Source organism: Schistocerca serialis, chromosome 4 (genome assembly GCF_023864345.2).
Source record: "Schistocerca serialis cubense isolate TAMUIC-IGC-003099 chromosome 4, iqSchSeri2.2, whole genome shotgun sequence".
In the NCBI taxonomy this organism is placed as follows: Eukaryota; Metazoa; Arthropoda; class Insecta; order Orthoptera; family Acrididae; genus Schistocerca; species Schistocerca serialis.
The window spans coordinates 850,212,457-851,365,889 of NC_064641.1; the positions used below are offsets into that span (position 1 = coordinate 850,212,457).

General features: G+C 43.8%; 1 protein-coding gene and 1 pseudogene across 2 annotated transcripts; both read left to right on the top strand.

Annotated features, from left to right (window-relative positions):
* Positions 1-89,590: 89,590 nt before the first annotated feature.
* Positions 89,591-603,879, top strand: LOC126473484 (solute carrier family 22 member 7-like). 2 transcript variants are annotated; one of them, XM_050100560.1, is made up of 9 exons: positions 89,591-89,658; positions 486,711-486,970; positions 521,922-522,152; positions 530,990-531,147; positions 544,784-544,952; positions 574,745-574,966; positions 583,970-584,184; positions 589,433-589,620; positions 603,516-603,879. In XM_050100560.1, exons 1-9 carry the CDS (start codon positions 89,617-89,619, stop codon positions 603,714-603,716), a joined length of 1,686 nt encoding a protein of 561 aa, XP_049956517.1. In that variant the 5' UTR covers positions 89,591-89,616; the 3' UTR covers positions 603,717-603,879. The 2 variants fall into 2 exon arrangements, with proteins under 2 accessions (XP_049956517.1, XP_049956516.1); XM_050100559.1 differs by lacking the exon at positions 89,591-89,658 and adding an exon at positions 416,713-416,802.
* Positions 603,880-1,141,399: 537,520 nt separating this feature from the next.
* On the top strand, positions 1,141,400-1,141,517 carry LOC126475967 (5S ribosomal RNA; annotated as a pseudogene).
* The last annotated feature ends 11,916 nt before the right edge of the window (positions 1,141,518-1,153,433 follow it).

The window sequence follows — 1,153,433 nt, forward strand, 5'->3', positions numbered from 1 at the left end:
GCATGATTAACAAAAACTTTGGAGTCTAGGTCTAGGTGCCAGAATCGCTTTTTCGTCAGAAGTACATTCGGAAAGCACCATTCTTACGTGGCATTAATTAGATTTAAAGCCTTAGAAGGTGTTGCAGTTTGTGAACAACACAAAAATCGATTAAATAAAAGCAAAGAAACCTCTGCAGGCCATACAGTATACTCGAGCGAAGCAGCGGGCGCTAAGCTAGTCAGCAATAAAAGAAAGCATTCGGTCAGAAAGCCCTGTTGCTCCAACACCATGTCGCCGTCGTTTGAGATGCTACACCACCGTAGCGAAGTGGCAGCAAGAACTCACTTGATAACAGATGGTCGAGTTGTGTAGGCGGAAGCTTTGTGAACCAAGGGCACTGGTTCTGCATAAACCATGTTAGTGAGCGACATCTGTTCGGTACCGGTGGTTTCTTTATGTTGCTGCTCGGAGGAAAACTCTCGGTACAAAAAATACCGTGACAATAGCGACGGTATACTGTCGCGGGGCGAGGGAAAATCTTCGTCTGGTAGGTACATGATGGGAACACGAGACGTAGGAAAATTCACGTTGTAATGGTACTTTGACTACCGCGCCTCCGCCAGTACAAAGATATAATTTACGATCGCGGATGCGGAAGAGCGCTGCGCCAGCGACCGATTTTTAAAAATAATTTTGATGTTTTTATTTTTATTTTTTTACTTTTGAGTAGGTGTTTTGTTTTTAACAACTAATTGATTACTCTCCCTCTCTTGTCTTTATACGAAAGACGTGTATTTTTCGGCGCTGTGTTAAATATGCTTTTAAGTGGAAATTGAAATTATATTACGAAACGAAGTTGTTTCAATAGTGATTCGAAATGGTTATCGCCGAATTTGTAAATTGATCATGACAGTAACAACTTAAAGAAATTTTCAACAGACGGAGAACAGTGAAAGACGGGTCGTCCTACAAGAGAATTAGGAGGACAGCCACGAAGACTATATTGTAATTAGTACTGCGTTTCTAACAGGATTATAAGGTAAATTTCAGCTAGTTTCTGATGCTATTTCCGTACAGTCGCTTTTTGTAGTGTTGCCGACCCGGTCTGCCATGCACGGTCAAATTACAGCACGATCTCAATCAGTAATACGAAGTCCACCTTATCCGTAACTTATTCCATCAACATTCAAAACCCAATCAGATTTTCTATTTTATATTTTTCACGGCAGAACCCCCAGGAAAGGAAACACAACAACGTACCTTCCGGTTAATTCTTAAACCTTCTTCATTTCTTTGATTTTGTTTCATTTTGCTAGTTTTTACTCCTATGGTCAGATCCTGTCTAGCACACGCTCGTTACGGCGCTGACTGCGAGAAGCAGAACTCTGTTGAAATAAAGATCGTTGATTAACTATACGACAGTAGCGTCGGGCATACTTACCAACCCGAGTTACAGCCACGTTACGGTTCTATGAAAATGAGTTCACAAACACCGGTATTTTAAAAGAATAAAACCATATGAAAACAACGCGCTGTAACGTGTAGTTCTGTTTGATGCATGCCAATGTATTTATTATGCTGAAGACTCCCAAGAATTGTGTGTCTTTTAGTTCCCGCGGATTTCGACGGTTGTTTCATCCTATCATATGTGGATTGTCATGTGCGGTCTGGGCTTATCTTTTGACTTGTGTTTTGGAGATGTATGAGTGGTCATGGCTGGTTGAGATCGGATGCCCATCTACAGTTTCATCCAAGGCTTTACCGAGCACTGACATGCTTTTACGCACACTTGTACCTTGAAATTAGTGGCACATCAAGTATTAAGTTTTATATGACCTGAAGGTGTACGTCCAGGGTATGAAATCGGTCGTCTACAATGAAAACATATTAAAAAGCTACTACGCATTTCAAATTTCACTCAGTTTTAATATAGACTATTTTACCAACTCTGATTTTAAATTGTTTGTCCTTCACATTTGTTGTTGTTGTGGCCTTCAGTCCTGAGACTGGTTTGATGCAGCTCTCCATGCATGGTTGCCTATCCTGTGCAAGTTTCTTCATCTCTCTACTGCAACCTACATCCTTCTGAATCTGCTTAGTGTATTCATCTCTTGGTCTCCCTCTACGATTTTTACCCTCCACGCTCCCCTCCAATGCTAAATTTGTGATCCCTTGATGCCTCAGAACATGTCCTACTAACCGGTCTCTTCTTCTCGTCAAGTTGTGCCACAAACTCCTCTTCTCCCCAATTCTATTCAATACCTCCTCATTAGTTATGTGATCTACCCATCTAATCTTCAGCATTCTTCTGTAGCACCACATTTCGAAAGCTTCTATTCTCTTCCTGTCCAAACGATTTATCGTCTATGTTTCACTTCCATACATGGCTACACTCCATACGTATACTTTCAGAAACGACTTCCTGACACTTAAAACTATACTCAATGTTAACAAATTTCTCTTCTTCAGAAACGCTTTCCTTGCCATTGCCAGTCTACATTTTATATCTTCTCTACATCGACCATCATCAGTTATTTTGCTCCCCAAATAGCAAAACTCATTTACTACTTTAAGTGTCTCATTTCCTAATCTAATTCCCTCAGCAACACCCGACTTAATTCGACCACATTCCATTATCCTCTACAAATGCTAGAAACGTAGGTTTGCCTTTCCTTAATCTTTCTTCTAAGATAAGTCGTAAGGTCAGTATTGCCTCACGTGTTCCAGTTCACATTATGCACATATAAGAACAGTCTCTGTTCCGGCAGCTTGGTTCTCCTATTGCAACTGAAGAAACTGTCGCTACATACAGACTGAGTCATGAAACACGTAACACTATTTCCTCGATTTCGTGAATGGTTCCATTTATCAAAAGGAGGTTTTCGACAAATGATAATACGCTAAGTGGCATGTACTTCGTCAGGAGACTTAACTCTTGTATCGATCGAGATTCTGATGCAAGTCTAATTGTTTTAAAATAGAGTGATATACTTCTTTTTTTACGGCACCCGAAAACACTTGAAAAGACGAATACAGTGATATAATGCTTCTTAATATTGCGGCTGAAACAACTAGCAGAAGAATCCGAGAAATATTCTAAAATTGAAAGGCAAGTCGGCTAGAATCCACTGTTCCGTTGTAAGTACACTCATGCCTGGCTGTGTCTTTGTATTGAGCCTTTTGCCTGTTTATTGCCTGAACTGTAGAACTAGCAGGAACTGTGTCATATATCGGCAGGTCATTTGTGCTTCAACATTCCTTACATGCAGACACGCAACACCAATGAGAAGTTACACATAATACTTTTGTACGACGAGGCGTATTGCCAAGGACTGTGGGATTAGCCAGAGGAATGTCATTCGCATTTTGCATCGACATAAATTGCACCGTTATCAGCCGTCACTATGTATGGCAGTCGGAGGACGTGATTTTGAAAGTCGTGTAGAATGTTTTTGGTTTGCTCTGCATCACTTGGGAGAAGATACTACATTTTTCCAACGTGCGCTCTTTACCGAAGAAACAACGTTTACGAACCACAGCAATGTAAACTGACGTATCACGCGCTACTGGGCAACTGCAAAAACCACGCTGGCTTCGTCAGGTACAACAGCAGCGGCTATGAAGCGTTAAACCTACGGTGCGGCATTACAGGACATTCATTGTGGGACATACTTCAGCCTAGCAATGTTATACGTAAATACGTGCACCGTACGTCTCTCTGAATAGCAGCTACTCTTCGCCAGGTGACGATGCTATCGCTTGGACGGCTTTATGTCGATAGCAGGTCAATGGTCATAATATTCTGGCTGATCATTGTAAGCACCGACATCCAAGCATGGGACTGGATTAGTGTGGAATTCGAGTATTTGCGAACTGCGTGCGGTAAATGCGGAAACGTGAACTATGGCGACGTTACTGTCAAATGCGTCCAGAGAGGAACAAAGTGGTGTTATTGTTTACATGGCTGCCGAAGAATAAACACAGGCGGGCGTCTATTCGAGAATGAAGGACGTGTATGAGGCAGCGTGTCAGTCGAGAACCACCGCTGTGGAATGTTGCGAAAAGGGGTGCTGTTGCTTCGTGACAACACACGTCCCCATATCGCAAATGTCGTAACGCAAAAGCCATGTCAACTCAAATGGGATACACTCCAGTACCCGCCCTATAGTCCTGATCTCTCCCCATGCGATTATCGTACCTTTGGTCCTTTAAAAAAAGGCCCTGACGGCTCGACGACTCCTGTGGGACGAGGCTCTACAGCAGGTTGTTGCGGAATCCTTCGCGCAGCAAGACACGGTGTTTTTCCAAACGGATATCTTCAATCTGATGTGTCAATGGGATGATTTCCTCAATGCTCATGGCGATTTTTCCTGACTGGCATACCGGATCTCTACTGTACTGCCTTCCAACAGGAACTTTTTGATCGCCCCTCATATTTGGCCCGTTACCACCAGTCAAATTTCGGTAACAGCCTGAACTATGGTACACCCGTGAAATGGTCGTACGGGAAAATCCGCACTTCATCCATACCTCGGAGATGATCTGTCCCATCGCTCGTTCGCCAACTATAATACCAAGTTCAGACTCACTCAACTCTTGATAACGCGGCATTGTAGCAGCAATAACCGATCTAACAACTTCACCAGACACTTGTTGGTTTGTATAAACCCTTTACATATGCCTGTATTTGAGGACGCATGCCTATATCATTTTGTTTGGCGCTTCAGTGTTTTTGTGTATGTAATCGACATGCAGTCTATTTCTGTAATACGTGTTAGCAAAGTTGGACGATTTGTATTTCAAAAGTTATTAAATTTGTAAATTTTCGGAGTTAGATTTTTTTAGCGAGCATTAAATTCAAACTCATTGGTTCGCTGCAAATTTATCTACAGTTGACAGTCAGTCAAAACTATCACATTTGCAAGATGTTTTACTATAACCATTACAGGGGTTGTAGAGAGGCCTTAGTAGATAAAGTGTTGATAAGGAACGCATCTTCGGAAATGTGCCGTTCAGATATAGAATAAGTTTTAAGATCGGATCACTTTCAGATCTCACACTTCACGGTACCCACACAACTGTGTAGAGGGCAAGAGACAGTGGTTGATTTATTGGAATATTTGTCGCTATCACACCATTCGCAAATGTGGTTCCAATATGATGGCGCTCCCGCACATTTCACACGTGGCTTCTGCAAACGTCTCAACCAGACTAAAGGTGAAAGTCGTGTGGCTTCAGGTGAACTAACTACTTGGCAACCAAAGTCGCCAGAATTACGTCCACTCGACTTTTTCTTGTTTGACCATATGAAGTGTATTGTTTGTGAGATTTCTATACAGTCCACAGAAGATTTCCTTTCATGGGCCCAGGCAGCAGAAGATATTATTCCGCTCACACCAGGATTTGTGGTCAATGCCTATCGCAGCATGCATCGCAGATACATGTTGAGCAACGAACAACAGGGTCGGTACGAGGAGCATATCCTGTAAAGCACACAGGTCAGAGTCTATTGTTTCGGCTGTGTGCGTACAGCGAACCCGGAGATTTGAAAGTGATCCGAACTTAAAACTTATTTTGCATGCCAACGGCACATTTCTACGCATGAGTTCCTTATGAAACCTTTATGTGCTAACTACTTTCTAGCAAGCCTGTAACAGGAATTCTAAACATCTTGTTTATATCAGTTTCTTAGATCACAAAGATATATCACTCTGTGTACAGGGTGGCAGCCAGTCAAGGAATATTTTAGAAAACTGGTTTCAAAAAAAAAAAAAATTCCAAAGGCCCAGTTAGAGCTTTACAAGTTTTCTGCCAGAGCAACTTCGGCTGTGCCCACGTGACACTAAATGCTTGCGTCTCAGAACCGAGGAAGTTGCGTCCAGTTAAAGCTGCTGACAAGAGACGCCTTGAGCCCTCAGCTGAAACTGCTGGCGAATTCACGCCATCGGTTTTAGTGGTTCACGCAACACGGAGCTTGACCCCATACACGCAATACAATATCTGATGTCTTGGAGGAACACTTTGTGGACCACATTCTGGCTCTGGGTTATCCAGAGGCCACTGGCATAGGCCTCTAGGCCGCCATATTCTCTGGATCCCAACACTTGCGACTCCTTTTTATGGGGCTGTATTAAATATAAAGTGTACAGCAATAACCAGAAAACCATTGCTGAGCTGGAAAGAGCCATTGAGGATGTCATCGACACCATCAATATTCCGTCACTTCAGCGAGTCATGCAGTATTTTACTATTCGTCTGCGCCACATTGTCGCCAATGATGGCAGGCACATCGAACATGTCATAACCTAAATCCGAATATCTATACTGAGGTTTACATGATGAATAAAAAGTGTGTGCACGCCGTAGTTTGTAACTAATTTACTTTTTTTCATATCTTCAATAATATTATCACCCTGTATATCGACTACTGCACTTCCTCGACGCCGCCTCTGGATATTTACCACTTTTTTGTGACCTGTTTACGAATTTTGGCTGTGAACTGGTTTCCACACAGGGTGCAAGCTATGCAAGTCATAATTGTTCTCCCGTTCCTCGCCTTGTGCTTTGAGTTTCCTCGTGAATTGCCTTATTTGTGACCACAATGAACTCTGGGCTAGTGCCCATACTGAACTCCCTTCCTCTGGCATCTGCGAGAACTTCGTTAATTTCGATGTTTCGAGAAAACGGTTCAGACAAAGGTTGTTTGGTTCCAAAAGCACCAGTTTCTTACGCTGCCAAAATTAGAAAAACAGTCAGCTACCAGCTAAAGCTATGGTCTCTAATTTTGTTTGGGTTCATACTGTGCAGTACTCTTAACATACCTGAAAAGCGGTAGAACCATTACTGCTATCTGAAATTCATTTTCCGACCGTCTGAAACGTCAGTCGTATGAAAGATGGACTGTTTCATCAGGACAATGTAGCCTTCCTCACTCCAGTATCACATTGGGAAAATTGGGTTCTCATGAATTATATTCTCCACATTAGCACCATTTTCCATCTTCCTCTTTCCAAACTTAGAAATTTAACTTAACTAGGAAGGTTCTTGCATGAAATGACAAATTTATCATTGCTGTTAATGAATATTTGTAATTAGATGAACTTACTTTTCTTATAACACGAAAAAGTTGTAAATTAGCTGGACTTATCTCTAGCAATGGGTAGAAACATTGAGGTTTGTTTTTTAGATGATGTTTACTTACGTTAGACACACTTGTTAAGCGATCATCGCTTGTATTGGCGCAGCCTATGGAGTATTCAAATGATTCTGGTAAATCAGAGTCCCGTTTGTAAAGTACTAAAGTGCTGCATGGCATTTAGCGCGGAAGAACGAAGTACTGAATTCATTTTCTCAGTACTTCATGTCCACAGAAGGAAGGACGATGTTAGTTGTATTTTTATATACGGATGAAGGGTACGCATATATCGCCCCTCCAGCGGTGAGTTAGTCATTGAACCGGTAACTTTGTGCCCTGCCGTAAGGAGAGGAACTGGTTTAATTGAATAGCTTTTACGGCTCTCAAAGGGGCCTTTCATCTCCTCGCGCGAGACCTAAATTGGGAGCCTGCCGCACCACACCGAAGCGCTGGCGCAAAAGTACTCCAGAAGAGTGACGTCACTACAGCTTCCTCCAATTAGCGCTGCGCTGCCCGCACGCACTGCCACTTCCTTCCCTCTTTCACCCCCTTTCTCTCTGTCTCTTTCCCTCCCTCCCTCCCTCCCTTCTCTCACTCTCTCTCTCTTTCTTTCTTTCTCTTTATTTTTCGTTGTCTGTCATCAACATTTCGACAGACCTTTCCTCCTGAGAAATCGTCCCTTGGTCTCCCCAAAGCCACCCCCCCCCCCCCCCTTCCACTGTTCAGTGTTCACTGATTCGGCCTCTTCGTACCCCACAACCTGGAATATCTTGCCTGTAATGAATGTACACAAGCAAGTGGTTCTCCACAAAGACTAACGTATTCCTAACCCGGTCTTCATGAACAGCCAAACGGAGAAAAATTCGCTTGGTACTTATCTCTAAATGGTGGAGAACTTTACAGCTCCTTGCTTGCAAACGTATTCATTAATGTCAAGTACCAACACAGCCGAAAACTTCCAGTCTGGTGTATGTTGAGGTCCAGTTCCGTAAGCACTGTAAGAAGTTGTAAAATAGATTTTTGACCATACAGCTGCGTTCTCTAATTTGGCGACTGGTACCGGTGCAATATTACTTTCGGCGTCAACACTTTACAGATCACCATAATAGGAATTTAAAGTCGATTTGACTATACGAAGTCCGCTCAAAATATTCTGGAACTTTGTTTTCAAAATTTTCTTTCGCTTATCTTTTACTTATTGTGCATGGCCTCCTTCGAAATACTCTCCCCCACAATTGATACACGGCTCCTAATGCCGTTTCCATTCCAGAAGCAGTCTTGGTACGCCTCTTTCTGGATCGCGCGAAGGACCGTCGGCGAATTTTCTTTTATCTCGTCAATATTGCAGATCTTTGTCCTTTCAACTGGGTTTTTCAACTTTGGAACTAAAAAAGAAGTCGGCAGAGGCCAGGTCTGGAGACTAAGGGGGATGAGGCAACACAGTGATTTCATTTTTGTGCAATAGACACACACCAACAGGGATGAATGCGCTCGTACGTTATCGTGATGCAAAAGCCATGAATTGTCTCGCCACATTTCAGGCCACTTTTTTCTCACACTTTCTCGCAGGCAAACAACACGTCCCGGTAGAGCCATCGATTAACAGTTTTCCCCTGTGGCACGAACACATGATGAACTAATCTTTCAAAGTCAAAGAAAACTATCAGCATGGCTTTGACGTTTGACCTGACCTGACCTGACTTGCAGAACCTTTCCAGACCCATTGTAAAGACCTAATGTTGGTCTCAACATCATAATAGTAGACCCATGTCTCATCACCAGTTATGATTCTCTTAAGGAACACCTCGTTCTCATTTGCACGATCCGAAAGCTCTTCACAGACTGCGAGGTGAAGGTCTCTCTGGTCATGACTCATGAGCCTTGGGACGAACTTGGCGGCAACACGATGCATTCCAGGATGCTGCTCCAGTATTTCATGACATGATCCAACTGAAATGTTTCATTCTTCTGCAATCTATCTGACAGTCAGTCTTCGATTGGCACGCACGATTTCATTGACGTTCCTGGTGTGAGCGTCCTGAACGAGAGTCATCCTTAACTTCCGTCTGGTCATTTTTAAACTGTGTGAACTATTCGTAATATGGCTTAAGCGCTCATCACCGTAGGCTTCCTGCATCGTTTGGTGCGTCTCTGTAAAAGTTTCCTTGAGTTTCATGCAAAATTTAATGCAGACGTGTTGCTCCTCTAACTATGCCATCTCGAAACCCACAAACTGTGCGAGACAACGTTCTACCCAATACTGCACTGAACAATAACTAAGGGACATACCACAATGAGACTTCCGGTAGTCACACATTAAACACAGGCGTGTGCAGGGATGCCAACGGCATTTCTGGTGCAACACACCAATGGCGTGAAATTAACAGATGTTGCGGAATTTTTTGAACAGACTTCGTATTCTTCCTTTTCTTCTCGTTGTGAGAATTTACTTCTCAGTTGCTAACTTCGCTTTTTTAACTGTATTCAGGACGACGTCGTTAAACTAGCACACAAGTAGTTGACATGTATAAAATGTCGTCATTTTTGTTGTTGTTGTTGTTGTTGTGTTCTTCAGCTTTTCGGCTGGTAGACGATATCGGCGCTGGGGATGACATTGAGCATGAATGGACGCAGGTGATCCTCAATTACATTCTCTTAGTCCTTACGTGCCCTGATGCCTTCAGTTACTACCACAGGGCCCGCGGAAGCCGAAGTTAATGACCTCCATAGCAAAATACTGCCCTGCACCTGTGGAATGGTTCATGTATAGCCCAGTCGTTTGCCTAGATAACGAGAAGCGCGGAGTGGCCGCACGGTTCGAGGTGCCATGTAACAGATTGCGCGACCCCTGCCGCCAGAGGTTTGAGTTGTCCCTCGGGCATAGGTGTGTGTGTGGTGTTCTTAGCATAAGTTAGTTTAAGCAGTGTGTAAGTCTAGGAATCCATGACCTCAGCAGTTTTTTTTTTTTTTTTTTTTTTTTTTTTTTGACGGCGTATCTGAATACGATCCTCGCCCTGATGTAGCTAGAAACGTCATCCATCCGGCCAGACGACTTTTATGCAATGACCCACGATACAATGTCTTTATTTCTCTGCCCATTACAATAGTAATTAAGGGGACCACACCGTGGTTCAGGTCGAAAAAATCGATTTTCGGTTTTCATCGTATTTCGATAGATTAAGGTTTTATTTAAGTACTCTCAAAAGGATTTTGTTGAAAAACATTTTTTTCGAGCATTTAAAGAGCATTTTCCTACCACGTGTGTTTATGTGCCACACCCACTCTTTCTGTCACCCACTTTTCTGCATATATTTTAGATCTTTGTATCCCCTACATTGCACGTTATGGATTTTTTTTTTTTACTCCGAGCGTGTTGGCTATCCTTTGAATGCTATGGTCGGTATTCTTTTGTTTCTGCTGTTAGTAAACAACACGCTTTCAAACACGCGGTTAGTTTTGTTCAAATGTGATTGCGAGTAGTTGTTATACTTACCTTCACAGTGCTTGTTTACGTGTGTTTTGTTGTGTTTACTGAAGATGATGAAACATAAAGGCATTTTCAATAAACGACTATTTAGAGGAAACAAGATTAGAAAGAGGTTATGTCACCTGGCAACGATGTTTCTAATTGTAATTCTTCAACAAGTGCATCATCATCAAAGAAGCTCTCACCATTTCAAGAGAGTTACAACGAATTTACTGTAAGTGACAAGGGGTGCAGTAACATTATTATAAGTTTGAGAATATTATGAGATGTAATTTCTAAATTTGTACAGTGTAGACAGTGTGGTGAGTCACAGAATGTGAAAATTTGTGAGAGTGCCAGTGGGAGAAAAGGCCTAGGAATTGCTTTGGATTTAATTTGTACTAAATGCTGAGCTGTGATTTCATTTATGAGTTCTTCAAAACCAGATGCATGTGGCCCTTATGAAATCAATACTAGATTAGTTTATGCCTTACAACCCATTGGCAAGAGCATGGCTGCAGGGAGAACATTTTGTTCAGTGATGAACTTACATCAATGACCAAATAAATTTGAGAAACTGACTGCAATATGAGAGAAATCTGTGTGTGAGGTCAGTGAGGAAAGCATGAAACTGGCTGCTAGGGAAGCAGTGGAAGAAAATGATGGATGTTCGGATATTGCAGTTGCACCTGATGGAAGTTGGCAGAAAAGAGGACATACTTCTCTGAATGGAGTAGTGACTGCCACGAGTGTAGACACCGGTAAAGTGTTGGATGCGGAGATAATGTCTAACTATTGCATATGTTGTAAAGTCAATGAACATAAGGAGCACAACAAGTGGTGGTATGGAAGTTCATGGAGTACAACAAATATTTCATCGCTCCGTAGAAGCAATAGGTGTAAGGTACACCAAATATTTGGGCGATGATGACAGTAAGGCATGAAACAATGTGATGAACTCTAAGCCATATGGAGATGCCATTATTAGCAAAATAGAATGAGTAGGCCATGTTCAAAAACGTTTCATTCAAGACTAACTGTTGTTATGAGAGGAAAAAAATTAGAAGATGGAAAATTGTTGACTGAACAGCATCAGTTAACCAAAACTGAAACAGAAAACTTGCAGTTATACTATGGGCAGGCCATTATGAGAAATAAAGAAAATCTGGAGGAAATGAAGAGAGATGTTTGGGCCTTATTCTTACATAAGTCCTCTACTGATGATAAGCCATGTCATGGATTGTGTCCATCAGGAGAAAATTCGTGGTGCAAATACAACAGGGCTCAGGTAACTGGAGAATCTTATTCTCACACCAGCATTCTCCTCCTTCTGCTGTTATTACAGCAATTGAACCTATTTTCATAGACTTGGCTCATCTTGATCTTCTAAGGAAATGTCTGCATGGGCAGACACAGAACCCAAATGAATGTTTCAACAGCATAATTTGGAACCGCCTTCATAAAACTGTATTTGTAGGCATGCATACAATGAAACTAAGAGTTCGTGATGCTGTTGTTACATTCAGTTGTGGTGAAACTGGAAAGTGTTGGGTACTGGAAAAGCTGGGAATTAATCCTGGTGAAAGTATGATCACATTGCGATAAAATGAGGATAGCCGATGCAGACAGGTCTGCATCTATTATGGCCGAGAAAGCAAGACAAACATCGAGTAAGGTGAAAAAGAAGCTGGAAGACCTGTTAGAGGCCAAAGAAGGGCCATCATATGCAGCAGGACAGTTTTAATTAACTGTAAGTAACAAATTTCAGAAGTTTTTTCTTTAAAGTCAATTTCCCGCAAACTAAAATTTTCAGTACATATGCCCATTATATGAGAAACTATCATAGATAAATGAATGAAATTTTCAGATACTCTGCATAACATATAAAGCCACCTGTGGTACTACATTAATTAATATTCTCCTATTAGGAAGTTAGCAAAAAATAGTTTCTGCAGAAAAAAAGTTAATATTTTTTGTTAGTAAATTTAAAAAAGTATTTCTTAAAAACTACAAAATGGATAAAGTAGATTTTAGTGCAGTAGACTCTATTAGCATCATGTAACATACAGTAAAAATATTAAGGTCCTGCATCAAATAATTTTTTTCATAAATGGGTCGAATACTTGCCTAAATTAACATGGGTTTGATAGGCAGGGTGTGGTCCCCTTAACGATGTCGTTAGGTCGAGATGGAAAGACGTAGAGGTAGTCCGTTGAAGAACCTCTTGTTGAACAATATGCGCTAGATGGAGTGCTGCGAAACACTTGTGTCTATACTACCATCCTACTCTGTGATGACGCGTGGATGTGTACCAACTTACGAAACAGACTCGCATTCTGTGGCTGTGTATTGACTTCAGCTGTTTGCGACGTGTGTAAATTTGTGCCGGAGCGGGACTCGAACGCGGATTTCCCGCTTACTGCGGGTAGTCGCCTTCACCACTCCGGCTGTCTGACCACGCCCCCAGAATGGATCCAGACCACCATGTGTCACGTATTCACATCGCTATATATCCCTTTTATAACTTATTGCAGTACTGTCTTTATTTTCAGTTTTCGTACTAATTGTTGGCTTTGAAAGGGTGCAGTACTGCCCGACTTAGAAAGGTTGTACAACATACTTTGTTGTTCTTGTCAGAACAGCGTTTTTGTACAATAACACCATTTTATTTAACACACCGAAGCCAGATGCCAATGTAGGCAAGAAGGGCAATTTGTATGTTTAATTATTCAGATGTGCACTTCCTTAAAATAGATTCCTGAATCCAGTTTGGTAATTTTTGTGATTTGAATGAATGGCTAGTCGTCTGCTGACCACAGATAGTAAAGGTAGATTATATAATCATCTTTCAACAGTTTTCTGGTCACCTTTGGCTGAACCAAAGCGAGGAAGTATACCAGAGCACCAGAGGGCCTGGAAGTGACACAGAAACCACTTGTTGTAATCATAAGACGAAATACTAGCGTGTGGTGGTATTAAGATGAAATACTTGCGTGTGTAAATCTAAGTTGAAAATAATTAAGATTTCCATGTACAGAACTTGAATTAGAGACAAGCACTTCCACATGGTGAGTACAGTGTGAGTCTCAACCAGACTATGAGACAATAAAAAGAATTTGAAGTGCTTGTCCTAGCATTCAGTTGAGGATCCGTGTGTGAAATAAATAAGATACGAAAACTTCCATTATGAGGGACATTCGTGTGCGCCAGCATGATATTGAGATACTCTGAGAGTCAATTAAGGTGAGTCAGCTATCTACCCGGCAACTCCATGAGGGTTGCATTGCACAGGGAGATGTGCATAAATCCTCCAGAGTTTGTGGTAGAAAAATTATTACGTGGGTCTGTGACGTGTGAATCTGGCGTGAGTATTGTTTGATGTGGGAAAGCAGAACGAGTAGAAAACTAAACATTTTGTTTTTAGAGATGTGTTTTATACTGTCAGTGTGATTTATTATGAGTATTTAATCTGTGTGATTTGCATGAGACAGTAGCGAATTTAGTGGGTCAAGCATGATTTTTCCCAGTACAGCACGAAAGTCAGTAAATTCGTTATGCTGCTAATGCATGAGATTACGAGAGTGTGGGAGAGAATGAAGTAGCAAACGATTCATTACCAATCCAGCAAGTGCACAGTAGCAATAGACAGAAGCATTACGCGACCATAAAATAGTAAAATCCTTATGTTATATCATGCCCATTGGGTGGAGAATCACTTGTTTTACTATTGTGTTGAAGGGTAATGCAAGAAATTTTGCAACATTAGCATGAAAGAATTTATTGTAATAAAAGAGGATAAATGAGACAAATAGTGGTCTTGATTATTGAGTTGTGGGTAGTGATTTTGTTGTTGTATTTTAACACGACCTCCATTTTCTTGCTGGGTTGTCGAAGTTTTGAATAAAATATATACGACAGGAAGGAAATGTGGCCTTGCCAGGGTGGAGTGAGTCCATCAGAAATGTGCACTAGCTCTTAGTCAGATGCGTTATCCATTCCGTTGCATTAATAAGTAAGGACGAGAGTAAATTATAGCTTAAGTGAAAGGCACTAGGGCTCATATTTCAAGCACAGTTGCAGTGGGTATGATAATCATGAAAATATTTATGATATACGAATAATAATTGCCCTCGTTTGGGAAGACGCTCATATAGTAGGCCTGACTATTACATGCCACAGAATGGGGTAGGAACCTCCCAGCTTAACCATATTTTGTATGCATGCAATTTCATTAAATCCGTGATTTCCATTTATACAAGTCATTAGAGCTAAACTCAATTCCCCTGTACTATACTTTCCATAACGCCTTCCTATTACCATACTGTAAAACAAAATAAATTTTTAATTAAGCGTATTAGAAAATTCACTGCATCATTTCCAAGCCAAATGTTGGACTAATACTCCCAAACGCTTTTTTTAAAGCTCACTTTACAAGCAATCTCGGTAAAATATTTAGAACTTATATCGCTACATTATAGGCAGTATATAAAGATTGGCAACGAATACGCATTCATTAGTGTCTGAAAAGTAACATTATTTCATTTACATTCACTCTTCAATATAACATCACGCTAGATATTACTTAATAACACTAATTTGCTTCAGCATCTGTGAAACAAGTTACGTAAAACTACAATAAAGTCGATGCTGCCTTCGTACGATCTGTTCCTCAAACCACAGAACTCGCAGCTGACTATATGGCTACAAGAACCATGGACTTCATGCTGACCTTAATAAATGTCAGATAATACAAGAGGAACGAATTTTATACTAGTCGCACAAATTAGGAGCCGTGCAGTACAGGGAATTCTACCCTAATATACCTAAGTGTCACAATATATGAAACTGGTAGTAGATTCAGCCCTAGTGATCTGCTCATCTAGGACATTTCAATCTACAGCTTTTCTTTATTAATTTTTCTTCAGTACATCACTTTATAACAGTTGACGCAGTAAAACTAAGGATGGGATATAAACAGAGCAGGGACGAATGGGGGATCGTTTTAGCGACACACGCCGCAAACGGGGATATCCACTGACACAAGTCACATTGACAAAAGGCAGATTGTTATGTCACGGTGATTGGGAACGAGCATCTCGGAAACAGTGAAGCTGCTAGGCTTTATGTGTGCTACTGTCGCGATCATCTATGGAAGTGGTTGAAGGACGATGGAAGTGCGAAGAGACGAGAAAGGTGTTGTACATCAATGACGGTTACAATGACTGTGTTTATACAATATCTGTATGTTGACAATACAGTGTTGGTCTGACATGCATGCATATATAAAATGTCTGGAGGAACAGCCAGTCTCAGTGACGATTACGCCTGTGGTAAACATAGTGAAACAGATGCGCATTTTGCGATTATACATTGACGTCAGCTGTTCGCCAGAAATGAAAATTTGGGCCCGACCGGGTCTCGAACCTAGATTTTCAACGTATTGCCAGCGGTTGTCTTAACCACTTCGGCTATGTGAGCACGCCTCGACGACTGATCCAATTTTCCTTATGTCACCCAATCACAAACCTCACTACGCTCGCACATTTCGTGATAAGTGCGCAGGGAGACAAATAGTAAACCGTCATTTTAGCCCATCGAGGCATGTGTACATCATTGAAGTTATAACGTCTGTGCTGTACACTGTCTGTCTCTGCTCAGTTCAGTTTACTGAGCTGTGATCGTTAATGGCAGTGTATGTCCCTTCAAACATGCGCCAAAAACGCAACATCATGCCAGCGACTGGGAAGGCGAAACAGCCTCTGTACTTAACTTGAGAAACATGTACTGTGGAAAACTTTCCAGTATTGATATTGCAAACCAGTTCACTAACTGGTTCAGGATTTCAATTACCTCGCAAGGCCTAACAAAATAAGGAGCTAATTTATCGGAAATAGGAGCCTTGCTCAGACGGCACAGTGCAAAATTACGAACAAAGACTCTGTCCCCCAGCTTAGCTTCAAACTCCGGACCTCCCTGGTTGTAACGGCGCACCTGCCTCTGATGAGCAGCACTCCCGTTTCGGCATGCTGTCCTCCAATTCTTCTCAGACAAGCCAGGAAGCAAGTCTTCAGGAAGCAAGTCATTAAAGACCACAAGTTGGCTAAAGGTAAATTAAGACGTTGACCAAGTATTAAGGCAGCAAAGGTAGTCTCAAGAGTCTTCTGGTGAACGGAATTGAACGCTAAGTTCAAGCACGGGACGGAGCAGCCACAACGTTGTCGTGATCGAGAGTGAAATATAACAAGTGCAGCATTCCACTTTCGGTTAACTCATTTGGCGAAGTACGGCTGGGGTTGTATGGTATTGTGGTGGTGTGGGTTATCTCATTATCAAAACATAATTTCTTAAACTACTGATAGAGGAAGGCAGATGTATTGTCACTAACAAAGACCTGTGAAGGCCCAAAAACAGCAAAAATGCCCGACAGGTGGCGAACAGTGGCCTCAGCAGTGACGCCGCTACTTGGTATCAACCAAACGAACTGAGGGGATGCTTCGAGAGCAACCAAGATGCATAGGCACCCATCACCAGTGCGTGCCAAGTGGCCGACATAGTCAATAAAAAGCTTATTCATTGGGAATTCATCCCTAGATGATTTCAGTGTTTTCAGAGATCCACTCCAGGTAACGAAATTGGATAGCCGCTTTACGTTCAAGACACTTCCCCACCAAACGTGTAATATCCTTGTACAGGGTAAGCCAAGTGAGAAAGTCTCTAACCTTTCTTAGGGTATGCCTAGTCCGAGCAACATTGTTTTGAAAGTAATTAAAACTAGCCGGCACCAAGTCTCTGGGAACTTCACGCTTCACCTGATAGCACAATACATCCAGGAGGAGCCCTCAAAATGTCCTGCTTAATCTCGCTCTGAATACAGTCCTGCTCTTGCCTCTGCTTCAAGTCTCCAAATGATTCAGGGACTTCTGTTAAAATTCGGATAAACAGACCTGGTTCTTCAGCTCCATGTATGTTTTTGTAACTGGTACCTTCTTGTTCAAACATTCGACTTAATACATGTGCGGCCTAGTTTACCATCCCCCTGATATACATCATCGTAAAGCCGAATGTTGAAATAAGCATGGCCCATCGGGTAATCTGGGCAGTTTTCCTCGGCCTAGCCCGCACCAACTCAAGGCCTGATTGTCTGTTTCGAGACAAAATTCACGGTACTCGAGATGAAATCAGTTTTCAAGTGCAAACATTACCGTTAGGGCATCACACTGGCAAGTGGGATTAGCCGAGCTAACTAAGGCACTGTGCCACTGGTCCCGGCGGAAGTTCGAGTCCTCCCTCAGGCATGGGTGTGTGTCTTTGTCCCTAGGATAATTTAGGTTAATTAGTGTGTAAGCTTAGGGACTGATGACCTTAGCAGATTTCACACATATTTGAACTTTTTTTAGGGCCTCATACACAGAATACTTCTGCTCTGTGGCCAAAAGAGATCTTCTGAAGAAGAACAGTAGCAATCCTGGAATTTGAGGCTTCGGTCTGGACAATAAAAGGCCAATCAGAGTCAGGTGTCCCAAGGTCCAGAGTATAAGCCAAAGCCTCAAATGTTGACAGCTATAATTCTCCCCATTCAAATGGGTGATCCTTCATATGTGGCTGATTCAAGGGAGCCGACAACTGGGTAAATTTGGGAACGAAATTCCTAAAAAAGTTCCCCATCGCTATGAATTAGGCTACTCCGTTCGGTGAGGAAACTTTTTAGAGCCTTAGTACGGTAATGATCTATACGAAATGCACCAATTGTGTCGAGATCTACAAGGAATTTAATCTGCTCTTAAACTATATTAACGTTTGACGGCTTAGTGCTAAGCCCGCCATCGCGCAGCGGTGGAGAAGATCCTGAAGATGATGTAAGTAGTGTTCGTAGGTGGCCCCATAGACGACCACATCATCTAAACAATGAGAAACACGGATCATTCAAGACATTATCCAAAAGTCTAGGAAGGGCCTCTCTACCTATTGATAGGCAGAATAGAACGCGGCTAAATAAATTCCAATGCGTACAAAATCCCACAATATTTTCGAACCGATAGTCAACAGTATTTGATCGTAGGCTTGGTTGAGGTCCAACACAGAAAAGAACCGAGCATCAGAAAACCACTTAAAACAGCCCTGCAAGTTAGGTAAGGGAACTGACTCAGAAACAACCTTTTTATTTAATACCCAATATTTGACGCCTGGTTCTAGGAAATCAAAAAGGTTGGCGAAGCATAGGGAGAGGTAAAAGAGACAATAACATCATCCTGGACTATCTGCTCAATGAGCTGCCACAAGATCTTCATTTTAGGGGGCGACAGTCGATAAGGAGTATGGCGCACTGGAATGTCATCGGTAAGACGAATCCTACATTTGATGCTATTAGTGACGGTCAGTCTATATGTTAATACATCAGGGAAGGGTTTACCAGAACTTCATGGTTGCACTTTTATTTCATTCCCAATCACGCCACAGATGGGACTACTCCATCCCATGCTTGAATTTTGCTTTACTTCCACCCATCATGAGACCCTTGAGACCACCCCTGCCGCCTTAATACTTGGTCACCGTCTTAACTCACTTTTAGCCAACTAGTGGTCTGTTAAGGACTTGCTTCCTGAAATGGTGGCACGTGTCTTCATTGAGAAGAATTGGAGGACAGCACGCCGAAACATGAGTGCTGGTGATCAGAGGTAGGCACGCCGTTAAAACCAGGGACGTCGGGTGTTTAAAGCTGATCTGGGGGATAAAGTTTTCGTCCGTTATTTTGCGCTGCGCGGTGTGGGCAAGGCTCCTATTTCCGATAAATTATCTCCTCATTTTGTTGGACCTAGAGAGGTAATTGAGATCCTGAACCAGTTAGTCTATTGGCGAGCAAATTCGATACCGAGAAGGTGTCCACAGTACATGTTTCCCATGTGAAGCCCGGAGAATAAGTCTCCCTTTCCCAGTCACAGGCGTTTTGTTGCGCTTTTGCCGCGTGTTTGGAGGCACATACACTGTATTTGACGATCACAGCTGCGTATACTGAATTGTGAAGAGACAGATAGTGTATAAGCACAGACATTATAACTTCAATGATGTACACGTGACTCTATGAGCTAAATTGACGATTCACTATTTGTCTCCCTGCTCAGTAATCATGAATTGTGTGAGCGTAAGGGTTCTGGCTGGGTGACTTAAGGAAAACGGGATCGATCCTGGAGGCTTGCTCTCATAGCCGAAGTGGTTATGGTAACCACGGCAATAAGTTGGAAACCCAGGTTCGAGTCCCGGTCCGTTACAAATTTTCGTGTCTGACAAACAACTGACGCCAATGTACAATCGCAGAATGCGAATCTTTTCGCAATGTTTACCACAGGTGTAATCGTCAGTAAAAGTCGCTGTTCCTCCAGGAATTTCAAATATGCATGCATGTCTCACCAACACTATATTGTGAGGAGACAGACGCTGCATAAACACAATCATTGTAGCTGTCAATGATGTACAACACCTTTTCACCTCTTCGCCCTTTTCCGTCCTTCAGCCACTTCCACAGATGTTCACGAGAGTAACACACAAACAGCCTAGCAGCTTCACTGTTTCCGAGATGCTCGTTCCCAAACAGCGTGACATAATCGTCTGCCCTTTGTCAAAGTCACTTGTTTCAGAGGATATCCCCGTTTGCGGCGCATGTCGCTAAGATATTCTCCATTCGTTTCTGTTCCATATATATCCGTTTCTTAATATTAGTGCATCAGTGGATGTAAAGTGACGTACTGTGGAAAAAAAGACAAAAGAAAAGTGAAGACTGATGTGTCCTAGACGACCAAATCACTAGGGCTGAAATTATTACCGAGTCCATATATTGTGCGCCTAGTATAAAGTTAGTTCCTCTGGTAGTATCTGACATTTATTAAGGTCAGCGTGAAATCCATGGTTGTTGTTGCCTTGTAATCAGGTCTGAGTTCTGTGGTTTGTGGAACAGATCGTACGAAGAAAGCGTTGATTTTATTGTAGTTTTATGCAACTTGTTACACACATGCGGAAACAAATTAGTGTTATAAAGTAAGTACTAATATAATGTTATATTGAAGAGTGAATGTAAATGAAATAATTTTACTTTTCAGATAGTCACGAATCTGTATTCATTGCAAATTGTTTAGAGGACGTTAACAAAGAGAGAATATCGGTACTACGTGCCATGAAAGTCAAGTGAGAGACTTACTGGTAATATTTGGGTATGATTTCCCAAAAAAATTCGCCATCCCTGTGGAATGGTCTTAGGGGAAGGGAACTTTTGTAGAGCCTTAGTACAGTCCTGATCTATATGGATACCACCAGTTGAGACCAGATGTAGGAGGAATGTAATTTTCTCTTGAGCTAAATTAATCTTGGACTACTTAACAGTAAGCCTGGCACCGCGAAGGTGGCGGAGAAGATCCTCAAGACGATGTAAGTGCTATTCGAAGGTGTCCCTATAGACGACCACATCATTCAAGTAATGATGAACACGGATCGTCCAAGACATTATCCAAAAGTCTAGGTAGAACTGCTGCATCTGTTCAGAGGCAGAATGGAACATAGTTACATTCAAATAAATTCCAATCAGTGCGAAAAGCCGTAAACTGTTTCGAAACTTCTTTTAGTGGTGTTTGATGGTAGGCTTGATTAATGTCCAGCAGAAAAAAGAAGTGTACACCAGAAGACCACGTAAAACAGTCGTGCAAGTCAGGTAAGGGGACTGAACCTGAGCATCCACAAGATGGTGCACTTCAACAGTGGACCATCTTGTGGATGCTCAGGCACAGACCTTTCTACGCGTTTTTGATTAATTTCCTGATGTATTAACCAAGTTGGAGTCACTAATATGATCGAATATAGGAATAGTCTCAGCGGTGACATTCTGGTGCGTCTGTCTTCTTATCGACTGTCGCCCCCTAAAATGAAGACCTTGCGCCAGCTCATTGAGCTGATACTCCTGGATGGTGTTACTATCCCTTCTACCTCTCCCTACGCCTCACCCATCTTTTTGGTATCCAAGAACCAGGGATTGGGGTATGGACCAATTTTCGATGATGATGATGATGATGATGATTGGTTTGTGGTAAGCTCAACTGCGCGGTTATCAACGCCCTTACAAATTCCCAACCTTTGCTCAGCCCAATCTAGCCACTGATGATGAAATTATGAGCACAATACCAACACCCAGTCATCTCGACGCCCAATCTTCGAATGTCGGGTGTTAAATAAGAAGGATGTTCTTGAGTCAGTCCCTTTACCTGACTTACCACTGTTTCACGTGGTTTTCAGGTTCTCCCTTCTTATCTGTGTTGGACCTTGATCAAGCCTACCATCGAACAGCATTAACCGAGGATTAGAAATAGATTGTACACTTTGGAATTTATTTGATTTTAACAGTATAGCTTTCAGCCTCTCATCAGGGTCAGCGGTCCTTTCTAGACTTATGGATAATGTCTTGGATGATTCAAAGTTTACATCTATCAATCATTATTCAGATGACGTGATCGTCTATAGTGTTGCCTACGAACAGCACTTAAATCATCTTGAGGACGTTCTCCAACACTTTCGCAATGACGGGCTTACCGTCAAGCAGTCAAACATTAGATAAACAGCAAATTTCCTTTGCTCTGAGCACTATGAGACTTAACATCTATGGTCATCGGTCCCCTAGAACTTAGAACTACTTAAGCCTACCTAACCTAATGACATCACACAACACCCAGTCATCACGAGGCAGAGAAAATCCCTGACCCCGCCGGGAATCGAACCCGGGAACCCGGGCGTGGGAAGCGAGAACGCTACCGCACGACCATTAGCTGCGGACAGCAAATTTCCTTCCTTGGATACTCATCTAAGCTAGGGATATACGCATAGATGAGTACTGTACTAAGACTCTACAAAAGTTCCCTCCCACTAAAACGAAAAAGGGAGAAGCCTCTTCCACAGGGATGGTGATTTTTTTTTTTTTTTTTTTTTTTTTTTAGGAAATTCGTTCCCAAATATGCTCAGTCAACAGCTCCCTCCAATTACATTATAGACACTATTGACATTTATCTTTGTTAATTTCCTATAAACGATATGCAAGGAGTACAGATTAGTGACTGTATGAAAAGTAAGATTATTTCATTTACATTCACTCTTCAATATAACATTATGTTAGCACTTACTTTATAACACTAACTTTCTTCACCACATATGTAACCTGCTACATAAAAATTACAACAACATCAGTGCTGTCTGTTCCTCGGACAAAAGAACTCACAGCTGGCTGCATGGCTACAAGAACCACAGAGTTCACGTGGGCCTTAATAAATGTCAGATGAGGCAAGAGGAACGAATTTTATACTAGTAGCACAAATTAGGAGCCTGTAAAATACAGGAAACTCTCCCCTAGTTGCACCTAAGTGTCACAATATATGAAATCAGTAGTAGGTTCAGCACTAATGATCTGATAATCTAGACACTTCAATCTGCAGCTTTCTTTTATCATTTTTTCTGCAGTACATCACTTTGTAACGGTTGACCCAGTGAAACTGAGGATGGGATGTGAGCAGAGCAGGGACGAATGGTGAATCGTTTTAGCGATACACACCGCAAACGGGGACAACCACTGACACAAGTGACTTTAACAAAAGGCAGACGGTTGTGTCACGGTGACCGGGAACGAGCATCTCGGAAACAGTGAAGCTGCTAGGCTGTTTATGTGCTACTCTCGTGAGCATCTGTGGAAGTGGTTGAGGGACGATGGAAGCGCGAAGAGGCGAAGAAGGTGTTATATATCACTGACGGTTACAATGACTGTGTTTATACAATGTCTGTACGTTCACAATACAGCGTCGGTCAGACATGCGTGCACATATGAAATGTCTGGAAGAACACCCTGTTTCACTGACGATTACGCCTGTGCTAAACATTGTGAAACAGATGCGCATTTTGCGATTATACATTGACGTCAGCTGTTTGCCAGACATGGAGATTTGTGCCCGGCTGCGACTCGAACCTAGATTTTCAACGTATTGCAGTATCGCACTGGTTCGATGACAAATGTGCTTTATTCTTAATGTCACTGGCGCGCGCACGCGCATACACACACACACACAGACACACACACACACATACACATACACACACACTCACACAAAATGCTGCGATAAATTCTCTTTGCGTCTATTGAACCTATAAATATCCGCACTGATAAACAACTTTAGTATTACAGCACTGTCTCACTTCTTTGATTGCGAGGACATTTAGTATATGTAATCACACACTCACATTCATACGATACAGAAGCTCACAAATAGAGCATAATGAGGTACAATAATGCTAATTCCTTAAGTAAAGTATTGAGTAATGGACAGTGTCTGTGTTTAAATTCAAACTGAACTATGAATTCCCTAATATGAGGCTACAAGAACTTAATCTGTTATGACTCTCCTAAAACTTTACAAAACAACTTGAGGGTAGTTTATTGTATCGCACAAAAGCTGTATCGAACACAACTACAAGAAATATCACTACTTCTGTGTACTTAATTATAAATGTATTGAGCGCTCATAGCGTGAACGTATTCCCATAGTTTTTAGAAAAAGTTTAGATTTATTATTTAATTTCTGGGTGTTTAGTACAGTTCTAATACTTTTAAATTATAAACTGCACTGAAATTGTAAAGGATGCATGTTATCATGTTCTCGTACACACGCCTTGCTGTAGACTTTTTCAGTGTGGAGCCATAGATGTGATTCGGCGCTTTTTGTACAATTCGTCGCGTCTGTTAATCTTCTAGAACTACAATAATGCAACTTCTTCGCATGATTTAACCTCTTCCTCCTTCAGTTCAGTTTATAGAATATTGCAGTTGCGATTTGAATGTGATCTATCCGTAGAACAGGCATTGTATATATATATAAAATAAGAGCAAGCAAAGCTCACACAGAAAAGTGTAAGCGTTGGTTTTTCCCGCTCGCTGTTATAGAGTGGAACAGTAGAGAAGTAGCTTGAAAGTTGTTCGATGACCCCTGTGTGAGGCACTTAATTGTGAATTGCAGAGTATTCATGTAGGTGTACATGTAGAGAAGAATGCATTCGCACAACAGATTTATGTAATCGAGCAATGCGTGCTTTTTATTTAAACTTGCACTCAAAGTCTGTCCACTACAAAGTTAAACTGATAAAAATTGTTGTTAATGAAGTAAGTCCGTATGATATTCACAGATTCAGATAAATACAATAAGTTTATAACTCTTTCACCTCACTGAAGGCAACTAGTCTGCTTAGCTCTACTTTAAGGAAAACACAGTCTTCGCACCTTCTGCTAGACAGATTCAAGTCAAAGGCTTACTGAGCTCTACATAACGGAGTCACAACTGGCGTCCACCATTAGACAATTCGTAATTTATTAGCCTATCTTCTTCTGCTTTAAATCTGTATGACAAAATTAATTTCCCTTCTTCTGCCGTGAATATATCAGGCCCCTCTCTTCTTGTGCCGTCTTCACTGCTTCCGAATATTTCGTATGATGTTCAACATTGATTTCGACACTAGATTCCGCCAAGGCGCAATAGCTCAGTCTCTGTTCGCCACGTCTGATAATCTTCTAGAACTACAATAATGCAATTTCTTCTCATGATTTTACCTCTCCCTCCCTCAGTTCAACACATCACATTCCGGAAATTGACTCAAAAATTCTTCTTCTTCCCACAATGCATGTACAGATCCCCCCTTACGTACTTCCGCTATCTTCGTTTCAGCTACACAGATATACATTCGTTTCCTGATGGACATAATACTTAGTTTACAGTAACCACAAAATTTACGTTGACGTTACATAAAGCTACAATACCAAAATACATGTTTACAGATAAGATCATATATTTAAATATAAGTTACATTTTACGATTTTTCTAAGAAAAATCAGTAAAAATATATATTAAGTCAACTTTACAACGACGAGCAGTACATGAGGCAAAGAATATTAATAGAATTACTCTGTGTTAAGTCCAGAGTAGAAAATCTTTGGCAACCTTTCCCAGAATAAATTTTTGTAATGGTCTTTGCTTACCCTTTAAGTCATGCTAAACGATTGTTATCTGGGTTGATGAAGAGAGGAGATATCATCATCTTGGTGAATCTTCGGGATAAGATCTGGTCCATGTCTCAAGTGTCGCTGCTGAGTGTAGGTGGCTACGAGGAGAATGTGTAGGATGTACTGTTTGTGATGATGACCTAAATTAGAGCAGGGAGAGCGTGAATACAAGTGCCGGAACATAGTCTAATCCTGTCTAATGGCACCTCGCAGACCGCCGAGTTTAACGTCATCTGATGCAATGCCATCTGCCATATGGCGTAGGGCACACTAGGATTGCGTGTTAAATTCTTGGCATTACAGTTTAATCATAGATTGAGCTGGGAGGAGCATACCACAGAACTGCTGAAGTGTGTGAACAAATCTCTATATGCCGTGTGAATGTTGTCAGACGCAGGTGATATAAAAATTTAAAAAAGTAGCGAGCTATGCTTACTTTCATTCCATAATGTCATAAGGAACTATTTTCTGGGACAACAAATGATGCTGAGCTAAAGATTTCCGTGCCCAAAAACGTGGAATATGAATTATTTGTGGTGTGAACTAAAAATGTCCTGCTGAGGGCTATTTAAGGAACTGGGTATTGTAGCTATCGCTTCTCAATGTACTTATTCCTTAATGAAATTTGTCATTAAAAATATATCTTTTTTTCACAAAGCAACAGCTCAAAACATGGCGTCAATACCAGAAACAATAATAACTTTCAAAAATATTTAAAGTCACTTACTTTGTTTCAGAAAGGTGCTCACCGTTCCTCGATGAACATTTTCAATAAAATGTCAGCAACCATAAATAACTAATAATAAGAGTTTTAGAATGGTCTAAAGGATTTAATGGTAGCCCAGCTCCCACTTCATTGATGAATTTCTTGCCAGAACCTATTGAGGTTGTATGGTATAAACATATTGCATAATGTTGCAGCAGCAGTAGCAGCAGCAGCAGCAGTAGTAGTAGCTTCATTCATCTGTAGATCTCTTTTTACAAGGATATACAACATGTCAAAGTATTTACAAATTTGAATCAATTTAAAATAAGCTAATTCGTATACACATATATTTACAGACTTCTAGTTAGAGACAGTCATTAGATTTATTCCTTGTATACAATACTTTTTTTACAAATAGCTCATTAAATAATGTAATGCCACACTGTTCACTCATATGTCACTACCAGTTACTGCCCACACTATACACACATTGTTTCATAACTCTTCGCTCACGACACACACACACACACACACACACACACACACACACACACTGGTGATCTCTGGGCCATTTTCTGTACTGCAACTTCCCATTTGCTATCCTGAAAAACTGAATTAGCATCCCTCCATAATGAGTGAGATGTTGAGCTCAGAGAGAGGAAGAGGTGTTAATACTGTTATACGCATAGCTTGGGGGGTAAGTATTTCTAGAAAGGAAAAAAGAAAGAAAAAACGTAAAGTGAAGGTGTAATGTGGAATGTTGGATATTTTATAATCATTATTATTATTATTATTTATTTGTATAACATTTTTTATCAAACCCCTTACCCTGTTTTAGCTAAGTAATCCTTCAATGTATAAAATTTATTGCATAAAAGGTACTTTTTAGCTGCCTTTTTAAATAAGTGGTTTTTTTTTGCAATTTCTTTAATGTCTTTTGGTAAATTATTTCACGGTTTTATTCCTTGGTTGCAAATGCAGTATTGAGTTTTATGTTTATTTTTTCTTGGTAAATGTAAGTTGAGTCTATCTCTTGTCGCATGGTCATGGACAGTGCTGTTTGTGCAGTAATTACCAATGTTATTTTTATTGTGTACAACTGACTGGTAAATGTATTCACATGGAGCAGTTACAATGTTGGTTGTTATTCTTGTGGCTCTTTTCTGAAGTTTGAAAAATGTGTTCATATCTTTTGTGCATTTGTTCCCAAAAAAGGAATGCCACAGCTAAGAATTCAGTGTACATATGAATAATATGTAACTAAAAGACACTGCATGTCACACACTGATGACAGGATTCTAAGGGCATAACATGGTGATGACATTCTGTTTGTACCTTTGTGTGTTCACACCACTTCTACTGAGGATCTATACTCATTCGTAGAAATTTTGCATTTGTTACACAGTATATAGAAGTGTCATCTAGATCTAATTTAACATTGTCATTTTTTCTCTTCAAACCGAAATTCATGGCATTAGTTTCCTTTATGTTCAAGGTCACTTTATTGGTTACTGACCAATCATAAACTTCCTTGAGAGTTTCATTTGCTTTCTCAGCAGGGAGTGCTCTTATTTCCCCAGTCACTATAATATTGCTGTCACCAGCAAAGAGAATTTTTTCACCATGAATAACACTACTGGGAAAGTCATTTATGTATATCAGAAACAGTATTGGTCCTGTTATGCTACTTTGCAGAACCCCTATATTAATGAATTTTGATTCTGATCAGTGTTTTATGAAATGTTTACGTCTATTTGAAGTATGTGTTATCTCTACTTTTTGTATCCTATCTATTAGGTATGATGGAAACCAGTCATTAGCTACTCCTCTTATTCCTAATGCTTCAAATTTATTTAATAGAATCTTGTGGTCGACTGTATCAAACGCCTAAGAAAGATCCAAAAAGATGCCTGTGACACACTCACCTTTATCACGAGCATTAAGTACAACTTCTGTGAATTCTACTATGGCTGACTCTGTATTTCTGCGATTTCGGAAACCAAACTGTGATTCGCATAAAAGACTATTTCTTCAGGTAATTCATTAATATGTCTTTCATAATTGCTTCTATTATTTTTGAGAATTCTGACAGCAGGGAAATGGGCCGGTAATTTTCTATGTCTTCTGCATTACCTTCCTTAAGCAGAGGTACAACTCTTGCCTGTTATGCAACAGGAGGGCAGCGTACCGTCTCTGCCCTGTAAGCGGATTGCAATTTCTAGTTGCCGTTAAACGGATTCAACGTTGAAAACTTCTGACGGAAAAGCAAATGTATGCAGTCCAGCAACTAATGTGACCACCCCCTATGTTCAACGTCAGCGCCACAGCGCAGTAAGCACTCACAGACGGCAGGTTGCAGCACTAGCAGTGCAGGGTATATAATGAGCGTATGGTGGGGGGGGGGGGGGGGAGGGAGGCGGGAGACGCGGAAAACAGTGCAGTCGTTGTAATGCGGAAACGGAGCAATTCAACTGACGTCCGAAAGGGCATGGTCATTGGCTTTCGGGCAAATGGTTGAAGCATTGCTGAAACGGGTAAGATTAAACTGCTCGCGTCCCGCTGTGGTTAAAGCGAATCACACGTGGTAAAATGGCGCTATCCGAAACCGGCTCCGAAGAAAATATGCTGTGCCATGGACCATAGATGAGAGGTGAACTGCAGCTTCAAGATGTGTATGGGCGAATAGACGTGCAACTGTTGAGCGACTGACCGACCAGATGAACCGAGGTTGTACCAGCAGTGTCTCCTCAACGACCGTTCAGCGAACATTGCTGCGTGTGGACCTCTGCAGCAGGCGCCTAGCATACCCATCTACGCTAACTGCTGTTCATTGGTGACGAACGCTGGAATTTGCACACCAGTACCCCACATGGACGTCTACTGAACGGCTTTTTTTTTTTTGGGTCAGCTGACTGGTTTTATACGATCCGCCACGAATTCCACTCCTGTGCCAACCTCTTCACCTCAGAGCAGCTTTTGCAGCCGACGTCCTCAAATATTTTGCTAGATGTATTCCAATCTTTGTCTTCCTCTACACTTTTTGCCCTCTACAGCTCCTTCTAATACCATGGAAGTCATTCCCTGATGCCTTAATAAATGTCCTGTCATCCTCCCTTCTCCTTGTCTGTTTTCCACACATTCCTTTCCTCTCCAATTCTGCGCAGAAGCTTCTCATCCCCTACCCTGTCAGTCCACCTGATTTTCAACATTCGTCTGTAGCACCACATCCCAAATGCTTCGATTCTCTTCTGTTCCGGTTTACCCAAAGTCCATGTTTCACTAGGGCACAATGCTGAACTGCAGAGTTACAGTCTCAGAAATTTCTTTCTCAAATTAAGACCTATGTTTGATATCAATAGATTTCTCTTGGCCAGGAATGCCCTTTTTGCCAGTGCGAGTCTGCTTTTGATGTCCTCCCTGCTCCGTCTGTTATTAGCTATTTTGTGGCTTAGTTATCAGAATTTCTTAATTTCGTGACCATCAATCCTGATGTTAAGTTTCTCGCTATTCTCATTTCTGCTATTTCTCGTTACTTTCGTCTCTACTCTCAGTCCATATTCTATATCAATTACAATGTTCATTCCATTCAACAGGTCATATAATTCTTCACTTTTACTCAGGATAGCAATGTCACCAGCGAATCTTATCATTGATATCCTTGTACCCTGAATTTTAATTCCACTCCTGAACCTTTCTTTTATTTCCGCCATTTCTCCTTCGCTGTACAGACTGAGCAGTAGGGGCGAAAGACTACACCCTTGTCTTGCACCTTTTTTAATTTGAGCACTTCGTTCTTGCTCTTCCAGTCTTATTGTTCCCTCTTGGTTCTTGTACATATTGTATATTAGCTGCCTTTCTCTATGGCTTACCCCTATTTTTTCAGAATTTGCCGTATTTTAAATTGCCGAGCTCTTTTGCCAGGTCAACAAATCCTATGAACATGGCTTGGTTTTTCTTTAGTCTTGCTTCCATTATCAATCGCAACGTCAGAATAGCCTCCAGGTGCCTTTACCTTTCCTAAACGTAACACATCCTCATTGTCTTTTCCATTCTTACGTGTTTTATTCTTGTCAGCAACTTAGATGCATGAGCTGTTAAGCTGATTGTGCAGTAATTCTCGCACCTATCAGCTGAATGGCTACAGATGATTTTCTTCACATGAATATCGTTTTGTGTTCCATCGGACACATGGCCGTTGGGGTGTATGGCGTGAAATAACCTGCAACAATTGTCGGAAGTGTCCAGGCCGGAGCAGCGATCATTATGTTCGTCAGAATGTTTTCGTGGCGTTTCTGAATGACCTCGTCATTGTTGAAGGCACGGTTGATCAACACAATCTGCCTGTGTACTGGGGGGTCCTTATCCACGCCCACATGCAGTTTGTATTTCCCCGACACGTTGGCATCTACTAGCGTACTAGCGAGACAATACAACGTGTCACACAGCTCGCAGTGTACATGCGTGATTCGAAGACTACCAGGATAGTTTCACTGTACTCACCTGGTCACCAAACTCCCCGTATTTAAATTCAATCGAGAATCAGTGAGACCAGCGATACGTCTAAATACGACTCAGACAGGTCAAATGTACGTAAGCATCCTGCCTATTCATATGCGTCCATTCATGTCCATTATGCATCCCGACGGACTTGGATAATCCCAGCAAGACAATGCGACACCCCACATCTCTGGAACTGCTACAGAGTGGCTCCAGGAACACTCTTCTGAGTCTAAACACTTCCGCTGGCCACGAAACTCACCCCGGACGTGAACATTATTGAGCATTTCTGGAATGCCTTGCAATGTGCTGTTCAATAGAGATCTCCACTCCCTCGTACTCTTACGGATTTATGAACAACCCTGCAGGATTCAGGATGTCAGTTCCCTCCAGCATACTTCAGACATTAGTTGAGTCCGTGCCACGTCGTTTTGCGGCACTTCTGCGTGCTCGCGTGGTGCCTACACGATATTAGGCAGGTGTACCAGTTTCTTTGGCTCCTTTGTGTACATGTCAAATCAGTGATCAACTCACAAGGATTTTTGTTACACAAGAGATATGAAATACATTAAATGTAATAATAATAAATCTACGTAAAAAGTGGCATATTTGGTAATTTTTTTTTATTCCGATTTTGGCCGTCTAGGGACCGCGTTAAACAACTATTTTTCAATGTACATTTCTCCTATTGCGCTCCTCCTCTTTTCTCTTCTGCCAATATGTCTTCATCCTCTCTCTGTGCTGCTCCCTTCGGTCTTCTGTCCACACTGTTCCTCCAGTTCTTCTCTTCTTCACTTCAAATCCTTCAAAATGTTGAATTTTGTCTCTCATTAAGTCTCTGTTGGTTATATCGTCTTCTCCTATACCCATCTCCTCTAAGTCTGCTTTGACTTCTTTGAACCAGGTAATTTGGGTTCTGGGGCTCTTATTAAAAAACATGAATATTTTCTTTGTCAGCCTTTCATCATTCATTCTTTTCAAATGGGCGTAAAAGCTTACTCTTCTCTTCCTCATAGTATCTCCCACTTTCTCAATTTTGTCATACACTTCTCTATTACTTCTAAGCTTCCAAGTCCCATTCTCAAACCTCGGCCCAAGTACTCTTCTAATGATTTTTCGCTCCTTTTTTGCTATAGCTTCCATTTCCTTGTTAGTGTTCATTGCTAAACATTCAGATGCATACAGACACTCTCGCTTAATCACAGTGTTGTAGTGCCTTATTTTTGCGTTAATTGATACTGACTTCTTGTTGTACACATTCTTTGTTAGCTGGAATGCCATTTCCATTTTTCTTGTTCTTGTTTTATTTCCTTCTTTATCTGAAGCATTGGGCTTGATGATTTCCCCTAAATATTTGAAATTAGAAACCTTCTTTATCTGGCCATACTTTGTAATCATATTGTTCGGTGCCTCTTTTACATTGGTTAGGTACTCTGTCTTTTCAAAGGAGATTTTCAGTCCTGCTTTTTCTGCTGTTTCATTCAGAATATTGATCTGTTTGACTGCTTCTTCCAAACTTCCTGCCAGAATCGCTAAGTCATCAGCAAAAGCGAGGCAATCTACTTTTAATCCATCCTTTATTCTTCCTAATCTGATTTTTTATATTCCTTCTTCAGTCGTTTTCTTCCTCCACTGTCTAATAACTTTTTCTAACACACAGTTGAATAGGGTAGGTGACAACCCATCTCCTTGTCTTAATCCTGTTCTGATTTTGAATGGTCTGGATACCTCACCACGGAACTTTACTTTTGCATAGGTATCCGTAAGTGTTTCTTTGACGATTGCGACTGTTTTCTTCTCTGCTCCAAACTCACTAAGGATGTTAACCAAGGTTGTTCTGTCAACGGAGTCGTACGCCTTCTTGAAGTCAACAAACGTGATAAAGATGTCTTTTCCTCTTAATCGTCTATATTTAATAATTAACTTCAAGTTCAAAATTTGCTCCACACAAGATCTTCCCTTCCTAAAGCCTGCTTGGTATTCACCAATTTCTTGATCAAGTTGTTTCTCCAATCTGTTTTGTAGGGCCTTAGATAGAATTTTATACGTTACCGGAAGTAAAGATATCCCTCTGTAGTTATTTGCATCGGTTTTATCCCCTTTCTTGAAGATGGGGTGGATTAATGCAGTTTTCCATTCTTCCGGTATACGTTCCGTTCTCCAAATCTCATTGATTATTCCCAGTAGTTTTTCTTGAGTTGTATTATCCACACTTTTCCACATTTCTGCAATTATCATGTCTTCCCCTGGTGCTTTATTGTTCTTAAGGTTTTTAATGATTTCTCTGATTTCTATGAGGCATGGGGGTTCAGAATTATTGTTTACTGTGTTTGGGGTGTTGGCTGGTAACTTTTCAATAGGTTCCTGACAGTTGAGGAGTTGTTCAAAATATTTTGCTAATATTTCACAATTTTCTTCATTATTCATTGCCAGTTTTCCACTGGTATCTTTAAAACACAGATTTGGTGCTACATATTTTTGTAGTTTCTGTCTGAATGTGCTGTAAAAGGATCTGTTATTGTTTCTCTTAAAATCTTTATCCATTTGTGTAAGTTGGTTCTTTTCAAATAGTCTTTTTACTGATCTAATGAGTTTTGCTGTAGAAGAACTTTGCTGTTTGAACTCCAGGTAGTCCTTATCACTTTTGTTTGAGTGCCATTTCTTCCATGCCTTCATCCATTGTTCTATTGCTTCCTCACATATCTCATCCCATCATTCGTGTTTCTTTCTCTTTTTCATTTTTGCGACTTCTTGAGCAGATCTTATCATTCCTTCTTTTATATCTTCCCATTTATCCGAACATATAACTATGTTTTGACAGAATTCTTCTCTTTTCTCTTTCAAGATGTTTGCGTCTATCTTTTGAGTTTTCCTGCTTTGTATTTGTTTCTTTCTTTGTGGTATGAAATTTAATTTGATTGTCGATAAGTAGTGGTCAGTTACAACGTTTGCCCCTTTCCGAACTCTCACATTCATTATTTCTTTTTGATTATAGTGTGTGATGGCTATGTGATCTATCTGGAACTCTCCAATACTTGTGTTTGGTGATTTCCATGTTTTCTGTTTCTTAGGAGGTTTTCTGAAATTTGTAGGCATTAATTTTAAGTTATGACCCTTGCATAGTTCTATTAATCTTTCTCCATTTCTGTTTGTTCTTTTGTGAGCCGGGTAGTTTCCTACTGTTCTTTTGTATTTTTTTTCTTGGCCTATTTGTGCATTGAAGTCCCCAAACAGTATTTTCACATTTGATGTTGGGATTTTAGAAAGTTCGTGGTCTAGAGATTCCCAATATGTATCTACTTTCTGAGGGTTTTTCTTATTGTCATTGTTGATGGGTGCGTGGCAATTAATAAGTGTATAGGTTTTATTTAGGGCGCGGAATGTGAGAAAAGACAAGCGTTCATTAGGTGACTGGAAGTCGGTTATTGAGTTTACCCAGTTAGATTTCACGATGAAGCCTATTCCAAGGTGGGGAAGGCCTCTTCCACATGGGTTCCAGCCTTTCTTTCCTTTAAATATCCTGTATCCTTCATAATCCATTAAATCTTCATGTGTAAATCTGGTTTCCTGCAGCGCACATATTTGAATTTTATATACCTTCAAGACTTTGGTGAGCTGCTTCAGTTTTCCCGGCTTCAAGAGCGAGTTAATATTTAGGGTTCCAAAGAAATGTACGTTGTTTTTCTTCAGTTTAGAGTATTTTGAATTCCTTGAACGACATGGTGCTTCAGGCTCTCCAGAATCCTTAGGCCTGATTGCGCTGCTGTTAGCGGCGGAGGATTGGTTACCTCCTGGAGTAGTTCTATCTAGAGAAATTGTCATCATGCGTAGTTGTTTGAAATTCAGGGGGGAGATGGCTTTTTGGGCTATTCCGAGGTTAAAACTGGGATTGTAAGTTCCAGAGTGTGTGTTCGGCCGCTCCTAACATGGAGAACAGACGCTGTTTGTAGCCGCTCCTCTAGGAGTTCAGACGCTACATTTCGTTAGTTTTTGGTCCGCCCTGGGTATTTGATTTCCCCAGTACCACCTATATCTAGGAGGCATTCCCCTATCCGCCACCTGGGGAGGCGCCCGATGGGGGTACTAACATATACTGAGGTGCAAATTACTGAACAAAAAATTTCTGTCGTACTCTTAATGTACTGATTGTGACAAGTAAATATGTGACCTAAAGGACAACGAATATGCTTTAAACATGATAGTAGGGCCCATCTATCATTATCATGTAGCAGTGTACATAAATGCATCTAAAATACTTTATACACAATCACCACCACTTCAAAATAAGAAAAAGACTAACACCACCGTTTAAACGTGGCTCAATATACGAGGGTAAGACAATTATTATCCGCTAAGTAGTTACAAAATTTTATTGTAATCAAATCGGAAACTTACAAGAACATCATACATCGACATAGTCTCCTTGCGTTTCAGCGCACTTGGTCCATCGTTGTACAAGCTTCCTGATCCCCTCATAAAGAAGGTTCTCGGTTGAGCCGTGAGCCAGGAATGCACCGCTTCTTTCACTGCTTCGTCCGAGGCAAATCGACGACACCTTAATGCCTGTTTGAGTGGACCAAACAAGTGGCAGTCAGAAGATCGGGACTATATGCACGATGATCCGGTACTTCAAATTTGAGTTTCTGGAACGTTTCAGCAGTGTGGGAAGCAGTATGCGAACGGACACTGTCGTACTACAACACAACATCTTTTGATAGCAATCCTCGGCGTTTGCTTCGAATTACAGGTCTTAGCCTGGCAGTAAGCATCTCACTGTAACGTACACTGTTTATTGTTGTCCCTTTTACCAATAATGTTACAGTACTGGACCTTGTGCATCCTAAAAAACCGTAGGCATCGTTTTCCTGCTGACGGTGGCATCTTGAACTCTTCCTTGCACAGCGAATTTGGATGTTTCCATTCCATAATCTGCCGTTTACTCTCCGGGTCGTAATGATGGACCCATCTTTCGTCGCCAGTAATGATGCTGTCTAAGAAGTTGTCCCCTTTGTTACCATAGCGATCCAAATGCTTTTTGCAGATGTCCAAGCGCTTTTGTTTATGCAACTGTGTGAGTTGCTTTGGGACCCATCTTGCACAAACTTTATGAAACCCAAGTCTGTTGTGGATGATTGGTTCAAATGCCTCTGAGCACTATGGGACTTAACTTCTGTGGTCATCAGTCCCCTAGAACTTGGAACTACTTAAACCTAACTAACCTAACACATCCATGCCCGAGGCAGGATTCGAACCTGCGACCGTACCGATCGCGTGGTTCCAGACTGTAGCGCCCAGAACCGCTCGGCCACTCCGGGCGGCGTTGTGGATGATTTTGCAGACAGAACCGTGACTAATTTACAGACGATGTGCCGTTCGTCAATAGTTAATCGTCTGTCGAAGAGAATTATTTCACGTGAACGCTCCATGGTTTACTCATTTGTGGCGGTAAACGGTCGTCCGGCTCCTTCATCGTGTGTAACACTTGTGCGACCATTTCGGAAGTTTTCAATCCATTCGTAGACACTCCGTTGTGGCAAAACACTGTTCCCGTACTGTACCGAATGTCTTCGATGAATTTCGACCCCTGATACGCCTTCCGTCCACAAGAAACGGATCACTGACCCTTGCTCTTGTTTGGTGCAAATAGACAGCGGAGCAGCCATGATTAGCACGGCAGCGAAAACGAAACTAACCTAGCAGCTTGAAAATTGCAAAGATATAACAACAAACAAAGCATACGTCATCAATGTAAATCAACAGTACTACCAAAATAACCAAAAATGTAACTAAATTGCGGATAATAAGTGACTTACACTCGTATTATCGTAAAGGAACATTCGGAGAATTTGTAAGAAACCAGTACCCCCAACATGTTGCACCAAACAAGATATCACATGCAATTACCATCTCTTTCCACTGTTCTCACATCGTAAATGACGATGGGCCCATCATAATGCGGTAACTGGGTGAACTGAAAATTTATCTTTTACCGCACAAACAAGGACAATAACAAAGAGATTACTGTGCCATCGTGAGTATAGTGAGGGTTATTTTGCCCCACCGCCTAGCGACGTGGACTCAAATGCTACGTATCTTTGTGGACTTGTAATCATAACTAGCAACTTGAGGTTTCCCTTCACCTCTTTATGCTCGATGCTGTTGTAGGATTTCCTGGTATAATATCGTGTCTTCGAATACCTTCAAGTCATGCGTATGTATGAATTATAGTGTACAAATAATCCATTGAATGAAGTGAGACAGGCCATTCTCATTTCAGTCCTGAATATTTGTGAACTGGCAAGAAAATCGTCGTCCTGACGGTGTGGTCTGCGTACATCCTGTGCTCACCTCTACATTCTCTATGGCACTACAGGCAGTGTCGCTACTATCAATGCCTCACGCTCTCCCTGCGACATACCACAAACCTCTGTCAGAGAGGAGTAATGCTCAGCGCTATGGACGCACTCTTCGGCGTGAGGCACTAGCAAATAGCTCTCGACATTTACAAATACAATCCCACCCCTACTCTCTCTACTTGGGACCTAACTCAAGAGCTCAAGGTGCGTCAAACACGCATCTGGGGCGTGCATACACTCCAAACTCCCTCGAGAAACCAACACGCATACAACGCATCTCAAGCGTAGCCAAACAAAACAGCAGAGGAAAACTCCAAAGACGCTCCTAACGAGAGCAAAGACGACCAAGCTTCGGCACGAAAAACAACCCGGTTGTTCACAACCTGGAGTTTCCAGTCGGCTTCTCCCATGTGACAGTCAACCCGATTCACAGAAACATGGAGCACAGTTCCAAGCGATCTACCACATGTGCATTATTACTAATATAATTCCGTAGAGTTTGAAACACATTCATTACTCCCTTTTATCAACGTACTATGATAAATACGCAAGCATGGGGTATGGTTCTTGTGAACTTTGTACCATCACGACTCAGATTGCACTCACTATCACTAGAAGGCAACCACATAATCCTAGTCTGATTGGGCCCACATCACTACACTACTTGGCATATAGTTTAATGTGACATATATGACTTACTCCTGCCGATTTTCTGTTTCTGAGCTGCCTGACTTGTAAACAACAAAGTACCAAGCTACCTACACTCAATTCGGACGTGGAATGATAGCGGACACAAACCAAGAGACAGTACAATAAATAACACACGTTTATTTAAACCATAATTACAATAATGCAAAAGCTGCAACATGATACCGAATTCGATGGTTTACACAATTTAGAAAATATTTATATTACACTGGTGTAAACAATAGAACGGACCGCGTGTCTTTCAGAACAGAACGGCCCCTTACGGCCTCCTTTTCAGCTGCCTTCACAAATACACTGACAACCGTACGTACCTCCTCCATTTTCGGTGGAGATACCCGTTCAAAATGGTTCAAATGGCTCTGAGCACTATGGGACTTAACTTCTGAGGTCATCAGTCCCCTAGAACTTAGAACTACTTAAACCTAACTAACCTAAAGATATCACACACATCCATGCCCGAGGCAGGATTCGAACCTGTGACCGTAGCAGTCACGCGGTTCCAGACTGTAGCGCCTAGAACCGCTCGGCTACCGCGGCTGGCGGAGATACCCGTACTGTGTTTGTTTAACAGGAGTGAAATCAGTGAGACGGATGCGGTATTAGATCTTTTTAGTAACTTTTGAGAACCTTAGGGAATTGTTCAAGAAGTCAGAGTACTTCGTCAGCTTTCTGTTTACTGAAATGACTCAAGTGGAATCGTCTGGCAACACGACTCACAACGTGAAACGTCCGTAGACGCGTTTGCTGACGAAAGGGAACCTTTACCCCATCTCTGGATTTAAAAGAATAATGTTTGTCAGCGTAGTACAAAATACATACTATCTTAATTAGGTCACACCGTAATAGTACCTTAGCTGTTAACCCTTTAACCACGAAAAACTGGAGGGGACACGAAAACTGACCAACTTTAACCTTCAAGCGACACTGGCCACTACTGATAGCGAAGCAATTTTGGCATTAAAACATCTCTTCTCCAAGTGCGTTAATGACCTAAAACCTTCCATGGTATGATACAGAAAGTAGCGCCAACTCTCTGATACAGATATCGAGTTGCCAGAGTAAACCAACGTGCAGACTGGTTCGTAATCTCAAAAGCGACACACAAAGATTAAGGTATCTACCCGTAACTTATGCATATTCTGAACACTTAGTGGTTCGCTATCCCCCTGCCGCCATCCAACTCAAGAGCTCTAGTCCAAAGAGGCTGTCGCGATAGTTGACAGCTGTGAACTATACGAGTGGACTGACTGCATTGAAAACAAACTTCTGGAAACCAGTTTCGTACAGTAATTAGTGGTTGCTCACTTTCATCTGTTTCCCAAAGATCCTGTTTCAATGATTCTTTACGCTTTTGGTCCGCGAACCTAATATTCTCAACTACTGAAACCGTTTTGTGTACATGAACGAACGAAGTCGGTCCATCACACAACACCATATAGGGCCCATCCTGCGAGCGCACTCCTTAAAGGACAAATATCACTCTCTTCTCATTTTACAGATAAATCTATACCGGCATCCCGAGTACTTTCGACGTAAGTACACAACCCTTTTTGCGTACCTTGTATTCGAAAAACATATTCATTACTCAAGTCTTCTCTCAAGCAGACATCCATCTGATCCTGAAAAATTCTATTATGAAAATCAGCTACTGAAATCCCAGTACATTCAGCCAATACCTATTAAGATAAAATCAGGGGACAGATGTAAAGCGGCTCATGCTCTTCTAACAGTTACGAAACCAAGTAAGTTCCGATGGGGCGCGGAATGGAAACAACAGTGAATATCAGACGACTCTTTGCACAGATTTGCTAGCAGTGTCCCATGTATCGCGTCACGTCGCTCTTTTCGGTTCTGAGCGCACAGTGAGCACTTGAAGATGCCTACAAAACAGTGTCTCCCGCCAGGTATGAGGGCCTGGTGAGAGATTTCGCCTGATGTCATGCAGTCCACATAAGATAGCTGTCATATATTTCTTTCTGAATGACAGTTCTCGGCCGCACTCTGCATGGGCAATGAAGACGCTCCTGCGGCGTTTTCGATTGGGAAGTGTTTGATCACTCATAATACAGCCTGTAATTTTCTCCCCCCTGAGTTTCATCTCTGCTCACATAAACCGCTGGCTATGGAGGAAACCTTTTGTCACGGACAATGAGCTACAGCACAATGTAGAGGATTGGTGGCAAGCACAGGCGGCTGCTTTCTATGACTAGGGTATTGCAAAGTTGGTACAACGCTACGACAAACGTCTAAGCCGGATCGGTGATTTTGGAGGTACATAGATGGAATGTGTAGCTAACTATTGTAAATAAAACATTTCTGATTTTCACAGTGATTTCCATTTCGTGACCGATCTGAACTTCATGATATCGCTACCATCTTCCAAGGAAAAATTTTATAATCATCGGTAAACGACAGTAGCAGATTTGGCAGTTTAGCATAACGCGGCCAAAACTTAATTTTCTGACCACTAATTTGCAAATCCACACGTTGGCTTCACTGCAGAATGTCTAATTCTGTGCTGTAGTCAACACAAGTCACTTCCCAAACGCTGAATCCGCAGACGACAGTTGACTTCTGTATTATCCAAAATAAAGTCCAAGATTCTGTTGTATAAGTGGACATAATGTGCCTGAACACACAACACCTGTGGACACGACGGAGCGACTTGCTCTAGAATCTGAATACCCTCTCAGTCGTTCACAACAGCCTAGAACACGGCAATCAAGCACTCCTCACCTACACGGTGTGTACAGAGATGTTAACTAGCTGACCAAGATGCTGCGCAACTACTGGACAAGTTTGGGAACAGTACCTTCAACCGTGGCTTCCTGAATCTGTATTTCTTAGTCTAGACCAGCTTTCTTAAAATAGGTTGCAACAGTGGAGCACGAGGTCCAGACACTATTCTGAAACACAAATCACAAAACCAACACCTACTCTTACACAGGTCTGAGTCTATGGCTACTACCACTACAACCAGATTTGCGCCTGCTACCGAGCTGTCTGACTTGTAAACAACAAATAACGAAGCTAGAATGAGAAGTTTGGAAGGTAGGAGACGAGGTATTGGCGGAAGTAAAGCTGTGAGGCTGGGGCGTGAGTCGTGCTTGGGTAGCTCAGTTGGTAGAGCACTTGCCCGCGAAAGGCAAAGATCCCGAGTTCGAGTCTCGGTCCGGCACACAGTTTTAATCTGCCAGGAAGTTTTAAATAACGAAGCTATCTACGCTCATTCTGGACCTGAAAGGATCGTGGATACGAACCCAGAGGCAGTATGGTACACAACACACATTTATTTAAACCATAATTGCAATAATCCAAAAGCAGTAACAACATACAGGATGCGCTGGTTTATACAGTCAAGAAAAAATTTATGTTACACTAATGTAAACAGTACAATGGACGGCGTTGTTTTCAAAAAAGAATGGCGCCTTTTGGCCTCCCTGTCACCTGTCTTGAAAAATACATTGATAAATAATGCCAAGGGAAAATCTAAAACGCACATATTAAAATAATTAGACACATGTCGCTAACAAACAAAGACATGAATCAGGCTCCAATATTAAAAGGCTGTAACACTTAGTAAAGATCAGACCTGCCCAGCGAGTTCTGCCGTAATTAAGAACTTCCAGCTGCTAATGACCCACAGGAAAAACCGTGTGAAATTTTATGGGACTTAACATCTAAGGTCATCAGTCCCTAAACTTACATACTACTTAACCTAAATTATCCTAAGGACAGACACACACACCGATGCCCGAGGGAGAACCCGAACCTCCGCCTGGACCAGCCTCACAGTCAATGACTGCAGCGCCACAGACCAATCGGCTACTTCCGCTCGGATGACCCACAGGACAGTAGTTAGAAGAGGCCAACACTTTACTGAAATTTAACCAGCAAAATTTTAAGAAAGTAATTTGTTTGTCCACTACTGATATAGTTAAAAAACTTTAGTTAATTGAAATCAGCAATGACTAACAGAACAGTATAAATTTCACTGTGGCTAGAAGAGCCCAACCTCTAAAGAAAATTATATATGGTTAGCCAGAATATTTCTACAGAAGCTTTCTCGCATAAATATAAAAAGACTATAATTTTGTGTCATTAAAACGTAATGGCCCTCGTCCTGACTTACTGCACTATCTGAATGGAAGCCAATCAAAACAGTTCAGCTCTGACCGCTCAAAGGTGCGCTTAAAGAAAAATTTGCGGTTACTAAGGAAGTGAGCCACACCTGAGCAACCTGAAATACTACACCGAACAAGCTGGTTAATCTCTAGACAAGTTTACCAAGTAAGTGGGTGTCTGCAGCCCCCGAAATCAAGGGAAGCTAAAGGTACAGTTATTAGCCGCACTTTCAGTCAAACGAGTGAGATGCTTGTTGAAATGCAGTTTAAATCTCTTTACAAGCGGACACCGTACTCACCATTTCATGTGCTGATGTACTGGTCAGTTTTTAGCATTAAACTCCATCAGCCGTTTATCAGAACCGCAGGCAGCTATTGGATGAAGGCCCTGTGAGCGTCGTTTTCACCAATCAGCCACCCAAACAACATCAACAAGACAGGGCCGTATTCACCAAGGTTAGCTCTTTCCACGGTGCACCGTCGAGTACTAATGCCGACTGCTAGTCCATTAAACAGAGCCTTGTAACTAACGTAGTCAACAAGAGCTCACTATCTATGGTACGTACTGCTGGTTTAGCCGCTCATTCACAAGGCACTCACTGACTGAGGCAGAAAGCGGGCTCGCCTCCTGAGGTGGACCACGGGCTTCCTGTATCATCGCTGCTAGCGAGCCGCTGCCAGGTAGCACCTCTTTGGGCAAGGCTGCAATCTTTGCTTATCGATAGCAGAACCGCTGACTTTTGCTGCATTCCAGTTCCACAGTATTTGGCGTAGAACACCATATTGCTTCGTCCAGATCCAGTTACTGCTTCAGGTGAATTAAGAGCCTTTCATGCATCTACATTGCGGCAATCACGAGAGAGAATACTTCTAGATAAGCTCAAGTACTGTGGTATAAATGGGACAGTGTTCAAATGCTTTATATCGTACCTAACTGGAAGAGTGCAGAAAGTTGAAATAAACAGTTCACATAATATGCAAAAAACTGGTGATTCCTCAAACTAGGGAACAATCAAGAAAGGGGTGCCGCAGGGTTCGGTCTTGGGCCCTCTGCTGTTCTTAATATATATTAATGATTTGCCATTCGATATTGCAAAGCTGGTACTTTTTGCCGATGATACAAGTATAGCTATCACACCCGACAGATAAGAATTAACTGGTGAAATTGTAAACGATGTTTTTCAGAAAATCATTAAGTGGTTCACCGGCCGCGGTGGTCTAGCGGTTCTAGGCGCGCAGTCCGGAACTGCTAGACTGCTACGGTCGCAGGTTCGAATCCTGCCTCGAGCATGGATGTGTGTGATGTCCTTAGGTTAGTTATGTTTAAGTAGTTCTAAGTTCTAGGGGACTGATGACCACAGATGTTAAGTCCCATAGTGCTCAGTGCCATTTGAACCATTAAGTGGTTCTTTGCAAATGGGCTCTCATTAAACTTTGACAAAACACAGTATATACAGTTCCACGCAGTAAATGGAATGACCCCATTAATAAATATAGACTTCGATCAGAAATCGGTAGATAAGGTAGAATATTCAAAATTTCTAGGTGAATGCGTTGATGAGGAGTTGAACTGGGAAAAACACACTGAAGATATGCTGAAACGTTTGAGTTCAGCTACTTATACTATTAGGGTCATTGCAAATTTTGCCGATATACATCTGAGTAAATTAGCTTACCACGCGTATTTTCTGTAGTGTTGACAGATTGCCAACACTACGCACATTATTTAAGGGAGGCGGCCATTAAGCAAGCAGGCGGACTGAAACAGGATACTTATGAATGCTATAAAGAAAAGTATGTAGCTGCTGGAATACTTAACGTTAATCCACCATTTGTATACAGCGTTCTTGATGAGACATTTCATACGATAATTATCAATTGCTATGTCAGGCTAATGGCGCCTTGCTAGGTCGTAGCCATTGACTTAGCTAAAGGCTATTCTAACTATCTGCTCGGCAATGGAGCGAGGCTTCGTCAGTGTAGTCGCTAGCTACGTCGTCCGTACAACTGGGGCGAGTGCTATTCCGTATCTCGAGACCTGCCTTGTGGTGGCGCTCGGTCTGCGATCACACAGTGGCGACACGCGGGTCCGACATGTACTAATGGACCGCGGCCGATTTAAGGCTACCACCTAGCAAGTGTGGTGTCTGGCGGTGACACCACATTCCTCCCCCGCAAATCGGCGAACGGTCGTGTGATAAGGCTTCCGCCCGCCGTCGGGAGGACCCCATGTTGACGTATGCGATGAGGTGGGGAGCCTAACAACAGGCGAGGCTGTGCCACCCGCACCCGGCCATTCGGTCCGAGGGGAGCTAGGAAACGCCTGAAAACCTAGTCCAGGGTGCACATCAACATGCGGTGTATGCGCCCTTAAAGAGACAGGAGGGGCCGAAGGGTCGACCTCCATTGCGTCGGGGTACCCGACGCGCGAAGACGCCATGTGGTCCGGAGCGGGCAAGAGTTCCATGGCGGAGGACAGCTGGTCACGGGAAGCGATCGGCGGCGCGTGACCCAGGGAGGCGCTTGGCGGCTGCAGCGAAGCGTCCACTGCGGGCGGCGCCGGCTGGAGGACAGGCGGCGGCGGCGGAGGCGGCGGCGGTGGCGGTGCGTCGCCATGGGGCAAAATGGAAGGCATCGTCGGTAACACCTGGGGATGAGGCGAGCCAGTAGATGGGTCCCCAGGGCGCTGACCGGACGGCACCGTCGCTGAAAGCAGACGGGGAGCGGCAGAACCCGTGCGACGACAGAGGCGCAGCTGATTGAGATGCCGACGCACCTCACCAGAGGCCCCCAGAACCAAATACATCGCGCGGCCGAGGCAGCGAAGAATGCGCCCTGCGAGCCAACGCCGTGAACCTCGATAGTTGCGATAGAATACAACGTAGCCTGGAGCAAAAGCAGAAGACTGCCGCTTCACAGGGACCTGATGCGGCAGGTGCAGCAAAGACATCAAGGTTCGATGAGGACGACCGTGGAGCAACTCAGCCGGCGAGCGACCATCTCGGGGCTGAGAGCGATACGATGACATAAAGAGCAACAACGCGTCCTCCTGAGAATGCGACTCTTTCAACTTCAACATCTGTGACTTGAAAGTCCGGACCAATCGTTCAGTGGCACCGTTTGACTGAGGCGAAAACGGCGCGGATGTCAGATGTTGAATACCATTGGCCTGGCAGAATGACTGAAATTTTGCGGACATGAATTTTGGGCCATTGTCGAAAACAATAGTCTGCGGGAGACCTTCAATGCAAAAGATAGCAGACAACGCTTGGATGGTGGCAGAGGACGTCGTGGAAGACATCCGGACAACAAAAGGAAAATTACTGAAGGCATCTACCAGAACCAACCATCGAGCATTCCAGAATGGACCAGCAAAATCGATGTGCAAGCGTTGCCAAGGGGAAGTGGCTTTTGGCCATGCAAAGACTTTCCGCGGCGGTGCGGATTGTTGTTCGGCACACGCCATGCAAGAAGAACACATATTCGTAATCGCAGCATCGATTCCGAACCAAGTACAATGCTGACGAGCAAGTTGTATCGTTCGCACTATACCCCAATGTCCTTGGTGAAGAAGCCGTAAAACAGAGGACTGTAACGAACGTGGGACCACGACTCTGGATTGATCATTATCAGAACGCAACAACAAAACACCACATCGAACAAAAAGTCTCTCCTTCTGAGCAAAAAATCGGCTAACCAACGGATCCTCGATCCGAGACTTTGACAAAGGCCATTGCGTAGCAACAAAACGCAAAACGGTAGCAAGGACCGGGTCAGCAGCTGTGGCTGTAGCTACACGACGAAAATCAATCGGAAACGATTTGACCACGTCATCAGTTTCCGCATCAATGAACATGCAAACAAGTTCGAAAGAATCGAATGCTCTATCCTCAGCAACAGGCAAACGGGACAATGCATCGGCGTTTCCGTGCTTAGCAGTGGACCGATACAAGATATCGTAGCGGGATTGCGAGAGGATAATTGACCAGCGAATGAATTTCTGCGCTGTACGTGGAGGTACAGCCTTGTTCGGATGAAAAAGCGACGTCAAAGGTTTGTGGTCTGTGATGATGGTAAAGTGACGACCATACAAGAAGTCATGGAACTTAGTAACACCAAACACGAGAGCCAAAGCTTCTTTCTCTATCTGTGAATAATTTCTTTGCGCAGACGAGAGCAATTTGGACGCAAAGGCAATAGGGCGATCATGCGACCCATCGTTGTGCGCAAGCACAGCACCGATCCCGAAATCCGATGCATCTACCATCAACAAAAGGGGTTTCTGGGGATCGAATGGCATAAGCCAAGTATTACAAAGCAACGCCGATTTCAACTGGCGAAAGGCGCGTTCGCATTCCGTCGTCCAGACGAACTGAACACCTGTACGGCGTAAGCGATGAAGCGGAGCTGAAATGGAAGAGGCATTGCGCACATTCACTCACACCGTGTGAGTCTAAATTGTGTAATGTTCTTGCGACCTCATGACGCAATGCGTGAGAAACATTGCGCGCTCTGAAAAATTTCGGTTGCACGTTGACTTTCAGTTCCAAACGTGCTTCATATTTCTGAGCGCAACCTAAGCCCGGTGCAAAAATGTCTGCAAATTCTTCACACAGACGAGAAACACTGTCTGAAGGCACAGTCTGATTCACTGATAGGACCTGATTTACTATAGACATGTTAAACAATTGAATTAAATCTAAACCAAACAAGTTCACTGCAGAAGAAGAACGAAGGACGTAAAATGACACAAGTTTTGTTTGTCCCTTGTATGTTGCAAGAAGAGTGCACTGTCCTAACACAGGGATATTCTGACCTGAATAACTATTTAACTGAACATTTGCGGTACGCAACGGAGGTTTGCCCAGTTGTTTGTACGTGTCATGATTGAGCAATGAAACTGCAGCTCCGGTTTCGAGCTGGAATGGTATGACCTTGCCATTAAAGTCCAAATCTACAAAAAGTTAATTGTCCTGCTGACGACAAGAGCGACTGTCTCGTGCAATTTGAACTGATACAGGTACAGCATCACTTGCTAATTGACGTGATTTCCGGCGACGTCGACGCACACTTTTTGTGGGACGAACGCAGTCACTGGTAGAGACAGTGGCACTGGACGAAGTGGAATTAACTACATGAATGTCCATGGGCGAAGGTTCACGAGCCTGAGCGTCCTTGGTTCGATTCCGGCGCGAAGCAAAGGGCCTGGAATGGTTGTGATTGTCTGATCTGAGCTTTTTCTGGCAAACACTTTGAACATGTCCTTTCTTATTACAGAAAAAGCAAATAGCTTGGCGTGACGGGCAATTTTCACGCGAATGTCTAGTAGCACACCGCGGGCATGATTTCACTGCAGTTGTATGCTGTCACGGCATACCTGGTTTAGAGCGCGGCGGCATCTGCGTCGAAGTGCGCGAGGGCAGGGTACCGGGCCGCGCAGCGCGTCCAGTGGGCCGGTTACTGTTACACACGGCTGGCGAAGTTGCAAATGATTCCTGAGCAAAGTCAAGCATGTCTTTTCTATCTAATATGTCTATCACTTGCTGAAGGGAGGGATTAACTAGTTTCAAAATCTGTTCCCGTATGTGAACATCAGAAATGTTCTGTGCTATTGCATCAAGTACCATTGTATCTGAATAAGGGAGTCCACATTCACACTCAAAAGCACAATCCCTTGTAAGGCCTTGCAAAGTTGCAACCCACTCCCTATTAGTCTGACTGGCCGTATGTTTTGTACGAAAGAAAGTATACCTTTTTGCAACGACATTGGCTGTTTCTTTGAAATAGGCGTCCAATGCCGACAAAATTTCTTCATAGGACAGTGTTGCTACGTCGCATCGGGGAAACAATTTCACTATCACACGGTAGGTGGACACTCCTACACTACAAGTGAGGCTGCCGCTCATTACCTTGAATTCTGTAGGCGGCGAGATGGAATCCAAATTGGCGTGACCTCTCAGTCCATGTCTCCTGAGCTGGGTCAAACGGCCTAAAAGGCGGTGCAACAGCGAGTTGTGGCTGCGGTATCGGTGGAGCGGCGGCTGCCTCTTTGGTTTGCAGTGCACGTTGACCCTGGACGAGCTGTCCAAGGGCATCCAATAACGCCTGCGTCTGCTGATTCTGCAAGCGATAAAATTCGGACAGTACATCGGGAGATTGTGGCGAAGCCATGACACAAGTAAATCAATCAAAGAGAAAGAAGGCGATTTGTAACGTCGCCGCCATAAATTAGAGCAATACGAACGCGAAATCCTCTTTTAATCCCATCCTCGTCGCCATTTGTAGTGTTGACAGATTGCCAACACTACGCACATTATTTAAGGGAGGCGCCCATTAAGCAAGCAGGCGGACTTGATGGTCTGAAGCAGGATACTTATGAATGCTATAAAGAAAAGTATGTAGCTGCTGGAATACTTAACTTTAATCCACCATTTGTATACAGCGTTCTTGATGAGACATTTCATACGATAATTATCAATTGCTATGTCAGGCTAATGGCGCCTTGCTAGGTCGTAGCCATTGACTTAGCTAAAGGCTATTCTAACTATCTGCTCGGCAAAGGAGCGAGGCTTCGTCAGTGTAGTCGCTAGCTACGTCGTCCGTACAACTGGGGCGAGTGCTATTCCGTATCTCGAGACCTGCCTTGTGGTGGCGCTCAGTCTGCGATCACACAGTGGCGACACGCGGGTCCAACATGTACTAATGGACCGCGACCGATTTAAAGCTACCACCTAGCAAGTGTGGTGTCTGGCGGTGACACCACATTTTCATTCTCTGCTTTCGTATGGCATCATATTCTGGAGTAACTCATCATTGAGTAAAAGAGTGTTCATTGCACAAAAGCGTGTAATCAGAATAATTGCTGGAGCTCATCCAAGATCATCCTGCAGACACTTGTTTAAAGAGCAAGAAATCTTCACTGTAGCCTCACAATATATATATTCACTTATAAAATTTGTTATTAACAATCCGAACGAATTCAAAAGTAATAGGAGTGTACATGGCTACAACACTAGGATAAAGGATGATCTTCACTACTCAAGGTTAAATCTAACTTTGGCTCAGAAGGGGGTAAATTATGCTGCCACAAAAGTCTTTGGTCACTTACCTAATAGCATCAAAAGTCTGAGAGATAGTCATATAGCACTTAAAAGGAAATTAAAAGAATTTCTTAATGGAAACTCCTTCTGCTCATTAGATGAATTTTTGGATATAGTAAGTGGGTAATTTCCCATCCCCCACAAAAAAATTAAAAATATTGAGTGTCATGTAATATCTTGTATAGACAAGTTTTATTAACCTGACACGTTCCACATCATTACGAAGTGTCGTATTCATGATCTATGGAACAAGTACTAATCTAATCTGTTACAGTGTGCGTTTGTTGCAATTGGTGGTCGAATCTCCACTATTTCTGCCTGGTGGTCATTCCTCTCAGGTTTACGCTCGTTCTGCTCTAATTGGCAACTGTTGTTTCCCTCATTAAAATTGTTCCAATCGCCCCTAACTCTGATTTCAGTCAGTGGCGGTCATGTCGTCCAGTGACCAGTTCCTACCATTCCTCCAGTCATTATTTTTGCGTAACGGTTTACGATGGTTTCCTTCGTAGTTTATTCTATTTTCTCTTACATTGTGCGTGTCGTACACGAACTCTAACTCATGGAGAACGCTGTTGTAAGCTCCCACATTACCCCCTGCGTGTTCCTGTTGATAGTTAATTTTTTTTATAGCAGAACCTGATTATTTCATTTGTGCTACACGACGCACCCAGGACCTGACTTTTCTTAACTAATGACTCAAACAGGTTCACGGTTTTCCTGAATCCTGATGATCTTTACAAAACATTATGTTGTGTCTGATTTGGTCTTGAGTCCCAGGTGACCAATAGCTGGCAAGGAAAGCTTTACCAAACTCCTTGCAGGTTTATTGCAACTAAACTGTGATATATATTCCAATGGCTAAGACGACTCTATTAACCTTTCAAACTGGGTAATCGAAGCCTTTGGGTGCAGCGTATTCCCACTACGCCGATAATTTTGGAAGTTCTGCACTGACAGAAAATATTTGTAGTCGAAAGCCACCATCTTTCTTTATTTACTTGTTTACACGTCTAGTTCCGCAGGAGCAAATTGAGGAGGAATTCCTCAAAGGTCGTGGAACGTGTCAGTACATGAAATTACATCATAAAAGTAATAAAAGATAAAATAGAACGTATATGAACCCAAAAAAAGTCAAGCCATAAGTTTAAGTAAACGCAATCGACAATATAAGATAAGAATCAGCTTAAAATTTCAAGGTACTCCTCAGCAGAATAGCAGAAGTGAACCACGAAGAAACTCTTCGTTTTCGATTTGAAAGCGCGTGGATTATTGCTAAGATTTTTGAATTCTTGTGGTAGCTTATTGAAAATGGATGCAGCAGTATATCGCACACTTTTCTGCACAAGAGTTAAGGTTAAGGAAGAGCGATCCAATTGTAGGTTGGATTTCTACCGAGTATTGACTGAGTGAACGCTGCTAATTCTTGGAACTAAGCTGATATTGCCAACAAGAAACGACAGTTAGGAATATGTACACTACTGGCCATTAAAATTGGTACACCAAGAAGAAATGCAGCTGAAAAACGGGTATTCATTGGACGAATGTATTATACTAGAACTGATATGTGATTACATTTTCACGCAATTTACTGAGAAATAAGTACCCAGAACAACCACCTCTTGCCGTAATAACGGCCTTGATACGCCTAAGCATTGAGTGAAACAGAGCTTGGATGGCGTGTACAGGTACAACTGCCCATGCAGCATCAACACGATACCACAGCTCATCAAGAGTAGTGACTGGCGTATTGTGACGAGTCAGTTGGTCGGCCGCCATTGACCAGACGTTTTCAATTGGTGAGAGAGCTGGAGAATGTGCCGGCCAGGGCAGCAGTCGAACATTTTCTGTATCCAGAAAGGCCCGTACAGGACCTGCTACATGCGGCCGTGCATTATCCTGCTGAAGTGTAGGGTTTCGCAGGGATCGCATGAAGGGTAGAGCCACGGGTCGCAACACATCCGAAATGTAACGTCCACTGTTCAAAGTCCCGTCATTGAGGACAAGAGGTGACCGAGACGCGTAACCAATGGCACCCCATACCATCACGCCGGGTGATACGCCAGTATGGCGATGACGAATACACGCTTCCAAAGTGCGTCCACCGCGATGTCGCTAAACACGGATGCGACCATCATGCTCCTGTAAACAGATCCTGGATTCATCCGAAAAAATGACGTTTTGCCAATCGTGCACCCAGGTTCGTCGTTGAGTACACCATCGCAGGCGCTCCTGTCTGTGATGCAGCGTCAAGGGTAACCGCAGCCATGGCCTCCGAGCTGATAGTCCATGCTGCTGCAAACGTCATCAAACTGTTCGTGCAGATGGTTGTTGTCTTCCAAACGTCCCCATCTGTTGACTCAAGGATCGAGACGTGGCTGCACGATCCGTTACAGCCATGTGGATAAGATGCCTGTCGTCTCGACTGCTAGCGATACGAGGCCGTTGGAATCCAGCACGGCGTTCCGTATTACCCTCCTGAACCCACCGATTCCATATTCGGCTAACAGTCATTGGATCTCAACCAACGCGAGCAGCAATTTCGCGATACGATAAACCGCAATCGCGATAGGCTACAATCCGAACTTTATCAAAATCGGAAACGTGATGGTACGCGTTTCTCCTTACACGAGGCATCACAACAATGTTTCACCAGGCAACGCCGGTCAACTGCTGTTTGTGTATGAGAAATCGGTTGGAAACTTTCCTCAGTACGTTGTAGGTGTCGCCACCGGCGCCACTCTTGTGTGAATGCTCTGAAACGCAAATCGTTTGCATCACAGCATGTTCTTCCCGTCGGTTAAATTTCGCGTCTGTAGCACGTCATCGTCGTGGTGTAGCAATTTTAGTGGCCAGTAGTGTATATATTTAGAGGGAAACGTCAAAACACCCAGACTAGTGAATAGGGATCGCCAAGAGGTTAGTGGATCCTCTGCTCTTCTTATCTCAGCTTCTCCTACTCTCATTTCCGCCACAAGGTGCATAACCTCATGACGCAAGTGGTTGCTATTTGTCCTGCCTTATTTTCGTAGTTAATGTGGGTATCAAACCTCCCAAGTGGGACACAGTGGTGTGACAGGCCGCTCTCTATGTTGTGGTTTGCAGCTTGTGGCGTGCTGATTTGTGTGTGACACACATATGCAGAGGGACCTATACCGATTCTTTTTTTCGGGTCCCCATCCTTCCATTCTTATTTCCTGCTCCACCTGTTTCAGACGATCGTTGTTCTCTTTGGACATTTTGCCAGCTTGATCTTCCACACGTTCTACTCGACCCGTCGTTTCTTTAATTTTGTTACGTATTTCTATTTTCTGTATTTATTTCACCTACTCTCTTTGTATAGTAGGATATTTCTTCCCAAGTTTTCTCTACTATATAAATACATAAAACTACAACCACTCACTTTTTTGAATAGTTATTCGTTCGCGTATCGACCTGTTTTCGAAACTTTTCAGGTTCATCTTGAGATTGTTTTGCGCAAGTTACATATATATTTCTAGCATAATGCTGGTTGCTGGCTTGCGACAGTATGGGCGGCTTTTTCTGTTATTGTACATCTGTCTTTTTCCATTTTGATGGCCAGTTGGAATATCACTTCGTACACTTCTGCACATTTTGTATACATTTACACTGTGATAGCGAAAATTTGCTAGCATCCAGCGTGTGCTATACAACTTTTGTATAGCAACAAGCAATGGTTGTATGGCACATGCTGGATGCTGACAAAGTTTCGCTATCACAGTGTAAATGCAGGCAGACTGTGCAAAAGTGTGTGATGTGATTCATCAACTGCCCATCAAAATGGAAAAAGACAGATGTACAATAACAGAAAAAGCCGCCCATACTGTCGCAAGCCAGCACCCAGCATTATGCTAGAAACATATACGTAACCATCCGAAGATCAACCTGAGAAGTTTCGTAAACCGGGCCAGTGAATAACAAATAGCTATTCGAAAATGTGGCTGGTTGCAGTTTTATGTATTTACGTTCAATTAACAGTCACACGTTCTAAAATATCCGTAATGGATCAGCATAATTAATTTCTCTACTATGTTTTCACTTTGAGCTTGCAGTGTGGCCAGATCTCTCTTATTTCAACTCGCTACATTCCTAGCCAGAGTTGCATGATTCTTGGCTACGAGTTCCATTTTCTTGCCTACGAGCGCCATTTCCTTGGCTCTGACTGCCTGCATTCTGACTACTCTCGCATCTTTCTTAGCTGCAGTAACTACTTATATCGACTCACATGACATCTTCCTTATGTCTGTGATCTACTCTTTCATTTCACTCAGGTATCATGTCAACCTCTTTTCTATGTCCTTATTTTCTATCTGCCTCCTCTTTGCTGACTCCTGCGTCCCCTCTTCCATCTGCTTTAGGAATTCTAGGATAGTGCCCCTTTGACTATTTTTGTTCGTCGTTGATTCTGATTTTGAGGTATCTGACTGCTCTGTGGAAGGGCAGTTCAGCGTTGTGATCGACCTATTGTAATCCATTACTGGATTGTTTCGTGTTTTTAACACCGCATCAACGTTTTCAAAATAGTCTAAATCCTCATCTCCAATGTATCATTCGTTTAGTCTAATTCCCTGTAGTCGAGTGCTCCATATCGCGTACAGTTGTCCTGAATCTTTTGCAGGATGCATCTTTGTCTCTATTCAATGCCCCACGTCGTTAAAACGTTCACTCTTATCATCCCCCAGTACAAAACTTGCTTTGCTTCTACAATTCCTTCACATGGCTATCTAACATATCAATACTTAAAGGAAACAAATTACCAGACTGTGCCTAACACAAGATATACACACATAATCAGCACTTTCGAAAACTGTACAGTGCTGACAGCAGCAATGTTATATCAAACAGTCGGCGAACAGAATCCACGAAACCAGAGGAAGAATGCTGAAATAAATTCACGTGTTATTTATGAGTTGCCAGCAATCGTACTATAGCTACTACAAATCTAAAAGAGCCGTGCAAACATGGAAAATTTTACAAACGTTTTATTTCATTGGGAATCTGAATATTCTGATTCGTTTTCTGGTACTGGTCCCCCCAATTCATAAAAGACTGTGCATCAAAATCTTCCTACAAAGTCCAAATCCCTGACAGTTTCGTCAGTTTTTACAAGATGTCAGTGGTTTTGCTAATGTGTGGGTTATCTGTGATTTATTTCTTCTCTGGAATGACTCTCGACACAGAACGACCCTTCATAAATACCACGGAAATCTGTGTACAGTGGTCTGTCTGATCGCTTATTAATGTTATCTGGCTCTCGCAGGGAAATGTAACTAGGGAATTGTCCAATCCGACGTGTCGAAACCTGCCCTACATTTTCTTATTCATGAACAATTCACTGAAAGAAACCCAATGTAAAAATTTTATCTGGTATGACACATTGTAAGTATTTTTTTTAAATGTTGAAATACTCCAAATCCCCAGCTTGACAGACAGCTGGAGTAATGTACACCCCTCTCTGACACAAGTGTTTCCAGTCACTATTCACTCGAATCTGCAAAACATTTAAAATCCATAATAAGTGCAACTGCGTTTGCAGAATGGATAAGTATGAACATTGGACATGAAACTGAATTCGTTTTCTTTGTGATCTGTTGCCATAATGTTACTAATAGCATCTGTCTTCGTGCAGGTTCCATAGTAATACGGAATCTAACATCACAAGCATAAAATATGAACGTGGTATGCAGTCGAAATCACCTGCTTCTCCCGGAGGCCGACATAATTTATGCATTATTTATTAGTTAATTTCTTGAACATTAATTCCAATAATGTCGACATTCGGTTAGAAATTGTGGTAGCATTAGAAGAAACAGGAAACAATTCCGTGAATTCTGGTTCCAACGACAATTGATTTACTAATTAAGGTCCAGAACATAAATAGAGTACCTTCCAAGCCCAAAGAAAACATTTGCAATAATAGCTTTCAATGACAAAGGAAAAGCAGTAATTTTTTTGTTAAACAAAGGAGTAATGAAACGCATAAAATAAAGCAGTGTGGAAAGCGCTTTTCGTTACATAAAATCTAAACATAATTTGTATAAATGGATGAAAGATTAAAACAAAGTACGAAATATGCGCCAAAACGATATTCGCAAAAGTGTGAAAGCCACTATACGAAACATTTAGAACTGTTCGTAAGAGTTGTAACATTATGGAAATGGTATTGGTAGATTCAGTAAAACTTTCTAGTTCATCTTTACAATCAAACTTTTCGCACAATATTTCGACAGATAACACTTGTAAACACCCTGTAACTTCTATAGACAATAAATATACGACGGATTTTACACTTATCGAAAATTACCTTCAGTATTGACTTACAAACAAATTTGCAACCACACAGTATCATGAAAACATAAATTTTTTGAACAGACAAAATGTATATACTACAGGTGAACAAACCTTTAAAGAGTGACATCATAGAAATAGCCATGTTAATTTCAATGACGAACCAAAAGAGGAAAATTACAAATTGTGCAATATTGTTAAATTATTAATTAAATCATCTTTTAAAGCTTTATGCCCTACCCGAAAACTTAGGAGACAGATACACGGAAATGCTTACCAGTTTTTGTCAGTTCTATCACAAATAGAAAATAGCTAAATTGTAAATATGGAAATCGCTTCATAATTTTGAATTGAAAAGCATAATTGATTCACAAAACTGTTTCCATAATTACTTTTATTACTTGTAAATCCTGATATGAAATTTAAAACCTATGTGTAGAAAAACACAAAACCGCAAAACTCCTGTTGGAATATCAGAGCGGAAAACATGCTGAAGTCAAATTAAGTATGCCATTCTCAACACAACGTAAACATCGTATGCTGGTAAGTAATTAGCAATAACTGCTGTAACCATTATTCTCAACCTGTAAGTTTAAAAATTTTTTTTTAGTTTTTGTAATAGTATTAACCTGTGTCAAAAGCTTCGAAACAAAATACAGAATAATAACTCCAGCCTGAACCTGGAGCCTTTACGAGGTCTTTGACGTCTCGAGAGAGACGACGCACTCTCATGGATGGTAGGAAGTGGACGTGCTTTGAAGGTCATTCTAAAACCTGCTGTCATCACTAAGAAATGTGAATACTGTAACCAGTATGAAAGTGTTATCAGAGTTTGGAAGTAAACTATATGGTGGAAAATGACATCATGGCCAAGACTTTTTATTTAAAGACAAACGTCAAACCTCTTATCAGAAACTGTTTTTGTAAACTTGAGGAAGGAGCAGTAGCACATCATCCTGAGAGACATTGCCCAAAACTTCAAAAAGTTAATTATAAATTCAGGTACAGGTAGCGACTGGAGCAGACAGAGAAAGCCACTAGACAGGAGGAGATGTCGTAGGTGCAGCGTGCAGGAGGACCCTCCTTTGTCCGATGCCTATTGCTAGGCCTCAGGATGGAGGAGATTCTGTGTCACCCTTCCCAGGTCTCCTCCCAGATCGTCTCGATTGCCATATGAACACTAGTGTGTGAAATGGTGTTGTGAAGACTGATTCGAGGTGTTATAGTGTGACAGTAACACTGAAACGGTGCAAATATCGAATAAGAAAAGGGTCTTCTACAGGAAGATGTATTGGTATTAAATTTTGCTTAGAGGCATTTTATATGGTAGTGTTATCAATTTATGTTTTTTGAAATCAGTACTGTTAAGTATTGGGATAACTTCTAAGAATGATCCTTGTGGAGAATCACGAGATATTTAAATTTTAATTCGGCTTATTGGTCTGAATTCATGTGAGACAGAAGCAGGATCGGGCTGCCACGGTCGCGTAGCATTGCAGTGATGGCCACAAAAACTCAAGTCACCGGTGGTATGGACACTGGGAGGGCTCGAATGCTGGTGGAGTTACAAAACTGTGTCCCAAGCAAAAATACTGCACACTGCATACTACGATCTGCTGGGAAAGTCAAGCACAACGACAGAGGAAAAATAGTGCAGGAGAATGCTATGTATCGTTACCGTTAGCAAGTAGTAGAAATTCCATCAGATATACCTCAGAGAGTGTCTCCCGTCGAGGAATCGATGTTAAGTCGTTAGAGTATGAAAAGCATTACCAGTTTTTAAAGTGAATGGGATGACGTTACTATCTCCCAGACTAGTCAAAAGAAGAGGTGACGCACCACTGTTAGAGAAGAACTCCGCTCGCATTTGGAGCGGTCGGACGTCCGGGAAATTCGCTCCGCCGTTATGGCATATAAGCTTCGATTTCGCGCATATTACGTATCAGCACATAGAGTTGCATAGGAAGTGAATTTTTTTTTGGTATTGCTAAAGTATACTTTGGTTTGTGACTTAGACGATGTCAGACAATGCGCAATTCTTGCGCCAGGGATGATGGCATCACCAGTTTCACGCCAGTGGATTGCACGCTTCGACTGTTATAGTCTGTACTGCCTGAGTGTTGTGATTTTATCGTCGCTGATGACCACTTAGTTGCAACAGTGACGTTATGTCATACTTTTGCGTGAGGAGAATACTAGGTTATTCGGTGCCAGAAAGTCCTACACTTTGCTGGCATTGTAATTAGACGTCCTGCATGGCACGTAGCAACAGTCATATGCTGCAAAGCATAACGGATTTATTTATTTGCAACGTGCCTCATTGAGACTTACATGTATGCTCTATGTGTGTGTGTGTGTGTGTGTGTGTGTGTGAGAGAGAGAGAGAGAGAGAGAGAGAGAGAGAGAGAGAGAGAGAGAGCGAGTGTGTGGGGAGTGTGGTGTAATATTTTCGTTGTATGATGACGATGGCGGTGAGAGCATGGAGAGGGAAAAAATCGGTGTCAGCACATGGCCGACTACTTGTGAAAAGTACCAAGGTGGTCGCCAAGCTCAATGTCGCCACATGACCGACGGGTCAGCATCAACAGTGTCACATGATCTCACTTGCCCTCACTTCATGCGGCATTGCAGAGAGGTTTTTTGTTTAAAGCAGGACATTGGCAGAAAGTCTGTTGACCAGGAACTTTATGCCACCACCTCTCTTGCCGTTGAAGGCCGAATACTGGCAGTGAATTTTCTTTCCCATCACCAGGATTCGAACCGGCTTACCACTGGGTCGAGTGCCACCGCACGGGCATGCGTTAGCGACCTCGGCTGTGGAGATGGGCGATGAGTAAAAGAGTTCTCACAGCTTAACAAGGTAAATTCGTGTGATACTTACTTCTTCTCGAGTATCAGCGTTGTCGAGTCGACAGTAAGAAGTTAGCGATCGTGTGAGCTCGGACACTGGGCCTCCACAGCATATTAAGCTTTTACCAGATTTACCTGTTATTCATTTTTGGGTGTACCGACTTCACTCTGAGTACTGTTGTCGTAGCAGAGGTCATGTGGTGTAGCGGATCGTCCTGGCGGCTGCACTACAGGTAAGATCAGGTGAGTTTTACTTGTTGAGGATGTACTGTTGAACATCGAAGAAGCAGAACTAGGTCTACTATTCATTAGAGCCATGCAGCCCTGTTAGTCTTCCACCGCTGGATACGCGTAATTTTTTTGTCAACCAGGGACCGTTGGATTCCATCTCAGCTGAAGCAAAAATGGAAAACTAAAACGTACAATGTAAACTTATGTGTATGATCTAGGAACACCTAGAGTGAAGTCTGAGGCGGATTTGGTATAGGCAAGCGGAATGGAGCTCCCTGAAATAATTTGACTTGGTAGTGGAGGAGAATTTTAGAAGTCTCCACTTGGTAACACGAGAGAAAAGCAGGTCGGTACGCAACAGCTGGGTGGAAAGCCTACAAGGAAAGACTGCTGATGTTACATGCGATATGGCCAGAGGACAGAGTACATTGCTGCACATCATAACAGTTAGGAGCCCAAAGCTCCAGCATAGCAGAATGACGTCACAGAGAGAAGACGATTGTGTCGGCCTCGCAGAGTGAAGTAACAAGATGCAAAACTGGCGTAAAAATTATGCAGAATACGACCAGTGCTGCTTCTGAAAGGGAAGAGAAGACACCTTTCAGCTGCAGCTGAAGCCGTTGGAATGCTGACCAGTCAAGAAGTGCAGGCCTATTGAAGTAATCGTCAGCTAGCAATAGCCCTACAAGCGAAACAGTTCTTGTATAAATATTTGTCCTATACAGTGGCTTGGTCTTCTTGTATTCAGTTCGCAGCCCATCAACCTGAAGACGGGACCTGTGTCGGTCCATCATCTGTCTGTTCAGGAAATCTTCGAACTCTGATGGAACAACGAGTCCTATCAGGAGATCTTTGTCACTGCAAGCCGCAATGGTGCCATTCGAGTCAGGCTTGATGGGAATCTGTGGGCGGCATCCACGATCAGGCATTCTGGACGCCTAACCAGCGGGACCATGGAGCTGCCAACAAACGTCATTGCAGAGGAGCGTGCCATGGTCCACCACCTACCTTTCTTCCATGTAGAAGGCTGTAGTGCGACTCATTCCAATGTCGCACACTCCGTGCAGAGCCAGTGGGAGGTTACTGGAGCACCGTGTACGATGATGTCGTGAGAGTCCCCTGGTAACCCAGTGCCACAAGCTGCCAACACCTGAGTCAGCGTGGACAATACCAACTCAGCTGCGCCCAGACTGTCATGACGTCACAGGATGCTGAATACGCGCCACCATAGCTGCAGCAAGTAAATGTGTGGGTTTCAGGACAGTCCACTGTGCCTAGCACCCTCCTACCTGCTCCTGTTGCTGGTGACTGTTAATGAAGATGACTTTACATAGCAACAATAAATGCTTGATGATTCGTTAGCAGTCTTGGGCTCCGAACTGTCCACTACCCACCGAGCTACTGCTCACCTATGCCCGAGGAGCTGCTTTCTTACCTGATCTTGACCTAACACCGTCACCTAATGAACCACCCAGTCCCCGGGCAATTGCAGAACTGCTACGTGGCGGTTTGATCAAGTTTTAGGATGCGGTTCGTGCAAGTTCATAAAATAACTGAAAGTAGTCGTGAGAAGAGAATTGACATGCTAATCAGGTTAAGAATGTGTTATTGGGTAGCAACGGATAACGACTTTATTAATATGTTCAAGTAAGTAGAGATAGTCCAATTTTAATGTCTTTATTAACCCTACCGAGAACCAACCGTTACTTTACAGTGACATGGTCTAATGCAGATCGCTTTTAACGATTCAGACTGACAAACGAGGATAGTGATTGGGTGGGACGTGCTTAAGATACTAGCGTGAGATTACCAGAATCTTTATTAACTGACAAAAGGCAAATGTCAATGAACATTCCATACACCCCCCCCCCCAAAAAAAAAAAAAAAATATACACTAACAATTTGTAAAATGTGTATAGTCCATAAGCATAACACAAATGCTGTGACTTATAACTATTGTCATCAGTTCATAACAATTTAATAATTTGTAATCAGTTACAGTAGAAACGTATTGTACTGTTTTAACCTAAATCTTAACGGGAAGAGAAATAAAGAATATCTTATATTAGAAACTCACTCTATTTTATAACGCTGCTGTTGCAATAGTGAGAAATGTCATCTTGAGATTTCCCGAGGCGAAACATCATCGATTGTCCGTGAAGACGGGTTATTGGAATGAAAAAGACCTCTCTACGTCACAGGATGCCAGCAGTACATGAGAGAGGCTGTTCTCGGTGATGTCCTCTTGCACTTTACCCTTTGCTCCTGCCAGATGTTTTGAACTTTTACCAAGAACTGCAGTGAACTAATCAAAAGCATATAACGCATCTCCATGATTGACTAGGAACAATGATTGTTCCAACGGATTGAAGACTTGAGCGGAAAAACGATCTAATCGTCAAATGTAAAACCTTAGAGGTAAGTGTTGTCACCTGTTGCTGGGTACGGGAGATATCAAAACTGACGTTGGCCTCATCCCTAAATAACCTAAAGTGATTTTTAATGGTGAGATCAATGTCATTTTTCATTGTCGCAGTACCCAGCAACAGGTGACAACACTTATCTCTAAGGTTTTGCATTTGACGGTTAGATCGTTTCTCTGCGCATGTCTTCGGTTGTTCGTAGACTGCAGTTCCTTTACGATTTCTGGTAGCATTCAAAAGCGACCATGTATATAAAGCAACTTACTTTCTGTATCACTTGAGTTGAAACATTCTTGAGCAATCCATATAGAAGCAGCGTCTTCCGGATCGAAACTATGTACTATTTTTTTCACATCGCTCAAATGCTCAGCACAGTAAAATAGGTCTCCAACCATGAACCCAATAATGTTAAAATAGGCTGAGAAACCGATGATAGCTTTGGAGTCACCTGTCTGAAAACTAAAACGCAGGCAAGCGCTTTAATGAAAATTTTGTTGACATTGGAAACAAGATGGTTCACTTCCCGAGACTGTGATCTAGCCGTTTCTGCTGCGCGGTGTAGCCCATCAGATCAAATGTATTCGAAATCTTGTTTCGCAGGACAGAGCGGATCAGGTTATGGTTGTGGAAAGGGGTCAAAATCAGTTACTATCAGTTGCACAAAAGACACAAACTTTATTTTCCTAAAAACACTTAACCACACGTATCCTTAAAAGGATTCAGAACAATACGGCTGAAAGCCCGAACACAAGTTTTACAATTGCTTTAAGGAATACAGGTGGCTGAAGGCCTTACTTAAAAAAGAAAATCTTACATAAATATTTGGCTGAAGGACACACACTGGACACAGAAGAACTGAGACTTAAGGCCTATATAACAAGAATTTCCAATAGAGAAGAAAATTTAAAAAGGTTTTAAACAAGTGAATTTTCAAATTTTAATTTAAGACAGCAGAAGGCCTTATCTTAAAAATATTTGGCACAAAAGCTCGGCTAAAGGCCACGTACTGAACATGGAACAAAATGGTTCAAATGGCTCTGAGCACTATGGGACTTAACTTCTGAGGTCATCAGTCCCCTAGAACTTGTTACTACTTCAACCTAACTAACCTGAGGATATCACACACATCCATGCCCAAGGCAGGATTCGAACCTGTGACCGTAGTAGTCGCGCGGTTCCAAACTGAAACACCTAGAACCGCTCGGCCACCACGCCAGCGAACATAGAACAACTCACTGTTTAGGCCTGGATAACAAGGATTTCCAGTAGAGCAAATGTCCCCTTTTTTCTTTTCTTTTTTAAAAAAATTGGTTTAAGCAAGAATCTTCAGTTTTATCTTAAGATGGCTGAAGGCCTTATTTTAAAATTAAAACAAACTAAATTAATAGGCAGCTGAAGGCCTCGCATCGTACTTGAGACAAAAATCACAATCTAAATACAACAGAACAATGGTGCTCAGAAGTGTTCCAAGGGTCGGCCTGAGGAGTTAACTCTAACGTAAGGCTAGGTGAGATATGCAGCCAAGAATAAGATTAAGTAATCAGATGGCAACCCGACCCAGGGACGACTGAAGGACCGACCAAAAACCTAATCAATTCCGCTCCATCGACCAATGGCACGGCAATGGAAAATATCAACCGAGGATGAAGATACCAGCAGCACTACGTCTTCAAAATTGGCTGTTTTTACAGCCAAGGCACAATAACCACTCAAAAATATGAACAACACCAAAGGCTTTCAAACTACATGCGGTATGGAGAGCATCAACACGGCGACAAAAAACGCACTGCGGAACACTACGCTAATGCCCACGCTGCTGAGGCTTCCTCGCTGCTCTGTCCCAGCAAACCGACTGCCAACTCCAGTACGCAGACAGCATTAACATAACTGCTCAGTCGAAATTCCACGAGCTAGGCACAGTTCCACCAAAACACTTCCACAAGAACTCAAACAATCGTAAAAGTAATCACTGTGGAACCACCAGGACGAATGACAAATCGACACACATAGAGAACCAGAAGTGGCTGGCAACCAAATATACGTCGTCCGCTGAGACGTCCAACCGAACGACCAACCAAGGTCGTCCCCGCTCAAGTCATGTGTGTCAGCAACAGTCGGGCGAGTCATGGGTGTCTGGACCTCACTGCTGCTCCGTTCCGACTGCCTTAGGACGCACGACGACTCGGAGACACTGTAAGGTGGCGTGGTCTCCTGACCTTCATTTCTTACATTTTCCATCCTCACAATCGTACTCTGCACATCAAGACTCTTTTTCGAACCCAAACTCGATAAGGTAGAGTCAATTTTGTATGAATTCACGTAAATGATATTCAAATCTAATAAGTAAATCGCAAGTGCACACACCAAGGTTGTAAAAAGTCGAAACTGGTGTACACATCATGACAGCCACAGGAATTTTCGTTCCCAGCCTGCTGGGAAGAACGTCCCTTCAGAGGGCTGGGTCAACAACACACCTACTTTGGCCGAAGCGACTGCCCATAGAGAAGACAGCTTTTGCCAGAGTAAAGGGATAACGACCCTCGTGTTCGACATAAAAGCAAATTCCATTGTGTGGGAGCACCCAGAAGACGCATTTTTTCATGGACCGACTGCGTAGTTATGGAGTTCTCACAGGAGGACATTATACGCCTAATGAGATGCTACAGATTTCCGCATTGGTCGACTTAAACGAAACATCATTCTCCCGTTTAAAAGAGCAGTGCTGATTGGCGGAATATTCCTGACGCAAAGAGCCAGAGGAGTGAGGGAAGACAGCGAATGATATATTCTGGCAACTTTTCCAGAAAAAGGGGCCGTTCCGTTGTCGCTCTTGGAGTGGGAACACACAAAGAGAGCGAGTGCGCTCGTACATGTACGCAAAGAGAGACGTACAAAGTCTCTCTCCAGTACTTCACTGGGAGAGCACCTCTGTCGTTAGCGAATCAGAGTGACACTCTATACTGAGTCGGTTGCGATTAAGCGTTTGTTCATTGTGTTGGCCGCCATACTTATTGTGCGGTGTGAACACGGACAGAGTACTAGTTAAACACCTGCGAGCGAGTATTGAGTGGCATCGTGGTGGTTATCTGACCAGTGTACCATGCCAATAGTTAGCCTAGGGGCGGATAGAAGTCTTTGAGTTCATCAAGGTATAGGGAGAGTATGATTGGCGAAGGTCAATCCAGATAGAAACAGATAGTTGTGTTATTTGCCAGCAGTGAGCAACGCAGGCAGCAGTCGTCGCAGCTCACGGTATTGTGCACAACAGCGTATGCGAGTCCCATCTGTCCTCCCTAACAGTACACTCCATTACATTTCTCACACGACAGCCTTAACCGTATCTAGACAAGTTATTCAAACAGTGCAGGCATGGCTCTCAGCCATTCTGCCAAGTAAATAGCATTCTTAAAGAAAAGGGAGAAAAGAACCTTTCAATACTTTGTAAAATAATAGCTTTTCTATCCATAAGAGGCAATCTACTGTTCCGAAAAGAATCCGGAAATTTATTATTATTTTATAAGAAAAAGTTTCACTTGATTTCTCAGAATTTTTGTAGTAAATAATATTTTTCGTTCGTTTAATGTTTTTCTGACATTAACTAGCAATACTCCCGTACCCAAGTATCCCACTAGTTACATAAGAATAGAGATAATATTTTTGTGTCTTTTCCTTACAGCGGACGACTTCAGAAGATATTTGTTGCTGAATGTTTTTCAAGCAGTTCTTGTTGGTACATTAGGAGCGTCTGACTGACTTCTGTAGTAGTACGAGGTGGAAATTGTTTCTTGCAGAAGCCAAAGGGTACTTGTTGGATCAGTCCATTGCGCAACTTGACAGAATAAAACCCACACACTCACAACACTTGCTCGGATCCAACCAAGCAGAGGGAAGACCCGCCACCCGACATCTCTGCACAAGGAAGGAACCGACCAACGTCCGGTAAGATGACCAACTAATGAGCTCCAGAAACGGTCAAAAGACGAAATACACGTCGCCCGATGAAACGACCGACCGAACGACCAACCAGTGGTCGTTTCCGCTGCCATCTCCTTCCGCTGGACAGTGCATGCGTGTCGAAAGCGGTCGGCGCTGCGTCCCGACTGAACCCCCGACACACGACGAGCTGGAAACACCAGCGATCGCTTCAAACATAATACGACAGTGCTCTTATCGATACAGTTCAAATGGCTCTGAGCACTATGCGACTTACCTTCTGAGGTCATCAGTCGCCTAGAACTTAGAACTAATTAAACCTAACTAACCTAATGACATCACACACATCCATGCCGAGGCAGGATTCGAACCTGCGACCGTAGCGGTCACGCGGTTCCAGACTGAAGCGCCTAGAACCGCACGGCCACAAGGTCCGGCTCTTATCGATGCAGGTTGCTGCTGCCATTCACGGGCAGGCAAGGCAGCAACTTACTGACGCCAGTAAATCGTATAAGAAGCGAGGCGACAGTTCCGTAAAGAGAAGCTGTCAAGCAAAAAACGGAATGAACACGAGCCGCGCACGGCTCAGAATTAGTTTGGGGTAAAGAGCTTTGAATGCATTTGCTACTTTTAAAACGTATGAAGTATCATCTATAAGAAATAACGTCACACTGTCATATTTTATATTGGTCATTTGCAAAGAATCATGGGAACCGTTATAATATTTGCAATTGCAGCTTGATTTACCATTTTCAGTATCTGAATATTTAACAGCTAAGTTTTACTTCTGGATTTTATTCCACTGACTGCTGCCCTGCATACACACTACATTCAGCGTCTGTCGTCCCGCCTATTGAAACAGAAATGTTTCCATCTCTTAACGATTCCCGGATATCACGAATAACTTCTTTGAAATTGCCGTTGGTGGGGAGCCTTGCGTGCCTCAGCGATACAGATGGCCGTACCGTAGGTGCAACCACAACGGAGGGGTATCTGTTGAGAGGCCAGACAAACATGTGGTTCCTGAAGAGGGGCAGCAGCCTTTTCAGTAGTTGCTGGGGCAACAGTCTGGATGATGGACTGATCTGGCCTTGTAACATTAACCAAAACGGCCTTGCTGTGCTTGTACTGCGAACGGCTGAAAGCAAGGGGAAACTACAGCCGTAATTTTTCCCGAGGAAATGCAGCTTTACTGTATGATTAAATGATGATGGCGTCCTAATGGGTAAAATATTCCGGAGGTAAAATAGTCCCCCATTCGGATCTCCGGGCGGGGACTACTCAAGAGGACGTCATTATCAGGAGAAAGAAAACTGGCGTTCTACGGATCGGATCGTGGAATGTCAGATCCCTTAATCGGGCAGGTAGGTTAGAAAATTTAAAAAGGGAAATGGATAGGTTAAAGTTAGATATAGTGGGTATTAGTGAAGTTCGGTGGCAGGAGGAACAAGACTTTTGGTCAGGTGAATACAGGGTTATAAATACAAAATCAAATAGGGGTAATGCAGGAGTAGGTTTAATAATGAATAAAAAATAGGAGTGCGGGTTAGCTACTACAAACAGCATAGTGAACGCATTATTGTGGCCAAGATAGACACAAAGCCCATGCCTACTACAGTAGTACAAGTTTATATGCCAACTAGCTCTGCAGATGATGAAGAAACAGATGAAATGTATGACGAGATAAAAGAAATTATTCAGGTAGTGAACGGAGACGAAAATTTAATAGTCATGGGTGACCGGAATTCGTCAGTGGGAAAAGGGAGAGAAGGAAACATAGTAGGAGAATATGGATTGGGGGGAAGAAATGAAAGAGGAAGCCGCCTTGTAGAATTTTACACAGAGTATGACTTAATCACAGCTAACACTTGGTTCAAGAATCATAAAAGAAGGTTTAATACCTGGAAGAATCCTGGAGATACTAAAAGGTATCAAATAGATTATATAATGGTAAGACAGAGATTTAGGAATCAGGTTTTAAATTGTAAGATTTCCAGGGGCAGATGTGGATTCTGACCACAATCTATTGGTTATGAACTGCAGATTGAAACTGAAGAAACTGCAAAAAGGTGGGAATTGAAGGGGTTGGTACCTGGATAAACTGAAAGAACCAGAGGTTGTAGAGAGTTTCAGGGAGAGCATAAGGGAACAATTGACAGGAATGGGGGAAGGAAATACAGTAGAAGAAGAATGGGTAGCTCAGAGGGATGAAGCAATGAAGGCAGCAGACGATCAAGCAGGTAAAAAGACGAGGGCTAGTAGAAATCCTTGGGTAACAGAAGAAATATTGAATTTAATTGATGAAAGGAGAAAATATAAAAATGCAGTAAATGAAGCAGGCAAAAAGGAATACAAACGTCTCAAAAATGAGATCGACAGGAAGTGCAAAATGGCTAAGCAGGAATGGCTAGAGGACAAATGTAAGGAAGTAGAGGCTTGTCTCACTAGGGGTAAGATAGATACTGCCTACAGGAAAATTAAAGAGACCTTTGGAGAGAAGAGAACCACTTGTATGAATATCAAGAACTCAGATGGAAACCCAGTTCTAAGCAAAGAAGGGAAGGCAGAAAGGTGGAAGGACTATATAGAGGGTTTATACAAGGGCGATGTGCTTGAGGATAATATTATGGAAATGGAAGAGGATGTAGATGACGACGAAATGGGAGGTAAGATACTGCGTGAAGAGTTTGACAGAGCACTGAAAGACCTGAGTCGTAACAGGACCCCGGGAGTGGACAACATTCCATTAGAACTACTGATGGCCTTGGGAGAGCCAGTCATGACAAAACTCTACCATCTTGTGAGCAAGATGTATGAGACAGGCGAAATACCCTCAGACTTCAAGAAGAAAATAATAATTCCAATCCCAAAGAAAGCAGGTGTTGGCAGATGTGAAAATTACAGAACTATCAGTTTAATAAGTCACAGCTGCAAAATACTAACGCGAATTCTTTACAGACGAATGGAAAAACTGGTAGAAGCGGACCTCGGGGAAGATCAGTTTGGATTCCGCAGAAATGTTGGAACACATGAGGCAATACTAACCTTACGACTTATCTTAGAAGAAAGGTTAAGGAAAGGCAAACCTACGTTTCTAGCATTTGTAGACTTAGAGAAAGCTTTTGACAATGTTAACTGGAATACTCTCTTTCAAATTCTGAAGGTGGTAGGGGTAAAATACAGGAGCGAAAGGCTATTTACAATTTGTACAGAAACCAGATGGCAGTTATAAGAGTCGAGGGGCATGACAGGGAAGCAGTGGTTGGGAAAGGAGTGAGACAGGGTTGTAGCCTCTCCCCGATGTTATTCAATCTGTATATTGAGCAAGCAGTAAAGGAAGCAAAAGAAAAATTCGGAGTAGTTATTAAAATTTATGGAGAAACAGTAAAAACTTTGAGGTTCCCCGATGAGATTGTAATTCTGTCAGAGACAGCAAAGGACTTGGAAGAGCAGTTGAACGGAATGGACAGTGTCTTGAAAGGAGGATATAAGATGAACATCAACAAAATCAAAACGAGGATAATGGAATGTAGTCAAATTAAATCGGGTGATGCTGAGGGAATTAGATTAGGAAATGAGACACTTAAAGTAGTAAAGGAGTTTTGCTATTTAGGGAGTAAAATAACTGATGATGGTCGAAGTAGAGAGGATATAAAATGTAGACTGGCAATGGCAAGGAAATCGTTTCTGAAGAAGAGAAATTTGTTAACGTCGAGTATAGACTTTAGTGTCAGGAAGTCATTTCTGAAAGTATTTGTATGGAGTGTAGCCATGTATGGAAGTGAAACATGGACGATAACTAGTTTGGACAAGAAGAGAATAGAAGCTTTCGAAATGTGGTGCTACAGAAGAATGCTGAAGATTAGATGGGTGGATCACATAACTAATGAGGAGGTGTTGAATAGGACTGGGGAGAAGAGAAGTTTGTGGCACAACTTGACTAGAAGAAGCGATCGGTTGGTAGGACTTGTTTTGAGGCATCAAGGGATCACAAATTTAGCACTGGAGGGCAGCGTGGAGGGTAAAAATCGTAGAGGGAGACCAAGAGATGAATACACTAAGCAGATTCAGAAGGATGTAGGTTGCAGTAGGTACTGGGAGATGAAGAAGCTTGCACAGGATAGAGTAGCATGGAGAGCTGCATCAAACCAGTCTCAGGACTGAAGACCACAACAACAACAACAGCATTCTTCAGGCGTTCTTATGTTTGCAAGAATTACAAATGCTGAACAAAATTCCTTAACGCGTAAGTCACTTGTACCTCCAAGGACGGCGACCTATTTCCTAAATGACATACTTAAAATTTTTTGACTTAAGCTGAAATTCTGGCTGTATTTAGTTTGTGTTTCACAGTGTTTCGATGTTGTACTACTTGGAACGCTTTGCCAGAAGCAATTCTTCATTCACATGATAAAAGAAAAAATACTTGTTCATCTTCACAGATATCACTCCCGAACTTAGTAACGTCTTTACACAACACAGATGTCATGGCAGTTTCATTGGTGGAATAACAAAGCAAAGTATTATTCACTCTGTGTTATTGCTTCTGAAGTGTGATCGTAACTGCAAGTAAATGCATGTAATTTGCCCGGTAGGTGTGATCTTATATCGTACTTCAGATGGTTTAACATTGCAATATGAAGTAGGGTAACTCCGGCTTCTGTTGAAACACGGCTAAAAGATTAGCTTATACAATGAAATCGAACAACTGCAGTCACTAGTCGTCATTTCAAGAAAAAAAAAAAGAAAGCTATTGCATTTGTCAACCAACTAGAATTTTAAATACTGCAGTTTATGATTTTGTGATAAAACGTTATTTGATTATGAATGCGAAGTTCTATTTTGGCTAGATGAAGAACAATATTCCACTACTTGTAAATTTTAATAAATATGCATACAGAATCAATTTTCCCCAAAATGTACAATAATACACAATTTAAAAGTACTTCAGTGACGCCGGTCGATGTGGACGAGCGGTTCTAGGCGCTTCAGTCTGGAACCGCGCGACCACTACGGTCGCAGGTTCGAATCTTGCCTCGGGCATGGATGTGTGTGATGTTCTTAGGTTAGTTAGGTTTAAGTAGCGCTAAGTTCTAGGACACTGAGCCGGCCGTGGTGGCCGAGCGGTTCTAGGTGCTTCAGTCCGGAGCCGCGCGACTACTACGGTCACAGGTTCAAATCCTGCCTCGGGCATTGATGTGTGTGATGTCCTTAGGTTAGTTAGGTTTAAGTACTTCTAAGTTCTAGGGGACTGATGACCTCAGATGTTAAGTACCATAGTGCTCCGATCCATTTGAGCCATTTTGAGCTTCAGTGACCACATAAAGGTGAGGCTGGTAATGAATATTGCTAATGCCTATATTCAGTCTATTCAAAAACTCGAAGCACTTTGCATACAAATCCGGGCCTGATGATAAGAATAATTTAGTCATCATTCAAAGACACTGCACTTTATTTTAGGTACATGTTAGTTGCGAGTATCATATGTATTACTGCACTCAGTGATAGCGCTTTGGGGCAACACAAAATAAAATACAACACTTTCTATGAAGGTCATCTCCAGTCTAAATATTCCACGTTGCATAAGGAGGACTGTATTAAATTGCCTACAGCTACATTTCCTCCCAAGGCTGTCTACACTGCAGGCTTCAGGATGGCCGTAGCCTCCACGAAATTTAAAATACCTTGAACAGAATATGCTGTCTGCAGCTTTTGTAAGCCGCTTTTATGGATTGATAACGAACACTTTGCAAAAATAGTCGTTTCTTTCAACGAAAATTTTAAACAGTCGCAGTGGTCCTTCTTATTCAACATAACATAAATTATCAGTCCCTCGTATCTACAATCAACAGACTACCCCAAAAATATATCTCTATCAGAGTTCCAGAGGCATGCCATACTATGCCTCTGGAACTCTGATAGAGATATATTTTGGCGGTAGTCTGTTGACTGTAGATACGGAGGACTGATAATTTATCTTATGCCGAATAAGAAGGACAGATATGCAGATGTGTTTGAAAGAAAGACATACAGACATCCATGAAAATAATTTCTCATCCGTGTTATTTAACAAAGTTTTCCATACGCGCAAATAGCAGACAGACTTTGGAAAAGCCACCCTATTCATTTAGGAACATACCAAGCATCTGAAAGTCAGTTGGATGGTCACAAACGAACAATGGACAATGAAGGATCAAGGATTTCAGCACAAAATGGCATAAGGATTTGAAAACAACACTTGGCTTAAACAACTGAAGTACTCATTGCTTTAAATTCACTCAGTATGATCCCTACACACGATTACATTATATCAACACCAGCAGCAACTTCTCAAATCTTCTAGTCTAACAAAAAATAGAAATTTCAATCTTGCAATGAGCGTAATTAATTCCGCTGATCTACATCTCAAAGATGATAGTGAAAGAGCAGTTCCTTTGTGTAATAGGAAGGACATGGTCTAATTGCCCTGAACACAAAGCATTCCCGCCAAAAATTGGAAAAAATCGTTTATCTACAAAATCATATGCATTTTCACAACTGAGTGTTCAATTAACACTCTGAATCTGCAATGAATAACGGTTGCTCAGAATATCAGCACTCCTAAAGAACATTCCACACATACAAATACCTTCCTTGTACCTATTGCAGAGTGAATAGAAAACATGTCTCTCTCATCTAGAGTCGTCTGCCAGAGTGCCATTTCAAATCTTCTATCATTACCTACGGGTACAGAGCAGTGGTGGGGGAAAACGATCGCTCCAAATAGGCTCATCACACCCTTGCCAACATAGTGGGGCTGACCCTCATCACTACACCTTTTGTGCTGATACACGTAACCTCTCTGTCCACACACTAGAATCTCAAAGAATCGCAAGACTGAGTTACCAGAAAACAGATCCTCCACCGACTAGAAGATATGTTCCACCCATTACATCACTCATTAAGAATGATGCTGGGAAAGACAGAAGTAACGCTGATACTCTTTTGACGGAGCAGAAAAATAAAGAATCACGGCGATTCTTGTCCTTTCTCGGGGTCAGCCACTGTCATCAACAAGTAGCAAGAGACAATAATAAAACAAAGCAAGTTTAATTGTTATGAAAACGATCTAACGGATCTCTTTGAATAGTAAACACATCTGTATTTCTGAATTACGAGACCTGTTCTTGGATAATTAATTAGTGTAACTTTTCCTAGTGCGATAATTTCACTTTCTTCTTTTTCTCTATTTTTAACAAGTAGTGATCACCTCAGCTGTGTTGGGCTTCCACGAATTTGTGTCACACTGCATAAAAATTAACACATTATTTGCCGGAAGTTGAGTGGGAGGGGGTAAAGTTCATCTTTCCATCTCGTTCTAGCTACATTTTACGATATATTCATTGTGTTTTAGCCGATCGTATGTGAGAATTTAAACACTGAGACGAAAACATTTGAATTATGAAACTTTATTTCCAGTTTACTTGAACGACTGTTATGTATGACATGGTGAATGGCATAATTTCCTGACATTGGGTAAGGGAGAAGACTGCATAGTTACCAATGCAGGAAACAGGAGATGGTAGACTGTGTGTGCAGTATCTTTGGAATGAAGCATTATGCAGTGTAAGGAAGCGCAAGTCGTTATTCAGCGAGCGATGCAAGTGGACACACAGTGCTGCTCACACAGTTAGCAAACCAAACGCATTTTCGGCGCATAGAGCTTTATTAGGATGGAGAGAGGCTAACATCGTGAGCCTCTGACTGGCTATGGGCCAACCATGAGTCACCACTCATTAAATTTAGACGTTGTACCACTGGCGAGGTCAGACGACCACAAAATATATACTTCAACAACAAGTGTACCATTTAACATCGTTTACAATCAAGACGTACAAGAATTGCCAAATGGTTCAAGTGGCTCTGAGTACTATGGGACTTAACATCTATGGTCATCAGTCCCCTAGAACTTAGAACAACTTAAGCCTAACTAACCTAAGGACATCACACAACACCCAGTCATCACGAGGCAGACAAAATCCCTGACCCCGCCGGGAATCGAACCCAGGAACCCGGGCGCGGGAAGCGACAACCCTACCACACGACCACGAGCTGCGGACAGACTTGCCAAATGTTTCAGTGCTAAACTTATTCATAACAATAATTGATTCTCTTTAAAATGTAGTCATATCCTATTTTTATTATCGTTCTATGTGATAGCTACGATAAACTATGATCCTAAGCCCGTTTTCTAATTGAAATAATAATGTCATACATGAATCAGTTCCTTGATTAGTACACTGCAAAACAGGTCATATTAATACAAAAGTGTTGCTCACTAATTTTATAAAAATGAGTTGTAATTAAATATCAAAATAAAGTAATAAAGTTGCTTTTCTTTTTAAATAATAACTAACCTGTGTTCCCAATATGGGAAGGTCTTAGTCTGCGTGGGACCTGCCTTACGCCCATATTGACGTATACATTGTAGTCTTGGACAATGACAAGAAGAGGAGGGAGTGGAATTTCAGTTAGTGAAATGAAATTCATAAGAAGTATTTTAAGCAAAAAGTGAGTAGTAGGAACTTGGCGGTATAAGCGCATTATTGATATCAAACTGATAAGCAAATTAATGAAATTGAACAATTAATGGCGCTCAACCCACCCCACCCCCATCCGCCACCCCCAACCACTATCCACCCTCACTTTTCTTCAGTCTGTATGTGTGGGAAATTAAAACTGGAAACTGTCCAGTAACAGGAGAGGAAGGTTGGCTTAGTGTACTTCATTAATTTTGGTTGGGAAACTGATCAGTCCTGATTAAGTAATCATTAAGATCAGTACTAATTACGCAAATATATACATAGAGCTACGCAAGTGCTGTCCAAAATCGCAATACAGCTCAAAAATTGATGATGCCATACAACTGGTGTTAGCCTACTGGGAAAAAATTTCACAATACCACTCGAAACTAGTGGCAGATGCACTCAAACTCTGCCCTTCAAGTACAAGCTAGTGAGAATAAAAGGTTGCAATGGGAGGTACTATTATAATTTTTTTGTGGGAAATATATTCAACTCATGAGATACTGGTGTTGGACATAAAGGAGTTCAATAATTGTATTACCTGTAAACATACAGCTGAGGCCTGTATCTGTCACTGTTTTATGTCAGAGTCCACTACTCACACCTCACGCTGCAGACCAGGTAACTGAAGCCAAAACACATTATGGCAACTGACGGAAAATGCTTCACTACTTTAATTATACACCAAAACTGTTGTGAAGAAACCAGCACTCATAATTAATGGGTCATAATGTAACATGTGTATTGGGAATAATCGTCATCCCAAAATACTGCAGATGGGTGGCAGCTGAATGTGTGCTCTCTTTGAGGTGCAATCACAAATTGCCAAAATTAGAAGCCATATTACCTTCCTTCATTCCTCACCCTGAAATTAGAGGCCTCTTACCTTCCCTCATCCCTCCCCATCCAACCCTCTCTCCTTCCACATACGGTGGAGACACAGACTTTTTGAAATGGTCAACTGCTAACGCCATGCACCTCGCAATGTTTCTGCAACCTACTGCCTTTCGACGAGTGGACGAGCTCGCCATGGTCATTGACTGCCTTGAGGTAATGATCCTTCATCAACACAAAAGGATTTGCAGTCAGCTAAACAATAGGAGATAAATGAAGGACTGCCCCAACTGGAACTTATTTGTTTGTCTAATAGGACCAGCAGAGCCCCACCCCACCTCCCCCTCCCCCTCCTATCCTACTGAAACACAGCTATTTGGAGCAACCATGCACAGAGAAACACTGCAATGTGACAATTGCATTTAACACCAACATCTGAAGAAGAGAAATTTGTTAACATCCAGTATTGATTTAAGTGTCAGGAAGTCATTTCTGAAAGTATTCGTATGGAGTGTAGCCATGTATGGAAGTGAAACATGGACGATAAATAGTTTAGACAAGAAGAGAATAGAAGCTTTCGAAATGTGGTGCTACAGAAGAATGCTGAAGATTAGATGGGTAGATCACATAACCAATGAGGAAGTATTGAATAGAATTGGGGAGAAGAGAAGTTTGTGGCACAACTTGACCAGAAGAAGGGATCGGTTGGTAGGACATGTTCTGAGACATCGAGGGATCACCAATTTAGTATTGGACGGCAGCGTGGAGGGTAAAAATCGTAGGGGGAGACCAAGAGATGAATACACTAAGCAGATTCAGAAGGATGTAGGTTGCAGTAGGTATTGGGAGATGAAAAAGCTTGCACAGGATAGAGTAGCATGGAGAGCTGCATCAAACCATTCTCAGGACTGAAGACCACAACAACATTAATCTCTTATAATCGAGTATCTATTAAAAGGGAAAGTATGTCCTCTTCCCTGGAACATAGATGCAGTCCACTCTCTTTTAGTTTATGAGCAAAATCTGTATAGATTTCACATTCTACTGCAGGATAAAATTCGCATCTCATTATTTCGCAACATCTAACAAAGTGCACCATCACCGATTACAGATGACCAAAATTCATAGGTCGGGTTGCATACCTCTGATACATGTCGTTCCTACACTGTGCGGAGTGGCCCCGCTGTTTGAGGCGCCATGCCATAGACTGTGTGGCCCCTTCCTGCGTGAGGTTCGATTCCTCCCTCGGGCATGGGTGGGTGTGCTGTTCTTACAAGGGAACCTCCCCATCGCACCCCCCTCAGATTTGGTTATAAGTTGGCACAGTGGATAGGCCTTGAAAAACTGAACACAGATCAATCGAGAAATCAGGAAGACGTTGTGAGGAAGTATGAAAAAATAAGCAAAATATACAGAGTAGTCCATGTGCAAGATAGATCTCTACACGTTAGAGTGGAATGACTGATGAACGTGTAGAGCTGTGCTAGGCTTTGAGTTTGCATCAAGTGCATCGCTACAAGAGCCCACACACAAGCTCTCTGAGGTATCATAACAGTACATAGATTTGTTCCTAGTCTACAAGTTTTTAATCTGCACCACCGACTGAGCCTCATCTATGTACGATGCGAGTGTCACTGTACTTTTCATGATATTCCTATCCAAAATGCATGTTTGCAGATCATCGGGAGGAGGGGAATTCTTAGGATTTTTAAGTAGGCTGGTGTATAGGACATGCAAATGTCCTTATATAAAATCAAACAATGTGTGGGTATGCAGAAAAAATGAACAGATACATTGGGAAAATATCAAAAAACATGGAAAAACTGACATGAAATCGGCAAAAATCGAGGAAAACCTGGTATATTTACGACAAATTGATGGGAAATTACCTCAAATTGAGTAAAATACGACAAAAGATGCAAAATTGTGAAAAGACTTGTACAATTACCAAAATTGACTAAGAATAAACAAAATTTGGAAAAAAGTACCACGAAATGCGGGGAATGAAGTGGGTTTGGGGTACCCGGACACTCAAGACTGAGAAAAGCTTAAGAACTACACTCTGACTGTATTCTCTTTTAACCATGCCCCTCCCCCTGTAAACAATGTGGGTTCTGATAATGCATAATTCAACGAAGTGTTACACAGAGGTGTGATAATAAAGCATGCAAAACGTGTGTATCCTAACCCATAACTGTGTTCTCACACATGAAGTCGAATATAGATACAGGTATTACCGAATTACAGCTGCTTCTCACACACAATGTTATTCACTATGTATAAAGGAGATGAATCAATGCGTTTATCAGACTTAAGCCATCCCCATAGGGTCCTGTAGGACAGTGGAGCAATGTCACATATATCACCTTTATTAATGTGACGGGGGTATAATCGAGAGACACATTGCCATATTGTCCTACACATGAGGAAAACTACTTAATATCAGACCAAGACACCTTTGTGCAGGAGGAATGTTACCAGAGCTGTGGTCATGTTACAGTAAACAACAATAAAGCTGGTACATATCCTTTGACTACTGATTTTTTTTTTTTTTTTTTTTTTGTTTTGGGGCGCAAAACTGCTATGGTCATTAGCGCCCGGTCCGTGACTTAGGAAACAGTAAAAAACCGAAAATGGAAACCAGGAGCAATGGGAACTAAAGCCATAACATTGGAGAAACTAAAAGCAGAAGGAAGGCTTAAAAATCCACTACAGAAAGGGGTTGGTTGTCACCCAAAAAAAGATTCAAATGACTGACGTCATTTCACTGACACTAATGAACTCTAGAACGCGATCGGCCGATCGCGGGTCATCTGCTAAAATTGACGATGTATCAGGCGACAGCTGTAGACGGGCGCGTAACGGATTAAAATAGGGGCACTCAATTAAAAGGTGTCTTACCGTCCACAGCTGAGAGCAGTGGGGACGGAGTGGGGGAGGATCGCCACTTAAAAGATGTTGATGGCTAAAAAGACAGTGCCCTATCCGGAGTCTAGTTAAAATTACCTCCTCCCAACGACGCGTTCGGGAGGAAGAGATCCAAGCACAAGAAAGAGCTTTCACGTCCCGCAATTTATTATGGGGAAGTGTCGACCAATGTGCGTGCCATAAATGAACAACACGACGACATAAAACCCTCCGTAGATCGGCGAAGGGAATCGATTGAATAGCTGGCCGAAGAAGAGAGACTGCAGCCTTGGCTGCAATATCGGCCGCCTCATTGTCACAGATACCAACGTGTCCCGGGAGCCAGAGGAACGCCACCGAGACGCCCCCCAGGTGGAGCAAACGCAGACAGTCCTGAATTCGGTGCACCAGAGGGTGCACAGGGTAAAGAGCTTGGAGACTGAGGTGAGAGCTGAGAGAATCTGAGCAGATAACGTACTGTATCCGCTGATGGCGGCGGATGTAGTGGACAGCCTGGAGAACAGCGTAAAGCTCCGCAGTATAAACCGAACACTGGTCGGGAAGCCGAAAGTGATTTGGGGTGTCGCCAACAATATAGGCACTCCCTATACCTAACGATATTTTCGAGCCGTCGGTGTAAATAAATGTGGCTTCCGCCATTTGTGCACATAGAGCAGCAAATGCCCGACGATAACCAAGTGAAGGAGTACCATCCCTGGGAAATCGACAAAGGTCACGGAGCAGGCAGATCCGGGGACGGAGCCAAGGCGGTGCTGTACCCCAAGTTGTCACGAAGGTTTTAGGAAAGTGGAAGGAAAGAGAATGGAGCAGTTGACGGAAGCGGACTCCCGGTGGTAGTAGGGAGGAGGGGCGGCCTGCATACCCTACATCAAAGGAGGCGTCGAAAAAATGTCATGGGCTGGATTAGCAGCCATGGAAGACAGATGGCTAGCATAACGACTCAGAAGAACTGCTCGCCGATTGGACAGCGGAGGTTCAGCAGTCTCAGCATAAAGACTTTCCACAGGGCTTGTGTAAAAAGCTCCAGATACTAAACGTAATCGACGGTGGTGGATAGAGTCGAGACGCGGAAGAATACACGGCCGAGCAGAGGACTAGACTATGCTTCCATAGTCCAATTTCGAGCGCACTAAGGCGCGATAGAGGCGGAGAAGGACCACTCGGTCCGCTCCCCAGGAGGTACCATTCAGGACACGGAGGGTGCTGAGGGATCGAAGACTGCGAGCCGAAAGATAGTAAACATGGGAGGACCAGCACAGTTTTCTGTCAAACATAAGACCCAAGAATTTAGCGACGTCTGAAAACGGAAGGTTGACAGGACCTAGATGTAAGGAGGGCGGAAGAAACTCCTTACGTCGCCAAAAATTAACACATACGGTCTTACTGGGAGAAAAGCGGAAGCCGGTTTCGATGCTCCAAGAGTGGAGGCGATCGAGACATCCTTGAAGACGTCGTTCAAGAAGGCTGGTCCGTTGAGAGCTGTAGTAGATCGCAAAATCGTCCACAAAGAGGGAGCCCGAGACATCAGGAAGGAGACAATCCAAAATTGGATTTATGGCAATGGCAAATAGTACAACATTCAGCACGGAGCCCTGGGGTACCCCGTTTTCTTGGGAGAAAGTACGGGAGAGAGTAGTGTTCACCCGCACCCTAAATGTGCGCTCTGCCATAAATTCGCGAAGAAAAAGGGGCAGCCGACCTCGAAAGCCCCAAGAGAACAGTGTGCGGAGGATGCCTGTCCTCCAACAGGTATCGTATGCTCTCTCCAGATAAAAAAATATTGCAACTGTTTGGCGTTTCCGGAGAAAATTGTTCATGATATACGTGGAGAGAGCAACAAGATGGTCAACTGCAGAACGATGCTTCCGGAATCCGCATTGGGCAGGTGTTAAAAGACTGCGGGATTCCAGCCACCAAGCTAAACGGTAACTCACCATACGCTCCAAAACCTTACAGACACTACTCGTGAGAGAAATGGGGCGATAGCTAGAGGGGAGATGTTTCTCCTTTCCAGGTTTCGGAACAGGAACGACGATAGCTTCCCGCCATCGCCTGGGAAAAGTACTGTCGGTCCAAATTCGATTATAAAGGCGAAGGAGGTAACGCAGACTATGGGTTGATAAATGCAGCAACATTTGGACGTGGATACCATCCGGTCCTGGGGCGGAGGAGCGAGAAGAAGAGAGTGCATGTTGTAGTTCCCGCATGGAGAAAACAGTATTGTAGCTTTCGTGATTTTGAGAGGAGAAAGCAAGAGGTCGCACTTCCGCTGCACGTTTCTTCGGGAGAAACGCTGGCGGGTAATTTGAAGAGCTCGAAATCTCAGCAAAGTGCTGACCCAATGAGTTAGAAATTGCGACGGGGTCCACTAGTATAACATGCGCGACAGTGAGCCTAGAGACCGGGGAGAAACTAGGCGCGCCTGAGAACCGTCGAAGCCGACTCCAAACTTCCGAGGAGGGAGTGAAGGTGTTAAATGAGCTAATAAAGAATATCCAGCTTGCCTTCTTGCTATCGCGGATGACACGACGGCATCGCGCACGGTACTGCTTATGGCGGATACAGTTGGCCAAAGTAGGATGGTGGCGGAAAACGCGGAGAGCACGTCGCCGCTCACGTATTGCGTCACGGCATGCGTCGTTCCACCAAGGAACTGGGGGGCGCCGAAGCAATTTGGAGGTGCGTGGTATTGAACGTTCCGCAGCTGTAAGAATAACGTCGGTAATGTGTGTGACCTCATCGTCGACGCTTAGGAAAGTGACGGTCAGCGAATGCCGCTAGAGACGAAAAAAGTGTCCTATCAGCTTTGGCAAACTTCCAGCGTCGCGGGCGCATATATGGCAGTTGAGGCTACAGTCTAAGGACACATGGAAAGTGGTCACTCGAGTGTGTATCATCAAGGGCGAACCATTCGAAGCGCCGAGCTAGCGGAACAGTATCAACCGCCAGGTCCAAATGAGATAAATTTGTCGTGGAGGCAGACAAAAATGTAGGGACCCCAGTGTTGAGGCAAACTAGATCCGCTTGGTGGAAGACGTCTAGCAATAGTGAGCCACGTGGACAAGGATGTGGAGATCCCCAAAGCGGGTGGTGGGCATTGAAGTTCGCAACCAGCAAATAGGGGGGTGGAAGCTGACCAAGAAGATGAAGGAGATCAGCTCGTGCCATTGGCGTGGATGATGGAATGTATACAGTACAAAGAGAGAACGTGTATCCAGAAAGGGAAAGACTGACGGCGACAGCTTGGAAGGAAGTGTTTAAGGGGATTGGGTGATAATGGAGAGTATCATGGAGAAGAATCATGAGTCCTCCGTGGGCTGGAGTGCCTTCAACAGAAGGGAGATCATATCGGACGGACTGAAAATGAGGGAGAACAAAGCGGTCATGGGGACGCAGCTTTGTTTCCTGAAGACAGAAGATGATCGGTGAGTAGGATCGTAAGAGGATAGACAATTCATCCCGATTGGCTCGAATGCCGCGGATATTCCAGTGGATAATGGACATAGGGTGAACAGACAATGGAGGAATGTGACAAAGGTTGCTGTCAACTCAACGACTGCTCAGAGCTTGTGACTGACAGCATGGAATGGCATTCAGCCGAAGGCAGAAGATCCTGATCCATAGGTTGTTCAGGAGCAGCTCCTGCCACCAGCGATCGGCCGGTTGATCGGCCGCCAGCAGTGCGCCTCGGCGACACAGAAGACGGCCGAGGGCGATTTCCGCCAGGTGGTGCTGTAGATGGGACACGCCTTGGCGGAGAAGGAGATGAACTGGGTTTCTTTGTAGCCTTCTTGGAAGTATGATGTTTAGATGAAGGAGGAACCGATGAGTGTGAAGTTGGGGTACGTAAAAAATCTTCACGAGTATGCTCTTTTTTCGAAGTCTTGGTGTCTGACTTTTGGGCTCGAGATTTAGCAGAACCCGATGAAGGGTGAACCATAGAGTGGGCAGGCGAAAGTGGTGAGGTTGAACGGGCGATCTTTGCGCTGGCCGATCTGACGACCGTGGCACTAAAGGTGAGGTCGCAAGTCTGCGTGGCCATCTCCTTTGTTGGCCGAGGAGAAGCAAGGACAGTGCTGTATTTTCCTGTCTGAGGCACGGTGGGCTGTCGACTGGCGAATAATTTTCGAGCAGCAAAGGTCGACACTTTTTCCTTCACTCTGATTTCCTGGATGAGCTTTTCGTCCTTAAAGACGAGGCAATCTCGAGAGGAAGCAGCGTTGTCACCTATACAGTTGATGCAGCGAGGGGATGGAGGTGGACAAGCACCCTCATGGGCATCCTTGCCATACGTAACACATCTGGCCGGATTGGAACAGGACTGGCTGGTGTGATTGAACCGCTGACACCGATAGCAACGCGTAGGGTTTGGGACGTAAGGGCGAACGGAAATTATCTCATAGCCTGCTTTGATTTTCGCTGGGAGTTGAACTTTGTCAAATGTCAAGAAGACAGTGCAGGTTGGAATGATGTTCATGTCAACCCTTTTTGTAACCCTATGAACAGCCGTTACGCCCTGGTCAGACAGGTAGTGCTGAATTTCTTCGTCAGACAATCCATCGAGGGAGCGTGTATAAACGACTCCACGCGAGGAATTTAAAGTGCAGTGCACTTCAACCCGGACAGGGAAGGTGTGGAGCATTGAAGTACGCAGCAATTTCTGTGCCTGGAGGGCACTGACAGTTTCTTACAACAGGGTGCCATTCCGTAATCTGGAACAAGACTTTACAGGACCTACAATTGCGTCGACACTTTTCTGAATAATGAAAGGGTTGACCGTGGGGAAGTCGTGACCTTCGTCAGACCGAGAAACAACAAGGAACTGTGGCAACGATGGAAGAACTGTCTGTGGCTGAGACTCATTGAACTTACGCTTGTGAGCAGACATAGTGGAAGGTGAGGAAACCATTGCGGAAGAATCCCCCATGATTACCGGCGTCTCCGATGGCGCGCTCCTCCCTTGTGGGGGCCCTCTCTGAGGGCACTCCCGCCTTAGGTGATTCACACCTCAGGTCACACCTCCCGAGAAACGGACGGAGGGACCAATCGGCACTTTCGGAAGGTATCAGCTCGGGTAATCACCCCTCCCTGGGCCTGGCCGTTACCAGGGGGTACGTACGTGTCCTACCTGTCTACCCAGGGCGGGGATTTACGCGTTACCCCGTCACCGGCTACGCATGGAAATGCGTGGGTGGGCCTTCAGACACGCACAGGGAGGAAAAAAGAGAAAGGGAACGGAAAGAAGAGGGGTCTCAAACGCCGCAGCGGAGAAAAGGGCAAAGAGAAGAGGTAAGGAAAGGAGAAGGACAGAGGAAGGATGAAGACTTGCAAGTGTAGAAAGCAAGGAATTTGTAACAGTTTCCAGCGTCCGTCTCCGGACGTAGGCACAAACCATGCTCCCAGAGGGGGAGAAAGGGAAGGAAAGAGCCAGAGGTGAGGGGGGGGGGGTGGCAAAGATGGGGGAAGGGGAAGGATGTGGAAAGGGAAGGTATGCAGCCCGGAAAGGAAGGAGGGCCACATTAGCACGGGGTCCCGTGCTCGCTGCGCACGTATCCACAAAAGTGTTGTGGACCCCCTGGGGGGCACTACTGATTGTGATGCTTACTCCATCATAAGAAGCTGCTACTTGCTTGCGTGCGCTTTCGTGCAGCAAGGCGTGGGTGGTACCTCAATGTATCAGCTATTACAACTATTCATGTCCGTTTTTCCCCACTCTGTTTCCTGGTGAGACATAGTTGCATCCATCAAAACCAAGACTGCTGCTACTAATGATAAACATGACTGACATGGGAAGTCTGATTGAGGGTATGTACATTTCCAATTAAAAAATACATATAAAATCCATTAATTTCCTAAGAGACAGAACACCAGTCTCCTGACTTCGTTCTAGCTGGTTTATAAGCAGCTCGAGCAGCGGATATGCACTGGCAATGCCTTCCTAGGACAACAGAATAGTGTAGAAGAAAATAGTTTTGTTGTTTTGAAATTTGTCACCATAGTGATTGGGTTAGGGTATTTGCCATGTGGTTTTATGTCTGATGACGGACTCATATATCCTGCATAAGAATATTAAGAGTGGTGCTTTCTGCCGGCCGCGGTGGTCTAGCGGTTCTAGGCGCTCAGTCCGGAACCGCGCGACTGCTACGGTCGCCGGTTCGAATCCTGCCTCGGGCATGGATGTGTGTAATGTCCTTAGGTTAGTTAGGTTTAAGTAGTTCTAAGTTCTGGGGGACTGATGACCACAGCAGTTAAGTCCCATAGTGCTCAGAGCCATTTGAACCATTTTTTTTGTTGCTTTCTGCACGATTAATATTTCACAAATCATATGGTTTTAACATTGTAGCATTTTAAATGCAGAACTGTGTAACTGCAGGAGTGTCTGTTAATGCTCTGTCATAATTTCTCTTACGCTAGTGCCTTCCTGGTACTGACTCCAGACAGTGGAATAATTCTTCAGAATTGATAACGCGATTGATTCACGTGAAATGTTTCAAATTCCGTCCATCTGGATCTCCATTATGTGTAAACCATGTGTTTATTCTTAACTGTCTATCACTGCAACACTCCTACGTCTATTATACAGCGATAAGAGGTGCTACCCTAATTGAAACGCACACATCTGGAGATATGTCGTGCATGTAGATGGTTGCCCTGAGTAAGATTGGTGCTACAGGGAGGATTGGTCAAGTCTAATGTGGGATGGATCTGTCAATCTCCAATTTTATCCATTGAATGCGAGAATACTCTGTGACACCCATCCATAGAGGGAAAGATAGCCAGTTTTAATCATAAATTGTGCACTATGATTGATGTACTGTAAATAAGTAGATAATTGAGTCAGTATAAGACACTGTCTGGTATACTTTGGCGTATATGGCCGAATGGAGATACTGCACAGACGCAATCTAGTATATGCTACTTGAATAGTAGTGGAGGTGATTTAGCAATGATGCAGAATTTGGGAAGCATTCTGCCACATCATTGGTTGCAGTTGGAATTAAGGAGTAACTGGTAAAATTCTTAAATTCATCACACTATCAACTGCACTGTTTAATACAGTACATCATCCCATACCAACGGTGTCTTTCTCATACCATCTGTCTGATGGTATGCTGTTGATTAGCACATAATGATAGACACGCATCAACTTGGTTTAGACATAGAGAGCCTTGGCAGAAAAGTAGATATCTGCTGCTTGTCGCTGTGGAGCATGAGATTAAATGTACAGGTCATCATCTTCAAACAGTTGTTTGCAGGCATTGCTAAATGATGCAGATTCACATGTTTTTTCTTTCCATCAATAAGAAAATGGTACCTCTTTTTTTCTACTACCTAACTCATGGTGTGAAGGCACGTTCTGGAAATGGTCAACACTGAAACATTAAGCACTGTAAAATTAGAAAACAATACTCTTAAAAAATAAGGTTCAAATGGCTCTAAGCACTGTGGGACTTAACATCTGGAGTCATCAGTCCCCTAGAAATGGTTCAAATGGCTCTGAGCACTATGGGACTTAACATCTATGGTCATCAGTCCCCTAGAACTTAGAACTACTTAAACCTAACTAACCTAAGGACAGCACACAACACCCAGCCATCACGAGGCAGAGAAAATCCCTGACCCCGCCGGGAATCGAACCCGGGAACCCGGGCGTGGGAAGCGAGAACGCTACCGCACGACCACGAGATGTGGGCTAGTCCCCTAGAACTTAGAACTACTTGAACCTAACTAACCTAAGGACATCACGCACAACCATGTCTGAGGCAGGATTCGAACTCGCGATAGTAGCGGTCGCGCGTTTCCAGACTGAAGCGCCTATGACCGCTCGGCCACAGCGGCCGGCAATGATCTTCAAAACAAAACACGGAGACATCCACTACCCCATCACTGTGGAAGATGAGATTAACTGTACAGGTCATCACCTTCAGATAGCTGTTAGAAACACTCTACAATGCCGCAGACTCTTCCAGTTTCCATATGTTGCAAAGTCTTCCACATTCTTGTCAGTGAGAAATGTCATGTCTGTGTTTCATTTCTACAAATCTGTGTATTGTGGAAGCTGCATAGTTTACACGATGCGATGCTCAACTTTTTGTGAGAGCCAATGGATCAAAATATGTTAATGCCAGTTTAGCTCCTGACATTGTCCTCGAAGTCATGGTAGAAAAACAATGTGTAAAGTGATGTACAGATACACTGCATGGATGAATTAGAGCTGAAAAAACAATGTTTTAAACTGATTACGACCGAACAATACAGGAACCCTCTCTTGTGATTGATGGTCTGTTGGATAAGATGATTTTCCAGTACCATTGACAAAAATTTACGCACATCTGTGCTAGCATCTTTGACCATTGGTGACCTGCTCCACTGGAGCGGCACATATGTATGTAATATGCTCCATATCAACACACAGACAGAATCTGGTTTTCAGTATATTGGAAGAGATAGATGCAGTAATAAGAGGTTCTGTTACAAGGGGCAGTGAAGCTGGTTAAAGTTTGAATGTAGATAGGTTTCTCCAAAATACACAGATTTTGCTCATAAAACTGACAGAAATGGGCTGTATCTGTCTTCATGGGATCATTACTGTTTTTATTATCATAGTCACCACTGCATGTTTAAAAGTAGGTATTTCCGCAAGTACTATGTCATTTCACACTTCATAACCTCTAATTATAAAGTAGACACCACTTGAGTTATTCCTCATTGTGGAACCTAGAAATGACAGTGTTTCTTCCCGACATGTGAGAAACCTGTGTGAAGCAGGCTGTGATGATCAAATTACTTGCAAAACTAGAAAGCAAGAATCTGCTGTATGATAGAAACTTTACACACATATCGGAAGAGGTAAGTTCTGGATCAAAACTGTCAAATGTAAGCATGCAGGCAGTATTTGATTTCGATGTATTGGAAGAAAGAGATACAGTAAAGTCTTATAGTAGGTTCTATTTGTTTTGTAAACGCCACTGTGATACTGCATTGCATTGGTAAAACGGAACCTGTCAATACGTACAAAACATGAATGTCCTCTTGAATTATTGTTTGTTGTTGTCAAATGTAAAATAATTGTGTTTTTTTCAAGATGTGATTAAATGGTGTGACAAATTGTATTTTGTAATGTTATTTCACGTGTCTGAAATGTCTGTGATACACATGTGCATGAGTGTTTATTTATGGACACTGATTTGAACGCTAAAGACACTCTCAGGCCGTGTAATTTGTCCATCAAACTGAAAGAAATTCCTTAACATAGATGTGTTTTCTTCGGAGTTAAAATCCTCTCTTTTTCTTTACTTTGATGACGCTTTAGAAATAACTAGGATATTCTATGGTGATCGGTATTTTTCGCATCAAAGTAGTGGAAGCTTTTCTTCCCAGTTTTATGCAGGGTGGACATATACAGGAGATGTATAGCTCGACCTAAGAATTTTGGTCATCTGTAATCGGTAGCAGTGCACTTCGTTGGATGAGATGCGAATTGCATCCTGCAGTTGAAGTAATAGCTATACCGATTTTGCTCACAAAACTAAAAGCAAAGGGGCCGCGCCTATATTTGTGGAAAGAGGACATGTTTACCTTTTTAATAGATGCTTGATTATAGGAGCTATGATGACGTCAAACACAGTTGTTACAGTATAGTGTTTCCCCCTCAGAATATTGGGCACTTGCCAGGGTGATGCATGGTTGCTTCATGCTTTTGTGTTATTGGACCATTACCTCAAAGCGGTCAGTGACCATGGCGAGCTCATTCACTGGCGGAAGGCTCAAAATGGTTCAAATGGCTCTGACCACTATGGCACTTAACATCTGAGGTCATCAGTCCCCTAGAACTTAGAACTACTTAAACCTAACTAACCTAAGGACATCACACACATCCATGCCCGAGGCAGGATTCGAACCTGCGACCGTAGCGGTCGCGCGGTTCCAGACTGAAGCGCCTAGAACCGCTCGGCCACATCGGCCGGCCACTGGCGGAAGGGAGGTAGAAAAATCGCGAGGTGTTTGGGCTAGCAGTTGACTGTCTGAAAAGTCTGTGTCTCCACCGTATATGCAAGGAGGGAGGGAGGGAGGGAGTGGGAGCGATGAGGGAAGGTAAGAGGACCTCTAATTTCGGCAGTTTGTGACTGTACCTCAAGGAGAACACACATTCAGCTGCCACCCATCTGCAGTCTTTTGGGTTGACGATTATCCCCAGTACATGTGTTACATTATGACCCATTCATTACGAGTGCTGGTTTTTTCACGACAGTTTCCATGTGTAATTAGAACACTGAAGCATTTTCCGTCAGTTGCAGTAGCGTGTTTTGGCTTCAGTTACCTGGACTGCAGCGTGAGGCGTCTGTAGCGAACTCTGACATAAAACAGTGACATATACAGTCCTCAGCTGTATTTTTACAGGTTACACTCCTTTATGTCCAACACCAGTATCTCACAAGTTGAAAATATTTCCCCAAAAAGAAAACAAAGAAAGGTAGAGCTTGAGTGCATCTGCCACTCGTTTCGAGTGGTACTGTGAAGTTTTTCCCAGCAGGCTAACACCAGTTGTATGTTATCATCAGTTTCTGAACTGTATTGCGACTTCAATCAGTTCTTGTGTAGCTCTATGCATATATTTGTGTAATCAGGACTGATATTTACGATTAATTACATAATTAGGACTGATCTTTACTTCAGTTTCCCAACCAAAACAAACAATCACACTAATCTAACCTTCCTCTCCTGCATCTGGACAGTTTCCAAGTGATGGAGGGAGTGCACTTGGGCTTTCCATCCAGAAGGAAACGACACATTTCCCTCCAGTTACCGGGTGGATGGTGTGGCGGGATCTGAGTGCATTCCTGGGACAAAGAAATTCCCACCAAAATTCGAAATTCTTGCAAAAATTCGAAATTCCCGCCAAAATTCTAAATTTCTGCCAGTAGTGTAGGTGATGGAAGGGGTGAGGGCAGGGAAGCCACATGCAGGCTAAGGTAAACACATGATGTCGTGTGGGTGTGGGTGTGGGTGGGCGTATTTGGGGTGGGTGAGAATGAACCTAGTTAATTGATCAATTTCATTAATTTGCTTAGAAATTTGACAGCAATCTGATTTCGAAACTTCGCTGACACTGTTATCTCCCTACTACTAACGTGGAGTGAAAGAGTGAGAAATGAAGATGTTCGGAAGGAACTTGGAACAGAGAAGTTGAATGACAGAACTTAGAAGAGTAGGGGAAATAGAGATGTTAGCAAAATGAATTATGGAGGCCAAGTTTGAGGGCAAGAGTGACACAATGAGCGAGATGAACTGACTCGATAAAGACCAGTATAAGGAGGTGGAATCTAGACTGGACAAAAGTTATAGAAGAAAAATTACTATAGATATCACAGTCTGGCCCGAAACTAGATAAAGAGATACGAAGACGGAGACAAACTGATGTGGATGTAATTAACGATTCTTCAACAGTGCATTAATGATAGCTAAAGTAAATTAAATTATTTAACTCATTTTTCTGAATATTAAGATTTTAGGTCTGTTACAATGTTGGGAAGTTCCACGTATCAAAAACGTAACTGCGACCCAAAGGTTAACATCTGTGATTTCGTTTAAAGTGCATAATAACAAAAATCTATGAGTTGATGTTACTGTGAGACACTATGTTTCCGTTGATAATTTGGAGACCTTGCGTCTTATAGAACTGAAATATTTCGGTATGAATCAAGTTGCTATTTTAGTATTTTAAAATAAATAGCAAACATTTTTAGATTTTCAAGTAAATATCGCTCACTGTGCACTGCACGTAACATCATCATGCGTATAAAGATTCTTTAATCTGTTCTGTTCTTCTACTGGACTGGCATCCTTTCTCGGACAATAAAAATTATCTAATTTTTCTTTCGCACTATGTTACTTGTGACTGCGCTTTTTCACTAAATTGCTCTATAATTCGTTTTGGAAGGAGAAAGTTCTCTACTAGGCAACAATTTTGGAAGAGAATCTTTTATTTACTAGACCTTCTATGTATACACTTACAAGTTCAAGAGCGTGATGCCATTCGGTTGTGGGGGGATGATACACCGTGCACGGAGACGTGTGTGTCGATTTCTCGACTGTTGACAGTTCCCGACAATGGATCATTTCCTGCGATAGCGCGCGTTGTGTGACATGAGTATTTACATATTTCTGGAGATGTAACTGTAAGAAAACAAGTGGACGTGCAGATAAGTATAGGGAAGTACAGTGGCATAACAGTAAACGGTATGGTGTACTCGCATTTTCTTGAAATACGAGTGATAAAAAGCGATATACTATCTGTCCTTCTGCGCCTAACATCCACGTGGATGGTGTATTAGAGCGAAAAAAGTATGAACGGTGTGTCGCGCACCGAACCAGTGACTGCACGGCCATACGCAGAACTGCAGCGATGGGAAACCTTGCTCACGAAGACGATTCCATTGCTTTTCAGGTACGGCCAAAATAGTTTACTTTCTTCATTTTGCATTATTATATGGGAAATTTTAGGAAGGATCTGCCTTATACTAACTTCACGTCGATGCTTTAGCTTTATCACCAGTAAACCCATACTTCCAAATTCTTCGAAGAATCTAACTCCCTTGCATTGTTAATGTGTTAAAAATGTGACGCCATTCATGTAAAACGTTTGTGGTTGAAGATTCAAAACCCTAATTATGTTGAATTGTATTAATTACAGTATATTAACCGAAAGAGAATGAAAATATATAGAAAAGGTTTGAAACAATATCGAAAGTCTGTTAGCAGGGGCAAATTACTCTCATTATCAAACAATGAATGAGTATATGGTGAGTAATTTATGCTCCGTTTTTCTCGCGTCTTCTTGTTTATGAAGTGATACCTTCTGAACTACGTGTAGTACAGTGATGTAGTTTTTCAGATACAGTCAGTGGTGACTCATGTTGAAGTTTTACTACATGATCAGTAGTAGGCGATTACAATTTTTCCTTTCATTATTTTGTGGTAGGGTGCGAGGGAGGGACAGGGGTCGACAAAACAGTTTCGAAAAGGTTTGAAATCGTAGTTATTGCTTGTTGGAAGTCGCTAAGTCCTCTCAATCTCAAATGCTGGATGAATATAGTCTAGGGAGTATGCGTGTCCTGTCTGAAGATTTGTAGACAGTTTCTAACTTTAATACTTGAGTTATTGTGTAAAAACCTTCAGCGTAATATTGTACCTCTTACTGAGTAGATTATGACAGTGTTTTAAATTTTTCTATTTGGTGAATAATTACATGAAATACTGTAACTTTAGTTACCCTTGAAAACTAATTGACAGGAATCCTGCAAGGACGCCCGTGCGCTATGCACCGTTTTTGTAGTTTGGTAGTATAAATGGTCGTCTTTCGCCTTCTGAATAAATTTTATCTGATCCCCTCAAATGTATGCATCTTGTGAAGTACGATGTAAATTTATGACCTTCCTGAAAGTTCGTGAGTGTTGCTGGTAATATAAATTTTATGAAGTCAACTGATACGATGGCTGCTAGTGTATTTCACAGAAGGTTTCATATCTGATTCTCAATCCTCTGTAGCTGATGACTATATCTTATGACACATAACACTTCCACTATTAACAAGTGACCTCACTTTTCCGACCACATCACAGTAACCTAGAACTGATAGTTTGAAATAAACGCTCCGTACAATATTGAGCGAGCGTGCAATTCACAGAGAGTCAGTATGTGTTTTTCTATTTGTGGTAAGTTCCTATGGGACAAAACTCCTGAGGTCATCGGCCGCTAGGCTTACACACTACTTAATCTAACTTAAACAAACTTACGCTAAAGATAACACAAACACCTATGGCAGAGGGAGGACTCAAACCTCCGATGGGTGTGTACTTTTACAGTAATAGGTTACGCTGTATACCCAGATGGCTATTGAGAGTGAATGTGACTAGTTGCGAATGTCGTAATGTTATCTCAAAATTAATTAGGATTTGGCAGTTGAAATGGTGTCCTAGATGTGACAGTATATTGAAATTTTTATTAGATTACTTTCTCTCATTTACTAGTTAGTACAAAATGGAACTAGAAAACAATTTTTTGCGTCCAGTAAATACGTTAGTGCGGCCAGTCTCAACTACAGCTTCTCTAGATTACCAGCATCGATAGTTCTCTTCAGGGAAAACGTGTGTTGCATGAGAAGACCAGTGGAACGTGAATAGGACATTCTTGTGTAAAGAACCAAACTGCACCGCCACAGGTGGTTACTTCAGAACGTACTGGGAATGACCATCTTCCCAAGGTCCCCAGTACTGTGCACTAGTGGAGTTACTCTAGCCATTCTAATAGCCCATTATTCTACTAGAAAGACGGTTACGTCAGAGCATAGTAGAACTGAACATCGTTTCAAGACACCTGCTAGAGTTCACCAGTGCAGGACTCTAAGTCATTCCAATAGTGCATTATACTTCTTGGCTGATGGCTGCATAAAAAAAAGTAATGGAAGTGAGCATATTCTGAAGACAGCTACTAAAGTGGTTCAAATGGCTCTGAGCACTATGGGACTTAACATCGATGGTCATCAGTCCCCTAGAACTTAGAACTACGTAAACCTAACTAACCTAAGGACATCACACAACACCCAGTCATCACGAGGCAGAAGCTACTAAAGTCCACTAGATGATGGTCTGTAGTCGTTTTATAGCCCACTGCTTCATGCCGGATGGCTGCTTCACAACGAAATTAGAGTGAGCGTTGGCTCAAGTAACTTACTGCAGTCCACTAGTAGGAGCACTCGTGTTATTTTAATAGATTATGTTTTATGGTCAAAGGCTATGTCAGAACCAGCGGTAGTGGACATCACCTCAAGGATCCTTCTAGGCCATTGTAGTACCTGGACTGTACATATTTTAGAAGTCCATTATCCTTCTTGGTCAATGGCTGTGTCAAAACGTAGCAGGTGTGTGCATCTTCACCAGACACCCATTGGAGTCCCCTGGTAGGATGAGTCTATTACTCGGAACAACCTGCAGAAGGTATTTGCTATAGTGATCACATCAGTCACCATCTGCAGGTACGTGATGGTTGAAGTGATCACTATAGCAAATATCTACTAATACCAGTGTTGCTTGCCACTGTTTTGATCACAACCGAAGTAGATTCTTCCTACACGTCAGTGCAGGACCTGAAGATAGTGCAGTAAAGCGCTGAAACTGGTTGCCAAATAAATAAGGTTGAAATTTGGCGGCAGAAAGGTGTTTAATTTGACTTCCTAAAACTATGTAATATGAAAGAAGTCACCGTAATCCGTTACACGGTCTACATGAGGATAATGTTTGAAAACTAGCAGAGTTTCTCTCTAGCAGAGGAACGAATGACTTGCTAGCGAAATTGAGTGTCATAACAGTACGGAATAGCCCATGACCTGATTGTGTTAAATATGTTACATATTTACCCTACGACTACGAAAAAATATCGTATAAATCTCAATATGTTAGTCTGTAGGAACACTAAGTGATGAAAAGTATCCGGACACCTCCGAAAACATACGTTTTTCATATTAGGTGCATTGTGCTGCCACCCACTGCCAGCTACTCCGATCAGCGACCTCAGTAGTCAAAAAATGGTTCAAATGGCTCTAAGCACTATGGGAGTTAACATCTGAGGTCATCAGTCCCATAGACTTAGAACTACTTAAACCTAACTAACCCTAAGGACATCACATACATCCATGTCAGAGACAGGATTCGAACCTGCGACCGCAGCAGCAACGCGGTTCCGGACTGAAGCGCCTAGAACCTCTCGACCACAGCGGCCGGCCATTAGTAGTCATTAGACATCGTGAGAGAGCAGATTGTGGCGCTCCGCGGAACTCACGGAATTCTAACGTGGTCAGGTGATTGGGTGTCACTTGTTTCATACGTCTGTACGCGAGATTTCCTAAAAATCCCTAGGTCCACTGTATCCAACGTGATAGTGAAGTGGGAACGTGAAGGGACACGTACAGCACAAAAGTCTACAGGCCGACCTCGTCTGTTGACTGTCAGAGACCGCTGACATTTGAAGTGGCTCGTAATCTGTAATAGGCAGTCATCTATCCAGGAAATCCAAATACAGGAATTCAAAACTGCATCAGGATCCACTGTAAGTACTATGACAGTTAGCCGTTAGGTGAGAATACTTGGATTTCATGGTCGAGCAGCTTCTCATAAGCCACACATCAAGTCGGTAAATGTCAAACGCCGCCTCGCTTGGTGTAAGGAGCGTAAACATTGGACTACTGAACGCTGGAAAAACGTTGTGTGGAGTGGCGAATCACGGTACAAAATGTGGCGATCCCATGGCGTTGTGCGGGTATGGCGAATGCCCGGTGAACGTCATCTGCGAGCGTGTGCAGTGCCAACAGTAAAATTCGGCGGCGGTGGTGTTATGGCGTGGTCGTGTTTTTCATGGCGGGGGCTTGCACCCCTTCTTGTTTTGCATAGCGCTATCACAGCACAGGCCTACACTGATGTTTTAAGCACCTTCTTGCTACCCACTATTGAAGAGGAATTCCAGGATGGCGGTTGCATCTTCCAACACGATCGAGCACGTATTCATAATGCACGGCCTGTGGCGGGGTGGTTACACGATAGTAACATCCCTGAAATTGACTGGCCTGCACAGAGTCCTGACCTGAATCCTATAGAACACCTTGGTGATGTTTCGGAACGCCTACTTCGTGCCAGGCCTCACCGACCGCCGTAGATACCTCTCCTCAGTGCAACACTCCATGAAGAATAGGTTGCCATTCTCCAAGAAACCATTCAGCGTATGCCTGCGAGAGTAGAAGCTGTCGTCAAGGCTAATAATCGACCAACGCTATTGAATTCCAGCATTGCAGATGGAGGACACCACGAACTTGTAAGTCATTTTCAGCCATGTGTCCGGATACTCTTGATCACATAGTGTATATAAATAACCACTAACTGTCGCCGTAAAGTGATCCTAATATTTTGCTTACAAGCTGTACCTATTGTATTTATATTGTGAATGTGAATACAGACTACTATACACAACTACACAGTCCTAAAATTTCTATATATACAAAAATGGAGAAGAATGACTTAATTTGTGAAATCGAGAACAAGTATAAATCGTTATAATATTTGTAACATGTAGAAGCTATACGCAATCAGTGAAAAACGAAAATCGTAAATATGTGAGCAAAATACATTAAGTAGGGAAATCCATACTTTCAAAAAAGTGGTGGGAGGAACCATTGTAAGACAGAATGGATGGGGGAAGATTGAGATTGTAAAACATGGGTGGATGCTTTCCTGGTACAATGAGTGGTGAATACATACATAGTTATGAATATATGCGCTCTTCAATTAAGGTCCAGCCCAAATATAACAATTAGTCTGACCAGACCAGTCGTTAATTATAGTGTCAGACCCGGTAATCTGAATGGTTCTTAAATGGAATAAGATAACTGTACGTTCCTACATTATCAAACGAAATATTTCTTACAAAACGCAGAAGATCTTATCAAACTAAGTGAAAATATTAAGTCTTCTCTTTAGAATAAGTTAGTCTCTATAGCAATGTTCCCAATGAAGGAGCTGTTGAAATCATAAGAAAAACTTACTGAAGTATAAGGAAGTAACTGAATTTCTTCACATAATTTTTTCTTTCAGATACTTTGTGTCCCACACTATGGTATACAAACAAACATAAAGGTTGGATGAGGCGTGATATTTAGCTGGGGCACTGGGTAACACATTTTTAAAGAATAGTTTTTTATTTATAGCCCTCACTTAAAAAGTATGATTTTGTATATTACAGACACTATCATCAGGGGCGATCTGCAGATTGTAATATTTGAAGAAGCACTTCAGAGCCAAGGTCGCATTTAAATATTTTTCTCCCTGAAGTAATTCTTGGAATATTATGGTATGATTTTATTTTATTGCCACTACGCCGATTATACAATTATGCTCATTGATGGGAGAGAGCCGCGCGGGATTAGCCAAGTGGTCTTAGGTGCTGCAGTCATGGACTGTGCGGCTGGTCCCGGCGGAGGTTCGAGTCCTCCCTCGGGCATGGATGTGTGTGTTTGTCCTTAGGATAATTTAGGATAAGTAGTGTGTAAACTTAAGGAGTGATAACCTTAGCAGTTAAGTCCTATAGGATTTCACACACATTTGAACATTTGCTGGGAGAGATGAAATCGTATTTTTAGTAGTTTGCATTGTTATTTACTTCCGCGACTGAAAATGAGGTAGACAAGCGGTTAACTTCATATATCTGAGGTTTAAGAATAATCATTGGCAGCATACGTTCATCATTTACCATCATCCAGTACTACTACGAACTTCATAGCGGGTCATGTTAGTTTTTCGTTCATAAAAACCTTTTACATGCAATTATTGACGAAATGCTGCATATTCTACTTTTAGAAACTAGCAAGTACTTCAAACCTTTAGATATATTGACACTAGTAGCCGGCCGGAGTGACCGAGCGGTTAAAGGCGCTACAGTCTGGAACCGCACGACCGCTACGGTCGCAGGTTCAAATCCTGCCTCGGGCATGGATGTGTGTGATGTCCTTAGGTTAGTTAGGTTTAAGTAGTTCTAAGTTCTAGGGGACCTATGACCACAGCAGTTGAGTCCCATAGTGCTCAGAGCCATTTGAACCATTTTTTGACACTAGTACGATACAAACAAACAGATAGGTCCGAAACACAGTGATTAGATCGGCATAATTAGGTGTGCACAAGAGACTAAGCCCATAAAATTTTCCAGCATTACATATTTTGAGGAAATCTCTGATAGAATTGCATACATACTTCGAAAATCAATTGTGGAAATAGGTCTTCATACGAATAACACAGTTAATTTAAAAGTAGTATAACTGGAAAGAAATATTCTCAGTGTCGTAAAGTAGGAATCTCGATATTAAATATGTCGATTGCTGCAATATACGTAGGATAAAGAGGTGTGGAATTGAACTGCAGATCGAGAAGCATACTGGAAAAACCAACAACCACTCTTCGGCATTAAACGCTGCTCTATGGGAAAATCTGAGTTCTGTCAGTTGTATTGAAGAGAATCAGAATGGTGTAAGAAAGTGAAAAAGTCACGAATGTGGGAACGAGAGGACCATAAAAAAGCTTCAGAGGCAAGTATCCCACCCACACACCCAGAACATGATCCCCTCTGAGGAGAGGCGTAGCCGATATGTCGGAATGTGTGATGGGCGCCAATCCTACAGAAATATAACCATAGGCCTTCCTGCTCACAGCCCTAAAAACTGCTTGCAACTCATAAGTACAGTATGCCTACGGAGAGTACTGCAACTTTTGCTGAACACCAAAATCAGGCCACTAAATACCGCATCAGCCCAAATGTTTCGAGAGTGGATTGAAGTTGAGAGGTTGGTTATAGTGCTTCAGCTGTTCTACACAGTCTCTTTCTACTTCAGTAAAACGCTTAGAAGGCCCTTTTTTCGCATTGTGTCCCGCTTGCCTGTTGCATTGGCCTGAATGTCGGCTTTGTCGTCAGAGCATTGGCCCCTCATGTGAATTTCAGCACTTTGTCGTTTTGTGATTAGTTGTTATAGATAACACCAAGTCTCGTCACTGATGATGGCTTTCTCCAGAAACGAATCGTCCTCGTTTTACATTTGAAATAAGTTGCAGCAGGCGTCAATGCGTCGTCGTTTTCATTTCAGAGTCCAGATGTCCGCGACAAACTTAACACATAGTGTAACCTCCGAACAGAAAAAATAATTTTTATATTCACATTTAGTGTAACCTTCCAACAGAAGAAATCTCGTTTAAGTTCCCAATAGAAAAATTTCGCTCCAATAACAAAATTTCAAGTTTTAATGTGACCTTCCATTAAAGACTGGCTGGATATCGGGATTTATAAGTTTTGACGTTAGCAGCGCTGCATCACGGCACTGTGAAATCATCCTGAATAAACTGAAAAGTTATTCCGTCACAATAACGTCGCCGGATAACACTATCTGAGCCGTGGCGCTCGTTAGTGGCGCGCCAGTCTCTTGGATGTCCATTATCGATCCTTCGATGTTTCTTATCCTTGCTTGCCTTGTGGCAGTTGACGGTTTGCTCGGGCGACCTGCTGAGATGCCGCGAGGTACGAGGTGGGAAGCAGCCACGTATATGTGGAGTTGGTTGTACGCGGTCTGCCGGCTGAGGATGGAGGATATGTGCTGGCTGGCTGCCTGTCTGCTCTCCTGATTTTGCTCGCCGTGCCTTGCGACCGCCTAGCTTGGGTTGCTGCCTGGTGTATCCTACACGAGCCATACCAGACGTCCATCAGAAGTTAAGCAGCCTTGTTTTTCTTTTAAAGAAAAGAAGCAAATGTATAAGACCTTTTGTAACCAATTTTGGTGGCCTCGTAAGTGTGGCCTTAGCGTTTACACTGCATTTGGGGAGAGCTAATTCTTCTACATTTAAATAGTTGGGGTTCCCTTTCCTTTATAATCTTCTGGGGGTTTTATTTGAATTTTCTCTTTAGGGTTCCTTCCTTGTGCTTGGTTAAATGTTTACTTGTATAGCGGGAAGTGACTCCTGGTTAAAACTCGGAGAAGGTGTTTGATGTTACTGCCGCCTCCGGCATTCGTCTTTTCAATTGTCATCCCTTCGAGCGACCTGGTGTCATTCCTCGTTAATTAATGCTGGTATATGGGTACTTAATTTTGTCCCTTGTCAATAGGAGATAACGTCCGCTCCTGGTGACTGAGTGGATACCGGCACGGTAGCTCAGCGTGTTCTGTCAGACGGCTGCTCGCCATCTAATAAAAAAACTGAGTAAAGGAATCAACGATAAACTTGAACGGATGTCTTGTGACGTCCGCCCAGACCAAACGCAACGGAAAAAAAAGTGGTCAGCGCGACAGAATGTCATTTTTCAGGGCCCGGGTTCGATTCCCGGTTGCGTCGGAGATTTTCTCCACTCAGGGACTGGGTGTTGTGTGGTCCTAATCATCATCATTTCATCCCCATCGACACGGAAGTCGCCGAGGTGGCGTCAAATCGAAAGACTTGCACCCGGCGAACGCTCTTCCCCACGGGAGGCCCTATTTACACGACATTTATTTTAATAGGAGATAATTGCTATAAATGTGCAACAGGAGCATCATTACTTTCTGATTCCCCTCCATGTCTTAGTTCTAGAGTACTAGTTTGACGCCGGCCGGAGTGGCCATGCGGTTCTAGGCGCTGCAGTCTGGAGCCGGGCGATCGCTACGGTCGCAGGTTCGAATCCTGCCTCGGGCATGGATGTGTGTGATGTCCTTAGGTTAGTTAGGTTTAATTGGTTCTAAGTTCTAGGCGACTGATGACCTCAGAAGTTAAGTCGCATAGTGCTCAGAGCCACTAGTTGACTTCTACATACACTGCTATGTAGTACATCATGTTCCTTCACAACCACTGAACTATCACTGCCTTCCATAGTAACAATTCTTTAAACGCCACCAAGTATCAAATGAAATAACGTTGATTTATCTTTTGTTTATGATGTTTTCCCAACGGATCGAATATTTCATCTTCTTCGGCACGTATCCGAGATACTCTTACTTCTTGTTCCGATATTTCAGCGATAATATTTCAGCCATTCTTAATTAGAGTCACCTGCAAGGTTTTTAAATCACTTTACACTCTGGAGTAAACGCTTACGCGTCAGAGATAGAATGTTGAGAAATACTAGGGCATCAATCACAGGCAAACCTTTATTTGACTAAGGGTAAAACAATGCTGGTTCAGAATCAAGGAATCCGCAGTGCTTCCTTGACCACTGTACCTCAGTAGGATGAGGTCAGTGTCTTAACTTGTCCGTAATCGTTTGAATAGCCAATGAAAATACAATCTTCAGCAGCTGAATATTTATTGGGCTGTTGCAGGTGGGTTAATCATTGATGTACAATGCAACGTTCTTGTTTTTCCTATGTATCATGTACAGTACACACAAGGAATTTCGTGTACACCCCAACCTTTTCTAAAGGCAGATCACCATTCAAAGATCTCAGAAGAGCTGCAGTCTTGGCCCATGGAACAAAGATCATATACACTCTTGTAGTTTTAGAAGAAATATTTCCTACATACGATAGAAAAACTATAGGCTTTACATCTCTTTCTTCTTGCTTTTCTTTCGGTTGGTCTGGTTTTTTCGCTTGCAGAGCTCTCTCGATCTGATATTTGGTATATCCATTCTTATGAAATATTTTTTCAAAGTGTATCAATTCACTCAGTTGTGGGCTTGGCGAGTGAAGCCCCCAGAGTTGCTGCATGACGTGTCTATTTTTACCAATCACGTAAACCGATTTTGTGTGCACTGTGGTGAAGAAAGTCATGGGACAGCGATTTTCACATGTACAGATGGCGACAGTGTTGCATTCACAAGATATAGGAGGGCAGTGCAAGGTTGGAGCTGTCATTTGTGCTCGGGTGATCCGTGCAAATATGTTTCCGATGCGATTATCACCGCACGACGGGAATTAACAGACATCCACGTTCTACAGTTAAGTCTACATGGGTACTCTGCAAATCACACTTAAGTGCCTGGAAGATGATTCATCGGACCAACTTCACAATAATTCTCTACTATTCCACCCTTGAACTGAGTGCGGAAAAAACGAACAGATATATCTTTCCGTGCAAGCGTTGATTTCCCTTATTTCATTATTATGGTGGTTTCTTCTTTGAGCGCGGAATGGTTGTTGGAAATAGACGCATGCGACATTCCATTTCGGAAATCGTTATGGAATTCAATATCCACAAATGCACAGAGTCTCTTGTGCGGCGACAACGCTGAATTTCAGGCATCTCCTCTCACCACGGACAACGCAGTGGCCGACAGCCTTCACTTAACGACTCAGGGCAGTGGAATTCGCGTAGAGTTCTCAGTGCTAATAGACAAGCAACTCTGCATGAAACAACCCAGAAATCAATATGAGACCAATCGTTAGGACAGTGCAGCGAAATCTGATGTTAATGGGCTGTGGCAACAGACGACGAATGCAAGTGCCTTTGCTAACAGCACGACAACGCCTACAGCACCTCTCCTGGGCTCGTGACCATGTGGGATCGATCCTAGACGATCAGAAACCAGTGGCCTGGTCAGATGAGTTCCGATTTCAGTTGGTAAGAGCTGATGGTAGTGTTCGAATGTGTCGCAGACACCAAGACGCTATGGATCCCAGTTGTTGACAAGGGAAGTTGCAAGCTAGTGGTGGCTCCATAATGGTGCGATCTGTGTTTACTTGGAATGGACTGAATACTGCTTATGTTACGCTACCTGGAGATTGAGACGCCCTGCTAAACCCGTAGGACAGGACAGGCAGTTTAGATCGAGGAAAGGTGCAAAAATAAGGGGCTGACAGTTACACTCGACATACAACTTAATTATTTGATCAAACATTACAAGAGCCCAAGAGAAATTTTTTTTTAAACACACAGCTTTAATCTTTGGGACTTTATTACCAGCTGAAAGCCACTTTAATTTAAAAACGGCTGAAAGCCAATAACTTAAACCGCAAGCATAATCAGAAATTTAAAAGGCAAGCCTTACCTTACAACAGTTCTTTATTTAAGCTGAAGGCCCAAAGAATCTGAGATTTTCAGGGCAAACAATCTGAATTCAAAATCGGCTAAAAGCCTAACACTTAAGGCTAAACAACATTACATTTAAAAAAAACAAAGGCGTTACTTAAAACAGTTCTTAATTAGGCAAAACTCAACCAAAATTTTAAAGGTAAAGCCTAATCTTTAAACAGTTCTTTAGTTAGGCTGAAGGCCCGAAGAATCAGACACTTCAAGAGTAAACAAGTTAAATTCAGATCAGCTGAAGGCCTAACACTTAAAACTACATGTTGTGGCGTAACAAGACAGCTACGCCACACTGAAGTAGCCGAAAGGCACGCGTAATCTCACGTAGGCTAGATAGAGGTCTGATACGTAATGAATGGTAGCAAGAAAAGTACTGCACCATCCACCATACTCTCCGGACTTAAGTCCTTGTCACTATGATTTGATTCCGAAGATGAAGGAACCACTTCGTCGCATTCGCTTCAGAACTGTTCCAGAGATTCGACAGGCAGTAGACCGCTCCATTCAACAGAACAGGCTCTGGTAATCGTATACTACGCCTTCCACTTCGCTGGCAACAGGTTCTACACGACGCTGGTGACTACTTTGGAGGACAGTAGCAGGTGCAAACATGTAACTCATTTGTAACGGTTGTGAATAAATAGTTGCCACTATTTAAGTTCCAACCCTCTATCATATGTGTGATCGTTAGTAGTTTTTATGGGATTTACAGATGACAACGGCAGTTATTCTGACATAGTGCAAAGGAACTGTGGTTCAACCGAACCTCTGTAATAAATACTATTCAATACATAAGACCATTAACGTCCTGATGTGGAGCAGAAGCAAAGGTTATAGTTATTCGTCAAGACCAATACACCAATAATTCTATTACTTAGGGTCTGGGGCGGAACTGACCTATGTGGCCTCTCCTTGGTAGCAGCAACCTTGATCACATCAAAGTTTAAACGAGTGCAGGGTGGTGTTTGCTAAAATATATGCCCAACACCATAATAATAAGTCATACATTTTATTCCATGGAAAGTTCACTTATTAAATAGGGTGACCAGTTCGTTACACTACCAAAAATTATTTGTGCAACTACCCTGGACCCAGCCCACATTGATTAAGAGTGACTGTCCAGTGCTGAAGTTGAGTGTTCGATTGTGCTACAAACAATTTTCGGTTTATATGAAAATATCCCACTTCTCACTTAACACAGTCTCTGTTACGACAACTGCATACCAGTGAATCGTTTAAGTGATCCCATTGTACAGATCAATGTGTCCAACAGTAGTTCAGTCCAATGACACTGGTAGTTCACGGTACCTGTTGATCACATCACAGTTCACCTAAAAAAGTGAATTACTTGAAATTACAGATATCACTTGAAAATAATTACATTGAATTTTGCCATTACTGGTGTGCATATTTTTGTGCAGAGAATTTACGTAATTGTGGAGTGCACTTGAAGATAGAAATTACTCAAGTACCTTCCAAATGACTGTTTTGGATGACGTCTATTTATAGACGAGCGGAAGATTAAACTGTTATTTTGAAAAGCACATAATAGTTTAGAATTTGGCTACGTTGGAATTTATTCTTTTTGATGAATTACAACTACCAACAGAACTCTGCGTTAAAAAAAAATGTTACTGGTTACAAATTCATAAGAATAAATTGTGAATCCCCTCATTTACATATGCGAGTGCCACACTGCCAGTTACAGTGAATTTCATGAAATCATTAGTTATGATATTAATTAATCAATGCTGTAGGTCATAGTGTGCTGAAAAATTATGGTAACAAAAATGGAGAAGAATAACTTAAATAGTGAAACAGAAAACAGATATATTTCGCTATAACAGTTGTAGAATGTTGAAGGATATGTAATCAGTGAAAAACTAAAATCGTAAATTTATAATTAAAATAAGTTTAGTAGTGAAGACCATACTTTCAAAGAAGTACTTATAAAATTGTGTATCTGGACTGTAAGAGGAACTATTGTTTGGGGTGAATGAATAGGGGGAGGGGGAGATTGTAGAAAAGGATTTAGAAAACTGGGCTGATGTTTTCCTGGTACACTAAGCGAGTGGTGAGTACTTACATAGTTATGAATCCATGTGCTCTCAAGGTGAGGTCCAGCCCAAAAATCACCACTAGTCTGGCCAGATCAATTGTTAATTACAGAAACAGGCCTGAATAATATTATTATACAGTACAATACTTTAAAATGCGGTTTTTCTTAAGAAACGCAGTAGATCTAATCAAATTAAATTAATAGAAACTATTAAGCGTTCTCGTTAAAAGCAGTTAATCTCCACACCAGTGTTCTGATACAAGGAACTATTGGAATCTTAAGAAATACTTACTGAAATATGTGGGAGGCTGATTTACACACCACAAATCAGCTAATGAAACTCCTTCAGATAATTTTACCTTTCAAATAATTTGTGCCCCACCCTAAAGAATACAAGCTAACAAAAGCGTTGCAGGAGGGGTGTTGCACGGTAATTTACCTTCATGATTGAGAAAGAAGTAGGCAAGAGGATAAACTTTTTATATCTGGGGACTGGGAGTGATCACTGGGGACATTTAATCATCATTTGTCATTAAGCTACTGATACTGAGTATTTCATTGTGGGTCATGATAACTTTTCTTTCATAAAAGCCTTTTTTTCATCCAGTGACTGACGCAATGTTGCGTATTCCACTTTCAGGAGACAGTAAGTGTTTCAGACTCTCAGATTTATTGGCACTGGTACAATACAGAGAAACAGGTAGGAAGAAAACAAATGATTAGATCGTCATTATTACGTCTACATGTGGGGGTAAATATATAAAATTTCCCATAATTCCATACTTTGGGGAGACCTCTCATAGAATTACATAGATATTTCGAAAATCAGTTGTGAAAATAGGTTTTCATACAAATACACAGTTGATTTAAAACTGAGAGAAAATTTTCTCACTGTCATAAACTAGAAGTCTACAATATTAAAGGTGGCTACAGCTCTAACATAACATAGGACATAGAGGTAGGCAACCATTTGGCATTTAACGCTTCTCTAAGGGAAAAATCTGCATTCATCCAGTAGTATCGAAGAGAATCAGATTTGTGTGAGAAATTGTAGAAAAGGTTAGTAATGTGGGAAAGGAAGAGGACAATAAAACAGCGTCAGGCAACCACTCAACCCAGCCACATTATGGTCCCCTCTGAGGAGAGATGTGGCCGATGAGTGGGTCGACGAGATGGCCGCCACTCCAACACAATGGAAACCATCGGCCTTCCTGTCCGCAGACCTCAAAACTCGCTCCAACCAGCACATACAGTGTCGGTAGCTAAGTCTAGAGTGGGTAAATAAGGCGTGTCGTTGGTGTGGTCTGGACTAGGCTACTGTACTGAATGCCAGCATAACTCCTCAGAGAAGATATCGTCGTTCAAGACATATAGTGTATAGTTCTATAGACAATACTGAACTACTAGATCTGGTCATATGAAGAAAAAATACCTGTACAATCTGTAGCTTCGCATGAGATACTTGGTGGTCGATTGAGAGTGAATTGAATTTTGGCTCTAAATAAATGATACTTTGTTTTCATACCTTACTGAATTTTTGGTTTTGGTAGTTTGGCTAGATGTAAAAAGTGTTTTTTGTGGCAGTATTTGCGCTGTTCATTCTACTGAGTGGAAGCGTCTGTTAAGTTGAAAATGGAAGAGCAGAAAGAAAGAGGGATTTCTCATGTGCTAAGTGGGTTGAGTTAACAAACAACTGCTACAATATGAACGTTGACAGCAGGACGAATAGGACACTAAAGGGCAACTTAGATTAGGTGGCAAAGAGTATCTATAATCCACAAAGTCTGTAGATATTTAAAACATGTTGTAGGCAATGGTTGTGAAGTTTTAGCATTTATATTCACGCTCATTATGAAAGATTTATGTAAGATAGACACAAGCCATAGCGGTGGTATCAAGAAATGCAGTGATTTGTTATGAAAAAGGCAACAATTGTAAAGGAAAAAACCTTGTTAATGTACAGACTATTAGTGGCATTGGTTTAAGAACTACCCAGCACGTGCATCATGAGAGAAAATGTCCAACTTTCGATTCTCCCAGGAAAACTATTAAATAACACAGCAGTTTAACCAAACTAAACGACTTTGATGAAGACGTTTGGCAGACACATATAGATATCAGTTTGGTTTACCTGGGGAACTGTTGTGATCAGTGATTGTACAACGATTTGAAAACCAAGGTAGGTAATTACAGCAGTCTGTCATGTAGTAACTTGGTTTTAATGCAAAACTATAGTTTCGTGACAAGGCTTTTAAAATATTTTTAAATTCAAATAATATACATGTACATTGTTCACACAATGGTGTGACTCAAATAACCTAAATCAATTTCTCAGCGCAAAAACGTAATTACATTTGTTCTGATGAAAATAGAAACCATTGCAACGAGTAACAAAGGTGCAGGTGACTATAAAGTGTGAGGTCTTGCCCACTCGTCGCTAATAAGGTGCCTACGTAATGCAGCTTTCTCCGAATGCTATTTAACAATTTCAAACAAATAACATTAGCAGTTTTATTTCTAGAAAGCAACTGACAATACTTAATTTTGGAGATTTACAAATAGTAGTCGCAAATGAGGGGCAACTTGAAATAGAATTTAGAGTCCTTGATAAGTAAACTGTCCAGACATTTTGACACACGTCACTACATCTACATCTACATCTAGATCTACATGGATACTCTGCAAATCACATTTAAGTGCCTGGCAGAGGGTTCATCGAACCACCTTCAAAATTCTCTATTATTCCAATCTCGTATAGCATGCGGAAAGCACTGATTTCCCTTATTTTATCGTGGTGATCATTCCGCCCTATGTAGGCCGGTGTCAACAAAATAATTTTACATTCGGAGGAGATAGCTGGTGATTGGAATTTCGTGAGAAGATTCAGTCGCAACGAAAGACGCGTTTCTTTTAATGATTTCCAGCCAAAATCCTCTATCGTTTCTGTGACACTCTCTCCCATATTTCGCGATAAAACAAAACGTGCTGCCTTTCTTTGAACTTTATCGATGTTCTCCGTCAATCCTACCTGGTAAGGGTCCCAGACTCCGCAGCAGTCTCCTTAGTAGGTCGGTTACATTTTCTAAGTGTCTTGGAAATAAAATGCAGTGTTTGGTTAATCTTCCCCACAACATTTTCTATGTGTTCTTTCCAATTTAAGTTGCTCGTAATAGTAATACTGTTGTGTACATAGACCCGTGCAGACAGCACGTACACAGCTTTCCCACTAGAGCACGCCCCGCTAAGCACAACATCGCAGGCGCAGTGCCGTTCGTCTCTGCACTACGAGATGGCGCTGTCTTAGAGATGGACCAAATTCTGCTTCCGATGATCCGCCTATTAATATGTAATGCAGCCAATGAGATTGCTGCTAACTTAGAAACTTTTCTCCTCGCGGATCACACTCGCGCATTGATACCTGAATGCGCGAGGTGTTATAACGAGTGTACAGACCTCCGATTAATCAGGCTACACCAGTCTGCAATAGTCTGCATTAGTCTATAGTCAAGTTTCAGTCTGCACCTAATAAGATTACCATATTCCTGTACATAGCCATGTGAGAATAAGATTAACATACCAAGACCAAAGGAACTTGAGATTGTCAATTGTACATAGCATCCAGAATCAAGTTATGTAACGTTTATGATTGTTATTATTTTAATAAATGTGTGTGAAAATTAATCAAGTTCTGTATAAAGTTGGTCACTGTCAATCTGCTACTCTAAGCATGCAAGTGGCATTTCTATCGTCTGACCTAACGGCAGAAGATAAACACGCCATGATAAGACCACGAGACATATTGCTGGCACTCGCCTACCTCGTTAGAGTGACAAGTCAAATAATCTGATGGTGTGTGTACCGAAGGTCTTACAGTACGCACACCACAAATACCTAGGTATTTAATTGAATTTACGGCTTTTAGATAAGACTGATTTATCGAGTAACTGAAGTTCAACGAGTTCCTTTTAGCACTCATGTGGATGAGCTCACATTTTTCGTTATTTAGGATCAACTGCCACTTATCGCACCATTCAGATGTTTTTGTAAATTGTTTTGCAGTTTGTTTTGATCTTCTGATGACTTTATTAGTCGATAAACGACAGCGTCATCTGCAAACAACGAAAGACGGCTGCTCAGATTGTCTCCCAAATCGTTTATATAGATAAGGAACAGGAAAGGTCCTATAACACTACCTTAAGGAACGCCTGAAATCACTTCTGTTTTACTCGATAACTTTTCGTCAATTACTACGAACTGTGACCTCTCTGACAGAAAATAGGAGATCCAGTCGCATAACTGACATGATATTCCATAAGCACGCAATTTTACTATGAGCCACTTGTGTGGTGCAGTGTCAAAGGCCTTCCAGAAATACAAAAATACGGAATCGATCTGAAATCCCTTGTCAACGGCACGCAGCACTTCACGTGTATAAAGAGCTAGTTGCGTTTCACACAAACGATGTTTTCTAAAGCCATGTTAACTGTGTGTCAATAGACCGTTTTCTCCGAGGTAATTCATAATGTTCGAACACAATATATGTTCTAAAATCCTGCTGCATATCGACGTTAACTATATGGGCCTGTAATTTAGTGGATTACTCCTACTACTTTTCTAGAATATTGGTGTGACCTGAGCAACTTTCCACTCTTTGGGTACGGATCTTTTGTCGAGCGAACGCTTGTATATGATTATGAAGTATGGAGCTAATGCATCAGCATACTCCGAATGGAACCTAATCGGTATAGAGTCTGGACCAGAAGACTTGCTTTTATTAAGTGATTTGGGTTGCTTCACTACTCTACTTTTACGTTACTCCTGTTGGCAGCTGTTCTCGATTCGAATTCTGGAATATTTACTTCGTCTTCTCTCACTATTCAACGTCCACGATCCGGCGCCGGTCTGCGCGCCGAGACTAGCACGATCGGCGTTTATATTCGCTTCTTCCAGGTGTCACCCTTGGCGCGGCACAGTCCAGTTCCGTACACCATTGGCCGCCGTTTCCTCACCGCCTTCTCTGCTCTTGTGTTCCGCATCCTCGTTCCGGCGCTCATTGTTATGCCAGGACATAAAGTGCCTATGATTGACGGTCTGGCAACAGTGCACTAACAGCCATCCATCAGTACGTCTGAGCAGAGCTACAGTTCAAGATGCTACCATACTTACTGCACTGATGTTCCTTATATGATAAGAATAAAATCACTCTCAGGACTTTTTGGATAGCCAGTGTAAATTGCCTAACTACGCATTTAACCCAGTATTGTGTTAAGACGATGAGGCAAAATCAGCATAAACGTAACCTGTAGTTAAGCTAATCGCTCACAAACAATACAAAAACTCAACAAATCACTACTTAAAACGGCACTAATTTCCATCGTACAAAATTCTGTATTAGATTTGCGCTACATCTCTGTAGAAAACAGCGCCATCTATCATTGCTTAATAAATCAAATCTATAGAACCCCGCTGCACGCTACAAAAAGTACACCAGTATTCTTAACGTAAAACACTCTCAAAGAGACTAATTAATTTTTAGTTAATAGCAAGTCTGTTATCAAAGAAGTCTTTGAGAGGATGTTATTTCTCTTCCAGCAACCCCAATACTAGTATTATCGCATCTGGTAGACTTCAACAAACGAGTAAATTGTCCTGTTGACAAGGGAAACGCAACGGTTGTTTTGAATGTGACCGACTATGATAGTAATATTACCGGTTTATTGGATCAGGATGTAATGTGTCGTTGTATTTGTTAATTTTGAATGTGGCCCAGGATAACGTTCTGACTGTCTTCTCAAGCCCAGGGTGATAAACAGACATTTCACATAGCTATCTCAAAGTAATGAAATATGCTACTGTGACGTTCCAAGAATAAATAAATTGATATTAATGATAAGTTTGGGATTTAACCTAAAATGATAACAGAATATCTCCCTCTTCTATATTACATTCAATTTACCAAAGCTCTCAAGAATCAAGTTATAATCAATAAGCAAGTTTAATTACTTCCATTCTCAGTAAATCGATTAATATTTAAACATTGAATATGTAATTGATCAATCTATATATCTATATGTGAAAATGTCATCAATTGAAACAAGTAAATCTTTGGCAGGGAAATTACACCTAAGTCATAGCTGCACAATGAACTAAGTTGGGGGAGGATGACTTTATTCAATCTATTCTCATGTATGTACTGGAGAGTAGGTTAGTAATTAGCTCTAGAATTTCTCTATTCATAGCGTACATATGTTGGAGTATGCAACTCTCGCAAAACTGGACTCAACATTTAATTTCGCCAAAAGCGCCTCGTACATTACCAAACGCCAACTGCGGTGGCGTTGTCTCCGTGCTGGATCTGAAATCGCTAATTCCCTACTCTGGCCTTAACCGAAAGTAATCAGTCTCAAACGCTATGTGTTCCGTGGAACATTAAAATTTCACTAGTCGAAATTAATGGTAATTGCACACTCGCTCTGGGTTGAATCGATTTGCGCAAAATTCAGTCAGAAAAGATTTCCGCAGGAATGTTTAACTATCGCTTTACGTTTGTTGCCATGATACGTGAAGTGTGTCGTCCTCGCTGACTCTTCAGAGTCGCGCCTTTACCACACGCAGGTGTGTGGCCCGCCTCTAGACGTGAACGCCCGCTCTCTCTGTGTCTTAATTCAGTTCTCAGAGTGCTTTTATATAGCGTTATCATCCCCACCTTGACTACTTCGTCATGCGTCTGGCTTCAGCCGACCGCTCCCACGTTAAAAGTGAATCCTTATTTTTCTTGCCTGGGTCTCCACTCATTAATGCAATCTGGCCACTTACTTGCGTTCTGGCCGTGTTTATTCTGATAGGTATTATATTTATTTTCCCTTATTTCTTTCTTCTGTGCACCTGGGCTTTCTTTTGTTAAAGCTAATTGAGTCATTCCAGTGTCATTAGCCACCTGCCCTGTCGGTCTCCAAGCTGCATTCACTTTGTTATATTACTCATGCCCCTGTCATTAAAAGGGTAAATCGTTTGTTATGCTGCACATGAAATGGCTCTAATTAATTCCTGTTGTCAATAATATTGTTATTTGCTGGGGATTTTTTCGGTATCGTCGTTATGCAGCTTATGAAAGGCACAAAAATGTGGACACCTTAGACATGCCGTTCCTTCCAACTTCATTTTGTACTGCTGCGAGTCATTGGTAATTGCAGTGCAAAATTATAATATCAATTAATTTTCCATTCAGCTAGTGGTCTAACCTATTCTCGATAATCTTATTTTTAGTCTTGAATTTCTAATTTGAATCCTGATGTTACATGTTATATTCTCTTGATGATCTTGTCTTTACAGTCTTTATAAGAGTCCTAATTTATCCTGCAACTTATCTCGTTTGTTGTTAATGTATTTTAAAATGTTTCATGCACTCTGATATTGTCCTTTGTCAGTAATAATTACAGTCATTACACATTTATTAATCACTCATGAGATTGATTATGAGGATGACTTGAAGTTATGGAAACATTTTGTTGTTCCTAAGATCTGTAGCCCCAACCCATATATATCTATTACTCTGATTCAGTTCTCATTACATTAATGCAATCATTATTTGTCTATACAAATATTGTTTCTATATCTGCAATATACCAGTAATTAAATGACTGGACTTTAGATATCAAATATAAACATATAAAATATGATAATGCAGATTAAATGAAACAACTTTACATGTGAACTACATAACATAAAAACAGGGTACATTCTTCAATTACATTACAATGAATTTAGAACATTACAAGGAAATTACAAATTTGCGGGGTACAAGTCAACTGTCATGTAAAATTTTATATGTGTTTGTTTGAATGAGTGTCTTTTATTTTTCCTTTTTCTAGTGTTTTACCGTGACTTTGCTACATGCATCACTTTTTCTCAGTACACTTTCACTTTCTGCTGGTTTTCTTCTCGACATTGCTGATTAGTGGTTGCTGATGTTGGTCAATGGTTGTAGGCTCTGCCGTAACTGAAGTTCAGCGATGTCTACAGTTCTGAGTGATTGAATATGACTGCTAATACATGGTCGATTTTGCCAAGGTACTGTCATAAGGCGATGACAAAACTGTCCTTGCTCCTTTTCTCGTACGGTTGCCATCGAGGATGTCGAATGTAACTCCTCGATGATTGAGTACTGTATATTGCCCCAAATGTGTGCTCTGCTCACAGATTTGACCGCTGTTCTGTTGAATAACTTACTTGTTACTGTTTGTTGACTATTGCTTGTAGTGAATCAGACAAATCTGGTACCGGTGTTGAGGTAAGGGATTGAAAAAGAAAAGGAATCTTCTGTCTTCTGTCCTCATCTTAGGACCTCTCTTCTCTTTGCTTGGTGCTTCTTTATGTCTCCTGTCTTGGAACTTGTGCTTCTCAGGTGTAGGAATAGGATTTGCTGTTTAGAGAAATTATTTGAAAAAAATTATTTGAAAGGATTACCAGTTGTTATGAGATACTAAGGTTGACTATATCACGGAAGTGATAAATCTGCTGTCAGATATACACGTGTCTCTTAGGTCATTAAGAGAAATATTCTGTATATACTTTTCCACATGGTCATAATGATATTGTGAGCTTGTTTTCTGTCGCTATTATTGCCGCTAATGAGGTTTGCATGCCTTCGTCGCAGGTGTTCCAGATTTCTTAATGGCTATATTTTCCCAATCTTTGCGGTAAAGGGGTGGTGAAGCGTGAGACACATTCCTTAACATCTGGCTTGTTGTCCACTGGCGCATTATCCGCCCTAATGTGAGGCGTGAGTCAGCTAATTCTTTCCCTTGGTTCCTGGTTTATTGATATGCCATGTTGTGCAATCGTTCTCACTCAGACCTGTAGCTTCCCGTAGACTCTGAATTTTTTTTAACATCAGCTTGGTGGTGCCATGCTTTCCCCAGACGTTGGTGATGACATGGCGTGCTTCTTCCTGACCTCTTGACCCTTTACAATTCTTTTACATAAACTTACAACAGTTTTAACAATAAATAATTACATAGATAATATATATGAACTTTACATTAAACAGTTATGCAGAATTTGTTATTGAATTTTTGAATGTATGAACATGTACATGAATAACACTAATGAATATATATTCGATATTTAAATACTTTTTTTAATTTAATACGTTTATCATTTATATGTCTGTATTATGTGTTGTACGTTTTCTTCACTTCATATATGAATATGATGGGTGACATATATGGATTAATGTGTTAGTTTGTCATGCTATTAGTTACCAGTTTATTATTCCTTTTCATCTACTCTACTATTTTAATTAATTAGTGTAATGAGATTTAGAGATGAATAGTTACATTTTTTGGTTCATCAGTCTGCTTCAAGATATCTCGCTGCAACCTGTAACATAACAGTCATTCTCCTATATTATGTGTGGTCTATTGATTATTCTTTTGGCTATTTTTCATGTAATTATTGTAAAACATTTTATTCATTATAAACTTTAAGATGGCTGAGATGATGTAAGCCTATAGTCATTCCAGTTCATGGATTTACCAATTCCACTGCCTTGGCACGAACTATTTTATTGATTACCATAGTTCCTTTATATACGTGATAAAATTTGAGGAAGACCTGTTTCCCTTTATCTGATAACAGATGTGTTCTAACAAGAACCAACTGTCCCACCGAGAATTTTCGTGTAATGTTTTCCAATGCTATTTTTGTGATCTGTTGGTGTGATGGTTTTCTGGATGGGGAGAAGAGTTCCACTTCTCTTACGCTATCCACATGTCTTTTGTTCTTGAGTACTGTGATTAGCGGTAAACGCGTAGTTCTGTGTGAGATTTCATAAACGATATTTCGTAACTGGTGCAAATTTGCATCCCATGTGATGTGTCGTGAGCTACAGTACAACCGATACCATGTTCCAACATCTTTCATTGTCCATCCGGCACTATTAGCGCTTTGTTTGTAGTGGGATATGAATATGGGTTTAATTTTGTGTCTTTTCAAAGTTTCTAACCATGGTTTTGACCTATGTTGTGGCCCATTGTCTGAAATTAACCTTAGTTTATGTCCCACTTTTTTAAGGAAATCACACTGTAGTGCCTTGCTGATAGTAATACCTGTTGCACGTTTCAGAGGGGTCAACGTGATGTATTTTGATGCTAATTCTATAGTCACGAAAATAAGTGTGTTCCCATTCCTTATTCTTGGTAATGGTCCCATTAAATCTGTTGCTGCCAATTTTTTTAATTTTTTCGATACTATAGGTCATAATGTCGCGTATTTGGCTCGGTGGCAATCTTTACATCTTTTAAGTACTTGACGAATTCATCTTTCCATATTGAGGAAATGTGCTGTCTCTTTGAGTTTCATGAAACATTTCTTTGCCCCAACATGTCCACTACTTAAATGATTTATTAATTCATCAGGTATTCATACCATCCACAAACTACTGCCTGGGTCTCTTCTGTGAAACAACACATCATTGTTCAGCAGGTAATGCTGACGAATGTCGACCGACTTCTTGTCCCTCCATTTATGCTTGACCCCCAATACTTCGGGATCTTTGTTTTGTTCGTGCGCAATATTTAAAAAGGCTGTTGGAATGTAATTCTCAAAAGGTACTCCTCTTATATAATATGGTCCAATGTGGTCTTGATCTGCACCAAACTCGCCTGGTGTTGCGCCATTTGGACATCGTGAAAGAAAATCTGCTATGCTGTTTGCCGGTCCTGATATGTGTTTTACACAGAAATCATATTCTTGTAAGACTAAAATCCACCTGGATAGCCTACCATGTATCAACTTTGCTGTTAGTAAATACTCGAGAGCTTTATGATCCGTGTATACAATAGTTTTCTCTCCAAATAGCAAATATCGAAATTTTCGGAAATCCCAGACGACCACTAAAGCTTCCAACTCTGTAGTGGAATAGTTCCTCTCGCTTTTTGATAAGACACGACTTGCAAATGCAATGGTTTTATGTACAGTCTGGCCATCTTGTTCGCAATGTTGAAATAATACCACTGCTAAACCAGTCTTGGCGCTGTCTGTTGCCATACAGATATCTTGGGTAAGATCTGGGTGTGACAGAATTGGTGCTTCCGCTAGCGCCTTTTTTAATTTCTGAAACTCTTGTTCTGCAGTTTTATCCCCTATCCATGGAGTGTTTTTACCAGTTAAACTGCATAACCGTGGTGTAGCTAATCTATGCAAATAAACCTTTTAACAAATGTTACTAGTCCCAAAAAGCCTCTGTCTTCCTATTACATGGTGTTACAAAATTTCTTATTGCTTCTAATTTATCTGGATTCGGTTTTATTCCCTGTGAAGATATGACATGTCCCAGAAAGTTTACCTGTTGTGTTCCAAATGTGGACTTTTCCAAATTTACTGCTACCCCATGTTCTTGGAGCGTTTGCAGTATTGTATACAGAACTTCACTGTGTTTCTCGCATGATGACTCAGCTATGAGAATGTCATCTACCTAACATGTCAATGGTTCCTTTAACTCCTTAGGTAAAATACTTCCTAAACCTTGACTAAAAGCTGCGGATGAAATGTTTAATCCGAAAGGGAGTCTTTTAAATCTATAACGCCTACCAAAGGCAGTGAATGCAGTATAATTCCTACATTCTCGCGCTAGTTCAATTTGCCAAAAACTATTCGTAAAACGAGCGATGAAATTTTCGTAGTAAATCTTCTAGTCTCTTGGGATGATCTGTTTATGGAGTTATGATTGTGTTAATTTGTCTGGAATCTAGCACTAAACGTATTGTTGCATCCGTCTTTTCTACAACACATAACGGGCTGTTATACATTGACGGTACCTGTTCAATAACACCCTCCTGTTCCATCTTGTTTAATTCTAAGAATACAGCTCGCCGTTAACTCAATGGAATGTTATATGGGGCTACTCTAAAAGGTTCGTTGTCTTTAATCTCGAATCTGTATCCAAAATTCTTGATTGCTTCCGGTTTTGTTTCAAATACAATAGCATACTTGCGTACTATTCCATCTAAATTCCACCTTTGTTGATCAGTTAGCCCCTCTAGACTTTGTATTTTTTTTTTTCGATCTCTGTGTGAATTTCTTCAAGTATTTCTACATCCACAGGCTCTGATTCACTTATCCTTAGATATTGAGGATTATCCTGACACGCCATCTGTCCTTACTTGCATCTGTAACTGCTTAGTTTCCGCAGATTTCTTCATGTCTCATGTTGTCTTCAAACTTTAATTTGTCCTAAAGTGAGACATCCTCTGCCCATATCTAATACCGCTTGCTGTTGACTAAGAAAATCAGCTCCGATAATCATATCGACTGGCATTTTCGGTACAATGCCGATGTTGGTTTCATTTATATGACCCTGGCAGTCAAATGTAAGTCTTCTCTGCCTTGTGACGTTCGATGAACGTCCTATAATTAGACCATGTACTTTAACCTTGCGTTTTTTTAAAATCTAACAACTCATTGTCGCTATTACATCGATTAAATAACATCGACGATATTGCAGTTAACTCACTTCAGCTACCTATAATCGCGTTAACACCAATACCTTTTACTGTTACGTGCAGTATCGGACGTACATCCAAAATGCTATCATCTTTAACTTCCTCCATTAAAGTATCCTCAATCACATCGTAATTTAATCTATTTATTTGTGCCTGTTCAACTATTTGGGGAGAAATATTTCTCGTTTGCAATTCGTTTAACTGTATTTTTGCTACTTTCAGATCAGCTGCTACCTTAGCCAATCTCGATTTTAAAATCTCATTCTGACACCTTGCTCTCTCTTTTAAATGTGTTTGTTCGTAACACATTCGCGTGATCGTGTTTAATTTGGATTTTAAGACATGACAACCGTTCTTTACCTGTGATAGTACCTCTCGCTTAGATTCTATGGTTTCATTAAATTCTATATTAGATGTGTCTGTACTCGCACCCTTAGTCAATAATTCGTCCTCATGTTTGCTGTCTGCCACTGAAGGTTGCAGATTCATCTTTGTAGATAAATCGTCTTTAATGGTGACGCTGTTTTCTGTATTTGGCTTGATGATGACACAGTCTTGGTGATATTGCCGTACTATGTCTTTATATGTACCACAATTATATACGATTGATTTATCGGCCTGTTCAGATACTTCGCGGTCTGATGCATTTTCCGCCCTAGTCGAAATGTGTGCCCTATTATTGGGCTCTCTATGATCTCCTTGTTCGTCTCTATTCTGTTCGATTTGCTGTATTCATAGCGCTTCCGACTCTTTCTGTTTGTCTTCTAAAGTGCCATGGAAGGATCTTAGAAAATCTTGCAATGTGTCAAGCTTTAGGTTAGGTCGACATGCCTGTACTTTTCTTTTTTCTCTCGGACCTACGTATTTGGTGGGTTTTCCTGTCGTCTTGACCAAGTGTATTCTGACTTACATTAGGATGTATATCACCCTGCGCAGAATCGTCTTTTGTCTGTTCAGAATCAAATATTTGAGCCATATACCTCAACGCTTCCTCATTGTCATTTATTTCTTGACTAGGTAAAACTAGGAGTTCGTTCTCGTCGTCCATATCTGTCCATTCTATCTCGTCCGAACACTTCAATTGTGACTTCCTTCCTATCTGAAATATGGGTGCTGATACTTCCGACGAACCTTCTCGTCCCTATTTCCAGTTTCGATTCCTGACCATCGTATCTTATCCTATTTATCGCTACATTTACTGTGTTGTCCGTCTCTACAGAAGGTATATCATCTGCTCGAACCCCTGCTATACCGGATGTTCATCATTCTGTACATTTCCCTGGATTTTATGGTCGTAATTTCACCTCCCTCTGCGGTTCATTTCTCCTGTAATTTCCTGACGTGTTTGGTTGTGGCTGCGTTCCATCACCAACCCCTCATCTGCTTTCTCTCCATAGAGCTGGCGATCGCTGATTGAAATCAGGATGTCGGTTTTCCCCGCGTTCTCCAGTTGCCATTCTGATTATCATCCCTGTTTGTCCTGTTCCAACTATTATTATTATTAAGGCCATATACGTTACGTTGTGGTCACGTGTTTACACTGTTCCCACCTACGTAATTATTGCCATTTCTTCCAGAATTCAAGCCCATTGCCTGTCCACCATTACTGCCAGTACTGTCATTCTTATTACTTGTCCTTTCAAACTTATTCTGTCCTGAGTCGAGACGTCTTTGAGCGTCGTTTTCATACATGAATTCGACCTCTCGAAAAATACCTTTGAATGTTTCAACATTGTTACCCCCACGTCCTATCAATGCCTGTTGATATCTTATAGGTAATTTCGTCTTGCATATTTGGATTGGCTGGTTCAAATGGCTCTGAGCACTTTGGGACTCAACTGCTGTGGTCATCAGTCCCCTAGAACTTAGAACTACTTAAACCTAACTAACCTAAGGACATCACACACATCCATGCCCGAGGCAGGATTCGAACCTGCGACCGTAGCAGTCGCACGGTTCCGGACTGTGCGCCTAGAACCGCGAGACCACCGCGGATATTTGGATTGGACTGTTTAAATATTGATTTCGTTTAGCCATATTCTCGAATTATTTGACTGAGGTTTTCTCTCGCGAGTTTTCAAGTGAGACATTTTGCAATAGGCCATACCTTATTCTCATTTGTGCTTCCGGTGAACAATATCTGCCAATAAAGGCTGCACGAAACGATTCATGCGAATCACAAGTCTCCGCTATCATTTGCATAGTTTCCGCAGTATTTCCGTCCATGTGTGCAAAAAAATGGTTCAAATGGCTCTGAGCACTATGGGACTCAACTGCTGAGGTCATTAGTCCCCTAGAACTTAGAACTAGTTAAACCTAACTAACCTAAGGACATCACAAACATCCATGCCCGAGGCAGGATTCGAACCTGCGACCGTAGCGGTCCTGCGGTTCCAGACTGCAGCGCCTTTAACCGCACGGCCACTTCGGCCGGTCATGTGTGCACAAATGAAATCTAATTTATGTTTCACAGGACAGTGTGTTGGTATCCCTACTTTGAATTGATCTATGAACGTGCGAGGGTGCAGACTGTTTGTGTCTTCCTTATAGTGCTGATATTTGCGCAATGTAAGAAAGTGATTACCATCAACGTTTCGTACTTCGTTCTGCTATGTACCTTCTGTGTCTTGGAAACTCAAATTCTGCCCTAGGTTTGCGTCAAATCTCCGCAGACGTGTGTAATTTGGCTGCTCATTGTGTGACATTTGTGCTTCAGAATCACTTGCAGGTTTCTTTGCGAAATATGCATGCATAACACCCGCTGCTACCGGCTCTGTATCTTGTCTAGAAAGCAATTCTGGCTCGTGAGGTACCGTACAGTAACCTGTCGGTACTCGTGGTACTGGTTGTGGTGTTGCGTAATGTGGTGCTATCGCTTGGTCTGCGTACGTCACGCTCTATGTTTGACGTATGTAACCTTGCTGTAAACCACATTGTTCCCTACTGTTACTCTACTGTTCTGGAATATGCTTTTTTGAATTAATGTCACTATCTCTGTTTGTGTTTTCAGAATGACATTCACATGTGCCTTTCCGTCGTGTGTCACACGTACTTTCGCGTTCGTTTTCTGTTGCGTTAGTGGCGACTGTTGACTTTGCCTTCTTCACAGTAGTATCTACTGATATTAACTTGGATTCTGTCGTCGTCTGCGACTCCCCACTAACGCTTTCTGCGTCTCCTCGACTTTCAATTGAAGGCAAAATTTCCGGTCTGAGCCTTTGAAGTTGATGTTCGTTTTTTTCTTGTATCTTTACTGTATGAGCATCGAATTTCCGTAATACAGCTTTAGTTGTTCAATTTATGAGACATCGTCTCAGCAATGATATGCTTCCCTTTCGTCGACGCTCTGATGGCAATAGCTTCGACCTGTTGTTTTACCTTCTTGACACTTTGTTGGTATCTTCACGTAACGTATTCACATCTGCTTGTACAGTGTCGATATCTGTTCTCATTTGCGCGTGCCCTGTCATAAGCGTTTGAAGCGTGACTTGTGCTTCTTGCGCTTCAGTTCGGATTTGATCTAATTGTCCTTGTATATTATCAAGCGTTTTCTGTATTTCTCTATTTGTTTCTTTCAGCCCCAGTGTTATACGTCCTTCTTAGCACTCTGCTAACTCTTTTTGCCCTTTATTAGTTTCTTGAGATGTTTGTAGTAAACGCTGGAACATAACAAATATGTTAGCATTTTCTACACTTACATCATTCTCACCTGTTGCCGTGTGATGCAACCGTTCCCCTTCTCGCTCTTCGTAACACTGATTCCCTCTCTTCCGAACACAGTGTATGTGCACTAACACTCGTTCTTTCATATGATTGTAAAACTGTCTGATTCATTATAATCATGTTCAGTTCTACATAGTGTAAATTGCTGTCTACCGATTCTCCATCCGAATCATGTGCAACACTGTTCTCATGCCCATTACTTTGATCTGATTGAACGCCATGGGTTGCATTTTCAGTCTCATTTGGTATTGCCACGTACTCTGTTTCGAGTTGTTCACATCGATGTTGCGTGTCCAACTCGATTCTATCAAGGTCGGCCATTATTTCGCTCTGTCTTTACCTATTGTCTGTTATTTTCGCTCGTTCTTCTACGTGTTGTTGTTCTTGAATTTCATGAATTTGACTACACGTTAACATCAGATTGTAAGATTTGACTCTACCCCATAATATCTTTCACATAGTTCTAAACTCAATCTTCTCTGCTCTTGGAGTTCAGACAGAACTCAACACAACCCAATACAACAATATTTTTGCGCCAGCAATTAACATACCAAAATACACTCTTATCTACACTTATGTACTACTTATTTACTTAACTACTGAGGTGAGTCACATTTGATGTCAAAATTAATTTTCTCCAGTTTGCGTTAGCTTTTGTCTACCTCTTCATCTATTTGTTTTCTATCCCGTCTAGCAGAATGCTGTTAATTGAAAATCCTGGGACGCTATCACAATGCTGTTAATTCATTATCCTGGCAAGATAATGACATATCGTAATGTGTCGCTGTATTTGTTAATTTTGAATGCTACAAAGTATAACGTTCTGACTGTCTTCTCAAGCCCAGGGTGGTAAACAGACATTCCACGTAGCTATTAATTCTGGTTCTACAGGGTGAGTCACCTAACATTACCGCTGGACATATTTCGTAAACCATATCAAATACTGACGAATCGATTCCACAGACCGAACGTGAGGAGAGGGGCTAGTGTACTTGGTTAATATAAACCATAAAAAATGCACGGAAGTATGTTTTTTAACACAAACCTACGTTTTTTTAAAATGGAACCCCGTTAGTTTTGTTAGCACATCTGAACATATAAACAAATACGTAATCAGTACCGTTTGTTGCATTGAAAAATGTTAATTACATCCGAAGATATTGTAACTTAAAGTTGACGCTTGAGTACCACTCCTCCGCTGTTCGATCGTGTGTATCGGAGAGCACCGAATTACGTAGGGATCCAAATGGAACGGTGATGGACCTTAGGTATAGAAGAGACTGGAACAGCACATTACGTCCACATGCTAACACCTTTTTATTGGTCTGTTTCACTGACGCACAACCCCGTATTTCAAATGGAGCGATGATTTCTTTGAATAGAAGGATAGTGTCGCTATGGGGAGCCCCTTACGAACAGTTACAGCAAACTTCTTCATGGAAAAATTCGAGGAGCAGGTACTGTTAAAGGCGAACAAGAAATCGAATATCTGGCTCCGGTATGTGGGTAATTCATTTGTTTTGTGGTGGCATGGCAGGGAGGAACTGGATCGTTTTCACAACAGTCTCAACGGGATCAATCCGAATATTCTGTCTAACATGGAGAAGGAAGATGGCAGAAGGGAGATTGAATTTTCTGGATGTGCTAGTTGTCAAGAAAGAAGATGGTAGGTTGGGCAACACGGTTTACCGAAATCAGGTGCACACAGCTCATTACCTACACCGGGATTTGAACCACCATCAAAAACAATAGCGAGACATATAAGCGTAGGCAGGTAATGCAAGCAAAATCTGCAAACCAGAGCTGCTTGACACAAAATTAAAACATTTCATCAGTTCATTGCTCAAGAATTGTTATTCGTTCGCTGAGGTGAAAAGAACTTTAGGACCACTGCGTCAAAATCGTAGCGATGCACAAGCGCCGGTGAAATAGGAAGTTTTCCTGCCTTTAATAGAGGACGTTAGGACGTTACTGATAGCATAGGGAGAACTTGAAAAAGCGGAAGATCGCGGTGACATACAAGCACATTCGGAAAATACAAGGTCCCCTAAAATGGTCCCAGGATGCTCGCCAACTGCTGGAAGAAGCATGAATTTAGAGGATTCAGTGTAGTTGTGGGAAGATGTACGCGGATACTACGAAAAGAACGGTCGCAAAGCGGCTAGTGAGCACAAGGGCGGCTGCAGAAAAGGGGAGATTGACAGATCAGCTACTGTGAAACATGCTTTGCAGCCGGGAGACCATCACATTCGCTTTGGCAGGACCCAAGTACTGGCAGCCACAAGCAGATGCAATGGAAGATTATACAGGGAGGCCATAGAGATTGTGAAACACCCCAGCAGTTTCGACTGGAAGGAGGAGGGCTTGAAACTGATGACATGTGGATTCTGGTGCTGAAGAAGAGGTCTACCAGTCATACACCCTGAGGTGTTAGTAGCAGCGCACGATGCCAGTTGACAACGGCCAGTTGCGGTCGCTCATTCCAAACTCGTCACGTCAAGCCACTGCGCGGAAGTGGAATTTTGCTGTAGTCAGTTGCGAGCCACGATGTGAAGACGGGAGATTGACAAATCAGCTACTGCAAAACATGGTTAGCTGCTGGGAGACCACCACATTCGCTTTGGTGGGACTAAAGTACTGGCAGCCGCAAGCAGATGCAATGGAAGATTACACAGGGAGGCCATAGAGATTGTGAAACACCCCAGCAGTTTCAACAGGAAGGAGGAGGGCATGAAACTGAATGACATGCGGATTCTGGTGCTGAAGGAGAGGTGTAAAAGTCATACACACTGAGGTGTTAGCAGCAGCACACGGTGCCAGTTGACCACGGCCAGTTACAGTCGCTCATTCAAAACGCGTGACGTCACGCCACTGCACGGAAGTGGAATTTTGCTGTAGTCAGTAGCGAGCCACGATGTGAGGAGGGGAGATTGAAGATCAGCTAGTGCGAAACATGCTTGGCAGCCGGGAGACCACCACATTCGCTTTGGTAGGACCCAAGTACTGGCAGCCACAAGCAGATGCAATCGAAGATTACACAGGGAGGCCATAGAGATTGTGAAACACCCCAGCAGTTTCAATAGGAAGAAGGAGGGCATGAAACTGAATGACAAGTTGATTGTGGTGCTGAAAAAGAGGTGTACCAGTCATACACCCTGAGGTGTTAGCAGCAGCGCACGATGCCGGTTGACAACGGCCAGTTACGGTCGCTCATTCATAACACGTGACGTCACCCAACTGCACGGAAGTAGAATTTTGCTGTTGTCAGTAGCGAGCCATGATGTGAAGACGGGAGATTGACAGATCAGCTACTGCAAAACATGGTTAGCTGCTGGGAGACCACCACATTTGCTTTGGGGGGACTAAAGTACTGGCAGCCACAAGCAGATGCAATGAAGGATTATTCAGGGAGGCCATAGAGATTGTGACACACGCCAGCAGTTGCAACAGGAAGGAGGAAGGCATGAAATTGAATGACATGCGGATTCTGGTGCTGAAGAAGAGGTGTACCAGTCATACACACTGAGGTGTTAGCAGCAGCACACGATACCTGTTGTCCACAGCCAGTTACAGTCGCTCATTCAAAACGCGTGACGTCACGCCACTGCACGGAAGTGGAATTTTGCTGTAGTCAGTAGCGAGCCACGATGTGAGGAGGGGAGATTGAAGATCAGCTACTGCGAAACATGCTTGGCAGCCGGGAGACCACCACATTCGCTTTGGTAGGACCCAAGTACTGGCAGCCACAAGCAGATGCAATCGAAGATTACACAGGGAGGCCATAGAGATTGTGAAACACCCCAGCAGTTTCAATAGGACGAAGGAGGGCATGAAACTGAGTGACAAGTTGATTGTGGTGCTGAAGAAGAGGTGTACCAGTCATACACCCTGAGGTGTTAGCAGCAGCGCACGATGCCAGTTGACAACGCCCAGTTGTGGTCGCTCATTCAAAACAGGTGACGTCAGGCCACTGCACGGAAGTAGAATTTTGCTGTTGTCAGTAGCGAGCCCCGATGTGAAGACAGGAGATTCACAGATCAGCTACTGCAAAACATGGTTAGCTGCTGGGAGACCACCACATTTGCTTTGGGGGGACTAAAGTACTGGCAGCCACAAGCGGATGCAATAGAAGATTGTACTGGGAGGCCATAGAGATGGTGAAACACCCCAGCAATTTCAACAGGGAGGACGAGGGCATGAAACTGAATGACAAGTTGATTCTGGTGCTGAAGAAGAGGTGTACCAGTCATACACCCTGAGGTGTTAGCAGCAGCGCACGATGCTAGATGACAACGGCAGGTTACGGTCGCTCATTCATAACACGTGACGTCACGCCACTGTGCAGAAGTGGAATTTTGCTGTGGTCAGTAGCGAGCCAAGGTGTGAAGAGGGGAGATTGACAGATCAGCTACTGCGAAACATGGTTAGCTGCCGGGAGACCACCACATTCGCTTTGGTAGGACTAAAGTACTGGCAGCCACAAGCAGATGCAATGGAAGACTATACAGGGAGGCCATAGAGATTGTGAAACACCCCAGCAGTTTCAACAGGAAGAAGGAGGGCATGAAATTGAATGACAAGTTGATTCTGGTGCTGAAGAAGAGGTGTACCAGTCATACACCCTGAAATGTTAGGAGGAGTGCACGAAGCCAGTTGACAACGGCCAGTTGCGGTCGCTCATTCCAAACACGTGACGTCAAGCCACTGCGCGGAAGTGGAATTTTGCTGTTGTCAGTTGCGAGCCATGGTGTGAAGACGGGAGATTGACAGATCAGCTACTACGAAACATGCTTGGCAGCCGGGAGATCACCACATTCGGTTTGGTAGGACTCTAGTACTGGCAGCCACAAGCAGATGCAATGGAAGATTACACAGGGAAGCCAAAGAGATTGTGAAACACCCCAGCACTGTCAACAGGAAGGAGGAGGGCTTGAAACTGAATGACATGTGGATTCTGGTGTTGAAGGTTAGGTGTACCAGTCATACACCCTGAGGTGTTAGCAGCAGCGCATGACGCCAGTTGACAACGGCCAGTTGCAGTCGCTCATTCAAAACACGTGACGTCACGCCACTGCACGGAATCGGAATTTTGCTGTAGTCAGTAGCGAGCCAGAGAGTGAAAAGGGAAGATTGACAGATCATTTACTGCGAAACATGCTTTGCAGCCGGGAGACCACCACATGCGCTTTGGTAGGACTCAAGTACTGGCAGCTACAAGCAGATGAAATGGAAGATTATACAGTGAGGCTATAGAGATCGTGAAACACCGCAGCATTTTCAACAGGAAGGAGGATTGCATGAAACTGCATGACATGTCGATTCTGGTGCTGAAGAAGAGGCGTACGAGTCATTCACCCTGAGGTGTCAGCAGCTGTTCACGATACCATTGGTCAACGGCCAGTTGCGGTCGCTCATTCAAAACACGTGACGTCACGCCACTGCACGGAAGTGGAATTTTGCTGTAGTCAGCAGTGAGCCACAGTGCGAAGAGTGGAGATCGACAGTTCAGCTACTGCGAAACATTCTTTGCAGCCGGGTGACCCCCACATTTGCTTTGGTAGGACTTAAGTACTGGCAGCCACAAGCGGATGCAGTGGAAGACTATACAGGGAGGCCATAGTGATTGTGAAACACCGCAGCAGTTTCAACAGGAAGGAGGAGGGCATGAAACTGAATGACATATAGATTCTGGTGCTGAAGGAGAGTTGTACCTGTCATACACCCTGAGGTGTTACCAGAAGCGCACGTTGCCAGTTGACAATGGGCAGTCGCGGTCGCTCATTCAAAACACGTGACGTCACACCACTGCGCGGCAGCGGAATTTTGCTGTAGTCAGTAGCGAGCCAGGGTGTGAAGAGGGGAGATTCACATATCAGCTACTGCGAAACATGCTTTTCAGCCGGGAGACAACCACATTTGATTTGGTAGGACTCAAGTACTGGCGGCCACAAGCAGATGCAATGGAAGATTATAGAGGGACGCCATAGAGATTGTGAAACACCCCAGCAGTTTCAACAGGAAGGGGGAGCGCATGAAACTGAATGACATGTGGATTCTGGTGCTGAAAAAGAGGTGTGCCAGTCATACACCCTGAGGTGTTAGCAGCAGCGCACGATGCCAGTTGACAACAGCCAGTTGCGGTCGCTCATTCAAAACACGTGACGTCACGCCACTGCTCGGAAGTGGAATTTTGCTGTAGTCAGTAGCGAGCCACGGTGTGAATCGGTCTTTCAAGAAAAGTAGGTACGATGCCCCTTGAAAATCTCCTCCGCAAATGGGGGCGAAACGTTGGGTTTGAAGGAAAATCCTTTGGATATGGTATAGTAGCCCGGAATATTTTATTACTTGTGCATATTATGGCACTGTCTGATTATTGACATGGAACATACTTTTCCTGTACTGCAGCAGCTGCATGTTTCCTGACGGCAGTGGCACCTTTCATCTAGATAATGCGCCATGGCAAAAGACCAGGAGTGTGAGAGCGTGGTTCGAGGAGCATAGTGACGAGTTCCAATTGATGTGCTTGCCACCCTGCACGCCAGATCTGAGCCCGATCGAACCCATCTGGGATGTGAGTCAATGTGAATCAGAGTTCAACGCCCCCTCGCCATAATTAATGGGGATTAGGTGACTTGTGTGTGCAGATGTGGTGGCAACTCTCTCCAGCTTCCTTCCAAGGCCTCATTGCTACCACGCATGATGCGTCGCTGCTGTTATCCATGCCAGTGGCGCATGTACCAGCTTTTAGGTAGGTAGTTATAATGTTCTGGCTGATCAGTGTATACAGATGTCCGCCCCCAGTAGCTGAATGGTCAGCGTGACGGATTGTCAATCTTCTGGATCCGGGTTCGGATCCCGGGTGTGTCGTGGAATTCTATCTGCCCAGGTACCGTGTGTTGTGCTGCCTCATCACCATCCTATCATCCTCATCGACTGCAGGTCGCCGAAGTGGCGTCACATTTAAAGACCGGCACCTGGCTAACCGTCTGCCCGACGGGGGGCCCTAGCCATACGATTAAATAAAAGTGTATACAGATGACGGTAGTGTTGCATACACAAGGTATAAAAGGACAGTGCATCTGTGGAACTGTTAACTGTACTCACGTGATGACTGTGATAATATTACCGGACGGTAACTGACAGACTTTGAACGCGAAATGATAGCTTAAGCTAGACGCATGGGACATTCCATTTGGGAAATAGTTAGGGAATTTAATATTTCCCAATCGACAGTGTCAAGAGTTTGCCAAGAAGGCCAAATCTGAGGGATTACTTCTCACCATGGACAATGTAGTGGCCGACGGCCTCCATTTAACGATTGAGGGCAGCGACGTTTGCGTAGAGTTGTCAACACTGAGGGAAATAACCACAGAAAGAAGACTGTATCTGTTAGGACAATGCGGTAAAATTTGATGTTAATGGACTATGGCAGGAGACGACCGACTCGAATGCTCTTTCTAACTGCATTACATCACCTGCAGCACCTCGGTTGTGGCCTAGACTGCTGGAGAACCGTGGCCTGGTCATATGAGTCCGGATTTGAGTTGGTAAGAGCTTGTAAGTGGGCTGCTTAGGTGTTTGTGTTGATAACGCCACATAGCGCTCTGTATGAAAATCACTGACTGTGCTATGTGCAGTCTGTGGCTGGTTGGACTCATTGTTGGAATATTCGCTTGTGTAGTGTTGGGCAGTTGGATGTGAACAGCACGTAGCGTTGGGCAGTTGGAGGTGAGCCGCCACAGTGGTGGATGTGGGGAGAGAGATGGCTGAGTTTTGGGAGCAGACGATGTGGACGGGTGCCCATCAGAAAAAGGAAATTTGTAAGATTGCATGTCATATATATATATATATGTGTGTGTGTGTGTGTGTGTGTGTGTGTGTGTGTGTGTGTGTATGTATATATATGATGGCTTTTGAACACTATTAAGATAAATACACTGTTTGCTCTCTATCAAAATCCTTCATTTGCTAACTATGCCTATCAGTAGCTAGTGCCTTCAGTAGTTGGAATCTTTTATTTAGCTGGCAGTATTGGCGCTCGGTGTATTGCAGTAAGAGTAACTAAGATTTTTGTGAGGTAAGAGATTCATGAAAGGTATAGGTTATTGTTAGTCAGAACCATTCTTTTGTAGGGATTATTGAAAGTCAGACTGCGTTGCGCTAAAAAAATTGTGTGTCGGTTTAGTGACGATCGGAATAAGTAAAGAGAGAAATGTCTGAGTACGTTCAGTGTTATTCAGCTGTTTGTAAATCAAATAACGTAAGACGTTTCAATCTGACGGTACATTTCAATTGTGGTGCAGACCCCACGAAGCCATGGAGCCAAGTTGACATCAACAAGGCACTGTGCAAGTTGGTGGTGGCTACATAATGGTGTGGGCTTAGTTTGCACGGAATGGGCTGGATCCTCGGTATGTTAGGCTACTTGGAGGCCGTTTGCAGCCACTCATTGACGTCATGTACCAAAAGAACTATAGAATTTTTATGGATCACTATTCCTTGCGATTGGTGTGGAGAAAGTTCTGGATAGTTTGAGGAAAGATTTAGTCGGTCCGATATTCCAACCTAATTCCAGTCGAACATCTGTGCAATGTAATCGAAACGTCAGTTTGTGCGCAAAATTCTTCACCTTCAACACCTTCGCAGTTATGGATGGCTATAGACGCAGCATGGCTCACTGTTTCTGCAGGTGACTTCCAACAACTTGTTGAGTCCATGCCACGTCCAGCTGCTGCACTACACCGGACTAAAGGAGGCCTGACAAGATACTAGGAGATTAGAAGGTGTCTCAAGACTTCTGTCAGCTCAGTGTCTGTCTCTATGCCAATGCCTAAGTGTTGTTGCAGTTCTCGAGACGAATACATATATCATTCTCTTGCAGCTGTTCGTAGTTCAATTCAAAGCTGACAACAGCGCTGCTGCGAGCCAGCGATCTTCCTTTGACGACTCTGCTATTCGGCTACAACTTTACTGTATGGGCTATGGCTTGGTGGCGTCTCCCACCAGTCCAGCTAGGTACAGAGACGTAACCTGTTGAAGATGTTGCCACCAAACATAACGGGCAGTCTTTTAGATGTAAGGGTAAGGGGATATCACTTTTGACACTAGATGCACAGGTGCAGGGGCTTTATCCCTTTTCTCTGGCAAAGAACTGTTTTGGTCCCTGGGTGGTCGACCGGCCTGCACAGCTGCGTGCTAACGCACCCTTCTACATTCTTTCCAGTGGGCTAGTTGCCTCCGCCGAAAAAACTCCTGTGGCCATCGTGTCTTGAATGTTTGTGTACGCCAGCGTCGACTTTTTAATCTCAGAGAGCAATTGCGATTTATTTATTAGATTTGCATATTGATTGAATGGAAATATGTAAAACTGTCTCTACCCTATCGAGTTTGGGGTCGAATGAAACGTCTTGATACGCAGAATAAGATGGTGAGGTCGGAATATTAAGAAGTGAAGGTCAGGAGAGCACGGCACCTTACAATGATACGTTAGAAAAGTTAGTCCTTTGGAAACTACAGTACAAGTGGAACACGACCTAACTGGCTAGGTACCACTGCCAGAGAGTGTATGTTAGTTGGAGGTGAAGCCCTTCAGCTGTCTTCAACAGCCAACACATCGTTCTTCTACTATGATCTGCATTGGCTATAGAGAGCGAGGGCACACTGTCAGCAGGTCACACCCTTATCTGGTATGGATGGTCTCTTAGATCGCTACAGTTTTTTGTCTTGTGACGGTTGGTTGGCTGTCTTAGGTTTAAGGGACCAAACAGCAAGGTCATCAGTCCCTTGTTTCAAATATACTCCATTCTCCTAATGGGACATCTCAGAAAAGTCAGAACAATAAAACGGAAAAATGGAAAAACGTAAAAGGGCAGTCACGTTGTCATTGGTAAAAAAACAAAATGAGGGAAGTTGGCAAGAGAACGAACCCAACACTATGCTGAAGCAGCATAGGCAAGACCACCTGTGACTTAAAAGGTACAACTGCTATAATGCAGAAAGTACGTATGGGAACAGAAAGACTAACCAAGCCTTAAAAAAGAAAGGGTAAAAACGGAGTAAAAGGGGAAGAAAAGAGGATTCCGGTCAGGGAGGTGAATCGGGAATCTCTGAACACTGCCTACAGTGGGAGACACCCAAACACTCACCGCCCTGCCCCAACACCACAGAGAGATTAAAAACCTTAAAACTGAGAATAGAAACCACTCTCCCGGAGGAAACCGAGAACCAGAGAGACCATACGGGAATCGTCAGCCAACATCAAAGGTAAAGTGTGGGGGAGTCTGTACTTAGCACGCAGAGCCAAAAGAAGGGGGCATTCAACCAAAATGTGGGCCACTGGCTGGAAGGCTGCACAACCACATAGCGGGGGTGGCTCATCACGCAAAAGAAAACCATGGGTCAGCCTGGTATGGCCAATGTGGAGACGACACAGTGTGGCCGAGTCCTTTCAGGAGAGGCGAAAGGAAGAACGCCACGGGCCTGGTGTCACCTTAATTGCACGAGGTTTATTAGACAGGGGAGTAGCCTCCCATGAATTGGCCCATGACTGTGCGAAGTGGGATTTGATGTGAAGCCGTAAATCCGCTGCAGGAGGGGTTACAGAAAATGGGGGGTAAGTAACTGCTCCCCCAGCCAAACGATCAGCGGGCTCATTACCCGGGATACCCACATGGCCAGGGACCCAAAGGAAGTCAATGGAACAAGCAGCATGGTGAATATCAGCGAGATTGTCTTGGATGGCAGAGACCAAGGGATGGCGCGAAAAACACCGGTCAATAGCAAGAAGGCCACTCATCGAGTCCGTACATAACAAAACGCGGTTGTGTTGGGATTGTTTAATAAAGGTAAGGGCCTGGGAAATTGCCATCAATTCCGCAGTAAACACCCCACATGTAGGTGGCAGTAGATGACTTTCCGTTCCAACAGAGGACGTGAAGGCATACCCAACATGATCAGCAGATTTAGAGCCATCAGTGTAAAAAACAACAGCATCCCGAAACTCCCATAAAATTTGGCGGAAAAAGGAACGGAACACCACCGGGGGGATGGAATCTTTCGGACCTCGGCAGAGATCCATCCGAATTCGAGGCCGAGGAACTAACCAAGGAGGGCTGGAGGGGAGGGAGCGAGGAAGACAGGACAAAGAAGGAAGCTGAAAATCACGGCAAAGAGACGCAAGGCACAGCCCAACCGGTAAACCCGCCCGAGAGCGGGAGTCGGGTGGGCGAGGTCCATGGTCTGGGAACAGGATAGAATAGAAAGGATGAGTGGGAGAAGAACGGATAGTGAGGGCATAAGACACCAGAAGCTGGGACCGCCGAACAGAAAGGGGGGGGGATCCCAGCTTCAACCAGGAGACTATCAACAGGGCTAGTAGGGAAGGCACCGGTGGCCAAACGGATACCACGATGGTGGACTGGATCCAGCACGTGCAGTGTGGAAGGATCAGCTGAACCATAAACTTGATAACCATAGTCCAAGCGAGACAGAACTAGAGCATGATAAAGACAGAGGAGGAGGGAACGGTCCGCACCCCAAGAGGAGAGGGCAAGGAAGTGAAGGACATTGAGTTTACGGAAACATCCTACCTTCAGGAGTCTGATATGGGGCAGCCAAGTGAGCTTGTTGTCGAAAAGAACACCCAGGAAACGAAACTGTGGAACCACAGGCAATCGTTGTGCAGCGAGATAGAGCTCAGGATCAGGGTGGATCGTAGTACGGCGACAGAAGTGGACCACCCGCGATTTTATAGGAAAGAATTGAAACCCGTGTGAGAGGGTCCATGCAGAGGCACGCCGTATAGCCACCTGGAGCTGCCGTTCTGCAGATGCCATCAAGGGGGAACTAATCCAAATGCAGAAATCATCCACATACAGGGCAGGGGCGACCAAGGGACCGACAGAGGCCACAAGTCCATCGATAGCAATGAGGAAAAGAAGGACACTCAAGAGAGAACCCTGTGGGATGCCCGTCTCCTGGGTCCATGGAGAATTAAAAGCAGTACCAACTCGAACTCGGAATGACCGATGGATCAGGAACTGGCGGATAATAATCGGGAGCGGTCCCCGAAGACCCCACTGATGAAGGGTTAGTAAGATGTGATGGCGCCAGGCCGTGTCATAGGCCTTGCGAAGGTCGAAAAACACTGCAACCAAATGGCGGCGCTGGGAAAAAGCCTGCCGAACTGCGGATTCCAAGCAAAGTAAATGATCGATTGGAGATCGTCCCTCTCGAAAGCCACATTGGTAAGGGGACAATAGATCCCGAGATTCGAAGACCCAATAGAGCCGACGGGCTACCATCCGTTCAAGTAACTTAAAAACAACATTGGTCAAACTAATTGGCCGATAGCTGTCAACAGATAGGGGGTTCTAACCAGGCTTAAGGACAGGAACCACTATGCTATCCCTCCACTGAGAAGGGAAGTCACCCTGGAGCCAGATACGGTTAAACACCCGAAGAAGATGTTTCCGTTGTGGAGCACTGAGATGTTGAAGCAGTTGGTTATGAATGGAATCTGGACCAGGGGCCGTATCATGAGAAGAAGATAGAGCAGAAAGAAATTCCCATTCAGTAAAAGGTTCGTTGTAAGATTCTGACTCACAAGTGGTGAAACATAAGGTGGGAGCTTCAGCTTGCTGTTTTTGATGAAGGAAAGCAGCTGGATAGGAGGCTGACGCTGATGCCACTGCAAAATGAGTCGCAAGATGTTCTGCAAGAACTAATGGGCCCGTACAAATGCCATCTGGGAGGTGAAGGCCTGGGAGAGTGGACTGCCGATGGCAACCATGGAGAGAGCGAAGTGTAGCCTATACCCGTGACAGAGGGACAGTGGAACCAAGGGAAGAAACGAATCGTTCCCAACATATCCGCTTGCTCTGTTTGATTAAATAACGGGCTTTAGCGCGAAGGCGTTTAAAGGTAGTAAGGCTAGCTATGGATGGGTGCCTCTTAAAGTGTTGCAAAGCTCGACGGCGATCACGGATGGCAATGGCAATGGCCGTACTCCACCACGGGACTTGCCGACGACGAAATGGTCCAGACGAGCGCGGGACAGCAAGGCTAGCAGCGCGAACAATCGCGTCAGACACGTCACGTAGGACGTCATCAATACAACCCGACAAAGAGGGAGGAAACACGACCTGTGCAGTGTAGAGAGGCCAATCGGCGCGTTGGAAAGATCAACGAGGCAACCTGTCCATCGGGGAGCGGGAAGGGAGCGCGATAATCAACGGGAAATGGTCACTATCACAAAGGTCGTCGTGTGGCGACCAGTGTAATGAAGGGAGGAGAGAGGGAGAAGAAAGAGGAAGATCAATCCCAGAAAAGGTTCCATGACCGGCACTGAAATGAGTAGGGGAGCCATCATTAAGAAGGCACAGGTCGTGGTCAGCAATAAATTGGTCTATAAGAAGACCTCGTCTAGATGGAAAGGCACTGCCCCACAAGGGATGATGAGCGTTAAAATCCCCAAGGAGGAGGAAGGGAGGAGGAAGTTGCTGAAAAAGGGCGGTTAAGGCAGCTGGTGTAAGTCCTGTCAGGAGGGAGATAAAGATTGCAAACTGTGACTACAGAGACTAGGTGGACCCTAACAGCAACCGCTTCCAATGTAGTTTGGAGAGGAATCCACGTGCTAGCAATGTCTGTACGGACCAACGTACAAACGCCACCAAAAGCCCGAAGGGGTCCGACCCGATTTCGACAGAAAACACGGAACCCACGGAGGGTCGGTGAGTGAGTATCAGTAAAATGAGATTCCTGGAGAACCACACAAGCTGCAGAGTAGGACAAAAGAAGGGATTTCAATTCCAGGAGGTGACGATAGTATCCATTACAATTCCATTGGAGAACCACAGAACGATAGTTTAAATGGGGGCTGAACACGCTAAATCCAGTCATACCGCCGGGTCCCCACCCGTCACCGACAAGGTGGGGGCGACATCCATGAACGACAGGTCAGAAGCCGGTTGTGAAGTCGGGGAAGGGACCTCCGGTGACACCAGAGGCTCTTTGTCCCGGGACTTACGTTTCTTCTTCTTTTCAGGCTGAGATCGAAGAGGGCTGTGTGGCATAAAGGAGCCAGCTGCAGCAAGATCAGGAACAGAAAGAGACCAGGCGACCTGGGGGCCGACAGACCGCGGCTCTCGCGGTCGTCGCGCGGCAGCAGACCTTTGGCCTGGAAGGTGCCGGGAAGGGGCATCCCGGGAGAGGCGCCCTTGACCGGCAGACGCTGAAGGAGTGGGACACTTCTCCGGATGGGGAGGGGGAGCAGCGCCCATAGGAGAAGGTGTGAGAGCCGCAGGGGAGGAGGGGAGGAGAGGGGTCCGGATGGTGGTAAGGAAGGGGGAGGAAGGGGTGAAGATGTAACCAAGGCGTAACTAGATGTCATGGACACAGGGTGAAGTCTTGCATATTTCTTATGGGCCTCTGTGTAGGTTAAACGATCGAGGGACTTATACTCCTATATCTTTTTTTCCTTCTTATATACTGGGCAATCTGGTGAACGTGGAGAATGACTACCATGACAATTTACACATACAGGAGGGGGAACACAGGGACTCCCCTCATGGAGTGGACGTCCACAGTCACCACAGAGAGGGGCCTGGGAACAGTGGGAAGACATGTGTCCAAAACGCAAGCCCTTAAAACACCTCATAGGAGGTGAGATGTACGGCTTCACATCACAGTGATAGACCATAATCTTAACTTTCTCAGGAAGGGTATCCCCTTCAAAGGGCAGGATAAAGGCACCAGTATCAATACAATTGTCTTTAGGACCCTTCTGAACACGCCAAACAAAGTGAACACCCCACCGTCCGAGATTGTGCCGAAGTTCTTCATCAGTTTGCAGGATGAGGTCCCTGTGAAAAATCACACCTTGTACCATATTTAGAGACTGGTGGGGGGTAATGGACACAGGAATTGTGCCAAGATGGGTACAGGCACGAAGGGCTGCAGATTGGGCAGCCGAAGTAGTTTTTATCAGCAACGAACCCGACCGGATCTTGCTCAGGGAGTCCACTTCGCCAAACTTGTCTTCAATGTGTTCCACAAAGAATAAAGGTTTGACAATGGTGAAAGTATCTCCATCAGTCCTGGTGCAAACTAGATAACGGGGGAAAGGTTTTGCCCCAAGATGACGGGCCTGACCCTCTTCCCAGGGGGTAGCCATGGAAGGGAAGGCCAAAGGGGCAAGAGAAGCAGCACTTGAGGAATCAGTTCCACGCAGAGAGACGGCCGCAGAAGAACGGCCAGAGTTCTGGACCCGTATGCGTTTCATTTGCATAGCGTCCGGCCTGATACCACCTACTCCGATCAGGGGCTCTCCTCACGGGCGCCACCCAGCCACAGCAAGGGCCGTCTGGCACAGCGGCCATTGCCGGGAGTTCTGATGCTCCAGGATGACGAGCAACCACTCCAAGGCATGCATGAGGAGGTCACAGTTCAGGTATCAAAAGTGTGATCCCTGTGTGTTCAGGGGGCTCAACCAAAAGGGTACTTAGCGACCCCACCACACGGGCTGGGTCCCTGTGAAAGAAAAGGTGGAATGTACTAGGAGGGCGCACGTCAGAGACACTAGGTAAGGTGCTCTTCCCCAAATGGCTCACACTGCGGAGGAGAAATTTTGTAATGGAGGTCAAACCCCAGAGGGGACCAAGGAATGCCAAAAGGAGGAGATGATTATGCAACAAAGCCGAATTGGAAAACCAACAGAACCAGGAGGATAGCGGGGCCAACATAAGCAGGGACATCAAGAGAGAGAGGAGAGGGCGAGGGGAAAGGAGCAAGGAGGGGAAAGGATGGGAAGGGAAAGGAAATGCAGCCCTGGAGAGAAAGAAGGCTGCAATGGCTCGGGGCCCCATGCTCGCCACGCACGTATCCACAACAGAGTTGTGGACCCCCTGGGGGGTTGCCTTGTGATACTTCACACATCCAAGTGAGGTGAAGTACACTCTTATGTGTACTTTCCTATTGGATGGCAACTGACACATGCTAAAAATCTGGCATTGTTGCTGCGATTTGTTTCTTATTTTTAGGCCTTGAGAGGGCTCATAGATGTGCCATAGTGTTAGCATGCCGTGTTTTTGTCGAACGTTACAGTTTCTCCATGGTGAGAAAAGCTAATCTTCTACATAGCGTTTTCGATGAAAGAGGGATGTGTGTATTCAAGAACGCCTCAGTGAATTCTCAGATGAGGAGTTTGATGAAAGTGATAATGACCCTGATTTCTAGTATTTAGTGATCGTGTACTAATTTGGAGAAGGAAACTGAAGGTCATGAAGAAGTGATACATGGTGATGACTGAGAAGTGTACTTCTTCGGTAAGAACACAAATATGTTTTCGACGGAGAAAACAGAACTCGCTAACTAATATAAGAACAAGGCATCACAATATTGTCTTGCAGCTACCTCGTCTTCAAAAAATTTCGGAAGTCTCGGAGAAAACTTGCTGTTATGGAGATATGAGCCTGAAATACAGAATTTTTTTTTTTTTTGACGTAAAAACGAGATATCCGCGTCAACATTGTGGTGTTCCGGTTTGCTTGAAGAATTATGGAAGTTCTGTATGAAGCTCATGCAGGCTGAAAGCAATTACAATCCAGTTCAGTTCCTCAGAAGAATACGGAAGTTAATTACTTTATTCTTGATTTTTAAAATAAAAATTTGGCATAATTTCAGTCATGGTAGTATTATGTGGTGGAATAATCGCCCTAAGGTTTAAATGATATTAGTAAACTCAAAATGATTCCAAATACAATTTGTCATAATTGAAATGCGTTTTTCCATAATTGAAATGCGTTTTTCCGTACAGTTATGTTGCGAATGTGTAATACTATCTCCCCGATGATAATTGGTGGGTAAACAGAGAGGTAACGATGTGTTGTTATTTTAGTAATATATAAAATTAAAATAAGCTGCCAATTTTGATGTGTTCTAGTATTCAAAGTGTTTTAAATTCTGCTTTGTTTAAAAAACGCAAATTTTCATAAAATTTGTTTCCAAGAAGTGTAACAAACAACAGAAAAGTCAGGAAAATATATATTCACCAAAACAGAGGTTTTATACATAAAAAATAAAAAGGCAGTGTGAGAGATCCCTCCATACTAATGGTGGTCTTGTCAGCATTCACAGTAGCTGTGGGTTAAAATGAACACACGACAGCTGAACCAATGATTTTACGAGGCATGTAGGACACAATAAATTATGCGTGAATGATTCAAGAAAGTATTTTAAGCAAAGTTCGAGATAGTTATTAAGCTGGCTCGTCGAATTACACATTTGGCCATAAATAATACATGTTTGATCGCCCGTAGCTTGTATGGGATTTGCGGATGGCAAATAGAGTATCGCTCAGTTGAACCTCTGTAATAAATACAACACAGCACACAAGACGCTAAATATCCTACTGAGGAGCAGAAGTAATAGTTATGGTTATCTGTCAAGGCCAACACATTAGTAATTCTATTACTTAGAGCTTGCGTCTCTCCTAGGCAGCAAAAATTTTCATCACCTTGAAGCTGGATGTTTAAAGTATTGAGAGATGGTGTTTATTCGAGGATATAGCATTCAAACTTTAGATAACATATACGATGTATTCCATGTGAAGTTCAGTTACTAAGTAGGGTGACTACAATGTATTTCACGTGAAGTTCAGTTACTAAGTAGGGTGAGCAGTTTGTTACGCTACCAAAAATTGTTTGTACAGTTATCCAGGACACAACCGACATTGATAACAGTCACTGTCCAGTAATGAAGTTGAATGTTAGATTGTTTAGACGAGAATATCACACTTCTCTCTTATTACAGTTCCTGTTAAAGACAAGTTTAGTTCACGGTACTTATTGATCACATCACGGCTCTATTAAAAAGTGCATTAATGTAGATTACAGATTTCACCTGAAAATAATGACGTATTACAATTTCTGAGTTCTGCAGTTAGATGTGCGCGTATTGTCGCGTACAGAATGCACATGACTGTGGGGTGAACCAACACTGAGGTTGCACTCGAACGTAGACATTACTCGAGTTCTTTCAAACTATCGACTGGCAATTCTGAGTGACGTCCCAGTGCTTACAGACTGGCGTAAGAGAAAACCGTTACTTTGAAAACTATGTTGTTGTTTTGGTCTTCAGTCCAAATACTGGTTTGATGCAGCTCTCCGTCCTACTCTATCCTGTGCAAGCCTCTTCAAAATCCTTCTGAATCTTCTTGCTGTATTCATCTCCTGGTCTCCCTCTAAAATCTTTACCCCCACGCTTTCCTCCGGTACTAAACTGGTGATCCCTTGATGTCTCAGGATGTCCCCTACAAAACGACACTATTTTTCTTCTATCTCTGAATCTCCTCAGTTACATATGCGGGTGACATATTGCCAATTATGGTAAATTTCATGTAATCATTAACTAGTGTATTAACTAATCAATGCTGTAGGGCATATTGTAGTGCGAAATTAAGGCAACAAAACTATGCAGTGTGGTCAGAAACAGTGTGAAGAACCTGTAAGCGTGTTGCAGGGTAGGCTGTGCTGAGAAAGAAATAAAAAATTCTCTATGGTGTGCCAAGTCAATTAGCAGTGAAGTTAGCCAATCAGGCTGCTGCGAACGCAAACTAAAGTGGCCGACCAGACACAATTAGCGTCAACTGCTCTCAAGGCGTAGACGACAGAACAGGAGAATTCTCAACCTTTGGCTCGGATTCGATCCTCATTACCATCAAAAGTGCAATTCTTGTATCGCTCCCTTATTCTGCTACAAGAAACCAAACGAAGGACATGCTTTGCAACACCGTTTAATGCAGGTCACATGAATTTGTTGGCGCTACGGCCTGGTTGGCTAACTTCAATGCTAATCAACTCGGAATTGGGGAACGAATTCTTTTCTTGCCAATTGTTACTCAGCACCACCTACCCTGCAAGACTCTTACAGGCTTTGCGCATTGTTCCTGATCAATCCGTATAGCTGACGCCCGGAATCTAACAGTAGTTATTACAACATCTGCTCTGTAAAATAGTACTTGCTATGAGCTTTCAAGTTAATTTATATGGAGATAATAAATTGTACATAATATAAAGTATTTACTGGAACTTGAGAATTCTAATCTTTCAGGTGGTTTAGATCACCTTTCTCAAATATAATTACTCGCTCGTAGGATTTGGCATGTAAAGAACTGTAATACTAACTGGAATTAACTGTAACTTTTAATTAACAATGTCCTAATGAAACCCAATTACAAAACTGTAATCAAAACACTGTAAATGAGGATCTGAATAATTAATTTAAGAGAAATTGAGTCTAAATAGAAGCGTGAGGTTTTGATAAAGTTATTGCATGTCAACGGATAAACAAATTGAAAATTACATGAAAATAAAAAAGTTAGTTATTTAGGGGGCTAGAAAAACGTAACAGATGGAGAGGATCCATCTGGTACATCACGACGATATTGCATTTCCAAAGGCACGGGCACTGTGGCAAATACAGCTGTTACGAAATACATGATATGTATTCACAGTTGTGAATATGGACAACCATCCGGTGTATAATGGAGTGGCTCGAAAGCAGATTTTTCGGTTACTGCGGACGGTCCCTTTATTATTAGGCTATCCAAACACGCTTCACGGTCAGACTAAAACTTCCATATGTCGTCAGCCAAGTGTCTACAACTGCCACTTTTACATCCATTACGTATATTCCCATACAGAACAGGCATTTTAACTGAAAGTCGTTTGCTCGGTGACAGTGTACAAATACGGTACTGCAGTACCCGTGACCATCGGAAGTAAGACGCAATATTCCTTCTGACTTGAATGCATATGAGCAAACGTTCTCACTTGCCACGCAACAATGGGCAGATTGTACAATTCATGCTCCGTAGCAATTGCTTCGGTTTGACATTCTCTAGATGCGTGTAGCTAAATGTATAATACTTTTCATATCATTACAGAGTATTCAACAAGATCACTACGTAACTCACATATTTCAGTCTCTTGTAATTCATTCTCATCTTTATCACAAATGCATGTTAATACATGAAATTTTGTCACATTTTTACCTGATTACAGACGATTTTAGGCAGAATAAATTAAGTTGTGTCTATGTTATACCCACCCTCGAACAAATAGGTAAATTGGCCAGTGATTTGTGTAATGAATAACACCTTCTTCGGTTACAGACTGTCAACCAGACCAATGAATGCCATCAGGATCGAGAGGTTTTACCAGCTTTCGAGGACATCATGGATGTCATTGGTTCTAGAGGAAAGTTCCAGAAGAGATTAAACACTGTTTTCATTTGCTACGGCACAATCGTCAATGTGATGAGCGTGCAAATGTACAATTTCGCTATGCAGACTCCTGATCACTGGTGTCACGTCCCTGGGAGAGAGTTCACCAACTTAACTCTTGATGAGTGGAAGAGCGCCACTATCCCCAAGTAAGATATATATTTAGATATAGTCCATGTGATTTTTATTTAACAGAAGCTGAAAAAAAATCAATAACAGATATATATCAGTAGGAATGCAATAGTGACTTCCAATCAGATTTGACCTTTGCCTGTCAGGTCGCCTACATGGAGAGACAAATGCATGACGTCATCATATCCTGCCCCCCTCCCAAGCAACGCCCCTCATATGCCATGCCCTATTCTCCTACCTACACCCTCTCCTCCTCCCTTATTATGCTATGCTCCCTTTGCAAACCAAACCCCCCTTTTTGGAAACAGGTCAAAGAGAGAGTTTCTAAGCCTCACACATATTTAGCTCTCCCAATAACAGCTCAGCATATACCTGTCCAACCACATTTCTTAACTCATCCTTAAGCTACACCTCCCATTTTCTTGGGAATGGGTCACTCAGAGAGCTTCTAAACCAATGCACATGCGTCTCTCCACCACAGCTCAGTATTTTTCTGCTCAGTTACATTCCTCGACTCCTTCTTAAGTCACACACCCCTTCTTTCGAAAAGCCCATTGCAATGGGAGGTACTTAACATTATTCTCGTCCAGTAGTGTTAGCAATTCATGATGTATGCATTGCGTCGAACATATCTGCACCATTCCCAATGTTAGTCCATTTGCTGTACTCTGAGGCCCTAAAATGGTGAAACATAATTACATAAAGAATTTGAAAAGGTATTATTGGCTTAATTTGATATATTTTCTGATTTCGATAAGGCTGTTGCGAGTAGTTTGTGCATTAAAATTTGTCTATTGAACAGTCGCAATTTTCTAGTGACCTTTATCTCGTAATTTGAAGTTTTACAGAAAAAAGACATGAAGTTAGAGCTAGTTCCACAGCAAAATCAATAACTTATTTTTGTTTAGCTTTATTTGAAAGTATTTGTAAGCGGAACTTAAAAACATTTTTGCTCACTTGCTATGAACTACAATTTTGAGTTCTTAAACCACTCTATTCTAAGTAAAAGGAGTTGAATTTTGATGATGCGATGTGGGGGCTGCATATGTCATTCCAAATAATGTTCAAGGTATGGTGGGTACAGAAAACGAAGTCTTATCACCTGAAATTTGTAAAAGTTTTTCGGGAACGGTTCACCTTGGCCTACCTTATTCGAACATTGTTTTCCCCCATAACTTACCAAGGTTAGAGCAAAGTCTACAAAAAAAGCCATGGATTACTCGAGGAATAGGGGTATCTTGTAAAACAGAAAGAAAACTGTATCTGTCAATCCGAAACAGTTCCGATGTTGATGCTATAGCACATTACAAGAAATACTGCAAAATATTAAAGACTGTAATACGGATGTCAAAGCAAATATATTACAAGGAAAAGATAGTCATATCAGATAACAAAATAAAGACAATAAGGGATATAGTGAAGGAGGAGACCAGTAGAACGAGACATGAAGGGGAACAAATAGCATTAAGAGTAAATCATACATTCGTGACAGATATGTATGGTGTTGCAGAACTTTTTAATAAATATTTTATAACTATTACCGAAAAGATGGGGTTGTCAGGTTTGGTAGATGCTGCTATGGAATACCTCAGACCAGAAATTTCAACCAACTTCCATAATATGAATTTGACCCTCACTACCCCAACAGAAATAATGTCCATCATAAAATCTTTAAAATCAAAAACATCTAGTGGGCATGATGAAATATCAACAAACTTAATTAAAGAATGTGATTGAGCTAAGTAACATATTAAGCTATCTGTGCAACCAGTCATTTATCAGTGGAATATTTCCTGAATGGCTGAAATATGCTGAAGTTAAGCCACTGTTTAAGAAGGGAGATAAAGAAATAGCATCAAATTTCCGTCCAATTTCACTGTTGCCAGCATTCTCAAAAATTTTCGAAAAAGTAATGTACAGTCAGCTTTATAACCATCTTATCTCAAATAACATACTGTCAAAGTCACATTTTGGATTTCTAAAAGTTCTGATATTGACAAGGCTATCTACACTTAAGGTGAATATGTACTTAATTCATTAGACAAAAAATTGCAGGCAACTGGTATATTTTGTGATCTGTCAAAGGCATTTGACTGTGTAAATCACAATATCCTTTTAAGTAAATTAGAGTATTATAGTATAACAGGAAATCCTGCAAAATGGTTCAAATCTTATATCTCTGGCAGGAAACAAAGGGTGTTATTAGGAAAGAGACATGTATCAAGCTATCAGGCATAATCCAACTGGGAACCAGTTACATGTGGGGTCCCACAAGGCTCCATTTTAGGGCCCTTACTTTTTCTTATGTATATCAATGACCTTTCATCAGTAACATTACCAGATGCCAAGTTCGTTTTGTTTGACGATGATACAAACATTGCAATAAATAGCAAATCAAGTGTAGTCTTAGAAAGATCAGCTAATAAAATATTTGTGGACATTAATCACTGGTTCCTAGCCAATTCTTTGTCACTAAACTTTGAAAAAACACACTACATGCAGTTCAGAACTTGTGAGGGGTGTCCCACGAGTATATGTCTAACATACGATGTCAAGAAGATAGAAGAAGTGGACAGTGTTAAATTCTTGGGATTACTGCTTGATAATAAATTCAACTGGGAGGAGCACACCACAGAACTGCTGAAGCGTCTTAACAAATCTCTGTCTGCAATGCGAATTTTGTCAGACATAGGGGATATAAAAATGAAAAAGCAGGCATACTACGCTTACTTTCATTCCATAATGTCATATGGGATTATTTTTGGGGGCAATTCATCAAGCCAAGCTGAAGTTTTCCAGGCACAAAAACATGCAGTAAGAGTTATATGTGGTGTGAACTCAAGAACATACTGCAGAAGCCTGTTTAGGGAACTAGGGATACTAACTACTGCTTCTCAATATATTTATTCCTTAATGACATTTGTCATTAAAAATATATCACTTTTTCAAAGCCACAGCTCAATTCATGGAATGTGTTCATTGTAAATGTGTGTGTGTGTGTGTGTGTGTGTGTGTGTGTGTGTGTGTGTGTGTATGTGTGTGTGTAAGTACAATCTAACTTCTGCACCATTTCAGTGCAGTAATGTGTCCATTGTAAATAAGATTTATAGTAGTTGTATTGCATTTTTATTACCTTATAAATAAATAAAAAACTTTTTATTTTAATTTCAGTGCATTAGTATATGTATAATGACTTTCATATATTGTTCATTAAAAATGTGGAATGGTACATTAGCTTATTTGTTTCAGTTGTAAATATTTGTCATGTATTGTTGTTTTTCAAAAGGCTCTGAGCACTATATTGTTGTTTTTCTGACATGTTCCACATCCTGGAGGACCTCCTCTCTACAGATCAATTGGAATGAAAGTAAATCCAATATAATCTTACCAGGCACCATTTTGGGAGGGGTGGATGGGCGGTAATGATAATACAGTACGTTATGCACAAGAAAATTACACCTGACGTTATGGACTGGCTAATATAGCATTTAATTCCTTTAGATTTTAGGTGTACTGGATATTATGTTCCACTGCGAACACAAAACCAAAATTTCATCGCCTAACGTTGTGTTAGAAGTTTTTTGTTGTGTAGACGATAGTGGGTAATGTTCTACATTGGAAAAACTGTAACTGTCGTTGTTTTCTGGCGAATATGAGTTCTTATTCTCATTTTGTTGGTTTTTCCTGTAGAGCCTAGAAAGGTGAAACATTATTATTTACTATTAGGACTTTCGAGAGAAAGCAGCATCTGTTATTGCAAATAATGCTCAAGAAACAGTGGATACAATAAACGAACTATCATCAACTGACGTTTTTAGAAATTTTTCCGTAATGGTTCCCTTTACCAAACATCATTTTCGGGTAAGAGATTGCAGGCTTTCAAACAACTACGCACCCTCCGACTCAACGTTGAAATTTTTAAAGTTTTGGCTGGTTTCGTTGTCTAGGGGCTGGGATATGTAGTTGCCGCATTACAGGCGAAATACTGCTGAGTCTACAGTATACGATAAGAATGCACACATGAATCGAATGGTCAAAGGTTTCTATCACTCAGCAGTTGCGAAATATGAAAGTAACATATAAATTTAAAAATGAAAGATTGCAATTAAATAGAATCTGCAGGTACTATCTTAACGACTTTAATTCATGAGTACGATAGTAGAAGTACTTTTGAGAATGTGGTATATTTCTGCGAAACACTTATTGGTGTCGATGGCCCAGCAATTAAATAAAATATAAGTCGAATAACAGGGAAACAAGAGATTCCTACAGGGCGTAATTAGTTATGAACAACAGCACAGCTCGTGAGACATTCACTTCTAAACGCACACTATGTCTTCACTGTAGAAGCCACGTAATTCTCACAAGTGCACAAGTCGGCACTGCGAAGTTTCTCTGTCTGCCGCGACCACGCGCAAACTGCTCCGCTGTCCTAGTCTTTCCGCCGACTGTGCGTCCGTCGCGCTGTACTGTCCGCATCCAGCACTCACTCCCGTGTGTTCTGTCCCGTACTGTCCACAACCGCCCCTTGTCCTCTCCGGAAACTCGCTTCCATCCAGTCTCCCGATTCACGACCGCTCCAATTGGCTAGCGTCCTCGCGCCATATCTTCGTACCAACGCACAGTCACAATCATAATGAAACATATACCAAATACTGGATTTACATTTAAATAACTTGAAATTAAATAAATATTCCTATGGCTGGACCACAAACACGCTCTAACACACATTATTAAATACATAAACAATTAAATAAACATATATCAAAAGAAAAGAAGCAAAAGGTAAGCCAAGAGCCTAATGTCTTTGTGCTTTCTAAAACACAGTAAATATTTAACCAATTTCTTCATGAATAGTATAGATCGGTTATAAACAAAGACATAGATGAATAAATGTATTTATAAGCATGCTGCTACTGTTTTTTCGTGTAACTGCGGAGTACTTATAGCCTGACGCGATCGATAATAATCGGCTGCTTTGACCTCCAATAACTCATGTACTATTCAAGTTACATGCCTGTAATTAATACCAAATTGGGTTTACACTAATAGCTTTCTAAAGATATGGCGAACGACAAAATCGGATGAAGCGTTTACATTTTTGAAATTCGTTGCTGGGTGTTACTTGTATAATTCATTGGCAGATACAAATCTTTAAACTAATTAAGATACTGGAAATCTGATTACAGCATCATAATCGTCGTTCAAATAATAGTAATGTACATGTTTCTTCTTGAGGTATCATGATTCATCTGTCTACTATTAATTTCTATACGAACTGTGAAATGTCTGCCATTATTTAAAATATCGGGGCACCAATGTTTCGAGTCTGCAGTAGGTGTAGTGTGGTGGGTAAATAAGGGAAACACAACTCTTCGAATCCTCACGTCTTTTGGGGCAGCATCCTACATTCATGAGGGGCACCAATTGGCAGTAATGATTCTGACAGGAAAGCTTAAAGTGATAGTGCGTCTCATGACACAGAAGTTTAACAGAAGAGAAAGCACAGTCAACTCGGACTCTCTGCCGCCATTAAGCTACATCTTGCCAGCTACAAGGTAATGTAGATTACCTGAAAACTCCACTCAATATACATCTTGGAAGGCAAAATTAAACAGACGTACGTACACAGATAATTCTGTCCACAGGCGTCACCTTTCTTATTTTTCGTCATATTCCACACCTCAGCCATCTAAAAATATTACTAACATGAGTAGTAGATACCAAAATTAATTAAAAAAAGCAACGCTTAAGAATCTATAACCAATGCAGTTCACGGATGTCTTTCCCACTGTATTACGCACCAAATACGCGCAACAATGTGACCAAAGCAACGAATTAAAATTTCACAGCTACCAAATAAACTGTTCTACCTATGAAATAACGATCGCTAACGAGTCAGAAACAACCGCTTCCTAATGAAAGTGTCACGACTTACTCATCGCCGTCATTGATTCCATAAAATAAAGTTACGTACCAGTCTGTTTTCTGTTATCTCGTACCTGATGCACCCGGTTTTTTTTTTTGGTTTTTTTTTGTCACACTTTAATTTTCTCTAAAAAGAAACCCTTTAGGGCGAGGTCGCAGGTTAAATCTTTGGTAAGACTATTTTGAAAGTCTTGTGTCAATAATTATGACGTGAAAAATAGTGGCAGCTAATGACTCACCGTGTACATCAGGAGGATCACATAAAATTACTGTCCAGAAGTTGCAGAGATCAACCTTCTATGGGATGTATGTATTACACTTCACAAAAAACACATCGTCGACATTCAAGAAATAGTCAGAACAAATCAATAACTTGCACCATGAACACAGAATGGAAAATGGCGTTCCACGGAGATCACAAATGTTCACATAATCAAGATCGAACCGGACTGCTTGGGAGTTACAAACCATGGACGACGTTCAGAAAGGTATGCATATAGAGGAATGCATATAGAATCATACTGGTGTTACGGGGTGATGAGAACTGATGGAATGTAATGGTATGTAATCGAATGCGAAACTGTCTGCCTTACAGCTTATGTGAAACTGGCTAAACTTTAATGCATAGTTAGACATAGTGCGATAATATGTGGTTCAGGCACGGAAAAAAAAAAAAACATCCAGAGGCTGAATTTGTCATGTTGTTCCAGGTAGTGTGATCTGCAATGTCACGCACTTTTCAGGAGTGATAGTATGCCTTAACGAAGTATGATTCTTCTACGAAGACCAAGAATCAAGCGGAAGCAAGTTATTTTGATCAGCTGTGGCCCAAAAGTAGTACTCATACAGTAGATGTATTTTCCTTAAGCCCATTTTCCCACTCTTGCTTGCTGTGACGTAAATATTCACTACTGCCCTTCCAAGATCACCCACACGAGGAGGAATCGTATGTGCCAGAGCACCTCAAATTCTCGAAGCACAGTAAATAACCTTCCAGCCAATTAATCATCCACATTAACAGACAAAAATTGTATACAAAATGCTAGGCCTTGATGTTCGTTGATATTGATACAACTCCCTTGGTGCCTCTAATTTCCAGGGTTCCTTTCAAATGCATTTCTTCTTCAAATCCCGATTTGTCGAAACTGAGAAAAAATTCCTTACTGAATGATGGGATAAGTTTGTTTATCTGATCTATAAATTTCTGGGCCGATTCCACATCGTGAAGTTGATTCTTTGTTTGAAATTCCGTCAAATTACGTCTTCCAGTTCGCGGCACAATTTGAAGTTACGCAGCAAACCACTGCTTCCCTTAAAATCACTGTAATATAAGTCCACGGAAATTTGGTGTGGATAACCTAGTATGTTACCGTCAGGCATATTTTGTAAATTTCGTCGAGCACCCTTGAAACGCTCAACCATCTGTTTTTGTTTTTGTAACAAGTGCGCCTTGTCCTCTTTTGAATATCCGTTGTTTTTCTTACACGCTACCCGGTTCTACTTCTGCAAGCTTACTCGAAATCTATTCATAATTGTTTTTTTTTAATATGCTGTGGATGATTTTTCAAATACGTAAATATGTTTTAGTACCCGGCACTCGTTGGACAACGATTGTCCTTTATTGCGTTTCACTATAGACGGGATTTGTGGCTCTCTGTCCAAGGGATGATTAACTACATCGCTCGATACCTGTTTCAGTATCACTTTCACTTGTTAAGCATGTATATGAAGATTGTATCTGTTCTTTCGGACACGTCCGAAACAACAGATACTATCTTCATATAGTTAAGGCTAACCGGCCATTGACCTTCTTCTTCTGTGCTGGATGCACACGCATTGCCCGAACTCTTACGGGACTCGGTGAGATTGTCTGCCGCGAGTAATGAGTGTAGTGGGCAGGTGCGCTACGAATGTAGTGTGTGGACATTAAGTTGGGAATGTGGGTCTCACGGGGAGCATGGAGGAGTTAATCTCTGCAGTCGCACTATTCTCCGTGCCCTCGGTGGCTCAGATGGATAGGACGTCTGCCATGTAAGCAGAAGATCCAGGGTTCGAGTCCCGGTCGGGGCACACATTTTCAACTGTCCCCGTTCATGTATATCAACGCCTGTCGGCAGGTTAAGGTCTTGATTTAATTATCATTTCATGTTAAGCATGTACCTTCATCACTGTACTCCTCATGTACATTGTCCACACAGGCGGGCGTATACGACACCACACAAACCGCTGACTCATCTCGCAGAAGCGCTAATTTTCATATGCCTCTTCCTGCTCAGGCTGTGAAATTCGTTGTGTTCCTCTCTGACGAAATGTCGATAACTTCTGTTGTAGACACAATGGAATATTCACGTTGTGTGTCGTCCCCATTGCTGTGTTCTGTATTAACACCACTAGCACAGTAGCACGATTGTGAATTACTCGTCAACCAAGCAGTTCAAATACGCCCCGTAACCTCATGCTGTGCTCACCAGTGGATGCTTCCAGTCCCGCCACCTGTTCCATTAGATGGCTAAATTTTGGTTGCATGGAAGACGCTGTATGAGGTACAAAATGCTGTAAAAACATTATTGGCTTTTTGTGACCTAGCATTCAGAGGGTTTCTTGTAAGAATTGTAATTGAAAGTGGAGATGAAAAATTCTAGTTTAACACTCGAATAACTTACGTGTTTACTGCCAGGTGACGTCGTCGACCACCGCCCATATTTCGATAGGAGCACACCCTGCCATTCACAAGGCACAACTGCAAGGAGGAAGCAATGTGCAAGGGAATTTAACACCTCGGTTCACAGAGGAGAAACAAGGAAGATACTACACACAGAACAAGTAACTGCAGAGTCAACACACAGCCAAAGACAACCAACATCAGAAATATCGATAGTGACTATAAATCTACAGGTCAGGTTGCACTAATTGTATCCCTATGTTGTTTTGATGAGAGAGAGCCGGATTCCAAGTAGAATTTAAACAAAATCCACCATCTCAGTTTATAAGGATGCTTGATAGTTTGATTTCAACAGCTTCCTTAATAACACTATCCCAATAGCTGGACGTGCAAGCCAGAATCTCCGTGTTGTTGTATTTCATAGTATGACTGGTGTCAAAGCAATGTTCTGCAACTTCGGATTTGCTCGGTTGTTGTGAGCGTGTGAGACGCTTATGTTCAATACACCGGTCTTGCACGGTCCTGATTGTCTGATCAATATATGACATGCCACAACTGCAAGGAATACGATAGACACCAGCCTTACGCAAACCAAGATCATCTTTTACGGATGCCAACAGGGCCTTAATCTTAGAAGGTGGTCGAAAAACACATTTCACATCATATTTCCGCAAAATACGGCCAATCCTGTTGGAAATGCTTCCTGCTTAATGCAGAAAGGCCGTAGACGTAGGTGCCACTTCGTTGCTATCGTCACTCACCCGTTGCATAGAAGCCTGATAGCGCAACGCACGTTTAATGTGCCTCTCACTATAACCATTCTGACGAAACGTGACTTCGAGATATGATAGCTCAGCTGCCAAACTATCAGAGTCTGAGATACCTTGGGCCCTGTGAACCAAGGTACGAAGTACTCCGTCACACTGAGCTGGATGGTGACAACTATCAGCTCGCAGATACAAGTCAGTGTGAGTAGGCTTCCTATAAACAGAACGTCCCAACGTACCATCAGTCTTCCTTCTGACCAACACATCAAGGAAGGGAAGGCATCCATTCTTTTCCACCTCCATAGTGAACTGAATATTCGTGTGGATTGAATTCAGGTGTTGCAAAAACCGGTTTAAATTCTCACTACCATGAGGCCAAACAACAAAAGTATCGTCTACATATCTGAAAAACACGCAGGGTTCAAGGTCGCTGACTCCAATGCTTGTTCCTCAAAGTCCTCCATAAACAAACTGACCACAATAGGTTTAACACTGTCCAATTAAAACTATAGTTCCAAGGTTTGAGAGTCCCCAATTGCATTCGTTAATCAATGTTCAAGGGTGCTCACCTAGTCATGGCATTAGCCAGTGTGACGCACTTACTGTGATGGTTGATGGCAGCAATGTGTATGTAGGTTGTGTGGACCTGACGTAGCTAACAGGAAAAGCATTGAAGCGGAAAATGACACAGAGGTCGTTGCCAGGACCCTCAGGCAGAACAGCGCTTGGCAGGCTGCTTTGTCATATAGTTTGCAGGTGGTCCTCATGGAGGTGAGCGTTGTGCACCATACAAGTGGGCGCCAGGATTCCTGGTAACAAGTGGCTGATAGGGCGACAAGCACACAGCGTCTGCAGGATGATGGCAAGTTGAAAGTGCTGCTACAAGGGCGGCACAAAGGGGTACAGTATATGAGTCGCATGGCTACAGGTTACAGTGGGCTGGTGTGGCCATCGCGAGGCCAGCACCATTTTGTCGACAGGTTGGTAACGGAATGAGGCCAGTGGAGTATGTGACTAAGTGGCAGTAAGCAACATGATCTGCAGCAGGGGCAGATACAGCAGATGAGCCACTTTGCTACAGGTTGCTGCAGCCTGGTGTAGCCATGACAAAGGTGGCCTGATGATGGTGATGGGTCAGCTACAGAATAAGGTTGGTGGCGTGAAATGGGGCACATGAGTAAGTGGGATCAAGCAGCATGGTCCACAGCAAAGACAACTATAGCAGATGGGCTGCATGGATTCAGATTTCAGAGGGCTGGTGCAACTATGGCGAGCAAAGTGCGATGGTGGCGATGGAGGGGGCATGGCATGAGGTTGGTGGCGTCAAATCGGCACATGTGTGGGTGGCGTGAGACAGCATGGTCTATGGCACAGACAGCTAGAGCAGATGGGCCACATGGCTGGAGGTCGCCATGGCGAGGAGGCCACGATGCCGGCAGCACTGTGGCTGGCAGCTAAGCCATGCACTGATGAGCAGGTTGCCACGGTGGGACTGGCATGGCAAGCAGGCAGGCAGGTGTTGAGGGGTGCTGGTGGTTGACCTGCAGCCAATGGGGCATTCCTCTGGCCAGCAGAATGCCGTAACAATCAGTCACAGTGCACTGATGCGCTCTGCCCTCTAGGGGAGGCACTGGCAAGCAGCTCACTTCCACGATGACAGTAGGTGACGGGCTTGTGCTCAGCTCACACACAGCAGTGTGGCTGCAAGTTAGACTCTGCCCCAGGCATACTGGAATGCGCTAACGAAGTGCATCTCAGGCCACACAGGAAGACATGACCACTAAACGCCTGGCTTGCACAGAGTAACAGCAACAACTATTTTAACTGGCCACAAAGTTCTGAATTTGAACCAAAATTTCATTGTCATCCGCCACACTGAAAAATGGGTTAGATTCTGATTCTGAAACCAGATTTGCAGGATACAGAACAGGAGCATCAGAAGGCAGGTGGGGAAATAAGAGATTTAAATGAAGAATACTTGATCTGTAGTCTTGGTTCTCAAAATATGGGAAAGGCTTCCCTTGGGGCACAAATAAAGGTTGATTACCAGTCTAGGTGTCTGGACAAAGAGATGAACTAAGTAGGTTGCGGGACAGGTGTTGGTTTAGTTTTGCGAGAGTGGTGGCTGGTACTGGTGAGCAGGACCATGTGTGGACGGCAGGAGTTGTCCGTTCTTGCCGAAGTCAGTTTCACAAGAGAGAGTTGCAGCTGTGCTTTTCCCATCAAGACTCTCCAGCAACCACAGACATGACCTCCACATTCATGTCCCCCATTGGCTAAACGGTGGCATGGGTACGCTGGTTTATTGTGCAGAGACGCCATTGTGGGTCGTGTGATGTTGACTTTAGTAGCTTCCTCTTAAATGAATTGCTTCTGTCCTGAGGAACAAGTTTGAGTGGCAGATATGCATAGTTGAAATTATAATGCAAGAGAACTTGAGCCGGCCGGTGTGTCCGAGCGGTTCTAGGCGCTTGAGTCTGGAGCCGCGCGACTGCTACGGTCGCAGGTTCTAATCCTGCCTCGGGCATAGATGTATGTGATGTCCTTAGGTTAGTTAGGTTTAAATAGTTCTAAATTCTAGGGGACTGATGACCTCAGCTGTTAAGTCCCATACTGCTCACAGCCATCTGAGAACTTGAAAGACTCAAAGAAAAATAAAATATGAAATTTTGCATGAAATTTCCTTAATATCTGAAATAGGCTGGCCATTCTGTACTGAAATTAGGCGACAGTGTGGCAAAGAACTTGAATTAAACGAAAAACTATACAATTTGCACATGTACTACTTGCATTTCTCTCTTCACCTCCCTCTGTCCCTCTTCCTCTGTCTCTCTCTCTCTTTCTATTTCTGTCTGTGTGTCTGTCTGTCTGTCTCTCTATCCCCTTCCTGTATCCCCCTTCACTCTCACTCTCTCTCTCTTACACACACACACACACACACACACACACACACACACACACAGTTAAAACTTTCCACACAAATTTTACTCAAGAATAATAAATATCACTGAAATTCAACTGAATGAAGTGGAAATATAACTGTCACAGACAAATTTCTTAAATATAAAGTTAACAAGAACAAAATAACAAATGCAAACATTAGTTATATTTTAGCATCAGAAGGAAAAATGCTGTATCAGTAACAGACTAATAATCGAACTGATAATAAAATGAGTAAACGATTTAATCAAAAACAAGAAAACTGAGAGAAACATACAGAAAAATAACAGGTAAGCACATTAGAGAGACAAAACTATAGGAAGGGATTAGGGAGGGTAAGTCATAATTACAAAACAGGCGGGATTTACAGTGTAATGATCACGGATTTACAGTAATATATGATTGAAGCAAATACGAATCATATAAGAAAAAATATTGTTGAAGAACTAAAGTTGGTCGAACTATTGGCCGTCAGAAATGTACTCACGAAAAAGAAAAAAAAGTCGTCTTCACAATAGCAGAGAAGCCAGGCCCAAAGTACATAAAGAAAATACCCCATGAGATCAGTTAACAGTTTCAAGAATGCTGCCACCTGCTACATGGAAAAGTTCACACATTAACACTTTTATCAGTATTAAATAGCGTAGAAAAAGGAAGTATATAAAGTTCCTTCGCATCAACATAAAATAAATAATAGACAGATCGGAATAGAACAGCTCGCAATCCCAGAAATCCCACAAATCCAAAATACCGCTACAGATCAACTAATATGAATCATGAATTTAATCACAGAGCAAAACAACAGTCAATATGACAAATCATATGCTTACAGTGGAATGGAAACTATTGTGTAGAACATAGCTGGAATGGGGTCGGGCTGGTGGTTGTGCAGCCATGGAAATGAATTTAAGTATTAAATTATTAAACATAAAATACATGTGAGCAACAGCAACTTTCAGTAAATTAATATATCCTCATGTAGCTCCTAGAAGTCCCTGAGCAGGGCTGAAACCATTCAGTGCAGCCGATATCTTTCACACCATCAACAGAATTAAAATCGAGCCTTTGCCATTAGATACGTAATCGTGTACTAACATTCACAATTTACAGAGCATGGACCTCAGCCATAACAACTAATGACAATGGAGACAACTTCTGCAACTAAACAGAAGAATGCCAGTCAAGTCTTAGATTTATCTGGGATGAGGTAAATAACATATAAATACACATTGGTCTACTGCTACTACTTCCACTAGACACCGACCACACAAGCTACCCACACACTACACCAAACCACCGACACAAATATCTTAAAAAATCTAATATATTAGCGCACACAATTGATTCTGTAGTCTGAAGAAGGGAACTAATCGAAAATCTCGTTTTGTGAGTAAATACAAAAAAAAAAAAAAAAAAAAACTTTCGTCTGTTCTTAATTCTAATTTTGTCTTAACCGAACAGTTACATGAGATTCTTTACATTAGACTCCTATATCAGAACCTTAGGACGATGAATTGTTCTGAAGGAGGCGTCACAATACTAAAAACCGAGAATTTGTTCCCTTCCTGAAAATGATTATGAATTAAGCACTAAAACTTCAAATCAGTTACATTTTCACAAATCATTTAAAAAATACGACATATGCAAGAAACATCTATACTTCTCACAGGCTTTGAAAGCCTTATCTATGAAATTTATTCTGAAGACCATCAATGGGCTTCATCTTCTCTGCCCTCGCAGTAGCTGTTGTTGGTCACATCAACACCGCCTTGCAAAGTGGCCAGTTCTCATATGGAATGTATGTAACTATCTTGGGTGCATGTTGTACCTTCATATCTTGTATCGCGATTTTTTCACTGCACACGGTTTCTGATGGAATGTGGGGCATCCTGCATTGTTCTCTTGCTGCAAAGAAAATATTTTTCACCAAAATATCAGACAACGCAGATACAGTTAATTAACCACTGCGGAAGGAATATTGTCACTGCCTGAACATGTAAATCGAAAATGGGGACTTCTACAGGACCGTTGTTGATTATTTGTGGAATTAAGGCCACCGATTGTTGAAATCCAGTGTATTTTCATCAGAGATTTGAGTAATATTGCATCTTATTTTTCTTGTGAATTGAAATATATCAGTGTATTGTTGTGGTATTTAAATTCTGTGTAGTCGTTTGATTTTCCTTTCCGCAATCCCAAAATTGTGATTACCTCGAAGAAAGGAGTGCCCTCGCTTTTGGAGGTACTAACGTATCACATATTTTTGTGAATCGATCAGTAGCTACGAATGCAAGGACTAAGCGCACTGAAGTGGTGTTACAGTTTTGACCTTATCAGATGCCACTGACAACATGAAGTTCTTTAATCTCAGGGTTCATATTGTTTATTTGCAACAGCAGCATGCTACATACTTAGTCAGGAAATGTGGTCTACAACAAAAACCATGGCATCACATTAGAAACTCCAAACGAACATTTGAAACATCTAGCTTAGCTACTACATCAATTACTGTCATTTATTTGCGTATATGACGGATGTGTAAACTCAGACGTTCCAGATTAAACACAAAACAATACCGTGATGCACTGAAAACGCGATGTATTAAAAAACTGAACAGCAGGTAGGACCACCAGCGCAGAGGGTGAACGAATTCGAAGCTGCAATACATTCCGTTCCTCAAGCTGACGAGTATTTTCCAAGTCTGATTAAGCCTGTAGATGAGTGGCTTTTGTTCCTCCGTTTTTATATCTCACTAATAGCTCACAATGTGCTCCTATATGCTAACAAAACAAAAATCGATTTTCCTGCTCTTGGTTTCTTCTTCAAACTATCTGTTCAATTGAACATTCGCATAGAACAAATACGAAGATGAATTCTTTGTACAATTGTGCCAACAACTGATTTAAGCTCGCTGTGTAGTCTAAACAAAAGCATTCTCGACCAAATAAAATTGGTTGAGTTGACAGCGTGTAGTTTAAGAAAGTTAACTTCTCTCACTGACTGTTTACACCTGGACGCTGCACGTTACATCAGGTACCACGTAGAATGCTGTTGCTGGCAGGTACACCCAAGGCACCACTCGCACAAAACACAGTGCACCGTATCAGTCTTAAAACCACCACGGTGCAACTATCAGCAGGAAATTCACTCAGGTAGTACATCAGCTTCTCGAGGATCTTGCATTTGGCTCTGTCAAGAACTCATTCGTTTGTCTCAGTGCAACTTCTGACTGGCTCCAGCAGTGCCTCCTTTTGACGCATTACTTCAGGAGCAGTGGCTGGCTGCGCGGGACAGATCGAGGTGTGCCGCAAATCGCAAAATTCCCAGTGCAAAGCACACTCTCACAGATACTAAAAAATATCTATAGAAATTACTTTGGAAACAGAATTTTTGCAGAGATGACAGAATCAGAAACATTAAGTCTTACACTGGCATGTACACTATATGATCAAAAGTATTCAGACACCCCCAAAAACGTACGTTTTTCATATTAGGTCCATTGTGCTGCCACCTACTGCCAGGTACTCCATATCAGCGACCTCAGTAGTCATTAGACATGCTGAGAGAACAGAATTGGGCGCTCCTCAGAACTCACGGAATTCGAGCGTGGTCAGGTGGTTGGGTGTCACTTGTGTAGTACGTCTGTAAGCGAGATTTCTACACTCCTAAAAATACCTACGTCCACTGTTTCAGACGTGATAGGGAAGTGGAAACGTCAAGGGACACGTACAGCACAAAAGCGTACAGGCCGACCTCGTCTGTTGACTGACAGAGACCGCCGACAATTGAAGAGGATCATAATGCGTAATAGGCAGACATCAATCCAGACCGCCACACAGAAATTCCAAACTGCATCAGGATCCACTGCACGTACTATGACAGTGAGGTGGGAGGTGAGAAAACCTGCATTTCATGGTCGAGCGGCTGGTCATAAGCCACACATCACGCCGGTAAGGGCCAAACGACGCATCGCTTGGTGTAAGGAGCGTAAACATTGGAGTACCGGTGGAAAAACGTTGTATGGAGTTACGAATCATGTCACACAACGTGGCGATCCGATAGCAGGGTGCGGGTATGGCGAATGCCCGGTGAACGTCATCCGCCAGCGTGTGTAGTACCAACAGTAAAATTCGGAGGCGGTGGTGTTATCGTGTGGTCGTGTTCCTCATGGAAGGGGCTAGCACCCCTTGTTGTTTTGCGTGGCACTATCACAGCACATGGAAGAACCCTGGAGATACTAAAAGGTATCAGATAGATTATATAATGGTAAGACAGAGATTTAGGAACCAGGTTTTAAATTGTAAGACATTTCCAGGGGCAAATGTGGACTCTGACCACAATCTATTGATTATGACCTGTAGATTAAAACTGAAGAAACTGCAAAAAGGTGGGAATTTAAGGAGATGGGACCTGGATAAACTGAAAGAACCAGAGGTTGTACAGAGTTTCAGGGAGAGCATAAGGGAACAATTGACAGGAATGGGGGAAAGAAATACAGTAGAAGAAGAATGGGTAGCTTTGAGTGACGAAGTAGCGAAGGCAGCAGAGGATCAAGTAGGTAAAAAGACGAGGGCTAGTAGAAATCCTTGGGTAACAGAAGAAATACTGAATTTAATTGATGAAAGGAGAAAATACAAAAACGCAGTAAATGAAGCAGGCAAAAAGGAATACAAACGTCTCAAAAATGAGATCGACAGTAAGTGCAAAATGGCTAAGCAGGGATGGCTAGAGGACAAATGCAAGGATGTAGAGGCTTATCTCACTAGGGGTAAGATAGATACTGCCTCCAGGAAAATTAAAGAGACCTTTGGAGATAAAAGAACCACATGTATGAACATCATGAGCTCAGATGGAAACCCAGTTCTAAGCAAAGAAGGGAAAGCAGAAAGGTGGAAGGAGTATATAGAAGGTCTATACAAGGGCGATGTACTTGAGGACAATATTATGGAAATGAAAGAGGATGTAGATGAAGATGAAATGGGAGATATAATACTGCGTGAAGAGTTTGACAGAGCACTGAAAGACCGGAGTCGAAACAAGGCCCCCGGAGTAGACAACATTCCATTGGAACTACTGACGGCCTTGGGAGAGCCAGTCCTGACAAAACTCTACCATCTGGTGAGCAAGATGTATGAAACAGGCGAAATTCCCTCAGACTACAAGAAGAATACAATAATTCCAATCCCAAAGAAAGCAAGTGTTGACAGATGTGAAAATTACCGAACTATCAGTTTAATAAGTCACAGCTGCAAAATACTAACACGAATTCCTTTCAGACGAATGGAAAATCTAGTAGAAGCCAACCTCGGGGAAGATCAGTTTGGATTCCGTAGAAACACTGGAGATTAAGGAAAGGCAAACCTACGTTTCTAGCATTTGTAGACTTAGAGAAAGCTTTTGACAATGTTGACTGGAATACTCTCTTTGAAATTCTAAAGGTGGCAGGGGTAAAATACAGGGAGGAAAAGGCTATTTACAATTTGTACAGAAACCAGATGGCAGTTATAAGAGTCGAGGGGCATGAAAGGGAAGCAGTGGTTGGGAAGGGAGTGAGACAGGGTTGTAGCCTCTCCCCGATGTTATTCAATCTGTATATTGAGCAAGCAGTAAAGGAAACAAAAGAAAAATTCGGGGTAGGTATTAAAATTCATGGAGAAGAAATAAAAACTTTGAGGTTCGCCGATGACATTGTAATTCTGTCAGAGACAGCAAAGGACTTGGATGAGCAGTTGAACGGAATGGACAGTGTCTTGAAAGGAGGATATAAGATGAACATCAACAAAAGCAAAACAAGGATAATGGAATGTAGTCTAATTAAGTCGGGTGATGCTGAGGGAATTAGATTAGAAAATGAGGCACTTAAAGTCGTAAAGGAGTTTTGCTATTTGGGGAGCAAAATAACTGATGATGGACGAAGTAGAGAGGATATAAAATGTAGGCTGGCAATGGCAAGGAAAGCGTTTCTGAAGAAGAGAAATTTGTTAACATCCAGTATTGATTTAAGTGTCAGGAAGTCATTTCTGAAAGTATTCGTATGGAGTGTAGCCATGTATGGAAGTGAAACATGGACGATAAATAGTTTGGACAAGAAGAGAATAGAAGCTTTCGAAATGTGGTGCTACAGAAGAATGCTGAAGATTAGATGGGTAGATCACATAACTAATGAGGAAGTATTGAATAGGATTGGGGAGAAGAGAAGTTTGTGGCGCAACTTGACCAGAAGAAGGGATCGGTTGGTGGGACATGTTCTGAGGCATCAAGGGATCACCAATTTAGTATTGGAGGGCAGCGTGGAGGGTAAAAATCGTAGAGGGAGACCAAGAGATGAATACACTAAACAGATTCAGAAGGATGTAGGTTGAAGTAGGTACTAGGAGATGAAAATCTTGCACAGGATAGAGTAGCATGGAGAGCTGCATCAAACCAGTCTCAGGACTGAAGACCACAATAACAACAACATCACAGCACAGGCCTACATTGATGTTTTAAGCACCTTCTCGCTCCCCACAGTGTTAGAGCAATTCGAGGATAGCGATTGCATCTTTCCTCACGATCGAGCACCTGTCCATAATGCACGGCCTGTAACGCAGTGGTTACACGACAGTAACTTCCCTGTAATGGACTGGCCTGCACAGAATCCTGACCTGAATCCTATAGAACACCCTTGGGATATTTTGGTACGCCGACTTCGTTCCAGTGCACTGACGTCGATGCCTCTCCTCACTGCAGCACTCCGTGAAGAATGGGCTGCCATTCCTCAAGAAACCTTCCAGCACCTGATGGAACGTATGCCTGCGAGAGGGGAAGCTGTCATCTAGGCCAACTCTATACTGAACTCCAGAATTACCGATGGAGGGCGCCGCGAACTTGTAAGTCATATTCAGCCAGGTGTACGGATGCTTTTGATCACCTAGTGTATACAATGTGTCCTTCCTAACAGCTGTCAGGCACATTTTCTCTGGTGTTTCGTCAGACATTTGCACTGTCGTTTCTGCAGTGCGTAGCTGGAGTCAGTACTCCTCATCACGTCTTTCATGCGATGCCCAGTCTCGACGGAAAGTATCGGTTTGTTTCCCCTTCAGAAACAAAATGATTTATTAGCGTAATTTTACGTGCTCATACGATAAGGCGGTCTCAGATTCGCCTGGTTCAATATTTGTTTTATGTATATGTATTTAAAAGGGTCAGTAAAACTCGAACAATAACCATTACTCGGGCAGCGATACGATTGGCCTGGCGGGTGCAGACCGCTCCTGCCAATCATGCAGTGGTGCTCAGCTGGTGCTGTAGTAATGGTTATTGTTTGTGTTTTACTAACCTGGTTAATACATATCGATAAAAAATATATCACTAGACCAGTGGTTCCCAACCTTTTCTAGACCACTACCCCTAAGTGCACTCAGACAATAGCTAGCACCCCCGTCCTCACCCCCTCCCACCCCGTGCCCTGCCCTGCCGTTTGTTACCGCCGCCCTCTTCCACATTACCATCTTTAGCACTAAACTATAGAATGAAAGACTTTTCTTGAAACACATTAATTTTTAAAATGACGAAAGATGAAGGATACTTGGTTTGGGCGTGTGTGTGTGAGTGGGGGAGGGGGGGTGGTGGGGGGGGGGGGGCTAGGGAGGGATGGGAAGGTGTTAGAATGAATGACGAAGGAGTTCGTGGTGCATGGCAAGTGTTACCCACAACTCCTTCTCAGATAAGAAAGCTAACTATCTGCAGTAAGGGCAGACACTTGTTACAAAGCCAAATTCCCTGGCATCATTACTGTCCATTGTACAGTTGCTTGACGTGCACACTGCAGATCCATTTAAAATCAACCAAGTTAAAATGTGTGCACTGTTGTCACTGTTCGATTGATTGCTGCACTCCTACTTCTGAATGGTCGGAAATTGGAAGACTTCAGACTGATAAAGATTTGCGTCGGACTTCAGACAGTGACAGTAGTGCGCTGGCTATTAAAATTCCTACACTACGAAGATGACGTGCTACAGACGCGAAATTTAACCGACAGGAAGAAGATGCTGTGATATGCAAATGATTAGCTTTTCAGAGCATTCACAAAAGGTTGGCGCCAGTGGTGACACCTACAACGTTCTGACATGAGGAAAGTTTCCCACCGATTTCTCATACACAAACAGCAGTTGACCGGCGTTGCCTGGTGAAACGTTGTTGTGATGGTTCCTGTAAGGAGGACAAATGCGTACCATCACGTTTCCGACTTTGATAAAGGTCGGATTGTAGCGTATCGCGATTGCGGTTTATCGTATCGCGACATTGTTGCTCGTGTTGGTCGGGATCCAATGACTGTCAGCAGAATATGGAATCGGTGGGTTCAGGACGGTAATACGGAACGCCGTGCTAAATCCCAACGGCCTCGTATCACTAGCAGTCGAAATGGCAGGCATCTTATCCGCATGGCTGTAACGGATCGTGCAGCCACGTCTCGATCCCTGAGTCAACAGATGGGGACGTTTGCAAGACAATAACCATCTGCACGAACAGTTCGACGACCTTCGTGGCAGAATATACTATCAGCTCGGAGACCATGGCTGCGGTTACACTTGACGCTGCATCACAGACAGAAGCGCCTGCGATGGTGTACTCAACGACCAACCTGGGTGCACGAATGGCAGAACGCCATTTTTTCAGATGAATCCAGGTTCTTTTTACAGCATCATGATGGTCGCATCCGTGTTTGACGACATCGTGGTGAACGCACTTTTCAAGCGTGTATTCGTCATCACCATACTGGCGTATCACCCGGCGTGATGGTAGGGGGTGCCATTGGGTACTCGTCTCGGTCACCTCTTGTTCGCATTGACGGCACTTTGAACGGTTACGTTACATTTCAGATGTGTTATGACCCGTAGCTCTACCCTGTGTTCGATCCCTGCGAAACCCTACACTTCAGCAGGATAATGCACGACCGCATGTAGCAGGTCCTGTACGGGCCTTGCTGGATACAGAAAATTTTCGACTTCTGCCCTGGCCAGCACATTCTCCAGATCTCTCACCAATTGAAAACGTCTGGTCAATGGTGGCCGAGCAACTGGCTCGTCACAATACGCTAGTCAGTACTCTTGATGAACTGTGTTATCGTGTTGAAGCTGCATGGGCAGCTGTACTTGTACACACCATCCAAGCTCTGTTTGACTCAATGCCCAGGCGTATCAAGGCCTTTATTACGGCCTGAGGTGGTTGTTCAGGGTACTGATTACTCAGGATCTATTCACACAAATTGCATGAAAATGTCATCACATGTCAGTTCTAGTTTAATACATTTGTCCAATGAATATCCGTTTATCATATGCATTTCTTCTTGTTGTAGCAATTTTAATGGCCAGTAGTGTAGTTGTAATACCAATAATAATAATAACAATAATAACAGCACTATAGCAGCGATTGTGGAATTACTACTGTTACATCCTGTCAATTATTTCTTTTATCTCTTTGGAAGAGAGTAATGGTGCAGTTTCTGAACTACTGCAGGTGCTTTGAGAAGACGTTTTCTTCAGATAATTAGCATTTCTTACGTGTATGTCTCGCTTTTATCATCAGCGATGTACGGGACAGAGCGCAACGTATGTGTGTATTGGGCTATGTGAGGAACGTGTACCCTCCACCGTATTAATGCTGCTAATTGAGAAACAATAATTATTGATAATTTATATAATCAGTATTACATTCTTACAAAATTGTGATAATAGTAATAATATTTTGCAAATGTTCACGCGAGTTAGCCGCGCGTTCTGAGGCGGCATGTGACGGTCTGCGCGGCTGCCCCCGTCGGTGTTTTGAGTCCTCCCTAGGGCATGGATGTGTGCGTGTAAGTTAGTTTAAGTTAGATTAAGTAGTGCGTAAGCCTAGGGACCGATGACCTCAGCAGTTTCGTTCCATAAGACCTTACCACGAACTTCAAAAACTTTTGAAAATGATTTAGTTTCATGACTGAAACAGAATCGAATCGTTTTAGAAAATTTCATTTACCCCTCAGGGGTAATTAACCTCATACTAACCTGGATCAGCTCTATGGAATGGGTACTTGAAATTACGCTTTAAGTATCATTTTGTTTGTAATGGGAAACAAAAACCGACACTTTTTGTCGACACTGGCATGAAAGGCGCGATGAGCGCTATTTGTTTTGAGTTGACCCCTGCTAAACAATGAAAAAATGATATTGGTGATATTTGCTTTCCCGGCCGTTTTGTTAGTTTATGAGACCAGAGCCGCTACTTCTCAACCAAGTAGCACCTCAGTTTGCCTCACAAGGGCTGCGTGCACCCCGCTTGCCAACAGCACTAGGCAGTGCTTGTCTTCAGTGATCTGACGGGAAATGGTATTACCATTGCGGCAAGGCCGTTGGCCCTGCACTGGTTTTCAGTCACTTGAAATGTGTCTCCTATTGGTCAAAGAACAGTATGAATTATCAATGATATGCCCTGTGTGTGTGTGTGTGTGTGTGTGTGTGTGTGTGTGTGTGTGTGTGTGTGTGTGTGTGCAGAAATTAGAGGAATGCCTTCAGTTCGAAACAAATCAGTAAATGTAACAGACCTATTTATGTTCCAATTTGATTCTCGCCTCCACGTCCTTTGTGCACTCCTCTTGTTGTTTGATTCCAACCTTTTGCCCCAGATCGCAGGCTCCGCTCCACCACATGAACCAAAATGGTAATGGTATTCACTGGATCTCACTGACGTATCGTTAAAAACCCCACATATTTCTGTATGTGTAATTTCCTATTTTTGAAAATACATTAGAAATTAAACATTTTGAAATGTGTTTCCACGTTTCATTTCTGGTTCAGGAGACAATTGGTGGTGACTTGAAAGTCAATGAATTTGTATACCGGTAATTGTTTTGAAGGTAAATTCCCGAACAACATTACTCCCCGCCTTTGAGTAAGGACTACCACATTTGCACATTTGACACATTGTCATTCCCTTACGATCTTCACTGTACTGGTAGATAGGACAGCTTGGCTGTGGAAGTGGAAGGGTAGCCCACAACATAGACAACAGTATTCACAATTACAACCACCCAAGCTTTAATGATCTTCCAGCAATAAAGGCTCTTAACAAATCTCAATTAAGCAGCGACATAAACATGGTTACAAACATATATTAACCTTCAACCAGTGAATAACCCCAATAAAGAATTACCATTCAACAAAACGTAGATAAAGGACTGCTTTACAAGAACGCTTAAATTAAGTAAAATCATGAAAGCTGAGTTACAAATTTTATGTTAAGCTTCAACAGGTGAATAACCCCAATAAAGAATTCTCATTTAAATAAAACATAGATAGGAAAACGCCTTACCAAAATGCTTGAATTGTGTAAAATAATGAAAAGCTGAGTTACAACTTTTCTCACAAACTACTTAGGCATTTACAGCAAATAAACAAGTTTGATCTGTTTAACCAGAAGGTAACTGCCAAGTCCAAGCCACCGAAGCCACTCAGAGCGGAGCCGGCCGAAGTGGCCGTGCGGTTAAAGGCGCTGCAGTCTGCAACCGCAAGACCGCTACGGTCGCAGGTTCGAATCCTGCCTCGGGCATGGATGTTTGTGATGTCCTTAGGTTAGTTAGGTTTAACTAGTTCTAAGTTCTAGGGGACTAATGACCTCAGCAGTTGAGTCCCATAGTGCTCAGAGCCATTTGAACTCAGAGCGGACGACCGCCCCAACGCTGGTCATCAACCGACATCGTCACGGCCCAGTGGCCACCGTGCTAAAACAGACTAACGTTTCGGTATGCGACCGACAGCAACACAGGAGTAACAGTGACTGAAAGTCGGCGTACGCCTTACGAAACACGGCACACCCTGAAGCGGGAGCAGGCACAGCTGACTAGCGGCCACACAACCACGAGCAAACAAATATCACGCCGCCCGTACTAACGCGGGAAATGATAGCGAGCGACAAGACGCCACGCGCAAAGCAGCAACCGTGCCTACCCCTCGACCACAGAATGTGCCCTGTCTCCTTGTCTATGGTAATAAAATTTATAGCACACAAGAAACGATTTAATAATAGCATTAGTTCAACGCAAGATCAGTTAACAGTTAGGTTCAGTAAAGATTTACCAACGGATTTACCTTCAAACCAACTTCCGGACCACAGGCGGAAATTAGTAAACTGGGCATTAGTTTTCACCAGACCGATAAAAAGAAATCAAATTAAACAGTTGCCAAATTACTATCAGGATACGCAAGCCCTTCAAGACATTGCTATCTTACTCACAGTTATCATTAACGGCGAAACATACACATATGAATGAGAAGAAATTCACCATTGAAAGCAAAAAAACAACACACCACACAAGTTAAATTAATTAACTTGCAGAGGAACCAGTCACTGAAAGCTCAGTTCCACAAGATTTGGACTAACCTCACTCGGCAGCAATACATTTGTGTGCGTGATAACTAGGTTGCCCAAACAGGACTCCAAAACCCAAAACAACAGGTCACACGTTAGCCGTCTTGTTCTCGGATACTAGGCACCACCGGGCTAAGGCAATCGCGACGAAAAAGAAATCTCTGAAATTACAGCTGCTTGCAGCCAAACAAATGAGTCAGGGTTAATGAACGTAAAGCACAAGCCACTGTTCCAGCCGGAGCGTAACCTTTTCAATGCACATACGGACAGAACAACACACGTGGGCATAAAGGGAGCAGCAGATGCGTACCAAGCAAACTATACTGCGCCAAAATACGACCCACGTCACGTCCACAAACCGGAGCACTGCTCCCGGAACTGGTGTCTGCTCGCTGGACTGCCGCAACTCTGTGTCCCCCGGAAAGCGACGCTGACTGCCGCCTTGCTCAACGCTCCCTTCTCGGCCGTGCACAACAACTCTTCTCTTGTGGCCTCAGAGTGCGGCCGCAATGTCCGTTCTCCCCTGCTGTCCGCCCCAGACTCCCGTACTCGCACTCACTCCCTCGTTAGGACCCGCTCCGACAGGAGGCGCTCGCGATCGCACATAGTGCCAACCTCAACCAGAGGAGTAATCGATAGCGTCTTGCGCCCGAGAGCCGCGCCACAGCTCATTCACATTATCATTCGCTTACAGTTCTAGGAACTTGTACATTAAGACCATATTTGTGCAAAGTAAATAACAACATATTAAAGCAGCAATAGATTCATGTATGAAACAAGGTGGATTTACACCATTTCAATTATGTTTTAATCCTGTAGAAAAATATTTATTTTCCATCACCGACCACTTCTTCATTTCTCACTCAGTGCCTCACAAAAGAAGTGAGCACCGAAAAGGAAGGAGGAAACGAATTGAAAATTCATGAGTTGAGGGCTTTGTGACTTACTGCAGTGACTAAAAAACCGAGTCAAATTTTCAAAAATCCTGGAAGTGTTAGCCCATTTATCAGAATGGCGTTACGAGCACTCAGTCCTGGATGCATGCATTGGTTCGATTGCCGTTGTATCCGAGGCAAGCTGACCTACATGTGTTGTAACTCGTCCTCTATCTCCTGGCGTGTCTCCGGCGTGGATGTATGTGATGTCCTTAGGTTAGTTAGGTTTAAGTAGTTCTAAGTTATAGGGGACTGAGACCTCAAAAGTTAAGTCCCATAGTGCTCAGAGCAATTTGAACCATTTATCTCCTGGATTCTGGTACGAGGATGGAGTTGACATCCGAGTTTGCCCAACGTGTGTTCTGTCAGGCAGAGATATGTGCATCTCGTTGGCCATGGGAGTACCTCATCAACATGCTTGGTGCTTCACTTTGTCAGAAAATTAGGCAAATTTAACGTACTAGTAGTTTAATTCGTAACTGTCCTTTTCCACACAAAGTCTTTCACTGTTTAGTCCACTTAGTAGGACTGAGTGGTGTTTTCCGAAAGAGGTTCCTTACACTCTAGTCCTATCAGTAGAAGACAGCTGTGGAATGAATCCAGTGCACCACACGAAACACGGGGGAGCGAACGAGCATCAGTAAACGATAATTCTCTTTGGTGTCCTGTGGCTGATTCTAGTTTTTTGTCAGGCAATACAACAGTGTGTAAACCAAATTTCTCAAACGGTTTCTGGATTTTGTCCTAGATTACTAGTTGTATCCAGTGCTATAGTTTTCAGATTATGTTGTAAAATGCACTAATAATGAGGTTCTACGTATGTTACACAGGGAAGGAGGGACATTCAGCAAGTGCCTGATGTACAACGGAAGCGCCCTGGACGGTGCTTCCGAGGTGCCCTGCCAGCACGGCTGGGAGTACGACGACACGTGGTACCCTCTGACGGTGCCGTCAGAGATGAACTGGGTCTGCGACGACATGCACATTGTCAGTGACGCCATGTTCTATCCACAGAACATTGGAGCAGTCCTGGGACTGCTGTTAGGCTACATGGGTGACATGTAATTAAAAAAATCCTTCTATTCTTATTACCATTGTATTTTCTGTTACCATTTGGTGTTAAAGGATATGAACAATCCCTGTCTGTCAGTACAAGAATGGGTAGTGGCACTGCAATCGCCAGTACACCAGAGCGCTACATCTGACTGAGGGGAGCAGTGTGCCACTTGGAGAGCTGGCATTCGCTGAGTTGAAAGCTCACAAACAACCAGCAGAAGTGAAACTTCCTGGCAGATTAAAACTGTGTGCCGGACCGAGACTCGAACTCTGGACCTTTGCCTTCCGGGGGCAAGTGCTCTACCAACTGAACTACCCAAGCACGACTCACGCCCCGTCCTCACAGCTTTACTTCTGCCAGTACCTCCTCTCCTACCTTCCAAACTTTACAGAAGCTCTCCTGCGAACCTTGCAGAACTAGCGTTGCTGAAAGAAAGGATATTGTGGAGACATGGCTTTGCCACAGCCTGGGTGGATGTGCTTGAGTGAAAATTTCATTCTGGAAACGTCCCCCATGCTGTGGCTAAGCCATGTCTCCGCAATCTCCTTTCTTTTAGGAGTGATAGTTCTGCAAGGATCGCAGGAGAGCTTCTGTACTCGTAAAGTTTGGAAGGTAGGAGACGAGGTACTGGCAGAAGTAAAGCTGTGAGAACGGGGCGTGAGTCATGCTTGGGTAGCTCAGTTGCTAGAGCACTTGCCGCGAAAGGCAAAGGTCCCGAGTTCGAGTCTCGCTCCGGCACACAGTTTTAATTTGCCAGGAAGTTTCATATCAGCGCACACTCTGCTGCAGAGTGAAAATCTCATTCTAGAACCAGCAGAAGTGGCCACCAGCTCTTCATGCAACCATGTGGCGGTAGGAATAATGCACATTACGTCCATGAAATGCAGTTCACATTTAGGGAGGAACCTTTACTTGAAGGAAAACGACTTCCTGCAAAGGAGAAGATGATTCCGTGAGGTCAGGCTGAAGCAGGTCTTATCTGAAAAACCGCCCCAGATGTCTGGCAAATGTTTTATGAGTGCCTGCATGGCGAGAACAGGGCCCCAGGGTGTCGCGTTATTTCTTCCTAGCCAGTGCTGAAATTTAACTCTCTGACTATACTCTTTCTTCGAATTATTGTGGAGCAGCCACAATTGTATTTTGTAAATTTCAGTAGCCGCACAACAGCTGCTGAATCAAAAATATTTTTATTGCCTACACGACTGATTTCTGAACACTAAAATTCTGTCATCTGGAGTAAAAAAAAAAAAAAATGTTTTACCGATTGAGGTAATCTCCCCCCTCCTACCACCTCCCCCCCTTCTCCCCCAGCGTTGTCATGGAACGAAAATTTCGGTCACACAGCATGCGTTCAAATGGCTCTGAGCACTATGGGACTTAACATCTGTAGTCATCAGTCCCCTAGAACTTAGAACTAGTTAAACCTAACTAACCTAAGGACATCAGACACATCCATGCCCGAGGCTGGATTCGAATCTGCGACCGTAGCGGTCACGCGTTTCCAGACTGAAGCGCCTAGAACCGCACGGCCACAACGGCCGGCTTCACGCAGCATGGGAACTGTTCACGGCATCCTTGGTCACCCATTTGCAATTCAGGTGCAGAACTTTACATCAATGACAACACTGGAATGCGAGACGACCTCAGTCTGTTAAGTGTTTTTTTGTTGTACACCAGACGATGGAATTTTAGTGTTAAGTAGTAAACAGCAAAAATGTTGTTGATCCAATAACTATTGTGTGCATCGTTCAACGTACAAAATTTTGTATAAAATACATAATTGAACCATCAGGAACTTTTATATTAAACCCAAATATCTTCCGGGTTCAGTCTTGGACCATATTAATGGATACTACAAAAAGACACAAATAATTGTATGTAGTATTCAGAAAATGTTAACTGTTCTTTACAAAGAAGTGCAAAATAACATGAATACCTACAGGGTTAAAATGGTTTAAGCCACCATATTGCATTAGTCATTTCTAAAAATCTGTAGTGCATGCCATCAACGTAAATTTGTGACACAGGACTTTTTAAGCAAACGCACAAATACTAAATGTACACAGAGCAGTACTGAAGAGAATATCCGAACCGTAAATTTTACTTTATAAAAAATGTTGATAAGTTTGTCAAAGATCTTTAAAAGAAAATTTTTCTTGTATGGTATAAAAATATCTCGATGACATGTTACTTGGTAATGTAGAGGACTATACTATCTTTGGTGAACGTACTAGATATAGTTTCACATGTAAACAGAAAACGAAGTTTCTATCTCCAGGCATAAGATAACATAGATGTTACAATGCGAGGTGGGAAACATTTTATAACCCTAATGTCAAACAGTATCATATTCATTGCATATACGTAATGAAATGCATGAGTATATAAACAAACGTCAATTATATCATAAACGTAATGGAAATCGCACCTGTAACATTAAAACAAGCTAAAATACGGTGCTCTTAAATGGGTTGAAATGTCACTCAGTGTTCATATGCATCCAGGTATAGTAGTACTGCCACATATCGACTATATTTAAAGGAAACCTTCATCTGTTAATGAAGTTACATTACAGTGTGTAACTAGAAGCTCAGTATATCAGTAGTGCTAGTATCATAATGAAGAGGAGGGACTAAATAACAACAGTGTAACCAACCATGTACTCAAATTGGGCTTAAAGGAATATTGACAACATATGTGTATAGTAGTGGTAGCGATGAGTAACATTATTTAAACAATGTAAACTTTAAGATAAAGGCATTAGGGGCTCAACCATTGAGTGTACATTTTGCAAAGCATATAGAAAAAATTCTGCTCATAATCAGTTAAAGTGATTGCTAAACAAAATACGTATTTGCATATGTACACACTTAAACACATTACCTGGAATGTAGATATCGAGTTACAGATGACTTATCTAATATATCTATACATATTGGTTATGTACATAACAGTATTTAACAACACAGTTTTAAGTGAAAAGAAATATGTGACCTGTTGTTAATTAAAATAAGAACTACATCTTGGGAGTACAAACGTACTTTAGGTGAGGACAACTTATTGACCAGAAGTCCATGTCAAATATAATAAAAGTTGAAAATAGAATTACTGAATGTTTAGCATATTCAGTGTAAAACAGCAGGACAGAAGTTACAAACATTTTATAAATGTTTATAATGAACAATTGTAATACACAGGATGTGGATAACAAACTATAACATAACTTATTTGTACTGCAATCGCGTAGTGAAGAATCCTGACAGGGGTATAAGAAAACTGTGTGCAATAAAAGTGTCATTAACATCACGTGTTGGACTCCAGAAAAACTTTTGGTCGGACGCACATTTGGAAAAGACCACGCTTATATGGCCCTAATTGGCGTGAAAATCCTAGAAGGTGTTGCAATTTGTGAACATCGTAAAAATTCGTTGAGTCTACGAGATACATAGATCTGAAAATATCCAACTTTAGTGTGGTTTACATACTTTACAGCTACTTCTAGCAGTCGACTGGACCACTTTCATTTGGCTGCTTCACTACGTATTCAGCATTTGTTAGCTGAAATAATTCCTGCCAACTTCACTGTGTTGTTTCAATGACTCTTAACCACGTCACGCAGCGGTTACATCTTTCTCGCCATATTTGGCAGCAAAATATGTTATCTCTGGCGATCACCTCTCTGGATGACGCCATCGCTGCCGTGTGCAGGGGGAGGAAGCCGTTTGCGAGTGCGGTATCCCTCGCTTATGGAATGGTGGGCTGCCACTGCCACACCTCGGCTTTGCACTGCACTCATGCGATTTAGCAACGTTAAAGCGGATGAAATGAGGAGCTCTCGGGAATTTTATTATGCTGTCCTTCGCGATCTTTATGAGTGTGCTCGAGACGTCCCATCTACATCTACATTTATACTCCGCAAGCCACCCAATGGTGTGTGGCGGAGGGCACTTTACGTGCCACTGTCATTACCTCCCTTTTCTGTTCCAGTCGCGTATGGTTCGCGGGAAGAACGACTGTCTGAAAGCCTCCGTGCGCGCTCGAATCCCTCTAATTTTACATTCGTGATCTTCTCGGGAGGTATAAGTAGGGGGAAGCAATATATTCGATACCTCATCCAGAAACGCACCCCCTCGAAACCTGGCGAGCAAGCTACACCGCGATGCAGAGCGCCTCTCTTGCGCAGTCTGCCACTCGAGGTTGCTAAACACCTCCGTAACGCTGTCACAGATACCAAATAACCCTGTGACGAAACGCGACGCTCTTCTTTGGATCTTCTCTACCTTTTCCGTCAACCCTATCTGGTACGGATCGCACACTGATGAGCAATACTCAAGTATAGGTCGAACGAGTGTTTTGTAAGCCACCTCCTTTTTAAGGACTCTCCCAATGAATCTCAACCTGGTACCCGCCTTACCAACAATTACTTTTATGTGATCATTCCACTTCAAATCGTTCCGCACGCATACTCCCCGATATTTTACAGAAGTAACTGCTACCAGTGTTTGTTCCGCTACCATATAATCATACAATAAAGGATCCTTCTTTCTATGTATTCGCAATACATTACATTTGTCTATGTTAAGGGTCCGCTGCCACTCCCTGCACCAAGTGCCTGTCCGCTGCAGATCTTCCTGCAATTCGCTACAATTTTGTAATGCTGCAACGTCTCTGTATACTACAGCATCATCTGCGAAAAGCCGCATGGAACTTCCGACACTATCTACTAGGTCATTTATATATATTGTGAAAAGCAATGGTCCCATAACACTCCCCTGTGGCACGCCAGAGGTTCCTTTAACGTCTGTAGACGTCTCTCCATTGATAACAACATGCTGTGTTCTGTTTGCTAAAAACTCTTCAATCCAGCCACACAGCTGGTCTGATATTCCGTCGGCTCTTACTTTGTTTATCAGGTGACAGTGCGGAACTGTATCGAACGCCTTCCGGAAATCAAGGAAAATAGCATCTACCTGGGAGCCTGTACCTAATATTTTCTGGGTCTCATGAACAAATAAAGCGAGTTGGGTCTGACACGATCGCTGTTTCCGGAACCCATGTTGATTCCTACAGAGTAGACTCTGGGTTTCCAAAAACGACATGTTACGCGAGCATAAAACATATTCTAAAATTCTACAACAGCTCGACGTCAGAGATATAGGTCTATAGTTATGCGCATCTGCTCGACGACCCATTTTGAAGACTGGGACTACCTGTGCTCTTTTCCAATCATTTGGAACCTTCCGTTCCGCTAGAGAATTGCGGTACACGGCTGTTAGAAGGGGGGCACTGAGAGTTATGAATGTCGTTACCTGTCGGCGAAACTCCCGTAACTCAAAATACTGCAATTAGATGGTCTTCGTTTGCCTTCCCAGCCACGTTCGGTTCTCCATTATGAATTGGCGTCTGTGTATGATCTAATTCGGCATCCAACGTTACCTCCAAGGAAGTGTCTCAGTACCATTCGTTCTGTAGGTGGTAACGAGTGGTCATCCCAACCAGATATAATGCGTGAACTCTCTCGGTATTTTTCCGATCTCTACACTGGAGTGGAATATGACGGAATACGGCCTGCTGATTTTACTTTCTCCTTGACAGTGTTGTTACGCCAACTCTCCATGAGGAGTTTTTGGCAGTTTTCACCGTGATTACGTTCATGACATTCCAATTCACTCTCCTTCCCGCACATTGCCGGGTTTGAATGTTCTTCCCGAAGAAATTTATGTTCGGATTTGGCCTCTGATAGGAGATACGGTAACGTATATGGTGCATGAAATGGTGCAAGGGGCCTACATCCCACCCTACGTTAAGATCGGAAGAATTGTTTTAGTTACCAAAAGACGCTACTCAATTTTAGTCATAAACAGCCGTCTGTCGGTATTGCTCGCTGGCGTGGTCGCGCGTTATCGAAGCCGTCTTCTGGGTCGTACTCGCTTGCTGAATGTCGTGATCTCGACTGCCTCCACTGTCCTTTTAACGGGAGGTTTACTATCCATTGATTTTAATCGTGCGAGTGACGGGGTTAGTCAAGTTATTCTGTAGCGAGTGTTGACAGCTGTTGGTTTTAATGATGCTGCACGAAGGACGTTCACGTCTCTACTGGCATTGAGGCGTCTACTGATGTGAACGGTGGTCTTCCCCCCCCCCCCCCCCCCCCCATAGAAGTGTGTCGAGTCGAGGTGTAGTCCGCTATCTATGTCGCTATTCGCGCTTCTTCTGGAACCCATTTTGAGGCCCATAGTTGCTCGGTTGGATGGCAGGTCGTTATTGGGCGGAAGGTTTATCGTTCGCGCGTGCGCCGTTGGCTTTATGGTGCTTCTTCCTTCTCATAACGACATACCGATGCTCAAGGACTGTAGGACGCATTTTGTCGTCTTACGAGAGCACAGGTTAACGACCGGAGACACTGATAACTCAGTGTGCGTGGATCTGACGCGGTTGAGATTCCATGGGCTTTTTCGGTCGCCTGCAATCGATCGTTGGGTATTGTTATCGATTGTTGTCCGATGAAGATTGGTGGGTTAAACTGGACATCCGTCACGGACTGGATTCAACGAGCGATCCTTGGGAAGCGACAATCTCCACTGACATTCTCCTGCGTCCCGATTCAACCTTGTTCCTCAGAACAGAGAACTATACAGTTGTGTGGCATATCGGGCTCTATGTTCATTACGTGGTGGGGAGCGGTTATGATCCGGAACCTTGTGCCTTTTTCCAATATATGGTTTCTGCCCAATGGATAGGTTGCGACACTGCCGTCCACTTTTTGCGAATATGCTGTATCTCGTCTTTAGTCGTCAAGGAGTTGGATAATGTGTAGAAATCCTTTACTGTTGGAATGTTTCATTCCTGTTACCTTGTGTTTGGTAAAATTGACAAAGAAAAGTGGTGAGTTAACCGGTCGTCGTGGAATTCTCATTACCGTCCCCTTTCTGATGTATCTTTACACAGTTTATTTAATTTTTGCTTAAGTAATGGAAAAATAAGTTGTTGCTGGGTACGACTAAAAATGATACATTTTTTTTTTTCCTTTTAAGTGGTGAAAGCCATGTAGGATTTTGTTTCACCATGTTCCTTCCTTTTTAGAGTAGCAAGTAATTTCAGATAAATAAAAATAAAAGATAAATAAAGAAAAGGCCAGTACTATGTGATAGTCAAGCGCAGTGACAGTCGGGGGGAGAGGGGGGGGGGGAGCGAGGGGGTGGGGAGGCATCGTGTTTAGGCCACGGCATGCGACCCTGGCCCACCTCGTCTCCACCCAGCCTTAAGTTGCCCCTGTCTCTGTTCTTTCTTGCCGTTACAAGCAAAAAAAGAAAAAACATTAATATTGTCCAAGAACTATAAGGTAGCAGCGTCTGGTGTGTTCCTCGTTCGCACCCCACCGGATCCAAAACTTTCAGTATTAACCTTCGCGTTTAATAATAAAAAAAATTAAGAAGGAGACAGAGGTTCGAATCCTGGTCAGGCACAAGTTTTCATCTTTTCCCATTCATTTAAATGAATTCTTCCTGACAGCTAATGTCTTTAATTCCTTTGTGTCTTGTTTCATAATGGCTGCTGGATCAAAATAACCGAAAGACGAGACATTAGATATACACTACTAGCCATTAAAATTACTACATCACGAAGACGATGTGCTACGGACGCGAAATTTAACCGACAGGAAGAAGATGCTGTGATATGCAAATGATTAGCTTTTCAGAGCATTCACAAAAGGTTGGCGCCAGTCGCGACACCTACAACGTTCTGACATGAGGAAAGTTTCCCACCGATTTCTCATACACATACAGCAGTTGACCGGCGTTGCCTGGTGAAACGTTGTTGTGATGGTTCCTGTAAGGAGGACAAATGCGTACCATCACGTTTCCGACTTTGATAAAGGTCGGATTGTAGCGTATCGCGATTGCGGTTTATCGTATCGCGACATTGCTACTCTCGTTGGTCGAGATCCAATGACTGTTAGCAGAATATGGAATCGGTGGGTTCAGGACGGTAATACGAAACGCAGTGCTGGATCCGAACAGCCTCGTATCTCTAGCAGTCGAGATGACAGGCAACTTATCCGCATGGCTGTAACGGATCGTGCAGCCACGTCTCGATCTCTGAGTCAACAGATGGGGACGTTTGCAAGACAATAACCATCTGCACGAACAGTTCGACGACGTTTGCAGCAGCATGGACTATGAGCTCGGAGACCATGGCTGCGGCTACCCTTGACGCTGCATCACAGACAGGAGCGCCTGCGACGGTGTACTCAACGACGAACCTGGGTGCAAGAATGGCAGAACGTCATTTTTTCGGATGAATCCAGGATCTGTTTACAGGAGCATGATGGTCGCATCCGTGTTTAGCGACATCGCGGTGGACGCACTTTGGAAGCGTGTATTCGTCATCGCCATACTGGCGTATCACCCGGCGTGATGGTATGGGGTGCCATTGGTTACGCGTCTCGGTCACCTCTTGTCCTCAATGACGGGACTTAGAACAGTGGACGTTACATTTCGGATGTGTTGCGACCCGTGGCTCTACCCTTCATGCGATCCCTGCGAAACCCTACACTTCAGCAGGATAATGCACGGCCGCATGTAGCAGGTCCTGTACGGGCCTTTCTGGATACAGAAAATGTTCGACTGCTGCCCTGGCCGGCACATTCTCCAGATCTCTCACCAATTGAAAACGTCTGGTCAATGGTGGCCGAGAAACTGGCTCGTCACAATACGCCAGTCACTACTCCTGATGAACTGTGGTGTCGTGGTGAAGCTGCATGGGCAGCTGTACCTGTACACGCCATCCAAGCTGTGTTCGACTCAATGCCCAGGCGTATCAAGGCCGTTGATACGGCCAGAGGTGTTGTTCTGGGTACTGATTTCTCAGGATCTATGCACCCAAACTGCGTGAAAATGTAATCACATATCAGTTCTAGTATGAATACTCGTTTGTCATCTGCATTTGTTCTTGGTGTAGCAATTTTAATGGCCGGTAGTGCATAATTACGGCGAGGATGGCAGGCAATGTCTTCAATTCCTTTGTTTTGACGCATTTTACAGAAAAAATCTGGGAAATGGAATAATTGTGAAGCAAGGGGATATACGCTGGTTGCAGGTACGGACGTCGCCCGCTGCAGTTGGCCTGCGTGGTGATGAACGTCGTCAGCAGGGTGGCGATGCTGTTCACGCCGTCTCTGCTTCCGCTGTTCGTCGTGGCGGAGTCGCTGGTGGGGGGCGCTGGAGGCGTCATGCTGGAGTCGGCGGTATCTGTAGGTGAGTAGGGGGAAACAATGTGTTGCAGCATCGCGAGAGCGACGTTTAGAAAACCCTTAAAAAGTATTTTTCATGGAAAGAACGGGTAACTACTCTGACAGAGAGCTTCTCGTGTTTCTTTACTCATTTCTTCCTTGATAACTTTTCTCGAGCTTGTATCCGGGTCACGTGGACATATGTCCAGGAGCTTTGAGCCGATAAGTACACTCATGCTCATAAATTAAGGTTAATGCTGATACATGGTGAAACAACGCTCTGGAGGGCGGTTTGCGGGTTTAAATGACCTCGGGGTATGACCATGCGGGTTCATTTGACGTGCGGTCGGCGCTCGGTGGCGCTGGCAGCAGTCCACATACACAGAGGTATGTTGGTGCATTTCAGAGTCCGGTGCAGCGAGTAAGTGTGCAGACGTGTTCAGACGTGCTAATGGTGTGTTGAAAATGGCTCGAAGAGCACATATTGATGACGTTATGAGGGGTAGAGTACTAGGGCGACCGGAGGCTGGTCAAACACAGCAGGTCGTATCACGGGCCCTCTATGTGCCACAAAGTGTGATCTCAAGATTATGGCAACTATTCCAGCAGACCGGAAACGTGTCCAGGCGCTACAGTACGGACGTCCACAGTGTACAACACCACAAGAAGACCGATATCTCACCTTCAGTGCCCACAGACGGCCACGGAGTACTGCAGGTAGCCTTGCTCGGGACCTTACCGCAGCCACCGGTACAGCTGTCTCCAGACACACAGCTTACAGACGACTGAACAGACGTGGTTTATTCGCCCGGATACCTGCAAGGTGCATTCCCCTGACCCCTGGTCACAGGAGGGACCGTAAAGCCTGGTGTCAAGAACACAGTACATGGTCACTGGAACAGTGGTCCCAGGTTATGTTCACGGACGTCCAGGTATAGTCTGAACAGTGATTCCCGCCGGGTTTTCATCTGGCGTGAACCAGGAAACAGATACCAAACCCTTAATGTCCTTGAAACGGACCTATATGGAGGTCGTGGTTTGATGGTGTGTGATGGGTTTATGATTGATGCACATACACTCCTGCATGTCTTTGACAGAGGAACTGTAAGAGGTCAGGTGTATTGGGACGTCATTTTGCACCAGTATGTCCGCCTTTTCAGTGGTGCGTGCAGTGGGTCCCACCTACCTCCTGATGGATGATAACGCACGGCGCCACCGAGCTGCCATCGGAGTACATCGGAACGGAAGATATCAGGCGAATGGAGCGGCCTGCCTGTTCTCCAGACCTAAACCCCCTCTTGGTCGACCTATTGCTACACGTCTTCCAACCCCTAGGACTCTGCAGGAGCTCTGACAGACACTGGTGCAAGAATGGGAGGCTATACCCCAGCAGCTGCTCGACTACCTGATCCAGAGTATATCATCCTGTTGTGCGGCCTGTGTACGTGTGCATTTTGATCAAATCCCATATTGATGTGGGGGTACATGCGCAGGAAACAGTGGCGTTTTGTAGCACATGTGTTTCCAAGCGGTTTTCTCAACTTATCACCAATACCGTGGACTTACAGATCTGTGTCGTGTGTGTTCCCTATGTGCCTATGCTATTAGCGCCAGTTTTGTCTAGTGCCACGTTGTGTGGCACCGCATTCTGCATTTATCCTTAATTTATGAGCATGAGTGCAGTTGGCGAGGCACTGAATGTCGTGTGAACGCTGCTGCTGCCCTTATGTGGTCAAGCTACCTTCTGCGAAAACACCGCTACTCACTGCGGTGCCATATATGGTAATTTTATCGTTGCGAGCCCGCTTGAGCCTCCCAGTGGCTGTGTTCCAAGCTGTGTTCAGCTGCAGAGCTGAATGTTTATTAAGGGTGTTGTCAGTCTTTTATGACGCTACTCCAGAAACTACTGATCCATTTAATGACAGATGTCTTGTCGAATGCAATACAGTGTACATTTTCTGTTTCCTGCTGTCGGTGATTTCTCGGGATACCGCAGGCGGTAGCACCTCTCGTGTTCCACAAGGCGCTGTTTAGTGGTACGCACAGTGTATCCGACGTAAATGTGCCCACAACTAGACGGCATTGTATACACGCCTTGCGTTGGAAGGCTTACATTGTCTTTCAGAGGGCTCATGAGCTGTCGAATTTTTGCTGGAGCCCTGAAGACCGAAACGATTTTATGCGACTTTAGGGAACCGGTTACTATTTTCTGTTACTGAGCCACAGAACTGCAAAAACCAAAGAATTTTCACTGCTCTTCAGGTGTCTTCTTGCTAATCTTCCCCCAGAAAGATGGCTTTCCAAATCTATTACTGCAGCCGTTCTCCTTCAATACGTTGCGTACCTGGTTGAGCTCCTTTCACTGGTTACCAGCTCTTGATACAAGCTCCGCACAATGTACCATTGTACTCAGTATAGAGCGTTTCCGCTTTGGGTGAAGGTAGCTGGTACCTTTCAGATACCGGTCGGTGTGAGTGGTTTTCTTCACTCTCGCTTCTTACATTCGTTTTTATGTCTATTGTACAGATCACTGATATTTCTGCTCCATGTTTGATCTATCTCTAAACGAGTGGATTATTGTTCGTTATTAATTTCATTCTTCTATCTTTACTTTTTCCCGCGATATCCAGTGTTACCATCCACTCCTTGTCAGAACTTCTACCGTTTGGATTCTTCTTTCGTTTCTGATGTTATGGTCCCAGTTGTGTTTGCACGCAAGGTGATTCCCAGCACTACATAAAAATCTTCAGACGCAGATCATCGCTTCTGGCGAGTGTGTGGACGTAAATTAAGCTGTAATACAATCAGCCCTTTTTGCAAATGCCCTTGCACCTGCATTGCAAGGAAAGTACCTTCACACCAGCCCAGAGAATTGTAGCGCGAAATGTTCAATCACTGGTACGTTCCGTTGATGAAACCGTTCACTGCGGACCAGACTCTTCGATATCAGGCTACAACAGCGCATTGTTCACGCTTCTCTTTGGTTTTGTTTCTGGCAGAATTATCAACGTAAGCCATCAAATAGGCTGTTTCCATCTTAATGATAACAGTTTTAAGGTAACATATTGTTTCACTCGTGGTAAAGGTACAAGTACTAAACTGCACTGCATGTGTTGTTCTAATGTGCTGTGCAGTGTCCGTCAATATGCATGCGTGTCTGGTGGAACACGCACTACAGCTGTGGTCAACAGTACGAAATGTGGAACCATATTAGCATTTGCGAATGTGACTAAACTATGTCTCCATTGTGCATTGGGGACAACGCTCATGTGGCCCAGACGGTCGAGGCGACGGCCAGCGTACAGTGAGAGATCCGCGTTCGAGTCCCGGCACGACACAAGTTTTCATTGTCGCCAATGCACACGGCACCCAAAGATTAATCCTATTCGCAAATGCAGATATGATAGGAGTCACTGAAAGCCAAAGTGGTAGAATTCAATTTTTCGCACGTTACGATGGAGCTGAATACCTGAAAAGGAATACGCTGTGTTTTAATCTCCGTAACTGCGATTTATTTATGAAACATAAATATGATGTCATACAATTAATGTGAGTTAGTAGTTTTTGCTCCCATTATGCACTTCTCTCTCAGAAATTCGGTTAAAATAATTGCATTATTGTTCTTAACCACCAGAATGTTACCTACTGAGTCTCTCTAATAGCTCAGCAATGTATCCTGTTTATTCTGTTTCACCGTATACACCATCTTCCTCTGCCAAAACGTCAACATGTCCAGGTTCAGATTCCTGAGCCGAACTTGCAGATGTCAGTTGGTTGCACCGGACGGATGTACGGGAGGAATGTGATCGTGTCTTTCCTTTTTTGCCTCGGTGTCATCGTTGAGACAGATGTGTATTATGGTTTATGCATTTAATGTGAGACATCACTGCTTGACTAGTGTAGGTTTTAACCTAGACTTCAACATGGAGTGCAAACTTCCATTATAAACACAATTTCTACTTTAATAGCAACTGGACATTACAGATCTAAACAAAGAAAACAATGCTGATAGTTAGTGGCACTGTTACAATGCCGTTTTGATTTTAGAGCGGAAACAAACACGCAAAAAAATACAGAACAACAAGACCATGAGGCCTCGCCGCTTCGGCTGTACCACTGTTCCCACGAACACACTTCACTATGGCGTGAGAGGAAGAATATGTTGGGAGATCTCAAGCGGCTCAATTGGGAGTTATCGTTACACCGCAACAAATTTCCATGCATTATGCGTAAACTGAGTGGTGTAACTCAGAATTAATTTTATTTGTCTTAGACCACTCTGGTTCTCAGCGGCTCATATAAAGGTAGGAGTAGACACACATTTTGTGACAATTTTATTTATCTGCAAACACCGCTCGAAGAGCTCGATTTGTAACAGTTGTTGAAACAATCATCGACTAGGAACGCTACGGACACGACACAGAACGTAGTTGTGTCACACTGCTAGAACCCTCTATGTGTTATGCTCTGGATACAACACATTTCAGTTCTAAAACATCCACAAGTGCAAGTTACAAGGACAAATATTAACCGTTGTAGAAATATATACCACAAACCGTTATTTTCGAAAACTTTATTTAAGCCACTAGTTTAAAAGTCTCAATAGCGTCGACTCAGGGCCCCAAGACATCGAATGTCCTTAATGTTCCTGTCGTATACGTGCATAATACAGCAACCACCGCAGCAACTTAATACCGTAGAAGTCTTTCGAACTGTTGGGCAGCAGCTGTTGCATGTTCGGTGAGCATACACCGTTGGAAAGACTTCTATTGAACCCTTTTTGAATTATATACTACTACCTTCAGCTGCTGACGGGCGTTGATATATATCAACGGGGACAGGTAAAAATGTGTGCTCCGACCGGGATTCGAATCCTGGATCTCCGGCTTACATGGCAGACGCTCCATCCAATTTTTTTGAGTTTTGGTCGTTGCGGGCGTCACAACGACCTCCGTTCAAGTTCGTTTGTTGATCCTTTCACTCAGTTTTTTTATTACAGAGGCCAACCGGCGTTCATCTGAGCCACCGAGGGCACAGAGGATAGTGCGACTGCAGGGCCTATCTCGCTCATGCCTCCCGAGAGACCCACATTCTCACTTTGTATGTCCACACACTACATTCGTAGTGTCCCTATCCAACACACCATTTCCATTTAAGTATATAGTTCTGGCAATACCGGCCATGACCTTCCTCTTCTGTGCGGATGCAAACATATTACCCGAACGCTTACGGGATTTGGAATGTCTTCCACAAGTAATTGTGTTGGGTAGGGACACTACGAATGTAGTGTGTGGACATATAAGGTGAGAATGTGCGTCTTGCGGGAGGCGTGCACGAGATAGTCCCTGAAGTCGCGCTATCCTCTGTGCCCTCGGTGGCTCAGGTGGACAGAGCATCTGCCATGTAAACAGGAGATCCAGGGTTCGAGTCCCGGTCGGGGCACACATCTTCACCTGTCCCCATTGATGTGTATCGACGCCCGTAAGCAGCTGAAGGTATTAATATATAATTCAAATTTCGTTCTAGACGGCTGCAGTTCATCAATGGTGTCTGTTCTTTCAGACATGTCCGAAAGAACGGACACCATATTCATATAAGTCTATGGAATCCAGTTGCTACACTGGTTGCTGTATTACGTGGATACACGACTGGAATTCTGCGGACTTTCGATGTCTTGGGGCCTGAAGAAAACCCTACTGAGGCGTTTAAACATGTAGCCTACATAAATTTTTCTAAAATAACGGATGATGGTAGACATTTCTACGACAATTTGACCGGCCACTGTTGCTCACTCCATATTTTTATGACGGTTTTACGAAATCTTAACCATGTCCAGTCCAAAAGACAAGTATCCTTAGTAATACGAAAACTAGTTGAGCTGGATATGTAGCACGCTCGCGAGTACACGCACAAACATACACACTGAAAGTGGCTAATTAGTTTTTGTTGTAAGGTAAGGCACAGATATATTTAGTGGTATTTTGTCCTGTGTGGTGATGTGAAGTTGAACTCGTGATCGCCGGCCAGTTTGGCCGAGCGGTTCTAGGCGCTTCAGTCTGGAACCACGCGACCGCTACGGTCGCAGGTTCGAATCCTGCCTCGGGCATGGATGTGTGTGATGTCCTTAGGTTAGTTAGGTTTAAGTAGTTCTAAGTTCTAGGGGACTGATGATCTGAGATGTTAAGTACCATAGTGCTCAGAGCCATTTGAACCATTTTTTTGAACTCGTGATTAGAGAAACAGTTAACCTCGTATGTGAGTTCGTAAGTAATCTCATAATTTTTGTAAAGTGATCAGCAATGTGAAAATTAATGAGATATGCAACATTAAACTGCATATTGCTACGCTCCAGGTGTCCTGTTAGTAATAATGCAAGCAATCTGATTGCGAGCAAAGCATGAAATATAAGTAACTACCCAAAACGCCTATCAGAAAAATATGTCACTGTTGAAATGTCAATTGTATCACACGCAAATTATAAATGCGCTTCCTGTTTGCACAATGAATTAACTCGGTACTGCTGCTTTGTCCAAACTATTGCGACTGCTGCTGCTGTGCTAGTTAAAAACTAAATATTCAAAATACTAGGAACGCAATACGCAATGTGTGCTTTAAACTGTAAAGACATCGACAAAATTTCTGTGTTAATAAATCTCATTACTGCAATGATCATTCTCAATAAAAGTTCTGTTACTGAGAAACTCGAGAAAGCAAAATTATGTATGTGAAACCCGAAATAAAGAGACGAATGCTGATTGATGGAAAAAGAATTAAGTAAGTGTATTAATAAAATTTTTCGTGACTAAGACAAAATATTTTAACACTGGAAATACAAAAAATTCACTTTGCATTAATAGTGGAAAAGTCTGAACAAATTCTCTTTACTTTCTTACAAACACGCATGCTGTCCAGCTGTGAAGAAAAAGCAGTAACTCACACATTGTTACGTTATCATAAAAATCTCCAATTCCAAATCCCTGACCAAATTAATTATTACGCTTAAATGTCTCGGCAAACGAGCTATTACAGTGCTTTTTGAAGTCTTCTGTATGAATTTGCAAAATACCTCTCCATAAATGAAAAATAATATAAGAAAATTGCTGCCGGCACACAGCACGGTCTAAAAACTTTTTACTCCATCACAAGACGCTACTCGTCACCCCCTGTCTCTGTCCCAGACTGCACGCCACTCACAAGCACAGATTCCATTAACAGAACCTCGGGGCGCAACCTGTTTGGCAAAGATGTTGCCCGCTGTTGAAATGGTTCAAATGGCTCTAAGCACTATGGGACTTAACATCTAAGGTTATCAGTCCCCTAGAACTAAGGACTACTTAAACCTAACTAACCGAAGGACATCGCCAGCCGCTGGTGGCCGAGCGGTTCTAGGCGTTTCAGTCTGGAACCACGCGACCGCTACGGTCGCGGTTCGAATCCTGCCTCGGGCATGGATGTGTGTGATGTCCTTAGGTTAGTTAGGTTTAAGTAGTTCTAAGTTCTAGGGGACTGATGACCTCAGATGTTAAGTCCTATAGTGCTCAGAGCCATTTGAACCTAAGGACATCACAAACATCCATGCCGGAGAGAGGATTCGAAGCTGTGACCGTAGCAGCAGCACGGTTCCGGACTGAAACGCCTAGAATCGACTCGGCCACAGCGGACGGCTGCCCACTGTTACTCAGATGCTATTGAAGCTTTACTTTTCCGTGTGACATCCAACCAGAGATGTTTTCAGCTGTTATTCAGATGCTATAGAAGCTTTATTTTTCTGCTTGATATCCAAAATATTACCTAAACTACAATTTTAGGTACAAAACTAAACCCTTAGGACATACATACAGACGGAATCCTGTCACCATGATGCCTCGTGATATACATTACATGATGAAAAGTAACCAGACACCCTTACGTAATGCGGAATTGACTACTAGATGTCAACAGAGGCGGGCCCCGCCAGTATAAAAGGAGTTTATAAGTAGTAGAGATGCATGAACAGCAACTGGGTGGGTCACGAGAGCTCAGTGACTATGAACGTGGACTAGCTGTCGGATGTCACCTGAATAACAAATACATCGGGGACATGCCAACCCTCCTACAGCTGCGAGGTCGACTGTTCGCTATCTGACTGTGAAACGCAGTCGCGAAGCCACAGCTAGAGCTAAAGCGTATGGTAGGCAGACGATACGTATCAGACCACATGTACTGATGGGCAGGTACCTTCGAACATTGCGGAGGGTAGTTGTCAGAAAACCGAATGAAATCAGTGCAAAGATTCATTCTTCAGTCCCAAAGTGCTGCCAGCAGTCCCACTAGCACAATTACTCTCCGTAGGGAGTAAAATAGAATGCAATGTAGTGGTCGAGCTGCTTTTCCGAAGCCACACACATCTGTACTAAAACGGGGAGGCCATAACGTTAGGAACGTGGATTTACTCTAAACTTCGTACACTCCTAGTACTCCACGAGGATAACAAAATGAGGAAGCAGTAGCGCGTACTCCTCAGGCGTTATTGAGAAAATCGCAAGATAATTTCGGTCGTCCAATATATACCTGTGAGTGGCCATTTTTACCATGAAGCGGCGGTAGCCGACAATGTAGGCGTAATCATCAGAGACCAAACAGATGTGACACAACTGGAGATGGTACTTGCAAAATACTGTTCCGCATCGGTTGCGAGGGTAAATAGAAACAAAAGTAAATATCTATATATAAAGCGGCTTGCTAACTTGCCCATTGAGTGGCCGAACCATGTTAATGAACACAAAGCTCTTGGAATGGCATTGACAACTCACCTTTTAAAAATGATAGCAATAAATTGGCAGGAGGTGGCAAGGAAAATCAAGGGAGCTTTGATTGAAAAGTGTCAACGTAGCATAGACCAGTTCCAGAGAATACTGTTTATCAACACATATTTTATCCAAGGCCTACTACATAGCACAGGTTCTCCCCATTCCATCAATGGTGGCGAAGACGATCATGTCCACCTTAGCAAAGTTATTGTGGAAAGGGGAATTGTTTCGAGTGCCAGTGAAGACAGCAGTTTTGAATCCAAGCAATGGAGGAACGGGTCTAACCGATATCAAGTCTAAAGCGATGGCATTGTATGTCAAACGAACATGGAGCATAATGTGTAATGATCCAGGGTGCATTACAGCAAAACTATACGATATTGTCAGGCCAGAAAGTGTAGAGCCGCCGATAAATATACAAACAATAAGTTTTAAACTGAAACACATTAGGGAGTATTACCTTGAACGAATTTATCCCAGCAAAAAGCTTTTAAACTCCGAAAACGTTACAGCAAAGGCTATTTTAGCTGAAAGATGGAAACATGAAAGGAAAAATAACATAGAAACTAAATATGCTGGAATAGCATGGAATGTGATCTGGAAAAACATCAGTAGTGATGTTCTTTCGTCTGATGTGAGAACAGCGTGGTACAAGGTAGTCAATAACATCATCAGCATTAATGAGCGTCATCGGTTAAATGACACTAACCTCTGCAGAAAACGCCACCTCGTTGATAGTATGCCTCATCGTTACACATGTGGAAATCGGATTACCAACTGGAGGTGGACCAGGGAGAAAATTGCTCAAATAACAAGAACTTCAGCAAACAATGTACCGACTAACATTTTCTGTAGACCACCCTTAGGCAAAAAATACCGCAGTGATTTGGTTAATGAGCAAATATACAAGTTATGTTTTTAACAATATTAGCAGCGATGAACATATCGAATACAAGATGTATATGGAAAATGAATTCGAGAAAATAGTTAAATTTAAGAATCACAATAAGAAATATGGTAACATGCTCCGAATTGTCTTCAACAGAATGGGTATAGGTTAGGAACTGGATTCCTAGTAGAGAAGGAATGGGTTGGGTCACGTTCCCGACCCTGACCTCACCTGTAAGTCACACATGAAAAATAAATCAATAGTACAGCAGATACTAGAATATGACAACAAACATCTGGTGTCTGATATAGAGGAAGATCTTGAACTCCCTATGGATGCGTTTAGAAGGCTGGAACTGACAAAAATAACAAGCCAGTGAAGGACTTTGCGATGTCGCTGTTCGCGACTGCTCTTCTGTCCACGTAATTTACCCTGGAAGGAACACACGTCAAGGATTTACTGAATAATTAATTTGGGTCTGGGAAATGATGATGAGGAACCGGCTGCAGAAGAAGACAATGTGCATGCTGAACCGCCACCAGTTGAAGATGACAGTGAATGAGCTAAATTGTGCTACTGCTAAAGACTCATTCTTCGAATGCTGTAATTAATGACTGCAATTATCTGTCACCTTATTTATGTCATTTCATTGTACCCATTTTTGTTACTGTTTCTGTGAAATAAAAAAAAAAGTGGTTAGAAAAAAAAGTGGTTAGCGTTCAAGCCCCGTAATCATTGCATCGATGGATCGAGTCCCGTTCGTCAGCTTTCTTTTTTATTTTCAACACAGTCATTTTTTTAACTATTTATATTACAGTTGATATAATGGGAAAAATACGTTAAACTGATGAACTTTTGTTAAATTTACAATCTTATCTGGCAGTCTACAAATTTTTATTATCACAAATAATATAATATTCATAACTATTGACTAGTAAACGACGAAACGCATAAAGTGATACTGAAATTGTATGCTTGTCCGTGTCTTCAAAATTGTTCGTATTTCATCGAAAGAGCATGAGGAAGTGCTTCTCTTGAAGACGCTATTAAAATACACTCGATACTCCATGACGAATTATCAGCGCCGATATTTGAGGAAATATTGCGTTATGCATGGTTTGCTTCAAAATTATCGGCTGAAAGAGGTTTTTCAAAATGTTAACGAGGTTTATTTTCCTACGGAAAACCTCAAAAGACCTTGCGTATGCGGAAACATAGCATTTATTCAATGCAGCTGGTGCCGTTTAACTTTACATCTTTGTACGAAAAATACCATCCTGCAACTTGTACTGGTAATGTCGAAAGAGACGATTAAGCCGTCTGTGCCGGTCAAAACTTTGAGGTAACAAGTCGTTTCGGGCTCCTTCCAGGTATAAGGGATTTCTCAAATCACGGACAAGCATACATTTTCGGTATCACTTTATGCGTTTGGTAGTTTACTAGACGATAGTTATGACTATTATATTATTTGTGATATTAAAAATTTGTAGACTGCCAAATAACATTGTAAATTTAATAAAAGTTCATCCGATTTCACGTATTCTTTCCATTATATCAATTGTAATATAAATAGTAAAGAAAATGACTGTGTTGAAAATAAAAAAACTGACGAACGGGACTCGATCCAGCGATGCAGTGATTACAGAGCTTGAACGCTAACCACTCGGCTGCCGCCCCTTCATGATAAAAATGGCCACTCATAGATGTATGTTTGACGACCGAAATTATCTTGCGATGTTCTCAATAACGCTTGAGAAGTACGCGCTACTACTTACACATTTTGTTGTCCTTGTGGAGCACTACGAGTGTACGAAGTTTGCGGTAAATCCGCATCCCAAACGTCGTGGCCTCCCCTTGTAAGTGCTAAGCAATGCTCTAGTCCGCGTATAGAGCGACGCCGCTGGACAGTCGGTGATTGGAGACGAATTGTTTAGAGTGATGAATCACGTGATACCTTGTGGCAATATAGTGGAGGGGATTGCGTTCGGCAAAAACCTACTGAACGTCACCTAAGATCATGTGTAGTGCTAAACAGTAAAGAACCCTGCAGTTGGTGTTATGATATGGCAATGTTTTTAGTAATTACTGTCTACTGCTTTTCCTGCGCTTAAGGGGAGCCGGAGGTGGTCAAATCCAAAAAATTACGACTTTTTTTGCCACCGAAAATTAATTGGAACATTCCTCTTTAATGTAAACTTTGAATTATTGTTCTACTCGCCCAGGAAGTGGAGTTATTACCATTTTCCCCCACGCCTGCAGAGGAAATGGGCGGACGCTGAATGCATCTAACACCCTCTCGTCACTTCCTGGCGAACTGCTTGGGATTTTCTCGGCCTGTTACGCATACAGCGCCTTATGTTACGCATACAGCGAGTGTGCAAGGGTTGACTACACTGGTTTCTGTGACAAATGAAGCGCTAAGAGCACGGAACATCGTCTCTTTGCTGTTTACAGTTTCGAATTAGTTCAGTGTTGCGCCTGGTGTTGGTAGTTTTATACTTCTTGTGCAAAGCGTTGTTCTGGTTATGATGCCACGTTTTAGTAACCGTGTATATAAGAAGAGGAAGAACGTAGGTAAAAGAAAATTAACACTAATACCAAGTCGCGATACTACAATTACTGAAACAGTGCGTTCTTCTGCTAAGCAACACATGCCCGGCCATAGCCCTGTGACATCTTCTAGCAAGAAGCTGACTGGTGGAAGTGACAGATTTCGTGAATATGTTAGTGACAGTGATGATATTTTTCATGACTTAGCACAGTCAGAATTGTTACACAAATGTCTACACGGAAAGACGCAGAATCCTAATCAGAGCGTAAACAATTTGATTTGGAAAGTGATTCCTAAAAGGGTGTCTGTAAGCATAAAAGCGCTGCACTTTGGCATTTATGATGCAATAGCAACCTACAATCAAGGGAACAGTGTGAAGTGTGAAGTTCTGAAGGCATTAGGATTTACAGCTGGGGTGAACACCGTACGAGCACTAAGAAATATTGACAGAGAAAGGATAAGAGGAGCAGAAAGAAGAGAAAGGCATATGAAGTATGATGGAACAACAGGCCACAAAAGAAGACAGAAGAGGAAGCTTTTGGAGGATGAAGAAGAAGACCCTGATAATCTATCCTGTAGTGTAGGAATGTATTGAGAAACTTTGATAGCCATTTTCCGTAAATTAGAATTTTTCGAATATAATGAACATTTTCTCAAAATCCACTCAAGCAAGAGAGATGAAATTTTTATACAGCACTCCTAGTGGTCCAACTTACATTGTAACACAGCCATTTGGCAATATGTTCAGTAGTTTCATTTCAGTTTAATTATAAAGCAAGTATTTGTAAAAAAATTTGGGTCATTAATAAAAGAAATAATTGGAACGAAACTAGAAAAGATACTCCAAAATCTCTCTGTCATAACTGCAATACTAAACCACTCTATGTGTAAAAAAAATTCAAATTTTTCTATTTGGTAGTTTATTCATAAATGTTCCTCAAACTTAGTGATTTTAACATGGGCAGCATAGGCACCTCCGGCTCCCCTTAAGAAAACAACGCTAAATTCGGTAGCATATCAACTCATTAAACAGCACCGTGTACTGCGCATGGTACAGGGCCTCTTAGGAGACGTTATTTGTTTGGATTAGCACGACAACGCACCCTGTCACAAAGCAGCATCTATGAGGCAATCGTCTGTGGACAATAACATTCCTGGAATGGACTGGCCTGTCCATAGTCCATACCTGAACCTAATGGAACACTTTCCGGGCGAGTCAGAACATGTGCTTCGCTTAAGACTCCAGTGGCCAGCACCTGTTTCTTAATGTGGAGAGGCCTTGCACTGCACTCGACATCAAATGGGCAAACAGATGTAGTCAGCACGACTACACGTAAAGAAAAGGTGGCAGTTGACGAGGATAAAACAAATAATGACGCCGAAAGGAAAAACGCTACAGTTAGAAAACCAGTCAATATGAAGCAGCTGTATGAAGACATGATGGTATTTATTGAAAATGAATTTTCTGGGCAAAAGATGACACAGCCCAAGAACAAGCGAACTAAAAGTGGAATTACTGGCAAAAATATCGCAGTGTGCTATAAAGCAGGCTTTATTAACTGGCAGTGCAGTTCGGAACAACTACAATAATAAAACGAGAGAATATTCACGAAACTAGAGAAAACATGCAGATGTGTGGTACTAACCGAGCGACCCAGTAGAGATGCAAGCAAAACAGCTCCTGCAGCTGAAACCACAGCAGAGCAAGCAATCGAACAAAATATTTTGCTCATAAAGTCAAGAACAAATGAAGAGGCAAAGACAGTGTAACAAAAGCTGACGAACTTAATGAACGAGACCAAAGAGAAAATTTGTATGAAGAAGGTCAAGCAAACAGATAATGTAATCGTCTTCGAAATTGCTACATGAAGGGTCACGAAAAAGATAATCAACAACAAAAGGGTGCAAGAGAAACTGATTTGTGAATAGCCTAAGGTTAAGAGACCTTTAATGATTGTGTACCACATACCAGTGGACACAAATGCAAAGACACCGAAAGACACAATACACTTGAGGAACCCTGAAGATGAACTGCCCAAGGAAACCTTCGGAAACGGCTTTACAGTCCGATTCAGGACAGAACCAGTGGGAAGAAAAGTGGTCCATCAAGTTACAGAAATGAGAGCCCTCAGTTTAAAGCACTCGTGATGCGACAAAAAGTGTGTCTTGGATTTCATCTGGCTTCAGTGAAAGACTTTCTAGTAGCGAGGAGGTGTTCTGAACACCAAGACCTTGGTCATCTGGCAGAACATAAAACAATTAGTAATTTGTGGACATTGTGAGTAAAAAGGCCAGATCAGAAAATACAGCATTAAAAGCAAACAAGTGGCAGTGTGTGTGCCATGTAAATACAGGTGTAAAAACACACGGGGAAGCGAGATGAATGTTACACATATCAAATCCTCCTAACAAAGAAGAATTTTAAGAACGAATTGTGGAGAGGCGTCTCCTGCCATTAGAAAGCAATCAGCACTCTAACGTTACCACAAAGTGTGTTCTATGTAAGGAACATAAATCACCAAATAGGAGGGGGAGGGACGACGAAAGAGCGACAAATTTCTGACAATAAGTGGACAGTAAATACCATAGAAGAGAACATGTGACACAGACATGCGAAAAATCAGGAAAAAATTTTTCAGAGAAAATTCAAAACTATGTGGTATAAGACAGAAGCAAGATCACAGACGGTTATAGGAGTGACATTATACTGCAAGTTATCAGGATTTATTGATAGAAACTGGGTAGTTCTTGGAAGAATGCGACAGCACAAAACTTGAGGAAAATACTGCACAGCCTAAAGAAGTAAAAGATGATTCTACAATGCAGGGTATGAATCAGCAACAAAAACAGTACTAAACCCAGAGACAGTTCATACAGGAAACAAGCATCTACTGCAGAGAAGTAAACAATAAAACACAGAGGGAAACAGATATGCGACACATTTATAAAAGTGTAGTGTAATGGCGACTTCTGCTACAGAATGTATCAGGATGAGAAAATGTAGCAGGGAGACACCAAATGCAGTGGGTGGGTGCCAGTAGGTGCCGTATTAAAATTCGGTGAGAACTTTCCCTAATGATTTATTGTTTCAAACTACAGTGTCCTCGTTCACCTCTGTCTGCGTCACTGGGCCCCGCAATGCTGAGGAAGCACCCCAGCAGCCCGTGCAATACAATGCTGTGTCGTGCCGGCCTTGACCGGCCCGCTGAGTTCTGATAATGTCAGGCTGGGTGCACCAGCAGCTGACTCAGCGCCCACCATCTTCGATGTCTCCGTGCTGCTCTGCCGGGAGCCGTAGGCCATTCCCGCTGTTGTTTCTTTGTCACTGGCATAGCTGAGATCACGACGGCAAGCGCCAATGATCCGGCGTCCGAATCGGTGACCCTCATCTCGGGATGTCTCCGGCGTTTGTTGCGGGCCGAGACGACTGCCTGCGGTACCGAGCCAAACAGTGGCGCACCATTGGCTGGCTGTGGACGCCACGTCGGCCTCAGAGGGTCGAACTAATGATCTGCCATGTACTGGGACACTGGCACTCCATCTGTTGCTGCGTCTAACTGGTGGTGCGACATGCCTCGTCATCCAGTAGAGCTGCCACACTTGAATGAATCTCGTTGGAAAACGACACCCATTTGTATGTGGCTGTGCACCTCTGTTTTGCTAATGTGTCGCTCCAAGTCACATATGCACCACAATTGGGTTGCGCCAGTTGGTCCCTTCTGGCTGTAGTTATGCCATGCAAACTGCTGCATTTACTCTTTTCAGCGGTTCGACGACTCCTTACTTTGCAACCGCTGTTCAGTGTAACTTACTGCAATGTGGCCCGCACCTGGCTGTAACTCGTGCTCAGAAATGTTGCGCTGAATCTAACTTTCCTATCTGAAACTGTGGTGCCGCTACATTATTTCCCTTTTTGGAAAGACCCAGTCCTTGGGTCGACCCTTAACTAGCTCTTAACTTGTCTGGGTGAGCACCTATTTCATATTTCCTTACTACTAGAAAACTTAAATGTGACCTAGTGCCCTTAAAACACATGACATGAAACAAAACGTGAAAATTCCGTACTGGACGACCACTGCCCGATCAGCCCCTTACCTACTCACCTCACGCCCTCGGTATCCAATGCACTGGGACTTGGACTACCCTTGGTTCCCTTTTGGAATTAGCTCTCCGTCTGATCAGAAAGTAAGCAACACACAACAAAGTTAAGGCTGTGATGACACTTGGCACAGAGGTGCTCAAAATGATTGTTATTTGCCGTTGTCTTTCCCTATAATGAGCGACATGTTGAACAAGCTGTTTGGCTGATATGCGCCCCTCTTACCCTAAAATGAACTGGTTTACGGATCTCAATCCATCATTTTATAATGTGATGTTGATATAATACATAGTGATTTTTACGAGTTCAAGACCTCTTGTGATGTAATACATAACACACCAATCAGTTTGTACATACATCTTATAAGAATGCGGAGAGACGATCTGGTAATGATGGCCCATTGTTCTCACCATCATAAGCTTTTAGTTCCCTTTTGTTTAGTCACAAGCACTGGCAGTTATTGCGTTGGTTGAACACCATTGGTTCGCATTGTCAGTGTCTTACCTGTGCGACATGAAACGAACAAAGAAAACAACATTTTAGTACAAACGTTATACGCATAGCACGTAATTAAATAATACACTTTAGTGCCTGCCTGGTGTGTTGGTCAAGTAGGAACTAAGGATGGTGCATTTAGCTAATATCTGAAACGCCATATATTCCTCACTCCAAGCTGAGCGACCTTAAGGTTGATTTTAGAAGTTCACCAGTCGGAACAAAGATTTGATACATTTTTTAACGAAACTGACTCTCTTCTCAGTAAGGACTGACGGCGTCGATAACTAGTCGTTTCACAAATTCATCGCCTTTATATTAATAATGGTAATGAATGACTAACATCCGTTTGTCACTATCTTTGTGACGTTTATGCAGTCACTTAGCAAACGTTTTTAATAATGTTTTCTAGATAAATCTACTTTAAAAGCCTCATAAAACTAAGTTTCATGTAACTCTCCACTGAGTGTCTTTAACATTAGTTAGCCTTCGAACTCTCTTTCTCTTATACGAATACACGAGGCAATATTAAGTGTACTACTTAGAAGACAGCTTAACGAAAGGTGAACTACATTTGCAGCATTTGTAGATTTGAATAAACCTTTTGACAATGCTCTAAATTTCTGAAGGTAGCAGGGGTAAAATACAGGAAGTGAAAGGCTGTTTACAACTTGTATAGAAACTAGACGGCAGTTGAAATGGCTCTGAGCAGTGTGGGACTTAACATCTGAGGTCATCAGTCCTCTAGAACTGAGAACTACTTGAACCTAACTAACCTAAGGACATCACACACATCCATGCCCGAAGCAGGATTCGAACCTGGGACCATAGCAGTCGCGCAGTTCCTGACTGTAGCCCCTAGAATAGCCCCTAGAACCGCTTGGCCACCCCGGCCGGCAGACGGCAGTTATAATAGACGAGGTGCATGAAAAGGAAGTAATGGTTGAGAAGGAAGTGAGACAGGGCTGTAGCCCATCGCCGATGTTATTCAGTCTGTACAATGAGCAATCAGTAAAGTAAACCAACGGAAAATTTGCTGTAGGAATTAAATTTCAGGGAGTAGAAATAACAACTTTGAAGTGTGCCGATGATATTGTAATTCTATTAGAGACAGCAAAGGATTTGCAAGAGGAATTGAACGGAATTGACGATGAGGATATAGGATTAATATCAACAAAAGCATGGCAAGGATAATGGAATACAGTCGAATTAAATCAGGTGATACTCAGGGAATTAGATTAGGAAACGAGACACTTATATATGGGTTTCGTTATATGGCAGAGAAATGACGGATGATGGCAGACGTAGGGGTTAAAAAATCTAGACTGTCAACGGCAAGCTATCTGAAGAAGAGACATTTTTAACATCGAATATGCGTTCAAGTGTTAGGAAGTATTTTCTGGAAGTATTTGTGTGGAATGCAGCTATGAATGGAAGTGAAACGTGGACAATAAACAGTTTAGATCAGATCAGAAGGTTTTGAAAGGTGGTGTTACAGAAGAATGATGAGGGACAGATGATCAGATCACGTAGCCAATGAGGAAGTGCTGAATCGAAATAGAGAGAAAAAAATTTATGACGGAACGTGATTAGAAGAAAAGATTAGCTGACACGACACATTATGAGACATCAAGGGATCACCAATTTAGTATTGGAGGGACGTGTGGGAGGTAAAAATTGTAGAGGAAGACCAAGAGAAGAATACAGTAAGAGGATTTAAGAAGATTCACAAGGATGTAAGTTGCAGCAGTTATTCGGAGACGAATACTTGCGACTTCACATAACAAAATTACAAGAAAGTTCGAGGCAGATTAAAACTGTGTGTCCGGCCGAGACTCGAACTCGGACCTTTGCCTTTCGCGGGCAAGTGCTGTGCCATCTGAACTACCGTAGCACGACTCACACCCGGTAGTCACAGCTTTACTTCTGCCAGTACCTCGTCTCCTACCTTCCAAACCTTACAGAAGCTCTCCTGCGAACCTTGCAGAACTAGCACTCCTGAAAGAATGTTGCATAAGTAACGTCTGTCATACACTGAAAAATCATCATTCTTTCATGCCTTAGAACTGCTGTGTTTAGTCCCTATTAGTGCTGAGTTATTTTTATATTCCATAATTTAATAATTCTTTACACGAAAAACAACACAAAATATGTAAATAAATAATACACTTTTATGACTAGCTAATTTGGCTGAAGGGGAAACTAAGGACTGTACAGTACACTAAAATCTGCAGCAGCACAAAATGGCACTCTAACAAAATCACATACGGCTAAGGGTATGCTCAATCTGAAGCAGGTTCTGTCTTATTCTGTATCCTTGGTTTCCTTTGAACTAACTTAACTCTGTTAGCTGTAGGGAGCCGTATACGTCCAAACTACAGCGCATCGTGGAACTGACGCATAAAGATCGTAGCCACAGGTAAAAAAACAAAAAAATAAATAAATAAAAAAACACCCTGGATACTGCTAGTTTAGATTTGTAGACACACTCTAAACAATTTTGCCACAAGTATGAAAATATGTCGCAAAACATATGTCCCTAGCCCCCTGAACCAATTTCAGTATGTCAACGGACTACTTCGAATAATAAGAGCACAACTTTCATCACTTTGAAAACATGCAGTTTCATGTTGTGACATGTGAGATGAGTGAGTAGAAATTTGCCTGTAATCGCATTATAATAACAACACGCACAAGGTTCCTGTCAGCTGCTTTATGTTCTCTAAAGCCGTTTTTATTTTTGTGCTTTGTTGGTAATATGAAATTTCTCCGAGGCAATTTATCTGCTCTCTTCATTATATGTTAATCTGATCGAACTCTGGTTTTGGTCGTATAATATTTTTCTCTATACATTTAATGTATATGTTATGTAACCTTAAGCTGTATGTGGACTCAGTATTATTCATTTGTTTGTTGTTATGCTAAGTGTTGCATTTTATTTGTAAATGTTAGTGTACACGATAATATAGAAGTGTATCAAAATGGTTCAAATGGCTCTGAGCACTATGGGACTCAACTGCTGAGGTCATTAGTCCCCTAGAACTTAGAACTAGTTAAACCTAACTAACCTAAGGACATCACAAACATCCATGCCCGAGGAAGGATTCGAACCTGCGACCGTAGCGGTCTCGCGGTTCCAGACTGCAGCGCCAGAACCGCGCGGCCACTTCGGCCGGCATAGAAGTGTATCACGTGAAATAACTTAAAATAAAATAGCGTGACATTTTAAATTTAGTAATTAAATAAGATGCTGATTTTGATATTTCAGGGACGGAATTGACGGATATCAGAAACCGCTCTTGTATCAATTGCATGGCATGGCTTGGTCTACCTATAGGATTGGTGTCCGCCTGCTTCTGTGTTCAGATGTTTCCCAGCTGGAAGCACGCCTTGCTTTTTGCAGTACTGTGCTGCCTTATATTACTACTCTTCTGCAGGTAAGATGATGGGTATATACGAAGGCCTGCTGATAGGCGATTTGAAATTTAATAATACGAGTAAGTTGAAAACGTAAGTAATGTCAGACGTACTTGTTGTTGCAGAGATATCAATCGATATTCAATATCGATGCCTCTTTCTATGTGCGTGTAATAAATGGTACTTCCTCTTCTGTAACCCTTTTTTTGTGGACAATGTATAGAGGTGCATCTCTCAAGGAACGTCGAGCACCTTTTTTATGCTGATGTCGGTGGCCACGTGTTGTGGCGTGACATCGAAATCGTTGACGAGCCGTTATCATTAATGACCGCTGCAATGTCGCCGACGTGCACATCTCTCCCAATGGGGTTTCACACACTATCTGATTTAAAGTATCCGGAGACATACTGAAACCGGTTCCGTCTTGTCTTGACTTGTCCTACTTCGCAGTAAGTCTTGTAATTTATTTCTTGGGGTTTTCGTGGTCCTTTTTGTAGTATGCCGCCGGGTGCAGCGATCTGGATGCGTCACTGCGACCAAGAAAATCCTGCTATTGTTTTACTCTGTAACGACAATGCTACTTTGTAAATATTTCTGATCATATTTAGGCATTAGCAAGATACACAATGTGGCCCCAAGCAACATAGTTCATTGTTATTGAAACCAGGTTGGTAGGTACTCACAGAGCGCACAGGATAAGGTTATGATTGTGGATGGGGCTGTAAACAGTTACTGTGATTTGCACAATCAAACACACAACTTTATTTTTCTAAGAACCACTTGTTTACACATTGTTTTAAAAGATCACAATTAGACAATACGGCTGAAGGCCTACTTAAAGAAAACTTGAGATGCTTTCTGGGCTGAAGGCCCAACACCACACCAAAAACAAGAATGGCTCAAGGCCTGGATTATAAACGAAAAGCAATTAAAAATAGAAGGAAAAATAAAAAAAGACATGCAATTGAAAACAATTAGCGGCTGAAGGCCTACACTACACATCTGAAGGACAACTATAATTAAAACACATTAATAAACATTTTTTTCTAACCAAGAAGTTTCTTTTTAAAGTTACAACAAAATGGCCAAAAGCCTAATTAAAGAAATATTAACTTATTGCACGCCTGAAGGCCACAAAGAAATTTGAAACAACTGCTGAAGGCCTGAAAAACAAGTCAGACAAACAATTTAAAATAAAACCCATCCTTCTTATAAAAAAATTTTCCTTTGAAGAATACACACAGCTGAAGGCCTTATGAAAGGGGTTCCCGTAAATCCTCGGCTGAAGGCCAAACATAACACGTTGAACGACTAACGGCTTAGGGCCTGGATTACAAACAATTTCAGATAGAACAAATTTTTTAGAAATTATTTTTTTTAAAATAAAATCAATATTCAAAATTTTAATTTAACACGGCTGAAGGCCTTTACGTAAAATTTTTTAAAAAAACTGAATTAATACATGGAAAAAGGCCTCGCACAATACTTCAAACTAAAATGAAAATCACAGTCTAAAACAAACAGAACAAGAGGTACTCAGAAGTGTTACAAGTGTCGGCCTGAGAAGGTAGCTCAAACGTAAGATGAGATGAGAGAGACAGCCAAGAGTTGAAGTTAAATAATCGGATGGCTATCCAAACTAGAGATGGCCCAAGGGCCAACCAACAAGTTAAGCAATTCTCTTCCGTCCGACCAACAGCAGAACGATGGAAAATATCGGCTGAGGACTAGGATATGAACAGCACTACAACTTCAGAAATTGGCGTGTAAAAACAGCCAAGGGAACGATATCACTCTAAGCAAAATATGAACCAAACAACTTAAAAGGCTGTCGAACTACATACCTGCTGGACAGCATCAACACGAAGAGGAAAGGCACACTACCGGAAAACTATGCAAACTACCATGGCAGGTAACTGGGGCGTTAATGGCCACAAGGCAGAAAATACCGCTGGTGCACTTCACTGGCAAGTAACAGTCAATTTAATAAATGATCACAATATAGGAAGACGGCTGCAAGATTTCTCTGACTCCAACACATCGTACATTGCTGCTAGCCCAAATGGCCCAGGGAGCAAAAATGAACGAAGAGATGTCACAATAGCTGAGGTTTCGTTACAGGGTAACTGATCACTCAACTTCAGCGTCCAGGTACAGTGGACAACGAATATTGTCGCTCTCGCAGCTAGCACCTCACGATCCGACAGTGCATGCACGCCGCCAGCTGTCCCAGCCTGCCCTTGCGCCGCGGGACTTCCTCGCTGCTCCGTCCCAACCGTCTGACTGCCTGCAGCATGCAGACAGCATTAAAATAGCTGCTCAGTCAAAACAACACAAGCCACACACGGTTCCACAAAACACTTCCACAAACAACTCGAACAATACTAAAACCAGTGACTGAGAGAACCCAGAAGCGGTCAGCGATCAAATACACGTCGTCCAATGAGACAACCGACCAAACGACCAACCAAGGTCGTCCGCACTCAATTCATGTGTGTCAGCAATGGTCGAGCGAGTCATGGTTGTCTCGACCTCACTGCTGCTCCGTCCCAACTCAACTCCCGATACACGATGACCCAGAAATACTAGCAGTCGCTCCAAAGATAGAACGACAGTGCTCTTATCGATAAGTGCTGCTGCTGTCACTCACGGGCAGGCAAGCCAGCAACTTAGTGACGCCAGTAAATCGAACAAGAAACGGGAAGGCAGTACCGCAAAGACAAGATGTCAAGTAATAAACAGCACGAACACCAGCCGCACACGGCTCAATTGTGTATTGTTTTAACATTCTTAATATGGAGTGCGTGTGATGCGCAACCAATGCACCGTTTATTCACACGCCATACAACAGACTGCATCGGTTATTTAAGATGGCCTACATTACGTTTCAGTTACATAATTTTATGATGTTAAACTTCCTAGTCTTTTCTAACATACAAGGACCAGAAATATGATTTAATTAGTTGTCAAAAAAAGTTCTGGCTAGCTAACGGAAACTATTACCAGAGATTTTATTATCTGCTTCGTACTGAACTTTAAAGTAAACATACAGCTGTCGCTATTAATATCTTTGTGGTTCGTATCGAAATGTTCACACTAAAAATTCTGATTACAATCATTTTTTAAACTTTTCGGCCTATTTAGTAGAAAGTTACTTCTGAATGAATTCTCATTAATGATCGGTAATTTCCAAGAATGAATGAATATCGAAGTCGCGGGGTCCAAACGATACATATCGAACTTGCGATCTTAAATCAATCATGCGTCTCTAATGGCGGGCGTTATGAGTATGTTTATGGTGGTCGCTACAGCAACGACAAAAGAAGAGCGTTACAAAAATACTTGTAATTGCAAAGGAGATGACTTACCTTACTCATCGTCGGTGTTGTAATCATGTGAAAGTCCATTATGGTGGTCTGGACGGATAATTTGTAAGAGTCGAACCAAGTATTCTTCCTGATACTCGTTCGTTTTCCGCATTGTCCGCAGTGAAACTGTAAACGGTATTTCAGCATCGAAACTGTGCTTACGAAGTTTTACACACTTCGAACCACCACAGTGTATTTAGTCCCTTCTTTTCTCGTCCGGTGGTACTCCATATTTGCTACAAAAAGGCGAACAATTTTCTTCGCTTGATAAACATGGAATTAGATTTTTCCATGTGAGAGTCTCCGCCGAAGAAACGTCAAGAACACGAGACATTCCACTCACAAACGACATAGATCATCTGGGATTCCCTAGCAACTCAAAAATAATTCATGGAGGTATGTAATTTAGAGCAACTACGGGAACGACGGACAACAGATAAAAATGACGATCACAAAAAATTGATCTTAACGCCCGTCACCAGAGTCGCACGATGGATTTACGATCGCATGTTCGATATGTATCGTTTGGACCCCGCGACATCGATAGGAATCATTCAGTTAATTAATATTTCTCTCTCCCCATAGTTTCAACTTTCTGAAGTAATTATTTCGCAAGATGAAATTATTGCCGACTTGGCAAAGGGATATCTTTGGTTAAAGAACTTACACTGTTTAAAATAAATTTTGTTGTATTTTCAATATTATCTTTACACAGCACGGATGTATAAAACTTTCACTGAAATCTCAATTAAAATGCCTGAAATCAAATAAATAACCATATATTAGCAACAAGAGCGAGCAAAAAGTTAAGTATAAGAGAAAAAGAAGTGAGCTAATAATGTCGTGTAGTGGCCTATATAGACCGCAACAAATTACGACACTTCATTCTTTTATTCCTTTACTTACTACTCTTACAGACTACATTGTATTTAAATACTATTGAACTTAAATATTTCATTTTATTACTAAAAAATAATAAAGGCAGATTAAAATACGTTACCTACAGCTGGCTAAAAGACGAGAGTGGTTTCAATATTACTGGACATTAATATCGGGGTGTTCCACAGAACGCCTTTGTCGCAGCCTGTACTGTGCTGTGAACACTTTAAATATGGTGTTTAAATGTCTGTGAAGGTATGGCAGCCCATTCCTCCTCAAGGACCGAAAACAGTGAAAGTAGTAATGTAGCACACGGGTGTCTGCAGCGAAGTTGACCTTCTAAGTGATCCCAAAGGTGTTCTATTGGGTTCAGCTACGGCTCAAGGAGAGCCCAGTCAATATCGGGAATGTTATTGTCTATAAACCATGTTTACGTATCGGGTGGTCCAATCCTCAGAATGCATTGTTGTTGTTGTGGTCTTCAGTCCAGAGACTGGTTCGATGCAGCTCTCCATGCTACTCTATCCTGTGCAAGCTTCTTCATATCCTAGTACCTACTGCAACCTACATCCTTCTGAATCTGCTTAGTGTATTCATCTCTTGGTCTCTCTCTACGATTTTTACCCTCCACGCTGCCCTCCAATATTAAATTGGTGATCCCTTGATGCCACAGAGTATGCCCTACCAACCGATCTCTTCTTCTAGTCAAGTTGCGCCACAAATTTCTCTTCTCTCGAATTCTATTCAATACCTCCTCATTAGTTACGTGATCTACCCATATAATCTTCAGCATTCTTCTGTAGAACCACATTTCGAAAGCTACTATTCTCTTCATGTCTAAACTATTTATCGTCCACGTTTCACTTCCATACATGGCTATACCCCATACAAATACTTTCAGAAACGACTTCCTGACAATTAAATCTATAGTCGATGTTAACAAATTTCTATTCTTCAGAAACGCTTCTCTTGCCATTGCCAGTCTACATTTTATATCCTCTCTACTTCGAGCATCATCAGTTATATTGCTCCCCAAATAGCAAAACTCCTTTACTACTTTAAGTGCCTCTTTTACTATTCTAATTCCCTCAGCATCAATTCGACTACATTCCATTATTCTCGTTTTGCTTCTTTTTATGTTCATCTTATATCCTCCATTGAAGACACTGTCAATTCCGTTCAACGACTCTTCCAAACCCTTTGCTGTCTCTGACAGAATTACAATGTCATCGGCGAACCTCAGAGTTTTTATTTCTTCTCCATAGATTTTGATTCCTACTCTGAATTTTTCTTTTGTTTCCTTTAGTGCTTGCTCAATATACAGTTTGAATAACATCGGGGATAGGCTCCAACCCTGTGTTACTCCCTTCCCAACCACCGCTTCCATTTCATGCCCCTCGACTCTTATAACTGCCATCTCTCTACAAATTGTAAATAGCCTTTCGCTCCCTTTATTTTACCCTTGCCACCTTCAGAATTTGAAACAGATTATTCCAGTCAACATTGTCAATAGCTTTCTCTAAGTCTACAAATGCTAGAAACGTAGGTTTGCCTTACCTTAATCTATTTTCTAAGATAAGTCGTAGGGTCAGTATTGCCTCATGTGTTCCAACATTTCTACAGAATCCAAACTGATCTTCCCCAAGGTCGGCTTCTACCAGTTTTTCCATTCGTCTGTAAAGAATTCGTGTTAGTATTTTGCTGTCGTGGCTTATGAAACTGGTGGTTCGGTAATTTTCACATGTGTCAACACCTGCTTTCTTTGTGATTGGAATTATTATATTCTTCTTGAAGTCTGAGGGTATTTCGCCTGTCTCATACATCTTGCTGACCAGATGGTAGAGTTTTGTCAGGGCTAGCTCTCCCAAGGCTATCAGTAGTTGAAATGGGATGCTGTCTACTCCCGGGGCCTTGTTTCGACTTAGATCTTTCAGTGGTCTGTCAAACTGTTCACGCAGTATCATATCTCCAATTTCATCTTCATCTACATTGTCTTCCATTTCCATAATACTGTCCTCAAGAACATGGCTCTTGTATAGACCCTCCTTCCACCTTTCTGCTTTCCCTTGTTTGCTTAGAACTGGGTTTCCATCTGAGCTCTTGATATTCATGCAAGTGGTTCTATTTTCTCGAAAGGTCTCTTTAATTTTCGTGTAGTCAGTATCTATCTTAACCCTAGTGAAATACGCCTCTACATCCTGACATTTGTCCTCTAGGCGTCCCTGCTTAGCCATTTTGCCCTTACTGCCGATCTCATTTTTGAGACGTTTGTATTCCTTTTTGCCTGCTTCATTTACTGCATTTTTGTATTTTCTCATTTCATCAGTTAAATTCAGTATCGCTTCTGTTACCCAAGGATTTCTTCTAGCCCTCGTCTTTTTACCTACTTGATCCTCTGCTGTCTTCACTATTTCATCTCTCAAATCTACCAAGTCTTCTTATACGGTATTTTTCCCCCCATTCTTGTCAGTCGTTCCCTTATGCTCTCCCTCAAACTCTCTAAAACCTCCGGTTCTGTCAGTTTATCCAGGTCCCATCTCCTTAAATTCCCACGTTTTCGCAGTTTCTTTAGTTTTAATCTACAGTTCATAACCAATAGATTGTGGCCTGCCCCTGAAAATGTCTTACAATTTAAATCCTGGTTCCTAAATCTCTGTCTGACCATTATATAATCTATCTGAAACCTGTCAGTGTCTCCAGGATTCTTCCATGTATACAGCCTTCTTTTACGATTCTTGAACCAAGTGTTAGCTATGATTAAGGTTATGCTCTGTGCAAAATTCTGCCAGGCGATATCCTCTTTCATTCCTTAGCCCCATTCCGAATCCACCTACTACATTTCTTTCCTTTGGAAGTACAAAAGCTAACAAAATAGGAATATCGATCTGTTTTGTACACCTCTGTTTTGTAACACCTTGCATAATCATAGCGTTACCCAGCCTGCTGGTAGCTGTTTGGAAGTCACGAGTGATTCCTTCTGCTCACTTCATGCATTGTTCTACAAAATGGTTCAAATGGCTCTGAGCACTATGGGACTTAACATCTTAGGTCATCAGTCCCCTAGAACTTAGAACTACTTAAACCTAACTAACCTAAGGACATCACACAACACCCAGCCATCACGAGGCAGAGAAAATCCCTGACCCCGCCGGGAATCGAACCCGGGAACCCGGGCGTGGGAAGCGAGAACGCTACCGCACGACCACGAGATGCGGGCGTTGTTTTACAGCCACCGTCAGCAATGCTTGGCAGTCCCTGTCCGTCAGTATATGGGGTCTGACTCGACTTGGTTGAGCTGTAGTTGTTTCTTCAGGTCTCCAATTCAGAATCGCATTACCGACAGACGTCTGGAGAAACTTTATGTAAGATGAAATTTCCCTGATGGGTTCCTCACTCAGGTGGCATCCAGTGGCTAGTTTATGTTCGAAGTCACTGAGCTCTCCTGATTGATACGTTCTGCTGTTAGGTCTGCTGACTCTCTGTCAACTGCACTGTACTCTCCACCTCAGTTCAGCCGGCCAGTGTGGCCGAACGGTTCTAGGCGCTTCAGTCTGGAACCGCGCGACCACTACGGTCGCAGGTTCGAATCCTTCCTCGGGAATGGATGTGTGTGATGTCCTGAGGTTAGTTGGTTTAAGTAGTTCTAAGTTCTAGGGGACTGATGATCTCAGATGTTCCCATAGGGCTCAGAGCCATTTGAACCATCCACCTCAGTTCTTCATGGCGAGTCGAGATCTTGTGGTATCTAGTGGTCAATTTGCGTTACATGGGTGCGTCCAGATATCTTTGAACAGACAGTGTATATTGAAACCTCCCTTCAGATCAAAACGACGTGCCAGACTAGGGCTCGAACCCAGAATTTTGTGGCTAGAGTTTCTCAGCAGTATAGAAGAAACATTGAAGATAATCTAGCTTTCCAGTCATTACAAGTTTAGGTTCACTCTAAGTCATGACGTTATGGACTGTAATCATACAAATATTCCAGGCACGAGATTCACATTACTGGCATGGTTCACTCGTTGTTTCGTCATATCTTCTGATTCCGATTATCAGACTCCTAAAGATTCTGAAAAATTAAATTCTCAGCTTCCTGGAAACTTCCACTGCAGAATGTGGTACAGTTGTCCGTACTAGCAAGACTTCAGAATGATCTGACTTGGATTCAAATTTTGGTAAATTATTTTGGAATGATGGAGACTTTCTTAATCAATGTATAACACATAACAGCGCTGGAAGCAAAATACGTTGCAGTTTTTACAATAGAACTGGCTTTTGCGTAATAATAAGGCTTTACTTTTCGAAAGTTTAAATGCATTATTGCATAAGGACTTGTTTTATCCCCCTGGCTTTCGTGTGTTGCAGATAAAGTACGTTGTAAAGTACACTCATGCTCATAAATTAAGGATAATTGCAGAATGTGGTGCCACATAATGTGACACTACACAAAACTGGCATTGATAGCATAGGCACTTAGGGAACGCACACGACACAGATCTGTAAGTCCACGGTATTGGTGATAATTTGAGAAAACCCGTCCTGAAACACATGTTCTACAAAACGCCACTGTTTCCTGCGCATGTACCCCGACATGAGTATGGGATATGATCAGCATGCACACGTACACAGGCCGCACAACGGATTAGCATACTCTGGATCAGGTGGTCGAGCAGCTCCTGGGGTATAGCCCCCCATTCTTACACCAGTGCCTATCGGAACTCCTGAAGTGTTGTAGGGGTTTGAAGACGTGCAGCGATACGTCGACCGAAAGCATCTCAGACGTACTCGATGGGGTTCAGGTCTGGAGAACAGGCAGGCCACTCCATTCGCCTGATATCTTGTGTTTCAGAGTACTCCTCCACGATGGCAGCTCGGTGGGGCTGTGCATTATCATCCATCATGGGGAAGGTGGGATCCATTGCACGCCTGAAAGGTGGACATACTGGCGCAATATGATGCCCAATACACCTGACCTGTTACAGTTCCTCTGTCAAAGAAATGCAAGGGTGTATGTGCATCAGTCCATAATTCCACCACACACCATCAAACCACGACCTCCATACAGGTCCGTTTCAAGGACATTAAGGGGTTGGTATCTGGTTCCTGGTTCATGTAAGATGAAATCCCGGCGAGAATCACTGTTCAGACTATACCTGGACTCGTCCGTGAACATAACCTGGAACCATTGTCCCAATGACCATGTACTGTGTTCTTGACGCTAGGCTTTATGGTCTCTCCTGTGACCAGGGGTCAGTGGAATGCACCTTGCAGGTCTCCAGGAGAATAAACCATGTCTGTTCAGTCGTCTGTAGACTGTGTGTCTGGAGACAACTGTTCCAGTGGCTGCGGTAAGGTCCCGAGCAAGTCCACTGCAGTACTCCGTGGCCGTCTGCGGGCACTGATGGTGAGTGATCGGTCTTCTTGTGGTGTACACTGTGAACGTCCCATACTGAAGCCCCCGGACACGTTTCCTGTCTGTTGGAATAGTTGCCATTATCTTGAGATCACACTTTGTGGCAAACAGAGGGCCCGTGTCACGACCTGCTGTGTTTGACCAGCCTCCAGTCGCCCTAGTATTCTGCCCCTCATAACGCCATCAATATGTATTCTTTGAGCCGTTTTCTGCACACAGTCACCATTAGCACGTCTGAAAACGTCTGCACACTTACTCGCTGCACCGTACTCTGGCATGCACCAACACACCTCTGCGTATGTGGAGTGCTGCCAGCGTCACCGTGCGACTACCGCAGGTCAGATGCACCGCATGGTCATACCCCGAGGTGATTTAAACCCGCAAACCGCCCACCAGAGCTTTGTTTCACCATGTATGAGCATTATCCTTAATTTATGAGCGTGAGTGTACTTATACCGTGTATGTTATTTTTCTTGACGAACTCTTTTATTTGGTTCTAAGCTGAGGAACAATATACACTTCCGGAAATTGAAATAAGAACACCGTGAATTCATTGTCCCAGGAAGGGGAAACTTTATTGACACATTCCTGGGGTCAGATACATCACATGATCACACTGACAGAACCACAGGCACATAGACACAGGCAACAGAGCATGCACAATGTCGGCACTAGTACAGTGTATATCCACCTTTCGCAGCAATGCAGACTGCTATTCTCCCATGGAGACGATCGTAGAGATGCTGGATGTAGTCCTGTGGAACTGCTTGCTATGCCATTTCCACCTGGCGCCTCAGTTGGACCAGCGTTCGTGCTGGACGTGCAGACCGCGTGATACGACGCTTCATCCAGTCCCAAACATGCTCAATGGGGGACAGATCCGGAGATCTTGCTGGCCAGGGTAGTTGACTTACACCTTCTAGAGCACGTTGGGTGGCACAGGATACATGCGGACGTGCATTGTCCTGTTGGAACAGCAAGTTCCCTTGCCGGTATAGGAATGGTACAACGATGGGTTCGATGACGGTTTGGATGTACCGTGCACTATTCAGTGTCCCCTCGACGATCACCAGTGGTGTACGGCCAGTGTAGGAGATCGCTCCCCACACCATGATGCCGGGTGTTGGCCCTGTGTGCCTCGGTCGTATGCAGTCCTGATTGTGGCGCTCACCTGCACGGCGCCAAACACGCATACGACCATCATTGGCACCAAGGCAGAAGCGACTCTCATCGCTGAAGACGACACGTCTCCATTCGTCCCTCCATTCACTCCTGTCGCGACACCACTGGAGGCGGGCTGCACGATGTTGGGGCGTGAGCGGAAGACGGCCTAACGGTGTGCGGGACCGTAGCCCAGCTTCATGGAGACGGTTGCGAATGGTCCTCGCCGATACCCCAGGAGCAACAGTGTCCCTAATTTGCTGGGAAGTGGCGGTGCGGTCCCCTACGGCACTGCGTAGGATCCTACGGTCTTGCCGTGCATCCGTGCGTCGCTGCGGTCCGGTCCCAGGTCGTCGGGCACGTGCACCTTCCGCCGACCACTGGCGACAACATCGACGTACTGTGGAGACCTCACGCACCACGTGTTGAGCAATTCGGCGGTACGTCCACCAGGCCTCCCGCATGCCCACTATACGCCCTCGCTCAAAGTCCGTCAACTGCACATACGATTCACGTCCACGCTGTCGCGGCATGCTACCAGTGTTAAAGACTGCGATGGAGCTCCGTATGCCACGGCAAACTGGCTGACACTGACGGCGGCGGTGCACAAATGCTGCGCAGCTAGCGCCATTCGACGGCCAACACCGCGGTTCCTGGTGTGTCCGCTGTGCCGTGCGTGTGATCATTGCTTGTACGGCCCTCTCGCAGTGTCCGGAGCAAGTATGGTGGGTCTGACACACCGGTATCAATGTGTTCTTTTTTCCATTTCCAGGAGTGTATCACGCGAAACCTATTAAAAGGAAACTGGAACCGAGTTTTGAAAACAGTATCCGACGCCATACAGCTGAAATGGCACGCAACCTCTACGATCTTCAGCCTTCCCTCCTACCACTGGTATTAGTTCCGTTGGCGGCCACTCTCCCAGGAGTCGCATTGCCTGCTGGCCGGTCCTGCTGGGCTTCCACGGTATGCGCCGGACTGGGCACTCATGGTGGTAACCTACTTTTGAGGTCCACAAATTGGTATTCTATGGCTTCTATTGCCTTCACGTTCACTTCTTAAGCCCATACCACATGTTTTGTCGTTCACTGTTGGTTCATAGTTTACAATACTCTGGCACTGTGTTATTATTTCCTGTTCATTCATATCATGTTTCAGTTAGGGTCCGTTTACCCAGTGTGGTACTGGCTGACTGAGAGAACTTTCTCACGCCTCACCTGCGCGGGTTCTCGCATGCTACTTGATCTTTCCTGATTTTGTTACATGACTACTGCGACTTTCTCGTATGCAGTCAAGGTGTAACTTGATGTGCATATTTGTATGGGTTCCTTTAATGTTAATTAACTTGATGAAGGCTGCCTCTTAGTTTTCCTTGTTCCTTTTTTGTAGCGCCTTGCAAGCTCCCAACGACTGGTATTTAGATCGTAAATGTCGTTAATTCTCCCTGTCTGTGGCAGGCTGAGAAGGGAGTTTGCTTGATTTTATCAGCAGGGATTACTTTTATTCATTTTTATATAAGCCGGCTGTGGGGAAGGATCTTATGTACACTTTTTCTCCTCGGCAGCGTAACCTTCCCTGACCATTCTGCCCGCTTTAGAATTGATGTTTAGGCCCATCGTAGTTCAGAATACAATCTTATCGATTGAATTGGAAGTCGCAACGGATGACGCAACTGTAATTTTGGGGATGGTCAGAGAAAACTACATCCTGCACGAATCTAGTCTTGTGCCAATAATTTTAGTAAAGGGTTGGCGTCACTGGCATGATTCTCTTTTCTTAGGTATGGTTTAAATGAGCAAGCCTAGAACGGAAATTACTTCGAAAAACAAAGTTAATTTTATTTTAACCAACATTAGACAAATTTACGAAGTTACTTCTTAACAATCTTTTGAATACACATTTCACTAGTTCTGCTTTGAATTTTCATTTAACTATGGACAAAGATTATTTAACTATGCACATAGATTATTTCTCCTTTGAATTACAGGCCGTGTGGCCTTTGATTTGCATCGTCCTGTGGGGGGAAGGGAAATCTTGGAGAGCAAGTGGTCACTACTACTATGCTGATACATGCACGTGCACTAAGTTATCACTGAAATGCAAATATCGTAACTATTTCTCTATGCAGATTTTCTATGTACAGTGGCTGGCACCGAGCAGGACTCGTGGCCGGTATCTCCAGAGCGAAGTGCTTGAATTCATCTTAGAAAAGCTACACTCGTCACTAAATTTTCAATAAGTTGTTAAACAACGATACACGCTAGCATAAATGTTCAGCAATCGAAAAAACTGGCTACAACTCCCTCTATTAGCTTTCCCGGCGGTTGCAGTTTGAAACTATGCACCACGTGGCGGGTCGTAACGGAAATCTCGAACAGAGAAGATTATTCTTATATCGGATAAATTGAACAAAAATTAATAAATTGTTCTTAATTAATCAATCGCGAAAAAGCCTCTGATAAATAAATTGTTAACATTAAACATATTTAAACATTCAAATACCTTTGTCCTGATTTCGACGCAGCGTTCAGAAGGAACGTCTGGTCGCTTACCTGTCTCCCAAAATACTCCTCGTAACCGTTGCGCGGCTCTTTCTCCCGAGCAGCGCGAGGTGGTGGGGGAGGCCCGTGACCAACCTCTGGTAGGTAAACGCTTTTTTTAGACTTTGCACCTCTGGTCTAACCATCCTGTTCCTGCTCTTTGCCTTCCACTGCCTATGTTAAGATTCTGAGACCCACTACATCTCTGGTCTCTCTGCTACCACACTCAAAATATTCACACCTGACCCCGTACTTTAAGGAGAGGTGGGAAAACGTAAATAGGGACACAGGACGTGCATATTGTAATGAGAATAAAAGACTTTGATCCATAATTGTTTCTACATACATGTTATTTGGGGCTGAGATTATTTCGCTGTTCATTAATTATGCAAAGTAATTGAATTCACGCTGATAATGTCTATCAGCTGATAGTAACATAACACTGATTTTAACAATGTAACGAAACCTATTGTGACGTTGCAGCCTGAAGATGGAATTTGTATCCTGAAAGCTGGGTGGTGTCAATTATTTCATCCAAATAAATGATTCGTCAAGTGCAAATGGAGCGGATTTATTAGTCATGGAATTAGCCACAGTTGTGAATATCACGCAAAGAGTATATTATGTTTGTATGTTATGCCTGTACTCATCAGAACGAAATTCCAATACCTTGCAGTGCCAGATTCAAGTTGCCACCAAATAGTGGTGTTAACCACCTCCGAAACTGGACTATAGAGAGATCGATAAACCCATACACAACTCAGAACAATAACAAAACCCACAAAAGTTTTTGGTAGTCGTGTCATCGGCTCACGTAGGTGTGATAAGCTCACTGGACAAAAAAGTTGTCACCCCTGTGCGCACGCGCAGTAGGATCCTTAAGTCTTTACAGATGGCGCAGCGATCGAGTCATGCGCTGAACTGTGCGCTCACTACCTCAGCGTGAGCTCAGCGAAATAACATCCAGTGGGACATTTATGTTTCTAGCGGACATTGGACATAAATGCGAATGAAAGTATGGACGTGACCGAGTGGCAAAAAAGGGCACTCGTGTTCCGCTGCGAACTGTTGACGTGACTAGAGGGAAAAGTTTAGCATATGTGGCGATGAAACAAGACATAAGAACTGTGACCGGAAAAATATCTGGACTGGAGGGACCGGAGACGCGAATCACGGCTTGTGAATCAAAACCGCTTCCCAATCCGACAGGAATCGCTGCAGTCAGTGAATAAATGTCCACCCGCACCTGTTAGCGAGAGAACATAGCAACGGGAATTGCATACAATGGACATTTGGAGTCGGTCACACAACCACACAGAGACGACAGTACAAATGTTATGTATTTACAACAACAAAAAGTTCAAAGGATATGAGGAATATGTGACTGGTTTTATGAACACCATTCCCACTTCTCACTATATTACTTCTCGACTGACGTGCAACATCATTCGACTTGAATGCCACAGTATATGTGTGGGATAGGTTTGAACAGCGGTAAAGCGCATCTCTGTAGTTTATTGGAACTGCGTCCTCAGATCCACGGCGAGTGGCTTAAGTCGGCTGCGACGTACCTGCACAAACTTGTGGACACGTATCCCAACCGAATAAAGGCGGTTATCAGGTCCAGGGGCGGAATTATACGGTATTTGATTATGCCTGTAATGATTTCTGCAGGGTGACCAGTATCTTGTCCGGTGAGCTTATCATCACAAATAATGTAATCTGCTATGAATTTCCTACTTCACTGCAACAACTTTAAAAATGGGCGTTATGAGAAACAACGAACGCAGTAAAAAACAAATCAAGGATACCACTGTAAATCGAGTAATGTAACCAGACACGGCCAACCAATTCGTTTACTGTAAGACAAGTCATTTGTGTACAGACGAAGACTGTAATATATTTTCGTTCAGCATCGTCAGATTTTGCGAAAAATAACACTTCATGATGCGAAGTGGATTCAAAAACGACGGGGTCAGTAGATAATTTGCAGGTGAGCATTTTTCATCAGCGTGTATGGGTCTTCAAACGCGTATTTACCTAGATATCGAGGAAAGAAACTGTTACAACTGTCGTTTCTGTACCCGTAAGGTAAATGAGCCATGCTCTCTCCCAGCTATGTGTTTTCGTGACGTTCGCTGTCTATCTGTGTTTGGTTTCCCGCCCTTGTCGCGGTTACATCGTGATTCTTCTTCCCTCTACCTGTGGCAGCAGTGATGTGTATCGATATTTTCGCCATGTACCATCTTTGGTTTGGTGCATACAGTTTCTGGCAAGGGGGTCTGGAGGGAGTCGGTCGGTTGCTGCGGACCAGGTAAGTTATCTCCTCGTGGTGCAGTCGGCTGGGGCCGCTGGCAGCCCCTGTGCAGTGTTGGAGCGTGTGTGGAGCTGTCCGATCGCTACGAGCTTCGTGGTTCACCGACCCAGGACGTCAAAGTTGAGTAGTGCTTTCAACTACCCAAGGCACGTCTGTTCATGTTGTGGTGGTTCGTTTTGGTGGTTCGCTGAGGTTTTCCGGTGAGTAGCACTGAGTGGTTCTGCTGCTGAGATTTAGCTGCCATCTGGAGCAATGAACTATTTTGGTCGACTACGAACTGAGTGCACCATGGAATTTTCTGTCTTGTGGCTGTTAGTGTTCTGGTAACCCGCCCTGGGCACTGACGTAAATTCAGGCAGTGTTCTTTTGAGCGAGTTAGCTATTACTGTGTTTCAAATTCAAGTGTTCCAACGGAATTTTCTGCTTAGTGGCCATAAGTGTTCCGGTTACCTGCCCTGGCCACTAACGTAATTTCCGGCAGCGTCCTTTCCTCCCTATTGTCGCTGTCCAACATGGTGTGCAATTTTGACAGCTAATACGTACTTCACGTTTGTAACATTGCCGGTTGGGGTTCTCATGTACTGATAGACGGGAAGCAAGTTGTTGTGTCGGTCGGTCCGTGGCTGCACCCTAGCGGAGTTCCGACGGATCAAGTGTAGCTCGGCTCACCACCTGTCTCACCTGAGTGAACGACGGCAGACCGACCTCCCTGGAGGCCTTCTGAGTGCCACCTGCTTTTAATTATCTCTTGTCAGCTATTTTAAATTTTGGGCTTATGGATATTGTTTGTTTCTTAAAATTTGGCAAAATTAATTTTAAATTTACCTTTCAAGCTTAAACACTGCGGCCTTCTGCCTTTAAAGATTATGGTAATATATTTTGAAATTTTGAAGTCTGATTGTGGCTCTCAGCCATTGGTATTGCACCTTGCATATGTTGTTTCTTTAAATTATTTTATTGCTATCTTAATCGGATTTTTTATCTTGTTGATTTTTAAGATCTCTTGTTGTTAAAAATGCTGGCCTTCTGCCTTTAAAGGTCTATGGTAATATATTCTGAAGTTTTGAAATTTAATTGTGGCCCTCAGGCATTTGTGTTGCACCTTGCATATGTTGCCTTTTGGGTTTTAAATTATTTTATCGGTATCTTAACTGAATTTTTGATTTTGTAAGGTTTTTCGTTGGCCTTCTGCCTTTAAAGGTCTATGGTAATATATTCTAAAATTTTGGAAATTAATTGTGGCCCTCAGCCAATTTGTATAGCAATTTGCGTATGCTGTTTTTTGAATTATTTTATTGCTATCTTAATTGGATTATTATCTTGTTAAGATTTCTTGTTGGTGGCCTTCTTCCATGAAAGAGTTGCTAAATTACAATAAACGACAATTAGAAGCAGAAACTGACTTCAACCCTTGGCCCTTTCCTCAACCCTACTACCTGTTCTGGCCAGCGGACGTCTCAGTATATGCTGTTCGATATACACTGAAGTGGCAAAAGTCGCTGAAAACCTCCTAATATCGCGTCGGATATCCTCTTGCCCGGCATAGTGCAGCATCTCGACGTGGCACAGACTCAACTACTCGCTATTGGAAGACCTTTGCAAAAGTATTTACCCGTGCTGTTTCCATTGCCGTCGATGATTGCGAAAATCTCGTCCGCTGCAGGATTTAGTGCACAAACTGACCTCTCGACTATGTCCTATAAATGATCGATGGGATTCACGTGGGGCGATATGGGTGGCCAAATCGTTAGCTCGCATCGTCCAGAATGTTCTTGAAGCCAATCGCGAACGATTTTGGCCTCGGAAGATAACATTCCTGGTAAACGTCGCATCGACAACGGCGTCATTACAGACACATTAGGGAAGGATGGCGAAGGAAATCGGCCGTGCCGTTCCACAGAAACCATCGCGGCATTTAACTGAAGCGATTTAGGTTCAAAATGGCTCTGAGCACTATGGGACTTAACATCTGTGGTCATCAGTCCCCTAGAACCTAGAACTACTTAAACCTAACTAACGTAAGGATATCACACACATCCATGCCCGAGGCAGGATTCGAACCTGCGACCGTAGCGGTCACGCGGTTCCAGACTGAAGCGCCTAGAAGCGCACGGCCACATCGACAGGCGCGATTTAGGGAAATCACGGAAAACCTGAATCAGGATGGCCAGACCCGGGTTTGAACCGTCATCCTCCCGAAAGCGAGACCACTGTGTTAATCTTTGCGATTGTGAGCCTGTGATATGGTGTACCATTATTTGGCAACATGTAGTTCATGAATGGCTGCAGATAGTCTCCAGGTAGCCGCAGGTAACCATTTTCAGTCATTGATCGGTTCAGTTGGACCAGAGGACCCAGTCCACTGGATGTAAACACAGCCCGTAACACTGTGGAGCTTGCACAGTGCCTTGCTGACAACCTGGGTCCATGGTTTCGTGGGGTCTGCGCCACGCTTGAACCCTACCATTAGCTCCTACTACCTGAAATCGGGATTCATCTGATCAGACTACGATTTTCCAGTTGTCTTGGGGTTCCACCGATATGGTCACGAGAGGCTCTCCAGGCCATGTCGCGCTCCTAGCACAGGTACTCGCGTCGGTCGTTTGCTGCCAAAGACCTTTAACGGCAAATTTCGCCGCACTGTGCTAACGGATACATTCGTCGTACGTCCACATTGATTTCTGTAGTTATTTCGTGCGGAGCTGTTGGTCTGTTAACACTGAAAACCGTACTCAGACGCCGCTACTCTAGTTCGTTAAGAGAATCCCATCGGAACTGCGTTTTAGGTGGTGAGAAATAATGCCTGAAATTAGGTATTCTGACACATCTTTAACACTGTGGATCTCGGATTATTGAATTTCCAAACGATTTCCGAAACTGCATCTACCATGCTTCCAGCTCCAACTTCCACCCCACGTTCACGTCGTGCGTCCGTAAACTCATTGGATACCGTTTCACAAGAATCACGTCAGTGCAGATGACAGCTCCACCAGCGCATCGCCCTTTTGTACTGTACCTGGAGTACGCGATGCTACTACCATCTGCGTATCTGCATATCGCTATCCGACAACTTTTCTCACCTCAGTGTATTACAAAAATGGGTATATGTGGACATGTGTGTGGGTGTGTCTCCGTATGTATGTTCAATGTCTCTTCCTGAATCACAGGACCAATTTCAACCAAACTTGATACACATATCCGTTATTGTCAGGCAACAGTTGCTCTCGCCATAGCAGCCACCTACCTACTGCAGTTCAAGAGATATGACTTCATAAACAATGAGATGTGTGAAAATGTCGCATCATTCACGGAGTATTAATACAATACCGACCATTAAAATTGCTACACCACTAAGATGACGTGCTACAGACGCGAAATTTGACCGAGAGGAAAAAGATGGTGTGAAATGCAAATTATTAGCTTTTCAGAGCATTGACACAAGGTTGGCACCGGTGACGACACATACAACGTGCTGACATGAGGGAAGTTTCGAACCGATTTCTCATACATAAACAGCAGTTGACCGGCGTTGCCTGGTGAAACGTTGTTGTGATGCCTCGTGTATGGTGGAGAAATGCGTACCGTCACGTTTCCGACTTTGATAAAGGTCTGATTGTAGCCTATCGCGATTGCGGTTTATCGTATCCCGACATTGCTGCTGGAGTTGGTCGAGATCCAATGACTGCAAGCAGAATATAGAATCGGTGGGTTCAGGACGGTAATACGGAACGCCGTGCTGGATCCCAACGGCCTCGTATCACTAGCAGTCGAGATGACAGGCATCTTATCCGCATGACTGTAACGGATCGTGCTGCCACGTCCCGGTCCTTGAGTCAACAGATGGGGACGTTTTCAAGACAACAACCATCAGCACGAACGGCTAGACGACGTTTGCAGCCGCATGGACTATTAGCTCGGAGGCCATAGCTGCGGTTACCCTTGACGCTGCACCACATACAGGAGCCCCTGCGGTGGTGTACTCAACGACGAACCTGGGTGCGCGAATAGCAAAACGTCATTTTTTCGGATGAATCCAGGTTCCGTTTACAGCATCATGATGGTCGCATCCGTGTTTGGCGACATCGCGGTGAACGCACATTGGAAGCGTGTATTCGTCATCGGCAGACTGTCGTACCACCCGGCGTGATGGTATGGGGTGCCATTGGTTACACGTCTCGGTCGTCTCTTGTTCTCACTGACGGCACTTTGAACAGTGGACGTTACATTTCAGATGTGTTACGGCCCGTGGCTGTACCCATCATTCGAACCCTGCGAAACCCTATATTTCAGCAGGATAATGCACGACCGCATGTTGCAGGTCCTGTACGGGCCTTTCTGGATACAGAAAATGTTAGACTGCTGCCCTGGCCAGCACATTCTCTGGATCTCTCACCAATTGAAAACGGCTGGTCAATGGTGGCCGAGCAACTGTCTCGTCACAATACGCCGGTCACTACTCTTGATGAACTGTGGTATCGTGTTGTAGCTGCATGGGCAGCTGTACCTGTACACGCCATCCAAGCTCTGTTTGTCTCAGTGCCCAGGCGTATCAAGGCCGTTGTTACGGCCAGAGGTGGTTGTTTTGGGTACTGATTTATCAGGATCTATGCACCCAAACTGTGTGAAAATGTAATCACATGTCAGTTCTAGCATAATATATTTGTCTAGTGAAAATCCGTTTATCATCTGCATTTCTTCTTGGTGTAGCAATTGTAATGGCCAGTAGTGCACATTTATTCTTTACAACTAAGATACTCCTACAGTCGAGTCACGCTTTTGACAGCTTTTAAATGCGAAGCGCAAACGGCTGTAGGGGAAACAATATCTTCGTATAGAGCTATGAAGTGACGTTGCCATAGAGACGCTTACAAAATCGTATTGTACACATGCGAAGCAGCTGTACGTACACATTTGTACATTATGCGTATTCCTTTGTTCGACTGTATCATACTTTCAAGTTTTTTCACAAATACATAGAAATGAAAGTTTTTCGACATTACACTGCAAACACAGTTCACCATTTGTTTCCGTTTCTAACAGAAAACTGGTAAAACGGAAACACAGGCGATGCCGGGTTTATCAACTTATACAAATACATTTGAAATACATATTTAAAATCCGTCTGTGGAATTACAAGAAGGTATATGTTGCGCAGGACGCCACCAGTATGGAGGGAATACGATCTATTAAGCAAAATGTCTATTCTTTAGTGATTCCTGTGCTTGAATTCTACTGCTTGTGTTGAGACCGCTCTCGCAACCGGTTTACCGTTCTTGCGCCAGGTGCTGGGCTAAGCTCTGTTCTCGCAGTAAGGGCTGTTGGCTAGCATTACTCGCAACCCTCGGCCAATGGAAGCGAAGGAAAGGCTCACTTGGGAAGCATTGCTCGCAACCCCCGACCAATGGAAGCGAAGGAAAGGCTCACTTGGGAAGCATTGCTCGCAACCCCCGACCAATGGAAGCGAAGGAAAGGCTCACTTGGGATCTCGGACGAGGACAGACAAGGACCATGCCAGAGGTACTTCGCCTTCTCGACTGCAGGATTCAGATCCGTTGAAACGTCCTCCTCCTGCTCTGCTATGCTCCAAGCATTACTCGCAACCCTCGGCCAATGGAAGCGAAGGAAAGGCTCACTTGGGAAGCATTGCTCGCAACCCCCGACCAATGGAAGCGAAGGAAAGGCTCACTTGGGAAGCATTGCTCGCAACCCCCGACCAATGGAAGCGAAGGAAAGGCTCACTTGGGATCTCGGACGAGGACAGACAAGGACCATGCCAGAGGTGCTTCGCCTTCTCGACTGCAGGATTAAGATCCGTTAAAACGTCCTCCTCCTGCTCTGCTATGCTCCATTCGAGTATTTGGCCGTAACGGCCCACTCTAAATGCATGGCTTTTTCCCTGGGGGCCACAACGTGCACCCATATAATAAAATAAATGCCGCGAGGTTTTTTACCTTACCTATTTTGGCAAACACACCTACCCTGGATGAGCACATATACACCATACTAGTCCTGCATTATACATTATTTATATCACCGTAAAGGTTTCGTTTTATTGGTACAAAACTTAGTCAGTGGTCTGGAATGTAACATATTTATAATTTTGTTTCCTTTCTAAATCTAAAAACCACTTCGTTATAAAATATATCATGGTGTGATTTTACTTGCGGGATTTTATGTCCGATTCTCGTTTACGTTAGAAACTGTCATACTCGTGTAAATTTTTTGAAGTACTATCTCGTTTAGCACTTATATTTTAGCGTAATCTCACATTGGTGTGCAGCACTTCATATTTTTTGATGTGAAAAACGAGACAGTATAGCAGTACTACTGTCTGTATATTCATGGCTACACGTAACTCTCTGTGTACAGTGTTGCCTATTTAGCTGCAAACTTTGGTTTTCGCTCCATCTAAAACTTTTCTTCGACTGTGGTTTCTCATATGTTTACAATTTCGTTTTATTAAGGCACTGTGTATTTATTTTATGAGTAAATGAAATGAAGGAGCAGCACAGGAGTTCAGGAACGAAACTGATCAGAGTTTGGCGTGCTGGAGGAGGGGTAATTGGCCAAGATAACTAAATACAGTGAATGCTATATAAGGGAATGAAGACTAAATTGGTAATTTAGCGGAGGAAAGTGGGTGTATGCAGAGGCGAAATATAGGAGAGGTTGGGAGGGACAGAGAGAGAGAGAGAGAGAGAGAGAGAGAGAGAGAGAGAGAGAGACAGAGAATGAAAGTGTAACCTTTTCTTTATGTCATATGTTCAATTATTCTGTTTATTGTCTGCTTTCCCATATTTGTCTGGTCACTAAGTAGCTGCTAATTGTGAATCAATGTTTTGTGTGTATGTCAGCTTATTTTTGAGGTGCTCATACCTTATTTCTGTTAAAAGTCGCTTGTACTGCATTTCTGTGCCCCTGAGATGTTCTTTACACCTTGTGTACAGAGTCGTGCGAGACATTCCAATGTAGAATTCGTCTCAGTAGCTCGTAGATACCAGATTGCTGCGATCTTTCATGATTTCGTTTTAATTTTCAGATCTGATTCTGTACTGAATTATTCGTTTTGTAGCCAATGTTTATGTCCTGTTTCTTGAATATGTTACGTATTTTGTATTGAGTGTTGTGTTTGTTCATTGACTGTCGTTTCCTCGTAACTTTGCTGCTTGTATTATTTTTACCATCGTTTACGTCTGGAAGTCGTTTCTGAAAGTATTTATATGGAGTGTAGCCATGTATGGAAGTGAAACATGGACAATAAATATTTTGGACAAGAAGAGAATAGAAGCTTTCGAAATGTGGTGCTACAGACGAATGCTGAAGATTAGATGGGTATATCACATAACTAATGAGGAGGTATTGGATAGAATTGGGGAGAAGAGGAGTTTGTGGCACAACTTGACAAGAAGAAGGGATCGGTTGGTAGGACATGTTCTGAGGCATCAAGGGATCACCAATTTAGTATTGGAGGGCAGCGTGGGGGGTAAAAATCGTAGAGGGAGACCAAGAGATGAATACACTAAGCAGATTCAGAAGGATGTAGGATGCAGTAGGTACTGGGAGATGAAGCAGCTTGCACAGGATAGAGTAGCATGGAGAGCTGCATCAGACCAATCTCAGGACTGAAGACCACAACAACAAAAACATGCTCTCTTCACTCAGTTTGGTAATATCACCATCCAAAACCTGAATAAATACCTTTTGCAGCACTGACTGCTGCGAGACGTGGAGGGAGAGGGCTCTGGAAGGTACCGACAGGGATTTGGAGCCACGCTGACACAAGTGCTGTGGCCAGAAGCGCTGTGTATCTCGGCTGAGGATCCATGGCACGAACAGCCCTATCGAGCTGGGTCCACAGATTCTTGATTAGGTGTAAATCCGGAGAGTTTGATGCCCAGAGAAGTATGTCAGACTCATCCTGCGGCTCTTCCAGCCACGCATGTGTTGTCCTCCTGGTAGAGGCCTATGTGTTGAGAAAAAACGAACTGGATGTAGGCGTGGACATTGTCTCCAAAGATAGATGCATAGTCTGGTTGATCCGTTGTGCCTCGCAGAATGACGAGATCACCCAAGGAATGCCACAACAACACTGACCAGACCACAACACTCCCTTCTCCAACCTGGGCACTTTAGACGATCGTTGCAGGATGTTACCTTCCAGACGTTTCACGCCGACGGAACATTAAATATGATTCGTCTGCAGAGGCCACCTGTCACCACTCAGGGACATACAGTTGTGGTAGCGGCGTGCAAATTCCAGTCCTCATCGCCAGTGGGCAGTCAGCATCGGTGCATGAACAAGATGCCTGCTGCAAAACCCGTATGCAGTAATCTTTGCTCAACTGTCGTTGAGGACGCACTGTTGATAATTCCTTGGTTCATCTGGTCGTTGCTCAGCTGCTTCGTGTCCATTCGCATGTACACATCTCTGCAGCTGCCATTTATCCCTGTCATCTATGGCATGTGGTGCACCACAGATTCTACTGTGCCAAGTTAGCGAGTTTAGCCAGGAGTGTACAAACAAACAGTAGTATTACTAGACTGCGTCATATTTCACCTTAAGAAATGTGAAGTGCTGCAAACCAATGTGAGCTTAGGGAAATATATGCGTGCCAAACGACGGAATAGTTAAACAAATTGCACACAGTTAACACTATAATATGCTGATGGCAGCAGGAAAACAGTTTACAAACTTAGCTATTTCTGAAGGACTTCCATCCTTGTCCCAAAAACCAGTGATCACGCACTTTCGGAGGTTAGATAAATCTCTCTGTTTCCCCATTATGAGAACTACTGCACTGTTTTCTACGTCCTACAGACTTGCTTTATGTACGCTTCACTACTCGTGCTGGCACCTGCTATCTGTGAGTAGTTGACATTGACATCGAATGTAGGTAGTGGTCACACTAACGTGACTTGACCATGCATCTATGTTAGCTGTGTGTCTCAAATGGTTCAAATGGCTCTAGGCACTGTGGGACTTAACATCTGAGGTCATCAGTCCCCTAGACGTAGAACTACTTAAACCTAACTAACCTAATGACATCACACACATCCACGCCTGAGGCAGGACTCCGACCTGCAACCGTAGCAGCCGTGTAGTTCTGAACTGAAGCGCCTAGATCCGCTCGGGTACGGCGACTGGCCTGTGTGTCTTCATTTGTAACTTTGTTCTTTTGTTAAGTTTACCTTAAGTTTAACTTACTTTGCATGTGGTTTACAGTTTCCACCTCCTTTCGGTAATCGTATGTGTTTAGCGGAATTTCATTGGGTCTCTTTAAAATGTAACTGACATCAAATTGTGATTCTGTGGGTGGCTTGAGGTTACTTTATTTATTGTGTCTGCTGTCCTGTCATGGTTGTGATTGTCATTTCTCGTGGTTATATCCAGAATCTTGAGTTTGTTTTCTTTTTCTTCCTCTACTACAAACTTTATGTTGTTGTGCATACTACTTACATATATGCTGCAATGTGTCATGAGCCTAATCTAGCATAGGCATTGAAACGTCAACGAAACTGGTATAGACATGCATATTCAAATACAGAGATATGTAAACAGACAGAAAACGGCGCTGCGCTCAGCAACGCCTATATAAGACAACAAGTGTCTGGCACAGTTGTATCGCTGTATCACTTCCTCTCTCCACCTCCACACCCTCCATTTCCTTCATCAGGGCAATTTTCAGCACCTCCCCTCCCGCATGTTGAACTTTGCCACGACATATACCCTTCATTTCAACTAACCACACCTTGTTCCCCCCCTCCCCAGAGCCCCCTTTTCCTCTCCCCTCCTTCTCCTAGAACGGATTTTCCTCCTTCCCCCCCTCAGTCACTGCATACCACCCTTATCTCTTTCCCCTCCCCCACATCCTTCCCTCCTCTGCCCTCTTCGGCGACCTCCCCCGCCCGTCTCCCCCACTCTCTTCCCCTCCCTCACTTCTTCCCTTCACCCTCATCTTATTGCGCCCAGCAGATCCTCCATTTTCTCCTCATCATCAGTGTGAAATTGAAGAAGTGTATGATGAGATAAAAGCAGTTATTCAGGTAGTGCAGGGAGACGAAAATTTAATAGTCATGGGTGACTGGAATTCGAGAGTAGGAAAAGGGAGAAAAGGAAACATAGTAGGTGAAATTGGATTGAGGCTAAGAAATGAAAGAGGAAGCCGCCTGGTAGAGTTTTGCACAGAGCGTAACTTAACCATAGCTAACACTTGGTTCAAGAATCATGAAAGAATGTTGTATACATGGAAGAAACCTGGAGATACTAGAAGGTATCAGATAGATTATATAATGGTAAGACAGATATTTAGAAGCCAGGTTTTAAATTGTAAGACATTTGCAGGGGCAGATATGGACTCTGACCACAATCTATTGGTTATGAACTGTAGATTAAAACTGAAGAAACTGCAAAAAAGTGGGAATTTAAGGAGATTGGACCTGGATAAACTGACTAAACCAGAGGTTGTACAGAGTTTCAGGGAGAGCATAAGGGAACAATTGACAGGATTGGGGGAACGAAATACAGTAGAAAAAGAATGGGTAGCTCTGAGGGATGAAGTAGTGAAGGCAGCAGTGGATCAAGTAGGTAAAACGACGAGGGCTAGTAGAAATCCTTGGGTAACACAAGAAATATAGAATTTATGAAAGGAGAAAATATAAAGATGCAGTAAATGAAGCAGGCAAAAAGGAATACAAATGTCTCAAAAATGAGATCGACAGGAAGTGCAAAATGGCTAAGCAGGGATGGCTAGAGGACAAATGTAAGGATGTAGAGGCTTATCTCACTAGGGATAAGATAGACACTGCCTACAGGAAAATTAAAGAGACCTTTGGAGAAAATAGAGCCACTTGTATGAATATAAAGAGCTGAGATGGAAGCCCAGTTCTAAGCAAAGAAAGGAAAACAGAAAGGTGGAAGGAGTGTATAGAGGGTCTATACAAGGGTGATGTACTTGAGGACAATATTATGAAAATGGAAGAGGATGTAGATGAAGATGAAATGGGATATACGATACTGCGTGAAGAGTTTGACAGAGCACTGAAAGACCTGAGTCGAAACAAGGCCCCGGGAGTAGACAACATTCCATTAGAACTACTGACGTCCTTGGGAGAGCCAGTCCTGACAAAACTCTACCATCTGGTCAGCAAGATGAATGACACAGGCGAAATACCCTCAGACTTCAAGAAGAGTATAATAATTCCAATCCCAAAGAAAGCAGGTGTTGACACATGTGAAAATTACCGAACTATCAATTTAATAAGTCACAGCTGCAAAATACTAACGCGAATTCTTTACAGACGAATGGAAAAACTGGTAGAAGCCGACCTCGCGGAAGATCAGTTTGGATTCCATAGAAATGTTGGCACTCATGAGGCAATACTGACCTTACGACTTATCTTAGAATAAAGATTAAGGAAAGGCAAACCTACGTTTCTAGCATTTGTAGACATAGAGAAAGCTTTTGACAATGTTCACTGGAATCCTCTCTTTCAAATTCTGAAGGTGGCAGGGGTAAAATACAGGGAGCGAAATGCTACTTACAATTTGTACAGAAACCAGATGGCAGTTATAAGAGTCGAGGGGCCTGAAAGGGAAGCAGTGGTTGGGAAGGGAGTAAGACAGGGTTGTAGCCTCTCCCCGATGTTATTTAATCTGTATATTGAGCAAGCAGTAAAGGAAACAAAAGAAAAATTCGGAGTAGGTATTAAAATCCATGGAGCAGAAATAAAAACTTTGAGGTTCGCCGATGACATTGTAATTATGTCAGACAGCAAAGGACTTGGAAGAGCAGATGAACGGAATGGACAATGTCTTGAAAAGAGGATATAAGATGAACATCAACAAAAGCAAAAGGGAAATAATGGAATGTAGTCAAATTAAGTCGGATGATGCTGACGGAATTAGATTAGGTAATGAGACACTTAAAGTAGTAAAGGAGTTTTTTTATTTGGGGATCAAAATAACTGATGATGGTCGAAGTAGAGAGGATATAAAATGTAGACTGGCAATGGCAGGGAAAGCGTTTCTGAAGAAGAGGAATTTGTTAACATCGAGTATAGATTTAAGTGTCAGGAAGTCGTTTCTGAAAGTATTTGTATGGTGTGTAGCCATGTATGGAAGTGAAACATGGACGATAAATACGACGGCTATCCACAAAGTACATTACGTTTTCGTTTGTGTCCGTTAGGGGCGAGGCTAGCGCGGCCATCTTGGTTTCATGGCATTCCGCCGCTCAGTCGACATCCTGCCGTGCTAGTGAGAGGTTCGTGCTGTACTCTGTTGAGTTACTGTGACAGTTTGAAATGTCAGCGTTAATTGAAAATGCCGCGAAGTGTGAATTCCGTGCTGTAATAAGGTTTCTGACTGCAAGAAACTGTACACCGATAGAAATCTATCGGCAGTTTTGTAAAGTGTATGGGGGCAACATAATCACTGAATATGGAGTACGTCAATGGGTCATAAAATTTAAAAATGGCCGAACTAACGTTCACGACGAAGAGCGAAGTGGAAGACCCAGCATAGTGACTGCCGAACTTGTGGAAAAAGCCGATGCCGCGGTCCGTTAAATCCGTAATTTCATAATAACGGAACTCTCTATGAGTTTTCCACAAATTTCACGAAGTTTGTTGCACGAAATCATTACCGGAAAGCTTGGTTACAAGTTTTGTGCAAGATGGATACCAAAAATCTTGACAGAGATTCACAAAAATCAGCGAATGGCTGCAGCCTTAACGTTTTTGGGCGCTTACGAGAAAGATGGCGACTCATTACTCGATTGCATCGTTGCTGGTGACGAAACATGGGTAAAGCATGTGAACTGCGAGACAAAATTGCAGTCAATGGAGTGGGGGCACATAACCCCCCCCCCCCCCCCCAAAAACCCAAGAAATGCATGCAGACAATGTCGGCAAGGAAGGTGATGGCGACTGTCTTTTGGGACAGAAAAGGTGTGATTTTTGTGGATTTCCTGGAAAGAGGCACTACAATAAACTCTCAAAGGTATTGCCAAACTCTGCACAACCTCAGAAGAGCAATACAAATCAAGCGCAGGGGAAAGATGGGCTCAAAGATCTTGCTGATTCACGACAACGCCCGGGCCCACACAGCAAATACCACTCGTGAAGTTCTCGAATCTTTTAAGTGGGAGTTGTTTCCTCATCCGCCGTACAGTCCCGACCTGGCGCCGAGCGACTTCCACTTATTCACAGCAATGAAGAAGTGGTTGGCTATGCAGCGTTTTGATGACGAGGCTCATCTTCAAGAAGACGAAAGAATTTCCAAGCTCGTCCTTCGCTACGATAAGTGCCTTACTTTAAATGGCAACTATGTAGAAAAGTAGTATTTAAGTGTGGCTTTCATCTGTATATAACAAAAAAAATTTCAATACTTTATTTATTTTTAATTCCAAAACGTGATGTACTTTGTGGATAGTTCTCGTAGTTTGGACAAGAAGAGAATCGAAGCTTTCGAAATGTGGTGCTACCGAAGAATGCTGACGATTAGATGGGTATATCACATAACTAATGAGGAGGTATTGAATAGAATTGGAGAGAAGAGGAGTTTCTGGCACAACTTGGTAAGAAGAAGGGACCGGTTGGTAGGACATGTTCTGAGGCATCAAGGGATCACATATGTAGCATTGGAGGGCAGCGTGGAGGGTAAAAATCGTAGAGGGAGACCAAGAGATGAATACACTAACCAGATTCAGAAGGATGTAGGTTGCAGTAAGTACTGGGAGATGAAGAAGCTTGCACAGGATAGAGTAGCATGGAGATTTGCATCAAACCAGTCTGAGGACTGAAGACCACAACAACAACAATAACAACAACAACAACAACATCAGTGTGCTATGTCAGTGTAGTGTTTGGCGCTGTTCCACTGTACATTGACCGTCGATACTTTTATGCGCCGGTCGTACTTCGCCTTGTGTTGTTTTAATTGTCCCAGTGTATGGTTTTTTTGTGTGTGCTACTTTTTTACGGTTTTTATCTCCATTTTACAGTCGCCCTTTTTTGTCCATTGTCTTCCATAATGTTCCTACTTTTTTATATCTATGTCCACCATATTTCCTCCTTTATGTTATTTTTAAATTCTTCTATTGTATTTTCTACGTCTTTCGACTGAAGAGCAGCTCATGTGCTGCTGCCAGCCCGCCCCAATGAGGTATTTAAATACAATGAAAAAGAAGAAGAAGTGGCGCAATTGTTAGATTGGTTACTGCTGTTGTAATGGCAGGTTATCAAGATTTATGTGAATTTGAACGTGGTGTTATAGTCGGTGCACGAGCGATGGGACACAGCATCTCCGAGATACCGATGTAGTGGGGATTTTCCCGTACGGTCATTCCACGAGTGTATTGTGAATATCGGAATCCAGTAAAACATCAAATCTCCGACGTCACTGCGTCTGGAAAAAGATGCTGCAAGAGAGGGGGCAACGCCGACTGAAGAGAATCGTTCCACGTGAAAGAAGTGCAACCCTTCCGCAAATTGCTACAGATTTCAATGCTAGGTCATCAGTACGTGTCAGCGTCCGAATCATTCAAAGAAACATAATCGATATGGGCTTTCTGAGTCAAAGTCCCACTCCTGTACTCTTGATGACTGCACAACACAAAGCTCTACGTCTCGCCTGGGCCAGTGAACACCGACATTGGACTGTTGATGACTGCAAACTTGTTGCCTGGTCGGACGAGTCTCGTTTCTAATTGTATCAAGCGGATGGACGTGTATGGGTATGGAGACAACATCATAAATCCATGGTACCTGCATGCCAGCAGGGGACTGTTCAAGCTGACAGAGTCCATTTAATGGTGTGGGACGTGTGCAGTTGGAGTGATACGACTCTGACAGGTGACACGTATGTTAGCATCCTGTCTGATCACCTGCATCCACTCATGTCCATAGTGCATTCCGCATTCCGACGGACTAGGCAATTCCAACAGGACAAGGCGACACCCCACACGTCCAGAATTGCCTCAGAGTAGCTCCAGAAACACTCTTTTGAGTTTAAACACTTTCGCTGGCCACCTAATTCCCTAGACATGAACATTATTGATCATATTTGGGATGCATTGCCACGTGCTGTTCAGAAGAGATCTCCACCCTATCGTACTCTTACGGATTTATGGATAGCCCTGCTCCCATGGTGTCATTTCTCTTCAGCAGTACTCCAGACATTAGTTGAGTCCATGCCACGCTGTGTTGGGGCACTTCTGCGTGTTCGCGGCGGCCCTACACTGTATCAGGCAAGTGTACCAGTTTCTTAGGCTCTTCTGTGTATATTATGTCATCCATCTAGTTGTATCAGTAGATGACATAGTAACCTCTCTTTGGTAACAGAATTTCAAATACTAGTTTTTCGGTATGATTCATGAAGATACTGGCTAGTGTCCCGAAAATAGATAAACCCATAGGTAAACACCTTTGACTGTAGTACTCCTAATTGAATTCAAAACAGTTTTGTTGTATTATTAACTGTAACAATGTTATTGTTTCATCCACATGTTCCTGAGCAAGCTGCTTGTGTTTCATCAGGTTTTCTTCAGTTAGTTTAATGACCCTATTAACAGGGATGTTAATGTAATGATAATGTACAGTTTTCCTAAATAGAAGCAAAGCAACATTGTTGTACATAATTTCTTTATTATCTGTTGTGTTTTTAGCTAAATAGCAATTTTTCTTGTCCTACAATTTTCAGATGAATAATACTGATTGAACAGACATTGCATCTGCGCTGTTAGTAGGTTTGTAGGAGGTACACAGTCATTTACAATTCACCTCATGGGAATGGCGGTCTTATGGATTCTTGGCTGGCATCTCATATTGGGTGCCTTCGGGTTTTCTAGTACAAGTGTTGTTTCTCCCTGTGTGAAAAGTATACACTATGTTATCGAAAGTGTTTTTAACGTGTGTTCAAAATGTATATGTTGGGATGGATTTTGAATATTATATGTCATTTTCGGAGGTAGAGTCCATGGTAAATCAAAGTTACATGGTAAATATTATGTTTGTTTGGAGGTACATGTTTACAGTGCTCATAGAAATTTAAAGCCCCTCGCCGCAATATCGTAACATTCTAAACCAAAACGTCTGTATGACGTCAGAATCTAAGAAAGCAATGTAAGCTGACGAACTGAGGATACAAGAGCAATCTCTATGGCTTGAGAATATAAGATTGTGATCCAAGATGACGGTCTGCGGATACGAGGACAGTAGGTATGATATTACAATCCAAGACGGCGACCCCAGATAGTGACCTGGAGATATGAGGACAGTCTACATAGACGCCATGTCACTTACATTTAAGATGGTGGACATATGGAAATGAGGACGACCTGATGGTTGTAGGATCCCTTAATCTAATCTGAAAATGGTCGGACATTCGATAAATCATCGGTTTTCCCCACTCTGATGATGGTACTGTTCACTCTTGCACATGATACGCTTATACTATGCTTAAACAATTCCTCCCCCACTCCTCCAAAATTGCAGTTCCGATAATTGTCAACCTTCGTTTGAATCTCAAGAGCTGTCTTGTTCTACCTTTAAAACGGAATGTCTCACATATTGTTGTCAAATACTTGTCATTATGCAAGGGGCGTTTGAAAAGTTCGTGCAAAGTCCGAGAGATGGAACCACCGGCGCGTATCGAGGTCATGTTAGTAGCAAATGGTTCAAATGTCTCTGAGCACTATGGGACTTAACTTCTGAGGTCATCAGTCCCCTAGAAATTAGAACTACTTAAACCTAACTAACCTAAGGACATCACACACATCCATGCCCGAGGCGGGATTCGAACCTGCGATCGGAGCGGTCGCGCGGTTCCAGACTGTAGTGCCTAGAACCACCAGGCCACTCAGGCTAGCAGTTATTAGCATATTTGGAAAGAACGCACACTAAGTTTCAGCCGTATTGGTCTGTTTGTTTTTGTTTGGCATTAGTGTGAATCAAGGAAGTCAAGTGATTGTCAAAAGATGGACAAAAAACAATTTCATGTGCTGATAAAACATTACCTTATGAAATGCGAAACGCCTCAGGGGACCAGAGAGAAGGTTGATAAACATTACGATGACTCTGTACCTTCGATTAGAACAGTTTATAAGTGGTTTCAAAATTTTCAGACTGCCCATATGAGCACAAGTGATGCTGAACGTTCTGGACGCCCTGTGGAAGTTACAACTCCAGAAATCATTGATAAAATCCAGGATATGGTGATGGATGACAGAAGAGTTAAGGTGCGTGATAGTGCTAGTGCTGTGGGCATCTCGAATGAACGGGTACACAACATTTTGCATAAACATTTGGAGATGGGAAAGCCATCCGCAAGATGGGTTGCGCCATTACTCACGCTTGATCATAAACGGAATCGTATGAAGTGTTGCAAGGATGGTTTGCAGCTGTTTAGGAAGAATCCACAGGACTTTAAGCGTCGTTTCGTCACCGTCAATGAAACATCGATACATTACTATACTCCTGAGACCAAGCAACAATCTAAAAAATGGGTTACCAAGGGAGAATCTGCACCAAAAAAGGCGAAGATCATTCCTTCGGCCGGAAAGGTTAAGGTGACTATCTTTTGGGATTCGCAAGGGTTAATCCTCATCGACTATCTGGAAATGGGTAAAAGAATTACAGGTGCATATTATTCATCGTTATTGGACCGTTTGGAAACCGAGCTGCAAGAAAAGCGCTGGCGATTGGACCGCAAAACAGTCCTTTTCCATCACCACAATGCACCAGCACACACCTCAGCAGTTGTGGTCACAAAATTAATGGAAATAGGATTCCAACTCGTTTCACATCCCCCTATTCTCCCTCGGACTACTATCTGTTCCCCAATTTGAAGAACTGGCTGGCGGGACCAAGATTTTATTCAAACGAGGAGGTGATTGCAGCAACTAATAGCTATTTTGCAGACTTGGACGATTCCTATTATTCGGAAGGGATCAACAAAGTAGAACAGCGTTGGACGAAGTGTATAAGTCTAAAAGGAGACTGTGTCGTAAAACGAAAAAGGTTTACCCCAAACACGAAGTAGTTTTTATTTTTGCGCGCACTTTTCAAACGCCCCTCGTAATGTCCAGTGGGATATGTATTCACTTGCTCCTTTGGTATTTGAGCGAATACAACACCGGGGAGGGCCCTCTGCCATACTTGCAAAGTTCACCTACAGGCCGTAAGCTGCATATAGCCATGTACCATGAATCTTGAGTGCCTTGTCAGCCTGGGTTGGACCAACGCCAGAGTTATCCTGACACTGCCCCTAGCAAAAGCCACCTGGTCGCACTGGAAATACTGTACAATGCGTACTGCCAATTGCCGGCCGGTGTGGCCGAGCGGTTCAAGGCGCTTCAGTCTGGAATCGCGCGACCGCTACGGTCGCAGGTTCAAATCCTGCCTCGGACATGGATATGTGTGACGTCCTTAGGTTAGTTAGGTTTAAGTAGTTCTAAGTTCTAGGGGACTGATGACCTCAGATGTTAAGTCCCATAATGCTCAGAGCCATTTGAATTGCGTACTGCCAATTGAAATGCCTAACAAAAATGGTTCAAATGGCTCTGAGCACTATGGGACTCAACTGCTGAGGTCATCAGTCCCCTGGAACTTAGAACTACTTAACCCTAACTAACCTAAGGACATCACACACATCCATGCCCGAGGCAGGATTCGAACCTGCGACCGTAGCAGTCGCACGGTTCCTGACTGCGCGCCTAGAACCGCGAGACCACCGCGGCCGGCTAAAATGCCTAACATGTTGTGATACGGTTTGTAATGGCTCTGCAGTCGCAGCCCATGTGACATAAGTGAAAATGGTAAGAGGAGCAGAGAATTTTAAATGCGAGAAGCACACTTGTGCGTTACCGCACATTGAAACTGTCAGGGAAACTGAAAATTGTTCCCAGTTTAAAAATGAACGATAACCCACACGTAAATTCTGCAGGGGCAATCTATGTGTGTGTGTGTGAATTCCTAAGGGACTAAGCTGCTAAGGTCGTCGGTCCCTAGGGTTTCACACTACTTAAACTAACTTAAACTAACTTATGCTAAGAACAACACAGACACCCATGCCACAGGGAGGACTTGAACCTCTGGCGGGAGGGACTGCGCAGTCCGTGACATGGCGCCTCAAACCACGATGCCATTCGGCGCGCCGGGCAATCTATGAAAAAGGGAGATGCGCATCTGGCATCCTGGGGGAAGTCTTGTGCAGTGGGTGAGAAACCGTGGAAAGAGCAGGTTCTTTAAATCAATAAAAAATTATATATGGGGTTGATGAAAGCTATGATGAAAATTATGGTAATTGCTTGTTATTCTATAAACTCGTCTTTCCTATGTGCTGCAGCCACTTACAAATGAAAATGGAGAATGAAACACACTTTTTCTTATTTACAAGTCGAGTTATAGCCCTCAACAGCGTGGCAAATACACACTGATCGGTCAGAACATTATGACTACCGATATACTATTGATATAAACACGTCGAGGCGATAGGAGCATCGCCTGAGGAGGAATGACTATTAGTCAGACACAAACACGGTGCACATAGTATCAATCTGCGTTCTGTCCACGTGTAGAATGGGGAAGGAGCGCAATATATATGAGTTTGACCGAAGGCAGAATGTGATGACCCAGAGACTCGGCACGAGCATTTCGGAAACTGCACGACTTGTCAGATGTTCAAGGAGTACTGCGATGAGTGTCTTCGACAAGTGGTGTAGCCAACCGGACATCGTGAGGTTGGGCGGCCATCCCTCATTATCGACGTTGGATGTCACAGGCTGGGCAGACTTGAAAAACAGGAAAGGCGGCGATCTGTAGCGGAACTAACATCAGATTTTAGCTCCTGGGCAGGGTACAAGAGTGTCTGAACACATATAACGATAGGCCTTCGCGGCCAATGGCCCGTGCATATGCCAATGTAAACACCACAACATTGGGAACTACTATTGAAATTGGCACACAACCATTGGCACTGAACGTTGGAGCAGTGGCAGGGCGTTGCATGGTCTGATGAAATCACATCTTCATCATGCCGATGGGAGGGCGCGAATCTGTAGTCTTCCAGGGGAACAGCTCCTTGACACCTGTACTGCTCGACAGAGACAAGCTGCCAGTGACTCCATTATGCTCTGGGGCATCCATGGCTCCAGTGGAGCTCGTGCAAGGCACTATGGCGGACAAGGGAGTATCACATACTGATTGCAGACCACCTACATCCTTTCATGACGAACATGTTCCCGGATGGCAGTGACATTTTTCAACAAGGGAATGGGCCGTGTCACGAGCTCAGGAGTGTGATGGGGTGGTTCGAGGTACACAGTGGCGAGTTGCAATTGGTGTGCTGGCCCCCCAACTCGTCAGATCCAAACCCGATCAAACACGTCTGGGATGCGATTGAATGTGTCATCAGAGGTCATCGCCCACCTCCACGGAGTTAAGAGAATTAGGTGGCCTGTGTGTGTAGATGCGGGGTCAACTCACACCAGTGACCGACCAAGTCCTCTTTGCTTCCAAATCACTCTGAGTCGCTACTGTTATCCGTGCCAAAGGTGGACATACCGGCTGCTAGCTAGGTGGGCATTATGTTGTGTCTGAGCGGTGTACGTGATTAAAAAAGAATGACATTTTTACAAGAGTGGAAATCAATAAACTAGGTGCATAAGCCATTTACAGGCGGAATAACTCCGCTCACGTACCTGAAACGGGATTCTCTGGTGAGAATCGCCTCTTGATGAGATGCAGGTGGACAGCCCACAACTGGCTGCCCCTATGTCTACTCAGAACAGAGCCATGAGTGAAACTTCACTGCTCAGAAGATGCTGGCCACCACACGTTATCAATGATGTATTGCCTCTTTTTGAGAAATGGTAATCATTGCTTAATAGTACATTTCTGTACGTTCCATCATCGATACTGTGTGACACAAAATGAAAAGGTTGCTGATGGCATTGATATGAGTCGAATTTGGCACATGAAATATAATGCATAGTATTTTTCAGTAAGAAATGTAGTTTATGAAGTCAAAGAACGATTCCACTGTGGCTGCAGAAAGTTTTCTTGATCGTGATCTCTCACTCTCACAGACATTTTGTATATTTCATACTTCTAATAATGAACTACTAAGTCCAAGAACAGCTACAAAACGCTTGAACTGTTAACCCTCTCTCTCTTTATGACACTGCATCAGTTGAGTTGTTGTATAAGTTTTATCTCATTTAAGATGTATTAAGTCCTTTCGACATAGTGACGATTTGGACTGTAAAGTCACTCTCTGGGTTCTGTGTAGTCTTTTACTTCTACACCTGTCTGAGGTACTTAGTTTTGAGAGTTCACTATGTAAAGCTGTACAACATTTATAAATAATGAAAGCCAATTTGTTACAGCTTTTTCTGTAAAATGGGACAGTTTGTAATAATTTAAGTGTAATATGAGGTATTTTGTTACAGTTGCCAATGCTCCATTACTCTAGGCATTGCAACAGCTGAACTATCAAGACTTATGTCATGTAAAAATGTTCTATGTCTCTTTGATACAGCAATACCTGGACTGTAAATTCACAGCTCCTTACATCAAGAACTTGTCTACCAGGTATAGATGTACGCTGTACATGGACAACTATTCGTTTGTACTTACGAAGCACTTCTACTACATGCTCCTGCCTATACGTTAATGTTACATGGTCGGCTCTTACTGGATATGTAAATCACTCTGGATGTCAAATATACTTTTGTTATATCAACTGGAGAATTTATTCAATAATTTGAAGTTTTTAAGATATGAAATACAGTTCAGAAAGATGATGTTTTCTCTTTTTAAATTTGAGCTAACAATTAAAAGGATACAAATACCATATATATAAAAATGCACACACTTCTCTAGCAATGCCAGGTAATGATGTTGCTAATGCAGCTGCATACTCAGGCACAACATACATCGAAATTAGTTGCAAAGCCCTCCACTGAAATTTTCTGAGTTGTCATATTTGTAAACGCATGCCATACATTTCCAAAAAATATTCCCAGCTCCCAAGACGATCATACACTGCACACTGGATGGCTGAGCTAGCACACATCATGCTCGTGACTGTAGATTCATGTTAGTGAATGGACTATGTGGTATTATCGTTGTTGTATATTTTCACTGTTCTTGGGTAGTTCCAACACATTTTGTATGACAATCCAGTAACAATGTAGCCATTTGAACATCGATCGTTCATCATTGAGCATTGCAGTTATTTGCGCTGAATTGTAACATGATTGGTGCCATTCATGGTCTGAAAGCACTAACTTCATATTATTAAATTGTTGATTTTCAAAAATTACCGCAACACTGAACTCATGGTCTGCGGACATACCTACAACAATGTGTTTACTGTCACTTGCACTCACACCCAAATCTACAGATGTCAGACACTCAGATGTGTGACGATACATTGTCAACCAAAACACCCATTTAGTTCGTAGTGTGTGCTGTCGTCCAGTAGAAGATGCGTAAACGGTTATTAAAAGTAACGCCAATACTACAGAGTATAGGCAAACCATATCTGTGACGTACTCTCTGGTAGGTGACTTGGTAGCGCGTCAGATTGTTGTGCTAAAGATCCCAAGTTACAGACGCACTAATCGTAATTTTATTTAACACATTACGCGTGAAATTGTTATATGGGAGACCATTTTTCTGCAACGTAAAAGGACGTTTCGGAGTTTGTAGTTATATTCTTTTGGCAGTCTGCTTTCGCTTCATTAATTGAAAGTAGTAAACCTGTAGTGTACATTTGTATAGATAACACCACACCTATCTACACAATGTACTCTATAGGACTGCTACTTTCAATTAATGTAGCGAAGGCAGACTGCCAAAACAACATTTCTACGAACTATGAAACGTCCTTTCACAAGGCAGAAAAATGTTCTCGCGTACTACAATTTCACGCGTAGTCTTTAAAAAAAGAATTCGCCATCAGTGGGTTTCGACCTCGTGACCTTTAGTACAACGATCTGACACTCTACCAGCTCACCTGCCTTCTTTTTTGATCACGTTTTCTTCGTTATTGGTCGTTGTTTCTGGTCGGGGCGCACGTCCCATGACGCCTGTTCGTGTTCATCTTTGATCCAGTCACTCATTTTTATTTTAGTACACAACGTGCTGAGCTACCATACTGGTAACCAGAGATCTTCACATTAGGACCTTACATATGCTGTTTGCCTATATTCTGGAGTTCTGGTGTTACTTTTAATTACCATTTACACATCTTCTACTGGACTACAGCACACAGCACGAAATAATCGGTGTTTTCGTTGATACTCTATCGACACACGACGTTTGGTGCCGACCTGAATGTCTGACATCTGGAGGTTTAGTAGTCAGCTGCAAAGTTATTGAGAATAACACCACTTTGATAGCTGCACTATACCAAGGCTTGAGTTGTGCAGACATTAGTGATAGTGGTAACTCTGTGGCTGAAATGAATTTAACGTGCTGACTTCGTACCTGCTCCTTGTATCAGGTGCACTAGACAATGCTGGTGGCACGACGACAGGTGCCAATGTTGGATTTAGTGGAAACTCAAAGTGTGGAGAGAGGGTAGTGCAGCTCCACCCAGCTTGGTGTGGCACTAACAGCATTTGGCTTTACGCCGTTTATGCCCTGGTGGTGAAAATTCTGAGTGTCGAAGGAACTCTCCACTTTGTGTTCTTTCTTTCAATAATAAAGGTGCAAATGAACAACTGTATCACTACATATGATGGTGACAAGTGTTTCACAACGAAATATGCGCTATTCAGTTTTAAGGATAGAACAGGTCAGCTGTTGGGTTTCAAACTTACAAGTTGCAACGTTGGGAATGGAGGGGGTTGGTAGAATTGTTTAATAATAGCACAAGTGAATTGTAAGGAATGGGGAAAACCGATGATTTTGTGAATTCCTGCACCATTTTAAACTTGGAAGAAGTGATCTTCCAACCATAAAGGCTGTCCTCCTTTCCCTAGACATTCCATCTTGGATTTGTTCTCAGATCCTCTGTTCACCATCTTGGATTTCCTTCTTAGATTATGACGTCATAGTGAACGTCCTAGTGTCCCCTGGTCACCATCTTTGATTGGGGCATCGTAGAGAGTGTCCTAATATATCCAGGTCACTACCTCGGATCGTCACGTTGGGTTCTCATGTCCTACAGACTGCCCTTGAATTTCACGCTAACAGACCAATGTCTCACCGCATTTTTTAAAATTTCAGGCCAATTTATACTTAGTATAATACCCCAACTTCCACAGTTGTATCATTGGCCTGGGTAAAACCCTATAGCACACTAGCACTGCTTGAATCCTACCATTCTTCAGTTTACCATAACTTTGCAATAGGGCAATCAGTCAATATCAGAGGCGTGGCTGCAATCTGGTAACTATCCATGACATTATCAATGATGTCATGGGATTAGAGGGAGAGAAGGGGTGGGGGAGGGGGCATGGTAGTGGAGCAGTGGGGGAAGGGTGAGGTGAGGGGAGTGGGGAGGTGGGAGTGAGGGGGAGGGTAAGGTGGAGGGGCAGTGTGTATATGAGTGGATGGTGAAGGATGAGAGGGTGTGGGGAGGGGGAGGAGAAAATCTGGCAACAATGAACACTGTTCTCATTCTCTTTCAGTTTCCTACTGAGAAGGACTAACACTGTGTTTAGTTATTTAGGTAGTTAGTAACATTTTTAACGTTTCTTTTATTGAAATGAATGGAACGAGTCAGTTAACAGTGTTTGTATAAGGTATACATATACATATACAGTGTGGCGCACCGCCAACCTGTTGGATGCTCCCATCTCCTCCAGACTTTCTCCTTCACTTTTTGTGCCCTTAGCATCCTCCCATTCCATTGCCTTCCTCTCTCCGTCTTATGGTGACAACACTCTGCTATTATCGAACAGTGCTAACATAAGCATTTGACCTCCTCCCACATTTTTCATCATTCTGCCTTTCTTTCTACCTGATGCCTACCCTCCCCCCCCTCCCCTATCCTTGATTCCTCCACACCTTCCTGGGCCCCTTGTTTTCTGTGTGTGGGTCATTCCCAACTCACACATTTACCTTCTCCTCTGACAGATGGCTCCAAGGCCCACATTGCGTTTAATGTGCGGCCCTGCCTGGTGCCGCCTCTGTCTAGTCATCGCCTCCTCCCCCGCCCCCGCCCCCCCCCCCCGCCACCTCTCGTCCCCCACTGTGCACCCATTGCGGTCGTGTCCTATGACCTTGCGGACTTCGTTACACCTCCTGTTCTCGATTCTTGGAAGTTTCACTGTTTCGCTGTTTTTCTCCTTCTTGCCTCTGGCTAGCTGGCTTCACCATCTCAATAAAGGTGGAGAAGCTGTGTAAGCACTCGCCTGGCAACCTGCCATTACATAACACATACGCAGCCAGCAGGTTACGTACCCCACGTGTCCTCCGAGCAGCCAGACACATTCGAAAACCACAACTCTCCTCGTACACGCTCCTCAGTATGAGGACAGCAGCACGTCCCACTGCAAAAACGCCAGAGGACCACAGCGACATACCCATCCCTCTGTGCATGTGCCAGTCTCCAGCATGCTCCACAAGAGACTCCAGCATCGTCCGCCAGCAGTGCACACTGACGACCGCGGTACTGCATACTAAATTTCGTCAACATCTCCTTACAGCTCGACCATCGGTAGCGATTTTCGGCAGCAGCCTTTAGCTCCATCCCAATCTGTGGCTGGACTTGACCCAGTGTGTTTGAGGACTCCGACCAACACACCAACCTGCCTGCACCCGACTGATCGGGACACACACACAGACACCAGCTATATAACTGCCTAAGAAATCAACAAGATACTGAGCAGACGCCAATGAAGGACACCAATTTGGATTACATCTACTACACATACATATTGTAGACTCCACAAACCATCATACGGTGCGTGGCAGGTGGTACCCTATTGCACTAATAGTCATTGCCTTTCCTGTTCCACTGGCAAACAGAGCGAGGGAAAAATGACCCTATATGTCTCCATATGAGCACCAATTTCTCATATCTTACCTCCGTGCTTCTAACATGAGATGTATGTTAGCGATAGCACAATCGTTCTGCAGTCAGCTTCAATTGCCAGGTCTCTAAATTTTCTCAGTAGTGTTCCTTGAAAAGATCGTCACCTTCCCTCCAGAGATTTCCACTTGCGATCCTGAAGCATGTCCATAATACCTGTGTGGTGTTTGAAGCTACCGATAAGAAATCTAGCAACCCACCTCTGAACTGGTTCAATGTCTTTCTTTAACTCAACCTCGTGTGGAATCCAAACATTCCAGCTGTACTGAATAAGAGATTGACTATTATTCGACATGCGAACTCATTTACAAATGAGCTACACTTTCTCAGAATTCTCTGAGTAAACTAAAGTTCACCATTCGGCTTCACTATCACAATCCCCACATAGACGTTGTCTATATATATAAAAGAAAGTCGTGTTAGTTACACTATTTATAAGTCAAGAACGGCTGGGCCGATTTGGCTGAAAATTGGTGGAGAGGTATCTTAGAACCAGGAGACGGACATAGGATACTTTTTATCCCCATCGACCGCTATAAAACGTGCGTGGTATAACAAAAACGCATCTTTCATGGAATAACAAAACGCAAATGCCAGCTAAACGTCACCATAAAACGTGGTATAACAAAAACACACCTGACATGGAATAACAAAACGGAATTGACAGCTAAACGTCTATGGTTAAGAATCAGTATAGATCATTAATTAAAAATTTAAAGAAATAATTTGTAATTTATTTCAATCACCATTAGCAATGCCACGACCAAGACGATCGAATATTTCTCGACAAAGCCGTAATGCAAGAAGGATACAAAGTATTGCTAATGAAAGGACTGAAGAAGAACAACAAATTGCCCGTGAAGAGCGCCGCGTTAGTATGGCTCGACTTCGTGCTTCTCAATCACAAGAGCAAAGTGAGGCAGCCCGTGAAACGGCTCGGTTGGCAATGCGAAATCGTCGAGCGAACAACAGAGATCAACATGTAGATAATTTTCAACGCACAAGAAGAGATTCATCATGTGATGATTTGAATCGATTTGCATTATGCGTTTTGATACGATTGCAGCACTGATTACTGCTTGCATCCTTGCGTTTGCATTGGGCCGATGGACGTTGTTTGCGAGTATTGTGGCGCATTGAAGTTTTCTGGGGAAACGCACGGATTGTGCTGCCTTAGTGGGAAAGTGAAACTGCCACTATTGACTCCGCCACCTGAGCCATTGTGCTCATTTCTTTGTGGCGAAACACCCAAATCACGTCTTTTTTTTGCAAACACCCAAAAATACAATGATTGTTTCCAAATGACCTCATTTGGGGCAGACAGTATCGAAGAACGAGGATTTAATCCGACATTCACGGTATTTATTTATTTATTTTTGTACTTGCACACAATATTGTAGAAGAATAACTCACTATACTTATTCTTATGTATTATGTTTGCTAACTCTAAAAGAAGTGTTTATAAATAAGTAATATTTTATTTTGTAGATACAAGGACAGATTCACCATCGAATTGGATCATTGCTACCTCTCGAAGATGCACAGCATAAATTTTTACACATATACTTCATGGGCAACTTGGAAGAACAACTTGATCGACGTCAAGAGATCAATGCAGCAATGAAAAGAGCAACTCTTCAAGATTTGCAGCAACTACTTCATGAACATCATGCGTTGGTCAGGCTGTTCAGGGGTGCTTTAGAGCGCATGCCAAATAATGACTACAAAGTCCTGATCAGAGCAGAGATTAAGGCGGAACAGAGTTCGCCGGGACAGCTAGTATTTCATATTTCTTTGCAACGTTACGCCCCTGAATTTAAACGACGTGATTTTGTTAAGTTGCACGCTGCTAATGCTATATTCTAACATTACGGTATTGTTTTTCCTACTCATCTTAACTACACCTCTATTTAGAGCTAGCTGTCCTTCATTATACCAACCAGAAATCTTGTGAAAGCCATCTCCTGTCCTCCTAGAGCAACTCAGCTTGGACACATTCCCATACACCGCAGCATCACTAGCAAAGCACCGCAGTTTGCTGCCTACACTGGCCACTAAACCATTTATCTATTTAGAGAAAAACAGCGATTCTATGCCGGCCGGTGTGGACGTGCGGTTCTAGGCGCTTCAGTCTTGAACCGCGTGACCGCTACGGTCGCAGGTTCGAATCCTGCCTCGGGCATGGATGTGTGTGATGCCCTTAAGTTGGTTAGGTTTAAGTAGTTCTAAGTTCTAGGGGACTGGTGACCACAGATGCTTATGTCAGTAATGGAGGATACGTGACACTGGCATCTCGCAGCGAAAGCAGTGAAGAATCCTGGAATGAAGCCGAGTATCGCAATACAGTCTAACAGCTATTGATCCAAGTTTAAGCAAGACACATTCCATGTTTACGGAAGAAGCACCGCGCTTCAGTCTGGAACCGCGCGACCGCTCTAGAAGAGCGTAGCGTTCCAAAGGATTGGAAAAGAGCACAGGTCATCCCCGTTTTCCAGAGGGGACGTCGAACAGATGTGCAGAACTATAGACCTATATCTCTAACGTCGATCAGTTGTAGAATTTTGGAACACTTATTATGTTCGAGTATAATGACTTTTCTGGAGACTAGAAATCTACTCTGTAGGAATCAGCACGGGTTTCGAAAAAGACGATCGTGTGAAACCCAGGTCGCGCTATTCGTCCACGAGACTCAGAGGGCCATAGACACAGGTTCCCAGGTAGATGCCATGTTTCTTGACTTCCGCAAGGCGTTCGATACAGTTCCCCACAGTCGTTTAATGAACAAAGTAAGAGCATATGGACTATCAGACCAATTGTGTGATTGAAGAGTTCCTAGATAACAGAACGCAGCATGTCATTCTCAAAGGAGAGAAGTCTTCCGAAGTAAGAGTGATTTCGGGTGTGTCGCAGGGGAGTGTCGTGGGACCGTTGCTATTCACAATATACGTAAATGACCTTGTGGATGACATCGGGAGTTCACTGAGGCTTTTTGCGGATGATGCTGTGGTATATCGAGAGGTTGTAACAAAAAAAAAATTGTACAGAAATGCAGGAGGATCTGCAGCGAATTGACGCATGGTGCAGGGAAAGGCAATTAAATCTCAATGTAGACAAGTGTAATGTGCTGCGAATACATAGAAAGAAACATCCCTTATTCCATAAATTATCTGGGAGTACGTATTAGGAGTGATTTAAAATGGAATGATCATATAAAGTTGATCGTCGGTATGGCAGATGCCCAACAGACATTCGTTGGAAGAATCCTAAGGAAATGCAATCCGAAAACAAAGGAAGTAAGTTACAGTACGCTTGTTCCCACACTGTTTGAATACTGCCCAGCAGTGTTGGAACCGTACCAGATAGATGATAGATGATTGATAAATTCCAGTAGAAGCCTCTGCAGGAGAGACGCTCAGTAGCTCGGTAGGGACTTTTGTTGAAGTTTCGAGAACATACCTTCACCGAGGAGTCAATCATTATATTGCTCCCTCCTACGTATATCTGTGAAGGGACCATGAGGATAAAATCAGAGAGATTAGAGCCCACACAGAGGCATACCGACAATCCTTCTTTCCACGAACAATACGAAACTGGAATAGAAGGGAGAACCGATAGAGGTTTTCAAGGTACCCTCCGCCACACACAGTCAGGTGGCTTGCGGAGTTTGGATGTAGGTGTAGTCCGCTCTGGTCGCAGGTTCGAATTCTGCCTCGGGCACGGATATGTGTGGTGTCCATAGGTTAGTTCAGTTTAAGTAGTTCTAAGTTCTAGGGAACTGATGACCTCAGATGTTACGTCCCATAGTGGTCAGAGTCATTTGAACCACCTTCAGAGGTCTGCAGCAGAGTGGGAGGGGGGCTAGGGCTGGAGGGCGTCTCTCCATGGTTTTATGAACACAGAAATAGCACAGCACTGTGTGTGTATTCTGCGAGAACGTAGTACCTATAGCCAACATTACTGAGGGTGGGGAAGATTACAGCTCCTGCAGAGTTGGCCGACAGGGTGGCTATATTTCCAGGCGTTACAGTTCGGTAACGTGTCATGGCACCAGGACCACGACCACCGGAATAGAGCTTTCACACACACGACGGGATTTTTGCAGCTGAAATTTCAACCCATTGGTTCCAGACCTTTTTAAGTTACACCGTCATATGATTCGCCCATCAAACCGATGGTTCCTTATCTGGAAACACATCGATCGGTCCAGATGGCTGAGGAAAACTGATATGTATAAGTTTGCCAGTTAAATTTATCATCTTGTCAGTTAACTGTGAAACATGCTCTTGATTACTATCATTGTAATCGAAATTAAGTATATCAGAACTTTTTTTTTTCTTTATTGAGTTTTGACTCCTCGCGAAGGCGGCGGGCAGGCACCAGCTTAGTACGCCGCTCTTCAGCCTACAGAATTTGTTTTAAAAAGAGGAAGATAATAAATAATGAAAGCAGGCAATAACATCGATGCCTTAAATGGTACAATGGCGGAAAATCGTGGAACTTAAAACATAGAACAAAGGGTTGATGATGCTGATAAAATATATATGAAGCAGACAGGTAAAAGAATAGACAGACAATTAAAAAACACGGCGACAGTCTGGTTTCTGTTCGCAAGAGATATAAAATTCACACCTCATGACAGCATGGTTTAATTTTGCAAAACTTTGGAAAGACGAACAACATTGACCATTCACTTGAACATTGCACTAAAAAATTGGCACGTATACGGTACACCAGAGCAGGGGGCAGTTGGGGGGAACCTGGACAGATGATGGTAAAGGAAAAGGGGGGAAAGAGAGGAAAGAACGAAGTTGAGGGGACGGGAAAAGGAGCCGATGGATGACAAGGACCCGTAAGAGGGGGGTGGGTCCTGGGCAGACGTGACAGGGAGTGGGGAAAGGCAGAGGAGGGGTATACAAAAGGACTTGGGGGGGAAGAGGGGAGGTGGGGAGAAAACAGGATGGAAGGGGGGAGCCTGGGGACAGGACAGAGGAAAGGGGGGGGGGGTGGGAATCAGAGTTGATAGGAGGGTTATATGGAGGGACAGAGAGCATTATCTGGGAGGGTGATTTGACAGAAGCCACCATGGGAAAGGAAATGAATGGTGTAGAGATGGAGGGTAGGGGGGGACACAACAGTAAAGACGTGACAGAGGGGGGGGGGGGGGATTGGAGAGAAGACGAGCAACCAGGAGGTGAGGGGGATCGAGGTGGCGGGAGGTGTAGAGTATGCGGATATGTTCGAGGAATAGGAGCAGATGGGGGAAAGGAATGAGGTTATAGAGGATCCGCATGGCTCTGAGCACTATGGGACTTAACATCTGAGGTCATCAGTCCCCTACAACTTAGAACTACTTAAACCTAACTAACCTAAGGACAGCGCACACGTCCATGCCTGCGACCGTAGCGGTCACACAGTTCCAGACTGAAGCGCCTAGAACCGCACGGCCACACCGGCCAGCATCCACGTGGGGGATGGGAGGAGTATACAGCTGAGTGCGTGGCGCTCAAGGATCTGGAGGGACGTATAGAATTTGAGGGGGGGGTGTGGATATCCAGGCGGATCTGGTATAACAGAGGATGGGACGGATTAAGGATTTGTAGGTGTGGAGGATGGTAGAGGGGTGCAACCCCAATCTCTCGCCAGACAGGAGTTTATACTGGAACATAATTATACATACTAAAAGATTCTTTCTTTGTATGGGATTGGACAACACAGTACACTGCAGATAAGTCTCAGGATAACACCAACTCTAACTTTTTCAACTAACAAAGTACTCCTTCTCGAATGAAAAAGATTCCGGCAAAACGTGAACTTCAATCCTACGAGTCTTCCTGCTCTGTTTATAACGTAAAATATTGCGAGACAGGTGGTTTCCTGCAGGTGGTTTCCCGAGTCGCCGCGCTGGCTGACGTGCAGGGGGCGCGAGGAGGAGGCGCTGACCGTTCTGCGACGGATCGCGGCCACCAACGGCTCGAGCCTGCCGCCGTTCACCCTGGAGGTGCTGCACCGCGTGGCCAAGGCCAAGCGGGACCGCGTCGGCTACCTGGGCATCTTCTCCAGCTGGAACCTCTTCAAGAACACCCTCCTACTCGCCATGGCCAGGTGAGCACGAGTTGCTGTAAAACTAACATGTTTTCATAAACACAAGAAAATGAAATCTACAGCTTTCGTGTCAACTGGTACAGGTTGTCAAAGCTACATCGCAAAGCTGCGATTCTTCCTCAACTGAAGTGTATCATAAGAACTATCCAACCAATCATGGGCCACAGTACCTGGAGGTGCCACGTTTTAAAGGCGTCCTTCATTGTAACTTTCTCTCCTATACACAATGGTGGATTATGTTTCCAGAGTACGAAGCTACATCACAAGTCCATCTTCCTGTGACACGTGGTATTCACTTATAGTGGAGATAACTGGAACCATTTCTAGACAGTTACCTACAACGTTGGAACCAAGCAGCGTACCACCACCTGCGAATCTATCACAACAAGTAAAAGTGTGGCATTATATGTGGAAATATTATTTCAAGAGGATCTGGTAGATAGTGTCGGAAGTTCCATGCGGCTTTTCGCGGATGACGCTGTAGTATACAGAGAAGTTACACCATTAGAAAATTGCAGCGAAGTGCAGGAAGATCTGCAGCGGATAGGCACTCGGTGCGGGGAGTGGCAACTGACCCTTAACATAGACAAATGTAATGTATTGCGAATACATAGAAACAAGGATCCTCTATTGTATGGTTAAATGATAGCGGAACAAACACTGCTAACAGTTACTTCTGTAAAGTATCTGGTAGTATGCTTACGGAACGATTTGAAGTGGAATGATCGTATAAAATTAATTGTTGGTAAGGCGAGTGCCAGGTTGAGATTCATTGGGAGAGTCCTTAGAAAATGTAGTCCATCAACAAAATAGGTGGCTTACAAAACACTAGTTCGACCTATAGTTGAGTATTGCTCATCAGTGTGGGATCCATACCATGTCGGGTTGACAGAAGAGATAGAGAAGATCCAAAGAAGAGCGGCGCGTTTCGTCACAGGATTATTTGGTAAGCGTAATAGCGTTACGGAGGTGTTTAGCAACCTCAAGTGGCAGACTCTGGAAGAGAGGCGCTCTGCGTCGTGGTGTAGCTTGTTGTCCAGGTTTCGAGGGGGTGCGTTTCTGGATGAGGTATCGAATATATTGTTCCCTCTACTTATACCTCCCGAGGAGATCACGAATGTAAAATTAGAGAGGCTTTCCGGCAGTTGTTCTTCCCGCGAACCATACGCGACTGGAACAGGAAAGGGAGGTAGAAACAGTGGCACGTAAAGAGCCCTCCGTCACACACCGTTGGGTGGCTTGCGGAGTATAAATGTAGATGTAGTAGATGTAGATTTAGGGCATGAAACCCTGGAGGGCGGGGAGAGCCGACGTAAACTTAACCCTGACAACGATGTAATTGTTTAGTTTATGCAGTGAAAATTCACAAAAGTGTTAGGTAAAATTTACACAAACGCCAGTTTTACAATGTGCTCGACTACGGCGGTGACGTGATAAGGCCAATCAGTGAAGACCAAAGAAGGTAAAATTCGGGAAATAATTCCTGCAGTCGCATATTTTTGTACAGTAGTTAGAGGGAGTGCCATGCACAACATACTAGAAATCCTGAACGTTGGGGACGGAATGTGGGAATGGAGGTGCGTTTCAAGGTCTCTTTCGTGCGTTTCACTTGAATAACTCGAAAACTACGGCCTCCAACAAAAACGTATCCCGGTACAAAATTTATCTACATTAAATTTCCTACAAATAGGACTTGTTCAATTCTTTCTGTAGGCCTCACACGTAGCACGTAGCAAGCGAGAGAACAGGAAAATCTCGCGCATGGTTTCTGAAAGAAAAGGTAGAATTTCGAGTTGTATGAAACAACATCTGAAGGGGGCTTCTGTTGGGGTAAGAAAGAATGAAGGAAATTGAATTTGAAAGTAGGTTTGAAACCATAATAAAACTAAAACAATTCTGAAGTACATACTAAGAAGAAAACAGTAAAAGCAGCAATAAAGTAATCGACCCAGTGAATGACTTTCTATGTTTAGAGCGGTTGGAAGAAAAAGAACCAACAGGCAGAGTATAAAAGCCTGAGTAATTTTTGTTACCTAGCAACGATGAAGGCTATCATTGACGCGTGTTGTCGCAATTTCAGTCGTGAGTTCGGATCGGAAAGGAATTACATTATTCGTGTTAAACATTCCGTCTTTCGGCTTAATTGCATTGCTAGAAGTTTGGCGAAGATTACCAGCTCTACCGTAAACATTTTATGTTTGCTGATTTATTTCCACTGTTTTCATTGACTCTGTGCTCTCGAGTAAATAAAGTTCAGCAGTCACATACATGGTAGTGGTTATTTCTTTAAGCTCAGTTTCTGTTTTCCAAACAGTTTATCTTTTTATGAACTTTTCAGTTTAGTTGCCGATTGTTTCCCATACGTCTGCCCTAACTATCGTGCGCCATTTTGTATCAGCACAGCCCTGGCTGACGTACAGTAACATTTTACATTTAAAACCTATAAGATCATGAATTTCAGTTAATGTAAGGAAGTACGTCTTCTTGATTAAGTTCGAGCACAAGAGCAACAACATTAATATCTGGCTTATCCTTGACGGTCATCAGTTATTCTAGATAGGTGTTTAATTAAAATAGAGGAATTCTGATGTGTTCTAAGCGCTTGTTTTGTTGGGCACAGTTGTTTGGTATGTCAGTGTAGGACACCAGTTTAGACATTTTGGTTCTCCACTCAGACACAGTTAACTTACGTGGCTGAAGCCAGACATTCTTCCACACTGTTTCGTTTCTCATGATGCAAATAAGCCGTAGGGTGCTATTGGAGGTATCTTTTGTAAACCCTCGTCGCCCGTTTTGTAAAGCCTCGTCGCTACTGCTGTGGAGGGTGATTTTGTGGGTTCGTGAAACGGCTTGGGGCACAGTACACCGCTAAGAGAATTTCTCCCTGACACTGTAATACAGCTATGCCTCAGGGTCACGTAACAGAGTAGGAGAAAGAAGGTTCTACAACACTCCAACAAATTAGTAACGAAGTCATACAAATGAGTTAAAAAGTTTACTTATCTTTGTGACTTGTTGAATGATTAAGTCTCGAACACTGCATATAAGATAAGACAAAAGAGGCCCTCAATGACTAAGTCAAAGTAATCGTGGGTAAACTTCACAGCACACAGCTAATGCAATTTACAGCAACTGTCTCTTCACTTCTTAAGAGTTCATTCACTATACGACGTTCCGTGTCTAAGCCAGCCCTAGAAGATGATCTGTAACAAAGTCGGCGAGAGCTGCCCTTCTGTCTTCCGAATAGGCTTCTGTCCGTTGTCGTCTGGTCATTGGCGGATTGTACTCGGCCGGCAATTGGCCGAGGCGAAGTCGATGTCTTCATCCTAAGCGCCGCCCGTGGCGCTGGTGGAATTTGTGCAAGTGGCGAATCTCTATGGCGCTGGCACCTGCTCGCTCTTTGCGCCTGCGGTGCTTCTGCCCTGGCTGTGTCTTGTCCGGTCGACACAGCGGTACCAAATTGGGAACTTTTCTACAGCAGTCACTTACAAATCCATAATCCGCATACGAGGTCAGTCACAGCTATAGACATAAGATCGCAGCACTTGCCGACGTAAAATTGTAAATCTCGACAAGCGCACTTGCTCAATTCGATTGCTTTACTGCAGACTCCCTATTATTTCCCAGTGTTGAATGTGACAGCGATTGAACATCATTGCCACGAGTCGTTCGCGTATATCTCTCATTCAGTCTTTTTCTTTGGATCATGTGAAGTGTGTTTAACATATAGTTCTTCGTAATGTTATCGTTACTTTCATAAAGCCACATTAGCTGTGTTCTTTGCCACAAATGTGAATTACCTCTTTGAGCTGCCAGTGTTAGAATAAAAGATGTAATACATTCTGATACCGCAATGTATCGCAATATTAACGATTAACGAAAACTTCCACAAATGAACTGGAACACATTTCTTCTGTCACGAACTTTTTCGTATGTTACGATATCATGAGGTCGCCTGCAGTAAAACACAACAATAAATTAGGCTAAAAGCTATTGGATCTTAACGAATAAGTTAATCAGTTCACACTTCCAACAGCCTCATAATGAATCGTTACCTAGTTGTGTCCATACCGCGATTCAAGAGATCAAGTTGCCTTACCCAACGTAGAGGCAAAATCTGGAAATGACAGTCATATAAACGTTCGGCCGACCACTTGGCGGAAGTAAAGCGAGCTGTATGACTATGCAACACGTCCTTCTGTGTGCACTAGACTGTACAGATAAGGCCACTCCACGAAAGAGGTGAACGTGTGAACATAATTATTGGGCTTTGTTCAAAAATGTTCAAATGTGTGTGAAATCCTGTGGGACTTAACTGCTAAGGTTATCAGTCCCTAAGCTTACAGACTACTTAACCAAAATTATCCTAAGGACAAACACACCCACCCATGCTCGATCGAGGCTCGAACCTTCGTCGGGACGAGCCGCACAGTCCATGACTCCTGCGCCTAGACCGCTCTGCTAATCCCGCGCGGCGGGCTTTGTCGAGTGCGATATATCGATTTCGTCATCGCATTCATTGCAGGTAAAGAGAAAACCTTAAACACAGAAATCACAATGAAATGTGATAAACACTACGCAAACATTTAACGCAATTCCAAATATCCACTGACGGAAAAAATTATCACAACACCAAGAAAGTGTTGTGCGACATAAACGAAAGCCAGTAGGCTTATTTCTACATCTGAAAGATGATGTCTATTCAAATTTCGCGCCAGTCGCTTCAGAGTGGCCCTAGTAGTGTCAATTATGAGAATGCAAATCAGGTTTGTTTTAATTACACGATGTAACGGTCGTGAGCGCTAGCTAGTTATCTTTGAGATTGGACGTAGTGAGTTGTTGTTAGTCAAGAATGCCTTTAAAACGACAAAGACCGCATTGTCAACACCTCACTGAATTAGAAGCAAATCTTGTAATATGGCTATGAGAAGCTGGATGTTCCTGGTAGGAATTCAGCCACTGTACATTATTGCTGGCACTTGTACGGTCACACGATGATCTGATTCCGGACGGCCACTTAACACTACCGAGAGAGAAACCATCACGTTCAGCGTATGGCGCTGGCGAATTGTACTGCATCTGCAGCGGCAGTATGAGCAATAGTTGGCACCAGTGACACAACGAACCTTACAAATCGGTTAATTCAATGACAGTACCGTGCCAGATGCCCTGTAGCTTGCATTTCACTGGCCCTAAACCACCGCCATCTGCTACTTCGGCCTTGCCGCGGTGGATACACCGGTTCACGTGAGATCACCAAAGTTAAGCGCTGTCGGGCGTGGCCGGCACTTGGATGGGTGACCATCCATTCGCCATGCGCTGTTGCCGTTTTTCGGGGAGCACTCACCCTCGTGATGCAAATTGAGGAGCTACTTGACCGAATAGTAGCGGCTCCGGTCAAAGAAAGCCATCATAACGACTGGGAGAGCGGTGTGCTGGCCACATGCCCTTCCTAGCCGCATCCTCAACTGAGGATGACACGGCGGTCGGATGGTCCCTATGGGCCACTTGTGGCCTGAAGACGGAGTGCTATTTACTACTTCAGTGGTATCAAGCGAGAGCTCCTTGGAGGACAGGGTGAAGGTCTGTTATGTTTTCTGATGAAAGCTTGTTCTGCCTCGGTAACAGTGATGGCCGTGTGTTGGTCAGAAGGAGGCCAGTTCAGGAACTGCAGCCAACCTGTCTGCGTTCTAGACACACGGGACCTACACCTGAATATATGACCTGGGGTGCGATTTCGTATGACCGCAGGAGCAGTACCGAGGTTGCCCCACGCACCCTAACCAACAATTTTGTGCGTTAGTCTGGTGATTCGACCTGTTGTGCAGTCATTCATCAACCGGTTTGACATTGATAGTTAGCTGGATGTGCTCCTGAGTTCACTGTGCCTTATTCTGTCCAACTGGTGCATTAGATTGTCAAAATCCCGAACTGGTTAGAGGGCCATGCCCAAATTGCTTGAAACGTTCTCAGCTGTGGGGAAGATCAGGTCACCTTGCTGGCACTGGCAACCACCAAGAGAAGCAGTAAAAACTCTCGCCTTGTGTGGGTGAGCATTGTCTGGCTGAAGTGGAAGCTCAGGATGGCTTGCCATGAAGGACAAAAAAATGGGAGGTACAATATGGTCGACATAACTCTGTGCTATAAGGGTGCCATGGACGACAACCAAAGGGCTCCCCCTATGAAAAGAAATGGTAGTCCAGACCATCACTCCTGTTGTCGGGCCATATGATGGGCGACAATCAGTTTGGTGGTATCCATCTGCTCTCTGGGGTGCCTCCATACACATCTTCGCTGGCCATCTGGGCTCAGTTCGAAGTGAAGGTGATCACTGAAGACAGTTCTAGTTCAGTCAATAAGATTCTAGGCCGAAGCCGTGACTGGAGACATCTTGGACACTGCTGGGATACCAACCTGATTGTCACCCCATACAGTCCGACAACCAGGAGTGATGGTCTGGGGTGCCGTTTGATTTCGCAGCAAGACCCCTTTCCTTTCAACCCTGGCATCATTACAGCACAGTGGAACGTTGACGAAAGTCTATTCCCTGTTTTGTGGCCCTTGAGAGCAATCCATTCTGGGCTTAGATTCTAGAAAGGTAATGCCCACCTCCACAAGGCGAAAATTTCTGCTGCTTATTTTCGTGCTTGCCAAACAGCTTAGCCAGCAAGGTAGCCCAATGCTGAGGTACTACTGCAATACAGATGCTGAGCCTCTGTAATGCTGTTCATGTGTAGAGGGAATACCAAGTTTGCTGTAGCATCGGTGGGAATTTGGACTGAGGAGGGAGGCGTCTAGAGTAGCACGAGCAGTTGTGCAAAGCCATTGTGCCACGGTGGCATAGCGGCTAGCGCATATTCTTAGTGAGGAGGAGAACTGGGTTCGAATCTGCGCCTTAGTTCAGATTTTCATTCATCACTTCAGTCTGCAAATATATACATTTTTTATTGTTGTTTGTTTCCAGTCGTGCATCCTGGAAACTGCAAGTGATTGATGACGGGCAAAGCAGATACTCCATTGGGGCATACCCTGTTTAGTCAGGCTCTGGTTATTGACCATACACTCCACTGACACTACTGCTCGTATTCACCGGTCAAAGCTTGGGTGGTCTGATAGTGGTACCTGTATGTACTTCTAGTGGTGTCACGTTCCAGCGTTCAGAGGGAAGAAGTCCTCTGTTGACCCCTCAGTGGACGTGGTGACGGCTGAATCCTCACAGCAGCAAAGTGCTGAGTTACATGAGCATCCAGGTGATTACGCGATTGGCGGGGATTTGGAGCCCATTGGCTCGGCGCCGAGTCTGGCGGGCGCGGACCACTGACGGAACACTCGACTCGGTGCGGACCGATTAGGGAACGCCCAGCTCCTTCCTGGAATAAATACTGGACTCGATCGATCCAAGGACCAGTCTCAGGTAGCACCTGAAGAAGACAGCGAGGCACGCTGTTGAAATATCGTGCGAGAACGACGCGAACATCTGGCTGGATTCCCGAATATCCAAGATGTCACAAAGACATTGTCTTCTAATTTACGAGAAAGTGAAATGACCAATGAAGCGCTGTCAGCGTCAAAACTAGGTGCCCCAGAAAGGATGGTTTCCTCCTTCTCTCCGTTAACTGTCCCAATTCCATCTGCACCGGAGCTACTTCATCTCTCAGCTGCTGAATCGCACTCTGAGCTTAAACGTCTTGAGCAATATTGAATGTTTAGTAATAAATACTAGTATACCAATTACCCAAAAATAAAATAAAAAGGAAAGAGAATCGTTAGGGAAACGACCACACAGGCCCAAAATAGCTATAAATTCTGAATTTACCTGCATTTCTGTGTCAGATTGCACCAACATGGGTCCAGGTGCAGCCTTCCTGTTGTCATCCATCCTCATCCTTAGCACTGCTTCTGACACCAGTCGTTACGGTCCGAAGGGTGGCTGGCTTATGCACCATCGGTTACAGTTTAATTTAGAAGATGGCTGGTTGTGGACAGGGACTCTCTGCAGTAGAATGATGCTATGTACAGCAGAAGAAGGTCCAGCTGCGGTTACAACTTATTTATTGCTGTTCGTTTACAATCAAGGGTCTAGGGAACTGCGAGCGATAATGGCAGGCGACGTGATTACCACATCACAGTGTCTCCGGTGCGTCAGCCTCTGGCTGCTGAACATGCACCCTGCTGCCACTGGTGCTGTGTTGACAGGAGGTTCTTACTCCATGACTGAAGTATGGACAGCCCAGCGGTGGTAGCTGTGTGTAACATCTGAATGCAATGTGTTGCAGTGATCCGAACTGAAGAGGTCCTCCATTAACACCTCAGGGGGATGGGAGGGAGATGGGTGGCTGGTCCATCGTGCTGTGCTCCGAAGATGGTGGCAAAGTGTAGAGTTGTCCAAGCTTCCGGGAGGCCAGGTGTGGGTAGGGATTCGTGAGCCTACGGCGGTAAATACAGCTGCGTCACAGATGGGCCCAGATGTTTGATAATGACGATCTGATTCAGTCTGGTTTAAATGCTGCTGCTGCTAATTGCTGACTTTGGTGTAGAAGCTGAGTTTGTGTCTGTTCTAAAGTACGTCCTCTCTGAGAGGATACAGAAGTGTCCCATATGTTGACAGGTCCCTGTGCTGGATGACGATGTTAGCACTGGTACTGAGCGTGGGCATCATCAGCGTGAACCCGCTGGTGGCGGTGTCTGCTCAGGCCGTGGCGCAGGCGGCGTCTGTGCTGCTGCAGCACTACTGTGGAACCCACTTCGGGCGCCGGTGGTCCAGCGTCGCGTGTCTGGCGCTGGTCGGCCTCCTGGGTGCACTCTGTGCCGTACTGCTCACAGGTAAACAACACAGCCCGTGAGAGCGCTCACACACCTCTCACACTTGCCTGCTGGCGCCCTCCTCCACCTGCCAAGGACTGGAGATTTCAAACATCTGCACTGCGACCAAAATTACTGTGTCAATCGAGTCAGACCATTTGGCAACAGACGATCTCCACTGCCCGACAAACGAAGTGAAGCACTCAGAAGTGGAGGAGGAAACACAATGAAAATTCATGGGTTGAGAGGCTATGTGATGTTGTTTCAGCAATTACAGAACCCAGTCAAATTTACAAAGAAGTTGGCCATATGAACCACTTATCGGTATGCTGTTGCACCTCTTCCCTCCAGGGTGCATGCAGTGATTTTTTTGGGAAGGGTTTTATAAATCCGTTGTATCATCTCCTGTGGCTAGCTGGCCCACCAGTGTTGTTACCTTGTCCTTGATATCCCGGATATTGCCACCGGAATCGAATTTATGATCGAGCAGCTCACACACATGTTACATCTGGGACAGATCTGACGATCTAGCTGGCCACAGGAGCACCTCAGCATCATTCGGAGAGTTCATATAGACATGTGCCACATGTGTAAGAGCATTGTACTGTTGAAAAAAAGCATCATTATACTGTCAGATGAGAGGTAACATTTGGGTTTACAGGGCATATCCCAGTGCTCCCTCAATCTCTGCCAGTCGTGACCTGAGGTTATACGAGGAGCATTCAAGTTCTAAGGCCTCCGATTTTTTTTTCTAATTAACTACTCACCCGAAATCGATGGAACTGGCCTTACTTCTCGATGTAATCACCTTGCAGACGTACACATTTTTCACAACGCTGACGCCATGATTCCATGGCAGTGGCGAAGGCTTCTTTAGGAGTCTGTTTTGACCACTGGGAAATCGCTGAGGCAATAGCAGCACGGCTGGTGAATGTGCGGCCACGGAGAGTGTCTTTCATTGTTAGAAAAAGCCAAAAGTCACTACGAGCCAGGTCAGGTGAGTAGGGAGCATGAGAAATCACTTCAAAGTTGTTATCATGAAGAAACTGTTGCGTAACGTTAGCTCGATGTGCGGGTGCGTTGTCTTGGTGAAACAGCACGCGCGCAGCCCTTCCCAGACGTTTTTGTTGCAGTGCAGGAAGGAATTCGTTCTTCAAAACATTTTCGTAGGGTGCACCTGTTACCGTAGTGCCCTTTGGAACGCAATGGGTAAGGATTACGCCCTCGCTGTCCCAGAACATGGACACCATCATTTTTTCAGCACTGGCGGTTACCCGAAATTTTTTTGGTGGCGGTGAATCTGTGTGTTTCCATTGAGCTGACTGGCGGTTTGTTTCTGGATTGAAAAATGGCATCCACATCTCATCCATTGTCACAACCGATGAAAAGAAAGTCCCATTCATGCTGTCGTTGCGCGTCAACATTTCTTGGCAACATGCCACACGGGCAGCCGTGTGGTCGTCTGTCAGCATTCGTGGCACCCACTTGGATGACACTTTTCGCATTTTCAGGTCGTCATGCAGGATTGTGTGCACAGAACCCACAGAAATGCCAACTCTGGAGGCGATCTGTTCAACAGTCATTCGGCGATCCCCCAAAACAGTTCTCTCTTCTTTCTCGATCATGTCATCAGACCGGCTTGTGCGAGCCTGAGGTTGTTTCAGTTTGTTGTCACACGATGTTCTGCCTTCATTAAACTGTCGCACCCACGAATGCACTTGTGACACATCCATAACTCCATCACCACATGTCTCCTTCCACTGTCAATGAATTTCAATTGGTTTCACACCACACAAATTCAGAAAACGAATGATTGTACGCTGTTCAAGTAAGGAAAATGTCGCCATTTTAAGTATTTAAAACAGTTCTCATTCTCGCCGCTGGCGGTAAAATTCCATATGCCGTACGGTGCTGCCATCTCTGGGACGTATTGACAATGACCGCGGCCTCATTTTAAAACAATGTGCATGATTCTATTTCTTTCCAGTCCGGAGAAAAAAAATCGGAGGCCTTAGAACTTAAATGCACCTCGTACCGAAAGGTTCCCCAGACTATGACGCCAGGAGCAACACCGTTGTGCCTTTCCGAAACATGGAAAGAATGGAACCTCCTCCCAAGTCCCTTCAAACCCGTCGTCGACGGTTATTGAATGCAGTGCAGTACCACGATTCACTACTGTAAAAAATGCGAGAATATTCGTCAGCAATACATGTTTCCCAATCATGACGCTACTACTAATGCAGCTGGGTGTGTTGTGATGGCATCATAATTCCCTAGACCACCTACTGCTATCCTCTGACGAATGGTGTAGAATGACCAGAATGTTGCATGAAGTCTATCACTTGCTGGATGGCAATCGCAGATGCGAAGGGGTTACAATGTACTTGGTGCGGAATATGGTCCCCCTTCCTTTTCACAGGGCAGATTCGGTCGGTCGGCCTGAACTTGAAAGGCGGATGTCCCACAAATCTTGATACAGCACAATTCGTCGAGCTGGTCAAATGGAGGCCCACAGTGAGGTCTCTCACGTGATAACGCAGTCTCATACAACTACGCAGCGCCTCGATGTTATTCACAGTGGTCACTCAACATCTGACGTACTTGAGTCCCCTCATATAGCACAGCACACCTGATAACAACACTAAACATAAACAATACTAATGCACAACAATGGCCATTCTACCAGTCACAGATAATTGCAACACTAACTTTTTGCATACAGACCAATGGTGAGCATGTGTGCAAAGTTGTATTCACATCTAAACATGTCCAATTGTTTCTTCATTTTTTGTCAGGAAGTGTATGCTGAGAGGTACTAACTGTCATAAAAATTCCTGATTCAGGATAAAATCGTTTGTTTCCACTATAACCATGTCGTTTCGACCACTTCTGAACAATTTTTGTATTGGCTGTTTCTTGTGATACTTGTGATACATAAAACAGTAACTGTCGATGACATCCCCTAGTGTCATCTCACAAAGACTTGTTTAGCCATTGTTGCACTGTTGGTTTGCATGTTTTTCACGCTACCTGCCATCTCTTGTGAATGATGAGTTCTACAGTGATTTACAACCAACTGAAGCAAAAAACGCTACAGTTTTGTTTCAATGGAAGAGGTAACACAATTGTTTAAATTGTAAAGCTTGGGCAAGAATCCTACATCCTGCGAAGGGATAGCTTACATTAGCATTAGCATTGCCCTACTGGCCAAAGTGGAATCACAGGAAGATCTCCAGATCTAGTTCGTTATGCCAGCTAGTCATAGACTGAGTTCCCCTTAGTCATGCATAAATCTGTTTGCGTGCACTTACAGGTAAACGGCATAATGTGACATGCTGAGAGTAACGAATGGCGTCAACAAAATTCTTCCGCCGTCTACCGGATACCCTGATAAGGAATTCTAGTTTTCTAGTAGACGCAATGTGAGACGCTCCAACAGCACGTTGGAGACGAAAGCGAAAAGGAAGGTTGTGAAATGAGAGGAGAAAAGAAAGGGACGGATGCTCTTGGCAGACTGGCAGGGAGTGGCACGCAGAAATCATGAACTGAGCCAATCGTGACGATATTAAGGACTGGTCCTGCAAGAAGAGTGGGACCTGAAATTTTTATACGGGCACAGAAAATGAATTTCGAGACCCAGAATGAGATTTTCTCTCTGCAGCGGAGTGTGCGCTGATATGAAACTTCCTGGCAGATTAAAACTGTGTGCCAGACCGAGACTTGAACTGGGGACCTTTGCCTAGGTGACGAGATACTTGCGGATAAATTTCGTAATGTTCCACGATAAGTCGAGGACTGGAGGAGACTTTTATTTGAGGTCACGGGAGACGCCTCGGAACCGTCTTCATAGCATAATTGGCAGACTCTAGACGCTGCATTGAAGGTAGTCACGTCTATCATTCAATTACGTAGCATGGATTGTGCGGCTGGTCCCGGCGGAGGTTCGAGTCCTCCCTCGGGCATGGGTGTGTGTGTTTGTCCTTAGGATAATTTAGCTTAAGTAGTGTATAAGCTTAGGGAATGATGACCTTAGCAGTTACGTCCCATGAGATTTCACACACATTCAACTACGTAGGTGGGCTTCAGAATATGCAGAAAACATAATTCTGTAACTTTCACCGATTCCGTCTCCTTCAGCATTCAACAGGCTTATTCACAACGGCGACAGGGCTGATGGTACAGCACCACCCTAATGACTGTGGTAATGCTTAGTTCCTGACAACGTGAAATCCAAAAGACTTTTATCATTTGTAGATTAACAGGACAGTTCATTAGAAGGCACTGCAAAAATCATTTCGATTTCCTTTACTCTTGTCTGGTTACAAATATGTTTCTAACAAATCTGTTTCAGCCATACAGCCCAAGTGTTTCGACTTTGCAGTTGATGTTCCGAGTGTCGCCATGGCAGTGCTAATGATGGCCATGCAGTTCTGGTCGTCGGCTGGTTCAGCTGTCATCAACCTTCAGAGCATCGAGGTGCACCCCACGTGTCTGCGCCAGATCTCCGCCAGCGTAGAGTGCACGGCTGCTGCTGTTTGCATGTCTCTTGCTCCGTACATCGTCTTTCAGGTACTCCGTAACAATATGCTCAGCTTCTACTGAAAGTTATATTGAACCCGTGAAAGCAACTGTGGCCTGTAACTAAATACTAGTTCAAGCGCCAAAAATCTGGTTTAGAGATAATTAGCAAAATGTTTATAGCAGCAATTTAATCTTGCAGCTCTTCCATCGGTCCGTCTTTCCATACAAAAACAACAATATGGGAAATTTGGCTCTGCCTTGATGCAAAAAATTTTATTATTTATTTATTTATTCCTAAACTAGTTTTGACAACAAATATCGCCATCTATAGTGGCATCCTTAATTATGAAATATGCAGCAATAGCATAGGTACAAAACGTAAAAGATTACTATATGTTCACAGTTTGTTTTTTAAATATACTTTTGTATATGCTATCTCCGCACGTTTTAGAATTAAAGAACCCACTGAAGATAGAAATACTTGTGGCTGAAATTAATTTTGGAAGGCGGTCCGACAATTAGCATATTGTTGTGGTTATGTATAGCAGTTGTACAAAAGCAATATAAAAGTTGGAGATTACGGAACAACATAAAAACAGTACAGGTTTCTTTTCATATACGTGTTATTATTCTACGGTAAGAACAAAATGATATAAAATTTGAAGATAATAAAATATTCTGTATGCAACGGCTTTAACTTAAATAATGATACAAGTGCCCTCATAGCAATTAGCACTCAGTTCAGAATGTTCTCCTCTCTAACAAATGCAATCATTTTAGCTAAATCCCTTCTCTTTCCTTCAGAAAACCTAGGTTCATAGGGTAGTGTTTCCAGCTGCACCTTCTGATGATCGGAAGGCTTCACATTCATCTTTAAGGTGTAATTGTCCTTGAACTCTTCAGTTACATTGAGAGTTGATGAATACAGAGTCTCTAGGCGTTGAGTAGCCAGTCTGATCCACTGTGCTATTGAAATATGCACACTGGGGAACTTTTATATTTTTCGGCAGCTGACTTAAAGTCGTAAACATAGGTTTGTGGTGTCGTGCGCGTAGGTTCAGTGAGAGGGGAGCTAAATCTTTCGTAGCTTCACGCACCGTTAGCCTCTTTCATTTCTCAAAATCACGATCGCAGAACATAAAAGTGTACTATTTCCGTAAGCTAACCCTTTGCTCTTAGGTAAAGCCACAGAAACATCGTCTTATTTTTGTTCTCCCCACAGCAGCAGTCAGTTCATGTTATTAGTTTCTTTTTAGAAGTAAATTTCGATGTAAAAGTTTGGTGCACACAGGAAGCAGTTGCATTCCCATCCCTGCCACGTTCGGCCACATGCCAGAGAAACATGTTACCGGTTTGATTATCACCAACACGAATGCAATAGTTGTAATTTGAGAGCTCCAATAAGTAGTACATTTAACAGTGCCTGAATGAAGGAAGAGTGCATTCGTTCCCTTCGCTGCGTAGTTTCTTTCTTTCACTTTGAGCTCTACCTTCATCTCTCTTCCTCCATTTTGGTGGAATTTTCCTTTACATTTTGTAATATTCTGTGCTATTTCTGTAATAATTACTTCAGCGTTGCCCTATTGTTGCAACGCTCAGCAATTCACAATAGTGTACGCTAAGGCATTACCAGAGGCTTGGCACAAGACTCATTATTTGAACGTCGACAGTGTTATACACGAATGTCGTTTTGTGGCAGCTGTAAGCATTGTTTCCCGCTGTTCTCGTGCTTGTGTCAGAATGTGTATCATTGGCCTTGGCGATCACAGCGGAATTTCACCTACAACTCAAATTTTCATTTTTTGGCGCTTCACCCGTTATTTACTTACATGCCCCAATTTCGAGTACGAGCTGAACCATCCAGTCACTGATGGTGATATTTTGAGTGTTTGCTTCATTACAGTGAACCTCATGATTTTAAAACAATTCTAATCATGTGTTTATCACCTCCTAATTCGGCTTCTTTCAACTTTAGCACAACTTGATCTTCAGTGACTCAAACGACTTTATTTATACTTGATGCCGTTTTATCAAAAAAACAGAAATTAAACAACTGTGTGCTCTGCAGTAACTCGCTGCAATGTCTCACTGGCCCGATGACAAATGTGCTTTATTCTTAATCTGATACTCTCTCTCTCTCTCTCTCTCTCTCTCTCTCACACACACACACACACACACACGCACACACACACACACAAACACACATATATATACTCACGCAAAATACTCCGATAAATTCTCTTTGCGTTATTGAACTGCTAAATATCTGCACTGATAGATAACTTTACTATCAGAGCACTCTCTCAGTTCTTTACGTACTGACGCATCTAGCATTTGTACTCAAACACTCACACAGTCATACTATACAGAGGCGCACAAATACTGCGTAGTGAAGTACAATAGTACTAATTTCTTGAGTAAATGTTGGAGTTAGTATTGAATACTGGACAATGTCTGTTTAAAATCAAGTAAAACTATGAATTTCCTAACGTGACGTTACAAGAGCTCCATCTGTAATGACCCTGCTAAAACTTTACAAAACAACTTTAGGGTTAATAATTGTAATCGCACTAAAACTGTATGGAAAATAACTACAAGAAAAGCCACTATTGCCGTGTACTCAATTACAAATGTGCTGAGCACTGACAGCGTGAACATATTCCTATAGTTTTTGAAATACAAAAGAGTTTAGATTTAATATGTAATTTCTGATTGGTCAGTACTCTTCGAATACGTTGTAAATCATAAACTGCACTCAAATACTAAATGGTGCATATTATTACGTTCTCGTACACACGCCATGCTGTAGATGTTTTCAGCGTGGAGTCAAAAATGTGATTCGACGCTTTTTCTACCAGAGATAGTCGTAAATGCTGACAGTGGAAGATGATTGCTGTGATTTTCGACTGTCAAGGTGTCGCTAGACTAGGCTGCTGACAATACGGCGCCAGTTCTCGATTCAGCCCTTGTGAATTACGTAAAAAATATTTTTCTGTAACCCACTGCACTAAAAATCAATTTGATTACATGAAATGCCACAAACACTTTATAGAAAATTGCAGCTGCGATTTAAATGTGATCTATGAGTAAAACAAACATCGTATATGTGTAAGAGAAGTCAGAGCTCGCAGAGAAAGATTTAAGTGTTCATTTTTCCTGCAGGCTGCTCGAGAGTGGAACGGTAAACAAGTAGCTTGAAGGTGATTCGACAAATCCTCTGTCACGCATTTAATTGTGAATTGCAGAGTATTCATGTAGATGTAGATCTAGATGTAGAGAAGAACGCGCTGGCATAACAGATTTATATGATCGAGCAATGTGTGCTTCATACTTAACCTTTCACTCAAATGTGCTACACTTCTACACTACAAAGTTAAACAGATGAAAACTGTTTGTTAATAAAGTAAGTCCGTATAATATTTGCTGATTCAGATAAAGACAACACATGTATATAACAATTTTATCTCACTAAAGCATGAAAGTCCACTTCACTTACTCCAACGACAATCCAGTGTGCCAATCCTCTGCTACACAGATTCAAGTCGAAGGCCAGTTTCTTACTGGGTTCTACGAAACCACGTCACATCTGCTTTCCACCATTACACGACTGTTGATTCCTGTTGCTTCTCCTCTTTTTCTTTAAAACTTGCTCAGAAAATTACTTTCGCTTCTTCTTCCGTAAATATAACAACATCCTCTCTTCTTGAGCCGTATGCACTGCTCGCAGATATTTTGTACACTTGATTTTCAACATAGATTTTGACACTACATTTCTTCAAGACGGAATAGCTACCAAAACTCTTCGTAGCTTCTGATGATCCTCGAAAACTGTAACAATGTAACTTCTTCACATGATTGTATCTCTCTTTCCTTCAGCTCGCCGGCCGGAGTGGCCGTGCGGTTCTAGGCGCTCCAGTCTGGAACCACGCGACCGCTACGGTCCCAGGTTCGAATCCTGCCTCGGGCATAGATGTGTGTGATGCCCTTAGGTTAGTTACGTTTAAGTAGTTCTAAGTTTTAGGGGACTGATGACCTGAGCAGTCAAGTTCCATAGTGCTCAGAGCCATTTGAACCATTTGCCTTCAGCTCAACTTACCGGATTCCGGAACTTGACTCATAAAGCATCTTCTTCCCACAATGTATATACCGATCCCCCCTTAACGTATTTCCGTGACGTAGACCATAGCTTCACTTTCAGGTATCTTCGTTTCAATTACACAGATACACAGTTGTTTCCTAGTGGGCATAATACTTAGTTTACAGTAACCACAAATGGTTCAAATGGCTCTGAGCACTATGCGACTTAACTTCTGAGGTCATCAGTCGTCTAGAACTTAGAACTAATTAAACCTAACTAACGTAAGGACATCACACCCATCCATGCCCGAGGCAGCATTCGAACCTGCGACCGTAGCGGTCACGCGGTTCCAGGCTCAAGCGCCTTTAACCGCACGGCCACACCGGCCGGCACAGTAACCACAAAATTTACGTTGAGTTTATGTAAAGGTGCAACACCAAAGCACATGCTTACAGATACGATTATATATTTAAATGTAAGTTACTTTTACATTTACGATTTTTCTAAGAAAAATCAGTAAAAATATATATTAAATCAAAATTACAACCATGACCAATAAATGTGGCGAGGAATGTTAGTAAAATTACTCTATGTTAATTCAGAGTAGAAAATCTCCGGCACCCTTTCCCAGAATAGTTCTTTGTAATGGTCTTTGCTTATCCTGCAGATCACGCAAAAACTATTTTTACCTGGGCTGATGAAGAGAGGAGATAATGTCACTTTGGCGAACCTTCGGGACAAGTTTAGTGACCATTGGTGTCATCCCCTGTCAAAAGAATGTCGTCCAAGTTTTAAGTGTCGCTGTTTAGTGTAGTTTACTATGAAGAGAATGTGTAGCCTGCGCCAATTGTACTGGTGATCTAAATGAGAGCAAGGGCAGCGTGAATACCAGAGCCGGCACATGGTGTAATCCTGTCTAGTGGCACCTCTCAGACTGCCGAGCTTAACGTTATCTGAAATACTGTCACCTGCCATATGGCGTAGGGCGTACAAGGATTGTGTGTTAAATTCTTAGCATTACAACTTAATAACAGATTTAACTGCGAGGAGCATACCACAGAACTGCTGAAGCGCCTAAACAAATATCTATGTTCTGTGTGAATTTTGTGAGACACAGGTGACGTAAAAATTAAAAAAAAAACGCTAGCGTACTATGCTTACTTTCATTCCATAATGTCATGCGGAACTATTTTCTGGAGTAACTCATGAAGGAAAGGTAAAGATTTCCGATGAAAATAGGCTTAAGATATGTTTTCTAACCGACTCCACATCAAGAACTTTGTAAATATTTACTGTGTATGCTTGCTTTCTGAGATGGTCGACGACCATGAGGATGTCCTCACTATGCCGCGCAGGGTAGCCGCGTGGTATTGGGCGCCTTGTCATGGTTCGTGCTGCTCCCCCCGTCGAAGGTTCGAGTCCTCCCTCTGGCATGGGTGTGTGTGTTGTCTATAGCGTAAGGTAGTTTAAGTTAGATTAAGCAGTGTGTAGGCTTAGGGGCCGACGACCTCAGCAGTTTTGTCCCATATGACCTTACCACAAATTTCCAAATTTCTCCTCACCATGGGTCAATTCGAACGAAAAGTACATCTAATCTAATCTGATCTAATCTAATCTGCGCATACAGGTTACTAAGAACATATATAAGTACATCATAACACCCATCCATTTCTCCTAGTAAACATGGAAAGAATTCACAATGGACTGGCACAAGTAGCTGTCAGAAAACTAGCTTTAATAACAGAAATTCAAAATGTAGACAGGATTGCATAGATTCATCCCCTCTGAGACCAAAATATAATAATTGACAAACAGTTGTAAAGCTTTAAATGCATGATGTTCATTTTAAAAATAATTTTATGAAAAAATGTGATGATTATGACAGTGAGGTACTCTTGGCACTATTGACAAGAACGTATATTACACAACACAATAAAAAGTCCTATCTATAAGTAACTGGGATGAGGTGTGAGGTGAAGCAGAAGGGACTAGTTCCTGCTACTACCATTTCCTTGAAACTTCGTAACTACTCCAAGTATATTTTCTTCAAACTACATCACTATAGCAGATATGTGCATCCCCCTTCTCACTACGGTCAGCATTCACACAGACCACAGGAAAACTTCTGTGCCAGGACAACTTGCAGCTGGTTAGTCTTATCTCAGGCTACTTGATCACAAACACTGGTTGTTGTGGACAGTCTGCTATTTTCAGATTTCCCCTTCTCAGTTACTATTGCTGTTTCGTAGGGACTAGTGACTGTACACACATCTTCAATACATTTTTTTAATCTTCATTGGCTAATGAGCAAGAATCCCACTTTTCTTTACAGAAAACCTATATCTGGAAAAACACCTACAAAGTAAACACTAACACACGGGCACAGCACAACCATACAAGGACATGGCCTCTCATGTAGATGTTATTTAATCCACTTTTAACAGTCGTCCCTGCCTCTTCTCATTGTCTGCCTAATTTCATAGATGGCACTGATTACCTCACACGAGGGCTGTAGTCGATCTATATCATGAACTTTTTCTTTAGTTGGTCTCTCATTAGTACGAGTGTTATTCTCATTTGGACACCATTTTTACGAAATTCTTTCTCTCAGTCAGAATTGCCATCGTTATTCACATTACACTCCTCAATAATATATCTCGGTTGTCATCGAGTATTGAGGATCCCATCACAGAAAAGCGTAAAAAAACAACAGTACACAGTACACTATTAATCTTATTTTGACATTTCACTGTATACAAATTAGTTGCACTTTAATCCTTCTTTCAGGCTGCGTCTCCCTCAGTGTATGCATAGCGTAAAAGTAGTGATGCTTTCCTTAGTGGCTGACAAATAAAACTTCCATACAGTCTCGCTTCCTACATTAACATGAACAAGGCACTTCCTTGTATCCAACATTCATCTCATTACAGCCACACATTTCTATAAGTTGACATATAATATTTCTTATTTCCTCTGATTCATTGATGTCAAAACGTTGAGTGACTACGAAATCTGAGATTTTGTGAGAGACACGATGCTCCATAAAAAGGCGTTCATATCATCTAGCAGTCTTCCAAAACACAATACTTAAATTCGACCATACTTGTTGTCTTTGTAAGAGATTACTTCCGGATTGTACTCCATATTATTATAAAATCGTGAGATCCAGGCCCACTACAATTTAACCAGGAAATATTTAGCCAATGGTGACACACATGCTCAGGTATAATGCTAGGGAGAACCCGATAGGCTATTATCTTGACATAAGGATAGTTAAGCACACAAGCAAACATACACACGATACAGATTTATGATGAATAAACTTTATATCCTATAATCAACTTTCGTTTATGCCATGGAAACTTCTACATTTGACACATGGTGCACTCCCTTGGAACGTTTGAACTGTAGACTTTCTAACTACACAGGAGTCTGATGCACTATCCTGCATATACACTCCTGGAAATTGAAATAAGAACACCGTGAATTCATTGTCCCAGGAAGGGGAAACTTTATTGACACATTCCTGGGGTCAGATACATCACATGATCACACTGACAGAACCACAGGCACATAGACACAGGCAACAGAGCATGCACAATGTCGGCACTAGTACAGTGTATATCCACCTTTCGCAGCAATGCAGGCTGCTATTCTCCCATGGAGACGATCGTAGAGATGCTGGATGTAGTCCTGTGGAACGGCTTGCCATGCCATTTCCACCTGGCGCCTCAGTTGGACCAGCGTTCGTGCTGGACGTGCAGACCGCGTGAGACGACGCTTCATCCAGTCACAAACATGCTCAATGGGGGACAGATCCGGAGATCTTGCTGGCCAGGGTAGTTGACTTACACCTTCTAGAGCACGTTGGGTGGCACGGGATACATGCGGACGTGCATTGTCCTGTTGGAACGGCAAGTTCCCTTGCCGGTATAGGAATGGTAGAACGATGGGTTCGATGACGGTTTGGATGTACCGTGCACTATTCAGTGTCCCCTCGACGATCACCAGTGGTGTACGGCCAGTGTAGGAGATCGCTCCCCACACCATGATGCCGGGTGTTGGCTCTGTGTGCCTCGGTCGTATGCAGTCCTGATTGTGGCGCTCACCTGCACGGCGCCAAACACGCATACGACCATCATTGGCACCAAGGCAGAAGCGACTCTCATCGCTGAAGACGACACGTCTCCATTCGTCCCTCCATTCACTCCTGTCGCGACACCACTGGAGGCGGGCTGCACGATGTTGGGGCGTGAGCGGAAGACGGCCTAACGGTGTGCGGGACCGTAGCCCAGCTTCATGGAGACGGTTGCGAATGGTCCTCGCCGATACCCCAGGAGCAACAGTGTCCCTAATTTGCTGGTCCCCTACGGCACTGCGTAGGATCCTACGGTCTTGGCGTGCATCCGTGCGTCGCTGCGGTCCGGTCCCAGGTCGACGGGCACGTGCACCTTCCGCCGACCACTGGCGACAACATCGATGTACTGTGGAGACCTCACGCCCCACGTGTTGAGCAATTCGGCGGTACGTCCACCCGGCCTCCCGCATGCCCACTATACGCCCTCGCTCAAAGTCCGTCAACTGCACATACGGTTCACGTCCACGCTGTCGCGGCATGCTACCAGTGTTAAAGACTGCGATGGAGCTCCGTATGCCACGGCAAACTGGCTGACACTGACGGCGGCGGTGCACAAATGCTGCGCAGCTAGCGCCATTCGACGGCCAACACCGCGGTTCCTGGTGTGTCCGCTGTGCCGTGCGTGTGATCATTGCTTGTACAGCCCTCTCGCAGTGTCCGGAGCAAGTATGGTGGGTCTGACACACTGGTGTCAATGTGTTCTTTTTTCCATTTCCAGGAGTGTAGATTCTGAAAAACTTCTGCTGTAGACTTCAGTCCGAAGACTAGTTTGATGCAGCTCTCCATGCTACTCTATACTGTGCAAACCTCTTCATCTCCGAATAACTACTGGAACCTACATCTTTCTGAATCTGCTTAGTGTATTCATTTCTTGGTCTCCCTCTACGATTTTTATGTTCCACGCTTCCCTGCAGTTCTAAATTGGTGAACGCTTCATGCCTCAGAACATGTCCTACCAGTTAAGCTGTGCCAAAAATTTCTCTTATCCCCAATTCTGTTCAGTACCTCCTCATTAGTTACGTGATCTACCTATCTAATGTTGAGCATTCTGCTGCAGCACCACATTTCGAAAGCTCCTATTCTCTTCTTGTCTACACTGTTTATCGTCCATGTTTCACTTCTATACGGAGCTACTCTCCATACAAATACTTTCACAAAAGACTTCCTGTCACTTAAATCTATACTCGATGATAACAAATTTCTATTCTTCAGAGACGCTTTCATTGCCACAGACATTCTACATTTTATATCCTCTCTACTTCAACCATCATAAGTAATTTTGCTCCCCAAATAGCAAAACTCATTTACTGCTTTAAGTGTCTCTTTTAATAATCTAATTCCCTCAGCAGTCTCGGATTTAATTCAACTACATTTCATTATCTTCGTTTTGCTTTTGTTGATTCTTATGTTACATCCTCCTTTCAAGACGCTGTCCACTCTGTTCAGCTGCTCCTTTGCTCTCTCTGTCGTCAGAAAACCTCAAAGTTCTCATTTCTCCTGCATGGATTTTAATTCATACTCTAATTTTTTCTTTTATTTCCTTCACTGGTTGCTCAATATACAGATTGAATAACATCAGGGATAGGATACAACCCCATCTCACTTCCTCCTCAATCACTTCTTCTCTTTCATGCCCCTCAATTGTCATCTGGTTTCTGTACAAATTGTAAATAGCCTTTCGCTCCCTGTATTTTATCCCCGTCACCTTTAGAATTTGAAAGAGAGTATTCCATTCAACATTGTAAAAAACTTTTTCTAACTCTACAAATGTCAGAAACGTGGGTTTGCCTTTCCTTAACCTATCTTGTAATATAAGTGATAGGGTTATTATTGCCTCGCGTGTTTCAACATTTCTACGGAATCGAAACTGATCTTCCCTGAGGTCGGCTTCTACCAGTTTTTCCATTCGTTTGTAAAGAATTCGTGTTAGTATTTTTCATCCGTGACTTATTAAAGTGATAGTTCGGTAATTTTCCCACCTGTTGACACCTGCTTTCTTTGGGTTTGCATTTATTGTATTTTTGTTGAAGTCTGAGGATATTTCACCTTTGCATACACATTGCTCACCAGATGGTAGAGATCTGTCAGGCCTGGCTCTCCCAAGGCTGTCAGTAGTTCTAATGGAATGTTGTCTACTCCTGGGACCTTGTTTCGACTCAGCTCTTCCGCAACTCTGTCAAATTCTTCTCGCAGTATCATATCTGCCATTTCATCTTCATATACGTCCTCTTCCATTTCCATAATATTGCCCTCAAGTACATCGACCCTGAATAGACCCTCTATATACTCCTTCCACCTTTCTGCTTTCCCTTCTTTGCTTAGGACTGGTTTACCATCTGAGCTCTTGATATTCACATATGCGGTTCTCTTTTCTCCAAAGATCTCTTTAATTTTCCTGTAGGCAGTATCTATCTCACCCCTAGTGATATATGCCTCTAAATCCTTACATTTGTCCTCTACCCATCCATACTTAGCCATTTTGCAGTTCCTGTCGATCTCATTTTTGAGACGTTTGTATTCCTTTTCGCCTGCTTCATTACCGCATTTTTATATTTTCTTCTTCATCAATTAAGTTCATTATCTCTTCTGTTGCCCAAGAAGTTTTACTAGCCCTCGTATTTTTACCTACTTGATTCTCTGCTGCCTTCACTACATCTCTCAAAGCTACCCATTCGTCTTCTACTGCGTTTCTTTCCCCCATTCTTGTCAACCGTTCCCTAATGGTCTCCCTACAACTTCTGGTTCTTTCACCTTATCCAGGTCCCATCTCCTTCAATTCCTACCTTTTCGCAGTTTCTTCAGTTTTAATCTACAGTTTATTCAATAAATTGTGGTCCGAGTCTACATCTGCCCCAGGAAATGTCTTACAATTTAAAACCAAGTTCCTAAAACTCGGCATTACTAGTACATAATCTATCTGAAACCTTCTAGTGTCTCCAGGCCTCTTCCACGTGTACAACCTTCTTTCATGGAAAACTTATGAGATACAAATTTCTGTGTCTATGACAGTCAGTGTATTCTCAATGAAACCTTTTGTCTCTTAGTTCCTTTTTCGAAACCGAACCTTTATTTCGTAATCTTCCCTTCTCCGACTCTTTGAGAACAGTTTCAGTCGCAAGTTGAACAACGACCTTTTGCCTTCTCTCTTCACCAGGTAGAAAACTGACCAATCCACAACTTCTGTTGGCAAATAACTTATATTTCAAAACTAATACGGGAGCTAATCCTATGGATCTGTGATATATCTCATTTATGAAATTTCGGAAGTCTTTAAGTAGACATCCGAGGTCTATGATGCTATTAGTGATAAACCTGGCATAACTTACCTGATTCCTTAATTCCTTCATGATCTTACTGAAGGGTTACAAGCAAGGTGGTAACTTGAGATGTAACCACCACTCGTTCACTGCAGGTGTAGCAGAGCTTCATGACTGCGCTGATTTATTTGTACTTGGTTTTGTTTGAACCTCAGGAGTGAGTGCACTTATTAGCTGTCACTTGTAGCAAAGGGCTGCCAATGATCTGAGTTACTATCGGTACACAGACACAGTTATTCGACAGTCATCACAAGATGTCACAGTCGTTCTTACCATCTTTGCGAAAGCTGTACTGCGTGATTAACTGCACAGATTTCACTTCGAGAGAAAACACTTCTCTTTTTTACTACATTCAGAAAATGCAAAAACCTTCTATCTATTTAACACGCACGTTGATTGTCACATATTATGTCCGCCCCGATAGCTGAGTGGCAGTCCGGCTTTCGCCGCCTTGCAGTGCGGACGTGTTGTTGTTTCCGCCTGCGGACGGCGCGCGCTCGCTGTTGTTTACATTTCAGCGGCCTTCACTTACGTGTCGCTTACGTGCACTAGAACCATGGCCAACCGTTTTCGAAAATCAACATTACGATTCAACTTCTGCAACGAATACACATGACGGAAGGCCTTGGAAATGGAACACTTCCTACGCGACGTTGCTAAGATCCAAGCTTCCGACATCTTGGGCATCCATTTGTCCATATTAAGCAGTACGGTGTACGTCAAAGTCATCATTGACGCGGTATGTTAAAGAATACTTCGTGACACCAACCATGGATTACGCTTTTGCCACGCCGACGGCAATGGCGGAGCGGTCACTGTCGACCATGCCGGCTTAGGAATGCGCACCATACGAGTTTTCGAACTCCCGTTCGAGCTTCCGGCGGAAGACGTTATCGCGGCTTTCCGCCCCTATGGCACTGTACATGGCCACACTGCCGAACGCTGGGCGCAATTCCAAACGTACCCCTTTCTTAACGATGTACGGCAGATCACCATCGACCTCCATCGCCACGTGCCATCTTACCTGCAAATTAGCAGGTGCCGCGCGGTTGTCATGTACGACGGCCAACCCAAGACCTGTTCCAGGTGCGGCATAGAAGGCCACCTCAGATCTGAGTGTCCTCAGCGACGAATCACCCAATTGCTAGCCGCTACCGTGGCACCTCCGGCTCCGACGACGGTTTTACCGATCAACTACGCTTCGGCGCTCTCTTCTCCTCCCACCGGCCGCCGCCCATCGGACCACGTACCGGTGACCCTTTTAGCTGCTACGGATACCGCCGGGGCCGACACTTCGCGCTCAAAGCCTGACGCTACTCCGGCGCCACTACCAACAGCGACGACTTCCAACACCCACCCGCCTGAACATATGGACGCCCCTTCATTTGACGTTCCCGCGACGGCCTTCCTCTCAGAGCGACACGACTCCCGTCTTCTGACACGGAGGGACGAACCCACAAACAACGTTCACCTAAGAGGCGCAAGAGGAGGCGCCGTACGGTCTCTGAACGAGAGGGATCACCTCCCCCTGATGCTCCAGAGGCCGTCCGACCCGACGAGGCCTCGGAGAACCTACACGACGATACGAATGACGACCACATGACGCCGACTGTGGCTGTGTCGGTGCCTACTCTACTGGATCGCTCAGATGTTCCTGAACCAATGGACATCGTTGCGACTGCCGCCGAGACGTCCTCCGCCCCTACGACCGAAGGGGAACGTACGACCATCACAACGACAGCGCCTTCAATGGTGTGGAGTGAGGACGTCGATGAGGACCCGGACCACACGCTGGGGACAGAGTTACCCCAGACGGAAGCATCGTTACGCCGCTGATAACGCCGTCAGGTGGCGTACGGCACGACTCGCCTCACCCCTCTACATCCTCCGCCGGTGGAGTACCCCTCCATGGCGGGGTACGGCTCCAAACCTACCGAATAGCGACGATCAACACTAACACCATTAGCTCACCCGTGAAACTTCATCAACTGCGAGAGATGATATGGGCGTCGGACGTCGATATCGCACTACTACAGGAAGTGCACTTGGCCACACTTCCAGATGTCGCGGGATATAGCACTTATCCTTCTCCTGGTGACCACCTGGGACGCGGCGTAGCCATCTACGCCAGAGAAGGCATTCCAGTGGCCGATATCACATACCTTCCATCTGCCAGAGGCATGGCCGTCACCGTCATGGGGACGCGTATCATCAGCATGTACGCTCCGTCAGGCTCCACCCGCAGACGCGACAGGGCACTCTTCTATTCAGAAGAAATCGCTCCTTTGTTTCTTGGACGCTGCGACCATTACTTGCTTGGGGGTGATTTTAATTGTGTATTGCACCTTAAAGATCAAGTGCCCCACTACAACACCTGTCAAGAACTGCGTCTTGTCGTCCGAGATCTGTTGCTCCGCGACACTTGGGAAGTTCGGCACGGCGACGCGCCTGGACATACTTACCAGACGAGTCACTCCGCGAGCCGCCTTGATAGAATTTACGTCTCTCGGGAACTCACACCTGCAGTCCAAGGTGCAGAACTTTGTCTCCTGGCCCTCTCGGACCACTGTGCCTACATCTGCAACATTCTCTTCCCCAACCAAGTGGTCTGGCGTAGTCGTGCACCGTGGAAGCTAAACACCACCCATCTTCATGATCCCGAATGTCTTCAACGTGTTACCGAGACATGGGCCACCTGTGAACGTCGCTTACCTAAATACTGCACGACCTTGACCTGGTGTCTGGAATGTGCAAAACCTGCCATTCGGCGTACTTTGATTCAGTATGGAAAGGAAGTTGCTACGTGGCGCCGGCACACTACCGACTATTTCTACGCCGTTCTCCGCGACCTGGTCGCCCAACCGCCCACCCCCGACACCCAGAGGGAACGCAGCAGGATTAAGGCGCAAATTGTAACTTTGACACGCCGTAGACTGCAGGGGGCTATGGTGCGAACCCGACGTCAAGATTCGGCGGAACAAGAACATCCGACCATGCATCATATCGCCTCCGATAGGAAACATCGACGACAACAACTCAGCACCGAGATCACCACATGTCGCGGCCAACACGTCACTTGCCAGGCCGAAATCGTCAGTGCCTTTGTCGACCACTACCTCACAATGTACCAGGACGAGACTACCAACAACCACGCTGAGGAGTCCGTGTTACCACACGTAACTCGCACCCTCACCAGCGATGAAGCGGACGAGCTGATGCAGCCCATTACGCGTGAAGAAATCCACGATGCAATCAAAAAAGGTGCTCTGAATAAGTCACCTGGTGTCGACGGATTGCTGATAGGATCTTATCGCGCTTTCTTCACACTAATGGCGTCACGGTGGACAACGATGTTTCATGAACTGCTGACGATGTGGAACGCCGTAACGCCGTCCTTTTTCACGGGAATTATAATACCGATCCACAAACCAACACCAGGAGTGACGACAGCACATTACCGTCCCCTGACTCTGCTTAACGCAGACTGTAAAATTTTTACACGCCTACTGGCAATGCGATGCCGCAAGGTGCTGCCTAGCATTCTATCCCCGGAACAGACAACTCCGGGCGGCTCAGTTAATATACAAACGGCCACAGGAGAATGTCGCGATTTAATTGCACTGGCAGCGGCGTGCAGACTCTGCGCCGCAGTGGTTGCCATCGATTTTGACAGCGCATTCGACAAAGTGCGGCACCTTTTTCTGTTCTCAGTGATGAACCGCATGGGTTTTCCACCAGCCTTTATCGACATGATCCGGCGCCTGTACGGCACCGCCGAATCGCTGATTCAGGTTAACGGCCGTGCGGCGGGACCAGTGGCGATCCGGCGTTCCGTACGGCAAGGCTTCCCACTTTCGACCCTACTCTATGCCATAAGCCGGGAACCACTCATCGCGAGTCTGACGAGCCACCCTTCTGGTCTCACTTTACGACAGCACAGTTTTCGATGTCGTGCGTATGCGGACGACTTCCTCCTCTTGATCCGCTCACGGAGTGAAACACACGTACGGCACTGCAGCGGGCAGTAACATGAATGTGGCTAAATCCGCGGCGATGCCCATTGGACGCGGCCTCTCACACGACGACTTTGCACCTCTCCCGTGTGTACAAAAACCACGATACCTTGATATCATTTTCACCTCCACCGTGCGCCGCTCCGCTGCCATCAATTTTCGGCGTGCACTCCAAACTATCCGCACGACGGTGCGACAAAATCTTGTCCGACGACTCGATTCTTTACAACGTGTCCAATACCTCAATCATGTGGCGTACAGAATGGTCCACATTGCACAGGCCCTCCCGCTGCCATCAACTATTGGACGCAGCCTCGAGGCTGCCTTCGGATACTTCCTTACGGCTGGTACGCTCTTTAAGGTCCGCTACGATACGCTCACCCTTCCCCCGCGAGCGGGGGGCCACGGCCTTGCCAATGTGCGACTCCGCGCGGCGTCCTTGTACATGTCCACCATGCACAAGCAGTGGCACGGGGGCATCTCCCTTACGAGCAGATTGCTGGAAATTCTTGTGCCCGCGACCATAACACCACCAGTACTAGTCGGACACATCAAGCACCATCTGACGCACATTTCTGATTTCATCGTCGACTTCAGTTATGCTCACACACACTTACCGACCACGCGTTCTCCTCGACCTAAAGATATTTACACCCCACTCCTTCGTTCCATATCCAGCAACAATATCGAACTGAGACGTCCGTCCACGCGGTGGCCCACGGTTTGGCTTCACATCCACCAGCCTTTTCTTCCCTTCAACGTCTGGGCAACATTGTACCAAGTCGCAAATGAAAAATTCGCCACAAATCATCGTCTTCATGCCATCGGACTAAAGGACTCTCCACTTTGTTCCATTTGCCGCCTCGTGGATGACGATGTCCATCAACTGACTTGCGCTGCCACCAGTGACGTCTGGAAACTTGCCCGACAGTTCGTTGCCTGCTACCTCCGCGTTCCGCCAGACTCCATTGACCCGTGGACTTCTATCCATCCTGAGAATACTTATTTCCCCGCTACCAAAAATCATGCGATTGTATGGGTCAAGGGATCGACGATCACCTACATGTATAATGATGGCGACAAATCACGCCTTGATTTCTGGCAGTACTTACGAACCGCCCATAGTGAAGTCGAACACCGACCGCGCTACCGCCCCTTCTTCGCCAATTACCTACATGCGATCTTTACTTCACCCCCGCTCAGTTGGATGGTGCTACACGCCGACAGCACTCCCGCCCCCCCCCCCCCCCCCCCTGCTGACATCTGAGACCCCCCGCGCTACTTTCTATATTGTAACCAACAGTGGAGTAGGCGCATGGACACGTGCCTCCTTTCTTTTATGCACTATACCAGAAAACACTGGTTTTTCCCTCACTCCACTGTATATTGCTTCACACCTCTTATCTTACATCAGTGTTGTTATTCTTTTTTTTTCCTACATCTTGTACATAAAAAAAATTGCTCTTCTTCTACGAGTATAATGTCTTGTGTTATTTTCGCCGGAAGGATGGCATTTCTGTTGTATTTAAGATTGTACAAATAAAGATCTTTTGTTCATTTACCCTGTTCCTGGTAAAAAAAAAATATAATAAAAATAATAAAATAAAACAAAAGTAAATCAAAAAGCTACTTTGAGGGAGTGGTTCAGAGACGGGAGGAGGCAGACATCGCGGCCAGGCCTCGGGTTCCGACCCCTGCCCGCCTTGCCTCCACCTACTCATAACTGAACACTCTTAAAAAAAAAAAATAAATAAATAAAAGTGGTCAGGGTGACGGATTGCCGTCCTACGGGCCCGGGTTCGATTCCCGGCGAGGTCGGGGATTTTCTCCGCTCAGAGACTCGGTGTTATTTTTTCTTCATCATCATTTCATCCCAATCCGGAGCGCAGGTCGCCCAATGTGGCGTCGAATGTAACAAGACCTGCACCAAGGCGGCCAATGACCCCAAATGCTCATTTCCACTACATATTATATGTGTACCCTCTAGGCACCGAAACGAAAGCGAACAAAAAACCCCAAAAGTACAAAAACAACATCTACCAGTACATTTCTCAAACATCGAAGTAAATCTGTTAGGCTATACCGAACAAACAGTAATGTACGATTTCTGAAACTGAAGGGTAAATTGCTGCTACAAATCCTACCACTCAACCGTTAACCGGAAGCTTTCAAAGTAAGAACTATCCTGGCGCCGTCGCCACATGAAAGGTGATTGAGTGAAAACTTGTAATTGTCGTTGTCTTATGTCGTGAGTTAGCACCACATGGGGTCGATCGAATTTCGTTCGTGAATATCATATTCCCAGCTTTGATTGCCCATAGTGTAAGCTACCTTCACACAGAAGAATTGGTCCAACAAGTATGAAGGTATTTTCTTCGTTTTATATGCTTCGGATAACTAGCATTAATGGGTTCTGTATGTGTGTTGGGTATGTCGGAGTATACAAGCTGACGTCATGAGCAACGCAATGCAATATTTGATTGTTAAATTTCTCGTTACAAAACCACTCTTTCCTTAACTAATGATATGTCTAAATTTCAGTTTTTTATTTTTACTTTAGGTGGCAAATAATATCGATTTGGGAGACGGATTATAGATTACTATAATGCGATAAATAACCGGCAGATCTATTAAGCACTAGATGAGCTTCTTTGACCACAAAAGGGGACAGGAATTCCCCCGTATATTCACACAACGAAAGAACAGTGTTCTACTAATACCCGTTAATGAACTGTAGTTTACGAAATGGACTGACAGAAAAAAAATCGCAACACCAAGGAGTTGTGAGACACAGATGAACTTTGGGTCCTGTTTCTGCATCTGTAGATGATGTCAATTCGTATTTCGCACTAGTTGCAGAATAGTGGCGCTAATAGTGCCGCTACGAGGATGCAAATCAGGTTTGCTTTAAATTTACGCTGTAACGATGATGAGCGTTAGTTATCTGTGACATTGGACTAGGCGGGTTAATACACTACGGGCCATTAAAATTGCTACACCACGAAGATGACGTGTTACAGACGCAAAATTTAACCGACAGGAACAAGATGCTGTGATATGCAAATGATTAGCTTTTCAGAGCATTCACACAAGGTTGGCGCCGGTAGCGACACCTGCAACGCGCTGACATGAGTAAAGTTTCCAATCGCTTTCTCATACACAAACAGCAGTTGACCAGTGTTGCCTGGTGAAACGTTGTTGTGATGCCTCATGTAAGGAGGAGAAATGCGTACCATCACGTTTCCGCCTTTGATAAAGGTCGGATTGTAGCCTATCGCGATTGCGGTTTATCGTATCGCGACATTGATGCTCGCGTTGGTCGAGATGCAATGACCGATGGGTTCAGGAGGGTAATACGGAACGCCGTGCTGGATCCCAACGGCCTCGTATCACTAGCAGTCGAGATGACAGGCATCTTATCCGCATGGCTGTAACGGATCGTGCAGCCACGTCTCGATCCCTGAGTCAACAGATGGGGACGTTTGCAAGACAACAACCATCTGCACGAACAGTTCGATGACGTTTGCAGCACCATGGACTATCAGCTCGGAGACCATGGCTGCGGTTACCCTTGACGCTGCATCACAGACAGGAGCGCCTGCGATGGTGTACTCAACGACGAACCTGGGTGCACGTATGGCAAAACGTCATTTTTTCGGATGAATCCAGGTTCTGTTTACAGCATCATGATGGTCGCATCCGTGTTTGGCGACATCGCGGTGAACGCACTTTGGAAGCGCGTATTTGTCATTGCCATACTGGCGTATCACCCGGCGTATGGCATGGGGTGGCATTGGTTACACGTCTCCGTCACCTCTTGTTCGCATTGACGGCACTTTCAACAGTGCACGTTACATTTCAGATGTGTTACGAGTCGTGGCTCTACCCTTCATTCGATCCCTGCGAAACCCTACATTTCAGCAGGATAATGCACGACCGCATGTTGCAGGTCCTGTTCTGGATACAGAAAATGTTCGACTGCTTCCCTGGCCAGCACATACTCCAGATCTCTCACCAACTCAAAACGTCTGGTCAATGGTGGCCGAGCAACTGTCTCATCACATTAGGCCAGTCACTACTCTTGATGAACTATGGTGAAGCTGCATTGACAGCTGTACCTGAACACGCCATCCAAGCTCTGTTTGACTCAATGCCCAAGCGTATCAAGGCCGTTATTACGGCCAGAGGTGGTTGTTCTGGGTACTGATTTCTCAGGATCTATGCACCCAAAGTGCGTGAAAATGTAATCACATGTCAGTTCTAGTATAATATATTTGTCCAATGAATACCCGTTTATCATTTGCATTTCTGCTTGGTGTAACAAATTTAATGGCCAGTAGTGTAATATAGATTTGTGAGACAGATCATAGATTACTATAATGCGATAAGTAACCGGCAGATCTGTTAAGCACTAAATGAGCTGCTTCAACCACAAAACATGACAGGAATTCCACCCTATATTCACACAACGAAAGAACAGTGTTCTACTAATACCCATTAATGATCCGTAGTTTATGAAATACACTGAAAGAAAAAAATGGAAACACGAAGAAGGAGTTACGCGACACAGAACAAGTGCCACAGGCATAGACTGCCCACAGACTGAAATCTGTCACCTGTAAAACATAATGCATGTCTTTTGCATACAACATTCTGGCGGTTACACCGGTCATTAATGCATCAGCATTTCACGTTTGAATGAGCTGCCTCGCGCATGCGTTAACCTGTGATCCTGCAGTGTTAATAACTCAAAAATGCCCCGTAGACTAATGTATTCCAGATATTTCATTATTGTCAAACACAATACGATGTTTTAGGATGGCAAAGGCATAAAGGAAATGGCAATTGAGAATCGTCACTTACTCTTGTACAGAAACATGCGTGATCCCAACAACATCACTTCTGCCACGCACTAGCTTACTGGGACTCGGAGTGTGAGTGGAAGAGTTGGGGGCGGGGAGCATGTTTCTGGTGACATGAAACGTGTCTGCGACCGTTTAGAAAAATGTAGAAGTCAGTATCTAAAAGAAATTTCCAAAATATATATGTAGCTGTTGTATTCGCAATATTCTTTGGTTCAAATGGCTCTGAGCACTATGGGACTTAACTTCTGAGGTCATCAATCCCCTAGAACTTAGAACTACTTAAGCCTAACTAACCCTAGGACATCACACACATGCATGCGCGAGGCAGGATTCGAACCTGCAACCGTAGCGGTCGCGCGGTTCCAGACTATAGCGCCTAGAACCGCTCGGCCATCTCGGCCGGCTAAGCCAGTTTTAGGCCGAAATTCGTGCTACCTCCAGCAGATTAAGGGCTCTGAATTAACCAGAATTTCGAACTGCAAAATTATTGTTTACTTTCGCGGATTTTAGTTCTATGTATTGAGCTATGCCACAGACGAAGAATATTCAGGCAAAGGCCACGTGATTCGCTGAATGCCAGGTTTTAGGTGAAGTCTGGTAAATTCGATATACCTGAAACAAACAGAAATTTCACATACATGTGAGTTTTCGTTATAATTAGAAGTTTTACTTCCGTCATTTGAGCTATCACATTGATCAAAAATGTTTAAGTGAAGGTCACATGACTGACTGGAGGCAACAATTTACGCTAAATCCAGTTGATTCAAAATGCATGAAACAAATAAATATTCCATAGCCATGCTAGTATTCATTACACTCAGCACTTCAAGTTCTGTAATTGTGCTGGGTCACAGATCAATAACCGTTAAATGGTGGCCACATGATCGACTGAAGACCAGTCTTTAGTCATTCTGTCACAAAGGCAGCTCCATCAAACTCTGTGAAACCACACTAGGTAGAACACACTACTCATGAATAATAGTAGACAGCAACACACCACAAATATACCTGCTCATGACGAAACGTGGCAAGCCACTCTCTCACTTAAATGACTCTGTCGGTGAGATTAACAGTAATATTTTAGGTCATCATCTCCATCTTTTCCAGTACTACGTTTGGTATGTGTGGGTTATGAACTATTTACATGGGGACATTTTGAGCAGAATGTTCTTATAACTGCATGTGTAGCCTGTAGAGAACTTGCACAAGAGGGGCGGTAGTGGAGACGATGCAGAACAGGGAGAAAGATGGATTATGGGGCACGAATGTTGTGTCCCGCGACATTGTTCCCACTTAGGGTAGGAGGAGGAGAGCGCCAGTTTGCAAAACGTTTTACCTGGGCCAGGTAACATTCCGTCGTGAAGGCAGCCAATGGTGGAAAGCGGGTGAGGAAGCCATTTAAGGGAGACTGCTGTAATCTGAGGTTAAGCACAAACGGTGGGACGGTTATAAAACTACAAGCATTCTCAGGTTAGAAGCTGGGACGATACGATCAGAGCGTCTGGTGCACATGTTTAGTGCAGGCAAGACTGTAACTCTCCCGACACCAGGAAGTCGCCAGGTTCTTTTAGAGAGCGACAAAATAATATATACAGGGTGGTACCTTGATCGTGACCGGGCCAAATATCTCACGAAATAAGCATCAAACGAAAAAACTACAAAGAACGAAACTCGTCTAGCTTGAAGGGGGAAACCAGATGGCGCTATGCTTGGCCCGCTAGATGGCACTTCCATAGGTCAAACGGATGTCAACTGCGTTTTTCTTAAATAGGAACCACCATTTTTAGTACATATTCGTGTAGTATGTAAAGAAATATGAATGTTTTAGTTGGATCACTTTTTTCGCTTTGTGATAGATGGCGCTGTAATAGTCACAAATGTATAAGTACCTGGTATCACATAACATTCCGCCAGTGCGGTCGGTATTTGATCCGTGATACATTACCCGAGTTAAAATGGACCGTTTACCAATTGCGGAAAAGGTCGATATCGTGTTGATGTATGGCTATTGTGATCAAAATGCCCAACGGGCGTGTGCTATGTGTGCTGCTCGGTATCCTGGACGACATCATCCAAGTGTCCGGACCGATCGCCGGATAGTTACGTTATTTAAGGAAACAGGAAGTGTTCAGCTACATATGAAACGTCAACCACGACCTGTAACAAATGATGATGCCAAAGTACGTGTTTTAGCTGCTGTCGGGGCTAATCCTCACATCAGTAGCAGGCAAATTGCGCGAGAATCGGGAATCTCAGAAACGTCGGTGTTGAGAATGCTACATCAACATCGATTGCACCCGTACCATACTTCTATGCACCAGGAATTGCATGGCGACGACTTTGAACGTCGTGTACAGGTCTGCCACTAGGCGCAATAGAAATGACGGGACGATGACAGATTTTTTGCACGCGTTCTATTTAGCGATGAAGGATCATTCACCAACAGCGGTAACGTAAACCGGCATAATATGCACTATTGGGCAACGGAAAATCCACGATGGCTGCGACAAGTGGAACATCAGCGACCTCGGCGCGTTAATGTATGGTGCGGCATTACGGGAGGAAGAATGATGGACCCCCATTTTATCGATGGCAATCTAAATGGTGCAATGTATGCTGATTTCCTGCGTAATGTTTACCGATGTTACTACAAGATGTTTCACAACATGACAGAATGGCGATGTACTTCCAACATGATGGATGTCCGGCACATAGCTCGCGTGCGGTTGAAGCGGTATTGAGTAGCATATTTTATGACAGGTGGATTGGTCGTCGAAGCACCATACCAATGCCCGCACGTTCACCGGATGTGAAGTCTCCGGATTTCTTTCTGTGGGGAAGCTTGAAGGATATTTACTATCGTGATCCACCGACAACGCCTGACAACTTGCGTCAGAGCATTGTCAGTGTATGTGCGAACATTAGGGAAGGCGCACTCCTCGCTGTTGAGAGGAATGTCGTTACTCGTATTGCCAAATGCATTGAGGTTGACGGACATCATTTTGGGCATTTATTGCATTAATGTGGTATTTACAGATAACCACGCTGTAACAGCATGCGTTCTCAGAAATAATAAGTTCACAAAGGTACATGTATCACATTGGAACAACCGAAATAAAAAAAACCGAAATAAAATGTTCAAACGTACCTACGTTCTGTATTTTAATTTAAGAAACCTACCTGTTACCAACTGTTCGTCTAAAATTGTGAGCCATTTGTTTGTGAATATTACAGTGCCATCTATCACAAAGCGAAAAAAGTGGTCCAATTAAAACATTCATATTTCTTTACGTACTACACGAATATGTAATAAAAAATGGGGTTTCCTATTTTAAAAAACGCAGTTGATATCCGTTTGACCTATGGAAGCGCCGTCTAGCGGGCCAACCATAGCGCCATCTGGTTTCTCCCTTCAAGTTAGACAAGTTTCGTTCTTTGTAGTTTTTTCGTTTGACGCTTATTTCGTGAGATATTTGGCCCGGTCACCATCAATGGACCACCCTGTACATATGTTACACAGGCACGACTGTCTGGAAATCTTAACAGTCTTTTTTCAGAAGGTGGAAATGGTCCGCCTGGAAAGATTAGATCTCTTCGTAAGTGAGGGACTGCGGTCCCATTCAGGTAGACCTTTTCTACCGAATCATGGCCATGCTTTCTATGAGAACGACGCCTCCCTATTCTGAAATCTTCTCTTTTTGAGACAGGATATGCAAAGCTGAGGCTCCCTCTCCCAGTGTGGGAACCCTGGTACTGTGCCTGTATTGGCCACAGGGACAGCAGAACAATCAATAGGGGAGACTCAATGAGTGGATGACAGTTCGATGTGTTTGTACAACATAGAGGCGAGTTTTTCCAGCTAATTCATCTCCTGTACGAGGCTTGGTGGAAGATATTTATGATTCTTGGGTGTCTTCGTCTTCTGGTCCGCCCCTGGTAGAGAACTTCAGGTCTTTTCCTAGTGGGAGAGACTTGTGTTCTGCAACTTGTGGTGGACTAAGAGCCAGTGACAGTTCCCAACTGAACCGACAGTGAAACTGCGTATCATCTCAGACATATCGTGTATCACGAGCGTGACTTTATTCGTCCTTAGTCGGTCATCTGACGTTTGACAATTCCAGCATGCGCCATCGAGCCTGAGAGTCAAATTGGTTGGCCAGAGCAGCGAACAGGTGCATCTCACACTGCAGTCTGCCGGGATTTCAGAGCTCTGATAGGGAAGTTTTCCGCCTTCAAATAATGAGAACGCCAGTCAGCCTAGTTTGCACATTTTGGTGGACGCGTCAGAACATTACAGCTGCCGCCGCGCACCGTTCTTCGCCCAGAGCGCGCCGTTTTCTGTTGGCGTCTGAATCAAGGTGAAATAGTAAAGTATTGCTACACTGGCGTAGAGTTGTTAAAGGATATTCACAGGTCCCTACGCTCCGTGAACCATAGTTTCTGGTGTACCTGGTCGTAGTTGATTCCATTTGAATAGAATTTGGCCTCAGAGAGGATTCGTGTAAACGAAGCCTCATTGCGTTCATTGGAGTACTTGTATAGTTTCCACTCCAATGAATGATTTGCCAATCGAGCACCATTCTTTTCCTGATTTATGTCTGTCATTTTATTTTTTGTAAATTGCATAAGGATGTAGAAAAACTTGTCATTATTTTTGTAAACTTAAATACGCCACTGTTCTCATTCACACTCCCGCAGCGATTCACTGTTTTTATTTTGTTTTGGTGATACATGGCTACACCAGCAATTCAGAATGCAATCGTACAAAATTAGTAATCTTCTGGAACATGTGCGTGTTTTCCTTTTCTTCAAAGTTAGACTATGGCGCACTGAGAACATTTATACTCGCTTTTGGCGCTTTGCGTTGTATTCAGCTATTTGTAGTATGCTGCAGTCATTTTATTTCAGTGTATGTACTGTCTGTGTCATCTATTTTGCTTTTAATTGTGTCTTGCCTGTAACTTCTGCGTCACTTCTTGTCCGATGTTGTGCCGCTGGTAATAGCATTGTGCAAGTTTATGGGGTGCATATTTGTTTATAGGGATGTGTAAGACATTTTAGAGTAGGTTTTATTTCATTGGTTTGGGCATAAATCTGCATCATTAGCAAAAGAACTGACTATAGTTGTGGCGCGCCTGGTGCATTTGAGTCGGAAGATTACGGAAGCAGCAACTGATCTGAATGTTTACGAGAAGCGAAACTCGTGTGTGTGTGAGAAAGGTTGCACACCGTTGTCGTCCAAAATGGAACACAAGCCAGTCATTGATGCAGAACGAGGTAGGAGGGTGGATGAAGTTCATTTAACTCACTCTCCAAACAGAGCTCAAATGTAAAATGCAGAACACTCCCCTGATGAGGGTTCAGTTCATTCAGGAAATGAAAGTGAAACCGATGCCGAGGTGGCAGGTAATGCATGTTGTTTAAAACCGAAAAGTTAGGGAAAGTAACAGTCCGATATCGCAGGCAATGCGCCATACAGCAGTTGAGTCGCAAGTGTCTAGTTCTGGGGCGTTACTGGAAGTCCACAATTAGAATCCATCATTCAGTTTATGCAAGAGGCAGACAAAAGATGACAGAAAAGGGAAGAAAAGAGAGGTCTTGCAATGATACTTTAACATTGTACTCCTGAGAGCACAAGTTTAATGGATTCCTTAATAACATGAAGCGGAGCCGGCCGCTCTGGCCGAGCGGTTCTAGGCGCTTCAGTCCGGAACCGTGCGTCTGCTACGGTCGCAGATTTGAATCCTTCCTCGGGCATAGGTGTGTGTGATGTCCTTAGGTTAGTTAGGTTTAAGTAGTTCTAAGTCTAGGGGACTGATGACCTCAGATGTTAAGTCTCATAGTGGTCAGAGCCATTTGAACCATATAGCAGACAACTCAAAGCTACAATCAACACGTGATTTTACGCAAGAAAGTTAGGAATAATAAAGGATCTTTAAACATTTCCCTAACATCCTCAAGATAAACAAATAAGCAAATAAGTGAATAATCTATCTGAAACGTCAACTTAAAACTAAAAGATTAAAATATCTTTATTCATGATACCAGAGGAAAGCTTAATCGAAAGCGTCCTTAACTTACGGAGCCCTGTGGAGCAGTAACCTGCAGGTCCTCTGCCTGGGAGCATCCAGTCTGTGTGCGGCGGAGAGAGTTGGCCCCTCTGACCATTTGTTCATCTGACCCACGTAAAAATAGACGCTCACTCCAGGTGACTGATCATCCTCTCTTGTTTCAGCATTGTCCATCTACAACTTAAGTTGGCACTACCATTTCATCACTCTGTAAGAGTTCTGGCAATAGGGGGACAAGTTCACAACAGTCGAATTTAATCACTCAACTGGTAAAGTTAGAAACTAAACGGACTGTGCAAGGGAAAATAAATAAAAGCAGAAGGTATTTTCAGCTCTGGGTGTTCCTGTGGTAGCGTGAAACAGCAGAAAGACTATTGGCTCTGAGCACTAAGGGACTTAACATCTAAGGTCATCAGTCCCCTAGAACTTAGAACTACTTCAACATAACTAACCTAAGGACATAACACACATCCATGCCCGAGGCAGGATCTGAACATGCGACCGTAGCGGTCACGCGGTTCCAGACTGAAGCGCCTAGAACCGCTCGGCCACACAGGCCGGCGCAGAAAGACTAGACGCTGTCCACATGTTAAGGTGCCAGGTGCATTTAATACTAACGTAACGGGCTCTGTTACTCCAGTTGAGATGTTTCATATAGTTACTGACCGAATTTAAAAGAAAATGCTGTCATAATCTGCTAGTTATGGGGTACAATATTATGTGTTAAATCCTGCTTACTCGTCAAATATGGGGGTGCCTATGAAAACTGCATTCTCGGTTCGCTGGACAACAATTCAAGCAAATCGTATTAATTAATAACATTACAAAATGAAGTGATTACAACACTTAACTTAGTGTTGACCAGATGTGTCGCAAAAAAAGGGCGACAGACAAAATAAACAATGTCGTTCAGTATATACGGGGTGTTCAAAAAGTCTGTCCGCAGTGCTTTATGATTGTTAGCCGCGCGTTCCGTATGCCGCAGTGAATATACCGAAATAAAACTCAGTGAAATACAAGTTATTAATTTATTAAATATTCATTTTTACCTACAAATTTTGACATTAAATGTTGAAAGTGCCCCCCCCCCCCTCCCTGTCGCTGCATACACAATTCAGTGCGTCTAATGATGTTTCCAAACACAAGCTGTAACATTTCTTCTGTAACAGAAGCAAAGAAAGTGGATATTGCAGTTTTCAGTTCATCGATGGATTTCGGACGGCTTTTAGAGACAGTTGCTTTCGCTGCACCCCAGAAGAAAAAGTCAGATCGTGTTAGGTCAGGCGGTCGTGGAGGCCAAAGTCCCTGTGAAATTATGCGATCACCAAAAACGTCAGCAAGCAGTGACACTGAAACGCGAGCTAAACTTAAACCTTAAACGTTCACGTCAACACGTAACGACACACACCAACGATACTGCTGACGCTGGCTGAGATAAGCGAAACAGTGGGATGTTGGGAGAGTCGATTAGAAGGGAAGTAACTCAGGCAGGCGAACAATCATACGGTACGCGCGGCTAACAATCATACGGTACGACAGAGAGACATTTTGAACAGCCCGTACAATTCCTAAGTCGCTGGTGTTGAAGTGCCTAATCTTGATGCTGCTGTAGAAGTGGGCCACGGCTTGTCAGCGTGGCGCTTACGTTCTCTTTGCATAGAGGCTACTGCTGTCGCGTTGTCGTCCTGGAGAGGGGTCGGTCAGCGTGCAGTTGGCTGACGTCTTCTTCACAACCCTCTCTGCTCTCTAGTTTCCCAATGGCGTGCCAGCGCTTGGCTTTACGCCATAGCATTATGTTGAAGTTCGACGCAGTAAGAGGAGTATTACTGTTAGAAGCTGTGTACCTGAGGTAGCGTAACACATGGCGTGCAAATTACCTAGGTTATATCCATCCATTATATGAGAATCAGGGCACCTAGGCACTTCCAGCCAAGTTTACACATATTTCCAAAGCTACTGGAAACTTGTAATCGCTCACAAGCCCCAGAAAATAATGAACTGAAACAAGAGGTAGCGCTTTGGGTGTTGTGGCATGCCAGGCTCTCGCCAACCCACCACCAGATAATTTCCAGTTCATTCTGGAGAATGTGCTGGACAGGGATGCTGTCGACCACCTCCTGTTTGAGGCTAGTTCAGGACAGGACAGGACAGTCAGTAAGCTATCTTGTGTTATCTTGTCCTCTATGACAGGGCACTCCCACCAACCTAACATACGACATAATTATGCCCCTGCTGTCCGTAGTACCTGCTAAGTTAACCAGGGGTAATCAAGTTGTGCACCTCATGACAGTCCACAAAATAACACCTCTCACGACATTGGTGAAATCAGTCTAGCAATGTTCGTTTTCCTTGGAACCTCAACACATGGATGTGTCCATCAAGCTATTCACAGAACTGGGACTTGTCTGGGAAAACGACATTAAACCGCTTCTCCGTCCAATGTCATCACTGAGTGCATCTCTGCTGGCACGTCTGTGCTGATGCTTCAAGGGAAGCTGCTACAATGGTCACAGTGCTGAGAATATGTGGCACTTCAGATGTCACTGCACTGTCCATGTGGATACCTGACTAGTTCCAAACAAAGTTCCTGACTTAAGATATATGATGTGGCTGTACGATGCTGCACCTCTGAGTGAACAATACTTCTGTCCTCTCAGGCGCTAGTCGCGTGGGCTATTGAGATCCTGCACAGCGTTGTGCATGGTCCTGCTGAACACATAAATGAGATATTCGCGTGACAATTGTAAGACCCCGACCAATGCGAGCAGAAACATTGTTGTTCCGTTGATGTCACACATAGACAGGTGCAGATGGACAACCTCTTTACACGAACACAAAAAACGATCTTCTTAGAAAACAATAACCATTCACATGCTGTGTCTTAATAAGAAATCCGTTGGGTATCTTTCTCTATATACAGAATATAGATAGCGCTACTCATATACACTATTTTGCACTGAAATGCTAATGATTTGCATATCCAAGAATGTAGCACACTTCTTGACCGATTGATGTTTGTTGCAAGGGTCCTCCAAGGTGTTGCAGTTTTACTGAATAGCAGTGTATTTTAGAATGCTCCTGTAAAAAAATTAACGAAAAAGTATTTTTCTGTTTAAAGCTTTCTAATACTTGTCTTTGCTTTTCAGTGACTGAACAGAGCGCTTTGATCGCCTTTCTGATGTAATCATTTCCAAGGCTGAATATCATCGTACAGCACAGGACTTGTAGAAGTTTTTTCCCTTCATACAAAAAAACGGAGTTCGAATTTTACTGTTATCACTGAGAAGAGAATGTAGCTACCTTCCTCGAACAGGTGGTAGGTACACTTATCTAAGGGAGGGGAATCATCAGTGTTATCAATTTTTTGATCCGTTTTTCACTGGAACTTGTCTCTCTCAATCAAGGTTATATCGTATGGTGTCCGGTCTGAATCACGAAAATAATATCTCCGCCTACTGTCTCCTCTCTTTTTTCGTATGTTAAGCTTACACGTGCACACAAGCTTTCATTGTTCAGAACTGATGTATTTGGCGGAAATGCAGCTAATGCTACTTCCTCAGGATTGAAATACCGTATTGTAACAAGCTGGTTTGTTGTGTGGAGAGTGCAGAGAAATTTGATGGTGCTAGTCTACTGTGAAACTGGAAATCGTTGGTGTTTCTCACACTTCTCACTTTCTAACACCTATACCTTTTTTCAATCACGTGAACATTGATATCCATCCGGTTATGACTGTGCTGAAACTAGCTCGAACTACATAGAAATAGCCAGTAAGAAGACTTTAATCAGTAACTTATGTGTGTCAATATAGAAACTTCCTGGTAGATTAACAGTTTGTGCCACGTTGGGATTCCAGTCTGGGACCTCTATGTTTTGCAGGCAAGTGCTCTACCAACTCATCTACCAGAACACGCCTCACGATCCGACCCCTCAGGTTAGCCTCTGCCAGTGCCTCGTCTCGGGTGGCTCAGTTGTTAGAGCACTCGCTCGCAAAATGCGAGGCTGCCAGATTCGAGTCTTGATCAGGCACAGAGTTCAAGTCAGCCATGAAGTTCTACAACAGCTCCCATACCGCTGCAGGGTGAAAATTTCTTTCTGGTTGTGTCAGTAGCGTTGACAGATACGTGGTACAGTGAAGTGGTTTCAAAATGCCAGGTGTGAATAGCAACCAAAACGATAATTTTTGTCCTAACACATCACGTGTCGTATAATCTCATTTTCATCTCCAAATCTTGTTCTTCGTTATTTATTTCTGTATTTTCCATGCTCCACCGTCCTATGTCTCATGTCGTGTACCAACTGTTACAGGGAGGCTCGGTGGACCGTAGGCTGCCGTTCGCCATCTTGTCAGCGATGCACCTGCTGGGAGCGCTGTTGGTGTCGTTCCTGCCGGAAACTGCGCTGCAGAGGCTGCCGGAGTCTCTGCAGGACGCCGCCGAGTTTGGCAGAGGGCGCCCCTACTGGAGCTGGAAACTCATCGCCCCGCCGTCATACATTCAGGGACAATAGGCGCCCTCAGTTACGGTCCAGTCTCCCATTTTGTCTTACATACTTCAAACTGAAGAACAACTTGTCTACTGAAGTGGGGAAAAAGCTTTAACTCTAGTATTGTACATATTCTAAATTGTCGCACGAAGTACGCACCAGGGTCTCAGTAACCCTTAATGATTTGCAGGTGAAATGCTTGAAAATATAATATTTTGTAATGAAATTGTGCTCTGACTTACTAAACTCATTTTATTTTACCTCTCTCATGTACTTCTTCAGTCGGTATTATTATTAACAAATCTGAAATTCGAGACTAAGTAAAAACAGTCAGGGAAACTTTTCAGGGAAGAAGCCTGAAACTGATCCCGATCTAAAGACTTTATTTGCAGTTCAGTTAGATGTTGATGATATTCATTTAATGAACTGCACATATTACACGAAACGTTGAGGTATTCTCAGTTATTCATAAATGCGTTCATTCATTAGTTCCACATTTTTGGAATATGGACTAGAATGTTATCGGCAAATGGTAGGCCTGAACTGTTAGGGACAGCTGTGTTCCAGCAATAGCCACTCTCACTGTGACGACTGGATTTTCTTCGTCAGTCGGCAGTCTGATGCACTTCGCCATTGTTCATAAACGCTGCAGTATCATCAGCTTCAGAATCACTTCCATCACGTGAGTGACTTACATCACTTCCACAATTGGGTTGTTCTGACAGTTCTTCCTGTATAGGATCTTCTGTTAGTAAAATATCTCTTTTTTACGTGCCATTTTCTCATAAATGAACTTCACAAATGTTCAAATGTGTGTGAAATCTTATGGGACTTAACTGCTAAAGTCATCAGTCCCTAAGCTTACACACTACTTAACCTAAATTATCCTAAGGACACACACACCCACCCACGCCATAGGGAGGACTCGAATCTCCGCCGGGACCAGCCGCACAGTCCATGACTGCAGCGCCTAAGACCGCTAGGCTAATCCCGTGCGGCGAACTTCACATTCAGCGACTAAATCGTTACACAATCTGTACTCTAGGATCACAGTAACCCTTAAAAGATATTTCTGTCAAATTAATTAGACAACAGTGCCTCACAATTGTGAACGTCCGTCGTCTACTATGTCTCACTCAATGCTGAATTTCCATTGATGTCAGCGAGCTGTGTATGTGCAGTGGAGTATGCACAGGAACGAGAAGAAAGAAGAAAAAGATCCGTCAGAGTGACTCTGGTATACAGTTCTAGGATCAGCAATCATGCTCTGACTCGTTGGTCCACCAGATCAACTATGTTAAACAGAGAGGTCTCTTCCATATAGGAGAAATAACCTGCTGCAACAGAGCACCGATGTTTGGGACGGAGAAAGGGGCGGGGGAAGGGGGGGGCGGGTTGGTAGGGAGGCAGAGTCGGTGGATAAGGGTGTAATTTCGGGCAAAATTCTATAAGATATCAACAAATTATGTTACCTTTTCGTTTACTTTCCCCCCCAATCAGGAGGAAACAATTGTATGACTACTGCCGCCACTCAGCTACCACAGACACATGGCCCCACTAGACTACGACGCACCCGGTACTATGTCTGTAACACCCAATAATAACACCGAGCGAGGTGGCGCAGTGGTTAGACATTGGACTCGCATTCGGGAGGACGACGGTTCAATCCCGCGTCCGGCCACCCTGACTTAGGTTTTCCGTGATTTCCCTAAATCACTCCAGGCAAATGCCGGGATGGTTCCTCTGAAAGGGCACGGCCGTCTTCCTTCCCCATCCTTCCCTAAACCGATGAGACGGGTGACCTCGCTGTCTGGTCTCCTTCCCCAAAACAACCCAACCCAACCCAATAATAACACCAGGGGACCGTCAGAGGAGGGAACCCATGCTAGATCAGATGTGTATATACGCCCTCAACAGTAGGAAACTTCTCATATCTGTTGCTAGGTCACGCGAGGACTGCCTTACTACACTTGCCCATATTCGCAACCCGCCGCTCAGGTAATCGCGAACCCATCATCACTGCCACATGGGTGTTGGGGACCTGTTCATGTCGAGCATGTATTAACTTTCAGATGTATCACCTTTCGTAGGCGACTCCAATGGAACCAAAAATGCCACAGCCGTCTCTTCAGGTACCCAAACGTGGCTGCATCTCAGGGAAAGCCCCTCAACTCCGTCGATCACTACATCTATCTGTTTATGAAAAAGGGCCATTCCCTCTGCAGCTGCAGAAAACGAAGACAGTCACTATCCATCTCCCACATTGTAAATTCGAAGAAGTGTATTAACTCGAGGTATAACAGACTAAATGAAGATCAAAGGAAAACAGCTACAGGTGATCAAACTGCAGTGACGTGATGCTGCAGATGGGACAAGTTCATGCTAATAAAATTACGAACTACAGAAAATAAAAGAAGAAAGTAAGTACGAGCCCACACAGCCGCCGATCGCTTCCATGTAGGTCACATGCAGACAGTGTGGGAAAAGTCTTAAGCAACGCTATCGATCGTAATATGCTGTCCAATCACATTAATGTGACTTCCTGTAAAAGCCAAAATAACAACCCCTTCATCGCCAGACGTGCAAGAGGACAGTCAGTTTGGTTATTTGAAGGTACCGCCAGCGGTGTGGTGTCATGCTGATTCCAGGGCCTAGCCAGCTGCCCGGAGTTTCTTGGTTGAGGATACCGAAGAGCCCGATCGAGATGTCCCACACATTCTCGATTGGGTTCAAATCCGAGGAATTTGGTGGCCAGTGGAGAACGTTAAACCAATCCTGGTGCTCCCTGAACCACGCACGTACACATTGAGCTATGTGATACGTTCGATTGTCCTGGTGGTAGATGTCATCATGCCGAGAAGGAACAAACTGCATGTAGGGGTGGACATGGTCCCCACAATTATAGTATCTGCTTATCAATTTTTTTCTTCCATAGGGACGATACCCCCCAGGGAAGACAATGACAACATTTCACAAATCAGAATGCTCTAGCCTCTGACCTGGACCCCTCTGCTTTCACATGTTTCACGGTCTACAAGGCAAGATCGATGAGACCGACAGAGACGAAAACGTTTTTCTCCTAAAACGGTCGCCTGTCGCAGCTCAGTGGACATTCAGATGCTGTACTTGCGCGCAGATGCTAGCCTTCGTCGCCGAAAAACACCAGTTAGCAGGGGTGCATGAAGCAGGCGCCCACTGCTAAGGCCCCTACGCGGCAACATTCTCTGAACGGTGGCTGAGTAGGCACTGCTGGTGGCCCTTTGGTTCATCTGGGAGGTCAGATGCTCAGCATTTGCACGTCTGTTCGCCTGTCCGCATCCACATAGCAGTCCTTCGTCCCTGTTATGTGTGGAGTGTGGTGCACCACTGTTGCCTCGGTCCCGGTTTCGGATGACACCATTTTTCCAGGCGCAGTTCACTTTAACCACACAGGCATGAGCAACGTTTAAAAACTCGGCCATGTAGAAAATGCTTTCACTCTTGGCCCAGAAGCCCATTATCATACTCTTTCGGAGGTCAGATAAATTGCTCCACTACCGCAGTGCGACATCAATTTCCCCCTGAGGCGCTTTATATACCCTCATCTGCTAGTGCTGCCACCAGCCGTCTGTAAATGGTTATTACACACTGACGTCAAATTTAGTAGGTGGTCAGTGTGACTGGTCTGTGCCTTGCAGTGAAGTACATTTAAGCTGTTGCTGATTGTACGCTCAATGTTAGTCAAATAGAGAAAATGACCGCAATCACAAGCCTTTTTTGGTATTGTTGACGTAAGTACTAGAGCGTCCGTGATTTCTGTCGTAATTCATCAAATGCAGTAGCTGCCTTTTGAAGATATATGGAGGTAAAGATACGGTTGACGGAGCAACTTGATAGGGTAGGTTACGTTATAGGAAGGACAGTCAACTGATGCGATGTAACTGTTAATGTTTATGCTGTTAAAATTCACAATGCCACGAGGTAAAATTTAAACAAACGTCAATTTTACATTTCGTAAGTGCAAGGTGTATCTTAACACATATGCTCGGGAAGTCGACAAGCGAGAAATTTTAAAATCTATCATGAGATTGGGGTTCGGCTGCAAGGGCTTTCCGGATGGGTCACTTGAGTCGACAAAGGACCAGCCAGCTGAGGGCAGTAGTAGGCTGTTCCCCCAGTAGTAGGCAGAAAGTGGTGAACATTCATCCTGGGATACCATGCTTCTCCAGTGTAATGGCGGCTTTTGCTTCAGGATGAAACGTGACCAAATTGAAATACTTCATAATTGCATCATAATTCGATGTTTAACAGTACGACAAATCCCAAAATATCGGGTTGCTTGTGGCATTGAGTCACATTTATTAAGCCTTTCATATTACAAATATAAAAATTGTAGGAGCTAGCTGAAGGCACTTAACAAATGTAGTTACAAGTGACTACAAATTAATAACTGCCGAACGCTTTTTGCTATCTATATAACCAAGGTATTGGATGATAGCTCAGGATTTCAGCTACCATCTCTGAGAGTCAAGCATTGATAGATATTTTATTTGTTGAATTATTGCGTTTATACCCATTTACTACATAAATGTGTCAGATCATATATCCCACACAGGTACACAACAAATGGAAACAGTACAAAAATTCTGAGATCTATCCATATCTAATAACGTAGCACAGTTATTAACTGCTTGTTAATGAACTTAAGAAGATTAAATTACCTGTGTGATTTAATACCGTAAATAAGTATTGAGTTAACTGGAGCACCGGCTTAACACGCCACACTTATATTTCATATTTTTCAACATGTATTATTTATCATTTATTATAAGTGTATACGCACTGTAAAATATTTAATTGATTATGTCTATGCTTTTGTATGTACATTAACATGTTTGGTCTCTGCCGAAATGAGATAAAATGTTCTTTAATTTCACTCATACATTTAAACTGTAACTTTATTACTATGCAAATGGTGGGCTATTTGATAGATTATAATAAATGATGCTATTTGAGGGGGAAGAGAGTGTTTCTTATCGGCGCGAGCGGTGAGGATTCATGGAGTGGCTCTTGGGAGGAAGATGGGATTTCTGGGAGAGGTAGAGAGTTGAAACTCTTAGTTTGGAGAGGTGGTACAACGGCAGTTCGCATCGAGGGGGAACAGAGAGAGGATTTGGTGTGGAGGAGTGATACAGTGAAGTATATGTCGAGACGTATTAGAGGATAGAATTATGTTGCAAAGAAGTTGGTGACGTATGAACGGCTAGTAGTTGTGAATACTTTAAAATTTGTTCGTAATCGGTAAAATACCGATGCTAATGGGACTTTGACACAGTAGCTAGTATTAACGTTAACTGTGAGCAAGCATCGTATGACATGCTTCGAGCAACTCTGAAGTGATTTACTTGCTTTTCCGCGATTATTTGTGTCTAGTTAAAAGCACGGTACTGTTATTTGGCGAAATTATTGATTTGTAGGGAGCCCACTACCACTCTGATTAACACATTCTTAAGTGCAACTGAATACTTATCAATTTGTATCCTTTAAACTGAATTACTATACGACCACCATATCTACATATTCTTTCTTGTATATCTAGATATTCTTTATTCGAAATCGAGTTATGGTGTCCTCGATATCCGCAGGTAATAATCCATTATTGTTATTTATAATTATTCATACAATTTGTGTTTATTTAAAACGACGCCTAACTTCTCAGTACTTTAGCCATTTGACCAGAGGATCATTATCTGTGATTTTAGCTATCTTCGCTAATTTGCGTTTAAGCAGTCTTACAAGGCTAGAGCCGATGACAACGTGGAGCCATATTTTGTGAACAGAGCCATGCATAGCCTAAATACTATTCGACCGCCAGTACCTTAATCTGCTATATCACAATTAAGGTTTTCCGTGTGGGACTCTAATTATAAAATCTATCCCTATTCTTTGACAGTTGGTACGTCTGAAAGGATAAGAGGTTTTAAACATTCACGCACGATTTTTGCAAGGAAAAGAAATGCGCTCACGCGACACGCTTGCACTGTAGCTAATGCGGCTTCTATAGGCCAGTTTGAGACTGTTTCCAGGTTTAAAGGTAGCAAGTGTCTTTCGTTAGTTTGTTCTTCTCGAGTTCACCTATACCACTGTGGTACATTATAAACAGTTATCGTTTACACCCAGTTAAAACCAACGTGACCAGTTGTGTAGGAGGAGAAAAGAAGGAAAAGCGGCAACGATATCATTACAGATGGAGAACAAACTCGCACTATTAAAGGGAGGGGAAATACATGCGTCGATGCCTTGCAAAGCATCCATCGTTGCATTCGACTTCAACGAATTAAGGTAATCTCAGATTACCATGATAAAGAAGACTGGTTAGCAATGGGTCATCTAGCACGTTGTATAAGGGATCGAAGTCTCCATTCAAAAAGTAATAAATAAGATGAAAAAGACTGGAAAACATTTTAAGAAATCGGCGGAGTGATTAGCAGTTACGGAAATGTTTTGGAGATGCTGGATAACTGATAAAAGAAATTGACATTTCACCCAGAACTTAGAGGTCGGTAAAGGAATTCGTGTATCAGGAATCAACATAATTACCTATTGCTGACACCAAACCAAAATTCACAGCGAATTTCTAATGCTTTGTGTTGGACATCATGTACACTCTCGCTGGGGGAAGTTTTAAGTACTTTCACGAAATGGTAAGAGTGACACGTTTCTTGCATTAAATTAAAATCCAAAAAACGAAAGACTAAAAAATTATGGGCTCTTGTATGCTACTAGGAAAAGATTTAAAACAGCCTATCGTGGAAGGAACATTCGTTCTCTGTCTTTCAATGGGATTGTTCTTGCCAGACTTTGTTCGGAGTTGTTAGGTGTAGGTAACCTCATTCTAAAAAAACGTGGCTGCTCAATGTGTGGTGACACATATGGCAGAACAAATCGGGAAAGGGGTTTCCTAATTATTTTTTGTTCCCTACATTCTTAATGATCCCACTACCAGTTACACGTGTGTAGAGAAAGGTTTTCGAAATTATAGTCAATTAAAGAAATACCTTCAATGAGGTATGAGACACTGGTGGACTGTCAGCAGTTTTAATAGAGTATGACGCAGTTTAGTAAGTTCAACAAGATCACAGATTTAGATTAAGCAATGAATGATATTCGTATGTACAAAAATATTCATGAAAAATGAGATGGTTTACATCACAGAATATTAATCGATTGTGACTATTCATAATGGTAACAGTTCATTCACTCCATTAGGTATTGAGGGGAGTGTCATATTTTCTGTAATGATTCATCAAAATTTTTCAACACATGGAGGGCCAGAGGGTGAGCAGCAAAGTACACATTGTTTCTGATTGTAAGGAAATAGCTTTTCACGACAATAGAATGGAGGATGGAATGGTATCACTCAGTATAGGGCGACTCATCTTGGTAGAGCTGGCTACTGACGACCATATGTTTTGGTATGGTACTCACATGGAGCCCATTTGTTTTCAAAACATTAATGAGCCTCCTCCACAATGGTCTAGCATTTGGCTTGGGTCTAGTACCAGAATTATTTCTCTTGCTTCTCTCAAGTTCTGCAGGTCAACGTATAATCGTATTGGTACTACCATTTCTAGAGTGCTCTAGTAGACTAATGTTACAACACAACTATGCATAGAATCTTGCTTAAATCCTAGTTGCTTCATCATTATTCACATCTCTCAATAAATTTTGTTATGCTTTCTTTTAAAATGATTATGTGCATACATTACTGTGTACTTACTAAGTGCACTCCTTCTGCAGAGCTCAGTAAAGCTGCAATTCCCTCTTTGTATATCTTGCCGTATCTATTGCTAATCACTGACTCTACACCCCAGTACATTTTCTACAATTAATGACAACAAACTGCAAATTCTGTACTACAGAAAATACATGACAGTTATGCATCACTGCTATCATTCATATAGAAAACTCTGTTACATTTTCAAGAAATGTCAACACTTACATATAAATACTAGATCGATAAGCATGCAAGTCAATGTGAAATTATCAGATGGCACTTCGTGTGCAGAGACATTAATAACAAACAGATAGAAACATGCACTGGGCAGGATTCAATAATCATGTCAATGTAGCTGTCAAACATAATCAATTTCTCTTCGTTTCATTATCACCTATTTACAAATACCTATGCTGCATTCAATTTTGCACTCATTGGCCTTCTCCTATTCTCCTCTGCCTACGTCAGATTTTTCTCAGATATATCCATTAAATTGTCTTGTTGCCCACTCTTCTCTAGCATTTCCTTCCTTTCGTTTTCATCTGCATCATCACTCCCAACTGGACGACACAGAGCGTAACTGCCATTCGCAAAGTACCTATAAAATTTCAAGCACATAAAAAATAAACTACATTACATAACCATAAACACGTTATCACGGTTCAGATACACTCTACTCAAGTTGAAATATTGCTCTACACATTTTACCATTCAACAACTTTTACAGTGGAAATGCGATGGACCACTTAGCATTTTCTGTTCCTGAGGATCTCCACCTCTACGGTGTTTGAATGCAAAACATCTCTCTCTCTCTCTCTCTCTGTATAGGGTCCTCGATATACAGTGAGAAACTCATATATTAATGGATGACACTTGGTGGGAAATTTACATGATATTATTTACATTTGTTGTTCGACAACAATTGACTTTGATAACCTTCAGCGATTATCATTTCTCTGTCATCAATCAGCAGCCTACCTGATATTCGTTAAAGCTAGTCTCAGTACAAAATTATGTCACAACTTGGTACTTATTGGAAATGGCACTATCTCTGGAATTTTTCCCTGTGGAAGCCAATTCGACACTACCTGAATTAGTGGTGGAAATGTTGAATCATTTGTCACCTCACTGATGATTTCCTTAAATCGCTGAATGTAAGAGTCCCACAAGCATGTGACATCTTTCACAGTAAAATCTACATGGTTGCCCTAGTTCTTTCATTACACATTCAGAAGGACTGGACAATGTATGAAATAGCGAGATGGAAATGGTTTTTAATCTCTGGACAATTTGAAGCACATTTCCAAAGTTTCGATCTAAATTGTGGGCCTTTTCCCGAAAGCACCTTCTTCACATGTCTGACTCTATACTGGAAATGGGTAAAGATTGTGTGTATGACACACTGACTAGCAGCTGTCTTCAGGACTGTGGGTAGCACAAATTTGGAACTTCACAACAAAAACAAAAACATGCGCATATCCCTGATTAGTTCTCAGGAAAGACAAGCTCTTTTATTCTTGACGGAATAACTGGAAATAAAGTTGTATGATGAGACACCTTTGGCAGCTTTACTTTGCGACAATGCTTGCAGGAAGCTAATCGCAAATGCTTTCCCGAATATTAAAAAATAACACATTTCATGAAGCTTTTGAAATCACTTCCATCCCTAAATGTGTATCAATCAATCAGTTTGCCAAATTAACTTATTGAATAGCTCACCAGGAATACAAACAGCACACTGTGAATCATCGGCATCTCTCTTCTTGAACACGATATCATTTCTAATCAAATAAAGTTGTCAGTCGTCAACGGTCGTTGTGATCACTTCACCTCACCTTACTTCCTCCCATGACGGTTCCTTGTCTTGTCCCTAAGCGATCTTTTCCAAAAATGCAACACACTGTAATTATACGCTGCTGAAATATTTTTCGTTGACATCATTATTTTCCTGACAATAAATGTATACGATTGTGAAACCGATCTCTTTAAGATACAGCGCCTGCCTAGCTAAGTGACCACTCAGTTTTGCGCTCATTCAAAGTACAGTACTCTTTGGTCAGTATGAAACTTGGCCATCTGGCCAAATAAGGAACACCTAAATTTCTGAAAGACCCATACAATGGCAAGAGCCTTAAGGTCAGTCATAGAATAGTTGGGTTTGCACTTTGTGATCACGCAGCTTGCAAAAGCAACAGCATGGTGCTTCACCACTCCATCTACTTCAAATTTCTGGAATAGCTCAGCATGGAAACCCATCTTGCAGGTGTCTGAGCTTAGTGACAAAACCTCACGTAAGTATGGATGAGAAGGAATTGGAGCCTATAAAGGGAAGTGTTTTATACTCTCAAATTCTGTCTGCGACTGGGCAGCCGGCCGAAGTGGCCGTGCGGCTAAAGGCGCTGCAGTCTGGAACCGCAAGACCGCTACGGGCGCAGGTTCGAATCCTGCCTCGGGCATGGGTGTTTGTGACGTCCTTAGGTTAGTTAGGTTTAACTAGTTCTAAGTGCTAGGGGACTAATGACCTCAGCAGTTGAGTCCCATAGTGCTCAGAGCCATTTGAACCATTTTTTTGCGACTGGGCATCCCATTCCAAGGAGTCAATGAACCGAAGTATGGCGTAGCCAGAATTGTCAAATTAAATAATGTTTCGTAAAAACAGATCAACACCAAAAATGAACAAATATGCTCACCTTAGGACGAGAAACGGCCCTGATTTAATCTGTTTCATCTGAATCAGGTAAACTGCCTAACACAGTCACAGTGTGTCCAAGAAATTGCATTATTTTATCTGGATCAGGTGAAATCCCTGACACATTCACAATCTATCCAAATTCTGATTTTTCCAAATTAACAGTTACAGTCCACACGGGACACCGTGGCTGATGTGCGCTGACCAGTTTTCGTCCAAAGCCCTGGGTGAGTTCATTCGTTTGTTCGGTAGGGGAGGCCAACAAGTATTTTCCACGTTTTGGCCAGTCGACGATGAGAGAATCGAGGCGCACAGCCTGCAATCTTTCTCAAACGATTTTACAGAAAGTACTCGGTAAAAATATTTCAGTTGTGATTTACTTATAGCCTTATATGTCAGGTTAATTATGCCGATCATTCCGTTAATGGTTATAGTTATTGTGATATTTATGTGGAAGTAAGACACTGCAAAATTCTGAAAAATTTGCAATGAAAAATAGAGGTCGCTATGATTTTGCTTTTGGTGCATATTGCATTTTATGCTGTCACATATGAAATTTAGCTAACATATTGAATTTTTCTTTAGAATTCGGGCCGGCCGGGGTGGCCGGCGGTTCTAGATGCTACAGTCTGGAACCGCGTGACCGCTATGGTGGTAAGTTCGAATCCTGCCTCGGGCATGGATGTGTGTGATGTCCTTAGGTTAGTTAGGTTTAAGTAGTTCTAAGTTCTAGGGGACTGATGACCTCAGACGTTAAGTCCCATAGTGCTCAGAGCCATTTGATTTTTTTAGACTTTGGTAGAGGTATCTATCCATCACCAATCTTGAGAAAATTAACACTCATTTGCGACCGTACAGCGCCACCAATAAACATAGAGTGAAATATCGACCACATTCCTCATATTTCATTGACAGTTTCACATATCTAAATGATATTTTGGCAAGTGATGGCACACAAGGAGTAGAGTATTTTATCATATCATTATTATGTAAAACTTCATTATCTAGCGTGTCATTCTACTAAATACAGACTTTTTCGATGAAAGAAAGTGGTTTTTAACGCCCATCAATAGCTGGTGAAACGAGAAATGCTACGGGTTTCGTTTTTTTGTACTGAAAATATGCTTTTTCTTATGCTGTTGACCTTAATTTTCTTCAGTTCCTCACTTAATAAAAGTAATAAACCACAATTGTGTCTGCTCAGCATGATAATGAGGTTAAACAGCATAAACTTCACTGTGTTTTGGCAGAAGAAGAAAATTTTAGAATGTCAGCCAGAGAAATGTGTACGTTTTATTCAAAATTCGCCACTCATGACGCTTCTCTGTAACCTTGAAATGGTTATCAAGCCAGGCGAAAATAAATCGCTGCATTTTCGGCCGAATTCTTTTTAGATACTAACGGAACTGAGGTGACAATAGATCATTTTGAATGGTCACCATGCAAGTGTGGGGGTGGAGGGGCCCCACCTAATATTTACAAAAAACGTGAGATTATGCTTTAGTCTAGAATGGCACTACCCCTCCAGCTCTCGGCATTTCCCCTACAACACCTGCCCATAACCCCCACCACTACCACTCTCCCTACGCTTGCTCTGCCGTTCTGACATCTAATGCCCATGGCATTCTACTTGGACTGTACACTAAACTCATTGAAAATAATTAAAACTATTCAAAATCTCATTATCTTCCTCCCAACTTTCCTCTGAAATTAACATGTCATCATCATATTTGGTCAACATCTCTCGAAAATATAGTGAAACTATGCTATTAGGGCCTCTGATAAATGCAGGTAAACTGACATTCAACACAAAAGTAACCCACTAAACTGATAATAACAGACATAACTTAAGAGTGTAATGAAATTCCTAACTGGAGGATACAGTTCAATATGCCAGTAGCTTTCTCTTAGATCAACTGGACACAGAACCATAATACCTTTAAAGTCTTGCAACAACTCATCTAATGTCAAAAGTTACCAGCTTCTGTCAAAATAACTATATTAGTCTCCCTTGAACCCAGCACCAACCTAATACGACCTCACTCATATGTGATTACTAACAAAAAATCATCATATGAACTGACACCGCTCTCTGCGGCAACATTTCAGTTTCTGCTTCAGCTTTCTCTTTGTAAATCTCTAGTGTTGGATATAGCCTGACAAAAAATCTCTTACGTTCCTTACCCTTGAAGTGATTCGCAAATAACTTAATAGCATCTAAGTACTCATAAAACACTGAAGAATGAGGACACATTACCTCAAAAACTTTCTTTTCGTTATCTCCTTTCCCACTGCAACATATTCAATCTCGTTCTTCTACCTTGTTCAGCGCAGAGGTCCTTGATTCTTCTAATCATCTACTTGCAAATAAAGTAATTCTCAATGTATACTCACTCATTATGCAAAAATGCTGACAGTATCATAGATTCAAAACCTCTTGCCAAAGGTCTACCCTCTCCTGTTCCGTTTCTCAGACTTCTATAAGGGGCGTTTAAAAAGAAACGAGCCAGAGGCATAACTACAGAAACCAGTACCTGTATGTTAGACGTATTGACCCTGGCTGCTGAGACACTTGTCCCACTGTGACACAAGGAGGTGAATGGCTGTCTCATAAAATTCCCTGGGCTGTAATGTTAACCAGTTCCGCACGTACAGCTGGACGTCGTCATCTGACGTGAATCGTTTGCCCCTCAGAGACTTTTTAAGGAGACGAAAAATGGCGGAATTACAGGGAGAGGTCCAGGCTGTATGGAGGGTGGCCGATAATCTCCCATTTGAATTTCTTCAGGAGTGCGGCGACTATGCTGGCCGTATGATGCTTTGCATTGTTGTGGAGCAGAATGACCCCACGGGTGAGACTGCCTGGTCGTTTTGATTTGATCGCTTGGCGAAGGGTGGTCAAGGTTTGTGAGGAACGCTGAGCATTCACTGTTGTCATGTGCTGCAGGAAGTGAATCAGAAGGGGGCCATCTTGGTCAAAGAAGAACGTCAGCATAACATTTCCTGCACTCGTGTGGATGGTCTTGGCTTTTTTGGGTGGTGGTGACCCTGGATGCTTCCATTGGAGACTTTGTCGTTTTGATTGTGGTTCGAAGTGATGACACCATGACTCATCTCCACCCTCCACTCGCGCCAGGAACTGATTCCCCTCCCGAGCATAGCGCTGAAGATGAGCAAGACAGTGGGCCATTCGACATGCTTGCTGGTGTGGTTGAAGACTGTGGGGCACCCATTGGGCACACACTTTGCACATGTACAGTCGTTCCTTCATGATGGTGTGATCACTTCCGACGCTCAGTCTGACCACGGCGGCTATGGCTTTCAATGTCACCCGACGGTCCTGAGTAATGAGTGCATCCACCAGCTGGACGACGTCATTAGTAATGCAGTCTGGTGCTCCAGATCGTGCATCATCGGCTAACGACAGCCGTCCTTCCCTGAAGCGCTTGTGCCACGTCTTGACGCTTGCTGTGTGACATTCGTCGATGAATGTCCGTTCCTTCTACTCCTTCCGCTATCAGAAAACGAACAACACCTCTTTGCTCTTCTGTTGGTGCCTCCATGTCACTGTTTGCAATGCGACTGGCAGCGTTGGACCATTGATGCATGCTGCTGCTAGCTCTGTATAGTCACGTGACGTGCACTTGTGCCCTCTGGAGATAGGCTGTGAAGTTCCACGCTCTCGTCGGAACCACACCTCGTTACACACGCCACGATATTACCATATTTCCCTTCTGTCACCGGTTTGTGCATTCCAGACTCAGGATCATTTCTTTTTGAACTCTCCTTATAGTAAATAATTACACTACTGGCCATTAAAATTGCTAAACCACGACGTGCTACAGACGCGAAATTTAACCGACAGGAAGAAGATGCTGTGACATGCTAATTATTATCTTTTCAGAGCATTCACACAAGGTTGGCGCCGGCGGCGACACTTACAACGTGCAGACATGAGGAAAGTTTCCAACCGATTTCTCATACACAAACAGCAGTTGACCGGCGTTGCCTGGTGAAATGTTGTTGTGATGCCTCGTGTAAGGAAGAGCAATGCGTACCATCACGTTTCCGACTTTGATAAAGATCGGATTGTAGTCTATCGCGATTGCGACCCGTGCTACGACCCGTGGCTCTACCCTTCATTCTATCCCCGCGAAACCCTACATTTCAACAGGATAATGCACGACCGCATGGCCTGTACAGGCCTTTCTGGATACAGAAAATGTTCAACAGCTGTCCTGGCCAGCACATTCTCTAGATCTCTTCCCAATTGAAAACGTCTGGTCAATGGTGGCCGAGCAACTGGCTCGTCACAATACGCCAGTCTCTTGATAAACTGTGGTATCGTGTTGAAGCTGCATGGGCAGCTGTACCTGTAGACGCCATCCAAGCTCTGTTTGACTAAATGCCCAGGCGTATGAAGATCTCTTCCCAATTGAAAACGTCTGGTCAATGGTGGCCGAGCAACTGGCTCGTCACAATACGCCAGTCTCTTGATAAACTGTGGTATCGTGTTGAAGCTGCATGGGCAGCTGTACCTGTAGACGCCATCCAAGCTCTGTTTGACTAAATGCCCAGGCGTATGAAGGCCGTCATTACGACCAGAGGTGGTTGTTCTGGGTACTGATTTCTCAGGATCTATGCACCCAAATTGCGTGAAAATGTAATCACATGTCAGTTCTAGTATAATATATTTGTCCAATGAATAGCCGTTTATCATCTGCATTTCTTCTTGATGTAGCAATTTTAATGGCTAGTAGTGAATTTATAAACTGGGCTACTGAAGAGACGTGAGTAACACATGAAACTGATCCACAGTGTTAAACCAGACTATCAGAGCAAGTAACATATAGCAGCAACACAACATTTTTACTCTGCAATATTCACTTATCTTCACGGTTATTGAAAAATTAGACGTGTGCCTATTAAAAATCAATGCAAGAAATTTAAATCGAACCCATATCCGTATGTGGCGCGACTGCAATATCTTATCAGCGCATGTGTGCCACATCTGATAACAGTTCTGACACCTCATTTCTCTGGAGTGTATCGCAGCCTGTTCAATAGATTAATTCTTTTTCTTTTTCGATTCAGTCGCCATTAAGCAGCTGCCTTGACTACCCGGTGCGTACACTGGATTTTATTTCGTAATCACTGAAATAAAATCATGTATTTGCCATCTACACAAACTATGAACACTGTACAATGTGAAGTTTCCGCAGGGAGTGTTGCTTTCCGTTGAACTCCTGTGCTGGTAAACGTCGTACACTCCAAACGCCAAGCTGAGTTAATGCACTCTATTTTTCTGTAATTTAATAAACCACACCTCCTCTGCCTGTGAACGGTGTCAATGTGTAGGAAGCTCGGAAGTAATTTACTTCACTTTATTACCCGCCAATAATAGTGAACCATTAGAGAAATATTTCTGTGAAAGAGCTCGTGGCTGCATGTCCTGGTCAGAACAATTTCTGCCTCAACGGCCTGACACTAACCAGCGTCATCGAAGGTGATAGCGACGTATTGCGCCTTGAGCTTACGATCCACAGGGAACGTTTCTGCACTCACATAGCCAATAATGACGTGCTTTGATATTGTAGCATGGTTTTAAGGGTAAAATATTTTTACGAGAAAACTTTACCTGGATATAGGAGGTTGGTGGTTACATTCGCGACGATTTTCTCTGGTGTGGTGGTACGTACGTAGCTGTAAGTGTACTTATCAAGGTCATTTTTCATTTGAGTTTCTGGCGCTGTTCTTGCATAACACTTCAACGTTGCGTATATGGAATGTGGTCGAATTAAGTCAGGTGACGCTACGGGAATTAGATTAGGGAATGAGACGCTTAAAGTAGTAAAGGAATTTTGCTATTTGGGGAGCAAAATAACTGATGATGGTCGAAGTAGAGAGGATATAAAATGTAGACTGGCAATGGCAAGGAAAGCGTTTCCGAAGAAGAGAAATTTGTTAACATCGAGTAGAGATTGAAGTGCCAGGAAGTCGTTTCTGAAATTATTCGTATGGAGTGTAGCCATGTATGGAAGTAAAACATGGACGATAAATAGTTTAGACAAGAAGAGATTAGATGCTTTCGAAATGCGGTGCTACAGAAGAATGCTGAAGATTAGATGGGTAGATCACATAACTAATGAGGAGGTATTGAATAGAATTGGGGAGAAGAGGAGTTTGTGCCACAACTTGACTAGAAGAAGGGATCGGTTGATAGGGCACGTTCTGAGGCATCAAGGGATCACCAATTTAGTCCTGGAGGGCAGCGTCGAGGGTAAAAATCGCAGAGGGAGACCAAGAGATGAATACACTAAGCAGATTCAGAAGCATGTAGGTTGTAGTAGGTATTAGGAGATGAAGAAGCTTGCACAGGATAGAGTAGTATGGAGAGCTGCATCTCTGGACTGAAGACCACAACAACAACAACAATTGGCCCTTGGTTTTTCGGAGAGAATTCTCTCGTTAGATAGTCAATATCCCGAGATGGTTGGATGGCCTCGCCGATATTGCTCCAGACGTTCTCAGTCGGGGAGAGACCCACGCCCTTCCCGGCCAACGTAGGGCTTGGCAATCACTAAGACAAGCAGTAGGAACTCTGACGCTTGTGGGCGGCCATTGTGTTTCCAAAATGTAAGCTCGAAACAGCTTACGATAAGGAGCAACAAAACAGGGTGTAGAATATCGTCGATCTACCGCTGCCCCGTAAGGGTGCTATGGGTGACAACCAAATGTGTGCCTGCTATGGAATGAAATGGCAGCTCAGACCATCAATCCTGGCTGTCGGGCGACATGAGGATGGCAGTCAGATTGACATCCCACAGTTATCCGTGGAGTCTCCACGCCCGAGACACGTTTGTGCAGGTCGTCCTTGTTCAGTTTCAAGCGCGACTCATCACTGAAGACAATTCTACTCCAGTCAATGAGATTTCGTGCTGGAGACCTGTGTGGTGGCGCTCCGGACAGTGGTGGGGTACCACAGCCTGACTGTCACCCACCGTACAGCCCGACAACCAGGAGTGATGCTCTTGGGCGACATTTATTTTCATAGCAGGACACATTTTGTTGTCATCCGGGCATTCTTACAGCACAGCGGTACGATGACGATATTTTATGATTCATTTTGTTGCCCTTCATGGTAAGCCATCCCAGGCCTACATTTCAGCAAGATAATGCCCGCCTGCAAACGGAGAGACTTGTTACTGCTTGTCTCGGTGCTTGCCATATCCTCCTTATCCAGCGAGATCGCCGGATTTCTGTACAATTGAGAACGTTAGGGCGAGTACGGGCAGGGCCCTCCGACCATATCGGGTTTTCGACGGTTTAAAGCGACATTTGGGCATAATTTTGCGTGATATCCCTCAGCAGGACTTCTGGCAACTCTGTCCTTCAATGCCTCTGATTTCCCTTATTTTATCGTTGTGATCGTTCCTCCCTTTGTAGGTCGGTGTCAAAAAAATATTTTCGCATTCAGAGGAGAAAGTTCGTGGTTGGAATTTCGTGAGAAGATTCCGTCGAAACGAAAAACGCCTTTCTTTTAATGATTTCCAGCCCAAATCATGTATCATTTCTGTGTCACTCTCTCCCATATTTCGCCATAATACAAAAAGTGCTGCCCTTCTTTGAACTTTTTCGATGTACTCTATCAGTTCTATCTGGAAAGGATCACACACCGCGCAGCAGTATTCTAAAGTAGGACGGACAAGCGTAGTGTAGGGAGTCTCCTTAGTAGGTCTGTTACATTTTCTAAGTATCCTGCCAATAAAACGCAGACTTTTGTTAGCCATCCCCACAACAATTTCTATATGTTCCTTCCAATTTAAGTTTTTCGTAATTGTAATACCTAGGTATTTAGTTGAATTTACGGCTTTTAGATTAGACCGATTTATCGTGTAACGGAAGTTTAACGAGTTCCTTTCAGCACTCGTGTGGATGACCTCACACTTTTCGTTATTCAGAGTCAACTGCCAGATTTTTTTCTAAATTGTTTTGCAGTTTGTTTTGTTCTTCTGATGACTTTGTTAGTCGATAAACGACAGCGTCATCTGCAAGCAACCGAAGACGGCTGCTGAGATTGTCTCCCAAATCGTTTATATAGATAAGAAAAAGCAAAGGGCCTATAACACCACCTTGGGGAAAGCCTGAAATCACTTCTGTTTTACTCGATGACTGTCCGTCAGTTACTACGACCTGTGACCTCTCTGACAGGAAATCATAAATCCGGTCACATAACTGAGACGATATTCTATAAGCACGCAATTTCCCTACGAGCCGCTTGTGTGGTACAGTGCCAAAAGCCTTCCGGAAACCCAGAAATACGGAATCGATCTGAAATCCCTTGTCAATACCACTCAACACTTTATGTGAATAAAGAGCTAGTTGTGTTTCACAGGAACGATATTTTCTACACCCATATTGACTATGTGTCAATAGACCGATTTCTTCGAGATAATTCATAATTTTCGAACACAATATATATTCTAAAATCCCGCTGCATATCGACGTTAACGATATGGCATGTAATCTACTGGATTACCCCTATTACCTTTCTTGAACATTGGTATGACCTGTGCAACTTTCCAGTCTTTTGGTACGGATCTTTCGTCGACCGAACGGTTGAATATGATTCTTAAGTATGGAGCTAATGCATCTGCATACTCCGAAAGGAACCTAATTGGTATACAGTTTGGACCAGAAGACTCTGTTTTGACAGCACTGTTTTCGATAGTATCTCCATCGCTATCGCGCAGAGAAAGCATTGATTGTTTCTTGCCGCTAACATACTTCACATACGACGAGAATCTGTTTGGATTTTCTGCCAGGTTTCGAGACAAAGTTTCGTTGTGGAAACTGTTATAAACATCTCGCATTGGAGTCCGTGCTAAATTTCGATCTTGTGTAAAAGATCGACAATCCTAGGGATTTAGCGTCTGTTAAATTTGGCATGTTTGTTTCGTTGTTTCTGCAACAGTGTTCTAACCCGTTTGTGTACCAAAGAGGATCAGCTCCGTCGTTTCTTAATTTATTTGGTATAAATATCTCAATTGCTGCCGATACTATTTCTTTGAATTTAAGCCACATATGGTCTACACTTATATTATTAATTTGGAATGAGTGGAGATTGTCTCTCAGGAAGGCGTCGAGTAAATTTTTAACTGCTTTTTTGAATAGGTATATTTTTCGCTTATTTTTCGAGGATTTGGGGATTACAATATTCAATCTCGCTACTAATGCAGTACTCAAAATGGGTCACGGTAACCAAACTTACAAGCCTCCCTAACGGAACAAGTAAATATACGCATCACTGAAATCTTTTACATGTTATTCCAACCAAAAAACATAAATATTTGAAGAGTTGACATGATAGAAGGTACAAAAATGATATTAATAGCAACAAGAATAATGTTATTTAAAACACAAAGAATGTTGTATGATTTTGTGTAAGCTCTGTACTATTACTGAAATATATAAGCCATAACTTAGAGCAGTCTTGTTCTTATTCATTACCGTTCGTCTTCTCTACACGACTTGTCTTTTAGTGTGGATCCTTTTAAAATGAAAAGTTTATGTGTGAAAAGGGACTTCGTACTATTCTCTCATAATAAGCACTCACCTGCAGATGACTCTGCAATATTCATTTTTTCCTGGCTTAACACTGCTCTGGCTTTATGGTGGCATATGAAACAGAAGACTGAAAGTATTAGGATATTTTTAACTGAGAAACTTAATGTATCTTTTCATAAAGTAAAACGTAGTAGAATTTTAAACTCTAAATATCAGTGACAGTGCGGGAACCCTTTAAGTAAAATGCGGAAAGCAGTTACGTAACATTATTCGATCAGAGACTTCTATTCTTGCAACCAAGACAACGATAATTAACTCACAGCGCGTTTAATGTTATTGTCGAACTATAATTTGCTTACCTGTGGGTCTGTGCTATCTACATACTGGTGATCATCCATATGCGGCGTGTGGTAACTTAACAAAAAGGACAATTAAACATAGACTTTAGCTATCAGCGGATACACATCTATAGAGCGACAAGTTAAATATTTATCTTTCTCTGTTCTACCACTTAGTGTATTTATTAAATTTCGTGTGTGTTTCTCCCGTTTGTTTAAGAGTAAATTCATTCTTTGCGTAGTGTGTAGTGCGTAGTGCAATAGTTGGTCATTAGTACATCAACGTCCATTGATGACACATCAGGCGGCAGCAAGTTACATATCTTGGATTCTGCATGCTTTTATAGCTTACTTCTTCATTTAGTCTTGCTAGGATGCCTAGGATGTGTGCATGCTGTGTGCAGACGCAGCTTTTCCTACGTTCAGTCACCTTCAGGCTCTACCTCGGGGTGTAGCGGTGGTGAAGAGTCTGGAGTGTCGCATAGGACACCTCGGTCGTCACTTGTTTTGCCTAAGGGCTCTGCCTCCTAGTGCACCGGACGCGGTGAATCCGCCCTCACAGTAGGGTGAGTGGCGGATGGTAAGGCGTTAGCGTCGCTCGAGGTGGAGGGACAACGTGGAGACCAGTCGTCTGGCCTCTCCCACTCACCATGTGTGTGGACAGCTCTCCTTCAGCAGGGTCCTAGGAGACACACGGGGGAGGTGTTTGCTAGTTATTGGGAGCTCCAGTGTTAGGCATATGGCGTTCAGGGCTGGAAGGAAAGCCAATGTGCACTTCGTATGTCTGCCGGGGGGCCTCATCCGAGATGTGGAGGCGGCCTTGCCTGTGGCTATCGAGCGTGCAGGGTGCAGTCGTCTGCATGTAGTGGCTCACGTCGGTACCAACGACGCCTGCCGCATGGGCTCTGAGGCGATCCTCTCCTCGTACAAGTAGTTGGCATAGGAGGCGGCGGTGGTGTTGGTGTTGGTGGTGGTGAAGACTGCTGGCCTCGCGCGCGGGGTGCGAGCGAAGTTCGCAATGTGCAGCATGGTTCACAGAGTTGATCGGGGTCTTTTGGTTTGGAGCCGAGAGAAGGGTCTTAACCAAAGGCTTTGTTGATTCTGTGACAGTCTTGACTGCATGTTTCTAGACCAGCGTTAGCGTGTAGGGATTTGTATGATTCCCCTTGATAGGTCAGGGGTGCACTACACAAAGGAAGCAGCTACTCGAGTAGCAGAGTACTTGTGGAGTGCACATAAGGGTTTTTTAGGCTAGGCAGGACTTTGGCATGCCCTGATGAACACTCGTCAGTCGATATGTAGCGAGGCAAGTCAAATGGCGTTCGGAATAAAGACACTTCGACTGTGACAATTTTATCAGTAAACTTTCGAAGCATTCGTAATAAAGTTCCCGAATTTACTCACCTCCTGGAAAAGTTCTCGCTCCCAAACTATTCTTGGGAAACCGCAAGTGGAAAGCTCCGATTTATTTAGCGAGTCGTAGAACGTATATCGGAAAGACAGATTAGAGACAATAGGGGGGGAGCGTTCTTTGCCATTGGGAAAAATATTGCATCTATTGAGGTGGAAGTTGACTGTGACAGCGAAGTCATCTGGCTGCGAATAAAACGTGTCGGTGAAACCAAGTAAATTGTTGGATGTTTTTACCGGCCACTCGATTCTACTGTGACAGTTCTAGAGTCGTTCAAAGAAAGTCTACGGTCAATAGCGCGTAAATACCCAGATCATGTAATACTAGGTGGACGCGACTTTAACATGCCGAGTATAGAATGGGATGTGTATGGATTCATTGCGGAGGTACAGAAAGATAGTCATGTGATGTACTTTCCAACACGTTTTCTGGAAATTGTCTTGAGCAGCTAGCTTGGCAGCCCACATCCAGTGGAAGTATCTTAGACGTTGTAGCAACAAACAGGCCGGGCCTTATCGACAGTGTCAGTTGAGGAACGGGGATTTTCGATCATGATGTCATTATTGTAACTACGATGACGCAATTTTATAAATCAGTGAAGAAGGCTAGGAGAGCGGTTCTGCTAGCTGGAGCAGACAAGCAGTTATTAACATCTCACATACACTATGCGATCAAAGGTATCCGGACACCCCCAAAAACATGCGTTTTTCATATTAGGTGCATTGCGCTGCCAACTACTGCCAGGTACTCCATGACAACTGTAGTCATTAAACATCGTGATAGAGCAGAAGGGGCGCACCGCAAAACTCACAGACTTCGAACGTGGTGACTTTGTCATACATCTGTACGCGAGATTTCCACACTCCTACACATCTTTATGCCCATTGTTTCTGATGTAATAGTAAAGTGGAAACATGAAGGGACACGTACAGCACAAAAGCGTACAAGCCGACTTCGTCTGTTGACTGACAGAGACCTCCTACAGATGACGAGGCTCATAATGTGTAATAGGCAGACATCTATCCAGATCACCTCACAGGAATTCCAAACTGCATCAGGATCCACTGCAAGTACTATGACAGTTAGGCAGGAGATGAGGAAACTTGGATTTCATGGTCGAGTAGCTGCTCATAAGCCAAACATCACGCCGGTAAATGCCAAACGACGCCTCGCTTGGTATAAGGAGCGTAAACATTGGACGACTGAACAGTGGAAAAACGTTGTTTGGGGTGACGAATCACGGTACACGATGTGGCGATCCGATGGCAGGGTGTGGTTACGGCGAATACCCGGTGACCGTCATCTGCCAGCGTGTATAGTGCCAACAGTGAAATTCGGAGGTTGTGGTGTTATGGTGTAGTCGTGTTTTTCATGGAGGGGGCTTGCCCTCCTTGTTGTTTTGCGTGGCAGTATCACAGCACAGGCCTACATTGATCCTTTAAGCACCTTCTTGCCTCTCACTGTTGAAGGGCAATTCCGGGATGGCGGTTGCATCTTGCAACACGATCGAGCTCCTGTTCATAATGCACTGTCTGTGGCGGAGTGGTTACACTACAATAACATCCCTGTAATGGACTGGCCTGCGCGGAGTCTTGACCTGAATCCTACAGAACACCTTTCGGATGTTTTGGAACGCCGACTTCGTGCCAGGCCTCACCGACCGACATCGATACCTCTCCTCAGTGCAGCACTCCGTGGGGAATGGGCTGCCATTCCCCAAAAAACCTTCCAGCACCTGAGTGAAAGTATGGCTGCGACAGTGGAAGCTGTCACAAGGGTGGGCCAACACCATATTGAATTCCAGCATTACTGATGGAGCGCGCCACGAACTTTTAAGTCATTTTCAGCCATGTGTCCGGATATTTTTGATCACATAGTGAAATGGCATCAATTTCTCCAGTAATATGGATGTACAGGAATTATGGGCAAAGTTTAAGGAGATCGTAATTCGTAGTCTGAGAAATTACGCACCTAGTAAGTGGATAAAGGATGGAAAAGGCCCACCATTGTTTAATTACTCGGTTCAAAAGGGAACGTATAAATGACGACAAGCGAAGGTTAAGAGATTCGTGCATCTGTGAAAAGACCTATGCACGAGACATACAAACAACCTTCATTGACACACCTTAGCAAAAGATCTATCAGAGAACCAAAGAAAATTCTCGTCGTATTTTAAATCGCCAAGCGGGTCTGCGACTTCCATTCAATCCCTTGTTAACGAGTCTGGTGTGGCAGTTGAAGACAGCGAAACGAGAACTGAAGTTTTAAATTTCACCTTCAAGAAAACATTCATACAGGAGAATCGTAAAAACATAACGTCATTTGACCACCGGACAGACTCCCATACGGACGACGTAGCTGGCGCAGAGGAACAACTGAAGAATTCGAATGCCTAGCTTGCATTTATCGTGAATCTCTCGCCCTGCGCAAAGTCCCAAGCGACTAAAGAAAAGCAGTGGTGACGCCAGTATATATGAAAGGCAAAAGAACAGAACCGCAAAATAACAGATCGGTATCCCTAACCTCTGTTTGCTGCAGAATGCTTCAACATATTATCAGTTCATAATTAACTTTCTTGAGACTGAGGATCATATGTGCACGAATTAGCATGGTTTTACAGAGCATCGCTCGTGCGAAATTCAGCTTATCCTTTTCTCACTTGATATACTGAGAAATATGGATGAAAGGCAAGAGGCAGATCCAATATTTTTAAATTTCCGGAAAGCATTTGACACGGTGCCCATTGCAGGCTGTTAACAAAGGTACGAGCATAAGGTATAATTTTGTTGTTATTTGAATGTCTCGAAGGCTTCTTACGTAATAGAACCCAGTATGTGGTACTCGTCGGCGAGTGTTCATCAGAGACAAGGGTATCGTCAGGAGTGACCCAGGGAAGTGTGATAGGACCAATGTTGTCCGCTATATACATGATGATTTGGCGGACACGGTGGGCAGCAATCTGCGGTTGTTTGTTGATAATGCCGTAGTGTACGCTGAGTGTCGGATTTGAGTGACTATAGGAAGATACAAGACGACTTAGACAAAATTTTCAGTTGGTGTGATGAAAGCAGCTAGCCCTAAATGTGGAAACACGTAAGTTAATGTGGATGAGCAGGAAGATGAAACGTATTATGTTCCGTTACGATATTACTAGTGTCCTGCTTGACACTGTTAAGAAGAAAAAATATCTGGGCGTGACGTTACAAAGCGGTATAAGTGGGAAAAGTTTAGGAAAATGTGGTCCATCTCTAAAGGAGACCGCATATAGGACGCTGGTGCGATTTGTTTTTGAGTGCTGCTCGAGTGTTTGGGATCCGTACCTGGTCAGATTGAAGGAAGATATCGAAGCAATTCAGAGCCGGGCTGCTAGATTTGTTACTGTTAGGCTCGAGCAAGTGTTACCGAGATGCTTCGCGCATTCAGATGGGACCACCTGGAGGGAAGGCGATGTTCTTTTAGAGCAACACTATTGAGAAAATTCAGAGAATCGGCTTTTGGATCTGATTTCCGGACGATTCTACTGCCGCGACATACATTGCGCATACGTACCACGAAGGTAAGATACGAGAAATTAGGGCTCACACAAGAAGACGAAGTAAATATTCCAGAATTCGAATCAAAAACAGCTGCCAATATAAGTAACGTAGAAGTAAATATCCTCGAAGTAGAGAAGCAACTCAAATCACTTATTAAAAGCAAGTCTTCTGGTCCAGACTGTATACCAATTAGGTTCCTTTCCGAGTATGCTGATGGATTAGCTCCATACTTAACAATCATACACAACAGTTCGCTCGACGAAAGATCCGTACCCAAAGACTGGAAAATTGCACAGGTCACACCAATATTCAAGAAAGGTAGTAGAAGTAATCCACTAAATTACAGGCCCATATCGTTAACGTCGATATGCACCAGGATTTTGGAACATATATTGTGTTCGAACATTATGAATAACCTCGAAGAAAACAATCTTTTGACACACAGTCAACATGGATTTAGGAAATATCCTTCCTCTGAAAGACAACTAGCTCTTTATTCACATGAAGTACTGAGTGCTACTGACAAGGGATTTCAGATCGATTCCGTATTCCTGGATTTCCGGAAGGTTTTTGACACTGTATCAGACAAGCGGCTCGTAGTGAAATTGCGTGCTTATGGAATACCGTCTCAGTTATGTGACTCTGCCTCGTGATGGCTGGGTGTTGTGTGATGTCCTTAGGTTAGTTTGGTTTAAGTAGTTCTAAGTTCTAGGGGACTGATGACCATAGAAGTTAAGTCCCATAGTGCTCAGAGCCATTTGCCATTTGCAGTTATGTGGCTGGGTTTGCGATTTCCTGTCAGAGAGGTCTCAGTTGGTAATATTTGACGGAAAGTTATCGAGTAAAACAGAAGTCATTTCAGGCGTTCCCAAAGGTAGTGTTATAGGCCCTTTGCTGTTCCTTATCTATATAAACGATTTGGGAGACAATCTTATCAGCCGTCTTCGGTTGTCTGCAGATGACGGTGTCGTTTATCGACTAATCAAGTCATCAGAAGATCAAAACAAACTGCAAAACGATTCAGAAAAATTATCTGAATGGTGCGAAAAGTGGCAGTTGACCCTAAATAACGAAAAGTGTGAGGTCATGGACATGAGTGCTAAAAGGAACTCGTTAAACTTCGGTTACACGATAAATCAGTCTAACCTAAAAGCCGTAAATTCAACTAAATATTTAGGTATTATAATAACGAACAACTTAAATTGGAAGGAACACACGGAAAATGTTGTGGGGAAGGCTAACCAAAGGCTGCGTTTTACTGGCAGGACACTTAGAAAATGTAACAGTCCTACTAAGGAGACTGCCTACACTACGCTTGTTAGGCCTCCTTTAGAATACTGCTGAGCGGTGTGGGATCCTTACCAGATAGGACTGACGGAGTACATCGAAAAAGTTCAAAAAAGGGAGCACGTTTTGTATTGTAGCGAAATATGGGAGAGAGTGTCACAGAAATGATAGAAGATTTGGGCTGGAAATCATTAAAAGAAAGGCGTTTTTCGTTGCGACGGAATCTTCTCACGAAATTCCAATCACCAACTTTCTCCTCTGAATGCGAAAATATTTTGTTGACACCGACCTACGCAGGGAGAAACGATCACCAAGATAAAATAAGGGAAATCAGAGCTCGTACGGAAAGATATAGGTGTTCATTCTTTCCGTGCGCTATACGAGATCGGAATAATAGAGAAATGTGAAGGTAGTTCGATGGACCCTCTGCCAGGCGTTTAATTGTGATTTGCAGAGTATCGATGTAGTTGTAGATACGGAGGCATACGGACAGTTGTTTTTCCCTCGCTCTGTTTGCGAGCGAAACAAGTTAGGAAGTGACAAGTGGTGGCACAATGTACTCTCCGCTACCCACCGTACGCTCTGCGTAGATGTAAGTGCAGACGCAGGCGCTCTTCTTTCTTTACGAGGTTCCTCCGTAAGAAGTACTATACTTCAATAAGAAAATGTTTACACAACTAACCAGGCCACGTCACAACAGTATTGCATAAATCCCAACAACACAAGGTAACCTCAAATAGCACAAGTGTCCTATAAGCTCGCTCTTTTATAGATGTGCTATTCCAGAATAATAAACCGAAGGCGACAATCTGCGTCCCTTAATATCAATCTTAGGTCCTCGCTCCATTTCATAGAGCTTGGCAACGTTATGCCTAGATATTTAGTCGAAGTGGCTGGGACATGCGGCTCTCCACAATTACTATATTGGAACATCACGGATTGATTTTCCCACTTATTTACACTAACTTGCATTTTTCTGAAAGGGACATTCAATAAGTAGTGCAATACATTTATTTCTCTGCCAGTTTCGGTTGAGAAAACGCAGATTGGGTTTTTTGGGGGAGGAGACCAGACAGCGAGGTCATCAGTCTCATCGGATTAGGACGGGGAAGGAAGTCGGCCGTGACCTTTCAAAGGAACCATCCCGGCATTTGCCTGGAGTTATTTAGGAAAATCACGGAGAACCTAAATCAGGATGGCCGGACGCGGGATTGAACCGTCGTCCTCCCGAATGCGGAAAAAAAAAAACAATGCAGAATTTCTTGTGGACATCGTGGAATATTCCCACTTCAGCCTTCACAGTGTCATCTGTAACAAAGTGCATTCCAGGCACAGACTTTCTTTTGGCAGAAAAATAGAGCATCGCAGATACTCTTAGGCACTTGCTGAATGTCTATAGCGACCTGGTTGTGAAAGCACAGGGAATCGTTAGGTAATGTCTGTCATCATCGCAACAAAGTCGTGCAAACCTGTCGGATCTCCCGTTCCCCAGTTGGCCGCACACACCTGTGACTCCTGCGGTGTTGGAACGTGCGGACACTCTCATTCCAGGTGATCGACGGATCACAATCAAACACCTCACTGCCCAACTGAAAGTCTCTGTTAGTAGTGTTGACACACTCGTCCACCAGTTGTGCTACTGAAGGTGAGAGACTGCGGGGATCTCCTAGCTTCTAACTCCCATCTATTTGGCCCACTGAAGGATGCACCCTATGGGGGGCTGTATGTGGTTGATTGAGACGTTATTGATACAGAGAGACCTCGACCTGTAGATTGGTACCACGCAGACAAACAGGCCCTGCCGTTAATGTGACGTAAGCCCGAAGAAATGTTTAGATGTGTGTGAATTCCTCAGGGACCAAACTGCTTAGGTCATCGGTCCCTAGACTTACACACTATTTAAACTAACTTAAACTAACCTATACTAAGAACAAAACACACACCCATGCCCGAGGGAGGACTTGAATCTCTAGCGGGAGGGGCCGCGCAGTAAGTCCGTCCCATTGAACGGGTTTTCTGTTGAGAAATAGGCTTTCGTAGCCAAAAGAGTGGAAAATAATATGGTGTATTGCAATCGTACATAAAACCACCCTGATTTCATAAAAAACGCCCCTCGTAGATTTACAGATATGCCATACATTGTACCAATTAGTAATTTTGTCTTAGGCATCCTACACCTTACTCCACACACTCAACGACGACATTTTCCCCGTGCAGTATAGACTCATCAGCAAACAGTTGTTTACTGCTGATAACTGCTGATTTATATAAAAGGAGCATTCCATATTAATCTGTACTTTATAATCATCTTGAGGTTGAAGCTCTTTTGTCCGTGTTTGCTTTAACAATACATATGTTTTTGGATGGTGTCCGCCTTTAGCAAAACACAGTTTTGTTTTTTATCCAGAACAGTTTAACTGCAGTTGCAGTATCATCAGTGAGCTTTTATTTTATGGCTGTTAAACATAAAGAATGCTCTTTACTGTTTGCATACTTTAAATATTGGTTTTTGAATCGTAATTACAGATGTTTTAATAACACATAAAATTATGTATTCATACCTTTTTACCACATAGTGAGGTTTTCCTGCTGTATTATATTTTTTTAGTGTCTGTTTTCTTTCACAGTTTGTCATCTGCAACCATATACAACTTAATGTAGACAAAATATTTAAGCAAAAATTACGATTTGGAAACTGTTATGGCTATGCCTGAAATTAATTAATTTTATGTGGAACGTTTTGCGCGCGGTTGCGCGCGCGCGCGTGTGTGTGTGTGTGTGTGTGTTCACATTATGTTTCTCTTACGTTTTCTTTTTTCCTCATCTTCTTCACTGTGAAGTTCTGTGTATAGAGCTGCCACTGCCAATGCTTCACTGTTTACCACCTGTAGAAACAAGATGGCGGACAGTAGAACAGCTGAATACACAGCTCTCTGCAATGGATCTCTGTTCTCTGCCCTCAAAGAAATATTAGATAACACCAAGCTATTGCATAGGAACGCTCAATGAGCGACCTGACGACGTTAAAGCAAAACTGCAATAACAGTCACTCGGTAGATTTTTGTTGTTATAGAATTAGAGCATGCAGTACCCCTACACTAGACTTCTGAGCCTTGCCTGTTGAAAGCAAATGTCGCAGTGATGGTTAAATGGTAATCAATCACTTATATCAGTAGTTGAAACTTCCTTAATGTGGAAAATCATTCACGCCAGAACAGTCTTTTTGTGCCTTTTTTTCCCTAAAAGCACTCGCTCCACACACCGTTTAAATCTTTCGAGCTGCCTCCTTGGCATTCACCCCTCTATTATACCAAAAGTAAATACTGTGTTGCAGATGTTACCCTGTTCCCACTTGCGACCCAATTTTATAACGCTTAACCGTAGTTCATGATTTTCAAGTATGCAAAATCCGATGATTAACTGCAAGATGATAATTAGAATTTCAAATTCGGAAGTGACAGCTGATACATACACTGACAGCGTCGCGCCGCGTTCACCTGGGCGGCGCCAGATTTCAGGCGGCGGGTGGCGTCTGGCCGGTGGCCGGTAGCCGCTGCAGCGCGAGGAAACGCTCGAGCGTAAGCTGTTCTTATCGCGACGCAGCCACGAGCTGTCCTGCAAAATTGTTTCTGGAAGTATTTGTTATTATTGGTGGGTAAAATGTGAAGCGAATTATCTTCGATGTTCAATCAGACTCATAACTTTAGACGAGGGCCGAAATATGGTAAAAAAAAGGGAGTAATGGTCGGACGCGAACACGCGACTATAAGGTTAGAATGCGCAGCGATTACCACTGTTTTTTACTTTTTTTGTCTCCTTGCTCCCCTTCAATCTGTCCTTTACACTAGCAAACTTTTGCCTTCTCGGCCCGGGTTCTCCGCCTTTAAAGAGAGAATTTAACTTAATATTGTAGAAACACGCTTCCTCTGAACGGCAAACTAAGTATGCCCCTTTTGTTGCCTTTTGTTTGCTACATGGCTTGAATAAAATAAATATAAATTCCATTGAGAAGGCATTTACATATCTGTTATGGAAACGTAACAGCATCTATTAATTTCTTTCTCAGTGTGTAGAAAAACGGAAAGAAGCAAAATCATTATTGCTTACAAGTAAAATTATCTTCTTCAGAAAGGTAACAAAGTAAAGTAGGCCTCTGTTGCTTGATTTGACTAAATATTAACATAAAGTTGTCTTCATGTCTAAAAAAATGGTTCAAATGGCTCTGAGCACTATGGGACTTAACATCTATGGTCATCAGTCCCCTAGAACTTAGAACTACTTAAACCTAACTAACCTAAGGACAGCACACAACACCCAGCCATCACGAGGCAGAGAAAATCCCTGAACCAGCCGGGAATCGAACCCGGGAACCCGGGCGTGGGAGGCGAGAACGCTACCGCTTCATGTCTAAAGCAAAGGAAAGAAAGAACTAAATAAAAGGTATTTGCCACTTTCATCACTGTTGTATACTTTCCTAAAAACAAAGTAATATACAGGGTGTATTATAACACTGGTCAACACTCATTTTCTTGCCAAGGATATTTGAGTGGCTTTAGGATGGGTTAGTGGTGCTGAGGACGAATATAGCAACCATTTATGCAGTTTGGCTCTAGTTTTTGAGATAATGCATGATTCATTCAAAAAATTAGAAAAAATTGCTAATACTGAACTCGAGCGCTACAAACTACACTGAAAAAAGAAAATAATCTTTATAAATAGCTTCTATGAAAACCTGATAGGCATTTGTCCACGTATAAAACATAATTGAAAAGTTTCTCTATAAGTATATCATTTTCCGTCCATGACGAACCGCTTCCTGCACGCTTTCCTTTTATAGGTCTCTTCAGAACAGTCACGTTGCAGATTCCAGCAATAATCTGCCATCATATGCCTGTCCCATCTTCCTTTATATCTTTCCTCTATTCCTTTCATATCTTAATGGAACCGCTCTCCTTGTTCCTCACTGAAATCACCTAGATTACGAGGAAATCGATCCAAGTGGCTGTGAAGGAAGTGCAATTTTATGCCCATGTTAGCTCCTAAGTTTTGAAAGTTAGTGAGCATGTTTTTGACCAGTTCCTCGTAATTGGGAGCTTTATGATTGCCCAAAAAACATTTTACAACAGCGACAAAACTGTTCCAGGCCGATGCTTCAGTGACAGTCATGACACTTGTAAAATTGGTATCGTTGATGAACCTGCGAATTTGAGGACCATCAAATATTCCTGCCTTAAGTTTTTCACTACTGAGTCCAGGGAACGTATTGCAGATGTATGTGAAGCAATTACCATTTCTGTCTAAAGCTTTGGTGAATTGCTTCATTAGTCCTAACTTAATATGTAATGGTGGAAGAACAATATTGTCCCTACTAACCAGAGGTTCATTAATGATGTTTGCTTCACCAACAGCCATATGTTCCCTTGGAGGCCATGTTTTTTGCTTCCAATGTTCGTGCTTTGCCCTACTATCCCACATGCAGATAAAACATGGGTGCTTTGTGTATCCACTTTGTTGTCCAAGAAAGAAGTTCACCATTTTCAAATCAACACAAATCAACCACTGGTGCTGCATATACTGAATTTTCTGCAGAACCATCTTGATGTTAGCATATGCTTCACAAAGTTTTGTTGAGTGGGCAATTATTCCGTATCCACTTTGTTGTCCAAGAAAGAAGTTCACCATTTTCAAATCAACACAAATCAACCACTGGTGCTGCATATACTGAATTTTCTGCAGAACCATCTTGATGTTAGCATATGCTTCACAAAGTTTTGTTGAGTGGGCAATTGGAATAGATGCGTAACGATTGCCATTGTGTAGGAGAACACATTTTAAACTTCTAGTGGAACTGTCTATGAATAGACGCCAGTCCTCTGGTCTATATTCCGGCAGCCCCAATTCAAGTAAAAGTCCAGGTATATTGCTGCAATACACTATAACCTCTTCTTGGTTGAAGTATGGAAGAAGGTTTTCTTCTCTCGTCCGGTAAGCTGTTATTTTAACACTTGGATGAAGACAGTTCTTTTCCTTAAGCCTGGATGCTAAGAGTTCTCATGCTTGCTTTGAAAGATTGAGTTCTCGTATCAAGTCACTGAGCTCCTTCTGGTCGAACTGCTGGGGTTGTGTCTCACATCCTTCGTATTCCAAACCACTACTTGTACATTCCTCGCCGTGCACATCGTCATCTGATGATGTTAGCGTGGGTAATGTTGTGAAGGTTGGTACAGGAACATCGTTGCTGTGCACCACCGGTCTTCTTGCTGACTCCAAATCGGGATATTCCCACTTTCGTTTTTTGAACCTATTAAAAACTTCCACATTAACAATGCAAAAATAGCAATCATCTGTATGGTTCTTCTGCTCTCGCCATACCATAGGCACTCCGAAGTTTAAGCTTTTCCTTTTTCGTTTTGTCCACTGCCGTAAGCACTCCACACAGCATTTACAAACTTTATGGGGTGCCCACGCCTTGTCTTGATCTCCAAGTTTAATTCCGAAATATGCCAGATACGCTTCCTTCACAAAAGGAGTGATATTCTTCCTGTTCTTTTGAAGAACGTATTCACCACAAATTTAGCAGAACTCGTCTGGATGGTTCACGCAAAGACGGCGTGAAGAACTCATGTTTTCCTAAAACAAAATTGCACAAATACTACATATTATGCAGAACTTTCTTGTATTTGCATGTCAATCACATCCAACAAACATCATTAATTGTTTTGTGTCTAATGAATACTCACCTCTTATTTGCTACGTCACGATGAAAAGGTTCTATCTCCTTGAAGCTGCACTGCACATGTGTGTGACTTTCGACCATCGCCATTTTTCATGTTTACACTGAACGCTACCTATCGGCTGTTGCGAGGATTATCTCGGCCAACAAATGAATGTCGAGTACCGCCGAATTCAAATCTGCACAACCCTCAATATCTTCAACACACGCACCGCACAACAGGACTGAACACATGCTGACAGTGTGATGTTTGCATGATGTAATCCTCAACCACACAGATGCACTCCCTGAGCACAATTGTTTAATAAAGATAGTACAATATCACTAATTAAAAAACAGGTAGCAAATACATTACACCATATATGGACTCTGCAGTCGATATTATCCACATGAAACTCTCATTTCCACAAATAACCTATATCTCAAAAACCAGAGCCAATTTGGAAAAAGTACAAATATACTCGGAATGAGTATCATAACAATATCCCATTTTCGTTCAAACTTCCCTGGCAACGAAAAAAAAAATTTATTTTGTAGAGCTGTGTAATTAATGGTGTAAACGAATACAGTAGAAAGTACACGATACCAGAAGCAAAAAAATCTCAGTAAACATAGGGTCGAAAATGCATACTTCATGAGCTACGAGCCATTTTTCATCTTCGATATTGTGAAACAAATCTCTTCTACTGCTAGTTCTTTGCTTTCCATGTTTTCGAAAGTGGTGGTATGGATCAAAGTAAGAAAAAAAGTGTCCAGCAAACATTTGCTCTAGAACGCATACCTTAAAAGTTACGAGCACTTGATCATTACTAGAGTTGTGTTTCAAAGTAGCAAAGATGAAGAAGTGCTCATAGCTCTTAAGGAATGTATTTTAGAGTACATCTTCACAGGGATTTTTTTCTTGTTTTGGTCCATACTACCAGTTCCCAAAATATGGAAAGCAAAGAACTAGCATTAGAAGAGATTTCTTTCATAATATCGAAGACGAAAAATTGCTTGTGACTCCTAAGGTAGGCATTTTCGACCCTATGTTCACTAAGACGTTTTTGCTTCAAGTATCGTGTATTTTGAACTGTATGCGTTTACGCCATTAATTATGATACACCCTGTATACAGATAGACTTAACAGGTCTATACTGATGAGCTTCTATGTTTACCTGCTGTTTCAAAACCTCCTACTGCTACGTGAAGTTGGAACTTTAACCAAAAGTAATTCGTGTAATATACGAAATGTTTGGTTGTTTAGTGTAAATTACTCCCTTCTATTCTTTGTATTTTTTAACACACATCAACTTACGATGGTGAGTTATAAGATATACTCCGAACTCCTCCCTATTGCTTGATTCTTTTCTTAGGATGTAACGCACCGTTTGGCCTTTCAATCAGTTGATTGCGTTTCATTTTGTTTTAGAGTAAGGTATACTGTCAAGGTTTAAAAATTCAGCAGGCGTAACGGCGTTGAGCATGGTTCTGCTGATGCTATCTTTCGTCTTATGTAGAGCCGTATGTCTTGTACCTTGTCACACAACAATCTATGCTCTTTGGTATCTGGTACATTACATAATGTACACGACGGTGACTCTGACAATCCAATATAGTGAAGTTTAGAGTTCGTCGTAATTTTGGCAGCAAAGTACCAGGTCGACTTGACATACGTTGGCAGGTTTCGGCAATGAATATTTTCCCATATTGTTTCCCAGTTACGACTCATGTACCGTCAAGAGCGACATTCATCATTAATGGATTAAAGTTCAGTATGAAACTAATTACGTCCGCTTTCTGAATTCTCATTCCTTGTCATGTTCCAGACCTCATGTCAGTATAGTTCTTCCCTCTTCACGCCAGCCTGCATGAGCTAAAATGTGTGCATTTCGGCCTCCAGTTGTAACACGGTGTTGGCTCTTCTGCCAACCCAACATTGGCGACGAGTAAAAACGGTGTTCTTATCTATACTGCCCTAAAATCATTGTGCCATGGCTTCGCCACAATCTCCAGATGTACTGTCCGAATTTTATCGCTTACAGAATCAGCAGACGCAAGCCTTACTGGACGCCCTTGGACAGCTCGTCCAGGGTCAACGTGCAATGCAAAACGATGTGGCAGCCGCCGCTCCACCGCTAACGCAGCCACAACACGCAGTTGCACCGACCTTCCAAACTTTTGATGTTGCACTGGAAAGCTGGACGGAGTGGTCGCGCCAATTTGGATTCCATCTCGCAGCCTACAGAATTCAAGGTAACAAGCGGCAGCCTTTTCTTTTGTCGTCCATCGGAGTGCAAACCTACTGTGTGATAGTCAAATTATTTCCCCCACGCGACGTAGCAACTCTGTCCTACGACGAAATTTTGTCTGCATTAGATGCATATTTCAAACAATCAGTCAATGTAGTTGCGAAATGGTATACCTTCTTTCGTAAAAAACGTACAGCAGGTCAGACTAATTGGGAGTGGGTTGCAACCTTGCAAGGCCTTACTAGGGATTGTGCTTTTGAGTGTCAATGTGGACTCCCATATTCAGATACTATGGTACGTGATGCAATTGCACAGAACTTTTCTGATGTTCGTATATGGGAACAGATTTTGAAACTAGTCAATCCCTCCCTTTCTACAAGTGATGGACATATTGGATCGGCAGGACACACTTGACTTTGCTCAGGAATCATTTGAAACTGCGCCAGCCGTGTTCCAGGTTAACTGGCCCGCCGGGCGAGCTGCATGGAGCAGTAAACAGCCCTCGCGCCCAGCCGCGCCGCTGCCGCCAGGCTCTCAGCCACGTGTGCCATGCCGGCAAGCAAATGCACTGCTCAAATCATGCCTGCGGTGCGCTACTAAACATTCCCGTGAGAATTGCCCGTCACGCCAAGCTATTTGCTTTTATTGTACTAAAAAAGGACATGTTCAGAGTGTCAGCCAGAAAAAGCTCAGATCGAAAACCCAAAACCATTCCAGGCCCTTTACTTCGTGTGTGTGTGTGTGTGTGTGTGTGTGTGTGTGTGTGTGTGTGTGTGTGTGGTTTGAGGTTTTCTGGCGCTAACCCTTTACTTCGCGCCGGAATCGGAATCGAACCAAGGATACTCAGGCTCGCGAAACTTCGCCCATGGATATTCATGTCATTCGTTCAACTCCACCCAGTGACACTCTCTCTAACAGTGACTGTGTTCGTCCCACAAATAGTGTGCGGCGACATTGCTGGAACTCCCGTCAAGTTCCAAGTGATTTTGTACCAGTGTCAGTTCACGTTGCACGAGACAGTCGCTCTTGTCGTCAGCAGGACAATAAACTTTTTGTAGACTTGGATACCCTTCCAGCTCGACACCAGAGCTACAGTTTCACTGACCAATCAAGACACTTACAAACTGCTGGGTACACCTCCATTGCAAGCCACAAATGTTAAGTTAACAAGATATTCAGGTCAAGAGATTCCTGTGTTAGGACAATGCAGCCTTCTTGCAACATACAAAGGACAAACTAAACTTGTGTCATTTTATGTCCTTCGTTCTTCTTCTGCAGTGAACTTGTTTGGTTTAGATTCATTTCAGTTGTTTAACTTGTCTATAGTAAATCAGGTCCTATCAGCGAACCAGACTGTGCCTTGAGACAGTGTTTCTCGTCTATGTGAAGAATTTGCAGACATTTTTGCACCGCACCTCAGTTCCGCTAAGAACTATAAAGCACATTTGGAACTGAAAGTAAACGCGCAACCGAATTTTTTCAGCACGCGTAATGTTCCCCATGCATTGCGTGATGAGGTCGCCAAAACATTACATGATTTGGAATCACAAGGTGTAATTGAACGTGTGCAGGCTTCTCTCTGGGCATCACCCTTAGTAATTTTGCCAAAACCTTCAGGAAAATTGATACTTTGTGTGGGCTTCAAGGCAACAGTGAATCCACAACTAGTAATTGCAACTTTTCCTTTACTCCTCCCGGAAGATCTTTTTGACACACTGTGCCCGGGCAAATATTTTTCGAAGTTGGACCTCACAGATGCGTACTTGCAAATACCAGTGGACGAAGAATCCCAGCGCATTTTGGTGGTTAACACGCATCTTGGTTTGTATCAATTTACACGACTGCCATTCGGGTATGCATCTGCCCCTGCATTGTTTCAGCAATTCCTACAAACTGTTCGTGAATCGATCCCTACTGCAGCAAACTATCTGGACGATATTGTGATCTCTGGGAAGACGGAAGAAGAGCATTTAGCCAATCTCATCACATTATTTCAGGTCTTGCGACAAAATGGTCTTCGCTTACGGTAGGACAAATGTGTATTTTTTGCTAGTGACTTGCCATACCTGGGACATGTACTCAATGCCCAAGACATACATCCCAGTCCCACGCACCTCCGTGCCATACAAGACTTGCCTTCGCCGCAGAATTTGAAGCATCTACAGAGTGTGCTGGGAAAAATAAACTATTATCACAGATATGTGCCGCATGCCTCTTCCATTTCAGCTCCGCTTCATCGCTTACGCCATAAATGTGTTCCGTTCATCTGGACGATGGAATGCAAACGCACCTTTCGCCGGTTGAAATCGGCGTTGCTTTCCCATACTTATCTTACGCCATTCGATCCCCAGAGGCACCTTTTGTTAATGATGGATGCATCGGATTTCGGGATCGGTGCTGTGCTTGCGCACAAAGATGGCTCGCACGATTGCCCTATTGCCTTTGCATCCAAATTGCTCTCGTCTGCGCAAAACAATTATTCACAGATCGAGACTGGCTCTCGTATTTGGTGTTACAAAGTTTCATGCTTTCTTGTATGGTCGTCACTTTACCATAATCACAGACCACAAACCTTTGACATCACTTTTTTATCCGAACAAGCCTGTACCTCCACGTACAGCGCAGAAATTCATTCGCTGGTTTATTATCCCTTCGCAGTACTGCTACGATGTCTTGTATCGGTCCACTGCTAAGCACGGAACTGCCTATGCGTTGTCCTGTTTGCCTGTTGATGAGGATAGGGCATTCGATTCCTCCGAACTTGCTTGCATGATCATTGATTCGGAAACCGATGAAGTGGTCGAATCGTTTCCGATTGATTTTCGTCGTGTAGCTACAGCCACATCTGCCGACCATGTCCTTGCTACCGTTCTGCGTTTTGTTGCTACGCAAGGGCCCTTGTCAAAGCCACGGATCAGCGACCCATTGGTTCGCCGAATTTTTGCTCTCAAGGAGAGACTTTTTGTTCGACATGGTGTTTTGCTGTTGCGTTTAGGCAATGATCAGTCCAGGGTCGTGGTCCCACGTTCGTTACAGTCCTCTGTCTTAAAGCTTCTCCACCAAGGACATTGGGGTATAGTGGGAACGAAACAACTTGCTCGTCACCACTGTACTTGGTTCGGAATCGATGACGAGATTACGAATATGTGCTCTTCTTGCATGGTGTGTGCCGAACAACAATCTGCACCACCGCAGAAATGCTATGCAGGGCCAAAAGCCACTTTCCCTTGGCAATGCTTCCACATCGATTTTGCTAATCCATTCTGGAATGCTCGATGGTTGGCTGTGATAGATTCTTCAGTAATTTTCCTTTTGTTGTCCGGCTGTCTTACACGTCATCATATGCCACCATCCAAGCGTTATCTGCTATCTTTTAAATTGAAGGTCTATTCAAATGGTTCAAATGGCTCTGAGCACTATGGGACTCAACATCTTAGGTCATAAGTCCCCTAGAACTTAGAACTACTTAAACCTAACTAACCTAAGGACATCACGCACACCCATGCCCGAGGCAGGATTCGAACCTGCGACCGTAGCAGTCCCGCGGTTCCAGACTGCAGCGCCAGAACCGCATGGCCACCGCGGCCGGCGCCATTGAAGGTCTTCCACAGACTATTGTTTCTGACAATACCCCACAATTCATGTCCGCAGAATTTCAGTCATTCTTCAAGGCCAATGGTATTCAACATCTGATGTCCATGCCGTTTTCGCCACAGTCAAACGGTGCCGCTGAACGATTGGTCAGGACTTTCAAGTCACAGATGTTGAAGTTGAAAGATTCGCATTCTCGAGAGGACGCATTATTGCTCTTTTTGTCCTCGTATGGCTCTCAGCCCCGAGATGGTCGCTCGCCGGCTGAGTTCCTCCACGGTCACCACAATTGAACCTTAATGTCTTTGCTACATCCGCCAAATCCAGTTCCTGTCCAGCGGCAGACATCTGCTTTTGCCCCAGGCGATGTTGTCTACTACCGCCACTATCGAGGTTCACGGCGTTGGATCGAAGGGCGCATTATTCGATGCCTCGGACGCGCTATGAATCTGGTTTTGGGGGCCTGTGGTGAGGTGCGCCGGCATCTCAATCGGCTGCACGTCTGTCGTCGCACAGGATCTGCCGCTCCTCATCTGCTTTCAGCGATGGTGCCGTCCGGTCAGCGCCCTGGGGACCCATCTACTGGCTCGCCTCAGCCCCAGGTGATAGCAACGCTGCAGCCGCTGGGCGCCCCCCTGGGTCACGCGCCGCTGAACGCTCCCTGGGACCAGTTTTCCTCTGACATGGAACTCTTGCCCACTCTGGACCATATGTCGTCTTCGCCCGTTGGGTTGCCCCAGCCCGATGGAGGTCGACCCTTCGGCCCCTCCTGTCTCTCTATGGGCCCATACACCGCATGTTGGCGTGCACCCTGGAGTAGGTTTTCCAGTGTTCCCTACCGCCCCTTGGTCTGAATGGCAGGTTGCGGGTGGCTTAGCCTCGCCTGTTGTTAGGCTCCCCACCTCATCGCATACGTCAACATGAGGTCCTCCCCACGGCGGGAGGAGGCCTTATACGACAACACGTCCGCCGATTTGCGGGAGAGGAATGTGGTGTCACCGCCAGACATCAAACTTGCTAGGTGGTAGCCTTTAAATCGGCAGCGGTCCGTTAGTATACGTCGGACCCGAGTGTCGCCACTATCAGTGATTGCAGGCCAAGCGCCGCCACACGTCAGGTCTAGTCTAGAGAGACTCCCTAGCACTCGCCCCAGTTGTACAGCCGACTTTGCTAGCAATGGTTCACTGTCTACATACGCTCTCATTTGCAGAGACGATAGCCTTCACGCTGCAGTCCAGAACCGCGAGGCTGCTACGGTCGCAGGTTCGAATCCTGCCTCTGGCATGGGTGTGTGTGATGTCCTTAGGTTAGTTAGGTTTAAGTAGTTCTAAGTTCTAGGGGACTTATGACCTAAGATGTTGAGTTCCATAGTGCTCAGAGCCATTTGAACCATTTTTGAACAATATCCTTCTGCTATGTCATTTGCTACGACCTAGCAAGGCGCCATATTCGGTTACTATAACTATTATCTTCAAGAATGTATTCTGAACAGATAATATTGTGAATCATGAACTGTCAAGAGCGACTTTCATCATTAATGTATTAAAGTTAAGTATCAAACTAATTATGTCCGCTTTCTGAATTCTTATTCCTCGTCATGTTCCAGACCTCACATCAGTATAGTTCTTCCCTCCTCACGCCAGCCTGCGTGAGCTAAAATGTGTGCATTTCGGCCTCCATTCGAAAAACGGTGTTGGCTCTTCTGCTAACACAAAAACATTGTCTTTAACAATGCAAATATTAGTAAACTTATTACTGTTAGTGGAAAAGCAGGTTATTAAAGGGGAAGCACTTAATCCTATGGTACAAACAGCTAAAAATAGAATTAACTTCAGAGAAGGAGACAAGTTGAATATAGCAACAGGAAATCCCAAAATATTTTATCCAATTTCTACTGGATATAATGCTTCAAATAATACTAAACAATCTGTTCAAGCTTTGTGCAATAAAATCAGAGATATATTAACATTTGATGAGTCAATTGATATATCAAATATTACATTTAATATTCAAATGTTGGCAGTTCCAAGAAGCAGCAAACATAATAAAGTAATAGGTTTAGTTGATGATAAAGAGACTAAACTATGCATTACTAGCATTAATAGTAATTATAACCTATGGTGTCCTAGAGCAATAACAGTTGCATTAACATATCACACTGATTTTATCTTAGGTGGAGAACTAACTACTGGTACAATTAAGAAAATTAAAGCAGGACACAAATACAAATGATAATGGGCATAACCATGATATAATGTAACCAGTTAGGATTTACTATAGAGTGTATTAAAAATGTTGACTAACTCTTGGATATTCAAATAAATGTCGTATGCACTGAAAATTTCAATTCAGTTATCTGTCATAGTCCTGAGGAAACAATAAAATTATGTCTGTATAGAAGTCACAACCATTTTGATATAATTAACAGTACATCAGCAGAATAGTATCATCATATTTTTGTGACAAATGTAACAGTACATGTAACAACATGAACGAATATAAATGCAAAACAGAGAGAAAAATATGTGTATTATACAATGGCACAGAACACAATACCATTTAAAATAGGATATACTGTGAACACAGTATTTATTATGTTATAATGAAGAATGTTTAAACTATCACCAAGAAATTTTTTATTTAGCTTATAAATGTGAAGAATGTAAAAGGATTTGCTTGAGATCTAAAGAACATATATGTGATTTGAAATATGTAGAAACTGCAAACTGGAAGTACATATTACAAAATCAGTAGTATTACATGCAATACAAATTACAAAAAGGTGGTTATGTGAAAGAAAATTTATTGAATAATATATAGTAAAAGTTGTCAAAAATGTGTTAAAATGGTTTTTATGTTAATGGAGAATATAGAAGTGGATATACTTTTGAATGTTCCAAATGCAGTAATATAGTTACTGGAAAACAGTTTACGTGCTGTAGAAAAGAATTCCCAAGAAGTGTTCTTTGTATCTATATGGAAGTCGAAATTAGAAAATCACTAGTTTTACATGCAATACAAAATAGAAAAAGGTGGTTATGTGAAAGAAAACTTATTGAATAATATATAGTAAAAGGTGTAAAACATGAAGTAAAATGGTTGTTGTGTTGATGGAGAATATAGAAGTTATTATATTTTTGAATGTTCCAAATGCAGTAATATAGTTACAGAAAAACGGTTTAAGTGCTATAGAGAAGAATTCATAAGAAGAATCCCTTGTACCTGTACTAAAAATGTATGTTTTTTATTCTGAAGCTCAACAAGAAACAAGAATACATATTCGAAATGTCATAATAGTTCATAATTTTAATGGTCACACTGTTTATAAATTTAAATAAGTAATGAGTCCCATAGGTGGCTGATATCTAGTGAACATAATGAATATATATCTAAAGTTCATTAAGCTGATGATTATGATTCACAATTGATTCTAAAGTACTGTGTTGAAAATACAATAAGGCCATATAGTATCTACACAGGACCTAACTTAACATTATTGGAAATGAAACAATTAGGACTAAGAATTATAGATAGCAACAATATTTTACACAGAGAACTTAGCAAATTTCCAGATACTTTGATTTGAAAAAATTCAAGAAAGTTTACTTGCAACATTTATTCAATACACAAGAAAATTATAATTACATAGGACCCTTTCCTAATAACGAATATTATTTGTTCATACTATGAAGCAGGAAGATAGGAAAATATTTCTCAAATGGTGTATCCTAAAAATTAAATAAATTACTTGTTCAATATGAAGAAAGAAATTAATGAATTCTGTAATTCTGATGTACATATATTAAGAAGAGGTTGTTTAGAACCAAGAAAACAATTCCTAGAAATAGCTAAAATATACCCATTCTGTTATTTCTGGAGTTTAAAAGACCATATACAGATTTAAAAATTTACCTAAAAGAAGAAGTGCTGTATTGGATGCAGAACAAAAGCTGTATTGGATACAGTACAAAAAGAAAATTATGGTTAAACAGTTTAAAATTATGGTTAAATAGTTTAAATATAAAAATATTCATCATACTCTTAATGTCAAGGATGTAATTATAGCTTGAGCTAAAGTAAATGGCTGTGATAAAGAAACCAATACTGTTTGCCAACACCACAGCTGTTTTTGGTATGATTGTAAAAAACGTTTTAAAACTGAAATGGTTAATAAGAAAAATCGAGAATCAATGAATGATTTATATCGAAAGATGTTAACAAGAATTACATGAATATGAAATTCAGGACATAATTTAATATAGATGTGGGAATGTAATTGGATTAACTCAGCAGTGTATAAAAAACTTAAGAAATGAAAACAGTTACCTGAAGTTGTCAAAGAGGACTGTATGTTTCTCTTTTAATTGTGTGCATGAACACTGATAAAAGTGAAAAACTGTTGTTTCTCTTGTGTGTAAAATATGTAGAAGAAAGAATAAATGAAAGTAATCACAATGATGCTTAAAAAAGTTTCACTGGAACTTGACAACTAGTGAAGTAAATAAAGTTATAGAAAACTTTTTGGTACGATTGTAAAAAACGTTTTAAAACTGAAATGGTTAATAACTAAAATCGAGAATCAATGAATGATTTATATCGTAAGATGTTAACAAGAATTACATGAATATGAAATTCAGGACATAATTTAATATAGATGTGGGAATGTAATTGGATTAACTCAGCAGTGTATAAAAAACTTAAGAAATGAAAACAGTTACCTGAAGTTGTCAAAGAGCTACTTGTAATGATGGCCATACAATTACAATAAAATTTAGAGGTACAGCAGATGGTGTTAAAACACAGAAAAATACATCAATATGTGTAGTCTGTATCTAGCACTACAATATTATGATTATTATCATGTAGGTCATGCAACAAAAATATATATGCCAAGATGTTATTGTAAAAGAAGGTATGGGCTTATAAGCTCTAGTTGTATCTAGAGGACTGTATCTTTCTCTTTTAATTGTGTGCATGAAGACTGATAAAAGTGAAAAACTGTTGTTTCTCTTGTGTGTAAAATATGTAGAAGAAAGAATAAATGAAAGTAATCACAATGATGCTTAAAAAAGTTTCACTGGAACTTGACAAATAGTGAAGTAAATAAAGTTATAGAAAAAGGACATAACATTTTAGTTATTTACAAAGGTGGAATTTCATAAATAAAAGCAACATTAAAATTTGTTTAAAAATTACATGAAAAAACTTATGAAAATAAAATTAGAAGCCAGCCCCCATAAGTTTGAAAGTAATGAGGTGTATATAAAATATGTGAAAGCAAAAATAATTGTTTATTTAGATTTAAAAAGAATAAAACTAAACCTACGAAAACGATCTGTTGCTAAGATATTACTGACAGTATGGCTCAGATGATGTACAATTTCAAGGATTATAATGTAGAAAATCATACATTCATTGGACCTTTCACCACATCAAATGCAAGACTCAGGTTACATGATATGTTAGGCAAGCTAGACAAATCTGTTGCATATTTTGATACAGAAAGTATAGTACATACCGATAATTGTGAAAATACTGTGGGACAGGTGCATGGGTCGATGAATTAAGAAACAATTGTATTACAGACTGGGCTTTCACTGGACCTATAAGTTATTATTTTGTGAAAAAATAACATAAATACAGAGATGAAAATAAAGGTATTCCCTTTCAACTATAAGAATATTCAAAAGCTGAGTGGTGAATCTAAGATTAATTGAGGATGAAGGGAAAGAAAAGTACAACCAAATAACTAGAAATGTAAATACTAAATATTTAATAAACAAAACAGTTAAGAAGGAATTCACATTTCAGTATGATAAAGGAATAGTTCTTGAAAATTATGTTCAGTATCACATGGATTTTAAATTTTATTAATAAATATTTATTCTACATAAATGAAAGCCTTACTGAAGTGACTCATCAGTGCTAAGAATACTAAATCTTTACAAAATTTGTGAGGTACAGATAAATGTTTTATATAACGTTACTACTTGTGAATATTTGATTACTGAAATGGAGAGGACATGTGCTTGGAAGTGAATAAAGAATTTAAAATTATTTTGCCAGATGATATTTGCAATAAATTAACAGTTGGGATTTTCAATTCTTTCAAAGAGGGAATATTAAACTGAGATACAAAGCAATGAAGAAACTTTACTATAATGAAGATCATGATCTAGAATTTTAGGTTTAAATTTATATATATATATATATATATATATATATATATATATATATATATACACAAACATACACACAAAATTCAAGCTTTCGCAACAAACAGTTGCTTCATCAGGAAAGAGGGAAGGAGAGGGAAAGACGAAAGGATGTGGGTTTTAAGGGAGAGGGTAAGGAGTCGTTCCAATCCTGGGAGTGGAAAGACTTACCTCAGGGGGAAAAAAGGACAGGTATACACTCGCACACACACACATATCCATCCGCACATACACAGACACAAGCAGACATTTATAAAGGCTGCTTGTATCCTTCGGAGTTTAAAGAATGATTCAATATGTAATTCACATTTCATATGCAGCATATAACAACATATAACATAGCATGCACAAGACGCAGAACTTTAAGAATTTCCTGCAGTAGTTTGCCTACTATCGAAATATCAATAACTATGACCATTAACGGTATGATAGGCAGTTCTAGATGAAGCTGACGAAATAAGCTATAACATGCGTGAGAATCCGAGTCTATAACCGAATAGTTTCTTTAAAATCTTTGTAGAAACATCGGTCGGTGAGCCTGACAGGCAAAGCTCCGAGTAACCTGGCATTATTCTATGGTTACCTGCTGACGCACCGAGCCCACACTGGCAACTACGCTTCCCTCCACTTGCTCCGCACTGAACTGTTAAGAGTCGCAACTTGTTTTAAACGCATTTTAAGTCGATCACATGCCCTCACTTCCCATAGATAGAATCTTCCAAACGAGTGTGAGGTCACAAAAAAGTCTACTTTTGGAAATTCGTGTGTTATTATGCTTAGTAACAATAGACTGCGTGGAAAAATTTCGTTCATTCAAATTTCACGCCACCTTTCCACATAGTATTACACACATTCTAGCGTCAGCCTGATATAAAATTTTATAAGACGAGAAAGGAAGAGTAATTTCTTTTTGACGTCACGTCGAAGCTGAAACCATTAGAGACGGGCCCAAACTCCGACTGGGGACAAATGTGGAACTAAATCCGCGGATCCCTTTATAGATCTACATCTATATCTACACAGCTACTCCACAAGCCACGTACAGCGTGTGGCGGAGGGTACTGATAGTCATTTCCTTTCCTGTTCCACTTACAAACAGAGCAGGGAAAGACAACTATCTATATGCCACAGTATGAGCCCTAATTTCTCATATCTTACCTTGGTGACCTTAAGCGCAGTATTTGTTAGAGCAACAGAATCTTTATGCAGTCAACTTCAATTGCTGATCCTCTAAATTTTCTCAGTAGTGTTTCTCCTAAGAAACATTGCCTTCCCAAATGACTGTCATTTCAGCTTCCAACGCATATTCGTAACGCTTACGTGTAGTCCGAACCTATCGGTAACAAATCTAGCAGCCTGCCTCCGAACTGCTTCTACACTACTGGCCATTAAAATTGCTACACTACGAAGATGACGTGCTACAGAAGCAAAATTTAACCAACATGAAGAAGATGCTGTGATATGCAAATGATTAGCGTTTCAGAGCATTCACACAAGGCTGGCACCGGTGGCGACACCTACAGCGTGCTGACATGAGGAAAGTTTCCAACCGATTTCTCATACACAAACAGCAGTTGACCGGCGTTGCCTGGTGAAACGTTGTTGTGATGCCTCGTGTAAGGAGGAGAAATGCGTACCATCACGTTTCCGATTGTGATAAAGGTCGCATTGTAGCCTATCGCGATTACAGTTTATCGTATCGCGACATTGCTGATCACGTTGGTCGAGATCCAACGACTGTTAGCAGAATGTGGAATCGGTGGGTTCAGGACGGTAATACGGAACGCCGTGCTGGATCCCAACGGCCTCATATCACTAGCAGTCGAGATGACAGGCATCTTATCCACATGGGTGGAACGGATCGTGCAGCCACGTCTCGATCCCTGAGTCAACAGATAGGGCGTTTGCAAGACAACAATCATCTGCACGAACAGTTCGACGACGTTTGCAGCAGCATGGACTATCAGCTCGGATACCATGGCTGCGGTTACCCTTGACGCTGCATCACAGACAGAAGCGCCTGCGATGGTGTACTCAACGACGAACCTGGGTGCACGAATGGCAAAACGTCATTTTTTCGGATGAATCCAGGTTCTGTTTACAGCATCATGATGGTCGCATCCGTGTTTGGCGATATAGCGGTGAACGCACATTGGAAGCGTGTATTCATCATCGCCATACTGGCGTATCACCCGGCGTGTTGGTATCTACATCTACTACATCTACATTTATACTCCGCAAGCCACCCAACGGTGTGTGGCGGAGGGGTCTTTACGTGCCACTGTCATTACCTCCCTTTCCTGTTCCAGTCGCGTATGGTTCGCGGGAAGAACGACTGTCTGAAAGCCTCCGTGCGCGCTCTAATCTCTCTAATTTTACATTCGTGATCTCCTCGGGAGGTATAAGTAGGGGGAAGCAATATATTCGATACCTCATCCAGAAACGCACCCTCTCGAAACCTGGCGAGCAAGCTACACCGCGATGCAGAGCGACTCTCTTGCAGAGTCTGCCACTTGAGTTTATTAAACATCTCCGTAACGCTATCACGGTTACCAAATAACCCTGTGACGAAACGCGCCGCTCTTCTTTGGATCTTCTCTATCTCCTCCGTCAACCGATCGGGTACGGATCCCACACTGATGAGCAATACTCAAGTATAGGTCGAACGAGTGTTTTGCAAGCCACCTCCTTTGTTGATGGACTACATTTTCTAAGCACTCTCCCAATGAATCTCAACCTGGTACCCGCCTTACCAACAATTAATTTTATATGATCATTCCACTTCATATCGTTCCGCACGCATACTCCCAGATATTTTACAGAAGTAACTGCTACCAGTGTTTGTTCCGCTATCATATAATCATACAATAAAGGATTCTTCTTTCTATGTATTCGCAAGACATTACATTTGTCTATGTTAAGGGACAGTTGCCACTGCCTGCACCAAGTGCCTATCCGCTGCAGATCTTCCTGCATTTCGCTACAATTTTCTAATGCTGCAACTTTTCTGTATACTACAGCATCATCCGCGAAAAGCCGCATGGAACTTCCGACACTATCTACTAGGTCATTTATATATATTGTGAAAAGCAATGGTCCCATAACACTCCCCTGTGGCAGGCCAGAGGTTACTTTAACGTCTGTAAACGTCTCTCCATTGATAACAACATGCTGTGTTCTGTTTGCTAAAAACTCTTCAATCCAGCCACACAGCTGGTCTGATATTCCGTAGGCTCTTACTTTGTTTATCAGGCGACAGTGCGGAACTGTATGGAACGCCTTCCGGAAGTCAAGAAAAATAGCATCTACCTGGGAGCCTGTATCTAATATTTTCTGGGTCTCATGAACAAATAAAGCGAGTTGGGTCTCACACGATCGCTGTTTCCGGAATCCATGTTGATTCCTACATAGTAGATTCTGGGTTTCCAAAAAAGACATGATACTTGAGCAAAAAACATGTTCTAAAATTCTACAACAGATCGACGTCAGAGATATAGGTCTATAGTTTTGCGCATCTGCTCGACGACCCTTCTTGAAGACTGGGACTACTTGTGCTCTTTTCCAATCATTTGGAACCCTCCGTTCCTCTAGAGACTTGCGGTACACGGCTGTTAGAAGGGGGGCAAGTTCTTTCGCGTACTCTGTGTAGAATCGAATTGGTATCCCGTCAGGTCCAGTGGACTTTCCTCTATTGTGTGATTCCAGTTGCTTTTCTATTCCTTGGACACTTATTTCGATGTCAGCCATTTTTTCGTTTGTGCGAAGATTTAGAGAAGGAACTGCAGTGCGGTCTTCCTCTGTGACACAGCTTTGGAAAAAGGTGTTTAGTATTTCAGCTTTACGCGTGTCATCCTCTGTTTCAATGCCATCATCATCCCGGAGTGTCTGGATATGCTGTTTCGAGCCACTTACTGATTTAACGTAAGACAAGAACTTCCTAGGATTTTCTGTCAAGTCGGTACATAGAATTTTACTTTAGAATTCACTGAACGCTTCACGCATAGCCCTCCTTACGCTAACTTTGACATCGTTTAGCTTCTGTTTGTCTGAGAGGTTTTGGCTGCGTTTAAACTTGGAGTGAAGCTCTCTTTGCTTTCGCAGTAGTTTCCTAACTTTGTTGTTGTACCACGGTGGGTTTTTCCCGTCCCTCACAGTTTTACTCGGCACGTACCTGTCTAAAACGCATTCTACGATTGCCTTGAACTTTTTCCATAAACACTCAACATTGTCAGAGTCGGAACAGAAATTTTCGTTTTGATCTGTTAGGTAGTCTGAAATCTGCCTTCTATTACTCTTGCCAAACAGATAAACCTTCCTCCCTTTTTTTATATTCCTACTAACTTCCATATTCAGGGATGCTGCAACGGCCTTATGATCACTGATTCCCTGTTCTGTACATACAGAGTCGAAACGTTCGGGTCTGTTTGTTATCAGTAGGTCCAAGATGTTATCTCCACGAGTTGGTTCTCTGTTTAATTGCTCGAGGTAATTTTCGGATAGTGCACTCAGTATAATGTCATTCGATGCTCTGTACCTACCACCCGTCCTAAACATCAGAGTGTCCCAGTCTATATCTGGTAAATTGAAATCTCCACCTAAGACTGTAACATGCTGAGAAAATTTATGTGAAATGTATTCCAAATTTTCTCTCAGTTGTTCTGCCACTAATGCTGCTGAGTCGGGAGGTCGGTAAAAGGAGCCAATTATTAACCTAGCTCGGTTGTTGAGTGTAACCTCCACCCATAATAATTCACAGGAACTATCCACTTCTACTTCATTACAGGATAAACTACTACTAACAGCGACGAATACTCCACCACCGGTTGCATGTAATCTATCCTTTCTAAACACCGTCTGTACCTTTGTAAAACTTTTGGCAGAATTTATCTCTGGCTTAAGCCAGCTTTCTGTACCTATAACGATTTCAGCTTCGGTGCTTTCTATCAGCGCTTGAAGTTCTTGTACTTTACCAACGCAGCTTCGACAGTTGACAATTACAATACCGATTGCTGCTTGGTCCCCGCATGTCCTGACTTTGCCCCGCACCCGTTGAGGCTGTTGCCCTTTCTGTACTTGCCCAAGGCCATCTAACCTAAAAAACCGCCCAGCCCACGCCACACAACTCCTGCTACCCGTGTAGCCGCTTGTTGCGTGTAGTCGACTCCTGACCTATCCAGCGGAACCCGAAACCCCACCACCCTATGGCGCAAGTCGAGGAATCTGCAGCCCACACGGTCGCAGAACCGTCTCAGCCTCTGATTCAGACCCTCCACTCGTCTCTGTACCAAAGGTCCACAGTCAGTCCTGTCGACGATGCTGCAGATGGTGAGCTCTGCTTTCATCCCGCTAGCAAGACAGGCAGTCTTCACCAAATCAGATAGCCGCCGGAAGCCAGAGAGGATTTCCTCCGATCCATAGCGACACACATCATTGGTGCCGACATGAGCGACCACCTGCAGATGGGTGCACCCTATACCCTTCATGGCATCCGGAAGGATCCTTTCCAAATCTGGAATGACTCCCTCCGGTATGCACACGGAGTGCACATTGGTTTTCTTCCCCTCTCTTGCTGCCATTTTCCTAAGGGGCCCCATTACGCGCCTGACGTTGGAGCTCCCAACTACCAGTAAGCCCACCCTCTGCGACTGCCCGGATCTAGCAGACTGAAGGGCAACCTCTGGAACAGGACAAGCACCCATGTCAGGCCGAAGATCAGTATCAGCCTGAGACAGAGCCTGAAACCAGTTCGTCAGACAAACTGGAGAGGCCTTCCGTTCAGCCCTCCGGAATGTCTTTCGCCCCCTGCCACACCTCACACCTTGAGACGACCTCCCAATCTACCACATGTGAGGGATCAGCCTCAATGCGGGCAGTATCCCAGGCAACCACAGTCGTAGTCCGATCGGGGGATGGGTGGGACGAGCTGGCCGTCCCCGACAAACCCCCATCCAGACCCCCACAGTGATGCCCATTGGCAACAGCCTCAAGCTGTGTGACCGAAGCCAACACTGCCTGAAGCTGGGAGCGAAGGGATGCCAACTCAGCCTGCATCCGAACACAGTAGTTGCAGTCCCTATCCATGCTAAAAACTGTTTTGCAAAGAACGTCTGAACTAATCTACAGAGAGCGCAAACAAATCGACAAAATTTAAACGGTTATTAAAATACAAGGTTGCCTAGTAAATGCAGTAATGCTGCTACTTGCGCACTGCTGACACTGCTCGGCGGCGGAAGGATACTACGCGATTTTACACTATTCAGATACTAAAACGAGATGCTACAACTCTCAAATACTATAATACGCCCGAAATTTATGAATTAAACAATGCAAGTACCAAAAACACGCAAAGAAATTAAGAATTAAACTATGTAACAAATGAGTGAGCTAGGAGTATACGACTTGCTGCTGCAGCTGCTTATCCAGCGGCGGCAGGGAGCACACTGACTGTGACCAACCGACACTGGCCGTTCAAAACAAAAACAGAAGACAAACGACTACGCGAATTTACACTATTCAGGTACTAAAACGCGATGCTACAACTCTCAAATACTATAATACGCCCGAAATTTATGAATTAAACAATGCAAGTACCAAAAACACGCAAAGAAATTAAGAATTAAACTATGTAACAAATGAGTGAGCTAGGAGTATACAACTTGCTGCTGCAGCTGCTTATCCAACGGCGGCAGAGTGCCATTGGTTGCACGTCTCGGTCACCTCTTGTTCGCATTGACGGCACTTTGAACAGTGGTCGTTACATTTCAGATGTGTTACGACCCGTGACTCTACCCTTCATTGTATTCCTGCGAAACCCTACATTTCAGCAGGATAATGCGCGACCGCATCTTGCAGGTCCTGTACGAGCCTTTCTGGATACAGAAAATGTTCGACTGCTGCCCTGGTCAGCACATTCTCCAGATCTCTCAGCAACTGAAAACGTCTGGTTACTGATGGCTGAGCAACTGGCTCGTCACAATACGCCAGTCACTACTCTTGATGAACTGCGGTATCGTGTTGAAGCTGCATAGGCAGCTGTACCTGTACACGCCATCCAAGCTCTGTTTGAATCAATACCCAGGCTTATCAAGGTCGTTATACGGCCAGAGATGGTTGTTCTGGGTACTGATTTCTCAGGATCTACGCACCCAAATTGCGTGAAAATGTAATCACACGTCAGTTCTAGTGTAATATATGTGTTCGATGAATACCCGTTTATCATCTGCATTTCTTCTTGGTGTAGCTATTTTAATGGCCAGTAGTGTAAGTCTTCCTTTAATCTGGTCTGGTACGGATCCCAACCACTCGAGCAGTACTCAAGAATTGGTTGCACCTGCGCGCTGTATGCGGTTTCCTTTACAGATGGACCACGCTAAGCCAGAAGTCTCCCAACACCGAAATTGACGATTCGTCTTTCCTACCACAGCAATGTTACTGCCAGATATTTAAACGACTTGATTGTATCAACTAGGACTCTAGTAGCACTGTAACCGAACATTTTAAGTTTATTCTTAGTTGTTCCACATTTAGAGATAGCTGCCATTTGTCACACCAACTAGATATTTTCTCTAAATCGCCTTGTATCTTACTACAGTCACTCAACTTCGACACCTTACTGTAAACCGCAGAACCGTCAGCAAACAACCGCAGATGGCTGCCCACCCTGTCAGCCAAATTATCTACTTATGTAGAGAACAACAGCGGTCCTATCACACTTGAATGGGTCACTCCTGACGATACCCTTGTCTCTGATGAACACTCGCCGTCGAGGACGATATATTGAGTTCTATTACTTAAGAATTATTCGAGCCAATCACATATCAGCGGACCTAATCCATATGCTCGTATCTTCGTGAACAGTCTGCAATGTGGCCCCTATCAGACGGTTTCCGGAAAGCTAGAAATATGGGATCTGCCTATTGCCGTTCGTCCATAGTTCTCTGTATATCATGTGTCAGAAGGGCAAGCTGAGTTTCGCAAGAGCGATTCTTCCTAAAACCGTGCTTATTCGTGGATGTAAGCTCCCCGCTCTCAAGAAAATGGACTATAATCGAATTGAGAATATGTTCAAGTATTCTGCAGAAAACCAAAGTTAGGTATTCTGTTCTGTAATTTTGCGGGTCCGTCCTTTTACCTCTCTCAGGTGTAGAAGTCACCTGCGCTTTTTCCCGCTGCATATTCACTCACAGGGACTTTGCCTGCATCGATACATAATCCATTTTACTTACCAAAAGATATAAACACTATTAAAATCTGATACATTGATCAGCCAGAACGTTATGACTACCTGCCAGATACTCCATACATCTGCCACTGGAACAGATAACAGCGGTGACACGTCATGGTATGGAGGGAATGAGGCCTTGGTAGCTCGCTAAAGGGACCTGGCGTTACATTTGTACACAGTTCATATGGTTAAAGTGACGATTATAGTAATTGATTTAGGCTGAAATATTTCATTTGATGCGTTTCTTATGATATAGATAAATAGAACTAATATACCACCATGAAATGTTAAGAGTAGAATATACGACAATCAATAACTTTCCGTTATTGTTCCTGTTACTAACCCAACAAGGAAGGTTTGAAAGATAATAAAGAGTATTATTGATATTGGGTGTCTTAATTTAATTCCCATATATTCAAACGCTTGTGGTAGGGGTGGGGGTGGGCGAGGGGCTGGGCGGTTAGCTCTGAAGTCACGTTCAATACCATCCCATATGAGTTCCATCCGGTTCAGATGTGGCGAGTTAGGGGTCCAGCACATCAATTGGAACTCGCCACTGTGTTCCTTGATCCACTCCATCACATTCCTGACTTTGTGACATGGCGCATTATCTTGTAGAATAATGCCACTGCTGTTGGGAAACATGTTCGTCATACACGGGTGTACGTGGTCTGAAACCAGTGTACAGTGTTCCTTAGTCGTCATGGTACCTTGCATGGGCTGCACTGGATCCATGGATACCCACCTGAATGTTCCTGCCTCCATAATGGAGGCGCCGCCAGCTTGTCTCCGACCCATAGTATAGGTGTCAAGGGGTTGTTACCCGCGAAAACGACGGATTCACCCCCTCCCATTGGCATAATGACGAAGGTATCGGGATTCGTCAGACCACGCAACGCTCTGCCACTGTGGTAGTGTCCAGTGCTGATGGTCGCGTGCCCATTTCAGTCGTAGTTACCGATGTTGTGATGTTAACATTGGCACATGCATGGATCGCCAGGTGCGGAGGCCCATCCTTGGGAGTGTTCGGTGCGCTGTGTATTCAGACACACTTGTGCTTTGCCCAGCATTAAAGTCCGATGTTAGTTCCGCCACAGTGCGCCACCTGTCCCGTTTTACCAGTCTGCCCAGCCTACGAATCAAGTGGTTCAAATGGCTTTTAACTGGGACTTAACATCTACAAATAATTCAATACATTTTTTTGCTGACAGTACAGGTAACGTAACTGATGATGATAAACAGAAGGCCGAAATTCTAAACCTAGCTTTCAAAAACTTGTTACGGTGGACGACTGCAGCACCATTCCCCCTTTCAGTTATCGAACAAACGAAAGGATGGCTGACATAGTGTTTAGTGTATCTGAGATTGTAAAACAGTTAAGATCGTTAGACGCCAGGAAGGCATCTGGCCCAGACGGTATCCCGTAAGATTTTACGTTGAATATGTTACAATAAAGTGCCATTCTTATCCATCATCTATCAGAGATCACTGGAACAGCGGAAAGTTCCACGAGACTGGAAGAAGGCCCAGGTCATAGCAATCTGTAAAAAGGGTAGAAAACCGGATGCGTAGAATTACCGGCCAATTTCACCGACTTCGATTTGGTGTAGAATCATGGAACATATTTTGTGTTCAGTCATAATAACCTTTCTAGACTCTCAGAAAATCCTCTGCAGAGACCAGCACGGTTTTAGGAAACAGCGGTCATGCGAGACACAGCTGGCCCTCTTTGTGCATGATATACAAGAGGCTGTAGATACCGGCTTCCAGGTTGATGCCACATTTCTCCACTTTCGAAAGGCGTTCGACTCAGTTCCGCACTGTCGATTGCTACAAAAAATGCTCGCTTACGGTCTATCCGATGACGTATGCGGTTGGATAGAAAGTTTCCTATCAGACAGGGAGCAGTATGTCGTCCTGAACGGGGTGACTTCGGCAGAAACAAGCGTGACTTCAGGTGTGCCCCAGGACAGCGTAATAGATCCTCTGTGTTTTACAATTTTCATAACGATCTGGTTGATGGTACTGACAGCGGTCTGAGACTGTTTGCCGATGATGCTGTAGTGTACAGGAAAGTAGTATCACACGAAAGTTGTGAACAAATAAATGAGGATTTGCAGAAAATAAATGCGTGATGTAATGAGAGGCAGCTATCTCTCAATATTAGTAAGTGTAACCTACTGCGTATAACAAGGCGAAGATCCCCATTAATGTACGAGTACAAAATAAATGCCCAGTCTTTGGGAGAGGTAACATCGGTCAAGTATCTCGGTGTGACTATTCGAAATTATCTCAAATGGAATGATCAGATTACACAAGTAACGGGTAAGGCAAACTATAGATTGCGGTTTATTGGTAGAATCCTGAAGCGATGCAGTCCTTCAACAAAGGAAATAGCTTACAATACGTTAGTTCGTCCAGTCTTTGAGTAATGTTCGTCTGTATGGGACCCTTAGTAGTTGATTCTGATTCAAGAGATTGAGAAGGTCCAAAGAAGAGCGGCAAGATTCGTGACTGGTACACTTAGCCATCGCGAGAGCGTTATAGATCTCGTAGAAAGTTGGAAGTTGGACACACTTGCAGATAGACGGCGCGCTAAAAAGAAGGGGCTGCTCACTAAATTCCGAAATCCGATCTTCACCGAGGAGAGCATATATCATTACCACCAACTTTCAAATCGCGCAATGATCACCATTCAAAGACAAGGGAAATTAGATCTCGTACTGAGGCTTTCAGACAGTCGTTTTTTTCTCGCGCGATCCGCGAGTGGAACAGAGAGGGGGGGGGGCGGGGGGGGGGGGGAAGGGAGGGGAATATTACTTTGGCACGAATTTGCCCTCCGCCAAACACCGCTCGCTGGCTAGCGGAGTATATATGTAGATATGTAGATGTAGAAGTAGATGACGTCATCAGTCCCCTAGATTTAGAACTTGGTTTAAACTACAGCTAATATGCAGAAAAGTTACTGTAGGGCTAGTTTGTTTTCTGAAGTCACGGTTAGGCCGGCTAAATTCTTCGGGCTTTCTACATGTTCCAATGAAAACAGAAAATTTTTCTTTGTAATGAGTTTCGGATCGTGTCTTGCCGTGGATACCAATATCGACGAATCCCTCATACATCCATGATCACACGTAGTGTTCAACCCCTCTGTCTCTCAGTAACATATTTTTGAACATTCTAAAATTCGTTGTATGTCATGGTACCGTATTTAACGTTTGACATTGTGGGTTTCTATACGCTAACGTCTGTTCTATACAGGGCATTACAAAAAGGTACGACCAACCTTTCAGGAAACATTCCTCACACACAAAGAAAGAAAATATGTTATGTGGACATGTGTCCGGAAACGCTTACTTTCCATGTTGGAGCTCATTTTATTACTTCTCTTCAAATCACATTAATCATGGAATGGAAACACACAGCAAAAGAACGTACCAGCGTGACTTCAAACACTTTGTAACAGGAAATGTTCAAAATGCCCTCCGTTAGCGAGGATACATGCAACCACCCTCCGTCGCATGGAATCCCTGATGCGCTGATGCAGCCCTGGAGAATGGCGTATTGTATCACAGCCGTCCACAATACGAGCACGAAGAATCTCCACATTTGGTATCGGGGTTGCGTAGACAAGAGCTTTCAAATGCCCCCATAAATGAAAGTCAAGAGCGTTGAGGTTAGGAGAGCGTGGAGGCCATGGAATTGGTCCGCCTCGACCAATCCATCGGTCACCGAATCTGTTGTTGAGAAGCGTACGAACACTTCGACTGAAATGTGCAGGAGCTCCATCGTGCATGAACCACATGTTGTGTCGTACTTGTAAAGGCACATGTTCTAGCAGCACAGGTAGAGTATCCCGTATGAAATCATGATAACGTGCTCCATTGAGCGTAGGTGGAAGAACATGGGGCCCAATCAAGACATCACCAACAGTGCCTGCCCAAACTTTCAGAGAAAATCTGTGTTGATGACGTGATTGCGCAAATGCGTGCGGATTCTCGTCAGCCCACAAATGTTGATTGTGAAAATTTACAATTTGATCACGTTGGAATGAAGCCTCATCCGTAAAGAGAACATTTGCACTGAAATGAGTATTGACACATTGTTGGATGAACCATTCGCAGAAGAGTACCCGTGGAGGCCAATCACCTGCTGATAGTGCCTGCACACGCTGTACATGGTACGGAAACAACTGGTTCTCCCGTAGCACTCTCTATACAGTGACGTGGTCAACGTTACCTTGTACAGCAGCAACTTCTCTGACGCTGACATTAGGGTTGTCGTCAACTGCACTGTCCTTGTCGTTCTAGGTCTTCCCCAGTCGCGAGTCATAGGCTGGAATGTTCCGTGCTCCCTAAGACGCCGATCAATTGCTTCGAACGTCTTCCTGTCGGGACACCTTCGTTCTGGAAATCTGTCTCGATACAAACGTACCGTGCCACGGCTATTGCCCCGTGCTAATGCATACATCAAATGGGCATCTGCTAACTCCGCATTTGTAAACATTGCACTGACTGCAAAACCACGTTCATGATGAACACTAACCTGTTGAGTCCGCAGCTCGTGGTCGTGCTGTAGCGTTCTCGCTTCCCACGCCCGGGTTCCCGGGTTCGATTCCCGGCGGGGTCAGGGATTTTCTCTGCCTCGTGATGACTGGGTGTTGTGTACTGTCTTTAGGTTAGTTAGGTTTAAGTAGTTCTAAGTTCTAGGGGACTGATGACCATAGAAGTTAAGTCCCATAGTGCTCAGAGCCATTTGAACCAACTAACCTGTTGATGCTACGTACTGACGTGCTTGATGCTAGTACTGTAGAGCAATGAGTCGCATGTCAACACAAGCACCAAAGTCAACATTACCTTCCTTCAATTGGGCCAACTGGCGGTGAATCGAGGAAGTACAGTACATACTGACGAAACTAAAATGAGCTCCAACATGGAAATTAAGCGTTTCCGGACACATGTCGACATAACATCTTTTCTTTATCTTTGTGTGAGGAATGTTTCCTGAATGTTTGGCCGTACCTTTTTGTAACACCCTGTATTTGAAACCGTGACCGTTGTAGTACAACAGTGATGAGAATCCACATTCTTCTAAAAATGGTTCAAATGGCTCTGAGCACTATGGGACTCAACTGCTGTGGTCATAAGTCCCCTAGAACTTAGAACTACTTAAACCTAACTAACCTAAGGACAGCACACAACACCCAGCCAACACGAGGCAGAGAAAATCCCTGGCCCCGCCGGGAATCGAACCCGGGAACCCGGGCGTGGGAAGCGAGAACGCTACCGCACGACCACGAGATGCGGGCCCACATTCTTCTGCTTATTGTGTATAAACCTCTTTTGTCTGCACTTGTAACTTCGTAGCTATGCACGTTCACGACTTACACCAGTATATCTTCACATAGTAGCGGCACATGTTCCTCTCATATCTTACGTACTATTTCATTATTTGTGCCGAATTTGCTTGCTGAATGCAGTTCCACCGGCTGTTCTACTTGTAGAACACTTCTCTCAATAAGCCTGTCGAAGACTAAAATTCAGAGGTTAACATTTTGGGAATGTAATTCAAATTTCACATGCATCCATGCTTGCACGGGCTGCTTGGATGTACACACTGCACGAATATTTGATTCTAAGACTAATCTCTTTACACTAAGAGCCTATTAGCTTTTCCAAATCTGCTTTCATACTATTAATTAATACGTTACTTCTGAAACATCTGAAGAAATTTGTCGTTGCGCCTGCGGAAGTTAATCATTACGGGATATTTTTCAAGCAGATAGCATTATCACATAGACTTTGTGAAAAATGACAATAAAATCAGTTAAATAGATGTTTCACAAATTTAGTCGAACATTTATGCTAAAAGCTGAAGAAAGCGGTTAGCTTTCAAAATATTTACCAGACACCCACAGTCTTAAAAACTGAAAGTAATCGCTACCATTAATGAAATCTGAATTAATGTTCTCTGCTGAAAATTGTTCTAGCACAAGTTTTTCATCGCCATTTAACGATTTTTTGAAATCTATTTATGGGTGAATCATCATTCTGAGTGTCCTTTGTTATTCAAATAATAATTTTAAATATCTTATATTGGGAATTGCAAAAACCGTACACGTAAACTTTAATGAGACGTGGCACGTTTCCATTGTCGGTATGTGTTATCTTTTTTGAATAAGACATAGAAATTTTCATTTTCGCCTTGTACTCGTGGCAATTTACAAAATAGTATAATATACCTAATATCTAGGCCACAGCTACTGGGTGGTGGCAGGGTCAGTTGATTCCAAATATCAATCCCCAGCATTTATTACATAGCAGAGTAAGTTAGCATAACGTAGTCTGTCTGGAGGGGGGGGGGGGAGGGGGATAACACACGTTTAAGTACTTAAAATTTGGTCTCACGTGGAGCACATATGAAGTGAAATGCCCCGAAATAACAGGCTTGGAGATGGAGTATATTTTAGAACTCTTCTCTTGGTAATTGAAGCGGCGAGAAAAGCATGTTAGTATGCAACAGCTGGGCAGTCTACCGTATCTACCCTGTAAGTGGATTACAAAATCTAGTTGACGTTCAACAGATTAAACGTTGAAAACTTCTGACGGAAAAGCAAATAACGACACGGAAAACAGTGCAGTCGGTGTCGTTATGCGGAAACGGAGCGATACATCTGACGTCCGAAAGGGCATGGTCATTATTGGCTCTCCGGAAAATTGTTGAAGCATTTCTGAAACGGCTAAGATTAAACTGCTCACGTCCCGCCGTGGTTAAAGCATATCACACGTGGACAAATGACGCTATCCGAAAACGGCTCGGGAGCAAATGTGGTGCACCATGGGCCATAGACGAGACCGCAGCTACGAAGATGTGCATGGGCGAATAGACGTGCAACCGTTGAGCAACTGACCGCGCAGATGAACGAAGGTTGTACCAACGGTGTCTCCTTAACGACGGTTCAGCGAACATTGCTGCGTATGGACCTCCGCAGCAGGCACCTAGCTCATGCATCCATGCTGACTGCTGTTCTCTGGCGACGAAGGCTGGAATATGGACGCCACTACCGCACGTGGACGTCCACTGAGTGGCTCTTTCTTTTTTTGAGTCGTCAGACTTCTGACTGGTTTCATACGGCCCGCCTTTTGTGCCAAACTCTTCATCTCAGAGTAGAACTTGCAATCTGCGTCATCAGATATTTGCTCGAAGTATTCCAATCTCTGTCTTCCTCCACAGTTTTTGCCCGCTACAGCTACCTCTAATAACATGGAAGTCATCCCCTGATGTCTCGACAGGTGCCCTATCATCTGGTCCCTTCTCCTTTCTGTGTTTTCCACATATACCTTCTAGCGTTAAATGGTATTTGCTTTTCAGATTTAACCAAATATAACATTGATGATGATAATTTATGGCAATGTTTGCCGACAAGATAAAAAATGCAACCTATATCACTAGATTGCGTACTCACGGCAGTTCTCCTTGGCCGTTTTTTGGTACGACTTGGAAAGAGAGAAAAATTAATGAATGATCGCCGATGCGTCGGTTCTCGATTGTGTTCAGGAGACGTACAGATTGATTGCGCGAAAATAGTTTCTCAAATGACCTCTTAACCCAGATTGCTTTCACGCAATCAGACTCATCAATGAAATTACCTAAGGGACCTATTTGAATAATAATAAAAAAATGGAAATGAATGCAAAACAGTGAAATTTTGTAAAAAAAAGTTGTCAGATCGGAAATTGAACACATTAATGGCCTCGCAAATAGAATCGAGACACCGCGATGAAGAGCGAACCTGTAACAAAGTTCATTTAAACATAAACATTGTGGTTAATTTAAAGAAAAGAATAAGCATAGATTTCCTGTACAGTGAAGCATCAATATATTCTCAAAGAACAAAGGCGTTAAACTATAAACATTAACAAATTTGCAATGAATACAAAACTTGCATTTTTATGTTTTTCTCATACATGGAGCAGTCCAACAATCGCTCCTTTTGTATGTGTGATATTTTGTAAAAATGAAATGTCCTGGCGTGCGCGTAAGTATTTTTTATCGTCACAAGGTTTATAAAAGCGTTTTTTTTGGCGATAACGTGGTTTTTCACACTAAATGAAATATAACTTTTAGCGGAGCTACACAATACGTCTTAACAAGTCGGCGACCAAACATCAAAGGTAATGAAGTACATGTTAACATATCGGCGACCAGAAGTACAACTAACTATAAAGACTCTAGAATTTTCCTAACAAATGATAAATTATTCTTTCTTCTGTTTCGCAGCTTCTTGCTATCAAGCGCTGCGGCAATGATTTTAAATATCTGCACCCAGCGAGTCATAGTGTTTAAAAGTACCTTTTAAACGCTGGCCGCGCGTCTTGGTATAGGCGCACGATGTCTGAAATCCAATAAAATCACATTGCTTCCCGCGTGAGGAGCGATGACTCCGTCAGTATCATCGCGACTCACGCGTAGTCGTGAAATTATTGCTTTCGTGAAACAAGTTAGTATTACCTGCAAAAATTCTTTACAATAGATCTTACACACTACATCAGGCAAAGTGGTTAACATACAGAGTATCGGGTAAGTATATTCGTACGACTGAAATTGATAGTAATTTGTCCATAGGGTAACTACATGACAATTGAACTGTGCTCTTTCTAATGTATTGTACAAAGATAACAAATGTTCATTTCTCGGTAAAAGATAATGAAATTAAGATAAAGATACACATACATAGATACGTTATACATGGCATAATAAATATTAAAAAATAACAAAGAAATAAATTACTTGACTTCGCAGGAAGTCTGGGTGCTGTGTGTACTCGTGGAAAAAATATATTAGAAAAAATTGACATTCTTGTTTTGCAATGAAATATTACAGGAATATTTTTGTCGTTGTTTCGTGGAAGATTTCTTGCAGTAAATACGTAGCACTTATTTGTGGCTTTCATGACCTGCAAAAAAAAAATGTTTCACTACACTTGGGTAGGTATGAGTTGCACTGGGAGTGGTAGAACTTCGGGTATAAATGATAGCACTGCACTTGAGAGGGGAAATTGATTACACTCTCACAGTGGAGGAAAAGTAGGGCATCACTATCACTGTGGAAGTTGGAGTAGTTGTCGGGTGTGATGTTGCGTTGGAAATACGTCGTGGGTCAGGAACTGTAAGATTGGTTCTGCAACATGTTGAGCCGTATGGTGGCGGTCTCTATTTCACCTGACACATGTCCGTGCTTCCATTTATGTTTTCGTACATGAAAAATACAAGAAAAAATCTGTATTAGAATGTGCTTACTTACTAATAACTTAGTCTAAAAGAAAAATGGATTAGGTAAGGATAACAATTGTTTATGTACATAAGGTCTCACTCTCTTAGGAATTCTTAGTTCTAATATTTATCTATTTTTCTGGTTTTATTTGGTTCCACACGTTTTCGTCATTACTCGGCCTGGTCAGTAAATTCGGTAGCAATTGTCTAAATCGAGCTTAAGACTCTTCCGATTAGTGTCTTCATAATTTCACAAGGTACATGAATGCTTAATTCATTACTTAATCATATTTTTATTTCGAATGCATTTCAAACACATTTGGCATCCGCGCTCGTTGTGCAAAGCAAAATTGATTGTTGAGCGCTCAGCGTACACAGTGTTACGTCCGTTGGTCACAATCACATGATAATAACTTGACACAGTGTTGCCAATTTAGCGACTTTGTCGCTAGAAATGTCGACTTTTGCCTTCGTCTTAGCGACAAAAAAACTTTTTAGCGACAAAAATTATTTAGCGACTTATTTGGCGACTTTTGGAGTACAAATCAAAATTATTTTGGGCCAGCATTTTCATTAACAAAACTAAGATTTTAACTATAGAATGGGTACTACACTGACTTTGTTCTAGATTTACTAAGTTAAATTAAGTTCTTAGCAGATCATGTAGCATTGTTCAGCATTTTCTGGATGTGGGAATTGCCTACAGAGTAAGAAAACCTTGACTATAGAACAATTCATGATTCATTACCCACTAGCCTGTTATCGTCGATAGCGTATCGCTCTATAATTCTTCAACTTTTGAACTTCCTTTATTTTTCGAATTGACAAAAAACATATGTAATATTAAGTATAATAAAATACATTTCTGTTCAGCAACCTCTAATTTTTCGAAATGTTAACTCGCAGTCAAATGATTACCACATGCACACTGGTAACACAAGAACAATTCGGTGGGAGTATCTCAGACATTACGTTTTAAACAATGAACAAAAGGACTGATATCGAGTTACCGAGTGAGTAGATTCTTTCATGACCTCTAGTTCGCTAGAGTTTTAATGTATTTTCAGTGATTATAAATTGGTGAAACTTATGTTGTGGTGGCTTACATAATGGATTTACCGCAAAAGAAGAAGCAGTACGCTCAAAAATATCGGGATGTGTGGGAAGCAGAACCTGAATTCAATGGGTGGCTGAAACCAGTCGTTGCAGTCTTATCCAAGGCAAGATGTCAAGTATGTGCAACAGAGTTTTATGCTAAATTGTGTGATATTAGAAAGCATTCGAAAACTATTAAGCATAAACAAAAAATTTATTTAAAAAAAACACAAACTACCTTACATGTGAAAATTGTTCCGAAAACTACAGTTAGAATAGCAAGCAGAGCGGAAGGCGCCCTTTCTTTATTTTTAGCTGTAGATCATTTAGGAATACTGTGCAAGAAGGTGTTTTCCGGTGATGAGGGCGCTAAAGCATGCAATTACATCGTACAAAGTGCACTAACATTATAACTGAAGTTTTGGCTCCATATTTTACACAATCATTGGCTGAAAATATAGGTAACCAACAATACAGTGTACTAATAAATGAATCCACAGATGTATCAATATCTAAAATGCTAGGTATCATTATACGGTACTATAGTGTAAACAACCAAACCATTTGATCAGCATTTCTCAAACTCGCTGTAGTAGAAACTGCAGATGCAAGAAATCTGGCTGCTGTTCTTGTGAATTCTTTGAAAGATCTCAAACCTCCAATCGCTAATATGGTAGGAATTGGTACAGACAATGCTTCTGCAATGGTGGGAATAAACAATGGGCTTTTCGAACAACTCAAGACAGAATGTGGTTTGATGCATTTGGTATTGTTCAAATGCATTTGTCACTCTCTTCAGCTTACAGTTTCGCACGCGTCAGTGAATACCATACCTAGAAACATAAAGTTTCTTGTACGGGAAACCTACAATTGGTTCTCCACTTCACCCAAAAGACAAGAGGTTTATGAGACAACAAATTATGGAAAACAGCCACTAAAAATTTTGAAGGTCTGTGCAACACGTTGGCTTTCAATTGAACAAGCAATACGAAGAATTCTGGAGCAGTGGGAAGAACTAAAGCTACATTTTTCACTTGCCATGGTTCAAGACTGCCGATCTTTTGTACAAGATGTATTGTGACGACTCAAATCATCTTTACGTGTTTTACCTTAAACGTGCTTTACAAGAAGTACAAATAGCAATAAAATCTTTTGAAGGAGAAGATAATGACCCCACTAAATTACTAGATACACTTGTATTTCTCATGCAGTCACTCCGACAAAACATAGTTCTTCCAACTGTTGATTTGTTGACAACACCAGTTGCAAGCGAATGTATGTACGCAAATCCGAACCGTGGCTTTATGTATGAACATAAATTGTCTGAGTCAAGTTTGTCTGAAGAAAATAAAGTTTATTTGAAGAAGAGATGCATTCAGTTTAGTTTGAAACTCATAAAAGAAATTCAACAAAGAATGCCAAGTAACGTTACGATCCTTAAAAAAATGTCAGTGCTGAATGTTGAAGAAACACTAAAAGTGAATAAAAATAACGCTGTAGCAGATGCAGCCAAAGAATTGGGTTTTAGTGGCGATTTCATAGACGGTATGCTGCAAGAATGGCATAATATCAACTTCATTAGGTGGAATAACACTACTAACACTGTTCGATTTTGGAGTGAGGTTTAGCAGCATAAAAATGCCGCAGGGGAGAATCCTTTTTCTTTGATTTCACAGCTAGCAATGACTGTTCTATGCCTACCGCATGCAAACGTAGAAATGGAAAGAATATTCAGTTCTATGAACATTATAAAAACTAAACAACGTAACAGATTATCGTTAAAGACAATTAATGCTTTCATCATATTGAGAGACCAGTTGAAGAAACAAAATAAAGATTGTGCATTTTTTGACATACCGTCAGACGTATTGGAGCTTATTGGAACGAACAAAAATTACTCTTTTGCGACAAAACCAGTCGAACTGCAACATCATCTTCTGAGCGACGTTCAACCCTCTACATCAACTACAGTTCTGTCAGAGCATGAAACAGAAGAGTTATTCGATCTTCTGAGTGACGACGATGAATAGCTCACATACCGGTATGTATATTTTGTAACCTAATTTGAGTTCTTGCTTTCTTTTGTTACAAATATAGTTGTATATTTCTAGTATATTTGACTACTGTAATTGAAGCAACAATTTATGTGTTGCATCAATTATGAAAACATGTTTAATTAAACGTTAGCGTATTTTATATGTATGTTGTTGCAAGCGATGCGTCATTTAATGAAGACAATATAGCAATCACATATATGAGACAATTTTTATTAGTATTTTATTACCCCCCTCCCCCAATGGCTTATTGCACCATTCGCAGGACAAAATTTTCAGTACACCCCTAGTAAAATCAGTTTTAGCGACTTTCTAGCGACTTTTGATATTGAATCTAGCGACTCGGGTTTTTTAGAGATGGCAACACTGACTTGACAGTTCCACAACGCTAGCAGCAGTATTCTGCGAGAAGCAGAGCGTTTGGTGTCTACTAGCCGTGGTGTGAGTTTTTACACAGTTTTTCATCGACCCTGGATTACGGAAGCAGCCAGATGCGGCGACTCCCGCAGCTGTTTCGAAGAATGTGTCCGTGGAAAGGCGTACAGTGCCGTTTGTGGTAAGTACAACACTTATTCACTTTCACTCTTCGGCTTTCTACATCGTGGTTTCGTGGTACAAGTACTTATAACATTACTTCACACGCGGTATTTCACACGTGTCCTTGGATTTATCACCTTTTCAGTTCACACTTTATTGTTGATTCGTGTTCACATTTATTTGGTGGTCATTTTAAGGTTCACACGCACCACTTTTATACGTGTCCATTTATTACTTGTCTATAGTCGGTTCACACGCAGCAGCATATACGTGTCCATTTATTACTGACTGCATTATTACTACAAAGTACAGTTAACATTTAGTATACAATTCATGTATAAAAATTATTTACAAAGAAATATTTAGTCTCTGTGACTACAAGGCCTGACGAAAAGCGTGTCTCTTGTTCGTAGTTTGTGCTTCCAAGGCACTTTAGGTTTACACTTTGTTCGAAATCTTGTTATTCTTTTCTTTTTACAATAGTTACTCTTTTCTCAAGTTCAGCTCTTTTATTTTCTCTCTATTACGTCGTTAGTTTGAAGACATAGTCAATGTGGCTTCGTTTACGTGATGAACAGTTCGTGTTCAAACTACCATTAGGGAAATTGGGAAGCTTGGTGTTCTCTGTCGTGCAATTGCACGTAACAAATCTTAATTGAAATCGCAATTTGCGAAGAATAAGCATAGCCCGTCGACAACCAATGTGTCACGACTATCCATTCGTATAGCCTGTATGTATCAATCATGCAACCTGCTCGTAAAATTCACTTCTCTACTGGATAAGGTAGGATGGTTGGATAAGGTAGGATGATAAGGATACTGGTTAGAGGAAAACACAAAAGACTTTTATGGAGTGAAGAGATATGAAGACACAGTGTTAATGACGTATGATATGATGAGCTTAACATGAATTGTTATCACCTTAGTTTTTCATGACAAATAGTATAATTAAATCGATGCAGTAGTTTCAGTGTCGTCTGATCCAGCTCTCTAAACAATTTTCTATGCATATCTAAAATTACTTAAACCATGCATTAGCAGTGAACAGTGTCTGTTAACTATCTTCTGTTCCACGTATCGTAAAATTGGTTTTCTAAAAAAAAATCGTCGTATCTCGAGGACTTGAAATAGATATTTCTAGTACTAAATTAGTTTATTTATAAATGGTCTTTGTAAGTATTTCAGCTGCACTGTGCCGTAAAATTGTTATGAGCGTAAACGGTTTTCTCTGTATTATAATAAAATAATTGAGTTGCGCACTTCTTTCCTGCTACCTGTATCGTTATTGACTTACTTGATTCTTATATGCTAAGCTGCTGCTTTTTGCCTGCTGCGTTTCATAGGTGGTCTCATAAAATTTGTTGTCACACACTCCTTATGCATAACATAACATTTACCTCATTAGAGTAAGCGACCTTAATATGTTTTTTATTTTTTTACCTACGAGCAATCATTCTGGTCTGAATGATCATTTTAATTTATTTCATTCAAGAGGAGAGAGCTTTGCTACACTTAAAACTAGTGGTAGCAGGTGGCACTTAGCACGTCCCTACTATAATATTTATTTGTCAGCTCTTTCGGCTGTGGCCGTTCATGGCTCAATTAACTTAAAACTAACTTACATCTAAGGCAAATCTTGCTCTCCTACAATAAATCAGTTTTACTTCAGGTGCTCATATAAATTACTTATATTGTTGTGGCAGGTCGACAGCGTGTTAGTCCTGTGCATTACTCTTACATACGTCGGTACTTCACTCGTAGTATGACAGCTTATAGTGTGTGAATATTTTACTTTGGCAGCTTAACTTAACAGATATTTTCAATGGTTGACTCAGTATTTCTTCAAGTCTGTGTGATGACACAATCCTTTTATTCGTCCAGATACAGGGTCAGCTAATAGAGAGCAACCAGTGTGCGGCTTTCTTAATATAATATATGGTCCATACAAGTGCTGCCTCTTGCGATTCTTATGATGAATCAAAGATGGTTTGAAGTGTGTCTTTAATAGCACTCGTTCATTTATACGATACGATAAGACTTTGCTAATGTGTTTGTCATGCGCCTTTTTTCTTAGGTTGGCATGAGTGGTTAAAGATATGAGAGCTTGTCTTAACTTGTCGTCTAATGTTACTTCAGGGTGTTGTAATTTTGGGATGGGGTCTACCCATTCATTTCTTTCTAGTCGTTTAGAGACTAGTTCTGATGGTGTGAAACCAGTTGATACGGGAGGTAAATTATTAACAATCTCTTCAAAGAGTGTGACGAAATCATTCCACCGTGTCTGCTGGTTTGGAATATACATTCGTATGAAACGATTGAACTCTTTGAATACTACATCTGTGGGATTACTTTGCGGTCGGTACCGGGATATCAAAATTTGTCTGATGTTGTTGGTTACAAGGAAATTTCTCCATCGTTTCCCCACGAAAGTTGATGCGTTATCAGATAATATGGCTTCAGGCTTGCCAAAGCGAGGAAAATAGTCTTTCTCAATACGTCTAATTAGTGGCAGTATATTAGATGACTTCATTGCATAGAGTCTCACGTGTTTGGTAAAATGATCTAACAATACGACCTGATCCTTGACACCTCCTCTTCCCTCAGGAAGTGGACCTGCATAATCCAAACTGACGATTTGGTTTGGTCATTCTGTACGTATCGAGTTTAAAGGTAAGGCATTTGACAAGTTGAAAGGTTTCGCCTTTTGGCAAATGGAACAATTTCTTAATAATTGGTGCACCTTCTTGTGAAGATTGGGTACATAGCAGTATGTTTAAATCTTGCGTTTGCATTTTTCTGGGCCATAGTGACCCCAGGAGAGGTGAGTGTACCAAATGAGATGTTCAACATAATCTTTAGGAATACAGACACACCACCTTCCTGTCAACAGAGAAGTTCGGTGAAACAAAACTCCATTGTGTACTTTATAAAGTTTTGACAACGAGTGATCAGGGTTGTTTTGAAGAATCTGTTTAATTTCTAGCCGATTGCGATCTGTGTCTTGAAGAGTATTCATTTGACGGCAAAGACGCAAAAAGTAACTCCTATGTAGAGGATCTTTCAAAAGAAGAATTTTGTGATTAGAAATCTGTTCTATTAATTCAGTAGGCTATGGCAATCCTTCCGGCATACGTGACAATGCATCAGCAATAATGCTATTCTTGCCCTTTACGTAAATAATTTCAAAATCATACTCTTGTAGAAATAAACACCATCGAGTAAGCCGAGGATGATACAGTTTGCAAGAGAGTAAGAAGCTCAGTGCTTGATGATCTGAATATACTCTGATTTTGTGACCATAAATATAGTAATTAAAGCGGCGAAAAGCCACACAACGGCTAATCCCTCTAATTCGGTTATGGAATATGATATCTCACATTCGGTTAAGACCCGACTGGCAAAACTGCTTATTTTGACTTCCTCGTGCCCATCAGTTTTGTCTATTTGAAATAAACATGCACCTAATCCTTGAAACGATGCATTGCAGGAAATGTAGAAATCTAAACTCATGTTTGGATGACTTAAAATGTTACTCTTTAGAAGAGCATCTTTGATCTTGTCAAAGGTTTTTGGCATTCAGAAGTCCACATCCAGTGGACGTTTTTCTTGAGCAAATTTAACAATGCGGGATTGTTCATTGATTGATTCGGAATGAAGCGACGGAAGAATGAAGCTAATCCAATGAAACCTTTCAGTTGCCTTTTAGTGCAAGGCACAGGGAAATTTTCTATTGCTGTTAACTTGCTGGGATCAGGTGAGATTCCTTCCGAAGAAATTACATGTCCTAAAAACTTGACTTCTTTCTTGGCAAATCTGGATTTTTGTAAATTTGCGGTAACACCAAAATCAGAGAATCTTTGAAAGATCTTTTGTAGGAGAGTTAAATGTTCTTCCCAGGAAGTCGTTGCTATCAGTAAATCATCAACATAGACGGTGACTTGGTCAAGTAAGTCTGGTCCTAGCACATGATCAAGTGCTGCAATAAAAACATCAGAACTAATGTTGAGACCGAAAGGTACTACACGAAAATGATAGGATCTGCCGGCAAAGATAAAGGCTGTGTACTTCCTCGATGATGATGACAGTTTCACCTGCCAATAGCTACTTCGGAGGTCTATTGAGGATAAGAACCTCACACTATGGAATTTTTGAAGTTTTTCCTCCAGGGGTTCTGGTCTAGTGCATACAGGAATGATGATTTGATTAATATTCCTTGCGTCCAAGACAAGTCTGACGCTTCCATCGTGTTTGAAAACAGGTAATAACTGGCTACAGTAGGGAGAGTCGGACGGTTCTATGATTTTCCACTTAAGCATTTTACGTATTTCTTGTTTGACGGCTTCTTTACGGGACTGCGGAACTGAATAGGTTGTTTTGCAAAAAGTATCATGGGGTTTCACTCTCATGTTAAATTCATAGTCTGCTATGATATCTGGTTTTCTGGAAAAAATGTTCGCAAATGTTGATAATAGGTCATGTAGTTCATACTTCTGTCTGTCGTCGAGTCCGTCTGTTTCCACAATTTTTATGCGTAACTCGTCGGCAGTTGGTAATAAGTCAGGGTCATTGTTGACGTCACTGAACTCGTCAACCGCACGGTGGTAATGTTGCCTGTCAGAGGGTCTACGTATTTTCACTTTACGTTCCAGGTTAGTTATCCTGACTTTGGTTCTCATTAGATGTATGACCAGTGTCCTATCATCTAGTCTTAATGTGCACTTACCTTCAGCTAAATCAATGATGGCACGATTTCTTCGTAGAAAGTCCATTCCTAACAAGCATGGCACTGATAGGTTCTTTACTACTAAAAATGTACACTGTGTACAGTCGGATTTAAATTGTATTGTTGCTTGTACTTGCAAGCTAACCTTCTGTACTAGGGAGTCTACTGCTCCGGATACAGTACATCCTTGTATAGGAAGTGAAGAAATTTTTGTTACAGAGCACACCTTTTTATATGCACACATAGACATAGCATTAATATTTGCATCTGTGTCGATGATGGCAATGATTGGTATATCATAAATGTGAATCAGAGTTGACACTTGTACTTGATTTTCCCAAAGGTCGTTGTTTTCGTAGGTGTTCTTTTCGTCTAAGAGTTCGTTCTGTAAGTCTCTGTCGTCTTCGTATCTAATTACTTTGATATGTCTTTTAATGAAGTTGCCCCCCATTGGTTCCGCAGCTTCCCCGTGGAGGCCTAAAGAAGCTGCTAATGGTTTTCCGACTGGGGTGGAGCTGAAATGTCAGTTATTTTTACTTGACTAGTATTTTGCGACATACCAGGTCGAAAATTTGCGTTCGTATCCCATACGACTTGTGCATCTCTTGATTGCGTGTTATTTGACATCGCGTTTGGTGCTTGGTTCGCCTGAGTGTAGAAAATGGTAGGATTTCCTTGGCTATTATGACCGGCGGTGTCAGGAAAAGCATGCGACGAATTGTCCTGACTATTGTTCCTGAACTGTTGGTTGGGTTGGTGAGAAAATGTCGCATTTTTCGGCTGTGAAAAATTCATTTGCTGAGAGGGAGTGAAGTGACTCGGCTGACTGTACTGTTGTGGTCTGTTATAATTGTTCCATTTCTTTCCCTTGTGACGATTTCCATTATTCGTCTTGTTGTTCTGGTACTGATAATTACCATTGTGATTTATCGGTGAATTATCGTATTGTTGCTGTGTGTTTTGATAAATCGGATTGTATCTATTCTGGTGTGGGTATTTGTTATATTGATTTCCATTATGGTGGTTGAAACTGTTATGATTGCCGTAAGGCTGAGCGTTTGGTTGTCCCGTGTTATATTGGTACGACATTCCATTGACGCAATTTGTTATGTGCTGCTGCGGAGCGGGCGGTCCATTATTATAATTATTCCGCGTGCTAGCACGCACATCCTCATAGATCATATCCAAATTGTCAAGAACAGAAAGAAAGGCTTCTAGGTCTTCTTCATTCACATTGACTAGTTTTTCTCTTATTGACACAGGAAGTTTTGACTTTAAGATCATGATTACATCTTTGGTTGAAATGGGTGTGTACCAATACTGAATTTTACGTAGATATTTTTCAAAATAACGTCTCAAACCTCCTCCTTTGTTGTTGAAAGGTTCGGCGTTGTATACCTCCTTTCGGAATCTTTGTATACCTGAACTCCAAAATTTATTCAAGAAATGCTTTTCAAAATCTGCATAGGTGTGACATTTGTCTATTATTTCTGTACCCCAAATTGATCCTTCACCGTGCACATAGCCTAAGATGAACAGTATCCGCTGCCTGTCGCTCCATGATTCTGGAAAAGCACCTGTGAATGATTTTAAAAAATATCATGGGGTGTATATTTCGTTTTTCAGGTATAAAAGGCCGAAAAACTGTGTTTTAGCACACTCTCGTCTCGCATTAGTTCAACGAGTGTTAGTTGATCGGCATGACTACGTGACGTGGAAGTTTCGTCACGCGTATTATTTACTGTTGGTGAGAATTGTACCTGACACTCGGGATATTAACGATTATCGTGTTCTGGCGGTAGCGAATACTCACTTTGATTGTCACCTTGCAATTCCGTAACTTGTCGTTTCAGTTGATCTATATCATTGCTTAGCTGACGTTTCCATTCCGGAAGATCGTGGCTAAATGCTCGTCTGATTTCACCTAATTCACTGGTTAAAGTGTCACCAGAAGTACCGGGAACGGTTAAGATTTCGGCTGTAGCAGATTTAACCGTACCCTTTAGTTCAGCGTGTACCTTGCTGACAATGTACTGTTCTTTGGATTGCATCCACTCTTCAAATTCCCTATTAAGTGTATTGATTATACCGGTGTTGACATCTGCGATCTTTTTGACAATATTGACATCGGATATTTGCTGAGCAAGGTCTTCAACTCGCTCGCCAACGTGGTTGACACCTTCTGTCAATTCGCTTACTCTCTTTGAAACATCACTCTAATGTTTCAAAGAGTCACTCGCAGTTGATCTACACACATCTATTTGGGCCTGCATATCTGTGAACTTGCTACCAATACTGGTCTCGGCGGATTCCACCATCGAAAGAACACTATCAATTTTTGCGTGTACGCTTGCGTTTAGCTCGCTTGCGTAAGCAGTGGTAATGGCTTTAATTTTTTCTTCCATGGTGTCATTCGAATTTTTGATTTGTCCTTGGATGTCGGTAATAACAGAATTGTTCATTCGCACTTGAGTGTCCTCTATCCTTGATTCTAAACTGTTGAACCTGCTGTCACTTTGATTTACTAACTGACTGATTTGCGTTTCAATATTGTCACTTTGGTTTGTTAACTGTCCCATTCGAGTGTCAAGATTACCCATGTGAGCTTCACTCTTGTTTGTAAACTGTGCCATGTTTGCTTCAAAACAGGTTTTCATATCAGCAAACAATTTTAGTATATCTGACGGCGAGCACTCACGTGACTGCGACGCGGTCTGTGGCGCCGACAGATCACGTGTCGCTTCGTCGTCTGTTGTTCCCTCACTACGAGATTCAGGTTTGTTTACACCCGCGCGCGGTCTAAGTTGCCTTGGTTGCTCATCAGCCATCGTAAACTTAAAGTAGTTACACTGCACGAGCTAGAAAAGATACTTTTTTTTAATTATGATTTACACTTGTCACGTTCGCCAAGGATTTCGCGTCCTGATTTCTCAGATATTGCTTGCGCGTTATAAACAATTTGAACTCTGTCACACGAAAATGCCAATATGGCAACGGGAGTGATAGAATAAATGAAAAACACTTATAGAGCTCTGAAACTGGCACAGATAGCGGCCATTGTGATTCACTAAAATGCACAGCTATGGAAATTCCTGCTAACTATTTCTAGCTATTGTAAGCGAAATGATGTGATAGAGGCGGATCTAATAGCAAATGGAAACAGAAATTAGGAAATTAAATTGCTTGAGGAAAAGGAAAAAAGCGTAGAGAGTGAATGTCACGAGCCGACTGAATGCTCGGTACGCAAAGCTACAAACGTAATGAAAAATCGTACTCACATTAGTTGTCTTGCGTGCTGCTATTTATTGCTGTTGTGGATTATTACTGCGATTTTCTGCATATGCGTACTTTTTTTTATCACTGGTTTTGGCTTCCAATTTTTTCCAGAACGTAGCATGAAAATAAAAAGAACAAATTAGTATTTTAGTCAAGTCCTTGTTCGGGCGCCACATCTACCGTTAACAGGTTTTTGCTTTTCACATTTAACCAAATATAACATTGATGATGATAATTTATGGCAATGTTTGCCGACAAGATAAAAAATGCAACCTTTAACACTAGATTGCGTACTCACGGCAGTTCTCCTTGGCCGTTTTTTGGTACGACTTGGAAAGAGAGAAAAATTAATGAATGATCGCCGATGCGTCGGTTCTCGATTGTGTTCAGGAGACGTACAGATTGATTGCGCGAAAATAGTTTCTCAAATGACCTCTTGACCCAGATTGCTTTCACGCAATCAGACTCTTCAATGAAATTACCTAAGGGACCTATTTGAATAATAAAAAAATTGAAATGAAATCAAAACAGTGAAATTTTGTAAAAAAAAGTTGTCAGATCGGAAATTGAACACTTTAATGGTCTCCCAAATAGAATCGAGACATCGCGATAAAGAGCGAACCTGTAACAAAGTTCATTTAAACATAAACATTATTTGTGGTTAATTTAAAGAAAAGAATAAGCATAGATTTCCTGTACAGTGAAGCATCAATATATTCTCAAAGAACAAAGGCTTTAAACTATAAACATTAATAAATTTACAATGAATACAAAACTTACATTTTTATGTTTTTCTCATACATGGAGCAGTCCAACAATCGCTGCTTTTGTATGTGAGATATTTTGTAAAAATTAAATGTCCTGGCGTGCGCGTAAGTATTTTTTATCGTCACAAGGTTTACAAAAGCGTTTTTTTTTGGCGATAACGTGCTTTTTGACACTAAATGAAATATAACTTGTAGCGGTGCTACATAACACGTCTTAAAAAGTCGGCGACCAAACATCAAAGGTAATGAAGTACATGTTAACATATCGGCGACCAGAAGTACAACTAACTATAAAGACTCTAGAATTTTCCTAACAAATGATAAATTGTTCTTTTCTCTGTTTCGCAGCTTCTTGCTATCAAGCGCTGCGGCAATGATTTTAAATATCTGCACCCAGCGAGTCATAGTGTTTAAAAGTACCTTTTAAACGCTGGCCGCGCGTCTTGGTATAGGCGCACGTTATAAACAGATTTCGTTACTTTACTCTCGCGTTGTCATGCTTAGTATCATTGTAAACTACAGCTCGATGGTTGTCCTTTTCTCATATGCAAAATGTCTGAAATCCAATAATATCACAACCTTTCCTCTCCAGTTTTGCTCACAACTCTACTCTACTCCGTCATTCCACCTAATTTTCAACATTCGTCTGTAGCACCTCGTCTCAAATGCTTCGATTCTCTTCTGTTCCGGTTTTTCCACAGTTCATGTTTCACTACCATAGAATGCTGTGCTGCAAAGGTACATTTTCAGAGATTTCTTCCTCAAGTTAAGGCCTATGTTAGATACTAGTAAACTTCTCTTGGCCAGAAATGCCCTTTTTTCCAGTGTTAGTCTGCTTTTGATGTTCTCCTTGCTCCGTCCGTTATTGGCTATTTTGCAGCCTAAGTAGCCAGTAGTTAAATTTCTCGCTGTTCTCATTTCTGATGTTTCTCGTTACTCTCATCTTTACTCTCTGTCCATATTCTGTACTAAGTACAATCAGCATATCGTATAATTGTCTCTCACTTTCACTCACGATAGCAATGTCATCAGTCAATCTTATCCTTGGTATCCTTGTACCTTGAATTTTAATTCCACTCCTGAACCTTCCTTTTAAATCCACAATTGCTTCTTCGATGTACAAATTGAACAGTAGGGGTGAAAGACTACATCCTAGTCTTGCACCTTTTTTAATCTGAGCACTTCATTCTTCCTCTTCTAGTGTTATTGTTCCCTCTTGGTTCTTGTACATATTGTATATTAGCTGTCTTTCTTTATGGCTTACCCCTATTTTTTTCAGAATTTCGATCAACTTGCCTTATTTTAAATTGTCGAGCGCTTTTTCCAGGTCAACAAATCCTATGAATGTGTCTTGATCTTTCTTTAGTCTTGCTTCCATTATCAACCGCAACGTGAGAGTTGCCTCCTGGTGCCTTTACCTTTCCTAAAGCCGAACTTATTGTCGTCTAACACATCCTCAATGGTCTTTTCGATTCTTATGTGTTTTATTCTTGTCAGCAACTTGGATGCATGAGCTGTCAAGCTGATTGTGCAGTAATTGTCGCACATGTCAGCTGAATGGCTACAGATGATTTTTTCTCATGAATCACGTTTTATGCTCCATCGGACACATGGCCGTTAGCGTGTATGGCGTGAAATACCCTGCAACAACTGTCGGAAGTATCCAGGCCGGAGCATTATGTTCGTCAGAATGTTTTCGTGGCGTTTCTGAATGATCTCGTCATTGTTGAAGGCACGGTTGATCACCACACTCTGCCTGTGTCCTGGGGGGTCCATATCCGAGCCCACATGCAGATTGTTTTTCGGCGACACGTTGGCATCTACTAGCGTACTAGCGAGACAATACAACGTGTCACACAGCTCGCAGTGTACATGCGTGATTCGAAGACTATCAGAATAGTTTCACTGTACTCACCTGGTCACCAAACTCCCCGTATTTAAATTCAATCGAGAATCAGTGAGGTCGGCGATACGTCTAGATACGACTCCGACAGGTCACACGTACGTAAGCATCCTGTCTATTCACCTGCGTCAATTCATGTCCATTATGCATTCCGACGGACTTGGACAATTATAGCAAGACAATGAGACACCCTACATGTCTAGAATTGCTACAGAGTGACTCTAGAAACATTCTTCTGAGTCTAAACACTTCCGCTGGCCACCAAACTCCCCAGACGTGAACATTACTGAGCATTTCTGGAATGCCTTGCAACGTACTGTTCAGGAGAGATCTTCACTCCCCCGTACTCATACGGATTTATGGACAGCCCTGCAGGATCCAGGATGTCAATTCCCTCCAGCATACTTCAGACACTAGACGAGTTCGTGCCACGCCGTTTTGCGGCACTTCTGTGTGCTCGCGGGTGCGTACACGATATTAGGCAGGTGTACCAGTTTCTTTGGCTCCTTGGTGCGCATGCCAAATGAGTGATCAACTCACAAGGAATTTTTTTTACACAACAGATATGAAATACATTAAATGTAATAATAATAATAAATCTATGTAAAAAGTGACATTTTTGGTAATATATTGAGGTGCAAATTACTGTACAAAGAATTTCTGTCGTACTCTTAATGTACTGATTGTGACAAGTAAATATGTGACCACAAGTACAACGAATACGCGTTAAACATGATGGTAAGAGTGTGATGTGCATGAATGTAAATTCATAGGCTTGCAAACGCAGCTGATCCTGTAGGGCCCATCTATCATTATTCGGTAGCAGTGCACATCAATGCATCTACAATACTTTGTACTTAATCATAATCACCACCACTGCAAAAAAAGACTAACATTACCCATTACCAGGGAACTGAACATGGCTTAATATACGAGGGTAAGTCAATTGTTATCCGCAAAGTAGTTATAAAATTTCATTTTAATCAAATAGGAAACTTACGAGAACATCATTTTTCGATATAGTCTCCTTGCGTTTCATCGCACTTTGTCCATCGTTGTACAAGCTTCCTGATGCCCTCGCAAAAGAAGGTTCTCGGTTGAGCTGCGAACCAGGAATGCATCGCATCTTTCACTGCTTTGTCCGAGGCCAATCGTCGGCCCCTTCATGCATATATGAGTGGACCAAACAAGTGACAGTCAGAAGGGTCAAAATCGGGACTATATGGAGGATGGTCCAGTACTTCGAATTTGAGTTTCTGGAGTGTTGCAGCAGTGTGGGCACCATTATGCGGACGGGCATTGTCGGGCAACAACACAACGCCTTTTGACAGCAATCCTCGGTTTAAGTAGTAAGTCTAGGGGACTGCTGACATCAGATGTTAAGTCCCATAGAGTGCTTAGAGCCATTTGAAACATTTGAACCTCTCTAAGAGAGGGATAATGCTCAACGCTATGCACACACTCTATGGCGTGAGGTACTAGCAAATAGCTCTCGACATTTACGAATACGATCCCACCACTACTCACTCTAGTTGTGACCTAACTCAACAGCTCAAGGTGCGTCAAACACGCATCTGGGGTGTGCACACACTCCAAACTCCCTCGAGAAACCAACTAACATACAACGCATCTCAGGCGTAGCTAAACGAAACAGCAGAGCAAAACTCCAAAGACGCTCCTAATAAGCGCAAAGACGACCAAGCTTCGGCACGAAAAACAGCCCGGTTGTTCACAACCTGGAGTTGCAAGCCGGCTTCTCCCATGTGACAGTCAACCCAACTCACAGAAACATGGAGCACAGTTCCAAGCGATCTACCACATCTGCATTATTACTAATATGATTCCATAGAGTTTGAAACACATTCATTACTCCCTTTTATCAACGTACTGTGATAAATAGGCAAGCATAGGGCATAGTTCTTATGACCTGTGTACTACCACGACTCAGATTGCACTCACTATCACCAGAAGGCAACCACATATTCCTAGCCTGATTGGGCCCACATCAGTACACTACTTGACATATAGTTTAATGTGACATATATGACTTACTCCTGTCGATTTTTCGTTTTTCAGCTGCCTGGCTTGTAAACAACAAAGTACCAAGTTACCTACGCTCAATTGGACGTGGGATGATGGCGGACACAAACCCATAAATAATTCAACTTACTTTCATAAATACAAATTCTTTACAGAATCGAGTGCCTAGTAAGATTGCAACTCGCAGTGTTCTTATATAACATCAAAAATGGCGGTGTGCTAGTTAATAAAATATACGTGCTTCCAGCCTCAGCTGTTCTACAAGACCTCCTCCTTCTTAATGAAACATAAGAGTGTCATAATTGTATTTTGTTTTATCAGCGGCATAGCGCTGCAGTTCTGTGCCATAGGCTTTATTTATTTGTCAGAGATTAATTATTAAGATTTCGCGTTTCCGAGGAAACTCACGCACGGCTTGCAAATGTGCCTTTATATTGCCCCCTGAATTGCGAGGCGAAAGGACACACCTGCAGGCGAGCAATTCACCTAAAGGCGCAAGAAAATCTAAGTTATCTACAACTATTTACATGACATACATTATACAGTACATTACGTACAAAATTTGAATGACCCGCGTGCGCCGTAAAAGTTCTTATGTTGGCAAAATAGAGAGCGCGCATGCGCAGAAGCGTCTATGTGACTCCGGCACTGCCGTTATATCGTAAATTTAGATCACGCGGCACAGTATTGCAGTTCATATTGTTCGTGTGCGCGCACGTTTCTTAGTCGTTGCATAAAGAAAATATTCCACCAAGATTACATATGAAGAGTACATTCGATGACAGGTAACTTAATTTTAAAATTACAATATTTGTTATAATACAATAAACTTTAGATTGTCGAATGTTCTTAGTTACATAGTATTGCATTGAAATGCTTCAAAGAAAAATGTCTTTTTGTTTCAGGTGCGTTGACCTATACATATCGTGTCGTTATTACAGTTTATATTCATCTGCTGCACAATAATGTTTCACAGGTTAGTGTCGTCGTGGTAAAGTTTTTTGATCACAGTAACATCGCTGTATAACAACGTAATTGATACATAAGCATGCCAATTTCCTATTTCCATTATAGTCGTTGTGATGCAGTTCGTTGTGACAAATAGCACTTTTTATTACAGATCGGACGTTACCCGTCGAGTAATTGGTCCATATGCAGTTCGTTTTCGATATTCCGTGGAAGCTTGGTTGCAGAACCTCGGACGGCACATAGCTGGCGTCGATCCTTGGACATACCAGGTAAGTGCGTCCGTCACATTTATAGAACATTCCATTCCCTGAAGATCCAACCAAAATTCTTCCACTCGTCGTGTTGTTGTCTGGACAGGCACGTTGTGACCATTTAATCCAGTTAACATCTTGAAGTTAGGTACTGTAGTAATGTCACTAGACGATGCACCAATTATACACTTCACATTTTCAGTTTCTCTTTTAAAATATAGCTCACCTAAATGTTCGTAGTTACTTATCAAAGAAGTCGTTCATCGCGTTTACAAAGGTACGATGCATGATGAATGTCATTAACAGTTTCTTTCACATAGGTTTCTGCGTAGTTGCAGACTTAGTAATGTACGTTAATGTCCGTGAACAGTGGTTCACTAAGCAATTTTTTTTAAAGTTTTTCACATTTTGGCACTCGTATCGTTCATATTTTCACATAGTAACAGTTACATTATACATCATTTAAAAAAAAATCGTAAGTAATCATACATATACACGTCACATATTTTCTTAGCGTAAACATAATACAGTTACACATAAACATATTTACATCATCATTACATAACTATAAATTATTACATTATGTCACATTTGATTACATGAATTGCAGATATTTACTTTCTCTTTAACGGTTTTGCTGGGATTTTATCGACGTTTTTTTTGTGATGTCATCTGAAATTAAGATTGGTTAGACACAACATTCATTACATCAGTAGGCAAGACCAGGCGTTTTCACTACTCAATAAATATTCAAAATAATAATAGACGGAAAACTGTTAGATTCCTCGCGTTTTGTGCGTGTGTGTATAGTGTCTGTGTGGCCTTGGCTACTGGTAGATGCTTTTCTTGCTGAGAGATGTGCGTCTAATCTATTTCTCGAAGTAAAAGGTCCCTTCACAGATGACGTCTGTCAGTTCGTCAAGTGTCATACCAAGTCAGTGGTACCTACAGTCACAAATGTTCCGTGAAAAATTAATATATCATTCACTGCTACGTAATCATAAATTTTACCTTAATATTCAGTCTTCTTGGTAGTGTCGCGGCGTTGAAAGAAAAGTTCTTCTGTCTTCAACTGCGTCACTGGTACAGCTGATATGAAAATTTCTATACTGCTTATTATCTATGTTGTAGCAAATAGAGTTTTGCGAGTTGCTTAGCAATGTTTTCATGGATATGACTTTGACATTATTTAGCATGAAATGCTCTAAAATCTCAGTGTGCGTATAGCCCAATAATTTTGTTAGTTCTAGGATGTTGTAACAGATACTCACCAGGATGCGGTATGTTGACAATAATATAAGGTCCTTCATAAAGCAGACGCTACTTAGCGTTGCGTCGTTTGAGTGCTACAGATTTATGATGAGTACGAAGTAGTACAAGCATTCCTGCCTTGAATTTTTGTTTTCTTTTTATTATGTTTGCGTGATGTTTGTTTCGTATCTGTGAGTGATGTGTCAGTGTAGTCAATACTTCTTTTATTTTCTGTTCAGGTGTGATTTCCTAGTCTGAAAACTTAGGTAATGGTTCTATCCATTGATCGTTCTGTTTGCAATTGAACATGATCTCGTTAGGTGTGTAATTTGTATTGTAAATATTTAAGTTATTGTGTACGTCTTCGAAAAGACTTAGGTAGGACACCCAATTAGTATGTTTTGATGAAATGTAAGTCCTCATGAATCGGTATAGTTCTCGGAAAAGTCTCTCAGTCGCGTTACATTGTGGACTAAACCTTGAAATAAATATACTTTTAATTTTATTGTCCCTCAAGAAATTTCTCCATTTGTACCCAGAGTAGTATGCTGCATTATCTGACAGAATTGCTTTAGGTTTTACTACGTGCGTCAGGTAATCACTTGAGAATCTTCGTATTATACCATTTGCAGTGGCGGATTTTAAAGCATAAAGTTTTATATGTTTAGAAAATATATCGTAAAAAGCTAAGATATATTTGACGCCTAGAGCTATCTGTTTTTGTGGATAAATTCTGAGGTTTTGATTTTTGACATATGACACATGTTTTCAGTTCCCTGTAAATTTTTCTTCTCATATTGCTAAAATAACAGTATGTGCTGAGCTTTGCCAAACACTTTTTCGTCCCATAATGACCCCAAACTAACTGTGTGTGCCAAATCAAATTACGTTCAGACTCTTTGGGAATGCATACACACCAGTTAGTAGCATTTGTATGTCGGCGATAAAATAACACATCATTGTGTAACTTGTAATACGTAGTCAAAGGATGATTGTGTTTTTCTACCAGTAATGTTATTACCTTATACTAATGAGGATCAGATTTTTGTAATTTAGCCATGTTTCTGCACATATCAATGTAATATTGATGATACTGCTCGTCTTGCATTAAGAGAATCCTGTAGTCATCTATATTTTCTAAGTCACTGTTGGTTTCATTCATACCTTGTGGAAGTCTAGACAAAGAGTCGGAAATGGTGTTGTCCTTACCTTTTATGTACTTAATTTCAAAAGAGTAGTTCTGAAGAGTAACTGCCCATCGTGATAATCTAGGATGTACAGGTTTACAAGTTAACAAAAATGTCAGGGCCTGGTGATCGGTATAAATTACTGTATGTTTGCGAAATAAATAATAATTGAACTTCTTGAATGCCCAGACTATGGAAAGTGTTTCTAACTCAGTAGTGGAGTATGTGCGCTCACATTCACTTAGAGTACGACTTGCAAATCCAATAATTCTTATCTGTTCCTTTTCTTTATTCTTTACAACTTGAAATAAGCAACAGCACAAACCAGAACGTGAAGCGGCACAAGTCATACAAAAGTCTAAATTGAAATCTGGATTGCTCAATATGTTTGCATTCACTAAAGCATGTTTAATTGTATTAAAGTCATTCTGGCACTGTTCCGACCAGATCCAAACTTGATTCTTTCTGAGTATATTTAACAGAAGTTTACTGTTCAAAAGTGGTTGTGGTAAAAAAACGTCTGAAAAATGAACATAGCCCAAGGAATGATTTTAACTGCTTTTTTGTTCGAAGGCTAGGAAAGTTTCTGATAGCATCTAATTTACTGGGATCAGGACGTATGCCCTGTGAATTAATGATATGTCCTAAATATTTTATCTCACTGCAACCAAATTTTGATTTTCTAAGATTGGATGTGACTCCAGCTTGTGCAAATTTTTCTAAAATTCTTTGAAGTGTGTCAACGTGTTCATTCCAAGACTGAGTAGCTATCAGTATATCATCTACATAGTGTGTGACTGTCTCAACTAAATCATCGCCAAGCACGGTATCCCGGGCTGTAATGAATACTCCAGAACTGACATTCAATCCGACGGGTAGAACACAAAACTGATAGGTTCGCCCCCTGAACATAAATGCAGTATATTTCCGAGAATCAGGAGTGATACCTACTTGCCAAAATGAATTAGCGAGATCTATTGTGGAAAAATATTTTGCATCTACAAATTTCTGTAACCGCTCTTCTAAATTTTCGGGTTTTGTGTGAACTGGTAAAATTATTTCATTAATTGCTCGTGCGTCTAACACTAGCCTAATGCTACAATTTGGTTTTTTGACAACAAGTAGAGGACCACAGTAAGGTGAGGTGGATTGTTCAATGACCTTCCAGTCTAACATTTGTTTTAATTCTTGCCACACAGCTGGTCGTTGAGATAACGGTACGTTATATATCTTGTGGTAGAAGATCTTGTGAGGATTAACTTCAATCTTGTACACATACATGTTGATAACACCTAATCGTTTGGTAAAAACTTGTAAATATTTGGATAACACTTCCGGTAGTTTTATACGTTCATATACACTGAGAGCTGTAGCTTCATTTATCTTATGGTCAAGCAATGTTTTCAAGTCCATTAGCTCTGTGTCAGATGAGTGTGTTTGCATGTCTTGAATGTCATTGTCAAGTACTAACTGAACCTTGTACCCTGTACAGTGTTTGTCATGCTTTAGAGTTCTCCTGTCCAAATCAATAATAATTACACTGCCTTTATCATTTAAAATACATTTACCTTTGGAGAAGTCTATAATGCAGTCCTTCTCGCTCATAATATCTAATCCTAATATGCAATTTGTCACAAGCTTTTGTGCAACCAGGAATGGCCATTGTACGGTTCCATTACCTATTTTAATGTTTACAAAAACTTGCTTCTTAACCCTACATGACTTATTACCTAGAGCAGTAGTTATTTTACAGTTTTGGGCGGGAAACTCAGGCACAGGCTCCAATTCACACATCTTTTTATAGAAATTAAAAGACAAAACGCTCACAGCTGCACCTGTATCTAAGATAATAGTAGTTGGAATCCCACCTACTACGCCAGTAGTAGATGCTAAAACAATTTCATTTGTGTTTGAACGACATTGTGTACTGTCTTGCAATAGTTCATCTGACATATTCTCATTGTGGTTGTATCTTATAAATAAAACAGGTAGTTTTTGTTTACAATTATTAGGCATATCAATATTTTGTTGTTCAATGGTGGTGTCAAATAACTGATTGAAGTCGCCCCCCAAGAATTTTTCAGCCACGACCCGGGGCATAGAAGTGACTGTTTCTAGTTTGTTGGATTAGCATTTGTATTAGGTACTGACACAGATTGAGGTTGTGTATCCGGTGTCACTTCTATTATATTCACATTCGGATATTGCGTGTTGTGATCTCCAAACTTTTGCGGTTGTTGTTGCAGTTACGCATTATGACTTACCTGTCGGTCGTAAGGTATGCTCCAATTTTGTCCTGGTGGCTGCTGTGGCATAGCAGTGTTTGAATGAAAGTAGTGATCGCTACGAGTCCAGCCTTGATGCTGTCTTGGCTCGTAGTTATTATTGTTTCTGTTTCTGTTTGTGTTTTTGTTGTTATATTTATATCCGTTGTTACCGTTGTTGTTGTTATTACCACGGTGCCTTTTGTATGGATTGCCGCATGAAGTGTTATGACTGTTGTTTGTATTCGAATACGCGTGTTGATTTTGATTTCCGTATTGAGACGGCATGTGGGTTTGCTGTTTTTGCTGTACCGCGTATCCAACTGTCGGCGCGCCAGAATTGAGTTGGCAAGCCTGCATGTTTTGCATACCACTAGTATAAACATTGTGGCTGCTGTTTTGCCGGGCGAAGCTCTGATCTTCTAGTAACATGTCAACGGAATCTAAAGCTGTTAAAAAATAATCTGAGTCGTCATCCGGAATATGTAACAGTTTTTCTTTAATGTTGAAAGGCAATTTGGCCTTAAACGCACGGAGTATATCACGTGTTGCGACTGGTTCGTCCAAAAAATGTCCCATGTTCAAGTATTTTTCAAAATATCTGCGTAAGTTACCATTTTTACTATTAAAAGGTTCAGGTTCTAAAATTTGTCTTCTGAGTCGCTCCTGGACGGATTGCGGCCAGAATTTGTTCAGAAAGGCACGCTCAAACTCACTCTACGTGGTACATACGTCAGCTGGACTGTATGCCCAGACAGCTGCATCGCCTTGGATGTAACCGACAATATATGAAATATTTTTCCGGTCACTCCAAGTGCGTGGAAATGCGTCACTAAAAGATTTAAGAAAAATTACCGGATGAATGGTTCGCTTTTCTGGTATAAAAGTCTGAAATTTCCTGTGTTTTATTAAGCTTTCTTCTTCCTTTGCATTATGATATGGATTTGTTCCACTGTAATTACTGTAATGTTCAGATGACGAGTAATTACGATAATGTTGCTGTGGTTTACCATGATAATAGCTTGTGTTTGTGTTTGCACGTCGTGGTATGTGTTGTTGTCGTGGTGTGTTTTGTTCTTGTGTGTTTGTCGTGTGCGGTATGTGTGCGTCATACTCGTATGTATATTGGCTTCTGAACTGTACATTTTGACTGATATTTTCGTTACATTCAGACTGTGGTTGATTGGTGAATTGTCTCATGGGTGCAGTGACAGATTGTACTGCGTCACTAATCAGCTGTTTGTTATTAGTGATGTATTCCGCTACGGAGTCGTGCACAATTGTTGGTAAATTTTCACGTATGCATCTATCAAAATGTTTGTCTTTGTTCTCTACCCAATCATGAAATTCTTTATTAATATTTTGAAAATGAGCTGTGGCATCAGATTGTAAGATGTCAGTCAGGTGTTGTTCAACATCGTCAAAAAAAATTTATTCTGCTCGTCAGTAATTCGTTTTTCAAGGTTGTCGTGTACTGAAGGATATGCTGAATTTGTTCAGTAAGAGCTTCACACGTGACATTAAGGTTTTTTACTTGTGTCTGTAAAAGTGCTAAGTCATTTGTAGTCTTTTCTTGTATCGTATTAAGCTTGGAAAATTTCGTACTGAGTTCAGTCATCTGTTTGGTCAGTGTGGCGTCTATAAGTTCCACACGTTTACATAAAGTGTCATTACCTGTCTTGATTGCTATGAGATCAGATTTAATTTCGTCATTTTGTGTCCTTAACTGTTCATTTTGTGTCTTTAAAGTTGCCATATTTTCTGCGTTTTGTTTCATTAGCATTTGTAACATGTTGGCAATGTTTGCTGTTTGCAAGGTATCTGCCCCCGCCGCGTCATTAGACGTGGCGTCATGTATTAACATGGGCTCTGACTGAGCCTTTGAAATTTTTGTGGTGAACGGCCTATTGTCAAAATTTCCGTTAACACTTGCGTCAATATTTGATGAATCGTCACTACCGGTTGCTGTCGTAAAGACATTTTCAAACATTTCTTTCTCGTCCGAGTCGGATTGCGTCTGAATAGTATGTCTTTGCTGTTCCATCTTTGCGTATTGTTTTCTAGTTATGACCATGACACACGTAAGATATGCTTCAAGAAAATAAAGTTTGACACTGGTTTTAAAATAAAATGCAGTTGAACATGAATCGCTCGTAGCAACAATGGCTGTTTGTTAATTTAAAAATGTAAACTGAATATGGGATTATTGTTAATGGCTGCTGGCCATGTTACAACGTATCGAACAGAAGTCGGCAATATTATACACTCGTGTATTGGTATTGCTGCAGAAGTTATTGTTTAAGGAAAAGCACTGATAATGAAATATATCACTGAAAACTGCTACGCGCGAAAGAAATACTACAGAATCTACTGAAGAGCTAATACACTGAATTATGCGTCTGGTCAAGCCTGCCAATGCATAGATGCTGCGTCTTACCTTATTTTACAGGAAGCTTCATTGCGTCTTCCCGCAAAATTTTAGAATTGGAAAATATCTTCAGATTTTTGTTATTTCTCATGTCCAGGTCCAGAAGGTTGATTTTTCACATGAAACAAAGAGAACAATGTAACAAATGACAAAATAACAAGTCCGACACGCAGTCGCCAATATAAAATAAATAAAATAAAATAAAATATTAATTATTAATTATGTATGATAGTGATTGGTTGTGATTAATATTTGCTTATCTGGAACGTGGACGTTTAATTATTTGGTATCAGACGCTTGACAATGGCTTTTTCGTAAGTGCAATGTTATTCGTAGTTGACCGTGAAATAATACTCAAATAATAGGACTTCGTATTTAAATCATTTCCAAAGACTGCAGCGGTAGGTGCGGACTCAAAATCTAAATCTCAATATTAGAATAATTTGCCAGCCATGTCAATACGTCGTACAGAGGTGACTGTCTACTGAACATAAAAAAGTTTACACAGTTAGTTAAATCAGATATATTCAACGAATAAGCCTACAGTTAAATAATTCAACTTACTTTCATAAATATAAATTCTTTACAGAATCGAGTGCCTAGTAAGACTGCAACTCGCAGTGTTCTTATATAACATCAAAAATGGCGGTGTGCCAGTTAATAACATATACGTGCTTCCAGCCTCAGCCATTCTACAAGAGCTCCTCCTTCTTAATGAAACATAAGAGTGTCATAATTGTATTTTGTTTTATCAGCGGCATAGCGCTGCAGTTCTGTGCCATAGGCTTTATTTATTTGTCAGAGATTAATTATTAAGATTTCGCGTTTCCGAGGAAACTCACGCACGGCATGCAAATGTGCCTTTATAACTGGTTCATAATCTCAAAAGCGACACATAAAGATTAAGGTAACTACGCGCAACTTACGCTCATTCTGAACGCTTAGTGGTTTGTTATCCCTCTGCAGCCAGCCAACTCAAGGACTCTTGTCCTGAAGGGCTGTCTCGATAGTTGACAGCTGCGAACTATACGAGTGGGCTGACTGCATTGAAAACAGACAACTTCTGGAAACCAGTTTCGTACAGTAATTAGTGGTTGCTCACTTTCAGCTGTTTCCCAAAGATTATAATTTTACAGATAATGCTATACCGGCAACCCGAATACTTTCGACTTAAGTACACAGCCCTTTTAGCATTCCTTGTATTCGAAAAACATACTCATTACTCAGGTCTTCCCTCACTCAGACATCCATCTGATCCAGAAAAATTCTATTATGAAAATCAGCTACTGAAATCCCATTCTCAGTACATTCAGCCACCATCTTATTAAGAAATTCTACAGCCACCGGATACAATACTTACAAGATAAAAAAATGGGAGAGATATAAAGCAGCTCATGCTCTTCTAACAACTACGAGAACTATTCGGCAAGTAAATTCCAATGGGGCGCGAAATGGAAACAACAGTGAACATCAGATGAGGCTTTCCACAGATGTGTTGGCAGTGTGCATAGTATTCTCGTCTATCGCGTCACGTCGCTCTTTTCAGTTCTGAGCGCACAGTGAGCAAGTAAAGATGCTTAGACCAACAGTGTCTTCGGCCAAGTATGAGGCCCTGGTAAGAGATTTCGCCTGATGTCATGCAGTCCACATAACACAACTGTCATGCGTTTCCTTCTTGATGCCAGTTCTCGGCCACACTCTGCAGGGGCAATGAAGATGCTCCAGTGGCGTTTTCGATTGAGAAGTGTTTGATCCCACATAATACAGCCCGTAATTTTCTCCCCCCTGAGTTTCATCTCTGCTCACATAAATCACTGACCATGAAGGAAACCTTTTCGGACAGACAACCACTAGCAGAACAACGTCGAGGATTGGCGGCAAGCACAGGCGCCTGCCTTGTATGACGAGGGTATTGGAAAGTTGGTACAACGCTACGACAAATGTCTACGTCAGAGTGGTGACTGTGTACAGAAGTAGCTGGAAGGTGTTGAGACGTGCTTATGTCCGTCTCGTTTAAACACGCGCCCTAGTTACGTCTTGGCTTCCCACCGGCGGCGCCGTCGGTTCTCCTCGTCTCATGCCCCGCCCTCTAGGTCGGTGGAGGGGAGTGACTGCGTCGTGAAGCGTGGCAGTATGCCATCGACTCCGGAAGTGCTTGTTTGTCTTACTTGCGGTGGTTTGTGTGGTGTCGGCCGGCTCATAACACCGTGAGGTTCTATGGCGTAGCATGTCTCTCGGAGAACCTGTTAGCTCCGATTATGCTTGTTCTTGTCGGAAGAGAATTGAATTAAGGAGCTGTGATGTTGCTGTTCCAGAGAATAGTGGGAGTCGCCGAGGACGGTTGCTCCGGGAATGTTTTGAGCACTGAGGGCGGCAGGTTTTCCTCCGGGACTGAAGTTGAGTATATTTCGCTATTGCCGTTGTGCTTTTGACTTGCTGGTGCCTTGTATCAGGGTGGTGCTTGCGACTTCCTTTATGTTGCTGCCGCCTACATTGTGTGTTTTCCGTCCACCGGTTTAGCTCGCCAGTTCTGAACCTATGAAGGAAAAGGTTGAATGTTAGTTCTGCACTGCGTTTGCGGAGTTTGAGTTCGAGTGTGTAGGTTGTTCTTGTACTGCTGGGCTGGTTCCTTGGTTGGGCGTCAACGTGAGCGTGAATTGCTTGGTTAAAATTTGCAGTAGGAACTCCGGGCATGGTCGATGGATAGTAGAACATGTTGAATCAAAGGCTGTGAATGTGAACTGTTGTTCTGTCATGTCACACTAGGAGACTGTCTAATTAGGTACTGATGTATTGGGGGCTATCTATTGATTCTTGTGACCAATTTGGTAGTCAGTTCCTAGCCTATGTGTTCTGTGTATGTGAGAGAAAAAGAAATTTGTGAATTACGTGGCTGTGCACACCTTAAAAGTTTTTGGTGCATGTGCTTATCTTAAGGATAGTTTTAATACCGTATGTTATTATCAGCCCCCTTTTGGACTGAAAATTTTACAGGATTAGAGAATTTTATTTGTATGTTTGCCTATATGAACAGTGTCGATTGAGCTGGTGGCTTTTATGCCAGTTTGTGAAATGTGGCAGCTTTACGCTGCGGTTTAATAATTTGTAATTGAAGGGCATCATTTAACTCGTCTTTGGGTGTTGCCTTGTATTTTTCCTGTTTTGTACTACCTGAAGATTGTAAATCATGATATAAGGGGCATGATGATTGATTGGTAGCCTTGCAGCTGCTTGTATTTCATACTCAGCAACTGTGGTTAAACGATTGTAAATTTTCTGGCCATGTTGGTGTGCGATTGTTTGCATTTTAAATTTAGATTTTATGAAAGTTTACCTTTTAGAAGTATATTCATGTATTGTTATCCCTAGGTTTTAAGCTGGATAGTATCAAGTGATTTATTTAAGGTTGCTAAGTTGTAGGGAATTGCTTCGCTGTACGATTTTTGAGAACTTGCCTAACCTTAACCATTGGCCAGCCCTTCAGGCTGAGCTGTTTATTAAGTACCTTGATGAATTGGCCCTTCAGGGCCCCCTTTTGGAAGCTCTACAGCCCTTTAGGCTTTGAAATCCAGTTTTAATACTTAACCTCCCTTGTTAGTGTACTGGGGCCCTTAAGGCCGGCTTACTGATAAATACCTGGCCATTACTTACTTATTGCAGAATTTGTTGGACTAATTTCATTTATTACCTGGCCGTTAAGGCCGAGTTGTTAATAAGCACTTGTTATTTTCCAGTTGATATTTTTAAGATTCTCTTATCTTGTTCATTTGGCCCTTCAGGCCACTTACTTGGGAGTTGCACAGCCCTTCAGGCCTCTTTATTGTTTCAGACCGCCTTGCCTAAACTGTTGGAAAATCTGCTCTTTAACTAAAGTCTAGTTAACTATTTAGGTGGCCCTTCAGGCTCAAATCTTCTGTTCATACGTTTATATTTGAATATTTTCTTGGTCTGTGGTATTGGCCTTTTATGTCTTAAATTTTGAAGTGAAGTGAATTTTGGTTTGCAAATTTACTAGCCATTCAGGCTGAACACGTTATATGTATTCTTGCTAAACTGGCCCTTTAGGCTATCTTTGCGATTGCAGCCCTTCAGGCATACGCAGTACTATGTTGCGTGGTACAATGTTAAATTGTTGATGAACTAGTTTCTTAAGGTTTGCTACTCCCTATATTCATTATCTTGGCAGATTGTATATTGTATTTTAGCTAGTTTTAATAAATGCATTAGAAGTAAGGTGTTGTCTTACTTCTACCAGCACTTGGCCCTCCTTCCTCGCCTGATCCTAGTGGCTCCTTACTTCCTTGATTGTCAGAATTTTTGCCCGTTAGCTACTATTATCGGTTTTAGGTGTAGCTAACTGTTGTAAATAAAACATTTCTGATTTTCACAGTGATTTCCATTTCGTGACCGATCTGACATTCATGATCTCGCTACTATCTTCCAAGGAAAAATTTTATAATCATTCGTAAACGACAGTAGCAGATTTGGCAGTTTAGCATAACCCAATCAAAACTTAATTTTCTGACTACTAATTTGCAAATCCACACTTTGGCTTCACTGCAGAATGTCTAATTCCCTTTGGTCCTGCCAGTTCAGCAAGCCCTATTCTGTGCTGTAGTCAACACAAATTACTTCCCAAACGTTGAATCTGCAGACGACAGTTGACTTCTGTATTAACGAAAATCAAATCCAAGATTCTGTTATGTAAGTGAACACAATGTGCCTGAACACACAACGAAGCGACTTGCTCTAAAATCTGAGTACCCTCTCAGTCGTTTCACAACAGCCTAGAACTCGCAGTCAAGCGGTCCTCACCTCCTACACGGTGTGTACAGAGACGTTAACCAGCTGACCAAGATGCTGCGCTACTACTGGACCAGTTCGGGAACGGTACCTTCAAATGTGGCTTCCTGAATCTGTACTTCGTAGTCTAGACAAGCTTTCTTCAAATAGGTTACAGCAGTAGAGCGCGAGGTCCAGACACTGTTCTGAAACATAAAACACAAAACCAGCACCTACTCTTACACAGGTCTGAGTCTATGGCTTCTACCACTACACGCCGGCCGGTGTGGCCGAGCGGTTCTAGGCGCTACAGTCTGGAACCATACCACCGCTACAGTCGCAGGTTCGAATCCTGCCCGGGAATGGATGTGTGTGATGTCCTTAGGTTAGTTAGGTTTAGGTAGTTCTAAGTTCTAGGGGACTGATGACCTCAGAAGTTAAGTCCCATAGTGCTCAGAGCCATTTGAACCATTTTTACTACCACAACAACGAAGATTTGCGCCTGCTACCAAGCTGCCTGACTTGTAAACAACAAACCACGAAGCTAACTACTGTCATTCTGGACTTGAAAGGATCGTGGATACGAACCCAGAGGCAGTACAATAAACAACACACATTTATTTAAACCATAATTGCAATAACCCAAAAGCTGTAACAACATGCTGGATGCGCTGGTTTACACAATTAAGAACAAATTTATCTTACACCAATGTAAACAATACAATGGTTTTCACAATAGAATGGCGCATTTTGGCCTCCCTGTCACCTACCTTGAAAAATACATTGATAAATAACGCCAAGGGAAAATATAAAACACACATATTAAAATAGACACATGCAGCTAACAAACAAAGCCATCAATCAGGCTCCAATATTAAAAAGATCAGACCTGCTCAGCGAGTTCTGCCGTAATTAAGAACTTCCAACTGCTAATGACCCACAGGACGGTAGTCAGAAGAGACCAATACTTTACTGAAATTTAACCAGGAAAATTTTAAGAAAGTAAACTGTTTGTTCACTACTGACATAGTTAAAATACTTTAATTAATTGAAATCAGCAATGACTAATAGAACCGCATAAATTTCACTGTGGCTGGAAGAGCCCAACCTATAAGGAAAATTAAATATTTTTGTCCAGAATATTTCTACGGAAGTTTCTCTCACATGAAAATAAAACGACTATAATTTTGCGTCATGAAAACGTAATGACCCTCGTACTTGACTTACTCCACTATCTGAATGGAAGCCAATCAAAACAGTTCAGCTCTGACCGCTCAAAGGTGCGCTTAAAGAAAAATTTGCCGTTAACTAAGGAAGCGAGCCACACCTGAGCAACCTGAAATACTTACACCGAACAAGCTGGTTAATCTCTAGACAAGTTTACCAAGTAAGTGGGTGTCTGCAGCCCCCGAAATCAAGGGAAGCTAAAGGTACAGTTATTAGCCGCACTTTCAGTCAAACGAGTGAGATGCTTGTTGAAATGCAGTTTAAATCTCTTTACAAGCGGACACCGTACTCACCATTTCATGTGCTGATGTACTGGTCACTTTTTAGCATTAAACTCCATCAGCCGTTTATCAGAACCACAGGCAGCTATTGGATGAAGGCCCTGTGAGCGTCGTTTTCACCAATCAGCCACCCAAACAACATCAACAAGACAGGGCCGTATTCACCAAGGTTGGCTCTTTCCAAGATGCACCGTCGGCTACTAATGCCGACTGCTAGTCCATTAAACAAAGCCTTGTAACTAACGTAGTCAACAAGAGCTCACTACCTAGGGTAGGTACTGCTGGTTTAGCCGCTCATTCACAAGGCACTCACTGACTGAGGCAGAAAGCGGGCTCTCCTCCTGAGGTGGGCCACGTGCTTCCTGTATCATCGCTGCTAGCGAGCCGCTGCCAGGTAGCACCACTTTGGGCAAGGCTGCAATCTTTGCCTATCGATAGCGGAACCGCTGAGTTTTGCTGCATTCCAGTTCTACTGTATTTGGCGTAGACCACCACATTGCTTCGTCCAGATCCAGTTACTGCTTCAGGTGAATTAAGAGCCTTTCATGCATCTACATTGCGGCAATCACGAGAGAGAATACTTCTAGATAAGCTCAAGTACTGTGGTATAAATGGGACAGTGTTCAAATGGTTTAAATCATACCTAACTGGAAGAGTGCAGAAAGTTGAAATAAACAGTTCACATAATATGCAAAAAACTAATGATTTCTCAAACTGGGGAACAATCAAGAATGGGGTGCCACAAGGTTCGGTCTTGGATCCTCTGCTGTTCTTAATATATATTAATGACTTGCCATTCTATATTCACGAAGATGCAAAGCTGGTACTTTCTGCTGATGACACAAGTATAGCTATCACACCCGACAGACAAGAATTAACTGGTGAAATTGTAAACGAAGTTTTTCAGAAAATCATTAAGTGGTTCTCTGCAAATGGGCTCTCATTAAACTTTGACAAAACACAGTATATACAGTTCCACACAGTAAATGGAATGACCCCATTAATAAATATAGACTTCGATCAGAAATCGGTAGCTAAGGTAGACTATTCAAAATTTCTAGGTGTATGCATTGATGAGGGGTTGAACTGGGAAAAACACACCGAAGATCTGCTGAAACGTTTGAGTTCAGCTACTTATGCTATTAGGGTCATTGCAAATTTTGCCGGTATACATCTGAGAAAATTAGCTTACCACGCGTATTTTCATTCTCTGCTTTCGTATGGCATCATATTCTGGGGTAACTCAACATTGACTAAAAGAGTGTTCATTGCACAAAAGCGTGTAATCAGAATAATTGCTGGAGCTCATCCAAGATCATCCTGCAGACTCTTATTTAAAGAGCAAGAAATCTTCACTGTAGTCTCACAATATATATATTCACTTATGAAATTTGTGATTAACAATCCGAACGACTTCAAAAGTAATAGGAGTGTACATGGCTACAACACTAGGAGAAAGGATGATCTTCACTACTCAAGGTTAAATCTAGCTTTGGCTCAGAAGGGGGTAAATTATGCTGCCACAAAAGTCTTTGGTCACTTACCTAATAGCATCAAAAGTCTGACAGATAGCCATATAGCACTTAAAAGGAAATTAAAAGAATTTCTTAATGGCAACTCCTTCTACTCATTAGATGAATTTTTGGATATAGTAAGTGGGTAATTTCCCAACCCCCACAAAAAAAAATTAAAAATATTGAGTGTCATGTAATATCTTGTATACACACCTTTTATTAATCTGACACGTTCCACATCATTACGAAGTGTCGTATGCATGATCTATGGAACAAGTACTAATCTAATCTAATCTGTTACAGTGTGCGTTTATTGCAATTGGTGGTCGAATCTCCACGATTTCCGCCTGGTAGTCATTCCTCTCAGGTTCACGCCAGTTCTTCTCTAATTGGCAACTGTTGTTTCCCTCATTAAAATTGTTCCAATCACCCCCTCACTCTGATTTCAGTCAGTGGCGATCATGTCCTCCAGTGACCAGTTCCTACCATTCCTCCAGTCATTATTTTTGCGTAACGGTTTACGATGGTTTCCTTCGTAATTTATTCTCTTTTCTCTTACATTGTGCGTGTCATACACGAACTCTAACTCATGGAGAACGCTCTTGTAAGCTCCCACATTAACCCCTGCAGGTTCCTGTTGATAGTTAATTTTTTTATAGCAGAACCTGATTATTTCATTTGTGCTACACGACGCACCCAGGAACTGACTTTTCTTAACTAATGACTCGAACAGGTTCACTGTTGTCCTGAATCCTGATGATCTTTACAAATCATTATGTTGTGTCTGATTTGGTCTTGAGTCCCAGGTGACCAATAGCTGGCAAGTAAAGCTTTACCAAACTCCTTGCATGTTTATTGCAAATAAACTGTGATTTATATTCCAATGGCTAAGATGACTCTATTAACCTTTCAAACTGGGTAGTCGAAGCCTTTGGGTGCAGCGCATTCCCACTACGCCGATAGTTTTAGAAGTTCTGCACTGACATAAAATATTTGTAGTCGAAAGCCACCATCTTTCTTTATTTACTTGTTTACGCGTCTAGTTCCGCAGGAGCAAATTGAGGAGGAATTCCTCCAAGGTCGTGGAACGTGTCAGTACATGAAATTACAACATAAAAGTAATAAAAGATAAAATAGAATGTATATGAACCCAAAAAAAGTCAAGTCATAAGTTTAAGTAAACGCAATCGACAATATAAGATAAGAATCAGCTTAAAATTTCAAGGAACTCCTCAGCAGAATAGCAGAAGTGAACCATGAGGAATCTCTCGTTTTCGATGTCAAAGCGCGTGGATTATTGCTAAGATTTTTGAATTCTTGTGGTAGCTTATTGAAAATGGATGCAGCAGTATACCACACACTTTTCTGTACAAGAGTTAAGGTTAAGTAAGAGCGATCCAATTGTAGGTTGGATTTCTACCGAGTATTGACTGAGTGAACGCTGCTAATTCTTGGGACTAAGCTGATATTGCTTAGAAGAAACGACAGTAAAGAATATGTACACTGCTGGCCATTAAAGTTGCTGCACCAAGAAGAAATGCAGATGATAAACGGGTATTCATTGGACGAATATATTATACTAGAACTGATATGTGATTACATTTTCACGCAATTTCCTGAGAAATCAGTACCCAGAACAACCACCTCTGGTCGTAATAACGTCATTGATACGCCTAGGCATTGAGTCAAACAGAGTTTGGATGGCGCGTACAGGTACAACTGCCCATGCAGCTTCAACACGATACCACAGTTCATCAAGAGTAGTGACTGGCGTATTGTGACGAGTCAGTTGCTCGGCCACCATTGACCAGAGGTTTCAATTGGTGAGAGATCTGGAGAATGTGCTGGCCAGGCTAGCAGTCGAACATTTTCTGTATCCAGAAAGGCCCGTACAGGATCTGCAACATGCAGTCGTGCATTATCCTCCTGAAATGTAGGGTTTCGCAGGGATCGAACGAAGGGTAGAGGCACGAGTCGTAAGAAATCTGAAATGTAACGTCCACCGTTCAAAGTGCCGTCAATGCCAACAAGAGGTGACCGAGACGTGTAACCAATGGCACCCCATACCATCACGCCAGGTGATATGCCAGTATGGCGATGACGAATACATGCTTCCAATGTGCGTTCACCGTGATGTCGCCAGACACGGATGCGACCATCATGATGCTGTAAACAGAACCTGGATTCATCCGAAAAAATGACGTTTTGCCAATCGTGCACCCAGGTTCGTCGTTGAGTACACCATCGCAGGTGCTCCTGTCTGTGATGCAGCGTCAAGGGTAACCGCAGCCATGGTCTCCGAGCTGATAGTCCATGCCGCTGCAAACGTCATCAAACTGTTCGTGCAGATGGTTGTTGTCTTCCAAACGTCCCCATCTGTTGACTCAAGGATCGAGACATGGCTGCACGATCCGTTACAGCCATGCGGATAAGATGCCTGTCGTCTCGACTGCTAGTGATACGAGGCCGTTGGTATCCAGCACGGCGTTCCGTATTACCCTCCTGAACCCAACGATTCCATATTCTGCTAACAGTCATTGGATCTCAACCAACGCGAGCAGCAATTTCGCGATACGATAAACCGCAATCGCGATAGGCTACAACCCGACCTTTACCACAATCGGAAACGTGATGGTACGTATTTCTCCTCCTTACACGAGGCATCACAACAACGTTTCAGCAGGCAACGCCGGTCAACTGCTGTTTGTGTATGAGAAATCGTTTGGTAACTTTCCTCATGTCAGCACGTTGTAGGTGTCGCCACCGGTGCCAGCCTTGTGTGATTGCTCTCAAAAGCTTATCATTTGCATACTACAGAATCTTCTTCCTGTCCGTTAAATTTCGCGTCTGTAGCACGTCATCTTCGTGGTGTAGCAATTTTAGTGGCCAGTAGTGTATATATTTAGAGGGAAACGTCAAAACACCCAGACTAGTGAATAGGGATCGACAAGGGGTTAGCGAATCCTCTGCTCTTCTTATCTCGGCTTCTCCTACTCTCATTTCCGCCACAAGGTGCATAACCTCACGACGCAAGTGGTTGCTATTTGTACTGCCTTATTTTCGTAGTTAATGTGGGTATCAAACCTCCCAAGTGGGACACAGTGGTGTGACAGGCCGCTGTCTATGTTGTGGTTTGTAGCTTGTGGCGTTCTGATTTGTGTGTGACACACATATGCAGAGCGACCTATACCGATTCTTTTTTTCGGATCCCCATCCTTCCATTCTCATTTCCTGCTCCACCTGTTTCAGACGATCGTTGTTCTCTTTGAACATTTTGCCAGCTTGATCTTCCACACGTTCTACTTGACCTGTCGTTTCTTTAATATTGTTACGTATTTCTATTTCCTGTATTTATCTCCCCTACTCTCTTTGTATAGTAGGATATTTCTTCCCAGGTTTTCTCTACTATATAAATATATAAAACTACAACCACTCACTTTTTTGAATAGTTATTTGTTCACGTATGGACCTGTTTTCGAGACTTTTCAGGTTCATCTTGAGATTGTTTTGCGCAAGTTACATATATATTTCTAGCATAATGCTGGTTGCTGGCTTGCGACAGTATGGGCGGCTTTTTCTGTTATTGTACATCTGTCTTTTTCCATTTTGATGGCCAGTTGGTATATCACTTCGTACACTTCTGCACATTCTGTATACATTTACACTGTGATAGCGAAACTTTGCTAGCATCCAGCGTGTACTATACAACTCTTGTATAGCAACAAGCAATAGTTGTGTGGCACATGCTGGATGCTCACAAAGTTTCGCTATCACGGTATAAATGCAGGCAGACTGTGCAAAAGGTTGTGATGTGATTCATCAACTGCCCATCAAAATGGAAAAAGACAGATGTACAATAACAGAAAAAGCCGGCCATGCTGTCGCAAGCCAGCACCCAGCATTATGCTAGAAACGTATACGTAACCATCTGAAGATCAACCTGAGAAGTTTCGTAAACCGGGCCAGTGAATAACAAATAGCTATTCAAAAATGTGGCTGGTTGCAGTTTTATGTATTTACGTTCAATTAACAGTCACGTGTTCTAAAATATCCGTAATGGATCAGCATAATTAATTTCTCTACTATGTTTGCACTTTGAGCTTGCAGTGTGGCCAGATCTCTCGTATTTCAACTCGCTACATTCCTAGCCAGAGTTGCATGATTCTTGGCCACGATTTCCATTTTCTTGCCTACGAGCGCCATTTCCTTGGCTCTGACTGCCTGCATCCTGACTTCTCTCGCATCTTTCTTAGCTGCAGTAACTACTTATATCGACTCACATGACATCTTCCTTATGTCCGTCATCTACTCTTTCATTTCACTCAGGTATCATGTCAACCTCTTTTCTAAGTCCTTAATTTCTATCTGCCTCCTCTTTGCTGACTGCTGCGTCCTCTCTTCCATCTGCTTTAGGAATTCTAGGATAGTGCCCCTCTGACTATTTTTGTTCGTCGTTGATTCTGATTTTGGGGTATCCGACCGCTCTGTGGAAGGGCAGTACAGCGTTGTGATCGACCTATTGTAATCCATTACTGGATTGTTTCGTGTTTGTAACACCGCATCAACGTTTTCAAAATAGTCTAAATCCTCATCTCCAATGTATCATTTGTTTCGTCTAATTCCATGTATTCGAGTGCTCCAGATCGCCTACACTTGTCCGTGAATCTTCTGCAGGATGCATCTTTGTCTCTGTTCTATGCCCCATGTCGTTAAAACGTTCACCCTTATCTTTCTCTAATACAAACCTTGCTTTGCTTCTACAATTCCTTCACATGGCTATCTAACATATCAATACTTAAAGGAAACGAATTCCCAAACTATGCCTATGCCTACAAAGTCCAAATCCCTGACAGTTTCATCAGTTTTTACAAGATGTCAGTGGTTTTGGTAATGTGTGGGTTATCTGAGATTTATTTCTTCTCTGGAATGACACGACGCAGAACGACCCTTCATAAATACCACGGAAACTTGTGTACAGTGGACTGTCTGATCGCTTATTAATGTCATCTGGCCCTAGCAGTGAAATGTAACTAGGGAATTGTCCAATCCGACGTGTCGAAACCTGCCCTACATTTTCTTATTCAGGAACAATGCACCGAAAAAAACACAATGTAAAAATTTTATCTGGTATGACACTTTGTAAGTATTTTTGTTAAATGTTGAAATACTCCAAATCCGCGGCTTGACAGACAGCTGGAGTAATGTACACCCTTGCGACAGCCCTCTCTGACACAAGTGTTCACAGTCACTATTCACTCGAATCTGCAAAACATTTAAAATCCATAATAAGTTGCAACTGCGTTTGCAGAATGGATAAGTATGAACACTGGACATGAAATTGAATTCATTTTCTTTGTGATCTGTTGCCATAATGTTACTAATAGCATCTGTCTTTGTGCAGGTTCCATAGTAATACGGAATCTAACCTCACAAGCATAAAATATGAACGTGGTATGCAGTCGAAATCACCTACTTCTCCCGAAGGCCTACATATGCACTAATTATTAGTTAATTTCTTGAACATTAATTCCAATAATGTCGACATTCGGTTAGAAATTGTGGTAGCATTAGAAGAAACAGGAAACAATTCCGTGAATTCTGGTTCCAACGACAATTGTTTTACTAATTAAGGTCCAGAACAGAAATAGAGTACCTTCCAAGCCTAAAGAAAATATTTGCAATAATAGCTTTCAATGACAAAGGAAAAGCCGTAATTTTTTTTGTTAAACAAAGGAGTAAGGAAACGCTTAAAATAAAGCAGTGTGGAAAGCGCTTTTCGTTACATAAAATCTAAACATTATTTGTATAAATGGAAGAAAGATTAATATAAAGTACGAAATATGCGCCAAAACGATATTCGCAAAACTGTGAAAGCCACTACACGAAACATTTAGAACTGATCGTGAGAGTTGTAACATTATGGAAATGGTATCGGTAGATTCAGCAAAACTTTCTAGTTCATCTTTACAATCTGTTCAAACTGTTCGCACAATATTTCAACAGATAACACTTGTAGACACCCTATAACTTCTATAGACAATAAATATACGACGGATTTTACACTTATCGAAAATTACCTTCAGTATAGACTTACAAACAAATTTGCGACCACACAGTTATCAAGAAAACATAAATTTTTTGAACAGACAAAATGTATGTATTACAGGTGAACAAACCTTTAAGGAGTAACATCATAGAAATAGCCATGTTAATTTCAACGACGAACCGAAAGAGGAAAATTACAAATTGTGCAATATTGTTAAATTATTAATTAAATCTTCTTTTAGAGCTTTATGCCCTACCCGAAAACTTAGGATACAGATAAACGGAAATGCTTACCAGTTTTTGTCAGTTCTATCCCAAATAGAAAATAGCTAAATTTTAAATATGGAAATCGCTTCGTAATTTTGAATTAAAAAGCATAATTGATTCACAAAACTGTTTCCATAATTACTTTTATTACTTGTAAATCCTGATATGAAATTTAAAACCAATGTGTAGAAAAATACAAAACCGCAAAACACCTGTTGGAATATCAGAGCGAAAAACATGCTGAAGTCAAATTAAGTATGCCATTCTCAACACAACGTAAACATCATATGCTGGTAAGTAATCAGCAATACTTGCTGTAACCATTATTCTCAATCTGTAAGTTTCAATTTTTTTTAGTTTTTGTAATAATATTAACCTGTGTCAAAAGCTTCGAAACAAAATTCAGAGTAATAACTCCAGCCTGAACCTGGAGCCTTCACGAGGTCTTTGACGTCTCGAGAGAGACGACGCACGTGGTTCTCATGGATGGTAGGAAGTGGACGTGCTTTGAAGGTCATTCTAAAACCTGTTGTCATAACTAAGAAATGTGAATATTGTAACCAGTATGAAAGTGTTCTCTGTGGTGTCACCGCCAGACACCACACTTGCTAGGTGGTAGCATTTAAATCGGCCGCGGTCCGGTAGTATACGTCGGACCCGCGTGTCGCCACTGTCAGTGATTGCAGACCGAGCGCCGCCACACGGCAGGTCTAGAGAGACTTCCTAGCACTCGGCCCAGTTGTACAGCCGACTTTGCTAGCGATGGTTCACTGACAAATTATGCTCTCATTTGCCGAGACGATAGTTAGCATAGCCTTCAGCTACGTCATTTGCTACGACCTAGCAAGGCGCCATTATCATTTGATATTTATCTTGTGATGCCTGTACCGTCAGACCGATGTTCACCAATTATGGATTAAAGTTAAGTATTCCAGAAGCTCCGTACTTTATTTACTAGACTCAACTCCTTTAACTGTTCCAGACCTCACGCCAGCCTGCGTGAGCTTAAAGCGTGCCTTTCGGTCTCCCGTCCATTGTGGATTGGCTGTCTTGCCAGTCCACAACATTATCAGAGTTTAGAAGTAAACTATCTGGTGGAAAATGACATCATGGCCAAGACTTTTTATTTAAAGACAAACGTCAAACCTCTTATCAGAAACTATTTTTGTAAACTTGAAAAAGAAGCAGTAGCACGTCATCCTGAGAGACATTGCCCAAAACTTCAAAAAGTTAATTATAAATTCAGGTACAGGTAGCGACTGGAGCAGACAGAGAAAGTCACTAGACAGGAGGAGATGTCGTCGTAGGTGCAGCGTGCAGGAGGACCCTCCTTTGTCCGATGCCTATTGCTAGACCTCAGGATGGAGGAGATTCTGTGTCACCCTTCCCTGGTCTCCTCCCAGATCGTCTCGATTGCCATATGAACACTAGTGTATGAAATGGTGATGTGAAGACCGATTCGAGGTGTTATAGTGTGACAGTAACAGTGAAACGGTGCAAATATCGAATACGAAAAGGGTCTTCTACAGGAAGATGTATTAGTATTAAATTTTGCTTAGAGGGATTTTATATGGTAGTGTTATAAATTTATGTTTTTTGAAATCAGTACTGTTAAGTTTTGGGATAACTTCTAAGAATGATCCGAGTGGAGAACCACGAGATATTTGAATTTTAATTCGGCTTATCGATGTGAATTCGTATGAGACAGAGGCAGGATCGGACTGCAACGGTCGCGTAGCAGTGCAGTGATGGCCACAAAAACTCAAGTCACCGGTGGTGTGGACACTGGGAGGGCTCGAATGCTGGTGGAGTTACAAAACTGTGTCCCAAGCAAAAATACTGCACACTGCATACTACGATCTGTTGGGAAAGTTAATGTGAGTGCACAAGGACAGAGGAAAAATAGTGCAGGAGAATGCTATGTGTTGCTATCGTTAGGAAGTAGTAGAAATTCCATCAGATATACCTCAGAGAGTGTCTCCCGTGGAGGAATCGATGTTAAGTCGTTAGAGTATGAAAAGCATTACCAGTTTTTAAATTGGATGAGATGATGTTACTATCTCCCAGACTAGTCAAAAGAAGAGGTGACGCACCACTGTTAGAGAAGAACTCCGCTCGCCGTTATGGCATATAAGCTTCGATTTCGCGCATTTTACGTATCAGCACATAGAGTTGCATGGGAAATGAATTTTTTTTTTTTTGGTATTGCTAAAGTATACTTTGGTTTGTGACTTAGACGATGTCAGACAATGCGCAATAGTACTGCATTGTACTGCAATAGTAAACAATAGTACTGCAGCTCATCTGGTGCCCAATAAGAGCATATACTTATGGGAAAAAGATATCAGAGCAGCAATGGAAATCGACACTGTACACATCTTAATGTGGCTGGCAAGCCTGTTGACATGGGGCTGGGGAGGGTGCTAGTGGCAGAGGGCATGGATCACATCTCAGTGGTGCCCCCTCAGTCTACCAGTAGATTGGGGTTCACTAGGCATGGCCTGCACTTGAATAGGTATGGGAAGGGGAGGCTGGCAATGATTATAGATGACAGTGTAGTGGGTTGTGGTGGGATCACTCATGGAAAGATTCCTGTAGTAGTTGATGTTAGAGCTGCTACTTTTTTAGATTGAAATCAGCTGCCTGAAGGAAGTCTCTTTAACTAAGGAATCACCTTCAGAGGACGTCATGTTTCCATGTTTAGGGAAGCAAAGAGGTAGTGGTATGCAAAGAGAATAGCTAATTCACGGGATAAAATTAAAAGCATGTAGTCAGATGTGAAGGAAGTGTCTGGCCAGCAGCAAAAGGTTAATGATATAAAGTCAGTTTCTAGTAAAAATAATTCTCTTACTGATAAATCAGATATATGTAAAGTATTTAACAGTCATTTTCTGAACATTGCTGGTGAATTAAATAAAAATTCTGTTTCTACAGGGAATCATATAGCTCTGAGATTCAGACAAGGGGGAGATTAGGTAAATAACTAAGCCACTGAAGACTAAGGACTCTCATGGATATGATGGAGCGCCTAGAACAATATTTAAGTATTGTGCTGGACATGTCAGGCCGGTATTTAGTCATATTTGTAATTTTTCCTTTTGGAGTGGTGAGTAGTAAACGATTAAAGTACTCAGTAGTAAAGCCGCTTTGTAAAAATGGAGAAATGGATAATGTAGACACTTTTAGACCTATTTATATGCCATCAGTGTTTGCTAAAGTTATTGAAAAGGCTGTGTATGTATGGATAATTGATCATTTTATATCACATAATTTGCTATCACATGTACAGTTCTGCTTTAGAAGTCGTTTAATGACTGAAAATTCTATATTCTCTTTTGTGTGTGAGGTACTGGATGGGTTACATAAAAGGTTTAGAACGCTAGGCATATTTTTTTGATTTAACTAAGGCGTTGTGTTGATCATAAAATATTGCTCATGAAGTTGGACCATTATGGAATATGAGGAGTAGCTCACAACTGGTTCACCTCTTACTTTAACAACAGACAGGAAAAGGTCATTATTCACAGTGTTGAGAATGGCGGTAATGTGGGGTCTCAGTGGGGTAAGCTCAAATGGGGGGTGCCCCAGGGATCACTGCTGGGGCCAGTTGTGTTCCTTATTTGTTTAAATGGCCATGCCCTGTAGTATTACAGATACCTCTAAAATATTTCTGTTGGCTGATGACACTAGCTTGGTAGTAAAGGGTGTTGTGTGCAACATTATCTCGGTTTCAAATAGTGCAGTTCATGACAGAAGTTCATGGCTTGTAGAAAATAAACTAACGCTAAATCTCCATAAGACTCAGTTTTTACAGTTTCTAACACACAGTTCAACACTACCCGACGTTTTATTTTCTTAGTATGGCCAGATGGTTAGTGAAACTGAATAGTTCAAATTTATAGGTGTTCATATAGACAGAAAACTGTAGTGGGAAGCCCACAATCAGGATCTTGTTCAAAGACTTAATGCTACCATTTTTACCACTCGAACGGTATGTGAAGTAAGTGATCGTTCGACACGAAAATTAGTTTACTTTGCTTATTTTCATTCGTTTATCTCATATGGTATTCTATTTTGTGGTAATATATCCTTTTACAATGGTAAGTCTTCCGATTGTAAAAGGATATTTTTGGCTCAGAAACGGGTGGTTCGGGCAATAAATGATATTATTTTGTGAACCTCTTGTCAATCCCTGTTCATTAGTCTTGGTATTTTGACATTGGCCTCTTAATATACATATTCTTTTCCGTAGTTTCTTGTTAACAATATCAGCTTATTACCAAGAGTAAGCAGCTTCTGCTCAGTTAATACTCACCAGAAATGAAACCTGCATCTGGATCGGACTTCCTTAACTCTTATGCAGAAATCTTAACAGTTATCCAAGCGCTTTCAAATCGAAACTGAAGAGTTTCTCACGGGTAACTCCTGTTGAGGAATTCCTTGAAAAATTAAGCTGATTCTTATGTTATATGTTGAGTGCGTTTACTTAAACATATGGCTTGTGTTTTTTTTGGGTTCATAAACATTTTACTTTTATCTGTTTTTACTTTTATGTTGTAATTTCAAGTACTGACACGTTCCATGACCTTGGAGATTTGCTCCTCAGTTTGCTCCTATGGGACTTGATGTGTAAATAAATAAATGACATCTCCCTGTTGTAGATCTCAACACGATAGAGTGGAATGACTGATGAACGTGTAGAGCTGTGCCAGGCTTTGAGTTTGCATCAAGTGCATCGCTACATGAGCCTGCACCACCGACTGAGCCTCATCTATGTACGATGCGAGTGTCACTGTACTTTTCATCATCTTCCTATCCAAAATGCATGCTTGCAGATCATCTGGAGGAGGGGAATTCTTAGGATTTTTAAGTAGGCTGGTGTATAGGACATGCAAATGTCCTTATATAAAATCAAACAACGCGTGGGTATGCAGAAAAAATGAACAGATACATTGGGAAAATATCAAAAAACATGGAAAAATGACATGAAATCGGTAAAAATCGAGGAAAATCTGGTATATTTACGACAAATTGGTGCGAAATTACCTCAAATGGAGGAAAATACGACAAAATATGCAAAATCGTGAAAAGACTTGTAAAATTACCTAAATTGACTAAGAATAAACAAAATTAGAAAAAAAAGTACCACGTAATGCGGGGAATGATGTGGGTTGGGGGTACTAAAAAACTCAGGACTGAGAAAAGCTTAAGAACTATGCTCTGACTGTACTCTCTTTTAACCCTGCCCCTCCCCCTGTAATCAATGTTGGTTTTGGTAATGCATAATTCAGCAAAGTATTACACAGTGGTGTCATAATAAAGCATGCAAGACATGTCTATCCTAATCCATAACTGTGTTATCACACATGAAGTCGAATATAGATACAGGTATTACCGACTTACAGCTGCTTCTCACACAGAATGATATTCCGTACGTATAAAGGAGATGAATCAATGCGTTTATCAGACTTAAGCCATCCCCATAGGGTCCTGTAGGACAGTGGAGCAATGTCACATATATCACCTTTAATAATATGACGGGGGTGTAATCGAGGGACATATTGCCATATTGTCCTACACATGAGGAAAACTACTTAATATCAGACCAAGACATCTTTGTGCAAGAGGAATGTTACCAGAGCTGTGGTAATGTTACTGTAAACAACAATGAAGCTGGTACATATCCTTTGACTACTGATTGTGATGCTTACTCCATCATAAGAAGCTGCTACTTGCTTGTGTGCGCTTTCGTGCAGCAAGGCGTGGATGGTACCTCAATGTATCAGCTATTACAACTATTCATGTCGGTTTTTCCGCGCTCTGTTTCCTGGCGAGAAATAGTTGCATCCATCAAAACCAATACTGCTACTACTAATGATAAACATGACTGATATGGGAAGTCTGATTGAGGGTACATTCATTTCCAATATAAAAATACGAATAAAATCCATTAATTTCCTAAGAGATAGAACACCAGTCTCCTGACTTCGTTCTAGCTGGTTTATAAGCAGCTCGAGCAGCGGGTATGCACTGACAATGCCTTCCTAGGACAACAGAATAGTGTAGAAGAAATTAGTGTTATTATTTTGGAATTTGTCACTATAGCGATTAGGTTAGGGCATTTGCCGTGTGGTTTTATGTCTGATGACGGACTCATATATCCTGCATTAGAGTATTAAGAGCATTGCTTTCTGCACGATTAGTATTTCACAAACCATATGGTTTTAACATTGTAGCATTTTTAAGTGCAGAACCGTGTAACTGTAGGAGTGTCTGTTAATGCTCTATCATAATTTCTCTTACGCTGGTGCCTTGCTGGTACTGACTCCAGACAGTAGAATAATTCTTCAGAATTGATAACGCCATTGATTCACGTGAAATGTTTCAAATTCCGTCCATCTGGATCTCCATCATGTGTAAACCATATGTTTATTCTTAACTTTCTATCACTGCAGCACTCCTACGTCTATTATACAGCGATAAGAGGTGATACTCTAATTGAAACGCACACATCTGGAGATATGTCGTGCATGTAGATGGTTGCCTGGAGTAAGATTGATGTTACAGGGAGGATTGGTCAAGTTGTAACGCCGGAAATGCATATCCTCCTATTTCCATCTATTGTACTATAATTTCTTTTCCTTATTTTTGTTACCAGAATATATGACATTTCTGTGTCTTTACATATTGTAATTGTTTTACTATTTGTATATATATATTTATGCATTTATGTCGATGTATAATTGGTTTGTTTCGTAAATATTATTTGTATTTTTACGCTGGGTCTTGCCTAGGGAAAACTGCTATCGAACGATTACATCGATAGGTCGTGTGAAGACTCAAAGTGTGTAGGATCTTTGGTAGTGTTAACTCTGCCGCGTGGAGCGCGGGCAGAGCTGAGAGAGTCTGGCTGGAGTAGCGAGTGGAGCAGGTGTGTTGTGTGACGCTGCCGCGAGTTGCCGCGCTTTCGGGGTTTGGCAGCATGTAATTGCGCTCGGCTCGCGATGATAGTTTCTGACATGGTGTCGCGGACGGGAAGCATTAGCTGGCGCACATCAAGAGCCCGTTTCGCCTGGTGACCGTGTCGAGAAGAAGGCGCGCCAACATCCAGCTTCTGCAACAGCGACGGCCGACAATGAGTGACTGTCGCCACCTCCTCGATCGACGGCTTCAAACCTTCAATCAACCAACAAGGAAGACTAAAAGCACGTAAAGTTTCAGAACTGTATGGCAGACCTCAGCTTCTCAAATTGTTCCATTTGCCTCGCAAAATTACAGCAACTTAGCATGAACCTTTGTTGCTCATTGTCCCAATTGCATTGCCAAGCAGGGTCCCTTCCTTTTCCGAAATGAGCCCGAGGGTCGTTGAAATTCAAACGCCAGCATCATTCGATTTCACTGCTTTAATTTCAAAGTTCAGCTGGCTACAATATTTAGATTGCACAAGCACAAATTAAGAGTGCGAGTTTGTTACCGTATTTTAGTTACCTGTGACTGCAGCTCAGCTTGGTACGTACTAAATTTTACTATTGTTAATTGTTCAGAATCATTTAATTCAAGTTCAAAGTTAATTCTCTTATTTCTAAATTGCGTAGATTCAAGTAGCTTTTGAAATGATTGTTGAGGTAGTCCAAGACTAACCTTATTTTACTGAATGTCGATGTGCTTCAGAAAGAAAGCCCACTATTAACTTCAGTCACTAAATTAACTTTCGATTTTCCAGTTTTATTAATTCTTTTGCTAAATTAAGTCAGAGTGTAGCGAAATTTATTACTTCTGACAAACTTTCAGTTTTCACACTACACGTGTCAACCTTCAGTTGCCACACTTCTAGTGCTAATTATATGTGTAATTACCTTTCTTTTTCAGTTACTATAGTAATTGTCCTTAGGACTGGCGACCGTAATTTCCCCCAAATCTCAAATATCTATTACCGCTAGTTAATTGTTAACGTAACGGCCGCACATTTACTTTCTTCATTAACTTTACCCCTTTTCAAAATTAATTTCCACCAGTTTCATTTGCATTTTTCCTTTCATTTAGATGTAACACTTTCCTCCCTCTTTACCGACAGGTTAACTTCGGTGACGATTGCTTTTCCAAAATTCCCATTAGGTACATGCGGTTTCATTTTTCACTGTCATTAAGGTCGATAAGTGAGGGGGAGGTTACACGTGGCGACCTGGTGACAGGACAATCTTCGGATTTGAGGTTGTTCTGGACACGAATTTTGTATGTTGCAAATCTCGTAACGAAGTACTGGTTACGTACAGGCCGTTACGTCAGAGAGAATAAGTAGTGGGAGTAATCCTAATTATATTTGAGATTTGGCATTTATATTGAAAATTATTAAAATTAGTGAAGGCAACAATTGCCAAAATTTGGTAGACTTGGATACGGAACAATCGGTCGAACAGTGGGAAATGCGCACCGCGGTACCCATTGTTCAGGGGCAGGCGGCTAGCATGAAAGACGCGACCGCCGAAACGCAACAAAGAGCAGAAATGGAATTCCAAACTTTAGAAAATGTTTCGGAATCGGAAGTGAAAATCAAATCTGAATCCCTTGATGACGAATACGGGGGGAAAATTAAAGAGGAAGCCGCTGGGGAAGTAAAACCGGTAGTTTCCGGGAATTTAACTGATTTATTGAATGTTTTGATTAACGAAATCAAGAGTCAATCGGTCAAGCAAGAAGATCAGGCTGCCAAGCAAGAAGCTCAGTCTGAAAAATTTGAACGGATGCTAGACAATCAGAACAAAGCTATTAACGTTGTTATCAACAATGTTGGAGTTGTTAACACAAAAGTTGATAAAATCGAAGAAGTTATTGTTGTAATTAATACCGAAATCGGTAATCTTAAACAGGAAGTGATAGGCGTTCAGGCGGAAATTGCGAGCATAAATACTCGTTTTAATTCTGAAATTAGCAGAATCGAGAAAAGTGTAGGAGAATCAGTTGCTCCGATCATCGAGAATAAGGTGACGGAACAAATTCAGTTAGTGAAAAAAGAGGATCAAAAGAAGGTGGAAACTTTAAAGGCTTTAGTATCCGAAGTAGATACCAAAGTGACGAAGCAGGCTAATACCTGCGAAGAGAAAAAAAGGGAAGTAGAAACGCTTGCGACAACCACTTGCCAAGTAATTACGAGAGTGTCGGAATTAGAAAAGAAACTTGACGAAAAACAGAGCTATGTGCCAATCTATGCACATAGTTCGGAATTGTTGACAAAAGAGGAGCGGTTCGACCCCTTGAAAAAAGGCGGTATACACGCGACGGATTTCATTAAGAATTGTGAAAGAGTTTTACCCAGATCATGGACTGATGAGAGAAAAATTAATGCTATTATTGATGTGTTGGCTGGTGATGCCAAGCGTTGGGGCTTAAACCTCAACATTACGAACCTGACTTTTGACGAATTTAAAAATTTGTTTCTGGCTGAATACTGGTCAGCGCAAAAACAGCAAAGTGTCTGGCGCGAATTTGTCGTATCGAGGCCTTTCGATGCGAATTCGCGCGGTTCGATGAAGGAGTTTTGTGAGGGCTGGATCCGCAAGTTGGAATATTTGCGTGACCGCCGCTCGGAATCCGAAATAGTCTGGGAACTCTACAAGAAGCTTCCAGATGATACAAAACGATACGTAGGAAGCAATTACAGGACAATCAATGATTTCCTGGAAAGAGTGGAGGACGAGGAAAATTGGCGCAATAATCGCGACAGTGGCAGAGGCCGTGGTAACAACAACGGGTACCACAGCAACCACAACAACGATAACCACGGGAATAATGCATACCGCAACCATGGCAGCAATAACAATAATGGTTCGGACCGTAATAACAATCGGTACAATGCAAATAATAACAGGAATGACGGAAACCAGTATCATACTAACGTGATACGGGCTTCACAGAATAGTAATAACGCCAGAGGGTGTGATCAGCCGCCTCAGCAGCATCCGGGGAGCGTATCTGCTCGGACGAGACAGGGAAACCATTAGCCGCGCCGGTGAGGGGCCGACCAGGCGTGGAGAAATTTTGGCGGCCCAATAACAGGAGAAAACCCAGGTGTCGTCGTTATGAAAATTCCGTGTGGAATAATCAACGGCGGGAGAGTGTGCCAGTGTTAGGAGAAAGGAGTGCGCCCACAAGTAGTAGATCAGCTGTATACACGGCAGTAGAAAATACATTCACTGTCAGTGAGAACAATTTAAGTAGTGTTCCGGAAATCGATTATAAAGTGGCAGCTGTAATACCCAGAGCGGAACTGGAGATTGAGTTTAAGAATGATTCGCAATTGTCGAGAGAAGGTCAGATGTCGGATAAAACGTCCGTCATCGAGCGAGGGGATGCAGAGAGGGATGAGGTCTGGTTAAGGCAGTTCGGTCGCTTATACGACGAACTGAGAGATTATAGGGGTCTGTATGGGAGAAGTGTTTTGGGGAGCGCGTGCAGGATTTGCCGCGTCTCGTCCCGCAGGAAGATAGTGTTTGTGAAATGATAGAAAGTTCTGGCCCTAACCGGCAGACTTTACTAGAAATAGTTGATGTTAATGGGGAGCACGAGCAAGATTCGTCGTGTCTCGTCCCACAAGAGTTGGATGTTGAAGTGGTAACGGAAAGTTCTGGCCCTAACCGGCAGACCTTACCGAAAGTCGTAGTGGTAGAAGTAGCCGACCCATCCGATGCAAACCTCCGGTTTAAACATTGCGAGAGTATTAAGGAGAAAGATTACGAAAATTTTAGTAATAGCCGGACACGATTGGCAGAAAAGCACATAGATTACAGCGTGTATGAGGTTAGAGCTGACATTATACAGTCAGACGATAACAGTGTGGGTTGCGCAGATCTAGAGGAAGTAATTGCAGATACTACTGGGCACATTTCTCCACGTAGATTGGCAGATGAGATCAATCTGACTAAAGAGGAATCAACGAAGGTGGCAATTAGTGAATTGATAGCAATGCAACACTCACTAGTTGATGAGTTACAGGAAAAGGTTTCGGTATTGGAGGCGAAGCTACAGACTAAGCCTCAGGACAGACGTGTTGAAATTAAAACTATGTGAACAGAGGCTGAAAAAGCCGCCAGACAAGCCGAATTTAGGATCAAAGCCGGATGGTTTTTTTCTGGAATGACCTGGATATAGACGAGGATTTACTGTGGGAAAATAATGAAACAGTCGAGGACAAGTGTAGACAGATAGTAGTGTCTGTTAATATGCACGACCTACAACTAAACGTGTTGATGGACACCGGTGCAGAACTGAGTGCTGTATCTGGGAAAATATTTGAGTTACTGAAAGACAGACCTGGCATCGTAGTTATGCCAGTAACAGGAGTGAAAATTATCGGTGCTACTGGGAAGGCCAGTAAACCGGTCACAAAACAGATTTTTGTCAACTTCGAGATATGTGGGGCACGATTTGAGCAAGAGTTTGTCGTCGTGCCAGACTTAACTACGGAAGTAATTATCGGGTTAGATTGGCTATTAAAGAATCGTGCAGTCATTAATTGCAAAAGCAAAACTTCGACATGTACGTCGCAAGATAAAACAATAGTAGTTAGATTTGACGAGGCAGGAGACTGTGTGCATAGGCAATACCAGCCTATACACATTGTTAACTGGCCGGATGCTATTGACGTAGGTATGAATCTGAACTACTGTAATGTGAAGAATCTCGGCATTGACAATAATGTAGAAAGTGAATTGGAAAGTATTGTAGACGGTGTGTCAAACGTAACACACGAACAAAGACGAGGCCGACTTTCCCGTACCTATTGCCATCTCAACCATAGGGCATGGGGCAAATATGAAGCAGAATTTAAGAGAATTATGAACACCTTGAGACATGATTCGACGGAATTTTCTCCAGAGGAAATCCTGTTGGATGACAGAAGTAAAAGTTTAGTGGAAGAGATAATCAAATTCCCTCCACGGATTAACATTAGTATTGGTGTGAAAAAAGATCGTTTGCGAGAAGTAATGAAGCTAAAAGCCGATGCTCGCATACGTTGTCATGACGCTAAAGTGCGTTTTGCTAAGTTTGCAATCGGAGACTTAGTACTTGTAAAAGCTCATGAGAAATCGAGCGAGATAGACAATGAAATCTCTAAATTTAAGTTTGTTTATAATGGACCATATAAAGTCATTGGTATACCTCACACAAATGATTATTGCTTAGAGTATCCAAGCTCTGGAAAACTATTAGGTATACAGAATATTGTAGACTTGAAATTGTACCAACCAAGGATTGATTAATACCACAGAATGGGTAATTTGTACAGTATGTGAATATAGAGTGTAAGATTTAACGATTTGCTAGAGTGCCATGCTTTTGACTGACCAAGGTCATTAAAGAAGTTGTAATTAATAAGTAATTAATTCTGATTAATCAATTTAATTTTAATCAATTTAATCATGATGTAATCAACTGAAAAATCCAAGCTGCTAGTTTAAGTTTTCAGCTGAGTCACAGTAGATTAAGTAATGTAAATATGATTTTGTAAATAGCTGTAAGATTCCATAAATATGTGATTTACTAGTCATTGCCGATGTACTTAGACGCTGTTTTAAGTTTCAGGCTAGTACATGCGTGTGATGATGGACAGTGTTGAGTTATCCACTGTGATAGTGTTTATGGACTCCTTGAGATTACTCGGGAGTGAGTTTTTCCTAAAGAATTCAGTGAAACGGACATTCTGGAAATGCCGTTACAAGGGCGAGAGAGATCAAGCGTGCCGCACAGGCGGGCGCAACAATACTGGCGGGGCGGAACCGCTGTCGGCTCTTGTGCCGCTGTCGGCTCTTGTGCCGCTGTCGGCTCTTGTGCCGCTGTCGGCTCTTGTGCCGCTGTCGGCATTCTTTGTACTTGCAAGTACGGAAGGCGGAGTTGTTTTTCTTCCCGGACAGCTGATATGAAAGAATTCTGTTGTCAATATTCATGTTTTTGCCGATCTGCTGTATATTATTTTCTTGTTTAGCGTTAAGTGCACACTCATGACGAGAATATTAATTATGAAAAGTTTATATAAAATACGTATTATATGTAATTAATTATTAATTTGCGTATTTTGGTATACCTATTTTCTACGACCATGTAATCTGATTAATTTTGTAAATAGTATTCCATTTCTTAATACTGCTAGGAATTTAGATTTTAAGAATAGCTAAACCATTTTCTATGTTTTCTATGAATTTTAATATGTTGTCAACCTGTTTTATTTTGATCAAGATGACAGAGTGGAATAAGATCAGGAGTGTCTCCACTCAATTATTATCGTCTAAAAATTGGTTTATGGTTAATTAGGCGAATGCTAAATTTTGTTGATGTTTTGAGCATATGCATTTCCGCTGTTTCTTTTTTTTTGGACATTTTCTGAGTCTGTTTACGTTACACGAACATCCTCAGACAATGTGGGGCATGTGTAACGCCGGAAATGCATATCCTCCTATTTCCATCTATTGTACTATAATTTCTTTTCCTTATTTTTGTTACCAGAATATATGACATTTCTGTGTCTTTACGTATTGTAATTGTTTTACTATTTGTATATATATATTTATGCATTTATGTCGATGTATAATTGGTTTGTTTCGTAAATATTATTTGTATTTTTACGCTGGGTCTTGCCTAGGGAAAACTGCTATCGAACGATTACATCGATAGGTCGTGTGAAGACTCAAAGTGTGTAGGATCTTTGGTAGTGTTAACTCTGCCGCGTGGAGCGCGGGCAGAGCTGAGAGAGTCTGGCTGGAGTAGCGAGTGGAGCAGGTGTGTTGTGTGACGCTGCCGCGAGTTGCCGCGCTTTCGGGGTTTGGCAGCATGTAATTGCGCTCGACTCGCGATGATAGTTTCTGACATGGTGTCGCGGACGGGAAGCATTAGCTGGCGCACATCAAGAGCCCGTTTCGCCTGGTGACCGTGTCGAGAAGAAGGCGCGCCAACATCCAGCTTCTGCAACAGCGACGGCCGACAATGAGTGACTGTCGCCACCTCCTCGATCGACGGCTTCAAACCTTCAATCAACCAACAAGGAAGACTAAAAGCACGTAAGGTTTCAGAACTGTATGGCAGACCTCAGCTTCTCAAATTGTTCCATTTGCCTCGCAAAATTACAGCAACTTAGCATGAACCTTTGTTGCTCATTGTCCCAATTGCATTGCCAAGCAGGGTCCCTTCCTTTTCCGAAATGAGCCCGAGGGTCGTTGAAATTCAAACGCCAGCATCATTCGATTTCACTGCTTTAATTTCAAAGTTCAGCTGGCTACAATATTTAGATTGCACAAGCACAAATTAAGAGTGCGAGTTTGTTACCGTATTTTAGTTACCTGTGACTGCAGCTCAGCTTGGTACGTACTAAATTTTACTATTGTTAATTGTTCAGAATCATTTAATTCAAGTTCAAAGTTAATTCTCTTATTTCTAAATTGCGTAGATTCAAGTAGCTTTTGAAATGATTGTTGAGGTAGTCCAAGACTAACCTTATTTTACTGAATGTCGATGTGCTTCAGAAAGAAAGCCCACTATTAACTTCAGTCACTAAATTAACTTTCGATTTTCCAGTTTTATTAATTCTTTTGCTAAATTAAGTCAGAGTGTAGCGAAATTTATTACTTCTGACAAACTTTCAGTTTTCACACTACACGTGTCAACCTTCAGTTGCCACACTTCTAGTGCTAATTATATGTGTAATTACCTTTCTTTTTCAGTTACTATAGTAATTGTCCTTAGGACTGGCGACCGTAATTTCCCCCAAATCTCAAATATCTATTACCGCTAGTTAATTGTTAACGTAACGGCCGCACATTTACTTTCTTCATTAACTTTACCCCTTTTCAAAATTAATTTCCACCAGTTTCATTTGCATTTTTCCTTTCATTTAGATGTAACACTTTCCTCCCTCTTTACCGACAGGTTAACTTCGGTGACGATTGCTTTTCCAAAATTCCCATTAGGTACATGCGGTTTCATTTTTCACTGTCATTAAGGTCGATAAGTGAGGGGGAGGTTACACGTGGCGACCTGGTGACAGGACAATCTTCGGATTTGAGGTTGTTCTGGACACGAATTTTGTATGTTGCAAATCTCGTAACGAAGTACTGGTTACGTACAGGCCGTTACGTCAGAGAGAATAAGTAGTGGGAGTAATCCTAATTATATTTGAGATTTGGCATTTATATTGAAAATTATTAAAATGAGTGAAGGCAACAATTGCCAAAATTTGGTAGACTTATATACGGAACAATCGGTCGAACAGTGGGAAACGCGCACCGCGGTACCCATTGTTCAGGGGCAGGCGGCTAGCATGAAAGACGCGACCGCCGAAACGCAACAAAGAGCAGAAATGGAATTCCAAACTTTAGAAAATGTTTCGGAATCGGAAGTGAAAATCAAATCTGAATCCCTTGATGACGAATACGGGGGGAAAATTAAAGAGGAAGCCGCTGGGGAAGTAAAACCGGTAGTTTCCGGGAATTTAACTGATTTATTGAATGTTTTGATTAACGAAATCAAGAGTCAATCGGTCAAGCAAGAAGATCAGGCTGCCAAGCAAGAAGCTCAGTCTGAAAAATTTGAACGGATGCTAGACAATCAGAACAAAGCTATTAACGTTGTTATCAACAATGTTGGAGTTGTTAACACAAAAGTTGATAAAATCAAAGAAGATATTGTTGTAATTAATACCGAAATCGGTAATCTTAAACAGGAAATGATAGGCGTTCAGGCGGAAATTGCGAGCATAAATACTCGTTTTAATTCTGAAATTAGCAGAATCGAGAAAAGTGTAGGAGAATCAGTTGCTCCGATCATCGAGAATAAGGTGACGGAACAAATTCAGTTAGTGAAAAAAGAGGATCAAAAGAAGGTGGAAACTTTAAAGGCTTTAGTATCCGAAGTAGATACCAAAGTGACGAAGCAGGCTAATACCTGCGAAGAGAAAAAAAGGGAAGTAGAAACGCTTGCGACAACCACTTGCCAAGTAATTACGAGAGTGTCGGAATTAGAAAAGAAACTTGACGAAAAACAGAGCTATGTGCCAATCTATGCACATAGTTCGGAATTGTTGACAAAAGAGGAGCGGTTCGACCCCTTGAAAAAAGGCGGTATACACGCGACGGATTTCATTAAGAATTGTGAAAGAGTTTTACCCAGATCATGGACTGATGAGAGAAAAATTAATGCTATTATTGATGTGTTGGCTGGTGATGCCAAGCGTTGGGGCTTAAACCTCAACATTACGAACCTGACTTTTGACGAATTTAAAAATTTGTTTCTGGCTGAATACTGGTCAGCGCAAAAACAGCAAAGTGTCTGGCGCGAATTTGTCGTATCGAGGCCTTTCGATGCGAATTCGCGCGGTTCGATGAAGGAGTTTTGTGAGGGCTGGATCCGCAAGTTGGAATATTTGCGTGACCGCCGCTCGGAATCCGAAATAGTCTGGGAACTCTACAAGAAGCTTCCAGATGATACAAAACGATACGTAGGAAGCAATTACAGGACAATCAATGATTTCCTGGAAAGAGTGGAGGACGAGGAAAATTGGCGCAATAATCGCGACAGTGGCAGAGGCCGTGGTAACAACAACGGGTACCACAGCAACCACAACAACGATAACCACGGGAATAATGCATACCGCAACCATGGCAGCAATAACAATAATGGTTCGGACCGTAATAACAATCGGTACAATGCAAATAATAACAGGAATGACGGAAACCAGTATCATACTAACGTGATACGGGCTTCACAGAATAGTAATAACGCCAGAGGGTGTGATCAGCCGCCTCAGCAGCATCCGGGGAGCGTATCTGCTCGGACGAGACAGGGAAACCATTAGCCGCGCCGGTGAGGGGCCGACCAGGCGTGGAGAAATTTTGGCGGCCCAATAACAGGAGAAAACCCAGGTGTCGTCGTTATGAAAATTCCGTGTGGAATAATCAACGGCGGGAGAGTGTGCCAGTGTTAGGAGAAAGGAGTGCGCCCACAAGTAGTAGATCAGCTGTATACACGGCAGTAGAAAATACATTCACTGTCAGTGAGAACAATTTAAGTAGTGTTCCGGAAATCGATTATAAAGTGGCAGCTGTAATACCCACAGCGGAACTGGAGATTGAGTTTAAGAATGATTCGCAATTGTTGAGAGAAGGTCAGATGTCGGATAAAACGTCCGTCATCGAGCGAGGGGATGCAGAGAGGGATGAGGTCTGGTTAAGGCAGTTCGGTCGCTTATACGACGAACTGAGAGATTATAGGGGTCTGTATGGAAGAAGTGTTTTGGGGAGCGCGTGCAGGATTTGCCGCGTCTCGTCCCGCAGGAAGATAGTGTTTGTGAAATGATAGAAAGTTCTGGCCCTAACCGGCAGACTTTACTAGAAATAGTTGATGTTAATGGGGAGCACGAGCAAGATTCGTCGTGTCTCGTCCCACAAGAGTTGGATGTTGAAGTAGTAACGGAAAGTTCTGGCCCTAACCGGCAGACCTTACCGAAAGTCGTAGTGGTAGAAGTAGCCGACCCATCCGATGCAAACCTCCGGTTTAAACATTGCGAGAGTATTAAGGAGAAAGATTACGAAAATTTTAGTAATAGCCGGACACGATTGGCAGAAAAGCACATAGATTACAGCGTGTATGAGGTTAGAGCTGACATTATACAGTCAGACGATAACGGTGTGGGTTGCGCAGATCTAGAGGAAGTAATTGCAGATACTACTGGGCACATTTCTCCACGTAGATTGGCAGATGAGATCAATCTGACTAAAGAGGAATCAACGAAGGTGGCAATTAGTGAATTGATAGCAATGCAACACTCACTAGTTGACGAGTTACAGGAAAAGGTTTCGGTATTGGAGGCGAAGCTACAGACTAAGCCTCAGGACAGACGTGTTGAAATTAAAACTATGTGAACAGAGGCTGAAAAAGCCGCCAGACAAGCCGAATTTAGGATCAAAGCCGGATGGTTTTTTTCTGGAATGACCTGGATATTGACGAGGATTTACTGTGGGAAAATAATGAAACAGTCGAGGACAAGTGTAGACAGATAGTAGTGTCTGTTAATATGCACGACCTACAACTAAACGTGTTGATGGACACCGGTGCAGAACTGAGTGCTGTATCTGGGAAAATATTTGAGTTACTGAAAGACAGACCTGGCATCGTAGTTATGCCAGTAACAGGAGTGAAAATTATCGGTGCTACTGGGAAGGCCAGTAAACCGGTCACAAAACAGATTTTTGTCAACTTCGAGATATGTGGGGCACGATTTGAGCAAGAGTTTGTCGTCGTGCCAGACTTAACTACGGAAGTAATTATCGGGTTAGATTGGCTATTAAAGAATCGTGCAGTGATTAATTGCGAAAGCAAAACTTCGACATGTACGTCGCAAGATAAAACAATAGTAGTTAGATTTGACGAGGCAGGAGACTGTGTGCATAGGCAATACCAGCCTATACACATTGTTAACTGGCCGGATGCTATTGACGTAGGTATGAATCTGAACTACTGTAATGTGAAGAATCTCGGCATTGACAATAATGTAGAAAGTGAATTGGAAAGTATTGTAGATGGTGTGTCAAACGTAACACACGAACAAAGACGAGGCCGACTTTCCCGTACCTATTGCCATCTCAACCATAGGGCATGGGGCAAATATGAAGCAGAATTTAAGAGAATTATGAACACCTTGAGACATGAATCGACGGGATTTTCTCCAGAGGAAATCCTGTTGGATGACAGAAGTAAAAGTTTAGTGGAAGAGATAATCAAATTCCCTCCACGGATTAACATTAGTATTGGTGTGAAAAAAGATCGTTTGCGAGAAGTAATGAAGCTAAAAGCCGATGCTCGCATACGTTGTCATGACGCTAAAGTGCGTTTTGCTAAGTTTGCAATCGGAGACTTAGTACTTGTAAAAGCTCATGAGAAATCGAGCGAGATAGACAATGAAATCTCTAAATTTAAGTTTGTTTATAATGGACCATACAAAGTCATTGGTATACCTCACACAAATGATTATTGCTTAGAGTATCCAAGCTCTGGAAAACTATTAGGTATACAGAATATTGTAGACTTGAAATTGTACCAACCTAGGATTGATTAATACCACAGAATGGGTAATTTGTACAGTATGTGAATATAGAGTGTAAGATTTAACGATTTGCTAGAGTGCCATGCTTTTGACTGACCAAGGTCATTAAAGAAGTTGTAATTAATAAGTAATTAATTCTGATTAATCAATTTAATTTTAATCAATTTAATCATGATGTAATCAACTGAAAAATCCAAGCTGCTAGTTTAAGTTTTCAGCTGAGTCACAGTAGATTAAGTAATGTAAATATGATTTTGTAAATAGCTGTAAGATTCCATAAATATGTGATTTACTAGTCATTGCCGATGTACTTAGACGCTGTTTTAAGTTTCAGGCTAGTACATGCGTGTGATGATGGACAGTGTTGAGTTATCCACTGTGATAGTGTTTATGGACTCCTTGAGATTACTCGGGAGTGAGTTTTTCCTAAAGAATTCAGTGAAACGGACGTTCTGGAAATGCCGTTACAAGGGCGAGAGAGATCAAGCGTGCCGCACAGGCGGGCGCAACAATACTGGCGGGGCGGAACCGCTGTCGGCTCTTGTGCCGCTGTCGGCTCTTGTGCCGCTGTCGGCTCTTGTGCCGCTGTCGGCATTCTTTGTACTTGCAAGTAGGGAAGGCGGAGTTGTTTTTCTTCCCGGACAGCTGATATGAAAGAATTCTGTTGTCAATATTCATGTTTTTGCCGATCTGCTGTATATTATTTTCTTGTTTAGCGTTAAGTGCACACTCATGACGAGAATATTAATTATGAAAAGTTTATATAAAATACGTATTATATGTAATTAATTATTAATTTGCGTATTTTGGTATACCTATTTTCTATGACCATGTAATCTGATTAATTTTGTAAATAGTATTCCATTTCTTAATACTGCTAGGAATTTAGATTTTAAGAATAGCTAAACCATTTTCTATGTTTTCTATGAATTTTAATATGTTGTCAACCTGTTTTATTTTGATCAAGATGACAGAGTGGAATAAGATCAGGAGTGTCTCCACTCAATTATTATCGTCTAAAAATTGGTTTATGGTTAATTAGGCGAATGCTAAATTTTGTTGATGTTTTGAGCATATGCATTTCCGCTGTTTCTTTTTTTTTGGACATTTTCTGAGTCTGTTTACGTTACACGAACATCCTCAGACAATGTGGGGCATGTGTAACGCCGGAAATGCATATCCTCCTATTTCCATCTATTGTACTATAATTTCTTTTCCTTATTTTTGTTACCAGAATATATGACATTTCTGTGTCTTTACATATTGTAATTGTTTTACTATTTGTATATATATATTTATGCATTTATGTCGATGTATAATTGGTTTGTTTCGTAAATATTATTTGTATTTTTACGCTGGGTCTTGCCTAGGGAAAACTGCTATCGAACGATTACATCGATAGGTCGTGTGAAGACTCAAAGTGTGTAGGATCTTTGGTAGTGTTAACTCTGCCGCGTGGAGCGCGGGCAGAGCTGAGAGAGTCTGGCTGGAGTAGCGAGTGGAGCAGGTGTGTTGTGTGACGCTGCCGCGAGTTGCCGCGCTTTCGGGGTTTGGCAGCATGTAATTGCGCTCGACTCGCGATGATAGTTTCTGACATGGTGTCGCGGACGGGAAGCATTAGCTGGCGCACATCAAGAGCCCGTTTCGCCTGGTGACCGTGTCGAGAAGAAGGCGCGCCAACATCCAGCTTCTGCAACAGCGACGGCCGACAATGAGTGACTGTCGCCACCTCCTCGATCGACGGCTTCAAACCTTCAATCAACCAACAAGGAAGACTAAAAGCACGTAAAGTTTCAGAACTGTATGGCAGACCTCAGCTTCTCAAATTGTTCCATTTGCCTCGCAAAATTACAGCAACTTAGCATGAACCTTTGTTGCTCATTGTCCCAATTGCATTGCCAAGCAGGGTCCCTTCCTTTTCCGAAATGAGCCCGAGGGTCGTTGAAATTCAAACGCCAGCATCATTCGATTTCACTGCTTTAATTTCAAAGTTCAGCTGGCTACAATATTTAGATTGCACAAGCACAAATTAAGAGTGCGAGTTTGTTACCGTATTTTAGTTACCTGTGACTGCAGCTCAGCTTGGTACGTACTAAATTTTACTATTGTTAATTGTTCAGAATCATTTAATTCAAGTTCAAAGTTAATTCTCTTATTTCTAAATTGCGTAGATTCAAGTAGCTTTTGAAATGATTGTTGAGGTAGTCCAAGACTAACCTTATTTTACTGAATGTCGATGTGCTTCAGAAAGAAAGCCCACTATTAACTTCAGTCACTAAATTAACTTTCGATTTTCCAGTTTTATTAATTCTTTTGCTAAATTTAGTCAGAGTGTAGCGAAATTTATTACTTCTGACAAACTTTCAGTTTTCACACTACACGTGTCAACCTTCAGTTGCCACACTTCTAGTGCTAATTATATGTGTAATTACCTTTCTTTTTCAGTTACTATAGTAATTGTCCTTAGGACTGGCGACCGTAATTTCCCCCAAATCTCAAATATCTATTACCGCTAGTTAATTGTTAACGTAACGGCTGCACATTTACTTTCTTCATTAACTTTACCCCTTTTCAAAATTAATTTCCACCAGTTTCATTTGCATTTTTCCTTTCATTTAGATGTAACCCTTTCCTCCCTCTTTACCGACAGATTAACTTCGGTGACGATTGCTTTTCCCAAATTTCCTTTAGGTACACGTGGTTCAATTTTTCACTGTCATTAAGGTCGATAAGTGAGGGGGAGGTCAATAAGTCTAATGTGGGATGAATCTGTCAATCTCCTATTTAATCCTTCGAATGCAAGAATACTCTGTAACACCCATCCATAGAGGGAAAGATAGCCAGTTTTAATCATAAATTGTGCACTATGATTGATGTACTGCAAATAAGTAGATAATTGTGTCAGTAAAAGACACTGTCTGGTATACTTTGGTGTATATGGCCAAATGGAGATACTGCACAGTCGCAATCTAGTATATGCTACTTGAATAGTAGTGGAGGTGATTTAGCAATGATGCAGAATTTGGGAAGCATTCTGCCACATCATTGGTTGAAGTTGAAATTAAGGAGCAACTGGTAAAATTCTTAAATTGATCACACTATCAACTGCAGTGTTTAATACAGTACATCATCCCATACCAACGGTGTCTTTCTCATACCATCTGTCTGATGGTATGCTGCTGATTACCACATAATGATGGACTGGCATCAACTTGGTTGAGACATAGAGAGCCTTGGCAGAAAACATATCTGTTACTTGTCGCTGTGGAGCATGAGATTAAATGTACAGGTCATCATCTTCAAACAGTTGTTTTCAGGCATTCCTAAATGATGCAGATTCACATGTTTTTTCTTTCCACCAATAAGAAAATGGTACCTCTTTTCTCTAGTACCTCACTCATGGTGTGAACGGCACCTTCCCGAAATGGTCAACACTGAAACATTAATCACTGTAAAATTAGAAAACAATACTCTTAAAAAAAAGGTTCAATTGGTTCTGAGCACTTTGGGACTTAACATCTAGGGTCATCAGTCCCTTAGAACTTAGAACTACTTAAACCTAACTAACCTAAGGACATCACACACAACCATGCCTGAGGCAGGATTCGAACTCGCGATAGTAGCGGTTGCGTGGTTCCAGACTGAAGCGCCTATAACCGCTCGGCCACAGCGGCCGGCAATGATCTTCAAAACAGAACACGAAGACATCCACTACCCCATCACTGTGGAAGACGAGATTAACTATACAGGTCATCACCTTCAGATAGCTGTTAGAAACACTCTACAATGCCGCAGACTCCTCCAGTTTCCATATGTTGCAAAGTCTTCCACATTCTTGCCAGTGAGAAATGTCATGTCTGTGTTTCATTTCTACAAATCTGTGTATTGTGGAAGTTGCATAGTTTACACGATGCAATGCTCAACTTTCTGTAAGAGCCAGTGGATCAAAATATGTTAATGCCAGTTTAGCTCCTGACACTGTCCTCGAAGTCATGGTAGAAAAACAATGTGTAAAGTGATGTACAGAGCTGTAGTCATACACTGCATGGATGCATTAGAGCTGAAAAAACAATGTTTTAAACTGATTATGACCAAACAATACGGGAACCCTGTCTTGTGATTGATGGTCTGTTGGATAAGATCATTTTCCAGTACCATTGATAAAAATTTACGCACATCTGTGCAAGCATCTTTGACCATTGGTGACCTACTCCAGTGGAGCGGCACATGTATATGTAATATGCTCCATATCAACACACAGACAGTATTTGTTTTTCAGTATATTGGAAGAGATAGATGCAGTAATATCTTATAAGAGGTTCTATTACAAGGGGCAGTGTAGCTGGTTAAAGTTTGAATGTAGATAGTTCTTTCCAAAATACACCGATTTTGCTCATAAAACTAATAGAAATGGGCTGTATCTGTCTTCATGGGATCATTACTGTTTTTATTATCATTGTCACCACTGCATGTTTAAAAGTAGGTATTACCGCAAGTACTATGTCATTTCATACTTCATAACCTCTAATTATAAAGTAGACACCACTTGAGTTATACCTCATTGTGGAACTAGAAATGATAGTGTTTCTTCCCGACATGTGAGAAACTTCTGTGAAGCAGGCTGTGATGATCGAATTACCTGCAAAACTAGAACACAAGAATCAGCTGTATGATTGAAACTTTACACACATATCGGTAGAGGTAAGTTCTGGATCAAAACTGTCAAATGTAAGCATGCAGGCAGTATTTGATTTCGATGTATTGCAAGAAAGAGATACAGTAAAGTCTTATAGGAGGTTCTATTTGTTTTGTAAACGCCACTGTGATACGGCATTGCATTGGTAAAGCAGAACCTGCCAATATGTACAAAACATGAATGTCCTCTTGAATTATTGTTAATTGTGGTCAAACGTAGAATAATTGTGTTTTTTTCAAGATGTGACTAAATGGTGTGACAAATTGTATTCTGTAATGTTATTTCACGTGTCTGAAAAGTCTATGATACACATGTGCATGACTGTTTATTTATGGACACTGATTTGAACGCGAAAGACACTCTCAGGCCGTGTAATTTGTCCATCAAACTGAAAGAAATTCCATAACATGGATGTGTTTTCTTCGGAGTTAAAATCCTCGCTTTTTATTTACTCTGATGACGCTTTAGAAATAACGAGGATATTCTACAGTGATCGGTATTTTTCGCTTCAAAGTAGTGGAAGCTTTTCTTCCCAGTTTTATGCAGGGTGAACATATACAGGAGATGTATAGCTCGACCTAAGAATTTTGGTCATCTGTAATGTAGCAGAGCACTTCGTTGGATGAGATGCGAATTGCATCCTGCAGTTGAAGTAATAGCTATACCGATTTTGCTCACAAAACTAAAACTAAAGGGGCTGCGTCTATTTTTGTGGAAAGAGTACATGTTTACCTCTTAAATAGATGCTCGATTATAGGAGCTATGTTGACCTCAAATACAGTTGTTACAATGCAGTGATTCCCCAGAATATTGGGCACTTTACAGGGTGGTGCATGGTTGCTTCATGCTTTGTGATGGTGAAGGACCATTACCTCAAAGCGGTCAGTGACCATGGCGAGCTCATTCACTATCGGAAGGCTCAAAATAGTTCAAATGGCTCTGAGCACTATGGCACTTAACATCTGAGGTGATCAGTCCCCTAGAACTTAGAACTACTTAAACGTAACTAACCTAAGGACATCACACACATCCATGCCCGAGGCAGGATTCGAACCGCTCAACCACATCGGCCGGCCACTGGCGGAAGGGCGATAGAAAAATCGCGAGGTGTTTGGGCTAGCAGTTGACTGTTTGAAAAGTCTGTGTCTCCACCGTATATGCAAGGAGGGTGGGAGGGAGGGGGAGCGATGAGGAAAGGTAAAAGGACCTCTGATCTCGGCAGTTTGTGATTGTATCTCAAGGAGAACACACATTCAGCTGCCGCCCATGTGCAGTCTTTTGGGTTGACGATTATCCCCAGTACATGTGTTACATTATGACCCATTCATTACGAGTGCTGGTTTTTTCACGACAGTTTCGATATGTAATTAGAACACTGAAACATTTTCCGTCAGTTGCAGTAGCGTGTTTTGGCTTCAGTGAGCTGGACTGCAGCGTGAGGCGTCTGTAGCGAACACTGACATAAAACAGTGACAGATACAGGCCTCCCCTGTATTTTTACAGGCTACACTTATTATGTCCAACACCAGTATCTCACGAGTTGAAAATATTTCCCCCCAAAAATAAAAATAATAGTACCTCACACTCCAACCTTTTTTTCCCACAAGCCTGTAACTGAAGGGTAGAGTTTGAGTGCATCTGCCACTAGTTTCGAGTGGTACTGTGAAGTTTTTCCCAGCAGGCTAACACCAGTTGTATGGTATCATCAATTTCTGAACTGTATTGCGATTTTAGGCAGTTCTTGTGTAGCGCTGTGCATATATTTGTGTAATGAGGACTGATGTTTATGATTACTTACATAATTAGGACTGATCTTTACTTCAGTTTCCCAACCAAAACAAATAAAGCACACTAACCTAACCGTCCTCTCCTGCATCTGGACAGTTTCCAAGTGATGGAGGGGGTGCACTTGGGTTTTCCATCCAGAAGGACATGGTTCGAGTACAGGAAACGGCACATTTCCCGCCAATTCCCGGGTGGGTGGTGTGGTGGGATCTGAGCGCATTCCTGGGACAAAGAAATTCCCACCAAAATTCGAAATTCCTCCAAAAATTCGAATTTGCCGCCGAAATTTCCGCCAATAGTGTAGGTGATGGAAGGATTGAGAGGTGAGGGACAGGGAAGCCACATGCAGGCTGAGGTAAACACATGATGTCATTTGGGGGTGGGGGTGGGTGTGGATGGGTGGGTGGGAATGAAGCTAGTTGATTGATCAGTTTAATTAATTTGCTTAGAAGTTCGACAGCAATTTGATTTGAAAACTTCGCTGACACAGTCATCTACCTACTACTTACGTGGAGTGAAAGAGTGAGAAATGAAGATGTTAGGAAGGAACTTGGAACAGAGAAGTTGAATGACAGAACTTAGAAGAGTAGGGGATATAGAGTGATTAGCAAAATGAATTATGGAGGCAAAGCTTGAGGGCAAGAGTAACACCATGAGCGAGATGGACTGACTCGATGTAGACCAGTATAAAGAGGTAGAATCTAGACTGGAACAAAAGTTATAGAAGAAAAAGTACCATAGATAACACAGTCTGGCCCGAAACTAGATAAAGAGAAACGAAGACGGAGACAAACTGATGTGGATGTAATTAAGAATTCTTCAACAGAGCGTAAATTATAGCTAAAGTAAATTAAATTAACTCATTTTTCTGAATATTAAGATTTTTGTTTGTTACAACATTGGGAAGTTCCACGTATCAAAAACGTACCTGCGATCCAAAGGTTAACATCTACGATTTCGTTTAAAGTGCACAATAACAAAAAACAATGGGTTGATTTTACTGTGAGACACTATGTTTCCGTTGATAATTGGGAGACCTTGTCTCTTATGGATTTGAAATATTTCAGTATGAATCAATTCTTTATTTTAATATTTTGACATAAATAGCAAACTTCTTTAGATTTTGAAGTAAATATCGCTCACTGTGCACTGCACATATTTCTTTCGTTCATGTTACGTAACATCATCATGCGTATAAAGATTGTTTAATCGGGTCTGTTCTTCAGCTGGACTAGCATCCTTTCTGGGACTACAAAAATTATTTAGTTTTTCTTTCGCACTGTGTTACTTGCGACTGCGCTTTTTCACTAAATTGCGCTATAATTCGTTTGGAAGGAGAAAGTTATCTGGCAGGCAACGATTTGTATACTTTCGTCCGAAATTTTGGAAGAGACTGTTTTATTTACTAGACCTTCTATGTATACACTTACAAGTTAACAATTCTCGACAATGAATCATTTCCCGCGATAGCGCGCGTTGTGTGATATGAATACTTACATATTTTAAGAGACGTAACTGTAAGAAAACAAGTGGACGTGTAGATAAGTATAGGGAAGTACAGTGGTATAATTGTAAACGATAAGGTGTACATGCATTTTCTTGGAATACAAGTGATAAAATGCGATATACTAACTGTCCGTCTACGACTAACAAACGCGTGGATGGTGTATTACAGCTAAAAAAGCATGAACGGTGTGTCGCGCACCGAATCAGTGTCTGCACGGCCATACGCACAACTGCAGCGATGCGAAACCTTGCTCACGAAGGCGATTCCATTACTTTTCAGGTACGGCCAAAATAGTTTACTCGCTTCATTTTGCGTTACTATATGGGAAATTTTAGGAAGGCTCTGCCTTATGCTAACCTCACGCCGATGTTTTAGCTTTATCAATAATAAGCTTCCAGCCCCAAATTATTTAAAGAATCGAACTCCCTTGCCTTGTTAATGTGTTAAAAATGTGACACCATTCATGAAAAACATTTGTGGTTGATAATTATGTTGGATTGTATTAATTACAGTATATTCACCGACAGAGAATGAAAATATATAGAAAAGGTTTGAAACTATATCGAAAGTCTGTTTGAAGGGGCTAATTACTCTCAATATCAAACAGTGAATGAGTATAGTGTGAGTAATTTCTGCTCCGTTTTTCTCGTGTCCTCTTGCTTATGAGGTGACACCTTCTGAACTACGTGGAGTACAGTGATATAGTTTTGCAGATACATACAGTGGTGACTCATGCTGAAGTTTTACTACATGAACAGCGAAAATGTAGTAGGCGATTACCATTTTTCCTTTCATTATTTTGTGGTAGGGTGCGAGGGAAGGGCAGGGGTCGACAAAACAGTTTCTAAAAGGTTTGAAATTGTATTTATTGTTTGTTGGAAGTTGCTAAGTCCTCTCAATCTCAAATGCTGGATGAATATAGTGCAGGGAGTATGCGTGTCCTGCCTCAAGATTTGTAGATAGTTTCCAGCTTTAATACTTGACTTATTGTGTAAAAACCTTCAGCGTAAGATTGTACCTCTTACTGAGTAGATTATGACAGTGTTTTAAATTTTTCTATTTGGTGAATAATTACATGAAATACTGGAACTTCAGTTCCTTTGAAAACTGATAGATAGGCATTCTGCAAGGACGCCCGTGCGCTATCCACCATTTTCGTTTTCGTAGTTTTGTAGTATAAATGGTCGTCTTTCGCCTTCTGAATAAATTTAAACTGATCCACTTTAATGTGTGCATCTTGCGGTATATTATGTAAACTGGTGACCCTTCTGAAAGTTCGTCAGTGTTGCTGGTAACATAAATTTTATGAAATCATCTCATACGATTGCTGCTAGCGTATTTCACACAATATTTTGTATCTGCTTTCTTGTAAACGATCCTCTGTAGCTGATGACTACATCTTCTGACACATAGCACTTCCACAATTAACATGGGACCTCACTTTTCCGACCACATCACAGTAACCTAGAACTGAACGCTCTGTAGGATATTGAGCGAGCGTATCATTCACAGATAATCAGTATGTGTTTTTCTATTTGTGGTAAGTTCCTATGAGACAAAACTCCTGAGGTCATCGGCCGCTAGGCTTACACACTACTTAATCTAACTTAAACTAACTTACGCTAAAGATAACACAAACACCTATGGCAGAGGGAGGACTCGAGTAATATGTTACGCTGTATACCCAGATGGCTATTGAGAGTGAATGTTTCTAGTTGCGAATGTCGTAATGTTAACTCCAAATTAATTTGGATTTGGCAGTTGAAATGGTGTCCTAGATGTGACAGTATATTGAAATTTTTATTAGATTACTTTCTCTCATTTACTAGTTAGTACAAAATGGAACCAGAAAACAATTTTTTGCGTCCAGTAAATACGTTTATTGCGGCTAGTGTTAACTACAGCTTCTCTAGATGACTAGCATCGATAGTTTTCTTCAGGGAAACATGTGTTACATGAGAAGACCAGTGGAAGGTGAGTAGAACATTCTTGTGTAAAGAACCAGACTGGACTGTTACAGGTGGTTGCTTCAGAACGTACTACGAATGACCATCTCCCCAAGGTCCCCCGTCCACTAGTTGAGTTACTCTGGTCATTCTAATATCCCATTATTCTATTAGGACGATGGTTACGTCAGAACATAGTAGAAGGGAACATCGTTTCAAGGCACCTGCTAGAGTTCACTAGTGCACGACTCTAAGTCATTACAACAGACCATTATACTTCTTGGGGGATGGCTGCATAAAAAAAAAAAGTAATGGAAGGGAGCATATTCTCAAGGCAGCTACTAAAGTCTTCTAGATGGTGGTGTGTAGTCGTTTTAATAGCCCATTGCTTCTTGCCGGATGGCTGCTTCAGAACGAAATTAGAGCGAGCAGTCCTGTAGTAGGGGCACTCTTGTTATTTTAATAGATTATGCTTTATGGTCAAAGGCTATGTCAGAACCAGCGGTACTGGACAGCACCTCAAGGATCCTGCTAGGGCATTGTAGTACGCGGACTGTACTTATTTTAGTAGTCCATTATCTTTCTTGGTCGATGGCTGTGTCAAAACGTAGTATGTGTGTGCATCTTCTTTAGGCACCCATTTCAGTCCGCTGGTAGGAGAACTATTACTTTGAATAACCCACAGTAGATATTTGCTATAGTGATCACTTCGATCATTACCTGCAGGTAGGTGATCACTATAGCAAATATCTATTAATACCAGTATTGTTTGCCCCTGTTTTAATTACAACCAAGGTAGATTCTTCCTACATGTCGGTGATGGGCCTGAAGATAGCGTAGTAAAACACTGAAACTGGTTGCCAAATAAATGAGGCTGAAATTTGACGGCTGAAAGGTGTTTAATTTGACTTCCTAAAACTATGTAATATGAAAGTCACTGTAATCCGTTACATGGTCTACATGAGGATCATGTTTGAAAACTCGCAGAGTTCCTCTTCAGCAAAGGAATGAATGACTTGCTTGCGAAATTGTGTGTCGTAACAGTACGGAATAGCCCATGAGCTGAGTATGTTAAATATGTTCGTCTATCTGTTACATTTGTATTATGCATATGTCAAAGGAGTCAGTGTCACAGACATCTACTATATTAGTGTCAACAACATTACCCTACGACTACGAATAAATATCGTATTAATCTGAAGATTTTAGTCTGTATGTACACTAAGTAATGAAAAGTATCCGGACACCTCCAAAGAAATACGTTTTTCATATTAGATGCATTGTGCTACCACCTACTGCCAGCTACTCCGTATCAGCGACCTCAGAAGTCATTAGACATCGTGGGAGAGCAGAATGGGGCGATCCGCGGCACTCTCGGACTTCGAACGTGGTCAGGTGATTGGGTGCCACTTGTCACGTACGTCTGTACGCGAGATTTCCACCCAACTAAAAATCCCTATGTCCACTGTTTCCGACGTGATAGTGAAGTGGGAACGTGAAGGGACACGTACAGCCAAAAGCGCGCAGACCGACCTCGTCTGTTGAATGACAGAGACCTCCGGCATTTGAAGAGGTTCGTAATCTGTAATAGGCAGTCATCTACCCAGTAAATCCAAACACAGAAATTCAAAACTGCATCAGGATCCACTGCAAGTACTATGACAGTTAGGTGGGAGGTGAGAAAACTTGGATTTTATGTTCGAGAGGCTGCCCATAAGTCACACATCACGTCGGCAAGTTCCAAACAACGCCTCGCTTGGTGTAAGGAGCGTAATCATTGGACGATTGAACAGTGGAGAAAGGTTGTGTGGAGTGACGAATCACGGTGCACAATGTGGCGATCAGATGGCAGGTTGTGCGTATGGCAAATGCCCGGTGAACGTCATCTGCCAGAGTGTGTAGTGCCAACAGTAAATTTCGGAGGCTGTGGTGTTATGATGTGCTCGTGTTTTTCATGGAAGGGACTTGCACCACTCGTTGTTTTGCGTGGCGTATTACAGAACAGGCCTACATTGATGTTTTAAGCACCTTCTTGCTACCCACTGTTAGAGAGCAATTCGGCGATGGCAACTGCATCTTTCAACACGATCGAGCACCTGTCCATAATGCGCGGCCTGTGGCGGAGTGGTTACACGACAGTAACATCCCTGTAATGGACTGGTCTGCACAGAGTGCTGACCTGAATCCCATAGAATACCTTTGGGATGTTCTGGAACGCCGACTTCGTGCCAGACCTCACCGACCGCCATCGATACCTCTCCTCAGTGCAGCACTCCGTGAAGAATGGGCTGCCATTCCCCAAGAAACCTTCCAGCACCTGATTGAACATATGCCTGCGAGAGTGGAAGCTGTCATAAAGGCTAATGCAGTGCCAACACCATACTGAATTCTATCAATACCGATAGGGGGCGCCACGAACTTGTTTTCAGCCAGGTGTCCGGATGCTCTTGATCACATAGTGTATTTAAATAACCATTAGCTGGCGGGATAAAGTTATCGTAGTTTTTTACTTACGAGCTATACCTACTGTATTTATATTTGAATGTGAGTACAGACTACTATACACAATTGCACAGTGCTAAAATTTCTGTATATACGAAAATGTAGAAGAATAGCTTAATTAGTGAAACAGAGAACAGATATAAATCATTATAATATTTTCAGCATGTAGAAGCTTTACACAATCAGTGAAAAACGAAAGTCGTAAATATGTGACTAAAATACATTCAGTAGGGAAATCCATACTTTAAAAAAAGTGCTTATGGAATTGTGTACCTACCTGGTGAGAGGAACCGTTGTAAGAATGGGTGGGGGAAGACTGAGATTATAAAACATGGGTGGCTGATCTCATGGTACACTGTGGGAGTGGTGAATACATATATCGTTATGAATAAATGCGCTCTTAAATTGAGGCCCAGCCCAAATATAACAACTAGTCCGACCAGACCAGTCGTTAATTGTAGAGTCATGCCTGGTAATCTGAACGATTCTTAAATGGAGTGAAATAACTGCACGTTACTATATTTTCAAACGAAATATTTCTTACAAAACGCAGATCTTATCAAACTAACTGAAAATATTAAGTCTTCTCGTTAGAAGTAGGTAGTCTGTACAGCAATTTTCCCAAAGGAGCAGCTATCCGAAATCATAAGAAAAACTTTTTGAAGTATAAAGAAGTAACTGAACTTCTATAGATAATATTTTCTTTCAGATACTTTGTGTCCCACACTAAGGTATACAAGCAAACATGAATACTGGATGACGGGTGATATCTAGCTGGTGAGACGAGCGCAGATACTTTGTGTCCCACACTAAGGTATACAAGCAAACATGAAAACTGGATGACGGGTGATATCTAGCTGAGACACTGGTGAGACGAGCGCGACTCGTGTTCGTGAAGTTTAATACTTGACATCTTGTCTTTGCGGTCCTGCCGTCCCGTTCCTTATATGATTTTCTGGCGTCACTGAGTTGCCGCCCTACATGCCAGTGAGTGGCAACAGCAGCGGTATCGATAAGAGCTCTGTCGTACCGTCTTTGGAGCGACCGCAAGTATTTCAGGGTCGTTGTCTGCGGAAGTTCAGTCAGGAGACAGCGGCAGTGAGGTCCGGACAGTCAGTACTCGCCGACTGCTTGCGAGACACAATGCACTGTCCGACGGAAGGAGACTGGAGTGGTAACGACCGTTGTTTGGTCGTTCGGTCGGTCGTCTCGTTGGGCGACGTGTATTTCGTCTTCTGACCGTTTCTGGGCCCTCGTCAGTTGGTCATCTTGCGGGACGTGGATCGGTTCCTTCCTTGTGCAGAGATGTCAGGTGGCCATTAGGAAAGTGTTCCCTCTACATGGTTGGCTACGAGCGAGTGTGCCCGGGTCGCCGGGTCTCCGAGTTCTGAACACATGACTTGGGTGGGAACGACTGAGCGGTTATTTTAATGCTGTTTGCGTCCTGGAATAGGCAGTCGGTCGGTTGGGGCAGAGCAGTGAGGAAGTCTCTGCGGCGAGGGCATTAGCGTAGTGTTCTGCAGTGTGTTTTACCTCGCCGTGTTGATGCTGTCCGATAGGGCGTGTGGTTCGACAGATCTTGGTGTTTCTTCATATTTTTCAGTTGTTGTTGTGCCTTGGCTGCTTTTAGACGCCAATATTTGAAGACGTAGTGCTTCTGTCCTAGCTGACATTTTCCCATCCAATTATTTAGCCTTACTTTTGGCTGCCGGTCCCACCTAGAATTATGTTAGTGTTACCTCCTCAGGCCGACCCTTGGAACACTTCTGAGCCCCACTGTTCTACATCTACATCCATACTCTCAAGCCACCTGTCGGTGTTTGGCGGAGGGTACTTTGAGTACCTCTATCGATTCTCCCTTCTATTCCAGTCTCGTATTGTTCGTGAAAGAAAGATTGTCGGTATGCCTCTGTGTGGGCTCTAATCTCTGATTTTATCCTCACGGTCTCTTCGCGAGATATACGTAGGAGGGAACAATATACTGTTTGACTCCTCAGTGAAGGTACGTTCTACGAACTTCAACAAAAGCCCGTACCGAGCTACTGAGCGTCTCTCCTGCAGAGTCCTCCACTGGAGTTTATCTATCATCTCCGTAACGCTTTCGCGATTACTAAATGATCCCGTAACGAAGCGCGTTGCTCTCCGTTGGATCTTCTCTATTTCTTCCATCATCTGGTATGGATCCCACACCGCTGAGAAATACTCAAGCAGTGGGCGAACAAGTGTACTGTAACCTACTTCCTTTGATTTCGGATTGCATTTCCATAGGATTCTTCCAATGAATTTCAGTCTGGCATCTGCTTTACGGACGATCAACTTCATATGATCATTCCATTTTAAATCAAATGGTTCAAATGGCTCTGAGCACTATGAGACTTAACTTCTAAGGTCATCAGTCCCCTAGAACTTAGAACTACTTAAACCTAACTAACTTAATGATATCACATACACCCATGCCCGAGGCAGGATTCGAACCTGCGACCGTAGCGGTCGCGTGGTTCCAGACTGTAGCACCTCGAACCGCTCGGCCACAACGGCCGGCTCCATTTTAAATCATTCCTAATGCCTACTGCCAGATAATTTATGGAATTAACTGCTTCCAGTTGCTGACCTGCTATATTGTAACTAAATGATAAAGGATCTTTCATTCTTTGTATTCGCAGCACATTACACTTGTCTACATTGAGATTCAATTGCCATTCCCTGCACCATGCGTCAATTCGTTGCAGATCCTTCTGCATTTCAGTACAATTTTCCGTTCTTACAACCTCTCGATATAGCACAGCATCATCCGCAAAAAGCCTCAGTGAACTTCCGATGTTATCCACAAGGTCATTTATGTATATTGCGAACAGCAACTGTCCTACGACACTCCCCTGCGGCATACCTGAAATCACTCTTACTTCGGAAGACTTCTCTCCATTGAGAATGACATGCTGCATTCTGATATCTAGAAACTCTTCAACGCAATCACACAATTTTTCTTATAGTCCATATGCTCTTACTTTATTCATTAAACGACTGTGGGGAATTGTATCGAACGCCCCGCGGAAGTGAAGAAACACGGCGTCTACCTAGGAACCCGTGTCTATGGCCCTCTGTGTCTCGTGGTTTTAGATTGTGATTTTCTTTTGGTCTGAAGTACTGTGCAAGGCCTTCAGCCGTTTATTAGTTTAGCTTGTTTTGAATTTAAAATAAGGCCTTCAGCCTACTTAAAATGAGCTTTCTAGATTGATTTGTTTAAAACGAATTTTAAGAAGGAGATTTGGCACCATTTGAAATCTTTGTTATCCAGGCCTTAAGCCTTGAGTTGTTCTATGTTCAGTATGTGGCCTTCAGCCGAGTATTTATGTAATTTTTTGTAAGTAAGACGTTCAGCTGCGTGTATTCCTTAAAGCTATTTTTAATACCTTGTGTTCAAGCTTTCAGCTGTACTGCTTTTTTTAATCCTTTAAGGGCATGTGGGATTAAGTGTTTTTAGGAAACAAAGTGTGTGTGTTTTGTGCATCTGACAGTAACTGATTTAGGCCGCTTTCCACAACCATAACCTGATCGGCTCTGACCTGCGAACCCAGATTTCAACTGGGTAACATCTTTTCATAGAATAGTTTTTTTTACTTATAACCTTGACTTAAAAAGAATAATTTGATATATTACAAACGTTCTGATCCGGGGCGATCTGCAGATTGTAATGTTTGAAAAAGCACTTCAGAGCCAAAATAGCATTTAAATATTTTGACACTCAAGTATTTCTTCGAATATTATGGAATGATTTTATTTTATTGGCGATACGTCGATTACACAATTATGCTGATTGACTGGAGTGATGAAAGCGTATTTTTAGTAGTTTGCATTATTATTTACTTCCATGACTGGAAATAAGGTAGACAAGCGGTTAAACTTTATATATCTGAGGTGTGAGAATAATCATTGACAACATACGTTCATCATTTACCATTATCTAGTACTACTGCGAACATCATAGCGCGTCATGTTAGTTTTTCTTTCATAAAAGCCCGTTACATGCAATTATTAACTAAATGCTGCAAATTGCACTTTCAGAAACCAGCAATTGCTTCAAACCTTTCGATGTATTGACACTAGTACGATACAGAGAAACAGATAGGAAGGAAACATAGTGATTAGATCATCGTAATTAGGTGTACACAAGAGAGTAAGTCCACAAAATTTCCGAACGTGATATATTTTGAGGAAATCTCTGATAGAGTTGCATACACATTTCAAAAATCAATTGTGGAAATAGGTTTTCGTACGAATAACACAGTTAATTTAAAAGTAGCATAACTGGAAGGAAATATTTTGAGTGCCATAAAGTAGGAATCTCGATATTAAATATGTCGTTGGTATGATATACGTAGGATAAAGAGTTGTGGAATTGAATTGCAGATCGAAAAGCATACTGGGAAAACCAACAACCACTCTTCTACATTAAACGCTGCTCTATGGGAAAATCTGAGCTGCCAGTCGTATTTAAGAGAATCGGAATGGTGTGAGAAAGTGAAAAAGTTCGGAATGTGGGAACGAGAAGACCATAACAAAGCTTCAGAGACAAGTATCCCACCCACACACCCAGAACATGATCCCCTCTGAGGAGAGGCGTAGCCGTTGTGTCGGAATATGTGATGGGCGCCAATCCTACATAAATATAAGCATAGGCCATCCTGCCCACAGCCCTAAAAACTAGTTGCTACACCTAAGTACAGTACGCCTACGGAGAGTACTGCAACTTTCGCTGAACACTTAAGTCAGGCCACTAAATACCGCATCAGCCCAAAATGTTTCGAGACTGGATTAAAGTTGAGAGGTTGGTTGCAGTGTTTCAGCTGTTCTACACAGTTTCTTTCTACTTCAGTTAAACGCTTAGAAGGACTTTTTTCGCATTGTGTCCCGCTTGCGTGTTGCGTTGTCCTGAATATCGGCTTTGTCGTCAGAGCGTTGGCCCCTCATGTGAATTTCTGCACTTTGTCGTTTTGTGATTAGTTGTTATAGATAACACTAAGTCTAGTCACTGATGATGGTTTTCTCCAGAAAAGAACCGTCCTCGTTTTACATCTGAAATAAGATGCATCAGGCGTCTGTGCGTCGTCGTTTTTATTTCAGAGTAACCTCCGAACAGAAAAAATAATTATAGTATTCACATTTAGTGTAACCTTCCAACAGAAAAAATCTCGTTTAAGTTCCCAATAGAAAAATTTCTTTCCAATAACAAAATTCCAAGTTTTAATGTGACCTTCCATTATAGACTGGCTGCATATCGAGATTAATAAGTTTTGACGTTAGCAGCGCTGCGTCATGGCACTGTGAAATCATCCTGAATAAATTGAAAAGTTATTACGTCACAATGAAGTCGCTGGATAACACTATCTGAGCTGTGGCGCTCGTTACTGGCGCGCCAGTCTCTTGGATGTCCATAATCGATCCTTCGATGTTTCTTATCCTTGCTTGCCTTGTGGCAGTTGACGGTTTGCTCGGGCGCCCTGCTGAGATGCCGCGAGGTACGAGGTGGGAAGCAACCACGTATATGTGGAGCTGGTTGTACACGGTCTGCCGGCTGAGGATGGAGGATATGTGTTGGCCGGCTGCCTGTCTTCTCTCCTGATTTTGCTCGGCGTGCCTTGCGACCGCCTAGCTTGGGTTGCTGCCTGGTGTATCCTACAAGAGCCATACCGGGCGTCCAGCAGAAGTTAAGCAGCCTGGTTTTTCTTTTTTAAAAAAGGAGCAAATGTATAAGACCATTTGTAACCAATTTTGGTGGCCCCGCAAGTGTGGCCTTAGCGTTTACACTGCCTTTGGGGGTGAGCTAATTCTGCTAAATTTAAGTAGTTGGGGTTCCCTGTCTTTTATAATCTTCAGGGCGTTTTATTTGAATTTTCTCTTTGGGGTTCCTTCCTTGTGCTTGGTTAAATGTTTACTTGAATAGCGGTAAGTGACTCCTGGTTAAAACTCGGAGAATGTGTTTGATGTTACTGCCGCCTCCGGCATTCGTCTTTTCAATTGTCATCCCTTCGAGCGGCCTGGTGTCATTCCTCGTTAATTAATGCTGGTTTATGTGTACTTAATTTTGAATTGCCCATTTGAATTAATATTTTGGAGCGCAGTATAGCACTAAGGCAACTTCATTGTATACCACCTTGTGCCCCGGTCTAGTACCTTAATTTTCAGTGCCACCAGTTAGATCCACTACCGGTTTTACTGATGTGCTCCCTTCGAAATCTTGCCTTGTGTAAGTTTGCCCCATGTGTGTCTGGGAACACAGGGATGAGCTTTAGTGTGACTTCAGTGCTAGTCAGTTAATGGAGTCATCATTTTGGCTTGGCTTCCACTGAAGAGTTTGAGTGGAGCGTAGTGTGTTTGATTTGTTATTCATTTAATTACTGTAAGTTTGTTTATTTAATGGGGAGCAAGACATTTAAAGACTGTTGGTATTAACTCACCCATTTGCTGGGTGTTGCTAATTCGTTCCAAATGGCCTACTACTTATTCAATGGCAACGCTGTTGATTATTTGGTTACTGTGAGTACAAATTCACGCTATTTATTTGTTGCCGAAATTGTTAAAGTGTCTGTGTCGTGATTCAATCACTAGCTACGTGTTTGAGCTAAATTGACAGAAACCTTACGTTGCCCACTTAAAATTTGTTGCCAGCAGAAACCCTTAAGAGACAAAGTTTTGTTACTGCTTATGTTAACCTTTACTGGGAGCAATATTTCATGTAGTTAAATTTTGTCTTCAAATGTGTATTTCTCTGATGTAATAAACGAGTAATAAAAGAAAAGAGCAAAAAATATATATATATAAATCGTGTTACAAACCGGGCACACAAACCGGAAGGACCAAGCCCCTTTGCTTTTTTTCTTTTATCTCTCGTTTATTACATCAGAGAAATTTCAGGCTTTTCCTCTCACCACGGACAACGCAGTGGCTGACGGCTTTCGCTTAACGACTCAGGGCAGTGGCATTCGCGTAGAGTTCTCAGTGCTAATAGACAACCAGCTCTGCATGAAACAACCCAGAAATCAATATGAGACGTATCTTTAGTGCAGCGAAATCTGACGTCACTGGGCTATGGCAACAGACGACCGACGCGAGTGCCTTTGCTAACAGCACGACAACGCCTGCAGCACCTCTCCTGGTCTCGTCACCATATCGGATCGACCCTAGACGACTGGAAAACAGTGGCCTGGTCAGATGAGTTCCGATTTCAGTTGGTAAGAGCTGATGGTAGGGTTCAAATGTGCCGCAGACACCAAGACGCTATGGATCCCAGTTGTTGAAAAGGTAATGTGGAAGCTAGTAGTGGTTCCATAATGGTGCGATCTGTGTTTACTTGGAATGGACTGAGTACTGGTTATGTTACGCTACCTGGAGACTGAGACGCCCTGCTAAACCCGAAGGACAGGACAGGTAGTTTAAATCGAGGAAAGGTGCCAAAATAAGGGGCTGACAGTTACTTTCGACACACAACTTAATGATTTGATCAAACATTACAAGAGCCGAAAAGAATTTTTTTTAAACACACAGCTTTAATCTTTGGGACTTAATTACCAGCTGAAAGCCACTTTAATTTAAAAATGGCTGAAAGCCAATAACTTAAAACGCAAGCATAATTAGAAATTTAAAGGCAAGCCTTACCTTACAACAGTTCTTTATTTAAGCTAAAGGCCCAAAGAATCTGAGATTTTAAGAGCAAACAATTTGAATTCAAAATCGGCTGACAGCCTAACACTTAAGGCTAAACATCATTAAATTAAAAAAAAAAATACTTTACCCTTAAACAGTTCTTTAATTAGGCTGAAGGCCCAAAGAATCAGACACTTCAAGAACAAACAAGTTAAATTCAAATCAGCTGAAGCCCTAACACTTAAAACTCTGTAACATTAATTTCTTTTAAATACCAAAGGCCTTATGTGAAACAGTTCTGTAATTTAGGCTGAAGGCCTTAAGAGCAAAACAACTCAAACTCAAAATCGGCTGAAGGCCCAACACTTAAAATTCAACAACATTAACATTTTTAAAATGCCAAGGGCCTTACGTGAAACAATTCTTTGCACTAGGCTGAAGGCCTTAATGGCAGAACAACTCAAACTCAAAATCGGCTGAAGGCCCAACACTTAAAATTCAACAACATTAACATTTTTAAAATGCCAAAGGTCATAGGTGAAACAGTTCTTTAAATTACGCTGAAGACCTAAGGAATCTTACGTCTTAAGGGCAAAACAACCTTAATATTTAAAAAAAAGTTGGCTAGAAGCCATACAAGTACAAACAACAAAAACAAATATAAAAAGGCAGTACACGCAAGGGCAATCAGAAGTTCCGAGGGTCGGCGTGGAATTCAAACACTAACGCTCGCTTAGGTGAGACAAGCAGTCGGCCCAACCACTGTCGATCCGACGACAACCCAACCGACAGACAGTCAACGGACTAAGCGACAGGATGTCCCAACAGCCCACAACGAAATTCCAATAACAGAATGTGAACGGTTGGGGCTGGCTGGTAGATTAAGTAAAGGCTTAACTTTCGCGCCCGGGATCGGTAAGCCACGGGCCTCGAAACAATGAGAACAGCCCCTCACACTCCGACCGCACGTGGCACAGCCACACGCGCGACGGAGACTTCGCCGCTGCTCCACACCAACCAACCAACCCTCAGGCCCGGAAACGGTGAAAAGAGAAAGTATATGTTGGCCGATGAGACGACCAACCGAACGACCAACCCACGGTCGTCCCGCTCCAATCTCCCTCCGTCGGACCATGTGTATCGCCAGCTGTCGGCGAGCACTGGCTGTTGGCGCCCCACCAGTGCTAGGTCGCCCGATTTCACTGCTGCTGCGTTCCGATTGCAATGCTGGTCCGTCCCGAACTTACTGACAGACACACGACGACCTGTAAATACTATCGGTAGCTCCAGAGATGGTACGGCAGTGCACTTATCGATACGCGCTGCTGCTGCCGCTCACGGGCAAGATAGGCAGGAAGTTAGTGACCCCAGCAAATAGAATAAGAAAACGAGGCGGCAGTACCGTAGTAGAAGATGACAAATAATATATGGGACAAACGCGAGCCGTGCACTGCTCAGAGACCATTTGCCGCCATTCACGAACTTCATGTTCGGCAACAACGATGGAATATTTTTGAGTAACTATGCGCTGTATCACTGGGCCACAACTGTTCCCAATTTGTTCGAAGAACATTCAGGACATTTCGAGTGAATGATTTGGCCACATAGATAGCCCGACGTGAATCGCATCGAATGTTTATTGGACATAAACTGCAGGCTCATGTACAAAATCCTGCACCGGCAACACTTTCAGAATTATGGACGTATATATTGCACAGGCAGCGTGACTCAATATTTGTGCATGGGACTTTCAACGACATGTTGAGTCCATGCAATGGCAAGCTATGCCGCGCTAAAGGAGTTTCGACATGATATCAGGAGGTATTCCATGACTTCTGTTACCTCAGTGTATGTTTCTATGGCAACGCCTAAGTGTTGCTGCGGTTCCAAGCACAAGAATAAACATTTTTCGCCAGCAGCCATTCGTAGTTCAGCTAAAACCTAGCAATAGCGTTGGCAGATACCATCGATCTTTATTTATCGATTGTACTACAAGCTGACTACGGCATGATGGCTCCCGAGTGGTATGTCTCTTGCCGGCCCAACTAAGTAGAGAGATGCAACTCGTGGCACATGTTGCCGCAAAACATAACGGCCAGTCTCTTACGTGTAAAGGTAGGGTACACCACTTTTGACACTAGATGTCCAGGTGCGGAGGGGCCTGATCTGGGTAGCAGAGGTGTGGGTATCTTTAGGGAGTAGTAAATGATAAGATATAGGTTTATATGAACAAAAAGATCGTTATTCCCTATAGAGGTACAGATAGGCGCGCCCAAGTCGGATTACAAGGTCATCAGCCAGTCTTGGTGTGGCCGAGAGGGGACACCTTAGAAATGTAAGTCGGTTCGGAGCTACAATCCTTAAGGGAGTCAGGAATGAAAAACTTCTTAACCAGCTGGATGCCAGTGCCTGGTAGGGTGTGTGACTTTGCGGCTGACGTCCTTCGTAGTCAACATGTGATCCTTGTCACATTATTATCTGCGTCTGCCCTCGGTAGCAGTGTGGACGCCGGCACGGAAGCTCAGCGTGTTCGGTCAGAGAGCTGGTTGGCCTCTGTAATAAAAAACTCAGTGCAAGGATCAACCACCGACCTTGAACAGGAAGTCTTGCGACGTCCGCAACGACCAAACACAACGAACAATAACGAACAAAATGGAAAAAAAAGAAGAAAAACTTAAGAGTCGCATGTTCGCGTCCAACTGTAATTAAAAAAAAAAAAAATGGTCAGCGTGGCAGAATGTGAAACCTAAGGACCCGGTTTCGATTCCCGGCTGGGTTGGAGATTTTCTCCGCTCAGGGACCGGGTGTTCTGTTGCCTCATCATCATCATTTCATCCCCATCGACGCGCAAGTCACCGAAGTGGCGTCAAATCGAAAGACTTGCACCCCGACGAGAGGCCCTAGTCACATGACTTTTTTTTTTTTTTATAATCTGCAGATCAGTTTCACAGAAACGTACCTCTGCTGAAGCGACACTCTTACGTGGCATGTACGTCAAAATGAATTACATTTGAAAAACACGGAATAATTATTAAAGTGACTGCGCGAACTGTACATTGGGCCAAAAATACGTAGTTTGGAACTCAAACAGTGGCAACACAGCTGTGGAAACACTGTGCAACGGAATGTACTATTGTCGCAGCAAGTACACGTTGTTGACATACCTACCTTACATCCGAGCATACGGACTCGCCTGTCCCACGTCACCGGAGTGCGCAAAATCGACCGAAACACAGCCACTTGTGACCGAGCGGTCTAACGTAACGGTGTCACTATGTTTTCGAAACAGGGACAACGGAGGTGGATCAAGACTGTATGTGCCAGAGGTCGTACAGAACGACAGTGTCATCAAAGTCTTCAAGAGACGTGCAGAGAATCGGCATTGCCGTACAGAACAGTGGCACGTTGGGTAAAAGCCTTCAACGAAGGTCGGCAAACTGTGGCAGACATGCATCGGTCAGGTCGTCATAGCGTCTCTGAAGAAGAAGTGCATGCTGTTGCCGCGTTAGTGGACAGTGATCGACACCATACGATTCGTGAGCTCCCCTACGAAACCGGATTAGCGCGTACGACTGTGCTTCGCAGTCTGAAGGAACGCCTGAGCATGGGAAAAATTGTATCACGATGGGTTCCGTATGACTTGATGGAAATGCAGAATGGTTGCATTACAACGCTGCTCAGACGCACTTGCAGCGCTATGAGCTCGAAGGAGAGGCGTTCTTACGCCGTGTCGTAACATTGGATGAGACATGGGCCACATCGTACGAGCGAAAACTGAAACGCCAATCCAACGAATGGCGTCATTATGGGTCGTCGCGAAAGTCGAAAGTGCGTCAGAGCCCCCAGCATGGTGAAAGTTACGGTGATTCTCATGTACGACTGTGATGTTATTATCCTAACGCATTACGTTCCTCCAGGGCAGACCGTCAATGCACAGTATTACTGTTCGTTTTCGGAGCATCACCTGCTATCAGCTTTGCGAAAGATGCGGCGACACTTTCTGCGCAACCCACCCATCATTTTGCACGACAACGCGCGGGCCCATACAGCGCAATCTGTGGCTGCTCTGTTCGGTCGATGGGACTGGAAAGTACTGCACCATCCACCATACTCCCCGGACTTAAGTCCTTGTGACATTGATTTGATTCCGAAGACGAAGGAACCACTTCGTAACATTCGCTTCAGAACTGTTCCAGAGATTCGACAGGCAGTAGACCGCTCCATTCGCACCATCAACAGAACAGGCTCTGCTAACAGTATACTACGCCTCCCACATCGCTGGCAACGGGTTCTACACATCGCTGATGGCTACTTTGAAGGACAGTAACAGGTGCAAACATGTAACCCTTTTATATCGGCTGTGAATATATAGTTGCCACTATTGATGTTCCAACCCTCGTATTACATGTGTGATCGTTAGTAGTTTCTATGGGATTTACAGATGAAAACAGCAGCTATTTCGATATAGTGCAAAGAGAATATGATTCAACTGAAACTCTATAATAAATACTACTCAATGCACAAGACGATTAACATCCTGATGTGGAGCAGAAGCAGTGGTCATAGTTATTCAACAAGACCAATACACCGGTAGTTCTATTAGTTAGGGTCTGGGACGGAACTGACCTAAATTATGTGGCCTCTCCTTGGTAGCAGCAACCTTGATCACCTCAAAGCTGAAAGTTTAAACGAGTGCAGGTTTGTGTTTGCTAAAAGATGACCCAACACCATATTTTAGATAATAATACGTCACATGTTTTCATCCATGGGAAGTTCACTTATTAAATAGGATGACCAGTTCGTTACACTACCAAAAATTATTAGTGCAACTACCATGGACATAGCCCATATTGATGAAGAGTGACTGTCCACTGCTGTAGCTGAGTGTTCGATTGTGCCACATAACAATTTTCTGTTTATACGAAAATATCCCACTTCTCACTTAACACAGTCCCTGTTAAGACAACTGCACACCAGTGAATCGTTTAAGTGACTCCATCACACAGATCAATGTGTCCAACAATAGTTCAGACTGATGACACTGACAGTTCATGGTACTTGTTGATCACATCACAACTCAGGTAAAAAGAGAAGTACTTGAGATTGCAGATATCAATTGAAAATAATTACATCGAATTTTGCCATTACTGGTGTGCATTTTTTGTGCAGAGAATGTACATAATTGTGCAGTACACTTGAAGACAGACATTACTCAAGTACCTTCAAACTGACTATTCTGGATGACATCTGTCTATTTATGGATGGGCAGAAGATTAAATTGTTATTTTGACAAACACACAATAGTTTAAAATTTGGCTAGGTTGGAATTTATTACTTTTGATGAACTACAACTACCAAAATACTTTGGATTACAGAAAGTGTTACTGGTTACAAATTCATAAGAATAAATTGTGAATCCCCTCATTTGCATGTGCGAGTGCCACACTGCCAGTTGCGGCGAATTTCATGAAATTATTAGTTATGATATTAATAAATCAATGCTGTAGGTCATACTGTGCTGACAAATTATAGTAACAAAAGCAAGTAGTTCAAGTCTTCGAATCAAACAATTATTATTACATCTGCACTGGAAAATGGTACTGGCTGTGACATTTGATGTCAATTATTGTGGAAGAGAATTAGTTTTAGGTAATTTAAAGTACTCTACTAGAATGCAGGAACGCTTAACTTCCAAATTCGGTCACCTACCTCAAATATCCTATCCCCATGAACCATGGACCTTGCCGTTAGTGGCGAGGCTTGTGTGCCTCAGCGATACAGATGGCCGTACCGTAGGTGCAACCACAATGGAGGGGTATCTGTTGAGAGGCCAGACAAACGTGTGGTTCCTGAAGAGGGGCAGCAGCCTTTTCAGTAGTTGTAGGGGCAACAGTCTGGATGATTCACTGATCTGGCCTTGCTACACTAACCAAAACGGCCTTGCTGTGCTGGTACTGCAAATGGCTGAAAGCAAGGAGAAACTACGGCCGTAATTTTTCCCGAGGGCATGCAGCATTACTGTGTGGTTAAATGATGATGGCGTCCTCTTGGGTAAAATATTCCGCAGGTAAAATAGTCCCCCATTCGGATCTCCGGGCGGGGACTACTCAAGAGGACGTCGTTATCAGGAGAAAGAAAACTGGTGTTCTACGGATCGGAGTGTGGAATGAAAGATCCCTTAATTGGGAAGATAGGTTAGAAAAATTAAAAAGGGAAATGGATAGGTTGAAGTTAGATATAGTGGGAATTAGTGAAGAGGGGTAATGCAGGAGTTGGTTTAATAATGAATAAAAAAATAGGAGTGTGGGTAAGCTACTACCAACAGCATGCTGAACACATTATTGTGGCCAAGGTAGACACAAACCCCATGCCTACTACAGTAGTACAAGTTTATATGCCAACTAGCTCTGCAGATGGGGAAGAAATTGATGAAATGTATGATGACATAAAATAAATTATTCAGGTAGTGTAGGGAGACGAAAATTTAATAGTCATGGGTGACAGGAATTCGATAGTAGGAAAAGGGAGAGAAGGAAACATAGTGGGTGAATATGGGTTGGGGGAGAGAAATGAAAGAGGAAGCCGTCTGGTAGAATTTTGCACAGAGCATAACTTAATCATAGCTAACACTTGGTTCAAGAATCATAAAAGAGGGTTGTATACATGGAAGAATCCTGGAGACACTAGAAGGTATCAGATACATTATATAATGGTAAGACAGACATTTAGAAACCAGGTTTTAAATTGTACGACATTTCCAGGGGCACTTGAGGACTCTGACCACAATCTATTGGTTATGAACTGTAGATTAAAACTGAAGAAACTGCAAAAAGGTTGGAATTTAAGGAGATGGGACCTGGATAAAATGACTAAACCAGAGGTTGTACAGAGTTTCAGGGAGAGCATAAGGGAACAATTGACATGAATGGGGGAAATAAATACAGTAGAAGGAGAATGGGTAGCTCTAGGGATGAAGTAGTGGAGGCAGCAGAGGATCAAGTAGGTAAAATGACGAGGGTTAGTAGAAATCCTTGGGTAACAGAAGAAATATTGAATTTAATTGATGAAAGGAGAAAATGTAAAAACGCAGTAAATGAAGCAAGCAAAAGGAAATACAAACGTCTCAAAAATGATATCGACAGGAAGTGCAAAATGGCTAAGCAGGGATGGCTAGTGGACAAATGTAAGGATGTAGAGGCTTATCTCACTAGGGTAAGATAGATACTGCCTACAGGAAAATTAAAGAGACCTTTGGAGAAAAGAGAGCCACTTGTATGAATCTCAAGATCCCAGATGGAAACCCAGTTCTAAGCAAAGAAGGGAAAGCAGAAAGGTGGAAGGAGTATATAGAGGGTCTATAAAAGGGCGATGCACTTGAGGACAGTATTATGGAAATGGAAGAGGATGTAGATGAAGATGAAATGGGAGATACGATACTGCGTGAAGAGTTTGACAGAGCACCGAAAGACCTGAGTCGAAACAAGGCCCTGGGAGTAGACAACATTACACTGGAACTACTGAAGGCCTTGGGAGAGCCAGTCCTGACAAAACTCTACCATCTGGTGAGCAAGATGTATGAGACAGGCGAAATAACCTAAGACTTCAAGAAGAATGCAATAATTCCAATCCCAACGAAAGCAGGTGTTGACAGATGTGAAAATTATTGAACTATCAGTTTAATAAGTCACAGCTGCAAAATACTAACACGAATTCTTTCCAATCCCAATGAAAGCAGGTGTTGACAGATGTGAAAATTACTGAACTATCAGTTTAATAAGTCACAACTGCAAAATACTAAAACGAATTCTGGTAGAAGCCGAACTTGGCTTGGATTCCGCAGAAATGTTGGAACACGTGAGGCAATACTGACACTACGACTTATCTTAGAAAATAGATTAAGGAAAGGCAAACCTACGTTTCTAGCATTTGTGGACTTAGAGGTAGCTTTTGACAATGTTGACTGGAATACTCTCTTTCAAATTATAAGGGTCGCAGGGGTAAAATGCAGGGAGCGAAATGCTATTTACAATTTGTACAGTCACCAGATGGCAGTTATAAGAGTCGGGGGGCATGAAAGGGAAGCAGTGGTTGGGAAGGGAGTGAGATAGGATTGTAGCCCGTCCCTGATGTTATTCAATCTGTATATTGAGCAAGCAGTAAAGGAAACGAAAGAAAAATTCGGAGTAGGTATTAAAGTCCATGGAGAAGAAATAAAAACTTTGAGGTTCGTCGATGACATTGTAATTCTGTCAGAGACAGCAAAGGACTTGGAAGAGCGGTTGAACGGAGTGGACAGTGTCTTGAAAGGAGGATATAAGATGAACATCAACAAAAGCAAAATGAGGTTAATGGAATGTAGTCGAATTAAGTCGGGTGATGCTGAGGAAATTATATTAGGAAATGAGACACTTAAAGTAGTAAAGGAGTTTTTCTATTTGGGGAGCGAAATAACTGATGATGTTCGAAGTAGAGAGGATATAAAATGTAGACTGGCAATGGCAAGGAAAGCGTTTCTGAAGAAGAGAAATTTTAACATCGAGTATAGGTTTAAGTGTCAGGAAGTCGTGTCTGAATGTATTCGTATGGAGTATAGCCATGTATGGAAGTGAAACATGGATGATAAATAGTTTGGACAAAAAGAGAATAGAAGCTTTCGAAAAGTGGTGCTACAGAAGAATGCTGAAGATTAGATGGATACATCACATAACTAATGAGGAGGTATGGAATAGAATTGGGGGGAAGAAAAGTTTGTGGCACAACTTGACTAGAAGAAGGGACCGGTTGGTAGGACATGTTCTGAGGCATCAAGGGATCACAAATGTTGCGTTGGAGGGCAGCGTGGAGGGTAAAAATCGTAGAGGGAGACCAAGAGATGAATACACTAAGCAGATTCAGAAGGATGTAGTTTGCAGTAAGTACTGGGAGATGAAGAAGCTTGCACAGTACAGAGTAGCATGGAGAGCTGCATCAAACCAGTCTGAGAACTGAAGACAACAACAACAACCTCAAATATAAGCATTAAATCACAGGTTTTGGCAAGTAATGAACTGTTACCCTTCAAATACAAAAACATATCATATGGAAATAAAAATATTAGTCTACATATACGTACATAAACGTCAGCTGTCGCCATAGCCTGTCGTAATATTTTGATTACAAGCCAAATCCATTTATATTGTGAATGTGAATCAGACTACTATACAAAAATGTACATTGCCAACATTTGTGGTTATGATATTAATTAATCAATGCTGTAGGTCATACTGCACCAAAAAATCATGGTAACAAAAATGGAGAAGAATAACTTAATCAGTGAAACACTAAACGAATATATTTCGATATAACAGCTATAGAATGTTGAAGGTATGTAATCAGTGAAAAACCAAAATCGTAAATTTATAACTAAGTGAAGAACATACTTTCAAAGAAGTACTTATAGAATTGTGTATCTGGGCTGTAAGAGGAACTATTGCTAGAGTGAAACAGGAGGGGAGTGTGGGGTTGTAGAAAAGGAGTTAGAAAACTGAGCTGATGTTTTTCTGGTACACTAAGCGAGTGATGAGTACATATATATTTATGAATCCATGTGCTCTTAAGGTCTCGCAAGACCAATTGTTAATTATGGAAACAATCCTGAATAATATTATTTTACTGTGCTACATTTTCAAAAGCAGTATTTCTTAAGAAACGCAGTAGACCTAATCACATAAATTGAAAATATTATGTGTTCTCGTTAAAAGCAGACAATCTCCACAACAGTGTTCCCATAGAAGGAACTATTGGAATCTTAAGAAATACTTACTGAAATATAAGGAAGTTGACTAACAAACCACAAATCAGATGATGAAACTTCTTCAGATAATTTTATCTTTCAAATAATTTGTGCCCCACCCTACAGAATACAAGCAAACATAAGGATTGAAGGAAGAGTGTTGTTTAGCTGGGACATAAGATAATATGCTTTAGAGAATAATTTGTTATTTATAATCCTGTCTTAAGTAGTATGATTTAATTTTATTGGCGCTACAACTATGACACTAATATCGTCATTTATGGGAGAGACAAAGACATATTTTTAGTTGTCTGCATGGTAATTTAATTTCATGATTGAGAAAGACGTAGGCAAGAGGATAAACTTTTTATATCTGAGGATTGGGAGTAACCATTGGGAACATTTATTAATCATTTGTCATTAACCTACTGCCTCTGAGTATTTCATTGTGGGTCATGATAACTTTTCTTTCATAAAAGCCTTTTTCATCCAGTGATTGACACATTGCTGCATATTCCACTTTCAGGAGACAGTAAGTGTTTCAAACTCTCAGATTTATTGGCACTAGTGCAATACAGAGAAATAGGCAGGAAGATAACAAATCGTCATTATTAGGTCTACACATGGTAGTAAATATATAAAATTTCCCATCATTCCATACTTTGGGAAAATCTCTGACAGAATTGCATACACTTTCGAAAATCAGTTGTGAAAATAAGTTTTCTTACAAATACACAGTTGATTTAAAATTGAGAGAAAACATTCTCACTGTCATAAAGTATGGATCTACGGTATTAAAGGTGGCTACAGCTCTAACATAACATAAGTGAAAGAGGTAATACAAGAACCATACTGATTAAATGCTTCTCTAAAGGGAAATCTATATTCAGTCAGTAGTACTGAGGGGAATCAGGCTGGTGTGAGAATGTGAAAAAAAGGTCAGTAATGCAGGAATGGAAGAGGACAATAAAACACCGTCAGAGACAGGTAACCACTCAACCCAACCACACTATGATCCCCTCTGAGGAGAGATGTGGGCAAACGGCCGGTCGGCGAGATGGTCGCCAATCGAGCAGAATGGTAACCATCAGCCTTCCAGTCCACAGCCCTCAAAAATAGGTCCAAGCAGTATGTGGAATGTCAGTTGCTAAGACTGGAGTGCGTATATAAGGTGTGTCGTTGGTGTGGTCTGGCCTGGGCTGCTGCACTGAACACCAACGTATCTCCCCAGAGAAGATCTCATTGTTTTCAAGACATACAGTGTATAAAGTCTATAGAAAATACTGAACTGAGTACTACATTGGGTCATATGAAGAAAAAGTACCTTTTAAATCTGTAGCTTTCCATGAGATACTTGATGGTCCATTGATTGTGAATTGAATTTTGGTCTAGATCTTAATGATACTTGGTTTTCCATTCCCTACCGAATTTTTGGATTTGGCAGTTTGGCTCAACACAAAAACTGTATTTTGTGGCAGTATGGTTCAAATGGATCTAAGCACTATGGGACTTAACATCTGAGGTCATCAGTCCCCTAGACTTAGAACTACTTAAACCTAACTAACCTAAGGACATCACACACATCTATGCCTGAAGCAGGATTCGAACCTGCGACCATAGTAGCAACGCAGTTCCGGACTGAAGCGCCTAGTACCGCTCGGCCACAACGGCCGGCTGTGGCAGTATTTGTGCAGTTTATTCTACTGAGTGGAAGTGTCTGTTAAGTTGAAAATGGAAGAGCAGAAAAAAGAGAGATTTCTCATGTACTAAGTGGGTCGAGTTTACAAACAGCTCCAACAATATGAACTTTGACAGCAGGAAGAATATGATACTAAAGGGCAACTGAGATTGAGTGGCAAAGCGTATCTATGATTCACAAAGTCTGTAGATATTTAAAACATGTTGTAGACAATGGTGGTGAAGTTTTAGCATTTACATGCACACTCATTATGAAACATTTGTGGAAGATAGACACAAGCAATAGCAGTGGTATCAAGAAATGTAGTGATTTGTTATCAAAAACACAACAACTGTAAAGAAAAAAACCTTGTTAATGTACAGACTGTTTGTGGCATTGGTTTACAAAGTATCCAGCACGTGCGTCACGAGGGAAAATGCCCAACATTCGATTTCCCCTGGAAAACTATTAAATAACACAATGGTTTAACCAAACTAAACGACTTTGATAAAGAAGTTTTGGCAGACACATATAGATATCAGATTGGTTTCCCTGGGGAATTGTTGTGCTCAGTGATTGTACAATGATTTCAAAAACAAGGCAGGTATTTACAGCAATCTGTCATGTAGTAATCAGGTTTTATTTAAAATGTGTATTTTCGTGACAAGGCTTTTAAAATATTTTTAAATTCAAATAATATACATTTACATTGTTCACATAATCTAAATCAATTTTTCAGCCCAAAATCGCATTTACATTCGTTCTGATGAAAATAGAAATCATTACAACGAGTAACAGGGGTGCAAGTAACTATAAAGTATGGGGTCTTACCCACTCGTCACTAATAGGGTGCCTACGGGGTGCAGCATTCTCCGAATGCTATAAAACAGTTTCAGACAAATAACATTAATAGTTTTATTTCTAGGAAGCAATTGATAGTACTTAACTTTGGTGTTTTGCAAATAGTAGTCGCAAACGAGTGGCTATAGGCAATATAATTTAGAGTCCTTGACACGTGAACTGTTCAGGCAGTTTGACACACATCACTCTTAACTAACGTCACCGATCCGGAGCCGGTCTCTGCGCTGGGGCTAGCAGGCTTGGCGTTTATATTCGCTTCTTCCAGGTGTCGCTCTTGGGGTGGCACGGTCCATTTCTGCTCACCGTTGGCCGCCGTTTCCTCACTGCCTTCTCTGCTCTAGCGTTCCGCATCCTCGTTCCGGGGCTTGCGGTTATGCCAGAACATAAAGTGCCTGTGTTTCAGGACTGGCAACAGTGCACTAACAGCCACCCGTCAGTACATCTGAGCAGAACTACAGGTCAAGATGCTACCAAACTTACTGCACTGATGTTTCTTATGCACCAAGATTAAAATCACACTTAGAACGTTTTGGATAGCCGGTGTAAATTGCCTAACTACACATTTAACCCAGCATTACGTTAAGAAGATGAGGCAAAATGAGCATAAACGTAACCTATAGTTTAGCTAATCACTCAAAAACAATACAAAAACTCAACAAATGACTACTTAAAACGGTACTAATTCCATCGTACAAAATTCTGTATTAGATTAGCGCTACATCCCTGCAGAAAATAGCGCCATCTATCATTGCTTAATAAATCAAATCTGTAGAACCCCGTTACATGCTACAAAAAATACACCAGTATTCTTAATGTAAGACCCTGTCAAAGAGACAAATTTAGTTGTTAGTTAACAGCACATCTGTCATTGTGGAAGTCTTTTGGAGGAAGTTATTTCTCTTCCAGCAACACCAATGCTGGTATTATCGCATCTGGTAGACTACACCAAAAGAGTAAGTTGTCCTGCTGACAAGGGAAACTCAGCAGTTGTTTTTAATGTGCCCGAATATGACAGTAATCTTCCTGGCTTATTAGATCAGGATGTAAAGTATCATTGTATTTGTAAATTTTGAATGTGACACAGGATAACGTTCTGGCTCTCTTCTCAAGCAAAGGGTGGTAAACAGACATTCCACGTAGCTAATAATGCTGGCCATATCTCAAAGTAATCAAAAATGCTACCGTGACATTCCAAGAATTCATAAATTGATATTAATAAGTTTAGGATTTAACCTAAAATGATAACACAATCTCTCCCTCTTCCATATTACATTTAATTTACTAAAGCTCTCAAGAATCAAGTTACAATGAATAACCAAGTTTAACTTCTTCGTCTCTCAATAAATCAATTACTATTTAAACATTGAATATGTAATTAATCAAACTATATCTCTATATGTGGAAATGTTATCAATTTAAACAAGTAAATCTTTTGCAATGAAAATTACACCTACGCTGTAGCTGTACAATGAACTAAGTTAGTGGAGAATGACTTTATCTAATATATTCTCATGTACTCATCGGAGGGTAGCTTAGTAATACGCTCTTGAATTTCTGTATTCAAAGCATACACATGTTGGAGTATGGAACTCTCGCAAAATTGGACTCAACATTTAATTTCGCCAAAAGCGCTTTGTACATTACGAAACAGCAACCAAAATTGTCTCCTTGCTGGATCTTGCTAATTCCTGACTCTAGCTGTGACTGAAAGTAATCAGTCTCAAACGCTACGCGTTCTGTGGAACATTCAAATTTCACTTGTCGAAATTAATGGCAATTGCACACTCACTCTGGGTTGAAGCAATGTGCGCAAAACTCAACCAGAAAAGATTCCCGCAGGAATATTTAACTATCGCTTTACGTTTGTTGCCATGATATGTGAAGTGTATTGTCCTCACTTTGCAAACATAAAGTAGAGTCAGAGTCGCACCTTTACCACATGCAGGTTTGTCGCCTGCCGCTAGACATGAGCGCCCGCTCTCTCTGTATCTGTGTCTTATTGAGTTCTCAGACTGCTTTTACATGACGTTGTCATCCCCACCTTGATTCTACTACGTCACACATCTGGCTTCAGCCAACCGCTCCCATGCTAAAGGTAAATTCTTACTTTTCTTGCCCGGATCTCCACTCGTTAATGTGGTCAGCCCTGGGCTTTCTTTTGCTAAAGCTAATTGACTCATTCCAATGTCATTAGCCACCTGCCCTGTCCGTCGCCAAGATTCGTTCACTTTGTTATATTACTCATGCCCCTGTCGTTAAAAGGGTAAATCGTTTGTTATTCCGTACATGAGATGTCTCTAATTATTTCCAGTTGTCAATAATATCGTTATTTGCTGGGGATTTTTTCGGTATCGTCATTATACAGCTCATGAAAGGCCCGAAAATATGGACATCTTTACGTGACCATAGAAAATTTTAATTTTTATTCTTGCTTTTGTGACCAGAAGAAGAGTCCAGGCTCCATTGGCAAACAGCCAGCCGACATTAAGAAATCGACCACCAGGATGTAGGGATAAGATAAGTGGAAGAGGCTGCCAAGTATGGCTTGCTGATCAAATAACTTATTGTTTGACTTCCTGCCAGAGGGGCAGCAGGAATCAAACTTGCGCAATGGAAGATGCAAACACCAGGGAGATAATACAGTAAGAGAGAGTGTTAGCCACGTGGGGAAAAGATTCGTGTGGAACCAAATTAAGTTGTGTGCACCCAGAAACGAAAGTGTCGTGTGGAATTGACAGCATTCTTGCATAAGCCGACCAATTACAAACGAGATTGTAGTGTGGAACCATAGGCATTCTTGTGCAATCCGATCACTTAGAAAGGAAAGGGTTGTGTGAGAGAAATTAACTCGTGTACATCCAAGTACATGAGAAACGAAATAAAATGCCAGGCAGCGGAATAGTTGGAAGCAGAGATTCAGATGCAGATTCAGAGCTAGTGCCAGCAATTTGGAGGTTCCGCAACCGGATGCCAGCGAGGCCGAGTAGGCCTATAGCAGCCGATATTGCTGATAAAGACTTCAACTGCGAGAAGACGGTGATAGACCCTGGTGGACACTCAGGAACTGCAGGTCAAGTAGGATTTTTAGTGTTTCATTGGAATAGTGTTGAACAGAGGCTGTCAGTCTTTGTCTCAATTACTTAGAGAGATTTCAGTGCTAACCAAGAACAAGTGATTGCTTTGTACTTGTTTCTTATACATACCGGCAATTAGTTTTGAAGTAGCGAGTGTGAATAAATAGACTGAATCTTACTAAGGGGCTTATGGTCCAATACCTCTCATAAGTATATGTGAGAATAAACTTGATAGAAACTAACCAATCTTTTATGCCTATTGCAGTTCTGTAACCTATTTTGAGGAAACTTATTTGCTTCCAACCCAGGAGATTCTCTTCCTCTCATCTCTCATTTAAAGTTGACAGCAATTTATTATTAACCCATTGTGGTTAACGTCTCGGTTGCGCTACGCAGTTTCCACTTACATCATTCTGATATAGTGAGGCTGTGCTGGGACGTGACAGTCTTATACATGCTGTTCCTTCCGACTTCATTTTGTACTGCTGTGAACAGTGGTTGAGGCATTGGTCATTGCAGTGCAAAATTATTATACCAATCAATTATCCATTGCCCAGCTACTGGTCTAACCTATTCTAGATAACCTTTTTTTTAGTCTTGAATTTCTAATTTGAATCCTGGCTTTACATGTTATATTCTCTTGATGATCTCGTCTTTAGTCCTTATAAGAGTCCTGATTTATCTTACAACTTCTTTGTTTTGTTGTTAACATATTTTAAAATGTTTCATGCACTCTGATATTGTCCGTTGTCAATAATAATTACAGTCATTACACATTTATCAAACACTCATGAGATTGATTATGAGGATGATTTGAAGTTATAGTGTCAACGTGTAAATATCTGCTACTGTAATTCAGTTCTCATTATATTAATGCAATCATTATTTGTCTTTACAAGTATGTTTTCTATATCTACAATATACCAATAATTAAATGACTGGACTTTACATACGAAATATAAACATATAAAGTATGATAATTCAGATTAAATGAAACATCTTTTCATGTGAATTATATAACATAAAAACAGGGCACATTCTTCATGTACATTTTAATGAATTTACAACATTAGAAGGAAATTACAAATGCACAGGGGTACAGGTCAACTGTCATGTAAAATTTTGTATGTGTTTGTTTGAAGGAGTGTCACTTCTTTTTCCTTTTTTTAATTTTTTACCGTGACTATGCTATACACATCACTTTTTCTCAGTACACTTTTACTTTCTGCTGGTTTTCTTTTCCACATTGCTGATTAGTGGTTGCTGATGTTGATCAATGGCTGTAGACTCAGCTGTAATTGAAGTTTAGTGACATCTACAGTTCTGAGTGATTGAGTATAACTGCTAATACACGCTCGATTTTGCCAAGGTACTGTCATAAGGCGATGACGTAAGTGTCCTTATTCCTTTTATGGTATGGTTGCCATCAAGGATGTCGAATGTAACTGCACGATGATAGAGTACTGTATATTGCCCCAATGTGTGCTCTGCTCACAGATTTAACCGCTGTTCTGTGGAATAAGTTATTTGTCGCAGCTTGTTGACTATTACTTGTAGTGAATTTGAGAAATCTGATACTGGTGTTGAGGTAAGGGGTTGGAAAAGAAAAGGAATCTTCTGTCTTCTGCCCAGATCTTAGGACCTCTCTTCTCTTTGCTTGGTGACTCTTCATGTCTCCTGTCTTGGAACTTGTGCTTCTCGGGCATAGGAATAGGATTTCCTGTTTAGAGGAATTATTTGAAAGGGTTACCAGTTGTTATTATTAGATACTAAGTTTGACTATATCACAGAAGTGATAAATCTGCTTTCAGATGTACATGTGTTTATTGGGTCATTAAGAGAAATATTCCGTATATACTTTTCCAGTTGGTCATAATGATATTATGACATTGTTTCCTGTCACTATTGTTGTCGCTAATTATGTTTGCTTGCCTTCGTCACAGGTGTTCCAAATGTCTTAATGGCTGTATTTCCCCAATCCTTGTGGCAAAGGGGTGGTGAAGTGTGTGACACATTCCTTAACATCTGGCTAGTTGTCCACCTGGAGCATCATCTGCCCCAATGTATGGTGTGAGTCAGTTAATTCTTTCCCTTGATTCCTGGTTTATTGCTACGCCATGTTGTGCAAACGTTTTCACTCAGACCCGTAGCTTCCCGTCGACTCTGGATTTTTTTTAACATCAGCTTTGTGGTGCCCTGCTTCCCCCAGATGTTGGTGATGACATGTGGCTCGTCTTCTTGACCTCTTGACCCTTTACAATACTTTTACATATATTTACAACAATTTTAACAATAAATGATTACATAGATAATACAATAAATATGAACTTTACACTAAATAGTTATGCAGACTTTGATATTTAATTTTTGTATGTATGAACATGTTCATGAATAACATAGTGAATATATATTCGATATTTAAATACTTTTTTTGAGTTTCATACGTTTATCATTTATATGTTTGTATTATGTACATTTTCTTGACTTCATATATGAATATGATGGATGATATATGGACTAATGTGTTAGTTTGTCATGCTATTAGTTACCTGTTTATTATTTCTTTTTGATCTACTCTACTATTGTAATTAATTAGTGTAATGAGATTTAGAGATGAATAGTTACTTTTTTATGGTTCTTCTGTCAGCATCAAGATATCTGCTGCAACCTGTAAAATAAGTGTCATTTTCCTATATTATGTGTGGTCTATTGATTATTCTTTGGGCTATTTATCGTGAAATTACTGTAAAACATTTTATTCATTATAAACTTCAAGATGGCTGACATGATGTAAGCCTATAATCTTTCCAGTTTGCGGGTTTACCATTTCCACTGCATTGGCATGAACTATTTTATTAATTACCATAGCTCCTTTATATACGGGATAAAATTTGTGGCAGACCTGTTTCCCTTTATCTGATAACAGATGTGTTCTAACAAGAACAACTGTCCCACCGACAATTTTTGTGTGGATGCACTTCCGTCAGCTCTAAGCTTCCATTTTCTCAGCTGCTCGTGTAATGTTTTCCAGTGCTATTTTTATGATCTGTTGGTATGATGGTTTTCTGGATGGGGGGGGGGGGACAGTACCATTTCTCTTACCACATCCACTGGTATTTTGTTTTTGAGGTCTGTGATTAGCAGTAAACGCATAGTGCTGGGTGAGATTTCATTAATGATATTTTGTAACTGATTTAATTTTGCACCCAATGTCATGTTTCATGAGCTACAGTACAACCAACACCATGTTCCAATATCTTTCATTGTCCATTCGGCGCTGTTACACTTGATTTGTAGCAGGATACGAATATGGGTTTAATTTTGTGTCTTTTCAAAGTCGCTAAATATGATTTTGACCTGTATTGTGGCCTATTGTCTGAAATTAACCATGTACATGTCCCACTTATTTAAGGAAATCACACTGTAGTGCTTTACTAATTGTAATACCTGTTGCACGTTTCACAGGGGTCAATGTGATATATTTTGATGCTAATTCTATAACAACGAAAATAAATGCGTTCCCATTCCTTTTTCTTGGGTTTGGACCCAATAAATCTGTTGCTGCCAAACGTTGTAATTTTTTCGGTTCTATAGGTGATAATGGTGGTCTGGTCAGAAATGTCACATGTTTGGCTCGCTGGCAATTTTACATCTTTTAAGTACTTCACGAATTCGTCTCTCTATATTGAGGAAATGTGCCATCTCTTTGAGTTTCATGAAATATTTCTTTGCCGCAATGTGTCCATTACTTAAATGAGTGTACCATATATACTTATTTATTAATTCATCAGGAATGTGTATCATCCACAAATAGTCCTGGTTCTCGTCTGTGGAACAACACATCATTCTTCAGTAGGTAATGCTGACGAATATCGATCGGGTTATTGTCCCTCCATTTATGCTTGACTCCCAATACTTCTTGACCCTTGTTTTCGTCATGTGCAATATTTAAAAAGGTTGTTGTAATGTAATTCTCAAAAGGTACATCTCTTATGTAATATATTCCAACTTGGTCTTGATCTGTACCGAACTTACCTGCACCTTGCACCTTTTGGATACTGTGAAAGAAAATGTGCAAAGCTGTCTGCAGGTCCTGGTATGTGTTTTACACAGAAATCAAATTCTTGTAAGATTAAAATGCACCTGGCTAGCCTACCATGTGTCAACTTTATGATCCATGTATTCAATTGTTTTCCTTCCAAATAGGAAATGTCGAAACTTTTGGAAACCCCAGACGACCACTAAAGCTTCCAACTTTGCAATGGAATAGTTCCTCTCGCTTTTTGATAAGACACAACTGGCAGATGCAATGGTTTTATGTACAGTCTGGCCACCTTGTTCGTAATGTTGAAATAATACTACTCCTAAATCAGTGTTGGCGCTGTCTGTTGCCATACAGAAATCTTGGGTAAGATCTGGGTGTGACAGAATTGGTGCTTCCGCTAGCGCCTTTTTTAATTTCTGAAACTCTTGTTCAGCAGTTTTATCCCATATCCATGGAGTGTTTTCACCAGTTAAACTGCATAACCATGGTGTAGCTAGAGTATCTATGCAAATAAATCTTTTCAAAAATGTTACTAGTCCCAAAAAGCCTCCAAGTGTCTTCCCATTATATGGTGTTAGAAAATTTCTTATTGTTTCTAATTTACCTGGATTCGGTTTTATTCCCTGTGCAAATATGACATGTCCCAGAAAGTTTATATGTTTTGTTCCAAATGTGGATTTTTCCAAATTTATTATTACTCCATGTTCTTTAAGTGTTTGCAGTAATGTATCCAGAATGTCACTGTGTTTCTCCCATGATGACTCAGCTATGACCATGTCATCTACATAACATTTCAATCGTTCCTGTAACTCCTTAGGTAAAATACTTGCTAAACCTCAACTAAAAGCCGCGGTTGAAATGCTCAGTCCGAAAGGGAGTCTTTTAAATCTATAGCACCTACCAAAGGCAGTGAATTCAGTATACTTCCTACATTCTGGCGCTAGTTCAATTTGCCAAAAACTACTTCGTAAATTGAGTGATGAGAATACCTTTACATTATAAAAATTTTGTAGTAAAACTTCTAGTCTCATGGGATGATCTGTTTCTGGAGTTATGATTGTGTTAATTTGCCTGGAATCTAGCACTAAACGTATTGTTCCATCCTTCTTCTCTACAACACATAACAGCCTGTTATACATTGACGGTACCTGTTCAATAACATCCTCCTGTTCCATCTTGTTTAATTCTAAGAATACAGCTCGTCGGTAACTCAATGGAATGTTATATGGGGCTGCTCTAAAAGGTCTTTAACATCGAATCTATTGAAAATTCTTGATTGCTCCCGGTTTTGGTTCAAATACAATAGCATGCCGGCCTACTATTCCATCTAAATCCCGCCTTTGTTGATTTGTTAACCCGTCTAGACTTTGTATTTTTTTCGATCTCTGTGTGAATATCTCCAAGTATGTCTACATCCATAGGCTCTGACTCACTAATCCTTAGATATCGCGGATTATCCTGACACGCCATATCTCCTTTTACTTGCATCAGTAACTGTGTGTAGTCTCCGCAAATTTTTTCGTGTCTCAGGTTGTCTTCATAATATAAAGTAATTTCTCCTAAAGTGAGACTTCCTCTGCCCATATCTAATGCCGCTTTCTGTTGACTAAGAAAATCATCTCCGATAATCATATCAACTGACATTTTCGGCACTATGACGAAGTTGGTTTCTATTATATGACCATGACGGTCAAATATAAGTCTTGTCTGCCTTCTGACGTTCGACGAACGTTCTGTAATTGGACCATCTACTTTAACCTTGCGTATTTTAAACTCTAACAACTCATTGTCACTATTACATAGATTAAATAACGTCTACGATACTGCCGTTAACTCACTTCCGCTATCTATAATCGCGTTAATGCCTATATCTTTTACTGTTACACGCAGTATCGAACTTATTTCCAAAATGTTATCATCTTTAACTTCCTCCATTAATCTATCATCAATTAAATCGCAATTTAATCTATTTATTTTTGTCTGTTCTACTACATGGGGAGAAGTATTTCAGGTTTTCAATTCGTGTAACTGTATTTTTGCTACTTTTAGATCAGCTGCTACCTTAGCCAATATCAGTTTTAAAATCTCATTCTGACACCTAGCTCTCTCTTTTAAATGTGTTTGTTCGTCACACATTTGCGTGTTTGGGTTAGGTTGGATATTAAGACATGACAACTGTTCTTTAACTCTGACAATATCTCTCGCTTAAATTCTATGGATTCATTAAATTCTATATTAGGTGTGTCTGTACTCGCACCCTGAGTCAATAAATTGTTCTCATGTTTGTTGTCTGCCACTGAAGGTTGCACATTTACCTTTGTACATCAATCGCTTCTTATGGCGACGCAGTTTTCTGTAGTTGGCTTGATGATGTCGCAGTTTTGGTAATATGGCCGTACTATGTCCTCATATGTGGTTGTTGTTGTGGTCTTCAGTCCAGAGACTGTGCAAGCTTCTTCATCTCCAGTACCTACTGGAACTTACATCCTTCTGAATCTGTTTAGTGTATTCATCTCTTGGTGTCCCTCTACGATTTTTACCCTCCATGCTTCCCTCCAATATTAAATTGGGGATCCCATGATGTCTCAGAATATGCTGTACGAACCGATCCCTTCTTCTAGTCAAGCTGAGCGACAGACTCCTCATCTCTCCAATTCTATTCAATACCTCCTCATCTAATCTTCAGCATTCTTCTGTAACACCACATTTCGAACGCTGCTACTCTCTTCTTGTCTAAACTATTTGTCGTCCACCTTTCACTTCTATACAAGGCAACAGTCCATACAAATACTTCCAGAAACGACTTCTTGACACTTAAATCTATACTCGATGTTAACAAATTTCTCTTCTTCAGAAACGCTTTCCTTGCCATAGCCAGTCTACATTTTATGTCCTCTCTACTTCGAACTTCATCAGTTATTTTGCTCCCCAAATAGCAAAACTCGTTTACTACTTTAACCGTCTCATTTCCTAATCTAATTACCGCAGCTTCACCCGATTTAATTCGACTACATTCCATTTTCCTCGTTTGGCTTTTGTTGATGTTCATCTTATATCCTCCTTTCAAGACACTGTCGATTCCGTTCAGCTGCTCTTCCGTGTCCGTTGCTGTCTGTAACAGAATTACAATGTCATCGCCGAACCTCAAGGTTTTTATTTCCTCTCCATGGATTTTAATTCCTACTCAGAATTTTTCTTTTCTTTCCTTTGCTGCTTGCTCAGTATGCAGATTGTATATCATCGGGGATAGGCTACAACCCTGTCTCACTCCGTTCCCAACAACTGCTTCCCTTTCATGCACCTTGACTCTTATAACTACCATCTGGTTTCTGTACAAATTGTAAATAGACTTTCGTTCCCTGTATTTTACCCCGCCACCTTCTGAATTCGAAAGAGAGTATTCCAGTTAACGTTATCAAAAGCTTTCTCTAAGTCTACAAATGCTAGAAACGTAGGTTAGCCTTTCCTTAATCTATTTTCTAAGATAAGTCGTAGGGGAAGTATTGCCTCACGTGTTCCAACATTTCTATGGAATCAAATTGATCTTCCCCAAGGTCGGCTTCTACCAGATTTTCCATCGTCTGTAAAGAATTCGTGTTAGTATTTTGCAGCCGTGACTTATTAAACTAACAGTTCGGTAATTTTCACATCTGTCAACACCTGATTTCTTTGGGATTGGAATTATTGTATTCTTCTAGGAGTCTGAGGGTATTTCGCCTGTCTCATACATCTTGCTCACCAGATGGTAGAGTTTTGTCAGGACTGGCTCTCCCAAGGCCGTCAGTAGTTCTAATGGAACGTTGTCTACTCCCGGGGCCTTGTTTCGACTCAGGTCTTTCAGTTCTCTTTCAAACCCTTCATGCAGTACCGTATCTCCGATCTCATCTTCATCTACATTCCCTTCCATCTCTATAATATTGTCCTCAAGTACCTCGCTCTTCTATAGACCCTCTATATACTCTTTCCACCTTTCTGCTTTCCCTTCTTTCTGTAGAACTGGGTTTCCATCTGAGCTCTTGATATTCATGAAAGTGCTGCTCTTTTCTCCAAAGGCCTCTTTAATTTTCCTGTAGGCATTATCTATCTTACCCCTAGTGATATGCGCCTCTACATCCTTACGTTTGTCCTCTAGCCATCCCTGCTTAGCCATTTTGCACTTACTGTCGATCTCATTTTTGAGACATTTGTATTCCATTTTGCCTGATTCATTTACTGCATTTTTATATTTTCTCCTTTCATCAATTAAATTCAATATCTCGTCTGTTACCCAAGGATTTCTATTAGCCCTCGTCTTTTTACCTACTTGATCCTCTGCTACCTTCACTATTTCATCTCTCAAAGCTACCTATTCTTCTTCTACCATAATTCTGTCCCCCATTGTTGTCAACCGTTCCCTAATTCTTTCTCTGAAGCTCTCTACAACCTCAGGTCCCATCTCCTCAATTTCCCACCTTTTGCAGTTTATTCAGTTTTAATCTACATTTAACAACCAATAGATTGTGATCAGAGACCACATCTGCCCCTGGAAATGTCTTAGTATTTAACACCTGGTTCCTGAATCTCTGTTTTACCGTTATATAATCTATCTGAGACCTTCTAGTGTCTCCATGCTTCTTCCATGTATGCAACCTTCTTTTATGATTCTTGAACCAAGTGTTAGAGCTGATTTAGTTATGCTCTGTGCAAAATTCTACCAGGCGGCTTCCTCTTTCATTCCTTAATCCCATTCCATCTTCAGCTACTACGTTTCCGTCTCTTCTTTTTCCTACTATCGAGTTCCAGTCACTCATGACTATTAAATTTTCGTCTCTCTTCACTATCTGAATAACTTCTTTTATCTCCTCATACATTTCATCAATCTCTCCATCATCTGTGGAGCTAGTTGGCATATAAACATATACTACTGTGGTAGGCGTGGGCTCCGTATCTATCTTCGCCACAATAATGCATTCACTATGCTGTTTGTAGTAGCTTACCCGCACTCCTATTTGTTATATTCATTATTAAACCTACTCCTGTATTACCCCTCTTTGATTTTGTATTTATAATCCTGTATTCACGTGACCAAAAGTCCTGTTCCTCCTGCCACCAAACTTCACTAATTCCCACTATATCTAACTTTAACCAATCCATTTCCCTTTTTAAATTTTATAACCTACCTGCCCGATTAAGGGATCTGATATTCCACAATCCGATCCGTGGAATGCATTTTCTTTCTCCTGATAACGACGCCCTCCTGAGTAGTCTCCGCCTGGAGATCCGAATGGGGGACTATTTTACCTGTGGAATATGTTACCCAAGAGGACGCCATCATCATTTAACCATACAGTAAAGCTGCATGCCCTCGGGAAAAATTACGACAGTAGTTTCCCCTTGCTTTCAGCCGTTTGGGGTAAAAGCACAGCAAGGCCGTTTTGGTTAGTGTTACAAGGCCAGATTAGTCAATCATCGAGACTGTTGCCCCTGCAACTACTGAAAAGGCTGCTGATCTTAGAAAATCTTGTAATGTGTCAAACTTTTGGGTAGTTGTACGTGTTTGTACTTCTTTTTCTTTTATCTCGGACCAATAGTAGCCGTATTGGGTGCTGTTCAGAATCAAATATTTGCTTCATCTACGTCAACGCTTCCTCATTGTCATTTAGTTCATGAATAGGTAAAGCTTGGGGTTCGTTCTCGTGTCCAAATCTGTCCGTTCTGTCTCGTCCTAACACTTCAATAGTGACTTCCTTCCTATCTGAAATATCGGTCCTCATACTTCTGACGAACCTTTTCTTCCCTATATCCAGTTTAGATTCCTGACCATCATATCTTAACCTTTTTATCGCTACATTTACTGTGTTGTCCGTCTCTGCAGAAGGTGTATCATCTGCTCGAACCCCTGCAATGCCAACTGTTAGTCATTCTGGACGCTTCCCTGGATTTGGTGGTCGTAATTCCACCTCCCTCTGGGATTCATTTCTCCTGAAATTTCCTGACGTGTTTGGTTGTGGCTGCTTTCCAGCACCAACTCCCCATCTGCTTTCTCTCCATGGACCTGGAGATCGCTGATTGAAATCAGGCTGTCGGTTTTCCCGAGTTCTCCAGTTCAAATGGTTCAAATGGCTCTGAGCACGATGCGACTTAATTTCTGAGGTCATCAGTCGCCTAGAACTTAGAACTACTTAAATCTACCTAACCTAAGGACATCACACACATCCAGGCCCGAGGCAGGATTCGAACGTGCGACCGTAGCGGTCACGCGGATCCAGACTGAGGCGCCTAGAACCGCACGGCCACACCGGCCGGCTAGTTCTCCAGTTGCCATACCGATTATCGTTCCTGTTTGTCCTATTCCAACTATCATTATTATTAAAGCCATATCCGTTACGTTGTGGTAACGTGTTTACACTCTTCCCACCTACATAATTATTGCCATTTCTCCCAGAATTCAAGCCCATTACCTGTCTACCATTACTGCCAGTAGTGTCATTCTTATTACTTGTCCTTTCAAAGTTATTCTGTCCTGACTCGAGACGTCTTAGAGCGTCGTTTTCACACATGAATTCGACCTCTCGAAAAATACCTTTGAATGTTTCAACATTGTCACCCCCTCGTCCTATCAATGTCTGTTGATATCTCATCAGTAATTTCGTTTTGGATATTTGGATTGGACTGTCTAAATATTGATTTCGCTTAGCCAAATTCTCGAATAATTTGACTGCGGTTTCCTCTCGCGAGTTTTCAAATAAGACGTTTTGCAATAGGCCATACTTTATTCTCAATTCCAATCCCAAAGAAAGCAGGTGTTGACAGATGTGAAAATTACCGAACTATCAGTTTAATAAGTCACAGCTGCAAAATACTAACACGAATTCTTTACAGACGAATGGAAAAACTGGTAGAAGCGGACCTCGGGGAAGATCAGTTTGGATTCCGTAGAAATGTTGGAACACGTGAGGCAATACTAACTTTACGACTTATCTTAGAAGAAAGATTAAGAAAAGGCAAACCTACGTTTCTAGCATTTGTAGACTTAGAGAAAGCTTTTGACAATGTTAATTGGAATACTCTCTTTCAAATTCTGAAGGTGGCAGGGGTAAAATACAGGGAGCGAAAGGCTATTTACAATTTGTACAGAAACCAGATGGCAGTTATAAGAGTCGAGGGGCATGAAAGGGAAACAGTGGTTGGGAAAGGAGTGAGACAGGGTTGTAGCCTGTCCCCGATGTTATTCAATCTATATATTGAGCAAGCAGTAAAGGAAACAAAAGAAAAATTCGGAGTAGGTATTAAAATTCATGAAGAAGAAGTAAAAACTTTGAGGTTCGCCGATGACATTGTAATTCTGTCAGAGACAGCAAAGGACTTGGAAGAACAATTGAATGGAATGGACAGTGTCTTGAAAGGAGGATATAAGATGAACATCAACAAAAGCAAAACAAGGATAATGGAATGTAGTCAAATTAAATCGGGTGATGCTGAGGGAATTAGATTAGGAAATGAGACACTTAAAGTAGTAAAGGAATTTTGCTATTTAGGGAGTAAAATAACTGATGATGGTCGAAGTAGAGAGGATATAAAATGTAGACTGGCAATGGCAAGGAAATCGTTTCTGAAGAAGAGAAATTTGTTAACATCGAGTATAGATTTAAGTGTCAGGAAGTCGTTTCTGAAAATATTTGTATGGAGTGTAGCCATGTATGGAAGTGAAACATGGACGATAACTAGTTTGGACAAGAAGAGAATAGAAGCTTTCGAAATTTGGTGCTACAGAAGAATTCTGAAGATAAGGTGGGTATATCACGTAACTAATGAGGAGGTATTGAATAGGATTGGGGAGAAGAGAAGTTTGTGGCACAACTTGACTAGAAGAAGGGATCGGTTGGTAGGACATGTTTTGAGGCATCATGGGATCACAAATTTAGCATTGGAGGGCAGCGTGGAGGGTAAAAATCGTAGAGGAAGTCCAAGAGATGAATACACTAAGCAGATTCAGAAGGATGTAGGTTGCAGTAGGTACTGGGAGATGAAGAAGCTTGCACAGGATAGAGTAGCATGGAGAGCTGCATCAAACCAGTCTCAGGACTGAAGACCACAACAACAACAACAGTGCCTCCGGTGACCAATATCTAGCAATAAAGGCTGCACGAAACGATTCATACGAATCACAAGTCTCCGCTATCTTTTGCATAGTTTCCACTGTACTTCCGTCCATGTGTGCACAAACGAAATTATGTTTCACAGGACAGTGTGTTGGTATCCCTACTTTGAATTGATCTATGAACGTGCGAGGGTGCAGACTGTTTGTGTCTTCCTTATAGTGCTGATATTTCCACACTGTAAGAAAGTGATTACCATCAAAGTTTCGTAATTAGTTCTGCCATGTACCTTCCGTGTTTTGGAAACTCAAATTCTGACCTAGTTTTGCATCAAATATCCGCATACGTGTGTAATTTGGCTGCTCATTGTGTGACATTTGTGCTGCAGAATCACTTGCAGGTTTCTTTTCGCAATATGCGTGCATAACACCCGCTACGACCGGCTCTGTATCTTGTCTAGAAAGTATTTCTGGCCCGTGAGATACCGTACAGTAACCTGTCGGTGCTCGTGATACTGGTTGTGGTATTGCGTAATGTTGCGCTTTCGCTTGGTCTGCGTATGTCACGCTTCGTGTTTGACGTATGTAACCTTGTTGTAAACCACATTGTTCCCTACTGTTACTGTACTGTTCTCGAATATGCTGTCTTGAATTAATTTCCCGATCTCTGTTTGTGTTTTCAGAATGACATTCACATGTGCCTTTCCGTCGTGCGTTACACGTACTTTCGCGTTCGTTTTTTTTTTGCGTTAGTGGTGACTGTTGACTTTGCCGTCTGCACAGTAGTATCTACTGATATTAATGTGGATTCTGTCGTCGTCTGCGACTCCCCACTAACGCTTTCTGCGTCTAATCGACTTTCAGTTGAACGCATAAATTCCGACTTGAGCCTTTGAAGTTGATGTACGTTTTCTCTTGTATCTTTACTGTACGAGCATCGAATTTCCGTAATGCAGCTTTAGTTGTTCGTTTATGAGACATGGTTTCAGCAATGACATGTTTCCTTTTTGTCGACGCTCTGATGGCAAAAGCTTCGACCTGTTGTTTTACTTTCTTGACACTTTGTTGGTATCTTCACGTAGCGTATTCACGTTTGCTTTTACAGTGTCGATATCGGTTTTCATTTGCGCGTGCCCTGTCATAAGTGTTTGATGCGTGACTTGTGCTTCTTGAACTTCAGTTCGGATTTGATCTAATACTCCTTGTATATTATCACGAGTTTTCTGTATTTCTCTATTACTTTTTTTCAGCCCCTGTGTTATTCGTCCTTCTTAACACTCTGCTAATTCTTTTTGCCTTTTATTAGTTTCTTAAGATGTTTGTAGTAAACGCTGGAACATAACCAATATGTTAGCATCTTCTACACTTACATCATTCTCACCTGTTGCCATGTGATGCAACCATTCCCCATCTCGCCTTTCGTAACACTGTTTTCCTCTCTTCTGAACACAGTATATTTGCACTAACATTCGTACTTTCATATGACTGTAAAGCTGTCTGATTCATTATTAACACGTTCAGTTCTACATACAGTAAATTGCGGTCTACTGATTCTACATGTGAATCATGTGCAACACTATTCTCATGCCAATTACTTTGACCTGATTGAATGCCATGGGTTGCATTTTCAGTCTCATTTGGTATTGCCACGTTCTCTGTTTTGGGTGGTTCATGTGGCTGTTGTGTGTCCAACTCGATCCTATCAAGGTTTGCCATTATTTCGCTCTGTCTTGACCTATTATTATCTGTCAATTTCGATCGTTCTTCTACGCGTTGTTGTTCTTGAATTTTATGAACTTGACTATGCGTTAACATCAGATTGTAAGATTTGACTTTACCCCAAAATATCATTCACACAGTTCTAAACTAAATCTTTTTGTTCATGGTGTTGAGACAGAACTCAACACAACCCAATACAACAATATTTTTGCGCCAGAAATAAACATACAAAAATACACTTCTATCAACACTTATGTACTACTTATTTACTTAACTACTCAGTTGAGTCACATTTAATGTTAAAATTAATTTTCTCCAATTTGCGTTAGCTTTTGTCTACCTCTCGATCTATCAGTTTTCTATCCTGTCTGGCAGAATGCTATTGATTAAAAATCTTGGCACGCTATCAGAATGCTGTTAATTCAGTATCCTGCCAAGGTATAGCCATTTTGTAATGTGTCGTTGTATTTGATAATTTTGAATGCGGCAAAGGATAACGTCCTGTCTTCTCAAGCCCAGGGTGGTAAACAGACATTCAACATAGCTATTAATTCTAGCTCTATCTCGAAGTAATCAGAAATGCTACTGTGAAATTCCAAGGATACATAAATTATTATTAATGACAAGTTTGGGATTTAACCTAAAATGATAACACAATCTCTCCCTCTTCCATATTACATTTAATTTACTAAAGCTCTCAAGAATCAAGTTACAATCAATAAGCAAGTTTAACTTCTTTGTCTCTCAATAAATCAATTACTATTTAAACATTGAATATGTAATTAATCAAACTATATCTCTATATGTGAAAATGTTATCAATTTAAACAAGTAAATCTTTTGCAATGAAAATTACACCTACGCCATAGCTGTACAATGAACTAAGTTGGCGGAGAATGACTTTATCTAATCTATTCTCATGTAGTCATTGGAGGGTAGCTTAGTAATACGCTCTTGAATTTCTGTATTCAAAGCATACACATGTTGGAGTATGGAACTCTCGCAAAGTTGGACTCAACATTTAATTTCGCCAAAAGCGCTTTGTACATTACGAAACAGCAACCGCTGCGGCGTTGTCTCCTTGCTGGATCTTGCTAATTCCTGACTCTGGCCGTGACTGAAAGTAATCAGTCTCAAACCCTATGCGTTCTGTGGAACATTCAAATTTCACTTGTCCAAATTAATGGCAATTGCACATTCGCTCTGGGTTGAAGCGATGTGCGCAAAATTTAGCCAGAAAAGATTCCCGCAGGAATATTTAACTATTGCTTTACGTTTGTTGCCATGATACATGAAGTGTATTGTCCTCACTTCGCAAATATAAAGTAGAGTCAGAGTCGCGCCTCTACCACACGCAGGTATGTGGCCTGCCGCTAGACGTGAGCGCCCGCTCTCTCTGTCTCTGTGTCTTAATTCAGTTCTCAGACTGCTTTTATACGACGTTGTCATCCCCACCTTGATTCTACTACGTCACACGTCTGGCTTCAGCCGACCGCTCCCAAGTTAATGGTAAAATCTTATTTTTCTTGTCCGGATCTCCACTCGTTAATGTTACTGGCCACTTACTTCCGTCTCAGCTGTGTATTCTGATAGGTATTATATTGACTTTCCCTTATTTCTTTCTGCAGTGCACCTGGACTTTCTTTTGTTAAAGCTAACTGAGTCATTCCAATGTCATTAGCCACCTGCTTTGAGCCGGCCGAAGTGGCCGTGCGGTTAAAGGCGCTGCAGTCTGGAACCGCAAGACCGCTACGGTCGCAGGTTCGAATCCTGCCTCGGGCATGGATGTTTGTGATGTCCTTAGGTTAGTTAGGTTTAACTGGTTCTAAGTTCTAGGGGACTAATGACCTCAGCAGTTGAGTCCCATAGTGCTCAGAGCCATTTGAACCACCTGCTTTGTCCGTCTCCTAGCTGCGTACACTTAGTTATATTACTCACGCCCATGTCGTTTAAAGGGTAAATCGTTTGTTATGCCATACATGAGATGACGCTAATTATTTCTTGTTGCCAATAATATCATTACTTGATGGGGATTTTTTCGGTATCATCGTTATGCAGCTTATGCAAGGCCCGACAATGTGGACATCTTACAAGAAAACATACGGGGTGGTACATTGATCATGACCTGGCCAAATATCCCACGAAATAGCGTCAAACGTAAAAACTACAAAGAACGAAACTCGTCTAGCTTGAAGGGGGAAACCAGATGGCGCTATGGTTGGCCCGCTACTTGGCACTGCCATAGGTCAAACGGATATCAACTGCGTTTTTTTAAAAATAGGAACCCCCACTTTTTTATTACATATTCGTGTAGTACGTAAAGAAATATGAATGTATTAGTTGGACCATTTTTTCGCTTTGTGATAGATGGCGCTGTACTAGTCACAAACATATGGCTCACAATTTTAGATGAACAGTTGGTAACAGGTAGGTTTCTTAATACGGAATGTAGGTACTTTTTAACATTTTATTTTGGTTGTTCCAATCTGATAAATGTACCTTTGTGAACCTATCATTTCTGAGAACGCAAGCTATTACGGGGTGATTACCTATAAATACCACATTAATGCAATAAATGCTCAAAATTATGTCCGTCAACCTCAATGCATTTGGCAATACGTGTAAAGATATTCCTCTCAGCAGCGAGTAGTTCGCCTTCCGTAATGTTGTCAGGCGTTGTCGGTGGATCACGATATCAGATATCCATCAACTTTCCCCACAGAAAGAAATCCGGGGACGTCAGATCCGGTGAACGTGTGGGCCATTGTATGGTGCTTCAACGACTACTCCACCTGTCATGAAACATGCTATTCAATACCGCTTCAACCGCACGTGAGCTATGTGCCGGACATCCATCATGTTGGAAGTACATCGCCATACTGTCATGCAGTGAAACATCTTGTAGTAACATCGGCAGAACATTACGTAGGAATTCAGAATACATTGCACCATTTAGATTGCAATCGATAAAATGGGGGCCAATTATCCTTCCTCTCATAATGCCGCACCATACATTAACCCACCAAGGTCACTGATGTTCCGCTTGTCGCAACCATCGTGGATTTTCTGTTGCCCAATTGTGCATATTTTGCCGGTTTACGTTACTGCTGTTGGTGAATGACGCTTCGTCACTAAATAGAACGCGTGCAAACAATCTGTCATCGTCACGTAATTTCTCTTGTGCCCAGTGGCAGAACTGTACACGACATTCAAAGTCGTCGCCATGCAGTTCCTGGTGCATAGAAATATGGTACGGGTGCAATCGATGTTGACGTAGCACTCTCAACACCGACGTTTTTGAGATTCCCGATTCTCGCGCAATTTGTCTGCTACTGATGTGCGGATTAGTCGCGACAGCAGCTAAAACAGCTTCTTGAGCATCATCATTTGTTGCAGGTCGTGGTTGACGTTTCACATGTGGCTGAACACTTCCCGTTTCCTTAAGTAATGTAACTATCAGGCGAACGGTCTGGACACTTGGATGATGTCGTCCAGCATACCGAGCAGCCCGTTGGGCATTTTGATCACGATGGCCATTCTTCAACACGATATCCACCTTTTCCGCAATTGGTAAACGGTCCATTTTAACACGGGTAATGTATCACAAAGCAAATGCCGTCCGCACTGGCGGAATGTTACGTGATCCCACGTACTTATACGTTTGTGACTATTACAGCGCCATCTATCACAAAGCGAAAAAAGTGGTCCAACTAAATCATTCATATTTCTTTACGTACTACACGAATATGTAATAAAGAATGGGGGTTTCTATTTTAAAAAAAACGCAGTTGATATTCGTTTGACCTATGGCAGTGCCATGTAGCGTGCCAACCATAGCGCCACCTGGTTTCCCTCTTCAAGCTAGACGAGTTTCGTTCTTTGTAGTTTTTCGTTTGATGCTTATTTCGGGAGATATTTGGCCCAGTCACTATCAATGGACCACCCTGTATAGGAAACTGAGTAAAGAACCCACTGATAAATCTCTTAGAATTTTTACGAGGCTGATAAAGAAGTCCTCTATAGAATAGAGCTTTCAGAAAAGTCTGTTCAGGTCAGTTGCGCTACTACCAAGAGTTTAACGATCGCAGAAGGTGCACAAAGAACATTTTTCTCTAAGGCTTATAGTGAGCGCGATTGGTTCGTCTACCTATCCGATTGCCAAGTTCTCGACAACGTTTTTACGACTGTGTTTGGGCCGTTTGGTTTCGTGTATCAAGAATTCGGCACATTGTACCAAATTAAACGGCATAGTGGTACAGCTGTAGGATATATTAGTTTTGATGTGGTTTCGGTATTTGCTACGGTTTCGCTCAATGAAGTGTTGCAACACCTGAATCAGATTTTTCCTCTCGATGCTACGGAACTATTTAAATATTGCTGCAGAATCATGTATTTCAAATGTAGCGATGAGTTCTAGGAATAGAAGGCTAATGTCGCTACGGGGAGCCCATTAAGAACGGTTACAGCAAACTTCCTTATGGAAAAATTCGAGGAGCAGGTACTGTTAAACGAGAACAAGAAATCGAATATATGGTTCCGGTATGTGGGTAATTCATTTGTTTTGTGTTGGCATGGCAGCGAGGAACTGGATCGTTTTCACAATAGTCTCAACAGGATCAATCCGAATATTTTGTCTACCATGGATGAGGAGGAGGAGGCAGAAGAAGATTGAATTTTCTTGATGTGCTAGTTTTCAGGAAAGAAGATGGTAGGTTGGGCCGCAGGGTTTACCGAAAACAGGTGCACACAGTCCGTTACCTACGCCGGGATTCGAACCACCATCGAAAACAATAGCGAGACATCATAAAAACGTTGGCGGGTAGGTCAAGCAAAATCTGCAAACCAGAGCTGCTTGATACAAAATTAAAAAACCTCATCAGTGCATTGCTCAAGAGTGACGTGGCGTGAGTCGTGCTTGGGTAGCTCAGTCGGTAGAGCACTTGCCAGCGAAAGGCAAAGGTCCCGAGTTCGAGTCTCGGTCCGGCACACAGTTTTAATCTGCCAGGAAGTTTCATATCAGCGCACACTCCCCTGCAGAGTGAAAATCTCATTCTGGCTCTGCCGGCCGCGGTGGTCTAGCGGTTCTAGGCGCTCAGTCCGGAACCGCGCGACTGCTACGGTCGCAGGTTCGAATCCTGCCTCGGGCATGGATGTGTGTGATGTCCTTAGGTTAGTTAGGTCTAAGTAGTTCTAAGTTCTAGGGGACTGATGACCACAGATGTTAAGTCCCATAGTGCTCAGAGCCATTTGAACCATTTGAATCATTCTGGCTCTAAGTTCCATGGGACTTCACATCTGAGGTCATCAGTCCCCTAGACTTAGAACTACTTAAAGCTAACTAACCTAAGGACTTCACACACATCCATGCCTGAGGCAGGATTCGAAACTGCGACCGTAGCAGCAGCGCGGTTCCGGACTGAAGCGCTCGGTCACAGCGGCCGGCGAGCTTTTAGAACACTGCGTAAAAACGGAACAGTGCGCAAGCGCCGATGAAATCGAAAGTTATCCTGTCTTTAATTAAGAACATTACTGTCAGCATAGGGAAGACTAGAAAAAGCGTACAGGATACCACGTGTGGGAGGGAGAAGGAGATGTGAATTTTATTTAGATTCTATAAATGAAATGCAAGGAGTGTTGTTCAACATATAAGTGGTTTATTCAGTGAAACTGCATTAAACTGTATATGCAACAATTATTGAAATTTTATCAAATTCATTAAAAATTCACTCACAAATTATTCAAATAATGATAAACAAAAATAAAAAAACGGGTCGTCAGATACTGTAGAAATTATAAAAAAGAAAAGAAAACGACAAGTGAATTATATAAGGTGCCTGCCCTGGTATTTGCCTTTTAACGTGAGTATTGTATGACTTCATTCTAATTTAACATATAAATAAATTTACACGAGACGGGTTTACCTGGTGTAATAAATGAGGAAGAAATAAAATAAAACATCTGAAGAATGACTCTCTTAGCGAGCAGACGGTGAATACTGTGCCTTGCGTCTTTATGAGCATCTAACACATTGCAAGGAAATTGAAGAACGCGAAAGAAGAATGCGCAGCTAGAAAGTGGGCGTTTTCTGTATTACCATGTTCATAGCGTGGTCGACGTGGAGGTGGAGTCGGCTGATTGCGTGTGGCTGCATGAACACTCTGCCGGCGACGTAGTTGATAGCGTCTAACATGCCCTAAGCTGAAAATAGTGACCGAAACCTGCTACTGGAAGTTATCATTACTGGACGACGGTATGCGTCCATCTGCAAGTGCAAACCTACGTCAAACTGCGTTAAACGAAGTTCAAAACTGTTCTAACGGTACTACCGTCATCGGTCATGTAATAAATCAAAATGTGATCCTGAGTTAAGCTCTTGATAACGAGCACAGTGAGTGAAGCTCGCCTACTTCGATCTTTTCTCTCTACGCTGTTTGTGACGAACGCAGAGCGCATCGTCTCATGACAAGCGATGAGAAAATCCTTGCGACTTATCGGAAGCAGCCAAGAGTGAACTCCTGCTTCCTCAGATGCAAAATTCGGAATGCCCTATACTAGTGCGCTCCTCGCACCTGGAGAGAGAGAGCCGCTCCCCTCCAGCGTCTTGTCTCCGCCCTTCCGCAAATTACGTAGCTCGTACTATTTTTCAAAGCGAACATGAGATTCTTGCCAATGAAGAAGTCTCTTTCAAAATTTCCTCCCTCCTTGCCGTCGCATTCCGCGGGGAAAAGAGAGCCATACTCTGTGTGAGACAGAGACTTCTCCCTTTGAGTATTGCCGCTACGATCCCAGGTGCCCTGCTTGCGGGAACCGGCCAAAATTCCCCGGGCTACTTGTGATTCTTGGACACCTAAGTTGTGTTGTTGCTATTCAACTCGCCGCTCTGTCCTAGAATCGTGACAAAACTGTTTTTCGCTCTAAGTTTTTAGTTTCCGCTGCCTCGGGCACACGTGCGAATGTCCACGGCTTCCCTTGGCAGCGTGTTGATGTACGCAGCGTCTTGGCCTGTCGCTAATCCTCTGCGGGACTGCCTTCTGTGAGGCGTGCCGACATGGGCGCGCGACCGCCGCTCGCCCATGGTCACTACCTGTGTCAACCTGTTCGCCGGGCTGGAACGCACCAGAAGAATTCCTTTCATGCACAAAGTGTACCAAGTTTGCAAAGAGAAGAATCACAGCCCTTTACCGACGCTTAATGACACAATAATTCAGCTCCACCACACTACATATATTGCAAGAAACTAATGACTGATTTTAAAAGCAATTATCTCCTTTAGTTATAAACATGAAAAGCTCTGACGCTTTTCAAGCAGAAGATCGCAGTAACATACACGCCCACTCGGAAAGTACAAGGTCCCCTAAAATTGGCCAAGGATGCTTGCCAACTGCTGGAAGAAGCATGAGTTTAGAAGATTCTGTGTAGTTTTAGGGAGATGTACGTGGATACTATGAAAAGAACCGACGCAAAGCGGCTAGTGAACAGAAAAGCAGCTGCAGAAGAGGGGAGATTGACGGATCAGCTACTGCGGAAGATGCTTTGCAGCCAGGAGACCACCATATTCGCTTTGATAGGACACAAGTACTGGTAGCCACAAGCAGATCAATGAAAGGTTATACATGGAGGCCATTGAGATTGTGAAACACCACAGGAGTTTCAACAGGAAGGACACGTGGATTCTGGTGCTGAAGAAGAAGTGTACCAGTCATCCACCATTAGGTGTTAACAGCAGCGGACGATGGCAGTTGACAACGACCATCTGCGGTCGCTCATTCAAAACACGTGACGTCACGCCACTGTACGGAAGCGGAATTTTGCTGTAGTCAGTAGCGAGCCAGGGTGTGAATCGGGCATTCAAAAAAAGTAGGTACCATGTCCCTTGAAAATGTCCTCTGCAGTTGGGGACGAAACGTTGGGTTTCAAGGAAAATCCTTTCGACCACGGCATAGTAGCCTGGAACATTTTACTAACTCTGTTTATTATGGCACCGTGTGCTAAATAAAACAGGACACACTGTTCCAGTACCAGTACTGCAGCAGTTGTAACATACTCCGGATAAAGAAGACTATTTTTGAACGAATCTCATTTTAAAGCGCCTAATTTACATAAGTAACGCGACGGAATTCAGGACATAATTACTGAAATCAAATAGGCCTACAACTTACTACAAATAAACAGTTCTGACGGTTGACGGTAATTATCAACTTTTATGTTGTGTAGCTGATAGCATATAGCACTTTGATTGTGCGGAGACGTGGTTGTTTCATCAAAAATGCCAGCTAGCGTCGTATACTGGCGTACGGGTCAATCCGATCGTAACTTGAAGTTGTAAAATATCACATTTCAATCGTAAGCGGTGCCGTTCAAGAAATATTATGTTTTGTAATACATGAGTTATGGTTGCACTGTTTACTTTTATTCTTTCGTATGTTTTTCACTGCCTTCCAACTGCAACAGTTCCATCATCCGAGCAACAGTGAATCAACGCTCTCGTCACTGCACAACACGCGTCAACGTGACCGCACTGATTGTTAGTGCAGCGCCTGATGCAATAAATTTCTCCCGTTGACAATTATTCATTGTTCATATTTTATCTCTCTATAAAAAAGATTCTGGACACAACAGCCAGTGACAACCGACATGTGTTTGCGAGTTTTTTGTGCGTGATTATATATATATATATATATATATATATATATATATATATATATATATATATACTCCTGGAAATGGAAAAAAGAACACATTGACACCGGTGTGTCAGACCCACCATACTTGCTCCGGACACTGCGAGAGGGCTGTACAAGCAATGATCACACGCACGGCACAGTGGACACACCAGGAACCGCGGTGTTGGCCGTCAAATGGTGCTAGCTGCGCAGCATTTGTGCACCGCCGCCGTCAGTGTCAGCCAGTTTGCCGTGGCATACGGAGCTCCATCGCAGTCTTTAACACTGGTAGCATGCCGCGACAGCGTGGACGTGAACCGTATGTGCAGTTGACGGACTTTGAGCGAGGGCGTATAGTGGGCATGCGGGAGGCCGGGTGGACGTGCCGCCGAATTGCTCAACACGTGGGGCGTGAGGTCTCCACAGTACATCGATGTTGTCGCCAGTGGTCGGCGGAAGGTGCACGTGCCCGTCGACCTGGGACCGGACCGCAGCGACGCACGGATGCACGCCAAGACCGTAGGATCCTACGCAGTGCCGTAGGGGACCGCACCGCCACTTCCCAGCAAATTAGGGACACTGTTGCTCCTGGGGTATCGGCGAGGACCATTCGCAACCGTCTCCATGAAGCTGGGCTACAGTCCCGCACACCGTTAGGCCGTCTTCCGCTCACGCCCCAACATCGTGCAGCCCGCCTCCAGTGGTGTCGCGACAGGCGTGAATGGAGGGACGAATGGAGACGTGTCGTCTTCAGCGATGAGAGTCGCTTCTGCCTTGGTGCCAATGATGGTCGTATGCGTGTTTGGCGCTGTGCAGGTGAGAGCCACAATCAGGACTGCATACGACCGAGGCACACAGGGCCAACACCCGGCATCATGGTGTGGGGAGCGATCTCCTACACTGGCCGTACACCACTGGTGATCGTCGAGGGGACACTGAGTAGTGCACGGTACATCCAAACCGTCATCGAACCCATCGTTCTACCATTCCTAGACCGGCAAGGGAACTTGCTGTTCCAACAGGACAATGCACGTCCGCATGTATCCCGTGCCACCCAACGTGCTCTAGAAGGTGTAAGTCAACTACGCTGGCCAGCAAGATCTCCGGATCTGTCCCCCATTGAGCATGTTTGGGACTGGATGAAGCGTTGCCTCACGCGGTCTGCACGTCCAGCACGAACGCTGGTCCAACTGAGGCGCCAGGTGGAAATGGCATGGCAAGCCGTTCCACAGGACTACATCCAGCATCTCTACGATCGTCTCCATGGGAGAATAGCAGCCTGCATTGCTGCGAAAGGTGGATATACACTGTACTAGTGCCGACATTGTGCATGCTCTGTTGCCTGTGTCTATGTGCCTGTGGTTCTGTCAGTGTGATCATGTATCTGACCCCAGGAATGTGTCAATAAAGTTTCCCCTTCCTGGGACAATGAATTCACGGTGTTCTTATTTCAATTTCCAGGAGTGTATTATACTGGAACTGACATGTGATTACATTTTCACGCAATTTGGGTGCATAGATCCTGAGAAATCAGTACCCAGAACAACGACCTCTGGCCGTAATAACGGCCTTTATACGCTTGGGCATTGAGTCAAAGAGAGCTTGGATGGCGTGTACAGGTACAGCGACCCATGCAGCTTAAACACGATACGACAGTTCATCAAGAGTAGTGACTAACGTATTGTGACGAGTCAGTTGCTCGGCCACCATTGACCACACGTTTTCAATTGGTGAGAGATCTGGAGAATGTGCTGGCCAGGGCAGCAGTCGAACGTTTCCTGTGTCCAGAAAGGCCCGTACGGGACCTGCAACATGCGGTCGTGCATTATCCTGCTGAAATGTATGGTTTCGCAGGGATCGAATGAAGGGTAGAGCCACTGGTCATAACACATCTGAAATGAAACGTCCACTGTTCAAAGTGCCGTTAATTCGAACTAGAGGCGACCGAGACGTGTAGCCAATACCACCCCACACCATCACGCCGGTTGATCCGCCAATATAGCGATGACATACACGCTTCCAATGTGCGTTCATCGCGATGTCGCCAAACACGGAAGCGACCATCATGATGCTGTAAAAAGAACCTGGATTCATCGGAAAAAATGACGTTTTGCCGTTCGCGCACCCAGGTTCGTCGTTGAGTACACCATTGCAGGCGCTCCTCTCTGTGATGCAGCGTCAAGGGTACCCGCAGCCATGGTCTCCGAGCTGATAGTCCATGCTGCTGCAAACGTCGTCGAACTGTTCGTGCAGATGGTTGTTATCTTGTAAACATACCCATCTGTTGACTCAGCGATCGAGACGTGGCTGCAAGATCCGTTACAGTCATGGGGATACGATGCCTGTCTTCTCGACTGCTAGTGATACGAGGCAGTTGGGATCCAGCACGGCGTTCCGTATTACCCTCCTGAACCCACCGATTCCATATTCTGCTAACAGTCATTGGATCTCGACCAACGCGAGCAGCAATGTCGCGATACGATAAACCGCAATCGCGATAGGCTACAGACCGACCTTTATCAAAGTCGGAAACGTGATGGCACGCATTTCTCCTCTTTACATGAGGCATCACAACGACGTTTCACCAGGCAACGTCGGTCAACTGCTGTTTGTGTATGAGAAAACGGTTGGAAACTTTCCTCATGTCAGCACGTTGTAGGTGTCGCCACCGGCGTCAACCTTGTGTGAATGCTCTGAATAGCTAATCATTTGCATATCACAGCATCTTACTCCTGTCGGTTAAATAACGGGTCTGTAGCACGTCATCTTCGTGGTGTAGCAATTTTAATGGCGAGTGGTGTAATTAGAATACCAGAAGAAAAAAAATACGTTCTTTACGTCATATTAAGGTCTTCCACGGCACAAACAGGAGTTCAGAATGCTGCCACGAAAAGTTTTGATTACTTACCTAATGACATAAAATGCCTGACAGTGAACAAAGTTAAATTTGAAACAGAAATGAAAACTTTTCTCTTTGAGTTTTATTGTAAAGTCTAATGGTGATGAGTAGAAATTACTGACTAGCATCTCTCTGTCTTTAATTTAAAAAAAAAAAAAGAGAGAGAGAGAGAGAGAAGACTAATGCATGACCAGCATGGAGGCATATTTACAACAAAAATTAATGTTAATGTAACATCATTATGATGTTAATATAACATCATTATGATTTAACGTGCAAATGACACTTGGAACATGAAACTAATTAACTAACTAGCTGTTGATGTATGACAAAGCATGGTATACATTTACAAAGTTTGAAAACCTTAAAATTAAATCGAAATGTGAAATGAAGCAGATAATCAAAGTAGACTTAGATTCCAATTCTGATATGATTGGCTATTCCTGAATAACTGACAAGAGTTACTGGCAACAAATATTCTGGGAAAAGAATAAAATAGGCTATTGTTGGAAAGGTAAGCCTGTATGTTACACAGGTTAGGCTATCACTACTAAAAGAGTTACTCACATAGATGTTAAGGCAAAACATCCATTTTACAGGGCCTAACATTTTGGGGCAATCCTTGTTTAAAAACAATATCGTTTTCTTATCCTGTAAATTACTATCATTAGTCATACACTAAATGACGCGTCATGGTAAGATTTCAAAGTGAGAACATTTGTAAATTATGATTTGAATAGCGCACTGACAATCTAATAAGACAAGAACTCTATTCTTCTTGGAAGTATACTGTATCTGTATGCAGTTCCGTTTCTTTGACATTTCAGTAATCGTTCACTTTGTTGAAATGTGCAAGGTACGATAGCGTGCCTTGCTTCTTTCGTCATTCCACGCCTTTGCGGTGCGGTAACAAAGAAAAATAAGTAATTTTTTTTGCAAACTTGAACATTAAAATTGCATACGAGATGAAAGTTGGAAGTGCAACGAACAGCACAGTATCAGTAAGCAAACAAGCATCTGTTTCGGTGTTCCACAGTTCATTTGCTATCGATAGAAATATAGCAAAAGTGGAATTAAATGGCTTACTAAGGTATCCTGTTCACGACATATCCTTCTCTTCTTTGTTGTTCGAAATATATCGACAAAAGACTAAGCTGTTACTATTTGCTGATGATACTGTGGTGTGGGGAACAAGCAGTAAGGAGATACAAAAACAAATAGACATCCTAAATGGTAAGGTCGAGGAATATGGAATGAAATTTAGTGTGGAGAAAAGCAAGACCATGGTGGTAACTAGAGGGGATAGAGAGGGCAAGGGACAAAGTCATATTAAGGGACGGGATATTGAAATAGTGGACATCTTTAAATATTTGGGAAGTGTATTAATGAGGAATGCTCATTTGGAGACAGAAATTAGCAAAAGAATACAACAGAGTAGTACATTTTACCAGTGTTTGAGGGGCTTGGTGTGGGGAAGGGAGGTGCCAATGAGATGCAAGCTGGGCTATACAAGACTTGCTTCACACCAATACTAATTAACGGCTCAGAGACCTGGACTGTGATAGAAGAGAGGAGAGTAGGAGACAATCCAGTGAAATGAAGTTTCTGAGAAGTATGCTAGGGAAGACGAGGAGAGACAGTGAAAAATGAAGATGTTAGGAAGGAAATTGGAATGGAGATGTTGACTGAGAAAATTGAATAGAGTAGACTAAAATTGTTTGGGCATGTGAAGAGGATGGGAGAGGAAAGAATACCAAGAAGAATTATGGAGTCCAAGAATGAGGGCAAGAGGCCAAGAGGAAGACCGAGAACAAGATGGATTGATACAATAAAGATGAGTTTAAGGAGAAACCTGCTATGGAACCAAATTGTGGAAGAAAAATGGTGGGAGGCAAAGTAAAGTGGCGAAGTACCATTGATGTCCGAACGCGACAACATGTTGGATAGAGGGGAAACGAAGATGATTATGATGACTAAGCTACATTAACGAGACCAAATGTGTCGTACTATTGGAGGAGAATACGCATTCAAGACTAGAAGAACGTTCGAAATTGTGTTCCTGACACTATGTTGCTCATGTGTGCTCTATAATTTTTAGTTTTTAGGCAGTTGTTGCGCGTACACACGAGATATAATGAACAAGAAGCAATCACAAACAGTAGTGTGTTAGTGTTTTGGGCTATTTACGATGGCAGCAAGCCCCAAGAACTGTGGCTTCAAAAGAACATACAGCGTAAATCTATAGCGCCAACCGCGGAGGTAAAAAAAAGAAGGGACTTGTGATTACATCACAAACTTGTAGCCGCCATCCGCCGTCCGATGTAGCCCAAAACATAGTTTCAACGCATTTATACTTTCATGGCTCACCACGGTGATACTTTCCCATGATGTCATTGACGCGCCCATATACAGTTCCGATCATTGGGAATATTTGTCGGCTTTTGTGGTCGTATCCTAAAATGTATCTTGTGCTTTTATCGTGTGGAGATGTAGTGGCTTTATGAAACTGGCAGCTTGCGTCGTTTACGGATGTACTAATCGATCCGATCGTAATCTAAAGTTTAAAAGAATCACATTTCGTTCATAAGTGTATCCATTCAATCACTGTTTTCTTTTTTATAAATGAATTATGGTTGCACTGTTTACTTTTGTTCTTCCCTGTGTTTTTCACTGCCGTAAACGCTCCGATATCCGAGCCAAACTGTATCAACGACCTCGTTGGCACACAACACACGGCTAGGTTGATGCAGCATGTCATGCCTTAAATTTCTCCCGCCGATAATTATCCATTGTTCATATTTCGTCCCTCTTTAAACAAAAACGATTCTGGCTAGAACATCCGGAGACAGCTGTCTTGCTGTCTTGTGTGTGTAACTTTTGTGTGTAGCTTCTGTCAATGTGTGCGTATGCTTGGATTCCTTTGTAAGTAGGACTTTGGCCCAAAACGTATGCCAACACACTTTTCGTCGTGCCTGCTTGCTGTTCGGTGTGTGAATAGCTAGCTAACCGTCTCGCAGTACAGTTATTCCTTCATAAAGTGTATTGTAAGTAATAAATAATCCACTGCACTTCATGAGAAATAATGATGTAGGGAATTACAAAACCAGAAGCCAAAGCAAAAACTGACATTCATTACGCCACATTAAGATTGTCCGTAACACAAACAGGGGTTCTCAATGCTACAACCAAAAGTTTTGATAACTTACCCAGTGATATAAAGAGTCTGAAAGACAACAAAGTAAAATTTGAAACTAAACTGAAAACGTTCCTCTTTGACAACTGCTCCTATTCTGCAGGAGACTGTCTATTATTGATGTGTAAATAGCGATGGATAGGAATTACTGAGTAATATCGGTCTGTGCTTAATTAGAAAGCAAAGAAACTAATAAATGATCAACATGAGGCATATTTTAAAAACCATTACATTTTACTGTGTAACTGGTACATAGGACATGAAACTAATTAACTAACTAACTATTGGTATATTACAAAGCATGGTATAGATTTATATACTCTGAAAACTTCAAAATTAAATTCAAATGTAAAATGAAACAGATAATCAAAGTGAACTTACATTCCATTTGTGATATGCTTAGTTTTTGCTGAAAAACTGACTGTTACCGGCGAGAAATATTGCGGGTAAAGAAGAAACTAGGCTGCTGTTGGATAGGTAGGGCTATACGTTACACTAGCTAGGCTGTCATCACTGGAAAAGGACTTACATACATGTTAAAGCAAAATATCCGTTTTACGGGGTCTAACCGTTTGAGACCATTCCCTTAATCACATTTAACAGTATTGGCCATTGCTGGAACGTATTTAAAAAGTTATACTGTTTTTTTTTACTCTGTAATCTGTTATTATTGGTCGCATGCAGAATGAGGCATCGTGGGTAAGACATCAAAGTGAGAAGGTGCGTAAACTACAGTGAAACAAATGCACTGACGGTCTAATAATACAGAACTCTGTTTTGCATGAAGGTATGCACTTCTGATTCTTTGACATTACTACATTCGTGTACTTTGTTGCTATGCACAAGATATGATAGCATAAATTGTTTCTTTCCTCATTATATACGTTTATGGGCCAGCAAAGAACACAAAGAAAGTTTTTCGAAAACGTTAACAATAAAAATGTTGTGCATACGAGTTGAAAGCTGAAAACGCAACGAACAAGAAGTAGTACCAGTAACAAACAAACACTGGCTTCCGAGTTCCAGCTTCATTTGCTATCAATACAAATACAGCAAAAGCGGAAGTAAATGAATAACGAAACTATTCTTCTCGTATCACTTCGTTCTCTTCTTGCTTATACGAAACATATCACATTAACGAGCAAATACGCATTCAAGAACATGGAAACGTTTGATATTGCCTTCCTGATACTATGTTATTCACGTAAGCACTGTAGTTTGTAGTATTTAAAACAGCTGTTGCGTGCCCACGACAGACACAGTGAACAAGAAGCAATCATAAACAATAGTCTGCTAAAGATCTGGCACCCTCTCCGTTCTTTCTTTACCTTCATGGTAACAATCGTCTCACATTACTTCCTACAAACCCTGAAGTCACTTTGACACCACAAGCAATATCGACTACATGTTAGGTTTTGATATCGACTGATATAGTATGATAACCGCGACATGTCACAAATATCTTATGATTAAGTCGTAGCCGGCCGCGGTGGCCGAACGGTTCTACACACTTCCGTCCGGAACCGCGTGACTGCTACAGTTGCAGGATCGAATCCTGCCTCGAGCATGGATGTGTGTGATGTCCTTATCTTAGTTAGGTTTAAGTAGTTCTAAGTTCTAGGGGACTGATGACCTCCGATGTTAAGTCCCATAGTCCTCGGAGCCATATGAACTAAGTCGTAGCGTAATGGATAATGTCGAGGTGTATGGCGCCGAATGTTGTAGGTTCTCATCCTGCTATATGCATAATATCTTTTTTCGATCTTTTATTACAAATGTAATAAAAGTATGTTCTGTAATCTTCGATGTCATTTAACATCCCCCTCTGCTTAGACAACGAAGGATGATATGAATAATTGGCTATTTATTTCAGAATATGTGGCGATTTCCGAGAGTGTGGCTAGGTAGGAACGTAAGAGCACAGTTGAAATTGGTTCTGTGAGCAATAACATCATACTCTTCCTTATCACAAATATTTCGTAACACTCATCTCACAAGACTTCCTAAAAACCGTTGGCCTGTTACCAAGGCGAGCGAAACCCCTATCTAAGGACAACAGAAGTCGCCAGCAATTACTGCGGTTGTCGATATTGCGTGGACGCCTAAATGACGTCACATTTGCAGGAAGCGTTGTATAAAGGGTGTTACCCCAAAATTCTGTGTGCCTAAGAGTAAAACAAAGCTAGTTCTGAATCGGGGAATCCGCTGTGCTTACGAATTATGTGGTTGACTGTTATGGGTGGAATATGTTCAAATGTCAGGCAGTGAAGACATAGAGCATATTTCCTTTGGGAGCGCAGACGTGAAATGAGGGATTTTCATGGTTTAACGAGCTGAAAACTCTTGTCTCAGTTGAGCAGATTGTCTAGTAATTGTATTTCCAAGGTGTCCTTGACCACTGAAACTCACTGAAAACTCGTATTTCAGTTGAGCAGGTTGTCTAGTAATTGTATTTCCAACGTTTCCTTGACCACTGAAACCCAGTAAGATTAGGCTGAGGCTAGTTTCTTGACTTCCCCGCAATCGATGGAATGTCCAGTGCAAATACAGATTTCGACCATTGAAGATTTATTGAGCTGTAGAAAGCGGGTTGATAGCAGCTGTTCATTGCAACGTTCTTGTATTTCCCATGTACGTTTTACCATACTTGCAAGGAATTCCATATGTACACCAGTCTTTCGTAAAAGCAGATCATCATTCACAGACTCCAGAAGACCTTGCATCTTGGTCAGTGGAACAAAAATCACATACACTTTATGCTCCTTCACCATTTTTGCAATTTTTGGAGCAATATTTCCTGCACACGGTAAGAAGGCTATAGGCTTTCTCTTCTTTCGGTTGTCTGGTGTTTCCTCTTGCAGACATATCTTAATTTGGTGTTCTTGACCAATCACGTAATGCGATTTTGTGGGCAGTGTGGAGACAGATGTAATGGGTTGGGTTGGGTTGTTTGGGGGAAGGGACCAGCAAGGTCATCGGTCTCATCGGATTAGGGAAGGATGGGAAAGGACGTCGGCCATGCCCTTTCTAAGGAACCATCCCGGCATTTGCCTGGAGTGGTTTAGGGAAATCACGGAAATCCTAAATCAGGATGGCCGGACGCGGGATTGAACCGGTGTGCTCCCGAATGCGAGTCCAGTTTGCTAATCACTGCGCCACCTCGCTCAGTAGAAATAATGGGATAGCGATATACACATATACACTAATGAGTAAACACTATGACACCGACGTGCTATCGATTTAAACCCGTGCAGGCGACAGCAGCGTCACCTGGCGAGGAATGACTGTTAGTCTACGGTCGCAGGTTCGAATCCTGCCTCGGGCATGGATGTGTGTGATGTCCTTAGGTTAGTTAGGTTTAATTAGTTCTAAGTTCTAGGCGACTCATGACCTCACAAGTTAAGTCGCATAGTGCTCAGAGCCAACTGTTAGTCAGACACACATAGGGTGCGTTTAGTATCAGTGAGCGTGCTGTCCGTTGTAGAACGGGGAAGGCGCGCTGTCTGAGTCTGACTGAGGGCAGGTTAAGATGACCCAGAGGCTCTGCGCAATCATTTCGGAAACAGCACGACTTTTCGTGTGTTCGTGTAGTGCTGTGGCGAGTGTCTTCAACACGTGGTTAAAACACGTCCAGACATCATGGGGTTGTGCGGACAACCTCATTACTTATGTACGACGTCGCAGACTGGACAAACTGGTAGAACAGGACAGGCGGCGAACTGTTGCCGAACTAACATCAGACTTCAGTGGTGGGTAGAGTATAACTGTGTCTGAACACAAACACACAGTGCAGCGAACACAACGCTCCTACCGATGGACCTCAGCGGCTGCCGAGCCATGCATGTACCAGTGTTAACAAAATGACACCTACCACTGAAACTAGCACGCGACCATCATCACTGAACGTTGGCACAGTGGCAGAGTGTTGTATGGTCTGATGAATCATGATATGTTCTTCGTCATTCCGATGGGAGGGCGCAAATCTTTCAGGGGAATACCTCCTTGACACCTGTGCTGCAGGACGGAGACAAGCTGATGGTGGCTCCATTATGCTCTGGAAAACATTTGTGTGGGCATTCATAGGCCCAGCAGAGCTCTTGCAAGGCTCCATGACAGCCAAGGAGTATTGTATACTGGTTGCAGACTACGTACACCCCTTAATGATGATCATGTTTCCCGACGGCAATGGAACCTTTCATCAAGATAATGCGCCATGTCAAAAGGCCAGGAGTGTGATAGAGTGGTTCGATGAGCACAGGTGCGAGTTCCAATTGATGTGTTTGCCACCCTGCTCACCAGATCTGAACCTGATAGAACACATCTGGGATGTGACTGAACGTGATATCAGAGGTCAACGCCCCATCGCCGTAATTTATGGGGATTAGCTGACATGTGTGTGCAGATGTGGTGGCAACTCCCTCCAGTCTCCTACCAAGGCCTCATTGCCACCATGCCACGAAGCGTCGCCGCTGTTATCTGTGCCAGTGGTGGATGTACCAGCTTTTAGGTAGGCAGTTATAATGTTCTGGCTGATCAGTGTATACAGATGTCCGCCCCCGGTGGCTGAGTGGCCAGCGTGACGGATTGTCAATCCTATGGGTCTGGGTTCGATTCCCGATTGGGTCAGGGAATTTTCTCCGCCCAGGGACTGGGAGTTGTGCTGCCTCATCTTCATCCTATCATCCTCATCGACTGCAGGTCGCCGAAGTGGCGTCAAATTGAAAGACCGGCACCCAGCGAAAGGTCTGCCCAACGGGGGGACCCTAGCCATACGATTAAATAAAGGTGTATACAGATGACTGTAGTGTTATGTACACAAGGTGTAAAAGGAAAGTGCATCTGTGGAGCTGTTAACTCTACTCAAGTGATGCCTGTGAAAATATTACCGATGTGATTGTGCCCTCAGGATGGGAACTGCCAGACTTTGAACGCGGAATGGTAGCTGGAGCTAGACACATGGGACGACATTCCATTTCGGAAATCGTTAGGGAATTTAATATTCCGGGATCGACAGTGTCAATACTGAGCCAAGAAGGCCAAATGTGAGCGATTAATTCTCACCATGGACAAAGCAGTGGCCGACGTTCTCCACTTAACGACTGGGGGCAGCGGCGTTTGCGTAGAGTTGTCAAAACTGAGTGAAATAACCGCAGAAAGCAGACCTCATCCGCTAGCACAGTGCGGTAAAATTTGATGTTAATGGCTGTGGCAGGAGACGACCGACTCGAGTGCCTTTTCTAACAGCATGACATCACCTGCAGCGCCTCAGTTGTGGCCTAGACTGATGGAAAACCGTGGCCTGGTCAAACGAGACTGCATTTGAGTTGGTAAGAGCTTGTAAGTGGACTGTTTAGGTTTTTATGTTGGTAATGCCACGTAGCGCTCTGTATGAAAATCACTGACTGCTGTGTGCAGTCTGTGGTTGGTTGGACTCATTGTTGGAATATTCGCTTGTGTAGTGTTGGGCAGTTGGATGTGAAACGCACGTAGCGTTGGGCAGTTGGAGGTGAGCCGCTGCAGTGGTGGACGTGGGGAGAGAGATGGCAGAGTTTTGGGAGCGGACGATGTGGAGGGGTGTCCGTCAGAAAAATGAAATTTGTAAGATTGGATGTCATATATATATATATGACTCTTGAACACTTTTAAGCTAAATGCACTGTTTGTTCTCTAACAAAATCTTTCATTTGCTAACTATGCATATCAGTAGTTACTGTCTTCAGTAGTTGGAATCTTTTATTTAGCTGGCAGTATTGGCGCTCGCTGTATTGCAGTAGTTACAGTAACAAAGATTTTTGTGAGGTAAGTGATTCATGAAAGGTACAGGTTATTGTTAGTCAGGACCATTCTTTTGTGGGGATTATTGAAAGTCAGACTGCGTTGCGCTAAAAAAAATTGAGTGTCAGTTTAGTGACGATCAGAATAAGTAGAGAGAGAAATGTCTGAGTTCGTTCAGTTTTACTCAGTTGTTTCAGACGTTTCAATCTGACGGTAGGTTTCAATTGTGGTGCAGACCCCACGAAGCCATGGAGCCAAGTTGTCATGAACGAGGCACTGTGCAAGCTGGTGGTGGCTACATAATGGTGTGGGCTGAGTTTGCACGGAATGGACTGGATCCTCCGTATGTTATGCTACTTGGAGGCCGTTTGCAGCCACTCATGGACGTCATGTACCAAAACAACTATAGAATTTTTATGGATCACTATTCCTTGCGATTGGTTTGACGAAAGTTCTGGATAGTTTGAGGAAAGATTTAGTCGGTCCGATATTCCAACCTAATTCCAATGTAATCGAAATGTCAGTTCGTGCGCAAAATTCTTCACCTTCAACACCTTCGCAGTTATGGATGGCTATAGACGCAGCATGGCTCACTGTTTCTGCAGGTGACTTCCAACAACTTGTTGAGTCCATGCCACGTCCAACTGCTGCACTACACCGGACTAAAGGAGGCCTGACAAGATACTAGGAGATTAGAAGGTGTATCAAGACTTGTGTCAGCTCAGTGTCTGTCTCTATGCCAACGCCTAAGTGTTGTTGCAGTTCTCAAAACGAATATATATATCATTCTCTTGCAGCTGTTCGTAGTTCAATTCAAAGCTGACAACAGCGCTGCCAAGAGCCAGCGACCTTCCTTTGACGACTCTGCTATTCGGACTACAAATTTACTGTATGGGCTATGGCTTGGTGGCGTCTCTCACCAGTCCAGCTAGGTACAGAGACGTAACTTGTTGCAGATGTTACCGCCAAACAGAACGGATAGTCTTTTTGATGTAAGGGTAAGGGGATATCACTTTTGACACTAGATGCACAGGTGCAGGGGCTTTATCCCTTTTCTCTGGCAAAGAACTGTTTTTGTCCCTGGGTGGTCGACTGGCCTGCACAGCTGCGTGCTAACGCACCCTCCTACAGACTTTCCACCGGGCTGGTTGCCTCCGCCCAACAAAAACTCCTGTGGCCGTCGTGTCTTGAATGTTTGTGTACGCCAGCGTCGACTTTTTAATCTCAGAGAGCACTTGCGATTTATTTATTAGATTTGCATATTGATTAAATGGAAATATGTAAAACTGACTCTACCCTATCGAGTTTGGGCTCGAATGAAACGCCTTGATTCGCAGAATACGATGGTGAGGTCGGAATATATAAGAAATGAAGGTCAGGAGAGCACGCCACCTTACAATGATTAGAAAAGTTAGTCCTTTGGAAACTACAGTACAAGTGGAACACGTCCTAACTGGCTAGATGCCACTGCCAGGGAGTGTATGTTAATTGGAGGTGAAGCACTTCAGTTGTCTTCAACACATCGTTCCTCTACTATTATCTGCATTGGCTACAGAGAGCGAGGGCAGACTGTCAGCAGGTCGCACCCTGATCTAGTATGGATGGTCTCTTAAATCGCTACAGTTTTTTGTCCTGTGATACTTTACACATCCCTGTGAGGTGAAGTACACTCTTATGTGTACTTTCCTATTGGATGGCAAGTGACACATGCTAGAAATCTGGCATTGTTGCTGCGATTTGTTTCTTATTTTTAGGCCTTGAGAGGACTCATAGATGTGCCATAGTGTTCGCATGCCGTGTTTTTGTCGAACGTTACAGTTTCTCCATGGTGAGAAAAGCCAATCTTCTACGTAGCGTTTTCGATGAAAGAGGGATGTGTGTATTCAAGAATGCCTCAGTGAATTCTCAGATGAGGAGTTTGATGGAAGTTATAATGACCCTGATTTCTAGTATTAAGTGATCGCGTACTAATTTGGAGAAGGAAACTGAAGGTCATGAAAAAGTGATACATGGTGATGACTGAGAAGCGTACTTCTTCGGTAAGAACACAAATATGTTTTCGATGGAGGAAACAGAACTCGCTAACTAACGTAAGAACAAGGCATCGCAATATTGTCTTCCAGCTCCCTCGTCTTCAAAAAATTCCGGAAGTCTCGGAGAAAACTTGCTGTTATGGAGATATGAGCCTCAAATACAGAAATATATTTTTTTTTTTTTGAGAAACGAAAAACATCAACCCTTTGTTGTCCTTGTTTGACGTAAAAACGAGATATCCGCGTCAACATTGTGGTATTCCGGTTTGCTTGAAGAACTACAGAGGGTCTGTATGAAACACATGCAGGCTGAAATCAATTACAATCCAGTTCAGTTCCTCAGAAGAATACGGAAGTTAATTACTTTATTCTTGATTTTTAAAATAAAAATTTGGCCTAAATTTAGCCATGGTAATATTATGTGGTGGAATAATCGCCCTAACGTTGAAATGATATTGTTGTTGTTGTTGTGGTCTTCAGTCCTGAGACTGGTTTGATGCAGCTCTCCATGCTACTCTATCCTGTGCAAGCTTTTTCATCTCCCAGTACGTACTGCAACCTACATCCTTCTGAATCTGCTTAGTGTATTCATCTCTTGGTCTCCCTCTACGATTTTTACCCTCCACGCTGCCTTCCAATACTAAATTGGTGATCCCTTGATGCCTCAGAACATGTCCTACCAACCGATCCCTTCTTCTGGTCAAGTTGTGCCACAAACTTCTCTTCTCCCCAATCCTATTCAATACTTCCTCATTAGTTATGTGATCTACCCACCTAATCTTCAGCATTCTTCTGTACCACCACATTTCGAAAGCTTCCATTCTCTTCTTGTCCAAACTATTTATCGTCCATGTTTCACTTCCATACATGGCTACACTCCATACGAATACTTTCAGAAATGACTTCCTGTCACTTAAATCTATACTCGATGTTAACAAATTTCTCTTCTTCAGAAACGCTTTCCTTGCCATTGCCAGCCTACATTTTATATCCTCTCTACTTCGACCATCATCAGTTATTTTGCTCCCCAAATAGCAAAACTCCTTTACTACTTTAAGTGCCTCATTTCCTAATCTAATTCCCTCAGCATCACCCGACTTAATTAGACTACATTCCATTATCCTCGTTTTGCTTTTGTTGATGTTCATCCTATATCCTCCCTTCAAGACACTGTCCATTCCATTCAACTGCTTTTCCAAGTCCTTTGCTGTCTCTGACAGAATTACAATGTCATCGGCGAACCTCAAAGTTTTTATTTCTTCCCCATGGATTTTAATACCTACTCCGAATTTTTCTTTTGTTTCCTTTACTGCTTGCTCAATATACAGATTGAACAACATCGGGGAGAGGCTACAACCCTGTCTTACTCCCTTCCCAACCACTGCTTCCCTTTCATGTCCCTCGACTCTTATAACTGCCATCTGGTTTCTGTACAAATTGTAAACAGCCTTTCGCTCCCTGTATTTTACCCCTGCCACCTTTAGAATTTGAAAGAGAGTATTCCAGTCAACATTGTCAAAAGCTTTCTCTAAGTCTACAAATGCTAGAAACGTAGGTTTGCCTTTCCTTAATCTTTCTTCTAAGATAAGTCGTAAGGTCAGTATTGCCTCACGTGTTCCAGTATTTCTACGGAATCCAAACTGATCTTCCCCGAGGTTGGCTTCTACTAGTTTTTCCATTCGTCTGTAAAGAATTCGTGTTAGTATTTTGCAGCTGTGACTTATTAAGCTGATAGTCCGGTTATTTTCACATCTGTCAACACCTGCTTTCTTTGGGATTGGAATTATTATATTCTTCTTGAAGTCTGAGGGTATTTCGCCTGTCTCATACATCTTCCTCACCAGATGGTAGAGTTTTGTCAGGACTGGCTCTCCCACGGCCGTCAGTAGTTCCAATGGAATATTGTCTACTCCGGGGGCCTTGTTTCGACTCAGGTCTTTCAGTGCTCTGTCAAACTCTTCACGCAGTATCATATCTCCCATTTCATCTTCATCTACATCCTCTTCCATTTCCATAATATTGTCCTCAAGTACATCGCCCTTGTATAGACCCTCTATATACTCCTTCCACCTTTCTGCTTTCCCTTCTTTGCTTAGAACTGGGTTCCCATCTGAGCTCTTGATATTGATACAAGTCGTTCTCTTATCTCCAAAGATCTCTTTAATTTTCCTGTAGGCGGTATCTATCTTACCCCTAGTGAGATAGGCCTCTACATCCTTACATTTGTCCTCTAGCCATCCCTGCTTAGCCATTTTGCACTTCCTGTCGATCTCATTTTTGAGACATTTGTATTCCTTTTTGCCTGTTTCACTTACTGCATTTTTATATTTTCTCCTTTCATCAATTAAATTCAATATTTCTTCTGTTACCCAAGGATTTCTACTAGCCCTCGTCTTTTTACCTACTTGATCCTCTGCTGCCTTCACTACTTCATCCCTCAAAGCTACCCATTCTTCTTCTACTGTATTTATTTCCCCCATTCCTGTCAATTGCTCCCTTATGCTCTCCCTGAATCTCTGTATAACCTCTGGTTCTTTTAGTTTATCCAGGTCCCATCTCCTTAAATTCCCACCTTTTTGCAGTTTCTTCAGTTTTAATCTACAGGTCATAACCAATAGATTGTGGTCACAGTCCACATCTGCCCCTGGGAATGTCTTACAATTTAAAACCTGGTTCCTAAATCTCTGTCTTACCATTATATAATCTATCTGATACCTTTTGGTATCTCCAGGGTTCTTCCATGTATACAACCTTCTTTCATGATTCTTAAACCAAGTGTTAGTTATGATTATGTTGTGCTCTGTGCAAAATTCTACCAGGCGGCTTCCTCTTTCATTTCTGTCCCCCAATCCATATTCACCTACTATGTTTCCTTCTCTCCCTTTTCCTACACTCGAATTCCAGTCACCCATGACTATTAAATTTTCGTCTCCCTTCACAATCTGAATAATTTCTTTTATTTCATCATACATTTCTTCAATTTCTTCGTCATCTGCAGAGCTAGTTGGCATATAAACTTGTACTACTGTAGTAGGTGTGGACTTCGTATCTATCTTGGCCACAATAATGCGTTCACTATGCTGTTTGTAGTAGCTTACCCGCATTCCTATTTTCCTATTCATTATTAAACCTACTCCTGCATTACCCCTATTTGATTTTGTGTTTATAACCCTGTAGTCACCTGACCAGAAGTCTTGTTCCTCCTGCCACCGAACTTCACTAATTCCCACTATATCTAACTTCAACCTATCCATTTCCCTTTTTAAATTTTCTAACCTACCTGCCCGATTAAGGGATCTGACATTCCACGCTCCGATCCGTAGAACGCCAGTTTTCTTTCTCCTGATAACGAGATTAGCAAACTCAAAATGATTCCAAATACAATTTGTCATAATTGAAATGCGTTTTTCCGTACAGTTATGTTGCGAATGTGTAATACTATCTCCCCGATGATAATTGGTGGGTGAATAGAGAGGTAACGATGTGATGTTATTTTAGTAATACATAAAATTAAAATAAGCTGCCAATTTTGATGTGTTCTAGTTTTCAAAGTGTTTTAAATTCTTCTTTGTATAAAAAACGCAAATTTTCATAAAATTTGTTTCCAAGAAGTGTAACAAACGACAGAAAAGTCATGAAAATATATGTTCACCAAAACAGAGGTTTTATTCATAAAAAATAAAAAGGTAGTGTGAGAGATCCCTCCATACTAATGGTGGTCTTGTCAGCATTCACAGTAGCTGTGGGTTAAAATGAACACACAACAGCTGAACCAATGATTTTACCTGGCATGTAGGGCACAATAAATTATGCTTGAATGGTTCAAGAAAGTATTTTAAGCAAAGTTCGAGATAGTTATTAAGCTTCTCTCTTATTACAGTTCCTGTTAAAGACAATTACACTCCTATGGTTCATTTAAGTGGGCCCATCATATACATTTCTGAGCCCAACAGTAGTTTAGTTCACGGTACTTATTGATCACATCACGGCTCTATTAAAAAGTGCATTAATGTAGATTACAGATTTCACCTGAAAATAATGATGTATTACAATTTCTGAGTTTCGCAGTTAGATGTGCGCGTATTGTTGCGTACTGAATGCACATGACTGTGGGGTGAACCATCACTGAGGGTGCACTCGAACGTAGACATTACTCGAGTACTTTTCAACTATCGACTGGCAATTCTGAGTGACGTCCCAGTACTTACAGACTGGCGTAAGAGAAAACCGTTACTTTGAAAACTAGGTTGTTCCTTTGGTCTTCAGTCCAAATAGTGGTTTGATGCAGCTCTCCATGCTATTCTATCCTGTGCAAGCTTCTTCAAAATCCTTCTGAATCTTCTTACTGTATTCATCTCCTGGTCTCCCTCTACGATCTTTACCCCCACGCTTTCTTCCAGTACTAAATTTGTGATCCCTTGATGTCTCAGGATGTCCCCTACAAAACGACACTGTTTTTCTTCTGTCTGTGAATCTCCTTGGTTACATATGTGAGTGCCATATTGCCAATTATGGTAAATTTCATGAAATCATTAATAAGTATATTAACTAATCAATGCTGTAGGTCATATTGTGGTGCGAAATTAAAGCAACAAAACTATGCAGTGTGGTCAGAAACAGTGTGAAGAACCTGTAAGCGTGTTGCAGGGTTGGCTGTGTTGAGAAAGAAATAAAAAATTCTCAATGGTGTGCCAAGTCAATTAGCAGAAGTTAGCCAATGAGGCTGCTGCGCACGCAAATTAAAGTGGCCGACCAGACACAGTTAGCGTCAACTGTTCTCAAGGCCTAGACGACAGAACAGGAGAATTCTCAGCCTTTGGCTCGGATTCGATCCTCATTAACATCAAAAGTGCAATTCTTGTGTCGCTCCCTTATTCGGCTACAAGAAACCAAACGAAGGACATGTTTTGCAACACCTTTAATGCAGGCCACATGAATTTGTTGGCACAACGGCCTGGTTGGCTAACTTCAATGCTAATCAACTCGGAAACGGGGAACGTATCGAATTCTTTTCTTGAGAACTGTTACTCAGCACCACCTACCCTGCAAGATTCTTACAAGCTTTGCGCATTGTTCCTGATCAATCCGTATAGCTGACGTCCGGAATCTAACAGTAGTTATTACAACATCTGCTCTGTAAAATAGTACTTGCTATGAGCTTTCAAGTTAATTTCTATGGAGAAAATAAATTGTACATAATTTAAAGTATTTACTGGAACTTGAGAATGCTAATCTTTCAGGTGGTTTAGGTCACCTTTCTCAAATATAATTACTCGTTCGTAGGATTTGGAATGTAACGAACTGTAATACTAACTGGAATGAACTGTAACGTTTAATTAACAATGTCCTAATGAAATCCAATTACAAAAATGTAATCAGAACACTTTAAATGAGGATCTGAATAATTAATTTAAGTGAAATTAAGTCTAAATAGAAGCGTGAGTTTTTAATATAGTTATTGCATGTCAACGGATAAATAAATTGAAAATTACATGAAAATAAAAAAGTTAGTTATTTAGGGGGCTAGAAAAACGTAACAGATGGAGAGGATCCATCTGGTACGTCACGACGATATTGCATTTCCAAAGGCACGGGCACTGTGGCAAATACAGCTGTTATGAAATACATGACATGTATTCACAGTTGTGAATATGGAGAACCATCCGGTGTATAATGGAATGGCTCGAAAGCAGATTTTTCTGTTATTGTGAACGGTCCCTTTATTATTAGGCTATCCAAACACGCTTCACGGTCAGACTAAAGCTTCCGTATGTCGTCAGCCAAGTGTCTACAACTGCCACTTTTACATCCATTACGTATATTCCCATACAGAATAGGCATTTTAACTGAAAGTCGTTTGCTTGGTGTCAGTGTACAAATACGGTACTGCAGTACCCGTGACCATCGGAAATAAGATGCAATATTCCTTCTGACTTTAATGCATATGAGCAAACGTTTTCACTTGTCACGCAACAATGGACAGATTGTACAATTCATGCTCCGTAGCAATTGCTTCGATTTGACATTCTCTAGATGAGTGTAGCTAAATGTATAATACTTTTCATATCATTACAGAGTATTCAACGAGATCACTACCTAACTCACATATTTCAGTCTCTTGTAGTTCATTATCATATTTATCATAAATGCATGTTAATACATGAAATTTTGTCACATTTTTACCTGATTACAGACGATTTTAGGCAGAATAAATTAAGTTGTGTCTATGTTACACTCACCCTCGATTATTGGACAAATAGGTAAATTGGCCAATGATTTGTGCAATGAATAACACCTTCTTTGGTTACAGACTGTCAACCAGACGAATGAATACCATCAGGATCGAGAGGTTGTACCAGCTTTCGAGGACATTATGGATGTCATTGGTTCTACAGGAAAGTTCCAGAAGAGATTAAACACTGTTTTCATTTGCTATGGCACAATCGTCAATGTGCTGAGCACGCAAATGTACAATTTCGTTATGCAAACTCCTGATCACTGGTGTCACGTCCCTGGGAGAGAGTTCACCAACTTAACTCTTGATGAGTGGAAGAGCGCCACTATCCCCAAGTAAGATATATATTTAGATATAATCCATTTGATTTTTATTTAACAGAAGCTGAGAAAATGCGATCTCTTAAATCAATAACAGATATATAACAGTAGGAATGCAGTAGTGACTTCCAATCAGATTTGACCTTTGCCTGTCAGGTCGCCTACATGGAGAGACAAATGCGTGACATCATATCCTGCCCCATCCTAAGCAACGCCCCTTGTAAGCCATGCCCCATTCCCCTACCCACACCCTGTCCTCCTCCCTTAGTAAGTTATGCTCCCTTTGCAAACCAAACCCCCTTTTTGGAAACAGGCCAACGAGAGGGTTTCTAAGACTCACACATATTTAGCTCTCCCAATAACAGCTCAGCATATACCTGTCCAACCACATTTCTTAACTCATCCTTAAGCTACACCTCCCATTTTCTTGGGAATGTGTCACTCAGAGAGCTTCTAAACCAATCCACATGCATCTCTCCATCGTAGCTCAGTATTTTTCTGCTCAATTACATTCCTCGACTCCTTCAGTCAGACACCCCTTCTTTCGAAAAGCCCATTGCGATGGGAGGTACTTAACATTATTCTCGTCCAGTAGTGTTAGCAATGGCTTAATGTATGCAAGGCGTCTAACATATCTGCACCATTGCTAATGTTAGTCCATTTGCTGTACTCTGAGGCCCTAAAATGGTGAAACAATTACATAAAGAATTTGAAAAGGTATTGTTGGCTTAATTTGATATATTTTCTGCTTTCGATCAGGCTGTTGCGAGTAGTTTGTGCATTAAAATTTGTCTATTGAACATTCGTAATTTTCTAGTGATCTTTACCTCGTAATGTGAAGTTTTACAGAAAAAAGACATGAAGTTACAGCTAGTTCCACAGCAAAATCAGTAATTTACTTTTGTTTAGCTGTATTTGAAAGTTTTTGTAAGCGGAACTTAAAAACATTTTTGCTCACTTACTATGTACTATAATTTTGAGTTCTTAAACCACTCTATTCTAAGTAAAAGGAGCTGAATTTTGATGATGCGATGTGGGGGCTGCATCTGTCATTCCAAATAACGTTCAAGGTATGGTGGGTACAAAAAACGAAGTCTCATCACCTGAAATTTGTAAAAGTTTTTCGGGAATGGTTCACCTTGGCTTATCTTATTCGAACACTGTTTTCCCCCAAAACTTACCAAGGTTAGAGCGAAGTCTACAAAAAAGCCATGGATTACTCGAGGAATAGGGGTATCTTGTAAAACAAAAAGAAAACAGTATCTGTCAATCCGAAACAGTTCCGATGTTGATGCTATAGCACATTACAAGAAATACTGCAAAATATTGAAGATTATAATACCGATGTCAAAGCAAATATTTTACAAGGAAAAGGTAGTCATATCAGATAACAAAATAAAGACAATATGGGATATAGCGAAGGAGGAGACCGGTGGAACCAGACATGAAGAGGAACAAATAGCATTAAGAGTAAATGATACATTGGTGACAGATGTGTATAGTGTTGCAGAACTTTTTAATAAACATTTTATAACTGTTACCGAAAAGATGGGGTTGTCAGATTCGGCAGATGCTGCTACTGAATACCTCAGACCAGAAATTTCAAGCAACTTCCATAATATGAATTTGACTGTCACTACGCCAACAGAAATAATGTCCATCATAAAATCTTTAAAATCAAAAACATCTAGTGTGTATGATGAAATATCAACAAAATTAATTAAAGAATGTGATTCTGAGCTAAGTAACATATTACGCTATCTGTGCAACCAGTCATTTATCAGTGGAATATTTCCTGAATGGCTGAAATATGCTGAAGTTAAGGCACTATTTAAGAAGGGAGATAAAGAAATAGCATCAAATTTCCGTCCAATTTCACTGTTGCCAGGATTCTCAAATTTTCGAAAAAGTAATGTACAGTCGGCTTTATAACCATCTTATCTCAAATAACATACTGTCAAAGTCACAGTTTGGATTTCTAAAAGGTTCTGATATTGAGAAGGCTATCTACACTTACAGTGAAAATGTGCTTAATTCATTAGTCAAAAAATTCCAGGCAACTGGTATATTTTGTTATCTGTCTAAGGCATTTCACTGTGTAAATCACAATATCCTTTTAAGTAAAATAGAGTATTATAGTATAAAAGTAAATGCTGCAAAATGGTTCAAATCTTATATCTCTGGCAGGAAACAAAGGGTGTTATTAGGAAAGAGACATGTATCAAGCCATCAGGCATCATCCAACTGGGAACTAATTACATGTGGGGTCCCACAAGGCTCCATTTTAGGGCCCTTACTTTTTCTTGTGTATGTCAATGACCTTTCATCAGGAACATTACCAGATGCCAAGTTCGTTTTGTTTGCCGATGATACAAACATTGCAATAAATAGAAAGATCAGCTAATAAAACATTTGTGGACATTAATCACTGGTTCCTAGCCAATTCTTTGTCACTAAACTTTGAAAAAACACACTACATACAGTTCAGAACTTGTAAGGGGTGTCCCACGAGTATATGTCTAACATACGATGACAAGAAGATAGAAGTGGACAGTGTTAAATTCTTGGGATTACAGCTTGATAATAATTTCAACTAGGAGGAACACACCACAGAACTGCTTAAGCGTCTTAACAAATCTCTGTTTGCAATGGGAATTTTCTCAGACATAGGGGATATAAAAATGAAAAAGGTGGCATACTATGCTTACTTTCATTCCATAATGTCATATGGGATTATTTTTTGGGGTAATTCATCAAGCCAAGCTGAAGTTTTCCGGGCACAAAAACGTGCAGTAAGAGTTATACGCGGTGTGAACTCAAGAACATCCTGCAGAAGCCTTCTCAATATATTTATTCCTTAATGAAATTTGTCATTAAAAATATATCACTTTTTCAAACCAACAGCTCAATTCATGGAATCAATACTAGAAATAAGAATAATCTTCACAAGGATTTAAAGTCACTTAGTCTTGTACAAAAAGGTGTGCATTATTCAGGAACACACATTTTCAATAACTTGCCAGCAGCCATAAAAAGCTTAACAACCAATGAAATTCAGTTTAAGAGAAGCCTAAAGGATTTATTGGTGGACAACTCCTACTCCATTGATGAATTTCTTAGTAAAACCAACTGATTTGCATATATATATATATATATATATATATATATATATATATATATATATATATATATATATATCGAATCGGACTTCATGAAGAACAATACAAGAAACTTCTACAGAATGTTCAGAGAAAATATGACTGGATATCAACCACCCAACTTGTGCTTCAGAAGACCGGATGGAACCCTAGAAACCAATACCAAAAACAATTGTGACATTCTGGCAAAGTACTTTGAAAAACTGCTCAACACGGACCCCCCCGTGGAAGAAATGATGACAGAAACGAGCACATACAATCCAGATAGTGAACCTCCAACTCTAGAAGAAGTTAAAGAAATAATAAAGTCACTCAAGAATCGTAGAGCACCAGGAGAAGATGGCATCATCGCGGAAATCTGGAAGTTGCAAGACCCAGAACTCACCAAAGACATCCACAGGATCTTGGAAGACATCTGGAAGACCATGAAAATTCCTGGCGACTGGACAACTGCCCTGATACACCCACTACACAAAAAAGGTGACAAGACTGACCCGAACGACTACAGAGGAATATCCCTACTACCGGTCACATACAAGATCCTCTCTAAAGCTTTACTGAACAGACTAGAATGCCAAACCGACCACTTGATTGGGGAATATCAAGCAGGCTTCCGTAAAGGGCGGTCTTGTGCGGAACAAATTTAGAACCTGAAAATGATTTTACTACACAAACAGAACCTGATCATTACCTTTGTTGACTTCAAAAAGGCGTGCGACTCTATCGACCGGAAAACTCTCTTCAAAATTCTAGCAGAATACAAAGTAGACAACAAAACACGGGCTATCATAGAGCAAACTTTAACCAACACGACCTCCAAAGTAAAGTTCTGTGGGGAACTATCAGAGCCCTTTGAAATTCGCACAGGTGTCCGACAAGGCGATGGCCTCTCACCTCTCCTTTTCAATCTGGTGTTAGATAAGGTCATAAAAGAATGGGAAACATCACAACAGGGGATAACCTTAGGAAACCTACAGATTAAATGCCTGGCTTTTGCAGACGATTTGGTGATTGTCACGAAAGGTATAAAGGAAACAAAAGACGCTGTTGAAAAACTGCACGAAATCGCTTCCAAAACTGGACTACAGATCTCTTACGAAAAGACACAGTTTATGAGCACAAAGAAACTCTCATCTCTGAACACAAAGTATGGCACGATTTACAAAACGGCAAACTTCAAATACCTCGGTGAAACACTACAAATGAGTGGACATAACAGAGACTCAAACGAAGAAAGAAAGACTAAACTGGACAAGGCATACAAAGTAGTGTGAAATCATTACAACAAGAAGTCTATCTCACAAAAAGCCAAATTACTCCATTACGACACGGTGGTGCTCCCCGAGGTACTATATGCAGCAGAGACCACACTAATCCTAGGGCATACATGTATCAGACAATTAGAAAAAGTAGAACGGAAAATACTTAGGAAAATATTTGGCGCAACTAACAACAATGGAATATGGATCAAGAAACCTACAGAGGAACTGTACAAACGTACGGAGACAATCGCAGAAAAGATTAAAAAACGCAGACTACAATTCTATGGACACCTATACAAAATGCCATCTCACAAGCTGACCAAACAGATCTTTGACTGGGTAACCACTAGAAACAACAAATGGGTGGCAGAGGTAGAAAACGACCTGAACCAGCTCAACATAACAGCAGACACAATAAACGACAGAATAAAGTTCAGAAACATCATTAAGAAAAGTAAACTACATGAGATACAATGTGACAAACGAACAGGCATAAAATGGACCGAAGAACGCAAGCAAGATCACAGCCAGAAGATGAAAGAAATATGGGCAACCAAAAAGGCAATCAAGATGAAGCCGAAGACACAAAGCCGACAAGAAGCATGGACAGAGGACCGGAAACAGAAACACAGCGAGCGAATGAGGGAAGTTTGGGCAGCAAGGAAGGCAGCAAAAGGAACTGGCCATGTAGTTTAGTCCAAATGCGCTCTTTAAGGGCAAAACACCAATAATAATTATATATATATATATATATATATATTTATAACATTATAACTTCTGCGCAATTTCAGTGCAGTAATGTGTTCATTGTAAATGTGTGTGTGTGTGTGTGTGTGTGTGTAAGTACAATCTAACTTCTGCACCATTTCAGTGCAGTAATGTGTTCATTGTAAATAAGTATTATAGTAGTTGTATTACATGTTTATTACCTTATAAAGAAATAAAAAACTTTTATTTATTTATAAGGTAATAAACATGTAATGGGACCTGTGGAATGGTACGTTAACTTATTTGTTTTAGTTGTAAATATTTGTCATGTATTGTTTTTCTAACATGTTCCACATCCTGGAGGACCTCCTCACTACGGATCAATTGGAATGAAAGTAAATCTAAACTAATCTAATCTTACCAGACACCATTTTGCGAGGGGTGGATGGGGGTAATGACAATACAGTACGTTGTGCACAAGAAAAATACACCTGACGTTATGCACTGGCTAATATAGCTTTTAATTCCTTTAGATTTGAGGTGTACTGGATATTATGTTCCACTGCGATCACAAAAACAAAATTTCATCGCCTAACGTTGTGTTAGAAGTTTTTTGTTGTGAAGACGATAGCGCGTAATGTTCTACATTGGAAAAACTGTAACTGTCGTTTTCTGGCGAATATGAGTTCTTATTCCCATTTTGTTGGTTTTTCCTGTGGAGCCTAGAAAGGTGAAACATTATTTATTATTAGGAGTTTCGAGAGAAAGCAGCATCTGTTATTGCAAATAATGCTCAAGAAACAGTGGATACAATAAATGAACTATCATCAACTGACGTATTTAGAAATTTTTCGGTAATGGTTCCCTTTACCAAACACCATTTTCGGATAAACGATTGCAGGCTTTCAAACAACTACGCACCCTCCGACTCAACGTTGAAATCTTTAAAGTTTTGGCTGGTTTCGTTGTCTAGGGTCTTGGATATGTAGTTGCCGCATTACAGGCCAAATACTGCTGCGTCTACAGTATACGATGAGAATGCACACATGAATCGAATGGTCAAAGGTTTCTATCACTCGGCAGTTGCGAATTATGAAAGTAACATAAATTTATAAATGAAAGATTGCAATTAAATAAAAGCTGCAGGTAGTATCTTAACGACTTTAAATGATGAGTACGATAGTAGAAGTACATTTGAGAATGTGGTATATTTCTGCAAAACACTTATTGGTGTCGAAGGCCCAGCAAGTAAATAAAATATATGTTGAATAACAGGGAAACAATAGATTCCTACAGGGCGTAATTAGTTATGAACAACACAGCTCGCGAGACATTCACTTCTAAACGCACACTACGTCTTCACTGTAGAAGCCACGGAATTCTCAGAAGTGCACGAGTTGGCACTCCGAAGTTTCTCTATCTGCCGCGACCACGCGCAAACTGCTCCGCTGTCCAAGTCTTTCCGCCGACTGTGCGTCCGTCGCGCTGTACTGTCCGCATCCAGCACTCACTCCCGTGTGTTCTGTCCCGTACTGTCCACAACCGCCCCGTGTCCTCTCCGGAAACTCGCTTCCATCCAATCTCCCGATTCACGACCGCTCCAATTTGCTAGCGTCCTCGCGCCATGTCTTCATGCCAACGCACAGTCACAATCATAATGGAACATATACCAAATACTGGATTTACATTTAAATAACTTGAAATTAAATGAATATTCCTATGGATGGACCATAAACACGCTCTAACACACATTATTAAATACATAAACAATTAAATAAACATATATCAAAAGAAAAGAAGCAAAAGGTAGGCCAAGAGCCTAATGTCTCTGTGCTTTCTAAAACACAGTAAATATTTAACTAATTTCTTCATGAATAGTATCTATCGGGTATAAACAAAGACATAGATGAATAAATATATTTATAAGCATGCTGCTACTGTTTTTTCGTGTAACTGTAAAGTACTTACGGCCTGACGCGATCGATAGTAGTCGGCTGCTTTGAGCTCCAATAAGTCATGTACTATTCAAGTTACATGCCTGTAATTCATACCAATTTAGGTTTACACTAATAGCTTTCTAAAGATATGGCGATCGACAAAATCGGATGAAGCGTTTACATTTTGGAAATTCGTTGCTGGGTGTTTCTTGTATAATTCATCGTCAGATACTAATCTTTAAACAAATAAAGATACTGGAAATCTGATTACAGCATCATAATTGTCGTTCAAGTAACAGTAATGTGCATGTTTCTTCTTGAGGTATCATGATTCATCTGTCTAATATTAATTTCTATACGAACTGTGAAATGCCTGCCATTATTTAAAATATCGGGGCGCCAATGTTTCGAGTCTGCAGTAGGTGTAGTGTGGTAGGTAAATAAGGGAAACAACTCTTGGAATCCTCACGTCTTTTGTGGCAGCAACCTACATTCATTATGGGGCACCAATTGGCAGTAATGATTCTGACAGGAAAGCTTAAAGTGATAGTGCTGCTCATGACACAGAAGTGTAACAGAAGAGAATGCACGGTCAGCTCGGACTCTCTGCCGCCATTAAGCTACATCTTGCCAGCTACAAGGTACTGTAGACTACCTGACAACTCTACCCAATATACATCTTGGAAGGCAAAATTAAACAGACGTACGTACACAGATAAATCTGTCCACAGGCGTCACCTTTCTTATTTTTCGTCATATTCCAGACCTCAGCCATCTAAAAATATTACTAACATGACTAGTAGATATCAAAATTAATTAAAAAAAGTAAGGCTTAAGAATCTACAACCGATGCAGTTCACGGGTGTCTTTCCCACTGTCTTACACACCAAATACGCGCAGCAATGTGACCAAAGCAACGAATTAAAATTTCACAGCTACCAAATAAACTGTTCCACCTAAGAAATAACGATCGCTAACGAGTCAGAAACAACCGCTTCCTAATGAAAGTGTCATAACTTACTCATTGCCGTCATTGATTCCATAAAATAAAGTTACGTACCAGTCTGTTCGTACCTGCTGCACCCGGTTTCTTTTTTGGTCACAGTTTAATTTTCTCTAACAACAACCCCTTTAGTGCGAGGTCGCAGGTTACATCTTTGGTAAGACTAATTTGAAAGTCTTGCGTTAATAATTACGACGTGAAAAATAGTGGCAGCTAATGACTCACCATGTACATAAGGAGGATCACATAAAATTACTGTCCAGAAGTTGCAGAGATCAACCTTCTGTGGGATGTATGTATTACACTTCACAAAAAGGACATCGTCGACATTCAAGAAATTGTCAGAACAAACCATTAACTTGCACCATGAACACAGAATGGAAAATGGCGTTCCACGGAGATCACAAAGGTTCACATCATCAAGATCGAACCGGACTGCTTGGGAGTTAAACCACGGAGGACGTTCAGAAAGGTATCCACTTTTAAGGAATGCATATAGAATCATACTGGTGTAACGGGGTGATGACAACTGATGGAATGTGATGGTATGTAATCGAATGCGAAACTGTCTGCCTTATAGCTTATGTGAAACTGGCTAAACTTCAATGCATAGTTAGACATAGTGCGATAATATGTGGTTCAGGCACGGAAAAAAAAAAAACATCCAGAGTCTGAATTTGTCATGTTGTTCCAGGTGGTGTGATCTGCAATGTCACGCACTTTTCAGGAGTGATAGTATGCCTTAAAGAAGTATGATTCTTATACGGAGACCAAGAATCAAGCGGAAGCAAGTTATTTTGATCAGCTATGGCCCAAAAGTAGTACTCATACAGTAGCTGTATTTTCCTTAAGCCCATTTTCCCACTCTTGCTTGCTGTGACGTAAATATTCACTGCTGCCCTTCCGAGATCACCCACATGAGGAGGAATCTTATGTGCCAGAGCACCTCAAATTCTCGAAGCACAGTAAATAACTTTCACGCCAATTTATCATTCACATTAACAGACAAAAATTGTATACAAAATGCAAGGCCTTGATGTTCGTTAATATTGATACAACTCACCTGGTGTCTCTAATTTCCAGGGTTCCTTTCAAATGCATTTCCTCTTCAAATCCCGATTTGTCGAAACTGAGAAAAAATTCCTTACTGAATGATGGTATAAGTTTGTTTATCTGGTTTATAAATTTCTGGGCCGATTCCACATCGTCAAGTTGATTCATTGTTTGAAATTCCGTCATATTACGTCTTCCAGTTCCGCGGCACAATTTGAAGTTACGCAGCGAACCACTGCTTCCCTTAAAATCACTGTAATATAAGTCTCCCGAAATTTGGTGTGTGTAACCTAGTATGTTACGGTCAGGCATATTTTGTAAATTTCGTCGAGCATCCTTGAAACGCTCAAACATCTGTTTTTGTTTTTGTAACAAGTGTGCCTTGTCCTCTTTTGAATATCCGTTTTTTTTTACACACTACCCGGTTCTACTGCTGCAAGCTTACTCGAAATCTATTCATAATTTTTTTTTTACTATGCTGTGGATGATTTTTCACATAGTTACATAGATGGATAGGGCGTTTTTTTAGTACCCGGTACTCGTTGGACAACGATTGTCTTTTATTGCGTTTCACTATAGACGGGATTGGTGGCTCTCTGTCCAAGCGATGATTAACTACATCGCTCGATACCTGTTTCAGTATCACTTTCACTTGTTAAGCATGTATATGAAGATTGTATCTGTTCTTTCGGACACGTCCGAAACAACAGATACCATCTTCATATAGTTAAGGCTAACCGGTCAACGACCTCCTCCTGTGCTGGATGCACACGCATTGCCCGAATTCTTACGGGACTCAGTAAGATTGTCTGCCGCGAGTAATGAGTGTAGTGGGCAGGTGCACTACGAATGTAGTGTGTGGACATTAAGTTGGGAATGTGGGTCTCAAAGGGAGCATGGAGGGGTTTATCCCTGCAGTCGCACTATTCTCCGTGCCATCGGTGGCTCAGATGGATAGGGCGTCTGCCATGTAAGCAGTAGATCCAGGGTTCGAGTCCCGGTTGGGGCACAAATTTTCAACTGCCCCCGTTCATGTATATCAACGCCTGTCGACAGGTTAAGGTCTTGATTTAATTATCATTTCATGTTCAGCATGTACCATCATCACTGTACTACTCATGTACATTGTCCACACAGGCGAGCGTGTACGACACCACACAAACCGCTGACATCTCGCAGAAGCGCTAATTTTCATATGCCTCTTCCTGCTCAGGCTGCGAAATTCGTTGTGTTCCTCCCTGACGAAATGCCGATAACTTCAGTTGTAGATACAATGGAATATTTGCTTTGTGTGTCATCCCCATTGCTCTGTTCTGTATTAACACCACTAGCACAGTAGCACGATTGTGAATTACTCGTCAACTAAGCAGTTCAAATACGCCCCGTAACCTCATGCTGTGCTCGCCAGTGGATGCTTCCAGCCCAGCCACCTGTGCCATTAGATGGCTATATTTTGGTTGCATGGAAGACGCTGTGTGAGGTAGAAAATGCTGTAAAAACATTATTGGCTTTTTGTGACCTAGCATTCTGAGGGTTTCTTGTAATAATTGTAATTGAATTTTTGATGAGAGAGAGCCGGATTCCAAGCAGCATTTAAACAAAATCCACCATATCTGTTTATAAGGTTGCTTGATAGTTTGATTTCAACAGCTTCCTTAATAACATTATCCCAATAGCTGGACGTGGAAGCCAGAATCTCCGTGTTGTATTTCATAGGATGACGGGTGTCAAGGCAATGTTCTGCAATAGCGGATTTGCTCGGGTGTTGTGAGCGTGTGTAACGCTTATGTTCAATACACCTGTCTTGCACGGTCCTGATTGTCTGACCAATATATGACATGCCACAACTGCAAGGAATACAATAGACACCAGCCTTACGCAAACCAAGATCATCTTTTACAGATGCCAACAGGGCCTTAATCTTAGAAGGTGGTCGAGAAACACGTTTCACATCATGTTTCCGCAAGTCAGTGTGAGTAGGCTTCCCATAAACAGAACGTCCCAACGTACCATCAGTCTTCCTTCTAACCAACACATCAAGGAAGGGAAGGCATCCATTCGGGTGGATTGAATTCAGGTGATGCAAAAACCGGTTTAAATTCTCACTACCATGAGGCCAAACAACAAAAGTATCGTCTACATATCTGAAAAACATGCAGGTTTCAAGGTCGCTGACTCCAATGCACGTTCCTCAAAGTCCTCCATAAACAAACTGACCACAATAGGTTTAACACTGTCCAATTAAAACTATAGTTCCTAGGTCTGAGAGTCCCCAATTGCATTCGTTAATCAATGTTCAAGGGTGCTCACCTAGTCATGGCACTGGCCAGTGTGACGCACTTTGTGTGATGGTTGATGGCAGCAATGTGTATGTGGGTTGTGTGGACCTGACGTAGCTAACAGGAAAAGCATTGAAGCGGAAAGTGGCACAGAGGTCGTTGCCAGGACCCTCAGGCAGAACAGCTCTTGGCAGGCTGCTTTGACATACAGTTTGCAGGTGGTCCTCGTGGAGGTGAGCGTTGTGCACCATACAACTGGGCGCCAGGATTCCCGGTAACAAGTGGCTGATAGGGCAACAAGCACACAGCGTCTCCAGGATGATGGCAAGTGGAAAGTGCTGCTACAAGGGCGGCACAAAGGGTTACAGTATATGAGTTGCATGGCTACAGGTTACAGTGGGCTTGTGCGGCCATCGTGAGGCCAGCACCATTTTGTCGACAGGTTGGTCACGGAATGAGGCTAGTGGAGTATGTGACTAAGTGGCAGTAAGCAACACGATCTGCAGCACTGGCAGATACAGCAGATGAGCCACTTTGCTACAGGTTGCTGCAGCCTGGTGTAGCCATGACAAAGGTGGCCTGATGATGGTGATGGGTCAGCTACAGAATAGGGTTGGTGGCGTGAAATGGGGCACATTAGTAAGTGACATCAAGCAGCATGGTCCACAGCAAAGACAACTATAGCAGATGGGCTGCATGGATTTAGATTTCAGAGGGCTGGTGCAACCGTGGCGAGCAAAGTGCGATGGTGGCGATGGAGGGGGCATGGCATGAAGTTGGTAGCGTCAAATGGGCACATGTGTGAATGGCTTGAGACAGCATGGTCTACGGCACAGACAGTTAGAGCAGATGGGCCACATGGCTGGAGGTCGCCATGGCTGGCAGCACTGTGGCTGGCAGCTAAGCCATGCATTGATGAGCAGCTTGCCACGGTGAGACTGGCATGGCAAGCAGCCAGGCAGGTGTTGAGGGGTGCTGGCGGTTGACCTGCAGCCAATGGGGCATTCCTCTGGCCAGCAGCATGCCGTAACAATCAGTCACAGTGCACTGATGCGCTCTGCCCTCCAGGGGAGGCACTGGCAAGCAGCTCACTTCCACGATGACAGTAGGTGACAGGCTTGTGCTCAGCTCACACACAGCAGTGTGGCTGCAAGTTAGACTCTGCCCCAGGCATACTGGAATGCGCTAACGAGGTGCATCTCAGGCCACACAGGAAGACATGACCACTAAACGCCTGGCTTGCACAGAGTAACAGCAACAACTATTATAACTGGCCAAAAAGTTTTGAATTTGAACCAAAATTTCATGGTCATCCTCCATTCTGAACAATGGGTTAGATTCTGATTCTGACACCAGATGTGCAGGATGCAGAACAGGAGCATCAGAAGGCAGGTGGGGAAATAAGAGATTTAAATGAAGAATACTTGATCTGTAGTCTTGGTTCTCAGAATATGGGAAAGGCTTCTCTTGGGGCACAGATAAAGGTTGATTACCAGTCTAGGTGTCTGGACAAAGAGATGAACTAAGTTGGTTGCAGGAGAGGTGTTGGTTTAGTTTTGTGAGAGTGGTGGCTGGTCCTGGTGAGCAGGACCATGTGTGGATGGCAGGTGTTGTCCGTTCCTGCCGAAGTCAGTATCACAAGAGAGAGTTGCAGCTGTGCTTTTCCCATCAAGACTCTCCAGCAACCACAGACATCACCCCCATATTCATGTCTGCCATTGGCTAAACGGTGGTATGGGTACGCTGGTTTATTGTGCAGAGACACCGTTGTGGGTCGTGTGATGTTGACTTTAGTAGCTACCTCTTAAATGAATTGCTTCTGTCCTGAGGAACAACTGAGTGGCAGATAGGCATAGTTGAAATTATAATGCAAGAGAACTTGACACGGCCGGTGTGGCCGAGCGGTTCTAGGCGCTTGAGTCTGGAGCTGCGCGACTGCTACGGTCGCAGGTTCTAATCCTGCCTCGGGCATGGATGTGTGTGATGTCCTTAGGTTAGTTAGGTTTAAATAGTTCTAAGTTCTAGGGGACTTATGAGCTTAGCTGTTAAGTCCCATAGTGCTAACAGCCATATGAGAACTTGAAAGACTCAAAGAAAAATAAAATATGAAATTTTGCATGAAATTTCGTTAATATCTGAAATAGGCTGGCCATTCTGTACTGAAATTAGGCGACAGTGTGGGAAAGAACTAACTAAACGAAGAACAATACAATTTGCACATGTACTATTTACATCTCTCTCTCCACCTCCCTCTGTCCCTCTTCTGCTGTCTCTTCTCTCTCTCTCTCTCTCTCTCTCTCTCTCTCTCTCTCTCTCTCTCTCTCTCTCCTTCTCTCTCTCTTTCTATCTCTTTCTATCTCTGTGTGTGTGTGTGTGTGTGTGTGTGTGTGTGTGTGTGTGTGTGTGTGTGTGTGTCTCCCCCTTCCTGCATCCCCCTTCTCTCTCTCTCTTACACACACACACACACACACACGCATACACACACACTTAAAGCTTTCCACACAAATTTTACTCAAGAAGAATAAGTATCACTGAAATGCAACTGAATGAAGTGGAAATTGTCACAGACAAATTTCTTAAATATAAAGTTAACAAGAACAAAATAACAAATGCAAACATTAGTTATATTTTAGTATCAGAAGGAAAAATGCTGTATCAGTAACAGACTAATAATCGAACTGATAGTAAAATGAGTAAACGACTTAATAAAAAACAAGAAAACAGAAACATACAGAAAAATAACAAGCAAGCACATTAGAGAAACAAAACTATAGGAACGGATTAGGGAGGCTAAGTCATAATTACAAAACAGGCAGGATTTACACTGTAATGATCACGGATTTACAGTAATATATGAATGAAACAAATACGAATCATATAAGAAAAAATATTGTTGAAGAACTGAAGTTTGTCGAACTATTGGCCGTCAAAAATTTACTCACAAATAAGAAAAAAAGTCGTCAGCACAATAGCAGAGAAGCCAGGTGCAAAGTACATAAAGAAAATACCCCCATGAGATCAGTTACCAGTTCCAAGAATGCTGCCACCTGCTACATGGAAAAGTTCACACATTAACACTTTTCTCAGTATTAAATTGCCTAGAAAAAGGATGTATATAAAGTTCCTTCGCATCAACATAGAATAAATGATGAACAGATCGGAATAGAACAGGTCACAATCCCAGAAATACCACAAATCCAAAATACTGCTACAGATCAACTAATATGAACCATGAATTTAATCACAGAGCAAAAGAACAGTCAATATGACAAATCATATGCTTACAGTTGAATGGAAACTTGAGTAGAACATAGCTGGAATGGGGTCGGGCTAGTGGTTGTGCAGCCATGGAAATGAATTTAAGTATTAAATTATTAAACATAAAATACATGTGAGCAACAGCATGCTGTTACACTTTCAGTAAATTAATATATCCTCCTGTAGCACCTAGAAGTCCCTGAGCAGGGCTCAAACCATTCAGTGCAGCCGATATCTTTCACACAATCAACAGAATTAAAATCGAGCCTTTGCCATTAGATACGTAATCGTGTACTAACATTCACAATTTACAGAGCATGGACCTCAGCCATAACAACTAATGACAATGGAGACAACTTCTGCAACTAAACATAAGAATACCAGTCAAGTCTTAGATTTATCTGGGATGAGGTAAATAACATATAAATACACATTGGTCTACTGCTACTACTTCCACTAGACAGCGACCACACAAGCTACCCACACACTACACCAAAACACCGACACAAATATCTTAAAAAATGTAATATATTAACACACACAATTGATTGTGTAGTTTGAAGAAGGGAACTAATCGAAAATCTCGTTTTTTGAGTAAATACAAAAAACTTTCACCTGTTCTTAATTCTAATTTTGTCTTAACCAAACAGATACATGAGATTCTTAGATTCTTTACATTAGACTCCTATGTCAGAACCTTAGGACGATGAATTGTTCTGAAGGAGGCGTCACAATATCAAAAACCGAGAATTTGTTCCCTTCTTCAAACTGATTATGAATGAAGCACTAAAACTTCATATTACAACATCAGAGTCAGTTACATTTTCACAAATCATTTAAAAAATACGACATATGCCAGAAACATCTATACTTCTCACAGGCTTTGAAAGCCTTATCTATGAAATTTATTCTGAAGACCATCAATGCGATTCATTCTCTCCGCCCTCGCAGTAGCTGTTGTTGGTCACATCAACACCGCCTCGCAAAGTAGCCAGTTCTCATATGGAATGTATGTAACTACCTTGGGTACATGTTGTACCTTCATATCTTGTATCGGGATTTTTTCACTGCACACGGTTTCTGATGTAATGTGGGGCATCCTGCATTGTTCTCTTGCGGCAAAGAAAATATTTTTCACCAAAATATCAGACAACGCAGATACAGTTAATTAACCCCTGCGGAAGGAGTATTGTAACTGCCTGAACTTGTAAATCGAAAATGCGGACTCTTAGAGGAACTTTGTTGATTATTTGTGGAATTAAGGCCACTGATTGTTGAAACCCAGTGTAGTTTCATCAGAAATTTGAGTAATATTGCATCTTATTTTACTTGTGAAGTGAATGAAATCAGTGTATTGTTGTGGTATTTAAATTCTGTGTAGTCGTTTGATTTTCCTTTCCGCAGTCCCAAAATTGCGATTACCTTGAAGAAAGGAGTGCCCTCGCTTTGGGAGGTACTAACGTATCACATACACTCCTGGAAACTGAAATAAGAACACCGTGAATTCATTGTCCCAGGAAGGGGAAACTTTATTGACACATTCCTGGGGTCAGATACATCACATGATCACACTGACAGAACCACAGGCACATAGACACAGGCAACAGAGCATGCACAATGTCGGCACTAGTACAGTGTGTATCCACCTTTCGCAGCAATGCAGGCTGCTATTCTCCCATGGAGACGATCGTAGAGATGCTGGATGTAGTCCTGTGGAACGGCTTGCCATGCCATTTCCACCTGGCGCCTCAGTTGGACCAGCGTTCGTGCTGGACGTGCAGACCGCGTGAGACGACGCTTCATCCAGTCCCAAACATGCTCAATGGGGGACAGATCCGGAGATCTTGCTGGCCAGGGTAGTTGACTTACACCTTCTAGAGCACGTTGGGTGGCACGGGATACATGCGGACGTGCATTGTCCTGTTGGAACAGCAAGTTCCCTTGCCGGTCTAGGAATGGTAGAACGATGGTTTCGATGACGGTTTGGATGTACCGTGCACTATTCAGTGTCCCCTCGACGATCACCAGTGGTGTACGGCCAGTGTAGGAGATCGCTCCCCACACCATGATGCCAGGTGTTGGCCCTGTGTGCCTCGGTCGTATGGAGTCCTGATTGTGGCGCTCACCTGCACGGCGCCAAACACGCATACGACCATCATTGGCACCAAGGCAGAAGCGACTCTCATCGCTGAAGACGACACGTCTCCATTCGTCCCTCCATTCACGCCTGTCGCGACACCACTGGAGGCGGGCTGCACGATGTTGGGGCGTGAGCGGAAGACGGCCTAACGGTGTGCGGGACCGTAGCCCAGCTTCATGGAGACGGTTGCGAATGGTCCTCGCCGATACCCCAGGAGCAACAGTGTCCCTAATTTGCTGGGAAGTGGCGGTGCGGTCCCCTACGGCACTGCGTAGGATCCTACGGTCTTGGCGTGCATCCGTGCGTCGCTGCGGTCCGGTCCCTGGTCGACGGGCACGTGCACCTTCCGCCGACCACTGGCGACAACATCGATGTACTGTGGAGACCTCACGCCCCACGTGTTGAGCAATTCGGCGGTACGTCCACCCGGCCTCCCGCATGCCCACTATACGCCCTCGCTCAAAGTCCGTCAACTGCACATACGGTTCACGTCCACGCTGTCACGGCATGCTACCAGTGTTAAAGACTGCGATGGAGCTCCGTATGCCACGGCAAACTGGCTGACACTGACGGCGGCGGTGCACAAATGCTGCGCAGCTAGCGCCATTCGACGGCCAACACCGCGGTTCCTGGTGTGTCCGCTGTGCCGTGCGTGTGATCATTGCTTGTACAGCCCTCTCGCAGTGTCCGGAGCAAGTATGGTGGGTCTGACACACCGGTGTCAATGTGTTCTTTTTTCCATTTCCAGGAGTGAATTTTTGTGAATCGACCAGTAGCTACGAACGCAAGGAGAAAGTGCACCGAAGTGGTGTTACAGTTTTGAGCTTATCAGATGCCACTGAGAACATGAAGTTATTTAATCTCAGGGTTCAAACTGTTTATATACAAAAGCAGCATGCTACATACTTCGTCAGGAAATGTGGCCTACTACAAAAACCATGGCATCGCATTAGAAACTCCAAACAAACACGATTTTGAAACATGTAGCTTAGCTACTACATCAATAACTTGTTCTTCATTTGCTTCTATGACGGATATGTAAACTCAGACATTCCAAATTAAACACGAAACAATGCCGTGATGCACTGAAAACTCGATGTATTAAAAAACTGAACAGTAGGTAGGACCACCAGCGCAGAGGGTGAACGAATTCGAAACTGCAGCGTGTTCCGTTCTTCAAACTGCCGAGTATTTTCCAAGTCTGATTAAGCCAGCAGATGAGTAGGTTTTATTTCTCCGTTTTCATAACTCATTTATAGCTCACAAAGTGCGTCTGTATACTAACACACTTTTGGTAAAACAAAACAAAAAAAAATCTATTTTGCGGCACATTCCTTCTTCAAAGTATCTATTCAATTGAACATTCGCAAAGAACAAATAAGAAGATGAATTCTTTATATAATTGTGTCAACAACTGATTTTAGCTCGCTGTGTAGTCTAAACAAAAGCATTCTCGACCAAATAAAATTAGTTAAGTTCACAGCCTGTCTAACATTCTGCGTGGGGTCTGTTTGTGCTAAGTCGTTTCTCCCTCCACTTTCGGGGAACGACGTTCTGAGCGTGTTTTTTAGAGAATTGACTAGTTTGAACCTGGGACCTGTTGCTGATAAGGAGACGCCAGACCACACATGACATGTAGAGTTCAGAAGAGTTTAGTGAGACTAGCGATGATATAACCAAAGACTTAATGTTTTCGGCGTCAGCTCCACTCACTCCCTGTAAAAGAATCTTAATACTAACTAAATTTAGTGCAAGGGGTTCAAGGCTTTCCTATTTTTAGTTAGATGGTAAAATAACGCCGAAAAAGCAGTTTACCATTGGAAATTTTATTCTACTCACAAAACATTGTTTATAAATTGCACTATTGATAAGATGAAATGTTTTAATACAGGATGATAAAAACCAACTGCGTTCAACAAAAATGTGAACGAATATTCCCTGAATGGGTTTTCAAGTTCTACAATGGATCGAAGGATGACCTATGCCATATCACATCTATAATCTAGGTTTAAATTAAGTTTCACAGAAGAGAAAACTATCAAAATGGTCTACAGTGACCCTCAATTATCTTTAATTACTTATCCAACATGTCCTAAATTACAGATTTTTACTTCAAGTAGCAAATGTGACCACCATGAGATTTAATTGACGATCGACACTAGTATTACGTAAAAAGGGGGTGTAACTGATGAGACTTCTGCAGTTCTGAGTGGAGCTTTATGCGCTGTTATGCGGCATCGCGAGCTTTCATTACCTTGTCGTTGGTTAGGCAGCGTCAGGGGGCGGCGGGTGGTGCAGCTCCATACAGCTCACTGTCTCAGAAGCAACTCTCTTAACTTCTCCTTACTACAATTTACTGAAGTTGGTTTAAAAAAACCTATCTGGCTATGATTTCAACTGACCAATCAGGGTCTCAATGTTAACCTTAAGCTCCACCTACAAAAAATCCTATCTATCCAATGAGAAACGTTATACTTTTCGTGGTGGGGCAATGTTTTTAACGTTTGCAACATAACAGAGACGCGACAAAGTCTCATGCTAAAACTTGCAGCTGGTGTGGCCCTTTTAGTGTTATCGCAAGATCTATACTGTTCTTCTGGAAGGCTATATCTTTTAACATGGGCTGGGAGGTGGTCCTGGCGATTGGTTGGCGACGTGGGTGTGCGTCCCTTATCGTAGGGCCTTCTAGCTTAACACGGTTCTGCTCTCGGCTTCTGTTCTCGTTTCTCCCCTCGGATCTGCGTCTGTCTCACGGTGGGAAGGTATGACATGCATTTAGGCATTCTTGTGTTAGTCTGTGGTATTCCATTTGCTCACTCGTTACTCGTATTACTTTGGTTAATTTAATGTCACGATTTAATCGGAGCTATGCGACATACTACTGGATTTGCTTATCATGTCAGGGTTTTCATGGAAGGTGTTGGATTTGCCTGACACCTTACAACATAAATTAAAGAACTGTTTCATGTAAGGCCTTTGGCATTAAAAAAAATTAATGTTATGGAGTTTTAAGTGTTAGGGCTTCAGCTGATTTGAATTTAGCTTGTTTGCTCTTGAAGTGTGACTCTTTGGGCTTTCAGCGTAACTAAAGAACTGTTTAAAGGTAAGGTTTTGCCTTTAAAATTTTGGCTGAGTTTTGCGTAATTAAGAACTGTTTTAAGAAACGCCTATTTTTAAATTTAATGTTGTTTAGCCTGAAGTTTAGGTTGTCAGCCGATTCTGAATTCAAATTGTTTGCTCTTTAAATCGCTGATTCTTTGGGCCTTCAGCTTAAATAAAGAACTGTTGTAAGGTAAGGCTTGCCTTTAAATTTCTGATTACGCTTGCTTTTTAAGTTATTGGCTTTCAGCCATTTTTAAATTAAAGTGGCTTTCAGCTGGTAAGTAAGTCCCAAAGATTAAAGCTGTGTGTTTAAAAAAAATTTCTTTTGGGTTCTTTTAATGTTTGATCAAATCATTAAGTTGTATGTCGAGTGTAACTGTCAGCCCCTTATTTTGGCACCTTTCCTCGAATTAAACTACCTGTCCTGTCCTTCGGGTTTAGCAGGGCCAGCGTGTGTAGTGCCAACAGTAAAATTCTGAGGCAGTCGTGTTAAAGTGTGGTCGTGTTTCTCACAGGGGGGAATTGCACCCCTTGTTGTTTTGGGTGAAAGTATCACAGCACAGGCCTACATTGATGTTTTAAGCACCTTCTCGCTTCCCACAGTGGCAGAGCAATTCGGGGATGGCTTTTTTTTTTTTAAGGGCGCTCAGCTAATGAGGTCATTAGCGCCCAGTCACAGTTGTTAGAGCACATGGAATCTAGTAAAACTCAAGGGGAGGGGGGGACACCAGAAAGTCCTGACAAAGATGCAGATAAAATAAATAAAAAGTTAGATGTCTTTGGACAAGCCAGTCAAAGTTATAAAATGCAGAAGACGAGCAGCTGCTCGAGCGTCATCAGCTAAAATATCCGGTAAAGTAGATGGCAGGGACAGGACAACATGAGATTGATTAAAGCGGGGACACGACAATAAAACATGGCACACAAGGGCACTGTGGGGCTGGGTCACCGGAGAGCAGGTAGCGGTGGCTAAACCGGCAATGCCCAATCCGTAACCTGGTCAGAAGGACCTCCTCTCGCCGAGATGGTTGGGAGGATGTTGTCCAAGCAGTTGGGAGCGGTTTTACTGCCCGGAGCTTGTTTCCTTGGAGGGATGACCAAGCATCCCACCACAACGACACAAGCCTCTTACAAACAACCCCACGAACGTCAGATGACGGGACACAATGGGAGGCTGGCCGAGGCAGGAGGACTGCAGCCTTGGCTGCAGCATCTGCAGCCTCATTCCCAGACACTCCTACATGTCTGGGAACCCACAGAAAGCTGACAGGAGAGCCATCATCAGCGAAAGAATGGAGGGACTGCTGGATCCGTTGCACCAAGGGATGAACTGGATAGGGACCTCCAAGGCTCTGAAGAGCACTGAGGGAATCAGAGCAGAGTACATACGATGAATAGCGGTGGCGGCGGGCATACTGAACGGCCTGATAGAGAGCAAAAAGCTCGGCCATAAAGCTGGAACATTGGTCGAGGAGCCAGTACGTAAAGGTGGCAGCCCCAACGACAAAGGCACAGCCGACACCATCGTCAGTTTTGGAGCCATCGGTGTAAATAAAGGTGTGATCGGCAAGTCGAGCACGAAGTTTGACAAACCGTGAGCAATACACTGCAGCCGGAGTACCCTCCTTCGGGACTGAGCTGAGGTCGAGATAAGTATGAACCGGAGCCTGGAGCCAAGGTGGTGTCAGGCTCTCACCCTCTCTGAAGGTGGTAGGGAGGGCAAAATCCAATTGTCGAAGCAGGCGACGGAAGCGGACTCCAGGGGGCAGCAGGGCAGACACATACAACCCGTACTGACGGTCGAGAGACTCGGCGAAGAAGGACTGATAAGAGGGGTGGTCGGGCATTGACAACAGCCGGCAGGCATACCGACACAGCAGTACGTCGCGCCGGTAGGTCAATGGTAATTCGGCAGCTTCAGCATAAAGACTCGACGGGACTAGTGTAGAAGGCTCCGGTCGCAAGACGTAACCCCCGATGGTGGATGGAGTTGAGACGGCGTAAGAGGGATGGCCGAGCAGACGAGTAGACGAAGCTCCCATAATCCAGCTTCGATCGGACTATGGACCAATACAAGCAAAGCAGGACAGTGCGATCCGCTCCCCAAGATGAACCACTAAGAACTCTGAGGACATTAAGGGAACGTGTACAACGGGCCGCCAAATAAGAGACATGCGGAGACCAACAAAGTTTCCTGTCCAATGTGAGACCTAGAAACCTATTTGTTTCCACGAATGAGAGAACAACGGGACCGAGATGTAAGGATGGCGGAAGGAACGCTTTATATCGCCAAAAGTTGATACAAACCATCTTCTCTTCAGAGAACCGGAAGCCATTGGCCATGCTCCATGAGTATAGGCTGTCTAGACAACGCTGAAGGCAGCGCTCCAGGAGGCATGTTCTCTGGGCACTGCAGTAGATCGCGAAGTCATCGACAGCCTGAGACATTAGGTCGAATGCAATCCATAATTGGATTGAACGCGATGGCAAAAAGGGCTACGCTCAAGACGGAGCCCTGAGGCACTCCGTTCTCCTGGAGGAAGACATCGGACAATACAGAACCCACACGTACCATAAACTTTCGATCCGTTAAAAAGGAATCAATAAAAAGGGGCAGGCGACCGCGTAGGTCCCACCTGTGCATAGTGCGGAGGATACCTCCTCTCCAACAGGTATCATAAGCCTTCTCAAAATCGAAGAACACGGCTACCGTTTGGCACCTTCACAAAAAGTTGTTCATGATGAATGTCGACAAGGTCACAAGGTGGTCAACAGCGGAGTGGCGGCGACGAAAGCCGCATTGGACATTGGTAAGTAGCCATCGAGATTCAAGAATCCAAACTAACCAAGCATGAACCATGCGCTCCATCACCTTACAGACACAGCTTGTAAGGGAAATGGGGCGGTAACTAGAAGGAAGGTGTCTATCCTTCCCGGGTTTGGGTATAGGAACAACGACGGCGTCACGCCAATGCATGGGGACCTGACCTTCGGTCCAGATGCAATTGTAGGTACGAAGAAGGAAGCTTTTGCTCGCTGGAGAAAGGTGTGCCAGCATCTGAACGTGAATGGCATCTGGCCCCGGAGCAGAGGACCGGGACAGTGCAAGCGCACGTTCGAGTTCCCGCTTAGTAAAGGGGGCATTATAAGTTTCCAGATTCAGCGAGTGGAAGGAAGGTCGCCGAGCCTCTTCTGCCTCTTTCCTGGGAAGGAAGGCAGGGTGGTAATGGGCGGAGCTTGAAACCTCCGCGAAAAACCGGCCGAAGGCGTTGGAGACAGCCACAGGATCAACGAGGACCTCATTACCTGAGGTCAGGCCAGGTACCGAGGAGTGGGCCTTAACGCCCGACAGCCGGCGCAGGCCACCCCATACGACAGAAGAGGGAGTAAAACTGTTAAAGGAGCTGGTGAAAGAGGCCCAGCAAGCTTTTTTGCTGTCTTTGATGACTCTACGGCATTGCGCTCGGAGTCGTTTGTATCCAATACAATTCGCCAACGTAGGATGGCGGCGAAAGGTGCGTAAAGCACGTCGTCGAGCACAGATAGCGTCTCTACAAGCCTCGTTCCACCAGGGGACGGAAACGCGACGTGAAGAAGAGGTAGTACGAGGAATGGAACGTTCTGCAGCATTGATGATAACAGCCATGAGGTATTCGACCTGACTGTCACAACTGAGAAAATCGTGGTCCGGAAAGGTCGCCAGGGAGGAGTAAAGTCCACAGTCAGCTTTCGGTATGTTCAAGCTCGAAGGACGTGGGGATGGGGTGTGGTGCAGGAGACGAACGACACAGGGGAAGTGGTCGCTCGAATAGGTGTCAGAAAGGACATACCACTCGAACCGATGGGCAAGAGCGGTAGAACAGATCGAGAAGTCCAAGTGGGAGTAGGTATGAGTAGAGTCCGAGAGGAAGGTCGGAGCGCCAGTATTGAGGCAGACAAGATTGAGATGGTTGAAGACATCCGCCAAGAGTGAGCCTCTTTGACAGGATGCAGGAGAGCCCCAAAGGGGATGATGGGCATTGAAGTCGCCAAACAATAAAAACGGCGGGGGAAGCTGAACAATGAGGTGCATCATGTCAGCCCGACTAACAGCAGATGACGATGGAGTGTAGATGGTACAAACTGAAAAAGTAAAAGCAGAAAGAGTAATACGGACAGCTATTGCTTGGAGTGGGGTGGTCAATGGGATGGGATGGTAATAGACATCGTCCTGAACGAGCAACATGACCCCACCATGAGCTGGGATACCGTCCACAGGTGTGAGGTCATACCGCTCCGAGGTATAGTGGGTAAAGGCAATACGGTCAGTCGGGTGCAACTTGGTTTCCTGGAGACCAAGGACGAGCAGACAGTGCAGGTGGAGGAGCAGTTGTAATTCCTCCCGATTAGATCGAATACCTCTTATGTTCCAATGTAACAATGCCATCGCTAGTCAAAAAAGAGGGGGAACGAGACGGGGGAAGAGCTGGTCACCTCGACCGCCGCGGAGGGCCAGGTTTCGAGGGAACAACGCTACAACCGGCAGGAGGCGGATCCTGTTCCATCGAGTCGTCGCCAGCTGCGGCCGCTGTCCCTGGTTGTGTAGGAGGGGCAGCATCATTTGCCGACGAGAGGCCAGCTGAGCGCCTGGCAGCAGAGCGTCCCGGCGAAACTGAGGACGGCCGGGAGCAGCGACTCACGGATGGAGCGTCAGACGAAACGCGCTGGGGTGGAGAGGGGGATAGAGACTTATTCTTGGAGGCCCTCTTGGAAGTCCGAGGAGGCACAGGGATGGTGGGCTGGACCCGAAGAAGGTCCTCACGCGCGGGGTCCGTTTTGGAACGCCGGACCTCGGAAGCTGGGGTCCGGAACGTTTCCCCGGTGGACGCCTGAGAACAGGATCGCTTCTCAGGCGGTGGGAGGGGGGGGAGGAGGAGGAGGAAGGGTGGCCCCTAGGGCAGAGGGGGCCGAGGCCACGGGGGAGGAGGATTTGGAAGGGAGGGATTTGGGAGGCGGAGGCAGAGACCCCGGATGGGGGGAGGAGGCGGAGGGGGGACAGGATAGGGGTGAGGATACTGTGGAAGGAGTGGACACGACTCAGGCAAACGAAGTGGTCAACGTCACGGGATGGAGGCAGTCATACTTCTTCCTGGCCTCAGAATAAGAGAGATGATCCAAAGTTTTGAGTTCTTGAATCTTCTTCTCCTTCTGATACGCGGGGCAGTCTAAGGATCTAGGCGAGTGGCTGCCAGGACAATTAACGCACCGAGATGGTGGGGTGCATGTATGTTCCTCACAAAGAGGACGTCCACAATCGCCACAAAGGGGCTCAGCCTCACACCGTGACAACATGTGCCCAAAGTGCAAACACCGAAAACAGTGCATAGGAGGCGGGACGTAAGGTCACACGTCGCACCGGTAGCACATCACCTTTATCTTCTCCGGGAGAATGTCCCCCTAGAAGGCGAGGATAAAGGCCGCGCTGGACTCGCCGGACGAAATGCACGCCTCAGCGCTCCAGGTTGGTCCTGAGCTCCTCATCAGATTGCAGCAGGAGGTCCTGATGATAAATAACCCCGTGCCCTATTCAGTGCCAGATGCGGGACAATGGACACTGGGATGTCCCCTAGTCGGTCGCACGCCTGGAGCGCCGCCGACTGTGTGGCAGAGGTGGTCTTTATAAGAACGGACCCTGAACGCATTTTACTGAGAGCCTCGATTTCCCTGAAGATGTCCTCGATGCGCTGAACAAAGAACATGGGCTTCGAGGTGGCGAACGTCTCCCCATCGGTTCAAGAACAGACGAAATAGTGGGGGAAGTACTTCGCCCCAAGCCGGCGGGCCTGTCCTTCCTCCCAGGGAGGGGCCAAGGGGGAAAGGGCAGGAGAACCAGAACCAGAGACAGTACCTTTCTTTTTAAAAGACTCGGCCGCAGAGCAACCTGATACATGTTGACGTTTCATCTGCGAAACGTCCGCCCCGATACCACCCACTCCGACCAGGGGCTCTCCGCACGGGCGCCACCCAGCCTCAGCATGGGTCACCTGGCAGGATGACTTGCCGGGAGTCCTGATGCCCCAAGGAGACGGGCATCTACTCCTTGGCCGACGTGGGGAGGGTGCCACTCAGGTATCGGCAGTACGATCCCTGTGTTGTCAGGGGGCTACAACCTAGAGGGTACATGACGACCCCACCACAACTGGCTGGCTACCGTGCTGGATTTCGGGTGCCATGGAAAGTCCATCATGATCGTAGGTGCAGATGGGGACGCACTATGGGCGTAACTTGTACAAGCCATCAGGCGTTTAGGCCCAACTTGAGGAATAGTGGGTAAGGTTACAACGCCGTTACCATGCTGAGAGCCAAGGTCTTTGTGCACTGAGGACCACTGGTACACCACGTAAGGCGTCCTTCCCCAGAAGGCTCGTACTTCTGTAGAATTTTGAAAAATGGAGGTCAAACCCCAAGGGGGACCATCACATGGAAGGCCGAAACGGTTGAAACTCCTTTTAGTCGCCTGTTACGACAGGCAGGAATACCTCGGGTCTATTCTTACCCCGGACCCGCAGGGGGGTCGGGGATGGCGATTGCATCTTTCAACACTATCGACCAGCTGCTCATAATGCACGGCCTGTGGCGGAATTGTTACACAATAACAACCCTTTAATGGACTGGCCTGCACAGAGGGCTGACCTGAATCCTACAGAACACGTTTCGGATGTTTTGGAACGCCTACTTGGTGCCAGGCCTCACCGACCGACATCGATACCTCTCCTCAGAGTAGCACTCCGTGAAGAATGGGCTGCCATTCGCCAAGATACCTTCCAAGCCCTGGCTGAACGTATGCCTGCGAGAGTGGAAGCTGTCATCAAGGCTAAGTGTAGGTCAACACCCTACTGAATTCCAGAATTACCGATGGAGGGTGCCGCGAACTTGTAATTCATATTCAATCAGGTGTCCGGATACTTTTGATCACCTCGTGTATACAATGTGTGTCTCCTAACAGCTGTCAGGCACATTTTCTCTGGCGTTTCGTCAGACATCTGCACTGTCGTTTGTGCAGTGCGTAGCTGGAGTCAGTACTCCTCATCACGTTTTTCATGCGATGCCCAGTCTCGACGGAAAGTACCGTTTTGTTTCCCCTTTAGAAACAAAATAATTTATTAGCGTAATTTTACGTGCTCATTCGATAAGGCGGTCTCAGATTCGCCTGGTTCAATATTTGTTTTATGTACATGTATTTAAAAGTGTCAGTAAAACTCGAACAATAACCATTACTAGGGCAGTGATACGATTGGCCTGGCGGGTGCAGACCGCTCCTGCCAATCATGCAGTGGTGCTCAGTCGGTGCTGTAGTACCGGTTATTGTTTGTGTTTTACTAACCTGGTTAATACATATCTATAAAAATATAGCACTAGACCAGTTGTTCCCAACCTTTTCTAGACCACTACCCCTAAGTGGAATCAGACAATAGCTAGCACCCCCACCCTGCCCCCTCCAACCCGCGGTCATGTCCTGCCGTTTGTTACCGCCGCCCTCCTCCACATTACCATCTTTAGCACCTAACTAAACTGTAGAATGAAAGACTTTTCTTCGAACACGTTCATTTTTAAAACGATGAAAGATGATTGATACTTGGTTTGTGTGTGTGTGTGTGGGGGGGGGGGGGGGGGGGAAGGGAGGAAGGGTGGACACTTGTTACAAAGCACACTTCCGTTGCATTACTCCTGCCCGTTTTACAGTTGCGTGATCTGCACAGTGCAACCTCATTTAAAATCAACCAAGTTAAAATGTGTGCGCTGTTCTTACTGTTCGTAAATCACTTGATTGCTGCGCTCCTACTTCTGAATTGTCGGTAATTGGAAGACTACAGGTTGTTAATGCTTTGTGTCACACCTCAGACCCCAACAGTAAGTTGTAATAACAGTAATAACAATAATAATAATAATAATAATAATACTGTGTACAGAACTACTGTAGCCCTTGTGTAGTTACTGCTGTGTCGTGCTCTCAATTAATTCATTTATCCCTTTCGAAGAGAGCAATAAGCAGATTCTGAAGTACTGCAGGTTCTGTCTATAGCTTGGAGAAGACGTTTTCTTGAGATAGCATCTGTTACGTGTATGTCTCGCTTTTATCATCAGCGATGTACGGGACAGAGCGCAACGTATGTGTGTATTGGTCTATGTGAGGAACCTGTACCCTCCACCGTATTAATTCTGATAATTGAGAAACAATAATTATTGATAATTTATGTAATCAGTATTACATTCCTTCAAAATTGTGGTAATAGTAATAATATTTTGAAAATGTTCACGCGAGGTAGCCGCGCATTCTGAGGCGCCTTGTGACGGTTTGCGCGGCTGCCCCCGTCCGAGTTTCGAGTCCTCCCTAGGGCATGGATGTGTGCGTGTAATTTAGTTTAAGTTAGATTAAGTAGTGCGTAAGCCTAGGGACCGATGGCCTCAACAGTTTGGTTCCATAAGACCTTACCACATACTTCAAAACTTTTGAAAATGATTTAGTTTCATGACAAACAGAATCGAATCGGTTTTAGAAAATTTCATTTACCCCTCAGGGGTAATTACCCTCATACTAACCTGTATCAGCTCCATAGAACGGGTCCTTGAAATTACGCTTTAAGTATCATTTTGTTTGTAATGGGAAACAAAAACCGACACTTCTTGTCGACACTGGCATGAAAGGCGCGATGAGCGCTATTTGTTTTGAGTTGATCCCTGCTAAACAATGAGAAAATGATATTGGTGATACCTGCTTTACCGGCCGTTTTGTTAGATTACGAGACCACAGCCGCTACTTCTCAACCAAGTAGCACCTCAATTTGCCTCACAAGGGGTGCGTGCAGCCCGCTTGCCGACAGCACTAGGCAGTGCTAATCTTCAGTGATCTGACGGGAAATGGTATTACAATTGCGGCAAGACAGTTGGCCCTTCACTGGTTTTCAGTCACTTGAAATATGTCTCCTATTGGTCTAGGTGGTCTAGGGGTAGCGTCTTTGATTCATAATCAAAACGTCTTCGGTCCCGGGTTCGATCCCCGCCACTGCCTAAATTTTGATAAATAACCAGTATTGGCGGACGAAGACTTCCGGCATAAGAAGTCAACCTCATTCTGCCAACGGTCTTGTCAAAGAGGGCGGAGGAGCGGATAGAGGTTCAGGGCACTCTCTTGTCCTAGGTGTGGTAAATTGCCCCTAAAGGTGGAAGAATCAGCAATGATCAACGACATGAGGATGCAGAAGGCAATGGAAACAACTGCATTAAAGACACGTAACGTGTATCCGCAGGACATGTCGCCTGTAATTGAAGAAGTGTCATGATGATCTCTCCATTGGTAAAAGATTCCGGAATAGTCCCCCATTCGGATCTCCGGGAGGGGACTGCTAACGGGGAGGTTACCATGAGAAAAAAATTGAATAATCAACGAACGGATAACGTTCTACGAGTCGGGGCGTGGAATGTCAGAAGCTTGAACGTGGTAGGGAAACTAGAATATCTGAAAAGGGAAACGCAAAGGCTCAATCTAGATATAGTAGGGGTCAGTTAGGTCCAGTGAAGGAAGACAAGGATTTCTGGTCAGATGAGTATCGGGTAATATCAACAGCAGCAGAAAATGATATAACAGGTATAGGATTCGTTATGAATAGGAAGGTAGGGCAGAGAGTGTGTTACTGTGAACAGTTCAGTGATCGGGTTGTTCTAATCAGAATCGACAGCAGACCAACACCGACAACGATAGTTCAGGTATACATGCCGACGTCGCAAGCTGAAGATGAACAGATAAAGTGTATGAGGATATTGAAAGGGTAATGCAGTATATGAAGGGGCACGAAAATCTAATAGTCATGGGCGACTGGAATGCAGTTGTAGGGGAAGGAGTAAAAGAAAAGGTTACAGGAGAATATGGGCTTGGGACAAGGAATGAAAGAGGAGAAAGACTAATTGAGTTCTGTAACAAGTTTCAGCTAGTAATAGCGAATACCCTGTTCAAGAATCACATGTGGAGGAGGTATACTTGGAAAAGGCCGGGAGATACGGGAAGATTTCAATTAGATTACATCATGGTCAGACAGAGATTCCGAAATCAGATACTGGATTGTAAGGCGTACCCAGGAGCAGATATAGACTCAGATCACAATATAGTAGCGATGAAGAGTAGGCTGAAGTTCAAGACATTAGTCAGGAAGAATCAATACACAAAGAAGTGGAATACGGAAGTACTAAGCAATGACGAGATACGTTTGAAGTTCTCTAACGCTATAGATACAGCAATAAGGAATAGCGCAGTAAGCAGTACAGTTGAAGAGGAATGGACATCTCTAAAACGGGCCATCACAGAAGTTGGGAATGAAAACGTAGGTACAAAGAAGGTAGCTGCGAAGAAACCATGGGTAACAGAAGAAATACTTCAGTTGATTGATGAAAGGAGGAAGTACAAACATGTTCCGGGAAAATCAGGAATACAGAAATACAAGTCGCTGAGGAATGAAATAAATAGGAAGTGCAGGGAAGCTAAGACGAAATGGTTGCAAGTGCTACTCTGAGATGAAGAGGTTAGCACAGGAAAGGAATTCGTGGCGGGCCGCATCAAACCAGTCGGTAGACTGACGACCAAAAAAAAAAAATAATTGGTCAAAGAACAGTATGAAGTATCAATGATATGCCGTGTGTGTGTGTGTGTGTGTGTGTGTGTGTGTGTGTGTGTGCGCAGAAATTAGAGGAATGCCTTCAGTTGGAAACAAATCAGTAAATGTAACAGACCTATTTGTGTTCCAATTTGATTCTCGCCTCCACACGTCCTTTGTGCAATCCTCTTGTTGTTTGATTCCAACCTTTTGCCCCAGATCACAGGCTCCGCTCCACCACATGAACCAAAATGGTAATGGTATTCACTGGATCTCACTGACGTATCGTTAAAAACTCCACATATTTCTGTATGTGCAAGTTCCTATTTTTGAAATTACATTAGAAATTAAACATTTTAAAATGTGTTTCCACGTTTCATTTCTGGTTCAGAAGAGAGTTGGTGGTGTCTTGAAAGGCAATGAATTTGAACACCGGTAATTGTTTTGAAGGCAAATTACCGAACAACATTACTCCTCGCCTTTGAGTAAGGACTACCACATTTGCACATTTGACACATTGTCATTCCCTTACAGTCTTCACTGTACTGGTACGAGGGCAGTTCAATAAGTAATGCAACACATTTTTTTTTCTGAAACAGGGGTTGTTTTATTCAGCATTGAAATACACCAGGTTATTCCCCAATCTTTTAGCTACACAACACTATTTTTCAACGTAATCTCCATTCAATGCTACGGCCTTACGCCACCTTGAAATGAGGACCTGTATGCCTGCACGGTACCATTCCACTGGTCGATGTCGGAGCTAACGTCGTACTGCATCAATAACTTCTTCATCATCCGCGTAGTGCCTCCCACGGATTGCGTCCTTCATTGGGCCAAACATATGGAAATCCGACGGTGCGAGATCGGGGCTGTAGGGTGCATGAGGAAGAACAGTCCACTGAAGTTTTGTGAGCTCCTCTCGGGTGCGAAGACTTGTGTGAGGTCTTGCGTTGTCATGAAGAAGGCGAAGTTCGTTCAGATTTTTGTGCCTATGAACACGCTGAGGTCGTTTCTTCAATTTCTGAAGAGTAGCACAATACACTTCAGAGTTGATCGTTTGACCATGGGGAAGGACATTGAACAGAATAACCCCTTCAGCGTCCCAGAAGACTGTAACCATGACTTTACCGGCTGAGGGTATGGCTTTAAACTTTTTCTTGGTAGGGGAGTGGGTGTGGCGCCACTCCATTGATTGCCGTTTTGTTACAGGTTCGAAGTGATGAACCCATGTTTCATCGCCTGTAACAATCTTTGACAAGAAATTGTCACGCTCAGCCACATGACGAGCAAGCAATTCCGCACAGATGGTTCTCCTCTGCTCTTTATGGTGTTCGGTTAGACAACGAGGGACCCAGCGGGAACAAACCTTTGAATATCCCAACTGGTGAACAATTGTGACAGCACTACCAACAGAGATGTCAAGTTGAGCACTGAGTTGTTTGATGGTGATCCGTCGATCATCTCGAACGAGTGTGTTCGCACGCTCCGCTATTGCAGGAGTCACAGCTGTGCACGGCCGGCCCGCACGCGGGAGATCAGACAGTCTTGCTTGACCTTGCGGCGATGATGTCACACGCTTTGCCCAACGACTCACCGTGCTTTCGTCCACTGCCAGATCACCGTAGACATTCTGCAAGCGCCTACGAATATCTGCGATGCTCTGGTTTTCCGCCAAAAGAAACTCGATCACTGCCCGTTGTTTGCAACGCACATCCATTACAGACGCCATTTTAACAGCTCCGTACAGCGCTGCCACCTGTCGGAAGTCAATGAAACTATACGAGACGAAGCGGGAATGTTTGAAAATATTCCACAAGAAATTTCCGGTTTTTTCAACCAAAATTGGCCGAGAAAAAAAATGTGTTGCATTACTTATTGAACTGCCCTCGTAGATAGGACAGCTTGGCTGTGGAAGTGGAAGGGTAGCCCACAGCATAGACAACAGTATTCACAATTACAAGCACCCAAGCTTTAATGATCTTCCAGCAATAAAGGCTCTTAACAAATCTCAATTAAGCAAGGGCATAATCTTTGTTGCAAACATACGTTAACCTTCAACCGGTGAATAACCTCAATAAAGAATTGCCAACCAATAAAACGTAGATAAAGGACTGCTTTACAAGAATGCTTAAATTAAGTAAAACCATGAAAGCTAAGTTACAAATTTTATGTTAAGCCTCAACAGGTGAATAACCCGAATAAAGAATTCTCATTTAAATAAAACAGATAGGAAAATGCCTTACCAAAATGCTTGAATTGCGTTAAATCATGAAAAGCTGAGTTACAACTTTTCTCACAAACTACTTAGGAATTTACAGCAAATAAACAAGTTTGATCTGCAAAGGTAACTGCCTAGTCCAAGCGACCGAAGCCACTCAGAGCGGACGACCGCCCCAACGCTGGTCATCAATCGACGTCACGGCCCAGTGGCCACCCTGCTAAAACAGACTAACGTTTCGGTAAGCGACCGACAGCAACACAGGAGTAACAGTGACTGAAAGTCGGCGTACGCCTTACGAAACCCGGCACACCCTGAAGCGGGAGCAGGCACAGCTGACTAGCGGCCATACAACCGCGAGCGAACAAATCTCACGCCGCCCGTACTAACGCGGGAAATGATAGCGAGCGACAAGACGCCACGCGCAAAGCAGCAACCGTGCCTACCCCTCGACCACAGAATGTGTCCTGTCTCCTTGTCTATGGTAATACAATTTATAGCACACAAGAAACGATTTAATAATGGCATTAGTTCAACGCAAGATCAGTTAACAGTTAGGTCCAGTAAAGATTTACGAACGGATTTACCTTCAAACCAACTTCCGGACCACAGGCGGAAATTAGTAAACTTGGCATAAGTTTTCACCAGACCGATAAACAAGAAATCAAATTAAACAGTAGCCAAAATACAGTCACGATACGCAAGCCCTTCAAGACCTTGCTATCTTACTTACAGTTATCATTAACGGCGAAACATACACGAATGAATGACAAATTCACCATTGAAAGCAGAAAAACAACACACCGCAAAGGTTAAATTAATTAATTTGCAGACGAGCCAGTCACTGAAAGCTCAGTTCCACAAGATTAGGACTAACCTCACTCGGCAGCAATACATTTGTGTGCGTGATAACTAGGTTGCCCAAACAGGACTCCAAAACCCAAAACAACAGGTCACACGTTAGCTCTCATGTTCTCGGATACTAGGCACCACCGGGCTAAGGCAATCGACACGAAAAAAAAAAAAAATCTCTGAAATTACAGCTGCCTTTCTCAACGCTCCCTTCTCGGCCGTGCACAACAACTCTTCTCTCGTCGCCTCAGAGTGCGGCCGCAATGTCCGTTCTCCCCTGTTGTCCGCCCCAGGCTCCCTCGTTAGGACCCGCTCCGACAGGAGGCGCTCGCGATCGCACGTAGTGCCAACGTCAACCAGAGGAGTAATAGATAGCGTCTTGCGCCCGAGAGCCGCGCCGCGGCTCATTCACATTATCATTCGCTTACAGTTCTAGGAACTTGTACATTAAGACGATATTTGTGCAAAGTAAGTAACAACATATTGAAGTAGCAGTTGAGTAGTGGATGAAACAAGGTGGATTTACACCATTTCAATTATGTTTTAATCCTGTAGAAAAATATTTATTTTCCATCACAGAGCACTTCTTCATTTCTCACTCAGTGCCTCACAAAAGAAGTGAAGCACCGAAGAGGAAGGAGGAAACGAACTGAAAATTCATGAGTTGAGGGCTTTGTGATGTTACTGCAGTGACTAAAAACCCGAGTCAAATTTTCAAAAATCATGGAAGTGTTAACCCATTTATCAGTATGACGTTGGGCGCACCCTCTCCTGGATGCAAGCATTGGTTCGATTGCCGTTGTATCCGAGGCAAGCTGACCTACATCTCTTGTAACTCGTCCTCTATCTCCTGGATTCTGGAACGAGGATAGAGTTGACATCCGATCATGCCCAACGTGTGTTCTGTCAGGCAGAGGTATGGGTAACTCGTTGGCCATGGGAGTACCTCAACAACATGCTTGGTGCTTCACTTTGTCAGAAAATGAGGCAAATACAACGTGCTAGTAGTTTAATTCGTAACTGTCCTTTTCCACACAAAGTCTTTCACTGTTTAGTCCACATAGTAGGATAGATTCTCTTCCGAAAGAGAATCCTTACACTCTAGCCCTACCACTAAGAAACAGCTGTAGAGTGAATCCACTGCACCACACGAAACACAGGGGAGCGAACGAGCATCAGTAAACGATAGTTCTCTCTGGTGTCCTGTGGCTGCTTCTCGTTTTTTGTCAGGCAATACAACAGTGTGCAAACCAAATTTCTCAAACGGTTTGTGGATTTTGTCCTAGATTACTAGTTGTATCCGGTGCTATAGTTTTCAAATTATGTTGCAGAATGCATTAATAATGAGGTTCTACTTATGTCACACAGGGAAGGAGGAACATTCAGCAAGTGCCTGATGTACAACGGAAGCGCCCTGGACGGTGCTTCCGAGGTGCCCTGCCAGCACGGCTGGGAGTACGACGACACGTGGTACCCTCTGACGGTGCCGTCAGAGATGAACTGGGTCTGCGACGACATGTACATCGTCAGTGACGTCATGTTCTATGCACAGAACATTGGAGCAGGCCTGGGACTGCTGTTCGGCTACATGGGTGACATGTAATTTAAAAAAAAATTCCTTCTATTCTTATTACCTTTGTATTTTCTGTTACCATTTGGTGTTAAAGGATATGAATAATCGCTGTCTGTCAGTACAAGAATGGGTAGTGGCACTGCAATCGCCAGTACACCAGAGCGCTACATCTGACTGAGGGGAGCAGTGAGCCATTTGGAGAGCTGGCACACGCTGAGTTGAAAGCTCACAAACAACCAGCAGAAGTGAAACTTCCTGGCAGATTAAAACTGTGTGCCGGACCGAGACTCGAACTCGAACTTTGCCTTCCCCGGGCAAGTGCTCTACCAACTGAACTACCCAAGCACGACTCACGCCCCGTCCTCACAGCTTTACTTAAGCCAGTACCTCCTCTCCTACCTTCCAAACTTTACAGAAGCTCTCCTGCGAACCTTGCAGAACTAGCACTCCTGAAAGAAAGGATATTGTGGAGACATGGCTTTGCCACAGCCTGGGTGGATGTGCTTGAGTGAAAATCTCATTCTGGAAACGTCTCCCATGGTGTGGCTAAGCCATGTCTCCGCAATTTCCTTTCTTTCAGGAGTGATAGTTCTGCAAGGATCGCAGGAGAGCTTCTGCAGAGTTTGGAAGGTAGGAGACGAGGTACTGGCAGAAGTAAAACTGTGAGGACGGAGCGTGAGTCATGCTTGGGTAGTTCAGTTGGTAGAGCACTTGCCAGCAAAAGGCAAAGGACCCGAGTTCGAGTCTCGCTCCGGCACACAGATTTAATCTGCCAGGAAGTTTCATAACAGCGCACACTCTGCTGCAGAGTGAAAATCTCATTCTAGAACCAGCAGAAGTGGCCACCAGCTCTTCATGCAACCATGTGGCGGTAGGAATAATGCACAGTACGTCCATGAAATGCAGTTTACGTGTAGGGAGGAACCTTTACTTGAAGGAAAACGACTTCCTGCAAAGGAGATGATGATTCCGTGAGGTCAGGCTGAAGCAGGTCTTATCTGAAAAATCGCCCCAGATGTCTCGCAAATGTTTTATGAGTGCGTGCATGGCGAGAACAGGGCCCCAGGGTGTCGCGTTATTTCTTCCTAGCCAGTGCTGAAATTTAACTCTCTGACTATAATTTTTCTTCGAATTATTGTGGAGCAGCCACAATTGTATTTTGTAAATTTCAGTAGCCGCAAAACAGCTGCTGAATCAAAAATATTTTTATTGCCTACACGACTGATTTCTGAACACTAAAATTCTGTCATCTGGAGTAAAAACAAGAAGAACGTTTTACCGATTGAGGTAATCTCCCCCCTTCTACCCCCTCCCCCCCTTCTCCCCCAGCGTTGTCATGGAACCAAAATTTCGGCCACACAGCATGGGAACTGTTCACGGGATCCTTGGCCACCCATTTGCAATTCAGGTGCAGAACTTTATATCAATGACAACACTGGAATGCGAGACGACCTCAGTCAGTTAAGTATTTTTTTGTTGTTGCACACCAGACGATGGAATTTTAGTGTTGGGTAGTAAGCAACAAAAATATTGTTGATCCAGTAACTGTTGTGTGCATCGTTCAACTTACAAAATTTTGTATAAAATACATAATTGAACCATCAGGAACTTTTATATTAAACCCAAATATTTTCCGGGTTCAGTCTTGGACCATATTAATGGATACTACAAAAAGACACAAATAATTGTATGTAGTATTCAGAAAATGTTAACTGTTCTTTACAAAGAAGTGCAAAATAACATGAACACCTACAGGGTTAAAATGGTTTATGCCACCATATTGCATTAGTCATTACTAAAAATCTGTAGTACATGCCATCAATGTAAATTTATGACACAGGACGTTTGAAGCAAATACACAAATACTAAATGTACACAGAGCAGTACTGAAGAGAAGACCCGAACCATAAATTTTACTTTATAAAAAATGTTGATAAGTTCGTCAAAGATCTTTAAAAGAAAATTTTTGTTGTATGGTATAAAAATATCTCGATGACATGTTACTTGGTAATGTAGAGGACTAGACTATCTTTGGTGAACATATTAGGTATAGTTTCACATGTAAACAGAAAACGAAGTTTCTATCTCCAGGCATAAGATAACATAGATGTTACAATGCGAGGTAGGAAACATTTTATAACCCGAATGTCAAACAGTATCATATTCATTGCATATACGCAATGAAACGCATGAGTATATAAACAAACGTCAATTATATCATAAACGCAAGGTAAATCGCACCTGTAACATTAAAACAAGCTAAAATACGGTGCTCTTAAATGGGTTGAAATGTGACTCAGTGTTATTATGCATCCAGGTTATAGTAGTACTGTCACATGTCGACTATATTTAAAGGAAATCTTCATATGTTAATGAAGTTACATTACAGTGCGTAACTAGAAGCTTAGTATATCAGTAGTGCTAGTATCATAATGAAGGGGAGGGAATAAATAACAACAGTGTAAACAACCATGTACTCAAATTGGGCTTAAAGGAATATTGACAACACTTGTATGTAGTAGTGGTAGCAATGAGTAACATTATTTAAACAATGTAAACCTTAAGATAAAGGCATTAGGGGCTCAACCATTGAGTGTACATTTTGCAATGCATATAGAAAAAATTCTGCTCATAATCAATTAAAGTGATTGCTAAACGAAATACGTACTTGCATATGTACACACTTAAGCACATTAGCTGGAATGTAGATATCGAGTTAAAGATGAATTATCTAATATATCAATACATATTGGTTACGTACATAACAGTATTTAACAACACAGTTTTAAGTGAAAAGAAATATGCGACATGTTGTTCATTAAAATAAGAACTACATCCTGGGAGTACAATCGTACTTTAGGCGAGGACAACTTATTGAGCAGAAGTCCATGTCAAATATAATAAAATTTGAAAATGGAATTACTGAATGTTTAGCATATTCAGTGTAAAACAGCAGGACAGAAGTTACAAACATTTTATAAATGTTTATAATGAACGATTATAATACACAGGATGTGGATAACAATCTATAATATAACTTATATGTACTGCAATCGCGTAGTGAAGAATCCTGGCAGGGGTATAAGAAAACTGTGTGCAATAAAAGTGTCATTAACATCAAGTGTTAGACTCCAGAAAAACTTTTTGGTCGGACGTACATTTGGAAAAGACCACGCTTATATGGCCCTAATTGGTGTAAAAATCCTAGAAGGTGTTGCAATTTGTGAACAACGTAAAAATTCGTTGAGTCTACGAGAAACATAGATCTGAAAATATCCGACTTTACAGCTACTTCTAGCAGTCGACTGGACCACTTTCATTTGGCTGCTTCACTACGTATTCAGCATTTGTCAGTTGAAATAATTCCTGCCAACTTCACTGTGTTGTTTCAATGACTCTTAACCACGTCACGCAGCGGGTACATCTTTCTCGCCATATTTGGCAGCAAAATATGTTATCTCTGGCGGTCACCTCTCTGGATGACACCATCGCTGCCGTGTGCGGGGCGAGCAAGCCGTTTGCGAGTGCGGTATCCTTCGCTTATGGAATGGTGGGCTGCCACTGCCACACCTCGGTTTTGCACTGCACTCATGCGATTTAGCAACGTTAAAGCGGGTGAAATGAGCAACTCTCGGGAATTTTATTATGCTGTCCTTCGCGATCTTTATGACTGTGCTCGAGACGTCCCACTGAGAGTTATGAATGTCGTTACCCGACGGCGAAACTCCCGTAACTCAAAATACTGCAATTAGATGGTCTTCGTTTGCCTTCCCTGACACGTTCGGTTCTCCAGTATAAGTTGGCGTCTGTGTATGATATAATTCGGCTTCGAACGCTACCTCCAAGGAAGTGTCTGAGTACCATTCGTTCTGTAGGTGGTAGCGAGTGGTCATCCCAACCAGATATAATGCGTGAACTCTCTCGGTATTTTTCCGATCTCTACACCGGAGTGGAATATGACGGAATACAGCCTGCTGATTTTACTTCCTCCTTGATAGTGTTGTTACGCCAACTCTCCATGAGGAGTTTTTGGCAGTTTTCACCGTGATTACGTTCATGACATTGCAATTCACTCTCCTTCCCGCACATTGCCGGGTTTGAATGTTCTTGTCGAAGAATTTTATTTTCGGATTTGGCCTCTGATAGGAGATACGATAACGTATATGGTGTATGAAATGGTGCAAGGGGTCTACATCCCACCCTCCATTAAGATCGGAAGAATTGTTTTAATTACCAAAAAGACGGGACGGTAGTCAATTTTAGTCATAAAATAGTCGCACTGGCGATAAACAGCCGTCTGTCGGTTTTGCTCGCTGGCGTGGTCGCGCGTTACCAAAGCTGTCTTCTGGGTCGTACTCGCTTGCTGAATGTCGTGATCTCGACTGCCTCCTCTGTCCTTTTAACGGGAGGTCTACTTTCCATTGATTTTAATCGTGCGAGTGACGGGGTTAGTCAAGTTATTCTGTAGCGAGTGTTGACAGCTGTTGGTTCTAATGATGCTGCACGAAGGACGTTCACGTCTCTAGTTACTGGCATTCAGGCGAAGTGTGTCGAGGTGTAGTCCGCTATCTATGTTTGTCGTTACTCGCGCTTCTTCTGGAACCCATTTTGAGGCCCATAGTTGCTCGACTGGATGGCAGGTCGTTATTAGGCGAAAGGTTTATCGTTCGTGCGTGCGCCGTTGGCTTTATGGTGCTTCTTCTTTCTCATGACGACATACCGATGCTCAAGGACTGTAGGATGCATTTTGTCATCTTACAAGAGCACAGGTTAACGACCGGAGACACTGATTACTCAGTGTGCGGGGATCTGACGCGGTTGAGATTCCATGGGCTTTTGCGGTCGCCCGCAATCGATTGTTGGGTATTGTTATCGATTGTTGTCCGATGAAGATTGGTGGGTTAAACTGGACATCCGTCACGGACTGGATTCAACGAGCGATCCTCAAACACTCGCGTCGCTCTCTCTCGTTACTTCATAACTTTCAGTCCTTGGAAACTTACGTGTTGTGTAAATCTTATTTTGTTGCCCAAATTTGTGCCTTTCCTGCGATGATGTCCCGAAAGTTACATCGATTATAAAGCAAGTTTATCTGGTGAAACCCTATTTTTCGAGTGCGCTATCCGGCTATGGCGCGACCCCTGTTGGAGGGAGGTTTTGGCCTCCCTGATTTTCGGGATGAGACTTCTGATTTACTTCTTCGACGCACTACTTTTAAGTGTCTTTGCGTCCCCCAGTGACTTATAGCTCGCCTTTTTGCCTGTCTCCGACCCAAGAGCTTAACCCCGCCAATAGATGTTGGTAGGATAAATAATAAATTAAGGCATATTCGTGAACTTTTTTTTTATGTCTGTTGCTTGAGGACAAGCGGTTCTAGGCGCTTCGGTCTGGAACCGCGCGACTGCTACGGTCGCAGGTTCGAATCCTGCTTAGGGCATGGGTGTGTGTAATGACCTTAGGTTAGTTAGGTTTATGCAGTTCTAGGGGACTGATGATCTCAGATGTTGAGTCCCATAGTGCTCAGAGCCATTTGAACCCAATCTGATCTCTCTGTAAAATGCTAGCATGCCGCTGGACGTTTCCAAATCACGTTTCCTCTGTGGAGTCCCCGTCACCAGACACAGAATGGAAGGTTGTTTGATCCAGTGTCAGCCTACCCCTGTGTTCTCGTGGTACCAATTCGTTCATAACCTTGTCTCCATCAACGTTCGACTTTTTCGTATTGGACTAATGCAGTTGTTGCCATGAAACAGATACATATATGTCACCGCTTGGTCGCATGCGAACACAGTTATTGCAGTTGGCTCCGCCGACAATTGGCATTTCTTGCCAGGAGGACGGAAGCGACAATCTCCACTGACATTCTCCTGCGTCCCGATTCAACCTTGTTCCCCAGAACAGAGAACAATACAGTTGTGTGGCATATCGGGCTCTATGTTCATTACGTGATGGAGAGCGGTTATGACACGGAACCTTGTGCCTTTTTCCAGTATATGGTTTCTGCCCAATGGATAGGTTGCCACACTGTCGTCCACTTTTTGCGAATATGCTGTATGTCGTCTTTAGTCGTCAAGGAGTTGGATGATGTGTAGAAATCCTTTACTGTTGGAATGTTTCATTCCTGTTACCTTGTTTTTGGTAAAATTGACAAAAAAAGTGGCGAGTTAACTGGTCGTCGTGGAATTCTCATTACCGTCCCCTTTCAGGTGTATCTTTACACAGTTTATTTCATTTTTGTGGCTCTGTTAGACTTTTTGTTAAATAAAATATGGCGTTTCAGTCTTCGATCGCTATTCTTTATTTTCAATTACCGGTGTCACAGACAGCGAACCGAGTGTTCTGTACGGACAAGTTACTCTGTAACTACAATATATGATCTGAAGATGGGCAGCTAGCCCGAAACCGGTAATTGAAAATAAAGAATAGCGATCGAAGACTGAAACGCCATATTTTATTTATTGAACGATTGCGGAATTTCCATTGAGACAATCATGTCTAGTTTTGGTAGACCTTTTGTTGTTTAAGTAATGGAAAAATAAGTTGTTGCAGGGTACGACTAAAAATGATACACTTTTTTTCTTTTTAAGTGGTGGAAGCCATGTAAGATTTTGTCCCACCATGATCCTTCCTTTTTAGAGTAGCAAGTAATTTCAGATAAATAAAAATAAAAGATAAATAAAAAAAAGGCCAGTAGTATGTGAGAGTCCAGCGCAGTGACAGTGGGGGGGGGGGGGGCGAGGGAGGGGGGAGGGAAGCATCGTGGTTAGGCCACGGCATTCGACCCTTGCCCACCTTGTCTCCACCCAGCCTTAAGTCGCCCCTCTGTCCGTTCTTTCGTGCCGTTACAAGAAAAAAAAGAAAAAAACTTAATATTGTCCAACAACTGAAAGGTAGCAGCGGGTGGTGTGTTCCTGGTTCGCACCCCACCGGACCCAAAACTTTCAGTATTAACCTTCGCGCTTCATAATAAAAAAAATTAAGGAGGAGACAGAGGTTCGAATCCTAGTCAGGCACAAGTTTTCAACTTTTCCCATTCATTTAAATGAATTCTTCCTGACAGTTAATGTCTTTAATTCCTTTGTGTCTTGATTCATAATGGCTGCAGGATCAAAATAACCGAAAGACGAGACACCGGATATACACTACTGGCCATTAAAATTGCTGCACCACGAAGATGACGTGCCACAGACGCGAAATTTAACCGACAGGAGGAAGATGCTATCATATGCAAATGATTAGCTTTTCGGAGCATTCACACGAGGTTGGTGCCGGTGGCGACACCTACAACATTTTGACATGAGGAAAGTTTCCAACCGATTTCTCATAAACAATCAGCAGTTGACCGGCGTTGCCTGGTGAAACGTTGTTGTGATGCCTCCTGTAAGGAGGAGAAATGTGACCCATCACGTTTCTGACTTTGATAAAGGTCGGATTGTAGCGAATCGCGATTGCGGTTTATCGTATCGCGACATTGCTGCTCGCGTTAGTCGAGATCCAATGACTGTTAGCAGAGTATGGAATTGGTGGGTTCACGACGGTAATACGGAACGCCGTGCTGGATCCGAACAGCTTCGTATCACTAGCAGTCGAGATGACAGGCACCTTATTCGCATGGCTGTAACGGATCGTGCAGCCACGTCTCGATCCCTGAGTCAGCAGATGGGGACGTTTGCAACACAATAACCATCTGCACGAGAAGTTCAACGACGTTTTCAGCAGCATGGACTATCAGCTCGGAGACCATGGCTACGGTTACCCTTGAAGCTGCATCACAGACAGGAGCGCCTGCGACGGTGTACTCAGCGACGAACCTGGGTGCACGAATGGCAGAACGTCATCTTTTCGGATGAATCCCGGTTCTTTTTACAGCATCATGATGGTCGCATCCGTGTTTGACGACATCGCGGTGAACGCACATTGGAAGCGTGTCTTCGTCATCGCCATACTGGCGTATCACCCAACGTGATGGTATGGGGTGCCATTAGTTACACGTCTCGGTCACCTCTTGTTCTCATTGACGGCACTTTGAAAAGTGGACGTTACATTTCAGATGTGTTACGACCTGTGGCTCTGAACACCTTGGGACTTAACATCTATGATCATGAGTCCCCTAGAATTTAGAACTACTTAAACCAAACTAACCTAAGGACAGCACACAACACCCAGTCATCACGAGGCAGAGAAAATCCCTGACCCCGCCGGGAATCGAACCTGGGAACCCGGGCGCGAGAAGCGAGAACGTTACCGCACGACCACAAGCTGCGGACTTACGACCCGTGGTTGTACCCTTCATGCGATCCGTGCGAAACCCTACACTTCAGTAGCATAATGCACGACCGCATGTTGCTGGTCCTGTACAGGCCTTTCTGGATACAGAAAATGTTCGACTGCTGCCCTGGCCATCACATTCTCCAGATCTCTCACCAATTGAAAATGTCTGGTCAATGGTGGCCGAGCAACTGGCTCGTCACAATACACCAGTCACTACTCCAGATGAACTGTGGTGTCGTGTTGAAGCTGCATGGGAAGCTGTACCTGTACATGCCATCCAAGCTGTGTTTGACTCAACGCCCAGGATTATCAAGGCCGTTATTACGGCCAGGGGTGGTTGTTCTGGGTACCGATTTCTCAGGATCTATGTACCCAAACTGCGTGAAAATGTAATCACATGTCAGTTCTAGTATGAATACTCGTTTATCATCTGCATTTCTTCTTGGTGTAGCACTTTTAATGGCCAGTAGTGTACAATTACAGCGAGGATGGCAGCTAATGTCTTCAATTCCTTTGTGTCTTGACACATTTTACAGAAAAAATCTGGGAACTGGAATATTTATTGAAGGAAGTGGGTATACGCTGGTTGCAGGTACGGACGTCGCCCGCTGCAGTTGGCCTGCGTGGTGATGCACGTCGTCAGCAAGCTGGCGACGCTGTGCACGCCGTCTCTAATCCCGCTGTTCGTCGTGGCGGAGTCGCTGGGGGTGGGCGTTGCAGGGGTCATGCTGGAGTCGGCGGTATCTGTAGGTGAGTAAGGGGAAACAATGTGTTGCAGCATCGAGAGAGCGACGTTCAGGAAAACCTTAAAAAGTATTTTTCATGGAAAGAACGGGAAACTACTCTGACAGAGGGCTTCTCCTGTTTCTTTACTCTTTTCTTCCTTGATAACTTTTCTCGAGCTTCTATCCGGGCCACGTGGTCATATGTCCAGGAGCTTCTAGCTGAGAACTACACTCATGCTCATAAATTAAGGATAATGCTGATACATGGTCAAACAATGCTCTGGTGGGCGGTTTGCGGGTTTAAATCACCTCGGGGTATGACCATGCGGGTTTATTTGACCTGCGGTCGGCGCTCGGTGGCGTTGGCAGCAGTCCACATACACAGAGGTATGTTGGTGCATTTCAGAGTACGGGGCAGCGAGTAAGTGTGCAGACGTGTTCAGACGTGCTAATGGTGTGTTGAAAATGGCTCGAAAATCACATATTGAAGACGTTATGAGGGGTAGAGTACTAGGGCGACTGGAGGCTGGTCAAACACAGCAGGTCGTATCACGGGCCCTCTGTGTGCCACAAAGTGTGATCTCAAGATTATGGCAACTATTGCAGCAGACAGGAAACGTGTCTAGGTGCTACAGTACGGACAACCACAGTGTACAACACCACAAGAAGACCGACATCTCACCTTCAGTGCCCACAGACGGCCACGCAGTACTGCAGGTAGCCTTGCTCGGGACCTTACCGTAGCCACTGGTACAGCTGTCTCCAGACACACAGTCTACAGACGACTGAACAGACATGGTTTATTCGCCCGGAGACCTGCTAGGTGCATTACCCTGACCCCTGGTCACAGGAGAGCCCGGAAAAGCCTGGTGTCAAGAACACAGTACATGGTCACTGAAACAGTGGTCCCAGGTTATGTTCACGGACTTCCAGGTATAGTCTGAACAGTGATTCCCGCCTGTATTTCATCTCGCGTGTACCAGAAACCAGATACCAACCCCTTAATGTCCTTGAAACGGACCTATATGGAGCTCGTGGTTTGATGGTGTGTGATGGGGCTATGATTGATGCACATACACCCCTGCATGTCTCTGACAGAGGAACTGTAAGAGGTCAGGTGTACTGGGACGTCATTTTGCACCAGTATGTCCGTCTTTTCAGTGGTGCGTGCAGCGGGTCCCACCTACCTCCTGAAGGATGATAACGCACGACACCACCGAGCTGCCATCGTGCAGGAGTACATTGGAACAGAAGATATCAGGCGAATGGAGCGGCCTCCAGACCTAAACCCCCTCTTGGTCGACCTATTGCTACACGTCTTCAAACCCCTAGGACTCTGCAGGAGCTTCGACAGGCACTGGTGGAAGAATGGGAGGCTATACCCCAGCAGCTGCTCGACTACCTGATCCAGAGTATACCAGCCCGTTGTGCGACCTGTGTACCTGTGCATGGTGATCATATCCCATATTGCTGTCTGGGGACATGCGCAGGAACAGTGGCGTTTTGTAGCACATGTGTTTCGGGACGGTTTCCTCAACTTATCACCAGTACCGTGGACTTACAGCTCTGTGCCGTGTGCGATCCATATGTGCCTATGCTATTAGCGCCAGTTTTGGCTAGTGCCACGTTGTGTGGTACCGCATTCTGCAATTATCTTTAATTTATTAGCATGAGTGTAGTTGGCGAGGGACTGACTGTCGTGTGCTGCTGCTGCCCTTATGTGGCCAAGCTACCTTCTGCGAAAACACTGCTACTCACTGCGGTGCCTTATATGGTAATTTTATCGTTGCAAGCCCACTCGAACCTTCCAGTGGCTGGGTTCCAAGCTGTGCTCAGCTGCAGAGCGGAGTCTTTATTAAGGGTGTTGTCGGTCTTTTATGATGCTACTCCAGAGACTATTTGTCAGTGTAATAGCAGATGTCTCGTCGAATGCAATTCAGTATACGATTTCCGTTTTCTGCTGTCGGTGATTTCTCAGGATAGCGCAGGCGGTAACACCTCTCGTGTTCCACAAGGCGCTGTTTAATGGCACGCACAGTGTATCCGACGTAAATGTGCCCACAACTAAACGGCATTGTACATACGCGTTGTGTGTCGGGAGGCTTTCATCGTCTTTCACAGGCCTCAAGAGCTGTCGAATTTTTGCTGGAGCCATGAAGACCGAAACGATTTTATGCGCCTTTAGGAACCGGTTACTATTTCCTGTTACTGAGCCACAGAACGGCAAAAACCAAAGATTTTTCACTGCTCTTCAGGTGTCTTCTTGCTAATGTTCCTCCAGAAAGATGGCTTTCCAAATCTGTTACTGCAGCCGTTCTCCTTCAATACGTTGCGTACCTGGTTGAGCTCCTTTCACTGGTTACCAGCTCTTGAAACGGGCTCTGCACAATGTACCATTGTACTCAATATACAGTGTTTCTGCTTTGGGTGACCGTAGCTGGTACGTTTGAGATACCGGTCGGTGTGAGTGGTTTTCTTCACTCTCGCTTCTTACATTCGTTTTTATGTGTATTGTACAGATCACTGATATTTCTGCTCCATGTCTGATCTATCTCTAAACTATCTTTACTTTTTCCCGCGATATCCAGTGTTACCATCCACTCCTTGTCAGAACTTCTACCGTTTGGATTCTTCTTTCGTTTCTGATGTTATGGTCCCAGTCGTGTTTGCACGCAAGGTGAGTCCCAGCACTACATAAAAATCTTCAGACACAGATCATCGCTTCTGGCGAGTGTGTGGACGTAAATTAAGCTGTAATACAATCAGCCCTTTTTGCAACTGCCCTTCCACCTGCATTGCAAGGAAAGTACCTTCACACCAGCCCAGAGAATTGTAGCGCGAAATGTTCAATCACTGGTACGTTCCTTTGATGAAACAGTTCAACGCGGACCAGACTCTTCGATATCAGGCTACAACAGCGCATTGTTCACGCTTGTCTTTGGTTTGTTTCTGGCAGAATTATGAATGTAAGCCATCAAATAGGCTGTTTCCATCATAATGATAACAGTTGTAAGGTAACATATTGTTTCACTCGTGGTGAAGGTGCAAGTACTAAACTGCAATACCTGTGTTGTTCTAATGTGCTGTGCAGTGTCCTTCAATATGAATGAGTATATGGTGCAACTCGCACTGCAGAGGTGGTCAACAGTACGAAATGTGGAATCATATTCGCATTTGCGAATATGACTAAACTATGTCTCCATTGTGCATTGGGGACAACGCTCATGTGGTCCAGACGGTCGAGGCGACCGCCAGCGTACAGTGAGAGATCCACGTTCGAGTCCCGGCACGACACAAGTTCTCATTGTCACCAATGCACACGGCACCCAAAGTTTAATCCTATTCGCAAATGCAGATATGATATGAGTGGTTGAAAGCCAAAATGGTAGAATTCAATTTTTCACACATTACGATGGAGCTCAATACCTGAGAAGTAATACGCTGTGCTTTAATCTCCGTAACTGCGATTTATTTATGAAACATAAACATAATGTCATACAATTAATGTGAGTCTGCACTTATTGCTTCCATTATACACTTCTCTCTCAGAAATTCGGTTAAAATAATTTCATTATTGTTCTTAACCACCAGAATACTACCTACTGGGTCTGTCTAATAGTTCAGCAGTGTATCCGTTTCTTCTATTTCACCGTCTACACTCTACACCATCTTCCTCTGCCAAATCGTCAACATGTCCAGGTTCAGATTCCTAAGTCTAACTTGCAGCTGTCAGTTGGTTGCACGGGGCGGGTGTACGGGAGAAATTTCAACATGTCTTTCCTTTTTTGCCTCGGTGACATTGTTGAGACGGATGTTTATAATGGTTTATGCATTTAATTTCAGTCATCACTTCTTGACTCGTGTGGGTTTTAACTTAGACTTCAACATGGAGCGCATACTTCCCTTATAAAGACGATTTCTACTTTAATAGCAACTGGACATTACAGACCTAAAGAAACAAAACAATGCTGATACACTAGTGGCCATTAAAATTGCTACGCCACGAACATGACGTGCTATAGACGCAAAATTTAACCGAAAGGAAGAAGATGCTGTCATATGCAAATGATTAGCTTTTCAGAGCAATCACACAAGGCTGGCGCCGGTGGCGACACCTACAACGTGCTGACATGAGGAAAGTTTCCAACCGATTTCTCATACACAAACAGCAGTTGACCGGCATTGCCTGGTGAAACGTTGTTGTGATGCCTCGTGTAAGGAGGAGAAATGCGTACCATCACGTTGCCGACTTTGATAAAGGTCGGATTGTAGCGTATAGCGATTGCGGTTTATCGCATCGCGACATTGCTGCTCGCGTTCGTCGAGATCCAATGACTGTTAACAGAATATGGAATCGGTGGGTTCAGGAAGGTAATAAGGAACGCAGTGCTGGATCTCAACGGCCTCATATCACTAGCAGTCGAGATGACAGGCATCTTATCCGCATGGCTGTGACGGATCGTGCAGCCACGTCTCGATCCCTGAGTCAGCAGATGGGGACGTTTGCAAGACAACAACCATCTGCATGACGAAGACGTTTGCAGCAGCATGGACTATCAGCTCGGAGACCATGACTGCGATTACCCTTGACGCTGCATCACAGACAGGAGCACCTGCGATCGTGTACTCAACGACGAACCTGGGTGCACGAATGACAAAACGTCATTTTTTCGGATGAATCAAGGTTCTGCTTGCAGCATCATGATGGTCGCTGCCGTGTTTGGCGACATCGCAGTGAACGCACATTGGAAGGGTGTATTCGTCATCGCCATACTGGCGTATCACCCAGCGAGATGGTACAGGGTGCCATTGGTTACAGGACTCGGTCACCTCTTAATCGCATTGACGGTACTTTGAACAGTGGACGTTACATTTCAGATGTGTGGCTCTACATTCATTCGATCCATGCGAAACCCTACATTTCAGCAGGATAATGCACGACCGCATGTTGCAGGTCCTGTACGGGCCTTTCTGGATACAGAAAATGTTCGACTGCTGCCCTGGCCAGCACATTCTCCAGATCTCTCACCAATTGAAAACGTCTGGTCAATGGTGGCCGAGCAACTGGGTCGTCACAATGCGCCAGTCACTACTCTTGATGAACTGTGGTATCGTGTTGAAGCTGCATGGGCAGCTCTACCTGTACATGCCATCCAAGCTCTGTTTGACTCAATGCCCAGGCGTATCAAGGCCGTTATTACGGCCAGAGGTGGTTGTTCTGGGTACTCATTTCTCAGTATCTATGCACTCAAATTGCGTGAAAATGTAATCACATGTCAGTTCTATTATAATATATTTGTCCATTTTTTTGAATACGCGTTTATCGTCTGCATTTCTTCTTGGTGTAGCAATGATAATGGCCAGTATTGTAGTTTGTGGCACTGTTACAATGCCTTTTAGATTTTAGAGCGGAAACAAACAAGCAAAAAAATACAAGAGGTCTCACCGCTTCAGCTATACCACTATTCCCGCGAACACACTTCAGTATGGCGTGAGAGGAAGAATATGCTGGGAGATCTCAAGTGGCCCAATTGCAAGGTATTGTTACTCCACCCTACCGCAACAAATTTCCATGCATTATGAGTAAACTGAGTGTTATAACTCAGAACAAATTTTTTTTTACCTAGACCACTTTGGTTCTCAGCGGCTCATGTAAAGGTACAAGTAGACATACATTGTGTACCAATTTTATTTATCTGAAAACACCGGTTGAAGAGTTCAATTTATAACTGTTGTTGAAACAATCATCCACTACGAGCGCTACAGACACGACACAGAACGTAGTTCTGTCACACACCTAGAACCCTCTACGTGTTATGCTCTGGATACAATACATTTCAGTTCTAAAACATCCACCAGTGCAAGATACGCAGTTACAAGAACAAATATTAACCATTCTAGAGCTATACAGGGTGGTCCATTGATAGTGACCGGGCCAAATATCTCACGAAATAAGCATCAAACGAAAAACTACCAAGAACGAAACTTGTCTAGCTTGAAGGGGAAAACCAGATGGCGGTATGGTTGGCTCGCTAGATGGCGCTGCCATAGGTCAAACGGATATCAACTGCGTTTTTTTTAAAATAGGAACCCTCATTTTTATTACATATTCGTGTAGCACGCAAAGAAATGTTTTCGCTTTGTGATAGATGGCGCTGTAATTGTCAGAAACATATGGCTCACAATTTTAGACTAACAGTTGGTAACAGGTAGATTTTTTAAATTGAAATACAGAACGTAGCTACGTTTGAAGATTTTATTTCAGTTGTTCCAATGTGATACATGTACCTTTGTGAACTTATCATTTCTGAGAACGCATGCTGTTACAGTGTGACTCTCCAGTGGATGGATGGAAGAAGACAAGGTTCAAATGGCTCTGAGCACTATGGGACTTAACTTCTAAGGTCTTCAGTCCCCTAGAACTGAGAACTACTTAAACCTAACTAACCTAAGGACATCACACACATCCATGCCCGAGGCAGGATTCGAACCTGCGACCGGAGCGGTCGCGCGGTAAGAAGACAAGGGCTGCAGATGGAAATGTTAATGACTGAGAAAGATCTGTGTGCTACACTGAAGTGTGAAGGGGCAGTAGTATTCAAGCGGAAAAGGTGAAGTTGAGCCAGTAACTTTCTGCGATCTTTACTACGGCCAACAACGATTGTTCCACCTCGCAAAGGATTACGAGCAATGACATCACTTAAGATTAGAAGATGTGAGGGAGCTGAAAAAACGAATGCTAACAATATATTCTGAGACACTTCATCATCAGGAGGGAGGCGAAATGCCTTTACCCACGTCCACAGCCTCAAAAGGTGTATTAAAAAGCACAAGTTCGCTATATAGAGTGTCCAGAACATATGTGCAAACTCCCCCCTACACCCAGTCACAGGTAACACGATTCTTACAATGTCCCTGGTATTCATGAAGGGCCAGAGCCTAAGTTACTGGAAATCAAGTCTACTGAATGGCATTCCAAAAGGCAGGCGAAGAGCAAAGAGAGTAAAAGATGGCATAGCACAGGTGATGGAAAATACCGCTACAATTCCACTGGAGAATAATGTTGTCAATGTACTGTGAGGCACATTACGCACTAGGACCACCTGCTACCACCGGTTGAGAGGTTATGGCATCAATATACTTAGGTTCTGGGTTCCATTGTGTGCTGCGACCTGGGGCATCAGGGGCTGTTTCCGTCACAGGAGTGGAACAGATGGGATCTAGTGGCATGGGGGACACAGGAATCTCCTTCTTGGAGGAGTTCGCCTTATCTTCCTCTCCTTGAAGGATATGGATGATATTGCGACCTCACTGAATCAGTTTCTGGTAATGATGGCGATGACAAAGCCCTGCAACCAGCAGCCTCTGGTTTCGTCAGACAGTGGCCGAGCGGTTCTAGGCGCTACAGTCTGGAACCGCACGACCGCTACGGTCGCAGGTTCGAATCCTGCCTCGGGCATGGATATGTGTGATGTCCTTAGGTTGGTTAGGTTTAAGTAGTTCTAAGTTCTAGGGGACTGATGACCACAGCAGTTAAGTCCCATAGCGCTCAGAACCATTTGAACCAATTTTTCGTCAGCCACTGGCTGGTGTCTGGTTATAGAAGAACAGAAATCTTCCAAGGAAATGTCCCAAGCGACGTAATCCGGGCGAGAGAAGCTGGAGGAAGATGATTATTTTGCCTAGCTGGGAGGTGGAGACTAATATACCCACTAGGTGGGAAGCCATTGATCCTGAAGTAGGTGTGGGGGATGCAGCGAGAGGAGAGCCCCCAACCATCAGGAGGCAAACATAGTCGAACGGCCTTTAGGCGCTACTGTGGGAGGCATAACCGGTGGGAGTACCATCGTCAAAGGTGGTGACGTTGTTGTAGCTGTAGCACATGACAGTGTTATACATACTCACCACTCGTACTTGCCCTGCTTGACAAGTTAGTTTGGCCAGAGTCTTATATTCTTATAATTTCTGTTCTATCAAGAAAATGATGCAATCTGTCGAGCAGGGAGAGTGGTGCTCTCCACAGGTGACACTTATGGGAAGGAGGGACACAAGGAGCATTTGGATGCAGCAGTCGTCCACAATCTCTACAGATGGGGCTAGCATGGCAATGTGAAGGCATGTGGCCGAACATCAAACACTTGAAGCACCACATGGGGGGCGAGAGGGAAAAAACATTCGGTTCCACATCGCATTGGTGTACCATCACCATGACCTTTTAAGGCAATGGATCACCCTCAAAGGCCAAGGTGAAGGCACTGGTAGCGATCCTATTGCACGTTGGCCCCCTATGGACATGACAGACAACGTGTACACCCCATCACTCCAAGTTGACGAGTCACTCATCGTCAGATTGCAAGAGCAGGTCTCATTGGAAAATGATGCCCTGAACCATATTCACACTAGTGTCGGGAGTGTGGGGAATTACAATCACTGGTGACAAGTGAGCAGCGTCTGTGACTCGGTGGGCGATGTTGCTTCGAAAAAAACTGACTGACTTTTCATTTTACAGATTTCTGCAACGTCCCCAGGTTGTATTCTACGTTCTCCACAAAGAACAAGGGTTTCGTGACCAAGAAGGAATCTCTTATACTCCTTGGGCAAAATGAGTAATAGGGGAGCATTTCTCTGCTTGCTGCTAAGCCCATTGTTTCTCCCACAGCGTAGCCAGGTAATGGAACATTTTAGGGTTGCATCTCTCTGCATTAAACGAGGACGCTCTCCCACAGAGACTGCTGGAGTCATATGGCCACCTGCAGGAGATAACTTCATCTGCTTCATTTGTGGCTCGTCTGCCATGGTGCCTCCCACACTGAGCGTAAGCTTTCCCAATGGGAATCACCTAGCCACAAAAATGGCTACTGGGTCACTAATCAGTTGCTTGGAATCCTCCTGGCCCAGTCATGATGGGCACATACTCCTTGGCATACATGGCAAGTCTTTACCTCAGGCAACAACAGTGTGATCCCTGCGTAGTTAGGAGGTACCACAGCGCAGGTTCTTGACAACCCCTCCCCCACAATGGGATGGCTGCTGTGATGGGTATTGGGTGTACTACATTATTAAATGGAAGGGTGTAGGATGGAAAGGCACAAAGGTAGAGCATACACCACATTGGTCAATGTTCCCCGCAAGATCTGCACTTCTCGAAAATTTTGAAAATTGGTGACAGGTCAAACGCAACAATGGAGACCATATATTTATTTAATGAAAAGTTGCAAAGAAACGTGCGTTGGTAGGGCACCATTGGTTCGCTTTGTCAGTGTCTTACCTGTGCGACATGAAACGAACAAAGAAAACAACACTTTAGTACAAACGTCATAAGCTGAGCACGTAGTTAAATAATACACTTTAATACTTGCCTGGTGTGTTGGTCAAGCAGGAACTAAGGATGGTGCATTTCGCTAATATCTGGAACACCATTTATTCCTCACCCTAAGCCGAGTGACCTTAAGTTTGATTTTAGAAGTTCACCATTAAGAACAAAGATTTTATTCATTTTTTAACGATACTGACTCTCTTCTCAGTGCAGACTGACGTCGTCGATAACTAGTCGTTTGACAAATTCATCCCCTTTACATTAATAGTGGTAATGAATGACTAACATTCGTTTGCCACTTACTTTGTGACGTTTATTGTTGCTTAACAAAGTTTTTAATAATGTTTTCTAGATAAATCTTCTTTAAAAGTCCCATAAAATTGAGTTTCATGTAACTCTCCACTGAATGTCTTTAACATTAGTTAGCCTTCGAACTCTCTCTCTATCTTATAGAGATACGCGAGGCAATATTAACTGTATGACTTAGAAGATAGATTAACGAAAGGTGAACTACGTTTGTAGCATTTGTAGACTTAGACAAACCTTTTGAGAATGCTGGGTGGAATACTCGCTGTAAATATCTGAAGGTAACAGGGGTAAAATACAGGAAGTGAAAGGCTGTTTACAACTTGTACAGAAACTAGACGGCAGTTATAAGAGACGAGGTGCATGAAATGGAAGCAATGGTTGAGAAGGAAGAGAGAGAGGGCTGTAGCCCATCGCCGATGTTATTCAGTCTGTACAATGAGCAATCAGTAAAGTAAACCAAAGAAAAATTTGCTGTAGGAATAAAATTTCAGGGAGTAGAAATAAAGACTTTGAAGTGTGGCGATGGTATTGCAATTCTATTAGAGACAGCAAATGACTTGCAAGAGGAGTTGAACGGAATTGGCAAGGAGGATGTAAGATTAATATCAACAAAAGCATAGCAAGGATGATGGAATATAGTCGGATTAAATCAGGTGATACTTAGGGAATTAGATTAGGAAACGAGACACTTATAGATGGGTTTCGCTATATGGCAGAAAAATGACTGATGATGGCAGAAGGAGGAGTTAAAAAATCTAGATTGTCAACAGCAAGCTTTCTGAAGAATATGCATTCAAGTGTTGGGAAGTCTTTTCTGGAAGTATTTATGTGGAATGTAGCTATGAATGGAATTGGAACGTGGACAGCAAACAGTTTAGATAAGAAGAGAACAGAAGGTTTTGAAATGTGGTGCTACAGAAGAATGCTGAAGGACAGACGATCAGATCACGTAGCCAATGAAGAGGTGCTGAATCGAAATAGAGAGAAAAGAATTTCTGACGGAACATCATTAGAAGAAGAGATAGTTGACAGAACACATTATGAGACATCAAGGGATCACCAATTTAGTATTGGAGGGACGTGTGGGAGGCAAAAATTGTAGAATGAGACCAAGAGAAGAATACAGGAAAAAGATTCAAGAAGAATCACAAGGATGTAAGTTGCAGCAGTTATTTGGAGATGACTACTTGTGACTTCACATAGCAAAATTACGAGAATGTTGCATAAGCAATGTCTGTCATACACTGAAGAATCATCATTCTTTGATACCTTAGAATGACCATGTTTAGTCTCTATTAGTGCTGAATGATTTTTACATTCCATAATTTAATATTTCTTTACATGAAATAAAAAAAACAAAAACAAAAAAATAACATTTTAGTACACACATCATACACAAAATACGTAAATAAGTAATACACTTTTCTTGACTAACTAATTTGACTGAAGGGGAAACTAAGGACTGTACAGTACACTAAAATCTGCAGCAGCACAAAATGGCACTCTAACAAGGTCACATACGGCTAAGGGTATGCTCAATCTGAAGCAGGTGCTGTCTTATTCTGTGTCCTTGGTTTCCTTTTAACTAACTTAACTCTTTTAGCTGTAGGGAGCCGCTTACCTCCAAACTACAGCGCATCATGGAACTGACGCATAAAGAAACCACCCCGGATACTACTAGTTTAGATTTGTAGACACACTCTTGGACAGCAGTTGAGTCCCATAGTGCTCAGAGCCATTTGAACCACACTCTTGTAAGATGGCAAGAACTATGCCCCTTACACGAAGGCATTAAAGATCACCTAACTCACGTTGACTGAACAGTAGGGCGCATCAAAATGACTGACAAGGCATAATGCATCTTGTAGAGGGTATAGTATGGATGTAGTGGCATAATTAATGTCGGGTGATGGTTTTAAAGTAATTCACATGACATGAAAACTTTGTGGAAACGAGTCACTTTACTGGACACTAGTTTACCCCAGGGAAGTGTTTGACTGTAGATGGCCGGGGGAGCGGATAAGGGAAGAGACAATAGGCAGCTTAGGGCGGCTCAAGCTCTGAGAAAGTGGTAATGGTGCACGGCCTCCAGCCACCTTAAGATGAGTGACAGTGAGTGGGTGGTTGACCCTGACTCTACGCTAGTGTACCGGGAAACAGACGGAGAACTTGTACGCCTGTTGATAAATGTCCATCATCCCATTTTCTGTGAAACATGCAACAAAGCCACGCAAAGCTACGGTGGAGCGGTCAACAGAGGTCAATATGCGTGTTCGTGACTATAGCAACTTCACGCTGAATTCACAATCCTCAGAGCGTGAAGTAAATCAGGCGAAGAGCGACAGCATGAAATACACTGGCCTCCAATAGGAATGTAGGACCAAGGTATTTGAAGTACTCTCCTGGGAGTCTGAATTACAGAAGACTTGGTGTTTGTGCAGACGCTAGTCTTGATGAGTGGCCTGCGGGGAGCTAAATAGAAGACGTTGAGAGGAAGGGAAATTTTGTCGGAATTTGTTCACTTCCCAGAGCAGGCATTGGTCGGCACTGGGAAGCGATGCATAATTAATGCGACTTGTGCTGCAATTGGCATAAGTGATTTTGCTGGAGGGGAAACCGAGGCGAAGAGCGGACTGGCAGAAGTCTCAGTAGAGGTCTTCCGTTCCCAGCTTGCCTAGAGTCCGGACGTGGCGTTCTTTACTCAGCTTGCCTGAGAAAGAGTGAGCATCTCTGCAGTTTAGGACTTAGCAAATGGAACGATTGAGCTTGGAGATAGAAAGTTTTGGTTCAGCTATGTACTGAGCAAGATATCTAGGAGTGAATAGATGAGCGCAGCCTTGCAGCACCACGAGGTCGGCCGACGTCCACACAACGACGCCGCTCCGCTACGCTGTATTCGGTGATATATTGTGCCAGCCCCGGCCACTGATTAATTTGTAGGATCACGTCGGCAAAGATTCCACGAGGGTTTCATGGGCCGAGTACTGTAGAATCCTTCTCGCACTTTGCATTATGCCTGGGTCAGTCGATAGGAATTACTTTTGAGTTATCGAGCTTTACTCCATGCAAACGCAATTTATTACCACTGCCTGGTAGGAGAGTCATGTAATGTGATGATTGAAGGTCGTGAATTAAAATAAATTTGTGATAGTCGACTGCATCTGTTTTCAATCAAGTAGTTGAAATCCCAAGTCACTGTCTTAATTAATTTTATGTTCAACATTTCCATCTGGTGTTCAATAGCTGCATATAACATCAATATGCACCCATTTTTAATTAAAAGTGATCAATTCTGAATCAATTAATGTCAACACTGCCACCGCAGTTCAATCAGGAGTCACAGGGCCTTATTACTTTCTTTGCGTTATCTGATATTGCGGCAGTTTTGCACTCTCTGTTGATCTGTTAGTCAATTAGCTGGGGTGAACACACGCCAAAATCAGATAAGTGATGCGTGGGGTGTTACACTCCAAACAATTTAGCCACAAGTATGAAACTATGTCGCAAAACATATGTCCCTAGCCCCCTGAACCAATTTCAGTATGTCAACTGACTACTTCGAATAATAAGAGCACAACTTTCATCACTTTCAAAACACACAGTTTCTTGTTGTGACATGTGAGATGAGTGCATAGAAATTTGCCTGTAGTCGCATTATAATAACAACACGCACAAGGTTCCTGTCAGCTGATTTATGTTCTCTAAAGCCGTTTTTATTTTTGTGCTTTGTTGGTAATATGAAATTTCTCCGAGGCAATTTATATGATTACTTCATTATATGTTAATCTGATCGAACTCTGGTTTTGGTCATATAATATTTTTCTCTATAAATTTAATGTATATGTTATGTAACCTTAAGCTGTATGTGGACTCAGTATTATTCATTTGTTTTGTTGTAACGCTAAGTGTTGCATTTTATTTGTAAATGTTACTGTACACGGTAATATGGAAGTGTATCACGTGAAATAACTTAAAATAAAAAGGCGTGACATTGTGAATTTAGTAATTAAATAAGATGCTGATTTTGATATTTCAGGAACGGAATTGACGGATATCAGAAACCGCTCTTGTATCAATTGCATGGCATGCATTGGTGTACCTATAGGACTGGTGTCCACCTGCTTGTGTGTTCAGATGTTTCCCAGCTGGAAGCACTCCTTGCTTTTTGCAGTACTGTGCTGCCTTATATTACTACTCTTCTGCAGGTAAGATGACGGGTATATACGAAGGCCTGCTAATAGGCGATTTGAGATTTAATATTACGAGTAAGTTGAAAACGTAAGTAATGTCAGACTTACTTGTTGTTGCAGAGGTATCAACTGATACGCTATATCGATGCCTCTTCCTATGTGTGTGTAATAAATGATACTTACTCTTCTGAAACTCGTTTTTTGTGGACAAGGTATAGAGGTGCATCTATCATGGAACATCGAGCACCCTTTTTTATGCTGATGTCGGGGGCCACGTGTTGTGGCGTGACAACGAAATCGTTGACGAGCCATTATCATTCATGACCGCTGAAACATCGCCGACGTGCACATAACTCCCAATGGGGTTTCACATGCTATCTGATTAAAAGTACCCGGAGACATACTGAAGCCGGTTCCGTCTTGTCTTGTCCCACTTGGTAGTAAGTCTTGTAATTTATTTGTTGGAGGTTCTCGTAGTCCTTTTTGTAGTATGCCGCCAGGTGCAGCGATCTGGATGCGTCACTATGACCAAAAAGATACTGCTATTGTTTTACTTTGTAACGACAATGCTATTTTGTAAATATTTCTGATCTTATTTAGGAATTGACAAGATACACAACCTGGCCCCAAGCAACATAGTTCATTATTATTGAAACCTGGTTGGTAGGTACTCAGAGAGCGCACAGGATAAGGTTACGATTGTCGATGGGGCTGTAAACAGTTACTGTGAGTTGCACAATCAAACACACAACTTTATTTTTCTAAGAATCAGTTATTTACACATTGCTTTAAAAGATCACAATTAGACAATACGGCTGAAGGCCTAGTTAAAGAAAACTTGAGATGCTTTCTGGGCTGAAGGCCCAACACCACACTAAAAACAAGAATGGCTCAAGGCCTGGCTTAGAAGTCAAAAGCAATTAAAAATAGAAGGAAAAATAAAAAAAAAGACATGCAATTGAAAACAATTAGCGGCTGAAGGCCTACACTACACATCTGAAGGACAACTATAATTAAAACACATTAATAAACAATTTTTACTAACCAAGAAGTTTCTTTTTAAAGTTACAACAGAATGGCCAAAAGCCTAATTAAAGAAATATTAACTTATTGCACGCCTGAAGGCCACAAAGAAATTTGAAACAACTGCTGAAGGCCTGAAAAACAAGTCAGACAAACAATTTAAAATAAAAACCTTCCTTCTTATAAAAAGTTTTCATTTGAAGAATACACACATCTGAAGGCCTTATAAAAGAGGTTCACGTAAATCCTCGGCTGAAGGCCAAACATAACATGTTAAACGACTAACGGCTTTGGGCCTGGATTACAAACAATTTCAGATAGAACAAATTTCTAAGAAAAAAATTGTTTTAAATATAAAATCAATATTCAAAATTTTAATTTAACACGGCTGAAGGCCTTTACGTAAAATTAAAAAAAAATTTATTAATACATGGACAAAGGCCCCGCACAATACTTCAAACTAAAATGAAAATCACAATCTAAAACAAACAGAACAAGTGGTGTTGAGAGGTGTTCCAAGTGTCGGCCTGAGAAGGTAGCTCAAACGGAAGATGAGATGAGAGAGACAGCCAAGAGTTGAAGTTAAATAATCGGATGGCCATCCAAACTAGAGATGGCCCAAGGGCCAACCAACAAGTTAAACAATTCCCTTCCGTCCGACCAACAGCAGAACGATGGAAAATATCGGCTGAGGACTAGGATATGAACAGCACTACAACTTCAGAAATTGGCGTCTAAAAACGGCCAAGGGAATAATATCACTCTAAGCAAAATATGAACCAAACAACTTAAAAGGCTGTCGAACTACATGCCTGCTGGACAGCATCAACACTAAGAGGAAAGGCACACTGCCGCAAAACTATGCAAACTACCAGGGCAGGTAACTGGGGCGTTAATAGCCACAGGGCAGAAAATACCGCTGGTGCACTTCACTGGCAAGTAAGTCAATTTAATAATTAATCACAATATAGGAAGACAGCTGCAAGATTTCGCTGACTCCGACACATCGTACATTGCTGCTAGCCCAAATGGCCCAGGGAGCAAAAATGAACGAAGAGATGCCACAATAGCTGAGGTTTCGTTGCAGGATAACTGATCACTCAACTTCAGCGTCCAGGTACCTTGGGCAATGAAAATTGTCGCTCTCGCAGCTAGCACCTCACGATCCGACAGTGCATGTACGCCGCCAGCTGTGCCAGCCTGCCTTGCGCCGCGGGACTTCCTCGCTGCTCCGTACCAACCGTCTGACTGCCTGCAGCATGCAGACAGCATTAAAATAGCTGCTCAGTCAAAACAACACAAGCCACACACGGTTCCACGAAACACTTCCACAAACAACTCGAACAATACTAAAACCAGTGACTGAGAGAACCCAGAAGCAGTCAGCGATCAAATACACGTCGTCCAATGAGACAACCGACCGATGGAACCAACCAAGGTCGTCCGCACTCAATTCATGTGTGTCAGCAATGGTCGAGTGAGTCATGGCTGTCTCTACCTCACTGCTGCTCCGTCCCAACTCAACTCCCGATACACGATGACCCAGAAATACTAGCAGTCGCTCCAAAGATAGAACGACAGTGCTCTTATCGATAAGCGCTGCTGCTGCCACTCATGGGCAGGCAAGCCAGCAACTTAGTGACGCCAGTAAATCGAATAAAAAACGGGACGGCAGTACCGCAAAGACAAGATGTCAGGTAATAAACGGCACGAACACGAGCCGCACACGGCTCAATTGTGTATTGTTTTAATATTCTTAATATGGAGTGCGTGTAATGAGCAATGATGATGATGAGCGTTTGGCGTCATTGGCCGGGAGGCCCCTCGCGGGGCAGGTCCGGCCATATCACGGACTGCGTCGATTATTTAAGATGGCCCGCATTACGTTTCAAATAAATAATTTTATGATGTTAAACTTCCTAGTCTTTTCTAACATACAAGGACCAGAAATACGATTTAATTAGTTGTCAAAAAAAGTTCTGGCTAGCTAACGAAAAATATTACCAGAGGTTTTATGATCTGCTTCGTACTCAACTTTAAAGTAAACATACGGCTGTCGCTATTAATATCTTTGTGGTTCATATCGAAATGTTCACACTAAAAATGCTGATTACAATCATTTTTTAAACTTTTCGGCTTATTTAGTTGAAAGTAACTTCTGAATGAATTCTCATTAATGATCGGTAATTTCCAAGAATGAATGAATATCGAAGTCGCGGGGTCCAAACGATACATATCGAACTTGCGATCTTAAATCGATCATGCGTCTCTAATGGCGGGCGTTATGGGTATGTTTACCGTGGTCGCTACAGCAACGACAAAAGAAGAGTGTTGTGGATTGGCAGGAGCCAACCCACGGAGTTTGGAGGAAGCCGAAAGGCACGCGTTTAAGCTCACGCAGGCTGGCGTGAGGTCTGGAACAGCACAAGGAAATTAGACTTTAGAAAAAATAAGATGTAGCTTGTGGAATACTTAACTTTAATCCATTAATGTTGAATGTAGCTCTTGTCTGTACATTATTTACAATATCAATAGTAACTGATAATGGTGCCTTGCTAGGTCGTAGCAAATGACGTAGCTGAAGGCTATGCAAACTATCGTCTCGGAGAATGAGAACGTATTTTGTCAGTGAACCATCGCTAGTAAAGTCGGCTGTACAACTGTGGGGAGTGCTAGGAAGTCTCTCTAGACCTGCCGTGTGGCGGCGCTCGGTCTGCAATCACTGATAGTGGCGACATGCGGGTCCGACGTATACTAGCGGACCGCGGCCGATTTATAGGCTACCACCCAGCAAGTGTGTTTTCTGGCGGTGACACCACAAACAGCGTTACAAAAATACTTGTAATTTCAAAGGAGATGACTTACCTTACTCATCGTCGGTATTGTAATCATATGAAAGTCCATTATGGTGGTCTGGATGGATAATTTAGAAGAGTCGAACCAAGTATTCTTCCTGATACTCGTTCGTTTTCCGCACTGTCCGCAGTGAAACTGTAAACGGTATTTCAGCATCGAAACTGTGCTTACGAAGTTTTACACACTTCGAACTACCACAGTCTACTTAGTCCCTTCTTTTCTCGTCCGGTGGTACTCCATATTTGCTACAAAAAGTCGAACAATGTTCTTCGCTGGATAAACATGGAATTAGATTTTTCCATGTGAGAGACTCCGCCGAAGAAACGTCAAGAACACGAGACATTCCACTCACAAACAACATAGATCGTCTGGGATTCCCTAGCAACTCAAAAATAATTCATGGAGGTATGTAGTTTAGAGCGATTACGGGAGCGACGGAAAAATGATAAAAATGACGATCACAAATAATTGATCATAGCGCCCATCACCAGAGTCACATGATGGATTTACGATCGCATGTTGGATATGTATCGTTTGGACCCCGCGACATCGATAGGCAATCATTCAGTTAGTTCATATTTCTCTCTCCCCATAGTTTCAACTTTGTGAAGTAATTATTTCGCAAGATGAAATTATTGCCGACTTGGCAGAGGGATATCTTTGGTTAAAGAACTTACACTGTTTAAAATAAATTTGTTGTATTTTCAATATTATCTTTACACAGCACGGATGTATAAAACTTTCACTGAAATCTCTATTAAAATGCCTGAAACCAAATAAATAACCATGTATTAGCAACAAGATCGAGCAAAAAGTTAAGTATGCGAGAAAAAGAAGTGAGCTAATAATGTCGTGTAGTAGCCTATATAGACCGCAACAAATTACGACATTTCATTCTTTTATTCCTTTACTTACTACTCTTACAGACTACATTGTATTGAAATACTTTTGAACTTAAATATTTCATTTTCTTACTGAAAAATAATAAAGGCAGATTAAAATACTTTACCTGCAGCTGGCGAAAATACGAGAGTTGTTTCAATATTACTGGACATTAATATCGGGCTGTTCCACTGAACGTCTTTGTCGCAGCCTGAACTGTGCTGTGAACACTTTAAATAAGGTGTTTAAATGTCTGTGAAGGTATGGCAGCCCATTCTTCCTCAAAGACCGAAAGCAGTGAAAGTAGTAATGTAGCACACGGGTGTCTGCAGCGAAGTTGACCTTCTAAGTCATCCCAAAGGTGTTCTATTGGGTTCAGCTAGGGCTCAAGGAGAGCCCAGTCAATATCAGGAATGTTATCGTCTATAAACCATGTTTACGTAACGGGTTGTCCAATCCTCAGAATGCATTGTTGTTGTTGTGGTCTTCAGTCCAGAGACTGGTTCGATGCAGCTATCCATGCTACCCTATCATGTGCAAGCTTCATCTCCCAGTACCTACTGCAACCTACATCCTTCTGAATCTGCTTAGTGTATTCATCTCTTCGTCTCTCTCTACGATTTTTACCCTCCACGCTGCCCTTCAATACTAAATTGGTGATCCCTTGATGCCTCAGAATATGCCCTACCAACCGATCCCTTCTTCTAGTCAAGTTGCGCCACAAATTTCTCTCCTCTCGAATTCTATTCAATACCTATTCATTAGTTATGTGATCTAACCATCTAATCTTCAGCATTCTTCTGTAGAACCACATTTCGAAACCTACTATTCTCTTCATGTCTAAACTATTTATCGTCCACGTTTCACTTCCATACATGGGTATACTCCATACAAATACTTTCAGAAACGACTTCCTGACAATTAAATCTATTCTCGATGTTAACAAATTTCTCTTCTTCAGAAACACTTTCCTTGCCATTGCCAGTGTACATTTTATATCCTCTCTACTTTGACCATCATCAGTTATTTTGCTGCCCAAATCGCAAAATTCCTTTACTACTTTAAGTGTCTCTTTTACTAATCTAATTCCCTCAGCTTCAATTCGACTACATTCCATTATTCTCGTTTTGCTTGTGTTGATGTTCATCTTGTATCCTCCTTTCAAGACACTTTCCATTCCGTTCAACGGCTCTTCCAAACCATTTGGTGTCTCTGACAGAATTACAATGTCATCGGCGATCCTCAAAGTTTTTATTTCTTCTCCATAGATTTTAATTCCTACTCCGAATTTTTCTTTTGTTTCCTTTAGTGCTTCCTCAATATACAGTTTAAATAACATCGGGGATAGGCTACAAACCTGTCCTGCTCCCTTCCCAACCACTGCTTCCATTTCATCCCCCTCGACTCTTATAACTGCCATCTGGTCTCTGTACAAATTGTAAATAGCCTCTCGCTCCCTGTATTTTACCGCTGCCACCTTCAGAATTTGAAACAGAGTATTCCAGTCAACATTGTCAATAGCTTTCTCTAAGTCTACAAATGCTAGAAACGTAGGTTTGCATTACCTTAATCTATTTTCTAAGATAAGTCGTAGGGTCTGTATTGCCTCGTGTGTTCCAACATTTCTACAGAATCCAAACTGATCTTCTCCAAGGTCGGCTTCTACCAGTTATTCCATTCGTTTGTAAAAAATTTGTGTTAGTATTTTGCTGCCGTGGCTTATTAAACTGATAGTTCGGTAATTTTCACATCTTGTGAGCACCTGCTTTCTTTGGGATTGGAGTTATTATATTCTTCTTGAAGTCTGGGGGTATTTCGACTGTCTCATACATCTTGCTCACCAGATGGTAGAGTTTTGTCAGGTCTGGATCTCCCAAGGCTATCAGTAGTTGTAATGGAATGCTGTCTAGTCCCGGGGCCTAGTTTCGACTTAGGTCTTTCAGTGCTCAGTCAAACTCTTCACGCGGTATCATATCTCCCATTTCATCTTCATCTACATTCTCTTCCATTTCCATAATACTGTCCTCAAGAACATCGCTCTTGTATAGACCCTCTATATACTCCTTCCAACTTTCTGCTTTCCCTTGTTTGCTTAGTACTGGGTTTCCATCTGAGCTCTTGATATTCATGCAAGTGGTTCTCTTTTCTCCAAAAGTCTCTTTAATTTTCCTGTAGTCAGTATCTATCTTACCCCTAGTGAAATACGCCTCTACATCCTGACATTTGTCCTCTAGCCATCCCTGCTTAGCCATTTTGCACTTACTGTCGATCTCATTTTTGAGACGTTTGTATTCCTTTTTGCCTGCTTCATTTACTGCATCTTTGTATTTTCTCCTTTCATCAATTAAATTCAGTATCTCTTCTGTTACTCGAGGATTTCTATTAGCCCTCGTCTTTTTACCTAATTGATCCTCTCCTGTCTTCACCATTTGTTCTCTCAAATCTACCCAGTCTTCTTGTACTGTATTTTTCCCCCCATTCTTGTCAGTCGTTCCCTTATGCTCTCCCTCAAACTCTCTAGATCCTCTGGTTCTGTCAGTTCATCCAGTTCCCATCTCCTTAAATTCCCACGTTTTTGCAGTTTCTTTAGTTTAATCTACAGTTCATAACCAATAGATTGTGGTCAGAGTCCACTTCTGCCCCTGAAAATGTCTTACAATTTAAATCCTGGTTCCTAAATCTCTGTCTGACCATTATATAATCTATCTGAAAACTGTCAGTGTCTCCAGGCTTCTTCCATGTATACAGCCTTCTTTTACGATTCTATAATCAAGTGTTAGCTATGATTAAGGCTATGCTCTGTGCAAAATTCTACCAGGCGGTATCCTCTTTCATTCCTTACCCCCATTCCGTATTCACCTACTACATTTCTTTCCTTTGGAAGTACAGAAGTCCGCAGCTCGTGGTCGTGCGGTAGCGTTCTCGCTTCCCATGCCCGAGTTCCCGGGATCGATTCCCGGCGGGGTCAGGATTTTCTCTGCCTCGTGATGACTGGGTGTTGTGTGATGTCCTTAGGTTAGTTAGGTTCAAGTAGTTCTAAGTTCTAGGGGACTGATGGCCATAGATGTTAAGTTGCATACTGCTCAGAGCCATTTGAACCATTTTTTGAAGTACAAAAGCTAACAAAATAGGATCATAGATCTGTTTTGTATCACCCTGCATAATCATAGCGTTACCCGGCCTGCTGGTAGCTGTTTGCAAGTCACGAGTAATTCCTTCTGCTCACTTCATGCGCTGTTTTACAGCCACCATCAGCAATGCTTGGCAGTCCTTCTTCGTCAGTATATGAGGTCTGACTCGACTAGGTTTAGCTGTAGTTGTTGCTTCAGGTCTCCAACTCAGAATCGCATTACCGACAGACGTCTGGAGCAACTTTATGTAAGTTGAAATGTCCGTGATGGGTTCCGCACTCAGGTGGCATCCAATGGTTAGTTTATGTTCGAAGTCACTGAGCTCTCCTGATTGATACATTCTGCTACTAGGTCTGCTGTTTCTCTGTCGACTGCACTGTATTCTCCACCTCAGTTCAGCCGGCCGATGTGGACGAACGGTTCTAGGCGCTTCAGTCTGGAACCGCGCGACCGCTACGGTCGCAGGTTCGAATCCTTCTCGGGAATGGATGTGTGTGATGTCCTGAGGTTAGTTAGTTTAAGTAGTTCTAAATTCTAGGGGACTGATGACCTCAGATGTTCCCATAGGGCTCAGAGCCATTTGAACCATCCACCTCAGTTCTTCATGGCGAGTCCAGCTCTTGTGGTATCTAGTGGTCAATTTGCGTTACATGGGTGCGTCTATCTTTGAACAGACAGTGTATATTGAAACCTCCCTTCAGATCAAAACGACGTGCCAGACTAGGGCTCGAACCCAGAATTTTGTGGCTAGAGCTTCTCAGCAGTATATAAGGAACATTAAACATAATCTAGCTGTCCAGTCATTACAAGTTTAGGTTCACTCTAAGTCATGACGTTATGGACTGTAATCATACAAATATTCCAGGCACGAGATTCACATTACTGGCAGGGTCAATCGTAGTTTCGTCTTATCTTGTGATTCCGATTATCAGACTCCTAAAGATTCTGAAAAATTAAATTCTCAGCTTCCTGGAAACTTCCACTACAGAATGTGGTACAGATGTCCGTACTAGTAAGACTTCAGAATGATCTGACTTGGATTCAAATTTTGGTAAATTATTTTGGAATGCCGAAGACTTTCTTAATCAATGTATAACACATAACAGCGCTGGAAGCAAAATACGTTGCGGTTTTTACAATAGAACTGGCTTTTGCTTCATAATAAGGCTTTACTTTTCGAAAGTTTAAATGCATTATTGTATAAGGACTTGTTTTATGCCCCCTGGCTTTCGTGTGTTGCAGATAAAGTACGTTGTAAAGTACACTCATGCTCATAAATTAAGGATAATTGCAGAATGTGGTGCCACACAACGTGACACTACACAAAACTGGCATTGATAGCATAGGCACTTAGGGAACGCACACGACACAGATCTGTAAGTCCACGGTATTGGTGATAAGTTGAGAAAACCCGTCCGGAAACACATGTGCTACAAAACGCCACTGTTTTCTGCGCATGTACCCTGACATCAGTATGGGATATGATCAGCATGCACACGTACACAGGCTACACAACGGGTTAGCATACTCTGGATCAGGTGGTCGAGCAGCTGCTGGGGTATAGCCCCCCATTCTTACACCAGTACCTGTCAGAGCTCCTGAAGTGTCGCAGGGGTTTGAAGACGTGCAGTGATACGTCGACCGAGAGCATCTCAGACGTGCTCGATGGGTTTCAGGTCTGGAGAACAGGCAGGCCACTCCGTTCGCCTGATATCTTCTGTTTCCGAGTACTCCTCCACGATGGCAGCTCGGTGGGGCTGTGCATTATCATCCACCAGGGGGGAGGTGGGACCCACTGCAGCCATGAAAAGGTGGACGTACTGGTGCAAAATGACGCCCGACACACCTGACCTCTTACAGTTCCTCTGACAAAGAAATGCCAGGGTGTATGTGCATCAGTCCATAATTCCACCACACACCATCAAACCACGACCTCCATACAGGACCGTTTCAAGGAAATTAAGGAGTTGGTATCTAGTTCCTGGTTCATGTAAGATGAAAACCCGGCGAGAATCACTGTTCAGACTATACCGTGAACATAACCTGGGACCACTGTCCCAATGACCATGTACTGTGTTCTTGACACCAGGCTTTATGGGCTCTCCTGTGACCAGGGGTCAGTGGAATGCACCTTGCAGGTCTCCAGGCGAATAAACCATGTCTGTTCAGTCGTCTGTAGACTGTGTGTCTGGAGAAAACAGTTCCAGTGGCTGCGGTAAGGTCCCGAGTAAGGCCACCTGCAGTACTCCGTGGCCGTCTGCGGGCACTGATGGTGAGATATCGGTCTTCTTGTGGTGTTGTACACTATGGACGTCCCATACTGAAGCCCTCGGACACGTTTCCTGTCTGTTGGTATAGATGCCATAATCTTGAGATCACACTTTGTGGCAAACAGAGGGCCCGTGTTACGACCTGCTGTGTTTGACCAGCCTCCAGTCGCCCTAGTATTCTACCCCTCATAACGTCATCAATATGTATTCTTTGAGCCGTTTTCTGCACACAGTCACCATTAGCACGTCTGAAAACTTCTGCACACTTACTCGCTGCACCGTACTCTGGCATGCACCAGCACACCTCTGCGTATGTGGAGTGCTGCCAGCGTCACCGTGCGACTACCGCAGGTCAAATGCATCGCATGGTCATACCCCGAGGTGATTTAAACCCGCAAACCGCCCACCAGAGTGTTGTTTCACCATGTATGAGCATTATCCTTAATTTATGAGCATGAGTGTACTTATACTGTGTATGTTATTTTTCTTGACGAATATATCTGCTCCAGTTGTACTTGACATCTCTTTTATTGGGTACTAAGCTGAGGAACAATATATTACGTACAATCTATAAAAGAAAACTGGAACCGAGTCTTGAAAACAGTATCCGACACCATACAGCTGAAATGCCACGCAACCTCCACGATCTTCAGTCTTCCCTCCTACCACTGGTATTAGTTCAGTTGGCGGCCACTCTCCCAGGAGTCGCATTGCCTGCTGGCCGGTCCTGCTGGGCTTCCACGGTAAGCGCCGGACTGGGCGCTTATGGTGGTAACCTACTTTCGAGGTTCGCAAATTGCTATTCTATGGCTTCTATTGCCTTCACGTTCATTTCTTAAGCCCATACCACATGTGTTGTCGTTCACCGTTGGTTCATAAAATACGTTACTCTGGCTCTGTGTTATTATTTCCTGTTCCATTCATATCATCTTTCAGTTAGGGTCCGTTTACCCAGTGTGGTACTGGTTGACTGAGAGAACTTTCTCACGCCTCACCTGCGCGGGTTCTCGCATGCTACTTGATGTTTCCTGATTTTGTTACATAGTTAATTTTATTTTAACCAACATTAGACAAATTTACGAAGTTACTTCTTAACAATCTTTTGAATACACATTTCACTAATTCTGCTTTGAATTTTCATTTAACTATGGACAAAGATTATTTAACTATGCACATAGATTATTTCTCCTTTGAATTACAAGCCGTGTTGCCTTTGATTTGCATCGTCCTGTGGGGGGAAGGGAAATCTTGGAGAGCAAGTGGTCACTACTACTATGCTGATACATGCACGTGCACTAAGTTATCACTGAAATGCAAATATCGTAACTATTTCTCTATGCAGATTTTCTATGTACAGTGGCTGGCACCGAGCAAGACTCGTGGCTGGTATCTCCAGCGCGAAGTGCTTGAATACGAAACGATTCATCTTAGAAAAGCTACACTCGTCACTAAATTTTCAATAGTTGTTAAACATCGACACACGCTAGCATAAATGTTCAGCAATCGCAAAAACTGGCTACAACTCCCTCTATTAGCTTTCTCGGCGGTTGCCGTTTGAAACTGTGCACCACGTGGCGGGTCGTAACGGAAATCTCGAACGGAGAAGATTATTCTTACAGCGGATAAATTGAACAAAAATCAATAAATGGTTCTTAATTAATCAATCGCGAAAAAGCCTCTGATAAATTGTTAACATTAAACATATTTAAACATTCAAATACCTTTGTCCTGATTTCGACACAGCGTTCTGAAGGAACGTCTGGTCGCTTACCTGTCTCCCAAAAAACTCCTCGTAACCATTGCGCGGCTCTTTCTCCCGAGCAGCGCGAGGTGGTGGGGGAGGCCCATGACCAACCTCTGGTAAGAAAACGTTTTTTTTAGACTTTGCGCCTCTGGTCCAACCATCCTGTTCCTGCTCTTTGCCATCCACTGACTGTGTTAAAGTTGGTGGAAGATTCTGAGACCCACTACATCTCTGGTTTGTACCCTACCACACTCAAAATATTCACACCTGACCACGTACTTTAAGGAGAGGTGGGGAAATGTAAATAGGGACACAGGACGTCCATAATGTAATGAGAATAAAAGACTTTGATCCATAATTGTTTCTACATGCATGTTATTTGGAGATGAGTTTATTTCACTGTTCACTAATTATGTAAAGTAATTGAATTTACGCTAATAATGTCTATCAGCTGATAGCAACATAGCACTGATTTTAACAATGTAACGAATCCTATTGTGACGTTACAGCCTGAAGATGGAATTTGTATCCTGAAAGCTGGTTCGTGTCAATTATTTCATTCAAATAAAGGATTCGTCAAGTGCAAATGGAGCGGATTTATTAGTCATGGAATTAGCCACAGTTGTGAATATCACGCAAAGAGTATATTATGTTTGTATGTTACGCCTGTACTCATCAGAACGGAATTCCAATACCTTGCAGTGCTAGATTCAAGCTTCCACCAAATAGTCGTGTTAACTACCTCCGAAACTGGACTATACAGAGAACGATAAACCCATACACAACTCAGAACAATAACAAAACCCACAAAAGTTTTTGGTAGTCGTGTCATCGGCTCACGTAGGTGTGATAAACTCACTGGACAAAAAAGTTGTCACCCCTGTGCGCACGCGCAGTAGGATCCTTAAGTCTTTACAGATGGCGCAGCGATCGAGTCATGCGCTGAACTGTGCGCTCACTACCTCATCGTGAGCTCAGCGGAATAACATCCAGTGGGACATTTATGTTTCTAGCGGACATTGGACATAAATGCGAATGAAAGTAAGGACGTGACCGAGTGGCAAAAAAGGGCTCTCGTGTTCCGCTGTGAACTGTTGACGTGACTAGAGGGAGAAGTTTAGCATATGTGGCGATGAAACACGACATAAGAACTGTGACCGGAAAAATATCTGGACTGGAGGGACCGGAGACGCGGATCACGGCTTGTGAATCAAAGCCGCTTCCCAATCCGACAGGAATCGCTGCAGTCAGTGAATAAATGACGGCCGCAGTGGCCGTGCGGTTCTAGGCGCTTCAGTCTGGAACCGCGTGACTGCTACGGTCGCAGGTTCGAATCCTGCCTCGGGCATGGATGTGTGTGATGTGCTTAGGTTAGTTAGGTTTAAGTAGTTCTAAGTTCTATGGGACTGATGACTTCAGATGTTAAGTCCCATAGTGCTCAGAGCCATTTGAACCATTTGAAGTGAGTAAATGTCCACCCGCACCTGTTAGCGAGAGAACATAGCAACGGGAATTGCATAGAATGTACATTTGGAGTCGGTCACACAGCCACACAAAGACGACAGTACAAATGTTATGTATTTACAACTGAAAAAAGTCCAAAGGATTTGAGGAATATGTGACTGGTTTTATGAACACCCTCCCCACTTCTCACTATATTCTCGACTAACGTGCAAAATCATCCGACTTGAGCGCCATAGTAAATGTGTGGGAGAGGTTGGAACAGTGGTACAGCGCATCTCTGCAATATGTTGGAAGAGCGGCCCTCAGATCCACGGTGAGTGGCTTAAGTTGGCTGCGACGTACCTGCACAAACTTGTGGACACGTATCCCAACCGAATAAAGGCGGTTATGAAGTCCAGGGGCGGAATTACAGTGTATTTAATTATGCTTGTAATGATTTCTGCGGGGTGACCAATATCTTGTCTGGTGAGCTTATCATCACGAAAAATGTCTTCGTATTGTGTAATCTGCTATGAATTTCCTACTTCACTACAACTACTATAAAAATGGGCATTATGAGAAACGTAGTAAAATAACAAAATCGAGGATACCACTGTAAATGTAACAATATGGAGACCACAGACACGGCCAACCGATTCGTCTACTGTAAGACAAGCCATTTGTGTACAGAAGAAGACTATAAGATATTTTCGTTGAGGACCCTCCGGTTCTGAGAAAAATAGCACTTCATGTCGCGAAGTGGATTCAAAATCGACGGGATCAGTAGATAATTGGGAGCTGAGCATTTTTCATCAGCGTGTATGGGTCCGCAAACGCGTGTTTACCTAGATATCGAGGAAAGAATCTGTTACAACTGCCATTTCTGTACCTGTAAGGTAAATGAGCCGTGCTCTCTCCCAACTATGTGTTTTCGTGAAGTTCGCTGTCTATCTATGTTTGGTTTCCCGCCCTTGTCACGGTTACGTTGTGGTGCTTCTTCCTTCTACCTGTGGCAGCAGTGATGTGTATCGATATTTGCGCCGTGTACCATCTTTGGTTTGGTGCATACAGTTTCCGGCAGGGGGGTCTGGAGAGAGTCGGTCGGTTGCTGCGGACCAGGGAAGTTATCTCTGCGCGGTGCAGTCGGCTGGGGCCGCTGGCAGCCCCTGCGCAGTGTCGGAGCGTGGGTGGAGCTGTCCGATCGCTACGAGCTTTGTGGTTCACCGACCCAGGACGTCAAAGTTGAGTAGTGGTTTCAACTACCCAAGCCACTTCTATTCATGTTGTGGTGGTTCGCTTCGGTGGTTTGCTGTTGGGGAGGTTTTCCGGTGAGCAACACTGAGTGGTTCTCCTGCTGCAATTAACTGTTTTGGTCGGCAACGATTTGAGTGCGCCAGTGGAATTTTCTTTCTTGAGGCCGTTATTGTTATGGTTACCTGCCCTGGGTACTGACGTAAATTCAGGGAGTGTTGTTTTGAGCGATGTTAACTCTTATCGTCTTTCAAATTCAAGTGTACCATCGGAATTTTATACCTAGTGGCCGTTAGTGTTCCGGTTACCTGCCCTGGCCACTAACGTAATTTCAGGCAGCGTCCTTTCCTCATCTGTTTACGCTGTCCAACATGGTGTGTAATTTTGACAGCTATTACGTGCTCCACTGTGGATTATCACGTTTGTAACATTGTCGGTTGGGGTTCTCATGTACTGATTGACAGGAAGCAAGTAGTTGTGTCGGTCGGTCCGTGGCTGTTCCCTGGTTGGGTTCCGACGGATCCAATATAGTTGGGCTCACCACCTGTCACACCTAAGTGAACGAGGGCAGACCGACCCCCCCTGCAGTCCTTCTGAGTACCACTGGTGTTTAATTATCTGTTGTCAGCTATTTTAAATGTTGGGCTTATGGTAATTGTTTGTTTCTTAAAATTTTGCAAAATTGATTTTAAATTTACCTTTCAAGCTTAAACACTGCGGCCTTCTGCCTTTAAAGATTATGGTAATATATTTTGAAATTCTGTAGTTTCATTGTGGCCGTCAGTTGTATATGTTGTTTTTTTAAATTACTTTATAGCTATCTTAATTGGATTTTGTAACTTGTTGATTTTTAAGATTTCTTGTTGTTAAACATGCTGGCCTTCTGCCTTTAAAGGTCTATGGTAATAAATTCTGAAGTTTTGAAATTTAATTGTTGCCCTCAGCCATTTGAGTTGCACCTTGCATATTTTGCCTTTTGGGTTTTAAATCATTTTATCGCTATCTTAACTGAATTTTCGATTTTTTTTAAGATTTCTTGTTGGCCTTCTGCCTTTAAAGGTCTATGGTAATATATTCTAAAATTTTGGAAATTAATTGTGGCCCTCAGCCATTTGTATTGCACTTTGCGTATGTTGTTTTTTTGAACTATTTTATTGCTATCTTAATTGGATTATTATCTTGTTAAGATTTCCTGTTGGAGGCCTACATCCATGAAAGAGTTGCTAAATTGCAATAAATGACAACTAGAAGCAGAAACTGACTTCAACCCTTGGCCCTTTCAAAAACGGCAAAACCCTACTATCTGTTCTGGCCAGCGGACGTCTCAGTATACGCTGTTCAGTATACACTGAAGTGGCAAAAGTCGCTGAAAACCTCCTAATGCCGTGTCGGACATCCTCTTGCCCTGCGTAGTGCAGCATCACGACGTGGCGTGGACTCAACTACTCGTTGGTGGAAGATCCCTGCAAAAGTATTGACCCGTGCTGTTTCCATTGCCGTCGACAATTGCGAAAATGTCGCTGCTGTAGGAATTCTTGCACGAACTGACGTCTCGGTTATGTCCCACAAATTATCGATGGGATTCACGTGGGGCGATATGGGTGGCCAAATCATTAGCTTGAATTGTTCAGAATGTTCTGGAAACCAATCGCGAACGATTTTGGCCTAGGAGGATAACATTGTTGGTAAACGTCGCATCGACAACGATGTCATGAAAGACCGATTAGGGAAGGACGGCAAAGGAACCATCGCGGCATTCGCCTGAAGCGATTTAGGGAAATCACGGAAAGCCTGAATCAAGATGGTCAGACGCGGGTTTGAACCGTGATCCTCCCAAAAGCGAGTCCAGTGTGTTAATCTTTGCGATTGTGAGCCAGTGATACGGTGTATTGTTATTTGGCAACATGTAGTTCATGAATGGCTGCAGATAGTCTACAAGTAGGCGAACGTAAGCATTTTCAGTCATTGATCGGTTCAGTTGGACCAGAGGACCCAGACCATTGGATGTAAACACAGCGCATACCACTATGGAGCCACTGTCAGCTTGCAGAACGCCTTGCTGACAACCTGGGTCCATGATTTCGTGGGGTCTACCATCAGCTCTTAATAGCTGAAATCGCGATTCATCTGATCAGACTACGATTTTCCAGTTGTCTTGGGTTCCACCGATATGGTCACGAGCCCAAGAGAGGTGCTCCAGGCGATGTCGCGCTGATAGCACATGTACTTGCGTCGGTCGTCTGCTGCCAAAGACCTTTAATGGCAAATTTCGCCGCACTGTGCTAACGGATACATTCGTCGTACGTCCACATTGCTTTTTGTAGTTATTTCGTGCGGAGCTGTTGGCCTGTTAACACTGAAAACCGTACTCAGACGCCACTACTCTAGTTCGTTAAGAGAATGCCACAGGAACTGCGTTTTACGTGGTGAGAAATAATGCCTGAAATTAGGTATTCTGACACATCCTTAACACTGTGGATCTCGGATTATTGAATTTCCAAACGATTTCCGAAACTGCATCTACCATGCTTCCGGCTCCAACTTCCTCTCCACGTTCACGTCGTGCATCCGTAAGCTCATTGGAGACCTTTCCACATGAATCACGTGGGTGCAGATGACAGCTCCACCAGTACACCGCTCTTTTATACTGTGCCTTGTGTATGCGATGCTACTACCATCTGCGTATCTGCATATCGCTATCCGACAACTTTTCTCATCTCAGTGTATTACAAAAATGGATATATGTGGGCATGTGCGTGTGTGTCTGCGTATGTATGTTCAAAGTCTCTTCCTGAACCACAGGACCGATTTCAGCCAAACTTGGTACACATATCCGTTATTGTCAGGTAACAATTTCTCTCATGATTAGAACCACCTACCTATCGCAGTTCAGGAGATATGACTTCATAAACAATGAGATTTGTGAAAAAATATCGCATTATGCACTGAGCTTTAATACATTTGTTCTTTACAACTAAGACACTCCTACAACATAGTCACTTTAAGGAAATCCCTGAAACCCGTCAACGCATTTGACAGCTTTAAACTGCGAAGATCAAACAGCTGTAGTGGAAACAATATCCGTGTCTAGAGCTATAAAGAGACGTTGCCCCCAGAGACGCTTACAAAATCGTACTGTACACATACGAGAGAGGCAATTCTGACGTTACAGCTAATAATGGAAGCAAGGCTAAAGAAAAATCAAGACACATTCATAGGTTTTGTCGACCTGGAAAAAGCGTTCGACAATATAAAATGGTGCAAGCTGTTCGAGATTCTGAAAAAAGTAGGGGTAAGCTATAGGGAGAGACGGGTCATATAAAATATGTACAACAACCAAGAGGGAATAATAAGACTGGACGATCAAGAACGAAGTCCTCGTATTAAGAAGGGCGTAAGACAAGGCTGTAGCCTTTTGCCCCTACTCTTCAATCGGTACATCGAGGAAGCAATGATGGAAATAAAAGAAAGGTTCAGGAGTGGAATTAGAATACAAGGTGAAAGGATAACAATGATACGATTCGCTGATGACATTGCTATCCTGAGTGAAAGTGAAGAAGAATTAAATGATCTGTTGAACGGAATGAACAGTCTAATGAGTACACAGTATGGTTTGAGAGTAAATCGGAGGAAGTCGAAGGAAATAAGAAGTAATAGAAATGAGAACAGCGAGAAACTTAACATCAGGATTGATGGTCACGAAGTCAATGAAGTTAAGGAATTCTACTACTTAGGCAGTAAAATAACAATGACGGAAGGAGCAAGGAGGACATCAAAAGCAGACTCGCTATGGCAGAAAAGGCATTTCTGGGCAAGAGAAGTCTACTAATATCAAATACCTGCCTTAATTTGAGGAAGAAATTTCTGTGGATGTACGTCTGGAGTACAGCATTGTATGGTAGTGAAACATGGACTGTGGGAAAGCCGGAACAGAAGAGAATCGAAGCATTTGAGATATGGTGCTATAGACGAATGTTGAAAATTAGGTGGACTGATCAGGTAAGGAATGAGGAGGTTCTATACAGAATCGGAGAGGAAAGGAATATGTGAGAAACACTGATAAGAAGAAGGGACAGGATGACAGGACATCTGCTAAGACATGAGGGAATGACTTCCATGGTACTAAAGGGAGCTGTAGAGGGCAAAAACTGTAGAGGAAGACAGAGATTGGAATACGTCAAGCAAATAATTGAGGACGTAGGTTGCAAGTGCTACTCTGAAATGAAGAGGTTAGCACAGGAAAGGAATTCGTGGCGGGCCGCATCAAACCAGTCAGTAGACTGATGACCAAAGAAAAAACACATTCAGAGCAGCTGTACGTACACATTTGTACATTATGCGTATTTCTTTGTACGACTGTTTCATAATTTCAAATGTTTTCACAAATACATGGAAATGAAAGTTTTTCGACATTACACCGCAAACACAGTTCTCCTTTTGCTTCCGTTTCTAACAGAAAATTGGTAAAAGGGAAACACAGCCGATGCCGGGTTTATCAACTAACAGAAATATATTCGAAATACGCATTTAAAATCCGTCTGTGGAACTACAAAAAGGTATGTATTGCGCAGGTCATCACCGGTATGGGGGGAATACGATCTATTAAGCAAAATGTCTATTCTTTAGTAATTCCTGTGCATGAAGTCTGCTGCTTGTGGTGAGACCGCTCTTGCAGCCTGTTCACCGTTCCTTGGCCAGGTGCTGGGCTAAGGATAGTTCTCACAGTAAGGGTTGTTGGCATTACTCGCAACCCCTGACCAATGAAAGCGAAGAAAAGGCTCAATTGAGAAGCATTGCTCGCAACCCCCGACCAATGGAAGCGAAGGAAAGGCTCACTTGAGAAACATTGCTCGCAACCCCCGACCAATGGAAACGAATGGGTAACAGAAGAAATATTGAATTTAATTGATGAAAGGAGAAAATATAAAAATGCAGTAAATGAAGCAGGCAAAAAGGAATACAAACGTCTCAAAAATGAGATCGACAGGAAGTGCAAAATGGCTAAGCAAGGATGGGTAGAGGACAAATGTAAGAATGTAGAGGCCTATCTCACTATGGGTAAGATAGATACTGCCTACAGGTAAATTAAAGACACCTTTGGAGATAAGAGAACGACTTGTATGAATATCAAGAGCTCAGATGGAAACCCAGTTCTAAGCAAAGAAGGGATAGCAGAAAGGTGGAAGGAGTATATAGAGGGTCTATACAAGGGCGATGTACTTGAGGACAATATTATGGAGGATGTAGATGAAGATGAAATGGGAGATATGATACTGCGTGAAGAGTTTGACAGAGCACTGAAAGACCTGAGTCGAAACAAGGCCCCCGGAGTAGACAACATTCCATTGGAACTACTGACGGCCTTGGGAGAGCCAGTCCTGACAAAACTCTACCATCTGGTGAGCAAGATGTATGAAACAGGCGAAATACCCTCAGACTTCAAGAAGAATATAATAATTCCAATCCCAAAGAAAGCAGGTGTTGACAGATGTGAAAATTACCGAACTATCAGTTTAATAAGTCACAGCTGCAAAATACTAACACGAATTCTTTACAGACGAATGGAAAAACTAGTAGAAGCCAACCTCGGGGAAGATCAGTTTGGATTCCGTAGAAACACTGGAACACGTGAGGCAATACTGACCTTACGACTTATCTTAGAAGAAAGATGAAGGAAAGGCAAACCTACGTTACTAGCATTTGTAGACTTAGAGAAAGCTTTTGACAATGTTGACTGAAATACTCTCTTTCAAATTCTAAAGGTGGCAGGGGTAAAATACGGGGAGCGAAAGGCTATTTACAATTTGTACAGAAACCAGATGGCAGTTATAAGAGTCGAGGGACATGAAAGGGAAGCAGTGGGTGGGAAGGGAGTAAGACAGGGTTGTAGCCTCTCCCCGATGTTGTTCAATCTGTATATTGAGCAAGCAGTAAAGGCAACAAAAGAAAAATTCGGAGTAGGTATTAAAATTCATGGAGAAGAAATAAAAACTTTGAGGTCCGCCGATGACATTGTAATTCTGTCAGAGACAGCAAAGGACTTGGAAGAGCAGTTGAATGGAATGGTCAGTGTCTTGAAAGGAGGATATAAGTTGAACATCAACAAAAGCAAAACAAGGATAATGGAATGTAGTCGAATTAAGTCGGGTGATGCTGAGGGAATTAGATTAGGAAATGAGACACTTAAAGTAGTAAAGGAGTTTTGCTATTTGGGGAGCAAAATAACTGATGATGGTCGAAGTAGAGAGGATATAAAATGTAGACTGGCAATGGAAAGGAAAGCGTTTCTGAAGAAGAGAAATATGTTAACATCGAGTATAGATGTAAGTGTCAGGAAGTCATTTCTGAAAGTATTTGTATGGAGTGTAGGCATGTATGGAAGTGAAACATGGACGATGAATAGCTTGGACAAGAAGAGAATAGAAGGTTTCGAAATGTGGTGCTACAGAAGAATGCTGAAGATTAGATGGGTAGATCACATAACTAATGAGGAAGTATTGAATAGGATTGGGGAGAAGAGAAGTTTGTGGCACAACTTGACCAGAAGAACGGATCGGTTGGTAGGACATGTTCTGAGGCATCAAGGGATCAGCAATTTAGTATTGGAGGGCAGCGTGGAGGGTAGAAATCGTAGAGGGAGACGAAGAGATGAATACACTAAGCAGATTCAGAAGGATGTAGGTTGCAGTAGGTACTGGGAGATGAAGCAGCTTGCACATGATAGAGTAGCATGGAGAGCTGCATCAAACCAATCTCAGGACTGAAGACCACAACAACAACAACTTTTAATTACCATTTACACATCTTCTACTGGACGACAGTACACAGCACGAACTAAATCGGTGTTTTTGTTGATACTCTATCGATACGCCATGTTTGGTACCTATCTGAGTGTCTGTCATCTGGAGTTATAGGCATCAGCTGCAAAGTTACTGAGAACACCACCACTTTGATAGCTGCACTATACCAAGGGTTGAGTAGTGCAGGCGTTGGTGATAGTGGTAACGCTGTGTCTGAAATGAATTTAGCGTGCCGACTTCGTATCTGCTCGTTGTATCAGGTGCACTAGACAATGCTGGTGGCACGACGGCATGTGCCTATGTTGGATTTACTGGAAACTCAAAGTGTGGAGACAGAGTAGCGTAGCTCCACCCAGCTTGGTATGGCACTAACAGAATTTGGCTTTACGCCGCTCGTGCCCTGGTGGTGAAATTTCTGTGAAAGGAACTCTCCACTTTGTGTTATATCTTTCAATAATAAAGGTGTAAATGAACAACTGTATCACTACATATAATAGTGAAAAGTGTTTGACAACCAAATATGAGCTATTCAGTTTTAAAGATAGAACAGGTCAGCACTTGGGTTTCCAACTTAGAGTGTCAGTTATCGCCACTGCGACGTTGGGAAGGGAGGGGGTTGGCAGAATTGTAGAGAATGGGTAAAACCGATGATTTTATGAATTTCTGCACCATTTTAAACTTGGAGCAACTGATCTTCCAACCACACAGGCTCTCTTCCTTTACCTAGACAAACCATCTTGGATTTGTCCTCAGATCCCCTGTTCGCCATCTTGGATTTTCTTCTTGGATTATAATGTCATAGTGAACGTCCTAGTGTCCCCTGCTCACCACCTTCGATCGTAGCATTACTGAGAGTGTCCTCGTATGCACAGGTACACCGGTACGTTTTGTTCTGATGTCCTACAGACTGCCCTTGAATTTCACACTAACAGACCAATGCCCCATCTCATTTTTCATAAATTTCATGCCAGTTTATACTTAAGGCAATACCCTAAGTTCTACAGTGATATCATATGTCTGGGGACACTTGTACTATTTGAATTTCCTACCATTTTTCGGTTTACCATAATTTTTTACATAGAGAAATTAATCAATGTCAGTGGTGTGCTTGCAATCTGGTAACAATGCATGACATCATGAATCATGTCATATGGGTGAGGGAAGAGAAGAGGTGGGGAGAGGGCATGGTAGGTGGGTGGACAAGAGAAGGGGAATGGAGCAGTGGGGGAAGGATGAGAGGGAGGGAATGTGGATGTGGTGAGGGAGAAGTGGAGAATGGGCAGGGGCAGTGAGTGTATGACAAGGCAGATGTGGAGAGAGAGGGGGTAGGGGGTAGGAGGAGAAGAAAATCTGGCAACAATGCAGACTGCTCTAGTTCTCTTTTAGCTATACTACTGAAAAGATTAACATGATGTTTAGTTAGTTAGTTCTTTAGTTAGTTAATTACTTGTTCTACTGATCATGTGAACGTTTCTTTTATCGAAATGAACGAGTCAGTTTACAGGTTTTGTATAATGTATACATGACAGACTGGCCCATATGCTGTGTGCCATCAGACTGTGTAACGCCAGCCTGGTCGATACTCCCTCTTCTTCAGACCTTCACATTTTGTGTCCTTGGCGTCCATCCACTCCATTTGTGCTCTTTCTCCATTTGATGATGACACCACTCTGTTGTTTCCCAGCCTTCCAGCTGTGCTGACATAGACATGTCACCTCCTGTCTGTCACATCACTCTTCGCTCTGCCTTCCTTTCTGCCTGCTGCTGACGCTTTTCCCCTTCCCCCCGCCCCACCCCCTCCCCCATCCCCGATTTCCTTCATACCCTCCTGGGCCCTTTCTTTCTTGTGTGTGGGTCATGTCCAGGTCATGCATTCACCTTATTCTCCAACAGATGGTTCCACATCACACATTGCGCCTACTGTGCTGCCCTGCCTGGTGTCGCCGCTAGCTATTCGTCGCCCCCACTATTCTCCCATTGCGGTCGTGTTTTGTGGCCTTGCAGACTTCCCTGCACCTTCTGTTCTCCATTCTTAGAAGTTTCACTGCAAGACCTGACTGCACCTGACCTTTCAGCCATTGGCAGCTGGGTTGTGGTATCTGGTCGACGACTTTGCCTGTTTCTTGCTTTTCAGGTCCACTTCTACCCTTTTCTGCACTGCTGTTCTTCCTGATGACTGCCTTCTGCGAACAACACCCAAACCTGCTATGATGCTTCACTTGTGTGATGACACCTGATCAGCTCTGCTCTTGAAGGTGACTGCACGTCCAGATCTGAGCCATCCACTGGTGATGAGTCCGCTGTTGACCTTCCTTGGACACACATCACTGTGCCTGACCTCACCCATGATCCTCCCACTGCTGCCTCTGACTGTGTGCCTGCTGGTGCTTCTATCCTCCTAACAGTCCACTACAATACTGCAGCTGCCAGCCATGGTGGCCGTGCGGTTCTAGGTGCTGCAGTCCGTAACCGCGGGACTGCTACGGTCGCAGGTTCGAATCCTGCCTCGGGCATGGATGTGTGTGATGTCCTTAGGTAGTTAGGTTTATGTAGTTCTAAGTTATAGGGGACTGGTGACCTAAGATGTTAAGTCCCATAGTGCTCAGAGCCATTTGAACCATTTTTGACTGCATCTGTCGCCCACAAATATGGGGCTCCATATACACCAGCTCTGTTGTGTCTCCACCTAGTTTCCCTTCCTCCATGCACCACCACACTCCACTGCACGCTACCCTGCTCCTATGCCCACTGCCACACTTTCTCTGCTCACCACTACTCTCAAACCCAAAACACCGCCCTCTTACAAGCAACGCCGCGGTGCTATGTGCAACAGAGCACTCCATTGCTCTCCCACATGCATCACTGCACACGTTCACACGCGCCCTACAGCTTCCTGTACCTACGGCTGCTTCAGTAACTAGTCATGGGCCGCCACATGTTGCAGCATTGGTTCCATTTTCCTCTCTCCGACGCCACCCTTCCCTAGTGGGTCTTCCATTCTCCTTTCGTCCTTCATAGATGCTTGTTTTTCCTTCTGTGCCTTCTTTGTGCATAGGTTTTCCTCTCCTTTCAAACCCCTTTTTTGCAAGTTTCAGTCCATCTTCAAAGTTGCAGTCTACTTTCTCTTCTTCTCTCTGGCGCCCCCCACAATGTATCGCTTGTCCACCCCTTGGGCTTCTTGCGTGCTCTCTCTCAGCTGCACTTTTCGGAATCTATATCGCGCCCGGCGCCTATGGCATTTCTCTGTCTCCTGTTCGTCTCCTTCTTCCCTCTCGACGACTATACCCGATGGCTTCACCATCTGTGTAGAGGGGGGAAACTGCTTGGTCACTCGCCTGGTACCCTACAACCTCAGAACACACACATAGCTGGCAGATTACTGTACTCCAGATGTCCTCCACTGAAGACAGACACACGAGACAATCACATGCACCTCAGTGTGACATTAGCAACATGTTACACTGTGTATAGGACAATAGCAACATAATCATCCATCTGAGCACGTGACAGACTCCAGCAGGCTCCATGAGAGACTCCAGCATCGTCCGCCAAAAGTGTGCGCAATCGACCATAGCACTGCAAAGACCATACTAAATTTCGTCAACATGTCACTTGATCCACATGGAAATCCTTCCATTAGATTACTCAAGATACTGCACGACCAGTAGCCAGCACCACTCGCTATCGCTCTGGGCTCAATGCTGTCTGCTCCTTGCAGCTCGACCATCGGTAGCGAACTTCGGCAGCAGCCTTCAGTTCCATCCCAATCTCTGGCTGGACCTAACCTATCGTGTTCGAGGGCTCCGACCACCACATCAGTCTGCCGCATCTGAGCGATCCGGACACACACCCAGACACCAGGGAGATGACTGCCTAAGACATCAACCGCATACTGAGAAGAATCCAATGAAGGACATAGATTTGGATTACATCTGCTATAACTACGTCTTCATACTGTACAGACTCCGAGAGCCATCGTACGGTGCGTGGCAGGTGGTATCCTGTTGCACTGTTAGTCATTTACTTCCCTGTTCCATTGGTTAACAGAGCGAGGGAAAAATGCCTCACTCTACGCCTCTGTATGAGCACTGATTTCTCACATCTTACCTCCGTGCTCCTAACGTGAAATGTATGTTAGCGACAGTACAAACGTTCCGCAGTCTGCTTCAGTTTCTGGGTCTCTAAATGTTCTCCGTAGTGTTTCTCGAAAATGTCGTCGCCTTCCCTCCCGGGATTTCCATTTGATATCCTGCAGCATCTCTATAATACCTGTGTGGTGTTCGAAGCTACCGACAACAAAACTAGCAACAAGTCTCTGGATTGGTTCAATGTCTTTCTTTAATCCGACCTGCTGCGGAATCCAAACACTCGAGCAGTACTGGATAAGAGATTGACTATCTTTCTACATGCGATGTAATTTACCGATGAGCTACACTTTCCCAAAACTCTCCCGGTGTACCGAAGTTGACCATTCGCTTCCCTAGCAGATTTCTCACATGCTCGTTACATTTCACACTTCTTTGCAACGTTATGCCCGTGTATTTAAACTAAGTGATTTGTTGAGGTCCACGCTACTAATGCTGTATTCTAACATTACAAGATTGTTTCTCCTACTCATATGCATTAACTACATCTACATTTAGAGCTAGGTGTCACTCGTCACACCAACTAGAAATCTTGCCCGTCACACCAACTACAAATCTTGTCTAAGACATCTTCTGTCCTACAGTAACTCAACTTCGACACCTTCCTGTACACCACAGCATCACCACAACCATAGTTTGCTGCCCACCCTGTGCACTAAATCCACATTTACGTATATAGAATACAAAAGCGGTCCTATCACAGTTCCCTGGGATATTCCCGACGGTATCCATGTCTCTGGTGAACAGACAACATAGTGTGTTCCGTTACCTAAGAAGTCCTCGAGCCAGTACGTACCTGGGAACCTATTCCATATTCTCGTAGCTTCGTTAAAAGTTTCCAGTGAGGCGCCGTGTCAAGTGCTTTTCGGAAATCTAGAAATATGGAACCTGTCTTTTGCACCTCTACTTAGTTCCGAGAATGCCATACGAGAAAAGTGCAAGCTGGGTGTTGCCCGAGCGATGCTTTCTAAAACCGTGCTGACTCATGGACAGAGACTTTTCGGCCTCAAGGAAATTTGCCAAATTCGAGCTGAGAGTATGATCAAGAATTCTGCAGCAAATCGTTGTGAAAGATATATGTCTGTAATTTTGCGGGTCCGTTCTTTTACCCTTATATCAGGACTCAACCTGCATCTTTCCAGTCACTTGGGAGTTTGCACTGAGTGAGAGAAATCCGGTAAGTGGAAGCTAAATAGGAAGCCATTGCCATGCAGTACTCTTTGTAAAAGCGAAATAGGGTTCCATCCGTGCTTGTCGACTTATTTGTTTTCGACTCTTTCAGTTGCTTCTTTACACCAGGGATGCTTATCACTGTAGTGAGAAGTCTATGATTGTACCAGAAGTGGCACTTACTTTTCTACCTCACATCAGAAGCGTGAAATATTCATCTGTGTTTTACCAGAAAAGTGTTCTTGCATTGTAACCTGTGTAGTGACTTTATTATGTGCTGTCCTTGCCAACTCGTAAGACCGAGACATAATGAGACTCCTTTTTGTACTGTAGGTGTCTCTGTTGCCAGTATAAATAACATTAAATGAGACAGAGGAGAAGCTACCAACAAGAAACAGACAAGCGGTTAAAAGTTTTGACTTATAGTCATCAATAAAGAGCAGATTAAATGCGAACACTGTGGAACGATATCAACACAGAATTATGGATCTGTCAGCTGTAAAGCATGTTCTGGACATTGGGGTAATAACACAGAAACACTATAAAACAAATATCATGAGAGCCTCCGCCGGCCGGTGTTGCCGAGTGGTTCTAGGGACTTCAGTCTGGAACCTCGCTGCTGCTACGTTCGCAGGTTCGAATCCTGCCTCGGGCATGGATGTGTGTGGTGTCCTTAGGTTAGTTAGGTTTAAGTAGTTAAGAAGTTCTAAGTTATAGGGGACTGATGACCTCAGATGTTAAGTCCCCTAGTGCTCAGAGCCACGGTTTTTTTTTTTTTTTTTTTTTTAGATTGTCCAGTGAAAGAGAGAGCCTGTTTGATCATGAGAAATTTCAGATATGGATGCAAACGGGGAGAGCGCGAAGATTCTTATGTCAGTAGTGGAGGATACGTACACTGGCATCTCGCAGCAAAAGCAGTCAAGAATCCTGGAATGAAACCGAATATCGCAATACAGTCTAACAGCTATTGATCTAAATTTAAGCAAGACACATTCCATGGTTACGGAAGAAGTACCTTCAGATGTCTGCAGCAGGATGGGAAGGGGGCGGTTGCTGGCGAGCGTCTCTCCATGTTTTTATGGACACGGACAGAGCACAACACTGTGTGTGTACTCTGGGAGAATGTAGTGCCTGTAGCCAACATTACAGATGGTGGGAAAGATTACGGCTCCTGCAGAGTTGGCCGACTGTGTGGGTAGATTTCCAGAAGTTACAGCCTGTCATGGCACCAGGACTACAACCACAGGAATAGAGCTTTCACACACACGACGGGATTTTTGCAGCTGAAATTTCAACCCATTGGTTCCGGATCTTACTAATTTACACCGTCATGTAGCTGATTATCAGATATTGAAAGTGAGTCGCCCATCGAACCGGTGGTCCCTTATCCGGCAACACATCGACGGGTCCAGATGGCTGAGGAAAACTGACATTAATGTATAAATTTGCCAGTTAAATTTATCATCTTATCAGTTAACTGTGAAACATGCTCTTGATTACATACATTGTAATCAAAATTAAGTATATTGGAATTTTTTTGTTTTCTTTATTGAGTTTCGATTCCTCCCAAAGGGGGCTGGCTGGCAGCAGCTTAGTACACCGCTCATTAGCCTACAGAATTTATTTTAAAAAGAGGAAAATAATAAATAATAATAGCAGGCGATAACATCAGTGACTTAAATGGTAAAATGGCGGAAAATTGTGGAACTTAAAACATAGAACAAAGGGTTGATGATGCTAATAAAATACATATGAAGCAGGCAGGTAAAAGAATAGACAGACAATTAAATAAAACACGGCAACAGCCTGGTTTCTGTTCGCAAGAGCTTCAGCATTGGTTTCTGTTTGCAACACTTTGGAAAGACGAACAACACTGACCATTCACTTGAACACTGCACTAAAAATTTGGCACAAATATGATATACCACAGCCGAGGGCAGATGGGGGGAACCTGGACAGATGACGGGAAAGGAAAGGGGGGGAAGGAGAGGAAAAAACGATGTGGGGGGGAGAAGGGGGAAAGGAGCCGATGAAGGACGTAGACCCACAAGAGGGGGGCGGGTGCTGGGCAGACGTGACAGGGAGTGGGGAAAGGCAGAGGAGAGTATACAAAAGAAGTCGGGGGTGGGGAGAAAAAATGATGGAAGGGGGGGAAGAGGGAGCCTGGGGAAAGTACAGAGGAAAGGAGGGGGGGTGGGGATCAGAGTTGATAGGAGGGTTAAATGGAGGGAGAGAGGGCATTATCCGGAAGGGGGATTTGACAGAAGCCTCCTTGAGAAAGGTGTTGAATGGTGGAGAGATGGAGGGTAGGGGGGTCACAACAGTAAAGATGTGGCAGAGGGCGGGGATTGGAGAGGAGAGGAGCAACCAGGGGGTGAGGGGGATCGAGGCAGCAGGAGGTGTAGAGTATGCAGATATGTTCGAGGAATAGGAGCAGATGGGGGAAAGGAATTTGGTTGTAGAGGATCCGCGTGGGTTCAAATGGCTCTACTATGGGACTTAACATCTGAGGTCATCAGTCCCCTACAACTTAGAACTACTTAAACCTAACTAACCTAAAGACAGCACACACATCCATGCCCGAGGCAGGATTCGAACCTGCGACCGTAGCGGTCAAGCGGTTCCAGACTGAAGTGCCTAGAACCGCAAGGCCACACCGGCCGGCATCTGCGTGGGGGACGGGAGGCGTATACAGAAGGTGAGGCGGAGTGCGTGGCGCTCAAGGATCTGGAGGGACTTATAGAATTTGGGGGAGGGGGGTATCCAGGTGGATCTGGCATAACAGAGGATGGGACGGATTAAGGATTTGTTGGTGTGGACGAGGGCAGAGGGGTGCAACCTCCATCTCTCGCCAGACAGGAGTTTATACTGGAACATAATTATACATACTTAAAGATTCTTTCTTTGTATGGGATTGGACAACACAGAACACTGCAGAAGAGTCTCAGGATTACACCACCTGTAACTTTTTCAACTAACAAAGTACTCCTTCTCGAATGAAAGAGATTTCGGCAAAACGTGAACTTCAATCCTACGACTCTTCCTGCTCTGTTTATAACGTAAAATATTGCGAGACAGGTGGTTTCCTGCAGGTGGTTCCCCGAGTCGCCGCGCTGGCTGACGTGCAGGGGGCGCGAGGAGGAGGCGCTGAGAGTGCTGCGGCGGGTCGCGGCCACCAACGGCTCCAGCCTGCCGCCGTTCACCCTGCAGGTGCTGCACCGCGTGGCCAAGGCCAAGCGGGACCGCGTCGGCTACCTGGCCATCTTCTCCAGCTGGAACCTCTTCAGGAACACCCTCCTGCTCGTCATTGCCAAGTGCGCACGAGTTACTGTAAAACTAACATGTTTGCATAAACAAGAAAATGATATCAACAGCTTTTATGTCAACAGGCACACGTTGTCAAAGTTACATCGCATAGCTGCGATTCTTCCTCAACTGACGAGTATCATAAGAACCATCCAACCAATCATGGACTACAGTGTCTGGAGGTGCCACATTTTACATCTAAATCTACATTTACATTTATACTCCGCAAGCCACCCAACGGTGTGTGACGGAGGGCACCTTATCGTGGCACTGTCATTATCTCCCTTCCTTGTTCCAGTCGCGTATGGTTCGCGGGAGGAACGACTGCCGGAAAGCCTCCATGCGCGCTCGAATCTCTCTAATTTTACATTCGTGATCTCCTCTGGAGTTATAAGTAGGGGGAAGCAATATATTCGATACCTCATCCAGAAACGCAACCTCTCGAAACCTGGACAGCAAGCTACACCGCGATGCAGATCGCGTCTCTTGCAGAGTCTGTCACCTGAATTTGCTAAACATCTCCGTAACGCTATCACGCTTACCAAATAACCCTGTGACGAAACGCGCCGCTCCTCTTTGGATCTTCTCTATCTCCTCTGTCAACCCGACCTGGTACGGATCCCACACCGATGAGCAATACTCAATTATAGGTTCAACGAGTGTTTAGTAAACCATCTCCTTTGTTGATGGACTACATTTTCTAAGCACTCTCCCAATGAATCTCAACCTGGCACCCACCTTACCAACAATTAATTTTATATGATCATTCCACTTCGAATCGGTCCGTACGCATACTCCCAGATATTTTACGGTAGTAACTGCTACCAGTGTTTGTTCCGCTATCATATAATCATATTATAAAGGATCCTTTTTTCTATGTATTCGCAATACATTACATTTGTCCATGTTAAGTGTCAGTTGTCACTCCCCGCACCAAGTGCTTATCTGCTGCAGATCTTCCTGCATTTCGCTGCAATTTTCTAATGCTGCAACTTCTCTGTATACTACAACATCATCCGCGAAAAGCCGCATAGAACTTCCGATACTATCTACTAGGTCATTTATATATATTCTGAAAAGCAATGGTCCCATAACACTCCCCTGTGGCACACCAGAGGTTAGTTTAACGTCTGTAGACGTCTCTCCATTGAGAACAACATGCTGTGTTCTGTTTGCTAAAAACTCTTCAATCCAGCCACGCAGCTGGTCTGATATTCAGTAGGCTCTTACTTTGTTTATCAGGCGACAGTGCGGAACTGTATCAAACGCCTTTCGGAAGTCAAGGAAAATGGCATCTACCTGGGAGCCTGTATCTAATATTTTGTGGGTCTCATGAACAAATTCACTGTAACTTCCTCTCATACAAACAATGGTGGATTACGTCTGCAGAGTCCGAAGCTACATCACAAGTCCATCTTCCTGTGACATGTGGCATTCACTTATGATGGAGATAACTGGAACCATTTCTAGACAGTTACCAACAACGTTGGAACCAAGCAGAGTACCACCCCCTGCGAATCTATCACAACAAGTAAAAGTGTGGCGTTAGACGTGGAAATATTGCTTCAAGAGGACCTGTATAGGGCATGAAACCCTGGAGGGCGGGAGAGCAGACGTAAACTTAACCCTGACAACGATGTAATTGCTTAGTTTATGCAGTAAAAATTCACAAAAGTGTTAGGTAAAATTTACACAAACGCCAGTTTTACAATGTGCTCGACTAAGACAGTGGCTTCATAAGGCGAATCAATGAAGACCAAAGAAAGTAAAATTTGGGAAACAATTCGTGCAGTCGCATATTTTTGTACAGTAGTTAGAGGGAGTGCCATGCACAACATACTAGAAATCCTGAACGGTGGGGACGGAATGTGGGAATGGAAGTGGGTTTCAAGGTCTCTTCCGTACGTTTCTCTTGAACAACTCGAAACCTACAGCCTCTAACGAAAACGTATCCTAGGACAAAAATATCTACATTAAATTTCCTACAAATAGGACTTGTTCAATTCTTTCTGTAGGCCTCACAGGCTGCACGTAGCCATCGAGAGAACAGGAAAATCTCGCGCATGGTTTCTGAAAGAAAATGTAGAACTTCGAGTTGTTTGAAACGACATCTGAAGGGGGCATCTGTAGGGGTAACAAAGAATGAAGGAAACTGAATTTGAAAGTAGGTTTGAAACCATAATAAAACTAAAATAATTCGAAAGTAAATACGAAGAAGAAAACAGTAAAAGCAGCAATAAAGTCATTGACCCAGTGAATGACTTTCTATGTTTAGAGTGTTTGGAAGAAAAAGAACCAACAGGCAGAGTATAAAAGCCTGAGTAATTTTTGTTACCTAGCAACGATGAAGGCTATCATTGACGTGTGTTGTCGCAATTTCAGTCGTGAATTCGGATCGGGAAGCTCTTGTAAAAGATATACATTATTCGTGTTTAACATTCCGTCTTTCGGCTTAATTGCATTGCTAGAAGTTTGGCGAAGATTACCAGATCTACCGTGAACATTTTATGTTTGCTGATTTATTTTTACTGTTTTCATGGACTCTGTGCACTCGAGTAAATAAAGTTCAGCAGTCACATACTTGGTAGTGGTCATTTCTTTAAGCTGAGTTTCTGTTTTCCAAACAGTTTATCTTTTTATGAACTTTTCAGTTTAGTTGCCGATTGTTTCCCATACGTCTGCCCTAACTATCGTGCGCCATTTTGTATCAGCACAGCCCTGGCTGACGTACAGTAACATTTTACATTTAAAACCTACAAGATCATGAATTTCAGTTAATGTAAGTAAGTACGTCTTCTTGATTAAGTTCGAGCACAAGAGCAACAACATTAATATCTGGCTTATCCTTGACGGTCATCAGTTATTCTAGACAGGTGTTTAATTAAAATAGACGAATTCTGATGTGTTCTAAGCGCTTGTTTTGTTGGGCACAGTTGTTTGGTATGTCAGTGTAGGACACCAGTTTAGACATTTTGGTTCTCCACTCAGACACAGTTAACTTAAGTGGCTGAAGCCAGAGATTCTTCCACACTGTTTTGTTTCTCATGATGCAAATAAGCCGTTGGGTGCGATTGGAGGTATCTTTTGTAAATCCTTGTCGCTTGGGGCGCAGTACACCGCTAAGACAATTTCTCCCTGCCACTGTAATACAGCTATGCCTCAGGGTCACGTAACAGGGTAGGAGAACGAAGGTTCTACAACACTCCAACACAAATGAGTTAAAAGGTTTACTTATCTTTGCGACTTGTTGAATGATTAAGTCTGGAACACTGCATATAATATAAGACAAAAAAGGCCCTCAATGACTAAGAGAAAATAATCGTGGGTAAACTTCACAGTACACAGTTAATGCAATTTACAGCAACTGTCTGTTCACTTCTTAAGAGTTCATTCACTATACGACGTTCCGTGTCTAAGCCAGCGCTAGAAGATGATCTGTAAGAAAGTCGACGAGAGCTGCTCTTCTGTCTTCCGAATAGGCTTCTGTCCGTTGTCGTCTGGTCATTGGCGGATTGTACTCGGCCTGCAATTGGCAGAGGCGAAGTCGAGTCTTCATCCTCAGCGCCGCCCGTGGCGCTGGTGGAATTTGTGCAAGTGGCGAATCTCTACGTCGCTGGCACCTGCTCGCTCTTTGCGCCTGTGGTGCTTTTGCCCTGACTGTGTCTTGTCCGGTCGACACAGCAGTACCAAATTGCGAACTTTTCTACAGTAGTTAACTTACAAATCCATAATCCCCATACGAGGTCGGTCACAGCTACAGTCATAAGACCGCAGCACTTGCCGAGGTAAAACTGTAACTATCGACAAGCGCACTTGCGCAGTTCGATTGCTTTACTGGTCACTCCTTATTATTTCCCAGTGTTGAATGTGACAGCGATTGAACATCATTGCCACGAGTCGTTCGCGTGTATCTCTCATCCAGTCTTTTTCTTTAGATCATGTGAAGCGTGAGTGTTTAACATATAGTTCTTCGTAATGTTATCGTTACTTTCATAAAGCCACATTAGCTGTGTTCTTTGCCACAAATGTGAATTACCTCTTTGAGCTGCCAATGTTAGAATAAAAGATGTAATACATTCTGATACCGCAATGTATCGCAATATTAACGATTAACGAAAACATCCACAAATGAACTGGAACACATTTCTTCTGTCACGAACTTTTTCGTACGTTACGATATCATGAGGTCGCCTGCAGTGAAACACATCAATAAATTAGGTTAAAAGCTGTAGGATCTTAACGAATAAGTTAATCAGCTCACACTTCCAACAGCCTCATAATGAATCGTTGCCAAGTTGTGTCCATACCGCGATTCAAGAGATCAAGTTGCCTTACCCAACGTAGAGGCAAAATCTGGAAATGACAGTCATATATACGTTTGGCCGACCGCTTGGCGGAAGTAAAGCGAGCTTTCTGACTATGCAACACGTCATTCTGTGTGCACTAGACTGTACAGGTAAGGCCGCTCCACGAAAGAGGTGAACATGTGAACATAATTCTTGGGCTTAGTTCAAAAATGTTCAAATGTGTGTGAAATTCTATGAGACTTAACTACTAAGGTTATCAGTCCCTAAGCTTACAGACTACTTAACCTAAATTATCCTAAGGTGGGTGTACCCATGCCCGAGGGAGGACTCGAACCTCCGCCGGGACCAGCCGCACAGTCCATGACCCCTGCACCACAGACCGCTCGGCTAATCCCGCGCGGCGGGCTTTGTCGAGTGCGATATATCGATTGCGTCATCGCATTCGTTGCAGGTAAAGAGAAAACCTTAAACACAGAAACCACAATGAAATGTGATAAACACTACGTAATTCCAAAAATCCACTGACGGAAAAAATTATCGCAACACCAAGAAAGTGTTGTGCGACATAAACGAAAGGCAGTAGGCGTATTTCTACATCTGAAAGATGATGTCTATTGAAAGTTCGCGCCAGTCGCTTCAGAGTGGCCCTAGCAGTGCCAACTATGAGAATGCAAATCAGGTTTGTTTTAATTATACGATGTAACGGTCGTGAGCGCTAGTTATCTTTGAGATTGGACGTAGTGAATTGTTTTTAGTCAAGAATGCCTTTAAGACGATAAAGACCGCATTGTCAACACCTCACTGAATTTGAAGCAAGTCGTGTAATATGGCTATGAGAAGCTGGATGTTCCTGGTAGGAATTCAGCCACTGTACATTATTGCTGGCAGCGGTGATTATGCGATTGTACGGTCACACCATGACCTGATTCCGGACGGCCACTCAACACTACCAAGAGAGAAACCATCACGTTCAGCGTATGGCGCTGGCGAATTGCACTGCATCTGCAGCAGCAGTATGAGCAGTAGTTGGCACCACAGTGATACAACGAACCTTACAAATCGATTACTTCAAGGACAGTTCCGTGCCAGATGCCCTGTAGCGTGCATTCCACTGGCCCTAAACCACAGCCGTTTGCTACTTCGGCCTTGCCGCGGTGGATACACCGGTTCCCGTGAGATCACCAAAGTTAAGCGCTGTCGGGCGTGGCAGGCACTTGGATGGGTGACCATCCATCCGCCATGCGCTGTTGCCGTTTCTCGGGGTGCACTCAGCCTCGTGACGCAAATTGAGGAGCTACTCGACCGAATAGTAGCGGCTCCGGTCAAAGAAAGCCATCATAACGACTGGGAGAGCGGTGTGCTGACCACATGCCCCTCCTATCCGCATCCTCAACTGAGGATGACACGGCGGTCGGATGGTCCCTATGAGCCACTTGTGGCCTGAAGACGGAGTGCTATTTGCTACTTCAGTGGTATCAAGCGAGAGCTCCTTGGAGGACAGGGTGAAGGTCTGTTATGTTTTCTGATGAAAGCTTGTTCTGCCTCGGTAACAGTGATGTAACAGACGCAACAGTTCAGCGCGCAGTTACGATTCAGGGAGAAATTCTCCACCACGTGACCGACAAGAAAGAAACTATGGAATCTACCGACATGACGACAGACGATATGATCGTAACGGCAGAGCTGAATTGCATCAGAACTGGCGGGATTCAAACAGAGCAGGGCCCTCTCGACAAGGTGAATTTGTAGAAGGAGGGCAGTTCAGGAACTGCAGCCAACCTGTCTGCGTTCTAGACACACATGGGACCTACACCTGAATATATGACCTGGGGTGCGATTTCGTATGACCACAGGAACAGTACCGAGGTAGCCCCACACACCCTAAACGAAAATTTTGTGCGTTAGTCTTGTGATTCGACCTGTTGTGCAGTCATTCATGAACCGGTTTGGCATCGATAGTTAGCTGGATGTGTTCCTGAGTTCACTGTGCCAAATTCTGTCCAACTGGTGCATTAGATTGTCAAAATCCCGAACTAGTTACAGGGCCATGCCCAAATTGCTCGAAACGTTCTCGACTGTGGGGGAGATCAGGTGACCTTGCTGGCACTTGTCAACCAAGAAGAGAAGCAGTGAAAACTCTCGCTTTGTGTGGATGACCGTTGTCTGGCTGAAGTGGAAGCTCAGGATGGCTTGCCATGAAGGACAACAAAATGGGAGGTACAATATCGTCGACGTAACTCTGTGCTATAAGGGTGCCATGGACGACAACCAAAGGACTCCTGCTATGAAAAGAAATGGCAGTCCACGATCTCTCCAGTTGTCGGGCCATATGATGGGCGACAATCAGGTTGGTGGTACTCATCTGCTCTCTGAGATGCCTCCATACACATCTTCGCTGGTCATCTGGGCTTAGTTCGAAGTGAAGGTGATCACTGAAGACAGTTCTAGTTCAGTCAATAAGATTCTAGGCCGAAGTCGTGACTGGAGGCATCTTGGACACTGCTGGGATATCAACCTGATTGTCACCCCACAGAGTCCGACAACCAGGAGTGATGGTCTGGGGTGCCGTTTGATTTCGTAACAGGACCCCTTTCCTTTCAACCCTGGCACCATTACAGCACAGTGGAACGTTGACGAAAGTCTACTCCCTGTTTTGTGGCCCTTGAGAGCAATCCATTCTGGGCTTAGATTCTAGCAAGGTAATGCCCACCTCCACAAGGCGAAAATTTCTGCTGCCTGTTTTCGTGCTTGCCAAACAGCTTAGCCAGCAAGGTAGCTCACTGCTGAGGTACTACTGCAATACAGTTGCATTGCCTCTGTAATGCTGTTCAGGTGTAGAGGGAATACCAACTTGGCTGTGGCATCGGTGGGAATTTGGACTGAGGAGGGAAGCGTCTAGAGTAGCACGAGCAGTTGTGCAAAGCCATTGAGCCTCGGTGGCATAGCGGTTAGCGCATATTCTTAGTGAGGAGGAGAACTGGGTTCGAATCTGGGCCTTAGTTCAGATTTTCATTCATCACTTCAGTCTGCAAATATATACATTTTTTATTGTTGTTTGTGTCCAGTCGTGCATCCTGGAACCTGCAAGTGATTGATGATGGGCAAAGTAGATACTCTATTGGGGCATACCCTGTTTAGTCAGGCTCTGGTTATTGACCATACACTCCTCTGACACTACTGCTTGTATTCACCGGTCAAAGCTTGGGTGGTCTGATAGTGGTATGTACTTCTAGTGGTGCCACGTTCCAGCGTTCAGAGGGAAGAAGTCCTCTGTTGACCCCTCACTGGTCGTGGTGACGGCTGAATCCTCACAGCAGCAAAGTGCTGAGTTACATGAGCATCCAGGTGATTAGGCGATTGGTGGGTATTTGGAGCCCATTGGCTTGGCACCGAGTCTGACGGGCGCGGACCACAGACGGAACACTCGACTCGGCGCGGACGGATTAGGGAACGCCCAGCTCCTTCCAGGAATAAATACTGGACTCGATCGATCCAAGGACCAGTCTCAGGTAGCACCTGAAGAAGACAGCGAGGCACGCTGTTGAAATATCGTGCGAGAACGACGCGAACATCTGGCTGGATTCCCGAATATCCAAGATGTCACAAAGACATTATCTTCTAATTAACGAGAAAGTGAGATGACCAATGAAGCGCTGCCAGCGTCAAAGTTAGGTGCCTCAGAAAGGATGGTTTCCTCCTTCCCTCCGTTAACTGTCCCAATTCCATCTGCACCTGAGCTACTTCATCTCTCAACTGCTGAATCGCGCTCTGAGCTGAAACGTCTTGAGCTATATTGAATGTTTAATAATAAATACTAGTATACCAATTACCCAAAAATAAAATGAAAAGGAAAGAGAAACGTTATGGAAACGACCACACAGGCCCAAAACAGCTATAAATTCGAAATTTACCTGCATTTCTGTGTCAGAGTGCACCAACATAGATCCAGGTGCTGCCTTCCTGTTGTCATCCATCCTCATCCTCAGCACTACTTCTGACACCAGTCGTTACGGTCCGAAGGGTGGCTGGCTTAAGAACCATCGGTTACAATTTTATTTCGAAGGTGGCTGGTTGTGGACAGGGACTCTCTGCTGTAGAATGATGCGATGTACAGCAGAAGAAGGTCCAGCTGCGGTTACAACTTATTTATTGCTGTTCGTTTACAATCAGGGGTCTGTAAAACTGCGAGCGACAATGGCAGTCGACGTGATTACCACATCACAGTGTCTCCGGTGCGTCAGCCTCTGGCTGCTGAACATGCACCCTGCTGCCACTGGTGCTGTGTTGACAGGAGGTTCTTACTCCATGACTGAAGCATGGACAGCCCAGCGGTGGTAGCTGTGTGTAACATCTGACTGCAATGTATTGCAGTGATCCGAACTGAAGAGGTCCTCCACTGACACCTCAGGGGGGTGGGAGGGAGATGGATGGCTGGTCCATCGTGCTGTGCTCCGAAGATGGTGGCAAAGTGTGGGGTTGTCCATAGCTTCCGGAAGCCCAGGTGTGGGCAGGGATTCGTGAGCCTACAGCGGTAAATACAGCTGCGTCACAGATGGGCCCAGATGTTTGATAATGACGATCTGATTCAGTCTGGTTTAAATGCTGCTGCTGCTAATTGCTGACTTTGGTGTAGAAGCTGAGTTTGTGTCTGTTCTAAAGTACATCCTTTCTGAGAGGAGACAGAAGCGTCCCATATGTTGACAGGTCCCTGTGCTGGATGACGATGTTAGCACTGGTACTGAGCGTGGGCATCATCAGCGTGAACCCGCTGGTGGCGGTGTCTGCTCAGGCCGTGGCGCAGGCGGCGTCTGTGCTGCTGCAGCACTACTGTGGGACCCACTTCGGGCGCCGGTGGTCCAGCGTCGCGTGTCTGGCGCTGGTCGGCTTCCTGGGTGCACTCTGTGTCGTACTGCTCACAGGTAAACAACACAGCCCATGAGAGCACTCACACACCTCTCACACTTGCCTGCTGGCGCCCTCCTCCACCTGCTGTGGATTGGAGATTTCAGACATCTGTATTGCGACTAAAATTACTGTGTCAATCGAGTCAGACCATTTGGCGACAGTCGATCTCCACTGCCCGACAAACAAAGTGAAGCACTCAGAAGTGGAGGAGGAAACACAATGAAAATTCATGGGTTGAGAGGGTATGTGGTGTTGTTTCAGCAATTACAGAACCCAGTCAAATTCACAAAGAAGTTGGCCATATGAACCCACTTATCGGTATGATGTTGTACCTCTTCTCTCCAGGGTGCATGCAGTGATTTTTTTGGGAAGGGTTTTATAAATCCGTTGTATCCTCTCTAAAAAGGGCCATCACAGAAGTTGGGAAGGAAAATATAGGTTCAAAGAAGGTAGCTGCGAAGAAACCATGGGTAACAGAAGAAATACTTCAGTTGATTGACGAAAGGACGGCCGGCCTCGGTGGTCTAGCGGTTCTAGGCGCTCAGTCCGGAACCGCGCGACTGCTACGGTCGCAGGTTCGAATCCTGCCTCGGGCATGGATGTATGTGATGTCCTTAGGTTAGTTAGGTTTAAGTAGTTCTAAGTTCTAGGGGACTGATGACCTCAGATGTTAAGTACCATAGTGCTCTGAGCCATTTGAACCAACCATTTGATGAAAGGAGGAAGTAAAAACATGTTCCGGGAAAATCAGGAATACAGAAATACAAGTCGCTGAGGAATGAAACAAATAGGAAGCGCAGGGAAGCTAAGACGAAATGGCTGCAGGAAAAATATGATTGTCGGAAGGAGAGACTCAGCATACAGGAAAGTCAAAACAAACTTTGGTGTCATTAAAAGCAACGGTGGTAACATTAAGAGTGCAACGGGAATTCCACTGTTAAATGCAGAGGACAGAGCAGATAGGTGGAAAGAATACATTGAAAGCCTCTATGAGGGTGAAGATTTGTCTGATGTGACAGAAGAAGAAAAAGGAGTCGATTTAGAAGAGATAGGGGATCCAGTATTAGAATCGGAATTTAAAAGAGCTTTGGAGGACTTACGGTCAAATAAGGCAGAAGGGATAGATAACATTCAATCAGAATTTCTAAAATAATTGGGGGAAGTGGCAACAAAACGACTATTCACGTTGGTATGTAGAATATATGAGTCTGGCGATATACCATCTGACTTTCGGAAAAGCATCATCGACACATTTCCGAAGACGGCAAGAGCTGACAAGTGCGAGAGTTATCGCACAATCAGCTTAACAGCTCATGCATCGAAGCTGCTTACAAGAATAATATACAGAAGAATGAAAATGAAAATTGAGAATGCGCTAGGTGACGATCAGTTTGGCTTTAGGAAAAGTAAAGGGACGAGAGAGGCAATTCTGACGTTACGGCTAATAATGGAAGCAAGGCTAAAGAAAAATCAAGACACTTTCATAGGATTTGTCGACCTGGAAAAAGCGTTCGACAATATGAAATGGTGGAAGCTGTTCGAGATTCTGAAAGAAGTAGGGGTAAGGTATAGGGAGAGACGGGTCATATACAATATGTACAACAACCAAGAGGGAATAATAAGAGTGGACGATCAAGAACGAAGTCCTCGTATTAAGAAGGGTGTAAGACAAGGCTGTAGCCTTTCGCCCCTACTCTTCAATCGGTACATCGAGGAAGCAATGATGGAAATAAAAGAAAGGTTCAGGAGTGGAATTAAAATACAAGGTGAAAGGATATCAATGATACGATTCGCTTATGACATTGCTATCCTGAGTGAAAGTGAAGAAGAATTAAATGATCTGCTGAACGGAATGAACAGTCTAATGAGTACACAGTATGGTTTGAGAGTAAATCGGAGGAAGTCGAAGGTAATAAGAAGTAGTAGAAATGAGAACAGCGAGAAACTTAACATTAGGATTGATGGTCACAAAGTCAATGAAGTTAAGGAATTCTGCTACTTAGGCAGTAAAATAACCAATGACGGAAGGAGCAAGGAGGACATCAAAAGCAGACTCACTATGGCAAAAAAGGCATTTCTGGGCAAGAGAAGTCTACTAATATCAAATACCGGCCTTAATTTGAGGAAGAAATTTCTGAGGATGTACGTCTGGAGTACAGCATTGTATGGTAGTGAAACATGGACTGTGGGAAAACCGGAACAGAAGAGAATCGAAGCATTTGAGATGTGGTGCTATAGACGAATGTTGAAAATTAGGTGGACTGATCAGGTACGGAATGAGGAGGTTCCACGCAGAATCGGAGAGGAAAGGAATATGTGGAAAACACTGATAACGAGAAGGGACAGGATGATAGGACATCTGCTAAGACATGAGGGAATGACTTCTATGGTACTAGAGGGAGCTGTAGAGGGCAAAAACTGTAGAGGAAGACAGAGATTGGAATACGTCAAGCAAATAATTGAGGACGTAGGTTGCAAGTGCTACTCTGAAATGAAGAGGTTAGCGCAGGGAAGGAATTCGTGGCGGGCCGCATCAAACCAGTCAGTAGACAAAAAAAAAAAAAAAAAAAAAAAAAAAAAGAAAAAAAAATAAAAAAAAATCCTCTCCTGTGGCTAGATGGCCACCAGTGTTGTTACCTTGTCCTTGATATCCCGGATATTGCCACCAGAATCGAATTTATGATCGAGCTGCTCCCACACATGTTACATCTGGGACATATCTGACGATCTAGCTGGTCACAGGAGCACCTCAGCATCATTCGGAGAGTTTATATAGACATGTGCCACATGTGTAAGAGCATTGTCCTGTTGAAAAAAAACATCATTATACTGTCAGATGAGAGGTAACATTTGGGTTTACAGGGCATATGCCAGTGCTCCCTCAATCTCTGCCAGTCGTGACCTGAGGTTATACCGAAAGGTTCCCCAGACTATGACGCCAGGAGCAACACCGTTGTGCCTTTCCGAAACATGGAAAGAGTGGAACCTCCTCCCAAGTCGCTTCAAACCCGTCGTCGACGGTTATTGAAGGCAGTGCAGTACCATGATTAAAAAATGCGAGAATATTCGTCAGCAATACATGTTTCCCAATCATGACGCTACTACTAATGCAGCTGGGTGTGTTGTGATGGGATCATAATTCCCTAGACCACCTACTGCTATCCTCTGACGAATGGTGTAGAATGACACAGAATGTTGCATGAAGTATCACTTGTTGGATGGCAATCGCAGATGCGAAGGGGTTACGATGTACTTGGTGCGGAATATGGTCACCCTCCTTTTCACAGGGCAGATTCGGTCGGTCGGCCTGAACTTAAAAGGCGGATGTCCCACAAATCTTGATACTGCACAATTCGACGAGCTGGTCAAATGGAGACCCACAGTGAGGTCTCTCATGTGATAACGCAGTCTCATACAAATATGCAGCGTCTCGATGTTATTCACAGTGGTCACTCAACATCTGACGTACTTGAGTCCCCTCATATAGCATTGCACACCTGATAACAACACCAAACGTAAACAATACTAATGCAGAACAATGACCATTCTACCAATCACAGAAAATTGCAACACTAACCATTTGCATACAGACCAACGGTGAGCATGTGTACAAAGTTGTATTCATATCGAAACAAGTCCCCTTGTTGCTTCATTATTTGTCAGGCAGTGTATGCTGAGAGGTACTAACTGTCATAAAAATTCCTGATTCAGGATAAAATCGTTTGTTTCTACTATAACCATGTCGTTTCGGCCACTTCTGAACAATTTTTGTATAGTCTGTTTCTTGTGATACTTGTGATACATAAAACAGTAACTGTCGATGACATCCCCTAGTGTCATCTCACAAAGACTTGTTTAGCCATTGCTGCACTGTTGGTTTGCACGTTTTTCAGGCTACCTGCCATCTCTTGTGAATGATGAGTGCTACAGTGATTTACAACCAACTGAAGCAAAAAACGCTACAGTTTTGTTTCAATGGAAGAGGTAACACAGTTATTTAAATTGTAAAGCTTGGGCAAGAATCCTACATCCCGCGAAGGGGTAGCTTACATTGCATTAGCATTGCCCTACTGGCCAAAGTGGAATCACAGGAAGATCTCCGGATCTAGTTCGTTATGCCAGCTAGTCATAGACTGAGTTCCCCATAGTCATGCATAAATCTGTTTGCGTGCACTTACAGGTAAACGGCATAATGTGACATGCATAGAGTAACGAAGTGACGTCAACAAAATTCTTCCGCCGTCTACCGGATACCCTGATAAGGAATTCTAGTTTTATAGTAGACGCAATGTGAGACGCTCCAAGAGCACGTTGGAGACGAAAGCGAAAAGGAAGATTGAGAAATGAGAGTAGAAAAGAAAGGGACAGATGCTCTTGGCAGACTGGCAGGGAGGGGCACGCAGAAATCATGAACTGAGCCAATCGTGACCATATTAACAGAAGGACTGGTCCTGCAAGAAGAGTGGAAGGAAGGTGACCTGAAATTTTTATACGGGCACAGAAAATGAATTTCGAGATCCAGAATGAGATTTTCTTTCTGCAGCGGAGTGTGCGCTGATATGAAACGTCCTGGCAGTTTAAACTGTGTACCGGACCGACACTTGAACTGGGGACCTTTGCCTAGGTGACGAGATACTTGCGGATAAATTTCGAAATGTTCCACGATGAGTCGACGACTGGAGGAGACCTTCATTTGAGGCCACGGGAGACGCCTCGGAACCGTCTTCATAGCATAATTGGCAGACTCTAGATACTGCATTGAAGGCAGCCACGTCAATCATTCAACTACGTAGCATGGACTGTGCGGCTGGTCCCGGCGGAGGTTCGAGTCCTCCCTCGGGCATGGGTGTATGTGTTTGTCCTTAGGATAATTTAGTTTAAGTAGTGTATAAGCTTAGGGACTGATGACCTTAGCAGTTACGTCCCATAGGATTTCTAACACATTCAACTACGTAGGTGGGCTTCAGAATATGCATAAAACATAATTCTGTAACTTTCACTGATTCCGTCGCTTTCAGCATTCAACAGGCTTATTCACATCGGCAACAGCGCTAATGGTACAGCACCACCCTAATGATTGTGGTAATGCTTAGTTCCTGACAACGTGAAATCCAAAAGACTTTTCTCATTTGTACATTAACAGCACAGTTCATTAGAAGGCACTAGAAAAATCATTTCGATTTCCTTTACTCTCTTGTGGTTACAAATACGTTTCTAACAAATCTGTTTCAGCCACACAGCCCATGTGTTTTGACTTTGCAGTTGGTGTTCCGAGTGTCGCCATGGCAGTGGTAGTGATGGCCATGCAGTTCTGGTCGTCGGCTGGCTCAGCTGTCGCCAACCTTCAGAGCATCGAGGTGCACCCCACGTGTCTGCGACAGATCACCGCCAGCGTAGAGTGCACGGTTGCTGGTGTTTGCTTGTCTCTTGTGCCGTACATCGTCTTTCAGGTACTCCGTAACAATGTGCTCAGCTTCTACTGAAAATTATATTGAACCCGTGAAAGCAACTGTGGCCTGTAACTAAATACTAGTTCAAGCGCCAAAAATCTGGTTTACAGATAATTAGCAAAATGTTTATAGCAGAAATTTAATCTTGCACCTCTTCCATCGGTCCGTATTTCCATACAAAAACAACAATATGGGAAATTTGGCTCTGCCTTGATGCAAAAACCTTTTATTATTTATTTATTTATTCCTAAACTAGTTTTGACAACAAATATCGCCATCTATAGTGGCATCCTTAATTCTGAAATATGCAGCAATAGCAGAGATACAAAACGTTGTAAAAGATTACTACATATTCACTGTTTGTTTTTTAAATATACTTTTGTTTATGCTATCTCCGCACGTTTTAGAATTAAAGAACCCACTGAAGATGGAAATACTTGTTGCTGAAATTAGTTTTGGAAGGTGGTCCGACAATTAGCATATTGTTGTGGTTATGTATAGCAGTTGTACAAAAGCAATATAAAAGTTGGAGATCACGTTACAACATAAAAACAGTACAGGTTTCTTTTCATATACGTGTTGTTATTCTACGGTAAGAACAAAATGATATAAAATTTGAAGATAATAAAATATTCTGTATGCAACGGCTGTAACTTAAATAAGGATATAAGTGCCCTCATAGCAATTAGCACTCAGTTCAGAATGTTCTCGTGAAACCACTTATTCTCCTCTTTAACAAATGCAATCATTTTAGCTAAATACCTTCTCTTTCCTTCAGAAAACCTAGGTTCACAGGGTAGTGTTTCCAGCTGCACCTTCTGATGATCGGAAGGCTTCACATTCCTCTTCAAGGTGTAATTGTCCTTGAACTCTTCAGTTGCATTGAGAGTTGATGAATACAAAGCCCCTAGGCATTCAGTAGCCAGTCTGATCCACTGTGCTATTGAAATATGCACACTGGTGAACTTTCATATTTTTCGGCAGCTGACTTAAAGTCATAAACATAGGTTTGTGGTGTCGTGCGCATAGGTTCAGTGAGAGGGGAACTAAATCTTTCGTAGCTTCACGCACCGTTAGCCTCTTTCATTTCTCAGAATCACGATCGCAGAACATAAAAGTGTACCATTTCCGTAAACAAACCCTTTGCTGTTAGGTAAAGTCACAGAAACATCGTTTTATTTTTGTTCTCCCCACAGCAGCAGTCAGTTCATGTTATTAGTTTCTTTTTAGAAGTAAATTTCGATGTAAAAGTTTGGTGCACACAGGAAGCAGTTGCATTCCCATCCCTGCCACGTACGGCCACATGCCAGAGAAACATGTTACCGGTTTGATTATCACCAACACGAATGCAAAAGTTGTAATTTGAGAGCTCCAATAAGTAGTACATTTAACAGTGCCTGAATGAAGGAAGAATACATTCATTCCGTTCGCTGCGTAGTTTCTTTCTTTCACTTTGAGTTCTACCTTCATCTCTCTTCCTCCATTTTGGTGGAATTTTCCTTTACTTTTTGTAATATTCTGTGCTAGTTCTGTAATAATTACTTCAGCGTTGCCCTATTGCTGCAACGCTCAGCAATTCACAATAGTGTACGCTAAGGCATTACCAGAGGCTTGGCACAAGATTCATTATTTGAACGTCGACAGTGTTAGACACGAATGTCGTTTCGTGGGAGCTGTAAGCATTGTTTCCCGCTGTTCTCATGCTTGTGTCAGAATGTGTGTCATTGGCCTTGGCGATCACAGCGGAATATCACCTACAACTCAAATTTTCATTTTTTAGCGCTTCACCTGTTATTTACTTACATGCCCCAATTTCGAGTACATGCTGAACCATCCAGTCACTGATATGACAAATGTGCTTTATTCGTAATCTGACTCTCTCTCTCTCTCTCTCTCTCTCTCACACACACACACACACACACACACAAAATACTGCGATAAATTCTCTTTACGTTATTGAACTGCTAAATATCTGCACTGATAGATAACTTTACTATCAGAGCACTCTCTCAGTTCTTTACGTACTGACGCATCTAGCATACAGACGTTCGACGCACGGTGGCACTGAGTTACAGACATCTTCTGCAAACAATTCGTGCGAGTGTCCGAAGTCACTGGTTAAGGGCACTGGATATGATACAACGGGTCATCTTTGCCAACAATTATCTAGCCTCTCGCATCCCCCACCTGGCACAAGTTCTTCCTATGCCGGTGGTGTTGGCCCGCCGAATCCTGGCGGCACTAGGATATTTTGCGAGCACAGGTCTGCTTTTTAAGGTAGGATACGAAACCCTCACCCTTCCTCGTAGTCGTGGAGGTCTTGGACTAGTCCACGTACGCGACCGAGCAGTGGCTATTTATGTAACCACAATGATAAAGATGTGGACACGACACCAGACCAGTCTGACGGGCACCTTGATAGACGAACTCGCTCCACCTTCTCGTTCGGCTCCGGTAGCGGTGGCTTACATCTCACCATCGCTACCCCATATGCGAACCTTTTTTGTGGAACATAGTTATGTACATACGGAATTACCGACTACCAGGACGGCAACGGCACGTGATATATATCACATCTGGACTCGACGACGGCCGAATAATGCCAAAGAGCGCCACCAACCAACAGTTACGTGGTCAGTGGAATGGCGTACAGTGCACCACCCACACCTTGATACGGGAACGCGCGCACTGTGGTATCAGGTGGTAAATGGGAAATACGTGACTCGTTCCAGGTTGCATACAATTTATATGGCGGACGAGCCACTGTGTCCGCAGTGCAATGTTATAGACACTGAGGAGCATCGCCTGATATGCGGTCCTTCGGCGGACGTATGGTGTTTGGTCAAAAAAATGATCGCCTTCCTCCTTTAAGTGGGGCCGCAAACAATAGAACCACGCACACTACTTCTCCCAGATAGAACATATTATCCCCGAACGAAGTCAAACGCAGTGACTTGGATTCGAGGTTTCACTGTGCGTTATCTTTTCCGAGACGGCAGTAAGAATGTGCTTGACTTTTGGGCCTCACTACGGGAACATCACTTACAGCTTATGAAACATCCGAGATATCGAACATATTACGCAAATTTTTTAGGTAGTGTCTTGCTTGATCCCCCACCCAGTTGGGGTGTCCCGGGTAGGAGAATGTAATTATTGTCTATAAATATCAGAACAAGAAAGGACCAGGACAGTGGAGAGGATCCACAAACACACGTGAAGACGTACCCGACACCAACGCGAGGTATGACGGGATTAGCGACGTACGCGCCTAAAAGAGGAGAGTAGACCGTTTTTGTTTTGTACTGACAGAAGCAGGATATTTTTTTCACTATTATGTAAAAAAAAAAAAGAGAAAGCGTCTGTTATTGTTCTGCGGTTCCAGCCTTGCTGACTGTAACGTCTTTATCACTTCCGTGAAAAAAAAAAAAAACGTCGGTAGAGCACTTGCCCGCGAAAGGCAAAGCTCCCGAGTTCGAGCCTCGGTCCGGCATTTAGAAAAAAAAAATAGAAAGAGTGGTCAGCGTGACGGATTGCCGTCCTACGGGCCCGGGTTCGATTCCCGGCGAGGTCGGGGATTTTCTCCGCTCAGGGACTGGCTGTTGTGTTTTCTTCATCATCATTTCATCCCCATCCGGAGCGCAGGTCGCCCAATGTGGCGTCGAATGTAACAAGACCTGCACCAAGACCTGCCCTGCAAGGGGCCTCCCGGCCAATGACGCCAAACGCTCATTTCCATTTCCACTACATATTATATGCGTACCCTCTAGGCACCGAAACGAAAGCAAACAATAACCAGTACATTTATCAAACATCGAAGTAAATCAGTTAGGCTATACCGAACAAACAGTAATGTACGATTTCTGAAACTAAAGGGTAAATTGTTGCTACAAATCCTACCACTCAACCGTTAACCAGAAGCTTTCAAAGTAAGAACTATTCTGGCGCCGTCGCCACATGAAAGGTGATTGAGTGAAAACGTGTAATTGTCGTTGTCTTATGTCGTGAGTTAGCACCACATGGGGTCGATCGAATTTCGTTCGTGCACATCATATTCCCAGCTTTCATTGCCCATCGGGTAAGCTACCTTCTGACAGAAGAATTGGTCCAACAAGTAAGAAGATATTTTCTGCGTTTTATATGCTTCGGATAACTAGCATTAATGCGTTCTGTATGTGTGTTAGGTATGTCGGAGTATACAAGCTGACGTCATGAGCAACGCAATACAATGTTTGTTTGTCAAATTTCTCTTTACGAAAACATCCTTTCCATAACTCAGGATACCTCTAAATTTCAGTTTAATATTTTTACTTAGGTCTCAAATAACATCCATTTGGGGGACAGATTATAGATTACTATAATGCGATAAATAACCAGCATATCAATGAAACACTAAATGAGCTGTTTCAACCACAAAACATGACTGGAATTCCACCATATGTTCACACAACGAAAGAACAGTGTTCTACTAACACCCATTAATGAACCGTAGTTTAGGAAATACACTGACAGAAAAAAAATCGCAACGTCAAGAAGGAGTTATGAGACACAGATGGAATTTGGGTCTTGTTTCTGCATCTGTAGATGATGTCAATTCATATTTCGCACTAGTTACAGAATAGTGGCGCTATTAGCACTGCTATGACGATGCAAATCAGGTTTCCGTTAAATTCACGCTGTAACGGTCACGACCGTTAGTTACCTGTGACACTGGACGTGGCGGGTTAATATGAGTCCAAACCTGCCTCTAAAGCGATGAAGACGCTATTACCAGCACCTCACTGAGTTTCAGCGAGGTGGCGTAACAGGGCTACGAGAAGCTGTATATTCCTTCGAGGATACGCAGAAAGACTTGACAGGAATGCAGCCACTGTACATCATTTCAATACCACCAGAGTGCAGGCGGGCACTTGGCACCACCGAGAGGGAAGACCATCGTATTGCTCGGGTGCATCGTAACTGCATCTACATCAGCATTTTGAGCAGCAGTTGGCACCTCAATGACACAACAAACTCTTACAAATCGCTTACTTCAATGATAGTTTCGAGACGGATGCCCTGTAGCGCGCATTTCACTGATCGCAAACCACCGTGTGGTGTCACGCAAGAGCCCATTGGAGGGCAGAGTGGAGTTTAGTTGTGGTTTCTGATGAATGCTGGTTCTGCCTCGCTGATAGTTATGGCTGTGTGTTGAATAGGAGGCCAGTTGAGAACCTGCATACAGGGTGTCTGCATCTACACCTGGAGTTATGCTCTGTGGTGCGATATCGTGTGACAGCAGAAGAACTCACGTGTGAGCCCCGTGCACCCTGACTGCAAATCTTCATGTCAATCTGGTGATTCGTCCTGTTGTGCTGCAATTCATGAACAGCATTCCAGCAGATGTTTTCCAACGGCATAACGCTCTCTCACATACCGCTGTTGTAACCGAACATGCTTTACAGAGTGTCGACGTGTGGCATGGCATGCTCGATCACTAGATCTATCTCCAGTGGAGCACATTTGGACATCGCCAGACAACTGTAGCGTCATCCAGCAACAGCGTTAACTGTCCCTCTACTGACCAAACAAGTGCAACAGGCATAGAGCACTAGCCCACAGACTGAAATCTGGCACCTGTAAAACATAATGCATGTCTTTTGCATGCAACATTCTGGCGGTTACATCGGTCATTAATGCATCAGCATTTCACGTTTGAATGAGCTGCCTCGCGCGTACGTTAACCTGTGATCCTGCAGTGTTAATCACTCAAAAATGCCCCGTAGACTAATGTATTCCCGATATTTCATTATTGTCAAACACAATACGATGTTTTAGGATGGCAAAGGCATAAAGGAAATGGCAATGGAGAATCGTAACTTACTCATGTACTGAAACATGCGTGATCCTAACAACATCACTTCTGCCACGCACTAGCTTACTGGGACTCGGAGTGTGAGTGGAAGAGTTGGGGGAGGGGAGCAAGTTTCTGGTGAGATGAAGCGTGTCTGCGCCCGTTTAGAAATATGTAGAAGTCGGTATCTAAAAGAAATTTCCAAAATATATATGTAGCTGTTGTATTCGCAATAATCATTGGTTCAAATAGCTCTGAGCACTATGGGACTTAACTTCTGAGGTCATCAGTCCCCTAAAACTTAGAACTACCTAAACCTAACTATCCCGAGGACATCACACACATGCATGCGCGAGGCAGGATTCGAACCTGCGACCGTAGCGGTCGCACGGTTCCAGACTGTAGCGCCTAGAACCGCTCGGCCACCCCGGCAGGCTAAGCCAGTTTTGGGCCGAAATTCGCGCTACCGCCAGTAGATTAAGGACCCTAAATTAAACAGAAATTCGCACTGCACAAAATTATTCATTAAATTCGCGGATTTCAGTTCTATGAATTGAGCTATGCCAGAGATGAAGAATCTTCAGGCAAAGGCCACGTGATTCGCTGAATGCCAGATATTAGGTGAAGCCTGGTGAATTCAAAATTCCTGAAACCAACAGAAATTTCACATACATGTGAGTTTTCGTTATAATTAGAAGTTTGACTTCAGTCATCTGAGCTATCAAATTGATCAACAATGTTCAAGTGAAGGTCACAAGACTGACTGGAGGCAACAGTTTACGCCAAGTCCAGTGGATTCAAAATGCATGAAACAAATAAATATTCCATAGTCATGCTAGTATTGATTACATTCAGGACTTCAAGTTCTGGAATTATGCTGGGTCACAAATCAATAACCGTTAAATTGTGGCCACATGATCTCCTGAAGACCAGTCTTTAGTCACTCTTCATAAAGACAGCTCCATCAAACTCTGTGAAAGCACTCTAAGTAGAAAACTACTCATGAATAACAGTAGACAGCAACACACTACAAATTCACCTGCTCATGACGAAAGGTGGTAAGCCACTCTCTCACTTAAACGACTCTGTCAGTGAAATTAATAGTCATATTTTAGGTCATCATCTCCATGTTTCCCAATACTACATTTGGCATGGGTGGGTTATGAACTGTTTACATGAGGAGATTTTGAGCAGAATGTTCTTATAACTGCATGTGTTGCCTGTGGAGAACTTGTACCAGAGGGGCCATAGTTCAAACGATGGAGAACAGGGAGAAAGATCGATTTTGGGACATGAGTGTTGTGTCCAGCAACCTGGCTGTGCAAGTGATTTCGGGAAGAAGCGCTCTGTAAATTGTACCTGCAGAGGGATTTTGGGCCGTGTCACTCCACTGTTCCCACTTAGGGTCGGAGGAGCAGGGCGCCAGCTCGCAAAACGTTTTACCTGGACCAGGTAACATTCCGTCGTGAAGGCAGCCAGATGGTGGGAAGCGGGTGGGGAAAGCCATTTAAGGGAGACTGCTGTAATCTGAGTTTTTGTACGAACGGTGGGACGGTTATAAAACTATGAGCATTCTCAGGTTAAAAGCTGGGACGATACGATCAGAGCGTCTGCTGCACTTGTCACTAGGAAGTCACCAGGTAATCAGCAGGTTCTTTTAGCGACCGACAATATATATATAGTGTGTGTGTCAGGAAAGCTTAACAGCCTTCTTTCAGAAGTTGGAAATGTTCGGCCTGGAAAGATTATATCTCTTCGTAAATGGGGGATTGTGGTCCCATCCAGGTAGACCTTTTCTGCCGAAACATGGCCATGCTTACTGTGAGAACAACGCCTTCCTAGTGTGAAATCTTCTTTTTTCAGACAAGAGAGATTTTCAGTCGCTGATTGGTTCTCCTCATATGCAAAGTAGAGGCTTCCTCTCCCAGTATGGGAACTCTGGTACTGTGTCTGTATTGGCTACAAGGACAGCAGAACAGTCAAGAGGGGAGATTTAATGAGTGGATGACAGTTCGATTTGTTTGTACAACGTGGAGGTGAGTTTTTTCAGCTAATTCATCTCCTGTACGAGGATTAGTGGAAGGTGTTTATGATTCTTGGGTGTCTTCGTCTTCTGGTCCGCCCCTGGAGGAGAACTTCAGGTCTTTTCCTAGTGGGTGAGACTCGTGTTCTGCAACTTGTGGTGGACTAAGAGCCAGTGGCAGTTCCCAACTGAACCGACAGTGAAACTGCATATCATCTCAGACATATCGTGTATCACGAGGGTGACCTTATTCGTCCTGAGTCGGTCATCTGACGTTTGACAGTTCCAGCACGCGCCATCATGCCTTAGAGTCACATTCTGTGACCAGAGCAGCGAACGGATGCATCTCACACTGAAATCTACCAGGATTTCAAGGCTATGATAGGAAAGTTTTCCGTGCTCAAATAATGAGAACGCCAGTCCGCCTAGTTTGCAAATTTTGGTGGACGCGTCAGAACATTACAGCTGCCGCCTAGCTCCGTTCTTCGCCCAGAGCGCGCCGTTTTCTGCTGGCGCCTGAATCAAGGTGAAAGAGTAAAGTATTACTGTACTGTCGTACAGTTGTTAAACGATATTCACAGCTCCCTACGCTCCGTGAACAATAGTTTGTGGTATACCTGGTCGTAGTTGATTCCATTTGAATAGAATTTGGCCTCAGAATGGATTCATGTAAACGAAGTCTCATTGCGTTCATGGGAGAGCTTGTAGAGTTTCCACCCAAATGAATGATTTGCCAATCAAGCACCATTCCTTTCCTGATTTATGTCTGTCATTTTATTTTTTGTAAATTGTATAAGGATGTAGAAAAACTTGTCATTATTTTTGCAAACTTAAAAACGCCACTGTTCTCATTCATACACCCGCAGCGATTCGCTGTTTTTATTTTGTTTTGGTGATACATGGCTACACCAGCAATTCAGAATGCAATCGTACAAAATTAGTAATCTTGTGGAACATCTGCGTGTTTTCCCTTTCTTCAAAGTTAGACTATGGTGCACTGAGAAGATTTAGACTCGCTTTTGACGCTTTGCGTTGTATCTCTGCTATTTGTAGTATGCTGCAGTCATTTTATTTCAGTGTATGTATTGTCTGTGTTATCTATTTTGCTTTTAATTGAGTCTTGTCTGTAACTTCTGCGTCACTTCTTGTTCGATGTTGCGCCGCTGGTAATAGCATTGTGCAAGTTTTTGTGGTGCATATTTGTTTATAGGGATAGAGCAGTCGAGTCGCAGGCGTCTAGTTCTGGGGCGTTACTGGAAGTGCAGAATTAGAATCGATCATTTAGTTTATGCAAGAGGCAGAGAAAAGATGACAGAAAAGGGAAGAAAAGAGAGGTCTTGCAATGATACTTTAACATTATACTCCTGAGAGCACAACTTTAATGGATTCCTTAATAACATGAAGCGAAGCCGGCCGCTGTGGCCGAGTGGTTCTAGGCGCTTCAGTCCGGAACTGTGCTGCTGCTACGGTCGCAGGTTCGAATCCTTCCTCGGGCGTGGGTGTGTGTGATGTCCTTAGGTTAGTTAGGTTTAAGTAGTTCTAAGTCTATGGGACTGATGACCTCATATGTTAAGTCTTATAGTGCTCAGAGCCATTTGAACCATAAAGCGGACAACTCAAAGCTACATTCAACACGTGATTTTACGCAAGAAAGTTAGGAATAATAAAAGATCTTTAAACATTTCCCTAACATCCTCAAGATAAACGAATAAGCAAATAAGTGAATAATGTATCTGAAACGTTAACTTAAATTAAAACAACAAAATAACTTTGTTCGTGATACCAGAGGAAAGCTTAATCGAAAGCGTCCTTACCTTACGAAGCCCTGTGAAGCAGTAACCTGCAGGTCCTCTGCCTGAGAGCATCCAGTCTGTGTGCGGCGGAGAGAGCTGGTCCCTCTGACCATTCATCTGAGCCACGTAAAAATAGACGTTCACCCCAGGTGACTGATCACCCTCTCTTGTTTCAGCACTGCCCATCTACAAGTTAAGTTGGGACTATAATTCCATCACTCTGTAAGAGTTCTGGCAATAGGGGGGACAAATTCACAACAGTCGAATTTAATCACTCAACTGGTAAAGTGAGAAACTAAACGGACTCTGCAAGGGGAAAAAAATAAAAGCTGAAGGTATTTTCTGCTCTGGGTGCTAAGTGTTCCTCTGGCAGCGTGAAACAACAGTAAGACTAGACACAACCCACATGTTAAGGTGCTAGGTGCACTTAATACTAACGTAACGGATGCTGTTACTCCTATTGAGATGTTTCATACAATTACCGACCGAATTTAAAAGAAAATGCTGTCATAATCTGCTAGTTATGGTGTACAATATCATGTGTTAATTCCTGCTTACTCGTCAAATATGGGGTGCTAGGAAAACTGCTTTCTCGGTTCGCTGGACAACGATTCAAGCAAATCGTAGTAATGAATTATATTACAAAAGGAAATGATTACAGTACTTTGTGTCATCAGATGTGTCGCAAGCAAAGGGCGACAGACAAAATAAACAATGTCCTTCAGTATATACGGGGTGTTCAAAAAGTCTCTCTGCAGTGCCGTTTGATTGTTTCTGCGCACGTGCCGTATGCCGCAGTAAATATACCGAAATGAAACTCAGTGAAATACAAGTTATTAATATTTAGTGAATATTCATTTTTACTTACAAATTTTCACATTGAATGTTGAAAGTGTCCCCCCCCCCCTCCCCTTTTGGAGAATACACAATTCAATGTGCGTCTAATCATGTTTTCAAACACACTCTGTAACATTTCTTCTGTAACAGAAGCAATGAAAGTGGATATTGCGATGGACTCTGGGCGGTTTTTGTAGACAGTTGCTTTCGCTGCACCCCAGAAGAAAAAGTCAGGTCGTGTTAGGTCAGGCGGACGTGGAGGCCAAAAAAGTCCCTGTGAAATTATGCGATCACCAAAAACGTCAGCAAGCAGTGACATTGAAACGCGACATAAACTTAAAACTTAAACGTTCACGTCAACACGTAGCGACACACACCAAGGATACTGCTGACGCTGACTGAGATAAGTGAAACAGTTGAATGCTGGGAGAGTCCAGTAGAGGGGAAGTAACCCAGGCAGGCGAACAGTCATACGGCACGCGCGGCTAACAATCCTACGGTACGACAGAGAGACATTTTGAACAGGCCGTACAATTCCTAAGTCGCTGGTATTGAAGTGCCTAATCTTGATGTTGCTGTAGAAGTGGGCCGCGGCTTGTCAGCGTGGCGCTTATGTTCTCTTCATATAGAGGCCGCTGCTGTCGCGTTGTCGTCCTGGAGAGGAGTCGGTCAGCGTGCAATTGGCTGACGTCTTTCTCACAGCCCTCTCTGCTCTCCCCTTTCTGACTGGCGTGCCTAATGTTACGCCGTAACATTATGTTAAAGTTCGACACAGTAAGAGAAGTATTACTGTTAGAAGCTGTGTACCTATCTTGAGGCAGCGTAACACATGGCTTGCCAATTACCTGGGTTATATCCACCCAGTATTTGAGAATGAGGGTACCTAGGCACTTCCATCCAACTTTACAGATATTTTCAAAACTACTAGAACTTGTAATCGCTCATATACCCCAGAAAATAATGAACTGATACAAGAGGTAGCGCTTTGAGTGTGGTGGTATGCCAGCCTCCCGCCAACCCACCACCAGATGTTTCCAGTTCATTCTGGAGAATGTGCTGGACAGGGTTGCTGTCGAAAACCACCTGTTTGAGGCTAGTTCAGGACAGCACAGGCAATAAGCTATCTTGTGTTACATTGATGGTAGATAATTCCACGGACATCTCTATCACTGGGCACTCCCAGCAGCCTAAAATACGACCTAATTATGCCGCTGATGTCCGTAGTACCCGCTAAGTCAAGCAGGAGTGATCAAGTTGGGAACTCAATGACAGTTCATTTTCGTTGGAGCCTCAACACATGGATGTGTCCATTCACAGAACTGGGACTCGTCTGAGAAAACGACATTAAATCGCTTCTGCGTCATCGTTGAGAGCATCTCTGCTGGCACATCTGTGCTGATGCTTCAAGGGAAGCTGCTACAATGGTCGCAGTGCTGAGAATGTGTGGCGCTTCAGATGTCATTGCACTGTCCGTGTGGATACCTGTCTAGTTCCAAAGAAAGTTCCTGACATAAGATATATCATGTGGCTGTACTATGCTGCACCTCTGAGTGGACAATACTTCTGTCCTCTCAGGCGCTAGTCGCGTGGAACTATTGAGATCCGGCACAGCGTCGTGCATGGTCCTGCTGAACACATAAATGAGATATTCGCGTGACAATTGTAAGACCCCGACCAATGCGAGCAGAAACATTGTTGTTCCGCTGCTGTCACACATAGACAGGTGCAGATGGACAACCTCTTCACACGAACACATAAAACGATCTTCTTAGAAAACAATAAGCATTCACCTGCTGTGTCTTAATAAGAAATCCGTTCGGTAATCTTTCTCTATATACAGAATATAATTGCATTACGCATATACACTATTTTGCACTGAAATGCTAATCATTTGCATATCCAAGAATGTAGCAAACTTCTTGACCGATTGATGTTTGTTGCAAGGGTCCACCAAGGTGTTGCAGTTTTACTGAATATCAGTGTATTTTAGAATGCTCCATTAAAAAACTTAACGAAAACGTATTTTTCTGTTTAAAGCTTTCTAATGCTTATCTTTGCTTTTCAGTGACTGAACAGAGCGCTTTAACCGCCTTTCTGATGTAACCATTTCCCAGGTTGAATATCATCGTACAGCACAGGACTTGTAGAAGTTTTTTCCCTTCATACAAAAAAACTGACTTCGAATTTACTGCTATCACTGAGAAGAGAATGTAGCTACCTTCCTCGAAGAGGTGGTAGGTACACTTATCTAAGGGAGGGGAATCTTCAGTGTTATCAATTTTTTGATCCGTTTTTCACTGGAACTTGTCTCTCTCAATCAAGGATATATCGCATGGTGTCTGGTCTGAATCACGAAAATAGTATCTCTGTCTAATGTTTCCTCTCTTTTTTGTATGTTAAGCTTACACGTGCACACAAGCTTTCATTGTTCAGAACTGATGTATTTGGCGGAAGTGCAGCTCAGGATTGAAATTCCGTATTGTAACAAGCTGGTTTGTTGTTTGGAGTGTGCAGAGAAAGCCGGCCGATGTGGCCGAGCGGTTCTAGGCGCTTCAGTCTGGAACCGCGAGACCACTACGGTCGCAGGCTCGAATCCTGCCTCGGGCATGGATGTGTCTGATGTTCTTAGGTTGGTTAGGTTTAATTAGTTCTAAGTCCTAGGGGACTGATGACCTCAGATGTTGAGTCCCATAGTGCTCAGAGGCATTTTTTGTGCAGAGAAATTTGGTGGTGCTAGTCTACTGAGAAACTGGAAATCGTCAGTGTTTCTCAGACTTGTCACTTTCTAACACTCTTACCTTTTTTGAGTTACGTGAACATTGATATCCAGCTGGATATCAGCATTCTGAAACTAGCTCGAACTTCGTAGAAATAGCCAGTAAGAAGACTTTAATCAATAACTTACGTGTATCAATATATAAACGTCCTGGCAGATTAAAAGTTTGTGCCTTGTTGGGACTCCAGTGTGGGACCTCTGTTTTTTGAAAGCAAGTGCTCCACCAACTCAGCTATCAGAACACGCATCACGGTCCGTACTCTCAGGTTAGCTTCCGCCAGTACCTCGTCTCGGGTGGCTCAGTTGTTAGAGCAGTCGCACGCAAAACGCGAGGCTGCCAGATTCGAGTCTTGGTCAAGCACAGAGTTCTAGACTGCCATGAAGTTCTACAACAGCTCCCATACCGCTGCAGGGTGAAAATTTGTTTCTGGACGTGTATCGTTGACAGATACATGATACAGTGAAGTGGTTTAAAAATGCCAGGTGTGAATAGCAACCTAAACTATAATTTTTGTCCTAACTCATCACGTGTCGTACAATCTCATTTTCATCTCCAAATGTTGTTCATCGTTATTTACTTCTGTATTTTCCATGCTCCACCGTCCTATGTCTCATGTCGTGTACCATCTGTTACAGGGAGGCTCGGTGGACCGTAGGCTGCCGTTCGCCATCTTGTCAGCGATTCACCTGCTGGGAGCTCTGTCGGTGTCGTTCCTGCCGGAAACTGCGCTGCAGAGGCTGCCGGAGTCTCTGCAGGACGCCGCCGAGTTTGGCAGAGGGCGCCCATACTTCAGCTGGAGACTCATCGCCCCGCCGTCATACGTTCAGGGACAATAGGCGCCCTCAGTTACGGTCCAGTCTCCCATTTTGTCTTACATACTTCAAACTGAAGAACAACTTGTCTACTGAAGTGGGAAAAAAGCTTTAACTCTAGTATTGTACATATTGTAAATTTTCGCACGAAGTACGCACCAGGGTCGCAGTAACCCTTAATGTTTTGGAGGTGAAATGCTTGAAAATATAATATTTTGTAATGAAATTGTGCTCTGGCTTACTAAACTCATTTTATTTTACCTCTCTCATGTACTTTTTCAGTCGGTATTATTATTAACAAATCTGAAATTCGAGACTAAGTGAAAACAGTCATGGAAACTTTTCAGGGAGGAAACCTGAAAATGATCCCTATCTAAAGACTTTATTTGCAGTTCAGTTAGATGTTGATGATATTCATTTAATGAACTGCACATATTACACGAAACGTTCAGGTATTCTCAGTTATTCATAAATGCGTTCATTCATTATTTCCACATTTTTGGAATATGGACTAGAATGTTATCGGCAAATGGCAGGCCTGAACTGTTAGGGACAACTGTGTTCCAGCAATAGCCACTCTCACTGTGACGACTGGATTTTCTTCGTCAGTCGGCAGTCTGATGCACTTCGCCATTGTTCATAAACGCTGCAGTATCATCAGCTTCAGAATCACTTCCATTACGAGAGTGACTTCCATCACTTCCACAATTGGGTCGCTCTGACAGTACTTCCCGTATAGGATCTTCCGTTAGTAAAATATCTCTTTCTTACATGCTATTTTCTCATAAATGAACTTCACATTCAGCGACAAAATGGTTACACAATCTGTACTCCAGGATCACAGTAACCCTTAAAAACATTTCTGTCAAATTAATTAGACAACAGTGCCTCACAATTGCGAACGTCCGTCGTCTACTGTGTCGCACTCAATGCTGAATTTACGTTGGTGTCAGCGAGCTGTGTATCTGCAGTGGCGTTGGCACATGAACGAAAAGAAAGAAGAAAAGACTCCGTCAGAGTGACCCTGGTATACACTTCTACGTAGGATTAACAATCATGCTCTGACTGGTTGGTCCACCAGGTCAACGATGTTAAAAAGAGATGTCTCTTGCATATAGGAGAAATAACCTGCTGCACAGAGCACCGATGTTTGGAAAGGAGAAAGGGGCGTGGAAAGAGGGGGGGGGGGTTAGTACGGAGGCAGAGTCAGTTCGAAAAGTTTTTCCACACAAGCAACCTACCACTTGGCTTCCCTCCGTGTTGCCCCCCCCCCCCCCCCCTCTTTTCCCTTATAGACTTTCGCCTTTGTCAGTTTTCGCTGCTAACTGTGATGCGTCTTGTACAGAAATCTTACAGTTGTTGCAGCCTTCTTATCTTGGCTCCCCAATAGGCGTCTTGTGTCACTCAGGCCTTCAATCTACCCTGGTGGGAGGGCGGAGGTGGTAGGTAAGAGTGTAATTTCGGGCAAAATTCTATAAGATATCAACAAATTATGTTTTCGTTAACTTTCCGCCCCGGATCAGCAGGAAACAAATGCATGACTACTGCCGCCACTCAGCTACCACAGACATCCCCACTAGACTACGACGCCCCCAGGCATCACAGGCCCATCAGAGGAAGGAACTCATGCTAGTTCAGATGTGTAGATATGCCCCCAACAGTAGGAAACGTCTCATATCCATCGCTAGGAGGTGAGAGGGCTGCCTTGCTACACGTGCCCATATTTGCGCCCCGCCGCTCAGGTACTCGCGAACCCATCACTGCTACATGGGTGTTGGGGACCCGTTCATGTCGAGCATGTACTAACTTTCAGATGTATCACGTTTCCTAGGCGACTCCAATGGAACCAAAAGTGCCACAGCCGTTTCTTCAGCTACCCAAACGTGGCTGCAGCTCAGGGAAAGCCCCTCAATTCCGTCGATCACTACATCTTGCTGTTTATGAAAAAGGGCCAATTCCCTCTGCAGCTGCAGGAAACGAAGACAGTCACTATGCATCTACCACATTGTAAATTCGAAGAAGGGTATTAACTCCAGGTATAACAGACTAAATGAAGATCAAAGGAAAACAGCTACAAGTGATCAAACTGCAGTGACGTGATGCGGCAGATGGCTCAAGTTCATGCTAATAAAATTACGAACTACAAAAAATAAAAGAAGAAAGTAAGTACGAGCCCAAACAGGCGCCGATGGCTTCCGTGTAGCTGATATGCAGACAGTGTGGGAGAAGTCTTAATGAACGCTATCAATCATAATATGCTGTCCAATCACATTAATGTGAACTCCTGTAAAAGCCAAAATAACAATCCCTTCATCGCCAGAGGTGCAAGAGGAAAGTCAGTTAGATTCCTGGAGATACCGCCAGCGGTCTGGTGTCATGCTGATTCCAGTGCCTGGCCAGCTGCCCGGGGTTTCTTGGTTGAGGATCCCGAACAGCCCGATCGAGATGTCCCACACATTCCCGATTGGGTTTAAATCCGGGGAGCTTGGTGGCCACTGGAGCACCGTAAACCCATCCTGGTGCTCCCTGAACCACGCACGTACACAGTGAGCCACGGGACACGTTAGATTGACCTGCCGGTAGATGCCATCATGCCTAGGAGAAACGAACTTCATATAGGGGTGGACATGGTCCCCACAGATAGATGTAGTATCCGTTTATCAATTATTTTCTTCCATAGTGAAGATATTACCCAGGGAGTGCAACGAAAACATTCCACACATTATAATGCTCCAGTCTCTGTCCTGGACCCCTTTGCTTTCAGATGTTTCACGGCCTACACGGCAATGGCGATGTGACCGACGGAGCATAAAACATTGTTCTCCTGGACAGGTCGCCTGTCGCCGCTCAGTGGACGTCCAGATGCTGTACTTGCGCGCAGATTCCAGCCTTCGTCGTAAAAGCACCAGTTAGCAGGGTTGCATGAAGCAGGCGCCCGCTGCTAAAGCCCCTACGCGGCAACATTCCCTGAACGGTGGCTGAGTAGGCACTGCTGGTGGCCCCTTGGTTCATCTGGGTGGTCAGGTGCTCAGCAATTGCACGTCTGTTCGCCTGTCCGCATCCACATAGCTGTCGTTCGTCCTTGGCATATGAGGGGTGTGGTGCACCACTGTTGCCTCGGTCCCGGTTTTGGATGACGCCATTTTTCCAGGCGCAGTTCACTTTAACCACACAGGCATGAGCAACGTTTAAAAACTCGGCCATTTAGAAAATGCTTTCACTCTTGGCCCAGAAGCCCATGATCATACCCTTTCGGAGGTCAGATAAATTGCTCCACTACCGCAGTGCGACATCAATTTCCCCCTGAGGCGCTTTATATACCCTCACCTGCTAGTGCTGCCACCAGCCGTCTGTAAATGGTTATTACACACTGACGTCAAATTTAGTACGTGGTCAGTGTGACTGGTCGGTGCCTTGCAGTGAAGTACATTTAAGCTGTTGCTGATTGCACGCTCATTGTTAGTCAAATAGAGAAAATGACCGCAATCACAAGCCCTTTTTGGTATTGTTGACGTAAGTACTAGAGCGTCCGTGAGGTCTGTCGTAATTCATCAAATGCAGTAGTTGCCTTTTGAAGATATATGGAGGTAAAGACACGATTGACGGAGCAACTTGATAGGGTAGGTTGCGTTATAGGAAGGACAGTCAATTGATGCGATGTAACTGTTAATTTTTATGCTGTGAAAATTCACATTGCTACGAGGTAAAATTTAAACAAACGTCAATTTTACATTTCGTAAGTGCAAGGTATATCTTAACACACATGCTCGGGAAGTCGACAATTGATAAATTTTAAAATCTGTCATGAGATTGGGGTTCGGCTGCAAGGGCTTTCCGGATGGGTCACTTGAGTCGACAAAGGACCAGCCAACTGAGGGCAGTAGTAGGCTTTTCCCCCAGTAGAAGGCGGAAAGTGGTGAACATTCATCCTGGGATACCACGCTTCTCCAGTGAAATGGCGGCTTTTGCTTCAGGATGAAACGTGACCAAATTGAAATACTTCATAATTGCATCATAATTCGATGTTTAACAGTACGACAAATCCCAAAATATCGGGTTGCTTGTGGCATTGAGTCACGTTTATTAAGCCTTTCATATTACAAATATAAAAATTGTAGGAGCTAGCTGAAGACACTTAACAAATGTAGTTACAAGTGACTACAAATTAATAACTGCCGAACGCTTTTTGCTATCTATATAACCAAGGTATTGGATGATAGCTCAGGACTTCAGCTACCATCTCTGAGAGTCAAACATTGATAGATATTTTATTTGTTGAATTATTGCGTTTATACCCATTTACTACATAAATGTGTCAGATCATATATCCCACACAGGTACACAACAAATGGAAACAGTACAACAATTCTGAGATCTATCCATATCTAATAACGTATCTCAGTTATTAACTGCTTGGTAATGAACTTAAGAAGATTAAATTATCTGTGTGATTTAATACCGTAAATAGGTATTGAGTTAACTGGGGCACCAGCTTAACACGCCACACTTATATTTCATATTTTTCAACATGTATTATTTATCATTTATTATAAGTGTATACGCACTGTAACATATTTAATTGATTATGTCTATGCTTTTGTATGTACATTAACATATTTGGTCTCTGCAGAAATGAGATAAAATGTTGTTTAATTTCACCCATACATTTAAACTGTAACTTTATTACTACGCAGATGGTGGGCTATTTGATAGAATTTAATAAATAATGCTATTTGAGGGGGAAGAGAGTGTTTCTTATCGGCGCGAGTGGTGAGGATTCATGGAGTGGCTCTTGGGAGGAAGATGGGATTTCTGGGAGAGGTAGAGAGTTGAAACTCTTGGTTTGGAGAGGTGGTACAACTGCAGTTCGTGTCCAAGGGGAACAGAGAGAGGATTTGATGTGGAGGAGTTATACAGTGAAGTATATGTCGAGACGTAATAGAGGATAGAATTATGTTGCAAAGACGTTGGTGACGTATGAATGGCTAGTAGTTGTGAATACTTTAAAATTTGTTCGTAATCAATAAAATACCGATGCTAATGGGACTTTGACACAGTAGCTAGTATTAACGTTAACTGTGAGCAAGCATCGTATGACATGCTTCGAGCAACTCTGAAGTGATTTACTTGCTTTTCCGCGATTATTTGTGCCTAGTTAAAAGCACGGTACTGTTATTTGGTGAAATTATTGATTTGTAGGGAGCCCACTACCACTCTGATTAACACATTCTTAACTGCAACTGAATACTTCCAAATTTGTATCCCTTAAACTGAATTACTGTACGACCACCATATCTAGATATTCTTTCTTGTATATCTAGATATTCTTTATTCGCAATCGAGTTATGGTGTCCTCTATATCCGCAGGTAATAATCTATTATTGTTATTTACAATTATTCATACAATTTGTGTTTATTTAAAATTTCGCCTAACTTCTCAGTACTTTAGCCATTTGACCAGAGGATCATTATCTGTGATTTTAGCTATCTTCGCTAATTTGCATTTAAGCAGTCTTACAAGGCTAGAGCCGATGACAACGTGGAGCCATATCTTGTGAACAGAGCCATGCATAGCCTAAATACTATTCGACCGCCAGTACCTTAATCTGGTATGTCACAATTAAGGTTTTCCGTGTGGGACTCTAATTATAAAATCTACCCCTATTCTTTAACAGTTGGTACGTCTGAAAGGATAAGAGGTTTTAAACATTCACGCACGATTTTTGCAAGGAAAAGAAATGCACTCACGCGACACGCTTCCACTGTAGCTTAAGCGTCTTCTATAGGCCAGTTTGAGACTGCTTCCAGGTTTAAAGGTAGCAAGTGTCTTTCGTTAGTTTGATCTTCTCGAGTTCATCTACACCACTGTGGGACATTATAAACAGTTATCTTTTACACCCAGTTAAAACCAACGTGACTAATCAGTTGTGTAGGAGGAGAAAAGAAGGAAAAGCGGTAACGATATCATTACAGTTGGAGAACAAACTCGCACTAGGAAAGGGAGGGGATATAAATGCGTCGATGCCTTGCAAAGCATCCATCATGGCACTCGACTTCAACGAGTTAAGGTAATCTCAGATTGCCATAATAAAGAAGACTGGTTAGCAATGGGTCATCTAGCACGTTCTATAAGGGATCGAAGTCTCCACTCAGAAAGTAATAAATAAGATGAAAAAGGCTGGAAAACATTTTAAGAAATCGGCGGAGTGATTAGCAATTACGGAAATGTTTTGGAGATGCTGGATAACTGATAAAAGAAATTGACGTTTCATCCAGGACTTAAAGGTCGGTAAAGGAATTCGTCTATTAGGAATCAACATAATTACCTATTGGTGACACTAAACCAAAATTCACAGCGAATTTCTAATACTTTGTGTTGGAAACCATGTACACTCTAGCTGGGGGAAGTTTTAAGTACTTTCACGAAATGGTAAGAGTGACATGTTTCTTGCATTAAATTAAAATCCAAAAAACGAAAGACCAAAAAAATTATGGACTCTTGTATGCTACTAGGAAAAGATTTAAAACAGCCTATCGTGAAAGGAACATTCGTTCTCTGTCTTTCAAGGGGATTGTTCTTGCCAGACTTTGCTCGGAGTTGTTAGGTGTAGGTAACCTCATTGTAAAAACCGTGGCTGCTCAATGTGTGGTGACACACGTGGCAGAGCAAATCTGGAAAGGGGTTTCCTAATTATTTTTTGTTCACTACATTCTTAACGATCACACTACCAGTTACACGTGTGTAGAGAAAGGTTCTCGAAACTATAGTCAATTAAAGAAATACCTTCAATGTGGTATGAGACACTGGTGGACTGTCAGCAATTTTAATAGAGTATGACGCAGTTTAGTAAGTTCAAGAAGACCACAAATTTAGATTAAGCAATCAATGATATTCGTATGTACAAAAATATTCATGAATAATGAGAAGGTTTACATCACAGAATATTAATCGATTGTGACTATTCATAATGGTAACAGTTCATTCAATGCATTAGGTATTGAGGGCAGTGTCATACTTTCTGTAATGGTTCATCATAGTTTTTCAACACATGGAGGGCCAGAGGGTGAGCTGCAAAGTACACGTTCTTTCTGATTGTAAGGAAATAGCTTTTCACGACAATAGAATGGAGGATGGAATGGTATCACTCAGTATAGGGCGACTCATCTTGGTAGAGCTTGCTACTGACGACCATATGTTTTGGTATGGTACTCACCTGAAGCCCATTTGTTCTCAATCCATTAACGAGCCACCTCCACAATGGTCTAGCATTTGGCTTGGGTCTAGTACCAGAATTATTTCTCTTGCTTCTCTCAAGTTCTGCAGGTCAACGTATAATCATATTGGTACTACCATTTCTAGAGTGCTCTAGTAGAATAATGTTACAACACAACTATGCATAGAATCTTGCTTAACTCCTAGTTGCTTCATCATTATTCACATCTCTCAACAAATTTTGTTATGCTTTCTTTTAAAATGATTACGTGCATACATTACTGTGTACTTACTAAGTGCACTCCTTCTGCAGAGCTCAGCAGTGCTGCAATTACCTCTTTGTATATCTTTCCATATCTATTGCTGATCACTGACTCTACACCCCAGTACATTTTCTACAACTAATGGCAACAAACTGCAAGTTCCATACTACAGAAAATACATGACAGTTATGCATCACTGCTATCATTCATATAGAAAACTCTGTTACATTTTCAAGAAATGTCAACACTTAGAGATGGGGATGTACTGGGCAGGATTCAATAATCATCTCAAAGTACCTCTCAAACATAATCAATTTCTCTTCGTTTCACTATCACCTATTTACAAATACCTATGCTGCATTCAATTTTGCACTCATTGGCCTGGTCCTATTCTCCTCTGCCTACGTCAGATTTTTCACAGATATATCTATTAAATTGTCTTGTTGCCATCTCTTCTCTAGCATTTCTTTCCTTTCGTTTTCATCTGCATCATAACTCCCAACTGGACGACACAGAGCGTAACTGCCATTCGCAAAGTACCTATAAAATATCAAGCACATAAAAAATAAACAACATTACATAACCATAAACACGTTATCACGGTTGAGATACACTCTACTCAAGTTGAAATATTGCTCTACACATTTTACCATTTAACAACTTTTGCAGTGGAAATGCGATGGACCACTTAGCATTTTCTGTTCATGAGGATCTCCACCTCTACGGTGTTTGAATGCAAAACATCTCTCTCTCTATAGGGTCCTCGATATACAGTGAGAAACTCATATATTAATGGATGACACTTGGTGGACAATTTACGTGATATTATTTACATCTGTTGTTCGACAACAATTGACTTTGATAATCTTCAGCGATTATCATTTCTCTGTCATCAGTCAGCAGCCTACCTGATATTTGTTAAAGCTAGTCTCAGTACAACATTATGTCACAACTTGGTACTTATTGGCACTATCTCTGGAATTTTTCCCTGTGGAAGCCTATTCGACACTACCTGAATTAGTGGTGGAAATGTTGAATCATTTCTCACCTCACTGATGATTTCCTTAAATTGCTGAATGTAAGAGTCCCACAGCATGTGACATCTTTCACAGTAAAATCTACATAGTTGCCCTAGTTCTTTCATTACACATTCAGAAGGACTGGACAATGTATGAAATAGCGAGATGGAAATGGTTTTTAATCTTTGGACAATTTGAAGCACATTTCCAAAGTTTCGATCTAAATTGTGGGCCTTTTCCCGATAGCACCTTCTTCACATGTCTGACTCTATACTGGAAATGGTTAAAGATTGTGTGTATGACACACTGACTAGCAGATGTCTTCAGTACTGTGGGTAACACAAATTTGGAACTTGACAACAAAAACAAAAACATGCGCATATCCCTGATTAGTTCTTAGAAAAGACAAGCTCTTTTATTCTTGACGGAATAATTGGAAATAAAGTTGTATGATGAGACACCTTTGGCAGCTTTACTTTGCGACAATGCTTGCAGGAAGCTAATCGCAAATGCTTTCCCGAACATTAAAAAATAACACATTTCATGAAGCTTTTGAAATCACTTCCATCCCAAAATGTGTATCAATCAATCAGTTTCCCAAATTAACTTATTGAATAGCTCACCAGGAATACAAACAGCACACTGTGAATCATCTGCATCTCTCTTCTTGAACAGGATATCATTTCTAAACAAATAAAGTTGTCAGTCGGCAGCGGTTGTTGTGATCACTTCACTTCACCTTACTTCCTTCCATGACGGTTCCTTGTCTTGTCCCTAAACAATCTTTTCCAAAAATGCAACATTCTGTAATCATACGCTGCTGAAATATTTTTCGTTGACATCATTGTTTTCCTGACAAGAAATGTATACGATTGTGAAACCGATCTCTTTAAGATACAGTGCCTGCCTAGCTAAGTGACCACTCAGTTTTGCGCTCATTCAAAGTACAGTACTCTTTGGTCAGTATGAACCTTGGCCATCTGGCCAAATAAGGAACACCTAAATTTCTGAAAGACCCATACAATGGCAAGAGCCTTAAGGTCAGTCAAAAAATAGTTGGGTTTGCACTTTGTGATCACGCAGCTTGCAAAAGCAACAGCATGGTGCTTCACCACTCCATCTACTTCAAATTTCTGGAATAACTCAGCATGGAAACCCATCTTGCAGGTGTCTGAGCTTAGTTACAAAACCTCACGTAAGTATGGATGAGAAGGAATTGGAGCCTATAAAGGGAAGTGTTCTATACTCTCAAATTCTGTCTGCGACTGGGCATCCCATTCCAAGGAGTCAATGAACCGACGTATGGCGTAGCCAGAATTGTCAAATTAAATAATGTTTCGTAAAAACAGATCAACACCAAAAATGAACAAATATGCTCACCTTAGGACGAGAAACGTCTCTGATTTAATCTGTTTCATCTGAATCAGGTAAACTGCCTAACACAGTCACGGTGTGTCCAAGAAATTGCATTATTTTATCTGGATCAGGTGAAATCCCTGACACATTCAGAATGCATCCAAATTCAGATTTTTCCAAATTAACAGTTACAGTCCACACGGGACACGCGTGGCTGATGTGCCCTGACCAGTTTTCGTCCAAAACCCTGGGTGAGTTCATTCGTTTGTTCTGTAGGGGAGGCCAACAAGTATTTTCCACGTTTTGGCCAGTCGACAATGAGAAAATCGTGGCGCACAGCCTGCAATCTTTCTCAAACGATTTTACAGAAAGTACTCGGTAAAAATATTTCAGTTGTGATTTACTTATACCCTTATATGTCAGGTTAATTATGCCCATCATTCCGTTAATGGTTATAGTTATTGTGATATTTATGTGGCAGTAAGACACTGCAAAATTCTGAAAAATTTGCAATGAAAAATAGAGGTCGCTATGATTTTGCTTTTGGTGCATATTGCATTTTATGCTGTCGCATGTGAAATTTAGCTAACATATTGAATTTTTCTTTAGAATTCGGGCCGGCCGGGGTGGCCGGCGGTTCTAGGTGCTACAGTCTGGAACCGCACGACCGCTACGGTCGCAAGTTCGAATCCTGCCTCGGGAATGGATGGGTGTGATGTCCTTAGGTTAGTTAGGTTTAAGTAGTTCTAAGGTCTAGGGGACTGATGACCTCAGACGTTAAGTCCCATAGTGCTCAGAGCCATTTGAATTTTTTAGACTTTGGTAGAGGTATCTATCCATCACCAATCTTAAGAAAATTGATCTGACATAGAACACTCATTTGCGACCGTACAGCGCCACCAATAAACACAGAGTGAAATATCGACCACATTCCTCATATTTCATTGACAGTTTCACATATCTAAATGATATTTTGCCAAGTGATCCACACAAGGAGTAGAGTATTTTATCATATCATTATTATGCAAAACTTCATTATCTAGCGTGTCATTCTACTAAATACAGACTTTTTCGATGAAATAAGGTGGTTTTTAAGGCCCATCAATAGCTGGTGAAACGAGAAATGCTATGGGTTTCGTTTTTTTGTACTGAAGATATGCTATTTCTTATGCTGTTGACCTTAATTTTCTTCAGTTCCTCACTTAATAAAAGTAATAAATCACAATTGTGTCTGCACAGCATGATAATGAGGTTAAACAGCATAAACTTCACTGTGTTTTGGCAGAAGAAGAAAATTTTAGAATGTCAGCCAAAGAAATGTGTACGTTTTATTCCAAATTCGCCACTCATGACGCTTCTCTGTAACCTTGAAATGGTTAACAAGCCAGGCAAAAATAAATCGCTGCATTTCCGGCCGAATTCTTTTTAGATACTAACGGAACTGAGGTGACAATAGATCTTTTTGAATGGTCACCATGCAAGTGTAGGGGAGGAGGGGCCCCACCTAATATTTACAAAAAACGTGAGAGTATACTTTAGTCTAGAATGGCACTTCCCCTCCAGCCCTCAGCATTTCCCCTACAACACCTGCCCATAACCCCCACCACTACCGCTCTCCCCACGCTTGCCCTGCCGTTCTCACATCTAATGGCCATGGTATTCTACTTGGACTATACACTAAACTCATTGAAAATAATTGAAACTATTCAAAATCTCATTATCTTCCTCCCAACTTTCTTCTGAAATTAACGTCATCAGCATATTTGGTCAACATCTCTCCCAAATATAGTGGAACTATGCTATTAGGACCTCTGATAAATGCAGGTAAACTGACATTCAACACAAAAGTAACCCACAAAACTGATAATAACAGCCATACCTTAAGAGTGCGATGAAATTCCTAACTGGAGGATGCAGTTCAATATGTCAGTAGCTTTCTCTTAGATTAACTGGACACAGAACCTTAATACCTTGAAAGTATTGCAACAACTCATCTAATGTCAAAAGTTACCAGTTTTTGTCAAAATAACTATATTAGTCTCCCTTGAACGCAACACCAACCTAATACGACCTCACTCCTATGTGATTACTAACAAAAAATTATCATATGAACTGACACCACTCTCTGGGGCAACATTTCAGTTTCTGCTTCAACTTTCTCTTTGTAAATCTCTAGTGTTGGATATAGCCTGACAAAAAATCTCTTACGTTCCTTACCCTTGAAGTGATTCGCAAATCCCTTAATAGCATCTAAGTACTCATAAAACACTGAAGAATGAGGACACATTACCTCGAAAACTTTCTTGTCATTATCTCTTTTCCCACTGCAACATATTCAATCTCATTCTTATACCTTGTTCAGCACAAAGGTCCTTGATTCTTCTAATCACCTACTTGCAAATATAGTAATTCTCAATATATACTCACTCATGACGCAAAAATGCTGACAGTATCATAGATTCAAAACCTCTTGTCAAAGGTCTACCCTCTCCTGTTCCGTTTCTCAGACTTCTATAAGGGGCGTTTAAAAAGAAACGAGCCAGAGACATAACTACAGAAACCAGTACCTGTATGTTAGACGTATTGACCCTGGCTGCTGAGACACTTGTCCCACTGTGACACAAGGAGGTGAATGGCTGTCTCATAAAATTCCCTGTGCTGCAATGTTAACCAGTTCCGCACGTAGAGCTCGACGTCGTCATCTGACGTGAATCGTTTGCCCCTCAGAGACTTTTTAAGGAGACGAAAAATGGTGGAATTACAGGGAGAGGTCCAGGCTGTATGGAGGGTGGCCGATAATCTCCCATTTGAATTTCTTCAGGAGTGCCGCTACTATGTTGGCCGTATGATGCTTTGCATTGTTGTGGAGCAGAATGCCCCCACGGGTGAGAGTGCCTGGTCGTTTTGATTTGATCGCTTGGCGAAGGGTGGTCAAGGTTTGTGAGGAACGCTGAGCATTCACTGTTGTCATGTGCTGCAGGAAGTGAATCAGAAGGGGGCCATCTTGGTCAAAGAAGAACGTCAGCATAACATTTCCTGCACTCGTGTGGATGGTCTTGGCTTTTTTGGGTGGTGGTGACCCTGGATGCTTCCATTGGAGATTTTGTCGTTTTGATTGTGGTTCGAAGTGATGACACCATGACTCATCTCCAGCCACCACTCGCGCCAGGAACGCATTCCCCTCCCGAGCATAGCGCTGGAGATGAGCAAGACAGTGGGCCATTCGACATGCTTCCTGGTGTGGTTGAAGACTGTGGGGCATACACTTTGCACATGTACAGTCGTTCCTTCATGATGGTGTGATCACTTCCGACGCTCAGTCCGACCACGGCGGCTATGGCTTTCACTGTCACTCGGCGGTCCTGAGTAATGAGTGCATCCACCAGCTGGACGACGTCATTAGTAATGCAGTGTGGTGCTCCAGACTGTGCATCATCGGCTGACGACAGCCGTCCTTCCCTGAAGCGCTTGTGCCACGCCTTGACGCTTGCTGTGTGACATTCGTCGATGAATGTCCGCTCCTTCTACTCCTTCCGCTATCAGAAAACGAACAACACCTCTTTCCTCTTCTGTTGGTGCCTCCATGTCACTGTTTGCAATGCGACTGGCAGGACCATTTATGCATGCTGCTGCTAGCTCTGTATAGTCACGTGACGTGCACTTGTGCCCTCTGGAGATATGCTGTGAAGTTCCACGCTCTCGTCGGAACCACACCCCGTTACACACGCCACGATATTACCCTCCTGTCACCGGTTTGTGCATTCCAGACTCAGGATCATTTCTTTTTGAACTCCCCTTGTAGTAAATAATTACACTACTGGCCATTAAAATTGCTACACCACGAAGATGACGTGCTACAGACGCGAAATTTAACTGACAGGAAGAAGATGCTGTGATATGCAAATGATTAGCTTTTCAGAGCATTCACACAAGGTTAGCGCCGGCGGCGACACCTACAACGTGCTGACATGAGGAAAGTTTCCAACCGATTTCTCATACACAAACAGCAGTTGACCGGCGTTGCCTGGTGAAAAGTTGTCGTGATGCCTCGTGTAAGGAAGAGGCGTACCATCACGTTTCCGACTTTCATAAAGGTCGGATTGTAGCCTATCGCGATTGCGACCCGTGTTAAGACCCGTGGCTCTACCCTTCATTCGATCCCTGAGAAACCCTACATTTCAGCAGGATAATGCACGACCGCATGTTGCAGGTCCTGTACAGGCCTTTCTGGATACAGAAAATGTTCAACAGCTGTCTTGGCCAGCACATTCTCTAGATCTCTGCCCAACTGAAAACGTCTGGTCAATGGTGGCCGAGCAACTGGCTCGTCACAATACGCCAGTCACTACTCTTGATGAACTGTGGTATCGTGTTGAAGCTGCATGTTCAGCTGTACCTGTACACGCCATCCAAGCTGTGTTTGACTAAACGCCCAGGCGTATCAAGGCCTTTATTACGGCCAGAGGTGGTTGTTCTGGGTATTGATTTCTCAGGATCTATGCACCCAAATTGCGCGAAAATATAATCACATGCCAGTTCTAGTATAATGTATTTGTCCAATGAATAGCCGTTTATCATCTGCATTTCTTCTTGGTGTAGCAATTTTAATGGCTAGTAGTGAATTTATAAACTGGGCTACCCAAGAGACGTGAATAACACATGAAAACTGTTCCAAACTGTTAACCCAGACTAATAGAGCAAGTAACAAATAGCAGCAACACAACATTTTTACTCTGCAATATTCACTTATCTTCACAGTTTCAAAAATTAGACGTGTGCCTATTAAAAATCAATGCAAGAAATTTAAATCGAACCCAACTCCGTATGTGGCGCGACTGTAATTTCTTATCAGCGCAGGTGTGCCACATCTGATAAGAATTCTGACACCTCATACCTCTGGAGTGTATCGCAGCCTGTTCAATAGATTCATTCTTTTTCTTGTTCGATTAAGTCACCATTAAGCAGCTGCCTTGGCTACCCGGTGCGTACATTGGACTTGATTTCGTAATCACTGAAGTAAAGTCATGTATCTACCATCTACACAAACTGTGAACACTGTACAATGTGAAGTTTCCGCAGGGAGTGTTGCTTTCCGTTGAACTTCTTTGCTGGTAAACGTCGCACACTGCAGACGCCAAGCTGAGTTAATGCACTCTGTTTTTCTGTATTTTAATAAACCACACCTCCTCTGCCTGCTAACGGTGTCAATGTGTAGGAACCTCAGAAGTAATTTACTTCACTTTATTACCCGCCAATAATAGCGAAACATTAGAGGAACATTTCTGTGAAAGAGCTCGTGGCTGCATGTCCTGCTCAGAACAATTTCTGCCTCAACGGCCTGACACCAACCAGCGTCATCGAAGGTGATAGCGACGTATTGCGCCTTGAGCTTACGATCTACAGGGAACGTTTCTGCACTCACATAGCCAATAATGACGTGCTTTGATATTGTAGCGTGGTTTTAAGGGTAAAATATTTTTACGAGAAAACTTTACCTGGATATAGGAGGTTGGTGGTTACATTCGCGACGATTTTCTCTGGTGTGGTGGTACGTACGTAGCTGTAAGTGTACTTATCAAGGTCATTTTTATTTGAGGTTCTGGCGCTGTTATTGCATAACAGTTCAACGTTGCGTACATCAAAGTAATGACTAGCACTGTTTATGGGTTAGAAAACGAAGTGTTAAATGCAAACTGTTTAAAACTTGTGACATTTCTTCTCTTTGGAGTTAACAGAAGGGTGATGGAAGTGCAAGAAGTCAGAACATTTGTCCCGTATATCGGGTACGTGCTGTCGAAGAAATCACGTCAGAAAAAGGGTTTCTCGCTTCTTGTAGGATCGTTCTGCGAAGAATTATTCATGACATTCAGAAAACCAAGGGCTGTAGCTGTTACATAAGAGGCAACATGCTGGTTTCCGGTGATACTGGAATCTAGAATTACGCAGGCCTTACGGCGCCGTGATGTTTCCACAGACGTAGCGACCAACTGCGGCATCCAGAGCTCCCTCATTGTCCTAGTAATGGTTAGTTTGTGCGTGGAATGAACTTCCTGAACTAAGAACTTTGATTTGATAGTTACATGACACACATAGTCGCAAATCGTTAGAATACTTAATTGGAATACCGAGATAATATTAAATGAATTAGCAAAATACTTGCACGTCATTCTAGGAGGCAGATCTGAGTCATGAACTGGCCGGCTATTCAAAAGAAATCTTGCACTTCAAAGACGCAGCGGAAACAACCGACAAATTGTCCAGTACCTGAAATACAGCAGTTGTAAGCAAGTGCGCACAAGCCAACCGAAACATTATAAATTAAGAGGAACAGAGATGTACTGGATGACCCTCCCTGTCTCATGGTTTTATTTTTGTGTTAGTTGAAAGTTAACCCTATGGGGACTATATAAATGATTGAGAATGAAGCAAAATGTACTAGAATTCTAACATCATTTATTTTTCAAAGGAAAAAAGAAACAGAAATTAAGCTAAACAAGTTATTAATTGAATACTGTAAACAACTAACAGGGGGTTTAAGACCACAATGGGTAAAGATCGTGGTTGGCAGAAGCGAGTCAATTAGTCGGGCCCTAAAAATGTGGATAACGCAATCTAAATTGATATGAAGATGAGCATACTTTGATTTTTAAAATCTACAGAAGTTTTTCTATGTAGGTACAGCTGAGAGCAAGGGTAATTGAGATCTGTACGCCCTGACAAGGCTGGAGTGGCAGTACGTTACCCTCTTTGCTTCGTGCAGCGATGTAACTTGCAGCTGGCGAGATGTGCGTATCGGAGACGATACGTGAGGCAGCACCTGTGAATCCATCGCAGCCACGAAAGAAGTGCAAAAATCTCACGCTCTAGCAATCAGGCAGGCGGATCGCAATTTACTCTCTACCAGAACGCTGAAATCACGGTAGGTTTCAGTGTGTGACACACCAATTTGCTGGTCGTACCATACGACAAAGCACACAAGGATACCAAATATCAAGACTGATACCAAAACGAATAAGTGTGCCCTCGGCAAATGAGCAGTACGAGATGTTTTGAAGTCACACTGTCGGTACAGTAAGAACTTCACCACAGGCTCCCCAGTCAAAACTACTTGCAAGTGAAGTCAGTCTCAGGACAGGTCCCAACCACCAACCACACATGCCAGAGCATCGACCAGAAGACACCTTACCAGGCCAATGTCCAGCCCTCGAGTGCTTCGGAACTCACTAGAAAAAAATCTGTTTTTCCGCAAAGTACATGAACGACACCACTTTCATGCTGTCTTGAGCCAACCACAGAGCTCTAGAGGTTCTAAATCTCCCCTCCCACAACACAGCACAAACTCATGTCGAAAAAGGGCAGAAGTTAACAAACCTGCATCTCTGGAAAAGAAAGAAACCGCCAATTACTGTTTTTTTTTAAGTTTTCATGTAGGGGGGAAGATGATTTTCTCCAGTCACTTCCCATGGCAACAAGCTGACAGATGCAATCTTAAAGATACACTCCTGGAAATGGAAAAAAGAACACATTGACACCGGTGTGTCAGACCCACCATACTTGCTCCGGACACTGCGAGAGGGCTGTACAAGCAATGATCACACGCACGGCACAGCGGACACACCAGGAACCGCGGTGTTGGCCGTCGAATGGCGCTAGCTGCGCAGCATTTGTGCACCGCCGCCGTCAGTGTCAACCAGTTTGCCGTGGCATACGGAGCTCCATCGCAGGCTTTAACACTGGTAGCATGCCGCGACAGCGTGGACGTGAACCGTATTTGCAGTTGACGGACTTTGAGCGAGGGCGTATAGTGGGCATGCGGGAGGCCGGGTGGACGTACCGCCGAATTGCTCAACACGTGGGGCGTGAGGTCTCCACAGTACATCGATGTTGTCGCCAGTGGTCGGCGGAAGGTGCACGTGCCCGTCGACCTGGGACCGGACCGCAGCGACGCACGGATGCACGCCAAGACCGTAGGATCCTACGCAGTGCCGTAGGGGACCGCACCGCCACTTCCCAGCAAATTAGGGACACTGTTGCTCCTGGGGTATCGGCGAGGACCATTCGCAACCGTCTCCATGAAGCTGGGCTACGGTCCCGCACACCGTTAGGCCGTCTTCCGCTCACGCCCCAACATCGTGCAGCCCGCCTCCAGTGGTGTCGCGACAGGCGTGAATGGAGGGACGAATGGAGACGTGTCGTCTTCAGCGATGAGAGTCGCTTCTGCCTTGGTGCCAATGATGGTCGTATGCGTGTTTGGGGCCGTGCAGGTGAGCGCCACAATCAGGACTGCATACGACCGAGGCACACAGGGCCAACACCCGGCATCATGGTGTGGGGAGCGATCTCCTACACTGGCCGTACACCACTGGTGATCGTCGAGGGGACACTGAATAGTGCACGGTACATCCAAACCGTCATGGAACCCATCGTTCTGCCATTCCTAGACCGGCAAGGGAACTTGCTGTTCCAACAGGACAATGCACGTCCGCATGTATCCCGTGCCACCCAACGTGCTCTAGAAGGTGTAAGTCAACTACCCTGGCCAGCAAGATCTCCGGATCTGTCCCCCATTGAGCATGTTTGGGACTGGATGAAGCGTCGTCTCACGCGGTCTGCACGTCCAGCACGAACGCTGGTCCAACTGAGGCGCCAGGTGGAAATGGCATGGCAAGCCGTTCCACAGGACTACATCCAGCATCTCTACGATCGTCTCCATGGGAGAATAGCAGCCTGCATTGCTGCGAAAGGTGGATATACACTGTGCTAGTGCCGACATTGTGCATGCTCTGTTGCCTGTGTCTATGTGCCTGTGGTTCTGTCAGTGTGATCATGTGATGTGTCTGACCCCAGGAATGTGTCAATAAAGTTTCCCCTTCCTGGGACAATGAATTCACGGTATTCTTATTTCAATTTCCAGGAGTGTATTTATCTAAATTGCCTATGCCTTGGCACTTGTTAGTCCAAGCTATGAGGTGTAATAAAGATTCTATCTCTAAACTTTTCTCAGATGTCAGAGGTTTTTATACAACTCAGGTGGCCAATGGAAGTGGGTCACATACCCATTTGCAGTACCGGCGAATACGAAAACTTGTGAATTTTTATTATGTGTGGGTCTGCACACAATGCCCAGTTTATGACTCCACTGTGCAGACACGTTCCTTCAGTCCATCACCCCTAGCCCAGGCTTCAGCTGGCGCCAATGCAGGTATCGCGGCATTTTTCAGCTGGAGACCTCTCTCGATGAGGGGCTGCTCTCTCTGCCCTGTACTGCTGTTCACCTGCCCAGAAAGATTTACTGAGGGATGGGCTCGCTGCCAATTGCTTCCAGCTCACAACATGGCGTTTTTATGAGCTATGAACCATAAAAATACCTCATTCTTTTTGTGCCCTACCAGGTTCCATTAACATCTGCTCAGGCCGTTAACTTTCTAGAGTCTCGCTCAAGGTGTGTCAGGTTGTAACAAAATGTTTAATAATTTTCTGTATATGAAAAATAGGTGAGAGAGTAACTTGTCCTCTCTCACTGCCCCCTGCCTGCCGTTGATTTGTACGTGGGTAGTGTCTCACTTCAGTATTGTTTAGTGTGACACAAAGAGGAAATCATTGGAAATAGTAGGAGAATCTCATCTTGAAAACTGATATATATGTGAAAACAGGTAACCTTGCCAATCAGGATTGCCCATGGCTAAAACACATCCTAGCTTGACCGCATTCATTCCAGGGGTCATTCACTCACATGAAACTGCAAGCCAGGAAGAGTACATATAAACATTTCCACATCGATACTTTCAATAAACATTTGATAGGCGGTTAAAAGGCCTTGCAGCAAAGAAATATACTCATACACACCATATCCTGAGGTGAGATATATGTAATGTCCCTAATCATTTGCAATGTCCTGGAGTATGTTTTCTGCTCATTGATTTACCCCTGCTCTATCACTTAGTTAGTCTCAATCATCAAACACATACTTCTCAAATTCTCGGTGAACAAAGAAATCACATGTGTAATATGTTTGCCTTATTACATAAGTCGTGTAAATTTGTGTATTATATTCTGTGACATACAAACAAATACAGGCACATAATCAGAGCATTAATAAATGAGTGGCGTACAAGAGTCATCGGAAAGTAAACTGATAATAATGAAGGTTCTTCTATGAGAATGCTATGACAGAGTACGATGCTCAGTTACGGAAATCGAACAACAATTGTGAGGTCCAAAGAATTAACAGCAGTACTCAGTTGTTTGGAGTACTCAGTACTGCAGTGTGCCTAGTTTGGTATGCCACAAAAAGTGCCAACTGATGATGACATAGAACTTGCAACGGAATTTGAACGCACCAGGGCACCACGGTCAGCAAGGACTCATGCTGAAAACTGATGGAATTTGAATTCAATCTGCCATCTGCCAGTGAATGTTGGCCTTGAAGATGTCACAAATACCTAACTCATTCGACCACGGTCAGCAAGGACTCATGCTGAAAACTGATGGAAATGACAAACAAACAAAACAACACTGAAATACCACAAATGGAAAATTACGCTAAGCAACACAATATCAACAATAATTACGTTAAACAGTTCATCCATGGAGACTATTTACATACTGCACCTTCTTTGATCTATAACTCTGCTATGTACACTTATTCTGCGAATGGTTTGACATGACAGACATGGTGGATGCCAAGAGATTTCCTTGATTTCAAGGTCTCTAGCTCCAGAGAGTTCAAGTGAGCGATTATCTGGACATGGAAAGGTCAATAATAGATGGGATAGGACTTTTGGCACAGCTGTTTCTGTTTGTTAGATAGACGGAAACTTCTAACGAGCACTTTTTGGCCAATTTGGTATTCTCTGTAGCCTGCTTTTCTGTCCCAACTCTCTTTCCGTTTGTCTCCTGCCTCACGCAAGGTTGCCTGAGCGCAAGGTCAACAACTCGTTGGTGTTGTTCTCGAGTTCGCGGGGGAAATTTACAACTTCACGGGTGAGATCTTTGGGTTGCCTGTTCTTGAGCACTGTTATTTGCGCTATTTTGGTGACACCATGTGGTAACTCGTTCATCACGTCCTGGAAGTAAATAGATACGGCAGAGGTTTCCCAGACGTTTCATCACTCTCTCCGCTGGCGACGATTGTGGATGTCGTATGGAAACGAATATGGGTTTGATTCTGTGTTTCCGGAACATCTATTTCCACTTCCCTGACCGGAACTGAGATCCATTGTCGGAGATGATCCTGTGGACATGGCCGACTTGTGTGAGGAAATCCTTGCAGAATGCTCTACATACTGACTGCGCAGTTACTTTCTTGAGCGGCGAGAAATTGACTACAAGCAGTATTCTCTATTTGTTCGCATGAGTGGTCGCATTAAATCTGTTGCTGCAAGATGCTTCAACTTTGATGGAATGATGGGATATAGAGGAGCATGCGTTGCTACAGTGACGTGCTTTGACCTCTGACACGCTTTGCAGACAGCCAAAACCCTCCTGATTCTTCTGCCCATATTCTTGAAGTAGCACATTGTGCGTAATTTTAAGTAGCACTTCCCCAGTCGAAAATGTGCGTTCTCAAGTGCGTGTGCCAGACGATTTTGTTCACCAGTTCATCTGGAATGCAAACGCACCAGGGCGCTCCTTCTCCCTCACTTCTAAGGAACAGAATGCCTTTTCGTACTAAGGAAAACTGTCTCCGTTTTGATTCCCTCTTGTCTTTCACTCTCTGGTTCAAATGGCTCTGAGCACTATGGGACTTAACTGCTGAGGTTATCAGTCCCCTAGAACTTAGAACTACTTAAACCTAACTAACCTAAGGACATCACACACATCCATGCCCGCCGGTCGGAGGGGCTGAGCGGTTCTAGGCGCTACAGTCAGGAACCGCGCGACCACTGCGGTCGCAGGTTCGAAACCTGCCGCGGGCATGGATGTGTGTGATGTCCTTAGTTTGGTTAGGTTCAAGTAGTTCTAAGTTCTAGGGGACTGATGACCTCAGAAGTTAAGTCCCATAGTTCTCAGAGCCATTTGAACCATTTGAACCATGCCCGAGGCAGGATTTAAAGAGACCGTAGCGGTCGCGCGGTTCCAGACTGTAGCGCCTAGAACCCCTAGGCCACTCCGGCCGGCTTTCACTCTTTGTTTTGGAGCAAATGTACCTGGATCATTGTTATGCTCCTTGCTGATGTCCTTGCCCTCTTGTCTTTCACTTTCTTTTTTAGACCTGGATCCTTGACCTTCACCTTGCTGATGTCCTTGAGGCTCGAGTTTACATAATTCTCAAATGTAATCCTCTTCATATAGAACAAATAGTAGTGTTCGTCTTCCAGCGGGTTAGCCTCGCTTGTTTCTAGCCCCACTTGTGAATGTGACAGCACATCCCCAATGATGTTCTCCTCCCCTGGTATGTGTGTGATCGTCATATTCATGGAGCAAGAGTGCCCATCTCATTAGATGTTTATTTCAGAGTTTCGCTATGAGTAGGAATTCCAAGCTTTGTGGTCGGTGTATACCCTTCTTTTTCTCCCACACAAGAAAAGCGAAATTTCTCGAAGACTAAAACAACCGCCCAAGCTTCTACACTACTGGCCATTAAAATTGCAGCACCAAGAGGAATTGCAGATGATAAACGGGTATTCATTGGATAAATATATTATACTATAACTGACATGCGATTACATTTTCACGCAATTTGGGTGCATAGACCCTGAGAAATCAGTACCCAGAACAACCACCTCTGGCCGTAATAACGGCCTTCATACGCCTGGGCATTGAGTCAAACAGAGCTTGGATGGCGTGTATAGGTTCAGCTGCCCATGCAGCTTTAACACGATACCACAGTTCATCAAGAGTAGTGACTGGCGTATTGTGAAGAGCCAGTTGCTCGTCCACCATTGACCAGACGTTTTCAGTTGGTGAGACATCTGGACAATGTGCTGGTTAGGACGGCAGTCGAACATTTTCTTTATCCAGAAAGGCCGTACAGGACCTGCAACATGCGGTCGTGCATTATCCTGCTGAAATGTAGGATTTCGCAGGGATCGAATGAAGGGTAGAGCCACACATCGTAACACATTTGAAATGTAACGTCCACTGTTCAAAGTTCCGTCAATGCGAACAAGAGGTGACCGAGACGTGTAACCAATGGCACCGCATATCATCACCCCGGGTGATACGCCAGTATGACGATAACTAATACACACTTCCAATGTGCGTTCACCGCGATGTCGGCAAACACGGATGCGACCATTATGATGCTGTAAACAGAACCTGGATTCATCCGAAAAAATGACGTTTTGCCATTCGTGCACCCAGGTTCGTCGGCGAGAACACCATCACAAGCGCTCCTGTCTCTGATGCAGCGTCAAGGGTAACCGCAGCCATGGTCTCCGAGCTGATAGTCCATGCTGTTGCAAACGTCGTCGAACTGTTCGTGCAGATGGTTGTTGTCTTGCAAACGTCCCCATCTGTTGACTCAGAGATCGAGACGTGGCTGCATGATCCGTTATATTCATGCGTATAAGATACCTGTCATCTCGACTGCTAGTGATACGATCCGTTGTGATCCAGCACGGCGTTCCGTATTACCGTCCTGACCCCACCGATTCCAAATTCTGCTAACAGTCATTGGATCTCGACCAACGCGAGGAACAAAGTCGCGATACGATAAACCGCAATCGCGATAGTCTACAATCCGACCTTTATCAAATTCGGAAACGTGATGGTACGCATTTCTCCTCCTTACACGAGGCATCACAACAACGTTTCACTAGGCAACGCCGGTCAACTGCTGTTTGTGTATGAGAAATCGGTTGGAAACTTTCCTCATGTCAGCACGTTGTAGGTGTCGCCATCGGTGCCAACCTTGTGTGAATGCTCTGAAAATCTAATCATTTGCATATCACAGCATCTTCTAATCGGTTTAATTTCGCGTCTGTAGCATGTCACCTTCGTGGTGTAGCAATTTTAATGGCCAGTAGTGTAATTCAGTAACCGAAAAATTTCTTTCACTCTTGCTGAGGTCTCGACTTCCAAAAACCATGGTTTTGTGCACCATGTTTCCTCCTTGCTGATATCGTTGAAAAATCACTACAGCAATCCAAGAGCAGGAGCTGTCTGACGCCTTGCAAAAGTCCTCCTCCAGGTTTGTGGTGCGAAAGAATTGGCGCATTAATCAGCGCGGTTTGGAGGCCTTGAAGCTCATCTTCCACAACGTCGTCCCATTCCCGAATTTTTTCCTGTGAGCTGGCATAGCCAAGGTGTCGCTGATTTCTTCACATGGACGAATCGTTTATAGAAATTTGTGATTCCCAGGAAGCTACGTAATTGTTTCTTGGTTGATAGCGTGGCAAATTTCGCAATTTCCTGATCATTGACCATACACACGGTGTAGGTATAGCATCAACTATTAAAACGTATGTCTCTGTTTCTCCCTCGGATTTGAATGACATAGAAAATGCTGGACGGTTCATAGACGACCCAGTGCGGATAGCAATAAAAGAGTGCAAGAGATTTACTGCGTTTACTTGTTTTCGAGTACCCAGTGCTACACTCGAAGTAGAGAAATGTGGGCTATTAAAATTTCTGCTCAATTGGAGATGTACAGGTTCGTCGTAGCTGTGTTTCAGAACAGTAGAAGGAATGTAGCAAATAGTTCTGAGAAATTTGACAGTTGTAGGTTAGGTAATGCCAGAGACTACCTGAACTTCGAATTCAACCTGCATGATAATTCACACTTGCAGTGGAATCAAAATGTTTCAATCTAGCATATGACTTGTATGTGAGGTTCAGTCCTTCGTACTATGAAGAGGATGGGTGTGTACCCAGCAGACAGAAATTCAAGGAGCTGGTGCCAATCATAATAATAGGCTGTTCAAGACAGAAAGAGACCGTTAAATCTGGCACTAAAGATGTACAAATAGAATCTGCATCTTCATCAAATTTCCCAGAAACTCCGCAGTGTTATGTTCTAGATCTTTATGACAGTTCCCTTTCACTGATGTGCAACGAGCTGCTTTAATGGACAGGTGCCAAGCCATATCCACAGCATTTCACAATGGCATCTAATGGTCTGAACGTCACTGCAGACGCTGAGGGTTTCAATGACGGTCAGTGTAGACAGTTCATATTTAAGGAAGTTGCATTCGTAACATATACAGAAGATACCGGTATAATAGAGACATTCTCAGCAAGCATTGCACTGCTGAGGTCTTTGAAGTGTGCTGAGACACAGACGAGTGCAAAGTGGTTAACACGTTTCCAATGTGGAATTCATTGGGATGATCCTGGTATGCCTTATAAATGTATGGTGACGTCGCTTCTATTATTCGACCACACGGATACCATCATCTATCAGCAACGAGGAGAAGATCACATGGATGCATTCAATCTTCAAATTTGCTGCTATTCAAGACTTAAAATTCTACAGTTGTCCTGCTCTCCTTTGACTCAAGGGGAAGATGTGTTAAAATAGTGTTGTGTTTGCTTATGAAAATGTAAAATTGCATGTAAGTTTAATGAAAAATAAATGAAATTTTGCTTCACAATCTGTGTATGACTTCTTTAGCCCTGCTCCCTCCTTGATAGTATACAGCTTTCCCCAGATGCCACGCCTGTGGTTCTCTTCAAGTGTCAGAGATATAATTTTAGACACGTTTCGTATATATCTCTGGAAGTGGGTACAGTCACGTGCTATCTGTCCCATAATGAAACAACTGCTGCATGATAGGCATAATCCGATACGACCATTACATACAATTTTTTTCTTTAGGTATAATTTGCTTCATGAGATACAGTTTAGATCTTGAGGTACAGTTTAGTTCTCGAGAGACTGATTTTCGAGATACAATTTGGTTCTAATATTTCAATGCAGAGATACTAATAGGTATGGCTCAGTGAAGTTTGATTCTAATATTTTGAATGCAGAGATACTTTAAACTTAAGCACTATTACTATTACTACTAACTATGACTAGGAAAAAAACCTTCAACAGTCCATCCAACACTAACAGCATTTACAATTCTCAGTAGCACTAGTTGAGAATTTCTTTAAAATTTTCCAGGGATCAGTAGCACTGGTTGAGAGTATTTACAATTATTTTTCTCCGCAAATAGTAGCACTGGACGAGAATATTTACAAATTTATGTGGACTGGGAAGTATCTACCTTAAAAACTAAACTGACTGGATGGTTGGCGACAGGTAAAACTTAAACACTAGGCTATCTCTGCTGTACACAGTTGTTGAGTTACTTACAGCACACATATGATGCTCATAATGTACAATAAATCACACATGGTGCGTAAATATATTTACATGTGCATATAGTGTACAAAATACACACACAGTGTGGAATATAATTATTTACATACATACTCATAAACAAACACACACATACACACTCACACACACACACACACACACACACACACACACACACACACACACACACACACACACATGCACACTCACACAGAGGTATTTACCTTGTCTACCTCATAAACTAATCTGACTGGACAGTTGGTAGCACGTAAAACAATAGGTTATTCACTCTGTACACAATATTTGAGCTATTTAAAGTGCACACATGTGGAATGCACTTAGCGAACAACAAGGAAGATAATAATAATTCACACACACACACACATACACACACACACACACACACACACACACACACACAGACACGATTATTTGCACTAAAATATTTACACTATGGTAAATGATTCATACTATTTCACACATGTACATACAGGCTCTACTGTCCCTCTCTCTCTCTCTCTCTCTCTCTCTCTCTCTGTCTGTCTCTATCTCATTCATGCACTACTCTCATCAAGTAAATGGTGTGAGTACAGGCAAGTTTCAATGCCATTGTCACAAATGACTCGTTTATCGCCATTAGCCAACGAATTGATTGTAGAGTGCAGCTCAGTATACACCTCATGCCATAGACATTGAATAACAGTTTGCTGCACCATGTGCAGTGGCTGCTGTACAGCCACTGCAAATATTCTTCAATCTCGAGAGTCGTTGATGGCACATGATGTTCACGCTTTGCCCACCTCTCGGTGGCAACTTCCAATGTGTGATATGCATACATTTTCGGTCTTAAACCTACAAACTCCACAATCGGTGAGCGACTCGCCTCGTCTTTCATTAGACCGATAATATTCTTCTTCCGTGTAAGAATTGTCAGCCATGTATGAACACGTGTCGAATTCTTCAGCATGGCACCTCATTCCTTCATATGGATTACAGTAATTCACCTTATAGATTAAGCTATATGTATCCACGTAAAGTAACTTACGATCAGCGAAATGAGGTTTTGCAAACTCATAACACACTCAATACATGTGGAGTTTGGACATGTCTAGCACCCACATCCCCACATACACAGGTTTCATGAACTCTACTGCAGTCTACGACATATTAAAAGTAACAAAGTTCTTGTTGAAGATCATGACTCATTTCAAATTTGGTCTGGCGATACAATAACAAATGCCATAATGTCCATTCCAACACCACATAATAAGAATTTCGCGACGTTGCCTCAAATTTTTCATCGTCTTCTCGAAAACTGCATTATTCGTCAATTTATAAAATCCTTTTTCCTAATTGTTTATCACGGATGCACTCTCTCTCGTGTTTGAATCAGTATACTAGTCCCATAAAGGTGGCTGCTTGAAGGAGACACCGTGCCTAAGTGAGATTAGCTCCATCCCTAAATTGAGACATCACTGAAGTTTCTGTAATGCACGATGTATCTCTGCATGTTTCCCAGCGATGTAATCAACTTGGGGATAGTCCTGCACCATGTTCTGGACATAACGACAAATCGCTCTGTATGTCATGCAAACTGCTAGGGTATGTAGGGCCTGCCTCAACAACATACTGTTTTTGAAGTTCAGTGAGAAGCCAAACCACAGAATGAGTTCCCACAATATCAAACATGCGGTCAGTGCACAATAAACCACTGCATTCAGCTTTGGACAGCCATCGAAAGTCACCAATTGTCAATGATTGTTGATGGCAGGCCCGTACAAGTTATTCACATCAAGATACATGAATTTTTCTGTGAAGGTAGTACGTTAGGCTGCAGGGTCGCCTTCACAGCGTGTCACAGGAGCGAGGAGGCATTCGAAATCTGCGTAAACCACAAAGGGGCATCGCTACTGTTGGTGGGCGTTCTTAAAATTTAAGAATCGGTTTTCCTCAGTAGGCATTCTAACATATATCGGTTCCCTGGTAGAAAAAACTGCTTGATCCTTTGATAAAAAGTCACTTGAGGAAACAGCATTCAGGCACCTAAGGCAAAAATATTTTACATGATGGTTTTTTGAGAAGTGGGAGGAAAGGAGGGGGACATGCCTTTGATACAAAAGTAATCATAATATCTCTTTCTTTTTATTATCCTCAGCTGGGAATAACGGCATATTCATATGCAACTTACGCTGATCTGTGAATTCTGAGAAAGGGACGTGTCTGTCGACTCTGTTCGAAACTTTACCGTCTGACTTACCATCTGACTTACAATTACGCAGTGTATAAACATGAACCGATATACTGGTATTTTGTGCCTCAAATTTGGGTATGTCCTGGAGTTAAACGGGGAACTTGATACCGTCAAAGTTATAAAATTCAAGAACGTCAATACCTCCGCCCGTGTCAAGATGTACGGTGCGGATCTTTCTTGTAATTTCCTTCACAAGCCAGGATTTACCATGCGAAACAATACTGATCGTCATTTTGCACATTAGTACATGCCTAACTGGCTACCATGTCATCAGGAAGCTTGATATAGCTCAACCCTTCATTGACAGGATCTCAGACAAGTGTATGCATGTTGAGGTGTATTGCTTGGCTGAATGCTTTACCTGAGTCTCTAACTTCCATCTCAGAAAACTTGTCTCGTGTGGCAGTCATGGTTAAATTTTCAAACCACAGAGGTGCTCCACGATACCACCCCATTTCTCCAGCAAATGGTGGTGCTGCTGGTCGCCTCTGCAGCACCACCGCGTTGGTTGGGATGCGTGAGCTCGCAGCACAACTAGTCACTCCACTTAAGGGAGGTGAAATGTCCCCTTAGAAAAATTAATGAATTACTGTGCTGATAAACCTCTTACATTATTTGATATTCAAACAGCTGAGCATAACTGAACGTACTCAGACATTTCACTCTTTACCTATTCTGATCAACACTAAACTGAGACACAATATTTTTAGCGCAACGCAATCTGACTTTCAATAATCCCTACAAAAGAATGGCCCTGACTAAGATTAACATATACCTTTCACAAATCACTTACCTCATAAAAATCTTCGTTACTCGAATTACCGCAATACAGCGAGCGCCACTACTGCCAGCTAAATAAAAGATTCAAACTACTGAAGGCACTAACTACTGATAGGCATAGTTAGCAAATGGAAGATTTTGATAGATGGACACACGTCCAGATCATCCGCTCTCAAAACTCCGCCATTTCCCTCCCCACATCCACCAATGCTGGCGGCTCACCTCCAACTGCACAACGCTACGCGCTGTTCACATCCAACTGCCCAACACTACAATAGCAAATTCCAACAATGAAAACCAGCCACAGACTGCACACAGTACAGTCAGTGATTTTCATATAGAGCGCTACATGGCGTTACCAACATAGAAACCTAAACAGCCTAATTACAGAGGCTTACGGCAGATGATTAATAAGGCGAATGAGCTCTATCTCCTACGGGGGGGAGCCATGCTCTTAGAAACCCTGCAGGGTCATTGTACCCTCTGCCGAGTTCTCAGTTCGCGAAAATGAGATTCGCTGATCAAAATCATCCTCACTCATCACGCAGTTCAACTCTTGTGTGGCGTAACTAAACTGGTGCTGATCGCTATTCGACGGGGAGACTACTGCTTCCAACGACAGAAAGACTACGACTAGTTGTTGGCTGCTGCCGGTCTTCATTGCCCCGACACGAGCACCCGGATCGAGTCGAAGCAGGGTGGCGAGTTGCAGCAGCAGCCCCTGCTGCAGCTGGTGACGTGTTGTCACTCCAACGCGAGCAGCCGAGCTGGGGGGATGCAGGCCTCCGGGATGTACCATCAGCGGCAACGCTTGCTCAAGATCGATGTTGTGGCAGTGGACGCCAGAGTAGGGTGGCGGGCGGGGGTGGCGGCAACGGAGGCAGCGTGCGTGGTGGAGGTTTGGCAGGCATTTAGTCATGCAGCTGAAAGCCTCGTCCTGCAGTTTGAGGCAAGCTGGACGGGATGATATTGCAATGGTGTTAACGCCTGCATTTGCACCCACATCAAAGCATGCTGTGATGGTGTAGCTGTGAAGAGAGACGGAAAGGGAATAAGTATACTCGCATGCTACTACTACTCCTGATGTTACTGCAAAGAAAGAAAGACAGAACACTGATTATATACAGGGTGGTTCATTGATCGTGACCGGGCCAAATATCTCACGAAATAAGCGTCAAACGAAAAAACTACAAAGAACGAAACTTGTCTAGATTGAAGGGGAAACCAGATGGCGCTATGGTTGGCCCGCTAGATGGCGCTGCCATAGGTCAAACGAATATCAACTGCGTTTTTTTTTAATTAGGAACCCCCATTTTTATTACATATTCGTGTAGTATGTAAGGAAATATGAATGTTTTCGTTGGACCACTTTTTTCGCTTTGTGATGGATGGCGCTGTAATATTCACAAACATATGGCTCACAATTTTAGACGAACGGTTGGTAACAGGCAAGTTTCTTAAATTAAAATACAGAACGTAGGTACGATTGAACATTTTAATTCGGTTGTTCCAATGTGATACATGTACCTTTGTAAACTTATCATTCTGAGAACGCATGCTGTTACAGCGTGATTACCAGTAAATACCACATTAAATGCAATAAATGCTCAAAATGATGTCCGTCAACCTCAGTGCATTTGGCAATACGTGTAACGACATCCCTCTCAACAGCGAGTAGTTCGCCTTCCGTAATGTTCGCACATGCATTGACAATGCGCTGACGCATGTTGTCAGGCGCTGTCGGTGGATCACGATAGCAAATATCCTTCAACTTTCCCCACAGAAAGAAATCCGGGGACGTCAGATTCCGTGAACGTGCGGGCCATGGTATGGTGCTTCGACGACCAACCCACTTGTCATGAAATATGCTATTCAATGCCGCTTCAACTGCACGCGAGCTATGTGCCGGACATCCATCATATTGGAAGTACATCGCCATTCTGTCATGCAGTGAAACATCTTGCAGTAACATTGGTAGAACATTACGTAGGAAATCAGCATACATTGCACCATTTAGATTGCCATCGATAAAATGGGGGCCAATTATCCTTCCTCCCATAATGCCGCACCATACATTAACGCGCCAAGGTCGCTGATGTTCCACTTGTCGCAGCCATCGTCGATTTTCCGTTGCCCAATAGTGCATATTATGCCGGTTTACGTTACCGCTGTTGGTGAATGACGCTTCGTAGCTAAATAGAACGCGTGCGAAAAATCTGTCATCGGCCCGTAATGTCTCTTGTGCCCAGTGGCAGAATTGTACACGACGTTCAAAGTTGTCGCCATGAAGCTCCTGGTGCGTAGAAATATGATGCGGGTGCAATCGATGTTGATGTAGCATTCTGAACACCGACGGTTTTGAGATTCCCGATTCTCGCGCAGTTTGTCTGCTACTGATATGAGGATTAGCTGCGACAACGGCTAAAACACCTACTTGGGCATCATCATTTGTTGCAGGTCGTGGTTGACGTTTCACATGTGACTGAACACTTCCTGTTTCCTTAGATAACGTAATTATCCGGCGAACGGTACGGACGCTTTGATGGTGTCGTTCAGGATGCCAAGCAGCATACATAGCACACGCCCGTTGGGCATTCTGATCACAATAGCCATTCGTCAACAAGATATCGACATTTTCCGCATTTGGTAAACGGTCCGTTTTAACACGGGTAATGTATCACGAAGCAAATACCGTCCGCACTGGGGGAATGTTACGTGATACCACGTACTTATACGTTTGTGACTATTACAGCGCCATCTATCACAAAGCGAAAAAGTGGTCCAACTAAAACATTCATATTTCTCTACGTACTACACGAATATGTAAGAAAAAATGGGGGTTCCTATTTTAAAAAAACGCAGTTGATGTCCGTTTGACCTATGGCAGCGCCATCTAGCGGGCCAACCATAGCGCCATCTGGTTTGACCCTTCAAGCTAGACAAGTTTCGTTCTTTGTAGTTTTTTCGTTTGATGCTTATTTCGTGAGATATTTGGCCTGGTCACTATCAATGGACCACCCTGTATAATAATAATTACCAAATTACCAATCTTCCGAAGACGATATCTCATTCCAGATGTCTGTATCATCTGTGACATACATCGCCCAGTCAGGCATTGGGTTCGCAGTTGCCTACCTCACCCGTCGTTTCATGCGCCTAGTTCGACATGGTGGACGCGGGTTCTGGAAGCTGGTCCTCCTCCACCATCCCATTATGTTCCTGTTGAGCCACAGGTGCTGCAGTGTGAACAGCAGAAAAAATAATAACTGGAAGGTTTTTCTCTAAATATACTGCAAAATCTGATTTTTCATGTACTTAGATGATGGCTGTTCGTAGAGGTAACTCTCGACTAGGCTAAAAATCTCATCGAGATCGTGGATCGTGTACTGAACAATAAAAGCAAGCTTCTTCACCTAAGGTACTACGGAATTTGAACACTAAACCATATATTAAACTCAGCTGCTCCTCCACTCTGTGCTTCTAAGATATAACAAAAAAGAGGAAAGAATTTTAAAATCACAGAACTATTAATAACACTCGTAGTACATAAAACTACCTGATCGTCATTCCCGACAACTGGTATGAAACTCTTTTTAACGACAAAGAACGTATAGCAGTCATTTACACAAAGTAGTCGTTTAAACGAAAATACGTTGAGCTATTTGAACCTAAATCCCGACACACAGCTTGTATGAAACTCGTTTTAACGAAAAACTTGTAAAGGGCTACGAGATGACAATTGTTTGGACGAGAGCAATGAAATAACGACTGCTGACCATGGAATACATGTATGCACCAAACCTAAACTCAAATTAAGAAAATACATGAAGCTACTTGATCCTCACACATGACATGACATTATTTGCTCATGGTTCAATTAAATTTTTATAGTTTATTGCTTTAAAATTTTGAAATATTGGTACTATATTTTCTGTATATGTAAAATAAAGAGTACTACACTGGAAAGTGAAGTTCTTTGCATTGTATGTGAATAATGTATGTAAAATACTATGTAAATTGTTTATTACGTTAAATAATTTTCTGATGACATTTTGTATTTAAAAATTTTTGTGTGTATAAACTGTTCATGTTGATGTAAATTTGAAGATTGTAAGAAATGGTCACGCTTAGGAACAATGTAAGAAATGCGTGTTACGTAAAAGTATGGTTCGTATGGCTCTGAGCACTATGGGACTCAACTGCTGAGGTCATTAGTCCCCTAGAACTTAGAAATAGTTAAACCTAACTAACCTAAGGACATCACAAACATCCATGCCCGAGGCAGGATTCGAACCTACGTAAAAGTCAGTGTGCTTTTGTTTGAAACGGAAGTGGCCCTGGGGAGTGGAAAAGGTGCAACGGCGACTTGGCAAGCAGGCGCGGGAAATAAGTCACACAACGTGAGGGCAGCAGTTGAAACCTCCCCTTAGAAAAATTAATGAATTACTGTGCTGATAAACCTTTTACGTTATTTGATTTTCAAACAGCTGAGGAGAACTGAACGTACTGAGACATTTCTCTCTTTACCTATTCTGATCAACACTAAGCTGACACACAATATTTTTTAGCGCAACGCAATCTGACTTTCAATAATCCCTACAAAAGAATGGCCCTGACTAACAATAACCTATACCCTCCATGAATCACTTACCTCACAAAAAGTTCGTTACTCGAACTACTGCAATACAGCGAACGCCAATACTGCCAGCTAAATAAAATATTCTAACTACTAAAGGCACTAACTACTGATAGGCATACTTAGCAGATGAAAGATTTTGATAGAGAACAAACAATGTATTTACCTTAATAGTGTTCAAAAGTCATAATATATATATCAGTTCATGACATCCAGTTTTACAAACTTACTCTTTCTGATGGACAGATCATCCGCTCTCAAAAGTCCGCCATCTCTCTCCCCACATCCACCACTGCTGGCGGCTCACCTCCAACTGCGCAAAGCTACGCGCTGTCCACATCCTACTACAGTAGCGAATATTCCAACAATGAGTCCAACCAGCCATAGACTGCACACAGCACAGTAAGTGATTTTCGTACAGAGTGCTACGTGGCGTTACCAACATAAAAACTTGAACAGCCAACTTACACAGTGCTAGAGGCAACATCTTTGTGGAGCAGGAGAAGCTTTGCCTGCATAGTTGCACAAAAATGCCTTGGAAGAAGACTGCAAACGGCTTACGGCATAGCTGCGAGTTGTAGGGCTACTGTAAGTAATACTGAACGTCGCCAAGAAAAGAAATTGAGCCCGTTCAGTAAGATACTTGCAGGCCACACTGTGGGTATCGTAGTCGTGCTAACTGTTCTCCACACCCAAGCCTACAGCCACCAGATAAGATTTATTTGTATTTTACTTTTGTACAGTGTGAACCATTAATTTAAATTGTGTTTTAATAATCAATATTGAACTTTAAAGAAACTGGTCCCCCCTGTTATTTCATCCCCATCGTACACCTAATTAGGTTCCTTCGTGATGTTTGTCGATTATGGAAAGTGCTTTTCTAAGGGCCCCCACTGGAAATTTTTTTTTAGCTTCCTTGAAGTTGTCTTCCTGGCTTTTTCTCTTTTCAAAACTTAATGTATAAGAGTGTAGTCCAACATTGTTTAAGTGGAGCAATATTTATTTGAAGAAGCAACTTAAACAGTATCATGAAAGAAAAAATTCATACGAGCAATTCTGCTTTTCCAATACTTCACTGCTTCATTGCCTGGATAGGTCGGTGACCATTAGTAGATGTTTTAAACCATTAAATGAACTTGGAACTGAGTTGTCCTAGCTTCAGTATAATACTATTCATACTGCATTTCTTTCTAACCGCTGGGTAATAGTCTGATTTACTTACCCATTAGACACAACACACGTCAAACCCTGTAAAAAGGGTAAGTCTATTTGTTAGCTTTTCCTATAAACAAGGCTATTTATTTGGAAACTAAACTAAATTTAGTAAGAGGGTTATACATGGCAACATAAAGACAGGGTTTGTATTATTTAGGTAAAGGCACACTAAATTTCAATAGTAGTGGTAGGGCTATAATGTTACGAAACGAAATAACACAGCAATGATTTGTTGAAGGCCGGCCAGTGTGGCCGAGCGGTTCTAAGCGCTACAGTCTGGAACCGCGCGACCGCTACGGTCGCAGGTTCGAATCCTGCCTCGGGTATGGATGTGTGTCATGTCCTTAGGTTAGTTAGGTTTAAGTAGTTCTAAGTTCTAGGGGACTGATGACCTCAGATGTTAAGTCCCATAGTGCTCAGAGCCATTTGTTGAAGACGAAAATATGTACTTATAGGGCAATTCTTCTTCATCTGTCTTCAGGCGATTGCTGCTGACATTGTCGAAGGACGAGGTTCGCTTCATGGTGATGGTCTCGGAGAGGCAAACAAACATGTTGACGACGCCTTTCTGTAGAAGATTTAATTTCGTCGTAGCAGACGGTCACCTAATTTTGGAAGCAGCTAATAATGACTATCACTCCATCATGCACCTCATAGACCACCACTACTTCACCCACCCCCAACATCAATAATTTATATCTCAAAATTATGATCCCACACCCAAAGACTAAAATTAAAGCCTTGTTGTCTTTCCGCACACGACATTAGACCGTCTAATCCATATGGATTTTAAATGTATTTCTTGTGAAACTAGTATACTACCGAGAATGAGTACCATGTCCTGTGTCCCTCTGGGAACTAAGATCTCTCTTCTACCCTTGACGAGTTATAAACACCGACTCCTCGATTCTGCGTATCCAAAACAGTCCCTCAATTTCCTTATGATTTGTGCAGTTTCGACAATTAGCGCTGTAACTAGAGGGTTTTATTGCCATATTGTCTCGCACATGGACCTTTGCCCTTAAAGCACTACTCTACAAAGTTCAGGTAATGCCCAAACCTGGATTATTAGAACTGTTCACTTCATATAACAGGGTACCCTCTAATAAATTAGAGGATAGGTGAAAATGTAGCATCTTATCGTTAAGGGCTCTATACAAATGGATGAATTCAACGTGTGTATGCTCAAGTCCTACCTCGTTTGATCCACGGAAGCTCTTACAGATAGTTCCGTTGTTAAGAGAAATTTCTCGTTGACTACGATTAATTAACTGAATGGGAAAAATTCCTCATTCACCTACTCGTTCCTATAGTCATGGAGATAAAATTTTACAAAGTACCTCGGTATTCCGAAATCAGTCAACTATGGCTATTCACACTATTACCTGAATCAAGGTTTCTAGGGGACTTACGAATTATTTTCATTCTCATATGTGAAACAAGTAACAATTAGCCAATAACACTGGGATTTTGACTCGAAACCAAGAATTACTCATTATTTCAATCTTTACATACTTCGTTACAAATGCATCAGAAACTCCGTGTCCTTAGACATTTTCTACCATTTTCAGTTAATATAATGGAGCCAGCAGATGAAACAACGCAAAAACGTTCTAGGCTAATCAGGATCAGGCTTTTGTGGCTTCTGATAGTTGTAGTGCGTTTGCTCATTAGAGACTTGGGTAATATGCCATAAGGAGAATTGATCTATCATCATAGTGATAAATCAGCAGAAATGTTTGTAGATTTATGCCTAGAGTACCGTCTCCCTGTTATCTGCTTTTCTGAATGGATATTCTCCTTTTACTCCGAAAACTAAGTGAACAGAAAAGATGGAGGTTTGTAGCGAGCATCGTATTCTTCCAACTTTCCAACTTACCATTTAGAAAACTGGTACAAAGAAGAAACATAAGACTTTCTAGGAACGAATAAATATCACTAATAATAATATAACAGTAATAATTCCATCATACAGATGATGACTATCAAAAATTACCTACTAGTCTACACAAAAACTGCGTTTCGAAGTTGCATCAGACAAAGGAGAACAACAACCGGCTTTATACGTTCCACATTTCCAGCAATATGCGGCCCTATGGCAGCAATTGAACGCCAATCAGCAAACTAGAGCAATATGAGAGAGCTAATGGAGCGCTGATGCTGAGAAAATTGTGTCACTGCTGTAGTAGCACCTAAGACAAAATGCATAACAGATAGCTGACAAAGCTAAACATGAGAGAAATATTTGTATTTTACAAGTGAAATGACATTTTTGCAGCCAAAAAATTGAATTTCCTCATTTTAAATTATTATAAAAATACATGTTCAGAATAATTTGTCGAAATTACAAGAAAATTCCCAATGGATTTAGAAGGACAATTGAGATGCCGTCTCGGAATACACCAGTGAATTTCACAAAGATTCCTCCTTATTGATGAATTCTTATCGGATTATCAGCGGAATGGTGGCGTCGTCTTGTCGCAACGTTTCAATGAGTTTCGTACCCATCATCTTCTGATATTCCCAGAAGAATTCATCAGTGGAGTACGCCAGGAAAGACTGCAATCACATATATTCTTCCTTATTATTGCAGTTACCTGAATATGCACCATACTATAGAAACATTGCAAATCTAAGTCAAATATCCTGTGATATATATATATAGGGTGAGTCACCTAACGTTACCGCTGGATATATTTCGTAAACCACATCAAATACTGACGAATCGATTCCACAGACCGAACGTGAGGAGAGGGGCTAGTGTAATTGGTTACTACAAACCATAAAAAAATGCACGGAAGTACGTTTTTTAACACAAACCCTATTTATATAAATGCTTACATGTTTGACTGTGTGATGACGATATACTTGTGTCATGGTAATTGTAATTGTCAAAGATGAAAATTCTTATTTAAGATTTTTGGTGTGAACCATTCCTATGGTAAGGATATTTTATACACGTTTCTAGAATTGTAAAGCATAGAATTCGGCCAGCACCTCGGCTTTGATGTAGAGACAGTGCTTGTTAAGGGGGGACGTTGATGAAATTGACCAAATATGTCAATTTTCGATTTATTTTTTGTTTGTTAGTTAGTTAGAAATTGCATCCAAAGTGCCCGAAAATTAACTAAAAGTGTAACGCGTCCTCCCTGCCACGCTCACGTTTGAAGCAGCACTTCAATATCAGCTCAGTTAACAACGATTCTGTGTATTACTTTTAAGCAAACGTGTGCGGGATGCATCTAGAAGGCCGTGATACATAGTCTTTGGTTTAATAGATCATCTTTGACTCGCTTTCACATCTTATAAACAATAAAAAACTAGCTTCATCGTTTACGATGAAGCAGTTCTTTTTTTGCCTTGTGATACTGACGGATATTCATACAAGTGTTCGATTCTATCTTCATTCAGTTATGCCACGATCACAAAGAGTGTATTAAAAGCTGGATGAACTGCGTTTGAATAAGTTAGTGAACAGAAGACGTGGGAAACAACGACAAACCAGCAACGAGGCTACGTCAGAAGTAAGAACATCTGCTGAAAATGTGAACTCGTCTCCTAGCAGCTCCAAGCGAAAAACTGGTGAGGTAAATGGTACATACTACAGAGATTAATATCGATACACTGGATTTAGATTAACTGACCTTGAATTATTGACTGCAGCAGTAAAATTTGCTTGTGTTTGTAAGACGTGTGGTAGTGATAAGATTCAGATTTTAGGTGATGGTAAGAGAGTAGGCTTGGCAGCCAATCTTCACACTATGTGCAAAAAATGCGATCCTGATAGCTCATTCAAAACTTCTAAATGTAAAAATTGGTACTATGGAGCTAATATGAGGTTTACCTACGGATTGAGGTGCAGTAGAGCTGGGAGAGAAGGGGGAAATTTATTGTGCGGAATAATGAATATGCCAGCGCCATGTCTGAGATTTACACAAATAAACTGTGCACTGGAAAACATAATTTCTGACGTGTGTGAGGACAGTATGATGGCAGCTACAGTAGAAGCTATTGCGGACAATGACTCGTAAGATGAGAAAGATTCTGGTCATATTAGAACAGATCTTGTTGTGTCATGAAAAGAGGGCATACGTCTTTATATGGTGTGTCAAATGTCCTAAGTATTGACATGAGGAAGGTACTAGATGTTCAAGTTATGAGCAAATTCTGCCATAACTGTGAACTTAGTGGTGAATGTGAAGAAAATGTAAAAGGACATAACTAGAGCAAAACGTTTGATGATTCTAGTGGTGGAATGGAAGGATCTGGTATGTAAATTATTCTTAAGAGATCTGCTAAGGAACGTGGTGTCAAATATGTGAAATATCTTGGGGATGGTGACTCCAGTTCATTCAAGTCTGTGAATGAGAGCAAACCTTATGGAGAACTTTCAACTGAGAAACTAGAATGCATAGATCACATCCAGAAGAGAATGGGCTCAAGATTGAGAAAACTTGTCAGTGACATGAAGGGCAAAACTTGGAATAGGGAAAGGGCATTGGTGGACACAACAGACTCACAAAGACGATGATTGACTCTCTTCAAGTGTATTATGGCAAGGCTATCAGACAGAACCCATCCAGTGTAAATGACATGAAAAGTGCAGTATGGGCTACATATTTCCACATGTTGTCAACAGATGAACACCCTATTCATAATCTGCGCCACATTAGCTGATGTAAATATCTACAAGCTCAGAGGGATAACAACCCCTACATTCACAAGGAGAGCCTTGCAAATTGTATCCTGGATCTTGTTAAGCCCACTTACAGGATTCTGGCCGCTCTTGCACTTCTCAAAAAGTGTGTTCACGGCAAAACCCAAAATCCAAATGAGTCTCTAATTTCACTCATATGGAAACGATGCCCTAAAAACACATTTGCATCTACTACAGTTGTCAGAATTGCAACTTATGATGCAGTTATTGTATTTAATGATGGCAACGTCGGGAGGATGAAGGTATTAGAAAGAATGGGCTTCAAGATAGGAAATTTTACTTAAGACATCCTGAGAAAAATAGATTTATATCGCGTCTCTGCAACTGGGAAGTCAGTTGAAGACCTGGTAAAGGAAAGAAGACAGACAACAAGAAACCAGAAGAGAAGCCTTGAAGGGAAAGACGACCCCGAATACAAATGTGGTGCCCTCTGAAGAAGTGACATATGGAAAAAAGTTAGGTTGAACTTTAAATTGCATTTCCTGAAAAACTTGTTTTTAAAGTATATTTACCTTTTCTCAGATTCTATGAATGCTAGAATTATGGAATTTCGTACACATGTTTCTCATATTTCTGTAAGCCTAATAAACGTTGTCTAAAGAGCAAATTTTGAAATTCTGATTGCAAGCTGAGATATGGGGCATAGTGCAGCATCCCTAGAGATGTCGGTCAATCACGATACACTTGCGACTTCAGGTAACCCCAAAGCCAATAATCGCACGGACTGAGGTCTGGGGACCTGGGAGGCCAGGCATGACGAAAGTGGCGGCTGAGCACACGATCATCACCAAACGACGCACGCAAGAGATCTTTCACATGTCCAGCAATACGGGGTGGAGCGCCATCCTGCATAAACATCGTACGTTCCAGCAGGTGTTTATTAGCCAGGCTGGGGATGATGCGATTCTGTAACATATCGGCGTACCTCTCACCCGTTACGGTAGCAGTTACAAAACCAGAATCATTCATTTCCTCGAAGAAAAAAGGCCCGATAACGGTAGATGTCGTAAATCCAACCCATACCGTGACTTTCTCGTCGTGCAATGGAGTTTCCACGACAGTTATAGGATTTTCGGTAGCCCAAATTCTGCAGTTGTGGGCGTTGACAGACCCTCGGAGCGTGAAATGACCTTCGTAGGTCCACAACACGTTACTCAACCAATCGTCATCTTCCGCCATCTTTTGAAGCGGCCACACCGCAAATGCCCTCCGCTTCACTAAATCGACAGGTAACAGTTCATGATGCCGATGGATTTTGTACGGATAGTATCGGAGGGTACGCCTGAGTGCCAATCAAACAGTAGTGTATGGAATTCCGGTGCGACGTGCGACTGCACGAGCGCTGACTTCCCCGTGCATAGACGAACCCGCTACAGTCTCCATTTCTTCCTAAACCGTCTCAGCAGCATTACGCCTTGTGCTCGGTCAGCCACTACGGGGTGTATCGTCTAAACAACCCGTGGCTTCGATCTTCGACATCATTCTCGGCAGAGCTGCATTTGTCAACGGACCTTTGCCCGTTCTAATCCCCATCCTATGGCGATAGGATCGTAACGCTGAACTAGCACATTCCCCATTCTGATAATACAGCTTCACTAAAAGCGCCTTTTCAGGTAACGTCAACATGATGCGACTGCTGGCGCATCTGATTCTCTCTCTCATTACAGTTCCTTTTATACACGATTGTCATGCGCAGTCACTAACGTTTTGCTGTTCAACGCCATCTGTCGGACATTTTGTGAACTTTGCTTTTTTTTGTTCTAATAAAACCCCATATCATTCCAGGCAAGTGTGTCAATTCTTACCTCTCTATCTACATTATCCGTGGTTTATTAAGTTTTCAAATTTATACTGACTTTTGATCACCTGGTATATTCATCCAGCAACTCAGAATGAGAGCACTTAGCGATTTCCAACAAACGCTAAATATAATTTCAAACCTTTTTGAAACAGTTTTTTTGACTCCTGCTCTTCCCCCCTACCCTGCCACAAAATAACGAAAGGAGAAAAGATAATCGCTTATTACATTTTCGCTGTTCATAGATTAAAACTTCAACATGATCAGAACGTTTTAATTCCCTATTTCTGTGCTTCTAACTCTATTCACAACACATTTCCGACGGTACCACTGAATGTATCTGCAAAACTATATCACTGTACGACACGTACTTCAGAAGTGCCACCTCATAAACAAGAAAATGCGAGAAAAATGGAACAGAAATTACTCATACTGTACTCATTCGTTGTTTGATGATGAGAGTAATTTACAACTAATAACAAACTTTCGGAATAATTTCTAACCTTTTCTAAATTTTGTCATTGTCTGTGGGTAAACTAATAAAAACCAACATAATTAGGGTTTTGAATGTTCAACCTCAAATGATTTTCGTGAATGCCGTCGAATATTTAACACATTAACAATACACGAGAGTTAGATTCATTGAAGAATTTGGAAGTGGAGGTTTACTGATGATAAAGCCAAAACGCCGACGTGAGGTTAGTATATGACAGAGCGTTCCTGAAATTTCTCATATAATAATTGAAAATGAAGCCAATAAACTATTTTGGCCGTACCTGAAAAACAATGGAATCGTCTTCGTGAGCAAGGTTTCGCATCGCTGCAGCTCTGCCTGTGGCCGTGCAGTCGCAGTTAACGTTACGTCACAGACCATTGATACTTTTTAGTTCTAATAAACCATACGCACACGTGTTTGTCGTACAGGAACTGATTGCTTATCGCATTTTATTACTTGAATTTCAAGAAAACACGAGTACACTCTTATCGTTTACTATTGAACCACTGCATTTCCGTGTAATTATCTGCAGGTCCACTATTACGTCTCCTGAAACAAGTAAATACTCATTCCGCATGACGCACGCTGTCCCAGGTAATGTTCATTGTCGACATTTGTTAACTGTCGATAATGCGACACACATGTCTCCGTGTACAGTGTATCTTTCCTACAAGCGAAAAGCAGCAGGCTCTTCAACTTGCAAGTCTATACACAAGCGGTCTAGTAAATAACACAGTCTTTTCCGAACTTGCAGAAGAAAGTATACAACTCGTTGCCTAACGGATAACTTTCTCCCATCAAACGAATTACAGTGTGATATAGTGAAATAGTGCAGTCGCAAGTAACAGAGTGAGAGAGAAAACCCACATAATTTTTATCATCCCAGAGAGGTTGCCGGTACAGTAGAGGAACATAATAGGTTAAAGAACGTTTATACGTATGATGATTTTACGTGACATGACCGAAATAAATGTGCAGTCCACAGTGAGCGACATTTACGTGATAATCTAGGAAAGTTTTCAATACAGAAATATCTCAAATACCATAATTAAAGAGTAAAACAATGAGACGCGAGATCTCCAAGTTGACAGTGGAAACGTAGTACCTCACAGTAACGTCATCTCATAGATTTTTGTTATGAAATACGTTAATCGATTTGCAGTAACATTTTTTATTCGTTAAATTGCACAATGTTGTAACGTGACGCACCAGTTAAATAAGAGACAGATTCAAAAATACGATCAGACAAAAATTTTAATATTCAGGAAAATGAAGTAAATAATTTGACTTCATTTTAGTTACCAGTAATACGTTGTTGAAGAATCGTCAATTACGTGCACATCAGTTCGTCTTCGTTTCTCTTTGTCCAGTATTGGGCCAGACTGGGACATTTATGGTTCTTCTTCTTCTATAACTGTTTTGTTGGAGCCCAAATTCCATCTCCTTATTCTGGTCTTGATCGAGTCAATCCACCCCGCTCACTGCCTCCCTCTTGGCCTCCATCATTGGTTTTGGTATTCTCTCTACTTCCCATTCTCTTTCCATGATCAAACCATTTAAATTTACTCTTGTCAGTTCTGTCATTCAGCTTCTCTGTTCCAGGTTCCTTCCTAACATGTATATTTCTCACTCTGTGTCTCCATGTTTTCCCTAAAGTACTTCTTATGAATTTCATTTCACTTGTCGGGATTCCACTCAGCAAAAAACGCATTCATGTATGACGTTATTATTTCAGTACGAAAACTGGTTTAGGATCCCAGTTTATCGTAGCTATGATATATATCGATGATAAAAACAAGAAATCACCGCATTTTAAAGAGAATAAATTGTTGTTATTGAAAAGTTTACCACTGCACTACTGGGCAAGCCGTGTACATCTAGATTTTAAAAGACGTTATATAGTATGCTTGTTGCTAGCACATACTTTGTGGTCGTCTGACGTCGATGATTATCTCTCTTCTAAATTCAGTGAGAGTTGCCTCTGGGTTGGCCCATAGCCAGTCACAGGTTCATTATGTATCATTCTGAATGAGTGATGGAATGAGTGGAACATATCTTCCTATCAGTGCAGAGATATGTTTTCTGCTAACTAAGTCTTGCCAGGCTTTGAGATACTAGTTTGTGGACAGAGTGATTATGTGTAACAGCACGACATGTGCAGTGGTCAGGGTTAGCCCCACTATGTTGTCGAGTGTGTGATGAGCCTCTTTGGAGCAGACGTTTCCCCATCACTACTCTGTACCAGAAGATAATGGTACGGAGTTTGAAACGGCACGCTGGTAGAGGACTCTAGGTAAGACGGACGTGTTTTCCATTCTCTCCATAATGGGAACAAGGGAGGTATTTGAACGTACTTTAGGTGTGATGATATTTAGAGCAACCGTTATCCATTACAGTTTCATGATGATAATGGAACACGATTTCTTGCTATTTTTCGCGGCGATGCTTTATGTTCGTGCCAAGCAGCCCGTGTGCTTCCGATTACACAAAGGAACCACACTTTTGCTTAGGGTTCACAAACGTAAATTCACGATCATCTTTGAGAAGTATATTATGGAAAGCAAATGCGCCAATTTTTTGTTTGGCTAGGAGAGCTGCAAAGTTTTGTTTTGTGTTGAGTTAATATCCACGAACGTTGTACTAGAGGTCATACAGAATTAATTTAAAGTAATGAGTAGCTCAACTGTTTAATCTGAGGCTCGTTTTCAAATATGTATGCCATTTTGTGTTGAAATACTTGGTCCTTCGTTGTCTATCCTTCGTTTATGACAAACCATGTGTCTACATCTACATCTACATATATACTCCGCTAGCCACTAAGCTGTGTGTGGCGAAGGGCACAGTTCGCGCCAAAGTCATATTTCCCCCCCTCTGTTCCACTCGCGGTGAGTTTTAATGAACGTAAAAGAGATTCCCTTTAATCAAATATTTTCATTCCAAATTAACGGAACATTTTTTTCTCTTTTCAAATAAGTAAGTTACGCGATAAGCATCTCGAAAACGGCGAAGCTGGTCGAATATTCAAGTGCTACTGCCGTGTACATCTATAGCAAGTGGTAGAAGGAGAGTGAAAATACCAGTAAGCGCTAAATGGTTGGACGTCCACGATTCTTCGCACAACGTGGGGTTCGGAGCCTTGTGTGCTCTGTAAAGTAGAATAGATGATGATCTGTGGCATTTCTGCCGAAAGAGTACAACGTTGATGCACGCGCAAGTGTTTCGGACCATACCGTTCATCGTACGTTGTTGAACGTGATGGTCCGCAGCAGACCACCCATACGTGTCTACATGTTGACACAACAACATCGTCAATTACGATTGCAGTGGGCACGGGACCATCGGGATTCGACCGTCGACAAATGGAAACATGTCAGCTCTTCGTGTGAATCATATTGTTGCTACACAATGTCGATAGCCGTCTCTACAAACGCCATCATCGGGGTGAACGACGGCTCGGAAGGTGCAGCGCGCCGTGGACGCAGTAATGTAGGGGTACATTCTGTTGCTCTTGCATAGACCTGTGGAGACACGCTGACAGCTGCGAACCAGCTGCATCCCTTCATGCTTGATATCTTCCCCGACGGCGATGTCATACACTCCTGGAAATTGAAATAAGAACACCGTGAATTCATTGTCCCAGGAAGGGGAAACTTTATTGACACATTCCTGGGGTCAGATACATCAGATGATCACACTGACAGAACCACAGGCACATAGACACAGGCAACAGAGCATGCACAATGTCGGCACTAGTACAGTGTATATCCACCTTTCGCAGCAATGCAGGCTGCTATTCTCCCATGGAGACGATCGTAGAGATGCTGGATGTAGTCCTGTGGAACGGCTTGCCATGCCATTTCTACCTGGCGCCTCAGTTGGACCAGCGTTCGTGCTGGACGTGCAGACCGCGTGAGACGACGCTTCATCCAGTCCCAAACATGCTCAATGGGGGACAGATCCGGAGATCTTGCTGGCCAGGGTAGTTGACTTACACCTTCTAGAGCACGTTGGGTGGCACGGGATACATGCGGACGTGAATTGTCCTGTTGGAACAGCAAGTTCCCTTGCCGGTCTAGGAATGGTAGAACGATGGGTTCGATGACGGTTTGGATGTACCGTGCACTATTCAGTGTCCCCTCGACGATCACCAGTGGTGTACGGCCAGTGTAGGAGATCGCTCCCCACACCATGATGCCGGGTGTTGGCCCTGTGTGCCTCGGTCGTATGCAGTCCTGATTGTGGCGCTCACCTGCACGGCGCCAAACACGCATACGACCATCATTGGCACCAAGGCAGAAGCGACTCTCATCGCTGAAGACGACACGTCTCCATTCGTCCCTCCATTCACGCCTGTCGCGACACCACTGGAGGCGGGCTGCACGATGTTGGGGCGTGAGCGGAAGACGGCCTAACGGTGTGCGGGACCGTAGCCCAGCTTCATGGAGACGGTTGCGAATGGTCCTCGCCGATACCCCAGGAGCAACAGTGTCCCTAATTTGCTGGGAAGTGGCGGTGCGGTCCCCTACGGCACTGCGTAGGATCCTACGGTCTTGGCGTGCATCCGTGCGTCGCTGCGGTCCGGTCCCAGGTCGACGGGCACGTGCACCTTCCGCCGACCACTGGCGACAACATCGATGTACTGTGGAGACCTCACGCCCCACGTGTTGAGCAATTCGGCGGTACGTCCACCCGGCCTCCCGCATGCCCACTATACGCCCTCGCTCAAAGTCCGTCAACTGCACATACGGTTCACGTCCACGCTGTCGCGGCATGCTACCAGTGTTAAAGACTGCGATAGAGCTCCGTATGCCACGACAAGCTGGCTGACACTGACGGCGGCGGTGCACAAATGCTGCGCAGCTAGCGCCATTCGACGGCCAACACCGCGGTTCCTGGTGTGTCCCCTGTGCCGTGCGTGTGATCAATGCTTGTACAGCCCTCTCGCAGTGTCCGGAGCAAGTATGGTGGGTCTGACACACCGGTGTCAATGTGTTCTTTTTTCCATTTCCAGGAGTGTATTTCAGCACTATAACTGTCCGTGTCTCGAACCAGAACAGTGATACAGGGTGTGGTGTCACCGCCAGACACCACACTTGCTAGGTGGTAGCCTTTAAATTGGCCGCGGTCCGGTAGTATACGTCGGACCCGCGTGTCGCCACTGTCAGTGATTGCAGACCGAGCGCCGCCACACGGTAGGTCTAGAGAGACGTCCTAGCACTCGCCCCAGTTGTGCAGCCGACTTTGCTAGCGATGGTTCACTGACAAATTACGCTCTCATTAGCCGAGACGATAGTTAGCATAGCCTTCAGCTATGTCATTTGCTACGACCTAGCAAGGCGCCATTATCATTTGCTATTGATCTTGTAATTCATGTATCATCAAGAGCGATGTTCACCAATTATGGATTAAAGTTAAGTATTCCAGAAGCTACGTACTTTATTTGCTAGTATTCATTACGTGTCCTGTTCCAGACCTCACGCCAGCCTGCGTGAGCTTAAGCGCGTGCATTTCGGCCTCCTCTAGCAACACGGTGTTGGCTCTTCTGCCAACACTACACAGGGGTTTGAGGAACGTTATAGTGAACTCATGTTGATGTCTTGGCGACAAAATTCGCCTGATGTAAATCCTGTGGAAAGCATCTCGGTCACTGTCGGGCACCATGACCGAGCACGCAAATCAGGGGCCAGTCGTTTACGTGTTTTACATTGTAAGTAAGCTGTTTAGGTTTTTATGTTGGTAACGCCACGTAGCGCTCTGCAGGAAAATCACTGACTGTGCTGTATGCAGTCTGTGGCTGGACTCATTGTTGGCATATTCACTTGGATAGTGTTGGGCAGCTGGATGTGAACAGCGCGTAGCGTTGCGCAGTTGGAGGTGAGCCGCCAGCAGTGGTGGATGTGGAGAAAGAGAGAGATGCTAGAGTTTTGAGAGATTACTATGTAAGCATGATTTGGACGTGTGTCCGCCAGGAAAAGGAAATTTGTAAAGATGGATGTCATGAATTGATATATATGTATGATGACTTTCGAACATTATTAAGGTAAATACATTGTTTGATCTCTATCATAATCTTTCATTTGCTAACTACGCCTATCAGTAGTTAGTGCCTTCAGTAGTTAGAATTTTTTATTGAGCTCGCAGTATTGGTGCACGTTGTATTGCAGTAGTTCGAGTAACGAAGAGTTTTGTGAGGTAATTGGTTCATGAAAGGTATAGGTTATTGTTAGTCTGGGGCATTCTTTTATGGGGATTATTGAAAGTCAGATTGCGTTGCGCTAAAAGTATTGTGTCAGTTTAGTGATGATCAGAATAAGCAAAGAGAGAAATGTCTGAGTACGTTCAGTTTTGCTCAGCTGTTTGAAAATCAAATAACGTAAGAGGTTTACTAGGACAGTCATTTATAATTTTTCTAAGGGGTCGTTTCAACATGACGCGTGCCTAGGCTTGTAATGCCACATTCTTCCTCATAAAAAGTGTTGTGTTATTTTATTGTGTGTCACCACAAGCGTTACCATCTGCCCATCCTGATTCCACTCATAAATACGACACTCTCAACGAACATGTACGTAAAATAAAGTGCAATTTCTTTGTGTGATTGCTAAATCATTCTTAGCACCAGAGCTCGGATTTGTATACAAAATGCTTCGAGTTTTCGAGCAGTCTAAATGAATGTATTAGAAGCATTTGTTATAGTCCACACCTTTACGAGGTCACTGGCAAAGTTTCAAAAGTGCCTATAATTTCACATTTTTGGAAAAATTGATTTTGCCTGTATAGTTCCTAAGACATAAAAGTAGTGGCATATTTTCCTTCCTCTAGCCAAAATTAAAATTCCATTTCGTAATGAAATAATCTTTTACCAAGAAATTATAAAATACGTAATTTTGCATATGCAAAATTTTCTTTATATTCTAGAAATGTCGGCTAGTAAGTGTAGTAGTGCGATTTCATCATGTGAGCTGGTGTTCCTCTTATTCATAGCGTGATGCTGAAACATCTCAGGTATGACGTAAGATTACATATGACGGATGCTACATGCATTTACTTGCATTTGGAGCCACAATTCAAAAGCAGTATACGGAGTAAATAATACTTCGCTTTGTTACGCCATCAGTAAAACTGTAGTAAACGTCTGTGTTACTCAAATTTTTTACTGAGCTCAGGAGTGATAATTTCAATGAGGACAGACACGTATTATTTTGTGTAACATGTGAACGAAACGTTGCTACTGACAAAAAGTTCCAAATTATTACCAAGTTTTACAGCATCTGAACGCTGTGTGGTACAAATGTAATGCAGCCTTGAAACCCGCTTGACGTCAAAAATTTGTAAGAGTGTCGTTTAGGGAACAGATCGACATCTCTGGAAGTTTACGTGACTCATTCAAAAGGGAATATGTTCAGCAATGTAAACATTCACCTGTAGGAAATAAATAATATTTATCTTAAAACTCTCTCAGAAAAACCTAGTAATAAAAGGGTGCCTGACGAATCTTCTCCTCATAAAACATGTCTTCAAGAGTGTTTCAACTAAGTTGTTTGTGATATCTCTGAAGTGTTAAAACATGGAAACATTTGGATTTCAACAGGCCAGATCTCGGATGCTGCAAGTCACTGTGTACTTAGTGCAGTGCAGTAGTCAGTGGAATAAAATCGGGAAGAAAAACTGGCCACATACATATTCAAATATGAAAATGGATAAACCATGGGACAATTGCAAATTTTTTAACGGTTCCCTAACTTTTTTGAGTTGTTGTTGTTGTTGTTGTGGTCTTCAGTCCTGAGACTAGTTTCATGCAGCTCTCCATGCTGCTCTATCCTGTGCAAGTTTCTTCATCTCCCAGTACCTACTGCAGCCTACCTCCTTCTGAATCTGCTTAGCGTATTCATCTCTTGGTCTCCCTCTACGATTTTTACCCTCCACGCTGATCTCCAATGCTAATTTTGCGATCCCTTGATGTCTCAGAACATGTCCTACCAATCGATTCCTTCTTCTAGTCAAGTTGTGCCACAAGCTCCTCATCTCCGAAATTCTATTCAAAACCTCCTCATTAGATATGTGATCTACCCATCTAATCTTCAGCATTCTTCTGTAGCACCACATTTCGAAAGCTTCTATTCTCTTCTTGTCTAAACTATTAATCGTCCACGTTTCACTCCATACAAATACTTTCAGAAACTACCTAATGACATTTAAATCAATACTCGATGTTAACAAATTTCTCTTCTTCAGAAACACTTTCCTTGCCATTGCCAGTCTACATTTTATATCCTCTCTACTTTTCGACCATCATCAGTTATTGTGCTCCCCATATAGCAAAAATCCTTTACTACTTTAAGTGCCTCATTTCCTAGTCTAATTCCCTCAGCATCACCCGACTTAATTCGACTACATTCCATTATCCTCGTTTTGCTTTAGTTGATGTTCATCTTATATCCTCCATTCAAGACACTGTCCATTCCGTTCAACTGCTCTTCCAAGTCTTTTGCTGTCTCTGACAGAATTACAATGTCATCGGCGAACCTCAAAGTTTTTATTTCTTCTCCATGGATTTTAATACCTACTCCGAACTTTTCTTTTGTTTCCTTTATTGCTTGCTCAATATACAGATTGAATAAGATCGGGGATAGGCTACAACCCTGTTTCACTCCCTTCCCAACCACTGCTTCCCTTTCATACCCCTCGACTCTTATAACTGCCATCTGCTTTCTGTACAAATTGTAAATAACCTTTCCCTCCCAGTATTTTACCCCTGCAGCCTTCAGAATTTGAAAAAGAGTATTCCAATCAACATTGTCAAAACCTTTCTCTAAGTCTACAAATGCTAGAAACGTAGGTTTCCCTTTCCTTAATCTTTCTTCTAAGACAAGTCGTAGGGTCAGTACTGCCTCACGTGTTCCAACATTTCTATGGAATCCAAACTGATCTTCCCCGAGGTCGGTTACTACCAGTTTTTCCATTCGTCTGTAAAGAATTCGCGTTAGTATTTTGCAGCTGTGACTTATTAAACTGATAGTTCGATAATTTTCACATCTGTCAACACCTGCTTTCTTTGGGATTGGAATTATTATATTCTTCTTGAGGTCTGAGGGTATTTCGCCTGTCTCATACATCTTGCTCACCAGATGGTAGAGTTTTGTCAGGACTGGCTCTCCCAAGGCTGTCAGTAGTTCTAATGGAATATTGTCTACTCTGGGGCCTTGTTTCGACTCAGGTCTTTCATTGCTCTGTAAAACTCTTCACGCAGTATCATATCTCCCATTTCATGTTCATCTACATCCTCCTCCATTTCCATTATATTCTCCTGAAGTACACCGCCCTTGTATAGACCCTCTATATACTCCTTGCACCTTTCTGCTTTCCCTTCTTTGCTTAGAACTGGGTTTCCATCTGAGCTCTTGATATTCATACAAGTGGTTTTCTTTTCTCCAAAGATCTCTTTAATTTTCTTGTAGGCCGTATCTGTCTTATACCTAGTGAGATAAGACTCTACATCCTTACATTTGTCCTCTAGCCGTCCCTGCTTAGCCATTTTGCACTTCCTGTCGACCTCATTTTTGAGACGTTTGTATTCCTTTTTGACTGCTTCATTTACTGCATTTTTATATTTTCTCCTTTCATCAATTAAATTCAATATTTTTTCTGGTACCCAAGGATTTCTACTAGCCCTCGTCTTTTTACCTATTTGGTCCTCTGCTGCCTTCACTATTTCATATCTCAAAGCTACCCATTCTCCTTCTACTGTATTTCTTTCCCCCATTCCTGTCAATTGTTCCCTTATGCTCACCCTGAAACTCTGTACAACCTCTGGTTTAGTCAGTTTATCCAGGTCCGATCTCCTTAAGTCCCCACCTTTTTGCAGTTTCTTCAGTTTTAATCTACAGTTCATAACCAATAGATTGTGGTCAGAGTTCCCATTTACTCTTACAATTTAAGACCTGGTTCCTAAATCTCTGTCTTACCATTATATAATCTATCTGATACCTTCTAGTATCTCCATACTTCTTCCATCTATAGAACCTTCCTTCATGATGCTTGAACCAAGTGTTAGCTCTGTGTAAAAAATTCTGCCAGGCGGCTTCCTCTTTCATTTCTTACCCCCAATCCATATTCACCTATTACGTTTCCTTCTCGTCCTTTTCCTACTCTCGAATTCGAGTCACCCATGACTATTAAATTTTCGTCTCCCTAAATAATTTCTTTTATCTCATCATACATTTCATCAATTTCTTCGTCATCTGCAGAGCTAGTTATCATATAAACTTGTACTACTGTAGTAGGGGTGGGCTTCGTGTCTATCTTGGCCACAATAATGCGTTCACTATGCTTTTTGTAGTAGCTTACCCGTACTCCATTTTTTTTATTCGTTATTAAACCTACTCCTGCCTTACCCCTATTTGATTTTATATTTATAACCCTGTATTCACCTGACCAAAAGTCTTGTGCCTCCTGACACCGAAATTCCCTAATTCCCGCTATATCTAACTTTAACCTATCCATTTCCCGTTTTAAATTTTCGAACCTACCTACACGATTAAGGGATCTGACTTTCCACTCTCGGATCCGTAGAATGCCAGTTCTCTTTCTCCTGATAACGACGTCCTCTTGAGTAGTCCCCGCCCGGAGATCCAAATGGGGGACCATTTTACCTCCGGAATATTTTACCAAGAGGACGCCATCATCATTTAATCAGACAGTAAAGCTGCATGTCCTCGGGAAAAATTACGGCTGTACTATCCCCTTGCTTTCAGCTGTTCGCAGTACCAGAACAGCAAGGCCATTTTGGTTAGTGTTACAGGGCTAGATGAGTCAATCATCCAGACTGTTGCCCCTGCAACTAGTGAAAAGGCTGCTGCCCCTCTTCAGGAACCACACGTTTGTTTGGCCTCTCAACAGATACCCCTCCGTTGTGGTTGCACCTACGGTACGGCTATCTGTATCGTTGAGGCACGCAAGCCTCCCCAGCAACGGCAAGGTCCATGGTTCATGGGGGTTGGAGTTAGATGGTATAAAATACGACTGATGGTGTACAATTATTTCTTTCAGATGCTGCTCTGTACATTGTAAAAGCAGCAAATGCATTGAAAGTTCCTTACCCCAAACTAATTCATTGACTTGTGTAGCCCATGGGCCACAATGCATAGCGGAATAGATGAGATCAAAATATCTGTACGCTGACCGTCTTGTTTCCAACGTCAAGAGAACATTAATTGAACCAACCGACCAACTTTAAATTTTCATGGAACTGGCTCTAAGCCTATTTTAAAATGGTGAAAATATAATAGACGGTTTCGATCGGGAAGACACAGCTCCAATAGAGGTACTTAAATTGTTTTTCAACTCAAATGATGTAGGAAACTAATTGTAGCACGAATGTGGTCACTTTCCAATGCTACCAGAAACCATAAACGAATAAATACCAGTACAAAGACGAGCAGCGTTGCCGAAAGTTGGCAAATTCCAAAGCTGGCAGTCTGGACGGTAGTTGTTCACATGCCCTGTGTACATGCTCCAAAAATGTCGGAGCGCCAGACGAGCTGGAAGATAGTTTCTTACAGCTCTTTGAGAGTCCATAACAATTTACGATCAAATATTAATGCAAATCTGGATACATAGAGTGAATGATCGATTCCATGGTGGTGAATGGCTGCTGCCATACATTAACTTCTGAATGGAATTTTATTTTGAGAGGTCTGAGTGTACTTCAGAGCAGGATTCCAATTCTTTCCACTTGTATTATGGAACTGAGAATAGACAGAGTATGAGCTACTATTCTTTGAACCATGTGCGACAATTTGTGAATAATCCTGATGACCTCTGAGGGCCGGCCGGAGTGGCCGTGCGGTTCTAGGCGCTACAGTCTGGAGCCGAGCGACCGCTACGGTCGCAGGTTCGAATCCTGCCTCGGGCATGGATGTGTGTGATGTCCTTAGGTTAGATAGGTTCAAATAGTTCTAAGTTCTTGGCGACTAAAGACCTCAGAAGTTAAGTCGCATAGTGCTCAGAGCCAGCCATGAACTCTGGGTTATTTTGGCTGGTGAATGTTTGGTGTATTGTAGTCAGGAAATGGACTTATCACTATTTAGCTCGGTGTTCTACTATCATTTTCGTAATACTATCAATGTAACCTTACAGGATTTGATAATAGTATTTTCTCTCTGTACTTTATGTGATTATTGTAGGACCACTTTCCCTTTCTTTGAGATGTCCTTTCTTGAATAAACATTATTCAATGTAATTCCCTGTCATCTACGTCAGTTATCTATGTTAGAGTACAAGCCTTGTTATTAAATTATTCATTTAGTTTTTGTTTTGTTCTTCTGTGTATTTCATTAAGTCACAATTCTTGACAATGTATAGGATCTAGGATGTAGAAGCACAGCTACAGAATATTTTTTCCATCGAGTTAGTTGAGAAAGATAAAAGCAGATGTGCACTGCTCGACATGACTACATCAAGCAATTCTTTTTTAACCCAAGTATCTCCTAGTAAACACACAACTTGATTGCTTGTATGGGATGCTATTAATAAGAGCAACTACACCATCAGTAAGCGCTAGGTACTGTCACATATCAGAAATCATAAAGTAATTGCAAGCTAAGAATATTCATTGCAACACTCATTGTCTCCAGTGAGTCAGTTATTAGAGGCATTGTCTCCCAAAACATACGCAATTAAAGTACTTTTTTTTTTATAAGTTGAATGAAGTTCTAGTAAAAATACAGGCTATAAAACATTATCTGAGACTGCCAAACATCTGGCCATAGAAACATCCCAAGTGGAAGAATACCTCGTTAAGGAAGAGATTAGTTGCCGCTCTCACGTGCCGTTGACGTCTTGTGATGTAGAGAGTTTTTTTTTTTTTTTCACTGCACAAAGTCCTATTTAGCGACAATCAAAGAAGTTTTACTGTGTAAAACCTTACGATGATACTTCTCGTCTATTACAACAGTAGCATTGGACAATGGAGTAAGTTTGTAATATATAATATTCTTCAGTCTATATCTCTTTACGATTTACATTAAAGTGTGCAATACTTTTCTACAGCAACTGAGTACAAATGATTAAATTCTGATGAACTGATGACGATATTTGTTAATTACACCATCTGTATTATGCATATAATATATGCACATTTTAAGAATTTTAGTGCAAATTCACGTGCGTATTTTGGTATTTGGTTTTGACTGTAAGTCCAGGCACTGCTTATGATAATTAGTGGGGAACAGTTTCATTTATTCTTTAGGTGTATTAAATTTTCATTGATATTTGCCGTTTGTCAGTTAATAATCTCAGGCTACTATCTTATGCGCCTCCCGCCCAATCATTATCCTAGTTTGTCAGTGCGAATTATTAGTATTAGTATTAGTGAAAAATGGCTCTGAACACTATGGGACTCAACATCTGTGGTCATCAGTCCCCTAGAACTTAGAACTACTTAAACCTAACTAACCTAAGGGCATCACACACATACATGACCGAGGCAGGATTCGAACCTGCGGCCGTAGCGGTCACGCGGTTCCAGACCGCACGGCCACAACGGCCGGCAGTAATCATGTGATCATGTCACTGGAAAGTTATGGTTGGTTCTGATTATGGTTAATAATGACGTTAAAAGTAAACTATCTCTAGTATCTTCAAAGTATTAATAAAGTCGTTATTCGTTGCTATCCCATAAATTAAATTATACATCATCCTAAAGTTATTAGCGTTTCCTTTCTCTTATTCCCATGACTTTTAGCTATTTTGTGAACTTACACGAACCCCGCATTAGAACTTGACCAAACCATCACACAACAGCTCTGTAATTGTCGGCGGACTGGACAGTTCGTTAGGTGACAGTGTTAGGTGTTCGATGTCAGCATCAGGAAAGACTATATCACTCCTTGCGCATGCATGAGCAGTAGCTTGGTGGCAAATGGACTTCCTGGCACCGAAAAGTGCTAATGAATCATCAAGCATTTATTGTTCCAGCATATTCGTACAGTTATCTTCATTCATAGCTGCCAGCTACAGGAGTGGGCATGATGGAACTAGGCCAGTGGAATGTGGTTACACCCATAGGCTTTCCTGCTGCAGGTGTGGCGGCGCATACTCAGCTCACTTGGTGTTGGCCATACTGAGTCAGGTGATGGCAGCTTGGAGAGCTTCATTACCAGAAAGCTGTCGTTGACATCATAGACAGTGTTCCAGTAAGCTCCCACTGGCTCTGCACAGAGTGTGCGATGTCGGAATGGGTCAAGCTGTAGGCTTTGATAGGATGAAGCCCCACAACATCGGAGTACTTCTATGGAGATGGAAGGCAGATGAGGACTATGGCATAACCCTCTGCAGTTGTTATGCCTCCTGGCTGGTAAGCTGCAAACTGATCACGGCAAGTTGATAAACGCACAGGATAAGAGAAATATTTGTACAGAAATCGTCTTTTTTAGATTGCTGTTGCTAGGAGACGATGACTTCTCTAGTCCTGCTTTTCTTGATTGGTCAGCTTTTCGGATGCTTCAGCTGTGGCTGAAAGGTGTCTTAACTTTGCCTTTCAGAAACAGTGGTGGTGGGCCTTTTCTGCAGCGTCACTGCTCTGAATAATGATTCTTACATCCGACTTGTTACTTCACTCTGCATGGTCAAGGCTGTGATGTCATTATCCTCTTTTGTGATGTCATTCTACTGTACTGGAGCTTTGGACTCCCAACTCCTATGGTGTGCAGCAATGAACTCTGTCTTGCGTCCATATTGCGTGGAGCATCAGCAGTCTTTCTTGTTGGCTTTCCACCCAGCTGTTGCGTTCTCACCTGACTTGCTCGCCTCTCGTGATAGCAAGCTACCCAGCCTATTACTTTGGGGAGCTCCATTCCCCTTCCTATACCAATTCCGCTTCAGACTTCGCTCTAGATGTTCCCAGTACAGTCTTAACAAACATTTACACATAAGTTTACAATGTACGTTTTAATTTTCCATCTTTGTTTCAGCTCAGCTCGAATCAAATGTTCGTCTGGTTAACAACAAACTGCCCATATCAGAAGGCAGAAAACTAACAGGAGTGCGGATCGCCAGTGAACTACAGACATAACTGTCGGTTCTACATCTTCGAAGTTCAGCAGCACATCCTCCACCAGTTAAACTCACCTGTCTTACTTGCAGTGCAGCTGACGTCCGCTAAACTCTAAAGCATATGAACTCTGCTATGACAACGACACTCTGAGGGAACGTTGTACACCCATAAATGAATAACAGACAAATCTGGTAAAAGCTTAATATAACTGTCGAGGCCCAGTGCCCTCCAGTTTTATAAGGGTACATTTGCTAGAGCAGGTGCACAAACTTACAAATGTTTTGGTCAAACTTGACGGAGCTCATGCCACCATAATTTCTTACCCTCGACACGACAACACTGATGCTCGAGAACAAGTTACTCTCAGACGAATTGGCGCTGCTAAGACGTCAAAACTCTATTACGCTTTTCGTGCCTCCGCAGCTTCAAATGGTTCAAATGGCTTTGAGCACTATGGGACTTAACATCTGAGGCCATCAGCCACGAAGACTAAGAACTACTGAAACATAACTGAGCTAAGGACATAACACAAATCCATGCCCGAGGCAGGATTCGAACCAGCGAGCGTAGCAGCAGCGCGGTTCCGGACTGAAGCGCCTAGAACCACTCGGACACCCCTCTGTAGCCAAAGTCGCTAACGCATCCCTGTGTGATGGCACTCGATCAATGGGGGGGGGGGGGGTAGTAAGAAAGACGATTCGAAACCTAGTGGTGGAAAAAATATTTCACTGCCAGTGTTTGGCCGGCAAGGGGACTGGAGTTGGTGGCGTAAAGTTCCAAGTCTCCAGACTTTGCGCCAGTGTCCTAGTTCAAACTCCAGACCTCAGACAGTATCTCATGAAGCGAGGACATGTGACATGGGGTTGATAGCGATCCGTCTGCTGGATGGGGACGTTAAACTTGGCTGGACCTTTGATGCTATTCCCGAGGAGTAAGTTATGTGTTGACATTGGGTGTCACCGTCCAATTTCTCGTCATCATGCATAGAAAACATAACACTCCTCTCTGCAAACACACTCACACACACACAAACACACACACACACACACGCACACACACATACACACACATACAGAATACATACACAAGATAGACACGAAGCCCACACCTACTACAGTAGTGCAAGTTTATATGCCAACCAGCTCCACAGATGACGAACAGATTGATGAAATGTATGATGAGATAAAAGAAATTATTCAGACAGTGAAGGGAGACGAAAATTTAATAGTCATGGGTGACTGGGATTCAATAGTAGGAAAAGGAAGAGAAGGACACGTAGTAGGTGAATGTGGAATGGGGATAAGAAATGAAAGAGGAAGCCGCCTGGTACAATTTTGCACACAGCATAACTTAATCATTCCTAACTCTTGGTTCAAGAATCATGAAAGAAGGTTGTATACGTGGAAGAGGCCTGGAGATACTGGAAGGTTTGAGATAGATTATATAATGGTGAGACTGAGATTTAGGAATCAGGTTTTAAATTTTAAGACATTTCGAGAGGCAAATGTGGGCTCTGACCACAATCTATTGGTTATGAACTGTAGTTTAAAACTGAAGAAACTTCAAAAAGGTGGGAATTTTGGAGATGGCACATGGGTAAACTGACAGAACCAAAGGTTGTAGAGAGTTTCAGGGAGAGCATTATGCAACGATTGCCAAGAATGGGGAAAAAATACAGTAGAAGAAGAATGGGTAGCTTTGAGATATGAAATAGTGAAGGCAGCAGAGATTCAAGTAGGTAAAAAGACGAGGGCTAGTAGAAATTCTTGGGTAACAGGAGAGATATTGAACTTAATTGATGAAAGAAGAAAATACACAAATGCGGTAATGATGCAGGTGAAAAGGAAAACAAACGACTCAAAAATGAGATCGACAGGAAGTGCAAAATGGCTAAGGAGGGATGGCTAGAGGACAAATGTAAGGATGTAGAGTCTTATCTCACTAGGGATAAGATAGATATGGCCTACAAGAAAATTAAAGAGACATTTGGAGAAAAGAAAACCACTTATATGAATATCAAGAGCTCAGATGGTAACCCAGTTCTAAGCAAAGAAGGGGAAACAGGAAGGTGGAAGGAGTATATAGAGGGTCTATACCAGGGCGATGTACTTCAGGAGGATATAATGGAAATGGAAGAGGATGTAGATGAAGATGAAATGGGAGATATGATACTGCGTGAAGAGTTAGACAGAGAACTGAAAGACCTGAGTCGAAACAAGTCCTCGGGAGTAGACAACATTCCATTAGAACACTGACAGCCTTGGGAGAGCCAGTCCTGACAAAACTCTGCCATTTCGTTAGCAAGGTGTATGAGACAGGCGAAATACCATCAGACTTCAAGATGAATATAGTAGTTGCAATCCCAAAGCAATCAGGTGGTGACAGATGTGAAAACTACTGAACTATCAGTTTCATAAGTCATGGCTGCAAAATACTAACGAGAATTATTTACAGACGAATGGGAAAACTGGTACTAACCGACCTCGGGGAAGATCATTTTGGATTTCGTAGGAATGTTGGAACACGTGAGGCAATACTGACCCTACGACTTATTTTAGAAGATAGATTAAGGAATGGTAGACCTAGTATTCTAACATTTCTAGACGTGGAGACAGCTTTTGACTATGTTGACTGCAATACTCTCTTTGAAATTCTGAAGGTGGCAGGTGTAAAATACAGGCAGCGAAACGCTATTTACAATTTGTACAGAAACCAGATGGCAGTTATAAGAGACGAGGGGCATGAAAGGCAAGCAGTGGGCAAGGGGGTGAGACAGGGTTGTAGCCTATCCCCGATGTTATTCAATCTGTATATTGAGCAAGTTGTAAAAGAAACCAAAGAAAAATTCGGAGTAGGAATCAAAATCCACAGAGTAGAAATAAAAACTTTGAGGTTCGCCGATGACATTGTAATTCTGTCAGAGACAGCAAAGGACTTGGAAGAACAGTTGAACGGAATGGACAGCGTCTTGAAAGGAGGACATAAGATGAACATCAACAAAAGCAAAACGAGGATAATGGAATGTTTTCGAATTAAATCGTATGATGCTGCAAGAATTAGATTAAAAAATGAAACACTTAAAGTAGAATCAGTTTTGCTATTTGGGGAGAAAAATAAGTGATGATTGTCGAAAAGTAGAGAGGATATAAAATGTTATCAGGCAATGGCAAGGGAAGCGTTTCTGAAGAAGACAAATTTGTTAACATGGAATATAGATTTAAGTGTCAGGAAGTCTTTTCTCTAAGTATTTGTATGGAGTGTAGACATGTATGGAAGTGAAACATGGAAGATAAATAGTTTAACACGAAGAGAATAGAAGCTTTCGAAATGTGGTGCTACAGAAGAGTGTTGAACATTAGATGGGTAGAGCACATAACTAATGACGAGGTATTGAATAGAATGGGGAAAAGAGTAATTTGTGGCACAACTTGACTAGAAGAAGGTATCGGTTGGTAGGACATGTTCTGAGGGATAAAGAGATCACCAATTTAGTATTGGAGGACAGCGTGGAGGTTAAAAATCGTAGAGGGAGACCAAGAGATGAATACACTAAGCAGTTTCAGAAGGATGTATGTTGCAATAGGTACTGGGAGATGAAGAAGCTTGGACAGGGTAGAGTATCATCGATTGTTGCATCAAACCATTCCCTGGACTGAAGAACGCAACAACAACAATACGTACTTTTACAAATATTGTAATGTAATATGTTGCACATAAATAAGTAAATAACAAATTTGCTACGCTTTGCAGCATATGTCTCTTGCTACCTGCCATGTGGGACTCAGGATCCCTGGTTCTTAATAACCCAATATTATCCAGAAGCAAAAATATGAAATAACCTCATTCTCGCAAATAAGTGGTCATCAGCTACGATGAAATCACAATTAATAAAATGTTCCTGGCTATTATGCTGTGGTCGAATGGATTTCACTTTGAAGCCCGACGTTTCGTCCCCATCTGCGGAGGACACTTTCAAGGGGATCATAGCTTTGTTGAATGTCCTCTTCACACTCTGGCTCGCTACTGACTGCAGAAAAATTCCACTTCCGCGAGGTTCCGCACAGTGGCGTGACTTCACATGTTTTGAATAAGCGACCGGAGTTTGACCTTGGCGACTGCCCTCGTCAGCTGTTGCTATCATACCGTGGTGAAAGACGGGTACACGTCTTCTTCCGCGCTGGACCCCACGTGTCATTCAGTTTCACGCCCTCCTACTTCCTATTGAAATTCCTGGGGTGTTTTGCAACCTCTGTAGGCTCTCAGTGTAGCTTCTCATGGTATCCGCTTGTGGCTGTCGGTACTTGAGTTCTATCAAAATCAATGTTTTGGTCTGCTGGCTGTAAGGCATGTTCCGCAACAGCTGATGTGTCGATCTCTCGTCAATTGCCCTCATGCTCTTCGAGCCGTTTTTTGACAGTTCCTTTTGTAGTACCCACGAACTACACACAACTACACGGAATCCTATAAATTGCAGCTTTTTTCAGCGGTTGGCGAGCAAGATGCTATGCGGCATACAAGAAAACTAGTTGTTGCAATGTTACCTAAAACAGTGTATAGTATTTCATGCCTAATAATGATTAATTTTACAGAAAAAATATCTGGTTTCGAATACGAGAGAGAGATAAAGAGACGTAGAGGAGAAGGAGAACACAAAGAGGTGAAAAGGGGCAGAGAGGGAAATTATTATGCGTATTCTATATAAGAGTTCAAAAATTCAGAAACAGATAACCATGTTTGATCGTGGACGCAAATATAAAAAAATCACAAACATCTTACGTACCTTACATTTCATTGTAAAGGTTTTATGGGAACGTTCGTCTGCAGGGGGGTTTCGACAGGAAACAGCAGTAGGAGACATCAACCCACAGAAACGGACATCTTCATTGTTTTTCACAGCTAAACTATTAAAAATACGTACAACAGCTGACTTTTCTCCTTCAGTGAACAAATCACATTTTCTTCTGTACTTGCAGTTAGGGCCTGTTTTTCGACCCAGATGTATTTCTCCTGTATACGTGGTATATTCGTCTCCTGCATGGCGCTTTTGTTTCACCACAATTTTTTCCATTTGTCACGAATTTTACGTTTTTTTACCACAAGCTTCTGAATCGCCACCACTTGAAACCACCTCCAAATTAGAACGGAAAGAATATGGACTTTCCCACTAAACAGGCTTCATGGAAAACGAGTGAGTAGTAAAATATATAAAATGTCAACAATGCGGCATATAGTAAGCTGGCCCATTGTTGAAAAAAAATTATTTTTTTATTGACTGTTGCAGCAGCTATGAGGTACTGAATACTGAATGTGGCTTCCAAGGTTTTACTGAATAGAAAAACTGCCCAATTACATGGACTTGGGATGTTATTTCGTTCATTTGAAAATGTATTGTGCCATTTTAAGGAGAAAGAGCTGGACTTGGAAGGTTCTTCCCTGAAGGGACGTAGCTCTAGGCATGTGCATTCAGTTTCATATTAAAAGTGAAAATTGACCAAAGGTGGACTTGGGATGTTTCACCATTCAGGCTTCCATTTATGACAAAGCAGTTCACCAGGTACGTCTTTTTGTCAAAATTTCGTTCTAGTTACTTGTTCGCCACCACGCAATGTTTCCCAATATGTGACAAAGGCAATTCTGTGTATTCAGTATCCAGCGCACTTAACACCATCCAGTATTCAGTAAGTCGTATCACAGTTACTTGCTGGTAACCAGTTTTGCAAAATAGGGTCATACCGCTTCCAACGAAATGTATATTTTTTGTGTAAGTTCACCTGAAGATGCTTGAATCAGGTGAAACACGTCACTGATAAATAAATAATAAATACATCCCTGCAACCAAGACTGGATGTTTGTATCTTCATCGTATATTACTTGTTGCCGTACCATACTCGCTATGTGATGAAAAATTAGACCACAATCCTTACTCGAAACTAAAGTCATTTGTGAATAAAGGGTTTTTATAGACTAGGTGAATAAAAATTGTATGGTAATTCAACTATTCTTGCTCTCTAAACGTTTATTTAAAAATATATGTTAACCGCCATTCACTTGTCGAGTGATTTTGTATAAGCTGGTTAATGAGCTAATTAATTATAAAAACCATAATTAACAGCGCCAAGTGGACTATCATTACCACCAACAACGTGTCACTAGTAATTTCGTTGTATTCATGACTACGTGGAAAGTAATCAAGAGCTCTTGTTATCTAACACACTCTGACACTGAAAACCGAAGTTATTTAGGAGCATCAGGTTGTGCATGTGAACTTTAAAGTACATGAACTGTTTTGTTCTGGTTCTGGATTCAAACACAGCCCTAATAGTCAGTGCAACTACGAGTAGCTGTTTTACCTGACCCAGACTGGGACATACGAATAATTTTAATTGCTGTTTAGGAGTAAGAAACCGTGATATACCTCGTTCTTAACTAGCATCAGTAAGTAAATATGAATTTGAAATTACATGCTGAAAATATTCGTATTGGACTAGGACTGGTATCCAGCAACTTTTATCCCTGTTAACTAACCACAAAGGATGTTCAATATGGTTTCATTCGCAAGTAAAAGCTTGAAATTAGTTTAAAGTTTTGTATGAACCACCGCCTAATCTCATTGTTTAATAAGCACAGTCAGATGTCGAATTTTTTCAGAAGTAGCTATGGAATGACGGACAAATGGAATTTCTGTCTTCTCGGGATTCGATCCCCGCACTAATTGTCGTTGTTTAGTGGCCACGAGTGGACATAAACATCCGTTTCTTCCGTCAGTAGCGAGATACGTGTATGTTTGAACTACAAATAACGTGACGAGGAGTTCAGTGTAAACTCGGAATCGAGTCCTGCACAGGTCATCGTTGGCTAAACACGAAAAGACGTTAGTTGGCCAGTTGTTTCTCACCAGAAGTTAGATGTGACATGTTTGACCTTGAAATGACATGACGAGAAATTTTGGGTCACACCGCGAATCTCAATGGTCAGATATCATGATGGTTGTCGACGAATGAGAATACGCTAAAAATAAAAACCTGCTGTTATTTACTCCTTCTGAGGAACTTTTGAAACGTCCCCTTTGAACAATTATACAAGACTGTGCGTAAACTGACACACAATATTTTTAGCGCAACGCAATCTGTCTTTCAGAAATCCCTACAAAAGAATGGCCCTGACTGACATTAACCTATACCTTTCACAAATCACTTACCTCACAAAAATCTTCGTTACTCAAGCTACTGCAATACAGCGAGCACCACTACTGCCAGCTAAATAAAAGATTCAAACTTCGGAAGGCACTAACTACTGATAGGCATAGTTAGCAATTGAAAGATTTTAATAGAGAACAAACAATGTATTTACCTTAATAGTCATAATATATATAGCAGTTCATGACATCCAGTCTTAAAAATTTCAAAACTCCGCCATTTCTCTCCCCACATCCACCACTGCTGGCGGCTCACCTCCAACTGCGCAACGCTATGCGCTGTTAACAGCCAACTGCCCAACACTACAATGGTAGACAACAATGCAAAGTAGCCACAGACTGCACACAGCACAGCCAGTGATTTGCATACAGAGCCCTACGTGGCGTTACCAATAAGAAAACCTAAAGAGCCTACTTACATAGCTCCCATGCTTCCCACAAAAAAATTTACAAATTTTTTTGGGCACTGGCCAATACATATTTGTTACAATATTTTTTCACAATTACAATAACAAAGAAATCAAATGCACACACTTATTGATAAAATGTTGGTCAAAAGCTAAAATTTTCTCACTGTCCATAAAGACAGTCCTGATCATCCATCACAGTAAAATTGCAGTGTTTTTTTTTCTCAAAGTCGGAGCAGTAAAAGAAAATGCACACAGAAGTAGTGGATTTCCATGCAGTCTTGAGGAAGTAGTGTTGTCCTTCCAACGGAAAGACAGTGCTGACTCTCGACATGCAGATAGGTAATGGGCCACAACAGAGCAAACCCACAGCAGAGTCATTCGACGTTTTGAAGAATATTGGTAGGTAGGTCATCACAGAGCAGACCCACTGTAGTCCTGGTAGAGATTACGGTGTTGGTGGGCCACCAGAGGTGCAGACCCACTGCAGTCCTTGTAGAAATAATGGTACTGGTGAGTCAGCAAAGGTGTAGACCCACTGTCGTCCTTGTAGAAATAATGGTATTGGTGGGTCATCAAAGACGCAGACCCACTGTAGTACTTGTAGAGATGGCCAGCAGCCATCTGTTGTGACTGTGCAGGTGCACAATCACCATTGAAGAGTCTTGCAGATAATATTGCAAGTCCATAACCACCACTTGTGCACTCACAAAGTTTTTGGAATTGTCCTTAGAACCAGCAATGCTGTTATCCAGTCCCTTGCTGAATTATTAACACACGTGCAAACACTAACAGTCCCTGCTTCTCACATATTGTCCATATACTATGACCAACAGAAACGTGTGTAGTGAAATGTAACTTACAAGTTAATAATATGATGAACTGGTGTCAATTACAATTTTATAACATAAGAATACAATTACAAAGGTACAAAATACATATTTAAAGAACATAACAATACAGATAACATTTGTAGTAGTGCAAGCTTTACAACAGAATAGAAATAAACATATACATCAGTGTTACAGGAATTATGAGATAAGTAAATACATAAAAGATCAGAATATTTATTGAAACATCAACTTCACACATGAGCATTAAAACAAAACAGAATATATAATGTCTAAACATCTTTACAAAGTAAATAACATATTATTAATGCAAATTATATTTGAGGATAACAGTATTCCTCATCATAGTGAATGTAGCTGAGTATTAGAAAAATTCTACAACATAAATTGTATCAGATAAACACATAAAGACAGGAAAAACACAAATATACATAGTGTAATAACACAAAAATACAGACAGGGTTTGTTTTCAGTGTGACATTTGGTACTGCAGTCCAACCCAAAACTTCATTCCATAGATATTTCGTCTTATTTCAACATTTGTTTCCACCAAAAAAATCCTATCCAAGCATGCTTTCTGTATGTATATTGTTCACATATTTCTTACCTTATTATTTATTTTCCATTATCTTACCTCATCATTTATTTCCAAGAAAGTCCTACCTAAACCTGTTGTTCCTAAACCCTACTTTTTTGTTCATATCCTCTTTCAAAATACTTTTTGGCCAACCCATTTTCTTACAGCTTCTCAATGCATTTCTTCCAATTCATCGCAACTCATTCTCTTTTGTAGTCTACCCCCTCTTAAGCTAACTTAAATCTACTGAGCTCAGATGCTAAACTAAGGGTCAAGGCAATGCAGCAGCACAAAACAATTAACACAAACAGCAATGACAAAAAAAATGGAAAATTGCAAAGCAAGCTACAGTAAATCTAAATTACCAAGCAATGCAACATTACAACTAATATGAGCCAATGTGCAGCAACAAGAAAAATAAATCAGTAGTAAAACTAGCTTAACAGAGTAATACAAAGTGAAATTTAGTAGCACTATGCCTGGCAAACAGCAGCAGCAAATGCAATAACTTATATCTGAACATGACATAGCTCAAACAGAAAAAATATTACATTAAATACAACAATGCAGACAAGGGAAATGTATATTCACATCTTAATGTCTATGTAATTAAAGTGGTGCACCAAAAGAAGTTATTCTACCAAAAAAATTACCAAGTAGTTGAAAAGAAAATTCTGTATGCAATTCCTGTGAAGGGAAACGTCTTTTTATGCTCCTTCGTTTTTTTGAATAGATCATAAAATTATTTACTGGATCTGTAGGCATAAAATATTTATATTAGTACATCTATTAAATTTTATTTTAACCAATGCTGCTGCAGCTAGAAACTTGATATTAAACAAAATGAGTAAATAAATACATAAAGCAAGCCATATGGCATTTCCCTCAACTAGCAAGACAATAGCTGTGAAATGTTTCTCATACTTTCATTAGGTATTTTAGTAAATATCATAAATTAAGAGCTCCACAGTATAATCACATGTTTTCAAGTTTGAGCTTGTCGTATTTGCGATGCTTCCTACAAAGGAATGTCAATAGCGAGGATAATGGCCCCCCCTTTTTTTTCTACCTGTGCCTCTGAAAAGGCACACACTAATGGCTTTTTCTCCAGGCATCTGACACAGCTGGGTGCCCATGACGCATTACGTACAGGTGGTCACTTAACTTTCTTACGGAAATATTTACGACAGCAGTTTCCGCTACAGTGACAGTCTCATAGAAAAATATTTCACAGGTCAAGAATTTGCGTTACAAATCTGTAGAAACAAAATCCTATTGATATAACAGAGTCCAAAAAATTTTCGTCAGCATTGTAATACATTCATGCATTTACATACATTTCATAACTCTTTAAGTACAATTCTTGGTTTCCAACAACTTTTTTCACAAATCAGCGTCCCTAACCACTACTCATTATTCCTTACCTTATTACACATATACATATTCGTAGACATTCTTCAATATTTCATCATAATAAATATGTAGCGTAATCAAATTCCTCATATAGCATCATCTCATTGATCATAAACATACCTCAACAGCATAATACACATCGTTGTCATAATAATAACATTATAACAGATCAATCACATCTCAAAATCGTTGTAGCTTTCTGAATATTTTAAAACCTACAAAAAATTCTCTGCTCGTTTCAAAAGTGTCATCTACCTCAAACGTACTTTAAAAATCATGATCCCATACCAAGTACATCATTCAAAGCTCTCATAGTATCACAATGGTTATGAAAAAATATGAAGAGTTCACAAAGTACAGACAAAATACAATTTCGTAAGTGTGAAGTTACTCAACTGTGTAATTGCGTAAACATGTGCCACTGATGTAGTAAAAAAATGTTTGTTTCTCTGTTAAATAATCAGGTAGCTGTGTAATTCTGTGTTGGAGAAATATGGTACCGATGTGTAAAGTTGTGTAAGCAAATATCATACTAGCTAGGGCTCCTTGTGCTTGCCAAACACATGGTACACAAAGTAAGCATGTACCCCCCTGAGGATTAATGTAATTATACCCTGAGGTGTTACAGATTACAGCAATGGAATGAAATGTATCACGGAAAACCTTTGTATCATTGTACTTCAAATATCTTTATAAATAAATGTTTTAAGTACAAAATTAATCACTCAGATACGTGCACTGTAGCGCTAAACTGTGCGTCATGTTGTAATATAATCTCTGTGGAAGTCTCGTAGTTATCGTCCTCCGAAAGCTAAGTTCTGCAGAAGTCAATGTACTTACGTAATGATAAACAAAAGTGAAATGCTTTGCGTATAGATATCTTAGTTATTACACTTATTGTTGTGATGAAGAAGGTACTGTGCCGTAACGTATTGTTGTGCTACAGAAAGGCTGTCTCCTTGCAGCTATACCACAAAAGTTTCTACTAAAACATGTTTTACTTTCCAGAATAATTCAGAAAAACTGTGCAGATATAAAACAGATACACCGCAAAAGCAACATTGTAAATTGTCATTCATTAGTAACGTCGTGATATAATCGTGTATCTGTCACATAAACTAACCACTGCATCATCTAGTATCTCACAGAAAGTACATTAAATCCAGAATGTATTTTCAAGTAAACCAAAATGTTGCATTAAAATCTCATTAGCAGTACTGGTAAATGTTCTAAGTATGTGAGCCTTATAGATGTTACGTAATCGTGCAACTAACAAGCAAGAATGTACACACACAATAACATTGTGTCGTCTGTTCACAATAACAATGCATTCGTAATTTCTGTTTAAATAAGTTCTCTTGGTTTTTGACTGGATATTTAACATCAAACATTGTTGCATGTTAACAGATTCTAAGTCTGACAAAGCATACTAGTAATGTAAAGTGAAAAGTTATATGGTAAAGACAAAGTTGAAAAGCAGATTATCTTTCAATAAACGGTTTTACATGTGAAATGTGGTGTAAACCTATACTCTTCCTAGTACACAGTGTTTCAACTTGAATGCAATTATCATACGGTGTACGTCGGTAAAGAATACTGGAATTTTTCTCAATGTTAGCGTCTATGTTATTTTTCTCTGACCCAGCGGGCGCACGTGGCTGCCTGCGGTGTGAGTCATTGTCTGCTATCTCTTTGTTGGCGTGGTCGTTGTTGTCATTAGGAGACCTAACTTCTACAAATTCACCTTGACGAGAAAGCCCTGCCCTGTATGAAGCTCGCCAGTTCTGATGCAAGGTCTGTCGTTACGATTATATCGTCTGTCGTCATGTCGGTAGATTCCATAGTTTCTCTCTTGCCGGTCACGTGGTGGGGAATTTCTTCCTGAATTGTAACTGCACGCTGAACTGTTGCGTCTGAAGTTATTCTGTCTCCCTTGATGATAATTGTTTTGGTTCCCATATTGTCTGTTTCTATGGCAATCTCTGTCATATTCGTCACTACGGAAGTGCGATCTTTCTCTGTAACTATTATTACTCTGCCAGTGGTTGTCATATGGGTGGTGTCTGTTTTGGTCACGATTTGCGTTGTAAGAATAGACTTGTCGTGTCCAGTTATTGCTCCTGTCGTCACGGAATTGTGACGGATGTGACCTGTAGTGATTGTTTTCTTGTTTTCGCATCCTGTGACTGTCTGTGTCAATTTCTAATTCTTGTAAGAGTCCCTGAAAAGCTTCAAAATCGTCTTTGCAACGGCCTTGCCAAAATAATATTTCTTAAATGTTCAGGCAATTTCATTAAGCAAATGTGGATGAGTTCTGAGGGGCTGTATGGGTTTGACAGGTACTGATTCTTATGCAAAATGTCTTCAAAATATTTCACAAGACTGGAAGATTCGATTGTTCAAAGTGTTTCATCATCATGATGCTATGTGTTACGCGATCTTGAGTAGCTTGAGACCAATATGCTGAGAGGAAGGCATGATAAAATTCTCCTTGACTGTGACAATCGTTAATGACCGATCACATTCTTACAGATGGTTCATTCTCTAAGTAGCCACACATAAATTCTAATCTGTGCTCCAATGACCAGTTGGGAGGAAAACAATGAGGGAATTGATTAAGCCATGCTTGTGGATGAATGTCGTTGCCAGAATTCTTAAATGTTTTGAATTTACGTGTAGTGATCAACAGCTTATAGTCAAAATAATCAGGTCGGCGAGTCGCATATCGGTCATTGTTACTTCGTTTCGGCGGTTCCATCTCAAAATTCGGTGTACCTTGCCAATTTCTTTCATGATTTCCAAAATGCCCTGTGTTATTATTTTGTGGCTGTTTCGTATTTCTACGTCCCTCTTCCCGTATTGGAGCGCGAATGTCCCCTGAAATACATAATTCTCGTATTACCTGGGTCAGCTGATCTTGTACTTCCCGGATTTCTCTTTGGTGTTGGGTATTAATTTGATTCTGATTTTGTTTGAATTTCTTAATTTGTTCATACTCTTCTGTGTCAGTGATGGCTACAGGTCTTGTGTCATTCAGATCATCATCTACCTTTGTAGATAAGTTAGCGAACTAATCTGAAAGTTCGGCTACTTTATCCGTTAGTGAAATTATTTCCTCTGTGTGTTTTTCTGAACCAGGTTTCAGATTTTCCATTTGTGTTGAAATCGTATGTACTGTGTCCTTTAAGTTTTCCTGAGTTTTTGCAAGTTGCATAACCGAAACGGTAGATGCAACTGAGTCAAGTTTAGTTTGCAAGGTGTCGTCATTTTCATGAACAATAGTTTGCAGTTCTTTTATGGCTGTTTCGTGATTCTGTAATGCATTTTCATGACGCGAAAAAATAGGTTGGAAATGCTCACAAATTTGTGTTTTTACGTCATTACAGACTTTTTGACATTTCGATTCGATTTTATGTAACTCAGTAGTTAAATCTTCACGTGTTTGTTTAAGTGTGGTGTCTAACTTTTGAAGATTTTCTTCCATTGCGTCTAACTGTTGCTGTGTTTGTCTCTGGTGTTGTTCCATTGTGTCTAACTTTTGAAGATTTTGTTCCATCGTGTCTAACTTTTGAAGCTTTTGCTGTGGTTGTCTCTGATTTTGTTCCATTTGTTGCATTAGCTGTAATAACAATGCATTAGTGTCTGGAATCTGTTCCTCTACGCTTTTCGGCAGTGCATTTGCACCGACAACATTCACATTTTGACAAGCAGAAAATGTGCCTTGACTTATTTGAGAAAACGGTGAGGACGCAAAACCTGAATCTACAGTATTTGCAAAATTGTGTCCTGTCATTTCGGATTCCTGAGGCGAGCTGTTGCCAACCGATCGATCGATAATGCTTCCCTGTTCACTAATTGTTTCACTGCCTACGCCATTGTTTGCCGCCCGCTCCATTTCCCTATGCACAATTACCAAATTACTATGTTGAACATTAGTTAATTCATTACACGGTGGCGCTAACACACTGCTTTCGTCTTCATTGTCATTTCTCAGTTTACTTTGGAGCCTAGTATTACGTTTTTCACACGCCATTATTGTCACAATATTTCACACGACAACACAGAAAAACACAAATTGAAGAGCAAAAATAGGGGAACACATTAACACAGCATTGAAAATAATATCTAGTTAATTGCAAGCGCAGCTGCGAAATACTTGCTGCAAATCTACATGCATGCCACAACTGTTTTACTATACAACAATGAAAAACTACAACTTCAAAGGAAATTCTCTCTATAATTACACGCTAGCAATAAACAAAAGCTACACTAATTACATAAACTACAAGAAAAAATCAATAGATTCCAGTGAGGTATCCTCGGCTAAGGGTCTACATATTAAACGTCCCCTTTGAACAATTATACAAGACTGTGCTTAAACTGACACACAATATTTTTAGCGTAACGTAATCTGACTTTCATAAATCCCTACAAAAGAATGGCCCTGACTAACATTAACCTATACCTTTCACAAATCACTTACCTCACAAAAATCTTCGTTACTCAAGCTACTGCAATACAGCGAGCACCACTACTGCCAGCTAAATAAAAGATTCAAACTATGGAAGGCACTAACTACTGATAGGAATAGTTAGCAATTGAAAGATTTTAATAGAGAACAAACAATGTATTTACCTTAATAGTCATAATATGTATAGCAGTTCATGACATCTAGTCTTGCAAATTTCAAAACTCCGCCATTTCTCTCCCCACATCCACCACTGCTGGCGGCTCACCTCCAACTGCGCAACCCTACGCGCTGTTAACAGCCAACTGCCCAACACTACAATGGCAGACCACAATGCAAACTAGCCACAGACTGCGCACAACACAGCCAGTGATTTTCATACAGAGCGCTACGTGGCGTTACCAATAAGAAAACCTAAACACCCTACTTACACTTTTACTTCACTTATTTCCACTATTTTTTTTTTAATGGTGAGTTCTAAAGATGGAAGGACTGGATGTTCGCCACACACAATATTCCCATTTAGTTTTGCTGTTCGCTTAATTTTCAGAGAAAAAGAGAACACACAGTCTTAAATGATGAGTGCAGGTATAAAATTACAACGAGTTCTGGTGATTAGTCACTGCGACGACAAAGGAACACACGGCGGAGCATTTTACCTATCTATAAAAAACGCGCTGCAGCTGTAACTTCCCAACTATATTTGTACCTGTCTGAAATTTGGCACAAATTTACTTCCCCTTTTTTAAAAGTCTACATATTATCAAAACTACACTATCTGATCAACAGTATGCACATATCTAGCAGAAAACGACTTACAAGTTCGTGGCGCCCTCCATCGGTAATTCTGGAATTCAGTACGGTGTTGGTCCACCCTTTACCTTGAAGACAGCTTCCACTATCGCAGGAATACGTTCAATCAAGTGCTGGAAGGTTTCTTGGTGACAGGCACACCATTATTCACGGAGTGCTGTTCTGAGGAGAGTTATCGATGCCGGTCGGTGAGGCCTGGCACGGAGTCGGCGTTCCAGAACATCCCAAAGGTGTTCTGTAGGATTCAGGTCAGGACTCCGTGCAGGCCAATCTATCACAGGGATGTTATTGTCGTGTAACCACTCCGCCACAGGCCGTGCATTATGAACAGGTGATCGATCGTGTTGAAAGATGCAATGGCAATCCCCGAATCGCTCGTCAACAGTGGGAAGCAAGAAGTTGCTTAAAACATCAACGTAGGACTGTACTGTGACAGTTCCACGCAAAACAAAAAGGAGTGCAAGCCTCCTCCATGAAAAACACGACCACACCATAACACCACAGCCTTCGAATTTTACTGTTGGCACTACACACGCTGGCAGATGACGTTCACCGGGCATTCGCCATACCCACACCCTGACATCGGATCGCCACGTTGTGTACCGTGATTCGTCGCTCCACACAACGTTTTTCCACTGTTCAATCGTCCAATGTTTACGCTCCTTACACCAAGCGAGGCGTCGTTTGGCATTTACCGGCGTGATGTGTGGCTTATGAGCAGCCGCTAGACCATGAAACCCAAGTTTTCTCACCTCCCACCTAACTGTCATAGTACTTGTAGTGGATCTTGATGCATTTGGGAATTCCTCTGTGATGGTCTGTATAGATGTCTGCCTATTACACATTACGACCCTCTTCAACTGTCGGCGGTCTCTGTCACTCAACAGACGAGGTCGGCGTGTTCGCTTTTGTGCTGTACGTGTCCCTTCACGTATCCACTTCACTATAACATCGGAAACAGTGGACCTAGCCATGTTTAGGAGTGTGGAAATCTCGTGTACAGCCGTGTAACACAAGTGACACCCAATCGCCTGACCATGTTCGAAGTCCGAGAGTTCCACGGAGCGCCCCATACTGCTCTCTCACGATGTCTAATGGCTACTGAGGTCGCTGATATGAAGTATCTGGCAGTAGGTGGCAGCACAATACACCTAAGCTGAAATACGTATGTTGTAGGGGGTGTCCGGATACTTTTGATCACGTAGCGTATGTAACCACAAACTGTTATCCAACCTAAACTAGTATACTAGCCTTTGACTAAACAAAACCTATTTTGAACTGAACTGTAACTGATCTTAATGCAACTTGTCTTTATATTAAATACGAACCCAAGTAAAACAAATAAAATTTTCACATACCTCGCGTCTTGACAACATTTTTGCAGATTTCTTGCAAGCGCAACAGCAAACAGCAAGCAGGCATTGGTTAAGCTAAATTTCTGTTTCTAAATACATCTTCAAACTGTTGCATGCTGTAATGCATTTTGATAGACAGTGGGGTGGGGTAAGTAACTATTTCTATGAAATGATATTCCAAGGCTACGATTTTAGAATGAGGTATGTGTTCGAAGTGCGTAGTAAATCTTCGTGTGATTTTCACACATAAAATTGGTCTGTACAGTACTATGCTTAGAACTTTGAGAGCTATAGACGTGAAATCCTGCCGCGCTCCATCTTTCCGTAGGGGCTGGAGACGTCGTTAGCCGGTATCTCCCGTGGGCGCTGCAGACGGCATTCAACGTCGCGGCCTGACCGGTACCCTGAGTCCTAATGACGGCATTTACCGTTCAGCTGTTTCCGCTACCTGTGGTCCTGAGGACGTCTGTAGCCGCTCGGCGGTATTTCCGTCGGATTTCACAGTTGATGTTCGACATTCATGTCAGCTGGTTCGTGTGATCATCTGTATTCTGCTTCTGTGGTGTCGTTTAGCTTTCTGCCTACTCATCAGGATTTTTAGAGCGCTATCACTTTTGAAGTCCACAAACAAATGGCACGCCGGCGTACCTACACGAACTAAGAGATACTGTAGATATGCACAAAGAGTGACAACGATAATAAGTGTGGCACTTCAATGACTGCAGTGATGATGACAATTCTTCAGAAGAATCTCTTAGTGATACGCGTCCACGTACTTCACCTAGTAGAGCTCACCAGTATAGTTCCTCTTCAACTTCTGAAAGTGAATGCTAACTGATCCGTAAAATACTAAGTCATAGTGACAAATTGAATTGGCAAAAGCGTGATTTTAGTTCATCACTGCATGCATTTAATGACATCTTCAGGATGTAATTGCCAACTTGCGCCTAATTCAAGCGTTCTATGCTTTTCCATACTATTTCAGTCAGAAAATCTGATTACATTTATAGTACTTGAAACGATTTACACTTTCACAATGGCAAATACGTCGGAATCAGTTCATTCTACACTGTGCACCTGGAAAGATCATTTTTTTGAGGAACTGTATTGCTTCATTGGTGTTCTGCTTCTTATGGCCCGCGTGAAAAAGTTGGGAATAAGAGAATATTAGTTCAGAGATGTACAGGGCATCCCGCTCAAACCTCCCTGATTTCAAAGACCCAGGACAAAAAAACCACAGTAGATATGACAATGAAAAATGCATCACATTGTAGAGCATTTCAAAGAATTTATTTGTTTATCATCAATACACCTCTACATGTGAACCGTTTGTAGCACGAAGAACACGTAATCTATATTCAATTTCTTGCCAAGTTCTTTGTAACATTTCCTCTAATATTGTTGCAATCGCATTAGTGATACGACGTCGCAACGTAGGACTAATGTCCACTTTGGTCGCATACATGCGGTCCTTCATGAATCCCCACATGAAGAAATCAAGGGGCGTACTGTTGGGTGAACGTGGTGGCCAGGCAATGGGTCCTCCGCGTCCGATCCAACGATTGGGAAATTTCCTATCCAGGATCTTGCGAACAGCCGTTGACCAATGCGGTGGAGCTCCATCTTGTTGAAAAATGATGTTGGGTTGCAAGTCTTGTATCTGAGGGTACACAAACTGCTGCAACATGTCCAGATACACTGACCCATTCACTGTTTGTTCCGCAAAGGAGAACGGTCCAACAATCCTGTCGTGCATTAGCCCGCACCAGACGTTTAGTTTAGAGCTATGACGAACATGTTGAATGACAACGTGAGGATTTTGGGAACCCCTAATCCGAGCATTGTGCTTATTAACCTTTCCTGATATATGAAAGGTTGCTTAATCTGAGAATAAACATCGTTCCACGAAGCTGGAATCTATATCAATACGCTGCAGCATATCCGCAGCAAATTGTTGTCAGCGTGGTTTGTCGTTCGGCGTCAGATGTTGCAGAATTTGCACTTTGTAAACAATGTAGATCGAGGTACATCAAAATGCTTGACGAATTGACTTACGAGGTCTTCTGAAAAACGTTTGTCTGATGTCCTCCACTGTCTCTTCTGAAACTCTGTAACGTGCACTGCTAGAATGTTTCAGAACACTTCCTGTTGCCAGAAACTTCCTACACCATTTCTTAATTGTTTTAACATCAGGTGGATCACATTCATACACATGAAGATGATTTAGATGCACAGTAATCGGCTAATTTGTTTCTGCAAACCTCATGTTCTGCTGTGGAGTCGCCATTTTCACTTTATGTGACCCTGTTGCACTCTGGCGAGGATACTTCGCATTTCTAACGCGGGAATATAAATTATTTGAGATGCACTACAATGTGGTGCATTTTTCACTGTCGTATCTTCTGTGGTTTTTCTCTCCTGGGTCCTTGAAATCAGGGAGGTTTGAGTAGGACACACAGTACATCTGAGCACTCCAATTTTCGACGAAGTTATGTCCCGTGACCATTTTATGTCACTTTTGAGAATGTTGCATTTGGTGACAACTCTGCCAATCATGGAGATGACAGTTCGTTTAAAATCAGGAAAATGATATAGTTTGAATGGCGTTCCACAGTTCTTATAATATTGTTCAAAGGTCTCTTATCTTTTAAATAATTCATTCCTTCGAAACGAAGTAGATTTGGAATCAATACAACGCCGATTACGTCATAGATGTGGAATCTGCTCGAAACAGAATTTGCGCTGAGAAACGAAATATGAACGCAAAACATGCAATGTACGCTTGTGTGTTGTACCATGTTTTGAAACATACCACAAACAGAAAAACTTTTAACCAAGTCCCTACATCTGAAAAATCATTTAAATATGAAAAAAAAATAAAACAAAAAGATGAAAAATATGTATAACAAAAATAAAAAATATATATTTTTATCTTCGCCATTGCCAGTCCAAAACCCAGATGAGAAAGAAGGACGGGAAATATAACAGTCCAAAATAAACAAATAAAAATAAATAAATAAATAAAAACCCAGAATTATCTGAGCGTGAAGAGCCTCTCCAGATGAATTATTGTGCTGACAAACACCTTGTGTACGAACATGTGGAACATACAGTCTGTGCTGACAAACACAGACTGGATGTTTCAGGTCCAAGACCGTAATGAACAAAACAAAAAAAGAATTAGTCATATTTCCAGAATTTTCCAATTTTCTAGGCAACATTTCCAAACTTTTCTTACGAATATATATATATATATATATATATATATATATATATATATATATATATATATATATATATATATTCATTTCTGAGGCACATAAGGTCATTAGAAATTAAAGGTGACGTTTAATTAGGTACTGTAAAAAACTTTAACATTTTCTTATCGAATTCTCAAAACAAAAGTTATACCTCTTCGTTTATTTATACTGTATAATTACGACTGCGACCTGTATAAAAAAAATTCAGGTAAGTTGATTTTTTGGTTTTGAAGTTTTCTTGCGGATAATTTATTGGGCAAAAAATATTGTGATTAGCTTCGAAAGTGTGTCTCAGCATCCAGACGCCTTCCTCGAAAGTTGGTTGCAGGCGAATTATTGAGCTAGTACAGACGAACGTCAAAGTTTGATCGTTGCGGATTCTCCGGAGTTTACATCCTAAGTTATGTACAAAAAGGTGATAATTACATATCAGTATGTCAAATAAAACTCAGATGTATACAGAGACCTTAAGATGATTCTCAAGAACTAATTGCAAATGAAAGAAACCCTTTGATGCCGAGTTACATTAGCAGCATAAGCAGTTTCAATGTAAATTATACCTGTCGAGCAATCCATCTCCAGATTCAAAGCTATGGAACGAGTGTCCAGATACACAGTGTTTATTTGTAACGTCGGTGATAACACTCAGACTGACAGACAGTCGCGACCAACCCTGGATCCAGAAATACTCAGCACAGGGCGATGTCGACCGAGTGAAGCCCTCATGCACAGACAGCAGTCTGCAGAGATGTCTACTAGCAGAGGCTAATGATTAGGCGACCTCAAGGGCGCGTCCAACAAGGCCAGCCAGAAGCGCAGCCGCAGCAGCCAAAGGGTTAATAAAGTGAACAATGATTTAAAAAGAGCACAATGTTAACAGAGAATATATATAAAAACCAAACAGTTTGGAAAGTTAACATGTTAATGCATGAATTGGGGAGGTAGGACAGTCTTTCTCTCAGTTCTGAACAAGTTAACTAGCTGACAATAATCGTCCTAGCTGCACAGTGCTGCAGCCTTACCTCAAACTTCTTCTCTTCAAAAATAATAACAATATTCAAAATGTATACCCTTTTTGCCTTGCAATATGTGCATCATATTTATTCTTGCTGTCCTCTACAATAAATCTTTCTTCATCTAACAGATTGCAAATTAACACAGCACTACTGAATACATCCATCACCTACCTCACTACATCTAAGAATGTATCACACTGCACAGAGGCAAAAACTGTGCACAAAAAGAATTGTAAGGTGACATGGTCTCATGACCTTCATTTCTTACATATTCCGTCATCACAAACGTATTCTACACATCAAGACACTTCATTGGAACCCAAACTCGATAAGGTAGAGTCAATTTTGTGTGAATTCATATAAGCTATATGCAAATCTAGTAAGTAAATCGCAGGTGCACACCGAGGTTGAAAAAGTCGAGGCTGGCGTACACAACATGACGGCCACAGGAATTTTCGTTCTAGGGAGGCAGCCGGCCCGAGGAAGGCGCGTCCCTTCAGAGGGGTGGGTCGGTGCACATCTACTTCAGCCGGAACGACCGCCCAGAGAGAGGACAGCCTTTGCCAGAGCGAAAGAATAACAACCCCTGTGTTTGACTTAAAAGCAAATTCCGCTACATTGTGTGGGAGCGCCCAGAAGACGCATTTTTTCATGGACCGACTGCGTAGTTAGGGGGTTCTCATAGGAGGACAGTAATCGCCTAATGGAGATGCTACATCTTTCTGCATTGGTCGACTTAAACGAGACGTCATTCTCCCATTTAAAAGAGAAACGCTGATTGGTGGAATATTTCTGACACAAAGAGCCAGAGGAGTGAGGGAAGACAGAGAATGATATACCTTTGCAACTTTTCCAGAAAAAGGGGCCATTTCGTTGTCGCCCTTGGAGCGGGAACACAAAACGAAAGCGAGTGCGCTCGTACGTGTGCACAAAGAGCGAGGAACAAAGTCTCTCCTTAGTACTTCACTGGGAGAGCACCTCTGTCGTTAGCGAATCAGAGAGATACTCCTATACTGAGTCGCTCGCGATTAATCGTTGTTCATTGTGTTGGCCGCCACACTTATTGTGTGGTGTGAACACAGACAGAGTATCAGTTAAACGCCTGCAAGCAGTGGACTGGTGGTTATCTGACTGGTGTACCATGCCATGGTTGGCCTAGGGGCGGATAGGAGTCCTTGACTTCATCAAGGCATAGGGAGAGTTTGATTGGCGATGGTCAATCCAGATAGAAAGAGATAGTTGTGTTATTTGTCAGCAGTGAGCGATGAAGGCAGCAGTCGTCGCAGCTCACGGTATTGTCCGCTACAGCGTATGCGAGCCCCATATATCCTCCATAACAGTACACTCCACTACATTTCTCACGCGACAGCCTTGACCTTACCTATAAAAGTTATTCAAGTTGTGTAGGTGCGGCTCTCAGCCATTCTAACGAGTAAATAACATTCTCAAATCAAAGGGAGAAAAGAACCTTTCTATATTTTGTAAAATAATAGCATTCCTATCCATAAGAGGCAATCTACTGTTCCGAAAAGAGTCCGGGAATTTATTAATTTATAAGAAAAAGTTTCACTTGACTTCTCAGAATTTTTTTGCAATAAATAATATTTTTCGTTCGTTTAATGTTTTTCTTACACTAACTGGCAATACTCCAGTACCCAAGTAATCCACTAGTTACGTAAAAATATAGAATATTTTTGTGTCTTTTCCTAACAGTGGACGACTCCAGAAGATAAATTGTTGCTGAATGCTTTTCCAGCAGTTCATGTTGGTACATTAGGAGTGTCTGTCTGACTTCTGTAGTAGTGTGAGGTGGGAACTGTTTCTTGCAGGAGCCAAAGGGTACTTGTTGGATCAATCCACTGTGCAACTTGACAAAATAAAACCCACACACTCACAGACTGTTTAACAGTAACATAACTTGTTCTCCATATGACGTGCCCATCCATGACATACAAAAATCAAAACTGAAATGACTGTCTTACACAACCACCTGGAAGCCACGATTGTGTTGTCCTGATTACTCTACAATAGCTTTCTGTTGTTTCACCTGTTGGCTCCGCTGCATCAGCCGAAAATGGCAGAAAGTATTTCGTGACATTGGGATGCTGACGAATTTGTAACGAAGTACGAAGAAGTTGAAATACTGAGTACCATACTTGTTGCTTTTGAGTCATAGCCCCAAGGTAATTAGATAATAGTTCGTTTGACATATGACACTGAAAACAATACGTAAGTCCCCTGGAAACGAGAAACTGCAACTAATTCTTTCGGGTCATTGCAAACTATTCTCTTAACCATCTCTGTGATAACGAAGGAGCTGTGAATGCCGCAGGTGTTCGCTAGATCCATGGGAACATCATCGTGATTGATGCCAAGAATGATTTGGTTGTAAGTTGCAGCCTCAAGAGAAACAAGCGTTTAATCTCGTAAGTGACAGAGCTTGAATGTGGCAAATAATTCATGTCAAAACGATTCTACGTCGGGAAAATTATTTTCTAACGTGATTTATTCTATAGCACTCACCTCATACACAGCACAAATGTAACAGCTACCTCCACTTCTTTCACTCATCTGTTAAATCCAAAGAGAGCAAAATGTCACAAATACTAATTTTTTCCGATTAAAACTCCGTTTTCTAACGCATAACAAAGCTACTAAATACGTTCAAATATCCAAAGTTCAAGATGTCAACTCAAGAAAAAATAATAGGACCTCAAATAAAAGAATTGCAATTGATAAATACATTACAACAGTATGAGCACCAACACGCATAACACAATCACCAGCGTATGAACTTTTCAGTCCGCTGCTGAGTGTGCGATTTGAAACTTCCTTTTCGATTTTAATGTGCCAGGAAGTTTCAAAATCACCACGTATTTATGCATCTACCTCCTTTTTACAAGTGTACTTTATTCGCATAGTATTTTACGCTGATGACCAAATTACAATACTGAATAATCTGATGCTTGCCAATATGAGTGCAGAAGCATCCGTTGTACATCATAGGCTCAGGGCGCGATCACTTTGGCTAACGCTGGAGAGCACTACTGGCCATTAAAATTGCTACACCAAGAAGAAATGCATATGATAAACGGGTATTCATTGGACAAATATATTATACTAGAACTGGCATGTGATTACATTTTCACGCAATTTGGGTGCATAGATCCTGAGAAATCAGTACCCATAACAACCACCTCTGGCCTTAATAACGGCCTTGATACGCCTGGACACTGAGTCAAACAGACCTTGGATGGCGTGTACAGATACAGCTGCCCATGCAGCTTCAACACGATACCACAGTTCATCAAGAGTAGTGACTGGCGTATTGTGATGAGCCAGTTGCTCGGCCACCATTGACCAGACATTTTCAGTTGGTGAGAGGTCTGGAGAATGTGCTGGCCAGGGCAGCAGTCGAACATTTTCTGTATCCAGAAAGGTCCGTACAGGATCTGCAACATGCGGTCGTGCATTATCCTGCTGAAATGTATGAAATTGCAGGGATCGAATGAAAGGTAGAGCCACGGGTCGTAACACATCTGAAATGTAACGTCCACTGTTCAAAGTGCCGTCAATGCAAACAAGAGGTTACCGAGACGTGTAACCAGTCGGCACCCATACCACCACGCTGGGTGGCACGCCAGTATGGCGATGACGAATAAACGCTTCGAATGTGCGTTCACCGCGATGTCGCCAAACACGGATGCGACCATCATGATTCTGTAAACAGAACCTGGTGTCATCCGAAAAAATGACGTTTTGCCATTCGTGCACTAAGGTTCGTCGTTGAGTACACCATCGTAGGTGCTCCTGTCTGTGATGCACCGTCAAGGGTAACCGAAGCCGTGGTCTCCGAGCTGATAGTCCTTGCTGCTGCAAACGTCGTCGAACTGTTCATGCAGATGGTTGTTGTCTTGCAAACGTCCCCATCTGTTGACTCAGGTATCGAGACGTGGCTGCACGATCCGTTACAGCCATGCGTATAAGATGCCTGTCATCTCGACTGCTAGTGATACGAGGCCGTTGGGATCCAGCACGGCGTTCCGTATTACCTGAACCCACCGATTCCACATTCTGCTAACAGTCATTGGATCTCGACCGACGCAAGCAGCAATGTCGCGACACGATAAACCACAATCGCGATAGGCTACAATCTGACCTTTATCAAAGACGGAAACGTGATGGTACGAATTTCTCCTCCTTACACGAGGCATCACAACAACATTTCACCAGGCAACGCCGGTCAACTGCTGTTTGTGTATGAGAAATCGGTTGGAAATTTTCCTAATGTCAGCACGTTGTAGGTGTCGCCACCGGCGCCAACCTTGTGTGAATGCTCTGAAAAGCTAATAATTTGCATATCACAGCATATTCTTCCTGTCGGTTAAATTTCGCGTCTGTAGCACGCCGTCTTCGTGGTGTAGCGATTTTAATGGCCAGTAGTGTATTTCTCCAATGTTTTACTATTACTGGCGGGTCACAACATGAAGTAAATTATCTATGAGCTACGAACAGACTGATACTGTTTTTGGACAGAGTAGGTGTCGTTTACTAAATTACGGAAGAATCGAGTTCAGTAACTCAGCTTTTCTTTTGCACTGAGCGTGTTTACCGCGAGCAGGTTGTGCAGCATGGTTGCTTAACAAAAGACAGCACTTCCTGCGGAAACGTCTGCATTCTATAGTGTTGGCAGTTTCTGTGGATACCCGTTATGTGATTTTATTTCAGTGATTGCGAAATCAAGTCCAGTGTTCTCATTGGGTAGAAGAGGCTGCTGGTTAACGGTGATTGAATCGATCAAGGAAATGGGAAGGCACTAATCGACTCCATGCAGTCAGGGTGTCGGAATTCTCACCAAGTGAGGTACACCTGCGTCAGTACAAAACCATGGCCCGGCCACATGGGTTGTTCGGTAGTCTGATAGACTGACGCTGGGTTGATATACTTAAGGCCTCGGTTGGAATCCCACTTCATACAATCGTGTCCAGTGCGCATAAATAAATCATATTCACCTGTGGTAGCACCAGGTGAAGAACGTACGATTGCACCATGGTTTCAAATTCGCATTAAAACTGATATATCTTCGCTATGGACCACAGGTTACGTTAGACCACGACAGTAGCGGAAGTGGCTGCGTGTGCAAAGTCTGTAAGTCGTTACCTTTCCTACACTGTATAAAATGAGGTATATCACGTCCCTCTGTGCTCAGCCAGAAATGAAAATCAGTCCTGTGTTCGAATGGTTCAAATGGTTCAAATGGCTCTGAGCACTATGGGACTCAACTGCTGAGGTCATTGGTCCCCTAGAACTTAGAACTAGTTAAACCTAACTAACCTAAGGACATCACAAACATCCATGCCCGAGGCAGGATTCGAACCTGCGACCGTAGCGGTCTTGCGGTTCCAGACTGCAGCGCCTTTAACCGCACGGCCACTTCGGCCGGCTCCTGTGTTCGAGTCTCGGTCAGACAGAGTAGCTTTGTTTAGTTGTATTGTCTGTTGGTGCTAAGTTTGAACCTAAATCCAGAACAAAACAGTTCGTTCTTCTCTTAGAAGTTCACATGCACAACTAGACGCCCATGAATAACTTAAATTTTTAATGTCATATTGTGTTTGATAACAAGGGTGATTGGAGACATTCATGCTGCACATAAGTCCACGTGCCACCATGAATACAGTGAAACTACTAGTGACATGTTATTTAAGGTGATGATAATCCACTTGACGCTGTTGATCACGGTTTTTATAACCGGTTACTTCATTAACTACCTTATACAAAAGCACTCGACTCGTGAATGACGGTTAAAGTTGTTCGGAAAGCCTTTTAGACAGTAAGAATACTTCGAATATCATAGACTTCTTAGTCAAACATTCTCGAAAAATCACTTATTTGTATCAGAATTTAGTTTTCAGTTAGGAAAAGAAATGGTTCAAATGGCTCTGAGCACTATGGGACTTAACATCTGTGGTCATCAGTCCCCTAGAACTTAGAACTACTTAAACCTAACTAACCTAAGGACATCACACACATCCATGCCCGAGGCAGGATTCGAACCTGCGACCGTAGCAGCCGCGCGGTTCCGGACTGCGCGCCTAGAACCGCTAGACCACCGCGGCCGGCTTTTAGTTAGGATTACAGAATGATTTACAGGACAGAGTTACAGGCATTAGTTGTATCACATACTAGTGAGCGTGGTAACTGTATAGAAATATCACTTATTGTAATAAATTTGAGTTTACAAACCTTAAGGACTGCCTCATCTCTAATGAGATGTTTGCTTATAGGGTAAGTGAAAGTAATAACATCACGCTACCAGTTAATTGTCTGTAACGTTTTATAGAGGTATGTAAAATGTCTAATTTTTAATGAGTTATGTCCTAATACCTCCCTTATGGTTTCCTTCAAAAATAATTGGTTTATATTCAGTATTTTTAGATATAACTTTTTATGTATGAAAGGAAAAACGTGTTTGTAAGGAATAGTGAAGGTAGTAACGCCATCCTGAAATTCTCTCACATTTAGGACACCCAACGTACCATATGCTAGTCAAAAATGAAGAGAGACATAATTTTAACAAATAATGGAAGTTATAAATTCAAGAATTATGGAAATAATGCAAGCTTTAAGCGTACAATGAACTTATAATTCAGTCACTTTCAAGCTCAGCACAGTCATCTTCACTCAATGCACACAGCCCCGATTTTTTTACACATCCATTATCACATGTTTCATAGCACTATGATTTACATTGTGTGAACTGCGTCCAATCCTTCTTGCTCCTTTTGTTGTAGAAGGAGCCACCACAGCCCAGATCCTTATTTCAGGACTTGGAATGTGCTTTGATGGAAGTTTCCTTGCGATAATTTGCAAGACCTGATGTTTATGCTGGAGAATCGGTATTGGACGACACTCTATTGAGAGCTGTTGCTTTGGATTACGGCCAAGTTTCCTAGTTGGCGTCTTGTTCAGCCAGTCTCGGTGAGTTCTCCATGGGACGTTAAATGTCCTTGAAGCGCCCACAACAGGAATTCCAGATCTAACTGCTTCAGTGGCCTTCCGCAAATCCTCAATATTTCACTTTCCACGAAGATTTTGTCAGGGCTTACACATAACGTCACCGAGATGAGAAAAATACGGAAATGGCGTTGTTACATGCGAGTGCTTTATTAAAGTTTTTATCAAACGTACTGAAAAATGTTTAAATACTTTAAAATCGATTTAGATGCTTTAATGCACGAAAAAATGTATTTTATTCACATAGTAATTCTTCTTTCTTTTGCGTCGTTCTCCCGCACTTTTCGCAGGATCGGCGTGGTTAGAATCGGATTTGGCATGGTTAAAGTAAAGGGATGGCCAGATGCCCTTCCTGCTGCCAACCTGTACACCCCCCCCCCCCCTTCCCCAGGGCAGAAACAGTGTACCCCAGCTGTCAACTTCTAGCGTAAATCATCAATGAGTGCGAACTGGCTATAAATGTCTACGAGTCGTGTAACTGAAGTGGGACGTGAGGACCAGGCCGGTATTCACCTAGGGGGATGTGAAAAACCGCATAAAAATCACATCCAGTCTGGCCGGCACACAGGCCCCCTTCGGTAATCCACCGTCGCGCTTACCCGAGTCCAGGAAGCAGCGCATTAGCGCTCTCGGCTAACCTGGCGCTTATTCACATAGTATTCTAAACATTAAATGAGAATGGTGACAGAAATTTGTAGGTTTCTCCTTTAACTCAGGGAAAACATTAAGCGTCAAACTTTTAGTTTGCGACCTCAATGTAACGGCTGTCCAAGTCACACTGAGTTGGTTATTGCTGAAAGGATGCTACAAGCAAGCACTGGAAGCTACCATCTCCGTTATTAGTTACTTGCACGATGCTGTCACTATCGGAGTATTTCCAAATAAGCCATTAAACTGCACATGGCGTTAAAACTTGCACGTCGTTAATACTTTCAGCTACCGTAATCGTACTATAGAGGTACTTGTTTACATCAGACTTTATTGCGACGTAGAGTATTGCTCTCTTGTGGTTCTTGTGGTAGCAGTTTTGTAGAGTTAAATAACTGTACCAAAAGGTGATTAGAGGATTTGCAAGATAGTTACCAAATGCTGGCTGCATGCAAATCAGACGGAGTGCAATTCAAATCGTTCAGATACATTTGAGCATGATGGTATGTTTGTGAGTCGTGATTTGTGTGAAAATCGGGGAGTAGCAGAATCGAAGCTTTTGAGACTTGTTGTGTCGTATAAGAATACTGAAAATTATGTGCACTAATAAAGTAACAAAGGAGTAAATACTTAGCAAGGCTTTGAACTTTACGATGATCCTCAGAAATGTCTCTAGCGCGCCCTTCATCAGTGTGGTTGAGTAAGAGGCTCTCAAACAACCTTCAAGGGAAACCAAAGAAGTTCGACGAGAGACATGCAGGACGCTCACCAAAACCAAGCTGCACAGGTTGTAATGTTACTTGAATTACGTAACCATTACGGCACCTCACCTCAACCTCTCGATACCAGCAATATTCTACTGTGTTTCTGTAAAATAATTAACACATTTCTGTGACAACATTCATATTTGATTTCATTAATGTAGAGGTACTTGGATACATCGATATGTTTATATTGCAATGATATTATTCTAATGTGTATTCTTTATTTTGTCACTATGATCTTTGACGTACTTGTAACTCTGAATTTTGGGCGCGTAAGTGATTATTAGAGAGTCAAGTATTGATCGTCATGTTGAAAAGACGCAAATTGTAGTCAGTTTATGAAATGTGAACTTTAACAGTGAGGAAGATATTTTCAAGTATGTTTTATATTGTGAAGTGATGTTGCAACAAAAGTAATAAAAAAGAAGTGTACCTTAAGTTCGGAGTGCTGATTACTTTTCATCATTGTCCTAAAAATTCGGAGTGTTGATTACCTTTTTACAGCACCATTGTCCTAACTTGCAAAAGTTTAATCTTCAAGAATGGTTTATGAAATACATGTATAAAACTTTTGAATATCGCAGAATAACACCTAGGCCTCTTTGCATCTGAGCTTGGAATCATCACTACCTAGATTTTCGACGATTGAGTCATGAGTTCAAAACGAGACCAGCGTGGGAAACACGAAAAGATGAGTGCCTAGTTTATCCATTATTTCATGAAATGACTTTATTAACTGTGCTCTAATGACACCTGCCACATAATATAACTTTGTTGTTGCCCAAAAATGCAATATTTAGCAGCGTGAGCAACACTATAATCATAATTAATTTTTGACTTTTGTTGTGGTAGGGTTGTTCGAACGTGATGAGTGGCTATCTCACAGATAACGCCGAGAAAATGACATCACTTTACCAGCAGAAAAGGGAAACTCTACCGTCACCCTACGGAAGGCAGAATACGACAGCAAAGTCCTGGATGACCCTGTACACAGTTCAACAGAAAGAGACACCACGCCGAGCGGTTCTAGGCGCTTCAGTCTGGAACCGCGCGACCGCTACGGTCGCAGGTTCGAATCCTGCCTTGGGCATGGATGTGTGTGATTTCCTTAGGTTAGTTAGGTTTAAGTAGTTCTAAGTTCTAGGAGACTGATGACCTCAGATGTTAAGTCCCATAGTGCTCAGAGCCATCTGAACCATCTTTTTGGGACGCCACCGATAAGGTGGAAGGGAAGAGCAGGACCCTTCTAAAGGAAACTGGCATACAAGAAAACATCGTGAAGCACCCGAGACTAAAAGCTCCAGTATCACTCAGCTACATGGGCTGCCCAAAGTGCACAAAGAAGGGATTCCTCTGCGTCTGATAGTTGGCAACACCGGCGCGCCCACCTACCTCATCTCTCAGCTCCTTAAGAAGATGCTCTCGCCATATCTGGGCAAATGTGGACACAACATTCGCGACGCGGAAAACATTCTACATCGCCTGAAGCAGCTGCACTACACTGATTCTAACTTTATGGTTAGCTTGACGTGGTCTCCTTGATCACCCTGGTGCCACTGTATGACTCACTAAAGTTGATTGGAGGAAAGTTCGATGGGGTTCTACTGGACTTGTTCAGGCACATTTTAACGAATATACTTCCTGTATGGGGGCTAATTCTATGAGCAAACAGCAGGAGTAGCAATGGGCAGCCCGCTGTCGCTGGTGTTGTGGCGAACCTCTTTATGAAGAGATCTGAAGATGGGGCGCTGGCGTCGGCACAGACGGTGGTACGTTGGAAAGCTCCCTGAGGAGGGTCGTTTGGAAAACGAACAGCAACTTGAAAACCAGCGGCCAGAAAATAATCCGACACCTGCCCCTAGCGGACGCGGACTTCGGACGAAGCTTCTGACGTGACCAGTTACGGTAATAGAACAGCACAGTACACAGGAATCGAACAATAGAAATCTCGCGTAGGAATATCAACAATGTAGGAAAGACAGATTGCTACTTACTCTTAAGAAGACACGTCAAGTTGCAGACAGGCACAGTTAAAAGACACTTACATAAAGCTTTTGGCCATAGCTATAGTCTGTGCCCTATTGGGCATTCAGTCTTCCGAACGTCGTCACCACTTGGAGATGGAACAGAACGTCAGATAAAACTATTAACTGACAACAGCCAAAAGGTACATGGACAGCAATAGGAACAGCTACGGCTCAAAAATAAAAATATTAAGGTTTCTCCTAATGACCGGAGCATACCTCGCCACGCGTTCCACAAAAAAAAGAAAAAAAAACACAAAAAAAGAAAACAGGGTTCGGTCTCAGGAAGCTCATAATGAATATCGAAAGTTACGTGACAGGAATACTGTGCAACGCGGAATAGCAGCAAGAAACTCAATTTTCCAAGATGACAATGCCTCATCAGTAAAGCCTGAAGACCTACAACAAAGGAGGAGTTTCTCCGAGAATAGACGTGGAGAGGGACATATGAGAAACACTGACGAGAATAAGGGACAGGATGATAGGACATTTGTTAAGACATAAAGGAATAATTCTCAGTGTATTTATGGGAGCAGCAGAGAGTAGAAAGTGTAGCGGAAAGCAGAGTCTGGGACATGAGTAACAAGGAATTGAGGAACGTTAAATACAAACACTACTCCTGAAATGAAGATGTTGGCACAGCTGATGAAGACATGGCACGCCTCATCAGGCAAGTCGAAACACTGAAGGTAGCCTGTAATAAAAAAAATTTAAAAAATTAAGGACTCAGAATGTACACCTTCAGCATTAATCCACCCTCTGAATCGGCACCAGACAGACAATGGAGCACTTTGAGCGTTACATGAACATATCACAGCACAGACCCACTCTACAAGAATTTCATTCCTTTTTGGAGACGTCAGTCTTCTCATGTAGAAGTCTTGATTTATAATTTTCCACGCAGATGAAACTCCAGGTGCCTTATGTCTCGAGAGCTTGCATCCCACTTCTTGTTGCCTGAACCAGCGAGCCAACAGTCTCGAAACATTCTATGAAGAGGGAATTTACACTACTGGCCATTAAAATTGCTACACCAAGAAGAAATGCAGATGATAAACGGATATTCATTGCACAAATATATTATACTAGAACTGACATGTATTACATTTTAACGCAATTTTAACGCAATAGATCCTGAGAAATCAGTACCCAGAAGAGCAGATGGCGTGTACAGGTACAGCTGTCCATGCAGCTTCAACATGATACCACAGTTCATCAGGAGTAGGGACTGCCGTATTGTGACGAGCCAGTTGCTCGGCCACCATTGACCAGACGTTTTCAGTTGGTGAGAGATTTGGAGAATGTGCTGGCCAGGGCAGCAGTCGAACATTTTCTGTATCCAGAAAGGCCCTTACAGGACCTACAACATGTGGTCGTGCATTATGCTGCTGGAACGTAGAGTTTCGCAGGGATCGAATGAAAGGTAGAGCTACGGGTCGTAACAAATCTGAAATGTAACGTCCACTGTTCAAAGTGCCGTCAGTGCGAACAAGAGGTGACTGAGACGTGTAACCAATGGCACCTCATGCCATCACCCCGGGTGATACGCCAGTATGGCGATGACGAATACACGCTTCCAATGTGCGTTCACCGCAATGTAGTCAAACACGGATGCGACCAACATGATGCTGTAAACAGAACCTTGATTCATTCGAAAAAATGACGTTTTGCCATTCGTGCGCCCATGTTCGTCGTTGAGTACACCATTGTAGGTGCTCCTGTCTGTGATGCAGCGTCAAGGGTACCCTCAGCCATGGTCTCCGAGCTGATAGTCCATATTGCTGCAAACGTCGTCGAACTGTAAGTGCAGATGGTTGTCGTCTTGCAAACGTCCCCATCTGTTGACTCAGGGATCGAGACGTGACTGCACGATCCGTTACACCCATGCGGATGAGATGCCTGTCTTCTCGACTGCTAGTGATACGAGGCCGTTGGGATCTAGCACGGTGTTCCGTATTACCCTCCTTAATCCACTGATTCCATGTTCTGCTGCACGTTGTAGGTGTCGCCACTGGCACCAACCTTGTGTGAATGCTCTGAAAAGTTAATCATTTGCATATCACAACTTCTTCTTCCTGTCGGTTAAATTTCGCGTCTGTAGCACGTCATCTTCGTGGTGTAGCAATTTTAATGGCCAGTTGTGTAGTTATCAGCCTGGAGTGGGCGGAGAATCTGTCATGTTGGAACGACATGGTTTGCCTTACGTGTAGCGGTATGGTTCAAAGGGCTCTGATCACTATGGGACTCAACTTCTGAGGTCATCAGTCCTCTCGAACTCAGAACTACTTAAACCTAACTAACCTAAGGACTGCCCGAGGCAGGATTCGAACCTGCGACCGTAGCAGTCTCGCGGTTCCGGACTGAAGCGCCTAGAACCGCACGGCCACCGCGGTCGGAGCAGTGGTATGCGTTGCATTAATTGATGCCGGCCGCGTCCTGTAAGCAGCTATAGACACTTGTCGCGCCTGATATTGGAACGGAGCTCCTAACTAAGAACACAACAAATATAATGTTAAGTGCTGTGGCTATGCTCTGAAACGGGGCCAGTGTTGGTGTATAATTGGAAAGTAGCGGAATATCCAGGTAAGAGCCGATAAAAGGTACGAAGAGCCGTAATACCACTTTGTATGCTGCCTGGTGTAACGGTGCTCAGACGGAATCCAGCAGTGGGCTGACCCCAGCAAAACAGTTAATTGTCCTGAGGTGCCTCAGTAGTGAAGCCAGCCTTACACACATTAAAAGAGAAAAGATTCCGCGAAATGTCTGAGTCAATGGATCAAAGCTACGCATTTAAACTGTATAAAGTTTACTTATTAAAAATTGCTTACTAAGTCCAGAACAAATTGACAAAGAGAAGTTGTGTCCTGGCATGTAAGGTTTAATTTTTTTTTCAGAGCTGCCGATATTGCAAATTATATTAAAACCATAAATAACAAGGAGGGAGGTACCTGCCTGTGAGAACATTCGTTATGCTCCACAACGAAACTTCGTCTCGAATCCTGGCAGAAAAACCAAAGCGATTCTGGTCGTATGTGAAGTATGTTAGCGGCTTGAAACAATCAATGCCTTCTCTGCGCTATAGCAATGGAGATACTATCGAAGATAGTGCCAAAGCAGAGGTACTAAACACAGCCTTCAGAAATGACTTCACGAAAGAAGACGAAGTAAATATTCCAGAATTCGAATCGAGAACAGCTGCCAACATAAGTAACGTAGAAGTAAATATCCTCGGAGTAGTGCAGCAACTAAAGTCACTTAATAAAAGTAAGTCTTCTGATCCAGACTGTATACCAATTAGGTTCCTTTCGGAGTATGCTGATGCATTAGCTCCATACTTAACAATCATATACAATCGTTCGCACGACGAAAGATCGGTACCCGAAGACTGGAAAGTTGCACAGGTCATACCAATATTCAAGAAAGGTAGTAGGAGTAATCCGCTAATTACAGGACCACATCGTTAACGCCGATATGCAGCAGAATTTTAGAACATATATTGTGTTCGAACGTAATGAATTACCTCGAAGAAAACGGTCTATTGACACAGAGTCAACATGGATGTAGAAAACTTGACAAGGGGTTTCAGATCGATCCCGTATTTATGGATTTCCGGAAGGCTTTTGACACTGTACCACACAAGCGGCTCGTAGTGAAATTGTGTGCTTATGGAATATCGTCTGAGTTATGTGACTGGATCAGTGATTTCCTGTCAGAGAGGTCACAGTTCGTTGTAATTGACGGAAAGTCATCGAGTAAAACACAAATGATATCTGGCGTTCCCCAAGGTAATGTTATAGGCCCTTTGCTGTTTCTTATCTATATAAACGACTTGGGAGACAATTTGAGCAGCCGTCTTCGGTTGTCTGCAGATGACGCTGTCGTTTATCGACTAATAAAGTCATCAGAAGATCAAAACAAACTGCAAAACGATCTAGAAAAAATGTCTGAATGGTGCGAAAAGTGGTAGTTGACCTTAAATAACGAAAAGTGTGAGGTCATCCACATGAGTGCTAAAAGGTACGCGTTAAACTTCGGTTACACGATAAATCAGTCTACTCTGAAAGCCGTAAATTCAACAAAATACCTAGGTGTTATAATTACGAACAATTTAAATAGGAAGGAACACATAGAAAATGTTGTGGGGAAGGCTAACCAAAGACAGCGTTTCATTGGCAGGACACTTAGAAAATACAACAGACCTACTAAGGAGACTGCCTACACTACGCTTGTCCGCCCTCTTTTAGAATACTGTTGCGCGGTGTGGGGTCCTTACCAGATAGGACTGACGGAGTACATCGAAAAGTTCAAAGAAAGGCAGCACCTTTTGTATTATCGCGAAATGTGGGAGAGAGTATCACAGAAATTGTACAGGATTTGGGCTGAACATCATTAAAAGAAAGGCGTTTTTCGTTGCGATGGAATCTTCTTACGAAATTCCAATCACCAACTTTCTCCTCCGAATGCGAAAATATTTTGTTGACACCGACCTACATACGGAGGAACGATCACAAAGATAAAATAAGGGAAATCAGAGCTCGTACGGAAAGATATAGGTGTTCATTCTTCCCACGCGCTATACGAGATTGGAATAATAGAGAATTGTGAAGGTGGTTCGATGAACCCCGAGCCAGGAACTTAAATGTGATTTGCAGAGTAGATGGCCAGGGTACGAAATTGCCTACGAAAGAAACTTCACTTGTAGAGCGCAAAAAGTAGCAAATTTGTTTTTTTTTAATTTTTTTGTGTGGTAAAGTCTAGTTGTACTTCCTGGTATTTTGTCTGAGTGGTAATGTAAAATTAAACTCCTGAGTAGAGAAGCGGTTAAGCTCGTATTTAAGTTCGTACGAAATGTCTTAATTCTTTAAAAGTGAAAAAGTTAATCAGAAACGCAACATTAAACTGTGTACTGCAACGTTCATGTCGAGAGTACAGTCTGTTCTATTCATTTAAGAAAACTGTCCTGTTAGTAAAAATACAAGCAATCTGACTGCAAGAAAAATGTGACATAAAAAACTACCAAATTGGCCTGTCTATAAAGTATGTCACTGTTGAAATCATAAATGTGTCACACATAAATTATAAATGGCGTACTTGCTTGCATATTGAATAAATGCTGTGCTGCTACGGTCTCCAAACTACTGCGGCTGCTCCTGGTATGCCAGTTAAAAAGTAAGGATTTAAACAACTAGCAATGCAAAGTGCGCATTGTGCTTTGAACGGTAGAGATATCCACATAATTTCTCTGCTGATAAATCGCATTACTACGATGATCATTGTCAATTAAAGCCCTGTTACTGAGAAACACAGAAAACCAAAATTATATATGTCAAACTTGAAACAGACAGACGAATACTGATTGATATAAAAACAATAAAGAAAGTGTATTAACAAAACGTTGGGTCATCAAGGCAAAATATTTTAACACATGAAATATTAAAAATCCACTGTTCATCAATGCGTACTGGAAAAACCTGAACAAATTCTCTTTACTTTCTTACAAACATATGCAATCCATCTTTAAAGAAAAACTAGCAAATTACACATTGTTACGTTATCATAGAAGTCTCCAATTCTAAATCCCTGACCAAATTAATTACTACGCGGAAAATTCCCTATTATAGTACCTTTTGAAGTCATTTGAATGAATTTACAAAATATCTCTCCATCAATGCAAAATAATAGACGATTATTGCTGGAACACAGCACAGCTTACTCCATCACAAGAAGTAACTCTACACTCCCACTCTCTCTCCAAGATTGCACTCCACTCAAAGGCAAAGGATCTATTAACAGTCTCTCCCAGCGCAATCTCTTTGGCGGAGATGTTGTCCGCTATTACTCAGATGCTATTAAAGCTTAACTTTTCCACGTTACATCCAAAATATTATCAAAATTACAATTTTCTGTATAAAACAAACCATTGCAACAGGCAGCCGGCTCACACAAAACACTTCTACTCAATATTAATCCTGCCGCTCACATCGATATTGCGCTCGCATTAATTTGCATGTTTTATCCGTGATTTTACACACGAGAAACTTACCTGCCAGCCATGCCTTCAGGTCAACAATTAGCGTCTCTTTTTCGTCATCACCCTATGACCTGACTGTTCAGTCTCTACAATCGAAAATGGGTTTCCTGCATATATATATATTGAAATGTTTATGTTCTTGTAACGTTTGAATGTTCTGACATTTATTGCTGAACATAACGAATACATGAAAACAATAAAAGAAAAAAAATCATTTAGGCTCCCTAGAGCTATACCGACACAAACTGGATTGAAGAATTACTTCAATTTAACAGATGCCATCAATAATGTAATCCATAAGTGTCTTTAGACCCTTGGAGCAAGCGCGATGTAATCTAGAGCTGTCTAGTCTGCAGCCTTGCAAAGTACATCTCTGTCTCATGTCATCTCAGGAGAACAGAAGCGTTCTGCTAATCAGAAGTCATGGTAGTGCGAGGTAGAAGAGACAGTATTCTCGCTGTTCAGATCGTTGGAAACTAGCTATACCTGAATTCGTCTCACAGCTATTTCACTGCCTACTTCGAACAACACAAATTCAACTTGTCGGTTGCTGTAAAATACATCTGAAAAACATCTTAGAATGGCGTGTAGTCGCCATTATTTCTCACTCTTCTGTTCCTTTACGCCAGTGGTTCCCAACCCGAGGGTAGTACCCCCTGAGGGATAAAATGAAATTTTCTGAGGGGTAAGAACCAAATGATTCGATTCTCTTTCAGTCACGAAACTAAATTATGTTCAATAGATAATTACTATTACCACAATTTTGTAAGACTCTAATACGGATTACTTAATTTATCAATAATTACTTTTTCTCAATTAGCAGCATTAATGCGTTGGTGGTTACAGGTTCCCCACATAGTCCACCCACTACACACTTATGTTGTGCTCTGATCCGTACATCGCTGATAATAAAAGTGAGACATGTACGTAACAAATGCTAAATAAATGAAAATGTCTTCTCCAAGTTGTAAACTTAATTCACTTAGCAGCCTCAGACCCTTAGCGGTGGTGTTTCGCTGTTGCAAAATTCAATGTAAGTACAGCGTAAAGCAGTGGTTCCCAACCGTTCTTAGACCACTGCCCCTGAGTGCAATCAGACATTAGCTAGTACCCCTGACCTACCCCCTCCTTCCAACCACATTTTCACCAATTTTAGTACCTAACTAAACTGTAGAATGAAAGACTTTTCTTGGAACACTTTTATTTTTAAAATGATGAAAGATGAATGATATTTAGTTTGCATCTGTGTGTGTGTGTGTGTGTGTGTGTGTGTGTGTGTGTATGTGTTAAAATGAATGATAAAGGAGTTCGTGGTGCATCACAAGTGCTACCCACAACTCTTTCTCAGATAAGAAAGCAAACTATGTGGGACAGACACTTGTTCCAAACCATGCTTCCCCTTCATTACTGCTCTCCATTGCGAAACTTGCTTGACCTGCACGCTGCAACCCCGTTTAAAATCAAACAGATTCACATTAATGTCTGTAAATCACTTGATTCCTGCACTCCTACTTCTGAACTCGCGGAAATTGGACGACTTCAGGCTGTTAATGCTTTGTGTTCATATGGTTCAAATGGCTCTGAGCACTATGGGACTTAACTTCTGAGGTCATCAGTCCCCTAGAACTTAGAACTACTTAAACCTAACTAGCCTAAGGACAACACACACATCCATGCCCAAGGTAGGATTCTTACCTGCAACAGTAGTGGTTGCATGGTTCCAGACTGAAGCGCCTAGAACCGCTCGATTACTCCGGCCGGCGCTTTGTGTCCAACCACACTAACAATAATAATAATAATAACACTTTGTAGAGCACTGTAGTAGTCATTATGTAGCTACTGCTTTGTCGTGCTGCCAGTTAATTCAATCATCTGCCTAAAAGCAAGTAATTTCTGGACAACTGCAGGAATACACAGAAAATGTTGGGGAGAAGGCTAACCAAAGACTGCGTTTTATTGGCAGGACACTTAGAAAACGTAACAGACCTATTAAGCAGACTGCTTACGCTACGCTTGTCAGTCCTCTTTTAGAATACTGATTGCGCGGTGTGGGATCCTTACCAGATAGGACTGACGGAGTGCATCGAAAAAGTTCAAAGAAAGCCAGCACGTTTTGTATTGCCTCAAAATATAGGAGAGAGTGTCACAGAAATGATACAGTATTTGGGCTGAACATCATTGAAAGAAAGCCGTTTTTCGTTGCGACGGAATCTTCTCACGAAATTCCAATCACCAACTTCCTACTCCGACTGCGGAAATATTTTGTTGACACTAACCTGCATAGGGAGGAACGATGACCAAGATAAAATAAGGAAAATCAGAGCTCGTACGGAAAGATATATGTGTTCATTCTCTCCGCGCGCTTTACGAGATTGGAATAATAGAGAATTGTGAAGGTGGATCGAAGAACCCTCTGCCAGGCACTTAAATGTGATTTGCAGAGTATTCATGTAGATGTAGATTGCAGATGGAGATGATCCAACGATGCGCGCCTGCTGGATCAAGCCTTCAGCAGCTCCGACTGTAAGTAGGCTGTTTACGTTTTTATGTTGGTAACGCCACGTAGCGCTCTGTATGAAAATCACTGACTGTGCTCTGTGCAGTCTGTGGCTGGTTTGCATTGTTGCAATATTTGCTATTGTAGTGTTGGGCAGCGTAGCGCTGCGCAGTTGGAGATGAGCCGCCAGCAGTGGTGGATGTCGGGAGAGAGATGGCAGAATTTTGAGAGCGGACGATCTGGACGTATGTCCATCAGAAAGAGTAAATTTTTTATACTGGGTATCATGAACTGATATATATATTAAGGTAAATACATTGTTTGTTCTCTACCAAAATCTTTCATTTACTCACTATGCCTATGTGTACTTAGTGCCTTCAGTAGTTAGAATCTTTTATTTAGCTGGCAGCATTGGCACTCGCTGTATTGCGGTAGTTTGAGTAATGAAGATGTTTGTGAGGTAAGTGATTCATGAAAGGTTTAGGTTATTGTTAGTCAGGGCCATTCTTTTGTAGGGATTATTGAAAGTCAGATTACGTTGCACTAAAAAAAATAAAAAAATAAATAAATAAAAATAAAAATATTGTGTGTCAGTTTATTGAATGTCCGAATAAGTAAGGAGAGGAATGTCTGAGCACGTTCTGTTGTGACTTGGCAAGACAGCCAAGTCACTATGCGAGGATGCCGAACGGCACGCGTTAAGCTCACGCAGACTGGCGTGAGGTCTGGAACAGTTATAGGAGTTGTGTCTAGTAAAAAAAGGAGGTAACTGGTAGAATACCTAACTTTAATCCACAATTGGTGAACATCTCTCTTGACTGCACATGCTTCAAGATAAATATCAAATGCTATGGCGCCTTGCTAGGTCGTAGCAAATGACGTAGCTGAAGGCTATGCTAACTTTCGTCTCGGCAAATGAGAGCGTACTTGTCAGTGAACCCTTCCTAGCAAAGTCGGCTGTACAACTGGGGCGAGTGCTAGGAAGTCTCTCTAGACCTGCCGTGTGGCGGCGCTCGATCTGCAATCACTGACAGTGGCGACACGCGGGTCCGACGTATACTAACGGACCGCGGCCGATTTAAAGGCTACCACCTAGCAAGTGTGGTGTCTGGCGGTGACACCACACGTTCAGTTTTGCTCAGCTGTTTGAAAATCAAATAACGTAAGAGGTTTACCAGCACAGTAATTTATAATTTTGCAAAGAGTACATTTCACGACTACGAACGCAATTTGCCGCCCCGATATAGGATGGCCGGCGGCAGCTACAAGGCCCAGTGTTAGTTGCAGTCTTCGAAAGTCTTGTCTCAGTCAGTCTTCAACAGTTCACTCGTGCTTTAGTAGCGATAGCCTCACACCTGCACGGCACTCTTGTAATAGGTGGACTTTATTGGTGTGTATTGCGTTGTAAAGTTTCTTTGCAACACGAGTGTAAAGCTACGGGTAAAATAAAACTTCTGTTTACTCTATTTGCGTGTTTACTAATTATTTCTGTTTCTGTCAAGCTTCTCTACAGCGACAGCTACTGCACCACTCTGCAGCACCAACTCCCCTCACCGTTGTGTACGAAGCAGTACACAACAGTTAAGTTGGACAGTAATGAGAAAATAGGCTGTTTTAATTACTGTGTAACGAGAAGATGACGTGTCATCTGCAGACGTAACTGTTGCGAAATGCATGAATCTTTGTCAGCACCCTCTTCTGCCTCTGGCTGTAGAAACCGTTCTCCTAGTCTACCTGCACTATATTCCTGGAACTGCCGTGTTCCGACAACATATTTGATAGAAAACTGGTATCTACGAGGGGCGTTAAAAAAGTCCGTGCAAAGTCCGGGCCGTATCGAAGTCATATTTAGTTAGCAGCATCTTTGGAAAGAACGCACACCAAGTTTCAGCCATATTGGTCTATTTCTTTGTGTTTGGTATTCGTGTGAATCAGGTAAGTCGAATGATTGTCAAAAAATGGAAGAAAACGAATTTCGTGTGGTGATTAAACATTACTTTATGAAAGTCAAAACGCCTCATGAGACTAAAGAGAAGCTTGATAAACATTATGGTGACTCTGCACCTTCGATTAGAATAGTTTATAAGTGGGTTCAAAATTTTCGGAGTGATCAAATAGGCACAAGTGATGCTGAAGGTTCTGGACGCCCTGTGGAGGTTACGACTCCAGAAATCATTTATAAAATCCGTGATATGGTAACGGATGACAGAAGAGTTAATGTGCGTGAGATTGCTAGTGCTGTGGGAATCTCGAATGAACGGGTACATAATATTTTGCATAAACATTTGGACATGAGAAACCTATCCGCAATTTGGGTTCCGCGATTGCTCACGCCTGACCAAAAACGGAATCGTGCGAAGTGTTGCAGGTGTTCAGGAAAAATCCGCAGGACTGTAAGCGTCGTTTCGTCACTGTGGATGAAACGTGGATATATTACTATACTCCTGAGACCAAACAACAAACCAAACAATGGGTTACCATGGGAGAATCTGCACCAAAAAAGGCGAAGACCTTTCTTCGGCCGGAAAGGTTATGGCGACTGTCTTTTGGGATTCGCAAGGGATAATCCTCATTGACTATCTGAAAAAGGGTAAAACTGTTACAGGTGAATAATATTAATCGTTACTGGACAGTTTGAAAACCCAGCTGCAAGAAGAACAACGGCGATTGGCCCGCAAAAAAGTCTTTTCCATCACGACAATGCACCAGCACACACCTCAGCAGTTGTGGTAGCAAAATTAATGGAAACAGGATTCCAACTCGTTTCGCATCATCCATATTGTACAGACTTGGCTCCCTAGGACTTCTGTTTGTTCCCCAATTTGAAGAAATGGCAGGCGGGACAATGATTTTATTCAAACCACGATGTGATTGCAGCAAATAATAGCTATGTTGTAGACTCAGACAATTCCTATCATTCGGAAGGGATCAACAAAATTAGAACAGCGTTGGACGAAATGTGTAAGTCTAAAAGGAGACTATGTAGAAAAATTAAAAAAAGGTTTACCCCAAACAGGTAAGTAGGTTTTATTTTTGCAAGGACGTTTCAAACGCCCCTCGTATAGCAGTATCTAAAATTGTATCAATTTCACAAATCTTTAGAAAGTGTTTCCAAATTAATATTATTGTCTTGTTCTGTCAAGCACCGATGGAAAATTCAGTTAACGTTGTATCTGAAGGTACTGTTACTGGTTCCATGTAATTAAAGCTTTTTAAACACAGCAGGACCAATTTAAAACAAGGTGAAATATGGAAATTACCTTACATTTTTATTAACCATTTTGAGCATAAAATCAAATACAAGCTGAAGTAAAACTGTTTTTGCCATGACTCATTTCACTGATACATTTACATAAAGATATCCTACCTTATCCAAAGAGGCGCGCATGTAAATATGCTGGAACCTATAGTGCACTGTCTTGCGTAACCCACTGCTGTCACATTTAGTTCTACATGTGGCATGTCTCGCTTGCCGCAAGAATTTATTTAGAACTGCGTGTTCGTCTTGGTTCTCGTTGGCTGCGTGGCCGTCGATTGTGGAATACACTTCATGTTCCTGCAAATCAGTTGTTGAGATCGCCACATGAATTTAGCTTAAGCAACACACTGAAAATTACACTACTGGCCATTAACATTGCTACACCAAGAAGAAATGAACATGATAAACGGGTATTCATTGGACAAATATATTATACTAGAACTCACATGTGATTATACTTTCACGCAATTTGGGTGCATAGATCCCGAGAAATCAATACCAGAACAAGCACCTCTGGCCGTAATAACGACCTTGATACGCCTGGGCATTGAATCAAACAGAGCTTGGATGGCGTGTACAGGTACAGCTGCCCATGCAGCTTCAACACGATACCACAGTTCATCAAGAGTAGTGACTGGCGTATTGTGACGCGCCTGTTGCTCGGCCACCATTGACCAGACGTTCTCAATTGGTGAGAGATCTGGAGAATGTGCTGGCCAGGGCAGCAATCGAACATTTTCTGTATCCAGAAAGGTCCGTACAGGACCTGCAACATGCAGTCGTGCATTGTCCTGCTGAAATGCAGGGTTTCGCAGGGTTTGAATGGAGGGTAGAGCCGCGGGTAGTAACACGTCTCAAATGTAACGTCCACTGTTCAAAGTGCCGTCAATGCGAACAAGAGGTGACCGAGACGTGTAACCAATGGCACCCCATACCATCACACCGGGTGATACGCCAGTATGGCGAAGACGAATGCACACTTCCAATGTGTGTACACCGCGATGTCGCCAAACATGGACGAGACCATCACGATGCTGTAAACAAAACCTGGATTCGTCCGATAAAATGACGTTTGGCCATTCCTGCACCCAGGTTCGTCGTTGAGTACACCATCACAGGCGCTCCTGTCTGTGATGCAACGTCAAGGGTACCCTCAGCCATGGTCTCCGAGCTGATAGTCCATACTGCTGCAAACGTCGTCGAACTGTAAGTGCAGATGGTTGCTGTCTTTGAAACGTCCCCATCTGTCGACTCAGGGATCGAGACGTGACTGCACGATTCGTTACAGCCATGTGGATAAGATGCCTGTTATCTCGACTGCTTGTGATACGAGGCCGTTGGGATCCAGCACGGCGTTCCGTATTACCCTCCTGAACCTACCGATTCCATATTCTGCTAACAGTCATTGGATCTCGACCAACGCTAGCAGCAATGTCGCGACACGATAGATTGCAATCGCGATAGGCTAAATCCGACTTTTATCAAAGTCGGAAACGTGATGGTACGCATTTCTCCTCCTTACAAGAGGCATCACAAGAACGTTTCAGCAGGAAACGCCGGTGAACTGCTGTTTGTGTATGAGAAATCGGTTGGAAACTTTCCTCATGTCAGCACGTTGTAGGTGTCGCTACCGGCGCCAACCTTGTGTGAATGCTCTGAAAAGCTAATCATTTGCACATCACAGCATATTCTTCCTGTCGGTTAAATTTAGCGTCTTTAGCACGTATCTTCGTGGTGTAGCAATTTTAATGGCCAGTGTTGTAATATAATCAGCAGCAGCGTTGAAAGACGAACTTATTTTTCTGATGTCATGGTCATAAGCAGTTCATCTTTTCCCTTTCCTTAGCATTCTGTTCGAAAGCGGAACTTAGCCCTTTGCAGATAGGGTTGAGTCGAGTGATCAAGTGGACTGGGATATCCATCCATCCTATTCAAATCCATGATATCTTGATACTACTCCCCACCCCTTCCGACGCATCCTGTCCTCTCGTTCAGAAACAAGACATTTCGAGTCTTTGACAACATTATTTTGCGCATCTATTTCTTTTGTTCTTAGTTTGAATTTCTATGTTCGAGTTTCAGTCTACATCCGCTTAATCTGTAAAAGGAGTGTCCTTTCCTCACAGTGCAGGTTATTAGCAATCCTGGTACTAATGTCCCTGTGTATCCGAAACTTCCTTTGTCTTTTCCACAACCACGTGCTTATACAGAATCGTGGTCTCCAACAGTGCTCACTACGGTTCTACGCTCTGTTTACACTTAGGTAACTGCAGTTGTGCGATGCACATCTACATGCGGCGGCAGTCTCGCGTACAGAGTGTATAAAAGGGCAGTGCATTAGCAGAGCTGTCGTTTGTACTCAGATAACACGTGTGAAATGTTTACCACGTCATTATGGCCGCACTACGGGAATTAACAAAAATGGTTCAAATGGCTCTGAGCACTATGCGACTCAACTGCTGAGGTCATCAGTCTCCTAGAACTTAGAACTACTTAAACCTAACTAACCTAAGGACATCACACACATCCATGCCCGAGGCAGGATTCGAACCTGCGACCGTAGCGGTCGCTCGGCTCCAGACTGGGGAATTAACAGACTCTGAACGCGGAATAGTAGTTGGAGCTAGACGTGCGGGACATTCCATTTCGAATATCGTTAAGGAATTTAATTTTCCGATATCCACAGTGTGAAGAGTGTGTCGAGAATACCAAATTATAGGCATCAACTCGCACCACGGACAAGGCAGTGGCCGATGGCCTTCACTTAACGGCAGAGAACAGCGGCATTTGTTGTCAGTGCTAACAAACAAGCAACACTGCGTCAAGCAACCGCAGAAATCAGAGTTAGAGCCGCGTGGGGTAGCCGTGCGGTCTAGGGCGTCTTGTCACTGTTCGTACGGCTCCTATCGTCGGAAGTTCGAGTCGTCCCTCGGGCATGGGTGTGTGTGTTGTCCTTAGCGTAAGTTAGTTTACGTTAGATTAAGTAGTGCGTAAGCCTAGGGACCGATGATCTCAGCAGTTTCGTCCCATAGTCCTTACCACAAATTTCCAATTTTTTTCGGGGTGAGACGTACAACGGACGCAGCCGTCATGACAGTCTGGCGATTTTGGCGTTAATGGGCTGTGGCAGCCGGAGACAGACGCGAGTGGCTTTTGTAACAGCACGACACCGCCTGCAGCACCTCTCCTGAGCTAATGGCCATATCGGTTGGTCCCTAGACGACTGGGAAACCGTGGCCTGGTCAGACGAACCCGATTTCAGTTGGTAAGAGCTGACCGTTGGGTTGAAGTGTGGCACAGACACTACGAAACCATGGGCGCAGATTGTCAACAAGGCTCTATAATGAAGTGGCCTGTGTTTAAACTGAATGGATTGAATCCCCTGGTCCACCTGAACCGATCAGGGAGGAAATGGTTATGTCAGCTGCTTGGAGACCATTTGTAGCCATTCATGGACTTAATGTTCCCAAACAGCGATGGGATTTTTGTAGATAATAACTGGGCCACCGTTGTTCGCAGATGGTTCGATGAATGTTCTGGGCAGTTCGAGTGAATCATCTGGCCATCCGGATCACCCGATATGAATCCCACCATACATTCATGGAACACAATCGAGAGATCAGTTCGTGCACAAAATCTTGCACCGGCAACACTTTGGCAGTTATGGACTACTGTACAGGCAACATGGCTCAGTATTTCTGCAAGGGACTTCCAACGACTTGTTTAGCCCATGCCACCTCGAGTTCCTGCACTACGCCGTGCAGAAAGAGGTCCTATCTGATATCAGGAGGTATCCCTGACTTGTGTCACCTCAGTGTTAACTATAACGCCATGCAGAAATATCTGACATACATCCCACGTTATGGTTATTATTAAATATTATCTAGCGTACCCGGTTTCACTCAGGTAGTTGATGTGAGATTGTGTGGTAATTCGAATAAAGGATAAACTTCAGAATATTAGAGGTAAAAAAATTGTATTCAACACAATTGTGACTCTTTACAATACTTGTTAAGGCATAGGAGGCATTTTTTTTTTTTTTGGGATACGTATTCAAATTATTTACAATACTTGTTTGTAAACAACATTTTTCAATTCGTTTTACGGAGTATATATGTACAAATTTCCTACTCCACCGCAAGAAACGTAGTTGCCCGTGATAGAAGCAGGAGGTTGAAGCCGCGATATTTTAAAGTTTGTCCTTGCGCTTTGTTAAATGTAAAACTGTAGGCTAATTTGATTGGAAATTGCAGTCTTTTAAACTGGAATGGCAGTTTAGCAGAGATCTGTGGTATTCTGGGGATAAAAAGTCTGTGTCCTAGGAACTTCCCCAGTCACACGTTCGGCTTCGATGATGTCATTCGAGAGCTATTTGATGCTCATCCTTCTCCATTACATAGTTTCGGTGAGTTGAGGGTGATCGGAGATCCAGTTTTAAGTCGAAGGCGTTGTAATGGCGTTCTTGGTACTTGAAAAGAGTTTAGAAATTCTGTAGGAAAGTTCACGCTTTCCTGAACGTTTACCATCGTGTTGATCGACTTCTATATTCTCTCTTCACCGGAAATTTTCTTTTGAATACCTAACCTGATATCGTCGACAATACTAGTTTTAGTTGCCAAAATTGTAGTAAGTTTTTGTGGTGTGTTCAGTAAAGCCACCAGGTGTTAGATTATAATGCAGAAATTTTGTCGTACCAATATTTTATGTTGCCAACGGTCTTACCGCAGCGGTAACGCCGGTTCCGTCAGATCACCGAAGTTAAGCGCTGTCGGGCTGGGCTAGCACTTGGATGGATGACCATCCGGTCTGCCGAGCGCTATTGGCAAGCGGGGTGCATTCAGCCCTTGTGAGGCAAACTGAGGAGCTACCTGATTGGGAAGTAGCGGCTCCGGTCTCGTAAACTGACATACGGCAGGGAAAGCGGTGTGCTGAGCGCACACTCCTCCATATCCGCATCCAGTGACCCCTGTGGGCTGAGAATGACACGGCGGCCGGTCGTATACCTCTGGGCCTTCCAAGGCCTGTTCGGACGGAGTTTAGAGTTTTAATATTTTGTGTTACACCACACGAAAAATAGGTAGTTGAAAACGATGAGTGATTTTATAATGGAATGTGAAGTGAAATGATGAAATGTAAATTTAATTGTAATAAGAAAGGATTACTGGATTAATATTACAAAGAAGCCTAATTCATGTAGCATTATTGGAAATATAAATGTGGAAGCAGAAATCTTTTCGCAGTTGAGGTAAATAAGTTAATTTTTTATTACTCTCGTTTTGCCAGCGCGTTAGTGAGTTGCTGGTAATTAATAACAGTGAGTTCTATGTTCAGTAACCCCAGAATGTACGTGAACAGGTCTGACGTATAAGCTAGTTGGATAGTTCCCTTTTGTAATCTTTCTAAGATTTGTTAACACAGATATACGTAATTTTAAGATTTGTATTTATGATTTTTAGTGATGTTAGATGATACTTGCCATACAAATCTCATTGTTTGTGACTATATCAGCAAAGAAAGGTTTTCATTTAGTAAATAGGATGTAATTTTCTGAGTAATGTAATTTCAGCTGTCACATGTTTTGAAAAGCCAAACTTCGAATACAACTTCACTATTGAAAAAGTCAATGTTAGTAATTCACCCAAATCAACACCGCCTCACTGTCCATGTCATATGTTTTTTTTAAGATATTGAATTTTTCTCAAATGGTTTCATTTATGAGAATTTCATGTATATTTCAAAGTATTACGGCCAGTATTGCACACCGCTGAGTTGGTAACTGGTATGTTTTATTCTTCTTCATAAAACAGCAGAATATAACGCGATCCACCGTTGTTGCTTTAGAGGTAAGATAATTTTATTTATTCGTTATGTGCACAGGGGACAAAGTTATCATTTTTGAACAGTGCCAGAGGATTCAGTGCCTAAGGGGACTGAATGTATTTCGCAGTGACTGAATTTCTTTATTGGTATTGGGAGTTCCATTGCCCAATCAGTTCTTATAAAGTTTTGCTGAGAATAACACAGAGTAAGCACATAACTTGCATTTACGACACGCTACACAATAACACCAGTTTTGTATGCATTCCCAGTTCAGGCATTCATTTAAGTATTTCAGTAAATTATAAAACAGCGTTACATGTTTAATGAGGTCGATCGTCTGGCCAGTAGGGTTTGTGCCTTCGCCTATTTATAGAAGTTGTTGAGTAAAATATGCTGCTGTTTCGTCTTTCGATAGTTCAACTCTCATATTTTTTGTTAGTCGCAGTATCTGCATGTATGGCCAGAGGTGCCATTTTTTTGGGATGCATTGCTCTCGTGTGCTGGTGTTGGCTTGGCTATAACTGGAAGTATTTGTCGAAAATCTCCTGAGAGTATGAACAGGGCTCCTTCCATCACTTCAGAGTTTCCTCTCAGGTCTTCTAATGTTCTGTCCAAGGGTTCGAGTGATTTTTTTTTATGGGCCATTGTGCATTCGTCCCAAAGAATAATTTTAGCTTACTTTAGAAGTTCACCTCGTCCAGACGCTCTTGAGATTTTACGTACCGGTAGTTGCAGGGCGGAATGGGCACTTCGTCTCCTTCCATAAGTGTGGCTGCAGTGCCGGATCATGCCAGACCAGGTACGATGTATTGTTTAGCACGTGTTTCCGCCACCAACAGATTTGTTAGAAACGTTTTCCCGGTGCCGCCTGGGGCGTCCAAGTGAATAATTCCGCAGATGTTCTTATCGGTCCGGTCCACGATAACCCCCTAAATCTCCTTTAGACTCTCACTGAAGAGTGTTTTGTTGTGAGCAATGCATTGAAGTTGTTCGTGATTTTGTAGCTTTTTTTCCTATGTAATTTCGAAGTTCAGCACCCTGCAGCACTTTTAGTGGTGCTTGCGTCCCGGTTTGTACTCTTTGAGGGGAATCTTTCTTTCAAGATGGTCAGTTCAGGATGAGCTGTGCGGATTTCGTACAGTATGTCATCACTCATGCTCTCTTTGAAGGAGTCCCATAGCTGTTTTGAATGATGTGTTACATGGGTTAGGTTGTTTGGGGAGGACACCAAACAACGAGGTCATCGGTCTCATCGGATTAGGGAAGGAAGTCGGACGTGCTCTTTCGAAGGAACCATCCCGGCATTTGCCTGGAGTGGTTTAGGTAAATCAGGGAAAACCTAAATCAGAATGGCCGGACGCGGGATTGAACCGTTGTCCTCCCGAATGCGAGTCCAGTGTGCTAACCACTGCGCCACCTCGCTCGGTGCTGTGTTACATGTTGTTAGAACTATGGGGAATAATTCTCCCATTTGTTCAGCTGAAGCTGTAAGTGAGGCTTCTTGTAATGTTACTTACCAGTGGTTATCGTTTTCCAGTAGTTCTAAGCGTTGACATGCTTCTCTGTTCGTCTGGCATTGGTAACTGTCAACAGTCTTGAGATACGTAAAACCTGTTCGTACCCGTATTTCGAATAGCAACACCCGGAGATATAAATAATCGGCGTTGTTCGGACGTACGGTGTATACTCTGCCCAGTGCGCCAGATTTCGTGATTCCTGGACGATCTTCTACTGGAATTCCTTGTTTTCGTCGTTGAAAAATTTTTCTTGCCGTAATAGGTAGGGACGTCGACATATGGAATGGATCAGTCTGGCACAGTTGGTTACACACTTTCCACACTTTATTGTCGGTTTATATTCAGTCACTGTATCACTTTGACTACTCACACTTCACTGTCTGTTTTCGTTCACTCACTGCACTACTTTTTCGCAATCCTTCATTCTTCTATCAGTACATTTCGTTGTTCTTCGGTTTCTCTACTTCTCACGCTGCTTATTGTAATTCGTTGGGAACTTACACAAACGTGCTTCGCGCTCGTGGTCTGTTTCATTCTTTCGCTGTTCTTGTTTACGACATTTTGCTTCAGAACTTTCGAGATTTCCTCTTCTTTTACGCCTGGGAATTGCCTAAAATATAAATAAAATCAACCTTTGATAATAATAACTGTGGTGTCACCGCCAGACACCACACTTGCTAGGTGGTAGCTTTAAATCGGCCGCGGTCCATTAGTACATGTCGGACCCGCGTGTCGCCACTGTCAGTGATCGCAGACCGAGCACCACCACACGGCAGGTCTCGAGAGACGGACTAGCACTCGCCCCAGTTGTATGGACGACGTAGCTAGCGATGCACACTGACGAAGCCTCGCTCATTTGCTGAGCAGATAGTTAGAATAGCCTTCAGCTAAGTCAATGGCTACGACCTAGCAAGGCGCCATTAGTAGTTTATTGCCTGAATCTACAGAGTCTCACTTGCATCGTCAATAGCGATGTACAACAAGGATGGATTAAAGTTAAGTATTCCAGCAGCTACGTACTTTTCTTTATAGCATTCATTACGTATCCTGTTTCAGACCTCACGCCATCCTTCGTGAGCTTGTAGCGTGCATTGCGGTCCCCTCAAACCACACTGTGTCGGCACTTCTGTCGACACATCAATAACAATGAGCGTATGGCATTGGTGGCCAGAAGACCCCTCGCGGGGCGGTTCGGCCGCCCCTCCACAAGTTCTCTAACGCCACTACGGCGACTTACGAGTGAATGAGGATGAAATGATGATGAAAGACACACAACACCCAGTCAGCTCGGGGCAGAGAAAATCCCTGACCCCGCCGGGAATCGAACCCGGGACCCCGTGCGCGGGAAGCGAGAACGCTATCTTTTATTAATAAATAGGCTGAGTGCACTTTACACAATGTTCCAGAACATTCTTACCCTTATAATATGCAGGGTGTAAATGTTAAGTTGACAAACCAGAATAACTCTAAATTAAGTTACACACGAAAAAATGTGTAGAATCCAAAGTTGATTATTTTCGAGGGGAACATCTGTTGTTGCTAAAATTAGCCCGCAACCCCAGCCCCGTGGGAGTGGGGCGGGAGGCATCTTTAAAATTTCATATGGGCTCCCCCATTTTTAATTGGAGAACAGATTCTACATAAAAAACTAAGTGCATTTTGTCTTAAACATTTGTTTTGATTCTTGGTAGTTTGCGCTGTAATTCAAGAAAATTCATGTTGTCATTTTTGCGTGGAAAATGGTTACGGATAAATAAAAAATACTTATTTACTTCGTAAATTTTGATTCGTTAAAATTAAAACTGACCCTCTCTCCCCTTAGGGTGGGGTTTGAGAGAGAGGAAATAGAGTTTTACAAATGTTGACCCAAATACTGTATTAATTTTTTCCGCACATTCGGATAAGTTTTGTTTGTTTCGTGGTCATGAGGTCACACAACTTTTAACTATCAAACATACCATCTGACTAGCTAACTATTTTTTATTTGGATTAGTGGTTGTACCTAGGTAGTGGTTGTACCTAAGTAATGTTCCGAATAGTTACGTTAGTATGCATGGGACGGTAATCAATATTCAAAAAGTAAGTGTACAATGTGCGCGCCGCTAAAACTCAGAAACGAGTCCCGGTACGATCAAGGGAGCTATATGGTGTGATAGCTCTCTATCCCCCATCCATGAAGAAGGTTCCCGTTTTGACCCGAAGGGCGTGCTTTTGAAAAATAAGGGCTTGGAAGTTTCACCCTCTAGAAATTTCTTGAACATTCAAGACAATTCAAGAGTATTCGAGAGTATTCGAGACCATTCCACAACATTCGAGAGTATTCGAGAGCATTCTATAACTTTACAGAATGTTCCACAATGATCTGGGATGTTCTGGAATATTCAGGTATAGTCTGGAACATTCGGGAAGATTATAGAATGTTCGGGAACGTCCTGGAGCATCCCAGATCGTTGTGGAACATTGCAGAACACTCTTGAATGTCGTGGAATGTTCTGGAACATGATGGATCATTCGAAACGTTTTCGGTATGTTCTGGAATTCGCCTCTGCCGGGCAAACCCATTCATAGGGGGTGTATAAAGAAATACCCGTCGTGGGTTCGAACGTCAATTTCTTGTCAGTGGCGTAGGGAGGAACTGTAAAAATAGTGCAGTAAGTGAATAAAAACAAACAGTGAAGCGTGAGTAGTCAGACAGACACAGTGGCTGAATACAGATCGGAAATAAAGTGCGAAAATTGTGTAAACCAGTAAAAGTATCGCATGAAGCATGACATTATACACTGCTGGCCACCGTAAATGCAACACCCTGAAGGAAGCATCCGAATCAAGTGAAATTTACACCATGAGTTTGCAGCGATGAGATATGCAACTGATTAGAATTTCAGCGCAGACGCACATCACGCGAGCCTGTGGCGCCACCTCATAGCGCCATTTAAGGCTTGGCGATTTCGACGAGTGTACGTTCGGCACGTGTGTTTACCTTGTGGTTGTTTCACAAGACTATCAGTTATGCCTCGTAGACAACAGCGAACATCTTTTGATCAAGTATCCGAGTTCGACAGAGGAAGGATAGTGGCTTACCGAGATTGTGGATTATCATACAGAGAAATCGCTAGTCGTGTTGGACGACACCAAACAACTGTAATGCGGATATGTGACCGTTGGATGCAGGAGGGTACGACGGACCGACGTGGTCTATCGCATTCACCTCGGTGCACCACTGCACGTGCTGATATGCAAATTGTGCGCATGGCAGTGACGGATCGCTCAGTGACATCCCGAACCATAGCACAGCACAATGCGTCTGTAACGCATCATCCAGTGTCTGCGCGTACCATTCGACGCCGTTTACAGCAGAGTGGTCTGTCCGCAAGATGTCCATTCCTTCGTCTACCATTGACGCAGAACCACAGACGTCTCCGTCGCCAATGGTGTGATGACAGACGGATGTGGACGGCAGAATGGAATGACGTTGTCTTTACTGACGAGGCACGCTTCTGTCTGCAGCACCACGATGGTCGGATTCGAGTGTGGAGACACCGTGGAGAGAGGATGCTGGACCGCTGCATTATGCACCGCCACACTGGTCTTGCACCGGGTATTATGGTATGGGGCGGTATTGGATATTACTCTCGCACGCCTCTAGTACGCATTGCCGGTACTTTAAATAGCCGGCGCTACATATCCGAGGTGCTGGAGCCAGTTGTCCTTCCTTACTTTCAGGGCTCGACCACAGCCATATTTGAACAGGATAATGTGCGACCAGACGTGGCACGCATTGTCCAAAGGTTTTTCGTCAATAACCAGATTGAATTGCTTCCCTGGCCGGCTCGCTCTCCGGATCTTTCGCCGATAGAAAACATGTGGTCCATGGTTGCTCAACGAGTGACCCAGATTACATCCCCAGCTGCCACACCAGATGATCTTTGGCAACGTGTGGAAACTGCTTGGGCTGCTGTACCCCAGGAACACATCCAACGTCTCTTTGACTCAATGCCGAGACGTGTGGCAGCGGTGATCTCCAACAATGGCGGCTACTCTGGCTACTGATTCTGGCAGGAACCACATGTCACAGACGTCTGTAAACGTAATCATTTGATACTTGGTCAACATGCTATCTACAAAATAAATCTTGTTGTGCTACCTCTTGTCTTTCTTGGTGTTGCATTTACGGTGGCCAGCAGTGTAGTTTATCACTTCATTACTACTCACTGTATTCGTGACACATTTTGCATACAGAATGCACATATATCACTGAATGCAACTACAACATTATATCATTGTAAGAGACAGTTTAGGCTACACGACAGCATAAACAATGAGATGCGAGAAAAACTACCGCATCGTGGATGACGTTTAAATTTATTACTTCTTCACTACTAACTCTGTTCGCAATAAATTTTGCAGACAGTATCCACATATGACTCTAAATGTACATGTAATATATAACATTGTACTACACATAGTTCAGGACATTTGACGTCACAACCAATGAGATGCGGGAAAACCTGCCACGTCTTGCATGAGTTTTAAATTTAATACTTCGTTGTTACTAAAGCCATTCGCAACACACTGTGCAGACAGTATTCACTTATGCCGCTAAATGTACCTAGTAAATTATGTCATTGTCCGACTTAAAGTTCAGATGCCTTACAGCTATAAATAAATACACCGGGTTCCTCTGCTAGTTGACTATAAGGAAATCTCTAGCACAGTAAGATTTCATCATCTTACAGATTATTTTTTAGAGAACCAAGAACGCCGGCCGGAGTGGCCGAGCGGTTCTAGGCGCTACAGTCTGGAACCGCGCGACTGCTACGCTCGCAGGTTCGAATCCTGCCTCGGGCATGGATGTGTGTGATGTCCTTAGGTTGGTTAGGTTTAAGTAGTTCTAAGTTCTAGGGGACTGATGACCTCAGAAGTTAAGTCCCATAGTGCTCAGAGCCATCTGAAAAATTTTCGTCCTTATTGATGATGCATCTCAGTAAGTATACAGCCAATCATTTTTTGTCTTCAATGACGGTTTTTTCCATATCAAAGTTAAGCATTTTTGCCTTGGAATCGCTACCCGATGGATCATCGACTTCTCACATACGAGGTGCGACAGTAAACTAATGAGACTGATGTGAAAAAAATGTTGCTTACCGTTTTAGTCAAGTTTAGTGTTGTCTCCTTCAAAGTAGTTCCCTTCTGATTGCACATACTTTTCACAGCGCTTCTGCCATTGATAGTAACATTTTTGGAACTCATCTTCTGTAATATCCTCCAAGACCATCGTCACAGCTTTTTGGACATCTTGTGTTGTTTGAAAATGGTGTGCCTTGACCGCCGTTTTGACTTTTGGAAATAGAAAAAAGTCGCACGGAGCGTTATCTGGTTAATAAGGTGGCTGTGGTAGTACTCAAATTTGTGTTGAGGTTAAAAATTTCTGTACTGACAGAGCAATATGGGATGGCGCATTACCGTGATGTAGAATCCAATTATTGGCAATGTTGGCACGGACGCCAAGAACTCTTTTATCAAGTCTTTCTAAAATTTCTTTGTAGTAATATTGGTTAAGCCGGCTGGAGTGGCCGTGCGGTTCTGGGCGCTACAGTCTGGAGCCGAGCGATCGATACGGTCGCAGGTTCGAATCCTGCCTCGGGCATGGATGTGTGTGATGTCCTTAGGTTAGTTAGGTTTAATTAGTTCTAAGTTCTAGGCGACTAATGACTTCAGCAGTTACGTCGCATAGTGCTCAGAGCCATTTGAACCAATATTGGTTAACTATCTGTCCAGGAGGCACCCACTCTTTATGAACAATTCCCTTGGAATCAAAGAAGCACACAAGCATGCATTTCACATTTGACTTTGACATTCAAGCTTTTTTTGGTCTGGATGATCCCTTTGAGCACCATAGCGAACTCTGGCGTTTTGTCTCTGGATGGTAATGAAAAAACCAATTTTCATCAACAGTGATAACACGGCTCAACAATTCTGAATTGATTTCCGTCTACTCTAACGGATCGGCTGCCACATTTTTCCGTGTTTCTCGCTGTTGATGCTCGATTGATGTTCAGTTCTTCTGCAATCATTTTCAGGGATAATCTTCGATCAGATCAGCCTGGCCAAGTTGACATCAGCCAGTGAGGTTAAAGGTGCTCCACTGCGCTCTTCATCTTCAACATTCGTTCTGCCTTCACTAAACGTTGTAAGCCAACGAAAACCTTGAGCTCTTGACATAAACTCTTGTTCAAAAGCCTTCTGAAGCTCACCGTAAATTGTCGTCGCGTTTTCGCCCAATTTAACGCAAAAAAATATGGCATACCATTGCGCAATATTGTGTGTTTCCATTTCTGTGACGAGAGACACAAACACGTGTTAACTTTTTACAGCACAACTCACGACTGAGAAGTTGCATCGATGTGCTGCTTGGACTAGATGCAGCTTATAGACCAAGGTCAAAGATATTGTGCCTACGCGAGCCAGCAAGGTTGCCACATCTTGCGAAGAAAATCAGTCTCATTACTTTATTGTCACACCTCGTATGACTTATTGTTGCTACTCCATAGCCCCAGAAGTGACTCTTCATTTTCCTTTACACTCACCACACTGCACAGTTATTTATATTTCCACGTGTTCAGAGTACCATCTCTTGTTTGAAATTTCGCTGCAGTTCTTGCTGTATGTGTTGTCAGCGGTATTGTGTGTTGACAGAGTTCCACGAATGTGAACAGCCGGAATAACTCAGGGACTGCAATATCGTATTTATCCGCCGTCACGGGGCAAGCCACTTTCGAGTCGAATGGGGAATATATATAATGGATCTACAAGTACACTTTGTAGACACACGGTTGACGAGATATGGAAGCTTGGGTGTGGCCATGAGTTGTGCTCGGATAGCCGAATAACAGAAAATCCTGGTTCGAGTCCCAGTGCGGTAGTAATTTTCATTGTTGTCAGTCCATTATCCAGCTGATGGTTATCCATATTCGCAAGTACGAATAAATTTCTTGAAGTTTCAGAGGATTCCCCGCGGAGTGGTTTTGAGGTCTAGCGACTGGGGATGTAGAATTCTCGGTTCCAATATAGTTAATCAGATTTAGCTGTTTGATTTAATAATCAGCGATGTTGAGTTACGAAACACGGAAGTAGCATAAACTGAAATGCTTTCGTGATGTTTGGAATCATGAAAACTACAGTAAGTCTTGTCATTTTTTGCGGGATTGTATTAGTTTACGGAAACCTTTGTCCCTGGAGGCAGTGGCTGCATGACGAGTATAAGGATGACAATAAAACGCCAGTATTTGTACGTTATTACGCTACCGCCCAGTGGGGAATGCCCAGCCGCTAGTGGCCAAGGCCAGAGCAAGTGCATGAGGTGACACCTACAGGAGGGATTCCCTCGTGACGACAGCGGTAATCCAGGAACATTCTGCTGCGCTGTGTTTCCACCAACGGAAGCAACACCTGCTCCGAGGTCAACCAGCGCTCATAAAACGCAATACCGAGGGAAAGATACCTCTAGCGAGTATGTAAATCGCCAGAGTCATATTAAGACTGGTTGAACAACAGATATTTCCTTTGTTCATTAGAAAGAAAGTGTAGATGATTGCCAAATGAGATTTTCACTCTGCAGCGGAGTGTGCGCTGATATAAAACTTCCTGGCAGATTAAAACTGTGTGCCGGACCGTGACTCGAACTCGGGACCTTTGCCTTTAGTGGGCAAGTGGTCTACCATCTGAGATAGCCAAGCACGACTCACGCCCCGTCCTCACAGCTTCACTTCTGCCAGTACATCGTCTCCTACCTTAGAAACTTTACAGAAACTCTCCTTCGAACCTTGCAGAACTAGCACTCCTGGAAGGAAGGATATTGCGGAGACATGGCTTAGCCACAGCTGGGTGATGTTTCCAGAATGAGATTTTCACTTTGCAGCGGAGTGTGCGCTGATATGAAACTTCCTCGTAGATTAAAACTGTGTGCTCGACCGAGACTCGAACTGGGGACCTTCGTCTTTCGCGGGCAAGTGCTCTACCATCTGAGCTACCCAAGCACTACTCAGGTACTGGCAGAAGTGAATCTGTGAGTACGGGACGTGAGTCGTGCTTGGTTAGGTCAGATGGTAGAGCATTTGCCCGCAAAAGGCAAAGGTCCCGAGTTCGAGTCTCGGTCCAGCACACAGTTTTAATCTACCAGGAAGTTTCAAAGTGTAGATGATTTTCGATCTTTCTCTACGTTAAATATTTAGTGCCTCTGACCGAAGCGCTGTGAACGAGACATTTCATTCTATTCAATATCAAAAATATGTTCCAAGAGAGCACATAGTAATTGTTCTATTCCTTATATGAATGTGCGGTGTCTGTTCCTTAGGACACATCGGAAAGGACAGACACCATGCATTTATATAATCGAATCACCTCAATCGGCAATGAATCCACAACCTTTAGCGAAGATGCGCATACACGTCCGACCTCCAGTGGGGATCTAAAATTAGCGAGCATAGAGGACATGCACAGAGACTGCAGGTAGGTAGCACTAGATGGGATTGAGAGTCAGTAAGAGAATGTGACGATATATTCTGCACATTTGCGGTAAACAGTGTGTCCAGGTGGCGCACTGGTTAACGCAGCTGCTTAGTAAGCCGGAGATCCCAGGTTCGAGTCCTTGTCTGGTCACATGTCAACTACTAACCGCTGATTCCGCATGAAGTCCTCGTGCAGCTGATATCTTTGGTTCCTTCCCGTTACTTTCCTTTCTCCATCCCCCTCTATCTTCAATTTACATATTATGTACCACATATATGGATTTCACTTGGTGTCTGTTCTTTCTGACATGACGGAGAGAACATACACCACACATTCATCTAATCGATTTGCCTCGATGGGCAGTGAATCCACACATTTACATTCGACATCCAGCGGGAATCAGAAATTACCACGCATAGGAGACATGGACTGAGACTGTGCGCAGGTGGCGCCCGGTGGAAATGTGAGTCGACCAGGCAGCATGGTGAGATAGTCCACGTATGCGCAATGAGCACTATGCCCCGGTGGCGCACTGATTAACGCATTTGCCTCGTAAGCAGGAGGTCTATGACCGAGTCCCGGTCTGGCACACATTTTCACTCGTCGCCGCTGATCCTGCCTAAGGTCCCGTTGCAGTTGATACCATTACTTTCTAAAATTTCCTTCCTTTGTCCCCCCTTCCACCTTCAATTTATACAGGGTGGTACAAAAAGGTACGGCCAAACTTTCAGGAAACATTCCTCATACACAAATAAAGAAAAAATGTTATGTGGACATGTGTCCGGAAACGCTTAATTTCCATGTTAGAGCTCATTTTAGTTTCGTAAGTATGTACTGTACTTCCTCGATTCACTGCCAGTTGCCCCAATTGAAGGAAGGTAATGTTGACTTCGGTGCTTGTGTTGACATGCGACTCATTGGGCAGGCATTGTTGGTGATGTCTTGATTGGGCCCCACGTTCTTCCACCTACGCTCAGTGGAGCACGTTATCATGATTTCATACGGGATACTCTACCTGTGCTGCTAGAACATGTGCCTTTACAAGTACAACACAACATGTGGTTCATGCACGATGGAATCCTGCACATTTCAGTCGAAGTGTTCGTACGCTTCTCAACAAAGATTCGGTGACCGATGGATTGGTAGAGGCGGACCAATTCCATGGCCTCCACGCTCTCCTGACCTCAACCCTCTTGACTTTCATTTATGTGAGTATTTGAAAGCTCTTGTCTAAGCAACCCCGGTACCAAATGTAGAGACTCTTCGTGCTTGTATTGCGGACGCAATTCTCCAGGGCTGCATCAGCGCATCAGGGATTCCTTGCGACGGAGGGTGGATGCATGTATCCTCGCTAACGGAGGACATTTTGAACATTTTTTGTAACAAAGTGTTTGAAGTCACGCTGGTAAGTTCTGTTGCTGTGTGTTTCCATTCCATGATTAATGTGATTTGAAGAGAAGTAATAAAATGAGCTCTAACATGGAAAGTAAGCGTTTCCGGACACATGTCCACATAAGATATTTCCTTTCTTTGTGTGTGAGGAATGTTTCCTGAAAGTTTGGCCGTACCTTTTTGTAACACCCTGTATAAGACGTTCAATTGCTGCCGTCCAGAAGTTCGTTCTAGCGCTCTGATAAACTGGAAATTGAAGGGCTTGGCAGGTAACACCTTTTAAACACAGCAAATGTTCCAGTGACCTATTTCATTGCACCCGGATTGGCGTTACGAAATGGCCGTTTTGTGGCAGGAAATTTGCTGAAATTAGAAAAGTATGGGAGGTATCGAACGTGCTTCTGACAATACCTTCTAGGACTTTTAATTCTCTTTTGTTCATAATTGTAAAAGGTTAAGATGTTATCAACCAGAAGACTGGGTGGAAAATCTCACAAGGGAAATATGTGACCTCTCTTTCTAATTCTGAAAGTGGCAGGGGTAAAATACAATTTGTACAGAATCCATATGGCAGTTATAAGAGTCGAGGGACATGAAAGGGAAGCAGTGGTTGGGAAGGGAGTGAGACAGGGTTGTAGCCTATCCCCCATGTTATTCAATCTGTATATTGAGCAAGCAGTGAAGGAAATAAAAGAAAAATTCGGAGTAGGTATTAAAATCCATGGAGAAGAAATAAAAACTTTGAGGTTCGCCGATGACATTGTAATTCTGTCAGAGACAGCAAAGGACCTGGAAGAGCAGCTGAACAGAATGGATAGTGTCTTGAAAGGAGGATATAAGATGAACATCAACAAAAGCAAAAAGAGGATAATGGAATGTAGTCGAATTAAATCGGCTGATGCTGCGGGAATTAGATTAAGAAATCAGACGCTTAAAATAGTAAATGAGTTTTGCTATTTCTGGAGCAAAATAACTGATGATGGTCGAAGTAGAGAGGATATAAAATGTAGACTGGCAATGGCAACGAAAGCGTTTTTGAACAAGTGAAATTTGTTAACATCGAGTATAGATTTAAGTGCCAGGGAGTCGTTTCTGAAAGTATTTGTATGGAAGTGAAACGTGGACGATAAATAGTTTAGACAAGAAGAGAATAGAAGCTATCGAAATGTGGTGCTACAGACGAATGCTGAAGATTGGTGGGTAGATCACATAACTAACGAGGAGGTACTGAATAGAATTGGAGAGAAAAGAAATTTGTTGCACAACTTGACTAGAAGAAGGGATAGGTTGGTAGGGCATATTCTGAGGCATCAAGGGATACCTATTTTAATACTGGAGGGCAGCGTGAAGGGTAACAGTCGTAGATGGAGGCCAAAAGATGAATACAATAAACAGTTTCAGAAGGATGTAGGTTGCAGTAGGAAATGGGAGATGAAGAAGCTTGCACAGGATAGAGTCGCATGGAGAGCTGCATCAAACCAGTCTAGAAATATATATATAAGTAAATTTATAAATAAATCGCTCATCCATGCCACTCACTTTTAGGGACATTCGAATGAACGCAGACTCAGGTTCTAATAGAGGAACTGTGATATCGCGATAAAACGGGATAGCTGTGTAATAGGACAAAAATACACATACTCTCTCTTCTTAAGATAATTATGCTGAATAAAAAACTTTTTTGCTGACCTTAGTGAGTTGCACAGACATTCGGTCTTCAACGTACAGGCGAGACATTTCAGTGAATTGGTCAAAACAAAATAGAACCGAACAATATGCACATCTAACCAAAGCCACTTTTTCACATTCAACAACGCTTCTGCATTTAAGCAGTTCAATACAAATTCCACACTAATTACATTATGAAGCGATGATATTGATGTGTCTGAGTTGAGACCTGCCACTTACCAAGCATATTGCAACGGACGCATGTGCTTCGGTGGAGAAACTTGATCGTATTTTTATTTTCTATATACAGAAATGATTTGACAGAAAGTCTGAGCAGCAATCCGTGATGTATGGGAAGATGTCGCCGTTGAATGACTCCACGAGACTAAAAGATGACTTACACATAATTTCAATTTGGTATGATGAAAGGCAGCTTGCCGTAAATACAAAGAAATGTAAAATAATGCGGATGAGTAGGAAAAACAATGCTGTGTCGTTCGAATACAGTATTGTTAGTGAGCTTCGTGATGCAGTTACGTCGATTGAGTATCTAGGAGTAACATTGCAAAGCGATATAAAATGTAATGACCATTTAAGGATGGCGGTAGGGAAAGCGAATGGTCGGCTTCGGTTTTTTGGGAGAATATGAGAGAAATGTAGCACATCTACAAAGGGTGTCGCTTATAGAACACTGGTGAGACCTATTCTTGAGTACAACTCGAGTGTTTGGGATCCCCACCAGGAATGATCAGAAAGGAAGACACAGAAACAACCCAGAGGAGAGCTGCTGGATGTTTTAGATGCGATATTACGGAGATGTTTCGTGTACTCAAACGGGAAAACGTGGAAGAAAGATGACGTTCTTTGCTCCTGAGGAAGATTACGGGACCAGCATTTGGCGTAGACTGCTGAACTGTTCTACTGCTACTGGCGTACATTACGCGTAAATACCACGAAGATGAGACACGAGAAAACAGCACTCCGGCTGAAGCTTGTGGAACAGTCGTTTTCCCTCGCTCTATTTGCGAGTGAAACAACAAAGGAGACGTCTAGTAGTGGTACAAGGTAGTCTCTGCCACGAGTGGCTTGCGGGACATGTATGGTGATGTAGATGAATGAAGTCTGATTATGAAATCACTATCGTATAAATTCACCCGCTGTTTTTCACATTGTTGTCTTACAAAATGAGCGGTCCTTCTTCTCATATAGAACTTATATTGCCTGAAGAAGTACACATCAAGAGGCTGTTCATATTTTGTAGTCTCCAGCAGTGTTTTTGTCCTGTTATATCGGTATTTTGTTTCTTTCCGTTAGCAAAGTTCCTCTCTTAGACCTTCAATAGACGGGCATTCAAATGTCTTTCGCCGTAAGACGCGCAATTTTGCATTTGAAACGGTCATGTGACTGTTTTTGGGACGAGCGGCTGATATTCAAAGCAGATTTTCGTATGGGTGTTATCTATCGAGATCGCGCACATCCCTTGAGCATGTTGTGCTGGGAATAGTACTATTGGAGCTGGTATGACTTTGTCTCTATCCCACTGTTAGAATTGACTTATCCAGCAAGCTATAGGCAGGTCTACCGTTCAACGTTGTCTGAGAACTCGACATTTCTTTCATTAATGAATACTGCTAGAGCAGAAAAGAGTTGTAAGTTACAGATAAAAATCCAAGCAATAATCTGGGATCAGACCTTAGATATAAGGACTTCCAGGTTCACACTGAACACATGACCCACTGACATACACCTCGACAGAGTACTAAGGATTGAAAACTACTTACCTGTACAGTTCACCTTCAAATGGTTCAAATGGCTCTATGGGACTTAATATCTGATGGCATCAGTCCCCTATAACTTAGAACTACTTAAACCTAACTAACCTAAGGACATCACACACATCCATGCCCGAGGCAGGATTCGAACCTGCGACCGTAGCAGTCGCGCGGTTCCGGACTGAAGCGCCTAGAACCGCTTGGCCACCACGGCCGCCAGTTCACCTTCAGTTATCAGCTTACGCAAAGTCGTAAACACGTCAGATACTTCATTCAAGTGTTTAATTTTCGCAAAAGCTGCCAGGTTAATTTTTTCAAAATAGCGTGTTCTTCCACACTGGCGTTTGGCTGTCTACTGCTATCAAGTGACATCAGTAGCGTTTTAATATATGTGATCTTTAGCGGTTGAAAATTTTCTTGGTTTTAGAAGTCACATGAAAAAGTAGCCATTCCCGCTGTGGAGAGAAGCAAAATCTTTGCGTGAGCCTGGAATGGCGGTACGTGCCATCTAGCAGAAGCTGGACTAAACTAGTCGAGAATTTAATAATTACAGTATCTGTAACACTGTGATCAATATAATGCGAGGGACGTTCAGTAAGGAATGCAACACATTTTTCGCAAATTTCTTTTAAAAAAATTTAGAATTGTGAAACAAGTTGTAATATTCCGACTTCAGCCCTGTAATTTCATGAAGTTCCATTAAGTGGCGTCGCCATTCGTAAACTTCAAAAGGTTCTCTGTAGTGGTGGTGCGTTCTAAGCAAAGAGTTGTCGTTGAATTTCTTTTGTTGGAAAACGAGTGCATCACAGGCATTAGCAGGCTCTTGCAGAATGTTTACGGAAACCTGGCATCGAACAAAAGCACGGTGAGTCGTTGGGCGAGGGGTCTGTCATCATCGCAACGAAGTCACGTAGACCTGTGAGATCTCACGCGTGCCTCCCGGCCGCACACAGCTGCAGTGCTGGGCAGTGTGGTCACTCTCATTCCAGGTGATCCACGAATCACAATCAAAGGCCTCGCTGCGCAACTGGGGCTCTTTGTTGGTAGTGCTGACACACTCGTCCAGCAGCTGGAGTACTCAAAGGTTTGCGCCCGCTGGGTTCCTCACTGGCTAGCAGAAGACCATAAACAGCAATGAGTTTGGCCCAATGAACGATGCACTCGGTGAGAAGCAATACGTGGATAATGGGGATACTATTGATGCAGCAAGACGTTCGCTCCGATGTCGACCAGTAGGCTGGTGCCATGTGGGGATACAAGCCCTTCCAGAAAGGTGGCGTAAGTCCGTCGCATTGAAAGTAGATTATGTTGAGACATTACGTCTTGTAGCGAACAGACTCGGTATAAAATCGTGTACTGGAACCCTGAAAAAAAGCAACCTGCTTTTCTTAATTAAAAAATGAAAAGAATAGAAGGTTTCATTACATATATAACGGTCGTACAACGCTGGAGAAACGTGTTCTTGGAACAGAGAAGTTACGAGAGTCTGCAGAATTTCATCGTCTGCACCGTCTGCCATGATGTCCACTACTGGCCATTAAAATTGCTACACCAAGAAGAAATCAAGATGATCAAAGGGTATTCATTGGACAAATATACTAGAACTGACATGTGATTACATTTTCACGCAATTTGGCTACCTAGATTGATCAGACGTTTTCAATTGGTGAGAGATCTCAAGAACGTGCTGGCCAGGGCAGCAGTCGAACATTTTCTGTATCCAGAAAGGCCCGTACAGGACCTGCAACACGCAGTCGTGCATTATCCTGCTGAAATGTAGGGCTTCGCAGGGATCGAATGAAGGATAGAGCCACAGGTCTAAACACATCTGAAATGTAACGTCCATTGTTCAAAGTGCCGTCAATGCGAACAAGAGGTGACCGAGACGTGTAACCAATGGCACCCCATACCATCACGGCGGGTGATACGCCGGTATGGCGATGACGAATACACGCTTCCAATGTGCGTTCACCGCGATGTCACCAAACACGGATGCGACCATCATGATTCTGTAAACAACCTGGATTCATCCGAGAAAATGACGTTTTGCCATTCGTGCATCCAGGTTCGTCGTTGAGTTCCTGCCTGTGATACAGCGTCAAGGGTAACCGCAGTCATGGTCTCCGAGCTGGTAGTCCATGCTGCTGCAAACATCGTCGAAGTGTTCGTGCAGATGGTTGTTGTCTTGCAAACGTCCCCATCTGTTGACTAAGGGATCGAGATGTGGCTGCACGATCCGTTATAGCCATGCGGATAAGATGCCTGTCATGTCGACTGCTAGTGATACGAGGCCGTTGGGATCCAGCACGACGTTCCGTATTACTCTCCTGAACCCACCGATTCCATATTCTGCTAACAGTCATTGGATCCCGACCAACGCGAGCAGCAATGTCGCGATAGGATGAACTGCAATCTCAGTTGGCTACAATCCGACCTTTACCAAAGTCGGAAACGTGATGTTACGCATTGCTCCTCCTTACACGAGGCATCGCAACAACGTTTCACCAGGCAACGCTGGTCAACTGCTGTTTGTGTATGAGAAATCGGTTGGAAACTTTCCTCATGTCAGCACGTTGTAGGTGTCGCCAACGGCACCAACCTTGTGTGAATGCTCTGAAAAGATAATCATATGCATATCACAGCATCTTCTTCCTGTCGGTTAAATTTCGCGTCTGTAGCACGTCATCTTCGTGGTGTAGCAATTTTAATGGCGAGTTGTGTAAAACCTGGAGAGTTGCCCCACTACAACGAAACTGGCTTGACCGAAATAGAAAAGGTGGACTTGGCGGTCGAACTGAAAGTCTCCTGTGTCTTATGAGCCAGTCAGTGGCTTTCAGGACAAGTGTACCCATTTTGTGTACTGGACGAGGTGGGAAGAACTGCAAGATTTTCCTTTATACCCCCGGATGTGGACTGAATTTGGTATCCATGACATACTTTCGCTGGCTCTGTACTACAAAAATCCGGCGCTAAGAAGAGAATTTTCATAGCTAGGAGCACGGCAAGAGTCATGGATACTTCTGCCGCATTTTTGAATAGCAAAGGAGACCGACATCGCCACCGCCTTCACCTCTAATTACCACTTGATTACTGTATAATTGCAAGGATCAGTTATGGGAATTCGTTTTCAGTAATAAGTCTGTGTTCTATAAACTTCATGTTGAGCACCGGTATTTTATGCTTAGTCGTTTACCTAGACGGGATCCCATCCGAAGTGCTACGATATTTCCGAGTATCATATTTTACTGAACTGCAAAGTCAGTGCAGTAAACTTTCACTACAGTTAACAAACTTTGTGGAGTAGTAAATTTCATAATTGTTCAGTGAGAAAAAAAATCTGAAGTATTCCACGTATTTTTCGTATAAGGATAGACCGTCAGTGAGAGAGCACTTCGATTTCCTGCTGCTAATAAGGCGAGTACACCGTTCGCTTGTTACACATTTTTGCGAGCTCCAAACAGGTACAACTTATTTTCAGTTATCTGGGTAGTTACTATTTTATTTTTGTAATTTCTTGCGTGTTTGAGTGCCTACTAGACACAACCGTTTATTTTAATAACAGTGTAGTGTACAGTATCGCCGTCGCTATCGACCCTCGTATCGTACAGGCTTTTGTTTGTTTGTTTGGTTAGAACAGCTCAGTGTCGGTTAGACCGTCAGTGAGAGAGCACTTCGATTTCCTGCTGCTAATAAGGCGAGTACACCGTTCGCTTGTAGGGTAAACATAGTCATGTGTAGGGACTGTGGTTGTTGTGAGCGGACGCAAGGAGAATTGGCCACTCTTCGGGGGCAGGTGGAGGCTTTGTCTGTTAGGCTCATCGAGCTCGAGGCGCAGGCGTCGGCTCGTAGTGGCGTTGGGGCAACTGTGGTGAGACCTATGCCTACTTCGGTGGCCTTGGAATCGCATGGAACCCCTGATGTCGCTGCGTCTTCCGGCAGTGAGCATCTTACCGGTCAGCCATCACTCCAGGGTGAATGGCGGACAGTGGTGGGCTCGCGCGTGCCTGGCCGAAAGGCGAAGGTGGGATCTGGCCGCGTGGCAGCTGCCTTACCCCTTTCCAACAGGTACGGGGTGCTTCCTAGTGGTGCTGACATCGTTTCCGAGCCACCACAGGATGCCTCGCCTGTTGGGCCAGTGGCCGATTCTCCGGCAAGGTCCCGACAGTCACAGAGGGCGGGCCTATTAGTTATAGGGAGCTCCAACGTTAGGCGGGTTATGGAGCCCCTTAGGAAAATAGCGGGTAGGTCGGGGAAGAATGCCAGTGTGCACTCGGTGTGCTTGCCGGGGGGTCTCGTCCGTAATGTGGAGGAGGCCCTTCCGGCAGCTATTGAACGCACTGGGTGTGACCGGCTGCAGATAGTAGCACATGTCGGAACGAATGACGCCTGCCGCTTGGGTTCTGAGGCCATCCTTGGTTCCTTCCGGCGTCTGGCTGATTTGGTGAAGACAACCAGCATCGCACGCGGAGTGCAAGCTGAGCTTAATATCTGCAGCATAGTGCCCAGAGTCGATCGCGGTCCTCTGGTTTGGAGCCGTGTGGAGGGTCTAAACCAGAGGCTCAGACGACTCTGCGACTATAATGGTTGCAAATTCATCGACCTCCGTTATTGGGTGGAGAACTGTAGGGCCCCCCTAGACAGGTCAGGCGTGCACTACACGCCGGAAGCAGCTACTAGGGTAGCAGAGTACGTGTGGCGTGCACACGGGGGTTTTTTAGGTTAGAGGGACCCCCCCTTGGGCGAAACGATAAAATACCTGACAGCTTACCAGAGAGGACATTATCATCGTTGATAAAGAACGTCCGTCCTCAGAGACCAAAAACAGGAAAAGTCAACGTAATATTGGTAAACTGCAGGAGTGTCCAGGGCAAGGTTCCTGAATTAGTATCTCTTATTGAAGGAAATAGTGCGCATATAGTATTAGGAACGGAAAGTTGGTTAAAACCGGAAGTGAACAGTAACGAAATCCTAGACACAGAATGGAATATATACCGCAAGGATAGGATAAACGCCAATGGTGGAGGAGTATTTATAGCAGTAAAGAATTCAATAATATCCAGTGAAGTTATTAGCGAATGCGAATGTGAAATAATCTGGGTTAAGTTAAGTATCAAAGGTGGGTCAGATATGATAGTCGGATGCTTCTATAGACCACCTGCATCAGCAACCGTAGTAGTTGAGCGCCTCAGAGAGAACCTGCAGAACGTCGTGAAGAAGTTTCGTGATCATACTATTGTAATAGGGGGAGACTTCAATCTACCAGGTATAGAATGGGATAGTCACACAATCAGAACTGGAGCCAGGGACAGAGACTCTTGTGACATTATCCTGACTGCCTTGTCCGAGAATTACTTCGAGCAGATAGTTAGAGAACCAACTCGTGAAGCTAACGTTTTAGACCTCATAGCAACAAATAGACCGGAACTTTTCGACTCCGTGAATGTAGAAGAGGGTATCAGTGATCATAAGTCAGTGGTTGCATCAATGACTACAAGTGTAATAAGAAATGCCAAGAAAGGAAGGAAAATATATTTGCTTAACAAGAGTGATAGGGCACAAATCGCAGAATATCTGAGTGACCACCATCAAACGTTCATTTCTGAGGAAGAGGATGTGGAACAAAAATGGAAAAAATTCAGAAACATCGTCCAGTACGCCTTAGATAAGTTCGTACCGACTAAGGTCCAAAGCGAGGGGAAAGATCCACCGTGGTATAACAATCATGTACGAAAGGTACTACGGAAACAAAGAAAGCTTCATCATAGGTTTAAGAGTAGTCGAATCATAGCTGATAAGGAAAAGCTGAACGAAGCGAAAAAGAGCGTAAAGAGAGCAATGAGAGAAGCATTCAACGAATTCGAACATAAAACATTGGCAAACAATCTAAACAAGAACCCTAAAAAGTTTTGGTCATATGTAAAATCGGTAAGCGGATCTAAATCCCCTATTCAGTCACTCGTTGACCACGATGGCACCGAAACAGAGGACGACCGAAGAAAGGCAGAAATACTGAATTCAGTGTTCCGAAACTGTTTCACTGCGGAAAATCGTAACACGGTCCCTGACTTCAGCCGTCGCACGGACGCCAAAATGGAAAATATTGAAATAAACGATATCGAAATTGAAAAACAACTGCTATCACTTAGTAGCGGAAAAGCATCCGGACCAGACGAGATACCCTTAAGATTCTACAGTGATTATGCTAAAGAACTTGCCCCCTTTCTATCAGCAATTTATCGTAGATCGCTGGAAGAACGTAAAGTACCTAGCGACTGGAAGAAAGCGCAGGTCGTTCCCATTTTCAAGAAGGGTCATAAATCAGATGCGAATAATTATAGGCCTATTTCGCTTACGTCAATCTGTTGTAGAATAATGGAACATGTTTTGTGTTCTCGTATTATGACGTTCTTAGATAATACAAATCTCCTTCATCATAACCAACATGGATTCCGCAAACAGAGATCATGTGAAACTCAGCTCGCCCTATTTGCCCAAGAAATTCACAGTGCCGTAGACACTGGCGAGCAGATTGATGCCGTATTCCTGGACTTCAGGAAGGCATTTGATACGGTTCCGCACTTACGTTTAGTGAAAAAAATACGAGCTTACGGAATATCGGACCAGGTTTGTGATTGGATTCAGGATTTCCTAGAAGAAAGAACACAACATGTCATTCTTAACGGTTCAAAATCTGCAGATGTAGAGGTAATTTCGGGAGTACCGCAGGGAAGCGTGATAGGACCTTTATTGTTTACAATATACATAAATGACTTAGTTGACAACATCGGTAGCTCCGTGAGGCTATTTGCAGATGACACGGTTGTCTACAAGAAAGTAGCAACATCAGAAGACTCGTACGTACTCCAGGAGGACCTGCAGAGGATTAATGCATGGTGCGACAGCTGGCAGCTTTCCCTAAACGTAGATAAATGTAATATAATGCGCATACATAGGGGCAGAAATCCATTCCAGTACGATTATGCCATAGGTGGTAAATCATTGAAAGCGGTAACGACCGTAAAATACTTAGGAGTTACTATCCGGAGCGATCTGAAGTGGAATGATCACATAAAACAAATAGTGGGAAAAGCAGGCGCCAGGTTGAGATTCATAGGAAGAATTCTAAGAAAATGTGACTCATCGACGAAAGAAGTAGCTTACAAAACGCTTGTTCGTCCGATTCTTGAGTATTGCTCATCAGTATGGGACCCTTACCAGGTTGGATTAATAGAAGAGATAGACATGATCCAGCGAAAAGCAGCGCGATTCGTCATGGGGACATTTAGTCAGCGCGAGAGCGTTACGGAGATGCTGAACAAGCTCCAGTGGCGGACACTTCAAGAAAGGCGTTACGCAATACGGAGAGGTTTATTATCGAAATTACGAGAGAGCACATTCCGGGAAGAGATGGGCAACATATTACTGCCGCCCACATATATCTCGCGTAATGATCACAACGAAAAGATCCGAGAAATTAGAGCAAATACGGAGACTTACAAGCAGTCGTTCTTCCCACGCACAATTCGTGAATGGAACAGGGAAGGGGGGATCAGATAGTGGTACAATAAGTACCCTCCGCCACACACCGTAAGGTGGCTCGCGGAGTATAGATGTAGATGTAGATGTAGAAACTTTCGTCAAAGATCAGTTACTGACAGAGGATTTAAAGCGTTCAGTTTAAATATTCTTCTTAGTGAAATAACAGAGTTTACAATTTGATGTGTTATGTAGTTAACAGTGTTTTCAATACTGTGTTGTGACAAAAAGGTTCAGCTTATATCCGAGATAGACTAGTTTTTCGGTCCCCATGCTACAAGTTTAGCCGTATCTAAATTTAATGTAACAGTAACAGTACTCAAGAAGTACAATTTTCATTCTTGTAAGTTGTGTGTATTACAGTTAGCAAATATTCAAACTATGGTAGATTCAAGTATCACATGTCCCATATGTATTAAATAATACAAGGAAGTGAATGCTCCTTGAGAATTCAAATAAAAATCATTGCAAATGACACAATTACTCGAAAACTATTTCAAAGTAATTTCCAGTAACTAAACTGACAGTAGAACCCGTTGTCCAAGTTGTTAGTGCTCCACCATTAGTGATCATTTAACTATAATGATGATTAGTGTCCTACTCCAGTGTAGAGGCAGTAAGCTTTATTGAGAGCCAGTTGTTGCGTAAACGTGTTAATACGCCTCATGTGTAGTTCATGTCAAACCGCTCGTATATTACTTGCTAAACTGCTCTACTGCCTTGTATCTTGCCAGCAAAACAAAATTTCGATATCAAGTAAAGTCAATTCCAGTAGTTAATTTTCTTTATGAACCGTACTATTGCCTGGTAGACCTTTGTCTAATTCGGCTTGCGACCGTTTCTTTCTACGTAATTACAGTTTACTTGACTATAAATGAGACCTTGGTTCGATTCCCGTTTGTTCTGATATTGCTTCATTTCAATAGCAGTCTTTAGAGAAACGAAAATAGTCTGGTACTTTAACAAGTATACGCACGATCACGATCAAATTAAAATCGTTTCACACGAGTGACATAATCGGCATGTTGCTAATTTTGTAGTAGTAAGTTGTGCTGTGTAGTCACTGGATGCAATTTACTTACTGCTGCTACGTTACTTCTGCTTTTTACTGCACTCCAAAGTCAGCTCACGCAATGCAGTTGCTCTAAAATTTAATCTGAAACTTAGAATAAGTTAGTATATACCGGTCAACGCAGCTAAATGCACATATAAAATTCATTTCTTCATAGAAACACGTGACAGGAAAAACTAAATGTTATTCAATGCGTAAATATAAACTCCTGCTTCTTCTGCCACATCGACTACATTGATTATATGAGCATTGTATTCTACAATTTTTATGAGGTCAGAGTACTTACAAAAATGCTTGGAGTAAGGTTACACATTTTTAGACGAGCTATTCGGCCGCAAATGGTTGGTACTAAGAAGAGACAAATTTGCTGGCTTAATGGGTCGGCCTTGGGAGGAGACTGCTAGGCCACTCCAGGTGATCTCAGGTACCAAACCAGTCAGCATGGCCGGATGTGGGTAAATCCCAAAGCAGGAGACCTGAAGGATGGTCGCTCACGTGGTAGGTTCAGGAGATATACCAGAAATGGCGGACTTTAAGACATCCTGAAATATGGCTTCTTACAACTCTTAGAAATTCTGTACTAAATCACAGTCACATAATAAAGCAAATTTGAGTGCATCTGCGATCTCAGGGAAATAAGGCACCTCCAATAAAACAATAAGATTGTCAATAGCTTATAAAAATTACTGTTTCAGTGTGACTGAATATTTTCATAATGAACCTTCGAATCAACCACTTCTAAATGCTTAACGAGATTTCAACAAATGACAGTTCAAATGCTAGCAATGCACTATAGTTATCATACCTGAAGGCCACTCAATTCTATCTAATTTATTCATTGATTTCCTATGTGTTTATATTGTCACATAGAAGAAGGTGTAATTAGATGAATGACGAACACTAACTTCACTTAACGAAGGTTTATCCAGCACTTGCACATACAAGAACGCGGAGCGAACTGCCTCCGGTCAGAACACATACAATATACACACAGCTACAGAACATTCCAGTACAATGATTCTTAACATTTGTGGACACTTCTAGAATGTACTCGAATCGAATATAGAAATTAAAATTGTACAGTCCAGGTGAGTGTCGAATTCACGACCCTCCATACAACAGTTTAGTATCTTAACCACTACACCACGGTGCTACTCAGCTTCTTCTGCGACATTGCTCCCTCCTGTAGGTCCCCTTATCGATAACTGGGGTAGCTTAGGGACAAAACACCGAAATGGCGCGTCCTATTGAAAGACTTGCACCAGCTCGTTAAAAACACGAAATTATTATTATGTGGGGTGAATCGTAAGGAAGTGTAGTCCACCCACAGAAGAGGTAGTTTATGAAGACCCTTGGTCCACCAATACTTCAATATTGCTCGTCAGTCTGGGACCTGTGTCAGACAGCATTGATAAAAAAAAAAGCAGAAGAGACTCGGAAAATAGCAGCACATTTCATTACAGGTTAGTCTCGTTAGCGGGTACAGCAGATAAAACGTATTACCTAGTTAGGATGAAAAAAAACAAGTGAAATCACGACAGTCTGATGTCATACAAATGCCAATTGCCTACAGGCGTATATACAATAGCAACCAAACATCTGACCTCTACTTTTTTACGCTTCTCCTAAATCGGCTGTTTGGCATTTCGCGACGAAGACTCACAGCCGATCAGAATTCGTCGAAAAATATCTCTGGCCTGTATTACTTGATGAAAACTGGCCTGGAGATTTCAACGAGACTAGATCAGCTGAAAGTAGTGTCGTTTTTTTCCCCCCGAGCGGTAAGTCGTAACCTGTCTGTACCCTTGATAATGTGCGGACAAGGCTGGTACGGTGCAGAGGAAGAAACAAACGAACAGCGCTCAACATTGACTGGTCCGTATCGTAGCAACAGGGCGGTATAAGTCGCACGGAGAGAAGTTGCAATACAATGAAGGCTGTCAAAGCGATGCTGATGTTTTTGATACTGAGTGTCAGTCAACGGAACGCGTCTCCTGCAATTAATCCTATAGCGTCCTGAGAATGGACAACTGATGGCCTCGTAAGTGCCTGCTTCATACCGGAAAGCCCATTCCTATGAAGCAAAATCTCCGCACTGTGGCCTTCTTTTCGGACGCGCCGTCTGTGGACAGAGAAGAAAAGTCCCGCCAGTGGATGCGGTCCTTCGTGCAGCGCGGCAGAGAATCAGTGAGGAGTTATGGAGTCGCTGCCACGCGTCGCGCAACCCAGCCTGCGGTCGGAGGGTCGCCGAGGATCCGGGAGCCACGGCAAAGTGCTCTGCGAGTGGGTCTAATCGACCAACTAATTTCTACGGTAGAATGGGAGTGTCTGCCATTGTGGAGCTGTTTCGACGCGTCGTGCAGGTAATTACCAGATCCATTTTTTGTAGCTTTATACCACCGTCGTATTTTTTTTTTTTTTTCCGTGATGACTGTTGGTGAACGTTGGGTCGTATTGCAAATGTTTCGCCACAGTTTCTTGATAGCACAAAATGTTTGGTAGAAGTGGGTTTCTGGGCAGAAAGTGACAGTTTACTGCTTTTTTGATACATTCGACGTGTGGTTGCCTATCGAAAGCGCGGGCCCCAAACGATATATATATTAATGTGTAACTCGACGTCGATCATACGACAATGATGGTGCGAGTTATGATACTGTTTGCAGCGGGAACTAGATCAACGACGAAAGACGAACGTTTACTAAGTTGCAGTTACTTACATATGAAAATAACAACTTTACTCACATTGGTCGTCAGCCACGTCCACGTCTTTTGATGGCCTATCCCTCGTGTTATATAAGCCGCCGGCAGCAGCCCTTTTTCCTCACTACACTATTGCTATGTCTGTCAGAAATATCAGGAGAGTCAATTTTTCCACATAATATGAAGCTGAGGAAGTATAGGTATTGGAAGACACAGAGATCGTGTGTATCTCCTGGCCAGCCCACTCTTTTTCTCGACAATTTCACAGATTTCCACAAGCGTTAAATGTTCTGTGTGTAGACGGATAAATCGTCGGAAGACACAAATTAAACTGAATGATTCACAAATTCATACTGAAATCCTTCTTTCATTATGACATTCTGTGACTTAAAGACGTCTGTTATCACTTCCGTGCCTGACAATATAAATTGCTTTATCAGACAGGCTAAAGTTTTCTTTCCCCTTGAATGAACTTGAACTACACGCACTTGTGGGATTCTCTTCCAGCGCTGCCAAATATTGAAATATGTTCAACTTCATTTTTCTACGGTTTGCCTCTCTGGTAGCTGTATGCGATTCGTCTATTACGAGTACCTTGTTTTGTCTCCACCGATTGGAACACTCTCGTTCGTGACTACGACGTAACTGACTTCTCGGCAGAAATCGTAGTAGTCGCGCAGGTTGTTCGTCGGGAACTTTGTTTCAGAAGCTGTCGCTTGTAGTGTGTAGTCTCTTATCCAACAAGATACCAAACTGATGCTCTTCTCGATGCGTTCTTTCTTATACAGTCATGCTCATAAATTGAGGATAATTGCAGAATGTGGTGCCACAAAACGTGGCACTACACAAAGATGGCACTAATACCATAGGCGCATAGGGAATACACACAACACAGGTCTGTAAGTCCACGGTATTGGTGATAAGTTGAGAAAACCGTCCCGAAACACATGTGCTACAAAACGCCACTGTTTCCTGCGCATGTACCCCGCCGACATCATTATGGGATATAATCACCATGCACACGTACACAGGCCGCACAACCGGTTGGCGTACTCTGGATCAGGTGGTCGAGCAGCTGCTGAGGTATAGCCTCCCATTCTTGCACCAGCGCCTGTCGGAGCTCCTGAAGTATCCTAGGCGTGTGAAGACGTGCATCGATACGTCGACCGAGAGCATCCCAGACGTGCTCGATGGGTTCAAATGGCTCTGAGCACTATGGGACTTAACTTATGAGGTCATCAGTCCCCTAGAACTTAGCACTACTTAAACCTAACTAAGCTAAGGACATCCCACACATTCATGCCCGAGGCAGGATTCGAACCTGCGACCGTAGCGGTCACGCGTTTCCAGACTGTAGCGGCTAGAGCCGCTCGGCCACCCTGGCCGGCGTGCTCGATGGGGTTTCGATCTGGAGAACAGGCAGGCTACTCCATTCGCCTGATATCTTCTGTATCAAGGTACTCCTCCACGATGGCAGCTCGGCGGGGCCGTGCGTTATCATCCATCAGGAGGAAGGTGGGGCCGGTCGTGGTAACCGAGCGGTTCTAGGCGCTTCAGTCTGGAACCGCGCGACCGCTACGGTCGCAGGTTCGAATCCTGCATCGGGCATGGATGTGTGTGATGTCATAAGGCTAGTAAGGTTTAAGTAGTTCTAAGCTCTAGGGGACTGATGACCTCAGACGTTAAGTCCCATAATGCTCAGAGCCATTTTTTGAGGAAGGTGGGACCCACTGCACCCCTGAAAAGGCGGACATACTGGTGCAAACGTTGTCATTTGACTCCAGATTTCCCATCAGACAAACTCGAAAAGATTGAGTGAACGCTGTGTGAATGAAAGATCGCAAATTGACCAAACACAGCTCAGTACTTTCTCATCATTTTCGGGAAGAGGGCATAGATCAATCATCAATTTGAAATAAAACAGTACCATTCGCCGTTATTTAGGTTTTATTTTTGGGCTACCAGTTTCGACGATACACTGCGTCATCTTCAGGCCTATACAGTGAAGGTTATAACAGAGCAATAAGTACATATTAAAATACAGAGCGCATTGTCTAAAAGACGCAAGTGTTGCAAATTAACTTACGTAACTGAAATATATACAGTGAAGGTTATAACAGAGCAATAAGTACATATTAAAATACAGAGGGTATTGTCTAAAAGATGCAACTGTTACATATTAATTTACACAATTAAAAGAACTCAGTCTTAATTAAAATCTACATGATACAACGTAATATGTGTTATCAGAAATTGACTAGTTATTCATGCATATTGTGAAATCCTCAGTAACCTAATGGAAGTATTCATAAAACACAAGTGTCACACTAACGCAACCATCAGTCCGATATATCCATTGTCTGTAAAAATGTATGGCTCTACGTGGCAGACTCTACTGGTTTTGTCAAACAGTAAAAGACGGGTAAAGGGACCGACTAACCATACGTAAGGTATCTAACAGGATCATATATCAGGTACAGTAAAGGGGGTACACTGAAAGCAATGTCACATTTATAGTAAGTATACATAAAGAAACACTACATTAAAAGGCATTACACCTATTGAAACACCATAGCTGTACTCAATGGTTATCAGACAATATTCTACAAGGAGGAACCAAAAGAACACTCTAGGATAATGACTGTAAGAAGTAAACAATAAAAATACGAAAAGTGAAAAATAAAAGTAAACACGTTTCCACTCAAGTGATAAGACCATGGATACCACAATCGAAAATTGGATATTGCTTACGTTAACTTTTCAAAAGCACACCTTTTTGGAACAATAACACAAGGTTTTCATTTGTAGGAATACTATTTGGAAGATGGAACCCACATCAGTTGTTTGGGCAGAAATTCCTATATCATACTTCTGGGGAGTATCTATGGAATGAACATAATTAACAGTAGTCTCGTTGTAGGAAGTCACGCAAATAAATATATTATTAGACTACGTCACTACGGATTTCAAATCTCGAACAGTGCTCAACCAAACCGGACGTTGACTGTTCCATATAGATCGCAGGGCAGCGTAAAAACCAAGAGGTAAACCCAAGTACATACCACGAAATGTTAAATCGAATGAGAGTCTACATTGGGTCCAAAATTAGTAAAGTACAGTATGATATACACTTCATCATATAATATCCGAATACCTCACTTCTTAATCATGTAATCGCGGAAAATCACTAGAAAAAAATCGCCACTTCCAAGACCATCGTTACAACACTTAAATGCAGATGAAAATTGTATAGATGTGATAGTTACATCCGCCATTACGGTAACATAAAACCGAATAGACAGAAACATCTACGTAACTAAAACAAAAGTTTGACCTAAAAGTAAACTAAACTAAAGTTAGACCCTAGTGGTCTAACTGTACGATACATATCAGGTAAATGCACTACTATTTGTTAAGTCGGACCTACATCAAGCCGTAATTGACCACAAAGACACAAATCTACACGAGCGGCTGTCTACTCACCTGCTTTAATCGAGTAACCTTCGTGTTACAAAATACAGCAGCACTTTTAACTGGTTTCGTAACGATTACTCTGAAGAGAGAGGTCAACATGAGTAATAAAGTAACGAAAAATATACCACAGATAAGGTCTGGTAGCCTCAAAAACATTCTCACCCGGGCATGCGTGCTTCTTGGACAACTGTCAGCAAATGTCCAAACATACACTCAAACTACAGGGCCAAAGATGACATCACAACCTGTTCATATCGCCTGGAAGAGCCTACTTAATACGAGTCGATTTATCGCAGTTCTGGAAAGTTAACGTACACAATATCCACTTTTCGGTTGTGATACCCATGGTCTCATCACATGAGTGGACACGTATTTACTTTTTATTTTTCACTGAGGATTTCACAATATGCATGAATAACTAGTCAATTTCTGATAACACATATTACGTTGTATCATGTAGATTTTAATTAAGACTGAGTTCTTTTAATTGTGTAAATTAATGTGTAACAGTTGCATCTTTTAGACAATACACTCTGTATTTTAATATGTACTTATTGCTCTGTTATAACCTTCACTGTATATATTTCAATTACGTAAGTTGCTATGCAACACTTGCGTTTTTTAGACAATGCGCTCTGTATTTTAATATGTACTTATTGCTCAGTTATAACCATCAATGTATAGGCCTGAAGATGACGTAGTGTATCTTCGAAACTGGTAGCCCAAAAATAAAACCTAAATAACGGCGATTGGTATTGTTTTATTGGATATTGACGTCCATTGTCCCATACTCCAGAGAGAAGTTACATTCAGTCATCAATTTTGTCAGTCCATTTTAAGGAAAGTGCTGGGTTTCAAAACAGCTTTTTCCTGTCACATAGTTCTCTTCTTTGGTGTTCGACACGTACTACAAAAAGAATGTTACATAAACAAGGCGAAATGTGTCACATAACTGGATCAAATAATTATTTAAGGCCAGAAAAATGTCAGAAAATGCCTTCCTGTCGCTGTGTTTTTCACTAAAGTACTGTGACATTTTCTATTTAAAACAACTGTTGCGTGAACGTGACAGATATTAACAAAAAGCAATCGTAAACATCAGTCTGCTGATGTTTTGGGGCATCTAACATGGCGGCGCCCACTTCAGAGCGCGCTGCTTAAGTTTGTAGCGCCATCTACCCTTTTCAAGACCTCCATGGTCTGAAGGCAAAGAGCCATTTTCGTAAATAAGCGAATGCATCATAGAGAAAAATATAATACATATATCTACAATAAAATAGATTCTCAGCTGACACAGTTAATTACACAAGTTGCCGTGCCTCTAACGCTGTATCCCTCGATCTCGTTCATCAGGGAAATTGCCAGCACCTCCCCTTCCTGGATGTTGAACTTTGCCATGACATCTACACTTCCTACCAACTGTAGCCTGTTCTTGATCCCTCCTCTCCCCAGGGTCCCACTTTTCCTCTCCCCTCAATCTCCCTGAGCGGATTTCCCTCCTACCCCCTGAGTCCGTACACCCCCTCCTTGGCTGTTTTCCTCTCCTGTCCTTTCCCAGCCCAGCCCTCCTTCGGCGCACCTCCCGTCATCCCCCTTCCCCTCCCCTCCTTTTCCCTTCTCCCTCATTCCCCCCCCCCCCCTCCGTGGCAGATCATTCCAGGTTTTTATTCATTATCACGTGTGATGCATTAGTGTTGTGTTCAGTGCCGTTTATACAGTGTCATCTAGTGATGTGGTTTTAATTGTGTGCTCCATCTGTATATAGTCCATGATTGTTCATGTGCTTTTTATACTGTGACCGACTTTATTTTTTTTGCCTCTAGTGTTTTGTAAGTACACTTCACATTGCCAGCTGTGTTCTTTATGTCGACTTTTTAACTGTCTTCCCGTGCATATCTCTGTATTAGTGTGTATTTTAACTCCCATCATCTCCATTTACAGTGCATTTTTCTCCCCCTTTTATCCCCCTTTTGTGGAAGAGTTCGTCTTTCTGTATTTTTTTTTTTTTTTGTTAAGCCCTTTGGCTGAAGAGCGGTTGACTATGCCACTGCGAGCCCTCCCCTGCCTGTGTGGGGCAGGGGAATTAAATTAAAATAAAGAAAAAAAGTGCCACACTCATCAGTTAAAAGAACAGATGCATGTGCCGCTCTGATTAAAAAGCATCTCGCTAATGAACAGATTGGAAGGTCGCAAAATCTTGTGTCACAGTGTATTATATGTTAACTGGGGGCCTAGAAACAATGGAGAGGCTCCATCTCCGCCGCAGCCTCAGTGGTCCACAACCCCACGACGACTACCGCAGTCCACTTCACCCCTCCACCGCCCCACACCGTACCACTCTTTCAGGGTTATTGTGTGTGGTTCACCCTCTGGTGGACCCCCCCTCCCCCCCCCCCCCCGCAGGGAACGTCTCATACCAGAGGAGAGTAACCCCTATGTTTGCGTCGTAGAGTAATGTTGGTGTACGCGTACGTGGGGAACTTGTTTGTGCAACAGTCGCCGACATAGTGTAGCTGAGGCAGAATAAGGGGAACCAGTCCACATTCGCCAAGGCAGATGGAAAACCGGCTAAGAACCATCCACAGACTGGCCAGCTATATTTTAATGCTCAGCATAGGAAGATTTTTACGCAAGGTAAAATCACAAGGCTGACTCACCGAACGACGCACCAGATGATGACGTAGCTCGAGAACGCCAGGAGAGAAAAAGCCTGATCGGATTGAAGTAGAGAGAGCGAGTCAGTGGCGAGTCACCTACCACGCTGGTTGCCAAGAAGCGAATCTTTTATTATTTACATTTACTGTGTAAATATTAATAAACAGCTCCAACCGTGCTGATGATGTTACTTGCACTCAGAACTTTTTGATAATAATTTCAGTATCACTCCATTCATGAGAAAATGCTAACTGCAAATTTTAGTTACTGTCATTATTGATGGAAAGGATGCATCAATCACAAGAGCGTTCTGAGACTGCAGGCACCAAACTGCTAAGGCAGCTCACGACTAGTCTGCAATCGTTTGCCCGTAGCTCGTCGTCGTGCGGTCGCGTTCTCGCTTCCCACGCCCGGGTTCCCGGGTTCGATTCCCGGCGGGGTCAGGGATTTTCTCTGTCTCGTGATGACTGGGTGTTGTGTGTTGTCCTTAGGTTAGTTCGGTTTAAGTAGTTCTAAGTTCTAGGGGACTGATGACCATAGATGTTAAGTCCCATAGTGCTCAGACCCATTTGAACCATAGCCATTTTGCAATCGTTTCCGAGCAGATAATACATGAATCTTCTTATTTTACTTGTGTCTTGTCCCGCAGTTTCGCAGGGTCGGCATTGTTACAATCGGATTTGGCATGGTTAATTTGAAGGGGTGGCCGGATGCCCTTCCTGCCACCACCCCATACCCCCTCCCCGGGCCGAAATCAGTGTACCCCAGCTGTCTGCGTTTAGTGTAAACCATGAAATAGAACGAACATGTTTCAGATGTAAGCGAGTCGTGTAACTGAGGCGGGATGTGGGGGCCAGCCCGGTATTCACCTTGCGGAACGTGGAAAACCGCCTAAAAAGTACGAAATAATACATGAATCCGAGCATAAAATCTGATCTCGTATAAAGACGGAACGGTTTGTTGAAAAATGACCTCGGATGACTTATTTGCGCTATGTTCTGTTAATCTAAGGCAGTCTGTGATCGGTTTGTGGGATGGCAACACGCGAACTAGTGTGTTAAGTGCAACTCGGCGCAAGGACACAATTATTCATTAAAGTCGCCTCGGAAAACATATTTGTGTGACCTCATGTTGATTCTAAAATCGTATGAATCATTTTTGCTACTTCCGCGGTATTCGGGAATTAATTATTAATGACAGGGACTCTTGTTACGAATGTTAATGGTTGACCTGCTCCAGAAATGGTTTCACTAATTTTGCGACTGTTGAAATAAATCTGAATTAGTTGGCATCCTAACATTTTAAGATTCTTATTATGCTTAGCATTTAAACCTACCCACGTGTCACATTGTTGTGCACTGTTTTCTGTACACGCGTTAGAACTAGAGACGGGGGGAGCAGAAACTAACTGGGGTAACGAGTACGAGACGCGAGGTAAGCAAATTGGGTACAATTTACACTACTGGCCATTAAAATTGCTACACCAAGAAGAAATGCAGATGATAAATGGGTATTCACTGGACAAATATATTATACTAGAACTGACATGTGATTACATTTTCACGCAATTTGGGTGCATAGATCCTAAGAAATCAGTACTCAGAACAACCACCTCTGTCGATAATAACGGTCTTGATACGCTTGGGCATTGAGTCAAACAGAGCTTGGATGGCGTGTACAGGTACAGCTCCCCATGCAGCTTCAACACGATACCACAGTTCATCGAGAATAGTGACTGGCGTATTATGACGAGCCAGCTGCTCGGCCACCATTGACCATACATTTCAATTGGTGAGAGATCTGGAGAATGTGCTGGCCAGGGCAGCAGTCGAACATTTTCTGTATCCAGAAAGGCCCGTACAGGACGTGTAAAATGCGGTCGTGCATTATCCTGCTGAAATGTAGAGTTTCGCAGGGATCGAATGAAGGGTAGAGTCACGGGTCGTAACACATCTGAAATGTAACGTCCACTGTTCAAAGCGTCGTCAATTCGAACAAGAGGTGACCGAGATGTGTAACCAATGCACCTCATACCATCACGCCGGGTGATACGCCAGTATGGCGATGACGAATACACGCTTCCAATGTGCGTTCACCGCGATGTCGCCAAACACGGATGCGATCATCATGATCCTGTAAAGAGAACTTGGATTCACCCGAAAAAATGACGTTTTGCCATTCGTGCACCCAGCTTCGTCGTTGAGTACACCATCGCAGGCTCTCCTGTCTGTGATTCAGCGTCAAGGGTAACCGCAACCACGGTCTCCGAGCTAATAGTCCATGCTGCTGCAAACGTCGTAGAACTGTTCGTGCAGATGGTTGTTGTCTTGCAAACGTCCCCATCTGTTGACTCAGGGATCGAGACGTGGCTGCACGATCCGTTCCAGCCATGCGGATAAGATGCCTGCAGTCTCGACTGCTAGTGATACGAGGCCGTTGGGATCCAGCACGGCGTTCCGTATTACCCTCCTGAACCCACCGATTCGATATTCTGCTAACAGTCATTGGATTTCGACCAATGCGAGCAGCAATGTCGCGATACGATAAACCGCAACCGCGATAGGCAACAATCCAACCTTTATCAAAATCGGAAACGTGATGGTACACATTTCTCCTCCTTACACGAGGCATCACAACAACGTTTCATCCGGCAACACCGGTCAAGTGCTGTTTGTGTATGGGAAATCGGTTGGAAACTTTCCTCATGTCAGCACGTTGTAGGTGTCGCCAACGGCACCAACCTTGTGTGAATGCTCTGAAAAGATAATCAATCATTTGCACATCACAGCATCTTCTTCCTGTCGGTTAAATTTCGGTTCCTTAGCGCGTTATTTTCGTGGTGTAGCAATTTTAATGGCCAGTAGTATATTTACAAGAAGTGGGCGGCGGACACACTGAATTTTCTTATGTAAATCGCGCGTAACATCACCGAGCGTCCCTGTTGTGTTCATATTGTGGCAGGCAGTATTTCAAACAATCATTCCCCTGTCTGCTGTGATAATGTTACGCTTCGCATTCTTTGTGTGAGAAAAAATGCGATTAAAAGGTGGTTAATTTTAACAGCAACCATTAAATGTTCAACATAGTGCAACAATTGGCATGGCTAAATCTGTTAAGCGCTACGACAGTGTTACACCGGGTGACGCAGTTGTAAAGCGTGTGCCTGGAAGCTGACGTAGCAGGATCGATTTCCGGCCCAATCACGGAAGCTTTAAATCTGCCTATAACCGAAGCTACACCTCTCAACGATGTGAGGATATTCCCAGAAACGACAAATGGTTCAGATTCCTCGTTAAACCGTAGGTCCCCTTTCCCCGGCTGGATGACGGCCGTAGCTTAGGGACAAAACAACGAAGTTGCCATACGAAATTATTGTTATTATGTGGAGAATCATAAGGAAGTGTACCCAACAGACAAGCGTTGGAAAACCAATACTTCAGTATTGTTCGTCAGGCTACGCTCTGTGCCAGATAGGATTGATAGAACAAACAGAGGAGAGTAAAAAAATAGCAGCACATTTTTTACAGGCTAGTCTCGCTAGTGATTCACTTCGTGTATAGCCCAGAAGCGGCACAAGTTGCCCATAAAACCTATTACCTGGCTAGCATTTTGAGCTGATGAATAAAAACAAAATGTGACGTCCTACGAATACCGATTGCCTATTGGCGTATCTCAAACAGCAACCAAACATCTAACCCCCAGTTTGTAAAGGCGCTCCTAAATCAGCTGTTTGGATCTTCGCTACAAAGGCTCACTGCCGATTTGCATTCGCCGGAAAATGTCTCTGGCCTGTGTTATTCGATGAAAACTGGCCGGAGATTTCAACAGTGCTAGATCAGCTCAAAGTAGTGTCGAATTTTTTGCCCGAGAGGAAAGTTGTAACCTGCCTGTACTCTTGATACTGTACGGACAAGGATGCTAAGGCGCAAAGGAAGAAACAAACGAACAGCGCCCAACAGTAGCTGGTTCGTATCGTAGCAACAGTTCGGTACCAGTCGCAAGAAGAGCAGCAATGGAAGCTCTCAGAGCGATGCTCATGTTTTTGATACTGAGTGCTATGTAGTGGCACTCAGCGGAATGCGTCCGCTGCTATGAGTTCTATTGCATCCTGAGGATACAGAACTGGATGCCCCGTAACGGTCTCGTAAGTGACTGCGTCACACCGGAACGCCCCTTCCTATGGAGTTAAACCTCGTACTGCGGCTTTGTTCTCGGACGCGCCGTCTGTGAACAAAGAAGAGAAGTTCTGCCGGGGGATGCTGTCGCTCGTGCAAGCGGCAGAGAATCAGTGAGGAGTTGGGGGGTCGCCGCCGCACGTCGCGCAACCCAGCCTGCGGTCGGAAGATCGCTGAGGACCCGGGAGCGACTGGCTCTAATCGACTAAATAATTTCTACGGAGAAATGGGAGCGGATGGCGCGTGCCTGCAAATGACGTGTCAGCCATTGCGGAGCACTTTCGGTGCGTAGTTCAGGTAATTACCAGAGACACTTTTTCTGTGGCTTCATACAGCGGTAGTAAATGCACTTTTGTTGTCATTGTGTGGTGAGTGTTGGTTTGTATTGCAAATGTTCCGCCACAGTTTCTTATTAGCACTAAATTTCAGGAATCAGTAGGTTTCTGGCCAAAGAGTGATAGTTTACTGCATTTTTTGTTACTTCCCAGATATGACTGCCTATTGAACTTGTGCGTCCATAACGATATATATCGAATGTGCTATTCGAAGTCGATCACACGGTTATGGTGGCGCGAATTACGAATACTGTTTACAGCGTGCACTAGAGAAACGACAAAAGACGAAAGTTTACTCAGTTACAGTTAGCTAGAAATGAAAGTAGTAACTTTCCTTACTTTGCTCCGCAGTCACCTCTTTTCTACGCACTATTCCTCGTGTTGCATAAGCCGCCTGCAGCATTGCTTTTTCCTCATAACACGGGTACACTTTTCCTATGTCAGTCAGAAGTATCAGGAGGGTCAATTTTTCCACATAATTTCAAGTAGTGAAATATAGGCGTTGGAAGAGACAGAGTTACTGTCTCCTGGACGGTCCTCTGTTGTTATCGACAATTTCAGAGATTTCCAATGCGTTCAATGTTCCGTGTGTAGACGGATGGATCGTCGGAAGACACAAATTCAACGGAATGGTTCAGAAATTCATTTAGAAATTCTTCTTTTTTTTATTGGCGGTCTATGACTTAAGGCCCTCTGTTATCACCTTCGTGCCTGGAAATATAAAGTGCTTTTCTCCTTGAATAAACTTTAATTATAAAGCAAATATGTTAGTAGCTCTATGCAATTTATCTATTCCGACAGCCTTGTTTTGTCCACCGATTGGAGTACACTCATTCGTGACTGTGATGCAACAGACTTCTCGACAAAGACAGTAGTAGTCGCACACGGTGTTCGTGGACAACTGTGTTTCAGAAGCTGTTGTTTGTGGTGTGTAGTGTCTTATCCAACAAGAAGCCAAAATGATGCTCTTCTCGATGGATAACTTGGAACTGTCAAACCATGTTTTCTTTCTTACAGGTGTTCTCTTGTGACAGTTGGTGCAGTACAACTTTCATGCAAAGTTCTACGGAGTTGAGTCAATGACAATCTACGCAATTCCTGTTGTCCTCGTCTGGAAGTAATCTGAAGTCCCAACAAAATTTCAAGCAACTTTCCGCACTACGTTACAGAGGAATCACGTCTCGTCATGGGAGGCTATAGGCACTCGATACTATAACGCTTTCACTCAATGCTGTTCACAATCGAAAGCGATTAACCATGTTCCCCTAGCAACCTACAAAACATATACAATAAATCGCGCCACCAGAGCCGTATGGTCGACACCGAGTAGCATGTTCGATATATTGTTAAAGGCCCACGAATTCGAGTGGCAGTCACTCTTGGAAATGATTTTTTTTAATGCTTTGAACAACGGGATATATCTGTGACGCTGCTAGTTTCACCGTCGACTTGGCTCCTGCTGCAGTGAACGAGAAACAGCAGGGGCTGCGCCGGCCGAAGTGGCCGTGCGGTTCTAGGCGCTGCAGTCTGGAACCGCGAGACCGCTACGGTCGCAGGTTCGAATCCTGCCTCGGGCATGGATCTGTGTGATGTCCTTAGGTTAGTTAGGTTTAACTAGTTCTAAGTTCTCGGGGACTAATGACCTCAGAAGTTGAGTCCCATAGTGCTCAGAGCCATTTGAAACAGCAGGCTTACGAGATGAATCATCGCCCTCGTCATCATCTTCAACTGTACGCATTATGGTTCTCCTGCATATTTTGTAATATCTTCCAGCCACCACCTATTCCGTAGACATCTTGATCTCACCTTATCGCCTGAAAACCTGCAAAGACCTTACTCCGGCTAGACTCCATCCATTCCGCTTCCTAACTATTGCGCCGACAGATATTTCATTTGGAATACAGTCATGCTTACGTCTTTCCAGCTAGTCGGTCCCCTGAAACAATTAGTTGGTTTCCTTTCCAGCCTCCCATTTTCCAACAATAATCTGTCTATTTATAGCTTAAATTGCTTCTGTTTTTGAATTATTTTAGCATTAAACGTCCGTGTCTCTCTGCCAGCGTAAATTCTTATGTCCGGTTCCAACCGTAGGGCTTGACCAACGACGTCATACCTAAGCCAATGACGCAGGTGATATCTGAAGCACAGATGTATAATAAGGGGAGTAGTCATGACGTCACAAACTTGAAGCAGACGTACGTCATTGTCAGTTGCCTCAAACATTAGCTTCTCGTGGAAGTGTTTCCATAGAAAACTCCAGTTTGCAATATTAAGAAATGAAGCCAGACTGGCTTCAGCTGCCAGAGACTGGTAATGTGTGAGATGCGTTTGCATGAGCGTGTGTATATGTGTGTGTGTGTGTGTGAGTGTGTGTGTGTTTTCGACAGAGGCCTTGTTGGCCGAAAGCTCATTTTGTGACAATCTTTTTGTTGTGCCTATCTCTGCGACTCATTATCTCCACTATGTTATGAGTAGCAACTATTCTTTTCATAGTATTGTTACATTCCATCCTCGATTGTCCACTGTTTGGAAATTCCTGTTTGCGTCATTTATGGATGTGCTAACCATTCTGATCATAGCTTAAGGTGTAAAGGAATTACATTACATTCATAAGTGGACTCTTCTTCTTCTGTAGACGTGAATTTTGGTAGCGGTGTTAACTTTTACTGCAGTGGTTTTGTTTCTGTCATTCGCCCTGTTAGTTCAACTCGAAAAGATATATGAGTGTACGCTGTGATATGGAGATATTGAGCAAAAATAGTTAAACTCGTTCTGAACGTTTTCGAAAAGAGTACACGGCTCTAACATCAGTTTTGTCGGTCTGTATTAAGGAAACTGCTTGACTACAAAAGCAGCCTTTCCCTATCACATACTTCTGTTCTTTGTTATTCGAAACGTATTTCAAAAAGAGAGTTGCATTAACGAGGCGAAATCTGTCGCATAACTGGATCAAATAATCATCTGAGACCAGAAAACTTCTTAAAACATGAAACTTCCTGGCAGATTAAAACTGTGTGCCGGACCGAGACTCGAACTCGGGACCTCTTAAAACATGTTCCTGACGCTGAGTTATTCAGGAAAGAACTGTAGCACTTTCTCTTTAAAACTACTGTTGCGTGCATACGACAGGTATTAACAAAAAGAAACAATCATAAACATTAATCTGGTAATGTTTTGGGCAAGTAACATGGCGACGCCGGTTTCAAAGCTCGCGCCGCGTTAAGTCTGTTGCGTCATTTCCCCTTATCAAACCTCCTTGGTCAGAAGGCAAGAAGATATATTTGTAAATAAACGAATGTATCACAAAAAAGATAATACATATACCTATGATAAAATACAATCGCAGTTAATGCGATTAATTACATAGCTAGGAATTACATCGCAAGGAAATTACGCAAACGGAAAACAAAGTAACAACAGAAAAAAGGAAAATCCATGAAATAAATTATCATAGTTTACGCGAGTAAGTGAAAGACCAACAGGCAACCTTTGAAGTCCACTGCTATGTCATGCATCGTAAACTCTGAACATTATCGAACTCTGGCAGTTCTTAATAACAAATACTGAATCTGAGGGGGCTACTGCGGGGAAACGGGTATTTTGGACAGGGCAAACTAAAATCTAACACAACAAGCGCAGAATAAAAAAAAAGCTTCCTTTGTCAGGAAGGTTCCAGGACAGGTATTTTATTTACGAGTTTGCGATACAAAAAAGGAACAAATGTTGTTTTTGTGTTACCTGGTATGTGTGCATCTTTGAAATGACCTTGGCCGTGTTTCCTCGCAAATTCAGTAGATGGCAGGGCTGTGCTTAGAAACATGCTGTTATGAGTTCTTGGCGCTTTATTACGGCGACACAATGGGTGCTGATTGTGAGCAAATAGTGAACATTAAGTTCTGCGTTAAGTTCGGGAAAACCCGTAGTGAAACTCGGACAATGACTAAGCAAGCAAATGCAGGCGAAGTACTTTCAAGAAACCCTCTTTCCGAATGACGCAAAAGGTCTTGTGACGTCTGTTCGCCCGACTGCAGCACATCCCGATGGAAACGTGGAGCATGTAAGGCATAAGGTGCTACGTGAAGTTTTAAGGGAACGAAAACTCAATGCAAAACTCGTCCCTCACACACTAACAGACGAACAGAAAGAGGAAAGACGAAGAACTTCTGATTAACTACTGGAAAAAAACCAGACGTGATCACACATGTCTGTGAAAGATTACTGCTGGCGATGAAATTTGGTGCTACCAGCATTACCCTCACATAAAGCGTCAAACTGCTGAATGGTGGAGTCCTGGATCACCAGCCTAGAAAAAAGTCAAACGACATCCTTCGAGGAGAAAGACAATGTTGATCGCGTTCTTTGATAGTAAAATATTAGTTCGCCATGAGTACGTTCCTGCAGGCCGAGCATTGGACCAAACTCCCTACATCGAAGTCTTGAAACGTTTGCAACCAGCAACCCGCCATCGTCGCTCTGATTTGTGGCATTCCACTACAAAAGTAACGAAACTTCACCGAAAAATTTCTTGGATTCGATATCTAGAATTGAGATTTATAAGTCAATTTCAGTTGGCGATTCCAAGCTTCATTATTTTTAGCGTTTTTTTGCGGAAGATATGCTACCTGATGAAAGTACATCAAGGCTGTCACATATTTACGAACGTACTCATTATGACCGTCTCTTTGTTATCAGCGGTCTGCGTGCTACGAGGTATGACGGCTTTCGGAAATGCGGGATGCCTGCTGTTGGACTGTGACGTCACGAATACCTTGCGGGGAAGGTGATCGCAGAGTTTCACATTAGTGATGGTTCTCGCATCATTGAGGCTTTTTTGTTTTAGATTTTGCCCCTATGTATATGGCACTGCATTCGAGGTCAAAATGTGTTCGAGAATATTTCCAATTACAGACTTAAGCGATAGTGACATGTAAGTGAGTGCATGAATGAACAGTAATCTGCGCTGTCTTCCATAAACATGGGACAGTTGTCGGCGCTGAAGATTCGCAATGTATTTAAGACAGTTAGCCAAAGGTGTCCATACGGTCGTTTGTAGGGGAGGCTACACTTGTGAGTATGGAATATTTTTAATATTTTGGAAGATGAATGGCGATTTGTAAGCAGCCATACAAATATATTCCAGTTCTGACACTGTTAAAGCCTGCGCACTATTGACTTTTAAATCATTTTCTTGAAAGAGAAACACCTGACAACGTTATATTTCTCCGTTTCCCTTACAGCTAGTTGTGGATCTTGCCCCCCCCCCCCCCCCTTTCCAAACACTTTCAATCCCTCGTCACCCGATGTAGATGCCCTCGCAGGTAGCTCATTTCGCAGCATACTGAATAAATAACCAACAGGAATTCCGTCACAGTCTGCAACCGCATTCATTTCGAACATTCACGGTTGATTTTTAATGTTAGGGTTACTTATACCATCAGGACTAAAACCATATCGATAGTAGGCAGTTAATCCCACTCATAAGATACGTACAGATATTACGCTACAGATGAATATAAAATTGTAATGCGAGTGTATAAAACAGACACGCCTAAGGCTCGTAGCCTTCTTTTGTAGTAACTGGTCAGAGTACGAAAAAAACTGTTTTCAGATAAATCCCCTGAGTATGTGCCTCTGTTTGTACAAACCTTTGACGGAAGAAATAATTGAGTTTCTGTGAGTGCACGTCCTTCATAAAGCAAACTGAGAAATGACTGCGGAAATTAAATGGCTATTTATCAATTACTTGAGTTAGTATCTTAACATCAGATATTTTATCCTAAAGATCAGTTTGTGCTTAGTTGTGTGTATGTTAGGAGATTGTAGCGCCCCTGCATTATTTTTAAAATATATTAATAATAAATGTACTCATTGCGTCTTGTTGTTGTTGTTGTTGTGGTCTTCAGTCCTGAGACTGGTTTGATGCAGCTCTCCATGCTACTCTATCCTGTGCAAGCCTCTTCATCTCCCAGTACCTACTGCAACCTACATCCTTCTGAATCTGCTTAGTGTATTCATCTCTTGGTCTCCCTCTACGATTTTTACCCTCCACGCTGCCCTCCAATACTAAATTGGTGATCCCTTGATGCCTCAGAACATGTCCTACCAACCGATCCCTTCTTCTGGTCAAGTTGTGCCACAAACTTCTCTTCTCCCCAATCCTATTCAATACTTCCTCATTAGTTATGTGATCTACCCATCTAATCTTCAGCATTCATCTGTAGCACCACATTTCGAAAGCTTCTATTCTCTTCTCGTCCAAACTATTTATCGTCCATGTTTCACTTCCATTCATGGCTACACTCCATACAAATACTTTCATAAATGACTTCCTGACACTTAAATCTATACTCGATGTTAACAAAGATCTCTTCTTCAGAAACGCTTTCCTTGCCATTGCCAGTCTACATTTTATATCCTCTCTACTTCGACCATCATCAGTTATTTTGCTCCCCAAATAGCAAAACTCCTTTACTACTTTAAGTGTCTCATTTCCTAATCTAATTCCCTCAGCAATACCCGACTTAATTCGACTACATTCCATTATCCTCGTTTTGCTTTTGTTGATGTTCATCTTATATTCTCCTTTCAAGACACTGTGCATTCCATTCAACTGCTCTTCCAAGTCCTTTGCTGTCTCTGACAGAATTACAAAGTTTTTATTTCTTCTCCATGGATTTTAATACCTACTCCGAATTTTTCTTTTGTTTCCTTTACTGCTTGCTCAATATACAGATTGAATAACATCGGGGAGAGGCTACAACCCTGTCTTACTCCCTTCCCAACCACTGCTTCCCTTTCATGTCCCTCGACTCTTATAACTGCCATCTGGTTTCTGTACAAATTGTAAATAGCCTTTCGCTCCCTGTATTTTACCCCTGCCACCTTTAGAATTTGAAAGAGCGTATTCCAGTCAACATTGTCAAACGCTTTCTCTAAGTCTACAAATGCTAGAAACGTAGGTTTGCCTTTCCTTAATCTTTCTTCTAAGATAAGTCGTAAGGTCAGTATTGCCTCACGTGTTCCAGTGTTTCTACGGAATCCAAACTGATCTTCCCCGAGGTCGGCTTCTACCAGTTTTTCCATTCGTCTGTAAAGAATTCGCGTTGGTATTTTGCAGCTGTGGCTTATTAAACCGATTGTTCGGTAATTTTCACATCTGTCAGCACCTGCTTTCTTTGGGATTGGAATTATTATATTCTTCTTGAAGTCTGAGGGTATTTCGCCTGTTTCATACATCTTGCTCACCTGATGGTAGAGTTTTGTCGGGACTGGCTCTCCCAAGGCCGTCAGTAGTTCCAATGGAACGTTGTCTACTCCCGGGGCCTTGTCTCGACTCAGGTCTTTCAGTGCTCTGTCAAACTCTTCACGCAGTATCGTATCTCCCATTTCATCTTCATCTACATCCTCTTCCATTTCCATATTGTCCTCAAGTACATCGCCCTTGTATAGACCCTCTATATACTCCTTCCACCTTTCTACTTTCCCTTCTTTGCTTAGAACTGGGTTTCCATCTGAGCTCTTGATATTCATACAAGTGGTTCTCTTATCTCCAAAGGTCTCTTTAATTTTCCTGTAGGCAGTATCTCTCTTACCCCTAGTGAGATAAGCCTCTACATCCTTACATTTGTCCTCTAGGCATCCCTGCTTAGCCATTTTGCACTTCCTGTCGATATCATTTTTGAGACGTTTGTATTCCTTTTTGCCTGCTTCATTTACTGCACTTTTATATTTTCTCCTTTCATCAATTAAATTCAATATTTCTTCTGTTACCCAAGGATTTCTACTAGCCCTCGTCTTTTTACCTACTTGATCCTCTGCTGCCTTCACTACTTCATCCCTCAAAGCTACCCATTCTTCTTCTACTGTATTTCTTTCCCCCATTCCTGTCAATTGTTCCCTTATGCTCTCCCTGAAACTCTGTACAACCTCTGGTTCTTTCAGTTTACCCAGGTCCCATCTCCTTAAATTCCCACCTTTTTGCAGTTTCTTCAGTTTTAATCTACAGGTTATAACCAATAGATTGTGGTCAGAGTCCACATCTGCCCCTGGAAATGTCTTACAATTTAAGACCTGGATCCTAAATCTCTGTCTTACCATTATATAATCTATCTGATACCTTTTAGTATCTCCAGGGTTCTTCCATGTATACAACCTTCTTTCATGATTCTTAAACCAAGTGTTAGCTATGATTATGTTGTGCTCTGTGCAAAATTGCGTCTTAAAAAATTTTAAAGTGAAAATGATCTATGTGCAAAAACATTTTATTTCACTATGCTATATTTTGAAGATTTTTGGGCATAGCACACATGACATATATTATGTTATACAACCTTCTTTCATGATTCTTAAACCAAGTGTTAGCTATGATTATGTTGTGCTCTGTGCAAAATTGCGTCTTAAAAAATTTTAAAGTGAAAATGATCTATGTGCAAAAACATTTTATTTCACTATGCTATATTTTGAAGATTTTTGGGCATAACACACATGACATATATTATGTTCATTATAAAACTAGGATATGTGAGTAGCTAAAGCGAAATTAATATACTAAAACGAAAATACATTGGTGTGGTTCCAACACATACGAGACAAAATTTATATTCACTGTTTGTAATCCCTCACTGTCAGTCTGTATACAGTCACAATCATTTTGTGCTGTCGTACTAATGAAGACTGCCCTTCGTAGGCCTTGTTGTACCACTGCGTTATGAATTTTTCAGTTTCCCTCGTCCCCTCCTTTGGCCACGTAGGCGGAAAGAATATTACGGTTGTAAGATTAATTTGATGGTATTACTCACTGTGTTTATTCTTGTGGCAGGCATTGCTGTAGAAAACATAATGTGTGCTTACCAGTATCTTTAAATATTAAGTGAAACAGGCACTTATCCACCGATGGAGACTCCCACATACTTTACACAATATAAAAAAAACAAAGTGTGTGGCTGTTGTTGTCTCCAAAGAGTTCTGTGGAGGCAGAGAATTTTCTTTGCTTTGCTCACTTGATATTCAACGACACTGGTAAGCACACATAATGTTTTCTAGAGCAGTGCTTGCCACAAGAATAAAAACCGTGAGTAATACAATCAAATTAATCTTACAGTCGTAATATTCTTTCCACATACAGTGCTCACCTTTTCGTCTCTGTATTTGCCACAGATTCACGGCCTCCACAATACTCCAAACAAAATGGTACCATCCGATGATAGCGGATCGAAACCGGTCATGAATAAATAAAAATTGAAGAAAAAACGGCGATTGGCTGCAGTAATTCCTGAAACCTTCAACAGGACAGTCGCAGTGTTCCAAATCCAGGATGGATAAAAGTTTTATAATTGAGTGAATTTAATACTCTCTATTTTGTACAGTGTGGGGCGCGGGAACTTCCTTATTTGAAACACGGGGCACAGAGTTGTTGTTACTCATTGTTGCGTGGGTTCGATTCCCGGCGGGGTCAGGGATTTTCTCTGCCTCGTGATGACTGGGTGTTGTGTGCTGTCCTTAGGTTAGTTAGGTTTAAGTAGTTCTAAGTTCTAGGGGACTGATGACCATAGACGTTAAGTCCTATAATGCTCAGAGCCATTTGAATTATTTTTTTTTGTTGCGTGGGTTTCAGTGCAATCAAAAGAGCGAGGCTTAACCTTTTTGTATGGTTAGGTTAGTAGCGATCAAGCAGTGGTTAAGAGAGAAGCACGCGTTCGCCGTTGCGGCCTACTTTTCGAATGGACGTTCGGTCATCAGAACTCAGCGTGCATTCGGGTTCAAAATGGTTCAAATGGGTCTGAGCACTATAGGACTTAACATCTGAGGTCATCAGTCCCATAGAACTAAGAACTACTTAAACCTAACTAACCTAAGGATATCACACACATCCATGCCCGAGGCAGGATTCGAACCTTTGACCATAACGGTCGCGCGGTTCCAGACTGAAGCGCCTAGAACTGCTCGGTCACACCGGCCGGCCAGTGCATTCAGGAAACAGTTCATCGCGCCTGCAGATCGTGTTCCTGACTGCAAATCAATTGTTATGTGGGTAGACACCTTTATGAGTACTGGAATTGTGTAGGAAAAGGAACGAGTGCCTTCAAGAACAACCAGACCGCCTGAAAACATCGAGAGGGTAAGGATGTCGATTTTGAATTCCCGCAAGCGATCTGCACGCAAAGATGCAGCTGCACTTGCAGTTTCTGAACGCACAGTGAGACGAATTCTTCATGAAGAATAGAAATTTCATCCGCATAAACTGTCAGTGGTGCACGCACTTCTTCCACGTGATTTTGTATCACGAAAAAGTGCCTGTGAAGCCTTGATTAATGAGCTGCCTCATGACGCCCTAGTGTTTTTCTGCAACGAAGCATATTTTCATTTGTCTGGCTGCGTGAATAAACAAAATATGCGGTACTGAAGTGGCACGAACCCCCGAGAACTTTATGAGCTGCCCTTGCATGCAGAACGTGTGATTGTTTGATGTGCATTATTGGCCCATGGTTTCTCGGAGAGAAAATGGCTCTGAGCACTATAGGACTTAACATTTATCGTCATCAGTCCCCTAGAACTTAGAACTACTTAAACCTAACTAACCTAAGGACATCACACAACACCAAGTAATCACGAGGCAGAGAAAATCCCTGACCCCGTCGGGAATCGAACCCGGGAACCAGGCGCGGGAAGCGAGAACGCTACCGCACGACCACGAGCTGCGGACTTCTCGGAGAGAATTCTGTTCAGTTCTCTCGTTAGATCGTCAATATCCCGAGATGGTTGGATGGCCTCGCCCATATTGCTCCAGACGTTCTCAGTCGGGGAGAGACCCACGACCTTCCCGGCCAAGGTAGGGTTTGGCAAGCATGAAGACAAGCTGCGGGATCTCGCGTTTGTGGGCGGCCATTATGTTTTCGATATGTAAGGGCACAGGTCATCACCGTTTTCAAGAAGGGACGTCGAACAGATGTGCAGAACTATAGACCTATATCTCTAACGTCGATCAGTTGTAGAATTTTGGAACACGTATTATGTTCCGGTATAATAACTTTTTCTGGAGACTAGAAATATACTCTGTAGGAATCAGCACGCGTTTCGAAAGAGACGATCGTGTGAAACCCAGCTCACGCTATTCGTCCACGAGACTCAGAGGGCGATAGACACGGCTTCCCAGGTAGATGCCGTGTTTCTTGACTTCCGCAAGGCGTTTGATACAGTTCCCCACAGTCGTTTAATGAACAAAGTAAGAGCATATGGACTACCAGACCAATTGTGTGATTGGATTGAAGTGTTCCTAGTTAAGAGAACACAGCATGTCATTCTCAATGGAGAGAAGTCTTCCGATGTAAGAGTGATTTCAGGTGTGCCGCAGGGGAGTGTCGTAGGACCGTTGCTATTCACAATGTATATAAATAACCTTGTGGATAACATCAGAAGTTCACTGAAGCTTTTTGCGGATGATGCTGTGGTAAATCAAGAGGTTGTACCAATCGAAAATTGTACTGAAATGCAGGAGGATGTGCAACGAACTGACGCATGGTGCAGGGAATGGCAATTGAATCTCAATGTAGACAAGTGTAATGTGCTGCGAATACATAGAAAGAAAGATCCTTTATCATTTAGCTTCAATATAGCAGGTCAGCAACTGGAAGCAGTTAACTCCATAAACTATCTGGGAGTGGGCATTAGGAGTGATTTAAAATGGAATGACCATAAAAATTAATCAACAGTAAAGCAGATACCAGACTGAGATTCATTGGAAGAATCCTAAGGAAATACAGTCCGAAAACAAAGGAAATAGGTTACAGTATACTTGTTTGCCGACTGCTTGAATACTGCTCACATGTGTGGGATCCGTACCAGACAGGGTTGATAGAAGAGATAGAGAAGATCCAACGGAGAGCACCGCGCTTCGTTACAGAATCACTTAGTAATGGCGAAAGCGTTATGGAGATAATAGATAAACACCAGTGGAAGACTCTGCAAGAGAGATGCTCAGTAGCTTGGTACGGGCTTTTGTTGAAGTTTCGAGAACAAACCTTCAGCGAGGAGTCAAGCAACATATTGCTCCCTCCTACATATATCTCGCGAGGAGACCATGAGGATAAAATCAGAGAGATTAGAGTCCACACAGAGGCGTAGCGATAATCTTTCTTTCGACGAACAATACGATACTGGAATAGAAGGGAGAACCGATAGAGGTACTCAAGGTACCCTCCGCCACACAGCGTCAGGTGGCTTGTGGAGTATGGATGCAGATGTAGATCTAGATATGTAAGCTTGAAGTAGCATACGATAAGGGGCAACGAAAGAGGGTGTAGAATATCGTCGACCTACCGCTGCCGCGTAAGGGTGGTATGGGTGACAACCAAATGTGTCCTAATGTGTCCTGCTATGGAATGAAATGGCAGCCAGCCCAGACCATCAGTGCTGGCTGTTGGGTCACATGGGGATGGCAGTCACGTTGGCATCCCACAGTTATCCACGGAGTCTCCATGACCCAGAACGTTTGCGCAGGTCGTCCTGGTTCAGTTTCAAGCGCGACTCATCACTGAAGACAGTTCTACTCCACTCAATGACACTGCGGACCAAAGACCTGTCTGGTGGCGCTCCAGACAGTGGTGGGGTACCACAGCCTGACTGTCACCCACCGTACAGCCCGACAACCAGGAGTGATGCTCTTGGGCGACAATTATTTTCATAGCAGGACACGTTTTGTTGTCATCCGAGGCATTCTTACAGCACAGCGGTGCGTAGACGATATTTTATGCCTCGTTTTGTTGCCCTTCATGGCAAGCCATCCCAGGCTTACATTTCAGGAAGATAATGGCCGCCTGCAAACGGAGAGTTTTTACTGCTTATCTTGGCGCTTACCAAATCCTACCTTATCGAGCGAGATCGCCGGATTTCTGTACAATTGAGAACGTTAGGGCGACTTCTGGCAGGGCTCTACGACCATATCGGGATTCTGACGATCTAACACGACAGTTGGGCATAATTTTGCATGATATCCCTCAGCAGGACTTCTAGCAACTCTGCCCTTCTATGCCAAGCCGAATACCTGCCTTCATAAAGGTCAGAGGTGTTCCAACGCGATGTTGACACTCTTCATTTGTGAAACTCTGCCGCGTGGAATTAGCCGAGCGGTCTAAGGATTTGCAGTCATGGACTGTGCGGCTGGACCCGGCGGAGGTTCGAGTCCTCCCTTGAGCATGGGTGTGTGTGTTTGTCCTTAGGGTAATTTAGGTTAAGTAGTGTGCAAGCGTAGGGACTGATGACCTTAGCAGTTAAGTCCCATAAGATTTCACACACATTTGAACATTTTTGTGAAACTCTTTCACTTAAGTAACTCATTCAATTTTTCTGTAATTGTAATCATTTGTTTTCTGTACATGTACATCACATCACCAAATTTCCGTCCCATTCGGATAATTTCTTCGTGGTGAGTCTAATTCTTCTATTAGGGTGTATATCAATGTGAATGACTAATTCAAAGTAGTTCTAAAGCTACTCATAGTTAAAAGTCTTTTCTATTCCATTAATGAATATACATCAAATGAAAAAGTTGGAAACAGGCACTTAATGTCTCAAATCTGAAATATCTACATGCAGGTGGTGTAATAAATTTCAAATTGTGTGCTTGTAGTACGAGGCGTGTTTTTTAAGTAAGTACCATTTTGAAATTTAAAAAAGACGTGCTAAGATATCACAATAATTTAATTTTTACATGAAAACCTGTACCATAATCTACTTCTCTACATAATTCCCGTCAATACTGAGGCACTTGTCATAGCATTGTACCAGTTTTTGAATACCATCCTCATAGAAGTCTGCCGCCTGACTTGTTAACCACTGCATCACCACTGTTTTGACTTCGTCATCGTCTGGAAGACGCTGACACTAAGAGAAACATTAAGAAAGTCATCCCGCAAGGAGGAAATAGTAAAGCATCTATTTTCTCTCACCTTATTGTTGTCCACTTCCTGCACCAAACTTGCATTAACGACCGAAGGACTCCCACTCCGTTGTTCATCATGCACATTTGTGCGGCCATCTTTAAATGCTCTCACCCACTTTCTTACCATTGCATCACTCATAATGTTTTCTCCATAAACTGAACAGATCTCACAATGAATATCGATCGCTTTTAGGCATTTAGCACTAAGAAATCTTATAACAGCCAGTACTTCACAGTCGGAGGGACTCACGATTATCGGAGTCATCTTAAACACTCAGTACAAGGGAGAATCAGACTGTAATGGCGTCAGTGCGTAGACAACAGATGTAGGTACCCAGTGCGCATGTGCAGAACGGCGACCGCAGCGCTGCGGCTGCGGTGTGGCAAAACGGTACTTACCAAAAAAACACGCCTCGCATAAACAAAAATGTAAAGGATAATTATAATTAAAATGTGTAAATGAAAATATGTTTGCAACACTGCTAAAGGTAGTGTGTTCCTGGTCCTCGTCCAAACATGTGACATCGTCACTACACGAAGTGACGTGTGTGGCAATTATCAGCGCCAAGAAGCCATAATGCGGGGTTCTCAGGACTGGCACGGTATCTTAGTTCCCTCGTTTTCTCTGCCGTCTCTCCAGTATTGTAAACGCTCGTTCAGAGGAAGAGGCGAATGGTAGTGAACACCGGCGAATTGTGTGCGATTGCTCGTTCGCTCGTGTTTCCGTGCATTCGGCGTAAACAATGCTTCGGATCCTCCACTAAGGCACATGTAACTGGAAACAGTGCTGTCAGCGGCATCTGTGTCCCATTATAGACTGAAGTGACAAGAAGTCGTGGGATAGCGATACCCTCATACACAGATGGCGGTAGTATCGCGTACTCAGGGTATAAGAGGGCAGTGTAATGGTGGAGCTGTCATTTGTACTAAGGTAACACACGTAGAAAGGTGTCCGACGTGATTATGGTAGCACGACGGCAATTAACGCTTTGAACGCGGAATCATAGTTGGAACTAGACGCATGGGACATTACGTTTCGGATATAGTTACGGAAATCAATATTGCGAGATCCACTGTGTCAAGAGTGTGCCGAGAATAACAAATTTCAGGCATTACCTCTCACCACAGTGAATGTAGTTACCGACTGCCTTCACATACCGACCAACAGCAGCGGCGTTTGCGTAGAGAAGTCCATGCTAACAGACAAGCAACTCTGCGTTAAATAATTTCAGAAATCAATGTGGGGTGTACGACGAACGTATACGTTACGAAAGTGCTTCGAAATTTGGTGTTAATGGCCTAGGGCATAGGAAGATCGATGCGAGTGCCTTCGCTAAAAGCCCTACATCGCCAGCAGCGTCTTTCCTGGACTCGTGACCACATCCGTTGAACTCTAGACGACTGGAGAACCGTGGCCTGGTCAGATGAGTCCAGGTTTCAGTTGGCAGGAGTTGATGATAGAGCACGAGTGAAGCGCAAACGCCCATGCAGCCATGGACAACAAGACACTGTGCAGTCTGTGGAAGACTGCATAATAGTGTGGTTGTGTTTACTTGATCACCGACTGGAAATGGTTATGACGGCAACTTGGAGACAATTTGCAGCCATTCATGGACTTCATGCTTGCAAGCAACGAGGGAATTCCTATGGATCACAATGCGCCATGCTACTGGGCCACAATCGTTCGCGATTGGTTTGAATATTCTGAACAGTTCGAGCAAGTAATTTGGCCGCCCAGACCGCCTTGCATGAATTCCAACGAACATTTATGGGACATAACTGAGGCGTCAGTTCGTGCCAAAAATCCTGCGCTGGCAGAACGTCCGCAATAGCGGACGGCTATAGAGGCATAATGACTCAGTATAGCTGCAGGGGACTTCCAACGCCTTGTCCATCCACTGCGCGAGCTGCTGCACTATGCCGGGCAAATGACGATCCGGCATGATATCAGGAGGAGAAAGACCTAAGCCGAAACAAGGCCCCGGGAGTTGACAACATTCCATTAGAACTACTGACGGCCATGGGAGAGCCAGTCCTGACAAAACTCTACCATCTGGTAAGCAAAATGTATCAGACAGGCGAAATACCCACAGACTTCAAGAAGAATATAATAATTCCAATCCCAAAGAAATCAGGTGTTGACAGATGTGAAAATTGCCGAACTATCAGTTGAATAAGTCACGGCTGCAAAATACTAACGGGAATTCTTTACAGACGAATGGAAAAACTAGTAGAAGCCGACCTCGGGGAAGATCAGTTTGGATTCCCTAGAAATATTGCAACATGTGAGGCAACACTGACTCCACGACTTATCTTAGAAGCTGGATTAAGAAAAGCGAAACCTACGTTTCCAGCATTTGTAGACTTAGAGAAAGCTTTTGACAATGTTGACTGGAATACTCTCTTTCATATTCTGAGGGTGGCAGGGGTAAAATACAGGGAGCGACAGGCTATTTACAATTTGTACAGAAACCAGATGGCAGTTATAAAGAGTCGAAGGACATGAAAGGGAAGCAGTGGTTGGGAAGGGAGTGAGTCAGGGTTGTAGCCTCTCCCCAATGTTACTCAATCTGTATATTGAGCAAGCAATAAAGGAAACAAAAGAAAAATTCGGAGTAGGTATTGAAATTCATGGAGAAGAAAAAAAAAAAAACTTTAAGGTTCACCGATGACATTGTAATTCTGTCAGAGACAGCAAAGGACGTGGAAGAGCAGTTGAACGCAATGGACAGTGTCTTGAAAGGAGGATATAAGAAGAACATCAACAAAAGCAAAACGACGATAATAGAAAGCAGTCGAATTAAGTCCGGTAATGCTGAGGGAATTAAATTAAGAAATTAGACGCTTAAAGTAGTAAATGAGTTTTGCTATTTGGGAAGCAAAATAACTGATGATGGTTGAAGTAGAGAGGATATAAGATGTAGACTGGCAATGGCAAGAAAAGCGTTTCTGAAGAAGAGAAATTTGTTAACATGGAGTAAGATTTTAGTATTAGGAAGTCTTTTCTGAAACTATTTGTATGGAGTGTAGCCATGTATGGAAGTGAAACATGGACGATAAATAGTATGGACGAGAAGAGAATAGAAGCTTTCGAAATGTGGTGCTCAAGAAGAATCGTGAAGATTAATTGGGTGGATCACATAACTAATGAGGAGGTATTGAATAGAATTGGGGAGAAGAGGAGTTTGTGGCACAACTTTACTAGAAGAAGGGATCGGTTGGTAGGACATGTTCAGAGGCATCAAGGGATCACCAATTTATTATTGGAGGGCAGCGTGGAGGGTAAAAATCGTAGAGGGAGACCAAGAGATGAATACACTAAGCAGATTCAGAAGGATGTAGGCTGCAGTACTGGGAGATGAAGCAGCTTGCACAGGGTAGAGTATCAGGGAGAGCTGCATCAAACCAGTCTCAGGACTGAAGACCACAACAGCAACATCAGGAGGCACCCTATGATCTCAATGTATACCCAGTCTCAATCCTTCAGACCGTTCCTGCCACGTTATGATTATAAAATGCTCATCTGCTACCAATATTTGAACCCGACGAGTTAAGGCAAGCGACAACAACGGTTGTTGCTGCCCGTGCCAAAATGAGTATGTTAAAGAGTTGATTGAACTTTACGATAGCCATCATAGCCACAGCGAGTGGGGTGTGTCTCTGAGGCGTCTGACTGCTTGAAGCGGTCACATGGAGGCCCACGCCGCAGCAGGGCTTCGACCTGTCGCTTACCAGGCGCCGAGACGAAACAGATAACTCAAGGACGTCCGGTTGCAAACTGAAGCCTCGACAAACCCACCCGCTGCATAGCTATACCAGCGGCTCGCCGCTGGAGAGTTTCCGGCCCCGTTTCCACACTTACATCTGTATTGCGCTAATCTACATCGAAGTCAAACTCCGCGAGCCATCATCATACGATGCATGTAGCGGCGAGCCTTGTTCCCCTGCCAGTCAGTCCGTTTCCTGTTCAATGTGCAAATGGAGAGCGAGAGGAAAAACTGCCTATATACCTCTGTACAAGCCGTGATTTCTCTTTTTCTTGTCTTCGAGGTCATCAAGCAAGATGAATGTTGCTGCCAGTAAATCGTTCTGTATTCAGCCGAACATGCGGGATCTCTACATTTCATCAGTGCTCTTTTGCAAAATACACTACTGGCCATTAAAATTGTTACACCAAGAAGAAATGCAGATGATAAACGGGTATTCATTGGACAAATACATTATACTAGAACTGACATGTGACTACATTTTCACGCAATTTGGGTACATAGATCCTGAGAAATCACTACCCAGAACAACCACCTCTGGCAGGAACAACGGCCTTGATACGCCTGGGCATTGAGACAAACAGAGCTTGGATGACGTGTACATGTACAGCTACCACTGCAACTTCAACACGATACCACAGTCGACTGGCGTATTGTGACGAACCAGTTGCTCGGCCACCATTGACCATACATTTTCAGTTGGTGAGAGATCTGGAGAATGTGCTAGCCAGGGCAGCAATCGAACATTTTCTGTATCCAGAAAGGCCCGTACAGGGCCTGCAACATGCGGTCGTGCATTATCCTGCTGAACTGTAGGGTTCCGCAGGGACCGAATGAAGGGTAGAGTCACGGGTCGTAACACATCTGAAATGTCCATTGTTCAAAGTGCCGTCAATGCGAACAAGAGGTGACCGAGACATGTAACCATTGGCACCCCATACCATCACGCCGGGTGATACGCCAGTATGGCGATGACGAATACACGCTGCCAATGTGCGTTCACTGCGATGTCGCCAAACACGTATGCGACCATCATGATGCTGTAAACAGAACTTGGATTCATCCCAAAAAATGACGTTTTGCCATTCGTACACCCAGGTTCGTCGTTGAGTATACCATCGCAGGCGCTCCTGTCTGTGATGCAGCGTCAAGGGTAACCGCAGCCATGGCCTCCGAGCTGATAGTCCATGCTGCTGCAAACGTCGTCGAACTGTTCGTGCAGATGGTTGTTGTCTTGCAAACGTCCCCATCTGTGGACTCAGGGATCGAGACGTGACTGCACGATCCGTTACAGCCATGCGGATAAGATGCCTGTCATCTTGACTTCTAGTCATACGAGGCCGTTGGGATCCAGCACGGCGTTCTGTATTACCCTCCTGAACCCACCGATTCCATATTCTGCTAAGAGTCGTTGGATCTCGACCAACGCGAGCAGCAATGTCGCGATACGATAAACCGCAATCGCGATACGCTACAACCCGACATTTATCAAAGTCGGAAACGTGATGGTAAGCATTTCTCCTCCTTACCGAGGCATCACAATAACGTTTCACCAAGGAACGCCGGTGAGCTACTGTTTGTGTTTCAGCAATCGGTTTGAAACTTTCCTCATGTCAGTACGTTGTAGGTGTCGGCAGCGGCGCCAACCTTGTGTGAATGCTCTGAAAAGCTAATCATTTGCATATCACAGCATCTTCTTATCTTCTTCCTGTCGGTTAAATGTCGCGTCTGTAGCACGTCATCTTCGTGGTGTAGCAATTTTAATGGCCAGTAGTGTAACTTCGTCATCTTTGCAGGTATTTCGACTTGGATACACGAAGCATCTCCATAATAGTCGTGTGTTCAGTGAAGCTGGCGGTAACTAGCAGCACGCCTCTGAATTGCTTCGATGTGTTTCTTTAATCCGACCTGGTGGGGATGCCAAACACTAGTGCAGAACTCAAAATGGGTCACTGTAACCAAACTTATAAGCCTTCCCTAACGGAAAAAGTAAATATACGCATCACAGAAAACTTTTACATGTTATTCGAACCAAAAAACATAAATATTTGAAGCTTTGGCGTGATAGAAGGTACAAAAATGATATTAATAGCTACAAGAATAATTTTATTTAAAAACAAAAAATGTGTGAATTTGTGTAAGCTCTATGTTATTAGTGAAATATATAACTCGTAACTTAGAAGAGTCTTGTTCTTATTCATTATCGTTCGTTTTCTCTAGACGAGTTGTGTTTTATTATGCGTCCTTTTAAAGTGAAAAATATATGTGTGAAAAGGGACTTCGAACTATTCTCTCATAACAAGCAGTCACCCGTAGATGACTGCAATATTCAGTTTTTCCTGGCTTAACACTGCTCCGGCGTTATCGTGGCATATGAAACATCAGGCTGAAAGTATTAGGGTATTCTGAACTGAGAAACTTAGTGAATCAAATGTTCAAATGTGTGTGAAATCTTATGGGACTTAACTGCTGATGTCATCAGTCCCTAAGCTTACACACTACTTAACCTAAATTATCCCAAGGACAAACACACACACCCATGCCCGAGGGAGGACTCGAACCTCCGCCGGGATCTGGCGCACAGTCCATGACTACAGCGCCTCAGACCGCTCGGCTAATCCCGCGTGGCACTTAATGAATCTTTTCATAAAGTAAAATGTAGTATAATTTTAAATTCTAAATATCAGTGACAGTGCGGGAACCCTTTAACTAAAGTGCAGAAAGCAGATACCTAACAGTATTCGATCGGAGACCTTGCAACCAAGCCAACGAGAATTAACTCACAGCGCATTTAATGTTGTTGTCGAACTATAATTTGCTTACTGTGGGTCTGTGGTAACTAAATACTGGTGATCTTCCTTATGCGGCGTGTAATAACTTAACAAAAAGGACAATTAAACATAGACTTCAGCTATCAGCTAATACAGATCTACAGAGTGGCAAGTTTTATGTTTCTCTGTGTTTGCCACTTAGTATATTTATTAAATTTTGTGTGTGTTCTTCTTTTTAAGAGGTTTAATCTCACGTTTTCTTAAGAATAAATTCATTCTTTCCGTAGTGCAATAGTTGCTCACTGAACTGACAGTTACGTAGCTCATTAGCACATCAGCGTCCATTGGTGACACATCAGGAGGGCAGCAAGTTGCATATCTTGGATTCTGTGTGCTTTTATAGATAACTTCTTCATTTAGTCTTGCTAGGATGCCTAGGATGTGTGCAGCGCAGTTTTTGGCTACAGTCAGTCACCTTTAGGCTCTACCTAGGTGTGTAGCGGTGGTGAAGAATCTGTAGTGTCGCATTGGTCATCTCAGTTGTCACTTGTTTTGCCCACAGGCTCTGCTTCCGAGGCACCTCATAGTGCACCTGACGAGGTGGGTCCGCCCTCACGGTAGGGTGAGTGGCGGATGGTAAGGCGTTCGCGTCGCTCGAGGTGGAGGGACAACGTAGAGATTGGTCGTCTGGCTTCTCCCACTCACCATGTGTGTGGACAGCTGCCCCTCAGCAGGATGCTATCAGGCACACGAGGGAGGTGTTTGTTAGTTATTGGGCGCCCCAGTGTTAAGGACTCCCTTACGCATGTAGCGTTAGCGTTAAGGTCTGGAAGGAAAGCCAATGTGCACTTCGTTTGTCTGCCGGGGGGCCTCATCCGAGATGTGGAGGTGGACTTACCTGTGGCTATCGAGAGTGCAAGGTGCAGTCGTCTGCATGTTGTAGCTCACGTCGGTACCAATGACGCCTGTCATATGGGCTCTGAGGCGATCCTCACTTCGTACAGGTAGCTGGCGGGAGTGGTGGTAGTGGTGGTGGTGGTGAAGACTGCTGGCCTCGCGCGCGAGGTGCGAGCAGAGTTCGCAATCTACAGCATCGTTCCCAGAATTGATCGGAGTCCTTTGGTTTGGAACCGAGTGAAAGGTCTCAACCAAAGGCTTCGTTGACTCTGTGACAGTGTTGGCTGCAGATTTCTACACCAGCGTTAACGTGTTGAGATTTGTAGGACTCCCTTTGATAGGTCAAGGGTGCACTACACAAAGGAAGCAGCTACTCGGGTAGCAGAGTACTTGTGGAGTGCACCTAAGGGTTTTTTAGGCTAGGCAGTAGTTTGCTTCCCACTCTTCAAGAGCAATTCGGGGATGGCGGTTACATCTTTCAACGCGATCGAGAACCTGTTCATAATGCACGGCCTCTGACTGAGTGGTTACACGACAACAACATCCCTGTAATGGACTGACCTGTATGGAGTCCTGACCTGAACCCTGTAAAACACCTTTCGGATGTTTTGGAACGCCGACTTCGTGCCAGGCCTCACCGACCGACATCGATACCTCTCCTCAGTGCAGCACTCCGTGGGGAATGGGCTGCCAATCCCCAAGAAAGCTTCCAGCACCTGATTGAACGTGTGCCTGCGAGAGTGGAAGTTCTCATCAAGGCTGAGGGAGGGCCAACACAATACTGAATTCCAGCATTACCGGTGGAGGGTGCCACGAACTTGTACGTTATTTTCAGCCAGGTCTCCGGATATTTTTGATCAGATATTACAGACAGTGAATTGGCATTAATTGTTCCAGTAATTTGGATGTAGAGGAATTGTGGGCAAAGTTTAAGGAGATCGTAATTCGTGGTCTGGAAAATTAAGTGCCAGTAAGTGGATAAAGGTCTGAAATGACCCACCATGGTTTAATTACTCTGTTCAAAAGGGAACGTACAAATGAAGATAAGCGAAGGTTAAGAGATTCGTGCGTCTGTGAAAAGACCTATGCGGGAAGCATACAGCAACTACCATTGTCACACCCTAGCAAAAGATCTGGCAGAGAACTCAAGAAAATTGTGGTCGTATTTAAAATCGCTAAGCAGGTCTATGACTTCCATTTGATCCCTTGTTAATGAGTGTGGTTTGGCAGTTAAAGATAGCAAAACGAAAAGTGAAGTTTTAAATTTCACTTTCAAAAAAACATTCATACAGGAGAATCGTAAAAACATACCGTCATTTGACCATCGGACAGCCTCGTATATGGACGACGTAGCTGGCATAGGGAAACAACTGAAGAATTCGAATTCAAATAAATCACCAGGTCCGGATGAAAAAAAAAGCGCCTGTTGACTGCTGACGCCAGTATATAAGAAAGGTAAAAGAACAGAACCGGAAAATTACAGACCAATATCCCTAACTTAGTGCATTTAGATGGGAACCTCTCGAGGGAAGGCGACGTACTTTTAGAGCTACACTATTCAGAAAATTCAGAGAATCAGTTTTTGGAGCTGATTGCTGGACAATTCCACTGCCGCGACATACAATGCGCGTAAGGACCACGAAGATAAGATACCAGAAATTAGGGCTCATACGGAGGCATACGGACAGTTGTTTTTCCCTCGCTCTGTTTGTGAGCGAAACAAGAAAGGAAATGACAAGTGGTGGTACAAGGTACTCTCCGCCACGCACCGTACGCTCTATGTAGATGTAGGTGCAGATGCAAGCGCTCTTCTTTCTTTACGAGGTTCCCCCATAAGAAGCACTATACTTCAATCAGAAAAGTTTTACACTACTAGCCAGGCCACGTCACATCAGTATTGTATAAACCCCAACAACACAAGGTAACCTCAAATAACACAAGTGTTCTATACGCATGCTCTTTTATAGATGTGCTACACCAGAACTCTCCCAATAAACCGAAGTCGACAATTTTCGTCCCTTAACATCAGTCTTAGGTCCTCGTTCCATTTCATAGAGCTTTGCAGCGTTATTCGTAGGTATTTAGCCGAAGTGGCTGTGTCATGCCGCTCTCCACAAATACTGTATTGGAACACCACAGATTAATTTTCCCACTCATTTACACTAACTTACATTTTTCTAAAAGGGACATTCAATAAGTAGAGCAACACATTTATTTCTCTGCCAGTTTCTGTTGAAGAAACGCAGATTGGGTGTTTTGGGGAGGAGACCAAACAGCGAGGTCATCGGTCTCATCGGATTAGGGAAGGACGGGGAAGAAAGTCGGCGGTGCCCTTTCAAAGAACCATCCCGGCATTTGCCTGGATGGATTTAGGGACATCACGGAAAACCTAAATCAGGATGGCCGGAAGCGGAATTGAACCGTCGTCCTCCCGACATCGTGGACATCGTGGAATAGAGTTTCGTATAGCTGCGATGCAACCTTCACAGTGGCGTCTGTAACAAAGTGCATTCCAGGCACAGACTTCCTTCTGGTAGAAAATTAGAGTGTCGCAGATGCTCTTAGGCACTTTCTGAATGTCTAGAGTGAGTTGGTTTTGAACAAAAGCACAGCGAATCGTTGGGCGATGTCTATCATCATCGCAGCAAGGTCGCGCAAACCTGTCCCATCTCCCGTTTGCCGGTTGGCCGCACACTCCTGTGACTCCTGCGGTGTTGGAACGTGAGGACACTCTCATTCCAGGTGATCGACGGTCACAATCAAATACCTCACTGCCCCACTGAACGTCTCTGTTGGTAGTGTTGACACACTCGTCCACCAGTTGTGTTACAAAAGGTGAGAGTGCAGGTTTCTCGTACTTTCTAACTCCCATCTATTTGGCCCAGTGAAGGGTGCACCCCATGGGGGCTGTATGCGGTTCATGGAGAGGTTATTGATACAGAGAGACCTCAAATGTTCAAATGTGTGTGAATTCCTGAGAGACCAAACTGCTTAGGTCACCGGTCTCTAGACTTACACACTACTTAAACTAACTTAAACTAATCTATACTAAGAACAACACACACACCCATGCCCGAGGGAGGACTTGAACCTCTAGCGAGAGAGGCCGCGCAGTAAGTCCGTCCCATTGAACGGATTTTATGGTGAGAAATAGGCTTTCGTAGCTAAAAGAGTGGAAAATAATACGGTTGAAATTGCAATCGTGCATAAAACCAACCTGCTTTCAGAAAAAATGTGTTGCAATACTCATTGAACGCCCCTCGTACATTTACAGAAATGCCATACATTGTACCAATTAGTAATTTTGTCTAAGGCATCCTATATCCTCCTACACTCACTCAACGACGACAGTTTCCCCGTACAATATAGCGACATCAGAAAACAGTTGTTTACTGCCGATCATCCTCCCCATGAGATCATTTATATACAAGGAGCGTTCCGTATTGATCTATACTTTATAGTCATGTTGAGGATGAAGCTCTTTTGCCTGTGTTTGCTTTAACAATACATATGTTTATGGATGTGGTTCGCCTTTAGCAAAACACAATTTTGTTTTTTATCCCAAACAGTTTCACTGCAGTTGCAGCATCATCAGTGAGCTTTTATTTTATGGCTGTTAAATATAAAGAAAGTTCTTTACTGTTTGCATACATGTAAATATTAGTTTTTAAATCGTAATTACAGATGTTTGAAGAACACATAAAATTATATATTTCTACCTTTTTATCACATGGTGTCGTTTTCCTGCTGTATTATATTTTTTTAGTGTCTGTTTTCCTTAACAGTTTGTCCTCTGCAACTTAATGCAGACAAAATATTTAAGCAAAAATTACGATTTGGAAACTGTCATCGCTACGCCTGAAATTAATTAATTTTATGTGGAACGTTTCGCGTGTATGTGTGTGTGTCTGTGTGTGTGTGTGTGTGTGTGTGTGTGTGTGTGTGTGTGTGTGTATTCACATTATGTTTCACTTACAGTTTCTTTTTTCCTCATCTTCTTCACTGTGAAGTTCTGTGTACTGAGCTGCCACTGCCAATGCTTCACTGTTTACCACTTTTAAAAACAAGATGGCGGACAGTGGAACAGTTGAATACACAGCCCTCTGCATTGGAACTCTGTTCTCTGCCCTCAAAGAATTATTAGATAACACCAACCTATTGCATAGGAACGCTCAATGAGCGAGCTGACGACGTTAAAACAAAACTGCAATAATAGTCACTCGGTTGATTTTTGTTGTTTCGGATTAGAGCATGCAGTACTCCTACACTGGATTTCTGAGCCTTGCCTGTTGAATGCAAATGTCGCAGTGATGGTTAGATGGTAATCAATCACTTATATCAGTAGCCGAGACTTCCTTAATGTGGAAAATCATCACACCAGAACGTTCTTTGTTGACACAACAATATCTTTTTCTGGCGTATTTTTCCCAAAAGCACTCTCTTCACACACAGTTTAAATCTTTCGAGCTGCCTACTTGGCATTCACCCCTCTGTTATACCAAAAGTAAATACTGTGTTGCAGATGTTACGCCTTTTTCCACTTGTGACCCAATTTTATAACGCTTAACAGTAGTTCACGATTTTCAAGTAGGCAAAATCCGATGCTTAACTGCAAGATGATAACTAGAACTTCAAATTCAAAAGTGACAGCTGATACATACATTGACAGCGTCGCGCCGCGTTCACCTGGGCGGCGCCAGATTTCAGGCGGCGGGTGGCGTCTGGCCGGTGGCCGGTAGCCGCTGCAGCGCGAGGAAACGCTCGAGCGTAAGCTGTTCTTATCGCGACGCAGCCACGAGCTGTCCTGCGGATTTGTTTCTGGAAGTATTTATTATTACTGGTGAGTAGAATGTCTTCAATGTTCAATCAGACTCATAATTTTAGACGAGGGCCGAAATATGGTAAAAAAAAGGGAGTTACGGTTGTACGGTTGGACGACAACACTAGACTATAAGGTTAGAATGCAGGGCGATTACCACTTTTTTTACTTTTTTTGTGTCCTCCCCTTCAACCCGTCCTTTACGCTCGCCAGTTTTTACCTTCTCGGCCCGGCTTCTCCGCCTTTAAAGAGAGAATGTAACTTTATGATGTAGAAACGTGCGTCTTCTGAACGGCAAACTAAGTATGCCCCTTTAGTTGCCTTTTGGTTACTACATGGCTTGAATAAAATGAATATAAATTCCATTGGGAAGGCATTTATATAATTGTTATGGAAACGTAACTATATCTATAAATTTCTTTCACAGTGTGTGGAAAAACGGAAAGAAACAAACTCATTATTGCTTATATGTAAAATTTTCTTCTTTATAAAGGTACCAAAGTAAAGTAGGCGTCTGCTGCTTGATTTGACTCACAATTAACCTAAAATTGTCTTCATGTGTAAAGAAAAAGAAAGAAAGAAAGAAGGAGCTAAATATTAGGTATTTGTCACTTTCATCACTGTTGTATACATTCCTCAAAACAAAGTAATATACAGGTTGTATCATAATTAATGGTGTAAACGAATACAGTTGAAAGTACACGACACTAGAAGCAAAAAAGTCTCAGTAAACATAGGGTCGAAAATGCATACCTTAAGAGCTACGACCAATTTTCCATCTTCGATACTGTGAAGCAAATCTCTTCTACTGCAAGTTCTTTGCTTTCTATATTTTGGGAAATGGCAGTATGGACCAAAATAAAAAAAGAATGTCCAGCAAACATGTGCTATAGAACGCATACCTTAAAAGTTACGAGCACTTGGTCATTAGAAGAGTTGCGTTTCAAAGTGGCAAAGATGTACAAGTGTTCACAGCTCTTAAGCAATGCATTTCTGAGCACATCTTTGCTGGTTTTTTTTTCTTGTTTTGGTCCATACTATCAGGTCCCAAAATATGGAAAGCAGAAAATTTGCAGTAGAAGAGATTTGTTTCACAGTATCGAAGATGAAAAATTGCTCGTGGCCCCTAAGTTATGCATTTTCGACCCTATTTTTATTAAGTCTTTCTTGCTTCTTGTATCGTGTAATTTCAACTGTATGCGTTTACGCCATTAATTATGATACACCCTGTATACAGATGGACTTAAGTGGTTTATACTGATGATCTTTTCTGTTTACTTGCTGTTTCAAAACCTCCTACTGCTACGTGAAGTAGAAACTTTAACCAAAAGTAATTCGTGCAATATACGAAATGTTTGGTTGTTTAATGTAAATTACTCGCTTGAATTGTTTACGGTATTGTTTTAGTTAAATTTTTCTTTGTATTTTTTAGCACGCATCAACTTGTGATGCTTAGTTGTAAGATATACCCCGAAGTCTTCCCTATTGCCAGATTCTTTTGTTAGGATGTAATGAGCCATTTGGTTTTTCAACCAGTTGATTGTGTTTCGTTTTGTTTTAGGGTAAGGTATACTGTCAGGGTTTAAAAATTCTGCAGGGGTGACGGGGTTGGGCGTGGTTCTGCTGACGCTATCTTTTGTCTTATGTAGAGCCATATGTCTTGTACCTTGTCACACAACAATGTATGCTCTTCGGTATCTGGTATATTACATAATGTACACGGCGGTGACTCTGACAATCCAATATAGTGAAGTTTAGAGTTCGTCGTAATTTTGACAGCAAAGTACCAGGTCGACTTGACATACGTTGGCAGGTTCAGGCAGTGAATATTTTCCCATATTGTTTCCCAGTTATAACAGCAATACTTTTGTTCGTTTCTGGGTTCCTCTTTCATCAAGTTACTGTAAAATTCTTTCACTTTCATGATGTCTCTTTCAGGGATCCTTGCCTGTATATAGATGTATTCCACTAAAAAGTATTTCAAGTGGTATAGTCCGTTGGGTATGTGTTGTACATTTATAGGTGCACTGATCTCGGCAGGAGCTCTTTCGTTTAACAAATGTGCAGCAAGGGTACCACTTGGTTCTTTCCATTGTTTGTATGTGGTAGAAAAATATAATGCTTGCGCTTATTTGCTGAAATTGTTGAGATTTAACACACCACATTTCGTAGGGAGCATCAGAGTGTCATATTTGACTTCGAAAATACGTCCGCGGCTCACAAAATGTCCTAGTACAGATGCGATGCTTTTAGACAAAGTCGCAGGTAGTGGCAGAACTTGTGCTACGTAATTAACTTTGGAAGTCATGTATACATTTGCCCCTGTTACTTTCTGAAGTTCATCGAGTTTCCTAATACTATGTGCTTGTACACAGGCACATATGCTATTAAGTAATTTTCGATAATTTACAGCTATAGTGTGCTTGATATTTCTTTTAAAATCTATGCCGAGGCATTTGAAGGTTACAAGCTCGCGTAACAGACCATGCTTTTGCGTACCAATTCCATGGTCGATGTTGAAAATCACCGACTTTGTTCTATTAAGTTTTGCACCAGATGCCTGTTCGTACTTTGTTACTATTTTTAGTGCGCTCTCTACTTCAATGCCATTCACGACTAGGAAACCAACATCATCAGCGTAAGCCTTGCACACGATCTTTTCTCTCTTCATTTGTAGTCCTTGGAGATGTTTCATAATGGAGGCAAGCAGGGGTTCGATGGTTATGGCGAAAAGTGCCATTGACATTGGACACCCTTGCCTAATGGAGATGTTGACTTGAATCGGACGGCTAATGTGTCCATTGATGACAAATTTGGCTGAGTTTTTCGTTAATGTATTGCGTACTACTGCAATGAATCTTGATGGAAAGCCCATTGCATCCATGGTCCGAAGGAGGAAACGATGATTAACCCTGTCGAAGGCATTATCAGAGTCTTGTAAAATGAGTTCACATTTTATTTTGCATACGTCGGCCGTTGAATTGAGGTCCCTGTAATTACAGAGGGTCTGCAGAATTTTCCTGTCTTTGCCCACACTTGTTTGATAAGGGCCGGTGACGCTGGTCATTGTGGCTTTCAGCCTGCGAGCGAGGACACGACCAAAGATTTTGTAATTGCTGTTTGAAAGCGTAATTGGCCTCAGAGCGCTTACGGGTTTCGTCTTGGTGGTTTTTGGCTCTAACACTACGAGTCCCTCTTGAAATTCTTTCGGGATGTCATTTTCAGGGTTTAGTAGTTCGTTGCAGATGAGAATAAACTCGGCTTTTACGAGGACGCTGAATTTGCGATAAAATTCTGCCGGAATTCCGTCTGCTCCTTGAGCCTTATTTTTTATGCTTCCATATATAGCTTCTTCGACATCTTCTTCAGTCAATTCCAACATGAGAGTTGGTGCTTCCGCGTCGCATACTTTGCTTGAAGCTGTTCGTCAACTGGTCGACTAGACATTAAGGATTCAAAATGCTGTACGATTGCCTCTTTAATCTCTCTTTGCTCCATCAGCTTCCTTTCATCATCAGTTGTTATTTCAGATAATATCTTGCGAGACAGCCGTTTGCTTTCACGAATGACATGATAAATGGAAGTGACCTCGTGCTGTGCTATATTCTGGGCACGCGACTGTTGTGGATTGGCAGGAGAGCCAACCCACAAATTTTAGAGGAAGCCGAAAGGCACGCGTTTTAGCTCACGCAGGCTGGCGTGAGGTCTGGAACAGGACAAGGAATTTAGACTAGAAAAAAAGGATGTAGCTGGTGGAATACTTAACTTTAATACATTAATGTTGAACATACCTCCTGTCTGTACATTATTTACAATATCAATAGTAACTGAACATGGCGCCTTGCTAGGTCGTAGCAAATGACGTAGCTGAAAGCTATGCTAACTATCGTCTCGGCAAATGAGAGCGTATTTTGTCAGTGAACCATCGCTAGCAAAGTCGGTTGTACAACTGGGGCGAGTGCTAGGAAGTCTCTCTAGACCTGCCGTGGCGGCGCTCGGTCTGCAATCTCTGATAGTGGCGACACGCGGTTCCGACGTATACTAACGGACCGCGGCCGATTTAAAGGCTACCACCTAGCAAGTGTGGTGTCTGGCGGTGACACCACATTCCTCCCCCGCAAATCGGCGCACGGTTGTGGCATAAGGCTTCCGCCCGCCGTGGGGAGGACCCCATTTTGACGTATGCGACGAGGTGGGGAGCCTAACAACAGGCGAGGCTGCGCCACCCGCACCCTGCCATTCGGACCGCGGGGAGCTAGGAAACGCCTGAAAACCTGCTCCAGGGTGCACGCCAACATGCGGTGTATGCGCCCGCAGAGAGACAGGAGGGGCAGAAGGGTCGACCTCCATCGGGCCAGGGCACCCGACGGGCGAAGACGACATATGGTCCGGAGCGGGAAAGAGTTCCACGTCGAAGGACAACTGGTCCGGGAAGCGATCGGCAGCGCGTGACCCAGGGAGGCGCTCGGCGGTTGCAGCGACGCGTTCACTGCGGGCGTCGCCGGCGGGAGAACAGGCGGCGGCGGCGGTGGCGGTGGCGGCGGCGCGTCGCCATGGGGCAAAATGGAAGGCAGCGGCGGTAACACCTGGGGCTCAGGCGAGCCAGTAGATGGGTCCCCCAGGCGCTGACCGGACGGCCCCATCGCTGAAAGCAGACGGGGAGAGGCAGATCCCGTGCGACGACAGAGGCGCAGCTGGTTGAGATGCCGGCGCACCTCACCAGAGGCCCCCAAAACCAGATACATAGCGCGGCCGAGGCAGCGAAGAATGCGCCCTTCAAGCCAACGCCATGAACCTCGATAGTGGCGGTAGTAGACAACGTCGCCTGGAGCAAAAGCAGGTGTCTGCCGCTGCACAGGAACCTGATGCGGCGGATGTAGCAAAGACATCAAGGTTCGATGATGACGACCGTGGAGCAACTCAGCCGGCAAGCGACCATCTCGGGGCTGAGAGCGATACGAGGGCAAAAAGAGCAATAACGCGTCCTCCTGAGAATGCGACTCTTTCAAACTTCAACATCTGTGACTTGAAAGTCCTGACCAATCGTTCAGCGGCACCGTTTGACTGTGGCGAAAATGGCGCGGACGTCAGATGTTGAATACCATTGGCTTTGCAGAATGACTGAAATTCTGCGGACATGAATTGTGGGACATTGTCGGAAACAATAGTCTGTGGCAGACCTTCAATGCAAAAGATAGCAGATAACGCTTGGATGGTGGCAGATGACGTCGTGGAAGACATCCGGACAACAAAAGGAAAATTACTGAATGAATCTACCACAACCAACCATCGAGCATTCCAGAATGGACCAGCAAAATCGATGTGTAAGCGTTGCCAAGGGGAAGTGGCTTTTGGCCATGCAAAGAATTTCCCCGGTGGTGCTGATTGTTGTTCGGCACACGCCATGTAAGAAGAGCACATATTCGTAATCGCAGCATCGATTCCGAACCAAGTGCAGTGCTGACGAGCAAGTTGTTTCGTTCTCACTATACCCCAATGTCCTTGGTGGAGAAGCTGTAAGACAGAGGACTGTAACGAACGTGGGACCACGACCCTGGACTGATCATTATCAGAACGCAACAGCAAAACACCACGTCATAAGAAAAGTCTCTCCTTGTGAGCAAAAAATCGGCGAACCAACGGATCCCCGATCCATGACTTTGAAAAGGGCCATTGCGTAGCAACAATACGCAGAATGGTAGCAAGGACAGGGTCAGCAGCTGTGGCTGTAGCTACACGACGAAAATCAATCGGAAACGATTCGACCACGTCATCGGTTTCCGCAACAATGAACATGCAAGCAAGTTCGTTAGAATCGAATGCTCTATCCTCAGCAACAGGCAAACAGGACAACGCATCGGCGTTTCCGTGCTTAGCAGTGAATCGATACAAGATATCCTAGCGGTACTGCGAGAGGAAAATAGACCAGCGAATGAAATTCTGTGCTGTACGCAGAGGTACAGGCTTGTTCGGATGGAAAAGCTATGTCAAAGGTTTGTGGTCTGTGATGATGGTAAAGTGACGACCATACAAGAAATCATGAAACTTAGTAACACCAAATACGAGAGCCAATGCTTCTTTCTCGATCTGTGAATAATTTCTTTGCGCAGACGAGAGCAATTTGGACGCAAAGGCAATAGGGCGATCGTGCGATCCATCTGTGTGCGCAAGCAGAGCACCGATCCCAAAATCCGATGCATCCACCATCAACAAAAGGGGTTTCTGGGGATCGAATGGCGTAAGGCAAGTATTGGAAAGCAACGCCGATTTCAACTGGCGAAAGGCGCGTTCGCATTCCGTCGTCCAGACGAACGGAACACCTTTATGGCATAAGCGATGAAGCGGAGCTGAAATGGAAGAGGCGTGGCGCACTATCTGTTATAGTAATTTATTTTTCCCAGCACACTCTGTAGTTGCTTCAAATTCTGCGGCGAAGGCAAGTCTTCTTTTGGCACGGAGGTGCTCGGGACTAGGATGTATGCCTTGGGCATTGAGTACATGTCCCAGGTAGGGTAAGTCACGAACAAAAAACACACATTTGTCCTTCCGCAAGCGAAGACCATTTTGTCGCAAGACCTGAAATAATGTTCTGAGGTTGGCTAAATGTTCTTCTTCCGTCTTTCCGGAGATCACAATATCGTCCAGATAGTTTGCTGCAGTAGGGACCGACGCACAAACAGGTTGCAGATATTGCTGAAACAATGCAGGGGTGGGTGCACACCCGAATGGCAGTCGTTTGAATCGATACAAACCAAGATGCGTGTTAACCACCAAAACGCGCTGAGAGTCTTCGTCCACCGGTATTTGCAAGTACGCATCTGCTAGGTCCAACTTCGAAAAATATTTACCCGGGCACAGTTTGTTAAAAAGATCTTCCGTGTGGGGTAAAGGAAAAGTTTCAATCCATAGTTGTGGATTCACTGTTGCCTTGAAGTCCATACAATGTCTCAATTTTCCAGAAGGTTTTGGCAAAATTACTAAGGGTGATGCCCAGAGAGAAGCCTGCACACGTTCAATCACACCTTGTGATTCCAAATCGTGTAATGTTTTTGCGATCTCATCACGCAATGCGTGGGTAACATTGCGCGCTCTGAAAAATTTCGGTTGCGCGTTTGCTTAAGGTTCCAAATGTGCTTTATAGTTCTTAGCGCAACCAAGGCCCGGTGCAAAAAAGTCTGCAAATTCTTCACATAGACGAGAAACACTGTCTGAAGGCACAGTCTGGTTCACTGATAGGACCTGAATAGCTAGGTAACTTAACATTTGCGACACGCAACGGAGGTGTGCCCAGCTGTTTGTACAAGTCTTGATTGATCAGTGAAACTGCAGCTCCGGTATCGAGCTGGAATGGTATCACTTTGCCGCTAATGTCCAAGTCTACAAAAAGTTCGTTGTCCTGCTGGCGACAAGAGCGACTGTCTCGTGCAACGTGAACTGACACTGGTACAAAATCACTTGCGACATGACGGAATTTCCGGCGATGTCGATGCACACTATTAATGGGATGAACACAGTCACTGTTAGAGAGAGTGGCACTGGGCAGAGTGGAATGAACTACATGAATTTCCATGGGCGAAGGTTCACGAGCTGCAGTATCCTTGGTTCGATTCCGATATCGGCGCGAAGCAAAGGGCCTGGAATGGTTGTAAGTGTCTGATCTGAGCTTTTTCAGGCAAACACTTTGAACATGTCCTTTTTTATTAAAGAAAAAGAAAATAGCTTGGCGTGACGGGCAATTCTCACGCGAATGTCTAGAAGCACACCGCGGGCAAAATTTTAGCATTGCATTTGCTTGCCGGCGCGGCACACGTGGCTGAGAGCTTGATGGCAGCTGCACGGCCAGGCGCGAGGGCTGTTTACCGCTCTGTGCAGCTCGCCTGGCGGGCCGGTTAACGTGACACACGGCTGGTGAAGTTTCAAATGATTCCTGAGCAAAGTCAAGTGTGTCCTGCCGATCCAATAGGTCCATCACTTGTTGAAGGGAGGGATTGACTAGTTTCAAAATCTGTTCCCTTATACGAACATCAGAAACGTTCTGTGCAATTGCATCACGTACCATAGTATCTGAATAAGGGAGTCCACATTGACACTCAAAAGCACAATCCCTAGTAAGGCCTTGCAAGGTTGCAACCCACTCCCTATTAGTCTGACCTGCTGTACGTTTTGTACGAAAGAAGGTATACCGTTTGGCAACTACATTGACTGATTCTTTGAAATATGCATCTAATGCAGACAAAATTTCGCCGTAGGACAGAGTTGCTACGTCGTGTAGGGGAAATAATTTGTCTATCACACGGTACGTTTGGACGCCGACGGATGCTAACAAAAAAGGCTGCCGCTCGTTACCTTGAATTCTGTAGGCGGCGCGATGGAATCCAAATTGGCGTGACCACTCCGTCCATCTTTCCAGTGCAGCATCAAAAGGACGAAAAGTTGGCGCAACCGCGTGTTGTGGGTGCGTTAGCGGTGGAGCGGCGGCTGCTGCATCGTTTTGCATCGCACGTTGACCCTGGACGAGCTGACCAAGGGCATCCAGTAAGGCCTGCGTCTGCTGATTCTGTAAGCCATAAAAATCGGACAGTACATCTGGAGATGGTGGCGAAGCCATTACACAAGTAAATCAGGGCGGTATACTTAAGAACGCGGTATGGCCTCGTCGCCAAAATGTTGTGGATTGGCAGAAGAGCCAACCCACAAATTTTAGAGGAAGCCGAAAGGCACGTGTTTTAGCTCACGCAGGCTGGTGTGAGGTCTGGAACAGGACAAGGAATTTAGACTAGAAAAAAAGGATGTAGCTGGTGGAATACTTAACTTTAATACATTAATGTTGAATGTACCTCCTGTCTGTACATTATTTACAATATCAATAGTAACTGAACATGGCGCCTTGCTAGGTCATAGCAAATGACGTAGCCGAAGGCTATGTTAACTATTGTCTCGGCAAATGAGAGCGTATTTTGTCAGTGAACCATCGCTAGCAAAGTCGGTTGTACAACTGGGGCGAGTGTATGGAGTGTCTCTAGACTAGATCTGCCGTGTGGCAACGCTCGGTCTGCAATCACTAATAGTAGCGACACGCAGATCCGACGTATACTAACGGACCGCGGCCGATTTGAAGGCTACCACCTAGCAAGTGCGGTGTCTGGCGGTGACACCACAGCGACCTTATTTGGTAGTGCTTTAATTTTGTTAATTCTTTCGTAGTTGTTCACAACTGTTGCATCGGACTACTACAAATCCCATAGACACTGAAAGTAGAATTCTATATTGAATTTCTACCAAAAGATTTTGTCTTTTGAGTAATTTATGAAAAACCTCCGTATTTTTGGTTTGGCATGTATCAGCCACCAGTCAATGCCAGAGTTGTACAACTTAAATTTTCTTTCACACTCTCTCCAAAGTATGTAAAAGTCTCCTGACAAGTATCGTCTTCCAGATGTGACACGTTGAGCTTCCATGTGCCTCTACCTCAGTAGGTCCATTGTTTTACCAGATTGATAGTGCATATGTATGCAGCATGATCCGAAAAACCGGTAGGCCATACTTCGGACTGCAAAATGAGGTGTTTGAAATTGTGCATTAAGTATATTCTCTCTAGACGGCTCGCCGAGTGACTTGTGGCGTGGATGAAGCCAAGGGCTGCACCGTGCATACCCTCCCAAGAGTCTATTAGTCTTAAATCATTAACTATACGTTCCAGTTGAGTACACTTGTTGAAATTGGGAGTTTGGTCTTTGACATGCAAAACACAGTTAAAATCTCCTCCCAGGATCGAGTCCCAAAAAGAGGGACAACTTCTGCTTTAAAGAACTCCGCTCTGCGTTGCCTGTTGCTGGACCACAAGGGGCATATACGTCAATGAGTCGAATTTTGTTTACTGTGGCCACTATGCGTTTATGTTTGGTAGTTTTACAGCATCGTGGACTACTATGCCCTCCTTTGTGAGCAGACCTGTGCCCATTTCCGTTCCACGCCCTGGATTTGTTATGGCGTTGAAGCCATGTACGTTATTAAGGTCGATGTCTGACACTTCTTTTAAGAGTATAATGTCACTGTCAGAAGCATTTATAAAATCTTTAATTTAAAGGTATAATGAATCTGATTATGGTTTAATGCAGCGATCTTTTATGCTTGTATGTCAGACTCTGTTCATTCGACTTGATCAACCCCTAAAAAACATTCTTCCTTTTGTCTCGCAAGCGTCAGTTTTAAAACGTATTTTCATAATATTGACTGACAGCAAACGTTTAAGTGGTGCGTCCTTGTTCTTTAGAAAGTTCGTTCAGGGAGACGTCTTCGTTGAAGAAATCAGCCACCTTTTGGGCTGGCGTACAGTCTGTTTTAGTTTCGGAAACTTCTTTCATTTCTTCAGTTGCATTGTTATGATTGCTTTCGTCTGCCCCGCTGGTTGACGTTGTTGTCGTGGGTGGGACGAGTGAATCTTCAGGAGAGTGGCTCGTTTCGTGTGGGTGTATGGATGCTGTTTTGTTAGCTTTTCTTGGACTTCTCGTTTGTCCAGCGCAGAAGGGGAACGCTCCTCAAAAACTGGTGTCACTTTCGTGTTGCAATCGATCTGTTGGTTTAAGCTACTACCTATTTCCTTCGCTTTTTGTCGGAGTACTGTCAGTCCTAAGGGCCCGGGTTCGATTCCCGCCTGGGTCGGAGATTTTCTCCGCTCTGGGACTGGGTGTTGTGTTGTCCTGCTCATCATCATTTCATCCCCATCGACGCGCAAGTTGCCGAAGTGGCGTCAAATCGAAAGACTAGGACCAGGCGAGCGGTCTACCAGACGGGAGGCCCTCGTCACACGCCATTATTATTATTATTATTATTATTATTATTATTATTATGGGAGCTGTCTCCTCTGCACCTTTGGGCGCCAGCTGGCGTTTCCTATTTTTCTTTGGAGAATTGCCTCTCGACGGACTTTCTTCAGTATCCAAGTTAGTTTCGCTTCCTTGCTAGGTGTTTCGGTCTTCAACTCCCGGCGGATCTGTTTCGTTTACAGCTGCAGGTGCCTCTTTCGGTGGGACTCCGACTGTTTTGTAGACTGGCGGGACTCTTGTAGGTCGTCGGCCATGATGGAACTGACGTCCATCGGAATTTCAGTGTCTGGAATACTTGCATTTGCACACGATTCAGGGGCTGAGGAAGTAGTCGGCCGTGCGAGTGACAGGGCGGCGTAAGTTCCAGGCAGTGTTGTCATCACCAGGAGCCTGGCGGCATCGCCGGCCGGCAGCTGTGCAGCACGCCGATGTATACATTCTGCAGCACAGGTTCGCGGGTGGTCGTCATAAATTACAATCCCTCTATACCCGCAGACATTGATGTACGACGGGATGCGCTTTTGTAACTCTACTCGAAGCTGCAGTACTCCGTTTGGTACAGGAAATTTGTGCGCGCTTGACCATTTCTCGGCAAAGTTGCTGAGCACTTTCCCGAAGGGCATTAATTTGTTCTGCTGTAATCTCAAACGGCAACTCGAAGATTCGAACTGTGCACATGCCGAAACCAGCATGTGCAACGGTGACTTCACCAACGTTTCCATCAGAATGCGTAAATTCAATGACACCTGCAGAAGACTGAACTATTTCCTCGCACAACTCGCCACTACTCAATTTTACAAACACAGCACAAGCTACAATCGACCGGTGGATCCCTATTATATCATTAAAGGACAGCTACACATCTTTTTCTAACCAATTCTCTATTTCAAACGACTTGGTCATGCATATCGAGTATCAAAAGTAAGTTTCAATGTATCTTTTCGACTTGGTTGGGCCATCACTGCATATTACTCATTACTTCTCAAAGTGTTCTATAAACAGAGCTGTAAGCTACGTGAAGCGCAAGACTTACCACGCGGAAGCACAGACGGCGCAGCGCACACCACACTACGTCTTACCTCCACGCCGTCCGCCGGCGAACTACCACTAAACCACAGGCTCACACAACACGACAACATCTCGGAAGTAGACAACACTTCCTCCTGACACTTCCGCATCTTACAGTGTTGCCAGATTGTGCAGATGGCCGGACTTGGCGTTGTCTCGGGTGGTCGGTTTTATTGGCCACCTTAAGTGATCGGCTCGGACTTAGTCTCTGTGGCGGCCGGCCGGCGGTCAGTTTTTATGTCTAAGATTGTACATGAAGTTCTGTAAGCTTGTATGTCGGTTATTAGTCTGTGATGTGGTACACTGTACCACACCTTTCAAAAATCTGGGGAGACGGTATCCATTGTTTCACATAGATGTTTGATTTGCAAGATATCGTGTGTGAATGATGGAAGCTTTGTTTCATAGTGTTTTCTTTATTTATTTATTTATTTATTTATTTATTTATTTATTTATTTATTTTTTTGCGGACTGGTGTTAAACCATCGAGGTAACGTTCGTATTATCTACAAGTATCATAGTGTCGGATCTTAGAATATGCGGAATATGCTCCAGGATTCTGTGAAAGACTTACATGGTCTCCGCTCTTTTCTTATCAGGCAGTAGGTCACACTGCGAAAAGATTCTCGAAAAATACGAACTTGGAAAATAAATATTTCGGGGAACCAGGATCACTAGTGCATTTTGCACAAACCCTCAAACATATTTTCCACCCGAAATGAAGTCCAAATGATGTAGATTGCTGTCTACAAGTGTTCTGTTGCAACATGAGAACCCACGCACTCATACAGCCCCTGCAATAGCTGATACCACCACAGATCAGAAAAACGGGTCCCACCAGACTCACTTGACCTTCCCCAAGCAGTTTGTTTGTTCGTGGACCAGTCGAAGAAGCTTTGGGTGCTAATGAATTCTGTTCTATTGAAAATTTCCACCATGCAGTGAACGAAGAGTACAAAAGAAATCTACTCATGTGTAAATTCAGGGCATTTTGAGCATTGGCGAACTGGCATTGAACGTGACTGATGTAAAATCGATGAGTAATACAGCGTTCTTACATGTGTCCATAACAAGTGATTGTTTAAAAATATAACAGTTCGATTTTGACTCCCTCAAATAATAACACACAAAGTGACAAACAGGACAAATGCATATTACCATACGCTGAGGTGACTAAAGTCATGTGACACCTCTGAGTATTGTGTCAGAGTTCCTTTCGCCCAGTGTAGTGTAGCAACTCGACGTGGCATGGACTCAGATCACTGGAAGTCCGCTGCAGAAATATTGAGCCATTCTGCCTCTACAGCTGCCCGTAATTGCAAAAGTGCTGGTGCAAGATTTTGTGCACGAACTGACGTTACGATTATCTCCCATAAATTTTCGATAAGATTCACGTCGAGCGATTTGGGTAGCCAAACCTTTTCCTCGAATTTTCCGGAATAGAATGTTCTTCAAACCAATTGTCAACACTTGTAGCCCGGCGACATGGTGCATTACCATCCACAAAATCTCCATCGTTGTTTGGGAACATGAAGTGCATGAATGGCTGCAAATGGCCTCCAAGTAGCCGAACATAAGCATTTCTAGTCAATTGTCAGTTGAAATGGTTCAAATGGCTCTGAGCACTAAGGGACTTAACATCTGAGGTCATCAGTCTCCTAGAACTTAGAACTACTTGAATCTAACTAACCTAAGGACATCACACACATCCATGACCCAGGCAGGATTCGCACCTGCGACCGTAGCGGTCGCGCGGTTCCTGACTGAAGAGCCTAGCTACCAGAATGTACAGTGGACAACTTGGGTCGATAGTTTTGCTTGGTCTGCGCCATACTCGAGCCCTACCATCAGCCCTTACCAACCGAAACCGAGACTCATCTGACTAGGCCAAGGTTTTCCGGTCGTCTTGGGTCCAGTTGACACGGTCACGAGCCCAGGAGAGGGGCTGCGAGCAATGTCGTGCTGTTAGCAAAGCCATTCGCATCGATCGTCTGCTGCCGTAGCCCATTGACGCCAAATTTAGCCGCACTGTCCTAACGGATACGTTCGGCGTAGTCTCACATTGGTTTTTGTGGTTCACGCGGTTCTGCTTGTGTGTTAGCACTGGCAACTCTGTGCAAACGCCGCTGCTCTCGACCGTTAAGTGAAGGCCGTCGCCACAGCGTTGTCCGTGGTGAGAGGTAATGCCTGAAATATGGGGTTCTTGGCACGCTCTTGACACTGGGGATCTTGTAAAATGGAATTAGTTACCGATTCCCGAAATGGAGTGTCCCATGCGTCTAGCTCCAACTACCACTCCGCGTTCAAAGTCTATTAACCCTCGGTTGCTCGCGCGGATGTCACTTGTCATCCACATGACTTTCCCGCTCAATTTTGTCTGACAGGGCTGGATGCAGTTCGCGTCATTTTCAGTACCTTTCTGTTAACTCTCCAGCTGTTAGCTGCAGTCAGTCACTGTCGTCTTTCAGTTACGAAAGATACATTGTTTATGAAACATTATTATAGTCTGGAGGACGCCAGTCATCCGCGAGAGCTCTGCTGCCACAATCTGAAACAAAGTAAGTCTGAAACAAAGTAAGTCTGTATTATTGCTTTCCTGGACTCAATCGATCTTTCATGTGCGTAAATTTAGACGTATTGAAACCGATTGCAGTTACATTTCATGTTACCTAGTATTCTCTTTATTTCTAAATTGTGGAAGAAATGTCAAAGGCAGAAAACCTCGGACAGAGTTTAGAAGAGTCCTAATGTATGGTTGGAATGGTTCAATGAGCTGAGTGATGAAGATGCTCACAGTGATAGCGCTGACTCAGAGACTGAGGATTGTGTTCATGAAAGCGGTCATGATTCGGGAACAGAACAAGAAGTGTCAGAAAATGATGAATATGAATCACAGGAAGAAGTAACTGAAGAGGATGCATTTTTTAGGGACAGGTGGAATAACCAAACAGAGGAAAAATAAATGTCCTACCAGTGTTAGAAGCAGATTTCAAAGCTTTATTACGCCTTTACCTGGACCAAAAAATCAAGCTCGTATGAAAAAGACAGAAACAGAAATTCTGAATTTGTTCTTGGATGAAAACATAATAAGCATTAAAGCAACATGCACTAATATATACTTCAATTAAGTTCGTTATATCTTCGCTAGGGAAAGGGATGTTAAAGAAACATATGCGATAGAGATCAGAGCGTTCTTTGGTTTGTCATATCTATATGGATCTTTGAGATGTTCTAGGAAGAGTAGAACAATTGCCAAAAATATTTTTCACTTACTGAATATCTTACTGTTGACGAACAGCTTTTGGCATTTAGAGGAAACTGCTCGTTCAGGCAATATATTCCTAGCAAACCAGAAAAGTATCGGTTAAAATGGTTTGCTTTAGTTGATGTAATAATAGCTTACACTTTCAATTTTGAACCGTACGTCGCTAAGCAACAAGAGGGACCAAGTAATGCCAGTAATCCAGCTGAAGATATTGTTCTTCGAATGGTCAAACTGTTTCAAACGTTAGAATGTATTATACTGCGTGCAAATGTTAAATGTATTATATTTAGATTTAATAAACATCATAAAACCGCGCGATTTACCATGTCACGAATTTTCGCGCGAGTAATGGAGGGTTAATTCCAATCGAGCGGCCATAATAATGTGCGACATCTTTTCAAATGAATCATCTGGGTGCAAATGACAGCTCCGCCAATGCACTGCCGTTTCATTCCTTGTGTAAGCGATACATTGGTATACATGCATACCGCTATCTCAGTCAATTTTGTGTCAAAATTTCAAGGCAGTCGGTCGAGAATTTTCGGAGATATGCGATTTTGAACAAACCCGTATTTGCATTTTTATTTATATAGATTAGGAAGTGGATTTCTCATTTAGAAATCACAACTTAATGTCGGTCAATTGTGCGAAGGTCATGTTACGCCTCATGTAAGTAGGGGAAACACCTGCCAGCAGGTGTTGGGATTTGACATCGACAGATTCACGGGCCGTCAAGAACGCAATTTATCGTTCCGCGATACTGTTTATCACGTTTGTCGGAATCGCACGACTGTCATGTTAACATACTATTGATGGATTCAGGAAGGTCATACTCGAATGTCATACCGGATCTCAGCAGCCGCACACGGCTAGCGCAAGAGAGAACAGACTTACTGTTCGTTCGGCAGATTCGTACAACCATGTCACACACTGTGAGTCAGGGTTGTCTGCAGCAAGACACAACCCACAAAGACAGTATGATGACGTCTGAAGAACTACGCACTGTCAGCACGGCAATCATTGTTGTGACTTCTCTGGACGTGGCACCGGTGCGCCCAGAGACAGCAGTGGTAACAGGAGTGGTACTACGTCATTTCAGACGATTACCAGTACTGTGCCCAAAATCATGACGGAGGCGTCTGTGTGTGCTGTCTCTGAGAAAAACCGGCGTTGCCAGACTGGATTCGTCAGCGTCTTACAGGCTGGACACCAGGGGTGCCGTTGCTTACGCAACTCGATAGCCTCTGGTTTACATAGCTGGCAATTTGAACAGCAGATGCTGCGTTTTTGAAGTACTGAGGCTGATGGTTGTGTCCCTTACTTTGAGGTGTCCATGGATTATCATCGAACAAGGTAACGCAAGACCGCATGTTCCCTGTGATGTCCTCACCTACCTCACTACGGAGAGTATTCTACAGTTGTCTCTAAACTACTTTTGATTCAATGAGCCATTGTTACTCTCATTTCTGGCTGTTCTGCGTACTGTATTTGTGCACTGTCTGCAAACCACCTACAAATTAAACCGCAATTTCTTCCTACCATACTGTATGCACACAATATGTAAAATTTCGTTGTTTTGTATCCTTCCCATTGCTGTAATTTTCACTGTTAACAGTGTAACTAAATCTATTATTGCAGTGCCAGTGTAGGATTCCGGGACTAATCGGCATTGGTGTGACCTTCCAGTGGTCATGGTTAATGCAAGTCCAGTAGTTTGTCACCCGGAACTGTAATGTGCAGTGGCGTGCACTGTGTAGGAATGTACACAGTGCGTATGAAGTTGGACAGTTGTTTCAGTTCAAACAACAATGCTGCCGGTCATTCAGTTAACGTTCCTGCATTATTTATGTGTGCCACATAAATTACATCTCATAAACGTAAACCACATAAATGCAATTAGTATAATCAAACGTTTTTCTGTCATCACCCAAGCCAGTGTCATACACTACCGCTCCGTCGCAGTCGTGTTGCGATACCAAACAACTACACTATCATCTGTTGTTGTTGTGGTCTTCAGTCCAGAGACTGGTTTGATGCAGCTCTCCATGCTACTCTATCCTGTGCAAGCCTCTTCATCTCCAAGTAACTAATGCAACCTGCATCCTTCTGAATCTGCTTAGTGTATTCATCTCTTGGTCTCCCTCCACGTTTTTTACCCTCCACGCTGCCCTCCAATACTAAATTGGTGATCCCTAGATGCCCCAGAACATGTCCTGCCAACCGATCCCTTCTTCTAGTCAAGTTGTGCCACAAATTTCTCTTCTCCCCAATTCTATTCAATACCACCTCATTAGTTATGTGATCTACCCATCTAATCTTCAGCATTCTTCTGTAGCACCACATTTCGAAAGCTTCTATTCTCTTCTTGTCTAAACTATTTATCGTCCACGTTTCACTTCCATACATGGCTACACTCCATACAAACCCTTTGAGAAACGACTTCCTGGCCCTTAAATATATACTCGATGTTAATAAATTTCTCTTCTTCAGAAACGATTTCCTTGCCATTGCCAGTCTACATTTTATATCAAATCATTCAAATGGCTCTGAGCACTAAGGGGCATAACTTCTGAGGTCATCAGTCCCCTAGAACTTAGAACTACTTAAACCTAACTAACCTAAGGACATCATATACATCCATACCCGAGGCAGGATTCGAACCTGCGACCGTAGCGGTCGCGCGGTTCCAGACTGTAGCTCCTAGAACCGCTGGGCCACCTCGGCCGGCACATTTTATATCCTCTCTACTTCGACCATCATCAGTTATTTTGCTCCCTAAATAGCAAAACTCGTTTACTACTTTAAGCGTCTCATTTCCTAATCTAATTCCCTCAGCATCACCCGATTTAATTCGACTACATTCCATTATCCTCGTTTTGCTTTTGTTGATGTTCATCTTATATCCTCCTTACAGCACAGTGTCCATTCCGTTCAGCTGTTCTTTCAGGTCCTTTGCTGTCTCTGACAGAATTACAATGTCATCGGCGAACCTCGAAGTTTTTATTTCTTCTCCGTGGATTTTAATTCCTACTCCAAATTTTTCTTTTCTTTCCTTTACTGCTAGCTGAATATACAGATTGAATAACACCGGGAATAGGCTACAACCCTGTCTCACTCCCTTCCCAACCACTGCTTCCCTTGCCTTGTTATGGAATTAAATAACACCCCAGACAATCACCTCTGTTTGTCAGCCCATATGGGTTGATAATGCACAACTGTCCGGGGCATCTCCAGACACGTCTTCGATGTGGAATGTCACTGACTGGAGTAGGGTTGTCTTCAGTGAAGAGTTCCACTTTAGACTGAGTTCCGATGACCAGTGAAGACGTATCTGCAGACGACGGAACAGCGACGGGATATCAACCTGACTGTCACCCTCCATACAGCACAACCACCAGGAGTGATGGTCCGGGGTGCCGTTTCATTTTGAGGCAGGACCCCTTTGGTTGTCATCTGCGGCATCCCCACAGCACAGCGGTACGTCGCTGATATTCTAAGCCCTTTCTCGTTGCTCTTCATTTCGAGTTATCCTGGACTTACATTGCAGCAAGATGATGCGTATTCGCACACGGCGAATGTTTCTACGGTCTGTCTTCGAGTTTGCCAAAACCTGTCATTGGCGGCAAGGCAAGGTGGCCGGATCTCTCCACAACTTAGAAGGTTTGGAGCATTATGGGCAGGACCCTCCAACCAGCTCGGGAGTTTGGCGATCTAACACTCCAATTGGACGCAATCTGACCTGATATCCCTAAGGAGGACATCCAACAACTCCATCAATCAATGCCATGCCATGTAGTTGCTTGCATAAGGGCCAGGAGGGTACCAACACGTTATTGACTTGATCAATTTGTGAAGCTCTTTCTCTCCAATAAATTATCCAATTTTTCTGAAATTTTAATGATTTCCAGAATGAGATTTTCACTCTGCAGCGGAGTGTGGTCTGGTATGAAACTTCCTGGCTGATTAAAACTGTGTGCCGGACCGAGACTCGAACTCGGAACCTTTGCCTTCCGCGGGCAAGTGCTCTACCATCTGAGCTACCCAAGCACGACTTACGACCCGTACTCACAGCATCAATTCCGCCAGTACCTCATCTCCTACCTTCCAAACTTCACAGAAGCTCTTCTGCGAACCTTGCAGAACTAGCACTCCTGGAAGAAAGGATATTGCGGAGACATGGCTTAGTCACAGCCTATGGGATGTTTCCAACATGACATTTTCACTCTGCAGAAGAGCTGCAGAAGAGCTTCTGTGAAGTTTGGAACATAGGAGACGAGGTACTGGCAGAACTGAAGCTGTGAGGACGGGTCGTGAGTCGTGCTTGGGTAGCTCTGATGGTAGAGTACTTGCCCGCGAAAGGCAAAGGTCCCGAGTTCGAGTCTCGGTCCGGCACACAGTTTTAATCTGCCAGGAAGTTTCGTTTTAATCATTGTTTGTCTGTACCTGTACTTCGTATCTATCGATTTCCGTACCATTCGGAGAATTCATTTGTGAAGCGTCGCTTGTTTGCTGTCTTAGGGTGTGTTTAGTAAAATGGACCAGAGTGTTTATATTTTCGTTACGAAATGACACACTAGCGAAGGAGGCACAAGTAGGAGTGCGCCGGAATTTCGGTCTGCCAGACGCTGCGAGCTGTTTACATTGCTGTTACGTTTAATGACTATCTGCCTCATTGTAATTTAAAAGGTTCAACAGTCTTCTCCCTAGCACCTCGCGTGAACGGAGTCCCCGTTTTGGCTCGATATACTTGAGTGCTTACAGTGTACTGCTTCCGGTGGATATAGGCTTCTTGATCTTTGATCTACGTTTATCGTGTCCAGCCACCGTAATTTAGTTCTTCCAGTCTGTCTCTGGCCTTCGATAGCGAGATGACGGTTTGAACTGATGACTCAAATGGGCGGTGCCTGTATGGTTTGTGCATACCAACGAAGTCTTTATTGTTGCATCTTCTCATTGATTGGAATCACTCCAGCTAGGTGTCGGGCCGTTGTGTTGTTGGTATGCTCGAGCAGAGGAATGTCTAATGACAACATTCTCTTGTCTCTAAGGTGTAGAGAGTGCTAAGCAGTTCTATGAGTGGGGCAGCCTCTGTACCATGCAATGTAACTGGCTCATCGTTGTGCGGTGTATGATTTTGGATGGATAGGTATCTTCTTAGCAGAAAGAACACTAGTGCAGCTTCTGAATTGCATCCATGTCGCTCTGATACTTACTCTCACATTCTCATTCATTTAGCCGTCCCTCTGACCAACTTTAGCCGGCCGTGGTGGCCGAGCGGCTCTAGGCGCTTCAGTCCGGAAACGCGCGACTGCTACGGTCACAGATTCGAATCCTGCCTCGGGCATGGATATGTGTGATGACCTTACGTTAGTTACATTTAAGTAGTTCTAAGTTCTAGGGGACTGATGATCTCAGATGTTAAGTCCCATAGTGCTCAGAGCCATTTGAACCATCTGACCAACTTTATGGGACTACCACCATTAATTTGTACAGTTAAAGGAGACGCAATCGTTTCAAGGTACTCAGGCTTGTCGGTGTTTAAACGAGGGCCAACTCTTTGCAGACTTGAGTTCCATGAATGAGATTTTCACTCTGCAGCGGAGTGTGCGCTGATATGAAACTTCCTGGCAGATTAAAACTGTGTGCCCGACCGAGACTCGAACTCGGGACCTTTGCCTTTCGCGGGCAAGTGCTCTACCATCTGAGCTACCGAAGCACGACTCACGCCCGGTACTCACAGCTTTACTTCTGCCAGTACCTCGTCTGTGAGTACCGGGCGTGAGTCGTGCTTCGGTAGCTCAGATGGTAGAGCACTTGCCCGCTAAAAGCAAAGGTCCCGAGTTCGAGTCTCGGTCGGGCACACAGTTTTAATCTGCCAGGAAGTTTGAGCTTCATGATCCTTCCTGGAATCAACCGCATACATCACATCATCCGCATATAGCATTGTCCATGGTACACACTTCCTTATTCGGGTGTTAGGGTATCCATTGCAGTAACAAAGAGCAACAGCAGAGACAGAGATGACCCTGTATTGACACCCATTGTGACAGGGAAGGTACCAGTGCGTCATGCAGATTATCACACCTGGCTACTGCTATTGTTGTACAGCAGTTTTACCCACTTTATGCTAGTTTCGGAAACCATATCGAATCAAATTCCTTCACAAGGTCAATAAAAGCAAGAAGCAATGACTTTATTTTCTCGCAAAATTTCTCCACCAGCTGAAGCGCAGCAAAAATTGCGTCCGTCGTTCCATATCCCTTCACAAATCCACATTGAGTTATCGGAAGCTGGACCATGTTGCGTAGCTGTTGTTCACGATTCGTTCGATAGTCTTCATAGTCTTCTATATGGCTAAGGGCTTTGGTGCACATTAATGTCTTACAGAATACTGATCCACTGTTAGGGGTATAAGCGCAGTTTCAGTTATGCAAGATAGAGGCATCATCAGTAGTTGCACAGAATCGGCGAAGCGCTTGAGATATTCGGAGCAGCTCGGCTCATTGATCGCGAGTACTGTACAGCCAGATATAAAGCTTTTGTGACCTGCAATGCAGCTTACCTCTTGTGCTGACAGTTAAGGCCTCACGTCCGTATAGGTAGGTTTCGTTTATACGGAAGATGATATTACAGCAGTCATAATCTCTGTGGCAGCGTGGTAGGTGTCTCTAATCCAGTTGCTCATTAGTGTTGAAACAACTCAGTTCTTCCACATTTGCACTTCAAATCATTGCAAGTCTCGGGGAGAGACCAGTGATAAAAGTTAACATGTTCTGCTTATTGTCACTCAATAAAGCCGTGTAGAACAATTTTATACGAAAACTGCTCTTTAAGGAAAAAAAAGTCAGTGCTCGAAAATGAGCTCGCCTACGGTCATCTTGCAGACATCTGTTTACGGAGTTGACGATTTTGGCTACTGCTTCACGGTATATTTGTTCCCTCATGAAATCTGTTGTAAATAACCCACTACATTTCAAAACGAACAATGATGTACGTAATTATAAGGGGCGTTCAAAAAGGAACGAACCGGAGTCTGGAATGCGGAAACCGGTGACAGGAGCGTAATGTCGCGGCGTGTGTAATGAGGTGTGGTTTCGACCAGGGCGTGGAAGTTCACAGCCCGTCGCTAGAGGGCACGCTTGAACGTCACGTGACTATACAGAGCTAGCAGCTGCATGCATCAGTCGTCCACACGAGTGCAGGAAAGGTTATGTTGACGTCCTTCTTTGACCAAAATGGCCCCCTCTTGATTTGCTTCCTGCAGCACGGGACAACAGTGACTGCCCAGTGTTACTCGCAAACCTTTACCACACTTCGCCAAGCAATCAAATCAAAACGAGCAGGCAATCTCACCCGTGGGGTCATTCTGCTACACGACAATGCAAAGCCTCATAGGGCCAATACATTCGCGGCACTCCTGCAGAAATTCAAATGGGAGGTTCTCGGCCACCCTCCATACAGGCCGGACCTCTCCCTGTGATTACGCCATTTTTGGTCGCCTTTTTAAAGGCTCTGAGCGACAAACGATTCACATCGGACGACGACGTCCAGCTGTACGTGCGGAACTGGTTACCATCGCAGCCCCGGGAATTTTATGAGACACCCCTTCACCGCCTTATGTCGCAGTGGGAGAAGTGCCTCAACAGCCAGGATCAATACTTCTAACATTCAGGTATTGGTTTCCGTAATTAAGCCTCGGGATCGTTTCTTTTTGGATGCCCCTTATACAACACCAGAAGAAAAAATGACATCCAATGATATAAGGTGTCTGGCAGACAGAAAAGCCACAACTGAAGACATAGTGAAAAAGTATTTCATCGACAAGTTCTTATGTTCTGTAGAAGAAATTCTCTTCATGCTATATGGATAACGTTGTGGGTAGGACTTAATAAGTCATGTCTGTATAAGAAATTTGAAAAATTAAAAAAGCTTCAGCTTGTAGCCACATTTACATGTGAGTGTGTAATATGAGCGCAAAATGACGCTTTCCACATACGAGGGCGAGTCAAATGAAAACCTTAAATATTTTTTTAAAATATTATTTATCGTGCAGAAGTGGTACAAAGCTGTATCACTTTTCAACATGATCTCCCCCACGCTCAGTGCAAGTCCTCCAGCGCTTACAAAGTGCATAAATTCCTTTAGAAAAACAAAATACTTTTGGTAGTCTGCGCAACCACTCACGCACCGCGTGGCGTACCTCTTCATCAGAATGGAACTTCTTTTCTCCCATTGCGTCTTTGAGTGGTCGAAACATATGGAAATCACTAGGGGCAAGATCTGGTGAGTAGAGTGAATGAGGAAGACACTCAAAATGGAACTGAACCCAAGTTTCGACCCCAGTAACGATTCTTGCAAGGAAGCCATCACCTTCTCCTTCAAAGCGACGAAGAAGTTCTTCACAAGCATCAACACGTCGTTCTCTCATTTCAGGAGTCAGCTGCTGTGTGCACCCATCTTGCAGACACTTGTGAAACTAGAGCACATCATGCATAATGTCATGTGCCTGCCCATGACTAATCTGTAAACATGCTACAATGTCATTCCGTGTCACTCGGCGGTTTTCCTAACTATGGCTTCAACTGCTGCAATGTTCTGTGGAGTCACAACTCGTTGTGCCTGTCCTGGGCGAGGAGCATCTTCCACTGATGTCACACCATTTGTGAACTTCCTGCTCCATTTGTAGACTTGCTGCTGTGATAAACATGCATCACCGTACTGAACCTTCATTCGTCGATGAATTTCAATAAGTTTCAAACCTTCACTATGCAAAAACCGAATAACAGAACGCTATTCTTCCCTGGTGCAAGTCGCAAGTGGGGCGGCCATCTTTATACTGATACACTGACGGTATGTGTGCATCTGCACTATGCTGCCACCTACAGGCCATTCTGCACGCTGTTTGTAGCACGCTTACCAACTTACAGGATAACGGCGTGAAATTTCGATTTGTTATTACAAATTTAAGGTTTTCATTTGACTCACCCTCGTACTTACAGTTAATCGTACAAGTGAGCGATTGAATATAAATCTAACTAACTCAAATTTCACTTAGGTTTTTAACCCGATGATTAATCGCAACGATTTTAATGATAATGAGCTCAGCTGTGAGGTAGAAATTTGCGACAAAAAAACTTGATTGGGCAAGAATCGTCTTGTTTTACAAACCAATGACGTTTCAGTCGATAAAACGAACTACAAATCTATTACGAGATGCCCAAATGCGAGCCCGTGCAGCATAACACAACTGCAAAGTATCTGTTCGCTCAGAGTTGATTATGTTTGAAGGAATCTTACAACTGTTGTTTAGTAGGCGACTTGCCATTTATACTCCTCCACAGAGTAGTCCCTACAGGCACTTGTATCATTAAGGTTCACATTTATTAACATGTTTCTTCCACTTTAATGGTTTTCCTTTTCTTCCAAATGGCTTACATTTCTTCTAAATGTTCACTGATGTGACTCAGATAAATGTTATTCTTCCAGAGCTCTTGAATCTCCTCCTTCCATTAGCCCGTTTTATCTGCAGCTGCTTCAGTGCATTTTTTTTTTTTTTTTTTTGGTCATCAGTCTACTGACTGGTTTGATGCGGCCCGCCACGAATTCCTTTCCTGTGCTAACCTCTTCATCTCAGAGTAGCACTTGCAACCTACGTCCTCAATTATTTGCTTGACGTATTCCAATCTCTGTCTTCCTCTACAGTTTTTGCCCTCTACAGCTCCCTCTAGTACCATGGAAGTCATTCCCTCATGTCTTAGCAGATGTCCTATCATCCTGTCCCTTCTCCTTATCAGTGTTTTCCACAAATTCCTTTCCTCTCCGATTCTGCGTAGAACCTCCTCATTTCTTACCTTATCATTCCACCTAATTTTCAACATTCGTCTATAGCACCACATCTCAAATGCTTCGATTCTCTTCTGTTCCGGTTTTCCCACAGTCCATGTTTCACTACCATACAATGCTGTACTCCAGACGTACATCCTCAGAAATTTCTTCCTCAAATTAAGGCCGGTATTTGATATTAGTAGACTTCTCTTGGCCAGAAATGCCTTTTTTGCCATAGCGAGTCTGCTTTTGATGTCCTCCTTGCTCCGTCCGTCATTGGTTATTTTACTGCCTAGGTAGCAGAATTCCTTAACTTCATTGACTTCGTGACCATCAATCCTGATGTTAAGTTTCTCGCTGTTCTCATTTCTACTACTTCTCATTACCTTCATCTTTCTCCGATTTACTCTCAAACCATACTGTGTACTCATTAGACTGTTCATTCCATTCAGCAGATCATTTAATTCTTCTTCATTTTCACTCAGGATAGCAATGTCATCAGCGAATCGTATCATTTATATTCTTTCACCTTGTATTTTAATTCCAGTCTTGATACTTTCTTTTATTTCCATCATTGCTTCCTCGATGTACAGATTGAAGAGTAGGGGCGAAAGGCTACAGCCTTGTCTTACACCCTTCTTAATACGAGCACTTCGTTCTTGACCGTCCACTCTTATTATTCCCTCTTGGTTGTTGTACATATTGTATATGACCCGTCTCTCCCTATAGCTTACCCCTACTTTTTTCAGAATTTCGAACAGCTTGCACCATTTTATATTGTCGAACGCTTTTTCCATGTCGACAAATCCTATGAAAGTGTCTTGATTTTTCTTTAGCCTTGCTTCCATTATTAGCCGTAACGTCAGAATTGCCTCTCTCGTCCCTTTACTTTTCCTAAAGCCAAACTGATCGTCACCTAGCGCATCTCAATTTTCTTCTGTACATTATTTTTGTAAGCAGCTTCGATGCATGAGCTGTTAAGCTGATTGTGCGATAATTCTCGCACTTGTCAGCTCTTGCCGTCTTCGGAATTGTGTGGATGATGCTTTTCCGAAAGTCAGATGGTATGTCGCCAGACTCATATATTCTGCACACGAACGTGAATAGTCGTTTTGTTGCCACTTCCCCCAATGATTTTAGAAATTCTGATGGAATGTTATCTATCCCTTCTGCCTTATTTGACCGTAAGTCCTCCAAAGCTCTTTTAAATTCCGATTCTAATACTGGATCCCCTATCTCTTCTAAATCGACTCCTGTTTCTTCTTCTATCACATCAGACAAATCTTCACACTCATAGAGGCTTTCAATGTATTCTTTCCACCTATCTGCTCTCTCCTCTGCATTTAACAGTGGAATTCCCGTTGCACTCTTAATGTTACCACCGTTGCTTTTAATGTCACCAAAGGTTGTTTTCACTTTCCTGTATGCTGAGTCTGTCCTTCCGACAACCATATCTTTTTCGATGTCTTCACATTTTTCCTGCAGCCATTTTGTCTTAGCTTCCCTGCACTTCCTATTTATTTCATTCCTCAGCGACTTGTATTTCTGTATTCCTGATTTTCCCGAAACATATTTGTACCTCCTCCTTTCATCAATCAACTGAAGTATTTCTTCTGTTACCCATGTTTTCTTCGCAGCTACCTTCTTTGTACCTATGTTTTCCTTCCCAACTTCTGTGATGGCCCTTTTTAGAGATGTCCCTTCCTCTTCAACTGTACTGCCTACTGCGCTATTCCTTATTGCTGTATCTATAGCGTTAGAGAACTTCAAACGTATCTCGGCATTCCTTAGTACTTCCGTATCCCACTTCTTTGCGTATTGATTCTTCCTGACTAATGTCTTGAACTTCAGCCTACTCTTCATCGCTACTATATTGTGATCTGAGTCTACATCTGCTCCTGGGTATGCCTTACAATCCAGTGTCTGATTTCGGAATCTCAGTCTGACAATGATGTAATCTAATTGAATCTTTCCGTATCTCCCGGCCTTTTCCAAGTATACCTCCTCCTCTTGTGATACCTGTCAATAATTCTCACGTTAACGCGTTTGCAAATTCATCAAAACTTTATTCAACCTGTCCATCTGTTTAGCAGTTGGTGCCATCACCGTTTCTATTTCATTGCCTTTACGATTGTTTGCTGATACTCTGCATTTAGTTTTCCAATATTCATTTCTACTCAGCCCACGCAGCTGGCTTCGAGTCTCGAGCCTTTTGTGGATCGTGTCCCCCCGGACTCCAACCGCGTGCTGATGTAGTCGACACCGTAGAGCTGCTACTGCCACAGCTCTCGCGGCAGAGTAGAGACACGATGCGATATAACGTCAGTCCCCGTAGATTAACGGGAGAAAAATCCTGAAAAACTTCCGAAAACGCGTTCCTCGCGAAGTCGTTGTCTCTCAATTACAAGTCCGCAGCGTTTCCACTTATGCGAACTCGTATAATTCAAGCTTTTTACACTCCTGGAAATTGAAATAATAACACCGTGAATTCATTGTCCCAGGAAGGGGAAACTTTATTGACACATTCCTGGGGTCAGATACATCACATGATCACACTGACAGAACCACAGGCACATAGACACAGGCAACAGAGCATGCACAATGTCGGCACTAGTACAGTGTATATCCACCTTTTGCAGCAATGCAGGCTGCTATTCTCCCATGGAGAAGATCGTAGAGATGCTGGATGTAGTCCTGTGGAACGGCTTGCCATGCCATTTCCACCTGGCGCCTCAGTTGGACCAGCGTTCGTGCTGGACGTGCAGACCGCGTGAGACGACGCTTCATCCAGTCCCAAACATGCTCAATGGGGGACAGATCCGGAGATCTTGCTGGCTAGGGTAGTTGACTTACACCTTCTAGAGCACGTTGGGTGGCACGGGATACATGCGGACGTGCATTGTCCTGTTGGAACAGCAAGTTCCCTTGCCGGTCTAGGAATGGTAGAACGATGGGTTCGAAACCAGTTTGGATGTACCGTGCACTATTCAGTGTCCCCTCGACGATCACCAGTGGTGTACGGCCAGTGTAGGAGATCGCTCCCCACACCATGATGCCGGGTGTTGGCCCTGCGTGCCTCGGTCGTATGCAGTCCTGATTGTGGCGCTCACCTGCACGGCGCCAAACACGCATACGACCATCATTGGCACCAAGGCAGAAGCGACTCTGATCGCTGAAGACGACACGTCTCCATTCGTCCCTCCATTCACACCTGTCGCGACACCACTGGAGGCGGGCTGCACGATGTTGGGGCGTGAGCGGAAGACGGCCTAACGGTGTGCAGGACCGTAGCCCAGCTTCATGGAGACGGTTGCTAATGGTCCTCGCCGATATCCCAGGAGCAACAGTGTCCCTAATTTGCTGGGAAGTGGCGGTGCGGTCCCCTACGGCACTGCGTAGGATCCTACGGTCTTGGCGTGCATCCGTGCATCGCTGCGGTCCGGTCCCAGGTCGGCGGGCACGTACACCTTCCGCCGACCACTGGCGACAACATCGATGTACTGTGGAGACCTCACGCCCCACGTGTTGAGCAATTCGGCGGTACGTCCACCCGGCCTCCCGCATGCCCACTATACACCCTCGCTCAAAGTCCGTCAACTGCACATACGGTTCACGTCCACGCTGTCGCGGCATGCTACCAGTGTTAAAGACTGCGATGGAGCTCCGTATGCCACGGCAAACTGGCTGACACTGACGGCGGCGGCGCACAAATGCTGCGCAGCTAGCGCCATTCGACGGCCAACACCGCGGTTCCTGGTGTGTCCGCTGCGCCGTGCGTGTGATCATTGCTTGTACAGCCCTCTCGCAGTGTCCGGAGCAATTATGGTGTGTCTGACACACCGGTGTCAATGTGTTCTTTTTTCCATTTCCAGGAGTGTATTATTAATATTGTATTGTTAATTGCCCGTATTTGCAGTAGTTATTAATTCTTCTCTCGTTCGCATAGCACGCACCACTGATTGTGAGGAAATATTTTAGGTAAGAGTTTTTTCTTACGCTGTTGTCTCGTTGCTATAGAATTGTTGTGCTGGTATGCAGCGAGATCCAGAGATACTCTTTCATTCAGTCTTTGTAAGATTTCGTCGTAATACGAAAATATTTTAAAGTTCACTTCTCAACTAATGATTTTTGCACTTCAATTAAATGGTCTTTCATGAGTAGTCGTTGATTTAGTCATTTATCAAACTATTTAATGATGTAGTCCACACTGGGTATTTAACTGGTAACGCACAGTCTATTGTTATTTTGTCACTAAATACTTACAACTCCCGCAACACACGCACACGGAATAGTTAAGTCAGTCCGATTGAGTTATAGTTTCTTGGCAATTACCACAACTCAACACTTTAGCGTAATTGTTTTATCTTCATGATGTCGTGTACTTGGGTCCTACTCAAGACTAATTGCGTGTATTCTTTCATAGAATGTTCACTTCTCCTTAAGGTCCAACTAATTTAATGTCGAGTCCGATGTTCACTAATTCCGTTATTAGATTTCAATTAACCCCCGTTAAATGAGTCTATCTGTTCCTGTCTCAGTTCATAAAATCACTTTCTTAAGCCGTGAATCCCGTCACGCAACAAACACTTCTAAACACGAAAACAATCTCGTCACGATTCGCAATCTCAATAATTCAGATCAGAGCTGCTCTCGTACGTCTGCACTGGATGAGTTCTAGCAAGCGATTTCTTCTGTGGAAGAGCATTGTAGGCGCATTGAATTTCTTCGTTGCGCTTACAATTCTCTTCCACATAAAAGTTATCTCTGTTGACATTACTTTGGACTTAACTTTTGAGATATTAATTTCACATTTGTCACATGGATATTTGTCCATTGCTGAAATATGATGATTCTTCTTTCTCTTTCGCTAACAAATATGCTCAGTGGTGTACAATGTAGTTCTTGACAAAACTCTTTCGTGTTAGCTCATCGGCAAAGATGTCGTTACTGCCAAGATAACTTTCCCTACTTCATGTTCTTTCTTAATTGACTTTAAGGTGGTCGTTGGGGCGTTACAATTTGCATTCCAATGCCACAGTTAAACCAAAATGCTCAGATGCACTTCAGTCTGTACGATATAGCATGGCAAGTACCTCAACCGCCACACTCCGCTTCGGTACCAGGAAAGAGAGAAGTTGGTGTGCACGGTTTTCCTCTCCCGCCTTACGTCATCACACTTAAGATGCCGGTGTTTACGCCTCCGCTGAGAGAGACACTTAACTGCTGGGACAAGCACTTGCCTGGTGAGTCAGTCAGCTATTCGTGACGCAGACCACGTGTGTTTCATGTGTATGTGGCATTTCTGCACCAACTTGAGAGTTAACTCGTAAACTCAACTCCTGCTCGAGCTTACACTTTAACCTACCGCCAGCAGTTAGAGAGTAAGACGCATCTGTAGTGTCAGTACCACATAGCTTTGAATATAGTGGTTGTGACTCCTGTATTTCGCTAATGATCAATTTCTTCTTATTCATACATCATCGTTCCTTTCCTTGTAGCTTATGTCTGTATCTGCTCTTCATCGTTGACAGATATCTACCATTGTTGTTTCTTGTCATCTTCAGCTCAAACACTGGTTCTATTCACGTCTCCAAGCCAGCTTATCCTGTGGAAGCCTCTTCATCTATTTGAAATTGTTTACTGCAGTCAACCTAGAGTTCCTCTTTACAATTTTAAACCCCCACACTTCCATACAGTGCCAAACTAATTATCTATCACTGCCTCAGGATATGTGCTATTAGCCGAACCCTTCTTTTAGTTAAATTGTGCCATAAATTTCTTTTCTTCCAAATTCTCAGTTCTTCACTAGTTATCCTACGTACCCTTCAGTATTCTCTTTTATCACCAGATTCCAAAAGATTCTAGTCCCTATTTATATGCACTGATTAATACCCAATTTAGCTTCTACGTATGGTTACTCTGCAGACAATTAATTTCAAAATCGACTCCCTAACACTTAAAATTACATTACTTGTAAAAATATTTATGTATTTTAAAAAACTTTTCTTCCTATTGCCAATCTGCACTTTACATCCTCTCTACGTCATCTACATCCACATGACTACCCTCCAATTTACAATTAAGTACCTGGCAGAGGGTTCATCGAACCACACTCACATCTACTTCTCTACCGTTACTTTCTAGAACAGCCCGCGGGAAAAACAAAGATTTCAATATTTCCGTGGTATCTTTCATTTCTCTTATTTTACTGTGGTGATCATTTGTCCCTATGCGGGTGGGCACCAAGAAATATTTTTACACTACGAGGGAAGGTTGGTGATTGAAATTTCATGAGAAGGTCCCGCTTCAGCGAAAAACACCTTTGTTTTAAGGATTGCCACCCCAATTCGTGTATCACATCCCTGGCACTCTCTCCTTTATTTCGCGATAATACAAAACGAGCTGCCCTTACCTGAACTTTTTCGATGTTCTTCGTCAATCCTGTCTGATGCGGGTTCCACAACGCACAGCATAACTCCAGAAGATGACGGACAAGCGTGGTGTAAGCAGTCTCTCTATTAATGCTGTTACATTTTCCAAACGTTCCACCAATAAATCGCAGTCTTTGGTTTGCTTTCCCTACAACATTATCTACGTGATAGATACTATCTAAGTTTTTAGTTAAGTAGTTAGTTGAGTTTGCAGCATTTAGTTTTGTGTGAGTTACGATGTAACTGAAACTTATCGGATTCTTTTTAGAGCTCATGTAGATGACTTCATACATTTCATTATTAGAGCCAATTTTTACTTTTTGCGCCATACAGATAGCTTGTGCAAATCATTTTTCAGTCCTGGCCACGTAAAAAGTCTTATTTTGCAATTCGTTCTCATCATCTGATGACGTAATGTGACGGTAAATGACAGCATCACCCATAAAACAATCAAAGAGGGCTGCTCAGGTTGTCTCCTAAAACGTTTACGCAGATCAGGAACTGCAAAGGGCCTATAACACTTCCTTGGGGAACGCCATATATTACTTCTGCTTTACTCGATGACTTTTTGGTGAATTACAACGAACTGTGACGTTCCTGACAGGAAATCACGAATCCAGTCGCACAACAGACACGATACTCTATTGGCACTGCCGCGGGGCAGGATGGTCTCTCACTATCTGTGTAGGTTTCCGGTTGTTTGACCCTTCATTCTGCCACGGTACCTATTGATTTAGCCGACAAAAGCAGCGTTGACGAAAATTCGAGTAAATACCTACCACGCAAAGGCCATATATCTCCAGTCCGTGGGCTATGGCTGAAAGTTAGTTAAACTATCGAACATTCGGGATTCTTGCATGACTCGTCTGAAAAAAAAAAAAAAATTCAAGATATCTTTTAAGTTGGTTTATTGTCTTTAAAACACGGAAAATGGCTATCAAGTCCGTATTTAATAACCCGACATCAATTAAACGGGATAGCAGCGTGGTCTCAGGCACATTGCCACGGTTCGCGCGGCTCCCCCCGTCGGAGGTTCGAGTCCTCCCTCGGGCATGTGTGTGTGTGTGTGTGTGTGTGTGTGTTGTCCTTAGCGTAAGTTAAGTAGTGTGTAAGCCTTGGGACCGATGACCTCAGCAGTTTGGTCCCATAGGAACTTACCACAAAGAAATTATGCAATGTTACTGACTCTGTCTATTATAAGTCCAAGCCCGAAAGCAGCCAGAAGATTTGTAAACGGCCACTGACCCACGACTACTTGCGAGTTGTTCAGTATGCTTCTTGTAAAGAAGTGCTTCGCATAATATCTCGAAATCTGAATGAAACACCCCACGTATTGTTTATGTACGTCATGAAACGTTCACAGGGGATTATCTCCTAAAATAAACCACTCACAAAGCTCAAACTTCCACGAAAAACTCAGTACTGTAGTCGCTTTTCGTCAACGACACTAGAACTGATCAAAAGCGCGAATTTCTTCATTTTTTTAACAAATCTCATCAGCGCGCTTTAACGCAGGTGTCGACCAGAAGATGGCTCCCGAGCGACCATTTCGCCTCGTAGCGCTGACGCCCAAATCCCTACTCAAACGCGCGGAAAATGCTGAATTCCTATTGGCAGCCAATCAGATCATCTAGAGCACTCCTATACTTCCAGTATTTCTAATGTTAGCCAACCAGATCACCAAAAGTAATTTACACTAGAAATTTCGTAATTCCGAAACTAAATACACCACTGGCCATTAAAACTGCTACACCAAGAAGAAATGCAGATGATAAACGGGTATTCATTGGACAAATATATTATACAAGAACTCACATGTGATTACAATTTCATGCAGTTTGGGTGCATAGATGATGAGAAATCAGTACCTAGAACAACCACCTCTGGCCGCAATAACGGCCTTGATACGCCTGGGCAATGAGTCAAACAGAGCTTGCATGGCGTGTACAGGTACTGCTGCCCATGCAGCTTCAACACGATACACAGTTCATCAAGAGTAGAGACTGGTGTATTGTGACGAGCCAGCTGCGCGACCACTATTGACCTGACTTTTTCAATTGGTGCCAGATACGGAGCATGTGCTGGCCATGGCAGCAGTCGAACATTTTCTGTATCCAGAAAGGCCCGTACAGGACCTGCAACATGCGGTCGTGCATTATCGTGCTGAAATGTAGGGTTTCTCAGGGATCGAATGAAGGGTAGAGCCACGGGTCGTAACACATCTGAAATTTAACGTCCACTGTTCAAAGTGCCGTCAATGCGAAGAAGAGGTGACCGAGACGTGTAACCAATGGCACCCCATACAATCACGCCGGGTGATACGCCAGTATGGCGATGACGAATACACACTTCCAATGTGCGTTCACCACGATGTTGCCAAACACGGATGCGGCCATCATGATTCTGTAAACAGAACCTTGATTCATCCGAAAAAATGACGTTTTGCCATTCGTGCACCCAGGTTCGTCGTTGAGTACACCACCGCAGGCGCTCCTGTCTGTGATGCAGCGTCAAGGGTAACCACAGCCATGGTCCCCGAGCTGATAGTCCATGCTGCTGCAAACGTCGTCGAACTGTTCGTGCAGATGGTTGTTGCCTAACAAACGTCCCCATCTGTTGACTCAGGGATCGAGACGTGGCTGCACGATCCGTTACAGCCTTGCGGATAAGATGCCTGTCATCTCGACCGCTAGTGATACGAGGCCGTTGGGATCCAGCACGGCGTTCCGTATTACCCTCCTGAACCCACCGATTCCGTATTCTGCCAACAGTCATTGGATCTCGACCAACGCGAGCAGCAATATCGCGATACTATAAACCGCAATCGCGGTAGGCTACAATCCGACCTTTATCAAAGTCGGAAACGTGATGGTACGCATTTCTCCTCCTTACACGATTCATCACAACAACGTTTCACCAGGCAACGCCGGTCAACTGCTGTTATGTGTATGAGAAATCGGTTGGAAACTTTCCTCATGTCAGCACGTTGTAGGTGTCGCCACCGGCGCCAACATTGTGTGAATGCTCTGAAAACCTAATCATTTGCATATCACAGCATCTTCTTCCTGTCGGTTAAATTTCGCGTCATCTTCGTGGTGTAGCAATTTTAATGGCCAGCAGTGTAAAATTTAATAAATCAAAATACGATTACTGTCCACAATGTACGTAACTAAGCTGTCTCGGACATACTTCACAAATTCCCCTATTACACAACAACCTTCTCACGCATACGTTTACATAGTTTTAATAAAGTATCACATCATCACTGTAAGTATGTCCTCGATTCACTCCCTGTCTCCCCAAAACACTCACACAACCAAAACACAGTGAAATAATAATTGCCGGCCGGAGTGGCCGAGCGGTTCTAGGCGCTTCAGTCCGGAACCGCGCGACTGCTACGGTCGCAGGTTCGAATCCTGCCTCGGGCATGGATGTTGTGATGTCCTTAGGTTAGTTAGGTTTAAGTAGTTCTAAGTTCTAGGGGACTGATGACCTCAGAAGTTAAGTCCCATAGTGCTCAGAGCCATTTAAACCATTTTTTTGAAATAATAATTGCGTCAGAAATCTGTGGTGATGAAAGTAAGGAAAATGCCAGAAAATTAAATTATATGAACCTATTCTCTTGGCTGTAGTTTCAATTGATGCTATAGAGGAATACATTACTATCCCTTGCTCGGTTTCACAATGCCAGCAAGATTATTATGTGTCTTAGGTAAAAAAGAAAAATATCTACAAAGTGCTGAAATTATAGATACGAAATTTTAGCAGTGTGGTTGTGTTAGCCATACAGTTTCGTATACTAAGTATGGAAAATATTGATTAATATTTAATAGTATTTCTTCAGATTCATAGAGAGTATGTGTAACGTATTACACGCAACTTGAGGCACGTGCACGGCCGGCTCCTCCCAGTAGCCCGCGTCGGCTGTTCAGCGTCAGAACCAAACTCTGCAGCCCTCCCTCCTCCACGGCAAGCTACGCCTTCAGTGCAAGATGACAACTTGGAAAAATTTCTACGCTACAGCCTATAGTCTGATTAGAAGTCTCTTACGAGGAACAGTGTCAAAAGCCTTCTGGAAATCTAAAAATATGGCATCAATTTGACGTCCCCTGCTGATAGCACTTATTACCTTGTGAGGAAGCAATGATGGAAATAAAAGAAAGGTTCAGGAGTGGAATTAAAATACAAGGTGAAAGGATATCAATGATACGATTCGCTGATGACATTGCTATGGTGAGTGAAAGTGATAAAGAATTAAATGATCTGCTGAACGGAATGAACAGTCTAATGAGTACACAGTATGGTTTGAGAGTAAATCGGAGAAAGATGAAGGTAATGAGAAGTAGTAGGAATGAGAACAGCGAGAAACTCAACATCAGGACTGATGGTCACGAAGTCAATGAAGTTAAGGAATTCTGCTACCTAGGCAGTAAAATAACCAGTGACGGACGGAGCAAGGAGCAAGCAGACTCGATATGGCAAGAAAGGCATTTCTGGCCAAGAGAAGTCTACTAATATCAAATACCGGCCTTAATTTGAGGAAGAAATTTCTGAGGATGTACGTCTGGAGTACAGCATTGTATGGTAGTGAAACATGGACTGTGGGAAAACCGGAACAGAAGAGAATCGAAGCATTTGAGATGTGGTGCTATAGACGAATGTTGAAAATTAGGTGGACTGATAAGGTAAGGAATGAGGAGGTTCTACGCAGAATCGGAGAGGAAAGGAATATGTGGAAAACACTGATAAGGAGAAGGGAGAGGATGATAGGACATCTGCTAAGACATGAGGGAATGACTTCCATGGTACTAGAGGGAGCTGTAGAGGGCAAAAACTGTAGAGGAAGACAGAGATTGGAATACGTCAAGCAAATAATTGAGGACGTAGGTTGCAAGTGCTACTCTGAGATGAAGAGGTTAGCACAGGAGAGGAATTCGTGGCGGGTCGCATCAAACCAGTCAGTAGACTGATAACCAAAAAAAAAGAGAATAAACAGCTAGTTGTGTTTCACAAGAACGATATTTTCCGTATCGGTATTGACTATTTGTTAAGGGGGATAGGACCACAAACGGGCCGACTTGGAGCAGGAGAGGCACCACAGGACATTTTAATTTCCACTGTCTATACTTTTACAAATAAATTCATAAAACTTTGTCAGCATGACCAGGAAGATTCAGAATTCATACTCATTGCAGTGGAAGTTCGAAAACATAACGAAATATTTTTTTTACATGTGAAATTTCATAATTTTTTTCACTTGCTAATGGCTGAATTTGTTGCTATGGTACACTTTTCTTCGTAAGTAAGAGAGATTCTTCGATGAATTTTGCACAGCGTACAAACCATACTTATAGGTGTGTGAAACTCTAGGATTTTCAAAATGTCTTAAAATCTGTGGTAAAAATTGAGGTAATTAACTATAAAATTTGTGTTTTTTGTAAACATGAAGTTTAAAATGTAACAGCTCATTCGTTTTTTCATAAATTAAATAAATTCTATAGTTTCGTACACCTGTAAGTATGGTATGTACGCTGTGCAAAATTCATCGAAAAATCTCTCTAACTTATGAAGAAAAGTGTACCTATAGCAACACATACTGCCATTAGCAAGTGAAAAAGATGATGAAATATGACACGTAAAAAAATTTATTTCGTTATGTTTCCGAACTTCCACTGCAATGAATGCGAATCCTGAATCCTTCCTGGTGATGCTAACAAAGTTTTATGAATTTATTTGTAAAAGTATAGACACTGGTTATTAAAATGCCCTGTGATGCCTCTCCTGCTCCAAGTCGGCCCGTTTGACGTCCTACCCCCTTAATAAATCGTTCTCTTAGAGATAATTCATATTGTCCGAGCATAGTATATGCTCCAAAATCCTACTCCTAATGCCGCATGGTCTAGGCGCCTTGCCACGTTTCGCCTAGCTCCCCCGTCGGAGGTTCGAGTCCTCCCTCGGACATGGTTGTGTGTGTTGTCCTTAGTGTAAGTTAGTTTAAGTTATATTACGTAGTGTGTAAGCCTAAGGACCGATGATCTCAGCAGCTTGGTCCCATAGTAACTTACCACCACCCACTCCAATTCGACATCAGTGATATGGGTCTGTGATTCAGGAGGTTCCTCATACTTACTTCCTTGTGTATTGGTATGACTTGTGCAGCTTTTCAGTCTTTGGGTACGGATGTCTTTAGGGGCGAGAAGTTGTACGTGATTGCTAAGTATGGATGTATCGTATCGGCATACTCTCAAAGGAACCTGACTGGTATACCATCTGGACATGCATCCTGCTTCGTTACACGAAGCATATCTACTACGTTACTCATGTTGGCGGTTTTTATCAATTATAATTCTGAGATGCTTGCTTTCCCTTCTTTTGTTAATGGATTTCGGAAAACTGTGTTTAGTAACTTTGCTTTTGGTGACACTGTCATCAGTACCATCACGATTGCTATCGCGCGATGAAAACATTGATTGCGTCTTGTTGCTACTTTACATACGGCTAGAATTTCTATGGGTTTTCTGCCAGATGTAGAAACTATTAAAAGCACCTCACAATGAAGTTCATGCTAAATTTCGACCTTCTGTAACACGTCGTCACCCTCGAGTCCTTGCGTTCTTTTAAATTTGGCATGCTTTTTCCTAGCTTTTGCAACAGTGTTCTGACCTATTTTGTGTACCATGGGGCATCAGTACCATGTTATTAATTTATTCAATATATATCTCTCAGTTACCGTCGGTATTATTTTTTCGGAAGTAAACCACTTATGCTCTAGTAAGATTGGCCAACGTGAGCTATCTTTCTACCCAAATTGCGAAATTCATTACACACTTTTAGTGTCTCATTTCCTAATCCAGTTCTCTTAGCATCGCCTGATTTGATTCGACTACGTATCAGTACCACTGTTTTAGATATTTTGATATTCATCATGTCTCTTTTCAAGATATTATCCATTCCTTTCAACTGTTCTTTCAAGTTCTGTGCCATCTCTGACGTAATTACAAAATCATATTTAGTAAAGTCGAAAATGTGCTTTACTTTATGATGACGACGCCAATGTTGACGCCAATGTTGACTGGTGGCCAATGCTAAATAAAAACATATAAATCGCAACAGTTTTGTCAGTAACGTCTGTTTAGCAAGAGTAATAGAAGGCAGATTTCAGACTACCTAACAGATAAAAACGAAAATTTCTGTTCCGAAACTGACAATGTTGAGTGTTTATGGAAAAAGTTCAAGGCTATCGTAAAATGCATTTTAGACAGGTACGTGCCGAGTAAAACTGTGAGGGACGGGAAAAACCCACCGTGGTACAACAACAAAGTTAGGAAACTACTGCGAAAGCAAAGAGAGCTCCACTCCAAGTTTAAACGCAGCCAAAACCTCTCAGACAAACAGAAGCTAAACGATGTCAAAGTTAGCGTAAGGAGGGCTATGCGTGAAGCGTTCATTGAATTCGAAAGTAAAATTCTATGTACCGACTTGACAGAAAATCCTAGGAAGTTCTGGTCTTACGTTAAATCAGTAAGTGGCTCGAAACAGCATATCCAGACACTACGGGATGATGATGGCTTTGAAATAGAGGATGACACGCGTAAAGCTGAAATGCTAAACACCTTTTTCCAAAGCTGTTTCACAGAGGAAGACCGCACTGCAGTTTCTTCTCTAAATCCTCGCACAAACGAAAAAATGGCTGACATCGAAATAAGTGTCCAAGGAATAGAAAAGCAACTGGAATCACTCAATAGAGGAAAGTCCACTGGACCTGACGGGATACCAATTCGATTCTACACAGAGTACGCGAAAGAACTTGCCCCCCTTCTAACAGCCGTGTACCGCAAGTCTCTAGAGGAACGGAGGGTTCCAAATGATTGGAAAAGAGCACAGATAGTCCCAGTCTTCAAGAAGGGTCGTCGAGCAGATGCGCAAAACTATAGACCTATATCTCTTACGTCGATCTCTTGTAGAATTTTAGAACATGTTTTTTGCTCGCGTATCATGTCATTTCTGGAAACCCAGAATCTACTATGTAGGAATCAACATGGATTCCGGAAACAGCGATCGTGTGAGACCCAACTCGCCTTATTTGTTCATGAGACCCAGAAAATATTAGATACAGGCTCCCAGGTAGATGCTATTTTTCTTGACTTCCGGAAGGCGTTCGATACAGTTCCGCACTGTCGACTGATGAACAAAGTAAGAGCCTACGGAATATCAGACCAGCTGTGTGGCTGGATTGAAGAGTTTTTAGCAAACAGAACACAGCATGTTGTTATCAATGGAGAGACGTCTACAGACGTTAAAGTAACCTCTGGCGTGCCACAGGGGAGTGTTATGGGACCATTGCTTTTCACAATATATATAAATGACTTAGTAGATAGTGTCGGAAGTTCCATGCGGCTTTTCGCGGATGATGCTGTAGTATACAGAGAAGTTGCAGCATTAGAAAATTGTAGTGAAATGCAGGAAGATCTGCAGCGGATAGGCACTTGGTGCAGGGAGTGGCAACTGACCCTTAACATAGACAAATGTAATGTATTGCGAATACATAGAAAGAAGGATCCTTTATTGTATGATTATATGATAGCGGAACAAACACTGGTAGCAGCTACGTCTGTAAAATATCTGGGAGTATGCGTGCGGAACGATTTGAAGTGGAATGATCATATAAAATTAATTGTTGGTAAGGCGGGTACCAGGTTAAGATTCATTGGGAGAGTGCTTAGAAAATGTAGTCCATCAACAAAGGAGGTGGCTTACAAAACACTCGTTCGACCTATACTTGAGTATTGCTCATCAGTGTGGGATCCGTACCAGATCGGGTTGACGGAGGAGATAGAGAAGATCCAAAGAAGAGCGGCGCGTTTCGTCACCGGGTTATTTGGTAACCGTGATAGCGTTACGGAGATGTTTAACAAACTCAAGTGGCAGACTCTGCAAGAGAGGCGCTCTGCATCGCGGTGTAGCTTGCTCGCCAGGTTTCGAGAGGGTGCGTTTCTGGATGAGGTATCGAATATATTGCTTCCCCCTACTTATACCTCCCGAGGAGATCACGAATGTAAAATTAGAGAGATTAGAGCGCGCACGGAGGCTTTCAGACAGTCGTTCTTCCCGCGAACCATACGCGACTGGAACAGGAAAGGGAGGTAATGACAGTGGCACGTAAAGTGCCCTCCGCCACACACCGTTGGGTGGCTTGCGGAGTATCAATGTAGATGTAGATGTAGATGTAGATGTAGAACGTCGATAAGGTGCTGGATGCATGGTCTGGATCTGCAACGACTAAAATAATTAGAAGCCGTCGGTAGAAAATAATATATATTGTACTTAACTGGTTGTACAGGATTCTTCTTGGCTGCATACATATAATTATAAACAGATAGGTATTGGGGCCTGACTTAGGCCATACGAAACTAAGCGCCTTGTTAGAGGTTGCTTCCTATCAGCTGAAGGCTATGCTACTTTACTACTTGACGTCGTGAGCAAGAGTGGACGAGAGCTCGCTAGAAACGTGATACAACACGCGGAGCGTCGCTGGTCGCGAATCGCGGGTACAACGATACTAATACGGACCGCGGTCGATAACTGCAACCCCTAACAAGTGTTGTATCGAACGTTGATACCACACTTTAATAGTTCACCAATAATTTCAAAGTTGGTGAACAATATGTGGATTGTTACACCTGAAATCTCAAAAACGACGAAGACTGAAGTCTATCTCTGACTCACATTCCATTTTTCTTCCTCAAGCTTCCGTGGAGAATGTACCTATCTTGTAAAAATCGCACATAATCTGGTAAAATCTCCACTGTAAATCTATTATTCAGGTCTGCACATCCAGATTTATATTGCCCAAGATTTCCCTAAATTGCTGGACACAAATGACGGAATGGTTCCTTTGAAAGTGTATGTCCGATTTCCTTCCACATCCTTGAAACGTTCTGCGCTTGTGCCACATCTCTAATGACCTTAATTAGTCTTCCCCCTTCCTTTCGTAAAGGTGCTTAACTTAGCTCAGTTTACAATCGCACCTCCGCCCCCAAAATCACCCATCCTCTCGAAGAAGGTGCCTAACGGTGGTATGATATAGCTGAACTTGTGAAACGTGTCTTCTCGTCTCTCGTGGCGGAGCTCCCGTAGCGTCTGGCGAAGGCCTATTCGCGAACGTGGCCAGGGTTCAGGGGTGGTGCGCGACACATCACACGACTTATTGTTCCGTAGACTATCTCTAAAACGTTTGTTCTGGACCCAGCATCAACTCTCTGCACTGCTAGAAATTCGCTCTCGGATCAAAAGCATTCAACACGCCTACGTAGTACGGAACTGACCGCAAGATGTCATCAGCAGCTGGCGCAGCAGTATATGACGATTTAAGGAGGTTTGGATCGTACAGGCATACCTCCGTTTGAATCTCGTACAGATTCCCATATGGAGGACATAGTGATAGACATCCCTGGGGTTGTGAAGCAGCTGAAAATAAATAAATCTCCAGGTCCTAGTGGGATTCCAATTCGATTTTACAGAGAGTACTCTACTGCATTGGCTCCTTACTTAGCTTGCATTTCTCGCGAATCTCTTGCCCAACGTAAAGTCCCGAGCTACTGGAAAAAAAACGCAAGTGACGCCTGTATACAAGAAGGGTAGAAGGAGGGATCCTCAAAATTACAGACCAATATCCTTAACATCGGTTTGTTGCAGGATTCTCGAACATATTCTCAGTTCGAATATAATGAATTTCCTTGAGACAGAGAAGTTGTTGTCCATGCATCAGCACGGCCTTAGAAAGCATAGCTCCTGCGAAACGCAACTCGCACTTTTTTCACATGGTATCTTGCGAACCATGGATGATGGGTATCAGACGGATGCCAGACTCCTTGGCTTCCGGAAAGCGTTTGACTCGGTACCCTACTACAGTCTCCTAACTAAGGTACGAGCATATGGGATTGGTTCCCAAATATGTGAGTGGCTCGAAGACTTCTTAAGTAATAGAACCCAGTACTTTGTCCTCGATGGTGAGTGTTCGTCGGAGGTGAGGGTATCATCTGGAGTGCCCCAGGGAAGTGTGGTAGGTCCTCTGTTGTTTTCTATCTACATAAATGATCTTTTGGATAGAGTGGATAGCAATGTGCGGCTGTTTGCTGATGGTGCTGTGGTGTACGGGAAGGTGTCGTCGTTGAGTGACTGTAGGAGGATACAAGATGACCTGGACAGGATTTGTGATTGGTGTAAAGAATGGCAGCAAACTCTAAATACAGATAAATGTAAATTAATGAAGATGAATAGGAAAAAGAATCCCGTAATGTTTGAATACTCCATTATTAGTGTAGCGCTTGACACAGTCACGTCGATTAAATATTTGGGCGTAACATTGCAGAGCGATGTGAAGTGGGACAAGCATGTAATGGCAGCTGTGGAGAAGGCGGATAGTTGTCTTCGGTTGATTGGTAGAATTTTGGGAAGATGTGGTTCATTTGTAAAGCAGACCGCTTATAAAACACTAATACTACATATTCTTGAGTACTGCTCTAGCGTTTGGGATCCCTATCAGGTCGGTTTGAGGGAGGACCTAGAAGCAATTCAGAGGCGGACTGCTAGATTTGTTACTGGTAGGTTTGATCATCACGCAAGTATTACGGAAATTCATCTGGAACTCGGGTGGAAGTCCCTGGAGGAAAGGACGCGTTCTTTTCGTGAATCTCTACTGAGGAAATTTAGAGAACCAGTATTTGAGGCTGACTGCAGTAGAATTTTACTGCCGCCAACATATATTTCGCGGAAAGACCACAAAGATAAGATAAAAGAGATTAGGGCTCGTACAGTGGCATATAGGCAGTCATTTTTTCCTCGTTCTGTTTGGGAGTGGAACAGGGAGAGAAGAGGCTAGTTGTGGTACGAGGTACCCTCCGCCACGCACCGTATGGTGTATTGCGGAGTATGTATGTAGATGTAGATGTTTTGTGTTGTCAGCAGGGGAGCAGTAAAAACAGGCTGGGTCGGCTAGAAGAGCTCAGTCACTTGGAATGTAGACTACTCATTGCAGGTCACCTGAGTAACAGGTCCATCAGGGACATTTCAACACTTGTCATTCGACTGGTGATATGGTGATGAAGTGGAAACGCGAAGGAAGAACCGTAATTGAACCAAGACCTGGCAGGCCTCGTGTACTGAAGGGCAGGGACCGACGAGCATTGCAGAGGTTGGCTATAAGAAAATCGCATGAAATCAGCTTAATGAATTACCTGGGAGTTTCAGAATGTTACCAGCATCCAGTTAGCACAGCGGCTGTGCGCAGTGAGTTGAAAAGCGTGAGGTACAGCGGTCGAGCAGCTTCTCATGGACCACACATTTGTCCAGTGAGTGTGACGCCACTGGACAGTGGATCACCTGAAACAAGTGATCTGGAGCCATGAATCGCTCTATACCACGTGGCAATCCATTGTAAGGGTTTGGATTTGGTGAATTTCTAGAGCACGTTACGTGCCAACATGTATAGCGCCAACACTGAAATACTGCAGTGGAGGTGATATTATGGTATGGGATCTTTGGCGTAGTTAACATGTGCTCCCCTTATTGTGCTTAAGAAACCGCTAAGTTGGGAAGTATATGAACACATTTCAGCGCACTGTGTACTATGTACAAAAGGCCAACATTTCGGAGAAGCTGTTTATTCGTATCAGCATGGCAAAGCACCCTGTCATAAAGGAGCTTATATAAGGCAATGGTTTGTGGACATCCCTTAAATGGATTGGCCTGCCCAGAGTCCCACCCTGAACCCAATGGAACACGGTTGGGACGAGTTAGGACTTCGACTTCCCTCCAGACGCTAGCATCCTTTATCAGTACATCCACTGATGTCGGCTCTTCAGGAAGAATGGGCTGCCAATCCTCCACAGACCACCAGTCAGCCCGCTGAAAATGTCCCCAGGTAAGTTGAAGCCGTTCTGAAGCGGTAGGGTGGACACATCCGATATTTATGTCAAATAATATATGTTTACATACTTTTGATCAGACACTGTACCCTACCTAGAAATAATGGCTTCTCGCCTCAATTTGACTCGCGAGACAGGGTTAAAACTCTCACTACTCTTATGCTGCTAGTGAGTGCTCTGTAGGAAACAAATTACTTTCAGCTGACTGCCACATCCGACTTCTGGATTGCAAAACGAGCGCCACATACAGTCACCGTAGCTTCTGATACCGCTTTCTAGCGTTTCCTCCATTAACAAAACAGTACAGCAGCCTAAACTTAAAAGGAAATGGGGCAAACTCAAAAGCATGAAGATGAATTTATTGTCTTCTTTGAGACCTCGCCTAGTCTGCATCTTTCTCATCAAGCACCAACTAGTTGATGTTTCCACATTGGAATACGAGACCTTTATCCACATAGACTGTGCTCGCTCATTAAGTTGCCCCCTTTCACACAAAAACCGGAAAATAACTTTATCGATCACTGAGCATCGTTCATTCCCGACTTTATATACCGCACACCTCTGATACGTCAGCTCTGCCCAACAGAGCCCATGGCTCTCGTCATAACATTACGAAATCCGCCGCCTGATTTCCGGTTTTGTGAGCTCCAAAACCACCCCAAGTAATTATTTTGAGACTTAAACCTTTCGACCAATAAACATCCAGAACAGAATGTAGGAATTTCGACTGGCCTTTTCCTGCTAACGCTCATAGCACCTGCTGTAAGGTGCTTTGAGAATTTTCTTTCCCAAAAAAACAGCGGTCATACTGCACAAATCATTCAGCTTTGAGAACAGTGGCATTGGTCAAGATCATTTAACCCCATTAAGCAGGGAGTGAAACAGGCTTGTAGCCTCTCCCCGATTTTATTCAATCTGTATATTGCGCAAGCAGTAAAGGAAACAAAAGAAAAATTTGGAGTAGGAATTAAAATCCATGGAGAAGAAATAAAAATTTTGAGATTCGCCGATGACATTGTACTTCTGTCAGAGACAGCAAATGACTTGGAAGTGCAGTTGAACAGAATGGACAGTGTTTTGAAAGGAGGATATAAGATGAACATAAAAAAAAGGAAACCAAGGATAAAGGAACATAGTCGAATTAAGTCGGGTGATGCTGAGGATTCAGAAGCATGTAGGTAGCAGTAGGTACTGGGAGATGAAGAAGCTTGCACAGGATAGAGTAGCATGGAGAGCTGCATCAAACCAGTCTCAGGACTGAAGATTAGGAAATGAGACACTTAAATTAGTAAAGGAGTTTTGCTATTTGTGGAGTAAAATAACTGATGATGGTCGAAGTAGAGAGGATATAAAATGTAGACTGGCAATGGAAAGGAAAGCGTTTCTGAAGAAGAGAAATTTGTCAACATAGAGTACAGATTTAAATGTCAGGAAGTCGTTTCTGAATGTATTTGTACGGAGTGTAGTCATGTATGGAAATGAAACATGGACGATAAATGGTTTGGACAAGAGGAGAATAGAAGCTTTCGAAATGTGGTGCTACAGAAGAATGCTGAAGATTAGATGGGTAAATCACATAACTAATGAGGAGGTATCGAATAGAATTGGGTAGAAGAGGAGTTTGTGGCACAATGTCACTAGAAAAAGGGATCGGTTGGTAGGACATGTTCTGAGGTATCAAGGGATCACCAATTTAGTATTGTAGGGCAGCGTGGAGGGTAAAAATCGTAGAGGGAGACCAAGAGATGAATACACTAAGCAGATTCAGAAGGATGTAGGTTGCAGTAGGTGCTGGGAGATGAAGAAGCTTGCACAGGATAGAGTAGCATGGAAAGCTGCATCAAACCAGTATCAGGACTGAAGACCGCAACAACAACAAGGAGCAAGAAGTACACTGAGAAACGTCTGGGATTTGACATGATGTTTCTCATCTGTAATGCATTTTTAATTACCTTTTCATAACGTATTGGGTCAGGTAAAGGATCAGATTGGCACGTTTGCAACGCATACGTAATAACTAAACAATTAGGGTCGATATATTTCATTTTCCACATAGATCAGTAACTTCCTTCTTAATTCTTACTACAATTGTAGCTTGCCATCACGGTGCACCTGGAGTAGCTTATAAGCGTAGTAGTTGCGTTATCAGAGATGAGCAGTAAAGAACGATGGACGCGTTCTCCTCAACGGTCAGAGCTAGCGGCGGTCTGTCGGCTCCAGGTCTATAAGTTTACGACAGGGCGCCGCCATCCGACCAGAGGAATGCCGGGGTGTGGCCTGCCGTCTCTCCAGGGCACCAGGCACGGCCAGGACATTTTTTTCTCCTTAGCGAACAATCGACATTTGAGCACGTGAAAGAGAAAACATGAGTTTAAATTTCGCTTTACTGTCTCGAATGTGTTAGCGACTGGCCTCCCTCTTCCCTGGCAGGGAAGAAGCTCTGTCGGCAGAAGGGAATCTTAAAAATGGGAAGATGGGACGCACAAGAAATACCACCCGCCATCCACTTGTAAAGTGTTTTCCTTCGTGGCTCCAAGCCATAGCCTGGCAATCCTGAGAGTGAAAGTCGTTCTGGCGTAGACGTTGTGACGTCAGAGGGTCGGCTATCGTGTTGCCCATCTGTACTAGAAATCTGAAACTAGGCGTTCGATTGGACAAGACTCTTTTTTGATAGCAAGGAGACTCTAGTGGTGCTGAGGACTGTGGTTGGAAAAGCCAAGTGAAAACGGTAAAAAACTGGTGGGGATACGAGGTTTCGTGACGCGACACTCTTGATTCTACTCTCGTCGCTCTCGATTGTCTGACACCAGGCGGGTCGAATCGCGCTGTTTTCAGACTCATCAGATTAAAACTGTCGTCCAGTTGACCCCATGCGATTGCAGAAAATGTTCTGCCTCGACATGGGGTCGTGGACAATGTCTGCTTGATCTTACACAACTGCTGAATGACCTTCTACCTTATCAATCAGCAAAGGACAAACAACACACACAGGGGAAGAACACAGCATGGAACATAACATTGGACTCGCCTTCTCCAACCCAAAAAATCTGCAATTGCGGAACCTCGTATCTATAACGAACATCCAATGGAGTATGGAAAAACATTAATTTTGGCCACAGTCACATCTTTTTGTGACTCCATTATAAAGAAATCTGTTGAAATACGGATCGCAGAAAATGTATCCGATGCATCACTGCCCGTTTACTGTAACCTTCCTACCCTCAGATTCACGACGCAATATAGAAATTGCGTGGCGATTGATAACTACAGGCTCCATGCGGACATCTCTCTAAGAGACTGACTCGGCTGCAGTCGCCCCATTAGACCTCTTCTGGGAGTCAAGTTGTATGTATCCGACGCACCAAAGCCCATTTACTGTAACCCTCCTATAGTAGCATTCATGATGCAATGTAGAAATTGCGTCGCGATTCAAAACTATAGGCTCGATGCGGGCAACTCCCTAAGAGACTGACATGACTGCAGTTGCCCCATGGGAGCGCTCCTGGGAGTCAAGTTGTATGTATACGAATCACTACAGCCCGTTTACTGTACCCCTCCTACCCTAGTATCCACGATACAATACAGAAACTGCGTTGCCATTGAAAACTACAGGCTCCATGCATTCTTCTCTCCAAGACACTAGCTAGGCTGCGGGCGCCCCATGGGACCTCTCCTAGCAGTCAATCAATATGCATCCTATGCACCACTGCCCATTTACTGTAACCCACACACCCACACATTCACGATGAAATGTAGAAATTGCTTCGACATTAAAAACTACAGGCTCCATGCCGACTTCTCTCCAGAAGACTAACACGGCTGCATTCGCACAATGGGACCTCTCCTGGGAGTCAACTATTGTGTATCCAATGCACCACTGCACGAATGCTGTAACTCGCCTACCCTGACATTCACGACGCAATACAGAAATTCCGTCGCAATTGAATACTACAGGCTCCATTGCGACTTCTCTCCAAGAGACTAGACGGGCTGCAGTAGCACCATGGGACCTCTCTGGGCAGTCAAGTAGTGTGTATCCGATGCAACACTGCCAGTTTACAGAAGCACCCCTACCCTCACATTCACGATGCAATATAAAATTGGGTCAGTGGCCGAGCGGTTCTAGGCGCGTTAGTGTGGAACCGCGCGACCGCTACGGTCCCTGCCTCGGGCAAGGATGTGTGTGTTGTCCTTAGGTTGGTTAGGTTTAAGTAGTTAAGTTCTAGGGGACTGATTACCACAGCTGTTAAGTCCCATAGTGCTCAGAGCCATTTTGAAAATTGTGTCTCCATTGAAAACCACAGGCTCCATGCCAACATCTCTGCAAGGGAGTAACATGGCTGCGGTCGCCCATGGAACATGACATGACATGACTTCTCTCCAAGAGACTAAAGATGCTACAGTCGCCACGTGGTGTCTCTCCTGAGAGTCAAGTAAGGTGTTACAGATCCACCACTGCCCGTTTACTGTAACCCTCCTACCCTCACATTCTCAATGCAATATAGTAATTGCGTCACCACTGAAAACTACAGGCTTCATTCCGACATCTCTCCAGGAGACTAACACAGGTACAGTCACCCCATGGAAACTCTTCTGGCAGTCACGTAGTATGTATCCGATGCACAACTGCCAATTCCCTGTAAGCCTCCTATCCTCAGACTCACGATGCAATACAGATATTGCATCGCCGTTGAATACTACAGGCTCCATTGCGATCTCACTCAAAGAGATAAACACTGCCGCCGTCGTCCCATGGGACGTCTTCTTTGAGAAAAGTAGTATGTATCAGATGCACCATTGCCCATTTACTCTAACCCTCCTACTCTTACATTTACAATCCAATATAGTAAGTGCGTCGCGTTTCAAATCTACAGGCTCCATAACGACGACGCCTCCAACAGACTTAAATAGCTGCAGTCGTTCAAGGGACCTGTCCTGGGAGTCAAGTTGTATGTAGCCGACGCGTTACAGACCGTTTACTGTAAGTCTCCTACCCTAGCATTCACGATGCAATATAGGAATTGCGTCGCCATTCAAAACTACAGGCTCCATGCCGGCATCTCTCCAAGAGACTAAGATGGCTGTGGTCGCCCATGGTACCTCTCCTTGCAGTGAAGTAGTTTGTATCCGATGGACCACTGCCCGTTTCCTGTAACCCTCCTACCCTGACATTCACGATGCAATATAGAAATTGCGTCACCGTTGAATACTACAGGCTGCATTGTGACTTCTCTCCAAGAGACTAAAGAGGCTGCAGCCGCCACATAGGACATCCCCTGAGAGCCAAGTAGTGTGTATCATATGCACCACTGCTCGTTTACTGGAACCCTCATACCCTCACATTCAAAATGGAGTATAGTAATTCCGTCGCCATTGAAAACTGCAGGCTCCATCCTGACATCTCTCCAGGAGACTAACACAGGTGCGGTCGCCCCATGGGAACTCTTCTAGGAGTCTAATAGTATCGATCCGATGCACCACTACCCATTTACTGTAAGCCTCCTACACTCAGATTCACGATGCAAAATAGAAAAATAGAATTTGCGTCACGATTGAAAACTACAGGCTTCTTGCCGACATCTCTCCAAGTGACTACCATGGGACCTGTCATGGGAGTCAAGTAGTATGTATCTGATGCATCGCTGCCCGTTTACTGTTGGCTTCCTACCCTCAGATTCACTATGGAATATAGAAATTGCGTCACCATTCGAAACTGTAGTCTCCACGCCGACATCTCTTTAAGAGACTAAAACAGCTGTTGTCTCCCCATTGGACCTCTCCTGGTAGTCAAGTAGTATATATCAGATGCACCGCTGCCCGTTTACTGTACCCCTTCTACCCTGGCATTCACGATGCAATATAAATATTTCGTCGACATTCAAAATTACCGGCACCATGCCGACATCTCTCCAAGGGACTAACGGGGCTGCTGTTGCCCCGTGGTACATTTCCTTGGAGTCAAGTAGTATATATCCGATGCACCACTGCCCGTTTACTGTAACCTTCCTACCCTCACATTCACAATGCAATATAGAAACTGCGTCACTATTGAAAACCACAGGCTCCATGCCGACATCCCTCACAGAGACTAACACGGCTGCGTTCGCCCCATGGAACCTCTCTTGTGAGTCAAATAGTATGTATCAGTAGTATGTCTATGTTCAGTCTGGAACACTTTGAAGACGTATACACGCAACGAGGACGCTTACTACACCACACCGTACCCATCTGAGTCAACGCGCTCTGTCCGTTGTCCAAGGTAGGGCAGCCGTCCAGATGAGTCGGTTACGTACACTCATACACACACACACGCACATACACACACACATCCACACACACACACACACATTCAAACACACACACACACACCCACACAATGTTTGCAATTTCAGTTTGCTTTGTGATCAAAGATACTTTGATTTGTTTCTTTAAAGGACACACACACTCACACACATACATGCACACACACACACACACACACACACACACACACACACACACACACACACCTATACAATGTTTACAACTACAGTTTTCTTTGTAATCAGTACACACCCACACACCCACCCACACACACACACACACACACACACACACACACACACACACACACACACACACACACACACACACAATGTTTCCAATTACAGTTTTCACTGTGTGTTTGTACAAGCGGTTAAAATTTGCATAATTGAATATGGGAATGTTGTGAACTTCCCTTTCTTATGAATAATCAGTTCAAGTATTAAAAGGGTCGGTTTCTCCCTGTTGAGGTGGAATAAAGCACCTTACGTGTGTCGTTTTTCGTGTGTTGTGCAAGTGTAGGTTACATCGATTTGTGTATCACGGAAATAGGTCGATAAGTCAAACACCAACAAAGTTCGATTTAAGTACCACGGAGGTAGTTCGTTCTGTGTACCACGACTGATCAAGTCTGTCGCTGTCCTTCGACTTTACCAGAAGAGTAGCGGCTGCAAGGAGAACTTTAGCGAAATGTAACAGCCAAGATTCATCACCCCTTGCAGTAATGGGAACTAAACCAAAAAGGTAGCAGGTAAGAGCTCGCCTGCGAGCTCGCAGATTTTGGAACTGGAAGACGTACCACCAGAATCTGCATCTGAGAAACTGCACTTTACGTATTCTGAAAATTTACGTTGACCACTTTGCAGTGTATCATTTGTCAAAGACTGTCTTCTGTTTGCTAATACTGACATAATCGCCAATTTTAAGTTTCGAAGGGCGTGTATCGATCATTTTGGTTTTCTTATACGCCTCCGCTGGCTGAATTTTAATTGTCCTGTGTTTCGTGTGATTATATTGCTTTACGAATCCTTGTACAGTAGTAATCAATTTGTAGGAGCCCTGAGCAGTAAATTTTCTGAACATAAGATTCTTGAGAGTTCTGCCTAAACATTAAACTACGGAAGCTTTCATATTTGAAAACCTGGACTAATGATTAATTCTGAGACGTTGCATTACCTCTTTGAAACTAGTATAGTAGAATTATTTCCCAAGATCAGTTTATAAGTGTACTGGAACCTGCCTGCTTCCAGTGTAAATTTTTTTAAGCGCGTTTGCAACTGCAACACCGCCTTTAGTCTTCAGAGCAGCAACCCATGCGTATTTGGAATAAACATCAACCACTGATAATAAACATTTATATCCAGAATTCCATTTCGAATATGCAATCATATCAATTAAGTATGCTTGATGGAGGTTGCCAAATCCTTTTGTGATAACTGCTCACCTAGGGTACGTTCAATGGGCAGGACGATGAAGCTCATCAGCAATCGCAGCTTGCATCTCTCTCTAAATTGATGCTTATTGAAAACATCTGCCCAAGCCTAGTTCAACGCCGTTGGCTACTCAATAAAAGGGGACCACTACTGTTACTAATAACGTCTCTACTCAGGTATTAGGGGAAATTGAATTAATGGTGAACGACAAAATGAAAGAATAGCAAAGGCAATTACAATCTGTTCGGGAGGGAAACGATGAAATGTGGGAGGAAAACAAACAAATTCAGGAGAAAATCAAAACTAAATTGAACACGTTAACAGATGCTGTCAATAATTTGCGATCCTATCTTACTGAGATGTTCGATGAAAAACATGATCAGCTCAGAGAGGGATGTAAAGTCAAATGCGAGGAAATCGAAACGGAAACCCAAGAATTTCGGACTCACGTTGATAAAAAACTGCAAGCAAATAATTGAACTGGTTAGTGTAGCTCTTGAGGAAACACAGGTGCAAAATGACAAGATCATTAAAATCAATAATACAAGCAAGAAGGGTAAAAATCGATTAGTATAATGGTTAACGGCGTACGGATCTAGTGCAACGAATTGAACAATGAAGTGGACAAAATCCCTAACATAACTACTGCCAGTGACGGGAAGTCAGTCACATATACGAGGGCCGTTCAGAAAGTAACCTCCGGTTGATTTAAAAAAAATACACCAAGTTAAATAAAAATATTTTAATATATACATCTTACAACTACATCTTTGCACTATTTTTCTACATAGTCTCCATAGCGATTGAGGCACTTATCGTATCTCTTCACAAGCTTTGAAATTCCTTCTGCATAAAAATCACCCGCTTGTGCCTGGAGCCAGCCTGTGACCGCATCTTTGAGCTCTTCGTCGTCATCAAACCGCTGTGACCCGAGCCACTTCTTCAAATGCATGAAGAGGTAATAATCACTTGGCGCCAGGTCTGGGTTGTAAGGTGGATGGTTGATAACGTCCCACTTGAAGGACTCAAGAAGGGCCGTTGTTCTGCGAGCAGAGTGAGGACGGGCGTTATCGTGCAAAAAAACGATACCGGAAGTCAGCATACCACGGCGTTTGTTCTGTATAGCCCGTCGTAACTTTTTTATTGTTTCACAGTACACGTCTTGATTAATGGTCGTACCACGTTCCATGAATTCAACCAACAACACCCCTTTGGCATCCCAAAACACCGTTGCCATCAGTTTTCTGGCAGAAAAATCTTGCGAGGCTTTTCTTGGTTTGGTAGGCGAATTTGAATGTGCCCACAACTTTGATTGTTCTTTTGTCTCAGGGTTCACATACTTAATCCAGGTTTCGTCACCGGTCACGATTCTGTTTAACAATGGTTCTCCTTCGTCCTCATAACGTGACAGAAAGTCTAATGTAGAGGCCATTCTTTGAGTTTTGTGGTGGTCGGTAAGAATTTTGGGCACCCATCGTGCACAGAACTTACGGTAACCCAATCTTGCTGTCACTATCTCGTACAAGAGAGTCTTAGAAATCTGTGGAAAACCAGTAGACAACTCCGACATTGAGAAACGTCAATTTTCACGAACTTTTGCATCAACTGTCTGAACGAGTTCGTCAGTCACCAATGATGGTCTACCACTGCTCTCTTCATCATGAACGTTTTCTCGTCCACTTTTAAATAAACGTACCCATTCATGGACAACTCCTTCACTCATAACTCTTGGTCCGTACACGGCACAAAGCTCACGATGAATAGCTGCTGCAGAATATCCTTTGGCTGTAAAAAACCTTATGACAGCATGCACTTCACATTTGGCGGGGTTTTCTATTGCAGCACACATTTCAAACTGCCACAAAAACCAAACTAGCGCAGGTACGACGTTCACTCGACCACGGCTTGATGCCGACTGACCTGTTGAGTGCGTGAACGCACAGATGGCGTCGCTACTCCCCCCACAACCCGCACTGTGACCAATCGGAGGTTACTTTCTGAACCGCCCTCGTAGAAAAGAGAATCTGCGTAACGAAATTAATGCTGTGAGTTCAGAACTCACAGAAGTTACGACTTTAAATCACAAATTTAATTTAAATATCTACAACTAGTGACAGAAAACTACTAGTGCTCCACAGCAGTAAGGGCAAACAGCATGAAAATTGTCAAGAAAAAAATTCGGAATATGAAAACGTGCTTATTTTTCGTAAGTCAAGTTAAAGAAGGAACGCCGATTCCAAGAACTATCCCACTGAATATGCATTAAAGTAAAATGCAAGACACGTCTAAACGGAATAAAATACACTGCAGCAAGAAAAGACAGTTTATGTTTATAAAACGAAACTCTCTTCGCTATGTTCGCTCGAAAACTCGTTGAAACGGATCTGGGTTCACTGAGTACAGAAAATCCTGTCAATATTAGAGCTTCGTAGGCACGTTGAGCAGTCCGCGTTGATATACCAACAAATATATCTCCTATGATACTGTATATGTACATTGAGCAAATAGTATAGGCAAGAAAGGAGACATTTGAAAATGGAATTAAACTTCAATGAGAAGAAATGAAACTTTCGAGTTAGCACGATTAGTATTTCTCAAAACAAAAAAATTTGCGTACATCTAATATGAATTAAAATGCTACAAATTCATTTCACAGTTCATACAAGGAAAGAATATTTGAACAATAGTGTTACAGAAGGAAGGTTATATACGTGGAAGAGACATGGAGACACTGGAAGGTTACAGATTGATTATATAATGGTCAGACAGAGATTTCCTCGTACCATGACATTCACGAAGCAATATAGATATTGCGTCGACACTGAATACCACAAGGTGCATTGCGACTTTTCTACGAGAGACTAACACGGCTGCGGGCGTTGCATGGGACCTTTCCTGGGAGTCAAGTAGTATGTATCCAATGTACCACTGCCTGTTTACTGTAACCTTCCTACCCTCGCATTCACTATGCAATATAGAAGCTGCGGATCGATTGCAAACAGCAGGCTCCATACGGACATTTTTCTGAGAGTCTTACACGGATACGGTCACCTCATGGGACGTCTCCTGGGAATCAAGTAGTATGCATCCGATGCACCACTACCCGTTTACTGTAACCTTCCTACCCTCAGATTCACGACGCAATATAGAAATTGCGTGGCGATTGATAACTACAGGCTCCATGCGGACATCTCTCTAAGAGACTGACTCGGCTGCAGTCGCCCCATTAGACCTCTTCTGGGAGTCAAGTTGTATGTATCCGACGCAGCAAAGCCCGATTACTGTAACCCTCCTATAGTAGCATTCATGATGCAATGTAGAAATTGCGTCGCGATTCAAAACTATAGGGTCGATGCGGGCAACTCCCTAAGAGACTGACATGACTGCAGTTGCCCCATGGGACCGCTCCTGGAAGTCAAGTTGTATGTATACGAAGCACCACAGCCCGTTTACTGTACCCCTCCTACCCCAGTATCCACGATACAATACAGAAACTGCGTTGCCATTGAAAACTACAGTCTCCATGCTGACTTCTCTCTCATTGACCGAAACGGCTGCAGTCACCCCTTGGGACCTCTCCTGTTAGTCAAGATGTATGTATGCGACGCACCACAGCCCGTTCACTGTAACCCTAGCATTCTCGATGCAATACAAGAATTGCGTTGTCATCGAAAACTACAGGCTCCATGCGGACATCTGTCTCAGAGACTGACACGGCAGCTGTCGCCTCTTAGAACCTGTCTTGAGAGTCAAGAAGTTAATATCCGACGCACTACAGCCCGTTTGCTGTATCCCTCCAATCCTAGCATTCACGATGCAATGTAGAAATGGCGTCGTGTTTAAAAATTACAGGCTCCATGCGTGAATCTCTCTAAGAGACTTACACACAGCAGTCGCGCTAGAGGAACTCCAGAGAGTCAAGTTGTATGTATCCGACGCACCACAGCCAGTTTACGGTGACCCTCCTGCCCTAGCATTCACGATCCAATATAGAAATTGCGTCACGATTGCAAACTAAAGGCACCATGTAGACATCTCTCTAAGAGACTGAAACAGCTGCAGTCGCTCCATGGTACCTATCCTGGGAGTCAAATTGTATGTATGCGACGCAAAACAGCCCGTTTACTGTAAACCTCCTACCCGAGCATTCACGATGCAATATAGAAATTGCGTCGTGATTGAAAACTACAGGCTCCATGCGCACGTCCCTCCGAGAGACTGAAAGGGCTGCAGTCGCCCTATGGAAGCTCTCGTGCGAGTCAAGTTGTAAGCATCTGACGCACCAAATCGCGATTTCTGTAACCCACCTACACTAGCATTCACGATGCAATAAAGAAACTGCTTCGCTATTGATAACTACAGGTTCCATGCAGAAATCCCTCCGAGAGACTAAAACGGCTGCAGTTGCCCTGGAAGTCAAGTTGTATGTATAAGACGCACCACAGCCCGCTTACTATAACCCTGCTACCCTAGCATTCATGTTGCAATACTGAAACAGCGTCGTGTTTGAAAATTACAGGCTCCAAGCTTACATCTCTCTAAGAGGCTTACACGGCTGCAGTCGCCCGATGGGACCTCTTCTGGGAGTCAAATTGTATGGATGCGAAGCACCACAGCCCGTTTACTGTACCCCTCATACCCTAGCATCCACGATGCAATATAGAAATGGCATCGCGATTTCAAGTTAAGGGCTACATGCGGACATCTCACTGAGAGACGGACACGGCAGCAGTCGCCCATAGAACCGCTACAGGGAGTCAAGTTGTATGTATCCGACGCATCACAGCCTGTTTACTGCAACCCTCCTACCATAGCAATCACGATACAATACGGAAGTTGCGTCGTGATTGAAAAGTACAGACTCCATGCTGGCATCTCTCTGAGAGACTGATACGGCTGCAGTCGCTTCATTGGACCTCTCATGGGAGTCAAGTTGTATATATCCGACGCTCCACAGTCCGGTTACTGTAACACTCCTGCTCTAACATTCACAATGCAATATAGAAATTGCGTCGCGTTTGAAAACTACAGGCTCCATGCGGACACCTCTCTAAGAGACTCACACGGCTCCAATCGCCTAATGGGACCATGCCTGGATTTCAAGTTGTATGTATCCGACGCACCACAGCCCATTTACTGTAACCTTCCTACTCTAGCATTTACGATACAATACAGACTTTGCGTCGCGTTTGAAAACTACAGGCTCTATGCGGAAATCCCTCTAAGAGACTGAAACGTCTGTAGTCGCCCTATGGGGCCTCTCATGGGAGTCTAGTATTATGTATCCGACGCACCACAGCCGTTTACTGCAACTCTCAAAATCCTAGCATTTACGATACAATACAGAAGTTGTGTCGTGATTGAAAAGTACAGGCTCTGTGCGGATATGTCTCTAAGAGACTGAAACGGCTGCAGTCGTCCCACGCGACTTCTCATGGGAGTCAGGTTGTATGTATCCGACTCACCACAGCCCGTTTACTGTAACCTTCCTACCGTAGGATGCAGGATTCAATATCGAAATTGTGTCGCGATTGAAAACTACAGGCTCAAAGCGGACATCTATCTAAGAGACTGACACGGCTGCAATCACGCAATGGGCATTGCGTGGGATTCAAGTTGTATGTATCCGACTCACCACAGCCCGTTTACTGTAACCTTCCTACCCTAGGATACAGGATGCAATATCGAAATTGCGTCGCGATTGAAAACTACAGGCTCATTGCGGACTTCTCTCTAAGAGACTTACACGTCTGTAGTCGCCCTATTAGACCACTCCTGGGAGTCTAGTATTATGTATCCGACGCACCACAGCCAGTTTACTGTAACCCTCCTGCCCCAGCAATCAAGATGCAATACAGAAAATGCGTCGTGATTGCAAACTGAATGCTGCATACGTACATCTGTCCGAGAGACTGAAACGGCTCCAGTCGCCCTATTGGACCTGTCCTAGGGTTCGTCTGTTATGTATACGACGCACCAGAGCTTGTTTATTATAACCCTTCTATCCTAGAAATCAAGATGCAATACAGATATTGCCTCATGACTGAAACTACAGGCACCATGCGGACATCTGTATGATATACTGAAACGGCTGCAGTCGCCCTATTGAACCTCTCTTGGGAATCGAGTATTATATATACGACGAACCAGAGCCCCTTTACTCTCAAGCTCCTCCCCTAGCATTCACGATGCAATACTGAAATTACGTAGCGATTGATAACTACAGGCTCCATGTGCATATCTGTCTGAGAGACTGAAACAGCTGCCGCAGCTCTATGCGACCTCTCCTGGTAGTCGAGTATTATGTATCCGACGCACCACAGCCCGTTTAACTGTAAAGCTCCTCCCATAGCATTCACGATGCAATACCGAAATTGCGTCGCGATTGTTAACTTCGGGCTCCAGGTGGACATCTGTCCGAGAACCTGAAACAGCTGCCGTCGCACTATGTGACCTCTCCTGGGAGTTGAGTATCATGTACCCGACGAACCACAGCTAGTTTAATGTAACCCCTCTACCCTAGCAATTACGAGGCAATACAGAAATTGCGTCGTGATTTACAACTACAGGCTCCATGCGGACATCTGTCTCTGAGACTGAAATGGCTGCAATCGCCCTATTGGACCTCTCCTAGGAGTCGAGTATTATGTTTTCGACACACCCGAGCCCGATTAAAGTAAAGCTTCTTTCCTAGTATTCACGATGCAATACCGAAATTGCGTCACGATTGATAACTCCAGGCTTCATGCGGACATCTGTCTCTGAGACTCAAATGGCTGCAATCGCCCTATTGGACCATTCCTAGGAGTCGAGTATTATGTATCCGACGCACCAGAGCCCGATTACTGTAAATCTCCTACCCTAGCAATCACGATGCAATACAGAAATTGCGTCGTGATATAAAACTACAGGCTACATGCGGACATCTGTCTGAGAGACTGAAACAGCTGCTGTCGCCCTATGGGACCTCTCCTTCAGGCCGACATCTGTCCGGGAGACCGAAACGGCGAACGTCGCTCTATGCGAACTCTCAAGGGAGTCGAGAATTTTGTATCCGACGCACCACAGCCAGTTTACTGTAACCTTCCTACCCTAGCAATCACGATGCAATACAGAAATTGCGTCGTGATATAAAACTACAGGCTTCATGCGGACATCTGTCCGAGAGACTGAAACTGCTGCCATCGCACTATGCGAGCTCTCCTGGGAGTCTTGTATTCTGTATCCGACGCACCAAAAAAAGTTTACTGTAACTCTGCTACACTAGCAATCTCGATGCAATACAAAAATTGCGTCGTTATTCTGTCCGAAAGACTGAAACGGCTGCAGTCGACCTATTGGACCTCTCCTGTTAGTCCAGTATTATGTATCCGACGCACCAGAGCCCATTTACTAAAAAGCTCCTCCCCTAGAATCCACGATGCAATACCGAAATTGCGTTGCGATTGATAACTACAGGCTCAATGTGGACATCTGTCGGAGACACTGAAACGGCTAACGTCGCTCTATGCGGCCTCTCTGGGAGTCGAGTATTATGTATCCGACGCACCATAGCCAGTGTGCTGTAACCCTCCTATCCTAGCAATCACGATGTAATACAGAAATTGCGTCGTAATACGAAACTACAGGCTTCAGGCGGAAATATGTCTGAGAGACTGAAACAGCTGCAGTCGCCCTATTGGACGCACCAGAGCCCGATTACTGTAAAGCTCCTCCCCTAGCATTCACGATGCAATACGGAAATAGAGTCGCGATTGATAACTCCAGGCTCCATGTGGACATCTGTCCGAGATACTGAAACGGCTGCAGTCGCCATATTGGACCTCTCCTGTTAGTCGAGTATTATGTATCCGCCGCACCAGAGCCCGTTTACTAAATAGCTCCTCCCCTAGCATTCACGATGCAATATCGAAATTGCGTCGCGTTTGATAGCTCCAGGCTCCATGCGGAGATCTGTCTCTGAGATTGAAATGGCTGCAATCGCCCTATTGGACCTCTCCTAGGAGTCGAGTATTATGTATCCGACGCACCAGAGCCCGTTTACTGTAAAGCTCCTCCCCTAGCATTCACAAAAATTAAGGTCCGCAGCTAGTGGTCGTGCGGTACCGTTCTCGCCTCCCATGCCGGATTCCCGAGTTCGATTCCCGGCGGGGCCAGGGATTTTCCCTGCCTCGTGATTACTAGGTGTTGTGTAACGTCCTTACGTTTGTTAGGTTTTTTTTAAATTTCTTTATTCTTCAATATACGATACATAACAACCCACCACCTTATGCAATTAGTGGGTCCTAGTTGATACAATTTAGTGTTACTACTACAGCTTACTCTATGTTAGTTGTCTTTTACTCTCACTACGGGCACTACTGTTATGTCTTTCTATGTTATTTTATTCTACTTATGCTAATCTACGTCTACCTGGAGCGTTACAGATTTGCCAGCGTTGTATAAACCTGTGTTTGTGGCCCTGTTCACCGAGCTAATCCCGGTGAACGTGCCCCTGGCACCGGGCTGGCCGGAGTTGTTGATCGCTGCAGTACTATACTAATGTTGTTATCCTAGCTTATGCTACATCCAACCTAACTTAACCTAGTGTCGAAATCGGTGAGTGTCTAGATCGGTAGTTGGGCGCACCCTCCCCCTAATCCCAGACGTGGCGGATTCCAGCCGTGAGGCGGCTGGCCAAATCCACGCCCCGGCGGAACAGGACAGGCGCGCGGAGTCGGATTTGGTGTGATGACATCTTAGTCGTTGTTCCTAAGATATTCTTTTATCACTTTAAGTGATATCTCATTTGCCAATTTATTCAGGATTGAGAAATGGGCCTCATGCCTGAGCAGGTGATACGTCTCGTAGTTGGGTAGCTGATGACGTAATTGCGCCGCTATGTCGTCGAAGAGGTGGCACTCATACACCACGTGCTCTGGGGTGCCTGGTGTGGCCCCACAGTCACACGCTGGTGTAACCCGTTTCCCGAACCGGAATAAGTACGCCGGTTAGGGTCCATGACCTGTGAGGAAGTGCAGCAGTCCTCGTGACGGTGTAAAGTGTTTTAATTGCAGTCTTTCCCTGATGTTGGGCAGCAGTTCCAATGTTCTGCGACCGGTTTCTTCGTTGTCCCATTGTTCTTGCCAAAGTTCTTCCCCCCTGCGTTTAGTTTCTATTGTGTTTCCCACATGAATCCCCATTAGGTCGACTATTTTATCCCTGTTTCCCTTTTTAAACCAGTACCATGTTGCTTGTTCTCGAATTTTTTATATCAAGCGGACAGAGCCCCATTAGTGCTGTTAGCGCTCCTCCCGGTGTTGCTCTGTATGCCCCGACTGATCTGAGAAGCATGTTCCGCTGCACTCTTCTCACAGCCATGGCAGGCATAACCCTCGTGAGTCTGTGGGCCCAGATTCCTAACCCATATCCTGCAATTGATGTCAGTATGCTATTGTGGTATAGTTTGATTAATTCTGGTGGCAGGTGGAATCGCTTGTCACCAATCGCTATTAAATTGTTTAGTGTTTCTAACGATCTCTGTGTGACGGTGTCAATATGTGATGCATAAGTCCACCTCTCATCGACGATTACGCCCAAGTATCGCGCGTCATGGCATCGAAGAACTGGTGAGCCATCTATTCTTACTGTCGGATTCCTAACTAATTGTCCTTTTAGGAGTAGGTACGTAGACTTAGTTGGTGAAATCTTCATTTTGGTCATGTGGCACCATGTACTCAAGATTGAAATAGCCCTCCCAATTTTCGGCTCTTAAGTCTTCGCAGCTACTACCGTCAACCAGCAGGAGGAGGTCGTCCGCGTAGGCTATGCCCTCTAGCGCATCGTCGCTGTTCTGTAGGTTGTCCAAGAGGGGTTCCATGTTAATATCCCAAAAGAGTGGCCCCAGGACAGATCCCTGTGGACACCCCTTGGTGATCTTCTTACTTATTCTCCCGCTAGGGGACGATAGCCAAACCTCCCTGTTCTCACAATAGCTCCTGAGACAGCCACATAGCGATCCCGGGCACTCCTTCTCCCACAAGCGGGAGAAGAACGAGGGCCACCACAGGTTGTCAAAGGTGCCACTGATTTCCACCATGATGCCGACCACGTATTTGTGTGGGGTAGAGGCACAGACCTCTGCAGCCAGGGCGATGGCGTCAGACGCCGATCTCCCGGCCCTGAAGCCGAACTGTCTGTCACTCATCCCGCACAAAACTCGGTGTGCTGCCAGCAACCTCTCAAAAAGTTTCCCCAGTGTGTCTAGTAAACATATGGGCCTGTAGGACTTAGCTTCTTGTGGATCTTTATCCGAGCTTTTCTTGATTATTACTACTGTGGCCTTCTTCCAAATTTGGGGGAATTTCCCGAGCCTCAAGCACTCGTATAACTTTGTGAGAGGTGCTACCAGCAGGGGGGCTAGGAATTGCACCACCTCCGCAGTGATGCCGTCTGGGCCAGGAGCCTTGCCTCTTTTGAGGGCATTTATCTCAGCGGCTACTTCTTCTTTGGAGAAGGGATATACCATATTGTTGTTCCGGTATTCCTCTTGATCTTGTCTCCGAATCTGCTGTTGTGCCTCAGAGTCATCATTCTCGCCATTGTCAAGCAGCAGGACACGGAGTAGGACCTCAGCAGTTTCCTGCCAGGTTTCCGTCATCCTGCCCTGATCCCTGACGGTGGACAGCACCATGGGTGACCTAATGTTTTCCGGTACTAACTTGTACGGTACGCCCCATAGGTCCGTAGCTAGTTGTGTTTGTACATATTTCTCCCAGCTCTGTAGCCTTACTGCCTTAAGCTCCTGTTGGAAGTGCTCCTTTGCCTCTCTGTATCTTTGCAACCAGCGTTGCTTCTCCTCCCAGACGACACTCCGCTGGTAGTACCTCCTCGCCCTCCTTACAGACTGGCGCATCTGTCCAAGTTCGGTAGACCATGGTGACGGAGGGGCCGCTACGGCTCTCCTCCTGGTTGGTACGGCAGCTTTTACCGCCCTAACAACTGCTTTCACCAGTTCTTCAGCATATCCTTCAACATTTTCGTCACCATCTGGCAATATCGGTATTTCACACTCGCTTGACAGGCGGTCCCAGTCAGCCCTGTTGTAGTTTAACTGTGTCTCCCACCCCATATCCAAGCGGCACTCCTCGTCTCCCAATGAGAATGTAATAAGGTTATGATCACTGGTTGTTACTTGATCCCAGACCATCCAACTGGTTACTCTGGTGGCGAGATTGGGCGTGACCAATGTGATGTCAATGTTTGTGCCCTCGCCCCCACCTCCTGCGTAGGTGCGTGGATTTCCTTGCTTGTTGGCGACCATTAACTGTAACGCCATGATGGTCTCCTCAGCCTTTTCTCCTCGGTCGTCTCGTGTGCCGCTGAACCACAGGGGGGGACTTGGAATTTATGTCTGCAGTAATGACACATCGACGTCCCCGCAACGCCGTGCTTATTTGTGTAAGTTTGTCTAAGAATTCATCTACTGCCCAGCCGTACTGGAAGTACATATTGATGATGTACAGTACTCCGGCTGGTGATTGTAGTTCCACGACGTTGCAGTGATCGTCGCAGAACTGAGAGAGGACTGTGGCTCTTATCGCTTTATTGATGATCATTATAGCTGCTCTGGCTTCCACTCCGCTGTGAACGACTTGCCAATTAGCTGCTGCGAATGGGATTCTCCCAGCCAGGGAGTATGGTTCCTGCAGACAGAGCACATCCAGACCCATCTCCTCCACGACCCTGCGGAGTTCCTGCATGACTAATTTACTATTGTGTGAGTTAATCTGTCCTACGTTTAAATGGGTCACGTGCGTAATATGTTCTAATGTGTGATTTAGGCCAATTCTTACTCCAATCGTGAGCTAGTCTTCCGTTTGTAATGACAGATTGACTGTAAAGTTCGTCAAGATCGAATTTCTCATTTCTCCTTTCAAAAACTTTTTTGACTAGGTCACGCAGGGCTCCAAAGTCAGTGGGGAGATTCATTGTCTTCAGCTGTATTCTGTCAACAGCCTCCATTACCGAGAAGGTGACGTCTCTGCCGTATTCATGACCGACACGTACCACATGCCTCAGGGTTGTGGTGAGAACCGCCGGCTCCTCCAGGTGCGTTAGTTGTAATGCGTGTTCTAGGTTGGGGTATACCCTGTTGGGATCTACGCCCGAACCTTTTTGTGTGTGAGGGTTTCATAGCGGATGATGTACTGCTTATTGCGTTAACTTGTATTTTTTGTTTCTCTGATGCTTCCACTTGTTGTTTTGCCACAGGTCGCCCTTTTGGTCGTTTTAGCTCTTCAAGCGACCTTAGTCCCCGGTTTAGGGGAGAGGGAGCACTAATCTGACCGCAGGGGTCCGTTTGTACACCAGCATCTTTTGTGTCTACTTTTCTGGTCTGAGTTTTGGTGGCTCCTTGTAAGAACTCCCTAAATCTGCTGGCCCTTAGTGCATCCCTTACCCTTTTACTTGGAGACTTTCTTTTAGGCTTCCTGTTGCCTGATATGGACTCAGCCATAATCAGTCCTCGAAATAAGTCTTTGTTCTAGTGCCCTGTATGTGGGGCAGTTTCTTCCTGTGGCATTACAATTCCTTTTCCCTCTTCTTGTACAAGGGATACATATCCCTTTTTTTGCCACAAGTTTTCCTAGTATGATCTTCAGCGCCGCACCTGGAGCAAGCCGGCTTTCGCTCACAGTGTTTGTGGACATGGTCAAGGTCTCCACAGTTGTGACCCCGGGGAACTACGAGGTAGTCCCTTACGTTTATTGAGTGACACCCCATGTATATTCTGCCCATAGTGGTGAGCTTAGGCCACATACTCCCCGAGACTTCAGCTACATGATAAACTACATCGCGCTCTCTGGGTTCAGTTCTGAAGCGCAGTTTGAATTATTTTTTGAAATTATCCATACTCATGTCCTCAAAATTCTGTTGATTTATTGTTTCATGAATATCATTCTCATGTATTGTGGTGGGCACGTCATACAGGATCACCAAGGGATTCCGCTTCTTGGGCAGTTCACACTTAACGACCTTTTAGAGTTTGTCGTGATTAAGTATCTTGTCCCTGTCATCTTCAGTGGCAACATCCACTATTACAACATTTTTTGTTGCCTTTACCTTGTTTATTTTTATCTTGTCTGCTGCCGGACTTACAGTGGTTGTGAAAAGTACCTTTTTGATGTCCTGGGCTGACAGTGGTCTTAGGAAGACTGACGTATCAGGCCTTTTGGACACCTTTTCAATGGTCTCTTTGGTTGTTTGTGTTTTTGTGGCTGCTTGTGCGACCACCCCTGCCCACGTTTTGGAGGGCTGTTTTCGCAGTCGTTCATTCTCTTTTTCTAGTTCCTCTAGTCGCCCCTCGAGCTTCGCACTAGCGATAGCCCAGGCGGCGAGTTCCTTTTTGATAGAGAGTACTGCTGTGTTGCTTATTTTACCATTTTTATACTAGAATCTAGCAGTTGGTTTATTCTAGTATGCCATTCAGTTACGTTTTCTGCGTTCTGCCCCAGGCCCTCTTCAGGGGTGGGAACAGTAAGTGTCGAACACCTCGAAAGAACACTCGAATCACTCGTCTCTTGTTCGGCCATGATTGATTTGACAAGTGAAAAAGATTGGGAGCCCGTCTCTTGCCCTGGACCGGCTCCTCTGGCATGGGGGGGGGGGGGGGGGGGGACTGATGCAGCTCACCCACCGGCCTCGCCCCAAAGCCAAGGACATCCTCGAACTGCTGGGTTCAGCGCGCCATTGCCAGTGCACTGGTCCCTGTCGGTGGCTCCGTCATCGACGATTTCACGCGACGCTCCTCGGCAAGTGCATCCCGCACTCCGGAGAGGCGGATGCACCTCTCGTCCTTCGCCACCTACTAGCCCGAGCTTCCACCTCTCGGCCAAGGACCCACCCCTACTCACGTGGTGGGTCGGTCACCCAGTCGTTCGGCGGTCTGGACCCATCTACCCTGTCCCAGGCGGTGTTACCACCTCCTGGGTTTGGCAGAACACGCCCCGGTTACCCAGAGGCGCGGCGAAGCACCTTTGTCGACTCGCACCGCCATCCCACGTCAACAAACGAGGTCGCCGGCATGCAGAGCACCTGCTGGTCTGTACCCTGCGAACAGAGGTTAGATAGGTTTAAGTAGTTTGGGTTTTTTTTTTTTTTTTTTTTTTTTTTAAAAAAAAAAAAAAAAAATTCTTTATTCTCAATATTCTTATATCATACAAACAACCCACCACCTTATACAATTAGTGGGTCCTATTTGATACATTTGTATTTTATATTAGTACTACAGCTAACACAATTTGTTACTTTTCTGTTGCTCACACTATGGGCACTTCTGTCTATTTTCCTACATTGTTATATTCTACTTATGCTAAGCTACTTCTACCTGCAGCGTTTACATTTGTGCCAGAATAGTATAAACCTACATTGTTGGCCTTGTTCACCGAGCTAATCCCGGTGAACGTGCCCCTGGCACCAGGCTGGCCGGAGTTTCGATACGCTGCAGTACTATACTAATGGTTTCTATCCTAGCTTATCCTACGTCTACTCTATCTTAACCTAGTGTCGAAGTTGGTGAGTGTCTCAATCGGTAGTTGGGCGCACCCTACCTCCTAATCCCAGGCATGGCGGATTCCAGCCGTAAAGCGGTTGGCCAAGTCCTCGCCTCGGCGGAACAGGTTAGAATGCGCAGAGTCTAATTTGGGAATAGTTAGGTCTTAATTGTTGTTCCTTAAATAGTCCCTTATCACTTTGAGTGATATTTCGTTAGATAATTTATTCAAGATTGTAAAGTGGTCCTCATGCCTGAGCAGGTGATACGTGTCGTGATTTGGTAATTGCTGACGAAGTTGCGCGGCTACATCGTCGAAGAGGTGGCACTCATACACCACGTGTTCCGGGGTGCCTGGTGTGGCCCCACAGTCACACGCTGGTGTCGCCTGTTTCCCAAACCGGCATAGATATGCCGGGTAGGGTCCATGACCTGTGAGGAAGTGCAGCAGTCCTCGTGATGGTGTGAAGTGCTTTAGTTGTAACCTTTCCCTAATATTGGGCAACAGTTCATGTGTTCGCCGACCGGTTTCCTCATTATCCCATTGTTCTTGCCAAAGTTCTTCCCCCCTTCGTTTGATTTCAATTTTGTTCCCCACGTATATCCCCATCAATTCAACTACTTTGTCCCTGTTTCCCTTTTTTATCCAGTACCATGCTGCCTGCTCCCGGATTTTAATGTCGAGCGGGCAGAGCCCCATCAGTACTGTTAGGGCTCCTCCAGGTGTAGTTCTGTATGCTCCCACTGATCTTAGTAACATGCTCCGCTGCACTCTTCTCACAGCCATGGCAGGCATAACCCTCGTGAGTCTGTGGGCCCAGATTCCTGATCCATATCCTACAATTGAAGTCAATATGCTATTATGATATAATTTGATTAGTTCTGGTGGTAGGTGAAATCGCTTGTGTCCAATTGCAATGAGATGATTTAATGTTTCCAAGGATTTTTGTGTAACGGTATCTATGTGTGATGTATATGTCCACCTCTCATCGACGACTACGCCCAGGTATCGCGCTTCATGGCGTCGAAGAACTGGTGAGCCGTCTATCCTCACAGTTGGATTTCTAACTAGTTGTCCTTTTAAGAGTAGATATGTAGATTTTGTTGGAGAAATCTTCATTTTGGACAGGTGGCACCATGTACTTAGGATTGTTATGGCCCTTTCAATTTTCGGCTCTAAGTCTTCGCGGCTACGGCCACCAACCAGCAGGAGGAGGTCGTCCGCGTAGGCTATGCCCTCTAGCACATCGTCGCTGTTCTGAAGGTTGTCCAAAAGAGGTTCCATATTAACATCCCAAAAGAGTGGCCCCAGGACTGACCCCTGTGGACACCCCTTGGTGATCTTTTTGCTTACTCTTCCGCTAGGGGACGATAGCCAGACCTCCCTATTCTCACAATAGCTCCTGAGACAGCCATATAGCGACGCTGGGCACTCCTTCTCTCGCAATCGAGAGAAGAGCGAGGGCCACCACAGGCTGTCAAAGGCGCCACTGATATCCACCATGATGCCGACCACGTATTTGTGCGGGGTAGAGGCGCAGACCTCAGCAGCCAGGGCGATGGCGTCAGACGCCGATCTCCCTGTCCTGAAACCGAATTGTCTGTTACTCATCCCGCACAACACTCGATGTGCTGCCAGTCTGTCTGCCAGCAACCTCTCAAAAAGTTTCCCCAGTGTGTCTAATAGACATATGGGCCTGTAGGATTTGGGTTCTCGTGGATCTTTGTCTCGACTTTTCTTGATTATTACAACTGTAGCCCTTTTCCATATTTGGGGGAATTTCCCGAGCCGCAGACACTCGTTGTACAACTTTGTGAGAGGTGCCACCAATTGGGGAGCCAGGAATTGCACCACCTCTGCGGTGATGCCGTCTGGGCCTGGAGCCTTGCCTCTTTTGAGGGCTTTTATTTGTGTAGCTACTTCTTCCTCGGAGAAGGGATATACCATATTGTTGTTTCGGTATTCCTCTAGATCTTGTCTCCGAATCTGCTGTTGTGCCTCAGAGTCCTCATTTTCGCCATCGTCAGGCAGCAGGACACGGAGGAGGACCTCAGCAGTCTCCTGCCAGGTTTCCGTCATCCTGCCCTGATCCCTGACGGTGGACAACACCATGGGTGACCTGATCTTTTCCCGCACCAACTTATATGGTACACCCCATGGGTCTGTAGCTAGTTGCGTTTGTACATACTTTTCCCAGCTCTGTAGCCTCACGGCTTTGAGCTCTTGCTGGAAGTGCTCCTTGGCCTCTCTATATCTCAGCAGCCAACGTTGCTTTTCTTCCCAGACGACACTTCGCTGGTGGTACCTCCTGGCCCTCCTGACAGACTGGCGCATCTGTCCCAGCTCGGTTGACCATGGTGACGGAGAGGCCGCTACGGCTCTCCTCCTGGTTGGTACAGCGGCCTTTACCGCCCTTACGACTGCTTTCACCAGCTCCTCTGCGTATCCCTCGACATTTTCGTCACCGTCGGGCAATGTCGGTATTTCACACTCCCTTGCCAGGCGATCCCAGTCAGCTCTGTTGTAGTTTAGCTGTGTCTCCCACCCCATGTCCCAGCGGCATTCTTCGTCTCCCAATGAGAATGTGATAAGATTGTGGTCACTGGTTGTTACCTGGTCCCAGACCATCCAGTTTGTTACTTTGGTGGCGAGATTGGGCGTGACCAATGTAACGTCAATGTTGGTGCCCTCGCCCCCACCTCCTGCGTAGGTGGGCGGGTTTCCTTGCTTATTGGCGACCATTAGCTGTAGCGCCATGATGGTCTCTTCAGCCTTTTCTCCTCGGTCATCTCGTGTGCCGCTGAACCACAGGGGGGACTTTGCATTTATGTCTGCTGTAATAACACATCGACGTCCCCGCAACGTCGTGGTTACTTGTGTAAGCTTGTCAAGGAATTCATCTATTGTCCGGCCGTACTGGAAATACATGTTTATGATGTATAGTACTCCAGCTGGTGTTTGTAGTTCCACGACGTTGCAGTGATCGTCGGAAAACTGGGAGAGAACTGTGGCTCTTAGCGCTTTGTTGATGATCATTATAGCTGCTCTGGGTTCTGCTCCACTGTGAATGACCTGCCAACTTGCTGCCGCAAATGGGATTCGCCCAGCCAGGGAGTATGGTTCCTGCAAACAGAGCACATCCAGACTCCTCTCCTCCACGACTCTGCGGAGTTCCTGCATGACTAATTTGCTGTTATGTGAGTTAATCTGTCCTACGTTTAAATGGGTCTCGTGCATAATATGTTCTTATATGTGATTCGGGCCAGTTCTTATTCCAGTCGTGGGCTATTCTTCCATTTGTTATGACAGATTGACTGTAAAGTTCATCTAGATCAAATTTCTCATTTCGTCTGTCAAATACTTTTTTGATCAGGTCACGCAGGGCTCCAAAGTCGGTGGGGAGATTCATTGTCTTCAGCTGTATTCTGTCGACAGCCTCCATCACCGAGAAGGTGACGTCTCTGCCGTATTCATGACCGACACGTACCACATGCCTCAGGGCTGTGGTGAGGACCGCCGGCTCCTCCAGGCGTGCTAATTGTAGTGCGTGTTCTAGGTTGGGGTATACCCTTTTGGGATCTACGCCCAAACCTTTTTGTATACCAGAGTTGGTAGAGGAAAATGTACTGTCTATTACATTGACTTGTATGTCTTGTTTCTCTGGTACGTTCGTCTGTGGTTTTGCCACAGGATGCCCTTTTGGTCGTTCTAGCTCTTTAAGCGACCCTAGTCCCCGTCTTGGGGGAGAGGAAGCACCAATGTAACCACAGGGGTCCGTTTGTACACCAGCATCTTTCGTGTCTACTTTCATGATTCGGATATTGGTAACTCCTTGTAAGAACTCCCTAAATCTGCTGGCCCTTAGTGCATCCCTCGCCCTTTTACTCGGAGACTTTCTCAAGTAGTTTGGGTTTAAGTAGTTCTAAGTTCTAGGGGACTGATGACCATAGATGTTAAGTCCCATAGTGCTCGGAGCCATTTTTGAACCGAAATTAGGTCGCGATTGATAACTCCAGGCTCCATGCGGACATCTGTCTGAGAGACTTAAACGGCTTTAGTCGACCTATGGGATCTCTCCTGGGAGTCGATTATTTTGTATCCGATAAACCACAGCAAGTTTAATGTAACCTTCCTACCCTATCAATCACATTGCAATATAGAAATTGCGTCGCGATTCTAAACTAGAGGCACCATGCAGACATCCCTCCGAGAGACTGAGGAGGCTCCAGTCACCCTATGAAACTTCTCCTGGGGGTCGAGTATTATGTGTTCTACGCACCACTGCCAGTTTGCTGTAACCCTCAGACCATAGGAATCACAATGCAATAGAGACATTGCTTGGCGGTTTAAAAATACAGGCTCCATGCAGACATCTCTCCGAGATACTCAAACAGCTCCAGTCACCCTATGGAACTCTCCTGGGAGTTAGGTATTATGTATCCGACTCATCACAGCCTGCTCATTGTAAAGCTCCTCCCCTAGCATTCTCGATGCAATATCGAAATTGCGTCGCGATTGATAACTCCAGGATCCATGCAAACATCTGTCCGAGAGACTGAAACGGTTGCAGTCGCCCTATCGAACCTCCCCTGGGAGTCGAGTATTATGTATCTGACGCACCACAGCCAGTTTACTGTAATCCTCCAACCCTAGCAATCACGGTGCAATACAGAAATTGCTTCGAGACCACAGCGAGCTTACTGTAACCCTCCTACCCTAGCAATAACGTTGCAATTGAGAAATTGCATCGCGATTTGAAACTACAGGCTCATGCGGACATTACTCTGAGAGACTGAAACAGCTCCTGTCACCCTATGGGTACTCTCCAGGGAGTCGAGTATTGTGTATCCGACGCACCACAGCCCATTTACTGTAAAGCTCCTTCCCTAGCATTCTCGATGGATTACCGAAATTGCGTCGCGATTCAAAACTCCAGGATCCATGCGAACGTCTGCCCAAGAGACAGAAACGGCTACAGTCGCCCTATGGGACCTCTCCTGGGAGTCGAGTATTATGTATCGACTCACCACAGACAGTTTACTGTAACCCTCCAACCCTAGCAATCACGGTGCAATATAGAAATTGCTTCGAGACTGAAATCTACAGGCTCCATGCGGACATCCCTCCGAAGAATGAAACGACTCCAGTCACCCTATCGGACTTCTCCTGCAAATCAAGGGTTATGTATCGGACATACCACAGCCCGTTTACTGTAAAGATCACACCCTAGCATTCTCGATGCAATATCGAAATAGCGTCGTGATTGATAACTCCAGGCTCCATGTGTACATCTCTCCAAAAGAATGAAACGGCTCCAGACATCTTATGGGAACTCTTCTGGGAGTCGAATATTATGTATCCGTCTCACCATAGCGCATTTCCTGTAATGCTCTTCCCCTAGCAATCTCGATGCAATATTGAAATTGTGTCGCGATTGACAACTCGAGGCTCCTTGTGGACATCTGTCCGACAGACTGAAACAGCTGGAGTCGCCATATGGGACCTCTCCAGGGAGTCGAGTGTTTTATACGACACACCACAGCCAGTTTACTGTAAAAATCCTAACATAGCAGTCGCGTTGAAATACAAAAATTGAGTCGCGGTTGAAAACTACAGGCTAATTGCTGACATCTCTCGGAGAGACTGAAACGGCTGCAGTCGCCCTATTGCACCTTTCCTGGGAATCGAGTATTATGCATCCGACGCACTACAGCACGATACTGTAAAGCTCCTACACTAGCATTCTGGATGCAACACCGAAATTGCGTCGCGATTGAAAACTACATGCTCCACGCAGACATTTCTCCGAGATACTGAAACGGCTCCTGTCACCCTATGGGACCTCTCCTGGGAGTCAAGTATTATGTATCTGGCGTACCACAGCCCGTGTTTTGTGAAGCTCCCTTGCCGAGTATTCTCGATGCATTACCGAAATTGCGCCGCGATTGATAACCCAAGGATCCATGCGGATATCTGTCCGAGGGACTGAAACGACTCCAGTCACCCTATCGGACTACTCCTGGGAGTCAAGTATTATGTATTCGATGCACCACAGGCCGTTTACTGTAAAGCTCCCTCCCTAGAAATGTCGATGCTATATCGATATTGCGTCAGGCTTGATAACTCCAGTATCCATGCGGAAATCTGTCCGAGAGACTGAAACGGCTGCAGTCGCCCTATGGGACCTCTCCTGGGAGTCTCGGACAGATATCCGCATTGAGCCTGTTGTTATCAATCGCGGCACAATTTCGATATGCATCGAGAATGCTAGTAAAGTTGCTTTACAGTAAGCGGGCTATGATGCACTGCATACATTATACGTAACTCCCAGGAGAGGTCCCATTGGGTGACAGGAGTTGTTTCAGTCTCTCAGAGAGATGTCCGCATGGAGCCTGTATTTTTCAATCGCCACGCAATATCTCTATTGCATCGTGATTGCTAGCGTAGGAGGGTTACTGTAAATTGGCTGTGGTGCGTCGGATACATAATATTTGAATCCCAGGATAGGTACAATAAAGTGATTGGAGCAGTTTCAGTCTCTTGGAGAGAAGTCCATATGGGCCTGTAGTTTTCAATCGCGACGCACTTTCTGTATTGCATCGTGATTGCTAGAGTAGGAGGATTACAATAAACTGGCACTGGTAGGTCGGATAGATAATAGTCGAATCCCAGGAGAGGCCCCTTAGGGCGGCTGCAGCCGTTTCAGTCTCTCGGACGGATGTCCACATGGAGCCTGGTGTTATCGAACGCTCCGCAATTTCGATTTTGCATCGAGAATGCTAGGGAATTAGCTTTACAGTAAAAGGCCTGTGGTACCTCGGACACATAATATTTTACTCCCTGGAGAGGTTCTATAGATTGACTGGAGCCGTTTCAGTCTCTCGCAGAGTTGTCCGCATGGGGCCAGTAGCATTCAATCGCGACGCAATTGTTGTATTGCATCGTGATTGCTAGGGTAGGAGGGTTACAGAAAATATGCTGTAGTGCGTCGGATACATAATACTTGACTCCCAGGAGATTACGCATAGGGCGACGGTAGCTATTTCAGTCTCTTGGAATAAAGATGTCCGCGTGGAGCCTGAAGTTATCAATCGCGATTCAATTTCGGTATTGCTTCGTGAATGTTAGGAGAGAAGGTTTACAGTAAATGGGATCTGGTGTGTCGGATACAAAATACTCTACTCCCCGGAGATGTATAACAGGGCGACTGCAACCGTTTTAGTCTCTCGTACAGATGTCCACATGGAACCTGTATTTTTTAATCACGAAGCATTTCTGTATTGCTTAGTGTCTCTCGGTCAGATGACTGCCTGGAGCGTATAGTTTTAAATCACGACGAAATTTCTGTACTGCATCGTGATGGCAATGGTAAGAGCTTTAGAGTAAACGGGCTCTGGTGCGTCGGATACATAATAATCGATTAGCAGGAGAGGTCAAATAGGTCGACTGCAGCCATTTGAGTCTCTCGGACAGATGTGCGCATGGAGCCTGTAGTTATAAAACACGACGCAATTTCTCTATTGCAACGTCATTGCTAGGGTAGGAGTGTTACAGTAAACTGGCTGTGGTGTGTCGGATACATAATTCACGAGTCCCAGGAGAGGTCGCATAGAGCGCCGTTAGCCGTTTCAATCTCTCGGACAGATGTCCGAATGGAGCCTGTGGTTATAAAACACCACGCAATTTCTCTATTGCAACGTGATTGCTAGGGTAGGAGGATCACAGTGAACTAGGTGTGGTGCGTCGGATACATATTAGTCGACTCCCATTAGAGGTCGCATAGAGCGACGGCACCCATTTCAGTCTCTTGGACAGATGCCAGCCTGGAGCCTGGAGTTATCAATCGCGACTCAATTTCGGTATTGCATAATGAATGCTAGGGGAGGAGCTTTACAGTAAACGGGCTCTGGTGCGTCGGATACATAATACTCGACTCCTAGGAGAGGTCCAATACGGCGATTGCAGCCATTTAAGTCTCAGAGACAAATCTCCGAGTGGAGCCTGGAGTTATCAAATGCGACGCCATTTCGGTATCGCATCGTGAATGGTAGGAGAGGAGCTTTACAGTAATCGGGCTCTGGTACGTCGGATACATAATAATCGATTAGCAGGAGAGGTCCAATAGGGCGACAACAGCTGTTTTAGTCTCTCGGACAGAATAACGACGCAATTTTTGTATTGCATCGAGATTGCTAGTGTAGGAGAGTTACAGTAAACTTTTTTGCTGCGTCCGATACAGAAAACAAGACTCCAAGGAGAGCTCGCATAGTGCGACGGCAGCCGTATCGGTCTCTCGGACAGATGTCCACATGAAGCCTGGAGTTATAAATCGCGACCTAATTTCGGTTCAAAAATGGCTCCGAGCACTATGGGACTTAACATCTATGGTCATCAGTCCCCTAGAACTTAGAACTACTTAAACCTAAACTTCTTAAACCTAACTAACTGTTCGCAGGATACAGACCAGCAGGTGCTCTGCATGCCGGCGACCTCGTTTGTCAGCGTGGGATCGCGGTGCGAGTCGACAAAGGTGCTTCGCAGCGCCTCTGGGTAAACGGGGCGTGTAGTACCAAACAAAGCTTAACTGTTAACGGGCTATGCTGCGTCGGATACATAACATTTGACTCCCAGGAGAGGTCCTATAGCGTGACTGCAGCCGTATTAGTCTCACAGAGAGATTTCCGCATGGAGCCTGTACTTTTCAATCGCGACGCAATTGCTGTACTGCATCATGATTGCTAGAGTAGGAGGATCACAGTACACTGGTTGCAGTGCGTCGGATACATTATACTCGAGTCCCACGACTGGTCACATAGAGCGATGACAGCCGTTTTAATCTCACAGACAGATGTCCGCCGGGAACCTCGAGTTATCAATCGCGACGCAAATTCGATATTGCATCGAGAATACTAGGGGAGCAGCTTACAACTAACGGGCTGTGGTGGGACTGATACATACTACTCGAATCCCAGGAGAGGTCCCATAGGGTGACTGGAGACGTTTCAGTCTCTCTGAGATGTGTCCGCATGAAGCTTGTAGTTCTCCATCGCGAAGCAACTTCTGTATCGTATTTTGATTGCTAATGTAGGAGGGTTACAGTAAACTAGCTGTGGTGCGTCGAATACATAATACTCGACTCCCAGGAGACGTCTTATAGGCCGACTGCAACCATTTCAGTAACTCGGATATATGTCTGCATGGAGCCTGTAGTTATCAATCGCGACGCAGTTTCGATATTGCATCTAGCATGCCAGGGTAAGAGCTTTACAGTAAACGGGCTGTGATGCGTCAGATACATTATGCTTGCGAGTTGGGTGTTATGTATCCCACGCACCACAGCCAGTTTACCGTAACTTTCGTACCCTAGCAATCATGATCCACTACAGAAACTGCGTCTCGGTTGAAAACTACAGGTTCCATGCATACATTTGTACGAGAAACTGAAACGGCTGCAGTCACCTTATGAGACCACTCCTGGGGGTCAAGCATTATGTATCCCACGCCCCACAGCCAGTTTACCGTAACCCTCCTACTTTAGCAATCACGATGCAGTACTGAAACTGCGTCTCGGTTAAAAACTACAAGTTCCATGCATACATTTGTACGAGAAACTGAAACGGCTGCAGTCACCTTATGGGGCCTCTCCTGGTAGCCAAGCATTATGTATCCAACGCACCGCAGCGAGTTTACCAAAACCCTACTACCCTAGCAATCACGATGCAGTACAGAAGTTGCGTCGCGATTGAAAACTACAAGCTCCAGGCATACGTTTCTCCGAGAGACTGAAGCGGCTGCAGTCACCTTATGGGACCTCTCCTGGGGATCAAGCATTATGTATCCGACGCATCACAGCCAGTTTACCGTAACCCTCCTACTTTAGCAATCACGATGCAGTACAGAAATTGCGTCGGATTGAAATCTACAGTATTAGTGCAAACATTTCTGGAAGAAACTGAAACGGCTTCAGTCACCTTATGAGACCTCTCCTGGGGGTCAAGCATTATGTATCCGACGAACCACAGCCAGTTTACCGTAACCCTCTTACTTTAGCAATCACGATACAGTACAGAAATTGCGTCGCAATTGAAATCTACAGTATTAGTGCAAATATTTCAGGGAGAGACTGAAACGGCTGCAGTCACCTTATGAGACCTCTCCTGGGGTCAAGCATTATGTATCCCACTCACCACAGCCAATTTACCGTAACCCTCCTACCCTAGCAATCACGATGCAGTACAGAAATTGCGTCGGATTGTAAAGTACAAGTTCCAGGCATACGTATCTCCGAGAGACTGAAACGGCTGCAGTCACCTTATGAGACCTCTCCTGGGGATCAAGCATTATGTATCCGACGCACCACAGCCAGTTTACCGTAACTCTCCTACTTTAGCAATCACGATACAGTACAGAAATTGCGTCGGAATTGATATCTACAGTATTAGTGCAAATAATTCTGGGAGAAACTGAAACGGCTGCAGTCACCTTGTGAGACTTCTCCTGGGGTCAAGAATTATGTATCCCACGCACCACAGCCAGTTTACCGTAACCCTCCTAACCTAGCAATTACGATGCAGTACAGAAATTGCGTCGGATTGTAAAGTACAAGCTCCAGGCATACGTTTCTCCGAGAGACTGAAACGGCTGCAGTCACCATATGAGACCTCTCCTGGGGATCAAGCATTATGTATCCGACGCACCACAGCCAGTTTACCGTAACCCTCCTACTTTAGCAATCACGATACAGTACAGAAAATGCGTCGCGTTGAAATTTACAGTATTAATGCAATCATTTCTGGGAGAAACTGAAGCGGCTGAAGTAACCTTACGAGACCTCTCCTGGGGTCAAGCATTATGTATCCCACGCACCACAGCCAGTTTACCGTAACCCTCCTACCCTAGCAATCACGATGCAGTACAGAAATTGCGTTGCATTGTAAAGTACAAGCTCCAGGCATACGTTTCTCCGAGAGACTGAAACGGCTGCAGTCACCTAATGGGACCTAGCCTGCCGATCAAGCATTATGTATCAGACACACCACAGCCAGTTTACCGTAACCTTCCTACTTTAGTAATCACGATGCAGTAAAGAAATTGCGTCGCGATTGAAATCTACAGTATTAGTGCAAACATTTCTGGGAGAGACTGAAGCAGCTGCAGTCACTTTATGGGACCTCTCCTGAGGATCAAGCATTATGTATCCGACGCACCACAGCCAGTTTACCGTAATCCTCCTACTTTAGCAATCACGATGCAGTACAGAGATTGCGTCGCGATTGAAATCTACGGTATAAGTGCAAACATTTCTGGGAGAAACTAAAACGGCTGGAGTCACATTATGAGACCTCTCCTCGGGTCGATCAGTATGTATCTCACGCACCACAGCCAGTTTACCGTAACCCTCCTACCCTTGCAATCTCGATGCAGTACAGAAATAGCGTCGGATCGTAAAGTACAAGCTCCAGGCATACGTTTCTCCGAAATACTGAAACGGCTGCAGTCACCTTATGGGACCTCTCCTGGGGACAAGCATTATGTATCAGATGCACCACATCCAGTTTACCGAAACCCTTCTACTTTAGCAATCACGATACAGTACAGAAATTGCGTCGCGATTGAAATCTACAGTATAAGTGCAACTATTTCTGGGAGAGACTGGAGCAGCTGCAGTCACCTTACGGGACCTCTCCTGAGGATCAAGCATTATGTATCCCACGCACCACCGCCAGTTTACCGTAACCCTCCTACCCTAGCAATCACAATGCAGTACAGAACTTGGGGTTGATTGTAAAGTACGAGCTCCAGGCATATGTTTCTCTGAGAGAGTGAAACGGCTGCAGTCACCTTATGGGACCTCTCCTGGGGATCAAGCATTATGTATCCGACGCACCAAAGCCAGTTTACCGTAACCCTCCTACTTTAGCAATCACGATGCAGTACCGAAATTGCGTCGCGATTGAAATCTACAGTATTAGTGCAAACATTTCTGGGAGTGACTGAAGCAGCTGCAGTCACCTTATGGGACCTCTCCTGAGGATCATGCATTATGTATCCCACGCACCACCGCCACATTACCGTAACCCTCCTAACCTAGCATTCACGATGCAGAACAGAAATTGCGTCGGATTGTAAAGTACAAGCTCCATGCATACTTTTCTCCGAGAGACTGAAACGGTTGCAGTACCTTATGGAACCTCTCCTGGGGATCAAGCATTATGTATCCGACGCACCACAGCCACTTTACCGTAACCCACCTACTTTAGCAGTCACGATGCCGTGCAGAAATTGCGTCGCGCTTGAAAACTAAAGGCTTAGTGCAAACATTTCTGGGAGAAACTGAAACGGCTGCAGTCACCTTAACAGACCTCTCCTTTTGGTCGAGCATTATGTATCCCACGCACCACAGCCAGTTTACCGTAACCCTCCTACCCTAGCAATCACGATGCAGTACAGAAATTGCGTCGGATTGTAAAGCACAAGCTCCAGGCATACGTTTCTCTGAGAGACAGAAATGGCTGCAATCACCTTATGGGACCTCGCCTGCGGATCATGCATTATGTATCCGACGCACCACAGCCAGTTTACCGTAACCCTCCTACTTTAGCAATCACGATACAGTACAGAAATTGCGTCGCGTTGAAATTTACAGTATTAGTGCAAACATTTCTGGGAGAGAATGAAGCAGCTGCAGTCACCTTATGGGACCTCTCCTGAGGATCAAGCATTATGTATTCGACGCACCACAGCCAGTTTACCGTAACCCTCCTACTTTAGCAATCACGATGCAGTACAGAAATTGCGTCGCGATTAAAATCTACAGTATTAGTGCAAACATTTGTGGGAGAAACTAAAACGGCTGCAGTCACATTATGAGACCTCTCCTGGGGTCGAGCAATATGTATCTCACGCACCACAGCCAGTTTACCGTAACCCTCCTACCCTTCCAATCTCGATGCAGTACAGAAGTAGCGTCGGATTGTAAAGTACAAGCTCCAGGCATACGTCTCTCCGAAAGACTGAAACGGCTGCAGTCACCTTATGAGACCACTCCTGGGGGTCAAGCATTATGTATCCCACGCCCCACAGCCAGTTTACCGTAACCCTCCTACTTTAGCAATCACGATGCAGTACTGAAACTGCGTCTCGGTTAAAAACTACAAGTTCCATGCATACATTTGTACGAGAAACTGAAACGGCTGCAGTCACCTTATGGGGCCTCTCCTGGTAGCCAAGCATTATGTATCCAACGCACCGCAGCGAGTTTACCAAAACCCTACTACCCTAGCAATCACGATGCAGTACAGAAGTTGCGTCGCGATTGAAAACTACAAGCTCCAGGCATACGTTTCTCCGAGAGACTGAAGCGGCTGCAGTCACCTTATGGGACCTCTCCTGGGGATCAAGCATTATGTATCCGACGCATCACAGCCAGTTTACCGTAACCCTCCTACTTTAGCAATCACGATGCAGTACAGAAATTGCGTCGGATTGAAATCTACAGTATTAGTGCAAACATTTCTGGAAGAAACTGAAACGGCTTCAGTCACCTTATGAGACCTCTCCTGGGGGTCAAGCATTATGTATCCGACGAACCACAGCCAGTTTACCGTAACCCTCTTACTTTAGCAATCACGATACAGTACAGAAATTGCGTCGCAATTGAAATCTACAGTATTAGTGCAAATATTTCAGGGAGAGACTGAAACGGCTGCAGTCACCTTATGAGACCTCTCCTGGGGTCAAGCATTATGTATCCCACTCACCACAGCCAATTTACCGTAACCCTCCTACCCTAGCAATCACGATGCAGTACAGAAATTGCGTCGGATTGTAAAGTACAAGTTCCAGGCATACGTATCTCCGAGAGACTGAAACGGCTGCAGTCACCTTATGAGACCTCTCCTGGGGATCAAGCATTATGTATCCGACGCACCACAGCCAGTTTACCGTAACTCTCCTACTTTAGCAATCACGATACAGTACAGAAATTGCGTCGGAATTGATATCTACAGTATTAGTGCAAATAATTCTGGGAGAAACTGAAACGGCTGCAGTCACCTTGTGAGACTTCTCCTGGGGTCAAGAATTATGTATCCCACGCACCACAGCCAGTTTACCGTAACCCTCCTAACCTAGCAATTACGATGCAGTACAGAAATTGCGTCGGATTGTAAAGTACAAGCTCCAGGCATACGTTTCTCCGAGAGACTGAAACGGCTGCAGTCACCATATGAGACCTCTCCTGGGGATCAAGCATTATGTATCCGACGCACCACAGCCAGTTTACCGTAACCCTCCTACTTTAGCAATCACGATACAGTACAGAAAATGCGTCGCGTTGAAATTTACAGTATTAATGCAATCATTTCTGGGAGAAACTGAAGCGGCTGAAGTAACCTTACGAGACCTCTCCTGGGGTCAAGCATTATGTATCCCACGCACCACAGCCAGTTTACCGTAACCCTCCTACCCTAGCAATCACGATGCAGTACAGAAATTGCGTCGCATTGTAAAGTACAAGCTCCAGGCATACGTTTCTCCGAGAGACTGAAACGGCTGCAGTCACCTAATGGGACCTAGCCTGCCGATCAAGCATTATGTATCAGACACACCACAGCCAGTTTACCGTAACCTTCCTACTTTAGTAATCACGATGCAGTAAAGAAATTGCGTCGCGATTGAAATCTACAGTATTAGTGCAAACATTTCTGGGAGAGACTGAAGCAGCTGCAGTCACTTTATGGGACCTCTCCTGAGGATCAAGCATTATGTATCCGACGCACCACAGCCAGTTTACCGTAATCCTCCTACTTTAGCAATCACGATGCAGTACAGAGATTGCGTCGCGATTGAAATCTACGGTATAAGTGCAAACATTTCTGGGAGAAACTAAAACGGCTGGAGTCACATTATGAGACCTCTCCTCGGGTCGATCAGTATGTATCTCACGCACCACAGCCAGTTTACCGTAACCCTCCTACCCTTGCAATCTCGATGCAGTACAGAAATAGCGTCGGATCGTAAAGTACAAGCTCCAGGCATACGTTTCTCCGAAATACTGAAACGGCTGCAGTCACCTTATGGGACCTCTCCTGGGGACAAGCATTATGTATCAGATGCACCACATCCAGTTTACCGAAACCCTTCTACTTTAGCAATCACGATACAGTACAGAAATTGCGTCGCGATTGAAATCTACAGTATAAGTGCAACTATTTCTGGGAGAGACTGGAGCAGCTGCAGTCACCTTACGGGACCTCTCCTGAGGATCAAGCATTATGTATCCCACGCACCACCGCCAGTTTACCGTAACCCTCCTACCCTAGCAATCACAATGCAGTACAGAACTTGGGGTTGATTGTAAAGTACGAGCTCCAGGCATATGTTTCTCTGAGAGAGTGAAACGGCTGCAGTCACCTTATGGGACCTCTCCTGGGGATCAAGCATTATGTATCCGACGCACCAAAGCCAGTTTACCGTAACCCTCCTACTTTAGCAATCACGATGCAGTACCGAAATTGCGTCGCGATTGAAATCTACAGTATTAGTGCAAACATTTCTGGGAGTGACTGAAGCAGCTGCAGTCACCTTATGGGACCTCTCCTGAGGATCATGCATTATGTATCCCACGCACCACCGCCACATTACCGTAACCCTCCTAACCTAGCAATCACGATGCAGAACAGAAATTGCGTCGGATTGTAAAGTACAAGCTCCATGCATACTTTTCTCCGAGAGACTGAAACGGTTGCAGTACCTTATGGAACCTCTCCTGGGGATCAAGCATTATGTATCCGACGCACCACAGCCACTTTACCGTAACCCACCTACTTTAGCAGTCACGATGCCGTGCAGAAATTGCGTCGCGCTTGAAAACTAAAGGCTTAGTGCAAACATTTCTGGGAGAAACTGAAACGGCTGCAGTCACCTTAACAGACCTCTCCTTTTGGTCGAGCATTATGTATCCCACGCACCACAGCCAGTTTACCGTAACCCTCCTACCCTAGCAATCACGATGCAGTACAGAAATTGCGTCGGATTGTAAAGCACAAGCTCCAGGCATACGTTTCTCTGAGAGACAGAAATGGCTGCAATCACCTTATGGGACCTCGCCTGCGGATCATGCATTATGTATCCGACGCACCACAGCCAGTTTACCGTAACCCTCCTACTTTAGCAATCACGATACAGTACAGAAATTGCGTCGCGTTGAAATTTACAGTATTAGTGCAAACATTTCTGGGAGAGAATGAAGCAGCTGCAGTCACCTTATGGGACCTCTCCTGAGGATCAAGCATTATGTATTCGACGCACCACAGCCAGTTTACCGTAACCCTCCTACTTTAGCAATCACGATGCAGTACAGAAATTGCGTCGCGATTAAAATCTACAGTATTAGTGCAAACATTTGTGGGAGAAACTAAAACGGCTGCAGTCACATTATGAGACCTCTCCTGGGGTCGAGCAATATGTATCTCACGCACCACAGCCAGTTTACCGTAACCCTCCTACCCTTCCAATCTCGATGCAGTACAGAAGTAGCGTCGGATTGTAAAGTACAAGCTCCAGGCATACGTCTCTCCGAAAGACTGAAACGGCTGCAGTCACCTTATGGGACCTCTCCTGGGGACAGGCAGTATGTATCAGATGCACCACAGCCAGTTTACCGAAACCTTCCTACTTTAGCAATCACGATACAGTACAGAAATTGCGTCGCGATTGAAATCTACAGTATTAGTGCAAACATTTCTGGAGAGACTGAAGCAGCTGCAGTCACCTTATGGGACCTCTCCTGAGGATCAAGCATTATGTATCCCACGCACCACCGCCAATTTACCGTAGCCCTCCTACCCTAGCAATCACGATGCAGTACAGAACGTGGGGTTGATTGTAAAGTACAAGCTCCAGGCATACGTTTCTCCGAGAGAGTGAAACGGCTGCAGTCACCTTATGGGACCTCTCCTGGGGATCAAGCATTATGTATCCGACGCACCAAAGCCAGTTTACCGTAACCCTCCTACTTTAGCAATCACGATGCAGTACAGAAATTGCGTCGCGATTGAAATCTACAGTATTAGCGCAAAGATTTCTGGTAGAAACTGAAACGCCTGCAGTCACCTTATGAGACGTCTCCTGGGGGTCGAGCATTATGTATCCGACGCACCATAGCCAGTTTACCGTAACCCCCCTACTTTAGCAATCACGATACAGTACAGAAATTGCGTCGCGTTGAAATTTACATTATTAGTGCAAACATTTCTGGGAGAAACTGAAACGGCTGCAGACACATTATGACACATTACCAGGGGTCGAGCAATATGTATCCAACGCACCAAAGCTAGTTTACCGTAACCCTCCTACTTTAGCAATCACGATGCAGTACAGAAATTGCGTCGCGATTGAAATCTACAGTATTAGCGCAAACATTTCTGGAAGAAACTGAAACGGCTGCAGTCACCTTACGAGATCTCTCCTGGGGGCCGAGCATTACGTATCCGATGCACCACAGCCAGTTTACCGCAACCCTCCTACTTTAGCAATCACGATTCAGTACAGAAATTGCGTCGTTTTGAAATTTACAGTATTAGTGCAAACATTTCTGGGAGAAACTGTAACGGCTGAAGTCACCTTATGAGACCTCTCCTGGGGTCGAGCATTATGTATCCCACGCACCACAGCCAGTTTACCGTAATCCTCCTACCCTAGCAATCACGATGCAGTACAGAAATTGCGTCGGATTGTAAAGTACAAGCTCCAAGCATACGTTTCTCCGAGCGACTGAAATGGCTGCAGTCACCTTATAAGACCTCGCCTGCGGATCAAGCATTATGTATCCGACGCACCACAGCCAGTTTACCGTAACCCTCCTACTTTAGTAATCACGATGCAGTACAGAATTTGCGTCGATATTGAAATCTGCAGTAATAGTACAAACATTTCTGGGAGAAACAAACAGCAGCAGTCACCTTATGAGACCTCTCCTGGGGTCAAGCATTATGTATCCCACGCACCACAGCCAGTTTACCGTAACCCTCCTACTTTAGCAATCACGATACAGTACGGAAATTACGTCGCGATGAAAGTTACAGTATTAGTGCAAACATTTCTCGGAGAAACTAAAACGGCTGCAGTCACCTTATGAGACCTCTCCTGGGGTCAAGCATTATGTATCCCACGCACCACAGCCAGTTTACCGTAACCCTCCTACCCTAGCAACCACGATGCAGTACAGAAATTGCGTCGGATTGTGAAGTACAAGCTCCAGGCATACGTTTCTCCGAGAGACTGAAACGGCTGCAGTCACCTTACGGGACCTCTCCTGCGGATCAAGCATTATGTATCCGACGCACCACAGCCAGTTTACCGTAACCCTCCTACTTTAGCAATCATGATACAATGCAGAAATTTCGTCGCGTTGAAATTTACAGTATTAGTGCAAACATTTCTGGGAGAAACTGAAACGGCTGCAGTCACCTTATGAGACCTCTCCTTGGGTCAAGCAATATGTATCCCACGCACCACAGCCAGTTTACCGTAACCCTCCTACCCTAGCAATCACGATGCAGTACAGAAATTGCGTCGCATTGTAAACAACAAGCTCCAGGCATACGTTTCTCCTAGAGACTGAAACGGCTGCTGTCACCTTATGGGACCTCTCCTGGGGATCAAGTATTATGTATCCGACGCACCACAGCCAGTTTACCGTAACCCTCCTACTTCAGCAATCACGTAGCAGTACAGAAATTGCGTCGCGATTGAAATCTACAGTAATACTGCAAACATTTCTGGGAGAAACTGAAACGGCTGCAGTCACCTTATGAGTCCTCTCCTGGGGTTCATGCATTATGTATCCCACGCACCACAACTGGTTTACCCTAACCGTCCTACCCTAGCAATCACTATGCAGTACAGAAATTACATAGCGATTGAAATCTACAGTATTAGCGCAAACATTCCTGGAAGGAACTGAAACGGCTGCAGTCACCTTATGAAACCTCCCCTGGGGGTCGAGCATTATGTATCCGACGCACCACAGCCAGTTTAGCGTAACCCTCCTACATTAGCAATCACGATACAGTACAGAAATTGCGTCGCCATTGAAATCTACAGTATTAGTGCAAACATTTCTGGGAGAGACTGAAGCAACTGCAGTCCCCTTATGGGACCTCTCCTGAGGATCAAGCATTATGTATCCAACGCACCTCAGCCAGTTCACCGTAACCTTCCTACTTTAGTAATCACGATTCAGTACAGAAATTGCGTCGCGATTGAAATCTACAGTATTAGTGCAAACATTTCTGGGAGAGACTGAAGCAGCTGCAGTCACCTTATGGGACCTCTCCTGAGGATCAAGCATTATGTATCCCACGCACCACCGCCAGTATACCGTAACCCTCCTACCCTAGCAATCACGATGCAGTACAGAACTTGGGGTTGATTGTAAAGTACAAGCTCCAAGCATACGTTTCTCCGAGACAGTGAAACGGCTGCAGTCACCTTATGGGACCTCTCCTGGGGATCAAGCATTATGTATCCCACGCACCACAGCCAGCTTACCGTAACCCTCCTACCCTAGCAATCACGATGCAGTACAGAAATTGAGTCGGATTGTAAAGTACATGCTCCAGGCATACTTTTCTCCGAGAGACTGAAACGGCTGCAGTCACCTCATGAGACCTATCCTGGGGTCAAGCATTTTGTATCCCACTTACCAAAGCCAGTTTACCGTAACCCTCCTACTTTAGCAATCACGATGCAGTACAGAAATTGCGTCGCGATTGAAATCTACAGTATTAGCGCATAGATTTCTGGAAGAAACTGAAACGCCTGCAGTCACCTTATGAGACGTCTCCTGGGGGTCGAGCATTATGTATCCCACGCACCACAGACAGTTTACCGTAACCCTCCTACTTTAGTAATCACGATGCAGTACAGAAATTGCGTCGATATTGAAATCTACAGTATTAGTGCAAACATTTCTGGGAGAAACTGAAACGGCTGCAGTCAGCTTATGAGACCTCTCCGGGGGTCATGCATTATGTATCACACGCATCACAGCCAGTTTACCGTAACCCTCCTTCACTAGCAATCACGATGCAGTAAAGACATTGCGTCGGATTGTAAAGTACAAGCTCCAGGCATACGTTTCTCCGAGGGACTGAATCGGCTGCAGTCACCTTATGAGACCTCTCCTGGGGTCAAGCATTATGTATCCAACGCACCAAAGCCAGTTTACCGTAACCCTCCTACCCTAGCAATCCCGATGCAGTACAGAAATTGTGTCGCATTGTAAACAACAAGCTCCAGGCGTACATTTCTCCTAGAGACTGAAACGGCTGCAGTCACCTTATGGGACCTCTCCTGGGGATCAAGTATTATGTATCCGACGCACCACAGCCAGTTTACCGTAACCCTCCTACTTTAGCAATCACGATGTAGTACAGAAATTGCGTCGCGATTGAAATCTACAGTAATACTGCAAACATTTCTGGGAGAAACTGAAACGGCTGCAGTCACCTTATGAGACCTCTCCTGGGGGTCAAGCATTATGTATCCGACGTACCACAGCCAGTTTACCGTAACCCTCCTACTTCAGCAATCACGATGCAGTTCAGAAATTGCGTCGCGATTGAAATCTACAGTAATACTGCAAACATTTCTGGGAGAAACTGAAACGGCTGCACTCACCTTATGAGACCTCTCCTGGGGTTCAAGCATTATGTATCCCACGCACCACAACTGGTTTACGCTAACCGTCCTACCCTACCAATCACTATGCAGTACAGAAATTACATCGCGATTGAAATCTACAGTATTAGCGCAATCATTTCTGGAAGAAACTGAAACGGCTGCAGTCACCTTATGAGACCTCCCCTGGGGGTCGAACATTATGTATCCGACGAACCACAGCCAGTTTAGCGTAACCCTCCTACATTAGCAATCACGATACAGTACAGAAATTGCGTCGCAATTGAAATCTACAGTATTAGTGCAAACATTTCTGGGAGAGACTGACGCAACTGCTGTCACCTTATGGGACCTCTACTGAGGATCAAGTATTATGTATCTAACGCACCACAGACAGTTTACCGTAACCTTCCTACTTTAGTAATCACGATGCAGTACAGTAATTGCGTCGCGATTGAAATCTACAGTATTAGTGCAAACATTTCTGGGAGAGACTGAAGCAGCTGCAGTCACCTTATGGGACCTCTCCTTAGGATCAAGCATTATGTATCCCACGCACGACCGCCAGTATACCGTAACCCTCCTACCCTAGCAATCACGATGCAGTACAGAACTTGGGGTTGATTGTAAAGTACAAGCTCCAATCATACGTTTCTCCGAGAGAGTGAAACGGCTGCAGTCACCTTATGGGACCTCTCCTGGGGATCAAGCATTATGTATCCCACGAACCACAGCCAGCTTACCGTAACCCTCCTACCCTAGCAATCACGATGCAGTACAGAAATTGAGTCGGATTGTAAAGTACATGCTCCAGGCATACTTTTCTCCGAGAGACTGAAACGGCTGCAGTCACCTCATGAGGCCTATCCTGGGGTCAAGCATTTTGTATCCCACATACCAAAGCCAGTTTACCGTAACCTTCCTACTTTAGCAATCACGATGCAGTATAGAAATTGCGTCGCGATTGAAATCTACAGTATTAGCGCATAGATTTCTGGAAGAAACCGAAACGCCTGCAGTCACCTTATGAGACGTCTCCTGGGGGTCGAGCATTATGTATCCGACGCACCACAGCCAGTTTACCATAACCCTCCTACTTTAGTAATCACGATGCAGTAGAGAAATTGCGTCGATATTGAAATCTACAGTATTAGTGCAAACATTTCTGGGAGAAACTGAAACGGCTGCAGTCACCTTATGAGACCTCTCCTGGGGTCATGCGTTATGTATCCCACGCACCACAGCCAGTTTACCGTAACCCTCCTAGCCTAGCAATCACGATGCAGTAATGAAATTGCGTCGGATTGTAAAGTACAAGCTCCAGGCATACGTTTCTCCGAGGGACTGAATCGGCTGCAGTCGCCTTATGAGACCTCTCCTGGGGTCAAGCATTATGTATTCAACCCACCAAAGCCAGTTTACCGTAACCCTCCTACGCTAGCAATCACGATGCAGTACAGAAATTGCGTCGGATTGTAAAGTACAAGCTCCAGGCATACGTTTCTCCGAGAGACTGAAACGGCTGCATTCACCTTATGGGACCTCGCCTGCGGATCAAGCATTATGTATCCGACGCACCACAGCCAGTTTACCGTAACCCTCCTACTATAGCAATCACGATACAATACAGAAATTTCGTCGCGTTGGAATTTACAGTATTAGTGCAAACATTTCTGGGAGAAACTGAAACGGTTGCAGTCACCTTATGAGACCTCTCCTGGGGTCAAGCATTATGTTATCCCACGCACCACAGCAAGTTTACTGTAACCCTCCTAAACTAGCAATCACGATGCAGTACAGAAATTGTGTCGCATTGTGAACAACAAGATCCAGGCATACGTTTCTCCTAGAGACTGAAACGGCTGCAGTCACGTTATGGGACCTGTCCAGGGGGTCAAGCATTATGTATCCCACTTACCAAAGCCAGTTTACCGTAACCCACCTACTTTAGCAATCACGATGTAGTACAGAAATTGCGTCGCGATTGAAATCTACAGTAATACTGCTAACATTTCTGGGAGAAAGTGAAACGGCTGCAGTCACCTTATGAGACCTCTCCTGGGGGTCAAGCATTATGTATCCGACGCACCACAGCCAGTTTACCGTAACCCTCCTACTTTAGCAATCACGATGTAGTACAGAAATTGCGTCGCGATTGAAATCTACAGTAATACTGCTAACATTTCTGGGAGAAAGTGAAACGGCTGCAGTCACCTTATGAGACCTCTCCTGGGGGTCAAGCATTATGTATCCGACGTACCACAGCCAGTTTACCGTAACCCTCCTACTTCAGCAATCACGATGCAGTACAGAAATTGCGTCGCGATTGAAATCTACAGTAATACTGCAAACAATTCTGGGAGAAACTGAAACGGCTGCACTCACCTTATGAGACCTCTCCTGGGGTTCAAGCATTATGTATCCCACGCACCACAACTGGTTTACCCTAACCGTCCTACCCTAGCATTCACTATGCAGTACAGAAATTACGTCGCGATTGATATCTACAGTATTAGCGCAATCATTTCTGGAAGAAACTGAAACGGCTGCAGTCACCTTATGAGACCTCCCCGGGGGGTCGAGCATTATGTATCCGACGCACCACAGCCAGTTTACCGTAACCCTCCTACTTTAGCAATCACGATACAGTACAGAAATTGCGTCGCGGTTGAAATCTACAGTATTAGTGCAAACATTTCTGGGAGAGACTGAAGCAACTGCAGTCACCTTATGGGACCTCTCCTGAGGATCAAGCATTATGTATCCAACGCACCACAGCCAGTTTACCGTAACCTTCCTACTTTAGTAATCACGATGCAGTACAGAAATTGCGTCGCGATTGAAATCTACAGTATTAGTGCAAACATTTCTGGGAGAGACTGAAGCAGCTGCAGTCACCTTATGGGACCTCTCCTGAGGATCAAGCTTTATGTATCCCACGCACCACCGCCAGTATACCGTAACCCTCCTACCATAGCAATCACGATGCAGTACAGAACTTGGGGTTGATTGTAAAGTACAAGCCTCATCCATACGTTTCTCCGAGAGAGTGAAACGGCTGCAGTCACCTTACGGGACCTCTCCTGGGGATCAAGCATTATGTATCCCACGCACCACAGCCAGTTTACCGTAACCCTCCTACCCTAGCAATCAGGATGCAGTACAGAAATTGAGTCGGATTGTAAAGTACATGCTCCAGGCATACTTTTCTCTGAGAGACTGAAACGGCTGCAGTCACCTCATGAGACCTATCCTGGGGTCAAGCATTTTGTATCCCACTTACCAAAGCCAGTTTACCGTAACCCACCTACTTTAGCAATCACGATGCAGTGCAGAAATTGCGTCGCGATTGAAATCTACAGTATTAGCGCAAAGATTTCTGGAAGAAACTGAAACGCCTGCAGTCACCTTATGAGACGTCTCCTGGGGTTCGAGCATTATGTATCCGATGCACCATAGCCAGTTTAACGTAAGCCTCCTACTTTAGCAATCACAATGCAGTACAGAACATACGTCGCGACTGAAAACTGCAGGCTTAGGTCAAACATTTCTGGGAGAAATTAAAACGGCTGCAGTCACCTTAAGAGACCTCTCCTGGGGTCAAGCATTATGTATCAAACGCACCACAGCCAATTTACGGTAACCCTCCTACCCTAGCAATCACGATGCAGTACCGGAATGCGTCGGATTGTAAAGTACAAGCTCCAGGCATACGTTTCTCCGAGAGACTGAAACGGCTGCAGTCACCTTATGGGAACTCGCCTGCGCATCAAGCATTATATATCCGACGCACCACAGACAGTTTACCGTAACCCTCCTACTTTAGTAATCACGATGCAGTACAGAAATTGCGTCGATATTGAAATCTACAGTATTAGTGCAAACATTTCTGGGAGAAACTGAAACGGCTGCAGTCACCTTATCAGACCTCTCCTGGGGTCAAGCATTATGTATCCCACGCACCACAGCCAGTTTACCGTAACCCTCCTACCCTAGCAATCACGATGCAGTAAAGAAATTGCGTCGGATTGTAAAGTACAAGCTCCAGGCATACGTTTCTCCGAGAGACTGAAACGGCTGCAGTCACCTTATGAGACCTCTCCTGGGGTCAAGCATTATGTTATCCCACGCACCACAGCAAGTTTACTGTAACCCTCCTACCCTAGCAATCCAGACGCAGTACAGAAATTGTGTCGCATTGTAAACAACAAGCTCCAGGCGTACGTTTCTCCTAGAAACTGAAACGGCTGCAGTCACCTTATGGGACCTCTCCTGGGGATCAAGTATTATGTATCCGACGCACCACAGCCAGTTTACCGTAACCCTCCTACTTTAGCAATCACGATGTAGTACAGAAATTGCGTCGCGATTGAAATCTACAGTAATACTGCAAACATTTCTGGGAGAAACTGAAACGGCTGCAGTCACCTTATGAGACCTCTCCTGGGGGTCAAGCATTATGTATCCGACGTACCACAGCCAGTTTACCGTAACCCTCCTACTTCAGCAATCACGATGCAGTTCAGAAATTGCGTCGCGATTGAAATCTACAGTAATACTGCAAACATTTCTGGGAGAAACTGAAACGGCTGCACTCACCTTATGAGACTTCTCCTGGGGTTCATGCATTATGTATCCCACGCATCACTACTGGTTTACTCTAACCGTCCTACCCTAGCAATCACTATGCAGTACAGAAATTACATCGCGATTGAAATCTACAGTATTAGCGCAATCATTTCTGGAAGAAACTGAAACGGCTGCAGTCACCTTATGAGACCTCCCCTGGGGGTCGAGCATTATGTATCCGACGCACCACAGCCAGTTTAGCGTAACCCTCCTACATTAGCAATCACGATACAGTACAAAAATTGCGTCGCGATTGAAATCTACAGTATTAGTGCAAACATTTCTGGGAGAGACTGAAGCAACTGCAGTCACCTTATGGGACCTCTCCTGAGGATCAAGCATTATGTATCCAACGCACCACAGCCAGTTTACCGTAACCTTCCTACTTTAGTAATCACGATGCAGTACAGAAATTGCGTCGCGATTGAAATCTACAGTATTAGTGCAAACATTTCTGGGAGAGACTGAAGCAGCTGCAGTCACCTTATGGGACCTCTCCTGAGGATCAAGCATTATGTATCCCACGCACCACCGCCAGTATACCGTAACCCTCCTACCCTAGCAATCACGATGCAGTACAGAACTTGGGGTTGATTGTAAAGTACAAGCTCCAAGCATACGTTTCTCCGAGAGAGTGAAACGGCTGCAGTCACCTTATGGGACCTCTCCTGGGGATCAAGCATTATGTATCCCACGCACCACAGCCAGCTTACCGTAACCCTCCTACCCTAGCAATCACGATGCAGTACAGAAATTGAGTCGGATTGTAAAGTACATGCTCCAGGCATACTTTTCTCCGAGAGACTGAAACGGCTGCAGTCACCTCATGAGACCTATCCTGGGGTCAAGCATTTTGTATCCCACTTACCAAAGCCAGTTTACCGTAACCCTCCTACTTTAGCAATCACGATGCAGTACAGAAATTGCGTCGCGATTGAAATCTACAGTATTAGTGCAAACATTTCTGGGAGAAACTGAAACGGCTGCAGTCAGCTTATGAGACCTCTCCGGGGGTCATGCATTATGTATCCCACGCATCACAGCCAGTTTACCGTAACCCTCCTTCACTAGCAATCACGATGCAGTAAAGACATTGCGTCGGATTGTAAAGTACAAGCTCCAGGCATACGTTTCTCCGAGGGACTGAATCGGCTGCAGTCACCTTATGAGACCTCTCCTGGGGTCAAGCATTATGTATCCAACGCACCAAAGCCAGTTTACCGTAACCCTCCTACCCTATCAATCACGATGCAGTACAGAAATTGCGTCGGATTGTAAAGTACAAGCTCCAGGCATACGTTTCTCCGAGAGACTGAAACGGCTGCATTCACCTTATGGGACCTCGCCTGCGGATCAAGCATTATGTATCCGACGCACCACAGCCAGTTTACCGTAACCCTCCTACTATAGCAATCACGATACAATACAGAAATTTCGTCGCGTTGAAATTTACAGTATTAGTGCAAACATTTCCGGGAGAAACTGAAACGGCTGCAGTCACCTTATGAGACCTCTCCTGGGGTCAAGCATTATGTTATCCCACGCACCACAGCAAGTTTACTGTAACCCTCCTACCCTAGCAATCCCGATGCAGTACAGAAATTGTGTCGCATTGTAAACAACAAGCTCCAGGCGTACATTTCTCCTAGAGACTGAAACGGCTGCAGTCACCTTATGGGACCTCTCCTGGGGATCAAGTATTATGTATCCGACGCACCACAGCCAGTTTACCGTAACCCTCCTACTTTAGCAATCACGATGTAGTACAGAAATTGCGTCGCGATTGAAATCTACAGTAATACTGCAAACATTTCTGGGAGAAACTGAAACGGCTGCAGTCACCTTATGAGACCTCTCCTGGGGGTCAAGCATTATGTATCCGACGTACCACAGCCAGTTTACCGTAACCCTCCTACTTCAGCAATCACGATGCAGTTCAGAAATTGCGTCGCGATTGAAATCTACAGTAATACTGCAAACATTTCTGGGAGAAACTGAAACGGCTGCACTCACCTTATGAGACCTCTCCTGGTGTTCAAGCATTATGTATCCCACGCACCACAACTGGTTTACGCTAACCGTCCTACCCTACCAATCACTATGCAGTACAGAAATTACATCGCGATTGAAATCTACAGTATTAGCGCAATCATTTCTGGAAGAAACTGAAACGGCTGCAGTCACCTTTTGAGACCTCCCCTGGGGGTCGAACATTATGTATCCGACGCACCACAGCCAGTTTAGCGTAACCCTCCTACATTAGCAATCACGATACAGTACAGAAATTGCGTCGCGATTGAAATCTACAGTATTAGTGCAAACATTTCTGGGAGAGACTGACGCAACTGCTGTCACCTTATGGGACCTCTCCTGAGGATCAAGTATTATGTATCTAACGCACCACAGACAGTTTACCGTAACCTTCCTACTTTAGTAATCACGATGCAGTACAGAAATTGCGTCGCGATTGAAATCTACAGTATTAGTGCAAACATTTCTGGGAGAGACTGAAGCAGCTGCAGTCACCTTATGGGACCTCTCCTTAGGATCAAGCATTATGTATCCCACGCACGACCGCCAGTATACCGTAACCCTCCTACCCTAGCAATCACGATGCAGTACAGAACTTGGGGTTGATTGTAAAGTACAAGCTCCAATCATACGTTTCTCCGAGAGAGTGAAACGGCTGCAGTCACCTTATGGGACCTCTCCTGGGGATCAAGCATTATGTATCCCACGATCCACAGCCAGCTTACCGTAATCCTCCTACCCTAGCAATCACGATGCAGTACAGAAATTGAGTCGGATTGTAAAGTACATGCTCCAGGCATACTTTTCTCCGAGAGACTGAAACGGCTGCAGTCACCTCATGAGGCCTATCCTGGGGTCAAGCATTTTGTATCCCACATACCAAAGCCAGTTTACCGTAACCTTCCTACTTTAGCAATCACGATGCAGTACAGAAATTGCGTCGCGATTGAAATCTACAGTATTAGCGCATAGATTTCTGGAAGAAACCGAAACGCCTGCAGTCACCTTATGAGACGTCTCCTGGGGGTCGAGCATTATGTATCCGACGCACCACAGCCAGTTTACCATAACCCTCCTACTTTAGTAATCATGATGCAGTAGAGAAATTGCGTCGATATTGAAATCTACAGTATTAGTGCAAACATTTCTGGGAGAAACTGAAACGGCTGCAGTCACCTTATGAGACCTCTCCTGGGGTCATGCGTTATGTATCCCACGCACCACAGCCAGTTTACCGTAACCCTCCTAGCCTAGCAATCACGATGCAGTAATGAAATTGCGTCGGATTGTAAAGTACAAGCTCCAGGCATACGTTTCTCCGAGGGACTGAATCGGCTGCAGTCGCCTTATGAGACCTCTCCTGGGGTCAAGCATTATGTATTCAACCCACCAAAGCCAGTTTACCGTAACCCTCCTACGCTAGCAATCACGATGCAGTACAGAAATTGCGTCGGATTGTAAAGTACAAGCTCCAGGCATACGTTTCTCCGAGAGACTGAAACGGCTGCATTCACCTTATGGGACCTCGCCTGCGGATCAAGCATTATGTATCCGACGCACCACAGCCAGTTTACCGTAACCCTCCTACTATAGCAATCACGATACAATACAGAAATTTCGTCGCGTTGGAATTTACAGTATTAGTGCAAACATTTCTGGGAGAAACTGAAACGGTTGCAGTCACCTTATGAGACCTCTCCTGGGGTCAAGCATTATGTTATCCCACGCACCACAGCAAGTTTACTGTAACCCTCCTAAACTAGCAATCACGATGCAGTACAGAAATTGTGTCGCATTGTGAACAACAAGATCCAGGCATACGTTTCTCCTAGAGACTGAAACGGCTGCAGTCACGTTATGGGACCTGTCCAGGGGGTCAAGCATTATGTATCCCACTTACCAAAGCCAGTTTACCGTAACCCACCTACTTTAGCAATCACGATGTAGTACAGAAATTGCGTCGCGAAGGAAATCTACAGTAATACTGCTAAACTTTCTGGGAGAAAGTGAAACGGCTGCAGTCACCTTATGAGACCTCTCCTGGGGGTCAAGCATTATGTATCCGACGCACCACAGCCAGTTTACCGTAACCCTCCTACTTTAGCAATCACGATGTAGTACAGAAATTGCGTCGCGATTGAAATCTACAGTAATACTGCTAACATTTCTGGGAGAAAGTGAAACGGCTGCAGTCACCTTATGAGACCTCTCCTGGGGGTCAAGCATTATGTATCCGACGTACCACAGCCAGTTTACCGTAACCCTCCTACTTCAGCAATCACGATGCAGTACAGAAATTGCGTCGCGATTGAAATCTACAGTAATACTGCAAACAATTCTGGGAGAAACTGAAACGGCTGCACTCACCTTATGAGACCTCTCCTGGGGTTCAAGCATTATGTATCCCACGCACCACAACTGGTTTACCCTAACCGTCCTACCCTAGCAATCACTATGCAGTACAGAAATTACGTCGCGATTGATATCTACAGTATTAGCGCAATCATTTCTGGAAGAAACTGAAACGGCTGCAGTCACCTTATGAGACCTCCCCGGGGGGTCGAGCATTATGTATCCGACGCACCACAGCCAGTTTACCGTAACCCTCCTACTTTAGCAATCACGATACAGTACAGAAATTGCGTCGCGGTTGAAATCTACAGTATTAGTGCAAACATTTCTGGGAGAGACTGAAGCAACTGCAGTCACCTTATGGGACCTCTCCTGAGGATCAAGCATTATGTATCCAACGCACCACAGCCAGTTTACCGTAACCTTCCTACTTTAGTAATCACGATGCAGTACAGAAATTGCGTCGCGATTGAAATCTACAGTATTAGTGCAAACATTTCTGGGAGAGACTGAAGCAGCTGCAGTCACCTTATGGGACCTCTCCTGAGGATCAAGCTTTATGTATCCCACGCACCACCGCCAGTATACCGTAACCCTCCTACCATAGCAATCACGATGCAGTACAGAACTTGGGGTTGATTGTAAAGTACAAGCCTCATCCATACGTGTCTCCGAGAGAGTGAAACGGCTGCAGTCACCTTACGGGACCTCTCCTGGGGATCAAGCATTATGTATCCCACGCACCACAGCCAGTTTACCGTAACCCTCCTACCCTAGCAATCAGGATGCAGTACAGAAATTGAGTCGGATTGTAAAGTACATGCTCCAGGCATACTTTTCTCTGAGAGACTGAAACGGCTGCAGTCACCTCATGAGACCTATCCTGGGGTCAAGCATTTTGTATCCCACTTACCAAAGCCAGTTTACCGTAACCCACCTACTTTAGCAATCACGATGCAGTGCAGAAATTGCGTCGCGATTGAAATCTACAGTATTAGCGCAAAGATTTCTGGAAGAAACTGAAACGCCTGCAGTCACCTTATGAGACGTCTCCTGGGGTTCGAGCATTATGTATCCGATGCACCATAGCCAGTTTAACGTAAGCCTCCTACTTTAGCAATCACAATGCAGTACAGAACATACGTCGCGACTGAAAACTGCAGGCTTAGGTCAAACATTTCTGGGAGAAATTAAAACGGCTGCAGTCACCTTAAGAGACCTCTCCTGGGGTCAAGCATTATGTATCAAACGCACCACAGCCAATTTACGGTAACCCTCCTACCCTAGCAATCACGATGCAGTACCGGAATGCGTCGGATTGTAAAGTACAAGCTCCAGCCATACGTTTCTCCGAGAGACTGAAACGGCTGCAGTCACCTTATGGGAACTCGCCTGCGCATCAAGCATTATATATCCGACGCACCACAGACAGTTTACCGTAACCCTCCTACTTTAGTAATCACGATGCAGTACAGAAATTGCGTCGATATTGAAATCTACAGTATTAGTGCAAACATTTCTGGGAGAAACTGAAACGGCTGCAGTCACCTTATCAGACCTCTCCTGGGGTCAAGCATTATGTATCCCACGCACCACAGCCAGTTTACCGTAACCCTCCTACCCTAGCAATCACGATGCAGTAAAGAAATTGCGTCGGATTGTAAAGTACAAGCTCCAGGCATACGTTTCTCCGAGAGACTGAAACGGCTGCAGTCACCTTATGAGACCTCTCCTGGGGTCAAGCATTATGTTATCCCACGCACCACAGCAAGTTTACTGTAACCCTCCTACCCTAGCAATCCAGACGCAGTACAGAAATTGTGTCGCATTGTAAACAACAAGCTCCAGGCGTACGTTTCTCCTAGAAACTGAAACGGCTGCAGTCACCTTATGGGACCTCTCCTGGGGATCAAGTATTATGTATCCGACGCACCACAGCCAGTTTACCGTAACCCTCCTACTTTAGCAATCACGATGTAGTACAGAAATTGCGTCGCGATTGAAATCTACAGTAATACTGCAAACATTTCTGGGAGAAACTGAAACGGCTGCAGTCACCTTATGAGACCTCTCCTGGGGGTCAAGCATTATGTATCCGACGTACCACAGCCAGTTTACCGTAACCCTCCTACTTCAGCAATCACGATGCAGTTCAGAAATTGCGTCGCGATTGAAATCTACAGTAATACTGCAAACAATTCTGGGAGAAACTGAAACGGCTGCACTCACCTTATGAGACCTCTCCTGGGGTTCATGCATTATGTATCCCACGCATCACTACTGGTTTACTCTAACCGTCCTACCCTAGCAATCACTATGCAGTACAGAAATTACATCGCGATTGAAATCTACAGTATTAGCGCAATCATTTCTGGAAGAAACTGAAACGGCTGCAGTCACCTTATGAGACCTCCCCTGGGGGTCGAGCATTATGTATCCGACGCACCACAGCCAGTTTAGCGTAACCCTCCTACATTAGCAATCACGATACAGTACAGAAATTGCGTCGCGATTGAAATCTACAGTATTAGTGCAAACATTTCTGGGAGAGACTGAAGCAACTGCAGTCACCTTATGGGACCTCTCCTGAGGATCAAGCATTATGTATCCAACGCACCACAGCCAGTTTACCGTAACCTTCCTACTTTAGTAATCACGATGCAGTACAGAAATTGCGTCGCGATTGAAATGTACAGTATTAGTGCAAACATTTCTGGGAGAGACTGAAGCAGCTGCAGTCACCTTATGGGACCTCTCCTGAGGATCAAGCATTATGTATCCCACGCACCACCGCCAGTATACCGTAACCCTCCTACCCTAGCAATCACGATGCAGTACAGAACTTGGGGTTGATTGTAAAGTACAAGCTCCAAGCACACGTTTCTCCGAGAGAGTGAACCGGCTGCAGTCACCTTATGGGACCTCTCCTGGGGATCAAGCATTATGTATCCCACGCACCACAGCCAGCTTACCGTAACCCTCCTACCCTAGCAATCACGATGCAGTACAGAAATTGAGTCGGATTGTAAAGTACATGCTCCAGGCATACTTTTCTCCGAGAGACTGAAACGGCTGCAATCACCTCATGAGGCCTATCCTGGGGTCAAGCATTTTGTATCCCACATACCAAAGCCAGTTTGCCGTAACCCTCCTACTTTAGCAATCACGATGCAGTACAGAAATTGCGACGCGATTGAAATCTACAGTATTAGCTCATAGATTTCTGGAAGAAACTGAAACGCCTGCAGTCACCTTATGAGACGTCTCCTGGGGGTCGAGCATTATGTATCCGACGCACCACAGCCAGTTTACCGTAACCCTCCTACTTTAGTAATCACGATGCAGTACAGAATTTGCGTCGATATTGAAATCTACAGTATTAGTGCAAACATTTCTGGGAGAAACTGAAACGGCTGCAGTCACCTTATGAGACCTCTCCTGGGGTCATGCATTATGTATCCCACGCACCACAGAAAAGTTTACCGTAACCCTCCTAGCCTAGCAATCACGATGCAGTAAAGAAATTGCGTCGGATTGTAAAGTACAAGCTCCAGGCATACGTTTCTCCGAGGGACTGAATTGGCTGCAGTCACCTTATGAGACCTCTCCTGGGGTCAAGCATTATGTATTCAACGCACCAAAGCCAGTTTACCGTAACCCTCCTACGCTAGCAATCACGATGCAGTACAGAAATTGCGTCGGATTGTAAAGTACAAGCTCCAGGCATACGTTTCTCCGAGAGACTGAAACGGCTGCATTCACCTTATGGGACCTCGCCTGCGGATCAAGCATTATGTATCCGACGCACCACAGCCAGTTTACCGTAACCCTCCTACTATAGCAATCACGATACAATACAGAAATTTCGTCGAGTTGAAATTTACAGTATTAGTGCAAACATTTCTGGGAGAAACTGAAGCGGCTGCTGTCACCTTATGAGACCTCTCCTGGGGTCAAGCATTATGTTATCCCACGCACCACAGCAAGTTTACTGTAACCCTCCTACCCCAGCAATCACGATGCAGTACAGAAATTGTGTCGCATTGTAAACAACAAGATCCAGGCATACGTTTCTCCTAGAGACTGAAACGGCTGCAGTCACCTTATGGGACCTCTCCTGGGGAACAAGTATTATGTATCCGACGCACCACAGCCAGTTTACCGTAACCCTCCTACTTTAGCAATCACGATGTAGTACAGAAATTGCGTCGCGATTGAAATCTACAGTAATACTGCAAACATTTCTGGGAGAAAGTGAAACGGCTGCAGTTACCTTATGAGACCTCTCCTGGGGTTCAAGCATTATGTATCCCACGCACCACAACTGGTTTCACCCTAACCGTCCTACCCTAGCAATCACTATGCAGTACAGAAATTACGTCGCGATTGAAATCTACAGTATTAGCGCAATCATTTCTGGAAGAAACTGAAACGGCTGCAGTCACCTTATGAGACCTCCCCTAGGGGTCGAGCATTATGTATCCGACGCACCACAGCCAGTTTACCATAACCCTCCTACTTTAGCAATCACGATACAGTACAGAAATTGCGTCGCGATTGAAATCTACAGTATTAGTGCAAACATTTCTGGGAGAGACTGAAGCAACTGCAGTCACCTTATGGGACCTCTCCTGAGGATCAAGCATTATGTATCCAACGCACCACAGCCAGTTTACCGTAACCTTTCTACTTTAGTAATCACGATGCAGTACAGAAATTGCGTCGCGATTGAAATCTACAGTATTAGTGCAAACATTTCTGGGAGAGACTGAAGCAGCTGCAGTCACCTTATGGGACCTCTCCTGAGGATCAAGCATTATGTATCCCACGCACCACCGCCAGTATACCGTAACCCTCCTACCCTAGCAATCACGATGCAGTACAGAACTTGGGGTTGATTGTAAAGTACAAGCTCCATGCATACGTTTCTCCGAGAGAGTGAAACGGCTGCAGTCACCTTATGGGACCTCCTGGGGATCAAGCATTATGTATCCCACGCACCACAGCCAGTTTACCGTAACCCTCCTACCCTAGCAATCACGATGCAGTACAGAAATTGAGTCGGATTGTGAAGTACATGCTCCAGGCATACTTTTCTCCGAGAGACTGAAACGGCTGCAGTCACCTAATGAGACCTATCCTGGGGTCAAGCATTTTGTATCCCACTTACCAAAGCCAGTTTACCGTAACCCTCCTACTTTAGCAATCACGATGCAGTGCAGAAATTGCGTCGCGATTGAAATCTACAGTATTAGCGCAAACATTTCTGGAAGAAACTGAAACGCCTGCAGTCACCTTATGAGACCTCTCCTGGGGTTCAAGCATTATGTATCCCACGCACCACAACTGGTTTACCCTAACCGTCCTACCCTAGCAATCACTATGCAGTACAGAAATTACGTCGCGATTGAAATCTACTGTATTAGCGCAATCATTTCTGGGAGAAATTAAAACGGCTGCAGTCACCTTAAGAGACCTCTCCTGGGGTCAAGCATTATGTATCCCACGCATCACCGCCAGTTTACCGTAACTCGCCTACCCTAGCAATCACGATGCAGTACGGAACTTGCGTCTGATTGTAAAGTACAAGCTCCAGGCATATGTTTCTCCGAGACACTGAAATGGCTGCAGTTACCATATGGGACCTCTCCTGGGGATCAAGCATTATGTATCCGACGCAACACAGCCAGTTTACTGTAACCCCCCTAGTTTAGCAATCACGATGCAGTACAGAAATTGCGTCGGGATTGAAATCTACAGTATTAGTGCAAACATTTCTGGGAGAGACTGAAGCAACTGCAGTCACCTTATGGGACCTCTCCTGAGGATCAAGCATTATGTATCCAACGCACCACAGCCAGTTTACCGTAACCTTCCTACTTTAGTAATCACGATGCAGTACAGAAATTGCATCACGATTGAAATCTACAGTATTAGTGGAAACATTTCTGGAAGAAACTGAAACGGCTGCAGTCACATTATGAGACATTACCAGGGGTCGAGCATTATGTATCCGACGCACCACAGCCAGTTTACCGTAACCCTCCTACTTTAGCAATCACGATACAGTACAGAAATTGCGTCGCGTTGAAAAATACAGTATTAGTGCAAAAATTTCTGGGAGAGACTGAAACTGTTGTAGTCACCTTAAGAGACCTCTCATGGGGTCAAGCAGTATGTATCCCACGCACCACAGCCAGTTTGCCGTAATCCTCCTACCCTAGCAATCACGATGTAGTACAGAAATTGCGTCGGATTGTAAAGTACAAGCTCCAGGCATATGTTTCTCCGAGACACTGAAATGGCTGCAGTTACCATATGGGACCTCTCCTGGGGATCAAGCATTATGTATCCGACGCAACACAGCCAGTTTACTGTAACCCCCCTAGTTTAGCAATCACGATGCAGTACAGAAATTGCGTCGGGATTGAAATCTACAGTATTAGTGCAAACATTTCTGGGAGAACCTGAAACGGCTGCAGTCACCTTAACAGACCTCTCCTGGGGTCAAGCATTATGTATCCCACGCATCACCGCCAGTTTACCGTAACTCGCCTACCCTAGCAATCACGATGCAGTACGGAACTTGCGTCTGATTGTAAAGTACAAGCTCCAGGCATACGTTTCTCCGAGAGACTGAAACAACTGTAATCACCTTATGGGACCTATCCTGGGGTTTAAGAATTATGTATCCGACGCACCAAAGCCAGTTTACCGTAACCCTCCTACTTTTGCAATCACGATGCACTACAGAAATTGCGTCGCGATTGAAATCTACAGTATTAGCGCAATCATTTCTAGAAGAAACTGAAATTGCTGCAGTCACCTTATGAGACCTCCCCTGGGGGTCGAGAATTATGTATCCGACGCACCACAGCCAGTTTACCGTAACCCTCCTACTTTAGCAATCACGATACAGTACAGAAATTGCGTCGCGTTGAAATTTACAGTATTAGTTCAAACACTTCTGGGTGAAACTGAAACGGCTGAGTCACCTTATGAGACCTCTCCTGGGGTCAATCATTATGTATCCAACGCACCAAAGCCAGTTTACTGTAACCCTCCTACTTTAGCAATCACGATGCAGTACAAAAATTGCGTCGCGATTAAAATCTACAGTATTAGCGCAAACATTTCTGGAAGAAACTGAAACGGCTGCAGTCACGTTATGAGACCTCTCCTGGGTGTCGAGCATTACGTATCCGACGCACCACAGCCAGTATACCGTAACCCTCCTACCCTAGCAATCACGATGCAGTACAGAAATTGCGTCGCATTGTAAAGTACAAGCTCCAGGCATACGTTTCTCACAGAGACTGAAACGGCTGCAGTCACCTTATGAAACCTCTCCTGGGGTCAAGCATTATGTATCCTACGCACCAAAGCCAGTTTACCGTAACCCTCCTACTTTAGCAATCACGATGAAGTACAGAAATTGCGTCGCGTTTGAAATCTACAGTATTAGTGCAAACATTTCTGGAAGAAACTGAAACGGCTGCAGTCACGTTATGAGACCTCTCCTGGGTGTCGAGCATTACGTATCCGACGCACCACAGCCAGTTTACCGTAAGCCTCCTACTTTAGCAATCACGATACAGTACGGAAATTGCGTCGCGTTGAAATTTACAGTATTAGTGCAAACATTTCTCGGAGAAACTGGAACGGCTGCAGTCACCTTATGAGACCTCTCCTGGGGTCAAGCATTATGTATCCGACGCACCACAGCCAGTTTACCGTAACCGTCCTACCCTAGCAATCACGATGCAGTACAGAAATTGCATCGCGATTGAAATCTACAGTATTAGTGGAAACATTTCTGGGAGAAACTGTAACGGCTGCAGTCACATTATGAGACATTACCAGGGGTCGAGCCATATGTATCCCACGCACCATAGCCAGTTTACCGTAATGCTCCTATCCTAGCAATCACGATGTAGTACAGAAATTGCGTCGGATTTAAAGTACAAGCTCCAGGCATATGTTTCTCCGAGAGACTGAAATGGCTGCAGTCACCATATGGGACCTCTCCTGGGGATCAAGCATTATGTATCCGACGCAACACAGCCAGTTTACCGTAACCGTCCTAGTTTAGCAATCACGATGCAGTACAGAAATTGCGTCGCTATTGAAATCTACAGTATTAGCGCAATCATTTCTGGAAGAAACTGAAACGGCTGCAGTCACCTTATGAGACCTCCCCTGGGGGTCGAGCATTATGTATCCGAAGCACCACAGCCAGTTTACCGTAACCCTCCTACTTTAGCAATCACGATACAGTACAAAATTGCGCCGCGATTGAAATCTACAGTATTAGCGCAAACATTTCTGGAAGAAACTGAAACGGCTGCAGTCACCTTATGAGACCTCTCTTGGGGGTCGAGCATTACGTATCCGACGCACCACAGCCAGTTTACCGCAACCCTCCTACTTTAGCAATCACGATACAGTACAGAAATTGCGTCGCTTTGAAATTTACAGTATCAGTGCAAAGATTTCTGGGAGAAACTGTAACGGCTGCAGTCACCTTATGAGACCTCTCTTGGGGGTCGAGCATTATGTATCCGACGCACCACAGCCAGTTTACCGTAACCCTCCTACTATAGCAATCACGATACAATACAGAAATTTCGTCGGGTTGAAATTTACAGTATCAGTGCAAACATTTCTGGGAGAAACTGTAACGGCTGCAGTCACCTTATGAGACCTCTCCTGGGGTCGAGCATTATGTATCCCACGCACCACAGCCAGTTTACCGTAACCCTCCTACCCTAGCAATCACGATGCAGTACAGAAATTGCGTCGCCATTGAAATCTACAGTATTATTGCAAACATTTCTGGTTGAAACTGAAACGGCTGCAGTCACCTTAACAGACCTCTCCTGGGGTCAAGCATTATGAATCCCACGCACCACCGCCAGTTTACCGTAACCCTCCTACCCTAGCAATCACGATGCAGTACAGAACTTGCGTCTGAATGTAAAGTACAAGCTCCAGGCATACGTTCCTCCGAGAGACTGAAACGGCTGCAGTCACCTTATGGGACGTCTCCTGGGGTTTAAGCATTAGGTATCCGACGCACCAAAGCCAGTTTACCATAACCCTCCTACTTTAGCAATCACGATGCAGTACAGAAATTGCGTCGCGATTGAAATCTACAGTATTAGCGCAATCATTTCTGGAAGAAACTTAAACGGATGCAGTCACCTTATGAGACCTCTCCTGGTGGTCGAGCATTATGTATCCGACGCACCACAGCCAGTTTACCGTAACCCTCCTACTTTAGCAATCACGATACAGTACAGAAATTGCGCCGCGTTGAAATCTACAGTATTAGTGCAAACATTTCTGTGGGAAACTGAAACTGTTGCAGTCACCTTAAGAGACCTCTCCTGGGGTCAAGCTGTATGTATCCCACTCATCACAGCCAATTTACCGTAATCCTCCTACCCTAGCAATCACGATGTAGTACAGAAATTGCGTCGGATTGTAAAGTACAAGCTCCAGGCATATGTTTCTCCGAGAGACTGAAATGGCTGCAGTCACCATATGGGACCTCTCCTGGGGATCAAGCATTATGTATCCGACGCAACACAGCTAGTTTACCGTAACCCTCCTAGTTTAACAATCACGATGCAGTACAGAATTTGCGTCGGGATTGAAATCTAAAGTATAAGTTCAAACATTTCTGGGAGAACCTGAAACGGCTGCAGTCACCTTAACAGACCTCTCCTGGGGTCAAGCATTATGTATCCCACGCACCACCGCCAGTTTACCGTAACTCGCCTACCCTAGCAATCACGATGCAGTACGGAACTTGCGTCTGTTTGTAAAGTACAAGCTCCAGGCATACGTTTCTCCGAGAGACTGAAACGGCTGCAGTCACCTTATGGGACCTCGCCTGCGGATCAAGCATTATGTTATCCCACGCACCACAGCGAGTTTACTGTAACCCTCCTACCCTAGCAATCACGATGCAGTACAGAAATTGTGTCGCTTTGTAAACAACAAGCTCCAGGCATACGTTTCTCCTAGAGACTGAAACGGCTGCATTCACCTTATGGGACCTCTCCTGGGGATCAAGTATTATGTATCCGACGCACCACAGCCAGTTTACCGTAACCCTCCTACTACAGCAATCACGATGCAGTACAGAAATTGCATCGCGATTGAAATCTACAGTATTAGTGGAAACATTTCTGGGAGAAACTGAAACGGCTGCAGTCACATTATGAGACATTACCAGGGGTCGAGCCATATGTATCCCACGCACCATAGCTAGTTTACCGTAATGCTCCTACCCTAGCAATCACGATGTAGTACAGAAATTGCGTCGGATTTAAAGTACAAGCTCCAGGCATATGTTTATCCAAGAGACTGAAATGGCTGCAGTCACCATATGGGACCTCTCCTGGGGATCAAGCATTATGTATCCGACGCAACACAGCCAGTTTACCGTAACCCTCCTAGTTTAGCAATCACGATGCAGTACAGAAATTGCGTCGCCATTGAAATCTACAGTATTATTGCAAACATTTCTGGGTGAAACTGAAACGGCTGCAGTCACCTTAACAGACCTCTCCTGGGGTCAAGCATTATGTATCCCACGCACCACCGCCAGTTTACCGTAACCCTCCTACCCTAGCAATCACGATGCAGTACAGAACTTGCGTCTGAATGTAAAGTACAAGCTCCAGGCATACGTTCCTCCGAGAGTCTGAAACGGCTGCAGTTACCGTATGGGACCTCTCCTGGGGTTTAAGAATTAGGTATCCGACGCACCAAAGCCAGTTTACCATAACCCTCCTTCTTTAGCAATCACGATGCAGTACAGAAATTGCGTCGCGATTGAAATCTACAGTATTAGCGCAATCATTTCTGGAAGAAACTGAAACGGCTGCAGTCACCTTATGAGACCTCCCCTGGTGGTCGAGCATTATGTATCCGACGCACCACAGCCAGTTCACCGTAACCCTCCTACTTTAGCAATCACGATACAGTTCAGAAATTGCGTCACGTTGAAATCTACAGTATTAGTGCAAACATTTCTGGGGGAAACTGAAACTGTTGCAGTCACCTTAAGAGACCTCTTCTGGGGTCAAGCAGTATGTATCCCACGCACCACAGCCAATTTACCGTAATCCTCCTACCCTAGCAATCACGATGTAGTACAGAAATTGCGTCGGATTGTAAAGTACAAGCTCCAGGCATATGTTTCTCCGAGAGACTGAAATGGCTGCAGTCACCATATGGGACCTCTCCTGGGGATCAAGCATTATGTATCCGACGCAACACAGCCAGTTTACCGTAACCCTCCTAGTTTAACAATCACGATGCAGTACAGAAATTGCGTCGGGATTGAAATCTACGGTATTAGTGCAAACATTTCTGGGAGAACCTGAAACGGCTGCAGTCACCTTAACAGACATCTCCTGGGGTCAAGCATTATGTATCCCACGCACCACCGCCAGTTTACCGTAACTCGCCTACCCTAGCAATCACGATGCAGTACGGAACTTGCGTCTGACTGTAAAGTACAAGCTATAGGCATACGTTTCTCCGAGAAACTGAAACGGCTGCAATCACCTTATGGAACCTCTCCTGGGGTTTAAGCATTATGTATCCGAAGCACCACAGCCAGTTTACCGTAACCCTCCTACTTTAGCAATCACGATACAGTACAGAAATTGCGTCGCGTTGAAATTTACAGTATTAGTGCAAACATTTCTGGGAGAAACTGAAACGGCTGAGTCACCTTATGAGACCTCTCCTGGGGTCAAGCATTATGTATCCAACGCACCAAAGCCAGTTTACCGTAACCCTCCTACTTTAGCAATCACGATGCAGTACAGAAATTGAGCCGCGATTGAAATCTACAGTATTAGCGCAAACATTTCTGGAAGAAACTGAAACGGCTGCAGTCACCTTATGAGACCTCTCTTGGGGGTCGAGCATTACGTATCCGACGCAACACAGCCAGTTTACCGCAACCCTCCTACTTTAGCAATCACGATACAGTACAGAAATTGCGTCGCGTTGAAATTTTTCAGTATCAGTGCAAAGATTTCTGGGAGAAACTGTAACGGCTGCAGTCACCTTATGAGACCTCTCCTGGGGTCGAGCATTATGTATCCCACGCACCACAGCCAGTTTACCGTAACCCTCCTACCCTAGCAATCACGATGCAGTACAGAAATTGTGTCGCATTGTAAACAACAAGCTCCAGGCATACGTTTCTCCTAGAGACTGAAACGGCTGCAGTCACCTTATGGGACCTCTCCTAGGGATCAAGTATTATGTATCCGACGCACCACAGCCAGTTTACCGTAACCCTCCTACTATAGCAATCACGATGCAGTACAGAAATTGCATCGCGATTGAAATCTACAGCATTAGTGGAAACATTTCTGGGAGAAACTGAAACGGCTGCAGTCACATTATGAGACATTACCAGGGGTCGAGCAATATGTATCCCACGCACCATAGCCAGTTTACCGTAATGCTCCTACCCTAGCAATCACGATGTAGTACAGAAATTGCGTCGGATTTGAAGTACAAGCTCCAGGCATATGTTTCTCCGAGAGACTGAAATGGCTGCAGTCACCATATGGGACCTCTCCTGGGGATCAAGTATTATGTATCAGACGCACCACAGCCAGTTTACCGTAACCCTCCTAGTTTAGCAATCACGATGCAGTACAGAAATTGCGTCGCCATTGAAATCTACAGTATTATTGCAAACATTTCTGGGTGAAACTGAAACGGCTGCAGTCACCTTAACAGACCTCTCCTGGGGTCAAGCATTATGTATCCCACGCACCACCGCCAGTTTACCGTAACCCTCCTACCCTAGCAATCACGATGCAGTACAGAACTTGCGTCTGAATGAAAAGTACAAGCTCCAGGCATACGTTCCTCCGAGAGACTGAAACGGCTTCAGTCACCTTATGGGACCTCTCCTGGGGTTTAAGCATTAGGTATCCGACGCACCAAAGCCAGTTTACCATAACCCTCCTACTTTAGCAATCACGATGCAGTACAGAAATTGCGTTGCGATTGAAATCTACAGTATTAGCGCAGTCATTTCTGGAAGAAACTGAAACGGCAGCAGTCACCTTATGAGAACTCCCCTGGTGGTCGAGCATTATGTATCCGACGCACCACAGCCAGTTTACCGTAACTCTCCTACTTTAGCAATCACGATACAGTACAGAAATTGCGTCGCGTTGAAATCTACAGTATTAGTGCAAACATTTCTGGGGGAAACTGAAACTGTTGCAGTCACCTTAAGAGACCTCTCCTGGGGTCAAGCAGTATGTATCCCACGCATCACAGCTAATTTACCGTAATCCTCCTACCCTAGCAATCACGATGTAGTACAGAAATTGCGTCTGATTGTCAAGTACAAGCTATAGGCATACGTTTCTCCGAGAGACTGAAACGGCTGCAATCACCTTATGGAACCTCTCCTGGGGTTTAAGCATTATGTATCCGACGCACCAAAGCCAGTTTACCGTAACCCTCCTACTTTTGCAATCACGATGCAGTACAGAATTTGCGTCGCGATTGAAATCTACAGTATTAGCCCAATCATTTCTGGAAGAAACTGAAACGGCTGCAGTCACCTTATGAGACCTCCCCTGGGGGTCGAGCATTATGTATCCGTAGCACCACAGCCAGTTTACCGTAACCCTCCTACTTTAGCAATCACGATACAGTACAGAAATTGCGTCGCGTTGAAATTTACAGTATTAGTGCAAACATTTCTGGGAGAAACTGAAACGGCTGAGTCACCTTATGAGACCTCTCCTGGGGTCAAGCATTATGTATCCTACGCACCAAAGCCAGTTTACCGTAACCCTCCTACTTTAGCAAACACGATGCAGTACAGAAATTGAGCCGCGATTGAAATCTACAGTATTAGCGCAAACATTTCTGGAAGAAACTGAAACGGCTGCAGTCATCTTATGAGACCTCTCTTGGGGGTCGAGCATTACGTATCCGACGCACCACAGCCAGTTTACCGCAACCCTCCTACTTTAGCAATAACGATACAGTACAGAAATTGCGTCGCGTTGAAATTTACAGTATCAGTGCAAACATTTCTGGGAGAAACTGTAACGGCTGCAGTCACCTTATGAGACCTCTCCTGGGGTCGAACATTATGTATCCCACGCACCACAGACAGTTTACCGTAACCCTCCTACCCTAGCAATCACGATTCAGTACAGAAATTGCGTCGGATTGTAAAGTACAAGCTCCAGACATACGTTTCTCCGAGAGACTGAAACGGCTGCATTCACCTTATGGGACCTCGCCTGCGGATCAACCATTATGTATCCAACGCACCAAAGCCAGTTTACCGTAACCCTCCTACTTTAGCAATCACGATGCAGTACAGAAATTGCGTCGCGATTGAAATCTACTGTATTAGCGCAATCATTTCTGGAAGAAACTGAAATGGCTGCAGTCACCTTAAAAGGCCTCTCCTGGGGTCAAGCATTATGTATCCCACGCATCACCGCCAGTTTACCGTAACTCTCCTACCCTAACAATCACGATGCAGTACAGAACTTGCGTCTGATTGTAAAGTACAAGCTCCAGGCATACGTTTCTCCGAGAGACTGAAACGGCTGCAATCACCTTATGGGATCTCTCCTGGGGTTTAAGCATTATGTATCCGACGCACCAAAGCCAGTTTACCGTAACCCTCCTACTTTAGCAATCACGATGCAGTACAGAAATTGCGTCGCGATTGAAATCTACAGTATTAGCGCAATCCTTTCTGGAAGAAACTGTAACGGCTGCAGTCATCTTATGAGACCTCCCCTGGTGGTCGAGCATTATGTATCCGACGCACCACAGCCAGTTTACCGTAACCCTCCTCACTTTAGCAATCACGATACAGCACAGAAATTGCGTCGCGTTGAAATCTACAGTATTACTGCAAACATTTCTGGGAGAAACTGAAACTGTTGCAGTCACCTTAAGAGACCTCTCCTGGGGTCAAGCAGTATGTATCCCACGCACCACAGCCAGTTTACCGTAATCCTCCTACCCTAGCAATCACGATGTAGTACAGAAATTGCGTCGGATTGTAAAGTACAAGCTCCAGGCATATGTTTCTCCGAGAGACTGAAATGGCTGCAGTCACCATATGGGACCTCTCCTGGGGATCATGCACTATGTATCCGACGCAACACAGCCAGTTTACCGTAACCCTCCTAGTTTAGCAATCACGATGCAGTACAGAAATTGCGTCGGGATTGAAATCTACAGTATTAGTTTAAACATTTCTGGGAGAACCTGAAACGGCTGCAGTCACCTTAACAGACCTCTCCTGGGGTCAAGCATTATGTATCCCACGCACCACCGCCAGTTTACCGTAACTCGCCTACCCTAGCAATCACGATGCAGTACGGAATTTGCGTCTGATTGTAAAGTACAAGCTCCAGGCATACGTTTCTCCGAGAGACTGAAACGGCTGCAGTCACCTTATGGGACCTCTCCTGGGGTTTAAGCATTATGTGTCCGACGCACCAAAGCCAGTTTACCGTAACCCTCCTACTTTAGCAATCACGATTTAGTACAGAAATTGCGTCGCGATTGAAATCTACTGTATTAGCGCAATCATTTCTGGGAGAAACTGAAACGGCTGCAGTCACATTATGAGATATTACCAGGGGTCGAGCAATATGTATCCCACGCACCACAGCCAGTTTACCGTAATGCTCCTACCCTAGCAATCACGATGTACTACAGAAATTGCGTCGGATTTAAAGTACAAGCTCCAGGCATATGTTTCTCCGAGAGACTGACATGGCTGCAGTCACCATATGGGACCTCCCCTGGGGATCAAGCATTATGTATCCGACGCAACACAGCCAGTTTACCGTAATCTTCCTAGTTTAGCAATCACGATGCAGTACAGAAACTGCGTCGCGATTGAAATCTACAGTATTTGTGCAAACATTTCTGGGAGAAACTGAAACGGCTGCAGTCACCTTAACAGACCTCTCCTGGGGTCAAGCATTATGTATCCCACGCACCACCGCCAGTTTACAGTAACCCTCCTACCCTAGCAATCACGGTGCAGTAGCGAACTTGCGTCTGATTGTAAAGTACAAGCTCCAGGCATACGTTTCTCCGAAAGACTGAAACGGCTGCAGTCACCTTATGGGACCTCTCCTGGGTTTTAAGCATTAGGTATCCGACGCACCAAAGCCAGTTTACCATAACCCTCCTACTTTAGCAATCACGATGCAGTACAGAAATTGCGTCGCGATTGAAATCTACAGTATTAGCGCAATCATTTCTGGAAGAAACTGTAACGGCTGCAGTCACCTTATGAGACCTCCCCTGGTGGTCGAGCAATATGTATCCGACGCACCACAGCCAGTTTACCGTAACCCTTCTACTTTAGCAATCACGATACAGTACACAAATTGCGTCGCGTTGAAATCTACAGTATTAGTGCAAACATTTCTGGGAGAAACTGAAACTGTTGCAGTCACCTTAAGAGACCTCTCCTGGCGTCAAGCAGTATGTTCCCACGCACCACAGCCAGTTTACCGAAACCCTCCTACCCTAGCAATCACGATGCAGTACAGAAATTGCGTCGGATTGTAAAGTACAAGCTCCAGGCATACGTTTCTCCGAGAGACTGAAACGGCTGCAGTCACCTTAACAGACCTCTCCTGGGGTCAAGCATTATGTATCCGACGCACCACAGCCAGTTTACCGTAACCCTCCTACTTTAGCAATCACGATATAATTCAGAAATTTTGACGCGTTGAAATTTACAGTATTAGTGCAAACATTTCTGGGAGAAACCGAAACGGCTGCAGTCACCTTATGAGACCTCTCCTGGGGTCAAGCATTATGTATCCCACGCACCACAGCCAGTTTACCGTAACCCTCCTACTTTAGCAATCACGATACAATACAGAAATTTCGTCGCGTTGAAATTTACAGTAATGGAGCAAACATTTCTGGGAGAAACTGAAACGGCTGCTGTCACCTTATGAGACCTCTCCTGGGGTCATGCATTATGTATCTCACGCACCACAGCCAGTTTACCGTAACCCTCCTACCCTAGCAATCACGATGCAGTACAGAAATTGCGTCGGATTGTAAAGTACAAGCTCCAAGCATACGTTTCTCCGAGAGACTGAAACGGCTGCATTCACCTTATTTGACCTCGCCTGCGGGTCAAGCATTATGTATCAGACGCACCACAGCTAGTTTACCGTATCCCTCCTACTTTAGCAATCATGATACAATACAGAAAATTCGTTGCGTTGAAATTTACAGTATTAGTGCAAACATTTCTGGGAGAAACTGAAACGGCTGCAGTCACCTTATGAGACCTCTCCTGGGGTCAAGCATTATGTATCCGACGCACCACAGCCAGTTTACCGTAACCCTCCTACCCTAGCAATCATGATGCAGTACACAAATTGCGTCGGATTGTAAAGTACAAGCTCCAAGCATACGTTTCTCCGAGAGACTGAAACGGCTGCAGTCACCTTATTTGACCTCGCCAGCGGATCAAGCATTATGTATCAGACGCACCACAGCTAGTTTACCGTATCCCTCCTACTTTAGCAATCATGATACAATACAGAAAATTCGTTGCGTTGAAATTTACAGTATTAGTGCAAACATTTCTGGGAGAAACTGAAACGGCTGCAGTCACCTTATGAGACCTCTCCTGGGGTCAAGCATTATGTATCCGACGCACCACAGCCAGTTTACCGTAACCCTCCTACTTTAGTAATCACGATGCAGTACAGAAATTGCGTCGATATTGAAAGCTACAGAATTAGTGCAAACATCTCTGGGAGAAACTGAAACGGCTGCAGTCACCTTATGAGACCTCTCCTGGGGTCAAGCATTTTGTATCCCACGCACCACAGCCAGTTTATCGTAACCCTCCTACCCTAGTAATCACGATGCAGTACAGAAATTGCGTCGCATTGTAAAGTACAAGCTCCAGGCATACGTTTCTCCGAGAGACTGAAACGGCTGCATTCACCTTATGGGACCTCGCCTGCGGATCAAGTATTATGTATCAGACGCACCACAGCCAGTTTACCGTAACCCTCCTACTTTAGCGATCACGATTCAGTACAGAAATTGCGTCGCGATTGAAATCTACAGTATTAGCGCAAACATTTCTGGAAGAAACTGAAACGGCTGCAGTCACCTTATGAGACCTCTCCTGGGGGTCGAGCGTTATGTATCCGACGCACCACAGCCAGTTTACCACAACCCTCCTACTTTAGCAATCACGATACAGTACAGAAATTGCGTCGCGTTGAATTTTACAGTATTAGTGCAAACATTTCTGGGAGAAACTGAAACGGCTGCAGTCACCTTATGAGACCTCTCCTGGGGTCAAGCATTATGTATCCGACGCACCACAGCCAGTTTACCGTAACCCTCCTACTTTAGTAATCACGATGCAGTACAGAAATTGCGTCGATATTGAAAGCTACAGAATTAGTGCAAACATCTCTGGGAGAAACTGAAACGGCTGCAGTCACCTTATGAGACCTCTCCTGGGGTCAAGCATTTTGTATCCCACGCACCACAGCCAGTTTATCGTAACCCTCCTACGCTAGTAATCACGATGCAGTACAGAAATTGCGTCGCATTGTAAAGTACAAGCTCCAGGCATACGTTTCTCCGAGAGACTGAAACGGCTGCATTCACCTTATGGGATCTCGCCTACGGATCAAGCATTATGTATCCGACGCACCACAGCTAGTTTACCGTAACCCTCCTACTTTAGCAATCATGATACAATACAGAAATTTCGTTGCGTTGAAATTTACAGTATTAGTGCAAACATTTCTGGGAGAAACTGAAACGGCTGCTGTCACCTTATGAGACCTCTCCTGGGGTCAACCATTATGTATCCCACGCACCACAGCCAGTTTACCGTAACCCTCCTACTTTAGTAATCACGATGCAGTACAGAAATTGCGTCGATATTGAAAGCTACAGAATTAGTGCAAACATCTCTGGGAGAAACTGAAACGGCTGCAGTCACCTTATGAGACCTCTCCTGGGGTCAAGCATTTTGTATCCCACGCACCACAGCCAGTTTATCGTAACCCTCCTTCCCTAGTAATCACGATGCAGTACAGAAATTGCGTCGCATTGTAAAGTACAAGCTCCAGGCATACGTTTCTCCGAGAGACTGAAACGGCTGCATTCACCTTATGGGATCTCGCCTGCGGATCAAGCATTATGTATCCGACGCACCACAGCCAGTTTACCGTAACCCTCCTACGTTAGCAATCACGATACAATACAGAAATTTTGTCGCGTTGAAATTTACAGTATTTGTACAAACATTTCTGGGAGAAACTGAAACGTCTGCTGTCACCTTATGAGACCTCTCCTGGGGTAAAGCATTATGTATCCCACGCACCGCAGCCTGTTTACCGTAACCCTCCTACCCTAGCAATCACGATGCAGTACAGAAATTGCGTCGGATTGTAAAGTACAAGCTCCAGGCATACGTTTCTCCGAGAGACCTAAACGGCTGCAGTCACATTATGGGACCTCGCCTGCGGAACAAGCATTATGTATCCGACGCACCACCGGCAGTTTACTGTAACCCTCCTACTTTAGCAATCACGATACAATACAGAAATTTCGTCGCGTTGAAATTTACAGTAATGGAGCAAACATTTCTGGGAGAAACTGAAACGGCTGCTGTCACCTTATGAGACCTCTCCTGGGGTCAAGCATTATGTATCCCAGCACCGCAGCCTGTTTACCGTAACCCTCCTACCCTAGCAATCACGATGCAGTACAGAAATTGCGTCGGATTGTAAAGTACAAGCTCCTGGCATACGTTTCTCCGAGAGACCTAAACGGCTGCAGTCACATTATGGGACCTCGCCTGCGGAACAAGCATTATGTATCCGACGCACCACCGGCAGTTTACTGTAACCCTCCTACTTTAGTAATCACGATGCAGTACAGAAATTGCGTCGATATTGAAATCTACAGTATTAGTGCAAACATTTCTGGGAGAAACTGAAACAGCTGCAGTAACCTTATGAGACCTCTCCTGGGGACAAGCATTATGTATCCCACGCACCACAGTCAGTTTACCGTAACCCTCCTACAATAGCAATCACGATGCAGTACAGTAATTGCGTCGGATTGTAAAGTACAAGCTCCAGGCATACGTTCCTCCGAGAGACCTAAACGGCTGCAGTCACATTATGGGACCTCGCCTGCGGAACAAGCATTATGTATCCGACGCACCACCGGCAGTTTACTGTAACCCTCCTACTTTAGTAATCACGATGCAGTACAGAAATTGCGTCGATATTGAAATCTACAGTATTAGTGCAAACATTTCTGGGAGAAACTGAAACAGCTGCAGTAACCTTATGAGACCTCTCCTCGGGACAAGCATTATGTATCCCACGCACCACAGCCAGTTTACCGTAACCCTCCTACAATAGCAATCACGATGCAGTACAGTAATTGCGTCGGATTGTAAAGTACAAGCTCCAGGCATACGTTCCTCCGAGAGACCTAAACGGCTGCAGTCACATTATCGGACCTCGCCTGCGGAACAAGCATTATGTATCCGACGCACCACCGGCAGTTTACTGTAACCCTCCTACTTTAGTAATCACGATGCAGTACAGAAATTGCGTCGATATTGAAATCTACAGTATTAGTGCAAACATTTCTGGGAGAAACTGAAACAGCTGCAGTAACCTTATGAGACCTCTCCTGGGGACAAGCATTATGTATCCCACGCACCACAGCCAGTTTACCGTAACCCTCCTACAATAGCAATCACGATGCAGTACAGTAATTGCGTCGGATTGTAAAGTACAAGCTCCAGGCATACGTTCCTCCGAGAGACCTAAACGGCTGCAGTCACATTATGGGACCTCGCCTGCGGAACAAGCATTATGTATCCGACGCACCACCGGCAGTTTACTGTAACCCTCCTACTTTAGTAATCACGATGCAGTACAGAAATTGCGTCGATATTGAAATCTACAGTATTAGTGCAAACATTTCTGGGAGAAACTGAAACAGCTGCAGTAACCTTATGAGACCTCTCCTGGGGTCAAGCATTATGTATCCCACGCACCACAGCCAGTTTACCGTAACCCTCCTACCCTAGCAATCACGATGCAGTAAAGAAATTGCGTCGGATTGTAAAGTACAACCTACAGGCATACGTTTCTCCGAGAGACTGAATGGGCTGCAGTCACCTTATGAGACCTCTCCTGGGGTCAAGCATTATGTATCCCACGCACCGCAGCCTGTTTCCCGTAACCCTCCTACCCTAGCAATCACGATGCAGTACAGAAATTGCGTCGGATTGTAAAGTACAAGCTCCAGGCATACGTTTCTCCGAGAGACCTAAACGGCTGCAGTCACATTATGGGACCTCGCCTGCGGAACAAGCATTATGTATCCGACGCACCACCGGCAGTTTACTGTAACCCTCCTACTTTAGTAATCACGATGCAGTACAGAAATTGCGTCGATATTGAAATCTACAGTATTAGTGCAAACATTTCTGGGAGAAACTGAAACAGCTGCAGTAACCTTATGAGACCTCTCCTGGGGACAAGCATTATGTATCCCACGCACCGCAGCCTGTTTACCGTAACCCTCCTACCCTAGCAATCACGATGCAGTACAGAAATTGCGTCGGATTGTAAAGTACAAGCTCCAGGCATACGTTCCTCCGAGAGACCTAAACGGCTGCAGTCACATTATGGGACCTCGCCTGCGGAACAAGCATTATGTATCCGACGCACCACCGGCAGTTTACTGTAACCCTCCTACTTTAGTAATCACGATGCAGTACAGAAATTGCGTCGATATTGAAATCTACAGTATTAGTGCAAACATTTCTGGGAGAAACTGAAACAGCTGCAGTAACCTTATGAGACCTCTCCTGGGGACAAGCATTATGTATCCCACGCACCACAGCCAGTTTACCGTAACCCTCCTACAATAGCAATCACGATGCAGTACAGTAATTGCGTCGGATTGTAAAGTACAAGCTCCAGGCATACGTTCCTCCGAGAGACCTAAACGGCTGCAGTCACATTATCGGACCTCGCCTGCGGAACAAGCATTATGTATCCGACGCACCACCGGCAGTTTACTGTAACCCTCCTACTTTAGTAATCACGATGCAGTACAGAAATTGCGTCGATATTGAAATCTACAGTATTAGTGCAAACATTTCTGGGAGAAACTGAAACAGCTGCAGTAACCTTATGAGACCTCTCCTGGGGTCAAGCATTATGTATCCCACGCACCACAGCCAGTTTACCGTAACCCTCCTACCCTAGCAATCACGATGCTGTAAAGAAATTGCGTCGGATTGTAAAGTACAACCTACAGGCATACGTTTCTCCGAGAGACTGAATGGGCTGCAGTCACCTTATGAGACCTCTCCTGGGGTCAAGCATTATGTATCCCACGCACCGCAGCCTGTTTACCGTAACCCTCCTACCCTAGCAATCACGATGCAGTACAGAAATTGCGTCGGATTGTAAAGTACAAGCTCAAGGCATACGTTTCTCCGAGAGACCTAAACGGCTGCAGGCACATTATGGGACCTCGCCTGCGGAACAAGCATTATGTATCCGACGCACCACCGGCAGTTTACTGTAACCCTCCTACTTTAGTAATCACGATGCAGTACAGAAATTGCGTCGATATTGAAATCTACAGTATAAGTGCAAACATTTCTGGGAGAAACTGAAACAGCTGCAGTAACCTTATGAGACCTCTCCTGGGGACAAGCATTATGTATCCCACGCACCGCAGCCTGTTTACCGTAACCCTCCTACCCTAGCAATCACGATGCAGTACAGAAATTGCGTCGGATTGTAAAGTACAAGCTCCAGGCATACGTTTCTCCGAGAGACCTAAACGGCTGCAGTCACATTATGGGACCTCGCCTGCGGAACAAGCATTATGTATCCGACGCACCACAGCCAGTTTACCGTAACCCTCCTACTTTAGCAATCACGATATAATACAGAAATTTCGTCGCGTTGAAATTTACAGTATTAGGGCAAACATTCATGGAAGAAACTGAAACGGCTGCAGTCACCTTATGAGACCTCTCCTGGGGTCAAGCATTATGTATCCGACGCACCACAAACAGTTTACCGTAACCCTCCTACAATAGCAATCACGATGCAGTACAGTAATTGCGTCGGATTGTAAAGTACAAGCTCCAGGCATACGATCCTCCGAGAGACCTAAACGGCTGCAGTCACATTATGGGACCTCGCCTGCGGAACAAGCATTATGTATCCGACGCACCACCGGCAGTTTACTGTAACCCTCCTACTTTAGTAATCACGATGCAGTACAGAAATTGCGTCGATATTGAAATCTACAGTATTAGTGCAAACATTTCTGGGAGAAACTGAAACAGCTGCAGTAACCTTATGAGACCTCTCCTGGGGACAAGCATTATGTATCCCACGCACCACAGCCAGTTTACCGTAAACCTCCTACAATAGCAATCACGATGCATTACAGTAATTGCGTCGGATTGTAAAGTACAAGCTCCAGGCATACGTTCCTCCGAGAGACCTAAACGGCTGCAGTCACATTATGGGACCTCGCCTGCGGAACAAGCATTATGTATCCGACGCACCACCGGCATTTTCTGTAACCCTCCTACTTTAGTAATCACGATGCAGTACAGAAATTGCGTCGATATTGAAATCTACAGTATTAGTGCAAACATTTCTGGGAGAAACTGAAACAGCTGCAGTAACCTTATGAGACCTCTCCTGGGGACAAGCATTATGTATCCCACGCACCACAGCCAGTTTACCGTAACCCTCCTACAATAGCAATCACGATGCAGTACAGTAATTGCGTCGGATTGTAAAGTACAAGCCTCAGGCATACGTTCCTCCGAGAGACCTAAACGGCTGCAGTCACATTATCGGACCTCGCCTGCGGAACAAGCATTATGTATCCGACGCACCACCGGCAGTTTACTGTAACCCTCCTACTTTAGTAATCACGATGCAGTACAGAAATTGCGTCGATATTGAAATCTACAGTATTAGTGCAAACATTTCTGGGAGAAACTGAAACAGCTGCAGTAACCTTATGAGACCTCTCTTGGGGTCAAGCATTATGTATCCCACGCACCACAGCCAGTTTACCGTAACCCTCCTACCCTAGCAATCACGATGCAGTAAAGAAATTGCGTCGGATTGTAAAGTACAACCTACAGGCATACGTTTCTCCGAGAGACTGAATCGGCTGCAGTCACCTTATGAGACCTCTCCTGGGGTCAAGCATTATGTATCCGACGCACCACCGGCATTTTACTGTAACCCTCCTACTTTAGTAATCACGATGCAGTACAGAAATTGCGTCGATATTGAAATCTACAGTATTAGTGCAAACATTTCTGGGAGAAACTGAAACAGCTGCAGTAACCTTATGAGACTTCTCCTGGGGTCGAGCATTATGTATCGCACGCACCAAAGCCAGTTTACCGTAACCCTCCTACCCTAGCAATCACGATGCAGTACAGAACTAGCGTCGGATTGTAAAGTACAAGCTCCAGGCATACGTTTCTCCGAGAGACTGAAACGGCTGCAGTCACCCTATGGGACCTCACCTGGGGACCAAGCATTATGTATCCGACGCACCACAGCAAGTTTACCGTAACCCTCCTACTTTATTAATGACGATGCAGTACAGAAATTGCGTCGCGATTTAAATCTACAGTATTAGTGCAAACATTTCTGAGAGATACTGAAACGGCTGCAGTCACCTTAAGGAACCTCTCCTGGGAATCAAGCTTTATGTATCCGACGCCCCACAGAAAGTTTACCGTAACCCTCCTACCTCAGCAGTCACGATGCAGTACAGAAATTACCTCGCGATTGAAATCTACAGTATTAGTGGAAACATTTCTGGGAGAAACTGAAATGGCTGCAGTCACCTTAAGGGACCTCTCCTGGGGTCAAACATTATGTATCCCGAGCACCACAGCCAGTTTACCGTAACCCTCCTACCCTAGCAATCACGATGCAGTACAGAAATTGCGTCGGATTGTAAAGTACAAGCTCCAGGCATTCGTTTCTCCCAGAGACTGAAGCGGCTGCAGTCACCTTATGAGACCTCTCCTGGGGATCAAGTATTATGTATCCCACGCACCACAGCCAGTTTACCAGAACCCTCCTACAGTAGCAATCACGATGCAGCACAGAACTTGGGTCGGATTGTAAAGTACAAGCTACAGGCATACGTTTCTCCGAGACACTGAAACGGCTGCAGTCACCTTATGGGACCTCTCCTGCGGATCAAGCATTATGTATCCGACGCACCACAGCCAGTTTACCGTAACCCTCCTACTTTAGCAATCACTATACAGTACAGAAATTGCGTCGCAATTGAAATCTACAGTATTAGTGCAAACATTTCTGGGAGAAACTGAAATGGCTGCAGTCACCTTAAGAGACCTCTCCTGGGGTAAAGCATTATCCATCCCACGCACCACAGCCAGTTTACTGTAAGCCTCCTACTTTAGTAATCACGATGCAGTACAGAAATTGCGTCGCGATTGAAATATACAGTATAACTGCAAACATTTCTGAGAGAAACTGAAACGGTTGCAGTCACCTTATGAGACCTCTCCTGGGGTCATGCATTATGTATCCCACGCACCACAGCCAATTTACAGTAACGCTCCTACCCTAGCAATCACGATGCAGTACACACATTGCGTCGGATTGTAAAGTACAAGCTCCAGGCATACGTTTCTCCGAGAGACTGAAACGGCTGCAGTCACCTTATGGGACCTCTCCTGCGGATCAAGCATTATGTATCCGACGCACCACAGCCAGTTTACCGTAACCCTCCTACTTTAGCAATCACTATACAGTACAGAAATTGCGTCGCAATTGAAATCTACAGTATTAGTGCAAACATTTCTGGGAGAAACTGAAACGGCAGCAGTCACCTTAAGGGACCTCTCCTGGGGTCAAGCATTATGTATACCACGCACCACAGCCATTTTACCGTAACCCTCCTACCCTACCAATCACGGTGCTGTACAGAAATTGCGTCGGATTGTAAAGTACAAGCTAAAGGCATACGTTTCACCGAGAGACTGAAACGGCTGCAGTCACCTTATAGGACCTCTCCTGGGGATCAAGCATTTTGTATCCGACGCTTCACAGCCAGTTTACTGTAACCCTCCTACTTTAGCAATCACGATACAGTACAGAAATTGCGTCGCGATCGAAATCTACAGTATTAGTGCAATCATTTCTGGGAGAAACTGAACGGCTGCAGTCACCTTAAGAGACCTCTCCTGGGGTCAAGCATTATAACTCCCACGCACCACAGCCAGTTTACCATAATCCTCCTACCCTCTCAATAACGATGCAGTACAGTAATTGCGTCGGATCCTAAAGTACAAGCTTCAGGCATACGTTTCTCCGAGAGACTGAAACGGCTGTAGTCACCTTATGGGACCTCTCCTGGGGATCAAGCATTAATATTCCGACGCACCACAGCCAGTTTACAGTAACCCTCCTACTTTAGTAATCACGATGCAGTACAGAAATTGCTTCGCGATTGAAATCTACAGGATTAGTGCAAACATCTCTGGGAGAAACTGAAACGGCTTCACTCACCTTATGAGACCTCTCTGGGGGGTCGAGCATTATGTATCCGACGCACCATAGCCAGTTTACCGCAACCCACCTACTTTAGCAATCACGATACAGTACAGAAATTGCGTCGCGATTGAAATATACAGAATTAGTGCAATCATTTCTGGGAGAAACTGAAACGGCTGCAGTCACCACATAAGAATTCTCCTGGGGGTCAAGCATTATGTATCCAACGTACCGCAGACAGTTTACCGTAACCCTCCTACTTTAGCCATCATGAAGCAGTACAGAAATTACGTCGCGACTGAAATATACAGTATTACTGCAAACATATCTGGGAGAAACTGAAACGGTTGCAGTCACCTTAAGAGATCTCTCCTGGGGTCAGGCATTATGTATCCCACGCACCACAGCCAGTTTTCCGTAACCCTTCTACCCTAGCAATCACGATGCAGTACAGAAATTGCGTCGGATTGTAAAGTACAAACTACAGGCATACGTTTCTCCGAGAGACTGAAACGGCAGCAGTCACCTTATGGGACCTCTCCTGGGGATCAAGCATTATGTATCCGGCGCACCACAGCCTGTTTACCGTAACCCTCCTACTTTAGCAATCACGATGCAGTACAGAATTTGCGTCGCGATTGGAATCTACAGGATTAGTGCAAACATTTCTGGGAGAATCTGAAACGGCTTCAGTCACCTTATGAGATCTCTCCGGGGGTTAAAGCATTATGTATCCCACGCTCCACAGCCAGTTTACCGTAACCCTCCTACCTTAGCAGTCACGATGCAGTACAGAAATTGCGTCGCGATTGTAATCTACTCTATTAGTGGAAACATTTCTGGGAGAAACTGAAGCGGCTGCAGTCACCTTAGGAGAGCTCTCCTGGGAATCAAGCATTATGTATCCGACGCACCACAGGAATTTTACCGTAACCCTCTTACCTTAGTAGTCACGATTCAGTACAGAAATTGCGTCGCGATTGAAATCTACAGTATTAGTGGAAACATTTCTGGGAGAAACTGAAATGGCTGCAGTCACCTTAAGAGACCTCTCCTGGAGTCATGCATTATGTATCTTACGCACCACAGCGAGTTTACCGTAACCCTCCTACTTTAGCAATCATGATGCAGTACAGAAATTGCGTCGGATTGTAAAGTACAAGCTCCAGGCATACGTTTCTCCGAGAAACTGAAACGGCTGCAGTCACCTTATGAGACCTCTCCTGGGGATCAAACATTATGTATCCAACGTACCACAGCCAGTTTACCGTAACCCTCCTACTTTAGCAATCACGATGCAGTACACAAATTGTGTCGCGTTTGAAATCTACAGTATTAGTGCAAACATTTCTGGGAGGAACTGAATTGGCTGCAGTCACCTTAAGCGACCTCTCCTGGGGTCAAACATTATGTATCCCTCGCACCACAGCCAGTTTACCGTTACCCTCCTACTTTAGCAATCACGATGCAGTACAGAAATTGCGTCGGATTTTAAAGTACAAGCTCCATGCATTCGTTTCTCCGAGAGACCTAGGCGGCTGCAGTCACCTTATGAGACCTCTCCTGGGGATCAAGCATTATGTATCCCACGCACCACAGCCAGTTTACAAGAACCCTCCTACCGTAGCAATCACGATGCAGCACAGATCTTGGGTCGCATTGTAAAGTACAAGCTCCGGGCATACGTTTCTCCGAGACACTGAAACGGCTGCAGTCACCTTATAAGACCTCTCCTGGGAATCAAGCATTATGTATCCGACGCACCACAGCAAGTTTCCTGTAACCCTCCTACCTTAGCAGTCACGATGCAGTACAGAAATTGCGTCGCGATTGAAATATACAGTATTACTGCAAACATTTCTGGGAGAAACTGAAACGGTTGCAGTCACCTTAAGAGATCTTTCCTGGGGTTAAGCATTATGTATCCCACGCACCACAGCCAGTTTTCCGTAACCCTTGTACCCTAGCAATCACGATGCAGTACAGAAATTGCGTCGGATTGTAAAGTACAAGCTCCATGCATTCGTTTCTCCGAGAGACCTAGGCGACTGCAGTCACCTTATGAGACCTCTCCTGGGGATCAAGCATTATGTATCCCACGCACCACAGCCAGTTTACAAGAACTCTCCTACCGTAGCAATCACGATGCTGCACAGATCTTGGGTCGCATTGTAAAGTACAAGCTCCGGGCATACGTTTCTCCGAGACACTGAAACGGCTGCAGTCACCTTATAAGACCTCTCCTGGGAATCAAGCATTATGTATCCGACGCACCACAGCCAGTTTACCGTAACCCTCCTACCTTAGCAGTCACGATGCAGTACAGAAATTGCGTCGCGATTGAAATATACAGTATTACTGCAAACACATCTGGGAGAAACTGAAATGGCTGCAGTCACCTAAAGAGACCTCTCCTGGGGTCAAGCATTATGTATCCCACGCACCACAGCCAGTTTTCCGTAACCCTCCTACTTTAGCAATCACGATGCAGTACAGAAATTGCGTCGCGATTGAAATTTACAGTAGTAGTGCAAACATATCTGGGAGAAACTGAAACGGCTGCAGTCACCTTATGAGACCTCTCCTGCGGTCGAGCATTATGTATCCCACGCACCACAGCCAGTTTACCGTAACCCTCCTACCCTAGCAATCACGATGCAGTACAGAAATTGCGTCGGATTTTAAGGTACAAGCTCCAGGCATACGTATCTCCGAGAGACTGAAACGGCTGCAGTCACCTTATGGGACCTCTCCTGGGGATCAAACATCATGTATCCGACGCACCACAGCCAGTTTACCGTAACCCTCCTAGTTTAGCAATCAGGATGCAGTACAGAAATTGCGTCGCTATTGAAAACTACCGTATTAGTGCAAACATTTCTGGGAGAAATTGAAACGGCTGCAGTCAACTTAAGAGACATCTCCTGAGGTCAAGCATTATGTATCCGACGCACCACAGCCAGTTTACCGTAACCATCCTATCCTAGCAATCTCGATGCAGTACAGAAATTGCGTCGGATTGTAAAGTACAAGCTCCAGGCATACGTTTCTCCGAGAGACTGAAACGGCAGCAGTCACCTTATGGGACCTCTCCTGGGGATCAAGCATTATGTATACGACGCAACACAGCCTGTTTTCCGTAACCCTCCTACCTTAGCAATCACGATGCAGTACAGAAATTGCGTCGGATTGTAAAGTATAAGCTCCAGGCATACGTTTCTCCGAGAGACTGAAACGGCTGCAGTCACCTTATGGGACCTCTCCTGGGGATCAAACATCATGTATCCCACGCTCCACAGCCAGTTTACCGTAACCCTCCTACCTTAGCAGTCACGATGCAATACAGAAATTGCGTCGCGATTGTAATCTACTCTATTAGTGGAAACATTTCTAGGAGAAACTGAAGCGGCTGCAGTCACCTTAGGAGACCTCTCCTGGGAATCAAGCATTATGTATCCAACGTACCACAGCCAGTTTACCGTAACCCTCCTACTTTAGCAATCACGATGCAGTACACAAATTGTGTCGCGTTTGAAATCTACAGTATTAGTGCAAACATTTCTGGGAGGACCTGAATTGGCTGCAGTCACCTTAAGCGACCTCTCCTGGGGTCAAACATTATGTATCCCACGCACCACAGCCAGTTTACCGTTACCCTCCTACTTTAGCAATCACGATGCAGTACAGAAATTGCGTCGGATTTTAAAGTACAAGCTCCATGCATTCGTTTCTCCGAGAGACCTAGGCGGCTGCAGTCACCTTATGAGACCTCTCCTGGGGATCAAGCATTATGTATCCCACGCACCACAGCCAGTTTACAAGAACCCTCCTACCGTAGCAATCACGATGCAGCACAGATCTTGGGTCGCATTGTAAAGTACAAGCTCCGGGCATACGTTTCTCCGAGACACTGAAACGGCTGCAGTCACCTTATAAGACCTCTCCTGGGAATCAAGCATTATGTATCCGACGCACCACAGCAAGTTTCCTGTAACCCTCCTACCTTAGCAGTCACGATGCAGTACAGAAATTGCGTCGCGATTGAAATATACAGTATTACTGCAAACATTTCTGGGAGAAACTGAAACGGTTGCAGTCACCTTAATAGATCTTTCCTGGGGTTAAGCATTATGTATCCCACGCACCACAGCCAGTTTTCCGTAACCCTTGTACCCTAGCAATCACGATGCAGTACAGAAATTGCGTCGGATTGTAAAGTACAAGCTCCATGCATTCGTTTCTCCGAGAGACCTAGGCGACTGCAGTCACCTTATGAGACCTCTCCTGGGGATCAAGCATTATGTATCCGACGCACCACAGCCAGTTTTCCGTAACCCTCCTACTTTAGCAATCACGATGCAGTACAGAAATTGCGTCGCGATTGAAATTTACAGTAGTAGTGCAAACATATCTGGGAGAAACTGAAACGGCTGCAGTCACCTTATGAGACCTCTCCTGGGGTCGAGCATTATGTATCCCACGCACCACAGCCAGTTTACCGTAACCCTCCTACCCTAGCAATCACGATGCAGTACAGAAATTGCGTCGGATTTTAAGGTACAAGCTCCAGGCATACGTATCTCCGAGAGACTGAAACGGCTGCAGTCACCTTATGGGACCTCTCCTGGGGATCAAACATCATGTATCCGACGCACCACAGCCTGTTTACCGCAACCCTCCTACTTAAGCAATCACGATACAGTACAGAAATTGCGTCGCGATTGAAATTTACAGTAGTAGTGCAAACATATTTGGGAGAAACTGAAACGGCTGCAGTCAACTTATGATACCTCTCCTGGGGTCAAGCATTATGTATCTTGTGGTGTCACCGCCAGACACCACACTTGTTAGGTGGTAGCTTAAATCGGCCGCGGTCCATTTAGTAAATGTCGGACCCGCGTGTCGCCACTGTGTGATCGCAGACCGAGCGCCACCACAAGCCATGTCTCGAGATATGGACGAGCACTCGCCCCAGTTGTACGGACGACATTGCTAGCGACAATACGGTCGAAGCATTCCTCTCATTTGCCGAGAGATAGTTAGAATAGCCTTGTGCTAAGTCCATGGCTACGACCTAGCAAGGCGCCATTAGCCTTACCTACTTTGAGAGTTATAGTATAAATGTCTCAAGAAGAACGTGTATACCAACAAAGATTAAAAGTTAAGTATAAAGCAGCTACGTACTTTTCTTGCTACCATTCAATAGTTATCCTGTTCCAGACTTGACGCCAGTCAGCGTGTGTGTACGCGTGCCTTTCTTTCGGCTCCCTTCCCAGTGTGGCGTAGCAAGCTTGTTACGCCACAACATATCCGACGCACCACAGCCAGTTTACCGTAACCCTCCTACCCTAGCAATCACGATGCAGTACAGAAATTGCGTCGGATTGTAAAGTACAAGCTCCAGGTATACGTTTCTCCGAGAGACTGAAATGGCTGCAGTCACCTTAAGAGACCTCTCCTGGGGATCAAGCATTATGTATCCGGCGCACCACAGCCAGTCCACCGTAACCCTCCCACTTTAGTAATCACGATGCAGTACAGAAATTGCGTCGGATTGTAAAGTACAAGCTCCAGGCATACGTTTCTTTGAGAGACTGAAACGGCTGCTGTCACCTTATGGGACCTCTCCTGAGGATCAAGCATTATGTATCCGACGCACCACAGCCAGTTTTCCGTAACCCTCATACTTAAGCAATCACGATGCAGTACAGAAATTGCGTCGCGATTGAAATCTACAATATTAGTGCAAACATTTCTGGGAGAAACTGAAACGGCTGCAGTCACCTTATGAGACCTCTCCTGGAGTCGAGCATTATGTATCCCACGCACCACAGCCAGTCTACCGTAACCCTCCCACTTTAGTAATCACGATGCAATACAGAAATTGCGTCAGATTGTAAAGTACAAGCTCCAGGCATACGTTTCTCCGAGAGACTGATACGGCTGCAGTCACCTTATGAGACCTCTCCTCGGGGTTAAGCATTATGTATCCGACGCACCACAGCCAGTTTACCGTAACCCTTCTACTTTAGCAATCACGATACAGTACAGAAATTGCGTCGCGAATGAAATCTACTGTATTAGTGCAAACATTTCTGGGAGAAACTAAAACAGCCGCAGTCACCTTAAGAGACCTCTCCTGGGGTCAAGCATTATGCATCCCACGCACCACAACCAGTTTACCGTAACCCCCCTACCCTAGCAATCACGATGCAGTACAGAAATTGCGTCGGATTGTAAAGTACAAGCTCCAGGTATACGTTTCTCCGAGAGACTGAAATGGCTGCAGTCACCTTAAGAGACCTCTCCTGGGGATCAAGCATTATGTATCCGGCGCACCACAGCCAGTCCACCGTAACCCTCCCACTTTAGTAATCACGATGCAGTACAGAAATTGCGTCGGATTGTAAAGTACAAGCTCCAGGCATACGTTTCTTTGAGAGACTGAAACGGCTGCTGTCACCTTATGGGACCTCTCCTGAGGATCAAGCATTATGTATCCGACGCACCACAGCCAGTTTTCCGTAACCCTCATACTTAAGCAATCACGATGCAGTACAGAAATTGCGTCGCGATTGAAATCTACAATATTAGTGCAAACATTTCTGGGAGAAACTGAAACGGCTGCAGTCACCTTATGAGACCTCTCCTGGAGTCGAGCATTATGTATCCCACGCACCACAGCCAGTCTACCGTAACCCTCCCACTTTAGTAATCACGATGCAATACAGAAATTGCGTCAGATTGTAAAGTACAAGCTCCAGGCATACGTTTCTCCGAGAGACTGATACGGCTGCAGTCACCTTATGAGACCTCTCCTCGGGGTTAAGCATTATGTATCCGACGCACCACAGCCAGTTTACCGTAACCCTTCTACTTTAGCAATCACGATACAGTACAGAAATTGCGTCGCGAATGAAATCTACTGTATTAGTGCAAACATTTCTGGGAGAAACTGAAACAGCCGCAGTCACCTTAAGAGACCTCTCCTGGGGTCAAGCAATATGCATCCCACGCACCACAGCCAGTTTACCGTAACCCCCCTACCCTAGCAATCACGATGCAGTACAGAAATTGCGTCAGATTGTAAAGTACAAGCTCCAGGCATACGTTTCTCCGAGAGACTGATACGGCTGCAGTCACCTTATGAGACCTCTCCTGGGGGTTAAGCATTATGTATCCGACTCACCAAGGCCAGTTTACCGTAACCCTTCTACTTTAGCAATCACGATACAGTACAGAAATTGCGTCGCGAATGAAATCTACTGTATTAGTGCAAACATTTCTGGGAGAAACTAAAACAGCCGCAGTCACCTTAAGAGACCTCTCCTGGGGTCAAGCATTATGCATCCCACGCACCACAACCAGTTTACCGTAACCCCCCTACCCTAGCAATCACGATGCAGTACAGAAATTGCGTCGGATTGTAAAGTACAAGCTCCAGGCATACGTTTCTCCGAGAGAGTGAAATGGCTGCAGTCACCTTATGAGACCTCTCCTGCGGGTCAAGCCTTATGTATCCGACGTACCACCGCCAGTCTACCGTAACCCTCCCACTTTAGTAATCACGATGCAGTACAGAAATTGCGTCAGATTGTAAAGTACAAGCTCCAGGCATACGTTTCTCCGAGAGACTGAAACGGCTGCAGTCACCTTAAGAGACCTCTCCTGGGGTCAAGCATTATGTATCCCACGCACCACAGCCTGTTTACCGTAACCGTCCTACCCTAGCAATCACGATGCAGTACACAAATTGTGTCGGATTGTAAAGTACAAGCTCCAGGCATACGTTTCTCAGAGAGACTGAAACGGCTGCAGTCACCTTATGGGACCTCTCCTGGGGATCAAGCATTAAGTATGCGACGCACCACAGCCAGTTTACCGTAACCCTCCTACTTTAGCAATCACGATGCAGTACAGAAATTGCGTCGCGATTGAAATCCACTGTATTATTGTAAACATTTCTGGGAGAAACTGAAACGGCTGCTGTCACCTTAAGAGACCTCTCCTGGGGTCAAGCATTATGTATCCCACGCACCACAGCCAGTTTACCGTAACCCTCCTACCCTAGCAATCACGATGCAGTACAGAAATTGAGTCGCGATTGAAATCTACGGTATTAGTGCAAACATTTCTGGGAGAAACTGAAACGTCTGCTGTCACCTTATGAGACCTCTCCTGGGGGTCAAACGTTATGTATCCGACGCACCAAAGCCAGTTTACCGTGACATTCCTACTTTAGCAATCACGATACAGTACAGAAATTGCGTCGCGATTGAAATCTCCAGTATTAGTGCATACATTTCTGGGAGAAACTGAAACGGCTGCAGTTACCTTATGAGACCTCTCCTGCGGGTCTAGCCATATGTATCCGACGTACCACAGCCAGTTTACCGTAACACTCCTACTTTAGCAATCACGATGCAGTACAGTAATTGCGTCGGATTGTAAAGTACAAGCTCCAGGCATACGATCCTCCGAGAGACCTAAACGGCTGCAGTCACATTATGGGACCTCGCCTGCGGAACAAGCATTATGTATCCGACGCACCACCGGCAGTTTACTGTAACCCTCCTACTTTAGCAATCACGATGCAGTACAGAAATTGCGTCGCGATTGAAATCTACGGTATTAGTGCAAACATTTCTGGGAGAAACTGAAACGGCTGCAGTTACCTTATGAGACCTCTCCTGCGGGTCTAGCCATATGTATCCGACGTACCACAGCCAGTTTACCGTAACACTCCTACTTTAGCAATCACGATACAGTACAGAAATTGAGTCGCGATTGATATCTACAGTTTCAGTGCAAACATTTCTGGGAGAAACTGAAACTGCTGCAGTCACCTTAAGAGACCTCTCCGGTGGTCAAGCATTATGTATCCGACGCACCACAGCCAGTTTACCATAACCCGTCTACTTAAGCAATCCCGATACAGTACAGAAATTGCGTCGCGATTGAAAGCTACAGTATTAGTGCAAACATTTCTGGGAGAAGCTGAAACGGCTGCAGTCACCTTAAGAGACCTCTCCTGGGGTCAAACATTATGTATCCCACGCACCACAGCCAGTTTACCGTAACCCTCCTACCCTAGCAATGTCGATGCAGTACAGAAATTGAGTCTACATCTACATCTACATCTATACTCCGCGAGCCACCTTACGGTGTGTGGCGGAGGGTACTTATTGTACCACTATCTGATCCCCCCTTCCCTGTTCCATTCACGAATTGTGCGTGGGATGAACGACTGCTTGTAAGTCTCCGTATTTGCTCTAATTTCTCGGATCTTTTCGTTGTGATCATTACGCGAGATATATGTGGGCGGTAGTAATATGTTGCCCATCTCTTCCCGGAATGTGCTCTCTCGTAATTTCGATAATAAACCTCTCCGTATTGCGTAACGCCTTTCTTGAAGTGTCCGCCACTGGAGCTTGTTCAGCATCTCCGTAACGCTCTCGCGCTGACTAAATGTCCCCATGACGAATCGCGCTGCTTTTCGCTGGATCATGTCTATCTCTTCTATTAATCCAACCTGGTAAGGGTCCCATACTGATGAGCAATACTCAAGAATCGGACGAACAAGCGTTTTGTAAGCTACTTCTTTCGTCGATGAGTCACATTTTCTTAGAATTCTTTCTATGAATCTCAACCTGGCGCCTGCTTTTCCCACTATTTGTTTTATGTGATCATTCCACCTCAGATCGCTCCGGATAGTAACTCCTAAGTATTTTACGGTCGTTACCGCTTCCAATGATTTACCACCTATGGCATAATCGTACTGGAATGGATTTCTGCCCCTATATATGCGCATTATATTACATTTATCTACGTTTAGGGAAAGCTGCCAGCTGTCGCACCATGCATTAATCCTCTGCAGGTCCTCCTGGAGTACGTATGAGTCTTCTGATGTTGCTACTTTCTTGTAGACAACCGTGTCATCTGCAAATAGCCTCACGGAGCTACCGATGTTGTCAACTAAGTCATTTATGTATATTGTAAACAATAAAGGTCCTATCACGCTTCCCTGCGGTACTCCCGAAATTACCTCTACATCTGCAGATTTTGAACCGTTAAGAATGACATGTTGTGTTCTTTCTTCTAGGTAATCCTGAATCCAATCACAAACCTGGTCCGATATTCCGTAAGCTCGTATTTTTTTCACTAAACGTAAGTGCGGAACCGTATCAAATGCCTTCCTGAAGTCCAGGAATACGGCATCAATCTGCTCGCCAGTGTCTACGGCACTGTGAATTTCTTGGGCAAATAGGGCGAGCTGAGTTTCACATGATCTCTGTTTGCGGAATCCATGTTGGTTATGATGAAGGAGATTTGTATTATCTAAGAACGTCATAATACGAGAACACAAAACATGTTCCATTATTCTACAACAGATTGACGTAAGCGAAATAGGCCTATAATTATTCGCATCTGATTTATGACCCTTCTTGAAAATGGGAACGACCTGCGCTTTCTTCCAGTCGCTAGGTACTTTACGTTCTTCCAGCGATCTACGATAAATTGCTGATAGAAAGGGGGCAAGTTCTTTAGCATAATCACTGTAGAATCTTAAGGGTATCTCGTCTGGTCCGGATGCTTTTCCGCTACTAAGTGATAGCAGTTGTTTTTCAATTCCGATATCGTTTATTTCAATATTTTCCATTTTGGCGTCCGTGCGGCGGCTGAAGTCAGGGACCGTGTTACGATTTTCCGCAGTGAAACAGTTTCGGAACACTGAATTCAGTATTTCTGCCTTTCTTCGGTCGTCCTCTGTTTCGGTGCCATCGTGGTCAACGAGTGACTGAATAGGGGATTTAGATCCGCTTACCGATTTTACATATGGCCAAAACTTTTTAGGGTTCTTGTTTAGATTGTTTGCCAATGTTTTATGTTCGAATTCGTTGAATGCTTCTCTCATTGCTCTCTTTACGCTCTTTTTCGCTTCGTTCAGCTTTTCCTTATCAGCTATGATTCGACTACTCTTAAACCTATGATGAAGCTTTCTTTGTTTCCGTAGTACCTTTCGTACATGATTGTTATACCACGGTGGATCTTTCCCCTCGCTTTGGACCTTAGTCGGTACGAACTTATCTAAGGCGTACTGGACGATGTTTCTGAATTTTTTCCATTTTTGTTCCACATCCTCTTCCTCAGAAATGAACGTTTGATGGTGGTCACTCAGATATTCTGCGATTTGTGCCCTATCACTCTTGTTAAGCAAATATATTTTCCTTCCTTTCTTGGCATTTCTTATTACACTTGTAGTCATTGATGCAACCACTGACTTATGATCACTGATACCCTCTTCTACATTCACGGAGTCGAAAAGTTCCGGTCTATTTGTTGCTATGAGGTCTAAAACGTTAGCGTCACGAGTTGGTTCTCTAACTATCTGCTCGAAGTAATTCTCGGACAAGGCAGTCAGGATAATGTCACAAGAGTCTCTGTCCCTGGCTCCAGTTCTGATTGTGTGACTATCCCATTCTATACCTGGTAGATTGAAGTCTCCCCCTATTACAATAGTATGATCACGAAACTTCTTCACGACATTCTGCAGGTTCTCTCTGAGGCGCTCAACTACTACGGTTGCTGATGCAGGTGGTCTATAGAAGCATCCGACTATCATATCTGACCCACCTTTGATACTTAACTGAACCCAGATTATTTCACATTCGCATTCGCTAATAACTTCACTGGATATTATTGAATTCTTTACTGCTATAAATACTCCTCCACCATTGGCGTTTATCCTATCCTTGCGGTATATATTCCATTCTGTGTCTAGGATTTCGTTACTGTTCACTTCCGGTTTTAACCAACTTTCCGTTCCTAATACTATATGCGCACTATTTCCTTCAATAAGAGATACTAATTCAGGAACCTTGCCCTGGATACTCCTGCAGTTTACCAATATTACGTTAACTTTTCCTGTTTTTGGTCTCTGAGGACGGACGTTCTTTATCAACGATGATAATATCCTCTCTGGTAAGCCGTCAGATATTTTATCGTTTCGCCCAAGGGGGGGGTCCCTCTAACCTAAAAAACCCCCGTGTGCACGCCACACGTACTCTGCTACCCTAGTAGCTGCTTCCGGTGTGTAGTGCACGCCTGACCTGTCTAGGGGGGCCCTACAGTTCTCCACCCAATAACGGAGGTCGATGAATTTGCAACCATTATAGTCGCAGAGTCGTCTGAGCCTCTGGTTTAGACCCTCCACACGGCTCCAAACCAGAGGACCGCGATCGACTCTGGGCACTATGCTGCAGATATTACGCTCAGCTTGCACTCCGCGTGCGATGCTGGTTGTCTTCACCAAATCAGCCAGCCGCCGGAAGGAACCAAGGATGGCCTCAGAACCCAAGCGGCAGGCGTCATTCGTTCCGACATGTGCTACTATCTGCAGCCGGTCACACCCAGTGCGTTCAATAGCTACCGGAAGGGCCTCCTCCACATTACGGACGAGACCCCCCGGCAAGCACACCGAGTGCACACTGGCATTCTTCCCCGACCTACCCGCTATTTTCCTGAGGGGCTCCATAACCCGCCTAACGTTGGAGCTCCCTATAACTAATAGGCCCGCCCTCTGTGACTGTCGGGACCTTGCCGGAGAATCGGCCACTGGCCCAACAGGCGAGGCATCCTGTGGTGGCTCGGAAACGATGTCATCACCACTAGGAAGCACCCCGTACCTGTTGGAAAGGGGTAAGGCAGCTGCCACGCGGCCAGATCCCACCTTCGCCTTTCGGCCAGGCACGCGCGAGCCCACCACTGTCCGCCATTCACCCTGGAGTGATGGCTGACCGGTAAGATGCTCACTGCCGGAAGACGCAGCGACATCAGGGGTTCCATGTGATTCCAAGGCCACCGAAGTAGGCATAGGTCTCACCACAGTTGCCCCAACGCCACTACGAGCCGACGCCTGCGCCTCGAGCTCGATGAGCCTAACAGACAAAGCCTCCACCTGCCCCCGAAGAGTGGCCAATTCTCCTTGCGTCCGCACACAACAACCACAGTCCCTACACATGACTATGTTTACCCTACTCTATACGGTGACAAGTTCCCAAGATAATCTTCTGATGAGCTACTCTGATAATCAAGAAACACTCACTGAAATACGAGACGCGAAAACTACGCTAGGTTTTCCCAGAAAAACTATTTAAAAGCTAAGCGCAGCAAATAAGTACAAAAACGCTTTATACAAACAGTACTCGCTGCTGCTGGTGCTCTCGCTCTGGCAGTCACAAGACAACTGCTGATTCAAGTGACTAGTGGCTAACGGCCGCGAAACAAACAAAAGACGATTTTAGGGCGCCTTCTGTTCTAAACGATCAAGAAAACACTAAGAACTCTAACACGAAAAGTACGTAAAGTTTTATCAAGAACTGTTAGTTACTATGCAGAGCAGATAAACACAAATAGAATCCCTTCCTTAGTGGAAGGTCGTAAACAAAATGCAAAATAAACGCTTTATACAAACAGTACTCGCTGCTGCTGGTGCTCTCGCTCTGGCTGTCACAAGACAACTGCTGATTCAAGTGACTAGTGGCTAACGGCCGCGAAACAAACAAAAGACGGTTTAAGGGCGCTTTCTGTTCTAAACGATCAAGAACACACTAAGAAATCTAACACGAAAACTACGTAAAGTTTTATCAAGAACTGTTAGATACTATGCAGAGCAGATAAACACAAATACAATCCCTTCCTTAGTGGAAGGTCGTAAACAAAATGCAAAATAAACGCTTTATACAAACAGTACTCGCTGCTGCTGGTGCTCTCGCTCTGGCTGTCACAAGACAACTGCTAATTCAAGTGATTAGTGGCTAACGGCCGCGAAACGAACAAAAGACGGTTTTAGGGCGCCTTCTGTTCTAAACGATCAAGAAAACACTAAGAAATCTAACACGAAAACTACGTAAAGTTTTATCAAGAACTGTTAGTTACTATCCAGAGCAGATAAACACAAATAGAATCCCTTCCTTAGTGGAAAGTCGTAAACAAAATGCAAAATAAACGCTTTATACAAACAGTACTCGCTGCTGCTGGTGCTCTCGCTCTGGCTGTCACAAGACAACTGCTGATTCAAGTGATTGTAAAGAACAAGCTCCAGGCATACGTTTCTCCGAGAGACTGAAACAGCTGCAGTGACCCTATGAGAACTCTCCTGGGGTCAAGCATTATGTATCCCTAGCACCACAGCCAGTTTACCGTAACCCTTCTACCCTAGCAATCACTATGCAGTACAGAAATTGCGTCGGATTGTAAAGTACAAGCTCCAGGCATATGTTTCTCCGAGAGACTGAAACGGCTGCAGTCACCTTATTGGACCTCTCCTGGGGAAGAAGCATTATGTATCCGCCGCACCACAGCCAGTTTACCGTAACGCTCCTACTTTAGCAATCACGATACAGTACAGAAATTGAGTCGCGATTGAAATCTACAGTTTCAGTGCAAACATTTCTGGGAGAAACTGAAACGGCTGCAGTCACCTTATGGGACCTCTCCTGGGGATGAAGCATTATGTATCCGACGCACCACAGCCAGATTACCGTAAGCCTCCAACTATAGCAATCACGATACAGTACAGAAATTGAGTCGCGATTGAAATCTACAGTTTCAGTGCAAACATTTCTGGGAGAAACTGAAACGGCAGCAGTCACCTTATGAGAGCTCTCTGGGGGTCAAACATTATGTATCCGACGCACCACAGCCAGTTTACCGTAACCCTCATACTTTAGCAATCACGATACTGTACAGAAATTGCGTTCCGATTGAAATCTACAGTATTACTGCAAACATTTCTGGGAGAAACTGAAACGGCTGCAGTCACCTTAAGAGACCTCTCCTGGGGTCAAGCATTATGTATCCCACGCACCACAGCGAGTTTACCGTAACCCTCCTACCCTAGCAATCACGATGGAGTACAGAAATTGCGTCGCATTGTAAAGTACAAGCTCCAGGCATACGTTTCTCCGAGAGACTGAAACGGCTGCAGTCACCTTATTGGACCTCTCCATGGGATCAAGCATTATGTATCCGACGCACCACAGCCAGATTACCGTAAGCCTCCAACTATAGCAATCACGATGCAGTACAGAAATTGCGTCGCGATTGAAATCTACAGTATTAGTGCAAACATTTCTGGGAGAAACTGAAACGGCTGAATTCACCTTAAGAGACCTCTCCTGGGGTCAAGCATTATGCATCCCACGCACCACAGCGAGTTTACCGTAACCCTTCTACCCTAGCAATCACGATGCAGTACAGAAATTGCGTCAGATTGTAAAGTACAGGCTCCAGGCATACGTTTCTCCGAGAGACTGAAACGGCTGCAGTCACCTTATGGGACCTCTCCTGGGGATCAAGCATTATGTATCCGACGCACCACAGCCAGTTTACCGTAAGCCTCCTACTATAGCAATCACGATGCAGTACAGAAATTGCGTCGCGATTGAAATCTACAGTATTAGTGCAAACATTTCTGGGGGAAACTGAAAAGGCTGAATTCACCTTAAGAGACCTCTCCTGGGGTCAGGCATTATGCATCCCACGCACCACAGCGTGTTTACCGTAACCCTCATACCCTAGCAATCATGATGCAGTACAGAAATTGCGTCGTATTGTAAAGTACAAGCTCCAGGCATACGTTTCTCCGAGAGACTGAAACGGCTGCAGTCACCCTATGAGACCACTCCTGGGATCAAGCATATTGTATCCGACGCACCACAGCCAGTTTACCGAACCCTCCTACTTAAGCAGTCACGATACAGTACAGAAATTGCGTCGCGATTGAAATCTGCAGTATTAGTGCAAACAATTCTGGGAGAAACTGAAACAGCCGCAGTCACCTTAAGAGACCTCTCCTGGGGTCAAGCATTAGGTATCCCACGGACCACAGCCAGTTAACCGTAACCCTCCTACCCTAGCAATTTCGATGCAGTACAGATATTGCATCTCATTGAAAAGTACAAGCTCCAGGCATACATTTCTCCGAGAGACTGAAACGGCTGCAGTCACCTTATGAGACCTCTCCTGGGGGTCAAGCATTATGTATCCGACGCACCACAGCCAGTTGACCGTGACCCTCCTACTTTAGCAATCCCGATACAGTACAGAAATTGAGTCGCGATTGAAAGCTACAGTATTAGTGCAAACATTTCTGGGAGAAAGTGAAACGGCTGCAGTCACCTTAAGAGACCTCTCCTGGGGTCAAACATTATGTATCCCACGCACCACAGCCAGTTTACCGTAACCCTCCTACCCTAGCAATGTCGATGCAGTACAGACATTGACTCGGATTGTAAAGAACAAGCTCCAGGCATACGTTTCTCCGAGAGACTGAAACAGCTGCAGTCACCTTATGAGACCTCTCCTGGGTTCAAGCATTATGTAGCGGACGAACCACAGCCAGTTTCCCGTAACCCTCCTACTTTAGCAATCACGATACAGTACAGAAATTTCGTCGCCATTGAAATCTACAGTATTAGTGCAACATTTCTGGGAGAAACTGTAACGACTTCAGTCACCTTAAGAAACCTTTCCTGGGGTCAAGCATTATGTATCCGACGCACCACAGCCAGTTTACCGTAACCCTCGTACCCTAGCAATCACGATGCAGTACAGAAATTGCGTCGGATTGTAAAGTACAAGCTCCAGGCATACGTTTCTCCGAGAGACTGAAACGGCTGCAGTCACCTTATTGGACCTCTCCTGGGGATGAAGCATTATGTATCCGACGCACCACAGCCAGTTTACCGTAACCCTCCTACTTTAGCAATCACGATACAGTACAGAAATTGAGTCGCGATTGATATCTACGGTTTCACAGCAATCATTTCTGGGAGAAACTGAAACTGCTGCAGTCACCTTAAGAGACCTCTCCGGGGGTCAAGCATTATGTATCCGACGCACCACAGCCAGTTTACGATAACCCTCCTACTCAAACAATCCCGATACAGTACAGAAATTGAGTCAGATTGTAAAGAACAAGCTCCAGGCATACGTTTCTCCGAGAGACTGAAACAGCTGCAGTCACCTTATGAGACCTCTCCTGGGGGTCAAGCATTATGTAGCGGACGAACCACAGCCAGTTTCCCGTAACCCTCCTACTTTAGCAATCACGATACGGTACAGAAATTTCGTCGCGATGGAAATCTACAATATTAGTGCAAACATTTCTGGGAGAAACTGTAACGACTTCAGTCACCTTAAGAAACCTTTCCTGGGGTCAAGCATTATGTATCCGACGCACCACAGCCAGTTTACCGTAACCCTCGTACCCTAGCAATCACGATGCAGTACAGAAATTGCGTCGGATTGTAAAGTACAAGCTCCAGGCATACGTTTCTCCGAGAGACTGAAACGGCTGCAGTCACCTTATTGGACCTCTCCTGGGGATGAAGCATTATGTATCCGACGCACCACAGCCAATTTACCGTAACCCTCCTACTTTACCAATCACGATACAGTATAGAAATTGCGTCGCGATTGAAATCTACAGTATTAGTGCAAACATTTCTCTGAGAAACTGAAACGGCTTCAGTCACCTTATGAGACCTCTCCTGCGGGTCAAGCCATATGTATCCGACGTACCACAGCCAGTTTACCGTAACACTCCTTCTTTAGCAATCACGATACAGTACAGAAATCGCGTCGCGATAGATATCTACAGTTTCAGAGCAAACATTTCTGGGAGAAACTGAAACTGCTGCAGTCACCTTAAGAGACCTCTCCGGGGGTCAAGCATTATGTATCCGACGCACCACAGCCAGTTTACCATAACCCTCCTACTTAAGCAATCCCGATACCGTACAGAAATTGCGTCGCGATTGAAAGCTACAGTATTAGTGCAAACACTTCTGGGAGAAAGCGAGACGGCTGCAGTCACCTTAAGAGACCTCTCCTGGGGTCAAACATTATGTATCCCACGCACCACAGCCAGTTTACCGTAACCCTCCTACCCTAGCAATCACGATGCAGTACAGAAATTGCGTCGCGATTGAAAACTACAAGCTCCAGACATACGTTTCTCCAAGAGACTGAAACGGCAGCAGTCACCTTAAGGGACCTCTCCTGAGAGTCATGCATTATGTATCCGAAGCACCACAGCCAGTTTACCGTAACCCTCCTACTTTAGCAATCACGATGCAGTACAGAAATTGCATCGCAATTGAAAACTACAGGATCAGTGCATACATTTCTGGGAAAAACTTAAACGGCTGCAGTCACCATATGAGACCTCTCCTGGGGGTCAAGCATTATGTATCCCACGACCCACAGCCAGTTGACCATAACCTTCCTACCCTAACAATCATAATGCAGTACAGAAATGGCGTCGCGATTGAAAACTACAGGCTTAGTGCAAACATTTATGGGAGAAACTGAAATAGCTGCAGTCACCTAATGATACCTCTGTTGAAAGTCAAGCATTATGTATCCCAAGCAGCACAACCAGTTTACCGTAACCCTCCTACCCTAGCAATCACGATGCAGTACAGAAATTTCGTCGCGATTGAAAACTACAGGATTAGTGCAAACATTTATGGGAGAAACTGAAACAGCTTCAGTCACCTAATGATACCTCTCCTGAGAGTCAAGCATTATGTATCCCAAGCACCACAACCAGTTTACCGTAACCCTCCTACCCTAGCAATCACGATGCAGTACAGAAATTTCGTCACGATTGAAAACTACAGGATTAGTGCAAACATTTATGGGAGAAACTGAAACGGCTTCAGTCACCTAATGATACCTCTCCTGAGAGTCAAGCATTATGTATCCCAAGCACCACAACCAGTTTACCGTAACCCTCCTACCCTAGCAATCACGATGCAGTACAGAAATTGCGTCGCGATTGAAAACTACACGATTAGTGAAAACATTTATGGGAGAAACTGAAACGGCTTCAGTCACCTAATGATACCTCTCCTGAGAGTCAAGCATTATGTATCCCAAGCACCACAACCAGTTTACCGTAACCCTCCTACCCTAGCAATCACGATGCAGTACAGAAATTTCGTCGCGATTGAAAACTACAGGATTAGTGGAAACATTTATGGGAGAAACTGAAACGGCTTCAGTCACCTAATGATACCTCTCCTGAGAGTCAAGCATTATGTATCCCAAGCACCACAACCAGTTTACCGTAACCCTCCTACCCTAGCAATCACGATGCAGTACAGAAATTTCGTCGCGATTGAAAACTACAGGATTAGTGCAAACATTTATGGGAGAAACTGAAACGGCTTCAGTCACCTAATGATACCTCTCCTGAGAGTCAAGCATTATGTATCCCAAGCACCACAACCAGTTTACCGTAACCCTCCTACCCTAGCAATCACGATGCAGTACAGAAATTGCGTCGCGATTGATAACTACAGGATTAGTGCAAACATTTATGGGAGAAACTGAAACGGCTTCAGTCACCTAATGATACCTCTCCTGAGAGTCAAGCATTATGTATCCCAAGCACCACAACCAGTTTACCGTAACCCTCCTACCCTAGCAATCACGATGGAGTACAGAAATTTCGTCGCGATTGAAAACTACAGGATTAGTGAAAACATTTATGGGAGAAACTGAAACGGCTTCAGTCACCTAATGATACCTCTCCTGAGAGTCAAGCATTATGTATCCCAAGCACCACAACCAGTTTACCGTAACCCTCCTACCCTAGCAATCACGATGCAGTACAGAAATTGCGTCGGATTGTAAAGTACAAGCTCCAGGCATATGTTTCTCCGAGAGACTGAAACGGCTGCAGTCACCTTATTGGACCTCTCCTGGGGATGAAGCATTATGTATCCGACGCACCACAGCCAATTTACCGTAACCCTCCTACTTTACCAATCACGATACAGTACAGAAATTGCGTCGCGATATAAATCTACAGTATTAGTGCAAACATTTCTGGGAGAAACTGAAACGGCTTCAGTCACCTTATGAGACCTCTCCTGCGGGTCAAGCCATATGTATCCGACGTACCACAGCCAGTTTACCGTAACACTCCTACTTTAGCAATCACGATACAGTACAGAAATAGAGTCGCGATAGATATCTACAGTTTCAGAGCAAACATTTCTGGGAGAAACTGAAACTGCTGCAGTCACCTTAAGAGACCTCTCCGGGGGTCAAGCATTATGTATCCGACGCACCACAGCCAGTTTACCATAACCCTCCTACTTAAGCAATCCCGATACCGTACAGAAATTGCGTCGCGATTGAAAGCTACAGTATTAGTGCAAACACTTCTGGGAGAAAGTGAGACGGCTGCAGTAACCTTAAGAGACCTCTCCTGGGGTCAAACATTATGTATCCCACGCACCACAGCCAGTTTACCGTAACCCTCCTGCCCTAGCAATCACGATGCAGTACAGAAATTGCGTCGCGATTGAAAACTACAAGCTCCAGACATACGTTTCTCCAAGAGACTGAAACGGCAGCAGTCACCTTAAGGGACCTCTCCTGAGAGTCATGCATTATGTATCCGAAGCACCACAGCCAGTTTACCGTAACCCTCCTACTTTAGCAATCACGATGCAGTAGAGAAATTGCATCGCAATTGAAAACTACAGGATCAGTGCATACATTTCTGGGAAAAACTTAAACGGCTGCAGTCACCATATGAGACCTCTCCTGGGGGTCAAGCATTATGTATCCCACGACCCACAGCCAGTTGACCATAACCTTCCTACCCTAACAATCATAATGCAGTACAGAAATGGCGTCGCGATTGAAAACTACAGGCTTAGTGCAAACATTTATGGGAGAAACTGAAATGGCAGCAGTCACCTAATGATACCTCTGTTGATAGTCAAGCATTATGTATCCCAAGCACCACAACCAGTTTACCGTAACCCTCCTACCCTAGCAATCACGATGCAGTACAGAAATTTCGTCGCGATTGAAAACTACAGGATTAGTGCAAACATTTATGGGAGAAACAGAAACGGCTTCAGTCACCTAATGATACCTCTCCTGAGAGTCAAGCATTATGTATCCCAAGCACCACAACCAGTTTACCGTAACCCTCCTACCCTAGCAATCACGATGCAGTACAGAAATTTCGTCGCGATTGAAAACTACAGGATTAGTGCAAACACTTATGGGAGAAACTGAAACGGCTTCAGTCACCTAATGATACCTCTCCTGAGAGTCAAGCATTATGTATCCCAAGCACCACAACCAGTTTACCGTAACCCTCCTACCCTAGCAATCACGATGCAGTACAGAAATTGCGTCGCGATTGAAAACTACAGGATTAGTGAAAACATTTATGGGAGAAACTGAAACGGCTTCAGTCACCTAATGATACCTCTCCTGAGAGTCAAGCATTATGTATCCCAAGCACCACAACCAGTTTACCGTAACCCTCCTACCCTAGCAATCACGATGCAGTACAGAAATTGCGTCGCGATTGAAAACTACAGGATTAGTGCAAACATTTATGGGAGAAACTGAAACGGCTTCAGTCACCTAATGATACCTCTCCTGAGAGTCAAGCATTATGTATCCCAAGCACCACAACCAGTTTACCGTAACCCTCCTACCCTAGCAATCACGATGCAGTACAGAAATTTCGTCGCGATTGAAAACTACAGGATTAGTGGAAACATTTATGGGAGAAACTGAAACGGCTTCAGTCACCTAATGATACCTCTCCTGAGAGTCAAGCATTATGTATCCCAAGCACCACAACCAGTTTACCGTAACCCTCCTACCCTAGCAATCACGATGCAGTACAGAAATTTCGTCGCGATTGAAAACTACAGGATTAGTGCAAACATTTATGGGAGAAACTGAAACGGCTTCAGTCACCTAATGATACCTCTCCTGAGAGTCAAGCATTATGTATCCCAAGCAAAACAACCAGTTTACCGTAACCCTCCTACCCTAGCAATCACGATGCAGTACAGAAATTGCGTCGCGATTGAAAACTACAGGATTAGTGCAAACATTTATGGGAGAAACTGAAACGGCTTCAGTCACCTAATGATACCTCTCCTGAGAGTCAAGCATTATGTATCCCAAGCACCACAACCAGTTTACCGTAACCCTCCTACCCTAGCAATCACGATGCAGTACAGAAATTGCGTCGCGATTGAAAACTACAAGCTCCAGACATACGTTTCTCCAAGAGACTGAAACGGCAGCAGTCACCTTAAGGGACCTCTCCTGAGAGTCATGCATTATGTATCGGAAGCACCACAGCCAGTTTACCGTAACCCTCCTACTTAAGCAATCACGATGCCGTACAGAAATTGCATCGCAATTGAAAACTACAGGATCAGTGCATACATTTCTGGGAAAAACTTAAACGGCTGCAGTCACCATATGAGACCTCTCCTGGGGGTCAAGCATTATGTATCCCACGCACCACAACTAGTTTACCCTAACCCTCCTACCCTAGCAATCACTATGCAGTACAGAAGTTACGTCGCGATTGAAAACTACAAGCCCCAGGCATACATTTCCCGGAGAGACTGAAACGGCTGCAGTCACCTTATGGGACTTCTCCTGGGAGTCAAGCATTTTGTATCCGGAACACCACAGCCAGTTTACCGAAACCCTCCTACTTTTGAAATCACGATGATGTACAGAAATTGCGTCGGGAATGAAAACAACAGGATTAGTGCAAACATATCTGGGAGAAACTGAAACGGCTGCAGTCACCTTAGGAGACCTCTCCTGGGGGTCAAGCACTATGTATCCCACGCACCACAACTAGTTTACCCTAACCCTCCTACCCTAGCAATCACTATGCAGTACAGAAATTACGTCGCGATTGAAAACAACAGGATTAGTGCAAACATATCTGGGAGAAACTTAAATGGCTGCAGCCACCTTAGGAGACCTTTCCTGGGGGTCAAGCATTATGTATCCCACGCACCACAGCCAGTTTACCGAAACCCTCTTTCTTTAGAAATCACGATGCAGTACAGAAATTGCGTCGCGATTGAAAACAACAGTATTAGTGCAAACATATCTGGGAGAAACTGAAGTGGCTGCAGTCACCTTAGGAGACCTCTCCTGGGGGTCAAGCATTATGTATCCCATTCACCACAACTAGTTTACCCTAACCCTCTTACCCTAGCAATCACTATGCAGTACAGAAATTACGTCGCGATTGAAAACAACAGGATTAGTGCAAACATATCTGGGAGAAACTCAAATGGCTGCAGTCACCTTAGGAGACCTCTCCTGGGGGTCAATCATTATTTATCCCACGCACCACAACTAGTTTACCCTAACCATCCTACCCTAGCAATCACTATGCACTACAGAAATTACGTCGCGATTGAAAACAACAGGATTAGTGCAAACATATCAGGGAGAAACTGAAACGGCTGCAGTCACCTTAGGAGACCTCTCCTGGGGGTCAAACATTATGTATCCCACGCACCACAGTCAGTTTACCGAAACCCTCCTACTTTAAAAATCACGATGCAGTACAGAAATTGCGCCGCGATTGAAAACAACAGGATTAGTGCAAACATATCTGGAAGAAACTGAAATGGCTGCAGTCACCTTAGGAGACCTCTCCTGGGGGTCAATTATTATGTATCCCACGCATCACAACTAGTTTACCCTAACCCTCCTACCCTAACAATCACTATGCAGTACAGAAATTTCGTCGCGATTGAAAACAACAGGATTAGTGCAAACATATCTGGGAGAAACTGAAACGGCTGCAGTCACCTTAGAAGACCTCTCCTGGGGGTCAAGCATTATGTATCCCACGCACCACAGCCAGTTTACCAAAACCCTCCTACTTTAGAAATCACGATGCAGTACAGAAATTGCGTCGCGATTGAAAACAACAAGATTAGTGCAAACATATCTGGGAGAAACTGAAGCGTCTGCAGTCACCTTAGGAGACCTCTCCTGGGGGTCAAGCATTATGTATCCCACGCACCACAACTAGTTTACCCTAACCCTCCTACCCTAGCAACCACTATGCAGTACAGAAATTACGTCGTGATTCAAAACAACAGGATTAGTGCAAACATATCTGGGAGAAACTGAAATCGCTGCAGTCACCTTAGGAGACCTCTCCTGGGGGTCAAGCATTATGTATCCCACGCACCACAACTAGTTTACCCTAATCCTCCTACTCTAGCAATCACGATGCAGTACAGAAATTACGTCGCGATTGAAAACAACAGGATTAGTGCAAACATATCTGGGAGAAACTGAAATGGCTGCAGTCACCTTAGGAGACCTCTCCTGGGGGTCAAGCATTATGTATCCCACGCACCACAACTAGTTTACCCTAACCCTCCTACCCTAGCAATCACTATGCAGTACAGAAATTACGTCGCAATTGATAACAACAGGATTAGTGTAAACATAACTGGGAGAAAATGAAACGGCTGCAGTCACCTTAGGAGACCTCTCCTGGGGGTCTAGCATTATGTATCCCACGCACCACAGCCAGTTTACCGAAACCCTCCTATTTTAGAAATCACGATGCAGTACAGAAATTGCGTCGCGATTGAAAACAACAGGATTAGTGCAAACATATCTGGGAGAAACTGAAATGGCTGCAGTCACCTTAGGAGACCTCTCCTGGGGGTCAAGCATTATGTATCCCACGCACCACAACTAGTTTACCCTAACCCTCCTACCCTAGCAAGCACTATGCAGTACAAATTACGTCGCGATTGATAACAACAGCATTAGTGCAAACATATCTGGGAGAAACTGAAATGGCTGCAGTCACCTTAGGAGACCTCTCCTGGGGGTCGAGCATTATGTATCCCACGCACCACAACTTGTTTACCCTAACCCTCCTAGCCTAGCAATCACTATGGAGTACAGAAATTACGTCGCGATTGAAAACTACAAGCCCCAGGCATACGTTTCCCCGAGAGACTGAAACGGCTGCAGTCACCTTATGGGACTTCTCCTGGGAGTCAAGCATTTTGTATCCGACGCACCACAGCCAGTTTACCGAAACCCTCCTACTCTAGAAATCACGATGCAGTACAGAAATTGCGTCGCGATGGAAACCAACAGGATTAGTGCAAACATATCTGGGAGAAACTGAAACGGCTGCAGTCACCTTAGGAGACCTCTCCTGGCGCTCAAGCATTATGTACCCCACGCACCACAACTAGTTTACCCTAACCCTACTACCCTAGAAATCACTATGCAGTACAGAAATTACGTCGCGATTAAAAACTACAAGCCCCAGGCATACGTTTCCCCGAGAGACTGAAACGGTTGCAGTCACCTTATGGGGTTTCTTCTGGGAGTCAAGCATTTTGTATCCGACGCACCACAGCCAGTTTACCGTAGCCCTCCTTTTTTAGAAAACACGATGAAGTACAGCAATTGCGTCGCAATTGAAAACTACAGGATTAGTGCAAACATATCTGGGAAAAACTGAAATGGCTGCAGTCGCCTTAGGAGACCTCTCCTGGGAGTCAAGCATTATGTATCCCACGCACCACAACTAGTTTACCCTAACCCTCCTACCCTAGCAATCACTATGCAGTACAGAAATTACGTCGCGATTGAAAACTACATGCCACAGGCATACGTTTCCCCGAGAGACTGAAACGGCTGTAGTCACCTTATGGGACTTCTCCTGGGAGTCAAGCATTTTGTATCCGACGCAGTACAGCCAGTTTACCGTAGCCCTCCTACTTTAGCGATCCGGATGCAGTACAGAAATTGCGTCGCGATTGAAAACTACAGGATTAGTGCAAACATATCTGGGAGAATCTGAAACGGCTGCAGTCACCTTAGGAGACCTCTCCTGGGGTCAAGCATTATGTATCCCACGCACCACAACTAGTTTACCCTAACCCTCCTACCCTAGCAATCACTATGCAGTACAGAAATTACGTCGCGATTGAAAACTACAAGCCCCAGGCATACGAACCCCGAGAGACTGAAACGGCTGCAGTCACCTTATGGGACTTCTCCTGGGAGTCAAGCATTTTGTATCCGACGCACCACAGCCAGTTTACCGAAACCCTCTTAGTTCAGAAATGGCGATGCAATACAGAAATTGCGTCGCGATTGAAAACTACAGGATTAGTGCAAACATATCTGGGAGAAACTGAAACGGCTGCAGTCACCTTAGGAGACCTCTCCTGGGGTTCAATCATTATGTATCCCACGCACCACAACTAGTTTACCATAACCCTCCTACCCTAGCAATCACTATGCAGTAAAGAAATTACATCGCAATTGAAAACTACAAGCCGCAGGCATACGTTTCCCCGAGAGACTGAAACAGCTGCAGTCCCCTTATGGGACTTCTCCTGGGAGTCAAGCATTTTGTATCCGACGCACCACAGCCAGTCTACAGTAGCCCTCCTACTTTAGCAATCCCGATGCAGTACAGAAATTGCGTCGCGATTGAAAACTACAGGATTAGTGCAAACATACCTGGGAGAAACTGAAACGGCTGCTGTCATCTTAGGAGACCTCTGCTGGGGGTCAAGCATTATGTATCCCACACACCACAACTAGTTTACCCTAACCCTCCTATCCCTAGCAATCACTATGCAGTACAGTAATTATATCGCGATTGAAAACTACAATCCCCAGGCATACGTTTCCCCGAGAGACTGAAACGGCTGTAGTCACCTTATGGGACTTCTCCTGGGAGTCAAGCATTTTGTATCCGACGCAGTACAGCCAGTTTACCGTAGCCCTCCTACTTTAGCGATCCGGATGCAGTACAGAAATTGCGTCGCGATTGAAAACTACAGGATTAGTGCAAACATATCTGGGAGAATCTGAAACGGCTGCAGTCACCTTATGAGACCTCTCCTGGGGTCAAGCATTATGTATCCCACGCACCACAACTAGTTTACCCTAACCCTCCTACCCTAGCAATCACTATGCAGTACAGAAATTACGTCGCGATTGAAAACTACAAGCCCCAGGCATACGAACCCCGAGAGACTGAAACGGCTGCAGTCACCTTATGGGACTTCTCCTGGGAGTCAAGCATTTTGTATCCGACGCACCACAGCCAATTTACCGCAGCCCTTCTACTTTACCAATCCCGATGCAGTACAGAAATTGCGTCGCGATTGAAAACTACAGGATTAGTGCAAACATATCTGGGAGAAACTGAAACGGCTGCAGTCACATTAGGAAACCTCTCCTTTGGGTCAAGCATTATGTATCCCACGCACCACAACTAGTGTCCCCTAACCCTCCTACCCTAGCAATCTCTATGCAGTACAGAAATTACGTCGCGATTGAAAACTAAAAGCCCCAGGCATACGTTTCCCCGAGAGACTGAAACGGCTGCAGTCACCTTATGGAACTTCTCCTGGGAGTAGAGCATTTTGTATCCGACACACCACAGTTAGATTACCGTAGCCCTCCTACTTTAGCAAACCCGATGCAGTACAGAAATTGCGTCGCGATTGAAAACTACAGGATTAGTGCAAACATTTCTGGGAGAAACTGAAACGGCTGCAGTCACCTTAGGAGACCTCTCCTGGAGGTCAAGCTTTATGTATCCCACGCCCCACAACTAGTTTACCCTAACCCTCCTACCCTAGCAATCACTATGCAGTACAGAAATTACGTTGCGATTGAAAACTACAAGCCCCAGGCATACGTCTCCCCAAGAGCCTGAAACGGCTGCAGTCACCTTATGGGACTTCTCCTGGGAGTCAAGCATTTTGTATCTGACGTACCACAGCCAGTTTACCGAATCCCTCCTACTTTAGAAATCACGATGAAGTACAGAAATTGCGTCGCGATTGAAAACAACAAGATTAGTGCAAATATATCTGGGAGCAACTAAAACGGCTGCAGTCACCTTAGGAGACCTCTCCTCGGGGTCAAGCATTATGTATCCCACGCACCACAGCCAGTTTACCGAAACCCTCCTACTTTAGAAATCACGATGCAATTCAGAAATTGCGTCGCGATTGAAAACAACAGGATTGGTGCAAACTTATCTGGGAGAAACTGAAATGGCTGCAGTCACCTTAGGAGACCTCTCCTGGGGGTCAAGCATTATGTATCCCACGCACCACAACTAGTTTACCCTAACCCTCCTACCCTAGCAATCACTATGCAGTACAGAAGTTACGTCGCGATTGAAAACTACAAGCCCCAGGCATACGTTTCCCCGAGAGACAGAAACGGCTGCAGTCACCTTATGGGACTTCTCCTGGGAGTCAAGCATTTTGTATCCGACGCACCACAGCCAGTTTACCGAAACCCTCCTACTTTAGAAATCATGATGAAGTACAGAAATTGCGTCGCGATTGAAAACAACAGGATTAGTGCAAACATATCTGGGAGAAACTGAAACGGCTGCAGTCACCTTAGGAGACCTCTCCTCGGGGTCAAGCATTATGTATCCCACGCACCACAGCCAGTTTACCGAAACCCTCCTATTTTATAAATCACGATGCAATACAGAAATTGCGTCGCGATTGAAAACAACAGGATTAGTGCAACTATATCTGGGAGAAACTGAAATGGCTGCAGTCACCTTAGGAGACCTCTCCTGGGGGTCAAGCATTATGTATCCCACGCACCACAACTAGTTTACCCTAACTCTCCTACCCTAGCAATCACTATGCAGTACAGAAGTTACGTCACGATTGAAAAGTACGAGCCCCAGGCATACTTTTCCCCGAGAGACTGAAACGGCTGCAGTCACCTTATGGGACTTCTCCTGGGGGTCAAGCATTTTGTATCCGACGCACCACAGCCAGTTTACCGAAACCCTCCTTCTTTAGAAATCACGATGAAGTACAGAAATTGCGTCGTGATTGAAAACAACAGGATTAGTGCAAACATATCTGGGAAAAACTGATCCGGCTGCAGTCAACTTAGGAGACCTCTCCTGGGGGTCAAGCATTATGTATCCTACGCACCACAGCCAGTTTACTGAAACCCTCCTACTTTAGAAATCACGATGCAATACAGAAATTGCGTCGCGATTTAAAACAACAGGATTAGTGCAAACATTTCTGGGAGGAACTGAAATGGCTGCGGTCACCTTAGGAGACCTCTCCTGGGGGTCAAGCATTATGTATCCCACGCACCACAACTAGTTTACCCTAACCCTCCTACCCTAGCAATCACTATGCAATACAGAAATTACGTCGCAATTGAAAACTACATGCCACAGGCATACGTTTCCCCGAGAGACTGTAACGGCTGCAGTCACCTTATGAGACTTCTCCTGGGATTCAAGCATTTTGTATCCGACGCACCACAGCCAGTTTACCGTAGTCCTCCTACTTTAGCAATCCCGATGCAGTACAGATATCGCGTCGCGATTGAAAACTACAAGATTGCATATCTGATAGAAACTGAAACGGCTGCAGTCACCTTAGGAGATCTCCCCTGGGGGTCAATCATTATGTATCCCACGCACCACAGCCAGTTTACCGAAACCCTCCTACTTTAGAAATCACGATGCAATACAGAAATCGCGTAGCGATTGAAAACAACAGAATTAGTGCAAACATATCTGGGAGAAACTGAAACGGCTGCAGTCACCTTAGGAGACCTCTCCTGGCGCTCAAGCATTATGTACCCCACGCACCACAACTAGTTTACCCTAACCCTACTACCCTAGAAATCACTATGCAGTACAGAAATTACGTCGCGATTAGAAACTACAAGCCCCAGGCATACGTTTCCCCGAGAGACTGAAACGGTTGCAGTCACCTTATGGGGTTTCTCCTGGGAGTCAAGCATTTTGTATCCGACGCACCACAGCCAGTTTACCGTAGCCCTCCTTTTTTAGAAAACACGATGAAGTACAGCAATTGCGTCGCGATTGAAAACTACAGGATTAGTGCAATTAGATCTGGGAAAAACTGAAATGGCTGCAGTCGCCTTAGGAGACCTCTCCTGGGAGTCAAGCATTATGTATCCCACGCACCACAACTAGTTTACCCTAACCCTCCTACCCTAGCAATCACTATGCAGTACAGAAATTACGTCGCGATTGAAAACTACATGCCACAGGCATACGTTTCCCCGAGAGACTGTAACGGCTGCAGTCACTTTATGAGACTTCTCCTGGTAGTCAGGCATTTTGTATCCGACGCCCCACAGACAGTTTACCGTAGCCCTCCTACTTTAGCAATCTCGATGCAGTACAGAAAATGCGTGGCGATTGAAAACTACAAGCCCCAGGCATACGTTTGCCCGAGAGATTGAAACGGCTGCAGTCACCTTATGGGACTTCTCCTGGGAGTCAAGCATTGTGTATCCGACGCAACACAACCAGTCTACCGTAGCCCTCCTACTTTAGCAATCCCGATGCAGAACAGAAATTGCGCCGCGATTGAAAACTACAGGATAAATACAAACATATCTGGGAGAAACTGAAACGGCTGCTGTCACCTAAGTAGACCTCTCCTGGGGATCAAACATTATGTATCCCACGCACCAGAACTAGTTTACCCTAACCCTCCTACCCTAGCAATCACTATGCAGTACAGAAGTTACGTCGCGATTGAAAACTACAAGCCAAAGGCATACGTTTCCCCGAGATACTGAAACAGCTGCAGTCACCTTATGGGACTCCTCCTGGGAGTCAAGCATTTTGTATCCGAGACACCACAGCCAGTTTACCGAAACCCTCCTACTTTAGAAATCACGATGCAATACAGAAATTGCATCGCGATTGAAAACTACAGGATTAGTGCAAACATATCTGGGAGAAACTGAAACGGCTGCAGTCACCTTAGGAGACCTCTCCTGGGGTTCAATCATTATGTATCCCACGCACCACAACTAGTTTACCATAACCCTCCTACCCTAGCAATCACTATGATGTAAAGAAATTACATCGCGATTGAAAACTACAAGCCGCAGGCATACGTTTCCCCGAGAGACTGAAACAGCTGCAGTCCCCTTATGGGACTTCTCCTGGGAGTCAAGCATTTTGTATCCGACGCACCACAGCCAGTCTACAGTAGCCCTCTTACTTTAGCAATCCCGATGCAGTACAGAAATTGCGTCGCGATTGAAAACTACAGGATTAGTGCAAACATACCTGGGAGAAACTGAAACGGCTGCTGTCACCTTAGGAGACCTCTGCTGGGGGTCAAGCATTATGTATCCCACACACCACAACTAGTTTACCCTAACCCTCCTATCCCTAGCAATCACTATGCAGTACAGTAATTATATCGCGATTGAAAACTACAATCCACAGGCATACGTTTCCCCGAGAGACTGAAACGGCTGTAGTCACCTTATGGGACTTCTCCTGGGAGTCAAGCATTTTGTATCCGACGCAGTACAGCCAGTTTACCGTAGCCCTCCTACTTTAGCGATCCGGATGCAGTACAGAAATTGCGTCGCGATTGAAAACTACAGGATTAGTGCAAACATATCTGGGAGAATCTGAAACGGCTGCAGTCACCTTAGGAGACCTCTCCTGGGGTCAAGCATTATGTATCCCACGCACCACAACTAGTTTACCCTAACCCTCCTACCCTAGCAATCACTATGCAGTACAGAAATTACGTCGCGATTGAAAACTACAAGCCCCAGGCATACGTTTCCCCGAGAGACTGAAACGGCTGCAGTCACCTTATGGGACTTTTCCTGGGAGTAGAGCATTTTGTATCCGACACACCACAGTTAGATTACCGTAGCGCTCCTTCATTAGCAATCCCGATGCAGTACAGAAATTGCGTCGCGATTGAAAACTACAGGATTAGTGCAAACATATCTGGGAGAAACTGAAACGGCTGCAGTCACCTTAGGAGACCTCTCCTGGAGGTCAAGCTTTATGTATCCCACGCCCCACAACTAGTTTACCCTAACCCTCCTACCCTAGCAATCACTATGCAGTACAGAAATTACGTTGCGATTGAAAACTACAAGCCCCAGGCATACGTTTCCCCAAGAGCCTGAAACGGCTGCTGTCACCTTAGGGGACCTCTGCTGGGGGTCAAGCATTATGTATCCCACACACCACAACTAGTTTACCCCACCCTCCTATCCCCAGCAATCACTATGCAGTACAGAATTTATATCGCGATTGAAAACTACAATCCCCCGGTATACCTTCCCCCGAGAGACTGAAACGGCTGTAGTCACCTTATGGGACTTCTCCTGGGAGTCAAGCATTTTGTATCCGACGCAGTACAGCCAGTTTACCATAGCCCTCCTACTTTAGCATTCCCGATGCAGTACAGATATTGCGTCGCGATTGAAAACTACAGGATTACTGCAAACATATCTGGGAGAAACTGAAAAGGCTGCAGTCAACTTAGGAGACCTCTCCTGGAGGTCAAGCATTATGTATCCCAGGCACCACAACTAGTTTACCCTAATCCTCCTACCCTAGCAATCACTATGCAGTACAGAAATTACGTCGCGATTGAAAACTACAAGCCCCAGGCATACGTTTCCCCGAGAGACTGAAACGGCTGCAGTCACCTTATGGGACTTCTCCTGGGAGTCAAGCATTTTGTATCCGACGCACCACAGCCAGTTTAGCGTAGCCCTCCTACTTTAGCAATCCCGATGCAGTACAGAAATTGCGTCGCTATTGAAAACTACAGGATTAGTGCAAACATACCTGGGAGAAACTGAAACGGCTGCTGTCACCTTAGGAGACATCTCCTGGGGGTCAAGCATTATGTATCCCACACACCACAACTAGTTTACCCTAACCCTCCTATCCCTAGCAATCACTATGCAGTAAAGTAATTATATCGCGATTGAAAACTACAATCCCCAGGCATACGTTTCCCCGAGAGACTGAAACGGCTGTAGTCACCTTATGGGACTTCTCCTGGGAGTCAAGCATTTTGTATCCGACGCAGTACAGCCAGTTTACCGTAGCCCTCCTACTTTAGCGATCCCGATGCAGTACAGAAATTGCGTCGCGATTGATAACTACAGGATTAGTGCAAACATATCTGGGAGAATCTGAAACGGCTGCAGTCACCTTAGGAGACCTCTCCTGGGGTCAAGCATTATGTATCCCACGCACCACAACTAGTTTACCCTAACCCTCCTACCCTAGCAATCACTATGCAGTACAGAAATTACGTCGCGATTGAAAACTACAAGCCCCAGGCATACGAACCCCGAGAGACTGAAACGGCTGCAGTCACCTTATGGGACTTCTCCTGGGAGTCAAGCATTTTGTATCCGACGCACCACAGCCAATTTACCGTAGCCCTTCTACTTTACCAATCCCGATGCAGTACAGAAATTGCGTCGCGATTGAAAACTACAGGATTAGTGCAAACATATCTGGGAGAAACTGAAACGGCTGCAGTCACCTTAGGAAACCTCTCCTTTGGGTCAAGCATTATGTATCCCACGCACCACAACTAGTGTCCCCTAACCCTCCTACCCTAGCAATCACTATGCAGTACAGAAATTACGTCGCGATTGAAAACTACAAGCCCCAGGCATACGTTTCCCCGAGAGACTGAAACGGCTGCAGTCACCTTATGGGACTTCTCCTGGGAGTAGAGCATTTTGTATCCGACACACCACAGTTAGATTACCGTAGCCCTCCTACTTTAGCAAACCCGATGCAGTACAGGAATTGCGTCGCGATTGAAAACTACAGGATTAGTGCAAATATATCTGGGAGAAACTGAAACGGCTGCAGTCACCTAAGGAGACCTCTCCTGGAGGTCAAGCCTTATGTATCCCACGCCCCACAACTAGTTTACCCTAACCCTCCTACTCTAGCAATCACTATGCAGTACAGAAATTACGTTGCGATTGAAAACTACAAGCCCCAGGCATACGTTTCCCCAAGAGCCTGAAACGGCTGCAGTCACCTTATGGGACTTCTCCTGGGAGTCAAGCATTTTGTATCCGACGCACCACAGCCAGTTTACCGTAGCCCTCCTACTTTAGCAATCCCGATGCAGTACAGAAATTACGTTGCGATTGAAAACTAGAGCATTAGTGCAAACATATCTGGGAGAAACTGAAACGGCTGCTGTCACCTTAGGGGACCTCTCCTGGGGGTCAAGCATTATGTATCCCACACACCACAACTAGTTTACCCTAACCCTCCTATCCCTAGCAATCACTATGCAGTACAGAAATTATATCGCGATTGAAAACTACAATCCCCCGGTATACCTTTCCCCGAGAGACTGAAACGGCTGTAGTCACCTTATGGGACTTCTCCTGGGAGTCAAGCATTTTGTATCCGACGCAGTACAGCCAGTTTACCATAGCTCTCCTACTTTAGCATTCCCGATGCAGTACAGATATTGCGTCGCGATTGAAAACTACAGGATTGGTGCAAACATATCTGGGAGAAACTGAAAAGGCTGCAGTCAACTATGGAGACCTCTCCTGGAGGGCAAGCATTATGTATCCCAGGCACCACAACTAGTTTACCCTAATCCTCCTACCCTAGCAATCCCGATGCAGTACAGAAATTGCGTCGCGATTGAAAACTACACGATTAGTGCAAGCATATCTGAGAGAAACTGAAACGGCTGCAGTCACCTTAGGAAACCTCTCCTTTGGGTCAAGCATTATGTATCCCACGTACCACAACTAGTGTCACCTAACCTTCCTACCCTAGCAATCACTATGCAGTACAGAATTTACGTCGCGATTGAAAACTACAAGCCCCAGGCATACGTTTCCCCAAGAGACTGAAACAGCTGCAGTCACCTTATGGGACTTCTCCTGGGAGTCAAGCATTTTGTATCCGACGCACCACAACCAGTTTACTGAAACCCTCCTACTTTAGCAATCCCGATGCAGTACAGAACTTGCGTCGCGATTGAAAACTACAGGATTAGTGCAAACATATCTGGGAGAAACTGTAACGGCTGCAGTCAGCTTAGGAGACCTCTCCTGGGGGTCAAGCATTACGTATCCCACGCACCACAACTAGTTTACCCTAACCCTCCTACCCTAGCAATCACTATGCAGTACAGAATTTACGTCGCGATTGAAAACTACAAGCCCCAGGCATACGTTTCACTGAGAGACTGAAACGGCTGCAGTCACCTTATGGGACTTCTCCTGGGAGTCAAGCATTTTGTATCCGACGCACCAAAGCCAGTTTACCGTAGCCCTCCTACTTTAGCAATCCCGATGCAGTACAGAACTTGCGTCGCGATTGAAAACTACAGGATTAGTGCAAACATATCTGGGAGAAACTGTAACGGCCGCAGTCACCTTAGGAGACCTCAACTGGGGGTCAAGCATTATGTATCCCACGCAGCAGAACTAGTTTACCCTAACCGTCCTACCCTAGCAATCACTATGCAGTACAGAAATTACGTCGCGGTTGAAAACTACAAGCCCCAGGCATACGTTTCCCCGAGAGACTGAAACCGCTGCAGTCACCCTATGGGACTTCTCCTGGGAGTCAAGCATTTTGTATCCGACGCACCACAGCCAGTTTACCGAAACCCTCCTACTTTATCAATACCGATGCAGTACAGAACATGCGTCGCGATTGAAAACTACAGGATTAGTGCAAACATATCTGGGAGAAACTGAAACGACTGCAGTCACCTTAGGAGACCTCTCCTGGGGGTCAAGATTATGTATCCCACGCACCACAACTAGTTTACCCTAACCGTCCTACCCTAGAAATCACAATGCAGTACAGAAATTACGTCGGGTTTGAAAACTACAAGCCCCAGGCATACGTTTCCCCGAGAGACTGAAACAGCTCCAGTCACCTTATGGAACTTCTCCTGGGAGTCAAGCATTTTGTATCCGACGCACCACAGCCAGTTTACCGAAACCCTCCTACTTTAGAAATCATGATGCAATACAGAAATTGCGTCGCGATTGAAAACTGCAGGATTAGTGCAAACATATCTGGGAGAAACTGAAACGGCTGCAGTCACCTTAGAAGACCTCTCCTGGGGGTCAAGCATTATGTATCCCACGCACCACAACTAGTTTACCCTAACCCTCCTACCCTAGCAATCACTATGCAGTACAGAAATTACGTCGCGATTCAAAACTACAAGCCACAGGAATACGTTTCCCGGAGAGACTGAAACGGCTCCAGTCACCTTATGGAACTTCTCCTGGGAGTCAAGCATTTTGTATCCGACGCACCACAGCCAGTTTACCGTAGCGCTCCTTCATTAGCAATCCCGATGCAGTACAGAAATTGCGTCGCGATTGAAAACTACAGGATTAGTGCAAACATATCTGGGAGAAACTGAAACGGCTGCAATCACCTTAGGGGACCTCTCCTGGAGATCAAGCATTATGTATCCCACGCACCACAACTAGTTTACCCTAACCCTCCTACCCTAGCAAAAACTATGCAGTACAGAAATTACGCCGCGATTGAAAACTACAAGCCCCAGGCATACATTTCCCCGAGAGACTGAAACGGCTGCAGTCACCTTATGGGACTTCTCCTGGGAGTCAAGCATTTTGTATCCGACGCACCACAGCCAGTTTACCGTACCCCTCCTACTTTAGCAATCCCGATGCAGTACGGAAATTGCGTCGCAATTGAAAACTACAGGATTAGTGCAAACATATCTGGGAGAACTGAAACGGCTGCAGTCACCTTAGGAGACCTCTTCTGGAGGTCAAGCATTATGTATCCTACGCACCATAACTAGTTTACCCTAACCGTCCTACCCTAGCAATCACTATGCCGTACAGAAATTACGTCGCGATTGAAAACTACAAGCCCCAGGCATACGTTTCCCCGAGAGACTGAAACGGCTGCAGTCAGCTTATGGGACTTCTCCTGGGAGTCAAGCATTTTGTATCCGACGCACCACAGCCAGTTTACCGAAACCCTCCTACTTTAGAAATCACGATGCAATACAGAAATTGCGTCGCGATTGAACACTACAGGATTATTGCAAACATATCTGGGAGAAACTAAAACGGCTGCAGTCACCTTAGGAGATCTCTCCTGGGGGTCAAGCATTATGTATCCCACGCACCACAACTAGTTTATCCTAATCCTCCTATCCTAGCAATCACTATGCAGTACAGAAATTACGTCGCGGTTGAAAACTACAAGCCCCAGGCATACGTTTCCCCGAGAGACTGAAACGGCTGCAGTCACATTATGGGACTTCTCCTGGGAGTCAAGCATTTTGTATCCGACGCACCACTGCCAGTTTACCGTAGCCCTCCTACTTTAGCAATCCCGATTCAGTACAGAAATTGCGTCGCGATTGAATCCTACAGGATTAGTGCAAACATATCTGGGAGAAACTGAAACGACTGCAGTCACCTTCGGAGACCTCTCCTGGGGTTCAAGCATTATGTATCCTACGCGCCACAACTGGTTTACCCTAACCCTCCTACCCTAGCAATCACTATACAGTACAGAATTTACGTCGCGTTTGAAGACTACAAGCCCCAGGCATACGTTTCCCCGAGAGACTGAAACGGCTGCAGTCACCTTATGGGGCTTCTCCTGGGAGTCAAGCATTTTGTATCCGACGCACCACAGCCAGTTTACCGTAGCCCTCCTACTTTAGCAATCCCGATCCAGTACAGAAATTGCGTCGCGATTGAAAACTACAGGATTAGTGCAAACATATCTGGGAGAAACTGAAACGGCTGCAGTCACCTTAGGAGACAGCTCCTGGAAGTCAAGCATTATGTATCCCACGCACCACAAATATTTTACCCTAACCCTCTTACCATAGCAATCACTATGCAGTACAGAAATTACGTCGCGATTGAATACTACGAGCCTCAGGCATACGTTTCCCCGAGTGACTGAAACGTCTGCAGTCACTTTATGGGACTTCTCCTGGGAGTCAAGCATTTTGTATCCGACGCACCACAGCCAGTTTACCGTAGCCCTCCTACTTTAGCAATCCCCCCGGCAGGGTCAGGGATTTTCTCTCCCTCGTGATGGCTGAGTGTTGTGTGATGTCCTTAGGTTAGTTAGGTTTAAGTAGTTCTAAGTTCTAGGGGACTGATGTCCTAAGATGTTAAGTCCCATAGTGCTCAGAGCCATTTGAACCATTTAGCAATCCCGATGCAGTACAGAAATTGCGTCGCGATTGAAAACTACTGGATTAGTGCAAACACATCTTGGAGAAACTGAAACGGCTGCAGTCACCTTAGGAGACCTCTCCTGGGGTTCAAGCATTATGTATCCCACGCACCACAACTGGTTTACCCTAACCGTCCTACCCTAGCAATCACTATGCAGTACAGAAATTATATCGCGATTGAAAACTACAAGCCCCAGGCATACGTTTCCCCGAGAGACTGAAACGGCTGCAGTCACCTTATGGGACTTCCTCTGGGAATCAAGCATTTTGTATCCGACGCACCACAGCCAGTTTACCGAAACCCTCCTACTTTAGGAATCACGATGCAATACAGAAATTGCGTCGCGATTGAAAACTACAGGATTAGTGCAAACATATCTCGGAGAAATTGAAACGGCTGCAGTCACCTTAAGAGACCTCTCCTGGGGGTCAAGCATTATCTATCCCACGCAGCACAACTAGTTAACCCTAACCCTCATACCCTAGCAATCACTATGCGGTACAGAAATTACGTCGCGATTGAAAGCTACAAGCCCCAGGCATACGTTTCCCCGAGAGACTGAAACGGCTGCAGTCACCTTATGGGACATCTCCTGGGAGTCAAGCATTTTGTATCCGACGCACTACAGCCAGTTTACCGTAGCCATCCTACTTTAGCATTCCCGATAGAGTTCAGAAATTGCGTCGCGATTGAAAACTACAGGATTAGTGGACATATCTGGGAGAAACTGAAACGGCTGCAGTCACCTTAGGAGACATCTCCTGGGAGTCAAGCATTATGTATTCCACGCACTACAACTAGTTTACCCTAACCCTCCTACCCTAGCAATCACTATGCGGTACAGAAATTACGTCGCGATTGAAAGCTACAAGCCCCAGGCATAAGTTTCCCCGAGAGACTGAAACGGCTGCAGTCACCTTATGGGACTTCTCCTGGGAGTCAAGCATTTTGTACCCGACGAACCACAGCCAGTTTACCGTAGCCCTCCTACTTTAGCAATCCCGATGCAGTACCGAAAATTGCGTCGCGATTGAAAACTACAGGATTAGTGCAAACATATCTGAGAGAAACTGAAACGGCTGCAGTCACCTTAGGAGACCTCTCCTGGGGTTCACACATTATGCATCCCACGCACCACAACTGCTTTACCCTAACCGTCCTACCCTAGCAATCACTATGCAGAACAGAAATTACGTCGCGATTGAAAACTACAAGTCCCAGGCATACGTTTCCCTGAGAGACTGAAACGGCTGCAGTCACCTTATGGGACTTCTCCTGGGAGTCAAGCATTTTGTATCCGACGCACCACAGCCAGTTTACCGTAGCCCTCCTACTTTAGCAATCCCGATGCAGTACAGAACTTGCGTCGCGATTGAAAACTACAGGATTAGTGCAAACATATCTGGGAGAAACTGAAACGGCTGCAGTCACCTTAGGAGACCTCAACTGGGGGTCAAGCATTATGTATCCCACGCACCACAACTAGTTTACCTTAACCCTCCTACCCTAGCAATCACTATGCAGTACAGAAATTACGTCGCGATTGAAAGCTACAAGCCCCAGGCATACGTTTCCCCGAGAGACTGAAACCGCTGCAGTCACCTTATGGGACTTCTCCTGGGAGTGAAGGATTTTGTATCCGACGCACCACAGCCAGTTTACCGAAACCCTCCTACTTTAGATATCACAATGCAATACTGAAATTGCTTCGCGATTGAAAACTACAGGATTAGTGCAAACATGTCTGGGAGAAACTGAAACGGCTGCAGTCAACTTAGAAGACCTCTCCTGGGGGTCAAGCATTATGTATCCCACGCACCACAACTAGTTTACCCTAACCCTCCTACCCTACCAATCACTATGCAGTACAGAAATTACGTCGCGATTCAAAACTACAAGCCCCAGGCATACGTTTCCCCGAGAGACTGAAACGGCTCCAGTCACCTTATGGAACTTCTCCTGGGAGTCAAGCATTTTGTATCCGACGCACCACAGCCAGTTTACCGTAGCGCTCCTTCATTAGCAATCCCGATGCAGTACAGAAATTGCGTCGCGATTGAAAACTACAGGATTAGTGCAAACATATCTGGGAGAAACTGAAACGGCTGCAGTCACCTTAGGGGACCTCTCCTGGAGATCAAGCATTATGTATCCCACGCACCACAACTAGTTTACCCTAACCCTCCTACCCTAGCAAAAACTATGCAGTACAGAAATTACGCCGCGATTGAAAACTACAAGCCCCAGGCATACATTTCCCCGAGAGACTGAAACGGCTGCAGTCACCTTATGGGACTTCTCCTGGGAGTCAAGCATTTTGTATCCGACGCACCACAGCCAGTTTACCGTACCCCTCCTACTTTAGCAATCCCGATGCAGTACGGAAATTGCGTCGCAATTGAAAACTACAGGATTAGTGCAAACATATCTGGGAGAACTGAAACGGCTGCAGTCACCTTAGGAGACCTCTTCTGGAGGTCAAGCATTATGTATCCTACGCACCATAACTAGTTTACCCTAACCGTCCTACCCTAGCAATCACTATGCAGTACAGAAATTACGTCGCGATTGAAAACTACAAGCCCCAGGCATACGTTTCCCCGAGAGACTGAAACGGCTGCAGTCAGCTTATGGGACTTCTCCTGGGAGTCAAGCATTTTGTATCCGACGCACCACAGCCAGTTTACCGAAACCCTCTTACTTTAGAAATCACGATGCAATACAGAAATTGCGTCGCGATTGAACACTACAGGATTATTGCAAACATATCTGGGAGAAACTAAAACGGCTGCAGTCACCTTAGGAGATCTCTCCTGGGGGTCAAGCATTATGTATCCCACGCACCACAACTAGTTTATCCTAATCCTCCTATCCTAGCAATCACTATGCAGTACAGAAATTACGTCCCGGTTGAAAACTACAAGCCCCAGGCATACGTTTCCCCGAGAGACTGAAACGGCTGCAGTCACATTATGGGACTTCTCCTGGGAGTCAAGCATTTTGTATCCGACGCACCACAGCCAGTTTACCGTAGCCCTCCTACTTTAGCAATTCCGATTCAGTACAGAAATTGCGTTGCGATTGAAACCTACAGGATTAGTGCAAACATATCTGGGAGAAACTGAAACGGCTGCAGTCACCTTAGGAGACAGCTCCTGGAAGTCAAGCATTATGTATCCCACGCACCACAAATATTTTACCCTAACCATCTTACCATAGCAATCACTATGCAGTACAGAAATTACGTCGCGATTGAATACTACGAGCCTCAGGCATACGTTTCCCCGAGTGACTGAAACGTCTGCAGTCACTTTATGGGACTTCTCCTGGGAGTCAAGCATTTTGTATCCGACGCACCACAGCCAGTTTACCGTAGCCCTCCTACTTTAGCAATCCCCCCGGCGGGGTCAGGGATTTTCTCTCCCTCGTGATGGCTGAGTGTTGTGTGATGTCCTTAGGTTAGTTAGGTTTAAGTAGTTCTAAGTTCTAGGGGACTGATGACCTAAGATGTTAAGTCTCATAGTGCTCAGAGCCATTTGAACCATTTAGCAATCCCGATGCAGTACAGAAATTGCGTCGCGATTGAAAACTACTGGATTAGTGCAAACACATCTTGGAGAAACTGAAACGGCTGCAGTCACCTTAGGAGACCTCTCCTGGGGTTCAAGCATTATGTATCCCACGCACCACAACTGGTTTACCCTAACCGTCCTACCCTAGCAATCACTATGCAGTACAGAAATTATATCGCGATTGAAAACTACAAGCCCCAGGCATACGTTTCCCCGAGAGACTGAAACGGCTGCAGTCACCTTATGGGACTTCCTCTGGGAGTCAAGCATTTTGTATCCGACGCACCACAGCCAGTTTACCGAAACCCTCCTACTTTAGGAATCACGATGCAATACAGAAATTGCGTCGCGATTGAAAACTACAGGATTAGTGCAAACATATCTCGGAGAAATTGAATCGGCTGCAGTCACCTTAAGAGACCTCTCCTGGGGGTCAAGCATTATGTATCCCACGCAGCACAACTAGTTAACCCTAACCCTCATACCCTAGCAATCACAATGCGGTACAGAAATTACGTCGCGATTGAAAGCTACAAGCCCCAGGCATACGTTTCCCCGAGAGACTGAAACGGCTGCAGTCACCTTATGGGACTTCTCCTGGGAGTCAAGCATTTTGTATCCGACGCACTACAGCCAGTTTACCGTAGCCATCCTACTTTAGCATTCCCGATAGAGTACAGAAATTGCGTCGCGATTGAAAACTACAGGATTAGTGGACATATCTGGGAGAAACTGAAACGGCTGCAGTCACCTTAGGAGACATCTCCTGGGAGTCAAGCATTATGTATTCCACGCACTACAACTAGTTTACCCTAACCCTCCTACCCTAGCAATCACTATGCAGTACAGATATTACGTCGCGATTGAAAACTACAAGCACCATGCATACGTTTCCCCGAGAGACTCAAACGGCTGCAGTCACCTTATGGGACTTCTCCTGGGAGTCAAGCATTTTGTATCCGACGCACCACAGCCAGTTTACCGAAACCCTCCTACTTTAGGAATCACGATGCAATACAGAAATTGCGTCGCGATTGAAAACTACAGGATTAGTGCAAACATATCTCGGAGAAATTGAAACGGCTGCAGTCACCTTAGGAGACCTCTCCTGGGGGTCAAGCATTATGAATCCCACGCAGCACAACTAGTTTACCCTAACCCTCATACCCCAGCAATCACTATGCGGTACAGAAATTACGTCGCGATTGAAAACTACAAGCCACAGGCTTACGTTTCCCCGAGAGACTGAAACGGCTGCAGTCACCTTATGGGACTTCTCCTGGGAGTCAAGCATTTTGTACCCGACGAACCACAGCCAGTTTACCGTAGCCCTCCTACTTTAGCAATCCCGATGCAGTACAGAAAATTGCGTCGCGATTGAAAACTACAGGATTAGTGCAAACATATCTGAGAGAAACTGAAACGGCTGCAGTCACCTTAGGAGACCTCTCCTGGGGTTCAAACATTATGCATCCCACGCACCACAACTGGTTTACCCTAACTGTCCTACCCTAGCAATCACTATGCAGTACAGAATTTACGTCGCGATTGAAAACTACAAGCCCCAGGCATACGTTTCCCCGAGAGCCTGAAACGGCTGCAGTCACCTTATGGGACTTCTCCTGGGAGTCAAGCATTTTGTATCCGACGCACCACAGCCAGCTTACCGTAGCCCTCCTACTTTAGCAATCCCGATGCAGTACAGAAATTACGTTGCGATTGAAAACTAGAGGATTAGTGCAAACATATCAGGGAGAAACTGAAACGGCTGCTGTCACCTTAGGGGACCTCTCCTGGGGGTCAAGCATTATGTATCCCACACACCACAACTAGTTTACCCTAACCCTCCTATCCCTAGCAATCACTATGCAGTACAGAAATTATATCGCGATTGAAAACTACAATCCCCCGGTATACCTTTCCCCGAGAGACTGAAACGGCTGTAGTCACCTTATGGGACTTCTCCTGGGAGTCAAGCATTTTGTATCCGTCGCAGTACAGCCAGTTTACCATAGCCCTCCTACTTTAGCAATCCCGATGCAGTACAGATATTGCGTCGCTATTGAAAACTACAGGATTAGTGCAAACATATCTGGGAGAAACTGAAACGGCTGCAGTCACCTTAGGAGACCTCTACTGGGGTCAAGAATTATGTTTCCCACGCACCACAACTAAATTACCTTAACCCTCCCACCGTAGCAATCACTATGCAGTACAGAAATTACGTCGCGTTTGAAAACTACAAGCCCCAGGCATACGTATCCCCGAGATACTGAAACGGCTGCAGTCACCTTATGGGACTTCTCCTGGGAGTCAAGCATTTTGTATCCGACGCACCACAGCCAGTTTACCGCAGCCCTCCTACTTTAGCAATCCCGATGCAGTACAGAAATTGCGTCGCGATTGAAAACTACACGATTAGTGCAAGCATATCTGAGAGAAACTGAAACGGCTGCAGTCACCTTAGGAAACCTCTCCTTTGGGTCAAGCATTATGTATCCCACGTATCACAACTAGTGTCACCTAACCTTCCTACCCTAGCAATCACTATGCAGTACAGAAATTACGTCGCGATTGAAATCTACAAGTCCCAGGCATACGTTTCCCCGAGAGACTGAAACGGCTGCAGTCACCTTATGGGACTTCTCCTGGGAGTCAAGCATTTTGTATCCGACGCACCACAGCCAGTTTACCGTAGCCCTCCTACTTTAGCAATCCCGATGCAGTACAGAACTTGCGTCGCGATTGAAAACTACAGGATTAGTGCAAACATATCTGGGAGAAACTGAAACGGCTGCAGTCACCTTAGGAGACCTCAACTGGGGGTCAAGCATTATGTATCCCACGCACCACAACTAGTTTACCTTAACCCTCCTACCCTAGCAATCACTATGCAGTACAGAAATTACGTCGCGATTGAAAGCTACAAGCCCCAGGCATACGTTTCCCCGAGAGACTGAAACCGCTGCAGTCACCTTATGGGACTTCTCCTGGGAGTGAAGGATTTTGTATCCGACGCACCACAGCCAGTTTACCGAAACCCTCCTACTTTAGATATCACAATGCAATACTGAAATTGCTTCGCGATTGAAAACTACAGGATTAGTGCAAACATGTCTGGGAGAAACTGAAACGGCTGCAGTCAACTTAGAAGACCTCTCCTGGGGGTCAAGCATTATGTATCCCACGCACCACAACTAGTTTACCCTAACCCTCCTACCCTACCAATCACTATGCAGTACAGAAATTACGTCGCGATTCAAAACTACAAGCCCCAGGCATACGTTTCCCCGAGAGACTGAAACGGCTCCAGTCACCTTATGGAACTTCTCCTGGGAGTCAAGCATTTTGTATCCGACGCACCACAGCCAGTTTACCGTAGCGCTCCTTCATTAGCAATCCCGATGCAGTACAGAAATTGCGTCGCGATTGAAAACTACAGGATTAGTGCAAACATATCTGGGAGAAACTGAAACGGCTGCAGTCACCTTAGGGGACCTCTCCTGGAGATCAAGCATTATGTATCCCACGCACCACAACTAGTTTACCCTAACCCTCCTACCCTAGCAAAAACTATGCAGTACAGAAATTACGCCGCGATTGAAAACTACAAGCCCCAGGCATACATTTCCCCGAGAGACTGAAACGGCTGCAGTCACCTTATGGGACTTCTCCTGGGAGTCAAGCATTTTGTATCCGACGCACCACAGCCAGTTTACCGTACCCCTCCTACTTTAGCAATCCCGATGCAGTACGGAAATTGCGTCGCAATTGAAAACTACAGGATTAGTGCAAACATATCTGGGAGAACTGAAACGGCTGCAGTCACCTTAGGAGACCTCTTCTGGAGGTCAAGCATTATGTATCCTACGCACCATAACTAGTTTACCCTAACCGTCCTACCCTAGCAATCACTATGCAGTACAGAAATTACGTCGCGATTGAAAACTACAAGCCCCAGGCATACGTTTCCCCGAGAGACTGAAACGGCTGCAGTCAGCTTATGGGACTTCTCCTGGGAGTCAAGCATTTTGTATCCGACGCACCACAGCCAGTTTACCGAAACCCTCTTACTTTAGAAATCACGATGCAATACAGAAATTGCGTCGCGATTGAACACTACAGGATTATTGCAAACATATCTGGGAGAAACTAAAACGGCTGCAGTCACCTTAGGAGATCTCTCCTGGGGGTCAAGCATTATGTATCCCACGCACCACAACTAGTTTATCCTAATCCTCCTATCCTAGCAATCACTATGCAGTACAGAAATTACGTCCCGGTTGAAAACTACAAGCCCCAGGCATACGTTTCCCCGAGAGACTGAAACGGCTGCAGTCACATTATGGGACTTCTCCTGGGAGTCAAGCATTTTGTATCCGACGCACCACAGCCAGTTTACCGTAGCCCTCCTACTTTAGCAATTCCGATTCAGTACAGAAATTGCGTTGCGATTGAAACCTACAGGATTAGTGCAAACATATCTGGGAGAAACTGAAACGGCTGCAGTCACCTTAGGAGACAGCTCCTGGAAGTCAAGCATTATGTATCCCACGCACCACAAATATTTTACCCTAACCATCTTACCATAGCAATCACTATGCAGTACAGAAATTACGTCGCGATTGAATACTACGAGCCTCAGGCATACGTTTCCCCGAGTGACTGAAACGTCTGCAGTCACTTTATGGGACTTCTCCTGGGAGTCAAGCATTTTGTATCCGACGCACCACAGCCAGTTTACCGTAGCCCTCCTACTTTAGCAATCCCCCCGGCGGGGTCAGGGATTTTCTCTCCCTCGTGATGGCTGAGTGTTGTGTGATGTCCTTAGGTTAGTTAGGTTTAAGTAGTTCTAAGTTCTAGGGGACTGATGACCTAAGATGTTAAGTCTCATAGTGCTCAGAGCCATTTGAACCATTTAGCAATCCCGATGCAGTACAGAAATTGCGTCGCGATTGAAAACTACTGGATTAGTGCAAACACATCTTGGAGAAACTGAAACGGCTGCAGTCACCTTAGGAGACCTCTCCTGGGGTTCAAGCATTATGTATCCCACGCACCACAACTGGTTTACCCTAACCGTCCTACCCTAGCAATCACTATGCAGTACAGAAATTATATCGCGATTGAAAACTACAAGCCCCAGGCATACGTTTCCCCGAGAGACTGAAACGGCTGCAGTCACCTTATGGGACTTCCTCTGGGAGTCAAGCATTTTGTATCCGACGCACCACAGCCAGTTTACCGAAACCCTCCTACTTTAGGAATCACGATGCAATACAGAAATTGCGTCGCGATTGAAAACTACAGGATTAGTGCAAACATATCTCGGAGAAATTGAATCGGCTGCAGTCACCTTAAGAGACCTCTCCTGGGGGTCAAGCATTATGTATCCCACGCAGCACAACTAGTTAACCCTAACCCTCATACCCTAGCAATCACAATGCGGTACAGAAATTACGTCGCGATTGAAAGCTACAAGCCCCAGGCATACGTTTCCCCGAGAGACTGAAACGGCTGCAGTCACCTTATGGGACTTCTCCTGGGAGTCAAGCATTTTGTATCCGACGCACTACAGCCAGTTTACCGTAGCCATCCTACTTTAGCATTCCCGATAGAGTACAGAAATTGCGTCGCGATTGAAAACTACAGGATTAGTGGACATATCTGGGAGAAACTGAAACGGCTGCAGTCACCTTAGGAGACATCTCCTGGGAGTCAAGCATTATGTATTCCACGCACTACAACTAGTTTACCCTAACCCTCCTACCCTAGCAATCACTATGCAGTACAGATATTACGTCGCGATTGAAAACTACAAGCACCATGCATACGTTTCCCCGAGAGACTCAAACGGCTGCAGTCACCTTATGGGACTTCTCCTGGGAGTCAAGCATTTTGTATCCGACGCACCACAGCCAGTTTACCGAAACCCTCCTACTTTAGGAATCACGATGCAATACAGAAATTGCGTCGCGATTGAAAACTACAGGATTAGTGCAAACATATCTCGGAGAAATTGAAACGGCTGCAGTCACCTTAGGAGACCTCTCCTGGGGGTCAAGCATTATGAATCCCACGCAGCACAACTAGTTTACCCTAACCCTCATACCCCAGCAATCACTATGCGGTACAGAAATTACGTCGCGATTGAAAACTACAAGCCACAGGCTTACGTTTCCCCGAGAGACTGAAACGGCTGCAGTCACCTTATGGGACTTCTCCTGGGAGTCAAGCATTTTGTACCCGACGAACCACAGCCAGTTTACCGTAGCCCTCCTACTTTAGCAATCCCGATGCAGTACAGAAAATTGCGTCGCGATTGAAAACTACAGGATTAGTGCAAACATATCTGAGAGAAACTGAAACGGCTGCAGTCACCTTAGGAGACCTCTCCTGGGGTTCAAACATTATGCATCCCACGCACCACAACTGGTTTACCCTAACTGTCCTACCCTAGCAATCACTATGCAGTACAGAATTTACGTCGCGATTGAAAACTACAAGCCCCAGGCATACGTTTCCCCGAGAGCCTGAAACGGCTGCAGTCACCTTATGGGACTTCTCCTGGGAGTCAAGCATTTTGTATCCGACGCACCACAGCCAGCTTACCGTAGCCCTCCTACTTTAGCAATCCCGATGCAGTACAGAAATTACGTTGCGATTGAAAACTAGAGGATTAGTGCAAACATATCAGGGAGAAACTGAAACGGCTGCTGTCACCTTAGGGGACCTCTCCTGGGGGTCAAGCATTATGTATCCCACACACCACAACTAGTTTACCCTAACCCTCCTATCCCTAGCAATCACTATGCAGTACAGAAATTATATCGCGATTGAAAACTACAATCCCCCGGTATACCTTTCCCCGAGAGACTGAAACGGCTGTAGTCACCTTATGGGACTTCTCCTGGGAGTCAAGCATTTTGTATCCGTCGCAGTACAGCCAGTTTACCATAGCCCTCCTACTTTAGCAATCCCGATGCAGTACAGATATTGCGTCGCTATTGAAAACTACAGGATTAGTGCAAACATATCTGGGAGAAACTGAAACGGCTGCAGTCACCTTAGGAGACCTCTACTGGGGTCAAGAATTATGTTTCCCACGCACCACAACTAAATTACCTTAACCCTCCCACCGTAGCAATCACTATGCAGTACAGAAATTACGTCGCGTTTGAAAACTACAAGCCCCAGGCATACGTATCCCCGAGATACTGAAACGGCTGCAGTCACCTTATGGGACTTCTCCTGGGAGTCAAGCATTTTGTATCCGACGCACCACAGCCAGTTTACCGCAGCCCTCCTACTTTAGCAATCCCGATGCAGTACAGAAATTGCGTCGCGATTGAAAACTACACGATTAGTGCAAGCATATCTGAGAGAAACTGAAACGGCTGCAGTCACCTTAGGAAACCTCTCCTTTGGGTCAAGCATTATGTATCCCACGTATCACAACTAGTGTCACCTAACCTTCCTACCCTAGCAATCACTATGCAGTACAGAAATTACGTCGCGATTGAAATCTACAAGTCCCAGGCATACGTTTCCCCGAGAGACTGAAACGGCTGCAGTCACCTTATGGGACTTCTCCTGGGAGTCAAGCATTTTGTATCCGACGCACCACAGCCAGTTTACCGTAGCCCTCCTACTTTAGCAATCCCGATGCAGTACAGAAATTGCGTCGCGATTGAAAACTACAGGATTACTGCAAACATATCTGGGAGAAATTGAAACGGCTGCAGTCACCTTAGGAGACCTCGCCTGGAGGTCAAGCCTTATGTATCCCACGCACCACAACTAGTTTACCATAACCCTCCTACCCTAGCAATCACTATGCAGTACAGAAATTACGTCGCGATTGAAAACTACAAGCCTGAGGCATACGTTTCCCCAAGAGACTGAAACAGCTGCAGTCACCTTATGGGACTTCTCCTGGGAGTCAAGCATTTTGTATCCGACGCACCACAGCCAGTTTACCGAAACGCTCCTACTTTAGAAATCACGATGCAATACAGAAATTGCTTCGCGATTTAAAACTACACGATTAGTGCAAACATATCTGGGAGAAACTGAAACGGCTGCAGTCACCTTAGAAGACCTCTCCTGGGGGTCAAGCATTACGTATCCCACGCACCACAACTAGTTTACCCTAACCCTCCTCCCTAGCAATCACTATGCAGTACAGAATTTACGTCGCGATTGAAAACTACAAGCCCCAGGCATACGTTTCCCTGAGAGACTGAAACGGCTGCAGTCACCTTATGGGACTTCTCCTGGGAGTCAAGCATTTTGTATCCGACGCACCACAGCCAGTTTACCGTAGCCCTCCTACTTTAGCAATCCCGATGCAGTACAGAACTTGCGTCGCGATTGAAAACTACAGGATTAGTGCAAACATATCTGGGAGAAACTGAAACGGCTGCAGTCACCTTAGGAGACCTCAACTGGGGGTCAAGCATTATGTATCCCACGCACCACAACTAGTTTACCTTAACCCTCCTACCCTAGCAATCACTATGCAGTACAGAAATTACGTCGCGATTGAAAACTACAAGCCCCAGGCATACGTTTCCCCGAGAGACTGAAACCGCTGCAGTCACCTTATGGGACTTCACCTGGGAGTGAAGCATTTTGTATCCGACGCACCACAGCCAGTTTACCGAAACCCTCCTACTTTAGATATCACATGCAATACTGAAATTGCTTTGCGATTGAAAACTACAGGATTAGTGCAAACATGTCTGGGAGAAACTGAAACGGCTGCAGTCACCTTAGGAGACCTCTCCTGGGGGTCAAGCATTATGTATCCCACGCACCAGAACTAGTTTACCCTAACCGTCCTACCCTAGAAATCACTATGCAGTACAGAAATTACGTCGCGTTTGAAAACTACAAGCCCCAGGCATACGTTTCCCCGAGAGACTGAAACGGCTCCAGTCACCTTATGGAACTTCTCCTGGGAGTCAAGCATTTTGTATCCGACGCACCACAGCCAGTTTACCGAAACCCTCCTACTTTAGAAATCATGATGCAATACAGAAATTGCATCGCGATTGAAAACTACAGGATTAGTGCAAACATATCTGGGAGAAACTGAAACGGCTGCAGTCACCTTAGAAGACCTCTCCTGGGGGTCAAGCATTATGTATCCCACGCACCACAACTAGTTTACCCTAACCCTCCTACCCTAGCAATCACTATGCAGTACAGAAATTACGTCGCGATTCAAAACTACAAGCCCCAAGCATACGTTTCCCCGAGAGACTGAAACGGCTCCAGTCACCTTATGGAACTTCTCCTGGGAGTCAAGCATTTTGTATCCGACGCACCACAGCCAGTTTACCGTAGCGCTCCTTCATTAGCAATCCCGATGCAGTACAGAAATTGCGTCGCGATTGAAAACTACAGGATTAGTGCAAACATATCTGGGAGAAACTGAAACGGCTGCAGTCACCTTAGGGGACCTCTCCTGGAGATCAAGCATTATGTATCCCACGCACCACAACTAGTTTACCCTAACCCTCCTACCCTAGCAAAAACTATGCGGTACTGAAATTACGCCGCGATTGAAAACTACAAGCCCCAGGCATACATTTCCCCGAGAGACTGAAACGGCTGCAGTCACCTTATGGGACTTCTCCTGGGAGTCAAGCATTTTGTATCCGACGCACCACAGCCAGTTTACCGTACCCCTCCTACTTTAGCAATCCCGATGCAGTACGGAAATTGCGTCGCAATTGAAAACTACAGGATTAGTGCAAACATATCTGGGAGAACTGAAACGGCTGCAGTCACCTTAGGAGACCTCTTCTGGAGGTCAAGCATTATGTATCCTACGCACCATAACTAGTTTACCCTAACCGTCCTACCCCAGCAATCACTATGCAGTACAGAAATTACGTCGCGATTGAAAACTACAAGCCCCAGGCATACGTTTCCCCGAGAGACTGAAACGGCTGCAGTCAGCTTATGGGACTTCTCCTGGGAGTCAAGCATTTTGTATCCGACGCACCACAGCCAGTTTACCGAAACCCTCCTACTTTAGAAATCACGATGCAATACAGAAATTGCGTCGCGATTGAACACTACAGGATTATTGCAAACATATCTGGGAGAAACTAAAACGGCTGCAGTCACCTTAGGAGATCTCTCCTGGGGGTCAAGCATTATGTATCCCACGCACCACAACTAGTTTATCCTAATCCTCCTATCCTAGCAATCACTATGCAGTACAGAAATTACGTCGCGGTTGAAAACTACAAGCCCCAGGCATACGTTTCCCCGAGAGACTGAAACGGCTGCAGTCACATTATGGGACTTCTCCTGGGAGTCAAGCATTTTGTATCCGACGCACCACAGCCAGTTTACCGTAGCCCTCCTACTTTAGCAATCCCGATTCAGTACAGAAATTGCGTTGCGATTGAAACCTACAGGATTAGTGCAAACATATCTGGGAGAAACTGAAACGACTGCAGTCACCTTAGGAGACCTCTCCTGGGGTTCAAGCATTATGTATCCTACGCGCCACAACTGGTTTACCCTAACCCTCCTACCCTAGCAATCACTATACAGTACAGAAATTACGTCGCGTTTGAAGACAACAAGCCCCAGGCATACGTTTCCCCGAGAGACTGAAACGGCTGCAGTCACCTTATGGGACTTCTCCTGGGAGTCAAGCATTTTGTATCCGACGCACCACAGCCAGTTTACCGTAGCCCTCCTACTTTAGCAATCCCGATGCAGTACAGAAATTGCGTCGCGATTGAAAACTACAGGATTAGTGCAAACATATCTGGGAGAAACTGAAACGGCTGCAGTCACCTTAGGAGACAGCTCCTGGAAGTCAAGCATTATGTATCCCACGCACCACAAATATTTTACCCTAACCCTCTTACCATAGCAATCACTATGCAGTACAGAAATTACGTCGCGATTGAATACTACGAGCCTCAGGCATACGTTTCCCCGAGTGACTGAAACGTCTGCAGTCACTTTATGGGACTTCTCCTGGGAGTCAAGCATTTTGTATCCGACACACCACAGCCAGTTTACCATAGCCCTCCTACTTTAGCAATCCCCCCGGCGGGGTCAGGGATTTTCTCTCCCTCGTAATGGCTGAGTGTTGTGTGATGTCCTTAGGTTAGTTAGGTTTAAGTAGTTCTAAGTTCTAGGGGACTGATGACCTAAGATGTTAAGTCCCATAGTGCTCAGAGCCATTTGAACCATTTAGCAATCCCGATGCAGTACAGAAATTGCGTCGCGATTGAAAACTACTGGATTAGTGCAAACATATCTCGGAGAAATTGAAACGGCTGCAGTCACCTTAAGAGACCTCTCCTGGGGGTCAAGCATTATGTATCCCACGCAGCACAACTAGTTAACCCTAACCCTCATACCCTAGCAATCACTATGCGGTACAGAAATTACGTCGCGATTGAAAGCTACAAGCCCCAGGCATACGTTTCCCCGAGAGACTGAAACGGCTGCAGTCACCTTATGGGACTTCTCCTGGGAGTCAAGCATTTTGTATCCGACGCACTACAGCCAGTTTACCGTAGCCATCCTACTTTAGCATTCCCGATAGAGTACAGAAATTGCGTCGCGATTGAAAACTACAGGATTAGTGGACATATCTGGGAGAAACTGAAACGGCTGCAGTCACCTTAGGAGACATCTCCTGGGAGTCAAGCATTATGTATTCCACGCACTACAACTAGTTTACCCTAACCCTCCTACCCTAGCAATCACTATGCAGTACAGATATTACGTCGCGATTGAAAGCTACAAGCCCCAGGCATACGTTTCCCCGAGAGACTGAAACGGCTGCAGTCACCTTATGGGACTTCTCCTGGGAGTCAAGCATTTTGTATCCGACGCACCACAGCCAGTTTACCGAAACCCTCCTACTTTAGGAATCACGATGCAATACAGAAATTGCGTCGCGATTGAAAACTACAGGATTAGTGCAAACGTATCTCTTAGAAATTGAAACGGCTGCAGTCACCTTAGGAGACCTCTCCTGGGGGTCAAGCATTATGAATCCCACGCAGCACAACTAGTTTACCCTAACCCTCATACCCTAGCAATCATTATGCGGTACAGAAATTACGTCGCGATTGAAAGCTACAAGCCCCAGGCATACGTTTCCCCGAAAGACTGAAACGGCTGCAGTCACCTTATGGGACTTCTCCTGTGAGTCAAGCATTTTGTCTCCGACGCACCACAGCCAGTTTACCGTAGCCCCCCTACTTTAGTAATCCCGAACCAGTACAGAAATTACGTCACAATTGAAAACTACAGGATTAGTGCAAACATATCTGGGAGAAACTGAAACGGCTGCAGTCACCTTAGGAGACCTCTCCTGGGGTTCAAGCATTATGTATCCCACGCACCACAACTAGTTTACCCTAACCCTCCTACCCTAGCAATCACTATGCAGTACAGAAATAAGTCGCGATTGAAAACTACAATCCCCAGGCATACGTTTCCCCGAGAGACTGAAACGGATGCAGTCACCTTATGGGACTTCTCCTGGGAGTCAAGCATTTTGTATCCGACGCACCACAGCCAGTTTACCGTAGCCCTCCTACTTTAGCAATCCCGATGCAGTACAGAAATTGCTTCGCGATTGATAACTACAGGATTGGTGCAAACATATCTGGGAGAAACTGAAATGGCTGCAGTCACCTTAGGAGACCTCTCCTGGGAGTCAAGCATTATGAGTCCCACGCACCACAACTAGTGTACCCTAACCCTCCTACCCTAGCAATCACTATGCAGTACAGAAATTACGTCTCGATTGAAAACTACAAGCCCCAGACATACGTTTCCCCGAGAGACTGAAACGGCTGCTGTAACCTTATGGGACTTCTCCTGGGAGTCAAGCATTTTGTATCCGACGCACCACAGCCAGTTTACCGTAGCCCTCCTACTTTAGCAATCCCGATGCAGTACAGAAATTGCGTCGCAATTGAAAACTACAGGATTAGTGCAAACAATTCTGGGAGAAACTGTAACGGCTGCAGTCACCTTAGGAGACCTATCCTATAGTTCAAGCATTACGTTTCCCACGCACCACAACTAGTTTACCCTAACCCTCCTACCCTAGCAATCACTATGCAGTACAGACATTACGTCGCGATTGAATACTACAATCCTCAGGCATACATTTCCCCGAAAGACTGAAACGGCTGCAGTCACCTTATGGGACTTCTCCTGGGAGTCAAGCATTTTGTCTCCGACACACCACAGCCAGTTTACCGTAGCCCTCCTACTTTAGCAATCCCGATGCAGTACAGAAATTGCGTCGCAATTGAAAACTACAGGATTAGTGCAAACATATCTGGGAGAAACAGAAACGGCTGCAGTCACCTTAGGAGACCTCTCCTGGGGGTCAAGCACTATGTATCCCACGCACCACAACTAGTTTACCCTAACCCTCCTACCCTAGCAATCACTATGCAGTACAGAAATTATGTCACGATTGAAAACTACAAGCTCAAGGCATACGTTTCCCCGAGAGACTGAAACGGCTGCAGTCTCCTTATGGGACTTCTCCTGGAAGTCAAGCATTTTGTATCCGACGCACCACAGCCAGTTTACCGAAGCCCTCCTACCTTAGCAATCCCGATGCAGTACAGAAATTGCGTCGCGATTGAAAACTACAGGATTAGTGCCAACATATCTCGGAGAAACTGAAACGGCTGCTGTCACCTTAGGAGACCTCTCCTGGGGTTCAAGCATTATGTATCCCACGCACCACAACTAGTTTACCCTAACCCTCCTACCCTAGCAATCACTATGCAGTACAGAAATAAGTCGCGATTGAAAACTACAATCTCCAGGCATACGTATCCCCGAGACACTGAAACGGCTGCAGTCACCTTATGGGACTTCTCCTGGGAGTCAAGCATTTTGTATCCGACGCACCACAGCCAGTTTACCGAAGCCCTCCTACCTTAGCAATCCCGATGCAGTACAGAAATTGCGTCGCGATTGATAACTACAGGATTAGTGCAAACATATCTGGGAGAAACTGAAACGGCTGCTGTCAAGTTAGGAGACCTCTCCTGGGGTTCAAGCATTATGTATCCCACGCACCACAACTAGTGTACCCTAACCCTCCTACCCTAGCAATCACTATGCAGTACAGAAATTACGTCTCGATTGAAAACTACAAGCCCCAGACATACGTTTCCCCGAGAGACTGAAACGGCTGCTGTCACCTTATGGGACTTCTCCTGGGAGTCAAGCATTTTGTATCCGACGCACCACAGCCAGTTTACCGTAGCCCTCCTACTTTAGCAATCCCGATGCAGTACAGAAATTGCGTCGCGATTGAATACTACAGGATTAGTGCAAACATATCTGGGAGAAACTGTAACGGCTGCAGTCACCTTAGGAGACCTATCCTATAGTTCAAGCATTACGTTTCCCACGCACCACAACTAGTTTACCCTAACCCTCCTACCCTAGCAATCACTATGCAGTACAGACATTACGTCGCGATTGATAACTACAATCCTCAGGCATACATTTCCCAGAAAGACTGAAACGGCTGCAGTCACCTTATGGGACTTCTCCTGGGAGTCAAGCATTTTGTCTCCGACGCACCACAGCCAGTTTACCGTAGCCCTCCTACTTTAGCAATCCCGATGCAGTACAGAAATTGCGTCGCAATTGAAAACTACAGGATTAGTGCAAACATATCTGGGAGAAACTGTAACGGCTGCAATCACCTTAGGAGACCTATCCTATAGTTCAAGCATTACGTTTCCCACGCACCACAACTAGTTTACCCTATCCCTCATACCCTAGGAATCACTATGCAGTACAGAAATAAGTCGCGATTGAAAACTACAATCCCCAGGCATACGTTTCCCCGAGAGACTGAAACGACTGCTGTCACCTTATGGGACTTCTCCTGGGAGTCAAGCATTTTGTATCCGACGCACCACAGCCAGTTTACCGTAGCCCTCCTACTTTAGCAATCCCCCCGGCGGGGTCAGGGATTTTCTCTGCCTCGTGATGGCTGAGTGTTGTGTGATGACCTTAGGTTAGTTAGGTTTAAGTAGTTCTAAGTTCTAGGGGACTGATGACCTAAGATGTTAAGTCCCATAGTGCTCAGAGCCATTTGAACCATTTAGCATTCTTGATGCAGTACAGATATTGCGTCGCGATTGAAAACTACTGGATTAGTGCAAACATATCTTGGAGTAACTAAAACGGCTGCAGTCACCTTAGGAGACCTCTCCTGGGGTTCAACCAGTATGTATCCAACGCACCACAACTGGTTTACCCTAACCGTCCTACCCTGGCAATGACTATGCAGTACAGAAATTATATCGCGATTGAAAACTACAAGCCCCAGGCATACGTTTCCCCGAGAGACTGAAACGGCTGCAGTCACCTTATGGGACTTCTCCTGGGAGTTAAGCATTTTGTATCCGACGCACCACAGCCAGTTTACCGAAACCCTCCTACTTTTAGAATCACGATGCAATACAGAAATTGCGTATCGATTGAAAACTACATGATTAGTGCAAACATATCTCGGAGAAATTGAAACGGCTGCAGTCACCTTAGGTGACCTCTCCTGGGGATCAAGCATTATGTATCCCACGCACGACAACTAGTTTACCCTAACCCTCATACCCTAGCAATCACTATGCGGTACAGAAATTACGTCGCGATTGAAAACTACAAGCCCCAGGCATACGTTTCCCCGAGAGACTGAAACGGCTGCAGTCACCTTATGGGACTTCTCCTGGGAGTCAAGCATTTTGTATCCGACGCACCACATTCGGTTAACCGATACCCTCCTACCTTAGAAATCACGATGCAATACAGAAATTGCGTCGCGATTGAAAACTACAGGATTAGTGCAAACATATCTTGGAGAAACTGAAACGGCTGCAGTGACCTTAGGAGACCTCTCCCGGGGGCCAAGCATTATGTATCCCACGCACCACAACTAGTTTACCCTAACCCTCCTACCCTAGCAATCACTAAGCAGTACAGAAATTACGTCGCGATTGAAAACTACAAGCCCCAGGCATACGTTTCCCCGAGAGACTGAAACGGCTGCAGTCACCTTATGGGACTTCTCCTGGGAGTCAATCATTTTGTATCCGACGCACCACAGCCAGTTTACCGTAGCCCTCCTACTTTAGCAATCCCGATGCAGTACAGATATTGCGTCGCTATTGAAAACTACTGGATTAGTGCAAACAAATCTTGGAGAAACTGAAACGGATGCAGTCACCTTAGGAGACCTCTCCTGGGGTTCAAGCATTATGTATCCCACGCACCACAACTGGTTTACCCTAACCGTCCTACCCTAGCAATCACTATGCAGTACAGAAATTATATGGCGATTGAAAACTACAAGCCCCAGGCATACGTTTCCCCGAGAGACTGAAACGGCTGCAGTCACCTTATGGGACCTCTCCTGGGAGTCAAGCATTTTGTATCCGACGCACCACAGCCAGTTTACCGAAACCCTCCTACTTTAGGAATCACGATGCAATACAGAAATTGCGTCGCGATTGAAAACTACAGGATTAGTGCAAACATATCTCGGAGAAATTGAAACGGCTGCAGTCACCTTAGGTGACCTCTCCTGCGGGTCAAGCATTATGTATCCCACGCAGCACAACTAGTTTACCCTAACCCTCCTACCCTAGCAATCACTATGCGGTACAGAAATTACGTCGCGATTTAAAACTACAAGCCCCAGGCATACGTTTCCCCGAGAGACTGAAACGGCTGCAGTCACCTTATGGGACTTCTCCTGGGAGTCAAGCATTTTGTATCCGACGCACCAAAGCCAGTTCACCGAAACCCTCCTACTTTAGAAATCACGATGCAATACAGAAATTGCGTCGCGATTGAAAACTAATGGATTACTGCAAACATATCAGGGAGGAACAGAAAAGGCAGCAGTCACCTTAGGAGTCCTCTCCTGGAGGTCAAGCATTATGTATCCCACGCACCACAACTAGTTTACCCTAACCCTCCTACCATAGCAATCACTATGCAGTACAGAAATTACGTAGCGATTGAAAACTACAAGCCCCAGGCATACGTTTCCCCGAGAGACTGAAACGGCTGCAGTCACATTATGGGACTTCTCCTGTGAGTCAAGCATTTTGTATCCGACGCACTACAGCCAGTTTACCGTAGCCATCCTACTTTAGCATTCCCGATAGAGTACAGAAATTGCGTCGCGATTGAAAACTACAGGATTAGTGCAAACATATCTGGGAGAAACTGAAAGGGCTGCAGTCGCCTTAGGAGACCTCTCCTGGGGGTCAAGCATTATGTATCCCACGCACTACAACTAGTTTACCCTAACCCTCCTACCCTAGCAATCACTATGCAGTACAGATATTACGTCGCGATTGAAAACTACAAGCACCATGCATACGTTTCCCCGAGAGACTGAAACGGCCGCAGTCACCTTATGGGACTTCTCCTGGGAGTCAAGCATTTTGTATCCGACGCACCACAGCCAGTTTACCGTAGCCCTCCTACTTTAGCAATCACGATGCAGTACAGAAATTGCGTCGCGATTGAAAACTACAGGATTAGTGCAAACATATCTCGGAGGAACTGTAACGGCTGCAGTCACCTTAGGAGACCTATCCTATAGTTCAAGCATTACGTTTCCCACGCACCACAACTAGTTTACCCTAACCCTCATACCCTAGCAATCACTATGCAGTACAGAAATTATGTCGCGATTGAAAACTACAATCCCCAGGCATACGTCTCCCCGAGAGACTGAAACGGCTGCAGTCTCCTTATGGGACTTCTCCTGGGAGTCAAGCATTTTGTATCCGACGCAACACAGCCAGTTTACCGAAACCCTCCTACTTTAGGAATCACGATGTAATACAGAAATTGCGTCGCGATTCAAAACTACAGGATTAGTGCAAACATATCTCGGAGAAATTGAAACGGCTGCAGTCACCTTAGGAGACCTCTCCTGGGGGTCAAGCATTATGTATCCCACGCACCACAACTAGTATACCTTAACTCTCATACCCTAGCAATCACTATGCGGTACAGAAATATCGTCTCGATTGAAAACTACAAGCCCCAGGCATACGTTTCCCCGAGAGACTGAAACGGCTGCAGTCACCTTATGGGACTTCTCCTGGGAGTCAAGCATTTTGTATCCGACGCACCACAGCCAGTTTACCGTAGCCCTCCTACTTTAGCAATCCCGATGCAGTACAGAAATGGCGACGCGATTGAAAACTACAGGATTAGTGCAAACATATCTGGGAGAAACTGAAACGGCTGCAGTCACCTTAGGAGACCTCTCCTGGAGGTCAAGCATTATGTATCCCACGCACCACAACTAGTTTACCCTAACCCTCCAACCCTAGCAATCACTATGCAGTTCAGATATTACGTCGCGATTCAAAACTACAAGCCCCAGGGATACGTTTCCCCGAGAGACTGAAACGGCTGCAGTCACCTTATGGGACTTCTACTGGGAGTCAAGCATTTTGTATCCGACGCACCACAGCCAGTTTACCGTAGCCATCCTACTTTTGCAATCCCGATGCAGTACAGAAATTGCGTCGCGATTGAAAACTACAGGATTACTGCAAACATATCTCGGAGAAATTGAAACGGCTGCAGTCACCTTGGGAGACCTCTCCTGGGGGTCAAGCATTATGTATCCCACGCACCACAACTAGTTTACCCTAACCCTCATACCCTAGCAATCACTATGCCGTACAGAAATAATGTCGCGATTGAAAACTACAAGCCCCAGGCATACGTTTCCCCGAGAGACTGAAACGGCTGCAGTCACCTAATGGGACTTCTCCTGGGAGTCTAGCATTTTGTATCCGACGCACCACAGCCAGTTTACCGAATCACTCCTACTTTAGGAATCACGATGCAATACAGAAATTGCGCCGCGATTGAAAACTGCAGGATTAGTGCAAATATATCTCGGAGAAATTGAAACGGCTGCAGTCACCTTAGGAGACCTCTCCTGGGGGTCAAGCATTTTGTATCCCACGCACCACAACTAGTTTACGCTAACCCTCATACCCTAGCAATCACTATGCGGCACAGAAATTACGTCGCGATTGAAAACTACAAGCCCCAGGCATACGTTTCCCCGAGAGACTGAAACGGCTGCAGTCTCCTTATGGGACTTCTCCTGGGAGTCAATCATTTTGTATCCGACGCACCACAGCCAGTTTACCGTAGCCCTCCTACTTTAGCAATCCCGATGTAGTACAGATATTGCGTCGCATTTGAAAACTACTGGATTAGTGCAAACAAATCTTGGAGAAACTGAAACGGATGCAGTCACCTTAGGAGACCTCTCCTGGGGTTCAAGCATTATGTATCCCACGCACCAAACTGGTTTACCCTAACCGTCCTACCCTAGCAATCACTATGCGGTACAGAAATTATATGGCGATTGAAAACTACAAGCCCCAGGCATACGTTTCCCCGAGAGACTGAAACGGCTGCAGTCACCTTATGGGACTTCTCCTGGGAGTCAAGCATTTTGTATCCAACGCACCACAGCTAGTTTACCGAAACCCTCCTACTTTAGGAATCACGATGCAATACAGAAATTGCGTCGCGATTGAAAACTACAGGATTAGTGCAAACATATCTCGGAGAAATTGAAACGGCTGCAGTCACCTTAGGTGACCTCTCCTGGGGGTCAAGCATTATGTATCCCACGCAGCACAACTAGTTTACCCTAACCCTCATACCCTAGCAATCACTATGCGGTACAGAAATTACGTCGCGATTTAAAACTACAAGCCCCAGGCATACGTTTCCCCGAGAGACTGAAACGGCTGCAGTCACCTTATGGGACTTCTCCTGGGAGTCAAGCATTTTGTATCCGACGCACCAAAGCCAGTTCACCGAAACCCTCCTACTTTAGAAATCACGATGCAATACAGAAATTGCGTCGCGATTGAAAACTACAGGATTACTGCAAACATATCAGGGAGGAACAGAAACGGCAGCAGTCACCTTAGGAGTCCTCTCCTGGAGGTCAAGCATTATGTATCCCACGCACCACAACTAGTTTACCCTAACCCTCCTACCGTAGCAATCACTATGCAGTACAGAAATTACGTAGCGATTGAAAACTACAAGCCCCAGGGATACGTTTCCCCGAGAGACTGAAACTGCTGCAGTCACATTATGGGACTTCTCCTGGGAGTCAAGCATTTTGTATCCGACGCACTACAGCCAGTTTACCGTAGCCATCCTACTTTAGCATTCCCGATAGAGTACAGAAATTGCGTCGCGATTGAAAACTACAGGATTAGTGCAAACATATCTGGGAGAAACTGAAAGGGCTGCAGTCGCCTTAGGAGACCTTTCCTGGGGGTCAAGCATTATGTATCCCACGCACTACAACTAGTTTACCCTAACCCTCCTACCCTAGCAATCACTATGCAGTACAGATATTACGTCGCGATTGAAAACTACAAGCACCATGCATACGTTTCCCCGAGAGACTGAAACGGCCGCAGTCACCTTATGGGACTTCTCCTGGGAGTCAAGCATTTTGTATCCGACGCACCACAGCCAGTTTACCGTAGCCCTCCTACTTTAGCAATCACGATGCAGTACAGAAATTGCGTCGCGATTGAAAACTACAGGATTAGTGCAAACATATCTCGGAGGAACTGTAACGGCTGCAGTCACCTTAGGAGACCTATCCTATAGTTCAAGCATTACGTTTCCCAAGCACCACAACTAGTTTACCCTAACCCTCATACCCTAGCAATCACTATGCAGTACAGAAATTATGTCGCGATTGAAAACTACAATCCCCAGGCATACGTCTCCCCGAGAGACTGAAACGGCTGCAGTCTCCTTATGGGACTTCTCCTGGGAGTCAAGCATTTTGTATCCGACGCAACACAGCCAGTTTACCGAAACCCTCCTACTTTAGGAATCACGATGTAATACAGAAATTGCGTCGCGATTCAAAACTACAGGATTAGTGCAAACATATCTCGGAGAAATTGAAACGGCTGCCGTGACCTTAGGAGACCTCTCCTGGGGGTCAAGCATTATGTATCCCACGCACCACAACTAGTATACCTTAACTCTCATACCCTAGCAATCACTATGCGGTACAGAAATATCGTCTCGATTGAAAACTACAAGCCCCAGGCATACGTTTCCCCAAGAGACTGAAACGGCTGCAGTCACCTTATGGGACTTCTCCTGGGAGTCAAGCATTTTGTATCCGACGCACCACAGCCAGTTTACCGTAGCCCTCCTACTTTAGCAATCCCAATGCAGTACAGAAATAGCGACGCGATTGAAAACTACAGGATTAGTGCAAACATATCTGGGAGAAACTGAAACGGCTGCAGTCACCTTAGGAGACCTCTCCTGGAGGTCAAGCATTATGTATCCCACGCACCACAACTAGTTTACCCTAACCCTCCAACCCTAGCAATCACTATGCAGTACAGATGTTACGTCGCGATTCAAAACTACAAGCCCCAGGGATACGTTTCCCCGAGAGACTGAAACGGCTGCAGTCACCTTATGGGACTTCTTCTGGGAGTCAAGCATTTTGTATCCGACGCACCACAGCCAGTTTACCGTAGCCATCCTACTTTTGCAATCCCGATGCAGTACAGAAATTGCGTCGCGATTGAAAACTACAGGATTACTGCAAACATATCTCGGAGAAATTGAAACGGCTGCAGTCACCTTGGGAGAGCTCTCCTGGGGGTCAAGCATTATGTATCCCACGCACCACAACTAGTTTACCCTAACCCTCATACCCTAGCAATCACTATGCGGTACAGAAATTATGTCGCGATTGAAAACTACAAGCCCCAGGCATACGTTTCCCCGAGAGACTGAAACGGCTGCAGTCACCTAATGGGACTTCTCCTGGGAGTCTAGCATTTTGTATCCGACGCACCACAGCCAGTTTACCGAATCACTCCTACTTTAGGAATCACGATGCAATACAGAAATTGCGCCGCGATTGAAAACTGCAGGATTAGTGCAAACATATCTCGGAGAAATTGAAACGGCTGCAGTCACCTTAGGAGACCTCTCCTGGGGGTCAAGCATTTTGTATCCCACGCACCACAACTAGTTTACGCTAACCCTCATACCCTAGGAATCACTATGCGGCACAGAAATTACGTCGCGATTGAAAACTACAAGCCCCAGGCATACGTTTCCCCGAGAGACTGAAACGGCTGCAGTCTCCTTATGGGACTTCTCCTGGGAGTCAAGCATTTTGTATCCGACGCACCACAGCCAGTTTACCGTAGCCATCCTACTTTTGCAATCCCGATGCAGTACAGAAATTGCGTCGCGATTGAAAACTACAGCAATAGTGGAAACATATCTCGGAGAAATTGAAACGGCTGCAGTCACCGTGGGAGACCTCTCCTGGGGGTCAAGCATTATGTATCCCACGCACCACAACTAGTTTACCCTAACCCTCATACCCTAGCAATCACTATGCGGTACAGAAATTATGTCGCGATTGAAAACTACAAGCCCCAGGCATACGTTTCCCCGTAAGACTGAAACGGCTGCAGTCACCTAATGGGACTTCTCCTGGGAGTCAAGCATTTTGTATCCGACGCACCACAGCCAGTTTACCGAAACCCTCCTACTTTAGGAATCACGATGCAATACAGAAATTGCGTCGCGATTGAAAACTACAGGATTAGTGCAAACATATCAGGGAGAAACAGAAACGGCTGCAGTCACCTTAGGAGACCTCTCCTGAAGGTTAAGCATTATGTATCCCACGCATCACAACTAGTTTACCCTAACCCTCCTACCCTAGCAATCACTATGCAGTACAGAAATTACGTCGCGATTGAAAACTACAAGCCCCAGGCATACGTTTCCCCGAGAGACTGAAACGGCTGCAGTCACCTTATGGGACTTCTCCTGGAAGTCAAGCATTTTGTATCCGACGCACCACAGCCAGTTTACCGTAGCCATCCTACTTTTGCAATCCCGATGCAGTACAGAAATTGCGTCGCGATTGAAAACTACAGGATTAGAGCAAACATATCTCGGAGAAATTGAAACGGCTGCAGTCACCTTGGGTGACCTCTCCTGGGGGTCAAGCATTATGTATCCCACGCACCACAACTAGTTTACCCTAACCCTCATACCCTAGCAATCACTATGCGGTACAGAAATTATGTCGCGATTGAAAACTACAAGCCCCAGGCATACGTTTCCCCGAGAGACTGAAACGGCTGCAGTCACCTAATGGGACTTCTCCTGGGAGTCAAGCATTTTGTATCCGACGCACCACAGCCAGTTTACCGAAACACTCCTACTTTAGGAATCACGATGCAATACAGAAATTGCGCCGCGATTGGAAACTGCAGGATTAGTGCAAACATATCTCGGAGAAATTGAAACGGCTGCAGTCACCTTAGGAGACCTCTCCTGGGGGTCAAGCATTTTGTATCCCACGCACCACAACTAGTTTACGCTAACCCTCATACCCTAGCAAACACTATGCGGCACAGAAATTACGTCGCGATTGAAAACTACAAGCCCCAGGCATACGTTTCCCCGAGAGACTGAAACGGCTGCAGTCACCTTATGGGACTTCTCCTGGGAGTCAAGCATTTTGTATCCGACGCACCACAGCCAGTTCACCAAAACCTCCTAGTTTAGAAATCACGATGCAGTACAGAAATTGCTTCGCGATTGAAAACTACAGGATTAGTGCAAACATATCTGGGAGAAACTGTATCGGCTGCAGTCACCTTAGGAGACCTATCCTATAGTTCAAGCATTACGTTTCCCACGCACCACAAACAGTTTACCCCTACCCTCCTACCCTAGCAATCACTATGCAGTACAGAAATTACTTCGCGATTGAAAACTACAATCCTCAGGCATACATTTCCCCGAAAGACTGAAACGGCTGCAGTCACCTTATGGGACTTCTCCTGGGAGTCAAGCATTTTCTCTCCGACGCACCACAGCCAGTTTACCGTAGCCCTCGTACTTTAGCAATCCCGATGCAGTACAGAAATTGCGTTGCAATTGAAAACTACAGGATTAGTGCAAACATATCTAGGAGAAACTGAAACGGCTGCAGTCACCTTAGGAGACCTCTCCTGGGGTTCAAGCATTATGTATCCCACGCACCACAACTAGTTTACCCTAACCCTCCTACCCTAGCAATCACTATGCAGTACAGAAATAAGTCGCGATTGAAAACTACAATCCCCAGGCATTAGTTTCCACGAGAGACTCAAACGGCTGCAGTCACCTTATGGGACTTCTCCTGGGAGTCAAGCATTTTGTATCCGACGCACCACAGCCAGTTTACCGTAGCCCTCCTACTTTAGCAATCCCGATGCAGTACAGAAATTGCGTCGCGATTGAAAACTATAGGATTAGTGCAAACATATCTGGGAGAAACTGAAACGGCTGCAGTCACCTTAGGAGACCTCTCCTGGGGTTCAAGCATTATGTATCCCACGCACCACAACTAGTTTACCCTAACCCTCCTACCCTAGCAATCACTATGCAGTACAGAAATAAGTCGTGATTGAAAACTACAATCCCCAGGCATACGTTTCCCCGAGAGGCTGAAACGGCTGCTGTCACCTTATGTTACTTCTCTTGGCAGTCAAGATTTTGTATCCGACGGACCACAGCCAGTTTACCATAGCCCTCCTACTTTAGCAATCCCGATGCAGTACAGAAATTGCGTCGCGATTGAAAACTACAGGATTAGTGCAAACATATCTGGGAGAAACTGAAACGGCTGCAGTCACCTTAGGAGACCTCTCCTGGGGTTCAAGCATTATGTATCCCACGTACCACAACTAGTTTAACCTAACTCTCCTACCCTAGCAATCACTATGCAGTACAGAAATTACGTCTCAATTGAAAACTACAAGCCCCAGGCATACGTTTCCCCCAGAGACTGAAACGGCTGCAGTCACCTTATGGGACGTCTCCTGGGAGTCAAGCATTTTGCATCCGACGCACCACAGCCAGTTTACCGTAGCCCTCCTACTTTAGAAAGCACGATGCAGTACAGAAATTACGTCGCGATTGAAAGCTACATGTTTAGTGCAAACATATCTGGGAGAAACTGAAACGGCTGCAGTCACCTTTGGAGACCTCTCCTTTAGGTCAAGCATTATGTATCCCACGCACCACAACTAGTGTACCCTAACCCTCCTACCCTAGCAATCACTATGCAGTACACAAATTACGTCATGATTGAAAACTACAAGCCCCAGGCATACGTTTCCCCGATAGACTGAAACGGCTGCTGTCACCTTATGGGACTACTCCTGGGAGTCAAGCATTTTGTATCCGACGCACCACATCCAGTTTACCGTAGCCCTCCTACTTTAGCAATCCCGATGCAGTACAGTAATTGCGTCGCGATTGAAAACTACAGGATTAGTGCAAACATATCTTGGAGAAACTGAAACGGCTGCATTCACCTTAGGAGACCTCTCCTGGGGTTCAAGCATTATGTATCCCACGCACCACAACTAGTTTACCCTAACCCTCCTACCCTAGCAATCACTATGCAGTACAGAAATTACGTCGCGATTGAAAACTACAGGGCCCAGGCATACGTTTCCCCGAGAGACTGAAACGGCTGATGTCACCTTATGGGACTTCTCCCGGGAGTCCAGCATTTTGTATCCGACGCACCACAGCCAGTTTACCGTAGCCCTCATACTTTAGCTATCCCGATGGAGTACAGAATTTGCGTCGCGAATGAAAACTACAGGATTAGTGCAAACATATCTGGGAGAAACTGAAACGGCTCCAGTCACCTTAGGAGACCTCTCCTGGGGTTCAAGCATTATGTATCCCACGCACCACAACTAGTTTACCCTAACCCTCCTACCCTAGCAATCACTATGCAGTACAGAAATAAGTCGCGATTGAAAACTACAATCCCCAGGCATACGTTTCCCCGAGAGGCTGAATCGGCTGCTGTCACCTTATGTTACTTCTCTTGGCAGTCAAGATTTTGTATCCGACGGACCACAGCCAGTTTACCATAGACCTCCTACTTTAGCAATCATGATGCAGTACAGAAATTGCGTCGCGATTGAAAACTACAGGATTAGTGCAAACATATCTGGGAGAAACTGAAACGTCTGCAGTCACCTTAGGAGACGTCTCCTGGGGTTCAAGCATTATGTATCCCACGTACCACAACTAGTTTAACCTAACTCTCCTACCCTAGCAATCACTATGCAGTACAGAAATTACGTCTCAATTGAAAACTACAAGCCCCAGGCATACGTTTCCCCCAGAGACTGAAACGGCTGCAGTCACCTTATGGGACGTCTCCTGGGAGTCAAGCATTTTGCATCCGACGCACCACAGCCAGTTTACCGTAGCCCTCCTACTTTAGCAATCCCGATGCAGTACAGAAATTACGTCGCGATTGAAAACTACATGATTAGTGCAAACATATCTGGGAGAAACTGAAACGGCTGCAGTCACCTTTGGAGACCTCTCCTGGAGGTCAAGCATTATGTATCCCACGCACCACAACTAGTGTACCCTAACCCTCCTACCCTAGCAATCACTATGCAGTACACAAATTACGTCATGGTTGAAAACTACAAGCCCCAGGCATACGTTTCCCCGATAGACTGAAACGGCTGCTGTCACCTTATGGGACTTCTCCTGGGAGTCAAGCATTTTGTATCCGACGCACCACAGCCACTTTACCGTAGCCCTCCTACTTTAGCAATCCCGATGCAGTACAGATATTGCGTCGCGATTGAAAACTACAGGATTAGTGCAAACATATCTGGGAGAAACTGAAACGGCTGCATTCACCTTAGGAGACCTCTCCTGGGGTTCAAGCATTATGTATCCCACGCACCACAACTAGTTTACCCTAACCCTCCTACCCTAGCAATCACTATGCAGTACAGAAATTACGTCGCGATTGAAAACTACAAGCCCCAGGCATACGTTTCCCCGAGAGACTGAAACGGCTGCAGTCACCTTATGGGACTTCTCCTGGGAGTCAAGCATTTTGTATCCGACGCACCACAGCCAGTTTACCGAAACCCTCCTACTTTAGAAATCACGATGCAATACAGTAATTGCGTCGCGATTGAAAACTACAGGATTAGTGCAAACATATCTGGGAGAAACTGAACGGCTGCAGTCACCTTAGGAGACCTCTCATGTGGATCAAGCATTATGTATCCCACGCACCACAACTATATTACCCTAACCCTCCTACCCTAGCAATCACTATGCAGTACAGAAATTACGTCGCGATTGAAAACTACAGGGCCCAGGCATACGTTTCCCCGAGAGACTGAAACGGCTGCAGTCACCTTATGGGACTTCTCCTGGGAGTCAAGAATTTTGTATTCGACGCACCACAGCCAGTTTACCGTAGCCCTCCTACTTTAGCAATCACGATGCTGTACAGAAATTGCGTGGCGATTCAAAACTACAGGATTAGTGCAAACATATCTTGGAGAAACTGAAACGGCTGCAGTCAACATAGGAGACCTCACCTGGGGTTCAAGCATTATTTATCCCACGCACAACAACTAGTTTACCCTAAACCTCCTACCCTAGCAATCCCGATGCAGTATAGAAATTGCGTCGCGATTGAAAACTACAGGATTAGTGCAAACATATCTGGGAGAAACTGAAACGGCTGCAGTCACCTTAGGAGACCTCTCCTGGGGGTCAAGCATTATGTATCCCACGCACCACAACTAGTGTACCCTAACCCTCCTACCTAGCAATCACTATGCAGTACAGAAATTACGTCGCGATTATAGACTACAAGCCCCAGGCATACGTTTCCCAGAGAGACTGAAACGGCTGCTGTCACCGTATGGGACTTCTCCTGGGAGTCAAGCAATTTGTATCCGACGCACCACAGCCAGTTTACCGTAGCCCTCCTACTTTAGCAATCCCGATGCAGTACAAAAATTGCGTCGCGATTGAAAACTAAAGGATGAGTGCTAACATATCAGGGAGAAACTGCAACGGCTGCAGTCACCTTAGGAGACCACTTCTGGAGGTCAAGCATTATGTATCCCACGCAACACAACTAGTTTACCCTAACCCTATTACCCTAGCAATCACTATGCAGTACAGAAATTACGTCGCGATTGAAAACTACAAGCCCCACGCATACGTTTCCCGGAGAGATTGTAAGTGCTGCAGTCACCTTATGGGACTTCTCCTGGGAGTCAAGCATTTTGTATCCGACGCATCACAGCCAGTTAACCGTAGCCCTCCTACTTTAGCAATCCCGATGCAGTACAGAAATTGCGTCGCGATTGAAAACTACAGGATTAGTGCAAACATATCTGGGAGAAACTGAAACGGCTGCAGTCACCTAAAGAGACCTCTCCTGGAGGTCAAGCATTATGTATCCCACGCACTACAACTAGTTTACCCTAACGCTCCTACCCTAGCAATCACTATGCAGTACAGAAATTACGTTGCGAATGAAAACTACAAGCCCCAGGCATACGTTTCCCTGAGAGACTGAAATGGCTGCAGTCACTTTATGGGACTTCTCCTGGGAGTCAAGCATTTTGTATCCGACGCACCACAGCCAGTTCACCGAAACCCTCCTACTTTAGAAATCACGATACAGTACAGAAATTGCGTCGCAATTGAAAACTACAGGATTAGTGCAAACATATCTGGGAGAAACTGAAACGGCTGCAGTCACCTTAGGAGACCTCTCCTGGGTGTGAAGCATTATGTATCCCACGCACTACAACTAGTTTACCCTAACGCTCCTACCCTAGCAATCACTATGCAGTACAGAAATTACGTTGCGAATGAAAACTACAAGCCCCACGCATACGTTTCCCCGAGACACCGACACGGCTGCAGTCACCTTATGGGACTTCTCCTGGGAGTCAAACATTTTGTATCCGACGCACCACAGCCAGTTTACCGTAGCCCTCCCACTTTAGCAATCCAGATGCAGTACAGAAATTGCGTCGCTATTGAAAACTACAGGATTAGTGCAAACATATCTGGGAGAAACTGTAACTGCTGCAGTCACCTTAGGAGACCTATCCTATAGCTCAAGCATTACGTTTCCCACGCACCACAACTAGTTTACCCCTACCCTCCTACTCTAGCAATCACTATGCAGTTCAGAAATTACGTCGCGATTGAAAACTACAATCCTCAGGCATACATTTCCCCGAAAGACTGAAGCGGCTGCAGTCACCTTATGGGACTTCTCCTGGGAGTCAAGCATTTTGTCTCCGACGCACCACAGCCAGTTTACCGTAGCCCTCCTACTTTAGCAATCCAGATCCAGTACAGAAATTGCGTCGCAATTGAAAACTACAGGATTAGTGCAAAAATATCTGGGAGAAACTGAAACGGCTGCAGTCACCTTAGGAGACCTCTCCTGGGGGTCAAGCATTATGTATCCCACGCACCACAACTAGTTTACCCTAACCATCCTATCGTAGCAATCTTTATGCAGTACAGAAATTATGTCGCGTTTGAAAACTACAAGCCCCAGGCATACGTTTAACCGAGAGACTGAAACGGCAGCAGTATCCTTATGGGACTTCTCCTGGATGTCAAGCATTTTGTATCCGACGCACCACAGCCAGTTTACCGTAGCCCTCCTACCTTAGCAATCCCGATGCAGTTCAGAATTTGCGTCGCGATTGAAAACTACAGGATTAGTGCAAACATATCTGGGAGAAACTGAAACGGCTGCAGTCACCATAGGAGACCTCTCCTGGGGTTCAAGCATTATGTATCCCACGCACCACAACTAGTTTACCCTAACCCTCCTACCCTAGCAATCACTATGCAGTACAGAAATAAGTCGCGATTGAAAACTACAATCCCCAGGCATACGTTTCCCCGAGAGGCTGAAACGGCTGCTGTCACCTTATGGGACTTCTCCTGGCAGTCAAGCATTTTGTATCCGATGCACCACAGCCAGTTTACCATAGCCCTCCTACTTTAGCAATCGTGATGCAGTACAGAAATTGCGTCGCGATTGAAATCAACAGGATTAGTGCAAACATATGTGGGAGAAACTGAAACGTCTGCAGTCACCTTAGGAGACCTCTCCTGGGGTTCAAGCATTATGTATCCCACGTAACACAACTAGTTTAACCTAACCCTCCTACCCTAGCAATAACTATGCAGTACAGAAATTACGTCGCGATTGAAAACTGCAAGCCCCAGGCATACGTTTCCCCCAGAGACTGAAACGGCTGCAGTCACCTTATGGGACGTCTCCTGCGAGTCAAGCATTTTGCATCCGACACACCACAGCCAGTTTACCGTAGCCCTCCTACTTTAGCAATCCCGATGCAGTACAGAAATTGCGTCGCGATTGAAAACTACATGATTAGTGCAAACATATCTGGGAGAAACTGAAACGGCTGCAGTCACCTTAGGAGACCTCTCCTGGAGGTCAAGCATTATGTATCCCACGCACCACAACTAGTGTACCCTAACCCTCCTACCCTAGCAATCACTATGCAGTACAGAAATTATGTCATGATTGAAAACTACAAGCCCCAGGCATACGTTTCCCCGATAGACTGAAACGGCTGCTATCACCTTATGGGACTTCTCCTGGGAGTCAAGCATTTTGTATCCGACGCACCACATCCAGTTTACCGTAGCCCTCCTACTTTAGCAATCCCGATGCAGTACAGAAATTGCGTCGCGATTGAAAACTACAGGATTAGTGCAAACATATCTGGGAGAAACTGAAACTGCTGCAGTCACCTTAGTAGACCTCTCCTGGGGTTCAAGCATTATGTATCCCACGCACCACAACTAGTTTACCCTAACCCTCCTACCCTAGCAATCACTATGCAGTACAGAATTTACGTCCCGATTGAAAACTACAAGCCCCAGGCATACGTTTCCCCGAGAGACTGAAACGGCTGCAGTCACCTTATGGGACTTCTCCTGGGAGTCAAGCATTTTGTATCCGACGCACCACAGCCAGTTTACCGAAACCCTCCTACTTTAGAAATCACGATGCAATACAGTAATTGCGTCGCGATTGAAAACTACAGGATTAGTGCAAACGTATCTGGGAGAAACTGAACGGCTGCAGTCACCTTAGGAGACCTCTCATGTGGTTCAAGCATTATGTATTTCACGCACCACAACTAGTTTACCCTAACCCTCCTAACCTAGCAAACACTATGCAGTACAGAAATTACGTCGCGATTGAAAACTACAACTACCAGGCATACAGTTCTCCGAGAGACTGAAACGGCTGCAGTCACCTTATGGGACTTCTCCTGGGAGTCAAGAATTTTGTATTCGACGCACCACAGCCAGATTACCGTAGCCCTCCTACTTTAGCAATCCCGATGCAGTACAGAATTTGCGTCGCGATTGAAAACTACAGGATTAGTGCAAACATATCTGGGAGAAACTGAAAAGGCTGCAGTCACTATAGGAGACCTCTCCTGGGGTTCAAGCATTATGTATCCCACGCACCACAACTAGTTTACCCTAACCGTCCAACCCTAGCAATCACTATGCAGTACAGAAATAAGTCGCGATTGAAAACTACAATCCACAGGCATACGATTCCCCGAGAGGCTGAAACGGCTGCTGTCACCTTATGGGACTTCTCCTGGCAGTCAAGCATTTTGTATCCGACGCACCACAGCCAGTTTACCATAGCCCTCCTACTTTAGCAATCAAGATGCAGTACAGAAATTGCGTCGCGATTGAAATCAACAGGATTAGTGCAAACATATCTGGGAGAAACTGAAACGTCTCCAGTCACCTTAGGAGACCTCTCCTGGGGTTCAAGCATTATGTATCCCAGGTACCACAACTAGTTTAACCTAACCCTCCTACCCTAGCAATAACTATGCAGTACAGAAATTACGTCGCGATTGAAAACTGCAAGCCCCAGGCATACGTTTCCCCCAGAGACTGAAACGGCTGCAGTCACTTTATGGGACGTCTCCTGCGAGTCAAGCATTTTGCATCCGACGCACCACAGCCAGTTTACCGTAGCCCTCCTACTTTAGCAATCCCGATGCAGTACAGAAATTGCGTGGCGATTGAAAACTACAGGATTAGTGCAAACATATCTTGGAGAAACTGAAACGGCTGCAGTCACCTTAGGAGACCTCACCTGGGGTTCAAGCATTATTTATCCCACGCACCACAACTAGTTTACCCTAACCCTCCTACCCTAGCAATAACTATGCAGTACAGAAATTACGTCGCGATTGAAAACTACAAGCCCCAGGCATACGTTTCCCCGAGAGACTGAAACGGCTGCAGTCACCTCATGGGACTTCTCCTGGGAGTCAAGCATTTTGTATCTGACGCACCACAGCCAGTTTACCGTAGCCCTCCTACTTTAGCAATCCCGATGCAGTATAGAAATTACGTCGCAATTGAAAACTACAGGATTAGTGCAAACATATCTGGGAGAAACTGAAACGGCTGCAGTCACCTTAGGAGACCTATCCTGGAGGTCAAGCATTATGTATCCCTCGCACCACAACTAGTGTACCCTAACCCTCCTACCTAGCAATCACTATGCAGTACAGAAATTACGTCGCGATTGAAGACTGCAAGCCCCAGGCATACGTTTCCCCGAGAGACTGAAACGGCTGCTGTCACCTTATGGGACTTCTCCTGGGAGTCAAGCATTTTGTATCCGACGCACCACAGCCAGTTTACCGTAGCCCTCCTACCCTAGCAACAACTATGCAGTACAGAAATTACGTCGCGATTGAAAACTACAAGCCCCAGGCATACGTTTCCCCGAGAGATTGTAACTGCTGCAGTCACCTTATGGGACTTCTCCTGGGAGTCAAGCATTTTGTATCCGACGCATCACAGCCAGTTTACCGTAGCCCTCCTACTTTAGCAATCCCGATGCAGTACAGAAATTGCGTCGCGATTGAAAACTACAGGATTAGAGCAAACATATCTGGGAGAAACTGAAACGGCTGCAGTCACCTTAGGAGACCTCTCCTGGAGGTCAAGCATTATGTATCCCACGCACCACAACTAGTTTACCCTAACCCTCCAACCCTAGCAATCACTATGCAGTACAGAAATTACGTCGCGATTGAAAACTACAAGCCCCGGGCATACGTTTCCCCGAGAGACTGAAACGGCTGCAGTCACCTTATGGGACTTCTCCTGGGCGTCAAGCATTTTGTATCCGACGCACCACAGCCAGTTTACCGTAGCCCTCCAACTTTAGCAATCCCGATGCAGTACAGAAATTGCGTCGCGATTGAAAACTACAGGATTAGTGCAAACATATCTGGGAGAAACTGAAACGGCTGCAGTCAACTTAGGAAAACTCTCCTGGAGGTCAAACATTATGTATCCCACGCACCACAACTAGTTTACCCTAACCCTCCTACCCTAGCAATCACTATGCAGTACCGAAATTACGTTGCGATTGAAAACTACAAGCCCCAGGCATACGTTTCCCGAGAGACTGAAACGGCTGCAGTCACCTTATGGGACTTCTCCTGGGAGTCAGCATTTTGTATCCGACGCACCACAGCCAGTTTACCGTAGCACTCTTACTTTAGCATTCCCGATGCACTACAGAAATTGCGTCGCGATTGAAAACTACAGGATTAGTCCAAACATATTTGGGAGAAACTGAAACGGCTGCAGTCACCTTAGGAGACCTCTCCTGGGGTCAAGCATTATGTCTCCCACGCACCACAACTAGTTTACCCTAACCCTCCTGCCCTAGCAATCACTATGCAGTACAGAAATTACGTCGCGATTGAAAACTACAAGCTCCAGGCATACGTTTCCCCGAGAGACTGAAACGGCTGCAGTCACCTTATGGGACTACTCCTGGGAGTCAATCATTTTGTATTCGACGCACCACAGCCAGTTTACCGTAGCCCTCCTACTTTAGCAATCCCGATGCAGTACAGAAATTGCGTCGTGATTGAAAACTACAGGATTAGTGCAAACATATCTGGGAGAAACTGAAACGGCTGCAGTCACCTTAGGAGACCTATCCTATAGCTCAAGCATTACGTTTCCCACGCACCACAACTAGTTTACCCCTACCCTCCTACTCTAGCAATCACTATGCAGTTCAGAAATTACGTCGCGATTGAAAACTACAATCCTCAGGCATACAATTCCCCGAAAGACTGAAGCGGCTGCAGTCACCTTATGGGACTTCTCCTGGGAGTCAAGCATTTTGTCTCCGACGCACCACAGCCAGTTTACCGTAGCCCTCCTACTTTAGCAATCCAGATCCAGTACAGAAATTGCGTCGCAATTGAAAACTACAGGATTAGTGCAAACATATCTGGGAGAAACTGAAACGGCTGCAGTCACCTTAGGAGACCTCTCCTGGGGGTCAAGCATTATGTATCCCACGCACCACAACTAGTTTACCCTAACCATCCTATCGTAGCAATCTTTATGCAGTACAGAAATTATGTCACGATTGAAAACTACAAGCCCCAGGCATACGTTTAACCGAGAGACTGAAACGGCAGCAGTCTCCTTATGGGACTTCTCCTGGAAGTCAAGCATTTTGTATCCGACGCACCACAGCCAGTTTACCGTAGCCCTCCTACCTTAGCAATCCCGATGCAGTACAGAAATTGCGTGGCGATTGAAAACTACAGGATTAGTGCAAACATATCTGGGAGAAACTGAAACGGCTGCAGTCACCTTTGAAGACCTCTCCTGGGAGTCGAGCATTATGTATCCCACGCACCACAACTAGTTTACCCTAACCCTCCTACCCTAGCAATCACTATGCAGTACAGAAATTACGTCGCGATTGAAAACTACAAGCCCCAGACATACGTTTCCCCGAGAGACTGAAACGGCTGCTGTCACCTTATGGGACTTCTCCTGGGAGTCCAGCATTTTGTATCCGACGCACCACAGCCAGTTTACCGTAGCCCTCCTACTTTAGCAATCCCGATGCAGTACAGAATTTGCGTCGCGATTGAAAACTACAGGATTAGTGCAAACATATTTGGGAGAAACTGAAACGGCTGCAGTCACCATAGGAGACCTCTCCTGGGGTTCAAGCATTATGTATCCCACGCACCACAACTAGTTTACCCTAACCCTCCTACCCTAGCAATCACTATGCAGTACAGAAATAAGTCGCGATTGAAAACTACAATCCCCAGGCATACGTTTCCCCGAGAGGCTGAAACGGCTGCTGTCACCTTATGGGACTTCTCCTGGCAGTCAAGCATTTTGTATCCGATGCACCACAGCCAGTTTACCATAGCCCTCCTACTTTTGCAATCGTGATGCAGTACAGAAATTGCGTCGCGATTGAAATCAACAGGATTAGTGCAAACATATCTGGGAGAAACTGAAACGTCTTCAGTCACCTTAGGAGACCTCTCCTGGGGTTCAAGCATTATGTATCCCACGTACCACAACTAGTTTAACCTAACCCTCCTACCCTAGCAATAACTATGCAGTACAGAAATTACGTCGCGTTTGAAAACTGCAAGCCCCAGGCATACGTTTCCCCCAGAGACTGAAACGGCTGCAGTCACCTTATGGGACGTCTCCTGCGAGTCAAGCATTTTGCATCCGACGCACCACAGCCAGTTTACCGTAGCCCTCCTACTTTAGCAATCCCGATGCAGTACAGAAATTGCGTGGCGATTGAAAACTACAGGATTAGTGCAAACATATCTGGGAGAAACTGAAACGGCTGCAGTCACCTAAAGAGACCTCTCCTGGAGGTCAAGCATTATGTATCCCACGCACTACAACTAGTTTACCCTAACGCTCCTACCCTAGCAATCACTATGCAGTACCGAAATTACGTCGCGATTGAAAACTACAAGCCCCAGGCATACGTTTCCCCGAGAGAGTGAAATGGCTGCAGTCACTTTATGGGACTTCTCCTGGGAGTCAAGCATTTTGTATCCGACGCACCACAGCCAGTTCACCGAAACCCTCCTACTTTAGAAATCACGATACAGTACAGAAATTGCGTCGCAATTGAAAACTACAGGATTAGTGCAAACATATCTGGGAGAAACTGAAACGGCTGCAGTCACCTTAGGAGACCTCTCCTGGGTGTGAAGCATTATGTATCCCACGCACTACAACTAGTTTACCCTAACGCTCCTACCCTAGCAATCACTATGCAGTACAGATATTACGTCGCGATTGAAAACTACAATCCGCAGGCATACATTTCCCCGAAAGACTGAAGCGGCTGCAGTCACCTTATGGGACTTCTCCTGGGAGTCAAGCATTTTGTCTCCGACGCACCACAGCCAGTTTACCGTAGCCCTCCTACTTTAGCAATCCAGATCCAGTACAGAAATTGCGTCGCAATTGAAAACTACAGGATTAGTGCAAACATATCTGGGAGAAACTGAAACGGCTGCAGTCACCTTAGGAGACCTCTCCTGGGGGTCAAGCATTATGTATCCCACGCACCACAACTAGTTTACCCTAACCATCCTATCGTAGCAATCTTTATGCAGTACAGAAATTATGTCGCGATTGAAAACTACAAGCCCCAGGCATACGTTTAACCGAGAGACTGAAACGGCAGCAGTCTCCCTATGGGACTTCTCCTGGAAGTCAAGCATTTTGTATCCGACGCACCACAGCCAGTTTACCGTAGCCCTCCTACCTTAGCAATCCCGATGCAGTACAGAAATTGCGTGGCGATTGAAAACTACAAGATTAGTGCAAACATATCTCGGAGAAACTGAAACGGCTGCAGTCACCTTAGGAGACCTCTCCTGGGGTTCAAGCATTATGTATCCCACGCACTACAACTAGTTTACCCTAAGCCTCCTACCATAGCAATCACTATGCAGTACAGAAATAAGTCGCGATTGAAAACTACAATCCCCAGGCATACGTTTCCCCGAGAGACTGAAACGGCTGCAGTCACCTTATGGGACTTCTCCTGGGAGTCAAGCATTTTGTATCTGACGCACCACAGCCAGTTTACCGTAGCCCTCCTACTTTAGCAATCCCGATGCAGTACAGAAATTGCGTCGCGATTGAAAACTACAGGATTAGTGCAAACATATCTGGGAGAAACTGAAACGGCTGCAGTCACCTTTGGAGACCTCTCCTGGGAATCGAGCATTATGTATCCCACGCACCACAACTAGTTTACCCTAACCCTCCTACCCTAGCAATCACTATGCAGTACAGAAATTACGTCGCGATTGAAAACTACAAGCCCCAGACATACGTTTCCCCGAGAGACTGAAACGGCTGCTGTCACCTTATGGGACTTCTCCTGGGAGTCCAGCATTTTGTATCCGACGCACCACAGCCAGTTTACCGTAGCCCTCCTACTTTAGCAATCCCGATGCAGTACAGAATTTGCGTCGCGATTGAAAACTACAGGATTAGTGCAAACATATCTGGGAGAAACTGAAACGGCTGCAGTCACCATAGGAGACCTCTCCTGGGGTTCAAGCATTATGTATCCCACGCACCACAACTAGTTTACCCCAACCCTCCTACCCTAGCAATCACAATGCAGTACAGAAATAAGTCGCGATTGAAAACTACAATCCCCAGGCATACGTTTCCCCGAGAGGCTGAAACGGCTGCTGTCACCTTATGGGACTTCTCCTGGCAGTCAAGCATTTTGTATCCGATGCACCACAGCCAGTTTACCATAGCCCTCCTACTTTAGCAATCGTGATGCAGTACAGAAATTGCGTCGCGATTGAAAACTACATGATTAGTGCAAACATATCTGGGAGAAACTGAAACGGCTGCAGTCACCTTAGGAGACCTCTCCTGGAGGTCAAGCATTATGTATCCCACGCACCACAACTAGTGTACCCTAACCCTCCTACCCTAGCAATCACTATGCAGTACAGAAATTATGTCATGATTGAAAACTACAAGCCCCAGGCATACGTTTCCCCGATAGACTGAAACGGCTGCTATCACCTTATGGGACTTCTCCTGGGAGTCAAGCATTTTGTATCCGACGCACCACATCCAGTTTACCGTAGCCCTCCTACTTTAGCAATCCCGATGCAGTACAGAAATTGCGTCGCGATTGAAAACTACAGGATTAGTGCAAACATGTCTGGGAGAAACTGAAACTGCTGCAGTCACCTTAGTAGACCTCTCCTGGGGTTCAAGCATTATGTATCCCACGCACCACAACTAGTTTACCCTAACCCTCCTACCCTAGCAATCACTATGCAGTACAGAATTTACGTCGCGATTGAAAACTACAAGCCCCAGGCATACGTTTCCCCGAGAGACTGAAACGGCTGCAGTCACCTTATGGGACTTCTCCTGGGAGTCAAGCATTTTGTATCCGACGCACCACAGCCAGTTTACCGAAACCCTCCTACTTTAGAAATCACGATGCAATACAGTAATTGCGTCGCGATTGAAAACTACAGGATTAGTGCAAACGTATCTGGGAGAAACTGAACGGCTGCAGTCACCTTAGGAGACCTCTCATGTGGTTCAAGCATTATGTATTTCACGCACCACAACTAGTTTACCCTAACCCTCCTAACCTAGCAAACACTATGCAGTACAGAAATTACGTCGCGATTGAAAACTACAACTACCAGGCATACAGTTCTCCGAGAGACTGAAACGGCTGCAGTCACCTTATGAGACTTCTCCTGGGAGTCAAGAATTTTGTATTCGACGCACCACAGCCAGATTACCGTAGCCCTCCTACTTTAGCAATCCCGATGCAGTACAGAATTTGCGTCGCGATTGAAAACTACAGGATTAGTGCAAACATATCTGGGAGAAACTGAAACGGCTGCAGTCACCATAGGAGACCTCTCCTGGGGTTCAAGCATTATGTATCCCACGCACCACAACTAGTTTACCCTAACCGTCCTACCCTAGCAATCACTATGCAGTACAGAAATAAGTCGCGATTGAAAACTACAATCCCCAGGCATACGTTTCCCCGAGAGGCTGAAACGGCTGCTGTCACCTTACGGGACTTCTCCTGGCAGTCAAGCATTTTGTATCCGACGCACCACAGCCAGTTTACCATAGCCCTCCTACTTTAGCAACCATGATGCAGTACAGAAATTGCGTCGCGATTGAAATCAACAGGATTAGTGCAAACATATATGGGAGAAACTGAAACGTCTGCAGTCACCTTAGGATACCTCTCCTGGGGTTCAAGCATTATGTATCCCACGTACCACAACTAGTTTAAACTAACCCTCCTACCCTAGCAATAACTATGCAGTACAGAAATTACGTCGCGATTGAAAACTGCAAGCCCCAGGCATACGTTTCCCCCAGAGACTGAAACGGCTGCAGTCACCTTATGGGACGTCTCCTGCGAGTCAAGCATTTTGCATCCGACGCACCACAGCCAGTTTACCGTAGCCATCCTACTTTAGCAATCCCGATGCAGTACAGAAATTGCGTGGCGATTGAAAACTACAGGATTAGTGCAAACCTATCTTGGAGAAACTGAAACGGCAGCAGTCACCTTAGGAGACCTCACCTGGGGTTCAAGCATTATTTATCCCACGCACCACAACTAGTTTACCCTAACCCTCCTACCCTAGCAATAACTATGCAGTACAGAAATTACGTCGCGATTGAAAACTACAAGCCCCAGGCATACGTTTCCCCGAGAGACTGAAACGGCTGCAGTCACCTCATGGGACTTCTCCTGGGAGTCAAGCATTTTGTATCTGACGCACCACAGCCAGTTTACCGTAGCCCTCCTACTTTAGCAATCCCGATGCAGTATAGAAATTACGTCGCAATTGAAAACTACAGGATTAGTGCAAACATATCTGGGAGAAACTGAAACGGCTGCAGTCACCTTAGGAGACCTATCCTGGGGGTCAAGCATTATGTATCCCTCGCACCACAACTAGTGTACCCTAACCCTCCTACCTAGCAATCACTATGCAGTACAGAAATTACGTCGCGATTGAATACTGCAAGCCCCAGGCATACGTTTCCCCGAGAGACTGAAACGGCTGCTGTCACCTTATGGGACTTCTCCTGGGAGTCAAGCATTTTGTATCCGACGCACCACAGCCAGTTTACCGTAGCCCTCCTACCCTAGCAACAACTATGCAGTACAGAAATTACGTCGCGATTGAAAACTACAAGCCCCAGGCATACGTTTCCCCGAGAGATTGTAACTGCTGCAGTCACCTTATGGGACTTCTCCTGGGAGTCAAGCATTTTGTATCCGACGCATCACAGCCAGTTTACCGTAGCCCTCCTACTTTAGCAATCCCGATGCAGTACAGAAATTGCGTCGCGATTGAAAACTACAGGATTAGAGCAAACATATCTGGGAGAAACTGAAACGGCTGCAGTCACCTTAGGAGACCTCTCCTGGAGGTCAAGCATTATGTATCCCACGCACCACAACTAGTTTACCCTAACCCTCCAACCCTAGCAATCACTATGCAGTACAGAAATTACGTTGCGATTGAAAACTACAAGCCCCAGGCATACGTTTCCCCGAGAGACTGAAACGGCTGCAGTCACCTTATGGGACTTCTCCTGGGCGTCAAGCATTTTGTATCCGACGCACCACAGCCAGTTTACCGTAGCCCTCCAACTTTAGCAATCCCGATGCAGTACAGAAATTGCGTCGCGATTGAAAACTACAGGATTAGTGCAAACATATCTGGGAGAAACTGAAACGGCTGCAGTCACCTTAGGAAAACTCTCCTGGAGGTCATGCATTATGTATCCCACGCACCACAACTAGTTTACCCTAACCCTCCTACCCTAGCAATCACTATGCAGTACCGAAATTACGTTGCGATTGAAAACTACAAGCCCCAGGCATACGTTTCCCGAGAGACTGAAACGGCTGCAGTCACCTTATGGGACTTCTCCTGGGAGTCAGCATTTTGTATCCGACGCACCACAGCCAGTTTACCGTAGCACTCTTACTTTAGCATTCCCGATGCACTACAGAAATTGCGTCGCGATTGAAAACTACAGGATTAGTCCAAACATATTTGGGAGAAACTGAAACGGCTGCAGTCACCTTAGGAGACCTCTCCTGGGTGTCAAGCATTATGTCTCCCACGCACCACAACTAGTTTACCCTAACCCTCCTACCCTAGCAATCACTATGCAGTACAGAAATTACGTCGCGATTGAAAACTACAAGCCCCAGTCATACGTTTCCCGAGAGACTGAAACGGCTGCAGTCACCTTATGGGATTTCTCCTGGGAGTCAAGCGTTTTGTATCCGACGCACCACAGCCAGTTTACCGTAGCCCTCCTACTTTAGCAATCCCGATGCAGTACAGAAATTGCGTCGCGATTGAAAACTACAGGATTAGTGCAAACATATCTGGGAGAAACTGAAACGGCTGCAGTCACCTTAGGAGACCTCACCTGGAGGTCATGCATTATGTATCCCACGCACCACAACTAGTTTACCATAACCCTCCAACCCTATCAATCACTATGCAGTACAGAAATTACGTCGCGATTCAAAACTACAAGCCCCAGGCATACGTTTCCCCGAGAGATTGAAACGGCTGCAGTCAGCTTATGGGACTTCTCCTGGGAGTCAAGCATTTTGTATCCGACGCACCACAGCCAGTTTACCGTAGCCCTCCTACTTTAGCAATCCCGATGCAGTACAGAAATTGCGTCGCGATTGAAAACTACAAGATTAGTGCAAACATATCTGGGACAAACTGTAACGGCTGCAGTCACCTTAGGAGACCTATCCTATAGTTCAAGCATTACGTTTCCCACGCACCACAACTAGTTTACCCTATCCCTCCTACCCTAGCAATCACTATGCAGTACAGAAATTACGTCGCAATTGAAAACTACAATCCTCGGGCATACATTTCCCCGAAAGACTGAAACGGCTGCAGTCACCTTATGGGACTTCTCCTGGGAGTCAAGCATTTTGTCTCCGACGCACCACAGCCAGTTTATCGTAGCACTCCTACTTTAGCAATCCCGATGCAGTACAGAAATTGCGTCGCAATTGAATACTACAGGATTAGTGCAAACATATCTGGGAGAAACTGAAACGGCTGCAGTCACCTTAGGAGACCTCTCCTGGGGGTCAAGCATTATGTATCCCACGCACCACAACTAGTTTACCCTAACCCTCATACCCTAGCAATCGCTATGCAGTACAGAAATTATGTCGCGATTGAAAACTACAAGCCCCAGGCATACGTTTCACCGAGAGACTGAAACGGCTGCAGTCTCCTTATGGGACTTCTCCTGGGAGTCAAGCATTTTGTATCCGACGCACCACAGCCAGTTTACCGTAGCCCTCCTACTTTAGCAATCCCGATGCAGTACAGAAATTGCGTCGCGATTGAAAACTACAGGATTAGTGCAAACATATCTCGGAGATACTGAAACGGCTGCAGTCACCTTAGGAGAACTCTCCTGCGGGTCAAGCATTATGTATCCCACGCACCTCAACTACTTTACCCTAACCCTCATACCCTAGCAATCACTATGCAGTACAGAAATTATGTCGCGATTGAAAACTACAAGCCCCAGGCATACGTTTCCCCGAGAGACTGAAACGGCTGCAGTCTCCTTATGGGACTTCTCTTGGGAGTCAAGCATTTTGTATCCGACGCACCACAGCCAGTTTATCGAAACCCTCCTACTTTAAAAATCACGATTCGGTACAGAAATTGCGTCGCGATTGAAAACTACAGGATTAGTGCAAACATATCTCGGAGAAATTGAAACGGCTGCAGTCACCTTCGGAGACCTCTCCTGGGGGTCAAGCATTATGTATCCCACGCACCACAACTAGTTTACCCTAACCCTCATACCCTAGCAATCACTATGCGGTACAGAAATTACGTCGCTATTGAAAACTACAAGCCCCAGGCATACGTTTCCCCGAGAGACTGAAACGGCTACAGTCACCTTATGGAACTTCTCCTGGGAGTCAAGCATTTTGTATCCAACGCACCACAGTCAGTTTACCGTAGCCATCCTACTTTAGCATTCCCGATAGAGTACAGAAATTGCGATGCGATTGAAAACTACAGGATTAGTGCAATAATATCTGGGAGAAACTGAAACGGCTGCAGTCACCATATGGGACTTCTCCTGGGAGTCAAGCATCTTGTATCCGACGCACCACAGCCAGTTCACCGAAACCCTCCTACTTTAGAAATCACGATGCAATACAGATATTACGTCGCGATTGAAAACTACAGGATTACTGCAAACATATCTGGGAGAAACTGAAACGGCAGCAGTCACCTTAGGAGACCTCTCCTCGGGGTCAAGCATTATGTATCCCACGCACCACAACTAGTTTACCCTAACCCTCATACCCTAGCAATCACTATGCAGTACAGAAATTATGTCGTGATTGAAAACTACAAGCCCCAGGCATACGTTTCCCCGAGAGACTGAAACGGCTGCAGTCTCCTTATGGGACTTCTCCTGGGAGTCAAGCATTTTGTATCCGACGCACCACAGCCAGTTTACCGTAGCCCTCCTACTTTAGCAATCCCGATGCAGTACAGAAATTGCGTCGCGATTGAAAACTACGGGATTAGTGAAAACATATCTCGGAGATACTGAAACGGCTGCAGTCATCTTAGGACACCTCTCCTGCGGGTCAAGCATTATGTATCCCACGCACCTCAACTACTTTACCCTAACCCTCATACACTAGCAATCACTATGCAGTACAGATATTATGTCGCGATTGAAAACTACAAGCCCCAGGCATACGTTTCCCCGAGAGACTGAAACGGCTGCAGTCACCTTATGGGACTTCTCCTGGGAGTCAAGCATCTTGTATCCGACGCACCACAGCCAGTTCACCGAAACCCTCCTACTTTAGAAATCACGATGCAATACAGATATTACGTCGCGATTGAAAACTACAGGATTACTGCAAACATATCAGGGAGAAACAGAAAAGACTGCAGTCACCTTAGGAGACCTCTCCTGGAGGTCAAGCATTATGTATCCCACGCACCACAACTAGTTTACCCTAACGCTCCTACCCTAGCAATCACTATGCAGTACAGAAATTACTTCGCGATTGAAAACTACAAGCCCGAGGCATACGTTTCTCCGAGAGACTGAAACGGCTGCAGTAACCTTATGGGACTTCTCCTGGGAGTCAAGCATTTTGTATCCGACGCACCACAGCCAGTATACCGTAGCCATCCTACTTTAGCAATCCCGATGCAGTACAGAAATTGCGTCGCGATTGAAAACTACAGGATTAGTGCAAACATATCTCGGAGAAATTGAAACGGCTGCAGTCACCTTCGGAGACCTCTCCTGGGGGTCAAGCATTATGTATCCCACGCACCACAACTAGTTTACCCTAACCCTCCTACCCTAGAATCACTATGCGGTACAGAAATTACGTCGCGATTGAAAACTACAAGCCCCAGGCATACGTTTCCCCGAGAGACTGAAACGGCTGCAGTCACCTTATGGGACTTCTCCTGGGAGTCAAGCATTTTGTATCCGACGCACCACAGCCAGTTCACCGAAACCCTCCTATTTTAGAAATCACGATGCAGTACAGAAATTGCGTCGCGATTGAAAACTACAGGATTAGTGCAAACATATCTGGAAGAAACTGAAACGGCTGCAGTCACCTTACGAGACCTCTCCTGGGAGTCAAGCATTATGTATCCCACTCACTACAACTAGTTTAACCTAACCCTCCTACCCTAGCAATCACTATGCAGTACAGATATTATGTCGCGATTGAAAACTACAAGCCCCAGGCATACGTTTCCCCGAGAGACTGAAACGGCTGCAGTCACCCTTTGGGACTTCTCCTGGGAGTTAAGCATTTTGTATCCGACGCACCACAGCCAGTTTACCGAAACCCTCCTACCTTAGGAGTCACGATGCAATGCAGGAATTGCGTCGCGAATGAAAACTACAGGATTAGTGCAAACATATCTGGGAGAAACTGTAACGGCTGCAGTCACCTTAGGAGACCTCTCCTGGGGTTCAAGCATTATGTATCCCACGCACCACAACTAGTTTACCCTAACTCTCCTACCCTAGCAATCACTATGCAGTACAGAAGTAAGTCGCGATTGAAAACTACAATCCCCAGGCATACGTTTCCCCGAGAGACTGAAACGGCTGCAGTCACCTTATGGGACTTCTCCTGGGAGTCAAGCATTTTGTATCCGACGCACCACAGCCAGTTTACCGTAGCCCTCCTACTTTAGCAATCCCGATGCAGTACAGAAATTGCGTCGCGATTGAAAACTACAAGATTAGTGCAAACATATCTGGGAGAAACTGAAATGGCTGCAGTCACCTTAGGGGACCTCTCCTTTGGGTCAAGCATGATGTATCCCACGCACCACAACTAGTGTACCCTAACCCTCCTACCCTAGCAATCACTATGCAGTACAGAAATTACGTCGCGATTGAAAACTACAAGCCCCAGACATACGTTTCCCCGAGAGACTGAAACGGCTGCAGTCACCTTATGGGACTTCTCCTGGGAGTCCAGCATTTTGTATCCGACGCACCACAGCCAGTTTACCGTAGCCCTCCTACTTTAGCAATCCCGATGCAGTACAGAATTTGCGTCGCGATTGAAAACTACAGGATTAGTGCAAACATATCTGGGAGAAACTGAAACGGCTTCAGTCACCTTAGGAGACCTCTCCTGGGGTTCAAGCATTATGTATCCCACGCACCACAACTAGTTTACCCTAACCCTCCTACCCTAGCAATCACTATGCAGTACAGAAATAAGTCGCGATTGAAAACTACAATCCCCAGGCATACGTTTCCCCGAGACGTTGAAACGGCTGCTGTCACCTTATGGGACTTCTCCTGGGAGTCAAGCATTTTGTATCCGACGGACCACAGCCAGTATACCACAGCCCTCCTACTTTAGCAATCATGATGCAGTACAGAAATTGCGTCGCGATTGAAAACTACAGGATTAGTGCAAACATATCTGGGAGAAACTGAAACGGCTGCAGTCACCTTAGGAGGCCTCTCCTGGGGTTCAAGCATTATGTATCCCACGCACCAAAACTAGTTTAACCTAACCCTCCTACCCTAGCAATCACTATGCAGTACAGAAATTACATCGCGATTGAAAACTACAAGCCCCAGGCATACGTTTCCCCGAGAGACTGAAACGGCTGCAGTCACCTTATGGGACGTCTCCTGGGAGTCAAGCATTTTGTATCCGACGCACCACAGCCAGTTTACCGTAGCCCTCCTACTTTAGCAATCCCGATGCAGTACAGAAATTGCGTCGCGATTGAAAACTACAGGATTAGCGAAAACATATCTGGGAGAAACTGAAACGGCTGCAGTCACCTTAGGAGACCTCTCCTTTGGGTCAGGCATTATGTATCCCACGCACCACAACTAGTGTACCCTAATCCTCCTACCCTAGCAATCACTATGCAGTACAGAAATTACGTCGCGATTGAAAACTACAAGCCCCAGACATACGTTTCCCCGAGACGTTGAAACGGCTGCTGTCACCTTATGGGACTTCTCCTGGGCGTCAAGCATTTTGTATCCGACGGACCACAGCCAGTATACCATAGCCCTCCTACTTTAGCAATCATGATGCAGTACTGAAATTGCGTCGCGATTGAAAACTACAGGATTAGTGCAAACATATCTGGGAGAAACTGAAACGGCTGCAGTCACCTTAGGAGGTCTCTCCTGGGGTTTAAGCATTATGTATCCCACGCACCAAAACTAGTTTAACCTAACCCTCCTACCCTAGCAATCACTATGCAGTACAGAAATTACGTCATGATTGAAAACTACAAGCCCCAGGCATACGTTTCCCCGATAGACTGAAACGGCTGCTGTCACCTTATGGGACGTCTCCTGGGAGTCAAGCATTTTGTATCCGACGCATCACAGCCAGTTTACCGTAGCCCTCCTACTTTAGCAATCCCGATGCAGTACAGAATTTGCGTCGCGATTGAAAACTACAGGATTAGTGAAAACATATCTGGGAGAAACTGAAACGGCTGCAGTCACCTTAGGAGACCTCTCCTTTGGGTCAGGCATTATGTATCCCACGCACCACAACTAGTGTACCCTAATCCTCCTACCCTAGCAATCACTATGCAGTACAGAAATTACGTCCCGATTGAAAACTACAAGCCCCAGACATACGTTTCCCCGAGACGTTGAAACGGCTGCTGTCACCTTATGGGACTTCTCCTGGGCGTCAAGCATTTTGTATCCGACGGACCACAGCCAGTATACCATAGCCCTCGTACTTTAGCAATCATGATGCAGTACTGGAATTGCGTCGCGATTGAAAACTACAGGATTAGTGCAAACATATCTGGGAGAAACTGAAACGGCTGCAGTCACCTTAGGAGGTCTCTCCTGGGGTTTAAGCATTATGTATCTCACGCACCAAAACTAGTTTAACCTAACCCTCCTACCCTAGCAATCACTATGCAGTACAGAAATTACGTCATGATTGAAAACTACAAGCCCCAGGCATACGTTTCCCCGATAGACTGAAACGGCTGCTGTCACCTTATGGGACGTCTCCTGGGAGTCAAGCATTTTGTATCCGACGCACCACAGCCAGTTTACCGTAGCCCTCTTACTTTAGCAATCCCGATGCAGTACAGAAATTGCGTCGCGATTGAAAACTACAGGATTAGTGCAAACATATCTGGGAGAGACTGAAACGGCTGCAGTCACCTTAGGAGACCTCTCCTAGGGTTCAACCATTATGTATCCCACGCACCACAACTAGTTTACCCTAACCCTCCTACCCTAGCAATCACTATGCAGTACAGAAATAAGTCGCGATTGAAAACTACAATCCCCAGGCATACGTTTCCCCGAGACGTTGAAACGGCTGCTGTCACCTTATGGGACTTCTTCTGGGAGTCAAGCATTTTGTATCCGACGGACCACAGCCAGTATACCACAGGCCTCCTACTTTAGCAATCATGATGCAGTACAGAAATTGCGTCGCGATTGAAAACTACAGGATTAGTGCAAACATATCTGGGAGAAACTGAAACGGCTGCAGTCACCTTAGGAGGCCTCTCCTGGGGTTCAAGCATTATGTATCCCACGCACCAAAACTAGTTTAACCTAACCCTCCTACCCTAGCAATCACTATGCAGTACAGAAATTACATCGCGATTGAAAACTACAAGCCCCAGGCATACGTTTCCCCGAGAGACTGAAACGGCTGCAGTCACCTTATGGGACGTCTCCTGGGAGTCAAGCATTTTGTATCCGACGCCCCACAGCCAGTTCACCGTAGCCCTCCTACTTTAGCAATCCCGATGCAGTACAGAAATTGTGTCGCGATTGAAAACTACATGATTAGTGCAAACATATCTGGGAGAAACTTAAACGGCTGCAGTCACTTTAGGAGACCTCTCCTGGAGGTCAAGCATTATGTATCCCACGCACCACAACTAGTGTACCCTAACCCTCCTACCCTAGCAATCACTATGCAGTACAGAAATAAGTCGCGATTGAAAACTACAATCCCCAGGCATATGTTTCCCCGAGACGTTGAAACGGCTGCTGTCACCTTATGGGACTTCTCCTGGGAGTCAAGCATTTTGTATCCGACGGACCACAGCCAGTATACCATAGCCCTCCTACTTTAGCAATTATGATGCAGTACAGAAATTGCGTCGCGATTGAAAACTACAGGATTAGTGCAAACATATCTGGGAGAAACTGAAACGGCTGCAGTCAGCTTAGGAGGTCTCTCCTGGGGTTCAAGCATTATGTATCCCACGCACCACAACTAGTTTAACCTAACCCTCCTACCCTAGCAACCACTATGCAGTACAGAAATTACGTCATGATTGAAAACTACAAGCCCCAGGCATACGTTTCCCCGATAGACTGAAACGGCTGCTGTCACCTTATGGGACGTCTCCTGGGAGTCAAGCATTTTGTATACCACGCACCACAGCCAGTTTTCCGTAGCCCTCTTACTTTAGCAATCCCGATGCAGTACAGAAATTGCGTCGCGATTGAGAACTACAGGATTTGTGCAAACATATCTGGGAGAAACTGAAACGGCTGCAGTCACCTTACGAGACCTCTCCTGGGGTTCAAGCATTATGTATCCCACGCACCACAACTAGTTTACCCTAACCCTCCTACCCTAGCAATCACTATGCAGTACAGAAATTACGTCGCGATTGAAAACTACAAGCCCCAGGCATACGTTTCCCCGAGAGACTGAAACGGCTGCAGTAACCTTATGGGACTTCTCCTGGGAATCAAGAATTTTGTATCCGACGCACCACAGCCAGTTTACCGTAGCCCTCCTACTTTAGCAATCGCGATGCTGTACAGAAATTGCGTGGCGATTGAAAACTACAGGATTACTGCAAATATATCTTGGAGAAACTGAAACGGCTGCAGTCACCTTAGGAGACCTCTCCTGAAGTTCAAGCATTATTTATCCCACGCACCACAACTAGTTTACCCTAACCCTCATACCCTAGCAATAACTATGCAGTACAGAATTTAAGTCGCGATTGAAAACTACAAGCCCCAGGCATACGTTTCCCCGAGAGGCTGAAACGGCTGCAGTCACTTTATGGGATTTCTCCTGGGATCAAGCATTTTGTATCTGACGCACCACAGCCAGTTTACCGTAGCCCTCCTACTTTTGCAATCCCGATGCAGTACAGAATTTGCGTCGCGATTGAAAACTACAGGATTAGTGCAAACATATCTGGGAGAAACTGAAACGGCTGCAGTCACCTTAGGAGACCTCTCCTGGGGTTCAAGCATTATGTATCCCACGCACCACAACTAGTTTCCCCTAACCCTCCTACCCTAGCAATCACTATGCAGTACAGAAATAAGTCGCGATTGAAAACTACAATCCCCAGGCATACGTTTCCCCGAGACGTTGAAACGGCTGCTGTCACCTTATGAGACTTCTCCTGGGAGTCAAGCACTTTGTATCCGACGCACCACAGCCAGTTTACCGTAGCCCTCCTACTTTAGCAATCCCGATGCAGTAAAGAAATTGCGACGCGATTGAAAACTACAGGATTAGTGCAAACATATCTGGGAGAAACTGAAACGGCTGCAGTCACCTTAGGAGACCTCTCCTGGAGGTCAAGCATTATGTATCCCACGCACCACAACTAGTTTACCCTAACCCTCCAACCCTAGCAATCATTATGCAGTACAGAAATTACGTCGCGATTCCAAACTACAAGACCCAGGCATACGTTTCCCCGAGAGACTGAAACGGCTGCAGTCACCTTATGGGACTTCTCCTGGGAGTCAAGCACTTTGTATCGGACGCACCACAGCCAGTTTACCGTAGCCCTCCTACTTTAGCAATCCCGATGCAGTACAGAAATTGCGTCGCGATTGAAAACTACAGGATTAGTGAAAACATATCTGAGAGAAACTGAAACGGTTAGAGTCACCTTAGGAGACCTCTCCTGGGAGTCAAGCATTATGTATCCCACGCACCACAACTAGTTTACCCTAACCCTCCTACCCTAGCAATCACAATGCAGTACAGAAATTACGCCATGATTGAAAACTACAAGCCCCAGGCATACGTTTCCCCGATAGACTGAAAAGGCTGCTGCCACCTTATGGGACATCTCCTGGGAGTCAAGCATTTTGTATCCGACGCACCACAGCCAGTTTACCGTAGCCCTCTTACTTTAGCAATCCCGATGCAGTACAGAAATAGCGTCGCGATTGAGAACTACAGGATTAGTGCAAACATATCTGGGAGAAACTGAAACGGCTGCAGTCACCTTAGGAGACCTCTCCTGGGGTTCAAGCATTATGTATCCCACGCACCACAACTAGTTTACCCTAACCCTCCTACCCTAGCAATCACTATGCAGTACAGAAATTACGTCGCGATTGAAAACTACAAGCCCCAGGCATACGTTTCCCCGAGAGACTGAAACGGCTGCAGTCACCTTATGGGACTTCTCCTGGGAGTCAAGAATTTTGTATCCGACGCACCACAGACAGTTTATCGTAGCCCTACTACTTTAGCAATCGCGATGCTGTACAGAAATTGCGTGGCGATTGAAAACTACAGGATTACTGCAAATATATCTTGGAGAAACTGAAACGGCTGCAGTCACCCTAGGAGACCTCTCCTGGGGTTCAAGCATTATTTATCCCACGCACCACAACTAGTTTACCCTAACCCTCCTACCCTAGCAATAACTATGCAGTACAGAAATTAAGTCGCGATTGAAAACTACAAGCCCCAGGCATACGTTTCCCCGAGAGGCTGAAAAGGCTGCAGTCACCTTATGGGATTTCTCCTGGGAGTCAAGCATTTTGTATCTGACGCACCGCAGCCAGTTTACCGTAGCCCTCCTACTTTAGCAATCCCGATGCAGTACAGAATTTGCGTCGCGATTGAAAACTACAGGATTAGTGCAAACATATCTGGGAGAAACTGAAACATCTGCAGTCACCTTAGGAGACCTCTCCTGGGGTTCAAGCATTATGTATCCCACGCACCACAACTAGTTTACCCTAACCCTCCTACCCTAGCAATCACTATGCAGTACAGAAATAAGTCGCGATTGAAAACGACAAGCCCCAGGCATACGTTTCCCCGAGACGTTGAAACGGCTGCTGTCACCTTATGGGACTTCCCCTGGGAGTCAACCATTTTGTATCCGACGCACCACAGCCAGTTTACCGTAGCCCTCCTACTTTAGCAATCCTGATGCAGTACAGAAATTGCGTCGTGATTGAAAACTACAGGATTAGTGCAAACATATCTGGGAGAAACTGAAACGGCTAGAGTCACCTTAGGAGACCTCTCCTGGAGGTCAAGCATTATGTATACCACGCACCACAACTAGTTTACCCTAACACTCCTACCCTAGCAATCACTATGCAGTACAGAAATTACGTCGCGATTGATAACTACAAGCCCCAGGCATACGTTTCCCCGATAGACCGAAACGGCTGCAGTCACCTTATGGGACTTCTCCTGGGAGTCAAGCATTTTGTATCCGACGCACCACAGCCAGTTTGCTGTAGCCCTCCTACTTTAGCAATCCCGATGCAGTACAGAAATTGCGTCACGATTGAAAACTATAGGATTAGTGCAAACGTATCTGGGAGAAACTGAAACAGCTGCAGTCACCTTAGGAGACCTCTCCTGGAGGTCAAGCATTATGTATCCCACGCACCACAACTGATTTCCCCTAACACTCCTACCCTAGCAATCACTATGCAGTGCAGAAATTACGTCGCGATTGGAAACTACAAGCCCCATGCATACGTTTCCCCGATAGACTGAAACGGATGCAGTCACCTTATGGGACTTCTCCTGGGAGTCAAGCACTTTGTATCCGACGCACCACAGCCAGTTTACCATAGCCCTCCTACTTTAGCAATCCCGATGCAGTACAGAAATTGCGTCGTGATTGGAAACTACAGGATTAGTGCAAACATATCTGGGAGAAACTGAAACGGCTGCAGTCACCTTAGGAGACTTCTCCCGGAGGTCAAGGATTATATATCCCACGCACCACAACAAGTTTACCCTAACCCTCCTACCCTAGCAATCACTACGCAGTACAGAAATTACGTCGCGATTGAAAACTACAAGCCCCAGGCATACGTTTCCCGAGAGACTGAAACGGCTGCAGTCACCTAATGGGACTTCTCCTGGGAGTCAAGCATTTTGTATCCGACGCACCACAGCTAGTTTACCGTAGCCCTCCAACTTTAGCAATCCCGATGCAGTACAGAAATTGCGTCGCGATTGAAAACTACAGGATTAGTGATAACATATCTGGGAGAAACTGAATCGGCTGCAGTCACCTTAGGAGACCTCTCCTGGAGGTCAAGCATTATGTATCCCACGCATCACAACTAGTTTACCCTAACACTCCTACCCTAGCAATCACTATGCAGTACAGAAATTACGTTGCGAATGAAAACTACAAGCCCCAGGCATACGTTTCCCCGAGAGACTGAAACGGCTGCAGTCACCTTATGGGACTTCTCCTGGGGGTCAAGCATTTTGTATCCGACGCACCACAGCTAGTTTACCGTAGCCCTCCAACTTTAGCAATCCCGATGCAGTACAGAAATTGCGTCGCGATTGAAAACTACAGGATTAGTGCAAACATATCTGGGAGAAACTGAAACGGCTGCAGTCACCTGAGGAGACCACTCCTGGAGGTCAAGCATTATGTATCCCACGCACCACAACTAGTTTACCCTAATCCTCCTACCCTAGCAATCACTATGCAGTACAGAAATTACGTCGCGATTGAAAACTACAAGCCCCAGGCATACGTTTCCCCGAGAGACTGAAACGGCTGCAGTCACCTTATGGGACTTCTCCTGGGAGTCAAGAATTTTGTATCCGACGCACCACAGACAGTTTACCGTAGCCCTCCTACTTTAGCAATCGCGATGCTGTACAGAAATTGCGTGGCGATTGAAAACTACAGGATTACTGCAAATATATCTTGGAGAAACTCAAACGGCTGCAGTCACCTTAGGAGACCTCTCCTGGGGTTCAAGCATTATTTATCCCACGCACCACAACTAGTTTACCCTAACCCTCCTACCCTAGCAATCACTATGCAGTACAGAAATTAAGTCGCGATTGAAAACTACAAGCCCCAGGCATACGTTTCCCCGAGAGGCTGAAAAGGCTGCAGTCACCTTATGGGATTTCTCCTGGGAGTCAAGCATTTTGTATCTGACGCACCACAGCCAGTTTACCGTAGCCCTCCTACTTTAGCAATCCCGATGCAGTACAGAATTTGCGTCGCGATTGAAAACTACAGGATTAGTGCAAACATATCTGGGAGAAACTGAAACATCTGCAGTCACCTTAGGAGACCTCTCCTGGGGTTCAAGCATTATGTATCCCACGCACCACAACTAGTTTACCCTAACCCTCCTACCCTAGCAATCACTATGCAGTACAGAAATAAGTCGCGATTGAAAACTACAATCCCCAGGCATACGTTTCCCCGAGACGTTGAAACGGCTGCTGTCACCTTATGGGACTTCTCCTGGGAGTCAAGCATTTTGTATCTGACGCACCACAGCCAGTTTACCGTAGCCCTCCTACTTTAGCAATCCCGATGCAGTACAGAAATTGCGACGCGATTGAAAACTACAGGATTAGTGCAAACATATCTGGGAGAAACTGAAACGGCTGCAGTCACTTTAGGAGACCTCTCCTGGGGGTCAAGCATTATGTGTCCCACGCACCACAACAAGTTTACCCTAACCCTCCTACCCTAGCAATCACTATGCAGTACAGAAATTACGTCGCGATTGAAAACTACAAGCCCCAGGCATACGTTTCCCCGATAGACTGAAACGGCTGCAGTCACCTTATGGGACTTCCCCTGGGAGTCAACCATTTTGTATCCGACGCACCACAGCCAGTTTACCGTAGCCCTCCTACTTTAGCAATCCTGATGCAGTACAGAAATTGCGTCGTGATTGAAAACTACAGGATTAGTGCAAACATATCTGGGAGAAACTGAAACGGCTGCAGTCACCTTAGGAGACCTCTCCTGGAGGTCAAGCATTATGTATCCCACGCACCACAACTATTTTCCCCTAACACTCCTACCCTAGCAATCACTATGCAGTACAGAAATTACGTCGCGATTGGAAACTACAAGCCCCATGCATACGTTTCCCCGATAGACTGAAACGGATGCAGTCACCTTATGGGACTTCTCCTGGGAGTCAAGCACTTTGTATCCGACGCACCACAGCCAGTTTACCATAGCCCTCCTACTTTAGCAATCCCGATGCAGTACAGAAATTGCGTCGTGATTGGAAACTACAGGATTAGTGCAAACATATCTGGGAGAAACTGAAACGGCTGCAGTCACCTTAGGAGACTTCTCCCGGAGGTCAAGGATTATATATCCCACGCACCACAACAAGTTTACCCTAACCCTCCTACCCTAGCAATCACTACGCAGTACAGAAATTACGTTGCGAATGAAAACTACAAGCCCCAGGCATACGTTTCCCCGAGAGACTGAAACGGCTGCAGTCACCTTATGGGACTTCTCCTGGGGGTCAAGCATTTTGTATCCGACGCACCACAGCTAGTTTACCGTAGCCCTCCAACTTTAGCAATCCCGATGCAGTACAGAAATTGCGTCGCGATTGAAAACTACAGGATTAGTGCAAACATATCTGGGAGAAACTGAAACGGCTGCAGTCACCTGAGGAGACCACTCCTGGAGGTCAAGCATTATGTATCCCACGCACCACAACTAGTTTACCCTAATCCTCCTACCCTAGCAATCACTATGCAGTACAGAAATTACGTCGCGATTGAAAACTACAAGTCCCAGGCATACGTTTCCCGAGAGACTGAAACGGCTGCAGTCACCTTATGGGACTTCTCCTTGGAGTCAGCATTTTGTATCCGACGCACCACAGCCCGTTTACCGTAGCCCTCTTACTTCAGCAATCCCGATGCAGTAAAGAATTTGTATCGCGATTGAAAACTACAGGATTAGTGCAAACATATCTGGGAGAAACTGAAACGGCTGCAGTCACCTTAGGAGACCTCTCATGGGGGTCAAGCATTATGTATCCCACGCACCACAACTAGTTTACCCTAATCCTCCTACCCTAGCAATCACTATGCAGTACAGAAATTACGTCGCGATTGAAAACTACAAGCCCCAGGCATACATTTCCCCTAGAGACTGAAACGGCTGCAGTCACCTTATGGGACTACTCCTGGGAGTCAATCATTTTGTATTCGACGCACCACAGCCAGTTTACCGTAGCCCTCCTACTTTAGCAATCCCGATGTAGTACAGAAATTGCGTCGTGATTGAAAACTACAGGATTAGTGCAAACATATCTGGGAGAAACTGAAACGGCTGCAGTCACCTTAGGAGACCGCTCCTGGAGGTCAAGGATTATATATCCCACGCACCACAACAAGTTTACCCTAACCCTCCTACCCTAGCAATCACTATGCAGTACAGAAATTACGTCGCGATTGAAAACTACAAGCCCCAGGCATACGTTTCCCGAGAGACTGAAAGGGCTACAGTCACCTTATGGGACTTCTCCTGGGAGTCAAGCATTTTGTATCCGACGCACCACAGCCAGTTTACCGTAGCCCTCCTACTTTAGCAATCCCGATGCCGTACAAAAATTGCGACGCGATTGAAAACTACAGGATTAGTGCAAACATATCTGGGAGAAACTGAAACGGCTGCAGTCACCTTAGGAGACCTCTCCTGGATGTCAAGCATTATGTATCCCACGCACCACAACTAGTTTACCCTAACCCTCCAACCCTAGCAATCACTACGCAGTACAGAAATTATGTCGCGATTCAAAACTACAAGCCCCAGGCATACGTTTCCAAGAGAGACTGAAACGGCTGCAGTCACTTTATGGGACTTCTCCTGGGAGTCAAGCATTTTGTATCCGACGCACCACAGCCAGTTTACCGTAGCCCTCCTACTTTAGCAATCCCGATGCAGTACAGAAATTGTGTCGCGATTGAAAACTACAGGATTAGTACTAACATATCTGAGAGAAACTGAAACGGCTGCAGTCACCTTAGGAGACCTCTCCTGGAGGTCAAGCATTATGTATCCCACGCACCACAACTAGTTTACCCTAACCCTCCAAACCTAGCAATCACTATGCAGTACAGAAATTACGTCGCGATTCAAAACTACAAGCCCCAGGCATACGTTTCCCCGAGAGACTGAAACGGCTGCATTCACCTTATGGGACTTCTCCTGGGAGTCAAGCACTTTGTATCCGACGCACCACAGCCAGTTTACCGTAGCCTTCCTACTTTAGCAATCCCGATGCAGTACAGAAATTGCGTCGCGATTGAAAACTACAGGATTAGTGCAAACATATCTGAGAGAAACTGAAACGGTTAGAGTCACCTTAGGAGACCTCTCCTGGAGGTCAAGCATTATGTATCCCACGCACCACAACTAGTTTACCCTAACCCTCCTACCCTAGCAATCACTATGCAGTACAGAAATTACGTCGCGATTGAAAACTACAAGCCCCAGGCATACGTTTCCCCGATAGACTGAAAAGGCTGCCGTCACCATATTGGACTTCTCCTGGGAGTCAAGCATTTTGTATCCGACGCACCACAGCCAGTTTACCTTAGCACTCCTACTTTAGCAATCCCGATGCAGTACAGAAATTGCGTCGCGATTGAAAACTACAGGATTAGTGCAAGCATATCTGGGAGAAACTTAAACGGCTGCAGTCACTTTAGGAGACCTCTCCTGGGGGTCAAGCATTATGTATCCGACACACCACAACTAGTTTACCCTAACACTCCTACCCTAGCAATCACTATGCAGTAAAGAAATTACGTCGCGATTGAAAACTACAAGCCCCAGGCATACGTTTCCTCGAAAGACTGAAACGGCTGCAGTCACCTTATGGGACTTCTCCTGGGAGCCAAGCATCTTGTATCCGACGCACCACAGCCAGTTTACCGTAGCCCTCCTACTTTAGCAATCCGGATGAAGTACAGAAATTGCGTCGCGATTGAAAACTACAGGATTAGTGCAAACATATCTGGGAGAAACTGAAACGGCTGCTGTCACCTTAGGAGGCCTCTCCTGGAGGTCAAGAATTATGTATCCCACGCACCACAACTAGTTTACCCTAACCCTCCTACCCTAGCAATCACTATGCAGTACAGAAATTACGTCGCGATTGAAAACTACAAGCCCCAGGCATACGTTTCCCCGTGAGACTGAAACGGCTGCAGTCACCTTATGGGACATCTCCTGGGAATCAAGCATTTTGTACCCGACGCACCACAGCCAGTTTACCGTAGCCCTCCTACTTTAGCAATCCCGATGCAGTACAGAAATTGCGTCGCGATTGAAAACTACAGGATTAGTGCAAACATATCTGGGAGAAACTGAAACGGCTGCAGTCACCTTAGGAGACCTCTCCTGGAGGTCAAGCATTATGTATCCCACACACCACAACTAGTTTACCCTAACCCTCCTACCCTAGCAATCACTATGCAGTACAGAAATTACGTCGCGATTGAAAACTACAAGCCCCAGGCATACGTTTCCCCGAGAGACTGAAACGACTCCAGTCACCTTATGGGACATCTCCTGGGAGTCAAGCATTTTGTATCCGACGCACCACAGCCAGTTTACCGAGACCCTCCTACATTAGCAATCCCGATGCAGTACAGAAATTGCGTCGCGATTGAGAACTACACGATTAGTGCAAACATATCTGGGAGAAACTGAAACAGCTGCAGTCACCTTAGGAGACCTCTCCTGGAGTAAAGCATTATGTATCCCACGCACCACAACTAGTTTACCCTAACCCTCCTACCCTAGCAATCACTATGCAGTACAGAAATTACGTCGCGATTGAAAACTACAAGCCCCAGGCATACGTTTCCCCGAGAGACTGAAACGGCTGCAGTCACCTTATGGGACTTCTCCTGGGAGTCAAGCATTTTGTATCCGACGCACCGCAGCCAGTTTACCGTAGCCCTCCTACTTTAGCAATCCGGATGCTGTACAGAAATTGCGTCGCGTTTGAAAACTACAGGATTAGTGCAAACATATCTGGGAGAAACTGAAACGGCTGCAGTCACCTCAGGGGACCTCTCCTGGAGCAAGCATTATGTATCCCACGCACCACAACTAGTTTACCCTAACCCTCCTACCCTAGCAATCACTATGCAGTACAGAAATTACGTCGCGATTGAAAACTACAAGGCCCAGGAATACGTTTCCCCGAGAGACTGAAACGGCTGCAGTCACCTTATAGGACTTCTCCTTGGAGTCAAGCATTTTGTATCCGACGCACCACAGCCAGTTTACCGTAGCCCTCCTACTTTAGCAATCCCGATGAAGTACAGAAATTTCGTCGTGATTGAAAACTACAGGATTAGTGCAAACATATCTGGGAGAAACTGAAACGGCTTCAGTCACCTTAGGAGACCTCTCCTTGAGGTCAAGCATTATGTATCCAACGCACCACAACCAGTTTAGCCCTCCTACTTTAGCATTCCCGATGCATACAGAAATTGCGTCGCTATTGAAAACTACAGAATTAGTGCAAACATATCTGGGAGAAACTGAAACGGCTGCAGTCACCTTAGGAGACCTCTCCTGGAGGTCAAGCATTATGTATCCCACGCACCACAACTAGTTTACCCTAACCCTCCTACCCTAACAATCACTATGCAGTATAGAAATTACGTCGCGATTGAAATCTACAAGCCCCAGGCATACGTTTCCCCGATAGACTGAAACGGCTGCAGTCACCTTATGGGACTTCTCCTGGGAGTAAAGCTTTTTGTATCCGACGCACCACAGCCAGTTTATCGTAGCCCTCCTACTTTAGCAATCCCGATGCAGTACAGAAATTGCGTCGTGATTGAAAATTACAGTATTAGTGCAAACATATCTGGGAGAAACTGAAACGGCTGCAGTCACCTTAGGAGACCTCTCCTGGAGGTCAAGCATTATGTATACCACGCACCACAACTAGTTTACCCTAACCCTCCTACCCTAGCAATCACTATGCAGTTCAGAAATTGCGTCGCGATTGAAAACTACAGGCCCCAGTCATACATTTCCCCGAGAGACTGAAACGGCTGCAGTCACCTTATGGGACTTCTCCAGGGAGTCAAGCATCTTGTAGCCGACGCACCACAGCCAGTTTATCGTAGCACTCCTACTTTAGCAATCCCGATGCAGTACAGAAATTGCGTCGCGATTGAAAACTACAGGATTAGTGCAAACATATCTGGGAGAAACTGAAATGGCTGCAGTCACCTTAGGAGACCTCTCCTGGAGGTCAAGCATTATGTATCCACGCACCACAACTAGTTTACCCTAACCCTCCTACCCTAGCAATCACTATGCAGTACAGAAATTACGTCGCGATTGAAAACTACAAGCCCCAGGCATACGTTTCCCCGAGAGACAGAAACGGCTGCAGTCACCTTATGGGACTTCTCCTGGGAGTCAAGCTTTTTGTATCCGATGCACCACAGCCAGTTTACCGTAGCCCTCCTACTTTAGCAATCCCGATGCAGTACAGAAATTGCGTCGCGATTGAAAACTACAGGATTAGTGCAAACATATCTGGGTGAAACTGAAACGGCTGCAGTGACCTTAGGAGACCTCTCCTGAAGGTCTAGCATTATGTATCCCACGCACCACAACTAGTTTACCCTAACCCTCCTACCCTAGCAATCACTATGCAGTACAGAAATTGCGTCGCGATTGAAAACTACAAGCCCCAGGCATACGTTTCCCCGAGAGACTGAAACGGCTGCAGTAACCTTATGGGACTTCTCCTGGGAGTCAAGCAGTTTGTATCTGACGCACCACAGCCAGTTTACCGTAGCCCTCCTACTTTAGCAATCCCGATGCAGTACAGAAATTGCGTCGCGATTGAAAACTACAGGATTAGTGCAAACATATCTGGGTGAAACTGAAACGGCTGCAGTGACCTTAGGAGACCTCTCCTGGGGTTCAAGCATTATGTATCCCACGCACCACAACTGGTTTACCCTAACCCTCCTACCCTGGCAATCACTATGCAGTACAGAAATTACGTCGCGATTGAAAACTACAAGCCCCAGGCATACGTATCCCTGAGAGACTGAAACAGCTGCTGTCGCCTTATGGGACTTCTCCTGGGAGTCAAGCATTTTGTATCCGACGCACCACAGCCAGTTTAGAGTAGCCCTCCTACTTTAGCAATCCCGATGCAGTACAGAAATTGCGTCGCGATTGAAAACTACAGGATTAGTGCAAACATATTTGGGAGAGACTGAGACGGCTGCAGTCACCTTAGGAGACCTCTCCTGGAGGTCAAGCATTATGTATCCCACGCACCACAACTAGTTTACCCTAACCCTCCTACCCTAGCAATCACTATGTAGTACAGAAATTACGTCGCGATTGAAAACTACAAGCCCCAGGCATACGTTTCCCCGAGAGACTGAAACGGCTGCAGTCACCTTATGGGACTTCTCCTGGGAGTCAAGCTTCTTGTATCCGACGCACCACAGCCAGTTTACCGTAGCCCTCCTACTTTAGCAATCCCGATACAGTACAGAAATTGCGACGCGATTGAAAACTACAGGATTAGTGCAAACATATCTGGGAGAAACTGAAAAGGCTGCAGTCACCTTAGGAGACCTCTCCTGGAGGTCAAGCATTATGTATCCCACGCACCACAACTAGTTTACCCTAACCCTCCTACCCTAGCAATCACCATGCAGTACAGAAATTACGTCGCGATTGAAAACTACAAGCCCCAGGCATACGTTTCCCCGAGAGACAGAAACGGCTGCAGTCACCTTATGGGACTTCTCCTGGGAGTCAAGCAATTTGTATCCAACGCACCACAGCCAGTTTACCGTAGCCCTCCTACTTTAGCAATCCCGATGCATACAGAAATTGCGTCGCGATTGAAAACTACAGAATTAGTGCAAACATATCTGGGAGAAACTGAAACGGCTGCAGTCACCTTAGGACACCTCTCCTGGAGGTAAAGCATTATGTATCCCACGCACCACAACTAGTTTACCCTAACCCTCCTACCCTAACAATCACTATGCAGTACAGAAATTACGTCGCGATTGAAAACTACAAGCCCCAGGCATACGTTTCCCCGATAGACTGAAACGGCTGCAGTCACCTTATGGGACTTCTCCTGGGAGTAAAGCTTTTTGTATCCGACGCACCACAGCCAGTTTATCGTAGCCTTCCTACTTTAGCAATCCCGATGCAGTACAGAAATTGCGTCGCGTTTGAAAACTACAGTATTAATGCAAACATATCTGGGAGAAACTGAAACGGCTGCAGTCACCTTAGGAGACGTCTCCTGGAGGTCAAGCATTATGTATCCCACGCACCACAACTAGTTTACCCTAACCCTCCTACCCTAGCAATCACTATGCAGTTCAGAAATTACGTCGCGATTGAAAACTACAGGCCCCAGGCATACGTTTCCCCGAGAGACTGAAACGGCTGCAGTCACCTTATGGGACTTCTCCAGGGAGTCAAGCATCTTGTATCCGACGCACCACAGCCAGTTTATCGTTGCCCTCCTACTTTAGCAATCCCGATGCAGTACAGAAATTGCGTCGCGATTGAAAACTACAGGATTAGTGCAAACATATCTGAGAGACACTGAAACGGCTGCAGTCACCTTAGGAGACCTCTCCTGGGGTTCAAGCATTATGTATCCCACGCACCACAACTGGTTTACCCTAACCCTCCTACCCTAGCAATCACTAAGCAGTACAGAAATTACGTCGCGATTGAAAACTACAAGTCCCAGGCATACGTATCCCTGAGAGACTGAAACAGTTGCAGTCACCTTATGGGACTTCTCCTGGGAGTCAAGCATTTTGTATACCACGCACCACAGCCAGTTTACCGAAACCCTCCTACTTTAGCAATCCCGATGCAGTACAGAAATTGCGTCGCGATTGAAAACTACAGGATTAGTGCAAACATATCTGGGAGAAACTGAAATGGCTGCAGTCACCTTAGGAGACCTCTCCTGGAGGTCAAGCATTATGTATCCCACGCACCACAACTAGTTTACCCTAACCCTCCTACCCTAGCAATCACTATGCAGTACAGAAATTACGTCGCGATTGAAAACTACAAGCCCCAGGCATACGTTTCCCCGAGAGACAGAAATGGCTGCAGTCACCTTATGGGACTTCTCCTGGGAGTCAAGCTTTTTGTATCCGACGCACCACAGCCAGTTTACCGTTGCCCTCCTACTTTAGCAGTCCCGATGCTGTACAGAAATTGCATCGTGATTGAAAACTACAGGATTAGTGCAAACATATCCGGGAGAAACTGAAACGGTTGCACTCACCTTAGGAGACCTCTCCTGAAGGTCTAGCATTATGTATCCCACGCACCACAACTAGTTTACCCTAACCCTCCTACCCTAGCAATCACTATGTAGTACAGAAATTACGTCGCGATTGGAAACTACAAGCCCCAGGCATACGTTTCCCCGAGAGACTGAAACGGCTGCAGTCACCTTATGGGACTTCTCCTGGGAGTCAAGCTTTTTGTATCCGACGCACCACAGCCAGTTTACCGTAGCCCTCCTACTTTAGCAATCCCGATACAGTACAGAAATTGCGTCGCGATTGAAAACTACAGGATTAGTGCAAACATATCTGGGAGAAACTAAAACGGCTGCAGTCACCTTAGGAGACCTCTCCTGGAGGTCAAGCATTATGTATCCCACGCACCACAACTAGTTTACCCTAACCCTCCTACCCTAGCAATCACCATGCAGCACAGAAATTACGTCGCGATTGAAAACTACAAGCCCCAGGCATACGTTTCCCCGAGAGACTGAAACGGCTGCAGTCACCTTATGGGACTTCTCCAGGGAGTCAAGCATCTTGTATCCGACGCACCACAGCCAGTTTACCGTATCCCTCCTACTTTAGCAATCCCGATGCAGTACAGAAATTGCGTCGCGATTGAAAACTACAGGATTAGTGCAAACATATCTGGGAGAAACTGAAACGACTGCAGTCACCTTAGGAGACCTCTCCTGGGGTTCAAGCATTATGTATCCCACGCACCACAACTGGTATACCCTAACCCTCCTACCCTAGCAATCACTATGCAGTACAGAAATTACGTCGCTATTGAAAACTACAAGCCCCAGGCATACGTATCCCTGAGAGACTGAAACAGCTGCAGTCACCTTATGGGACTTCTCCTGGGAGTCCAGCATTTTGTATACGACGCACCACAGCCAGTTTTCCGAAACCCTCCTACTTTAGCAATCCCGATGCTCTACAGAAATTGCGTCGCGATTGAAAACTACAGGATTAGTGCAAACATATCTGGGAGAAACTGAAACGGCTGCAGTCACCTTAGGAGACCTCTCCTGGAGGTCAAGCATTATGTATCCCACGCACCACAACTAGTTTATCCTAACCCTCCTACCCTAGCAGTCACTATGCAGTTCAGAAATTACGTCGCGATTGAAAACTACAAGCCCCAGGCATACGTTTCACCGAGATACTGAAACGGCTGCAGTCACCTTATGCGACTTCTCCTGGGAGTCAAGCAATTTGTATCCAACGCACCACAGCCAGTTTACCGTAGCCCTCCTACTTTAGCAATCCCGATGCATACAGAAATTGCGTCGCGATTGAAAACTACAGAATTAGTGCAAACATATCTGGGAGAAACTGAAACGGCTGCAGTCACCTTAGGACACCTCTCCTGGAGGTAAAGCATTATGTATCCCACGCACCACAACTAGTTTACCCTAACCCTCCTACCCTAACAATCACTATGCAGTACAGAAATTACGTCATGATTGAAAACTACAAGCCCCAGGCATACGTTTCCCCGATAGACTGAAACGGCTGCAGTCACCTTATGGGACTTCTCCTGGGAGTAAAGCTTTTTGTATCCGACGCACCACAGCCAGTTTACCGTAGCCCTCCTACTTTAGCAATCCCGATACAGTACAGAAATTGCGTCGCGATTGAAAACTACAGGATTAGTGCAAACATATCTGGGAGAAACTAAAACGGCTGCAGTCACCTTAGGAGACCTCTCCTGGAGGTCAAGCATTATGTATCCCACGCACCACAACTAGTTTACCCTAACCCTCCTACCCTAGCAATCACCATGCAGTACAGAAATTACGTCGCGATTGAAAACTACAAGCCCCAGGCATACGTTTCCCCGAGAGACTGAAACGGCTGCAGTCACCTTATGGGACTTCTCCAGGGAGTCAAGCATCTTGTATCCGATGCACCACAGCCAGTTTACCGTATCCCTCCTACTTTAGCAATCCCGATGCAGTACAGAAATTGCGTCGCGATTGAAAACTACAGGATTAGTGCAAACATATCTGGGAGAAACTGAAACGGCTGCAGTCACCTTAGGAGACCTCTCCTGGGGTTCAAGCATTATGTATCCCACGCACCACAACTGGTATACCCTAACCCTCCTACCCTAGCAATCACTATGCAGTACAGAAATTACGTCGCTATTGAAAACTACAAGCCCCAGGCATACGTATCCCTGAGAGACTGAAACAGCTGCAGTCACCTTATGGGACTTCTCCTGGGAGTCAAGCATTTTGTATACGACGCACCACAGCCAGTTTTCCGAAACCCTCCTACTTTAGCAATCCCGATGCTGTACAGAAATTGCGTCGCGATTGAAAACTACAGGATTAGTGCAAACATATCTGGGAGAAACTGAAACGGCTGCAGTCACCTTAGGAGACCTCTCCTGGAGGTCAAGCATTATGTATCCCACGCACCACAACTAGTTTATCCTAACCCTCCTACCCTAGCAGTCACTATGCAGTTCAGAAATTACGTCGCGATTGAAAACTACAAGCCCCAGGCATACGTTTCACCGAGATACTGAAACGGCTGCAGTCACCTTATGCGACTTCTCCTGGGAGTCAAGCAATTTGTATCCAACGCACCACAGCCAGTTTACCGTAGCCCTCCTACTTTAGCAATCCCGATGCATACAGAAATTGCGTCGCGATTGAAAACTACAGAATTAGTGCAAACATATCTGGGAGAAACTGAAACGGCTGCAGTCACCTTAGGACACCTCTCCTGGAGGTAAAGCATTATGTATCCCACGCACCACAACTAGTTTACCCTAACCCTCCTACCCTAACAATCACTATGCAGTACAGAAATTACGTCGCGATTGAAAACTACAAGCCCCAGGCATACGTATCCCCGATAGACTGAAACGGCTGCAGTCACCTTATGGGACTTCTCCTGGGAGTAAAGCTTTTTGTATCCGACGCACCACAGCCAGTTTATCGTAGCCCTCCTACTTTAGCAATCCCGATGCAGTACAGAAATTGCGTCCCGATTGAAAACTACAGTATTAGTGCAAACATATCTGGGAGAAACTGAAACGGCTGCAGTCACCTTAGGAGACGTCTCCTGGAGGTCAAGCGTTATGTATCCCACGCACCACAACTAGTTTACCCTAACCCTCCTACCCTAGCAATCACTATGCAGTTCAGAAATTACGTCGCGATTGAAAACTACAGGCCCCAGGCATACGTTTCCCCGAGAGACTGAAACGGCTGCAGTCACCTTATGGGACTTCTCCAGGGAGTCAAGCATCATGTATCCGACGCACCACAGCCAGTTTATCGTAGCCCTCCTACTTTAGCAATCCCGATGCAGTACAGAAATTGCGTCGCGATTGAAAACTACAGGATTAGTGCAAACATATCTGAGAGACACTGAAACGGCTGCAGTCACCTTAGGAGACCTCTCCTGGGGTTCAAGCATTATGTATCCCACGCACCACAACTGGTTTACCCTAACCCTCCTACCCTAGCAATCACTAAGCAGTACAGAAATTACGTCGCGATTGAAAGTTACAAGCCCCAGGCATACGAATCCCTGAGAGACTGAAACAGTTGCAGTCACCTTATGGGACTTCTCCTGGGAGTCAAGCATTTTGTATACCACGCACCACAGCCAGTTTACCGAAACCCTCCTACTTTAGCAATCCCGATGCAGTACAGAAATTGCGTCGCGATTGAAAACTACAGGATTAGTGCAAACATATCTGGGAGAAACTGAAATGGCTGCAGTCACCTTAGGAGACCTCTCCTGGAGGTCAAGCATTATGTATCCCACGCACCACAACTAGTTTACCCTAACCCTCCTACCCTAGCAATCACTATGCAGTACAGAAATTACGTCGCGATTGAAAACTACAAGCCCCAGTTATACGTTTCCCCGAGAGACAGAAACGGCTGCAGTCACCTTATGGGACTTCTCCTGGGAGTCAAGCTTTTTGTATCCGACGCACCACAGCCAGTTTACCGTAGCCCTCCTACTTTAGCAGTCCCGATGCAGTACAGAAATTGCATCGCGATTGAAAACTACAGGATTAGTGCAAACATATCCGGGAGAAACTGAAACGGCTGCACTCACCTTAGGAGACCTCTCCTGAAGGTCTAGCATTATGTATCCCACGCACCACAACTAGTTTACCCTAACCCTCCTACCCTAGCAATCACTATGTAGTACAGAAATTACGTCGCGATTGAAAACTCCAAGCCCCAGGCATACGTTTCCCCGAGAGACTGAAACGGCTGCAGTCACCTTATGGGACTTCTCCTGGGAGTCAAGCTTTTTGTATCCGACGCACCACAGCCAGTTTACCGTAGCCCTCCTACTTTAGCAATCCCGATACAGTACAGAAATTGCGTCGCGATTGAAAACTACAGGATTAGTGCAAACATATCTGGGAGAAACTAAAGCGGCTGCAGTCACCTTAGGAGACCGCTCCTGGAGGTCAAGCATTATGTATCCCACGCTCCACAACAAGTTTACCCCAACCCTCCTACCCTAGCAATCACGATGCAGTACAGAAGTTTCGACGCGATTGAAAACTACAAACCCCAGGCATACGTTTCTCCGAGAGACTGAAACGGCTGCAGTCACCTTACGGGACCTCTCCAGGGAGTCAAGCATTATGTATCCGACGCACCACAGCCAGTTTACCGTAACCTTCCTACTTTAGCAATCACGATGCAGTACAAAAATTGCGTTGCGATTGAAAAGTAGAGGCTTAGTGCAAACATTTCTGGGAGAAACTGAAACGGCTTCAGTCACCTTATGGGACGTCTCTTGGGAGTCAAGTAACATGTACCTGACGCACAACTGCCCGTTTACTGAAAAGCTCCTCCCATTGCATTCTTGATGCAATATCGAAATTGCGTCACGATTGAAAGCTACAGGCCCCCTGCGGATATGTGTCCAAGAGATTGAAACGGCTACAGCGGCCCTATGGTACCTCTCTTGGGAGTCGAGTATTATGTATCTTACGTACCACTGCCAGATTACTGTTACCCTACTAAAATAGGAATCATTATGCAATACAGAAATCAAGTCGCGATTGAAAGTTCCTGGCTCAGTGCATACAGATCTGGGAGATACTGAAACGGCTGCAGTCACCTTATGGGATCTCTCCTGGGAGTCAAGCATTACGTATCCGACGCACCACTGCCCGTTTACTGAAAGGTTCCTCCCGTTGCATTCCCTATGCAATATCGAAATATGCGCCACGATTAAAAGTTCCGGGCTCCCTGCGGATATGTGTCCAAGAGACTGAAACGGCTGCAGTCGCCATATGGGACCTCTGCTGGGAGTCGAGTATTATGTATCTGACGTACCACAGCCAGAATACTGTTACCTTCCTAACCTAGGAATCTGCATGCAATACAGATTTTGCGTCTCGATTGAAAACTACAGGTTCCATGCAAATATTTCTACGAGAAACTGAAACGGCTGTAGGCACCTTATACGACCTCTCCTATGAGTTAAGCACAGTGTATCCGACGCACCCTGCCCGTTGACAGTAAAGCTCCTCCCCTTGCATTCTCGATGCAAGATCGAAATTGCGTCATGATTGAAAACTACAGGCTCCCTGCGGACATGTGTCCGAGAGACCGAAACAGTTGTAGGTGCCCTATGGGACCTCTCCTGGGAGTCGAGTATTATGTATCCGACGTACCACAGCCAGATTACTGTGACCCTACTAAAATTGGAATCACAATGCAATACAGAAATTGCGTCGCTATTGAAAACTACAGGCTCAGTGCATACATTTCTGGGAGAGACTGAAACGGCTGCAGTCACCTTATGGGACGTCTCTTGGGAGTCAACCAATATGTACCTGACGCACAACTGCCCGTTCACTGAAAAGCTCCTCTACTTGCATTCTTGATGCAATATTGAAATTGCGTCACGATTGAAAACTACACGTTCCCTGCGGACATGTGTCCGAGAGACAGAAACGTCTGCAATCCCCTTATGGGACCTCTCCTGGAAGTCAAGCATTATGTATCCGACACACCAAAGCCATTTACTGTAAAGCTCTATGTTATATCCTAGCCAATAATGCCACCCGAGCCCGCTGCCAAAAGATTGGCAGCATCAAAGTCAGGACGCCGTCCGCATAAGCAGCGCCAGCGAGACAGGAAATCGCCGCAAGTCTGCGCACGCAACCGCTGGCTTCTAGTTTCTTAAGCGCTGGAGTCGCAAGCGCTAGGACAGTTCTGTATTCGCCGCTCAGTTATATACTCGCCACCGAATTGTGTACTTGCTAGTCAGTTGTGTGTTCATCGCAGCAGAGTTGTTGTTTGTCGTCAGCCGACGTTGACCTAGCCGCTCCGACTCGAACTAGACAGATTTCTGTAGACACGGAGTTCACTACTGTGTTTTTGTATCTTCGTTAATAAAGATAAGTACCGACTTTTATTTAATCAGAGTGTTAGGGTTTTCATCTTTCTGTTCACTGTTCCAGCGGACCGGTCGGCCCGCTATTAAAAGTGTGGCGGTGACTTCGTAAGCCGTTTCTACAGCGAATTGTTTGTCGCTACGAACGCCGCCACAAAACTGGCGACGAGGGCTTACGAACTCGTGTGCAGGGCTGGTTCAACTTGTTTCTGGTTATACTAATTATAGCGATAAAATTTTGGGGGCTGGTTTAATTTGTGTTCACTATGTCTGCCGAATTACAACAGTTGATCTTGTTACAGAGTCAGCAAATACAAAGTCTGGTGGAAGCAATCGCCAAACAAGCGGCTAATCCTCCAACACAAAAGGAACAAGCACAGGCAGCACCACCTTTCCGTGCTTTTGATGCATCAAGAGAAGAATGGCGAGAATATTTCGTGCAGTTGCAGGCGCATATGACAGTCTACAAAATCACGGGTACTGAGCTGCAGCTTTATTTAATTTCCACTGCAGGCGTGGAAGTCTATCGACTACTTTGTAAGTTGTTCCCGGAATCCAAGCCAGAAGCTTTAGACTATGACGTTGTTGTTAACAAGCTTGCTGAGTACTTCGAGTCGCGAGTTCATGTGGCAGCAGCCAGATTCAAGTTCTTCAGATTAAAGAAACTGCCACATCAATCTAATAAACAGTGGTTAACAGATTTACGGGGCCTCACCCGTCAGTGCCGATTTAATTGTGAGTGTGGAGCTTCCTACAGTGATGTCATGTTACGAGACTCTATTACTCAAAACATTGCCGATTCTCGTATTCGTGCTGCTATCTTAAAGTTGTCTCACACGTCATTAGAGACTGTGATGAACATCATTGAAGCCCAAGATACTTTTGACTATGCTAAGTGTGAGTTAGATCAGCCATGTATTTCTCAAATTGCCTGTGCTAAGCAAGTTATGTCACGCCCACGGCCCCACCGGCAGAGTCAGACTGTAAACACTAGCCGGCCGCGTCGGGTTAAACACATTCGTCAGCCGCGTGTGCAAAATGATAGAGTTAAGTCTTGCCCTAAGTGTGTTCTTGCTCATCCTCGTGAACGTTGCCCGTTAAGAAACGCGGTTTGTCACTTTTGTCAAAGGAAAGGACACATCCAGACTGTTTGTTTGCGTAAACGCAAGAACAATTCTAGTGCTGCCCAGCCCATGGATATTCATGTTCTTCAAAGCCAGCCCGCCCCGAAGGTCGCGTTTAAAGACTCTTCCACGCTTCGTGTGGGTAATAAACTTGTTCGCAATAAGCCACCCACCCAGCCCTCTGCTATGCGACCCAAGGGTAATTCAAACGCTGTAAAACGTAATGTACAGACTGCAAGTGAAGCGGGAGTTGTTGTTCCACCCGCCCAACCCACGAGTTGTCGTAAGCAGCGAACACGCGCTAAACGCGCTGAATTTGTGTCTTCCGCCTCCACTGCACCAATCCAGAGACAGTGTAATAAACTATTTGTGAAGCTACGCATCCAGGATACGACCTTGAATTTTCAATTAGACACTGGTGCGTCTGTGACTCTCATAAATAGTGCTACGTATGCGGCTATCGGCCGCCCTAAACTTTCAGCTGCAAAACATTCTTTGGCTACTTATAGTGGAGAACAAATTACTGTGTTAGGTGTATGTAGCGTGCCAGCCACATTCCGTGGCAATACAAAAACAGTTTCATTCACAGTGCTCCGCGCTACAGACAGTGTAAACATTTTCGGATTAGACTGTTTTGACTTGTTTGGCCTGTCTATCCAAGACAATGTGTTGCAAATTAATTCTGTTGTTGTTCCTCAAGACAGCATAACCGATTTGTGTAAACAATACAGTGACATATTTAAAGACGAACTAGGTTGTGCTGCGAACTTTGCCGCTCATATTACGTTAAAAGATAATGCTCAGCCTCGATTTTTTCGTGCTCGTCCAGTGCCTCACGCCCTCCGGGCACCTGTAGCAGATGAACTTCGTCGTTGGCAAAACAACGGTGTTATTCAACCCTTTTCAGCGAGCCAGTGGGCTTCTCCCTTAGTTATTATAAAGAAACCGTCTGGCAAGTTACGTTTGTGTGCTGATTTTAAGTCGACAGTTAATCCTCAGACTGTCATTGATTCTTTTCCTTTGCCTAGACCGGACGAGCTGATGGATAAGTTAGGGGAAGCTCGTTTCTTTTCCAAAGTTGATCTCCGTGAAGCATATTTGCAATTGCCCCTCGACGAGCAATCACAACAGTATTTTGTCATAAACATGTCGTTGGGGTTGTTCCGTTTTCTGCGTTTGCCTTTTGGTTGTGCGTCAGCTCCAGCTGTTTTTCAGCGTTTTTTGTTACAACTTCTGGCTAATGTGCCATCGTGTTGCAACTATTTAGATGATATTGTTGTGTCCGGTCGGACGCCTGCTGAACATTTCCGTAATTTGGAGTGTTTGTTTAAAGTGTTGTCTCAGGCAGGCCTACGTTGCAACATCGATAAATGTTCATTTTTCCTTACGGAGATGGAGTATTTGGGACCTGTTATTAATGCTCAAGGCATTCATCCCTCCCAGTCACATTTAGCAGCTATTCGTGATTTGCCCGCCCCTCGCAATCTGCAGGAATTGCAAGCAGTTCTTGGCAAATTGACATATTATATTAGGTTTATACCTAATGCATCACAGATTGCTGCGCCGTTGCATCGTCTCCGCCGTAAGAATGTTCCGTTTGTGTGGTCAGCTGATTGCCAATCAGCCTTTCAGCAGCTTAAAGAGGCTTTATTGAATGATCGTTGTCTGGTCCATTACGACCCTAACAAGCCTCTGGTGTTACCTTGTGATGCCTCTTCTTTCGGCCTCGGTGCTGTGTTGTCTCACCGAGTCGGTAACACCAAACGTCCTATTGCGCTCGCATCTAAATTGCTAAACAAAGCTCAGTGTAATTATAGCCAATTGGACAAGGAAGCGTTGGCTATTGTGTTCGGTGTCACAAAATTCCATCACTACCTCTATGGTAGACCATTCTATTTGGTAAAAGATCACAAGCCCCTGACGTCACTGTTTCATCCGTCTAAACCAGTTCCTCAGCGGACAGCTCAGAGACTACAACGTTGGGCTCTTTTGTTATCACAATACCAGTATGAGATACTGTATCGCCCTACAGCTCAGCATGCTAACGCTGACGCGCTTTCTAGGACATATCGGATCCTGTGGTTCGTCGATATTATTCGCAACGTCATCTGTTGTCTGTTTCGCACGGAGTTTTGCTGTTACGCACCGAGAATGACCAGCTTCGTGTAGTGGTTCCCCAAGTGCTCCAATCCAAGGTCCTCGACTTGTTGCATCAAGGTCATTGGGGAGTGGTCCGCACAAAGCAGCTTGCCCGCCGTCATTGTACATGGATCAGCATTGATAAGCAGATTACGCAGATGTCTACAGATTGTTCGACGTGTGCCGAACACCAAGCTGCTCCGCCTCAACGCTATTTTGAGTGGGCACGCCCTGCCGGTCCCTGGCAACGGGTACATATTGATTTCGCTGGTCCATATTGGAATTCTCGTTGGCTCATCGTGATAGATGCATTTAGTAATTTTCCGTTTGTTGTGCCCATGCAGTCTACAACGTCTGCACAAACTATACAGGCGTTGACTTCAATTTTTTGTATTGAGGGTCTTCCAGAAGTTTTAGTCTCTGACAATGGTCCACAATTTACCTCTGCTGAATTTGAAAGTTTTTGTTCTGCCAATGGCATTCGCCATGTTCTTACTCCGCCGTTCCACCCTCAATCGAATGGTGCAGCGGAACGTTTTGTACGCACATTCAAGGATCATATGGACCGCCTTCGTGCTACGCACTCTCGTCATCAGGCCCTCATCACGTTCCTGTCGTCGTACCGGACCACGCCACGCGACGGCCCTTCGCCTGCGGAGCTTCTCCACGGCCGTCGTCATCGCACCCTACTACGGTTGTTGCACCCCCCGGATCGACCCGCCGCTTCTGAGCATCGCACGCGTTTTCAGCGCAACGACGCCGTTTTTTCAGAGTTTATCACGGTCGCCGTCGTTGGGAACGTGGTACCGTGATAAGTGTCCAGGGTCGCGGTTTTTATACTGTTCAAGGTGCTACTGGGGTGCACAGGAGGCATCAGAACCAGTTGCGCCGCGCTGGCCGCCCGGATTCTGCCGCTCGTTCTTTGTCCACATATTTGGTCCGCGGCGGGTTCCAGCCGCGCCTTCCGACTTCGCTGCCGCCCCCAGGGCAGCAGCAGCAGCCGTCGCCGCTACCACGCCGACAGCCCGTCCCGTTGATGCCTCCCGCGCAGCTTCATCCGGGAGCGCCCCAGGTGGTCGCTCCGGCGCCTGCGGTCCCTCTTCAGTCGCCACCGCCTTCGGAGCTGATGGACGTCGACCCTTCAGCCGGGCCGCCTTCCCAAGCGGTGGCTGTGCAGCCTGTCCTGCAGCCGCTTTCCTTGGGCACCCCAAGGAGTCTGACACCGCAGCGCCTTGTCCGGCGCCCACTCAGCAGCCGTCGACGCAGCGTCAGGAGACGCTGCCTCTCTTCGTGGGTCCCGACGCCCCGTCGCGTCCAGTACCAGAAGCTGCGCCCGTGGTCACAGGCGTGCACCCTGACCTCGGTTTTCAGTCGGTGTTTCCCGAGGCCCCGCGCAGCCAATGCTGGGGTGCGGACCGGGGACTGCCACCGACAACAGTCTCCGCCCCGGTCTCTTCTGCTACGCCTGCGGCCAGACCCCTCCCCCGCCGTCGACGCTCGCCCCGTCATTATTCAACGACGGTGCGGCGATTTGGGGGGGAGGAGTGTTATATCCTAGCCAGTAATGCCACCCGAGCCCGCTGCCAAAAGGTTGGCAGCATCAAAGTCAGGACGCCGTCCGCATAAGCAGCGCCAGCGAGACAGGAAATCGCCGCAAGTCTGCGCGCGCAACCGCTGGCTTCTGGTTTCTTAAGCGCTGGAGTCGCGAACGCTAGGACAGTTCTGTATTCGCCGCTCAGTTATATACTCGCCACCGAATTGTGTACTTGCTAGTCAGTTGTGTGTTCATCGCAGCAGAGTTGTTGTTTGTCGTCAGCCGACGTTGACCTAGCCGCTCCGACTCGAACTAGACAGATTTCTGTAGACACGGAGTTCACTACTGTGTTTTTGTATCTTCGTTAATAAAGATAAGTACCGACTTTTATTTAATCAGAGTGTTAGGGTTTTCATCTTTCTGTTCACTGTTCCAGCGGACCGGTCGGCCCGCTATTAAAAGTGTGGCGGTGACTTCGTAAGCCGTTTCTACAGCGAATTGTTTGTCGCTACGAACGCCGCCACAAAACTCTACCCTAGCATTCTGGATGCAATACCGAATTTTCGTCGCAATCTATAACTCCAGGTTCCATGCGGCCATCTGTGCGAGAGACTAAAAAGGCTGCAAGTGCCCTATGGGTCATCTAACGAGAGTCGAGTATTACGTATCCGACGCACCACAGCCCGTTCACTATAAAGCTCCTCCCCTTGCATTCTCGATGCAACATCGAAACTAAGTTGCGATTGACATCTCCAGGCCTCATAGGGATATCTGTCCGAGAGACTGAAATGTCTGCTGTCGCCCTATGGGACGTCTCCTGGGAGTCGAGTAATACGTATTCGATGCTTCACAATGAGTTTACTGTGGCCCTCCGACCGTAACAATCACGATGAATTTCAGAAATACCGTCACGATTGAAAACTACCGGCTCCTTGCGGACATGTGTCCGAGAGACTGACATGGCTGCAGTCGCCCTATGGGACCTCTCCTAGGAGTCAAGCATTAAGTATCGGACTTCCCACAGCCGGTTTACTGCAAAGGTCCTCCCCTTTCATTCTCGATGCAGTAGCGAAATTGCGTCGCGATTGAAAACTACAGGCTCCCTGTGGACATGTGTCCGAGAGACTGGAACGGCTGCAGTCATCCTATAGAATCTCTCCTAGGAGTCGAATATTATGTACCCGACGCACCACAGCCAGTTTACTGTAATCCTCCCACCCTAGCAATCACGATGCAATACAGAAATTGCGTCGCGATTGAAAACTACAGGCTCCATGCATACATTTCTCCGAGAGACTGAAATAGCTGCAGTCACCTTATGGGACCTCTATTGGGAGTCGAGTACTATGTATTCGCGCACCACAGCCCGTATACTGTAAAGCTTCTCCCGTTGCATTGTCGATGCAATATCGAAGTTGTGTCGCTTTTGATAACTCAAGGTCCCAATCGGACATCTGTCCCAGACACTCAAACGGCTGCAGTCGCCCTATGGGACCTCTCCTGGGTGTCGAGTATTATGTATCCGACGCACCACAGCCACTTTACTGTAACCCTCCCATCCTGGCAATCATGATGCAATACAGAAATTGCTTCGCGATTGAAAACTACAGTCTCCATGCATACATTTCTCTGACAGACTGAAACGGCTGCAGTCACCTTATAGGACCTCACCTGGGAGTCGAGTGTTATGTATCCGACGCACCACAGCCAGTTTACTGTAAAGCTCCTCCCTCTGCATTCTCGATGCAATGTCGAAATTGCGTCGCGATAGATAACTCAAGGTTCCATGCGGACATCGGTCCGAGATACTGAAACGGCTGCAGTCGTCCTATATGACCTCTCCAGAGAGACGAGTGTTACGTATCCGACGCACCACACCCAGTTTACTGTAACCCTATTACCCCAGCAAACATGATGCAATACAGAAATTGCGTCGCGGTTGAAAATTGCAGGCTCCATGCGCACATCCCTCCGAAATAATGAAACGGTCCAGTCACCTCTCCTGCGAGTCACGCATTATGTATCGGACGCACCGCAGCCTGTTTACTGTAAAGATCTTACTCTAGCATTCTCGATGCAATATCGAAATTGCGTCGCGATTGATAACTCCAGTCTCCATGCGAACATCTGTCCGAGAGACTGCAATGACTACAGGTGCCCTATGTGACCTCTCCTCGGAGTTGAACGTTACGTATCCGACGAACCGCAGCCAGTTTACTGTAACCCTCCTACCCTAGTAATCACGAAGCAATACAGAGATTAAGTTGCGATTGTAAACTAAAGGCTCAATGCGGAATTCAATCTTAGACACTGACTTGGCTCATTCGCCCCATGGGAAGTCTCCTGAGAGTCAAGTAGTATGTATCTGACGCACCACACCCCGTCTGCTGTAACCATCCTACTCTAGGATTCACTATGCAATATTTAAATTGAGTCACGATTGAAAACTACAGGCTCCATGTGGATATCTCTCTGAGATTCTGACACGGCTGCAGTCGCTCATGTGACCTCTCCTGGGACTCAAGTAGTATGTATCCGACGCACCACAGCCTGTTTACTGTAACCCTCCTACACTAGCATTTACGATGTATTATAGAAACTGCGTCGCAATTGATAACAACATGCTACATGCGGACATCTCTCTGAGAGACTGACACGACTTCAGTAGCCCCATGGGACCTCTCCTGGGATTCAAGTAGTATGTATCCGATGCACCACGGCCTGTTTACTATAACCCTCCTACCTTCATATACACGATGCTATACAGAAATTGAATCGCGATTGAAAACTACAAGTTCCATGCCGCTATCTCTACAAGAGTACAACATTGGTGTAGTCGTTCCATGGGAACTCCTGCTAGAGTCAAGTAATAAGTATCTTATTCACCATTGCCGGTTTACTGCAAACCTCCTACCCTAGCATTCACGATGCAATATAGAAATTGCGTCGCGATTGATAACTACAGGCTTCATTGCGACTTCTATCCATGGGACCAAAATGGTACTGAAACAGAGTATGACAGACTAAAGGCCGAAATAATAAATGTCTTTTTCCGATGCTGTTTCTCAGAGCAAGACTGCACTGTAGTTCCTTCTCTAGATTGTCGCACAGATGACAAAATGGTAGATATCGAAACAGACGACAGAGGGATAGAGAAACTATTAAAATCGCTCAAAAGAGGAAAGGCCACTGGACCTGATGGGATACCAGTTCGATTTTACACAGAGTACGCGACGGAACTTGCCCCCCTTCTTGCATCGGTGTACCGTAGGTTTCTAGAAGAGCGTAGCGTTCCAAAAGATTGGAAAAGGGCACAGGTCATCCCCGTTTTCAAGAAGGGGCGTCGAACAGATGTGCAGAGCTATAGACCTATATCTCTAACGTCGATCACTTGTATAATTTTGGAACACGTATTATGTTCGAGTATAATGACTTTTCTGGAAACTAGAAATCTACTCTGTAGGAATCAGCATCGGTTTCGAAAAAGACGATCGTGTGAAAACCAACTCGAGCTATTCGTCCACGAGACTCAGAGGGCCATAGACACGGGTTCCCAGGTAGATGGCGTGTTTCTTGACTTCCGCAAGGCGTTCGATACAGTTCCCCACAGTTGTTTAATCAACAAAGTAAGAGCATATGGACTATCAGACCAATTGTATGTTTGGATTGAAGAGTTCCTAGATAACAGAACGCAGCACGTCATTCTCAATGGAGAGAAGTCTTCCGAAGTAATAATGATTTCAGGTGTGCCGCAGGGGAGTGTCGTAGGACCGTTGCTATTCACAATATACAGAAATGACCTAGTGGACGACATCGGAAGTTCACTGAGGCTTTTTGCGGGTGATGCTGTGGTATATCGAGAGGTTGTAAGAACGGAAAATTGTACTGAAATGCAGGAGGATCTGCAGCGTATTGACGCATGGTGCAGGGAATGGCAATTCAATCTCAATGTAGACAAGTGTAATGTGCTGCGAATACATAGAAAGAAATATCCCATATCATTTAGCTACAATATAGCAGGTCAGCAACTGGAAGCAGTTAATTCCATAAATTATCTCGGAGTACGCATTAGGAGTGTTTAAAATGGAATGATCATATCAAGTTGATCGTCGGTAAAGCAGATGCCAGACTAAGATTCATTGGAATAATCCTAATGAAATGCAATCCGAAAACAAAGGAAGTAGGTTACAGTACGCATGTTCGCCCACTGCTTGAATACTGCTCAGCAGTGTGGGATCAATACCAGATAAGGGTGATAGAAGAGATAGAGAAGATCCAACGGAGAGCAGTGCGCTTCGTTACAGGATCATTTAGTAATCGCGAAACCGTTGCGGAGATGATAGATAAACTCCAGTGGAAGACTCTGCAGGAGAGACGCTCAGTAGCTCGGTACGGGCTTTTGTTGAAGTTTCGAGAAATACCTTCACTGAGGAGACAGGCAGTATATTGCTCCCTCCTACGTATATCTCGCGAAGAGACCAGGAGGATAAAATCAGAGAGATTAGAGCCCACACAGAGTCGTACCAACAATCCTTCTTTCCACGAACAATACGAGACTGGAATAGAAGGGAGAAATGATAGAGGTACTCAAGGTACCCTCCGCCACACACAGTCAGGTGGCTTGCGGACTATGGATGTAGATGCAGATGTAGAAGAGACTGAGAAGGCTGCAGTCCCACCGCGGGACCTCTCCTGGGAGTGAAGTAGTATGTATCCCACGCACCACTGCTCTGTTACTTCAACCCCCGTACCCTATCATTCACGATGCGATATAGAAATTGCGTCGGGATTGATAAGTACAGACTCCATGCGGACATCCCTCCGAGAGACTGACACGGCAGCGGTCACACCATGGGACCTCTCCTGGGAGACAAGTAATATAAATCCTGTTCACCACTGCCATTTAATGCAACCCTCCTACCATATTATTCACGATGCAATGCAGAAATTGCGTCGCGATTGATAACTACAGGCTCCATGCAGACATCTCTCCGTGAGACTGACAACGCTGCGTAGCCCCATATGACCTTTCCTCGGACTCCAGTAGTATGTATCCGACACTCGACTGTTCTGTTACTGTAAATGTTCTGTAACTGTCACCCTAGCATTCACGATGCAATATAGAAATTGCGATGGGATTGATAACCGCTGTCTGCATGCGGACATATCTCTGAGAGACTGACACGACTTCAGTAGCCCCATGGGACCTCTCCTGGGACACAAGTAGTATGTATCCGATGCACCACGGCCTCTTTACTATAACCCTACTACCCTCACATACACGATGCAATATAGAAATAGCATCGCGATTGAAAACTACATTCTCTACATGAAAGTAACGTAGGTGCGGGCGCTCAATGGGACCTCCCGGTGGAGTCTAGTAGTAAGTATCTTATGCATCTGTGTCCGTTTACTGCTAACCTCCTACCCTAGCATTCACAGTACAATATATAAATTACGTTGCCATTAGTAAATACAGGCCCCATGCAGTCGTCTCTCGGAGAGACTGCCACAGCTGCAGTCGTCCCATGGGACCACTCCTGGGACTCAAGTACTATGTATCAAACGTACCACTGCTCCTTTACTGTAACCTCCGTAGCCTAGCTTTCATGATGCAATATGGAAATTGCGTCGGGATTGATAAATACAGGCAACATGCTAACGTCTCTCTGAGATACTGACACGGCTGCAGTCGTCCCATGTTACCTTTCCTGGGAGTCAAGTAGTATGTACGCGACGCACCACAGCCCGTTTACCGTAACCTTCCTACCATAGCATTCACGATGCAGTATAGAAATTTAGTCGCGATTGATAACTACAGGCTACACGCGGACATCTCTCTGAGAGACTGACACGGCTTCAGTAGCCCCATGGGACCTCTCCTGGGACTCAAGTAGTATATATCCGATGCACCACGGCCTGTTTACTATAACCCTCCTACCCTCACATACATGATGCTATACAGAAATTGAATCGCGATTGAAAACTACAAGGTCCATGCCGCCATCTCTACAAGAGAATAACATGGGTGCGGTCGCTCCATGGGACCTCCCGCTGGAGTCAAGTAGTAAGTATCTTATGCACCACTGCCGGTTTACTGCAAACCTCCTACCCTAGCATTCACGATGCAATATAGAAATTGCCTCGCGATTGATAACTACAGGCTTCATTGCGACTTCTCTCCAAGAGACCAACATGCCTGCAATCGCCGCATGTTACCTTTCCTGGGAGTCCAATAGCTTGTATCTGATGCACCGATCCCGATTTACTGTAATCCGCGCAATCTCATATTGGCGATGCTACATAGAAATTGAATTGCGATTGAAAACTGCAGATTCAATGCCGAATTCTCTCAAAGCGGCTAACACGTCTGTTTTCGTCACTCTCCTCAGAGTCCAGTAGCTTGTATCCGTCGCACCACTACACGTTTACTGGAACACTCACATCCCGACATTCACGATACTACAAAGTGTCGCAATTTAAAACTACGGGCTCCATGTCGACTTCCCTCCAAGAGAGAAAGTCGGCGTCGGTCGCCACATGCAACCTCTCCTGGGAGCCTAGTAGCTTTGATCCGATGCACCACTGCCCCTTTACTGTAACCCTCTCATCCTCACATTGACGGTGTGTCACTGAATGTGCGTTCCACGATTGAAAACTACAGGCCCCATTCCGGCTTCTCTCCAAGTGGCTAACAACGCAGCGGTTACCACATTGAACCTCTCTTCGAAGTCTAGTAGCTTATACAGGGTGTTACAAAAAGGTACGGGCAAACTTTCAGGAAACATTCCTCACACACAAAGAATGAAAATATGTTATGTGGACGTGTGTCCGGGAACGCTTACTTTCCATGTTACTTCTCTTCAAATCTCATTAATGGAATGGAAACACACAGCAACAGAACGTACCAGCGTGACTTCAAACACTTTGTTACAGGAAATGTTCAAAATGTCCTCCGTTAGCGAGGATACATGCATTCACCCTCCGTCGCATGGAATCCCTGATGCGCTGATGCAGCCCTGGAGAATGGCGTATTGTATCACAGCTGTCCACAATACGAGCACGAAGAGTCTCTACATTTCGTACCGGGGTTGCGTAGACAAGAGCTTTCAAATGCCCCCATAAATGAAAGTCAAGAGGGTCGAGGTCAGGAGAGCGTGGAGGCCATGGAACTGGTCCGCCTCTACCAATCCATCGGTCACCGAATCTGCTGTTGAGAAGCGTACGAACACTTCGACTGAAATGTGCAGGAGCCTCATCGTGCATGAACCACATGTTGTGTCGTACTTGTAAAGGCACATGTTCTAGCAGCACAGGTAGAGTATACCGTATGAAATCATGATAACGTACTCCATTGAGCGTAGGTGGAAGAACATGGGGCCCAATCAAGACATCACCAACAATGCCGGCCCAAACGTTCACAGAAAATCTGTGTTGATGACGTGATTGCACAATTGCGTGCGGATTCTCGTCAGCCCACACATGTCGATTGTGAAAATTTACAATTTCATCACGTTGGAATGAAGCCTCATCCGTAAAGAGAACATTTGCAGTGAAATGAGGATTGACACATTGTTGGATGAACCATTCGCAGAAGTGTACCCGTGGAGGCCATTCAGCTGCTGATAGTGTCTGCACACGCTGTACGTGGTACGGAAACAACTGGTTCTCCCGTAGCACTCTCCATACAGTGACGTGGTCAACGTTACCTTTCACAGCAGCAACTTCTCTGACGCTGACATTAGGGTTATCGTCAACTGCACGAAGAATTGCCTCGTCCATTGCAGGTGTCCTCGTCGTTCTAGGTCTTCCCCAGTCGCGAGTCGTAGGCTGGAATCTTCCGTGCTCCCTAAGACGCCGATCAATTGCTTCGAACGTCTTCCTGTCGGGACACCTTCGTTCTGGAAATCTGTCTCGATACAAACGTACCGCGCCACGGCTATTGCCCCGTGCTAATCCATACAGCAAATGGGCAGATACAAACGTACCGCGCCACGGCTATTGCCCCGTGCTAATCCATACAGCAAATGGGCATCTGCCACCTCCGCATTTGTAAACATTTCACTGACTGCAAAACCACGTTCGTGATGAACACTAACCTGTTGATGCTACGTACTGAAGTGCTTGATGCTAGTTCTGTAGAGCAATGAGTCGCATGTCAACACAAGCACCTCGTACTTCGATTATAATGAATATACATGAGCAAAGGCTCTGGAAGGAGTACGCTTCCTCCATGACAGTGCCTATTTGCCACCATCGGACATACACAACTTTGCATTCTTTTAAATGTCGCTTATGCTATGATCGTTGACAATACGGCGTGTGACGGGATAAATATCTGCTCAAGATGGCCTCAGTTCCTGTCTTGCTGACGGCAACGTCGGTGTGGTCACAGTGTCCCATGCAGGCTTTGGTGTTCGTACCATACGAGTGTTTGACTTGCTCTTCGGGCTGCCAGCGGTTGAAGTTACTGCATCCTTCTTAGCCTACGACGTGGTTGACGGGCACACTGCAAAGCGCTGGGTGCAGTTCAGTACGTAGCCTGTTTTATACGAGGTGTGTCAGGTCACGATTGATCTTCGTTGTCATAACCACCAGTGGGTCGTTATATACGGCGTCCAACCCAAGACTTTCTCTGTGTGTGGCAAGCAGGGTCTTCTCCTTTCGGAATACCTGCAACGTCGCATCACTCAGCTGCCGCCTGCTGAGACGCCAAGAGTGGCACCACCAACGGCACTGCTTGTCATCTATGCGATAGCCCACACTTCCTCGCCCACGAATCTGCGACCAACAGAGCCACTGTCTCAACTGACACGCCCATCTGCGAAGTCGGAGGGAACGCGGGCGCCTGCATCCCTTCCTCCTGCTACCACAAAGATGTCTGTTGACGTCGTGCCGGACACTTCTATGGAACTTTGATCGCTCATCGTTCCTATGACTTGTTTTGTGCCCGAAAGTCGGGAATCCCTCCCATCATCCGACACTGAAGGTCGGGTGCGCAAGCAGCGATCATCCAAGAAACGCTAGCGGCGGCGCAGCACTACCTCCGACAGAAATGCCTCACTTCCCATACGGAATTCCGTGACTGATCGCCCTGGCGACATCTCGCTGATTACCCACGATGAAGAGGACTACAGTGTTGCTTTGGCCTACGGACCAGCAGTGTGACAAGTGCGATGCCTGCGCAAACCGACGATCTACTACAACTCCTCCCCATTGGCGGCTCGGCGGCTCTGTCGACGGTATTGCCGATGTTTGCGGTGGACTGTATGGACACTTATGAGTCGCACATGACGTCAGCATGGAGCGATGACGTCGAGGACGCACCGGACCCCTCGCAGGTTCCTTTCCGCTACGGAGCAATAAAGGCGTGGCGGCAGCAGTTCATTCCAGGGACACCCGGGGGGCGGCGCTGCTGTCTGCCCCCATTCTATTGCCCACCCTTGGGATACTCCCGCGCGGTGGTGCACAGCTTCAGCCCTATCTAGTGGCTACGATTAACATCAGCAACATTAGTACACAGGTGAAACTCCAACCTATGGGAAATGATTTAGGCTTTCGACATGGACTTCACATGGTACGGATTGGCTGGTTACGCCTCTTTCGCCTCTCTCTGGAAGTGGTGCAGCAACGTTTGTTCGTGAAGGCTTATCAGCTGAGGACCTCATGCACCTGCCATCGGCAAGGGGTATGGTGCTTACGGGGATGGGCACCTGCATTGTAAACGTGTACGCCCCGTTTGGTTCTGAGGATAGAACGGACAGAACTCGATTTTACTCTGAGCAAATTGCTCGCCTCCTTCTCCAACAATAAGACTTAGTCTGCTTGGCGGCGACTTCAGTTGTCTTCTACATCGTTTCGCGTCTGTTTCACTTTTCGTAAAAACTCTTTTCTATTATTTGCTTTATATTGCTCGCGTAATAACGCATATACGAAAAGAGCCGCGAAATACCTTTTAGTAATGCTGTGCCATGAATTTCTTTATAATCATTAATTTTCAACAAAACAAAACATATTGGATTCTTATTGTTCTGTATCTGGCTTTCTATTAAAGGAACATTTTTCGTTACTGTAACTCACTATAAAAGTCAACATATCTTCCCTACTTTATCGTTATTGAAAATGAAAATTACTTTGTTATGAAATACTGATGTTACAGTTCACGAAGATTGTTCAACATCAAAATTTTGCAGTGGATTTTTGTTAAGAGTAAAACACCAATAATTACCACGACCAGCACAAGAACATGAGACTATTGTCGGAGAAAAATACGTTTTTACTATAAGGTTTGCCAGACCAGAACTAAGCACAGCAAAATTCCTATTGTGTTACGAAGGTAAATTATCTTTTTTTGTACTGTTAGCAATATATTATCAGCAGCCCGCGTCAACCTGCAAAACACATCATAAAATCTGCTGCGCTGCTCTGCAAGTCCGGAAGCTGAAAAAGATGATTTTATTTCACTATTACCTTCCCGCTTCTTTGCGGTATGATCGATTTCTTTTAATGGAGTTTGAATGCGCCGCGGCAGCGGATCGTTCGTTCGTAGCGCAGCTCTGCACCACGGATAATATTTAAATAACTGAAAATTTCTTAAAAGGATGGGATAATATACCAAGCAAGCTACTAGAAATAATAATGCAAGGTTTCATTAAATAACTCTATTCAAAACATTCAAATATGTAAATTAATACACACCTTTTACAATGATTACGTAATGGCGTACATCTGTTGACCATGACAAAAGAAGACTACATTAGCATTTACTGCAACGTCACAGGCTATCTTACTCGTACAACTCCAAGAAGAAGACAGAGAAATTAATGTTCGTTCTGTATTATTTATACTAGTGGTATTTTTTCATCTTTGTACGATATTTATCGTCTGTGCGGTTTCAGTACTCGCCGACACAGATATTATCTAAAATAAATAATAATAAAAAAATACGTAATTCCATACAATAACAAAACATGATACACAATATTTTCTCTTTACTACAAAATATGTCTTTTGCTAATAGACGTTACAATCGGAAGGAGTAAACCCTGGGTAGGAACTGTGCTTCGTCGTCCGCGACATTTCCCTCTGTGACACTTGGCGGATCCGGCATGGTGTTGCTCAGAACAATATCTATCAGACGAGCTACTGGATGGGATTTATGTCTCCCAGGGGCTCGTCGGTGCTATCGAAGATTCAGAACGCAGGCCCTTGGCGCTCTCTGACAACTGTGCTCATGGGTGATTTTAGTTCACATATTACAGGGAACGTAACGTATCCATATCAGAGACATAATACGAGCTACCAAAGTCTTCACTCGTCACCTCAGAAATATGATAAGTACAATAAGCAATCACGTTATTAGAATCAAAACCCTCCTACCCAGTACCAGTAGAAGCAGTACTACACATTCTTACAATACCAACATCAACCGTCAGTTACCATGACTAAAAGTTCATTATTACTAACACTACAAATAAATACACACTCTACAAATACACAAGGACCATCAACGATAGACATAGAGGGAAATCCTTTCAATTTATTTTTAACGACGCTGACTCCAGTGCCACTCTTAAGGTCAGTGGTCCCGATACTCCTGAAAACTGGCAATGCCACTCAACGTCTCTAACGCCTTCTGCCGTAGCGTAGCGTATTGAAATTTCATTTAAAATTGAGAGGAGAACGATATCTCATTTCATTCTAGAATTATTGGATATTATATCTGGCACACAGTTGTGAACGATGCACGCAGTTCTGTCCAAGCAGACTTCCGACTGCTGTGATATACTCATCATCCCCATTTTAAGAAAACTATTAGGTTAAAAATATTGATTTTTTTCACATCTTACTATCTGATATCTTCGCTCGATAACGAACTGAATTTCATTTCGTTATATGCCTTAGTTATTGCAATGCTTAAAATTAAGTAAAACACTGCGCGAAAATTTAAAGATTTTCCAGAGGTACAAAACACATTCCGAGAAGTTTGTATATGGTTGATTTTAGCTCATACATTGCAGTGAATGAAATGTATATAAGATATTGAAATTTTATTTAAAATTGAGAGCTTACAGGTAAGTCATTTCGTTCTCGAGTTATTGGCTTTTATATACGGTGCACGGTCGCGCACGATACGCCCATTCTTGTCCTTCCACATCGCGAATCATCTGGTCATAACAATAGCCATATCTCATTAACGATTCATGATATAGAAAGGAGGTTTGCTGCAAATGATAGCACACACTGAGGCACATACGTTGCGTGATAAATACTCATAACTTTTTTATTCATCGAGGTCTGGAAGTAAGTCGTTCGCAGCAGTGAGAGGTCGGTGGCTCGGTCCATAACACTGTAGCGAAACCCAAGCGGGACGCATACACACGACGACAGCCACTGGTCAGCGGCGTAGCAGAGCGTGCAAACAGGCCACAGCAGTGAAAGGGCTAACCATGCCAAATCTGCATATAAACATGCCCACCCTGCGCTGATGTGGTCAAAAAATGGTTCAAATGGCTCTGAGCACTGAGGACTTAACATCTGAGGTCATCAGTGCCCTAGAACTTAGAACTAGTTAATCCTAACCAACCTACGGACATCACACACACCCATGCCCGAGACAGGATTCGAACCTACGACCGTAGCGGTCGCGCGATTCCAGACTGTATCGCCCAGAACCGTTCGGCCACTTCGGCCGGCGATGTGGTCAAAAAAAAAAGAAGAAATCAGGAGATTTCCAGAAAAATTGTGCTCATCTCGTCGAAAGTCAATGGATGGTCGTAACATCACTTCTTTACCCTTGTTCACCACGTCCTCAGCCATGCCTAAGAGACACCCAATCTTTATCCATCATGAACATGTGTTCTGGCAGCACTAAACTCACGACACTATTTTACACCTTAGTGCGATTCGTCGCATCATATCCACACAAAGTAATAATCTCTTCAAATATTTGGAATGGAAGTTACCCTTTGCAAGAAGAATATGGACTACACAACTTGTGTCGTAGCTAGAGAGATTCGGAATAAAAACAATCATTTCAAGTGTGGGGCCGATTGAGATAAACTGCCGCACGGGGTAGCCGCGAGGTCTGGGGCGTCTTGCCGCGGTCCGCTTGGCTGTGGCTCCCCCCCCCCCTTCCCACCCCCCCCCCTCCCCCCCACCCCTCGCCGGAGGTTCGAGTCCTCCCTAGGACATGAGTGCGTGTGTTGCCCTTAGCGTAAGTTAGTGCGGACGCTTAGGGACCGATGACCTCAGCAGTTTGGTCCCATAAGACGTTACCACAATTTTCCAAATTTTTTTTTTGAGATAAACTAGCTTGCGTTCCACTGCCAACACCTTCTCCTTGAACGAAGTTATGCTAACTTCGTCGAAAAACCACCCTTTTGAGCGTAGGACGCTCAGTTCTCATACTTTTTGGACATGTACTTGGGTTGTTATGTGGAGCTGAGACGAGTGAGACAGAGAGAGAGAACTGCGACCATTGAGGAGCAACAGTGCAGCGTTACATCGAGTCAGCTAGCCTCTATGTAGCCACGTGGCTGCATCCCTATTTGTAGCTGCAGACTCCGTACAGGCGGTTTATCTACCGATCATTCTTGTTGACGGGAATTTATGCATCCGAACGGTAAACGTCACGCATTAGTTTATATTATACACTATCTGATCAAAAGTATCCGGACATCCCCCAAAACATACGTTTTTCATATTAGGTGCGCTCTGCCAGGTACCCCATATCAGCGACCTCAGTAGTCATTGGACATCGTGAGAGAGCATAATAGGGCGCTCTGCTGAACTCACGGACTTCGGACGTGGTCAGAAGATGGGGTGTCACTTTTCTCATACATCTGTACTCGAGATTTCCACACTCCTAAACATCCCTAGGTACACTGTTTGCAATGTGATAGTCAAGTGCAAACGTCAAAGGACACGTACAGCACAAAAGAGTACAGGCCGAACTCGTCTATTGACTGATAGAGACTGCCGACAGATGAAGAGGGTCGTAATGTGTAACAGGCAGACATGTATCCAGACCGTCACACAGGAGTTCCAAACTGCATCAGTGTCCACTCCAAGTACTACGACAGTCAGGAGGAAGGTGAGAAAACTTGGATACCATGGTCGAGCGGCATCTCATGAGCCACACATCGCGTCGGTAAATGGCAAACGACGCTTCGATTGGTGTAAGGGGCGTAAACATTAGACGATTGAACGGTGGATAAACGTTCTCTGGAGTGACGGATCACGGTACCCAATGTGGCGATCCGATGGCAGAGTGTGGGTATGGCGAATGCCCGCTGGACGTCACCTGCCAGCGTGTGTAGTGCCAACAGTAAAATTCGGAGGCGGTGGTGTTACGGTGTGTCGAAGTCGACTATTCGCCTTCGCTACTACAACCCTTACATGCTCATTATATTTCATGTCGCTTTGCAACGTTACGACTAGATACTTAATCGACGTGGCTGTGTCAAACAGCACGCTACTAATGCTGTATGTTAACATTATGGATTTGTTGTTACTACTCATCTGCATTAACTTACATTTCTGAACACTTAGAGCTAGCTGTCATCAGACCAACTAGAAATTTTATCTAAGCCATTCCTACAATCACTGAATGGTGACACCTTCCCATACATCACAGCATCATAAGTAAACAGCCGCAGACTTCTGCTTACCCTGTCTGCCTTATGTATACAGAACATAACAGCATTCCTATCAACCTTCACTTGGGAATCCCAACGATACCCTTATCTGTGATGAACAATCGCCGTCGGAGACAACATACTGGGTTCTCGTAATTAAAACTGGTGATTAGACCTTTCATGAAGAGCATTCCAGTGGGTGTTTTCCAACAGGATAACGCTTATAACGCTTGCTCACATTCCACTTTTGTAGCCCGACATGCTCTACAGAGTGATGATTTGTTGCCTCCGTCTGCTCGATCACCAGATCTGTCTCCAAACGAGGACATAATTAGGGGACATCATCGGACGACTATCGAAACGTCACCCACAGCCAGCAGTAAGCGTTTCTGTACTCACCGGTCAGGTGCTACAGGCATGGAACTCCATCCCACAGCCGGCCGCTGTGGCCGAGCGGTTCTAGGCGGTTCAGTCCGGAACCACGCGGCTGCTGCGGTCGCAGTTTCGAATCCTGTCTCGGGCATGAATGTGTGTGATGCCCTTAGGTTAGTTAGGTTTAAGTAGTTCTAAGTCCAGCAGACTGATGACCTCAGATGTCCCATAGTGCTTAGAGCCATTTGAACCATTTTTCCATCCAACAGGCTGATAAGTGGCACGTATATTACACAATGCATGCACGTTCGCATGCTTGTATTCAACATTCTGCCGATTACACCGGTTATTAATGTACTACCACTTCACATTTTAAAATGCTTTTCTGACGCTTACGAAAAATGTTCAAATGTGTGTGAAATCTTATGGGACTTAACTGATAAAGTCATCAGTCCTAACCAAAATGACCCTAAGGACAAACACACACACCTATGCCCGAGGGTGGACTCGAACCTCCACCGGGACCAGCCGCACAGTCCATGATTGCAACGCCATAGACCGCTCGGCTAATCCCGCGCGGCTGACGCTTACGTTAACATACTAAAATTTGTAACCTAGACAAATATATTCCCGAAATTTCGTTTTTCTGTGTTCATTATTTATTGAGGAGTGTAACCCCAAATGTTTGCGTGGTAGCGTAATTATGGTGTACGCGTGGTCGTGCGGTAGCGTTCTCGCTTCCCGCGCCCGGGTTTCCGGGTTCGATTCCCGGCGGGGTCAGGGATTTTCTCTGCCTCGTGATGACTGGGTGTTGTGTGATGTCCTTAGGTTAGTTAGGTTTAAGAAGTTCTAAGTTCTAGGGGACTGATGACCATAGATGTTAAGTCACATAGTGCTCAGAGCCATTTGAACCATTTTTGTACGCGTGCGCGAAAACGGTGTTTGCGCTGCACTCGCCGACACAGTGTAACGGAGGCGGAATAAGGGGAACCAGCCACCATTCGCCGAAGTAGATGGAAAAGCGGTTTAAAAACCATCCACAGGCAGCCAGTAAGACCATGTTGCTAGCCGGGCGGGCTCACCGACTATACTTGCTCCAACGGCAGGGAAAGCAAGTGTCATTCTGCTGGGTGCCAGGGCGTATGGGGATATGGGGAAATGAACAGGCCGACCGAGCTGCCAAGGAGACCTGTAGAGGACAGGATGTGGCACAGTGTCGTATTCCTTTGCAGGATATCGTTTCTGCGCTACAAAAAATGGTTCAAATGGCTCTGAGCACTATGGGACTCAACATCTGTGGTTATAAGTCCCGTAGAACTTAGAACAACTTAAACCTAACTAACCTAAGGACATCACACACAGCCATGCCCGAGGCAGGATTCGAACCTGCGACCGTAGCGGTCGCGCGGTTCCGGACTGAAGCGCCTAGAACCGCTCGGCCACCGATGCCGTCAGTATAGGTCAATAAGGTGCGGCTGGTGAAGTCAACAACCCGTCCGTGGCATTCCTCCTCCCGGTTGCTCAGGCGGAAGAAGTGACCCTCACACGTCATCGAGCTGCCCACTGTCCTACAATGGCTTTTTGCTACACCGAGAGGATCCCCCGTTTTGTGACGCGTGCAGACCTCTGTACGCCAAATTTCAACAGAGTGCATTTTACTGTATTCCATGATGCAAGGGCAGAGGCATTTATCGGAGGGATCTGTCCTCTATTTTAGCTGAATAAAGTCTTAAAACTCTGTGATATGTCTGGACTCTGGCATTTAGGCTCAATCATTCAGTTGAAACTGCTGAGTGAACTGAAACTATTGTCTCTTTACTTATTTTTACACAACTCGCCATTAAAACTGCTACACCAAGAAGAAATGCAGATGATAAAGGGGTATTCATTGGACAAATATATTATACTAGAATTGACATGTGATTACATTTTCACTCAGTTTGGGTGCATAGATCCTGAGAAATCAGTACCCAGAACAACCACCCTTGGCCGTAATAACGGCCTTGATACGCCTGGGCATTGAGTCAAACAGAGCTTGGATGAAGTGTACAGGTACAGCTGCCCATGAAGCTTCAACACGATACCACAGTTCATCAAGGAAAGTGACTGACGTATTGTGACAAGCCTGTCACCATTGACCAGACGTTTTCAATTGGTGAGAGATCTGGAGAATGTGCTGGCCAGGGCAGCAGTCGAGCATTTTCTGTATCCAGAAACGCCCGTACAGGACTTACAACGTGCGGTAGTGCATTATCCTGCTGAAATGTTGGGTTTCACAGGGTTGGAATGAAGGATAGATCCACGGGTCGTAACACATCTGAAATGTAACGTCCACTGTTCAAAGTGCCGTCAATGCGAACAAGAGGTGACTGTGACATGTAAACAATAGCACCCGTTACCATCACGCCGGGTGATACGCCAGTAAGGCGATGACGAATACACGCTTCAAATGTGCGTTCACCGCGATGTCGCCAAACACGGATGCGAACATCATGATGCTGTAAACAGAACCTGGATTCATCCGAAAAAAATGACGTTTTGCCATTCACGCACCCAGGTTCGTCGTTGAGTACACCATCGCAGGCGCTCCTGTCTGTGATGCAGCGTCAGGGTAACCGCAGCCATAGTCTCCGAGCTGATAGTCCATGCAGCAGCAAGCGCTGTCGAACTGTTCGTGCAGATGGTTGTTGTCTTGCAAACGCCTCCATCTGTTGACTCAGGGATCGAGACGTGGCTGCACGATCCGTTACGGCCATGCGGATAAGATGCCTGTCATCTCGACTGCTAGTGATACGAGGCCGTTGGGATCCAGCACGGCGTTCCGTATTACCCTCCTGAACCCACCGATTCCATATTCTGCTAACAGTCATCGGATCACGACCAACGCGAACAGCAGTGTCGCGATGCGATAAACCGCAATCGCGATAGGCTACAATCCGACCTTTATCAGTCGGAAACGTGATGGTACGCATTTCTCCTTCTTACACGAGGCATCACAACAACGTTTCACCAGGCAACGCCGGTCAACTGCTGTTACTGTATGAGAAATCGGTTGGAAACTTTCCTCATGTCATGATGTTGTAGGTGTCGCCACCGGCGCTAACCTTGTGTGAATGCTCTGAAAATCTAATCATTTGCATATCACAGCATCTTCTTCCTGGCGGTTAAAATTCGCGTCCGTAGCACGTCATCTTCGTGGTGTAGGAATTTTAATGGCCAGTAGTGTATGATTCAAACAGTGACCTACATAATTTTCACTGACAAAGACAACTCACACTTAACCTACTCATTTATTACCTACAAAATACAAGCCCAACGCAATCTGACTTTATACAGTCACGACATGGCGTCAAATAATTAACAGAAAAAAATGGTTCAAATGGCTCTGAGCACTATGGGATTTAACATCTGAGGTCATGAGTCCCCTAGAACTTAAAACTACTTAAAGCTAACTAACCTAAGGGCATGACACACATCCATTCCCGAGGCAGGATTCCAACCTGCGACCGTAGCAGTCACGTGGTTCCTGACTGAAGTGCCTATAACCGCTCGGCCACCGCGGCCGGCAATTAATGGTCCTGAACTGCAACATATCGTAACAGTAACCCATACTTTTCCATAAGTCATTCACCTCACAGAAAATCTTCGTAACACGAACTACAGCAATTACAGCAAGCAGCAACTAGAGCCAGCTAAATAAAAAGATTTTAACTACTATAGACTCTAACTACTGGGAGGCATATGGTTAGGAAAAGAAAGATTTTGTTGAAGAGCAAAGAATGTATTTAGAAGATTTTACCTTATTCATGTGACATCAGTTCGAAAAATTATATAGTTGTCAGTCATTTCACTACCCAAACATTACCAACAACATGCATCCGCATTTTACAATGTATCTCCTACCAACACTGAGTCTCCACTAAGACATCATGTCCGTACACTTCCCTATCCACTGGCTAACTGCTAGTCCGTCCAACCACAGAATCACTTGCCGAGGGTCCAGAGCGCTGTCAGCTATATTAATACAATCTATACTGCCAATATACAAACAGGTTACTTACATACATGGAGCGTGCGGAACTAATAGCTCCATGAAATCTAAGAACGCGAAATGTCAAATGTAATAAATGTACTGTAACGTTAATTAACAAGTTGAATATCAGATATGTTATGTACGTAGTAGAGAGAGACAGTATACGAGTTGGTAGCTGTCCTCATTTATGATGTATTGAGTTAAAAGCTTGAAGATAATATAAGAAGGTGAACTGAATCTCACTTCTTATTTATGTGGTGGAGTTAATGAGAACGAGGAGTTAATTTTCAACACCGTTGTCTGGAGCCCGTAAGGAGCGACGCCTGATCCAAGTTGAAGAAAGAAGGCACACGGATTCAGGGCACAGACTAGCACGACCTGATTAATAATACTTAACGGCGACAGAACAGTCAGTAAGCAATGTATATAAAAGGTGGCCACTTATTTAAGTCCGTAACGCATGAGGCGAAGTATAACAAACCACCATGCAGCCCAAGCCAACCTGAAACACGTCCGGTCTCTGACACAGCCTGTCTCTTCAAAGTCTCTGAACCATCTCATTATACTTGTTACTAGCTGCGCCCCACGGTGCTACCCGCGAGTAAAGTTACTTGTAAAGAAATGTCAATGGCGAAGCTCTCTATCCAGGTGTATGTGTTGTCACAAACGTTATCTCTTAGAGCTATTGAGGCGCAGCATCGAAAGGAAGGCCACCAAATTTTGAGACGATGAGAGAAGCTGACAGAATACAGGTCCCTCACAGCTCAATCGTTTGCTTCAGGAAAAATTTTTGCGCGACCGAGCACGGAATTACAAAATGTGCCAGGAAAGGGGCTAAATAATTACGCGATTATTGGCGACGCACGTAGCTAGGAAAAGATGACAGTTGCCTTTGTGTGTATGGAGAGACAGAAATCTACTGCAATATGTCTCTGTAAACAACGCACGGAGACTACTTTTTCTCTGGCTCTTATATTATTATTTGCTTTGTTTTACTATTACTCGCGTAACAACTCATACATGAAATATATGTTACTACAAAAAGAGCCCCGAAATACCTTTTAGTGATGCTGTGCCGTGACTTTCTTGGGATCATTAATTTTCAACAAAAAAAAATTATGTTCTTATTCTTCTGGACCTGGCTTTCTATCAAAGGAACATTTTTTCGTTACTGTAACTCACTATAAAGTTCAACATATCTTCCCTACTTTATAGTTATTGAAAAGGTTAATGAAAATTGCTTTGTTATTAGTACTGATGTTACAGTTCGCAATGATTGTTCAACATCTAAATTTTGCAGTGGATTTTTGTTAACAGTAAAACATCAATAAGTACCACGACTAGCACAAGAATATGAGACTATTATCGGAGAAAAGCACGTTTTTACTATAAGGTTTGCCAGACCAGAACTAAGCACAGCAGGATTTCTTTTATGTTATGAAGGTAAATTATCTTTTTGTACTGTTAGTAATATATTATCAGCAGCCCGCGTCAACCTGCAAAACACATCATAAAATCTGCTGCTCTGCTCTGCAAGTCCGAAAGCTGAAAGAAATAATTTTATTTCACTATTACCTTCCCGCTTCTTTGCGGTATGATAGATTTCATTTAATGCAGTTTGAATGCGCAGCAGCAGCGGCTCGTTCGTTCGTAGCGCAGCTCTGCTCCCCGAATAATATTTAAATAACTGAAAATGTCTTAAAGGGATGGGATAATATACTGGGCAAGCTTATTAAAAATCATAATGCAAGGTTTCACTAAGTAACTCTATTCAAAACATTTAATTATATTAATTATTACACACCTTCACAATGAGTACGTAATGGCGTACATCTCTCAATCTTGACAAAAGAATGCTACGCTAGCGTACACTACCACGTCACAGGCTATCCTACTCCCGTAACTCCAAGAAGACGACAGAGAAATTAATGTTCGTTCTGTATTTTATACTAGTCACACATTCTCATCTTTGTTTGATATTTAATAAGTATCGTCTGTGGCGGTTTCAGTACTCGCCGACACAGATATTATCTAAAACAAATAAAAAAAATAGTACATAATTTTATACAAGAACAAAACATGACACACAATGTTTTCTCTTTATTACATAATACGTCTTTTGCTAAGAGACGTTACACTAGGAAAATATGACAGTTGTCTTTGTGTGTATGGAGAGACAGAAATCTACTGTAATATGTCTCTGTAAACAACGCACGGAGACTACTTTTTCTCTGCGTGTATTAGGAGATTTCTGGCTCTCGATACACCTGAGCTACGATCGTACAGTTGTCTGTGCGAGAAACACGGTGTGCTCAGACGAATATCTGCCACTTTTAACGTCTGACTGTGACTCTTATTTATAGTGATCGAGAAGGCCACTTTCGTAAGGAATTGTAAGCGTTAGAACTGGAAAGGCAAGTTTGTTGGGATGATAGAAATTCGTGGTTGCGATATCACTCCGCGATGATGATGGTGACCTGCACGATATGCCTTCTCAGCTGTCTGCAGCTTCCCTACTGCCCTGTCCGCAAATCGGTTCCTTGCTAGGCGATGAAACACTTGCTTTAGGGAACGACGTCCGAAACCTGGACAGAAACTCCAGAGCTGAGTGATCTGCTAGGGAACAACGTTGGTAGGTACTTCTCGGCTAATTTGCTGCAGTTACATCCGACAACACCCACAGAGTACATTATCGCAGCAGAGGCCCATGTTGTAAGCATTTCATACCATTGCGAGTCATTCGTGTTCCATAGTAGACATCTTGTTTTAATGTTCGCCACAGATGTTGATGCAAAAGTGTTTAGATTGGTGAGCATACAGGCCAGTATGTGTTTACGAAACGACCGATCCAACAATCTGAAAATGTTCTGTTAAAAGAGCCTACAATTATGCGTGCGTTATTGGCTGGACATCAGTCACCTTAGTACCACGTGGATTGCATTACACCCTACTCGACGTCTCCCAATAATTTCGGCAGTACACCTTTTAGGAACTGAAGAGACATGAGGCTGCTTAGAGTCCCAAAATGATGCAGTTCCTTACAAGCTCGCACCACACGTTCAGGACCAAGGTGGTTGTTCATCCATTTCTCTACCGTAAATTGTGAACTGACCGTAATGTCCTTTGTAAAGACGGATCTCCCGCGGTTTTTAAATGATTTGCAAGCTAAATCTTGGATAGAAACGCCGCATCACTTTCCAGTTTCCGTAGATAGGATTTGCAGAACTGTAATTGATTTTGAAAATCATTCCCGTAAGGCTATTGATGGAACCAAATGTGGATGGAATACAATTCGATGGAATACAGTGTTCACAGAACACTTCTTTTGCTGATCCCATTTACGCTCTCACGCTGAGTCGCAAGGATTCTCTGTTACCGCTGGTAATATGATTGCTCGTGTTCTTTTTCGTTGCCGTACGTGGTCTGTTCAAAAGGTTCTAGAACATTCGTAATTTCACGCCAATGGAGAAATGCGGGTGGCATTCCAACTCGCTCCTGTGTTTAGTGTGTAGCTGCAGAAGTTTCTTTGCTGTATGTCTGTTACTTATTTTTCAGTACTGCATTGAGTAGAACGTCGTATCTTACTGTCTGCGAATTTCCAGATGGCAGAGTCAGAGGAGCAACGCTTCTGCATTAAATTTTGCATGAAGCTCAAGAAATCCTTTACTGCGACACACCAAATGATGCAGGAAGCCTACAGTGACGAGTGTTTAAGCCGTACTCGGTGTTACGAATGGTTCACAGGCATTAAAAATGGCCGGACGGAAGTTCAAGATGACCCTCGTTCAGAACGCCAGTTGACGTCTACCGACGACGATCATGACAGGGACGTCTACAAAATTGTGCGTGTCAGTCGAACATCAACTGGAGAAGAATGTTTCAGTTCGATCATGTCATGAAATTCTGACACAGTAGCTTGGAATGTATTGTGTTGCCACCAAGTTCGCCTCACGGCTCATGGAAATGTTGGAAATTTGTGGTAAGTTCTGTGGGACCAAATTGCTGAGGTCATCGTTCCTTAACCCTACACACGAGTTAATCTAACTTAGACTAACTGACGCTAAGGACAACACACACACAAGCCCGAGGGAGGACTCGAATCTCTGACCGGGGAGGGGGGGGGGGGGGGGGGGGGGGGGGAGGGGGCGGGGCAGGCAGCTGCGCGAACCGTGACAAGGCGCCTAAGACCGCGCGGCTCCTCCGCGCGGCACACGGCTCATGAGTCAAGACCAGATAGACCCTCGCCTCGCAACTTATGAAGAGCTTTTGGATCGCGCAAATGAGAACGAAGTGTTCCTCAACAGAATCGAAACTGATGATGAGACGTGGTTCCACGTGACGGGTAAACGGGTGCCGTTGCACGAGCTTCGTGCATCCAGGTGACGCATCGATATCGCAGGCGCACCCACCTTCAGGTGTAACTTGTGGGTCGGCTCCTCAGACAGCTCTAATGCGTCTAGAAACTTAACAGGACATGCAGTAGCGTCGTCTCTTGTCGTTACTGCATCGACTGACGCATCAGCAGGAAGAAGTAACAAACATACTAACTGCAAGAAGAATGAAAATAAACAATTTCTAATTTGGCGCAGCGAAAATTTTATAATATTTGTACGTGCAACAACTACATCTGCCCTCACGTGTGCGCTTGTTACCGGCGGATACGCACTCATATCACAATCAAACCCAGCCTCACTAAAAGCTTAGCGCGCTCTACATGTAAACGGACGATTCCCTCTCTTGTGCAGGATTTAAATGACACCGTCATTGTGAATCTTTAAGAGTATCAGAAGCTATGAGAAACGCCTGGCCCTCAGCGGCTAAAATCAAGGGACTTCTATGGAAGTATGGATTACACACCTTGAAGATTGTATAATCACTGTGTACATTGAGTCGTGTTATGTAGGTAATTTTAAACAATAAAGGAATATTCTTAGACTCGATATAGTTCAAAAGTGAAACACTAAATAGCTTAATAGCTTTTTCTAAGAGTAATTATTGTTTGACATTTGCAATTTGCATGGAAACGCTGTGAGGCGACGTGGCAGTTGGACGCACTTTTAATAACTTTTCTTATGTCTTGACCACATTTTTATTTTCCCAACGACCGTACGCGTTTCGACTTTCCGGTCAACATTCTCGATCACGAGACATGTGCAATTTTGACGTGATACAATGTATCTAATGAACAATTTTATACGACTGACATAACACTGCCTCTGAAAACGCTTAAGTTTATTGGAAGAATAAAAGTGTGGTCTAGATATAAGAAAAGTTACTAAAGGTAGAACACATTTCGTGTTATATTCTTCGAGTCAATAATTGTCTTCTACTACACACTTTTAAAAACAGCTCATTTATTAATTCAGGTTATAAGCTGATTCCATTCCACGTTTCTTTCTAATCCCTCCAGCCGTTTCAGTGTGAAGGAATAATAGATATACTCACACAAAAACTTCCGCATTTATAATATACATCGTGCAGTGGGTATTGACCTTCGATACCGATGTCGATAACATCGCAGTACTGTTGCCACTAATTCCGATTCCGGATACCATATGACACATTGCGCCTTCTCTTTATGATTCGCCAATTCGATGCACTCCAAGTCAAATCTGAAACTAAGGACAAATGCAAAAAATCTTTGAGAGCTGGGTAAATGTTTTACAACGGACCACGATCTCCCATACGTCCCAAGTTATTAATTTTTTTTTTTAATTCATGGACACCCTATATTTGGACGGCCATGTCTTGGCTGCGTCTCCCTGTATATACCTTCACTGCACGAGACGCTCCACAGTTCTGGCTTTATCTGACATTATCGCACAGTTTCTTCGTTGCAAAATACGCCCCTCTTCCTATCGCTGCATGGACACATGTTGATGATAGCGGTTGTTGTACCAATTCCAGATCGACGGCCGCTCAACTTAGAGCGCATCAGTGAAGAGCTGAACACTGAGTAAATTTAGGTATCCTCTTTGCGAACTCGCTGGAACCAGTTCATGGGATTGCCTAATGGATTCTACGAATCGCCGCTACACGGGAACTTGTTTCGTGGCGAAGGTCAATGCGTCTTACGCGTATTGCATGCTTTCTTATTCTCCTCTCGATTACATTTAATCCAACCGCACTTCCCGTGGTTTCACTTTGCTACTGTGGTCTTCGCCTGGGGCCTCACTTTCTCGCAAAGGTCCAACGCTCTTGCAATTACTTGCACAGTTCCTACTGCACCAAGTTTTTCTCCAGTAGGCCGGCCGGAGTGGCCGTGCGATTCTGGGCGCAGCAGTCTGGAACCGAGCGACCGCTACGGTCGCAGGTTCGAATCCTGCCTCGGACATGCATGTGTGTGATGTCCTTAGGTTAGTTAGGTTTAAGTAGTTCTTAGTTCAAGGCGACTGATGACCTCAGAAGTTAAGTCGCATAGTGCTCAGAGCCATTTGAACCATTTTTTTCTACAGCACATGCTATTCTGTATTTTCATTTCTGCCACATCACTTTCTAAAATGAATTTATCACCGACACTTGAGAGACTCAGCCTCACTGGACTTCCGAAAAGCGATCGACACTGGAACACACTAACATCTGGGAACTATAATCTGAAAACCGCTGTGAAATGCATGGTAGAGGGCACACACTATCTACTAATAAGAAAGATCCGATTGTAAAACGTTTATTTTCAGATACATTCCAAAACAAAAAAAAACACGCACCACGAAGGAATCCGAATGAGACGGCAATCTATTGTTTTAATGCACGTATAGAGAGAAACAAATAATCAAAATTTCAGAAAATGAACAATGAATCATAATTTGGAATAACACAGGCACAGCAATATTGTACACTTAAGCGCCAAAGAAACTGGTACACCTACCTAATATCGTGTAGGGCCTCCGCGAGCATGCTGAAGTGCCGCAACACGACGTGGCCTGGACTCGACTAATGTCTGAACTAGTGCTGAAGGGAACTGAAACCATGAATCCTGCAAGGATGTCGATAAATCCGTAAGAGTACAGGGGGGTGGAGATCTCTTCCGAACAGCACGTTGCAAGGCATCCCAGATATGCTCAATAATGTTCATGTCCGGGGAGTTTGTTAACCAGTGGATGTGTTGAAACACAGGACAGTGCCCCTGGAGCCACTACTCTGTAGCAATGATGGGCGCGTGTGGTGTCGCATTGTCCTGCTGGAATTACCCAAGTCCATCGGAATGCACAATGTACATGAATGGATGCAGGTGATCAGACAGGACGCTTACGTACGTGTCACGTGTCAGAGTCGTTTCTAGACGTAACTCTTCAACTTCACACGCCCCACACCATTACAGAGCCTCGACCAGCTTGAACAGTCCCTGCGGACATGTATGCTCCATGGATTCATGAGGTTGTCTCCTCACCCGCACACGTCCATTCGTCGATACAATTTGAAACGAGACCCGTCGTACCAGGCATCATGTTTGCAGTCATCAACAGTACAGTGTCGGTGTTGACTGTCCCAGGCTAAGCGAAAAGCTTTGTCATGCAGTCATCAACGGTACACGAGTGGGCCTTCAGCTCTGAAAGCCAATATCGATGATGTTTCGTGGAATGGTTCGCACGCTGACACTTGTTGATGGCCCATCGTTGAAATCTGCAGCAATTTGCAGAACTGTTTCTGTCCCGTTGAACGATTCCCTGCCGGCAGGAGTGGTCGAGCGGTTCTAGGCGCTACAGTCTGGAACCGCGCGACCGCTACGATCGCAGATTCGAATCCTGCCTCGGGCATCGATTTGTGTAATGTCCTTAGGTTAGTTAGGTTTAAGTAGTTCTAAGTTCTAGGGGACTTATGACCTCAGCAGTTGAGTCCCATAGTGCTCAGAGCCATTTGAAACATTTGAACGATTCTCTTCAGTCGTCGTTGGTCCCGTTCTTGTAGGATCTTTTTCCGGCCGCATCGATGTCCGAGATTTGGTGTTTTACCTGATTCCTAATATTCACGGTGCACTCGTAAAATGGTCATAAGGGAAACTCTCCACTACATCGATACCTCGGAGACGCAGTATCCCATACTAGTGCGCTGACTACAATACCACGTTCAAATTCACTTAAATCTTGATAACCTACCATTGTAGGAGCAGTAACCAATCCAACAATTGTACCAGTCACATAGGCGTTGCCGACCTCAGAGCCGTATTCTTCTTACATAACTCTGTATTTGAATACTCATGCCTATACCGGTTTCTTTGGCGCTTTAGTGTATTCACCCGCCGACACCGGGCAAGTGACTTTCAAGCAAAAATGTATGAACTGAGCGGGAATGCACAAAATGGATGTACGAGTAGAGGTTGTAGACGTATGACTTACGGCAAATGGAAGTTTGGTTCTGGCCACGAGTCGTGCTCGGATAGCCTAATGGTAAGGTGACTGATCGCGACAAGCGAGAATTCCATTATGCAGTTGATGGTTGTCCGTATTCGCGATTTCGAATATCGTCTGTAGTCCCCTCATTGCATGCATGTCCAAAGTAACATTGCATTGTAATTCAGAATAACCGGGCACTGCAGTATCGTAGTCAGGTTGGTATCCAACCAGTATCCAGGGCGTCACCAGACACGATTTCGCTGGTCGTCGGGGATCAGATCGAAACGGGACTCGTCGCTGAAGAAAATTCTACTCTAGTCGATGAGATGCCAGGCCGGACTGCCCGACACCACTGCAAAGGGATTGTTGGATTCCAGAGGCCAAAGGTGGCCGCCGGAAGGGATGCTGTGAGTTCAGCCCCGTTTCGTGAGCCGCCCATTAATGGTTCCTGTAGTCACTGAAGCACCTTTTGCACGTCGAATGGTTGATAATGGCGAATTTGGGTCTCTGAGTGTCTCTCTGACGACTGTTGGGTCCTCGCGTTCTGTCGTCTCTGCAGGTCGACCCACCTTCTTCTCACTGTGTTTGGCCTTGGTTCACGCATTCCTGATAACGCCGTCAAAGTGACGTCACTCCCATGCAGATGTCGAGCGGTGCACCGATTACTCCAACGGACTTCTTGGAGTCCTACTACACGTTCTCTCTCAAATGCTGACATCTGCGTATATTCTTCAGGGGTCTGTCTCCGAGCCACTGTTACTCTCCAATTGAGCATATGGAATGAAATTTGCAAAGACTTTGCAAGTTGCCGGGGTGGAGAAGAGTTTGTACCTCTTTAATTCAAAGCCGGCCGGAGTGGCCGTGCGGTTCTAGGCGCTACAGTCTGGAACCGAAAGACCGCTACGGTCGCAGGTTCGAATCCTGCCTCGGGCATGGATGTGTGTGATGTCCTTAGGTTAGTTAGGTTTAATTAGTTCTAAGTTCTAGGTGACTCATGACCTCAGAAGTTAAGTCGCATAGTGCTCAGAGCCATTTGAACCATTTCTTTAATTCAGACGAATTTTACATAAGAACGAGACATGCACTCGACCCCCTCCTTACCTACTAGCTAATTAATCATGAGCACAACGGTAACGGAAGGAAATGATGGTGGACCCTGCTAGTTGGTAAAAAAAGGAGTGCACTATCACAATAATTTAATAAAAATTGTAATCTACTCAAAAAAAGAGAACTTTATCATAATAAACAACAAGAAATGGGATTCTGCCTATATCTACGAAATTATATGCGGATTAAACATTACAATGAGATTTATTATATATCAGGACATAAATACACATGATTGTCAACACATACAGTAAGTTAAAGGATAGGGTATACTGAAATATTATGAGAATAGGAGTTGGCTCGAGAACAAGGGTCTCCCACTCTTTGTGATGCAATAGATTGACGATAATGACTGGAGGTCCTAATGAATCGAGTAGTAATCTCCCGACTATATAGCAGTATCGCAATTAGTAGTCAGAACTCAAATGAGATCACAAGGAGCAACAAGCAAGGCGGACTTGTAGCAAAGCGAGCGCGCGTGCTGCTGAGGGATTCAGTACAAAACTGATTAGGTCCTACAATGCTGGAGCCGCAAAATACTGCACCAGTACTGAAATCTGCAGCACGTCGTCGGTAGGCAGCAACCTGATGATGTAGGCGCCGACTTCTGCCGTGCAGCAACTCTGTGTCAACCCCTGGCCGCGAAGGCTGTCCGAGAATTATAAGTTCTTCCGAAAACGAGAGACCAAGTCGGAAGACCGTCCGACTCCGAGGAGGATCAGATCCGGAATCCCTCTGTGATGCAATGCAAGCAGCGAAGCCAGCATTGCTCAACTCTCTACTCTCCTCGAAAACTGCGAATCAGCATTCAGTTCTGATTCCAAAAGTCCCCCACACTGTCTCAGAACATCATTCGCGCCAATAGCGACCGTTCCCTCCAGTTTCGAGCAGGGCTTTATGGCGTCAACTAGCCTCAGTTTAAGTTGACCAATCATGCCTCTGCTATTCAGCTGAGGGCACTGAACTTGCCGTTTGACTGGCTATGAAAACAACCTGCCTAGACCACCGGCCAGACAGTCACCCCCAGCAGGGCCCAGTCCACAAGTCTTCTCAGAATCAAGAGGACAATGCAGTCAGTCGGTGCTAGGAATCTTCGTTCCGGACGCGCCGGAACGGTAAATACATAAACTTCGGCGACACTCAGGCGTCTCGCAGGTCGTTTCGCCCTGCATACAATAGGCGAAATTCGACCGACTTCAGTCGTTCCGCCAGGCCCTTAAGCCTACTGTGCGAACCCCTCAGAATTCAGGGCAGCCCCTAACCGGAAACGCAGTGTGCCGCGACCTCTGATGCTCACCTCGCACAGGCCACGCAAGGAAGTAAAACAACATGTTTAAGAATCAAGGGAAAAGTATTATTTGAGCCCTCAGTACAAATACTCTCATTACAATAACCTTATTCGGTCTGTTACTACCGTGCAATGACACAGAACATTAATAAAATTTATGGAATGAGAGGAGACATCCAAAAGAGGGCATGGAACCTCTCAACTTTACGCCCTGTACTATCCTTGCCAGCTGTGTGGTGAAACTGTGCTGCAGCGTCACACATTTATCCATAGATGCCAGATTTTACAAGTTTGCACTGTACGTCGTTACTTGTATGAATATCAGTTTGTGAACAATCTGCGTAAATCCTTCGTGGCGTGTTGTTTGATTCGTTCAAATGGTTCAAATGGCTCTGAGCACTATGCGACTTAACTTCTGAGGTCATCAGTTGCCTAGAACTTAGAACTAATTAAACGTAACTAACCTACGGACATCACACACATCCATGCCCGAGGCAGGATTCGAACCTGCGACCGTAGCGGTCGCTCGGCTCCAGACTGTAGCGCCTAGAACCGCACGGCCACTCCGGCCGGCGTTTGATTCGTGTTACAGAGTATGTCACATACTACTTCAATTGCCGATACATAAAATGTAACACGTAATTTTCGAATGTGGGAGTTCAACAGGAAACAAAGTTGCCTGCATTTCCCGAGGGACGCTTATTGGGATGGCACACATACATATAGAATGATATCCAATCTGCTTAATATCGTGCTGGTCCACGTTTGAGTCATAGTGCAGTAGAGATTCTGTATGGCATAGTTTCTCCAAGTCCTTGGTAAATTCCTCGAGATGTTGTGACCAGATGAAACTACAGTCATCAGACAACTACTGTGGGTTCTTTGAGTGCTCTGGGACATGGCCGTCTTTAACTACAACAGACGAAACATCATTTCACTTCATTATATTAATAAACAAAAAGATTTACTTATATCATCTATCTTTACCATATAAGGGGGTTGAATGTTTACAACTGTCATTGACAAAGCATCACTTGATGCATACAATCACAAACTCTTGTCTTGAAGTACATTTTTCAACTTTAACTAAAATATTTGTTCAGCTGAAACATCAGTCACTGTTCCTTCACGATGTTGTTAACTGCTGAAGCTGAGGTCACGAACGCGGGTGAGTTCTTGCTTGCTCGTCACTATATTGACCTCAGTGTGACGACGCTACAGTGCTAGGGAGAGGTGTGGTCTCCTGGAGCGCCTACGATATATCGATACGGATTGCAGCGACCCTCGCTGACGTCTATGGTATCGATATGCTTTGCCGACTCTGATGTGACACTTCATTCTCTGGAGGATACCACAGGAGGAACGTGGGAGCAGGTGTCATTTATCACAACTTCCAGCCATGTGGTTTGTGGGTACGAAGCTAGTGTCCTATGGAATCACATTCATATTCGACTGGGTTCAGATCAAACTAATTTGGTGGTCTGGACATCAATGTGGATTATGAATCATGCTCCTCAAACCACTGGCTTTGTGAACACAGACAATTATCCTGCCAGAAGGTGCCAACGCCATCGGGGAAGACTTGAAGTGTGAAGAGATACAGGTGGTCCACAATAATGTTCACAGAGTCCAGAGGAGTCATGGTCCCTTCGATTACTACGATAGGTCCCATGAAGGCCAATGTGACTGACACCCAAAGGTCACCCACTGACGTCACAAAAGTCATCGGATAGCCATATGAACATATACAGAGGGCGTTCATAGCGTGTACAAAAGGTATAAAATAGCGGGGCTGTCATTTGTACTCAGCTGATTCATGAGAAAAAGTTTCCGTGGTGATTATGGCCGCACTACGGGAACTGAATGATTTTGAACGCGGTATGGTTGTTGGAGCTAGGCGCACGGAACATGCATTACGGAAATCGTAAGAGGATTCAGTATTCCGAGATCCACATTATCAAGTTTGTGGCGAGAATACCAAATTAGAGGCATTACCTCTCACCACAGACAACGCTGTGGCCGACAGCCTTCACTTACCGACCGAGCGGTTTCTGCTGAGAGTTGACAATGCTAACAGACAAGCAACGCTGCGTGAAATCGGTGTGAGTTGTAAGACGAACGTATCTGTCTGGACAGCGTGGCGTAACGGGCTGTGGCAGCAGACGACGGACGCAAGTGCATTTGCAGAATGCACGGCATCGCCTGCAGGGCCTCTCCTGGGCTCGTGACCATATCGATTGGACCCTAGGGCTACTGAAAAACCGTGGCCTGCTCAGATGAGTCTCGAAACCTGGCAGAACATCCAAAGAGATTCTGGTCGTATGTGAAGTATGTTAGCGGCAAGAAACATACAATGCCTTCTCTGCGCGATAACAATGGAGAAACTATCGAAGGCAGTGCTCCCAAAGTAAATTTACTAAACACAGCCTTCCGAAATGCCTTCACAGAAGAATACGAAGTAAAATATTCCAGAATTCGAATCAAGAAGAGCTGCCAACATGAGTAACGTAGAAGTAAATATCCTCGGAGTAGTGAAGCAACTCAAATCACTTATTAAAAGCAAGTCTTCTTATCCAGACTGTATACCAATTGGGTTCCTTTCGGAGTATGCTGATGCATTACCTCCATACTTAACAATCATATACAACCGTTCGCTCGACGAAAGATCCGTACCCAAAGACTGGAAAGTTGCACAGGTCACACCAATATTCAAGATAGGTAGTACGAGTAATCCACTAAATTACAGGCCCATATCGTTAACGTCGATATGCAGCAAGATCTTAGAACATATATTGTGTTCGAACATTATGAATACCTCGAAGAAAACAGTTTATTGACACACAGTCAACATAGGTTTAGAAAACATCGTTCCCGTGAAACACAACTAGTCCTCTATTCACATGAAGTGATGAGTGCTATTGACAAGGGATTACAGATCGATTCCGTATTCCTGGATTTCTGGAAGGCTTTTTACACTGTACCGCACAAGCGGCTCGTAGTGGAATATCGTCTCAGTTATGTGGCTGGATTTGCGATTCCCTGTCATAGGGGTCACAGTTCGTAGTAATTGACGGAAAGTCATCGAGTAAAACAGAAGTGATTTCAGGCGTTCCCCAACGTAGTGTTATAGGCCCTTTGCTGTTCCTTGTGTCTATAAACGATATGGGAGACAATCTGAACAGCCGTCTTCGGGTGTTTGCAGATGACGCTGTCGTTTATCGATTAATAAAGTCATCAGAAAATGAAAACAAACTGCAAAACGGTTTAGAAAAAATATCTGAAGGGTGCGAAAAGTGGCAGTTGACCCTAAATAACGAAAAGTGTGAGGTCATCCACATGAGTTCTAAAAGGAACTCGTTAAACTTCGGTTACACGATAAATCAGTCTAATCTAAAAGCCGTAAATTCAACTAAGTACCTAGTTATTACAATTACGAATAACTTAAATTGGAAAGAGCACATAGAAAATGTGGCGAAGGCTAACCAAAGGCTGCGTTTTATTGGCAGGATACTTAGAAAATGTAACAGACGTACTAACGAGACTGCTTACACTACGCTTGTCCGTCCTCTTTTAGAATACTGCTGCGCGGTGTGGGATCCTTACCAGGTAGGACTGACGGAATACATGGAAAAGGTTCAAAGAAAGGGAGCACGTTTTGTATTATCGCGAAATATGGGAGAGAGTGTCACAGAAATGATACAGGATTTGGGCTGGAAATCATTAAAAGAAAGGCGTTTTTCGTTGCGACGGAATCTTCTCACGAAATTACAATCACCAACTTTCTCCTCCGAATGCGAAAATATTTGGTTGACACCGACATAGGGCGGAACGATAACGACGATAAAATAAGGGAAATCAGAGCTCGTACGGAAAGATATAGGTGTTCGTTCTTTCCGCGCGCTATACGAGATTGGAATAATAGAGAATTGTGAAGGTGGTTCGATAAACGCACTACGAGGCACTTAAATATGATTTGCAGAGTATCCATGTAGATGTAGATGTAGAGTCCCGTTTCCAGCTGATACGAGCTGATGGTAGGGTATGTGAGCGGTGCAGACTCTACGAAGCGATGGTCTCAAGTAGTCAAAAAGACACTGTGCAAACTGGTGGTGTCTCCGTAATGGTGCAGGATGTTACATGCAATGAAATGAGTGGAAATGCTTACGTTCGGCGACCTGGAGACCATTTTCAGACGTTAGTTTGGACAAGAAGAGAATAGAAGCTTTCTAAATGTGGTGCTACAGAAGATTGGATGGGTAGATCACATAACTAATGAGGAGGTATTGAACAGAATTGGGGAGAAGAGGAGTTTGTGGCACAAATTGACAAGAAGAAGCGACCGGTTGGTAGGACATGTTCTGAGGCATCAAGGGATCACAAATTTAGTATTGGAGGGCAGCGTGGAGGGTAAAAATCGTAGAGGGAGACCAAGAGATGAATACACTAAGCAGATTCAGAAGGATGTAGGTTGCAGTAAGTACTGGGAGATGAAGAAGCTTGCGCAGGATAGGATAGCATGGAGAGCAGCATCAACAGTCTCAGGACTGAAGACCACAACAACAACAACAATTTGAGGTCTTCATCAGGTGTTACCTGAGTCTCAGGGAGACGCCGACCACCGGCGGAACACCCGATCTCAACAAGGTGACAACGAATCGCCGGAGAAGTCTAAGAAATTATGTCAAATTCTTAATACAAAATGACCTCTATTTCATCGTGTATTACATGAGGTTACCGGCCAGTGACCATTTTCAAATGCAGTTGCATCAGTGATACGCATGTCATATTGAAAAACTATTTAGTACCGCTCTTCGTGAAAGTCGCCTGTATTGGTGGATTTCCCTTTTTTCGGGGCCCTGTAGAGATTCTTCATACGTGTCTGCTGCTCTTATACACGTTGAGGCAGTTATTACTAGCCACCCAAAATATATCCAGAATCAGTGAGTATACATTCTCGGTGTTCACAAATATTTATCTAGATTCAGATAAATATGACAGTGTTATATTAATAGCATCTGCTGTATTTTATTAATTTATTTAATCGTATGGCTAGGACCCCCCGTCGGGCAGACCGTTCGCCGGGTGCCGGTCTTTCAGTTTGACGCCACTTCGGCGACCTGCAGTCGATGAGGATGATAGGATGATGATGAGGACAGCACAACACCCAGTCCCTGGCCGGAGAAAATTCCCCGGCCTAGTCGGGTATCGAACCCGGGACCAGAGGATTTTCATCCGTCACGCTGACCATTTTCTTTTTATGATACAGTTCGTTGAGTTTGGTCTGGGCGGACGTCACAAGACATCCGTTCGAGTTGATCGTTGATTCCTTTACTCAGTTTTTTATTACAGAGAGCAAGCAGCCCTCTGACCGAACATGCTGAGCTAACTTGCTGGCGCCATTCAGCTACCGGGGGTGGACGTCTGCTATATTACTACGCTTATCAGAAACTTCAGCAGCTGTCAATAACACGAATAATAATAATAATAATTAAAATAAGCATAACTTATCTGAAAAAGGAAGAATCGTTTTGGTGGGATTTTGTTGTTTTGTACATAAATAAGTACAGTTTATGACAAGAACGAAAGAATGTTTAACCTTTCGCTACTCTCCGTTTCGCATTTTTGTGTAAGTGTGAGTTTTCGTGCTTTTTTATTTTTTCGGACAAACATGCAAGATCCCAAACACATGTATTTGTCAATGAATTAACATGCGAGCTGAAAATCATTCTTATGTTGCGCCCGCACAAAAACTAACGCTTATTGTACACTTCCTTGTTCATTTGTAATCACGCTTATTTGATTTCTTTACTTTCTCAGGCAATGGAACTGGTGTGGGAGGCCCTAATTCCTTTGCGGATATCTTTTCCTGGCAATTTTCTTTTCTGTTAACACGTAAGACAGATTCAACAGAGTTCATGTTGACACAAATGCGCAAAGCATATTCCGGCACAGTAAACAACCAACTCCAAATTCACACTGCCTTTTGTGGAAATGATTCAGTTCATGTTTTACTGTCTACTAATATGATCACTTCACTAGAATAGAAATGAGGCGCAGAGAACCATAAGGGCCAAAAGCACACCGCCGTCGTTCCCACATTTAACTGAATTATATAGAAACCAGCGAGGCAGGTTTTCGTGAATGTTCATATATGCAATATGGGCCTACAGCACAGATAAACCTGACCCAGCATAAGATCAAGAGATATCAGGAGCATGAATACGTGCTACAGTCTCACAATCGACGCTGATGTACTTTATGGTTCTCAGCACTGTATGGTAAAATCCAAATCTTAATATATCTCTTTCATAATCACACAAATTAGGTTTTACTGTCAGTATGTAACAGGTCTGGATGTCCGGTCTAATTTTACTACGTAGTGAGTGAATTGGCATATCCGAGGAGTGTGCTGCCGTCTAGCGGGATTTATGCGAAGCGAACGGTGACCAAACTTTGCTGCCGTGTGCTCCCAGTTGTGGCAATGATGTTAACTTGCAGTTAAAAATAATTCTTTATTCACAACTTTATAATTATACAATCTTAACCCACTTCCTTATGTCATTAGTGGGTCTTAAATTTTATACAAAACATTGATTGTAGCTAATTACATAATTTAATAAGTGAGCTACAGCCATAACTAGATGTACAATGGGCAACTAATTAATTTATTATTAATATTTTCTTTGTAAGACCTACGCATAACTAATCTCACAGGTGTGTCAGTAGTTCACAAACCTACTTATAGCCTTGCTCATCGAGCTAATGCCGATGAGCGTCCCCTGTCACTGGCAGGCCAAGGATGTTAATCGCTGCAGGTTCCTAACTAAATTTCCTAATTCTAAGTCCTACTAACTAATTCTATTTTATGTCATCTACGGTGCTTGTTCTATATTGGTGGTGTTGTACCCCACTCCCCCTAGTCCTGTACGCGGCGGATTCCAAACTGTGAAGAAAAGTTGGCCTCTCCACGCACAGGAGGTTTGGGAATAGGGCACTGGACTCAGCTGGTATTAGGTATGTCTCGGGTTGTTAGTTAATCAGCGTCCCTCAGGTATTCTTTTAACACTTTTCGTGATACCTCGTTAGCCAGTTTATTGAGAGTTTAAAAGTGTCTTCTCGTCTTAGCAGGTGGTAGGTGTCATGGTCGGGTAGTTGGGCACGTAATGTAGGTGCTACATCATTGAAAAGGGGGCACTCGTAGACCACATGATCGGGAGTACTCTCTGATACACCACATTCACACGCGAGCGTAGCCCTCTTCCCAAACGGACGTAAATATGTCGGGTAGGACCCACGACCAGTGAGAAACTGGAATAATCCCCTGGTTGGTTCAAAGTACTTCATGCTCAGTCGTTCCCTGACATTCGGTAGAAGTTCAAATGTTCTGCGACCTGTTTCTTCTGCCTCCCACGATTCCTGCCATAACTGCTCGCCTCTTCGCCTTATCTCACCCTTATCCTCGACTCAAGTGCCAAATATGTCTTCTCTTTTCGCAGTATTCCCTTTCTTAGCCCAGAACCACACAGCCTGTTCTCTGATTTTGATCTCCAGGAGGCAGAGCCCCATTATGACTAATAGGGCTCCACCTGGAGATGTCCTATAGGCCCCAACAGATCTCAATATCACGTTCCTCTGAACTCTTCTCACTTCATGGCGGGCACTACCCTCGTGAGCCTGTGCGCCCAGACTCCCGAGCCGTAACCCACCATTGATGTTAGGATGCTGTTATGATATAGTTTTATAAGGTGAGGGGGAAGATGAAATCTTTTATGTCCAGTGGAGATGTGACTGTTTAGTGCTTTCTGGTTTACGGTGTCAATGTGTTTACCGAAGTTCCACCTTTCATTAGTGATGATTCCCTTACCGTGCCTCGCGTCGCCGAAAAACCGGTGAGCCCTCGATTCTCACAGTTGGATTTCTGATCAGCTGTCCTTTAAGCAGAAGGTATGTTGATTTACTTGATCACCTTCACCTGCCCATGTTAGGCAAAATTTTTCTGCCTGACTCATGTAGTACCATCACCGTCAGAGGGTGGTACGGGACTACAAGGCCCACCGCCACACCTCCAAAGTGAATTGCAGTGACGCAGTCACTGCCCTGTGGAATTTACTGCCTCACCAACACAGTTTGACCGCAATAGACCGGTAATGCTGTATTGTAACATATCACCCCGGACTACAAGTCTCTGATTTACTTGATGATCGCAATCAGCTTGGCTTGTTTCCACTGAGGGGGGAAAAGGCCAGATGTGAGACAACAGTTTAAAATCTTGGTGAACAAGATGAGTGGTGTGCGGGGAAGGTGGCAAAGATGTTCATTTAAAATTCCGTCCAATCCAGGGGCCGACCGGCCACGCTTCCGTCGAAGGATGCGCTGAATTTCTGCCATGGACGTAAGAAGGGGAGCAGACTGGGGTGGGCGGTTGCGGAAAGCAGCAACAGCTGTCAGGACTTCATGTTCTTCCTGTAGTTCGTTCGGAGAAAGGTCCTGGACCAGAGGGCGGTTTTGGGCCTCGAACACATCTGCCAGCGTTTCGACAATTTGCAGGGTATCATATGACAAGCCCGCTGCTGTGCGAATTGGATGGGCAGTCGCTGGCTTAGAACGCCGCAGGGTGCGAATGACAGCCCAGTCAGATTTTTGGTGGAGTAGGAAAGTGGACATCCTGTCCTCCCACTGTTCAGACCTCCATTCGGCGAGCCGGTGGCTGAATTCGCGTTGGAGGCGTCTCATTTGGCTTTTGTCCTGGGGGTCACGAAACTGCTTCCACCTCCGGCGGTAGCGGTTCTTTTGCACCTTCAGCTCTCGTAACAGAGGAGGCAAGTCGTCCAGGGGTGTTAAATTTCGAGGTGCAGTGGAGGTGGAGAGTTTCACTGCTTTCTGTATTTTGGCGGTAAGGTAATCCACAGCACGGACTATATTGGCCGGTGTTGTCAAATCGAGGTCGTGTCGAGTGGTGTTATTAAGAACCCTGGTAAACTTGTCCCAGTTGGTGATGATATTTTCATCTTTGTGTTTTGGCACCACAGTTGCATTTTATCTATAGCCCTTTCTATTTTGGGCCCTATGCCCTCACAGCTACTGCCGCCGACCAACAGGAGGTCATCCGCGTAGGCTATCACCTCTGGCACTTCACTTTGTTGCACGCTCTCCAGTAACGGCTCCATGTGGATGTCCCAGTAAACGGATATTTGTATTAAAAAATAGGCTTTTGTAGCCAAAAGAGTGGGGAATAATGTGGTGTATTGGAATTCTGAATAAAACCAACTTGCTCTCATAAAGTGTGTTGCCTTACTTACTGGAAACCCCCCGTAGACCCACTAGGGAGAAAAATAGATCAGTGTCTAAATCGGCGATGTTGTGTTATAGCTATACACACCCAAGGAAGTTACGTCACGCCAGTTGTGCATGCGCGAAAGTTGCTTAAAATGGGCACAACCGAAGGTGTGTTCGCGATCCTGATTCCAAGTTACACAGAGTCTGAAGAAATAGAAATGTAGCGTAGCGTGGTAGATTTAGCGCCGTGTATTTCAGATTGCCACATCTACATTACGTTTAACAGCATTCAATGAAAACTAAGGAATAGCTCCGAAAGGTGTCAAAAGTTATGGTGTTCACGTGCACTTGTGCTCTTACACAACATCGCCGATTTAGACTCTGATCTTTTTTTTTCCCCTAGTGGGACTACGAGGGGTGTCCAGTAACTGATGATGATGATGAGCGTTTGGCGTCATTGGCCGGGAGGCCCCTCGCGGAGCAGGTCCGGCCGCCATATCGCAGGTGTTATTACATTCGGCGCCACATTGGGCGACCTGCACGCCGGATGGGGATGAAATGATGATGAACACAACACAACACCCAGTCCCTGAGCGGAGTAAATCGCCGACCCAGCCGGGAATCGAACCCGGGCCCAGAGGACGGCAATCCGTCACGCTGACCACTCAGCTACTGGGGCGGACGTCCAGTAACTAAGGCAACACTTTTATTTTATTTGCAGGAGAATATGCTGTACTCGAATATTATGACTTATTGATACATAACCAACAGCGATTCAGGAAATACCCTTCTTGTGCCACACAGCTAGATCTTTATTCCCATGACGAGAAGGGATCTCAGATCGATTCCATATTCCTAGATTTCCAGATGGCTTTTGATACTGTTCCTCACAAGCGACTATTAATCAAATTGCGTGGATATGGTGTATCGTCTCAGTTGCGTGACTGGATTCGTGCTTTCCTCTCAGAGAGATCACAGTTCGTAGTGATAGATGGTAAATCATCAAGTAGAATAGAAGTGATATCTGCCGTTCCGCAAGGTAGTGTCATAGGCCCTCTGCCGTTCCTGATTTATATAAATGATCTAGATGATAATCTGAGCAGCCCCCTTAGATTGTTTGCAGATGACTCTGTAATGTACCGTCTAGTAAAATCATAAGACGATCAATTCCAATTAGAAAATGATCTAGAGAGAATTTTCTATACAGTGCGAAAAGTGGCAATTGGCACTAAACATAGAAAAGTGCGAGGTCATTCACACGGGTAGTAAAAGAAATCCGATAAATTTTGGATATACGATAAATCTCACAAATCTAAGGGCTGTCAATTCGACTAAATACCTAGGAATTACAATTACGAGCAACTTAAATTGGAAAGAGTACATAGATAATATTGTGGGGAAGGCGAAACGAAGACTGCACTTTGTTGGCAGAACACTTAGAAGATGCGACAAACCCACTAAAGAGACAGCCTACATTACACTTGTCCGTCCTCTGCTGGAATACTGCTGCGCGGTATGGGATCCTTACCAGCTAGGATTGACGGAGGAGATCGAAAAAGTGCAAAGAAGGGCAGCTCGTGTCGTGTTATCGCGCAATAGGGGTGAGAGTGTCACTGATATGATACGCGAGTTCGGGTGGCAGTCACTGAAACAAAGGCGGTTTTCTTTGCGGAGAGATCTGTTTACGAATTTCAATCACCAACTTTCTCTTCCGAATGCGAAAATTTTTTGTTGACACCCACCTACGTAGGGAGAAATGATCATCATAATAAAATAAGAGAGATCAGAGCTCGAACGGAAAGATTTAGATGTTCCTTTTTCCCACGCGCCATTCGAGAGTAGAATGGTAAAGAAGTAGTATGAAAATGGTTCGATGAACCCTCTGCCAGGAAGTTAAGTGTGAATTGCAGAGTAACCATGTAGATGTAGATGTACATGAAAGTAAGTTGGATTTATTCAGAATTCCAATACACCACATTATTCCCCACTCTTTTGGCTACAAAACCCTATTTTTTAATACAGATATCCGTTAATACGACTTGTGCGGCCTGTTAGCAGGCAGTTGATAGAACAGGTTTGCGAGACGTCGCGATACCAGACGCATCGTCCAAAGTCCCAGCTTACTTTTGTTCACTGCCAGGTCTCTATAGACGCTCTGCAAGCGCATATGATTATCTGCGATGCTGTGGTTTTCAGCCAAAAGACAATCGATCTCTGCTTGGAACGCACCTGCGTTACAGAAGCCATTTTGAAGGCTAAGCACCGTGCTGCCACCCATCGGAACATCATGAAACTGTAGGGACTGAATCTGGAATGTACCACACGTCCCACACAAATTCTGAATGTTTGAGATCGAAATTGACCGAGAAAAATATGTGTTGCGTTACTTATTGAACATCCCTCGTATATGTTTTTATGTGGCATTTGAAAGAAGTGTCTAAGAGAACTTTAGTGATATTACTTGTACGGGACTTAATCGAATAGTTTCAAAATAACAGCGCCGCAAACCACAGTCCCATCAACAGGAGAAGAGGTTCCACAAACGTTTGCCCTGTTATACCAAATTTAAGCAATCACGTAACTACACACCTGGAAATTGAAATAAGAACACCGTGAATTCATTGTCCCACGAAGGGGAAACTTTATTGACACATTCCTGGGGTCAGATACATCACATGATCACACTGACAGAACCACAGGCACATAGACACAGGCAACAGAGCATGCACAATGTCGGCACTAGTACATCCACCTTTCGCAGCAATGCAGGCTGCTATTCTCCCATGGAGACGATCGTAGAGATGCTGGATGTAGTCCTGTGGAACGGCTTGCCATGCCATTTCCACCTGGCGCCTCAGTTGGACCAGCGTTCGTGCTGCACGTGCAGACCGCGTGAGACGACGCTTCATCCAGTCCCAAACATGCTCAATGGGGGACAGATCCGGAGATCTTGCTGGCCAGTGTAGTTGACGTACACCTTCTAGAGCACGTTGGGTGGCACGGGATACATGCGGACGTGCATTGTCCTGTTGGAACAGCAAGTTCCCTTGCCGGTCTAGGAATGGTAGAACGATGGGTTCGATGACGGTTTGGATGTACCGTGCACTATTCAGTGTCCCCTCGACGATCACCAGTGGTGTACGGCCAGTGTAGGAGATCGCTCCCCACACCATGATGCCGGGTGTTGGCCCTGTGTGCCTCGGTCGTATGCAGTCCTGATTGTGGCGCTCACCTGCACGGCGCCAAACACGCATACGACCATCATTGGCACCAAGGCAGAAGCGACTCTCATCGCTGAAGACGACACGTCTCCATTCGTCCCTCCATTCACGCCTGTCGCGACACCACTGGAGGCGGGCTGCACGATGTTGGGGCGTGAGCGGAAGACGGCCTAACGGTGTGCGGGACCGTAGCCCAGCTTCATGGAGACGGTTGCAAATTGTCCTCGTCGATACCCCAGGAGCAACAGTGTCCCTAATTTGCTGGGAAGTGGCGGTGCGGTCCCCTACGGCACTGCGTAGGATCCTACGGCCTTGGCGTGCATCCGTGCGTCGCTGCGGTCCGGTCCCTGGTCGACTGGCACGTGCACCTTCCGCCGACCACTGGCGACAACATCGATGTACTGTGGAGACCTCACGCCCCACGTGTTGAGCAATTCGGCGGTACGTCCACCCGGCCTCCCGCATGCCCACTATACGCCCTCGCTCAAAGTCCGTCAACTGCACATACGGTTCACGTCCACGCTGTCGCGGCATGCTACCAGTGTTAAAGACTGCGATGGAGCTCCGTATGCCACGGCAAACTGGCTGACACTGACGGCGGCGGTGCACAAATGCTGCGCAGCTAGCGCCATTCGACGGCCAACACCGCGGTTCCTGGTGTGTCCGCTGTGCCGTGCGTGTGATCATTGCTTGTACAGCCCTCTCGCAGTGTCCGGAGCAAGTATGGTGGGTCTGACACACCGGTGTCAATGTGTTCTTTTTTCCATTTCCAGGAGTGTAATATGCTGTACATGTGCTTATAGACATAGCTGTTATTTCCAGTCTTCAAAATCTTGACCTTGAGCATTGCTACATACTATAAACTTAATCCGGAGAAAAAGTACTGCACTTATAGTTTTATCTGGAGGTAACAGCAGCCCAGATCCGTGTGATAACGCATTTCATGCCTTCGGGGGTCGTCGGTGGCTTCTAATAGGTTCATTTTTTTTAACTTTCCCGTCAGATAAAAGTGCAGAAGTTTTAAGTTTGGTGAGTGGTAGATCATTTTACAATCGTTCCAGTGCTTCCCAAATGTTCTTTAAGGGGTGTCTACCTTCATATGCATGGAACAGCTGGGACATGAGTCTTAGTTATTGCCATATGTTCAGTGGGATGCCTTCCAATAACAGTGACAGCAGCAAATGTTGGGAAACCGAGGTACTTGACAGTATAGTTAGATACCCATCAGTGCAACAGGTACCAATGATACGAGTCTTAAAAATGAGCACCAAACATTCATAGACCAAGAGCGGTGTGTTTATCGGATTCTTTGTAACAGCGAGGAGTTTTAACTGACATTTAGTACGTACGTATTACGAGGACTGGCTTGTCCATGACTTCTAAACGATTCTTGTTCTTTCAAGAAAGTTTTTCATACTTATGCTGTCTCACTATGCACCTCTCGTAGATGGCATTCGAAAAACCAATTTCGGAAGTCATTGTCACGATACTGTAGGTGCATCGAAATGTGAAGAGAAAGAAATGCGATGGTATTTTGTGTACGCAGAACACTCATTTGATTGATCCCTCTCGTTCTTCTAAGATGCGTCTTAGTGACATATGCATCCTATGTTACTGCTGCTAAAAGGTTACTTTTATTTCCTTCATCAATTGCACTTTTTTTTTCCTTGGTGTATTTGATTCTCCATACTTCAGTTCCCAGAACTCCTTTTATAATCTCTGAAAAGACAGATATTGAGTGCGTGACAAGACCTGGATACTCTTCAGTGTACTACCGTAGCGTTGCGCAAATAGTCTGACAGCATTCGCCATAAACCATACGCACTTTTTCAATTGCCATATACACTGACCAGCCAGATTATGACCACTGACCTACGATTATTATCGATATAAACCCGTCCAGCATCGTCACCTGGCGAGGAATGACCGCTAATTAGACACATGCATTGTGCATGTAGTATCACTGAGCATAGTGTTCTTGTGTGGAATGGGGAAGGCGCGCGATCTATCTGACGCTGATCGAGGGCACATTGTGATGGCGTGGAGGCTCGGCACGAGCGCTTCGGAAACTGCACGACTTGTCGGGTCTTCCAGGAGTGCCGTGGTGAGAGTCTTCAACACGTGGCGAAACCACGGTGAAACCACGTCCAGACATCGCGTTGTTGGGCGACCACCCCTCGTAACAGATGTCGGAAGTCGCAGACTGGGCAGACTGGTAAAACAGGACAGGTGGCAAACTGTGGTGGGACTAACATTGGACTCTAATGCTGGGTAGACTAAACGCGAATCTCAACACACAGAGCTCCGAACACTGCTAACAATGGACGTCGGCAGTCGACCCATGCATGTGCCCAGACGGTAACCCCGTAAGATTTTATGTTGACTATGCAACAAATGTAGGACCATTCTTATCCATCATCTATCAGAGATCATTGGAACAGCGGAAAGTTCCACGGGACCGGAAGAAGGCCCAGGTCGTAGCAATCTATAAAAAGGGTAGAAAATCAGATGCACATAATTACCGGCCAATTTCACTGACATTGATTTGTTGTAGCATCATGGAACATACACTCCTGGAAATGGAAAAAAGAACACATTGACACCGGTGTGTCAGACCCACCATACTTGCTCCGGACACTGCGAGAGAGCTGTACAAGCAATGATCACACGCACGGCACAGCGGACACACCAGGAACCGCGGTGTTGGCCGTCGAATGGCGCTAGCTGCGCAGCATTTGTGCACCGCCGCCGTCAGTGTCAGCCAGTTTGCCGTGGCATACGGAGCTCCATCGCAGTCTTTAACACTGGTAGCATGCCGCGACAGCGTGGACGTGAACCGTGTGTGCAGTTGACGGACTTTGAGCGAGGGCGGATAGTGAGCATGCGGGAGGCCGGGTGGACGTATCGCCGAATTGCTCAACACGTGGGGCGTGAGGTCTTCACAGTACATCGACGTTGTCGCCAGTGGTCGGCGGAAGGTGCACGTGCCCGTCGACCTGGGACCGGACCGCAGCGACGCACGGATGCACACCAAGACCGTAGGATCCTACGCAGTGCCGTAGGGGACCGCACCGCCACTTCCCAGCAAATTAGGGACACTGTTGCTCCTGGGGTATCGGCGAGGACCATTCGCAACCGTCTCCATGAAGCTGGGCTACGGTCCCGCACACCGTTAGGCCGTCTTCCGCTCACGCCCCAACGTCGTGCAGCCCGCATCCAGTGGTGTCGCGACAGGCGTGAATGGAGGGACGAATGGAGACGTGTCGTCTTCAGCGATGAGAGTCGCTTCTGCCTTGGTGCCAATGATGGTCGTATGCGTGTTTGGCGCCGTGCAGGTGAGCGCCACAGTCAGGACTGCATACGACCGAGGCACACAGGGCCAACACCCGGCATCATGGTGTGGGGAGCGATCTCCTACACTGGCCGTACACCACTGTTGATCGTCGAGGGGACACTGAATAGTGCACAGTACATTCAAACCGTCATCGAACCCATCGTTCTACCATTCCTAGACCGGCAAGGGAACTTGCTGTTCCAACAGGACAATGCAAGTCCGCATGTATCCCGTGCCACCCAACGTGCTCTAGAAGGTGTAAGTCAACTACCCTGGCCAGCAAGATCTCCGGATCTGTCCCCCATTGAGCATGTTTGGGACTGGATGAAGCGTCGTCTCACGCGGTCTGCATGTGCAGCACGAACGCTGGTCCAACTGAGGCGCCAGGTGGAAATGGCATGGCAAGCCGTTCCACAGGACTACATCCAGCATCTCTACGATCGTCTCCATGGGAGAATAGCAGCCTGCATTGCTGCGAAAGGTGGATGTACTAGTGCCGACATTGTGCATGCTCTGTTGCCTGTGTCTATGTGCCTGTGGTTCTGTCAGTGTGATCATGTGATGTATCTGACCCCAGGAATGTGTCAATAAAGTTTCCCCTTCCTGGGACAATGAATTCACGGTGTTCTTATTTCTATTTCCAGGAGTGTATTTTGTGTTAAGACATAATGACCTTTCTAGACTCTGAGAAGCTCATCTGCAGAAACCAGCATGGTTTTAGGAAACAGTGGTCATGCGAGATACAGCTGGCCCTCTTTCTACATGATATACAACAGGCTCTAGATACCAGCTCCCAGGTTGATGCCATATTTATAGACTTTCGAAAGGTGTTCGACTCAGTTCCGCACTGTCGCTTGTTCCAAAAAGTGCGCTCTTACGGTTTATCCGATGACATATGCGGTTAGACAGAAAGTTTTCTAACAGACAGGGAGCAGTATGTCTTCCTGAACAGGATGACTTCAACAGAAGCAAGCGTAGCTTCAGGTGTTCCCCAGGGCAGTACAATAGGTCCGCTCCTTTTTACGATTTACATAAACGATCTGGTTGATGGAATCGACAGTGGCCTGAGACTGTTTGCCGATGATGCTGTAGTCTACAGGAAGGTAGTATCACACGAAAGTTGTGCTGTTATCTCTCAGTTTTAGTAAGTGTAACCAACTGCGTATAACAAGGCGAAAATCCCCATTAATGTAAGAGTACAAAATAAAAGCCCAGTCTTCGGAAGTAGTGAGATCTGTCAAGTATCTAGGTGTGACTATTCGAAAAGATCTCAAATGGAACGATCAGATTACACAAGCAACGTGTAGGCGAACTCTAGATTGCGGTTTATTTGTAGAATCCTGAAGCGATGCAGTCCTTCAACAGAAGAAATAGCTTACAATACGTTAGTTCGTCCAGTCTTGGAGTATTGTTCGTCTGATTCAAGAGATTCAGAAGGTCCAAAGAAGAGCGGCAAGATTCGTGACTGGTACCTTTAGCCATCGTGAGAGCACTGCAAATCTCATAGAAAGTTTGAAGTGGGACACACTTGCAGATAGACGGGCCGCTAAACAGAAGGGGCTGCTCACTAAATTCCGAAATCCGATCTTCACCGAGGATGTAGAGCATATATTATAACCACCAACTTTCAAATCGCGCAATGATCACCATTCAAAGATAAGGGAAATTAGAGTTCGTACTGAGGCGCTCTCCGTCACACACCGCTTTATGGCTAGCGGAGTATAAATGTAGATATTTAGATGTAGCTGCCAATGTTAACACCACGACATCGGCAACTACGACTGAAATGGGCACGTGACCATCCGCACTGGACATTGGCGTAGTGGAAGAGCATTGCACGGTGTGATGAATCCCGATACCTTCTTCATCATACCAATGGGATGGTGCGAATCCACGTCCAGGGAAACAGGTCATTGACACCTGTACGGCGGGTCGGAGACAAGCTAGTGGCGTCTGCCTTATGCTCTGGGGATCATTCACGCAGACGTCCATGGCTGCAGTGGAGCTCGTGCAAGGCACCATGACAGCCAAGGAGTATCGTGCACTGGTAGCAGACCACGTACAGCCCTTCATGACGATCATGTTTTCCGACAACAGTGTCGATTTTCAACAAGATAACGTTCCTTGTCACAAGACCTTGAATGTGATGGAGTGGTTAGAGGAACACAGTGGCGAGTTCCAATTGATGTGCTGGCATCACAATTCTCCAGAGCTTTACTATATCGAACAGTTATAGGATGTGACTGAACGTGGCATCACAGCTCATCGCCCCTTCCCCGGAATTTACAGGAATTAGGTAACATGTGTTTGCAAATGTGATGATAATTCCCTCTAGTGACTATCAATGCCTCACTGCGTCCATGCCACGACGTGTCCCCACTGTTATCTGTCCCAAGGCGCACATATCAGCTGTTTGGTAGGTGGTCATAATGTTCTGGCTGATCAGCGTACGGCCGGCCGCAGGGGCCGAGCGGTTCTATATCCTTCAGTCTGGAACCGAGCGACCGCTACGGTCGCAGGTTCGAATCCTGCCTCGGGCGTGGATGTGTGTGTTGTCCTTAGGTCAGTTATGTTTAAGTAGTTCTAAGTTCTAGGGTACTGATGACCTCAGATGTGAAGTCCCATAGTGCTCAGAGCCATTTGAAACATTTGATCAGCGTACAATGTGAATGTATCGGTAGCTTTACGAGCAAGTTATCTGACTGCTACAACAGCAGAACACAGACTGATGGGCTTTAAGCATACAGGTAAGCACAGTAACCGTACCTGAGTTACTTGTTTGCTTGCATTTGGTATAACAGGACAGATGAGCAACCTCTTCTGTGGACGTCGTGAAAGTGGTTTGCAGCGCTCTTCTCTTATCTTAACACTATTTTATCAAGCACCACACCCATTATGTCGCTGAAGATCTCTTAGAAGCTTATTTCAAATTCCACAGAAAAACGTATGTATTTCCATTAAAAAAACCAGTTGGTGCCGTAATTCGGTGAGTAAAGATACAAATTACTTGCGAGCGTTATAAGTTGGCGAAAACCGTACCTCGAGATATTTATCCATTCTGAATTTATATGTGTCGGTTGTCATAGTTCCCTCGCCTGGTATACTTCGTTACCACACCGTACCATCTGTACCAAATAGCATGAGGCTTCGTCGAGGCTCGCAGTGGGCAGTGGACCTAAAATTTTCGCTTGTCAGTTATAGCTGCTACTTCTCTCTCTCCAACAGTAGAGCAAATGCTCCTACCCCCTCCAAGTTATGTTTCGTCATCTTTTCGTTTCTTAGTCTGCCTACTTCTTTTTGACTTCTGTTTATTACTCATGTTCTTTAACGTGCCTCTTGTGATATTACTGTCACGTATCGCTAGGCAATATTGTTTCTATTTATATATGAAGATGGTATCTGTTCTTTCCGAAAGAACAGATACCAACGGTGACCATGCAGCTCGTTAGAATGAAATTACAATGCAATGAATACCCTTAGCTCCACACAGGCGTTGATATAAGTCAACGGGGACAGTTGAAAATGTGTGCCCCGACCGGCACTCGAACCCAGGATCTCATGCTTACATGGTAGACGCTCTATACATTTGAGGCACCGAGGACACAGAGGATAGTGCGACTGCAGAAACTTATCTCTGGCACGCCTCCCGTGAGACCCACATTCGCAACTTACTGTCCCGCACTATATTCATAGTGCCCCTGCCCATCATACTCATTACTCGTGAGTTTACTGCTGATTCTCGAAGAGTTCGGGCACTGTTTGTGCATTCGCACAGAAGAAGATGGTCAAATGGCTGGTGATACCATCTCCATATATAAACAGTTAAGGCTCACCGGCTATTTGACCATCTTCTTCTGTGTGGATGCACTGTGTCCGAACTCTTACAGGAATCGGCACTAAAGCCGCGAGTAATGATTATGATGGGCAGGGGCACTATGAATATAGTGCGGGACAGTAAGTTGCGAATGTGGGTCTCACGGGAGGCGTGCCAGAGATAAGTTTCTGCAGTCGCACTATCCTCTGTGTCCTCGGTGGCTCAGATGGGAGTAGTTCCACTTGGGACGCGACAGCGACCGAACGTGTCGGTACTTCCGCGTAGTCGTAGCGCCGCAAGCCGTGTTTATAGAAATTCTTGGATTGTGACCTGTGATATTCTCAGTGCTTCTTCACTACCGTCGTACACAAGCTTCTTAATTCTTTCACAGCGGTCTCGGCCGCTGATATAGTGCAGTTATGGCTACCAGTGTACCTCGTAAGAATACCCTGTGTTTTGCATTTCAGAAATGTTCCAGGAATGTGCAGCAGAGTTCTCTAGAAATCCATGGCTGGATAGTACTTGTTATTGGCATCACGTCCGACCAGGTCCACACAGCATATTATGACATGGCGGAATACTGTTTCTTTGTGAAGTTTTTAGACCACACACAACTACAGCAAATTTTGGTGAGTACTGGTGGGAAAGCAGAGTTCCGACATCGTGATCAATCTGTAACACCCCACCTGTCACTTATCTGGTTTTGGCGTGTGTTCACCCCAGCTAATTGACTAACAGATCAACAGAGAGTGCAAAACTGCCGCAATATCGGATAACGCAAAGAAAGTAATAAGGCTCTGTGACTCTTGATTGCACTGCGGTGGCAGTGTTGACATTAATTGATTCAGAATTGATCACTTTTAATTAAAAAGGGGGTGCACATCGATGTTATACTCAGCTATTGAACACCAGATGCAAATGTTGAACATAAAATTAACTAAGAAAATGACTTGGGATTTCAACTACTTGATTGAAAACAGATGCAGTCGATTAGCACAAATTTATTTTAACTCCCGACCCTCCATCATCACATTACATGACTCTCCTATCAGGCAGTGGTAATAAATTGCGATTACATGGGGTAAAGCGCGATAAATCAAAAGTAATTCCTATCGACTGACCCAGGCATAATGCGAAGTGAGAGAAGAATTCTCCAATACATAGCCCATCCTCATGGAAACTTTGCCGACGTGATCCAACAAATTAATGTGGCCTAATTCAAGCCGGAGCGGGTGCAACATCACCGAATTCAGTGTGGCGGGGCGTCGTCATTGTGAGGACGTCGACCGGCCTTGTGGTGCTGCCAGGCTGCACTCGTCTATCCACGCAAGTCACGTTAATTATGCATCGCTTCCCAGTGCCGACCAATGCCTACTCTGGGAAGTGAACAGATTCCCACAAAATTTCCCTTCCTCTTAACTTCTGCTATTTAGCTCCTCCCAGGCCACCCATCAAGGTTAGCGACAGCACAAAACACCAATTTTTCCGGAATTCTGACTCCCAGGAGAGTACTTCAAATTCCTTGGTCCTACGTTCCAATCGGAGACCAGCGTATTTCATTCTGTCACCCTTCACCTGATTTACTTCAGACTCTGCGGACTGCGAATTCAGCGTGAAGTTGCTATAGTCATGCACACGCATATTTTGGCCTCTGTTGACCGCTCCAACATAGGTTTGCGCAGCTTTCTCGCATGTTTCACTGAAAACGGGACGACGGACATTTATCAACAGACGTGAAAGTTCTCCGTCTGCCTCCTGGTACACCAGCATGGGGTCAACCACCCACTCACTGTCACTCATCTTAAGGCAGATGGAGGCTGCGCCCCGTTACCACTTTCTCAGAGCTTGAGCCGACCTAAGCTGCCTATTGTCGCTTCGCTTCGCCGCTCCCCAGCCGGTCACGCTCAACTCTGAATACTTCCCTGGGATAATCTAGCCTCCAGTAAATTGACGCATTTCCACAAAGTTTTCATGTCGTGTGACTTACTTTACATCACCCAACATTAATTATTCCAATACGTCCATACTATACCCTCTCCCAGATGCATTGTGCCTTGTCAGTCATTTTTGTTCAGCCCTACTGTTCGCTCAACGTGAGTTAGGTGATCTTCAATGACTTCATGTAAGGGGCATAGTTCTTGCCATCTTAAATAGTCCCTCTCTACAAATCAATTTTGTAGTACAGGTGATGACTCCTATGGTCTTACCACCTGAGGTACATAATTAATATCTCCATAACTGATATTTTAATCCTTTCATGTGATTAGTTACAGGCGATTGATTACCACTGCCTCCTCTCTGATGCAAAATCCCACTCATTCCCAGGGTACCTGCCTTCAGTGACTGAATTTACTGTTAAAGACATGGTCAATATTTAGTCTAATTTTACTTTAATCTCTGCCGATTCCTGAGACAATTATTGGTCAGAGTACTCAAAAGAAAACTACAATTATATTACAAGGACACACATCGCAAAGGGCAAATACACATGTTTAAGCATCTGTGTGCTTGTCATTTGAATGGCAAGACCCACAATTATAACTCAAGGTCCATTCACTCTTAGTTATCCATCCCTACTCGACTTAAATAACGAAAAACATACATGAACAATATTTGTGTAATATTTTGTAAAGTTGATAGGGGTTGCTCTCATTCAATTATATGTGAACTGCCATTTGACATTTTATAAATAAAGGAAATAAAGGTTTTTATATATATATATATATATATATATATATATATATATATATATATACAGTCACCTAACGTTACCGCTGGATATATTTCGTAAACCACATCAAATACTGACGAACCGATCCCACAGACCGAATGTGAGGAGAGGGGCTAGTGTAATTGTTTAATACAAACCATACAAAAATGCACGGAAGTATGTTTTTTAACACAAACCTACGTTTTTTGAATGGAACCACGTTAGTTTTGTTAGCACATCTGAACATATAAACAAATACGTAACCAGTGCCGTTTGTTGCGTTGTAAAATGTTAATTACATCCGGAGATATTGAAATCTCCGACGTTCAGTTGCGTGTTGTAACAAACACGGGCCACGGTCGGCGAGCAGCATCTGCAGGGACATGTTTACGATGACGACCGTGTTTACGAGTGTGGCTTGGTGCACTGTTGTGGTTTGGTCTAGCTGTCGCAGTGTCCGCGTGTAGCGCTTGCTGCTATTATTATTCTGCATTCGTCTCTGCACGCAGACCAACGGTAGTACACCGTGTTACCAGACGTCTGTGATAGTGTAGTGTTGTAGGAACTGTGACCATGGTGTATTCGAGCTCTGAAAAGGCAGAGATGATACTCATCTATGGCGAGTGTCGACGAAATGCAGCTGAAGCCTGCAGGGTGTATGCAGAACGGTACTCGGACAGAGAGCATCCAACGTGCCGCACATTGCAAAGCATCTACCGCCAACTGTATGCTACAGGTATGGTCGTAGCACGCAAACGGGTCCGTAACAGGCCCGTCACAGGAGAAGCGGGTGCGGTTGGTGTGTTAGCTGCTGTTGCCATGAACCCACGCATGAGTACACGGGACATTGCGAGAGCTGGTGGACTGAGTCAAAGTAGTGTCATGCGCATACTGCATCGTCACCGCTTTCACCCGTTTCATGTGTCGCTACATCAGCAATTACATGGTGATGACTTTAATCATCGAGTGCAATTCTGTCAATAGGTGTTAACAGAGCATGCGTTGCATTTCTACCTGTTTACCGATGAAGCGGGTTTCACAAACATGGGGCAGTGAATCTACGGAACATGCATTACTGGTCCGTGGACAATCCTCGCTGGCTCAGACAGGTAGAGCGACAGCGACCGTGGACTGTAAATGTATGGTGCGGAATCATTGGCGACCATCTCATTGGTCCTCACTTCATTGCAGGGGCCCAAACAGCTGCAACATACATCGCGTTTCTACAGAATGATCTGCCAACGTTGCTCGAAAGTGTTCCACTGGAAACGCGTCGACGTATGTGGTATCAGCATGATGGTGCACCTGCACATTCCGCAATTAACACTAGGCTGACCCTTGACAGGATGTTCGACGGGCGTTTCATAGTACGTGGAGGACGCATAAATTGGCCAGCCCGTTCTCCTGATCTTACACCTCTGGACTTCTTTCTGTGGGGTACGTTGAAGGAGCATGTGTACCGTGATGTGCCTACAACCCCAGAGGATATGAAACAACGTATTGTGGCAGCCTGCGGCGACATTACACCAGATGTACTGCGGCGTGTACGACATTCATTACGCCAGAGATTGCAGTTGTGTGCAGCAAATGATGGCCACCACATTGAACATCTATGGCCTGACATGTCGGGACACACTCTATTACACTCCGTAATTGAAAACGGAAACCACGTGTGTACGTGTACCTCACCCCTCATGGTTATGTACATGTGCGTCAGTGAAAAAGACCAATAAAAAATGTGTTAGCATGTGGACGTAATGTGCTGTTCCAGTCTCTTCTGTACCTAAGGTCCATCATCGTTCCCTTTGGATCCCTGCGTAATTCAGTGCTCTCCGATACACACGATCGAACAGCGGAGGATTGGTACTCAAGCGTCAACTTTAGGTTACAATATCTCCGGATGTAATTAACATTTTACAATGCAACAAACGGCACTGATTACGTATTTTTTTATATGTTCAGACGTGCTAACAAAACTAACGGTGTTCCATTTAAAAAAACGTAGGTTTGTGTTAAAAAACATACTTCCCTGCATTTTTTATGGTTTGTATTCCAATTACACTAGCCCCTCTCCTCACGTTCGGTCTGTGGAATCGATTCGTCAGTGTTTGATGTGGTTTACGAAATATATCCAGTGGTAATGTTAGGTGACTCACCCTGTATATACAGGGTGTTACAAAAAGGTACGGCCAAACTTTCAGGAAACATTCCTCACACACAAAGAAAGAAAATATGTTATGTGGACATGTGTCCGGAAACGCTTACTTTCCACACTGACACACTCACACACACGGCACAAGTTTCTTGCAGGAACAGAAGTGACATTAGTTCTGACTAGCAAGTTGAGGAGTGGCTAACGGCTGAGAAGAGAGCAATGTCGATTACCGAGATGGCGCCACAGGCACCCGCATCTTCTTGAGGCAGGATGGCTCTCACCTAAGTGCTCGTTGTTGACATCTTGTCCGACAGGCACAAGACCCCATCGGTGCATCTATGATCGGTGACCACTCGCAGCTCAGCCACAGGTCATTGCTCCTTCTATAGACGTTTTAGGGTAAGGGAGGGACCGTGATCAGACAAGAGCCTATTTTTTGCTCAGGGCCTCAAAGTTGGTGTCCTTAGGCACAAAAGGTCAGCTGGGCTGTCGCTCCACCTGACGTGGCGAGCAACAAATATAGAAACCCTCTTGGACCTCTTCATTGCTGCCCCCGATCCGCACCGTATACAAAGACCAGGACCGACCTCTTTGTCGTACACAGAGGTGCTGGATGTCAACTCTCCTTGGTTGCTGAGTTGACCACAGTCCCCGTCGAATCAGGGCGTGGTGTGCATGCCATCACCATCGTCAGCTGTGTGCTCCTCTCATTGCTGTCGTCCTCGTTCCTTGTCAGCTAGTGTGTGGTGTGCCAGGTATCGAAGCTTCAACTGCCTCTTATTCAGTTACGCCACCTTAACACACTAAGACAACTAATTTTAGTACATGGAAAGTGCTCATGTTTAACCATCAGTACCATACATTTTTTTAATTTAAGATAATGAACTTGTTTCATTACATAAGGAATAATTTTGCTTGTTTGTAAATCAACTTCAGGATCAATTAAAATAGAAATGTAACAGAACTTTTTTATACATAAACATAAAAATGTACAAGACAACTTGCTTCACAGTCGTTCACACAAGATTATCTGGACAGGATTCCATCACCATTTCTAACTACCAATTCCTACGACTAACACGGTGTTGGCCAACCCGACTACATATCTACTATTTACTACTTTTTATCTCTAATCTTGTTTTTCTCTTCTGAATTCCCTATGTGGCAGACGTCCCTCTTATTGTGCCTGCGAACATGTATAAAGCACAACAAACTTAGATATGTGTCAGTCTTACTAAGATTTTTGTTGGAAGTTTGGATAGCGTCCTCTATCGTGTTCTATTGCGACACCTCTTCTCTCCTCTATTTTCTTCCCGTTTTCTCCTTTTGTCACGAATGGTTTTATAAGGCCTGTGAACATGTTTCCGATTAGCAATGTCGAAATGGCACAACGCAAATATAGCTCACTGCTCACACTCGCAGTTGTTACACTATCTTGGTATCAACAAGTATTTCTGGCGCATCAGTGCTGTTGTTCGCTCTTTAGATGATTACATCCAGTTCATTTGAACATACACTGGGTGTGCTAATTCACGCAACTGTCCACCTCTTTACGCATTCAGGGGCATACGAGATGCGTCGGTGCGTCCTCGTAACGACCTACAGGACTGGCCGCTTTAAATATGTTCTCCAATGACGGAGATACAGTTATGGGGAACTTTTCGGTAATTTACAGAGTTCCTAATCTATCTTTTTCTAGGGGTACGCCCAGAAATACTTGTTTTCCATTCTTTAATCACAAAATAATCTAGTGCACTTCACTTTCACAACATCGATAGGCGAGATATCATTATTAATAATAAAAACACAAAATATCAGCACATATAAACGAGACATTCTATCACTAATATTAGCATATACACAGACAAACAAGACACTTTAACAAAAATCCTTATTCTGAGCCTATATTTACTACTTTATTCGATAATGTTTATGTTACTGACTAGTTCCGAGGTTACGGACGTTTTGCAAGTCCTGTCCGTGCTCTGATCTAGTCATTCGCAATCCTGCCCGTTAAGGTGGGATGGAACAGGTTTCGGAGGGCGGACTGCGACCTCTTCCTGGTTGTTATTTTGGTAACCATTATTCCTGTTCCTTCCCGATTGCTGATTACCGCCGCAGGTCCTTTGTGATTTACTATGTTGCACTGGAGAGTGTCGCTCTTCGTCCGTGTACCTTCTTTTCAAGTTGCCATTATTCTTATCTTGATTGTGGCCATTGTAGTTCGGTGCTGGCCTACTATCCCACTGGGGTCCATTATTGCGACGGTTGTTATTTTGTTCACTCTGTCGGAGTTTCTCCCGCACCTGTTCCTCTTGAAATGCGGATTCCAGTTCGCGTAAAATGTCCTTAAATGCCTCAGTATCGCTACCACAACGACCGGCAAGTGATTGTTGATACGAGATGGGAAGTTTCATGTACCATAATCTGATGATTTCCGCACCTCTACATGGGTTGTCTAGGTAGTGGTTCCATTTTGTCATATTTTCAAAAAATTTGACCGGTGTCCGGTACCCTGCCCTTGCATGTCTCTGGACATCATAATTTCTTGTTTGATCGTTTCTTGGGATTTTTTAGACCAATACTTGCCAAAGAAGGCATTTTTGAATTCTTCGAACGAGACGCTCGTCTTCGCTACATTTCTCATGTACTCAGCGGTCGCGCCCTCCATATGGGAGCACACAAAATCCAGCTGGTACATCAATGGCCAGTTTGGGGGCAAAAATAACTCGAATTGTCCCATAAAAGTTTTTGGATGCAAGCTATTACCTTCGTCCCTGTAGTGATGGAACTTTCGGACTGATACAAAATGCTTGTAGTCAAACCGGTCATCATTCCAGTTATCATTTCGCCCGTTCTTACGATTCATATGAACTTCGGGACGTGGACTAATTAGCTCCGACACGCTATCGTCATCTCTCCCCCTCTGTATGTTCGGCAGTTGTTCGGTACGTCTAATCAGCTGACAGCAATTGTGCTCACTGGACTGCTGCGCGCTGACCGTGTTTACCTCGGTCGTCGCCTCAGAGCTGTGAATGAAGGCGTGGCTCCCGTTGCTTATAGTGTCAACTTTGTCACACCGTGAAACGGTTATCTGTGTTCCGGCAAGTGAAGGTTCAGTCGACGCAGTAATTACACCCTTCTCGTTTCCTGATGTCTCTGTAATGAGACGTTTTACCTCGTCCTCTAAATTTCTTTTTAAAATCGCCAATTCCTCTTTCAACATCTCGTTAGGCGCTATGTCCGGTTGCTCTTGTTGCTTTTCTTCGACACGTTTTATCCGGCTTTGTAGCCTTCATAACATGACCTTTCCTACTTTTGCCGTGCTTTGTTTGGAGTCCCGAGTTTCTCTCGCTATTTTCCTTGCACCTTTCGCAATTAATTTGGCTTCAATTACCCTTCGTTTGATGATGGTAATCTCTTTCTCTATTTTAACGTCGAGATTCTTTACCTCCTCTTTTACTTCCCTATGAACTTCTGTGAGCCTATAGTTCAGCTCCTAATTCGCCTTTTTAATTTCGGCATTAAAGTTGGCGCTCTGCTCTAAGTTCACCGTTTGCATCTGTTGCAACAGGTCTGTAATGTTTTTGAAAGTAGCCGCATTTTGATTCTCGTTCTTTTTTGGTTGAAAATTTGGACTCTTCTCCCCTGTTCTGAGGAACCCTTCGATATGCAGACAAGTACCGTCTCCGCGACCACGTCTGATCACTTGTGAATGAATCGTATGATAATGGTCGGACACCGTTTTGTTCCAACACACTCTGGCTTCTTAGGCTGCATCTCCATACTTATGGATTAATCCTGTACTCCCTGCTTCCCCCGGGCCCTCAGTGTCACTGCCTGAATCAACGTCCTTGCTATTCAGCGGACTAAAACGGTCGTGAGACCCAGTTACAGGAAGTTGCAACTTGCGCTCGTCACGCTCATAGGTAGAGCTTTCCCTACTATCACCCATGTTCTCCCGAGTAACAGTCTGATTATATTCTGCCGTTGTCTTGGCTTTTCCCCTCATTATCATTTGCACTTTTATGTTACACGAAAACTCAAAACCCAGGTACCCCTTACACTGAATAATTAGATAACGCAAAACATATATCAGGACACAAATTGATACACTGGGTGTGAGCAGTGACCCGAAAAACAGTTCATGAAGCATTGCCCGAAAAAGGCAAAAAGGCTAGTACCAATGATTGTGTTCTGTGTGCTCAGCATCTGCTGATTACGGCACTGCACATCATAAGTACTCCAACAAATCACAAATACCGTGAACAGGCACCTATAAATGTCAATTTGAAAGGACAGCACATGAAGAAGACAATGTAACTTATTGCACCTAATGCTACCCGTTTTTCAATTGAAAATGGCTAAGCAATGAATCACGTGGAAAAATTTCCTTTTTCAAGACTACTTCCTAGCAAATCCCGAAGTATCGTATCCTGGCGTGGGTCAGCCATAAGTAACACCCCACCCACCACTTATCTGGTTTTGGCGTGTGTTCACCCCAGCTAATTGACTAACAGATCAACAGAGAGTGCAAAACTGGCACAATATCGGATAACGCAACGGAAGTAATAAGGTCCTGTGACTCCTGATTCAACTGCAGTGGCAGTGTTGACATTAATTTATTCAGAATTGATCACTTTCAATTAAAAAAGGGTGCACATTGATGCTATACTCAGCTATTGAACACCAGATGCAAATGTTGAACATAAAATTAATGAAAAATATGACTTGGGATTTCAACTACTTGATTGAAAACAGATGCAGTGGATTAGCACAAATTTCTTTTAGCACCTGACCTTCCATTATCACATTACATGACTCTCCTATCAGGCAGTGGTAATAACTTGCGTTTACATGGAGTAAAGCGCTATAAATCAAAAATAATTCCTATCGACTGACCCAGGCGTAATGGGAAGTGCGAGAAGAATTCCCCAATACACGGCCCATAAAATACTCGTGGAAAGTTTGCCGACGTGATCCTACAAATTAACCAGTGGCCGGAGCTAGCGCAATATCAACGAATTCAGCGTGACGGCGCGGCGTCGTTATGCGGACGTCGTCGGCCGACCTCGTGGTGCTGCAAGGCTGCACTCGTCTATTCACTTCTAGCTATCTTGCTCAGTACATAGCTGAACCAAAACTTTCTATCTCCAAGCTCAATCGTTGCATTTGCTAAGTCCTAAACTGCAGAGATGCTCACTCTTTCTCAGGGAAGCTGGGTCAGGAACGCCACGTCCGTACTCTAGGCAAGCTGGGAATGGAAGACCCCTACGGAGACTTCTCCCAGTCTGCTCTTCGCCTCGATTTCCCCTCCAGCAAAATCACTTACGGCAATTGCAGCGCAAGTCGCGTTAGTTATGCGTCGCTTCACAGTGCCGACCAATGCCTACTCTGGGAAGTGAACAAATTCCCAAAAAATTTCCCTTCCTCTTAACTTCTGCTATTTAGCTCCTCCCATGCCACCCATCAAGGTTAGCATCAGCAGAAAACACCAATTTTTCCGAAATTCTGACTCCAAGGAGAGTACTTCAAATTCCTTGGTCCTACGTTCCCATCGGAGGCCAGTTTATTTCATTCTGTTACTCTTCACCTGATTTACTTCAGACTCTGTGGACCATGAATTCAGTGTGAAGTTGCTATAGACACGAACATGCATGTTTTGGCCTCTGTTGACCGTTCCACCGTAGCTTTGCGCGGCTTTCTCGCATGTTTCACTGAAAACGGGACGACGGACATTTATCAACAGGCGTGAAAGTTCTCCGTCTGCTTCCCAGTAAACCAGAATGCAGTCAACCACCCACTCACTGTCATTCATCTTAAGGCAGCTGGAGGCCGCGCCCCATTACCGCTTTCTCAGAGCTTGAGCCGACCTAAGCTGCCTATTGTCGCTTCGCTTCGCTGCTCCCCAGCCGGCCACGCTCAACTCTGAATACTTCCCTGGGATAATCTAGCCTCCAGTAAATTGACGCGTTTGCATAAAGTTTTCATGTCGTGTGAATTACTTTACATCACCCAACATTAATTATTCCAATGCGTCCATATTATACCCTCTACAAGATGCATCGTGCCTTGTCAGTCTTTTTTGTTCAGCACTACTGTTCGCTCAACGTGAGTTAGGAGATCTTTAATGACTTCATGTAAGGGGCATAGTTCTTGCCATCTTACAAGTCGGTGAGTACGGTTTCAATAACTAACGCTGACATTGACTGTAAATAAGTGAGAGTGTTCAGTTTGCCACCTGAGGTTGAGAATTGTTTCCTTAGAGATGTCCTCGCCAAATACCGTGACATCCGACAGTTTAGTAACGAAAAATGCTCGAGTCGTCACAAACTCCAATGTTATAGTTGGGTTTGCTCAGTTGACATGGCCGTTAAAGTCAATATCCCATCCTATATAATGGTTTGTGGTTGTAAGGCTCATGTCATTTACGATGGACACGTAGGCACTTGTTTTATCTGTAACACGAGTGGCCATTTACGAGATGATTGCCCACGGCGTGTTGTCGTACTTCGAAACAATCTGCAACAACGACAGAGATAACATTGGCTGATGTCCTAAGTCAAAATCAGACGCCTTCTGTGATTGACTCCCAACCATGTGCGTCTGTGTCAGAGGACAACGGTCTCGGTAACGGCACCTTCCCACCCTTACCTCAGAAACCCGTGGCCAGTCACCTCTTAGCCGCTGGTGTTGCATTATCGGTCGGTAACAAACGACGCCGTACCAGTGACGATAGTGGTTCCGGTAACGAGATCGTAAAAAATCAAAGCGATGACGCGGAGTCACGGGCCTCCACACAGGACACGCATATGTCGGATGGCTCAGTTACGACCCGCCAAATTCACATTCAAATTCCCTACGCAGAAACTGTCAATACGAGTGCAGTCGAGTGTTTACAGCAATCCCTTCCGATGCCGCTTCTCGACTCGCCACAGGTGGTCAACACACAAGAGGCGACAGTCAGTCAACTGCAACTCGTAAACACGGCGGATGACGCACGCGGTGTAGAGTATAATATAAACAGCCGCCACCTCGAAACTGCCTCCAAACAACGTGAGGAACCGGAAAGCTGTATACAAAGAGCCAGTGTGGCTCCAAATAAACACAGTGAACCTACTGAAGCCGCGTCTTCGGACTTGCCGTCACCCGTTCCAAAGCAAGGACTTTCACATACTGCTTACCGTCATGACTCGCCGACTCCGCAGTCTCCTATGACACTTCGGACGACTGTGCGACGGCAAAATAAAGTTAAACCAATGGACTCGGTGGCTGTAAGTAACTCAAAAAGTAAAGTCAGCGCAAAAACTGGTACAAAACCTGCGGATGTAGGTTCAAAGTCTGACGGTGAGATGGACTGGGCTTCCTACGCTTCCTATCACCCACAAGTCTCTATCATGAGTCAAGCTTATAAGTTTTTGTCCCTGAACATTAATAGAGTTAGGACAGATTTAAAATTAGCAATGCTACGGCAGTTTATCTATGAGTCCGAAGCTGATATAGTTCTGTTACAGGAAGTGTCTATCTTAGGTTTTCATGTATCAGGATTTGCAACAATCTTAAACACCGTGGCGGACAGGGGTACCGGTACGGCGATTCTATCACGAGACGGAATCCCAGTGAGAAATATCGAAATGTTGGACTCCGGTAGAGGCATAGCTTGCCAAATGTTTGACGTCACCCTCGTCACTATCTGTGCTTCATCTGGAACGACCCTAAAATCAGAAAGAGCTAACTTCTTTAAACAAGACATCATCTACTTGTTACGCCGCAACCCAACCCAGTTGATACTTAGAGATTTTAACTGTGTGATCCGCAGGAAAGACCAATCGCCAAACTTTAATTATTGTAGGGAACTACATGATCTGGTGCGTCACCTGCAGCTGAAGGATGCGTGGGAACTAAAATTTCCCACCCTGTTAAGGTACACGTACCTGACCGCCACCGCATGTAGCCGTCTACACCGTTTGTACATCTCTGAGAACATTTGCCAACGTATTCTGGACGCCGATGTCATTCCAGCTAGTTTCTGCGACCACTGCGCCCTCTGTGTGACGATAAATCTGGACAAACAGCACACTAAATGGCATAGGATTCCGTGGAGCCTAAATGTTTCTATTCTCGCCGATGCCGCGCTACAAGATGTCATCTCCACGACATGGACAGATTGCCTCAAGCAATGCTGCAGATATCCGAGCAAGATAGCCTGATGAAATGTTGTGGTCAAACGGAAAATGCGATTATCCTTAAGAAACTACAGTTGACAACGGGCGCAAGATGTCAACCGCACGATTGATTTTTATCAGACAGTTCTGCGAGAAGTGCATGCGACTACGTCACCAACCAACACGCAGCTGACGACCATCAAACAAATAAAGGCGAAGTTTATAGGCAGAAAGCGAACGCAGCTTGAAGGGCTGAAGATCAGATCTAAAGCAAAATCGCTTCAAGAGGACGAACTAGCATGGCTGTAACACCTCATAAAACATCGTGCCCATCGCAAGCGAGCTTTTATCGGGGAACTGGACACAGATGATGGACTCCGTTTGACCCGACAAAGTGATATTCTTACTGCAGTTTACCGGTACTTCACGAATCTGTACTCGCAATGCGATACATATGGTGATGACGTCGGTGATATCGTGCGTGCTCTGCCCACCGTAGTCACGCCTGCGGAGAACTCGGCGGTCGTGCACGATTTTGCTCCAGACGAAGCCCTTGAAATGATTCCTGGTTCGCCATCGAATAAATCCCCTGGCCCTGATGGTTTGCCACGGGAATTTTATGTGCGTTTCTGGCCAATAATCGGACACGCATTTACAGATGTTCTAAATGAAGTGATGCGAGGGAGAGACGTGCCGGCCGAAATGAAGGAAGGTCGAATTGTATTGATACCAAAAAGCAAGTCCGCAGCCCGCGGTCGTGCGGTAGCGTTCTCGCTTCCCGCGCCCGGGTTCCCGGGTTCGATTCCCAGCGGGGCCAGTGATTTTCTCTGCCTCGTGATGACTGGGTGATGTGTGATGTCCTTAGGTTACTTAGGTTTAAGTAGTTCTAAGTTCTATGGGACTGATGAACACAGATGTTAAGTCCCATAGTGCTCAGAGCCATATTTGAACCAAAAAGCAAACACCGAAAAACCTTAGATATCTTCCGACCGATTACTTTACTCAATTTTGATTACAAAATCTTTGCCAGAGCACTCAACAACAGATTGTCTCCATTAATGAAGCAAGCGATTCGCAACCATCAATCAGTCTTCCCTGGTCGCACTATTATGACGCCCCTTTCGGAATATAGTGATGTAATAGCCATAACGTCAGTCACTAACGTAAATCTCGCATTGCTGTTTATCGACTTTTGCAAGGCATTTGATCGCGTCCGCCACGAGTACCTCCTACAGCTACTGCAGCGGTGTGGTTTTGATCAACGGGTTATTAATGTCATGCAACATTTCGTCACGGGCATTACAACCTGAGTTAGCGTAAATGGACAGCTTACTCAACTTATCGAGGTCCAAAGAGAAGTGCCGCAGGGGAGCCCTCTCTCCATGATGTTATTTGTTTTATCGCTCGAGCCGCTCTTACGCTCTGTTCATGAGAAACTTGCAGGCCTTTCGATCGCCGGGACGTCCTTCGTGGTTCGTGCTTACGCCGACGACGTCGGAGTGTTACTGCGCAATGACGGAGACGTATCATCCCTCAAGACCGCGGTAGACGAGTACTGTCGTGTTTCCGGTGCTAAAATCAACGCCGATAAATGCACCTTTGTCAACATTCGAGGATTCGACGCAGTTATTATACCTTGGGCGAAGTGTGTCGAAGCCCACACCACTCTGGGGATGATTATCGACAAATGCCCGCTAAAAATCAATGCAAAAAATTGGAAGCAGGTCACCAATAAAATGCAAGGTGCCATCTATGAAAACAATTGGCGGTCCGTTGACATTCTCCAACGTATACGACTCTTCAGCAGTTATATATTCAGTAAAGCGTACTATATGGCCAAAATATTTCCAGTCCCCAAGTTGCCGGCCAAACACGTGATGAAACTCTCTAATAGATTTATCTGGCAAGGGCATCTGTTCAATATGAAATACACCACGCTGACGTCTTCCAGACCGGCCGGCGGACTCAACATGCCTGACATTAACCGAAAGTGTACTGCGTTATATATTAAACGAATCACCCACTTGTTGGACAAGGAACCTCTCAGCGTAACCAGTTGGCTCTTGCGAACCTTACAACCCACCGATATGCTCCCACCCATTGATGTAGGTAAAATGCACTACAAACTACGACATGTCAAGCAGTTTTTTCTTGAAGTAAGCTATATTGATGGACATTATTTCACGCAGGATTTACCGACGACGCACCTGTTATTAAAAAGATGGACATCTCCAATAGTCCGGAATCCCATTGAACTTAAATATCCGAGTGTTCATTGGAAGGCAGTTTGGGGCAACATAAGTTTAACCGTCCACACTGCTGAGGTGGCGTCTACATGGTATAAAGTGGTAAACGATGTTATACCCACTAATGAAAGGTTGCATAGAATCGGTTTAAGTGACAGTGATAAATGCGTCCGCTGTGGTCTGGTCGACACCTTACGCCATCGCTTCACTTGTGGCGGCCATCTCATTAACTGGAAATGGGTGCAGCAGAGGCTGGGCCTGATTACCCGCAGCAGCCCAGCCAGCCACTGCACCGACATCCTGCTCTGGCTGGACGCGAAACATTTTCCCGCTACCAAGAACAACACCGTGATGTGGATGTTAGGACAGTTTGTGACGTATATCATCGTCCACAATAGTGAAGATAATCTCATTAGTTTCGAGGCTTATATAAGAACGGCACGTTGGAAGATGAAACGTTACCCAAATTTCACGGTGTTTGCTAACATGTTAGACATAATTTCTGAAACACAACGCGTAGGGTAATTCACGACGCCGGTGAGGACACAAATCACATGCAAGACTATGTAGCGAACAAAATACAGAACGAATAAGGGGTTACACCTGTTCCTAGGACTGCTCCCGACTTCTCAATGGTGTTATTAACTTCATTATGACGTTTTCATTAAGTTATGTTGCCTGGGCACGTCTTTGTTATCCGTTTGTATGCTCCAAATGATTTTCTGTGAAGAACTTGGACGGTTGTGTCTCAATTGGCAGAACTGCAGTTCTAGTTAAGAGAGTCAATTATATATATATATATATATATATATATATATATATATATATATAATTATCTTTAATAGACCGCCGGCCAGTGTGGCCGTGCGGTTCTAGGTGCTTCAGTCTGGAACCGCGTGACCGCTATAGTCGCAGGTTCGAATCCTGCCTCGGGCATGGATGTGTGTGATGTACTTAGGTTAGTTAGGTTTAATTAGTTCTACGTTCTAGGCGACTGATGACCTCAGAAGTTAAGTCGCATAGTGCTCAGCCATTTGAACCATCTCTTTAATATGTTTGCGTTTTGGTTCTATGTCTCTGTCTGCACTGAAGGTGCTATTGTTAGTTTCATATTTTTGTTCTGTTTTGTAAGCTTACAAATGGCACTATATGGCACTGTATTTAAATGTGTTCTTCAGTCTATTGTAGGATACAGTTCGTGTTGAAGCAGTTACAGCATTTCATTATTTTGTTTTTGTGCTTATGTGCTTATATGGTTGTTTTAATAAAGAAAAAAAAAGGTGGATGGAGCGTCTGGCATATAAGTAGGCGATCCCGGGTTCGAGTCCCGGTCGGGGCACACGTTTTCAACTGTCCCCATTGACTTATATCAACGCCTGTATGGAGCTAAGGCTGTTCATTTCATTGTAATACTGTTTCTTTTCTGCCACTGTTCCGTGTTTGTTTTATTGTGAGTGCTGGACGTATTTGCTACGAATCTCTCTAGGTGAGCCGTTTCCGCTGAATTGGAGCTGCAGCCTGTTCCGTGCTTTTGCGGGCAGAGCCAGTACCTTTCCTCGGTGACGCCAGATGACACTGTGCAGCCACCACTATCCCCTGCATGAACACCAAAGGGCGAGAAACATCAGCTCCACCCATACAGCATGAGAAAGTCTGTTTCTTTTGCTCCAAAACTTTTGGTGTGTCCAGTCAAAAGTGTCGCCCCTGCCACAATGCTTCCGAACAAGCTGACCAATGGAGAATACACTGCTCTAGACTGGTACCAACCTTGAGCTTGTTAGTGTGCATTTTGTACGCCAAGAATGGGAAGTTTGTGCTAAGGTCCCCTGTTTTTGTCGTGAAAGAAGCGATATTCTAGCCCGTCACATTAGCGACACCATTATTCCACCCCCTCCATGTAGAGGTTTCTGAAGGTAGAGAGTTGAGTAGGGAGAATTAAGAATCAGGACTTTTCGTCTCCTGGCCGCCGTCTGGTGCTGATAGGAGCACACTTTGCTGATTTTAGGAAAATGTAAGTGATGCAATCCACAGTAGTGCAGTCCTTAAATTCAGCAACTCACTACTCACTGGCTAACCACTTGAGTTGCCAATGTGACTTTCAATTTGTGATTTTGTAAGGGTTTTGTTTTATACGGAAAATTGTAATTTCGGTAATACTTCGGATAACACGCGAAAAAGTAAAGCTTCAATAGTATCTCAGTAGTAGCGGGCAACGTCTCTGCCAGAGAGGTTGCGCTGCGATAGACTGTTAGAGGAACATTTGCTTCTGATTGGTGTGCAGTCTCGGAGACACCCGCCACGGTAGCCGAGAGCGCTAACGCGCTGCTTCCTGGACTCGGGTAGGCGCGCCGGCGCCGGATCGAATCCACCCGGCGGATTAACGACGACGGTCGGTGTGCTGGTCAGCCTAGATGTGGTTCTTAGGTGGTTTTCCACATCCTACTAGGTGAATACCGGGCTGGTCCCCACGTCCCGCCTTAGTTACACGACTCGCAGACATTTGAAACACGTTCACACTATTTCACGATTTACAATATACGCAGACAGCTGGGCTACACTGCTAATGGGCCCCCCTTTGAGGAGAACGATGGTTCAATCCCGCGTCCGGCCATCCTGATTTAGGCTTTCCGTGATTTCCCTAAATCGCTCCAGGCAAACGCCGGGATGGTTCCTTTGAAAGGGCACGGCCGATTTCCTTCCCCATCCTTCCCTAATCCGATGAGACTGATGACCTTATTGTCTGGTCTCCTTCCCCAAATAACCCAACCCAACCCTACACTACTTCTGTCCCGGGGGGTATGGGGTGGCGGCAGAAAGGGCATCCGGCCACCCGTTCAAATTAACCATGCCAATTCCGTACTTAACCCTGCCGACTCTACGCACAATGCGGGATAAAGGCGGTAGCAAAGGAAAGAAAGAAAGAAAGGTGTGCAGTCTCGGAGACAGAGACTGGAGGAGTCGAGTTGTATCTTGTGAAGTAGGAAGACGTGTTTAGGCTGTGCTGTGTGCCGGCAGTAATTTTCTTATATTATTTTTCATTTATCGGAAGGTATTTTGTAAATTCTTTCTGAAGACTTCAAAAGGAACTGTAATAGCGCATTTTGCCGAGAAATCCGAGCATAGTAATTAATTTGGTTAGGCATTTAGAATTTAGGCTTTTATGATAATGTAGCAACATGTAATTTATTGATTTTTCTTCAAAGATGGATAGCATATGCGTTCGTAAGAAAATAAAGAGAGTTTATTCAGGTTTTCACACTATTAATGTAAAGCGAATTCTTAATAGCACATGTTTAAAATTTTTCATCGTAGTGATGTAGAGTGGGTAACACAGTTACTTTACTGTTTTTCCATCAATCAGGATTCGCCTCTTTATTTCAACTTTCACGTGTATATTTTTGCTTTCCCGAGTTTCTCAGTAACAAAATAACTAGCACAGAAGTTCTGTGGACGTCTGTATAGCTTAAAGCAAGCACTGCACATTGCGTTGCTAGTGATTTGAATTTTTACTTTTTAGCTAGCATTGCAGCAGCAGCCACAGTAGTTTGCAGATAGCAACAGCACAGCACTTATTCGTTGCACTAACAGGTAGGCCATATATAATCAGCCTGTGATACAATTAAAATTTCAACAGTGACATACTTTTCACACAGCGCATTCTGTAAGTTATTTATATTTCACATTATTCTCGCAGTCACGTTGCTTGTATTACTGCTAACAGCACAGTTTTCTTAAATTTAACAGAACAGACTGTACCTCGGCATGAGCGTTGCAGTACACAGTTTAATATCGCATATCTAACTTTTGCATTGTTGATCACTTTTCAAGAATTACGAGATTACTTACGAACTTAAATACGAGGTTAACTGTTTCTCTAATCACGAGTTTAGCTTCACACAGACAGAATGCAAGTAAATATAACTATACATCAGCACACAACAAAAACTAATTAGCCAATTGAAATTGTTTTTCTCACTAACTTTAAAACGGTGAGCTGCCCAGGTGAGGAGTACTTCGTTGTGTTTTATCCATACAGTCTTCCATATGATTTGGTACTTCCTCACAATGTAGTGTCGTTTCGTGTAAATTAAAGCGAGATTTTAGAGAAATTTGCCCTCTGTCAGTTTCTTGGGAACCGTGTCCATCATTTAGAGAAAATAACAATACGTGATAAACATATCCGAATGAAATTTTAGGATTCTTTAACTGTCCAACAACTTTTCCATGTTTAGGGGACCCACAAGTAATAAATGTAAGCTGCTGTACACCTTGTTTGGTTTGGCACGTCTTGTATGATTATAGATTTGTTTATTGACAGGGGAGAGTTATGTAGATTTTTCTTAGGATCATGACGTTGCTGTGTGTTGTTTTACTGTTATTTGGCCAACGGTCTTGTAGTATTCTGATGTAATAAGCAACAACATTTTATAACAACCTCATATCATCTACATCTACATCCATACTCCGCAAGCCACCTTACGGTGTGTGACGGAGGGTACATTGAGTACCTCTATCGGCTCTCCCTTCTATTCCAGTCTCGTATGGTTCGTCGAAAGAAAAATTGTCGGTATACCTCCGTGTGGGCTCTAATCTCTCTGATTTCATCCTCATAGTCTAATCGCGAGATATACGTAGGGGGGAGTAATGTGCTGCTTGACTCCTCGGTGAAGGTATCATAACACGGGTCAAGGGCACACTGCCCTCAAAATCAGAGGAGTGAACACGCAACTTCCACTTCTTGTCTGCCTCTTACACCCTTTCTCTCACGGGGGTTGCTGCCTGTGCCCAAAATTTAAATCTAACTGCTTGTGAATTGTCTTTCTCGCTCTGCTTTTTGTAAATGAATATAAACTGTGATTGTAATTGAATTTCATATTAAATGTACGACCTTTTGTATACGTATGTTGCAAAGAATGTAATGTAAGACACGTAGAGTCTCTGGTATTATGTGGGAGGGGGTAGCCATCTGACAAAGAGAACGAAGCAAGTTATCGAAATAACATTAAAGCGTCGGATCGGTTGGAAACAAAGACTCATGGAAACAAAATGGCTGAGAAATCCAGAAAGGTCCGTTGTTGCTTTATATAGGCCACTGACTAATGAGCTGGGCACTCTTACATTAATAAATCTACCTGCTTATGAGGTTTGTGGCTGGCCACATGAACCTTTTAATGAGCGATGGAGGTCCAGTACCATTCACTTGGCCACAGTCCCTTACATTTTTGGGGATTCTTGCGAATCACCGAAATACTCGCTCGTCCTGTCCCAGGATACTCCTCATGCAATCCGAAAACAAAGGAAGTAGGTTACAGTGCGCTTGTTCGCCAACTGCTTGAATACTGCTCAGCAGTGTGGGATCCGTACCAGATAGAGTTGATAGAAGAGATAGAGAAGATCCAACGGAGAGCAGCGCGCTTCGTTACAGGATCATTCAGTAATCGCGAAAGCGTTACGGAGACGATAGATAAACTCCAGTGGAAGACTCTGCAGGAGAGACGCTCAGTAGCTCGGTACGGGATTTTGTTAAAGTTTCGAGAACATACCTTCACCGAAAAGTCAAGCAGTATATTGCTCCCTCCTACGTATATCTCGCGAAGAGACCATGAGGATAAAATCAGAGAGATTAGAGCCCACACAGAAGCATACCGACAATTCTTCTTTCCACGAACAACACGAGACTGGAATAGAAGGGAGAACCGATAGAGGTACTCAGGGTACCCTCCGCCACACACCTTCAGGTGGCTTGCGGAGTATGGATGTAGATGTAGATGTAGATATGTGTTTTACCGACATCAGATACAAGTAACATGGCATACTGAACGTGGGTTGAGGTTTATTTGACTCACAGGAGAGCGTCGTGGAAATGCTGAAAAATCTGCGATGGCAGATTCTTGAAGATAAAACGTCAACTACCACGCGGAAGTTTACTTACATAGTTCCGAGAACCAGTATTGAGGAATCTTCGAATATACTACAACCCACAACTTATCTCTTTCGTAAGGACCATGTAGACATGGTTACCCTGATTACAGCGTGCTAGATGCACTTACATAGTCATTCTTCACGCGCTCCGTACGTCAATGGAACCGGAAGAAACCGTAATACGAGGTACACTGCCAAGAACCCTCTGTCAAAAACTTCCTAGCGGCTTATAGCGTCCAAACGTACATATTAGTGAGCTTCATATTCATCGACGACATTTACACCTGATACCAGGAACGGGAGTCGATAGGGAAGAGGTGGGGATCGAGAATAAGAATCAGAAGGTGAAAGATATTTAGACGACTTAAGCTAAAATAAGGCAGCAGCGATACATAATAGTACATTAGAATTTCTAAAATCGTTACTGGAAGTGGCAACAAAACGACTATTCACGTTGGTGTGTAGAATGTATGAGAGCGGAGATATTCCATCACACTTTTTGAAAAAATTTATCCCCACAATTTCAAAGATAGCGGGAGCTAGTAAGTGCTAGAATTATCATATTATCACCTTAACAGTTCACGCATTCAAGTTGCTGACAAGAATAATGTACATAAAAAAATGGCTCAAATGGCTCTAAGCACTATGGGATTTAACATAGACTTAAAACTACTTCAACCTAACTAACCTAAGGACATCACACACATCCATGCCCGAGACAAGATTCGAATCTGCGACCGTAGCAGCAGCGTGGTTCTGGACTGAAGCGCTTAGAACCGCTCGGCCACAGCGGCCGGCAATATACAGAAGAATCGAAAAGAAAACTGAAAATCTGTTAGATGACCATCAGTTTGGCTTTACGAAAGGTAAAGGCACCAGAGAGGCACTTCTGACGTTGCAGTTGATATTGGGAGCAAGACTGAACAAAACTCAAGACACTTTTACAGGAATTGTTGAGCTGGAAAAAGCGTTCGACAATGTAAAATAGTACAAAAAATTCTAAATTCTGAAAGAAGTAGGGGTAAGCTACCCGGAAAGACAGGTAATATATAATATGTACAAGAGTCAAGAGGGAACAATAAGACTGGAAGTTCACGAACGAAGGGATCGATCTTAAAAGTGTGTAACACTGGGATGTAGTCCTTCACCACTGCTGTTCAAACTATACATGAAGAATCAATAACTGAAATAAATGATCGGTTCAAGAGTGGATTAAAATTCAAGGGGGATGAACGACCGAGAGCAGCAGCATTTTCGTAGAGTTGCTAGTGCTAACAGACAAGCAACACTCCGTGAAATAACTGCAGAAATCAATGTGGGACATACGACAAACGTATTCGTTAGGACTGTGCGTCAAAATTTGGCGTTAATCGGCTACGGCAGCAGACGACCGACACAAGTGCCTTTGCTAACAGCACATCATCACCTGTTACGCCTCTCCTGGGCTTGCGACAATATCGGTGGACTCTACACGAGTTCATCAGATGAGTCCCAAATTCAGTTGGTTGAAGCTGATGATAGTGCTCGTGTGTGGCCCGAACTCCGCGAAGTCATGGACCCATGTTGTCAACGAGGCACTGTGCAAGTTGTTGGTAGCTCCACAATGGTGTGGACTATGTTTGCTTGGAATGGAGTGGGTCCTCTCGTCCAATCGAACCGATCAATGACTGAAAATGGTTGTATTCGACTACTTGGAGACCATTTTCAGGCAGTCATAGACTTCATGTTACCAACTAACGATGGATTTTTTATAGTTAACAAAACACCGTGTCACCATGCCACAGTTGTTCACGATTGGTTTGAAGAACTTGACCATTCGAGCGAATAATTTGGCCATCCTGATCGCCCGACCTGAATCCCATCGAACATTTATGGTAAATAATCGAGAGGTCAGGCGGTGCACGAAATCCTGCCCCTGCAACACTTTGACAATTGTGGGTCGCTATACTCTGACACAAATTTTGGAGGTATCCTATGACTTTTGTCACCTCACTGTATATTAAATAGGGCTCTATAGTGACCATTGTGTCATTCAGTAGTTTGTTGAATACCCTACCTTTATCATCTTTGTGCGTTCCGACAGCCAAATTTCATGTACGTTAGGGCCATCGATTATTAATTAACTCCGTTCATTAAGCTATCTGTTGTGTGACATCTGTAATGAAATTCATGAGGTCCCTTGTTTAACTGTAAGGTCACCCGGTACAGGTCAGTACGACAGCCTCAGTGCTATGTCGACTGCGCAGCCGTAATGTCCCGAAGTGCAAAGTGACAGAATGTAAGACTGAATGAAATAACATTCTGACATTCTGGTGGATAGCCCCTTCTAAGCCACTGAAGAATAGCTTCCAAATATTCTTAAAATTAATGTACTAGGTTATTTGTGATTAATTCTTTGAAGAGGTTTATATATATATATATATATATATATATATATATATATATATATATATATATATATATATATAAAGTTCTTTGAAGATGTTTCTGTCAGATATTCTACAACTATCACCAAGTATAATCCATAATTCTTATAACCCACTACTGTTCTAAAAACGCTAACCTTGTTTCCCCGCAAGTTCTTACTGAATAGAAATATAGAGAATACAATTGTTACTTCACTTTTAAGCCTGCTATAGCAGTGATGGGAGGCGCTTCATTAATTCTAGGCAGTTTCTTTACCTAAAGCTTCAACATTTCCGTTCCTTGTACTTCATTTCCTGAGTCGACTGCTTTCATAGTTTGTGAAGGTGTGTGCGAAGTGCCGAGTTGTTTGTGAGAGGCCTCGTCAATATCGAGTGATATTTCTGTTCGTTGAACCATCTGTTGATCTTTGGAAATACTTCACGAGTTGTTTTTACAGTAAGAGGAATAACACTAGTGTTTCTTCTCGTGCTTGTATCATCTGTAAGAAGACGACGTAAATAGCCTAATAACGCAGAAACACCAAGTGACACAGAATAAAGCGTGTGGTGCAATGTGTCTGATTGTTTTCGAATTCTGAGTGCCTATCGCTAAGTGCTCGACACGGAACTGTTACTCTATGGAGATAAGGTAAAAACCATTAACCTACTGTGGCTACTATTGAATAAAACTTCAAAATTCGCATGAGGATAATACGTTTTGCGTAATCAACAGCTTTAGCGAAGACGACAGAAAAGCCGCCCTTGAAACGTGTTACTCAACAGCCTATCATTAAAAATACAGTAACACGACAGATTATGCAGACACAGGGAGGAGAAAACCCATTAACATTTTTAAAGCTGCACGAAACTATCGAGCCAAATGAATATTCACCAAGCCACAGAACGATTTACACCTAAGTCGTAAATTAAAGTTTTTTTTGTGTGTGTAGCCATTTACGCAAAGAAATCTCAAGGCAGACGTGTGTTATGGGTGTTTATGAGTGCTACAACAGATTGACATTTAACTATGGCTACCAAGGCTAACTAAGTGATTAAGAAGTGATGAATACTTTCTTTTGTAATCTGCAAGAAAAAAACCAAATATCTAGGATATTCGTCAAAACTGCATTCTCTCAGACTATAGAAGACAATATTTCCAGCTTTCGATATGGATCAGTGAACTGCAACGGAAATAGTATTTGGAACGAGTTGATGCAAAAGAGGTAATGAACGTAGTCGCAATAGTTGACGATGGAAAACAAGAAAATCTTTCGTTTCAAAAAGGGCATGACACATAATTGCAGATTAATACCATTTGATCGTTAGCCCGGTTGTAGAAGAGCCAATGAAGGAATTGGAGAAACGTTGAGAAATGGGACGAAAACGTGTAATAAAAGTGTCGATGGCTAAGTTTGAAAATGACACAACTACTTTCTTGTGGCTCAGATGAAGATGGCACAGAAGAACTGTTGATCGAAATGAAAAGACAACTGCTCCATCCAAAACTAAAAGAATGACGCCTGACCGAAGCTGCGAAGGGTAGATGCTTGCTAAATACACTCCTGGAAATTGAAATAAGAACACCGTGAATTCATTGTCCCAGGAAGGGGAAACTTTATTGACACATTCCTGGGGTCAGATACATCACATGATCACACTGACAGAACCACAGGCACATAGACACAGGCAACAGAGCATGCACAATGTCGGCACTAGTACAGTGTATATCCACCTTTCGCAGCAATGCAGGCTGCTATTCTCCCATGGAGACGATCGTAGAGATGCTGGATGTACTCCTGTGGAACGGCTTGCCATGCCATTTCCACCTGGCGCCTCAGTTGGACCAGCGTTCGTGCTGGACGTGCAGACCGCGAGAGACGACGCTTCATCCAGTCCCAAACATGCTCAATGGGGGACAGATCCGGAGATCTTGCTGGCCAGGGTAGTTGACTTACACCTTCTAGAGCACGTTGGGTGGCACAGGATACATGCGGACGTGCATTGTCCTGTTGGAACAGCAAGTTCCCTTGCCGGTCTAGGAATGGTAGAACGATGGGTTCGATGACGGTTTGGATGTACCGTGCACTATTCAGTGTCCCCTCGACGATCACCAGTGGTGTACGGCCAGTGTAGGAGATCGCTCCCCACACCATGATGCCGGGTGTTGGCCCTGTGTGCCTCGGTCGTATGCAGTCCTGATTGTGGCGCTCACCTGCACGGCGCCAAACACGCATACGACCATCATTGGCACCAAGGCAGAAGCGACTCTCATCGCTGAAGACGACACGTCTCCATTCGTCCCTCCATTCACGCCTGTCGCGACACCACTGGATGCGGGCTGCACGACGTTGGGGCGTGAGCGGAAGACGGCCTAACGGTGTGCGGGACCGTAGCCCAGCTTCATGGAGACGGTTGCGAATGGTCCTCGCCGATACCCCAGGAGCAACAGTGTCCCTAATTTGCTGGGAAGTGGCGGTGCGGTCCCCTACGGCACTCTGCACAAACGTCTTGGTGTGCATCCGTGCGTCGCTGCGGTCCGGTCCCAGGTCGACGGGCACGTGCACCTTCCGCCGACCACTGGCGACAACGTCGATGTACTGTGGAGACCTCACGCCCCACGTGTTGAGCAATTCGGCGGTACGTCCACCCGGCCTCCCGCATGCTCACTATACGCCCTCGCTCAAAGTCCGTCAACTGCACACACGGTTCACGTCCACGCTGTCGCGGCATGCTACCAGTGTTAAAGACTGCGATGGAGCTCCGTATGCCACGGCAAACTGGCTGACACTGACGGCGGCGGTGCACAAATGCTGCGCAGCTAGCGCCATTCGACGGCCAACACCGCGGTTCCTGGTGTGTCCGCTGTGCCGTGCGTGTGATCATTGCTTGTACAGCCCTCTCGCAGTGTCCGGAGCAAGTATGGTGGGTCTGACACACCGGTGTCAATGTGTTCTTTTTTCCATTTCCAGGAGTGTATAAGGACATACGAAGATAGCATAAAATGTGCGAAAAATTTTAACCCTCTAACGGTAAGGTTGGGGTTGGACCCGACCCCAGCGAGTCTGTTTTGTTTATAACTCTCCACTCCCTTTTCTGAGAGCGCTGTGGTTCCAGCTACCCTACCAGCCAGTCGTCCCGAGAACGCCGAGGAGGCCATGTCAGTCTGGTGAGTGACCTGCAGTTTTATCCAAAACCTACATTGCCCGCGCTCGGGTTGAATCCGACCCCACCTTACTGTTTACGTCACATTTATTAGTTTCTTTTGTGGGGAGGATTCAACCCCATATTGATGTTTATATTACATCTAAGTTTTGTTTTCTCTTCTAGTATCTTACTAAAATGGCGCATCAACTCCTTAGAACTCCTGAGGATATATACAACGAGTCTCTCCGACAGGAGGCTCAGTCAGAGGATGGCGACAATATCGAAGCAGAAAACTGTTCAGAAACCGAGGATGATGTATTATCATTGTGCGGCAGGAGAAGTCGAGTTTGATAATTCTCAGTCAGATGTAGATGATGAGAGGAATTTTGAGCTAGGTAAAGACTTAAAGACAATATGGACCGACAAACCCATCCATACAAAATTTTCTAGGACACCACCGTCAAATATTATTACTCATCTCCCTGGTCCACGTGGGGAAGCAAGGGGAGTCACTAGTGAATTGGAAATATTTTTATTATTTATAGATTCGAAAATTATAGAAAAAATTGTTTTGTACACAAATCTTGAAATCGAGAAAACGGCAAAAGTGGAATAGGGTCAAATGGCTCTGAGCACTATGGGACTCAACTGCTGGGGTCATCAGTCCCCTAGAACTTAGAACTAGTTAAACCTAACTAACCTAAGGACATCACAAACATCCATGCCCGAGGCAGGATCCGAACCTGCGACCGTAGCGGTCTTGCGGTTCCAGGCTGCAGCGCCTTTAACCGCACGGCCACTTCGGCCGGCGGAATAGGGTCCAGTGGTTTCATTCACCAACAGAGAGCGTTAAAATAAAAGGGTTGATGGGCCTTCCCTTCATGACTGGTATCCTAAAAAAAACCTGTGCTCAGTGTAGATGATATGTTCTCAGCAACCTATGGACCTCCGGTATTCCGTTGCACTATGTACAAGAAAAGGTTTGCGTTTCTTCTAGAAAACCTCCACTTCGATGATAAGGCCACCAGAGAGGCCAGAAGTATCAACGACAAATTTGCGGCTTTCAGAGAAGTGTGGGACATGATTGAATCTAACAGTGAGAAACTCTACTGAGTTTTCGGGGTGCCTGTCGATTCAAAACGTATATCCCATCGTTGTAGGAGGATACAAGATGACTCGCACAGGATTTGTGATTGGTGTAAAGAATGGCCGCTAATTCTTGAAAGGTGGCTACACTGAGTCACAGCGCCAGAGATTGCGCCAAAGAGTTTTATTCCGCCGCCTCCACTGGCAGTGCTTGTTGAGATGTTACAGTAGTGTGTCGTAGTTGAGAAGTTGCGGTAGTGAGTGCTTGTTTAGAAGTTGTAGTATTGTTTTGATGGGCTAGACACCAGATGTTGTTGGTTTGGGGATGCTGTAATGATCAGAGTGTACTTTTCGTCAATATATATGAAGGTAAAAAATTCCTTTTTTTTTCATTATTTCAATGTCTTAAACAATAATGCCTCTTGGTCACAGGTTCAGTCAACAAAGCATCTGGCTCGTGTTCTTGTATTAGACTGTATTTCTGGTTTCTATGTGCAATTATAGTACTTCTGTTTTTTTTAATTAGTTCAGTATAAATGGTATTTAAGATATCTTGTCTTATTGAGGAAGAACCGTGCCAGATGTGTACGTTGAATCACACTTCCACACACAGAACAGTTACACTTGTGCTTTGGTTTCGTAGGTTTTATAGTTGCTGGGGACTTAATTAATTAATTGTAATGATCAGAGTACTTTTCGTCAATATATATAAAGATAAAGAAATTTTTTTTTCTTTACCTTTATATATATTGACGAAAAGCACTCTGATCATTACAATATCTCCACTCGAACAACATCTGGTGTCTAGCCCATCAAAACATCTGCACACAACATGGCCTCAAATAGTACAACTATCGACATCCTCTCACCAAAGCACTAACTACCACAATTTCTGAACAAGCACTGACTACCACCACATCTCAACAACGACTGACTACTACCACATCTCAAGCACTGCCAGTGGAGGCGACGGAATAAAATTCTTTGGCGCAATCTCCGGCGCTGTGGCTCAGTGTAGCCACCTTTCATATATACCATTTATACTGAAGTAATTAAAAAAAATAAACAGAAATACTATAATTGCACATAGAAACCAGAAATACAGTCTAATACAAGAACACGAGCCAGATGCTTTGTTGACTAAACCTGTGACCAAAAGGCATTATTGTTTAAGACATTGAAATAATGAAAAAAAGGAATTTTTTACCTTCATATATATTGACGAAAAGTACACTCTGATCATTACAGCATCCCCAATCCAACAACATCTGGTGTCTATCCCATCAAAATAATACTACAACTTCTGAACAAGCACTCACTACCGCAACTTCTCAACTACGACTCACTACTGCAACATCTCAACAAGCACTGCCAGTGGAGGCGGCGGAATAAAATTCTTTGGCGCAATCTCTGGCGCTGTGACTCAGTGTAGCCACCTTTCATATGCCCCTCCTCCACGGGCTAGAATTTGATGGTATTTTTGCCAGCATTGGTGGTGAAAATTCCACCAAATTCGTCCAAAAAAATAAAAGATAATATTAATAAGTAAATATCACATAACTAGATAAAATTTTGGTTTTGCACTGACCTTTCAATAACCTAATATGTAAAATACAGTAAGGAATACAAATTCTTTCATACATGTGACTTTACATAATAGTTTACACAAGTATCATGTGGTTAAACAAATCAATCAATAGCGTCAGCAATAACGAATATGTGCAGGTAAGAGTCTCTAAACATTTCACAAACAGTAATACACAAAAAATCAGTTTATACAAATATTCACATAAAATCTTGTCAATATATCAATAAACAAGTAGTTGACAGTTCCAGCAGTAGCACCCAGTAATGTTGAACATGTGCAGACAGCAACAAGTGACATTATGTCAGTAGAAACAGATCCATCAGTGGCACCCAGCTATGTTGAACAGGTGCAGACAGCAAGTAACATCTCATCACTGGTTGAGCAGTTCCAACAGTGGCACCCAATAATGTTGAGCAGGTGCAGACAGCAACAAGTGACATCATCAGTAGCAGCATTTCCATCAGTGGCACCCAGCAATGTTGAACAAGTGCAGGTAACAGTCCATAATATTCACTATCACTAATCAGACAGTTCATCAGCAGTCATCAGCAGAAATTAAACATTTCTAAGTTGCACACATCAATGTTGAACAAGTGCAGGTATGAAAAACAGTTTGAATGCACACACAATTGCTTTTACAAAATTATTTTCAATGCTCTTACACTAAACATACAAATTATAATAAACACACAAATGATATCAGATAATTGTCATATTAACTATTACAAATACACAAATATCAGTAAACCTATAATATTTATGGGTGTCAGTGCAAGCCACAACAAACAAGTAAAATAATATTTAGGAAATAGATCGGTACCAATTATCTGGGATTAGGAAAGGAAAACACACACACTCATCTTTCTTCCACATTAAGTACTACTGTGTAGTTGAATAGTGTTAACTGTGTAAATGCAATTCTGTCAAAGATTTGATGATCCACATGAGTATCAAGTAGTAGTGGCAGCAATGTATAACAGTCAATAATAGTTAGTCAACGTCATAGTCATCATGTCAAGACCAATGTCTGCCAAGCCAAATCAAATGTACGGTTGCTGAACAACTGTCAGTGTTCCAAGATATGCAAATGCTTTCTCTCTCCAAAAAAAAGTATATACTGCTTATTGATTTAACAAAGTGTGTGTGTAGACAATCTTCCTTCTACTTAAGTGTTCTAGTCTGCCATCTTCATCCTCCTTGTTCCATATAAACCAAAAAAAAAAATGCTCCTCACTTACTTTACCTCTTATCCACTAAAACTCCAATAATCATCAGCATCACATAATCTGAATACTTCAATAATACCTCTTAAGTCGATACATATAAACCTTATCATCAATATCATTTACCTTACCTCTTGTCCACCAAAATTCCAATAATCATCAACTTCACACAATCTCAATACCTCAATAATACCTCTTCAATACGTCGATACATATAAACCTTACTGCCAATATCATTTCACTTCCATAACAACTCTCTCCTCTAGTCAGTCTCCTCGAACAAGTAGAGATAAAATTCTAGTGCAAACTTCAATTCATCATCCCATACAATCCAAAGAAACAATGTCAACACGCAACCTCTGTGTAATCCATCTGACCAAATCTTCTGCTCATTATGAATTATAAAATACATTTTGGTTACCTTATCCATCATTAAATAAAAGAAATGCATACATGACCTCTAACAGCCTTTAGTTCGAAGAACTTTCAGTAAGTAAGTACGATTACGGAGTGTGAATAATCATAATATTTCACAGTGTGTACACCACTTCAAGAATCATGGCAAAACAGAAGCAAACATGTGGAGTATTTCTTGTGTCAAGTGTCACTTACTATTTCAATTGCTCACGAAGAATGCAGTGTAATAACTGTCAATGGTCTAAACCTAGTGTTGGTATGTCATGTCGTTAGCTTCCTTCCTATTAGCACAAATTTATACAGATTCCATAAAACCTCCAGCTCATGTGACTTCAATGAAGTTTCTTGTACCAATGTCGTTCGTAGAATTATAGCAGTTCATTTTCTTATCTTAAAATATGAAGCACTGAGTGTAAGCAAAACATGCACTAGCGAGTAAATATACCAGTGGAGAACAGAAAGTCAACAAGTGGATGCAGCACAATCCCTACAACGAGGCTCTGCCAAGCGAACAATCTATAATTAACACCATAGTGTGACCTAAACTGCATGTTCGTACACAGTGTATCAGTATTTCTATATACCAAATTAAAGAGTAGTTATGACAACAAATCAGAAATGTGTAAATATGCAATCCATACGCAAAGCAGTAAATACATATCTTACATAATAAACTGGTCATTAGCATCATATCAGCATAAGCAAATAAATGTTCATACGTAATCTTAATAAGTAAACATGACGGCGCAAGCAGATACATCACAAAGTATAACCTACATACATAACCATATTATCACAATTAATCAGGTGACAGTTATAATTCAAATAAATAAGCACAGCAGGCACATAATAGAAAAATATGACATCAGTGAAAAAGCAGTGCAGCCAAACGATGCATAATATACACAAGTAACAACCCTGTTCATTAATCAATCATTGTCAAAATCAGTTAATGTACGCAAGCACGTCGCTTCACAAGTAAATTCATAGAACATGAAATTTAGCACAAAGTATGAATCACGTAATCGCGAGCAGCAAATTACGTCTAAAGTACGTACCTAAGTGGAAATATGTTTCCTGAAAAATAAACTCAATTAATAGTTACCTTTTTAGTCTATTACTTTCTTCTTCGAAATTACATTCTTCCTGAAAATTTCTCGATAGCAAGTCTTCTTAACGTGGGACACACACAGAATTTACCTGAAGTTCTTAAATATTTTATACAACTGTATCCTGAAAAATACTGAACGTTAATAACATAATTTATCAAGTCACTATAGCTTTATACTGAATTTAATCAGAGAAATTAGACTGTGTATTTGTTTACGGCTGTCAGTGCATTCGCACTGAGCTCTCGATCAGCTATAAGTACACGTGACGTAGGAAGTAATTGTTTGCGGTCAACGACTGCCTTGTGCGGCGCGCAGACTTGACTGTTGCTTTGAGTATATGCCGCCACCAGAACACGGCGCGGTATCCTTGTATTCTCTACGTGTTTACGTATAGCTGTTAGTTTCTCAAAAGTATGTCATTCCACAAAAATTTTAGCGTTAGATATATGACGTATTCCCTTAGAGCGCCGAGATTTAAGAGTTTCTACTTCGACATGAATAATTTTGCAAATTCTATATGGACCATTATAAAGCAGAAAAAATTTGCTACACAAGCCCTTTCCTTTGTGAGACAAACGGTGAGACTTAATTAACACCTTTTGACCAACTGACAAGATTTTTAAACGACCAGGACGTTTCGCTGATTTCTCTCTTCTAGCAGCCGCAGACGCAATATTTTGTAGAGCCAGGTTGACAACTTCAGAATGCCGCAGTTTCCGTGTAGGTGGAAAAGGAACGATTTCGGAAATGAGATTTGTCGGTGCTTTATATTTTAATATCAATATCGGCGGTAAAGAAGTTGAATCATTAGGGAGTTCATTCAGAATGTTTTGAAAAATATGAAGATACTGATCCCAAGTTCTGTGATTCTGATGACAAAAAAGTCGACACAATTTATTGATTGCCTTCATCGATCTCTCTGAAGCGTTAGATTGAGGGTGAAAAAGTGAAATGAAAATTGGTTTAATCTTATGACGCCGTAGAGTACAAAGCCAAATTTTAGAGCGAAACTGTGATCCATTATCTGATATAACCTTATCAACATGACCTACTTCTTTAAGAAAATGTTTGATGAAAGCGTTAGATACTGAACGAGCTGTTGCTTTGCGTAAAGGTGTAAAACACACATATTTTGATGTCAATTCCACTGCTACCAAAATGTACGCAAAACCATTAGTAGAACGAACCACTGGACCGAACAAATCGACTGCAGCCATGTCCTTTAATTTCGCTGGAATGATAGGAAACAACGGTGCTCTGTGAGAAATAGTTGGCGGCTTAGCCTTTTGACATAATTTGCATTTGGCAAGAACAGATCGAATACGTTTTTCCATATTACTGAAGTAGCAATTTTCTCGTAATTTATGAAAGCATTTTCTCGGACCAAAGTGTGCATAACTGAAATGTGTGTACCAAATCAATTTATTAACCCACTCATCAGGAATACAAACTAACCAAACAGAGTTGTCGACCGATTTTCGTTTCAAAAGAATATCATTGCGAATTAAAAAATGCTGTCTAATCGCTACGCTTTCCTTTCTTCTCCACTTCTCCTTAATGTCCTTCCAGATTGGATCCTTGTTTTGCTCCTTAGCGATGTCCTGGAGGGAAGACGAAATAAAATTTGCGAACGCAACACCTTGAATATACATCAAACAATAATTGTTTTCCTTGCAGTCCTCTTCAGCACTTTGTTTCAAACCCATAGGTGCACGTGATAAAGCATCAGCAATAGTATTTGAAGAACCCTGTATGTAAACAATACTAACATCAAATTCCTGTAGATACAGCGCCCATCGTGACAATCTGCCATGAGTTAATTTTGTTGACGTAAGAAATTCCAGAGCTCGATGATCGGTGTAAACCTTAGTGTGTCTGCCAAACAAAAATGTCCGAAATTTTGTGAAAGCCCATACAACAGCCAAGGCTTCAAGTTCCGTAATCGAATAATTCTTTTCTGATTTAGAGAGAACACGACTTCCAAATGCAATAGTCTTCTGTACTATAACGCCATTTTCTTCTATCTCTTGAAATAAGTGTGCACCTAGGCCTTTGTATGATGAGTCCGTAGCCAAACAAAAATCTTTAGATAAATCCGGATGTGAAAGAAGTGGAGCAGCAACTAAAGCATCACGAAGTTGCTCAAATTCTGATTGAGCTTCCTCATCCCAACACCAATTAGAATTCTTTCCAGATAGTTCACATAAACGAGGTGTGGCCAAATTGTCCAATCTAACAAAGCGTCTAAGAAAATTACAGACATCAAGGAAACTACGAACATCACGTTTTGTGGTAGGAACAGCATAATTACGAATAGCGTCTAGTTTCTCTGGATCAGGAAGAATACCTTCCGTAGAAATAATACGACCAAGAAATTTCACCTGAGAACGACCAAATTCAGATTTTTCCAAGTTCACTGAAATGCCAACTCTTGCAAAAATACGTAATAATGAATCCAAAATTTTGTTGTGCTCACTCCAAGAACGTTTAGCAATAAGAATATCGTCAACATATGAAGTAATATTGTCACGAAGATAAACAGTTTTGTTTAAGCTACGAATGACTGCTGCAGAAGATACAGTAATTCCAAACAGTAATATCCGAAATCACTTTTGGGTAAAATAGTCAAATCCGGTTATTGTTTACCTATTCTCTAGATAGATTGATAGTTGAAGAGTTGTTTTTATAGGTACAAAGAATAGTAAAAGAGTAGGCAGCGGTGCAGAAAACTAAAAGGGAAATGGCACCACTACATCTCGGGGCCCTGTGAACGCTACGGCACATATTCACTTAGTGTAGCTAATCCCCTGAGGACTTTAATAGCTGCACATAAATTCCAATTTGTGACTTAGTGGCCAATTTGGTGGAAGTGCGTACATAAATTGATCTAACCATGAACATGGATGTATGTTATTCTTCGAATTGCAAAAGATCTTAAATTTCCGAACAGTCAAAAAGTGTTTATAGTCAAAGTTTTCGCCTCGTGGCGACAAAGACCTACCGCGTCTGTCCCAGTCCGAATGTCGATTATTGTCAAGTTCGCGCGCCTGGCGCTCTCTTGTTGCATCCCGTAAATAAAACAAATTATTTTCTTCAAGACCCACTGCTATCTGTGATTCTAAATTTCTTCTGCTGTCTTTTCCTACCAATTCGTCTTCAATTTGTTTGACTTGCTTTCGTAATGCCTCAAATTCCTTTTTAACGCGTTCATTAAATTTTCCCCGATTTTCAACATGTTTATTTATGCTCTGGTACTCTTCGGTTTCTGCAAATGGCAATGGAGCTGTATCATCTGCATCACTGTCCCCATTTAGACTAAGACTTATCAATTTATCTGAAATCTCCTCAACCCTTTCCGATAAGTCACCTATCTGTTCTTCTTGTTTATATACGTCTTCCGTAAGTGTCGCGACTCGGGTTTCGGTATTGACACATTTAGTAGTTAACTGTTCATACTGTTGTGTTAGGTTATTTATTCTTTTATTCGGTATGGATTCCTCGATTGTTTCAAATATTTCTTCAGTATCATGTGCACGTTGTAAATTTAACTCTGAAAATTTTTGTACTATCACGCGATCTCTTTCTCTCTGTTCTCTATCCTGTTCCTTTTGTCTGATTTCTATTGAAATTAAACTACTATTGTGAGCATTCAAAATCGGTTGTACTTCTTCTCTAATTTCTTTCTTTGATTCATCTTTCATGTTTTTGAAACATGTCCCTGTTCGTGAGCCTAACTTTGTTTCCATTGTTTCCATCTCGGTTTTAATAGTTCCTATCTCTGTTTTAATTGTTCCTATGTGTGATCCCAGTGAGTCCAACCGTGTTTCCATTGTTCCCATATCAGTTTTAATTTCAGATCGTAACTGTGATCCCACTATTTTTAATTCAGATCCCAAATTAAATATTGCACTCATCAACTGCTCCATATTAACTGGTTCGAAATTCTTTTCACCCCTAACATTTCCCGCAAAACCAACTTCTTCCGTCAAAGCTGTAAAGCTATCTGTGTTCGATACTATTCCAGAATCTTCTGTCGTTAATCTCGTATTCTGAAAATTTTTTGATTGTGAAAAGTTTTGAAATGGTTCCGGACTATTTTCCCGACTTATTAAATTGTTTTCAACTTCATTATTCATCATACTGTACTCCTGTGTTGGCGAGTTCGCCATGTTAACAATTTCGTCATTCTCACTATTCATCATTTTTGCATTTTTCATCGATCGCGTAATCATTTACAAAACATACAAAACTCGTCACTATACGAAAATTACACACAATATAACACTTTATCACCAACAATAACATTCACACGAAATGTTTCCCGACAAACACATCTAACGAACAATTAAAATCTTCATAATTGCACAAAATTGTCAAACGCGTATACAAGACATCAAAAATTAAATTTTGCAAAATACCATTAGAAGAAAGACAAGACAACTACAAATGTTCATTACCAAATCTACACATGCAATATAGACTACAATCACTAACCTACAAATTACTACAACAATACTACTGTCTGCTATTTTTACAATCAGAAGAATTCCAAGGGACGATCCGAAGCAGCGGACGCCACGTACATGGGGGCTTAATTAGGAAAAATGCAAATGCTTTTAATTTTTAGTCGCTGTATGTCCGGCTACGAAGTCTCGTCAATGGTTGGCCCTGACTAGTATTACTCCGCAATCTGACTGCATAGAATAACAACAAAGAATGAAAAGAAAATTTCCGTTAACACAATTAATTAATTAAGTCCCCAGCAACTATAAAACCTACGAAACCAAAGCACAAGTGTAACTGTTCTGGCACGGTTCTTCCTCAATAAGACAAGATATTTTAAATACCATTTATACTGAACTAATTAAAAAAAATAAACAGAAATACTATAATTGCACATAGAAACCAGAAATACAGTCTAATACAAGAACACGAGCCAGATGCTTTGTTGACTGAACCTGTGACCAAAAGGCATTATTGTTTAAGACATTGAAATAATGAAAAAAAGGAATTTTTTACCTTCATATATATTGACGAAAAGTACACTCTGATCATTACAGCATCCCCAATCCAACAACATCTGGTGTCTATCCCATCAAAATAATACTACAACTTCTGAACAAGCACTCACTACCGCAACTTCTCAACTACGACTCACTACTGCAACATCTCAACAAGCACTGCCAGTGGAGGCGGCGGAATAAAATTCTTTGGCGCAATCTCTGGCGCTGTGACTCAGTGTAGCCACCTTTCATATGCCCCTCCTCCACGGGCTAGAATTTGATGGTATTTTTGCCAGCATTGGTGGTGAAAATTCCACCAAATTCGTCCAAAAAAATAAAAGATAATATTAATAAGTAAATATCACATAACTAGATAAAATTTTGGTTTTGCACTGACCTTTCAATAACCTAATATGTAAAATACAGTAAGGAATACAAATTCTTTCATACATGTGACTTTACATAATAGTTTACACAAGTATCATGTGGTTAAACAAATCAATCAATAGCGTCAGCAATAACGAATATGTGCAGGTAAGAGTCTCTAAACATTTCACAAACAGTAATACACAAAAAATCAGTTTATACAAATATTCACATAAAATCTTGTCAATATATCAATAAACAAGTAGTTGACAGTTCCAGCAGTAGCACCCAGTAATGTTGAACATGTGCAGACAGCAACAAGTGACATTATGTCAGTAGAAACAGATCCATCAGTGGCACCCAGCTATGTTGAACAGGTGCAGACAGCAAGTAACATCTCATCACTGGTTGAGCAGTTCCAACAGTGGCACCCAATAATGTTGAGCAGGTGCAGACAGCAACAAGTGACATCATCAGTAGCAGCATTTCCATCAGTGGCACCCAGCAATGTTGAACAAGTGCAGGTAACAGTCCATAATATTCACTATCACTAATCAGACAGTTCATCAGCAGTCATCAGCAGAAATTAAACATTTCTAAGTTGCACACATCAATGTTGAACAAGTGCAGGTATGAAAAACAGTTTGAATGCACACACAATTGCTTTTACAAAATTATTTTCAATGCTCTTACACTAAACATACAAATTATAATAAACACACAAATGATATCAGATAATTGTCATATTAACTATTACAAATACACAAATATCAGTAAACCTATAATATTTATGGGTGTCAGTGCAAGCCACAACAAACAAGTAAAATAATATTTAGGAAATAGATCGGTACCAATTATCTGGGATTAGGAAAGGAAAACACACACACTCATCTTTCTTCCACATTAAGTACTACTGTGTAGTTGAATAGTGTTAACTGTGTAAATGCAATTCTGTCAAAGATTTGATGATCCACATGAGTATCAAGTAGTAGTGGCAGCAATGTATAACAGTCAATAATAGTTAGTCAACGTCATAGTCATCATGTCAAGACCAATGTCTGCCAAGCCAAATCAAATGTACGGTTTCTGAACAACTGTCAGTGTTCCAAGATATGCAAATGCTTCCTCTCTCCAAAAAAAAGTATATACTGCTTATTGATTTAACAAAGTGTGTGTGTAGACAATCTTCCTTCTACTTAAGTGTTCTAGTCTGCCATCTTCATCCTCCTTGTTCCATATAAACCAAAAAAAAAAATATGCTCCTCACTTACTTTACCTCTTATCCGCTAAAACTCCAATAATCATCAGCATCACATAATCTGAATACTTCAATAATACCTCTTAAGTCGATACATATAAACCTTATCATCAATATCATTTACCTTACCTCTTGTCCACCAAAATTCCAATAATCATCAACTTCACACAATCTCAATACCTCAATAATACCTCTTCAATACGTCGATACATATAAACCTTACTGCCAATATCATTTCACTTCCATAACAACTCTCTCCTCTAGTCAGTCTCCTCGAACAAGTAGAGATAAAATTCTAGTGCAAACTTCAATTCATCATCCCATACAATCCAAAGAAACAATGTCAACACGCAACCTCTGTGTAATCCATCTGACCAAATCTTCTGCTCATTATGAATTATAAAATACATTTTGGTTACCTTGTCCATCATTAAATAAAAGAAATGCATACATGACCTCTAACAGCCTTTAGTTCGAAGAACTTTCAGTAAGTAAGTACGATTACGGAGTGTGAATAATCATAATATTTCACAGTGTGTACACCACTTCAAGAATCATGGCAAAACAGAAGCAAACATGTGGAGTATTTCTTGTGTCAAGTGTCACTTACTATTTCAATTGCTCACGAAGAATGCAGTGTAATAACTGTCAATGGTCTAAACCTAGTGTTGGTATGTCATGTCGTTAGCTTCCTTCCTATTAGCACAAATTTATACAGATTCCATAAAACCTCCAGCTCATGTGACTTCAATGAAGTTTCTTGTACCAATGTCGTTCGTAGAATTATAGCAGTTCATTTTCTTATCTTAAAATATGAAGCACTGAGTGTAAGCAAAACATGCACTAGCGAGTAAATATACCAGTGGAGAACAGAATGTCAACAAGTGGATGCAGCACAATCCCTACAACGAGGCTCTGCCAAGCGAACAATCTATAATTAACACCATAGTGTGACCTAAACTGCATGTTCGTACACAGTGTATCAGTATTTCTATATACCAAATTAAAGAGTAGTTATGACAACAAAACAGAAATGTGTAAATATGCAATCCATACGCAAAGCAGTAAATACATATCTTACATAATAAACTGGTCATTAGCATCATATCAGCATAAGCAAATAAATGTTCATACGTAATCTTAATAAGTAAACATGACGGCGCAAGCAGATACATCACAAAGTATAACCTACATACATAACCATATTATCACAATTAATCAGGTGACAGTTATAATTCAAATAAATAAGCACAGCAGGCACATAATAGAAAAATATGACATCAGTGAAAAAGCAGTGCAGCCAAACGATGCATAATATACACAAGTAACAACCCTGTTCATTAATCAATCATTGTCAAAATCAGTTAATGTACGCAAGCACGTCGCTTCACAAGTAAATTCATAGAACATGAAATTTAGCACAAAGTATGAATCACGTAATCGCGAGCAGCAAATTACGTCTAAAGTACGTACCTAAGTGGAAATATGTTTCCTGAAAAATAAACTCAATTAATAGTTACCTTTTTAGTCTATTACTTTCTTCTTCGAAATTACATTCTTCCTGAAAATTTCTCGATAGCAAGTCTTCTTAACGTGGGACACACACAGAATTTACCTGAAGTTCTTAAATATTTTATACAACTGTATCCTGAAAAATACTGAACGTTAATAACATAATTTATCAAGTCACTATAGCTTTATACTGAATTTAATCAGAGAAATTAGACTGTGTATTTGTTTACGGCTGTCAGTGCATTCGCACTGAGCGCTCGATCAGCTATAAGTACACGTGACGTAGGAAGTAATTGTTTGCGGTCAACGACTGCCTTGTGCGGCGCGCAGACTTGACTGTTGCTTTGAGTATATGCCGCCACCAGAACACGGCGCGGTATCCTTGTATTCTCTACGTGTTTACGTATAGCTGTTAGTTTCTCAAAAGTATGTCATTCCACAAAAATTTTAGCGTTAGATATATGACGTATTCCCTTAGAGCGCCGAGATTTAAGAGTTTCTACTTCGACATGAATAATTTTGCAAATTCTATATGGACCATTATAAAGCAGAAAAAATTTGCTACACAAGCCCTTTCCTTTGTGAGACAAACGGTGAGACTTAATTAACACCTTTTGACCAACTGACAAGATTTTTAAACGACCAGGACGTTTCGCTGATTTCTCTCTTCTAGCAGCCGCAGACGCAATATTTTGTAGAGCCAGGTTGACAACTTCAGAATGCCGCAGTTTCCGTGTAGGTGGAAAAGGAACGATTTCGGAAATGAGATTTGTCGGTGCTTTATATTTTAATATCAATATCGGCGGTAAAGAAGTTGAATCATTAGGGAGTTCATTCAGAATGTTTTGAAAAATATGAAGATACTGATCCCAAGTTCTGTGATTCTGATGACAAAAAAGTCGACACAATTTATTGATTGCCTTCATCGATCTCTCTGAAGTGTTAGATTGAGGGTGAAAAAGTGAAATGAAAATTGGTTTAATCTTATGACGCCGTAGAGTACAAAGCCAAATTTTAGAGCGAAACTGTGATCCATTATCTGATATAACCTTATCAACATGACCTACTTCTTTAAGAAAATGTTTGATGAAAGCGTTAGATACTGAACGAGCTGTTGCTTTGCGTAAAGGTGTAAAACACACATATTTTGATGTCAATTCCACTGCTACCAAAATGTACGCAAAACCATTAGTAGAACGAACCACTGGACCGAACAAATCGACTGCAGCCATGTCCTTTAATTTCGCTGGAATGATAGGAAACAACGGTGCTCTGTGAGAAATAGTTGGCGGCTTAGCCTTTTGACATAATTTGCATTTGGCAAGAACAGATCGAATACGTTTTTCCATATTACTGAAGTAGCAATTTTCTCGTAATTTATGAAAGCATTTTCTCGGACCAAAGTGTGCATAACTGAAATGTGTGTACCAAATCAATTTATTAACCCACTCATCAGGAATACAAACTAACCAAACAGAGTTGTCGACCGATTTTCGTTTCAAAAGAATATCATTGCGAATTAAAAAATGCTGTCTAATCGCTACGCTTTCCTTTCTTCTCCACTTCTCCTTAATGTCCTTCCAGATTGGATCCTTGTTTTGCTCCTTAGCGATGTCCTGGAGGGAAGACGAAATAAAATTTGCGAACGCAACACCTTGAATATACATCAAACAATAATTGTTTTCCTTGCAGTCCTCTTCAGCTCTTTGTTTCAAACCCATAGGTGCACGTGATAAAGCATCAGCAATAGTATTTGAAGAACCCTGTATGTAAACAATACTAACATCAAATTCCTGTAGATACAGCGCCCATCGTGACAATCTGCCATGAGTTAATTTTGTTGACGTAAGAAATTCCAGAGCTCGATGATCGGTGTAAACCTTAGTGTGTCTGCCAAACAAAAATGTCCGAAATTTTGTGAAAGCCCATACAACAGCCAAGGCTTCAAGTTCCGTAATCGAATAATTCTTTTCTGATTTAGAGAGAACACGACTTCCAAATGCAATAGTCTTCTGTACTATAACGCCATTTTCTTCTATCTCTTGAAATAAGTGTGCACCTAGGCCTTTGTATGATGAGTCCGTAGCCAAACAAAAATCTTTAGATAAATCCGGATGTGAAAGAAGTGGAGCAGCAACTAAAGCATCACGAAGTTGCTCAAATTCTGATTGAGCTTCCTCATCCCAACACCAATTAGAATTCTTTCCAGATAGTTCACATAAACGAGGTGTGGCCAAATTGTCCAATCTAACAAAGCGTCTAAGAAAATTACAGACATCAAGGAAACTACGAACATCACGTTTTGTGGTAGGAACAGCATAATTACGAATAGCGTCTAGTTTCTCTGGATCAGGAAGAATACCTTCCGTAGAAATAATACGACCAAGAAATTTCACCTGAGAACGACCAAATTCAGATTTTTCCAAGTTCACTGAAATGCCAACTCTTGCAAAAATACGTAATAATGAATCCAAAATTTTGTTGTGCTCACTCCAAGAACGTTTAGCAATAAGAATATCGTCAACATATGAAGTAATATTGTCACGAAGATAAACAGTTTTGTTTAAGCTACGAATGACTGCTGCAGAAGATACAGTAATTCCAAACAGTAATATCCGAAATCACTTTTGGGTAAAATAGTCAAATCCGGTTATTGTTTACCTATTCTCTAGATAGATTGAGAGTTGAAGAGTTGTTTTTATAGGTACAAAGAAGAGTAAAAGAGTAGGCAGCGGTGCAGAAAACTAAAAGGGAAATGGCACCACTACATCTCGGGGCCCTGTGAACGCTACGGCACATATTCACTTAGTGTAGCTAATCCCCTGAGGACTTTAATAGCTGCACATAAATTCCAATTTGTGACTTAGTGGCCAATTTGGTGGAAGTGCGTACATAAATTGATCTAACCATGAACATGGATGTATGTTATTCTTCGAATTGCAAAAGATCTTAAATTTCCGAACAGTCAAAAAGTGTTTATAGTCAAAGTTTTCGCCTCGTGGCGACAAAGACCTACCGCGTCTGTCCCAGTCCGAATGTCGATTATTGTCAAGTTCGCGCGCCTGGCGCTCTCTTGTTGCATCCCGTAAATAAAACAAATTATTTTCTTCAAGACCCACTGCTATCTGTGATTCTAAATTTCTTCTGCTGTCTTTTCCTACCAATTCGTCTTCAATTTGTTTGACTTGCTTTCGTAATGCCTCAAATTCCTTTTTAACGCGTTCATTAAATTTTCCCCGATTTTCAACATGTTTATTTATGCTCTGGTACTCTTCGGTTTCTGCAAATGGCAATGGAGCTGTATCATCTGCATCACTGTCCCCATTTAGACTAAGACTTATCAATTTATCTGAAATCTCCTCAACCCTTTCCGATAAGTCACCTATCTGTTCTTCTTGTTTATATACGTCTTCCGTAAGTGTCGCGACTCGGGTTTCGGTATTGACACATTTAGTAGTTAACTGTTCATACTGTTGTGTTAGGTTATTTATTCTTTTATTCGGTATGGATTCCTCGATTGTTTCAAATATTTCTTCAGTATCATGTGCACGTTGTAAATTTAACTCTGAAAATTTTTGTACTATCACGCGATCTCTTTCTCTCTGTTCTCTATCCTGTTCCTTTTGTCTGATTTCTATTGAAATTAAACTACTATTGTGAGCATTCAAAATCGGTTGTACTTCTTCTCTAATTTCTTTCTTTGATTCATCTTTCATGTTTTTGAAACATGTCCCTGTTCGTGAGCCTAACTTTGTTTCCATTGTTTCCATCTCGGTTTTAATAGTTCCTATCTCTGTTTTAATTGTTCCTATGTGTGATCCCAGTGAGTCCAACCGTGTTTCCATTGTTCCCATATCAGTTTTAATTTCAGATCGTAACTGTGATCCCACTATTTTTAATTCAGATCCCAAATTAAATATTGCACTCATCAACTGCTCCATATTAACTGGTTCGAAATTCTTTTCACCCCTAACATTTCCCGCAAAACCAACTTCTTCCGTCAAAGCTGTAAAGCTATCTGTGTTCGATACTATTCCAGAATCTTCTGTCGTTAATCTCGTATTCTGAAAATTTTTTGATTGTGAAAAGTTTTGAAATGGTTCCGGACTATTTTCCCGACTTATTAAATTGTTTTCAACTTCATTATTCATCATACTGTACTCCTGTGTTGGCGAGTTCGCCATGTTAACAATTTCGTCATTCTCACTATTCATCATTTTTGCATTTTTCATCGATCGCGTAATCATTTACAAAACATACAAAACTCGTCACTATACGAAAATTACACACAATATAACACTTTATCACCAACAATAACATTCACACGAAATGTTTCCCGACAAACACATCTAACGAACAATTAAAATCTTCATAATTGCACAAAATTGTCAAACGCGTATACAAGACATCAAAAATTAAATTTTGCAAAATACCATTAGAAGAAAGACAAGACAACTACAAATGTTCATTACCAAATCTACACATGCAATATAGACTACAATCACTAACCTACAAATTACTACAACAATACTACTGTCTGCTATTTTTACAATCAGAAGAATTCCAAGGGACGATCCGAAGCAGCGGACGCCACGTACATGGGGGCTTAATTAGGAAAAATGCAAATGCTTTTAATTTTTAGTCGCTGTATGTCCGGCTACGAAGTCTCGTCAATGGTTGGCCCTGACTAGTATTACTCCGCAATCTGACTGCATAGAATAACAACAAAGAATGAAAAGAAAATTTCCGTTAACACAATTAATTAATTAAGTCCCCAGCAACTATAAAACCTACGAAACCAAAGCACAAGTGTAACTGTTCTGGCACGGTTCTTCCTCAATAAGACAAGATATTTTAAATACCATTTATACTGAACTAATTAAAAAAAATAAACAGAAATACTATAATTGCACATAGAAACCAGAAATACAGTCTAATACAAGAACACGAGCCAGATGCTTTGTTGACTGAACCTGTGACCAAGAGGCATTATTGTTTAAGACATTGAAATAATGGAAAAAAAGGAATTTTTTACCTTCATATATATTGACGAAAAGTGTGGTGTCACCGCCAGACACCACACTTGCTAGGTGGTAGTTTAAATCGCCCGCGGTCCATTTAGTACATGTCGGACCCCCGTGTCGCCACTGTGTGATCACAGACCTAGCGCCACCACAAGGCAGGTCTCGTGATACGAACAAGCACTCGCCCAGTTGTACGACGACATTGCTAGCGACAATACGGACGAAGCCTTCCTCTCATTTGCCGAGAGACAGTTAGAATAGCCTTCTGCTAAGTCCATGGCTCCGACCTAGCAAGGCGCCATTAGCCTTACCTACTTTGAGAGTTATAGTATAAATGTCTCAAGAAGAACGCTGTATTCATCACATAATAAAAGTTAAGTATGAAGCAGCTATGTACTTTTCTTGCTACCATTCAATAGTTATCCGGTTCGAGAATTGACGCCAGTCGGCGTGTGTGTATGCGTGCCTTTCAATCGGCTACTACCGTGTGGCGTAACAGTCTTGTTACGTCACTACAAAAAGTACACTCTTTTCATTACAGCATCCCCAATCCAACAACATCTGGTGTCTAGCCCATCAAAACAATACTACAACTTCTGAACAAGCACTCACTACCGCAACTTCTCAACTACGACACACTACTGCAACATCTCAACAAACACTGCCAGTGAAGGCGGCGGAATAAAACTCTTTGGCGTAATCTCTGGCGCTGTGACTCAGTGTAGCCACCTTTCACTCTAAATATAGATAAATATAAATTAATGCAGATGAAGAGGAAAAAGAATCCTGTAATGTTTGAATACTCCATTAGTAGTGTAGCGCTTGACACAGTCACGTCGATTAAATATTTGGGCGTAACATTGCAGAGCGATATGAAGTGGGACAAGCATGTAATGGCAGTTGTGGGGAAGGCGGATAGTCGTCTTCGATACATTGGTAGAATTTTGGGAAGATGTGGTTCATCTGTAAAGGAGACGTCTTATAAAACACTAATACAACCTATTCTTGAGTACTGCTCGAGCGTTTGGGATCCCTATCAGGTCGGTTTGAGAGAGGACATAGAAGCAATTCAGAGGCGGGCTGCTAGATTTGTTACTAGTAGGTTTGATCATCACGCGAGTGTTACGGAAATGCTTCAGGAACTCGGGTGGGAGTCTCTAGAGGAAAGGAGGCGTTCTTTTCGTGAATCGCTACTGAGGAAATTTAGAGAACCAGCATTTGAGGCTGACTGCAGTACAATTTTACTGCCACCAACTTACATTTCACGGAAAGACCACAAAGATAAGATATCAGAGATTAGTGCTCGTACAGAGGCATATAGGCAGTCATTTTTCCCTCGTTCTGTTTGGTAGTGGAACAGGGAGAGAAGATGATAGTTGTGGTACGAGGTACCCTCCGCCACGCACCGTATGGTGGATTGCGGAGTATGTATGTAGATGTAGATGTAGAAACCCGACAAACATGGGTTGAAAATAATGTCACTATGCGATGCAAGGACATTCTATTTTTCGCGTAGCATTCCATACACTGGCAAGGACAACAGAATAAAGAAGAGACCTGGAGATTTGCCTTTACCTGCCCAGTATGTTTTGCGCCTGACGGAATCTATCAGGGGTTCTAATAGAAACATTATAGCGGAAAATTGGTTCTCCTCACTGGAGGTGACTGACGCCCTCCTCCAAAAGAAACTCACGTTTGTAGGTACATTGAGGACGAACAAACCGCAAATACCACCATCAATGCTGCTTTACGCTCCAGTAGGCTCTTCAACATTTATGTATCAGGACGACAAAACTTTGGTGTCATTTAACCCAAAGAAAAATAAAAAAGTTTTACTGATATCGTCTATGCACTTGTCTGGAGAGATAAATGAAAAATCAAATAAGCCTGAAATTGTGGAGTTCTACAATCTAACTAAAGGAGTGGTCGATGTATCAGATATGCTTTGCCACAGCAGGACCACAAAAAGAAAATCGAGAAGATGGCCCATGCGTTACTTTTATGCTATTTTAGACATCGCTGCTATAAATAGTTTTATCATTTACAAAATCAATAGCAAAATGGACAGCTTTTCAAATGACGCGAGAATATCATTTCTCAAAAATCTTGCGCTCTCTGTGACAAAACCTCTTATGGAAAAGAGGTTGAATAACACACATCTTCCCCATTAGACAAGTCTACCGAAGCACAGCCACTAAAGAAAAGAAGATGTGATTTTTGTGACACATCAAAAGATAGGAAGGGGAAAGCTTTTTGTAGTAAGTGTAATCGTTCTATATGTGGGGAGCATAAAGTTATTATATGCCCTGGCTGTAAAGAAACTGAGATGTGATAAATTGTGCCGAATATGTATTTACAGGGCTGTATGTGATCGTTTCCAGGATAACATTATACATTTATTATTTGTTTCTATTACATTATGTGTACAAACACATTTATTATTGAGAACTTTATATTTCGAAACTGCTGACACTATAATTATTTTCTACAATTAGTAAGAGATGCGTCTCATTTAGCTCCTATCTTTAGAATTTCTAAAGCACTCAAGTTCCTAGGTGATGACTGAATATATTGATTTTTACTATGTTTTTAATAATTTTATAGAGATAATTTCTATTAAGGTATTTTCTGTAATCAAGTTCCTATTTTTTTCCAAAGTACTTTATATTCTTACTTATTGACTATAAAAATAAAAAACTTGTTGTTATAAAAAATATTATATGTGTTTAATTGATAACAAAACATTTTCCCATTATTAATTTTTTTTACCCCGAAAAATCGATATTTGGAGGGTGGGGTATGGTCCAACCCCACCTTACCGTTTATGACAGGAAACTTCACTTTACCGTTAGAGGGTTAATTTTAAGGTCATATAAAATGGATGGCGCAAGGCAGACATTATGAGGTAAAAAAAAGTTCTCATCGAAATTTCTGCTAACAGACGTTTCACCACAACCAGAACACAACGCTGTACAGACGTGAAGCCGGCCGCGGTGGTCTCGCGGTTCTAGGCGCGCAGTCAGGAACCGTGGGACTGCTATGGTCGCAGGTTCGAATCCTGCCTCGGGCATGGATGTGTGTGATGTCCTTAGGTTAGTTAGGTTTAAGTAGTTCTAAGTTCGAGGGGACTGATGACCACAGCAGTTGAGTCCCATAGTGCTCAGAGCCATTTGAACCATTTTGAACAGACGTGAAAAGTGAACGGTATCAAGACGGGAAAAATAAACAGGAAACGCTTGAAATCTGGTATTACAGATGGATAAAACAATTAAAAACAGTTATTGTAGAGAGGAATTTGTAATCTACCCTCTCCTTCCTACTTGCAGCTATTGTCAACAATAGCGTTTTATGAAGATTTGAGAGAAGCGAAGATTACAAGAAACTTTCTAGTTATTTATCTCTTCACGTACAGTTGGCTCCCGTTCTTGTCCAGGGATCTGATTCTTGAAGCTGAAATTCTCACGTTTTAGGTCCTCATGCTTGAACTAATCTAAATAAATTTGAAGATTATTCTTGCAGAATTTTTGTTGTTACATTAATATATTTTGTCACATTTTAGTATATCATACAGTCTTTTGATTTTTACATTAACGAAGCCGAAATTAGAGTCTTAGCACAAAATACGAAAATACGTCCGATCACATCAGACGCATGCTTACTTCTGTCTCACTCAGCGGAGATAAAAATATTCCAAATGGCTTACAATTTTTCTTGACAAATGAATTTCTATCAGTTTCCATAATTGAATCCAGCAATAAACATAATAAACAGTACTAGATTGCGTAATTAATAATAGAAATTTTAAGTGTGCCAAACAATTCGAAATTTCAAATGTTTCTAAAAAAATAATTTTAACTGTACATTCAGAACTAGCACTTATCGGTCACAACATTCTCAATAAAGTTATTCATTCTCACAAATTTTAGGTTGTAATATAACATACTGTGTATAAACTTACAAGAAAGTGTTCATATAAGATGTTGAGATAATACCGACCTGTCTAAAATACGAAGAATAATACTGGTATCGACAACTACTGTGGCGAAAAAGTGATGGTAGAAGAGGATGTCCCGTTACAAAGAGCAGACGGAAATGATTTGAAATTCTTTACAAAACTGAGAGGAGCATTGGTCGGATATTTCAACTATCCAGAAACAGCAGTATGCTGGCATACATTGTTTAGGATGTTGTGTGTATTCGGTGTGTAGAGATAACGGATATACTTCATAGGTTCCCGGGGATTATGCCGGATAATATTATAAAAACCGCACAACATTTCAACGAGACAACTGCCCGCCATCTTCAGGTGCTACTGTCGCGTCGCTGAGAAGCTCGCCAATTTATATGTTGGCTTTCTAGGACAGCGCAGGCGCCAGCGGGAGCATAACGTCATCGAAGACCAATCGTAGACGGCGTCGAATACCAGAGCCCACAGCTGGAGAAACGGGTCGCGGTCTGCGGAAGCGCGCCGCGGCGCGGCAAAATACGGCCGGGAGCAACGGACCCCGATCGCGCGCGCGAGGTGTTGGCGCGCGATTTAAGCATCTGCGCTAAGGTTTCCCATCTGCGTTGACTCTGTGCAGTTGCTAATCTCCGGCTGACGATTCCTTAGTGCTGCCAAGGCTGGCTCCCAGGCTTTGCTCAGGTGAAACCCTGTGTCTCTGTTTATTAGGTCACTGCTTATACGTATTTCGACCGCCTCTTTGATGATGGAGTCCCAGTATGTGGAAGCATACGAGAGGTTCTTGGTTTCTTCATAGTTCATGCCGTGTCCCGTGTCAAGGCAGTGTTCAGCAACCGCAGATTTCTCTGGCTGACCCAACCTCGTGTTACGTTTATGTTCGCCGCATCTGTCTTTAACCGTACGACACGTCTGGCCAACATAAGACATCCCACAGTGGCACGGGATTTTATATATTCCTGGTCTCCTCAGGCCGAGGTTGTCTTTAACAGAGCCCAGCATTGGTTGCACTCGTGCTGCAGGCCGGAAAACACATTTAATCCCGTATTTCTTGAAAATTCTGTCCATCTTAAAAGACACGCCACTGACATACGGTAGAGAAACAAACCCCGTGGTGTTCTCTGCTTCTTCAGGCTGTTCTTGAGGTTTGGAGCTTGCTGGTCGAAATGCATTCCGGATCTGCTTCTCGGAGTACCCGTTCTGGGCAAACAGAGCGGAGATGGCTAAGCTCTGCCGATAAGCTGTCCTGATCTTTGATGGCTCTATCCCTAGGCACTAGCGTCCGTAATACACCGCTGTGTTGTGAGGGATGATGACAGCTCGTAGCTTGTAAATACAAGTCTGTTTGCTTAGGCTTCCGGAACACACTGTGACCCAAGCAGCCGTCTCCTTTTCTACAAACCAAAACATCCAGAAACGGGAGCTCACAATCTTTCTCGGCCTCCATGGTGAAACAGATGCTTGGATGGAGGGAGTTCAGATGTTCCAGAAAAGGAGGAAGCTTTATTCAACGACCAGTATTTTGAGCAGACTAACGGTGTTGCTACGGGTAGCCCTATGTCTCCCATAGTAGCTAATCTTTTTATGGAAGATTTCGAGGGCAAAGCACCAGACGACGGTTTTGAAACCCAAATGTTTTTGGAGATGTGTAGATGATACGTTTGTGGTATGGCCGCATGGGACAGAAATGCCTCCTTCTTTTCTGGAAAAAATAAGAGAAATCAGGGCTCGCACAGAAAAATTAAAGTGCTCGTTTTTCCCGCGTGTTTTGTTGAAGTTTCGAGAACATACCTTAACCGAGGAGTCAAGCAGTATATTGCTCCCTCCTACGTATATCTCGCGAAGAGACCATGAGGATAAAATCAAAGAGATTAGAGCCCACACAGAGGCATACCGACAATCCTTCTTTCCACGAACAATACGAGACTGGAATAGAAGGGAGAACCGATAAAGGTACTCAAGGTACTCTCCGCCACACACCGTCAGGTGGCTTGCGGATTATGGATGTAGATGTAGATGTAGATAGTGGAAACGTAGAGAGACAGCTTGAAGGTGGTTCACTGAACCGTCTGCCAGACACTTTATTGTGAATAGCAGAGTAATCACTTAGATGTAGATGTAGAGGTGCTGCTCGGATCAGTACCAGCTGGGATTGAAGGAAGACATCGAAGCAATTCAGCGGCAGGGTGCTAGATTTGTTGCCGGTAGGTTGGAAAACACGTAAGTGTTACGGAGGTGCTTTGGAAACTTAAATGGGAATCTCTGAAGGGAGGGCGATGTTCTTTTCGAGAAATACTGTTGAGAAAATTTAGAGAATAGATATTTGAAGCTGACTGCCCAACGATTCTACCGCCACCACCATACGCTGCGATCATGAAGATAAGATACAAGAAAACAGTGCTCATACTGAGACATACATACAGACAGTTGCTTTTCCCTCGCTCCATTTGCGAGTGGAACATGTAACACCTCCGTTCATTATCCCGTCCCGATCTGATAGAATAGCAGCCCAATATTTATTGTTAATATGACCGTGTACCTAATGGGGCTGGTAATCGGAATTGACTGCTACGAAAGTTGTTACTTTCCAATTCGTCCTGTTCAATACTGTAATAATGAACTGTCTAGTAACAAGAAAAACACCAACACAGTTTCACTAATTACGAACCTATATTCTTCTCAAAAACACAAAAAAGGAGACAGCCACTGCCTTCGTCATACATATCTAATTACGGCTAATCTCAGCACAGGCTTCTTCGGTGATGCCGGCGCGGTAGACGCGAAACCAAATATCGGCCCTAGAAATGTCACTGATCACTTTCGTAATGATACTTCTTCACCTTCCCGGTATTATTCTAGTACAAAGAGGTCTAACCACGGCGATGGCGACTCCCTTCTCCGTTAAAGCCTTGTATTTCAACAAAGACCTCCACACACCTCTATCCGCAACATGTTACTGGCTCAACTCCACACTCGCTCTCGCAACACGACACAATCGATTGTTCGCCCTATCGACCTGTGCCGAGTGCAAATTTATAGTAAGGGCCTACGGACCCCTTACAAACAGGAATGGAAATGACTAGTAGTGATACAGCGTACCCTCCACCACGCACCGTACAGTGGCTTGCGGAGTATCTATGTAGATGTAGATGTAGATCAGATATAAAGCTAATTTGTACACCTATACAACCATACCACAATGGTCAACGAGTGATTGGATACCTTACATACCTTAGACATACGAGTATTTTCTCGAGTTCCAAGCACTGATCTTTTGGTAAAGTATGACAGCGGTATTTGCTACGAGGGTAATCCCAAAAGTAAGGTCTCCTATTTTTCTACAGGTACATAGACCTGTTTATTTCTACCATGGTTTACATCAGTTTACAGCTAGAATATTTAGCTCTTTTTTACATAATCACCATTTCTGTTCATGCATTTTTGTAAACACTGTGGTTTTTTTTTTTTTTGTATGTCCATGTCATATCAGCTCACCGCCATGCTGTTCAGAAACTTATGAACCTCTCCTTTCACCTCGTCGTGGGAGCTGAATCGCTTTCCGGCCAAATGTTCTTTTAACCTAGGGAACAGGTGATAGTTACTGGGCGCCAAGTCAGGACTATAGGGTGGGTGGGTGATTTTGTTCCAATGAAACTGTTGCAGGAGATCAATGGTTTGCCGAGAGATGTGTGGGCGAGCATTGTCATGGAGAATGTGTACGCCCTTGCTCAACATTCCTCGTCTCCGGTTCTGTCAGAGTCTGACAGTAGCTGTCATCGTTAATTGTGATCCCAGCGATTCAGCTCGGACGACGAGGTGAAAGAAGTGGTTCATAACTTTCTGAACAGCATGGCGGCGAGCTGGTATGACATGGGCACTCAAAAACTGCCACAGCGTCTACAAAAATTCATCGACAGAAATGGTGATCGTGTCGAAAAATAAATGTTCAAGCTGTAAACTGATGTAAACCATTGTAGAAATAAACAGGTCTACGTACTTACGAAAAAATTGGAGGATACCTTACTTTTGGGATTACCCTCGTATATGCTTCACGCATCGATCTTTCTACGGATGCAATAATCTCCACTAACGATTACCTGTCGTCATTTGACCGTTCTCTTTTGAACCAAGAGTGGAACAGCCTTTGCTTTCTCAGCACTACCCGAATTTCTACATCTACATCTACATCTATACTCCGCGAGCCACCTTACGGTGTGTGGCGGAGGGTACTTATTGTACCACTATCTGATCCCCCCTTCCCTGTTCCATTCACGAATTGTGCGTGGGAAGAACGACTGCTTGTAAGTCTCCGTATTTTCTCTAATTTCTCGGATCTTTTCGTTGTGATCATTACGCGAGATATATGTGGGCGGTAGTACTATGTTGCCCATCTCTTCCCGGAATGTGCTCTCTCGTAATTTCGATAATAAACCTCTCCGTATTGCGTAACGCCTTTCTTGAAGTGTCCGCCACTGGAGCTTGTTCAGCATCTCCGTAACGCTCTCGCGCTGACTAAATGTCCCCATGACGAATCGCGCTGCTTTTCGCTGGATCATGTCTATCTCTTCTATTAATCCAACCTGGTAAGGGTCCCATACTGATGAGCAATACTCAAGAATCGGACGAACAAGCGTTTTGTAAGCTACTTCCTTCGTCGATGAGTCACATTTTCTTAGAATTCTTCCTATGAATCTCAACCTGGCGCCCGCTTTTCCCACTATTTGTTTTATGTGATCATTCCACTTCAGATCGCTCCGGATAGTAACTCCTAAGTATTTTACGGTCGTTACCGCTTCCAATGATTTACCACCTATGGCATAATCGTACTGGAATGGATTTCTGCCCCTATGTATGCGCATTATATTACGTTTATCTACGTTTAGGGAAAGCTGCCAGCTGTCGCACCATGCATTAATCCTCTGCAGGTCCTCCTGGAGTACGTACGAGTCTTCTGATGTTGCTACTTTCTTGTAGACAACCGTGTCATCTGCAAATAGCCTCACGGAGCTACCGATGTTGTCAACTAAGTCATTTATGTATATTGTAAACAATAAAGGTCCTATCACGCTTCCCTGCGGTACTCCCGAAATTACCTCTACATCTGCAGATTTTGAACCGTTAAGAATGACATGTTGTGTTCTTTCTTCTAGGAAATCCTGAATCCAATCACAAACCTGGTCCGATATTCAGTAAGCTCGTATTTTTTTCACTAAACGTAAGTGCGGAACCGTATCAAATCCCTTCCTGAAGTCCAGGAATACGGCATCAATCTGCTCGCCAGTGTCTACGGCACTGTGAATTTCTTGGGCAAATAGGGCGAGCTGAGTTTCACATGATCTCTGTTTGCGGAATCCATGTTGGTTATGATGAAGGAGATTTGTATTATCTAAGAACGTCATAATACGAGAACACAAAACATGTTCCATTATTCTACAACAGATTGACGTAAGCGAAATAGGCCTATAATTATTCGCATCTGATTTATGACCCTTCTTGAAAATGGGAACGACCTGCGCTTTCTTCCAGTCGCTAGGTACTTTACGTTCTTCCAGCGATCTACGATAAATTGCTGATAGAAAGGGGGCAAGTTCTTTAGCATAATCACTGTAGAATCTTAAGGGTATCTCGTCTGGTCCGGATGCTTTTCCGCTACTAAGTGATAGCAGTTGTTTTTCAATTCCGATATCGTTTATTTCAATATTTTCCATTTTGGCGTCCGTGCGACGGCTGAAGTCAGGGACCGTTTATTAAACAACGGTGTGTCTTTTCCATCTTTAACCCACTTACTAGTCACATAGTTCTCCAGACCACGTCTTACAATCTCTTCAAACTCTCCTCATAATTCCGCTGCGTTCATCATACCGGAACTAAATGATGGGAGCAAACTTTTGAGGTAATAGAAGCTCTCAGAAGCTCAAGCGGTTGGGACAGAAGGGTGTATGGGTGGGTAGAAGAAGGCCGATTTGGAGTAAACAGCTGATTTCTGGCCGCGCTTCTTGAAGGCGGAAATTCTGGCTGCAGAGTCCGGGAGCAGGGAGCTGCTCTGTGTCGGGAGTCACTCACGCGGAAGTCTAAAAGCAGACGCGAAGCTAAACAGCGCTCATTCTGAAGGTCGAGCCGCGGGGCAGCAGCTGGCTGGAATAACCCCATGTCCGCAGTTTGCCGGATCCTCGCCAGAGGTGCAGGAAAAAGGGAGACGCTGGCGATCTGGGCACACAGTATGAGGAATAACAGTGATGGCACCGTATTACTTCACATGCATGAGGTGAGGTAGTCGCGACGAATTTAAAACGGTCAACCGGCCACCCATTCCAACCTGGAGGGCGCGTGTCTAACTGCGAACGGCAAAAATAATTTGACAAAAACAACAGTCGAAATCGCAATAACATTTGTTTATTATGATCGGTTTCGGCTTATGTTAAAGCCATCGTCAGCGTTCCTTGCACGAACGAAAAAATGGCTGACATCGAAATAAGTGTCCAAGGAATAGAAAAGCAACTGAAATCGCTCAACAGAGGAAAGTCCACTGGACCTGACGGGATACCAATTCGATTCTACACAGAGTACGCGAAAGAACTTGCCCCCCTTCAAACAGCCGTGTACCGCAAGTCTCTAGAGGAACGGAAGGTTCCAAATATTTGGAAAAGAGCACAGGTAGTTCCAGTTTTCAAGAAGGGTCATCGAGCAGATGCGCAAAACTATAGGCCTATATCTCCGACATCGGCCTGTTGTAGAATTGTAGAACATGTTTTTTGCTCGCGTATCATGACATTTCTGGAAACCCAGAATCTACTCTGTAGAAATCAACATGGATTCCGGAAACAGCGATCGTGTGAGACCCAACTCGCTTTATTAGTTCATGAGACCCAGAAAATATTAGATACAGGCTCCGAGGTAGATGCCATTTTCCTTGACTTCCGGAAGGCGTTCGATACTGTTCCGCACTGTCGCCTGATAAACAAAGTAAGAGCCTACGGAATATCAGACCAGCTTTGTGGCTGGATTGAAGAGTTTTTAGTAAACAGAACACAGCATGTTGTTCTCAACGGAGAGGCGTCTACAGACGTTAAAGTAACCTCTGGGGTGCCACAGGGGAGTGTTATGGGACCATTGCTTTTCACAATATATATATAAATGGCTTGTAGATAGTGTTGGAAGTTCCATGCGGCTTTTCGCGGATGATGCTGTAGTATACAAAGAAGTTGCAGCATTAGAAAATTTCAGCGAAGTGCAGGAAGATCTGCAGCGGATAGACGCTTGGTGCAGGGAGTGGAAACTGACCCTTAACATAGACAAATGTAATGTATTGCGAATACATGGAAAGAAGGAACAAACACTGGTAGCAGTTACTTCTGTAAAATGTCTGGGAGTATGCATACGGAACGATATGAAGTGGAATGATCATATAAAATTAATTGTTGGTAAGGCGGGTGCCAGGTTGCGGTTCATTAGGAGAGTCCTTAGAAAATGTAGTCCATCAACAAAGGAGGTGGCTTACAAAACACTTGTTTGACCTATACTGGAGTATTGCTCATCAGTGTGGAATCCGTGCCAGGTCGGGTTGACGGAGGAGATAGAGAAGATCCTAAGAAGAGCGGCACGTTTCGTCACAGGGTTATTTGGTAAGCGTGATAGCCTTACGGAGATGTTTAGCAAACTCTGGTGGCAGACTCTGCAAGAGAGGCGCTCTGCATCGCGCTGTAGCTTGCTGCCCAGGTTTCGAGAGGGTGCGTTTCTGGATGAGGTATCGAAAATATTGCTTCCCCCTACTTATACTTTCCGAGGAGATCACGAATATAAAATTAGAGAGATTCGAGCGCGCACGGAGGCTTTCCGGCCTTCGTTCTTCCCGCGAACCATACGCGACTGGAACAAGAAAGGGAGGTAATGACAGTGGCACGTAAAGTGCCCTCGTCCACACTCCGTTGGGTGGCCTGCGGATCATAAATGTAGATGTAAAACAGAGGAGCCGCCAGCACTGGCCATAGGGAGCCAAAAAAATCTGAGGATGGCTTTAACACTAGCCGAAACCATAATAAAAAAATGTAATTGCTATCTCGACTGTTGCTTTAATCAGAATTAGCACCTGACCGCTGCGCTCCACGGACAATGTTGTCCAAATTTATTAAAAAAAGTTTGATTTTCAGTATTTCGTATAATCACTGACCGAATTTAAAAATGTAGTATGCTCTCGTAATCTACTTAGTATAATATTGGTTTAACACAATAAGTCGGGTATTAAAGTTCTGTGTATGTGTTTTGAGGCATCGTAACTGACAGTGTGCAAATTACACAAACACGTTCATCCCGTATTTGAGACAGAGGGCTCCTAGTGACTTGCAGGACTCTCACATTACTTTAAGCCTTTTCAAAACTTCTCTGACAACCCCCTCTTCCCACTCCTCCCCCCCCCCCCCCCCTCCCCGCTCCAAAAAAAGGAAACAGGATTTTGTTAACGACACGTTTCCGCTGTTCATGCGGTGAACTTCAGTATCAGGCATTAAAAGTTGGACGTTAATATTTCTTTGGAAAGTTGGCCACTGATTGTGCTGTGGCGTGCACGCACAAACTCTGAGTCTGAGATATTATTATCGCGAATAGTAGCGAGCGAGCAGTTGTTGAGAGGAGTCGGAAGTGGCCGGACGCAGCCTTTGGTGGAGAGAAGCGGCGCGACATGAGAGATTGCAGACTGCCGTGATGGTGCTAGTGGCGCCGAAGGAGACTTTGGTATTAATTGAGCATTTTTGGTAATTTGCCTTTTTCTGCACGTAGTTGTTGCTTGGTTGCGCACTGGATGGATTTTGTCAGATTTATGTATGCGTACATTGAGAGTAAGATTCGTATTTTCGTTGTGGGCAAATACGTGATTATTGTTTATAGACATTGTGGAATAGTGAAAGTTGTTGCTGATCGTACAGTCGAACAAAAGGGTAGGCTGTGTAAAGTCTGTCAGTGCTTAAATCATCAATTTCCTGAATATAGCAAATTAAATTTTTTTTTTTTTTTTTTATATCTTTCATTTTGGTTTTACACCGATGAAAGCTTGTTGACCGGAACACTCCTGATCATTCAATTTATATAAAAAAAATTATGGCAGTATTTGTATCAAGGGTTGTGACCACGCGTTGCACTCTGCATGGATCGCAGTATTTCTTTTGAATTATTTTAGCATCTTGCTGGTCAAGTAGTTGTAGCAGCAAGACGAGGTACGTTGTCAGGAGCATGGCAGTATGGTTGTTAGGAGACTTTAGAGAATATTTCAAAATTCGTAGTCAGGTACTAGAGAACTGATTTTTTTTTATGATTTGTAGGAAGAGTAATTAAGTTCCTTTTTTTTTAAAACGGAATACTAATTTTGTCAGAGATGGAACTACACACATTTTAATACATCTTCAACCTAGAACAAATTACAATTACAAAAATGTTGATATTTTTTAAAATTTACAACTTTCAACATGATACTTTAATTTGTTACTTATTTAGCACGAAATCTATTTACGAAACACTTTGCAGAGAGTGCATGTACACGTAAAATTTTGTCATTGTCCGGCACATTGTTCAGGACATACGACGTGACAAACAGTGCGATCCGTTAAACGGATGTTTTATGCATGAGAGGTCAGGCGTGGAGCATGCGCGGCAGAGTTCCGGCCCATCACTTGCCATTACTCGGTTCTTCTCGGTACTATACGAAACAGCGCGGCGTACACGTCCAACCGCTCGATACAATCTGAAACGAGACTCGTCCGACCAGGGAACATATTTCCAATCTTCAACAGCCCAATATCGGTGTTGACTGGTCCGGGCGAGGCGTAAGGCTTCGTGTCGTGCAGTCATCAAGGGTACACGAGTGGGACCTCTGCTCCGAAAGCCCATACCGATGATGATTTGTTGAATGGTTCGCACGCTGACACTTACTGATGGATGATATACAGCACATAAAGTCCCGTCTCAGACCTGCGATCATTTTTATGTTAATAATTGGCAACCAATGCTGTACAATCGCAATAAAGTCATGAGATGTTCAATTGACTCTTTTATTAGAACATGTTACGTGTTTCGGGATTACACCCATCTTCAGACATCACAAACTTCTACTCCTTCCTAACGAACCAGGCGTACAGCCTTGACAACTCAAAGAAAGTGTTGAATAACATTTGACTGCAACTGAGTCAAGACTGCGTGTGTCGCAGTCAAATGTTATTCGACACTTTCTTTGAGTTGTCAAGGCTGTACGCCTGGTTCGTTAGGAAGGAGTAGAAGTTCGTGACGTCTGAAGATGGGTGTAATCCCGAAACGCGTAACATGTTCTAATAAAAGAGACAATTGAACATCTCATGACTTTGTTGCGATTGTACAGCACTGGTTGCCAATTATTACCTTACTGATGGCCCAGCGTTGAAATCTGCAGCAACTGGCGGAAGGGTTGCACTTCTATCACGTTGAACGATTCTCTTCAGTTGTCGTTGGTTCCGCTCCTGCAGGATTTTTTTTTTTTCCGGCCGCAGCGATGTCGGAGGTTTGATGTTTTACCGGATTCCTGATATTCACAGTACTTTTGTGAAAACCTCATTCGGGAAAATCCCCAGTGCATCGCAAACTCGGAGATGCTGTGTCCCATCGCTCGTGCGCCGACTGTAACACCACGTTCACAGTCACTTAAATCTTGATAGCCCGCCATTGTAGCAGCAGTAACCAATCTAACAACTGCGCCACACAAGTGTTGTCTTACATGGGCGTTGCCGACCGCAGCGCTGCATTCTGCCTTTCTCATATTTCTGTATTTTAATATGCATGCTTATACCAGTTTCTTTGGCGCTCCAGTGTATCTTTCAGTCTGTATTGCACTGATATGGAAATACCGTGTGGCTAGGACCTCCCGTCGGGTAGACCGTTCACCTGGTGCAAGTCTTTCGAGTTTATGCCACTTCGGTGACTTGCATGTCAACGGGGATGAAATGGTGATGATAAGGACAACACAACACCTAGTCCCTGAGCGGAGGAAATCTCCGACCCAGCCGGGAATCGAACACGGGCCGGTAGTTGTGACATTCCGTCGCGCTGACCACTCAGCTACCAGGGATGGACATTGGACTGATAATATCTAATGTCCATGCTGTGCGCTGCGTATCTTGTTCGGAAACAATCTTCTTCCATTCACCCACAGTACTTCCTACTGACAACAGTAATGTTCAGTTTTCTCTTCAGTTTAAGTTTGTCTTCTGTACTGCCCGGTTCTGCCACGCGTATCTTTTTCCGATAATTTTAGTTGTAGGTTTACAATGAAATAGAGGAATATGGAGAGATTTACTGATGAAACCTTACCCAATAGACATCATGTGTACGGGTTCATTCAACGCAGTGGAAGATCGGCAACACGGTGCTATACTATTTCTGTAGAGACTAAGACCCCGCCACAGTACTTCAAGATCTGTCTGAAGCTTGTTCCATTACACTGTGTTGTGTGTTGTAGGCTTTTGTGATTGCGTATTAGAAGCTTTCTCACTGTTGTCAATGCATTTTTACAGAGAAAAATTTAAGCTGAAGCAAGAAAGCAAGCCCGCATCTCGTGGTCGTGCGGTAGCGTTCTCGCTTCCCACGCCCGAGTTTCCGGGTTCGATTCCCGGCGGGGTCAGGGATTTTCTCTGCCTCGTGATGGCTGGGTGTTGTGTGATGTCCTTAGGTTAGTTAGGTTTAAGTAGTTCTAAGTTATAGGGGACTGATGACCATAGATGTTAAGTCCCATAGTGTTCAGAGCCATTTGAACCAAGAAAGCAAATAAATCGTAATTGCATAGTTGCTATGGAACAAGCCACCGGTGACAACGGACCCTTGATGCCAAAACACTCAAGAAACATCGCTGAACTTGTACCCAAATATTTTATGTTGAATTCAGAAATAAGAAGCAGCTTCGTCAGTCGTCTACTCGTTTCGTACATCTTGTAGTGGGCAATTGTCAGAATCCATGCGTTTTCTCAGTCCCATGCTTTGGCTGTTGACTTATTTCCGACAGGAAACCGCCATTCCCCCTCTAGGTCTATATGTACAGCTACATCGCTATGATTACTCTTTAGCTCACCCTTAAGTGTTTGACACAGGGTTTACTGGTAGAATACTAGGGAAATGCGGAGTAAAAAGGAGATTGCTTGCAAATCACTCGTGCGGCAAATCCTAAGGTCAAGTACGTGAGCCACGCGGGGTAACCGCGCGGTCTAGAGCCCTCGTCACGGTCCGCGCGGTTCCCCACGTTGGAGGTTCGAATCCTCCCTGGGGCATGGGTGCGTGTGTCGTCCTTAGCGTAAGTTAGTTTAAGTTAGGTTTAGTAGTGTGTAAGCTTAGGGACCGATGACCTCAGCAATTTGGTCCTATAAGACCTTACCACAAATTTCCGATTTTTCAAGTATGTTAGACCCGTACCAAACAGAACTAAGAGGGGACATTGAACGTATATACTGAAGGCCAACTCGAATAGTCGCAGGTTTATCTGACCGGTGGCAGAGTCTCACACAGATGGAGCAGAAATTGGACCTCCAGGCTCTTTAAGAAAGACGTAAACAACCCCCAGGAAGCCTGCTTACAAAGTTCCAAGAACCGGCTTTAAATGATGGCTCTAGGACTAGACATATCGATTCCGCAGGGACCGTGAGAACAAGCTTACAGTAATTAAAGCATGCACGGAGGCATTTCAACAATCATGACTACCGCTTGCCACATGTGAATGAAATGGGAAGAAACTTTAATAATTGTTACAGTGGGAAGTACTCTCTGCAATGCACTTTAAAGTGATTTGCAGACTAAAGATGTAGACGTAGAACCCCTTTCAGACTATTTCTTTACCATTCCTCATTCGAATAGCATGTGGTAAGATGTTTATGTGCGAGCTCTGATTTTCCTTGTTGTATCACCATGGCCACAGTGAAGGCGAGATTTAAAAAAAAAAGTGTCATCCGCAGAATAAAGTTGGTGACAGTAACTGCGTGAACGAAACACGCGTTTGTTTTAATGACAGTCACACCAACGCGCTTACCAAATGTCTCCCCTATTTCGTGCTAATTAAAAAATGTACATTAAAACTGAAGATGTTACAGAAGAGTAGGATATTAAGGAGATTTCACCTGGATACGCTGAAAGATGCACAGTTTGTTGAAAGTTACAAGGGGGAGCATTAGACAAATATTGACTGGAACAGAAGTAAGAAACATAACAGGAGGTTAATGGTTAACCTTGAGAGATAAACTAGTGAACGCAACTAAGAATAAAATGGGCAAAAAGGGGAGATCGATTAGAAGTCCTTGGATAATGCACGATATACTGTTCTCAGCTGACGAAAAGAGATAGTATAGAAATGCTGCAAATGAAATGCAAACGGGAATATACACGTGTGAAAACGGTCTTTGACAGCAAGTGCAGACTAATAAACCAGGAATGGCTAGACGGGAAATGATGTTTAATAATTCCGCCTTCATGAATGCCACGAAGTATCCACGATGTTTTTACTTAATCCATTTCATCCAATGACAGAACAGTCGTATGGATTGACCCAAAGAGGCGTTGTCTTATACACGTTACACATGTCGAGGAACAAGTGTCACAGCTAGTTTCGTATGTGCCTCACACCCACGGTAAGCCTGGCACATACTGCAGCTACGTCTGCAGAAGACACATATAACCCCGCTGCTTGCACACTTAGTGATGGATTTTCTACAAAGCCATAAAGATCCAGCCGGTCATCAATAGCCAGAACAGGGTCGCTACAAACTTACTACCACTGGTGGTGCGAGGAAGACCGACGCCGTGGACAGCCACGACAAAATATTTTCATGTTACGCTGTCGAAAGAGCAGAACGAACAGCGCGCCACGATCGAATCTATACTTACGTTGTGCGCTAATGACCTGAAACGTTATGACCTCTGATTGATAACATTTTGGTCGATTCTTGGAACGTAGAATGGCAGCCGTCGCCGTGGTGTGGATTCGACATGTCATTCGTAGATTTCTGGAGATCTGTCTCACCCGATGTCAATAAGCAGGTCACACAATTCAAATAAATTACGGAACGGTGGCGCCCCCTAACATCCCACATGCGTTTCATTCGGTTCACGTTAGGCGAATCTCATGGCTGAGTGGCTACCATGCTCTCTGGTATTGTGAAAGGCGGCTAGATGTAATTGCCTTTGGGAAGGATATAGCAAATCTGTAGAACTGCTGGTGGTCCACAATAATGTTCACATTTCAATAAAAAATGATTCAAATGGCTCTAAGCACTATGGGACTTATCATCTGAGGTCATCAGTCCCCTAGATTAGAACTACTTAAACCAAACTAACCTAAGGATATCACACACATCCGTGTCCCAGACAGGATTCGAACCTGCGACCCTAGCAGCAGCACGGCCATATTTAATAGCTGGTGCATTTGATTACCTTCACATGTTTCATGGAAGCCCAAGTGAATACACGCAGAATACACGCTCCAGTCACTGTACAGTGAACACAGCCTGTGTTGGACGTCATCGTGTAATAACTACTCAAAGATGGCAGGTGGCAGCATTCCTGATATTTGCAGTGCACTCGTGAATTGCTCGCACGTGAAAATTCCCACATCATTCCTACCTCAGAGGTGCTGTGTCCCATCCCTCGTGTGTCTACTATATATATATATATACACTGAAGAGCCAAAGAAACTGGTACACCTACCTAATATAGTGTAGGGCCCCCGCGGACACGCAGAAGTGCCCCAACACAACGTGGCATGGACTCGACTAATGTCTGAAATAGTGCTGGAGGGAACTGACTCCATGAATCCTACAGGGCTGTTCATAAATCCGTAAGAGTACGAGAGGGTGGATATCTCTTCTGAACAGCACGTTCCAAGACATCCCAGACATGTTCAATAATGTTCATGTCTAGGGAGTTTGGTAGCCAACGGAAGTGTTGAAACTCAGAAGAGTGTTCCTGGAGCCACTATCTTGCAGTTCTGGACGTATGGGGTGTCGCATTGTCCTGCTGGAATAGCCCAAGTCCGTCGAAATGCACAATGGACATGAACGGATGCAGGTTATCAGACAGGATGCTTACGCATGTGTTACCTGTCAGAGTCGTATCTACGTGTATCAGGGGTCCCATATCACTCCAGCTACACACTCCCAACACCATTACGGACCCTTCACCAGCTTCAACAGTTCCCCGCTGACATGCAGGGTCCATGGATTCTTGAGGTTGTCTCCATACCCGCACACGCCCGTCCGATGGATACAATTTGAAACGAGACTCGTCCGACCAGTTTCCAGTCATCAACAGTTCAATGTCACAACTTTGTGTCGTGCAGTCATCGACGGTACAGAAGTATGCCTTCGTCTCAGAAAGCCATATCGATGATGTTTCGTTGAATGGTTCACACGCTGACACTTGTTTCTGGCCCAGCATTGAAATCTGCAGCAATTTGCGGAAGGGTTGCACTTCTGTCACGTTGAACGATTATTTTCAGTCGTCGTTTGTCTCGTTCTTGCAGGATCTTGTTCCGGCTGCAGTGATGTCGGAGATTTGATGTTTTACCGGATTCCTGATATTTGCAGTGCACTCGTGAATTGCTCGCACGTGAAAATCCCCACATCATTCCTACCTCAGAGATACTGTGTCCCATCCCTCGTGTGCCTACTATAACACCACGTTCAAATTCACTTAAATCTTGACAACCTGCCATTGTAGCTGCAATAACCGATCTAACAACTGTGACCGACGCCTGTTGTCTATTATAGGTGTTGTCAACCGCAGTACCGTATTCTGCCAGTTTACATATACCTGTATTTGAACAGATGGTGGTGGGAATTAAATGTAGGTAATTAACAGGCATTACACAGAACAAAATGTCTCTGAAGTGTACCTCACATATTCGTCCTGTTACTTGCGTCTCGATTAGTCGACTGCTTTGGTCGGGAGTTCTAGTTTCGTTAATTTGAATGAAAGTCTGTCGCCTCACAATCAGTCGAATGTGTGTCCACCCGCAGTCTGTTTTTTTCTTTTCTTATCTTCGATATTTTTCTTTAACTCGTTGTAGTTATTTCGATTTCCCTCGAAGGGGCGGACCAGCAGAGAATAAAACTGCTCTTCGCCTAAAGAACTTACGTATTTAATAGGATTTTTAAAATAGACAAAAATCAGATGAAAATAAATGCTTTTGAAATGCAGTACGATGTTGTTGTGGTCTTCAGTCCTGAGACTGGTTTGATGCAGCTCTCCAAGCTACTCTATCCTGTGCAAGCTTCTTCATCTCCCAACACCTACTGCAACCTACATCCTTCTGCATCTGCTTAGTAAATTCAGCTCTTGGTCTCCCTCTACGATTTTTACCCTCCACACTGCCCTCCAATGCTAAATTTGTGATCCCCTGATGCCTCAGAACATGTCCTACCAACCGATCCCTTCTTCTAGTCAAGTTGTGCCACAAACTCCTCTTCTCCCCAATTCTATTCAATACCTCCTCATTAGTTATGTGATCTACCCATCTAATCTTCAGCATCCTTCTGTAGCACCACATTTCGAAAGCTTCTATTCTCTTCTTGTCCAAACTATTTATCGTCCATGTTTCACTTCCATACATGGCTACACTCCATACAAATGCTTTCAGAAACGACTTCCTGACACTTAAATCAATACTCGATGTAAACAAATTTCTCTTCTTCAGAAACGCTTTCCTTGCCATTGCCAGTCTACATTTTATATCCTCTTTACTTCGACCATCATCAGTTATTTTGCTCCCCAAACAGCAAAACTCCTTTACTAATTTAAGTGCTCCTCCCTCATCTCTTACTCTCGCTCTGAAATGATATTTACGAAGTACACTACTATTTCTTAAGCACAGCTGACATCCCTCTGGAGCCAACAGCTGGAAAGATTCCTTCTACGTGGCTTGAAAGCATCTGAAACTTTATGTAAGCCTGTTGTCGTGCTCCGGTAAATTTTCCCTTGTTATGCTCGTAAAGCTTCTCCTGTTATGAACTGTGAAGACTTGACTGCCATTTCCGCGAATACATCTACCCTACGGACGTAATCGACGTTTCCCTTCAGAGTAGCATCAATTAAAATCTTTACTCACCATTATAATACTTCTTTTACCATATGATCTTGGTTACGTAGTTCGAGATATTGTAAGCCTTCATTTCTTTCTTTCTTTTTTCGTCTCTCCTTTTTAAATAAAAACAAACATTTCATCTTTAGAATAAATAGATACATTTTCAATTTACCTTTCTTTACAAAAACGTAATTTACAATCTGTTGTTGTTGTTGTGGTCTTCAGTCCTGAGACTGCTTTGGTGCAGCCCTCCATGCTACTCTATCCTGTGCAAGCTTCTTCATCTCCCAGTACCTATTGCAACCTACATCCTTCTGAATCTGCTTAGTGTATTCATCTCTTGGTCTCCCTCTACGATTTTTACCCTCCACACTGCCCTCCAATACTAAATAGGTGATCCCTTGATGTCTCAGAACATGTCCTACCAACCGATCCCTTCTTCTAGTCAAGTTGTGCCACAAACTTCTCTTCTCCCCAATCCTATTCAATACCTCCTCATTAGTTATATGATCTACCCATCTAATCCTCAGCATTCTTCTATAGCACCACATTTCAGAAAGCTTCTCTTCTTGTCCAAACTAGTATTCGTCCATGTTTCACTTCCATACATGGCTACACTCCATACAAATGCTTTCAGAAACGACTTCCTGACACTTAAATCAATACTCGATGTAAACAAATTTCTCTTCTTCAGAAACGCTTTCCTTGCCATTGCCAGTCTACATTTTATATCCTCTTTACTTCGACCATCATCAGTTATTTTGCTCCCCAAACAGCAAAACTCCTTTACTAATTTAAGTGCTCATTTCCTAATCTAATTGCCTCAGCATCACCTGATTTAATTGGACTAAATTCCATTATCCTCGTTTTGCTTTTGTTGATGTTCATCTTATATCCTCCTTTCAAGACACTGTCCATTCCGTTCAACTGCTCTTCCAAGTCCTTTGCTGTCTCTGACAGAATTACAATGTCATCGGCAAACCTCAAAGTTTTTATTTCTTCTCCATGGATTTTAATGCATTCTCCGAACTTTTCTTTTGTTTCCTTTACTGCTTGCTCAATATACAGATTGAATAACATCGGGCAGAGGCTACAACCCTGTCTCACTCCCTTCCCAACCACTGCTTCCCTTTCGTGCCCCTCGACTCTTATAACTGCCATCTGGTTTCTGTACAAATTGTAAATAGCCTTTCGCTCCCTGTATTTTACCCCTGCCACCTTTAGAATTTGAAAGAGAGTATTCCAGTCAACATTGTCAAAAGCTTTCTCCAAGTCTACAAATGCTAGAAATGTAGGTTTGCCTTTCCTTAATCTTTCTTATAAGATAAGTCGTAAGGTCAGCATTGCCTCACGTTTTCCAACATTTCTACTGAATCCAAACTGATCTTCCCCGAGGTCGGCTTCTACCAGTTTTCCATGCGTCTGTACAGAATTCGTGTTAGTACTTTGCAAACGTGGCCTATTATACTGACAGTCGGTAATTTTCGCATCTGTCAACACCTGCTTTCTTTGGGATTGGAATTATTATATTCTTCTTGAAGTCTGAGGTTATTTTGCCTGTCTCATACATCTTGCTCACCAGATGGTAGTTTTTTGTCAGGACTGGCTCTCCCAAGGCCGTCAGTAGTTCTAATGGAATGTTGTCTATTCCCGGGGCCTTGTTTCGACTCAGGTCTTTCAGTGCTCTGTCAAACTCTTCATGCAGTATCGTATCTCCCATTTCATCTTCATTTACATCCTCTCCCATTTCTATAATATTGTCCTCAAGTATCTGATACCTACTAATATATCCAGGATTCTTCCATGTATACTACCTTCTCTTATGATTCTTGAACCAAGTGTTAGCTATGATTAAGTTATGCTCTGTGCAAAATTCTAACAGACGACTTCCTCCTTCATTTCTTAACCCCAATCCATATTCACCTACTATGTTTCTTTCTCTCCCTTTTCCTACTCTCGAATTCCTGTCACTCGTGACTATTAAATTTTCGTCTCCCTTCACTACCTGAATAATATCTTTTATCTCATCATACATTTCATCAATTTCTTCATCCTCTGCAGGGCTAGTTGGCATATAAACTTGTACTATTGTAGTAGGCATTGGCTTCGTGTCTATCTTAGCCACAGTAATGCGTTCACTATGCTGTTTGTAGTAGCTTACTCGCACTCCTATTTTTTTTATTCATTATTAAACCTACTCCTGCATTACCCCTATTTGATTTTGTATTTATAACCCTGTAATCACCTGACCAAAAGTCTTGTTCCTCCTGCCACTGAACTTCACTAATTCCCACTATATCTAACTTTAAACTATCCATTTTCCTTTTTAAATTTTCTAACCTACCTGCCCGATTAAGGGATCTGACATTCCACGCTCCGATCCGTAGAACGCCAGTTTTCTTTTCCTGATAACGACGTCCTCCTGGGTAGTCCCCGCTCGGAGATCCGAATGGGGGACTATTTTACCTCCGGAATATTTTACCCAAGAGGACGCCATCATCATTTAACCATACAGTAAAGCTGCATGCCCTCGGGAAAAATTACGGTTGCAGTTTCCCCTTGCTTTCAGCCGTTCGCAGTACCAGCACAGCAAGGCCGTTTTGGTTAGTGTTACAAGGCCAAATCAGTCAATCATCCAGACTGCTGCCCCTGCAACTACTGAAAAGGCTGCTGCCCCTCTTCAGGAAACACACGTTTGTCTGGCCTCTCAACAGATACCCCTCCGTTGTGGTTGCTCCTACGGTTTTTTTTTTTTTTTGTCATCAGTCTACTGACTGGTTTGAAACGGCCCGCCACGAATCCATTCCTGTGCTAACCTCTTCATCTCAGAGTAGCACTTGCAACCTACGTCCTCAATTATTTGCTTGACGTATTTCAATCTCTGTCTTCCTCTACAGTTTTTGCCCTCTATAGCTCCCTCTAGTACCATGGAAGTCATTCCCTCATGTCTTAGCAGATGTCCTATCATCCTGTCCCTTCTCCTTATCAGTGTTTTCCACATATTCCTTTCCTCTCCGATTCTGCGTAGAACCTCCTCATTCCTTACCTTATCAGTCCACCTAATTTTCAACATTCGTCTATAGCACCACATCTCAAATGCTTCGATTCTCTTCTGTTCCGGTTTTCGCACAGTCCATGTTTCACTACCATACAATGCTGTACTCCAGACGTACATCCTCAGAAATTTCTTCCTCAAATTAAGGCCGGTATTTGATATTAGTAGACTTCTCTTGGCCAGAAATGCTTTTTTTGCCATAGCGAGTCTGCTTTTGATGTCCTCCTTGCTCCGTCCGTCAGAATTCCTTAACTTCATTGACTTCGTGACCATCAATCCTGATGTTAAGTTTCTCGCTGTTCTCATTTCTACTACTTCTCATTACCTTCATCTTTTTCCGATTTACTCTCAAACCATACTGTGTACTAATTAGACTGTCCATTCCGTTCAGCAGATCATTTAATTCGTCTTCACTTTCACTCAGGATAGCAATGTCATCAGCGAATCGTATCATTGGTATCCTACGGTACGGCCATCTGTATCACTGAGGCACGCAAGCCTCCCCACCAACGGCAAGGTCCATGGTTCATGGTGGTGGGGGGTGGGGGGTGGGGGGGGAGAGGGGTCAGTACGATAGTCAGTCTTTATGATTTACAAAATTTTTATTTGATTGCACACTACAAATTAAATACACGCTGAGGTGAAAAAAGTCATTCGATACCTCCTAATATCGTGTTGGATTTCCTTTCTTCCGGCATAGTGCAAAAACTCGACGTGGCATGGACTCAACAAGTCGTTGGAAGACCCTTGCAGAAATAGTGAGTCACGCTGCCTGTATAGCCGTCCATAACTGCGAAGGTGTTGCCTGTGGCGGATTTGGGGCTCGAGCTGTTCTCTCTATTATATCCCATAAATGTTCGATGGGAATCACGTGGGGTCATCTGCGTCGCTATATCATTCGCTGGAGCTGTCCAGAATATTATACAGACCAGTAAAGAACAATTGTGGCCCGATGACAATGCGCATTGCCATCAATAAAAATTCCATCGTTGTTTGGCAAAATGAAGTTCATGAATGGTCTCCAAACAGGCGAACATAATAACCTCTAGTCAACGATTAGCGCAGTTTGACCGGTGGACCCAGTCCATGCGATGTAAACACAGGTCACACCATTATGGAGTCACCATCACCCTGCACAGTGCCTTGTTGACAACTTGGGTCCATGGCTTCTGGGGCCTGCGCCACAATTGAACCCTATCATCGGCTTTATTTATTTAATCGTATGGCTAGAGCCCTCCGTCTGGCAGACCGTTCGCCGGGTGCCGGCCTTTCAATTTGACGCCACTTCGGCGACCCGCAGTCGACGAGGATGGTAGAATGATGATGAGGACAGCACAACACCCAGTCCCTGGGCGTAGAAAGTTCCCCGGCCCAGCTGGGAATCGAAGTCGGTCCCTGAAGGTTGACAATCCGTCACGCTGATCATTCAGCTACTGGGGGCGGACAACCATCAACTCTTACAACCGAAATTGGAACGCGTCACACCAGGCCACGGTTTTCCCGTTGTCTAGGGTCCAACTGATATGGTCACAAACCCAGGAGAGGCGCTGCAGGCGATGTCGTGCTGTTAGCAAAGCACTTGCGCTGCTCGTCTGCTGCCATAGCCCATTAACGCCAGATTTCGCCACACTGTCCTACCAGGTTCGTTTGTCGTACGTCCCACATTGATTTCTGCGGTTATTACATGCAGTGTTGCTTGTCTGTTAGCACTGAGAACTCTAAGTAAACGCCGTTGCCCCCGGTCGTTAAGTGAAGGCCGTCGGCGACTGCGTTGTCCGTGGTGAGAGGTAACGCCTGAAATCTGAAATTCTCGGCACGGTTTTGACACTTAGAAACTCGGAATATCGAAATCTCTAACGATTTCCGACATGGACTGTTTCATGCGTCTACCTCCAACTATCATTATGTGGTCAAGGTCTGTTACTTCCTGTCGTGCGTCCATAATCACGTCGGACAGCTTTCCGCATGAATCAACTGAGTACAAATGATGGTTGCACCAATAGATTGCCCCTTTATACCTTGTGTACGGGATCCTTGCCCTGTCTGTATATGTGCCATCTCTATCCCCTGACTTTCGGCACCTCAGTGTAATCACTGATGCTAGTGTTATTGCTGGTGTTGGTTGTAAGAGATCATGTTCATGGTGGAGATGGGATCAGGAGTATGGCTAACCAAATCTTTTGGACCCACAGGTAGCGATTAAACGATAACATAGACTCAGTCGTAGATGAAGTATGTGGTAAACTGCTGTTAACCTGTGGAATGATGGGAAAAACCAAACATTTTTCAAAAGAGAGTGTACACAAAACACTCGTGCAACTAATTCTAGAAGGTTGCTCAGCTGTGTGGGACCTTTACCATACAGGACTAATGCGGGATATTGAATGGATACAAAAATGGGCAGCACAAGTAGTCACAGATTTGTTAGTTCCATGGGAGAGTGTCACGGAGATTCTGAAAGAACTGAACTGGAGAGTTGGAAGACAAACACGAAGTCTTCCGGGCAAACTAGGTAAAATTTTCTAGAAATAACTTGAAGTGATGATCCTAGGAACATACTGAAACCCCCGAGTTGTCGTTCCCACAGGCATCGCGAAGACAAAAATACGCTAATTTCAGTGACCACAGTGGCGTCCAAGCAGTCATCCTTCCCGCCATAATAACGCACAATTGGACGTATCATCTACTATACACTCACAATGGTTTCGAGACTACAGATGTTCACGTAGATTAGATACAAATCTTCTATCCACAGTCCGATACGGATTTAGAAATTATCGCTTGTATGTATGTCAGTTACACCTTTTTAACAGCATATGCTGCATACCATGCTTTAAGGGTAAAGGACAGATTCCATGTTCCTAGATTTCCGGAAAGCGTTTGACATGGCACACATAAGACCGATAACAGAGTTCTGAGCGTACGGGAAGAGGGTTCCAGATATGTGTGTTGCTCGAAAACTTTTTAAGTAATGAAATGCAGTGTGTTGCACCGGATCGCAAGTGTTCATTGGAGACATAGGGTATCGGTAGGTAAGCCCCAGAGAAGTTGATAGATTCGTTCTTCCTCTCTAAATTTACTAACGTAAAATATCTTAATACCAAAAAATATTTAATGGATAGTAATGAAATGTTGGTAGTACATTTATCTAGGTAACATGTTTGATTAAAGTTATAAGATCATAGATTAGTTGAAGCGCGAGATAAGTCATAGCAAATGTGAAATTCTGGTACATTAATAACTGGCGTAACTTCAAGAATGATTGATATATGCAAGTATGGAGACGGACGTGCATTGTGTTGTACAAGTGTCGGATGTCAGTTTGTTGGATGGAGTTCCAAGCCAGTTCTACTTGGTCGGTCAACATAGGGACGGTTAACGCTGTTTGTGGATGACGCTGCAGTTGTCGTCCGATGATGTCCCATATGTGTTCCATAGGAGACTCATCTGGTGATCGAACAGGCCAAGGCAACATGTCGACACTCTATAAAGCATGTTGAGCTACAACAGCGGTTCGTGGATGAACGTTATCCTGTTGAGATTGTTGTTCATGACTGACAGCACAACAGGTCGAATTAGCAGATTGAGTAACAGTTTTGTAGTCAGGATGCGTGGGATAACCGCGAGAATACTCCAGGCGTAGGTCCAGTGTGTCTAGGACGCAGACAGGTTGCTTGTAGGCACTCAGCTAGCCTCTTTCTAACCAACACACGGCCAGCTTTCATCAGAAAACGCAGCTGATTTCCACTCTGCCCTCGAAGGAGCTCTCGCTCGACACCATGCCCGTCCCAAATGACGGTGGTTTGGGGTCAGTGGAATCCACGCTACAGGATGTCTGTCTCGGGGCTGCCTTGAAGTAACCGATTCGTAACAGCTGGTTGTGTCACTGTGGTGACAACAGGTGCTCAGACTGCTGCTGCAGATGCAGTACGAGGCGCCAGAGCCATGCGCCGAACACGGTGGTCTTGTCTCTCGGTAGTGCCATGCGACCGTCCGGAGCCCGGTCTTTACTGCGACCGTACATTCTCGTTAACAGCGTTCCAGCAATCACGTACAGTGGCTATGTTCCTTCAAAGTCTTTCTGCAGCATCTCAGAAGCAATATCCAGCTTCTCGTAGCCCTATCATACCTCCACATTCATCTACATCTACATTTACGTGATTACTCTGCTATTCACAATAAAGTGCCTGGCAGAGGGTTCAATGAACCACCTTCAAGCTGTCTCTCTACCGTTCCACTCTCGAATGGACGCGGGAAAAACGAGCATTTACATTTTTCTGTGCGAGCCCTGACTTCTCTTATTTTATCGTGATGATCATTTCTCCCTATGTAGGTGGGTGCCAACAGAATGTTTTCTCAATGGGAGGAGAAAGTTGGTGATTGAAATTTCACGAGAAGATCCCGTCGCAATGAAAAACGCCTTTGTTTTAATGATTGCCACTCCAATTCACGTATCATGTCTGTGACACTATCTCTCCTATTTCGCGATAATACAGAACGAGCTGCTCTTCTTTGTACTTTTTCGATGTCATCCCTCAGTCCCATCTGATGCGGATCCCACACTCCACAGCAATACTCCAGAATATGGTGGACAAGCGTGGTGTCAACAGTCTCTTTAGTAGACCTGTTGCACCTTCTAAGTGTTCTGCCAATGAATCGCAGTCTTCGGTTTGCTCTACCCACAATATTATCTACGTGATCGTTCCAATTTAGGTTATTTGTAATTGTAATCCTTAAGTATTTAATCGAATTTACAGCCTTCAGATTTGTGTGACTTATCGCATTATCGAAATTTAGCTGATTTATTTAAGTACTCATGTGAATAACTTCACACTTTTCCTTATTCAGGGTCAATTGCCACTTTACGCACCATACAGATGTCTTATCTAAATCATTTTGCAAGTCGTTTTGGTCATCTGATAACTTTACAAGATGGTAAATGACAGCATCATCTGTAAACAATCTAAGACGGCTACTCAGATTGTCTCCTATGTCGTTAATATAGATCAGGAACAGTAAAGGGCCTATAACACTTTGGGGAACGCCGGATATTACTTCTGTTTTACTCGATGACTTTCCGTCTATTACTACGAACTGTGACCTTTCTGACAGGAAATCACGAATCCAGTCGCACAACTGAGGCGATACTCCGTAGGCACGCAGTTTGGTTAGAAGACGCTTGTGAGGAACAGTGTCGAAAGCCTTCTGGAAATCTAAAAATATGAAATCAATTTGACAACCCCTGTCGATACCACTTATTACTTCATGAGTATAAAGAGCTAGTTGTGTTTCACAAGAATGATATTTTCTGACACTGTGCTGACTATGTGTTAATAAATCGTTTTCTTCGAGGTACTTCACAATGTTCGAATACAGTACATGTTCCAAAATCCTACTGCTAATCGACGGTAGTGATATAGGCCTGTAATTCAGCGGATTACTCCTACTTTCCTTTTTGGGTATTGGTGTGACTTGAGCAATTTTCCAGTCTTTAGGTACGGATCCTTCTGGTGAGCGAGTGGTTGTATATAATTGCTAAATATGGAACTATGTTATCAGCATACTCTGAGAGGAACCTGACTGGTACACAATCTGGACCGGAGGCCTTGCCTTTATTCAGTGATTTAAGCTGCTTCGCTACTCTGAGGATATCTACTTCTATGTTTCTCATCTTGGCAGTTGTTCTTGATTAGAATTCAGGAATATTTACTTCTTCGGTGAAGGATTTTGGGAAAAACGTGATTACCAACTCTGCTTTAGTGGCACTGTCATCAAACCGAGTAAGCTGTTGATATCGTCTTTGTCGTCTTGAAGGCATTCTCGACAGCCTATAACACACTACGTCCAATCTCAAAGGTAACTAACGCTCATGACCGTTGTAGCGCATATTTAAAGCAAACTTCATAGTAGCGTCACTCTTATACGACTAGCGCAAAATTTGAACAGACATCGTCTTTAAGATGTAGAAACGAGACAACAAACGTTCGATTATCTTGCACGGCTCCTTCTTGGTATTGGGATTTTTTTCCGTCAGTGTACATGAGCGGAAGTGACGGGTAGCGGGAGAAGAGATGTGCGACTCTTTGGTGGTGACACTGTAGCGGACGCAAAAGTATCTCCTTCAGTGACTGCAGAAGGATACAAGAAGGCTTGGATAGAATTTTTATTTGGTGTGATGAATGGTAGCTTGCTCCAAATGTTGGAAGCAGATGAATATGAAAATACAATATTAGTGGTGTCCTGCTTGACACAGTTACTTCGATTGAATACGTAGGTGTAACACAGCAACGAAAGCTACACGGTTGGCCATTAAATTGCTACACCACGAAGATGACGTGCTACAGAGGCGAAATTTAACCGACAGGAAGAGGATACTATGATACGCAAATGATTAGCTTTTCAGAGCATTCACACAAGGTAGGCGCCCGTGGCGACACTTACAGCGTACTGAGATGAGGAAAGTTTCCATTCGATTTCTCATACACAAACAGCAGTTGACCGGCGTTGCCTGGTGATACGTTGTTGCGATGCCTCGTGTAAGGAGGAGAAATGCGTACCATCACATTTCCGACTTTGATGAAGGTCGGATTGTATCCTATCACGTTAGCGGATTGTAGTATCGCCACAATGCTGCTCTCGTTGGTCGAGATCCAATGACTGTTAGCATAATATGGAATCGGTGGGTTCAGGACGGTAATACGGAACGCCGTGCTGGATCCCAACGGCCTCGTATCACTAGCAGTGGAGATGACAGGCATCTTATCCGCATGGCAGTAACGGATCGTGCAGCCACGTCTCGATCCCTGAGTCAACAGATGGGGACGTCTGCAAGACAACAACCATCTGCACGAACAGTTCGACGACGTTTGCAGCAGCATGCGCTATCAGCTCGGAGACCATGGCTGCGGTTACCCTTGACGCTGCATCACAGACAGGAGAGCCTGCAATGGTGTACTCAACGACGAACCTGGGTGCACGAATGGCAAAACGTCATCTTTTCGGATGAATCAAGGTCCTGTTAACAGCATCATGATGGTCGCATGCGTGCTTGGCGACATCTTGGTGTACGCACATTGGAAGCGTGTATTCGTCATCCCCATACTGGCGTATCACCCGGCGTGATGCTATGGGGTGACATTGGTTACACGTCTCGGTCACCTGTTGTTCGCATTGACGGCACTTTGAACAGTGGACGTTACATTTCAGATGTGTTACGACCCCTGGTTCTACCCTTCATTTGATCCCTACGAAACCCTACATTTCAGGAGGATAATGCACGGCCGCATGTTGCAGGTCCTGTATGGGCCTTTCTGGATGCAGAAAGTTTTCGACTGCTGCCCTGGCCAGCACATTCTCCAGATCTCTCACCAATTGAAAACGTCTGGTCAATGGTGGCCGAGCAACTGGCTCGTCACAATACCCCAGTCACTAATCTCGATGAACTGTGGTATCGTGTTGAAGCTGCATGGGCAGCTGTAGCAGTACACGCCATCCAAGCTCTGTTTGACTCAATGCCCAGGCGTATCAAGGCCGTTATTATGGCCAGAGGTGGTTGTTCTGGGTACTGATTTCTCTGGAACTGCAGTCCGGAGTGGCCGAGCGGTTCTAGTCGCTACAGTCTGGAACCGCGCGACTGCTACGGTCGCAGGTTCGAATCCTGCCTCGGGCATGGATGTGTGTGATGTCCTTCGGTTAGGTTTAAGTAGTTCTAAGTAGATGACCAAAGTAGTTAAGTGCCATAGTGCTCAGAGCCATTTGAACCATGTTTTTCTCAGGAACTATGCACCCAAATTGCGTGAAAATGGATCCACATGTCACTTCTAGTATAATATATTTGCCCAATGAATACCGGTTTATTATCTGCATTTTTTATTGGTGTAGCAATTTTAATGGCCAGTAGTGTAAGCTTGTAGTGAAGGCGTATGGTCTATTTCTGTTTCTTGGGAGAATTCTAAGGAAATGAAGCTCATGTGTACATGAGACCACGTATAAAATACTAGTGTTACCTATTCATGAATGTTGCTCGAGCTTTTGGATCCATTTCTGGTACGATTGTAGGAGGATATCAAAGCAGTTCACCGGCGTGTTGCTAGATTTGTTACCGGGAGATTAGATCAACACTCGAGTATTTATGAAATGCTCAGTGAAGTCAAATTCGGCTCCCTGAAGGGAAGGAGACATTCTTTTCGCGAGTGACTAGTTTACAAAAATAGAATTTTCGACTGACTGCAAAACAGTCTTACTCCCACCAACATACATGTCGTGTAAGAGACGTGAAAAATTGGAAAAGAAAAGTCGATGTTCATGCAGTAACACATAGACTTTGCAAGTGAAACGGAATAATGAATGACTAGCAACGGTGCAAAGTACCTCCGCCATGTACAGTAGAGAATTCAAATGAACTGATTCATCTGCATTTACGTATATACTCCGCTAGCCACCAAGCGGTGTGTGGCGGATGGTACAATTCGCACCAAAGTCATATTCCCCCCCCCCCTTCCTCCACCCCTCTGTTCCACTCGCGAATCGCACGAGGGAAAAAGGAGTGTCTGAACGTCCAAGTACGATCTCTAATTTCCCTTATCTTTGAATCGTGATCATTGCGCGATTTGAAAGTTGGTGGTATATATGCTCTATATCCTCGGCGAATATCGGATTTCGGAATTTAGTGAGCAGCCCCTTCCATTTAGCGCGTCGTCTGCAAGTGTATCCAACTTCAAACTTTCCATGATATCAGTAACGCTCTCGCGATGGCTAAATGTACCAGTCACGAATCTTGCTGCTCTTCTTTGGACCTTCTCAATCTCTTGAATCAGACCCAACAGGTAAGGGTCCCATATAGACAAACAATACTCTAATACTGCACGAACCAACGTATTGTAACCAATTTCCTTTGCTGATTCAGGATTCTACTAATAAACCGCATTCTAGAGTTCGCCTTACCCGTTATTTGTGTAACCTGATCATTCCATTTGAGATCATTTCGAATAGACACACCCAGATACTTGACAGATTTTGCCGCTTCCCAAGACTGGGCATTCATTTTGTACTCATACATTAATGGGGATTTTCGCCTTGTTATACGCACTAGGTTACACTTACTAATGTTGAGAGATAACTGCCAGTCATTACACCACGCATATATTTTCTGCTATTCCTCATTGATTTGTTCACAACTTGCGTGTGATACTACTTTCCTGTAGACTACAGCATTATCGACAAACAGTCTAATGCTGCTGTCAATAGCATCAACCAGATCGTTTATGTAAATCGTAAAAAACAGCGGACCTATTACGCTGCACGGGTGCTCACCTGAAGTTACGCTTGTTTCTGTTGAAGTCACCCCGTTCAGGACTACATACTGCTCTCTGTCTGTTAGAAAACTTTCTATCCAACCGCATATGCCATCGGATAGACCTGGGCCTTCTTCCAGTCCCGTGGAACTTTCCGCTGTCCCAATGATCTCTGATAGATGATGGATAAGAATGGTGCTATATTTGTAGCATAGTCAACATATAATCTTACGGGGATACCGTCTGTGCCAGATGCCTCCCTAGTTTCTAAGGATCTTAACCGTTTTACAATCCCAGATACACCAAACACTATGTCAGCCATCCTTTCGTTTGTTCGATAATTGAAATGGGGAATGGTGCAGCAGTCCTCTACCGTAATCGATTTTTTGAAAGCTAGGTTTAGAATTTCGGCCATCTGTGTATCATCATCCGTTACATAACCCGTACTGTCAGCAAGAGAAGGTATTGAATTATTTGTAGCATTCATAGGTTTTACGTACGACCAAAATTTTTTGTGGTTCAAATGGCTCTGAGCACTATGGGACTTAACAGCTGTGGTCATCAGTCCCCTAGAACTTAGAACTACTTAAACCTAACTAACCTAAGAACATCACACACATCCATGCCCGAGGCAGGATTCGAACCTGCGAGCGTAGTAGTCGCTCGGTTCCGGACTGCGCGCCTAGAACCGCGAGACCACCGCGGCCGGCAATTTTTTTTTTTTTTTTGTGGTTATTTTTAGAATCTGCATATAAAACATTGCTTTCAAATTCCTTAAAAGAAACTCTTATTGACCTTTTGACAGCTGCTTTCATTTCGCATAATTTGTTTGTCATGGGGCAGTGACTATGTTTGAAACGACTGTGCAAAATTCTCTGCTTTCTCAGCAACTTCCTAATATGTTTGTTGTACCGAGATGGATCCTTTTCCTACCATATATTTTTGCTTGGCACATACTTCTCTATCACGTGGTAGACAATACCTTTAAATTCCAACCAAAGATGCTCACTATCTTTGTGTCCTGTGGTGAATGCTTGGAGCTGACTATGAAGATATTCATTAATGACACTTTTATTTGCTTTCCCAAAGAAGAAAACTCTACGCTGTTACGGGGTGAAGGTGGCTAGCTACTTATCAACGTCACTGAGATCAGTAGAGAACGAAAAAATAGTTATTTTGTATCTTTGTAAGAGAGTGAATAGAAATAAATCTGAAGAAAGGAAAGAGTGGTGTAGTATTGTTGCCTGAGAGATACTGAGAGGTAGTTCAGCTGACTATTCGGAAAGGGTCTGCACATAGTGGTGCTATTTCACTTGCTGTATAAGAGTCGTGTCTTGAACAGGGTGGGCTAAATACACCCGGAGGGTAAAAAAGGCGGACTAAGAAAGTATTACCGGAGTGGGGCGGAAATCGGTAGGTATGATGTAACTGTATTGACAAACAAAATATTACAATTTCAGCAGATTTTGATGATTTATCCAAGAGAAAGGGGTAACGGCCTTGCCGCAGTGGATACACCGGTTCCCGTCAGATCACCGAAGTTATGCGCTGTTGGGCGTGGCCGGCACTGGGATGGGTGACCGTCCGGGCTGCCATGCGCTGTTGCCATTTTTCGGGGTGCACTCAGCCTCGTGATGCCAATTGAGGAGCTACTCGACCGAATAGTAGCGGCTCCAGTCACAGAAAACCATCATAACGAGTGGAAGAGCGGTATGCTGACCATACGCCCCTCCTATCCGCATCCTCAGCTGAGAATGATTCGGCGGTCGGATGATCCCGATGGACCACTTGTGGCCTGAAGACGGAGTGCTATTCAAGAGAGAGGTCTTTACAAATTGAGTAAGTCAGCAACGGGGTGGTCCACCTCAGGCCCTTACGTACACAGTTATTCGACCTGGCATCGATTGACAGAGTTGGTAAATGTCATCCTGAGGGACATCGTACCAAATTCTTTCCAATTGGTTCCAGAGACGGTTGGAGGCCACCCCACTCATAATGCTCCGAACTTTCTCCATTGTCGAGAGATCCGGCGATTTCGCTAACCAAGGAAGGATTTGGCAAGCAGTAAAAACTTTCACTGTGTGGCATCATCTTGCTGAAATGCAAGCTCAGGATGACTTGCCTATAGGGGCAACAATATCGTTTACGTACCGCTGTGCTGTAAGGCTGACACAGAACACAGGCAAAGGAGTCCTGCTACGGAAAGAAACGGCACCCCAGACCTTCAGACACTAGATGTTGGACGTCTTCGACCTGGATCTCACTGACTGCAGTAAAATTGTTTTCAGTGACACTCCAGCTTCAAATTGAGCCCACATTCCAGCGACGACGTGTCAGGAGATGCCCCGTCAGCGACGAGATGCCAACTTGACTGTCGATCGCCATACGTGCCGACAGCCAGAAGTGATGTTCTGGGGTACCATTTCATATCACAGCGAGATGGCTTCGGTTGTCATCCACAGCACCCAAAAAAACAGCGCTATGTCGAAGATACTCTGTACCCCGTTTTGGTGCACTTCATGGCAAGCCGTCTTGGGATTACATATCAGTGAGATAATGCCCACCTGCACATGGCAAGACTTTCTGCTGTTTGTCTTCGTGCTTGCCAAATCCTGCCTTGGCCAGCATGATCGCCTGATCTCTCTCCAGTTCAGAACGTTTAGAGCATTATGGGCAGGGCCCTCCAACCATCTTGGAATTCTGACGATGTAAAGCGGCAGCTGGACAGAACTTGGTGCCATATCCTTCAAGAGGACATCCAACAACTCAGTCAGTGCCACGTTGAATAAATGCTTGCATAGGAGAAAGAAGTTGGCCAAGACTTGCTTGCTCAGTTTGTAAAACCCTTTCTTTTGAATAATTCGACCAATTTTTCTGAAATTCTAATCATATGTTTTTCCGTACATGCACATTATATCAACCGATTTCTTTCTAATTCGAACCATTGTTCCTGGTGTGTCTTCCTTTTCCCTTAGAGAGTAAATTAGTGCAGCGCCAGTATTTCACGTTGCCCGTAAAGTTCGATGCATGCATGCAAGCGTGCCCTAACGAACATTGCATCAGACTGTACAGACACCATCAAATACGTTACTAGCCATTAAAGTTGCTACACCAAGAAGAAATCCAGATGATAAACGGATTTTCATTGGACAAATATATTATACTAGAACTGACATGTGATTACATTTTCATGCAATTTGGGTGCATAGATCCTGAAAAAACAGTACCCAGAACAACCACCTCTGGCCGTAATAACGCCCTTGAAACGCCTGGGCATTGAGTCAAACAGAGCTTGGATGGCGTGTACAGGTACAGCTGCCCATGCAGCTTCAACACGATACCACAGTTCATCAAGAGTAGTGACTGGCGTATTGTGACGAGCCACCTGCTCTGCCACCATTGACCAGGCGTTTTCAATTGGTGAGAGATCTGGAGAATATGCTGGCCAGGGCAGCAGTCGAACATTTTCTGTATCCAGAAAGGCCCGTAGAGGACCTGCAACATGCCGTCGTGGAATGTAGGGTTTCGCAGGGATCGAATGAAGGGTAGAGCCACGGGTCGTAACATATCTGAAATGTAACGTCCACTGTTCAAAGTGCCGTCAATGCGAACAAGAGGTGACCGACACGAGTAACCAATGGCACCCCATACCATCACGCTGGGTGATACGCCAGTATGGCGAAGACGAATACACGCTTCCAGTGTGCGTTCACCGCGATGTCGCCAAACACGGCTGTGACCATCATGATGCTGTAAACAGAACCTGGATTCATCCGAAAAAAATGACGTTTTGCCATTCGCGCACCCAGGATCGTCGTTGAGTACACCATCGCAGGCGCTCCTGTCTCTGATGCAGCGTCAAGGGTAACCGCATCCGTGGTCTCCGAGTTGATAGTCCATGCTGTTGCAAATGTTGTCGAACTGTTCGTGCAAATGGTTGTTGTCTTGCAAACGTCCCCATCTGTTGACTCAGGGATCGAGACGTGGCAGTACGATCCGTTACAGCCATGTGGATAAGATGCCTGTCATCTCGACTGCTAGTGATACGAGGCCGTTGAAATCCATCACGGCGTTCCGTATTACCCTCCTGAACCCACCGATTCCATATTCTGCTGTCACTCATTGGATCTCGACCAACGCGAGCAGCAATGTCGCGATACGATAAACCACAATCGCGATAGGTTAGAATCCGACCTTTATCAAAGTCGGAAACGTGATGGTACGCATTTCTCCTCCTTACACGATTCATCACAACAACGTTTCACCAGGCAACGCCGGTCAACTGCTGTTTGTGTATGAGAAATCGGTTGGAAACTTTCCTCATGTCAGCACGTTGTAGGTGTCGCCACCGGCGCCAACCTTGTGTGAATGCTCTGAAAAGCTGATGAATTGCGTATCACAGCATCCTCTTCCTGTCGGTTAAATTAACGTCTGTAGCACGTCATCCTCGTGGTGTAGCAATTTGTATGGCCAGTAGTGTACAAACGCTACACTAATCCATCCTGTGTCTGCTGAGTGCAAATTACTAAATGTACTTTTCAGTATTGTGGTGTCGTGTTTGTATTGTATGGGGATGAGAAAAGGAAAAGCCTTAACTTCGGTGCCGCCAAATAGTCTACTACTCATCAAGAGTAGTTAGGAGTCAAAGGCAGTTAACGACCCCATCAACGGTGTCACGTGCCCTCAATCCGTGAGACACTTTGCGGACCTTCGGAATTCACTTCAGTACATTAACGGAATGTCCGATTATCATGAGTTTTATTTCACGACTTATTCTCTCTTTTCTGGCCATAAGCCGGTGGTGAAAATGTATTCCACCAGCAGAATTCGAACCTCCATGTCGGTCTCCACTACATAGCAGCGTGTAAGTGAACCTTTTCTTTCTGGTTATTTCTATATATTTCTTCGTGGTTTTCCTCCTTTAGCTTGGTGGAGGTCACTTGATATATCTCAAATTTATTTAATGAAAATAACTCACAGTTTTCCTGAACGAGCATACTGAGCTGTCGTGCCGACTTGTGTGGTCGACTAACAGTTTGCTTACGGCTGGTCTACATTAGTACAGCTGTTTGTAGCCTGCTAAACCCACTGAACAAAACAGCCGCAAAATCAATACATTCGACGCCGAATTTAACTAACTCTTTGTCACATAAAAAAATATGAGAATATAAATCTACGCGTAATCAATAATTTGCGCATGTCGCTTTCATCCACGTAGATCTGTTCCATTCGAATAAGCACACAAAAGCGACAAGCGCAATTAAACATTCCCCAACTGTTGTAATTGTAGCTAATTAGCTCTGTGCGCCGCTACGCTTTGAAATTGCGGTGTAAATAAGTACGCGTATTGGACTCACGCCATAATTTCGTTGCCTCTGACATAGATAACGCAATAGACAATTGCAAATACGCACAGAAACTCATTAACTTCGTACTAGCACTCATTGTATTGACAGAGATCGGAAAACAAAGAAATAAAGTTAACTGTTACAATGTCGAGCGCTCTTAATTACGAGGCATCACGCAAACTATTCGAGTTTCTTTCCACTAACGTAGTCATATGAGCGACATTAAACAGGAACATAAAATCACATGCTTTACTCTGTCCAGATTGAGAATCGAATTATTAAAGCAAACGGAACTTTTACAGGAAGGGGAAGTAAAATTTCAAACAGTTTCAACTTAAACATACTTACATCACAGGCCGTTTCAGTTAAGAGAAGTAACTGTTTGTATTCCTTGCACTTCATTATGCTCCATGTTGACCAGATTACTTTCAGTTTCATCGTTCCGAATTAATTATGCTTTAATAATGACTATCAGTGAATAAGAAAATACCATTTGTCTTGCAGTGCGTTATTTAGAAACAATATATTAGCTTTCTGGTTACAGTACTGGCAGACGGATTGCCAACAATTTCAGTAACTAGTCACAACACTAAGTGAGGTTCGGAAACACCATCGACCTTCATCATCTGATAAAGCATTATTTGTAAAATAAAATTGTTGGATCGCTTTCAGAATGCCAAATGGCATGTTGCACATCAACAGTTACATTGGGGGTGAACTTTTCGCCGGCCGCGGTGGTCTAGCGGTTCTAGGCGCTCAGTCCGGAGCCGCGCGACTGCTACGGTCGCAGGTTCGAATCCTGCCTCGGGCATGGATGTGCTTGATGTCCTTAGGTTAGTTAGGTTTAAGTAGTTCTAAGTTCTAGGGGACTGATGACCATAGATGTTAAGTCCCATAGTGCTCAGAGCTATTTTTGTAACTTTTCCTCAGTTCATTCAAATGGTTGAAATGGCTCTGAGCACTATGGGACATAGCAGCTGAGGTCATCAGTCCCCTAGAACTTAGAACTACTTAAACCTAACTAACCTAAGGACATCACACACATCCATGCCCGAGGCAGGATTCGAACCTGCGACCGTAGCAGTCGCGCCGTTCCGGACTGAGCGCCTAGAACCGCTAGACCACCGCGGCCGTCTCAGTTCATTCATGTAGGGACATGCAGGCACGTAAAATTCAGAGTGATGATTATGCTTATTGGCACCTAGCATAAAACAGCTTCAAACGTCTAATTACTTTACAAATGATTTAACATACTGAATCAATCAATCAATCAATAGTGTACTAAATATTTGACTTAAAACATGCAAGCGAGAAAAAGTTTAGGAAAAATTTGAAGTTATACTTAAAGATTGTTGGAAGTGGCTGTTATGACGCACTGGATAAATACGGCCTGGGTGATATTCACTCCTTTTCAAGCAGACGATAGTTTTTCACTCATCTAAATGGCTATGATGTTGTATCTCCTGAAATATGTATGGTAAAACGTTATCATTTTGGTGGTGCATTCAGACGTACACGGGGTGACTCAAACCGATTGGGTCCAATGAAAACAATTGATAGCTGGTGCACTAGCAATTACATTGAGGTATGGGACCAGCGGTCGGAAGCTGATACGTATTTATTGTAACATGGACATACAGTATATACCGCATAGCAATAACGTCGCTGATAGTAATTGTTCAAAGGGACGACCGCCAGTCTCAATGCATGAAACGCAATGGCGAGACGTGGTACCACAAGTCTTGGAGTCTGTTGTCTGCGAAATGACGTGATTTCAATACGACGGTTCGCGCACAAGCCCGCATCGCTGGTAATGACCGCGAGCACCTGAGAAGTACGTACCATCATTCCTGGATTGGATGAAGAGGTGCTGTCCGATGGCCAGCGCGGTTGCCAGATCTCACACCTCTGGACTTTCTGCGGTTAAGTAAAAACGCTGCTGTACGAAATCCCTGTAGAAATGGAAGAAGACCTGCTTGCTTGGATCCAAGCTGCCCGTCTCCTGGTACAACGGACACCCACGATCTTTGAGAGTGTACGGCATAACTTCATGGATCGTTGCCATGCGTGTATTGAGCCAGGCGGTCTTCACTTTGAACAGTTATTATGAGCTACGTTGTTGTTATACGGCGTACGCCTTATATGTCAATAACACCATAAATATCCATTTACGACCATTGGTTCCCTATCCTAATGTGGCTTATGACTTTTTTACATGAGGAAATTGTGGACAGAATGTTCATATAAGTGAGTGTGTAGCCTGTACAAAAATTGTACCTCAGGGGCGTTAGCGGAGGTGAGACAGAACAAGGAGAGGGGTGAATTGGGGGCCATAAACACTGGGTGCAGTGACTGGGCTGTGTGAGTGATCCTGCAAAGCAGCACTCTGTGGGTCGTACCTGCAGAGGGACTTCTGACGGAAGCCCTCTACACCATCCTCTTAGACTCAAAGAGAAGGGAGCCGGTTCGAAAGACATTTTACCTAGGCCAGGTGGCAGTCTGCCGCGAAGGCGACCAGTTGGCGCAAAGTGGGTCGAGACTGCTATAAACTGAGCGTTTGGTCAATAGTGGGAAGGTCATACAACTGTGCATTCTCGTCTTAGAAGATGGGATGATACTGACAGAGTGGCTGCTGCACGTGTTTAGGGGAGGCAAGACTGTAACTCTCCTGACGACAGGAAGCTCTTTTATCGAGCGGCAAAAACATATGTTTCACGGCACAACGGTCTGGGAAGCTAAATAACCTTCTTTTAGAAAATGGAAGCAGTCGGTCTGGAAAGATCTCTCCGTAAATGAGGGACTGCGTTCCTATCTAGGTAGACTTTTTTGCCGAAACATGGCCATGCTTACTGTGAGGACACCTCACCAGTCTAAACACTTCTTTTACCAGACAAGAGAGAGTCTGTGATTGGCTCCTCTCAGGATAGACAAACCAGAGGCTTGGTCCCCCAGCGTGGGAACTCTTGTGCTGTGTTTGGATTGGCTACCAGGCCAACAGAACAGAACAGGGGAGATTCAAAGAGTACAGAATAATACGACTGGTTTGTACAATGAGGAGGCAGTTTCGTTTCTGCTAATTCGGGTCCCATACTGAGCTTGTTGGAGAGCGGTTGTGATTCTTCGCTCCTTCGTCTTCTGGTACTCCCCAGGTGGAAAACTTCAGGTCTTTCCCTAGTGGATGAGATATGTGGTCTGTATCTTGTGATGGACTAAGAGCCAGGGACAGTTTCCAACTGTACCGACAGAGGAACAGCTTAACATTTCGGACATATCGTGTATCACGAGGGTGGACTTATTCGTCCAGAGCCGGCCGTCTGGCATTTGAGAATTCCTGCATGCACCGTCGTAAGTACTGCTGCACCGGCGTAGGGTTGTTAAATGATATTCACAGCTCCCTGTTCTCCGTGAACAATAGTGTGTGCTGTACCTGGTCGTAGTTGATTCCATTTGAATGAAGTTGGGCCTCACAGTGGATTCATGTAAACAAAGACAAATTGCATTGTAAAAAGGATTAATTCAGGGGAGAATTTGTATAGCTTCCACCACAATGAATGCCTTGCCAATCAGACACCATCCCTTTCCTGATATGTGTTTGTCATTTTTTTATAAGATTCATCAGCTACTTCTAGTAATAAAAGGATTAATAAAATCTTGTCATTATTTTTGCAAACTTAAATACGCCACTGTTCTCATACCTACTATTCATTCCTATTCACTGTTTTCATTTTACCGTGTTGATACATGGGTGCAACAGCAATTCACGGCTCAGTTTTATTAAATTAGCTAATTTGATTATTAATTTGAGTTCTGAAAGTGACTGCAGACATAGGCAACAACAGTGACGTAAATAAATTCACTAATTTCATATATAAAAATAAAAGGTGTAACTCACGATTTCAAGGTTATTGAGAGGACAATACTTTTCTTTATGCAAGGGTAATAACATCAAAATCACTCAGACATATATTTACGATTTAAGCAACGACAGCTTTGGAAACTTTTAACATATACCCCCTGCGTAGCAGATCATGACATTTTAAGGTTTTTAAATTCGGTTAATAATGACTTTAAATTTTGTTATTAAAATTTCTGTTGGGCCTGTAAGTATATATGTAGACTAGCTTAGCGTCCACTGCTTCGCTTGCGTAATTCTATTTGTTTTTATTTAATTGAATTTTTATGTTGCTAACAAACTGCAACACCTTCTAAGCTTTTCACGTTAATTAAGGTCATCAAAGCATTTTCCAAATGTACGTCTAACCAAACAGCAGTTCTGGTAGCTGGAGTCTGAAGTTTTTGTTAATCATGCCATAGCAACTTTCATTCCCTAACATATATTTCTTTTTATGTAACCGAGAAGTGAAATACAAATTTTCACAAACTGATCCTTACACCATTTTTAATGTAACGAAATAATTTCTTAAAAATTTTCATCCACTATTACACTCCCTTAGGAGTTTAATTTCCAGAGTCACTGAAACACGTTTTTAAATTATTTTTTTTTTTAATTTCCAATAAAGAGATCAAATACCAATTGTCATAGATGCAGGCTTAAAAATCTGTTGGTGTTCTTTAGTGATTATTTATTTTCAGAAGCACTTTCTACCACTATTTTACTCCGTTAGAGGTTGAATTTCCAAAAACGTTGAAGCAAGTATTTTTATTTTCTGACCGAGAAACAAAATACCGCTATTTGTAGTTCTAGCTTCAAAATTACCGTACTTTCAAAAAGTCTTTCTTCCCCTGATTCACCCACTTAGGAGTGTGGACAACCCCTTCTTGAACGTCATAAGATCCACACTTTCTCCAAATTTCAAGTTTCTGTCCTTAGCTGTTTGGGCTGCGCGATAATGAGTCAGTCAATCAGACAAGACATTGCCATATATATATATATATATATATATATGTGTGTGTGTGTGTGTGTAAGCTATTCCATTGATAGTGACTGGGCCAAATATCTCACGAAAAAACTACAAAGAACAAAACTCGTCTAGCTTGATGGGGGAAACCAGATGGCGCTATTGTAGCCCGCTAGATGGCGCTGCCATAGGTCGAACGGATATCAACTGCGTTTTTCTAAACAGGAACCCCCATTTTTTATTACATATTCGTGTATTCGTATTCGTTTAGTACGTAAAGAAATATGAATGTTTTAGTTGGGCCACTTTTTTCGCTTTGTGATAGATGGCGCTGTAATAGTCACAAACGTATAAGTACGTAGTATGACGTAACATTCCGCCAATGCGGACGGTATTTGCTTCGTGATACATTACCCTTGTTAAACTGGACCGTTTACCAATTGCGGAAAAGATCGATATCGTGTTGATATATGGCTATTGTGATCAAAATGCCAAACGGGCGAGTGCTATGTATGCTGCTCGGTATCCTGGACCGTTCGCCGGATAGTTATGTTATTTAAGGAAACAGGAAGTGTTCAGCCACATGTGAAATGTCAACCACGACCTGCAACAAACGATGATGCCCAAGTAGGTGTTTCAGCTGCTGTCGCGGCTAATCCGCACATCAGTAGCAGACAAATTGCGCGAGAATCGGAAATCTCAAAAACGTCGGTGTTGAGAATGCTACATCAACATCGAATGCACCCGTACCGTATTTCGATGCACAAGGAATTGCATGGCGACGATTCTGAACGTCGTGTACAGTTCTGCCACTGGGTACAAGAGAAATTACGGGACGATGACAGATTTTTTGCACGCGTTCTATGTAGCGACGAAGCGTCATTGACCAACAGCGGTAACGTAAACCGGCATAATATGCACTATTGGGCAACGGAAAATCCACGATGGCTGAGACAAGTGCAACATCAGCGACCTTGGCGAGTTAATGTATGGTGCGGCATTATTGGAGGAAGGCCACCATTTTATCGATGGCAATCTAAATGGTGCAAAATGGTGCAATGTACGCTGATTTCCTACGTAATGTTCTACCGATGTTACTACAAGATGTTTCACTGCATGGCAGAAATGTACTTCCAACACGATAGATATCCGACACACAGCTCGCGTGCGGTTGAAGCGGCATTGAATAGCGTATTTCACGACAGGTGGATTGCTCGTCGAAGCACCACACCATGGCCCGCACGTTCACCGGATCTGATGTCCCCGGATTTCTTTCTGTGGGGAAAGTTGAATGATATTTGCCATCGTGATCTACCTACAACGCCTGACATCATGCGTCAGCGCATTGTCAATGCATGTGCGAACGTTACGGAAGGCGAACTACTCGCTGTTGAGAGGAATGTCGTTATACCTATTGCCAAATGCATTGTGGTTGACTTATATCATTTTGAGCATTTATTGCATTAATGTGGTATTTACAGGTAATCACGCTGTAACAGCATGCGTTCTCAGATATGATAAGTTCACAAAGGTGCAGGTATCACATTGGAACAACCGAAATAAAATGTTCGAACGTACCTACGTTCTGTATTTTAATTTAAAAAACCTACCTGTTATCAATTGTTCATCTAAAATTGTGAGCCATATGTTTGTGACTATTACAGCACCATCTATCACAAAGCGAAAAAAGTGGTCCAACTAAATCGTTCATATTTCTTTATGTACTACATGAATATGTAATAAAAATGGGGGTTCGTGTTCAAAAAAAAGGAGTTAATATCCGTTTGACCTATGGCAGCGGCATCTAGCGGGCCAACCATAGCGCTGTCTATTTTCCCCCTTCAAGCTAGACAAGTTTCGTTCTTTGTAGTTTTTTCGTTTGACGTTTATTTCGTGAGATATTTGGTCCGGTCACGATCAATGGACCACTGTGTGTATATATGTGCACACACCTAAAAGTCACCTGTCTCCTGCCGCACTGCAATCGAAAGCACGAAACAAATATGTGGGCGGGAAAGAGAGGCATTAATCGCCATGGAACGGAATACTAGAAGAAGTCCCGGTCAGACAATAGGTGAGAAGGGGCGGGAATTAAAACACTATGCAGAAATCAGCGGCGTGGCTGTAAACAACAATGGAAAAATAAGATGTCGTGTGGCTAGGGTCTCCCGTCGGGTTTAGAGTTGACGCCACTTCAGCGAATGCGCGTCGATGAGGATGAGATGATGATTATGAGGACAACACAAGATCTACTCCCTGAGCGGGGAAAAACCTGAGACCCAGTCACGAAACGAACTAGGGGCCCTTCGCACGGCATTCCGTCGCGCTGACCACTCTCTGTCTCTTTTTTTTTTTTTTTTTTTTTTTCGTTGCGGACGTGCCATGACCCATGCTCAAGGTTATTGTTGATCCGTTCACTAAGTTTCTTTATAACAGAGGGCACCTGATCCTCTGACCGAACGCGCTGAGCTAACGTGCCGGCCCTACTGTGCTATCGGGGCGAACATAACAACGGTGAAAGCCACACGGGTGAATGCTCTCGAAACGTACCTTTCTGGCATGCTGCTGATGCCTCCCTTCAGTTCATCCGGTGATCGCAACCTCTTGGCACACTGTATTCTTAGTCATGACTACATCCGGAGTGGTAGTCACTTAGCACAAGTGAAGCATTGTCTTTTAGAACAAAGCAACGATGTGTGTATGTAGCCACATAGAGAAACGATGTGTTATTACATTAGATTAAACAAATCAGTGAAGAGATGTTTTATAGAAAACCACCTTACGTAATTCTATTTAGTTTTATACCTTCGTTCTATTCGACGAAAAACTTTAACGAAATACAAGCCGTGTATGGTGCTGCATTAGCAGTCCTTTCCATTGCTTTATGTTGAACTTCCCTCTTGCCGTATTCAGTATTGCTGTGACCATAATACATGGGTACTTTTCCGTTAGGATTAGACCAACAAATATAAATACTGAACTCAGGATCATTTGTCATTTTCCTGGGTACAGATGCAAACGCACGACCAAAGCAGAAACGTTAGTAGGAGAGACGTGGCACGTGGCAAAAAGTGGAGTACACGGCATTCGTGTGGCAGTGGCGTGGCGTGCCATACATCTCAGTTTAAGTCGCATCAGTCCGGTAGGCGCTGACCCTTTCGACCAGGCATGAGCAAGTCTTGGTGACCCGCGGGCCTGAGTCACATTCTTAAGTTCGTCGGCCGCCTCCTCACATGGCGCGACAACAGCGCCCCTAGCGCACCAAGTCAACACTATGGCCTCCGTGACGTTAATGTTTGTGGGGTAACGCAACGATA

Excerpts from the sequence above, each read along its gene's own strand:
- LOC126473484 (XM_050100560.1), top strand. The coding sequence starts at position 89,617 with ATGGGAAACCTTGCTCACGAAGACGATTCCATTGCTTTTCAG. Across the intron at positions 522,153-530,989 it reads TTCGGCTACATGGGTGACAT|GTACGGACGTCGCCCGCTGC; the intron begins GTAATTTAAAAA and ends CGCTGGTTGCAG. Across the intron at positions 589,621-603,515 it reads TGCCGTACATCGTCTTTCAG|GGAGGCTCGGTGGACCGTAG; the intron begins GTACTCCGTAAC and ends CATCTGTTACAG.